The 1,153,433-nt window shown below is 44.5% G+C and overlaps 2 protein-coding genes, 1 non-coding gene and 2 pseudogenes across 5 annotated transcripts; 3 read left to right on the forward strand and 2 right to left on the reverse strand.

Moving 5' to 3' along the window:
- Nucleotides 1-97,018: 97,018 nt before the first annotated feature.
- LOC124781541 (fibrosin-1-like protein) lies at nt 97,019-811,448 on the reverse strand. Of its 3 annotated transcripts, none has more exons than XM_047253869.1 (17): nt 810,774-811,448; nt 453,550-453,771; nt 353,674-353,793; nt 348,933-348,968; nt 294,471-294,497; nt 125,386-125,428; nt 114,250-115,760; nt 113,716-113,794; nt 113,428-113,593; nt 111,104-111,259; nt 108,626-108,849; nt 107,593-107,792; nt 107,141-107,302; nt 106,287-106,319; nt 103,278-103,533; nt 100,919-101,069; nt 97,019-99,217 (listed from the first exon to the last, which is right to left on the reverse strand). In XM_047253869.1, the coding sequence occupies exons 1-17, from the start codon at nt 811,011-811,013 to the stop codon at nt 98,314-98,316; spliced, it is 4,530 nt and encodes a 1,509-aa protein (XP_047109825.1). In that variant the 5' UTR covers nt 811,014-811,448; the 3' UTR covers nt 97,019-98,313. The 3 variants fall into 3 exon arrangements, with proteins under 3 accessions (XP_047109825.1, XP_047109824.1, XP_047109826.1); XM_047253868.1 differs by having other exon boundaries at nt 111,104-111,262; XM_047253870.1 differs by lacking the exon at nt 106,287-106,319 and having other exon boundaries at nt 111,104-111,262.
- LOC124723170 lies at nt 151,933-152,049 on the forward strand (annotated as a pseudogene).
- Nucleotides 476,569-476,686, forward strand: LOC124725690 (annotated as a pseudogene).
- Nucleotides 811,449-877,515: 66,067 nt separating the features above from the next.
- LOC124779223 (putative cell agglutination protein SPAPB2C8.01) lies at nt 877,516-879,852 on the forward strand. The gene has a single exon (XM_047253697.1). It carries the CDS (start codon nt 877,516-877,518, stop codon nt 879,850-879,852), a length of 2,337 nt encoding a protein of 778 aa, XP_047109653.1.
- Nucleotides 879,853-934,999: 55,147 nt separating this feature from the next.
- On the reverse strand, nt 935,000-935,074 carry Trnat-cgu. The gene has a single exon. It is a non-coding gene; the product is annotated as a tRNA-Thr (tRNA).
- Between the last annotated feature and the right edge of the window lie 218,359 nt (nt 935,075-1,153,433).

Here is a 1,153,433-nt window from a genome sequence, read left to right on the forward strand (position 1 = left end):
CACTAGCAAGTCCTACGTGCTTTGTTATGGAGAGTTCCAGACCAACTTCACTACAATGAATACATCTTACACAGTTTGAAAAATTCCTTTGAGAACCGACATATCAAATATTTCATTCACATCCGATTCGCCCATAAAACATTCATAGTTTTCACTCATTGAACCAAGCTTCTTCTGTGAAGTATTTTCTTTCCCACTTTGACTGCTATGGGCAGGTGTACTTGAGACGTTAGGTTCACTCACTTGGTTATCGTCTTTATTGTTTACAGTAATAGCACATACCTTTGGCTTTCCAACATTTCTCCTTTTCTTAAAAGCCTTCAGAGGATTTCTAATAACTTTACTTTTACTCATTATTATACTTCAACAAAACAGAGACTCAAGAAATAGAATTAATTACGAATATTTTCGAGATAACGACAGAGTAAATAAACATGAAACAATCGACAATCACACCAGCGATATATATTGAACCATCACAGGTTAGCCACAACACATACTTTATCTCACATCACTAAAATGTACCTGATGAACACGGACGTTAATAATAACACCATTTGACAGCAGTTTAACAGCGCCACAGTGGGTCACGCCCACGTAGAACACATTTCAAAAAATATTTAAAAATAGTTGTAGTCTTCGGAATCTAATAAATTATATATCTATTAAAAGGTAATAGTCGGCAGATTCAGAAAACGCAAAAAAGTAAAAATTGAACTTTTCATGATTTTGAGCCTTTCCGGAGCCCCTTAACAGCGCTGAGCCTTCTCGACATATTGGCGAACCATGCTGTTCCACAGATGCCTTCCGATGTCATTTTCCAGCAGGTTGGTTGCAATATTTTTGGCCTCACAGCCATCATATTCGGCTAGAAGTAGTTCTTCTTAGAGCAGTCGAGAAGCGAGCGGTGGCAAGATTATGTAATGTGGTGTGAGGTACCGATGACAGATGGCTTACTCGGTATGCGTATCTTGAGAAAGGCCTCCTAAATTGTGGTCCTCCTCCGCGATTGGCTGCTGCATTCGGAAGTTGCGCGCCAAAATGATAATCTTCTGCTATTAATATTAGACAAGCTAAACAGCGTATTACTTGCAATTCAGTTTAAAGAATCTCTCAATAGCGTGCTATCATTCCATTATTTCACAGGTATTAATAACCAGCAGAATAATAAACAACTGCTAAACGAAAAGGCTCACGAAGCATTTCAGTGATCTTCGGCTCGCGCCTAACTTGGATGGCAGGCGAAGGGGCTCGGCTGTAAGATCAGAGCTGGTTCAGCAGTATCGGAGGACAGACGCGTTGTTTGTCTCGGTATCACTTAAGACTTAACTTGCAATCTCTGGGTGGTGAATGTGACAGCTGGTTGGTTGGCCTCAGGGAAAGACATGTTGTCTGTCGCAGTCATTGTCAAGACTTTATTAGCAATGTATGGTTACAAAATGGTTCAAATGGCTATGAGCACTATGGGACTTAACACCTGAGGTCATCAGTCCCCTAGAACTACTTAAACCTAACAAACCTAAGGACATCACACACATCCATGCCCGAGGCAGGATTCCAACCTGCGACCGTAGCAGCAGCGTGGTTCCGGACTGAAGCGCCACAGCGGCCGGCTGAATGATTACAGGATACGTAGTTGAGAACAGTGGGTTATTAATTACGGAAAATATGCAGTTGAAACTATTTGTGACTCTAAAGCGGAATGTAATTGTGCAGTTTCTCTTGTTCTGCTAATGAAAAGCGAGTGGCATCCCGTATAAATAAACTGATCGGAAATTTAATTATTTCTAAAATAACAGTTCCTCGCTAAGAGTTTCTTACGTATTCACGACCTACGTGCTGTTTTCTGCGCAGGGGACAACAACTATAGAAGACTGCAGGTTGGTGAACGTTTATTAGAACTTATGCATTCCACTCAGGGCGGTCGAAGCAAGTAGGCACCTCACATGTACTGAAATCTTAGTAGAAATGATATCAATGGCACGTCATCTGTGGTAACACAGAGGAGGTATGCAGGAGAGAAATAATTAACGAGGGAAGGAGTATATATCACTATATCTCCCTCTCTCTCTCTCACTTTTCAGCATGCTGTATGGTGCCTCCTCCACCCACCTCCCCCCCCCCCCCTTCGACTATCATGATGGAGATGTTACCACATTCCTCCACGAGACGTTTCCTGAGCATCGAATCGAAAGGGGTCTCCTCGGTTTTCCGATCTCACTCCACTGGACTTCAGTGCATGGGGCTACATCGAGGACATTGTTTCACGACAAGAGTTCTAGATATGATGGATTTGAGACAACGGATACACGCTGCTGCAGAGGTCATAACACCTGTCATGGTTATGAACATATAGGGAGAAGTGGAGCACCGCTTCGATATCTGTCAAGCTACAAACGGCGCCTACTATGAACTGTACCAACATGCACAATAATCTTAGAGCTCCTGTGTATAGTGTTGGACAAATAAACTTATAAACTAATAGGTACTCAAATTTAAACGTATGTCGTTGTATATCTCTAGGCCGGACATTCTGTTTACCGGTCGGAGGCAGGCCTTCCCTTCGATATGCACCGCTTCTTGGAAACTACCTTGCAAGCTTATTTGTTCGTCGTTTACATAGAAGACGGCAAACCTTCTTTCCATGCCGTCTGGGCAAGCTGAGCAGTGACTAGAGTACATGTAAAGCTTACTGGGACAAGGTAAATGTTAGCTACAATGAAGTCAATAAATCGATTGTAATATTGGCATTTTAATTTGATATCCCACACAACTGACAAAATTTACAACAACAAAAAAGTGAATTTCTTTGTCCACCCACACACTCCTGAGAATGGCACATTAACAATTTGCAATTACGCGCCCCTATTATCGGCAGCTGCGTTGATAAATACTCGGCACCTCGCAAGGATAACTACCAGATCAAGAATATTAGGTAAGTCGTTGGAAGGGGTTAAGCGTTGGTGAAAATCTCGCTTCTGAGCTCTAACCGCAGAACTCTGCACGGAACACACGTTGGTGCAGTGCCGCGATACAGACCGTATACCTCCCTTCGAAGACGATGGCCAAGACGCCGTCTCCAAGTCCGTACCGCTCGATGGCTGAAGGTGAAGTCTCTTTCCACAATTCTCTCGTCTCCCACGCGTACAAAACGCGGCGGAAGAATACTCAGTTTCGGCCAATGCCGAACGCTCTATCATCGCCGAAATACCTCCAACGCCATTTCTGAGATCTACCCAACGATCGAGTAGGTCATAATGCGCCTAGTCAAACGAAATTCCCGTCTTCGCCACGTGTTGCCCAGCACAGGTGGCTCCGGATGCCCGGCTATCCCCAAAAGCGCCGTATTGTCCCGCGTTTCCGGTGACCGCTACCTGCCGCCCACGGCGGCCCGACGAGCTACGGCCAACTGCAGACTTTACATTCCACAATTCTCAGCTTCCGACACTTTTCACCAACGCTTTAAGGCAGCGGCTCAATCATACACACATGCAGGGAATACTGCTCGAGAGTCCCTCATATTTATCATAATTCAATAGTCATGATCTGATGCCCTTGCCAGTCCCTTTCTTATTAATACTAATGTTGGTAAGTGTGGCGTTTGCTGGGTTATTCAGAGGTTTGGTATTCAACTAATTTGTAAATGGAAATGATTATCTTATTTTATTACATTGAGTAATTACTAAATAATTTTTCTCCCGGCTAAAGATTTGATCAAGTTGCTAAAGAACTCCGAGTTAACGTCGTGTTAAAGTGTTGTCTGTAAGTTGTGTAAGTGTCACTAAATCACAGTTCATACAACAAATTCTATACCACTATTGATTAAGATGGAAGCAGCTATCTTCAGCAAAGTGGTCATCAAAACAACCGAATATCAGCCGCGCACAACACTGACGTATGTTACCTGAAACAATATTCTCCGCAACTCGTGCGTAATTAATTTCGGCTCCATACATCAGCTAGAAAAGTTTGTTATAACGTTCGTGCTATGAGCACTGTTTTTTAAGAACCAATCTGATTCGAATTATTTTCATTAAAATGAGTTCGGGACCACCGGTGCACATTTATTTTTACACATTTGTAACACGTTCGGCATTTATTCTGCAGAGTTGCGTAATTTAAATTTGAATTTGCCGCTGAGATAATTGTTAAGATGGCGGCAGACAATTGATAGAGACTTTCTATTGTTAGACCAAATAAGTAAGTATTTGAAATGATTATTAAACTATACCTTCATATTGTGCACTATTTAGACCTCATCAAGCAAACATTTGATTTGTTTCTAAGGAAAACACAGACAAAAACGCGATACAAATCGCAATCATCAATGGCTGCGCTCCTTGCAGCGGAAAGAAATAATTAACACAGATAATGCTTACTGAGAGAGGAATTAGAGTTACAAATAATTAATGACTCATATTTATAATAATAATGAACTCTATTTCCAAGTAATAATTAACAAATAATTACAATTTCTTAACAGACCTCAGTTTTATATGCGTCCGCAACTTACAAAAGCCAACCAACAAAAGGTAAAAACAAAAGAAGACAATCGCAGATCATAAAAGGAAATTACAATTATCATTGTCTTTGTATGATACACATCGATATGTCCAATTATATCATAGAATATTATATAAATAATTAATATTTATAAGTTTTCACTGTTTTTTCATACGTCGAATAGATAATGTTTATAACTGTTAGAGGCATAATTTCCTCTCGTCGCACTGTAGCCAAAAATTTATCACGTGGATGTTACATAAGCTAACGTGTAAGTGCCCATGTCCTGGCACCTTACAATCTCAGTCTCTTTTTAATTAATTTTTACCCAGCACAACTTACACGTATGTAACATGTACCCGTGCCTTTTAATCGGTCCCGGACGACCGCAGAAGTTTCAGCCGCTGTCGCCCCGTACCTGTCACGGCTGAGTCGCCCGCCTGCGCCCGGGTCCGGCGTCCCGTCATTAGCACGCAACGCGCGGCCGCCCCCGGCGCCGCCTCAAAGGCAGGCCCACAACTTTCCCCGCGCCTAGCCCTAATGCAATCACAGCAATCGCGTTAGGCGTGTGCCGCTGCAGCCACAAAGGACGCCGGGGCGCGCACCCGTTGCCCGGCAACGACCGCCGTAAACAGCGCCGCCCGCCGCTGCCGGTCGCCCGTGAACGCTCTCCGCGTCACGCACTATTCTACGCGACCAATAGGCGCCGTCTGTGCGGACGGCTTCCGGTTGAAAATTTCATACGATCGCCCGTACACGCTGTGAGCCGAAGCATTGCGACAGCCTCACTCATAGCGTGTTACTCCACCTTTCCGACACAATACAGCAGCGCTTCTGCGTAGCACGAATTCTGAGAGTCCTCGATAGATTTCCTGAGGTCAGTGGCACCAGATGTCTAGGTCACGCGATTTCCACAAATAGCGTACCGGTGGATTGTGGGTGCGAATCTGGCACCCAATACCGTCCCATATGTGTGTCCGTGTTGGGATCAGGTGAATTTGGCGGCCAAGACATCAACGTAAGTTCAGTATCGTTCTCCTCAAACCACTGTCGCATTATCCTGACCTTGTGGCACATACAGTCACCCTGCTAAAAGATGCCACCGTCATAGGGGAAGAGTTGTCACGGCTGGCACTTCCGTTGCTACCACAGGTCCCATGGCAGTCCATGTTATTGTCCCACATAGCATAATACTGCCCCAATCGCCCTGCGTATTATCCAGCAGCCGTTGGTCTTGATGATACCGTATCCGGAGTGCCTTCCTTTCATCAAGTTGTGTAATTAATTTCTATTCCCCCAACTCTGTTGGACAGTGTCTTGAAAGGAGGATATAAGATGAACATCAACAAAAGCAAAACAAGGATAATGGAATGTAGTCTAATTAAGTCGGGTGATGCTGAGGGAATTAGATTAGGAAATGAGGCACTTAAAGTAGTAAAGGAGTTTTGCTATTTGGGGAGCAAATTAACTGATGATGGTCGAAGTAGAGAGGATATAAAATGTAGGCTGGCAATGGCAAGGAAAGCGTTTCTAAAGAAGAGAAATTTGTTAACATCCAGTATTGATTTAAGTGTCAGGAAGTCATTTCTGAAAGTATTCGTATGGAGTGTAGCCATGGATGGAAGTGAAACATGGACGATAAATAGTTTGGACAAGAAGAGAATAGAAGCTTTCGAAATGTGGTGCTACAGAAGAATGCTGAAGATTAGATGGGTAGATCACATAACTAATGAGGAAGTATTGAATAGGATTGGGGAGAAGAGAAGTTTGTGGCACAACTTGACCAGAAGAAGGGATCGGTTGGTAGGACATGTTCTGAGGCATCAAGGGATCACCAATTTAGTATTGGAGGGCAGCGTGGAGGGTAAAAATCGTAGAGGGAGACCAAGAGATGAATACACTAAGCAGATTCAGAAGGATGTAGGTTGCAGTAGGTACTGGGAGATGAAAAAGCTTGCACAGGATAGAGTAGCATGGAGAGCTGCATCAAACCAGTCTCAGGACTGAAGACCACAACAACAACTCTGTTTAGTACTTCACCATTAGTTACATTGAAAAGCTTCTATTCTCTTCTTGTCCGAACGCCTTATCTTCCACATTTCATCTACATCTACACAGATAATCTGCAAGCCACCGTACGGTGCATGGCGGAGGGTACCCTGTACCACCACTAGTCATTTCCTTTCCTGTTCCACTCGCAAATAGAGCGAGGTCAAACCGACTGCCTATATGCTTCCGTATGAGCCCTAATTTCTCGTATCTTATCTTCGTGGTCCTTACGCGCAAAGTACACTACTGGCCATTAAAATTGTTACACCAAGAAGAAATGCAGATGATAAACGGGTATTCATTGGACAAATATATTATACTGGAACTGACATGTGATTACATTTTCACGCAATTTGGGTGCATAGATCCTGAGAAATCAGTACCCAGAACAACCACCTCTGGCCGTAATAACGGCCTTGATACGCCTGGGCATTGATTGGGATCCAGCACGGCGTTCCGTAGTACCCTCCTGAACCCACCGATTCCATATTCTGCTAACAGTCATTGGATCTCGACCAACGCGAGCAGCAATGTCGCGATACGATAAACCGCAATCGCGACAGGCTACAATCCGACCTTTACCAGAGTCGGAAACGTGATGGTACGCATTCTCCTCTTTACACGAGGCATCACAACAACGTTTCACCAGGCAACGCCTGTCAACTGCTGTTAGTGTATGAGAAATCGGTTGGAAACTTTCCTCATGTCAACACGTTGTAGGTGTCGCCACCGGCGCCAACCTTGTGTGAATGCTCTGAAAAGCTAATCACTTGCATATCACAGCATCTTCTTCCTGTCGGTTAAATTTCGCGTCTATAGCACGTCATTTTCGTGGTGTAGCAATTTTAATGGGCAGTAGTGTAGTATTGTAATGGCGTTTCTTAGCAAAATTGCTGTATCCATCGGCTACGCGACTACATGATAAATATTTTCATCCCTCTCTACCGTAGTTTCTGTTTGTTTTTAAAGGCTTGTGACGACAGATCAGTAGACTGTCTCTAATTGCACAAACAGCCACTCGACCCTTTCAACGTCCTTCATACCACGGACAGACAGCGAAGGGTTAACACCGCTGACACCACGATTCTGCCGGACTGAAGAGAACTGTGCCGACTGACAAATGCTGCACCATAATACTGAATGAACTGTCACTCTGTACAGAGTACTTCTGAGAAGGAGCCAGCAAAGATGAGACAGGCCACGCCTAGATCCGCTCACGGTCTGTACATCCGGCAGTTTGGAGTGCCTTGCTGCGGCGAACCCGGTTCCAGGAGATGTCGTAGGGTCAGCAGTGTCTCGTGTCTTCCTTTATTTCTCCGGAACCCAAATTGACCTTTCCCGAGGTAGGCTTCTACAAGTTTTTCCATTTTTCTAGAAATAATTGTGCACAACATATGTTGGTAAGTTGTGCGGGATTTCAAATTCAAGAAAGAAATGTAGTGGGGTGGTGATGGCCCTCAACTACGTACCCTCTGACTCAGAGATGAAATATTAAAAGTTTTGGTTCAAATGGCTCTGATCACTATGGGACTTAACATCTATGGTCATCAGTCCCCTAGAACTTAGAACTACTTAAACCTAACTAACCTAAGGACATCACACAACACCCAGTCATCACGAGGCAGAGAAAATCCCTGACCCCGCCGGGAATCGAACCCGGGAACCCGGCTTAAAAGTTTTGGGTGGTTTCGTTGTCTAGGGGCCGGGATACGTAGTTGTCGCATTATAGGCCAATACTGCTGAGTCGATAGTATACAATACGAACAGACACATGAAGCGAATGGTCAAAGGTTCCTATCACTCGGCAATTGCTAATCTAACGTAGAAATTTATAAATGAAAGATTGCAATTAAATAAAATCTGCTATAGTAGAAGTACTTTTGAGAATGCGGTATATTTCTGCAAAACACTTATTGGTGTCGATGGTCCAGCAATTAAATAATATAAGTTGAATAACAGGGAAACAATAGATTCCTACTGAACGTAATTAGTTATGAACGACAACATAGCTCGCGAAATATTCACTTCTAAACGCATACTACGTCTTCACTGTAAAAAAACCACGGAAATCTCAAACATTCACAAGTCGGCACTCCGAAATATTTCTATCAGCCGCGACCACACGTCCGTCGCGCCGTCACGTCCAGCAGCTCTCGTGTCCTGTGCCGTGCTGTTCTCCCACTTCCATCGAGTCTCCCCATTCACGAGCGCTATGATTGCCTGGTGGAAGGAGTATATAGAGGGTCTATACAAGGCCGATGTTCTTGAGAACAATATTATAGAAATGGAAGAGAATGTAGACGAAGATGAAATAGGAGATATGATAATGAGTGAAGAGTTTGACAGAGCACTGAAAGACCTGAGTCGAAACAAGGCCCCGGGAGTAGACAACATTCCATTAGAACTATTGACAGCCTTGGGAGAGCCAGGCCTAACAAAACTCTACTATGTAGTGAGAAAGATGTATGAGACAGGCGAAATACCCTCAAACTTCAAGAAGAATATAATAATCCCAATCCCAAAGAAAGCAGGTGTTGACAGATGTGAAAATTACCGAACCATCAGTTTAATAAGCCACGGCTGCAAAATACTAACACGAATTCTTTACCGACGAATAGAAAAACTGGTAGAAGCCGACCTCGGAGAAGATCAGTTTGGATTCCGTAGAAATGTTGGAACACGCGAGGCAATACTGACCCCAGTCTGCCGCCGGCAGTGCTGCGAGGCTGTCACGCGCCAGAGCGCTGCAGGCGAGGCGCGCACGGTGTGTTTGTGTTTACTTCGGCCGCTGTAAGTGCCGTTTTCCCTTCTAGACCACCATGGCGCACAACTATCGGAAGAAGACATTACGTTTCAACTTTTGTTCCGACTTCGCCCGACCCATGGCCCTGGAGGTAGAACGATTTATTCGCGATGAAGTTAAAATACCACCAACGGATCTAATTGGTATCCACTTGTCCATAGTTAGCAGTACCGTCTACGTCAAAATGATCAACGATGCGGCGTGCGACAAGGTGCTTCAAGAAGCAAAACTTGGACTGCGCTTCTGTCATTCCGACGGCAACGTCGGACCCGTTACTGTCGATCACGCAGGTCTCGGCACACGGACGATAAGGATCTTCGAACTGCCGTTCGAACTACCTGCAGACGTCGTCATCGAGGCGCTCTGTCCCTATGGCAACGTTCTGGAACATGTTGCCGAACGATGGGTACAATTTCAAACCTATCCTGTTTTAAACGGTGTTAGACGGGTCCGCATCGAGTTGCAGAAACACGTGCCTTCCTATCTACGTATCGGAGGCTGCCGTGCCATTATAATGTACGACGGCCAACCTCGGACCTGTTCCTATTGCGGGAAAGAAGGTCACCTACGGTCTGAATGCATTCAACGACGTGTCGCGCAGCTCCCGTTGTCGGAAGCGTCCGTCACACCCACGATGACCGCCCTACCTGCCACTTACGCAGCGGCTCTTGCCACGTCTACAGTTTCGTCCAGTCCGGCGCCCGGTCCTTCCGACCGGCACGTCCCACCGTCCCACTCACCAACGGACGGTGCGGACGTCCCACCTGACAACCTTGCCGCCGAACAGGCTCCCGCACCGGACGCTGAGGAGAACAGTACTTCTTCACAACACCTGTTTGACAATTTCATTGTACCCGCCGACGCCTTCGAACCAGGTCGACGATCCTCCTTGCCGTCGTCCGACACTGAGGAACACGTGCGCAAAAAACGCTCGCCACGTAGGCGCAAACGCCGTCGCCGTTCACCCACGGGCTCTCAAAGCGTCGTCACCCGCGACGACTAAGACGACACTCAACCAGTCGAAATTTCAACGCAGAGGTCGGCGGACAACTTTCACGATGAACAAGACATTTCGCAGGACGGGACCACTATAGAGGTCGCCACGCACAATGTAACGATCGGTGCGCCGGTTGAGACGCCTGTCTCCTCGCCGACAACTCCAGATCTCTCTCACCACGACGCAATTCCCATGGACATTGGACAGACCCACGGCACAGGAGCATGGGCCGACGACATTGAGGAAGGTACGCCCCCTCCTCCGGATGAGTTGCCTCCGCCGGACGAGGCTGCCTGTTAACATCAAAAGCGAGGCATTGCAGCTGATGGGACGGGACTTCCTGTCGGTGCCCTTCTCTTACTTCCCTTGGTGATGGTAGATGCGCGTCCACCACCACTGAAACAAACGTACCGGTTTGCCACACTGAACATCAACATGATCGGCACTGCACCCAAGCTGCAACTTCTATGTGACATGCTTCGGGCCTCTGACGTCGACGTCGCCCTTCTTCAGGAAGTACGCGTTGCCACACTACCACCAGTCTAAGGCTACGACTCATACACGTCCACATGTGATCAATCAGGGCGTGGAGTGGCTTTCTACATACGCGAAGGAATCCCACTCAAGGACACGACCATGCTTCCCTGTGGAAGAGGCATGGCTGTTACCATCTTCGACACGCGCGTCATCAATATCTACGTTCCGTCCGGCTCCACGAACCGTCGGCAGCGGTCCACTTTCTTCGGACATGACGTGGCGCCCCTGTTTTCTGGACGCTATGATCGCCTTATTATGGAAGGCGATTTCAACTGTGTCCTCCATCCGCAGGACCAAATGCCTGGTTATTCGCCATGCCCGGCGCTGCTCACCTTAATCGAAGATTTTCATCTAGTGGACGTTTGGGAGAAAATTCATGGCAATACCCCCGGTTTTACCCATTATACAGCACATTCTGCGAGCAGACTGGACCGGTTTTATGTCTCTGCCCACAGTGGCAATGAAGTCGCCCAAGCTGAACGATGGCCCCTTGCATTTTCGGACCACTGCGCCGTCATTTGCTCCCTGGCTCTGCCACCTCAGTCAGTGTGGCGCAGCAGAGGTTACTGGAAGCTTAATACCGCCCTCCTTAATGATCCACTCTGCCGACAATGTATTGCCACTACATGGGCGTCTTGCGAAAGACGTCTCCCGCAGTACACATCCACGTTCCATTGGTGGCTCAAATGTGCCAAACCTGCGATCAGAAAGGCCTTCATACAATGTGGCAAGAAAGCAGCAGCATGGCATCGAGACACCACAAATTTTCACTACGCCGTCCTCCGTGAGCTCGATACGCTCCCTCCGTCACCTGACACCCACAGGGAACGACAACGTACTAAAGCTCGTCTCCTCTCTCTTCAACGTGCACGACTGCATGGTGTCGTGGTGCGTTCCCGACGACAAGACCTCCTCCACGACGAAACCCCATCCACAATCCATGCCGCATCCGACCATAGTCGTCGACGTCGACTTTTCGTCCCCAAAATCACGACCTCCGATGGTGTTCACCACACAACACAGGCGGCGGTGGTGTCTGCCTTTGCTGAACATTATCGCCAATTTTATGATGATGAACCGATGGCGACGCCCATTCCTGATGATCTCCGTCCTTCCCCTGATCGGACCCTCACCGTAGCGGAGTCAATGTCCATGATGTCTGCAATCACCGCAGAAGAGGTGGTAGATGCGATCAACAAAGGGGCCAAGAACAAATCACCAGGACCAGATGGTCTCCCAGTGGAGTTTTACCGGGCGTTCACCACGTTAATACTTCCTCGCTGGACGGAAATGATTCAGGAGCTCTGTACTCCGTCCTTACCAATACCACCTGAATTCGTCACTCGCATTCTTCTACCTGTGCCTAAACCGAAGGGAGGGTCTCATGTCTCTGCATATCGCCCCCTTACACTACTGAATGCAGACTATAAAATCTATGCACGCCTCTTAGCAGCGCGCATACGCACCGTCTTACCTACGGTCCTTTCACCTGAGCAGACTGCACGTGGTTGTGGGGCCACCTTACAAACAGCCCTAGGAGAATGCCGTGACCTCATCGCACTGGCGTCGGTTTGTCGCCTTCGTGCAGCACTGGTATCCGTCGATTTCACGAGTGCCTTTGATCCCGTTCGACACCCATTCCTCCTCATGGTGGTGACACGTATGGGGTTCCCATTACTTTTTGTCGATGCCATTCGCCGGTTACTACTTCCCGCGGTCTCGATGATACAAGTCAATGGGAGGCTTGTAGGACCGATTCCTATACGCCGCTCTGTGCGCCAAGGATGCCCTATGTCTACAGAGGAAGACCGCACTGCAGTTCCTTCTCTAAATCCTCGCACAAACGAAAAAATGGCTAACATCGAAATAAGTGTCCAAGGAATAGAAAAGCAACTGGAATCACTCAATAGAGGAAAGTCCACTGGATCTGACGGGATACCAATTCGATTCTACACAGAGTACGCGAAAGAACTTGCCCCCCTTCTAACAGCCGTGTACCGCAAGTCTCTAGAGGAACGGAGAGTTCCAAATGATTGGAAAAGAGCACAGATAGTCCCAGTCTTCAAGAAGGGTCGTCGAGCAGATGCGCAAAACTATAGACCTATATCTCTTACGTCGATCTCTTGTAGAATTTTAGAACATGTTTTTTGCTCGCGTATCATGTCATTTCTGGAAACCCAGAATCTACTATGTAGGAATCAACATGGATTCCGGAAACAGCGATCGTGTGAGACCCAACTCGCTTTATTTGTTCATGAGACCCAGAAAATATTAGATACAGGCTCCCAGGTAGATGCTATTTTTCTTGACTTCTGGAAGGCGTTCGATACAGTTCCGCACTGTCGCCTGATAAACAAAGTAAGAGCCTACGGAATATCAGACCAGCTGTGTGGCCGGATTGAAGAGTTTTTAGCAAACAGAACACAGCATGTTGTTATCAATGGAGAGACGTGCACAGACGTTAAAGTAACCTCTGGCGTGCCACAGGGGAGTGTTATGGGACCATTGCTTTTCACAATATATATAAATGACTTAGTAGATAGTGTCGGAAGTTCCATGCGGCTTTTCGCGGATGATGCTGTAGTATACAGAGAAGTTGCAGCATTAGAAAATTGTAGCGAAATGCAGGAAGATCTGCAGCGGATAGGCACTTGGTGCAGGGAGTGGCAACTGACCCTTAACATAGACAAATGTAATGTATTGCGAATACATAGAAAGAAGGATCCTTTATTGTATGATTATATGATAGCGGAACAAACACTGGTAGCAGTTACTTCTGTAAAATATCTGGGAGTATGCGTGCGGAACGATTTGAAGTGGAATGATCATATAAAATTAATTGTTGGTAAGGCGGGTATCAGGTTGAGATTCATTGGGAGAGTCCTTAGAAAATGTAGTCCATCAACAAAGGAGGTGGCTTACAAAACACTCGTTCGACCTATACTTGGGTATTGCTCATCAGTGTGGGATCCGTACCAGATCGGTTTGATGGAGGAGATAGAAAAGATCCAAAGAAGAGCGGCGCGTTTCGTCACAGGGTTATTTGGTAACCGTGAAAGCGTTACGGAGATGTTTAATAAACTCAAGTGGCAGACTCTGCAAGAGAGGCGCTCTGCATCGCGGTGTAGATTGCTCGCCAGGTTTCGAGAGGGTGCGTTTCTGGATGAGGTATCGAATATATTGCTTCCCCCTACTTATACCTCCCGAGGAGATCACGAATGTAAAATTAGAGAGATTAGAGCGCGCACGGAGGCTTTCAGACAGTCGTTCTTCCCGCGAACCATACGCGACTGGAACAGGAAAGGGAGGTAATGACAGTGGCACGTAAAGTGCCCTCCGCCACACACCGTTGGGTGGCTTGCGGAGTATCAATGTAGATGTAGATGTAGATGTACTATCTGCCATTGCACTTGAGCCCCTCATCACTGGACTTACCTCTAGACTGCAGGGCCTCACTTCGCGTGACTACATCTTTCACTGTAGGGCTTATGCGGACGATCTCCTCCTTCTCACCTGCTCCTCCACGGAACTCAATGACGCCATCCAATGGATCCACCAGTATGGACGTCTTTCTGGTAGCATTCTTAATGTCCGTAAATCGACTATGATGCACATTGGGCGCGGCCTCCCGGCTATGGTGCCGACCCTACTCCGAGTCAGTGCCACCCTTCGTTACTTGGGTATCGAATTTACGAGCTCCACACACCGCACAGTGGCCCTGGCTTACCGGCGGCTTTTGCAGTCGATTCGGCACCATGTCCGCGGTCAAGTGCACCGTAACTTGAACCAACTCCAGCGTGTGTCCTATGTCAACATCTATGTCGCCCCTAAACTGGTACACGTCGCCCAGATCCTCCCAGTGCCGTTACTCCTTGGCCGCCGCATCCAATCTGCCTTTGGATATTTCGTGTCAGCAGGGGCACTTTTCAAAGTCCGCTACAACACTCTAACACTGCCTCCTGCAAAAGGTGGCCTCGGACTCGTCAACGTGCGGGCACGCTCTTCTGCACTCTTTGTCCACACTCTGTTGCGGCACTGGCATGGCCCGGTCCCGTCCTTAACACGTAGTCTCTTAGATATCCTCCGACCAGCTTCTCTCGATCCACCGATCAATGTGGCACCTATTTCTCCATTATTGTACCACGTCGCCAGTTGTTTCATAGAACTCAGCTACGTTCGGACCGATCTTCCAGTCACCCGTCCTCCCCGTACAAAAGATTATTATCGTTTGTTTATGCTGTCCAACCCTTGCGACCCCATGGTGCTACATCATCTTGACATTAACTGGCGCACGGTTTGGGGCTGTGTGCATGCACCCTTTTTACCGTCGTCTATGTATGCACTCTGGTATGTTTTAGTCTATGGAAAACTCCCGACTAATAGTCGACTTTATCGCATAAGACTGGCCACCTCCCCACTCTGCCCTGACTGTCAGCTCGAAGACACCGACGAGCACCGTCTTACGTGCCCTCTGAAACAAAACGTATAGCTCCTCATCCAACGAATCGTGGGCTTTTACCTCCGTGCCCCGCCAACGACTGTAACCCCGGATTTCCTGTTGTTGCCCCAGACATTTCACTACCCTCTTGCTAAGCACCATACCCTAATCTGGTTTCGAGGACAGGCTTTAGAATACCTCTTTCAGAGTGGTCCGCATACAGTCCTTGACTTCTGGTACAAAGTTGTGACCGCGCATAGCACCCTCACCCGAAAACCATCTTACCGACAAACTTTTGCCGGTTATCTCCGCAGCGTCTTCCTTGACCCCCCCTCAAAGTTGGGGTGTACCATGCCTACCTGTCACATGATGCAACACCCTTATCCACGTTCTCATGCATCGACCAAAAAAAAAAATTAAAAAAAAGGAAGAAGACAGAATATGTTATATTTTGTTGTATTTAATGTTTTTCTTTTTAATTTTTTTTAACTAACAGTCATTTGTATATGTTTAAATGGTACCTTGAAGAACTCTTGCATAGTGAATATATATGTACTTTTAGTTTGTTCGATACAAATTATTAAAAAAAAGAAAAGAGGATATATTTTGTTGTATCTAATGTTATTCTAATAATTTGTTTACCTAACACTCATTTGTATACGTTTAACTGGTACCTTGAAGAACTGTTGCTTTGTGTATATGTATATATATATGTACTCTCCGTTTGTTCAATAAAGATTAAAAAAAAAAAAAGATGGTAGAGCACTTGCCCGCCAAAGGCAAAGGTCAATAAAAAAAAGGGGGTAGCGTCTTTGATTCATAATCAAAACGTCTTCGGTCCCGGGTTCTATCCCCGCCACTGCCTAAATTTTGATAAATAATCAGCATTGGCGGCCGAAGACTTCCGGCATAAGGAGTCAGCCTCATTCTGCCAACGGCCTTGTCAAAGAGGGCGGAGGAGCGGATAGAGGTTCAGGGCACTCTATTGTCCTAGGGGTGGGAAATTGCCCCTAAAGGTGGAAGAATCAGCAATGATCAACGACATGAGGATGCAGAAGGCAATGGAAACCACTGCATTAAAGACACGTAACGTGTATCCACAAGACATGTGGCCTGCAATTGACGAATTGTCATGATGATCTCTCCATTGGCAAAAGATTCCGGAATAGTCCCCCATTCGGATCTCCGGGAGGGGACTGCTAAGGGGGAGGTTACCATGAGAAAAAGATTGAATAATCAACGAAAGGATAACGTTCTACGAGTCGGGGTGTGGAATGCCAGAAGCTTGAACGTGGTAGGGAAACTAAAAATTCTGAAAAGGGAAATGCAAAGGCTCAATCTAGATATAGTAGGGGTCAGTGAAGTGAAATGAAAGGAAGACAAGGATTTCTGGTCATATGAGTATCGGGTAATACCAACAGCAGCAGAAAATGGTATAACAGGTGTAGGATTCGTTATGAATAGGAAGGTAGGGCAGAGGATGTGTTACTGTGAACAGTTCAGTGACCGGGTTGTTCTAATCAGAATCGACAGCAGACCAACACCGACAACGATAGTTCAGGTATACATGCCGACGTCGCAAGCTGAAGGTGAACAGATAGAGAAAGTGTATGAGGATATTGAAAGGGTAATGCAGTATGTAAAGGTGGACGAAAATCTAATAGTCATGGGCGACTGGAATGCAGTTGTAGGGGAAGGAGTAGAAGAAAAGGTTACAGGAGAATACGGGCTTGGGACAAGGAATGAAAGAGGAGAAAGACTAATTGAGTTCTGTAACAAGTTTCAGCTAGTAATAGCGAATACCCTGTTCAAGAATCACAAGAGGAGGAGGTATACTTGGAAAAGGCCGGGAGATACGGGAAGATTTCAATTAGATTACATCATGGTCAGACAGAGATTCCGAAATCAGATACTGGATTGTAAGGCGTACCCAGGACCAGATATAGACTCAGATCGCAATATAGTAGTGATGAAGAGTAGACTGAAGTTCAAGACATTAGCCAGGAAGAATCAATACGCAAAGAAGTGGGATACGGAAGTACTAAGGAATGACGAGATACGTTTGAAGTTCTCTAACGCTATAGATACAGCAATAAGGAATAGCGCAGTAGGCAGTACAGTTGAAGAGGAATGGACATCTCTAAAAAGGGCCATCACAGAAGTTGGGAAGGAAAACATAGGTACAAAGAACGTAGCTGCGAAGAAACCATGGGTAACAGAAGAAATACTTCAGTTGATTGGTGGAAGAAGGAAGTACAAACATGTTCCGGGAAAATCAGGAATACAGAAATACAAGTCACTGAGGAATGAAATAAATAGGAAGTGCAGGGAAGCTAAGACGAAATGGCTGCAGGAAAAATGTAAAGACATCGAAAAAGATATGATTGTCGGAAGGACAGACTCAGCATACAGGAAAGTCAAAACAACCTTTGGTGACATTAAAGGCAACGGTGGTAACATTAAGACTGCAACGGGAATTCCGCTGTTAAATGCAGAGGAGAGAGCAGATAGGTGGAAAGAATACATTGGATGCCTCTATAAGGGTGAAGATTTGTCTGATGTGATAGAAGAAGAAACAGGAGTCGATTTAGAAGAGATAGGGGATCCAGTATTAGAATCGGAATGTAAAAGAGCTTTGGAGGACTTACGGTCAAATAAGGCAGAAGGGATAGATAACATTTCATCAGAATTTCTAAAATCATTGGGGGAAGTGGCAACAAAACGACTATTCACGTTGGTGTGTAGAATATATGAGTCTGGCGACATACCATCTGACTTTCGGAAAAGCATCATCCACACAATTCCGAAGACGGCAAGAGCTGACAAGTGCGAGAATTATCGCACAATCTGCTTAACAGCTCATGCATCGAAGCTGCTTACAAGAATAATATACAGAAGAATGGAAAAGAAAATTGAGAATGCGCTAGGTGACGATCAGTTTGGCTTTAGGAAAAGTAAAGGGACGAGAGAGGCAATTCTGACGTTACGGCTAATAATGGAAGCAAGGCTAAAGAAAAATCAAGACACTTTCATAGGATTTGTCGACCTGGAAAAAGCGTTCGACAATATAAAATGGTACAAGCTGTTCGAGATTCTGAAAAAAGAAGGGGTAAGCTATAGGGAGAGACGGGTCATATACAGTATGTACAACAACGAAGAGGGAATAATAAGAGTGGACGATCAAGAACGAAGTGCTCGTATTAAGACGGGGGTGTAAGACAAGGCTGTAGCCTTTCGCCCCTTCTCTTCAATCTGTACGTCGAGGAAGCAATGATGGAAATAAAAGAAAGGTTCAGGAGTGGAATTAAAATACAAGGTGAAAGGATATCAATGATACGATTCGCTGATGACATTGCTATCCTGAGTGAAAGTGAAGAAGAATTAAATGATCTGCTGAACGGAATGAACAGTCTAATGAGTACACAGTATGGTTTGAGAGTAAATCGGAGAAAGACGAAGGTAATGAGAAGTAGTAGAAATAAGAACAGCAAGAAACTTAACATCAGGATTGATGGTCATGTAGTCAATGAAGTTAAGGAATTCTGCTACCTAGGCAGTAAAATAACCAATGACGGACGGAGCAAGGAGGACATCAAAAGTAGACTCGCTATGGCAAAAAAGGCATTTCTGGCCAAGAGAAGTCTACTAATATCAAATACCGGCCTTAATTTGAGGAAGAAATTTCTGAGGATGTACGTCTGGAGTACAGCATTGTATGGTAGTGAAACATGGACTGTGGGAAAACCGGAACAAAAGAGAATCGAAGCATTTGAGATATGGTGCTATAGACGAATGTTGAAAACTAGGTGGACTCATAAGGTAAGGAATGAGGAGGTTCTACGCAGAATCGGAGAGGAAAGGAATATGTGGAAAACACTGATAAGGAGAAGGGACAGGATGATAGGACATCTGCTAAGACATGAGGGAATGACTTCCATGGTACTAGAGGGAGCTGTAGAGGGCAAAAACTGTAGAGGAAGACAGAGATTGGAATACGTCAAGCAAATAATTGAGGACGTAGGTTGCAAGTGCTACTCTGAGATGAAGAGGTTAGCACAGGAAAGGAATTCGTGGCGGGCCGCATCAAACCAGTCAGTAGACTGATGATCAAAAAAAAAACCAGAAAAAGTTTCTGAGAATGTTGACCGGACTACTCTCTTTGAAATTCTGAAGGTGACAGATGAAAAATACAGGGAGCGATAGGCTATTTACAATTTGTACAGAAACCACACGGCAGTTATAAGAGTCGAGGGGCATGAAAGGGAAGCACTGATTGTGAAGGGAGTGAGACAGGGTTGTAGCCTATCCCTGATGTTATACAATCTGTGTATTGAGCAAGCAGTAAACGAAACAAAAGAAAAATTCGGAGTAGGTATTAAAATCCATGGAGAAGAAATAAAAAGTTTAAGGTTCGCCGATGACATTGTAATTCTGCCAGAGAGAGCAAAGGACCCGGTAGAGCAACTGAAAGGAATGGACAGTGTTTTGAAAGGAGGATATAAGATGAACACCAACAAAAGCAAAACAAGGATAATGGAATATAGTCGAATTAAATCGGATGATGCTGCGGGAATTATATTAGGAAATGAGACGCTTAAAGTAGTAAATGAGTTTTGCTATTTGAGGAGCAAAATAACTAAAAAATGGTTCAAATGGCTCTGAGCACTCTGCGACTGGTTCTAGGCGCTTCAGTCTGGAACCGCGTGACCGCTACGGTCGCAGGTTCGAATCCTGCCTCGGGCGTGGATGTGTGTGATGTCCTTAGGTTAGCTAGGTTTAAGTAGTTTTAAGTTCTAGGGGACTGATGACCACAGATGTTAAGTCCCATAGTGCTCAGAACCATTTGAACCATTTTTGAACTATGCGACTTAACTTCAGATTTCATCAGTCGCCTAGAACTTAGAACTAATGAAACCTAACTAACCTAAGGACATCACACACGTCGATGCCCGAGGCAGGATTCCAACCTGCAACCATAGCGGTCGCTCGGTTCCAGACTGTAGCGCCTAGAACCGCACGTCCACTCAGGCCGGCAGCAAAATAACTGATGAGTGGATATAAAACGTAGACTGGCAATGACAAGGAAAGGGTTTCTGAAGAAGAGAAATTTGGTAACATCGAGTATAGATTTAAGTGTCAGGAAGCCGTCTCTGAAAGTATATGTATGGAGTGCAGCCATGTATGGAAGTGAAATGTGGTCGATAAGCAGTTTAGACGAGAAGAGAATAGAAGCTCTCGAAATGTGGTGCCGCAGAAGAATGGTGAAGATTAGATGGGTAGATCACATAACTAACGAGGAGGTATTGAATACAATTGGAGGTAAGAGAAATCTGTGACACAACTTAACTAGAAGAAGGGATAGATTGGTAGGATATGTTCTGAGGCATCAAGGGATCACCAGTTTAGTATTGGAGGGCAGCGTGGAGGGTACAGATCATAGAGGGAGACCAAGAGATGAATACACTAAGCAGATTCAGAAGGATGTAGGTTGCAGTAGGTACTGGGAGATGAAGAAGTTTGCAGGATAGAGAAGCATGGAAAGCTGCATCAAACCAGTCTCTGGACTGAAGACCACAACAACATGATTGGCTAGAGCGCTCCTGCCATGTCTTCAAGCCAATGCACACTCATAAACATAAAACGCTTTCGAAATACTGGATTTACATTTAAATAACTTGAAATTATATATATATTCCTACGGCTGGACCATAAACACGCTCTAACACACATTATTAAATATATAAATAAATTAAATAGACTTATATCAAAGGAAATGCGAGCAAAAGTAAGCCAGTAGACTAACGACTCTGTGCTTTCTAAAACACAGTAAATAATTGACCAATTTCTTCATGAATAGCATATATCGGATATAAACAAAGACACAGATGAATAAATATATTTATAATCATGCTGCTACCGTTTTTTCGTGTAACCGTGAAGTACTTATGGCCTGACGCTATCGTAGTAATCGGCGACTTTGACCTCCAATAACTCATGTACTATTCATGTTACATATCAATTTAGGTTTACACTAATAGCTTTCTAAAGACACGTCGATCGACTAAATCGGATGAACCGTTTAGATTTTGGAAATTCGCTGCTAAGTGTTACTTATATAATTTACAGTCAGATATTAAACTTTAAACTCATAAAGATATCGAAAATCTGATTACACCGTCAGAATCGTCGTGCAAATAATAGTAATACACATGTTCCTTTTTGAGGTATCATGATTCAAATGGCTACTATTAATTTCTATACGAACTGTGAAATGTCTGCCTTGTGGTTTCACAAAGTCCGCCATCTTCGGCACTCTCAGTATACAAGTCTCTTTCATCGACACAGCGTCACCAAGGAATTGCCAGCCATGCGCTGGGGCTAGCCCTCTTGTCTGGCTAACGCTCGTCACCATGTGTTTGCTGCCGGGCCGCGGCTTGCCACGTCAACTCTCAACTCAGAATATTCCCAGGGCTCCTCAACTCGCCCGCTACCTCACAGTTTACATTAATTTACACTACTGGCCGTTAAAATTGCTACACGAAGAAGAAAAGCAGATGATAAACGGGTATTCACTGGACAAATATATTATACTAGAACCGACATGTGATTACATTTTCACGCAATTTGGGTGCATAGATCCTGAGATATCAGTACCCAGAACAACCACCTCTGGCCGTAATAACGGCCTTGATACGCCTGGGCATTGAGTCAAACAGAGCTTGGATGGCGAGTACAGGTACAGCTGCCCATGCAGCTTCAACACGATACCACAGTTCGTCAAGAGTAGTGTCTGGCGTATTGTGACGAGCCAGTTGCTTGGCCACCGTTGACAGACGTTTTCAATTGGTGAGAGATCTGGAGAATGTGCTGGTCAGGGCAGCAGTCGAACATTTTCTGTATCCCGTACAGGACCTGCAACATGCGGTCGTGCATTATCCTGCTGAAATGTAGGGTTTCGCAGGGATCGAATGAAGGGTAGAGCCACGGGTCGTAACACATCTGAAATGTAACGTCCACTGTTCAAAGTACCGTCAATGCGAACAAGAGGCGACCGAGATGTGTAACCAATGGCACCCCATACCATCACGCCGGGTGATATGCCAGTATGGTGATGACGAATACACACTTCCAATGTGCATTCACCGCAATGTCGCCAAACACGGATGCGACCATCATGATGCTGTAAATAGAACCTGGATTCATGCGAAAAAATGACGTTTTGCCATTCGTGCCTCCAGTGTTCGTCGTTGAGTACACCATCGCAGGCGCCCCTGTCTGTGATGCAGCGTCAAGGGTAACCGCAGCCGTGGTCTCAGAGCTGACAGTCCATGCTGCTGCAAACGTCGTCGAACTGTTCTTGCAGATGGTTGTTGTCTTGCAAACGTCCCGAGGGATCGAGACGTGGCTGCACGATCCGTTACAGCCATGCGGATAAGATGCCTGTCATCTCGACTGCTAGTGATACGAGGCCGTTGGGATCCAGCACGGCGTTCCGTATTACCCTCGTGAACCCACGGATTCCATATTCTGCTAACAGTCTGCGACCGAACCGCCGAATCTTTCCATCAGTAAATGGGGTATGTTCTCAACTGACTCGGTTGTTTTAACCCCTCCACTGACGGAATGACCCGCTTCCTACTTCCGTATGTATAAAGCCAATACGGACTTGTAGCTGTCACGCCTTTGCGCTTACTGCTACGTATTTTAACCGTAAATAGCTCAGCCCTAATGGTAAGAGGTAGTACTGAATTCACATTATTAATCTTTGAAGACAGCACAGCTGCCACAAGCTCAGCTCACTTTTACTCCACTCCTACCCTCGCCATTGCACCACATTAATTAGGTGCTACATGGACCTTGCTAAATTCACTTGCGTATACATTTTTGACCGTTACTCGCCAGTATTTACCTAATGATTAGTACACTCCTAACCGGACTATTTCCCAAAGAGCTGTGATGATTGAACGGGTTCGATCCACAGCCTACAGTGCCCTACAGTTCACACGGTAACACTGCCTACCTGACCCACTTAACTTGGTAGTGAGCTTATGTATCCAATCACCACTGCTAGCAGCAGTGGATAATCCTATCAGCACGACGAGAGCAGCAGACTTACCGTCGAATCCTCCTGAAAATACTTACAACTACGGTCGCCAGCTCTGAAGGAGCAAAAGAATAAATCAATTTTTTGGCTCGTTTCAAAGTGAAACGGCTTGAGTTGAATTTAAACTTAATTCTGAATATTACTATTTCTGATCATTCTAGGTGATTCTACAAAGCAAATACTCTCTCAATTTCTGTGAGTTGGCTTGGTAATTACCACCAAGACAACTTATGCAACTTAGGTTAACAAAATTCTATCCTTCAACTTATTTAATGATTTTGGATATTACTCTTTGGACAATTGATATAGAATTAGTTAAGTGACTTTACTTGAAAGGTTACTCAGAAAAATTTAAGTAACTATAAATAGACGACTCATTCTGGTGTGACCGTTGCTCTTTTCAACATTCTTATACGCTAAAGTATTCTACACCCAAAAGAATTGTAAATGAAAGAGGCGATGGTGGCCTCAGTCTGATTTCACTACACTATGTTTCAGGTTACTACACTTTACAATGAACAACATGCGTCGTAATTTTGCTCATTACTATATTCTGTCTTCTGCACTTGCACAAAAGAAAACTGGTATTCTCCTTTTACATGTATACAAGGTTCGACTTAACAATTGCAAGCAGTCTTGCCTTGGGTAGACGTGTCGGTGCTGGTGGTGAGATGCATGTGGCTAATGCAGCTCTTCACGCCTCATGCCCTTAATGGCGGCTGGAACTACGAGCTGTAGCACTCGTATAAGCTACTGCACGTCCGCCATAAAATCTGGGCGCAGGAACTCTTACAATCAGCCCCAGTGGCATAGAGATGGCTTCGACAACCATTCGTCGCATTCTACTCCACAAACGGCGACGATATTCTCCTCTTCGCTGTTGCACAATCTCTTTTGCGTGAGCACAGTTACACACGTCCGGTCACGTCAACACTCCCCAGGTCATTCCATTGTTCAGTCCCTGTGTCTCCAGCTACCTCTAGCTACGCTCGTATCACCAAGAGTGGGGGCGTTCCCCTACCACCTTTTCACCGAAATCATTTAGTATTTAAGAATATTTATATTTATTACCCTGGAGTTCATACCAGTCATAATAATTTACTACTAGCGCTTTATAACATTAAATCATACAGTAATAACTTATAATTACCAAGAAAAAGAATACATTTGACTCCGAGAGCTTAGTGCATTGTCTGACAGGCAGCGCCAATTCCCAGTTTCGCCAATAGATGGCATCAGGGTGCACTCCCTGGCAGCCTCACACCAGCGCGCCCGTTTCCGACGCGCGGGCTCCAAATTACTGTCAGCCCACCATCATTTCAGTTCCGTTACAAGTCATTTGATCTCGACCAACGCGAGCAGCAATGTCGCGATACGATAAACAGCAATCGCGATAGGCTACAATCCAAACTTTATCAAAGTCGGAAACGTGATGGTACGCATTTCTCCTCCTTATACGAGGCATCACAAGAACGTTTCGCCAGGCAACGCCGGTCAACTGCTGTTTGTGTATGAGAAATCGGTTGGAAACTTTCCTCGTGTCAGCACGTTGTAGGTGTCACCACCGGCGCCAGCCTTGTGTTAATGCTCTGAAAAGCTAATCATTTTCATATCACAGCATCTTCTTCCTGTTGGTTAAATTTCGCGTCTGTAGCATGTCATGTTCGTGGTGTAGCAATTTTAATGGCCAGTAGTGTACATAACCTAGTTAGATGTTACACAGTGAAGATTTATCGTTGCTTACGAGAAACATCGATTTTTTTTTCAAACAGTTCAAAACGTTGTTGTGGTAGTTGTAGTGCTGACTTGATGCAGCTCACCAAGCTAGCGCGTCCTGCATTAGTCTCGGTAACTCAACAAATGAAGGGGCACAGCCGATGAATTACGCAAGGGCGTTGACGTCATTAAAGAGTCGAAAGACAAATTCTGTTGACAAGGTACCACAATTCAAAAAACAGGTAGAGAAGTTGTCATTATGCAGTGATGCAGGCACGGATTGTGCCATTCCTGTAAACTCGAAAGATCAAGCGGAAATGAGAGTGTCGTTCCAGTTTAAAGAAATGAAGCCCGTGTGAAATTGTTTAAGAAGAGAGAACTTGAAAGTGGTTCATAAAGAGTACGAGGACCAGGGAGGCATTAATGAGTGAAAAGATAGGCGGAAGGGACAAGAGAAATCAATTAACAGACCCTCAGACTCTGCAGCATAAACTGTGACCGTGCACTGCCATCTGTGAACGAACAATCAGCTGTGCCCGTAGGAATACGTTACCAGGAAATCGAAGAGAACTTGGCCAGCCGCTATCCCATGTCCGCTATGGTTAGGTTTAACCCAGTGAGACAGTACTGGAAGAAGACAATGATGAAAGAGTCGGATGAGATATTGGATAAGTTTACCCTACAAAGATGATTTGCATATTATAGTTTTGATATTTGATGCCAGTAATGAGAAACACTGAGCAGTAACTGTCGATGGCGACGGAGCGCCCAGACTGTCTGTTTTTGACAGACGCATTGGAGCACCAAGCCTATGAGGATTTTTTTTTTATATTGTGTTTAAGTACGCCAGTAGCATGAGGCACTGAGTGGTTATGTAGGGAATGTCAAATCACTATCACACCTTGCCACTTACGGGTGAGTGAGTCTGATCAACCGAAGATATGGGATTTGCTTCTTATTCCGTGTATACTGTTTTCAGGGGACGTGACTGTCATCTGAAAGAAGTCTGTTGTAGTGTTGTCAAATATCTTGCAGCAAAACGAATACCATCGATGATTGTAATGATTTGGTGATGAGTTCTAACTTGAAGACAGGGGTAATGTGAGGTCACAAATTCAGGTAATGTAATGAGCGTACATAAATATTTTACAGCAGTAATGAATGCCTTGAGTAGTTCTTTTAAGCAAGGGAATTGAACGTCGTGCTTACTATGTAAGTTTTGTTTCTGTATGTCTAATATTTCCATGTAACACTTTTTGAGGGCAGTACGATCGACACGAACGATACGAACCGCTCGAGATGGCAAGGCGAACGCCCGACCAAAAAGGCAGCTGTAAGGGGAGACCGATGCGGCGTTTACACTGTGGTGACACTAAGAGTCACTTTCCGCTGAGCGACTCCTGTTGAGCCGGCCGCAGTGGCCGAGCGGTTCTAGGCGCTTCAGTCTGGAACCGTACGACCGCTACGGTCGCAGGTTCGAATCCTGCCTCGGGCATGGATGTGTGTGATGTCTTTAGGTTAGTTAGCTTCAAGTAGTTTTAAGTCCAGGGGACTGATGATCTCAGATGTTAAGTCCCATAGTGCTCAGAGCCATTTGAACCGTTTGACTCCTGTTGAGGGAGCGCCGCCTTCACCACCCCAGTTGGAGGTGTTTTTCGAGGACTGCCTATCTGTCGGCACATTCTCACTGCCTCTCTAGGTCTTTGTGCTAGGCCTGCTCGACCAGCTGATAGCCTTGGACAACCCCGCACCATTTACTGAGGTTGCTACCACGCGTAACCACGGGCTGTTGACCGGCTTTGGATAACCTTGATGTCAGCAGACGGTCTGTTCACAGAACGACACTGCAGAGGACGTCAAATCCGCACTCACAACATTAATTGTCAGGGAGGTTGTAAGTCGATCTGAGTCATTGCAACACCTGCATGAGAGGTCCGTACAATTAACTGTCTGTGTGTTTTCTATAAGTTCATACAAAAAATACACTACTGGCCATTAAAACTGCTACACCACGAAGATGACGTGCTGCAGACGCGAAATTTAACCGACAGGAAGGAGATGCTGTGATATGCAAACGATTAGCTTTTCAGAGCATTTACACAAGGTTGGCGCCGGTGGCGACACCTACAACTTGCTGACATGAGGAAAGTTTCCAACCGATTTCTCATACATAAACAGCAGTTGACCGGCGTTGCCTGGTGAAACGCCTCGTGTAAGGAGAAATGCATACCATCACGTTTCCGACTTTGATACAGGTCGTATTGTAGCCTATCATGATTGCGGTTTATCGCATCGCGACATTGCTGCTCGCGTTGCTGAGATCCAATGACTGTTAGCAGAATATGGAATCTGTGGGTTCAGGAGGATAATACGGAACGCCGTCTGGGTCCCAACGGCCTCGTATCACTAGCAGTCGAGATGACAGGCATCTTAATCCGCATGGCTGTAACGGATCGTGCAGCCACGTCTCGATTCCTTAGTCAACAGATGGCGACGTTTTCAAGACAACAACCATCTGCACGAACAGTTCGACGACGTTTGCAGCAGCATGGACTCTCAGCTCGGAGACCGTGGTTGCGTTTACCCTTGACGCTGCCTCACAGACAGGAGCGCCTGCGATAGTGTACTCAACGACGAACCTGGGTGCACGAATAACAAAACGTCATTTTTTCGGATGAATCCAGGTTCTGTTTACAGCATCATGATGGTCGCATCCGTGTTTGGCGACATCGCGGTGAACGCACATTGGAAGCGTGTATTCGTCATCGCCATACAGGCGTACCACCGGGCGTGATGGTATGAGGTGCCATTGGTTACACGTCTCGGTCACCTCATGTTCGCATTGACGGCACTTTGAACAGTGGACCTTACATTTCAGATGTGTTACAATCTGTGGCTCTACCCTTCATTCGAACCCTGCGAAACCCTACATTTCAGCAGGATAATGCACGACCGCATGTTGCAGGTCCTGTAAGGGCCTTATGGACACAGAAAATGTTGGACTGCTGCCCTGGCCAGCACATTCTCCAGTTCTCTCACCAACTGAAAACGTCTGGTCATTGGTGGCCGAGTAACTGGCTCATCACAATACGCCAGTCACTACAATTGTAGAACGATGTTATCGTGTTGGAGCTGCATGGACAGCTGTACCTGTACACGCCATCCAAGCTCTGTTTGACTCAATGCCCAGGCGTATCAAGGCCGTTATTACGGCCAGAGGTGGTTGTTCTGGGTACTGATTTCTCAGGATCTATGCACCCAAATTGCGTGAAAATGTAATCACATGTGAGTTCTAGTATAATATGTTTGTCCAATGAATACCCGTTTATCATCTGCATTTCTTCTTGGTGCAGCAGTTTTAATGGCCAGTAGTGTATGAACAGCACTCATTTTACAATTGCTATGAACTCTTACTTGGTTATACACTTTTACGTTGAATCGTGTGATTCAAGCTTATTGATGTTGATGTTGGAGACGACATAGTACTTCTTCATTGCTTGTGTATGAGAATGAACATTATGACGCCATCAATAACATCAAATTATTTGTGAACTTTTACTGTTGCTCACTAACTATTTGAAGACGTGTCAGACATTAGGAAACACGTGAACTTTATTGTTATAGACACTATGTGAAATATGGGAGGGAACCATTTGTTGTCATGAGCAGGCTACGGACAATAATTTTTATACTACCCAGCCCATTAATTACGATCGACGTTTACTATCAGTTACTTGGACTTATGAGGCATATTGCGCTGCCACGAGAAGAACTACAAAACTACGAACATTAATTCTTTCGTTTACGTATTTCATATGTTGAACTTTCCATGTGAACACTTTGCATGATGTACAGTGTGTCTGCCCGACAACAGTGAAACCTAGTTACCTATTTGTTTTGTGCTTTTATTTTTGATCCTCCAGGGGCAATATCAAAGACTGGCCCGTAAGCCTGACCAACAATTATTCAATAACACATTAATTTTGACACGCACCATGACTGTCGTTGCAAATTGCTTGCGTTTGTTACCCGATTTTATTTTATTGTTCGAAGACAATACTTACGTTGTAATCCTGATGCACACTATCAGCGGTGTCGCAATTTGTGTGTATTTGTAATATTATGTTATTTTATTATGAAGAGATGCTGTAATTGTGTTACTAATCTGTTTGATATTGTTAGTGCTTGATATCACAATCACATCACTTATTTATCAAATGTACCTCAATCTGTTGGTACAGTGACTCAAGTGTTTGTATATGAGAGTAGTACTGTGTTAGCTGGTACTTCTCCTTTTACTACATGTATTCGAAATAAATACACCCTTGCTAGGGTGTTTCCGTAAGAGAGCGCAAAAATTGAACAGGGCATAGAGGATGCCCCACTGAACACTGGGGGTCGGAAAACTGGGGTCGGAAAAGTCAGCTTAAACAGATAACAGGAAAAAAATTTCATTACTGTGTACTTTTTTATTTACATTAGTTAACTGAAAATACCATCACTGGCACAATGAACGTACCATTTGCACTGTATCTTACAAAATGTGCTGAAACTGACGGCTATAAATCTCACTGCAAGCATGACATCGGCGAACAAAATTCTGACGCACCCTGGCAAATATCTGGTGTGCTTCGAATCACATCATAGGCAACTACAGTTGCGGCAAAAAATTGCACTGTGGGTCCCATACTCAAGTAACTTTAGATACCCCCATAGGAAATAATCAAAGGGATTGAGGTCAGGTGATCTCGCAGGTCATGGAATAGGACCTCCCCTTTCAATCCAGCGACCAGGAAATACTGTACCATTACTGCTCCATCGAATTGTACTATACGTCTCTGAATATCATTGAGTAATGAATTGTTCTGTCGTTGATTCATAGCACATTCTGTCATGCGACAATGTAAATACAACCGAGGCACCTCACGGACGAGCAAAATAAACAAAACCTGCATCATAACTGCCTGGTAATGAGGCTCTTCCGCCTTGCTTCCTTGCAGCGAACAAGAATGTGCATGTAAATAAACATGCGCAGTACGTATAAATATGTTAGTTGTAAATAAGATGGAAAATAGTAATGCTAGACAAAGCGGCTTGAGCTGGCTTTTCCGACCCCAGGTTCCCTACCTCGAATTGTTCAGTGGAGCATTCTCTACGTCCTGTTACATTTTTGAACGCTCTTAGACGGAAACACTCTGTATATGTGAGAGGTGAGAATGTTTGTAAGTGTGTTTGTGTATTTTTGTGTTGTCACCTTGTCACCAGGTTAACATTTTCTATCTATGAAATGAAAGTCATCAGTCAATGACCATGCAAATGTGTTTGATAAGCTTGTGCCACAGATTAATCTTAGCACAACTTCATCAGCACACATTTTGAAAACGACGAGAAGGTGATAGATAGTACGTGGCAGTTTATACCCAAACTGTCACACAACCCATTTCATATTGCAATATGCACGTTCCAATAGTCAGTATAGTCGATTCTTTAATGCTGTACGGTAACTGCAGACAATATACACTTTTGCCACTGACTGCATGGCTAATTTCTTCTTTTTCTCCCATCCATCATCATGGGGCATCAGTCTCTGGGTCAGACTCCACAGTTGTGGACCGATGACCTCAGCACTTTGGTCCTGTAAGACGTTACCAAATCCACAGCTGCTAGTTGCTGTTCTGTCCGGAGGCCTCAGTATGACTCAGCATCACTTCTCACACTTGACCCAGGGTGCCAGCACAGCTGACGTTCACAGTTACTTCACCACCTCACCAGTTTTGGACCATCCCCGTCATCACTGTAGCACCCACGTGGACCACGCGCTACCGTCAGCGCATTGTTGGTAGGGGGTACACCGCTTTTGCCTTCCTGTCTGTGGCAGCATGGAACGTTCTCACAACACTTATGTATTGTTGAACAATAAGTGTTTGGTTCTTCAATACTGTTTTACCCACTCAGCATCCTGACGTCGACCTGCCCTCAAACACTACCCGACGTGACGTCCGACCCCCATGCTTTACACAGTGTAAGTTGCTAGGAACCAGTTGGAAGAGGTGTACTGATCGTCAATATTGTATATTCTCCAGCTCAGCGATTGGACCCCAGAATCTTTTAGAGTACTGTTAGGCTCCTGCAAGGCATTAATCATTGATTTTGGAACGCACAAATCCAATCCTGTCTTCTGGCCAAAGCGCGACTGGCGAACCAATTGTTTTTCAGATGCAGCAGTGGAGAATTTTAAGCCAGCTTCATCCAGGGCCGTAATATAGTCTATGGACCCCAGGACAAGTACCTAAAATGAAGCTGCCTTCTCTTCCTCTTGCGTGCCTCTGGCATGCTTACCTCATTCCCACCTCAACAAAACGAGGCCCACATGTCGTTTCTCACCACTATGTCGGAATTTTGCTTTTTGATTAGCCTCTTAGTTTCTACAGCGCCTTTAAGGACTAGATTCTAATTGTGAGTCGTTTTTTTTTTCACGCCATTGTATATATCAATCATGTTGAATGCTTCTTCATAGTCTTGCGCAAAACACTTACTCACACTTCGTTCTTTTCGTTCTATAGATGTATTTAACTGACGTTCGAGATCGATCTCTGATCTGGGCAAAGGAAGCAGATGATTCTCGTATTTTAGCCTCATAACGATTAAATGCCAATTAAATTTGGTTGCTACCAATTAAAACGGGATTGTCCAATATTATTAAATTACTGAGAATGAATAACTATTAACCGAGTCACGATCGCCAATTTAACTGCTCTCCCCATTAAACTGAAGTTAGATTATTATTACTGAATAATATATAGTTACTTGAACGGAAACTTTTAGAGACGTCGCTTCCCCAGTATTTTAACCAAATATCTCCCACAGTCTCAGGTATAAATTTAATTCCTGTTTGAATTCTCAAGTCTGTAAAACAAAATGATTCGGCAGTAATCGTAGTCATACCCTGTATGTCTCTCGATGTCGAAGTCAGCACCTGGAATAAAATTTCTGTGGCTCTACAGATTCTGGCGATAGTCGACTCTAAAAATTGTTAAAATAGTCAGAGGCACAATCGCACCCCATGGGGAAGCCATCTTGGATGCTAAGACGCACTCACTCTGCAGCATGGGAATCAGTGTCCAAGTTATGTATTAATTTCGATAAAATCCAGAACTTAATGTCTTAAGATAGAGCATAAACGACCGTGGTGTAGGCTTTACTTATTTCGCAGGATACAAAGTTCCCTGAGAGTTACGACACACCAAATAATGTCCAGAGCCACAGACAAGAGAGAAGTTAAAATAACGAACGAATTAAACGTACCTTTTTCCATTCATTAAATTATATTTTTGCATAAATGGTCTTCATAGCTAAATTTCGGGATACGCCATCCTCTTGTATGAGATGAAATGTTGTCATAATTAATCAATCTACATTCCGTATCCAAAATGGCAGCTTCCAAGAATGCCACTAATTATAGTTCCGTGCGATCATACTTTCCGCAGTTTCTAAACCCGAAGTAAGTTCCTAACAACAATGGCTCTGAGCACTATGGGACTTAACTTCTGAGGTCATCAGTCCCCTGGAACTTAGAACTACTTAAGGACATCACACACATCCATGCCCGAGCCAGGATTCGAACCTGCGACCGCAGCGGTCGCGCGGTTCCGGCCTGAAGCGCCTAGAACCGTTCGGCCACCCGGCCGGCGCACCGCCGAGTATTGGGCTTGTATCGGCGGTGTTCCGTGCACCTTTCATGGACTGCAGCAGTCATCGTTCCAACATACGAAAGACACATTCGCAGGGGATCTTGTAAGCCCCGCCTTTCGCAGCATCAGATCAACTTCGACGGACCCCGAAAGTGCTGTTGTATTCGGTGGAGGTCGGGAAATCACTGCGGCAGACCACTGCATCTACACTGCTGGCCACCGTAAATGCAACACCAAGAAAGACAAGAGGTAGCACAACAAAATTTATTTTGTAGATAACATGTTGACCAAGTATCAAATGATTACGTTTACAGAGACGTCTGTGACACGTGGTTCCTGCCAGAATCAGTAGCCAGAGTAGCCGCCATTGTTGGAGATCGCCGTTGCCACACGTCTCGGCATTGAGTCAAAGAGACGTTGGATGTGTTCCTGGGGTACAGCAGCCCAAGCAGCTTCCACACGTTGCCAAAGATCATCTGGTGTGGCAGCTGGGGATGTAACCTGGGTCACTCGTTGAACAACCATGGACCACATGTTTTCTATCGGCGAAAGATCCGGAGAGCGAGCCGGCCAGGGAAGCGCTTCAATCTCGTTATTGACGAAGAACCTTTGGACAATGCGTGCCACGTGTGGTCGCGCATTATCCTGTTGAAATATGGCTGTGGCCGAGCCCTGAAGGTAAGGAAGGACAACTGGCTCCAGCACCTCGGATACGTAGCGCCGGCTATTTAAAGTACCGGCAATGCGTACTAGAGGCGTGCGAGAGTAATATCCAATACCGCCCCATACCATAATACCCGGTGCAAGACCAGTGTGGCGGTGCATAATGCAGCTGTCCAGCATCCTCTCTCCACGGTGTCTCCACACTCGAATCCGACCATCGTGGTGCTGCAGACAGAAGCGTGCCTCGTCAGTAAAGACAACGTCATTGCACTCTGCCGTCCACATCCGTCCGTCATCACACCATTGGCGACGGAGACGTCTGTGGTTCTGCGTCAGTGGTAGACGAAGCAATGGACGTCTTGCGGACAGACCACTCTGCTGTAAACGGCGTCGAATGGTACGCGCAGACACTAGATGATGCGTTACAGACGCAATGTGCTGTGCTATGGTTCGGGATGTCACTGAGCGATCCGTCACTGCCATGCGCACAATTTGCCTATCAGCACGTGCAGTGGTGCACCGAGGTGAATGCGATCGACCACGTCGGTCCGTCGTACCCTCCTGCATCCAACGGTCACATATCCCCATTACAGTTGTTTGGTTTCGTCCAACACAACTAGCGATTTCTCTGTATGATAATCCACAATCTCGGTAAGCCACTATCCTTCCTCTGTCGAACTCGGATACTTGATCAAACGATGTTCGCTGTTGTCTACGAGGCATAACTGATCGTCTTGTGAAACAACCACAAGGTAAACACACGTGCCGAACGTACACTCGTCGAAATCGCCAAGCCTTAAATGGCGCTATGAGGTGGCGCCACAGGCGCGCGTGATGTGCGTCTGCGCTGAAATTCTAATCAGTTGCATATCTCATCGCTGCAAACCCATGGTGCAAATTACACTTGATTCGGATGCTTCCTTCAGGGTGCTGCATTTACGGTGGCCAGCAGTGTATATCGACGACTCTATGTGGTTTGAAAATGTTAAAATTCTGTCGTCGGCTTCATGTTTTTGGGACTCGCTGATGAAAGAAGCAGTCAAAATTCGCCTGGCGAAGAATTTATTTATTACGTTCACGCTGGCGCTGAAAACTGTGTTTCTCGCTGTGGGGCGTCGCACGTATCCATGCTTTCCTGCAACTGGCGCCGCTGCTTTTCCTATTTGTCGCTGTGCAGCAGCGGTCTTATTCTAATACCCTAGGCTACTATTGTAATAGGCTGACGCAGAAAACCGCAATACCAAAACGTACATTAATAGAGTAACAAAATTTCGGGAATACAATTATCTAGGTAACATATTTAAGTGATTAACATTGCAAGGTGCAAGATGGCGAGATAAGCTACTGCAAATGTGAAATGCTTGTACGTTAATAATCGGTGTAACCGTCAGAATGTTGACTGCAAGGGTGCAAAGGTGTACGCGTTGTGATGTGCAGGTGCCGGATGTCGCTTTGTGGGATGTCTGTTGCACTTGGTCGGTCAATACAGGGACCGTTAATGTTGGTTGCGGATCGCGCTGGAGTTGTAGTATGGCGATGTCCCATATGTCCCGATTGGAGACAGATCTGGTGATCGAGCAGGGCAAGGCATGTCGACAGTCTGTAGAGCATGTTACAACAGCTGTATGTGGGCGAGCGTCATCCTATTGGAAAATAGCCCTGGAATGCTGTTCATGAATGGCAGCCCAACAGGTCGAATCACCAGAATGACGTACAACTTTGCAGACAGGGTGTGTGGGATAACCATGAGCCTAACAGACACACAACATGGATTCCGAAAGGATCATAGTACTATCACAGCAATTACGGAATTTCTTCACAAAACGTATGGTGCCCTTCATCAAGGAATGCAAATAGCTGGCATATTTCTAGACCTCACTAAAGCCTTTGACTCGGTAAACCATGAGTTACTTTTAAGTAAACTCGAGTCATACAATGTAAATGCTGCATCCATGCAATTACTGGCTACATATTTATTTAACCGCAAGCAGTGTACAAAGCTGACTTACAAAATCAATAATCAGATCATTAATTTCCAGTCCAAATATGAGACAGTCACACAAGGTGTACCCCAGGGCTCAATTTTGGGCCCTTTGCTTTTCCTAGTGTACATAAATGATATAGAGCAACCTTTCAACTCCCAATTGGTAACCTATGCAGACGATACCTCACTGTTATTTCTTGGTAAACAAAATGATGAGTTAACGTTGGTAGCAACTGAGGGCCTACGTCAAATAACTACTTATTTCCAAGATCAAGGTTTGAAAGTTAGTATCAGTAAATCTCAGTTATTGCCACTTAAACTTACAAACTCACACCAAACCTCTATCAGTGGCATAGGTGGAACTGAAGTGGAGGACACAGAAGGCTGCAGATTTCTAGGTATTCACCTAGATGAAAATCTAAGATGGGTAAACCATATCAAATTTTTATGCAATAAAATCAGCAGTTCATTACATCTAATCAGCCAGTTATCAAAAGTAGTCCCACATCAGACATTAAAAACAATTTATTATGGAACCATTTTTGCACAGATTAATTACGGGATAGAGATATGGGGTTCTGCTGCCGACATACATATGAACAGAATATTAACCCTACAGAAAAGAGCAATCAGAATTATCCATGGATTAGGGTATAGAGATTCATGCAGGGAAATCTTTGTTCATCATAAATACCTCACAGTCTAATCACTGTATCTTTACAAATTAATTATATTTTTTGTGACACATCAAAACAAAGCAACAAAGTGCTCTGATATGCATGCCTATAATACAAGAAATAAAGACTGCTACTACAGACAAAGAACAAAATTAAAAACAACAGACCATAGTCCATGCATTAGTGGTCAAATATGGTACAACAGATTACCGAGCTCTATAAGGTGCCACAAAGAGAACTTATTCAAAGTGAAACTGAAATATTTCTTGATTGACAAGTGTTTATATTCTTTAAGTGAATATTAATATTAAGCTAAAATAAATTATTATATAATGGAAGGAAACATTCCACGTGGGAAAAATTATATATAAAAACAAAGATGAGGTGACTTACCGAACAAAAGCGCTGGCAGGTCGATAGACACACAAACAAACACAAACATACACACAAAATTCAAGCTTTCGCAACAAACTGTTGCCTCATCAGGAAAGAGGGAAGGAGAGGGGAAGACGAAAGGAAGTGGGTTTTAAGGGAGAGGGTAAGGAGTCATTCCAATCCCGGGAGCGGAAAGACTTACCTTAGGGGAAAAAAAGGACAGGTATACACTCGCACACACGCACATATCCATCCACACATACATGTCTGCTTGTGTCTGTATGTGTGGATGGATATGTGCGTGTGTGCGAGTGTATACCTGTCCTTTTTTCCCCCTAAGGTAAGTCTTTCCGCTCCCGGGATTGGAATGACTCCTTACCCTCTCCCTTAAAACCCACTTCCTTTCGTCTTCCCCTCTCCTTCCCTCTTTCCTGATGAGGCAACAGTTTGTTGCGAAAGCTTGAATTTTGTGTGTATGTTTGTGTTTGTTTGTGTGTCTATCGACCTGCCAGCGCTTTTGTTCGGTAAGTCACCTCATCTTTGTTTTTATATATAAATTATTATATATATATAGTTGTGTAGAATCTGAATATTTGTAATAGGTACGATGTAACACCCAATATTGTGCCTTATTAGGTACAATGGTACATTTGTATCATGTATATGTAATCACATATGTATATATGACTGTACTAAACTTGTAAAAAAATGCTATGACGTTTGCAAAAGACACCAGTTGGTGTCTCCATGCAAAAAAAAATACAATAAATAAAAAATAAAATAAAATAAATAAATGAGAGTACTCCTGCTACCAAATGAAATCACACCTCAGACCATAACTCCAGCTGTAAGGCCAGTGTGTCTAGTACACTCTCAATTGGCCTCCTCCCAACCAACACATGGTCATCACTGGCACTGAGAGAGAACTAGCCTTCATCAGAACACACAACAGACTTCTACTCTGCCCTCCAACGAGCTCTCGCTTGACACCATCGAAGTCGCAAATGACAGTGGTACAGGTCGTCTGACTCGGAGGCTGTCCATGGGGTAACCTGTTTGTAACAGTTCGCTATGTCACTGTGGTACTAACAAGGGGAGGCCGCCAATTGTGAAATTCAGATTCGATTCATACTGCGCATAATAAAAGCTCATGGCCAGAGGTGTAATGTGGCAAAGCACCAAGACGCACTTCTCAGCCGTTGTCGAGAAAATCGACAGTTAAAAGAGAAGTGCATCTTGGTGCTTTGCCACATTACACCTCTGTCCATGAGCTTTTATTATGCGCAGTATGAATCGAATCTGAATTTCACAATTGGCGGCCTCCCCTTGTAAGTGCTGCTCAGACTGCTGCTGCAAAGTAGTACGATGCACCACAGCCGTACGCCAAACTCGATGGTCTTCCCTCTTGGTAGTACCATGTGGTCGTCCAGAGCCCATTATTCTTGCGACCGTACATTCCCGTGACCACCGCGGCCAGCATTTATGTACAGTGGCTACATTCCCGCCAAGTCTTCGTGCAATATCGCAGAAGGAACATTCGGCTTCTCGTAGCCCTATTACACGACCTCGTTCAAACAAATGGTTCAAATGGCTCTGAGCACTATGGGGACTTAACATCTGAGGTCATTAATCCCCTAGACTTAGAACTGCTTAAACCTAACTAACCTAAGGACAGCACACACATTCATACCCGAGGCAGGATTCGAACCTGCGACCGTAGCAGCAGCGCGGTTCCGAACGGAAGCGCCTAGAACGGCTCGGCCACAACGGCCGGCACGACCTTGTTCAAAGGCAGTGAGATGTTGATAATGGCGTCTTAGTGTCCCCTTAAAGGCATTCTTGACCACCATCAACTCACCACGTCCAATCTCAAAGGTAATTAACGCTCAACACCGTTACAGCGTGTGGTTAAAGCAAACCTGACTTGTGTCCTTCAGTGGCGCTACTAGCGCCTCACTTACGCGACTAACACAAAATCTGAATAGACATCGTCTTTCACATGTACAAAGATGCCTACTAACTTTCATGTATGTCGCACAACTCCTTCTTGGTATTGCGATTTTCTTTTTCTTTTTTTTTTCGACAATGTACAAGGGTTGGAACTTTAATAGTGGCAACTATTTATTTACAGCTCGTACAAAATAGATACGTGTTTCAAAGTTTTACTGAGCTTCAGAGTAGTCACCAGCATTGTGCATAACCCGTTGCCAGCGATGTGGAAATCGTAGAATACTCTTAGCAGTGCCAGTTGTGTTGACAGTTCGAGCGGCGCGGTCTATTGCCCGACGAATTTGTAGCAGTTCTGAAGTGAATGCCGCGAAGTGTTTCCTTCAGTTTAGAAATCGTATTGAACTTACGAGGGCTTAAGTCAGGGGAGTGCAGTAGGTGGTACAGCACTTAGCAGCCCCATCAGTCAAACAAATCAGTAACAGCTTGCACTGTACGTGCTTGACCATTGTCCTGCAAAATGATGGTCAGGTCCCGCAGAAAGTGACTTCACTTCTGTCTCTGCGCTGTTCATTTCTGGAACACAACCTACGACCAGCTTAGTGACAGAAGTGATGGTACTTTTCGTTCATGAATTTCTCAGTTTTTCACATTAAGCAAACAAAATATCTGTAGCACATACTGTAGGATATACACCGAAGAGCCAAAGAAACTGGTACACCTGCTTAATATCGTGTAGGATACCCACGAGCACGCAGAACTGCTGCAACACAGCGTGGCATGGACTCGACTAATGTCTGGAGTAGAGCTGGAGGGAATTGACATCATGAATCCTGCAGGGCTGTCCGTAAATCCATAAGAGTAAGAGGGGGTGGAGACCTCTTTTGAACAGCACACTGTGAGGTATCCCAGATATACTCTTCAATGTTCACGTCTGGGCAGTTTGCTGTCCAGCGGAACTGTTTAAACTCAGAAGAGTGTTCCTGGAGCCACTCTGTAGCAATTCTGGACGTGTGGGTTGCCGCATTGTCTTCCTGCAATTCCGTCGGAATGCACAATGGACATGAATGGATGCATGTGATCAGACAGGATGCTTACGAACGTGTCATCTGTCAGAGTCGTATATAGACGTAACATGGGTCCCATATCACTCCAACTGCATGCCCCACACCATTACACAGTCTCCACCAGCTTGAACAGTCCCCTGTTGCCATGCAGGGTCCACAGATTCATGAGGTTGTCTCCATACCCGTTCACGTCCATCCACTCTATACAATTTGAAACGAGACTCGTCCGACCAGGTGACATGTTTCCATTCCTCAACAGTCCAATGTCGATGTTGACGGGCCCAGGCGAGGCATAAGTCTTTGTGTCGTGATATTCACGGCACACTCACAAAATGGTCGTACGGGAAACTCCCCACTTCATCGCTACCTCGGAGATGCTGTGTCCTATCGCTCTTGCGCCGACTATAATACGAGTTCAAACCCACTTAAATCTTGGTAACCTGTCATTGTAGCAGCAGTAACCAATCTAACAACTGCACCAGAAACTTGTTGTCTTATGTAGGCGTTGCCGACCGCAGAGCTGTATTCTGCCTGTTAACATACCTCTGCATTTTAATATGCATGCCTGTACCAGTTTCTTTGGCGCTTCAGTGTATTTTAATGCTTCCTATATTTTCGAATACATACTACACTAGGAACAATTCTAAATTAGACTTAACACAATGTTCGTCATTTTTACCACTTCAGATTATACAGTACAATTATGGAATAGTCCATTCGTTACAAGTTTGTTAAACATAAAATAAATAGTGAAAAATCTAATAATTCAGTGTCCAAGAAAACACTATAAAACATAATAATATAATAGAAAACCTCATGAAATATACCATTCTAGTTATTAAATTCCTAGCTCCATGTCCTTGGTTTCTAACCAATGTACTAGATGTCCAGTTGGTGTCTGGGTTGGTATCCAGCTCTGCTGAGTTCAGCCTGGCTGGTGGGACATCAGCTAAGGACAAGCAACTGATGGCAGACCATTGATTGATCAGGGATGCCCATCTGGACACGAGTGTGCCAACAAGCTCGGCCAGGCAGTGATGCCCTATGTGGTCTGGCCAACATCTAGGCTGGAGTCCAGATACAGTACTAGGCTGCACTAGGTTGACGTCCATTCAGAATCCTTGGCTGTACTGGAGCTGCTGCTGGTGAACACTTCCAATAGATGGACTGTTGGGCATAATCGAAATTCAGCCTGGAACACAGATGAATGCTATCAGCTAGCAGTCTCACACCATCTTATCAATACAACGAAACAATTTCCGTGAGGTGTCAAGTGATGTATCAATCCAACATACTACCACGCACACAGTACCATGGTTGGATGCTCGTGCTGCTGGCAGATGATGCTGATGCCTCCAGTGGAGCCCACTGGAGTTTGTCATGTACACATAGTTACATGTTGCTGTATGCACACATTGGCAGTTTGCTGTAGTGGATTGCCACTATTAGTAAGCTCACAGTGTTTTTAGACAGAAATGCGACTGTCAGTGAGTGGCTGCCTTTGACAGACAGTGGCTGGAGTACAACAACTCATTGGACACAGATGTATGTAACTATGGAGGTAGTGGCCAGGCAACTGGCCTGGCTACAATATAATGCTTCTGAATTCTTTACTATTGCTTCTGTGTTTTGTGATGTAGGGTTTGGAGAAATTTTGTCCTTCCTCCAGTACATTTCATCTGATGCAGGAATTCTTGAAAAGACTGAAATTTAAGGTTGCAGTATATACATATAACCTTTATTATAACAGTTGTGAAAAATGAGAACTCCTAATATTTCAAATGATGATTACTTTGGCAGACTGTTGACGATGCTCCACTTTACTTTTGTCTCAGTTACTGAAGACAACAAAAACAATTTAAAATCTTGCAAATTTTTGTACCAGATGTTAAACCTGCCATAAAACTGTGACATGAGAGTGACTTTGTAGCAGAATGTATGAACTTATGAAACTTCCTGACAGATTGCAACAGTGTGTCAGGCCAGAATTCAAATTCTCACCCTTGCTCTGATTCAGATTTGAATCACTTTGTAACAGACAATATTAAATCTGTCAAAATATTTTGTAGTATTATTAACACCTAAATCTATAGTCCAAAAATCAATGTAAACTGTAAAATTTGGGAAACAAAAAGGAGCTCCCTGCAGTACATATCCTCTTCTTTCATTAAGTGTTTTGCATATTGCATTTCACTCTTCCTGTCAATTACTTCCAGTATTCTCAGCATACCAAAAAATTAAAAATAATATTCAAGGTGCTGAGTAATAGGCAGGTTCATAAATCATAATTGGATTATAGTATTTAGTTTACTTTCTTATGGGCCTATTCATAGTTAATATCTCAACTGTACACTGATTGTTTATCCCCATCCATGTCATGACTTCTATAATACCTATGATTTTCCAGTGTTCCCATGATTCATGAGGACTGTTTCCTCCCATTTTCTGATGAGATTGTTGTTCTTAGAATGCCATGGAAATGATGTGTTTGGAAAGCTGAGTTACTTTTATAGCAACAATATGATACAATAAATGCCTGCTCACAAAAATGAGCCGGCCGCGGTGGTAAGCAGTTCTAGGCGCGCAGTCCGGAACCGCGCGGCTGCTACGGTCACAGGTTCGAATCCTGCCTCGGGCATGGATGTGTGTGATGTCCTTAGGTTAGTTAGGTTTAAGTAGTTCTAAGTTCTAGGGGACTGATGATCACAGATGTTAAGTCCCATAGTGCTCAAAGCCATTTTCACAAAAATGGAATAGCTAATGTTTTGCTCTCTACTCACTCTTAATGAAATACACTGACAGGCCCATATCATACTGCTTTCCTTGACATTGTTTGTAGCTGCTGTAGACCATTGAGAGAAGTGCTCCTGCTTTTTTTCTTCTTTTTTCTTCATGCATTGTGTAATATTCTCTGAAGAATTTCTCTTTCCTGTACAGTGACGTACATAATTCAATTCCTGTTCCAAATTTTAGCTTTCAGTGGAGTTCTATAATTAATTTGTGATGGTATCTCATGACTTCTCATTTTTTTTATCCAGTACACATCCACAACCTTTCATTTTAAGCATATTTGAAAAAGAAGTGTATAATTTTCCTCTAAAATGTTCACATCATTAACGTTTCTTGATTTCACTGGTACTTGATTTTTCCATCATAGGAGTCAAAAATATTCAATAGCTAACCATTTTAACAAATTCTTTATCTACTAAAATAATATGATCATAATTATCACAGTTATTTTGTGAAGTTCAATACTAGGCTTTCATTTTGTTTGATGGCATCTGTTTCTTTTCTTTTATTGAACTCTTCCACCCCCCCCCCTCATTGAAATGCTAATCATCCATTCACTTCCATATGAGGCATTCACTTCCATATGAGGTTACACTGCAGGCCAATATCTTCAGAAATAACACTTAGATTTATATTAGATGTTAAGAGAGTCTTCTTTTTAAGAAATGCTGTGCTTGCTATAGCCAGTCTGCATTTTATATCCTCTCTACTTTGACCATCATCAGTTATCCTGCTGTCCAAGTAGCAAAGCTCATCACTTTTGGTGTCTCATTTCCTAATTTAGCTTCCACAGCATTGCCTGATTTAATTTGACTACATTCCATTACTTGTGTTTCATTTTTGTTGATGTTCATCTTATATCCTCCTTTCAAGACATTGTCCATTCCATTTAGCTGCTCTTCCAAGTCCTTTCCCATCTCTGACAGTATTACAGTGTCATTGCAAACTTCAAAGTTTTTGTTCCTTCTCTTTAACTCCTTCTCCAGATTTTTTCTTGGGTTCTTTTTATTACTTGCACAATGTACAGTTTGAATAACATCTGGGACACACTACAACCCTGTCTCACTCTCTCCCCAACTACTGTTTCCTTCATGTGATGCCCTTTGACTCTTACACCTGCCATTCTGTTTCTGTACAAGTTGTAAATAATCTTTAACTCCTTGTATTTTAACCCCCTTATCTTCAGAATTTCAAGAAGTATAGTCCAGTCAACACTGTCATGAGGTTTCTCTAAGTCTATGTATGCTATAAAGTAAGTTTGCTCTTCTTTAACATCTCTTTTAAGGTAAGTCACAGGATCAGTATTGCCTCACATGTTACTACATTTTTCTAGAACTCAAAGACCTTCCCCTGATTGACTTCTTCCAGTTCTTCCAGTCTTCCAATCTTCTGCAAGTAACTCATATCAGTATTTTGCGACCACAACTTATTAGAATGATAGTTAGTAATATTCTGCACTTGCTTCTTTTGGATATGCAATTATTACATTCTTCTTGAAGTCTGAGGATATTTCATCTGTCTGATACATCTTGTACACCAGGTGGGATAGTTTTGTCATGGTTCGTGTCCCAAGGGTATTAACAGTTCTGAGGAAATGTCATCCACTCCTCAGGCCTTGTTTCAACTTAGGTCTTTCAGCATTCTTCCTCTGTCAAATTCTTCTCACAGTTTCATATTTCTCACCTCATCTTCATCTACTTCCTCTTCCCTTTCTATAATGTTCCCTTCGAGTTTATTTCCCTCGTACAGGCCCACTATGTATTCCTTCCACCTTCCAGTTTTACCATCTTTACTTAGTACTGGTTTTCCATCTGAGCTCTTGATATTCATACTGCTGCTTCTCTTTTCTGTGGAGATCTCTTTAATTTTCCTCTAGGGTGGTTTCTATCTTTCCACTAGCTATACATGTTTCTTTAGACTTGCATTTTTCATCTAGCCATTCCTGCTCAGTCATTTTGCACTTTCTGTCCATCTCATATTTTAGATGTCTGTACTCCCTTTCACCCGTTTCAATTCCTGTATTTTTATATTTTCTCCTTTGATCAGTTAAATTCAATCTTTCCTGTGATATCCACTAGGTCAATAGCTTTTACCTTTGTCATCCTCAGCTGCCTTCACTATTTTGCCTCTTAAAGAAATCCATTTGTCTTCTGTTATATTGCTTTGCCCAATTACCACCAATATCAGTTTCTTTCAAGCTATCCAGATCTCGTTCCATAACATCTATTTCTTAGCAATTTCTTCAGTTGTAACATCCAGTAAATTAAGGCCAGAGTCCACATCTGTCCCTGGAAATGTATTACACTTTAAAATCTGGTTCCAAAATTTTGTTCTCATCATTATGTAAGCAGTCTGGAACCTTCTACAGTCTCCATATCTCTTCAGTGTATAGAATCTTCTTTCATGGTTCTTAAAAAAAGTGTTAGTGATGATTAAATTAAGCCCCATGCAAAATTCTATCAGGCAGCTTCCTCTCATCCTGTCCATAATCTCCCACTATTTTTCCTTCTCTTTCTCTGCCTGCTACGAAATTCCAACCCCCAATCATAATTAAATTTTTCTCTTCCTTAACTACCTGGATAATTTCATTTATCCCAGTACATGTTCTTCATCATCTGTAGAGCTAGTTGACATATAAAATTTCACTACTGTGGTGAGTGTTGGCTTCATGTAAGACTATCACAAATTTTTTCAGTATCCAGGAACCCCATTACTAAATCTTTACCTAGTCATCTGCTCTTTTCCTGATCTTCTCAAATACCTTGGCAATATGACACATCAAACTAATTCCCCTATATTTTGTCACAGTTCCCGACAATCCTCCTTACAAGTTGGCACTATGACTCCCTTTCTTCATTCATCAGAAGTCTTTCTTTCCATATTTTTATGACCCAAAAGACTCACTGCCTTCCAATATTCCCAACTCTTTGAACATCTCCACACTCACTTCATCCAGTCCAGATGCTTTTCCTCCTTTCATGGCCTTGAAAATCCTGAAGTCACTTTTTAATGAGTGTTCATTATTTTAACAATTTCTCCTTTCCTGTTCTGTGGAAAGAGGATTACAAGGGTTGCCGATTTTCACTTACATTATACAAAGCAAATGTGTGATCTCACTGTCTTCCCCATTGAGTTGAACTTTACATTAATTTTCAATATATTTCTGTATTATTTCAGTGACATCATACAAGCTGAAATCTGATGAGCTGCTGGACATGTAATTCTTCAACTCTTCTCCAAATTGGGATTTTTTACAGGAGCATCTTTCTTGAGTACTTCATGTACTAAAAGTGACAGGGTTTTGTCAACCTACAGTAGATTTTTATCATAAATTTTAATGTAATTTAATGCCATGTGTCATTGTGCATCAGGTTTCCATTGATTCAATTGTAAATACTAGTATTAACTTTTGTGTATATAATATGGCAAATGGGGGGTACATTGGAAATATGAAATGTAATATCACAGCAAAAATAATCAATTTTTGTCAGTATAATGTAACTGAACATATAAAAAATCTACTCACCAAGCAGCAGCAGGAGAACACACATATAAAAAAAGGTATTACATCTGAAAGCTCTCAGAGTCAGTGGCTCCTTCTTCTGGCAGAAGGGCTGAAGGAGAAGAAAGAAGGTTGATGGGGAAGGAGGAGGGGTGAATGAAAAGAGCTGGTGGGGTTTAGGAAAAGGGATAGAGTTTGGTAAAGTCACCCAGAACCCTGGATCATAATGGACAGGATGAGAAGGAAAGTCTTTACTTCCCATCCTCTGGTCAGACATTACTGGCAACATTCACTATAGGGCACATAAACTAACCAAGATACTAAAGATGACATTTTGTTATCCCAAGTGTAGCATCCAGACATAGGACTGCAGCACTCTGTAGCAGTGAAATAACCAGATTAAGATAGGCCATAAGATGGAAAAGGAGATTTTTACCAGAGTGCAATCACAGCCAGAGACAGACAAATCCGATTACAGAGACACAAAAAATCTCCTCAAGAATGAACTACAGGAGACATACGTACAGGAGGAACACAGCTATGCAGTTACATACTGACACCTGGGTCAACCATATAAAATAATAACTGAAAATATAAAATCTCATACGTTAAGGGACAATGATGGTACCATGCCCGAAGGGCATAATTTCTGTGTAATAAACTACTCCCAGATGATGACCCTATGACAGACAATACCACAACAAAAACTAGGAGACAAACTGTACAGGGAATACGCAACTGAAAATGTTATATATCCATTTTCCTGGAAAGAGGGTGCAGTGGTTATTGCCAGTCTGAAGGAAAAGGAAGCTACCAACCCAGACAACAACACACACAGACATTACAACAGGCAGTACCACTAGTAACACCTAACCTGACAGATCTATTAGGTGTTTTGTGCCTGAATACTGTAAGACAGCCAATACTGTCAGCATCACAAAATCAGCACACAAAGGCGTATCAGAACCCAAGACTTACATACCTACATGCCTCAAACTCCCTAGCTAAGGTGCAGGAATGGCTCCTGTGTAACCACCTAAAGGAACATTGAGAACTGCATTGTTTGTTCTATTTTGTGACCTTCACTTATCTGCACCCCTATACAATACCTTCCTCAATAACTGTACAAACAGAGTTTCAAAGTGGAAACTGGAGTATAATCAAGAAGATTACAAAGAGATGACCCCAAGCCTTGATTTGTAGTCCCATCATTTGGAGCATTGTATTTGAACTCCTCTTGCATTTCATAGATGAGGACTCACACTCTGAAGGCATCATGGCGTATGATGGCCTGTTAATAGTGATTTCTGTGAACAGCCAGTAATCAATAGACAGCAAAGCCACTTGTATATCAAACACAATACAACATTGGTGCAGCGCAAACAAATTAACAGTCACAGCACACAAGACAGCATACATTACAGTGACACCCACCAAGTAAAACATGCGACATAAACATTAAAAGAGAAATGCCACATAATACCCGGAAGAATACATTGACAAAAAACACAGTTTCACCCAACAGATGTGCATAATTACCGGTAAAGGAGAGAAAATACCTTACAAACTTGAGTGGTTCAAATGGCCCTGAGCACTATGGGAGGTCATCAGTCCCCTAGAACTTAGAACTACTTAAACCTAACTAACCTAAGGACATCACACACATCCACACCCGAGGCAGGATTCGAACCTGCAACCATAGCAGTCGCACGGTTCCAGACTGAAGCGCCTAGAACCGGTCAGCCACTGTGACCGGCTACAAACTTGAACACATAAGCCACACATAGTACCGATTACCAATCACTCAACTCAGTGCATATCACTGCACTCTCTATGAATCAGTGGTGAGCTTCGCAGGAAGTGTATGAGCATATAGGCTTGCTCTAGTGACCAACAGGAGAGCTGTTCGGGACATTTCATACCGCCTCAACAGAGGCACTGTGAGTGGTATGGGATGTCTTCCCAACCAAAATAATGTTCGAGTATCAAGCTGCATGCAACTGGTTTAAGACAGAGAGATATGACAAAATCAGGAACATAACACAGAAAGACATCAAACCCAGATCAACTACATACTTGGTGGCTGGCGATGAGAGCAGGGCCAAAGTGATAAAGGCTTTAAAGTGAAAAATTTTCTCTGAAACATCCGGGAATGGTTATGGATGAATCACGCAAATCCTGCCCATGGCATGGTTCATTTCCTGATTGGTCATGGCCCATATCCAGAGCATCTATAGCACAGAGTACAATGACAGCCAGAGGCAGACAAATCAGATTACAGAATTACAGATGCACAAAAAAACCTCCTCAAGAATGAACTGCAGGAGACATACGTACAGGAGGAACACATAGAAATGCAGTTACACACCGACACCTGTGTCAACCATATAAAATAATGATTGAAAAGATAAAATCTCCCACATTAAGGGACAGTGATGGTACCATGATCCAACTTCCCCATATGGCAACTGCAAATGTGGTGTATGTGGATCCTCTGAACACATCAAGCACACACACACAGAAAAACATAGCTGGAATTACAACATAAACACTACAATACCACACAGTGACTCAAATGGGGACAACTAAATGGACTAACAGTCCACATCTCCAAGATAGAACACACGATCTATAAACAAATGAACCCTTACAGGCAATGTAGTAGATGTCAAAGAGGTGACTAGGTTTGTTCAGGTGAGGACTCCTGCAGAACAGACATCTCCAACACTGACAAAGAGGACATAGCACATGAAAAGTGACATGTAGACACCCAAATATAGAAACATTAAACATACATCAAACTGGACAGCTATATGGTACCATATAATTGTGGACAGTTATTGTACCAGGTGCCATGATAAAACTGTTACTATAACGAAAGGTAGGATGCGATTACACACATGATAAAACACATGAGGAGGCACAATACGCAGCATTCATAATACACATCAACAGTGACCCTCTATCACATAGCAAATGGCTCTGAGCACTATGGGACTCAACTGCTGAGATCATTAGTTATCACATAGCATGCAAACACTATGTGGAACACAGAATTAAGAAGGCTAGCATATTAACATGCCTTAGTAAGTAGCTTTGGGAGGAGACTGCATAGGGATGTTGGGCGTGAGGTCACAGTCTGAGGCCTCCTCCCTGGACAGCGTAGGTGAATGGACATCTACAACTCAATCTATTCTATTTTCTTTTGTTGCACTTCTTAAATCTATTTCTTTTCCTTTTATAATTTCCTATCTTCAAATCGATGCATAACAGTTTCATAAGTATAATACAAATGCCATTTACACACAGAAAGAGAGCAAAAGACCTCCATGTGGCCCCACCACCAAGTGTTGCTGCATGGGCAACAGTTGCATAGCATAAGAGCTGTGAAGTAGTAGCCAATGGTTGTGGCGAAGTGAACTGAGTGGAACACTATGACTTTCACAAAGTCTGTAACATGGCTGGTCCTGGTAGTCCAAATGCAGGATGAAAAAAAAAATTATCAGCAATGTAGCATACACAGAGAATGTGAGAAATCAGTACAAATTCCACAAGCACAGAGTACATGAAACACAACTTGCTTTGTTCCTGTATAAGAGCCACCAGCCATTAGGCAGGAGAAACCACATTTCTTGACACCTGGATCCACGTTATCACCTCATACATAAACTTAAAGCTTGAAATAATCATAGAAGTGTGGGACATGAAACCACTGGCTCTACCACCCAATGGTTATAACGACCGGCACCAGTGACCACGAGACTGGTGAAGTCAGGAAGTCCCTGGTGCAACCCAACCCCTATGGTTTTCTTCATAGAAACTTACTGACTCCCAGAAATCATGATCAACCTTTGACCATCGGCTTTTGGCGATGTACGAAGCTGTTTGGTACTTCCGAGATGACATTGAGGGCCAGCCGATTACTATCTACACAGACCACTGCCCTCTGCCTGAAGCTTTTAAAAACCCACCAGACAATACCTCCCCTCGATGATTCCACCACCTAGACTTGATTTCACAATATACTACAGACGTCCACTATGTATGGGGAGAAGAAAACATGGTGGCCGGCTACCTCTCATGACTCGCCACCACATCGGCACACCTTGACTTCGACCAACTAGGGTAGGCACAAACAACTGACACTGACCTTCAAAACCTGCTATCTAGACACACAACAGGCGTCCAGTTCAAGTAGAGCACCATTGCAGGCACAACCGAACTAGTCTGGTGCAACATATCCCATGGTAGGCAACAACTAGTCATCCCAAAGAACTTCAGGACAGTTTTTGACCTCCTCCACAACTTGTCTCATCCTGGAGTACACCCTACACTGAAACTCATAATGGAACATTTTGTTTGAACAAACATTAAACAGGACTACACTGCATGGACGAGAACCTGCATTCAATGCCAATGGGCCAAGACAGGATGTCACACTCAACTGTCCTTTGCGATATTCCCCATCCCAAAGGGCCATTTCCAACATATCCACATAGACCTGGTGAGGCCATTCCCAGATTCAAATGGATAAAAGTACATGTCAGCCATAGACAGGACAACTCGATGGGTGGAGGACACACCTCTGACTGATATCTTGGCCGACACTGTCACCTGAGCTTTCATCACACTATGGATTGCATGCTTTGGCTGCCAAGATTTCCTGACAACTGACAAGGGTCAGAAATTCGAGTTGGCCCTGTTCTCCAAGCTCTACCACCTCTGTGGGTGCAACCAGTTACACACGATGGTCTACCATCCTCAATCCAACAGACTGGTGGGATGGTGGCATTGCCCCCTTAAGATAGTGCTCATATGCCACGACCAGGAGTGGACGAGGCCCTCCCCCTGGGTGCTGTTGGGCATATACGTTGCCTACAAAGGAAGTTTGAACACCTCATTGGTGAAGGTGCTCTATGGGGATTTGATCACCCTCCCAGCAGAGTTCATACCACAAACCACCAAGCCTGTGGACAACAACCTGCCGGACCTAGTAAAATGTGTCAGGCACCACATCCATCACATCCGAATCCCACTGCCATCCCACCACACCAAACCACCCCACTGTCATCCCATAATGCCAAACCGACCATCATTGTGCACAAGGACCTCCAATCATGTACACACATGCTCAGGACTGATGCCATCAAACCCACCCTCCACCCTGCGTACAGTGGCCTTACAAGGTGTTGAAACAAGGGCCAAGCACTTTTGATATCTTGCAAGCTGGAAAAGTGACAACAGTGTCACTGAACCACCTAAAACCAGAAGGGTCTTTAGCAGACACACCCAGTGTTTACCTTCCACCAGCCCCAGCTCCAGGCCCCTGAAGCCAATTCACAGTCAGTCTGGACCTGCAAGACTACCTCCCTGGAGACATTTCCATAACACTGCTGGACTCACCACTCGTAGTTAGGGCCAAATTCGACAATAGACAATCGTGCTACAGCACAGTCTCAAGGTCATTAGAGCAGTCCACACCCCCGCCCACCTACAATCAACACAGCAGGTCTGAAATCCACTCTTTCTTCGGATGGCCATCTACTCATGTCAGTCCCGAAGCACTTCATAATAATGACTGACACTCTTGACTTTGCCGCCGCCAGACCAACAGCCCCACTGGATGACACACCACCAGCCATCAGCCCCATGGACACTGCCACCGCCCCATCACCAATGCTGCTGATGTCACAGGCTGGCCACCCTTGATGGCCACCCAGGGACATGGCGAACTACGAAATGACAGCCCTCATCATTGCCAACAGGACAATGCATCATGACAAACATCAGCCACCGTGCTCCGCACTTGTGTGTGTGTGTGGGAAGGGGTGGAGGTGGGGGACTAGCTCTACCCCCCAGTAATATCACTGCCCTACCGCAGCAAGAACAGCTGTATCTTTGCCAGATCATTTCTCTATAGTACACGTTCTGTGCTACAAACGTTGTGTCTATGCTGCAAGAATAAAAGCATTCATAGTAAGTGATGGGATTGCAAATGATTATTTATCATTGTAATTACCACACCCGCTCCCCCACTACCTACAGAAGTATGCAGTCGCTCATTTACACTACCTGAAAAAAAATTAGTACATGCATTTAGAGATTTCCATTTCACTCAAGATTTATTGTTGTAACACTGCATGTGGAGTATATGAAATGATTACATTTACATATCAATAGCACAAACAATTCAGAGGTGCCAGGTATCAGCCCATGCTGAAACACCCATACTAGTTCATAGTTTAGCCTCTGTAGGCAGCAATGCAGGTGCTGACTCTGGCATCCAGTCGATCATATGGATGGCAAATACAGCCCTGGGATATGTTATGCCATGCCTGCTCCACCTGCTTACATAGTTCTGTAAGGGTTGTTGGTTAGTGAGCTGCATGAGTCAATTCTCATCCCATCCTATCCCACACAAGCTCAATTGGAGACAAGTCCAGAGATTGTGCTGGTCAGAGAAATTACTGCAATTCTTGCAATGCACATTGTGTTTCCCAGGCTGTGTGTAGGTAAACATCATCCTGTTGGGAAAACACATCACCTTCCTGATGAAAGAATGGCAAAAAAATGGGACTAATAACATTCCGCATGTACCAAGGGATGGCTAATGTCCCCTTGACAAACACAAAAGGTGGATGAGAGTTGTAGCCTATTGTACCACAGACCATAAGGCCTGGCTTGGGGCTAGTGTGTCCTGGCTGAATGCACTCTATGTGAACACTCACCAGGTCTTTGTCATATGTGCAAATAACCATCACATGCATGCAGGCAGAATCTGCTTTCATCGCTAAAGACCGTGGCATGCCGTACCATCTTTCAACTGATCCTCTTACAGCACCAGTCAAACCGTGCACATTGATGCTGGGGCATGAGCAGAAGATGGACTAGAGGTGTGTGTGCCCACAGTCCCACTGCTGATAACTGGTTTACAACAGTTTGTGTCGACACGTCTTGGCTCACAAGCCCTCTTATCTGTGCTGTGGTAGTTGTACAACCTACCACTGCTGCTCTTACAATACAATGACTGTGGGACACCTATGCTGTGTGGACACCTCATCTACAGATGTGAGAATGTTCACATGACCATTAATACTGGCATCATTGCATAGCTGAAGCAGAACTCTAACCTGTGTGACAATTCTTCAAAAGGACTATCTTGCCACTTGGAAAGCCGCAATTTTATCCCCTTCAAATTCACTCAGTTGGATGTGGGAAGCATGATTGCATCTCCATGGCATGGTTGCCTGCTTAATTCACACATTTGCACCAGACTGAGCCTTCTGGTTGTGAGCATTCCCTATAAAAGGGTAGACACAGATGGTGCTCTGGTAGCCACGCCACTGTGATAACTGTTGAAGGGCAATGTTGAAACCATTATCATTACATCCACTATTTGTCAGATGGAACATGTCATCATTGGATCAAAATCAACATTGTCTTTCCAGGTGTGCTGACTTTTTTTCCAGCAGTGTATCAAAGCAAAAAAAAAAAAAAAAAAAAAAAAAAACTCTTGAACAGTACTGCACAGTAGGATCACTTGAATTAACTGGCACTATGATATGTTACGAAGGCTTCATGAATAGCACAATGATACACAAAGTGGTGGGTGTCTGTCACCCACCAAATAGACCTGATTCATTTCTTCAACAGCTTCAGTAAGGTAACTGCCAAGTTGTACCCAATAACCTCATAATGCTGGGTGATTTAAATACTGATGCAAATTATTGTAATATTAATAATTGAGAATTATCATATTCATTGAAGTTGTATAATCTTGTGAATGTAGTAACTTTGGACACCGATATAACACATCGAACAAGGTGGCACAGTGGTTAGCACACTGGACTCGCATTTGGGAGGACAACGGTTCAATCCCGCGTCCAGCCATCCTGATTTAGGTTTCTGTGATTTCCCTAAATTGCTTTAGGCAAATGCCGGAATGGTTCCTTTGAAAGGGCAAGGCCGACTTTCTTCTCCATCCTTCCTGAATCCGATGAGACTAATTACCTCGCAGTTTGGTCTCCTCCCCCCAAATTAACCCCAACCAGAACAACAAATTTCAACCCCAGTAGGATAGACTACGCAGTAATTAGCAAATTGGTGAAGATGGTATTAAGTTCAGTAACACAGATGTCCACTTCTGTGATCATTATTGTCAGAAAATTGGTCACTTAAATGTGGACCCTCCACAAATTACAAAAATAATTCAGCAGAAATGACATCTGACGACTATGAACATATTCATAATCTAATTCAAAAATACACTAGCTATAGAGAATTGGGACAGTGTCTATCAGTCAGAAGGATCACATAATAAATGAGAGAATTCTGTTCAATTCTGTAGAGGCATTGTTGTCCAGTTAAAACAAAAACAATTCTCAATCAGTGGAAAAAAGAGTTAAACTAAAATTACCAGCTAACTTATTCAAGTTTAACAGAATATCCTTGACCTCTATATATTGTATAAATCATCTGGGCAGCACATTTTCAAAGAAAAAAATACCAGTTTGAAGCAAAATTTCAAATTAAAATTCCTAAATCTTAGGGATCAAGCCCAAAGTTTAGCAACAATAGCACAGTCAGCAAATGTAAGCCATGTCCTGTCCCCTGGAACCTCCTTAACAAGTATCTTAAAAGATGCACAAACACAGAAGGAGAAGCTATAAATATCAGACATGAAGGTCAACTGATACAAAACTAACAAACCATGTGTATCATGTATCACAATATACTGCTGTACAACAGAGAAGGGCTTTGAATTTGAGGAAATAAAAAAACAAGAATTAATCAGAGTAATTATACACCTAAAAAATAAACACTCAAGTGGTTTCGATGGTCTTAAGAGCACAGTTATTAGAAAATCCAAAAACCTTTTGATTAAATCAGTTACATGTCTCATCAACTGTAGCTTCAAAGAAGGTATGTTTCATAATCCACTGAAAAGGAGCATTGTCAGATCAATACATAAAAAAGGGTCAAGGGAGGAAGCATTAAACTACAGACCAATAGCTCTGACTCCTGCATTTAGTACAGTTTTTGAGTCTGTGATGCTGGCACAGCTTAGTGGCTTTTTCACTAAAAGCAATCTCCTCGCGGAAACCCAGTATGGGTTTCAAAAAGATCCCAATACTGCAACAACTGTTACAGAACTTTTGCACCAAGTTTATAACTGTCTAGATTAAGGAAAGTATACCTTGGAATATTTTTATTTATCTTAAAGGCTTTTAATCTGGTCAATCACGAGCTTCTCTTGCAGAAACTGAGGGTATACAATATCATAGAAACATCCCCTGCACTCCTGTCTACAGGCCTAAAAAACTGTAAACAATGCACAAATACAAATCACCAAAATGGGGTGAGGAAAATCAACACTCAGTCTATGACTGAAAAAGTAATGCAGGGTGTGCTGCAGGGATCAATACTGGGACCATTTCTCTTTTATTTGTTTGTAAAAGTTATTAAACATCCTTCTAATTCCATACAATTACTCTTCTGTTTTACGGTGACCATGAGGAGGACATAACATATTTTTCCACATATGAAATACCTGAACTGACTACAAATTTTAGTAATCAAAGTCTTACACAAAATCACTGCTACTGGAGTTCAAGGCAGGCAACTCATGCCACAGATGTATAGTAAATATATGTGGGATTTCATATACAGAGAATGAATACCGTAAATTCTTTGGTCTGCACTCAGATAGCAATCTTTGATGGGAAACCCATATTAATGATGTCTGCAGTAAAATAAGCAGTGCATTGTACTCACTTAGCCAACTGTCCAATATAGTTTGTTATAAAATGCTAAAAACAGCATTCTGTGTGACAGTTTTTCCATTTATAAGTTATGTGATAGTGCTGTGGGGGTGTGCTGCTCATATGCCCTTGAACAGGATATTGGTGCTACAAAAGAGAGCTGCTAGGCAGATACATAGCATGAGATACAGAGCTCTTATCAAAAATAAATAAAAGTCTTTCTGTATAGTCATATACATATAATGATATGAATATAATAGAGGGAAACACTCCACGTGGGAAAAATATATCAAAAAACAAAGATGCTGTAACTTACCAAATGAAAGTGTTGGTATGTTGATAGAGACAATAAACACACAGACACACACACAAATTTCAAGCTTTCGCAACTCAAGGTTGCTTCATCAGGAAAGAGCAAAGGAGAGGGAAAGACGAAAGGATGTGGGTTTTAAGGGAGAGGGTAAGGAGTCATTCCAATCCCGGGAGCGGAAAGACTTACCTTAGGGGGAAAAATGGATAGGTATACACTCGCACACACACACACATATCCATCCGCACATATACAGACACAAGCAGACATATGTAAAAGCAAAGAGTTTGGGCAGAGATGTCAGTCAAGGCCTGTGTCTGTATACAGGGCTATTACAAATGATTGAAGCGATTTCATAAATTCACTGTAGCTCCATTCATTGACATATGGTCACGACACACTACAGATACGTAGAAAAACTCATCAAGTTTTGTTCAGCTGAAGCCGCACTTCAGGTTTCTGCCGCCAGACCGCTCGAGAACTCAATGAGACAAAATGGCGACAGGAACCAAGAAAGCGAATGTCGTGCTTGAAATGCACTCACATCAGTCAGTCATAACAGTGCAACGACACTTCAGGACAAAGTTCAACAAAGATCCACCAACTGCTAACTCCATTTGGCGATGGTATGCGCAGTTTAAAGCTTCTGGATGCCTCTGTAAGTGGAAATCAACGGGTCGGCCTGCAGTGAGCGAAGAAACAGTTGAACGCGTGCGGGCAAGTTTCACACGTAGCCCATGGAAGTCGACGAATAAAGCAAGCAGGGAGCTAAACATACCACAGCCGACGGTTTGGAAAATCTTACGGAAAAGGCTAAAGCAGAAGCCTTACCGTTTACAATTGCTACAAGCCCTGACACCTGATGACAAAGTCAAACACTTTGAATTTTCGGCGCGGTTGCAACAGCTCATGGAAGAGGATGCATTCAGTGCGAAACTTGTTTCCAGTGATGAAGCAACATTTTTTCTTAATGGTGAAGTGAACAGACACAATGTGCCAGAACTGCGAGCTCGCATCAACGATGCGTTCGAACTCATTGATGGGGACATGCTGCGCCGAGTGTGGGAGGAACTTGATTATCAGCTTGATGTCTGCCGAATCACTAAAGGGGCACATATCGAACATTTGTGAATGCCTAAAAAAACTTTTTGAGTTTTTGTATGTGTGTGCAAAGCATTGTGAAAATATCTCAATTAATAAAGTTATTGTAGAGCTGTGAAATCGCTTCAATCATTTGTAATAACCCTGTATGTGCAGATGGATGGATGTGTGTGTGTGTGTGTGTGTGTGTGTGTGTGTGTGTGTGTGTGTGTGTGTGTGTGTGTGTGTGTACCTGTCCTTTTTTTCCCCCTAAGGTAAGTCTTTCCGCTCCCAGGATTGGAATGACTCCTTACCCTCTCCCTTAGAACCCACATCCTTTTGTCTTTCCCTCTTCTTCCCTCTTTCCTGATGAAGTAACCATGGGTTGTGAAAGCTTGAAATTTGTGTGTGTGTTTGTGTGTTTATTGTCTCTATCAACATACCAACGCTTTCATTTGGTAAGTTACAGCATCTTTGTTTTTTGATATATATATATATGAGAGAGAGAGACTTATCATATTTCTTAAGCCATCAGGTTGTAGGGTAAGGAGTAAAAGAAAGAGTTATGGGAGAGTATTAGCTTGGTAGTAGGAATGAGAGAGGAGAAAGACTAATTGAGTTCTGCAATAAATGTCACCTAGTAATTGTGAATACTCTGTTCAAGAATCACAGCAGGAGGAGTTACACTTGGAAAACTCCTCGAGAAATGGTAAGGTTCCAGCTATATTACATTATAGCCAGTCAGAGATTCCAGAATCAGACACTCAATTTAAGGCACACTCAGAAGAAGATATAGACTCAGATTATAATTTAGTAATGTGAAGAGAAGACTGATGTTATGAGAATCGTCCAGAAGAATCAGTGTGGAAGGAAACAGGATGCTGAAGTACTGAGGAATAATGAGATACATTTGAAGTTCGCTAAGGATGGGGATTCCGTGATAAGGAATATCACAATAAGCAGTTCAGTTGAAGATGAGCAGGCATCTCTAAAAAAGATTAATCACAGTTGTTGGACAATGAGGCATAGGTATAAGGAAGATAATAACCTTGGTGGGAAAAAAGAAATACTTTGATTGATCAAAAGCAATATAAATTACATAGGAATGAAATAAAGTGGAAGTGCAGACAAGCCAAGGCACAATGGATGCTGGAAAAATATGAATAACTCAAAGAAGAAATGATTGTCAGAGCAGCTGATTCAGCAAATAGAGAAGTCAAAACAACCTTCAGTGAAATTAAAAGCAAGGGTAGCAACATTAACTGTGCAATGGGAATTCCATTACTCAACACAGAGGAGAGAGTGGATACATGGAAAGAGTGTACTGAAAGCCTGTATTAAGGAGGGAGGAATTATCTGATGATGTAGCAGATGAAGAAACTGGAGTCAATATGGAACAGATGGGGGATCCAGTATTAGAGTAAGAACTTAGAAAAGATTTGGAAGACTTGAGATCAAGTAAGGCATCACAATTCTTAAAATTTTTTGGGGAGGTGGTATCCCACATTATTCAAACTAGTGTGCGAAATCTGTGAGTCTGATGACATACCATCAGACTTTTGGAGAAGTATCATTTGCATAATTCAGCAGGTAGCAAGAACAGATAAGTGCAAGAACTATAGCACAATCAATTTAACAGTTTAGCCATTCAAATTGCTGACAAGAATAGTACACAGAAGAAAGGAAAAGAATATTGAGGATCTAACAGATGCATCCGTGGTCTAGGAGTCAAGTCAACTCTTAGCCGTATTGTGAAGTGGACATGCACAGGGACCCTGTGCAGTGCTCCACAGGCGGGCCATTGTTTACTCACACAGATAGTGGTATTGTAGTGTAAACAGATCACCTTGAATGATGATGGCAGTTTTTTACAGTAAGGCCATGATCAAATTAATGTTCCATTCCCAGAACGCAACACCTAAAGCATACAAAGTAGAGTGTTTCCTGTGTGAAGTAAAGCATGTCAATCCATGGGAACTTCTTGGCATACATCTTTCGATCATATCCAGCACAGTTTACCTGAAATTTGTTGATGAAGCAGCGTATGAATGGCTGATTCATCGTTCCACCAATGGATATCATTTCCACCACTCGGATGGCAAAGTGGGTGTAGTGAATGTCAACCATGCAGGACTCAGCATTTGGAACATACAAATCTGTGAGCCACTGTTTGAAGTCCTGGCCACTCTTGTCATGAACGCATTGTGGCCTTATGGGAAAGTACTAAGTCATGTGGAAGACAAGTGGCATACGTTCCAGACATACCCTGTTCTGAATGGAGTGCATCAGATGTGAATTGAACTGCACAAACACATTCCATTGTCTGTTACTATTGATGGCTGTCAAGCGATCGTCATTTATGACAGTCAACCACAGACTTGTTCAGGTTGTGGGCAGGAAGGGCATCTACACTCTGAATGCCTGCAGAGACACCTCCTGAAGATACCATCTGCAGACACGACACCTACATCACAACCAACAATGCTGCCTTTCACATATGTTGAGGCAGTGAGGAATATGATAGATGCAGATGTTGTTCCGTTCCAGTTACTGACCCTCGCAGGATCGGTCTCTGAGCCCACAACAACACTGCCTCCATCGGAACCGTCACCGTACTCGACAGTAGTGACCATGTCTGCACTCCAGCTGTGTGAGGAATGAGAGCACCAGAAGATCGATTCAAGCTCAGACATGGAGATATGGGACGTGTTTGTCATGATACACAGGATGTGGACACGTGTTGCTAATAGCAGAAGTCATCCAAGCAACGGAAGAAGAGGAGGCTGTCTGCAGGAAATGCTTCACGAAATGGTGACATGTAGCAGGAGGATGAGGAAAATCCATCTGCGGCCTGGGCTGTGGGCCCCACTTGAACAGTTCCAGATTCACTGCTGGCAATGTCCACCCAAGGACAAAGCCAGATTGATGATGCTCAACTCACCGAAAAGCCCCTTGGTGATTTTGTAGCTAAGACACCAGATAAATTTCATGTGTCATCTAATGTACCACACCTCCAGCTTGGTGACTGGGTGTCCAAGATGGAGGTGGAAAGAATGATATCAGACTCAAGTGACAACCTGATGCCCGCAACTGGCAGATTGTCGGGCAGACCTTGTCTCTTCTGATCAGTAATATATACGGTGCAGGTGGCAGGGACAATCAAATGGGCAATGTGGCACTTACTGGCTTAAACGATTACAGGATATGTCATTGTTCTATCCAATAACCCAGGTGTATCAGACAGGTAAAGTCAATGTCAACGGCATTAGTTCCACAATCAAAACCCAGCAGTTAAAGGACATGATTCAGATGGCAGACATTGATATCTTGTTCCTTCAAAAGGTACGGCCTGATCTGTGCCCGGATATTTATGGATCTGCATCTTATGTCAACCCAACTTCTGACAGTGGTGGTGGTATGGCCATACTACAATGCGTTGGTATCGAAGCAATGGGTATTCAGTATTTTCCATCAGTGAGAGGCAGTGTGCTCACCATCAGCACAGTCTCCCTTGTGAATCTGTATGCCCCATCTGGTACTGCAAAGCATCGAGAGCAAACACACTATTATTCCACTGAGGTAGTTTCATTGTTTCAAGGTGCTACAGAGCACTTGGTGATGGGTGGGGACTTTAACAGCATCTTATGCACTGAGGATCATATATGTCCCATGTCCAGCACTTCAAGCTATGGCCAGGGATCTCGCTTTGCATGGTAGGTGGACACTCATCCATGGAGACCAATGCGGATATACACTCTTCACCAGCCACTCAGCCAGCGGGTTGGACGGGATTTACGTCTCCTGAGGTCTTCGGGCAGTGACTGTTGGTTCCAAGCTGTGGCTCACTGCTTTCACTGACCATTAGGCCTTCATCTGCACTGTGACTCTGCCACGACAACAGACGAACCGTAATAGAGGGCCTTGGACTCTTAACGTCAACAGTCCCTGCGAAGAGGCTTGCTGTGTAGCTGTCACTACTACCTGGTACAAATATGAGCAACGGCATCATACCTACGATTCCGTGACACAATGGTGAACATGCTGCACTGAACCAGCTCTTCACCACATGATCATGGCATATGGACGAGACGTGCTTTGGTTCCAATTGAAAGAACTAGCATTGCAAATTCCTTTGCCAGAGCGCCAAACGGCCATCCACTGGACACAGGCACGGCTTCTACAGATCACGGCTGACAGATTGGATGCTATGCGGTATCAAGCGAGACTGCAAGTTCCATCCCAGAGGAACATGCTTCTCTTTAGCACATCATCAGAGAATGGAGACATAGAAGAGACAACTATCACGGCAATTATTTTGGTGGACAGGCAACATGCAGAGACACACAACGCCATCTCCTGTACCATCGCAGATTATTACCGCACTCTCAATCTAGCAGATCAATGGCATGACAATGATGTCGAGGACATCCTGCACTACCTGCCACCTTTGGGTAGGAAGCAACGAGATGCCACATTCTTGGAGGTCGTCACATATGAAGAAATGTGCATGGCCCTATTGCAGGGTGTGAGAAACAAATCCCCTGGACCTGGTGGTCTTCTGCTTGAATTTTATAGCATCTTTTCTGACCTTATGGGAGGAGTTTGACGGCAGATGTGCTGCAAACTCCTGGATCCAGACTTTCGCATCTGCCCCCCCCCCCCCTCCGAATTTTTCTAAGGCATGATCATCCCTGTGCCAAAACCAAACAGGCTGTGCAGACTTCAAGACTTCCGGCCTTTGATGTTAGTGAATTTGGATTACAAGCCGTTCACCCACATTCTTCATGCTCATCTCCTCACTATTGTCAAAAATTCCATTCATGCCGACCAAACATGTATGGGAGGTGGCAGTAATATACACACTGCGTTAAGCTCTTGTAGAGATGTGGTAGCACTCATGTCGGCGTGCCACCTAGAAGGCGCCCTCGTGGCAGTTGACCTAAACCACACATTTGACCAAGTTGAGTACCATTTCTTGCAGGCTGTCTTAGAGAAGATGGGACTATCCCCAATATCAACTAGTTTGGTTCTCCGTCTCATCCACGGAGCCCTTTCACAGTTCTGGTCAATGGCTACCACTCACCACCTTTCACTATTCAGTGCTCAGTGTGACAAGGATGCCAAATGTCAGCCTTTCTCTTCGCTGTCGCTCTTGAGCCTGCACTTCATGAACTATCACAGCATTTGGAGGGCATTTGCCTCCGCAATATGCATTTTAAATGCTGTGCCTATGCGGACGATGTAGTTTTCTAGGCAACATCGGCACAAAATATATGTATGGCGATTGTGTGGCTTCAGTGATATGGCGAGGTGGCCAAGAGCTGCATCAACTTGCGAAAGTCAGACTACATGGAGATGGGCAGAGGACTGATTTTGAGTATGCCAGTGCCCATTACCAAGGTCCCAGCTATGAAATGTTTGGGAGTGACCTTCCATGGGAACATGCAGCTTACAGCAGCAGATACATATCGCAGACTACTTAATGTGATCCACATGCAAGTTTGTCTCCATAACTTTCAAACACTTTACTTGATCATGTGGGTACATTTTGTCCATGCCTACCTAGTTCCAAAACTTAGTCATTACACACACATTCTCCCAATGGCTTTTACGGAAGCTGTCCAGTTCCATGGAGCCTTAGGTCTTTTCGTCAGCAATGGTAAGGGGTTCAAGAACCATTATAAGATGATAACATTGCCCACACGTGCAGGCAGCATTGGAATGATAAACGTACACAACAGGGTGCGCACTTTCTTTCTGCAGACGCCTCCAGTTGCTAATTCCTGTTGGACATATCATGGCAGCACTGTGTCACATTTACACCTATCTGGTCGACATGAGTTATCTTTTGAATGCCTTACCAACCATGTGGGATCCTAGAACCAAATATTTCTACTGCTACTTTCAGCTGCCCCCCCCATGAACCATGGACCTTGCCGTTGGTGGGGAGGCTTGCGTGCCTCAGCGATACAGATAGCCGTACCGTAGGTGCAACCACAACGGAGGGGTATCTGTTGAGAGGCCAGACAAACGTGTGGTTCCTGAAGAGGGGCAGCAGCCTTTTCAGTAGTTGCAAGGGCAACAGTCTGGATGATTGACTGATCTGGCCTTGTAACAATAACCAAAACGGCCTTGCTGTGCTGGTACTGCGAACGGCTGAAAGCAAGGGGAAACTACAGCCGTAATTTTTCCCGAGGGCATGCAGCTTTACTGTATGATTACATGATGATGGCGTCCTCTTGGGTAAAATATTCCGGAGGTAAAATAGTCCCCCATTCGGATCTCCGGGCGGGGACTACTCAAGAGGATGTCGTTATCAGGAGAAAGAAAACTGGCGTTCTACGGATCGGAGCGTGGAATGTCAGATCCCTTAATCGGGCAGGTAGGTTAGAAAATTTAAAAAGGGAAATGGATAGGTTGAAGTTAGATATAGTGGGAATTAGTGAAGTTCGGTGGCAGGAGGAACAAGACTTCTGGTCAGGTGACTACAGGGTTATAAACACAAAATCAAATAGGGGTAATGCAGGAGTAGGTTTAATAATGAATAGGAAAATAGGAATGCGGGTAAGCTACTACAAACAGCATAGTGAACGCATTATTGTGGCCAAGATAGATACGAAGCCCACGCCTACTACAGTAGTACAAGTTTATATGCCAACTAGCTCTGCAGATGACGAAGAAATTGAAGAAATGTATGATGAAATAAAAGAAATTATTCAGATTGTGAAGGGAGACGAAAATTTAATAGTCATGGGTGACTGGAATTCGAGTGTAGGAAAAGGGAGAGAAGGAAACATAGTAGGTGAATATGGATTGGGGGACAGAAATGAAAGAGGAAGCCGCCTGGTCGAATTTTGCACAGAGCACAACATAATCATAACTAACACTTGGTTTAAGAATCATGAAAGAAGGTTGTATACATGGAAGAACCCTGGAGATACTAAAAGGTATCAGATAGATTATATAATGGTAAGACAGAGATTTAGGAACCAGGTTTTAAATTGTAAGACATTTCCAGGGGCAGATGTGGACTCTGACCACAATCTATTGGTTATGAACTGTAGATTAAAACTGAAGAAACTGCAAAAAGGTGGGAATTTAAGGAGATGGGACCTGGATAAACTAAAAGAACCAGAGGTTGTACAGAGATTCAGGGAGAGCATAAGGGAGCAATTGACAGGAATGGGGGAAATAAATACAGTAGAAGAAGAATGGGTAGCTTTGAGGGATGAAGTAGTGAAGGCAGCAGAGGATCAAGTAGGTAAAAAGACGAGGGCTAGTAGAAATCCTTGGGTAACAGAAGAAATATTGAATTTAATTGATGAAAGGAGAAAATATAAAAATGCAGTAAGTGAAACAGGCAAAAAGAAATACAAACGTCTCAAAAATGAGATCGACAGGAAGTGCAAAATGGCTAAGCAGGGATGGCTAGAGGACAAATGTAAGGATGTAGAGGCCTATCTCACTAGGGGTAGGATAGATACCGCCTACAGGAAAATTAAAGAGAGCTTTGGAGATAAGAGAACGACTTGTATGAATATCAAGAGCTCAGATGGAAACCCAGTTCTAAGCAAAGAAGGGAAAGCAGAAAGGTGGAAGGAGTATATAGAGGGTCTATACAAGGGCGATGTACTTGAGGACAATATTATGGAAATGGAAGAGGATGTAGATGAAGATGAAATGGGAGATATGATACTGCGTGAAGAGTTTGACAGAGCACTGAAAGACCTGAATCGAAACAAGGCTCCCGGAGTAGACAATATTCCATTGGAACTACTGACGGCCGTGGGAGAGCCAGTCCTGACAAAACTCTACCATCTGGTGAGCAAGATGTATGAAACAGGCGAAATACCCTCAGACTTCAAGAAGAATATAATAATTCCAATCCCAAAGAAAGCAGGTGTTGACAGATGTGAAAATTACCGAACTATCAGCTTAATAAGTCACAGCTGCAAAATACTAACACGAATTCTTTACAGACGAATGGAAAAACTAGTAGAAGCCAACCTCGGGGAAGATCAGTTTGGATTCCGTAGAAACACTGGAACACGTGAGGCAATACTGACCTTACGACTTATCTTAGAAGAAAGATTAAGGAAAGGCAAACCTACGTTTCTAGCATTTGTAGACTTAGAGAAAGCTTTTGACAATGTTGACTGGAATACTCTCTTTCACATTCTAAAGGTGGCAGGGGTAAAATACAGGGAGCGAAAGGCTATTTACAATTTGTACAGAAACCAGATGGCAGTTATAAGAGTAGAGGGACATGAAAGGGAAGCAGTGGTTGGGAAGGGAGTAAGACAGGGTTGTAGCCTCTCCCCGATGTTGTTCAATCTGTATATTGAGCAAGCGGTAAAGGAAACAAAAGAAAAATTCGGAGTAGGTATTAAAATTCATGGAGAAGAAATAAAAACTTTGAGGTTCGCTGATGACATTGTAATTCTGTCAGAGACAGCAAAGGACTTGGAAGAGCAGTTGAATGGAATGGACAGTGTCTTGAAAGGAGGATATAAGATGAACATCAACAAAAGCAAAACAAGGATAATGGAATGTAGTCTAATTAATTCGGGTGATGCTGAGGGAATTAGATTAGGAAATGAGGCACTTAAAGTAGTAAAGGAGTTTTGCTATTTGGGGAGCAAAATAACTGATGATGGTCGAAGTAGAGAGGATATAAAATGTAGGCTGGCAATGGCAAGGAAAGCGTTTCTGAAGAAGAGAAATTTGTTAACATCCAGTATTGATTTAAGTGTCAGGAAGTCATTTCTGAAAGTATTCGTATGGAGTGTAGCCATGTATGGAAGTGAAACATGGACGATAAATAGTTTGGACAAGAAGAGAATAGAAGCTTTCGAAATGTGGTGCTACAGAAGAATGCTGAAGATTAGATGGGTAGATCACATAACTAATGAGGAAGTATTGAATAGGATTGGGGAGAAGAGAAGTTTGTGGCACAACTTGACCAGAAGAAGGGATCGGTTGGTAGGACATGTTCTGAGGCATCAAGGGATCACCAATTTAGTATTGGAGGGCAGCGTGGAGGGTAAAAATCGTAGAGGGAGACCAAGAGATGAATACACTAAGCAGATTCAGAAGGATGTAGGTTGCAGTAGGTACTGGGAGATGAAAAAGCTTGCACAGGATAGAGTAGCATGGAGAACTGCATCAAACCAGTCTCAGGACTGAAGACCACAACAACAACAACAACAACAACTTTCAGCTGACACTGCCTGCTAATGCAGTTGAATGTTGACATCTGGCGGTTGGCTGGAGGCCAGTGTGGAGTAACATACACTCACCTTTCCTTTCCACCACAGTCAGGGTGCTGTGGTATGTGATAACAACTGAAAAATTCCCCACCCGACAACGTTTAAACATTATACATATTGCTGAGGATCCTCTCTGCCCCAGATGCACCACTGTTGCCACCAATGTGCACCGTTTCATTAGTGGTATGGCTGCCGACTGCTGGCTCCTCACACGGTGCATGTTGGTGTTGTTGCTGCGATGGATGCCTTGGTTCATAGAGACCAACGAACTGATCCATCCCTATCTTACTTACTACCCTGCTAATCATCATAATGCCACAGAATGAGATAAGGATGTGGCACTGTCATTCTTTTTTAGTGAGAGCATTGCAGGGTTGCTAGAATTTTGTCATTATTTAACAAGCAACTACACAGTTTTATGGCACAAAGCATCGTATGGTTTGCTCTTTGTGAATTACTTGGGGTCATTGTTTACGCCCCTCTAGACCACTGGGGTGTACTGGATGTGAGAAAAGATTGAGATATAGCACATAATGGACTGATAAGAGACATCAGCAGTAATTATGGGGTGTTCCACCCTTGCTGAACAAGAAGATGACCTGGACATCCTGCCATCTAGCTGCTGTGGACATCCCCGAAAGAAGATTTAAAAAATTAAAAAAATATATGAACAACTTATTACAGATAAAAACATAATAACAAAAAAATTAAAAACAAATAAAATATAATACTATTATTGTACCCCTTCCTTTATCCTTTTCTATTTTTAACAAAATGTTCAGAAGCGTATTTAATAATCATTTTTGTTCGTGGTTGGAGCCTGAAGTGGTGATAAACAATCTTCTTAGTTAGCTTTTAAGGTGAAAGTGGCAGCGGCACTAGCTTTGTTTTTGTTTTTAGGTTAGACAGATCTTTGGGGGTAGTATGGGTGATAGGGCCAACACCTGAAGTGGAAGAGGTCTAAGGAAAAAGGAGAAAAAAGAAAAAATTAAACAAGAAAGAAAAAATTAAAAAAGGGGTTAGTGTCTCTGATTCATAATCAACTTGTCCTTGGTCCTGGGTTTGAAACTTACTGATTACCAATCAGCACTGGGCGCTGGAGACTTCCAGCATAAGAATTCACCCTCATTCTGCCAATGACCTTGTCAAAGAGGGCAGAGGAGCAGACAGAGGTTCAGGGCACTCTATTGTCCTTAGGGTGGGAAACTGCCCCTAAAGGCAGAAGAATCAGCAATGATCAATGGCATGAGGATGGAGAAGGCAATGGAAACCACTGCATTAAAGACACATAACATGTATCCACAGGACATGTAGCCTGTAATTGAAAAAGTGTCATGATGATCTCTCCATTGGCAAAAGATTCCGGAATAGTCCCCCATTCAAATCTCCAGGAAGGGACTGCCAAGGGGAAGGAGCCCATGAGAAAAAGATTGAATTACTAACGAAAGGATAATGTTCTACAAATTGGGGCACGGAATGTACGAAGCTTGAATGCAGTAGTGAAGCTAGAAAATCTGATAAGGGAACTTGGTAGTCTTCTTTCCATTTCTCTTCAATGACTCCTACTATATCTAGATTGAACCTTTGCATGGCTAGATATAGTAGGAGTCAATGAAGAGAAATGGAAAGAAGGCTAGGATTTTTGGTCAGCTGAGTACAGGCTAATACCAACAGCAGGAGAAAATGGAATTCATTATGAATAGGAAGCTAGGGCGGAGAGAGTGTTACTGTAAAGAGTTCAGTTAGAGGGATGTTCTCATCAGAATTGATAGCAAGCCACCACCAACAACAATAATTGAGGTATACATGCAAAAGTCACAAGCTAAAGATGAAGAGATAGAGAAAGTATATGAGGACATTGAAAGGTAGTACAGTATGTAATGGAAGATGAAAATCTAATAGTCATGGGGGACTGGACTGCAGTTGTAGGGGAAGGAGTAGAAGAAACAGTTACAGGAGAATATGGGCTTGGGGCAAGGAATGAGAGAAGAGAAAGACTAATTAAGTTCTGTGATAAATTTCAGTTGGTAATTGCATATACGCTGTTCAAGAATCACAAGAGGAGGACATATACTTCGAAAGGGCTAGGTCACACAGGAAGATGTTTGTTAGATTAAATCGTGGTCAGGTAGAGAACCCAAAATCAGATACTGAATTGTAAGGCATATCCAGGAGCAGATACAGACACAGATCACAACGTAGCACAGATGAAGAGTAGGCTGAAGTTTCAGAGATTTGTCAGGAGGAATCAATACACAAGGAAGTGGGATGCAGAAGTATTAAGGAACAACAAGATACCCTTGAAGTTCTCTAAGGCTATAGATGCAGCAGTAAGGAATAGTATTATAGGCAGAACAGCTGAAGAGGAATGGACATCTCTAAAATGGGCAGTCACCGAAGTTAGAAAGGAAAGCTTAGGTACAAAGAAGTTAACTGCAAAGAAACCATGGGTAACAGAAGAAATACTTCAGTTGATTGATGAAAGCAGGGAACACAAAAATGTTCAGGCAAATTCAAAAATTCAGAAATACAGGTAACTGAGGAACAAAATAAATAGGAAGTGAAGGGAAGCTAAGATGAAATGGCTACAGGAGAAACGTGAAGAAATCGAAAAAGAAGTGATTGTTGGAATGACTAACTCAGTATATATGAAAGTCAAAACAACATTCAGCGAAATTCAAAGTGAGAGTGGTAATATTAAGAGTGCAATGGGAATTCTACTGTTGAATGCAAAGAAGAGAGTGGATAGGTGGAAAGAGTACATTGAAGGCATCTATGAGGGGGAAGATTTGTCTGATGTGATAGAAGAAGAAACAGGAGTTGATTTAGGAGAGATAGGGGGTCCAGTATTAGAATCAGAGTTTAAGAGAGCTTTGGATGACTTAAGATCAAATAAGGCAGAAGGGATGGATAACATTCCATCAGAATTTCTAAAATCATTGGGAAAAGAGGCAACAAAACAACTATTCAGGTTGGTGTGTATAATGAATGAGTCTGGCAACATACCAACTGACTTTCGGAAAAATGTCATCCACACAGTTCCGAAGACTGCTATAGCTGACAAATGCAAGAATTATCACACAATCAGATTAACAGTTCATGCATCCAAATTGTCCACAAGAATAATATGCAGAAGAATGGAAAAGAAAATTGAGGGCATGTTAGATGACCAGCAGTTTGGCTTTAGGAAAGGTACGGGTACTAGAGAGGCAATTCTGATGTTGTGGTTGATAATGGAGGCAAGACTACAGAAAAATCAAGACACATTCATAGGATCTGTCAAGCTTTAAAAAGCATCCATCAATGTAAAATGGTGCTAGAGGCTCGATGTTGCCTTTTGCCCTTACTGTTCAATCTGTACATCAAAGAAGCAGTGAAGGAAATAAAAGAAAGGTTCGGGAGTGGGATTAAAATTCAAGGGGAGAGAGTATCAAAGATATGATCACTGATGACATTGCTATCCTGAGTGAAAGTGAAGAAGAATTACATGATGTGCTGAATGGAATGAACAGTATAATGAGTACAGAATATGGATTGAGAGTAAAATTGAATGAAGACAAACGTAATGAGAAGTAGTAGAAATAAGAACAGTGAGAAACTTAACATCAGGATTGATGATCATAAAGTAGATGAAGTTAAGGAATTCTACTACCTATGCAGCAAAATAAACAATGACAGACAGAGCAAGGAAGACATCACAAGCAGACTAGCACTGGCAAAAAGGACAATCCTGGCCAAGAGAAGTCTACTAGCACCAAACATATGCCTTAATTCGAGGAAGAAATTTCTGAGAATGTACATTTGGAGCATAGCATTGTATGGCAGTGGAACATGGAGTGTTGGAAAATCAGAACAGAAGAGAACTGAAACATTTCAGATGTGGTGCTACAGACAAATGCTGAAAATTAGGTGGACTGATATGGTAAGGAATGAAGAGGTTCTGCGCAGAATCAGACATGAAAGGAATATGCGGAAAACACTGACAAGGAGAAAGGACAGGATGATAGCACATCTGTTAAACAATCAGGGAATGACTTCCATGGCACGAGAGGGAGCTGCAGAGGACAAAATCTGTAGAGGAAGAGCCATGCGGCTTAAGGTGCTGCAGTCATGGACTGTGCGGCTGGTCCCAGTGGAGGTTCGAGTCCTCCCTCGGGCATAGGTGTGTGTGTTTGTCCTTAGGATAATTTAGGTTAAGTAGTGTGTAAGCTTGGGGACTAATGAACTTAGCAGTTAAGTCCCATAAGATTTCACACACATTTTTTTGATTTTGTAGAGGAAGACAGAGACTGTAATACACCCAGAAAATAATTGAGGACATAGGTTGCAAGTGATACTCTGAGATGAAGAGGTTGGCACAAGAGAGGAACTCATGGTGGGCTGCATCAAGCCAGTCAAAAGACTGATGACTGAAAAAAAGGGAATTATATGACAATCAATTTGACTTTGGGAAAGGGACATTCCTGTCATTGCACTTGACAATGGAAGCAAAAGTGAAGAAAAATCAAAATATGTTCCATGGATTTGTCAACCAATAAAAGCATTTGACTGTGTAAAGCGGTGTAAGATGTTCAAAATTCTAAGAAAAAAAGGTGTACACTATAGGGAAAGGTGGGTAATATACAAGAACCAACAGGGAACGCTAAGACTGGAAGACCAAGAATGAAGTGCTTGGATTAAAAAGGGTGTAAAACAGGGACGCAGTCTTTCCCCTCTATTCTATTGTTCTACCTATAGATTGATGAAACAATGACAGAAAAATAAGAAGGGTTCAAGAGGAGGCTTAAAATTCAGGGCAGATAGATATCAGAGATAAAAATTGTGATGATTTTCTATTGTCAGCGAAGGTTAAGAAGAATTATAGGATCTGTTGAATGGTATGACCAGTTTAATGAGTACAGGATATGGCCAAAAGGAAACCAAAGAGAGACAAAAGATATGAGAAGCAGCAGAAACAGACTAGCGGGCAGCTTAACATCAAAGCTGGTGATCATGAGGTAGATGAATTTTAGGCTTCCTGCTACCTTGGAGCACAGCATTGTATGTTAGCAAATCATGGACTGTGCGAAAACTGTAAAATAAGCATTTGAGATGTGGTGTTATAGAAGATGCTTGAAAATTAGGAGTACTGGTAAGACAAGGAATGGGGAAGTTCTCCAAAGATCGGCAAAGAAAGGAACGTATGGGAATCAATGACAAGAAGAAGAGACAGATGACAGGGTATGCGTCAAGACATCAAGGAAAAACTTCCACCGTACTAGAGAGAGCTATAGAGGATAAAAACTGCAGACAAAGACAGAGATTGGAACACATTCAACAGATAACTGAGGATGCATGGTGAAAATGCTATTCTGATATAAGAGGTTGGCACAAGACAGGAATTTTTTGTAGACTGCAACAAACCAGTCTGAAGGCTGATGACTCACAAAGTTCACATCGTAGCAAGAGGTCACAATAATCATCCTACAAAAACATGGCATCCAGTGCATTTTGCTGCCCTCAACAAAGATTAAAAAGTCTTCTTTGTAATATTAAACTTGACCAGATCTGCAAAGGTCAGATATTTATAGCATTCCGTGCAAATGTGGCAAGTCTTATGTGGTACAGAGATTCCAGGAACATCAGCGACCTCCCAATTAAAACAATCAAGCAAGTCAGCTGCCACTGTACACTGCCTCAAATCTAATTAAGAAAAGTAATACAATGGAACCAATGTTGTGGTGCAAACACCAACTTTCTGGGGCATCGTAATTAAGGAGTCCACCGATCAGAGATGTCAGAAAACCTCTTAAACTGAGACAAAGGTTTCAATTTAAACAAAGCTTGGGATCTGACACTCAGTTTATTAAGATCTGGTCATCTCATCCACCACAGATGGAAAAATCTGAGAGACTGTGAATTTCATAGAATATCAGTGAGAGCTATGAAAAACACACTAGGAGTCACAAACACTATAAATAAATTTTTTTTTTTTTTTTTTTTTTTTGCATTTAGGTCAACAGCCCAAAGAAAACATTATCAGTCTGCATATAGATGTATTAAGTTGAGGTTCATGTATGGAATAATGTGCATTTTTAGTGGCTGGATGTCAATACATGTTGAAGTTGTATTGTACGTAGTTCTCCCACATGTACTATAAGATTTCTACAATAAAAAACCTTAATGTTTATGTGTGCTTTCACAGGCACACAGCATTAGGCTCTGCTGTGGTTGCCGGCAGCCTCGTAGTAGTAAACACGTTAAAGTATTAGATAATAACAGAAGCTAACAGGTGTAAGAGTAGGGGGAGTGGTTTTCTGTCAAGGTGACTCTTTTCTTCTATTGCACGTACTTGAAGTAATCCACACATTGATCCTGTATTTAACACTTTGTGCAAATTAGCACTATCCATAATTTGTTGTTATTGTACTTTACAAGAGTAGCCTGCAGTGGTTGCTTCTGCCTGTTAATGTGCAACTGTACCCATTCCACAGCCCTGATTTACTGTACATTACATTGTTGTTGTTGTATTCATCTGTGGATCACTTTTACAATGATATTGGGCATGTGTGAATGAATTAATTAATGAAAAGCAAAACAGGGAATGTTAAACCTGAACAGAATCAACTGGAATTGAATAATACATGTGTTTTGAAAATCTCTATGTATACATAAACAAAGATATGTTTGAAAGATTTTCATGGAAGAAATCAAGTAAATAAATAAACTAAAACATGATTATTTTGTTCTTTCTCCAGTCCATGGTTATTGTTTAAAGACACTTTATATTAAACTTGTAGGAAAAAAATACCTCGTAACAAATGGGAAGTACGGAAACAACCAACTAATTGGGCAAAAGCATTACTGTTGTTTGCAATATAATATCTTGACACAGAAGGAACAAGATCTGTTAGTCTTACTAACCACTTCTCTGCCATATCAAGTTTTTATGCGTGACTGATTTTGAGTCAAGCGGTGTGTCCTTAGATTGCACAAGTTCTATCAAAACTAATAAATTTAGTAGTGGTGAAAACAGTTTACAATAGATGTGTTCTTGAACTCTGACAGAAAGTGTTTTTTATGCAAAAGAAATGAAACTGATTCAACAAATGTATTTACTTACCAAATATGTTTAGTTAGTGGTAGTTGCCTTAAAAGTATAAGCCATTTGAGTCAACAAATATCTGCAGTTATTCCTTCCACTGCAGAAAGAGTATCTGCTAGTCATGTTTTTCCTTTATAATGGACACAGTTACAAGTCTGTAGCAAGCTTAACACCTGTTCCTTTGGACTAGTCAACTCTGATGAAACTTGACACAATGTATAGGACATAGCTAATGTTCCTTAGTAATGCAAAGGGTCTAATTTATTTTGTGATATATACTTTTTAAATATTCCTAAGTAACAAATTATTTGTAACAGAAGCATCACAACAGGCCCTTGAGACTCCAAACAAACATATTGATAACCTTAAATTGATTGCAGTTAATGTGAAACTTACGTAGCCATTTCCAAACACCAAATAATATGATGATGTTCAGAACTAATGTTGTTTCTTGTTTGTTATGAAATTGCTCTTTTTTACAATGGCTCTTTGTGCCCTTCATGATTCTGTGATGCTTATTTAAGTTGGGATTGTCTATTTCTGAAATTTAAACAAGTATTTTTGTATGATGTATAACAGACACATTTTATATTAGAGAGATGAATGGATTACTGATGGAAACGTGTTCTGATCATGTGGTGGTCAGCCAACAACTAGTTCTTCTCATAACACTGACACAAATTAAAAATTGACTTGCATTTATGCAACACTCATAATCACTCAGGACTGGAGCAACTTAATTACATTCTCTGCCAGGGATTCGGCTACCTCTCGTCACACCCTGAAATGAAAAATGTACTGCCCACTATCCTTCCCACCCCCCCTCCCCCCACAGTGGTATTCTGCTGTCCACTGAACCTACACAATATCCTCATCCATCCCTGCACAACTGCTGCTCCCACCCCTTTGCCTTATGGCTCATATCCAGACTTAGATGCAAGACTTTCCCATACATCCTTCCATCACCACCTACCCCAGTCTGGTCACAAACATTACATATCGCATCAAAGGCAGGGCTACCTGTGAAACCAGTCATGTGATCTACAAGCTAAGCTGCAACCACTGTCCTGCATTCTATGTGGGCGTGACAACCAACAAGCTGTCTGTCCACATGAATGCCACAAACTGTGGCCAATAAACAACTGGACCACCCTGTTGCTGTGCGCACTGCTCAACACAGCCTGTGCCACAAGGGTCCTTCCCACCAACACCAGCTTTTCTCGATTGTCCTGCAATATATCCAGTGTTCTCATAATCCTCCTGGTCTCAGGCTTCATTAGTCATTGTCCTTACCCATCTATCCCCTTCCATGTTCCCTTTCCAGCACTCACAGCCCTCTATTCCACCAATGCACCCAATCTTTTTACTTCTCTCCTTTTCCACTGCCACCCCTCTCTGCCCCCTTTGTCTAACCTCCCAACCACACCTAGCTGCCTTAACATCTCTCCATCCCATCCCTATATGATCCCTAGCAGCACTTTACCATTCCCCACGCCTACCCTGTTATCCCTCCCCCGCTCCGCCCCAGACTCCTCGTTACCCCCACCCAGATACCTCTCCCATTATGCACTGCTGCTGCTGCTGCTGCTGCTGCTGCTGCTCGTAGTCTGGCTTCAGCTGCTGGAGACTGTGGTCTTGTGTGTGAGAGTTGCATTTTCTTTATGTGTGTGTCTGTTGTCTATTTTTGGCTAAGGTCTTGTTGGCAGAAAGCTTATTTTGTAACAATCTTTTTGTTGTGCCTATCTGTGACTCAGAATCTCCACTATATGGTTTCTAGATTTCATTTTTTTTAATCATCTAAATAGATAATAGAGAAGTAAATACACTGTCCAGCCATTTCAAAAGCCTGATTTGGTCCCCAAGGATAAATGCATACTTTTGTTGATCCATTATGCTTCCTGAATTATGATACCACCCAGAGAAAACCACGAAAACATTCCCCAAACCATAACACTCCCTCCTCCAGCCTGGAGCCTTCTAACAGTTGTTGCAGTGTGTTTGCTTTCAGATGTTTCATGTCATACTCACCAATGACCACCTCGGTGATGAAGTATAAAACATGATTCATTTGGATAGGTCACCTTGTTGCCATTCAGTGGACATACAGGTAAGGTAGTCGTGTGCAAATCCAAGCCTTCAGCCCCCCAATGAACAGCAGTCAACAATGGTCCATGTGCCATGTACCTGCTGCAGAGGTCCATATGTAGCAACTTTCACTGAACGGTCTTTGAGGGGACACTATTGGTAGCCCTCAGTTCATCTGGGCAGTAAGTCACTCAACTGTTGCACATCTATTCACGCGCACTTATCTCTGCAGGTGCCTATGGCCCAAGGTGCCCCACAGCTGTCTTGGTGCTGGTTTTGATAGCACCATTTTGCTATACATAGTACACTTTAACCACAGTAGCATGCAAACAGTTTACAAATTTATCCATTTCAAAAATATGTCCACACATGGCCCAAAAGTCAATGATTGTGTCCTCTTGCAATCAGATAAATTTCTGCATTTCTGCATTATGACAATGACTCAACTTTCCTTGACAATCTTTATATACCCTCCACTGCTAGTCCTGCCACCTGCCATATGTGAGTGCAAAAACAGGCAGTGGGCACATTAATGCGAATGGGCCATGTAGCATAGTGGAGATGCTGAAGAGAACTGAAAACACTCCAAAAGAACACCAAGTGACATGGCACCAGCATCTCAGAGAGACAATATTCAAATAAATGTCCAGCCTCCATTTTTTAAATTTCCCATGGTTTCCCTAAATTGCTTCTCATGGATGCTGAGACCATTCCTTAAACAAAGCTATAGCTGATTCCTTCCCACATCCTTATCTATAATGACTATAACATAGCAGTATGTTTAACTCTAATCTCACTTACTTCTTTCATACTTTGTATCTGGATGCACACTGTTAACAATACTACATCCCTGTTGTTCATGCTCATGAAGAAATTATGTAACAACTCCAAAAGCCTAAGGTTAAACTGCTCTTTCAAATTGGACATCAGCAAGTATTGCTAGAGTTACTATATTTCAGCAGCTGGTAACTAATTTTTCACTTTGCAGCAGTGTGCGCTGTTTTGAAATCTTAGTAGGTAAATTATCCTTGGCAGAGTGGTGTGACTGGTACTGGCTGAATTCACACATCCCAATAACAACTCTTTCTTTGTTAATCATGAACCAATTCAGAAGAGCTTTTGAGGACAAAGATCTACACTTTAGTACAGCTGAAAAGTCCATCTTGATAATATGTAGAGGGTGACCACTATGATGAAGTTAACAATTGTCAGAAGTGGTGATGAACCAGGAGGTATTGTGGATAATCAGCAGCACTGTACCACATGGCTGTGAGATCATGGCCACTGAAGCACAGGTCCAGGCGTGGATGCAACTGACAGATGTCCAGTGGCCGATGATCGTGCTAAAGGCTTGAGACAACACTGTCTGAGTGGTAGAAGCAACTGCAGTGACAAGCACTGTGTTCCAAAACATAGTTTCAAAATAGCTGATGGTCGGTCTGGAGCCTGGAGAAAAATTGTCTTTCAAGGGGCTGAGTGGTGAACGAAATGCTTCTCAGCAGAGCAACGCAAGTGCAGGGTCACATGGACACGTGGCACACAGACACAAATAGGTGCCTGCAATTGCAGCACTATATACCCCAACCTGGGCACCACATAAAGCATGGCTTGCATCCCCAGACACTGTGGCAGCTTGGCAGTAAATAGCTCAGTGACTCTTCTGTTGACAAACAACCTCCTGAGGTTAAGCAGGAGCCATGCCTGGCCCACAAACCACATCCATGAATGTGGTGGCCAAACACGCAGGGGCCCAGGCCTGTTTACACTACGCTCCTCCCCCTTTAAGATAGATGCTGCAACCATCTCAGAGAAGCACAGTCACTGAGCAGCCACCAGAGCGGGCTGGAATGAAACAACAGGAAAATTGGTCAATGAACACAAAAAAAGATCCCAATGAAAGAAGCATGTCATGTCCATATAGGGAAATGGGAAAAGTCTGACACAAGTGGTCAGAAAGATCAAGCATGGGCAGGGCTGGTAGCAGTGAAATGTCCAAGAAGTCACGACCCAATGCGAAGAATACATGACAGGATTGGCAGAGCCAGCAGAGACGGCCATGCTGGCCTCAGGACTGCCACACAGGGCTTGGGAGGGGGGGGGGGGGGCAGTAGCAAGGCCAGGAACAGTGCCAAGACAAGATGGCTTGCTACAATATGGCCAGGGACCAGTGCAGAAGCACCCACACGGATGGCTGCAGCAGCACCAGTGGGGATGGTGGGGCTGGCCACCAGTTTGCAGAGATGAGGGCTGGCCTCATCGCTGCTGGCGACAAGGGCTAGCTCGAACTGGGCTGGCAAGAGCATGGACATCAGCTTCAACAGGGCTAATTAGTACACAAGGGCTAGCCAAGACAGCGCCAATGATGACAGGATCGTAGCTGATGACATCACGAGCATGGGCTGGATCCGTACCACAGTGGCTTCCATCAGAGAGCTCTGAACAAGAATGGAAAGCTCAATGGCATGACAACATGGCAAGCAACATGATGGAAGGTGGCCCAGCTTGTCACACATAAAACTCCTGGATACCTCATCTGAACGCTGGTCCTGATCACACCAGCTTGAACACAGTGAGAAAGGCTGTATGACCCGAGTGGGCAGAGAGATGCTCTGTACCAGATCCAGAACTACCTGACCCCAGAATGGAAGGTCCAGAGGCAATGGTGCCTCTGGTGATTGAACAGGCATGGTATACAGAAAGATGGGAAATATACCAAGCGACTACTGAAAACAATGCAGACCAACAGAATAAAGGAAAAAAATGCTTATTGGAACAACATATGAACAGACTGCTCGAACTATGCTGAAAAGAGAACATTGCAAAGAACTTGCATCTGCATCTACATGATTCACAATTAAGTGCATGTCAAACGGTTCGTCAAACCAGCTTCAGGCTATTTATTTACCATTCTACTTTCAAGTAGTACAAAAGAAAAAACTAAAATTAAATTATTCTTTGTGTGCTCTGATTTCTCTTATTTTATTATGATGATAATTTCTTCTTGTGTAGGTGGGTTCAGCAAAATATTTTCACACTCTCAGGGGAAAGTATTTGATTGAACTTTCATGAGAAGATCTTGCAGCAATGAAAAATGCCTTCGTTTTAAAGAGTGCCATCCCAATTTGTGTGTCATACCCAAGCATTCTCCCCCTATTTTGCAACAATAGAAAACGAGTTGTCCTTCTTGGAAATTTTTTGATGTCTTTCCTCAATCCTATCTGATACAGGTCCCACACCACACAGAAGTACTCCAGAAGGATGACCAAGTGCAGTGTAAGCAGTCTCTTTAGTAGACCTGTTGCATTTTCTAAGTGTTCTGCCAGTAAATCACAGCTTTGGTTTGCTTTCCCCACAACATTATCTATGTGATGATTACAGTTTAAGTCATTCATAACTGTAATCCCTAAGTATTTAGTTGAAATTATTGCCTTTAGATTTGTCTGATTTATCATGTAACCGGAATTTCATGGATTTCTTTTAGTACTCATGTGAATGACTTCACACTTTTCATTATTTAGAGTCAATTTCCATTTCTTACACAATACAGGTATCCTGTTTAAATAATTTTGCAATTGGTTTTTATCATATGTTGACTTCAAAAGATGGTGAATGACAATATCATCTGTAAACAATGTAGTAAGAGAGCTGGTCAGATTGCCTCCTAAATCATTTATGTAGATCAGGAAAAGCAGAGGGCCTGTAACACTTCCTTGTGGAACACAAGATTTTACTTCTGTTTTACTCAGGGACTTTCCATCAATTAATATGAACTGTGACATTTCTGAGAAAACCTACTGACAAAACAGGAAGATTAACTCCAAACAAATGCTTATAAACACTGAGACAACCACACAGCTGAAAACAGTTATAGAAGCTAGAATTGTAGAGCCCATGCCTGCTGCACAGGTGGACACATTCACACTGTAGAAAGATCTAAATACAGACTGTCACAACACAGTAATGGAGGGCACCACCCCATTAAGCCAAACTAGCACATAAGAGAAAAAGGCAAGTGTTTGAAAAACACATGAAGAATTAGCAGAAAAAGGAAACCCTGCTCCAGAAAAATGAATGAAGGCACCAAGAAGTACTGAACACATGAAGAAAAAGGCTCATCGTTCCTGACCTGTCCAGGCATGGCCATCCTCAGGAAGAGGGCTGACCAGACATGGCTACAAGATCCAGGCAAAATATGACATGGCATGGCAGCATTGGCCCTAGTATGGAGAGGATGGTGGCCAGGTGATGGATGAGAGTAGGAGCTGGAATTCCAGCCAGAAAACCTCGAGCAGGTGTTAGAGAGTGAGAATTTTGAGCAGACAATGTACTGACAATCCACACAAACTAGGAGAGCACTGAGAAACCACACGAAACCGTTTATTCTCATTGCCATACGGCAGACAACGAAAGAGCACAGTAACATGAAACAATTATCCTCACCACCATTAACAAATACAATATCTAAAGTTAAATTTATGAAAGAATTATCTGAGGCATTTGAGATAAAAATGTGTGTTAGACATGGGGACAACTTATCACCTTTAACACTTCGCCGCACTTTGGAAAAAAATTGTAAGGATCTGGAATTTGGAGCTAAAAAAAAAACACAAAACTGAGGTAGTAATTCTATAAAGGAAAGTAAAAGGAATTAAAGTAAACTGCCTGGTTTTTGTATACAATTTTGGAATACTTTGAGAAATTCTAACAAAGGCAGTTAGTCGAATAAATTTCTGGAAAAAATGGCAGATAGAGCTGGTTTGGAATCTTCAGCTGATGCACCAAAATACACAGAAATGAGTGAGTTGTTAAATTTAAATGTCTTGGAGAAACTACACAGCAGAATGGACTAGGAAAATTTGTAATAGATGTAAGGGTTAATAAATGTAAATAGCCTATGGTTTGACAAAAACATCCACATAAAGACATACATATCTAGAAAAACCAAACTAAAGCACTTTACCACATTGGTAAGACCAGAATGTTTATATGCATGAGAGTTCTTATTGTGAACTACAAGCTGAACAGAAAAAAAAGCACTTGAAAGATGGATTATTAGAAAAATAATGGGCTCAGTACAAGCTACAGATGGTTCAAAACTGAGAAATAATGAGGAGGTCTACGAAAATATAAAGAAAATATAAGAAGTAATGGTAGAAATGAAGATTGAGCAATGGAAAGTCCAGAAAGGAATAACAACAACATTATGAAAATGACAAATTGCTACTCACCATACAGAGGAGACACTGAGTCGCAGACAAGTAAAACAAAAAGACTGCTATACATTTTAGCTTTTGGCCAAGAGGCATTGTTCTGAAGCAGAAAGCTCACACACATCCACATAACTGCAACAAACACCCATGGCCACTGTCTATGGCCACTGCAACGGAAAGAGTTGCTTGTGGAAGTATCTCCTACTCCCGTAAACCGCCTAGCCCCAGCCTTTGCTAGTCCCTGTCTCCACTTAACTAACCCATTCCCGGCTCCCACTCCAGGACAACACGGCCTTCCATTCCCCAATGCACCCACTAGTCCTTTCCCTCCCCCAAGCAGCACTACACATTCTCTCAACCAACGTTACCATTCTCCCCCATCCCTCCCAATCCATGCCGCCTCCTACCTCCCACCGCCAGATTGGTGCTCCCATCACAAGCAGTCAGAAGTCAGTCCAGCCCCAGCAGGTAGAGAAAGCAAGTTGCGCTTTTGTGAATGGTGTGTGTGTGTGTGTGTGTGTGTGTGTGTGTGTGTGTGTGTGTGTGTGTGTGTGTGTTTTACTTTATACTTCAGAAGTTCTTTTGGCCAGCTAAACTGTATGGCAGTCTTTTTGTTGTGCCTGTCAGTGAGTGTACGCAGGGGTGGTGGCAAGGGGAGGGGGGGGGGCTATGGGTGCTATAGCCCCCCCCCCCCCCGCCTCCATGGAGTATCATATTAATAATATTACACTGGATAAAATGACTTCAAAAGTAAGCGAATATATTACTCCAACAGATTCATCATTTTTTTTATATAATTATATAGCAATATAGGTTGCAATGTATTCCAAACACATTTTAACATAAGAATAAGGGCGGCAAATAGCTTACTACCTAAACCAATAAATATCATTCAATTTAAAATAGGCATCTTGTTATTTATTAGTACACATTTTTTACCCTGAACTCCAAAACAGTTACCAAAAACTACTTTAAGCAACACTAAATTTTACCAATTTGTCAGTAGAGGAACCCAACTCTCCTTTTGTTAAGCCATATTCAATTTCCCCAAACCCTCTCCCCCCCCCCCCCCCCCCATTAGCTCCCTCCTCCCTTGACCGACTTCTAGAATCGCACCTGACTCTATGTTTCCTCTATATAGTGAGCAGCAGCCTATCCTTTTCACAACAAACAAACGAAGATTAATATTCTTTGGGAACTCCTACCAAATGAATAGGCTAATTAAACAAATATTCCTGTGTTTCTGGAAATAGAAATTAACAATAGCTTGGATTACAGAAATAAGAAAAGAACTAGATAGAAACTTCAAAGAATCTGCTATAGCAAAAAGTAACCTTTTTTAAGAATAAAATATTAAATCTAGAAGGCTTTAAAGGCAAAAGAAATAAGAAATCATAAACAACATGGACAAAAAGTGAAAAGACAACATGGGAAGAAGATGAAAGTGTACTGGAACAAATAAGACACAACAAAGAAAGAAGAGGAATTTAAGTGGTTACTTGATCCCAGATAGTCAATGCGAAGATGAGAAACGTGTAGCTTTTAACGAGTAAGTTCGTTAGTTAACAACATTCACAAGTACATGGCTGATTTATGACATTTCTGTCCATAGAATTTGACTGTCACATTTTTAAGCACATAAATTCATTCTGACATTATAATTCTAGAAGATCAATCGAATCTGAAGCTTACACAAATTTGATCACAATGCAAGCCACATAAAAAAAGAAGCTTCAATGAAAAAAATGACGAAAAGCTGATATACTATTCAACTTGTATTGCAACTCCACGGCTTGAAAGACAGGAGGATAGTAATTTAGGCTAAAATTGCTTTTGCCACATCCATTTTATAGAATGGAACCACACTGGTTTATGTTGAGGACTACATACATTATGTGAAAGTCAAGATGATAAAATTGACAGTTATCCAGTAAATATGAAATGAAAGGAAACTGAAAGAACATCAGCACAAAGGGAAATTAAATAGGAAGGTACACTCTACACCAATGTTTCAATGAGAAGAAAATTTATTATTGATGCAGGCATCATTTTCAAACTAGTGGCTTTCCTACTAATTTATATTGTATATTTATATAATGTTATATTTAGCTGTTGCAAACATAAAAATTGTTAAATAGTTCAGCTTTAGTTCATTATTAATAGATTGTACAGAGTAAGTTCCCAAGAACTATTCCATTCTGTTAATGTCAGGTCTGCATCTTCATGGTTCTCCTTCTTGATGGGTCCTAGAGAACACAATTAATGACTGAGTTAATTCAAATCTGTTTAAAAAAAAAAAGACACCTCTTAGTACAAGAATCCTTGAACAACTCGATAGATTCAGAAAAGAAGTTTTTGATAGGTAGTCATGCTTTCCAACTACATGGGTGTTCTGGAGCTTCAGCACCCTATAGTCCTCCCCCCCCCCCCCCCCCCTTGCTTGCCTGTGTCTGGCTAAGAGAAAGGCAGCCCCCACAATAACAGTGGAAGTATACTGTGCATATAATCACATCTTTTCAGCTTGCTTTGACATTTTCTTACAAATAACACACTACAATATGCCCACTACATTTGTCAACAATTGTTTTAAAATAACTACTTGTTGAAATTGAGCACTAACAAACAATAAACCAAAATACAAGGAAGTCGATTGTGACCAACTACCTGAGTACTGTAGTTGATTTTTTCCTTCTTTTGTTTCAATCAGATAAGAGCAGTGTGGTTTAACTTTTCAGCAAAGTTGTTTTCATGTAATCTGGTTTGTTATTGATTTGCTTGTTCTATGACACACAGTTGCTTCCAAGTACTGGGAGCTTAGATTCTAGACCAAGAAGTTCTCATTTTCAGAAAAATGGAATGTTACCATGATAACAGTACAAAGAAGAGGGTCTACTGACCAGGTATGTGGAGCAAAAGCTCTTTCATGGGCAAAAATTTTCGCGATTTTCAAATGTGGCACACTAACTGGACACATGTGAAAAGCTTAAACACTATTTTGAGTATTGCTTCTTTAATGTACTTTTGAATTCAAACAGTGTGTTTGCTAGTCTCTATGTGTAAATTCGTCACATGTTTGTTGTCATCATCACAGGTAGATATTACTGGCACTGAACATAGTGACAACCACGTTCAGCCAAAAAATTAGGGACTCAAGAATGTGTGTTCTGCCAGTTCCTGTAATACATTAGCAACAAACAAATAAAAGGTAATCATTTTTTAAAAAATTGAGACCGTCCTGAATATATACACCTTGTTTCGCCATTGATATGCATCTACAGAAATTTTGGAAAGTCACTTATCCTGTAGGCAGCACAGAAAGAAGTAACTGATGAATAAAGAAATGGTCTGCAAAGACAACAGATAACAGGAAACAGAAATAAAAGGACTGTCACAAAAAGATTGCTGAAATGTTATTGATACTGAACACAATACACTTAACAAAAAAGATGATTTAACTCTTGGCATTACAGAACTCTTATGCAAATTCAGATGGTGGGATCAAACTATGTACAAAAAGCTGGAGCAAAAGTTGAGAGTTAATTCTGAGCCATTGAAGCTTGTGTAATGTTGTTGCGTGCTATACTAAAAGCAATGTGTGTCATTCATGCATTCACATTTCCATTTGTCAATGTCATACTCAGGCATCAAAATCACTATGAACTTGTTTCACACTGAGACCTAGAATATTTAACTGCAGCTTTAACAATCAAAGCGTAAGTGTAAGATAACATGTTCTGATCAGCAAAGCACATTCCTCTAAATATATGCATACAAAACAAAACAACTTTTTAAAACAAAGTAACTTTCATTGACAAAGCCAAAATCGTTTAGTACTAATTATTGTTTCTCTTTCATAAAATTGGTTACAAGATAAGGAGTCTGAACACCATAAATGTGTTTATTCTAACTCTCTATGTATATGATCACATATCCTGTGAAATTAATTGTTACAAATTTAAACAGAAAAGAAAAAATTTAAATAGAAAAGAACACCCTGCAGAAGCCTGTTTAGGGAACTAGGGATACTAACTACTGCTTCCCAATATCTTTATTCCTTAACAAAATTTGTCTTTAAAAATATGTCACTTTTTCAAACCAACAGCTCAATTCACGGAATCAATACTAGAAATAAGAACAATCTTCACAAGGATTTAAAGTCACTTACTCTTGTACAAAAAGGTGTGCATTATTCAGGAACACACATTTTCAATAACTTGCCAGCAGCCATAAAAAGCTTAACAACCAAAGAAATTCAGTTTAATAGAAGCCTAAAGGATTTATTGGTGGCCAACTCCTTCTACTCCATTGATGAATTTCTCATTGGAACCAACTCAATTGTTTAAGTGCAAAATAACTTCTGCACAATTTTGGTGGAGTAATGTGTTTGTTGTAAATAAGTGTGTGTGTGTGTGTGTGTGTGTGTGTGTGTGTGTGTGTGTGTAAGTACAATCTAACTTCTGCATCATTTCAGTGCAGTAATATGTTCATTGTAAATAAGTATTATAGTAGTTCCACTAGATGTTTATTACCTTATAAATAAATTAAAAAAATTATTTTAAATTCAGTGCTTTAGTGTTTGTAAAATGATTCTTTCATATAGTGTTCATTAAAATAAATGACGATCATTCCACTTGGGACCTGTGGAAGGGACATTAGCTTATTTGTTTCAGTTGTAAATATTTGTGATGTGTTATTGTTTTTCTGACATGTTCTACATCCTGGAGGACCTCCTCACTATAAATCAACTGGAATGAAAGTAAATCTAATCTATAGATACATACTTTCATTTAACTGACTGTTAAAACATATATATCAGTTTCGCTATTACATCTCATGTCTGGGTACATCCAACAACAAAATGGGTGAAAGGTAATGAATGCATAGAGTTCTCTTAAGAAAAATAATTTTAAAGAGCTGGTGGAAACAATGAATAATGAAAATCTGGGGAACAATGACAGCAAAAAATAGTTAGGAAAAGGTGGCAGTTATTTGCTGTGTCAAACAGCTTTTAAGCTAATACAATCATCAAGCAAAATATGTCAGTGGAAGACAAAGAATGACATTCAGCCTGGAGCAGTGTACATTGTTATGGAATTTCCAGGCAGATGAGAACTTGTGTACTGAATGAGAACCAAATCTCAGAACCTCGTCTTCTATGTGTAATGTTTCATTTAAGAAACAGCTTAACTGCAGCCTACTAGATGTTTTCTGAATCAATTTCCTGCAAAAAACTCAGATTCCAGTTTCACTTCAGAACGCTTTTAACGGCAGAAAATTTAACAAATCAAAGTTGTTAATTTTTCCACAGTATAAAAAGCATCATCAGGAACACTACAAACCAAATACACATACTGAAGGAAATGTTTCAAAAATTTATGTCGGAACTCATTGACTCGAAAAATGTTACTGTAGTCTGTCGATTTTACAAAAAAAGGCATTTGGAACAATCTCTGCAAAACATCAAATATTTCCTCTTTAGTTTTTTTACCAAGACATATTTCCACATCTGTATGCTATCTTCAGTGGGTCTCATTTATTTATTCCAGTGCATTATACATTACCTTGATTTACATGATGATAGGTATTTGTTATGATCTAAAACCTTTCACCACTCTAATGTTATTTCATTTCATCAGTTTAGAGTGACAAAACAGATTTAGAAATATGGCACAATATCAAAGAGATATGTCAATATCACGAAAGAGAGAAATTGCAACTCACCATATAGCAGAGATGCTGAGTCACAGATAGGCACAACAAACAGGCTGTCACAAACAGGTAAGCTTTCAAACAGAAAGACCTTCATTTGAATTAGACACCCCCACCCTGCCCCCCCCCCCCCCACACACACACACACACACTCGCACACACACACACACATAGGTGTGTAGGTGCGTGCTCACACACTCAAGCAGACACGTATCACACACACATTGCCACTGTATCTGGTTGCCGAGGCCAGAGACAACGCTCGTGCATGTGTATGTGTGTGTGTGTGTGTGTGTGTGTGTGTGTGTGTGTGTTTTCTAATTCAAATGAAGGTTTCTCATCTGAAAGCTTACCTGTTTGATAGTCTTTTTGTTGTACCTATCTGTGACTCAGCATCTCTGCTATATGGTGAGTTGCATCTATCCTTTTCATAATATTGTCAAAATTTCATCCTGGATTTTCCATTGTTCAAAGAGATATGTTACATGGAAACATGACATATACAAGGTCTGTTCCGGAACATTCGTAACTTCACACCAGTGGTATGCCAGAGAGAAATGCGATTGGCATTCCTATCATATGCCTGTGTTTAATGTGTAACTACTGGAAGCTTCATTGTTTTATGTCTTTTAGTTATTGTTCAGTGCTCTATTAAGTAGAATGTTGTGCACACAGTTTGCGAATTTCAAAACAGCAGAGTTAGAGGAGAAACGCATGTGCATAAAATTTTATGTGAAACGCAAGAAAATCTTTACAGAGATACACCAAATGATACAGGAACCCTATGCTGATGAGTGCTTAAGCAGTATTTGATGTTACAAATGGTTCACACAGTTTAAAAATGGCCAGATGGAAGTCAAAGTGACTCTTGTTCACGATGCCCTTCCATGTCTACCAGCAACACTCACGTCAGGAACGTCAACAAAATTGTGCACGCCAATTGAAGACTGACTGTCCGAGAGAATGCAAAACAATGTAACATTTCAGTTGGATAATGTCATGAAATCTTTACACAGCATCTAGGAATGCATCATGTTGCCACCAAGTTTGTTCCATAGCTCACGAGTCAAGACCAGACAGACCTTCGCCTCACAGTCTGTGAAGAGCTTTGGGTCGCACAAATGAGAACAAGATGCTCCTTCAGAGAATCATAACTGGTGATGAGGCATGGGTCTATGGTTACGATGTTGAGACCAAGCTTCAGTCTTCACAGTGAGTCGGGCAAGGTTCTCGATGACCAGAAAATGCTCGTCAGGTCACATCAAATGTCAAAGTCACGCTGATAGTTTTCTTTGACTTTGAAGGATTAGTTCATCAGATATTCATGCCACAGAGACAAACTGTTAATTGATGGTACTATTGGGACATGTTGCAACACCTGCAAGAAAATGTGGTGAAACAATTCAGGGCTCTTGCATCACGATAACAAACCCGCACATTCATCTCTGTTAGTGCATGAATATTGCCCAAAAAATAAAATCATTGTGCTGCTTCATCCTACGTACTCTCCAGATCTTGCCCCTGTGGACTTTTTTTTTATTTTCTAAGTTGAAAAGCCTGTTGAAAGGATGAAGATTTGCAATGATAGATGAGATAAAAGAAAATTCGCAGACAGCGCTTCACATGATCCAGCAAGAGACATACCAAGCCTGCTTCCGGAAATGAAAACGGCATTGGGAGTGCTTTATCAATTGTGAGCAGAGTATTTCAAAGAAGACCATGCACAAAAAGTAAAAGGTAAATATATACAATTTTGTGGACAAAGTTCTGGAATTTTTTGAACAGACATCGCACATTGATATTGTTAACTGTTAAATCCAACTGATAAATTATGCACTTAACAAATAAGGTGTTACCCATTGGAGTTTGGACATAGGTGTTGAGACAAGTCTTGAAAAAGAGAAAGAAAATTATTCGGTATTATGACAAATTTATTTAACAAGTGCACAGGGAGGAAGGCAATGACAACAGGAGCTTCTTAAATCATCAAGATGAAAGTATTTGAAATGTATTTTACCAAAAATTGCACATAAAAAAGGGGAAAAAGACATCTTTCATCCTGTAAAAAATTGTACAGATGTCTGGCCAAAAGAACACACTGCAGCTTAAAATCATAACAGATCACAGTCACAGGAATGTTACCCAGGCTTTCATAATATGTTTTAGTGAGTGCAAACATAGAGACAGTACATTTGATAAATCCAGTGCAATGGAAGAAATGAGGACACAGCAAGGAGAAAATCAGGACAGAGGCAGCAGTCCTCAACTTGTCATTCCCTCCAGTGCTTGTGTGCTGGAGAAATAGAGGCCATAACCATTAGGATATGAAAGATATCTTTTCATTAGCAGTAACAACTACAGCTACAATATAAATAAGTGTGTGTGTGTGTGTGTGTGTGTGTGTGTGTGTGTGTGTCAATGAAGGAAAGAAAGGCTTATAAAATCAAGCATTTGGCAGTAATAAGAGATCAGTTTAAAAGAATACTGTTCATGTTTCCCATTTAAAAAAAATCCATGTATTCTCTCTACTTTGTCTGCCCACTTCAACATAGTGCCACTAAACATGAGACAGACAACAAAATAAATCCTCTTCTAATACTTCCTTCACTACCGAACACAAATGATTCTAGTAAATTCATTCTCGCAGTTTAATTGCCTATGTGGTATTGTAAATATTACACATTATGCATAGAGTGTTTTTAGTGTATTGTCTTCACTCTCTCAAACCCAGAGCTTGCAAAGGAAATGAGGTTTCATGTATTACAGTATGCACTGCCTCATCAATTTCACTAGGAACATCTGGTCACCCGATAATTTCACATTTACACTAAAAGTTACGTGATTTTAATATTCTACAGCACACAAAATTTTCACTCAGTACATACTAAATAGTGAACTAATCTAGCTTGTCCTCATTTGTGTCAAGTATACTCACTAGTATAATTGGCAGAATCTGAGACATATTCATTTTTTATGTGATTGGTATGAGCATAACAGTAATTTTTGAATTATTAAAATTTACAATAGAACAAATCTTTCATACTATATTCAATACCAAATTAACTGCTGAGCTATGCTTAATTTTCTGGAAATTTTACACACTTTACTCACAGAACATAACTTAAAAATCAAATCTGCAAAATATGAGATGTAGATACGGCTAAAGAGGGAGTGGAGTGATGGCACCAAATCTCAAACATTCAGATGTGTGACTAGGTTGTGGCCAATAATCACAACTGTAGAAATATTTCTAGATAAAAAGTAATAAGTAATAACTGTAACAAGCAAGATTCAAGTAAAAGATGCTTAAAAACTGAAATGAAATGGGTGTGTGGCTAGGGTCTCCTGTCGGGTAGGCCGGTCCCCTGTTGCAAGGCTTTTTAGTTGATGTCACACGGGTGACTCGCATGTCGATGAGGACGAAATAACGACAAAGTCAATACAACACCAAGTCTGCGAACAGAGAAAATCTCTGACCTGGTCAGGAATCAAATCCAAGCTCCTGGCATGACAGTCTGCACTGCCCACCACTCAGCTGCAGGGTTGGAGGATTAACAACTGAGGAAAACTGTCAGCTCACAGGGGAAGAAAAATGTGCAGATAGGAACAATAATTAAAAAGAATGGGAGATGAAAAAAGAAAACTGGGTCAGGAAATAAAACTGTATACAGAAAACAAACAATAAATTATCATAAAGGGAGATACATGATAACAGAAAGATGGGAACATCCAGTCTGTGTTCAGTTAAGGCAAGTGGTGCATGTTAAAGGATAGCGCCAGTCAGAAACACTGGCAGCAGAGGAATACAAATCTTCTACATATATCCAACCCACATTGAGTTACATGCAGATCCATACCGAAGTGATCCTGCATCCTTTTTAGACTGCCAGTGACAAATCAAATCTGCACCTGCACCTGCCCTCCCCCCCCCCCCCCCCCCCCCTCTGCAAAACCACATTTCTGCATTTAGCTATTATTATACTTGAAAACTATTATTTAACTGAACTATATTTATATAAAATACTGCACACTACAAATTAAATGTATCATTGTAGTAAATAAATCATACATAGTATAAAAATTCTAAAAAAAATACATTATTGTAATGTTCATAGAGCTACTGTATATTGGTTTTAGTATGATCTATAACAAAGAATAGATATAAGAATCCCACTAAGTGATGTCACTCCATAACTTGGTGGAGGTAAAATTTACTAAAAAATTATTAGCAATTTTCCAGCACATAAATTAACCAACAGGAATGGCATCAGATTCATTGCATTGTGTCAACAAAAGAATTTTGAAAATCACGTTGACCTCCCTGAGGAAACATTTTTAGAAGCAAAGCCCTGAAAATAACCCTTACAACTCCAGAATGAGATTTTCACTCTGCAGCAGAGTGCGCGCTGATATGAAACTTCCTGGCAGATTAAAACTGTGTGCCCGACCGAGACTCGAACTCGGGACCTTTGCCTTTCGCGGGCAAGTGCTCTACCATCTGAGCTACTGAAGCACAACTCACGCCCGGTACTCACAGCTTTACTTCTGCCAGTATCTCATCTCCTACCTTCCAAACTTCACAGAAGCTCTCCTTTGAGTACTGCAGGGTGAAAATCTCATTCTGGAAACATCCCCCAGGCTGTGGCTAAGCCATGTCTCCGCTATATCCTTTCTTTCAGGAGTGCTAGTTCTGCAAGGTTCGCAGGAGAGCTTCTGTGAAGTTTGGAAGGTAGGAGACGAGATACTGGCAGAAGTAAAGCTGTGAGTACCGGGCGTGAGTCGTGCTTCGGTAGCTCAGATGGTAGAGCACTTGCCCGCGAAAGGCAAAGGTCCCGAGTTCAAGTCTCGGTTAGGCACACAGTTTTAATCTGCCAGGAAGTTTCACCCTTACAACTGTTGGATGAGTATCAAACCCATCACACTGCTATCACATACTGTTCTCAGAAAGAAGTTCACTAATCGGCCAAAACATTATGACTGTCTACCTAATAGCCGATTAAGTCTACCTTTAGCACAGATAATGTAGTTGACCCATCATGACAAGGAAGCAATGAGGCCTTGGTAGGTTGCTGGAGGCAGCTGGCACCACATCTGCACACACAAGTCACCTAATTCCCATAAATTCTGGGAAGGTGGGTGAAGAGCTCTGACGCCACGTTCAGTCACATCCCAGATGTGTTCAATCTGGTGAGCTGGGGGCCCAGAACTCACCACTGTATTCCTCAACCCACTATGTCACACTCCTGGCCTTGTGTAATGGTGCATTATCTTATTCAAAAATACCACTGCCATCAGTCAATATGATCATCATGAAGAGGTGTACAAGGTCTGCAACTCACAGATGATACTCCTTGGCCATCATTCTGCCTTGTGCGAGCTACGCTGGACCCATGAACGCCCACTTGAATGTTCCCCAGAGCATAATGGAGTTGCCGTCAAAATATTTCCATACCACAATACGTGGGTCAAGGAGCTGTCCTCCTGGAAGACAATGGATTTGCACCCACTCATCAGCGTGATGAAGGAGGTATCAGTATTCATCAGACCATGCAATGCCGTGCCGCTGTGCCAACATCCAATGTGCCAATGGTCCTGTGCCCATTTCGTAGTTGCCGATGCCATGGTGTTAACATTTGCACACACATGGTTAGTCAGTGCAGAGACCCATCGTTACGAGCATTTGGTGCACTTTGTGTTATGACACACTTGTACTCTGCCCAGCATTAAAGACTGATGTTAGTTCCACCACAGTTCACCACCTGTCCTGTTTTACCAGTCTGCCCAGCATACGACATCAGACATCTGTGATGAGGGGTGTCTGCCGAACCCCACATCATCTGGACATAGTTTCACCTTGGTTTCACCATGTGTTGAAGATACTCACCACAGCACTGCTTGAACAACCGACAAGTCATGCAGTTTCCAAACATGCTCCTGCCGAGCCTCCGAACCATCACATTCTGCCCTTGATCGTACTCAGTTAGATCATGTACCTTCCCTATTCTAGACAAGGACAGCATGCTCACTGATACTACATGCACCATGAATGTCTGACTAGCAGCCATTCCTCACCAGGTGATGCTGCTATCCCATGGATGCGTTTATATCAATAGTAGTTCGATGGTCATAATGTTCTGTCTGATTAGTGTATAAACCAGCAGGGATGCGAATATAGACTTGGATCACTATCTTGTTTGCATGAATTTATCCCAAATAAGCATACTGCAAAGTACACACAGTCAAATAAATAGTATAAAAAATATCCAAGTGTAAAAAGGACCCAAGAAAAGACAGTTATCTGGAATCAGTTCCAAACTCAGATTATCCAGAAAGCCAAAAAGCTAAACTGCAGAAGCAGAACACAAAACAAGTTTGGTGAGACCAAACATGTGGTCACTTGGAAAAAACAAAACAAGAGCCTAACAGAAATATAACAGAAAAGAATCATCAGTGACTAAACAAATGTATTTAAAGATCAGAAAGCACGACATTACTCACACAAAGAGGAGAGACACAAGAGAAAAATATCAAATTGTTGAAAATAACTTTACAGAATACAACATGCATGACTTATAGGAAATTCAATGGGAAGATCCATGGATACACACCACAGAATTTGTTTTAGAAAGCAGGATAGTAAACCCACTGTGACAAATCACGACAACTTGAGGGAGCAATTTCAATACTTCTCTGAGCTACATAATTATCGAAAACAACCTCCAAGATCTCCCAGGGAGATTGCTGTTCATCATTCCCAGAATCTCAACCTCCCACCAATTATGCAGTCTACAGATATATGATTAGAATCAAAACCAACAGGATGTATGGCGAAGATTGCATAATTGCAAAATTACTGAAGCACATAGGAAAAAACACACTTGAGGAGCTTAAACACATCATTGTGGATATTTGGCACACAAAAAAAAAGTCAGAAGACTGGAAGTACATACTCATCCACCCACCTGACAAGAAAGATGACAGCACAGACCATGAATAACTACAGAGAGCTCCCTCTCCTTCGTCACAAGTCAGCTCTTCTCAGCACTATTACTTGAAAGAGCACAAGCACAGTGTGAACACTGAGACTGGTGAAAACTATACAAGTTTTCTACTAGGGTGGTCATGCATAGAATAGACCTTCAATCTAGAAACAATACTGAAATAATGCAGTAACCCGAAACAGCTCATTCATTTACAATTTTGTGAACGTCAGGAAGACACAACTTGACTGACGAATTGTCTCTGGTTGATATCCTAGAAAGGCAGATGCTAAACCCAAAGGCAGTAAGTCTCATTAACCAAACACGTGTGCAATGTCCAAAGTGAAATTTACTTGGGAAGTATTAGAACCTTTTGTTCACCAAGGAGATGGACTATCACCACACATCTTGTATCTAATCTTTGATAAAATCCTTAAGGAAAGGGAAAAAGAATTAAAAAATCAAAATTTCTGGAAAGCTATTCTGATTTGACAAACAAAGATGACATTAATACCCCATGTTTACCTTTCACAGATGATTTAATGATGCTAGTACATAGTGAAATCACAGCAATAAGACAGACGTCACAGAACTTGTTGAAAAGATTGGCCTACAAATACTTCTAAAAATAAAAAACTAAGTTAATCTGCACTAAACATAACATTTAGAAATTAAACTCGAAGTACACAAATCAAAACAGTCACATACATCAAATATGTCAGTGAGATCGATCACAAAAACTGAAAAGAAGGGGCAGGAGAATGTACGACATCCACAACCAAACATGCATATTCATATGAACAAAGATTAGACATTACGCCAGTCATCAAACCTGAAGCTCTGTACACCAGCAAATTGTTAATTCTCAACAGAAATGGCAAAACATCCTTAAGGAAGAATGAAGGATTACAAGGAAATTTCCTGGCCTGGACAAAACAGAGGATCAACAGAGACTGAAATCCTCTAAATCAACAGAGAAATTGTCTAGCCTGCCAACAGACATTAGAAAAAAACAATTTAAATTTTGTGGACATGTTCAAAGAATCCTAATGAGTAACCTATCGATCAAACAAGTTAAAGAGGACTTCAAGAAAGCCCAGAGAGAAGCAGTGAAAGTAGTAGAGAAGAATCTGTTTAGTCAAAATAAAAACCGTTGGGTAGAATGAGGGTCCACGAAAAACAGGAACCAAGTAAATTGAAGGAAGAAAATAACCAACAGAGAGAGAATGAGAGCCACATGAAAGGTCAAGAAAATGAATCCAAAAGTGCTGCGTGATCCAGCAAGCACCAAACACAAATAATAACAACAACTACTACTACTACAACAATAGTACTAATAACAACAATAATAATAATAAATAAATAAATAGATTGCACCTGTTCTACATAAATTATCAAAAGTTGATACATTACTTATTGGAAATAGAAGAAAAAGGGCCTAATTAAGATTTGAGACAATATCCCTTTCAAGAATTATGTTGGCTTACTTTGGATTTCTTTGTTTTATGCCCTGAAAACTCATCAAGTCACTGAAGTCAAGTATAACAGCTGTGTCATATCCTATGGATGTCAGAGTTAACAATTTGCATTCACCCAAGATACTGCAGTCCCTGGCAACCCTATCTGCTCTTTCACCTGGAACTTGAAAGCATCTACTACTTTAACTGGCTATGCTGTATCAATATCGCTGCTATATTTGGCACCAAAATCAGCTGTATATTTTTCAAGACAAGACACAGAGTTTACATTTAAGCCATGTCCTGACAGAAAATTAATGTCAGTTGAATTTTTTGATATATGACAATATTATGAAAATGATGAACCACTACTCACCAGATGGCAGAGATGCCGAGTTGCAGGTAGGCACAACAAAAAGAGACTGTCAAACAATTAAGCTTTCGGCTGTTTGACAGTCTCTTTGTTGCCCTATCTGCAGCTCAGCATCTCTGCTATATGTAGTAATCTACGCTTTTCATAATATTATGTTTATTCCATCCTGGATTGACCATTGTTTGATTTTTTTTTATACATGTGGAATTTGTTTTCCACTGCACCTATTATTCTGTCACAGTACTTTAAAGTGCTCTGGCTCAACCAGTATCACCCCACTCCTCAGTCTGCAAAAATGAGATACCTTCAGTCAAGTAGTACATTTGCTTCAGCACCAGTCATCAGTGTTTGCATACTACAACAACGCAACGAAGCTGCTGCAAGAGCTCCACTGCTGAATACGTGTGAGTATTTAGGCGGCAACTGCGTGAACCAAGTGCACTGTTGCCACACAAACCATGTTACTAACAGACATCTGTTCTTCATAATGCTAGACGTGCCTGCACCTTTGGCAGGGGCCTGGCTCTCCATACCCTCAGTATGGCCGGCTACACAACACTATGTGTCACTAGAAGTAACTGCTTCTAATCATTAATTTGTCGGGAAGACCTACAAGATAGGATGTGGCAGCATCCTTGTACAATAAATTCCGGGAGTTCTAGCTGCCAACTGATGGTATAGTTGACACCTTATTTTATCTTTCCAAGTCTCCAGATAGTTCACTGGATCTAAAGTCTGGGAGTAGTTTAGTGAGTCTGGGTATTTAAGCTGTAACATGTTGTGATAAATGTACTGAACACATTTTACGGAGGATACCATCTGGTATCTTCCTTCAAACATGGTTTTACACAGAGTTGTGTGTGTGGATCTTATATTTAAAATTTTCTTGAAATATAAAAGTGCTTCAACATTTGTTAATTAAAATGTTGGTGTTCTACCCCTCAAGGGTTAACTTGCAAGATGTAATTCACAGTTTAAAATATAGCACAGCACCTGGTGACTGTGAAGGAGACAGTAACACGTCATAATTCTAAGAACATTCTTTCTCTAGCTAGAATGCTCAAGACGAGATGAATAGACAACATAGTAGACAAAACACAACAAATCACTGATTTCCACGCATCTTGGTAAAGTACTACACTAAGCATTCTATCAAACCTCCTCAAAGAAAAAATGCTGGAGACAGAAAGGAGAGGAGCAGAAAACAAAAAAGGAGAAAGAGAGAGAGACCAAATGAAAAAGAAATATATAAATTCTTCAGTGAACTATGTCTTCATTTTTGTTTCTAATAAGCTTGTTAGGTAAATCCCTGATAATATACACCCCTCTTCTGAAGACAAAGTGCGCACACTCAGTAACATCAACTAGGTGTTTTCAAATAAGCAAAACATTCATTTATGATTTTTATCTGCAGCAAATGAATGTTATGAAATGTCTCTCATTAACTATTCGCATTAAGTCCAATACATGTGCTGTTCCAATTCCTTTTAAGTACATCATTACCACCCAGCAGAGAGAGAGAGAGAGAGAGAGAGAGAGAGAGAGAGACTGTGTGTGTGTGTGTGTGTGTGTGTGTGTGTGTGTGTGTGTGTGTGTGTTTTTAGAAATGCCAATTGATAGTTCTCACTACTTAATTGCAGCTCTAAAGTAATTCTTGCATGCCACACTGCATGTAACACATTAGTCTTCATCGAATTTTATTCTGCTGTGCTAAACAACTACGACTGCAATCTTGTGATCTGAACTATCACAATAATCTTGAGACTGCCAATTATTGTTACTGAATTCTGCAACAAAAGAACGGAATTTTATCATTGCTATGAATGTTGAGGGAGAGGGAGAAAAAATAAAAAAAAATTATGGCTTTGAAACATTCTTTATGTTTCTAGTTAAAGAAACGCTATACATCATTTGACTGATCCCTTTACAAAGGATCACTTTAAAAACTGCTCACTCAAAACCGCCGACTTCATCTGCGATTTGTCTACCAAAAAGAATTCTTTACAACGAATTAAAATTATCTACAAATATTTTGCTTTGACATACGAAAAAATTACAAGATGTTCACATCAATTCTAAGTCTTTTTTACAAGCATCGTTTGTTTAAAAAAAATACAACAACAACAAAGGGATAGTTTGGCCTCAGGAATTTTAAATTCCCTTCAAGAACACTGACGGCCCAAATTCCACGTTTCTCTTATCTCTGTACATTTTACAGGCATGTGAATTTACAAAATGCGAGAACACACGAAAATTATAATAATGGGCTTGCCACCCCACTTCACTTTCTAAGGACAAAGCATATTACCAATTATACTATGACAAATACACAGTCAGTATTTCTCAACTGTTTTCACCAAACACTTAGATAAAATTTGGCCACAGAAATTTTCAACTGCACACACTACTTGGACCACAGCCTCCATAAATGCTCTGTATTATAACTCTCGAGATTACAAAATGTTGCAGGACGACACGAGACATGGCAGCACCTATTGAAGCAACTAATAACTGATTTAACTTCATTTTATAAAGGTAAGTGAAATTCTGTTCTTAATGTTCCGAATCCATAGAATTTTATCTCATAAAATTACTCTGACAAGTTATTCTGAAAGACACATATTAAGTCATAAAGAAAAAAATAACTATTTCTTTGATCAAAAATATAATTGCCGAGATTGCTCACTCACTAAAAAAAGTATTTATTCTTCCTTATATTTAGAAAAACAATCACCGAATTCATAGTACGTCACATCTGCAAGATCCCTACCTCAGAAGAATCGGTCGGCAGAACATTATTTTTGCAAATCAAACTTTTGTCCCTTTATGTTACCTGAGGGGACGTATCCAATATCTACAACACAACATTATATTACTATTAAATTACACGCATACTCTCTTCTCGTAATAAAATAAATTAGCACTCAGACACAACTCAAGTTGTACAATGTCGCTCACATGTGATTTAACAATTTATACATGTCCTGTCGCAGCAATAAGACTGCGTAGGAAATGCTTGCATCAGCAGCTGACTGAATAAAGGAACCTATCTAGGGGTAAAGAAAAACAACAACAAATGGAATAAAATACAAAAGGTACGGTAATAAATTAGAATGCCTCACTGCTGATACAATTGCTTCCTAAACACATTATCATCGTGACTGAGATGATTCTTCTTTTTTGTGCAGGTCTACGACATGGGGTGGCGGTGCAGCAGGGGAGCTCGGGCAAGCCACTTTGTGGGCCATGGTCGGCAGTGATGTCCGATGGTGCAAGTGATGATTGTTGGGGCTGGGTGCCTTTGCACGCTGGTGTGGCTGTGGGAAAGACTGGAACAGTTTCGCACGCTGCTGTTCTTCTTCTTCAGCACGGAAAGCGGCGGCCACGAGAGGATTGAAACGTAACTGAACAGGGTCAAAACGGTATGCACTGTCTCTGAAGGGATCAGCTGGTGGCCAGCCTGGAGGTACAGGCCCAGGAGCAAAATGTGGAGGTGCTATGGGTGGCGGGGGGCGCAACGACCCAGGCGGAGCGTGCCTCGCTGTCAGATAGTGGTAACCTGTCCTTCCCAAAAGTACTACATCGTCCTCTTTGGGTCGCGGCTCCTCCTTCACCCGAATGGCCTCTTCAGGTGCAGCACCAGCGGCAGATGTGCCATTACGTATGGGAGATCTGTCGCGCACTACTGCCTGTTTGGCATGTTGTTGCTGCTGTTGATGTTGATGCTGTTGCTGTTGCTGTTGCTGTTGCTGCTGCTGTTGCTGCTGCTGCTGTTGTAACAAACGCTCTCTTTCACGTTCCATTTCGCGTCGTTCCTTCTCGCGTCGCTCACGTTCCCTTTCCCGTTCGGCTTCCAACTTCCGCTGTTTCTCTCGTTCGCGCTGTTCTTCACGTTCCCTCTCTCTACGGCAGCGTTCCCTTTCACGTTCCCTTTCCTCCAATTCTGCTCTCCTCTCCAGCATGCTTGGTTCTGGTTTCAGACCCCATGGACCAGCAGCTGCTGCAGCTGCAGCAGCAGCTGCAGTTACTGGAAAACCAGCTGTTGTTCGCTGTAACCTGTAAGCAAACAGAAAGAGAAATAATTCCAAATATTTTCCTTTTTTAAACATCTTTAAACGATAATAGAAAATACATGTATGTGTTGGAGAACGTGTTTGACAGAATAGATTCCAGTTGTTTCATGACTACATATACTTACAGTAATAAAACTGCATGAAGAGCCTCCTCTGTTTCTAACACTTATGTCTGGTTTCACACAATACAAGTAATTAACTGAACTAAACTGAACAGCTATGGGAGGAAAAATGTACTAATGTTTGCAAAGGGCAATCTCCTGAACAAACAAAATTAGAAAGAAGGGGACATTAAAGCAAATGGCGAAATCTCTTCTACAAGAAGAATGTCTTGGATTCTCCTCAACTAAAAAACCAGATAATATTACTATAAGCATCACTGCCATGAGCTTGACACAGGAGTTTTGTGACTGATGATGCAGGATCTCTCTTATTGTGCTTATGACTCAATGTAAAGGCAGCTTGTTCTTCTGTGTGATCAACAGTATTTCTTCTATGGATCCCAAAGAGTTTTTAAGAGAAATTTTAAATTCGCACAGAGAAAGACTGACTGACCAGTCAAACATAGAACAGATGACATACAACACACGGTGACAAAACAAGATGATCACCAGTTTCCTTTCTTAAAATTATGTAACATATATGCAGAGAAGATTCTGGATATTAAACATACAATAGTAAATACTGCTTGGCGTACCACTACTGTCAAAGGAAAGTCTTACAAAAGTATCCAGAGCATCCACTGAAGAGAGCAGCAAAAGAGGAAAGTACCAAACAACAAGCTAATGGGATCACTGTAAGAGCTAAATAGACCATATGAGTAGTGTATGAACAACTGCAATGGCACCACTTTAGCAAATTATACTATTCATGCAACCGAATCAAACAAAAAATATTGGTGGCAGGAAGTTGATGAACTGCTGAGGTTATAGGAAGAAAACATGATCTTCAGTAAGAACATCAGAAGTAAAAACACAGATGACGGACATAGTTCATGAAGCAGAGCATGAAAATATCTACGAAGCATTAATACAAGAGGAACAATAAAGCATAGTTAGAGATTTGTAAGAAATAATAAGTAATTTTTTCTCACTGGGGCTGTATTACGACAGAGTTTGAAAGAAAACAGAAGAGATCTGACAATTAACGGTTTCATACCCTGCCTGCAAAAATAAAAACTATGAAAATTCTACTACAATTAATTACTGATTAAAAATCAATTTTCAGTATTACATCTAATATCAAATACAGAACTATAAAATATACTTAGACATTAATTATAGTCTACAAGGAACTGTATTATGTACAGTGTATCTTTAACAATCTTTAACAACAAGAACATATTCTCATAATAATGTTACATCTTTCCTCCTCCTAATATTGTTACATTCCATCCTGGATTTTCTGTTGTTTGACAATGAGAAACTGGTTACTGTATAAGGAACTGGAGTTTCAGAAATTGCAAAAAACTAAGTGCAAATGGAAATACTGTTTCAATTAAGCAGAGCTAACACTGTACATCACTTTTTGTCAAAAAATGTAGAATGTAAGCAACATGTATTCAGCATGTATTTCATGTGTAGAGGGCCTCTTGGTGCCAGAATAAAACTGAATCCAATGTTCTCTATCTTTTTTGAAGCAATTACCGATTCCACACAACCCTGCCAATGAACCAACTACTAACCTGCTCCAGTGATCGTGGACTGGTCCGAGAGCTCCAAGTGGTGGAAGGTCTCTTGGAGGAGGAGGAAATACTGATGCCCCAAGTCCAGGAAATGCTGAGTTAGGACCAGCAAACGTAGCTGGATAGCGACCAAATGGAGATACACCACTCGCTGAAAACAAAAGTGTTGCATTCTTACAGATTACATAAATAAAGCACGAAAACAATAATGAACTACAAACACAATGTATGTTCAAGAAACTTTTGAAAGAGAAATTCATGTATCTATACCCCTAAATGTCCCAGTTCTTTTTCTTCGTTCACTTCAAAACAAAGGCGTAACTATCCCAAAATGCTGAAGATTCAATTCCTAATTTAAAATCTAATCACATTTCATATTTGTTATTATAGCTAACAGAAGTATGACAATCTCAACATTACATGAGGCCACATATCATATTCACACTGGGCAGCTAGAATGTTTCTTTCTGTTAAGTTATAGCAGAGCTTTCCACTCTGTCAGCTTCAAAGCAAACAACCACGATTATCAGTAACATTTCGTTGCACTCGAGTCCTTACCACAGCATATATGAACTACTCTCCAATTTTCAGTTTTTCAATTTTTTCACAAAGTCTCTTTTCAGGTCAATACATACTTTCAAAATATACAGAATTAGAATGTACAAACCAACACATTAATGAGATGCTTATATGTTTCATTACTTAACCATGTAGTATTATAAAGTAGTCTGATGACAGAAATCTAATGTTAAGGGATTTATTTGAACACTCAACAAACAGCACTCATCTACCCCACTTTTATTTACCTGTCAGTTACAATCAAAAGAAGCCATACAACTGTCAGACAGCAACCTTCCTTCCTTCACCTGTGTTTTGTTTACATTTCTGCATTACAACATATTTCAAAATGTTTAACCGCTATCAAAAACTTTACGAAATAAAACTATATGTATCTCTCTTATCAAAATGTAATATACTGAGGGTGAAAAAAATATGGGAACACCACAAACACAACACATTACCATGCCTAATATTGTGCAGGAACACCATTGTCTCAGAAAGGATAAATGCAAATCCTGTATGGTCTGTAAGGGAATCTTACACCAATCTTCCTGCAAAATAGTGGCAAGTTCATGGAACAATGATGGAGATGGATAACAACCTGCACCCTTCTCTCCAAAGTAGACCACGAAGGCTAAATAATCTTGAGATCTAATGACTGTGGTGCCAGGGGAGATGCAATAGTTCATCCTCAAGCTCACAAAACCAGTTCTGGATGATGCAAGCCATGTGAACAGGTCGCACTCACAAAACCAGTCCAGGATTGTGCAAGCCTTGTGAACGGGGTCCTTTCTTTTCGGAACACAGCACCACCACTGGGGAACAAACATTGTACCATGGGATGGACCTGATCAGCCAGAATGGTCACATAATCCTTGGCAGTAATGCAGCTTTGCAGAGTATTCGTGGGGCATACGGAATAAAACGACATGGTTGCCCAAATCATCACTGAACCCCTATCACTATTCACTCCTGGGAAATAAACTCAGCCAGGAGTTGGAAACATTGAGAAACTGGACTCGTCGGACCAAATTACATTCCTGCATCACTCCGAAGTCCAGGTTTTATGACTCTGGCACCACGTTTTCCTGTTACGGGCATTTCCACAATTCCCTCCTTCCCTTGATTATGTTTTGGTGCTGACAGGGTTCACAAATGTGACATTCATTTCCGCAGTGACATTTGCTGCTGGCATCCTCTTATTTTTCATCACAATCCTCTTCAATGACCGTCTGTCATGATAACTCAACATACAGTTTCATCAGTGTTGTGACTTCGTTGATAATGATTTTCCACTTTTTCTGTATGTGGTATAAATTTTTGTTACACTTCTAACACCTTAGTTACTGAAGAACCCACCCTAAAAGCACCAACAATTTACCCACATTCGAGTTCACTTAGCTTCAACATAACACACTCACAACTACACAGAATACTGTTCTGACCACGACTGATGCTCACAACATATTGAGAACACTGCACAGGTGCCGTTCATGATCAAATACAACAGTGCAACCTGTAGGCTTGGCTAGATCTGCATTTATGGTCAAGCATGCATTTCTCAAAGTTTGTCTGTATTTTTGTCCAGTCCCTAAATCTCTTGATTATTTGGTACAATTGTCATATTTATTCCAAATTAACATGCATAATCAGTAAAGTAAAACCAAATATCTAACTGACCATGTTGATTGCTAGTACACACTTTTTTTTTTTTTAATATCCAACCAATTTCAAAATTGATCTCTTGCTGTTTACAGGTATCCAGCTCAATTCACATAGCTGTAAAATTTCAACATACCTAGATGTGAAGCAGGTGGATTAAGAAAAGTGGCTGGGTGAGGACCCGCATCAAAAGGCGGTGTTCTGTGGGTGGCAGCAAGTGTTGTTGCAAATGGAGGCAAGTCGTGAGGCCTCGTAGGTGGAAACAAATGGTTCGGTGGTCGCAGCAAGTCTGCCTTCCCTGCTCCAGCCTTTGCCTCAGCTTGCTGCTTCTGCTGGTGGTGGTATATCTCCCAGGCAATGCGAACATGCATTGCATTCCAACGTCCAGTTTTCTGCAACATCAGGCAATACATAAATACACAGCAATTATGCACAACTTACATTCTGCGCTGCTCTTATGAATCACTAAATGAAATCAACAAGTCACCAACTGTGTAATTTGTGGTCTCAAGAAAAGTCAGCAGTCACTGCTCCTGCTACTTCATTTACAGTATGAAATCATAAAGCAGTAAAAACAGAAACACTTACTTCTCTTTTTTGCACAAGAAATGTGAGAACAGATTCACCTGAGAACAACAACGAAAATAATTAAAAGTTACGTTCATTTCCTAAATCAGGCCTGGTCTAATGTTAAGCTTCTTACCGATAAGCAAAACAGTCCTCTTACAGGTTTCCTAATTTGTTAACAAGAAACACAGAATCTCTCTTCACCTCTTGATTTAATCACTATAGGAAATATTTCTGATGTGAAATAATGACTTCAAGTTTTTTTGACTTTTAATGTGTTCTTTTATGGACATTTGTTGCAAATGTATTCACTTCTGCTGGCAAATTAAATAAGAACCACTGCTTTTCCAAACATGTCTATATCTTTGCACAAATAATTATTTTAAAAAATCCCTAGATAAAATAATGTCATAAACCTCATTATCCAGACATAAAAGCTGTGAAGAACCTAAAACTGAAAGCATTAAATCATGCGCAAATTTGTTGGTTGGTGGGTTCTCCTTCCACCCCAGTTACATTTTTCAGGGACTGTCGTGTAGTTTACATCAGCAGGTACCAGCACAATTTCTGAATGCCTAACCCACGAGCAGTTAAAGAAGATGCCTGTCGGGAGTCACAGATGCTTTAATACAGACAGACAGTACTTCAAAATATTACATATATTTTAATCTTCCAGTAAAAGCTTCTGCACTAACTAACCAGACATTATTGTGCTGCATACATTAGTTTTATAAGTGAAACAAAATAATCAACTAACTAATAACAGACCTTTTCAGCCTGGCAAGTTAATAATACTATATTTCAAAATAGAGCAGTAGGGCATGATATGTAACCCAGTTTCTGTCGAAAGATCAATCACCTTAGGGTCATAACTACACAGAATCCTAAAATGAGTATTCTGATACACAGAATAAATGGCCAGAAATGAAAATTCCACATGGTTATGAGGTGTTTAAAAAGCAACCGTTTTGTAAACTGCTTATGTTTTGTAACAAACAATGGCATGCTACCTTTTAAGACAAGTCACAATCACAAAATGTGACTACAGAATAATTTACCACTTTACAATTCAAGAATGGTTGTCAAAGATGGAGAATTACTTGTTAACCCCTTTACTTAATTTTTTTTCAAATTATGTTCAAAAAATATTTGTTTTTATTAATGAGAAAATCCTATAATGAATGACATTGCTTATAGGCATGTAAGGATGGCTTTTAAAGTTACAAAATTTTGAAAATCCGAAGTTTACTTGTGCACTGGACTTCAACTAAAATATTCTGAAACTTGAAGTCATTTTTTAGTTTATGTGTAACTGCGAAGTCTAAAAAAGTATTTCACAATGGTTTCCTGGGAAAATAAATCTTGGGAGGAGCTGGCTAGAGCACAGTGGATGTATTTATCTCACACCACTGGCAAGTACCTGCCACTCAGCTGACAAACTGTCATCACTTTTAGTCTCTAATGAAGTAACATCACATTCTCCTTCACTTTCTCAGGCGTTAAATTCAATGTCAAAGTCAGTAATCCTTTTTGAAAGCATTGCCTAAACAACAATAGAGGATAGAGTCTGAAAGCACACATTTTGTCAGCTACCCAAACCTGTACACAGTATAGACAATATCTAGTGGCAACCACCTCTATCAAAATGCAACAGCCAGGCTGCAAATGTAGTACCAGATGCTCTCTAGTGGCCAAACATGTAAGTATCAGCGCTGAAATGGATGTAAGTGGAATTTTATTTTTTCGAGGGTGTCTTCTTATGTTGCCTGAGTATACTCATAATAAAAACAGCACCTCGGGGCATTATGTTAATGGGGTTAAATGAATACAAAGACACAATATCATGGTGCATCAATATGTACAGTCTGTGACATTAAACTAATGCACAAAAGAAGTTTATAGCCATGGACTGACACTATTGGAAAACTGGATCATTCGACTTACTGCCCGACGTTCTTATCAGAGGATTGTTCGAACATCAGAATTTGTTGGGACTGTGCTGGATCAAGAGAAAGTTAAGAAACATTATACCATTCATTAACCTGTCCATTAAATGAACCCTTCGAAGAATACAATCTAGACAGCACTGTTGGAGCATCAATTATCCTGATCACAATGTGTGTAGGGAGAAAGACAAATGGTTCCGAGTGCATGGTTCAGCTCCTTTAATGGACTATGTTTTACTGCATGAACCGAGATTGGCTACCTTTACTATGGACAGCTGTTAAAGCTAAAGTTTTTGCTGTAAGAGGTAAGTTGATTATTCCAGAAAAATTTGAATATTAATTTCTGACCATTACTTTCTGATCTCAAAGTAACATTTGCATAATTATGACTCTAAAGGTTAAGAGACGACCCTTATAAATACAAAACTAAGACTAAGTGAATATTAGAACTCCAAGTTTGTGTATATCCTGTAATATAACGACCACTGCAATATTTATGTCAATAACCATTATTAGGAAATATTTGTGTGACAGCAGAGTGGCACTGCATGCATAGTTACAGGACTTGCTACTTTTAGGAAGAGGATGTGTAGAACAACTAACTACAGCTAAGTAAGCAGGTGAGCACCTACCACTGGCTTGGGTTTCGAGGGATCACCCATCTGCTGCGGAAAGAAAAGAAAACAAAGCATTACTTATTAGAACAGGGAAATGCATTCATGCAGTATGGACAGGTTTGAATATAATGTTACAGGATAATGGCACAATCACAGGTTTAGGGATCCATTTAGAGTTCGTTTATTTTATAGACTTTATTAACATTGGCATAAACGGTATGGTATTAACATAAGGATAATAGTTAAAATGTTTTATTAATGGAACCCACATAGACAAGCAATCATCTATGAGGGACATGCTATCAAATTTTTCACACGTATGCAAACTACAGCAGTCAGCAAATACAAAAAGCATACAACACTGAATGATTAATGTGAAATGACATACAGCAGTGCTTAAGAGTATTTATTGTAGTACACAAATTGCATTATGTATTACAACATACTTGCATGTCTCCCCCTCTTTAAATGAATAACTAAGGGATGGTAGCTATTTAATAAATTCATCTTTGATTATTTTCATTTAATAAATTTGTCTGTCTGTCAGTTCATTTTAGCGAGGGCATTAATAACTGGTTGCTGGTGACAATTACTTAAAGAAGAAGAAAAGTTTACAATTGAGAAACATCTATAACAGTAATTTTGACATATAATTTAAACATAGTTCTTATTTGCTTGGTTTTATTGAAGATGAATCTCTAGATATATTTCTCCATAAGCAGTGCTAGTCATGAGCTTGTCGAGAACCAACACAATATGGCAAAGCAGTAAGCCAAGCCACAGCATGACGACATAAATGGAGTATCACTGCATGCGGGCGATTTATTTAAGATTATATAAGATGCAAAACACACATATTAAGCATATACCTTTGGTGTGAATGTAGGAAGGTGACTGGGAGGTGCAAATGGTGTTGAACCTCCAAGGCTGGGATGTAACAGTCCCGGTGAGAAACCAGGGTAACTTGTCAGACCAAGGTTCTGACGGTAGAATGGCGAGTCGACACTCCCAAGCTTTGGAATATCCTTAAACTGAAACAGCCCAGATATTTAAAATACTGCATTAACTTTACCAAAAAGGGATGTTAAGACAGTTAAAGGCAAGACTTGTACACAATGTCATTATATCATCTTTTTGGGTCTTTTTTCAATAAAGAAGTATAAATTTTCAAACTAATGTAAACATTACAGAAGTAACTAGATCAAAGAAGCAGAAATAAGTATTTTTCTCATAACCAAAGTATAAATTTTCAAACTAATATGAATGTAATAGAGGTAACTAGGACAAAAAAGTTGAAATAACGTATCAACATGGGACTTACCAAAGGAGGCGGGAAGAGCGTGGGACCCGGGGGAGGAGGTGGCAACAGAGGTGCTGTTGTATGCTGATGAACATGTGTGTGCTGGTGTTGGTGATGGTGCATCTCAGTTCGTAAATATGGTGGCGGACCTACGTTGAGAGATCGATCTTGGGATGCAAGAAACCTGTTGTCTAACTCTCGGCGCAAAAGATCTGCTTGATCTGTAAACAAAAACGTGGAATTATAGTACGAAAAAGAAGAAGCAAACATACGAAACAAAACTGTAATGTAACACATTCTCGGTCAATGCAACATGTACTCTGTAGGGGAAACTTTTACATATGATGGAACGGGTCCCATTATTTAGTTATTATTCACTGCCTGTCATTGCTATTCCCACTGTAATAACTTCAAAACTTGCACAATTATTCACAGATAATAAAACACACCCACTACATTATATAAAACCAAAATCGGGACTTGGGTTATCAAACAAAGTAGACAGTGAAGGATTTACACAATGTCAAAGACAACAACTACATCTCACAAGCACCCATGAAACTAATAAAAATACTGACTCCCTAGAGCTGTTTTCCAATGTTTCCCTACCGAAAATAAACATAAAAAACAATAAAAGGTGTGGTAGGAGCAATCTACATTCCATAAACAACCCATGATGTACCAGAAGAAACTTCATCGCCTTTTAAATGGTGATCATACAAGATATACATCACATCAGCTTTTATTTAAAATTAAACATTATTCTAATATTCCCATAATGTAGCCTATCTTTAGATGACTATTTACCAATGAAATTTTTAATTCTACCTTAGACCATGTTTTCTCCAATAATAGATACTATTCACTAGGATATTACAGTAAAAAGAAAGAAAAAATGTTAACTGCTCGTATGCAAGAAATGGGAAGTAAAGGATCTTACACTAACAGAGACAATGCAATATTATTTGTAACTGACCACATGCTTTGCATACTTTTGGTACTACAAATTAACAAATTTTGATAGCATTAATGGCATCACTACACGGACACTTACTTGACTGAAAGAGAGACTCTGCAGAAAATGGATTTGGGTTTGTTGTAACAGCTGGGAGACCTAAAGTAGCTGCGGATGCAGCAGCAGGAGGGAGAGGTGGTGCAAACATAGGAGGCGGAAAACCGTGTGTGGGAGGATGTAACGGATGAGCTGTTGCCAGTGGCACAGGGGGCGGAGTTGGTCTCGGCACCGTGCCTGCCGGGGACAGCTGAGGCCCGCTCGAACTGAAAAAAAAAAAAAACAAAAAACAAATCAAGATTGGTGCATTAATTAACAAACACGATATGAAATGGATAGACTCTTCTTATATAAATGACACTTTCCCACATGCATGGAAAAATACTTCTCATTAAAAAACAATATATAAAGCAACAAAGATTAATCAAATCTGTGATTATATACGAGGCTATTACAAAGTTTCTGTCTGAGGGCTTTGCCACAACATACATGCTACGTAGCACAACTCCGAGGCAGGTATATAAGCAAGTAATACTGGTGGTATTCATGTCTTTCCAATGTTTGTGCAGTGGAAATGTGAACTGTGATGACATTTTTACCAAATGCATCCAAACAGGACCGACATACTGTTATTCACATCTCGGCTGCCAAAGGACAAACATCAGTAGATATCCGTCGGAGACCGAAGAATACGTACGGGGCAGCTTGTCCGCGGAAAACCACTGTTGAGTAACGGTGTACTAAGATCAGTTCTCAGTACTGCTGCTTCATGAAAACACAGGTACGCATATCACAAATGTTCTAACACTAAAGTTATGTCAACTAAGGTGGCAGACACTCTATCACCCATCCTACAGTCCTGATCTCCCCCCACACCATTATCTTGCCTTTGGTCCCCTAAAAACTGCCTGAAAAGGTTGACTATTCTGTTGGATGAGGATATGCGGCAGGCAATTACAGACTTTTTCAAGCAGTAGGAGACGGTGCTTTACCAAACTGGCATCTTCCACCTGGTGCATTGGTGCAATGATTGCTCTCTTGATTTTTTCCTGATCAGCATACTGATTCTGGACTGTGCAGCCTTCGAACAGAAACTTTTTGATTGCCCCTTGTATTTTTTTTTAATTATGTGGAGGATATAGAATTTATTTTTACACTGAAATCTAATCGAGTCTTAATTTCTTTAAAGGTTTCATGTGCATAACCAGTAAACTACAAATTTAAAACATAAGTTTTCTCTGATTAACTGACTTAGCATGTACCGTATTTGGCACAGCAACACATTGACAAAAAACAGACAGTGACGTCAAACTGCTCACGAATTCTTAGTGTGTGAGACATTAATCACTGCAGATATGGCAAAAAACAAGAGGGTCATTTAAGTCATTACCAGGCATTAGGTAAAGGCTAAGAGACACAAATCAAACACTCAACATGGATAAGATGAATCTTCATAACTAAGTACCACATAGGAGCCAAAACAAATGATACAGGTAAAAGAAACAGAAAAAAAACTAACCAGAATGGAAAAACCAGGAACACAAATATGGTAAGCAAGGGAGTATACACTTGAACTAGTTATAACACCATTTTCAGATTTGGTTCCCCAAGGAACCACGATCTTGGAAAGATTGACATTTTCTTGTATTCTCAATGTCACTGTTTGCTGCAAGAGTTATTGTAGACATGAAAACCATAAAATGTATAAGGCAATTAAATCAAAGGAAACTGTTATCACATCCTACGCTTAATTTTTGAGCAAGTAAATTTTTTTTGACATTGCTGTTTTTATGGAACAATCAGTACACCGGGAAAGCTTTAAACATCACATTGCCGTATTTGTCTCTACATTTAAATTATTGAAAACTTTATCAACAGTATGCAATAATTTTGAGTGATCAGAATTTTGTTGGGCCATGGCAAGAGTCAATGTGTCATTCAACTATATTTACTGATCAGACACTACTGCAAATTATTTAATGATCCAAACAGAGTCAGATACTGCTTTCTCCAAAGAGGCTTGGCATTCTCAGTATCACATACCAATTTATAAACTCTCATCACTTGTAATGCATAGTGCTCTACTGTGTGACCAGCTTTCGGTACTCACACCTTGAAATCATTTAGGCCTGATGACAAGGCTACCAAGTAAATCCCGCTTTATTCTAACTCTCTGCATGTGGGGGCATGGAGATCTGGAGATTGTAATGGCCACGGTGTAAGGCAAATTCAGCTGTCCCACCTGCCAGACATTTGGGAAATTAGAGGACAGTGACTACATATCGAGAGATGCTGATCCACTTTGTTCAAACAACTTTGGCTTATTTCCCATAAGCTACTGTACAATTCTTGTGAGAAAGAATATTACGTTATGTCATAATTCAACTGGACATCTCTATCTTGCTGTTCATTAATTGTCATTCACCTAATATTTAATACTGGACAAAAACTGTTTATACAATTATGACTATACTAATACGAAAAGTGCTAACAATTAAGACAGGAGTTGCAGAAACTCACCTGACCCAGGCTGGAGCCTTGGAGTAGGCAAGACTAGAAGACACTTGTGCAGCTGAGCTGAAGGGCGACGAGCTACACGAGGTGATAGCTATACTAGGGAGTGCTGCACCAGCACTCACCGGTGTGATGCTGCCGCGGCTCAGGCTGCTCACGTTGCTGCTGCAAGAAAACCACGGTATATCCATTAGTCGACTGAAAGAGGCCACCCCATACAAGTACTTCACAACAATATGATTAAAATAACTTGTCAGCTGGTGTCTCTCATTTGCCACTACGATGTTTCTACAGCAGTTGTCACCTACTCTTCACATGATCAATTGGGCTAGCAAACAGACCACATTTGTTTCCAGCATTTATTGGTTGCAGTCTAACCGCCAGCAGCAGACAGGGCTCAGTGTTTCAACTGTTCAATGATACTTGTTCCTAGTGTGTAGGGTAAGTGAAGTGAAACTTGGTTGTGGTGTGTGTATTGACAACAGTCACATAAAGTTGTTGCAAGGTACAATGGCTGTTCAAAAAGTGAATAACTTTTCTTTATAAACTCAGTCTTTATTCAGATACAATTGTTTGCCACTAGTCACCTTCAAGGTAGTTCCTTTGAACTTATAGGCACCTCTCCTAATGCTCCTGCCACTGCTGGAAGCATTGTTGCAAAGCCTCTTTTGGTCTGTGCGCAGCTGCTCCATCGAATTCTGCATGTCGTCTTCCATGTTCTGAAATCTGGACCCTTTCACAGTCTTTTTTACAGTTTAGGGAAAAATTAGAAGTGCTAGGTCAGTGGAATAAAGGAGACTGAAAATCCACAGCTGTGTTGAGCCTGGCCAGGAAACTAAAGCGGGTGCATAATGCTCACTGCCCACATATCCAGCTGTTTGCATCTCACTACTTCACAAAGGTGATGCAGAACCTCTCGGTAGTGCTCCTTATTTGCTTCAGTACCTTCTGGGGTGTATTTGTGATGTACTCAAAAATGATGGTCAGCATGACTTTCACATTGCTGTGGATCTGCCTTGCTTTTTTTTAGTCTCAGGGATGATGGGTGCTTCCAATGCGATGACTGTGCCTTTGTTTCAGAGTCGTACTCATAAATCCAACCAACATGCCCTGTGCGATCCCCGAACAGAGATTCTTCAGCTCGGTCATTAGCAACCTTCGGCACAAGTTTTGTTGAGAGCCTCTCAATGTCCAAATGTTCCATTAAAATGGAGTTAATAGATCTAATATCAATTTTAATCTCATCTTCAAGTTCTTCGCTCACGATTCAGCTGTACCGCATCACTAGGGTCCTTACGTGATCAATAACAACCTCATTTGTGGATGTTGAGGGCCTACCTGAATGTGCTACACTCTTCACTGATAAGCAGCTATCTTTGAAGCATTTCTACCCCTCTTTTAGCTATGTGGTACCCATTGTTTCATCCTCAAACACTTCTTGAGCTTGCAGATTGTTTCAACTTGAGAATCGCCAAGCTTCAAAAAACAAATTTTGATGCAATAACGTTATTTGACTTTTTATGTCATTTCGCCCACAGCTCAAAATCCAATGACTACCACTTACATTTGTTCACTTTTCAACAGCTAGCCAGCAACTGGTTTTTCCAGGTCATGAAAAAGAGCAGGTATCCCCATTACATATGCGTACAACCTCAGAGAGTCCATGTGCCCCAATACTACTGTTGGTTTTACATTTAAAAAAATAAGGTTGTAGTCTTTTTGAACAGCCCTCATATGACTGGAGGAACTAATTTTAATCAGCCTATAATTTAACAAATAAATGCTGACAATGCAAGTACAAAAACATCTACATACTCTTGTCTTCAGAAAGGAGCAAAGGCTTAGTTGTAAAGATGCTAGATGGAAGCAAAATAAGGTGATAAGTATGGCACATTAAAGGAGTTATTTCTAACTTTTTGCTAATCAGCAAAATTCCATATAACCCACACGGAAAAGGAGCTACACTTGTAACTGCATAGTAAAATTTTCAATTCAAGATACAGGCAGAGAGGAAAAATGAGAAAATAAGATGGTGGAGTGCTGTAAAAATAAAACACTAAAAAGGAAATTGACTGGCTGCAGATTGTAAATATTGCAGGATGATGATGAACACAGGAAAGGAAAATACAAAAATGAAGAGGAAAGAGAATAGAGTGGTATTAACACCTAGTCAATGGGTAGACAACATACATTAACATTATTTATAGGAGGAGAAGGCGACAGTAAAAGGAAGAGAGGGAAAGGCAGAGGAATGAGAGATAAATAGAAAGTGGGGTGAGGGGAAATGTTGCGAGTTTATGCAATTGCCAAACAAACAGAATGAACTCTACCTGTAGCTGTCCCTCTCTCGGTTTGGGCTGTGGCCTCGTGGCGAATGACTGCGACCTACAACAGGAGTCGTCAGAATATCACGGTGACTTGTGGTAGTCGTTGTTACCACTGCTGTAGCTGTTGCCACTGCTGGTGCTGTTGTTGTGGTGGCAATTGGAGCTGATGCTGAAACAAGGAACAGGAATGTAAAGTGAAGTTTGTGTGATGTGGAATTATAATAATGGAAGACTGAATGTGAAGCAAAAGAAGGACAATGGTAACAAAATAACACAAAGCAATTAACTCACCAGCAGTTACGGGTATTGAGGCAGCTATGCTATGATGCGGCACCTTGGAAGTAGCTGAGCAAGGTGATCTTGCTGCTCTCTGGAATAATAAACATGACCATCAGTAAATGGTGTCAGGCACATTTACAGTGTGTGTGTGTGTGTGTGTGAGAGAGAGAGAGAGAGAGAGAGAGAGAGAGAGAGAGAGAGAGAGAGAGAGAGAGGGGGGGGGGGAGGGAGGGAGGGAGGGAGGGAGGGAGATCCAATAGATATTCTTAAGCAAGGTACCACCAGTCTGATGCACTGATTATCGTCGCAAGGCGTCTTTGGCAAGATTTTTTTAACTACTGGGAAATCAATAGTAAACTATTAGCTAATTATTTTTTTAAATTTTTGCTAATAGTATAGAAACCACCCTTCATGGATCTGTTCTGAAGATGCATTTCTTAATACTCTAGATCTTCCCTGTGTACTTCCACAGTCAAAACATGCCTGTAATTAATTAAATTTAACTCGACATATACAGAATTAGACAGCAACGGAGGGTATACATACCGCATCCGCAGCGACAGCTGCAGCAGAGACTATGGCACGTGGTGAAGGTGGCGCCAAGTAGGGACTGTGCTGCAGCGACGAGGCGTAGGGCGCATACAGAGGATAGCCGGGATAGCCAGCCAGCGCAGAGGCCGGCGGAGGATGATACGCAGCTGCGGCGGCAGCAGCGTGGGCAGCAGCAGCACTCACAGGCACCGCAGGGTGGCCGTGGGCAGGCACGGGGGCCGGTCCGGGACCCGGTCCCGGAGCGACTGGTGCAGCAGCAGTGGCAGCGGCAGCGGCAGCAGACGGCCCCAGGGAACCCAGCAGCGGCGGTCCCGTGACGCCCGGCAGGGCACCCACCGCCGTCGTGACGACGGGAAGTGCCGCCTGCAGCTGCGGAGGTGACAGAGCCGGACCGGGACCTCTGCCGTTGGCGAGCACTGGCAGTGGCGCGGGAGCGACAGCCGAAGTCGGGGGCACCGCCGCCGTCGCGGGAACCGAGGACAGTCCCGGAGCGGGTACCAGGCCGTGGTGGTGGTGGTGCCCGTGGCCGTGTAGGTGGGTGTGGCCGTGGGGATGACCGTGCCCCAGGCCGTGGGGATGGCCGTGGAGGTGGGCGTGCGCCAGAGACAGGGGATGGCCCAAGTGCGCGTGCGGTCCACCTGGGATGACGGTGACACCGGCAGGAGACGGACTGCGCACCGCCGCAGCCGTTGCCGTCGGTACGGGAGCGCCGAGGGGGCCGTGACAGGCGCCAGCCGTGGTAGCCGCGACGGGGACTGCCACGTGAGCAGGCACCGGTGCCGCAGCCGCAGCTGCAGCCGCGGCCACCGTGCCGGGCAGGCTCGAGGGCACCGCAGAGGGAGACGACACGGCCGCAGCCGAGGTCGCGGCCACAGGCGCGTGCACAGCCTGCTGTGGCTGGTGCTGTGGTAGCTGCTGTTGCTGCTGCTGTTGTGGTGGTGGCTGCTGTTGTTGTTGCTGGTGGTGATGCGGGTGCACTGGCGCAGGAGGCGGGAGAAGAGGGCTAGATAATCGTGGGGGCGGGGGCTGTTGGTGGGGTTGCTGCTGCTGCATTGGCAGCGGCAGTGCTTGCTGTGAATGCTGCTGGGCCTGTTGCTGCTGTTGTTGGTGTTGTTGCTGCTCCTGTTGTTGGTGTTGCTGCTGCTGCTGTTGTTGGTGCTGCTGCTGCTGCTGCTGGAGAAGAGATGTTGGTGTTGCTGGCTGCTGCTGTTGTTGCAGCTGCTGCTGCTGTGGATGTGGCGGCGACACTTGCATGGGCACCGGTGGCGGCTGGTGGTGCGGTTGTATGTGGAGCGGGTGGGACAGCGCAGACATGACCGAAGCCGAGGCGGCAGAGACGGCGGCGTTGGAGGCGGCAGCGGCGGTGGCGGCGACGATCGGAGTGGGGGTAGGAGTGGGGGTGGGCGACGGCGACGGGCTCGGGCTGCGGTGGCCACCTGCCCCCGGTGAGCCGGTACCATTGTTGAGGGCCACTGTGGGCGGTGGTGGGTTGCCCGGTAACTCATCTGCAACAGAACAGAAATGTCGTCTGTGCAGCTAACCCCATTACTGGAGAACGAATTTCAAAAGTTGCTTACTTGACTTCTATCGTGGATTAATGTTTACAGCAACAAAATAGGCCTACAGCATCTCCTAAAAAGACCTGGCAAGTCTGAATGAGATGACAAATGAAAAAGCGCAATTACTCTAGAAGTATTTTCTTGTGCAATACTTCAGAATGTTACAACGTGCAAGACATATAGATAGCTCTGACGGCAAATCTATATCGATGGTTAAATTCGATGGTTGAAATGACATTATGGCGCCAGAAAGGAGATCTGACCGCACTATTACGTGTAACATTAATGACGGGTAATCAGCACTTTGGTAATGCGGGGAAGTACGGGGCACACCTAGGCTTAACTACAGTAAGTTCAAATGTATATAAGTTGAAATAGTAATGCAGAAATGAATACGCCGGCACAGAATCAACTATATGAGAGAGGCAAATCAACCTTGTCTTCGGGCTGACGACCACAACAAGAACACAAGCCTACCGACAATGGCTGTGCGTATAAACTCTGCACGTGACTGTGGGACATTGAGCGTAGCTCACGGCGCCTACGTTTCTTGCCAGGAACGTCGCGACGGAGCGGCAGAGAACCAGGAGGCAGCTAATTTCAGAGAGGAGGGCCAGACAGTCCCGGAGCCACCTCGCTGACCCCTTTTTGCCTATTTTTCGGGACGCGCGGACGCCGGTGAGAGGCCGCGGTAATTGAGCGCCCGCTGCTAATCTGCTATCTAAACGCGGAGCCTAGTAACTGCTCAAAAAAGGCTCGCGGGCAGGGAAGGCTGCAATCTGACCGCCAATTTCCAATTAGCTTTCGGGACGTGGAAGTCAAATCCGTAAGTCTCATCGACAGAAGTCGTAATATTGCAATCTGCTGCAGTTAGTTAAGACATGTGACCAATATACACGAATAAAAGCGCCTCTGAAGAAAGGTAGATTTAACACGTAACTTTAGCTTCAAAGGTACCAAAAAAACATTCGACCATTTGAAAATCCAATGTCTGTTTGTTAAAATGCCAATACTATCACATTTTTTGTCTTTTTCTTTTACTTATAAAACTCCTATTTCTCAACCGTAACTGCTTCGTTCCAATCTTCTCCAGTTATCAACAACTTTCCTTTTCGTCCTCGCAAAACCTCATTAAGTTCGCAATGAGGTATGCCACGACACACGGGGATGTCACATACGAGATACAAACGAAGGCAAAAAAATACGCATCCTTACCTCATTTTCTGGTATTTAAAATACAGCTAGAAATAGGATATCTGATTTTTTTTAACCGAGTTTTGTAGGGTGTCTCGAGTCGCGTGAACTAACCCTGATGCAGCAACCCCAGGCAATTGACCGACGTACACAGCAAGACAAAACGAACGCTGCACCGCGAAGGAATTACCCGAATGGGACAGAAATCGATAGATGTAATGCATATGCACAGACAAAAGAATGATTACAATTTAAAAAAATCTGGATCGTTTATTCGAGAAAAAGAGTGTCACAAATTGAGAAAGTCAATAACGCGTTGGTCCACCTATGCCCCTTATGCAAGCAGCTATTCGGCTTGGCATTGACTGAAAACTTAACATCACGATTGATGGTCACGAAACAGATGAAGCTAAGAAATTCTGCTACCTAGGCAGTTAAATAACCAATGACGCACGGAGTAAGGAGGACATCAGAAGCAGACTAGAAGTGGCAAAAAGGGCATTCCTGACCAAGAGAAGTCTCCTAGTATCAAACATAGATCTTAATTTGCGAAAGAAATTTCTGAGAATGTACGTCTGGAGTACACCACTGTATGGTAGTGAAACATGGACTGTGGGAAAACCGGAACAGAAGAGAATCGAAGCGTTTGAGATGTGGTGCTACAGACGAATGCTGAAAATTGTGTGGACTGAAAAGGTAAGGAATGAGGAGGTTCTGCGCAGAATCGGATAGGAAAGGAATATGTGGAATACACTGATAAGGAGAAAGGACAGGATGAAAGGCCATCTGTTAAGACATGAGGGAATGACCTCCATGATACTAGAGGGAGCTGTAGAGGGCAGTCAGATAATTGATGCAAAGAAAAAAAAAGTGGAGAGTTCCGACCATACAATGACCAGCAAGGCATTTAATTCCAAAGTTGCTTCTTCAACACGGTTATCTTCAGTACTATCGCCTTTCATGGAAAGGTCTGTTATATTCCTTTGTAATGACTCTGTGCGTGTGAAGTTACTCCATAATTGGAAAGTCCTCCCGAATCGTGTTTGTTATAGTTATTGTGTAAACTATCATGCATACACGGGAAGGATAAAACCGGGAAGTCAGGTGTGGCCTAAAAGACCGGAATCGACGACGCAAATGGAAGTTCTCTTTCGGACAGTCCAGCTACGGATCGCCGAGAAAGCGTTAATGTGATTAGCATAGAAGTGAGTGTGTGTGTGTGTGTGTGTGTGTGTGTGTGTGTGAGAGAGAGAGAGAGAGAGAGAGAGAGAGAGAGAGAGATTCTTCTTCACGGTTCGCTAAGCGCGTTAACTACGCTGTTGACGGCCGAAAGTTTACCCATCTACTTTTCTCCGACGATGCCTTCGAGGCACACTTTCTCGTCGCCGTCGCTCTGCCGGCGAAACCTGTAACTGCACATTCGCTCTGACCGTCAGACCTAAAACTGCATCTCGCTGTCTCTATCTAATGACGTCGTTCTCGTCGGACCAGTACTCAGTCAAGTACGAATGCAAGAATTCTCTGAAATTCCTTCAGAACAAAATGCGAAAGGGTAGCCATTTTCTGTCGTGCCCGTTCGACTCCAAGATCATTTCAAGGGACATAAATTATCAACCAGTCGATACCACCAGTTTTCTAACACCGCCGGCTGCTCTGTGATATTTGGAAACAACTTATGAGTATAAGCCCTTACGTGGTTAGTTCCCTGGATGAGAAAACGGTGTAATATCCATGGTATTACACGCACTATCTATCCATTGTTCTCTCCACGAGTTACAATACACTAGTAAAAAATAACTGTTGCAGGAATTCTCGCCTTCAGTTCTGCCTGTCTGTTTCTAAGTAGGCGCTGGGTTTTTTTTTTTTTTTTTTTTTTTTTTCAAAATAAAAGTTAAACAATCGCAATTGTCTGAAAATGCTACGAAATAAGTTCCTTTTTAATTACTGTTTTCTGCGTTTATGGCAGTTACTGCTTCGACATACCCCGCTCCTCATGCTCCCGGCGAATAGCGTTCAACTTTTTTTTTCTCAGTACTACTACAGTTTCCCTCTTAGGTGACGACTACTCACTCTTGAACTTCCTCCTTCGGGGCAGTTACGTGTTAAGGAGCGCTTAAACACTGTAATTTGAGGTGGAAGCTGTTGAACTGCGTCCGTCACTAAATTATTGCATGCGAAACGACTGAGCTTCCGGTGACCGCAAATGTGGATGTGCGGAATAATAATCGAAGTTACGAGCCAGTACCAGTATTACCGTTTCCATCTATCTGCATTACATGCGATCGGTAATAAAAACTATTGTTGGTTTAAGCCGTAATTATTACTCGTTTAGGATGGAGTGCTACTATCACTGGCTTTAATGTAGTGTGTCCCGGAAACGGCGACACAAATAACGCTCTGTATACCAAATGAAATATATTATGGGAATGGGTTCAGCCGTCTAGCGGAAAGTGTGTTCTTGCGCTTCGGTAGTCTACCTAAACGTGTGGGTGTGTGAAAGTTGAGTCGTATGTGTATTTTTGGAGTGTAGCTTGTAGCGTAGTGTTTGTGTATATGATGATGAGGTTGATGATGAGGAGGAGGAGGAGGAGGACGCGAGAACAGATAGGGTGACGGGAGAGGGTGCTGACACACACCCCACTACTCTCCGATAGCACCGACGAGGCTGTCGAAGCTTACCGTCCCCACAACCAAAAGTGTCACATGCCTTCACTTCGAAGAAGTTTGGAATTTAAACCTCGACACTAACGCAATGACCGGTGATCAGAAATTTTACGCCGCGTCGTGTCCTCCCCCAGCCCGCCAAATACTGGCAGTGAAAATTTCATCCGCAGCCAGGATTCGATCCCGCTTACCTCTGAATCGCTGTCACCGCAGAGGTTTGCGTTAGTGACCTCTGGTGCGGAGGCTCGATCAAACATTTATCTTAAATACCTTTACAGATACACAATGCATCCGTGCAGACCTCTGTCCGTAGCAGTGTCCTCAAGTCGAATTCTCATCTGTCTCTTTCGATTCCGAAGCCCAAGTCTCCAAACACCTTGGCGAATGCGAGATGTGCCAGGGGAACAGGTGCTTGGCACGGAACGCTGAACCGGAAGCGGTTTTCCCCGTCACTACTGGTCCATTATGTGGCACAAAGCCCGCAGACTTTCCTGCGCCGCTGAAGCGCCAGATGCTTTCCGTCGGCGCGCCGGCGGTTTTTTACGGGCGCGGCGCAGCGCTGTGGAGGACAGATAGCCGGGCGACTTTATCGGGCCCGGCCGTAACAAATTGTGTCTGAAATCTCCGGAGCCGCTGCCAGCTGGCCCGCGTCCAGCGCGCCCCGGGCGACCCGCCGGAGTTTCTAAACAGTCATCAGTGATTTAACGGCGGCCAGTTCCGCCTCCGACACGGGAGCCGCCTGTTACTCGCGCCAGCATCCGCCAGAAGACGCGCATTTCGGCCTCACTTAGCACAGAGGGCCGGAATAAATTAGCGCTCCCACTCTGGAGCCATCCTAAGAGCTTACGAGCCGGATAACGTTGTACATAAAAGGCTGGAGCCGAGGGCGTTGAGATACATAATGTGACTGCTAGAAACGTAACTGTCCAGTGATCTGTTTCGTATATAAAGTAGAGTGTATGTCTGGAATCTCCTGCCGAACCCCTGAATCGATTTCAACCGAATTTGGCACAGGAACAGCAGACTTTACGAGTATCTGCACTGTGGGGTTTATCACCTCCTAGCTCCAATAGGAGCGGAGATACGGGCAAAACCGTGTTTTTCCAGGCGCCGACACGTAGGCTGCCCTGCATGACAGATGTGTTGTCTTGGAGCAGTTTGGGCCTGCTTAATCGCCGTGCTGAGTACGACGGCCTGTATCTTAGGAACAAACAAATTATTTTTTAAATTCTTATGTGTAGCATGGCCTGCATGAAAGGCACGCTCTGGGAGTAGTACTGTCCCGCTTTGTTGAGCTGAAATGCAGGCGCTACATATGCTAATGAACATAGCTGATGACAGGTTGAGATGGACAGAGGAGGGTACGGACAGAATGAAAGAGTGGGGAGGAAGATACTGTCAGAGAGAGAGAGAGAGAGAGGAGAGAGAGAGAGAGAGAGAGAGAGAGAGAGGGGGGGGGGGTGCAGGAAGTGGACAAAAGGAGGGGTAGGAGGAGATGAAGAGGCAGAAAGAGTAGGGAGGAGGAGATACACAGATAAAGGTGGGAGCACAGGGTGGACACAGAGAGGGTGAGGAGGAGGTGTGTGCAATATACGTGTCAAATGCATATGTTGGCAAAGCTGCTGGGAAAAGGCTAGCAGCTGCTATAAACAGCGTTACAGTTCAGGAACACGAAGAGGTTTGCAGATGACACTTATGTCAGAGACAGAAAAGGAACAACAGTTCATTGAAATGGATAGCCTCTTGAGAAGAAATTATAAAATGAAAACACAAGTAATATAGTGGTAATGGAATATAACTAAATGCAATGCTGATGGAGTAAGTGAGTGAATTACGTTAGGAAATCATACACTACAAGTAGAAGATGGGCTGCAAAATCACTGAGGATAGCCAGATAGGATTTTTCCTCTTTAGTTCCAGTAGTTGATAAGTTTGTTTATCCACCAAATATTTCTGCCGCAGGTGATCACCTGCCCTGGTAAGTTAATAACATGTAATCGTTTCCAAAAATTATTGGTTGGATTCCTCCACTGTGGATAACAGAGGAACAATGGCTAACTTCAGTAAGTAACGACGCAAAGCAATGAAACTTTCTACAGTAGCTACCGAAACATTTCGGAAGATGCGCAAATTTTCGGCGCGTATGTGTCTTTACATGGGTTCTGTATGCTGACAAAAGTTACAAGTTTCGTGAGTCGTATACGACGCGCAGGAAGCGGAGAGGATATAATGTAGATGGCAAAGAACAAGAAAAGCGTTGCTGTAAGAGAGAACTGTGTTAATATCGAATATAACTTTGAGCACTAGCCAGTTTTTCGTAAGGTATTTGTCTGAAGTGTAGTCTTGAACAAAAGTAAGTCGGGGACGGACGGTAAGCGCTGGAGACAAGACACTAACACAAGCTTTTGAAATGTAGTGTGCAGAAGATACAATAACTGATGAGGAGGTGCTATAACTGGGGTAAAAGGAATTTATGGTACAAGCTGACTAAAAGAAGGGATCGGTTGATAAGACACATCCATGAAGCATGACGGAATCGCCAATATGGTAATGGGGAGGGGGGCGGGAAGAGGGAGGGAGATAGAGATAGAGAGAAGGGGAGGGGGAGGGGGCGAGAGGAAGAGAGGGGGAGGGGGAGAGGGAGAGACAGACAGACAGACAGACAGACAGAGAGAGAGAGAGAGAGAGAGAGAGAGAGAGAGAGAGAGAGAGAGAGAGAGAGAGAGGGGGGGGGGGGTTGGGAGGAGGGGCAGGAACTTTAGAGGGAGATCAAGGCTTGAAAATAGTACAGTTCATGTAGGTTGCAGTATTTATCCAGAGATTAAGAGACTTGCAAAGGATGGACTACTGGGAAAGCTGCATTCTTCGGATTCAAAACAACAACGACGACAGCAACAAAACAGAGTGAACCCGAACGTACCGACAAAATTTCAGAGGTTGCTTGAGACAAATTTAGGGGTATTTTGGTATAAGGGATCCGTCCAGTGGCTCGTTAGAGAATAATAACGTTAATTATGGCACGGATGTAGACGAGCAACCACTGGAAAACAGCATAATAGACGAAATATTCCAATACTGGGAAACAAACAGTAATTAAAGTTAATTGCAGAAATGTTGCCTTTTGAGAAATTTTTAACTGCTGTGGCACTTGCTCGAAGGAAAGTAGCGTACTTATGTTTTATTCGATTTGTTACCCCAATTACCCTCGTTTCGAGAAAATATTTACACAACAGTGAAGAAGTCTATGTTACGTAATCACTAAAACATACAACACGAAACACTGTCATGTAAAAACCCTAGGATACAAAAGTACTGTAATGCGGTAGCCATTGCTGCGATGAAGTTCACAGTGTAGCGTCGGTGTGCCGGTCTTCTACAGCATTCAATGAACGCATACACGAGATTTATATAGGGCAACTCTTCAGCAGTGAAGCTATCCATGCTGCTGTTTATCACTGTTAACGTAGAACTCACACAGTTGGAAAATCGAACCTGGGACACAAGCAAGCAGTACTGAACGCAAGAATAATTTAAGTATGAAGACTATAGTGGGCATTACTGTTGTCGACACGCAGTATCGAAGTGACTTGGAGCAAGTTTGTCTCCAAGCAAGACAGAGAGATATCTGAAGTGCAATTCAGATATAAAGGTAACCTGGAAAGATATCAACCGGAATGCCCTTACTCTGTAAGGAGCCACTAGAGGCCAAGGATCCTTGAGCAACGTCCGAGATTTTGCCGGTAGAGTTCGGATTTACCCCTTACGTATGCAGACACTTCAGCCAATGTCAATAACGCACCGTAGGGTGATGTAACGCTTAACAGACTGGAGTTTAGGAGCACGATTCAAACCCCCGTCCTAAAATCCATATTTTGCTTTTCCGCCAACATTGAATCGTAAGTTACTGTCGTCCCCTTTCTTATCACCTTGTCATCGACTACGATCCTACAGCGTCACAGACAAGATCCACATTTCATCGAATCTTCACTCAAACAGACCGATTCTGCGTTGTAAAACCTCCTCTACACCCATCGTCAGTCTCGCATGTTTTTGCAAAGGGAGACATCTAATTACAAGATACTGAAGTATCTGTGACACAATCATGCGGAATGTGTTGTTAGTTCTTCGTCGGTCAGCTTGACACGCAAGCCAGTTAAGATAAGGAATGAAGGAAAACAATAGCAACGAAAGAGCCACTACATCGAACGAGATAAGCTGCACGTAATTACACCTAACGTCCCAACGCAATACGAGCAGCAGTAAGACTAACTTGTTTCTCTCTTGTGACTGCCAGGTGTGTAACTTAGTGAGGTGCTCGCCGAAGGAAATTAAAAACGCCACCTAAAATGACCACAGTAGTTGTTACGATTTACAGTTGGGATACAAGTCTGCATTCACGTGTATTCCTCAATACATCACTAACAAATCACACAGTTTGCTAGTTACATTTACTTATAATAGCTTATATAATACCTGATATCACATGCTCATTATCGAGAATTTACCTGCAACAATATACATTTTTAGAGTAGTTCAGAGTAGATCTGTACCAGTTACTGTGATGGGCAGACCTTATCCAGGAAAGAAATACTTATAACAGAAAGATGAGCAATTAATAATGGCATCAATTACCTTCTACTATAAACAGTGCGGTACGGTATGGTGTTATAGAAATGGCTGTCAATACACAATGCTCCTTTTCGCGTGTCCCTATCTTTTTGGTCCTCAATTGTGTGCTTAAGAATTCAATGAGTTTTTTGCACCTTCACTTGTGAAACCGGAAACTGCCAAACGAGTATCGCTTTTTTGTCTACATAGGCCTATCCACATCAGTGGCCTCAAATTACCCTATATTCGTCATGACTGTGGAGTGTCGTACTACACTGCATGTGAAAGGCGAACCTGTGTGAAAACTAAGTGTAGTTGTACTATGGTCTGTGCTGATAGTGACGAGTTCTTACAACAAAAAAAAGGAAGATGACGAGAGTGAATTTATTTTTTACATATAAACCGTAAGTACGAACCCGAACACACTCAGTCAATAAGTTCAAAAAGCAGTAGCCAATGTATCATGAAAAACGAGACTTTATTGCTATGTGAAAGTTTCATTCTGGAAACAACAGAAACCTATACACAATCATAATGTAATTTCAGACAGCTTCTAATGCTTTTGTTAAAAATTTAGTGAAATGAACTTGGTGTCAATACACATCAAAATTTTCAGTTGCGCAAGTGACTGCAACGAAAACTGAAGGATTATCTTAACATTATGAATGAAACACACCCAACATTGGGGTAATATTCTACAGTATTTGCACCGGTGCTGCGAGTGTTTCATTCATAATGTATAAAATATTCTACCAAGAATCGACGGAACAGTCAATCAATGAAATTACTATAACTATAAAAGCACGTAATCGTAGCTACTGTTAGTTTCAGGCCACGGTTATAGTGAATGTTACTGCCTGGTGATGAAAATACTGAGTGATAAAAGTTTATTTGATGAGCGAATAAACCCTGTGACTGGTAGTGATCTTCGAAAACAAACTGCTTATGGCCGACGTAACTCCTCTGTCGGCTATGCAACAGATAATTCACTTGACAAACGAACAAAAACTTGATGTACACACAGCGAATACCATTCAAGACGACAGGAGCTCAGACTGAAAACTTAATTAACCAATTACGGCAAGAAGCGTGCAGGATTACTTACGTTTCCGAGTGGTGGTGAAGAGATCAGAGCCTGCATCGGACCCCTGCAACAGAGAAAGAGAGATGGCTTGAGTCGCTGCTACCAGGAACCCAAGCAGGCGGCGGTGTTTACACACGCGGGCCGTGCCAGTAAAAAGCTCTCGCTCACAATAAAAAAGTAAATACCCAGGCGTGCTTCCCAGACACTGAGATAGGATCAATATTTACACCGACTTTACGGGGCCTTAACACACATCGTGGCTTGGGTAAAGAAACACACACACACACACACACACACAGTCAGCCGATTAGAGAAGTCGTTTGATGTCAGTTGTTGCTCGCCGTGTAACACGGCACCTCTCCAAACAAACCCATTTAGAACAAACAAGCAAGCAGAAGAAGTGAAAGGCAGAAGACGCGTTCCCTCCAGCGAGCTTCAAAGGCGTGTCCAGCGAGATGGGTTTTCCCTGGCATAGGTGCTGACAGCGCCAGCCGCTAGCCGGATCTTGCCGTCAATCATTCTCTTAACACCTCTCCAAGATAGCCCCGCCTAATCGCGTTTACGACAAGCGCTCCTGAAGGGGGCGCCAGAACTTCGTGTCAAATTTCCAGGCACGTTAGTGCCTTCACTGACGTTCAGCGCGACGCAAAGTGTAAACCAAAATTCAGAAGTGACAGTAAGCTACAGATCTACCACGAGACCGAATGCGGAAGCGCCAAATCTAGATCTGCCTCGACACTCCGCAATCCACCTGAACAGCGTGTGTGGCGGGGGATACTTCCCTTTTCTGTTCACGGCATACGAAAAATCGGATAAGTGGAGCAGGCCTCGTGCTCTGAGTGTTGCTTAGAAAATTGATGATGTACATAGATGATGATAATTTCATAAGGCTCAGTAGCCTGGTGCAAATCTTTCTACTGAACGCCACTTCGGCGACTTCTGTATCTCTAACCTAGCCCAGTTATCCAACCAGGGAAAGGGAACCTAGAATTTACAGTGGACTCTGAACCACATGTTGCTTCTGACGACTCCTCGCATACTTCGGAGGTGAAGGCCAGCCTAAAACGAAGACTGAAAAATTCGTGGCCCGAAAGAGATTCGATCCCGCGACCTCTCTGTTTCCAGGCACACGCTTAACCGCTACACCACCAAGCCCGACATGGATATAGATAGTGCGTCTGCCGATATGAACTGTGAAGAGTGAGTTTGCGAGCATCAAACTATGTGACATATGTGCTGTGTTTTTTGGCTCCATTCACTTAGAAGCTTAAACGTCTAAGGGGACCATAGATTTCAGTATGTGGCATAAATTTCAACTTCATATCTCTACGCGTTCCGAAGGGATGAGAGAGAGAGAGAGAGAGAGAGAGAGAGAGAGAGAGAGAGAGAGAGAGAGAGAGAGAGGGAGGAGGGGGGGGGGGGGAGAGTCTTCAACAGACCGGCAATCCACAGTGTGATTCATCGACTGAGGTGCGAAAACATAAAATTGTCGCGAAAAGATCCTAACCGACACAGACAAGGTATTAATGTCACGCCTTTTCAGCCGGCCGCTGTGGCCGAGCGGTTCTAGGCGCTTCAGTCCGGGACCGCGCTACTGCTACGGTCGCAGATTCGAATCCTGCCTCGGGCATGGATGTGTGTGTGTCCTTAGTTAGGTTTAAGTAGTTCTAAGTCTAGGGGACTGATGACCTCAGATGTTAAGTCCCGTAGTGCTCAGAGCCATTTGAACCATTTTTTCACGCCTTTTCAGTGACAATCGATTTCGAACTTGGCAGGATTTTTTAAAAAGATTTTAATGCCGCCAGTTTTTATTATTTATTTATTTCTGTCTCGTGATTTCGGCCGTAGAGATATTCTGAAGTGCAAAGGGGACAATGGCTCAACAGCCGAAATTACGATAGCTAGATCAACAACAAAAACTGACGCTCAAATAGCGGCAGTGATTTCACTGCGGCAGGGACTGCTGCTGTGAGTGACTGAAGATCCGTCTCAACAAGCGAACATTGCGAAGGCAACTGCACTGCAATGGCCATTTGAACTCTGATACCTAGCGCAAGCCCACTGGTCACAGCGGTAGAAGGCTGCGCTATCTCCAATGGGCCAAACGCAGTAGGTGACTAAAGTCGTGTGGTGTGTGAAATATGGCTTCCCAGCTAAGACACAAGTTGAAACTATGGTCACTATTTTTTATTTACTTAAATTTGCCATATTTCGTGACAGTACCTTTTCCGTTAGACGTTTGCAAGGCGATATTAGTCTTGGCTTCAGTTGTCTAAGTATGATTCCACAATGCATCTATGTCAGCTGCAGAAATGACGTGGTTCAACGTGTTTCTCTCATTTTGATGTTTCAAATACAGTTTCTTTAAATGTAGTTTCTTCTTTTTAGTTAATACAAAAATAATAGTAACATAACTCAAAAATTATTTATGACTGCGACCTTCACATTGTTCTTCCGTCTACACATACCAAGAGTTAGCTGCCGACTGACTATAGTCAAAGACGACTCCAACGTCAAAGATATTTTACACAATTCACAAGTTTCCACTTGTAATCAGTCTCTTTGCTATTCTTCGATACATTTTCTAATAGTAATCAATATGCTTTTACTCTCAAAAACAGAAGTAAATTAACATATAATAAGACAAATTATAATAAGTTCTGACAAAAATATAAGAAAACATTTACAATTCGGTATCGACAAATACGGTAAAAAAAATAACATCTCCCAGATCCATTACATGTGGTTGCGATTTTGTGTGTGTGTGTGTGTGTGTGTGTGTGTGTGTGTGTGTGTGTGTGTTTTCCTTTTCTTTTCCCCTCCAAATAATGCAACATGTAGAGTGCACCGACATCCAAAAGAGGTGTTTGTGTCGAGTGTAATTCAGGACGGAGGTGATCCTGTGATGTTTTGGGTGTGTTTTTCGTCGGAGGAAGGCAATGTCAAACCACCTCCACTAGGGCCTTGCCTAGTACGGCGATGCGGGTCTCCCAAATCGTCCCCTACGCTCCTCGGAGTATGGGACCTCATCATCATCTTCGTACAATGATTTGAGTCCAATGATTCGAGTTGCCGTCAACATGAACCGGGACGTTTATTGTAGCCTTCTACTACATTAACAGATTAACTAAAACAATCTTTTGGGTCAGTCACTTCTAATTTTCAATCCCCACGGTTCCTTTCGAGCGCTTACACACCAATCTTCAGGTGAATCACTGGTTTACATTACACACACCTAAGGATTCACCTGAAGAACTGCGTGTATGCCCTCGATAGGCATCGTGACAGAAAAAATGACGAACACAGGTAATTGTTTTAAAGTATCTTTTATTGTCACAAAAAGTTGGAGTTTCCTAACCACAGTCCAAGGTGGATGGCATAAGCTTCTACTACATCTTCGTGAAGAGCCTGCTGCGGACACTGCAGTGTTTCTTTCAAGACGGCCAACAGCCGTTTTGAGAACGCTGCATGCAGACGTTCCCGGTCTGATAAATCTCAAGTGGCCCTGCTATATCACCCGATATTAATCCCGCGGAGAATGGGACTACTTGCAGCAGCGGATGTAACGCAGCACTCAAAACCCTCCCAATTTAGTAGCTTTATGTGATCTAATCATTTATGATGGCTTCCGCAGAGTAAGGCGTACTTATAGGAACTTGCGGTCTTTCTCGCTGAATTGTGAGTATTATCCACGGCAGTTATAAGAGTGGAAAAGTATGAAAGGGAAGCAGTGGTTGGGAAGGGAGTGAGACAGGGTTGTAGCCTATCCCCGATGCTATTCAATCTGTATACTGAGCAAGCAGTAAAGGAAACAAAAGAAAAATTCGGAGTAGGTATTAAAATCCATGGAGAAGAAATAAAAACTTTGACGTTCGCCAATGACATTGTAATTCTGTCAGAGACAGCAAAGGACTTGGAAGAGCAGTTGAACGGAATGGACAGTGTCTTGAAAGGAGGGTATAAGATGAACATCAACAAAAGCAAAACGAGGATAATGGAATGTAGTCGAATTAAGTCGGGCGATGCTGAGGGAATTAGATTAGGAAATTAGATAATTAAAGTAGTAAAGGAGTTTTGCTATTTGGGGAGCAAGATAACTGATCATGGTCGAAGTAGAGAGGATATAAAATGTAGACTGCCAATGGCAAGAACAGCGTTTCTGAAGAAGAGAAATTTGTTAACATCGAGTATAGATTTAAGTGTCAGGAAGTCGTTTCTGAAAGTATTTGTATGGAGTGTAGCCATGTATGGAAGTGAAACATGGATGATAAATACTTTGGACAAGAAGAGAATAGAAGCTTTCGAAATGTGGTGCTACAGAAGAATTCTGAAAATTAGATGGGTAGATTACATAACTAATGAGGAGGTATTGAATAGAATTGTGGGGAAGAGGAGTTCGTGGCACAATTTGACTTAAAGAAGGGATCGGTTGGTAGGACATGTTCTGAGGCATCAAGGGATCACTAATTTAGTATTGGAGGGCAGCGTGGAGGGTACAAATCGTAGAGGGAGACCAAGAGATGAATACACTAAACAGATTCAGAAGGATGTAGGTTGCAGCAGGTACTGGAAGATCAAGAAGCTTGCACAGGATAGAGTAGCATGGAGAGCTGCATCAAACCAGTCTCAGGACTGAGGACCACAACAACAACATCCAGAACACAGACAGTTAGCCGGTATTAGCACTGTGTCTACTGTGGGTGGATTTATGCGGAGCGTAGTGAGTTTGTTTTATACTGCACTGAGCTATGGCTTCAGTCATTATTAATATCAAGCTGTTGGGCAGTGCAGTAACGAGTACCGGGGCGCAATAGACAGCGTGGTGCGTCGCTTAGGCGCATTTTTAACACAGCAGAGCCCCAGCCCCTTGCGAATGGCCGTTATTAATACCATCGGCGCCGTGGGAGTTTCACAGAGAACGGCAGGGCACGACACACAGTGCGCATGCGCAGTGCGGCGCGGCGCAGGCGGACGCACGCGAGTCGAGGTGAGGCGAGGCGAGGCGACCGCGCCAAATTACAGGGGCCAGCCAACAAAAGGTGCGCCGTGGCGCGGGGGAGGGGGAGGGGGCGCGCCGGCACGCCTCCATTATACGGCTAATGACACCTCGGCGGGCCAGGCCTGTAATAAAAACCCCGGCGGCGCGCCCAGGGAAAACTGAGACCCTCCTGCTGGATCACACGCTAATTCTGGCACTGGCCGTGTGGCGGCGCCGCACACGAGCCTCACACCCGACGTACGCCACTGTCCGTCACGGCGAATCCACACTGAACCACAAAGTACGTGAACTTCTTTGTTGCCTAGTGGGGCAATTTACAGTGGAAGAGACTACCTGTACGAACTCTGAGGGATGTTGCCTTACAGCAAAACTAACCACTTCGTTTTCAATGTTATAGAGGGAACGTCACACGTCGCGAGCTCGGTGCCAAGCTGTGCTTTAAACCTCTGAAGTGTTGCAATATCAGAGATTGCTCGCATTTGATCAGCGAGACTAGTCGAAAATAAATCAAATAATTCGTGTTTTGTCTGCAGATCAACTACAATGGTTTGCTATCGGTACACACGGTTTTCTCTTAAGTGCTTCACTCACAAGCGCATTGCAATCATATTTCTGTGGCAATTTCTAGCACAAAATATTGCACCTCTTTCAATAGCCCATGGAAGGACTGGTTGGAATTGGGGATCAAGGTCGAAGAAAAGCAAAGTTGGAGGAACAAATATACACCGACAAATATGCCTGAGATCAATGACAGAGAGGAATACAGGAAAAGATTAGAATGTCACCAGTGGAGCCGCCAGGAGAAAAGGAAACTGAAGATCTCGGAAGAAGGGCGGGACAGAAGAGAAAGAATGAAGAGGTTCTGGGAGAAGAAGAGGAAAATGCAGTCCACGAAGGGGCTACCCGTGGTCCTACAGAGGCCGTAACGCAAGAAGAAGAAGAAGAAGAAGAAGAAGAAGAATAGCCCATGGAATGATTCTTTCCCTAAGACTACATCAAAACATGTCGAGTCTCCACACGGATTAGGCTCCTACCAGTTAGACTGACACACAATCTCTCTCTCTTCCCTAGCAGTTATCCTCTCGTACAGGCGTCCATGTTTTTCTTATGATTTAGTGAATTTATTGTTATCTCACTTTGTACTCGATACCTTCTCTATCGCGACAGCAGTCAGTTACCTTGTGAATCGTGCAAACTTTGTTGTCTGCGTTATCATTTATGAACTGTTTATGTGCTGCATGTTCTGACTGGGGGACCAGCCAAGCATTTGCCTAAATGTGGACACTGGACTCGCATTCTGGAGGACGATGGTTCAATCCCGCGTCCGGCCATCCTGATTTAGGTTTTCCGTGATTTCCCTAAATCGTTCCAGGTAGATGCCGGAATGGTTCCTTTCCTGTCCTTCCCTCGTTGAGACCGATGACCTCGCTGTTTGGTCTCTTCCCCCAAACAATCCAACCCTAAATGTGGGTGGAAATACGCCTAAAAACCACACTCAAGCTGACGGTTTACCAGACCATTGTCGTTAACTCGCTTCGCGGTTCGTTCCTTGATGGACTTGCCTCTGTCTCTCCCATGCCAGCGCGTTAATTTGTACAGAAAGACATGTAACGACATACGACAAATTTTGTGCAGATTACTCCACGAATCACTCGACGTGCTACTGAAATCTACATACATCACTCTTCCGATAGATCATGCTACGACATGTACTTGGGACTACACTTCCATACTAAATTACATTTTCTAATCGACTCCGGTTTACATTATACCATTTTCAAGCCTCTCCATCGTACCACGTAATCACCTGCTGTCACCATTAACTTGATAAGCAGAAGAGAAGCATTAGCATGGTGGACATCTGGAGTGTGAGTGTTATGGTGTTTGTATTTAATGTGCAATATTTATCATGGTACATTGAAGTTTCTGGTATTGGTCATGATGGGGAATTTTGTTCTGGGGTTGGGTGGATTTTGTCCCAAATTCCTGATGAGTAGGTGGTTGGAGTCGGTGGTTTGGTGGAAAAATTTTATGGATTTCTTTTGAATGATTTCCGGAATTATAAGTATGTTATGATTTGTGGAGATGTCTCTGTTTGATTGGTACCGGCTAGCATCAGCAGCAATTCTTAAGTATTTGTTTTGTACTCTTTCTACCTTTGCTGTATTGGTATCTGAGACCATTGACCAAATTTCAGAACCGTAGGTGATGGCTGGTTCGATAACCATCAGCGCGGAGAAGACGCAAGCCATACTTTTTACATACAGAAGGATACCTGCTAACCACATCTGGTTCAGTGATAAAAATCTCCCATGGTCAGACACTTAAGTACCTTGGCATCAATATAGACAAGAGAATGACATTTCGAGACCATGTCACAGACATCTGCAACAAGGCTACAGAGTCTACCACATTATAGGCAACAGAATAAACATGCGAACCGAAAAGAAGATCTTTTTAAAAACAATAGCTCCGCCAATGCACTGCCGTTTTATACCTTGTGTACGCGGAACTACTGCCATCTGTACATGTGCCTATCACTATCCCATGAGTTTTGTTCGCCTCAGTGTATTCGCCGAATGTACATTTAAAATGACGGGATATCTATAAGATCTTTCGAGCGATAAACCAGGAGTGAGGAAGTGATATCCTCCTTGTAGAATGGGCCTCTATTGGTAGGCAGATGCAGCACATCCATCCATCCATCCATCGGGCATGCGGCCGACGGCAATGTCTCCCTCCGCCCCCACCTCCCAATCCACCTTCTCTTAGAGCGCCCTCGGCGCACGAAACATCCGTTAGCGGCGATAATCTGGCTCCGCAGCCATTTCAAGGCCCGCTGAGTAATCGCATTACATTTACGAGCCAGCTCGCTACATCAGACGGCCCGGCGGCGAATTAGCGCGCTCTGCTCGGCACCGTAAATTCGCCCACCCGAATATCAATGAAGAGCGCCGCTACGCGCCAAGTTTGGAGAGGCGGAGAATCAACAACCGCCCGCCACTTGTCGCGGAGCGCAATCAGCGCCAAATTACTCCGATTATTAAATAAATTGCAATTAATAGCCAGGTCGCCCGGAGAAACGCCATGTTAATTGCATTTTAATGACTCATTATACGTGCGCTCCCTGCGCCGCTACCAGCTCCGTTATATCTCTCCCTCTCGCTTCCGTCAACCTGCACTTTCCTTACCCGCCTTTGTTGGCACACACACACACACACACACACACACACACACACACACACAGAGAGAGAGAGAGAGAGAGAGATAGGGGTGGGGGGGTGGGGGGGGACAGGGAGCAGAGAGACGCCGGAGGGGCTGGTTTTAATTGTTATTCCACAGAGCCCTTCCGCTAATTCTCCAAGCCCTACGCGGATTTCCTCCTTTTTCCTCAGCGTTAACTGTGTCCTTTGCCGCAAGTCAAAACTTCTGAAAGTTACAAGAAAACAAAAAAAAAGGAATAATAAACGAGGGACGCCACAGCTAGATAGCTGACTGCGTATAATGAAAGTTTTAAGCCACTTCTCCCGCACCCCCAGGCAACCTCCAGTTTAGCCTCCCTTAATCCGCTGTTGTTTTAATCTCAACCTGCAACTAAACTGAGGCTGTTCTACATTAAAGGCAGTATGCGGAGGGGACCCTTCTGCTTTGTGTGATGAAAATCAAACGACCTAATTACCGCCGGCAACGCCCCTCCAGCTTTGCGGTAGAGGCGATTTTCTTCACCACGCGAGAATACAGCCAATTATCGACCCCTCGTCGATGCGCGTACAAAAAGAGAGAATAAAGAACCTACTTGGTCAACCGTGCCAGACGCAACACCCAAACGTTCCACTGCTCGACTAGTCTTTTATCGGAAACCGGACTACTTGATCAACCGTGCCAGACGCAACAGCTACACATTCCACTTTTTCGTGTATACTCGGGTAATTTTTCCTCGGAAAATGACTTACGATACTTGGAATTAATATCAGTTCATCTCTTTCTATTCTGAAGTAAGAATGGTGAAAAAAGAATCAATGGAAGCGTCCTTAGGTTAAGCAGTTTCTCGCACGTCCGGCTTTTAGGACATACGATATGTTTCGGAATAGTTGAGGAGACCTGAACTACCGAAATATTGTCTGTGTCTCGGCGATATGTCTTTCGAGGAACCTCACTTAGTAACTGCTGGACATATTTATTAGGGCCTATTCTTAATTTTTTTACTGTCCACCGTCAAGAAACGTACCCGAACTGTAGATAGCAGCGGGTTAATTTTACGCCACCATAGATTTGGGACACATAACTATACTTCTAACAACATTCAATTTGTAACGATGTACAAAACAACCTTTTCCGTAAACAAATCGTCTATTCGCAGCTCATAAAATTCGCTTTCGTCACAAGCTACGAGCTTGAAGTAACCCTCTATCTTCAGAAATTTTACAGCGAACTATTTGAAGCAGATGCCACGCACTAGCAAAATCATACTATGCTATCTAGCTCGTTCAAACGGAGGATTAATCTTACTAAACCAGTAGCCTTCAATAATGCCCGTTTTCCAGAGGCGAATTTTACTCCAAATGGTTCAAATGGCTCTAAGCACTATGGGACTTAAACATCGGAGGTCATCAGTCCCCTAGACTTAGAACTACTTAAAACCTAACTAACCTAAGGGCATCACACACATCCATGCCCGACGCAGGATTCGAACCAGCGACCGTAGCAGCAGCGCGGTTCCCGACTGAAGCGTCTAGAACCGCTCGGCCACAGCGGCCGGCGAATTTTACTCCATGATTAATAACTGCCACGGCTGAGTCACAAATAGCGGAGCCTATTAAGACACCGAATCCCTCTCATGCGGCGCACCTACTATACTATTATAATAACGGAAATATACTATTTCGAGGAAACTGGCACATATGAGCAAGAAGTTGAAGAGAGAACCAAAAAATACAGAAGACATTAAGACATAAAAATCTTCGTATTTTTCCATTTGCAGCCGATCTTACTCGCTGCTTCAGCTGTGTTTACCACGTATGTAAGAATGATTATGATCCCTGTTTCGCAATACCAAGAATAAATGACATAAAAATCACCGGTGACGCCCAATATCGGGGAAGTGAAACATGTTTGGCTAAAATAATAACATCCAGTTGCAGAAGACGGACAATTATTATTTTTATCGACATAATAAGAAGCCGGCCGGGGTGGCCGTGCGGTTCTAGGCGCTACAGTCTGGAACCGCGCGACCGCTACGGTCGCAGGTTCGAATCCTGCCTCGGGCATGGATGTGTGTATGATGTCCTTAGGTTAGTTAGGTTTAAGTAGTTCTTTGTTCTAGGGAACAGATGAACTCAGGAGTCCCATAGTGCTCAGAGCCGTTTGAACCATTTTGACATAATAAGAATCTTCCTTAGAAGTAACGATGTTCAACGACAGCATGAGATAAGAAACCAAAAACTGAACAGAGAGGAAGTAAGCATGATCATCGTTTTACAAGTAACGTAGTCCTAAAAAAGAGTAGCAGTAATAACAGCTTCAGATACACACGAACAAATAGAGTGCAGTGCAGAAGCCTGCCGTTCACCTATAGCTTCTTCACTGGGAATAGAACGCGGCAAGAGGAAGATTGGGTAACGGGTGTGGTAAGAGGGGAGAGAGGAAGGGGCGCGGGTTTCTTTGTTCCTCTGCCTCCATCTTCTCTTTCGTCTCTTCTTCCGCCTGCTCCTCTGACTGTCAATCCGCCTAGGTGGTTTCCGTTTCGTCTACCTTGACAGCAGGCCCTCACTATAAGTCAACACAACTCGCGTTATAGCCTGCTGCCTGCGCACGCGAGCCAGCGCCGGCAAAGCGACCGCGTCAGCTAACGTGGGCGTGACGGAACGCGCTCTCTTGCGGCCGGTTTATCTGCATAATGTATGTGACGGCGTTATTAGCTCCCCATACATATTCATTCGAGGGCGACACGAGAGCGCAATATAATTGCCAACTGCCTCCGCAGGGACTTTAACAACAGCACTTATCTGCTCGCGGACGTCACGTCGTGGCGCGGCGCGACCGCATTTACATAGATACGCCGACACGAACGGGTGGGGGGGGGGGGGGGGGGGAAGGGTATCGCAAATTGAAGCCGCGTAATACGTCCCACGTCTGCGAGCTACGCGGCGCTAAATATCCGCGGGAATGGAAAGTGTGTTGCAGGCTGGAAGATTAGTGGAGAAACACGAGGTGTAGGGAAGACGGTGCGAGGAAGGGCAGAGTAATTCGTCACACTCGACGAAGCACTGAAATTGGCGTATGCAGGATGTACGAGCGTAGCACAATGCAAGGCAACACGATGTGAAAACTCCTCATAACAGACGTCACAAAAGTGTTCCACAGTAGATTGCGGCACCAAGATCTTAACATAGGTAAAACTGTAGGAGACAAAGTCAAGCATTTACCATACGTTAAGAAATAAGAAAAGGGTGTAAAAACAGCGCACGTGATGTTTCTCACTTTGTATTCTACCGTTTACGCAGAGAAGCTGGCACTTGTTTCTAAATAACGTATGATTTGAGGGACCACCTTGATGCACAATACAATTTGTACAACCGAAAAATGTTTCGGAATTTTATAATATTCTAAGTAAGTTCTTTTCATTTCTCGATATATTAAAACATGTGCAATGAAACTAAATTAAAAGTGAACACATCATAAGCTATATGCTCAAACATTTAAGCAAATAATCATAACATATAAAACTGTTGTTATGACGTACTGTGATTCAGTTTACTTTCATTGCAGTAGTACTACTACAAGTACTTTCGAAGTACTACAATCAAAAATGACACGAAGTGCGGCTCCAGGAAGCTTATGGTGTTCTCGCAGGCACAGTTTACACAAAACTGCAAGTAAAAAGTATAGGTATTCATAACTTTCGAAACCAAACCAATAGTGGTTAATACATCCTAAATGAACAGTAGTATACTCAGTTCGCGGAGCCTACACGTCCCTAGAAGTTGAATGAATGCAAACGTGAAACTGCTTCTACACTTGAGTCTTTGCCGTGTTGTCAGAAACAGAGCAGCACTAAAGTATCGAATATGGCAGATGTACGGTTAATACAAATATGTTCTTCACTTTACATCTGAGCATTTGTTTAGGCTTTGTCGTGATTTATGGATATTGAGTGAAACAACAAGTTTATTGACACCCGCCAAAATTTATTTTATTTAATTTCCACTACGTGTTTCAGAAATCTGAATTTCCATCATCAGGCGGATTTGCAGGGATTAATGCGAGATGTATGTGCTCTGTTACTATTTTGGGATAACCTCTGGTACTCTTTTGTTATTGTCTTCTTCTACGAGACAATGCTAGAGGCTACTCAAAACTCGTAACAACAAACGCAAACCGCTTTACTCGCCATAAATCTACCTGACGATGGATGTTTAACACGATCACGCCGGCACTACGAATTGTGTTTCTCACTCTGGGGTGGTGGGTGTACTCATTCTTATTTCACGGTGCTGCTTTGCCTGAACCGTAGCCGTATTCGAACGCCGTACTGTACTGTTTTAATATTTTGAGATTTTACTTTGCAACTGGCGTTAAGTCCATTCTTTTAAAACAACCAGATATCACAGACAATAATTTTACACTAAATTAGTCATAAGTGATGTGATATATCATTTGTTTAGACAGCTCTCTCGTTGGAGGGTCACACAAAATTGTATTCACAACTTTTCGTTGCAACTAGCTGCTTGGTAATCCATCATACGTTCACGTACTGCTGGTAGAGTAATTGGTACAGTGGAGCGTGGACCACCGGTGGTACACGCTGCCCATAGTAGTGTCTAGCGTGAGCCGCCGATGATACTCGTCGTCATAAACGAGGTAAGACCTCTGATCGGCGTAACAAAAATAAAATGGAACAGCCTGTAGCGCATCGATACTTTCTTCTACAAGGTAACGCTACGGGGTTTAAGTGGCTTATTGGGATGTTACACGGCAAGTTTCCGACTGAAGCAGGGAGTGGTGACCCAGGGCAGTTCAGTTGTGAGAACTTCAACGCCACATTATTTGCTGCCAGACTCCTATCCAGCGCTGCTCGCGAATTAGTGAACAGATGTTTACGAAAGCGTAATTGAGACGTCTGTCTGGACAAAGTAGGGCCGCTTGATGGATGCTGATTGGTGCAGGGGGCGACAGCAGCCAGTGGCCGGGTAGAGAAGAGACGCAGCCGGCATAATCAACCCTTTACGGCGTGGCGCGACAACTCATTCAATTGTGCGCGGCTAGCGTGGAGCGTCCGCGCCGGCATATAACGCGCTAATACGCCGCCATAATGGAGCAGTGGCGGGTTCCGCCGTAATGATAATTTGCGCCGCCGGCGGGGGTTAATAAATAGCGAAAACGCGAATTACTGCCCCGGCGGGTAGCGCGGAGATTAATCGCGCGCTCGCCCTTATTTACGATTTATGAATGATTTACGGGCGCAATCAAGTCCTGCGCCTAGGCCCAATTACCAGTCCAGTCCCCGGCGCGGCCGACTCCTGGATAATATTTATTAGCAATCCTGGCTACGCCGCGTGCCATCCGCGTATCTACCTGCCCTGCAGGCCCTCCCACTGCCCGCCAGAGAGCATTTGCAACTCTACTAGAACCTCTTCTGCAGAGCTCTAAAAAGAGTACGTATATTCAGCCTCCATATTTACCCTCGAGAACTCACTGAAGAAGAATAAAAAGTGGAAGGAACTACGGCAAGTTGGAAACAACCATAATGGCGTGCTGGAAAACACGAAAAGATTAACCCTTCGGACTCTTGAGTGAGGGCGGGCTGATTGCGATTAGAAACTGGGCCTTTCCGCATTGCGTCACATTGCAGTAACTTCACCTTATCTGTTTCAGAATTTGCCACGCATCTTCGAATCTCTCCAGGCAGATACACGAAAATTACGGTCAGTCAAATTTGCACAAATACAAAAACGTACACTACTGGCCATTAAAATTGCTACAGACGCGAAATTCAACGGACAGGAAGAAGATGCCGTGACATGCAAATGATTAGCTTTTCAGAGCATTCACACAACGTTGACGCCGGTGGCGACACATACAACGTGCTGACATGAGGAAACTTTCCAACCGATTTCTCATACACAAACAGCAGTTGACCGCCGTTGCCTGGTGAAACGTTGTTGTGATGCCTCGTGAAAGGAGGAGAAATGCGTACCATCACGTTTCCGACTTTGATAAAGGTCGGATTGTAGCCTATCGCGATTGCGGTTTATCGTATCGCGACATTGCTGCTCGCGTTGGTCCAGATCCAATGACTGTTAGCAGAATATGGAATCGATCGGTTCACGGTGGTAATACGGAACGCCGTGCTGGATCCGAACGGCCTCGTATCACTAGCAGTCGAGATGACAGGCATCTTATCCGCATGGCTGTAACGGATCATGCAGCCACGTCTCGATCCCTGAGTCAACAGATGGGGACGTTTGGAAGACAACAACCATCTGCACGAACAGTTCGACGTCGTTTGCAGCAGCATGGACTATCAGCTCGGAGACCGTGGCTGCGGTTACCCTTGACGCTGCATCACAGACAGGAGCGCCTGCGATGGTGTACTCAACGACGAACCTGGGTGCACGAATGGCAAAACGTAATTTTTTTCGGATGAATCCAGGTTCTGTTTACAGCATCATGATGGTCGCATCCGTGTTTGGCGACATCGCGGTGAACGCACATTGGAAGCATGTGTTCGTCATCGCCATACTGGCGTTCACCCGGCGTGATGGTATGGGGTGCCATTGGTTACACGTCTCGGTCACCTCTTGTTCGCATTGACGGCACTTTCAACAGTGGACGTTACATTTCAGATGTGTTACGACCCGTGGATCTACCCTTCATTCGAACCTCGCGAAACCCTACATTTCAGCAGGATAATGCACGGCCGCATGTTGCAGGTCCTGTACGGGCCTTTCTGGATACAGAAAATGTTCGACTGCTGCCCTGGCCAGCACATTCTCCACATATCTCACCAATTCAAAACGTCTAGTCAACGGTGGCCGAGCAACTGGCTCGTCACTATACGCCAGTCACTACTCTTGATGAACTGTTGTATTGTGTTGAAGCTGCATCCAAGAAGCTGTACACTCCATCCAAGCTCTGTTTGACTCAATGCCCTGGCGTATCAAGGCCGTTATTACGACCAGAGGTGGTTGTTCTGGGTACTGATATCTCGGGACTTATGCCCTCCAATTGCGTGAAAATGTAATCACATGTCAGTTCTAGTATAATATATTTGTCTAATGAATACCCGTTTAACATCTGCATTTCTTCTTGGTGTAACAATTTTAATGGTCAGTAGTGTATGAAATCTGCGCCCAGTATTCAAAAAATGGTTCAAATGGCTCTGAGCACTATGGAACTCAACTGCTGAGGTCATTAGTCCCCTAGAACTTAGAACTAGTTAAACCTAACTAACCTAAGGACATCACAAACATCCATGCCCGAGGCAGGATTCGAACCTGCGACCGTAGCGGTCTTGCGGTTTCTAGACTGCAGCGCCTTTAACCGCACGGCCACTTCGGCCGGCGCGCCCAGTATTCGTAGAAACCAACCGCTCAGCAAGTCAACCTGGGAGTCCCCATAGCTATGTAAACTTCCGAACCCTGCTGTAGTTGCCCCAGGTACCTTGGAGCATCCGACCAAGCAGTTTTGCACCTTGGATTTTCCGACCGGAGCCTCCCCCACTGCCGATTTACGCTAGTCGTTCACCAGCAGCTGAGGCTTTGACCTCGCCCACACCCTTCGTTTCCGTGTAGTTTCGTTGGTTACTCAAGTTCTATACATCTGTGGTCAATGGAAATAAAAAACGAAAGGCAAGCTGTGCATTCTCAAGGATGGTTATCACTACCGCATGCACAGAAAATGTAAGTATACGAACTGGTCGTGCATTAGCTCTGAACAGAGTACGTGCAGAGGCCGTTTAAATAGTGCCAGTGGCGAAATAATGGCTGAATAGCAACGTTATTGCTCTCCTGACTACGCCGGCGCGCAAATTAAGAAACGAGTACGTAACTGCGATTTCCGCATTTTTAAAGAATAATTTAAAGATTCTAAAGATAATGTTTTGCATTTCGTCGCAAATATGCCGGATTACGAGAGCTCCAAGACTGGTTTATGGAGAGATAAAGGAAAGCTGTTAGGACGATCCACAATCCTGTCAGTCTTCCTCTGGCTTTCTTACAAAAACCTGAGTGAGAGATTAAAATTCATAAAATAGGGCAAAAACGTTAATTATTTGCTGCAGCAATGTTGTAGAAATAAAGCAACGTAAAAATAAAAGTAAAATCCATTTAAACGTGCCTGTGTACTATGTGGTTGCCCTACGACTGGAAAAAAATGTGAAAGGATATTCTTACTAGAAAAACGGTTGGAAAATTTACGACTAAAATATTCGTAGTAAAAAACACCACGCTTCGAAAGCGCAGGACATCCCCGGTATGTCCGCAGGGAACTTCGATGACCTCAAAAACTGTCGTTGACTGCTGATTTTGGTCTGCGGTGAGCTCTTCAGATATGTTTCAAACAACTCTACTATAGTAAAGCGAGAGGAGCATTGTCCAGACATAAACGACATTAGTTAGGCATCGCCAAACAGAACTAAAAGTATAGTATACTAAGATGTAAGAACTTGCTTTGCTATGTCATAGACAATTTTTTACTGAGAAAATTATCACAAAATTTTGTTGATGCATACTGAACTCCCTTTTGAGACACTGACAACATTAGTAAAGGGTAATAAAACTTATTTTTTGTTCTCGTGACATAGGAATGGACATTACCATTCTTCTTTCTAAGGATTATTTTGAAATTCCCAACATATAGGTAGTCCCAAGGAATGCCCATGTTTAGAACTTTCTAAACATTTCACGACTCTGAAACAAGAGTTTCCAAGTGGCAGTTCGCAGTGGGCCGAGCATTTTATGGTTTATATTCCTGATATTTGTATCTAGTAAGATTTTGTGTACGTTCTTTACAGCAAAACGAGATTCCTCGGCTAAAGCAGTAATGTGATATACCCGTAAAGTTTGCCGAAAAACTATGCGATACAAAAATGGTTCAAATGGCTCTGAGCACTATGGGACTCAACATCTGAGATCATCAGTCCCCTAGAACTTAGAACTACTTAAACCTAACTGACCTAAGGACATCACACACATCCCTGCCCGAGGCAGGATTCGAACTTGCGACCGTGGCAGTCGCGCGGTTCCGGACTGAAGCGCCTAGAGCCGCTCGGCCACCGCGGCCCGATATGCGATACAATAAGAGAAAGAGTGTAAATACGTTTTCATTGAAATCCTGATCTACAAAATATCCTTATACCCAATGTGCAATCAGCATTTGAATCATCGCTTATCAGTACGTTGTCTTCTGATCAACCCAGCTCGTGCCCACTGTAGCTAGGCTTTATTTGCTGCTTATGCGTCAGCGACCGGTTCACAAATACATTTCAGCTACTACAAACCTTTTAGTACCCCCGCCGTAATAACTGTCGAAACCAAAAGCTGTTTACAAGCGCCCGTGTTTTAAAAACTAATTTATCACCATTTCGAAACTTTCTCAAACAAACACCGTAGCATGAGACTTCAGGGGAGGTCTATTACAGTAATCACTGCAAATTACAGGTCGTGAGGCGGCAATTACCTCGGGCTTCTTGTTTTGCACCTTAACACAGTTTCTCAGTCCCACCTGACAAAAACTGACGTCGTACCTGCTTGTGCAAGACGTAATTTTATAGCACCTTTTAACGCCTCTGGAAGGTTTATGAGTAAGGAGTTTGGAAGAGGAGGAGAATAAAACAGAAAAAAAGACAAGATAGATACGAAACAAGGACAAAGACTGGAACAGGAAATGCACGCGTCTAATGGCAGGCAGTTCTTTACACGCGCCGGATAGCAATCGTAGGCGTGTTCGGCACTTTGCAGCGGTGGTAAATGTCAACCCGCATAGGCCTTCGCGACCCAGTTTTGGAAGCCTGTTTGCCACCACTGCCCACACTCTCCGCACGCAGAGAAATGCCGCAGTCACGAGCTAATGACTCAAACGAGGTCTGCCGTAATGACAGGCGAATCGGCTGTCACGCCGGTCGGACCACGGAGGCGGCGTGGAACGACCTGCGCTATTAACAACGACCTCCGCCGTTGAGTAACCAGTTTTACGACGGTGGAGAACGCGTTAATACAACGGCGACGAAAGCTGTAAGCCAGAACGGGGAAACTAGTTTATTCAACCGGATGCAATAAGTACGATCAGAGTCCTCAGAAAATTGGCGTCAGGATTGCTTTCCGAAAGAACAGAGAGCAGGAGAAAACAGGAAGGCTCTAAACGAGAGGAGATAAAAAAATGTATATATAATAGAGCAGAGGATGACAAAGTCTATTATGAAGACAAAAAAAGCAGAATGTATCTTTGAAAGCAAAGAGAGAAACTTTATTTCGTACACTTGCTTCGCAGTGTTGGCGTTACCGAGGTGCTTAACAAATTTCATTGGCAGACATCGCAAGAGGGCGTGCATCTCGGAGAGGCTTACTATCGAAATTTCGAGAGAGCACTTTCCAGGACGAGTCGGACAACGTAGTACATCCTCCCATATACATTTCGCGAAATGACCCCAACGAGAAAATTCAAGAAATTACAGCCAATACAGAGACTTATCGACAATGATTCTTCCCAAGCGCCATTCGCGAGTGGAACAGGATACGGGGGATCAGTTAGTGTTAGCGAAAGTACCCTTCGCCACACACCATTCCGTGGATATAGATTAAAAAAAAAAAAAAAGCCTTCCTGGATATAGATCCGATGTCAACGAACTAGACAAATATTTAAATGTGCGAGGTGATTTCTCTGTGAGAACAGTTCCGGCTAGATACTTAACCTTTTAGATAGGAATACACATCTTGTTTCTCCAGCAACAATGGTGACCATCTGTGTGACGAGAGGCGGAGGTTATCCCACAGAATCTGGCGTTATATAACATAACACGCAGTGTACAACAGAAAAGTTTGAGAGAGAGAGAGAGAGAGAGAGAGAGAGAACGATGAATTGATGGAAATGAATCTACAGAAACATGGAAAACCGTAATCAGAATGAAGACCACTTTAGGACTCCTTCTCCAGTACGATACTCCTAAATTTTAGTGTCTCTTTTTCACAAGCTTCTAAGCACGTACCTAGTTTGCAAATAGGAAGACAGAAGCCTGATTACATTCTCAGAAAACAAGCTTAAGCAGCTTACGAAACACTATTCATCGACTGGTTTTTAAGTGTTTTATTACCGCACACTTTACACAGCAGCAGTGCACGTGTCACGCTACGACAGAGCTATCTCCCGGAAAATTTGGAGCAATGAAGAAGTGACGCATCGTTTTATACTGTTTGTTGTTGTTGTTGTTGTGGTCTTCAGTCCTGAGACTGGTTTGATGCAGCTCTCCATGCTACTCTATCCTGTGCAAGCTTCTTCATCTCCCAGTACCTACTGCAGCCTACATCCTTTTGAATGTGCTTAGTGTATTCATCTCTTGGTCTTCCTCTATGATTTTTACCCTCCACGCTGCCCTCCAGTTTTATACTGAACTAAGTTATCCCTTGACCCTGTCAGACTTCTCCTTTGTCTTTCCACTGAAAAACATCGGGGTAAAAGCGAAACTCTTAACGCTCTGGAAGCGTGAAAAACTTCCGTGCAAGAGAGGCTGTAACCAATCTGCGCATCTGACGTTTTAATGCGACGCTCATGGGAGCCGGTAGAGAGAAGAGATCCAGGATTCCAGCAGATGACTGCTGCATGGTGTGACGTATTCTCCCGAGTCACGCTTTTCCGTCGAGGGCATCACACGACCGATTGCGATTACTCCACAGTTCCCTCTCTGTATATAAACAGTCTCCCTTGTGGAATGCAGGAACAAACGGTCACAAAATCTCGGTGTTCTTCGAATGCTGTTTCATATGAAGTGCATATGATCCACCAGCCGCCAACGTCGTTTGACCGGTGGCTTGCGACATCAGCAAGGCTGCAGGTTCGATTATCGAAACAGCGAAGTATTTGGTCACTGGTAATACAAACGAAGGTTCGGCGCGATCCAGCAAATTCTTCACGAATGGCTAGAAATTACCTCTTGCCTCTTGCAGCTAGAGGAAGTTTGGTTCAAATGACTCTGAGCACTATGGGACTTATGAGGTCATCAGTCTCCTAGAACTTAGAACTACTTAAACCTAACTAACCTAAGGATATCATACACATCCAAGCCCGAGGCAGGATTCGAACCTGGGACCGTAGCGGTCGCACGGTTCCAGACTGTAGCGCCTAGAACCGCTCGGCCACTCCGGCCGGCCTAGAGGAAGTTTATGATCAACAATCGCAAAGAAGTGATCGCAATTACCGGCGCATTTTTTATAGCTCTGCTGATCGACTACTTTTTCAGTGATATCGTCTCCCATCGTGTTTACCTATGCATCATTTCCGAATATTGGTGGGAACAGGAGAGTTATCTTGCGGTTCAGAGCGCGTTACTACCTACTTCCGTATCATTCAGAAAGTTATGATTCCGTCTCTCCCCCTGAAGAATTGATGCCAATGTAATGATGTCTGAACTAGTCAGCTTGTAATAAGCGGAATAATTATTAACAGTATTATAAATAAAACGCCGAATAAAAGCGCAGTGGTAAGTGATTTTCGTGCCTAACGAGTTTACAATGTGTAAATAATAGCACGACTGCGCGCGGAGTAATTTGGGAGGAGACAGTGAGCTGCCGCCGACCATGTATCACTGTGGAGTGACGCCACGCTGTTTGCCGTAGCCACACAAGGAATAATTAGGCCCACCTGCGGCCCCGTTCCAGCCGCGTCCACATAACAGCCCGCTGTCGACGCGCCCCCCTCTTCTCTCCCTATCGGTCCTTGCTTTGGCGGTCAACGTCGCCGCTGTACGTGCGGTGGAAAAAACCTTCGATGACAGCTCAGAGCTGGCCCACAAATTATAGTTCCAGCCTAAACTAATGTTCTAAACCTGCTAAATTTTTATCCCATTTTTACAGAAAGTGAGACACACACAACGTGCAAAGTAGAAGTACAATGTATGATAGGTAACAGCAAGAGGAGGGAAAAATTGTGTGTGTGGCAACACAAGGCGGAATTTTTAAAAGCAAATGCAGAACCACCTCATATTATTGCCCAGTAACTTATAACGGAACATGATCCTTTGGTTTTACCTTTCCTCAACAGTACCTGTCGATACCAGTAATATTTTTCGAATTTTGGGGAGGTCAATGTATCTCAGCTGCTTTTCTGAAAACTTTTATATAATTTATACACAGTGTTATGATTCAAGTTAAAATTTATGAAAAGGAATTACTTTATTTTGGATGTCACAATCCGTAAGTACTAGCTCTGAGTGTACAGTTAATTTTTTTTTGAAACATTTGAAATTACGAAATATTTGGTACTCTTAAAATTTCTATTACTGATTACGCAGTCTAGTACTACTACTAGTACTGTTTACTGTGTTTATTTCTGCATTCATTTATGAAATAATAATCGAAGTTGACAGAAATTCATTTGTCAAGAAGAATTGTAAATGCTTCGGAATATGGTTCTTAGCATAGAGTAAGGTAGTAGCAAGCATGCCTCAGATGTGATGGGACGTACTTTTGTATTTTGGGCGATCAATGTAATTTCGACTTTGTTAATGTGAGAATTCAAAATACCGTATGATGTACTACAATGTGTCAAAATATATTAACGTAACAACAAAAATTCTGCAATAATAATCTTCAAATTTATTCAGATCAATTCAATCACTAGGACCTAAAATGTGAGAATTTCAGCTTCAAGACTCAGACCCCCTAGACAGGAAGAACTGGAGCCAAGTCTACACGAAAAGGTAAATAAACTAGAAAGTTTGTCATCTTCGCTCCTCCCATTTTTTTTTTTTATAAGAGACTTCGCTTATTGTGGACAATAACTCAACTTAGCGATTGTAGTTTCCCCCCCTCCTTTCTATCTACGGAACAATCTGCTGTGGTATTCTTATTTCTTTATAAGTTATCAGAAGTAAATGTAAGAGAACGTGCTAAAATGGTAACCAGCACGAGAAGTTGACAAACAAATCTATGCAGTCATTTCCTTTGTTTACTTTTTTTTAGCTAGCAGCGTCGAATGTCAGAAAGACTGATGCCTTTGTAACATCTGCAAAAACGAAGTCAATTTTCGATGTCTTTAATCTCATCATCGGAAAATGCTGCTACACATAACCGGATCCGAGAATAATACACACGCCATCGTAAACTAGTATTAAAGGCAGTAAACCAACAATTATCTCGGTAAACAGTAACGCGCAGATGTGATGAAAATGTTGGGTGGTGCCACGTGAACAGTTTGTATTACCTCTCCGTCATGTAGCGGCCCATAACTCTCGCCGATTACAAACCCGCCGGCAACTGATTGCAGCTTTGTTCGCGCACCCTTTCCCGGCTGGCCCGTTGTTATTGCCGGCCTGTTATTGTTACACGTTATGGGCGGGTGCTCTAGGTTTTGACACAGCTGGTGCGGAAACTCCGGTGCAACAAAGGCAGCGGGGGAGGGCACGGGCGGACGAGTTGGGCTCTATCGGGAGGCGGAGGGTGAGGAGGGAGGGCGAGGAGGGTAGCAGGGCGTAATGAAAACTAATGAAGCAGCCGCCACAAAGGCGAGTAGCAAAAAGCGCCTGATGATGTGGTAATCCAATAAACGGGCACTGGCCCCAGTGATATTAACCCGCGCGCAGACTCTAATAAAAGCCGCATCATAAACCGCTTAATCGCCTGTCCGTCGGTGTCTGCGGCACTGCAGCCCTGCCGGATTTTCGGCGACCTTGTTTCAAAGCGCGCCCTGTTTTCCCTTAATTCCCCCGGCCGCTCCCCGGGCTCCACCGCCGTAGCTGGCGGGGGTTGGCCTGCGAAATAAAAGGAAGCCAACTCTGCCCCTATTTCTTTGTTGGCTGGGACCTCCCGGCGTGCTGATTAATCCGGTTTGCGATCGGACTGTGATCTATTTTTCATTCACCTCTCTCTCTCTCCCTCCCTCTCTCTCTCTCCCTCCCTCTCTCTCTCCCTCCCTCTCTCCCTCCCTCTCTCTCTCTCTCTCTCTCTCTCTCTCTCTCTCTCTCTCTGTGTGTGTGTGAGTGTGTGTGTGTGTGTCAGAGAACCGAGTGCTATATTCCCTGGTCAGTCGTAAAGCTAACTACTGACAAGTGAGGACAGAATGACAGGAGTTTTATGTCACACGATTCAGGTAATTTCCATTTCTTCTAACTGACAAAGCGTGCCTGCGTATTCCCAATACTTGCAGCCGATATTCCTCAGCTGCTACTTTTTTCCTCAACTTTCAGATAATAAAAACAATTAGTCGTCTGTTTCCAACAGACGAGTAACAGTAATAGTTACTCTCATCTACCAGATAAATAGTACTGAATTGCCTTCGTATCCACAACAAAATCATCGCCGGATAATTTACTTGAGGTCTTGCAAAGGAAACACTTTCCTGGTGCATAGTAAGCCACGAACCGAATTTCCGCTTCTGAGGCCTCCATCAGGTGACAATGATGGCCTCCTAAGAAGTGGAAAGCCGCTTCGTTATTAAACAAAATAGTACTTGCAAAACATCACGGAAGTGTTTCGTTTTACTGTCAGGTTCTGGCAAGTACCGACGGAGAGTTCAGGTAATATTCCTTTGTAGTTCCTACACGAATAGACGGTTCGAAATAGTACGCATGCTTTAAAAATGTCGTAGATTCTAGCTCTGTTTCGGGGAATGGGTGCAGCACTCAAATGCACCATTACTGTTTATCAGTGTGTGCTCATACAGAGATAGAATATGATATATCGAAAAGTGTGCGATTACGTAAATGCGAATAACTAACCACCCCTAACAGCTGCCACTAGTGTACCGACGTACGGTAGAACTTCGCTGCAAAAACAGCCTTGATGCGGTCGAAGGACAAAGATTAATTTTAAATAAATACAGCACGTAGAAACGAAGACGTGGTATACGAATAGAATCTTTTACAGGGAACTGCTATTGTGACAAGGAGAACATCTGGTCATCGGAATTTGTCAAAGTAACGAAAAGAAGCGAAATTAATGAACAAAATTCGCTTTCCTCGTTGCACGCAATTTTTTTCTAACGTCTTCAACTAGCTCAACGTACCAGAAATAATCGTTAGACTATATAAAACGGGGTAAATATGAAATGATATTAGTGAAAGTCTTTCGACAATTTACACTACTTCTAGTAAAGAAGTGTTCCAATTGTGCATTAATTCCAAATATCCAGTCCAAAAATCAAAGCGATTGCAGAGAACACAGGGCATTTCTGATGACGACAAAAAGATTTTACATTAACGTGATAAAAGAAATAGTTGTAATAAAATTACAAATGATTTCCGCAGTCGTCACATCAAATACGGTATCCAAACTTCTTAAATTACTACTCATAGTGATGGCAGATATGGAAACACAATTACGTAGATATTTTCTGCACGCTCATCTCTTCTTCCAGCTCGCACTTTTGAGTTTCTGCACAAGCCAGTCACGCTTCCGGAATTCTAATTACCATCGCAGTCCATGAGCACGAGTATAATCCGTTATTATTTCTCGTATCCTGAACCGTCTACCAGCCCGAGTAACGACGTATTCCTCATGCAGCCTTGGACGTATCATTAGATTTAAAAAAAAAAAAAAACGCAGCATTTCGCTCCCATCTGTGTTCCACCACTACCAAGACGTCGAATCGAATTCAGCGATAATGCTTTTTACTCCGTTCATCGCGTGTTACTGCTTCCATATTAAGACGACGCTTAAAAAGTAAGGGGGCCGAACCGCTGGCGATTTCTCGGCGCAGTTTCTCGTTCTGCCGAGTCGGCGCCTAATTTTCAATTCCGCTCGACAACTCAATAAGCAGGTTTTAATTAGAATCGTTAACCGCTTTACGGCCGGCTGGAACAACAGGTGGATTTCGCGCTCGCGGCAAATATAATTGCGATTTAATCTCGACTCGCGCTGGGCGGCCGACCAAACCGCCAGCTCCGGTTCCGCCGAGGCCCTGCAGCTAACGCGCAACACGGCAATCGCCGGGATGTTACGACACCGGAAAAACAGCGATCAATTCGTGTTAGCCGGCAATTTCGCTGTCGTCAAATTACTCCTTTTGCGCTGTTACTAGCATCGGCGCACGTAGCAAAAAAATAAAAGCAACACAGTGAACATCTGACCACAGCCGGTGTCTTGATCACCGAGTGTTTTCCCTGGCTTGCAACACATTCCGCTGTTGCAACGCTTCGGAAGCCACGACTAGGCTTTGAGAGGGGAAAAAAAAAAAGAAAAAAAGGCCACTTTTTATTCTTTACCACTGACGGCTGGCAGTAAAAGCCTTAATAGCGTTCGCAAACTTATGGTCAAATAAGTGAAATGTTTACACGACTGTCGGGTATCCGTTACGCTCTGAAAGTTGCTTGAAAGGTTATCTAGGCAACGGCTAAGACGAAGAAAACACCAGTATCGATTAGCACAACACAATGTGCATTCGCCGCTTCGCTCCGATGATTGCCTTACACTTAAGTGTTTGCCGTCTTCCTTGTTAGATTACTATCTTTTCAGCTGTCTACGTGATATAGGTCCGAACAATTTCATTACCACAACTACTTTCTGTACCTTTTATCCAATTACAGTGCAGTAGACAAAACGCTCTTACTTTGACGAAAGAGTTACAAACATAAGTGGACATTAACGTCGTATAGTTCAAACATTCTTAATTGCTATACTACTCTAAAACGTGCAACCTATGCTCGATCCACGTGTCCCGTTAATTCGTTGCTCAAGTCCGACCTTGCGACAATATCCATCACTGCCTTCTTAAGTTGCTATCCAGACATAGGTGATGGTCGAGAGCTCGAATTTTCTTAGAGAATTAAAGCGACTAGTGGGCCGAGAACAGTTAATACAACAAATCCGTCGTAAAATACTGCTTGGAGCTCATAACAGATTTACACAAAAAAAGACGCGCCCAAAGAATGTCTATAACCGAAGCATGATTTGAACAGAAATGTTCGAAGAGGGGAAGTTTAAGATCAGTATTTGGCTGTACGAAACCTATCACCGAACAAACCAAAATCCAGGAGCTGTGGCCAAATTTCACCACACTGCGTTTCTGGCTGTTTCAGTTTATCGGAGGAAACTTACAGGGTCACTGTGGAACATAAATCTCGTTCGAGACTGATTTTAGGTAGAGACGTGCAACTGTTGACTATCCCATCATTTGCTTGGAGAACAGTCACAAACATTACAAAATGTTCTACCTTAGAAACTTCCCTGTAAATTAAAACTGTGTACCAGACTGGGATTCGAACGCAGGACCTTTGCCTTCTGTGGACAATGGCCCTACCAACTGAACTATCCAAGCACGATTCACGATTCGTGCTCATACCTCTGCTTATAAAAGTATCTCATTTCCTACATTCCGTTCACAGAAGTTCATTCCCGAAATAGATTCGGTTCTATATTTCTTCTGGCAACGGCCTTGCCGCAGTGGATACACCGGTTCCCTTGAGATCACCGAAGTTAAGCGCTGTCGGGCGTGGCCGGCACTTGGATGGGTGACCATCCAGCCGCCATGCGCTGTTGCCATTTTTCGGGGTGCACTCAGCCTCGTGATGCCAACTGAGAAGCTACTCGACCGAATAGTAGCGGCTCCGGTCAAAGAAAACCATCACAACGAACGGGAGCGCTGTGTGCTTACCACACGCCCCCTCCTATCCGCATCCTCAACTGAGGATGACACGGCGGTCGGATGGTCCCGATGGGCCACTTGTGGCCTGAAGACGGAGTGCTAAAAGGTGAAGCCATGCGGGGCAGCCGCGTGATCCTAGAAGCCTTGTCACGGTTCACGCAGCTCCCGCCGTCGGAGGTGTGTGTGTGTGTGTGTGTGTGTGTGTGTGTGTGTGTGTAGTCCTTAGCGTGACTTAATTTAAGTTACATTAAGTAGTGTGTAATTCTAAGGGCTGATGACCTCAGCAGTTTGGCCCCCACAAGAACTTACCACGAAATTCTAATAAAAGGTGAAATACATGATCACAACAAAGTTAACACAATCACAGGTAGTTGCCCCTGGACTGTAAACCAAAGCCTTTAATGTCGCGTGCCTGCATCTCGTGGTCGTGCGGTAGCGTTCTCGCTTCCCACGCCCGGGTTCGATTCCCGGCGGGGTCAGGGATTTTCTCTGCCTCGTGATGGCTGGGTGTTGTGTGCTGTCCTTAGGTTAGTTAGGTTTAAGTAGTTCTAAGTTCTAGGGGACTTATGACCACAGTAGTTGAGTCCCATAGTGCTCAGAGCCATTTCTTTAATGTCGCCATCAATTTCTGCTGCAAACGGTTCGTTCGAATACATCTACATATACATGGATACTCTGCAAATCACATTTAAGTGCCTGGCAGAGGGTTCATCAGACCACCTTCACAATTCTCTATTATTCCAATCTCGTATAGCGCGCGGAAAGAACGAACACCATGGCGTCTTCTTCAAACACAGTTACCAAGGCGGCAAGTAACGAAAGAGAAGGTGGATGGTGTTTAGCTTGTAATCAATATACTGTTCGTCACAGACAAGGAATTAGGTTTTCAGAGCCAGAACAGTTAAGGAAAATAGCTTTAACCTGTACAAGTGAGCAAACAATTGCTTCAAATAATTTAGGGAACTCTGACACAGTCAAAGTAAGTTCGCCGAGAAGGGAATTGAACCCTGCCCCTTCTGAACGCTTGCGCCACATCATCCAATGAAGCGGCAAGTAAAACAAAGTCGATCACAGCGTGACGACAACTAGCTCTTAATTCGTAGACACTTTATTCACTGTGCACTGGAATTAATTAAACAGAGGGATAGAACTAATGTAATTGTGTCGTTACATTTTTCACCCGAGTACTCTGGTGCCGCACAGGACCGGTCGACAATTGCCCCCCCCCCCATCCTCCTCCTCCCCCCCCCCCCCCCACACACACGAGCGCCGCCATCACTTTTTTACGCACGCGCTAATAATTGCATTATCTGTGCGCGCCATTTTTTTTTATTCCGCCGGCGTCCGTCAAGTATAATGGAACGCCCTCCACCTACCAACCAGCCCATCAACAATTCTTCGCAACGATCCGTCCGCGAGCCAGCGGACGTGTTTTGAAACAAACATGAACCGCTGTCAGCGCCCATATTTTTTATCCGGCCGCAAATAGGCACAACAAAAATGAATCTCTATAAACAAGCCCGAATGACGCGCGGCGAGAATACACGTTCGCGAACGCACGAGCGCAGATGCGTCCACAATACGAACGCAAAATAAAAAAAAAAAGGTTGGGGGGAAAAAACTGCGGGTAGAGAAAAAAAGGGGGTAGCGAAGTTATTTGCGCTGACATGTAATCGAGGGCCCTCCGATGCAAAGCGGCGAGCGGCGCTCAGCCGTCATTTCACACGCCAGCAGCTAACGTGTCAGCACCAGATGGCTCGTGCCAACTTGTCTCTCGCCCACGCAGCAAGAATTAATTAATGATAAATGAACCGCGCTGCGGCTGCCAACGGAGGTGTCGATTTGTCTCCACACCCCTCCTTTTAACACACACGCACACACACGCACACACACGCGCACACACACACATCAAGTAAATGTTAGGCGTTCTGCTAGATACAAATGAACACGATTGCACGCGAGGCGTGTAATTGACGTCTTTTCGAAAACCTGATTGTAGTCTGTTGTTTGGCCTTTTCGAAAACCTGAGTGTAATTTGTTGCTTAGCCGAAAGTGGTGGTTTGAATAGAGTGGCATACATCTATTGAGACAAATCACGAGTTTTCAAAAACATCAAAATGTATCAATAATAGTCACATTAAATTAATGTTAGACATTTGTGTTCTATTGCCGTGAAGAGACTGCCTCCCCGAAACTCGTGTATTATTAAATGTGTTTTAAGACGGAAGTTAAAAGTCCACTCTTTTGTACAGAAACTTGTGTGACAATTGAAAGGCATTACAACGTTAGTCAAATGTAGCGTGTTCAGAAATAATGGCACTATAAACTATAATTTCATTTAATTACGAAAGGGTTATCTTGAGTACAGGACTAACGAGATGGTTTTAAGGGCGAATAAGAAAAATTTAATGACGGAAGATAGTGGACAAATATTTTACTTACGGCCACGGTCTGGGAGAACACACGGAACATACAGTAAAAAACATGTGAACGTTCTAGAAACCATTTAGCTTATCACTAAGTTTCCGTCACTACATTGTCGACTACTAAAGTATGGAAAGTTCAGATCCATACTCAATATCACTGTTAGGTCTAAATTTGTTCCAAATTGCAAAACATAGATCACCATATCGCCAGTATGTAACAGGATTAGTTTAGGAACAAGACTTCACGTTTTCCATCTTGTCCTTTGCTTAGTTGTGCTCTTAGACTATCATTCAGGATGCTTTGGCGTCATTAACCGAAATCATTCAGTGTTCCATTTCCATGCTGAATATGCGACAAGTTTCCAAAGCCTATACAAATAAGGTGTTTTTTTAATGACGTCACTTCTTTATAACGGGGAAGAACCCAGTGCAGTGTCCGTGTAGAAGACAGACAAAAAATCGGAGAACAAGTTATTTACTCGAAGACCCCCTACCATTAAATAACAACAGTACCGCTTCAGTTCATCCGAGTTCCATTTCAAACTCGTAAAAGCATACATAAAATTCAGATGATTTTTCTTTTCTGTGAGAGCCTTTTTTACCATGAAATCAACAGTAAAAAGCAAACAATTTGGAACGCACTTTACATAAACCGTTGAAATAAGCAGTACCAATACAAATGCAGAAATCTTTTGGCTGCGCCTTCTAACTGACAGTCTTACTCCCTACGAGATGCGCATGAAAAGAGTAGAAAACAAAGCAAAATAAAACCACAAAGCTGTTAATTCTATTTGATGCTGAGAGGTATCAACTCGATAAACCGGGAAGCGTACCTAGTACGCGGAGAGACGCAAATTACCAACGGGTGACTAGTACTCTGAATGTTGAGGCAGAGAGCAAAATTTCCGCCCGAAAGAGCGCTGATTCGATGAAAGTCCGTGCCTCACAGGGGAGGCAGCGAGCGGCAGCGCATTTGGAAAGACGAGGCCGCGGCTGCGTTAGTTACAAATCAGAGGAGTGCTCAAAGGGAAAAGGGCTGGCAGGCAAACGGGCGCCGGCCCTGCGAACAGAACGCCACGGCTAGCACGACTGTCGCCGTGCGAATTAGCGCAGTAATTGGATCCGCAATCCAGAGCCAAATGAGACGAGCAAGTGTCTGCGGCGCGGCGCGATCAGATAGCGGCAGCGGTGGAGGCGCCCCTACCACGGAATTAAATGAACCCAGAGAGAGAGAGAGAGAGAGAGAGAGAGAGAGAGAGAGAGAGAGAGAGCGAGAAGGGGGGGTTGGAGGTTGGGAGGGGATTTGGCGCGATCGCTGCTGCAGCTGCGGTGTGCGGTTGGCCGCTCGCGCTCATTAGCGTTACTAGCAAGGCGCCAGCACCAACTGTTTAACCATGGTCGTGGGGGAAGGGGCGGCAAGAAAACGCCACTACCAGAGCAGTGGACGCGTCCTCAACCACTGCTAATTACTGAGAGTTACGTAAGTGCGGCCATCATACCCCTGCAGTTTCACTCGAAACGGCAACATTTCCGAAACTGTGTTCGCGGAACACTGGTGTCCCGCGAGAAGTGAATAAGAGCTCCGCGAAAAACTTCCAATAACAAGGCGCTTATTTTACGTTTTTTAAATGTTTAAAAATTTTTATGATTTTTTTTTCTATTCATAACTGAAGTAATCACTGAGCAAATAACTTCCACGGTACCAGAGGGAGCTGTACACTGTACAAGGTAAATACTGCAGAGGAAGACAGAGATTGGAATAAATCGAGCAAATAATTGAGGACGTAGGTTGCAAGCGCTACTCTGAGATGAAAAGGTGGCACAGGTGAGGAAATCGTGGCGACGACTCGAAGGAGGTACTCCTCGTAAAGAGCTGCGTTTCTCACCTTCTTTGAAATGTGTACCATTCACGTGTATTCGCTTTTAACTGCATAACTAAATTCATTCAAACAATTTATTGTAACAGTAGTATCCTTGCAATCTGTGGCCTTCCACAAAAGAGAAATAACAAACGTTCCCATCGACAGCGCCATTCTGTTAAGCCTACACACACACACACACACACACGGCACACACACACACACACACACACACACACACACACAGAGGATTTTCCCTAAAACCGGCGGGGCGACTGCGCAGAAATTCGCTCATTTGTTATTTAAAAGCAATTACCGTTAAAAGCAAGTTGACTGGCAGCACATTAAATATTTGCCAGATGCTCGATATTGCCTCAGCCCACCGACTCCTTTTTATTTATATTGCAAACACATTTATTCAGCAGACAGTGACGGAACAGAAAGCAAATTTCCTCCAGTATCAAACGTGTTTGGCAAATAAATTAAACAGACGTCATCTGCGTTAATGGAGAGCTGATTGTCAAAAATAAAAAGCCAAAGCCAGTACGGTATTTCCCCGAACAGGAAGGGGCATGAAAATAATCTTCCAACGCGCAACGCTCCGGCGTCATATTTTATTCATTTCATTGTTGCCGGGAAAATCCGCCGATAAGCGTAATGGAGGTAACACGAGGGAGTGAAGAATCGTTCAAAAACAGCTATCTCTCACTTCACAAAGGAATTTTTCCTGGTTGCCGCGGGCACGGATGCCATAGAAAGGAACGCTTGTCGGGTGAGGTTGAGAAAATGTTTTCTCATACTAACCACAACAGAAAAAAATTGTTGGAAATGTCCTACTGTAGTGAATTGTGAATCTTTCCAACACAAATGAAATCTTCAAGAAAGTATACCAATGCAAAGGAAACCTTCAACGTGAGTGGTGTCTTTCCACCAACATCGCGGATAAAATGAAAATAAAAAGTTGACTGCATTTACAGTGCGAATATCATTATCAAGATACAGAATGGAGTTGAGTATCTACAAACGCTTGAGCTATTCGAAAATAAAGGCCTCGCTCTACCCTTTAAAAAATGATTTGCTAAACGTGCAAGAGTCCGGGGTATTATGTCTATAATGGTTGATCAGCGACGAAAATCTGTTGGACAGTGTGGTCAATTTACTATTGTCACTGTAGTGGAGCAACAGAACTGGAATGCGTACAACCCAGCTTTAATCCCTTTTTTGAGGTACTAATCTTGTATTGAGCCCAGGAATATCCCTACACAAACGTCTGGCGAATTTGCAGGTGGTTATAATTTAAGTGCAGCTACTCGCGGAGGTACTGTGTGGGTTGTAATTATCGTACCGCAGTGAAACTTGGTACTTATGCTAATGCGTTAATGCACAACCGATTTACACTGGGAAAAAAATGTTGCGATTTTCGCCGTCAGATGCAAATCTGGCGCTGTACAGCATCTCGTAGACATCTCCGGTGTTTACACTGAACAAACTGTGTAAGCGGCGGTTAATAATAAAATAAAAATTATCGTTTCTCACTTGTTTGGCCTTTACTACCCACGTCCCGTTCCCAATGGATTACATGCAGAAACATTTCTCTACGTCTTTCTTGACAGATTTGCACCTGGGTGCCAAAAAAATATCCATTTTTTTCCTTCAGTGTAAGTCAGTTCCAAATTAATGCATTACAATATTTACCAAGGTTCGCTATCATACGATAATTACTGTCCACAATGGACCTCTGTGAGAAGCTCCACTTTTAATTATAACCACTTGGTACGTAAGGGCACTTGCATGCAAATGAAGTGACGCAATACCTCTTTTTTTACGGCAATTAAACTGCCAGCCTAAATGTTACAAATACAGAAAGAATTATGCCTATGTGAACAAAAAGCTAAACGCATATGGTGTAACTACTAACAGAAATTTTCGCATATATGATGTGATTCAGTAACTAATGCAACATTTTTTTTTCCTGAAGCAGGTTAGTTTTATTCAGGATTCAGCACACCATACAATTCGTAACTCTTTTGGCTACAAAACCCAATTTATGAACGTGATCTTCGTTCAATGCGACGACTTTACGCCACTTTACCAGGAGGGTCTATATGCCCACATGGTAACACTACTGGTCGACGTCCGAGCCAACGTCTTACTGCATCAACAACCTCCACATCACTCACTTCCCGCGGAGTGCATCCTTCACTGGGCCAAAAGCATGGAAGTCGGGAAGTGCGTAGAGTGGATGAAGAAGAACAGTCGAATGAGTTTTGTGAGCTCCTCTCGGGAGCGCAGAGTTGTCTGAGGCCTTGCGTTGTCATTGAGAAGGAGAAATATTTTTGCATTTTTTGTGGCGACGAACAAGCTGAGGTAGATTCTTCAATTTCGTGAGGGCGTGCGCACCGGCCGGCTCGCGGAAGATCAGAGAGATTTACGTTGTAAGTAGGCTGTTTAGGTTTTTATGTTGGTAACGCCACGTAGCGCTCTGTATGAAAATCACTGACTGCGCTGCGTGCAGTCTGTGACTGGTCTGCATTGTTGGAATATTTGCTATTGTAATGTTGGGCACTTGGAGGTGAGCCGCCAGCAGTGGTGGATGTGGGGAGAGAGATGGCAGAATTTTGAGAACGGACGATCTAGACGCGTGTCCATTAGAAAGAGTAAATTTGTAATACTGGATATCATGAACTGATATATATATATGATGACTTTTGAACATTATTAAGGTAAATACATCGTTTGTTCTCTATCAAAATCTTTCATTTGCTAAATATGTCTATCAGTAGTTAGTGCCTTCAGTAGTTAGAACCTTTTATTTAGCTGACAGTATTGGCGCTCGCTGCATCGCAGTAGTTCGAGTAACGAAGATTTTTGTGAGGTAAGCGATTCATGAAAGGTATAGGTTATTGTTAGTCACGGCCATTCTTTTGCAGGGACTATTGAAAGTCAGATTGCGTTGCGCTAAAAATATTGTGTGTCAGTTTAGTGATGATCAGGATAAGTAAAGAGAGAAATGTCTGAGCACGTTCAGTTTTGCTCAGCTGTTTGAAAATCAAATAACGTAAAAGGTTTATCAGCACAGTAATTCACTAATTTTTCTAAGGGGATGTTTCAACGTGTCGCCGACGACTCACCGTGCTTTTGTTCACTGCCAGGCCTCCGCAAATATTCCACATGCGCCAATGAATATCGGTGATGCTCCGGTTTTCCGCCGAAAGAAACTTAATGACTTCTCTCTGTTTGGTACGCACCTCCGTTACAGGCGCCATTTTGATGGCTACATATAGCACCGCCACCTATCGGAACTTAAGTAAACCATAGGGGCTGAAGTGGGTATACTCACAGTCAGCAATGTCCCACAACAAATACCGCATTTGCTCAGGCGCTATTGGCCGAGGGGAAAAAGTATGTTGCTTTAGTTATTGAACGGTCCTCGCACAAGTGACGATATTAACAGCTCAACGAATTACTAAGCATACGAAGTATGACGATCACACATTGTATGAGACGGATCCGGTCTCTGCAAAATACCCGTATGTCTTGAACAGTCATTCTTGCAGGCACGACGCATCACAGATGAAGCTGAAGGTTTGTAGAACGTAAGCAAGGTATAGACCACTGTAATGAAAACCCACGAGTTTGGGCAACTGTCTAAGGAGCAGAAACACACAATCGGTGTGTGTCCATTAAGAAAAAATGGTATTGACGTAGCGGTAGCGCTGGGAGGTGTGTTTTGGAAGGTGGACCGCTAGGCGGCGGCCTACTGACTACTTGCTGCGACTTTTTAAATCAGGCCAAGCGACGCAGCCGCCGCCCAAGGGCGACCAACGGTACACCTGGCCGGGCGGCTGCGGCGCGGGGCGTGGGCGGACACAGGCCTTGCTTCACAGCCACCGCTCTCGCCTCTTAGCCACTTCAAAGCTGCCGACACTGCCGCCTCCCTTAGCACACACGCCGCCCTCGTATTTATGCGGCTGCAGCTCTGTCGGGAGCAAAAAAAGAAGAAAGAAAAGAAAAAAGGCGAGGCAGCAAAAACCGGGGGAACAGAATAGCGTGCCACGGGAACATCCTCGTTCAGAAAGCTATCTCTCTCTCTCTTTCTCTGTTCCGCCGCTCGGTTTGAGGCGTCACGTCACGGACTGCGCGGCCCATCCCACCGGAGGTTCGAGTCCTCTCCCGGGCATGGGCGTGTGTGTTGTTCTTAGCATAAGTTAGTTTTAGTTAGTTTTGAGTAGTGTGCAAGTGTACGGACCGATGACCTAAGCAGTTTGGTCCCTTAGGAATCCACACACATTTGAACATTTTTTTCTCTCTCTCTCTCTCACACACACACACACACACACACACACACACACACACACACACACACACAGAGAGAGAGAGAGAGAGAGATACTGCTGCCACGCAGGATAAACAATAAATCGCATTCATTCAAAACAACTGCAAGCAGGAAGTCCACACACAGACAACTTAGGCATAAAGTAAATAATCTGGTGCTCTGACGTGAAGAAATCTGCGGCTGAGGCTCATAAACCAGACGAAGAAGAGATTGTCTCTGAAACAGTCGCGAAGATCCAAACAACGGAAAAAGGCCTTTGGTTCGGCATATTCAATATGTCATTGACTACTCTTACTTCCTCGGCACGGCAAAAGTGTTGAAGAGGGAGTCTGTAACGGGTCGACATATCTTTTTATTAGGTCTACAATTCTGCTTCCGCCGTTTTTCTATAGGTGGCAGTAGGGGCAAGCGGTGGAGCAGGTGGTGGGTCGTTAAGTGTCAAACAATAAGTTCATGCCTTTGCAAACATGGCGCCATAAAAGTAGTCGATATGTGATTGCTCCATTAAATTATTCTAGACTGAATACGTCAACTTACGAGCCAAATTCTCGTCATTTGCGGCAAGTTTAAATCTTCTGCTCTGACGTGAAGAAATCTGCGGCTGAGGCTCATAAACCGCTTAGTTGACACCTATGGCGAGGCGCCTGTTAGTCAAAGAACGTGCAGGGGAACGGTTTCGACGTTTGAAGAACGGTGATTCCCACGTAGAAGACTGGCATGGCGTGGGAAGACAGGTTTTCTAAGCTACTGTGACCGACAAGCAATTACGGGAAATCGTTGCGAAACGGAATTCATGCGTTTAAGCCGAGAAGAAACAACAAGCGACCGCGTTACAATGAAAGACATTATATTGCAGCATGACAATGCTCGACCACGTCGCAAAACCCGTCAAAACATACTTGGGAACGTTGAAACGGGAGGTTCTAGCGCATCCGCCGTAATATCCAGACATTGACTACCTGACTACCATCTTTTTCTTCTTAAGTGCATGGCAGAGGGTTAATCGAACCATCTATCATTCCAATCTCGTACACCGTGCGGAAAGAACGAACCAACCGCATCTTTCCGTACGAGCTCTGATTTCCCTTATTTTATCATGGTGATCGTTACTCCCTACGCAGGTCGCTATCAAAACTAAGTATTTTTGCATTCGGAGAAGAAAGTTGGTGATTGGAATTTCGTGAGAAATTCCTGTATCATTTCAGTGACACACTCACCCCTACTTCGCGATAATACAAAAAAGTGCTGCTCTTCTTTGAACTCTTTCAATGTACTCCGTCAATTTTATCCGGTAAGGATCCCACACCGCGCAGCAGTATTCTAAAATAGGACGGACAAGAGCAGTGTAGGCAGTCCCCTTAGTAGATCTGTTACATTTTCTAAGTGCCCCGCCAATAAAACGCAATCTTTGGTTATCCTTCCCCACAACATTTTCTGTGTGTTCCTTCCAATTTAAGTTGTTCATAACTGTAATTCCTAGGTATTTAGTTGAATCTACGGTTTTTAGATTATAGCAGTTATGTGGATGACGTCCCACTTTTCGTTATTTTGTGTCAACTGCCAAATTTCGCACCATACAGATATCTTTCCTAAATAGTTTTGCAATTTTTTTTGTTCTTCTCATGACTTTACTAATCGATAAACGACAGCGCCATCTGCAAAAAACCTAAGACGGCTGCTCAAATTGTGTCCCATATTGTTCACATAGATAAGAAACAGCAAAGGCCCTGTAACACTACCTCTCAGAACGCCAGGAATCACTTCTGTTTTGGAAATTTGTGATAAGGTCTTATGGGACCAAACTGGTGAGGTCATCGGTCCCTAAGCTTACGCATTACTTAATCTAGCTTCAACTAACGTACGCTAAGGATAACACACACACCCTTGCCCCAGAGAGGACTCGAACCTCCCACGGGAAGAGCCGCGCGGACCGTGACAAGGCGCTCTAGACCGCGCGATTACCCCGCGAGGCTCACTTCTGTTGTACTCGATGACTTTCCGTCAATTACTACGAACTGTGACCTCTGACAGGAATCCAGTCACGTAACTGATACGATATTCCATAAGCACGCAATTTTACTACAAGCTTGTGTGGTACAGTAGCTATAAACATTCTGATGATGTATTTTGCACAGTATGACGAACGATATGTTTGCCGTATCTAAAGGTCTGAAGATGGCGTGCTGTAACACCGAAACCGACCGTGATTTTTAAAACCAGTAGAACACAGCTGATTGTGTTGTTTTTATTATACATAAGATACACCAGCAGCTGCAGTGCCCGTATCCACCCGAAGGTCGATGAACGGGAGTCGAAAGATGTTTCATGTGTCTGACTTGTTTGTTGCTACCCGCCAGCGGACGAGTGCGTGCCGATGCAGTGGCGCCTGTTTTCATCTACGTGAAAGGACGCGATGCCTTTCCTAGAAATGAAGGCTGGGCTGTCGTGACGAGCAGTCTGGATTCAGTGCGTCGGCGGCGAGCTGGCTGGATTGCGCCTCGGCCGGCTGCCGCGCATTTCGAATGCGTCGGTCGCTCGTCTCGCATAGGCGCCAGAGGCAAAGCGCACTACTCAGGCGCTCACAATGGCGAGTGGGAGGGGCGTGGGAGGAGGAGGAGGAGGAGGAGGAGGGGTAGAAAAAAGGAAAGAGAAGAAAGACGGGGGCTGAGGCCGAGGGGGACACGTATTGATTTCAGGCCCCGCCGCGGAGTGTCCCTCTGTTCCTTATCTTACCAGGGAATACCTCTTGCTTCTTTTGTCAGGCACATTCTCTTTTATGAGGAAGAGACGGAGCGCAAGTGGGCCGCGAGGGAAGAGCCGCGCGAGAAGGAACTGGCGAGGAAGCGGTGGAAGTGTCGCCTCTTTCGTCTGCCGCCCCTCTCTCATCTCCCGCCCCTCCCCCCTCATCACCCTCCGCGCCACTCTCCACCCCCCCCCCCCCGTCCCTCTCCACCGCTGCTGCCACCTCCTCCTCCGTCGTCACCACCGTAGCTACCACAGGCACTCCCACCCCGCCTCTTTCCACCCTCTCTTTTATGACGCAGACAGCAATATTGGGCGGAGATTGCTTCATCATTTAAAATGATGCAGTGCACTTGTCGAGTATTAGGTCGCTGTTAAAGCGACGGTAAAACTTTATGGTAGGCAGCAAGTTCGACTTTTATTCGCTGGCAGGGGACGGAGATAAAAATTGAGGGGTGGAGGGGAGAAGGGTAGGAGGAGAAGGGAGGAATAGGAACAGAAGGAAGGCTAGCGGTGATGCACGCAAAATGGTGGGGAGTTACACAGAACCGACGGGCGGATGGCCAGCAGCATACGAAAAAAGTCGCGTCGGCAACGGGACGGGCTACCAGTTTATAAGGTATCGCTCGTATGTCACTCGCCAACAGGTAACCTGAAAATAACAATGCCGTGGCAAGACGGCTCAATAGGCCGCAAAGATTAAGCGTCTCCGACAAGCAGAATCTCCAGAGAGAGAGAGAGAGAGAGAGAGAGAGAGAGAGAGAGAGAGAGAGAGAGACACCTGCAGTACTAGCTGAACACAATACGGTGCTCCCAGATGCTCTAATCTAGGCTCTATGAACACACAAAATAACAGTTCTGGACATTTTGACTTTAACGGCAAAGCTCTACCCTCCACTGTGTTTTCAAGGACTGAGCAATGTGCGTAATCGTCTCTTTGGTTTTATCAGACATGTTTCACAGAAGCCATGAACTGTCCTATTATTGGCTGCTTTTGATGCTCCCTTGCTACTGTTTTTGTCCTGCTAATTCAGCAGCTCCATAAAACACTACGGAATTCCGTCATTACATTCGTATATTTCATATTACTTGAAACTATAGTTGGAAGTTTGGATGTAGGTAGGCTCCAATCTATAAATGGCCTTACTATGAGTCAGAAGAGTCCACTTCTAAAGTGAAAAACAAAATATCAAAACAGTCGCAGTGTCCTCATCAATGCATCTGGGTTTATTAGCTCTTCCTCACAAGAAATGTCCATTAACATTCTCTACAGACACTGTATTACCACACAGCCTTGTAAGGAGGTTTTTGTTTCCTGTGTACAACGCTAACAGCAACTCGCCTATCCAATTAACGGCGCTATTCTACTGGAAGTATCTTTCTGAGGCGGACCCATTACAACAGGACAGACCTCTTTAGTGACTCGTTCATAGATGTTTTACAATGATTGCACACCGAAACTGTCTATTAGGTACACAGCAGACTATAGAAGGAGAGAAAGGCCGGAAACACTTGCTCTGAGAACCGGTTCGCCAGACGCGGCAAACAAGCTGCGAGGTAAGTGATGCCAGTGAATTTATATTTTCATTTGCGACATGGCAAACCTATTATTAACATTAAGTTCCGCCTGTTATTCGACGTACTCGTATGCAAACATAAACACAGAATGAGCAACTAGGTAACTTTTACGTCCGTAATTACTGATACTGTAGAGTGTACTGCTGTATTAAAGAATTGGCATTCCACCACTTTTTTTACATTCAGTGACTACGGTAATGCCGCATCACTAAAGAAACCACCAGCTACATTTTAGCCCCTGAGGGTACATATTCAGATTTCTTAGCTTTTAACATGTCTACATGTATATTTTGCGCGGATTTTTTCCCACCTGGTGCCAAAAACAATATACATAGGAATTACAATAAAAATGGTAAATGAAATTTTTACCAGTATAGCAATGTAAATTAGCTTTCTGAAGCTGTTTTCCTTGTATGTACCCCAAAATATACCTCCTCTTATTATCACATGCAAAAAATGAAAAAAAAGATAAAAACATTTAAATCTGTAAGAGGCGAAGTGGCTGAAGATGGATCCACATTGTTCGAAATACCACCGAGTATAAAGAATTTGTGACTGACGATGGAATTTATAATTCTTCAGCACCTATCTATTCAACGCAATAACTTCAGGCAAGTGTAACAATTCCGCCGGCCGAAGTGGCCGTGCGGTTAAAGGCGCTGCAGTCTGGAGCCGCATGACCGCTACGGTCGCAGGTTCGAATCCTGCCTCGGGCATGGATGTTTGTGATGTCCTTAGGTTAGTTAGGTTTAACTAGTTCTAAGTTCTAGGGGACTAATGACCTCAGCAGTTGAGTCCCATATTGCTCAGAGCCATTTGAACCATTTTTTTTTTTTTTTTGGTAACAATTCCTACGACGAGTTTACTTGCAAGAAATCGCCTCCTACTACGGTCTTTGTACGTATTTCCTTTGAAATTTGGTAATCGTGGCTGTCTTGCCTCCCATAGAGCACTTCTCTGGTACAAGCTTGGTTTTCAATAGGCTGCAGCTCTTCTGCTCTTTCTCTAGCATACCCGTTTACCTAAGTAGACAGCTGTCGGTATTAAGGTGGACTTCCACTTCATTTCATTTTTATTCAGAATGTGCTTACTTTCACACAAGCATAAAACGATTTTGGAACTCTAGCAAACGTATCTGTTCCGTCAAAACTTTGTTTGTTTCCAACCTTGCACGTGCTTCATTATTTCGGTTGCACATAACCTGAGTAGGGTAATCTCCCACACTTCCATACACTTCTCGTACCACACCAACAAAACTTTCTTTTTTTGTCACTTAATATTTCACTTTTGATATTCTCACTTCGTTCTGATTAAAAATAAATAAAGGTGTTATTAAGTCGAAAGTCGGTTTGAACAGCAGTGCTTTACTAGGCAGCACACTACTGCCTTAAACGGCCTATAGTTTGCCGTGAACCACGATGCAACTCAGCAAAAAGCAGTAGGCAAAGAAGTGATAAGAGAGAGAGAGAGAGAGAGAGAGAGAGAGATCAAACGTACCTACGTTCTGTATTTTAATTTTAAAAACCTACCTGTTACCAACTGTTCGTCTAAAATTGTGACCCATAAGTTTGTGACTATTACTGCGCCATCTATCACAAAGCGAAAAAAATTGACCAACTAAAACATTCATATTTCTTTACGTACTGCACGAATATGTAATAAAAAATGGGGTTCCTATTTAAAAAAAACGCAGTTGATATCCGTTTGACCTATGGCAGCGCCATCTAGTGGGTCAACCATAGCGCCATCTGGTTTCCCCCTTCAAGTTAGATGAATTTCGTTCTTTGTAGTTTTTTCGTTTGATGCTTATTTCGTGAGATATTTGGCCCGGTCACTGTCAATGGACCACACACACACACACACACACACACACACACACACACACACACACACACAATATATATATATCACAGATACTTCAAAAATTACACTATAAAGTTGGCAACAACATTCGATCTTTGGCAATAGCATCCGACAGGCGGCAACAAAGCATTGCATCAAAACAAGTGTTCATTTCCTAATGCTGTGAAATATGTGGAAAAAAACCTCAAGTGGCAATTATAAGAAGAGTAAGGGCACCAAAAATGGATCAGAGACGTAATATGTAGAACATTGTCCACGTAACCTGTCAGTAGAATTTAAAAAAGTATTACATCATAGGAAAAACCAAACACCAGAGCTGTTTATAACATATAAGCACACTGACCCAAAATGTAAACTAAATTAGTAAAAATATGTGCACATCCCAGGCCACTGAAAATAAAGGCGAAACGCGTATGGCACGAAAATAGTGTTTCATTCAGTCGTACTCAGACGGCCCTAAAAGTAAAAATTATCAATATACCGTAACAAACACGAGATCTTAGCAAGAAATATCGTTCGAAATATAAACGGTACTGTCTGTGGTGCATGTGGATCGACGAAGTACTTGCTTTGAGAGAATGCTGTGGACTGCAGGGGCGGCCAGCTGTTCGCCTTTCAGGAAGTGGCTGTGCAAGGGAGAACCCCACGACCCGCTGATTCAGTCGCGACCGCTGACGTCACAGTCTGGCTAATAAGGACAAGGCGTGCGCCCCCGCAGCCTGCCGGCAACCAATTACCATTTATCGCGGGAGTTCGCCACAGCTGTGCAGCGAGGCAACAGCCCGAGCGCAAACAGCGACCGGCTGCAAGAACAGTCGGGCACCGCGGGAGAGGGGGCGAAACTGGATTTGCATTTACTAAACTGTGTTGTTCACACTAAGCTAGCTCCAGACTAGCTTTCCGCTTAATGTTAGACATATGCTGAGCTCCACTGAAAAAAGCGTGGCACTAAGCTCGCTAACATAGAAAATCTTTTACTGACGCAATGGAAAGTTACCGAGCATGTAGGGCACGTCCTATAATGTCTAAACACGGTTCAATCTGTGACCAATTCCCTAAAACAAAATAAAAACCAGCGAAGTGTATTTTTCCTTATTACTGACCTTACGACTTATCTTAGAAGAAAGATTAAGGAAAGGCAAACCTACGTTTCTAGCATTTGTAGACTTAGAGAAGGCTTTTGACAATGTTGACTGGAATACACTCTTTCAAATTCCAAAGGTGGCAGGGGTAAAATACAGGGAGTGAAAGGCTATTTACAATTTGTACAGAAACCAGAAGGCAGTTACAAGAGTCGAGGGGCATTAAAGGGAAGCAGTGGTTGGGAAGGGAGTGAGACAGGGTTGTAGCCTCTTCCCCGATGCTATTCAATCTGTATATTGAGCAAGCAGTAAAGGAAACAAAAGAAAGGTTCGGAGTAGGTATTAAAGTCCATGAAGAAGAAATAAAAACTTTGACGTTGGCCGATGACATTGTAATTCTGTCAGAGACAGTAAAGGACTTGGAAGAGCTGTTGAACGGAATGGACAGTGTCTTGAAAGGAGGATATGAGATGAACATCAACAAAAGCAAAACGAGGATAATGAAATGTAGTCAATTAAGTCGGGTGATGCTGAGGGAATTAGATTAGGAAATGAGACACTAAAAGTAGTAAAAGAGTTTTGCTCTTTGGGGAGCAAAATAACTGATGATGGTCGAAGTACAGAGGATATAAAATTTAGACTGGCAATGGCAAGGAAAGCGTTTCTGAAGAAGAGAAATTTGTTAACATCGAGTATAGATTTGAGTGTCAGGAAGTCGTTTCTGAAAGTATTTGTATGGAGTGTAGCCATGTATGGAAGTGAAACATGGATGATAAATTGTTTGGACAACAAGAGAATAGAAGCCTTCGAAATGTGGTGCTACAGAAGAATTCTGAAAATTAGATGGGTAGATCACATAACTGATGAGGAGGTAAAGAATTGAGGAGAAGAGGAGTTTGTGGGACAACTTGACAAGAAGAAGGGACCGGTTGGTAGGACATGTTCTGAGGCATCAGGGGATCAAAAATTTAGCATTGGACAGCAGTGTGGAGGGTAAAAATCGTAAAGGGAGACCAAGAGATGAATACACCAAGCAGATTCAGAAGGATGTAGGTTGCAGTAAGTACTGGGAGATGAAGAAGCTTGCGCAGGATAGAGTAGCATGGAGAGCTGCATCAAACCAGTCTCAGGACTGAAGACCACAACAACAACAACAACATATTCCATTCTTATAACAAATAACTATTATGAGGACCAAAACCTAAATCTCAGAGTGAATGGTCGTAGAGAATCGTTTAAACGAAGTAATACTTTTTTCCTACATGTGTCTACAATATAATAATCGCTTGAATCACCTTAAAATATCAAGGAAGGAATGTTCTTTTCAATTAAGTATCTATTCAGAACCCAGTCAATGTTTTCTAATTAAACATTTGTAGAGCGAAAATATTCCGTGAAATCTGTACATTAACATAAACTCTGGTCCTGTGTTGGTAATAGCCGATGCACGGACCGTGTTTTAGCAAGTATATAGATGACATTAAAGTGTCAATACTTACATTTCCTTTTATGTGCAAAGGATGTTTCCAGTCACCATAAACGAAGTGAAGTAATTTCGGACATAAATACGACATGATAGCATAATCGACACGAGCTGAATAGTAATCCTCTCAAGCCGAAACACACATAGATATAAATAATCGACACCTATTTAGACGTATGTTAGGCAAAAATTTATGAATGGAGTTCTGATATTCTGACAGTATGGCGCGAAGTGATACGCTCTGTTTGCGGTGACCTGTAGACAGACATAGAGTCCAGAGATGGACAAAGCGCATGCAGTAAATAGCAAATTTCTTGAACACAACTGGAATTTAAAAGAAGTTTCCCAAGTCCGAAGGCACAAGCGACAACGGCTTATAACCTTTCCTCACGAGGACAGCTCACTGAAACCGACAAACTTGTCTGCCGCAGATCTTACCGACGAAATAATAACAGCGTTTCAGGGAGTCCATTCTGTCGGGTTAGTTCTGTAAGATTCCACCTGTTCTTCGAAGAAAAAAAAAACACCTTTGACCGATTCTCTTGTGTATCCTAGTGCTTTCGTATGGCTATGCCTTACGAGGCATATTTCGCATCGATGGCCAAGACGCTGGCTGCTTAGTGTCGCCTTTTGAGTTTCGTAATCGCACACTATACCCCGAACGAAGCTCTGTATATAATTACGACGCTGGGAATTACCGCAGTCATGTGTTTTGCAGGATAATACACCTATCGCGCCGTGCACATAAACTTTCGAAAATGGGTCGTAAGACTTATTTTCCCAGTGTTATTAAGAATAATGGAACCTTAGTTGCCAGTTCTGTCGGCAACCTGTAATTCTCCCGGCGTTACAACCACACATAGAGGGGTACCCGTTCTACCTTGAGTCTTTCAATTGCGTTTACACCGACAACGTACCAAGCGGAATGCTGGAGAAAGAGAGTTCTTGTTCCGTTGCCCCCCCCCCCTCTCTCTCTCTCTCTCTCTCTCTCTCTCTCTCTCTCTCTCTCTCTGCGCGTGTGTGTAGTGATACGGACGTGTAAATGAACGTAAACAAGTTGTTGCCACCGGTATATTTAATCACCCTGCCTACAGCACCGCAGTCCAATCTGCGGGTTAAGCACGACCCGACCCGACCCGACCCGACCCTCTCCCCTCCCCCCCCCCCCCCAGTTCCAGTTTCGGGCACGGTCATCGCGAGGCCCCAACATTTTCCATCTAGCGGAGAACTGGCCCGTAAGCTGGCTCGCCCTGCGCGCTGCGGAAGGGCTATAGCGAAATTCATTGGCCGTAAAATTGCATCTCGCGCGCGGCAAGGCCTCTAACCTTTTTAAAACGCCATCACATTTCGTGGAATTGGCCTTCGCAATCATTTTCCGATAATAGTGGCGACCATCTTCCCCATTACACGCTCGCTGGAAAATGATTACGCAACTCGTTAGGCTCTCGCATGCCTGTCGTAATTTCCAGGGCTCGGCGTTTACCGGGAGGGCCAGGGGGCGCACGCGCAGAAGTCGGCGAGTCGTATTTTCCGGGTGGCGTCAACGCCGTACATTTAAGACTGCAAACGTCGTTCCTCCAGTAGCTACTGTGCTGTGAGAACTAATCATTTACAGCCGCGTGCCAGTGATTCATAAGGCAAACACTGCACATCGGAATATCCAACGAACAGTGAGTTCATTAGCAGTAGGCTATAAAGGGAAAGTCGGGTAAAAGAAAACAAAACTTGTAATCACTAAACCACGAAAATTACATTTTCTTCGGTCAGTCTGGCTAAACTCAAGTAAAATCTTTTACAATGAAGAACTACCATTACAATTATAGTAAAATACGATGTGTGTGAGAAAATTGAGACAGTGACTTTTTATCTACCCAAGTTTTTAATTTTTTTCAAACAATAATATCATCCCCTTCAAAGTAGTTTCCTTCGGCAGCTACAAATCGGCAAAGTCGTTCCTACTCTCGGTAGAGGCCCTAAGAGGCTCCACTGGTAGAACTATTAATATATCGGCCACGCTCTTTCGAATGTTCTCCAGAGTCCCAAAATGATGTCCTTGTAAGACATTTTTCAACTTAGGGAAAAGAAAAAGGTGATAAGTACTCAGGTAAACAGGGGGGCTGTGGAATAACAGGAATGTCTTTTGAGGTAAAAAAATTCCGTGCGATATGGGACGTTGCAGCACGCAGCATCCACTTGCCTGGAATGTCCAGTCTCTCACTCAATTCACCCTTTTCCTAAGCCTTTCATGGACACCTTTGTAAAAAAACTTGATTGATAGTTTGTCCTTATTGTTAAACGTCGTTCTGCATCTCAGAAGAGCAAGCACAGGTTCGACGTTTTTCGTCGGTTTTTGAAGGTTGCTGGCCTACCAAAACTGATTTGTGCCAGCGGAAAGCTTATGCTCTTGATATGGAATGTTCCCCATAGGCCTGTTTCAAGTTCTCAAAGGTCACGCTCACGGATTCTCCAAGATATTCGTAACATGACAGAATAACGTTGCTGGAATTCCGCTGTTCCATTTTCGTAACACAAAATAAAAACACAGCCTCAATGACGGCGCATTGAAAAATCGTGTGATGGCGGTCAGGAGCTGAAACTCGAACTGAGCACCTGGAAGGGAGGAACACACCGATCTACAGAAGGAGAACAACACAGCGTAACCAGGTCGCTCGCAGTACAGCCAGTCTCATTTTCTTTTCTCACACACCTCGTATTACTGTCTTAAGAGCGCCGCCAAATTTGTCAGGCTAAATATTCTAGCCTGCATTCAAGTGTTTCCTGAAAAAGTTCCTATGTGATTATAATAACTGTGAGCCAGACCGAAACTGAAGCCTGCACGTTCGTTTTGATTCAGGTCGCGAGGGTTGACTGCACAGCCCAACTGACCACTTGTTTCTAATATAGCTAGTGGTATTCTCAGACTGTTACTGTCAACGTTAAACACCACCTGCTGAATTCTTTACTCCGTCTCCCATCTTTTCTCTAGCACAGGTCCCGCTTTACGCCCTAAATACAAAATTATATTACCTGTGTACCTCTTCCGCCGCAACAGTCTGCTGAGCTGACGCGTAACATGGCTTTCCGAAACGCGCGTCGGGAACGAACCGGACGAGAACGGTGGGGCACGCCCGCAGGCGGGCATATGTACTCGCCAAACACGTATTGTGCCCGTCGCACGTGTCAGCCGGAAGGGAATTACGGCGACAAGCGGCTGACAGCTGACGCGTCACAATAGCGCCCTCTTGTGGCCCCGACCGAACAAAAAAGGGCCACTAAGTGCAGGGTGCAGGTGCGCCCGAACTCCCTTCGCAGACCACTCACTGCCTACTCCACTAGAGGCGCCCGAGTGTTGACTAAATGTGTAAACTATGCGTTACCGAGATATCAAACAGGCAGCTGCGGTAGTTTTGACAGAAACATTCCGTACCCTGTACGGAGGACAACGGACACTTCAGTTCTGTGCATTAATACCATTACCGTACCGGGCAACAAAACACTATGTGAGCTGTTTGTCCCACCTAGCAAGGTACACTGCCTCAGGTCTTTTCCGCTTTGTGTTTTCATTCAGGGTCTTGTTTCTTGCAATAAAGCATTTCTACCCTCTTCACGTTCTGTTTCATTGCAGAGGCGTCTTCGAATGCATCGTTTCCCACTTACAAACCAGTTTCACAGTCCTAATTTAGGTTCGTAAGTGCGCTACCGAAACACTATTTCTAAATATTCGACCAGTGATTTAGGCAGCTATTTCAGCCCTGCAATAATTTCCCCCTGCCCTTCCAGTACTTGACTGGTTTCCCCCGAATCATTATTGAACCACTACTCCACAAATCCAATACTCGTCGCCCAGTGTGTCGAGTCAAATGTCCCACTGTCGAGTTCCTCAAATGAGCTCAGTCTCAGTATCAGTGGCAGTTACACTAGCCGAGCCCCGCAACGAACTTGTCACGTCACAATACAGGGTGATTCAAAAACAATACCACAACTTTAGGAATTTAAAACTCTGCAACGACAAAAGGCAGAGCTAAGCACTATCTGTCGGCGAATTAAAGGAGCTATAAAGTTTCATTTAGTTGTACATTTGTTCGCTTGAGGCGCTGTTGACTAGGCGTCAGCGTCAGTTGATGCTGAGATGGCGACCGCTCAACAGAAAGCTTTTTGTGTTATTGAGTACGGCAGAAGTGAATCGACGACAGTTGTTCAGCGTGCATTTCGAACGAAGTATGGTGTTAAACCTCCTGATAGGTGGTGTATTAAACGTTGGTATAAACAGTTTACAGAGAATGGGTGTTTGTGCAAAGTGAAAAGTTATGGACGGCCGAGAACGAGTGATGAAAATGTAGCACGCATCCAGCAAGCATTTGTTCGCAGCCCAGGAAAATCGACTCGCAGAGCTAGCAGAGAGCTGCAAATTCCACAATCAACTGTATGGAGAGTCCTACGAAAAAGGTTAGTTATGAAACCTTATCGTCTGAAATTGGTTCAAGCACTGTCTGCAGCTGATAGGATTAAAATAATCGATTTCTGTGATTTTATCCTTGCTCAAATGGAAACAGATGAATCTTTCGTTTCAAAGATTGTGTTTAGTGATGAAGCAACTTTCCACACTAACGGGAAAGTCAACCGTCACAATGTCTGTATATGGGGCACTGAGAATCCGCGGGAAACAACTCAGTATGAACGTGACTCGCCGAAGGGGAACGTTTTCTGTGCCATTTCAGCCAATAAAGTTTTTGGTCCCTTTTTCTTCGAAGGTGCTACTGTAACTGGACTACAGTATCTGGAGATGTTAGAGAATTGGCTGTTCCCTCAGCTCGAACAAGAAGCACAACAATTCATGTTTCAGCAGGATGGAGCGCCACCACATTGGCACTTATCTGTCCGTAACTACCTGAACGTCAACTACCCGAGGCGATGGATCGGCCGCCAGGCAGCCCGTGACAGAGCACTTCATCACTGGCCTCCAAGAAGCCCTGATCTTACCCCCTGCGATTTTTTCTTATGGGGGTATGTTAAGGATATCGTGTTTCGGCCACCTCTCCCAGCCATCATTGATGATTTGAAACGAGAAATAACAGCAGCTATCCAAACTGTTACGCCTGATATGCTACAGAGAGTGTGGAACGAGTTGGAGTATCGGGTTGATATTGCTCGAGTGTCTGGAGGGGGCCATATTGAACATCTCTGAACTTGTTTTTGAGTGAAAAAAAAACCTTTTTTAAATACTCTTTGTAATGATATATAACAGAAGGTTATATTATGTTTCTTTCATTAAATACACATTTTTTAAAGTTGTGGTATTCTTTTTGAATCACCCTGTATTCTGTTTGTCCGCCACTTCCCGTGCAGGGTCCACGGGAAATCAGTACGTAACTGAAACGGTAACCCACTAAAAGTCATACAGGGTGTTACAAAAAGGTACGGCCAAACTTTCGGCAAACATTCCTCACACACAAAGAAAGAACATGTGTGGACACGTGTCCGGAAACGCTTACTTTCCATGTTAGAGCTCATTTTATTACTTCTCTTCAAATCACAATCATGGAATGGAAACACACAGCAACAGAACGTACCAGCGTGACTTCAAACACTTTGTTACAGGAAATGTTCAAAATGTCCTCCGTTACCGAGGATACGTGCATCCACCCTCCGTCGCATGGAATCCCTGATGCGCTGATGCAGCCCTGGAGAATGGCGTATTGTATCACAGCCGTCCACAATACGAGCACGAAGAGTCTTTACATTTGGTACCGGGGTTGTGTAGACAAGAGCTTTCAAATGCCCCCATAAATGAAAGTCAAGAGGGTTGAGGTCAGGAGAGCGTGGAGGCCACGGAATTGGTCCGCCTCTACCAATCCATCGGTCACCGAATCTGTTGAGAAGCGTACGCACACTTCGACTGAAATGTGCAGGAGCTCCAACGTGCATGAACCACATGTTGTGTCTTACTTGTAAAGGCACATGTTCTAGCAGCACAGGTGGAGTATCCCGTATGAAATCATGATAACGTGCTCCATTGAGCGTAGGTGGAAGAACATACTGACTAAACTAAAATGAGCTCTAACATGGAAATTAAGCGTTTCCGGACACATGTCCACATAACGTCTTTTCTTTATTTGTGTGTGAGGATTGTTTCCTGAAAGTTTGGCCGTACCTTTTTGTAACACCCTGTATATTCATCTGTGCAATGGAGAACTTGCATGCATTTACACGCACAGCCAAGAATTAAACTCGTCTGAAATTGTTATTCGCTTCCCCCCGGAGACTGCTGCTGGCTCTCGATGTCTGCAGCGACACGTGTTGTGACGCACGCGGCACCGTCTGACGTCGTGGGCTTCTCACTAGCCGGTCGGCCTCAGAGTATACTGCAAAAATAATAAAAACAGCGATCGTCTTATTACAGAGGGAGGCGACGACAAGTAGTTTATTTTCTCGCCGAGGTAAATTTACTGCCACGATCTCGGCGCGGATAAATAAGCAACAAAAGGAAGGCGTCGTTTGCATATCGTTAGGAGCGGTCGCGGTCAGGAAATAGAAGCGACTCGTGTGACAGCTTGCCACGCGGCTGCAGAGAACGTGAGTACGTGGCGTGGCGTGACGCCAGCGCAGTGGCGCCAAGGCCGGTGGCGGACAAGTGGCGAGGCGGCAGCGAGGGCTCGCGTGACCGCCGCCGCCAGATAGCATCGCGCGCGCGCATTATCAGCGGAAATGCAACAATTTGGGCCCTCGAGCGGGCTCCGCGTGGCGTGCGCAGCGCACATAAAGATCGCCGCCTGTTTGCGGCGCTGTCGCAGCTCGCAGCAGCAGCGGGGGTAGTGAGTGGCGGCGGCAACGATCCGCGCCGTGCGCGCCCACCCGTGACCCAGATAGCCACGCGCGCCGCCGGGGACAAAAGAATAGAAATCCCTCGCCGCCCTGCCAACAGCACGCCTCCGCAGCTAGCTCTGCGCCTCGTGCTGCGTTCCAGGGTCGCCGCTCTACACGTCGTCCGCGGTGGTCCCGGGATTTTTTATTGAAGAGAGGGACATTATTCTGCGAGAACTACAACAAGAACCACGATTGCTTTCGTATGAACACCAAATCAAACTGTAAACTGCTAAAGCTTGTAACTCCGGAAAGTGAAAAAGAAGATGGTGCCACGAGAGCAACTATCAGCCACCACGAGAGACTCACCACAACGTTACGGGTTCTAGCGAATGGCGGCAGCTCAAAGACATGTCTGCGTACTTTTGGGTACCAATCCCGAAATTAGGAAATTCCTGGTAAGCTCGAGGAATGATCGATGTTCATTATACAGGCTGTAGTAAAAAAAGAATCATCCGATTTGGCACGTCTTTATTTCTGAAAATAATAAACATATACAATTAACTTTATTTTTGATGAACGGGAAACCCAAAACGTTCTTTTTTTCGTACCTTTTCATAGGTGTTCAATATGCCCCCCTTAAGATGCACGGCATATGTAGATGGGGTATTCAAATTGTTCCCACACTGCAGCGAGCATGTCTTGAGTTACAGCTTCCTCAGCTGCTGTTATGCGATGTCTCAGTTCATTCATTGTTCTTGGTAAAATAAAAAAAAATTAAAAAAACACAAGAAATAATCACATGCAGTCAGGTCCGATGACCTTGGAGGCTAGTACTGTAAGGCTGAACCATTTGATCCAGTGCGAGCGATCCATCATTCAGCAATCCTCTGATTCAAAAATTCCCGAACTTCCAGCTGCCAATGTAGCATCCGTGTTGATGCCATCGTCTAAAGCTCCGTGCTGTACGAGGTTGGTTGGTTGTGGGAAGAGACCAAACAGCGAGGCCATCGGTCTAATCGGATTAGGGAAGGAAGTCGGCCGTGCCCTTCCAAAGGAACCATCCCAGCATTTGCCTGGAGCGATTTAGGGGAATCACGGAAAACCTAAATCAGGATGGCCGGACGCGGGATTGAACCGTCGTCCTCCCGAACGCGAGTCCAGTGTGCTACGTCGCTCGGTCTGTGCTGTACGAGGATCCACACCATATCTAGTACGTTAGGCTGAACAGTTACTACTGACCCCCACTGCGCCTTACATAGAACACACTCCCCACACTATTTTTACTAGAACTGAAATGGGCACACACTGCTGCTACCTAGTGAGAACCATTTAAAACTAGAGAGTTGGCTGTTTCCAACAGTACGCTGTTAAAGCACTTGCCTCAACTAACATAAGTTACTTGTTATGATACTTTTTTGATACATCCTGTATTACTACTTAAACTTGTAAGTAGGTTGAACTGGATGACTGGGTTTTGGATAACCCTTGTGCCACTGGGTAGATTTTCCTGATATAATTATAAGGAGAACGCTGTTGTATTAAATTCTCCGCACAGTTAACAAAGGCAACGTCATTTGTTCATGCTTCCAGTTCAGCTTAAAAAGTAATATCATCAATGAGCTTTCCAATAATTCCATGTTGGTTTTCTGTAAGATCATGTATTTTCCGCAAGCACCAAATTCATCATTAGAGCCAATGGCCTTCTATGTTTGACCATGATCTTCTCAGGCGTCGGTCTTCGACAGTCGTGAGAAAGTAAATCAACGTATCACAGAGAGGGTTTTTAAATTACTTCCGTTCCAGCTCCAGATCGCATGGAAGCGCACCCTCTTTGCGGTAAACTGCCCTAAATCAGATGATCTTTTTCCTGACCAACTCTTTTGTTGCTTTACGATGAACTTCCTTGTACTTATTAACTAAAGCGGCGACAGGCGGGTTTTTCTCGTCTCCATTCCGCCGGCCAAAGTGGCTGTGCGGTTCTAGGCGCTGCAGTCTGGAACCGCGAGACCGCTACGGTCGCAGGTTCGAATCCTGCCTCGGGCATGGATGTGTGTGATGTCGTTAGGTTAGTTAGGTTTAACTAGTTCTAAGTTCTAGGGAACTAATGACCTGAGAAGTTGAGTCCCATAGTGCTCAGAGCCATTTGAACCATTTTGTCTCCATTCCAGTAAAACTCGGATTTTACAGCCCAGAGGTAAGGAAAACTTTGGTAGTGACTCTTTGAAAATTTTTTTGAGTCCAGTGTCGTAAGTCTTCTGACAATTTCTTTCGCCACAATACGCACAAAAGTAACAGTTGGAACTTCTAGGGTTAATGAGAGTAGACTAGCAGCGGAGCTAAGTTCGAGCGGTAAGACTAACGTGCGTCTACATGCACAGACTTGGGAATCTTGCAAGTACACAAAGTTCCCAGCCCATTAGTCTTTTGCAACATTGTCAAACGTCATTCAGCTCGTGCAAGACTACCAAACTTCCATCCACATTTAACAAACCTGGCACGATCGTGCAAGTCTGAGTAAAAACTTATGTGTAGACCAGGCTGGAGTGTGGATGTCGCTAGTGGAAGTGAGTGCGAGGTAAACCGCCGTGGCAGCGGTCTTCATTTGGCCGCGGCACAGGCGGTCGGTCACCTCTGGCGGAGTTTGCCGGCCCCTGGGGGATTTGGCGTCTTTTTCCAGCTCGGGCGCAGATCGCTGGCGCCGGCGTTCCCCCACCGTAGCCGTGAGCCTCTTTGTGTGAAATATAGCAGTTGCTCGGCAGGCCGGGCGCCGCTGCGATATTAAGATTCATGAGATAACCCCGGTTCCGAAAGCCAGCCGGCACGTCCTGGGGGCTGATAGGATAAAGAGGAGGACTCCTGGGAAAAGTGCGCTCCAGCCGGGGAATACAAAGCAGGCCGCCCGGCTTTTATGATGCCGAGGCGGCCGCCTGCCGACACTGACGCCGTGTTTCCCTCTCCAGGGTGTGATTGTCGCCGCTGCTACTGCTTCTGACACGAGCCACGCACCAACGAGAACGAATTCGCCCGGCCTATCCACAACGAGCCAGCACACGGCGCGCGGAACTCCGCAGGTACAAAGCAAACGAGATTCTGGATCTCTAACCTTCCGGTGTTGTTTTGGGACTGATAGTGACTTACGAGAAGTTTTCTTCATTCTGGTGCTCTTCAATACGCAAATGCGCTCTTGCCTAACTTAATCAGTCGATTAGTACGTTTTGTTTATTAGCCAGTGTTTACTGGTCTTTAAAACGTCTGTCTCCTGTGGATCGCTCTTGGGCACTGTGGCTATCACGATTAATAGGCATAAGCCACCCAATCCCGCTACATGCCTTAAAAATAAACGCTTTATTAATTTTTCTCTCCCTTATTTATCCGTGTGATGTTAGCTACGCTAGTTTTTCGTACTTGTAATTTTCATATCGGAATTTTTTTGAAGATATTCGCAAATTGTAAGTAAAAGATAGCATGGAGAGCTGCATCAAACCAGTCTCAGGACTGAAGACCACAACAACAACAACAAGTAAAAGATTATTTACATTGTAAATACAGCCAATTTTTAATTACTAGATGATGATAATGAAGAATTTTAGCTAGAAATAACCGTCCTTCTGCCGTTCTTTTTTTTGTCCTCCCACTGATTCCCCTATTTCAAGTAACGCTGTGGGAAGGCGGGGCGGTGTGACGTCTATTACTGTCACTATCACTATCACTATCGTCAAGAGTTGTCATTTAAGGTAGTGCTGTCACTATTTCGCTAGAAAGCTGCTGCTTCGTATAATGAAGCCGTATGGGAGAAGAACTTCAAATAGGAGACGTTGAAAGCAAAATTCTGGTATTTTACTCAATGCCGTTACAGAAGAAATATTTGTGACGAATGTAGAGTGAGATGCGTAACACCCAGTACTTTTGAAATAATTTGACAGTTTATATGTCGCTCCTTTTTTCCACCGATTTCGTGAACCATTCTTAGAAACGATATTGCAGTGACTGTGTTATACTGATTACGATGCAAAGTTCCTTTGGACATGCATGCAACCAAGTGATGGGGTGACTGATATTTGGTATGCTCTCGCTCTGCTGGGAATGTCTTGAGTAGCGTTTTATGTTCACGCTGTTGCGTGCATTGCAGGTACCGTAGACATCTGCGCCAATGGATCGCTAATTTGCCGACACTCGTTTATTTTATGAGATACTCTGATCGGTAAGTCGATCTTCAAGATGTGGAGAAACCGGTTACATTACACGGAATTGCGCTCTCGAAGACCGCGTGAGCAGATGATAACACTACAGCTGGCAGAGCAAACAGTTTTGCTTTTCCCGAGGCTGGAACTTTTTCGAGAAACACGAGTGAATAAGCGGTAAAAAGTCCCTTCTTCCTATTGTACTGGGACAATAACTAACGAAGGTTGAGGCCAGCAGGGTTACGGGAACGTAGGACATGTTGCAGGGAAAGTTCCACCAGCGCAATTCAGAAAAGCTGGTATTGGTGGAAGCATCCATATGGCACAGGCTGTGAAGCAGTCATTGAAATGAATGATGTCATGTTTGGCAGCGTGCTCAGCAACAGGGTGGTCCACTTGCTTCTTAGCCTTCCTATGGTACTGGGAACCACTTCAGTGCTTTCTTTCTTTTCCGCCAGTTTCCCTTCAAGAACGTTAAAGATGAAAATGCTGTCTCGGATGATATGTCGAATGTATTTTAGTCTTCAGTTTTCCATTTCCTATACTAATCTTCTCTCTTCGATGACACCCCTTAAGACTTCCACGAGGCATATTCTTTCTGTTCAGCTCGTTTTTCTCATTTTTCGCCAATCCACATTTCAGCAGCTTCGAGTCGATTCGTGTATTCGATACACGTAACTTCGAAAGGATTCTCCGACGTCAATACTAATATGTTTGCTGGTTAAAATATGCCTCTTTTGCCAATGCAATCCTTCGCTTCCATAAAGCATCTACTGTCAAAATGGTTCAAATGGCTCTGAGCACTATGGGACTTAACTTCTGAGGTCATCAGTCCCCTAGAACTTAGAACTACTTAAATCCAACTAACCCAAGGACATCACACACATCCCGGCCCGAAGCAGGATTTGAACCTGCGACCGTAGCAGTCGCGCGGTTCCGGACTGAAGCGCCTAGATCAGTTCGGCCACCGCGGCCGGCTCATCTACTGTCCTTTGGGAGTATACCACCGAGATGCAGCATTCTATTCATTTATTTTCCGAGTCTGTAATTATTGTGAGTTACCAGTAAATTTGCCAAAATGCACACTTCCACTCTGCCTCGTTTCCATCGTTTGATGCAACTGATTTGTGGTCGGACACCACTGTCCCGTATTTGAATTAATGTTCGTTCACAACGTACTGACGTAGTTTACGGGGGGAGGGGGGGGGGGGCGGGGGCAGGGAGCGTAGGACGCGAGACTGTTAATGTTGGCAGTGGCCGGACGCAAAACACTCGTGGACCGACATCTGTCATCTTCAGCCCATCTAAGACGTTGTGAACGAGCTACAGATGTCTTCTTTCCTTCGATCTTTAAAGTAAGAAACTTCTTGAGCAGTCCTGTCTCAAAACGTTCTAATCCTTCCGCAACAAGCTCTACGAGGACAGTGTGGTGAATTAACACGACGACGAAAGACGACAGAGTGGTAAAAACGGACAGACATTACAATGACCAACCAACCACACACACACACACACACACACACAGACAGAAGAGAGGGAGAAGCTGCACGCTCGCAAGAGTGATTCGTAGGTCGGGTTAGGGAAAAAACGTGCTGTGTAGGCGAGAGCCGAAGTGTCGCGTAACTAGCCAAGAGGGCGAGCGCGGAGAAGAGGGGAAAAATGAAGCGCTAAGCGGCCGGCGAGAGGAGGTCGACGCGTGACGGCGGTGGAAGCGGAGGTGGGGGCGGGTGCGGGGGCGGCGGCCGGAGGCGGTGAAAAGCGGCTGCTCGGCGGCGCGGCGCGGCGCTCTTGTACGGTTTGCCGAGCAATCCCGGGGGCTTTGGCGGAGCCCGGGGAGATCGAGTGGCGGTGTTCGTTACGGCTCACCCGCCGCGCCACGGCCCGCAGCTGGAACTAAAGCCGGCGAAATTGCGCCTCCCGCCTTCTTCCCTCGCCGCAGCCGCCACCACTCGATTCCTATCTGGCGCGAGGAGCCGCCACTCCGCCACTAGTGCTACACGATACGAGGGCGCAGCCTCTCCAGGAAAGGGAAGATGCATGCCAACAGCCAGCGGCGCCAGCCGTGCCTCACCGCACGAATCTCACACACACACACACACACACACACACACACACACACACACAAATGGCTCTGAGCACTATGCGACTTAACTTCTGAGGTCATCAGTCGCCTAAAACTTAGAACTAATTAAACTAACTAACCTAAGGACATCACACACATCCATGCCCGAGGCAGGATTCGAACCTGCGACCGTAGCGGTCGCTCGGCTCCAGACTGTAGCGCCTAGAACCGCATGGCCACTCCGGCCGGCCACACGCACACACAGCCACAGTGACCGGGCGCTGGGGCTCATGCGTGTGAAGAAATTTTCTATTTTGGAAGGAGAAGTTTTTTTTCCGAAAGCTACAAATTTTAGCAGTGTTTTTCTCTGTGCGTGTTTGTGTCTGAAGGTCTCATGTATGCAGAGAGTAGCAATTTATGTTTTTCATATTAGCCGTGCGTTCTTAGGCGCTGGAGTCATGGACTGTGCGGCTGGTCCTGGCGGAGGTTGGAGTCCTCCATCGGGCATGGGTGTGTGTGTGTTTGTCTTAGGTTAGTTAAGTTTAAGCAGTGCTAAGTTCTAGGGGACTGATGACCTCGGCAGTTAAGTCCCATAGTGCTCAGAGCCATTTGAACCATTTTTATACCTCATTTCCGGGTACATATCATCTGCAAAGACTGCCCGTGTCGATGATGATGTCTTCTGACAAGAAGCAATAAAACTGCAAAATGTATTTCAGGCTATCGCGGAAGGTATTTAAACGCTTAGACGCAAGCGTTTCTGCCCATATTCCACTGAATTTTCAATACACACATAGTAACCGTTCGACATAGTTACTTCTGCGAATTAATACTATTGTTTCAGGAAATCACGACAGGCTTGACTTCAAAAATCTCCTGGTATATTTTCAAGTCTGACACGAAATACGGAGCTAGTGACAGTTGTTCGCAGTGACACTTCTGCGTCATTGACTGTGTCGACATTCTGTGAAGCCCATGACAACCTAACGTAACCTAACTACTTTGCTTTCACATTCGGTGGCTTCGTCAACTCACAACCAAGCTAGCACCTTCCGATATAACATAAACCTTGGGGTATGCTACAGATCAGTAAACAAATTCTTATAGGTACATGTGAAAAGTAGCTTGTCCCACCAAGGACCGAAGTTCCATAGAAATGCCTCTTCACAGAAAAGTACCGTTGCGCAAGTTTTCTAAACGCCTGTAATTCGGGACTTCGGTAGCTTGCCGCTAATGGGAGTTCGTAAAAATGACAAACGTGGACACCGAGCCAGATGCAAGGCGTGGGCATGGTGGAAGCAGTGAAGACAGTGCCAGCAGTCGGCTGGAGCTGCGCAGTGCGCTGTGGTGTGGTGTGGCGTGTGGTGGGGCTAATGAAGCGGCTGTCGACGGCGCCAGTGGCGGCGGCGGCGGCGGCGGCGGCGACGCGCCGGGAATAGCGGCGCCCAGTCCCCATTACTATGCCGGCCCGCGTCGCGACAGTCTGCTGTCTGCAGGCTGACGGCGGTCCGGGGAACCCCCAGCCGGCGCGTCTCATTTACTGCGGTTGGAGCGTGGACACATGGGCGGCTCATAACTACCCCTCAGCAACATTTTGCTATATCTTTACATGGACCAATTTCCAAATTTTTGGACCAACTTTCGCGGAATTCAGTATCGTGAGTACCGAGAGTCTCGATAATGGCAAGAAGAGCTAAATAATATTCCAAGATTCGTTTGACACTGCCGATTGCGGTCCCAAAGGGCTTGGAGACTGACGCCCGGTAAAAATCATTCCACGATGGAAAGAGGCGTCCATCCACAGGCAAACTATACCTCCTAACGACAACAAATACCAAACAATTCGCGGCTCCACGGGTGGAACTGGCTACCCACAGGATGTCGAGGAGAAGGCAAGACAGAAGCTAAGAGATACTCCACTGAGAAACACCAATATAAAGACTGTCTTTCCGTTATGTAGATGGAAGGCACAGCATGACACAGCATTCTCTCCCTCTCCTCTTTTTACATACTCGCACAATCGCAGTCTACAGACCTGTATTCACAATCTCAGAACTTCGTGAAATGATCGTAATGGTGAGTGCTCACTTCCAATTTATAACGTATGAATGACCGTTGTCAGAAATGCGAAACTTTATTGCTATTACAGTTCTTGAAACAATTAAATGACACAGTTACTTCTCTAGTTTTTGGGCCAATGGTTTTCTGGTGACGTATTTATTTGAAACTCTTGAAAAGTAGGCTGAACCTATGTATTCGCCGTCGATGTAAACAAATCATTTATTTTTAAAATCTTAGGTGTCTGTAGTTGTTTAAGAGTGAAGGTCACTGCAGGTTAATGTTTCAAAGAGGGGGATAGAGAATCAGTAATAAATTGTTGCAGTGGACAGCGAACATGTAGATAAGGCATAATCCAAGTCACCACCTTTCCTGGTCGCAGTTTCATCTTTCTCACTTCGACTTCATGATGTATGTATCCAAATAGGACTTACTGTGAAGGCGCCTGACACTTAATTGAACATATTTGAGGCGTAGCTAGGAAAGCAAGAGGCAACTTCTGTACTGAAGACAGAAGGTAAACTGCCTTTGTGCGGCACGCCCGGCAAAACTAAGCAGGTAGGAACGTGCGCCAATGCACCAAGCTGTGGCACAACGGCTGGGGCGCCCGCAGTCGGAAATGGAAGCCAGATAGCGTCAGCTGTAAGACAAAAACGCCCTCAGCAGACTCCACGAAGCGTGGCGGTACTCCACCCGCAGCGGCAGCAACGGCACGGACAGGTGTAAGCCGCGCCATTACAGAGGCGGTATGTGGGAGCGATGCCAGATACCGCCGGCTGCGAGATGCGAGCCGGCGATAGCCGCCGCCCTATCTGCCAACATCACTCGCCAGCCAGCACCGAGGGCGCGCTATTAAATTTTCAGCTTCACCTGTTTCAGCCACGCGCGTAAGCCGCGCATAACGAGCGGTACATGCGACTTGCCACCTATCAGCACCGCTACATCGCCACTTGGACCCACCGCAGGATAGCTGCTTATCCGCGCATTAACCTACCCTGCAACTACATAATAAGGAGCAATAGGCACTTTTTGACCCGTGTGTGTGTGTGTGTGTGTGTGTGTGTGTGTGTGTGTGTGTTCGGCGGGCAGTCTATCGGCGTTGCACACATTTACAAGAGAGAAGGAAAGCCGTGGGCTTTACATGGTCATAAATGTCAAAGTACTGAACCGGCTAGAAGTTTCACTTTCCTCCTCTCATTTCCGCTAGCCTCTTCACAAAATGCGTGATACATATACGCATCAGTAAAAGCTACAGCTATACGATTTCTGTAAACTTTTTTTTATTGTGTGCTAACAAAAAGCAGTGAGTGGCTGGTGTCTGTTTACACGGAAATGGCTAATAGTTTGTAACCAGCAGGTATATACATTCCCATTTCAAATGAGTTCATATTACATTCTTCGCCAATAACGCCCGTAATATAACTGTACGATGGTCAAGGAGAAATGATCATTGTTCAGCGACATGACAGGAACGAACATTCGAACCAAAAACAAAAGTCTAGTAAAGAGGGCTCCAAAATGCGTACCTTAAGAGATACGAGCACCTGTTTAGTAGGGGAGATGTGTTTCACAATATCGAAGATGAGTAAGTGCTCATCATAACTCTTAAGATGTGCATTTAAGCCCATGTGTACTAGAATTTCATGCTTATAATGATTGTTTCTATCATGTCCCCAAATAGTGACTATTCCTTCTGGGACATCTTGTGTACAGCCTTAAAGTCTGCAGCACACATTAATTCCAAATTAAATAAAAATTCTGATTTCATACAGAGCCCTGTAGTATATGCCTCCCCCGCCAACACACACACACACACACGCACGCACAATATATTTATCTCCATTGAATTATATAACTACTCCTAAATAGAGAGATGTGTTTCTGTCTATTCCGACAAGCAGCAGAAAATACTCTCTTAAAACAAGTATCTGAAATCGATAAATAAATTCCTAGGAATTTGCCACTTCATACAACCTATCTCCAGGTGAGTTAATTCATGGTGATGCTTGTTAATTCCAAAAGAAATCACACAGCCGCAGCTTTTTGCTCCCGTTATAGATTTTTATACAGTGTTTAATAAGTTTTCTAAAAAAAGTATTCTTTATCCTTTACGATTTTTGTTTAATATTTCCTTAAGTAAGTCACCGAATGACAATATAAAGATACTGGTAATGTCGAAAGTCTAGAGCAGTACTACAGCCCTGTCGGTTTTTTCTGGTGCGATAATTACACATCCGCAGCTAACTGAACGCTGCGATAACGGCATGTAAAATCGCAATTGGTCTCACCATTACCCAAGTCAAGTCTGGTGTTGCTACGATGTGCCGGTTGCTGATCACGTGCAACAGAAATCCATTAGCAAGCTCAGCCAGTGGGAACCGCGACGGGCGTGGAACGAATGGCGGAAACCTCGCAGCTCGCTTCATTCGCTTCGCTCTGCGGTATTTTACAACGCTGTCTAGACTGCACCTGCAGGCTATATGAAGTGTATCCTCAGGGGCGAGACGTGTTTGGCGACACCACCACACTTTCTACATTGTAGTTGAGACGTAGTTTCATGTGCGGTCTTCACAGAGTTAGTCACGTTTTCTCTGCTCTCAATGGCCAACGTGACTCACCGTTCCAAGATTTCCTCAGGGAAGCTACGACAACTGCCCTCGAAAGAGCGGAGAAGCAACTTTTCAACATCTTCAGTTTCTTCATCTGTTTTTAAGTTTTCCCCTTAGGTGCCACTGTGGGTTTCATCTCAACTGTTTAAACTAGAATTTGTTAGACGTCTCATCACAACTTTAAATCACTCAGATTATAAGGGGGAAAAAAAAACACTGCTAATGTATTTTTCTTATCAGACGAAAGAGCAATCAAGTTCAGTTTGCGACTAGTACTATTTAAGTGGGAATTTCACAAATTTTTCAAATATGTTAGCCCATCTCTAAGTCACTTTTCATCGCAATGTTTATAGTGAAAGGCAGATCAGTCGCACGTTGCACTATCGACCAACCGTGCATCGAAAAAGTGGCGGTGATAACGAGGTAGCGCCAAAGTCTACGGCCTTTTTGCCTTACGCAGAAATATTACCAACAGGACTGGTCGTAATCGCCGGAAATATGGCGTGGAACGTGTTTTCTTCGACCAATATCTAAAATTATGGCAAAGAAACGTAAAGGAAAATATTTGGTTACGGCGGGTGTCTATGGTATTCTTTGCAAGTGTGACCTGTCATTTACTGGTGAGAGAATCCGCACTTTGGAGGATCAGTGCCGGCAGTTGTGACCGAGCGGTTCTAGGCGCTTCAGTCCGGAACCGCGCGACCGCTACGGTCGCAGGTTCGAATCCTGCCTCGGGAATGGATGTGTGTGGTGTCCTTAGGTTAGTTAGGTTTAAGTAGTTCTAAGTTCTAGGGGACTGATGACGTCAGATGTTAAGTCCCATGGTGCTCAGAGCCATTTGAACCATTTTGTTATCCGCGGCACCCTTATGGCACAGCCGTACGTCGAGGATATTCAACGACCCGTTTTGTTGTCCTTCATGGAAAGCCATCCTGGGCTTACATTTCAGCGAGATAATGCCCGCCAGCACGCACTGAGGGTTTCTACTGCTTGTCAGCAAGGTCGCCATTGCTCTCCCCAAATGAAAACGTTTGAAGCACTATGGGCAAGACCCGGCAACCAGCTTAAGATGTTGAAGATTTAACGCACCAATTGGATAGAATTTGGTGCGATATGCCCCAGGAGGACATCCAACAACTCTGTCTACGCCAAGCTCAACAATTGCTCGCATAAGGGCCAGAGAACGACCAATGAGTTACTGACTTGCTCACTTCATGAAGCTCTTTCTATTGACTAAATGATCCCATTTTTCTAAGACTGTAGTAATTTGTTTGTCTGTACATGTAAATCACATCCTTCGAGCTCCGCCTGTCTTTTTCCTTTCTTTTTTTAGAATGTATAAGCCATTCGTACTGTCTTAATGTATTTTCTTTAGGTCCGTTATCACAAGGCTGAATGGGGTCGCCCGGGACCCATACACTGTGGGAACAAAATTCTTAGCTATTTGGTATATCTCTAACACGGGAGCGCCAGTAACTACACAATTTACAGGCTAATGTCATCCCACTAAACTAAAGTGCGCGTCATTTATGACGGCGGCCGAGTTTAGGTTCGTTCTGCGCATCTGATGTCATAAAACCAAGTCAGCCAATGAACAGAGAACGACGCTGCCAGAGTTTGACTGCAGTGCAGAGCACGGACGAGTGTCTTCAGTTTTAGAAACGTTCAGTCATAAATAAAGTAATTGAACAAAAGCAATGTCTTGATAGCAGACTTTCTTTTATAGAAAGTTTGGAAAAAGCATTCTTTATACCAGTTGCTTCATATTCTATTAATTAATTAAACCAAACAAGCAATAAGCCTAATTCAGGCGATAGCAAGGAAAGGTGTTGTATCATTCTCACTAACCGCTCCCTTCGCAATAAAGAACAGCGGTAATTGTTTATTTCCTATTGTACTTCGACGAAACATGAGTAATTCATAATTATACCAACAGTGTTTGTCCGTATTTTGCGTGATATTTTAAAGACCTCCGGGAGATAAATTGAACGACAAGTTGCGTTAGCGTAATGATTAAAGTGTGTGGTTGCTAAGCGAAAGGTTTTGAGTTCAAACGTTGATCGGTGCTTAATATTTTCTTTATTTAAAAACAATATCGAAGTGTCTTACTTCATGAATTTTATTGGTTTGAATGTAATGTTTTGAAATTTCTAGTGGCAACTAAAATCGACCATACGGAAAGTATACGCTATCGACTCTTACCTCTGCAAACTCTTCAAAATTTCGTGCAATGGTTTACTACATCTAATGCAGCACAGTAACTGCGTTGAACATCGAAACAAAATTAAGTCATTTATGGGGGGAAGGTATCAGTCAAGAAGATGTGTAAAAATCAAATTTTTGGGCCAAATAGTTTTTGTGAAATCGAATGATAAAGTGTGTCAAAGCAGTCGAAACACCTTGTGTCTGCACAGGCGAGCAGTGCAATGATGACAAAATCGCGCACATCGGGGAATGCGCGGAGCACGTCTCTGTAGCAGCGAAAGGGTTAATGCGGCCGTGGTGGCTTTACTTCATAAACTGCGCGCTACCCCCTAAACGTAAGTTTGCGAACTATACTATGGTGCTGCTTCTCTTGGCGCGTGCAACTAGCAACACAGAAATCTCCCGCGTCTGGGCGGGGATGCGCGAAACGACAAGATAAAAGTGGCCGAGCGGTTCTAGGCGCTACAGTCTGGAACCGCGCGACCGCTACGGTCGCAGGTTCGAATCCTGCCTCAGGCATGGATGTGTGTGATGTCCTTTGGTTAGTTAGGGGACCGATGACCTCAGTAGTTAATTCCCATAGTGCTCAGAGCCATTTTTGAACCACTAGTGTGCCCCGTTTGACAGGAGTCCCATTTGACTGTGTGTGGGTGTGAGTGTTCGCTCAGCTGAGCCGCCTCCGGGGAGCGCAGCAGACGCCCGGGAGGGAGCGCACTGGCCGCCAGTAAGGCCGCGGTGCGGCGGCTGACGTGTCAGCCGGGCGGGCTGGCCATGAATAATGCAGCGCGCTGCATGTTTGATGCGGCGCGTCGCACCTCTGGCGCATTGTAACGTGGCGCCGGGCGCGCGCACGGATTTACACGCGGGGCCCGGGCCGGGCCGGCGCGGCTGCGCGCTTTCACGCCCGCAGGCGGCGGCTGCTACTCTCGTGACACGTGTCTCGCGCGCTGTCTCACACCGCCGCGCCGACCGCCACTCACCCCTGACGCCGCCTGTGTCCGACGCGGGACAATCCCGTCTGCGCGGATTTAGCTCCAGTTTCTCGCCTCGGCGGGGCTGTCGTTACCCTGTTCGACCATTTGGGCTTCCGATAAACTAGTAAACGCCAGGTAGTTTCGGCACGCTTCCACTATTAATCGACGTGAACATAGGTCAGACTGTCAAAAAATAAAAGAAACTTGTACTCCAATTGAAAAGAAGTTTGTATCTCTTTCCGATTGAGTTACAACTTTTAAAGTATACTGTGCATATACAGGGTGAGTCGCGTACGACGTAACACCCCCTTTATTCCGGGGGCGATTGTACGTATCGGCATGCGGTTTTCGGCGAATCATAGCCGACTATGGGGCACATACGTTGGTACATGCACAATAATCACAACGATTATATCGACCGATATAATGAGGCAAGTACATGTTTTTTTAAATGGGACGCTATACTTTTTTTACCTTCATTCGAACGCTCTGGAATGATGTATAGTGATATAACGCATGTTGCTATTGTGATTCAAACTTTGCTTAAAAGTGGGCGGATGATGATTTACCTACATAGCGTAGGCCGTGCATGCTGCATAGAGCACGGCGACTCGGCCTGCGGGTGGCGCAAGGCGTGTTTAGGGTCTGCAGCCGCTTCCGACCGCCTCGACCTTCAATCGTACAATATTTCCCAGCGTCTTTTAAGCGAAGTTTGAATCACAATAGCAAAATGCGTTACATCACTGTACGCGTCTCTTCCAGAGCGTTCGAAGGAAGGTAAAAAAAATACAGCGTCCCATTTAAAAAACATGTACTTGCCTCATTATCGCGGTCAATATAAACGTTGTGATTATTGTGCATGTACCAAAGAATGTACCCCATAGTCGGCTATGATTCGCCGAACAACGCTTGTCGATACGGGCAATCGCCAACGGAATAATGGGGCTGTTACGTCTGACGCGACTCGCCCTGTGTATTGTCGGTGACTCACTGGTACAGCACCAGGCTACAAATCGGAAGGGCGTACGGTGAAATTTCTGTCACCCCTAGGATTTTGATCAGTCACTTAGCACATCTTTCTCATGTCCTTTAACGTACAAAATGCCTGGTTGCACCTTAGCTCGGAGACCACGTTGAAATGAACGTCCCCCTATAATTGACTAGGATGTACTGTGGATGATCCATGAAACTTTGCAGTGATTAACATACGTCAAAATCATCTTAAATTTTTTTATGTTGTAAATCTATACGCGGTATTTCATATTTTCTTTGTCATGAGAGTAAGTGGGTAATTTATTATACTTATACCTTATTTCCCACCTCTGAAAACAGAAATGTAAATTTGAAAATCTAAGGTTAACATTTCTGAGGGAGTGCATTTGCTTTGTCGGGCACCTCTGTCCTATTAACACTGATTTTCAAACAAGATCAGCTTGAACTTTTTTTTGTTAGTTGACATGAAAGAAAGCAGTTTCTGCCTTTTTCCTTTTCAAATGATGTAAAATTATTTTTAACGACGAAACGGTTTTCATCTGCTCAGACCTGCGCTCATGCCTGTTTAGGTATGTGAGCGTAGCGATAACTTTCGGCAGACTGGCTGCCAATCGATTGAAATAAACCTTTTTTTTCTTTCAATTGTTGCAGTTTCGGCTGGGAAGGCATGTTTGTGCAGTATAACCAATCATAATGGTCATATTCAGCAAATCACACAAAGGTGTATGCTTAGGACCCAGGCTGTGTCTTCTACTTAAAAAAACGCGATACATCTAAAAATAATAAGTTTGTCGTTACTCCGGGCCTTGTTGCATCCAACCTGCCATATATCAGCAGAACAGAAATAAGTTGTAAAATTGGAAAATTGACTTTTAGTGCTTGGAATTCTTTATGTCGGCTGGTAAAACAAATTTTATATCTTTTCAGCACTTCTGGACTTACTGCGGGACTGACTAAAAATACTGATATGCTACCGATGTTCGACTGTTGTCAGTAGTGGCCAAATTAGAATTGTATTATGAATTTACTGTGCTTGGGTACCCTCTGCTGCGCAAAAGAAAGATGCAGTAGACCTCGTACATGTATTCCTGTGAATTTACAGTAGAAAGATAAGGCAAGCGGAGTTTTCTTTGGTTATCTGCAATACTATCCACGCTAATCCGACAAAGAGAATCACAGCGAGGTACGGTCAATAGGATTCTTACAATACAATTGGTATCACATTAATCACGCATCTGTACAAGTCACTGCTCATGTTATCTATGCTCTTGAACAACAAAACAAAAGCAAAAGATTTCCTTTAGCTCTCGGATTAGCTCTTGACGCCACCAGATACCTTAAGCCAAACAAGGCTTCGATATCGCCCACACTGCTGCGTCAAAAGCTAAGCAATGTTGTTCTTTCGTCAATGAAAATGTGCGGACTAACGTACCAGTGGTTTACTTCCATGAGATAAGATAAACGACGGAAGTAAGAAAAAATGGGGGATCGCTTTCGTACGTACCTAAGATTGGAAGTCATAGTTTAAGACGAACACAGCAAATACAATTATCGTAAACAGTGTTAATTGCGCATGATGTCAAGTATGTTTTAATAAACTACATGCTGAATGTGGGCTGTGGCATAGCTTTTTCCGTTAAGATCTTAACATCATAACTCGAACTGTCTACCTGCGAATGCTTCGAAGCATCCTAGCATTCTCGAAAGAAGCTTCGGAAGAGAAACCACTGTTGTCAAACAGCGTCGGAACGGTGTTATTTGGCAACCACGCAGTCTTAGCGGAATAAGCCGTTACGGCTGGCTGCGACAGCTGTTGGCCGTTCAAATATTTCACTTTTCGGCACTTGCGCCAGCGGTACGAGGCGTGTCACCTGAAAGGCGGAGTAAAGGCTTTGTAATTCTAGCTTTCACTTGACAGCTGTTAAAACAAATTGGCTGCTGCTTCACGTGCTGTTTCTCCAAACAATGGCAGAGGGCGGCAGCGGCAGTGTGTTAGTACAAGTGATAGAAGTTTGAGCGCCCTGACAGCGAGACATCCCGCCGGAGTTATTCCCTCCGTGAGAACATTCCACACCTGCTGCTCGTATATACATTCGGTTAGGGGCTCTGAAGAACAGCTAATTGGCTCCCCTGGATAGCTTCACTGTAGAAGTTTACTTGTGCCGTATTTCTCATTGCAACAACTGAGTGCCGTTAGAAAATTATATCGTTCCATTTAAAATGTTGATAGTTCCTTCAGCACCAAGACAGATAATAACGTCCAGAGTACTAACCGCGCAACAAAGTACTTATCCCATCGTCTGCCACCGCTCATCGAAAACCTTTCGGCAAAGATAGGTACAGTTTGTATCCCATCCTAGTCTGTCTCGTGGATCACTACAGCGTGTTTGCTATACAAATATTACCAGTATACGACGATTATTCGAACGGATGTACGAATATAACATTGTCACATAGGAACTGAACATAGTATGGCCTAGACATGTTCTTCATAGTGAGACATCATTTCAGTTTCGCTCAATTAGTAACGTCTCGTCTAGTCGCGATACGCAAATATGCACAGCTAAAATACTGAAAACTCCAATTTCTTTCCATTTGGCATATCTGTATCCATGTTGGTGAAAACCGTCTATCTGCGCGAAGCCTTTCATTCTAGCAATAAAAAATCGACTTTTGCCGCCATTTCTCTCTCCTGATTTTAGTTACCTATTTCGCTTTTTCGGTCATTACCGTGTCAATAAGATATTAGTTTGTAAGCATCTGTGGTTCTACCGCATCTCCCTATTTGACGCAAGATTTTCCTGCTCAGCGTAAATGAAAGTCGATCTTGAAATTTCAAAAAAAAAAAAAAAAAAAAAAAAAAAAAAAAAAAAAAATGTTCAAACGGCTCCGAGCACTATGGGACTTAACTTCTAAGGTCATCAGTCCCCTAGAACGTAGAACTACTTGAACCTAACTAACCTAAGGACATCACACACATCTATGCCCCAGGCAGGATTCGAACCTGCGACCGTGCGGTTCCAGACTGCAGCGCCTAGAACCGCTCGGCCACCTCGGCCGGCTGAAATTTCAAATACATGTAAGAGTGCTTTTATAACAATTAATTTTGGTTACTGCGTTTTATATTATTTGTGCTAAGAGTTTGTGAAAACAAAATCGAAATCATTTTTGTAGCTGTGTGTAATTTGTTTCTCACGAGTTTGATATCTGACTGCAGTAACTTTATTGTGGCTGCGTAAGCAAATACCGGTCGACACAGGCAGAAAGTGGGTGCGTACTGGTGTTTTGTGGTGCGTACACTTGACCAGAACACGACGAAACAACACGAAGAGATAACACGGGTGCTGCACATTTGCAGTGTCGCAACGAGGAAACACAAACCGGAGAGGGGTGGGGTGATGGCAGAAAAGGAAGCCGCTAACGAACGTGGGGCGCCACGAACCATAAGACGCGCATTTCGACCGCCCACTTTTATGATAATAGCGCGCGGGCGAAATTTGTAAAAGTTCCTGCGCGGTATGTTTCACACGAGAGCGCTAAAGGCAGCCACAGAAATAAAAAAAAAAGTGTAGGGAGAAGTGGATCCGCAAGAATAACACTTGCTGGTGCCGGGTGTGAAGTGCCAAAATGCGTGGGGAGGCGACGACGATCTTTGCTTTCACTGCCCGTTCCTGCTCCTCTTCCAAGCGATCCGCTTGTTAGTCACTGTCTCTCTTCCACACCATTGCGCCGCGTAAATTTTCTTTTCGCAGTATCATTACGTGTGTTTAGCATTTCCCGTGGCCGCACTGTCACTTTCCACAAACGTGCTGTGCCTGTCTCTCCTCTCTTTCTTTCGCTATTTTTTTTAGTTTTCTTTTTTTTATGACGTCTCGTAAAAGCGCAACGTTTCGGAACGGCGCGGACGCGGCTTTTACGCCATTCGTTCCAGCGTTTGGACCGCTCGTTAAAAGTCTCCTCCGCTGCTGTCCTTGCAACGCCGCACACACACACACACACACACACACACACACACACACACACACACACACACGGTGAGAGGAGTGGGAGGAGAGTAGGGGGAAGACACCCCGGCGCCGCACCGCACGCGGAGCGCACATATACATAAACCGCCGCAATTTGAGCATTTTATGTGAATGGTGTGCTGGGTGGACGCTTAAAGCGAAAGCCATTTCATCGCCGAAGCGGCCGGGGTGGAAGAGGAGGAAGCCGTTTTATGGACCGCGGCAGTTTCCTAGACAATCTGAGGGGGTTTGTGTGCGTGACTGCAGAGGGGACGAGCGACTAGAGGAAGGTGATGGGAGGAAGTGGAGGAGGAAAGGGAAGAAGAAGAGTGGAAAGAGGGAAGGGACGGTAGGGGACAGAATGAGAGGACGGTCTCGCGCCCGCTGCCGTAATGACGGAATAAAAACTTTTATAGTGCGTCGGCGCGCATTAACACGGCGTCCGGCACTCACGCCTGGGCGCATTTCCTCGCCTGTCTGCTGGGTTGTCATCGCTGGCCGCTCAGAGGTCCGGGTTGCCTCCGGCGGACAGCAATAACGTCTGCCTACTGACGGAACAACTGGCGCCGTACTCCAGCCACCACACTCACTTTCAGTAGGGCAGGATTCATATCCGCGGCTTGATGTCGTTGTCACCGTGTAACTTTTTCGAGAGAACTAAAATACACGCAGTCAAGATAAAAAACGTAACGATATTTCAGACACCATCCCCGTCAACTGCAGGTCCTCTTCAGCTACCCGACCGAAGCACACTCGCCGTTTTTGTGGCTCGTGGAAATCTTCAAAAATTATTTATACGCGAAGGTGCTGGAAACAACCAAACACTTGCCAATTCTAGTTGTCAAGAAACAGAGTCTGACTACGGTAGGGCTTCGTGCCGAGAATCACGTAGAGAGTATCTACGACTTTAGAGGATCACTTATCACTTTTACGTCTCACTTAACATGTGCTCAGGGACTCCGGGATGATGCAACAATGTAGCACCAGTGAAGTCTGTGACGATAACCTGAATCCAGTATCTGGGAGAACAAACTGTGCCACAGCACATTTTACATATAGTACCAAAAATTACGGCGTTTCTCTTTGAATGTGAGCCAGAACCTGCGCTAAAATTACGCCATTTCTCTTCCAATGAGCACTAGTATGCAAACAAAACGGAAGAAAATATTTTGTAGTACTGTCTCCGTGATAGCTAGAAACAACAGTGGCGATTGCTGAGCGAATATAACATGAAATCTTGCAACATCCCCACCACAACATCTGAGCTCTAACCAAGCAACCCATGAAAGGTCAGAACTGGAAGGCCAATCGAACAGCGCTTTGTTTCTCCTGTGTGCAGCTTTGTATTACTGATGTTGTTTCGGTGGATTGAAGACTTCTGACCAACATGTAACCCTTGGTAAGATTTCTTATAAAAATATGTTAATGAAGCATCGGCAGTAAAAGCCTTGAAGTCATCCTTACACACACTGAGGTGACAGTCAGGGGATACCTCCTTTTGGCCGGCGTAGATGCAGCAACTCGACGTGGCGTTGGAAAACCCCATGCAGAAATACTGGCGCATGCTGCCTCTACAGCCGTCCATAATTGCTTATGTGTTGCGGGTGTACGGTTTCTTGCACGAACTGACCTCTCGGTTATGTACCATATATGTTCGATGGGATTCATGTCGGGCGATCTGAATGGCCAAATCATTCGCTCGAACTGTCCACAATGTTCTTCAAACATCATTCGCGGACAGGTGTGACCCGGTGACATGGTGCAATGTCATTCTTAAAATGAGGTCCATGAGTGGCTGCAAATCATCCTCCTATTAGCCGATAGTAACCATTTCCAGTCAATGATCGGTTCAGTTGCAACAGAGCTGTGTAAATACAGTCCACACCACTATAGAACCCCCAGCAGCTTGAACAGTGCTTTGTTGAAAACCCGAGTCCGTGGCTTCGTGGGGTCAGCACCGCACTCGAACCGTATTATCAGCTGTCAACGACTGATACCGGGACTCGTCTGAAAAGGCCACAGTTTTCCAGTCGCCTAGGGGACAACCATTACAGTGACGAGCCCAGTAGAGGGCGGCTGCAAGCGATATGGTGGTGTTCGCCGATCGTCTGCTGCTGTAGCCCATTAACGCCAGTTTTCGCCGCTCTGTCCCAACGGATACGCTCTTCGTACACCCCACACGGATTTCTGCGGTTATTTCGTGCAGTGTTTCTTGTCTGTCAGCACTGAAAACTCTACGCAAACTCGACTGCTCTCGGTCTTTAAGTGAAGGCTGTCGACCGCTACGTTGTCGTTGGTGAGTGAGAGGTAGAGCCAGAAATTTGGTATTCTCCGCACACTCGAGCTCGAAAGGGTTCACCTACGAAAAAAAAAGTAAAAACCCAAAAATAGCTTTAATACAAACGCATCGTCACTAGTGATGGTGTAAAGAATGACAGCAGACCTACAGTCGCCGCTGCGTGTTTGCGGGTCATCAAGCAGAAGTACTAGTGCAGGAACAGGGAAGTGGGCTCCACCTCAGGAGCCGGTGGGCTGAGGAGCGGCAATATTTTGAGAGGCGGCGGATATATCGGCAGGTCCTCCAGGAAATTGGCCGCCGCACCGCGAACTGTCGTCCGATAACTGCCCGCCTCTGATCGCAGCTATTACCGCTAAGGGACGCCGCCATACACTTTAATAGCCGGGTGGGAGGGGAAGAGGGGCTGGAGAAGGGGGAAAAAAAAAAGAAAACCGCAAGGCCGGCCGTAACTGCCGGCAACTGCACTTCAGCAACGCCACGCTGCGCAGACCTGCTGAACTCCTCGGCGTCTGACGCGTCTTCGCCACACACTCCTCTTACAGTATACTTTTCGCACGTAAAAAACTAACGACAGCTTTGCTTTGCTTTGCTTTCTACCGAGGGCGAAAACGATTGCAACTGACCTAGTCCAATATAAAAAAGCATGACGTGCTCATTTTAGGCGCAAATTTACGATGCGCCGCAGCTATGCAAATACTTTTTTGGTCAGTAAAATTTAACTAGACATTTTTCGTATGTACTATTACACAAGTTAAGTACTTGGGATGCAAACTGAGTTATCATGGTTTGGAGCAGGAACTCATTTCGAAATAACCTCTACCTCTCAATTTCAAATAGGCAGAAATAATACAGTATTTTTCACCTTGCAATTAATGACGGCAAAAATGAAGCTGTCAGAACTGTGTGGAAATTGTCTTCACCATGATCTACGAGAGAAGTCTGACTGATTCTATTAATCTGCCTGACAACACACGCATCCTGGACACTCGACTTGTTATGAACAACAACTCCATCAATGTATAACGACATGCTGTATTTGATGGATCAGTTCATGAGCTTATTAGTAAGTTTTTCACAAACTTAATCATTTACGTCCGTGGTGCACCACTGTATATACAACAAGTAACGCTGGTTGGCACTCCTTGTATCATCCTTTCTTTCATTCACAGTAAACGCAATTTATCTCTGTGTGAGTAGCTCCTAGTTTGAGAATTTACTAACTGTATTAGTTCTCCATGGGAGCTTTATTCGCTCTACCAAATTTCATATCCACCAACTTGCAGAAATGCATGACTACATTACTAGCGATTACAGACTTATCCAATGACTTTTTTATGGATGTCACAAATTTTGACAGGTAAATTGAATGCTTCCGTTAAATTAAAAAGATATAAAAATACAGAGTATATGAAGCGGGATATCGCACGACAAAAATTAAATGAATCCACACATTTACGCGGTGCTGGAGCTGTAAAAAAACTCTTGTGTAAACACTTTTACCGATTAGTCCCTTATGGGTAATGTACAATCAGCTGGTCTCCAAACAGCCAGTGGGAGCTCAGTTCAAATACTTATAAGGTTACAGATATGGCTAGGAAGGCAATGAGTAGTGAAGCGGAAATAATATGGTTCAAATGGCTCTGAGCACTATGGGACTTAACATTTGAGGTCATCAGTCCCCGCGGAAATAAGAGTGAATGTCAGTACGTTAGGAACGCGTATCGTGCATTGTAATAGAGACATTAAACGATTCAGTACTATGCAATCTCTTTTTGAAAACTTTTAATCCTATCAGAACTGAGTGTGAAGATTTTTAATGGCAAGTTTGGTGATTTTGATAGGGAAGCACACGGCCCCGTATTTAGTCTTCAGGCGCACGTTCCTTGGGAGTAAAACCTCCCGATCGCCGTAGTCCTATCAACACAGCTGGTTTTAGACGGAAACTTGGCCGTGACAGAAGCGAATAAACGAGTAGGCATCTTGAATACACGATTATGTGTATGGAAAAATATCACTGTTTGGTACTTTTACCTCTAATGACTTTAATCTTGAGTGACGGCTTTCTTTGGAATGTATCATCTGATCAACTAAGCCTTCATTACAGACGTATTGCTAATGCTAGCTCGATCTTGACGATAACACTGCAAAACAACTGCGGTCGCGAAGAGGAAACAAATGCAATTTCATATGAACTTATAAATAGTGATAGTGAAACCAGGCTAGCCAAACTAAATTTTTATTTTGTCGGTCTCAAATGCGAGACTGGTCTTCTGTGACCTTCACTATCATATGCTAATGGTGATACGCGTGGCTGAATTTTTGTGTGCAATGTCACTTAAACAACGTAGATTCTCAGACCTGACGACAAGATATCAGCCGGCCGGGTTGGCTGAGCGGTTCTAGGCACTACAGTCTCGAACCGCGCGACCGCTACGGTCCCAGGTTCGAATCCTGCCTCGGGCATGGATGTGTGTGATGTCCGTAGGTTAGTTAGGTTTAAGTAGTTCTAAGTTGTAGCGGACTGATGACCTTAGAAGTTAAGTCCCATAGTGCTCAGAGCCATTTGAACCATTTGAACGAGACATCAACACCGCTGGCGTCCAAGCAGTGTCGCCCAGCGCCTTCCTTCTGAGTAATGACGGCAGTAATGGTAATTGAGATAGTAACGATGATAACACGAGATCTAAATGTATCGTCAGAGCTTAACACGTGTAACCTCGCGGACCCGTCCACCTGGCCGGGCACTCTTCTTTACTACTCCCCGAGGATGAAAGAGAAGGCGGCGCCGGCTGGAATGCTTTGCCCGCAGGTGCAGCGCGGCGTGGCGTGGCGTGGCCGAACTGATAAATTAGGATTCTCGGACAGCAGCGGCGGTGGGCGCGCTGCCGCGGCGCGTTTATAAATAGTGGCAGGCAGCTGGCGCCACTAATGAATGGCAGCGATAAGTAATGGCGCGGGCCACACGCCGCCGGCCGGGAATTATTCCCGACAGCGTCCTGGCACACACGCTGGCCCCCTGGCACTGGCGCCCGCATGCTGCCCGTCTCTGGCGGAGTTTCCGCTTCGGCGCCCAGCCTGGTTGCTGCCTGCCCAGTTCTAGCAGCCAAGCACTGTCAAATGGGCCAAGCGGCACACTTGAGCATGCCCTAAATACTCGAGTGCGACCGCGTTGTAAGCGTGTTTCGACGGCGGGAAATCGCGAAGGTGTTGACCAGTCACTCCAGTACCGGAATATGTACACAAACGCCTCATTTTTGTCGTGTGCACTGAGGGCATATCCCAATATGTGTTGCGGGATGCCAAACGACGCATCCGTTAAGAAGAGTATCTAAAGAACACTACAGGAAAGTGATAAGTCATTCGACTGACACTAGGCTCTACTGCGTCCATCCTGCGGAGAGACACACCTGCCGCCGGCCGCGGTGGCCGAGCGGTTCTAGGCGCTACAGTCTGGAAACGCGCGACCGCTACGGTCGCAGGTTCGAATCCTGCCTCGGGCACTGGTGTGTGTGATGTCCTTAGGTCAGTTAGGTATAAGTAGTTTTAAGTTCTAGGGGACTGATGACTTCAGAAGTCCCATAGTGCTCAGAACCATTTGAACACACCTGCCGTGCTACCACCTAATTATGTTGCGCAGCGAATAGTCAACTTCATCGGTAGCAAACGTCAGGTCGCACAAATTCAAATATGGACATGTTCAGGGTGGTCCATTTATCTGATGACAGCCTGCCCGAGGTGTTGCAGGCCTGTCACGGAAGCCGAGCCTGTCAGTCGAATGGGTCCCGCAGGACCGTACTATGTCCCCCTTTTGCTTGTGGGTTTTAGCCTGAAGCACGAACGGACAGACGCGTCTTGTCGGCAAGTGCCATTCGTGCAGTGAAGCGGCATCACGAATGTAAGAGTGATGTTTGCGAACGCAACAATGGCAAGAGCGAATGATTCAAATGGTTCTCAGCACTATGGGACTTAACATCTGAGGTCATCAGTCCCCTAGAACTTAGAACTACTTAAACCTAACTAACCTAAGGACACCACACACATCCATTCCCGAGGCAGGATTCGAACCTGCGACCGTAGCGGTCGCGCGGTTCCGGACTGAAGCGCCTAGAACCGCACGGCCACAACGGCCGGCACCAGCCCCTACCTGGGTTATATACAACGCACAAAGCCTTCAAATACCACGCTCAAGGTTTTCATGTCTCCCTCGCTACGCGCAAACTATTAGTCCTACACAAACATGAACAGTACCCCTTTTTTTAGGAAATTTAATGTAAGTAAATTTCGTACTGGGATACATTTTCGCCAGAGGCCACAGTTTCCGAATAATTCACGAAAAACGTACGAAGGCAACCTCAAAACGCGCTTTCCTTGAATAACTCGAAAAACCTCTAGAACAAAACTTAATTACATTTCCTACAAAATGTCCAGTTTATTTTTTTCTGTACGATTAATAGATGGCGCGCAGCGAGCGAGAGAGTGGCGCGTGGTTTGAGGCGCTATGTCACGGATTGCGCGGACCCTGCCGCCGGAGGTTCGAGTCCTCCCTCGTGAGTGTGTGTGTGTGTGTGTGTGTGAGAGAGAGAGAGAGAGAGAGAGAGAGAGAGAGAGAGAGAGAGAGAGAGAGAGAGAGAGAGAGAGAGAGAGAGTTGTTCTTCGCATAAGTTAGTTAAAGTAGTGTGTAAGTCTAGGGACCGGTGCCTCAGCAGTTTGGTCCGTTACAGATTCCCACATATTTTAACGTTTCGAGCGAGAGAATATGAAAACAACGTGCGCAGGTTTACAAGGCGTTGAAGGTTGCATAAAACACATCAGTAGGCAGAGCTGAAAGACTCTCTATATATGGTAATATACGGACCTGTACGTGCTTTCTTTGAAAGAGTATTGCTGATGTACTATACACCCAGGAAACGTTTCATACATATTCCAACTACTCTGAAATATAGTAACGCAGTAACAGTTCTGGCACATTAAAACTGTGTCCCACCTCAACTCGAACGCTTCCCTTACGTATAAAATCATCTCGCTTAGTGAGCAATCCATAAACATCTCACAACCCAATCACTTTGCATTGCCTGTTAAAGGAAACAGCAAATGCTTGCACCCAGGTCCACACGCAGTTCTAATGCCCGGAATCACACTTATGTCTCCGCAATGGTAGTAACAATAGGAGACGACGCGTGATGGTCCACGTGAGCTATTACGTCTGCCCAGAAAAGGAAGTGCAGTAGTTTCATTTTGAAAGCAAAAACGAAGCTGGGAGCAATGCGATCTGTTTCCAGCAGGCTAACAACATTGCTGAGGCGGAGGGGAAACCAGTGCTGGCGGATTACTGCCGCGGGAGAGGCCGCGCCAGCTCGCAGGAAATACAAAGTTCCGTAATTTAACTTTCGGCAATAAGCATCCCATTAATCTGCAAGCCACGCTTTCACCAAAGGCGGTTCTCGCGCGCCGCTGCTATGGCGGCAAAAAAAGGCGAAACAACAGCTCAAAGGGTGTGCCGAAAATAACGAGCTCGCTGCGCTGCTCAAAGCGTAACATATTAGCGGCGTGATTCCTCGAATTTGAGTTTCTGAGATGAAATAAAGGCAGCTGTACGCAGACGTGGCGCCACAAAATAACGAAGCAGATGAAGTACAGTAGCGCTGCCTCGTAATCCTGTGACGAAGGTTATCCGTTAATTTATGTCTTTGGACGCCCAGGCTGCACTTTCCAAATTGGTCACACTCTGAATTCCTTTTTTAATACGTAATCAAATAAGGCAACTAGACGGATTTAAGGGAAGTAAATCTGATACTTTTAATTCCCCTGATTCCTAAAGACCACTCTAACAGACAATAATCCTGTAAGTGAGGGTTTTATTCACCTGGGAAGAATTCCGCGAAGCACAGTTCTGAGAATGCGAATCACACTTAATATGGACCCTGCTATTCGAGTGAAAGTGGGTCCTAATGTATGACAAGAAGGAAAAAACGAAACTGTAAAATATGGACCTACGCATTCAAATGCAAAATAAGTGTTATTCAGTACATCGTACGAAGCGTACTGGAATAAATAAGAAAGACGATATCTGGCAAAGACTGTCCTTTTTTTTAATCTACAACACGCATCTATAATTTCATATATCGTCCTTCAATTTCCAATAATTCAGTTTTTTTAAGTAATTGTACAACACACTATTGTGCATACTGAATGGAATGACGTAAAAAATAGTGCAGAAACATTGTCTACTACTCTGGTTCGGATACTAAGGGAAGTAAACGCTGCAAGATTCTGCTGAATCCTTATATCTGGACCTAATAACCAGTCCAGTGTTCTACAATTAGACTATAAAATTGTACCTCACAACCCAAGCGGCAAGTATTATGTACGGCCAGCTATCTCTGAGCTATTACGACATTCAGCTACATATTGTAATAAAGTACTTAGTTAACCCTGATAAGAAATCATTAACGAGAGTTGTAAATGAACAGCGATATGAATATTCAAAAGATTCTAAACCTAACGGAATTATTGCAGGATGAAATTTTCGCTTTGGCGAAAGCGGGGACTCTGTTATATTCACGAACCGAGCTTCTAAAAACCATTCGCAAATTTTCGTCACTTCAGGCGCTAAAAATCCTTCGAAAAGATTCCTAAATTTGTCACGAGACCTTTGAGAAAGCTACAACCTCCCTTGTAGTTGACATCCACGGATGCGGACAAACAAGATCCTACTATAACACACTGGAGTTATATGTCATTTCGTAGGTTTTCGCGGCAGGAGTTGCTTCAAAAAAATACTTTTGATATTTAGAAAACATCACATTGTATAACTAACTAGCCCACTCGACAACATCGGACAGTAAATAACCAGTCCCGACTTCCCGTCACATGACAAATTTTATTACACTCCTGTTCAGGGATTGGCCAGGTAAAAGAGAAGAAAACAGTATACTGGTGTTCAAGTAATGCTCGAAACGTTTGCACATTTTACAAGACGGCGCAATCTACAACCCAGATTGTACGCAAAACCGATCTTTGCTTCCGGAAGACAAGCCACGTAACCATTTGGCAAGTCTTCAGACCATTACCACTAGCAACTTGGGATACCGCAAACCGGCTGACGGCTGTGCATCGTGGGCGAGCGGTTATCACTGCCACAAATAGCACAATGCGTCACACGAGCAGTAGCAGTCCCCGTCACACACACACACACACACACACACACAATCACACACACACACAATCACACACACACACAGCATGCGCTGCGCATCTCATTACATAAAACTAACCAATTACTTTCGCAGCAATTATCGCCGCCCGCTTGCGCGCGCGCCGTGGATTAATCCCAGTCTCCAATTTGCAGAGCCAGCGTTAGTAATTGTTTCCCCATTCGCCGCCTAACTACTCAAATTGAAATGTCTGCTCTAACCCTGCCGACAGCGAGCAGGCAATGTTTGCATAACAGATCGCCGAGCGGTTAAATTCCAAATTCAGTGCAAATAGGGAGGGCTAAACGCGTGCCAGCTCAGCCAATCAGCGAGGATTCCCTTCTCAGCTGCCTCGACTACAAACAACAGCCGCCAGTCTCACTTTCACAGTTCGCGTCTTGCTTATCATCGAGCCTCCATCTTCTACATTCATTCAGATGTACCATTTCTGTTCTGAAATAGCTGCCTTCCACTCTTCTTCCAATTTAGACACAGTGCTCATCATATACAAGTACAATCTTTCAAGAACGATGATGTACACCTGAACAAAGAATAACCGAAATAGTTGGCAACTCTTTTTACTTTCTTACTTTTAGCAGTTTTAATTATATGAAATATAACATGACGCGCATAATGCAAGCTGTTCTAAATAACGTCGTCAAGGAATGCTTACGCCTGTCCAAACCGTGGCGTTTCTAACCCGTTTTGGTGAAGAATATTCAAAAATGGTTCAAATGACTCTGAGCACTATGGGACTCAACTTCTAAGGTCATCAGTCCCCTAGAACTTAGAACTACTTAAACCTAACTAACCTAAGGACATCACACACAACCATGCCCGAGGCAGGATTCGAACCTGCGACCGTAGCGGTCGCGCGGTGCCAGGCTGTAGCGCCTAGAATCGCTCGGCCACCTAGGCCGGCGAAGAATATTCGTGAGTTGAAGTTACACAGGCACCTTACATTTCACATGCTGTTGACAAATAACCAAATCACATGTGCGTAAGATCTACCGGAGGACATTCCTTCAGTGTAATTTTTAAATTATTTTTAAAAAAGAAGATCGCATTAAGTCAGATTGTCCACGACGTGTTTTCATGGAGTATTAACCTAGAAAGTCGGATTCAAGAATGGAAAAATACAAAAACACTATCAAGTACCATTCACACTTTTTCTCTGTAGCAGTGCCCCCCCCCCCCCCCCAATTTTTTTTTCATTTTTGCAGAAACAACTATTTTCTCAGATCACTTACGAATTTGAAGACTGCATGTCTTCGTTACATTCGGGTATTTGTGCCTGCAGTGTCTGTACTTACCTTTCTTGTGATTTATTGCTTTTCGTGACGAGAAACAGAGAGGTCAGAGAATTAAAAGTTACACGCGTATGCAACATTACGGAACAGTATTTGAAATACAAAACTGGGGAAGTGCGAGTAGGGCTAGAGTCCCGTACAAAATAATGTGTGTAGATCATTTGTCCGACCCGGCAATCGAGAATCTCGACGACTTTTGTCTGTTTTCGATACGACACTGACAAGATATCGATCCCCGGAGTTCCAAGACATTCCAGAAAGTTTTAAGTGTAAACTTTTTGTGTAATTTCGCACCTGCTATTGTAATTCCTTCGAAAAACTCTACTGACGGGCACACAGGCGGATATCAAAATACAAAAAAATTTTCGTATGATACAATTACAAATTAACAATTTTCAGAATTTTTTTTTACCTTTACTCGTAATGTGAAACATTGCTGCATGCAAAATTCCATGATTCTAGGCCAGTGGGAAGTACCTCATAGGTTTATGGGTGAGTTTACGAGTATCGAAATATGTGACATAAAAGGCCGTATCTTTTTATTGCATCGGCTTAATGCTTAACTTCTTCACGCCGCCAAGTAATCGTAGACCTTAGTATGCGACATAAATTACCAGTGTATACCTGTTCCCGAGAAGACGGGATCGTAAGTCTGACATACTGAAGGACGACAACAAAGTGATCCTGTAAGAGTTCAGTTTTTTTACGGAAGCGTGAAATTGGCAGTAACATCCCGGCCACAGGGGAAAATGCTTGTGCTTGGAAGTGCATGTAGATGTAAACGAAAAACAGACGAGGGAAGGAAAACTATATACGGTGTTTTCTCTGTTATTAAATAAAGCATAAAGGACGTTATACTGATAGCACACACGTATGTTAGTGTGTGGTCTCACTGTGCTTGAAAGGCCGTCCGGAGTGACCAGGCGGTTCTAGGCGCTACAGTCTGGAACCGCGCGACCGCTACGGTCGCAGGTTCGAATCCTGCCTCGGGCATTGATGTGTGTGATGTCCTTAGGTTAGTTAGGTTTAAGTAGTTCTAAGCTCTAGGGGACTGATGACAGATGTTAAGTCCCACAGTGCTCAGAGCCATCTGAATTATTATTATTTTTGTGCTTGAAAGGCAGCAATCACAGTTTCGGCTGCCTGTAGTAATCCCCGAAGCGCTGCTTTCTGTTACATCCTGATACGGTCAGACCCAACAAGAATGTTACCTAGTGTGGTGGACACTTTTTAGGCCCTTGTTATGTTATAAAATAACTGACCCTTTTTACGACTATTTTTTAATTTGGTGCATGGTCCTAGCTTATAAAAGATTTGTCGGCGCGCACACCTGCTCAGAGAGAGAGAGAGAGAGAGAGAGAGAGAGAGAGAGAGAGAGAGAGAGCTGACGCACTTCCGTACTGTGTCAGTCATATTCTTCCACAGGAGATTTAGTCCATTTAGAGATATTAAGCGTCGTCCAGAGGAGACGTAAACATGTTGGTCAGCGGGGCGGCGGCCACGGAAGCAGAGAGGAGTGGAGGAAGCGGAAGTGGCGGAGCAGTCCACTTGCCGGGAAGAGGCGAGCAGGGCGGGGTTCCGGCAGGGAGGCAGGCGGCCAGCCAGCCTAAGCCAAGAGGCGGGGGCGGCGGAGGCGGTGGCGGAGGCGCGCCTTCTACGCTCATTTCCTGGCGCCGCTTCCGACGGCATGAAATACGACCGCAGTCCGCACACAGCGCCGCCCCCTGGGGGCAAACAGCGCAGCGCCAGCCGCTGGGAACTGCAAAGAGATAAAGCCTTCACACACACACACACACACACACACACACACACACACACACACGCCTACTACTACCGCCTTTCTCACCACCGTTAATATTCCTGCTGAGGTGTTATCACCAGCAGCTGAAAAGTTCGTTTGTAAATCATTACTGAGAAGTGGTGTATACCTGGCAACACCTAACTGCACATCTGACACAGCCAACACTGCGCACGTAGGTCCTACACTAACTTCATTTCTGGTATATCTTTGTGGACATCCTTCACACGGGCTATTTATTGTAACGCTCAGCCAACATAGTAATTATATTCCAACAAACAAAAGCCAGTGACCATCATCAAATCCAGTTTGTTGTAATCGAAGTATACGAACTGTCTCCAAGAACAATACTGAACTACACTTGACGATACCAAGTTGAATCAGTGGATGGTTGCCAGCCGAAGCTAGTTATTTCATGACGTTATTAAGAAAACACTATCTAAAAGAAGGGATAGATGGCAGGACATCAGTGAATAGCTTATATGGCACTGGTAAAAGCCGAAATTAGGGAACATAAATACTAGAGTAAAACAGCGCGTTCAAAAATTCAGTGCTCAAACTAACAGGAATGAAGACAAAAACAAATATATTTCGTAAAGCAACCGTGTGCCGGAAACCCATAGTGGGTGACGATTCAGCATGCATAGGTAAAACACGAGTGGAGCAGATCAAAGTCGTTGTGCCCAAGACTGTTAGACCAAATGTTAGTTTGAGATACATAGTATGATGTGATGTCATGCCCTTGGACGCTGGAGTTACATGAAAACTGAGGTATATTCTACCCTGTTGATCCGGAGGCAGAATGGATTGCGAGAGTTCTTGAAACAGCGACACAAATACAGAACACACCACGCAATTTTCCAGCGAACACGATACTCCCTGCTACGCCAATGCACTGAGGTGCCAATGCACTGAGGTTAACGGTGCGCATTTTGAATATTTATTGTAATGTAATAGTGATGAGAACAATAAAGCAAGGAAAACTTTTTAACACCGTTTTCTTCTCAACCGTACACAATGACCTCCTGCATACCCAGTACTCCAACAATTTGCTTTTCCGGAACACGGTTGTTTTACGAAGTACATTTGCTTCTGTCTCGATCACGAACTTTTTGAACACACTGTATGGAGGAAAAATGACAACGTCAGCTGTTACTGCTAGTGTGAAACGACGTGACTGGGGCAACAGAGTATGCCGGCCGTAGTGACCGAGCGGTTCTAGGCGCTACAGTCTGGAACCGCGCGACCGCTACGGTCGCAGGTTCGAATCCTGCCTCGCGCATGGATGTGTGTGATGTCCTTAGGTTAGTGGTTCTAAGTTCTAGGGGACTGATGACCTCAGATGTTACGTCCCACAGTGCTCAGAACCAATTGACTTTTTTTTTTTTGCGACAGAGTATATCGTGGCGGACCTCATCAAACCAATCAGACGACTGATGAAACAAAAACTGGAAAAGAAAAAGGTGCGAAGCAATTGCGATCTTAGCGGTGCCTTATTACAAGGCGCTATTATAAATGAAACCACCCTGGGCTTCCATTTCAGCACGATGACGGCCGCCCGCACACGGCTATAGTTCCCAGTCCTTGCCATACCCACCTTGGCGATCGAGGTCGATGGACCTTGCCCCAACTGAGAACGTTTGGAGCATTATGGGCAGGGTTCCCCAGCCAGCTCGGAATTTCTGACGATTTAGAGCGCCAATCGGACAGAATTTGCTAGGATACCCCTCGTGGCAAATCCGAATAGCTGCTTGCATAAGCGCCAGAGTTGGACCAACGCGTTACAGAACTGCTCAATTTGTGAAGCTTTTTCCCTTGAATGAATTATCTAATTCTCTGAAATTGTAATGATTTGTTTGTCTGTACATGGACATCGCATCTACCGGTTTCCGTCCCATTCGAACAATTCCTTCAACGTGCGTGGTTTACTTTTTTTCTTACGGTGTGTATTTCGTTGCCGAGTGGAACGGTGAAAAATTGTGAGGGTGGTTCAATGAACCCTCTGGCAACCACTTGTAGCCGTGCAGATATACATGTTCACTTTACGAACTCTTCTCGTGAGATCAACACACGCGTTCATCTGTGCACGACTTGTACCGGCAGTGTGTTGGAATTCCTGTAGGAGCGCAGCCGCCCACGGCGTGTGCAGCGGCGGCGGCGCACGCGGAACCGGCAACCGGACACGGTCACGGCCGACTGGCTACAGCCTGGGCTGGGCCAGTCTGGGGCGTGGCGCTGCCGGAACAGGTTCTGCACGCCCGCCTGCCTGCCTTCGCTTCTCACCTCGCGTCGCGCCTACAGGCGAGGGGAGCGCGCTGCGCTCGTTATGCAATTCCCCACCGGACTTCACCAGCAGTGCAACAGGACCCACTCGCTCTTCCCATAAAAGAGCTTGCCAGCTTAGCGTAAAAACACGACCGCCACATTCAATTACTGACCTACGCTATTTCTGACGAGTAGGCGTGAATCGTGTTATTTCCGGCGCACCTCGAGGAGACATAACCAAGTGACTGGCAGTTGTTTACAGGACAGCTACCATAGCGGCAGTCAATCAGACCACGAGTTTCTTCACACCTTCTGCCCCGTGCACAATACGTGCTACCTCAGCTGCCGGTTGCGAGCCGCAACCGACGGCAAATATTTGTATATAATGGAAATTGGAAACACTGAAAGTTTGAAATAACAAAACGTACGAAAGAAGAAAGAAATGGCAATATTATGAAAAGGAGAATTGCTACTCATCACAGAGCAGAGATGCTTACCCGCCAGGGTAGCCGAGCGCCCTAACGCGCTGCTTCCTGGACTCGGATCGAATCCGCCCGGCGGATTAACGACGAAGGCCGATGTGCCGGCCAGCCTGGATGTAGTTTTTAGGCGGTTTTCCACATCCCGCTAGGTGAATACCGGGCTGGTCCCCACGTTCCGCCTCAGTTACACGCGTCGCAGACATTTGAAACACGTCCGCACTATTTCACGATTTACACTCGACGCAGACAGCTGGGGTACACTGATTCCGTCCTGAGGGGTACGGGGTGGCGGCAGAAAGGGCATCCGGCCATCCCAAACACTAATATTGCCCAATCCGCTGTAACCACGCCGACCCTGCGATCGCTGCGGGACTTTGGCGTACGCGAACGAAAGAAAGAAAGATAGAGCAGAGATCCTTAGTCGCAAATAGACGCAACAAAAACAGTCGCAAATACGCTTTTTGCCAAGAAGGCCTTGGTCAAAAAAATGACTGCGGTCTATGGCAACTGATGCCACACTTTGCCGAAGACTGCAGTCGTGTTTGTGTGTGTGTGTGTGTGTGTGTGTGTGTGTATTTTTGACGAAGGCCTTACTGGCCAAAAGCTTACCTGTGACGGTTTTTTCTTTTGTGCCGATCTGCGACTCAGCTTTTCCGTTATAAGGTGAGTAGCAACTTTCCTTTTCATAATATTGTTACATTCCATCCTGAATTTTCCATTGTTACAAAAAATGAGAAAGTTACATTACGATCGATTTTAAGTGAAGGAATGCTAATTATGATATTTTAACATCGTCTGTGACGTCTGACAGAGGAGTTGTGGCAGAAGTGTAGTAAGTTTGGAAAAAACATAAAAATGAAAGTTTACCTAAAGATGGAATAATCATGCCTCATTAGCAAGGAATCACTGATTGCGCACAGTATTACCTCACTCACGTCCGAGCATTGACAGTGAATTATCAGTGACGTCACTTACGCGACTTAAAATAAAATGCCCTGTATTTCAGTTCCTCCTTTTTTTCAGGACTTAATTTGTTGACCATGGAAGGAGAGGAGTCTTTCCTACGACTGGAAGACCGCGGAGTTTGAAAACCAAAATTACACTATAATTTTATTTACTTTCATTATGCTGCACACTTGTAGCTAAATTCAAATGACTTCTACTCACAACACGTTGCTCTGAGGAACAGATGTCCTTTCGGCTTTTACATACGAATTCGCTTGAATTCTTAGCTGATTATTCTTCATGTTTCTAACCTTGCCTTCTTTTCCATGACAAAGCACTGGACACAAAGCAATCACGTCAAAAATAAAATGTACCAGCGCTTGTTGCTTGAAGGAAAATGAGCGAGTAACTGGTTAGAACATGTTTACTATCGCGGTGAGACACGCTCGCCACATTCAGCGTTCCTCGCGTCACGAACAAAGGAACTTACACATTTCTAAATATAGTGCAGGTGTTTTTCAGCACAAGGAGGTCTCTGTAGTAGTCCCTTTCTCCTCCATGTTATTAACCACGGCAAATATATCCTATCTTGGCATTTTCAGCGTTTCCAATTTCCAGGCTCCAACTGTCATCTGCAATATAAAATTAATTACTGTGATTTGCTTTTATTTCTTGCGTTTCTCTAGTTTGGGATGTTTGCTTTAAGGAACGTGTTGAAACAGCAGTCAAACTGTTTAAGAAAGGAAACTATTAAACATCTTGTTAACGGAACTCAATAATCCACCTTACCGACGAACATAGACCTAATCAGCACGGAACAGCGTGAGTGCTATTTCCGGAGTCGTGTGTGTGTGTGTGTGTGTGTGTGTGTGTGTGTGTGCATAACGACGAACAGACAGCTTTCCCTCCGCCACACACCGTCAGGTGGTTTGCGGAGTATGGATGTAGATGCTCAACGGTCAATAACTTTTGTTACTCTGCTCCACGTATAATCGACGTTATGTTCGTGGATCTGCACAATAGCAGGAAATAAATTGTCTCAACAATTTTCTAACGTAATTATTTCGGCTTTCCACAACCCTTGAGGATGTTACTCAAGTCGAACTACAAATTGCACTCAGGAATATGTTACCTAACTTACGTGCCTCGCTACTTTGTCTCACACGACTACCTCAAAATGGTTCAAATGGCTCTGAGCACTAAGGGACGTAACTGCTGAGGTCATCAGTCCCCTAGAACTTAGAACTACTGAAACCTAACTAATCTAATGCCGTCACACACATACATGCCCGAAGCAGGATTCGAACCTGAAGCGCCTAGAACCGCTCGGCTACAACGGCCGGCAGAAAACGAGAAATGAACATATTTTACATTATTGTGAGCTGCGTACAGTTTGCAGTCGATTATTGTTTCTATAAGCACGACAATGCACCATCATAAGCATCGTCTGTGAGCCATTGGTTTGTGGTCAACAACATTGCTGGAGTGGGCTGTCCTACCAAGCGTCCCGACTGGACCGAATGAACCACCTTCGGCAAGAGAAAATCGATTTTGCTCCAGATCCCAGTGCCCAACATCACCGCCTTCTCTGGTGCCAGGTTTTTTTAGGAAATGGCTGCTGTTCCTCCAAAGATATTCAGGCACTTCATTAAAAATGTCCCCAGCAGATTTCAAGCGGTCATAAAGGCGAATGGTAGAGACGCCCCATAATGATGTCCACTAATAGTGTCGATGTACTTCTGCGCGGATAGTGTAGTTTTAACCTGCCAGTAAGCGCAACCTAATTCGTACTAATTTGCAAACAGGAGAATGAATACAAATGAACAACGTAGAAATACGGCACAAGATGATTGCACAACCTAATTCCAAAATGCACAGCTGCCCAATGCACGGGCTACACCCGCGTTGTCCGCTGCAGTGCGGCTATCCATCAAATACGTGTTTACGACACAACTGCACCACTGACCTACAGGTCCGCAGTGTGGCTGCCGCCGACACCGAGCAACAGAAGGACGTGGCTGTAATCCGCTTTGGCCGGTTGGCACCCCGCCGCTGGGGGACAAGCGACGCCACACACACACAATGCGACCGCGGCGCCGGGGAAGCTTCAAAAGATGATACCTTTTGACACTAAATGATACCAGCCCTCGGGCTGGCGCGCCAGTCCCCCCTCGGGCGGGAACAGACGGGGAAGAAGCGGGCGCAAAAATCCCTTTGATGTCAAGGCTGCGGCGCCGTGCGTTAAAAAGAATCTGCTTGAGAGATTGGTTCGGCGTGAGCGATCGCAGGGACTGCGAGGCGAGGCGAGGCGAACCCGCAGGCCCGCTCGGGGCTCCGTTTCAAAGCGGCTCCGTCGACCGACACTAATCCCCAGAGATGAAAGCGGCTGCGCCGGCGACAGCGCCACAGAGCAACAACAGCCGTCTCACAACAAACAAACAGCTGCCGCCGCTCCCCTCCTACTTGTGTGCGCCTCACACTCCTCGTTTCCGCTAGTTCGTCTCCGCTGAAAGAATAAGTGGGATGAAGTACCCCGTTATACCTGTTCCCTGCTGCTGTTGTTTGTTGTACCTTCAGGAGTTCTCACCGTCTTCGGCGCTACAACTCTCGCAGTAAGTATGCATCGGCGGCTGCAATATCGAGCCTTGGTGTGTGTGTGTGTGTGTGTGTGTGTGTGTGTGTGTGTGTGTGTGTGTGTGTGATAATTACAAGATGAACATGCTAAACATACGACCTATTTACAATACTGTGTAATAGATTTGTAAGTATGCAATAAGTAAATAAATGAAAACAAATTTCCACTCTCTCCAGTGTTATTTTTAACACCTTGAAACACACTGTAACTTTTGGAGAGAGTGTGCCCAATCGAGTAAAAAGTGACGTTAACTTCAGTTGAAACTTCCGGACTGAGAGGCTGTGGTCGATGTAAAAAATTTTCCACGTGACGTTTCGTCTCCATTTGCGGGAGACATCTTCTGAGGTCGTCCGGCAACTGCCACTGAGGCTTTTTTTTTTTTTTTGCACTTTTTATTGCCTTCTCAGAGGGAGAAGAGCGGGCTGTTCTCCAGGTACTCTCGCATTAATAGAGCACATAGAGGGCACCACCATTCGTCACGTGATGCCGACGGTATGCCTACTTCGAAATGCGTCATCATTCTCGATTAAGAGTAATCGATTGTCATTCTGCTGGTGCAACGTCGACATCCCGCAGATGGAGACGAAACGTCAGGTAGAAATTTTATACATCAACCACGGCCTCTTAGCCCGGAAGTTTCAACTAAAGACAATACCGGCCGAGTAAGCCTATATTGTATGAGTGACATTAAAGTTCTGGCGTTTAGACTGAAAGAATGAATCAAAAATAAAAACTTAAGAGCGCTACTACTAAGTAGAAAACGCTGTCTTCCTCCCGTCCAATAACGAACCAGGACATTTCCTCATTCTCCCAGATTTTCTCATTCCCATATATGCATTTCTTTCATGTTATCTACTAACTTCATACCCTATTATTTCTCGCAGTTCCTCAGAACATCTCATTTCCTTATTGATTACTCCTCCAGCATTTCTGCCATCATCTCTGTTACTTAGACGTTACTCCACTTTGCAAGGGTGTTCTTTGATGGAAAATATATTCAGCAATTTTTAAGAAGGCTTGTCAATCCTGTTGATCATCATTATAAATATGATTATTTTACTATAAATATGAATACTGTTATCTACAGATCGTGGATAACGTAGCAGGAATGTGTACAGTAAACAAACCCTGAAAGTAACTTGGAAAGCCCTATATGCAGAAATAAATGAGGAGCGCCGGAACAAAACCCGATAGATCCACTTTTGCTGAATTCGCGTGTTTGAGCTGTACCTTCTGTATTAACAGCAAATGCGGATTTATCGGTTTTTGTTCCGGCGCTCCTCAAATGAAAGCTGAACCCTGACAAGCAATTTCAGCACCATCCTTCCAGATACACTTAAGAAGAGGAGTACGATTATAAAACCGTGTCTAAACGTTTGTAACATGACCACCGAGTTGTCTTTTGTATCTCGCAGCATCTGCTCTAACAATACGTTCGTGTGGCGTAAACACAACTTTTTCACTCTGAAGGAATCACACACACCACCCAACTTCTACACCACACATACCGCGACGCCTCAAAACGTAGAGAGATTCGCCACAATTTAACAGACAACAACGGAGACCTGTTGCTCTCACTCGCGGTTCTAGGCGCGCAGTCCGGAACCGCGCGACTGCTACGGTCGCAGGTTCGAATCCTGCCTCGGGCATGGATGTGTATGATGTCCTTAGGTTAGTTAGGTTTAAGTAGTTCTAAGTTCTAGGGGACTGATGACCACAGCTGTTAAGTCCCATAGTGCTCAGAGCCATTTGCACCATTTTTTGTGCTCTCAACTATACAGCGATACACCGTCTCTAGCACTTTCCTCTCGCACTTCTGTCGAACAGTCATCAAATAGACCGCTCCCAGCGACCTATCGACAGGTAAAGTACGTATTCCGCATGAAAAATGCTAGCTATCTTCGCATTTCCACATAATCTCCGAATAAAGGAAGACACTCACTAGAACATCCAAGTACATAACCGTGGTCAGACGCAAAACCTGTAGCTATGATCACTGGACCAAACGGAGCGCTGGCATAGAACACAAAAACACAAACACGGCTCTCTGCAACCGCTTGATTTGCACAAAATCGTGACAGGCACATACGCGGAACGGGAATGAAAGCTCCATAACGGAAACGCCTCCAACCGCCCCGTATTAATTCGGCGCCCTCGTGACGGTGTGTAATAACGTCAAAAGACGCGCCACCTCTTACACATTCAAATATTCAGCTTTTTAAGCACGACTCAAAAGAAGGTTTGTGTCCATTACCGGTAAATTCTGGAGCGTAAATTGAAATGCAAAGTAGGCAAGTTTCCCTCTACGGACGGAGCAGCAGTTTTTTTTCTGGGCCTTACCTCCCACACAGGGCCGCACTTTTATGAAGGTTTCTTTTTTAGACCTCGCAGGGAGCCCGTCAAATTACTTATGCATTCAAGATTTCGTGGGCGTTATGCACTCGTGGAGCACTAATGCCCCGGTGGGCGGTCCGACGGCGGGACAGATAGATACTCCCGCGGCGCGTAAACATCGCAGAGGCCACCGCACAAAGTTAATTCCCAGAGGCGAGCGCCGCAGCTGAATGGGACTAAGCGTGACAACCGGGTAATTGTTACCCCTAGCAGCGGGAGCTGCTCCCGGCAGGCAACGCCCGCGGACAGCTGCACTGCGCCAGGGGTAGCCATATAATTCCTCACGGCCAGCGCCAAACGCAACATCTTCCGCGTCAACGCACCCTCCCGCACGCTCCCTTGCATCTGGGGACCATGCCCATGTACAATACCGAAAAATTCCTAGTCTGCAACGTCCGCCACAAACAGGTCAAAGCACGCATTACGCCATTAAGTTCCCTATACAGATGAACTGATGACACCTAGATCATATTTTTTGCTAACATTACAAAAATTCGTGTTTACTCTGAAATTTGCGATGTCATACATTTTGGTTAAGGTTTCACTCCATCCCACCGTTAATAAGCGGGATACCACTATTATTTCGGATATTTAAAATCAATCGTTTCGAAAATTTATCGCGCTCTGATCAACTTCAAGTAGTCTTCTCTACGTTACTCTTAACTGTCATTCTTTTCAATTCTGCACATGTTTTCTTTCACTTTTTTTTCAGAGTTTTCTTATGGTAAAATATACATCGTTCTAAATAACATAAATATCTGCGGAGAAAATAAAACACCACTAAGGGTTTTTACTATTGCCTTATATAATTTAAACTGTAAAATATCCTAACCGCTCGTTTAATTATCTCAGCCAGACTATTCAGTAAACTCTGCTGTAAGTAGGGTCATCGTCTATAACTCGAAATTGGTGAGTCACAACAGTACTGTATAGTAGCTGGGGTAACTACCTTCAGATCATAGATACAATGATAGTTGCTGAAATATGTGACACAAATGGTGGTTGTAATACAATTGTCATTTAACATGTACCTGACAATTATCGAGAAGGTCGAAACCAGTTGTCCTTTAAAGCGTGTACAGTAAATGCTGTTTCACCAGAGTATCTTTCATTAAAAACAAGTACAAATTACTTAATTGTAATGTGACATATGATAGAAATGTGCAGACCTCGCAGATGCACCTTCCTCCCGTGTTGACATCGCAATCGTGTTACACGACCTGCACTTTTTCAACATGTTTTGAGAAGTGCATGTGATGATGTATTTGATGTGTCAAGGAAGGGCAAGGAGCTTGTGACCGCGGGACATACTGTGACAGGTTACCCGAAAGGGCAAACACAGCATATACATATCGTATCATCTCTCACAAATACACTTGATGACGAACGTTTAAACTTCCGAAACGCATATTTTGTGCCAAGGATGTCTACTATGTCTGGCCCAAAAGAAGTATCAGTCCGGGCCAAGAAGTGTACATCACACGATCGAAAAATAAATCCGTTTATGTAAATTATGATAAGTTTAATATTTTGAATTTGAAACTCCCGCCACACGATGCTATTCTCATTGGTCCATCCTGTTCTCTCTCTCTCTCTCTCTCTCTCTCTCTCTCTCTCTCTCTCTCTTGACCCAAAACCGGCCGTCCCTATCCAGTGTGGCGTAGGTAAGCTAAAAGGTTTGACATAGCTGCTCTTTACGGCGCAGGGTAATTTTACGATGTCAACTCTTTAAACTCATTCCTCGGAGCGGAGCCCGCGGAAGTTACAGCGTTACTGCAACGAGCAACCCCTCGCAGAGAAAGCGGCCAACCTTCTGGTCTTGGGACGACCCCTGGCAAGGGGCTATTACATATGTTGATTAAGGCGGGAGTGGGGAGCCATCATCAACACTTAGCGCACTTGGCTTTGTGCGGCCCCCGGCGGCCCTCGTATATTAATTGGCCCCCGCGGCTGCGGTGGCGGCCCGGCATTTACGACGTGCTGAGTCACCAGAGGGGCAACACAATCCGCCGCAAATTAGGCGCGCTCGCCCGCTCCATCAATCACGGCCGCCAACAATGGGGGCGCCGGATCCGCGGTCAGCCCGGCCCGGCACACACATCTCGGCCGGCGACACTTTTATGAGTCACGCCCGGAGCCGCGCCCACGCACGCGAGCGGGAACAATACGCCGCCCACGGTGACTGCCGCGCAGCCACGAGCCGACACTGGAATTAACTCGCCCATCGACACCGCGCGGACGTCTTAATCCGAGCCGGTTTCGAGTCATACGCCACATGAAGCCTGCATAGCACGAGTGGCGTGAAGACACTTCTCAGTACCATCTAGAAATTACAGTTTAGCTCATACAAAATTCACCAGAGTTGCCATTATGTTGACCTGCTTCGCGGGGTTGCCAAAATTTAACTGAAATAGGATGGCACGAGAGGAACACGGCGAAATCTTCTGCATCCTGCATTGGTCAGTACGAAAACACACAAAATATCTACACCTGTAACTCGCAAGCATCTTGCGTTGCCTTTAAAGGATCCCCGTTACGAAACGCGCAGCTCTTCGTTGGATCTTGTCTACTTCTTCTATGAATCCTTGTTGGTAACGGTGCCAGACTCCAAGATCGGTCGAATGAGTGTTTTGTGGCTGAATTACATTTGTGTAACACGCTCCACATGAATCTCAATCTGCCGTCTCCTTTTCCTATTATTTGTTTTATGTAGGGACTTAATTTTTTTGCCGGTAGTTACTGTATGCAGTTATCTATCGCCTTTAGTGTAATAGGACAGTGGTGGTCCAATGGGGAGAAGCCAAAGCTCATAACAAGAAAAAAGAAAATAAACAGCCTCCGTGAGTCCGACACAACAAGCTGCCTTAGGCAAACTACAGGAATTTCCAAAATAAAATGCTGTTGCACCATAACATACGCCAGACACAGAAGGGTTACCGAATGTTCGCATGGTTCTCCCTACGGAGTAACTATACACAAGTCTTCGGGAAGTCTCTTAACTTTGGGTAAGAAGAACACGACAGTTTAACTTTATCAAACTCCCTAAACTTTGAAGAGTAAACACTGCAAAATTAGAGACTGTTGCCGTTTCATTGTGTCGCACACTCCAAGACAAAGAGGTGACTTTTTGTCCACGGGGCCTTCTTGGGCGCACTCAATGTAAAGTACAGCGTACTGTAAGAGTCGTGAATTCCCTGTTTCTGATGACTGTCAACTTCGTTTTTGTACCTGGCTGGAATCATTCCAAACAGCGTACAGCGTCGCAAGGTTGGAGCACCCTGAAATCAGTCGGATACTACACTCAATTCACTACACTGACGGCAACAACACCAATTTAACAGCCTACGGTCCCGTGTCCGTCATAAAGCAGCTGAACAGTCACTACTAGGAAATGCTGTTTTTATCTGGACACACTCACGAGTTGTTCGATGGGTGATTGTGTAAGGAGAACAAAACAGAGTAAGCCGCTGACACTGCCCTACGCTTTCAACACTCTAGCTTAGGCTGACTCGATACACACAACACAAAAACTAATTGAAAACAACGACGAAATGAAATGGGAAACAACCGTAGAGAGAGAGAGAAACGGTACTTCCTGTCCCTTCGCGGAAAGATCTTACTCACTGGATTGGAACGGCCTCTTACTTTTATCTCCTCTCTTACATGTTTCTGAAAATTAAGTGCCAAGAGGGCAACCATAAAGATGTATGCATGAACTTTGTCCATTTCTCGCCGGAATCATACATACACACCTAAGTAGTTTGTGCTGTATATCTGCCTCGTACTGTGTGTGCAAACCCTAACCAACTGACATGGCTACTAGACTGAATAGCCGCTTTCCTGTTGCTGAGACATCCGACCTGCTCGTATAGCACTAGCTTGCGACACAATGAGGTGAGCGACACCAGAACTGACCGTTGGCCTAGTACACCAGCCAAGCTGAATGTTGTTTTTAGGCTATTTTCCACGCACTGTCAGGCAAATAGTGATCTGGGCTCCGAGCTCTGCCCCCAGAAAATGCGATACACTAACAGTTTAAATACGAAAATACGGTACACAGAACCAGGTTCACCAGACTCACAGATAGGTTAACTGATGAACGTCTCAACACGTAGGGCAGGCGACAACAAGGTTGAAATAAAAATACATTTACCCAATCGTGAAAACAAAAATGGCTCAAATGGTTGTGACCACTATGGGACTTAACATCTGAGGTCATCAGTCTCCTAGAACTTACAACTACTTAAACCTAATTAACCTAAGGACATCACACACATCCATGCCCGAGGCAGGATTCGAACCTGCGACCGCAGCGGTCGCGCGGTTCCAGACTGAAGCGTCTAGAACCGCTCGACCACACCGGCCGGCTAATCGTGAAGCTGAACGACTAGACAGTCGTTAGGACAGAGAGATTATCAGAGTTTGCCGGAAGTTGCCAAAATTCACAAACGCCAACATAACGGCAGCTACAATTCTGTATAGGACCACAGCCTGTGTCGACTTCAGCCAAGACAACCACGATGGGCCGCGGTCGTTATATAAAGGTAATCACTGGCGCTCGGGCTGCACTTGCAGCAGATATCTTGAAGAGATAAATCGAGAACTGTAGTCTCCCGCAAACAGAGACGAGACTTCCGTCAATAGAGTTATATACCGATCACATCCTCAGAGCCTGGCTATTTTAACTGAGGTACAGTAGCTGCTCTGTCTCGTGTGTGTGTGTGTGTGTGTGTGTGTGTGTGTGTACGACACGCGGTGATGCCGTGACACACGGCGCTCCGAGGTTTCGACGGCGTGACACGGTCTGGAGCCCGCTGCGTCGGCACGGCTCGTAAGCGGATTAGTGAGCCCAGCCAGCCTTGTAGAGCGCCCCACGTGCGACCCACACCTGGTCGAGACATCAGTCGCAGGGCCGCCCACCTCTCTCCCCGACAGCTTCCAAATTCCTGCCGGCAGGCACGTCTGCCAACAGATGCGCCTCACCTCCGCCAGTACGGCTTCACTAGCCGCGGCCCCTGGCGAGGCGGTAAAGGACTATTAATATTCCCGCTCTAAAAATACGACAGCCGCCTTCCCCGAGCGACGCCGCCGCCTCCTTCACGCCGGCTAAATCACTTTAAACGTGACGCGCTAAATTGCGCAAATCAATATTGCCGCGGGGGAACCTCTCGTCGCTGTCGCGCCCAATAAAAATATGTAACGCCTCCCCGTCGGCCGACTGGTCGTAAAAGACACTCGCAGGCGGCGGCGGTGGCGGCAGGACAGAAATAGGCCCCACCGGTGGGTCGTATGTTTACACCGCCTCCACGCGCCGGCCGCAGTTTCACGCCGCGTTTAGCTTTACGGTTCGTTTCGGACGCTCTTCGCAAACGAGTGGCAAACGCCCGTCTATAAGTATTCTTAGACGCCCAGAATGCCTTTATTATCTCGCCAAAGACTGTTTATTTTTGGCATAGGACTGCTGTTTGTGGTGAGGCTTCTACGTTAAGATTCAGGAATCTCTGGGGCGTATTTCCAATTACAAAACCCACGTGAACACTCCCCCTTTGATCGGCACGTAGATGTCACAACTGGAACTTTGCATTGCGGTTAGCCTATCTTTGAGGCGACGTTTATTCGGCAGTACCTGTGTTTATCACCGCAATTCCATGAACAAGGGATCAAAGACGTGAAAGCTAGTAGGTGTATCCAACCGATCCTCACTCTTTTCCCCACGCCGCTACATCATTTCGCAGCTACGTCCCACGTGGCACTAGCAATTTAGCCATTACTCACGGGTATTCCACATTGGTTCAAATGGCTCTGAGCACTATGGGACTTAACTTCTGAGGTCATCAGTCGCCTATAATTTCGAACTAATTAAACCTAACTAATCTAAGGACTTCACACACATCCATGCCGGAGGCAGGATTCGAACCTGCGACCGTAGCGGTGGCTCGTTTCCAGACTAGCGCCCAGAACTGCACGGCCACTCCGGCCGGCTATTCCACATTCTCTGGCTTACTTTAATGTATTCTCTGGTCTACATACTGGGATACATCGCTGCAACAATCAAAAACTGTAATTCTTGAACACAGAACTGTATGGCAAAGGATGTTTATTTCAATCTTACACACACACACACACACACACACACACACACACACACACACACACACACACCGTGCTGTATTATCGTTTCCAACAACCATTTCGTGAATACGAGATTAGCTGCACTTACCTACTGATAAAATTTTGGATTATTGTACTGTGACATTTTAAAATGACACGATCAGATGTCAAGGAAATCTTTCTTTCCCCTAAGAACGATGGTGCGTGACAAAATTATTTTGTAATTCCATAGTATGACAACCGGACAATCCAAATTTGCCAACTTTTCGCAGCAGGCTAGGATGTTGCAGCACCTACCACGCGGCAATCTTACGTGCATCAGACCAGCTTGACGCATACCCGTGAACTTATCGGAGCCAAACTTCCATGGAAACTCTCCGTGTGTGAACGGCGCGACGGTGATCCTTCCGGGCATGTATTCCTTTAACAGGTATTTAGAAGCATGTCATCACAAAAGTAACAGCTGGTGCTCTTAGCTGCAATTAGCCGAACCTTCTAGATACTGCACACTGTGGACAACGGTATTCGAGACACCCCAAAGACGTTCTTGTATGCAGCACTATCCACTCCACTATGGGTTTCACACCTACGAGAAATACATCCAGGAGGACCTCCACATAAACAAGGAAAGGGGCTGAATTTTATTGAAGGAATAGTAATGATACGACAACAGCGCATGCCGCGGCAACTGGTGACTTCGCAAAAAAATTACCTGCTTCTCCGTGTTGACGGGCGAGGAGTGCAGGTGAGGGTCCTTCTTCTTAGACTTCTTGCCCTCCCTCTTCACTCCCCCGCCGCCCCCCACGCCCTTCGGTAGCTCCTGTAGCCTCAGTATTGCAGTTGTATGTGACACTCGTATCCAATAAAACAGCACACTCCACTTCTCCAGGCGCACACGGCGGGTGTCGGATCACCCGAGGCACGAAAACGAGCTCACTACATTCCACGACTGGCGCGAGTAGTAACACAGTGTTAACACAACACGCGAGGCGACAGCGGACCGTACAGTCGCGGAACGAAGACGAATCACAGTTTGGTGGTAAGTGCCGGCGCTGAAGAACGAGACGTTGGCGCGTGTGCCCCTTCTGTCTTTGCGCCGGCGGTGAGAGTGGCAGCGGCGGCGCCGACTTGTGGTAAAAAGTATTGATTTCTGTTGCGGTCTGGAGGCGGCGCGGGTAGGCGAAGCCTGCCAGCCGCGGCTCCTGGCTGCTGCAGTGACGGCGCTCGCTAGGCCTCGGCGCGCGCGTGCGTGCTGCCCGCGTGACGCCGGCAGAGGTCGCTCGAGTACTGCCGGACTCGCGGCGACTTGCTACAGACAGTGGCGCGCCGGCGGTGGTGGGGGGGGGGGAGACCGGTAGGCCGGCAGCCGCAGGCCGGGAGCGCGAGTGGGGGAAGGATGCGCGCGCAGCGGCCGGCGGCGGCGCGGGGAGCAGACACCTGCCACAACAGTGCGTGTTAACCCGCGGCGACGGCAGACGTGCCACCTGGCGACAAACTGCGCAGGCCTCCCCTCCGAGACCTCCTGGCCTTCGTGGCCGACCCCTGCTCCCCTGCCTGTCACGCGGGGTGCCGACAAAAGCCTCGCTCTCCGCCTGCTTCCCAGCTTGAGGGCTGCAGCCTACCGGATTACAGCCGAGTTCCGTAACCCTCCCGAAATGACCTTCACTGAACGCGTAACTGCAGGTAGTTTAGGACTTCCCTGCTACAAAGGCAAATCAAAACCAAGCGCCTACACTACATTATATTTAAATCATTATAATTAAAAGTGTAACTACTTTGGGGGTGTCCGACTGCAGAACTTCATGTAGGGGAAATTTCGGACAGAAGTAATGATAAGCCACGCGGTTAGAGGCGCCAAGTAACGAATTGCCACTACCTTTGCAAGGTTTCTTAAAGTGGCAATGGTTCATGGCTATCAAAAGGTTTTCCTGTTTGGCTGAGGCGCCTCGTAAGAGGATTGCCCGAGTGTGGCCCAAGATCTCTGCAACTCGGACTTTCAAACTACACTTGATTTGACTTTACCCTTGATTTGACATTGCCCTTCTGGGCGTCACTGGAGTCTCATTCTCTTATGATACCGGTAATGTGACAAGTGTGTGAAAATTCTCGGAAAATTGGGAAAACCGTAATCTATCTTAGAGGCTTATTTAGTTTTTATTCTTATCGGCGATGGGATTATCTCGCCAGTTTCATTCCATTTGAGTGAGCCGCCCTCCTGTGTTTTATTTTGTTTTCATTTCTGTCTTTATTTACTTCTTTCCTTTTAGTTCCTCAATTCTTATCTTGCTGCACACCTGCCGAGGGAGGTGTGTTTTTCCAATGTATGTGTCGTCGCCCCCATAAAGCACAGCAGAGTATGCCTATTCTTTTCCTTTTATTTTTGGCAATAAGTCTTGCCACTGGAAGCACCCAATTTCGCGTGCTGCGTCGACACTAGTGGATGGCGGCATTTTTGGAGAGGAAAAGGTAGGGCTATAGGGGAGGTAGGAGGCCTATTTAAGAAAAAATAAATAAAATTGCGCGGTCTCCCCGCCGTAGGTTCGAGTCCTCCCTCGGGCATGGGTGTGTGTTTGTCCTTAGCGTAAGTTAAAGTAGTGTGTAAGCTTAGGGACCGATGACCTCAGCAGTTTGGTCCCTTAGGAATTCACACACAAGTAATGATAAAGTTCTATAAAACGATGGCTCACTCAATAGTGTTGTAAGAAGTCCTCAAGAGAAGATGCGGAGTGAAGAGTTCATTTGAATGGAACGATGTGTCACGGACCGCTGTAGGAAATATATAATACGTGCCCTGTAATGGAGTATAAGACCAGCGTAACTCAGAAAAGAAAAACTACCTGTACCCAACAAAGAATACAGCAAGAATGAGCAACGGTAACGCTGTTTAGCGTAATCCCCGAATGGCAAGGAGGAATGACTTTCACGTCAGCACATGGAGAATTCTTTTATTGTAACAGAATTACATAAAAAGGAGCATTTTTCCACTTTTACATAATTACGTCGTAACTTTCTTTTAGGGGGGGGGGGGGGGGGACCGAGGCAGCGAAGTGAGTAAACGACTTGATGCGATGATGATGACGATAATTATGATGATACGGCTGCGAAATGTACAGAAGAACGTTGGATAGACAGATTCTTTCATTAACTGTCGACTGTTGTACACTCCTCACTGGATATTTTTATGTATATCAGAAAAGGCAATCAAATATTTTGTACTAATTATTAACTCACTTGACTTTTGCTTGTGGGCCTATGTTCTCTGCCTCTGTCTCTCTCTCTCTCTCTCTCTCTCTCTCTCTCTCTCTCTCTCTCTACAGTTTACCGTCGGTGAGTATTTTTGCACGGAACTAGTTACAGCCTTATGAGGGAGACATCTTTCGTTCAGTTTTAAAAATGTCATCTTATGAAATTACACGGTAGTATTTACGGCCCACTAAACAGCTAACTCTGAAATACGTCGTGGTGATGATCGCCTTGGACTCTGAAATCTTCAACATATGCTCAACAGGTGGTTCGGTTCTGGAGTAACTAACAGCTAAAATTTAAGGGACACAAACCGTAAAACGACGACTGTACCCCATTGTTGTGTTGTTGTGGTCTTCAGTCCTGAGACTGGTTTGATGCAGCTCTCCATGCTGCTCTATACTGTGCAAGCTTCTTCATCTCCCAGTACCTACTGCAACCTACATCCTTCTGAATCTGCTTAGTGTATTGATCTCTTGGTCTCCCTCTACGATTTTTACCCTCCACGCTGCCCTCCAATGCTAAATTTGTGATCCCTTGATGCCTCAAAACATGTCCTACCAACCGATCCCTTCTTCTAGTCAAGTTGTGCCCCAATGATACCGAAATACTCTGTTCAAGGATATTTGTGCATGGTGGCAGAAAAACGTGAAGAATGTTGTGCGACGGAAACATGAAGACAGCTGACCACGTTCGTGGAAAGTACTGATTATTCATCACCATCGAATAACCGAACTAAATATCGTGTCTGACGAATTCGAGATCTCCAGACTGCGCACCACATAAAATCACCCTTTATAGTGAGGATCAAACCAGCTCCTTCGGCTGGCAGTACACACACACACACACACACACACACACACACACACACACACACACACATATATATATATATATATATATATATATATATATATATATATATATATATGAGAGAGAGATATTGGAGGCACGTGGGTGTATTTGATGGTTGGTTGGTTTTGGGGAAGGAGACCAGACAGCGTGGTCATCGGTCTCATCGGATTAGGGAAGGATGGGGAAGGAAGTCGGCCGTACCCTTTCAGAGGAACCATCCCGGCATTTGCCTGGAGCGATTTAGGGAAATCACGGAAAACCTAAATCAGGATGGCCGGACGCGGGATTGAACCGTCGTCCTCCCGAATGCGAGTCCAGTGTCTAACCACTGCGCCACCCCGCTGGGTGGGTGTATTTGACATTAACGCACTGGTGATCCAACCAATACCACACTTAAATGGCAGCAGGTGGTCTCGCCTTCTTAATTTAGAAAGACGCTTCTTGTGCGTGCCGTGTAGGTAGGCTGAATGGATTGGTTAGTAAGAGAGCGAAGCTGGAAGACGCAACCCCATTACCGATTCACGACGGGCGGACATTTTAATGCGGCCTCAGTCGTACTTTACAAGAACGGTAACAAGCCTGCAGATGAATGTCCGTCAGTATCCGAGGCAAACCGCGACTGCACCATAAATTACTATCTTATTACTCGCGGGACACGTCCAATTAAAGCGGCCACATTGTGACGCTCGTTTCTCATTCAAGCGACCTCATCATAATCCACCACCGTTCCTGTCCCGCTCCAACCCGTCTTTTTATCTCCCTCCTCCAACCATCCATCCATCCGTCCGTCCGTCCTTCGTCTCTCCCCCCCGTCGGCTCAGCTGTCTCTCTCTCTCTCTCTCTCTCTCTCTCTATCTCTCTCTCTCCTGCTGCGCGGATAAAAGAAGCGACGGCAGAAAGCTTTTGTGGCAGCAGACAGAACTTTAATAAGGGGCTGCTAGGACGTAATATTGATCTCGAAAGCATGCAAACGGAGAATTGAATCCGGCGGGCGGGCGGTGACGGTCCTCCGGCGAGACAAAGAGAGGCGCGGCCCGGTCCCGTGAGCTCGTTACACGCCCCCGCGATAAGTATCAAATTAAAGTGGCACCCGCCACGCATTCATTAGCACACGGCTGACCGACCGACCACACTTTTAAATACGTCGCTACTCTGCGCCGCCACTCACCGGTAAGGAGAACGAGCGAAATAAAAGAAGAGGAGGAATGAAAAAAAAAAAGTGCCCCTGAAACGGACGACTTCCAGAAAGGCGAAGCGAAAAGAAACTACCGCGGCCGAAATCCGCCACTTGAAATGCGACGCGGGAGAAAAAGAAGACGAGCAAAGCTCCTTTCTAAAGATTTAAACAGCTTAAAATTGCCTCGCCCGCATAATTACCGATGCTAAATGCTGGGGAGATATTCTCTGCAGGTTTTGTTAGGAGAGGCGGTCTTTCAGCAAATCGTTCCGCCGTTTCGGTTCGCACGGGCACGCTAGCGGAGAATTCTTGTTAATTAGCTAGCCCACTCCCGGGTTGATTTGTCAGTGTCATGAAACAGGTCTGGCTTCCAATTTAGTGCCCCTGCTGCGGGTGTGGGAGAATTTGGAAAAAAAACGAACACTCGTCGTTTCTGTTAAACGCCCAGTGTGTCATTTCTTTGATATGTAGTCGACTTAATCACACTCTAAAATTAGGAAAGAAGAAGAAGAAAAGAAACCATTCTGAGCATACTGTTTGACTGGATCAGGAGAATAGGAAAATATTTAATGAAATATAACGCAAATAAGATACGCACGGGTAGTCAGTTGACGATTCGCGCTTGCACGTGAAGAACCGAGAACACCTTTCATTTCCATGTTCAGCGAATAGTCGCTTTATTATTTTGATTCAGGTATATTTAACACTGTGTTGCCACTTGTGCTACGCAAAGCATGTGTATGTCAGTTTTCCAGTATGAAGTTTTCCCAGACGTAAAAATTTCGCACATCTCAAGAAAAAAAATAAGTCTTCTACGAGAAAACGTGACGGTCGCGCAACTCGGGAGCTCCATAAACGATAGAATAAGCAAAAATGGATAGATTGGATAAACAAGAAAACCATCTTAACTGATATACACAAATTATCAACATGGATTAGGAGGAAAATGTTACTCAGGATGGTCATTAAACTCTCGATCCATTTCTATGAAGCAATAGATGCAGTTAGATAATACGCATGTATGTTTATTGACAATCTATGTAGACATTTTCATCGCACTTGGATATGGCCTCCATCCACTGCGAAACAATGGTCCCACCTTGGAGGAGTATACTTTAATGCATTCTGAAGCATATCTTGTGGTCACGGATTCGAGCTCCTGGATCGAAGGGGCTCTGTCCTTCGTTTTGAACACCCTTGACTGATGTAGCTCGCAGCGAAAAGAACTGGAAAGATGTCACGTCAGGTAAAAGTGATCTTGTGAACATGTGCTTGTCCATCTGTTGGCGAATCTTCGAGTAAGGCATTTCCTTACCGTGACAGAGAACTGAGGAAGTGATCCATCCTGTTGGAGCCGAACCTTATCACCAACGCTTTCTTGCTGAAGCTGTGTTTCCAGGAATCATTCCAGCACATCAAGGCTCATTTTTCATGTAACCGTCTCTTCTGCAAAAATGAAGGGCCCATAAAGTACGGTCTTTGAAAGAGTAACGCACCCATTAACTTTTAATGCGCTTCTTTTACATTCACCGATATCGTAGGATTGCTCTTCGATCCATATGCGGCAGCTGTGTTTTAACCTTTATGCAGATGTGAAATTGTCTCTTCATCAGCAGAAAAAAAAATTGATCCATGAGGTGTTCGTTGTACGCAGCTTATATCAAGTTGTAACGGGAAGACTGGCGAGTTACGCACACTCTATTGTGTAATTTGTGAAGCACTTGAATGTGCTACTCGTGTTTCTTTATTGTAAAGAGTAAAACCTTCGAAATCGTTGATTTTGGCCCACTAATTCGTTTGCACTTCTTTCGATTGCTTAACAGGTAGAAACGGAACCCTTTGCCAACAAATTGGATTCTCCCAGCAAAGAACTCACATATCTGTCGAAATAAACAAAGCAATTTCGTAAGTGTTTAATCCGAAAAGCGAAATCAGTAAATCTGCGTACCCTAGGCAAGTAAATTGACTGACTGTCTCCGTCGTGGTAAGACTGCGACGCTTAATTCTGCCACTGACGCGAAATCTCAAAATGCTTGTGTTATTGAGGTAAGAAAAACGGCGCCATCTATTCTTCCTTTGGTGTACTACGCCGCCACTAAGGCACACATCGCAATTACTAGCCGAGCAGACTCCTTAAACTTTAATTTACGCTCTCTCCTTTTTCCGTGCTCCGATTTTGATGGAATTAAACCTGTGTGTTGGAACACCCGTATTTACGGTCACGGTACGTGTGGAAACTCCATGAAAATTCGTCCAGCAATTTTGGAGTCTAGTGTGTTTACACTGACACGACGGTTTATATACATGTAAACAGACTTTATCAGAGAAATTGATTAGAATTAATTATATGAATGGATTTAGTGAGCCAGCCGGGGTGGCCGAGCGGTTCTAGGCGCTACAGTTTGGAACCGCGCGACGGCTACGGTCGCAGTTTCGAATCCTGCCTCGGGCATGGATGTGTGTGATGTCCTAAGGTTAGTTAGGTTTAAGTAGTGTAAGTAGGCTGCTTAGGTTTTTATGTTGGTAACGTCACCTGTATGAAAATCACTGGTTGTGCTGTGTGCACTCTGTGGCTGGTGGGCACAGCACAACACTAAAATAGCCAACACTACAATAGCGACTATTTCAACAATGCCCACCAGCCACAGAGTGCACACAGCACAACCAGTGATTTTCATACGGGGCGCTAGATGACGTTACCAACATAAAAACCTAAACAGCCTACTTACAGTAGTTCTAAGTCCTAGGGGACTGATGACCTCAGAAGTAAAGTCCCATAGTGCTCAGAGCGATTTGAACCATTTGGATTTCATGAACACGCTATCGGAAAACAGCTGGAAAGTTATGCACAACAATCTTGTATGAAAGACAACAGCAACCGTAATAATAACTGCTTGGCTGTTCTTGTAAATAATTTATTTAATGACTGGTTTCGTAGCGTAGAAGCCACATTATCTAATTAGATTTGGTGAATCGTGACACTAAAATTCCGCCATGGACAGGACCGAACATTCCTTGTGCAAGAATAAATATGAGAATTGGCAGATCGTCAGATACGCGGGAAGTATGGGGGGCTGCAGTTGTGGACCTGATAAAATGGTTCAAATGGCTCTGAGCACTATGGGACTTAACATCCGAGGTCATCACTCCCCTAGACTTAGAACTACTTAAACCTAACTAACCTAAGGACATCACACACATCCATGCCCGAGGCAGGATTCGAACCTGCGACCTTAGCGGTCGCACGGTTCCAGACTGTAGCGCCTAGAACCGCTCGGCCACTTCGGCCGGCTGTGGACCTGATAATGGGGCTTCTAGGTACGAAACCACACGTTAAATAAATTATTTACAAGAGCAGCCAACCGGTTGTCATTCAAGAAATTATGTACAAGTCTGCCACTATGTCGCATGCATGCCTGCTGTTAGTACACACTGATTAGCAAGAATGTCGGCAGAAAGCGGAGTGCACGCGGAGTTTCCCAGTCTGCACCCAATTACGATCGAGAAGACGTGGCCGGCTTAGCGCGGCGCTGCGCTGTGCTCCCTCCCGCGATGCCGGCAGCAGGCGGGCGGCGCTAAGGCGTCGCGACGGAAACGGCTGCTCCGCGCTCTCGGCGGTTTGCGGCGCAGCGCGCTAATAACGCCCCCGCGCCGCGCCGCGCCGGCGAGCTCCTTAATTACAAGTCGGAAGGCAAACAAGCCGGCGCGGCCCATTACCGTGCCGGATTATTGCCTGTTAAGTCGATTATCCGGTTAATCTAGCCGGGGCCTCATTAGGAGCCAGATAAGCGCTAGGTGCCGCCGCTGCCGACTCGCTACTACCGCACGCACATACGGTGCCAAGCGGGGGTGCCGGAATACCCGCCCCCCTACCTCAGTCCCACCCTCCACAACTCGGGCCGTGGCAAGGGCGAGTCCACTTTTCACGAGCTGAAACATCGACGGTGGGTGGTACAAACTACGGGCTTGCTACAGACCTACCTGCCGTTGGAAGGATTTAGCAGTATAGCGTAAATAAAAATAGTTAACTATACTTAGTCGAGGGACATGAAAGGGAGGCAGTGGTTGGGAAGGGAGTGAGACAGGGTTGTAGCATCTCCCCGATGTTATTCAGTCTGTATATTGAGCAAGCAGTAAAGGAAACAAAAGAAAAATTCGGAGTAGGAATTAAAATCCATGGGGAAGAAATAAAAACTTTAAGGTTCGCCGATGACATCGTAATTCTGTCAGAGACAGCGAAGGACTTGGAAGAGCAGTTGAACGGAATGGACAGTGTCTTGAAAGGAGGTATAAGATGAATATCAACAAAAGCAAAACGAGAATAATGGAATGTAGTCGAATTAAGTCGGGTGATGCTGAGGGAATTAGATTAGGAAATGAGACACTTAAAGTAGAAAAGGAGTTTTGCTGTTTAGGGAGCAAAATAACTGATGATGGTCGAAGTAGAGAGGATATAAAATGTAGACTGGCAGTGGCAAGGAAAGCGTTTCTGAAGAAGAGAAATTTGTTAACATTGAGTATTGATTTAAGTGTCAGGAAGTCGTTTCTGAAAGTATTTGTATGGAGTGTAGCCATGTATGGAAGTGAACCATGGATGATAAATAGTTTGGACAAGAAGAGAATAGAAGCTTTCGAAATGTGGTGCTACAGAAGAATGCTGAAGATTAGATGGGTAGATCACATAACTAATGAGGAGGTATTGAATAGGATTGGGGAGAAGAGGAGTTTGTGGCATAACTTGACAAGAAGAAGGGATCGGTTGATAGGACATGTTCTGAGGCATCGAGAGAGCAGCAATTTAGTACTGGAGGGCAGCGTGGAAGGTAAAAATCGTAGAGGGAGACCAAGAGATTCAGAAGGATGTAGGCTGCAGTAGGTACTGGGAGATGAAGAAGCTTGCACGGGATAGAGTAGCATGGAGAGCTGCATTAAACCAGTCTCAGGACTGAAGACAACAACAACAACAACAACAACAACAACAACAACAACGACAACATACTTAGTCCTCGTATCAAGGTACGTTTACCTCTACAATGCTGTGGAAATGTTTAGTTCTAATGGACTGAATGGCAGTATCCCTAGAAAATGTTAATAACGCCCACACAAAAAATCGTGTTACTCGTCAGCTTCGTTCTCTGTCTATGCAGGATTGTTCGTCAGTCTGGGATCCGCATCAGATGGGATTGATGGCGTAAACAGACAAGATCAAAAGCAGATCAGCATGTTAAAATTCTGAGAGTGTAAGTTCCTCGAAGAGTTAACCAACGTACTGCTTCCTGCTACTTGTATCTCGCTAAAGGACCACGAAGATAAAATCAGGCAAATTCGAGTTCACACGGAAGGTTACGAGCAATCGCTCTTCCCACAAACCACAGGCGACTGCAACAGAACAGGAACGAAGTGACAGTCGTACACAAACTATCCTCAGCCACACACCTAAGATGGCTTCCGGAGTATGGATGTATATGTCTATTTAGATTTAGATTAAGACGTAAGATTCCGAGAAAAAAAAAGAGAGAGAAGAAGAAGAAGAAGAAGTTTCCTCATGGGTTCGTTTATCAAGTGAGCAAGGGGGTGGGGTAAGTCATAAGTCACAGACATGATTATCCAACTTCTCAACTCCAATGGCAGGCGATCCGTCTACATCCACTCCGCAGTTCACACTTAAAGGCCTAGCAGAGGATTCATCCTACAAACTACAGACTATTTCTCTGCCGTTCCACTACCCGACAGCGCTCGCGAAAAACCAACACTCTCTTTTCGTGTGCGCTCTGACGTGTCTATTATATTACGATGATCAGTTCTCTGTATGTGATCTGGTGTCAATAAAATATTTTCGCATTCAGAGAAAGCTAGTGACTGAAATTTCGTGACAAGATCCTGTGCAAGGAGAAACATCTTTTTGTTTTAATGATTGCGACCCTCACCTCGCGTATCATATCCGTGACACTCTCTAGCTGTCCGTCAACCGTATCCGGTATGGACCCCATGACTGCTAAGGTCATCAGTCGTACACTCCATGACTGCAGCGCCCTGGACCGCTCGGCTAATCCCGCGCGGCACAAACGTAGTGAAGGCAGTCTCTTTAATAGACCTGTTGCATCTTCTAAGCGTTCTGCCAATAAAAGGCAGTCTTTCGTTCGCCTTCCAGATAATATTATCGGTGTGATCCTTCCATCTTAAGTTGCTCGTTAATGGTAATCCGTGCATATTTAATTCAATGGACGGCCTTTGGGATTTTTCGTGTAACCGAAATTTAACGGATTCCTTGTAGCACTCCATGTGGATGACCTCGCACTTCGCATTAGGCCTGTATAAGGTCAATCGCCACTTTTCGCATCATACTGATATCTTCTCTAAATAATTTTGCAACTGGCTTTGGTCTTCTGATGTCTTTATTAGAAGGCACATAACATCATCCGCAAACAATCTAAGAGCACTGCTCAGGCTCTTTCCTACGTTGTTTGTGTGGATTAGGAACAGCTGAGGGCCTGTAACACTTCCTTAAGAAACGCGAGATATTACCTTTAGTCGATGACTTTCCGTCAATTACTACGAACTGTGAAGGTTATGAGAGGAAATCTCGCATCCAGTCGGACAGCTGAGACGATACTCCGTTGGCACGCAGTCTTATGAGGAAAGGCGTCAAAAGCCTTCAGGACATCTACAAATATTTAATCAGTTTGAGAATCTCTGTCGATAGCACTCATTACTTAGTGTGAATAAAGAGCTAGTTGTGTTCCATAAGAGAGGAGTTATGCATCACGGATAGGTTTGCTGCTGGCATCGTGAGAGCCTACGTTCCAGAAAACTAGGGCAATATTGTACTCCTAATTCCTTGACACACACCCGCGCGACGTAGCCGCGCGGCCTCAGGCGTCTAGCCACGGTTCGTGCGGCTACCCCCGCCGGAGGTTCGAGTCCTCCCTCGGGTACTGGAGCGTGTGTTGTCCTTAGGGTAAGTTAAAGTCAGGTTAAGTAGTGTGTAAGCCTAGGGACCGATGACCTCAGCAGTTTGGACCCGTAGTAACTTACCACCACCACCCCTTCACAGTTTAACAAAATGAGCACAACGGGAAAATCGGAGTGCGTAACAGATTATAAGGGAGCCTGTCGGGAGTCTTTCTTTCCACCAGCATTCGTGAATGGAACAAGAAGAATGAGAAATTATACTGAAATCAAAAGCAGCCTCTGCCACACGCCGTAAAGTTGGTTGCGGGTACAATCGTAGGTGTAAATGAGCGCGTGTCAGAACAGAGTCAGCTGATACAAGTTTACTTTACATGCACTTTGACGTCTGAAGGCGGGCGATAGGAAAATCGGCAATAACAATAATGCACCCGGTTCGATTAAGAAAGCACTACGGATTCCACCGCTACTTAACAGAGACAATTTCTCGGTTGAGGCCTTAGCATACCTCATCACCTTCTTACTGTAAGCGGATAAATTCACACAGTATGTCTCCCAGTCTCTCAATTCAGCTTCTCACTTTGAACGAAATTCCATAGCGGACAAAATTTGTTTTCTGGAACTCTATTACACACCTTTGCTGCAGTCACAGAAAAAAACTTCGTAACGATTAGTACTCCAGTACTGTCGTATTTAAGAGGTTTCCTCACATCCTATAAACAATTGTCGTCACATATAATAAATACTGCATACATTCTAGCTGCTATGCATCATCGCATAAATAATTTTTTCGCGACTCCAAATCACAGTTCCTTATGATGGGCTGGCTTTAGTTTATTTATTGCCATCTAGATGAACCGTTAAAATTATTTTATCATCCCAGTATTCGGATATGATTTTGTCGCTCACGTCAGAACGATCGTATTAAAATCAGTATGACCAGCTCCTCGTTATAGCTAGCCGTTACATCAACATCAGTGAATGTTCCGCCAGTGTGTGACACTGGCTGTGTTGTTATGTGCATTGCAGTAATAGAGCATTACAAATATTATTGTTGTTTGCTACACATGTATCAGCAAAAATAGTTACCCAACGTTACTTTACGGTCTAAACACAAAGTGGCAAGCACAGAGCTGTGTAATCAGAGAGAGAGAGAGAGAGAGAGAGAGAGAGAGAGAGAGAGAGTCGTTCATCAGCTGCGGTGTCCTGTTGTTGGCCCGTCCGCGGCCTCGTATTGGCTCGGCTTACTGACAAAACAGAAATTAAATTTCAGGCTGCTGTTTGGGATGGCCCATATATTTTTTCCCCGGGTCAGTCATTATTAAAATGTCAACGGCTGCTCCGCATCAAAGCCTCGCGGAGCGACAAATGAGGCTGGACTTCAAAATAAAAAGTATGTGCGTGGTTTTGGGCTGGGTTAATGACTGTTTCATAACGGCGCCCGCGTTCGGCAGTGCGGGACCGTATATTGCTAGCAACTGACGCTGCGTGGCTATCTTCGATACATATCGCACGAAAGCTGTATGTGGCGTGGCGGTCATGTTCCGCACTTCTGATGATACTCTCCGTCTCGATCACGAAATATTTATTCTTCCTCACTCGTTTCCCCACTTCGCCAATGTCGAAGGTGTAATGTCAAAACGCAAAACCAAGCATTTTGTGTTCAAGACGACGGTTTCATTATAAACGCACGGAGATCGTTTCCATCTCTTTTGGTATCTCGTTTACTGCGTATTGGATCGATAGTGTACGAGGCGAAATAACCAGTAAAATGGTAATGAAACTGCTTTACGCCTATCACACACAGACAGCATTAATAATTTGAATTTCAAACTATCCTCGACAAATCGGATACTAGACGACGTTCATAATTTAGTGTCCAATATTCGGCATTTCTTCAGCAGGTAATTGGGGTGAAATGCAGTAAAGCTATTCTGCCAAAATAGCTTATCCGTTGAATATACGGCTGCACAATCTAATCAACGTGAAATAACACGACAGCTGATACAGATTTTAGCTACTCTTTAAGGAACTTGCAAACTCATCACATTTTGCTATGAAAACTTTTGCTTTCTGCGGCAAAAATAATCCGCCATTTACAGTTACCGTCTTTTGAACATGTATACACGCTAGATTGGCTAGAATTTAATGTGGAATGTTCAGATCCTGCAATCACTCAAAAAAGTATCGAAACAATTTCTCTAAGCCCAGTTCTTAACGTTTTATGTGTTAGACAGTGTATTCATTATAGTTACAGCCCATCTCTATATATATTGCCCAGAAAAAACACTACTCTCTCTCTCTCTCTCTCTCTCTCTCTCTCTCTCTCTCTCTCTCACCCACTCTTTTTACGTTGAAAATTCACTCGAAGGAACAAAGAGGTGTATTAATGTTTGCATAGTCAGTTTAAAGGTTTGGCAGGATCCACTGCACCAACCTTTTTCAATGTTGTGTACCTTCAAGAAACACGGAGCTTTAACAGGGGATGAAATTTTTACAATTTTCGCATTGAAATAATCAGCGAAATACTTGAAAAACTTTGCTCTTTCCTATCCTCTTGTTAGAGATGGAGGTTGCACACCAGCAATTTAGTGACGGTCCATACGATTTCAGTTAGAATCTCAATGCTACCATACGGACGCATTACGGTAATGTTAAGGTGCGAGTTTATACGGAAAGAGGAGGATAAAAATGCAAATTAAAAAAGGCAAAGCAAAAAAATACAGCTCAGCGAATAGCTCTTTCTTATGAAAGGTGCTTCACAATGAGTAACCGGGTTTTAAGGCTTTGTAGCATTTAGTACAGCCAGCTTAGAATTGTAAATAAGACATGAAGTGAAAGAGCAACTCAAACAACTTTTTTAGAAGTGTCCAATGTCAGCACCACTCGTCAAAGCGCACATCGAGTCGATAGGCGAGTTCTTACAAACCTTGAACAAATGTCTGGAATAATTGTTGGAACAACAGCTTCAATCCTTTTTTTTTAAAGTCGGTTCGATAAAAGGGTAGCGGAGGTACATACACATGATTGTTTACGAATTCCCCGAAGGTAAACTCGCATGGCGTCAAATCGGTTGAACGTGGAGGCCAAGCCGCGTGGCTCCCCCCAGTCGGAGGTTCGATTCCTCCCTCGGGCATGGGTGTTTGTGTTGTCCTTAGCACTAGTTAGTTTAATTTATATTAAGTAGCGCGTAAGCTTAGGGACTGATGACCTCAGCAGTTTGGCCCCATAAGACCTTACCATAAATTTGCAAATTTCCGTGGAGGCCACGTAAAACAAGATCTGTCATCCGGCCCGTTGCTGATAATCCAGCTGTCGGGTACAACGTCATTTAACCAATCACGTAGTGAATTACGCTAGTGTTGCGGCACACCGTCTTGCTGCCAAATAAAGATTTGTGGATGAGGTGCTTCCACTTGAGGAAAGAGCCACAGTTATGGCACATCAGGATAACAAACACCGGTTGCATTTGCTCCACTGAAAACGAAAAGCCCATAAACTTTACGCCGGGATATGGCACAATAAACATCCGATTTAGGAGCGTCTCGGCCGGAGTGGCCGAGCGGTTCTAGGCACTTCAGTCTGGAACCGCGCGACAGCTACGGTCGCAGGTTCGAATCCTGCCTCGGGCATGGATGTGTGTGATGTTCTTAGGTTAGTTAGGTTCAAGTAGTTCTAAGTTCTAGTAGACTGATGACCTGAGACGTTAAGTCCCATAGTGCTCAGAGCCATTTGAACCATTTTTTTAGGGTCGTCTCGTGGCAACTGTACCATATCGTAGTGATTTGCTGACTCTCAAGGAGAGCAAATTATCTGTGTTCACATTTCCAGTTATGTGAAGTATGGATTCATCACTGCAGACGACACGATCCAGAAAGACTTCAAAGTCATGCAGTAACATTTCGTTGGAAAATTCGCACGCATCGACTCAATGTGTGGCAAATGGCGCTTTCATTGAACACTCATAAGAAAAAATGGTTGAGTTGCTCTTTCATTTTAGGTGTTATTTACAATGGTAAGTTGAATGCAATAAATGCTACAAAACCTTAAAACCAGGATATTCATTTTGAAACACCCTTTTTTCGCTACGCTAATGCCGTTCGGTAAACCAGGCGCAATTATCTTAGTTAAGTAGGAAATCGATGCGCGTAGCTGAAGGAAGAAAAATAGAATAATCGTATTGCCAAACAGGCAGTCACACATGCGGATTATTGTTTTACTGAATGCTCTCAGCGAAAAGACCTCAAAAGCGTGTAACATAACAACGTATGCTTTTTTTATCCCGGCCGTAATGTTTCTATTTCCCTCGTTCGGTGATAAAGATGAACTGGAGATGTTAAAAGTTCCACTGCAATAGAAATAAAACTGGGATAGCAGCCAGGGAGAAATTGGATATTTGTCGAAAGGGCTTCTCGAATTGAAGGTTTTACTGTTTGCTGACCGAATGCTGGCGCACTTCCCGGGGCTAAGTATTCAGCCTGCAGCGCCAATAAAGTTGAAGCGGCGGCGCCAGCCCCGGATCGCCGTATATATCAAGTTTATTGTCGTGTAAAACGATCTTTAACGAACTTGCGCGGCGGTGCAGGCCCGCGTCCATAAAGCGCGCCCGTATTATGGATGTCGGCACAACGGCGCGTATTGTTTGTAGAGTAAATATTGCGAGCCCGTCGCCATTATTTCCTTCGGCTCGCTTCTGGACACCGCGCCGGCCGGTCGATCTTTCGGCACTAAAGCAATACAGGCTGCGTTCGAGGGCGGCAGGTACGTGTACACACACACACACACACACACACACACACACACACACACACACACACACACACACACGTCAGTGAAATGATATCGCGCCCTCTCAGCCTCAAGCGCTAGTCCGTAGAACTACGCAAACGCACAGCGTAAACAGAGGTGATACTGTACTTGTATTGTGCCCGAAAATGCTTCTGCACGCGGTCTGTAACGGCGATATGCAGCTACTGTTTCCACATTTGTGATTCCTGAGTATCTAGGTCACTACACGCAGAGTTATTTTTGTTCCAACTGCAAGAATATGGGCTTCCTTCCAATCATTTATTTCTTTTGAGTAAGGGCTGTCTCGACTCAACAGTAAAGACCACTGTACCCCAGCTGCCCCCATGCGACTTTAATAATGTCGTCATTATCAGAGAAAACCTACAAAATGAGCAAGCTGTTGCACAGATGTTTAGGCAATTGTTTTTAACACTTCGCCTTAAATGCAGAAATGTTCCTATTTGCCAACAGCCCCAGATTTGGGTTAGGATCCGAACTTTGCGCGGACTCTCTGCGTCTGTCTGAAGGAAGCAAATAATCGGGTGATCAGAAAAAAAGGTGGGAAGATGAAAGGTAAGCCCGTGTCGTCGACGGTGTCGTTAGAGGGCAATCAAGAATAGATGAATCTAATGTGCTTGTCATTTTCAAAGGAATCATTTCGCCATTTGCCTAACGCGATTTAGGGAAGCTGACTGAAGTGAATGATCACTGTTAAACGAAAGTGCCTGCAAAATACCTAAATAAATACAAATACAAAACAGACCCTTGCACTGTTATGTCTTCATTTTTACAATTTATACTTATATTCTAAAATTAATGCGAAAATTTTCTCGGAACTTCCTAACACTGTTCCGACTTGACAATAATTTCATCACACACACACACACACACACACACACACACACCAGACTACCACCATGACAGCGTACGCACATTTTGTCTACCCACATGAGAAACACAGTGGTCCTAGCTAAGCATTCGTCAGCAAATAGTAAACAGCGCAGCACGGGACTCTAGAACACACGCTTAGCGGCAGCGATTAGAAAATTAATGTGTTTTACGGCTCCGTTAGAAATACGACAGTCCAGCTTGAAATTCTTCAGAGTATGCAAGCCAAGTAACTGAGTCCCATAATAACAAGTGTCGGCGGCTTAGTCCTCTACTGTCCGATGATGCGTGAAACACGCTTTACGGCAATCTTCACAGTGATTTACAAACAACGCACGTACCTCGGGTGAAGCTAGAATGTGGTTTCCAACAGTTTCCCAATTATTATGCTCTTAAAATAAGCTCAGTCAAGGCCACTGCTTCAGTCATACGACCATCTGTAAATTACAGGCATTCCAGCAATTTTGCGTGTGGGACTTTGTGGCACTTACAAAACTGAGAGGAATGCCGCAAAATGCTAGCAACGCTGTCAAACGACCCACCGAATATGTTAGCAACTTCAGGAATACTTCTCTACTTATTAAAAGCTATCAAACACCACTAAAACAGTATACTTTTTTATTGAAAAAGGAAACTGCTTCAGTATCTCGGTAGTCACAAAAAGTTACGCTGTATTAACTACAGAAGCAGCTTCGCGCAAAATAACAAATGGAAAACATTGTTGGAGTATCTTACACAAAATGCAGTGAAAATGAATTAACCATCCGCAGTTAATGAGCAACAGCAGTTATTTCCGAGGGACAATATCGTGTGAGAAGTACAATAACTGTAATGAGTAATAGATTACAACATTACGAAGATCCACTTACTGGAAGCAACCAGTTCGAGCGATAAATTCACTATCGCTAGTAATGGACGATGTGTATTCTATAAACTGTGTAGCTTTTAAAAGGCCGCCAGAGCTCGCGGGTCATTAAGGACTGAGATAAGCACACTTAAGGTGACCTTAAAGCTACCAACAAACTTTCTATTTTATGCGGCTGACCAAGTTGCCCTCTGCTCTACATTCATGCGATAATGTTAACAGGGATGGACGCCAAGCCGTAAATAATAATAATTTTAAGTGACTTGGTAAGTTTAATATTAACCCGAACGCCCTGCCGCACCGCTTCTTTATGCGTTCGTACATAAGCGGAGGACGTAAAATTGCCGGGGAATGCGCAGTAAAACAGGAGCGTGCTTTACAATATTACGGCGTAAACTGGAGGTACCTCTGAAACTAAACAACAAATTCCTGACTAGAAGCTAAGCAGGGAGGTGTTTTCGACGCAGCTGGGAAATTACGCGACATGTCATTCGGGCGAGGCGGGCGGATCGCCGCTAAACACAGATGCCGGTTAATAACACACCATTACGATCACGATCGCGTGGCGTTGACGCAATTTTAATACAGATTAACGTTAATTTCATTCTTTTTTACGCGCCACTTTTCACGTTAAAGCAACATTTAAACGCCAACGGCGCTTCTTACGGCCTACGGAATGACCGCTATTGCTTAATTACCGTTTTTAAGGGCCCATCTGGACGAGTCCATTGCAGCTAGGCACGACTCACAAAAAGCTCGTCGTATCACCCCCGACCGTGTCATTAAACTTGTTTATGTATTTATTTACGGGGGAGTTATTCCGTCGTATAATCTCCTAATAAGCTGCTTTTTTTTAGTGCGGGCGGCATTTTTACGAGGCGAACCGATAAAAACCGCGGGCCGAGGCCGTAATGGCGCATCCATTACGCGTCGTATAAGTTTTAACGCGAAAACGGACGCAGCCGGTGGCTGGGGTAGGGACGTCCTCGGGCGTAGACGTCCACCGGTGGCGCCGCAGCTAACCACAGCACACATTCGTTACTGGACTTCCGAAAAGTTATGGGAAATAGCAACAGTTACCGACATAACTCTGCCACACTTCACCACTGCTCCTTGTTAAATCCATCCGCGAGTGGCAGAATTAAGTGTCAACAGCCATCATTAAGGAATCACGCTACGTTAACAACAAAGTAAATTCTGTGTAGCCGTGGTAGCTGGAAGATAACTGACCCTTTGTGCACAAGCATTTGTAGATTGTATATGTATTGACGGAATGGGAGAAGCGAGGAGTTCTGCTTGTCACTGTTTCCCCTACCATCAGATTACAAAGGTCTCACCAGTGAATCTTCTGCTTCCTGCACGGTGCAGACATAGGGCAAGTTCTACAACAGGAAGGTAGACTGCTAACATAAGCAACATGAGTGTGAAGGGAACATGTGGAGGCTACAGATCAGTAACAGACACAACTCTAGCTAAGTCAGTTAATATTCTTGATAAAATGCAGATACGTGGACAGTCTTCTCACAAGAACTGGGAATTTGCCAGCCCACAAACTTGGTCTATCCGGTGACCCGCAGGCTTGCTTGACCAGCAGACAATAGATTAATCTCTAGAACTTAAAAGCGCCAACAGACATATTGAGCTGTGAGTAGTCATGTAATGCGAGTACGCACACAGGGGCAGCGCAACGTAGCGTACCGGTCTAAAACTGATGGAGCCGTAACGCTGACTTCTCGCGTTGCAAATCGTAAATTTGCACCTTAATCACAGACCGGCTTTCTAAGACATTTCTACCGCCAGTACTGTGACAAAAGCTGAACGTAGCAGTGCATGTTTTTTTTTTTTTCCCCAGGTGTGGAAACCAACACATGCATCGCGAAAAGGCAGCAACTACGATACTACTGCTAGTCATTAAGTGTCGCCTACCAAGAACTGCAACGAACTGAGGCTGAAAGAGCATCTCTCAGTAATTTTGTTTCCTAAGACGCCGCACTGAAAGGTGAAGGTCTCTGTAGCTAACCTGACGGGGGGTGGTAATTCAGACGGTTGCTGCGGCTTTCTGCCGAGGAGCAATTCGGTTCGCCCAACTGACAAGCTGGTGGTCCTTGGTTGGCGCCGCCGTTGCCTTGGCTCGAATATGGAACTGAGAGCGCCAAATATCCGTCGCCTTGTGAATTTTATGAACTAAATAACTGCTGATCTTGAAAACTGCACCCCCCCCCCCAGCCCACAGGTCGATATCACCCCGCCAGTCGATAGTTGTCTACTTAGGCGAGCTATTGGTGGTTCCAGTTGGCTCGGGAAAATTACTTTTAACGTATAAACAAGGTGATTAAATTCATCGATGTTTTAATTAAGTAATTTACCGGGCCGCGCCTCCTACCAATTAACTCCTAACTACATAAACAGTCCAAATCTGTGATTGGAAACGCGGTTATAATGTTGCTCCCCTCCCCCCCCCCCTCTCTCTCTCTCTCTCTCTCTCTCTCTCTCTCTCTCTCTCTCTCTCTCTATACATCTCAGGGAAGTCTCTCAGTTACACAGTAGTGCTGCTGCGTGATTTGATCGTTTATGAATAATGCTCACAAAATAACTGTTCGGTGTACCTATGGTGAACGGATCCACATAACTGCGTTGTTTTTTTTTATTGTTGCGGTTTTTGACAGAATGAGAGAAAGGAAACATTGAAACTCACTGATAACACATACCTTACACCTCTCGAAAAACCCCAAAAGTCAACAATAGTCAAGCTACTATTCACCGTCAACATTCTATAGTACCCCATTTCATAACAAAGTGCTGAAGGGCCTCGTTTTTACCGTGGGATGGTACCTCAACAGGGTGTTTCGAAATTCTAACACAGTTAATATGTGATGACTGATAATGGGACAATCACAGACATTCTTTAAGCGCGAACATCAAACATGCATTACTTCTCTGTGATAACGCGAAACTTAAGTGACTTGAAGCACAAAGGTAGATGTCGGAATCCTGTTGGTATGTGGAACACTACCTTCAAAACAATTTCACCGAGAGAGAGTGAGAAAGAAAGAGAAAGAGAGAGAGAGAGAGAGAGAGAAGGCTTTTTGGATAGGGAAGTTTTTTTTTTTGGGGGGGGGGGGAGTTCGTAATGTTTTCTTATCTGAATAGCATGGTCTATCCATTTGTCGGGCAGAAACTATACTCCATTCAGCTTGTGTTTCTTCTGGACGTAGATCGAGGTGGGCTGTAACCGTAATGAAATGTTACACGCTAGACACGCTCAACAAACCCCTTCCCTGATACCCATTTAGGCATGTATGACTACTCCGTCTATAGAAGGAGAACGTGCATACTTTTTACTAACAGATGATACAAGTGGGATATGCCCGGGAGGAAGTAAACATTATCTTCATCATCCAGTGGTAGACAACATGCCTATGTTTTACGCTTCGTAACGAGCGTATACAAAAGCGGCAGGGACAAGTATTGGTAAAGTACGGTGAAATGCTACAGATGCGACTCAGCCGAACTTTCAATAATACCGAATTAAACTAGTTGCCACGTGACAGCGTGCTGGCCTGCTATCACAGCCTGACATAGTAGGCTTCCCCTGTTTTGCCATTTCTGCTGTATTATTAGGGCGGGGGGACAGGCAGATCTCAGTAAGCCGATGCAGAAGGAGAATCGTGTAAGGTTTGTTTCACGTGCCGTAAAAAGTTCTATGGACGAAGTCCATAATGAGCGGCACAGTAGAGAGAGTGTGTAACACTTTGGAAACCAAGCACTAGCACAGCTCGGGCCACAACTTTGTGGTGAAAAGACCGCGTCGGAGTGTAAGTCGGGCCGCGGTTTTCTCGACGCTTGAGCCACCTATCGTTCGAAAACTGGACCCATATCGTATCAGAATAATGTACGGACGTGTCGATACCTGTCCCTTGACTGGTGCTACCTTCTGTTGAAATTTATTGAATTATTTCGAAAGAAACACTGGCGAACGTAACAGCTGCTGTCCCGTGTGGCTGAGCCAATACGATCGTACTGAGGTGATTTCGTTCGTGTACTTGTTAGGTTTCGCAGTTTGCTGTTTTTCTGTTACAAATACGTCATGTTCGTTGCGGGAGCAAGAAGCTTTGGATGCCCAAGTGGAAGAAACTGCTCTGTAACTCACCTCACACTTTTTTTTTTTTTGGGGGGGTGGGGGGGAAGACATTAGACTATCATCTTCACAAAATAATTTTTTTATCTGTAAAAGAGCTGAAGTAAATATGAAAAATAGATCTTGAAACTTGATCCCTTCTTTTTATTAGCATGTATTCCGCTTGAAGACACGTCAGTTATATTGTTTCCCACACTCTCTTCGTCATTCTGTCCATACTCATCCTAACTACATGCCCAGAAAACCTTGCCCTTTTGAGTCCGATTTCCCCGGATATTCTTCCCTTGATCTTCGCATCCACCTCTCCCCACCTCTTTTGGGACCTAGTATATTTCTCAGTATTTTTCTCTCTTCTTTCTCTAGTTGTTCTGCCCCATTTCTTCCTAGTGTCATCTTCTCAGCAGCATATAATACTGCATTCCTCATCGTTGCCTTATATTGGCATATCTTTGCCTCTGTGGATATATTCTTTTTATTGTGTATGTCTCTCGTCATGCAGAAGGCTGACATCATCTTTATCCTCTCTGTTCCTCCCTCCTTGCTCCTGTTCCTTCCTGTTATAGGCTCGATATTCTTCTAAATGAAATCTCTCCAGAGTGCTAGAGCGTATTTCTATAGACGTGCAGAGCGGAGCCCTGTGGCAGCTGCCTGCAGACAGTAACTGTTCGGACAATATCGCAACTTTGTGCCTTTAACGCCAGATGCCACTATGATGGTACCGGTTACGCACCAGCGACATGAGAAAAGGCATTCAACACTCGGTACAACAGTGCTACTGGACACAGTACTCACTTATTGAGAGGGACGGCACCCTGAGGGCACTAGCAACTTCAACTGTTAACGTTTCACGACCCAATTGCCAAGATAAAGCGCGCAATGTTACATGCATGTCGTACTTTAATTCACACCCTAATAGTTACAAGCTCACGTTTTCTTTTTGGAAAAATAAGAGTGCGAGCTGTCATTTAAGAGTGGCTAATTGGCACGTCACGAGGCAATGACACCGGCACACAACAGCTGCCAGTGGTGTGTGTGTGTGTGTGTGTGTGTGTGTGTGTGTGTGTGTGTTTGTGTGTGTGTAACGGGCGCTTGTACTGCAGCACGGTTGCGGCCTCGCCAACACGCGGTGCAGGGGTCGTGCCCCTGCCTCACGGGGGGCAGACTGGCAGCCGCGTCACTCGCCGGTAATAAAAGCTGCGCTCACTTTCCCATAATTCCTGCCGCCAACAGCGGGGGTAACTCGGGGCTTTAGAGCTGGCAGTAAACAGGCCTGATGTGTTTCCCCCCGGCAAGCGAATCATCTCGGTTACTGGGAAGTAAAAAGGGAAAAAAGTAGAGGAGGAGTAGTAGTAGGAGGAGGATGGGGTAGGTGGAACAAGGGGAGCGCAGGAACGAGACGGCTCGGAGGGAACGCCAGCGACAGCGCGCGAGTACTGGGCGGCTGCGGCCGCGAAGGGGGAGAACGGAGGGCAAAAAAAGAGAGAGGAAGGCGAGGGGAGGCACGAGAAGATACTGGCAGCCTCCCGCTGAGAACGCTACTGTGGCGAGCGCCGCGGGTGGCAACAAAGAAAACTAAACAGGGGAGCTGCCTCCGGGAAACCAGACAAGCGCGCCGCGCGCCGCTCTCTGCTTTAAAAAACAACTCGCACGCGCGTTATTTTTACGACTTAAAGCACGAATGCCATTTCAAAACTTTTTGTGCCCCCTCCACCCCCCCCCCCCCCCCCTGCCCAACCACTCACCGCGACACGGGCGAGAAGAGTGTACAACATACAGGGGACGGAATGAACACGTCTTGCTAGCTGTAAAAGTGTTTGGGACGCTCCAGTGTTGCTTTTTTTTATTTTCGAAAAACAAACAAACACACAACGGGAGCTAGGCGGATGCGGCTGAAGACGGCACCGCGTATGTTGCCGGCTGGCGTTGCCGCCGCAACGAGGGATTTATACGAGCTGCGGAGGTAATTGAATACGGAGCAGGTTCTAAGCGAGGTACGCTCGCTTGCCGGGTAGTAATGTTATCACAGCCGTAACTCAAGCGAAGCGACGCGGCAAGACGAGCCGCGTGAGAACTTTTTAACGTGGCCATAAAAGACGTCAGTGCCACAGGAGATTCGAGTTCCCGTCTTCGTGTGACGACCACTCACAGTTATGAGTTTTACGAGCGGCTCCCCAACTATCAACCGTACCAACTGTCTGTTGCTAAACATATGCGTCAACACCTGAAAGGCTGCTTTTTCAATTTTCTACGCTAGCGCGTAGGACGCGGCGAGAATCGCCGGCGTGTGCAGGGAGACGACAATATTGAAAGAGCATAAAAGGTCTGTTGACATTTCGACAATCGCAGGTGGAAATCCCGCAGAAAGAAATGTCACTGTTGCTTACACTGCGTCAACATGGGACGTGCAAGGTCGCAGTCGCACCAGTACACTCCAAGTACATTTACACGAACTGTCCGTTGACTTAAAGACGTAACTATCCCGATGTACAGACTGAAAAACTACCTAATATGAAAACTAAACAGTTCAGTCGCAATGGTTCTCATATTCACAGTTCTCACGTGTTGCTAACTCTTCGGCCACAGAGCGGTCTAAGGCGCTGCAGTCATGGACTGTGCGGCTGATGCCGGCGGAGGTTCGAGTCCATCCTCGGGCATGGGTGCGTGCGTTTGTCCTTAGGATAATTTAGGTTAAGTAGTGTGTAAGCTTAGGGACCGATGACCTTAGCAGTTAAGTCCGATAAGATTTCACACACATTTGAACATATTTTTCTTCGTCCACAAGGGCTGTATCATCAAGTGTATCAAAAACGATAAACACCTTTGACAGCTGATGTCTCTCCGTGTAAATATCGTCAACTAGTTTTGTGCGTTCCAGGACACCGGCATAAAAACCCTTGGTTACGTTTTCAGGCCGGCTGCTGTGGCCGAGCGGTTCATAGCGCTTCAGTCCGGAACCGCGCGACCGCTACGGTCGCAGGTTCGAATCCTGCCTCGAGCATGGCTGTGTGTGAAGTCTTTATGGTTAGTTAGGCTTAAGTAGTTCTAAGTCCCATAGTGCTGAGAGCCATTTGAACCACTTTTATGTTTCCTGTTACGGACCCTTTGTCATCTATGCTTACTGATTCGTAACTAGTCAGTCAAAGGCATATGTAGCCTAGTGATATTATTTGATATTCTATTATTTTTATATTTTCCCAATTTCTTTTGGGCGCACTATACTTTCCTTACAGTCGTTGACTGACTTTTCCTCACTTACTTCCATTCATTCATCTACATCTACATTTATACTCCGCAAGCCACCCAACGGTGTGTGGCGGAGGGCACTTTACGTGCCACTGTCATTACCTCCCTTTCCTGTTCCAGTCGCATATGGTTCGCGGGAAGAACGACTGTCTGAAAGCCTCCGTGCGCGCTCTAATCTCTCTAATCTTACATTCGTGATCTTCTCGGGAGGTATAAGTAGGGGGAAGCAATATATTCGATACCTCATCCAGAAGCGCACCCTCTCGAAACCTGGCGAGCAAGCTACATCGCGATGCAGAGCGCCTCTCTTGCAGAGTCTGCCACTTGAGTTTGTTAAACATCTCCGTAACGCTATCACGGTTACCAAATAATCCTGTGACGAAACGCGCCGCTCTTCTTTGGATCTTCTCTATCTCCTCCGTCAACCCGATCTGGTACGGATCCCACACCGTTGAGCAATACTCAAGTATAGGTCGAACGAGTGTTTTGTAAGCCACCTCCTTTGTTGATGGACTACATTTTCTAAGCACTCTCCCAATGAATCTCAACCTGGCACCCGCCCTACCAACAATTAATTTTTTATGATCATTCCACTTCAAACCGTTCCGCACGCATACTCCCAGATATTTTACAGAAGTAACTGCTACCAGTGTTTGTTCCGCTATCATGTAATCGTACAATAAAGGATCCTTCTTTCTATGTATTCGCAATACATTACATTTGTCTATGTTAAGGGTCAGTTGCCACTCCCTGCACCAAGTGCCTATCCGCTGCAGATCTTCCTGCATTTCGCTACAATTTTCTAATGCTGCAACTTCTCTGTATACAACAGCATTATCCGCGAAAAGCCGCATGGAACTTCCGACACTATCTACTAGGTCATTTATATATATTGTGAAAAGCAATGGTCCCATAACACTCCCCTGTGGCACGCCAGAGATTACTTTAACGTCTGTAGACGTCTCTCCATTGATAACAACATGGTGTGTTCTGTTTGCTAAAAACTCTTCAATCCAGCCACACAGCTGGTCTGATATTCCGTAGGCTCTTACTTTGTTTATCAGGCGACAGTGCGGAACTGTATCGAACGCCTTGCGGAAGTCAAGAAAAATAGCATCTACCTGGGAGCCTGTAGCTAATATTTTCTGGGTCTCATGAACAAATAAAGCGAGTTGGGTCTCTCACGATCGCTGTTTCCGGAATCCATGTTGATTCCTACATAGTAGTTCTGGGTTTCCAAAAACGACATGATACTCGAGCAAAAAACATGTTCTAAAATTCTACACGCATTAGAATCTCTTTTTTTTCTGTTGGAATTTCGGACGTGTTATACTTCAAGCTCTACACACTCCCTTTCGGAGATTTTTATGATTGGTTGGTCAGTATAGGTTTACAATTGCGTTACAAGCAAACAGGGAAGCCATCTGGGATATTCAGACATATCAGCTCTTCTCGTTTTCTACTTTCTCGCGAAAGTTGGGAGCTAAAGCTGATATAGGCACTAAGACAGCGTTAGTATTTAGATCTTGGTTTGTTATCACTGGACGTTTCGTTTGGAGGAGGAACAATGCTTTGGAATCAGTCATCATTCGTTATAAGCGGCCTTTCTGTTTTGACCCGCCGGCCGCGGTAGCCGAGCGGTTGTAGGCGCTTCAGTCCGGAACCGCGCGACTGCTACGCTCGCAGGTTCGAATCCTGCCTCGAGCATGGATGTGTATGATGTCCTTAGGTTAGTTAGGTTTGAGTAGTTCTAAGTTCTAGGGGACTGATGACTCATAGTGCTCCGAGCCATTTGAACCATTTTTTTTTTTTTGACCCTGTTTAAGTGTCACCATATAAGCTACGACTGTTGGTTCTGTGGATGTTTAAATATTTCATTACACAAAGTTGAAACACAGAATTGGATCCAGCACTGATCCGTGTGGACAACAGACTTTCATATTCCTTCTACAGCTGCTTGCGTACTAGTTGTGCGTCCGCAATTTATTATTATTTTTTTTTCCGGCCACGTGAGAACTTCGATTTAATGCTTCGCACGCAATTGTTGGGAATCATTAAAATTACAAATCACTCTGCGCGAAACCCGTTTCGATGCACAATAAACGCGGGTCCTGTGGTGTGACTAACAAGTAAGACGGTCAATTCGGTCTATTCATTTAGCTTTTTCGTGGTTTCCATTTGCATCTACATACATACCCTGCAAGCTACCATACAGTGCATGGCAGAGCATCCCTTGTACCACTGCTAACTGCGCGCGCGCGTGCCAACACACACACACACACACACACACACACACACACACACACACACACAGAGTTGGAGGAGACGGGTTGCCACCATGTCCCAACCAGTCTCCCAGGACGCCGTCTGTGGAACAGCCTCGCTGCCAGTGCGGCTGTAAAAAGCGAACGTTCCCTCCGGCCAGACGCGGGGAATGAAAGCAAAGCGTGCTCGCCTGCCCGGAAACAGAAGGCGCCTGCAGCGACAATGGGCGGCGCGCCGTTGTTCTCATTAAGATAACGAGCCACTGGCCCGCCGGCCAGCAAGCGGCGCAGTAATTAATTTTTAACGCGTGCCGCGAGACGGCGCGGTAATGGAGATCTGACGCCGGACCAATTACGCGCCGCCCCTAATGGCGTAATTGGGGGAATTCCAATCGCGTTGACACGAATGAAATGAGACAATTTCCCTCCCTCTGTGGCGGTCGGCCGCAAGGCGGCGGGTATTAATTGGATTCTGACAGTTGGGCGGATGGAGCAGTGAAGTCAGAACAGCGGGTAACGGCGGAAAGCGCAGCATGCCCAACACCCCGATGCGCCAGTCCAAGGTCGTAATAATGATCGAGGAGAGTTACGAAAAGGAGCGTAACCCTTAGATGGATAACACACACTGCACAATTGCCGACTGCGGATTATCTGATCAAGAGGCTATCTGTTTTCGGAGAGACATCATCTCTTTTGAGAGGATAAAACGTATCACAAAATCATAACGAATTACCACTTCACATAAAAATACGCGAACGAGCCAGCCCCTGGTAGCTGAGTGGTCAGCGCGACGGAATACCTAACGGCCCGGGTTCGATTCCCAGCTGGGTCGGATATTTTTCTCCGCTCAGGGTCTGGGTGTTATGTTGTTCTTATCATCATCATTTCCTCCCCATCGACACTCAAGTCGCCGACGTGGCGTCAACTCAAAAGGCTTGCACCAGGTGAACGGTCTACCGAACGGGTGGCCCTAGCCACACGGCATTCCATTATCATCATTTCATTCAAGGCTGGAAACGGGCAGAGTTCCTGCAACAGACGCAGGGAATTTTGATGTACAAATGGGCAGCATCTACTTTACTGCTTCCCGGATAAGAGGAGCTCCACGAGTGAAAATTCAACTCCCTAACATTTCACGACACACACTGAAGCATCATTGATTCATCAATTTGGCATAACACCTGTAGACGAAGGCTTGACTACACAGCAAGCAGGTCAAGAGCTTGTAGGTTGTAGCAGTTACGAGGAGATTAAGAGGGCTGCACCAGATACAATGGCGCAGACGGCTGCATCAAAACCAGTCTTCGGACTCGAGATCACAACAAAACAATTTGTAGGGCTGGAATAGTTAGCTGCATTTTGGAGGAATTAACAGAACGCGAAAAGAATAGGGTAGATCAACTGTCCCAGCCACGTAGTGCCTGCCCTGGATTCTATCCGCCGTGCGGCGATGAGGAGAAGCTCAAGCGCATCATGATAGGTTTTGCGGATGCCTGACTAATATGCTGAAGTGAACGATCCGCTAAAGTACATCCAACCGAAAACGCGAAATTCGCATAAGATATCCTGATAGCTAATGAAAGTGCTGCTCTACAATAAAAAATTTCTTCTACAGCTGGGCTCTGAAAGTAAAATAACTGTCTGAAAAATAGCTAACCAACTTCGTCGCATCACTGCAAGATAATGGCAAATTACGTCAGAATAGGCTAACAACAAACGCAATATTTTATGTTCGCCTACGCGATCGTTTGTGTGAAAGGGCTGCGCCTTGGATCCTTCACCATGAAAATGCCTTCAGCTAAACTGCATTAATGGTGAAAGAACTGAAAACATACAGCGGTCGTGTTGGAAAACACACGAACAGTTAATCGAATATATAAAAACATTGTCAGGTCATTAAACATCACCTCGTTATACGCTAAGGTATTGTTTTCTACCCTAACGTGATCTGTACTGGTAGCACTGTGAAGTTACACACTTAGCAGCTGCCGATACTTTCTCCACTACGTCGTTCATGAAATGGTTACTGCCATGGAGCATCACCAATCGATAATATTTCGATATGCAGCACTTTTACACAGCGTTGAAGTTACCTTGGACATCGTGTCAACAACCTATCTTCGCTTGTGACTGGCCGGTAAGTATATAAGTAACAGATCTCTGGACGTCGAATGTTTTGTAGAAACGTACGTAACACCGATTGCGCTGCGAGAAAACTAACTGGATAGGAAATACAAGAAACGTTTATCAGACAGGACCAGCAGCACACTAATATTATTCGCTGACGAAGCTTTTGCGTACAGGAAAGCATGATCGTTGGACGAACGTAAGGGAATGGAGAAAGTATTTTTAAAAAATTCCGCTTAGTGTAACGACTGATAGGTCTCCCTAAATGAGAATAAATGTAGGATAGTGACTAAATGTACAATAATGCGAGAAAAAACCGACCGTATTCGATCCCAAGATCAGTGTTGAACTTATCGAGCACGCCGGGGGTGAAGGGTGGCGAACGGAAGACTCGGTTTTGTTATAAGGGTTACGGTGAAGTGTAGTGCACCTGCGAAAGAACTCGCGTACAACAGTCTACTGCGAGCATTTCTAGAGTATTTTTTCCAGAGTTTGAAGTCCTTACCAATCAGGCATGGTAGGAAACGTAGACACTCTACACGGATCGTAACAGGTCGGTATAGCACAAACGAAAGTGCTAACAGAAATTCTCCGGGATCTTACGTGAAGACCTTTGAACGTTGTTTCACGAAAAACGGTTGGGTAAATTTAGAGCACCTGTATTTGAAGCTGAGCATGTCACTATTCTGCTGCCGCCCTCGTATGTCTCGCATAGGAGTCGTGAGAAAAGGTTAAAAGAGATTACAGAGGTGTACAGACATTTTTCTCTGGTTCAATACGTGAATGGAATACTATATAAAATCGCTAGTGCTAGTAAGAAATATCCTTCGCCACACAACGTGCAGTGGCTTGCGCAGAATGTATGTATGCAGAGGTATCGGTGGACAGGCAGTCAAGGGAACATCTTTCTGCACTGTTGACTCCTGGGCCGGAGCCAGTGGGCTAGACGAGTGTTTGGTTTGCGCGGCAGCCGCCAGAGGCGCCAGTGGCGGCGGGCGCGGCTGTACGGCCGGCGCGGCGTCGGCTTTCCAGTCACGCGGCGCGCTGGCCGCCGCCTCCCCCTGGGGTTGTGTTGGATGCTTTAGAAGCCCCAATGATTGCTCTCGCCGCCGCGGCGCCGGCTCGGGCTGTGTGACACGCGCCCAGACGCGCGGCCGCCGCTGAATTTTAATCAGGCGCTGCGGTCTCTCCCCCGCCGGGCGGCGAGGACAATGGCGACAACGCTGCCCCCTTCACGCCCCCGCCTGTCCCTACCTACAGGTGCCTGCTTGCATTATTTATCTGCGTTGACCGTCAAGGCACCCTGCACGTCGCCAGACGGAAGGCTACAAGCGTGTTCTCTAATAATATAAATAAGGTGGAGTGTTGCAGCGGTTCCAACTCTTACCCCACGGTCTAATTAACCACTTAGGATGGGATATCAGGAATGTTTCTGCCGTGACATTACTGTGTCGGACATTGTGGCGAACTGTTGCATGTGTTGGGCTACGCAGACCAGCTGGTAATGAGAAGGTGCAGCAAACTACTTGCAGTTTCCCTAACTCACCAGGACGAGGTTTGCTTACTACGGGTCTTGTAGAGCTGTCGCTATGTCCCCATTAATTTTATCCTCCGCTGTTCGCAGATTCTAATACGCATACCATAAACTGGGAATGACTGACCGGCAAGTGAGGAAGTCTCAACGCTATTTCAATGAAAGTCTAAAAATAAAAAAGTGTCACCTCATTTTTATTAAAAATAAGGGAAAACACAGTCTTTAGAGCCAGTCCAACAGCAAGTTCGAAGAATCTCATCTTCACTTATCCAGCACCATTGCGAGTACATGAAATTATCGCAATACGGCTTTAATGGCCGTTGTAAGCTGCGCGCACGCGAGATCGCATATAAACATTCTCAGAGGCACCTTTAAACACCGAATCACTTATACGCCAAAGACACAGTACAAAGTGTCCACGGGACATACGCGTTGCCTCTCCAAAAACTAGTCCAAGACTGGCTCATAAACGTTTACCGAGGCTGGCCAATACTTTAACTTCATTAAATGTCTACTCTCATTAACTACATGGTATCGACGTGAAAGTAAATTCTAGACATCGTAGTGAGGTCGCTTCTGTGTTTCGAGACTATCTACACAGGGCGCGTTGCGCGTTCCTCATTAGTCGGTTTAGTCAGCCTACACAACGTACTCTAAAATTTCTGTTGCAAACTTCCGGGACTAAGAGAGAGGACGAGTGGATAATATTTGGAATTCGAACCCATGTCCGGAAACTTTCCGTTTCCGTGCCGTAGACATTTGAAAACCTGTTTGCTACGTAGGTATGCAACTGAGTAGTAATGGCGGGGAGAGAGGTGCTTACGTCGGATCGGCTGATGTCATTTGACGTTCTCTCTCACCGGGTTCGAGCTTTAGTCACGTGTCTGTGAGTGTTGGAGCAATTTGGTTGGGTATGGCGAAGCTCATTGTATGGAAGAGCTGCTCGGCGCCATTATCAAGATCGTTATCCACAAAGTCCGACTCCATCGCGTACCCTTTTCGCCACAATTACGCATCGACTTCCAGAAATGGGTATCTTCACAGACAGCAGAAGAAACTGTGGTTGCGCAAGACTTTGCTCGTCCGAATTGGAAGAGGCCGTATGCATTATGTTGAAGAGAACCCGTCAACGAGTACACAAGCAATTGGGCGTGCTTCTTTGGTTATTAATGAGTGGAATGATAAAAAAAGATACGTACTGGGTCACGCCTGATAAATTACTCGTATAAGTGGTCGTGTTATCAACAAGTTTTAAACGGCTGTAGCACGGAAACGATACTTTTCCGGATGTGGTTTCCAATTCAGAATGTTATCTACTTAGTCCCCAGTACAAGCCCTACAAGGTCGTAATGGGAATTTTAGAGGACCGTGTATAAAATTCTAATTAGAATGTGGTCTTGATTTTGGAGTTATTGAAATCATACTTACGTAAACGACAGTGTCGATAATGTTGACAGTCTAGTTGGAGGCGAACATAAACATTTAATCAGTTAAGTTAGTTTAAGTAGTGTGTAAGCTTAGGGACCGATGATCTCAGCAGTTTGGTCCCAGAAGACCTTACCACAAATTTCCAAATTTTCCGTACTTCCAACTTCGCTGTCACGCTTCGTGACCCTCTGTCGTATTGTGCGACTAATCCTTCCTGTTGCAAACGAAACAAGAATAGCAGCTCTCTATTTCTATTTTTTGCTAAGTTCCTGAAGTTTGAACTCATTTCCAGAAAAACTGCAGCCAATTCGGGCGCGGTTCTTCTTCGCATCCGAAAAGATATTTTCATGCCAAATACCGCAGGAACGACGGTAGCCCGAATGGTGAAACTTTCTGAACTTTGTCGTGCCCTGCAAGCACACCTGGGCTAGCGCTGACCGACGCCAATTTGCAGTTTGAAGTGGTCTCGTCCAACTTGTTCCGTTACCTGAGAACATAACCAGCACTATTTTCATATTCGGAAACTCGGGGAAAAAGAACGAGCAAATCGGACAAATAGGCTGAACAACCATGTAGGGCAAGATATTACTGTCGGATCCTCGATGCAGTAACCCTCTGGCTATGTATGTAGTGGAAGCCTGTATCTACCCTGTGCAACTAATTGCCACGAGAAACGAAGCCACGCCCTGAAAGCAGTGTGACGCAAGTCGAGCATTTGAGGCAAACTGTTGTCGGAATCTCCAACAGCACTGGCCGCGCCAGTCATACAAGCTCGCGTGACGCGACATCCGCCCATCCCTCGCCGCCCTTCTGACCTGGGTTCTTTCCATTCCAGCTTCTCTGCTGCTCGTCACGTAGCCACTCTGCTCCAGCCGGAGAAATTGCCTCTCCGGCTGCGCTGCGTCCGGTTGACTAACGAGAGACGCACGCGAAAGCGACTGAAATTGTGAAAATTTTTTATTGGCTTTTCGTTTAGTACAAGGTACTGAAATTTCAGTTCCTGAATACTACGTTCCGATTCTACTCCTAAGTGTGATAAAAATAACAATTAACATAAGCTTTGTTGTTCTGTATTTCCTCATATTATTTATAGCTGCTGTGCTTTCTTCCAGTTTTATGCAGTCACAGTGTGGGGAACATTTCGGTGTTTAGCAGATCCAGAAACTCTACAGAAGCGTATGCATGGAAAAACCTGAAGATCCAAAAGAAATTTACAACACACTGATAGGAAAACCGTGCCCCGAGACAACATTTGTTTGCGTAACGGCTGATGAAGTTGCTGCATATGATGCTCGTTTAGTTTTTAAATGTGCTGATCTTGGCAGACTACGGACTCTTGAGGCTAGCGTTGATCCAGGAGCTTTCACACGGTCGATATTGAAGGAAATCGGTAACAGGAGAATTGATGCAGCTGACCTTATTGTTACTCAATTTGAAAATCAGGTTAACCGAAGATGACAAGCAAAGAGAACGCTCTGGGATGAAGACGAGAACGCATATGGTTTGCTCTAGTTCACCCAGATAATGTAAGGCGTAATACAAACACTGTGAGGTACCCGTAACTTACATTTTTGCAGCTTTGTATACCTTTTTCTCACAAACCGCTGACATTACAGTACTTAAATTTGGCAAGCAATTAGTCAATCCCATAGTGAAACATTCTGTGGAAGGATTTTTTCATTTACTAGTTAATAGTAAAGTATAAGGAGAAAAGCCCTAATATTTGGTGTATTTTTTCACAGAAATTTGGAGAGCTGTAAAAGTCTAGCAAAAGAAGCTATCAATATTCTGTTCCACAGATATCTGTAATAACGGTATATCAAACTCTGTACAAAAATACTTATATTCGTCCTGACAGATTTTTCAAAAAAGGAGCATCTGTACTCATCTTGATGAAAAAATTTCAATTGTTTAAAAATAAGAAAATACAACAACTTCAATAAGCATGGAAACGTAAGTTTGTGTCCATTTAACATCCCTGAACAACCGTGCCAGATTTAGTTACATTGCCTTGAAAACTTTGAACTTTGAAAAAAATCTTACGAAGTATTGCAACATTGAGTATGTCCCCCTTATGTTCTTATTACCGAGTATAGAAACTTGAGCGATATCGAGAGCCACATTCCATTCTACGGCGCTGACAACACGGAGCTGCCTCGGCGCCGTTTACGGAAGCGCCGCCGCTTCGCTACGGCGTGTGACAAAGTGCGCAGCCGGCAAGTTGCGGAATGCTGCGGGCAAAGAGCCACGGAATCTGCTCTCGCCCACTCCCCAGACACATTCCTCGGCTGACCTGCTCCCGCCACGTAGCGCATACCAGCACTGACTTGCCCACTCTCCCAGTTCATTCATTAAACGTCACCTCCGTACGGGCAGCTCAGAACCGCTGTCCTCCACACAAAAGTCTCAACGATATCATTACGTGGGTATTTCGCATCCACTGCCAATCGGGCTGCAGCAGCCAGATATACCTATAAAGTTCAGTTCATCTATCACGCACTGCAATTTTGTTTGTCCGATGTACGAAAGGCCACGCTCGCAGGGGATCCTGTAAACCGAAAGCTTGCGGAGCATTAAAGCATTTTTGTCAGAACCGAAAGTGCGGCAGTCTCCGGTGGAGGGAGAAAAATCGCTTTCATTTTGTGCTTGGTGTGGAACAGGTGTATATTTGACGACAGGCTTCCACATACGACTGGGAAGCTACGGATTTAAACCTTTCTACGTCTTCCTCGTCGTTCCTTATGTCCTTAGATTTTATTCGTAGCGCTTTACTTTGTTGATAATTTACATTTACTTCAAAATCTCCCGTGAAGTATATAAACTCACCCTGCAGACTGCTCTCGCCTGCAATGATGTCTGCCCTGTGAACCAAAATTATCAGGTCACTCATCGTCTCGAAGGATGGTGGTAGCTGTGAATGTACACTTACAGGGACCACCGCCTATATTCGACATCAATTTACAGAAGGCAAGTGCTATAAAGCGTGTCGGGGAGACGCGAAAAAAAGCAATCAGTCGCTGTCGTAAGGTGGAAACGGAGCGATGTAGCTGGCGTCCCAGAGGACGTGATCACTTGCTTCCGGGCCAAGGGACGAAGCATTTCGAAAACAGCTAATATTGTAAAATTTTCACGTGCCACCGTGCATGGCAAGATGGCGCTATCAAAAAGCAGTGTAGAGTGAACTGGTGCATGGGGGCTTAATTAAATATGATTGAAAATATTTTTAGTAGCTGTCTGTCCGATTACGCTGTGTCTCGTAAACGGTTGGCCCTGACTAGTATTAGTACGCAATCTGACTGCATAGAACAACAACAAAGAATGAAATGAAAATTTTCATTAACACAATTAATTAATTAAGTCCCCAGCAACTATAAAATCTACGAAGCCAACAAAGCACAAGTGTAGCTGTTCTGTATGTGGTAGTATGACTCAACGCACATCTGGCACGGTTCTACTTCAACAAGACAAGAATTTTAAATACCAATTATACTGACGTGATAAAAGAAAATTAGAAAAACTATAATTACGCAAGAAAACCAGAATTACACTCTAATACAAGAACACAAGCCAGATGCTTTGTTGACTGAACCTGTAATGATGCATTATTTGAGACACACAAATAATAAAAGAACATAGTGGTTTTTACCTTCATATATATTGACGAAATGCACTCTGATCATTACAATATCTTCATTAGAATAATATCTGCTATCTCTCCCATCAACTAACTGCATAAAACATGGAACAAACACTCCCTACTACCACATATCCCCTCCGACTTCACGACAAGCAGTGTCCACCACAACGTCTCGGCAAGAACTGCCTGCCGCTACTTCTCAATAATCACTCTCTGCTACAACATCTCAACACAGACTACACCGAGTCCTCGACAGGCACTGACTGCTACGAGTTCTTAACAAGCACTGTCTTCTACGAGCTCTGCCCACGCACTGACTACTACGAGTTCTCTCCAAGCACTGACTACTACGAGCTCTCAACAAGCACTGACTTCTACGAGTTCTTAACAAGCACTGTGTAGGCGGCTTAATAATACTCTTTGGCGCAATCTCTGGCGCAGTGGCTCAGTGTAGCCACCTTTCACTGGTGCACCACAGGCCATAGAGACGACATGAGTGAACGAAGACTGCGGAGAGGTGTACGGACGAACAGACATTCAACTGTTGAGCAACTGACCACCCACGTGAACCAAGGGGCTACCAACATTGTCTCCTAAACGACCGTTCAGTGACTGTTGCAGCGTATGGGACTCCGCAGCAGGTGACTATTTCGTGCACCCTTGCTGACTGCTGATCAACGGCGACGAAGGCTGGAGTTTGCACGACAGACGGCAAATGGACGTTCACTGTGCGGAGACATCTGGTCTTTTCAGCTGAATCACGTTTTACGCTACATTGGACAGATGGCCCCGTTGCGGGTGCGGCGTGAAACGTGTGAAAGAGAACACCCTGCAACAAGCGTCGAAAAAGTTATGGCCTGGGGAATGTTTCAGTGGCATTCCCTGGGTGATCTCGTCATTCTTGAAGGAGCATTGGATCAACACAGGTATGCACCTATCCTGGGAACCATATCCAGTCTGTTTTTACTCTTCACGGTGGCATCTACCAGCAGGACAACGCAACGTGGCACACAGCTCGCAGATTACGTGCGTAGTTCGAAGAGTACCAGGACGAGTTTATGGCTCTGAGCACTATGGGACTCAACTGCTGAGGTCATTAGTCCCCTAGAACTTAGAACTACTTAAACCTAACTAACCTAAGGACATCACACACATCCATGCCCGAGGCAGGATTCGAACCTGCGACCGTAGCGGTCTCGCGGTTCCAGACTGCAGCGCCAGTACGAGTTTACCGTACTCCCCTGGCCACCAAATACCTCAGATTAAAACCCAACAGCCGATCTGTTGGACCATCTCGATTGGGTTGTTCACGCTAAGTATCCTCAGTCGAGAAACTGCAGCTGGCCATGGCACTACAGGCGACGTGGTTCCACACCTCCTGCCGCTTCCAGAACCTTCCTGGCTCTTTTCCTGCACGTCTCGTGCTGCTAAAGGTGCTTATTCAGGGTTCTGACATGTTCTCACATTAACGTTGTCACTGGACAGTGTAAGTCCATTGAGTCGGCTTCATATAAACGTCTGCGGAGAATGGACACAACACAAATTTGTGGTACGTTCTTACCAAGGAAGCGGACCTCAGCGCGTGAAGTCCACAGTCATGGAAGCTGCTTCGTCTCGGTTGTTCTCAAAAGAGCGGTGGCTTATTTTGCCTATTTACAGACTGAAAACCACGAAGCTCACGCGTGTGGCCCCGCAGTTCCATTTACACAAGTTGGGAACGGATCGGTGAGGTACTAGACAGAAAGCCTGTTCCCCGGACTGCGAGGGAGTGGCCGCTCGGTTGCAAAAACGCCGATGCGGAGTCGGCGGTGCATTGGGATGCGGCGCCGGCGACTTCCTCTTTGTATAAGGCAGGCAGCCAACCCGGGCGCGGGTATGCCGGCGGCGTAGCGCACGCGGAAGCCCCGACCGGCATTAAAAGCTGCGCGCCGGCCGTATACGGTATGTGGCCAGGCGGCGGCGATGCATACGGACCGGCGAAGGCCTCCGTGCTGAGCTGGACTGTGGCCGAACCGAGCGGACGTGACCGGCATCTCCGGCTGCTGCAAACAACGTATCCCGTTGGTAAATTTGTCAAGCGTTTCCACATAAACAGCAGACGACTAAAATAGGTAAAGCTGTCATCCACCCGAAGGTTGGTTTAAAAACCACGGTGCTTTACTGGGTACGGCCCTGTATAGGATATGATATGATACGTCGTTGCCTTCCATTGAACTGACTTATCCAGACGGTTATAGTGGTACTTTCCGTTTAACGTCGACTCCGAACCACGGTGCAACTCGACATTTCCACATCACTAACTATTGCCATGAGTGATAAGTGTCTGATAAAAATCCTAGGACCGACAGGGAAAAAGAGCCCACGACTACTGGATCCGCCGTATGGCAGTTTTCCAATTAGGTATTTTCCAATTAGCTACCGAGTCTCCGGCAATTAAGCAATAACGTAGGCAGCCAACTTAATATTAAGGGGCAGGAGAAAGGTATTATGTACGTGTAACGCAAGTTTCATTTCGAACTCGTAAGGCAGAGGCGATGACAGTAGACTTTTTCATACACTGTAGCTACATCATACAGCGTCCGTCCAAAAACCTTCGAGACTTTACTCCTGGCGTGTACGCAGCGGTAGCGCACTAACTACGGCGGCAGCTGGAACTAACAAGTGTAAACAACAGGTGTGCATTGGACCAGTCAATTGTAAGCAGCGAGTGCTACGGAGTGCGAGTGCGGCCCCATGGTGTAAACACGAAAGTGTCACAAATCGTAATGGAGCAAACATCTCTGAATCAACTGTTCGAGACATTCCAAACCGTTTTAAGCAAGAGAATGTTGTATGCAGAGTTCGACCCCACCAAAAGCAACTACGATTGAACGCCTGCCGCGACTGAATGCAAAATGCGTGCAGTTCTCTTCTGGAGAGAGAGAAAAAAAAATAAAATTATCACGGGTGACGTGAGTTCCTGTTATCAGTTCAGATCTACCACAGAGCGGTAAAGTGCAGAAATCCTGATGAAGGGTGAAACGCTTCGACGATATGCCCGACATTTAAGCCAATGAGACGCTTGAGTTGAACGTCATCCCGAAGAAGGACTTTTCTGCCGGTTTTGAATAGTTGTATAAATTTCACGTGCGTTGTGCTCATCTGCGAGAAGATTACGTAAAACACTCGACGGGTTAAAACCGCAGTCGTAACTTTTCTCTGTTTTGTATTAATCCAGTCTCGAAACTATTTGGGCTGACTGCTACAAAAAGAAGACAAGACACAATTTAGGCTTGTCGGAGTATACTATTCACATGTTTTACCAAATGTACCTAAAACAGTGTTTTCTTCGTCCGTCGACAACCGCGAGTACAAGTAAAATGATTTACGTATTGGTGCAGTTGTGGCTGGAAACAATGAGGCCCACAGGCCGCTTTCATCGCTGGTGTTACGTTTCGTTCGTCTGTCTATCATGGCTCTGAGCAATTCCCTTAACACAGGCTCCCCACGACGAAAAGCTCTCATCATTACATCTGACAGAATAAGCCTCTAGGGCAAAACGTCAAGATTTTTGCATCCAAGAAGCACAGAACGATGCACTGTGACGCCGCGAGCCGAAGACTTTAGTAACTTTATCAATCATGGTAAGGTACAGTAACAGTTTACTGCGAAAAATTATATTGCATATTCTACAGCGGTTAGAGTATTTAATCTGCGAAACGTGTACTACAGACGATTTCGAGTTATTAGAAGAATGAGAATAATCTGTCGCTCCGGTTTCGTAACTTGGATTAAAACAGCGTTCCTTCTTTTTTTTTCTTCTTCTTCGTTACTGAGCAGGTTCGGCTGCTTGAAATAAACAATACGACATCACGTTTTCTTGAACAGCTGTGACGTAACGTACTACTTGCAAGAATAATACATTAACAGCTGTGAATGCATGAAATGCACGGGGTTAGGAAAAAAAAAGACGACAAAGCTAATTTGCTGAAATGACATATACGATGAAATATCCGCAGAGGTAACGATCTTAACTATTGAAGTTTGTAGAGTTCGCGCATTCACCGCCAGAAATGATGGCGTTGCTGATGAATACGGTAAATTTATAGACTGTACTCCATTTATTCAAAGTCGCACCGCAACGTATCCCCAGTTCTCCGCTTCAAGGCGTCAAATCATAGAGATTTTAACGTAATGGAGAAACAAACACAGGAATTTAACGTATCCCGGTGAATGAGCTTCCGGTAAAGAGGATGTGATCTACGCATTCAGTTATATGGCATTATTATACACCGTTATGGCTCTTGTACGTATTTCACTTCAGGATAATTCAACCTCGGTAAGTAACTCCAATTTTTCACACGATGTTACACTTTATAGTTTATACCATTCGTTTTTACTTTAAATCATAGTGAAAAGTGGCTATTATGCGGCTGATCTGAGATTCGAATTCCTCATTACGGCGTCCGTCAGTTGACGTAGCTGTGATTCGCTAGCAACATAACTGGAACGCCATTCGTTCCAGTATGATCCACACGTCCGCAGCGGCGATTCTTCCAAGTCATCATCCTCTGTTGACTGGGCTGACACCCCACCGCGAGGACGTTGAACCGCAGCGAAACTACGGCGTAACTAGCGTCCGCATTCACAAACGTAACAGAGATTCTTTTCAGCCAGGGCGGCGTTCCTATCCACAGACGACCGAGACCGCCCAGCGTCCACGCACTGCTAATTGCGAGGAATGAAGTCGCATTGTGCGGGGCTACGCTAATTGGGACTCTGATGGAATGATTGATGAACGCTGTAAAAACGCGCAGAAATTCGCCCGCCCGCCGTGGGATCTGTTCCGAGGCAACGCGAAACGAGCCGGCAGGAAAAAAAGCGGGGAGAGGATAACGAAAAAACGCTGATTGCTTTCCGCCGGATAAAACCTCGAATTTTTCGTTTTTTTGCGCGAGTATTATTTTCCGGCGAGAGCTGTGATTCGAGACGTCCTGCACGCAGCAGCGTGTATGTTAATCCAGCGCCGAGCACAATCGGCATGGCCGGATCTCGTCGGCACCAAGGACGTGGTTTTCATGCAAATTGACGTATCTGAAATATGGCTCTATAAATATGTTACGGACTTTGCGCCAGCGTGCAAAATAAGTGGGTATGAATCTATGAATAAAGAGTTTTCTTACTCGTGGAAAAACAAGGATGCGAATAAATGAGATACGTGCATCTGTGCTTTAACTTCATTGTAAACGGGACGGGCGTCTACCGAATCGCAGCACAATTTCGTACTTATCACAAAATGAAGTTAAATATGAAGACGCATTTTCAAAATATCGGTAACCAACTACAAAACTATGCGTATGGAACATGATTCACCACAACAGTAGTCAGTAAATGCATCAGAAATGTAGTTACATCAGACTGCAATTATTGTTTCAATAAACCGCACTAATACAAGACTAAGAAACTACGAATAGATGAGCATAAAAAAAATTACGCACGATGTTGAAAAACAAAAAAATAAAAACAAAATAAACAAAGAAAAGTTTATTCGCCTTCAAAGTAATCTCGCGCGGTCATAGTAAATTTCTTATAACGAATTATTTGATTTGTCCAAGTCTGTTCTGATTCAGATCAAAGAAAAGATTTCAAGAACTAGTAGCCCAGTTAACTATTATAAAAAGGAATTGTTGAATGGAACTGTGGCAAGAACAAATGCCAGAACCCATTATCGGAGCATATGGAGACTCCTTTGGCTGCTGGCTTTCATCTTCGATAACTGACTTGGACGAGCCTAAAGCTATAAAACCCCTGCATCCCGATGTAAGTTTCGACTGAAGCGCCAAAACACAATCACGTCAGTCGCGATTATTATCGAATTAAGCGTTTTATAATATTCACTACGAGTTCATGCAACTATTAATATACCTACAGTGTGTACATAAAGTCCGAGAACACTTTCAATTATTTATTGCACAAGAACTAAAAATTGTACAGATGTCATATATATTGCATTTTAAAGAGAAACGCTGAAAGTTTTTTTGTGGTAGAGGCGGTACATACACCAGATCTTTAATGTCTCCCCACCGAGAAAAGTCACACGGAGTGAGAACTGGTGATCGGGGAGGCCATTTCATGAAACAGCTGTCTCCTTCTGTAGCACGACGCTAGCGCTATCGGCAAATTAGCAAACTGCGCTGTGGCGATATACATGAAAAAAAACTTTCAGGGTTTCCCTTCAAAATGACTTATGTATGATATCTGAACAATGTTTGGTTCTTGTGCAATAAATAACTCAAAGTGTTCCCGGACTGTATTTAAACATCGACTCAGGTTTTTATTTAAGCAATTTTAATTACTAATTCTTACAACGACGCGCTCTTACCCTGTTTTTGTAAGACGTCGGCCAGCCACATGTGCCACGAAATTAGCTTTTAGGACGTTCTTCAGCTAATTATTTAATATTTTATACCAGGACCGTATTATTAATAAAGGAAATGAACTTCCCGAATGAGCCCGAGATCATTATGGGTACCTCGTGAATAAAACCGTCCACGTCGCTTAATAATTGTCTTTATCATGTCGATTCGGCTACTGCACATGTGCAATCACCAAACCAAATCTTAGGGCGTGTTAAACAATGCTCAGCGTCTGCATCAATAAAGCTTAGGCAAATGTTTTATTGTTACTGACACTTAACTTATTTTTCCAAGTTTTAAATTTGGAATTTGATTATCGCAGTAGCCGATACGACGTTATAAATAGAGAAATGTATTAGTCGATCTAGACGGTTGTATTCACAAGACGACTATACCATGTGTAGTTCCATTTAAATTTGAGAGGTGGTCATGAAAGCGCATTCCCTAGCATGATTTATATTATCCAATTTAATCCAACGATAAGCAACGGTTGCCTGCGTTGTCACGACCAGGAAAGTTTTAAAGTCACTAGTAAGTAATCCATAGGTCGTCGGCACAAGGTAATTGCTGACAAACTAACACTTTAATCTACGCATTTAGTGCGTATTCTGCAGGTGCTCTAATATACACGTCATTACGCGCCCTGAAACCAATATCATCAGCCTCGCGGAGTGGCCGCGCGGTTTAAGGCGTCCTGCCACGGACTGCGCCCCCCCCCCCCCCCCCCGGAAAGTTAGTTTAAATTGTGTGTAAGTCTAGAGACCGATGACCTAAGCTGTTTGGTCCCTTATGAATTCACACACATTTGAAGATTTTGAACCAATATCATCATCATCATCATCATCATCAACAACAACGACTTCTCAATACAACTTGTCCCATCTGGGGCCTGCTAATACGAGACACACAACCATCTTTGTTACAACATACTGGCAAAATCAAATTTGAAATTTGGATTCTTCATTATTAGACACATTATTATTGTGCCGGTGGTGCTCTATCGGGTAGACGAGTCCCTCTAGGGCGCCAATAATTGCGCGGAATACTGAAAAACGAATTTTTTGTTGACACTATGCTGCAATTGCTACCGGGCTCTGGAATAGCGTTTTAGTAATGTACTGGGTGATCAAAAAGTCAGTATAAATTTGAAAACTGAATAAATCACGGAATAATGTTGATATGGAGGTACAACACATGCTTGGAATGACATGGGGTTTTATTAGAACCAAAACAATACAAAACTTCAGAAAATGTCCGACAGATAGCACTTCATCTGATCAGAATAGCAATAATTAGCATAACAAAGTAAGACAAAGCGAAGATGATGTTCTTTACAGGAAATGCTCAATATGTCCACCATCATTCCTCAACAATAGCTGCAATCGAGGAATAATGCTGTGAACAGCACTGTAAAGCATGTCCGGAGTTATGGTGAGGCATTGGCGTCGGATGTTGTCTTTCAGCATCCCTAGAGATGTCGGTCGATCACGATACACTTGCGACTTCAGGTAACCCCAAAGCCAATAATCGTACGGACTGAGGTCTGGGGACTTGGGAGGCCAAGCATGACGAAAGTGGCGGCTGATCATCACCAAACGACGCGCGCAAGAGATTTTTCACGCGTCTAGCAATATGGTGTGGAGAGCCATCCTGCATAAACATCGTACGTTCTAGCAGGTGTTTATCAGCCAGGCTGGGGATGATGCGATTCTGTAACATCCAGCGCCGTCTGTCGGACATTTTGTGAACTTTTTTTTTTGTTCTAATAAAACCCCATGTCATTCCAAGCACGTGTGTCAATTTTTACCTCTCTATCTACATTATTCCGTGGTTTATTAAGTTTTCAAATTTATACTGACTTTTTGATCACCCGGTAGATGTGGGCTTCCCATTTTTAGCATCCTTTCTTACATGAAAATTACTACTACTATTTACTGCTGAAGGTGTACCCGCTACCGGAAAATAATTGAGACCGTTCCATTCATCAACCTTCCGCAGTGGATGATCCTATGCCAAGTTTTCTGCGCAGGGGGATTCGGCAGCGCGAGGCCAGCGGAGTCTGGTGCGGCCGCCGACTGTACCGACCGGCGGAGGGGGGACTTGTTTCCTCGCACAATTTCACCCCTGGCCGGCCGCTCCCGGCGCCGCGCGAGACCGGAATCACAAATTCGCCGCCTCCGGCGCCGTGGGGCCGCAGAGGGCCCTCGCTGCTAACTTGCTCATTACCGCCGCCACCGCCACCGCCACCACCACCCCGCAAACACTCCGCTACCGCAGCACCACTCGTGTCGGCAAAACCGCGCTCCGGCGCGCCGCTGCTCAGGGCTACGCAAAGAATACGGCCTCACGCTCAGATTCTGCTGTTCCTCTCTAAACTTCACCACGTCCTTCTAGTGACCCTTTCACTATAGATTGTCCAAACGTAACGTATGCAGCGTGCAGATAGTCAAATTAAATTCTGATAAATGATGTTGTACTCTTCAGTCCGAAGACTGATTTGTTGCAACTCCGGACGAGCCTGTCCTGTCCAAGCCCACTCATCCCTGCATAACTTCTGCAACAGACATTCACCTGTACCTGCTTAGTGTAATTAAGCCTCGGCCTCCCTGTACCTTTTTTAGCTCCAACATTTCTTGATGCCTGAGGTTATTCCCTATTAACTGCTCCCCTATTTCAGTCACTTGCGTACAATTTTTTTTCCCCCACGATTCCTTTCAGTTTTTACTCATTAATTACTCGATCTACACATCTAATGTTCACTCTCTTCTGCAGCACCACATTTCAAAAGGTTTTATTTTCTTCTAGTATGAAACACTCATCGTCCTCATCTCGCTTTCAAGCACGACCACGCTCAGGCAAATATCTTTAGAAAACGTTGCCCGCGCGGTGTAGCTGCGCGGTCTACGGCGTCTGTGTGTGTGTGTGTGTGTGTGTGTGTGTGTGTGTGTCTATAGTGTAAGTTAGATTAAGTAGTGTGTAGGCTTAGGGACCGATGACCTCTGCAGCTTGGTCCCACAAATTTCCAATTTAGAAAAGGTTCCATAACACTTGTAAGTAGGCTGTTTAGGTTTTTAAGTTGGTAACGCCACGTAGCGCTCTGTATGAAAATCACTGACTGCTGTGTGGAATCTGTGGCTGGTTGACATTTTGGAGTATTTGCTATTGTTGTGTTGGGCAGTTGGATGTGAACAGCGCATAGCGTTGCGCAGTTGGTAAGCCGCCAGCAGTGGTGAATGTGGGGAGAGCCGGCCAGTGTGGCCGAGCGGTTCTAGGCGCTTCAGTCTGGATCCGCGCGACCGCTACGGTCGCAGGTTCGAATCCTGCCTCGGACATGGATGTATGTGTGTGATGTCCTTAGGTTAGTTAGGTTTAAGTAGTTCTAAGTTCTAGCGGACTGATGACCTCAGATGTTAAGTTCCATAGTGCTCAGGGCCATTTGAACCATTTTTTTTATTAACCCGATATACCGGTCAGACTCATTGTGGTTTTTAAGTAGTTTTCCACACTGCTGCACGGAAATGCTGGAGCGCACGAAACCCTCCCTCGGGTTACCTGACGACGGGAAGGGCATCAGTCTACTGACTGGCTTGATGCGGCCCGCCACGAAGTCGCCTCTCCTGTGCCAACCTCTTCATCTCAGAGTAGCACTTGCAACCTACGTCCTGAATTATTCGCTGCATGTTCTCATTTCGACTACTTCTCATTACTTTCGTCTTTCTTCGACTTACTCTCAAGCCACATTCCGTATTCATCAGACTATTCATTCCATTCAGCAGATCATCTAATTCTTAGTACTGCTCCTGAAGTACTAAAACACGGTCCGGAACTGACCAGTGCAGCGCTGGACCGGCACTCTTGGGCGTTAGCCGACCAACGGCAACAGCAGGCGCTGCGCAGTCAGTGGGAAGGTCTCCGGAGAGAGCGCCAGCCAGCGGGTAGCACTCGCACGGTGCCGGAAAGGCGGCGAGGAGCGGAGGCGACATAATCAGGGGACGTGCAGGATCGCGGGCCCGTTTGTGTGCGGAGCACGTCGCGCCGCTTCACACGCAGCCTCCCAATACCCCGCCTGGCCAGCGGCGGACACACCGCAGCCTGCAGCGCCTGCCCGCTCGCCGTCCTACCCGAACCAAGGCACGCAATCGTGCAGGGGAAACTACGAAATTTGGTTGAGGAAGCTAAAACGTGGCACTGTCCTATGGCTATAGGAACCAGGAAAATTGCACGGACGAGTAAATTCCTGATCATTTCCAGCAGCTATATGGAATGAAACTGACTGTCACTTGCATAAAGTGCCTATAATTTCTCGTTGAACCTCTCATTCTGGGCGAAGACTGGCGTGGAAAAATGAAAGAATTTATTCCTCTCCAAAAATTATGCAACTGATGTTTACGATGCGGGGTTTTCTACCTTTGTAGTAAAGAAACAAGAAGAAATTAAACTGAAGCATATTATGTGCTTCCCCACTGTCTGCCAGGGCTTTCATTTCAGTGACATGAGTGCACTATATCAATTATACGAGGACGAATCACGTAAACTATTATGATGTTGTCGTCGATGATGAAAAAAATGGTTCAAATGGCTCTGAGCACTATGCGACTTAACTTCTGAGGTCATCAGTCGCCTAGAACTTATAACTAAATAAACCTAACTAACCTATCACACACATCGATGCCCGAGGCAGGATTCGAACCTGCGACCGTAGCGGTCGCTCGGTTCCAGACTGTAGCGCCTAGAACCGCACGGCCACTCCGGCCGGCGTCGATAACGATGCGATGATGATAACGACAGAGGATTGGATTAAATTCGGCGCTGGAACCTAGCGAGAAAGTGCAGTGTTTAAGGCTTTGAAATCGTACTCGGGAGGAACGGGTTTCGAATCCTCTCCCTGGCCATCAAGTCTTAAAATTTCTTTGGTTTCCCTGGATCGATTATGGTTTCTCTGACGAAAGTCATGGTCGGCTTCCTGGCCCATCCTTGTCCTATTCGAGCTTTTCTGACGCCTTGATGGCTTCGACGACGACTACGACGACGACACCTTGACAGCTGTTCTCAGCTCTTACCAGCGAATCGCAAAGGGCTGCAGACAGAAGCAAGTCGTCTATAGAACTGCGACGGCACTGGTGCGTTGCCGTAAAGGCGTATAGAAAATGGCTTTACGGGACTGGCTGAGGTAGACGCCCGAAGCTGCCTCCCCAGGCCGACTGCACCTGTCAAGAATCCTCTTTCACTGACGCTGGTACGGGCACTGATGCAAATTATAATGGCAAGGAACGACACTTCGTCACATATCTATGCAATGCCGGTCAAGTACTGGCGATGGGAATTTTTTGCCATCCCCTCAGTTCGAATCACCTACCTCCGAGTCGGGCAGCGCCCGACTAGAATCGTTTGTGATATCGAATGCATCTAAAACATGGGTTCCCAGACTTTTTGTCACTGCGTGCCACTCTAGATTTTTAGAAATTTGGGCGTACCAATATAGATGGCTCACTTGTTGACAAACCCTAACGTAAGTGAGATGGGTGGTGAGGGGGGGAGGGGAGGGGGGGGGGGCTTTGGGCGGAGACGTACTCGAAATACACACACTCCGAGTCCAGACGCAAGCTTTCTTCGTACCACCAAGCCCTTTAACGTAACGGCCAACAAAGCGACAACAACAACTATGAACTGTTTACTGTGTAAAGACTGCTGCTGCAGCTTCACACTCTGGCACATCTCATAAAGTAGCAGCAGTTGCAAAGCGGAACGGAAACTTTAGACCCAATCAAAATATCGGCAATGATAAAACAATATGTAGCATTCTCGGTTAAGGCAGCGACGAATGGAGGGGTGAGGACGGTACATTCCGACCTTCCTATGTCACAGCTTACTTACGGGGGAAACCAAGAAAAATCTTTAGGAAAATAACTGGGTGGTGAGCACTATTCCAGAAAGGTCGGTATTGGTAATAGGTGGCTAGCACCATTACGTCACCCATGACGTTGTGCAGAGCTACAGGCATAGTACGATACACAGAAATTTCATCGGTATTAAACTCCGAGATCTTAAGATAAACAAAAAATCTTAGTTTTTTCACAGATTTTACTAATTACTTTTCTCCCTTCCTTTCACTGTGGAGACGTAACTTAATTATCAGTCGAAGAGGCGCAAATGATATGTGACACTAATAACCTGGTCTGGTAACCAAGCCACCTGCCGTTTAAGCGTAAAGGGCAAAACGTGCTGTGTGTGGCGATTTCGAAATATCCAGAATCCCTTGATACGGCACAAATACGAGGTGGCGTTGGCAAAGAGAGCCGCCCCACTTTGGACGTTCGCAGGCCGCCAGCTGCGGAGGCACCACAGCAGACGGCCTGTGTGGATCACTCGCACTGCGTTTTCCAGTATCTGCTGTCGCAAAGGCCGAAGGTAAACAAACGCCGGCGTGAGCGCACGGACTGAAGCGCCGTAAACAACTGTCGAGTTATTTTATCCGACGAGGGAAAAGCCGCGCGCTGCCAAACACTTGTAGCCAGTCGGGCCCGCTTTCTGTGCTGTAACAAATCACACTTCACGCACAAAGAGAGCGCCACACCGCTGGCCCAGCCAGGCCTCTTACGAGTAGTAAAAAAAAAACGAGGGGGGGGGGAGAGAGAGAGAGAGAGAGAGAGAGAGAGAGAGAGAGAGAGAGAGGGGGGGGGTGCAGGGTGAGGCAGGAGCAAGAGAACAGGGCGAAAGGGAACGCGCGATAAGCCCCTGTGATCTATATCCCATTTTGCCGCCACAACGGCGCAGCAAAAAACAATATTGCAGCGCGTGGCGGAGATGCGTTGTTTATGCCCCGCCATATTGCCGCGCACGGCGCAACTATTACATTTCAATACACCCCTGCCGTCGCTCGGCGGGCACCATTTCTTCGCATCCCTCGTAATCCGAGACAGACCTTAGCCACCGTACGCCATCGCTCGACCTTTCTCAACTTTTTACCCTCTGCTAACGAAAATAAAAACTTTGCAAATACAAAGTGCGGTTTCCACATGCTGCGTCACGGTACATTCCTATGTCATTGAGCCAACCTACAGAAATTTTCTGGTTTTAATTCGTAAATGACTGACAGTTCTACAAACGCTGTACCAGACCCGCAAAAACAATAAACTAATCTGACAATCTGTACACTTTCTCAGGTAGTCTAGAAACGCCGTTTCAGTCTCCAGATAAACTCAGCAGTAGCTCCAGAAAGTACGTCAGCGCGTGTTGAGGACCACTACACACCTCAAAAGATGATGATAATGATGTTTGGTTTGTGGGGCGCTCAACTGCATGGTCTTCAGCGCCCATACAAAGTCCCAATTTCTACACAGTCCAGTTTGTACACAATCCAATCTAACCACTGTCACGAATGATGATGATGATGATGATGATGATGATGATGAACTGATGAGGACAGCACAAACACCCAGTCCTGGGCAGAGAAAATCCACAACCGGGTCGGGAATCGAACCCGGGACCCTGTGATCCAGAGATAGCAACGCTAGCCACTAGACCACGAGCTGCGGACACCTCAAAAGAGATCAAGCACTATAATCCAAACCTGCTTCCAGTGACCAACCCAAAAGTACAAATGGGATGACGTCAAATTTCGACCTTACTGGGGATCTTTATAAATAAAAGTCCGTTTCAGTTGCCAGCAATTTTCTTAATTTGTTTACTAGACGTTTCCTTGTCGTGCTGTCCAGTTGGGCGCTGTGGTTGCTGGTCCTACGCTCCCACGCGTTTGTTTGAAGTGGACGTGATCTCCCATGACTGGCTGGACCGACTGCCATACATTTATGTCCCCATAATTATTTGGTGGCACCTGATCAAATATTTTGCACACTGGGGTTACTTTCCGACACTCCAAAATTCGTCTGCAACCACTGCTCGTCCGCTTCTAAATGTGAACTGCGGTACAGTAACGGGGAGGCAGCCTTAGGAAAAAAGCCATCGTCTTATAATATTTCTAAATTTCGGTCACACTAGTGCTTTACGGTTTCAACTTATTACCAAGTCATTTTCAGATCTGAACACGATATATAGAAAGTCGTTGACGAGTAAAATGAATACAAAATAATGTAAAATATTTGGTGAGTGGTTGGAGTAACAATGTAATAAGAACACTTATGACCGCTCTTTAACAAGAAATTACTAGTCCGGCGGTAGATTCCCAAATACTCCAGTAGGAACCGTACAGCTGACATTGTGTAAGAGTTAACAACAGTTCTCGAATGTCTGAGATAAAACTAAATTGAGCAGTGAACAGTAATTCTGTAGTAACAAGTAGCCTTGCAGACATTCTGGCTAGACAGGCGACTCTTAATCTGTTCACAGTGGCGCTAAAAAGGTATATTATTACAAATTTATTAAAAATATTCGAAAGAACACAACAACTTAGAAGCCACGTTTTTCAAACTGACTACAGAGGCATCAAATAGATGCAGCGATTCCAGCGCCCCAAGGAGTTACATTTCACAATGCAGTGAACGGAAGACAGACGACTCTTATGATCAAACCTATGGCGTGGCCCTGAATTTGATCATATTTATCCGACGACAGGCGGGATTTGACAAAGTGACCTATTACACCATCAAATTTGACATAAATATTTGACACATCAACTTTGACAGAGAAATATGATAGTGTAATACCGCATAGCTACCAGCGGTACAATTCGTCACACGCATTACGAATGAATTCTCCAGTAACTTCATGCACGCAGAGCGCCAATCTAACGCGAACAGCAGGCAGTGACGTACGAACTGCACCTGTCTTGCTGGCCTCGTCTCCACTGCGTTTGCACGTGGCCGGCGATTAGCCGTGAGATAGCCGCTGCCGAGGCTGACGTCTATATAAGGCTGTTTTTGCGGGCTGCTTTCCGCATAGCCGAGCTTGGAGATTTAACCGACAAGCAATCCGTGCTTTCTGGCGTAATAAGAAGCTCCGTTTCCCACCGGTAATTAAGCGAGGGAAAAACGAAAAAAAGACACACGGCAGGCGGCTGCATAACGCGAGCCGGTTAATACCGGGAAGCATGAGGCCCCGGCGTAACAAAAAAGTACGCGGCGGCGGGGTTTTTTTGCGGTGGCAGGAAGGGAGTTATTACCGGCTGCCGCGAAAACTAGTTCCGCCTGCGCGTTAACAAGCTGCGCGGCAGGGCACAGCGCCGCGCAAACTGTCTCTTCTTGTCGTCTCATACCAGCTGTCATATAACGCAAACAGCGTCGTAAACTCAGACAGGCCCATCTGGACCTCATGACAGGTCTCGATTCATCTACTGTATTGGTCGATACACAGCTAAACCACTCTGGTTCTCTCTCTCTCTCTCTCTCTCTCTCTCTCTCTCTCTCTCTCTCTCTCTCTCTCACACACACACACTCACAAACACACACACACACCAGGTCTGAATCAGATGCGAGTTTCATCAGAAGTTAAAAGCGGCCCTCGCACGGTCATTTTATTGACACAGGTACGCCACAATTCTGTACTGTCACAACTCTGCCTCCGTAGCGAACATGTCGGCGTTCCACAATGTGGAAAACACAAGCAGAAATTATGCAGAACGGGCGAAAGGTGTCCGATGTTTCTGTTAACATTTCGATGGGGCAGGGTCCATCAAAATTCAGACAGATTTGTAAACCACAGAAACAACTAATTACAAATTACATCAAGAGAACTGTGTAATTTATCGTTTACATGTGACGTTTTCTGTGTATTTTTTCACTGCAACTACTGCTGGAAAAGAAACAGAACCATCATCCTGATTGGAAGGTTACTATGCCTGTGGTGTTCCAAGAAAAATAAACGTTTATGTTTACTGGAGACCTGACCTGGACTTATTTGTCAATTTCAAGTGAGGTACTGTATCTAGTTTCTCGTGTTTAATCCCGAATATTTCTTCCAGATACCACACGGTGCTTCTACAGACATCTTCTAGCCCACTTCTCGCTCTTTTTTTATTTACTTTTTTCAGTGGTTTGCGGAAATTCGCTCAGAGAGAATTTAATATCTCTCGTCCTCAGCAGAAACTGACGCGTATTGTGCAGTATTACTCTTGAACCCTGCAATGTATTGAACAAGCATCAATATTTTCAAAGCTCTGAAATTGCGCAGACCGTCAATACCGATCACTGGCGGTCAAAATTATTCAAAAAATAAATATTGAGAGCGTGTGTGCGCCCATAATAGCGTTGGATTTGAGTGGTGCGGACTGTACCTCTATTCAGCATAACAAGTAGTGACACTTTAACAAAATAAAGCAAGAAAAAGAGGCAAAGAAGTCGGTTCGTCGCTATGTGCATAATTGTAATATGCTTGTAGCAAACACGCCTGTGTAGTTCCTTACTGAATACCTTCGTGTTACACTTCAGAAATTCAGTTCACCGAAGAGGCGGTGATCACACGGTGACCTGTAAGGGCAGCAGGGTGGCTGTTTGCATGTGTCCACGTAAGCATTGTGATCTTCGTGGAGGTTTTCTCACCGACATGTGGTCGGGCGTTATCGCGCAAGAGCTGAACGTCATGTTTTTATCGATTTCGTCAAACCCGACACATTCCAGCATGAAGTCTTTTTAGGGTTGGTTGGTTAATTTTGGGGAGGGAACCATACAGCGAAGTCATCGCCCCGTCTTTTTAACGGATGCCACATACGCCTCAGAATTGATAATGGTTCCTCTGACCACTGTAAGGAGTCTATGCAATGCTCGTTCTGCCGCCGAGTGGGAACCATCGCGTACTGGGGCGCCAACTTTCACCAAATGATCTGCTTGTCCAACAACTATCCGCCACTGTTGTGGTACGAGGTACCCTCCGCCACGCACCGTATGGTGGATTGCGGAGTATGGATGTAGATGTACTATGATCAACAGCGTCTACGCCATTATGTCTTCTTCAATCACGTTTAGATCTACATCTAAATCTACATACAAACTCAGCAAGCCACCGTACGGTGCGTGGCGGAGGGTAACCTGTATCTCCACTGGTCGTTTCCTTTCCTGTTACACTCGCGAGTGAAAAACGCCTGTCTATATGCTTCCGTATAAGCCGTAATTCCTCGTATGCGTGGTTCTTTTGCAAAATGCCTGTTGACGGCAGTAGGATCGTTATGCAGTCAGCTTCAAATGCCAGTGCTCTAAATTTTCTCATAACTGTTCCTCGGGAAGAATATCGCTTTCCCTACAGGGATTTCCATTTCAGTTCTCGAAGATTTCCGTAACACTCGCGTGTTGTCCGAACCTGCCGGAAGCAAATCTAGCAGCGCCCTTCCAAATTATTTCGATGTCTTGCTGTAATCCGACCTGGTGCGGATCCCGAACACTCGGGCAGTCATCAAGAATAGGTCGTACTAGTGTCCAATATGGTCTCGTTTACAGATGAACCACACTTTCTTAAATTCTCCCGATAAACAGAAGTCAAGCATTCACCCTAGCTACCACAATCCTCATACGCTTGTTCCATTTCATATTGCTTTGCGACGTTACGCCCAGACATTTCAACGACGTTACTGTACAAGTAGGACACTACTAACATTATATCCGAACATTGCTAGTTTGTTTTTTCTACGCATCCACATTAACCTAACATTTTTCTACATTTAGAGTTATCAGCCATTCACCACACTAACTAGAATTTTGTCTACGTCATCTTATATCATCCTTCGACACCTTCCCGTATAACAAATCGGCAAACAGCTGCAGACTACCTCCCACCCTGTCCGCCAAATCATTTATGTATATGGAGAACAACAGCAGTCCTCCCATCACACTCCCCTGGGGCAGTCCTGACGATACCCCTGTCTCTGATGGACACTCGATGTCGAGGCGACGTAGTGGATTCTATTACTTATCATTTAGCTACAATATAGCAGGTCAGCAACTGGAAGCAGTTAATTCCATAAATTATCTGGGAGTACACATTAGGAGTGATTTAAATTGGAATGATCATATAAAGTTGATCGTAGGTAAAGCAGATGCCAGACAGATTCATTGGAAGAATCCTAAAGAAATGCAATCCGAAAACAAAGGAAGTAGGTTACAGTGCGCTTGTTCGCCCACTGCTTGAATACTGCTCAGCAGTGTGGGATCCGTACCAAACAGAGTTGATAGAGAGAGAGAGAGAGAGAGAGAGAGAGAGAGAGAGAGAGAGAGAGAGAGAGAGCAGCGCGCTTCGTTACAGGATCATTTAGTAATCGCGAAAGCGTTACGGAGATGATAAACTCCAGTGGACGACTCTGCAAGAGAGACGCTCAGTAGCTCGGTACGGGCTTTTGTTGAAGTTTCGAGAACATAGCTTCACCGAGGAGTCAAGCAGTATATTGCTCCCTCCTACGTATATCTCGCGAAGAGACCATGAGGATAAAATCAGAGAGATTAGAGCCCACACAGAGGCATACCGAAAATCCTTCTTTCCACGAATAATAAGAGACTGGAATAGAAGGGAGAACCGATAGAGGTACTCAAGGTAACCTCCGCTACCACTGTCAGGTGGCTTGCGGAGTATGGATGTAGATGTAGAAGTCTTTGACGTTTGTCTTATGTCGTTTCGACAACACCACGAACTCTGCAAGAGCGCGATGCTTTAGACGAACATCAATTGTAGCAGCCATCCTGAGGGAGTGCTACGACAGCGCAGTTTGCGGGAAAAAGTTGAATTAAACTTGAGTAAAAGCAAGACAAATGTAAATACAAAGACGAAGAACAAAAGTGGGATTTTTGAAAAAAATGTTGTGCATTTTTTTTTTCAGAGCGACCCTCATAAATAATGGGTTAAGGTTATTTCATAACATTTCTTTACGCAACGGAACAGAATTTGTGGCGCATGTCTCGAGTTCGAAAGAAATAGAGCAACGCGCTTAAGGCTTACACCTGGCCTCAGACAAGGTCTCCACACGGTGCAAAATGCCAAGCCGCGACAGCGGACATCAGCTCCGAATCTGATTCAATTTTGCGACGAGGCCAGGCAGGGCGAGGAAGCTTTGCGATTCCAGGGGGCGGATGAAATGGAAGCAATCTTGTTTCGGTGCTACGCTGCGCCCGCTCCCTTCTTCAGCGCCGGTTCCTACCTTTCCCGCTCTGCACCCTCCGGGGCGCGCGGCCCAGCGAAGAAAGAAGTGTCATAGCACTCTCAAAAGCCTGTTAGCACATTATTCGCGGCTGGCGCGAGAGAACAAATACGGTCGTCGGTTCGCACGGGCGGGGAGGGGTTGGCACCGCCGCTGCTACGTCGCCACCTCCAAGCGGGCGAGAAAGTGGGATCAAGATTTTCAGTGTGGAAATATAATAAAACGGGCGAAAGGTGCGGAGGGAAGGAAGGCGGCGGCGGCGGCGGCGAAGGAGAAGAGAGAGGAGAGAAGAGAGGAGAAGTAGAGGCAGCGGCGGTGGAGGCTTCGAGGGAGGGGTGGGTTAGGGTGGAGGGGCGCGCTCTCAATTTGGCGATGGAACCGCGCGCGATAAAACAATTTGCAGGGCGCGATATCTGGCGGCGCGGCTGACAAATTGAGGCGCGACGCGCGCCCTGCTGCCGCCTGATTTAGCCTTGTGCTACTCTGCTCGGTTCTCTCCACGTTCCGCCAGTCGGGCTGGCAGAGTTCGTGCTAACTCGCCCCCTCCCTGCGCGCATTCTCGCGGCGCGCCGTTAGCGTTTCCGGCGTCACGGCCAGTGACGGAACGGATGAAGGAATCGAGCTCAACATTATTAATGTCACCAATGACCTACATTACTCCGCTATTTTTTACTGTTGTGCTGTGGTGTACCAGCAGCCTATGGGCACGTAGGCATATTTCTCTTTGGGAAAATTTTTATTTGCTTTAGTCCAGCGCTTGTTATAACTGCGGTCTCTGGAATCCTGGCGTCCATGTTCGAAATGAACATAAAATTAAATCTCAAAATGAATTTTTGCATTAGAAACGCAATTATTGTTAATTGTCAAAATACGATCAACAATCTTTTGTATACATACGGAAATGGTAAAAGTATCAAGACGGCGTTTTGCGACAGTTGAGGATATTCATTTTTTAAACTGTGTAATAATTCCGCTAACTGCATTAATTTAAATTTTTCTTCCAACGATGAATCATATGTTAGTTCAACAAAAGATTGTTGATCGTATTTTGACCATTAACAATAATTGCGTTTCTAATGCAAAATTCATTTTGTGATTTAATCTTTATATGCCTACGTGTGAAAAACGTGTCTCAGCTTATTTACTGCAAAAAAATCCCTGGCTTGATGTCGAACCCGTCATGAGAATTCAACTTTCGTCCATAAAGCCCAGTACTAAGTGCGAAAATAAGTACCAGGACCACTCATCTCAGTAGAATTTAATTTTAAAGGCCCTAATTACGTGACTTTAAATTTACTTTAAAAACTGTCTGCGTACTTTCGAAATTGCTTTTTTGAAGTAAATAAATATTATCTGAAATAATTATCACCTCTGTTTCAAATAATGTACTTACAGAATGTTGCATTCGAAAATGCATTAGAAGACTATTATAGAAAGAAGCCAGGTGTCCCACGATAAAAGTGGGCATTAAAAAGGGTTCCCAGTCTTTGAATGAACTAAAAAACGCTGATTTAGTACGAGGGCGTGGTGGAAACTAATGCCTCCGAAATTTTATACGGAAACTCAAAGTTTTTGAAACAAAAAAGTTATTAACATTCTGTATCTTTATTCTTCATGCCTATATATTTATCCCTCAACATAGTCACCCTGTCGACGAACACATTTCTCCCACCGAAAGACCCGTTTGTTGATACCGCGATTATAAAATGTTTGACTTTGTTGACGGAACCACACCTCTACTTGCACCGCTGTTCCAACTGACATTATGTCGGGAATATGTAATATTTCTCTTCCCCTTTCCGCTGACAATGTGACAGAATTCCTACTTCATTATAAAATTATGCACACTATTCTTGAATCCATGGTTACACAATTACACCATTTTCACTAGTCCGTAATAAGTTGTGAATGAGTGTTAATTTGGATATTGTTTCCGCTATTATCTATTGTAAATCTCACTACCTGAGCTTCGCGAGGGTTGAAAGCTGCCTAACGGACACATCATTTCGATCAAATATTGCGGGTGACATTATTTCTAAAATTATCCTCCGATTACCTCAGTTTCGAATCCAATCGACAGCAACGCAACGAAATGTACAGTGAAGCTCTGTGAAGTGATAAACGACGGTTACAGACATGACATGTGCGGTCCTGAATCCCAAAACAAGTTTCTTGGCATATGAAAGTACTTAGCCGTGCAGTTAATGTTCGAACCAATTTAATCTAGCGAGGCATGTGAATGTTAGGACTGCTGCCACAGACTATTTTCACCTGCTTTGTTTGACTATGGATTCTCTAATTGAAGTATGTACTTTAACAGCATCCGGTAATTCTGTGCACGGTATTATGATGCTGTGAGGGTTGCAGTAATTTCGATTTTTTTTTCGCTAAAGTGGGCGTAGAACGTGCAGAATGTGAATGTTAGGACTGCTGCCACAAAGTATTTTCAACTGCTTTGTCTGACACCTGGTAGTAAGCTGGAACCCGCGCTGTGTTCTTGACCTCTCTTGTTTAACTAAACTCCTACCTATTCAGTAATGAAACTGGGAAATGAGATGTGTGACACCTTAATACAGATGTGCCACCTAAAATGTCTTGAAAATTTCGTATATTGCAAATATCATGCAATTACTTCTTCCTGTAAATTTTAAAACGTTATTCGTAAATTGAAAGTAGGATATGTTTTGTAACCTACGTAAATTATTCCTGTAATATGATGTGATTTTACTGGATTAACGCCGTTAGGGGATTTTAGGGAAATTTAGTATCGTTCATCAAAGAGTCAAATTAGGAAGCTAGCGCCGTCTCTGAATGCGGTTAATGTGACGTCACAACTGCCAGAGCGCGTGCGCGGCACGAATGCCGTGTTAGATACCAGAGAGAATGGACGCGCAAGCTGCGTGTCTAGTGATAAATGAGACCGACGTAAGGTAACGGGGGCATGACAAGTGTGGGCAGCAACAACGCCATCCTGTCCCATAACTGGACACTGCACGTTGAATTGTGCCCATTATATATGGTGCAACAAGAGCGTTGTCGACGACACCAAATGCAACGTTTGAACATCTACGACGAACAGTAAGATCGTTTTATTTTCGTTCTCGTTTTCAAGCATTGTCAAGCATTACCCCGTTGCTTCAAATTAACTTTATTTGAGTAGTAATAAGTGTTGCACGCGGAAACTGCAGATTGCCTATCTATTTATTACGGATGTCATTGTTACCTACATAGCCGGCCGCGGTGGTCTAGCGGTTCAGGCGCTCAGTCCGGAACCGCGCTACTGCTACGGTCGCAGGTTCGAATCCTGCCTCGGTCATGGATGTGTGTGATGACCTTAGGTTAGTTAGGTTTAAGTAGTTCTAAGTTCTAGGGGACTGATGACCACAGATGTTAAGTCCCATAGTGCTCCGAGCCATTTGAACCATTTTTGTTACCTACATAGGGTCTAAATCCTTTCCTGTTATTAAATGTCGGAGTGTCTTTGCTTAAGCTGAAAGGAAGTTACTAAGAAAGAATAATAACGCCAGTTTATTTTCTCACTGATTAGGAAATATAACTGAAAGTAATTGTTGATAATGCCTCATGAAGTTAATTGTTCCGTCCTATGATAATAGAGGCGAAGTTCATTCTTGAAATCTAAAGCAAAGTAAAAGCAAAGTTAATTTAAATACTATATTACTGACAAATCAACATTTTAATCTTAGGCTGCAGGCTTTTACACACTTTCATTTTATGTGAATTGTCAAAGTGCTCGTGTGTGTTGGCTTGGTTCGTATTCCGGCGTCGCAAGTTGACTGAAATACGTGCTTATTTATTCATTTGAGTGGTTTTCGAATTACTTATAATGTTTCGCTGGCAAATTTGAAAAAATCTATGCACGAAAGTAAACGTTACTATGAAGTTGCGTAATTATTGCTACGTACAACGAAAGAGCTTCCAGTTTTAGTAACGAGACTTTATCACTATTCAAAATTATTATTAGCAAACTTCTTGTTGCCACACACTTACTTAAACAGTTATATCATCATTTCTGTTCTCATGGTCGTAATTAAAGGACAGATAGTGCCCACGTCGGCTGGCGGCTGTATTAAGTACTTCTCAATTATTTCATCTGAGTTTTGTTGTGTATCAGTCCAGTTTCTTGGTACAACTTTCCGTTTCGTACTTTACATGAGTGACTGCACTATTTTACATTCATTATTCGAAATTCGGATAATTCAGAGAGACCAGAGGAAGTGGAGTAAGTTGTTCGAATGAATACCTTGTACACTTCTCCCCACCAACCGGTAATTTTTCTTCAGAAACGATTTTACCGTATCTGAAACTATTGTTTCTATTTGGCGTATGCGATCAGTCAAACTTTCGCATTAACCGATTACGGAGGGGGGAGTGGGCAGGGTTACAGATGGACAGCGATATTACGGTTGTCAAAGGCTTTCGAATGTTTCTGAACTACGTCGTTCCATTCTCTGGACACTATCGATGTTTCAATTTCGATAAATCAGAGATGCAGAGATAATTAACAGAGAAATATTTTCGCAATGGGACGCCAGTTTCTTGTTTGTGGGATCCTGATTGCTCACGGTTTGGAAGGCTATGCTGAGTATCATTCCAAGGCGAATAAGGATACCTTTTACGGAACAGACGGTGTATGGCGGTATGTGCTTGTGCAAAGAAGCCTCTCGCTTCACGAACCTAGAGCGTGGAGGAAAAAGAAAAAAAAATTTTAAAAGTACTCTTTATCAGCGGCTAGAAGCAACACTTTGCCTGCGTCCGAGGCCACGCTATCTGGGCAAATAAAAAGCGGCCGCGGGCGCGATAGAGGTATTTACAGCGAGTCACGCGAGAGGGAACCCTCGCTTCGCGTGCCCGCATTAGCCGGCGGCCGGTGGGGCTTCGATCCCAACACTCGCGTCGCCAAGCTGTCTGGCTGCGTGTGACGGGACACAAGCGTGAAGAGGACGTCCAGCCCCACGAGACCCACCCTTCCGCTCTTCAACGATGTCCAAATACCAGCTCTTCTACAGTGCAGCTGTTGAATCTGTACCGAAAAAAACACTGCACAACTTGGGAGTAAAGGAAAATGAAACAATATGTCGCGCACTACCAATAAATTCCTGTGTCGTCAATACCCTGCAGACAAACTACTATATCAGCTACACTAAGGAAAGGATAAGGAATCTGCCATGACCCCATGGAAACTGACTGTAGGTCTGAAACTACTTGTGGAAACGCACAATGGTCTAGTTGAGCAGGGATTTAAACCCCATACTTCCCTCTTTACATATGTAAATTCTTAGTTTTAAGGATTTCCGTTCCCTAATTAGTTTTAGTTTCTCAAATACATAAAGCTGCAACCGTGTCAAAACACTAACTGCTGTATGTCTCAACCACTTCGTCAACTTTTGTATATCGCAGATATTTTCCTGTAAGTACGTGAGTGCAATGTGCATTATTCTCTTTACTGTCACGTACGCATACTTCACGACGTCGGTACCGCTGGAGAAGTTTAGAAAACATACGCTACAACGACTGCAATAACTGATAATTTGCAAACTCTTTTTACAGTTTCTATCGAAGGAATGAAATAGCTGGAATGTAGAAGTCATCTCAAAAAATTATTTAGCAGATGAGTTTAATTTTTTGCCAACAACTCCTGCGTTCGTGGTATCTGCATCTGCGGAGCTATTTCGTTCCTCGAATTGAAACCATACATTTCCGAAATAACGGTCAATCACTTGAAGCTTCCGATTGTTACACATGGCCTTTAACGAAGGCGATCGAAAATCTGGAGCGTTTCGTAAAGAAATCGCATTCACCCCAAGTCCACACACTCTTAATCGATTGTCAGACCAATTAAAACATAGCAAGACGACTGCCGGCGAGAGTGGCCCAGTGGTTCTAGGTGCTTCAGTCTGGAACCGCGCGACCGCTAGGGTCGCAGGTTCGAATCCTGCCTCGGGCATGGATGTGTGTTATGCCCTTAGGTTAGTAAGGTTTAAGTAGTTCTAAGTTCTAGGGGACTGATGACCTCAGAAGTTAAGTCCCATAGTGCTCAGAGCCATTTGAACTTTTTTTTAAAAAAAAAAAAAAAAACGATATAACTGAAAACTGGATGTTTCAGCAATTATTGCCATCCCAAACATCATATGAGAAACAGCAGTGGTTCCAGTACAGAAGGCTGAAGCACAACCTAATTAACTGTGCCCCAATCAATCACCACCTCATAGCCGTTCTCATTAGCGTGGGAATGAAGTTTCGATATCTGTTCTCAAAATGTACCGTCGTGTTACTTCAGTATCAACGAGTATTTAAGACGGCGAAAGAGGATTCAAAACATCACGATAAGAACTTGGTGTAAATGTAAAACTCAATAAAGTCTTTAATATTTACAGTTCCAGAGTCTAATTTTTACACGTTGGGATGTGGACATTATTACCAGAGAGGTTTCAGTACAGCGAGAACTTCGTAGCGTGAGAGAGAGAGAGAGAGAGAGAGAGAGAGAGAGAGAGAGAGAGGCGGCAGTGGGCTTTGATTGGCAGGCCGCATCCGAGTACTAACACGCAGCCGATGTGCTGTGGCGGCCACTTCATTAGCCGTGCCGCGCGCCGCGAGCACCTGCCGGCGAACAATGGATGGACCGAGGGGCAGCTTTTTGCGCCGTCCCCACGGCCCGGGCCGCTGTTTTATATGTATTACCGGCTCGCTTTATGTGCGCCAGTCGCCGCTGATAGCGTTTAAAGCAAAGGATGCCACAAAAAAAGGAAAAAAAAAACCACACCCGCCGAGACAAAACTGCCCGCCGAGGTAGGGGAGCAGCGCGACACACACACACACACACACACACACACACGTCTTCAACGAGTGAGGGGGAGATGTAGTCAACACAACGCTATACACAAGAGACTGGGTGCTCGCCGTATCTCAGCGCTTCTATTGCGGCAGAGGAACTCACCCTCCAACACAGTGGCGCCCCCAGCTGCTCGTGGAATAATGTGTCGACATAAATTATTGATAGAGGGGGGGGGTGGGGTGGAAGCTTAGATAAACCAGTTTCCCCATCTGACTCCGCTCAACAGAAAGACAAAGTCATCATGAGTTCAAAAATGGCTCTTGAGCACTATGGGACTTAACATCTGAGGTCATCAGTCCCCTAGAACTTGGAACTAGTTAAACCTAACTAACCAAAGGGCATCACACACATCCATGGCCGAGGCAGCATTCGATCCTGCGACCATAGCAGTCGCGCGGTTCCAGACTGAAGCGCCTAGAACCGCTCGGCCACAGCGGCCGGCGCATCATGGGTCTATGTACTCGCAGTTATGCTAAGTCCCGATGTGTCGCCCGAATATTACATTTCTTCGACGACGTGTAAAACCGCTTCGAAGAGATGTTCCTCGCCCTCTTACCATGAAATGCGTAAGAAAGCTGATGCAAAGGTGCAACATGTAGTACCGGTGGGAATGGATGAAAGTGCCACAGCATGTTGGCAGAGGTGTCCCTGTCGTGCACAGAAAGCTGATGATGTAGAACGTGAGGTCAGCGTGAGTATTGTGCCAAATAGGAGTAGCCCCACAACACGGGGCAATTGAAGGAACGGGGACAGTGTGTGGCAATCAGTGAGCAGTTATGGTGCACTGAGAGAGTGTTCTTCATTACATGGCCCGGGGACAACATTTGAGAAGACTTCACACATGGAAGAATCATCGGGAAACCGGAAGAAGGACGACAGCACATAATTTAGATTCCATAAATAATATAAGACCTATTCTAACACACGTTCGGTAGCATATCTCTTATTTAATTTTCACTGGTAGTATCTGCAGAATGTCTGGGTACATGAAAGGCAGGGACTTCTTCTTCTTCCTTTTTTTTTTAAGCACAAACTACGTCAACACACAAGAACCCATTATACATGATTTAATAAAAGGTCGTCGAGTGGAAAACATCTGAATCCAGGGGATCGCATAATCCTATGCCCGAGACGGCACCGAACGGCACTATAAAGTGCCACGTGATTTGCATATCGCTTTCAGATGGTTAAACAACTCTTTCGAAACAACTGTAGCTGCTTCTTCAAGTAGTCTCTCAGTTGCCTACACGATGCTACTTAGACCCTGTTATTAGCCCATTGTCTCACCAAAGAGAAGGCCGTACCCGGAATAGAACCCTACATCTATTTATGGCACTTCTACATTCTTCGCCATTCTTCCGTAAGTGTTAGCCCTTTGTGGTACACAGAAGAACGTACACGAAATTTGGGAAGAAGGAGGGAGACATACTGACAGAACTAAAGCTTCAAAGTAGAACTTTGTTTCAAGATGAGGGACATCTTTGCGTGTCCGTAGACATAAGGATCCCTATAGTGATCGATATTATAATCTAGTATGGTGCGTAATATATATTAAAGGATGCAAAGTAATTGGTTTCGATGAGGTGGTTGTTTGTGATGCTACAAAGACAAGACCACTGGGAAACACAGCAAATGTATATTCTTTCGTAAGCCTGGCAGTCAGAAAATACTTCTCTCTCGAACCCAGAGTTTGATTGCGGGAAAAGTAACAGTTTATTGGCTCTTTTGCTCTCGCACAGCTGTTCAAACGATAAAAACTTTAAACTGGCATTCATTGATGCGGGGCAAGTGGGTTTCGTTTGGCAGACGCGATCCTTTGTTTACCGCGGCGGCGAGTTTCAGCTGCTAACATTCGGCGGAGAAACAAACACGGAGATTTCCTCTCTCGTGCGCGCGAGCACCCAAGTGTGCGGTATTTACAACGCTTCGGCCGCGGAGTTCCGCAACCCGACCTCCACCCTCCGAGACGCTATAAATGTTTGGACGGGTGTTTTTCAGAGGTCCAAGCCGCGCGCCACTGCCCGTCTCTATTACGGCCATTAGCTCACTGCTGCTGGCTTCACTAACTGTTTGTGCCAGCGATTTGCAGCTGCTTCCCACACGCGGATCCACAACGCGAGATCAACAAAGGTTAGAGATAGGATTCAGGAGGGCGAAATCGGAGAAAGTGATCATTTCGCGTTTAGAAATTGAATACGGTGATAATTTCAAAGTGTGACTGATGGTAACTAAATGGGGGTCTCTAAGTAAGGTATTAAAAACAGCCACATAAACATATCCCATGAATACTTGTCAATTTAGAGGGTGCAGTGCTTCTTTTGTTCTTGAACTGTGCCGCCAATGTCCACTCTTCTTGGCTACTACTGAATGTTTTGAGGCATTAATTAAATAACAACAGTACGAAAATCATCAACATCGACAGATAAGATGCCCGCAGTAAATTTTCCTTGCTTACTGCATAGTCCAAGTTTTGATTTCTTGTTGTGTAACTTCGTTCAGTGAACGAGAACAACCCATGTTACTGCCGTAAAACCTTTTGAGTCATTCTAACCCGGAAGTTCCGTCTTCTGAGGCTTTCTGCAACTTTTCAGATTTACGAAGAAGACTTAGGACATTGATGTGTGGCTGATGTATGGCAACTGATGACGTCTGTAAAAGCATTCAATGTTGTGTATTGTTTTTACGCTTCCTTTTGCGTCTATTCTATTGGGCACAAATGTCTCTCTATGGGCGCCGGTCGGGGTGGCCGAGCGGTTCTAGGCGCTACATTCCGGAACCGCGCTGCTGCTACGGTCGCAGGTTCTAATCCTGCCTCAGGCATGGATGTGTGTGATGTCCTTAGGTTAGTTAGGTTTAAGTAGTTCTAAGTCTAGGGGACTGATGACCTGAGACGTTAAGTCCCATAGTGCTCAGAGCTATTTGAACCATTTTATCTCTATGGCCGAAAAAACAGACGCAAAACAGATTTTCCGATAAAGGGTATACCACAGTCCAGACGCAGGTTGCATAGGACATTCTTTCTGTGGCATGTATTGACACCACGTTCCACGTCGTGCCGTAACACCCAACCAATGCTCCCGTGACAGACCACCGTTAATACAAAATTGCACTGAACGGATTCCGATGCAAGTCGCCATTATTTGAAAATGAGAGGGAAAGATATGACATCAAACGCAAATCATATCAATAAAATCAATTTCGTGTGTTCCTTGTTCCGTCCAGTTATCTCACTTTTCAAAATGTGGCAATGTTCTCCATAGAAAGAAAGAATGACACAGCCCCCAAGAAGACAGAGAGGAAAAGAATGTACGGAACTCTACTGTAAAAATAAAGAGTTCAGATAACTAATTATCTTTTGAGACACGATGGCTCAAATGGCTCTGAGCACTATGGGAGTTAACATCTATGGTCATCAGTCCCATAGAACTTAGAACTACTTAAACCTAACTAACCTAAGGACATCACACAACACCCAGTCATCACGAGGCAGAGAAAATCCCTGACCCCGCCGGGAATCGAACCCGGGAACCCGGGCGTGGGAAGCGAGAACGCTACCGCATGACCACGAGCCGCGGACGGACACGATGGACATAGTCTGATATGGCATTGGCAAAAGCAGAGGGGGGCAACGACTGAAGCACATAGGTCAGCGTATGAAAGATGTCGGTTGTAAATACCATACAGAAATAACAAATAGAGCAGAAAGACGTGAGACTGTTGCCATAGACACTGCTGCTGCCAGCCATACTGCTGCTTTCGACTCCTCGTTGTCAGCAAAACAGGAGAAGAAACTCCCTGGCAGATTAAAACTGTGTGCTGCACCGAGACTCGAACTCGGGACCTTTCCCTTTCGCGGGCAAGTGCTCAACCAACTGAGCTACCCCAGCGCGACTCACGCCCCCTCCTCACAGCTTGGGTAGCTCAGTTCGGTAGAGCACTTGCCCGCGAAAGGCAAAGGTCCCGAGTTCGAGTCTCGGTCCGGCACACAGTTTTAATCTGCCAGGAAGTTCCATATCAGCGCACACTCCGCTGTAGAGTGAAAATTTCCTTCTAAAAACAGGAGTAGTTTTGACAGTCTTAGCTTCTGGCAGATCCCACCTCACCCCCCCCCCCCCCCCGCACCAGCTCCCCTTCGTGGTCTCCCTAGCAACCACAAAGAGTAGATAAAACAATGGGGATGTCCATTTAGATCTATTCTTATCGTCCAGCAGTCAGCTGCAACTTGACGATTTCGCTTTTCTCGTTCCGTGCAATCTGCAGATACCTACTGCATGTAGTCGGGATACAATATCGCGAAGCAAGCTTCGAATACGCGAAACAATAGCATAGGCGGCGCGGGATGTTGTCGCAGCACTCGTTGATTTTAAAGTCCCCCCCCCCTTCTCTCTCTCTCTCTCTCTCTCTCTCTCTCTCTCTCTCTCTCTCTCTCTCTCTCTCTGTCACGAGACAATTCTTACAATAGCACAAGGAGAGAAAAGTTTGTCTTGTTCTTTTTCGCCACAGATGAAAACTTAAATCAGGCGTACGCAGCCAATATCTCAGCCGCAGCACAAAAGACTGCGACATTCGCGCCGGGTGCGGGCAGGGAGCAAGGAGGAGGTGGAGCAGTTTGCTTGGCTTCCGCGAGAGCGATGCGAGGCGGCGCCGCGGCCAGATACATAAAACAGACGCGGCGTGGGCGACGCGCACGAATCCCGCGCAGGCCTCGCGGAAAACAATGCCGCCGGCTAAGGCGCGCGCCATGAATATTGCATACGGCGCCAAAGTATTCTGCGGAGCGCGGCGCAGCGAGAGGGACACGCTCCGAAAACTTAAACCTGTACGACACGGGCGTTAAGAACAAAAGATGTCAAACGGAGGTATCAGCGCTAGTTCTAACGCACGCCCACACATGCACGCACGCGCGCGCTCACACACTCACACACACACACACACACACACACACACACACGCACACACACACACACACACACACACACACACACACACACACTCACTTACGCGAGGGGCAGCTTAAGTGACAAACTGGTAATATGCGATTTGTATGGTTAGATACAATCGGGGCCATCAAGGCCTCGACAGTTCGAACATAACGTTATTGCCCAGGGAATCGTCATGGGACCTCTGCTGTTCCTGATCTATATAAATGACCTGGGTGACAATCTGAGCAGTACTCTTAGGTTGTTCGCAGATGATGCTGTAATTTACCGTCTAGTAAGGTCATCCGAAGACCAGTATCAGTTGCAAAGCTATTTAGAAAAGATTGCTGTATGGTGTGGCAGGTGGCAGTTGACGCTAAATAACGAAAAGTGTGAGGTGATCCACATGAGTTCCAAAAGAAATCCGTTGGGATTCGATTACTCGATAAATAGTACAATTCTCAAGGCTGTCAATTCAACTAAGTACCTGGGTGTTAAAGTTACGAACAACTTCAGTTGGAAAGACCACATAGATAACATTGTGGGGAAGGCGAGCCAAAGATTGCGTTTCATTGGCGGGACACTTAGAAGATGCCACAAGTCCATTAAAGAGACTGCTTACAATACACTCGTTCGTCCTCTGTTAGAATATTGCTGCGCGGTGTGGGATCCTTACCAGGTGGGATTGACGGAGGACATCGGAAGAGTGCAAAAAAGGGCAGCTCGTTTTGTATTATCACGTAATGGGGGAGAGAGTGTGGCAGATATGATACGCGAGTTGGGATGGAAGTCATTAAAGCAAAGACGTTTTTCGTCGCGGCGAGATCTATTTTCGAAATTTCAGTCACCAACTTTCTCTTCCGAATGCGAAAATATTTTGTTGAGCCCAACCTACACAGGTAGGAATGATCATCAAAATAAGAGAAATCAGAGCTCGAACAGAAAGGTTTAGGTATTCGTTTTTCCTGCGGGCTGTTCGGGAGTGGAATGGTAGAGAGATAGTATGATTGTAGTTCGATGAACCCTCTGCCAAGCACTTAAATGTGAATTGCAGAGTAATCATGCAGATGTATACAACTAAATTACTTTAATGAGTCAAACATTTGAATCAATAATGAGGCACATATGCAATTTTGGGAGATGATAATACACATTTGGGAGATTATACACACACACACACACACACACACACACACAAAAAGTCCTCACAAAAAAATGTTGGAAGTGCCCTCCATCAGCATCAACGCACAACTGAACACTCTTCCCCATTTCCCACGGCATTCTGTCAAGTTCGTGGGTAATGGCCCCAACAAGTAGAATCGTGAGAAGTTAGGTCAGGTGATCGGGACTCAAGTTTGAGATTATTCGACCACCAAAGAAAATGGTTACAAGTTACATGGAAGTATCAGACATGTTACTCTTTGCTGAACCGAGCACCACACTCCAATCTTTGCATCATGCAGTGGTGTTTCGTGGATGATAATGGGGTTTACATCAGCCCAGTATCTGCCGTTTTGTGTGATCTGACAGATGGATTCATGCCTCATCGGTACATCAAGTTATGGAGAGAATGGACGTTGAATAAGAAACCCCCTAAGCTATCGATAGTAAAGCATTCCTTTCTCATGATCTGTTTATTGCTATGTCTGCATCATGTGCACTGTGTATGGTAGCAATTGCCATTTTTTCACAGCTTTCTGACAATGCCTACCTCAATCGATGCAGCGATTTCCTTGGTAAGTTATCCAAGCGTCTTCGAACATTATCAGTAAGCTCTGTACTTCATGATGGTCTATGTTTACCACTGTCGCTGCTTAGTACACTAGCTGTCTCCATCTTCCTTACAATCCATAAAATTGTTGCCTTTCTTGGAACATCGCGCACACTGAATTCTCTCCGGAATGCACGATGTCTTGTAACCAATGAGTCTGTCTTCCAATATGTTTTCAACAACAGCAACCTATTCTCGAAGTGTTTACTGCTAGTAACTGCCAGGTGAACACTGCGAACGAATCACTAATTTGCTCGTTGTTATCATGCGGCCTGAACTATATACTCATAGGCTTCACAAACTGCGACCGACAATGCTATGACCGAATTAACACAAGCTAAACAAGCGCGGAATTATACCAGACAAAGGACATCAAGCGAAGAAACAGCAATCAGCTTGCAAACAAAGGGCGGTACTTCTGATTTTCCCGTGAAACAACGTTCCCGCTTCTCGAGCTTTCGGAGGGAAATAATGAGCCACTGAAGTAGTTTAGGTTTACATGGATCGCCCTGTGCTACCATATTGCGCAGTACACGGAAATTGCCAGATATCAGCCGTTCTGGCATCTTACAGCTCTCTCATTTCACGCGCAAATATTTAATCAACATTTTACTATTAAGGCGCAAGGGTAGTAGTTAATGGTCACATTACAGAGAACGAAGAGCAGTACCTGCGATATAACTGTAGGGTGGGCCAGAAGAACTCTCTTTAATAGTAATCCACTGCAATGACACGATTACATGGCAGCTCCAATAAACAAAGTAACGAAATGTAGACTCTTCGAAGGATGAATATTTTTTAAAAGCGGTTGCCAACGCGTGTTAAGTATTTCTTTAAATGTGTACGCAGCTGTTTAATTGTCTTTCATTATAACTACTTGTTTTTCTTTACACTATCACCACGTTATGAAAGATCAAATATGAATCACTTGTCGTAGCACATCATATGAATATGGTAATCTATGTCATTACTGCCCCATTTATAACTGTGGTACCAAATTGGACACACCATTTCTTCTGCAACGAGAACTGTTTGGTTCTGTAGATTTTTCAGCACTTCAGATGATGCAGCAATCATACCGATGTGATACGCTGTGACATGATTAATATTTGTTAGATTTAACAGGGGTAATGTTGTAAACCGAAACCGACAATTGCAATACAATACAATTGAACAGCTGCGTGCCATGCATTTAAAAATACTCTGCCAGTGGTTGAATTATACACGGGACGCTACTGCTTTACTGACAATTTCACCTAGTAAGTGTCACTGTCTGAAGGAACTAACAACATTTTTCGGAGTGTATAGGAGAACTAACGACTTACGACAAAAAGTAAGAAGTGAAAAAGGAGGTGCTCTAGTGGATTTGACGTTCAAAAATAGACAATCGAAGTACTGCACACAGCAGATGCCACAAAACACAATGCATAGAATGAATTCCAAAACGTGTCCAACAGCGACGCGAACGCGTTGCAGCCACAGTGGAGCACTGGATGAATACACGTCGAAGACAGCACTTACCTTGTCATCTTCTCCTTCACTATCACACTGAAAGAAAGAAGAGATATCCAAGTTAATAGCAGTCCATAGATTTAGCGTTAGAAAAATACAGCTACACGCTAATTACATAGTCTCTTACACAGTAAGCTTAACTGCATAGAGTGAAAGTGTGCAACGTTTGAACTGGAGGCAATTAAATGTGTATATTTCCAAATCTGCTTCACTGCCGTTGTCGACTTTGTGTGTGTGTGTGTGTGTGTGTGTGTGTGTGTGTGTGTGTGTGTGTGTGTGTTTGCACGTGAACGAGAGAGAGAGAGAGAGAGAGAGAGAGAGAGAGAGAGAGAGAGAGAGAGAGAGAGGGGGGGGATGTGGAGACAGAGGGAGGGGGGGTGGAGTACACGAAGTGCCCTCTGTTACACACTCCGAGGTTTCTTGCGGAGAGTACATGTAAAGGTAGATGTAGATTGGAACACAGCCATAAAATGCAGAGCGCCAAGCTGCCTGCAACTCATGCAGCACGAAGTTGAGCCAAGCGTCCAGAGAGGGCGCCACACGGCAATGACCATTTTATGCGTCCCAATTACGTTATTCAAATAGCTCCCACGTGGACATGTTTTCGCTAAAAGTGGGTGTAAGCCGACACACTGGTCCACTCACGCACAATTCACCTAGTATCGTCTGAGAACCAGCAGTACCTGAAGACAGCACCAGGACCATTTCCACAGACGCTGCCAGGAAGAACCCAACAGCAAATTCTACAACACAGTTATAGATTAGTCAGTGGAAATGAACTTCAAGTTAATGCCACGGACCAACTTCAACTTCATATTCAAGTTACGCAGCGTAATGTCTGTATTTATAAACTATTTTAAGCTGCTGCTAATCTGTGATGCCACCATTTTGCAGTAGATGTTGCCTAACCCTATTTGTACGAGGTTGTAGGGTTGATTCGTGCAAGGAAGTCATCTCGTAACAGCTACTATTCGTACTTTCGATGGTTGGGGGTGCTTTTGCTACAACATAGCTACGTTCGACGCGAAGCATATTTGGTAAATATAACAGTACTAAACACGCAACCGGCGTGGCGGAGAGAAGTTCGTACCAGCAGCAGCTTTGTGTGTGCCACGGTTGAGTCCTGGCCCAGAAAACACTTTGAACCTGCCAGGAAGTTTCAAATCGGCGCACACTCCGTTGTGCAGTGCAGCTTCACTCTGTCATCTATCCTATTCGCCTGCAAGTTTTGTTACTTAAGTGTGAGATGGTCCCTACGCGAGGTACACGACTGTGGCAGCAAAACTGTCCAAAATCCTTCCTCTAATACCATTTTTTTACTGTTACCCACAGGGTTTCGTGCGAACAGAGCCGTCTATATTCTCGTATGAGTTCTCAAATCACCTCTGCTCTCTCTCTCTCTCTCTCTCTCACACACACACACACACACACACACACACACACACACACACACACACACACACACGCGCCCTGAAACAGATTTATCAGACCGCAAACAGCCATTTATCACCGGTTTTACTGTTTCGTGTAATCGTACTATTGATCGGAACGGTACTGCGCAATTTCCGCCGGGCGGCTGCAGCGGCAGAGGGCGTGGAAACGCGGTGAGCGGAGTGGAGCTGAAAGTTTGATGCCGGCGGGCGGCGCGCTAACTGACGTGGTTCGCAGGCGGGCGTGGACGGACGCGGTAATTGCAGCTGATTGAAATGCTCTCGGCGGCCGCCGCGTGAAAAATGCAGCAGCGGCGTGGTGTCGGCCGCCGACACACCGCACCGGCTTTTCGACCGGCCCGACGCCTGCCACGGACCACACGGCGGCCGTCACAGACCGTCCCCAACCCGAGCCTCCACCACCACCCCCGCTGCCGTCTTAGCGGCTCTCAGCTTGGAACACCGCACTTCGGCAGCACTTTTACGTCGAAGATTTTCGCATAAATTGCACCACTGTCGGACATTAGCTCGGATCACCAGTTCTTCAGAATTATGGAGTATCCTGTACCGAATTACCGACTGTGCTGTTCATCCGTGTCTGAAGCCACGAATATACTCCACAAACGTGTACAGGCAGATACGACTACTGATTCTCTGAAGTCAGTCGCCTGTAGCTTAAGACACTTGGTACTACCATGGTTTTGTAAAACTTCGCCTGGGTTTCTCTCCTGGCTTTATTCTGCAAATTTCTTTGACAATCTTTCCACGTATGGAAGTAAATTTATTTTTTTGTATTATATTGTGCTGCAGTGTGAGAGATGAATAGGCGGAACGTTCCTCCAGATAAACTACGACGAAGGTTTCCACTGCACACCATATTGTTAAATAAATAATCACGGTGTCTAACGGCGTCAGGACCCAGTGTGTATGCATCGTTTCGGGGTAAGATAAAATCTCTTTTTAACTTTTGACGAAGTACCGAAGCATCGGTGGTAGCGGAAACTGGACCGACTGAGTGTTACGTACAAGAGGTAATGAGAGTTTTAGTTACCACCTCGGGAAAATAAAGCAACGCCATTAATCATCTATTTACTTGCAGCCACATGTCCACAGAAGTACTACACCTACATACGGAAATCCCCGGGCGACAGTATACCGTAAAGTGCAACTATAGAAGCGAAAAAGAAAATTCGCCGTTCACAGATGAAGTGGAAATGGGCCATTTAACTTTTGGCTGTTCTAGTGGCGTGCTAGGTCCGTCTTCTCACACAAACTTTTACACTTGAGCACTATGGGGCTCAACTTCTGAGATCATCAGTCCCCTAGGACTTAGAACTACTTAAACCTAACGTCACACACATCCATGCCCGAGGCAGGATTCGAACCTGTGACCGTATCGGTCGCGCGGTTCCAGACTGTAGCGCCTAGAACCGCTCGGCCGGCTCTTCAGTTGGTGCTACGGTAAATTGTGGTATGGCGCTACGGTACATTGTGGTGCGGGGGCTTCTATGTGTACCATGACCGCAGGCGTGGACCCGAAAAAAATAAATAAATAAATAAATATACAGTGGTGATTAAACTTCTTCTTGGTATTATGCCGCGTCATTACTAAAAACTAACAACAATAATAAACTAAAACCGACGTTTCGGCCGAATTGCAACGGCCTTCCTCAGGGCACGACTGGTTTACTCTGCTATTCACAATAAAGTGCCTGGCAGAGGGTTCAATGCTTCATTCCGAAAGGGAAAAATAAACTGCTTTCATCTTCACGCTCTATGCCATCCATTCGATTCCTTACCGAATATGAAACGTAATTAGAAAACTCATTCGTCAGTCTGGAGTAATACCTAGTCTCGATTGTGGTTGTATCAGGAACAAACACACCGTAGCAGCCAGCTTTGTGCATCATCCCGATTAATACCTATGCTAGGTTGCGAATGTATGAGAATGTGCAAACACACCGCAGTAGCCAAATTTCTGTCACTAAAACCTAAAGTGGACGTGAAAATTGTGCAGTTTCGCAGGCATTCAGCGCAGGGAAGGAAATAAAGTTAATACTATAATTAGCTCGTACAGAATTTCAGTTACGAAAGCGTAAAATATAAATTGTTGCCCATAATTTTAAAGCTTGATTAGAGCTACAGCAGTTGGACACAATTTTCGAAAACCTACTTCTTTGACTGTGTGGCAACGCTCCCTCCACCTTCCGTTATTTGCCAGAAACCTTTCTTCATTATATCCAACCGCGTCTGATATATTTGGGACGGTGCGTGTTGTAAGAGTGTGTTTATTTTAGTTGTTGCTTCTCGCAGGTTTTTTTATTATAATGCTGCGGTAGAATTTTCACAACTACAAGCTGTTACTGGTTAGTTAGGTGATTGTCTCGTAGTCGAACAGAAGGTGAGTCTCCTACCTCTCGATAGAATTGTCATCGTTTATTGAGCTATCTTCCGAACCCTGCACGCATATTTATTTCTACATGTTTAGCTATATCTACGCTCTGCAAGCAACATCGTGGCGTGTGCAGTTGAGTACCTCTGCTGCCGCTAACACCCTCTTTGCCTGTAGCAGTTGCGTCGTTCGAAGAATGGTTGCCGATGAACTTCAGTACGAGCTCTAATTATTCTGATTTTCTCGTCGTGATTCTTCTTGGACGTTATGTTCTCGGAATATAAAAACAGTTTACCGAGCGAGGTGGCGCAGTGGTTAGCACACTGGAGGACTCGCATTCGGGAGGACTACGGTTCAATCCCGCGTCCGGCCGCCATCCTGATTTAGGTTTTCCGTGATTTCCCTAAATCGCTTCAGGCAAATGCCGGGATGGTTCCTTAGAAAGGGCACGGCCGATTTCCTTTCCCATCCTTCCCTAATCCGAGCTTGTGTTCCGTCTCTAATGACCTCGTTGTCGACGGGACGTTAAACAGTAATTTCCTCCTCCTCCTCCTATAAAAACAGTTAACCTCTCAGTGACGCAAAGCTCTTTTAATCCGCCACTGTATTTCGTTGAGCGTCTTCGTAACGTTCTCGCGCCGTCTACACGATCCCGAGACGAAACGCACTGCTTTTCGTTGGCTTTTATTTGTGCACTGCTGACGGCATGCGGACGCAGAGTCCTGTTCTCGAGTACCGCTGATTAGATTATCTCGCCAGAAAGCACGATCATCTCCGACGTCCCTGTCGGCGAGGTACAGCCGGTCTGTGAGAGGGGCGGCAGCAGCAGTATAAATCTCGCCAGGCGCTTGTCAACGGATGACAGCTTGTTTTGCCGCGAGGCGATGAAAAACGCGCGCTCCTCGGCGCCCTCGCCTCGCCTCGCCTCGCCTCACCTCGCCTCCGGCAGCCGGGTCATTAAGGCCTGAATGCTGCTACCGGCCGGCGTGTGAACGCCGCGGCGCGGACACGTCTTCCCGCGCCTCGGCCGCAGCCAGGTAACACCTCGCTCTTCCCCCCCCCCCCCCCCCCCCTCAACCCCCACCCCTTGCCGCTCTTCAGCACGTGCGCCGAGCGCCCGGGTGGCTTTGCCTTGGAGAGCGCTCGGCCCGAATAAAAGGCCACTCGTGGAGGGTTCGAGGTGTGTGGCCGGCGCAGCAAGGGCGTCGGCAAACACTGGGAGCCGCTGCCGGCGCAGACACCTGCCGGGAGACGCGCCGGCTCGGCACACGAGGGCCCCAGCTGTAATTTGTGCCGCCTGCCCGCTACGCGCGCGCCGATAAAAGCGCCAGCCAGCGTCACGGAAACCGGTGGGGACCTCCCAGCGTGAGAGGCCGCTTCCAGCAGCGCCTTCTTCCCCAGAACAGCGTGCTGCTGGACTTTTTTTTTGTCTTAAAAAAAAAAGTTCAAATGCCTCTGAGCACTATGGGACTTAACTGCTGAGGTCATCAGTCCCCTAGAACTCAGAACCACTTAAACCTAACTAACCTAAGGACACCACACACATCCATGCCCGAGGCAGGATTCGAACCTGCGACCGAGCGGTCGCGCGGTTCCAGACTGTAGCGCCTAGAACCGCTCGGCCACTCCGGCCGGCTGGGGATCGATTAGTGGTGCCGCAAGTACCCTCCGCCGCACACCTTCGGGTGGCCTGTGGAGTACTGATGCAGATGCCGATGTAGATGTGGCTGTGTGTGGGCCGAATTCCGTGTTTCATAAGCCTGAGTCGAACATGACCTGGAGCTTTCATCTACTCACGGTCTGCTCTTGCAAGATTCAAAATTTCCGACGGCTCAGGCAGCTCGCTAAAGACCTGCGTATCACCTCAGCTCCATAAACACGAAAGAGACTCCGTGGAAGTGATTTCACTACCCACTTTTGAGACATTAATGAAGTGGTACAGGTTTTCATTTTCTTAAAAATAAAAACACTCGATTAAACGTCTCATAAATGGAAATTAGATTAAAATTTAAATGCACTCCTCAAGAATTCTGCGAGAGGATCTGCATTTTATAAACCCTGCCTTTCCCCCCTTTACTCGCAGACGAGCAGGTGAGCGAACATTCTGATAATTAGATTGCCGAGTAAAAGCTAATTTCATTAAGGAGTTTACAAAGTCAGACACGAGCCGGTATAAAAATGAAGGGAGGGAGCGGGGAGTTTTTAATTGCGCGCTCTGGCTGCGAGGCTGGGCTGCAGAGGCGGCTGGTGGCGCCGCCCTCGTTTGTCACTGTCTCGTCGCCGCCGCCGCTTGCTAACTTCCCATCAGCTTTTCCACTTTATTTCCCAACAATCCCGTTTTCCGGAATCCTCGGCTCTCCCTTTTTCCGCGCCCTGCTCTTTTTGTTTGTCCGCGGCGGGCCCTCCAACAAGCCCACACACACACACACACACACACACACACACACACACACACACACACACACACACACAGCGGTGCAGGATATCCGGAGCTCTTGGCGCCTGCAGAGGGCAGCCGTCTGCCCTGCCCCCACCCCCGCCGCCACCCCCGCCCCTCCTAATGTGGCGGTGGCCGGGCGCCGCTGCCCCGCCTCGGCCGTCGCGACGTTAATCCTCCGGCGCTCTCGCCGCGAGGGAAGGGGGAGGAGGGCGGCAAAGTGGAAAAGGGCCTCTCTCGCTTGCTTCCCTCCCACGTTTATCCAGCTGTGTTACGAGGTTCTTACACTAATAATACATTACCTCCCTGTTGTCCAGCGACCAGTACCAACTGCACACTTGAGCTGACAATAAGCTTATCCATTCGTGACCCGTCGCAGCTATTAGTTCCAGTGATTAAAAGCCGTCTCTTACACACTTACATGATAGGCAACCGTTTTCAGAACATAATTCTTCGAATTTCAGGTAGCTAATTTTTCACAACCTGTCGTATCTCGAGGGTTTTAGCACAATACCAATGAAGACGTTATACCTCTACATATACTTCTACGTACACACATTCTGCAAGCCGTCATACGGTACGTGGCGGAGGGTACCCTTGTACTACTAGTCGTTCCTTTCCCGTTCCATTCGTTGATACAGAGAGGGGAAACGACTCTCCATATGACTCCTTATTAGCCCTCATTTCTCGTATCTTATCATCACTATCCTTACAAAAATGTATGTTGCCGGCGGTAGAATCTTTCTGCAGTCAGCTCCAAACGCTGGTTCTCTAAATTTTCTCAATACTTTTCCTCGAAAAGAACGTCGCCTTGCCTCCAGAGATAACCATTTCAGTTCCTGAAGCATCTTCGCGAAACTTGCGTGTTGTTCAAACGTATCCAGTAACAAATCCAGCAACCCACCACCGAGCTGCTTCGAAGTCTTCCTTTAATCCAACTTGGTGCTGATCCCAAACAAGCGAGCAGCACTCAAGATTAGGTCGCAGCAATATCTGTACACTGTCTTCTTCACATATGAATCACAATTTCCTAAAATTATCCCAATAAACCGAAGTCTGGCAGGAGTGAACCTGTGAGGACCGGGCGTAAGTCGTGCTTCGGTATCTCAGATGGTAGAGCACTTGCCCCCCGAAAGGCAAAGGTTCCGAGTTCGAGTCTCGGTCGGGCACACAGTTTTGATCTGCCAGGGAGTTTCACACAGCTGAGATGTTTTTTTGGAACGGATGGTGGTCTGATTTTAAACCGAAACCGATCATCTCTAATAAAATATACCGTTACAACTGTTTAATTGCGTATTTCAGTTCTTAACATTCATTATAGCTGTAGGCTTACAACACCGCCACCATAAAACAGTTTAAGAGGCGTCATATCACTACATTCTCATATCCTGGTATCCTCCAAAAGGCAATGGGGGAAAAAGTTCCATTTAAAGATGACACAGTTATTTCAATATCTCGGTAGATAAAATTAGGAATGACAACGCTATGGGCTATATTTGTAAGTAACTGTACACCCTTCCCATATTTCATGTGCGGTTTTGCTAACGCCCCCACCACTGCTGAGTGTCAGCCCGTGAACCACCCACATGGAGGAATGCAGCAGCATCGGGATTGTACCGCGGCGCAAGAACTCGTCCCGCATACTCGGAGACGCCGCCGCCGCGGGCCGTTTTGGGGGAGCATTTCTTTGCGACGTCGGCGGAACGGCAGCCTTTGGGCGCGCGATTTATTGACAGGGCGCAGGTTGCAGCGTCGCCGGAAGCGACTCGCTCCTTTTTATTGCCGAACGCATTACATACAACCGCTGTCAGCCGCAAGAACGCACAAAGAGAAAAACACAAAGCGCACATCCGTCTTCCAGGTCGGCATCCCAAATATCGCAATTGAATAGCGTGCGGCGCATACGGAATCCCTGAAATTCGCCGCCTGCATTCCTCGCGAGTCAGGTAGTTACCTGAACGAAAAGAAAATAAAAAACCAAAGCATAAAAAACCAAAGCATCACTGCTTCGCACTTTATCAAGAAATCAACCTGCATGAAAAAATTATTTTAAGCTGTACATCCTCTCGTAAAGCTTAACGTAATTCTGTTTCGTTATAAAATTGACTAACCTAATAGATTTCGGATGTATTTCTGGAATTAGCAGTTTCGTGTTTATTTCTTCTGAGGCTCCCATTTATCTTTCAATAAATAAAGCTGACATGGTGCTATCTGGCTCCATCACTGCCCACAGTTAGATTCAGGACCAAGATGATGCCACGTGGCAGCTTGCCTGATTTGAGCGTTCGTGAACGAACCTCGACCCCGAAACTACTCACACACAGTGAAATAAAAATAAAATGTGGTTGTGGAACTGCCATGTCCAGCAAAATGCGTTTTCAGCTAACTACCTGTACATAAAATTCTCTCACTAAAATAATAGAGAGGACCACGAAAGACAATGAATAACTCTATCGCTTGCGTTCGATTCGCCATTTGCTCTCCGCTTAGCTTCCGTACCAGCTTACTCCTGTGAGGGCACAGATTTCGTCTAAGTGGTCATTTGTTTGAAGCAAAGTTCCAGAAGACCTAACACAAAATAAAGTGCGACTACTTCGTCGGTCCCACGATTCCCGTGATGTGACTACAGGTTAATGCAGCAAGAAGTCTCAGGTTAACCTTACTGGCAAGAGAAAGCTGTGCACAGCAGTAAATGTAGGCAGGCAATATAACAACAGCTATCTTAAACGCAGCCACAGCAGGAACGCCAGGCGTCAAAATAAACGAATAGCCAGAGCAGCTTTTCTGACAAGAAAACGCGAGACTAAACAAGCGTAAAGTGTCGGAAGCTTCCATTAATCTCGAGCCATCCGCTTCAATTTCACGCACCGTTCCGCTTGCAGTCAGTCTGATTAACTTATTCTCCGAATCTCCTCCGCTTATACAACGTCAGAGACAGTTTTCTCAACTACTGCAGGAAAAAATGTATCACAGTCAAACCTTTCTGAGCGTGGTTACTTTGGAACCTAGGTATATATGGAAGCCAAAACTGCACCTTCCGTCCGATATCAACTGCAAACATGCACTACTTTGAAGGTCAGCTGTTTTTTGACGGGGTCAGTGCAGCGAAACTGAAGTTACGAGACAACGTGTCTAAAAAAAATGGCTCTGAGCACTATGGGACTTAACATCTGAGGTCAGCAGTCCCCTAGGCCAGGCCGAGCGGTTCTGAGCGCTACAGTCTAGAAACGCGCGACCGCTACGGCCGCAGGTTCGAATCCTACCTCGGGCATGGATGTGTGTAATGTCCTTAGGTTAGTTAGGTTTAAGTAGTTCTAGGTTCTAGGGGACTGATGACCTCAGATGTTAAATCCCACAGCAGAGCCATTTGAACCATTTTTTACTGTAGTATTTATTATTATTATTATTATCATTATTTACATCATGCAATTTAAATCGTTTTGAAGTTGTTGAAGTGCTGAACTATATGTTGTTGATTGCTGTATATTCCCTATCCTAATCACTTGAAGAAAACTCAAAAGTCAAAACAGCAATCGTGGAAATTTTAGTACGTGTATAATACATTCGACGACGAGCTTGGTGCCATTAAAAAATCAGTGAGACTCTAGTTCCAAAATAAATACAAATTTGCAAAATCTAAATTATTATTAGCTGTAATATACTTGCCATTTTGTGGAAGAACTTACACAACGTGTCGCAGAAAAACAAGCCACAGAGACTGAGAAACTCAAAATCTATGCTCAATGAGACGAAATCGACGGGATTAGGTTTACTTGCGCTGTGGGAAGACGACGGCATCTTATCGAAGTCACGATTTTGGTTTCAAGAATCCTATCAAGTTGCCGACAAGCTGAATGCCCACCTGAAAGACGGTGCGATACGATTTTATTCATAGCTGTTATTTTCTCAGCGACTGTAGAACATATTTGAGAATGAAATTCAGAAATCAGTTGTACTGCTATTGTCATTTCGCTGTACTGGGCGACTGAATTTTATTCTGAAACACTGTGTAAGGTTTTAACGTTCCTTTCCCTCCGCCACGTGTAGCATGACTAGACAGGACATTGGACGCCAGTCTGCATGCGAGTTGCATTCTTCCGAGGGGACCGGTGTATTTGTGTCGTATGTTGGTCGTGTGATGTGGGTTTGAAGGAGATCGGATACGTAACACAACGCGGCATTCTCGACGCAGCACACTACGCGGCGAAATAGGAAGAGCGGCAGTTCGCGGCCGCCACGTAAGGGGCCCCAAGGGGTCTCGTCTGTGTTGTGTGGCGGCGCGGCGTGCATTAAAAGATTGGAGGCGCGCGCGTTGTTTCCCGGCGGGACTCAATTCCGACAGAGGAATCACTTAGCAGGCAAAGCGGCCCTGTCCGGGTCGCCAGATTACACGTCTCCATTACAGGGCAGAGGGGGGCCGCCGCCGCTCTGTCATCATCTCCGCCCCCTGCTCGGCCGCTTTGTCCTCGGACTCGTTACTCTGGCCGCGCCACCAGGGGTCTCCTCTCTCCACACGTCTTCCTGGGAGCGCCAGTCGCGACGACGCGTGCCTATCTGCGACTGCCAAAGAATGTGATATGAAAGGCGCACCACGCTGCTCTGAAGGACGATCTAAGCCCATGATAAAACTGAGAAATCCCTGTCAATAAATCAATATATTTCCGCCATTTTATTGTTTTCTTTACACTCTATTAAAATTCAGATGCAGCCGCCGTAAATGCATCGAGTACAACGTAATGAAAAATCGCAGTACTATACGCGCGAAACAAGTCGCAGCAGATTGTAGGTGCGAAACAAATACTAACAAAGAGATAGAGGGGCTGGCCAGTACTTAGCTCAGTACAGCCGATACATACACAGAACAGAAAATTTACGTATCCTAACTTTCGGAACTCTGTTCCTTCGTCAGGGAGGAGAGAGGGGAAGAAGGGAAAGTGGATTCAGTTAGTTACAACCCAGGTTATGAAGTAACAGTGGAGAGGTAAACAGGGAGGGTAGCAAAGATGGAGGCATGGGTGTCAGAGGGAAGCCAAAGATATTCTACTGTAAGTACTGTGCCAGCTTCAAACCAAAGAGGATGCATGCAGAAATAAAGAGGAATATAGTATTAATACTGCGTGAATGGCTAAAGAGGAAAGGGAAAGAGGAGAAGACTGAAGAGTAAATGGGAGTGAGGTTGGTTAACGTATGTTCAGTCCATCAGTCCAGGGGGATGGCGGGATGAAAGGATGTGTTGGAGTGCATGTTCCTATCTCCGACTACCATTTGGTTCAAAATGGTTCAAATGGCTCTGAGCACTATGGGACTCAACTGCTGAGGTCATTAGTCCCCTAGAACTTAGAACTAGTTAAACCTAACTAACCTAAGGACATCACAAACATCTATGCCCGAGGCAGGATTCGAACCTGCGACCGTAGCGGTCTTGCGGTTCGAGACTGCAGCGCCTTTAACCGCACGGCCACTTCGGCCGGCTACCAACTGGTATGACGACAACTAAACTGGCTGAGTGCATGAACGGGCACAGACGAACTGTCTGCCTAGGAGATGTCCAATACCCAGTAGCAGAGCTTGCCCTCCAGCATACTTCTACGGACCTAGGAACCTGCTACACCGTACGTGGCATTTGGCTTCTCCCACCCAACACCAGTCCCTCGGAACTGCGGAGAGGGAACTTGCACTGCGAGGTGTAGCCTGTAAAATTAGTGCGAGACAGGCCTCTGTTTGGGTGATACTGGCTATTCCTATGTACTATGCAAAGGAAATCGCAGTGAAAGGCGTAGTCCATACAAATGGCCTTGGCTTTGCTCACGCAAACGTGAGAGGAGCAGAATTAAAAACCTGAGCATTAACAAGAAAAGGGATGAAATGGAACAAAAGAATTCCGCAAGGTACGTTTAAGTAAGAGAGACGCAGAGGCGTCATAGAAACACCTGCAAGGACGTTTTTCTTAGACGCAATTTTCTATCACTGTCTGATGATGATCTTCGAAAGAGATGCGAAATCCTCACTTCAAGGCGACGACCCGCGACACGTGAATGCCTTTCACAACGAACCTGAATTAGAAGTAAATGCGCCAAGCTACCAAGCAAACTCTATGAAATGTGCAGTGACTGAGGACGTGCCGCCATGTTATGAAAGGTATTAAAGGAGCACTGAGAGCGTAACAGCCGGGAGCAGACAGTGCCTCGCCAGGACAATCCTTATTTTATTCACGGGCTCCGCAAATCTGCAAGCGCGCCGCCGTAATGGCGACCCACGGCCGCGCCATTGGGTTTCTGTTCCGTAACCGCAGTTACGAACGACATGTAGTTACTGCGCCAGTATTTCCGGCCGTTCTCAGTTTTATGGGGCGGATCACAAGTACTGCAAAAACGATGTCCGCCGGGGCATAAGAGTTTCTTACAACCCGAGTAAAGCGGAATGACTCGCGATAGAATAGCTGGCGTGAGTCACCGGCAGGGGGATAAGCCGGCGACGTCAACAGCCGACAGCCGGCCAACTTGCTGCGTCCAGACACACCAGCGCCGCAAGGCGGCCGCCTAGGGTACTAAGATGCGGATATATCTCTCTCTCTCTCTCTCTCTCTCTCTCTCTCTCTCTCTCTGGCGCGCGCGCTCAGGTCTACCGGAAAACACCGTTTCTCTACGTAGCATACACCTCTACCAGATTTTCTACCAACCTCTGAAATCATTTCACTCGTATCTGGGGTACATACAGGGTGGCTGGTGTAAAACTAACCTGTCAAATGCTCGACGTGAAGTAAGTTTCCCTAGTTAGTGAATAGGAGGACTAACTGCTCTGTGCAGAAGATACTGCACTACTGACGTGAAACGCGCAAAACATCTCTGCCATTTCCTTTCCTACAGGATGTTCGGAAATTCCCGTTAAAAACTTCAGGATTTGTAGAGGGGAGTGGTGGATAATATTTTGAACTGGAAACTTATCGTTTCGTAATACACTCATTTGAAAACAATGTTCGTAACACGACCACTTTTACAAGTAACCCATTAGGCGTGACTCAGTACATCACTTCTTTTACAGCTCCACTCATTAATAGCCATAGAAATTGCACGTATTCTCGTTGGCAGACACTCTCCAATGTGATGCAGCACGGCCTCTTCCAATTCGGGTTTGAGGCGTCTCCTTGAAGCACCACAATCACACCTGCTGACGATGAAGTGTATCATTTCTCCAAGCAGTTGTGTAATTACGTCAAAAAAGGATGTCGGAGGTTGTGGAGAACGATCTGATAAACGCGACGAGCAGCAACTAGTGCACTGCCGTGAACTTCGCCATTCAGAAGTATAGTGTCGGTGTATTCAGGCATGTTTCTCTAAGACTCACAGACTCGTGAATGAGACTCCAACCAGGTCACAGCGATAGGAAAGACGTTAAATGACGCCAGCCGATCCGACATAATTCCCCCCCCCCCTACCCCACCATGGCTACCCACCTAACAAGCATGTTTCCAAACGTCTGTAGTACAGACATTGGTTCCTATGTAAAATATTATGTACTCACTCCCCGCAACAAGTCCTAGAAGTTTGTAACGGGAATTTTCGAATACTCTCGTGTGTTCTGATGTAGATCTTCGGGATTTTATTGACTATTTGAGTACACTAGCCTTCAGGTTGCCCCAGAGCTAAAAGGCGCAGGGAAGGAGATTTGGGCTTCCGGGCGATCAGAAAATGTTGCTATCTTTGCTATTGTCCTCTCCTGAGCGAGTACCTCGCCTCACACACTCGTGCCGATATTGCAGCTGCGGTTTGTGCTGTTACTGAAATTATCAATGTAGTCGTCTATCTCCTGTCAGTTGATCCTGTAATGAATAAAAAACAGACTGCATTGTCACCTAATGACAAAACGTAAGCTCAGTTTTATACTAATGATGAACCACGTAAACTTAAAATATTTCGTGAACGGTTCTATTACACATCCAAGCACTTACCTTCTTGTATTCGTCAATATTGTATCATTTTTATCTACCAACATTATGGAGTAGCTATGGTTTATTTTAACTGAACGATATTTCTTAATGGCTCTCGAAATCTCTTGGACAAAGAAATTGATTGATTTTCAAAATTTTCGGAAAAACTGTCAGGTAATTTTTTAAACAGAGGCACCAATGCAGGCGGGTTAGATGTTGCCTTATATACATACGAATGTGAACTTTGAACATTGCGTTCATTGCCATACTGGCCAACAGCTATAGTACTATGATGACGTGGTCAATCAAAACTGATATTAATGCTTAATACACCCTCACTTGTTTGACTGTATTATCCCATTAATGTACGGTTGTCCAGTGTCATTTCAATGGATGGTTCTGTTAATTCCCATTCGAACAGTTCTGTATTAATTCAACATGGGCTGGACGGACTGCAATTTGTACACCACAGCCAGTTCATCTCCATTCACAGGCAGAAACCGCGAGATTCACTGTATCATGTTCAACGCATAATGAACCTTGTAGCGCCTTATTTGTTCCGTGTTATGAAGCCCAAGGCAGATGCTGCAGATCCTTTCTGTCAAGAGCCAAAACTACAGTTGTGCGGAGCGCTGTAACACCAAACTTCACATTAAAAAATAAAAACGTCGAGTGAGAGAAGTAAAGAAACCATGAGATGCCAAACAAATGGCGCGTATGTTTTTGAGACAAAATGCAAACAGCTATGAGGGAGCGAGGAACGTGTTGCTGCTGAATGTCGACCAGCGTTGAATTTTAGCGGCAGGGTGTTGGCATTCCAAGGGCCGCCTCAAGTGGAGCCGGAGAGATCTCGCTGAGGAGAGGGGCTGACATCTGAATGCGGAGAGTTTGCGCAGCTGGCAGCGGGCGAGGTGACAAGTGGGGCCCGTATGCAGCCCGCGGCTGTGTGTGAATGCAGCCCATCCCCACCACTGAATGCGCCGAGGGGGTTTTCAGGCGTTGCCTGTACGAAGCTGGAGAGGAGGAGAGGAAACGCCGGAGGGCATTCCCACAACAGGCGTTCTAAATGTATGCAAGTGTTCCACGTAGCATTATGACCCCGCGCTTGAGGCAACTGGAATCTGTTCTGGACTGTAACGGCTCTGAAAGGGAAAAAAAAGCTTATCTTGTACTTGTTTTGAGTCCAATGTAAATGTATGTCATTCTACAGTTATACAAACTAGAGAACCCAGTGAGTAACAGAGTAATAATCTACGTATGTATTCCGCAATCCAACGAATGGTGTGTGTGTGTGTGTGTGTGTGTGTGTGTGTGTGTGTGTGTGTGTGTGTGTGTGTGTGGAGGGGGGGGGAGGGGGAAGCTTTTTTTTCCGAACTAGGATAATCGCACCCCGCCTCCCCAAGACACAAACTCTGTCCCACTCGTGAATGGCATGAGCGAAGAAAGACTGTTGATAACCCAACGTACGTGCTCGACTTTGTTGGAGGAAGTAGTGTGTTTCATGATTAGTATCGGAACGTGGGCTATCATGATTGGGTTGAGGTTCTTTGCGACAACAGGGAACCGTACTCCTTCCACTGTCTCCCACTGCAAATTGGTGAGCACTCCTACGACATTCCTACGCTAAACAGACAAACCGATAATAACATCGTGCACAGCTCTTACAATCTTTTCCGTCTGTTGTCATGTAATGGGTGAAAAAATCGGCCAATCAGTTGCGAAACACAGAACCACTGACCTAGGTTTCGATGAATACAAAATTGTCTTGTTCAGAAGGACATTGTGATGCTTGTTACATATTGTGTTGAAAAGGTACGTTAGAATAAAGCCATTTGGCTCTTGTCGAGTTTTTTAGGTGAATTTTTATTTGCCAAGACTGCTTTATTCTAATGTACCTTTTCAACGCGGTATGTAACAAGCTTGAGAATCTTCTTCTCAAGAATTTTATAATTTTCGAAACCTAGATCAAGGGTTCTAACAAAGCTGTGGTACCCAACCGGTTGGCTGATTTTTTTTCGTCCTTTCCAAGACTATGGGTTTACAGTTGCTGTTTACAGCCATGTTCAAGGCTTTTCCATCTGCTTTGTAAATCCAACGTCGTGAGGGCCTCACACAAACGAAAAATACTTAAGAAATGGTAGAACCTGGGATTTGTAAGCGTTCTTCGTAATTAGACTCCCTTAACGATTTTCCAAGTACATATCCTTTGCATTGTGTGTTCTGGTATCTCAGGGCCTCAAGTCAAGATTGAAATAATAGCTACACAGGCATCTCGACGCCTAAAAACATATACCCAAACATAACGCACGCCTACCCCCCCCCCCCCCCCCCCCGGATAAATTTCTGCGGACACCCATGTCCCCATCATCAAAAGGCAAAATAATACAATGAGAGACGTACTTTCAGAAAGAAAGCGCTTATTTATTGCACTCCGAAACCTTGCTAGTGCACTTAATGACTGTATATACACTGAGATAAACAAATTGAGATACTGTTATGTTATGGTTTGTTTCATTGTGTACGTTTCCAGACAGAAGATGTTCAAACAGTCCACCGTCAACTTCAATGCATGTTGCTGCTCTTGTAGACAGCATCTCCTTCATGCAGATGATGTACACTCTGCCGATGAAAGGGATACGGGCCACGCTCGTGTAGTGTACGTATCACTCGTGTTTGTGGAATACCAAGTCGGGCAGCAATTCTTCTAGAGCTAGTAGCAGGGCTGCGTTCCACTACCTGAAGAATGTTCAACTTCAAATGGGTTCAAATGGCTCTGAGCACTATGGGACTTAACATCTATGGTCATCAGTCCCCTAGAACTCAGAACTACTTAAACCTAACTGACCTAAGGACATCACACAACACCCAGTCATCACGAGGCAGAGAAAATCCCTGACTTCTCAACTTCATTAAGAGTTTGTTGCACGGGACGTTCAGTGACAACATTTACGCTGGGAAGCGTACCATGCTCACGCAATCAATGAAACACCCTGCTATCTGGAACTCTGCAATTCGGAAATCGTTGTTGATATTCTCGCACAGCAGCTCTGGAATTCCCATTGAACAAACCACAGACAAACCATGTCAGCATACTTTGCATGTGTGAAGACCCGTGGCATTTTCACTGCACAAAACTGTATTCGTTGTTCATGTAACAACACTGTAGTACCGTGCACTACGACACGCACTGTCGCACTGAGACTCGAGGTAAACAATTGCACCATGCGCATAAGAGCTGCGTATTGACACGGTTAGTAAGGACGACGCTACACGTTTCCCGTTCCTAGTTGTTTTCATTGGTTTACCCGGAAACGGTTAAGTAAAGGGCATATGTTTATTAGGAGTTTTTTGTTCAGAATCAGGCTCAAAGCATGTACCTTTTCCTCCTAACTCACCCTGTACATACTTTTAACTTCGCATTAATTATACGTACTACAAAAATTTTCCTTCGCAGCCTTTCCCTATATTTTCTGAGCAACAAATCGTAGTATTCATCATTCTTGATCTTGTTTCTTTGCACTAATCTGCCCTAACTTTCCACAATGGCAGAATCATTTATACAGTTCACTGCATTCTAATAGCAATGCTGTTTCTTCTTGGTCAGGAAGTTTCTACACAACAGCAACAACAACCCTAACCCAACAGCTTTGATCTGTGTAGTAGTCGCGAGGCTGTCAAGGATATTGTCACTACTGCCCACAGACGGCACAGTTTTTCGAGGCAGCACGAAGTATTTCCAAAGTGTTCAATGTTCTCAATATTATTGAGAAACCCTCTGAATCTCGCTCCTAGACGGTCAATATTATTGCGCATCGCAGAAATGTTGGTAGTATTATTGACCGTGAGATTGAGAGGTTGCGCACAAATGTTGAGGACACCTAACACTTTGGAAATATATTCAGCTGCGTCGACACACTGTAGACAGTTCTCTCGCGTGGCATGCGGAGAACTGATGTCGAGAGAGAGAGAGAGAGAGAGAGAGAGAGAGAGAGAGAGAGAGAGAGAAAGAGTGAGTGTGTGTGTGTGTGTGTGTGTGTGTGTGTGTGTATAAAAAGAGGCACGTAAGGAATACGTACGTACAAATTCAGAGCTCGAGTGGGGGTAGCTCTGCCCACCGCAGACCAAATGGTTCATATGGATCTGAGCACTATGGGACTCAACTGCGGAGGTAGGTCATCAGTCCCCTAGAACTTAGAACTACTTAAACCTAACTAACCTAAGGACATCACCCACATCCATGCCCGAGGCAGGATTCGAACCTGTGACCGTAGCAGTCGCGCGGTTCCAGACTGTAGCGCCTAGAACCGCTCGGTCACCTCGGACGGTCACCGCAGACCGGTGGCAAATTACCACTCCGGCTCACACTGCCGGCCGCCGTATGACAGAAAAACAGGTGGTGCTGGCAAGAAGCCGCCTCGCCTCGCAGCGGTGTTTATTAGCCGGGAGGCCGCCCGGCGGAAGCCAAAACGGGCGCCGGCGTGCACACAGCGTAAAACACGGGCACCGCCGCATGCCTTCAGATTCGCCGCGACAGTCACCGCCCGAGAGGGGAACTCAAAAAAAGCGAGCCGGCCGCGGCGCACGACTGCGCCCGAGACGGAATAATAAAAACACGGCCGGCCCCCTGCGGGACGGCGGATAAAATGGTAATCAATACGGCATCGGGCGCGCCTCCGCCGCCGGCCGGCGCTTTATCCATTCATCACGGCGCCGCGGGAGCGCGCGGAGGCGGCCGCCACACCGCGGTGCCATCCGTGTACTACAATGGCGAACAATTTGTTCCGGTCCGCGCACAAAGGAGAGCCGGCAAAAACGAGCTATTACTTTTGCGCCTATTGATCGCCGGCCCGGCCTCTCTCTCTCTCTCTCTCTCTCTCTCTCTCTCTCTCTCGGGGACCACCGGCGGCACCTTTACTCCCGCCCCCCGCCCCCGCTCGTCAACAAAAGATGCGGAGGCGGCGCCCCGCCCCAGACGCGATGCTTACCGAACCGTGCACGCCGTCGGCGCGACACTTCACTCGCCCGTGAACGGCGAATGCAGGAAACCGTTCACCGACATCAAAGCAGTAAGGAGCGGGCGACGGCCAGTCGTGTGCACCGTAGTAGCAAACAATGAATAAAATGCAACGCTGGCTCTGAAATTTCAAGAGCATCCAGCCCAGATGACATCTTGAGAATTTTCTCCGTAGAAGGTACGAACGACTTCACGTTTGAGGTGGATTCGAATCACTCACTTAAAAAAAAAAAAATAAAAATCGGAAGATTGTTGTACCCTCGCCGCGCTGGATTAGCCGAGCGGTCTTAGGCGCTGCAGTCATGGACTGTGCGACTGGTCCCGGCGGAGGTTCAAATCCTCCCTCGGGCATTGGTGTATGTGTTTGCCCTTAGGATACTTTAGGTTAAGTAGTGAGTAAGCAGTTAAGTCCCATAAGATTTCACACACACTTTTTTTTTTTTTTTTGTACCCTCAAGAGTGCTTTATAGCGCAATCGCTCGACTGGATACTAAAAGCTCGTCATCTCTAGACCTTCAGCAACCTTGGTGAAGAGTGTTCGAGAGTCAAGGTTGCTATCACCGTTTCAAATTACTATTTTTTTTCGACGCTCCATCTTTTCAAAAACACAGGACTAGTGGGTGAAACTGACACAAACGCAAGTGCGTGGTGTCGACGTGACAAAGGAGGAAATGCCTGTACCTCTGTGTCTCAATGTGTCTTGGTTTTCTGTGTTGTATGTCAGCGGTCGAGATGGCAATCCCACGTGTACAATATTGAAGTTGGGCACTTCATGGTAAGACGGTGCATGTAACAAAGTTACGGTTTCTACGACAGCTTGTTGCCACCGTCTCTCAAACCGTACAAATAAAATCTTGCACAAAATTAATTTCCTCAATAATCCCAGTATTTCAGTCCTAAATGAATGAACAAATTGACTACTGTCTTATTTCTAAACATTAGTAGTTTATATCAATCAAGTTAAAAATATAAAAAAGTGATAAAGTTGTTGCGAAATATATAATTAAATAATTCGGCAGCGATACTCGAAAGCACAAATTCGAAATTGTAAAGTATAACCCTGACCTTATCTGTGTCGAAACGCAGTATTCCGTTTGGAATATGCAGGGTGTTTCAAAAATACTTCTAACTCTGGTGACAAGTTCCTTATACTAATACAAGGAAAAAGAGCCTACTAAACATGCGCTCTAAAAAACATGTGTTAGGAGCTACGAGCAATTGTTCAATACATGAGGTGTCCATGTTTCCTGGACCTTTTTTTTCTTTCTTTTTCTTGTCATGCACAAGAGACATCTAGAAGTTCATACAGTATTATTTGAGGTGAACATTATTACGCGACGACCATCGACAACCGTGCTGAGCACAGATATGCAAAGCACGCGATTTTTTAATGCAACGACGATGATGAATCCTTATCTGTTACTACAAGTGCACTTCAGAATGGGTCGTGTCCAAAACTAGTAGTGCAAATAAAATATTTTGATCTGTCCTCCTTTGAATTTTCTTTTTTTCTTTTTTTTTGGTCCATACTACCTCCTCCAAAAACATGGAAAGCAAAGAACTTGAAGTAGAGGTGTATTTCTAAGTATCGGAGACTAGAAAGTGCCCATAGCTCTGAAGGTATGCAGCTTAGAGCCCATGTTTACCAGACCTACTTACTTCCTTGTTTTGGTGTAAGGAACCTGTCCCGAAGGATTTGTAAAAGTATTTTTGAAACACGCTGCATAGTCCATCAGCTTCAGTTAACCAGGTAGTATTTCTCCCGTGAAACAGCGTTGAATTACATCCTATTTTTACACTAGTTCACCGGCGTCACGTATTTCCGGTTGTTGGCGAAGTACGTGAATCCTAGAGGTGAAATGACAAACGAATACTTTCCCTGGCTTAAAATTATTTGTGCTTTTCCATTGTGAGAACCGTCCGTATACGGGCTGCTTCGCCTTCACGAGATACTATGCGAAAACTCTGTCATCTTTTCGCCACGACCTCTTAAAACTTATGATGTAGTCCAAGCAAATTAACCATCATATTGTCAGCATAGATTACCCGTCCCGTCGACAACGTCATTAAAGACAGAGCAAAGCTCGGATTATGGACGGATGGGGAAGGAAATCGGCCGTGCCCTTTGTCAAAGGAAGAACCCCAACATTCGCCTGAATCGATTCAGGGAAATCACGGAAAACTTAGATCAGGATAGCCGGGCGCGGGTTTGAATAGTTGTCCTCGGGAATGCGAGTCCAATGTGCTAATCACTGCACCAGCTCGCTCCGTCATAACGATGTCGTTACCAAACAGAAAACCCAATTGGTTTGTCATGATTAGCAGTCAACCTGTTACATACCGTAATGAAAATTTTTCTTAAAAGGCAAATGCTTAAAACCGGTGAATGATCCAATCAAGTGCAGCAGTCCCTGTAAAACGATGCGTTTCAAGTAATTTCCAGTTCTACATTCATGGCACCATAAACAGCAGCAATTTTGTATGAATGAAGTCATTATAGACTGTAACACGCACATGAAAACTATCACAGACCCTTGATGCCACTGCTAGCAAGTTTGCAGAACCAGTTCAAGAAAGGGCAAACGTTACACATTTTCTTCATGTGGACATTAGAACACAGCATTTCCTGCCATTCGAACCTTTTTTTTCCATTGCACTCTCGACAGTTATTACCTGCGGTAATCAAATTACAACGAAAAATATCCGATTACATGGCTCCAACAGCATTATCAGGCTGAGGGCTGGTAAATACGTGTTTGTTGGAACGGAAAAGTTGCATTGACAGTTAATCCGACCGGAAGCGGATTAAAAGCTTATCGGGAAATAACGTCTGTAAATGAGAAAAATAATTACGTGTTGTTAAAACTAATGCGAACACCGCTCTACGGGGAATGGAAATGTAATTAATGGCAAACGTATAATTTTTCCGAAGTTCAAATTGTTTTAAACATGTTTGTTTTAATTCCTGTGTTTCACCTAAACTAATCAAATGGAATTACGGGTAAATAACGGCCACGCACCACTCAAAATCAATATCGGGCCCACTGTTTCCATTCTGTGCGCCGTGGGGTCCAGTTGGGTCCAAGCGGCCAACCAAAACAAGATCTCGTAATATGTTTTCTTACGAACGGATACGTATTTATTTTTTGCGTCTTTGTTGGCATTTCTTTACTCTCGTGGCGAAAGTGCGATACAAGTTTCTGAGCTATGGAGAAATCTTCGTTGTACCTGAGACAGCCAAAGCTCCAAGGTATGGTTTCGCAGTGTTAGATTTGCTCGAAGGTACACAGTTCAAAACTTCCTGATGTGTATGCGACCCAAAATCTTGATGGGAGGCTGCTCATTTCAGTAGTCTAAGCAAATTACTGTAAAGCACATGTCATTTATAACTCATTTTTTATTTTATCATAGGTGAATCCTGATAACTGGTTATGCAAGAAACATAGTGTGAACAGAATGTTCATGAACACCGTGGACAGATATTAGCTGTTGTCTCAGATGGACAGACTTTTTTTCCAAAACTAACATTGATTTGAGTTTCAGTAAAAAAAAGGTATCAGGGTTGATCACAAAAGGATGCTTCGGTATTACTGATTACTTCTCGGCAAAGAAGGCAGACAAAGATAAGAGCAACAAGACTTTCCATTATTATATATGCATATCGTAAACAGGCGGTACCTTTTTAATGTAGACTTCAAATTAAACGCTTACGAGAATGTTTTTCATGAAGGACTCTTTTACTTTCATGTTTCGGTGCTGGTGCATTATTGTTGCTGGGGTCTTTTATTACTTGGGAAGTTGTGGGGACTCTAGTATACAGAGGTATCGATACGATCATCGTAGCTTACGCCGAATATTTACACCTTACACCTTAAACCTTGCACAATTTATGGTTGTGTCGTGACTGTTGGCGACTTTTTGGTCAGCCGTATTCTTTCTAGTTTATCTTGTGGACTGTAATCTCTTTTGCTATAACACTCGGAAAAATATTACTAAATGGCTGATTATTCGGAACAGTTTGCTGTCGAAGTGACTGTTACTGTTAACGAAAACATTACAGACGTATTAAATGGGTTCGTTCACTTTCTCGGCGTTCAATTACTCACGCATGACGCAGATCACCGTTCTAATTTTGTTTCCCTCGTAATGGACTTTCTACCATGATTTAGGTATGCATGATTACAATAACTGCTGAGAACAATTAGAAAGAACATACCTTTTTCTTTTTCCTCCTCGTGTGTCAGAGAGCACAGTTGTCGAAATAGAGCATGAATTTTTAAAGTGCAGGCAGCAGATCGAATGAAAGTGAAAGTAAAGAGGCTACCGAGGAAGCGAGAGGGGCTACGGTGGAAGAGCTGATTACTGAAATGGAATTCAGATGAGCAGAGCGAGATAACAAGGACTATGAATTATTTTGCAAACGTACTGGAATACACCGGGTAAATGCGTAATTAGGTGCACAGTACGTAGTTTGACCACCGCACCGTAGGCTACCGTGCGAGTCATGCAAGTTTGAATGCAGGAAATGGGGAGTGTGAAGAACACGGAACGGTCTACCTTTCGACACGAGCATTACGTATGCACGCGGAGCGGAGGCTGGAGGTAATTTCGGATTTCGGTGTACAGAGGCGGAGGGGGTGGGGGGGGGGGGCGTGTTGAAAGCGGCGCCGCGGTCGGCCTGCGGAGTGCCGGTGGGGGTGGTAATGGCTCTCGATGGCGGCCACTGTTTGATTGCTCTAATTGAGAGACCAGAGCGGCTCCGAGCGCAAATAATGGCACGGGCTGCGGCGGCTGGCTGGCACGCGACTAGCCACACGGCCCCACCTCCAGGCAGCTCATCACCGCGTGCGGCTTTCTGCTCCTTCTTACTCTTCCTCCCAGATCTTTTTAAGCTGATTCACTGGCGTCGACCGCCATTTCGGAGTAAAGGCAGACAACAAATATGGCATACAAAACTAGTCGTTTGCAAACGACTATACCAGCCCTTTGTTCAAAATTATTCCAACAGATTCGTAAATTTTGAGAAATATTTTGACCCAATGGTAACAAAATATCTGGCTGCCCTTAAGGGGGGGTAGGACGTCAAACGGGCCGACTTCGAGAAGGAGAGGCACGACAGGACATTTTAATTTGTACTGTCTATACTTTCACAAATAAAGTGATAAAACTTTGTCAGCATGACCAGGAAGGATTTAGGATTCACACTCATAGCAGTGGAAGTTCAAAAACACGAAAAAATAATATTTTTTAAATGTGAAATTTCATGATTTTTTGTCACTTACTGTTGGTTGCATTTGTTGCTATAGGTACACTTTTCTTCATAAGTAAGAGACATTTTTCAATAAATTTTGCACAGCTTACAGACCATACTTACAGGTGTATCAAACTCTAGAATTTATTTAATCTATGGAAAAATGAATGGGCTGTTACGTTTTAAACTTCCTGTTTAGAGAAAACTCGAATTTTAAAGTTAATTATCTCAATTTTTACCACAGTTTTTAACAGATTTGGGAAATTCTAGAGTTTCATACACCTGTAAGTATGGTTTGTAAGCTGTGCAAAAGTCATCGAAGAATCTCTCTTACTTATGAAGAAAAGTGTACCTACAGCAACAAATGCAGCCAGTACCAAGTGAAAAAATGATGAAATTTCACATGTAAAAAAAATTGTTTTGTTACGTTTTTGAACTTCATGTCCTACCCCCCTTAAATAAGGTATGAAGTGAATCTATGTTAGCACACTGCAAAACGTGTACACCAATACTCGTCGTCCACTATACTTCATCTGCTTATTGAGGAACTGAACTAACAGAAGAAATTGGAAGCTTGGGGGTTACTCATCGAGTAATGCAGAGGTGAATATTGGGAGTTACTGACAATGAGAGCGGGAAAACAAAGATACATTTCAGGACCACACTGGCGAAAGACATAACTGCCACAATAAAATAGAAGACGATCAGTCTGGCTTTAGGAAAGGTAAGGCACCAGACACCCAATTCTGACGCTGCGGTTGATAACGGAAGCAAGACTACAGAAAAATCAAGACATGTTCATAGGATCTGTCGACATGGAAAAAACTTTCGATAATGTGAAATGGTCAAGACGTTCGAAATTTTGAAAAAAAACAAGGGTAAGATATAGGGAGAGACGGGTAATATACAACATGTACAAGAGCGAAGAGGCAATACTAAGAGTGCACGACAAAGAACGAAGTGCTCGTATTAAGAAGGGTGTAAGACAAGGATGTAGCCTTTCGCCCTTACTGTTCAATCTGTACATCGAAGAAGCAATGATGGAAGTAAAAGAAAGGTTCAGTGGTGGAATTGCAATTCACGACAAAAGGATATCAATGATACAATTCGCTGATGACAACGCTATCCTGAGTGATAGTGAAGAAGAATTACATGATCTGCTGAGTCGAATGAACAGTTTAATGACTACGAATATGGACTGAGAGTGAATCGAAGAAAGACGAAAGTAATGAGAAGTAGCAGAAATGAGAACAGCGAGAAACTTAAAACCAGGACTGATGGTCACGAAGTGGATGCAGTTAAGGAATTCTGCTACCTAGGCAGTAAAATAACTAATGACGGACGGAGCAAGGAGGACATCAAAAGCTGGCTAGCAATGGCAAGAAGGACATTCCTAGCCAAGAATCAAACATAGGCCTTAACTTGAGGAAGGAATTCCTGAGAACGTACGTTTGGAGCACAGCATTGCATGATAGTGAAACGTGGACTATGGGAAGATCGGAACAGGAGAGGGTCGAAGCATTTGAGATGTGCTACTACACACCAATGTTGAAAATTAAGTGGACTGTTAGGGTAAGGAATGAGGAGGTTCTGCGCAAAATCGGAGAGGAAAGGAACATGGTTCAAATGGCTCTGAGCACTATGGGACTCAACTTCTGAGGTCATCAGTCCCCTAGACTTAGAACTAGTTAAACCTAACTAACCTAAGGACATCACACACAGCTATGGCCGAGGCAGGAGTCAAACCTGCTACCGTAGCAGCAGCGCGCTTCCGGACTGAAGTGCCTAGAACCGCTCGGCCACAACGGCCGGCGACTAGTAGAAGGGACAGGATGATAGGACATCCGTTAAGACATCATGGAATGACTTCCATGGTACTAGAGGGAACTGCAGAGGGCAAAAACTGTACAGGAAGACAGAGATCGGAATACATCCAGCAAATAGTTGAGGACGTAGGTTGCAAGTGTACAAATATTCGGCGCGAAGTGCTGGCGTTAGACGTTTGGTTACTATTATGACGATTAACTTGCAGGAGTCGGAAGGTGGTGTACTCTTGCTAGCCATCTGTGCAGGTGGTAAAACCACTGAACGTCCATTGGCCGAGGTGCCGAGACGAGGGACAACAGGCAAGTCGTATAAAGTGTCCCAGAAAGGCTCAGTGTAGTTAATGGAGGTCAGGTGGATGGTCTTAGAAAACAAGTAGGTGCGACGTCGATTTGTATGACTATGCGTATACAAGGTTGGAGGGGCCCTTATGAGAGGACGTCGATAGCTGTACGGATAGGATGCAGCATAGTTTTCTGTATCACACTTTGTGCTGACAGTCGTGAATCGCGACCCGACGGGAGTTATATCTACATACATACTTCGAAAGCAACTGCACAGTCGTTGGCGGAGGGTATTTCGTAGCAATATTAGTTAGTTTCCGAAGTATTTGATTAGCGCATTGAGCGAGAGAAAAATGACAGTTTCTATGCCTCAGAACGCGTCCTAATATCTAAATATTATTTTATGGCCCTTTTGTGTGGTACACGATGGTCGTAGCAGAGTTGTCGTTTGGTCTGCGCGGAATACCTAGTCTCTAAATTTATCCAACAGAGCCTCGCGTTCTTCGAAGATTACCATTTCACTGTGATTACGGACGGGAGGAAACTATGACTGTTTTCCGGGAAAATGGGAGTTTGTCAGTCCAGCCATCCAAACGTACAGGCTGGCAAATTTCCTGTGGAAAGGACGGCAGCTTTCCCTCCCGGTGCAGTCAGAACCTTTGATCCGTGGGACGGTGAATTCTGGCGTCGAGGTGACGGCAGACATGACGATGTTTACAACGATGACGGAGGATTCTATCGTAGCATGGAAGACAATTTTTGAGAACTAAGAGTCAAGTAGGAAATGCGCTGATGGTGTGGATGCCGGTAGACGTCGAGAAAGGCAACCAGCGAAGAGCTGGCGATGCAGAATTCCTGCGAGGCGGCAGTCGGCAAAACGGCGTGCTATCACTGCAGCCAATTGGCGGGCCAGTCAATTAGGAGCGCAGAACAAAGGCCAGGCCAGGCCAGGAGATGGCGGCGGCGGCGCGTGCCATTCCACGCACGACTCGCGGTCCGAGAGACGCGCCACGCGGAATTTAATATACGGCCGGCTGCCCCACTCGTCACTGCCACATGCCGTTTGCAGCAGACACGGTCCCTATCTCGAACTACGTGGGTGTATCAAAAAGTAGTGCCTCAAGTCACTAAAATTTTATTGGTGGACATGTAACAGCGGACTTGATCATTGTCTGAACTGCCCTCTATACAACACTACCCTTCTACGGAGTCACCACGCACTTGTACACATTTGCGCCGTCGTTAAACCCAGACATCAGAACCGGTTCAGAAAAATTCAGGATTCTGCTCCTTGACCCTTGATTTTAAAGGTGACTGGCTCTGAGCACTATGCAACCTAACTTCTGAGGTCATCAGTCGCCTAGAACTTAGAACTAATTAAACCTAACTAACCTAAGGACATCACACACATCCATGCCCGAGGCAGGATTCGAACCTGCGACCGTAGCGGTCGCTCGGCTCCAGGCTGTAGCGTCTAGAACCGCACGGCAACTCCGGCCGGGGATTTTAAAGGTGTTTTAACTTCATCCAAGTCACTGAATCTCTAGCCTTGTAGGATGTCTTCCATAGGTCCAAACAGATATAATGGAGACGGAGGCAAATCAGTGTTGTGGGACGCACTAGTCACCACTGACCAGCCCATTTCTGCAGTCGCGTGGGGAGTGAAAAGTGACGTGGGGGGGGGGGGGGGGGGCGAGCATTGTCGCCTCCTGAAGTTTCTTATGTGTGGTTACATAGGTGCCGCTGTGGACTGTGAGTTCGACGCGTCTGTCTCCTAGAATCACTTCATCGGCACGTCCTCGATTCGCATCTGTGACAGATGTCGTCGACCGGCGCTGCTGCGCGGTTTATCTGCAATGTCTCTATCGCCATTACCGAACTTCTTCACTCAGCTCCACACTTGCTGATGTCCATTACGGTGTCCCCGTACACTTTCTTCGCCGGCCGGGGTGGCCAAGCGGTTCTAGGCGCTACAGTCTGGAACAGCGCGACCGCTACGGTCGCAGGTTCGAATCCTGCCTCGGGCATGGATGTGTGTGATGTGCTTAGGTTAGTTACGTTTAAGTAGTTCTAAGTTCTAGGGGACTGATGACCTCAGCAGTTAAGTCCCATAGTGCTCAGAGCCATTTAACCCATTTTTAACACTTTCTTCAGAAATGTTCAAATGTGTGTGAAATCTTATTGGACTTAACTGCCAAGGTCATAAGTCCCTAAGCTTACACACTACTTAACCTAAATTATCGTAAGGACAAACACACACACCCATGCCCGAGGGAGGACTTGAACCTCCGCCGGGATCAGCCGCACAGTCCATGACTGCAGCGCCTGAGAGCGCTCGGCTAATCCCGCGCTGCTACACTTTCTTCATGGACGAGGTTTGGGATCGAGGGTCAATCAGCAAAACCCTGTGTTTTTCCAATCGATGGCGCAAATGTATACAAAGGCACGGTGATTGTTGAACGGCATTGTCTAGCTGTCACTTCAGGCTATTATCTGTACTAATTCCTCTGTTATATGTCCATAATTAAATTTTTTATGGCGCAGGGGGGCATTAGTTTTTGATCGACCCTCGTATCTACTGTACCATCATCAATCACACACTGCCGACAGGCTTTTTGCTTTCATCGCGAAGACAGCGAACCCCCTCTTCGCTTTCTGCAACGCAGCGCACTACAGCCCGCATTCTTACCTACTGCATCGCTTCTGTCGATAACCCTCGCATTGTATGTGCTCTTTGCCAAATGTTGTCACATGGCTTTTTTATATATTTTCCTCTTAGTCCCGAATGAGCAGCAATGTTACAAGTCTAAGCTCTCGTTTAGCACGTCTCTGCGGCGTGAGAAGACCCTCCGAAGGTGTTTCCCATAGCCCCAGGTGTTGCGACAGGTGCAAGTCGTTGGTACGGAAATGCCTTCTCTCAGAGCTAAGCCTGTATGTGCAGAGGCGCCTGAAACGATTCCACGTACAATTAGTTTCAAAATATACTCACTCTAAATAACTGTGACACAGTGAAGTAAAAAAATTTTTTACATCGTTATGAACTGACGAGCATCAGCGCATACGCTTTGAATTTCTGCGCTCCATTTTTTACTGCTGCATATTGTGCTGTGATGTGGTTGAACAGCCCTCGTATAAATAAGTTAGACACTCAGTTCGAAACAAACATGCCCGTCATCTTTGGGTGCGTAAAAGTTTTCAACCAGTCATCGACACCGCCCCTCCTCCATTGAGAAGAAAAGAGCCCCTGTTCAAAGAATATTCCACAGTAATGGATAATATTCAACTACCCATCTAAGGAGATATACCCGGATTGACAGCAAACCGACGTCGTTCCAGAAATCCACCCCTGTAACAGCTCTGTCTGCTTGCTGATAGAAACTTCACCATTGGCGGCAAATGGCGTGAAACATTGACAACGAATTCTCTATCTGAAGTGCGATGTCTTGTTGACCGTCTACACTACAGAGACCCAAAGGCCTTTGGTCTCCCAGGGCAGGAGTGGAAGCATGTAAGTCGCATCCGAACAGGACACGAATACAATCTGCACAAAGGGGGTAAGTAGCTCGGCCCAAGTTGCAAATGTGGAGCACCGAACTAGACTATCTTGCACAGTGTCGAGAGTGTAAATTGACAGCCTACCCGAGTGATCCAAACTCTGTTTCATGGCTACATCATCATCATCATCATCATCATCATCATCATCATCAAGCCTTGATTGGCGATGCCTTCAGTTCGCTTTGTTGAGTAATGCGTCCACGACGTGCATTCGTGACCTCCACGTTCGGATGCACTAGTGAAGTTACATCAAATCCTAACACTGGATTTCAGACAAATACCGCCACGGTGGCCCGTACGCGATGGCTAGCAACGGTTAAACATGTAGAAAGAAATCGTTAACCCATCTCACCGTTCTAAATTCCTTTACACTACGACGAACTGGCCAACGATCAACAAAGCGAGGTAATTCTCTTCAGTTGTCTCAAACTTTGCTCATTATTTCGTTGCTCTGGATGAAGAATTCCTGTATTTGCCAACTCAGTCGAAGGTACCCCCAGGGGCATCTAATATTGCGGAGTTACTCGCATACAAACAGCTACAGGCAGGATCACTACGTCAGCAAGCAGACGGCTTGTTTATTTGGAAAACATGCTCAGTTGGACGTCTTCCAGCGGCCAAGCAAACATGTCGGACGGCTGTCTGCTTCGCGTTATCACCACGCCCGCCTCCGTATACTCCGCTATCACTACAGCTACTTGATATTTCAGGATCCAGGTCTCAGTCTAACGTTAGCTACTATTTTAAACCAGTTTCTTTCCGCCACGCAGCTCGTTCAAATATTAGTATACACTCTTTAGTTTACAAACTGATCGCAAAAACAAGAGAAAAAAGTTTAGAAGCGTCGTCTACTGCGGCAAGGTACGGGTGTCGGGCAGAGAGGGGGCAAAAGAGCAATATTTGCGCAACACGCTGCTGATTGCGATGAAATCAGTGACATCTTGCTTATTTCGGATGTCTAGTCGCGAGAGTCGTAAAAGTGTGGATCGGTAGCTCAGTCTGTAAGGTCTCTAGCTTGTTTTTGGTATTCTACAAGAGGGATGATGTCACTTCCCTTTTTATGCAACGAGTCCAGTTTGTACACTGGATATTTTTTCAGACATTAAGTCTTTAATTGTCGTTATGTTACATCGCACAGGTTCTGAGGAAAAGCAATGTGATCTTTGGTTGCCAGTAGTATTACCGTTGCCTTTGTAGCATTCGCGGGTTTTACGGGAGATAGTTTCAGAATAACTAGCGCGACACGGAGATGCAAACGCAGAGTATGCTGACTTATGGAAATATGGTTTTGTAACGACTGATTTCGGAAGTGTGAAGAGATTCGGATAATGTTGTCGCTGCATTGCTTGCTCGCCCCTAATTTATAATGAGTCTGTGGATGGCAAATTTTCAGTACAACTTTCATAGTGCAACTAGCAGTTTTAGGAAAATAAAACATTTTAGTTGGAAAAGCAAGTTTGTTTAGCTGTTTACAAAACGGAAAAAAACATTGAATCGCCAAAAGTACCGGTATAAGAGAAATAAGTATGCAATTTTAACTATAAACTGTATTTTAACTATAATTCAGATCTCTAAGAAGATCATGTACATCACTGAGTGAAATGTTGTTACTTAAGGGATATATGAAGGTTACGCGAAATTTATTGTGCCCCAAACTTTCTGTAAGTACTGTATTGACACAATTGAGGAACTAAAACAGGAATTATTTTGTTGCATATCTGTCTCCAATATTTGACTCTTTCAGCCGGAAGAAAATAGCGACAGTATTGTTTCAAACATTGTGACTGGTTCCAAAGACAGCACAGATGTTGTCTACGTATCGCAGAACTTGGAAGAGCGTGAGAGGAGAAATAGGAGCGCCATTAAATGCTTCAGACGAACATACAAATTTCGTGCAGATAAACGATGATCCTGATCCCATCGGCACAAATTTATGTACGAGGAAGGAGATGAGAGTCAAGGACAAGATATATCTGCTGCGTGAAAACAATGAGACCTAAAGGGGGAAACCATCCGCGGAATTGAAAACAATACATACAGGCGCCTAGGAAGCAAGACATAAATTTATCTCTGCTGAGCATGGATGTGGCTATGAGAACACACCACTATTTGAGTTTTCAAACGGAATTAATTAAGTGATGGAAAAGTCAAAAATGGAACGTTTATGTTAGAACAGATTGATATTATTTCAGACTGGCGACCTTAGGGGGATGCTGTTTTTCCTATTAATATAAAATTATAGTGTTTAATTTTTTGCTACATTTTGTAAGCTTCTTAAAAGCAGCTGGCCATTTTAATGAATACAATTTGTATTAAGTTCTCCCTCTTCGTTGCTGTAAACCTGTCGATGGTGGGGGAGTAAATACGGATTGTTATCACAGTGATGCAGTACAATGCAGAAGTTATTACGTAAATAATTTGCAAGAGAGTTAATAATCAGCTGTTTTTTAAACATGTCACTGTCTTCAGCTTAAACGAGAAATATGACTGCATGTAACAGACAGGTGCTCAAATATCGTTTGAAAACATTCACTCTTAATCAGAAATGAGGGACTACTGAATGTTCCACGAGTGTAAATGCGTTGCGAGTTGTTAACCTATCACAAATGTGACAAAGAGAAAAAAAATTGTTTTAATGAATTTAGCCAAAAATTTGTGTATTAGAGAATAATATTGGCGTCACGGAGAGTTTTCCAGCTGTACTGATAGGTTTCTTGAACAGGTTGCAAGTTTTTTTCTATAAGTTGCAATATAAGCGCAAACTAACCTAAAATGAAGTCTGAAGTTGGTATCGTCATTACATGGGTACTTGTTAATCAAACTGCTACAACAAACTTGACTATCATAGGCCGCAAAAATACTATTAATTTTGTTGTTGTTGTTGTTTAGCTGAGCGGTCTACGGCGCTGCAGTCATGGACTGTGCAGCTGGTCCCGGCGGAGGTTCGAGTCTTCCCTCGGGCATGGGTGTGTCTGTTTGTCCTTAGGATAATTTAGGTTAAGTAGTGTGTAAGCTTACGGACTGCTGACCTTAGCAGTTAAGTCCCATAAGATTTCGCACACATTTGAACATTTTTGTTGTTCTTCCTTCTCTTCCTGTCGAGGAGCCACAATAATATTACTGTGTTATCCTCCATTCTCTTCTTGATGTAGCGAAATATCTGAGTAGTTTAAAGTCGGATCCAATTCGGCCACGCTTCTCTCCATCACGTTGCCGTCGGCCTCAATGGTGCCTGGACCGCGCCTTGGGAAACAGCGGCGACCGCATACGAAATTTGGTCTTGTCGTCGCACACATTGGCGAGCCGGCAGCCCCTATTACCGCTGGGGATGTGTAGCTGCCGCATGTCATTGTCGCACCTTCGACAATGGACCTTAACCACTACACTTTTTTTCACATTTCACGATTTTCTTTTTTTTAACTGGAACGGACAGTGTCTTGAACGGAGGATATAAGATGAACATCAACAAAAGCAAAACGAGGATAATGGAATGTAGTCAAATTAAGTCGGGTGATGCTGAGGGAATTAGATTAGGAAATGACACACTTAAAGTAGTAAAGGAGTTTTGCTATTTAGGGAGTAAAATAACTGATGATGGTCGAAGTAGAGAGGATATAAAATGTAGACTGTCAATGGCAAGGAAAGCGTTTCTGAAGATAAGAAATTTGTTAACATCGAGTATAGATTTAAGTGTCAGGAAGTCGTTTCTGAAAGTATTTGTATGGAGTGTAGCCATGTATGGAAGTGAAACATGGACGATAACCAGTTTGGACAAGAAGAGAATAGAAGCTTTCGAAATGTGGTGCTACAGAAGAATGCTGAAGATAAGGTGGGTAGATCACGTAACTAATGAAGAGGTATTGAATAGGATTGGGGAGAAGAGAAGTTTGTGGCACAACTTGACTAGAAGAAGGGATCGGTTGGTAGGACATGTTTTGAGGCATCAAGGGATCACAAATTTGGCATTGGAGGGCACCGTGGAGGGTAAAAATCGTAGAGGGAGACCAAGAGATGAATACACTAAGCAGATTCAGAAAGATGTAGGTTGCAGTAGCTACTGGGAGATGAAGAAGCTTGCACAGGATAGAGTAGCATGGAGAGCTGCATCAAACCAGTCTCAGGACTGAAGACCACAACAACAACAACAACAACAACATGGCTAGAATCAGTTGCTTCCAATTCTTCGGCAGGTAAGGAGGAGGGCGCCACAGGGTAGAACTTGTGCGGGAATACGGACGTGGAGCGACGTTCGGAGAGTCGCAGCTGGAAACTCCCGCACTCCACAGCAGGACCTGCGGTGGTGGGGGAGGTGGCGGTAGCACGTACGCTTGCGGGCCGGGGAGCGGGGGGGATGGGAGGGGCGGTAATGCGATTGCGCAGCAAACAAGGCGCGGGAAGGGCGGCTGGCGATTATCGAGTTATTACGGCACGCCGGAGCGGAATATTAAGTGAGCGTCGCGCCGGACGAAGCGGTCGCGGCCGCTGCCGCTGCCGCCAGAATGTGCGCTGCTACTGACCTCCCGTGTCGCCTAACAAATACCCCAAGCTTTCTTCGTCTGCCCGGCCTACGAGGTGCATTCAAGTTCTAAGGCCTCAGATTTTTTTTCTAATTAACTACTCACCCGAAATCGATGAAACTGGCGTTACTTCTCGACGTAATCGCCCTGCAGACGTACACATTTTTCACAACGCTGACGCCATGATTCCATGGCAGCGGCGAAGGCTTCTTTAGGAGTCTGTTTTGACCACTGGAAAATCGCTGAGGCAATAGCAGCACGGCTGGTGAATGTGCGGCCACGGAGAGTGTCTTTCATTGTTGGAAAAAGCCAAAAGTCACTAGGAGCCAGGTCAGGTGAGTAGGGAGCATGAGGAATCACTTCAAAGTTGTTATCACGAAGAAACTGTTGCGTAACGTTAGCTCGATGTGCGGGTGCGTTGTCTTGGTGAAACAGCACACGCGCAGCCCTTCCCGGACGTTTTTGTTGCAGTGCAGGAAGGAATTTGCTCTTCAAAACATTTTCGTAGGATGCACCTGTTACCGTAGTGCCCTTTGGAACGCAATGGGTAAGGATTACGCCCTCGCTGTCCCAGAACATGGACACCATCATTTTTTCAGCACTGGCGGTTACCCGAAATTTTTTTGGTGGCGGTGAATCTGTGCGCTTCCATTGAGCTGACTGACGCTTTGTTTCTGGATTGAAAAATGGCATCCACGTCTCATCCATTGTCACAACCGACGAAAAGAAAGTCCCATTCGTGCTGTCGTTGCGCGTCAACATTGCTTGGCAACATGCCACACGGGCAGCCGTGTGGTCGTCCGTCAGCATTCGTGGCACCCACCTGGATGACACTTCTCGCATTTTCAGGTCGTCATGCAGGATTGTGTGCACAGAACCCACAGAAATGCCAACTCTGGAGGCGATCTGTTCAACAGTCATTCGGCGATCCCCCAAAACAATTCTCTCCACTTTCTCGATCACGTCGTCAGACCGGCTTGTGCGAGCCCGAGGTTGTTTCCGTTTGTTGTCACACGATGTTCTCCCTTCATTCAACTGTCGCACCAACGAACGCACTTTCGACACATCCATAACTCCATCACCACATGTCTCCTTCAACTGTCGATGAATTTCAATTGGTTTCACACCACGCAAATTCAGAAAACGAATGATTGCACACTGTTCAAGTAAGGAAAACGTCGCCATTTTAAGTATTTAAAACAGTTCTCATTCCCGCCGCTGGCGGTAAAATTCCATCTGCCGTACGGTGCTGCCATCTCTGGGACGTATTGACAATGAACGCAGCCTCATTTTAAAACAATGCGCATGTTTCTATCTCCTTCCAGCACCAGAGAAAAAAGATCGGAGGCCTTAGAACTTGAATGCACCTCGTACTAACCCGAGAGCAGCACTGTTCAATAATCGACTGAAACTCTGCGATTGTTGACCATTCTGTTACTCGCAACACATTCCGCTCAACAGTATGCATGTGATAGAACGAACACAACGAATGATACGTCAAAACCGCGACTTTCTTTCGAACTCCACCTTACAAGATTACTGAAGAAAACTAGTCTTTTTTCTGTGAATATTTCATTTATCTTAAGAGTCGTTCCGAAACACACTCGGGCAACCGGCCGGTGTGGCCGTGCGGTTCTAGGCGCTTCAGTCTGGAACCGAGCGACCGCTACGGTCGCAGGTTCGAATCCTGTCTCGGGCATGGATGTGTGTGATGTCCTTAGGTTAGTCAGGTTCCAGGGGACTGATGACCTCAGATGTTAAGTCCCTTAGTGCTTAGAGCCATTTGAACCATTTTTGAACACTCGGGCAGTAAATGAATCGAACAGCCGCTCGGGATTTCAGTCACTATCTATTGTCATTTTAAAGGAAACAAACGGACTTAGCCATTTGCAGGTGAACAGTGCAGATGTACGTGTCATCTTGTTCGATGTTTGCGGTGGTAAATTATGAACAGTATTACAAGTCCGCAAACCTGCGTCCGTCCACGAGTACAAGAAATTAACTGTAATGCCAAAGAACTACCCAAAGGCTTCTTTTCTTTCAGCACTTAGCGTAAATCTGCAAGACACACAATTAGGTAATTTTGTTACAAAATGTAAGCAATTTCAGTGGCGAGCAACAGCTCCACAAGCGTAAAAAAAATGGCCACATTTCAACTGCTGTGTGGCATTCACGTCTTGCTTCAGAAGGACACTGCCCATGGATATGATCTGCCTACCCCCTGTTCCTGGCAGCCACCTGACAGGGTAGCACAGACAATACACCGCTCGGACACCCCTCCACCACGGCTTCGAAGTATCCAGTGACACATCAGAATGTGACGTCGGTTGTCACCTGATAAACCGAAATAAAGCTGTATAAACAGCCTGATTCAGCTGCCGCTACCCATGGGTTTCATGTAACCTGTAACGTAGTCCTAAAGAAAAATGAACAGGACCTCTTTAAGAAAATTTAATGTAGTTAAATTTTATACTGGGATACGTTTTCGCTGGAGGGGTTTCGAGTTATTCAAGAAAATCGTGTCTGAAGATCACATTTACATATCTTTCTTGAATAATAAAATCGCGTTTGAAGGTCACGTTTCTGTATCTTTCTTGAATAATTCGTAAAATATGGCGTGCAGCTAAAACGTACCCCAGTATAAAAGTTAACTAAATTTCATTTCCTATAAAAAAGGTCCAGTACACTTTTTCTGAGGGAAATGTGTGTGAAATCTTATGGGACTTAACTGCTAAGGTCATCAGTCCCTAAGCTTACACACTACTTAATCTAAATTATCCTAAGGACAAAAACACACACACACACACACACACACACACACACACACACACACACACACACACCCATGCCCGAGGGAGGACTCGAACCTCCTCTGGGATCAGCCGCACAGTCCATGACTGCAGCGCCTTAGACCGCTCGGCTAATCCCTCGCGGCACACTTTTTCTGTGGGACTAAAAGTGTGAACAGGGCGAGGGAGATTATGAAATTTTGCTCGTGGTATTTGGATGTGTTGCAGTTTACATAAAACTCATAGGTAGGGCAACTGTATAAAGAAAACGATCCCCAGAACCCTGAGGGGGATCGCTGCAAAGAAGTCTAAATTTCAGCCTTTTAGTTGTTGTGTTTCATAATGACTCGGCCTGGTACAAAGAAGGCTTTCATTAGAACTAGTACTGACTGGTACATTCCCCAATAAGTGGTAGCATTCAACTGTACGTCTGCTCTACGCATAGCTGAACAACGCGTTTCGAAAGATAATGCTGTTATCATTACGTTGTAAAACATAGGCTGGAAAGTCAACTAGCAATAATAATTGTGACTTTCATAGGATGAAACAGAATAAAAGCATTCACTTTAGTAAAGCCGCAGTTACCATTGTTGGTAGATTTTTTTCTTGGTGTTTCAAATCCATAAGCTAAGTTTTACAAGCTGATGGTGAGCCTAGTCTCTCGCAACTCGTTGTCGAGCTGTGGAGGACAGAAGTGCCGTTCAATTTTACTGTAAAAACTTAGCAACCCGTTGACTCGCATCCGTAATGGATAGTGTTAAAAACTATACTCCTGCGTTACACAGTTGTCCAGAACTTAATCGAGGGTGCAGGACAAGACCAGTTGCCCTATGATCTTTCAACATTATCAGCAGGGTTAGTACGGTATATTTGACACAACAATTCACGAGGAACAATTTGGAGAAAAACATATTCCTGCACAGAAAGATGTAGCCACGGACTGATACGCATAGAAACAGGCTGCGTACCGTACAATTCGCACAGTAAATCACATTTCTAGTGGTGTGATTACGGCCCGTGTCCTGGGCTCCTTTCTTTCTGTTGCCGCAATTTTCTGACGCGGAAAAAAGGGGAAAAGATCTAGAGGAAAGTAGAAGTGGGTGAGCGAAGAAGGGACGGAAGTGTCAGAAAAAGAAGAAATAGAGGAACTAAAATGCGGAGGAGGACGGAGATGTGTTTGAAACGGAACCGTTGTGACTGTGTGGAGCGTCAGTTGCATGGACTGACATTTCGCTGCTCCGGAGATAGCTGCCTCTTGTTTCGGGCCTCTAGTGGACATACACTTGCTATGCCAAGTGAGCCAAAGCAAGGAAAGGCTCAAATGGCTCTGAGCACTATGGGACTTAACATCTGAGGTCATCAGTCCCATGGAACTCAGAACTACTTAAACCTAACTAACTTAAGGACATCACACACATCCATGCCCGAGGCAGGATTCGAACCTGCGACCGTAGCGGTCGCGCGGTTCCAGACTGAGGCGCCTAGAACCGCTCGGCCACACCGGCCGGCAGCAAGGAAAGGGTAAACAGTGTATCTGTTGCGGCTTCGCATTGGTCTGCAATGAGGTAATGAAAAAGGAAACGTGTTGTCGTTGCAAGCAACGCGATAAGGCCCGTGTGTTCTGCAACGTTCTGAAGTGCATCATTCGAAAAATAAATTGAAATGTGCATCCCTCATGTCTTTGTAAAAACGTTTTAATCTCAACAAACGAATAAACCGGAGGATTATATAAAAAACGGAATGACGGCTCAGAAGGAGAGGGGGTTGAGCGAAATCGTTAGTATTCCGCGGGTATCAGTTACCATAGTAACGTGATTTCCGCGGGGACTGCAAGAACGCCTTGTCCCGGTTGCTTCCATCGCAGGGTGACTGAGAGCAGGCTCTGTCCGTTCTTAAGAGTGCGCAGCGGGGGCAGAGTGACAGCGGTTACCGTCTGCGGCGCAGCGAAGCTCGCCTGGCCTCCCGAAGTCCACGACCGGCGTACAATGGCGCCCCCTCCCAGGAGGCGTGTTGCTACACGTCAGGCTTTTGTGGCCGCGCACACAGAGGCCCTCCCGGCCGGAGAGGGCACTATTTGCGCTGCACAAAGGCCGCCAGAATAACTCTCGGCCAGGCCAGGGGGACCTTCTTTGGGGCGGGCGTCAAATTGCCGGCCCGTGTGCGATGCCGCTGCCGCCGCGTCGCCTGTGGAGAATCCGGACTACAATGCCCCTCTGTAGGTCTCTCCTGAATGCCGCCGCGCCGCCGGAACGGATGTGGCAAACTTGTCTCCACCGTGGCTGCGACTTGACGCAAGTAGGTCCTAACAGCCAAACGAGACGACGAGGCGCACAAAAAAGAGGTCGCCTGCTACTTCGTCATGTTACACTTAGCATTTAAATGAAACATCGCCTCCGACGTCACTGGTAGTTATCCACACCAACCTTAAGCATATAATTTGACTTACTAACACATGAAATCGTAGCTCATTATGTTCGAAAGAGCGTAACGCCTGAAGATATTGGGATGTACACTGGAGAGCCAAAGAAACTGGTACACCTGTCTAATATCTCGAGCACGCAGACGTGCCGCAACACGATGTCGCATGGACTCGACTGATGTCTGAAGTAGTGCTGGAGGGAATTAACACCATGAATCCTGCAGGGCTATCCATAAATCCGCGACCGAGCGAGGTGGCGCAGTGGTTAGACACAGGACTCGCATTCGGGAGGACGACGGTTCAATCCCGCGTCCGGCCATCCTGATTTAGGTTTTCCGTGATTTCCCTAAATCACTCCAGGCAAATGCCGGGATGGTTCCTCTGAAAGGGCACGGCCGACTTCCTTCCCCATCCTTCCCCAATCCGATGAGACCGATGACCTCGCTGTCAGGTCTCCTTCCCCAAAAACAACCCCAACCCCATAAATCCGTAAGAGTACGAGGGGGTCGAAATCTCCTCTGAACAGCACGTGGCAAGGCATCCCAGATATGCTAATAATATTCATGTCTATGGAGTTTTGTGGCCAGCTGAAGTGTTTAAACTCAGAACTCACTCGTAATTCTAGACTGTGGGGTGTCCCATTCTCCTGCTGGAATTGCCCAAGTCCGTCGGAATGCACAATGGATATGAAACGGATGCAAGTGATCAAACAGAATGCCTATGAACGTGTCACGTGTCAGAGTCTATTTATCACTCCAACACACGCCCCACGTCATTACGGAGCCTCCACCAGTTTGAACAACCCCCTGCTGATATGCGGGGTCCATGGATTCATGAGTTGTCTCCATAGCCGTACATGTCCATCCGCTCGATACAATCTGAAACGAGACTCGTCTGACCAGGAAACATGTTTCCAGTCATCAACAATCCAATGATGGTGTTGACGAGCCCAGGAGAACTTTGTGTCGTGCAGTCATCGAGGGTACACGATGATGTTTTGCTGAATGGTTCGCAGACTGACATTTGCTGATGGCCCAGCAATTTGCCAAAGGGGTTGCACTTCTGTCACGCTGAACGATTCTCTTCAGTCGTAGTTGGGCCCGTCCTTGCAGGATCTTTTACCGGCTGCAGCAATGTCGGAGATTTGATGTTTTATCGAATTCCAGGTATTCGCGATACAGTCGTGAAATAGTCGCCGGCCGGTGTGGCCGAGCGGTCCTAGGCGCTAGTCTGGAACCGCGCGACCGCTACGGTCGTAGATCCGAATCCTGCCTCGGGCATGGATGTGTGTGATGTCCTTAGGTTAGTCAGGTTTACGTAGTTCCAAGTTCTAGGGGACTGATGACCTCAGCAGTTAAGTCCCATAGTGCTCAGAGCCATTTGAAGCCATATATATATCACACACACACACCAAGGCTCGATATTGCAGCCGCCGACGCATACTTACTGCGAGAGTTGTAGTGCCGAAGACAGCGAGAACTCCTGAAGGTACAACAAACAAAAGCAGCAGGGAACACATATAGCGGGGTACTTCATCCCCTAGTGCTCAGAGCTATTTGATTTGTATCTATAATCCTTCTGTGCTCATGGATTATGCAACAGAGACATACAACCTTCGCTGTTCATCTTTGACTACCAGCCAACCAGTAACTTTTGTTCAAATGCCTCTGAGCACTATGGGACTTAACATCTGAGGTCATCAGTCCCCTAGAACTTAGAACTACTTAAACCTAAGTAACCATAAGGACATCACACACACCCATGGCCGAGGCAAGATTCGAACCTGCGACCGTAGCGGTCGCGCGGTTCCAGACTGTAGCGCCTAGAACCGCTCGGCCATCCCGGCCGGCCCAGTAACTTTCATAGTATCTCTTCAGACCACACTGGCTGTACATGTAACTACTGTACTGTTGCTCATTCTCTGGCTCAGTTGTTCTATGGCTGGAAAACATGTTTGCTACCTGTCTGCCATACATTTCGGTGATTTTTGTACTCTGAGATACCCAGTTCAATAGATCCTGACGATGACTTCATTCAACAAAGTCTGATTATACCCAACACGTAAGTAGTATTATTTCGGTAATATGTAATCTGACATTGGAATGCCATACTGAAGTCGTGCATTTGTAGAAAAAGTTTTTCAGTGTTGTACTTGTTAATGGCGCAAGGGCTAAATGGCGGAAATATCATTTAAACAAAACATATAAAGAAGGGGGATGAACGATGTAGTACGGACTTCCATGTACCACATGAATAACATGCATTTTTCCCCTGTAAAGGAGGTAAAATACGTGACTGAGCGATACGTGACTGAGCGGTACGTGAAAGGGTAAGAAGAGTAAGCGAGAGAAGAAAGTACAAAGAGAAGGCTACGCAGACCCGAACACTGTGCGGACTCGAATGTGCCGTTGCTGTCCCGCAGCACACAGCGGTACACAGGCCGCGGGAAACAGCCAACTAGTGGCTGCGATAAGGGAATACGCGATTGCAAGGTAAACAGCGGGAGCGGTAGCGGTCGCCAGGTTATTCATGCGGCCCCGCGGTCTCTGGCGCTGTATTTACATTAGCCGGATCGCGGGGGCCGACAATGGCCGCGGGCGGGCGCCGCGAATATTTCACGAGCTATCTGGAGGGCGCACTAACCGAGCCCAACGCGCCGCGGTCGAGGAAGGCGCAAAACAAACGTAAGAGGAAAAAAAAAAGGAGGTAGGAGTGAAGCTGCGAGCTGCGACGGGATCGGGGGCAGCGGAACGGCAGACCGGGCCGCGGGATGAAATATGCATGACTCTGGAAATGGGAACACCTATAAAAATTCCTAACAAACAGCATAATCACCGGCTTTAAAGTTTTACGAGTTATACAGGCTCCGGCAGGGGCAGCCGCGGTAAACTGCGCGCTTCTGCGAGACACGAGGGGATGGCTCTCCGGCTGCCGAGCCTGCGGGGGTGGGGGAAAGGGGGGGGGGGGGGAAACCAGAGGGTCTATCTGGCACGCGGAGACGGCGCAAATGGCATCTAAAACGCATTCAGCTTCATAGCGAGTTATCAAGGATTTACGGCCGCGTAAAAGTTTCAATATTCTCTCGTTGTTGCGGGGGCGCCGCTGATGGCGTCGGTTTGAGCTGGGGACGCCTCTGTTGATAGTGGTGGGTAGGTGGTTGTGTCTCCATGGGCTTTGTCCGAGTGCGGCGCGCGGCGGATTATGTGGTCGTCTACAGGCAAATGGGTGCCGACTAGAGTCATCACAGCCGAGGAACCACTCGCTCCCCTCCCACTACCCTTCTGGACAAGGGTCACTACAGACAACAGGGTCCTTATTAGGTTCCATCATGAGCCTTCCGAAACGTCTGTGGATGAGACCATTTTTATCTGGCCACTCCCGATTTTCTTTCTACAGCATCTCACACCGTTCCTCCTGTGCATGCACTGAGTAACAGTTCGCATGTTTGGTGCAAACTCCAATCTCTTTCGTCTTTTTTCCCTACATCTTCTGTCTGACGTGATGAGGTACACAACGAATTCCTAACCAGTGCCTAGCTCTTCATTCGAGTACCATGGACGTTATGTCTTGATGTTTTGACAAACGTCCCATCACCTTGTTCCTTCATTTTGTCCACGTTTTCCACACGTTCTCACCGACTATGTATAGAAACTCCTCATTTCTAAATACCGTCAGTCCATCTGATTTTCAACGTCCTTTCTATAGTACCACTTCTAAAACACTTCGACTCTCTTCCGCCGGCCGGAATGGCCGAGCGGTTCTAGGCGCTTCAGTCTGGTACCGCGCGACCGCTACGGTCGCAGGTTCGAATCCTGCCTCGGGCATGGATGTGTGTGATGTCCTTAGGTTAGTTAGGTTTAAGTAGTTCTAAGTTCTAGGGGACTGATGACCTCAGCTGTTAAGTCCCATAGTCCTCAGAGCCATTTGATTTTTTGACTCTCTTCTTTTCCGGTTTTCCTACAGTCCACGATTCACTACCATACAATGCTTCTGCTCCAAACACATTTTCAGAAATTTCTGTCTCATATCTGGGTCAATGTTTGATGCTAATACACATCACTTCACCAGGAATGCCCTCTTCGCTTTTGCTGTTCAGCTTTGATGACCTCCTTGCTCCGTCTCTCATTTGTTACTTTGCTTCCAAGATAGCAGAATTCTTTCACTTCCCCAATTTTGTTGGTCAGTTTCTCGCTAATCGTATTTCTGCTACTCCTCGTTACTTTCGTTTTCCTTCAGTTTACTCTCAAACCACATTCCGTACTCCCTAGAACCTTTCAATATGAATTTTAATTCTTTTCTTGAACCTTTCTTTTATTTGCATCACTGCTTCTTCGATGTACCGATTCAAAGTAGGAGCCAAAGATTTCATCCCTCTCTTATCTCCTTTTTAATCCGAGCACTTCGTTTTGTATCTCCCATTCTAATTGTTCGTTCCTCATTTTTTGTGCACCTTCTGTGCTACCTATCGTTCCTTATATCTTATATCTTTCTTTCCGAGAATTTTTAAACATCTTGCACCACTTTACACTCCTAAACGCTTTTTCTAGATCGACCTTTCATATCCAGGTATTTACTACAGTTAGCGTACTCTAACGTCCGTTTACCAGTTGTGACCATACAATTTTCCCCTTTATCGCGCCTTCCGTACCACGATCGAACTACTGAACTACTACTGGTCGATGTGACATGTCTTCCACTAACCTTCCCCTAACTAACATAAGGACATCACACACATCCATGCCCGAGGCAGGATTCGAACCTGCGACCGTAGCGGTCGCGTGGTTGAAGCGCCTAGAACCGCTCGGCCACACCAGCCGGCCCTTAACGGGACAGTGAGCGTTGTTGCGAGAGATTAGCTGAAAGGTGGCCTAGTCGCCTGCTTAGATGAATCATTTTCTAGCTTTATTTTACGGAGAGAAAAATCAAATAATAGGACCTACGTACACGATTTACGTCGTAAGCAAATGAGAAATTGAGGATCACTGCCGAAATTGGTTTTCTAACTCCATAAACCTGGCCCATTACTCGTGATAAGCACGTCTTCCGACTTTCAGAGAAAACTGAGTGTTTGTAATATCTGAATAGGCTTTACACATGCATGGCAGACCCAAAACGGCAAAATTATTAGTTACATTCCTAAGTTCCTGAACTATTCCAGAGTTTGGACACTTTTTTTTTAGTATTCAACACTAGCAATTCATATCTGGGATGAAAATTATTCTGCATTCCAAGGGATGCCTGATCCGTGAGCCGTCGAATCTTTCAGCCTTGAAATCTACATACCGTAGCAATATTTCCTTTGTAATAGGTCACTTACATAGAAGTCGACCGGGTTATTATCGGGAGATTTTTTTTTTCGTAAGACTTTATTACTGGCATGATTTAAGCAACATTCTATGCGGAAAATGGTTCCTGTTGCAGATAGAGAGATAAATGTTGAATCGCAAGGAGTGAAGTAAGCGCGTCTTTTTGTCTACTTTGCAGCGGATGAATGGGTCGTAAAGAGTACCAGAACTAGCTCATAACTGGAACGCGATTGCTACACTGATATACGGCCACATCGAAGGCTGGGAGCCCGCTGCGGCCCTCAGCACACGGCTGTATCTTTATAATGCGTCGTAACAGGACGGGTATCCGAGTGCACACCGCCAGCAGCATCACGGAGAACATTAAGCGCTGACACAAGATCGATGGTAACTTCTGCTACTTGCCATTACGTAGAGTTGATCACAAAACAACTTCTTTTATTTCTCTGGACGACTATGTTTCATATGAAGCAGTAAATGTCAGCGGAAAAAAGAAAATTCCTTCGCCTGCGTGCCAAGCCATAGAGATCTTATATGCGAGTACAGTTGTTTACGCTACAGCTTCTTGATGATTCAGTGATGCGTCCCTTAAGTTTTACCTACAAAGATGTGACTTGTATGTTTCATGTGAGGCTTCTGCCACTTCAACACGGCACAAGGTATACGACCCGTGAAACACATGTCACTATTTGCTTAAGCTTGGCGGTCTACGGATAGATATCCGACTTAAAACAGAGGTAGTAACACATATTCCGCTGAAAGGAATTCTACTGCGCTTCCAGTATCTACATCTTTCTGATAACAATAACAATATTCGACAGCATCAGTTTGAAATACGATAACAATTTACTTTTGCACAATATTTCTCCCATCTTAATCATATTTTAATACTCATCATAAAAAACTTTTCTGAGTGGAAAACTTGTTAATCCTATCTTGTTCTGGACGCCTAGAGAACAGTATTAATGGTCATAATTTCATGTAACTTCAACATTTGTAATCGTGATTCAGTCGTAAATCAACTGTTGCATCGATGCAATTCAAGTTCTCACATTTTGTGTGTGCTAAAGTCGAATGCTACAACATCCACGAATACGTAACTTGAGCTTGTGGCAAACATCATTATCGGGCCTCAATATATCGACAAAACTATCGACGTATCGAAGAAAAAGACACTGACTTACCGGCCTATAAAAAATCGGCTGCACACTGTAAATATACTGCCTGTTCCTTAGAGATGTATATTTAAGTACTGATTTATTATTTGATATCCTGTACATCAACAACCTAGCTGCCGGCCTATCCCCCTTAGAGCAGAATTGAAAGAGAAAGCAGTTCATCTGAAAATCTGTAAGTTAATAATGGGACTTTGTGCAGATGAAAAGCGTTTTTTACAATACTTTTTTGACTGTTGCATTGTTCATTAATAATTCTGTACATGGTGCAAGCATGCTGTTATGCGATATTTCATTCCAGTTAACCTCTCATACCTTATTTTCTTTAACTGTCATTGGCTCCATGTCGAAATGAACCTTTTTTCACGCTGATGTAGTAAAATTGCGTAGGGAAGCTAAACGCTGCAATTTCTGTTGGTCCCACCGAGCGCCGATTTCGTCAGCATTTCCCTTCACTCGTCTGCACCCGCCGCAAAGACCAATCTTGTCATTTAGATTTTTATTCAGCATTTTCAGCAACTGTTTTTGAAAAACGCCCATGTGAAGAAATAGCACACTGGTTGCTTTAATTTTTTTCCTTTCACAAATGTAAACAGCCTTCAGGCCCTAAATTGTGGACACTGGACTTTCACCCTTCTGCCCAAAGAAAAGAGGGTTATATACCGTAAAAGGGAGAAAACAGTAACTTCACATAGAATCATTTATCGAAACACAATTTTTTTAGTGAGTTCTTCTGGAGTGTGTGACCACGCCGTAATTAATAAAACGCGCACTGACGAAGGTTTCTGCAATAGCAGCCGAAACGTTGGCAGTTTTATTGCATATGACGCGGTCACACTGAGAAGAATTAGAAATTAATTTTAGTTTTAAGTTGTGGTAGTCTTAACTACGTCACCCGATTCTCGCTCTTTCGTTCTGTAACCAAGTTAAAAGTGTGACTATGACACCGATTGCCTAACAATGAAATAGTGTACATGTTGAATCAGATTTTAAAAAATCATTTGGATAGCTAAAACGAGTGTTAAAAACTAAATACTTCAGTATACAGACATAAACCTCCATGGCGGTACATCCACTTACGCATATTTACGAGCGAACCCTCACAAATCACAAACGCTGTAGCACCATAATGGTAATGAAGAATTGTGGAGTGCGCCAAATAACCAACGGGCTCACATGAAAATTCATTTATTTTGGACTCGTGTTTACGTCACTGCGATGCGATTACAGAGGCCGGAAAGCCGAGATTGATTTCAAACCGATAATAAAAGTATCTCGGGCGCGCGGTGAAAAGCAGGAATAATATAAAAGCCGCCGTCACAAATATTTTAACAATAGAGCGCTTTGCATTAATTTCAGTCTGTGCCGGAATCCCTCCCCCCTCCATCCAGGCCGGGGTAGAGCGCAAAATTAAAACAGAAAGGCGTCCCTTGCGCGGTCGCGCACAGCCGCAATTTCGTCAAAATTTAATTAATGGAGAGAGAGAGAGAGAGAGAGGGGAGGAGAGAAAAAAACCGCCGTATTTTGCGATGGCTGCGGGACATAAAAACTGCGCGTATACTCGGATATTTGCGAGAGATTATCCCATAATATATTAATATTTAGCTGCCGCAAATTCGTATTTTATTAATGCAGTGAAATGCTCTCTGCACGGAAAGCGGATTTATTGATGATGCTTATCAACGGGTCCGCTGACGCGTATGGGACGCTGTCATGATGCGCAGTTTTTAATTATTGGGGCCAGACGGCTGTGTATTTTGATAATTATCATTGTCTCTGGTGCCCACAAAGCCTCGTAAAGAATGTACAGCCGTCGTGGTTCCCTAGTATTATTATTTTTACTGCTACTACAGACATTAAATACCGTGCCTGCGAACCTATTGCTACAAATATTTCACACAGTATATAATGAGATTATTCAAAATTAATTTCAGTTTAGAAACTAAAGACATGGTTCTCCAGTTAAAAGTAAAATCACTGCACATTAAAACTGTGTTAAAAACCGGAATTGAATCCCACTGTCTGTAAATCGTTGGTAGCCATGTACCAAACAAGCTCGTAACGCCTGTATCCGACTGGAAGGAGACTTATCCGACTGTTAGATGTAAACAATAATATGTTGTCTCTCTTTCGCGACGAACTGTTTGCATAAAACACGAGGGGCGTTCAATAGCTAATGCAACAAATTCTTTTCTCGGCAATTACGGTTGGGTAAAATTCTCGCCTCAGCTACTACAATTACCTACAGTTTCGACAGATCGCGGCGCTATAAGTTGCCTTCAAAGTGACGTCGGTACCGGACAGAGCTGTCACTGAGATTCTTTTGGGGGAGAAACATAGCGTCGCAGATATTCGTAGGCGCTTGCAGAATGTGTACGCAGGCAGACCTGACAGTGAACAAAAGCACGGTGAGTCGTCGGGCGACGCACCGTTCATCATCGAACAAGGTCGCGCAGACCTCCCTGATGTCCCGCGTGCCGTCCGGCCGCACACAGCTGAGAATCCTGCAGTGTTCGAACGTGCGGACCCTAACACGAGATGCAATGGATCACAATCAAACATCTCGCTGGGCAACAGAACGTCTCTGTTGGTCGTGCTGACGATGTCGCCCGCCAGCTGGGGGTACTCAAAAATGTGTTCTTCCTCATCTACCCTACAGCCCCGATCTCGCACCTTCCGACTTTCATCCGTTTTGGCGAAAGAAAGAGCCACTCCGCGGGAAGCAGTAGGTTGTCGATGCGAAGATTATTGACTGCGAGCATAAAAGCTCTCCCGTTATCGTGGCGTAAAGCTGTCACACTGAACGGAGATTATGTTGAAAAACAGTTTTGTGGACGAAAGAGTGAGGAATAATACGATGAATTGGAATCCTGAATAAAACCATGTGCTTTCAGATAAAAAAAAGTTGCATTACTTACTGAACGTCTCTCGTATTTCTCAGTGTTATTTGGTAGTGATGGAAGTGAAACATGGACGATAAATAGTTTGGACAAGAAGAGAATAGAAGCTTTCGAAATGTGGTGCTACAGAAGAATGCTAAAGATTAGATGTGATTTCACATAACTAATGAGGAGGTATTGAATAGAATTGGGGAGAAGAGGAGTTTGTGGCACAACTTGACTAGAAGAAGGGATCGGTTGGCAGGACATGTTCTGAGGCATCAAGGGATCACCACTTTAGTATTGGAGGGCAGCGTGGAGGCTAAAAATCGTAGAGGGAGACCAAGAGATGAATACACTAAGCGTATTCAGAAGGATGTAGGTTGCAGTATGTACTGGGAGACGAAGAAGCTTGCACAGGATAGAGTAGCATGGAGAGCTGCATCAAACCAGTCTCAGGACTGAAGACCACAACAACAACAACAACAACAACATTTGGTAGTGCGTCGGAGCAAGCGCTAGTTATTGCAGCGTAACACATATGGGCTGTATTGTTTATAAAGATGGAATATCTGTTTGAATACTTGACATATATCCCTTGAGCCAATCTGTGAGTATAGTGGTTGATTTGGATTCCGCTAAGGGCATGCCCGTGCATAAATTTGAATGTGAAGGATAATTAAGACTGGCTTCAGAGTTTGAAGTGTGTTATAAATACAAGTGAAAAACACGGAAAATCAATTGTGCGAGGTGAAGATAATGTCCGATGTGCGGAACAAAGAGATAGAGGTTTTGTAACCTAAGTATGACCTTTATGATCGAGAGGCGAAGAGATGAAATAAAAATATTGAATAATAATTATTGGTTGCCGTCTCTGCACATCACGACCAATTTTATGATTCGTAGTGGTCGTAAAGGCAAGCCACGGTGGCAGTGAAGAGAAGTAATTACTCCTGACGAGGAAGATGATGTAGAGGTCGCCAATAGGTCACGTTTTTACTCAAAGTGACTGCTGAAATAATATCAGAATATTTTTACTTCAAGGTAAACAACGGAGAGTTCAATTTTAAAGTGAAAGTAAAGTGAACATACATCTGGTATGGAAGCATTATGGTTCGCAAGAAATTATCCTTTTTGCGTGTCCAAATAAACTGATCATCCAGTAGCATTTTGATGAGGAGGACAGTTTTGATTGTCAAAGGAAATTAACCATCCTGTGGTATGTCCTACAGCATTTTATTTCAATGAAGGAGACTACGCTTCATTTCGCTGTGGTACTGGTAAAAATCCCTGTCACGTAATTCCTACTGAACGCGATAACCTGCTGCAATGGAAGTCACGTTAAGACAAGTCGAGATGAAAAAGCGCAGGCAGTATACTACAGCACAAGACCAAGAGCCAGTAAACTGCGGCCAACGTGCTCTCTGCTTCCCTCCATGGTCCGTGGAGCTCATCGAAGGAAGACTCCATCAATCTGAGCGGCAGCGCGGCACGGTGAGTGGGAGGGCAGGGGGGGAGGGGATGGATGAGAGAAGGGGCGTGGTGCCCGTCACGGCTGCCAATTACCCGAGCATTAATTACCTGCGGCGGCGGAAACGGCTGCGGAGCGCTCCCGCGACCGTGGGATATGGATTATGTCCCTCCAGCGTCGCAGGAGTGATAAAATGTTAGCCGGGGTCGTTAATCTGGTAATAGCCGGCTGGCTGGAGCCGTACCATTAGCGCTGCCGCCGCAGATACCGGGCCGTTAAGTGCCCCAAATCTGCTTCGCTGCACTGCCGTGCCGCACGCCCGCAGTCATCGCACGCGCTAATCTTACGGCGGCGTGCTTCGGCGACCTACAAAACACCTCTGCCAGTCCAAAATTGGGCGAGTATATTTTTGTTTGTTCCCGTTTTAATACCATCTCCATTTACATATAACAAATACTTACAAGGGAACCTCCCCATCGCACCCCCCTCAGATTTAGTTATAAGTTGGCACAGTGGATAGGCCTTGAAAAACTGAACACAGATCAATCGAGAAAACGGGAAGAAGTTGTGTGGAACCGTGATAAAATTTAGTAAGATATACAAACTGAGTAGTTCATGTGCAAGATAGGCAACATCAAGGAAAATGTGAGCTCAGGAGCGCCGTGGTCCCGTGGTTAGCGTGAGTAGCTGCAGAACTACAGGTCCTTGGTTCAAGTTTTCCCTCGACTGAAAATTTTACTTTCTTTATTTTCGCAAAGTTATGATCTGTCCGTTCGTTCATTGACGTCTCTGTTCACTGCAATACGTTTAGTGTCTGTGTTTTGCTACCGCACCGCAAAACCGTGCGATTAGTAGACGAAAGGACGTGCCTTTCTAATGGGAACCGAAAACATTTGATCGTAAGGTCATAGGTCAACCGATTCCTCCATAGGAAAACACGTCTGATATATTCTATACGACACTGCTGACGGCATGTGCGTCACATGGCAGGAATATGTTGTCGACCCACCTAACTTGTACACTTGGTGAATGGGTAAAAAGATTCTTCTACATTGCCCGATTTAGGTTTTCTTGTCGATGTGACAATCACTCCCAAAAAAGTGATGAAAACATAAGAGTTTGTCACATAAACTGAAAATAAAAAACTAAACTTTTCACTCGAGGGAAGACTTGAACCTAGGACCTCTCGTTCCGTAGCTGCTCTCGCTAACCACGGGACCACGGCGCTCCTTGGCTCCCAGTCTTCTTGATGTTGCCTGTCTTGGCATGGACTACTCAGTTTGTATATTCTACAAATTTTTTTTCATGGTTCCACACAACTTCTTCCTGTTTTCTCGATTGATCTGTGTTCAGTTTTTCAAGGCCTATCCACTGTGCCAACTTATAACTAAATCTGTGGGGGGTGCGATGGGGAGGTTCCCTTGTTAGACGCAGAGAACTGCAGGATAATCAATCTAGCAGTTCCAAGATTGCTGACTACCCCTGTAAAAGAACGTACACGGATGGCCCCGAGGTGGTGGGTATTTCTTTCACTTCTACTTAATTCTTCTTGCTTTCTTCCGTTTCTACATCTGTCTTAGAGGATTGCCGGTAGGGAGCAGCCATTATCTTACTAGTAACTGTACTGGCATTCACGTGAGGTAGTTTAGGGAAACAGTATAAATTTTAAATTACGACAGAAATTTTAAACGCGTGGCTCCCCAAAACGATTCCGGTGTTCTAATCATGAAGTCACCTCGCTCGGTACTTCATTTTATGTATTGGAAATTAGTGGTAAGGTCTTACTGGACCAAACTGCTGAGGTCATCGGTCCCTAAGCTTACGCACTACTTAATCTAACTTAAACTTACGCTAAGGACAATACACACACACCCATGCCCTAGGGACGACTCGAACCTCCGACAGGGGGAGCCGCCCGGACCGTGACATGACGCCTCAGACCGCCCCGCTACCCCGCACGCTTTTTATATACAGGGTGAGTCACCTAACATTACCGCTGGATATATTTCGTAAACCACATCAAATACTGACGAATCGATTCCACAGACCTAACGTGAGGAAAGGGGCTAGTGTAATTGGTTAATACAAACCATACAAAAATGCACGGAAATATGTTTTTTAACACAGACCTACGTTTTTTTAAATGGAACCCCGTTAGTTTTGTTAGCACATCTGAACATATAAACAAATACGTAATCAGTGCCGTTTGTTGCATTGTAAAATGTTAATTACATCCGGAGATATTGTAACCTAAAGTTGACGCTTGAGTACCACTCCTCCGCTGTTCGATCGTGTGTATCGGAGAGCACCGAATTACGCAGGGATCCAAAGGGAACGGTGATGGACCTTAGGTACAGAAGAGACTGGAACAGCACATTACGTCCACATGCTAACACCTTTTTATTGGTCTTTTTCACTGACGCACATGTACATTACCGTAAGGGGTGAGGTACACGTTCGACGGGCGTTTCATATAACGTGGAGGACGCATAAATTGGCCAGCCCGTTCTCCTGATCTTACACCTCTGGACTTCTTTCTGTGGTGTACGTTGAAGGAGAATGTGTACCGTGATGTGCCTACAACCCCAGAGGATATGAAACAACGCATTGTGGCAGCCTGCGGCGACATTACACCAGATGTACTGCGGCGTGTACGACATTCATTACGCCAGAGATTGCAATTGTGTGCAGCAAATGATGGCCACCACATTGAACATCTATTGGCCTGACATGTCGGGACACACACTATTCCACTCCGTAATTGAAAACGGAAACCACGTGTGTACGTGTACCTCACCCCTCATGGTAATGTACATGTGTGTCAGTGAAAAAGACCAATACAAAGTTGTTAGCATGTGGACGTAATGTTCTGTTCCAGTCTCTTCTGTACCTAAGGTCCAGCCGGCCGGAGTGGCCGAGCGGTTAAAGGCGCTACAGTCTGGAACCGCATGACCACTACGGTCGCAGGTTCGAATCCTGCCTCGGGCATGGATGTGTGTGATGTCCTTAGGTTAGTTAGGTTTAAGTAGTTCTAAGTTCTAGGGGACTTATGACCACGGCAGTTGAGTCCCATAGAGCTCAGAGCCATTTTTTGAACCTAAGGTCCATCACCGTTCCCTTTGGATCCCTACGTAATTCGGTGCTCTCCGATACACACGATCGAACAGCGGAGGAGTGGTACTCAAGAGTCAACTTTAGGTTACAGTATCTCCGGATGTAATTAACATTTTACAATGCAACAAACGGCACTGATTACGTATTTGTTTATATGTTCAGATGTGCTAACAAAACTAACGGGGTTCCATTTAAAAAAACGTAGGTCTGTGTTAAAAAACATATTTCCGTGCATTTTTGTATGGTTTGTATTAACCAATTACACTAGCCCCTTTCCTCACGTTAGGTCTGTGGCATCGATTCGTCAGTATTTGATGTGGTTTACGTAATATATCCAGCGGTAACGTTAGGTGACTCACCCTGTATTAGGATGTAAATAAAACGAAAGTCCAATGTAAATAGGTTGCCATCAGACCTCTTCTTAAAATCCTATCAACGTAACCCAACTACTGAGCGGTGAGAAGAACGACACAATACATGAGATTAAGGCCAAGGTGAGACCTGCTATCAATTTGTTTTGTTTGTGAAGGTACTGTGGTATACAGACTCATAACAGAGGCTGCGTTCATTATTCGCAGTCGGTGTAGTCTACAGGTACGTCAAAAAGACAGCGAACCTCGCTTATTCAATAATGATGTAGACAGAAAACATCAACGGACTTTTTAATACAGGTGTGTATATACTTACGATATAGCCTTTTCCTGAGCTGCAACGGCTGCTTGCCTGCAACAAAAAGGAAACAACGGAGCAATTAAGTGTATGGCTAAATGATAATCTGAACATTATTAAGAAGACTGTACTGTACACAGTGATGGTAAAATAGCATGTAATGTCACACAGAAGACGACCACTAACAGTTTTAATTACCGCCACGGAAAATAAAGTTATGTAATTAATTTTTTGTTTGTTTGCAGATTAACGTCTGCAGTCCTAATAAACACTGAAATCTGCGCCTCACAGTTTCGTAGCTAGCAGCGAGAGAAGCCAGAAAAATGAATTGCCGTGCGACTCGCATGCAATGCGATAAACACAAGGCGTTCGGAGACCTACACCATCATTAACATAACAAAAAATAGATACATAAGCGATTTTTGGCTCATCTTCCTCGGTAGCCCAGTATCTTGTGCACTTCGTTCCCTTCAACTGCGATGTGAAGTGGTCTTTGTAATGTTAAAAACGATCTAGGTAGTCTTCACTCTATCGTTGGCTGATTAATACAGCAACCGGTTTTCATGATTAGACTGAAAACAAAATACTGTTGCAAAGTTATTTTTACTTCAAAACAGTTACACAATCTGATGACGTCTAACCAAAGTGAAACGCTTTATTTTCAAATAAAAATAACACTGCAACCGTGACTTTTATTTTCAGTATTTCGATAAGACTATCTAGCTCTCCGACAGCCGTTTATCGCATTCCATGCTAATGTGGCATGTCGTAAGTTGGGCTGGCTACCACAATAGTCCACGAGAGACGCAAGGAAGATCAACAACTGGAACAGCTAAACTGATCAGCCGTCGCTGAGCACAATCTCCAGTATGGTCATGGAATGAAATCTGATGTGACGAGTATCGTGGGCAAAAGCCAAGTTTCTGGGACTGCATAATTAAGATGTTCATGGAAATAAAAAGTCAGAAAACCTAATAAACACGGACGGCTATTTAAATTTTAGTAACGCTTGGCGGTCCGCTATTCATTTGATTAAAAACCCGCCGGCCATCACATTCACTAGTGTTGGCAGACGCTGAGAGAATTTTTCGTTTCAGGGAATATCAGTCCGAGCTCTGAAAGACGAGAGAGCAACAAAGGACGTAGTGGGCTTCGGGGGTCGGACGTGGCTACAAACAATAGTTCACAGTCTGGTTGGAGTCCAGGCAACGATATACGTAACAGCAAAATTCCAAGCATCTGAACATTAATTGAGCGCAGCAGAACGCACACTATAAGTCAATCGCACCCAGAAAACCAGACACATCACAAAACAGAAACCTATTTTCGCCACTTTATTTATTCGTGGTAATAGTTATAGCTTTGTAAATAACTAAATTACCGATGTGCAGCGACCCACTGACAGTCAATCCCGTGACGACATTCTGCGGCGGGCCGAGAGAAACCTCGCATGCGGTTTACGGTCCACTTTCACGGCTGCCGTGGCTCGGAGAGCCTGTTTTCCCTCGTTGGGCGACACTCCCGCCTCAATAAACGATTTCAAAACACCTGGCGGCACCGCTCGCGTGTGTAAAGTGGCTTCTTTACGGCGCCACACGGCCTACTTTGCGTGCCGACTTCCTGCTGCCTCGTTAAGTGCTTCGACATTGAAGTTGTACACTCCCCAGCTTCCCTCCGTCATAAAGAAACACGCAGCTGCCTGGCTCGCTTGGTTGATGTCAACACTATTAGTCAAGTCTTTATAGACCCCCTTACGGCAGGGAACGTGCTATTATACAGGGTGTCCCAGCTATCTTGTCCACCCAAAATATCTCTCGAACAATAACGGCTATTGGAAAACGACTTTCACCGGTATCAATGTAGGGCTGGGGCCCATGAATGTACATATTTGGAAACATTCTAAAACGAAAGCATATATGTTTTTTAACACAAACTTATGTTTCTTAAATGGACCTGTATTTTTTCTTCAGCAATCCATACCATGACAAAGCACATACACAATGGCGTTGATTGCATCGCAATCTTCCCATTGCATCCCGAGATATTGAGACGCGAAGTTGACGCTTGAAACACCCGACATGCGCTGCTAGTGCACGTCCTGAGGCTCAGGCGTGAACCCCATGCTGCCCGTAATCGCGATGTGATTGACATGCGTAATCACACTTCCATACTTATCAAGAGGTCCGAAACGAATAATACGGTCTGCTACCATCCTGCAGCATGGGGTTCACGACTGAGCCTCAGGACGTGCGCTAGCAGCGCATGTTGGGTGTTTCAAGCGTCAACTTCGCGCCTCAATATCTCGGGATGTAATGGGAATATTGGGATGCAATCAACGCCATTGTGTATGTGCTTCGTCATGCTATGGATTGCTGAAGAATATATATAGGAGGTCCATTTAAAAAAAAGTTTGTGTTAAAAACACATATGCTTTCGTTTTAGAATGTTTCCAAATATGTACATTCATGGGCCCCAGCCCTACATTGATACCGGTGAAAGTCGTTTTCCAATAGCTGTTATTGTTCCAGAGATATTTTGGGTGGACAAGATAGCTGGGACACCCTGTATATGAATAAGAAAATCTGGACAAAAATGAGAGTGTTTCCTTAGGTCAATAAAACAGGACAGATCTAAGACTGTAAAAACTAGCTGTGCCCTGTTACGAATTGAAAGTAGAATTCTTGTAGTGAAAAACCCACGCATCAAGGTAGCAAAACGTTTTCTTCGATCCTAATTAATGCAAAACTGGCATACTTCTAAGATCATCTTTATAACTTTTTAATGTTGCCTATCATTCCTAGATATATAACTTGAAATTAATTTAAATTTCATTGTCATTTTCAGCGTTTTAAATTCTGACATGTTTGCCTAAACTCAGCTGTCATGCGCTCTTGGAACTTAAGGAAAAGTAGCACTTCCAGCTAAACAATGGTGGCTGTTTGCTTTGACGCTCTCGAAGGCGCGCCCACTGGTTCTCTTGAAATAAGCAACAACTTTAAAAAAAAGGCTTTAAGGCAGTAAGAAAGAGTGTAAAGCATTTTCAACTGAAAGTACACTTCTAACTTGAACGCAAAAAGAATTATGTCTAAAATATGAGAGAGATGAGATAGGAGATGTGATACTGCGAGAAGAATTTGACAGAGTACTGGAAGACCTAAGTCGAAACATGGCCCGTGGAATGAGCGACATTCCCTCAGAATTACTGATCTCCTTCAGAGAGCCAGCCATAACAAAAAGTTTTCCACCTTGGATTGAAGATGTATAACAAAACACTCTCATACTTTAAGAAGAATGTAATAATTCCAATTTCAAAGAGAGCAGTTGCTGATAGATGTGAATATTATCGAAATATCAGTTTATAAAGTCAAAGTTGGAAAATACTAACACGAAATCTTCAAAGAAGAATGGAAAAACTGGTAGAAGGTGACCTCTGGGAAGATGGGTTTGGATTCCGCAGAAATGTACGAACGCGCGTAGCAATATTGTTCCTACGACTTAAACTTCGCGGTTTGCCGATAACGGACATGGAAGGGCATTGAACGTAATGGGCAGTGTCCTAAAAGGAGGACATAAGATGAACACTGACAAAGGCAAAAAAGAGGGTAATGGAATGTAGTCGAATTAAATAAGGTGATTCTGAGGCAACTGTATTAGTAGACGAGACACTAAGGCAAGTGCATGCAGTAGGTGAATTTTGTTATTCGGAAAACAAAATAAGTGATGATGGTGAATTAGAGAGGATACAAAATTTAGACTGGAAATGGCAAGAAAAACGTTTCTGAAGAAGAGAAATTTGTTAGCACAGAATATAGATTGAAGTGTTAGGATGTCTTTATTGAAAGAATTTCTATGGAGCGTAGCCCTGTATGGAAGTGAAAAGTGAACGATAAACAGTTCACACATGAAGAGAATAGAACTTTTTGAAATGTGGTGTTACAGAAGAATACTGAAGATTAGGAAGATCATGTAACCAATGAGGAAGTACTGAACAGAATTAGGGATAAAAGAAGTTTGTGTCATAACATGACTAAGGGTTGGGTTGTTTGGGGGAAGAGACCAAACAGCGAGGTAATCGGATTAGGGAAGGAAGTCGGCCGTGCCCTTTCAAAGGAACCATCCCGGCATTTGCCAGGAGAGATTTAGGGAAATCACGGAAAACCTAAATCAGGGTGGCCGGACGCGGGATTGAACCGTCGTCCTCCCGAATGCGAATCCTGTGTGCTAACCACTGCGCCACCTCGCTCGGTCATAACATGACTAAAGGAAGATATCCGTTAATAGGACACGTTCTGAGATGTCAAGGGATCACAGATTTGGTACTGGATGGAAGTGTGTGTGTGTATGGGGGGGGGGGGGATAAAATCGTAGAGGGAGACCATGAGAGGAATACAGCAAGCAGGTTCAAAAGGATGTAGGTTGCAGTAGTTACTCGGAGATGATGAAGCTTCCACAGGAAAGAGTGTCATGGAGAGCTGCATTAAAACCAGTTGGGTTGGCTTGGGTTGTGGGGGCGAGGGACCAAACAGCGAGGTCATCGGCCTCATCGGATTAGGGAACGACGGGGAAATAATTCGGCCGTGCTCTTTCAAAGCAGCCTTCCCAGCATTCGCCTGCATCAACCCCGTCTTCGAACTAAAGGCTGCCACCACCACCCCCACCACCAGCAGCACAACAACAACATGTGATAGTTAAACCAATTTGGGAAGACATTAGTTCCGCCTTTCCGGCTTTATCCGGCACTGCACAGTGTGGTACTTACGTCGCTGAGGCGGTCGTGCGAGCTGTCCCTCTCTAGCGGTGCGCACGCGCCGTTGAGGCGCTCCGACGCCCGGCCGCTGTCGTCGCTCGTGCCGGCGTCGTGGTTCAGCGTCACCCCCGCCTGCAACAAGCACCAGCACTAAACTAATGGGTTCCCTGCTAAATCCTAACAGTTCACTCACGTCACATTTAACAAAAAGAAGGCTGCAACATTTACTTTGTAATTCATCATATGTTGACAAAAGATAAGCTTGTGAATGGGAACGTCCACAAGATCCAATACTGGGTCCTAATATACGTACATTTATATGTATATCTACATAAATACTCCGCAAGCCACAGTACAATGCGCTCGCGGAGGGTACCCTGTATCACTACTGGTCATTTGCAAAAGCAGACATAATGTCTGGTTGGGATAACAGCAATCAGTGATTTTATAATGTTACTTATAATCAGTCTTGATTGCAAAATTTTTTTTATTCATATGACCGGTCTCGGTTCATTCAGAACCATCTTCAGATCTGATATTTCAGTTACAGGAGTAACCCGTCCAAATCAAGCAAATTTCACATGCTGCGTCACATAAAAAGCACGCAAGCTAGGTAAGGGCTCAATGCCGTAGAGTAGAATTTGAAAAACCGAACTGGGATTTCATCCTGACCTCCTGACTTATTTTCTTTCAACTCTTCAGTTGTTTCTCTACGTCAGAGGCATTTATTCAAAAAAATGGTTCAAATGGCTCTGAGCACTATGGGACTTAACTTCTGAGGTCATCAGTCCCCTACAACCTAGAACTACTTAAACCTAACTAACCTAAGGACATCACACACATCCATGCCCGAGGCAGGATTCGAACCTGCGACCGTAGCGGCCGCGTGGTTCCAGACTGTAGCGCCTAGAACCGCTGGGCCACCCCGGCCGGCAGGTGCATTTATTACTATGTCGTCCATACAGGAGTCTGTCGGATGGCCAAATAACGGTATGTTTGTACGATTGTCCTGTGTGAACGCTTCTTGAATGCGGTATTTAAAGCTTCGACTTTCGTTTTGCTATCTTCAACTACCATACCAGACTGGTCAACAAGGGACTGAATGGAAGCGTTATACCCCGCTCTTCGTTGTTCTTGCAGAGTTGAGAATTATAAAAGAAAAACGGAAAACGACTTAAGCGAAGTGGCTTGAAAAGCGAGATAACTTTGCGACAAATTGCAGCCAATAGTAACGAAAATGTTTGTTTTAGTCTATAGTCACAATTTATTTATTTCGTCTACGAGCTACCGGTTTCGGCACAGAGTACCATCCTTAGGCCGTCCCCTGATACGCAGTCGACACGCTCACTTCTTACGCAGATGTGCCGCATTGACACATTGATGGTAGTATGTAGCGATTAGTAATATAATAAAATATCACGCCAAGGGCTGTAAATGACAACGCTTCAGCAAATAAGAGCATCTGCTCTAAGCGACCCAATATCATTTGGCTCCCATGTTTCATTTGTCGTTGGACTGAATAATAATAATAATAGGAAGAAAAAGAAGAAAAAACACACACACGTAGTGAGGTGGGGGAGGGGGGTATAGGGAGAGTGGGGGAGAAAGAGAGAGGGAGAGAGGGGGTGAGTGACAAACCGAGTTACGATATGATGTAAATGTCACCGTTATTGCACGAAAACTCAGCATTACGATATACTGCGCTGAAAATGGCATCCTGCAGTAAGCTTCAGTCGGTCAACAACAAAGAGATATTACCCACTTTATGTACAGCGCTTCCAACTTAAGTGTGGAGTGTCTTCTAGGGAGCACAGCTATTTTCCGTCCAACCACGACTACTTCAACCAATATTCTGTTCCAGCTTGCTTTTTTTTTTTTTTAATTTGTAAAGTAAGATATGTCGCAGCTGTTTCTGATGTCGGTAGGATCAAAGCCGGGCCATCGTTTGCTTTGTAGCCGAAGAGTAAACTGCAAACGTTTAGCATAATATGCATGGGAAAAATGGCTGAAAATTTATGTCGACTATTCAGCCTCACACAGCAAGAAAAAACTGCAATGGCATCGTTTTTACGAGCTGCCTAAGAAGCCCCTCTCGGTGCCCGCGAAAAAATAAGAAGCCGAAACGCAGCGTCGGCTCGTAAAGATAATATTCTATTAGCCGGTGCGTTGGGGGGGGGGGGGGGGGAGGGGTGTCTAGCGGCGTGGTGCGAGTTTCTCGGCGCCTCCGACTCCTTGCCGGGGGCAAATGCTCGTTAAAAGCGGCGACGCCGTTACTGCCTGCTCCGTACAGCCGACAAATGGAGCATTGCCATCAGCACACAATAGCTCACGTGGAGCGCGCGCATTTTAAGATTCCGCCACGGCCACCGACTGCGCAATGATATAAATGTTAATGCCGGCGGCGGTTTTATTGTTTAATGCCGGTCGTAAGCATGCAAACTGCTCGCGCCGGCGTGGCGATGGGTCTGTTAGTGGCGTAATGAGCTAACACAATTGCCGTCAGCTCCGAGGGCGGTGGTGCGCTGCCTTCATTAGCAGTAACGTCGGTGCCCTCCAGCAGAAAGGGAAGACCTGCGGCAGGATAGTCAACATAGTGCCCGAGGGAGCGACTGGATCACGAGAGGGAGGGAGGGAGGGAGCGGGCGGGTTCCCGGGTTCGATTCCCGGCGGGGTCAGAGATTTTCTCTGCCTCGTGATGGCTGGGTGTTGTGTGATGTCCTTAGGTTTGTTAGGTTTAAGTAGTTCTATGTTCTAGGGGACTGATGACCATAGATGTTAAGTCCCATAGTGCTCAGAGCCATTTTTTGAGGGAGGGGGAGAGAGGGGGGGAGAGAAGGAGAGAGGGGGGAGAGGGGGAGAGAGAGAGAGAGAGAGAGAGAGAGAGAGAGAGAGAGAGAGAGAAAGTTCGAAATATGGAAAAGACGAGAACACTACATTAGAACTTCATCAACACGAATTTTATAAGTTTGCAATACCAACAAACTTAGCCATTCACGATAAAGGAATTGCTGCTATTGACAGAGTACCTAGACAATACCAATCAAGGTAGATATTTGTTAAAGTTAGTGCCCTACTCAATCTGTGACTGTTGCCTCACTAATGAGTTCATTGTACATATACCAACAGAAAGTGATGAATTTAATCCTCAAAGAACGATTATGCCGTACAATATTTTAAAAATAACGGATTAGTTTTCTCTTTCGCCAGCTCTTTTGGGTAGGCCTGTTGACAAATTTATCAGCCATTCATTAGACTTCGTAAAAGGGAACTATACGTTTTTGTGTTCAAAATAATGTGGCTATTATTTGAATAGTGCAGTCATACAAATATACTTTGCACATTAATTATCTCTCACAGTTACTGCTTTATAGCCCGCATCTCGTGGTCATGCGGTAGCGTTCTCGCTTCCCACGCCCGGGTTCCCGGGTTCGATTCCCGGCGGGGTCAGAGATTTTCTCTGCCTCGTGATGGCTGGGTGTTGTGTGCTGTCCTTAGGTTAGTTAGGTTTAAGTAGTTCTAAGTTCTAGGGGACTTACGACCACAGCAGTTGAGTCCCATAGTGCTCATAGCCATTTTGAACTGCTTTATATTTTGTAATCAAGTCAGACAGCTGTTCTTCTTGTATTGTTATGTGACATAATTGTATCTGGTGGAACGAGCTTCGTATGATAGCAAAACAAATAAATTGAAAACCGAGAAAGGAGCGGCATTGTCGCCTATTGCACAGAGGAAGAAATCAATTCGGCATTTGTACACGTTGGACAGAAGGAAACTTGTACCGTATTCCCAACTAAAAAATATCTCCGCTGTTTTCAGATGAAGATTTGAATGCAGTACGGGGGGGGGGGGGGGGGAGGCAGGGAAAATATGATCAGCTTCTACAGCGTCAGTAGGCGACTTTAGCGGACGAATTATGTGGTGTTACACAACGGAGAATAACGATATCTAAATATGACAGTTTTGTCGAATCGGTTGTAACCACCCAAATGATATGCGACTGTACAATGAATAAGATTATATAAATCCTCCCATTCTATGGCCATGGTGCATTAACTGTGAATTTCGCCCTTTTGAGGCATCTTCAAAATCGTATAGCAACTGTTGGTAATGTATTAGTCGTAAGTAGTGGAAATTTTGGTATGCACCTTCAGCGAAGGGACGCAGTAGGCTTAGATAGCCCCCCCCCTCCCCTCCCCACCCCACCAAACTTTTCACAAACATTGGTATACAAATTGCATGACCGCATCTACCTTCGCCGAAGGTGCACGCCAAAATTTCTACTTACGACTAAGGCTTTACACACAGTTCCTACACGATTTTTTAAGACGCTTCAGAAAGGCGAAACACGTCAACACAGTTTATGCTGTTTTTGCAACCTACACTATTTTCTCCTTATTTTCCTAGACTATTTTTTCCTTACTTTACAATTTGGAACACTCACTGTCGCTGTGCTATTGTACGCCAAACAAATTAAATCCAAAACATGAGAAAAAACTGGCACCACAAGCTACGAGTTGTAGAAAATTAGAAAAAAGGCTGTTGTGCAATACGACAGTCACCAAATAATATTCCTATGTACCCTGTATAAAATAACAATACACTTAACGTATTTTTTTTTTTAAGAGTAGAAGAAAGCGGGAACTCTTGTTGGACCGGACTGCAAATAAAGAATACAGCACTGAAAATTTTCTATTGTTTCACACAATGACAACATCGCTCATTTTTCACAATTGGTACAAGATGTCGCAACTAGTTTTTCAATAGTGAGAATAGTCAAATTGGTACTTAATTTGAAACTTCCTGGCAGATTAAAACTGTGTGCCGGACCGAGATTCAAACTCGGGACTTTTGTCTTTCGCGGACGAGTGCTCTACCATCTGAGCTACCCAAGCACGGCTCACGCCCGGTCCTCACAGCTTTAAATTCTGCCAGTATGTCGTCTCCTACCTTCCAAACTTTACAGAATATCTCCTGCGAACCTAGCAGAACTAACACTCCTGGAAGAAAGGAGTGTCGGTGCGGCGCACATTTTTAATCTGCCATAAGGTTTCATATCGGCTTACATTCTGCTGTAGAGAGAAAATTTCATTCTGGTACTTAATTTGCGTATACTTCGCAACATAATTAGCACAGATACTGAGGTAACTGTTGTATTTGCACTGGATGACACACTGATTGCTGCAAGGATACAGCTGAGTCATCCGATTATACACGAAGTTGGAATACGCATAGGAGAATGTCACCGGCCGATCACGTTATGCGGCGAAAGGGTTGCGTGACAGGGCGCAGATCGGGATTGTGTTGACGCTCGACACGTGCGCAACCTGCCCGTCACGTAGATCCTGATTAACCACATCCGTCTCGCTGTCCTCTACCGGACGTCCGCGGGGGCGTTGACATTCGCTGACGTACAGCACGCACACTTCATCGTTCACACATGGGATGCCAAAAATTCTCTGTCCATACCTAGCCGTAAGCATTAGCTCATCGAAACACACACACACACACACACACACACACACACACACACACACACACACACACACACAATTTGTATCACTACTTTCTCTATTGGTACGGTTCATTACCCCCTGCCCATGCTTCATTGTGGAATGAGAACACACCAGACAGTTGTCAGGTTCTGGCGGCTTCGAAGTATGTAATTTTCAGTACAACATTATGCTTTACTCTTCATACTATAACGCTATGGAATTCGCGGTCATATTACTTTACCTTCAGGCACCTGCTAGAAATGTATGATGTACTCTTAACTCCGAAAAATATAGTTCCTTTCATTATCCACAACCCTCAGATAAAAGTTCACCACCTTCTCGTTTGCGATAATCAAACATACGCACTCCACTGTATCCATTGTCAGATGTAACTAAATTGGGGAGCCGAATGGGGGTTAATTAAAAAAACACGTCTGCGCACAAAAAGATTTTACAGAAGATCACACGCAATCCCATGAAATATGAAAGCAGTTTTAATGCTTAGGTTCAATATGTAATAACCCTTTAACCCTAATCACTCGCGGCCACAGAACTGCAAACATGTAATCAGCCGAAGACTCTCAATAACGAGATGAGGCGTGTTTACCTGGCGGTTGAAAACTTTTACTCCGTTCTCGTTAATTAGCTGGAATGTAACGTCTAGCAGAAAATTTGCCGCGGGGTATGTTCTTGTGCAACAGCACAGTTATTACCGTACTTTATTTTCGTGATAAACGTGTAAATGAATGTAAGGCGGAGGGTTTAAAACTGAAGAGTGGAGCTATAGCAGCCCTGGGGTGTTGCATTACTCAGCAGTTGCACACAGTCGCTTGCCTTTCTGGTTGACAGCACAGCAGAGTCGTGAAGACGTAATTCGGCGGCGGCGGAAAAACACACTGGGTTCCCTGTTCAAAAGCGCAGCACAACGAAGAAGAACGCAGTGGTGTCTAAACAGTGAGTTTATAGGCGCTACTGTGACGAGTCTACTCTTTCACAAATGTGCTGTGAAGTTTTTCTAATTACTCAACACAATTCCAGCCACCTGATGTGTCTTATTTGGTTACTCGCGCACGCACTTTGCTTCCACTGTCTTCACCTAATGCCTCAATTATAAAATAGTAAACGCGACAACGCGTGTGTTTGATATGATTCAACATGAAGGCTCCTCATCTCCGGATTAGCTACTTATTTTTGGATGTACGCAAAAAAACAGTATTTTATCTATAAGCGCTAGTGGAATATGGTATTTCCAACAGTTAGGCTTAAGGGCTTAAGTAACTGCCGCGTAATCCGTGTCTCCCCTGCTCCGACAGTCGTATTTTAAAATACCGATCCGGTGTATTTCTGACCTGTATTCCTCACCAATTTAAGGTCTAAATAAGCACAGTTATGTTTCACTTCTGTAGGTAAGTTGGAGGAAATATTCGCCAGGACAGATAGGACAAGGTAGGATTCCACCTCCTAAATAATGAACTTCATGCGAAAGCCACGAGTTAATCCAGGACTAGTTCTCATCGAGGCGTAGTATTTGGCACAGATGACTGTATGTTCATCTGATTATGCTTGGATGGTTCTTTGGCGTTATTCGAGATGCGCAGGACGTTCCCCTGCAGCAAATTTACTAACTGTCTGTCTTTAATTTCCATAAATTATCCACCAGCACAAAAAATACCGCAAAAGAACTCACAATAATCAATTGGCTTTGTAATGAAGAGTCTTGGAGAGCCTGTATCTTCCTGTACGAGCTGCCGGCCGCGGTGGTCTAGCGTTTCTAGGCGCTCAGTCCGGAACCGCGCGACTGCTACGGTCGCAGGTTCGAATCCTGCCTCGGGCATGGATGTGTGTGATGTCCTTAGGTTAGTTAGGTTTAAGTAGTTCTAAATTCTAGGGGACTGATGACCACAGATGTTAAGTCCCATAGTGCTCAGAGCCATTTGAACCTGTGCGAGCTACAAGAGCTGCGATACACATATCAGATTGCAACAGTGTGCCATTCGTATTGCACCTTAGTTCTGACATATTGTTTCCCAAAACTGCTGGTGATTCTCCAGTAACAATCACTAAATCCGAAGCTATAACAGCTCAATACGTTTAAAATAACGAATTCTAGGTGTAGATAAACTTCACCAAACTGAACGAGAGGACCATACCGAAATCCAAAACCTCTCCGTACAATTGTCGAAAAATCGGCACGAGGACCGATCGGTAACAGGTCTCAGAAGCTTACACTGTACCGATCGGTATGAACGATACAGAATAGGGCCCATGGGCAGACTATTTTAGATAAAACCAAATTACATCTTTTTTTCGTGTTCCGGTTTTGAAGAAATAAAGCCTAGACATTGCCCCAAGCTACACTCAAGGTAGCCCTAAAAATGACACGAAAGATCATCTAGCAGTTTTGGACATTAGCATGATCAAGCAGACCGACACGATGTATTTAGTTTTATTATTAGTGTATAGGAGATATAGATTTACCACGGACATGATTTTGAATGAAATATATTCAGGAATACTAAATTAGAACTGATCGTATTATTAGGGAACCTTACGTGACAAGTTTGATGTTACCTCTTTAACTACTGGCTATAGACGTAGTCTCGTACGAGTACGTGATTATGGTGGTGAGTATGCTAAAAAAAAAAAGTGACAAGCGCCGCAGCAGGCCGCTCTGGCAGTGGAGAGCTTTCGCCACGGACGAGGGCAGCCGTGCATGGCCCCGTGCCGAGAGCTGACAATGTGTTTACACAGGCCGTCAAAAAGGCGTGAAAAGAGCCAGAACAGCACACAGCTGTCCGCGCTCCACCGTCCCGGACGCATGTTAACTCTGCCTAACACTGGCCAGCCATTAAACACGGCCATTATCAGTTCCGCCCATAAAGGAAACTGTGGCAGGAAAAAAAAGGGGAACCTAAATACGCTGCTAGTGTGCGCGTTAATTTTATGATACCTCCACGTCACTGGTCCGACTGATTTATTAATTAAAACTGCACCGATATTTGTTACTACAAATAAAAAAACGGCCTCGGTAAATGTCATTCGTTGATTCCGTAATTCATTTCCCCTGCAGTGAGAATTTCATGAAGCAGCAAATGGTAAACAATGTAGCAGGAGGTGGGGGGAAGGGGGGGGGGGCAGGCAGAGATAATTCAAACACTGGAAACAAAATGTAAAATTGAATGTTAAACAATAAATTATGTCATAGCCCTGAAAGTGAATTGTTTAGCAGCACCGCGCAATAAGTACAAATTACGGTGGCGGAAGCAATAAATTCGACACGAGCCACTGATTTTATAACGGTGTTTGGCGAATCATGCGAGCGGCCAGAAGGGTGAGGGGACTGCCACACGCATACTCGCAGAAATAAAAAGAGGAGAGTTCACGCGACGGGCATTAATAGTACCAGTTGGAAGTGTCGTTACAAAATATACAGCAATATCGCAATTGGATTGCCGATAATTAATCAGAATAACACATTTTACAAGTATAAACAAATCGGGCCGTGTCGAGCCGTGGTAATCGAATTGCGCCCCGCCGTTTATTACGGCCGGAGAGAGCGATGCGTTTCAAATGGAAAGATAACAACGACAGGCAGCTGTGGTGGTGGTGGTGGTGGTGGTGGTGGTGGTGGACGGTCGCGATAAATCGCCGCCGGCAGCGGCCGGTCGAATGGAACGCGACTCGCTCGCTATCTGCCCCTGCAGCGGGCTGCGCGGCTGCGCCCTCCGTCGTTTTGTTTTGCTGTGCTGTGCTGTGCAGGCGAGGTGAAGGCGCAGCAGCTGCAGGGCGAACTGAAAAGCCGACACCCGGCCGATACAGGTGGCGTATCAGATGCCGCGGTGAGCGCAGTCGGGCCACCCGCACCGTTCACCGATCCCGGATGTTTACAACGGCGCATCTGTGTTAGTGACTGCAAAGCGACTGGTTTCAACAGCCGATTGAAACCAGTCTCTGCGGCCACGTCACTTTATGGATGTTCTTCACCCACTCGCCGGGTTGCAGTGGTTTCGTTTAATGCGAAACAACCGACTGACATGTCCCTGGCGGTTACGTAAGTCATGGAAGTGTTGTCACTCTGTCCCCGGGTTTGAGTGATTGCTTTTTTATCCTTTAACATGATTTTCAGCCTTTTCGGTTGTACGCGAACTATTTTAGTGACAAATAACATATCTCACTTCAAGGGCACGTGAATAACTGGTGCTACATTAGAATTATATGTTTAAATAAATGAAGAAGTACGTTTTTATTTAAATTTATTTAAGTTCTGCACTCATCTTCCTGCTCGTTTTCACCCACAACCGATAATTATGTATAGAAAAAATGCTGTGGTGACATGAACAGAATGAATATAAGATACATTTATTTTAATTCTTTGATGACCCTATCACTTGCTTTTGAAGCATACACTGACACTCATCGGAAGTATTTTTTGCGAGAATAATGTAGTCGAATTTTCTTTGAACTTCTTGTTTCACAGTATCAAACGTCCTTACACATACTCTATATCGCATTGAATTTATCTTGAGAATCACTTTATATCCAGTCGTATGATTTCTTCCACTCCCACGCCACTGAGCGTTTCGGCATTCTGATGCAGACATGAAGTTCAACATTAAGAACACCCCTACTAATACACACGGTCGAAAACCTGAGCAAAAAGCTACTGATTGGCGCTCAATAAAAAGCAAATATCGGAAAGGCAAGAACAGCGACGGACAGGAGATAACCCGAGTGTAGACTACAGGAACGATTTAACAACGATCGAATGTTTCCGCTCAGAACCGAATGTGCCGTCAGCATCGACCGTTCCCATTCGGTTGCTCCTACAAGTTTAGTCCAGGGGTGTCAAACACGCGGCCCTCGAGCCGCATTCAGCCCAAAATAAAGTATCGGTCCGGCTCTCGAAGTGAGCATTTATCACACGATCGGTTAAAGAGAGAAATAAAACAAGAATTCCGTTTGTGTAAAGTTACAATAAACTGTATGTCTTCAATTGGAAAATCCAACAACATGCTAATATTCTTTCACTGGTCCATTCGGTTGCTTTTTTCCCCTCGGCGGTCATTGTTTGTGTTGATCACATTAAGTGCAGCCCAAAAAGACTCGTCTTCTTGCAGTCTGGCCCGGGTAAACTAGAAGGCTGGACACCTCTGCTCAAGAGAGTGAATGAATAATTCAAGCGATGAGGAAAACTACAATCTAATGAGTCGATTATTTTCCAACAACCGATTGAATTGACTTTTTTCATCCGGTTGCCCACATCACTAGTCTCTAAACAAACGTAGCCGCTCTGGTATCTGTAAGCGAATTGGGTAACGTCCATGCAACTCCACGACAGCGACAGCTGTAAAGATGATTCAGGGACTATCCCAATGGAGAGTCAGAGGACCTAAATTGCACCATATACATCCGGTCTCTTTCGGTACTGCTCAAATTACCTTTACACCTGTCGACATGTCCGCTTCCCGCTACGGCCGGGACCGCTGTTCGCTGACAACTGTGTTGTCTGTAGGAAGGGTGCAACGCGGCAGAACGGTAGCGAAGTGCTGAAAAACTGCACAGACTTGATGACTGGTGCAGGTACTGCCAGTTAAACCTGAACGTAGATAAATGTGGTGTATTGCGCATATAGGCGAAGACATCAGCTACTTTTCAACTAAGCTGTTGGCGAAGTATCATCGTACTGAGTAGTAACCGTCCTGAACCAATGAAAGTAGAATGACTACATTAAAAAAAGTGGGAAAAGCAAATACCTGAAATTCGCTGGAAGACTTATGAATGTCAGATTTATTTAGCAAAGAAGTGGCTTACAAAAACTGATTCTTGAGCGTTGTTTAGGGTCTGTGACGCTTTGTTGGACTAAGAACACTAAATGATCCTGAGAGGAAATGCACTGTTCTTTAAGCGTTTAGTTGGTGTCTGATTGGGCGACGTCGGTGGCGACTGTTATTCATTCAAATGGTTCAAATGGCTCTGAGCACTATGGGACTTAACATCTATGGTCATCAGTCCCCTAGAACTTAGAACTACTTAAACCTAACTAACCGAAGGACAGCGCACAACACCCAGCCATCACGAGGAGAGAAAATCCCTGACCCCGCCGGGAATCGAACCCGGGAACCCGGGCGTTGGAAGCGAGAACGCTACCGCACGACCACGAGATGCGGGCTGTTATTCATTATTGGAAGTGATTTTAAGTGAGATTCCTAACGGCTGGTGTCAGCAAATTAAGGACTAGCCAATAAAACTATTCATTATCTTCCTGTAGTGCCCAGTGGCGGTACGACAATCTTCGGCCACTACGTTTACTGCTGCGTCTGGTGTCAATAAAGCGATGTCAGACCCCGCCTCACCATTCCTGCCATCTAATTACGTTCTAGATAGTCTGACACTAGGAGGAGGATTAAACAAACATTGGACTGTATCTGAAAGTGCCGCTGATCCAGTCGTAGATAAATCACCCTGGTGAACAGGACACACAACAGCTGTCGTCTAGAATACGTTTGACGCAACGTCAGTCACGGTCACGTGGCCGAAAAATGTTTCATTAGAAATATCAACAGCCACTGAAGCCTACGTTCGTAAATAATAATAATTGCTCTCCGCCAGAAAATCCTAGGCACAGCCACACACAGACAGGGCAAGCCTAACCTACTTAAATGGGCATCGTAGTTTCGTTCCGATGCCATATAGGACTCACTCAACACGGACTATGTTATGCCGGTGCCTTACGTCGAGTAAGTTCGCAATGGGACATCGATCCGCCAAACAAGGATATAAGAAGCAGCACGGCTCCAGTGTGTGTATCAACAGTTAGTTCGGCAGTATCGACACCGTACCTAAAAGCAGCATCAGTCGCCGTTCAGAAGAGCCCAGTTGCAGCTCCTAGATATGTTGGTCATCGTTCACTGGATTCACGAATAGACCAGAGTACAAGAAAGGTTAGTGCAAGTAAATTTTTTAATACCTTGCCACACATCACCTCCATACATTAGTAAAGTATTATGAAATTTCTATCAACGTATAGCTGATTGCAGCTGTGTTTCCATAATTTGTATCCTATTTTGCCTACACCTATCTGGCGCTGTGACGAGGCTATTATTACCTGACAAAGATACTTTGCACCTGGTCTCGCGTGGCCCCTATCGGAAACAAGCGGTGAAGTTACATTAAACAAACACTAAGGAAAACTCATCGCACTGCGAAAGATGTCCAGACAGTCACGAAGTATCTCGATAAAAACTCGAAACTAAGTCGACCGAAGCGCCCTCACTTTCAGGTGCAACAATATTCTTTCTTTTGCTTGTGCCGTTGTTCCCGCGGATATGCCGGGTCGGCATGGTTAATTGATGTGGTAATGTTAGCTGAAGGGGTGGTCGGATGCCCTTCCTGCCGCCACCCTATACCCCCCGGGAAGGAATTACTGTACCCCAACTGTCTGCGACAAGTGTAATCTATGGAATAGTGCGTGTTGTGTCTAGACAAGACAGCCTAGACACAATGAGAGGAAGCCGAAAGGCACGCGCTTAAACTCACGCAGGCTGGCGTGAGGTCTGAAACAGGATACGTAATGAATGCTATAACGGAAAGTACGTAGCTTCTGGAATACTTAACTTTAATCCACATTTGTAGAACATCGCTCTTGATGATACATTAATAGAATCTCAATATCAATTGAATACGGCGCCTTGCTAGGTCGTAGCAAATGTAGCGGAAGGCTATGCTAACTATCGTCTCGGCAAATGAGAGCGTAGTTGTCAGTGAACCGTTCCTTGCAACGTCGGCTGTACAACCCGGGCGAGTGCTAGTACATCTCTCTAGACCTGCCGTGTGGTGGCGCTCGGTCTGCGATCACTGACAGTGGCGACACGCGGGTCCGACGTATACTAATGGACCGCGGCCGATTTAAAGCTACCACCTAGCAAGTGTGGTGTCTGGCGGTGACACCACAGTGCGAAAGTGTTCAGACGTCTGCGAGGCGTGTAACTGAGGCGGGACGTGGGGACCAGCCCGGTTTTCACCTAGAGGGATGTGGAAAACCGCCTAAAACCCAAATCCAGGCTGGCCGGCACACCGGCCCTTGTCGTTAATCCGCCGGGCGGATTCGATCCGGGGTCGGCGCGCCTACCCGAGTCCAGGAAGCAGCTCGTTAGCGCCCTCGGCTAACCTGGCGGTTTCAAGTGCAACAATATTGTAGTCGACTATATAGTTGCCACGTGCAAGAAAAGCCATCTCTTAGTATCAACCGCTTTCCGTGGGAAGGGGTTCTCTTCTTGCCACATTCGTTTGTCGGTCGCAGCAATAATAGACTGTGCCTTTACCAGAAATATTTTATTTATTTCCAGATCTGAAGATCTGGCCATCTTCAGACAGACGTGTCGGTACGAGATACATTCTATCAATCTTTTTATGTCTTTTTGAAGACGGACACTGGCCGAAATGCGTCGGGAGAGTAATAAAATAATTAAGGTCGTGATAACGTGCAGTTCAATTACGGAAGCGCAACAATGACCGCTGCACCTCATTTAGCATTGGTGCAGTAAGTTTCGAATCGTAGTAATGACGACACGCGATGGAGTAGAAAACGTTTCGAGCCTTCGGTGGCAGTTCGTGCCACAGAGACAAGAATCCGTTTGTGTGTCGGTATTTTTATTTTTAGAGATCGAGTACTGGGAAAACGAATGGGCACAGCTGGGTGGGCACTGCTGCCACGGTTCGTTTAACAGCCGAGCACCGGCCGTGGAAAGGCGTAAATCAAAAATTAGGAGCGCGGTCACGGGCGGACAGGCGTGTCGCTCTCTGGCGGGACACGGCCTCGCGAGACAGCCACCCGTGCAGTTTGCTGACGCCGGCGAGGGGCGCGATCAATGACACGCCGCGGGCCGCTCGCTGAAAAATGCATCCGCCGCCCGATTCGCCGGTGACACAGCGCGGCGAGACCAGCCGGTTCCTACTTTAATTAACGCCCTGTAGCGCCGCCGCCGTCTAAAACCGGCTGAAATGCTGTAGCGCTGCTAATGGAACGGCGCGTCCCCTGACAGCTCGGCCGGAATCCGTTTTGTGACTTGGCGAAACCTCTCCCCCGGCGTGACAGTTTAATTTCGAATATAAGCCGGATTAATCCCTAGCCGCGCGTCGCCGCGGAGCAGGTAGTTGCGCGCGCGCGCATCCGCACGGCGTGACGCGTCCAGCTGCCGCCGGTATCGCACATCCCCCGCGTAGGCCGCCAGACTTAACGGAGGATCAGGGCGCCGCGAGCAACATATTTACCGCCCCCGCCAGATGGCGCCGTAATAAATTGGATCGCAAACTCGCCCTCGCACGGCCGTTGTCGGCGACGGTGATGGCGATGTTATATACGCTGGCGAGGTGGCGCGGCCGGGGGATTTGCCTGCGCGCTGGCGCGCCGGCGTCAAATGCGCGCCGGCATAATCACTTATCTGCTGGCGTTAACGGGCGAGGCGCGGCGCGTATTTGCGGCTTTCGCAGCGGTACAGTCAATTTCCCGGCGAGCACGGGTCAAAGGGCATCGCCGCTGCACTTCCCAGTCACACGTACACAGCAATCTGATAATTACTCTCGATCCTACAGGATTTAAATGATTAATATCTGAATAACATTTTGCTCGCGGCTCTACCTATCGGCGAACGGGATAATGTTACCATTTGTCTGTACGCTACCCCTCTCCACCTGGTACCTTAATCCTACTGACAAACTTGTAATACCGATTTCTGTCGGCTCGGGCATCGCCCTACCCTACAGCAGGGGGGTTGAAACTCCCCACTGGCCGTAGTTTCTCTAACTGCCTCAAAGCCTACACTGCGACTGTTTCTGGAAAAAGCTGCTTCTATCATACCTCCTTCCCCAAGGGGAGCCAGTAATCAACCTCTAACGACATTCAAATCAATCAGACTTAAACCGATCAAAATATAACACTGCTGTGAAATCAGTGGTTCCGTCTGTCACCAGTGTTGCTTTTCTTTGTGCTGTTACTCTGTATTCTATGAAGTAAAGAATGGATCGCCAATGTTTATAAATAAAATAATGGGGAAATCAGTTGTAACATGAAATTATAACAACGTCTATGCGAAGCAAATACAGAGTGGTTAGGACAATGAGATGGCTCTGAAGACCAGTAAATCTCAAATGTAAGTAATTAGTAGTTTTTTTTTCTCTTTATATTTCAGCAGGATCCACCATCGCTTAACAGCTACATCGTCATGAAGCAGTTAAGCTGAGTGATTATTGTGTTCGATGAGTCTTTTTTTCTGGATAGGTTTGACTACCATGAAAGCACAGTATCCAATGAGAATTTGCCAGAATAGTAGTTCGAATATTAAATTGAGCCACCAGAATTGCTTTCTATTCTCTTCTTCTGCGCACTGCGAGCAGTCCACATTCATTTCCGCAGAACGCTTCACTCTACACAAATACCTTAAGAAAAGACGGTGAACTGTATATCCGATGTTAACAAATCTCTTCTTCGGAAATGCTTTTCTTGCTACTGCCTGTCTCCTTTTTACGAGGGCACGCCCAAAAATAATGCCCACAATTTTTTTTTTTACGTGAGAACTCTTAAAGCTTACAACGTTATTAACACTGTACATCTTTATTTCTCAATTTTACATATTTATTTCATAACGAAGTCATCCTGGTGACGAACACATTTCCCTCAACAAGAGACCAGTTTGTTAATGTCACTGTAGAAAGTCTGACTTTGTTGACGGGGCCACAACCTCACTATCAAAGTGAATTCCTCGAATGTGTTCTTCAAGCTCTGGAAAGAGATGTAACTCGCATGGGGGCAAGTCGGGACGGTCTGGAGGATAATCGGTATTCTTCCAGATTTCTGCAGACTGAAGGCTGGAACTAGACGAGACAGCGGAGGAAGAAAGCAGAAAACATGATATTGCAGTGCCTTTGTTAAAAGGAGAACGGTGCAATGCTCCTACGGACTTACACGTATATCCGAAGGAACAGGCACTGTGGCGACTACAGCCGTTATGGAATACATGAAATGTATTCGCGGGTACAAATACTAACAAACACCAGCTGCAAAAGACAGTGACGAAAATGAAATTTTTGCCGGACCGGGACTCGAACCCGGATTCCCGCTTCACACGAGCGATCGCCTAAGCGCTTTGGCTGTCCGTGCAAGACTCGCGGCCAGACGCAAACTTCCCTATGTCGTCGGCACAATCTGTACTCTTACACACATTATGTATTCCCGTAAGGGGAGGCCATTTTAATTGAAAGTCGCTGCCTGGTATCAGCGGATAAATGCGATACTGTAGAGCCTGTCTTGTTAAGAAGAAGGATGCAGCGTTTCCTGTGAAGCAGGAACGATCACAATACAACTTTGGGTCTGGCTGTAAGCGGTGCACGGATGGCCAAAGCGGTTAATGCGACCGATCGTGTAAAGCGGGAAATCCGGGTTCGAGTCCCCGGTCCAGCACAAAGTTTTCATTGCCGTCGTTCCCTTACACACCTGATGCTTGTTTGTATTCGCAACTCCGAATACATTTCATGCAAATAGAAAAGGCGAAGCGTTCTAGCCCCTCCACACAGATATTTCGTATGTAATTTTCAGAAAACTTAGGGGGACGCAGATGGATAACGTCTTTGACAACCGCCAATATTCCGAACGCCCTGTAATCTACAAAGCGCAAGATCGCTGTGCATGGCAATTAATACCAACAATATTTTTTTCAACTCATTCACTCACTCACTTATATCACGGACTGAACATAGAGTGCGATGGGGCAGGAGTCTAAGCAGCGAAGCTGCTGTTTCTCCTTGGTAGGCAATGGTGGTAACGATGGCCTCTGGTACGGATGGTCCTCAGGCTACTTTCGAAGATTTTCGAACTAGGCGACGGCGGCTGCGTCCTCTGGGGCAGGTTTTCTTCTGCCACTTCTCGGCGACCTGGTACATGTGCTCCCAGTCGTCGAGGGTGAAGATGGGGAGGGCATTGATCGCTCCGAGACACCACCTCGTGCAACAGACGACGATTGTGGTGGAGGTCACACGGGCGGTGGGTTCAAATGGCTCTGAGTACTATGGGACTTAACTGCTGAGGTCATCAGTCCCCTAGAACTTAGAACTACTTAAACCTAACTAACCTAAGAACATCACATACATCCATGCCCGAGGCAGGATTCGAACCTGCGACCGTAGCGGTCGCGCGGTTCCAGACTGTAGCGCCTAGAACCGCTCGGCCACTCCAGCGTAAAAGGATATGGGTTGTCGCTATGAGGGTACGACCCATCCGCAATGGACGCCGCGATCTCCTTAAGGAAGGACTACACACTGCACGGCAGGCACAGGGGCAGCTCCTCCTGATCTATAATCTTTTCCTCGACGTGGGAGGTGACTGGCGGCGCCGTTTCCCCGGTTCGTGGGAGGGGGGGGGGGGGCAGTCCAAGTGACATGAAGTCCATTGGCACCCGCGGTGGCGAGACCATGGACAACAGCGTCTGCGTAAGAACGCTTCATTTCCGCTAAGCCTATTAGCGAAATTATAGAATTTAATATGTAGAAAAAGCTACCGATGGCTAGTTAAGTTTCACTGAGGGGCGGGGGGGACCTCTGGCACTCGGCACAGGATCACGTCGGTACGGCTCTGATCGTAAGAGCCAGTATTGCCTCCATTTCCCAGGAACGGAAACCGACCTTTCAGAGGTCGGCGGCTCGAACCGCTTTATTGACTCTTCCGTAAATAATTCGTCTACTCGAGTCGCAGTTTTCTCGCTCGCTTCGTGCGGCACGTTATTTCAAGGTCCAGACACGAGCTGCAGCGCGCCCTTCTCGCCCCTGCACCGCGCCGTGCGGTGAGGTAATTCCTGCAGTGGCTAGCCGGCGACACGTATTCCGCGCAGCGGATCCGGCGTGATCGCCGGCAGACGGCGGGATTTGCCAGAGCCGCGGCTGAGCCGGGGATAAGCCCCTCCCCACAGACGCGAGGCTCGGGGTCGATACGACCAGCCGCCACTTTGCGGGGTTAGCTGTCCGCCGACCGCGCCGCGCCACGTCTCCTAGCCTCGCCTCCTGTCGTCTCGACGGCTCCTCTCATCGCGCCTCAACTATTCAACAGTACGGCGGGCAAATTTCTTCACGTCAATCTCCGTGAATTCACAACCGCCGCATATATATGACGGCCAGTCAGAAAGTAATCCGTCTTTTATATATTCTCCTCCTTCAACATATTGGCAAATGCAGTAATTTGGCCCACTTCCGCAAACCACCTTCTGCAGCCCACTCTAGTAACAGCGTCCCACATCAACAGCTGGCCTACTGCGCACCTTTAGAAAATGGCCAACATTGCTGCGCGTGTAAGACAACTTTCCCTTAAATAATTCCTTACTCAGAAGGTGAAACGCCCAATCCCATTTCTCAAAGGCTGAAGAAGATGTATTGAGATTCTGTGGCAGACGTTAGCACCAAGGGCAAAAACAGTCGGCTCATGCAACGTTCAGCGCAGCAGCCGGCCAGCGCAACATCTAAGCGTGTCGACCAAATCATCCGTGTCGACCGCCGGCTAAAAACAGACGAATTGTGTCGCCAGTTACTGATCGGTAAAGGCATGGTGACGGCCATTACCCCTACCGAAAAACTGAGCTACTCCGAGATTTCTGCACGCTGGTTACAGAATAGTTTTGACGGACTAGAACAATGATCATAAAACTTTTTTGCTCAAGAACCAATACTGACAACGCTGTGCCCACACCCTGGGTCGCTTATGTGTCGATCTTTTCACTGATTGGTAACCTACACAAATTAGTGCGTTATGAGCACCCAATAGACTAGTTACAGTAAGGACGCGACAGGCTGTCCAGGTCTTCAGCACTGATTCGTTCAAAGTCGGCACCATTCGCAACACTTCATGTCGACTGTTCAGTGTTTCATATTGCTGCCAAGCTCAGTGACCCCAAAGTTGTGACACTGAAGATTAACAGACTATTAACAGTATCTGTATTATATTTAAAGGACTTATGGTGTACGATACACGATCGCAGATGTTTACTCAATGTTTCGAATTTCATTGTCCTCCTACTCATTGCATTGCATTACAACAGGCTTAATTTAATGTCCTATTCCTTTCTACAAATATGAACCGCATTCACGAATCCACGTTACTTGCAGTGTCAAACATTGTGTCATTGCAACCGCTTGGCACGTTCGCGCACACCTGTGAGTTGTCAATACTGGAAGAGAAACAACGCTCACACACTCTCTAGCCCCGCAGGGGCTGCGCACCATCCCTCTACCTTGAGGTAAGCGGCCAACTTTTCTCAGCTTACGGCCGAATGACCTAACGTCAATTGAAGTTTAGGACATCTTGAAATATTACTGCCCCTGTTACTATTTCTGTTTGTTAGTGAGCATGACAGCTACACTCATAAGCTAGTTGACGTTTGTGGATTCGGCAGTTAGTAGCTAGACATATTAATGTAAAATAGACTGAGAACCGCCGGCCGCAGGTATACCTGACGGTGCGGTATGTGGCCTGTGCAGCTGTTTGACGACCATTGGAATAGAATAGAGAGACAATTAGAACAACTGCATCCAATGTGTCGCAGCATCTCAGTGTGGAGAGCGAGAGGTTTCTGGCGAAAAATTGTGACTGGAGACGAGACTCGGTTTCTTCTTATTCTTTTTTTTGAAAAAATAAAGCAGGGCAATGATTTTTACCACACAGGAAAACACGCTTCTGTTCAAATGGCGCTGAGCACTATGGGACTCAACTGCTGTGGTCATCAGTCCCCTAGAACTTAGAACTCCTTGAACCTAATTAACCTAAGGACATCACACACACCCATGCCCGAGACAGGATTCGAACCCGCGACCGTAGCAGTCGTGCGGTTCCAAACTGTAGCGCCTAGAACCGCTCGGCCACACCGGCCGGCTGTGTATAGACAAACAACTTTTACCCGCCCGTACTACTTTATTTCGCAAAAAGCTTACGGTCCCTGATGCGTGCAGAGAAAGGTGTCACACAAAGGGGAAGCAGCGAAAAAGACAGAAATCTTTGAAAACTAGTCGTCAGACCTGACGATTCAAATGCACAGAAACTTTAGCTTAACAGTTCACCGTCCACGGTAACTTACTAACCTAAGGTAATTTTCCAGTTCCCTGTCAACCCGACGGTCGCTTTTTTTGTCGTGTTGTGATACTGACCATATCTGAAGTAATACGACTGTGTGACGTGGGCCATCCGAATATCAACTGTGGCCGAAATGTAGCCAATTTTCTTTACTATCTGCATTCAGCGTAAGACAGATAATGTCTAAACAGTAGCCTGCAGATAAGTAACAGGGTAAAAGCACAGTACTGCAGTGAACACGTCCAGCAAACTTGGAAAGAGTCCAGTGCAACCGAGACCAAGTGTTATTCAGCACCATTCATCACTTCAGGAAGCACTTAATCCCCATAAAAGTCACGTACGTTGAATTACTACGGTTCGAGCACCACTAACCGTGAACACGGAGAATAACGATTAGGTGTAATGCTGCTCTTCTGCGAACAATACACTGAATATGTACGACGCGACCTCACTGCTCCTTGGTGCAATTCCAACAAGATTTGTGCCGGTCTCGAGTAGTCAAGCTTAGAATTTCTAACGACCGTACACCTTAGAAGTGCAAGATATACAGCGCAATGCGATCATTTGCTGTCTATGAACGTTTTACACACATTTCTTAAGGAGCACAGAGACTAGTGATTCAGGAATTGACAATGACTCCAGTTTGCTAAAGCAAACGTGAAGGTTCTTTTAAGTGAATATTAATCAACATGGAATCTGGGCATTTCGTGCTGATAGATAAGGCTCAAGTAAGGAATAGGTTAAATTTGCGTATTTAGCAACTCCTAAAATAATAAAACGCAGTGACTCAACAAGTGTTAAAATCGAAATGATAAATGTGTATTTTCACCTGGACTTGAGACAAACGAAGGCATGTGTTGAAGTGAATTCCCGCTTCGCCTGATGTCTGTTGCTCTTATATTCCCATCACTGAGCAACGATACTGAAAATAGCACATTCTTTTCTTGTCACGATGATAGATAAGAAACGTCATATCGAGATTTCCGTCGACTGTTAGCGCGAAAAACTCTGCGAACTACATATTATCTTTTAGTTTTCGAGATTTGGTTCTCTTGCATGTTAGCATCTTTTTAGCCGCTACTCACTTTGTGGGTCGCCCAGCGGAATACTGTATCGTAACAAGATAAATACTACTATAACAAGCGGAGTTTGTGCTTCTTTTACAGCCGGCCGCGGTGGCCGAGCGGTTCTAGGCGCTTCAGTCTCGAACCGCGCAAGTGCTACTGTCGCAGGTTTGAATCCTGCCTCGGGCATGGATGTGTGTGATGTCCTTAGGTTAGTTAGGTTTAAGTAGTTCTAAGTTCTAGGGGACTGATGACCACAGATGTTAAGTCCCATAGTGCTCAGAACCATTTGAACCTTTTTTTTTTGCTTCTTTTACCATCTTTAAATAGCAGGTATCTAATTTACTTTTCATTCTTCTTCAACTCCTTAACAAGAATCAGCTGTGTACAGACAAGTTAGCTTCTGCTTCATCGTCGACAGCTTCGAAGAACAAACGGCGAGAGTTATCTAATAATGACCGCATTATAATTAAACCATCTCCATACGATTACTGGCTCAAAGAACACTTTTCTTTACATCTTGGCCGCTGTGCGCCTTTGAAGATCATTTTGGATGCGTAAGTGTCGACAGAAATTTCTTGTATTAAGTTTCTTAACAACTTTTTAACCGGGCCAGAGCGTTGACTGGTGGCGCGAACAGCTGCTGCATAAACCGCATTACATGTGTTGGCGCGCAGTTTAGACTAGCCGTCTCTAGGCGTTACTAAAATTATTACTTTCCACAGGTTGTCGAATGGTTGGCTGTACTCAAGTGTACTCAGCGATGACACGCTGGATGGTTCCCAGTACCATTTTTCGTTCGCAACTTTGGGAGCCACAACAAAATAATCCTATGACACTATTAGCGCGCTGCTTCCTATACATCATATAAGAAGACAGCATAAGATATTATAATAAGAGACAATAACGACATACCTGCAGACTGTAAATACTTCTCAGAGGGCAGGTGTCAATGCCCCGAACTAATTTGGCAAAAAAAAAATTAGATCATTGAACAAGTTTGAAATAACCAGCTTTTGTCGAGATGTGTCAAATATTACCTTTATCTAGTCTCACTATTATGTGGTAGGCCAAATAAACTGAATGATCCAAGACTGTATAATTTAATTACAATGAATGATCACAAACAAATGGTCCCCAAACTGTCGATTTGGGTCAATAGTGACCATCATCAGATCTGATCTAAATAGAAGAAGCCGTACCTTAGCTTCAACGTATCACGGTAACGTAAGGCTGTTTCTGTTTTGGTCAGATCTGCAGGTGGTCATTACGGAGCGCAAATTCATCTCTAACGACAATTTTTCTGTGATCAGTGACTGGAATTAAGGAAAAGATCCAGTTAGGCACAAAGCCACACAACATCGTTCGCACTGTCACGACAACTTCCAAATTTTTGCAGCCCAGTTCTCCTCCTCTTCATCCATTAATCATATCAGTGTTGATTTATTTCGGAAGATAATTTACTTCCGTCTCCCCATGCTCAGAGAAAAGTGATTTCTGGTGGAGACCGCAGCTCTCTCTCTCTCTCTCTCTCTCTCTCTGTCTGTGTGTGTGTGTGTGTGTGTGTGTGTGTGTGTGTGTGTGTGTGTGTGTGTGGGGGGGGGGGGGGGGGGCGAGAGAGAGAGAGAGAGAGAGAGAGAGAGAGAGAGAGAGAGAGAGAGAGAGGGGGGGGGTATGGGGAGAGATTTCCCTTCGCAGCAGGGGCAGGGGGTGATAGCGGGTGCACAGGGAACTTCTTTATGCAGTCGCAGAGCCGCACAGGACAAAATTTATAGGCTGCGTCGCGTCGCCACCGCAGAGTACAGTGCGGCGCGGTACAAAAAAGACGGCAAAAAAACAAGTGTCCGGGTGTCGCAGGCACGCGCTGCGACTGTTTACCGCGTCAGCTGCGCCGCGCCGCCTCGCGCTACACGGCTTCTTCCTTTCCGCGTTCTTTTTTTTCCCCTCTCCCCACCTTCCTCTTCTTGTGGGCCCCACTGTGTGTGTGTGTGTGTGTGTGTGTGTGTGTGACGTCCGCACGCGCACGCAAATAGCCGCAGCGGTGATTCTCTCGAGCGGACCCTCTGCTGGTTCCTAGCCGGCAGCCGGCGGCGGAGGAGGAGGAAAAAAATTCATTAAATTTAAGCACCGGCCGGACGCCGGTGCGCCGCCGCCGCCTACACTCGCGGGCACAATAAAATGGCCCGCAGCCGCCGACCTCCGAATTAATATAATGGCCGTACCAGTCCCGCAGAACACCGCCCGGCGTGTACACGGCCGACACGTCGCGCGCAGAGAGAGAGAGAGAGAGAGAGAGAGAGAGAGAAAGGCGCGCAAATTAAAACGAGCTCAGTGGGCCGCGCATTAGCCACGCTTCCTTATCCACAAAAGTGCTCGCAAACTCGGCGCGGGCGCCACGTGGTTTTTTTTCTTCCGAACCCGCCAGGCGTGAGCGCTCGCAAGATAGAGGAATCCGCGCCCATCTAATTAGTGAGCACTTGCTTAGAAATCAAAGCGCGCGACTTCGCACACGAAAAAAAACACCCCTCTGCCCCCCCCCCCTCCTCCACCCGTTCTCGCTGCAAACGAAACACACACACACACACACACACACACACACACACACACACATCCATATTACGGCAGCAAGACCGTGTACAGTCATTTGGCACCGGCACTTTGAAGCTGGAGAGCAGGGTGTCATAAGCTTAATGAAAATACGGCTGAGTCTAGGCAAAAATTATCTTAATGAGCCACACGTCGGAGAAAAAAAATTGCTTCCCCCTCTCGAGCTAGGTGAAAATTGAAAGTACAGCGCCTAACAGTTCGTTTTTCGCAGGGAAAATTAATGTGATGGTTGGCAGAGTTGGCTGTGTACAGCAACCAGATTTTTAATTGAATCAGTAACGTTATTGTTTAGTAATTATACTACTAGGTACATCGTTCGTGGTAGATGAAGTTGTAATTAGAAGAGCACACAACGTGCTTGGAGGAAGCTAAGGTGATTACTGAACACATTTATTATGGTTGTAAAACTATAAAGTCAAATTACATTTCCACGCACATATACATTCCGAAGCACAGCATCTTCAAGGCTTTATTTGCCCATCGGAGGATCAAAGTAATAAAAAGGCCTGTCCATAAATGTTGCTGTTTTCTATTGCATACGACATTCCCGATGGAATATCATCCTCATGTTAGTTACATTCGTACATAGAGAATGGTCAGAAACAGTCTGAAAAGCTTGTAAGGGTATTGCATGGTAGGTTTTTCTGAGAAATAATTGTTGGGTGTTTCATTTGCGGGAGGGGACCAAATAATGAGTTCATCGGCCCCATCGCATTAGGGAAGGATGGGTGAGAAAGTCAGCCGTGCCATTTCAAAGGAACCTTCCCGACATTTGCCTGAAGAGATTTAGGGTTGGGTTGGGTTGTTTTGGGGAAGAGACCAAACAACGAGGTTATCGGTCTCATCGGGTTAGGGAAGGACGGGGAAGGACGTCGGCCGTGCCCTTTCAAAGGAACCATCCCGGCATTCGCCTGAAGAGATTTAGGGAAATCACGGAAAACCCAAATCAGGACGACCGGACGCGGGATTGAACCGTCGTCCTCCCGAATACGAGTCCAGTGTGCTAACCACTGCGCTCGGTCAAATAATTTTTAAGAAAAAAAAAAACCTGAAACGTCGCGCCGTTTCCGAATCCATATAAACTGTTGTTGCACTCCCCCCTCCCTCACACACAGAAGGCGCGTCAGGTATGGGGAAAGTAAGTTATAGAACTCTGCCCGTGTTGGGCAAACGAGAACCATTAGGCTCGCTTGTGTGTGAACCATGTCCGGTCGCCAAATGACAACCACCATGAAAGTTTCTGAAAATGTTCCGCCTATTTACAGTTGTTGGAAGTTCAAACGGGGAAAAAAAAGAGAGAAGGCGAAATACGGAGGGGACAGCGCAATCGAATGCCCGAAAATGTCGACAGATCGTAAAAGAGAACTGGCTGTTTTGGCGTGGCCGATTACAAAGCTCGCTCACATTTTTAGCGCAGCAGAGGCAATTGCTTCCATTGCAGCCGTTGCCTCCGCGAGCAATCCGTGACACGGTCGGCGGCAGCGCGATTAAGCCGCGAGGCGGTGTTAAGAGATTTTCGTGGCAGGCGGACGGCGCGTGACGGGCGACGGTTGCGCGGGAGAGATTTTTTTTTTAATTAGAATTTGCCACGCACAGTAAACACTTGCCTCGGTGAAAAAAGCGACGCGTTAGCAGCTGGCGGAACGGGCCGCAGAGCGCGCCGTATCGGGAGTAACAGACGCGCCGCGTTACAAAGCAACCTGCCGACGACGTGCAAATTGAACCAGCCGCAATCGTTTGATGTACGCCGTCAGCGAGTTTTTTCTCGCAGTGCTGCTGACCGGTACCTGTTTTACAGCTCCGAAGAAACTGCACCTGGCGAATACATTTCGGTGACCACTGTGTCAAGTGTATCAGAGCATCGTAAAATAAGACTACGGGGAAAGCATTCGCTCATACGAACGCGCTGATGTGCGTCCGAGCACGTTCGCCTTTAGCGTACACAGATAACTAGTGCAACGTGAACGGGACGCGACAATCGAAGCGGTAACTTTGTGATTATGGGTGTTGCGCGAACTAACAGGATATGTACCGGTACTGAAGCTTTGAAATGTGCAACCGGAAACGTTAAATTCTATAGTGATTATTTACCGTACTTTTGGGGATTATTTACCGTACTTGCCACACAGAAGACAAGTGATTTCTGCAAAAAATGGCCTAGACGAGCTAATATAAGTGTGCAGGTATAATTGTGAGAACACTGCTCACCGGAAAGGTAATAGGACTGATGGTAAGTTGACGGTCTGAAGCACTGGATGACACGCAAAAACTTATGATACAGCTGCTTTGTGGACACTATAGTTGGGAGTCACGAACGATCGTCGAGTTCAGGTTTCTTTTCCGTTGCGACGTGATCTTCTCTTGAAATTTTAATCACCAGTTTTCTCCTCCAGTTTACCTAAGTAAGTTCACATTCCCCAGGAGCGCTGTTGCGTGCAAATAAATTTGGACGCGATTTTTTGTATTTGTGATGGAACAACATGTATTTAAAGAGCTATTCGCCACGAAGACACACTGTACAGCTCCATGTAGCTATTTCCATTTCACACTGAAGCGAAGTTTAAATAACGCCGTCAGTATACTCTTGAAACAGAGAGAATGAGAATGAACTATGATTCTTCTAGAGTGATGAATTCTGTGCACATATAAAATCTCATTAAGCAACAAAGTGCTGTCATATTAATCGTAAATGCTTCCACTGAAGATAATACCCTCGTTCGTTTCTACTGTTCAATCGTGAACATTAACGGAGCTACAGGGAAACTGAATTATAAAAGCAGAATGGAGTCACAACATGGTGCTTAAGGGCAAGTCCTCAACTAAAGTGAACGAGCGCAGGGTAAAGCCCTGAAACAATGATCGTCAAACTGGGGCCGCACCAAGTTTTCGTGTGGCCCGCGTTTTTAACCTAATTTTGTAATATGTATCTAGCAGATAATAGCCGAATTAAAACGCCAACTAAAGTTAAAGGCATCTTCAGAATTTTCCTGCTCCGTAACAAACAAGTTGAAGAGACTAATAATTTACGACGCATTTAATTTTGGTTGGCTTTGGTGATTTCGGTCGTGGAACTAAGTAATAGGCCACTTACGTCAATGGCACGCAGCGGGGCCACTGCGGGCTTTGATCAACTGCTACGGTATACATTTCATTCGGCAGTAACATGGGTTCGTGAACGGGCAGCATAGAGAAGGTGATATTCAAATGCGGTACAGATTTGTAGCAAGGAGTATGATGTTAAATTAAGGTCGTTGTAATATAACGCAATGCCATTCAAAACATTTGTGACAGTGTCTGATACTGTGTAATGCATTTAAATGTAAGTAAAATTAATGTTGTCAATCAACTAATCATACGCTCACAGAGCAACAGATCAAAACCTCGTCATGCATTTACAGTGTCACAACTTTGGGATCCCTGGTGGTGGCAGCCACCTGAAACACAAAACAGTCGACACAAAGTGTTTCGAATGGTGAAACTTTCAACGACCAGCACTTGCGAGCCGGCGGCCAATTAATCACACCCTAACCATAGTTAGTCTATTGGGATCTCGTAAAATACTAATTTTTGCAGGTTACCAGTTAATAACAACTCTGTACATAGGCGGCCAAAGGGGACGCCCCCCAATGTCAGTATCGGCTCTTGAGCAAAGAAGTTAGACAACCACTGGCCTAAATGTAACATTTTCGTTCGGCAGTGTGCCGCCACCTGGTGCGATTGCAAGCGAGTAATCGAAGACCAATTTGCTAGACAGAATCTTAAACGGCCACCGGTGCGAGCGCAGTTTAGCAGCGTCCGCCTATTGATCTGCTAGGCTGCGGCGCAGCTAGCAGTCGGCCACATCAAAAGCGTGCGGCGAGAGACCGCCGGCTGAATGCGGGCGCGCACGAGGGTGCGAACCGCGCTCGGTAATACCGGCCGGTTTGATTGAAAACAAGGCGCGCGGCGCGAGGGCCGGCAGCTGCAATTAGCCTGCAATCAAATTGTTAAGCCAATCCAAACGCGCCGCCAATTACCGGCTTACAAGCCGGGCACCGAGGGAGCCGCCGCTGTTTACACCGGCCTGGAGGGGGAGGGGACGGGCAACCGAGCTCCAGCGGCACCCCAGCCCCGCGGTAACACCCTGCCATCGCGTGACCACGCCGCTACGCGCACGCCAACACACCTGGGAATAACGCGGGTGGTCAGAAAGTTTTAATTGTCTCCTCGGAAAACTAAAGTAATTATTATTTTTTTTTGTTTGCAAGCGCTTCTCTGCTGTCCTCGTACTCAGAAACCGCGCAGTTGCGGTACCGAAACACGCCGTTAAAGAAGCAAAAACACCGTTAAAGAACAGGATGGAATAGCCCACTGATTAAGTGGAGTATCGTGCGTTAACTGGTTTTCGGCAGCAGTGTAAATGTTGCAACTGTGTAAGATCAATACATATGACTTCTTCAGCCATATTCGCCAAGTTATCGGCTAGGAGAATAAGTGAGCACATGACTTTTCACTGTTAGTTTATTTTTGTCAACGCTATGGGACTTAACAGCTGAGGTCATCAGTCCCTTGGACTTAGAACTACTTAAACCTAACTAACCTAAGGACATCACACACATCCATGCCCGAGGCAGGATTCGAACCTGCGACCGTAGCGGTCGCGCGGTTCCACACTAAAGCGCCTAGAACCGCTCGGTCACACCGGCCGGCGCCCGGGATTCGAAACCGAATTTCCCGCTTATCGCAAGCGGTCGCCTATCTGTAGACGCTCCCTCGATCGACGTTAACTTCCGTATGTCCTATTCAAAGAGCGTGCACGGATAGCCGAAACGACTACCACTAGCTATTAGAGACAAATCAGGGTTCGAGTCCGGATCCGTCGAGTATTTTCGGATGTCACTATTGGGTAGTAGATTGTAGCTAATACAGCTAGTGTCAAGAAATACGCTGTCAGCGAATTGATTTTGAAAAATATTTCGTTCAGCTGTAGATCATGTTCTTTTCGGGGACGCATGTGTCTGATTCATCTGTCCGCTCTGTGTTAACACACAAACGTTTGCAATGATCAGGAGAATGAAACTGGCGAAAAACAGATTTACGTTTATTCACAGCGCCAGTGGACATCTTCATTTATCTCTCAAATTAGTTAGTCTATCTGCACCAACGTGGGCTACCGTAACCAGTGGCAGGTATGATTCACTTCACAGCATTCAGCAGAACTCTTCCGAGAAAAAGAGCCGTCACGAAGCAGGGGAGGCCCGCGGCCAGCGGCGAGCCGCGCATTTGTCGGCGAGGCGGACAACACGGGACGAGGTGTCCCGGAGATAAGCGGCGGAGAACAGGAAGGCGCGCCGATAAGGCAGGACAAGGCGGAGGTCGCCCCGGCCTGTACAACGTTATCGGCCGCCGGCCGCCAGAGGGACAGGGCCAGGTTATTTACGGCGCCGGGTATCGCCCGTCTAGGCCAGCAGGGGCGACGCGCAGCCCCCGTGGCAATCGCTTTCTCACTGCACGACAGCACAGCCACCATGTTCACAAGTACTTGCGTGTCCGCTGTGGTTTACGTCTACTCACTCACACATGAAAAAAGAAATACCTCATGCCCGCACATTTAGAATGAGAAATGTACTTGAATGGCAATGTGCTTTACTGGGCATAGTCTTGTTGGAGGTGAACCCCATTGAACTAGCTACTCCACCCGTTTGTAGGCAAACCTACAGTTTATTGTGAAGTCCTAACAATAATGCAAATGGAGGAGAGGGAGACTGAGGCAGGACACGTACACGTACGCTGAATGCGGGTGATGAACGGGACGCCCGAGATTATTTCGTGGCTCCCATCCATGAAGATCAAAGAAGATGTGGGATGGTACCTTTGAGAGGGCACGGTCGACTTCCTTCCAGATCCTTCCCTAATCCAATGAGACCGATGACCTCGCTGTTTGGTCTCTTCCCCAAACAACACAACCCAAGTCGTCGGTACCTCCTAATATTGTGTCGGATCTCCTTTTGCCCAGAGTAGTACAGCAAACTGGACGTGGCATGGGACTCAGCACGTCGTTGGAAGTCCTCTGTAGAAATATTGAGCCATGCTACCACTAGAGCCGCCCATCACTACGAAAGTGTTGACGGTGCAGGATTTTATGCCCCATAAATGTTCGATGGATTCATGTCGGGGGATCTGGTTGGTCAAATCATTCACTCAAATTGTCCGGAATGTCCTTCAAACCAATCGCGAGCAACTGTGGCCCAGTGATATGGCGCTTTGTGATCTACAAAAATTCCAGCGGTTTTTCGGAACAATTAGCCGAACATAACCATTTCTAGTCAAACATCGGTTCAGTTGGACCACAGGCTTATTATTTTGGGGTCACCATCAGCTTGCAAGATTTGTTGTTGACAACGTGAGTCCGTAGCTTCATGGGGTCTTCGCGACACTGGAACGCCACCATCAGCTCTTACCAACAGAAATCGGGACTCATCTGACCAACCCACGGCTTTCCAGTCGTCTATGGTCCAACCGATATGGCCACGAGCTCAGGAGGCGATGTCGCGCTCTTAGAAAAGACAATCTACTGCCATAGCCAGTTAACGCCAAATTTCGCAGTCCGAACGGATACGTCCGTCGTACGTCCCACATTGATTTCCGCGATTATTTCACGCAGTGTCGTTTGTCTGTTAACACTCGACAACTCTACGCAAACGCCGCTACTCCCGGTCGTTACGTGAATGCCGTCGGCCACCACGTGAGAGGTAATGCCTGAAACTTGCTATTCTCGAAATCTCGGAATATTGAACTCCGTAATGATCGTCGAAATGGAATGTCCCATGCGTCGAGCTCCACTTGCGATTCCACGTTCGAAGTCTGTAATTCACGCCGTGTGCGGCCACAACCACGGCGGGCACGTTTTCACACGAATCACGTGAGTACAAATTGCCCCTACCCCCTATGCACTGCCATTTTACACCTTGTTTACGCGATACTACCGACATCTGTATACGTGCATATAGCTGCCCCATGACTTCTGTCACTTCAGTGGGGGTCCGCAAGATGCTATTAGAAGAAAAAATATATTAAATATATTTCGTATTACAACAGATTTTTAGGTTTGGCCGCTTCCTGTATGAGCAGAGCTTTAGTGAACGCTAACTTTTGCGTCTAGCGTCTTCCTAGAGCCAACTGACACTAGCACATTCTAGCACAAAACTAGAATTAGATAGATGCAAATAGTTCTGCTGTATGCCGGTAGATTACGCGCGCTGCCTCTTTGCAGCTGACAACTGACAGTCACTTTACACAGAAACTCGCAATTCAGACGACAATCGGCCATTGTTAATTTATTTCCAGTGCTTTCACAGACCGTATTGTTTACAAATTAAAAATTCTGTATTAAAACAGTAGTGTTTGTAAAGCGTTGTTTTTTTTGGTAAGCTACAGTTCGCGTAGTTAAAAATGGACCGTTGGTTAAAAATTGGTTCGTTAAAACGAGAAAGGCCTAGAGATGAAGAGGAAGATAATGCATTTGTCATACTAAACACCCAGACTTGAAGACAAAGATTTTGAGCAATAATCAAAAATTTAACAACAACAACTGTGGCTAAATTGAAAAAGTTTTAAGCTCAATATTTTTTCAATAATGAATATGTCAATGCTTTTTCTAAGAACCAAAAATATAAAACGCATAAAAAGACTCTTAATCTGGCTTTTTTAGGTACTTGATACTGTGATATGTATAGGGTAGAAATCATGCTCGACGAGGGGGTCCTCGAGAAAATTTTGTTGGGAACATCTGGTGTAGATGATTCGTCTACTGGTTTTGAAGAGTGAGTTTGTATCAAATTATGTGACATAAATGGCTTTACCTTGTATTTGCAATGACTTCGCTAAAACTTTTATACCATAGTACTCGACATACATTTCAGCTTCATAGTTCTACCCGGTCGGAGAGTAAGGCGTCTTTAACAGAGGGAACACAACGAAGTGACCCCAGAAGGGTTCCGTTTCCAACGACTGGGGTACGGCACGCTACAGAGAAGAGTGAGAGCGCGGGCCGTTAACGCGACCCTCGTCCAGCGCCGCCACGGTGCCTGGAGCCGCCTTCGGCAGCGCCGGCCGCTCGAGAGGTGGCCTTCCTCTCCGCCGGAGCGGCGCCTTTGTTTCCCGGTTTCTCGCGTTCGGCACGCCCCGGGAATCCGGTTACGCGGCTGCAGACTGCCGCCCGCCCGGCCGTTCCCTGCACGCCTTGCAGCGCCGGCTGCGCGTCTTTTTTCATTCACTTCACTCGTCTTCTGCGCCCACTGCACAAGCCCTACACTCGACGCCGATCACCAGACCATTTTTACAGCCAACTCCTCTTCGAGTCGGAATTCGGCTACGCTCACTGCGTGTTCTTACTAAACAACTCTCGACTCTAAATATTTCACAGCAACGAAAAAAAAAAATAAATAAAATAAAAAAATTGGAAATAAATTCACTCTGTTCCATCCCAAGAATGACGTCACATGAGACTGGAGGTGGAAAACTTACGTCACGTTGTACAGTGTGTGTGTGTGTGTGTGTGTGTGTGTGTGTGTGTGTAGGATGAATACAGGCACAGAAAGGCAACGTGAATGTTGTAAACAAAAGCCAATTTCACTTGTCCATATATCATGCTCCGCAACCCAATTACACTTCTTAAGGATTCTTCCAGTGAATTTCAATCTGGCATCCACCCTTTCCACGGCCACATATCCATAGATATTTTATGCATGTGATTGCTACTTCTGCGTTAAGCTACCCGCAGCTTGTAGACAGCTTCCCTGCTCTCGTTTCTTCCGTACTCTTAGCTGACGTAGAGGGAGGATCTTTTATTTATTTTCCAGTGAAGATCTGTTTTATATAGCAGGTTATACATTGTGTGATCGTACATGTTAAATCATACAAATTCAGTTTCATTACAGTACATTTTCTGAGAATTTTATAAAAGGATAAAAACAAAAAATATATAAAAAATACAAATGTATGTATACAGTTTTGTTTAATCTTGTTTGTAACTTAGATAATGATCGCTCTAAGGATAGCAGACAGCCAAACCCACACTCTCCCCTCCCCTTTTTTTCCTGTTCCAGAAGCGAATGCCGCGCGGGATTAGCCGAGCGGTCTGGGGCGCTGCAGTCATGGACTGTGCGGCTGGTCCCGACGGAGGTTCGAGTCCTCCCTTGGGCTCGGGTGTTTGTGTTTAATTTAGGTTGTGTAAGCTTAGGGACTGATGACCTTAGCAGTCAAGTCCCATAAGATTTCACACACATTTCAACATTTTTTTTGAGAAGCGAATGGTGTGCGCGGAGAAAGACTTTTGATAAGGGTCCTTGAGAGGTGGATTCTATCTAATTTTACTCTCACAGTCTTTTCGCGAGTGAAATGTATTTGCTTGACTCTTCCAGGAACGTAAGCTTTCGGGATTTTAACAGTGACCCGCATCGTGAACACAACGCTCCTCTTGTAGCATTTACCACTGGAGAACCTGCGACCGTAGCAGTCGCGCGGTTCCGGACTGCGCGCCTAGAATCGCTAGACCACCGCGGCCGGCGATCGAATCCACCGGGCGGTATAACGATGAGGGTCGATGTGCTGGACAGGCTAGATGAGGTGTTTAGGAGGTTTTCCACATCCCACTAGGTGAATACCGGGCTGGTACCAAGTCCTACCTCACATTTCGAAAATTTTGGCTCCGTCCCGGAGGGTTAACGGGGTGATGTCGGGAAAGCCATCCATTAAACTGACTATTCTATATCCGTCAATCCATGACAAAGCGCTTTGGTCGTCTTTAGTTCTTCTCCCTGTATCCTCAATCAATCTTACAGGACACCGACAACTCTACGTCGAACAGCGTCTCATACGTTACTTTCTTCATGGGTGGACTACACTTATTGGCGATATTAGGAGCACATAAGACTCGTAAATGAGTTGTGGGAGCGTACGTAATTGCAGCTACACTGCTGTGTAGACACACCGTAAAGGTAATTTTTGCCAGAGCACAAAGCAGACGGGCGCGTTTTACAGCGAATATTCGCGGCGCAGCCCTCCGTGCTCCTGTGGAGAGAACGGCTTTACTGCCGAGGAGAGGTCTGGCTAGGATCCAGCCTAATTAGAGATGCCCATTCTGGGCGAGGTGTGTGTGTGTGTGTGTGTGTGTGTGTGTGTGTGTGTGGGCGCGCGCGCGCATGCCTTCTTTCCGTAATTAGCCGCCCCGCGCCCGTAATTATGTTGGCACTCCATTGTGAGCTTTATCTGTGCCAGAATTTAGGACTCGCTGCCGACCCGGTTAACGGGCCGGTTCGCAACACGGGATAGGGCGATTTCTGCCGAAAATAATTCACGCAGCTGGTGTTACAGTCTCCTCGCTGGTGTCCCACTGTGTGGTGCTCACTGGGTTCCTATTTCTGCGTCTGCTCAGAGAACGGAGGAGCCGACAGTCGAAAAGCTGGGGCTACCCCTAAACACGTACAAGCATGCGGACGTGAAACGACCACGTGAAGCTAACCATAGGAAACGTAGACGCCAGAATAAGAGCCACTGGAAGAACCCTCAGGAAATGGAATCCACCTACCTAGGAGATAGCTTAAAAACCCCCAGCACCAGCACTACCACTAGTTTGTAATACCGAGGACGATCTCACGTCGTTTTCGCGTTCATAAAATTAGCGTTTAAAATAATTTGCATACAGTATACTTTACTCTTTCCCACGAGTCGTTTTCCAAAGTCTGTGTTTTCTGAAGCGTGTAAAGATGTGACGCATACGTAAATATTACTGTTAACTCACCGAGATTGCACTTTGCACTATACAAATGTTTTATGAGCCCCTCCGATCACAGGACACACGTCCAAGCGGTAGTTCGTTCCATACCATGTGTAGGAACATCCTGTCAGTGATGATCACAGCAGCATTAATGCATTCTCTAAGCTGTTCCTGTTTTCTTGGCTCTGGAGGTACGTAAACACGGGACTTACGTACACCGAATGGAAAAAATCACAACGCGTCTTGTCAGACAACCTGGGGGACCTCGGGAACAGCGCCACATCACCATCACTAATACGTCCACTCCAGCGATGTTCCAAAGAGGGGATGCCCCATCTTGTCGCGATGAAATTCTCGGAGCACTCGTCATAGCCTTCTCACAGAAGAGAAACGGCTCATACAGTTCCACTCCTCAGGAAACATTAACCTTCGGCGAATCTCGTTGATACGCCACAATTTCAGAAGGATTTTCAGTACCCCACATCCTCACATTGTAACGATTAACGTTTACAAATAAATATTGTAATAGACAAACATATCGCACATTCAAATACACAAGAACTGTCTTTCTACTGTGTCGTCATTCTATCAAGGCTCTCCACTCGTAACGCCAACTGCTGGCACAATGCAAACTCGGTGAGATTACGATTCTATTCATGCATCGATCATATCTGTATATGTAATACTTTGTAAAATACAGAACATTGAAAACGAATGAATTATTTATAGTAGCCCCGTACATCAAATGACAGATTTGCGTACGATACATCGAACTATCTTGCGGCGAAGTTAGCACAGATGGTGCAATATCTTTCATGCCGATCGAAGACAATATGAACACAACGTTCTCCGTCTGCTATGAATTATCTACAAATCATAAAAACAGAGATACGAACTTCTCTTGAAAAAATAGCAGCACAACCGCTAATATTCTTAAAGTTCTACAGAATGTAGGGGTTTATCACCTTTTGACAGTCAATAGTGTCAGTTCCTACGTTCCGATCGACAACGCGATCTGTCACACATAATTTCTTTCACATCTATAGATGTCTGTCAATGTGAAAAATGCTGAGTTTCACTGTTGTCAGGAGTTTGCGTTAAACTGTTGGTCCCCTTTACAAAGTTAAGTCAGTTCGATGGTCGCAGAAATACGAAGACACACCGTGATGTTCAAACCGACCTTCGGGTTGACGGCAGCTTTCCTTTTTCTTAAACCAAGCACTTTTTCGAAGATACAGCAAAGGAATGAGAGACAACGTATGGGCTACTCCCAACGCAATAAGGAACTTCCCTGCAGATTAAAATTGTGTACCCGACCCGAAATCAAAGCCGGAAACTTGCAGGTGTTCATTTGTCCGTGTCTACTGGCGTTACTTCCTTGAGGTCATCTCTGTATATTTGACGATTTAACGTAACGACTTCACCTGCTGTAGGAAAAGGGAATTCACGAACGGGAAACAAACCGTAGTTGTTCTGGAATTTCGCTGAAGCGAACGAGGGAGATGAATTAGTTACCCGCAACATATGGCCAACGTGATAACCACGGCGCGTAGGGGGAGAAACGGAAGGAAGAGAGAAAATAAGCGAAAAAGAAGAGGACAGGGCAGCAGAGAGGACTGGCAGAGCAGATGCGCGAAGCGGCCGCTTCGGGTCGCAGCCGCTATCGACCCACGCGTGAATTATTAAAACGCACCTCGTTTCCACGACGCGGAACTCAATTAAGTGATGAAATATGCCAATCAATTAAAACTCGGCTTAATGAATCGCTTGTCTCGTGCAAAATAAAGTACGGAGAGGTCCGGGACAATATAATAAAAAATAGATCTGATGAATAATAAAGCAGGGTAGGTGGCTGGGGTGGGGGAAGCCTACAGAATATTAAAGTACCTTACGATGGGCGTGCGCGTCGTTTGATATTTCAAAAAGGCAGGGTAAATAAGGCTAGATTAAAACGAACGAATGTTAGCAGGACGACATGAAAGACCTCGAGGCCGCTTTAATGTCACTATGAACAGCTTATGATCGTGCGCACACGATAAAGCTGTTTTACAGTTTGCCCCGCTTCCATACAATGATGGAAATCCTATACTGTCGCTCGACCAGACTTTGTTTCACCGCAGGCCATGTACTGCTTCGTGATTAAATGGACAAATGTAAATACGAAATGTTAAAACAGATCGGCGTATACCTTTTCTCTGCACAACTTCATTTCATTACTTGTATTCACTTTATGCACAAAAGCAGATTTCACCCGAGAACCAACACAGTATGTTTTACTTTCCAAGGATGCCCTCTCCCCTGTCTGTCTCTGTGCTGAGAACCAGCTCATCCACGTGCTTGTGAGTGTGACTTAAGCGTGAAATCTGTAATGCAAAGGAACAAAAGAAAAATTCGGAGTAGGTATTAAAATTCATGGAGAAGAAATAAAAACTTTGAGGTTCGCCGATGACATTGTAATTCTGTCAGAGACAGCAAAGGACTTGGAAGAGCAGTTGAATGGAATGGACAGTGTCTTGAAAGGAGGATATAAGATGAACATCAACAAAAGCAAAACAAGGATAATGGAATGTAGTCTAATTAAGTCGGGTGATGCTGAGGGAATTAGATTAGGAAATGAGGCACTTAAAGTAGTAAAGGAGTTTTGCTATTTGGGGAGCAAAATAACTGATGAGGGTCGAAGTAGAGAGGATATAAAATGTGGGCTGGCAATGGCAAGGAAAGCGTTTCTGAAGAAGAGAAATTTGTTAACATCCAGTATAGATTTAAGTGTCAGAAAGTCATTTCTGAAAGTATTCGTATGGAGTGTAGCCATGTATGGAAGTGAAACATGGACGATAAATAGTTTGGACAAGAAGAGAATAGAAGCTTTCGAAATGTGGTGCTACAGAAGAATGCTGAAGATTAGATGGGTAGATCACATAACTAATGAGGAAGTATTGAATAGGATTGGGGAGAAGAGAAGTTTGTGGCACAACTTGACCAGAAGAAGGGATCGGTTGGTAGGACATGTTCTGAGGCATCAAGGGATCACCAATTTAGTATTGGAGGGCAGCGTGGAGGGTAAAAATCGTAGAGGGAGACCAAGAGATGAATACACTAAGCAGATTCAGAAGGATGTAGGTTGCAGTAGGTACTGGGAGATGAAAAAGCTTGCACAGGATAGAGTAGCATGGAGAGCTGCATCAAACCAGTCTCAGGACTGAAGACCACAACAACAACAATATGCACATAATGTGCAACTTTTTATTCGCATACATACTAAAAGACATTATAAGCCTGAATACGGGCCAAACATGAACAGAATTATCTCTACAGCTCACCTCCACTGCAGGGGATTTTTTTTTCACTTTGCCTGCTTTTAATCAGTCACGGGGCTGCAGAGAATCACAGAGCGAGAACGGAGCGTCAGACCTGGGACAGGGTAAACGCCGTTGTTCCTGTGAGGTCGGTCCCCACAACAGTGCAACAGCGATTCAAGCCGTTATCACCTCCCGATTTGATACTGTTTGCGCTGCTGATGTGTGGACGGCGAATAATGGCACAGCGACGCAGTGGAGCGGAAAACGCGGCGGGCGGAAACACACAATGCAAACTACGTCCGACAAGTCCGGCGGCAATTTCGCATGACGCGTCGAGATAGAGCCAAGGTAAACAAAGAGTGCCGTTGCTGCGAAAATCGCGTTGGCACGCTTGTATACAGCGTTCGCTGGTAAATTATTACTGTTTCGCTAAATATGAAGCCAGGCAATGCATCGGAAACACAGCCAAATGGCTATGAACACCTGTGTCACAAATCCGCAGCACGAATTAGGTTATTAAGTAATGCCTGTGAAACATGATTTTAAGTATTTTTATACTGTTAATTACACTTGCTTAAAGCATTAAGGCTACTCATCTGCTGTAATGGAAATATTAACGTCAACTTTGCAGGCTTATCCCAACGCCAAGTAGAATTAGGTAAAGAAGTATTAGAAATTGCATGAAATTACTGTATCTATGAAAGTTTAGCTACTACAATAAATTATCTATCTACGGCGTGAATTCTGAATGCACGTTTCGTTTTTGGTACCATTATCTGCGCCAACATGCGTCTGACATCAAACTGTAACAAACGTCTCTCAACAACCATATAATTATATTACTCACATAATTTATAATATATCTGAGGAAATAATCATTTTCTTTAAGAGTTACCATCACCAATGGTGTGTACTATACTCGGAACTACAAGATGTGAGGCATAGCTTAATTCTGTAAATGTTGAGCCTGGTGCAGTTCATGTGGTATCAAACGCATGATACCGCAGGTAATAGAAACGAAAACTAAACGTGCATTCAAAATCCATCTCGTGGCCAGTTTGTTGCAATTCAACTTTCATTGCGAAAGAGTCAAAATTTCTAGTAAAAAAACTGCAACGTCCGATGTGTTATACATCAACAGTAATGCACTATGAAAATACCGGATGAAAATGTTACATCTTCGCGTCCAGGTCCCCTTAATAGAACCGGCTAAATACCCGGACACTTTCATTGAGGTGTCTGAACGTCTGTGGGCGAATGGCAGCCCATACTTCATCAAGAGCCGAAATCAGAGGAGGTCATGTTATCGGACGCTAGACCTGGAACGCAGTCGAGGTTCCAACTCGAACCAAAGGTGTTCCATTGGACTCAGGTTGGGAGTGTGGGCAACCCAGTCCACTTCAGGAATGTTATCATCCACAAACCATTGCTCACCCATGCCACTTCATCTCTTGTCATTGGGCAGTGCCAAGAGAGCGTTGATGCCAACAGTTATCGTTACTGATCTATTCGTCTACTGTACGACGCAAGTACACAATGCTGTAAAAAGTGTTCGTACCGTTACGAATTTAGCGTTTTCTAAAGACCATTACGCGGGCCACGCCGATACCTCCATACTTCAACGTTGGCACGATATTTGAAGGCAGGTAACGTTCTCAACACATTCGCCAAAGCCAAAAGCTTCAATCGGACTGTCACAGGATACAGCGTGATTCAGCACTCCGAATCATGTTTTTTTTTATTTTTTATTATTAAAACTATCGTCCGCAATGATCGACAGTCTGTCTGTCACTACATGTAGACTGCCTAATTTTGTTTTAGCTGTGGTTGTTTCTTCGCGTTTACACCTCACATTATCAACAGTCATCTGTGGCAGGTTTAGAAGGGTTGAAATGTCCCTGATGAATTTGTTACTCAGGTGACATCCAATGACTAGACCACGTTCGAAGTCACTGATCTGCCCAATGTGCTACTCCTGGTCCTGTTCAAATGGTTCAAATAGCTCTGATCACTATGGGACTTAACATCTGAGGTCATCAGTCCCCAAGAACTTAGAACTACTTAAACCTAACTAACCTAAAGGACATCACACACATCCATGCCCGAGGCAGGATTCGAACCTGTGGCCGTAGCGGTCGCGCGGTTGCAGACTGAAGCGCCTAGAACCGCTCGGCTGCACCTGCCGGCTCCTGGTCCTGTACTGACCACATGATATTCCTCGCCTCCTTTTATACTGCCGGATTCGCCTCTCGTGTCGTCTATTGGTCAATATCGCTTTACGTATAGATGTCCGGATACTTTTGATCAGACGGTGTATACTGTAGCGGTACTAAACGTCGCGTAGGCTGGCTGCTTTGGGCCGCGTTCCTGCGACAGGCCGCGTCCTCGGCGCCAGCCGCTCGGCGCTGAAGGAGCGCCGCTCCAGGCGCGCTAATTGCCGCGCTCTCCAGCACGAGTGCCTCCGCCTCCGCCTGTGCCGCCGCCCCCGCTCCGCCCCCACCTGACACACGCACGCTCCGGCTCTAGTGTTTTAATGGCCTTGTTTGTTGCCCGCCCCGCGGCGCCACCGCTAATCAGCCGCCGCTGCCTACCCTTCCTGAGAAACGCCGCCAAAGCGAGTAACCGAGCTGCGCTATTCTCCACCCCACGCTACATGTACATTATCTGTGAACTTCCTAGTGCAACCACGCACAGCATGCTGTGTGTGTGTTACCTAAACATCAATGCCTGGAAATCTTTAAAAAAGACATCATGAAACACTATAGGCTGTAACTGGAAGAAGAGCTGTAAAACTACCATAAGCTACCTTGGACTATCACAAGTGAGCGAACACTACGGTGGTACCTTTGGTCATTACCTGTATGCTAGGTGTGTTGCATACCTATCGCGCGTTCCTCATAACTATCGCTTTTTTTTTTTTTTTTTTTTTTTTTTACGTACGTGTGCGATCAGTCTCTCATCAGATTCCCCCAAAAACTGGAACAGTAAATCATATAAAAACTGAGTGAAGACACATGAAGGGCCGCGTAAACTACGGAACATCTTTGTTCTGCATAGTTATTCTCCCATCTGTTACCTAAAATATAAACAGTATTTATAGCAACATTTGAACTTCTCAATGTGTAACTCAGTTTTATTCGAAAACTGTTGATCTGCAACGTGAAACAGAGAGAGACAATGTAGTAACAATAAACAAAACAACACAATAAATATTTATCATATACCACTAAAAACGCTATTTCCTCAACAAAGAGGTAAAATTAAAAAAACAGCAAAACAAAAATATATCGAACATCGCTTCAGTACCTCGTCGAACGTACATAAAACATGTTTCTGTTACTCATAAACAACTTCCACATTTATCAATAATAGGAGAAAACCCTTGCCTTTGATTCTGATGATGAACGTTTAATGAGTGCAAAGTAACAGCTGTTATCATTTATATTTTTCATGTCTGAGCCTGTAAACTATACCTGCTTCAAAAGTAATTGCTTTGGTGACACAAAAGCGTAGAAGTTACCCCATCAACTAATTTTTATTAGTTGCAAAATGGAATTTACATTCGGTAAGGGGAATAACACTAAATGGTGTGTGTTCTAATTATGTTTGGGAAAAATTACAGAAATTTTTGGTTCCTAATTTCTCTCTTACATTTATTTACGTTTCTTTCCCTACCAATGCTGGCAATTCTACCGGTAATGCTACCATTTATTACGTCATTACCGAGCGACGTGGAGCTGTGGTTAGCACAACGGATTCGCACTCGGAACGACGACGGTTCAAACCTCTGTCATGCTATCCTGATTTAGGTTTTCAGTAATTTCCCTAAATCGCTTCCAGTCCGATGACCTCGCTGTATGGTCACCTCCCCCAAAACCAACCAACTACGTCATTTATGTAGCCAGTGTTGCGTTTAAGTTTATCAAAGCAGGATTTTTTTAATGATTGAATTCTGCTATTTTCTAACTACCCTGTGTATCACTGAATTGGTATCATACGGCAGTAACTTTCAGCTCAATAGTATCGTCTTCACTCTGCTATGACAAGAGTTGATGGTACTTCAGTACAGCGGGAGAATAGTAACTGTTAGAGCAACTTTATCGATCATTTTCTGAACGTGTGCTTCGAAAATGATTTATCCAAAGAATTCTATGAAAGGAGCGAAAACTGGATCTGCTAGTTTAGTTATTGCCGTTTATGTAAAGAGTGATTTGATCGGTCAGGTTCTCTCGCCATGATTGATTGATGGTGTGTTTATCGATGTGGAGCCCAATGGTTGAGTACTTTTTTATGCACAATATTCACACGAAAGGCTCTGTCGTCTTCTTTGCGTGCTGCGAGTTGACTGCACCCAAAGAACTGACAGGTCGGTCGTCGAAATATTACGAGGCAAAAAAGGAAACAACAACTTGGACGAACAGAACGCAGACCATTAAATGATGATCGTCCAACAGACCAATGGAAGAATTATGTATGAAAACCTACTGTAGACTGGTATAAATAATCACAACTATAAAAAAAAGTGTCATCAAGACGGACCTGTAAAATGAAGTGCCAAAATATGATCACGGACTCACTTTCAGACTTTATGTCTGCAATTGATAACAACTATAAAGAAACGATGTTATTAAGCTCGTATCAAACTTCCACATAAAAAATGCGGGCAAGCAAACTTTAGTCGCTGACGAGACATAAATAAAAAATAATTGTCAAAAGAGTAATAGCACCGCACGGCTGCTTTACATGTTATTTCGTATAGTTGTTTTAATTTCAAGTTTGATATCGGCCAACAAATGACAAAAGAAATACTTGTTTCATGTGATACAATTACGAATTAATTTTCGGATTTTTTTCCTTTACTTGTACTGTGAAACCTTGCTTCTTGCCAACTTTCATGATTTTGGTCACCGAGACGTACCCTACAGTTTTTGATGAGGGATTCTGCGAGTATTAAAATACGTGACACAAATGGCCGTATCTCTTAGATGCATCGAATTGGAAGCTTTAAGTTTTTACACCGCCAAGGGACCGTGGGTCTTAGTACGTGACATAAATTTCAACTTAAGACGTCAACCCTATCCTGAATAAAGGTGTCTTAACAGTCGCACAGACAAACGGACGGATAAGAAAGGGATCCTGTAAGGGCTCCGCTTCTACCAGTTGAAGTACGGAACTCTATTGAAGATAATTCGCGATATTATAATTACATTTGATGTAGAGCGGAACAGGCAGCTTAAATTGAAGACAAACTAAAGGGGGCATCTGTGCTCCTTAAAAAAAAGAAATATAGTATTTAGAATTCCTCTGATAAAAGTAAAGATTTGGAAAATCAACAGCTATTTGGGAATAAACTGTACAAAAAGCCATGAACAACCAATAGCTGCCGGATTATCAGACATATTACTTACGGGGCGGCGGATGGCGAAATCAGTGATGCTAAATGTTATATTGCTCGCCAAAATTGCTGACGTCCGTTACGGTTGCAACAATCAGGTGTGCACCAACACAGTAAGCAGAGACACTGCAATAATCTGTTGTCACACAAAAGTATAGAAGTGTAATTGATGTTGTATCTTACTCGCCTGATCCTAGGTAACAGATACAATACACTGGGCGCCATTAAAACGCATTAGCCGCATTAGAAAGCCTCCCACTCACGCTTGCTTTTATGAAGGCAGGAGTGCGAGAATATAATGGAATAACTGATGTAGTCGTTTCGATTTGCTATCCCACGACGTGGCACGGCTGACGCAAATTATGCGTCTGGCGAGTAGCGCGCTGCGGGCAAAACAGTTCACGACTCAGCCAAATGGCATCTTTGATGCCGCCACAAAGGCGAAATAAGCACTTCAGTGCTCGACAAAGAGCCGCTGATGATGTACAGCGGGATGATAAAAGCACTAATGAATGCCGGCAACAAATGGGCCGCTTGAATATACGACGGGGGAACAAACGGGCAGGATGTGGTTAATACCCGGCGCGACTGGCAGGCAAATCCCGACTATATACCGAGCTGCCCGCGGCGACGTGAATAGAAGCTAGCTTTGCGTCTTACTCTGGCGCGCCATTCACGGCGCCTCCTCGGTGGAGGGCCACGAACGAGCCGCTGGAAGACACCTGCAAAGTGAAGTCAGTTCCTATCCGTCGATCAACATGGTCCAGTTTGGGCCTCGTCCAATAAATCCACTTAGCGCACCGCTTGGTACCTACGGCCAATGCGTCGTCGCCCATTCATAGTTCTTTCTCGAGCGCCACGTGTTCTAGCGTTTTTGTAATTACACGCTATGGCTGTTGATAAAATATCGATATTATTTCACAGGACGTCGACGTACATCGGCGATGATTTCTCCTCGATGTATGGATACCAAAATTGCAATATAGAGAGCCGATATTTTTATTTTGTATTATATTTTTTTCACAATTTTCGGTAAATGTTTGAAGTTGTTCTTTTGAAAGCGAAGGACAACAATATTATTTCTCGAGCTATCGTCGCGTCCAATCCTTCTCTTTTTCCGTATGAAGCAAGTATATATGTGGCATAAATGAAGAAGCCCCATTTGCACTGGGAGAGGGGAGGGTGGGAGAGGTGGATGGAGTATGAAGATTTCCGACGCGAAGAAATTTTTAACGGAACTTGCGTGCTATTTCTTCACATCGGCATTCTTCAACAACAACTGCTGAGAATGATGAACAAGAATCTAAATGACAAGACTGCGGTGGGAGGAGACATGTGAGGGGAAATGCTGACGTAATCGGCGCTAGGCACCATGAGCAGAAACGGCAGCTTTTAACTTCAAGACGTAATTTCGACGCTACAACTGCTACGTTCCTGGCGTTGGCAGAAATGAAGAAACAGGGAAGTCAATATGTGACGAAACCGAATGATGAACCTATCATAGCCTCAGTGACTCTGAACAAAAAGCTTGATGTTGATATATGCCCTATTCCGAATGGTTTCCGAGAAACAACACTTTTAATGTACGTTTCTATTTACTTTCTGTATTATTCATTGTCATTGTTTACTCCTCGCAAAACATTAGTCCTGGACCTTTTTTGTAGCAATTTTAATTGTGTACTGAGACACGTTTTCGTTAGAATGTGCGGTTTTCGAGTTATTAAAGAAACATATACAAAAGTGATATTAAACGTGTTGTATCTCGGAAACCGTTCGCAATAGGGCATATGTCCACATGAAGGTTTTTGTTCAGAATCACTAACCCTATCGCATCTCAAAGCATGTACCTTTCCTCCTGACTCACTCTGTGTATAGATATTTTTCGGAAAAATATCGGTATATCGATACTACGTCGACTGCTCTACTTGTGACCGCCGGTGATCAGTCTGCCAAGTGCTTATCACGTCTGCAGGCCGTTGTCACCTAATAGTTTCTAGAGTACGTTTAGCTCACCAACACCAATTATCGCTAGATGATCACTTGCTAACAAGTCGAAAACAGTTATGATCTGGAGCTCAAAGGTACAATAAATGAATTTCGAGAAAAAGAGAGTTATCGTCCGAATACCACATATACGAAACACGAATTAATGATTGTGCAAGTATGCGGGCGGCAAATCGCTCATCATGCAGCACCTCAAGAGAGGAGAAACGTATCAGGGTGCCTGTATGTGAGCGTTGGATTGCTGCGCACGCTTAGTCCTCGAGCAAAGCTACAGGAAGCGTGCCTGTGTTCTCAGTCTTTAACCTGGGCTCCTGTTCAAGAGAACTTGGTGAAGTCGACAGTCTGCTGGAGGTGCAGGAGTTTGCAGGTGATTATTTGTCTTAGTAGCATAAGCGCACCTGCAGAAGTCGCAGCCGCTCGTACGCGCCTAAACTGGCGCCGGCGTTACAGTCTAAACTACCGACATTGCCCGCTGCAACGAAAGATGGCTAATGTTTGTGGCTACTGGTGTTGCGCACGCGCGCTGGGACCTATCTGCGCGATTCGCCCTTCTGGCAAATGGGCGAGGGTAGTAGTTTCACGCCAGGAGTAAGCAGGGCGCGGGACAGTCGCCAGGTGGCAGCTGCGGCGCTCGGACCATTTGTAGTCGGCATGCGCAGCAGGTGCGGGGCTGCCGTAGCAATGCAAAGCAGCGGCAATCTCGGCAGGCCATCGCCGCACGTGCACGGTGTCGCAGATGCAGCGGCAGCAGGAGGGGGAGGGGGAGCAGACTGAGGCGGAGACAGGTCACGCCCGCAGGGGGTGTCAAAGTCACGTCTTCAGCACTGCTTACTGGGCCTGTCACCTCGGCATTCCGTCTTTGCCAGTCGTGAGGAACAAAAACCCACTGAGTCTCAGTGGGTTAGAAAAATAAAAGAAAAATACTTTACGTATGACAATAGTATGAGGAGAGATGCTACACATCACACAGTGGAAATGGTGAGTCACTGACGGGCACAACAAAAAAGAGTGCTAGACACTCAAGTGTTCGACCAAAATGCCTTCTTCTGAGCCGGCCGCTGTGGCCGAACGGTTCTAGGCGCTTCATTCCGGAACCGGGCTGCTGCTGCTGCGGTCGCAGGTTCGAATCCTGCCTCGGGCATGGGTGTGTGTGATGTCCTAAGGTTAGTTAGGTTTAAATAGTTCTAATCGTAAGTGTAGGGGGGGGGGGACTGATGACCTCCGATGTTAAGTCCCACAGTGCTTAGAGCCATTTTGAACCTCCTTCTGAACTATATATATGTTCACGAAAATGCAGCTATCTCTCACTCACTCACCAATATGAGCGCCAGAGACGTCGACATGGTGCTGTACAGCGCCAAATTTGCACCTGGTGGCCAAAATTGGAACTATTTTCTCCGGCGTAGATCAGTTCCGCATTGACGCATTTGCGTATCTACCAAGTTTCTCGGTTAGTTAGGGTCCACTCTGGACTTCCGCGAGTAGTTGCCCTTTAATTACAACCGCTCCGTATTACCAGTGTGACAATTACGTACTCTAGGCTTCGAAGTGCCTTGTGATGAAGTTTCTTTCATTGGGAGGAGCAGGATTATCAGCAGGCTCATTACGTATTTAATGTACGCTTCGTAAAATACATAACGTGACGTGTAAGAACAGTAAGTGCTGAAAAAACTCTGCCATTTTTGCCTGTTTTCATATGGGATGTGTAGAACAAGATTTTTTTTAAATTTCACTTAATCCTTTTATTTCATCAAGTTTAAACGTTTATAATACTGGACGACAACTTTTATTATTACGTTACACTGGCAATGAGCAAAACTCAAAATCATGGCCTGACCCTCATCATTGTGCGTATTTTGCTATTTACAGTGAGCAATGATTGTTCAACTTAGCAAGTGACATGTATGTTCGCTACTTCTGTATACAATGTAGTTTTCTCGTGATCACGTTACTATTTAAATATATACAAAATTCTGCATTTGGCTTATACCACCTCATTTTGAGTTCTTTATGTGTCCGACATAAGCTAGTCGTTTACACTCCAACGGGTTATCTTCACTTTAATTTTGATGGTCCATTTGTTGTAGTCTGAGTCGGAAAAATGATTTATCAACACTGGTCATCCATACGGACGTTTTTTCATGCCTGTCAACTACTACATCCTACATTAATTTAACGAGAATCGCTATTCGAATCAGTCAGTCCCTTTTTAATCAAGTTGTACCATAAAGCTCTTTTCGATTCGATTCATCACCGTTTCATTACATCCAAGACAGAAAAAAGAAGCCCGTAATTATCTACATCTCTACATACATAGTCTGCAAGGCACCATAGCGTGCGTGGCGGAGAGCACCTCTTACCACTGATAGTCTATTCCCTTTGTCGTACCACTGGCAAATGGACGGACGAAAAAACGACTGACTTCTCTTATTCAGTCTTCCCGGTCCTTGGTGGCAGTAGGGTTGGGGTTGGGTTGTTTGGGGAAGGAGACCAGACAGCGAGGTCATGGGTCTCATCGGATTAGGGAAGGATGTCAGCCGTGCCCTTTCAAAGTAAGCCATCCCGGCATTTGCCTGGAGCGATTTAGGGAAATCACGGAAAACCTAAATCAGGATGGCCGGACGCGGGATTGAACCGTCGTCCTCCCGAATGCGAGTCCAGTGTGCTAACCACTGCGCCACCTGGCTCGGTCGGTGGCAGTAGGATCGTTCTGCAGTCAGTCTGCCGCAAATGCTGGTTCTCCTAACTCCGTTTCGCGAAAATACCGCCTTCTTCCTTCCAGGGATTTCCAATTGATTTCACGGAGCATTTCTGCGATTTTATCGAACCTACCGGTAACAAATCTAGCAACAGGCGCCTTAAATGTCACGTCGACTATAAAGCATTGATCAAGACGACTTTACAGAAACTGTGGTAACAATTTATTTGCCCCCCCCTCCCCTTTCACAACTTTTTGTTACAAATTCCTACCACTGGAATTGTACGTCGGGCTGGTGCCAGGTTGTAAATTATTAATGATCCGTCCACTGTTCGGGACTGTGTAACGAAAAATGAGAGTGAGACAGCGCATTCAGCATACGATGCATCACGACCCGCGGGCAGGACGTGCGAAACACGCAATTTCCGCCGTCGGCGAACACAGTGTCATTAAAAAGCACGCTCGTTCCTGGACGGCGGCAGATGTGCGCGGCGGTCCTTTTGCTCATTTCAATGGACGCGTTAATGCCGCACTTTTGCCTCCGGGCTGGCGCGGCGATTTGAATAGCAAATGCAGCGGGGCGGCAGTCAACAGTAACGCATAATCAATCCTGGCGGCATTATGGCGGGCGGGTGGACGCGCGCCACCGAGACCCGATCGAACGCGCGCTCCGCAATTATGAATACTTAATTAGCCCGCGCGCGCTCCACCGCTGAGATTAAATATTTGGGGCACAATAGATTCCGGCGCGCTGCTCGCCGTCCGCTGGCGAATCCCGCAAATATCGGCGATAAATAACCGGCCGGCCCGCTAATGTTAACTAAACGCTTTCCGCAGGGCGGGCAAATTATCGGCACCGGGAGGCAGGCACGCGCGGGAATTCGGATTTATGATCGCCGGGTGACACTCCGGCACGGGCAGCGGGCAGCGGGTTATCTAATCAGTACACGGGCCAGCGCGGGAGCCGCTAGCGCGCGCCCATCCCCCGGATTAGCCGCCGCGTTTTCCATTCGCGCCGCGGTGCAGTGGTAGCGCGCACATCCCGACGCCGTGTTTACACGCCGCCAAATTTTAGCAGTCGGCCGCGCGGACAGCCGGGCCAAAATACTGGCGGTTTGTTTTAATTACCGTAAGCAGCACTCTCCGGTGAAAATGTTGGCTGCGTCGTACAGACCGAAACTGCATCCTGTTTTGTTAACCTCTCTCCAAGATGTCGTCCAGTGCAGTTTGTTTGCTGAAACTGTAATACTTCTGGCTTGACAGCAATCATATTCGGGTACAACAAGTTATTCTTACAGCAGCTGAAAGGGCAGCAGTGGGTAGATGACCACTTGGTGACAGATGGTTTTTAGGTGCGGTTGTAAGAAGGCTGTTTAGGTTTTTATGTTGGTAACGCCACGTAGCGCTAGGAGTGGTACAGGTACGCCGATGATACTTTCGTTTTCGATTTTTATGTTTCTAGCTGAATAGATCTGATTTATAAAGAATAAATTTATTTGATTTAATAATAAGACTATGATTAGTCTTGGTAGTGAACAAATGATAAAGTATAGTTCCCAGATGTTTTCTCTGACTGTTAAAGATCTGTTACTCACCCTAAATGTCTAATTGAAGAGTATGCTAGAAGTTGGCGTAAAGATGTTTGATTTAAACCTCCTATTGCCCCGATAACAATTCTTAAAATGATAATGGTTCAAATAAAGGTTCTTAGTTGAATACAATATGGTAGTACTGTTATTGGGGCAATTTTTTGTCATGTTATTAATGTTAAACAGTTATTTCATCTTGAAGCGCCGATGACTTCTGGAAATCAGAAATGAAAAGGTAGAGCTCCAATCTTTAATAATAATCTAGATCTGATTATTATTGAAGACAAAAATTCTGTTTCCCATCCTATTGGATACTTCATTTGAATCAACAAAATTGAAAATAATAGTATTGTCGATGCTATTTCCTGGAAAATAAAATATTTAATTGATGATTCATTTATCATTATATTTTTATATCTCGTTAGAAACGGAATAAATGGAACTAAGTTGATCTCAAGTCCTATTCAAATCCTAAATCAGGAATTTGATGGAATGGACAGGATCGTTCCTGTCATTAATGTTGATAGGAAGACAAGTTTTGTAGAGTTGTTGGTCATTAAAAAGGAGAGGATTGATACCTCTATAAATGGGGTATGAACCCATTAGCTTGATTAGCTTACCTTTTTACATTAAGGTGTATGATGAACGTTAGTTTCTGATACTAAAGGAGGTAGTTTAATTCTATCTTATGTGATAGAAAAGCTCGGTGACTTCCTAAGACACTTGAACAGCCTCCATGCCAACATAAAATTTATCATGGAAGTGGAAAAGGACAGAAAACTGCCATTTCTAGATGTGCTGGTCACAATGGATGGTGAAAACCTGGGACACAGCGTGTATTGAAAACCGACACACACGGACCGATACCTGCACAAACTATCAGACCACCACCCGAGCCAGAAAAGAGGCATGATTAATACGCTCGTAACGCGAATATGTGAGCCGCAGCACCTCGGAGGCGAAATGCAACACCTGGAAAGTGTTCTGAGGAGCAATGGATACTCCGTAAGTTATATTAGAAGTATAACAGAGCCAAACGCTCGGGGAAGTAAGGAATCAGAAAAAGAAATGTCGGGTAAGGCCTTTCTGCCATACATTCCCAGTGACGGACAGAATCGGCCGTATATTGCGCAAACATGGCGTAAAGACGATTTTCAAACCGATAAGGAAGATCAAAGAGTGTCTTAGATCGGCAAAGGAGAAAAAGGACCCACTTGCAATGTCGGTAATATACCATATACCATGCATATGCGGGAAAGTTTATGTCGAAATGACAGGACGATCAATCAACACCAGCATCAAAGAACATTAGCGACATTGCAGGTTGGGGCAGGTGGAAAAATCGGCCGTGGCAGAGCACGCACTGAGACCGACCACGTAATAAAATTCGCCGACACGGAAGTTCTGGCTGTAGAGGAGCACTATCACACGCGCTTGTTCAGAGAAGCTGTAGAAATATAAAAATACGCGAACAGTTTTAACAAGAAAGAGGAAAGCCTTAAGGTACACGGTTCCTGGCTTCCCGTACTGCAGCAACGACCGTCGCAGGTAGCAAGAGGAGAACCGCACCGGAAATGACCGAGGAGAAGACCTAGGACGTCGGCGCGCCAGGTAAATATACTCTGCGGCCGCGAGCTCGGCTCCATGTCCCCGCCGGCAATGGAGGGTGAAGCTTTGACAATGCCAGCCACTCGTGCTGGCGAAACGTCAGTAAAATCATTAGATGAACGTCGGCCGAAGAACCCGAGACAGACGCCAATAGGCAGTTTCTCACCGTGTGTTTGTTCACTGCCAGGTCTCCGTAGATATTTTGCAAGCGCCTATGAATATGTGCGATGCTCTGATTTTCTGCTGAAAGGAAATAAAAGACAAATCCCTGCTTGGAGCACACCTCCGTTACTGACGACTTTTTAAAGAGCACCCTAAGCGACGCCACGTATCGGAACTTCATGAATCTGTAATGGCTGAAGCGGGAATATTATCTGTCCCGCAGCAAATTCTGCATTTTTTCAACAGAAACTGGCCAACAAAACAAATGTGTTGCATTACTTACGCCCCTCACATGTCACCGGGAAATCGTTACAAGTCAACGTTGGTAAATTTATCAGAGTTAGTTATCTGCCTTTTCCATGGATTGTAATTGCGACTTTTGGCTACGACGTGAAACTAGGGATTCTGTAATAACAGTACACATTGTCAGTAAAAAGTATGGCAACGTGTTAACCATGTAGAATTTACTGCCTATTAGTCTTGACATCACTGGGTTGATGGTCACAGATTACTATGCTATGGGTGAGTACCTTACTCACTTCTGTAACGCCCGAACGCTGAGTGACGGATAATGTAAGTCGTTTCTCCTTGAATTACATTTATGAATTCAAATGGTTCATATGGCTCTGAGCACTATGGGACTTAACTGATGAGGCCATCAGTCCCCTAGAACTTAGAACTAGTTAAACCTAACTAACCTAAGGACATCAAATGTTCAAATGTGTGTGAAATCTTATGGGACTTAACTGCTAAGGCCATCAGTCCCTAAGCTTACACACTACTTAACCTAAATTATCTTAAGGACAAGCGCACACACACACACACACACACACACACACACACACACACATGCCCGAGGGAGGACTCGAACCTCCGCCGGGCCCAGCCGCACAGTCCAAGACTTCAACACCCTAGACCGTAAAGGTCGCGCGGTTCCAGACTGTAGCGCCTAGAACCGCTCGGCCATCCTGGCCGGCTACATTTTTGAACGTTACTGTTGTTTTAGAACAGTAGATGAAGGCTGACAACAAACTTCTGAAGCTACACGTGGCAATTCTGAACGCTTAAGAACCCAAGTAACGGGCCTTGGCTGTCAGTCAGTCAGTCCACCAAATGGGAACCATGCAATGGAGAATCACATTTCACAGTCGTTAACGACGCTCGTGTGACATTACGATACCCTTTACTGGAGTCTGAGATCTCACGGTATTGAAATGCGCGCAGCAGTTACAGATAAGTACGAGATAACATGCTAAACGCTGAATGCGAAACAAGCTGGCGAGGAGAGGCGGTTTGGCTGTAATGATCTCCGCAGTGAGCGCGCAGTGAATTTGTGTCGCCGCGTCGGACTAATTCCAACTACCGTCGCAGGGGTAATCTCGGGTTGTGGCGGGCCCTGAACGCCTTTTGACGGCCCCTAAATAGGCGGCGAGGCTAGCGTGAAATAATCTCGCCGGCCGACCGTTAATATTCCCGCCAGCCTACGGGCTCCCAGAGTAAATAAGCGCGCCTGCTCGTAAACGCTAGCCTTACTAAACGTTAAAAGCTACAGCCATAAAACGGCGGCGCGGTAAACTTACTCCCGAGCGAGCGAGCCAGCCAACGCCAAAATGGCGTCTAATTAGCTGTCCGACTCGCCAGATCTACATTTGCGCCCCGTTAGTCCTTGTTCTAAGTGCTGTGTGGGCTACCTGGTAACTGTAACGCCACGCTCTGTCTGTCCCGTTTGTGGACGAAGCAGCGAAAAATTGTTTCAGGTACCTTTGTGGAAGGGCTCTCTCTGCATTTATTTCTTCTGCGAAGCGTAGGTACGCAAAAAAAATGTTCAAATGTGTGTGAAATCTTATGGGATTCAACTGCTAAGTTCATCAGTCCCTAAGCTTACACACTACTTAAGCTAAATTATCCTAAGGACAAACACACACACCAATGCCCGAGGGAGGACTCGAATTTCCGTCGGGACCAGCCGGTAGGTTGTTGTTGTTGTTGTTGTTGTTGTTGTAGTCTTCAGTCCTGAGACTGGTTTGATGCAGCTCTCCATGCTACTCTATCCTGTGCAAGCTTGTTCATCTCCCAGTACCTACTGCAATCTACATCCTTCTGAATCTGCTTAGTGTATTCATCTCTTGGTCTGCCTCTACGATTTTTACCCTCCACGCTGCCCTCCAATACTAAATTGATGATCCCTTGATGCCTCAGAACATGTCCTACCAACCGATCCCGTCTTCTGGTCAAGTTGTGCCACAAACTTCTCTTCTCCCCAATCCTATTCAATACTTCCTCATTAGTTATGTGATCTACCCATCTAATCTTCAGTATTCTTCTGTAGCACCACATTTCGAATGCTTCTATGCTCTTCTTGTCCAAACTATTTATCGTCCATGTTTCACTTCCATACATGGCTACAATCCATACAAATACTTTCAGAAATGACTTCCTGACACTTAAATCTATACTCAATGTTAACAAATTTCTCTTCTTCAGAAAAGCTTTCCTTGCCATTGCCAGTCTACATTTTATATCCTCTCTACTTCGACCATCATCAGTTATTTTGCTCCCCAAATAGCAAAACTCCTTTACTACTTTAAGTGTCTCATTTCCTAATCTAATTCCCTCAGCATCACCCGACTTAATTCGTCTACATTCCATTATCCTCGTTTTGCTTTTGTTGATGTTCATCTTATATCCTCCTTTCAAGACACTGTCCATTCCATTCAACTGCTCTTCCAAGTCCTTTGCTGTCTCTGACAGAATTACAATGTCATTGGCGAACCTCAAAGTTTTTATTTCTTCTCCATGGATTTTAATACCTACTCCGAATTTTTCTTTTGTTTCCTTTACTGTTTGCTCAATATACAGATTGAATAACATCGGGGAGAGGCTACAACCCTGTCTTACTCCCTTCCCAACCACTGCTTCCCTTTCATGTCCCTAGACTCTTATAACTGCCATCTGGTTTCTGTACAAATTCTAAATAGCCTTTCGCTCCCTGTATTTTACCCCTGCCACCTTTAGAATTTGAAAGAGAGTATTTCAGTCAACATTGTCAAAAGCTTTCTCTAAGTCTACAAATGCTAGAAACGTAGGTTTGCCTTTCCTTAATCTTTCTTCTAAGATAAGTCGTAAGGTCAGTATTGCCTCACGTGTTCCAGTGTTTCTACGGAATCCAAACTGATCTTCCCCGAGGTTGGTTTCTACTAGTTTTTCCATTCGTCTGTAAAGAATTCGCGTTAGTATTTTGCAGCTGTGACATATTAAACTGATAGTTCGGTAATTTTCACATCTGTCAACACCTGCTTTCTTTGGGATTGGAATTATTATATTCTTCTTGAAGTCTGAGGGTATTTCGCCTGTTTCATACATCTTGCTCACCAGATGGTAGAGTTTTGTCAGGACTGGCTCTCCCACGGCCGTCAGTAGTTCCAATGAAATGTTGTCTACTCCAGGGGCCTTGTTTCGACTCAGGTCTTTCAGTGCTCTGTCAAACTCTTCACGCAGTATCGTATCTCGCATTTCATCTTCATCTACATCCTCTTCCATTTCCATAGGTAGGTACGCATCCTGTATCATGTAAGAAGCAATTAATTTTGTCGGCGCCCTTAACGATTTAACTGTAGCGGTATCAGAGCGAGTACCCTCCGCCATAGATCGTAAGCCGTATGGAGACCTGCTAAGTATATATGTAGATCCATATGAGCGCTACTGCGTGCAAGACAAAGGAAAAAAATGTTCAAACGTCTAGTCGACGACCTCGTCACTAGGGACGAAGCACGTGTTCAGAATGGGCAAGAATGGGTCAGTAATCAGCCCAGTATTCGTTTTAAGTGCTCTACGTAAATTACCGAAAACCTAAATCGGAGTGGCCTGGTATGTCTATCCGGATTCAGAGAATTCTATGGGCAGCCATGACCAAACCGTTAATTTTTGAAGGACTCATCCTTACGCCTGTGACTGTTATAAGTTTTTATTACACTAACGCAATTTCGGCCTTAGGCCATTATCAAATGATATTACGGCTTCATAATAGCCTAAGGCCGAAATAGTGTAATAAAAATTTGTAACAGTCACTGGCGTAAAGATGATGTCCGTCAAAAAAAATTTTTATGACTGTGAATCCCAGCTATAAGTGTAAACCGGTCATTGTTTGCGAAATCCCAAAACGAAGTTGATTTTCGAAGTGACGGGGGGAGGGGAATTGTGCTCAGGAAAAAAACATATTCCTTAATAAACCTGGATAAGTAGTAAAGGAGGCCACCAATATTTAGATTGTAAAGTTTCTGATAGGCAAACCTTGCACCCGTTCTGTTCGTGTAGTCTCAATGGGGAAAAGGGGGGGGGGGGGGGTGCGCTGATCCGTCAGTCAGGACGTTATTCTAGGACAGTAAGCAATTCACCGGCACCATGTTATTACCCTCTGCCTTCAGCGCTCGTTAAACAGCATACAGACGACACTGTACTGCACAGGAATTCAACCCAATCGTCCACAAGATAAAAGACGAGAATGTACCTTAGGAGTGCAAAACGAACTTGCGGCTGGATAGGCTGTAGCGGCAGAAATTGTAGTTTAGCAAATCAGTTCCACCACCTCCTTTTAAAACAGAAGTAACGGTCTGGCAGGGCCGACGATTCAGCTACATAGGTGTTTTTTTTTTTTTATTTTTTTATGTGGAGGCGTGTAGCTCGTCTTCTGCGACGCGCAGCGCTACACTCGCGGAGAGGAAAAGCCAGAGAAAGAGAAACACAGTTGAGAAATTAACGCAAAGAAACGGCCTGACAAGATGAAGTTAATTTGAAAAGGCGTCGCTGCTGGGCTCCACCCTGCCGTCGGGAGAGGTTCGTTAAATATTAAACAGCCAGGAGAGGGGAAAGAGCAGCAGCAGTAGCAGTCGAATAGAATTAAATACGGAGCGCGTGTTTTTATCAATTTAACTTTGTTTTCAATTCATTTCTGAATAATCCATAATGATAGCGCAACAGCGAGAGCAGAGAGAGAGAGAGAGAGAGAGAGAGAGAGAGAGAGAGAGAGAGAGAGAGAGAGAGCTGAATCAGAGACGACGCCCGCAAAAGGGAATATCATTTCGCGCGCATCAATAATTACATAAATAATTATGCCGTGCCGACGCTAATGAAGAGTCGAGCAGAGCGCAAATAGCAAAATCATTAACATCGTCATTCGTAAACAGAATATCTGCTTTTGCCACGCGCACGCGGCTAATAAGTAAGTGGAATTAATTAAAATCTCTTCAAATGTGTGGAGTACCACACGGTGTTCAGTTTACACACGTCCATGCCCGCAGCGCTGCAGCGTGCAAGCAATACGCGCTCTCCCATGCGTGCGTTGTAAGAGCACCGATGCTCATTAGTTAGCGAGTGCTATATCATCATGTTTTGCCGCGCTTCAAAACTCTGTACTTCCAGCGTGGCATCTGGCCATGCGGTAGAATTCATCGCAATGTGCGTGTTCTTTCTTTCGCCCTCATCAGTACGTTGGTCTTCAGAATGAGAGCCTTTCATTCGCCTTCATAATAAATAACTGGCAATGGCAAGATAAGAGTTTGTGAAGAAGAGAATTTTGTTAACATCGAATATACATTTAAGTGGTAGGAAGTCTTTTCTGAAATATTCGTATGGAGTGTAGCCATGAATGGAAGTGAAACGATACACCGTTTATACAAGAATAGAACAGTTGTTGTTGTTGTTGTTGTTGTTGTTGTTGTCTTCAGTCCTGAGATTGGTTTGATGCAGCTCGCCATGCTACTCTATCCTGTGCAAGCTTTTTCATCTCCCAGTACCTACTGCAACCTACATCCTTCTGAATCTGCTTAGTGTATTCATCTCTTGGTCTCCCTCTACGATTTTTACCCTCCACGCTGCCCTCCAATACTAAATTGGTGATCCCTTGATGCCTCAGAACATGTCCTACCAACCGATCCCTTCTTCTAGTCAAGTTGTGCCACAAACTTCTCTTCTCCCCAATCCTATTCAATACTTCCTCATTAGTTATGTGATCTACCCATCTAATCTTCAGCATTCTTCTGTAGCACCACATTTCGAAAGCTTCTATTCTCTTCTTGTCCGAACTATTTATCGTCCATGTTTCACTTCCATACATGGCTACACTCCATATGAATACTTTCAGAAATGACTTCCTGACACTTAAATCTATACTCGATGTTAACAAATTTCTCTTCTTCAGAAACGCTTTCCTTGCCATTGCCAGCCTACATTTTATATCCTCTCTACTTCGACCATCATCAGTTATTTTGCTCCCCAAATAGCAAAACTCCTTTTCTACTTTAAGTGTCTCATTTCCTAATCTAATTCCCTCAGTATCACCCGACTTAATTAGACTACATTCCATTATCCTTGTTTTGCTTTTGTTGATGTTCATCTTATATCCTCCTTTCAAGACACTGTCCATTCCATTCAACTGCTCTTCCAAGTCCTTTGCTGTCTCTGACAGAATTACAATGTCATCGGCGAACCTCAAAGTTTTTATTTCTTCTCCATGAATTTTAATACCTACTCCGAATTTTTCTTTTGTTTCCTTTACTGCTTGCTCAATATACAGATTGAACAACATCGGGGAGAGGCTACAACCCTGTCTCACTCCCTTCCCAACCACTGCTTCCCTTTCATGTCCCTCGACTCTTGTAACTGCCATCTGGTTTCTGTACAAATTGTAAATAGCCTTTCGCTCCCTGTATTTTACCCCTGCCACCTTTAGAATTTGAAAGAGAGTATTCCAGTCAACATTGTCAAAAGCTTTCTCTAAGTCTACAAATGCTAGAAACGTAGGTTTGCCTTTCCTTAATCTTTCTTCTAAGATAAGTCGTAAGGTCAGTATTGCCTCACGTGTTCCAGTATTTCTACGGAATCCAAACTGATCTTCCCCGAGGTTGGCTTCTACTAGTTTTTCCATTCGTCTGTAAAGAATTCGTGTTAGTATTTTGCAGCTGTGACTTATTAAGCTGATAGTTCGGTAATTTTCACATCTGTCAACACCTGCTTTCTTTGGGATTGGAATTATTATATTCTTTTTGAAGTCTGAGGGTATTTCGCCTGTTTCATACATCTTGCTCACCAGATGGTAGAGTTTTGTCAGGACTGGCTCTCCCACGGCCGTCAGTAGTTCCAATGGAATATTGTCTACTCCGGGGGCCTTGTTTCGACTCAGGTCTTTCAGTGCTCTGTCAAACTCTTCACGCAGTATCGTATCTCCCATTTCATCTTCATCTACATCCTCTTCCATTTCCATAATATTGTCCTCAAGTACATCGCCCTTGTATAGACCCTCTATATACTCCTTTCACCTTTCTGCTTTCCCTTCTTTGCTTAGAACTGGGTTTCCATCTGAGCTCTTGATATTCATACAAGTCGTTCTCTTATCTCCAAAGGTCTCTTTAATTTTCCTGTAGGCAGTATCTATCTCACCCCTAGTGAGATAGGCCTCTACATCCTTACATTTGTCCTCTAGCCATCCTTGCTTAGCCATTTTGCACTTCCTGTCGATCTCATTTTTGAGACGTTTGTATTCCTTTTTGCCTGTTTCACTTACTGCATTTTTATATTTTCTCCTTTCATCAATTAAATTCAATATTTCTTCTGTTACCCAGGATTTCTACTAGCCCTCGTCTTTTTACCTACTTGATCCTCTGCTGCCTTCACTACTTCATCCCTCAAAGCTACCCATTCTTCTTCTACTGTATTTAGTTCCCCCATTCCTGTCAATTGCTTCCTTATGCTCTCCCTGAATCTCTGTACAACCTCTGGTTCTTTTAGTTTATCCAAGTCCCATCTCCTTAAATTCCCACCTTTTTGCAGTTTCTTCAGTCTTAATCTACAGGTCATAACCAATAGATTGTGGTCAGAGTCCACATCTGCCCCTGGAAATGTCTTACAATTTAAAACCTGGTTCCTAAATCTCTGTCTTACCATTATATAATCTATCTGATACCTTTTAGTATCTCCAGGGTTCTTCCATGTATACAACCTTCTTTCATGATTCTTAAACCAAGTGTTAGTTATGATTATGTTGTGCTCTGTGTAAAATTCGACCAGGCGGCTTCCTCTTTCATTTCTGTCCCCCAATCCATATTCACCTACTATGTTTCCTTCTCTCCCTTTTCCTACACTCGAATTCCAGTCACCCATGACTATTAAATTTTCGTCTCCCTTCACAATCTGAATAATTTCTTTTATTTCATCATACATTTCTTCAATTTCTTCGTCATCTGCAGAGCTAGTTGGCATATAAACTTGTACTACTGTAGTAGGCGTGGGCTTCGTATCTATCTTGGCTACAATAATGCGTTCACTATGCTGTTTGTAGTAGCTTACCCGCATTCCTATTTTCCTATTCATTATTAAACCTACTCCTGCATTACCCCTATTTGATTTTGTGTTTATAACCCTGTATTCACCTGACCAGAAGTCTTGTTCCTCCTGCCACCGAACTTCACTAATTCCCACTATATCTAACTTCAACCTATCCATTTCCCTTTTTAAATTTTCTAACCTACCTGCCTGATTAAGGGATCTGACATTCCACGCTCCGATCCGTAGAACGCCAGTTTTCTTTCTCCTGATAACGATATCCTCTTGAGTAGTCCCCGCCCGGAGACCCGAATGGGGGACTATTTTACCTCCGGAATATTTTACGCAAGAGGACGCCATCATCATGTAATCATACAGTAAAGCTGCATGCCCTCGGGAAAAATTACGGCTGTAGTTTCCCTTGCTTTCAGCCGTTCGCAGTACCAGCACAGCAAGGCCGTTTTTGTTATTGTTACAAGGCCAGATCAGTCAATCATCCAGACTGTTGCCCTTGCAACTACTGAAAAGGCTGCTGCCCCTCTTCAGGAACCACACGTTTGTCTGGCCTCTCAACAGATACCCCTCTGTTGTGGTTGCACCTACGGTACGGCTATCTGTATCGCTGAGGCACGTAAGCCTCCCCACCAACGGCAAGTTCCATGGTTCATGGGGGGAAATAGAATAGAAGCTTTTGAAATGAATGCTGAGGTTTAGATGGGCAGATCGTGTAAGTAATGAGGAGGTACTGAATAGAACAGGCGAGAAAAGAAATTTGTGGCACAACCTGACTAGAAGAACGAATCGGTAGATCGATTAATTTTTCTGTGACATTAAGTGATCACCAATTTAGTACCGGAGGGAAGTGTGGGAGTCAAAAATCGTAGAGGGAGGCCAAGAGATGAATACAGTAAGCAGATTCAGAAGGATGTAGGTTGCAGTACGTACTTGATGAAGCAGCTTGCACAGGATGGAGTAGCGTGGAGAGTGCATCAAACCAGTCTCCGGACTGAAGATCGCATCCATAATAATCAAGAAATATTAAGTCTCTTTCAAGTCGCATTTGAAGTTCACGTCATGTGGAATTGTGGCGTCACTGTCTCTGGGAGCCATAGCCTTTGCTCACATACCTCAGTAATTACACAGGTTGATTTTAGCTGATACGAAGTAAATAAGGAAGTGCGATTTAGACAAGTTTCATTTATTAACATTCTTTTATATCTAAATTCTGATTTGATTGTCAACTTTCGTAACTACACTCAATAGCAACACATAATGCAAAATATGGAAAGTCTCTTCCGTGTATTATGTTAATAACAGTAGTATGATGATGCAATGCAAACGAAGCACTTCCTCAGTGTTACCAACTCTCCAAACCGAAATCTGTGTTTACGAAAAAAGCTGCAATAAAACAAGGTGTATAATTGTGCAATGTTATTTTTACAATAATTGTACTGGGTAAGGTATTTAAGAGCAGGAGAGGATGTATAAGAAAATGCGGTAAGATAGATGTTCTTTGACTTTTCATGTCCAGCTTTATGAAGAAAATTGGATCAAATGTTATACAGAGACAAGCCAAAGTGTAGTCAACGCTGATATTACTTTGATGGACTTTTTCCTTTGGAATCAAGCTCTTGAAAAATAATTTACTCGTATCAGGTATGTAATTCAGTTTAAAATTTCAGAAGTAACTTCCACAGGAGATTCCATCAAATCTTAAATCCGTGAACGACGTCTTTAATAGCCAGTTAGGAAGTGAATAGACATTCGCAAATGTAAAACTTCCTGAAAGCACAAACGAATAACAATTTAGAGGTATGCCTTGCGCATCTTTGGAGAAATGATTTCTGGATGCACTTTTACCTCGAATGTAGATATAATAAAGTGAGATTTAATTTCTATGATATGCACGTAAAATACCAGCCCACTTTTAAAACATCGATATTTTGAGGCAAAAATGTATTTAAACAAACTTCCTCATATCAGTTTCTTTCGCGTAACTTTCTTTTTCTCACAATAAAATTAGAAATAATGTTTCTGCTAGGTACTTACAGGACGAACTTCACAGTATCTGCAGTGAATAGAAGTTCGCTGTTCCTCTCCGCGGTTCAGTCCCTGGCACATTGTTTATTGCAGCTGTGCAGCGTATGAAGTCTCATTCATACTGCTGTGCTTAGAACAGCCTCCTTCATTATTATGAAGTTGCGATATTGTCAGCTATGACGCAACACCTAAGGCTCCCAACTGTGTATGTGTATGCTGAAGAGCCTGGAAGAGACCCGGTGCAGCTGTAGGTTGCTTTGTTGCGCGTTTTGATTCGTTCTCACAGTACATTGTCATGGAATACTGAAGCCTGTTTTGAAGTCTTAGATCACTGCAAATAATTTTCCGTTAATAAACATGGTTTTTAATCTTTCCTAGAGTGAGCAAAAGAATCTAGAAAGAAGCCAAATGAGTGATCCATACTTCCGGAAGCCTGTTAAATCACTCATTTGCCAGCTGAATTGTAAAGAAGTAGCTCAAAAAGGCTGAACTGGCAACAGTGCACTTCGCGTGCCTTAGGCCTCCAACAGTGAGAGGCGAGCGAAGCTTTGCTGGCTTAATTGTTGTTGGCGAGAGCGGAAAGCGGATGGGCGAGCGTGCGGTTAGAAGCAGCTAGCGTCGCTGTAGGCAATTCTGCACGGGTAAGATCTTATTTGTTCGCCTAGTTTGTAAATATTAGGGTACCGTGACTCTGCGCACAATGCAGAGCAGATTGGATGTATAGGAGTAGTTTCTTTTACTGTGCTGTATACAAAGCTTTTTGGGCAGCAATAGCATTGTTAACTGTATGAACAATATAACGTGTGACGCTGTAGCCGAACAGTCTTATACCGGTTGTAAGCAGTCGACAGCTGTGTCCGCTAATTTATTCCGTTTAATTGAAGTGTTTGGTACCATTGAAGTTTGAAATTGCGTTTCTCATTCGACAGTTAGAGCGCCTCAGCCCGTTCGCTAGTGACTGATACAGCCTCGTCTCAAGAGAATCTGGACACCACAACTCGTGTGCTTTTCCTGCGCAGGGACATCGTCGTCAGGACACCAGGTTGGTGAGCATTTAAAACTTCTGTGTGCCCTATCTTGGCGCGGTAGGATACAACTAAGGCTCCTCACTCGCTCTCCATAACAAATTTGGACAGGCACTGTAACACAGAGGAGGGAATACCAGGGTGATAGGATGCTATTTGTGACCAACACTAACTTTTGTAACCTGACGGAAACAGGTGTCAGTTTCCGAAACGATCAGTGCCCTCCCTTGTAGTATTGCTCCGCACTAAGAGTGTAATTAGCGAGCTGTTTAATTCTTGTTGACAAATATATTAGTTACAAAGAATTAGTCTCCGAAAAAGTGGTTGAAAATGCTTGTTGACTCCGCGTGTCAGTAATCGATGTGTATTCACGTAATTCATCGAATCTCGACAATCGATGCTACATAATTGTATTATAAAAGACATTAATAGAAGCGAATGACCAATAGATGACTAAAACCGTCTAACATCTTGGTATAAAGTTTACATTCAAGAGACTTTTGACCAGAGTCAGGCATTTTCATAGCGTGATATTTTTTTCTGAGACCGCTACATGAAACTGTTGCATCGGCCGAGGCGCACCTTCAGCGCCAGAGAAACAAAACAAACAATGCGCAATGGTATCTCTTTGTTTCTTTCGTTCAGTCAATATGTAAAGGCTGAGACAGTGCAAGTAACTCCAAACAAACACCCCTCTTCATTCGTTTAATATGATCGATGGTATCGCAAGATGGTCACCTTCGTTTCGGCAGCTGCTACGAGACTGAAACCATAGTGCCGCCGGAATTCTACAGCAAAAAGAGATGTCGCGATAGTGTCCTGTGTAATGCGTATCGAAAAATTATTAATCTCGGTAGTTATGATTTTCAACTTTTATTCGGGACAAGGCGTACATTTTAAACAGGATTTTCTGCCACTCCTCATTCAGAAATAACTGGGTTGTTAAACACAGTCTGACAGCTGTTTGTACTTACCACGAGCTCGTACATCAGAATTAGAACGTTCGCGTAATTTTTGCGTCGGAGCGGCAGCGCACGTCCACCGTTTTAGGTTTGCACGCGCGGACGGGAAACTTTGCAGTTCGGCCGCGGGATAAGCTGTGATGAGCCATTGAGCCGGCTTCTGGCGCAATCCCCCCCGTGTTCGATAGCCGTGTAAAATACACAAATAATGGAGGGTTTTACTCGGCTAAATCTCGTTTCAGCCCCGGCTCGGCCGGTAATAATAGACGCGGAATTTAAATCTTCTTTCCGGACGTACTTAACCCCGGTAGGCCGTAAGGAATTAGAGACGTGATAAATCCAGTTGACGTCACGCGACCGACCGAAGCGACTGCGGCTAATGAGGCTCGCTTTAAGCTGGCACATATTTATTTGTTACGCGCTCTTCGTTTCTCCTCCTCTTTATTATCCTATCGCGTAGCTATTCAATTAGCTTACACGCCGGTGCAGTTTTGTTTTTATTTCAGCCCGACAAATTTGACACTGGTGCCAGCAAATAAACAACAGCTTCTCTGACGTTACAACGTAGCAAAATCAATTTTCGCGCATCTTACACACACACACACACACACACACACACAGCACGCACTTTCGTTAATTTCGATTCGTCATCACACTCCCCCTTCCCCTCCAACGCTGGCAGGTTTTATAATGAAGTTGTAATCACCTTCGCACAATACAACCTCCTTATTCACATTTAACACAATGTCTGCACACAGTGCACGGCGAGGATATTTTGTACCGTTAACACATACTCCCATTTACGTATTATTAGCGTATGGCGCGAGGCTAAATTGACTGACCACAATATACCCGCTACTCTGATCCGTACTTCAAATGGTTCGGACGCAAATTAGGAGCACTGTTTTTACAATTAAAAAGACTGGAGCATTAAATTTACCCACAACTCTAAATGATAGCCGGCCGCTGTGGCCGAGCGGTTCTAGGCGCTACAGCCTGGAACAACGCGACCGCTACGGTCGCAGGTTCGAATCCTGCCTCGGTCATGGTTGTGTGTGATGACCATTAGGTTAGTTAGGTTTCAGTAGTTCTAAGTTCTAGGGGACTGATGACCTCAAATGTCAAGTCCCACAGTGCTCTGAGCCATTTGAACCATTTTCTAAATGATAAAACCAATCGTTTATAATCCCAGATAAATGCCTTATGTTTCTTCAGATTACCAGATCCATGACCTATGTCTCTCCAGATTGCCACAGCCGCGGTTGACGACCGCAAACGCTGGGGCATTTCTCGTGTTACGCCCACTAGTTCAGTGTTCTATAGTACATTCTCACATATAAAATGCGTAAGAAGGATGGTGTAATAGTTGCTAAATTTCTTGCCATTTATTAGTACTCAGTACTGGACAGCTCTAAATTCCACCGTTTGTCGTTAGATGTATTTTGGTGTATTTCTGAACGGCAGTGTGATGATTTGCTCTCTACGCTTTCGGAGTATTTTACAGTTCTTTCATTTTATATTTTTTGTGCCCTAATTGATTTTACCAAAAATTTAAACCTCAAATCCCAACCAGTTTCGCCAAAAATTTAATTCTTGTTGTACGTAGGCAATTTCTAACTAAGTTTTAATTTGAGACATTTTACTTTCACAAGCGCGACAGTGGATTCCATTCAAATACAACATATGCAGGAGCTAGTTTAGCAAATGTGCCATCGCTGAATTATATTACATTTACAAGCAGTGTGTGTGTGTGTGTGTGTGTGTGTGTGTGTGTGTGTGTGTGTGTGTTTGTTTGAGAGAGAGGGGGGGGGGGGGAGAGAGAGGGGGGGGGGGAAGGAAAGGGAGAGGTCTTTTTTTTCTTATCAACAATCACGGTAAGTTTTCTTTGGTTTCGAAACACAATGCGTGCATCCTTTGTCAGATGAAAGTGTTAGTTACGGGCATTGATAGTGCAAACGTACATGATGAATTTCTAATTTTCCAGTTACTAGGTACATTTCAAAAGACTGCGGAGCAAGTAAATAAAAAACAAAAACAGAAAAACGCTTTCTCATTTTTCTCTGCGTGCTCCGTTCTTTGGGGGATCCTAGAATCAGTAGACAAAGATCACTACTGATTTTCGTCGTTGCGGCAGATTGCTCTCAATTTTCCCACTGACAGTGGAAGGTCTGTGCATGTGGTGGGAAGTATCGATTACCTGGGTGAAAAATGAATCCGACCTCATTTAACGTAACAGGGGGGAAGCGTCGAAAACCGTCAGGCGGTGCTAAATCTGCCGGCCAGTGCGCGCCAACGCATCCGTTATTACGGTGTTGGGGGTGGCGCTTTTGCCAGCCGCTCCGTCCGCCGGAATAATAAAGTCCGTCGACCGAACTATTCGCAGTAGTTTTCGGCTCTCCGCCGCACTGTTGGGCGAAATGCACCCCGGGGTGTAAATCCTGCCCTATGCGCAGCGGACGGCGAATGCAGCGGTTGTGCGGTCCTTTCATTCCGCTCTATTAGCGTAACAAATTGACATTCCGGCGGCCGGCGCGCGGCGTGAGTTACGACCCTTCTTTGTCCGCCGCGGCCGCGTCTCTTTTGTCACGGTACAGTGGATAGTTATCCCCGGGTACTCGCCGACCAGTCGTTCCAGGACCACCGGCACGCCTCACCGTACCGCGGTATCTTGCGAAAGACTCTCATTACTGACAGAAATACTCCTAGTAATTTACACTAATGCAGACTGAAAAGAAGTTGATTCGTTTCGCAAAGAGGATTGCAGAAGCATAAGTTCGTAGGCTTGCACGGCCAGTGTTAATTTTAATAAAATAACTTTGGGTGTTACGCAGAGTCATTATGCAACACCGAAAGCAACTAAAACACCAACAGGAAATGTCTTCGCAACTGCGGTTATGAACGACCATCGCCTGTATATTGGAATAACGACAATGAAAATCTGTGCTGGGCCGGGTATCGAACCCGGACTTACAGCTTTACGCGAGAGGTCGTCTTAACAGTTTCGCCTATCCGTGCACGAATCACGACCGCCTTTGCAGCGACCTCTTCAAGGCGACTAACTGCTGGATCCTTGCGAAACTCTTCCCCTACATACAGGCTTAATACGGGTTTCATGTGGCTACCGACGTCTCAGTCTGGGATGGCACAGGACAGTTCGAAGTAACCGACCCATGAGAGAACTTCCGTCCGTCGTCGTCTTCCTGTGCTGCTGATAGAGACTGCCGATTCGATTTTGCCTCCGACCTGTCGGGACTGGCACAGGCAACAACCTACCGCGCCTACACTCCACGGCAGTATTTAGTCCGAACTGTCCCACGACATTCCAGCACGAGACGTCGGTAGCCGCCTGAGAACCGAAGCAAGTGTCGGGATTTTAGTTGTTTTTGATGTTTCATAATTACATAATACCCAAATTTATTTTAGTAAAAGTCCAGTTAGCGTCTGTCACACGAGATTTACTGAAGGGAAAATTGATGGACGTAATATCGACGGAGGAGAAAATGTCGTAAATCACTCATTTCCGAGCGCAAAAGTGTGTAAATTCGCTTAAAAATACCGCATCTCTCAATTTTATTGAGCAAAAGTGGCAGAAACCAGTTTTGAATATTATAGTCAGGCAGTGTTTGTCTCATTTTGGGTTAACTTGCACATAACCTCCAGGCCTCAGGATAATATGTATCTCCTGTTACATTTTCGTAAGCGGGCTTATATCCTTCTGCCCGTAGAAGATGGACTTTGAGCGTGATAGTTTCGCTTTTCTTCCTGCTGATACAATGCCGTACACTTAATACTGTCTCTCTGGAACGTTAATTTACTGGAGTCGCATTCGGAGGGCACATCCAAGGCAACCGTTTGGCCATCCGGACTCATGTTCTTGGTTTTTTGCCCTAAATCTCTTAAGGGAAATGATGGGATTGTTGATTTGTAAAAGGACGTCATATTTTCTGCTCTACATTTGTTCAAACTAAGCTTGTGCGGGATCTATGACCAAACAGTTTGGTCCCTCCCCCTCCTCCCCCAACCACTAACAGGGCTAATACTTCGTCTCTAATACCTCAGTTGATGGACCAATGGAATACGTTACAACTAACACTGTCAGATATGGAGAAAGCGATCGAATGTAGATTTCTTAAAATTAAAAAAAAAATTATAATTGTTTGGATCGCAAACATTATGTAACATTAAAATGTGATTTAGCAGTGTGTCGTATCGTTCCTTTTCTACCGTATCTTCAGTTTCCCTTTATCTCTAAAAATGGTCATCAGTCCCCCAGAACTTAGAGAACTACTTAAACCTAACTAACCTAAGGACATCACACACACCCATGCCCGAGGCAGGATTCGAACCTGCGACCGCAGCAGTCGCGCGGTTCCAGACTGAAGCGCCTAGAACCGCTTGGCCACCGCGGCCGGCCCTTTCTCTCTCTCCAGCCCAGCTTTGAGCGCCGCCTGGCGCTTACTTGGGTTTACGAAATCCTTACCACCTTTTTTTATTTTATGATGCAGTTTCCAGCGCTATTCAAGCATATATCGATTTATTATCACAACAATGCATTATTTTCTGTGGTTTCCAATACTTTTCATCCTTCCAGCAAATAGTGTCTCCTGTATGCACAATATTTAAATATCACTGTACCATAGCCAAATACAGTCAACGGTTTGCGTGTTGAAAAGGGTGCCACTGTTTCCATCGCTGCCGCTAGTAGAAAAAAGGATGCATATGTGTACTCAGATAAAGGGAGACTGCAACTCGAAGTATGAAACCAGTTACATTCCAAACTATTGCCCTCTGGCGTAAAGGAATGTAAAGCAGTTTGTAACAATTGCTCCTGGGGCGTCGTGGACTTCAGATAGTTACAGATTGAGTGCTATGTTTCCAGGCACATACTTTTTTTTTTAAACACGGCAATACTGCCTCTTCCAGAGCTTTACATTTCGAGAGTACTCTGTTGATTGACTTCATACGCCTGCGGCTGACATTTTTATTTATTTGTGTACTACTTTACCGTCTGTCTTGGACCAATTTATCCCTACAGAAAATTTAGTGATGGCATTATCCTATACTAGTGTTCGCAAATGTTAGATCTGAATGGTGTTTATTGTCATTGTGCTTATGCGTTTAAATGTCATCGTAATCATAAAACGGACTTTCAAGATATGATGGCACAGTGTTTAATGTGGGCGTGGCACTACGGAAATTGCTGTTACAATGAACTTATGGCCACATTAACCATTGTGCGGCCGTAACGTGAAATTTGAGTGCAATGGCACCTCAAAACACACATAATTTTAAGTGAGACATGCATCCGTATTAAAGGTGCTAAGTTTTGTGACAACGGCAACTGGAATCACAAGCGCAATGACAATGGACACCATTTAAATTAACGTGTGCCGAGAACTCTGGCATAATGTGCCACCGCTGAATTCTTATTCATGTGCATTAAATTGATCCAAGTCAGAAACTATACACTAGTACACAAATAAAGAAAAAAAAATGACAGCTGCAGGTGGTATCAAATCAATCAATTTGTTGCAGCTGTGGATCGAAAGTCAATGAAGATCAAGGCAGTGCAGTGTTTCCTGTCTGTTGCGATGAGTAGTGGGCGCCTTCATGTTGTTCCGTTCAGGGCTTCAGCAGCAATGTACAGTATTATCTGGGCGACATAAAAACCTGACAGCAGCTAGTTACTATTGTGTTGCTCGGCAGTTCTCGCCGCCGCAAAAACGAAGACGCGGGGAAGACAGGTGAGCAATGCGGTGTCGTGTAGAAGGCTGGACATTAGTTCCGCCGTCAGCAAGCCTCTAATAAGACTGCAATGCCCGCGAAACCCACGCGGTGCAGGTCGCAGTGGAAGCCGCTTGCCCGTAGCCTGCGGACAACTGGCAAGTAGCCCGAGTGACGTGACGAAGGCCTCGGCTTCAGCAAATGGCCTTTGTCCTTAAGGTGGACACACACGTAAATGCAAGCTTGACAAGAACTTAGATGCTTGTTCGAGCGTGTGAGAGTAAGTTTGCGCAAGCAGCATGACTATACAATCAGGTTGGTGTTTGATCTAATTTTAATAATGCTTGCGTCTACAAGCGTTCAAGCGTGTGGATGCTCGAACAAGTATGTGGAGGCGATGCTCGAAGAAGTATTTGGTAGTATTCGTCAATGATTTGATAGATTTAATTTCTCTTTGGTCCTCCGAAGAAGTATCCTTCTGTGTAAAGGTTGTATTGTAATATAGGACAAGACTAAGAACAGAATATTACACGGATGATGATGATGATGATGATGTCTGGTTTGTGGCGCACTCAAGTGCGCGGTCATCAGCGCCCGTACAAAGTCCCAGTTTTTTCACAGTCCGAATTAGCCACGGTGACGAAAGATGATGACGATGAAATGATGAGGATGAAATGATGAGGACAACACTAACACCCAGGCCCCGGGCAGAGAAAAATCCCCAACCCGGCCGGGAATCGAACCCGACACCCCGTGATCCAGAGACATAACGCTAGCCACTAGACCACGAGCTGCCGACATGCACTACACGGAAAAAAGAGTAAAATAGTAACACTGTGAGATTGTTACGGCAGCCTGTCTACCGAGAGTAGTTCATACGGGAATAACATCTTCGTTCCTTGAGCCTTTCTTTGCTCCACGTATCCTCTTTTTCCCAACACAAGCAAAATGTCTTCCGAAGCCAGCGCATCGTCTCCTGAGCTCAACATTTTCGGGTAAATAAAATGATGCTTGTACGAGCACGCTACAGCCGTGTGGAGACGCCAGAAATTTTTGCATGCTTGTTCTGCTAAACACGCAGTTAGGCGCGTGGCCACCTTTAGCTGCCTGCATATTCCAAACCGCTCATCACCGGTGACGACCTCGACGCCGAAGCGGCGTTAAACTAATTTTTCTTCCTTACAACCGCTTCACGGACGTCTGATACGGAGTCCCCTCGGCCAAATGAGCAGCTGATTCAATGAAGAATGTCTACTGACAGTAACGGCTGAAGGGCTGGTGACATGCTGAACGCTTGTCCCGCTATCACAGACAGATCCCCGTACTGCATCGTTGGCAGCAATTGGCCAGCCGGAATTCCTGAGTGTATTTACTTGCAAGCGATATTTTTCCTTCTACAGGTATGTATATAATCTGCCTTCTCAGATGATCAGGTTTCTACCTAAGACAAAACTACAGATCATAAGACCTGCGCACGTAAAACAGACGTAAATCAGCAATATCCACACACACAATGAAGGACAGGCATTTGGAAACGAAAAGCACCGAATAACTAAAGTTAAAAAAAAGATCTTTAGTTGCTGAACGACGCAACCAACCACAAATACTCTTTAAATGTTTTATTATAGTGCCCTAACTGATTTGATATATATAGCACTTAAACGTATTTTTTATTAATGAAACAACTAATAAAGTGGCACTAAATACTCAAATATTGTTGCTGAGTGGAGCAAACGACATGCTGTTAATCAAATTATCTACGTGACGAAAAATATTACCCATCTGAAGATGGGCATGGCAGCCGAAACCAGTTATGGCACTAAAATAGAACACTTAAAAAGTATTTGTTGCTGGTTGCGTCGTACGCCAACTATCACTCACGTCCGCGAAGTTCATTAGATCCAACATGGATAAAATTTAAAAAAGATCTATTGGAAGAACAGGATAGACACTAAAAAATCTGTAGACAAAATATTGAATGAAAACCTGGAAAGTGACTCAGTGAATTTCTTCAGTATTATCCTTAAACATACAAGTAAAACGGTGATATACAGAAATAAATGCCTCTGTAAATAACATGTAAGCAAATATAAGCTCCACAGCTCTATGGTAAACATTTTAATATAAGCCACCAAAACGTGCTAGAAACTTTATTAGGCTGTAACTATGTAATCACCTGTCAGTCAACCTAAATATGGTTTCTGACTGGTAAATAACGTGACAGTTTGTCTTTTCCGCCGTAGACACGTGATATAAAAACAGTTAAAAAAACAACAAACAACAAAATTCCCAATTCGCCGGCTGTTGGCGTACCGTTACTAATTTCGTGCCACCATTTATAGAAACTGGAAGTATATCTCAAAAAGAAATAACTTAATGCCAAATCCACGATGAGACTGCGAAACAAAGTGAGCACAAATATTGCAAAAAAATTTTATATACTGCACCATGAAATAAAATGACGAACTTTACTGTGACGATACAGTGAAATAAACAAACACATGCGTGAATAAGCGGAATTAGTGCCTTAACAGTATTTAAAGGCATTGGAGACGCTGTTCTGAAACAACGTTCACCTTGTCCCAAAATTCATCCGTGTGCAGGTAATATTAATATAACGTAAGTACAATCTTCTGAAGTTTTTTTGCGGTGAAATTATGAGAATTACACAAGTGGCTGATTAAAATTAAAGACAATATTAGGCAAACTCGACTGCCGGATGAAATAGGTTTACTAAGGTGCTGTATGCTGGAGACCAACAAACCACACGACAACTGACACGCTGACAGAAGAAAAACAGCGGAGCAAACGTAAACAATTAACATAACTATATTTGCGGTTAGCTTCACGGTAAGCTGGCAGTCATAACAAGTACGAAGTTATCCCAACTTGCCCTGCCGGGCGACTGACTGCGAGCGGCTTTCCTGCCATCTGTCGGTAGCACGCCACAGCAGTGTGTTTGCGACGGCTGCTACCATCTGGCGGCACTGACACGCACCGCGGTGAGGTAGCGTTTGTTTCCACACGAGCCAACACGTGCGCTCGCAGCAGTCTCTCCCCTTTCCGCCCTCCGCACAACACGTTTATGAAACACGGTACCTACGGAACTAGAGGAAAGTAGTTTAAATTATTCGCAGATGACATTAAGTTAAAACAAACAAGTAATGAAATACGGCGCCTCTACAACACTCCGACGTGCATTTCACGACTTTCAAATGAGAATTTTGTTTCATGGTAAACTTTTTCAGATTAATGTTTAATGGAAATACGACATGACTCAAAAAATAGAATTGGTATATAATCAAAAAACTTAGTTTTGACATCTAAAACACACGCGTGCCGAATAAGCACAGATTAATATTCAATATGATTCATAATAATGGTCGGCGTTCCACAAGTCTAAATGCGCTATATTAGAGTAGTTACGCGTGCTTCATGGTTAGTAAACCGCAATAAATAACGCACATCAATTATTTCTAATGTAACAATAAATACTGCTTCGAAAGTTGCTAGTATTTTTGACATGTTACTGTGAGCGCAGGACGAAGTATGAATGACGAATGTCGATTACACAATATTTCAAAGAACAAAAGTATGTTTGCACGACTGTGCTTTCATTTATGGATGATGTGGGAGGTGAAGATGTATCGGAAATTTGCGTTTTGGGGTTAATTTGAGCTCTATCACTAAAGATTTTGTACAAAATGTTTTCGGACAATCGCAAGAGAATGAACAAACGTTGGTCTTGCTCTTCCCCCGAGTCATCAGCCTACTTAGCGGTCCGATGCGTTGCCAGCCCCCTACCTAAGACTATCTCTGGTAACTTCTGTCCACAGTTATTTACTGCATCTATTCAAATCTCTGTCTTCCTAGAAAATGCTATCGTCTCCTTGTCAGACGAACTATGTAGACATTTTACTGAGGCTGTTTAGAAAAATCTCCACAGAAAACGTAAATCTCGATAGCGAGACGAAAAAAAAAGTAAAATAAGATTTTCAGTCCTTGCCTTGATGGCTGAAATTATTTACAGAAGCTTTAAGTGAGTGTAGTTAACACGCAAACTGTCATGCCAGTATTTGGATATTTGGCGACGGAAATAGCAATGGGTAAGATCGAATATACGGTTTCGCTATTCTTAGGTCTCGCTTGGAATTCTGAGGTGATCTTCCGATAAGTAACGACATGGGAGGTGTTGGGGTATTTCAGTGTGTGACCAGTGATGGTGTCATTTACAGCTAGACAGATTGTCTAAGCGCAATAATTAGTGCTTGTGGAGAGGACTGCGACCCATTAACTAATCCCAAATGAACTACAAATAAAATAAAAACAAAATAGGACTTCCTTTGTAGCCTAATGGTTGGAGCCTGTGCCTTGCAGGTCGGAAAAAGGGCTTAGGTATAATCCATGTGTGGTCTTTACATTTTTAAGGGCAAAAAATATTGTTTAACACTTAATATAATTACTGACGGAATATGAGAATTTTAAATTCTGTGGTAATTTGATGATTAAGAGGTATAACCTTACTTTAAAAATGTAACACCGCAAGTCAAATTATAATTTTTTTGTTTCAATTCAGTGGCAGTCAGTTCGTGCCCATTCAGTCCATCTCAGTCATTAAAAGACAATATAACAGCGTCTGTCAGTTACGACGCAACTCCCAGCCCCCGAGAGGAGAAACTCTCCTACTCGGCCAAGAATCGAACCCACGCCCCTTCCGTTAACAGTACGCCGCGATAAATGAAATGCTCGTATGACACTGCTAACTACGCGGCCACCGAAGAGGACCAGAACGAAATGAAGTGGGAAACGACTTTATTCGGCCAGGATTTGAGAACATTGATGGAAATGCTTCTCACTGACAGTCTCCACAAAATGGTGGAGGGAAAAAAAAGTTTGCCACGTACTACATTTCCGCTGTTCAATCAGAAACGCTTCAGCATCAGGCATGATGTTTTTATTGATGCCTTACTTTTTTACTACTGACTCTGTAGGGAAGCAGCCTACTCACGCCGTAGTAAATTCACAGCAGTCTTTCCATTGTGTGCCAGCCAGTCCGCGGTAACTAGCTCTGACGTCATAAAGGTTGCGCAATACTTTAAAAATCAAATAAATAACCTAAAAAATTTATACTTAGATTCCTTTTCAATAATAATTTAATAGAAACATTACTTTGGATCTCACAAATTAAGATTTTAGTTGAAATTCATGATTTTCTGGTTTTTGTCTTAAAAATTAAGGAAGCAAGATAGATTAAGTAGGCTAATAAATAAGGCTAGGATGTTTATATTTAAGTAGAATGGAGATCCGCTATAACCATAAAGATGTGAGAAGTTTCATTTGAATAACTATAAAACTATAGCGATAGCGTATCTCCAAAGGGCAAGTTCAGAGCTCGTCTACTGCGTGCAGTGTAATTAAATTAATTCTCTCGCCCAAAATATTTAACTTAGCCACGTCAAACTTTTATTATGATTACTTACCTGTGTGCTGAATGCACATATAAATTAAGAGCTTCATCGGCCATCAGCAAAAGAAGCTATGATTTATTCGGTAACTTAATGTGGTGCATTACTAGCCCAGCGGCTAGTCGGGAGAGCCGATTTGATCAGGCGTTCCCTTAGCCGTCCGCACCGCCCCAGTTCTCTCCAGATGCTGAATAGCACGCCATCTGTGTCGGGAGTCGCGTCGCGTCGGTATCATTGCTACAAACAGCCTCGGATGCCGTATTAAGTTACTCGAGATACGCGTAACCATGAAATCATTTTCGAGTGAAGTGTTAATTCTGGGTTGACTTTAATTATCAATCTTCAGTTTGCGTATTGTCATATTTTCACGTGCCGCCGCGGGACAGACATTCTACCATTATTTAGCGTGGCGTTTGATGAACATTATCATCAAATTATGGCGAGCATTCACTTAAACATTTAATTTGAACAGTTATAGTTGCATCAGCGCATTAGACTCTGAACTGCTCTGTTAGTTAGATTGTGTGGATTCTTTTGTTTTCATCTGTGACTTTCAGAATACAGGACGTTTTTTCACGACTGTTTTTGATTATAAATCCCAGACAATCTCCTAATTCCTCAGAGCTATAAGCTGTAACTACAAGTGTATTCTCAGATGAAGTGGGCACTAGGAATTCTAATTACAGGCTTCACGTTTTGCTAATCACTTTCTGGTTGCCAATATTGTAGTTAGAGAGCCAGTGTTGAGAACGGCGAAAGACAGCATAAATAACATTCTAAATAATAGGAACTGGTTTTACATTCTACAAACCAAACATATATACATACAACAGTAAAATTTCCTACCCGCCGCCCCACAATTGGTGCATCGGCCGGGAACACTCACGTTTTGCTAATCACTTTCTGGTTGCCAATATTTTAGTTAGAGAGCCAGTGTTGAGAACGGCGAAAGACAGCATAAATAACATTCTAAATAATAGGAACTGGTTTTACATTCTACAAACCAAACATATATACATACAACAGTAAAATTTCCTACCCGCCGCCCCACAATTGGTGCATCGGCCGGGAACACTGAAGTGTTTCTACATTCAAACATATAAACAACATAAAATTGATAGAAAATAGCCATTCCGCCGCCCCACAACTCCATTCGCAACAGCTTTGCGGACTTAATGCACATGTACCCTTGTACGACACACAGCTCAGGAGATAAAACATCATCAGTGAGAAACTAGTCTTTTTCCTGATTCAAATCTAAAAAGTACCCCGATCGTACTCACCTAGTGAATAATGCGAAACTGACAAAACCGAGATAACCATGTCTTCGTTGCTCCAACCATGAATGTTTTTCATGTTTCACGTCAGTTATTTAACAAAATGGCTTATTTGTAAAGTAATCAGACGTCTGAAGCTGTTTTATGCATCCGAGTTAGATTCCTTGAAGAGTCGCGGGTGGAAGGTGTGTTCGGGTCCAGTCCTCAGCTTTCGATCAGACTATAATGACGGTCATCTACGACGCGAAGGATATTGAACATACCTGTAACTTTAGGCTTTTGGAGAAAAGTTAGCAGTTCCATTAAATTGGAAATTTGTGGTAAGGACTATGGGACCAAACTGCTGAGGTCAGGTCAATTCCCTAGGCTTGCACACTGCTTAATCTAACTTCAACTAACGTACGCTAAGGAGAACACACACACCCATGCCCGAGGGAGGACTCGAACCTCCGACGGGGGGAGCCGCGCGAACCGTGACAAGACGCCCTAGACCTCACGGCTACCCCGCGCGGCAAGGAGTTCCATTACATTGTCTACCTGGGACAATACTTCTTATCCTTTTTTTCAGACGATGTAGGACAAAATCCATACAAACATATGAAAATATTGCAGTTATTTATTTCTCGATAACTCAGTGATACCGTTCCTGCACACCCAGCATTCTTCAGTTACGGTCTCGAGAGGGTTCTAAACGAAAGGAATACATTACTAAAGTATCGGGCGAGAATTTCTCTTTATTTCCGTCCTGCGTTACCTTTTCGTAGTACATATGAAGTAAGTGTACGCGTGATGTGTGTTACTGTCAGGTGGGAGCGGTGAAGACTGTATCGTTGCTTAAAAGATCCAAGCCTTAGGCGTCATGTCACGGTCCACGCGGCTCTTTCCCCCCGCCGGAGTTCGAGTCCTCCCTCGGGCACGGGTGTGTGTGTGTGTGTGTGTGTGTGTGTGTGTGTGTGTGTGTGTGTGTGGCGGGTCGGGGTGGCCGAGTGGTTGTAGGCTCTACAGTCTGGAACCGCGCGACCGCTACGGCCGCTGGTTCGAATCCTGCCTCGGGCATGGATGTGTCTGATGTCCTTAGGTTAGTTAGGTTTAAGTAGTTGTAAGTGACTGATGACCTCAGAAGTCAAGTCCCAGAGTGTTCAGAGCCATTTGAACCATTTCGTGCGTGTGTGTGTGTGTGTGTGTGTGTGTGTGTGTGTGCGTGTGTGTGTTTTGCGTAAGTTAGAATAAGTAGTGTGTAAGTTTAGGAATCGATGACCTCAGCAGGTTGGCCCCTTACGAATTCACATACATCTGAACAATTGAAGAGAACCAACTGGGAATTTACAGCTGGTATTACGCGTGAATGAGGTTTCGCAGGAACAGAACGGAATGTTGCAGATTCCGTACATATGGTAGAAGATCGAGCTTGCACCAGGATTTTGCTCAGTGGGAAACTACCGTTTAAAGTCTGCAGGCCTTTGTCGCAGTTGATACTTAAGGTAAAATCTTGTGGGTTGTTGGGCTGCGTCGTAGTGCTTCTAAGCGATCGACGTTTCGACTCCTCTGCTGGGATCGTCTTCAGGATCTTGCGGTGTCCACGGCTGACTAAAAACCAGAAGATCCTGAAGAAGGTCACAGAAGAGGGGCCGAAACGTCGACCGTGTGGAAGCAATACGGCGTGCGGCGTACCAACCCAGAAGATTTTAGTTTCGAGCACAGTGGTGAGTGGCGCGCCCTTCTCGCCCTCGCGAGCCGCGCGGGTGTCGCCGCCGCCGCAGCCGGCAGAGTTCAGCAATTTTCAGCGCTCTTTGCGTCGAGTAGCTCTCCACGGCGGACCGACACTCCACAGGCTCATTTCGCGCTGCAGCCGCTGAATATGGGCCGCGCGGCAGCGGCCGCTGCGAAACCAATAACTGCGCCCGCCCGCCACTGGCACTTCAAAGCAGGACTGCGGATTTTCTGGCTGCCGCGAGGCGCCAAATCTGGCTTATCGAGTCACCGTCATGCGACATGATCGATCGATCAGGCCATAGTCCACCAGAAGCAATGCAGTGCGGCCGAAAGTATTGCAACACATTCCACTAGTATGTGAATGTGTTGTGCCTTTCAGACATGTCCGAAAGAACACCACGCATTGACGTAACCGATACGCCTTGCAGGATCCCCTCGCTTCTAAACTGATACTGTTATTACTCAGCTTAGCCTCGAGTCCGTAGAGGGTAGTATATGTGACTGGTCAGTATTTCCACCCGGAATTTGCGAGTCTAAGTCGGACCTTCGTTGATCCGCATTGGTGGGTCGTGTCGTCGGATTTCCTCCTACCTGTGCGCGGTGCAGCTCTCGTAAATGTCGTTCCGTGCAGATTCTTCATTGGCGCATTGGATGTCTCTGTCGGGGGAAGCTAATTATCTGAAATTGCTGTCGATCGACTTTGGGGTATCTATTTACTCGAAGTTAACATTCAGAATGCCGTAATATCACTTTTATTCCTATTAGATCAACAATGAAACACTCATGTCACAAACTACTCGTAACCGAGAGCATGGCTACCAGGAACAAGACAGGAAGAGCTCTTAACGCCGACTGCCGACTTTGGCGCGCAGTCCGTATCTCTTACTAGTTTCGTCACAGTTCGTGGATTTTCGATCAAGTTCGTACTTAAGTGCAGATGCACATTTAGGTTCGGCCTCCACAGCGCGTATCTAGCATGCAGGGCGTGGACGGAGGCTATGGCTATTTGTGCACACGCACACACACACACACACACACACACACACACACACACACACACACACACACACAAAGGGAACGTACCATGCTCGCAGCGCTCGAAAAACTTTAATCTGCGAACCAGGCCCAAGGGAATCACTAGTAATTACTAAACTCGTTTCTGATTTGGTACTGCAAAGGTAACTGATGACTGTGTTGCGAAATACTGATAAAATCCTGTCCTTAAGTCTATTACATCAGTGTTAATGTGAGCTTCAATTTCTTTACTACGTCAATGTATTTTGTTTCTTTTTTTTCTTTCAGTAAATTAATCAATTTTTGAATTAATATTTCTATTCTTTTCAATAGGCTCACCCCATCGATTTAGAGCTGGGTGGGGAAGGAGCGCCCCGGTGTGTGTGTGTGTGTGTGTGTGTGTGTGTGTGTGTGTGTGTGTGTGTGTGTGGGGGGGGGGGGGGGGGGGGGACGCATGAGAACCGCTGGTCTACACTATCAAGTGGATATTCCGAAGAGCCGTTGCAGAGATAGTATAAAACTGGACGTAGGGTGTCAGGGCGCCGCTACCTTTTAGTAATTTACCATCACAATAAGAGAAGCGTTTATTCATTAGATTGTGGAACGGCAGCTCCTGATAACCGTTTAATGCATACGAAATGCGAAGCCACGGCGATTATCTCGTCGATTACGTCACAGCGACTGCGACCAGTAGCGCATCAAATTACTCTTTGTGCCGCGGCGCGACTGCCTGCAGGAGACCTTTTTCATTCGTGCATCAGACGCGCACCACGTCTGCATCCGCGGCAGGTGCGTCCAGCTCAATCTGTAACGATTACCTGTCCCACCGGCGCGGTGAGGGACGGCTCGCGCCACACAAATCGCCGGCCACATAATAACTACGCGATGTGCCGTGTACTCGTTTTTACCCTCGCGCTCGCCCTGCCCGCGTGGTTTATAGGTGTCGCATTCGGGCCTCGGTGCGGTGGCCACTTTGCCTCTCCCGCGAGTCTTTTTTACACATCCGGATATATTTTTCGCGTGTCGTCGGTTTTATTTGCGCCGATGGGACGAGCTCCGCGGCAGCTGTAGTCGCGCCGCCGTGATGTATGCCGACGGCGGCGTAAAAAAGTGTACGGGAAATACACAGAGGGCGCGGGCGAATGGAGGCGGGTTTTATACGGCCGCTCGCCGAGATTCGCCGCCTGCTGCATTATACATGGCCGGCGCGCCGGCTCCTGCACCGCCGCTCGTGATTGACGCCGTGGAAAGCCCGCAGCCGACTGCGGACCTTGGCGAAGATCACTGAACTATGGAGCGAAAACACCGGCGCTCGTGGAAATCGCGCAGGAAGACGGAACAGCGTGAATTTACTGTGACTTCTGAGTTTTTCGCGGCGAAGGTCCCAAATCTACGTCAATACTGCGCCTGCCATCTTATGGCGTGTGGCGGAGGGTATTTTTTCCTAGCTTCCTGTTCCAGTCGTGAATGGCCCGCGGGAAGGAAGTATCAGCTCTAATGTAACTAATTTTACTTTCGTCGTCTTTTCGCGAGATACACCTACGAGGCAGCAATACAGCCTGTCAAGAGATGTAGGTGCAAATATTTCTATTTATGGTCGAGGACACTACACCGAACATCGTTACATCAGTATCTATTTCATTTGCTGACTCATAATTATAGCTATTACGAGTATTAGCCTATCCCCGATGTTATTCAACCTGTATATTGAGTTGGAATTAAAATCCAAGGAGAAGAAACAAAAACTTTGAGGTTCGCCGATGACATTGTAATTCTGTCAGAGACAGAAAAGGACCTAGAAGAGCAGCTGAACGGAATGGACAGTGTCTTGATAATAGGATGTAAGATGAACATCAACAAAAGCAAAACGAGGATAATGGAATGTAGTCGAATTAAGTCTGGTGATGCTGCGGGAATTAGATTAGGAAATGAGACGCTTAAAGTAGTAAAGGAGTTTTGCTATTTGGGGAGCAAAGTAACTGATGATGGTCGAACTAGAGAGGATATAAAATGTAGGCTGGCTATCGCAAGGAAAGCGTTTCTGAAGAAGAGAAATTTGTTAACATCGAGTATAGATTTAAGTGTCAGGAGGTCGTTTATGGAAGTATTTGTATGGAGTGTAGCCATGTATGAAAGTGAAACATGGACGATATATAGTTTAGACAAGAAGAGAATATAAGCTTTCTAAATGTGGTGATACAGAAGAATGCTGAAGATCACATAACTAATGCGGAGGTATTGAATAGAATTGGAGAGAAGAGAAATTTGTGGCACAACTTGAATAGAAGAAGGGATCGGTTGGTAGGACATGTTCTGAGGCATCAAGGGATCACCAATTTAGTACTGGAGGGCAGCGTGGAGGGTAAAAATCGTAGAGGGAGACCAAGAGATGAATACACTAAGCAGATTCAGAAGGATATAGGCTGCAGCAGGTACTGGGAGATGATGAGGCTTGCAAAGGATAGAGTAGCATGGAGAGCTGCATCAAACCAGTCTCCGGACTGAAGACCACAATTACAACAACAAAAACAACGAGTACTAGAGCGACGTGACTAAAGTGGCTACATCCTAATATCGTGTCACACCGCCTCCTGCCCGGCGTAGTGCATGGCATGCGATCAACAAGTCGTCCCTGAGTGACGCATTTTTTAAAATTTCTGAACTTCTACATGACGTGTACGTTCAGTACAACAATAGGACACGATGCGGATTGTCTGCATTCACATGGCATGGTGTGTGCACCAAGCACCATCAAACCATAGCAGCCCTTTACCGGTCGCGGCGTTTCTGTAAACGCCGCAGTGAACCGAACACCCGTTTGATAGCAAAATAACCTGTAAAACACTCATAAAAGCTTAAAGTTCTAGTAGTGCTCTTACAAATGCTCCGTGTGTCCACCAGCAGCAGCACGAACAACATTTAAACGATAGCTAACTTCGGCGTAACTTTATACACTGCATCTGCTTTTACGGAAGTTATGCTGACTGTTAGTCTTTTCTCACGTCTTCTATGTCAGGACGTAAAAGGGAGATGAACGCACTTTCCTTCATATATCTTCACAAGAAAAAGTCGCATGCGGTCATATCAGGCGGTCTTGGGGACCAAGAATGCAAGGCACTGACTCGGGGTCTCGGGCGCCCTACCGAAAGTTGAGCTATCTTCGAATACTGCAGAACTGGCTTTCTGCACAACTTCAGGGGGACTCGGATGACTTCATTTTCCAACAGGATGGAGCTTCAGCACACTGGCACAACAGCATACATCAGTTTGTCAGTGAACACTGGATAGGGAGCGCGCGATCCCGAGACACTGCCCTGCATTCTTGGCTTCCAAGATTGCCAGACATGACCCCAGTGCGATTTCTTCTTGTGGGGTATGTGAAGGAAAGTGTGCTCATATGCCTTTTACCTTACGACGTAGAAGTGTAGAACAGAATAACATACTTACCGTCTAGTAAGGTCATCCGAAGACCAGTATCAGTTGCAAAGCGATTTAGAAAAGATTGCTGTATGGTGTGGCAGGTGGCAGTTGACGCTAAATAACGAAAAGTGTGAGGTGATCCACATGAGTTCCAAAAGAAATCCGTTGGAATTCGATTACTCGATAAATTGTACAATTCTCAAGGCTGTCAATTCAACAAAGTACCTGGGCGTAAAAATTACGAACAACTTCAGTTGGAAAGACCACATAGATAATATTGTGGGGAAGGCGAGCCAAAGGTTGCGTTTCATTGGCAGGACGCTTAGAAGATGCAACACGTCCACTAAAGAGACAGCTTACACTACACTCGTTGGTCCTCTGTTAGAATATTGCTGCGCGGTGTGGGATCCTTACCAGGTGGGATTGACGGAGGACATCGAAAGGGTGCAAAATAGGGCAGCTCGTTTTGTATTATCACGTAATAGGGGAGAGAGTGTGGCAGATATGATACGCGAATTGGGATGGAAGTCATTACAACAAAGACGTTTTTCGTCGCGGCGAGATCTATTTACGAAATTTCAGTCACCAACTTTCTCTTCGGAATGGGAAAATATTTTGTTGAGCCCAACCTACATACGTAGGAATGATCATCAAAATAAAATAAGAGAAATCCGAGCTCGAACAGAAAGGTTTAGGTGTTCGTTTTTCCCGCGCGCTGTTCGGGAGTGGAATGGCAGGGAGATAGTATGATTGTGGTTCGATGAACCCTCTGCCAAGCACTTAAATGTGAATTGCAGAGTAATGATGTAGATGTAGACTTCGTGTTCTACGTTCAGGTCTTGTCATGGGGGAAGCCTTGTCAGAGGTGTCCACCGCATGAGCGTCTACGGAAGTGATTCCAGTGGTGGTTTCCCGTTGCCTTCCACCGATGAGGAAGAAATGATAATGAGGACAACACAACACCCAGTTCCTGAGCGTAGAAATTTTCTGACCCAGCCGGGAATCGAACCCGGGACCCTTGGCGTAACATGCAGCCGCGCTGACCACTCAGCTATCGGGGCAGACGTAAAAGCATATACACTGTGTAAAGTTTATGACAAAGTTAGCTACCGTCTAGATGTTGTTCGTACTGCTCCTGGTGGGCACAAAGCATTTGTAATAGCATAGCTAGAACTTCAAGACTTCGTGAACATTCTGCGATTCATCCCATATTCGTAGAATGTTTTTTTTTTTTCAATAAATATGGAATTTTGCAAACACGCCTTTCTTTTTGAAACACATTGTACAAGTGTTTTCCCCACTGACCGTCCAGGTTAATCCTGTTCTAATGGTAGAAAATTCCAGTAGCTGCACTACCCGCGTTTCGTTTGCTTGGTACTACCCATTCTCACGGCGGGTATTGGTAGATTGATGAATAAGACCATAGCTCAGGATGAGCTCCGCCGCCCCTAATCCGTCCAAGTCGGTCGCGACAGGCGTGCAAATGTAATTTTAGTAGCATGTCTCCGCCACAGTCCACCCTACCTCCGACCGGTGGGCGAGGAACAAAGACTCGTTTACCTGTCATTCATCATCGGGGAATCCTCCCCGTGACGTCCCTAAAAGCAACACGAAATTGGCTTGTATTGTGACCTGATGGCTTATTCATGCGAGCCTTTCAGGCCGCGGAATTATAAGGGGGCTCGCTCTCGGCGTTTCCTTCGCCCACGCCCCACCGAGAGATCCAGTATGATGGTCGCTCCTGCGCCTTTTCATTTGGGTGTGGCGGAGAAAGAGGTAAGTAGATAGAGGGTGAGGGGCCACTGCTGCTCCCGCGTTTGACTTCTGTGGCACAGTGGTATCACATAACCTCCATTAACTGTGTTGACTAAAAGGTACACTGCGCGTCACGTAAATGCGACACACAGTGCACGAAAATAGACAGTCCAGTCATTTCATTTCCATCAAACTACATCCCAGAAACACAAGCATGAACATTCACAGACGGGTTTGCTGCAAATCGACACTTTGAGGGCAGGCTAATACGATGGTTCTTCATACACTTCGTATGCGACTGACGTCGAAGTGAAGTCGAGTACAGGAAGACGAAGGAGGGATACCTATCTTTGAAGAGCTAAGACATTTCATGTGAACGCTACTGCTGTAATTGGCACGTTCATCCGTGTAAATCGCCCCTAGCATCAAAAATTGCCGTCAAGGACAGTATGTACCTTGTAAGATAACAGGCGGCCGGACGTTGTGGCCGTGCGGTTCTAGGCGCTTCAGTCTGTGATGTCCTTAGGTTAGTTAGGTTTAAGTAATTCTAAGTTCTAGGGGACTGATGACCTCATGTGTTAAGTCCTATAGTGCTCAGAGCCATTTGAACCATTTTTATCCAGCACCAATAACAGGTGCAAAGTGCGCATTAGTGCCCGGCCAGGACATATTCGTTAGTGAGAGTCCGAATTGGCCTTTATGTTTGGAGTCCGACCTGTATCAGACGTGATCCTTATTTATGTCTGTTATCCTGCTTTACCATATGATGAGATTTGTACCATTTTCCGTTATAAATATACCACTCCGCCTCTATTACGTGTGTTCTGTGTTCCATGTCACCCGTCATTGCCCATGATTATTTATGTGCAACAATTTCTCCATTCCTTAGCAACTGTCAAGCAGAGTATGTACTTCACGCGCGGTAATGGCCAACTACCACAGCAGAAACTCTGGACAGCTACCGCTGCACAGTTATTTCTGCACCACAACGGCAGTAACGAGCCGTTGAAACAAATACCAGGGGCCGACCCCCCAGATCCGCCCCTGCGCAAATGCGCAGCCATAAACACGTCAGAGTTCCACTCGGCGGACGCCTGTGCATTTCACGCCTCATCTCCGTCGTGGGCTGCGCGCACGCATCGGAGAAGAAGTCGGCAATCTTGGCGGCGGGGATAAAGCGGCAGAGCGGGGGCGTGTCGCCAAGCCGAAATCGATACAAAGCGAATTACGCCGCGCGCGGCATAAAGGAAAAAAGAAAGTAAAAGAGGCGCGCTCAGATGGGTTAGCTGCTCGCAATTTCTGTCGCGAACTCTGGGAACGGAAATCAAATTAGGAAGCGAAGAGCGTGTAGTGGGCGAGAAATCAAACGAGCGAAGCTGAAGTTCGCAGAAAAAAAACATATCTCTTTACACTCACATACAAGCAACGAGTTTTTTTTCCGCCAACGATTTTCGGTATATAGCAAACACTAGGTTTTTTAAGTGCACTAAAAGCGAATGGAGTATCCTTGAAAGCTGAAGTCGGCACGAGAAATTTAAACTGTGAAAGTTAACAAGTAAGTAAACAAGCAGCATGTAAACATGTGTACTGTATACTTTGAACGTTGAGCCAAGAACGTTACGTGGTTGACTTATTAATATGCTATGCTCATTAGCACATCCTACCCAAGGAATACACCACAATTCCTCACGTCATCACAGAAAAGATGCCGTATTATATACGGAGATAAATCGCACCCGAAATGAAAAATTTTTGTTTAAATTTATATTAAGCCACATCAAAATGGCTGAAGTCTGGAACTCTCTTAACGGGATTTACTAGACTTAGTATGTTTCCTGCTTTGAACATCTTTACTGCCAAAAATTGTTTGTAGAAGTAAGGTTTCCTCAGCTGATCATGCATAAAATTTGCAGTCTGCTATAAGTACATTTGAACAGAAAGGTGTGGTATTCTGTCGGAACCAGAAAAAAATCGTAGTAAACACGGGTTCTAAAATCTTAAGGGATATGGGCACCTGATTAGTTACAGAGATGATTATCTTCGTTTCTGAGAAACACAAGTGCTCGAAGCTCTTAAAGTATCCATTTTACAGCCCATGTTTCTTCTCAGCAACTACAGCATCGGTACAGTCAGAGGTATCACAAAAATTTTCCCATTTATCTTAGGACTGAGTGTCTCCGGACTCGGGTTCCTTGTCTCACATTGATACATACAGCCTTCTCCATCATCCCTGAAAGTTTGTAATATCATTGCGGAATCATACTGTAGGGCGGTCTTCATTACAATTTGACTCACATACTTAGCGCATAGTAATTGGATTTTTTTATATGACAACTGAAAAAGGTATAGATATGAATTTTTCGAAAGGTACAACGTTAGTACACAGTAATTCCATTACTAATTTTTATTTATAACTGGCGTTCTGCCCCGACTTCACCACGCATCAGTTGGTCGACGGCGGTATTACTGCAGCTGGGAGTGAAGACGCCTCGTTCGTCTTGTCTTGAGTTTTTGACGAGAACGTCCTGAACCATTTGATAGTACACCGGAGCGCCAAAGAAACTGGTGTAGGCATGCGTATTCAAATACCGAGATTAATAAACAGGCATCATACGGCGCTGCGGTTTGCGAAGCCTGCATAAGTGGGGATTTTCCCATAGAACCATTTCACGAGTGTACCGCGAATATCAGGAATCCGGTAAAACATCAAATCTCCGACATTGATACGGCTGAAAAAAGACCCTGCAAGAAGGGGACCAACGACAACTGAAGAGTATCGCTCAACGTGACAGAAGTGCAACCCTTCGGCAAATTGCTGCAAAAAACGCGGGGTGACTTTATTAACAAATAGCCTATACTCAGAGAAGACACTGTTATACTTCCCTGACTTGGACGGCATTATGCCCTTCTGCGAACGGGAGTACTGCGAACGGGAGTACTTTGTACATAATTACGTTGATATTGAGCCACAAGCGCTGGAGTAGTTTTCTTTTTTATCACACGACACGCGCCCCAACGAAGAAACGCGAAATCATTTTAGATTTTATGAACACAAGGACCTGTGATTTAGAAGATAATTGCCCCTACATAATGGAATAACGATGTCTAGATTACAGGTTCGTTAGCCAGATAAGTTTCTAAGCAGAAAGGCGGGCCGCAGAAGAGAAGTAGCCTTTTCTAAAGGAGCAAAGTGTTTTTTAAGTTCCCGGAAGGAGACGGGCTTTGTTTCTTATTCCTAGGTACGAGGGCGTAGCGTGAAGATAGCCGCGCACGCGATCACGAAAGCCACCACGCTGCCGCCCTCCAGATTTCCATAATTTTATTCGGGCCACCGGCGGCCGAGCTCCGTAATACAGCCCGTCGGTTTATATTCTCGACTTGTCCCGCGCACCAGTTATTCCATCACGGCTTTTACATAATGTATGTCAGCCCGCCCCACGCAGCAGCAGGGATTATATTCCCTCCATTGTTGCCACGAAACTTGGCACATCTTCGCGATGACTACCCAGGCCGGCGGCGGTTAAACAGGGGGGTCCTGATGTCTCTCGAGCCATACTGGCCTGAGGGAGGGGGAGGATTGTCTTTGAGGCCCTACTAGGGGGACGGAAGTCTGTCGGCCGTGTAAGGATCAACAAACACGTCTTCCCCAGCTTTCAAAACAATGCAGCGTTCTGTGAGGTCGATGGTACCGTCTGCTGCAGTCTACAGGAAATGGGTTCTTGTTCAATTCAACTTGCCTCCTTATTCTGCTTAGTTCTTTTGTGCTTGCATGAATATTCGTATTACAAGGTATGTCAATAGGAGAATAGAAACTTTCTAGACATAGTTCGCTGACGAAATCTTCCTCGAATATTAGTAAAGGAACAGCTCTGTTCTGCTTTAATGTTTCAAAAATTTTCGTACTTCGGCATAGGCATCCTACTAGGCGAGCGAGCAGCACGAGGGTTAACTTACCCCACCCCAGGAATTTAAAGTACACAGTTTATGTTCATTACAGAATTATCGTACGCTTCTGGAAGTGAGTGAATATCCATCAGTCCTTCGGGAGACAGGTAAATAGTTTCTTGTCTCACCATTCAAATTTACCTCTTGTATGAAATGTCTCAAAACTGACCAACTCATTTATATAAAAACTGGCAGTTTTGATTCTGACAACACACAACCGCCCTCCCATCCCCGCCGATAAACCTGACGCTCATGACATAAGGCTACGAAAATGCAAAGGAGCTTCGTTGAAACGTTGCATCACAACGAACTTATTAATGCGGTAATTATCTGCAGACATTAAGTCAGGAATTTCAGGGTGATTTAACGGATCGACGAACATATCTGGCCATCCAAAATAGTACTGTCTTAATTCTATTATCAAATTTTAGAAACAGAATGATAAAGCTTGTTTGCTAGTGCTTCAGAAACGTGGAACCTAGCGTAGATATACAAGAATGGGAACAGGGAGACGAAATGTGATTCAAACGGTCCTGACTGAGAAATTCCAACGACATTTCGTCCGGAACACCCCTGCAACTGCAAAACCTACTGAACTAACTTAAAACGCAATGCATGGGACATGAAAATATGTTTGAGATACAATTCGCATCCTCACGGCGAACCGGCTTTAGCTTTGTAGGTGGTTTTCGCACCTTTTCAGGAAAATCTGTCAAGAAGTTTTAGGATAGGTAGGTGATATCTAATTCTACCCATAATATTATAAAGATGTTTAGGGCCAGCGCGATAAGCACATCATTTTATGCCACAACATTGACTTACCACCTAGAAACAAAATGCACAGATCAGAGACTGGATTCCTATTCAGGAAGAGAAATCTGTGCTCAATCATCCCAGTGTACGTTTTACTGAAGTTTCCCAGAAATACGGATGCAGTGGTGGCATTTTTTCCTACGAATCTACAGATTTTAACGCCGCCACGCTCACCTCTCAAGATACTGCAACAGTGTTAATGTTGTTTTTGATTTTTTCGAGACAGTCTTCTGAACTGTTCGATCTGCCCGCCACCAATTCCTGTGTTAGGCGAACTTTATCTCAGTGGAGTACATGCACCCTTCGGCATCAATTATTAGCTGTATGTATTGCTTTCCCTATTGTTTTTACCCTATATAGCTCCTCACGTGCCAAGCGAAATACTTCCTCAGGTCTAGCACATGCCTTTAAGGTTGTTTCTTGTGCAATGATGCAGGAATCGTCTACATAGCTGAGACGGGAAAAATAGTGTTACCTGCCACGAAAAATGAGAACCCTTATATCAGCTAGGTATTATTTCTACGAGTGATTTGGTCTGCTTGATAACACAGTGGCCATTATAGAAAGTGATCGGATGTGTAATAAGGACACATAAAATCACTGTTTCACAATGCAGTGAGGTACAGAAGACATGGAATCGCGATATGCACATACGCAGATGGCGTAGTATCGCGTACACAAGTTGGAGCTAGACGTATGGACCATTTCATTTCTGAAATCGTTTGTAAATTCAGTATTCCGAGATTCAGAGTGTCAAGAGTGTGCCGAGAATACCAAATTGCAGGCATTGCCTCCCACCACGAACTACGCAATGGACGACGGCCTTTACTTAACGACCGTTGTCGGTGCTAACAGACAAGCAACACTGCCTGAAATTACCGCAGAAATCAATCTGGGACGTATCCATTAGGACAAGTGCGGCGAAATTAGGCGTTAATGGGCTATGGCAGCACAAGACCTTCGCGAATGCCTTTGCTAGCGGTATGACAACGCCTGCAGCGCCTTTCTTGGGTTCGTGACCACATCAGTTGGAGCATAAACTACCGGAAAACCGTGGTCTTGAAAGGTAACTCCGGAGTTCAGTTAGTAAGAGCTGATGGTAGGATTCGAGTGTAGCGTAGACCTCAAGAAGCCGTAGACAGAAGTCTACAAGGCACTGTGCAAGCTCGTGGTGGTCCCATAATGGCGTGGGCTGTCCTCATGGAACGGACTGTGTCCTCTGGGCCAGCTGAACCGATCATTGACTGGAAATGGTTAAGTTCGATTACCTGGACACTTCACGTTCCAAAATCACGATGGAATTTTTATGGATGACAATGCGCTATGCCATGGGTCCACAATTGTTCGCAATTGGTTTGAGGAACATTTCGGACAATTCGAGCGAATGATTTAGCCATCCAGATCGCTCGACAAGATCCAACGGCCGGCCGTTGTGGCCGAGCGGTTCTAGTCGCTTCAGTCCGGAACCGCGGGACTGCTACGGTCGCAGGTTCGAATCCTGCCTCGGGCATGGATGTGTGTGATGTACTTAGGTCAGTTAGGTTTAGGTAGTTCTAAGTTCTAGCGGACTGATGACCTCATATGTTAAGTCCCATAGTGCTCAGAGCCATTTGAACCATTTTCAAGATCCAACGATTATTTTGGGACATAATCGAGAGATCAGTCGGTGCACAAAATCCTGCACTTGGCAACACTTTCCAATTATGGATGGCATAGGGGCAGCATGGTCAATATTTCTGCGGGGGATTGAACGACTTGTAGAGTCCAAGCCACGTTCAGTTCCTGCATTACGTTGGCAAAACGAGATCCGACACGATATTAGGTGGTGTCCCACAACTTTGAGTGTGTAACAGCAATCCATGTCAGGTGGGCTACAGGAATCTGCAAGCAGCTAGAACATTTATGAAAATGTGACTGAAGTCTTTCTGCAGGTGCTTTTGGGGCAATCTTCTCGGTTGTTGTTGTTGTTGTTGTTGTTGTTGTTGTCTTCAGTCATGAGATTGGTTTGATGCAGCTCTCCATGCTTCTTCATCTCCCCGTACTTACTGCAACCTACATCCTTCTGAATCTGCTTGGTGTATTCATCTTTTGGTCTCCGTCTACGATTTATACCCACCACGCTGCCCTCCAATGCAAATTTGTGATCCGCTGATGCCTCAGAACATGTCCTACCAACTGGTCCCTTCTTCTTGTCAAGTTATGCCACTCCTCCTCTTCCCAATTCTATTCAATACCTCCTCATTAGTTATGTGATCTACCCATCTAATCTTGAGCATTCTTCTGTAGCACCACATTTCGAAAGCTTCTATTCTCTTCTTGTCCAGACTATTTGTACTCCATGTTTCACTTCCATACATGGCTACTCTCCATACAAATACTTTCAGAAACGACTTCCTGAAACTTAAATCTATACTCGATGTTAACAAATTTCTCTTCTTCAGAAACGCTTTCCTTGCCATTGCCAGTCTACATTTTACATCCTCTCTACTTCGACCATCATCAGTTTTTTGCTCCCAAATAGCAAAACTCCTTTACTACTTTAAGTGTGTCATTTCCTAATCTAATTCCCTCAGCATCACCCGACTTAATTCGACTACATTCCATTACCCTCTTTTTGCTTTTGTTGATGTTCATCTTATATCCTCCTTTCAAGACGCTATCCATTCCGTTCAACTGCTCTTCCAAGTCCTTTGCTGTCTCTGACAGAATTACGTCACCGGCGAACCTCAAAGTTTTTATTTCTTCTCCGTGGATTTTAATACCTACTCCGAATTTTTCTTTTGTTTCCTTTACTGCTTCCTCAATATACAGATTGAATAATATCGGGGAGAGGCTACAACCCTGTCTCACTCCCTTCCCAACCACTGCTTCCCTTTCGTGCCCCTCGACTCTTATAACTGCCATCTGGTTTCTGCACAAGTTGTAAATAGCCTTTCGCTCCCTGTATTTTACCGCTGCCACCTTTAGAATTTGAAAGAGGGTATTCCAGTCAACATTGTCAAAAGCTTTCTCTAAGTCTACAAATGCTAAAAACGTAGGTTTGCCTTTCCTTAATCTTTTTTCTAAGATAAGTCTTAAGGTCAAATGGCTCTGAGCAATATGGGACTTAACAGCTGAGGTCATAAATCCCCTAGAACTTAGAACCACTTAAACCTAACTAACCTAAGGACATGACACACATCCATGCCCGAGGCAGGATTCGAACCTGCGACCGTAGCACCAGCGCGGTTCCAGACTGTAGCGCCTAGAACCGCTCGGCCACACAGGCCGACTCGTAAGGTCAGTATTACCTCACGTGTTCCAATATTTCTACGGAATCCAAACTTATCTTCTTAGATGTGGGCTCGGTAGTTAGCTCTTTTGAAATGTGGTTGATAATGAAAATGGCACAGCAGTTAAATTTACGACCACAATTTGTGGCTACAACAGGAAAAACCATTTCCAGCGAAACTCGACCGGGACTTAGCTTACAGTAATGTTCCCCCGCCCTGTTCAGCAGCGACAGTGGCTACCAGCGGCCCGCAGAAGTGCAGGCCAGAGCGGCCGGGTGTTTCCCGACGGAAGCGGCGCACGCGGCTGCGGTGGCGCTGGTCGATGCCCTCGGTCTGCCCCGTGCTGCCCTGCCCTCCACGCAGCCATCGGCCGCACGCACTCTCTCACGCAGGCACGCAACGCGGCCGCCTGGCACCGCACAATGGCCTGTGTGGGATCCAGGAAATTTATTACCCGGCAGGCACCGCGCGACGGGCCATCTGCCGCCGCCGCCTCACCAACTACCAGCTGCCTCACCTAGCTACCGCCAACGTCACGCCGGAGATAGCTTGACAAACTTGTTACAAAGTGCACCAACACAAGCAGATACCAGTGCCCGGTGTAAAGAGAGAGAGCTTCAGAGTAAAGCAATGCGCGTAAACACTGTGTAAGATTCGACTTCCGCAGCTGTTCGACCAATCCTACAGTTGTGTTCGTCAGTCTGGAACCCTTACAAAGCTTGTCCCGGAATGAGGGGGGAAAAATTACATATGGGCTGCACTATTCGTCACAGGGTTGTTCAGTTAGTCTGTTCACAATTATTTTAAGCCATAATGACTATGTTTGTGCACCGTGACAGTGTGGGATAATTATTTATTTCAAGTTTCTGCTACCAGTCACTTTTTATTTTAGCCTATTCTTCATCTAACATAATGCAACGCGTTTCGAACATGTTCTGTTCATCTTCAGGCGCCTGAAGATGAACAGAACATGTTAGAAACGCGTTGCATTATGTTAGATTAAGCATAAAATAAAAAGTGACTGGTAGCAGAAACTTGAAATAAATAACAGCCTGTTCATTTTTCATTACAGGTGATGAAGAGGTAGAGTGCCAAACGTATTCAGAAACTGCAGCGAAGTAACCCTCACGCTTCTGCCGTCAGACATATGCAAAATCTTATCAGAAACATCGCTGTCAGGAGATTTCGGCGAGCACTTATCGCTGAAGTGCGTTTTACAGAAAAAACGAACGAATGTGCAATCGACTAGGCCAGGGGTGGGCAGTAGTTTTGGATCGATGACACTTTGTGGATTCAGAAGTTAGCGGAGGGCCGCGCCATTTAATATGATTCCACGCATGAGTTAACTTTGCATTTCAGAAAAGATATGAATTCTTACATAAAAATTCTGACCGTCGTGCAGGCTGCCAAAAACCATTAGCGGATCACCTATTTCCCACCCCTGCTCTTGGCAGGAAACGGCTAGATCTATTGTCGAATTTAAACATTAGATTCGATTTTTTAAATAGTATTTAATTTCCTTTCATTAATTACACGATGTATGTGAGGGAAGTTAGTGACCTGCACGAAAATTACGTCAATAAAGAAAGGAATTTCTGCTAGCAATCACTTCATGAATGACGTTTGATTTTGGTAAGCACGGTGTGTTTCGAGAATTTCAAATGGCTCTGAGCACTATGGGACCCAACTTCTGAGGTCATCAGTCCCGTAGAACTTAGAACTACTTAAACCTAACTAACCTAAGGACATCACACACATCCATGCCCGAGACAGGATTCGAACCTGCGACCGTAGCGGTCGCTCGGTTCCAGACTGTAGCGCCTACAACCGCTCGGTCACTCTGGCCGGCTTCGAGAATTTATTTTGATTTTGAGATGCATGCGTTTACATACATAGCCGGAAAAAATTTGTACCCTTTCTAGAGATTTACGATTCACTCAAGGTACGTTGTTGCAATAGTGTATGAAATAATTACATTTACAGATGACTAGCACAAGCGGTTCAGAGGTACCAGGCATCAACCTATGCTGAAACATTAATGATAGCATGTGGTGTGGCTCCACGGATGGCAATGTAGCCGCAGATTTTGGCATCAAGTCGATCGTAAAGATGGCGAATACCGTCGTTATGCCGCGCCTGCTCCACTTGTTCACGTAGTTCTGCAAGAGTCCCGTCAAAAGCCACATGTAATCGACTCGCGACTAGATCGGAGATAGAGCTGGCCAGGGAAGTTACTACATGTGCTCCAGAGCACGGTGAGTTTGATGGGCAGTGTGTGGGGGAGCATTATCCTGTTGGAACAACACATCATCTTCCTGTTGCGAGAACGGCAATTCGTGGCCAACAACATTCTGCACGTACATGGAACTGGTTAGGCAGCGTAGTTGCACAAGAGACGCAGCACGTCCAACTTGTGTGACAGTCCCGTCACTCGGAAGGCCACAACTTGGCCTCTTTCAACATCGCTCAGCTGGCTGTAGGAAGCGTGAGTGAGTGCATCATTGTGGCATGTTTGCCTGCTTGCTTCACGTGAGCCTTCTGGCCGTGAGCATTTCCTTTGAAAGGCTAGCGTAGATGGCGCTTCGATAGCTATGCCACTAAACTATGTTGGCAGATGACCTTGAAAGCTTTATCAATACATTTACCATCCCCCAAGGTAGCATACGCCGTCATCGGATCAAAATCGACGTTGTCTCTGCAGGTGATATTTTTTTTTTTTTATTATCCGGAACTGTATTTGTAAATGTGCGTGTTATTCCTAGTGAACTGCTGTATTTTACGGTTTGCGTCGGCAACTTTATATCGAAAAATGTTCCATTGTGTGACGACGATGTGCCAGAGCAGCACAAGAATCTGTTATAATGAGGCGAAACTAAAGCGTAGCACGCAGAAACTCTCTGGGGAATAACATACACGAGTAGGCCATCGTGTATAAAAATTAGCAAGACACCGCGCCTACATCTAAACAGAATGCTGTCCGGAGAATGGTTTGATGCAGCTCTCGACGTTAGTTTATCCTGTGCAAGCCTCTTCACCTACACCTACCTATTGCAGCCAAATCCTTTGAATGAGCTTACTGTGTTCGAGCCTTGGTTTCCCGGGCTCTCACACTTTCCTCGATTACCAAATTTACGGTTGCCTAATGTCTCAGGATGTGTCTTATCAACGGACACCTTCTTTTACTAAGGTTGTGCCATGCATTCCCCCCCCCCTCCCCCCCCCCCCCCACCCAAAAAAAATCCATTCAGTAGCTCTTTATTAGTTATTCGATCAATCCGCCTAATCTGCAGCATTCATCTGTAGCACCACGTGGCTTCCACTTTCTTCTTGTCTGAACTGTTTATTATCAACGTTTCACATCCGTATGGGGCTACATTCCACTCAAATGCCTTCAGAAATGGTTCCATAAGACTTAACATGATATTAGATGTTAACAAATTCCTACGTTTCAGAGTGCTTTTTTTACTTTTGCCGGTCTACATTTTACACCGTTTCTGCTTTTTCCGTCGTTAGTTATTTTGCTGCCGAAAGGACAAAACTAATTTACTACATTTGGTGTATCGTTTGCTAATGTTTAACTCCGTCAGCATCACCCGATTTAATTAGCATACATTTCACTCTTCTTGTTTCACATTTTTAGTTGTTCATCTTATAATCTCTCTCTCTCTCTCTCTCTCTCTCTCTCTCTGTCTCTCTCTCTCTCTCTCTCTTCCGTTCTGCTGCTCGTCGAAGTAGTTTGCTTCTTGTCACAGAATTATTATTTCATCAAATATCCTCAAACTTTTTATTTCTTCTGGATACAACTCTTTATGATTCCCTTCTCAAATACTGCACCCCTGTTACGTCGTTCATCTGTACACAATTTGTAAATCACCTTTCGCTCCCTGTACTTCGTCCTTGTCGTCTTCAATAACGAAAAGGGTAACCGTGCTGACATTGTCGAAAACAGTATCTCGAAATGCGTAATTGGCATTTAGTTATTGTCACCAATTAGTAATAACTGGACCACTTTAATCCTACTTAACACTGGTAATCACCGCAGTGAAGAAAATCGACCGTGTCCTTTGCATGGGAAGATTTTCAAAACTTATACCTGGATGACCGTTTGTTTGCTAGCTCTTGAGACTCTTCGGTGTCCCGCATGCCTGTTAGGAAGTCTGATCCCATTGTGGCACACAAACGTTCGTTGACATGGAAACGTGAGAGGTAGGTCTACAGTAGTAGTAGTAGTAGTAGTAGTAGTAGTAATCCTTGGAGACTTGGTAGCGGGTAGCTGGAAACCAGCCCCTCCTACCTGCCCGAAAGAAAAACATCTTCCAGGAGATAACTGCGATTCACTGGCGAGGCCTTTTGTTAAATAAATCAGAGAGGAAGTAGGGAGAGGAAAGAGGTCGTGTTTGTGCGCGAGGCAGCCAGTCCGTATGTACCTTCCGCGGGCCTCGCGATGCGGTCGGAAAAACAAGCGCGGGGCCTCGCTTTAAACAGGAAACAAACTTTGTTGCAAAGTCAACATTTAGGCTCCATCCCGCATTTATAACACGATTATTATTAATAATAGCCCGGAGAGCGGAAAAAAACAGCGCGGGACAAACACTGAGGTTTGCCGAGATTTTCTCAAATACCGGCGGCCATGGCTCCGAGTAGCTTCCCTGCAGACAAAAGAAGGAGCATCAAATTTTCTGCCCAAGGCAGGGGGCGGAGCGGCGCTATCGGCTTTTAAGATAAACCACTCACAGAATGGACGTTTGCTGCCGCTAGTCTGCAAATCGGATCAAATCCTGCGAGAACTCTTCTTTACTCAAGTATGTGAGCCGTTACGCAGAGAGAGAGAGAGAGAGAGAGAGAGAGAGAGAATGTGTGTGTGTGTGTGTGTGTGTGTGTGTGTGTGTGTGTGTGTGTGTGTGTGTGTGTGTGTCGGAGAGGAAATGAATAACAACTCACATTTGTAAATGGGTTTTTGCTCAGATGAATGTTCGCCGTATATGCTCAATTCAATGATCGTAAAATATTTGCAAATATGTCATATCAATAATTACGTACTTGACGTAACCTGCTTCTTGGTAGTAGTTTATTTTATTGGACTAGTTGCGGGTGTTCGCCCGTCATCGGCGGTATCTTGTATGTACTGCTTTTTGCGTATGTCGAAGTCGATGTCTCGTAATAATCGTACAGCAATATAATCATATGCTTTACATGTATGCAGTCAGCTTAAGAAATTTTAATGAGAATATGTAGCTGCCAGTGTCAGTTGGTGCAGATGCATATATAAATCACATAATCGCATGATTCTTACGATGCATCGTAAATGCAGCTTACGTTAAATACGTAATTATTAATAAGACATATCCGCAATGTATCCAGGATGCAGAGCGCCAAATGGCAACTTGAAAGTTTATTATATAGTTTTTGTGATGGGTTTAAAAAGCAGCCGAAGATGTGTTCTTCAGACAGCCTGTGAGGCATGCTAGGTTGAAACTGCCCGCGGAACGAAAAGGTCAATGTTCGAGCGCCATCATCAGGCTAACACGAGGTGAATTCAACTTACACCACCTTCGATTTTTTCCTCGCAAATTAGCGACATCTCTGAAACTAGTGGTATTTCTCAATGTGATCTCCTTACAGCTGTACACACTTTTCACATCATTTCATGGCCGCTACGAACGCTTCTTTAAGAGTCTAGTTTGACCACTGGGAAAATCGCTGCTGCAATAGCAGCTTGGTTAGCGAATGTGTGACCACGGAGTGTGTCTTCCATCGCTGGAAGCAGCCTAAATTCGTAATGAGCGCGACAAATCACAAGCTGTGATCACGAAGAAAATATAACGTTGCTTTCGCGTGAGGAGCTGCCGCACTGTCTTCGTGTAGAAGTACACGTGTAGTTTTTTGCCGCCGTTCTACACGCTGTGCTGTAAGGAGCTTGTTGTTGACGACGTCTTGGTAGGATGCACCTGTCACCGTGGTGCTCTTTGGAAAGCAATGAGTAGTTTGTTTGAAAATGGCATCCGTGTCCCATACATTGTCACCGTCGACGAAAAGAAAGTCTCATTAACGCTGTCATCACGGGTCGCTACTGACTGGCAACATGCCACGCGCGCAACCTTGTGGTTCCGTCACCATTGCTTCCTCACTGTAACGCAGCTTAACATTATCTGCTCACTGCACCCTCGCGCACACCAAAGATATTACCCTAACTTGTGCGATACAGCTTTACAACATCGCTACTAGCTCACAATCGCTTCAGATACCAAAATTATACATGACCCATATCAATCAAAGTGAAGTTATGGATGTATCACTACAACCCTGGGACGAAGGAGCGAAGAAGTCACTTCAAACATGTTGTAACATGGTGGATTGTGTGCACACATTCCACGGAAATGACAAGATCCTCCAGAACAACTTTCTCCACTTGCTCCATCCCGTCATCACACCGGCTGTTGTGAGGACGAGATTGTTCTCGTCTGTTGTCACACGGCGTTCTGCCTTCTTTGAACAGTCACACCCACGAACGCGCATTAGACACATCCATGACAGCACCACCTCATCTCTCACTCAACAGGCGATGTATTTCAGTCGCCGTCACGCCACTCAAATGGAGAAAACGAATGATTACACGCTGTTCTTGTAATGAAAACGTCGCCATTTTCAATATAAAAAATAGTGCACACCCGTGTCAGGCAGTCACAATAAGTGCACGTTTAGTTTAAGACAGAACGTTCAGGTTTAAGACAAACCGCATGTTTCTACCTGGTTCCAGATCTGAGGGGAAAAAATCAGATTGTTAATAACTTCAAGGCACCTCGTAAATCATTAAAGTTAAGCATATTCTTGTACACCCGGAACTGCATTACACTTGGCATGTTATAAATTTTGTCACATCTTCAATCACATGATACTAAATAAAGATAAAATTATGAAACAAACAATTTGCAAGCAACGTGCCAAATATAGTCCAGTTTATCAAGAAAATGGTGGATACGACTAAAACGCAATGAAATTCTTATATGTGGACAAGAAAGTTAAAAAAAAATCTGTAAAAGAAGTAAATAAGGACTCAACCTGTGAACGTCGTTTCTTTTATCACATCATTAGGTAATTCATTTCTCTGTAGATGTAGTCTTAAATAACCTCCCGATTTTGTGCGGTTTAAATGACAAAAGATTAAGTGAACGACATCACTTCCACCAGTCTTTTAGTTTACATGAGTACTTGTGAGCTTCCAGCACTTGCTCATTTTCAAGCGCACAGCTAACATCCTGGTGGAATGATTTCGCACACTTAAATTTGCTAAGCTATCGTGCCCACTCAGAAAAAGATAAATCAATATTAATAGAAATAAAAAAGGTATGAATAGAAAAGCCGACACTCACCTGCGCTGGGGTCGTCGGGGTAGGAGGGTGCGGAGGCGGCGGCTGGTGGTTGTGGTTGGTGGTGGTGTTGTTGTTGTGGTTGGTGGTGGTGGTGTTGTTGTTGTTGATGGGGGTGGTGACGGTGCGCTGGCCGGTGTCGAGCAGCTTGGGCGGCTTCTCGTCGCCCAGCGTCACGGCGCTGAACATCTTCATGTTGTTCTTGCCGGCGTGCTTCATGGCATTCTGCAACAGAGACGCACGCATTCTGGCAATCTGCTAACACCGTCCCCAGTCGATGGTTGCCGATCTACCGGCTTCCAGGAGCAACAAAAATTTATTCAGTATTCCATATAATCGTTGAGCGAATTTTGAAAAAGTTTGAAATATTTAAAATGCTGTCATAATTAGTCATTAGGTGGTATAATCTTATGTTAAAGGTTTAACATAGTAAGGAAATGATTACGGTTAGAATCTGTGTATATGTTTTTGAGGCAGTGTAACATTTGCGTCGAAATTACTCCAACCATATTCATACAGTAGTTTACAATGAGAGCACTTCCAACAGATTTTACACAAAACAGTAAACCCTCAGCCATCATGTATGATGTTTTAATGAATTGCTTCTGTACTACTAACGTTATTCGCAACAGATTTTGCAGACGTCATCTGCATATACCATTCAATCTACATGCAAAATTGTATCACTGTACGACACGTAGTTCAAGCGACATGACATAAATATCGAGATGCATGAAAAACTACCTTTGGCTTAAAACGGAGAGCAAATTATCCGTACTACATTCATTCATCCATTGCTTGTTGGAAGTCGCTACGTGCTTTCACTATCAGACTTTGAGCGTAGTTTCAAACCTTTTTTTAGACTTTTTCTCGTTACATATTTAAACCTCAAATATCTAACACGTTAAGTCACTAAGTTATCCTAAGTTTGAAGCCGTTATATATATGGCAGTTCGATTCTTTAAAGAATCAGTGGTTTACTGGTTGTTTATTATGCCGGAACCAGCCTGGTCAGATGCAACAGTCCAGGAAACATATTTCTGCAAGCTCCAAAAACAATTTCTATTACCATTACCGATTTCCTTAAGTATATCTCTCATAGTTAACAACACAGGCCATATATATATACTATGAGGGCTTGCTGAAAAGTAATTCCTCCGTGTTCGTCGATAGGGTGACTGTTGAGAAATAAAGATGCAGACATGAAGAATAAATAAGTAAGCTGTTAATAAAGTTCCTTTTATTTCAAAAGGCTTTCAAGAGTTTTCACATAAAGAATTCGGAAACACATTGCAACCTAACAGATCAATCCATTAGATGAAGTATTATACTGTCAAGACAACATATGTACCGAGCGGGGTGGCGCAGTGGTTAGACACTGGACTCGCATTCGGGAGGACGACGGTTCAATCCCGCGTCCGGCCATCCTGATTTAGGTTTTCCGTGATTTCCCTAAATCATTCCAGGCAAATGCCGGGATGGTTCCTCTGAAAGGGCACGGCCGACTTCCTTCCCAATCCTTCCCTAATCCGATGAGACCGATGACCACGCTGTCTGGTCTCCTTCCCCAAACCAACCAACCAACAACATATGTAACAGGTGTAACCATACACGTAGAAGATATGAAGGGAAGAACTGTCACATCATGTCCAATTCAAATTGCCGTCTCTTGTTTCTTACATTAAAACACTTTACTTTCAAATACGTCCACAGCCTATTATGTATCCTATTTATTATCACTAAGTTAGAAACAAGTTTAAAAAATTTTGTATATACGTTTGCACTAATTATAAATATTTTGTGTTTTATTTTTTATTTTATCCTTCTGTAAAATTTTCAACATAAAATGGTACTAGTAATAAAACTGAATTTGTATGATATAACATGTAAAAAAATCACACAATGTACGAGCTGCTACATAACAACCGGTTGCAGGTCTTAACATGAGAAGTAAATAAATATTGGGGCTGGTATTAAAATTGTTTCAGTGTCAACAAACAATTAGCAAATAATGGGACACTGTGATTCTAATAGCAATGTGGCCATGTCCTTAAATAAGGCAGCTTGAGATAATAATCAGTTATCTATTCGAGCAGTTGCTAGTAGCTAAATTTTCGTATCATCAGTAAGAGCATCAGATGTGGGGGATATTTCCGAATACATCGAAAGGCAGTTTTTTTTTCACATAGGAAGCGTACACGCTGATATTATTATAAGTTTTACGTGGCACAGTCTCTCGGTACTGCATTTAATATATGCTGATAGGAATCGGCAGGGCTGCTTGTAAGTACAGCTATTAATTACGTTGCACACATTCAGTGGCATCGCAGTGTTCTAACGTTATCTGGCCATCATTAGACAGGGAGTCAGTACCGCGCGCGCGAATTAAGCGCAATGTAGACCAGGAGTGACGGGTGCGGCGGCAGCGTTTAGCTTTGGCGCCGTTTCCCTGTCGTTGTTGGCATTAATAATGCTAATCCGCGGGGAGCGGGGAGTGCTGGCGGAGCAGAGTGCAAACTGCGACGGCGGCCTTGTTGGCAACGTCAGCCGGCTTTAATGCGGCGCGGCCCCGGTAACAGGGCGACAGCGCGCGGCCGAGAAGGCAGCCGGAGCGGAAGACCGGTTCCACGAGATCAAAGGCATCGGCGATCACACGGCCGGTACGCGCTCCGTGCCAGCGGGCTGCCGACGCGACCCACCGGGTTCACCAAGGCGATAACCGAGTGGCGTCTAGGGCTGCCCAGTCTGGTGTGTCAGTGGTGTACGAAGACAGTTTGTAACCCTTGTTAGTATTCCACCACGCAGTGTACGGCAGCTTGCAGAGTGTGTACAGGGGGCTTCCGTCAGAGCGCGCAAAAATATAACAGGACGTGGCGAATGTTCCACAGAACAATTTGAGGCACGGAACCTGGATCGGAGAAGCCAGCTTAAGGAGATATGGATGTAAACTCGTCTACCACTTTGTCTAGCATGTTTTCCAGCTTATTTCCAACTAAAATGCGTACAAGTTTATACGTACTGGGCTGTTTATTTACGTGTATAGTCTCTATTTCCTGCAAGAAAAAAAGAAGGACGAGCCTGATTACCAGGAAGTCATGATGCAGGTTCTGTTTACTTGTGCATAAGGTGGCTTTGTTGTATCGTATTTACATTGTCCCGTGACAGAACGTGCTATGAATCACTACTCGGTGCTATTCAGAGGCGTACAGTAAAATACGAACGAGCAGTACCGATACAGTACTTCCTGGTCGTTGGATTGGAAGGGGAGGTAGCAGTTTAGTCCCATAAGACTCCACACACATTTGAACATTTTTTGGAGGTCCCATTTCATGAACTGCGACATCACCTGACCTCAATCCCTTTGATTATTTCCTATGGGGACATCTAAAGTCACTTATGTATCAGGCTCCAGTGGATACGGAGGTCGAATTAATGGCCACACTTGTAGAATTAATGGCCAGACTTGTAGTGCCTGTGGTGTGATTCGAAACACACCCGGGATATTTGCCACGATGCGTCGGAATCTTGTTCGCCGATCTCGTGCTTGCACTAACAAGGCGAGGCCACGACCTTTGGAAAGCGTATTTACTGTAACTTCGTACACTCGTAGTAATCCATGAGGACAACAAAATGTGTGAGCAGTAGCACGTACTTCTCAAGCGTTACTGACAAAATCGCAAGATTATTTCCGTCGTCAAATATATACCTGTGCGTGGCCAAGTGGTTAGCGTTCAAGCCCCGTAATCGCTGGATCGAGTCCCGTTCGTCAGTTTTTTTTTTATTTCTCTAACACGGAAATTTTCTTTATTATTTATATTACAATTGGTATAATGAGAAAATACGTGTAATCTGGTAAACTTTTATTAAATTTGCAATGTTATTTGGCAGTCTACAAATTTCCATTATCACAAATAATAATAATATTCATAACTATCAACTAGTAAACGACCAAACGCATAAAGTGATACGGAAAATGTATGCTTGTCGCCGGCCGGGGTGGCCGAGCGGTTCTAAGCGCTACAGTCTGGAACCGCGCGACCGCTACGGTCGCAGGTTCGAATCCTGCCTCGGGCATGGATGTGTGTGATGTCCTTAGGTTAGTTAGGTTTAAGTAGTTCTAAGTTCTAGGGGACTGATGACCTCAGCAGTTAAGTCCCATAGTGCTCAGAGCCATTTGAACCTTTTATTTCAAAAGGCTTTCAAGAGATTTCGGAGGAATTACTTTCCAGCAAGCACTCGTAGTATATCGACGTCGGTCAAATCTCGTTCGAGTGACAATTGTGATATCAACTAAGTTAATTCATGAAAATGTTTTTAGAACAGTGTGTACTATCCTGTCTAGACCACGTCACTCGAGTGTGTGTGTGTGTGTGTGTGTGTGTGTGTGTGTGTGTGTGTGAAGCGACTTTTAAAATTATACCGCCGCGCGGGATTAGCCGAGCGGTCCAGGGCGCTGCAGTCATGGGCTGTGCGGCTGGTCCCGGCGGAGGTTCGAGTCCTCCCTCGGGCATGGGTGTGTGTATTTGTCCTTAGTATAATTTAGGTTAAGTAGTGTGTAAGCTTAGGGACTGATTACCTTAGCTGTAAAGTCCCATAAGATTTCACACACACCTGAACATTTTTTTGGAAAATGATACTGCTAACACTCACATGAAAGCTTCTTTTTCCACAGTGTCTGAGAACGGTCTACGTCATTTCTCGGGTGTCAAAAGTGACACAGTGAAGAATATTTACACACAAATACAAAGATGACGCTAAAAAAATCCATTATTTCCATCCGATAGCTATGCTATGAACGACCAGAGATCTGCGAACCCTGCTCTCTGAATCCACCACATAAAGTTACATCTACATAGGTGCCCCCTTCTTGCACTACAGTAGCAGCTTAAACAACGCTTTGTGCAACAGGACTCACGGGCGCAAGGAATCAGGAACCGTAACTTGGTTAATGGTTACGATCGAAAAATATTGCTCATTAAAGCGAATACTAGGCCCGTATTTCCGCTTGTCGGCTTCTGTTTGTGAAGGCAGTTAACGCCTTTAATCCTTTCATCAGCGACACATAAAAGTTGATTGTTATTGACAGCCCGTGAAAGATGTTGCAGAAATCCAGTCAATAAAAAGAAAGAAAAGATGCCCTACACAATTAAACACAAACGCCCCACGCTCAGCAGTAATTTGTCCAGGAGCAATAGAAGCACTACTAAATGACATTTCACAAGTTTTACAACGGGCAAAGGTTTTTACGGCCTCATTCATTTCCATCTAATGGCGTGTTTAAAGGAGATAACAGACTGCTTCAGAATGAGCGAAGCGAAGCCGGCGGGCGAAAGAGGTGAGATTTAGGACTGTCGTCTCCGCGCCGGATTTTTAAATAACGCAAGGATGAGAGCGCTTCCTGCTGAAGTTTCACATAATTAACGGAATTATTAAAACACGTCACGGCCCGGGGCTTACAGAGTGCACGAGCTGCGAGGAACTTTTTCTCTCTCTCATTTTTTATTTTAAGAATCATTCCCTGGCTCGTTTCACGCAACAGTTGCTTTTAACAGACCATCTTCTCAGAATTAGAGTAATTAATCTTCAAACTTCGCGGTGAGGGGAAAAAAAAAGTGCACGGTATAGCGAGGTGGCTCTAAGTTGGAATTTTCGTTGCCAGTTGTCAGTCAACGGTGAACATGGAAATGTAAATAATAAATCAGTGGCGATAATGTGAGAAATACAAGGGGGAGTTTGCAAGCTAGGACTATACGATTCTGCTACATACCGTTTGTGGCATAATGGTGTTACGGAAGATGCCCATTACCTATGAAGGGGATTAACATTGTAAGTTGCGGAAGTAGCTTAGCGTGACTTACGAAACAACAGAGCGAGGAGAGAGAGAGAGAGAGAGAGAGAGAGAGAGAGAGAAACACTCTGCCTTTCCTTTTTGTATCCTTCTGTTCTCTGCTCTGTTTCTTGCAAATGCTCTCACGCTGTCGACGTCAGGCAAAACTAGACCTGCAGCAGACACCCCACAAAATACGCAGACCAATTCTACTATTGGAGTCGCCCACACAGCTAACAGTTCTGCCTCGGAATCGTGAAGCGAAAGCAGCTCTCACTGGATATTTACCGGAAGGCAGTTGCCGCATTATGAAGCCATGAATTTTTCATCAGATGGGGTCCAGAGAGTACGACCCGAATGACGCAATAATGGGTGGCAGAACCGTAACCGCGGAATCAACGGCGGATCCGCTCTGGAACAAGGGGCCCTGGGGACAGGCAGAATACGGCGGCCGCATGCAATCTGCAATCGCGTTTAATAACCGCGCCCTACAAAAAGCCATCACAAGTAAATCACGAAAACTGACCGCCCGAATACGAAAACAACGGAACCAGCAATGTGTTTAGCAGTTGGCTGGAAATGTCGGCGGAATCAGGAAGTTGGCCGGGCAACGCGAAAAATTCGAAATGTACCGCCGCGCGAAATTAAAAAAGCAACACTCTGTGGCCGGCGGGCAGCCAGTAATGTGCGGAAACGGTCTGCCGCTGGCGAGAGCCATTAACTTACGACCGCAATCGACCGAACGGTTTTTTTGAAAATAGACACCAATATGGGAACTTTCATACAATTGCTCGATAACGCAGCTAAAGGTTTAAGCACATGTTGCAGCTTTACTGAACAGATTTCATCGCTTGAACATCCAGAATAAAGAAGGATGAGAATTTTTCTTCAGTTCGCGACTTTTATGTAAAAATTTCTGAAACAGCTTTACTGCATTACGGAATATACCGCGAACAATCTAAGATCATGTTTGTCTGTTTACTACCCAGAGGGTTCACAAAAATTTGCTTTGGCCCTCGTAATGAAAAATACGGTGAAGACATCTCAACCACTTCGCTACGTTCTTTGTAAATCGAATCACCACATTTAACCAGAACAATAGTGGGAGTTGCGAAACATTAACATTTTAACTATCACGAGGGTTGCTCAGAGAGTAATACACCGCATTTTTTCTTCAGCCGAACAATAGGACAGTTTCAAAATGGCATCTGCAGGTGATGTACGTTACAAGCAAAGTGCCGTCACTGAATTTCTCACTGCAGAGAAAGAAACTGTGGGGAATATTCACAAACGCTTATGCAAAGTCTATGGAGCACCTGCCGTTGATAGAAGTACAGTTAGTCGCTGGGCAGCACGAAGGGTGAGGTCATCAGAAAGCGGTTCGGTGGAGCTCCATGATTTGCAGCGGTCGGGGACACAATCGACGGCTGTTATACGTGACACGCAGCGAGTGGATGTTGTCATTTGCGAGGAAAAATGCCATTCTTGGAAGACATTTTGAGGACGATGAGGTGATTCACACAGCGAAGCACTGGCTCCGCCACCAGGACAAGGAATGGTAGCGACATGGCATAAACGCCCTTGGTGCGCGCTGGACGAAGGCCATGGAACGGGGTGGGGATTACGTGGAAAAACAGGGCGTGTGATGAAATATCATTCTTTCGTGTGTCTAACTCTCATTATGTTCAATTAAGAATTGTTGGAGGAAAAAAAATGCCAAGCATTACTTTCTACGCAACCCTCGTAAATAGTCGCCGCATACATTATGAACTCGAACTTAAGTAAACCAGAAGCAGTCTTGGGCAGTACACCACCAGCCACAAACAAGAGGATTGCCATGCGCCACCGCCTCCGGCAGACATTCATGCTCCGAAGGTGATCTGATAAAAAGATTGCAACATGCCACCATTAAAAAAGTTAAGCGATCAAGACTGCTTCTAGTTTACTTATATTACTTACAGATCGCTGTTTTCCTACATAAGAACTATGTTCTTTAAAATGTTAAACTCGATCTTGGTGTGTTAGGTGAATAATATGATTACTACAGAAAAAAATACATTCGAGACGCCCCCATTCCATTTAACACGGAGTGCGCAATCAGTGACAGATACACAAAGAGTGTGCATGCACTGCGTTTCAACCACGTTAATGTGATGTAAAAACATGCAGCTTTTTGCAGTATTTATATTAAGCGATTAGTTTCCAACTTTACAGTTTTATTTTCAGGTCAGGCCTACTTAGGCTGCACTGACGTCGCCTGATCTTAATAATAACCATGAAAGTTACAACGCATTCTCTGTAAATGTTAGCAGAATTAATGCTACAGTCAATACATGCCTATTAACAAGTTTGATTTTGACTTCGTGAGAAGCATGTGTGGACTGTGGCATTCATTATGCATACACTTATAAAGCATTTGTTGAAACTTTTACGTTTATAATTAAGATCAGGGACCGTCAATGCAGCCTCAGTGGGCCTGGATTGAAAATGATTCAAATGTCTCTGAGCACTACGAGACTTAACTTCTGAGGTCATCAGTCCCCCAGAACTTAGAACTACTTAAACCTAACTAACCTAAGGACATCACACACATCCATGCCCGAGGCAGGATTCGAACCTGCGATCGTAGCGGTCGCGCGGTTCAAGACTCTAGCGCCTACAACCGCTCGGCCACTCCGGCCGGCATTGAAAATGAGCCAGTAGGGTTCGAAACTAGTCGCCTATTAATCATATGGAAACTGGTTGCAAGAACTGTTAATAAACGCTTTAAGGAATTTACTGAAGTTCCTGGATGACTGTCAACTCAATGTTGAAACTGAAAAATTGTAACTTTCTTCTGTTAGAAATAAAGTCGCGAACTAAAATTAATGATTAGACAGGTGGAACGAATAACTAAGAAGGGGTACTAAATCGGATTAGGGAGGAGAAAAATTATAGCACAGCGTTGCTAAAGAAAGGATCGCTGTTAGAGCTTTCCCCGAGGCACTAAGTGGAAAAATACAAAATATCTCAAGAGGCTGGTACGACTGTTTAGAAAATAAGCAATTACACGAAGAGCAAAAGTAGCTGAATTTAATTGCTTGAGAAACTCTGTAATATGTTTCTTCCAGTTCAAGTTTTTGTCAATATCTGCACCCATAAATTTGGAGCATTCTACCCTACTTACTGACTCCTGCTCATGCACTACATCAATTGTTGGTATGACTATTTGGTTATATGCGAGAATGTACGGGGTAAAAACTGTAGTGGGAAACCAATGTTTGACCGCATGTTGCAGGTCCTGTACGGGCCTTTCTGGATACAGAAAATGTTCGACTGCTGCCCTGGCCAGCACATTCTCCAGATCTCTCACCAATTGAAAACGTCTGGTCGATGGTGGCCGAGCAACCGGCTCGTCACAATACGCCAGCCACTGCTCTTGATGAACTGTGGTATCGTGCTGAAGCTGCATGGGCAGCTGTACCTATACACGCCATCCAAGTTCTGTTTGATTCAATGCCCAGGCGTATCAAGGCCGTTATTAGGGCCAGAGGTGGTTGTTCTGGGTACTGATTTCTCAGGCTCTATGCACCCAAATTGCGTGAAAACGTAATCACATGTCAGTTCTTGTATAATATCTTTGTCCAATGAATACCCGTTTATCATCTGCATTTCTTCTTGGTGTAGCAATTTTAATGGCCAGTAGTGTACATTGAATTTCCTAAAAAAAGGTTCTGTCCATTTTTTCAGTAGGAAGAATAGTTTGCGAAGAGCGAGCGAGGTGTGGTATATGAAGGCGTTGTGGGTTTCATAAAACCCGTAGGTAGTGGCAGCTGAATCGCTCTGTATAGCGGCGCGTAACTACGCCGGTCATGAAACCTGGCGGACATTTGGACGCCAGACCGGAGTGTGCAGCTTTCGCAGCGACTGTGACGGACAGAACAGGTCGGCTCGTCGCGCATGCAGCGGCAGCGGCGGGCGGCCATGTAGAGCCTCACACTGCCCCGCCGCTGACGGCTGCCGCAGTATTAATCATCGACAGGCAACGCGCCCTCATCATTAATTCCGGCGCTGTCGCGACTTTTCCCTGTCCGCCCTGGGCGGTGATTTCCGCGTCCCGGCGCGACGACACGCTCGAGATGCTGCCTTTTTAATAGCCCACTGTGTCCGGGATGTGTCCGACTGTCAACAGGCGCGCCAACTTACCAACTTACCCGGCGGAACATCGCCCGGAGAACGGTAGTGTGAAGGAGTTGACGTGTCAGTCGTGTACGCCGAGCCTAGAGAGATCGCCACCGTTTAGACACGAGGTGTTGCGCCGTGCTTCTTTACGGCTTGAATCATTTTGACTGAGAACCTCCGTGACGAAGTCTCCTAAAGTTATACTCAATTTTTAGTTTCGTCCTCGTACGACCTTCTGACGAGTTCTCTCTTAGCTTCACCCGCACCTGAGTCGAGCACAAAACTCGCCGATACGTCTCATCGAGTCGAACCTGTTCTTTACCTCATAATACACATCTTTTCAGTCAATAATAACCGAAATAATTTAGGTATCATTCTAGAATTTTTGAACAAAGCCGTCCAAATCGCTTAACCTTATTCCATTCGTGTGACGTCTAAATGGCTCTGAGCACTATGGGACTTAACTACTGAGGTCATCAGTCCCCTAGAACTTAGAACTACTTAAACCTAACTAACCTAAGGACATCACCCACATCCATGCCCGAGGCAGGATTCGAACCTGCGACCGTAGCGGTCACGCGGTTCCAAACTGACGCGCTTAGAACCGCACGGCCACACCGGCCGGCGTGTGACGTCTAAATGCTACACTGTATTCTACAACAGGTTTCTACTTTGCTATTGACTGAGCAATGATGCCTAGAAGCAACTTTTAAGCTCTACGATCCAGCAATAGTCTCTTACCTCTGGTGCAAATTTTCTGGAACAGTGTGTATCTTAACCAGACAGGATACGGTTGCGTGAGTTGTCAGTTAACGGTTTGACAGCGACGAGAACTGCTTATAAACGTTAAGAGGACGTCATGAAAGTAAGTTGTTACGCCAATGTGTTAACGATATCTTAGCTTGGGACATAGCAAATGGATTGATGTATTCCGTAAAGAGAAAGCCTCGCAGACGGCTGTTTGATGGACAACTAATCCAGAAGAAGGAAAGGAAGAAAACAGCGACTCTCGTGTCAGTGAATCAGGTACAATACGACAGCCGCTGGCCAGAGTATGGGCCAAAGGGAAGATGTGGGTACGCCACTCAGGGTTATTCGTCTGTAAAACGTAAGTTGTGCTTTGCGCAAAAAGTAATTGTTTTACACAATTCACATCAAATAGTGCAAAAGGCAATGTTTTTTTAACATCTGGAACAAAATTATAGTATTTACATTACGGCACCGATTAGAATTTTGCGAGCAATGATGCTTAGAGACAACATATAGTTTTCTGAAAAAATGATTATAAAGTTGTTCGTATAACCATGTACATCTAACGTAAGCAATTTCCTATTTGTTTTCACACTATTCCTGTGTGTGCCAAATAAAGGTTTAATTTAGTTATTTCTTCTTCAAACGAAAGTTGCATTATGTCTGCAATATAATTCGCTGAGACAGCTTCCGGTAGTATACATATCCAACTTCCTAACTAGGAAAATCTGTGACAATTCAGACAACGCAAAAATTACTCTTCACTCTTTCCTTGTGAAACTTAGCACCTTCTGTAGTTTTCTTACACATCTGTCCCGTCTAGGCAACACATATGTTTAACTTAACCACTTCTGTTTACAAGTTTCGGCGACTGTCCATCCTCAAAGGATTGTGCAACAACAAAGAACCAGGAAACAATTATGTAAGTAAACCACATTAATTCACAATTTTAAACGTAAGTGCAACAAAAACTGCTGCATTTGGCGTAGCTTTTATGGGAATATATATGTATTACTACACTGAATCACCAAAGAAACTGGTATAGGCATGCTGTCTCAAAAACAGATAATGTCCACAAGCAGAAGGTTACTGCTGCTACAATGGCAGGTTATCAAGATTTAAGTGAGTTTACGTGGTGATATAGTAGGCGCACGAGCGATGAGACACAACATCTCCGACGTTGCGTTGATGTGTGGGTTTTCCCGTACGACCATTTCAGGAGTAAACCGTGAGTATCAACGAATTTGGTAGAACATCAAATCTCCGACGTCGCTGCGGCCGGAAAAAGATGCTGCAAGAACAGAACTGAAGAAAGTCGTTCAACGTAACAGAAGCGTAACCCTTTCTCAAACTGCTGCAGATTTCAGTGCTGGGCCATCACCAAGTGTGAGCGTGTGAACCATTCAACGAAACATCATCCGGGGCCGAAGACATACTCGTGTACCATTGATGACTGCATGATACAAAACTTTACTCCTCGCCTGGTTCCGTCAACACCGATATTTGACTGTTGATGACTGCAAACATGTTGCCTGGTCGGACGAGTTTCGTTTCAGGTTGTATCGAGCGGACGGACGTGTACGCGTAAGCAGAAAACCTCATTAATCCACGGGCCCTGGACTTCAGCAGGGGGCTGTTTAAGTTTGTGGAGGCTCTGTACTGGTGTGCGGCGTGTGCAGTTGGAGTGGTATGGGACCCGTGATACTCTACAGACGACTCTTACCGGTGACACGTACGTAAGCATCCTGTCCGATCACCTGCATCCACTGATGTCCATTGTCCATTCCGACGGAATTGGGCAATTCCAGCAGGACAATGCGACACCCCACACCTCCAGAATCGCTACAGAGTGGCTCCAGAAACACTCTTCTGAGTTTAAACACTTCCGCTTGCCACCAAACACCCTAGACGTAAACATGATTGAGCGTATCTGTGATGCCTTGCAAGGTGCTGTTCAGAACAGATCTGCACCCCCTCGTACTCTTACGGATTTGTGGACACCCTTGCAGGATTTTCCCCCCCCCCCCCCCCCCCCCCCCAGCTCTACTTCAGACATCAGTCGAGTCCATGCCACATCGAGTTGCGGCACTTCTGCGTGCTCGCGGGAGATCTACACGATATTAGGCAGGTGCGCCAGTTTCTTTGGCTCTTCATTGTATATAACTGTACTATAAAATAGAAAAATCACACAAACCCATTCGCAGGTGGCCCATCTAAGGACTTCCAGAGTCAGCCAAAAATCGGTTTTCAGCATTTTATATAATTACTGAGCAATTTTAAAATGCTATCACAATATAATCATTAAAAGGTATTATCTTACGTTAAAAGTTTAACACAATAAGACAAGTCAAACCTTTTCGAAACTTTTTCTCGTCGACAATCCTCACAAAACCACGAAAGAATAGAAATCCATCGTTTCTACATTTTCGTTGTTCATGCACCCACATTATGCCCATATTTAAATAAAACTCATTTGTAAAGCAGTCGAGCGTTAGATGCTGTTTTATACAAATGACACTGATATTGTTTCCCCTTCTATAGATGGAATTCAACGTGGAGATTACAGCACGGTCGTCAGAGAATGAGTGCTATATCAACTGGGAACGGATTTGGGTGTAGTGATATAAATTTACACAGGAGACATAAATGACACGTCTACAGTGGAATATTACCTGACTAATTTCCCCTGGTTCCCTGTTTATTCGTATTCTAACATTCTTCGAAAGGTTGACAGCAGTAAGGCAGCGCAATCGTTGCTCGCGCTTGCATTAGAAAACAATAATAAATACAGTACTGCCTTAGTGGAACATTAAAGGCGTTCCAAAGTCAAGTTCTCTGCGGTGGCCCAAAATCAACTAGGCGAATGCCGGAATGATTTTCTTGAAAACGGCACGTCCGATATAATTTCCTGTCCTTGAGCTAGAAGATCTTGAGGTCCTCCTCCAAGAGCTCGTCGTGGACTAATCTACATCTACATCTACATTGATACTCCGCAAGCCACCCAACGGTGTGTGGCGGAGGGCACTTTACGTGCCACTGTCATTACCTCCCTTTCCTGTTCCAGTCGCGTATGGTTCGCGGGAAGAACGACTGTCTGAAAGCCTCCGTGCGCGCTCTAATCTCTCTAATTTTACATTCGTGATCTCCTCGGGAAGTATAAGTAGGGGGAAGCAATATATTCGATACCTCATCCAGAAACGCACCCTCTCGAAACCTGGCGAGCAAGCTACACCGCGATGCAGAGCGCCTCTCTTGCAGAGTCTGCCACTTGAGTTTATTAAACATCTCCGTAACGCTATCACGGTTACCAAATAACCCAGTGACGAAACGCGCCGCTCTTCTTTGGATCTTCTCTATCTCCTCCGTCAACCCGACCTGGTACGGATCCCACACTGATGAGCAATACTCAAGTATAGGTCGAACGAGTGTTTTGTAAGCCACCTCCTTTGTTGATGGACTACATTTTCTAAGCACTCTCCCAATGAATCTCAACCTGGTACCCGCCTTACCAACAATTAGTTTTATATGATCATTCCACTTCAAATCGTTCCGTACGCATACTCCCAGATATTTTACAGAAGTAACTGCTACCAGTGTTTGTTCCGCTATCATATAATCATACAATAAAGGATCCTTCTTTCTATGTATTCGCAATACATTACATTTGTCTATGTTAAGGGTCAGTTGCCACTCCCTGCACCAAGTGCCTATCCGCTGCAGATCTTCCTGTATTTCGCTACAATTTTCTAATGCAGCAACTTCTCTGTATACTACAGCATCATCCGCGAAAAGCCGCATGGAACTTCCGACACTATCTACTAAGTCATTTATATATATTGTGAAAAGCAATGGTCCCATAACACTCCCCTGTGGCACGCCAGAGGTTACTTTAACGTCTGTAGACGTCTCTCCATTGATAACAACATGCTGTGTTCTGTTTGCTAAAAACTCTTCAATCCAGCCACACAGCTGGTCTGATATTCCGTAGGCTCTTACTTTGTTTATCAGGCGACAGTGCGGAACTGTATCGAACGCCTTCCGGAAGTCAAGAAAAATAGCATCTACCTGGGAGCCTGTATCTAATATTTTCTGGGTCTCATGAACAAATAAGGCGAGTTGGGTCTCACACGATCGCTGTTTCCGGAATCCATGTTGATTCCTACATAGTAGATTCTGGGTTTCCAGAAATGACATGATACGCGAGCAAAAAACATGTTCTAAAATTCTACAAGAGATCGACGTAAGAGATATAGGTCTATAGTTTTGCGCATCTGCTCGACGACCCTTCTTGAAGACTGGGACTATCTGTGCTCTTTTCCAATCATTTGGAACCCTCCGTTCCTCTAGAGACTTGCGGTACACGGCTGTTAGAAGGGGGGCTAGTTCTTTCGCGTACTCTGTGTAGAATCGAATTGGTATCCCGTCAGGTCCAGTGGACTTTCCTCTATTGAGTGATTCCAGTTGCTTTTCTATTCCTTGGACACTTATTTCGATGTCAGCCATTTTTTCGTTTGTGCGAGGATTTAGAGAAGGAACTGCAGTGCGGTCTTCCTCTGTGAAACAGCTTTGGAAAAAGGTGTTTAGTATTTCAGCTTTACGCGAGTCATCCTCTGTTTCAATGCCATCATCATCCCGTAGTGTCTGGATATGCTGTTTCGAGCCACTTACTGATTTAACGTAAGACCAGAACTTCCTAGGATTTTCTGTCAAGTCGGTACATAGAATTTTACTTTCGAATTCAATGAACGCTTCACGCATAGCCCTCCTTACACTAACTTTGACATCGTTTAGCTTCTGTTTGTCTGAGAGGTTTTGGCTGCGTTTAAACTTGGAGTGGAGCTCTCTTTGCTTTCGCAGTAGTTTCCTAACTTTGTTGTTGTACCACGGTGGGTTTTTCCCGTCCCTCACAGTTTTACTCGGCACGTACCTGTCTAAAACGCATTTTACGATTGCCTTGAACTTTTTCCATAAACACTCAACATTGTCAGTGTCGGAACAGAAATTTTCGTTTTGATCTGTTAGGTAGTCTGAAATCTGCCTTCTATTACTCTTGCTAAACAGATAAACCTTCCTCCCTTTTTTTATATTCCTATTAACTTCCATATTCAGGGATGCTGCAACGGCCTTATGATCACTGATTCCCTGCTCTGTACATACAGATTCGAAAAGTTCGGGTCTGTTTGTTATCAGTAGGTCCAATATGTTATCTCCACGAGTCGGTTCTCTGTTTAATTGCTCGAGGTAATTTTCGGATAGTGCACTCAGTATAATGTCACTCGATGCTCTGTCCCTACCACCCGTCCTAAACATCTGAGTGTCCCAGTCTATATCTGGTAAATTGAAATCTCCACCTAAGACTATAACATGCTGAGAAAATTTATGTGAAATGTATTCCAAATTTTCTCTCAGTTGTTCTGCCACTAATGCTGCTGAGTCGGGAGGTCGGTAAAAGGAGCCAATTATTAACCTAGTTCGGTTGTTTAGTGTAACCTCCACCCATAATAATTCACAGGAACTATCCACTTCTACTTCACTACAGGATAAACTACTACTAACAGCGATGAACACTCCACCACCGGTTGCATGCAATCTATCCTTTCTAAACACCGTCTGTACCTTTGTAAAAATTTCGGCAGAATTTATCTCTGGCTTAAGCCAGCTTTCTGTACCTATAACGATTTCAGCTTCGGTGCTTTCTATCAGCGCTTGAAGTTCCGGTACTTTACCAACGCAGCTTCGACAGTTGACAATTAGAATACCGATTGCTGCTTGTTCCCCGCATGTCCTGACTTTGCCCCGCACCCGTTGAGGCTGTTGCCCTTTCTGTACTTGCCCAAGGCCATCTAACCTAAAAAACCGCCCAGCCCACGCCACACAACCCCTGCTACCCGTGTAGCCGCTTGTTGCGTGTAGTGGACTCCTGACCTATCCAGCGGAACCCGAAACCCCACCACCCTATGGCGCAAGTCGAGGAATCTGCAGCCCACACGGTCGCAGAACCGTCTCAGCCTCTGATTCAGACCCTCCACTCGGCTCTGTACCAAAGGTCCGCAGTCAGTCCTGTCGACGATGCTGCAGATGGTGAGCTCTGCTTTCATCCCGGTAGCGAGACTAGCAGCCTTCACCAAATCAGATAGCCGCCGGAAGCCAGAGAGGATTTCCTCCGATCCATAGCGACACACATCATTGGTGCCGACATGAGCGACCACCTGCAGATGGGTGCACCCTGTACCCTTCATGGCATCCGGAAGGACCCTTTCCACATCTGGAATGACTCCCCCCGGTATGCACACGGAGTGCACATTGGTTTTCTTCCCCTCTCTTGCTGCCATTTCCCTAAGGGGCCCCATTACGCGCCTGACGTTGGAGCTCCCAACTACCAGTAAGCCCACCCTCTGCGACTGCCCGGATCTTGCAGACTGAGGGGCAACCTCTGGAACAGGACAAGCAGCCATGTCAGGCCGAAGATCAGTATCAGCCTGAGACAGAGCCTGAAACCGGTTCGTCAGACAAACTGGAGAGGCTTTCCGTTCAGCCCTCCGGAATGTCTTTCGCCCCCTGCCACACCTTGAAACGACCTCCCACTCTACCACAGCTGAGGGATCAGCCTCAATGCGGGCAGTATCCCGGGCAACCACAGTCGTAGTCCGATCAGGGGATGCGTGGGACGAGCTGGCCGTCCCCGACAAACCCCCATCCCGACCCCCACAGTGATGCCCATTGGCAACAGCCTCAAGCTGTGTGACCGAAGCCAACACTGCCTGAAGCTGGGAGCGAAGGGATGCCAACTCAGCCTGCATCCGAACACAGCAGTTGCAGTCCCTATCCATACTAAGAACTGTTTTGCTAAGAACGTGTGAACTAATCTACAGAGAGCGCAACCAAATCGACAAAATTTAAACGGTTATTAAAATACAAGATTGCCTAGTAAATGCAGTAATGCTGCTACTTGCGCACTGCTGACACTGCTCGGCGGCGGAAGGAGACTAAGCGAAATATGGAGACAAAATACTACTGTGTTACGGAAATTGAGCGATTTTCCATTTGGTTAATTATTGTCGCGGTTGTACCTTTCGCCGAATGCACATTCGCTCTGCAAACAGTTCCAACGAGTGCAGAAAAAAGTTTCCTTGTTTGAAGATTTGAACAACGATTGTCTCTGACTTTTTGTTCCCCATCACTCCCACGGACACAGACTACACGACAGTATTATACCGACAGATTCCTCTATTTCCACTTCACGTCTATTTTTTTCTTTGCGACCACCTTTCTTTCCCGATAAAAATGCAGCCACCGACTGACTCTAAGCTCTCGACATCAGTCACTGCTCGCCATGAGAAATTTGCGACAGTGTCTGGGGAAATCGACTTTATGAGTAAATGGATTTCTCAATAAGGCAATGAGCGAAAGTGCCTCAGCCGTCTTCGTCAATTTGTCTGACGAGCAGCCGCGCGGAACAAATCCTATGAAGCAGCGCCGCATTACCCAGCCAAACCGACGCGTCCTCCGAAAAACCGGAGGGGGGGGGGGGGGGGGGGGGAAGGTGGTGGAGGAGGAGTAGGGCGTACAACCGAGACTGGTAACAAAGCGCTAAGCTCCATTGCAGAAAATCTGCGCGGTGCACTTCTGATTCTATTGTCCAGGAGGTACAATTTACCCTGAATAGTGCAAGGTTGAATCACACAGAGTAGTGTAACAGAAACGCCGAACAAGTTTGAGTCGCGCTTGTGAAACGGGGGGTTACTACATAGTCTGAGCACAACTTCGTTGAACATTTCAAACTAACTAACAGCTAAATGTCCTCTCACCTGCTCGTCGGCACGCTTGCACTGTGAGCGTATGCGGAGAGAAACCGGACTCTCTTCCTAGACAATTGCTTCCACTTAGCAACAGATTTTACGATCCTCTGCGGCAAGAGTGCTTCCGACAATGCGACTTGTAACACAGAACCCGTTCCTTCATTTCTATCGCGGGCCAGACTGTTAGCGTTAATGAGCACAAACTACGATTTCTCCACTGGTGTAGAGGTTGCCGAGAGACAATGCGCGCTATTTCAACAGGCATTTCGGCCAAAGACAAACAGCCGGCCTCTTCGTTTTAGCTCTGGCCCCTCACCGCCGTTTATTACAGCGCTGGCAGCTAAACAGCCCTGTACAGAAAGCTTCCGAACCGTTGCTTCTTTGTTTAAGATGTTACAAATAACAGGCGGGCTTCTACTGGGAACCTCACCGCTACGAGTTTATTATACGGATGTAGTCACGGCATATTTATAAGCGGGTTGAGAAATAGCTGGATTTGTTGGAGGATAAGTGACTTGTATCTTCCAACTGGTTAGTCGTCGCCAAACCTCATACCTTTTTCCTTCTCCCCCCCCCCACCCATTCTCTCTCTCTCTCTCTCTCTCTCTCTCTCTCTCTCTCTCTCTCTCCTGTTGCTACAAAACTTTTCCCATCTTCAGAGGGATGCTTCCCAATGTCCTTCTGAAATGAGGCATGCTTAAAAGTTTCCCGTGAGGAACGCATTTCTGCAGGGAGCTCTTTTATATCTCAGCTGCGCTCAAAGTTAACAAAAACGTTGTCGTACAATACAAACGCGTTTAGCGCTTGTTATAATCGTTTTTAAACCAACAGTAACAAACTACGCCACAAACATGAGACTGGCGAGAACGTGATGTTTGCCGCTGAACGTTAACGTTGCGAATCTTTGTAAGATTTTATGTTCTGAAGTTAGTAACTGCGATTAATCTTCAAAATGAGTGTAATTAACTGCAAGAGAAGGTCAGTGCACCCAGATCAAAGTACTTTATTCCAATTTGTATCCACAACACACCGTTAATTTATTTAAATCAATTACATGATTTTTTGTAGAGAATTTGATGGTGGCTGTAGGCCAATAAATTGAAATAGGAATCAAATAGGCTTAAAACACATCACACTCCGAAATCGGAATATACAAGGGGTATTCCGAAAGTAATTTCCGATCGGTGCCGAAATGGAAACAGTGAAAATCCGTTGAAGCCTTGCACTGTTACTCTAGTATGCTCGTCGATAGCATCACGTCGCTCTTTTCAGTTCTGAGCGCACAGTGAGCACGTAGAGATGCCTAGAAAATGGAGTCTCCCATGAAGTATGAGTGCCTGGTGAGAGATTTCGCCATGTCGTGCAGCCCATGTAACATAAGTATCATGCTTTTCCTTGTTCATTACAGTTCTCGAACGCACTCTGCAGGGACAATGAAGATGCTCCTGCTGCGTTTTCGATGAGAAGTGTGTGACCACCCATAACATAGCACGTAATTAGTTCCCGAGTTTCATCTCTGCTCACATGAACCGGTGGCTGCAAAGACAACGTCTTGGCACAGACAACGAGCTGTAGACCAGCCTAGAGCACTGGCAGAAATCACAGGCGACTCCGCCTTCTACGACAAGAGTATTGAGAAGTTGGTACAACGCTATGAGACGTGTCTTAAGTCGGGGCGCCGGACGAAGTGGCCGAGCGGTTCTAGGCGCTTCAGTCGGGAACCGCCCGACCGCTACGGTCGCAGGTTCGAATCCTGCCTCGGGCATGGATGTGTGTGATGTCCTTAGGTTAGTTAGGTTTAAGTAGTTCTAAGTTCTAGGGGACTGATGACCTCAGAAGTTAAGTCCGATAGTGTTCACAGCCATTTGAACCAATTTTTTGAAGTCGGTGCAGCGACTATGCAAAGAAGTAGCTGGAAAGTGCGACTAACTGTTGCAAATAGAACATTTTTGATTTTCACAGTGGTTTCCATTTCGCAACCGATCGGACTATACTTTCCGAATAGTTCTCGTACAATACGAATACCATCGTGGATTATTTTTGGACTTACGTTCGGCGTTACGCGATTCAAACCCCCGTCTGCCATTCCAGATTTGGGTTTTCCGAGGTTTTCGTAAACTGCTTACGGAAAATGGTTCCTTCGAATAGTAGACAGCCGATTCCTTTGTCCAATCGCAGCTTCAGCTCGCCGCTAAACCGTTACTGTTTCGTTTATGTGGTATTTATTTCCTTCGTTGAAAAATTCTGTAACTGTGCAAGATGATTTTCATATGTACAGGCTTATACCCACAAGATAACAACGTATTTCCTATTATTACAATATTAACAAGCATTACTAGGAGTGGTCTAGTTACAAGTCAACGTAACTACAGGCAAAAATGGGACTTTCGCAGCTCATTTCTGATTCTGACAAGAAACAGTAAAATCCATAAGCGAGTGGCTTTGTTAAAGATGTACGAAACCGCACGGCCAATCAGAAAGTCAAACCGATTGCCCGATGAAAGTTCCGAGGAAGTGTATCCGAAGTAAATCCGATTTTAATTATAACTGCGGACGATGGTCTACTTTTACACAGTAAGTTATCGCCCTTTTCGAAGGAAACCCGGGGAAAAACGTGCAAAAGGCAACTCGCGAGAGCGGAGCGACGCCAGGAATTAAATCGGAAGAGAGCACAAAGGAGAATATTATTTAACGATCCCGCTCATCAAAGAGCATAAAAAAGCTAACTCCGGCGCGGAGGGTTTAATGTATTTGGCTTCACGGTCGCTGAGCAGCAGAGTACTGCTCCTACTGGTCTTTTTTTCCCCTCCTTTCCTCCCTCTCCAGTTCTCTTTTTCCTTCTCCTTCTACTTCTTCTTCTTCCCTTCTTAGCGAGCTCTCTGCCCCCCGCGTTCCTCTCCGTCTTTTTTGCTGGCGCCGAGAGCCGAAAGGCAAGTCCACGGCAAACAGGTTCAATCGGTGACTCGCAATCTCTCAAATCGGTTTCGATTAATTTCGTCGGCGGGAGAAGAGGCAGGCAGCGCGGGGCGAGCAGTACGTGACTTCTTGAATGGGAGGCGGCAATCCATATTTATGAGCCGGCAAGCATCCATCAGAAGGCGAGCACTGTGGAATCCGCTCCCGGTCGCCGATCGAGCTTCAGTAAGCAGCCGGCGGATTCTGCACCGCCGTCACAATTAACACCGCAGTCGCTAGGTGTCGGCGAGGCGATAGAGAGAGAAGAAAAAAAGAAACTTAGGAAAAAATGAATCAATCACTGGGCGCCGCAAGCGTGGAGGGGGGGACGGGGAAGATGCCCCGCGCAGCCTCCCAAGCCAGCTCTTCAACCGTGTTCGCTCAAGATTATCTCTGATTTATCTGACGTAATTCATGCGTGATGAATCGACAATTTATGGGTAATAATTGATCGCTGTTACTTACGGGAGCGAGGCCCCACGGGCGCTGTATTAGTAATCTGCTAATGGTGGTGGCGGTGCAGAAAGCTAATTCTGATACTGAATTGCAAATTTATCAAAATCGACGTGACTTTCGTCGTTAACGCTTCTCCAAGAACGTGAACTACATTTTGCTATTCGCTCACCTGTCGCGCGTGTGCCCCATACTACCTGAAGATAAAAAAGTGGAAGTTTGGAAGTTTCCCTTTTCTTTTCTTACATTTGTACCGTTTCAGTGTCGGGGTGTACGATTCACCCTTGTGTATTACCTTCAGCCTAACGTTCATCGTTGACTTGCCGCATGGGACCTCCAATAACTTACAAATGAAACCTGTATTAATTCATGAGGAGCAGACCGATTGGTGATTTCAGTAATCAGTGTCGTGTCCTTTATTTACATTACTAACATACGAAAGCGACTGTCCAAAAGCCTCCGTGCGAGCCCTAATTTCTGGCATCCTATCTTCGTGTTTCTTACACGAAATATACGTTGGCAGCAGATGAATTGTTCCGCAGGCAGCCTCAAATGCCAGCTGCCTACACGTGAGACTTTTGCTTCTCTAACCCATGGAGGGTTAAATGACGAAGAGACAAAGCACACTCAACGTCAATATGTTTGAACGGCGAAATAGCGCCGGAATGCGCGTACTAAAAGTCGGCAAGTCTCAATCCAAAATTTAATTTTTTTATTTTCCCTGCCGTTGTAATACGGCGAGATGTGTGTGGAAGGAAGTAATATCTGCCTTTCTGGAACGTACACTATCGGAATTTTAACAGTAACCCTCCGCATGATACAAAACGCCACTTTTGGAGCATCTGCCTCTGGCGTTTGATGAACATCTTCGTGGCGCTCACGCACCAACTGAAGGAAATCGGTCTGGATCGTATTCCTTCCCATCCCTCAGGGATCGCAGACTGACGAGCAAAAAGTGAGAAGCGTCCAAACGTATGTTTTGTGAGTCTTTCGTTACCAGGTGAATTAAATTTTCTTCGGATTCTTTCAGCGAATCTAAAGCTGCCACCTACTTTTCCTACAACTAGCAGTTAGCTCGCCAACGGCCTTGTCGCAGTGGTAACACCGGTTCCCGTCAGATCACCGACGTTAAGCGCTGTCGGGCTGGGCTAGCACTTGGATGGGTGACCATCGGGTCTGCCGAGCGCTGTTGGCAAGCGGGCTGCACTCAGCCCTTGTGGGACAAACTGAGGAGCTACTTGTTTGAGAAGTAGCGGCTCCGGTCTCTGAAACTGACATACGGCCGGGAGAGCAGCGGAGTGCTGACCACATGCCCCTCCCTCCATATCCGCATCCAGAGACGCCTGTGGGCTGAGGATGACACGGCGGCCGGTCGGTGCCTTTGGGTCTTCATGGCCTGTTCGGGAGGAGTTTTCAGTTTTTTAGTGATAGCTCGGCTGAAGTTCTGAGTGAATTAATGCTAATCTTCAATCATTGGCTTCTCGCTTACTGCCGACATCTATCCGTAAAATATAGTTAAGTTCCAGGTTTTGTTTTGATGATTCCAGTAGATGAAACGTCGTAACAGATTAAATTTCGTAATGATCACTGACGCATTTAAGAAATTTATTGCCTTTAGTAATTTTAGTATGTGCCGACGGTCAAAAAAATTTTGCTGTAATGTAAATTTGTTACGGTGCCTTTAACAGTTTTTCTTGGCTTTAAGCACCGCAGTAATATTCACGCATGAACTACAACTCTTTGAACATAAAGCAACAAACCATTAAAAATGAATTATGTTCGTAATGAGAAACTCAACTGCCAAAAATAGACCGTGACAGTAAACATACATACTCCCAGGGAATTTGTCGTCGTGCCACCGTATTTTCATCTCTGCAGATGAAATGCTTAACACAGTAAAGGCGAATCTGCAGTTGAGAGACCCTTTCAACGCTGCAGTAACAAACTGCAGTTTCTGCTTGTGTGCAAGAGGAACAGACATCCGTAAGCAAAAGTCCTCTGTGAAGCATACAAAAGCTTAGAGATTATTTTCAGACGCGGCAGTACAAACTAACGGGGTGGCGAATTAAGAAGGCCAGCGCGGAGCGAGCAGCAGCGGCAGGTGTGAGGAACAAAAAGCCAGCCAGAGATTAGGGGCGGCCGTTTACTTTGCCGGCATATTTCACGGTCGGCGGAGCACGCGCGCCGCCGGAACGTAAACAAAGCTGCCGAGGACGGTGGGAGGGGATGGCCCGGCCGTCACGCGCCACCGCTCCCGCAGATGCCATTTCACGCCCCCACACGCCGATTGCTACGCTTTTCTTATCACCGCTTCCACCGGTCCTGCCAGCGCCTTTCACAAAAGCTACTTACAAAACATGCTCCCTCCCAGGGACAAAGCTTACAATTGTGTTCTGCCGCAGGCAGATCCATTGACACACACACACAGGGAGAAACCGATATTTTTATATGTGGTACCTTAATATATACACACATTAGTGTGCTGGTCGTGTGTTCTCTGCGACGAACTGTCTTCCTACAAACACGTCACAAACTTAACAACCTGATGTTTTCTGCACTGTCGGAACTACACTTCTAACAATAAGTAGACTACGCCTGTCAGTATAGACTAATCCATTTCCGTCCACACTTCAACACCTATCCTGCTGTCCCCAAGGGAAAACAAGCATTAATGGTTCAAAATGGTTCAAATGGCTCTGAGCACTACGGGACTGCTGAGGCCATCAGGCCCCTAGAACTTGGAACTACTCGAACCTAACTAACCTAAGCACATCACACACATCCATGCCCGAGGCAGGATTCGAACCTACGACCGTAGCGGTAGCGCGGCTCCAGACTGTAACGCGTAGAACGGCCAATCCGGCCGGCAAGCATTAATGGTTTACTTCTGCCACGTGTACGTGGGAGTATTAATCAAACTAAAAGCATAATACTCCTAATAGCTATAATTTTTAGTCTTATTAGTCTGTACATGAAGTAGGTATTGATGTAATGCTGTTCGGTACACGATCCTCAGTCACGAATAGAAATGTCTTATATCCGTTATAGCGCGCGCGTATGTGTGTGTGTGTGTGTGTGTGTGTGTGAGGGAGAGAGAGAGAGAGAGAGAGAGAGAGAGAGAGAGAGAGAGAGAGAGAGATATAGTAAATGCATAGAAAAAAATTCCCGCTCAATCTGTACTAATTATGATTACTATTCCTGAGAAACTGGGCAAACTCGACACACAGAATCAACCAACATAATTAGAAGGTATGTGAATCGATGTAAAAAAAGTTGTCATACATGTTGGCACATTAGTATTTCTATAAATAGCCACCAAAACTGTTTCCAGTACCATAAATTCGCGAATTTGGCATGTAATAGGAAATACTCCCAATTTTAATACAACTACCAAGCTAGGCACTGAATGAACAGGCATAGGCCAATCTGAAATTTATTTACCTTTTTCAAAAATTACGCCGGCCGTGGTGGCCGTGCGGTTCTAGGCGCTAGTCTGGAACCACGTGACCGCTATGGTCGCAGGTTCGAATCCTGCCTCGGGCATGGTTGTGTGTGATGTCCTTAGGTAAGTTAGGTTTAAGTAGTTCATAGTTCTAGGGGACTGATGACCGCAGAAGTTAAGTTCCATAGTGCTCAGAGCGATTTGAACCAAAAGTCACTTTTTAGACACCGCTTTGCTTCCGACAAATATTCCTTCATGTACAACTCCACGAATGTTCAATTAGCTTAAGATCTGCAGGCTGTTCTTAGTACACTGATCAGCCAGAAAATTATGACCACTGACCTACTATCGATATAAACCCGTCCAGGCGGCAGCAGCGTCAACCGGCGAGGAATGATTGCTAGTCTGACATACGCACGATGCATGTCGTATCAGTGAGCGTGCTGCCCATCTGTAGAGCGAGGAAGGCGCGCGATCTCTCTGAATTTGACCGAGGGCAGATTGTGATGGCCCAAAAGCTCGGCAAGGGCATTTCGAAAACCGCACGACTCGTCCGGCGCTCGAGGAGTGCTGTGGCGAGTATCTTCAATACGCGGCGAAACCAAGCTGGGAGCACGTCCAGACGTCGTGCTGTTGGGTGCTCACCCCTCATTACACATGTCGGACGTCTTGGGCTGGGCAGACTTTAAAACAGGACAGGTGACTAAGTGTGGGGAACCAATATGAGACTTGAATGCTCAGCACAGTACACGTGTTTGAGAACACCGAACATTCCACGCATGAGCCAACGTTAACACCACGAAATCGGCAACGAAGACTGAAATGGCGCGTGACGTTGGGCATTCGACATTGGAGTAGTGGCAGAGCGTTGCAAGGTCTAATGAAACCCCGATACTTGCTTCGACATGCCCATGGAAGGGCGCGATTCCATCGCTTCCAGGCGAACAGCCCGGCGGCGGCTGCACTGTGCTCTAGTAACTTTCACGTAGGCATCCATGGCTCCAGTGGAGCTCCAGCAAGGCGCCGTGACGCACTAGGTGTATCGTACACTGTTGCAGACCACGTACACACCTTCATGACTGTCATGTTTTCCGACGACAGTGGCATTATTCAACAAGATAACGCGCAATATCCCAAGGCCAGGAGTGTGATGGAGTGGTTCGAGGAACACAGTGACCAGTTCCAATAGATGTGCTGACGCCCCAACTCCCCAGACCTGAACCCAGTCCAACACGTCTGGGACGTAATTGAACGTGGCGTCAGAGCTCACCGCCTCACTCACCGGAATTTACGGGAAGTAGGTGGCTTGCGTGCAGATGTGGTGACTACTGCCTCCAGCGACCTACCAAGGCCTCACTGCGTCCATGCGACGACGCGTCGCCGCTGTTATCCGTACCGAAGGTGGACATGCCGGCTGTTAGGTAGGTGATCATAATGTTCTGGCTGATCTGTGTGTATTGGTTTACTTTACCGCCTTTTGCAATCTGACATGAAGTGCTGGTTATTTACTATACTTACGGAGAATTAAAAAGTGTGACACACTATTATTTTTTATTGCGCTGCGTGTTAAGATCTTTTGTAAAGTGTCAAGACTGGTATTGTGGAAGCAAAACAAATGGTGACGTAGACTAACAACGGAGCGTTTAGAACATTTCTGGAAGTGAAACTTCCAGGCAGATTAAAACTGTGTGCCGGACCGAGACTCGAACTCGGGACCTGTGCCTTTCGCGGGCAAGCGCTCTACATTCTAGATTTCTGGAAGTGCTGGACCTGGCGATATTCGAAATACAAGATTTCACAGACGTAGAAGACATTTTTCTGGTATTATACTAATTCTTTGCTTAGCCTAGTCATCACAATAAAAACCTTAACAAAGTATGTTGCCAAAGTACTATCATTAAAAAACCTTTAATTAAAATATTAAACCTTTTGCTGATCTATTGGAATGTCAACTATATAATATTATCAGTAATGGTATTTATTTCAGATTTAAATTTGAAGAAGTGACAATAAAGGACAATATAAAATTTAATTTGAAAAGTTTTGTGAATGTAACTTCAGTAAGCGATCGCATTATCATATTAAGACTTGCTGATATCGCAGCTCTTTGTGTATCCGGGCGGAGAGTCGCATAATCCATTTCGTTGTACATTAGGATTTGAAGTAAACGTATCCAGTTCTTTGTTCATTTCTGTTGTTATTAAAAATGTGCAAATCAACTAGCTGACACAGAAGAATAAATGAGAAAAAAAATGTTCGCGTGGTTAACGTCTTATAAGAAGATAAATCATAACCTTTTTGCAGCTAAGCAAGAATTAACAAGCACGTAGACAAAACGAAGCCAACATAGCACATGGAGATGATCTACGAGATTTGACCAGAAATAAGTGAAGTAAATTTTACTGTACAAATATAATTACTGTGGTCAACATTCGTGTACTACTAGGTTAACCGCTACGGTCGCAGGTTCGAATCCTGCCTCGGGCATGGATGTGTGTGATGTCCTTAGGTTAGTTAGGTTTAAGTAGTTCTAAGTTCTAGGGGACTGATGACCTCAGAAGTTAAGTCCCATAGTGCTCAGAGCCATTTGAACTACTAGGTTATGCGCGAAAGTATTTAATAAACAAATTCGCTGTTATGGCAAATGTTTAAGTAACGTGAATCTGACTCGATTTCGCCCATTACTAGTAAAAGAAATAACCACAAAAGGAGAAGGAACCGGTAAGACCACGCACCACAACACGCTGGCATGTCGCTGAAACTGCCACGCCGGCATCGCGGCGACAAGCGACCACAAAAAGTGCAGCGGCGTGTAATTTAGAGCAAACGGATTTTTGATAACAGTTATTTGAATTTCTGCTCCGAGAAGGCTGCGGTCGTGGACGAGGAAACGAACGGCCACGGACGTACTCGGGGCCCGGACGGGGTCGGTTAAGAACGCGTTTTAAATTAGTTTCGCGAGGAGGTGCAACTAGGCGTGGTGGCGTGCCCCACAAACTCGTTCCGTCCGATCACAATCGACCGCCGTAATTAATGGCCCCGAATTACTCGTAAAGACTGTGTTTTTCGGCAGAGGCCGTAATTGAAACTAAAGCTACTTTTTGTTTTTACTCTCGCTAGCGGGGCGCGTTTTCCTTTCCGAATGCTGGTTCCGCGAGAAGTTATTAAGGCGTCAGCGCCGCGCGGCCCTACGCGACACTACGCGACCCGTTTTCTCCGTGCCGGCCTCGTTTCGCCGCTAAACGCGTGTCATTAAATTGTTTCGCCGCGTGCCGATCGCCGGCCGGGTGTTTACACGCCGTAATAACAAGCTGCCACGTGCGTTAGCGCGTCGTCCCAGGCGAGACAGATTAAGACCTCTTAATACTTGTCCCCGGGCAAAAGAGCGAGGGGCTGTGCGCGATGTATCTTCTGGCGAAAGATACAGCAGGCCGAGCACAGTTCTCTGATTTACAGTGGCTCCAGCAGTACAAAGAGTTTATTACATTCGTTACGAACTATTATGAACGTCACGGAACATCCTAAAACGTTATTCAGAACCTGTTTGACGTACGGTCAATTCGAGAAAAGCGGCGACAACTGAGTTATAATAATGTCTTCCAATGCAGTCGTATCACGGCAGTTCTTCTTACCTTGATCACGGTTCCGTTCTTGATTGATTATCTTGAGATTCATTGTAGTTAGACAGCAACCGACTGGTTGCTCTGCTTACAGAATGGATCTGAAATTCTCATGTAACAACATAAGAGCTGATTAATGTAAAAATTAGTCCGATGACGGACTGCACTGAGAGACATTATTATTATTATTTTCGATTATTCCCATTTAAGAGAGCGTTTAAACTTGAATTCCTTCATGATGATTGTTTATGTTTTTTCTGAGCCCAAATTTTCTTCATGTGTTCACTGTGTTGTTTCTTTCGCTGTGCTGTCAATTTGCATCCTGGTCTCTTCTGTGTTGTGGTGTCAAATTTATGTTTTTTGATGATGTTCCTGAATTCAGTTCTATTTTCTGCATCATTTTTACTGTTATGTGTGCTTGTCTGAGGTCCTCTTCAACTTCTTTTATCCATTCTGTTTTTCCCCTGCCTGAGTTGATGACTTTAAGAATTCGCTTTGAAATTCTGTTTTCATTCATCCTGTGGATATGTCCGTAGAACTGCATTCTTCTTTTCCTTGTTGTATCCGTAATCTTGTCTGTGTATTTATATAATTCTGATGTTGGTCTCTTCTTCCAGATTCCTTGCTCTTGTATCGGGACATTGAGAGACATTATTATTATTATTATTATTATTATTATTCATTATCAATTATTTCTCATGCAGGCACAGAGCTTGCAAGTACGTTTCACACTTTACCCTTGCGTGTCGTCACACCTGGACTTTGCGGCTGGTCCCGGCGGAGGTTCGAGTCCTCCCTCGGGCATGAGTGTGTGTGTTTGTCCTTAGGATAATTTAGGTTAAGTAGTGTGTAAGCTTAGGGACTGATGACCTTAGCACTTAAGTCCCATAAGATTTCACACACATTTGAACATTTTTGAATTGCACAGCAATAAAACCAGCCGTTTCGACAATGCTACATGAAGAGAGGCATTCTTACGTAATAAACTGCATTAGAATGAACAGTAGTAGGTTAACAATGAGGTAAGGCCGTACGCCTCCGCATATCGACTTGTCGGTTGATCTTCATCGGCCGATTTCATAAGGCATGTCCACCATGGCGGTACCGTAGGTGGAAGCAGTATCAGACCCGGAAGACGACCACAGCTGATCGGTTGAAACCAAACACTGACTCGCCTTACTCATTTCACAATTTTACGCGACAGTTTTACTCAAAAATCACGCAGAAACACACTTATTTTACTCCACTGCCTTTAAGCATTACGGGGTGTAACTCTGACTAAACGCTGCCATGTTGTCTTGAATAAGGAAATAATTTGCTTAGCTAAACATTTTCTTCATTCTGCATCGTCTACAACAGCCCAACACCCATCACTACATGAGACCTAAAATACGGTGAAAATTTATTATGAACATGACAATATCTTGAAAATTGTAGTTGTAATTTCAATTTATTGTATATCGGTTCGTGCCCACTCGGCCATGTCAATAACGGAAAAACTATAGGACAATATATTGCAGACCCTTTTCCTATCAGTATGACGTAAGGACATCACGATACCCAGTACCCTAATTGTGGTTGTAACTCAACTGAATAACTCCAGTAGCGTGCCGGTGTAACGGCAGAGCCTGCGGAGGGAGAAGAAAGTAGCCCGTGTGCTGAGAATTGAGAACGGTTAGTGCAGTGAGCAGAACTCGATACGGCACTAAGGAAAAACCTGTACAATTCGTTGTGTAGTCTAATAGTATAGCACCGCATTAGAAAGATTAGCGTCAGTGCAGTATTCACCAGAAGGCAACAATATTTGGAAGTTACGTGTATCTACAGCACCCCTCCCCCCTTCTTCCCCCGGCCATTCTTCTTTCCTTTCGTGCTCTACTCCGACGCTCACACGATTTTTATTTCAACCAATACCAGCGCAGACGAGTTAACGTCGTCGAAAGGTAAGGTGTCACACTTCAGTAAAAAAAATAAAGCCGACTGTGGTGACTGAACGTTAACCGCTGACGACGCGTTGGTTGTGCCCGGCGGCTGCGTGGGGGCGCAGCAGATCCGGGCCGGCCGTGTTCTCATTAAGGGCTGTTCTGCTCAGCAAGTCGCTAAGCCGGCAGCTCAGCGCGGATTACGGCGCGGCCTGAGCCGGCGAATCGAGCCGCGCGCTGCGGCCCCACACCTTCTGCCACCGGCTGGCTAGCCCCACCATCTGGGTCGGCGAGCGGTTCTTCTGAAGGAAGTCCGTCCCACCGCTTACATACCACAATGCCTAACTGCTACACACACCAACGGCACCCAACCGATACACAAAGTGGTAAATCACGCAAAGAAATTAAAAACTAAATTAGTTTACCAGGGAACTAACTTAGTTTTGTTGTCAACTTGTGTCTACCAAACAGATCTGAGTAAGGTTAGCCAGCCGCGGTGACCGAGGGGTTCTAGGCGCTTCAGTTTGGAACCGCGCGACTGCTACTGTCGCAGGTTCGAATCCTGCCTCGGGCATGGTTGTGTGTGATGTCCTTAGGTTAGTTAGGTTTAAGTAGTTCTAAGTTGTAGGGGACTGATGACCTCAGCAGATAAGTCCCATAGTGCTCAGAGCCTTTTTTTTTATAGTAAGGTTAAATTCAAACAACAGCAACTGTGCAACCAATTTTGTCGTCTATATTTCAGTCGCAGCTTCCTTCCAACACTATTTGCAGAGGCTCAATTTTTTCGCGAACATCTTAACGCTTTTTGGGCGGCAGTCTAGTGGAAACGCTACCTAGAACCTTATGTGTGGGCTCGATTCTGTCTTGTTTTATCTTTATTGTCCTTTTGCGAGATATACGTAGGAGGAAAAACCATTGGATAGTGGGATATGGTGGAAGGTGCTCGAAATCCTGAGAAAAATGGAAGTAAGCTACAAAGGAAGATGGGTGATATACAATACGTGCAAGAACCACGAGGCAACGGCAAGATCGGAAGACCAAGAACGAAGTGCTCGGATTAAGGAGGGCGAAGCACAAGGATGCATCCTTCGTCCCCTACTGTTCAATCTATACATCGAAGTAGCATAAACGGAAATTTAAAAAAAAAAAAAAAAAAAATGTCGTGTGATGAGGGCCTCCCGTCGGGTAGACCGCTCGCCTAGTGCAAGTCTTTCGATTTGACGCCGCTTCGGCGACTTGCGCGTCTCGATGGGAATGAAATGATGATGATTAGGACAACACAACACCCAGTCCCTGAGCGCAGAAAATCTCCGACCCAGCCGGGAATCGAAGCCGGGCCCTTAGGATTGACAGTCTGTCGCGCTGACCACACAGCTACCGGGGGCGGACATAAACGGAAATAAAAGCAAGGTACAAGAGTGGAATTAAAATTCAGAGTGAAAGAATATCAATTTTAATGTCCACAGGTGTATGCGAAGTGAAAACTAGATTTACAGGATCTGCTGAACGGAATGAACAGTCTACTGAGTACAGAATATGGACTAAGAGTAAAGACGAAAGTAATGAATAATTCTTCAACCTAGACAGCAAAATAACCTCTGACGGACGGAGCAAGGGGGACATAAAAAGCGGTCTGGCACTGGCAGGAAAAAGAGTTCCTGGTCAAGAGAAATCTACTAGTATCAAACCCAGGCCTTAATTTGAGTAAGAAATTTCTGAGCACGTACGTTTGGAACAGAGCCTGTGTGATAGCGAGACGTGGAGTGTGGGAAAACCGGAACAGAAGGTAATCCAAGCGTTTGAGATGTGGTGCTAGGAAGGAAAAAAAATGGTTCAAATAGCTCTGAGCACTATGGGACTTAACATCTGAGGTCATCAGCCCCCTAGAACTTTTAGAACTACTTAAACCTAACTAACGTAAGAACATCGCACGCATCGATGCCCGAGGCAGGATTCGAACCTGCGACCTTAGCGGTCCCGCGGTTCCAGACTGAAGCCCCTAGAACCGCTCGGCTACACCGGCCGGCTGCTAGAAAGAATGTCGAAAATTAGGTGGACTGGTAAAGTAAGGAATGTGGAGGTTCTGCGCAGAATTAAAGAGGAAAGGAACTGTGGAAAACACTGACAGGAAGAAGGAGAGGATAGTAGGATCAGTGGATGATCTGCATGGTACTAGAGGGTAAAAACACCAGGGAAAGGCAGATATTGGAATACATCCAGCTAGTAAGTGAGAACAGGGTGCTACTCTGAAATGAAGACGTTAGCGGAGGAGAGGAATTGGTGGAGTGCCACGTCAGACGCGTCAGAAGGCTGGTGGTTGGAAGAGCGTACTTGTGAGTGCGTGCGAGGGAGGGAGGGGGGGGGGGGGTAAAATTTATAGGTGGAGACATGGGTTAACTGCAAAAAGCAGATTCAAGTGGGGTGTAGGCTGCAGTAATAGCCGCCGGCCGGGGTGGCAGAGCGGTTGTAGGCGCTACAGTCTGGAACCGAGCGACCGCTACGGTCGCACGTTCGAATCGTGCCTCGGGCATGGATGCGTGTGATGTCCTTAGGTTAGTTAGGTTTAAGTAGTTCTAAGTTCTAGGGGACTGAGGACCTCAGAAGTTAAGTCCCATAGTGCTCAGAGCCATTTGAACCTTTTTTTTCTGTAATAGGACAGATGTGAGGAGGTTCAAAAATGCTTCAAATGGCTCTGAGCACTATGCGACTTAACTTCTGAGGTCATCAGTCGCCTAGAACTTAGAACTACTTAAACCTAACCAACCTAAGGACATCACACACAACCATGCCCGAGGCAGGATTCGAACCTGCAACCGTAGCGGTCGCTTGGCTCCAGACTGTAGCGCCTAGAACCGCACGGCCACTCCGGCCGGCTGTGAGGAGGTAATGCAGAGACGAGAAGGCTTGCACAGCATAGACTATCGCGGAGAGCAGCACACGACTGCAGACCACAGTGAACAGTAACAGGCGAGAAGTAGAGCCGAGGTGTTTGGGGTGGATGCCGTGTAAAGTGGCAGCTCGTCCTCGGGTGAGACGAGAGCCGCAGTTTGGCGCCGCCTAGGAGGGGCGACACGTGACGCGACGGCCCGATAAATCACTCCGGCCGACAGCGAGGCGCGGCTGATCCGCCAGCCGACATCCCAGCCGTCTGCGCCGCAAATACCTCCGCTGCCGGCAATTCCACAGACATCTTCAGTCCCGGGACGCCAACGAGACAAGTCTGTAGCCGTTCGGGTCGTCTCACGTGTTTTTAACTCCAGGCAATTTAAAGCGTCAGAAGTTAAAGCGAGAGCGGAACACATCACAGAGTTGCACGAGCCCAGAGCCCTGGCAGTTGTAAGACAGGCGGCACCGAGTACCTGTACGGGCCGGTAACGCAGGATTTGTACTCGTGGCAAACAAACCGACACTACAAATTATCAGAAAATAAAGCCCAAAGATCAGAGATGGCGAATACGTAACGTACCAACGAAAAAAATTTTAATATTATAAGAATCAAACGTGACATGTTCGCTGAAATAACATTGACAGAAAACAAATGTAGAGCCATATCTACAATCTGCAGACCATAATGAGATGCGTGGCATGTGGAGGAGGGGGTTCGCCGGCCGGAGTGGCCGTGCGGTTCTAGGCGCTTCAGTCCGGAACCGCGCGACCGCGGGCGTGGATGTGCCTAAGAAGACCTTTGTCAATGATTAAAAGAACACCATAGCTGTACATTTAGAAACGAAAAAAAGGAAAACACATACAGTACAAATGTACAAAGTCAAAACCACAACTTAACTTGATGAAACTGGCGTTACTTCTCGACGTAATCGCCCTGCAGACGTACACATTTTTCACAACGCAGACGCCATGATTCTATGGCAGCGGCGAAGGCTTCTTTAGGAGTCTGTTTTGACCACTGGAAAATCGCTGAAGCAATAGCAGCACAGCTGGTGAACGTGCGGCACGGAGAGTGTCTTTCATTGTTGGAAAAAGCCAAAAGTCACTAGGAGCCAGGTCAGGTGAGTAGGGAACATGAGGAATCACTTCAAAGTTGTTATCACGAAGAAACTGTTCCGTAACGTTAGCTCGATGTGCGGGTGCGTTGTCTTGGTGAAACAGCACACGCGCAGCCCTTCCCGGACGTTTTTGTTGCAGTGCAGGAAGGAATTTGCTCTTCAAAACATTTTCGTAGGATGCACCTGTTACCGTAGTGCAATGGGTAAGGATTACGCCCTCGCTGTCCCAGAACATGGATACCATTTTTTCAGCACTGGCGGTTACCCGAAATTTCTTTGGTGGCGGTGAATCTGTGTGCTTTTATTGAGCTGACTGGCGCTTTGTTTCTGGATTGAAAAATGGCATCCACGTCTCATCCACTGTCACAACCGACGAAAATAAAGTCCCATTCATGCTGGCGCTGCGCGTCAACATTGCTTGGCAACATGCCACACGGGCGGCCATGTGGTCGTCCGTCAGCATTCGTGGCACCCACCTGGATGACACTTCTCGCATTTTCAGGTCGTCATGCAGGATTGTGTGCACAGAACCCACAGAAATGCCAACTCTGGAGGCGATCTGTTCAACAGTCATTCGGCGATCCCCCAAAACAATTCTCTCCACTTTCTCGATCATGTCGTCTGACCGGCTTGTGCGAGCCCGAGGTTTTTTCGGTTCGTTGTCGATGTTCTGCCTTCATTGAACTGTCACACCCACGAACGCACTTTCGACACATCCATAACTCCATCACCACATGTCTCCTTCAACTGTCGATGAATTTCGGTTGGTTTCACACCACGCAAATTCAGAAAACGAATGATTGTACGCTGTTCAAGTAAGAAAAACGTCGCCATTTTAAGTATTTAAAACAGTTCTCATTCTCGCCGCTGGCGGTAAAATTCCATCTGCCGTACAGTGCTGCCATCTCTGGGACGTATTGACAATGAACACGGCCTCATTTTAAAACAATGCGCATATTTCTATCTCTTTCCAGTCCGGAGAAGAAAAATCGCAGGCCTTAGAACTTGAATGCACCTCGTACTGTATGTGTTTTCCTTTTCTTTCGTTTCTAAACGTATAGCTATGGTTTTCTTTTAATCATTGACAAAGGTCTTCTTAGGCACCTGGGTGTTTTATTGTTGTTCTGAAGAAGGTGTAGTTATCTACGCCGAAACCTAGGTTAACACTAGGTGCTTTTTTCGCAATCGAGGCGGGTTTTTAGTTCTTTAATATATTAACCAACGATTGCTGACGCGCTGCGATGTTGAAGGTTCTTAAATTCGTAAGCGATTGATTTACTCATCTCATTTATTTTCCATTATCTGGCCTGCCTGAGCTGCTTCTCTCGACTGACAATCCCCCCCCACACGCACACGCACACACAGGTTGCATTACGCTTGCGATGACTCACCCTCGTTTCTTGGAAACGCTGGCGCCGGCCAACTCTCAATCAGGAAGCAGCGGCCCGCACCGCATCGGCATTTGGCACGCCGCAGTGGGCGCCCACGAGGCGTGATCCGACCGCGGGCCGCCGGCGAGGAATTAGTCGCTATTTACTCGCATCACGGTCGCGCGGCGATGCAATTACACAGGCCGCGCCGGGAAGCTATGTCGAGGGCGTACCCTAGCGAGGGTAACAATTCTGCCCCGGGCCACCCGCACGGGGGCGCGGAATTTAATCGGAAGCATTAATACGCCTGTTAAATTAACCCAATTACGTAAATGAGGGCGCGCTAGGACTGAACTAAGCGCGTGGCGCGGGGTCGGCTGAATAAAATCGGCGACCGTAAATGGTTTCCATGGCCCGGCTTTCATTTAGCTCTTTTCCCTTCACTCGCTCCCTTATCTCTTTCTCACCCACGGTCAAATAATTACGTATCACCTTGCTAACAGGTCAGTTTCACAAAAAAAAATGTAACGAGCAACGTACAGGTACTGCAAATGAAACATAAATCATCTATATTCAAATGATACTCAGAAATCCACCTAATGGTGTGTGGCGGAGGGTAATTCTAGTACCACTAACTGACGCCTCCTTCCCTGTCCCGCTCTCCAAAGGCGCGCGTGTGGGAAGAACGATTGTCGGTAAGCCTCTAATTTTCTCGCCGTGGTCATTTCACAAAATGTGTGTGATAGGAAGTAATTCGCAGACTTAGCATATGTCATGAGATAGGCGCCTAATATCGCATGGGGGCCTCCTTTGGCCCTGCAGACTGCAGTGAGACGCCATGGAAGTTAAGTTTAAGTCCCTGGTACTCCTCTACAAGCGACTGCCAATTCTGGTCTGTTCGTGGGTGGATGGCTTACACTTCCTTAAGATTCTTCTGTGAATCTGTCTGGCATCTGTCTTTCCCAGCATTTGTTTTATGTGGTCATTCCACCTATAGTCGGTCTGGATGGTTACTACTTGATATTTTACTGCAGATAATTGGTGGATTTCTTTTCCTAGATATGTGCGTTTTAGTATGGGGTCTTTGTGTCTAAGAACGTGCCACGCTTAAGTGTGGCGATCATAGGAAATTATTGACACTTAGTCAAAAGATTAATGGGCTCCCAGTGGAACAAAATCAAGTGTTTTAACACAGAATTATCCCGCAAAAACTTCTGAAGAGATTTAGACACGCCTGCGCTGTTACTCATTCTCTCATTAACTCCTGTAAAAACAATTTCAACTCAACGCGCGCGCGAGCGAGCGAGCGAGCGAGCGAGCGAGCGAGCGAGCGAGAGAGAGAGAGAGAGAGAGAGAGAGAGAGAGAGAGAGAGGGGGGGGGGGCAATGCCCACTTCATACATAAGAAGCTGAACAGTATGTTATTAAAAAGTCCAGATAGCTGTATGTAATGAAGTTTTTTTTCTCCGCAAACATTGGAAACGCTCATTTGTTATCATTTCAAATTACACCGAATTAAGAAAATACTACGGCTTTAAATCATCCAGTCAGACTAGTTACCATGCTAGTAATTACTGTTGAATACAAAAGTAGTTCAATAACAGCTGTTTTTCACCTGTTGTCTACTCCTTTACTAGATAAATTGCCCTTACGCTTTTACTTTTTTGCAAGAGGCGACGCAGAATATCCAGTATTCATTTTTCCATTCATCAAACTATCTAGTACAGTTGCCTGTGCTACCGTCTGTAACGAAGGGTATTCGATTCTGTAAATTTATGTGGGCTACCACATCCTAATCTACGCGTACCTAAGAAAATTTTTAAAAAATAGTAAAATCATCTAAAAAACTGTCGAGTTCGCTCGTAGCTGCTACTCCGCATTACTGCAGGTTTAAAGTACAACCGCTTTGGCGATAATGAATCGCATTTTCAGGTTAAATCTACAACATCAATGCGAATTGGAGGCCGTTAGGTGAAAAAACTGCTTGTGCCTACTATGAAGGAGGTACGAAAGTACTACTTTGGCTGGATGACACTAAGTCATTAAACCAATATGAACTCCCAACGTTGTAAGGGGAGTATTCTGGCATCATCAAATGGAATGGATGTTCGCAGATTTAACAATAGGATATCAATATGTAAGACAGCGGAAAACTTCTGAGTGCTTACTTTTTTATTTTTCATACAAATTTAGTGGGACTTGCAAAAAATAAATAAAAAATAAAGAAAATAGCACACGGGTTAGAATTGTTTCACTGAGTAAAGTGTTAGTAATGTTACCAATGACAAGCAATGTCCGTTGTTATGGCATAATTTATCTTCAGTTTTCAATTTCATTTGCAAAATGATTGCCAACCTTTGGAAAAGAAAGGAAGTACTAAGGGCTTATATAACCCTCATGCCCTGTACCAGCATATGCTGGCACTAGTGCGGCAGGTACCATAGTGCCCGTTTTCACTACGACTTAGCTGTTTTTGTAAGTACCATTAGGAATTCAACACGGGTAAGTTGCTAGCGTATTATATTTACGGGATTCTGATTCCACAGTTCACTGTTCTTCCGCTTATTCGCCCTGTTTTTCAGGTCTAAACTAGTATGTCCTTCAGTGACGAACCTTAATTATCTAAGATTGGCTCTGAGCACTATGAGACTTAACATCTGAGGTCATCAGTCCCCTAGAAGTTAGAACTACTTAAACCTAACTAACCTAAGGACATCACACACATCCATGCCTGAGGCAGGATTCGAACCTGGGACCGTAAATTATCTATGATTATCGATGGATTTTCTAACATCTATTCTGATTATGCCAGGATATGTGCCTTACACAACCTGGAAGATCATATTTAGTGGCTTAATGTAATCCAGCCAAATGAGTGATTTTTTTATCCCCTTCAAAGTAGGCACTGTTAGTTTTTTTTTTCACTCAACGACCTCTAATTCGTATACGTGTTGTTGTAGATTTATCCTGAAGATGCGATTCATTATCGTGAACACAACAAAACCGGTTTCAAAAAGATGTATGTAACTATGTATTGCATTCTAGCCTAAGTGTAGAATGGAAAGCCGAGAGGCTTAACTGAAGTGACAGCTTTCACCCTGGGAATAGGTAGCTGCTGATCGCCGCCTGTTGGTTGGCCGGTTTGGGGGAGGGGGCCAAAAAGCGGGGTCATCGGTCCCATCGGATGATGGAAGGATGAGGAGGGAAATCGGCAGTGCCCTTTCAGGGGAACGATCCCAGCATTTGCCCAAAGCGATTTACGGAAATCACGGATGATCGGACGCGGGTTTGAACCGTCGTCCTTGCGAAGGCGAGCCCAGTGTGCTAACTACAGCGCCGCCTGCCGTACTGTTACTGGAAACTGTGCAGCAGAATGAAATTCAAATCTAAATTTCCGCGAAAGGGGCAACAACAAACTCGAGAGACGTGCCGCGTGATCCGGACGGTCGGCACGGCAGACGATGCCTGTCTGGGCCGAGGCGTGGCGGTAGCTGAGCGGGCAGCGGCAGCCGCGAGGCCAGCAATTAACCCCGGCGCGGCGCCTCGCCTCAGCCGTGATTTATGCACCGGGCCTGCCAGTCGCCGCGGCCAGCTTCAGCCCACGCATAACTGTACTCGCTCAGCGAGCCGTCAGCGTCCAGGTACTGTACGCTCTGCACGGCAAACAGTGTGTTTCCAGGGAACTAATAATGGAGGAACGTTCCCACGCATTTCTTAATTCTCTTAACTTATTTTAGTTACCAAACAAGAACGAGTATGAAATACGATTACTTCCTTTCGACCAAGGGAGCTATACACTACGTATTAACTAAAAATACAAGAGCGCACCACAGACACTTGCGAAGGTGGAGCAAACGCCACCCCGGATCACACTTGTCTCGGAATGTGCCATTACACAAGATATTACACACCAGGACAGGAGTATATTTGGAAATGCAACGGTCTACAATATAATAAGCAAAGAGGAACTGCGGCAGAAGCTAAACTCGCTGACAGTTTTAAATATCAGCTTAGGAACTGCACGCCTACGTGGCTGAGATACAACCAAGGACAAGCCGTACATCATGCTAATGAGACGCGCCACGGCAGAACACCAACCCACAACAACATTCTCGAAGCAGCGTGAAGACGAGCCTCGGGAAGGACCAGGAAAGACTTCCTGAGACCCTGACGGCCTTCTCCAAATCTCTGCACCCCAGCTGCGCAGCGCAGCGCAGCCACTATGATTCCTGAGTTGCACATCAGCGGTCGGGGGGGCGCTAACCATCAGGACAAATGAGAAATCCAGCTTGGCTCTGATACTACTACAGTAGTGTACTGTTTGTGTACTGCTGTGTAATGTAGTTTTGCAAGTAGTGCAGTTCAGAATTATAAATTACAAAATTAGTGATCACCAATGCTGCATATTGTGATAGACCAATAGCGTGTTTCTTCTGGATTCGAAATGAACAGATATCTGTGCGCCACACGGCTAAATTCTAGTATGTAGACTTTATTTTTTTCTTTTTATTTACATATTCTGTGTAGATATTCTCCCGTATGGGCTTATAATTAGCTGCTATGTATATGTTATTCAGAAAGATTATACTCTATTTACTTTATCTGACGTGCACGGTCACATTTTTTTTTCATTAGACTATCGGTTTCGATTTATAGTGTCCATCTTTAAATGTGTTATATGAAAACACGTCCTAATATACTGGAACCATAGTGGCATCGCCAAATGCTAAAATCAAATTCAGCTCCAGCATCGTCAAACGTATATAAATAATAGTATACATAACAGTCATCTTGTCAGCAGAACTACTGTTCAAAACATAAAAAAAAGACAATGTGACCATAGACGTGGAGTAAAGCAAATTTATTCTACTTTCGAGTCACCGTTCAATTCGCGACCATGTCGCAGCTTGTGAGACCCTATGTAGTTCATTTTTATTTCACTAAATTTAATTGCATCATTAATATTATACATGGAGGGATGGGAACATGAAATTTTAATGGTTGCAAACGAATATTCAGTGTGTCCCTTCGCGCTGGACAGCAACACGTAAGCGGCAGCCCGACTCACATACGCGAAGTGTTACTGAATTAGCCGCAGATGTTATACTGTTACGCAGGTTGGCCAGAGTTGTTGATAGAGTCGGAACGTAAATTGTTGACAGAGATGGAAAGTAAGCTGCGTCTTTTATGAAGTCCCAACTGCGCAGTATCAGGATTTCACTGCGGTTAGGAAGTAAGAACTCGGGACTTCTTTCTCCCCATGTCGCCTTACTTACAACTGACACGAATTGGCACCTTGAGTACACGACGACTAGTGGTCGTTTACGCAGCGGTCTGAAGATGTCGATTAGAACTTATGCATCATCGTCTTTTGAAGAGTTTGCAATTTATTCGCACCCATCCTTATACAGGGTGTCCGAAAAGTCTTTCCCTGATTACATAAATTGATAACTCAGGCTAGAAGTAAGACACAAATATGAAACTGGTGTCTAATTGTTTACAAACTATCAGAGTATTTTTCACACATCAGTAAACTTCCACATGAGCACCGTTGGTAGCACGTAGCACATCTAGGCGATATTCAATTTCCGTCCACACATTAGCCAACATCACTGGAGGGATCGATTCAACGACTGTGGTTATCCGTTGCCGCAGGGTTTCAAGATCTGGTACTCATGTTCGGTAGACCTCGTCCTTGACATAACCCCATAAGAAGAAGTGTAATGGGGTTATGTCAGGAGAGCATGGAGGCCAAACCGTTGGCCCATCACGACCAATCCATCACCGAGGAAAGGTCATATCGAGATAGGCACGGACGTCCAAACCTCAATGATGCGGTGCACCGTCTTTATGAAACAAGACATCGGGGTGATACTGAAGCAGCTGAGGAACAGCATACAGTTGCAACATCTCCAGATACACTGCGGGTGTGATGGTAGCCACAGCGAAGATGGCCCGATAATTCGATGGTGTAATAGCGTGCACCAAATATTTACCTTTGGACTGCCTCTTGTGCACTCTATTACCTCGCCAGGGGGGTTGTAAACCCCAAATGCGCATATTATGGCGATTCACTACTCCACTGACAATAAAGGTCGATTCGTCGGAAAAGACAATTCGTTTGAGATAACCATCACCGTCTTCAATACGTGACAGCATTTTGACGGCAGTCATATCGACGCGTACTGTCATTGGGCAACAATGGAAGTGGAAGTTTATTGTTGTATGGAAAAAAACTTTGATAGTTTGTAAACAATTAGACACCAGTTTGATATTTGTATGTTACTTCTAGCCTGACTTATCAATTTATGTAATCAAGGAAAGACTTTTCGGACACCCTGTATTTCACGAATGGTTTGAACAAAACCTTAGTGCAACTGTTGGCCGGACCAGGACTTCGAATACGCGCCCTCGCCTTCCCTAACCAGTGAACGAAATTAAATCTCTCCGAATTCAAGACCTGCCGGCTAATGGAAGACGTACGTGCGTGCGCTGACTCGCCACCGGCGCGTGTAGCGGGGGAATTCAGACGAGAGCGGTGGCTCGCTAATGACTGCGGCGGCGGTGAATCAGCGCTTGGCGGCCTAAGCTAGCCCCCGAGGGCCCTCGGTGGCGCGCACGCGTCGGCCGCGCCCTTACCCTTCCGGAAGGGCCCTCTTGGCGCGACGCCCTAATTGCATCGGCGGCCGAGGGCGCGGGTGCGAGCCGGCCGGCGCGTACTCCAGTGGCCGAGGGCACTTTGCTGTAGCCTAGCTCTTTCTCGCTCTATTGCCCTCTGGGGCGAACGAATTTCTTTCACTCCACCGTACTTTAGTTGGCTGTCTCTGAACACGCCACTCCATTAACATGCCGCCACACGAAAATTACGTCCGCCATATCCAAAGCAATATAATAAAACCAATAACCGCATTAAAACATCGAACTCCCAGGCATTGTGTGGGGCTGCATGCGGTTAAGTGCTCTCATTGTCGAACACTGGATCAGTACAGCCTGGGTGTGCTCTCTTTTAAGAAAGGTAGTTTTTCAAGCATCTCAGTGTTCATGAAGCTAATCTCCTGAACTGCATGTCGTTTTAAATGGCTCTGAGCACTATGGGACTTAACAGCTGTGGTCATCAGTCCCCTAGAACTTAGAACTACGTAAACCTAACTAACCTAAGGACATCACACACATCCATGCCCGAGGCAGGATTCGAACCTGCGACCGTAGCGGTTACGCGGTGCCAGACTGAAGCCTCTAGAACCGCACGGCCACACCGCCCGGCGAACTGCATGTCGTGCCATAATAATATTCTGCAGATACATTGTCTTATTTGTCGGTACTACACTACTGGCCATTAAAATTGCTACACCACGAAGATGACGTGCTACAGACGCGAAATTTAACCGACAGGAAGAACATGCTGTGACATGCAAATGATTACCTTTTCAGAGCATTCACACAAGGTTGGCGCCGGTGGCGACACCTACAACGTGCTGACATGAGCAAACTTTCCAACCGATTTCTCGTACACAAACAGCAGTTGACCGGCGTTGCCTGGTGAAACGCTGTTGTGATGCCTCGTGTAAGGAGGAGAAATGCGTACCATCACGTTTCCGACTTCGGTAAAGGTCGGATTGTAGCCTATCGCGATTGGGGTTTATCGTATCGTGACATTGCTGCTCGCGTTGATCGAGATCCAATGACCGCTACCAGAATATGGAATCGGTGGGTTCAGGAGGGTAATACGGAACGCCGTGCTGGATTCCAACGGCCTCGTATCACTAGCAGTCGAGATGACTGGCGTCTTAACCGAATGACTGTAACGGATCGTGCAGCCACGTCTCGATCCCTGAGTCAACAGATGGGGACGTTTGCAAGACAACAACCATCTGCACGAACAGTTCGACGACGTTTGCAGCAGCAAAGACTATCAGCTCGGAGACCATGGCTGCGGTTACCCTTGACGCTGCATCTCTGACAGGAGCGCCTGCGATGGTGTACTCAACGACGAACCTGGGTGCACGAATGGCAAAACGTCATTTTTTCGGATGAATCCAGGTTCTGTTTACCGCTTCGTGATGGTCGTGTTTGGCGACATCGCGGTGAAAGCACATTGGAAGCGTGTATTCGTCATCGCCATACTGGAGTATCACCCGGCGTGTGGTATGGGGTGCCATTGGTTACACGTCTCGGTCACCTTTTGTTCGCATTGACGGCACTTTGAACAGTGGACGTACCATTTCAGATGTATTACGACCCGTGGCTCTACCCTTCATTCGATCCCTGCGAAACCCTACATTTCAGCAGGATAATGCACGACCGCATGTTGCAGGTCCTGTACGGGCCTTTCTGGATACAGAAAATGTTCGACTGCTGCCCTGGCCAGCACATTCTCCAGATATCTCACCAACTGAAAACGTCTGGTCAATGGTGGCCGAGCAACTGGCTCGTCACAATACGCCAGTCACTAGTCTTGATGAACTGTGGTATCGTGTTGAAGCTGCATGGGCAGCTGTACCTGTACACGCCATCCAAGCTCTGTTTGACTCAATGCCCAGGCATATCAATGCCGTTATTACGGCCAGGGGTGGTTGTTCTGGGTACTGATTTCTCAGGATCTATGCACCCAAATTGCGTGAAAATGTAATCACATGTCAGTTCTAGTATAATGTATTTGTCCAATGAATACCCGTTTATCATTTGCATTTCTTCTTGGTGTAGCAATTTTAATGGCCAGTAGTGTATCTGCAAAATGTGTTGCGAATGGAGTTAGTAGCGCTGAATTTCTACTGTGTAAAAACTGTTTTCCTTTCATTAATTTTGCGTATGTATTGGAAAGGGGGGGGGGGGGGCGCAAGAGACGGAGGGACTCGTTAGAGGTCCCAGAGCTCCGAGATAATGCTCTCATTAGCACACAAAACAATGCCCTGGCCATGACTGACTTGTGCAACGTATTGACACTCCACTAGTATCGTTCGTGGTGTGGGGGGAAAGAAAATAAAAAAGAGCAACTTCCAGGCTTGGTTAGCATCTGCATTTATAGTCGACCGCGCATTTCTTGCGGTGTTTCCACACCTTTCTTCGGCCCCTGTAGTTTTTAAGTATCTTCCATACTCACGTACGGTTTGTTACTGTGTTTCGATGACTTTCGCCTTGATTATCAGCATCTAATTTGGAACCTTGAGGTTTTCACTTCGAAGCCAGATAATTCCCGACAGGTACCTGTTTCATTTCAATTCTCCACAACCAGCAGAATTACCCTTTAGGGATCTCTGTCGCTTGCCAGCTTGTTAACAAGGAACGTGCGCGGCTAAATCGCAGGGAAAGGTGCGTGGTGTGAGTGTTCCCGGGTGGGATGAAAAGAGGCGGCGTTCGCCCCCTCCATAATGTATGTGATTCACGCGGGCACGTGCGCCGGCTTATGCGGGCCGCTTCACAGTTTACATAATGGCGCCGCGCAGGGAACACGTGTAGCCGCCGCGGATGCCTAATATGCTAATCCGTCGGTGGGGTGATGTAGGGGGGGGGGGGCTATGCTTGAGAGGGGAGGGGGGGAGGGAGCAGCAGACAGTCGGCGGATAGCCTTCGGGCTATTTACATACAGGGGCCAGGCGCGTGCCACACAGCTACATCCGGCACTAAACATAGTAGTCAAATGCGGTCGCCGGCCACCACACATTTGCTGTCATCGTCTTCCTCCTGAGACGCTGAAGTATACAGTGTTACAAAACTCGACGGCAAAACTTCAAGAATAGATTCTTCATATAACATGGAAAAAAATCTGTGGGAAACATTGGCTCCTTAAGAGCTATCAACACCTATTTTCGATACTGTGGAACGAATCTCTTCTACTGTACGCTCTTCCCTTTCCATATTTTGGAAGGAGATAGCATAGTCCAAAACTAGAAAAACTGGCCAGTAAATATAGGCTCTAAAATGCATAGCTGAAGACCTATGAACCCTTTCTTGATATTCGCTACTGTGAAAACATCTCTTCTACTGAGCATGTGTTCATACCTCTTACGGTATGCATTTTAGACCATCACTGGTCCTTTTTTTCTGCTTGTGGTCCATCTACATTCTACCAAAATACGGAGCGCAATTAGCTTGGAAAACGATAAGGTGCTCATAGCTTGCAAAGTTTCCATTTTAGACTTTTTCTTCTTGTTATGTGGGGTACCCATTCCTGAAGTTTTGCCGTCTAGTTCAGGAACAACCGTATAATAACAAGAAGAACTACTATCAAGGGAAAACCCGTCACACTGATGAGCGAAGTAAAGAACTCTGGAAGTCAGTTCTTGCTTAACTCCTCTAATCCATCTGACAGGGTGAGAGCTATTGTAATTTAGTATTCCGGGCGGTAGAGTTAGCTGCGCTAAGATCCCGGCGGGGAAAATTGTATCTCTTTAGCAGTGTCGCAGCGAACGGAAGAAAATCAAGTTCATCTCAGCAAATTCGGCAGTCGTCTGTGACACTCCGGACTGAAATTCAAAAAAATGGTTCAAATGGCTCTGAGCACTATGGGACTTAACATCTGAGGTCATCAGTCCCCTAGAACTTAGAACTACTTAAACCTAACTAACCTAAGGACATCACACACATCCATGCCCGAAGCAGGATTCGAACCTGTGACCGTAGCGATCGCGCGGTTCCAGACTGTGGCGCTTAGAACCGCTCGGCCACTTCGGCCGGCCCGGACTGAAGTAGTCCGGAGTCTATTCACCACTGAGTTTAAATTAAGTCTATTGCAGAAATGAAGATAGCAGTAACATTTAAAAATTGAAGTCTTCTTAGTGTTAAATATGGCAGTAACCCAACTTCTTTACTATGCAGAAACTATTGATTACCATGACGAGAAAATTTACCAGCGAATAAAAAGAATTACAAGAGAGAATAAGAAGATATTATCGAGTGGATCCTCGACAAGATGTGAGGAGGAGAAGAAAGAAACCTAGCCTTACGTGGAATTTCCACGTAATTCTACTGGTTAATTAAGGCTTACATGGCGTAAGAGGAGTTCTTTAATAAATAAGATGTAGGCAGGTGTAAACAATTCGAATCCTTATTTTTAAACTACTGTGCGAAATGAAAGTGCAATATTCGGCAACCTTGTTTTCCCCATCTCATCCAAATGTGTAAGACTAGCAGAGAAAGGGAAAAACTTGGGAGTTACACTAACGATGCTGTTTTGAGTAAATATGTTTGTCTGAAGCTAGATACTGGTTAGATTCTTTCACTGTCCCAGTTGTGGTGCTCACAAGAAACAGTCCTTGGGCCGTTAATGTAACAACTGGGATGTTGCAAGACATCAGTAGACACGTTAACTTTTTCCAAATTTTCAGCGCAGAACAGGAAAATACGACTGAAATGTTTGTGAAATTCTAAATAAGTACGACGACTGGAGATGGCGAGGCAACTAGAAATGTACGAACTGCAGTGTCCACCGTCGCCTGCACAAGATGACAAACACAAGTTGGGAGCGTGTAACATCAGCTCTCGATTGCTAAGTCAACCAGCAGCAGCAGCAGGTGATTGTGTGCCTGTCGGAATTCGGTACCCGGCGACTCGCGGCGGTTTTGCACATCGGATTAGCATTCAGTAAACAGACGCCGGCCGGTAACAGCACTTCACACGTTCCGGCTGGCCAGACACGACTCGCTCCCAAGTGGCCTCTGCGACACACGATCCTCGTCTTCTGCTCGCCGCCGATGCTATCGCGTCCCAGCCTTCCCCAACCAGTTCTTCCGCTCAAAATTGGCGTATAATTAACAACGCGCCGCCGTCGAAGACCCCTTATCTCAAACCGGCAAAGTAGATTATTCTCGACACCCCTAGAATCGTGAAACATCCGGCCATCCTCAGGAAAAAGAGACTGTGCTGGAAAAACTTACACCATATTAACTAAATGTATGGAATCCTTCGTCTAATTGTTAGGCGGCACTTGTCTTCAGACGCCGAGTGTACACATTTCTGCGTCTTGCTGGTTCCACGCATGAAATCCCTGTCAACGGGAATAGCAGCCACCCGCTACCTGTTCTACGAGCACATTCTCTCTGGTACTGGGGCATTACGAATCACTATGCCAAGCTTAAGAGAGACTGATAAATTTACGTGATTCATTTCGAGTAAAGATATGAGTGTCAGACAAAGGCACGAATATCGGTGACACATTAATCTCTCAGCCGGCCGCGGTGGTCTCGCCGTTCTAGGCGCTCAGTCCGGAACCGCGCAACTGCTACGGTCGCAGGTTCGAATCCTGCCTCGGGCATGGATGTGTGTGATGTCCTTAGGTTATTTAGGTTTAAGTAGTTCTAAGTTCTAGGGGACTGATGACCACAGAAGTTAAGTCCCATAGTGCTCAGAGCCATTTGAACCATTTTTTTGCTCAGAGCCATTTGAACCATTAATCTCTCCGACGTCTTGTGGCTGTTATGTTGCGCATTCTTTCCTCTTGTTCCTTGTACCATGTGAAATTCTCTTCAGTTCTGGCCATTCATGAAAGTGCCAAAACCAAATAAGCAAACCAACACATCGTAGGTGACTCCACACAACGGCTGTAATTCCAGCGATTAAAACCTAGCAGTTATGCCATGCAGTTCCAGACGTGGACAGTAAGTTTGAACAAGTTGCTTATTGCGTTTGCGCACAAGAGAAAACACCTTGTAATTTAGTACCATGCGCAATAAATATTCTGCATAGCCGAAAACCTTAAGACAATATATTTCCGTGTAGCTGCTGCTGTTTCGAACGAATTACACAATAGCTAAAATATTGTTGTCATTCTCCGACAATGACAACATAGGTCTACAAATTTATAATTCACATTCTTTGTACTCTTTTTAGATGATCATAATGTTTTTTAATATGCTACTTTTACAAATGGCAAGGTTTTCTCTGCACACGTAAATTTTTTCACATACATTCAAAAATCTTTATTTTCAATAAGTACTAACACAGCGAAATTTTTCTTCCGCGTACTGCCTGAGGACACTCCTTGTGCAGTATCTAGTAATAGTCCGCTATCATGCTGATATCCTATTGGCACTTATACCTTGGTTCCATTTCTTTAATCCCTTGATGGGATCTATCTCCCTGTTCCTCACTCTCAGAACCTAGATTTTCTGCAGAATAGCCTACCTGGAAGTATAGGAAGTAAATATTCCAAGTTCTTGTAATCAACAGTCTTCGTTGCTGACGAGAAGCTTGTTGATAAATTCTTTAGTGGATATCCAAGCAGATATTTGAAGGTCTTTAATGTTCTCGTCAAATATTCCAGCTTTCTTAGTTTTCGAATACCATTTTTCGAAGAGTCACCATCTCTTGGTAGGGCTTTAATAAATTTTTTCATAATTTCATAATTTGCAGTAGTTTTTTTTAAAATCTTTATAGGCACCGAAGACTCGAATGCTTAGTATGTTTTCTGCTCCAACTTTAAGCGTTCTACTTGGCCAGATTTTCTCAGTGTGTCCGTCTTTTGCACGACTGCCCCATACGGAGACAGCTGCTCTACGGAATATGACATGAAACAACTTTATGTAGCAGGTTATACAGCAAAAATCACAAAACATGACTACATTTTGTTCACCTCGCAGAAGTTCTCAATGTGTGTCCCAACTGCATGCAATTGAACGTTTTACACACTTTATGTGCATCCAAAAATACGGCAGAAAATCTCTCAGCTTGAAGAAAATAATTTCATTGTTAAGTCGTTCAACTTCGAAGGGCACAGAGGAGAATATCGCTCGATTTCCAGAATGAGACTTTCACTCTGCAGCGGAGTGTGCGCTGATATGAAACTTCCTGGCAGATTAAAACTGTGTGCCGGGCCGAGACTCGAACTCGGGACCTTTGCCTTTCGCGGGCAAGTGCTCTACCATCTGAGCTATCCAAGCACGACTCACGCCCCGTTCTCACAGCTTTACCTCTCCTCTGCCAGTACCTCGTCTCCTACCTTCCTAACTTTACAGAAGCTCTCTTGCGAACCTTGCAGGCAAAGGTCCGGAGTTCGAGTCTCGGTCCGGCACACAGTTTTAATCTGCCAGGAAGTTTCGTCTCTCGGTTTGGTAGAATGTAGCTGACATAAGAGTGATGCTACAAGAAGAGATGTCGATCGTAGACTGTGAAGGAAAAGCGTAGCATGCAACACGATTATGATTACTACGGCCTAGTTCTTAATGGAGTGGACCGGTGTACGTGGACTGCTCTAGCGCCAGACCAACGCGATGGCAATAAATTTAGCTCGCAGAACGCCGTTAGGAAGTGCTGGAGGTAACGAAAGTGTGTAGAGCTTTCCACGAGAGGCACGGCGCTGACGTGGACAAAGGCGCACGGCGCTTAGGGAAGCGGCCGGCGTCCCTGGCACGGGACATGATGACGTACGTGACATCCGCCCGAGCCCGCGCGGTCGCGCTGTTCAATAATTCAGGCTCAGCGCCGCGCCAACTGCTAACAGCCGAGTAGACGGCGAAGACCGGCTTCGCGTATTTCAAACTAATTCTCTTTCGGGCAAACTTCTAAATTAGGAAAGCAGCAGAGCACCACACAAAATCTGCCGATGTGACACAGAGATTCGGATGACGAATGGTTTATCTGTCCACTGTTGGGCAGTCACGGCCAAGAAAACTTGCATTTCTCCAATTTTCGGAACGAGACTCGTTTCCTAATACCTGTGCGTGCGTGGGCAGCCGGCGGAGAGAGTGGCATCGAGTGAGAACTACGAACGATTTCCACCTTAACGTAGAGACATTATAAACTTGTGTGACCGTTTTTGTTGTATTGTGGTTTCGGAGGAGATAAACACGTAAATGAATGAGTTCTTTAACAGTTTAAGACCACCAGTTACATATGTGTTGGAAACTTAATTTCGGCAAGCATGTACAGCGAAGTTTCACTGTCCACCTTTCGTCACCCTACTTTTAATCAACAGTTATTTGTTTGTCGTCATACGACCTTTTTTTTCTAACGGCAATGTTTCATACTTAATACCGTAACTGAGTCTTCTTCATCAGAACAGCCGGCCGGTGTGGCCGTGCGGATCTAGGCGCTTCAGTCTGGAACCTCGTGACCGCTACGGTCGCAGGTTCGAATCCTGCCTCGGGCATGGATGTGTTTCATGTCATTAGGTTAGTTAGGTTTAAGTAGTTCTAGGGGACTGATGACCACAGAAGTTAAGTCCCATAGTGCTCAGAGCCATTTTTTTGTTGTATTGTTATAATTTTTCCGTTCTTCGCTGTTGTTCAGATTCTGGGATTAGCAGCGACATTTGTATTCTTCCTTGTCACACGCAGTTGGTCGTTTTATCCTAATGCGTGGTGAATTCCGGTGATGTGGTCAGCCAGAAGACTTAAAAAGAGTGTGGTAACGAATGTTGAGGATTTCAAATATACAATTCCAGATACATTCTGCAGCAGAAAACAGCGACATATCGCCTTAATTTTTCCTTCTCTACGTTACTACTACTTTTTATTTTAGTATATTTTTGTGAATTTGTTTTCTGTTAACATTTCTAATATTGTGGCACAACGGTAAAATTTTGCACGAGGCGACATTGCACCTAGAGCTAGGGCAGCCGTCAGGACAGATTACAAATACAAGCATGCCCACAAATCTCTTCTGTGGCATTCATACTGCTTCATGTTTTCAACAGCCGTTTTCGCAAAGTTCGAATTGATCTAAAAATATTTTATTTTCCCCTGTGTCGCATTTAATCCCTTGTGTCGAGTCCGCAGTTGGCTGCACGGCTACATGTACTTGTACAGCCGCTATTTATGGCATACCACTTTTGTGATGCCGATTCCTGTGATTAGCAACGCCGCGCCGTGGTGCGTAATATTCTCTTTACGGGCCGCGCCGTTTTTGCGCGAGTTTAGTTACATTAAGCGGCCTCCCCTCGCACGGCTTCAGGTGGCTACGCGGGCGCGCGGCCTCGTCGGCTAATTCCTAAATCCACGCAGGCCCGGCCTGCTAATATGCTTGTGTGCGGCCAAAATTAAAGCGGCCGCCGACGCCGTGATGATGGATTCCCTTTGTATCGACTAATAATCTCGTTAGCGCCACCGATGCCGGCCAATTCGGATTACCTCATTAGGTCGCGCTCGCTAACGTGTCGCGATTGTGAGCGAGTAACGAGGTATCCGCTGGCCGGAAAGAAAAGAGAGCGAGAGGTTAGGGGGGAGGGAGAGAGAGAGGGGGGGAGGGGGAGAGGGGAGGGAGAGGGAGAGAGGGAGGGAGGGAGGGAGGGAGGGAGGGAGGGAGGGAGGGAGGGAGGGAGGGAGAGAGAGAGAGAGAGAGCAAAAAACTATAGTGTGCGTTGTCCTCAGCGGTGGCCACGCACAAAAAGAGCGCCCGGGAAACAGGACGGCAAATTTGTTTACCCTTGTGTGTTATACTGCCCCCGCCGTCTGAGCAACCCAATACATCAACGTCAGGGAGCCGGGCGCCCACACGTGTTCACCTGTTGTAGCGAGCGCATGCAAAAAAGCGCGGGCCCCTCTGCTGCCGAGTGGCGGAACTAATTCATCGTAGCGACGTCTGCTGCTGTCGATTCAGAGCAGCAGCTGCTGCTTTGCTACCGGGCGAGCGTAATTTCGAAACGATAGCTGTCGACGGATGATGGCCGCCTCGAAATAACACGAGACAGGGAGATGCGTTATCTTGCGCATTCAGCGGACAAGCGATTTGTAATATCTCCTGCTGCAGTATTTCATTAGTTCAGAGGCAGCTGCATATTGAAGAGAAGTGGCCGAGGCAATTGATTTCGAGCTTCACATCGGCGTGGCCAGTACCAAACTTCGGAATGAAACTGCAAGTGCATCCGTTTTCCACGAGTAGGCACGTGTCGCTTGCCCCTGTCACTGTAAGGGGTGCTCCGGTTCGGCTCGCCCGTAGGGCGCGAAGATACGTCTTAAACATGTCGTTACCGTCTGTCTACACTCACTACTTGCACGAACGATGACAGAAATTAATTTTACACCTGCGAGTAATCCCGATTATCAGGCGGCATGCTTCTGCAGCCCGAGTTACGCTCAGACATATTTTTCTCTTGGATAGGGCCGTTAGAGACCAAAAAGGAGCGTAAATAAAAGTCATTCATGGAAGTGCACCCCAAAAGGATTTCGTTCTTTCTTTTTCCACCTATCTTCCCTCGTTCGACCAGTCATTTGGAAATCTGTGGAAAGGTCTTATGGGACGAAACTGCTAAGGTCATCGGTCCCTAAGCCTACACACTACTTAATCTAACGTAAACTAACTTACACTAAGGACAACACACACACACACCCATGCCCGAGGGAGGACTCGAACCCGCGACGGGGGAGGCGCCTAGACCGTGACAATGCGCCATAGACCGCGCGGCTACCCCGCGCAGCGACCAATCATTCTAGTACTGTCCATCGTGGAAACCCTTAAAGATGTTGATCTGTGATCTGTGCTTTAATCGGTTAGAGATGTCTTCCTGATGCTGTACAACGCTCCGGAGGCCCTCCCTTACGATCCTGAACGATTTAACAGGCTCTAGAACAGTTGTCCACTGCAACGAAAATCTGTTTCGTTAGTCAGGTTGCGTATATCAACAGATGTCCATACAACAGTAATCGTCTTTTCCTTATTGACTTCTCCGCCGTTCATTATCCCTGTGTAACTCTTCCCTTCCTCGCCATTATGCTGTAGCCCAATGTTTTTCAAAGAATCTTGTGTTCAAACTTCTTGGCTTGTCGCAGTCCAGCCTTTCCTGCCAGTCTGAGGCATTCCCTTTGTTTTTGATCAGTGTTTTACAGTGCCACAGGACAGCTTTTACTTTTAGTCTTGTACACGGCATGCGTCCTATGAAAAGCAGGAATCATCACATTTCTCCTGTCATTAGCTTCTTTTCCGTTAGCACTATTTTACCAAGATATCTGAAACTGTCCACTACTACCGTACTCTGATGTTAGGTGATGGTTATATACTTTGTTTTCTCGAGAGAAATTTTGAGGCCAACTCTTTCTTCTAGTAGTTCGTTCAGTGTGTTTATCTGTTCTACTGATGTCTCAGTTATAACTTTTAACTTATTAATAAAGACCATAAATTTCTGATACTAGTCTTTGATTATAGTGAACTTCACGAATAATACCACCTATCTTGTTTAAGTACTTTTTCTTATGTTTTAAGCGACTGTTACGACGTTATCCATAAGTTGAGCTATAATTGCGACCGTAGTTCAATGTTTCACTCATTTCTCTTATTGTGTAAGCTTATATACAGGTTCAAGTTAGTTATATGCCAAGAAAGAACAAAAACAGTATGCTTGTCATTCTCGCAAATACTTACCACTTAGGTCATATGATGCCAAAAACAAAGATGGTATCCCACATTTTACATGCGTAAACGGAGGCACGTGTTCCGAGGGAAAGATAGCGATCATAGCGAAGAAATTAAGTTGTGATGGCGAATATATTTGCGATATGGTCGGAAACTTAACAGATGTGTAACTTGAACCCAAGTGTGGAGATCTAGCAACATGTTTTCACTGGAACGGCAGACACGCAACTAGAGTCGAAGTAGAGGCGCTAAGTTATATCGTGAATAATGATACACGTGGTAGGAATAACTCATCGAAAAGCTATCTAAAGATTGGAGGGGGGGTAGGGATGGGATAGAAAACTTGTGTACTGCCAACAACAGTTTGCATTTCTTCCTTATTCTGAAATAGTTCATTTTAAAAAATGGAAAAAATATTTAGTGTAATCATCTTCTACGCTCCTTTGGCGCCTAAGTTCATTAAATGAACTATTATGGTAAAAAAAGAACGACAGTATAAACGTTAAGTCTGTGGTCACAGGGGTCGCAGTGGTCCTGCTAGCTAACATGTCCAAAAGCCATAATCTACTACGCTTCCGCCAACATTAAAAGAAAGTCGTTAATGACTTATTATAATTATTATTATAGCGCTCATTCCGATCCGTGGAACTCTTCATTCGACATAAGGTCGGTTACTCGTATTGCTAATCTTCCTTTGCGCCACAAAAAGGGTTCGAAGAAAAATTACGAGAGTTACTTCTCAGGTGTTGCAGGTGTGACGAACATGAAACATTAAACTGCTACAGAAATCTGTAACTCTCAGTATGGCATGTCACAGTTAATTTTATAATATTCTACTGTATATCCATACATGTAACTATCACCTGTTACACAAGTTAAGTTATGGACGTATGAGCTTGCATACTTCGTCATTCAACCGCGATCGCTATCATTCAGTATACGTGCGCATTGAAGGTAATTATCGTAGGGCGTTAGCACTGATTATATCTAAGTAAGATTTACACTGGTTCTTGAGATAGAGAGAGAGAGAGAGAGAGAGAGAGAGAGAGAGAGAACGCTGTTAAACGAGTTTCTCTGCAAGACAATCTGCTTACTAAAGAATAGAGGTCGTACTGAGACTCCCGTTCGAGAAGTGAGAGCCTGATCTTACCAAACGAACATGCAAAGGAAAAAGCGAATTCAAAATCACTACAGACAATATTTGACAGTCGCTTACTCGCAACCACAATCTTTAACAGAAAGACTACCGTAGAATATTGGGTGTACATGTTTGCGAACAGTTATTCATGGCCAATAATAATCCTTCTTTACTTCGCAATATTTCCTAAATTTCAGGAATATTTTTTCAGTGAAGCGGTCTCAAATATGGAAATGAAGTTAATAAATCTCTTTCCTTCGTGCAAAGCATCAATTCATGCACTTTTTTTTAAAAAAATTCGATACTGATATTTTGCGCTTATATCCGCTTGCAAGATACTATGTCAATTTACAACTGGCGAACAGAAAAAGGAAAGAGACCAGCGACTGCATTGTACGAGTCTATAAACTTTGGCAGCAGTTACTGCACATGAATGAGCAAGCGTGGAAATATGGAAATACTTGTCTGGTGAGAAGCTGCACGAGTTAATGAGCGGGACGCAACACCTGCAAAGTGTATTTGATATTGGGTTTGTTATCGAAGCAACCCGGACCGTTCAAACAGAGCTCACGATAAACGTCTCATCGTTGGGTAACTTCAGGCTCCAGGAATTGATTTTAAAACGTTCCGTCATTTTCTTTATTCCACTTCTATCATATCGTGGTAATTCTCTTGCAATCTCCTACGCAAATAAATGGCATAGTAAGCCGTTCGCAGACTGCGAACAGAATAATATCTACAGAACTGTGACGTCTGCTGCAATTTACATACGCTTCCAAATGTCGCATTGCGCTCACGCAAGCTAGTATTTCTCATAACGTACGTGTCTTTCCTTATCGGAAGCCAGAAATGCAACTTCCCCTCCTACACGTAACGAGAAAATTTAATCCTTTAGAACTGTTTATACTTTGTTTCTTCACACGAAATACACACGTGTGCTATGCTACAATCTCTTTTTTGACCTGTGCAGCTAACCTTTCTCTTTTCTTTAATGAATCTTTTCCCCCTTTTATCCACGGAGGAGGAGAGTGAGTTTTGCGCACTACAATGTTACTGACTACGAAAAAATGTAAAAAAAAATCGCTGTTTCTAATTACGTAATTTTCAACGTATATTCCAGGATATTTCATTTACACAACTATGCCAGTAATTTGTGCGACTGGCGTACTCATTTGGAAGCATCTTCTGCAGGCCATGGCTCATAATAACGAAGTTGAAAATTAAGCTATTAGATTTTTTTAAAATTTGAATTATCACTACATTTGGTTTCCTGTGGCCGGCTTCACTGTTTCTGCTAAACACTTCGCACGGATTAATAGTAATACCGGACCGCCTAAGCAGCAATATTTAATTACAAGTATCTGTAGTGGTACGAAGAAGAATGACTGCATTTTTCTCGATTTAGCGAAATCATCCTATATGACACCGATACTCAAGAAAGAAAAGAAAATTAATCCGCTGAATTACAGACCGTATCACTGACGTCGATTTACAGGAAGAATTTGAAACCCATACCATGTTCGAACATTCTGACACGCAGTTAGCACGGATTCAGAAAATATTGTTCTTGTGAAACACAAAAGCTTTTCCCTAACGTGGTAAGTGCTACCAACATTGGATCTCAAACTGATTCCATACGTCTAGATTTCCAGAAGGCTTTAGACTTTGTTCTTCACAAGCGACTTGCAATCAAACTGCTTGTCTACGAAATATCGTCTCAGATGTGCAACTGGATTCATTATTTGCTGTCAGGAAGGTCTCAGTTCGTAGTACTTAACGAGAAGTTATCGACTAAAACAGATGTGATATCTGGCATTTCCCACCGAAAGTATTGGGGACCCTGTGCTCTTCCTGATCTACATAAACGATTTAGGAGACAACCTGAGCAGATTGGCTGCAGAAGACGCAATCATTTACCGTCTCGGAAAGGCATGATAAGATTAAAACCAATTGCAGAATGATGTAGACAAGAGATCTGTTAGTGTGATGACACTAAACAATGAAAAGTATGAAGACATTTACATGAGAACTTGAAGGGATCTGTTAAATTTCTGTTACACGGTGAATCAGACAAATCTAAAGGCTCTCACTTAAATTAGAAGAATTAAATCGGTAAGGCAAACGGAAGACTGCGTTTAAAAGCAGAACTCTTAGAAGATGCAACAGGTCCACTATTGTGACTGCCTACACTACGCTTGTTCTTCCTCTGCTGTGAGCAGTATGTCGAAAGGGAAATTCGTTTTCTATTATGGCGAAATAACGGGAGAGGTTGTCACGGGTACGGTAAGCGGGACGGGGTAGGAATTATTAAAACAACGGCGTTTTTCGTTGCGGCGAGATCTTTTCACGAATTTCCAATATCCAAATTTCTCCTCCGCACACGAAAATATTTGTTGACCCCCACCTACTTGTGGAGAATGAGCACATCGTAATAAAATAAGATAATTAGGGCTCGCACGGAAAGACTCCAATTTCCATATTTCCCGCGCGATATTCGACAGTGGAGACAGTGGAACGGTAAAGGAATTGCCTGAAGGTGGTTGGATGAACCATCTGCGACGTATTTATGTGTGAATTTCAGAGCAGTTACGTATAGCGCGCAAGCCACCGAAGAAGTAAGGCCTCGCTTTGATCGTATTTGCACAGTCACAGCTTTATTTCACTCTGCACGTGACTGGCACTAACTGAGGCATCATGGAAAAAAAGCCGGAATAAAAGTGCCGTGGGAGGGAACTTGGGCAGTAAGCATTTCTGCCGCTAGGCGCGTGTATGGTGCAACTCATTGACAGTGGCGCCTGTGTTGTCGACCTGGTTTGTTCCGATCATCCGCAGTGAGTCTTTTTCTAGCGCTGTTTTGTTCTTACTTCGTTTTTTATGACGCCAACTGTAAGCGAACAACGTGCAGCTGTGAAATTTTGTTTTCTGTTAGGTAAAAATACGGCGGGAATTGTTTTAATGTTTAAAACGGCTTACCAAGACGACGCTATGGAAGAAAATTCAACTGTACGAGTGATTTGCACGATATAGAAACGGCAACATGCCGATTGATGACAAACTTCGTTCTGGACGTCCATCAACTCCCCGAATCGACGAAAATATTTAAAAAAAGCTTGTGCTCACAGACCGTTGACAGACAACTGATCAACTGCCAGAGATTTTATCGCCCCATGCACCTTACTCGCCTGATCTGGCTCCGTGAGACTTTTTCTTACTTCCACGCACGAAAAGTGGCTTGAAAGGACACCGATTTGATAACCTTGAAGAAGGCAAGAAAATAAAACTAGGGAGGAGCTGTCAGCCATTTCTAAAGATGGCTACAAAACAATGTTTCGAACAATGGAAGACCGATCGGACAAATATGTTAGTTGTAATGGAGAGTATTTTGAAAAGTTTGAAAATAAATAGCTTTAAAAAAATAATTAGGGTTTTTTGTCTACCCCCTCGCATGTTATGTTTCTCATTATCACTTGTCACAGTCGATTCCTACATTGCTGTAAACTTGAACCAACAGCACAACGCTACCGATACTCTTGACAATATGTCTGTGCCGTGACATGTCATGGAACATGCGGTGTTTGATACGAATGGTTTTTTCCAGACACGCCACCGAGTGACTGAGAAGGACGCAAATTACTGCAGGCCGCATAAATTAGGGTCGTGCCCGTCCGGACACCCGAAACGATTAGAGTTATGAAGGTAACGAATGGCGCGCGACGGATCAGTTTGGGGCGAGCCTAAGTGACCGGCGGCGCTGGTTTCGGAAGCGGCGCCTGGGAGCGACAGTCCGGTAAGCAAGTTAAACTGCGACGGCCGGCTGGTGCGTGGCGCGCCGTGATGAATAGTGTAGGAGCCGGGGACAAAAGAAACGCGCCGAGGGCGTCCCCAGCAGTAAATCGCGCGCGCAATGCATTATGGGCGTCCTGCCGCGGCGCCACGCCGTAACTCTGCGTCGCACGTCCGCCACGCGTCTCGGCTCTCCCGATTTGGCTGTCCTGCGAGCTGCCGTTGTACATCCCTGCGCCATTGAGACCTGATGGGCATCGTGTAAGACTAACTGTTTCGTTCTGTGCGCGTTCGAAAACCTGGTAGTCGGTAAAACTGCCTCGAAGGTCAGAACTGTGTGCTGAACCGTGACTCAAACCCGGAACCTCACCTTTCGAGGGCAATGCTCTTACCGAATGAGATGTCAAGGCGCGATTTTCAAACTGCCCTCCCAGCTTCACTTCCGGAAGTATGACTCTCTCGTCTTCCCAAACTTCACAGAAGTTCTTTCGTGAACTAAACCTCCTCAACGTGTGTATTTCAGAATAGTCTAAGAGTCCTTAGTCGGTGACTGTATAGTTGAACTAAGCTTTCACCTGAAAATATAACCTGCTAACTTCGCAACTTGACACATAAGTCATCCTCTTACCCGTTCTACCTGTTTTTCTCGTTGATGACGTCCCTCACAGGTAATGAAGTAGCGCTTCTGCGAAAGTTTTGAGCTGGAAAACTTAATGTCTGTGTGCAATACATGGGTGGACGGGTAGCAAATCTATGTTAAATAATAGTTAAGGATGCCAGCGCAGTACGTTCAAATGGCTCTGAGCACTATGGGACCTAACTTCTGTGGTCATCAGTCCCCTAGAACTTAGAACTACTTAAACCTAACTAACCTAAGGACACCACACACATCCATGCCTGAGGCAGGATTCGAACCTGCGACCGTAGCGGTCGCGCGGTTCCAGACTGTAGCGCCTAGAATCGCTCGGCCACTCTGGCCGGCCGCAGTAAGTTCATCGATAAACACCATAAAATATGACAATTACTCAATTTAAAAAACACAATTCCGCACAATATTGAAAACCGAGATGAAGATTGACCAACTTGGCACCCAGCAAGAATAACTATAGCAAACTTCGTACGACATTGCAAGCATTCGTACGATGCCGGTAGTATTTCCACCGTCATTTGTTTCTTGTTCTAACTGGTGTACTGTACAGTCTAATAACAGAAAAGAAGCTTTAATGACTCCTACATTACATTAACAGTGGGTTCTAGTAACCAATAGCTCACACAGAAAAAGCCTGAATGTCTGCAATCTCTCCGTTCGATAAGCTCTCACCTATCGAACAGTCAACAACACCACCAGTCCACCTACTGCGGGCAACATATCACACCCCCGCAAGAAACGTGACGAACGGCAGTTTTGAGTCTGTCTGTGAAAAATATGTACGAATTGCGCCAAAGTGCACGAAAAATTTCATGTAATTTACTACCAATCGCTTCAGTACTTAGTTACAGTTATAAGAAATACACAATTGGTATCTTACAAGTATACGAAGAGTGAAAGGTTTCATGTAGGGTACTGTACTAAGTTAACGACTTCTGCTACCTTGAAAGAAAAAAAAAAAAATAATGACGGCGGAGGACATAAAAAGCAAACAAGCACAGGAAAAGGCATTCCTGGCCTAGGAGTTGTTCGCAGAATCGGCGAGAAAAGGAACATCGGAGAATACGGACAAGAACACAAGGGAGAGGATGACACGATATGCGTTAAGGCAGAGAATAACTTCCATAATACTAAAGGGAGCTGCAGAGAGTAAAAACCGTAAAGGAAAACGTAGACTGGAATATAGCCAATAAATAATTCAGGAAGCAGAGTGCAAATGCTGCTCTGGCGTGAAACAGTTTGCTGCAAGTGAGGAATTCATGGCGGGCCACATCAAACCAATCAGATGAAGGAACAAAAGAGCACGCAACAGGTAATATGGCAACCTGATCTGCGGTTCCAGTCTTAGCGCAATTGTTCATTTTTTTTTATTTTAAAATTAAATGACGCCAACGGTGCTGATCACTACTACACTGATCACGGACTACATTAATATCTGCGTAAAATACAGCTGCAGTGCTATTTAAAGAGTTTTAGTCATCGAAATATTTTGTTGTTGTTGTTCTTCTCCTCGTTCATCCTTTGTGATGTTATTCCTGGAAAAGTATGGAATATGCTGATGTTCAGACGACGTCCTGTGTAGAGAGTCTGTTGGGTAGCTGGGTACACTAACTACTTGGGGTAGGGAAAACTGTCGTCAAACCAGCTGTCTCGTGTCACTCTCTACCCAGCAAGCACATTACACGTTACACTGCAGGAGTAGGTGTAACTAAATACACCAATGGAGGACACTTTTTCTTTCGCATTTTAACCGTACATGAACCCTTCGTAAGCCACTGCAGAGTGTGTGCCAGAGGAAATTCCCCGTGCTAGAATCATTTCCATTTCTGTTAGTGCCAGGAAGAACTTTGTCGGTATGCCATTTATGTATTTCATTACTGAGGTCTTTGCGAGAACCTACGGTAGTTTCGGTGAAATAACGCGTGTCAAAAATACAATGTGGTGGACAAGGCATGTCAAGCATAGAGAGAGAGAGAGAGAGAGAGAGAGAGAGAGAGAAACTGTGTGTGTGTGTGTGTGTGTGTGTGTGTGTGTGTGTGTGTGTCGCCGTAATATCGATCGCAGGGAGCGCGGCGCGCGAGCTGTGTTTGCAGTTATTACACGGCGGTGGGCAGCACAACGCAGCGATGGCCAGATTTTCGAAGTGTGGAGGGGGGGGGGGGAGGTCCACTTTAGTGTAATTACAGGCGGTATAACAGAATTTAATTACAGTTAATGCGCCGATCTAAGCACCGTGTTCTTTGCTGCCGCCCGCCGATTACCGTAACGCCGAGCCACACACGTTATCCTGCGCAAACTGCCTCTGCTAAAACCTGTCACCGGCCCGTGCATCCCATTATAAAATAAGGAACACAGTCCAGAATCCCCATTGGGCGGCGTTCCCTCCCACGCAAATATACGGTTCCTTTAGTCGCTGAGACTAGATCTCGATGAGTATATAATATGCTAACACCAACGTCATTTGTTTGTTTATTTCCACTAGAGGCATTTAAAAAAAAAAGAGTGATTTGGGGGGGGGGAGATATGGCTAAATGGGGTATATTATATGCAGTATGGACAGCAAAAATATTTAGGAGCTAGTTTTGATAAGTTGGGTGATGCTGAGGGAATTAGATTAGGACATGAGACGCTTAAAGTAGTAAAGGAGTTTTGCTATTTGGGGAGCAAAATAACTGATGATGGTCGAAGTAGAGAGGATATAAAATGTAGACTGGCAATGGCAAGGAAATCGTTTCTGAAGAAGAGAAATTTGTTAACATCGAGTATAGATTTAAGTGTCAGGAAGTCGTTTCTGAAAGTATTTGTATGGAGTGTAGCCATGTATGGAAGTGAAACGTGGACGATAAATAGTTTGGACAAGAAGAGAATAGAAGCTTTCGAAGTGTGTGCTACAGAAGAATGCTCAAGATTAGATGGGTAGATCACATAACTAATGAGGAGGTATTGAATAGAATTGGGGAGAAGAGGAGTTTGTGGCATAACTTGACAAGAAGAAGGGACTGGTAGGACATGTTTTGAGGAATCAGGGGATCACAAATTTAGCATTGGAGGGCAGTGTGGAGGGTAAAAATCGTAGAGGGAGACCAAGAGATGAATACACTAAACAGATTCAGAAGGATGTAGGCTGCAGCAGGTACTGGGAGATGAAGAAACTTGTACAGGATAGGGTCGCATGGAGAGCTGCATCAAACCAGTCTCAGGACTGAAGACGACAACAACAACAACAACAACAACAACAACAACAACAAAAACAGTTTTGATAACATGTAAGCAGCTTTGTTCCTTACTTTCTGTAGTGTGGGGAGTACGGGGTAGTATTTCATCTGCCATTCTCTCATTTGCCCTGAACACACAGATAGCTCCATCCCATTACCTCTACAGCGTAGTGCTGTAGCTAGAACAGAAATCCGCTGATCAAGTTCCATCTCTAGGTATTTCTCGTACAAAAAATCGCTGTTTCGTGACGTAGTTAACAATAAATACTCTTTGTCGTTCCTTTACAAAGGAAGCAATAATATTAAAAAGTCCCAGTAGTGTGTGCATTGTTATAAAATTCTGAGTTACTTGGATCACTGGAGTTTGATAGAAACAACGACAGCTTGAAATACCTCTTTTAGTTTCTATGGTTGTTAAGGTTTAATGACCATCTCTAAGTAAGTCATTAAAAAGTAAGATTTTATAATATTGCAAGACAGAAAAAATTAATAACTGAATATATCTTTATAATTTCGCACACCTTACACTGTTTGTTGATATTCTTTGAAATAATATTGAAAAATTCGGTCGATTTTGAAGGAAAAAAGAGCACGAGCAGGATTCGAACACGGTAGCTCCAGTGCGGTATCCGTGAACCTTTACCGCTGTGCTGCGCTCACTTGTTCGGAATATATGTAATGTTACGGGTATACAAAGCGCGCAATGAACTTCAAAATCGATTTTCTCAAAAACCAAGGACTGTCGCTAGAAAACCGGATAGGCAGGTACTCAGGGTAAGTCCCTCTACAACATATTTGAAGCGCATCAAAATCCGTGATTTACAGTATGGAGGGTCCCCTTGTAAGAAGGTATGCTCTCGAAATTTTAAGACCGCACCGTGATGGACGACTGCATCTCTTGCAGCATCTGCCACTGTAGTTGCATGAGCATCTCCGTGGTGCTTTCCCTCTCACTAAATAAATCCCTGATGAAATGCGCTGCTCTTCTTTAGATCTTTGCTATTTCCTGTATCAATTCCATGCTGTAATGGTCCCTGACTGGAGAGCTATATTAGACATTTGGGTATCGGTCGAACGAGGATTCTGAAAGCTGGCTCCTTTACTATATGGGTCCGTACACTTCATCGGGATTTTTCTGCCTTTTCTACGATTAATTTTATGTGATCGTTTCACTTTAAATCGCTCCGTGCGCCTAGATACGTAATGCACGTGACTGCTTCCGGTGATTGTTCGGCGCACGAGCCCTATGCAAGTCTTTGTTTCGCTACAGTTTTCTAGCGATGCAACAAGGAAGCATCATACACACGAACGCACTATGTTGTTTATCTGTGCGCCGCGTGGGATTACCCGAACGGTCTGAGACGATGTAGTCGTGGACTGTGCGGCTGGTCCCGGCGGAGGTTCGAGTCCTCCATCGGGCATGGGTGTGGGTGTTCGTCCTTAGGATCATTTAGGTTAAGTATTGTGTAAGCTTAAGGACTGATGACATTAGCAGTTAAGTCTCATAAGATTTCACACACATTTGAACATTTTTTGTTTATCTGTGGCAGTGTGCCAAGGATTTGCGAGTCAAAATGGGTCTTATAATCCGACTGCTATTCGCTGATTAAATTTGGCCCACAGAACTGTGTATTATGCTCCTCATGAATCGAATGCAGAAGTGAGGAAAGCGATTACGATCTCGTATAACTCACTCAGAAATTTACGGCCGAAGCAAATTAATAAAATAAAAACTGCGGTACACGGAGGGCCCCCTGTTAACAACTTCAGCTTGACAAGATAACGACAGGACAAGCAGGCAGCAAAGCGCACATGCGCGGTATTTCTGGCTTTTTATTCCGACGACGGACGCCCTTAGAAAGCAGCATGCCTTCTCGTTAGTGCCTCCCGCATCTGTCGTGGCAGTTGGTATGCTCTTCGCAATACGCGTTCCTTTTTTACTCGAGCCCGGCGCTCGCTGAGAGAGAAAGAGACAAACAATAAATAGCTCTTAAAAAGCGACGCGGCGTTTTAAGCGACCGCCGCTCGAAAGTAGCACAAGCCAGAGACTGCAACCGCGTAACCTCTGTCCCGAGCGTGCAATCCGAACAGACGTCACTTCGCAGGTAAGTGGCACTAAATAACAGTGCAGGCGCTTATCCGGCATCGCGTATGCAATTAGGACGACCGCGCAACAAAAGCGGCGTCGGCGGCTACGGCTCATGTGTTCGTACAATGGAGAGGCAGCGCCGACAGCCGGGCAATTAGGAAGAGCGCCAGCGAGCGAGGACTCCGTTACGGCTGCGGCCCAGTCATCCGGGGCGCTAGGGTCCGGCGGGCAAAACATACACACATTTCTCAATGGACGCAGATCTCTGCGCTGGCTGCCGGAGGTGGTCGGCTACCGAGAATATCTGCGTAACATAATTAAGGACGGACAGCGACTCCCTTACCGTGCTAGAGCACGCAGGCTCGCACTGTTTTAATGTGAATGTTTGGTCTATATTGCAGAGTTCACAGATTGTTGTTGTTGTTGTTGTTGTTGTTGTGGTCTTCAGTCCTGAGACTGGTTTGATGCAGCTCTCCATGCTACTTATCTCCCAGTACCTACTACAACCTACATCCGTCTGAATCTGGTTAGTGTATTCACCTCTTGGTCTCCCTCTACAATTTTTACCCTCCACGCTGCCCTCCAATACTAAATTTGTGATCCCCTGATGCCTCAGAACATGTCCTACCAACCGATCCCTTCTTCTAGTCAAGTTGTGCCACAAACTTCTCTTCTCCCCAATCCTGTTCAATACTTCCTTATTAGTTACGTGATCTACCCACCTAATCTCCAGCATTCTTCTGTAGCACCACATTTCGAAAGTTTCTATTCTATTCTTGTCCAAACTACTTATCGTCCATGTTTCACTTCCATACATGGCTACACTCCATACAAATACTTTCAGAAACGACTTCCTGACACTTAAATCTATACTCGATGTTAAGGCCAGAAAAATTGCCAATGACGACAAGAATTAAGTGTGAGAAGTTTTTTGTTGTTTTTTTTGCCCACAAGATAAAACAGCACCTTTCAAGAAGATTCATTCGATTTGACAAGAATCTCTTAGACAGTCATTTTCCCATCACTCTACCGAGGTGGCGCAGAGGCTAACACACTCGACTCGCATTCGGGAGGACGACGGTTCAATCCCACGTCCGGCCATCCTGATTTAGGTTTTCCATGATTTCCCTAAATAGCTCCAGGCAAATGGCGGGATGGTTCCTTTGAAAGGGCACGGCCGACTTCCTTCCCTGTCCTTCCATAATGAAATGGTTCAAATGGCTCTGAGCACTATGGGACTTAACTTCTGAGGTCATCAGTCCCCTAGAACTTAGAACTACTTAAACCTAACTAACCTAAGGACATCACACACATCCATGCCCGAGGCAGGATTCGAACCTGCGACCGTAGCGGTCGCGCGGTTCCAGACTGTAGCGCCTAGAACCGCTCGGCCACTCCGGCCGGCTTCCCCAATCCGATGAGACTGATGACCTCGCTGTCTGGTCTCCTCCCCGAAACAACCCAACCCATCACTCTATCTGCGAGTGGAACAGGAAACAAAATGACCAGTCGTCGTACAGGGTAGGCCTACCCTCCGTCACGCATCGTACGATGGCTTGCCGAGTATGTATGTAGATGTAAGAGTTCACAAACTGCAGCAGCTAACAAGAAAAACGAGTTTTGCGTGCAGCACATTAACCATTTTATTTTATTTCTGCAGCCAGACGCGTTTCGCCTTATTAACAAGGCATGTTCAGTGGGTCCCTTGATATATTGCTTGACATCTTTCGTTGTCACATATTGGTTATATATTTAAACAACAGTTTATGGAAGTTCCTCGTGATAGGCTAAGCTCACCGACCAAAAATTAGTTGCGGACGCACAGATGAATCGTTTAGCCCTCACCGACGGCGCATCAATAGCCACATGCTCAGCCACGGGCGCAGTGCCTGTAAGTGAGGCATTTATGTTTGAAGCAGGCTTTGTACGTAAACACAGGTAAATGTAAGGAGGTAACACAGTGGCAAAATGGGGCAATCGTTGGCCGCACCCAAGGCCATACGGTGCGTGAAGTTGCTGGATGTGTTGGTTTCCACGGCGGACTGTTCAACATGCACACGGACAGTGGTGTAACACATGTGTCAGAAAAGCGGTCGGGAAAGGATCCTGACCGAGAGGGATCGACGACACGTTTCACGGCTAGTGAAATCAAGATCGCTTCCAAACCCGATTGGAATTGCTGAACAGGTGAATGAAGATCCATTCCCAACTGTTAGCGAAAGGACATTGCGACGGGAACTGCATGCAGTGAACACCGTGCAAGAGGCCATAGCTAACACCTATTTTTCAAGACAGCAAAAGCGAAGTTCATCGGACTGGAGGAATGTGAGACTGGATTTCTCAACACTCCCCCACCCTATTACCTCTGGATCCGAAACAGCCAGGCACCATAGTTGAGCACATGGGACTCGACAAAGCATTGTATGCTTAATACTGTCTCTATTACCTGGGGGGAAGGAACCCTAACACCTTACAGAACCCCCAAAGAGACTGGGCTTTTGTGAGACACTCGGCGATAATGGTACCAAGGAAAAATTTCTTTGCTTGATTGTCTTCAGTGCTGTGTAAAGACAGACGTTTTGATGCGTCCCCGGCAGGCCGCTTAATATCTAACGTACTAATACAGTCGGATTGAAGTGTTCTGAACACAAATGGAAACGTGATTTTTTTTCCTTTTTTACTAACGGTCACACAGAAATTTAACAATGACTAACTCCTGTACTGCGGAGATATTAGCTGCGTTTAGGTATTATTTAGAGGTGAGATAATGGGAAGTCAATCTCAGTTACAAAATATGCAGCGTTACATAAACCAAGTGCCAACAGGCCGTGCACCTCGCTGGCTGACACGGACGTTTAACACACTCACTGTTAATGGTTTGTGCTGTCGCCTCTAATTGCAGCAGAAATCTCTCATGAGGTGACGAAGATGTTTAGATTTTCTCAACGAGGAAGCATGAAAGCTCGATGGAGAACTGTAGGACTAAAATTATTTAACTAAAAATTAATTTCTAATGGAGACCACGTTATAAAGTCGGACTAATAAGTACACAGTATCTTATAGCCCCATAATGATTCCTAATCCCTCGTGGGTAGTCCTGGACAACTGTGATTGTTAATTCTTAATAGTTATGAAAAAATTAGTGAAATTTAAAACGAAAAATATGGGGAATGTGTAACAGATAATAAGAAGTAGGAGAACTATTCATCCATCATTTACATAGCTATGAAAAAGCTTTCTCGGCTACCTTGTCTGCTAGAGGTTAGCAATCTGTATGAGGCTAGGACAAATACTTTTTAATCCGATTTTAAAAAGTTGTATATTTAAAATTGTTTTTGTTTAAATAATCATTTTCCGATTTTTAGTCTTGTGTATGTGTGAAAGTTTTCAATCGATTTCAAACGTTTTTATGACTTTACTACAAAGACGTTTGTTAAGGTTTATTTCAGTATGTCTCCATTTGAGTATGTCTCCACTTGAGTCAAGCAGTTTATCGCTTCCTCCGAAGCGTATCTAGGTAAACACCGTGGAGGAAAAAAAATTAGAGAGATTCCAGTTCACGCTGAGGCTTACCAGCAATCGGTATTTCCGTGAATCATCCGCGGGTTGAACAGGGAAAAAGGGAAATGGCAGAGGTGCACGAAAAATCGTCCTCCACATATGAGACAAGAAAATTAGTTAATATTGAAATGTCATCCAGTTTTGAGCTATGGCGAGAGTTTCGAGCCTCTAGATCACCTGGAAGATGCGATAAAGTCAAATGCAAAATTGTTACTGAACAGACATGGACGCGAACTAACACAAATGTATTAACAAAGGGACTTTGTCATTTCTGGCCATTTACTACTAAGCAGTTCTAGTTCCACCATAGACGCGTGAACCACCAAGTGGATAAGAATAACTGATAAAATCTGATTGTTTTTCATTTTTTAACTGTGCACCCAATGATCGCTGTGTAACAGGCACTTCAGTGACATATCCACTGATTAAAACTTTCCCATTTGCACTTTCCATGTCTTCATTTGTATGCCAACAAAAATGGACACGAGAAGTCGTTTACGAAGAAGGAGCTGTTTTATGAGTTCTATGGTTCAGTTGTAATCTCAGTGAAAGTTTTTCATTGAAGGCGGAGCCATCGCGAAACAATAGCTGACGGTTTTCATTTTCGGCGTACGTCGTTCTACTCGCCTGATGTACACTTAATGAACAGATAAAATTGTCAACGTATTTCACACCAATACTATTTGTTCGACCTGGTTCTCAAGTGAATATGTAAAAAATGCAAGACGCGTGTTGCCTCTTTCAACTCTTTCCGCCAGCACAAAATGTTAACTCCTGCGGCGTCATTTGCCTCAAATTATACCTCCCTTATGCGATTCTGATGACTGAACACGGTTCTGACGGTCTTCTGAGGCGGAAAAGATCGCTTAGAAGGGCAGACAATGCATTTGTTACTTCGTCACTGAAGTCTTACTACATGAGATCTAGAGAAAAGAAATAGGTAGAGTGGTTCAAGACTATTGCCGCATTTCAGCTGAGGACCATTTCCGATGCTACGCGACAGTAAGGCTAGTAATTCAGATAAGTTAGTACTTTTGGTTGTGACCCGCTGCGTTCGAATGACCAGAGCGGAGAGATGCCAGAAGCCGACGTGAGAGCGGAAACGGGCGGTCTTTTCGGCGGCGCCTATCTGGCCAGGCATCTGGGCGTCCGATTACAGAGGGCGGCAGGTAAATAAGTGCTTCATTTAGCGCGCCGTAATTACCGCAGATACGGATCGGCTGTCGACACGTGACGCGCCGTACTGAGGCACGCGCGCGGTAGCACGCCAGGGTGCCAAACACGCTGCGTTTCGTCATCTCAGCTGGCCAACGTAGCCTTCACTTCACCGGTCGTTTTCCTCGAGTTCTCTACGCCACGCTTTGACGAATCTCCATACAGACAGCAATGTGGGCGAGAACCGCTCTCAGCTCCTGCACGGCAGTCTGATCTTTAGCTGATCGTCAGTTTCTAGCATTATTAAAAAGAAATGTTAATTTACTGGGATATCTGTTAGCGTTTAGCGGTCCCGCGACGACGAAGATGGATGGCGAAGGTAGTCGGCCGTGTCTTATCCAAAGGAATCATTCCGGCATTTGCCTTAACCGACTTACGGGAGGAAAAAAAAAAAATAAAAAAAAATATGGCTGGAAGGGGAACTGAACCGCGTCCTCCGGAATGCGAGTTCAAGATACTAATCACAGCGCCACCAAGCTCGACACTTGAGGATCTGCGACTTTCACCAAAATGTTACGGGTTGGAAGCATTGTGGAAATAAATGTAATGTAACACGATTTTGCCGGAACAGTGATCTCTGGTACGAACATTCGACGTTCAGTAGTGACCGCAAGTCACTGTAATCTTGTCTATGACACTCGCCTAATTTTAACATAATCTAGATAAAATTTACAGAACTCCAAACAGTAATGGCTACTAGTATCCCTTTGTTTTTTACACACTAACAAGACGGACTATGTGATTATCACAAAGATAGAATACGGTGGCAAAAGAGAGATCTATTCTCGTATGAAATTCTACAAATTTTCAACACCGGATCGTTGTATCCTTGATTGTGAATATATCGCATTTCATAACCACGGTATATTTACCTCTCAAAATTCATGGTTAGCTCTAGAATTTTTATCTGACACTTTTAGATTCTTTCCTCACCGCCAAGGTTCGCTAATGTGAAAAACGCTGATTTCCACGTTGGCTGTAAGTCTTCGTTAAACTGCATTTGGTTATAAATGACGACGTTAAGCGCACCGTCGCCCCGTGGGACAGACAGTGAATTCTTGGATTTCACAGCGTGCGTCAATTGGGCCCGACAGAGCACTTTTCATTGCACGTACTACAAAAGAAACACCACCCGTTTCGTTAATTTAATTTTCTAGCTGCATTGCGCCAGAATGTTTCTGTGTTTGCCTTGCAACATTCAGAACAATATCTAGCCCACTTTTGCACCTTTCTCTCCATTTTGTCAAATGGATGTCTACTTCTTCATGTATCGATACTGACTGGATTTCTTTCATGTGATTGCCGTTCATCTGCAAACTGTTCCCGAAATGTCATGATTGACACTTTCCGTCGCATCACGTCTTGGAATACATTTATGTATTCACTCTAATACACATGTTAGGTGGTCGCAGGTGGTCTGGAATGCCGCCTCAACGAGAAGCCGAGTAAAATCGGCTCCGCGGTCAACGTGTTAAACATGTACACTCCTAACACTCATGTTCCTTTTTTGTTATGATCCCACTGATGATAATTGGGGGGGGGGGGGGGAATACAGTAGACAACATAGGACGGAGAATAGCGAGTCATACAGCTTTTTGCGATCATTATTGACACTGTATCCCAAGAAGGAAGTCACGTTTCACGACTTTCAAACGGTGCCAGTGTGTTTTAAGATTCAGCAACACTCATTTAGCATGACAGTCACTGTGTTGCCTACTTATGACACAGTATGATTTCATCGCCTCACTTTCCGTGTTCCCCATTCTTTGTCTTTTCCTCGGCAGGATTTGCAGCGTCCGTATCGGAACAGATTATCGCATTTGTATGGAAACCGGCAGTGTAACAGTTCATTGTGTAACAGAAAACCGTGCAATCGGCGATACAATCTGGCACATAAAGAACCAGCGTGCGGAACAATGGGCCGTTTGTGGACGCGACCAATGCCGCTTTTGTCACGAGCGGGCCTCGCGTACCTATGCCTCCACCAGTGTGCTGCGACTCCATATATTAGGCATAACCTGTTCCCAGTCCATCTGAAAACGAGGTACTTCTCAAAATTGGAAGGCATCAGCCGTACCTTGAGAAAAAAGGGATAGGTAGAATTACATAACAGAGGAATGATCATTACCAGAAACGTATAGCAGCTAGATAGAACTGATCACGTCCACCATTAAAAAAAAAACATTGCTTTGTTTTCTGCGCTTGTTAATGCTTGCTATGTACAACAGTGTACATGTATAACTGATGTCACTAAATCTGCACCTTTTCATGACAAAAAGTATTTAAAATGGATGACGTCGCCCGAAAGACGACGAAGGAAGCTCTTGTTCCATTTTTTATGTTCGACCCATTTTTCCGCCAAGTTCCAAATGTAGGGCATTCTGTTTCAAAATGTTTTGACGCGCCTCAACGTTGTTCACAGGGTCAGGATTCTCCATTCACGAAATAACTGCGTCCAAGTAATTCATGCAGTGGAATAAAACTTTTTCATCTGCACCCTTTTTTGCCTTTGGAGCCGTGTTCATAGCCTATTCCATTTTTTTCATTTTGTCCTGTGCCATGTCTTCCTTGTCCCCAGTAGATGTATTTCCTTCGTCTTTTCATCGAATTGGGTCTTCCGACTGTCTTTCTCCCTTCTGTCTACCTTTATAAACACTGCAGTCTCCTCGTTTGTGTGTGCTCCCCGCCACTGTAACGACCCGATCTGAATAGTTGTTTCGCGCTTTTGCTCCTGTAACGCTCCATTCTTCATCTTCCGTACTGCCGCAGCTTCCTCTCCTACCCTCACCGGACATCGTGGAGCAATGCAGTAGTAAAGACACCTGACTCCTATTCACGAGGACGGCAAATTCCGTACTCCAGGATTTCCATAATAAGGATGCGGGGATGGTTCCGCTGAAACGACACGTCTGATTCCCTTTCCCATCCATCCCCCCTTCGGATTCGTGCTGTGTCTCAAGTCTGGTTTAAGCTGTCCGGCAACTGGCAGCTAGTGGGGTGTAATGCTCCCGCTAGCAGTGCACCAATGGGAGGTACCGGCATTTTCGGCTTGCAGTGTGTCGCCACACTGTAAAGTTTAGACGAAGAAGGGTGAAGTGCCATCCACTAGAACATGTGCACGAGAGGACTTAAAGACCTGTTCGAAAATATCTTCGGCTCTAGTTGTTTTTTGATGAAAATCGGATGGTGCAAGACGTTGACTGTATGGTCAGTGCGGCCTTGGTCAAATTGTTGCCACCATAATCACTATGGCTATTGTTCCATATATCGCCAGAACTTCACGGGCGAATCTGTGTGCAATTTACACATTTTGCCCAAAAGAATCATAGTGTTCCGTTGACCGTACTTCAGCTGTGGTCTACATTTCCAGTTCCCGCGTCATTTCCATCGCGCACCGTGATAAACCTGTTACGCGGTACGCACAACTACTGTCCCCAGGAAACGCGAACTCCTCTTCTGAAAACGCGACTCTTTGTTGGTCAATGGTCTTAGCGCGGGAAAATATGTTACTTACTTTTTGAAGTCCCGGAGTATCCCCGAGTACACAATGGAACGAAATATTCAAATAATCTTGTGCAGTGCAGGAGCGGAGGACTTCCTGCTGGTGAGTGTATTACTGTCGTTGGAAAAGTTATGCGTCTGAAAATGGATATGATAGTCGGAAACCGCTTATGGCATTTGAAATAAAGCTTTTTAAAAATATTTGTGGCTGGTTGCATTAGGTTGGGGTTGTTTGGGGAAGGACACCAGACAGCGAGGTCATCGGTCTCATCGGATTAGGGAAGGATGGGGAAGGAAATCTGTCGTGCCCTTTCAGAGGAAACATCCCGGCATTTGCCTGGAGCTATTTAGGGAAATCACGGAAAACCTGAATCAGGATGGCCGGACGCGGGATTGAACCGTCGTCCTCCCGAATGCGAGTCCATTGTCTAACCACTGCGCCACCTCGCTCGGTGTTGCATCAGGTATCAATAATAGAAATCACAATATAGTGACGGGCGTTAAACCTCAATGTCCTTTCCTCCCTTCCACTAGTCACAAAAACATTCCTTCCGAATGCAGTAAATTTCATTTGCTTTCTTACTGTCCACGTATCCGACCCACATAACGGGCCTTATCGCAGGTATTTGCCCGTGTGGGCAATACTGGTCGACATCACCTGTGCCTATGACCGCTAGTACCACACACGATGTTTGCATCTCCGCTATATGAGGCGTCCACTGGGAAACCTGTCTGGCCCTGGTCTTCCCCTTCATTTAACTCTCGTAGATAGCACCTGTGTCAGTGAACTTGCTTCGTTCCTGCGCCGTCTCTGGTTTTGTCACGGGCGGGCACCATTAACACGCCTCTGATCCGGTGCTTCATTCCAGCCATGATAACGGGCTTGTTGGTCGACCCCAACCTCGCCAGTGCGTGTCACTTCTCCTTTCCTGCGTATTCTGCCAAAGCGACTCGCCACCGTGCACGGTCACACACCGGCCGGCCTGTTCCTAAATCACATCGAAATCAATCAAAGTCTCCCATCCGAGAAACTGTTCCTCTGCATCCTGCTCAGCTTGCGCCGCGCAGGGGCGGGTGAAGCGCAAAGCGCTAAACCATTCCTCGCCTATCATTTTAACATCCAAATAGCCTGCCCCGACAGCGAAATCTGCAGTACATGCTGCCACAGGCTGTGACTGTGGCACAATCTGTCCCCTATAAATGTTCATGGCCTCTGGCCCTTTATGCGGATGACGCCGCTGTCTTCACTTCACATCGCAACCTCCAGTTCATTGCTCTAAATCTCACACGCAATCTTGAATTGATCACCCAATGGAGCAACAAGTGGAAGATCAAGATCAACGCAGATAAGACACAGGCCACCCTTTTTACTCAAAAATGGGTTCCGCCCGCTCGTCTGGTGGAACTTGATGGTCGTCGTATTCCATGGTCCTCGGTCTGACCTTCGACACCCGCCTCACGAGGAAACCCCACGTTGATGGCGTCTGTCATAAGGCCTACGGCATGTTACACCAATTCTTCCCCCTGTTGAAGGGCCCTGCCCTTTCGGTCCACTTCAAGCTGTTCCTCTGGACGTCCTGCGTCTTGTCTCTCCTGTTGTATGGCTGCGAATTGTGGGGTCTGGCCGCTGACACCCATGTTCTCCAGGCCCAGGTGGTACAGAGCAAATCACTCCGTGTTATACTTTCCAACCACGGCATCCGCCGTCTCTTCCGCATTCCGCCGCTTGTACACCAAATTCGCCTTCGCGCTTCGAACACTCTTGCCTTTCTCCAGAATTCTGCTCATGATCACCTTTCGGTTCTCTGTCGTGCTGTTGGTGACGTCCCATACCCTCACTTCTTCGGCGCCGGTATCGCCCCAACTGACGGTTGTAGTGTCGGTAGCTGGACCGACACTGTGGAGTTGACTGCTGCAAAAGAAAGCTAGTGACTAACGCTGTGGCCGATAGTGCACGCACAGCAATAAGCAGCCGGGCGTGAAGTCTGGAACATGAGAACTTATGAATGAATAAGAAGAAAAGTATGTAGATGCTTTTTACTTAACTTTTATTGATTCCTCGGAATACATCTCTCTTGAATACTCGTAAGCTATAGGCACTGATACAAATGGCTCCTTGTTAGTTCGTAGCCATTAACTTAGCTGATGGCTATTATGTCTCTCGGCTAATGAGAGAGAAAGGCTTCGTACAACTGGGCGATAGCTAGGTTCGCGTACAACTGGGCGGTAGCTTGGTCCTCGTACAACTGGGGCCGAGTCCACTCTCGTATCACGAGACCTGCCTAGGTGGTGGCGCTAGGTCTGCGATCACAGTGGCGACACGCGGGTCCGACATGTACTACATGGACCGCGGCCGATTTAAGCTACCACCTAGCAAGTGTGGTGTCTGGAGGTGACACCACAACGGTGTCACCGCCGTTGGGTCTCTGCTCATAGTTTGATCTGTCCATTCTATCTTCTATCGTTCTTGTCCTATAAAAGGCCATTTCGAACCTTTTATGCATTCTGAAGGCAGGCTTACAGCGATCCTTCAATTTTTCAGTGGACGTAAGTCCCGTCAAGTTTGCGGTTGTGGTGGTGGTGGCGATGTTTCAGTATGTTGTCGGGAATTTTGTGCGTAAGTCTTCCAAGTGTGCCACATCATCCCAGGCCAGTGTTTGACGCGCTACCTCCGGCCACCCCTTTCGCAGTACCTAGGTTTCCTACGCTCACTGTCCACGGTGTGTGGCGAGGCGCCAGCCTAGCGACCACAGGAGAGCGGCGCTCGTCGTGTTGTTGTGGTTTGCAGCGCGCCCGGCCAATCAATTGGTCGTCGTCGGCTGCGGGGAGCGTATCGGGGCCTCTTGTTAGCGCCAGCTCGCCTCGTTATCGCGGCGGGACCGGTGGTCGGCGGTCGGCGACGACCCACTAACAGTGCACTATATCCCTACCAGTCGCCGAGGCACCGTCTAGCCCGTGTGTCGTTGGCGAGTCTGTCGTTAAAATCGGGAAATGCAGTCACTAACAGTGTCGTGTCTCAAGACCTGCTGCCCTTCGATGTAATGTAGGACCACGGCAATATTCATCTAAAGCTTGTGGCGGTTCACCGAGCAACATTTTAAGCTATTATTCTGAGATTGACAGGAAGTGCAAAATGGCTAAGCAGGGATGGCTAGAGGATAAACGTAAGGATGTAGAGGCTTATCTCACTAGGGGTAAGACAGATACTGCCTACAGGAAAATTAAGGAGACCTTTGGAGAAGAGAGAGCCACTTGTATGAATATTAAGAGCTCAGATGGAAACCCAGTTCTAAGCAAAGAAGGGAAAGCGGAAAGGTGGAAGGAGTATATAGAGGGTCTATACAAGGGCCATGTACTTGAGGACAATATTATGGAAATGGAAGAGGATGTAGATGAAGATGAAATGGGAGATATGATACTGAGTGAAGAGTTTGACAGAGCACTGAAAGACCTGAGTCGAAACAAGGCCGCGGGAGTAGACAACATTCCATTAGAACTACTGACGGCCTTGGGAGAGCCAGTCCTGACAAAACTCTACCATCTGGTGAGCAAGATGTATGAGACAGGTGAAATACCCTCAGACTTCAAAAATAATATAATGATTCCAATCCCAAAGAAAGCAGGTGTTGACAGATGTGAAAATTACCGAACTATCAGTTTAATAAGTCACGGCTGCATAATACTAAGGCGAATTCTTTACAGACGAATGGAAAAACTAGTAGAAGCCGACCTAGGGGAAGATCAGTTTGGATTCCGTAGAAATATTGGAACACGTGAGGCAATACTGACCCTACGACGTACCTTAGAAGCTAGATTAAGGAAAGGCAAACCTACGTTTCTAGCCTTTGTAGACTTAGAGAAAGCTTTTGACAATGTTGACTGGAATACTCTATTTCAAATTCTAAAGGTGGCAGGGGTAAAATACAGGGAGCGAAAAGCTATTTCCAATTTGTACACAAACCAGATGGCAGTTACACGAGTTGAGGGGCGTGAAAGGGAAGCATTGGTTGGGAAGGGGTGAGACAGGGTTGTAGCCTCTCCTCGATGTTATTCAATCTGTATATTGAGCAAGCAGTGAAGGAAACAAAAGAAAAATTCGGAGTAGGTATTACAATCCATGGAGAAGAAAACTCTGAGGTTCGCCGATGACATTTTAATTCTGCCAGAGACAGCAAAGGTCTTGGAAGAGCAGTTGAACGGAATTGACAGTGTCTTGAAAGGAGAATATAAGATGAACGTCAACAAAATGGTTCAAATGGCTCTGAGCACTATGGGACTTAACATCTATGGTTGTCAGTCCCCTAGAACTTAGAACTACTTAAACCTAACGACATCACACAACACCCAGTCATCACGAGGCTGAGAAAATCTCTGACCCCGCCGGGAATCGAACCCGGGAACCCGGGCGTGGGAAGCGAGAACGCTACCGCACGACCACGAGCATGAACGTCAACAAAAGCAAAATGAGGATAATGGAATGTAGTCGAATTAAGCCAGGTGATGCTCTGGGAATTGGATTAGGAAATGAAACACTTAAAGTAGTAAAGAAGTTTTGCTATTTGGGGAGCAAAATAACTGATAATCATCGAGGATATAAAATGTAGACTGGCAATAGCAAGGAAAGCGTCTCTGAACAAGAGAAATCTGTTAACATCGAGTATAGATTTAAGTGTCAGGAAGTCGTTTCTAAAAGTATTTGTATGGAGTGTAGCCACGTATGGATGTGAAACGTGGACGATAAATAGTTTAGACAAGAAGAGAATAGAAGCTTTCGAAATGTGGTGCTACAGAAGAATGTTGAAGATTAGATGGGTAGATCACAGAACTAATGAGGTGGTGTTGAATAGGATTGGGGAGAAGAGAAGTTTGTGGCACAACTTGACCAGAAGAAGGGATCGGTTGGTAGGACATGTTCTGAGGCATCAAGGGATCACCAATTTAGTATTGGAGGGCAGCTTGGAGGTTAAAAATCGTAGAGGGAGACCAAGAGATGAATACACTAAGCAGATTCAGAGGGATGTAGGCTGCAGTAAGTACTGGGAGATGAAGAAGCTTGCGCAGGATAGAGTAGCATGGAGAGCTGCATCAAACCAGTCTCAGGACTGAAGACCACAACAACAACAACAACAACATTCTGACGGTGGCGTAATGGAATTTTAAGCTCTGCTCCCGTGCTTGCAGAATATAAAGGATCATCCAACACAAAAAATGAAAACAAATCGCATGTAATGGTGCAGTGACATTGTGTGTGTGTGTGTGTTAGACAGAGCAACTTAGTAACATGCACAATTCGCCAGTAAGCACGAGTAAAATTAAGTAAATGCTGTTAAAAACCCGCAACACAATCCGTAAACAGTAAACCACAGAGGTGCGAAGTGAACTGTTTGATAATCTGTAACTAACAAAACTGATCGTTATAGATCACACTGATGATGCCTTAGAACAGGAGAAGGAGAAACGCGTATGGGATAAATAAAGCAACTAGCAGCAGGAAAACGCAGTTCTATTTGCAAAACAAATATTTATATGCTTGCTGCGGAGGATGGCCACACAAACTAACCTGTGAAACCTCAGTGAGTTTTCCAAACGAAAAACCCCCCTTAATTTTACGTAGCCCATAGGTTACATTAAACATTAACACAATAAATAACACATTTATGAGATGAATAATGAAGTACAGCTCGAGACGGGTCAGCTACGGCAACAGTAAGAGTCAAAGAACAGAAATTAAATTGAGTCGTTACCGTAACATCCTTGTGTTGCAGATGACATACTAATTACGCTAATGCAGGCCTGTGGCTGGTTTCTGATAGCTGCCACTAGGGCACACATAATGTAAGAAAGGATGAAGTAGATATTGTGTAATGTAAATTACAAATAAATTCTTAACATATTCCAAACCAACGTAAAGTTTGTGTATCTGTATGCCAGAAAATAAATAAATAAACTGAACATACCACAACCGTAATGAAATATATTTAGGGATTAAACAAAACAAAATTTTGTTTGTTCAGTTAATAAGATAAACAGCCACTAAGTTGCTGCAAGTTTGGTTAGTTAAATTTTAACTAGATTTCGAGACTAGGAACTATGTATGAACATCCTCCTCGGAAGTAATAGCAATTGGACTGCTGCCTTTGTCTAGTAGCCCTATAGTTTTGAGATTTTAATTATAATTACTGCACGTGGTTTGAGCTGGCTAGCTCTTGATTCACGCAACATGTTTTAATCAACATAACCAAGTAACATCACATACGTCTGAAGAAGATACTCCTAGTAGTGTCGAAACGTAGTTGAAGTTATTTATTGAAACCTTCAGCGACCTGACTGTTTACTTCATTAACTGAAACTTACTCACAGCTGCTGTCAACAGCCAAGTTCAAGATAGGAGAACTGTGTTCTTGCAAGGAGTTCGACATCTTTAATTCATTGTTGGTAATACGAAAATTTTCTGACCACTGCATACTGGTGCAAGTATTCTAAGTGCCAGTAAGGGAAAAAACTAAAGACGCTGACTGCGAAGAGCGCAAACGTTTTGAAAGGCGGGGCGAGGGTGGTGAGCACATTTCTAGTACCAAAACACTTTCTGCGGAATAGGCATGCCTCCTGTATTAAGACACTTATAATAATTTTTTTTTTCCGGAGGAAGGAAGGATAAAAACTTCTGCCATACTCTGTTCCAGTTCAAGAAATGGAAAACAGACACCAGTTATCAAAATATGAAGATTACAACAGATAATATATCCTCACTCGAGTGTATGTCAGTGATTTCCTGTATTAATGATGAATCATTGTTAGTCGCGCTACCTTCTATTTGACATTCGCGGAAAACGGAGATCGCTGTCAACGGCCACGAAGTATATGAAAGAATTTGTATCACAGACGTCTTCGTCGCTGCACGTATTATTTTGTTTAGATTTCGGTCAAAGTCACAGCATCATTGGCTCATAAAGCTGTCAGTTTCATTAGTCACTGCAATTGTAGGATACACAGCTGAACGTATTTTATCCCACAAAGTCTGTAACGATCGAATTCGATAGTTTCAATTAAATAACAAGTCACCTGTGTATTAAACGATGTAGTTTCTAATATTTTGCACGTAATTGTGATCGAAGCTGTCAATTTTAGAACAACGCGCTTAACTGCTACAGCCCCGCGCAAACAATTCGGTAAAACTAATTTAACTCTCGTTCGCGCTTGAAAATGTTCACTGTTGCGCTGTACTGTGATAAAAGGCTCGATATCGCGTTGAGTTTCTTGGGATTTTTCTGCCGTCTTTTTGAGAGGAGTCGGGCGTCTGTGGGCCTACGGCAGATGACAGGAAGTGGGCGGCAGAAGCAGGCATGCTATACGGTGCGCGACTAACGCCTGAATAGCACGCGGCAACAAAAACCGGCGCGGACAATGGCCGGCTGCACACTGCGCCTCCCGCCGCGGGGAGCCACAGCTCGGCCAGTCACGTGGCGCGCTAGTCGCGCCGGCCGCCGCCAGAGAGCAGCACGTACCACCGCCGAGGACCTTATAGGGGTGCAGCCACTTGGCTCCCACACGTCACCGGAGTTCCGAGTTCACACAAAAAGCCGAGAGGCCGTTGAAGTCCTCAGTCTCGAGTGCGGTTTGAGGAACGCGGTGCTACACGAGGCACGCCAGGAAAGGAGGGCCGATTAAGGGACCACTACTACGTTCAGTACGACTGCCATCGACAAGTACCTTGCTGGTATGAAGCAAGCATTGCTGCAGCTTAACTCTACGACTTTTTATACACTGTGTTTCACAGTGGTGGAAGAACACGATACTTTCCATCTTCTAGCAATCTAAATACGCGATACGAACAACAGAAGTATGCAGCACTTAGGTAAAGCCATTGACATTCTGATATTAGTTCAGTGCTTAAATATTTTCACGATACTCTGCTGACGTATAATGTTCGTTTCTTCTTTCTCTGGTGGCCTAGCTTCAATAACTGACCTAAATAATCCAACTACCTCATACTTAAGCTAGGTTGTAGCGAGGATGAGCCTGGAAACACTCGCTGATTGAGTCACACGTTAGAGTTATTTGTGATGGTGAATGGGAAGCAGTCCAACATAGATAACCCTTTATCCAAATTATATTTCTCTTCATAGTTTTGTTACCTTCCAGCATAGCTGATTACGCGCACTAATCGTTCTATCAGCCCAAGAAACAATGAAGGTTTTTATTTTATGAATCCATTCTACACAACTCACCTGTTTAAGCCTCAAGTAGACGAAGACAAACATTCAATATAATCGATGCGTCAAAAAAAAAAATAAATAAATAAATAAATAAAATAAAAATGGCTATGAGCACTATGGGACTCAACTGCTGAGGTCATTAGTCCCCTAGACTTAGAACTAGTTAAACCTAACTACCTAAGGACATCACAAACATCCATGCCCGAGGCAGGATTCGAACCTGCGACCGTAGCGGTCTTGCGGTTCCAGACTGCAGCGCCTTTAACCGCACGGCCACTTCGGCCGGCATCGATGCGTCATCTGGAAGGGGTGCGGAGTTGTTAATTTTCAGATACTTCACGGCTTCCGCGCCAAACTCTACTATATCCTTTAAATGCCTGGCTGAAGTGCTTCACCGATCGAAGATACGTGTTTCTGTTCAGTGGGAGTACACACAGCTAATTATGAACTTAAGTTTTTAACCGTTTTATTAAAGTATTGCTGTTGAATTCAACTGCATATACAACATATGATTTGCTATATGTAACACGTAGATCGGAATGAAAAGGGGTGAATTGAATCGGAGACATAAGAGATGCATGGCACATTCTGATTAAAGGAAGTGATTCCCTGACAGCCATAAAGGAAAAGTGCAGTGGGTAATGGAGGAAAAGGAGGGCGAGTGAAGTATGACGATCTCAGCAAAGGTATTGAACTACTATAAATAAAGGACAGAGATAAGAACGTCTGCGTATCTGCTTAAACAGTTAAAAGAACATTATTATATTTTTCTATGACTGGATATGCGAAAGTAAACGATTATGTTCTTCACTATCTCCTATCGCTTCATTAAAACACGACATAGACATCTGTGCAGACAAGAGAATAAAACATCCAATAAGAGCCCCAGTGGAATTCGAAGGAAATTATTAATGACGTAAATCTGCACTTCGAACCACAGATCTTTATTAGAAATCAGAAATTCCCTGAAATACTTCGGCTCTGTCAGACCTGCAGTGCTGGCAATCCTGTTCCAGCAGAATTACGCCGATTTGCTGACGATAAAAGCAGGGACCGGAGCAAAAGAGGCTGCTGTTTATCCTGCTTTCTCGACGAGTACTGATGGGGATTCATTTGGTGCGACCACTCGCGGGAGCTGATGGTGTTCCCGCCGCTAATTAACGGCTCTCCCAGCTCCTGCTCCTTAATTACGGAGACAGAGAATCAATCCTGCCCACTCTACAGCAGTCTCGCGAGCAGCTGCATCACCAACGAAAGTAACCGAGAAGGAAAGCGCTATCTGGCTGCAATTAAGCCGTGAGAGGGCCACTCTAAACGCACACTTAATCTCCTTCGAATTCACTCTATATTGAGCCTACACTCTGGGTTTGAGCACCGCTTTCTTGTTCAATGTTAAGCAGTAGACTCATCAACCGCAAGCGTCCTTGCGGTTCGTGGCGGAACGAGCGTCTGGTACTGCTAAGATTTCTCTTGAAACAAATTTTTAAGTCACGGCACTGCGTTTATTTCCAATGTCACTCCCCTATTACGTCTGTAAGGCACATTAAAACGCTTTTCCATGATTCAAATGGCTGTAAGCACTATGGGACTTAACATCTGAGGTCATCAGTCCCCGTAGACTTAGAATTACTTAAACCTAACTAACCTAAGGACATCTCACACATCCATGCCCGAGGCAGGATTCGAACCTGCGACCGTTGCAGCCGCGTGGTTTCACACTGAAGCGCCTAGAACTGCTCGGCCACAGCGGCCGTCGCTTTTCCATGGGCATGGAAAAGATCCAGAATTGCCGTTTTTCTAAAATGGTCCTCAATTTATTGTGTAGCCACAGCAACTGTACTACAAAACAATTAACTCTAATGCTAGATGTCGCTATGGCTTGGATCCCTACAGCTTCAGAACTATATGTGTTGGATAAGAAGGTCGAAACATCTTTCCGACCATGATATTTCATGAAACTTCCTGGCAGATTAAAACTGTGTGCCCGACCGAGACTCGAACTCGGGACCTTTGCTTTTCGCGGGCAAGCGCTCTACCATCTGAGCCACCGAAGCACGACTCACGCCCGGTACCCACAGCTTTACTTCTGCCAGTATCTCGTCTCCTACCTTCCAAACTTTACAGAAGCTCTCCTGCGAACCTTGCAGAACTAGTTCGAGTCTCGGTCGGGCACACAGTTTTAATCTGCCAGGAAGTTTCATATCAGCGCACACTCCGCTGCAGAGTGAAAATCTCATTCTGGTATGATATTTGATCATTTTTTCCACTTCTCCAGCGCAATTTGTTTCTTCTGCATTTGGATGCGCACCGCACATACATTTTATCTTCATAGCCTCACAACCGTGTCCTCAAAATCGCTCTAGCGAATAAAACTCGCCTGTACTTTAACAGTCATTTCTGTAGCTCATCAACGGCTGTACGAGAAAGCCACAGAGAAAATATCATCAGGTACCCTATAACGGCAATATTCTGTAGACGTTCATACCTCCCCACTCCAAAGACTGCGTAACAGTGCCGAAATTCCCGCCATGACACGAAAACGGTAGAATTTTCCATGAACAGCAAAGCAAAATTTGCGGTTGAGCACAATCAGAGGCAATCATTTCTGGAAATACGTCACACTTCCTAAGGGTCTACCATAGGTTCCAAGCGCCCTCTACTGCTCCCCTCCCTTTCTCCCGCAAGCCCCTTTGCGGACGCATATGTCCATCGAATTGGTTCTTTTTTTTTTGTGGTTTTCGGGCGCACAACTTCAATGGTCATTAGCGCCCTGACTACTCTAAGAATGCACCGCGAGGCACAAGTAGACAACAACAACTAAAAGGGAAAACACAATAAAAGACAGACTGACAGGCATAGGATTAAAAAAACATCATCAAATGTCCTTAGCGAGGTTTGTCAAATTGATAAAACAAAGAACACGAGCAGCTGCTCGTGGGTCATCCGCTAAAATGGCATCTAAAGTATTAGGCAGGTTAAGATCGAGGCGCAGTGTGTTAAGATCTGGACAGGACATTAAAATGTGTCTAACCGTCAGCAAGTGCCCACATGGGCAGAACGGCGCCGGCGCAGCCGTCAGCAGATGGCGATGGCTGAACCGGCAGTGTCCAATTCTTAACCTTGCTAAAACGACCTCCTCCCGCCGAGAAGGGCGTGAGGAGGACGTCCAAGCCACGGGAAGAGGTTTTAAGGCCCGAAGCTTGTTGTCGGTAAGTGCAGCCCAATCGGCATGCCACAGCGACACAACGCGCCGACAAATGACCCTGCTAAAATCGGACGAAGGGACACAACAAGAAGCTGTCCGAGGCTGGAGGACCGCAGCCTTGGCCGCGGCATCTGCAGCTTCGTTCCCAGGGATACCGACATGGCCAGGAACCCACATAAAGCTAACCGGCGTACCGACGTCCACCAGCTGCTGAAGAGAGCGTTGGATCCGGTGTACGAAAGGGTGAACCGGGTACGGATCACTGAGGCTCTGGATGGCGCTCAGGGAATCTGAGCAGATGACATAAGCAGAATGTCGGTGGCGGCAGATGTACAGAACAGCCTGGTAGAGGGCAAAGAGCTCAGCTGTGAAGACCGAACAATGGCCATGGAGCCGGTATTGGAAACTTTGTGCCCCGACAATAAAGGAACACCCGACCCCGTCATTGGTCTTAGAGCCATCTGTATAAATGAAAGTCATGTTGTTGAACTTCGAACGAAGTTCCAAAAAACGGGAGTGGTAGACCGAACCGGGGGTGACCTCTTTTGGGAGCGAGCTGAGGTCGAGGTGAACGCGGACCTGAGCCTGGAGCCAAGGTGGCGTGCGGCTCTCGCCCACTCGAAAGGTTGCAGGGAGTGAAAAATGAAGGTGTTGAAGGAGGCGACGAATCGAATTGGTTCGAGTATGGGGAATTGATAAACTCTTAGCGCCTTGGTCCGTTCAGAACTAACCAACCGAACCATCAATCACCAAACAAACTCCCTCCCCCCTTTTCCGTTTCATTTGTGAATGAGATGTTTGAAAAACACCTGTCAGCAAGTCTCCAATACCCTCTAATTTGTTTGATTTTTCCATTCTCGTGAGCATTTACTCAGTAGCACGCCGGAATAAATAATACGTTGCCTAACTCTCTGGATTTCAATAGTAATTATCTCAGTGATGCACGACGACACTCTTTTAGCGTCTGTCACCGGCGTTTGAAGAATAAGTCCGTAACGCTCTCGTGGTTCCTAATCCAGCCCGCGAAAAAAACGCTACCTTACCTTAGCTTTCTTCCAATGAATCTCAGTACGGCACGTGTTTTTTCTCCAGTTTACTACCGTCATTTCATTTTACATCGCTCTGGAATACAAATAATTCGCCGTTGTTACTGTTACGAGTGACCTACTGCCGTAATGGATTTACATTGTTACAGTTGCTGAAAGAAACTACGACATACCAATCTGTATAGAAACAGATCATTGGAATGGCGACATTTGTGTGCTGCGTGTCTCGTCTGACTACAAAAAACACTCGTGTTCACATCCTGCACGGTAAACTTCACCAGCTGTGACAACAACGGGGATGCCGGGCGACCGCAACTGCTGCGCTCCGCTCGAATAAAGGACGCATATGTAACATACAAGAACAAGTGGAAGAATATCAAATAAATAAAATACGATAATGGGAGCAGGAGCTGTAAGTAGGAAAAAAATCTGAAAAGTGCAATTCGTTTTCACAGTTTCGTAATTAGGTATTAATTTCTCTGTTTATGTATTTACTCCGCCACTGAGACATGGATACACTATGCTATTTTTTATCTTGTGTTGTAGCTGTCATCTGTGGCAAGATGAAATGTGGGATACACATTTTGAACGCCTTACGAACACTACGCATCATATTTTAGGGCACACCAGTATTCGAGTCATTACTATTTTCAAGCACCAACAAAATGTCTATACTTAAAGCTTTTTAGGTTGTTTTTCCCTTTTGTGGCAAATAGTATAATCACCAGAGCCAATTAAATGGTCATTCCTCACAATATTTCTATCAAACAGTCTTTTGTGAATCTACTTTTAATGGGACCTATTTAAAATCAGACAGATGTGGCATATCATTAACGTGTAGGCCGCAAAGACATGCTCAAATGCCTGTCAAATTTCAGCTAGATCACTCTTGATAGTCAGTAGTGCTTTTCACTATTGTGACACTTAAATTCAAAGCCTAAATCATCTGATGCACGTGCAAATTACCAAACTTGATGATGATAATAATTTCATGTGGCTCAATGGGCTGGTGCAAGTCTTCTAATTGGACGCTACTTCAGCAACTTTCGTGTCCATATCCTGCCCCAGCTATCCAACTAGGGAAAGGATACCTATGAGTTTACGTGGATTCCAGACCACGCGTCGTTTCTGGCGGATCTTCACATCACTGAGGGCGTGAATACTAGGTGACCTCCGTGGTCCAACCGGGATTCGAATGCGTAATCTTTAGCTTCCTAGCATGCGCCTTCGTTCCCGTTAGACCACCAGGCCCGACCTCAAACGTCATTATTTGATGTGTCGGGGAGTGAAGCTCGTCTGTTGATGAAAATGAGCTAATACGTTGTTAATTTCGATATTGTTCTGACTCTTCAAAGTTTTTGTGTTCGCTGGGAAGGGAATCCGCATTTTCACTACATTTTATTTTGGTGGCAACCATAAATAGTGAAGAAGATGTGAGAAAATTTTAGGGAAAAAGCGTCAAATGTTTTGCGAAAATATTTCTTTGAAAGTAAAAAATAAACTAGGTCAAAGAAACATTTGGCGCGCCTTTGAAGAAGGGGCACGTGGTTTACATGTCCGTGGTCTTCTGGATGATCACTGCATCTGGTAGAGTTTCAGAAGAAGAGTTTTGAAGACGTATTGCTTGACTGGCTGATCTTCAGTACGTCTGCCGAAGTATAGATTTCATTTTAAAAAGATTTTCCGTTATACCTTGATAGCTTCTATTATTATCATAATATTTTACATGTGGTAGGTATACGCATGTAAATAAAAGGCTATTTGGTTTTTATTCCATACGCGTTTCTCTCTCTCTCTCTCTCTCTCTCTCTCTCTCTCTCTGAAGCATCCTCAGTCGTTTGTAACATTTGTATGTTGTAAGCATATAATAAACTTTTCCAGATGTATAACCATATTACAATTTTTTCGTTACACTCTTGTTGCTGCGTAAGAACAAGGTTTTGGAGCTTTAGTTTCATATAGCCACATTCCTATTTGATTCTACTCACGATTTTTGGGTAAAATTCGTGTGGAAACACGCTCCCAAGAAAGGTGAAGTAAAGTAAAACAAAAAATTTAACCTTACGAAATTTGTGCTCTAAAAAGATTTTTATTACCTATTAGAGAATAGCGTAAACACTAATACGGCACTATTGCTGGAAAAATATTTATTATATGCGAACAACAAACATTTATTTCAGGTCACTGAGCATGCTTGGCAAATAAAAAGTGAAATGCGTAAATCATAAAAATTAAGAATCGTGTATTTAGTTGCACAGGCGCACCAGGCCTCCAAGGAGATATTAACAGTAACAATGATTTCAGTTTACTGTACAAATTTGGAGTCCAATAAGCGAGTACGTCTAGTGCTAAAGCTCGAAGCAGTTAACAGGCAACTCGCTTGGTCCATCTCGTGGAAATAACGTGTGTGAGATATCACAGATCGATACCAACGGCGGTCGTGCGGGATCTGGTGGAACCAATGGAGCGACCACTGAGCCACCCCTCCCTGCCGCCACGATATAGGATGGTCAGCGGTAGCCACAGAACCCATTGGCAATGGAGACCCTGACAGTGCTCGTGCATTAGTTAAGAGAGCCTCACCCTACGATGCTGTCGTTGGTATTGTATTAGCTGGGCTTTACTGCCGCATGTTCATTTATAAAGTGTCTATGTACGCTTGGAGAAAGCTACAAGTTAAGTAAAACTTCTGTTTACTATATTTACTAGTTCGCAAATCATTTCTGCTCCTGTCCAGCTTTCCTACGACGACACCTACTCCACCACTCTATAGCTCACCCCCCTTCTTACCGTTGTGTTGGAAGTAGTGCACAACAACGTACATAAAAATTGGGTAGTTGTTCCGGAAGAACAGCGCGAAATTATCTCGTACTGAGATTTAGAACTAGGAATACAATGGCGCTAGCAGTTGCGGAAACGTCGAAGTTGGGAAGCAGGCGTGCGGGCGGCGTACTCTGGCCAAGTTGTGGCGCGCGGCGCAGCTGTGAGCGGCCGGACTAAACTGACCATTAAGTTGATTGCCCGGCGCGGGACGGCGCAGCGCGCTGCAGATCCCGCGGGTATTAAATCTGCTGGCGGGGCAGTACGCTGGCGGCAGGCCCGCTAATGCGCGGTCGCCGGACCCCGGCTAATCCGTCGCTTTAATAACGCAACAGGCGCGCCGGCGCGACCGCCACTTCACTTGCGACCGGGCCGCGCGTTTTGTTACCGACTGCGCAGTCGGTCACACGGACGAGTATTATAGAATTTTGGTGCAGATAGAGCGTTTACACGGTGAACATCTCCGCAGGCGAAATTGCGGAACTAGACAGGATATATGTTTTGAGGATTTGGGTGTAAGGCACCAGAGTTCTCCAGCGGCTCTATACAGAGCAAAAATATAATTATGATTCATTTGGTTTGATACCCCACGGAGTAGACTAAGAAATTCTGCTACCTTGCGGGCAAAATACCACACTGCGGTCGAAGTGAGGGCGACATGAAAAGCAGATTAGTGTAAAAACGGGCATTCCAGGCCACAACGGGTTATTACTATCAAACATCGATCTTAATTTGTATATGTTTGGAGCATAACACAGGAACGTATGGAAGGGAATCGTGGACTGGAGGAAAACTGGGATAGAAAAGAGCCGAAGTGTTTGAGATGTGATGCTAACAGACGGATGGTGAACATTAAGTGGACTGGGACTGTTAAGATAAGATCAGAGGAGTTCAAATGGCTCTGAGCACTATGGAACTTAACATCTGCGGTCATCAGTCCCCTAGACTTAGAACTACTTAAACCTAACTAACCTAAGGACATCACACACATCCATGCCCGAGGCAGCATTCGAACCTGCGACCGTAGCGGTCGCGCGGTTCCAGACTGTGGCGCCTACAACCGCTCGGCCACCCCGGCCGGCTTCTTAATATTATAAATCCTGGTTTCTCAAGCATAACAGAGTGTAGATACGGCCAAATCATAAGATTTAGTTAACATTTCTCTTCTACAGCATCGACCTGAAATTATTGCAACTGTTTTGCACATTCTTGCAAATGAGTTTGTTTTCAATGTCTTTATTGGCATTAAACTGTTATGGTGCTTTGAAATCAACTTGCTGATACTGTGTCATTGTCATTATCACATCACCACCAACTAGAAATTGGCCAAAAGATGTTCTGTTTATTAGGAAAACGATTTGTCATATCAAACACAGAATTTAAAAAAACGAACGCAAAATATAAAAACCGTAATTCTGCTCGGAGGGAACTAGCAACAAACGGAAGACAGTAGCTCTTTCTGGCGGAGAAGTGAAACGCTTTGATGATAATAGAAGGAGTAAATAACAAAGGACTCTCACTCTCGCGCAAAGTGTACTAAAATCCGGATTTCAATTTTGCTTCTCTCCGAAACCCAACTGGCATCTCTGTCGTAAAGCGGCCTCACAGCTAGGCTAGTTCGGCAGCGAAGTACGAGCGGCAAAAATATATATGAAACGAAGAGGCAAAAAGAGAAGTGTACTGGAGCGTGCCCGTGGCTAACACGTGTCGTGTCGACGGACAGCCAAATGTGCGGCTAATAAATGTTGATATAGCGAAATTTTATTACGTCCCGGGAGAGAACGCGCCCGTAAAACAACTTTTACGACTGCTTTAACTTACGGCCTTGTAAAAATGGACAGCCCCAGATCATAAAAAAAACCATGTCCGCGAGGGGGGCTGGCGCAGGCGGCGCCGCCGTATTGGCGAGTGCTCCACGAGCTCTGCTCAGCTAATCTCGAGCGGTAGGTCAGCGAAAGAGAGGCGTGAGCTGCCACCGGGAAGTTCCGTCCCTCTCGCGCAACGCGGGGTTAACCCTAGCGATGCCACCGCATTAGCCACAACGTGTTCTGCCAGGGTAGGCGGCACTTTATGCCCACCACAGAAAATAAGAAAAAATACAGATATCGCAGATTGTTGTTAACTTTTGCTAACAAGATATCTTTCAAAAGGTACTGAGGTGTAAGTAACGCCCAGAACCTGAAACCATATTTTTTTTTTGTACAATCGCAGTAATACGAACGCACTTTCTGTGACGTGTACACAGAGCAGAGGGGTACTTTGCCCACCACAAATTTTTTTAGAAAGTACAAATTTAGTTAACTGTCATTGACTTTTAATCACAGCATACTTTTTAAAGGTATATAGATGTTTAAGAAGAGCCTTAAGCCTGAAAATATGAAATTACATTTGTTGCGAAAAGTCACATTCGCTACTAAGACCAATTTATAAAGAAATTACGGAATCTGACATAATAAATAAATTTAAAAAAATATTCATTTTGTAATACAAAAGCATTACGAAATTACAATACTTTCAAAAGCTGGTCATAAAGCACTCCCTCCTATTGTGTTACTGGGAGGGTGAAGTCTAGATTTAAATACTGCTGTCAGGGTCTGAACTTCGTAGCTATATTTGTGTGTAGCTAAATCTATTGCATTCTTGCCAGCACCGCTTGAAGTATGGAACTGCAACACACTCAAATGCACTGTATTAAAGAATGAATAGTTTTTTGTTAAAAATAAACAAATATCTCAATTCAGGGGTAGTATATTTTTTCTCTCGTGTTTACACTGTTCTGAACCCAAATTTGCTTTTTCGCATTCACTGCGCAGAGAACGCGTTATAATGTTGGAACAGAATAGGGAGAAGAAGTGCAGTTACGGGAAAATAAGAGACCTTTTTCTGTTTTGATAGTAACCAGTCGTAAACCTGTGACGTAGACTTCACCAGCGCACAGTTATCTGTGAAACAGAGGAACATGTTAACTGACTGCGTATAAAGTTAGATGTGTTGGACACTTTGAGAATGGACATGTGCTTGGGAAGTAAACAGATAAAAGCCACGGATACTCCATGCTAATACTGCTGCAACGGTGTCATTGAAGATAAACAGAGCAGGACCGAAAAAGCACAAGTGTCAATTTTTAAAAGAGGCGTATTCAAAAAGGAGTCGCATACGATGTGGCGGACAGGGCGCGCGTGAGAGGTGGGTGGGGGTGGCGGGGGGGGGGAGAGAGAGAGGGAGAGGGAGAGAGAGAGGGAGAGGGAGAGGGAGAGGGAGAGGGAGAGGGAGAGGGAGAGGGAGAGGGAGAGGGAGAGGGGGGGGGATTTTGGTCCTGTTCCGCCAAAATTGTCACAGATGTATTTCTGGGCACTACAATGCTGCGATTGCTGCTAAGATTCGATACTGGGCCCGCTTATTTAAGGGCGATGTCTGCTGTTACGTACCTGGAAAACATCCAAAGAACAGGATGGTTAATAAGCCTGCTTACGAATCCAACTTAAATTACTACGCCTTTAATTCTTATAACTGGCAAAGTTTTTACGCTTCTCGGTGTGTCAGAATCATAACGTGAACGTTCATTTCCACTTTTGAAATGTAAATAAATAAATCGTACGGAGTTCCATCGAGCTGTAAAAACTCGTCATTAGCTTACGAAATCAAATAAACGCCGATAACATCTTGCAGACGCCTACTCATGGGACGCTGCAGTTTAAACGTTAAATATCACGAAATGAAATCTACTATACGGTACAACTGAAGCGACACACAACGAGCAATATGACTGCTGTACGAAAAAGTTCCATTGCGTTTCTCACTCTCTCACACTGTACCGATTACCCAACACTTTGTCTTGGAACCATCATCACTCTACGTGGCACATTAAATATTTGCTCTTCTTCACAGCAACTGCCATGCTGTAAACTCGCGCAGCAGCTGTACAACTCAAGCGCCTTCGATTAGGTTTCTCCAGCCACAAGATGCTCCCAAATCCCATGTGCGGCGTAGGTCGAAACGTTTCAGCCAAGCACCGTTATTTTTAATAAACGTGTGAATTATCTGTGTGACAGAAATGAAGAAATGAGCTCAATTGTGTGGGAGGAAGGAGGGGGGGGATTGTATTAATCATATCAGTCTAACGCTACTTTTTCTGTATCGATTAGCGCCCCTCGTCTCGGTAAGATTGTTGATTTTAAATATTAAGTGCAGTTATCAAAAGGATGTCGATGAATAGCTGGTCATCACAGCTGTTAGATGAGATGCGCTCTTATATACGAAATGAATGAATATGAATGTATTAACTCAAAGCCATTTTAAATATGCGTATTTGATATAATCGAGCAATTTTGACAAGCTGTATTATTCGGTAATCTATGGTTGTATCAGAGAGCAATTTCCACACTGGTGTGCAGTTGAAGACTACGTGTACACAAACTGACTTCATGAAAATCAATTTTATCAAAATAGAAAAGTGCTCTTTTCTCGACTAGCTTCATCCAGCGCTATCTCCGATAATCTGCTGCAACAGCGCATTTCATTCAAGACAGAGATCAAGATACAAGAACTTAAATGAGGCTGGGGCCATGGAAGTGAATGGGTGCCTAAGATCCACCGACAAAGTACTTACCGATATTAGTCGACTGAGATGATATTCGGAATTACACATCCATGGTTTCAGGACTCCAAAAAAGGTGATATTACCCAGTTAGAGATCAGTCTTAGTTGTAGCCAATGTTCAATCTAGATCTCATATTTATTTGAACACCTTACACGATTAAATGCGTTTCAGGTATCGGCAACATCAGAATCCAAAATAATACAAGACACATGGACCTTCGTACACAACGAGATATTTGTTTTTATTTTGATGGTGATAACGGTTGAACTTCGTAAAACTGTAAAAGGTGCTTAAATAAATTTATAATTAAAAGGCGAGATTAGGGTTTATAGTGCCCGTCGATGACTAGATCATTAGCGACGGTATTCAAACTGGAATTCGGGAAGTGGCCATGTCCTTTGCAAAGGAAGCATCCAGGCATTTGCGTCAGGCGACTTGGGAAAAGCACGGACGGGGCTCTGAACCGCTGCCCTCTTGAATGTGGATCCTGCGCCACTTTGCCCGTTAAATTTGCTGTCTATATTGAACATGGATTATAATAATAAAATGTAAAAATTTATGACCGGAAATGTCACAGTTAATAAACTGTTCCAGACCATGGTCGAATGGATTTCACATTTAGACCCAACGTTTAGTCCCCGTGGAAATATTTTCAAGGAGGGAATCGTTGCTTCACACCTGACTAGCTAATCGTTTACGCGCGCTTCCGCACAGTGGCGTGACGCCAAATGTTTTTTGAATGCCCGAGCGCAATTGATCGTAGTCGATTGACGTCGTGAAACTGAATGACATTCGGATCCCGGAGCTGAAGAAGTCTTCCACCATGGGGTGACAGCAGCAACGGAAGAAGGCAATCGACAACGACCAATTGCGCGCTCGGATATTCAAAACATGTGGCGTCTCCCCCCAATGCGCCGAAGCACGAGTAAACCGAATTTTGCAGCCGTCAGTAGCGAGACAGTATGTGGATCGGACACTCAAAGAAGCTACAATCCTCCCTGAAAATTTCCTCCGGAGATGGGGATGAAACGTTGGGTGTAAATGTGAAATCCATTCGATCAAGGCAGAACAGCCTGGAGCCGGCCAGCGGTTCTAGGAGCTACAGTCTGGGTTCGAATCCTGCCTCGGACATGGATGTGTGTGATGTCCTTAGGTTACTTAGGTTTAAGTAGTTCTAAGTTCTAGGGGACTGATGACCTCAGAAGTTAAGTCCCATAGTGCTCAGAGCCATTTTTGAGAACGGCCTGGAACATTTTATAAAATGGTTATAACGTGGTAATATTATCCTCCACTGTGGTCTATGTGTAAGTGAAAAAAATACAATTTTTCTTAGCGTAGAAACGTTTCGTCCCAATCAGAAGCATAGTGAAAAGTGTGTGTGTGTTTTCTCGATTCTGAAGTTGCCTCAATAAATTAAGGCGAAACGTGCCTGGCAAGACGTAAATTGCATGTAGGCAGTCGTAAAAAGACATACTCTCATGAACGGATCAAGCAACGCAAGAGTGCGCAATCGGAGCAGTTCACGAGGCCTAATGTAAGTGCTAATCTGTGGAAGGAGGCGAGGGTAACGATTAAAAAAAAAAAAAAAAAACTAAGTATTACTTTCCACGAGTGTAAACAACGTGTGAAGCCGTCTTGCAGGATGGACGCACTGTTGTTGTTGTTATTGTTGTCTTCAGTCCTGAGACTGGTTTGATGCAGCTCTCCATGCTACTCTATCCTGTGCAAGCTTCTTCATCTCAGAGTACCTGCTCCAGCCGACATCCTTCTGAATCTGCTTAGTGTATGCATCTCTTGGTCTCCCTCTACGATCTTTACCCTCCGAGCAGCCCTCCAGTACTAAATTGGTGATCCCTTGATGCCTCAGAACATGTCCTACCAACCGAACCCTTCTTCTAGTCAAGTTGTGCCTCAGATTCCTCTTCTTCCCAATTCTATTCAGTATATGCTTATTAATTACGTGATCTACCCATAGCACCACATTTCAAAAGCTTCTATTCTCGTCTTGTCTAAACTATTTATCGTCCACGTTTCACTTTCGTACGTGGCTTCACTCCGTACAAATACTTTCAGAAAAGACTTCCTGTCACATCTATACTCGATGTTAACGAACTTCTCTTCATGAGAAACGCTTTCATGTACTGGAGTGGGGCGCTTGACGCGGTGGACAGCCCTGCAGCGGTGGGGATCGTGCGCGGGCCGCGACGGCGCGCTGGACAGCCCTGGGGCGGCGGAAACCAGCACGGTCTGCTGGCGGGCGGCCCGCCGCCGCGCCGTGTAAACGGCCTGTCCGCTCTGCCAACACGCGCCTCACACTCCACTCCACTCAGCCGAGCCACGCAGATAACCGCGCCTCCTCCGCTAAAAGCCAAGGATACGGGTCCCGAGTCGTGTCCGGAGAACAGCAACTATCTCACACTGCTCATTCCGCTACGATGTCTATTTGTTTCTCCAGGTGCAATTCTCTGCTGTGATCGACATCTTATAATTCCATTTGTGCACCATGTGCATCCGTTAGGCGTCAAAGCAGTACAAAGATAAGGCATGTTAGCTTTTATCGATCGCTAGATGCTTAAGAAACCTTCGTATTAAAATGTCCCTATTGTATCAGTAAAAACCAATTTTACAATAGGTAAATGACACTATACTGTTCTTTTCACGAGAAAATGTTATTAAATTTTTTTTCTATTAACAATGGTTCGCTTCCCTTAATAGTCACGTTACTCATGGTAATATGTAACTCATTGAGGTACAACACTACGATAAAATGGAACATTGCACCACAATGTACGTTCACTGTAATTTATTCTCATTTTGCAGAGCACCATCTCGAAGGTAATGCCTCATTATGCTGGTCTTCCTAGCGCGATGTAAGACAAACGACGCTCTCTTTGAGCATCTTTAATAATGCACAACGAAAAACTGGTAATTCGTTCACTTTGAATTCCAAATACACTTGACTATTCATTCTGAATGGATTATTTTCGTACTGCCTCATTTTCTGCGAAATATACGTAATACGATAGTAACAGAATTAGCCTATCTGACAGTAATTAAATTAATTTAAATGCTTGTTGAAGCACACAGTGTCTTATTTGGTGTTAAACAGCGGCATCTACTGCTTTTATAGAAACGTATGGTTTTGGGAAGACACGCCAGTAACACTTTCGCACATTACAATCTTACAAATGAACGAAAGAAAGGATTTAATGTTAAAGAAAAATCCATTTATTTTCGATTTACATGCTAATGCTAAGAGAAAGGACAGTATGCGGATTGGAAACCTTAATTTAAATACAACACTTACTGACAGCACTGGTAGGAATCTTTCTACGAATGAAATTTGCAAATCGCCTAAATTGGAATATAATTACATATTTGCAGAAATGTGGAAAATAAGGAGGAAAGGGATGTTTAGAAAGCTTTGAAATCCAGGTGTGGAGAACAACGTTAGGTACTGAATGGGGTTACGCAGCTAAGAAATAAAGACATCTTTCAAATGGTGACGTAAACATAGAACTGCCCTGAAGTATATTACAAATTACAATGGGCAGTTTCTAAGCAAAACTGTTTACATCAAATGATACAAAAAAGAATGTGTAGCAACAAGACTCGTCTTCCACTGAAGAAGAAATAAATAGGTGATAATATCGAAGCATTTTGTTTGCGTCAGTAATCTGGTGTAAAATAATCAATAACTGCCGTAAATTGAAATCAAGGCAACAAATGATTAAGTTTAACGCTTGATAATGGACGCGGCTGTTGCAGCAGCATAGGCTAACTAAATTACTGATACAATATACATAATTGGTAGAAAGCCAAGTATGATGTAGCAAAATTCGTTTCAAGATGAAAAAGGGTCAGTCGAGTGTACTTGGTACTCGTACTTAATAGATATTATTCACCGTGCTTGAAGCAAGGGAGAGATATTCGTACTTCACCCTTCGCAGATGAGTACAATACGATATTCAAGTTCCCGTTGACACCACAAAAATTCGACAAAAATTTGTTTACCATTTCTAGAGTTACGTTCATTTACTCGCATTGTCTGCAGCGGTGCATATGAACTGCTGAAGCAACTATACAGATCATGCCGTTGGTATTTCGAACCAGTATTAGCGTATTTTTCTTGCTGTTACTGAGCGATTGTGTACCACGCTCCTGTACGCCCCTATTCTTTCTTTCTCGAATCCAGTATCCAATAATGACGATCAGAACCCCCTCTTCACATTTTTATTTTAAGTTTCCTTAATTTACGTCTATGGTCACAAACTTTTTCTTAACAGATTACCGGTTTCGGTCTATAATGACCATCATCAGATCTGTTTTATTACAGAGCCTTTTGACTCTGTCGTAAGCCAGACATGGCACTAGTTTCACAAGCTGCGACATTGTATATAGGGTCATTGTTTTATTCGCGACAATGTCGCAGCTTGTGACATTTATTTTCTTTTCCCGAAATTACAAAATGTCTAAACAGGGCGTCATTTTGGGACTCTGGAGAGCATTCAAAAGAATGTGATCCGACATGTTAAAGGCCCTATCAGTTCAAGAATTTCAGCGCTACTACCACCGACTATGAACAACGACTCTGCCGTTATACAGTTGCCGAAGGCAACTACTTTGATGGGAACAATGTTGCCGTTTCTAGAAAAAAAAATGTAGGGAAAAAAAATTGTAGGTAAAAAAAAATCAGTCCCATTACTTAGTCACAAACCTCCTAGAGATGCTTACCGTAAAATTTTCTGCTGGTTTTGAAATTAACTTGACACAGATTTTCAAGAACGCTTGAACTACGTTGACCTGCTTAGCTTTCACGAATACGGCGATTTTTTTGCTCTTTAAGGAACGTTCCACAACCCCTTGGATTAGGAAATTTTATCACGGTATACGATGAACAGCGCGGGGATTTCTTTCTTTTTTTTTCCTCCGACCAGTGGAGAGCAGTCTGGGACTGCTAAAGGAGAAGACAAGACCATCTTTTTAGCTGGACTGCAGCGATGAAGGCAATCGGTTTGTGAGCGCTTAATCACAGCCGGGGTCAGCTGCGCTGCAACCTTTTGGGAGGCTGCGTAGCGTCGTCCGCTAATTCTGATTTATAGGGAGGCGCATTAATCAGGCGAGGAAGCGGGAGGCACAGAGCTGCGTGGGGCCGCCTATCAGATGGGCCGTGTTCGGCCGGCTTGTATCGGCGATAAAATCAGATTAATTTTCGCGGCTGCGGCCCGCCCGGAATGGGATTATCGGCTGGGCGGCTGCCCACGGCCGAACACGTGTTGTGGCCGGCGCGGCTGTCTCACCTGTGTTCCCAGCCAGCCAGCCCGCCCTCCGGTACTATACCGTGCTCATTCAGAGAGGAGGGGGGGGGGGGGGGACGCTGTTCGTGAGTCGCTTGTCACTGCTGAACGAATGCTGCCGCGAAGCCTACATTTTCAAACTAGAACCGCTCTCGCAGCCTTGCGCTGTTTTTATTTATTATGAGATTTTAGCAGCACAGTGAAACCGGGGTCTAATCCAATACAACGTGTAGTTACTGAACTACCAGTAGCTGAAGCAAAACAATTTGAATGTGATTTAGTACTTTATTTCTGCATTTCGCCACTAATCTGCGGTTTCACGGTGTAGCAACAGGGAAAATGAATTTATGTATAGAATAAAAGCCCGCTTCAGTTGACCGTTATTTCCTAATTTATTCCGCGACCGGTTTGGAAGCATAAAGCTTCGGCTTCAGGTGCCACCAAATAATTATGGGAACATAAATGAGTGGCGGTTGGGCCAGTCAGTCATGAATGAATTTGGGATTTGTTGCAAGCAAGGTGCTATTGTACCTGTTACAGGTGTAGTTTATTCTTTGATCTAGTTTCATTCTTTAATGGAATCATATGAGCTGAAGTTACGTAACTAGCCACTGTGTAATTTAGAGCGATATAAAATAATTTAAAAATAAAAAGGACCGTACAAAATTTTGAAGTACATTTACAACATCAGATATAAGAAATAATGTTGCACTGCAATCCTCGTACTTATTTCGAGGTATTTCTGTTCAGAATAAAAGCAGTGCGCCATTGGAATGCCCTTCAGAACTCTGGCGTTTATCGCTAAATGTTTCAGTTGTCTGTGTCATCATAGAAAACAGTGATTGTATTACTTCAGGTATCACAAGGCAAAAAGAAAGTTTATGTCAAATAAAAACGTACAACACCAAATACATCCAGCATTACCTCTTTTTTGCGGAAGTATTCTCATTGCTCTTCCTAAAAAAACTCAACATTATAACCGCATGAATTGTTTGTATTACACCGTGCACATGTTAAGTAACATGTTTTTCCACATTACGTCAGGTAAAATTTGTGGTAAGACCCTATGGGATGAAACTACTGAAGTCGCCGGTTCCTAAGCGTACACACTATTTAAACTAACTTACCCTAAGAACAACACTCACCCACGCCCGAGGGAGGACTCGAACCTCCGACGAGGGAGCCGCGGTGACTGCGACAAGGCGCCCCAGACCGCGCGGCCATTACGTTAGGCAAATGCGGACTAATTACTGCAGGAACGTCTGTGCGTCTCTCCATAGTCCACCGGAACGAGGGCACGTCTACTGATGAACGTTCAGTTAAAGTTTGATTTGCGATTATTAAACGTTTTTGTAGTGGACGGAATGGACATTAAGTGCAGGGAATATCACGGAATGTCATTCCCCGTTGTCGAATACCTCTGACGCAGACAACATTTTTGCCGTATTAGCGACCTACATACTACTTGCTAGTCGTACCAAATCGCATAGCCTTAGTTGATACTGTGGGCTTTAACTTATCTCGGGTGTTTGTGGAAGCGACAAGATGTAATTTAGATAACCGCTCAGCAGAGTCGCTTTGCTTCCTCGTAGATAAGCGCTCCACCCGAGTCTCGACGCACCTGCAGGATGAATCTCTGTTACTCGAGGTGCGAGGCTAAATTTGTCGGATCCTCGCCGACTAGCGTGTCGACAGACACCTGCTAGGTGACAGCGGGGCGGAGGGGAAGTGGCGGCTCGTGGGTGGCGGGCATTGTCCGTCACTCAAGTATTTGGCATGCGGGCTGCGACAAAACGACCAACCGACAGGGCCCGCGCCGGCTGGCCAAACCTATTGTTTCTGAGTGCTCGCCGCACTCCCCGGTAATCAACATACTGCAGCCTGATATGAGTATCTACTTAATGGCTGGCTACTTTATCGCATCGACATACTGTGCATAACTGCTGTGTAGAGGGTATCGCGAAGATTAACTGTCGAAATACGCTGACGGTAAAGTATCGTAACTGAATATTTTGAGGTAAAGAAACAATGGTTGCGCATGAACGAACGTTTCAGGTGGGACGAAGTCACGAACGACAAGCGCGCGCGCTGTGTTTGTGTGTGTGTGTGTGTGTGTGTGTGTGTGTGTGTGTGTGTGTACTGCTTACAATGCACTAACGTCTTATCAATATTGGTGAGCCTACTACATGCGCAACGTAACTTCATCCTTTTGCAGAAGATGGTGGGATCTGATGGGATGTGTAAGGGAGACAGCATGATTTTTTGCGTATAAGCGAGAAAGCATGATTTTTTGCGAATCTTCGATGATACCTTTGCTGAAAGGTATAACCACGCCAATAATAGTAACTAACTCAGCTAAATCTCAGAAAATCTTAGGTCGCTTCCGATACAGTTTGATTTTCTAAATAGTACTTCCATTATATAATAATAAAAGATGTTGCTACATTAGTTTTAAAAAAAAGTTCACATGTGTGTGGAATCTTATGGGACTTTACACACACACACACACACACACACACACACACACACACACACACACACACACACGCCCGAGGGAGGACTCGAAACTCCGCCGGGACCAGCCGCACAGTCCATGACTGGGACCGCTCGGCTAATCCCGCGCGGCCCATTAGTTTTTCTGCCCTCCTTTTGTTCTTAGGTGGAAACTTGTCTTTTTGAGGTAAAAGTTTCGTAATGTTACATTGATATTTAAGCTAGTATTTGTTTCTACTCACGATTTGTGATCTTATTTGTGGATATATTCGACGTAACACCTCACTCCAAGTGAGCTCTCAGTTTTGATTTGGTTTAGTTTCTATACCATATGTATTACTGCGAACGGTCGTTCTGTGTTTTTCGATCGTTTTTCGTTTATGTTGTTGTGTCTGTATGTAGTTTAATATTTGTTTGGTTGTTGATCCTGTATGTGTATTGGGGGCTGGGGGCGGTGTTCATGTCTTGTTAACATAACGAAAAGCATTTTTTGTGACCTTTCCGAATTTGAATGGTAAAAAATATGGCGAAATTGTGATCATAAATATCGGTTATATTTATAAATAAAAAAGTCGCTCCTAAAGTGCATAAATCAGCGTAGGAAATTTCAGCCACAAATTGCTTCCAGTTCCTGAAAAAAGTTTACCTAAATGCCGAGAAACTGGACGATTAGAAAGTGGCACGTAGTTTACTTACCTTTTATGCTGCCGTGCAGCGTGTCTCCATCATTTGAAGAAAAACGCATTTAAAAATATTACAAGTTGAACTACAACGTATCAAGGCATATTTGAGCAAAAATCCAACATTTCTGTTTAAGAAAGTATCGCCGCCACGATAATGGGCTAACGCTTTTCACTTAAAACACGCCATGCTGCCCTAATTCATAAATTCACTGTAGCTCCATTCACTGACACATGGTCACGACACACTACAGATACGTAGAAAAACTCAGAAGCCTTACCGTTTACAATTGCTACAAACCCTGACACCCGATGACAAAGTCAAACGCTTTGAATTTTCGGCGCGGTTGCAACAGCTCATGGAAGAGGATGCGTTCAGTGCGAAACTTGTTTTCAGTGCGAATGTGGGCGGTAGAGAATCCTCTCGCATTCGTGCAGCTAAATCGCAATTCACCAAAAGTTAACGTGTTTTGTGCAATCTCACGGTTTAAAGTTTACGGCCCTTATTTCTTCTGCGAAAAAAAACGTTACAGGACACGTGTATCTGGACATGCTGGAAAATTGGCTCATGCCACAACTGGAGACCGACAGCGCTGACTTCATCTTTCAACAGGATGGTGCTCCACCGCACTTCCATCATGATGTTCGGCATTTTTTAAACAGGAGATTGGAAAACCGATGGATCGGTCGTGGTGGAGATCATGATCAGCAATTCATGTCATGGCCTCCACGCTCTCCCGACTTAACCCCGTGCGATTTCTTTCTGTGGGGTTATGTGAAAGATTCAGTGTTTAAACCTCCTCTACCAAGAAACGTGCCAGAACTGCGAGCTCGCATCAACGATGCTTTCGAACTCATTGATGGGGACATGCTGCGCCGAGTGTGGGAGGAACTTGATTATCGGCTTGATGTCTGCCGAATCACTAAAGGGGCACATATCGAACATTTGTGAATGCCTAAAAAAAACTTTTTGAGTTTTTGTATGTGTGTGCAAAGGACTGTGAAAATATCTCAAATAATAAAGTTACTGTAGAGCTGTGAAATCGCCTCAATCATTTGTAATAACCCTGTAGTACTAACTAGCAAGGAGAGGACAGAGATAACCGTTGCGCTTTAAAAAAGCTGTACTTTTTCCGGAAGATTAACTGGTGATGCAGGCAGATAGCTAGCGGTAGAGATTCGTGGACACAACGCAACGGCTTGGAAGCTACGTTTGTGGAGGCGCCGCCGTGAGAGAGTGATCCGGGCTCCCACACAGCTAGCGTTCCACCGCCGCCGAACGGGTTTGGACACGGGCGGCAGCGGCCACGGACAAGGCCGTTCTCCACCCCGCACGCCTTCTCATTTCCCGACACATGACAACTGGCCGCTTCCGTCCTTTGTTAGCATCATTTACTTACCACGGGCTCAACTTTCTGCGCGTCGTCGTCGTAACACACACGTCTCCTGGCTTTCTACACTTGACTGTAGCGTGTGCTTATCTGAGTCACAATACCAGACAGACTGCTTATCGAATAAAGCCACGTACAGCCTGCCATTTAAAATATTATTTGCATTTGTAACAATCCACTACACTCTTATTTAAAGTTTAGTAAAAAGAGCGGTCGATAACGACCTGGGACCGTGCATCGATCCATTAAGGAGCTCAGCACAACGCTACAATAATGTTGTATTGGCAACCCAGTTAAATTCACAAGCAGAGGGGTGTTTAAGAATTGTTGTGCAGCTAGAGCAGCTACTCTTCCAAACTGTGTGCAAAATGCGTCCGAATTCGAGCACTAGTGTCCACTGAGTACGATCAAAGTTTACGTGATTGAGTAATCACCACTGGCATGAGGCACAGTTGGATGTCGTTCCACCATCCACCACCGATTAGACGCCGGAAAATTCCATGGTCCAACAAGGAGAATGATTCGTAAATTCAGCACAGATTATCCGATTTACTTCCACTTCAAATATCAATTCACAACTTGCCCTATTTTATTCTGCGTGTACTTGTTTCGGATATAGTAAAGAAAATCAAGAATCTGGGCCCGGCGCGGCGCATGCCTGGTTAGCCTGATGGTGACTGTTTGCGGGAAACAGGAAACAAAGCATTGAGTTGTGTTCTTTGCACATATACTGTCAATTGACACTTCTATCAGATATAAAGCGGTTACTGCTTCAAGTGGTGGGTCTCGCCTAAGTCTAAAGAGTTATAAAACACACCATTCACTTGTGTGAATTCCACTATCTGGAAGTTACGGGAAGTTTCCGAGACAGAGGGCAAACGAGGGAGAAATATCGTTCTCTAAACGCCCTATACCTGACGGTCAAAGTACACACAAAAATTTATAAAACCTGACAGCGTGGGGTGAGGGAGACTCTGCGAATTTTAGTAGTCTTGATTGCAACATAATGTAGTAAGAGCAAGATGATAAACGCTTTCGGTTGATTAGCTATCATCCTCTGAGCAACGGAAACACAAAAACTAGAGTTGAGTCAACGTGGAAAACTAACACTGTGTACAAAATACGTTTTCCATAAAAATGTTAAAACATGAAAAATATTAAGACCACAACATCGTTATTAAGCGTAATTTGTCATATGTAGAGGTTGGTCAAAGCGTAGATGTTAAGCGTATAAAAACAAGTAAAAGACCATAAAAAATACATAATGCCTGCGCTTACTTGTCAGCGAGCATCGTAGTGCCAGTTATAATTGATGGGTGGCGCACGAGGACTTAAAAATCCGAAAAACAAACAAATAGAAAGAAGGAACTAGCCTTATGACCACGAAATTGCGAATCAAGTACAAAAACTACATCAAACAGGCAATCCCATTATAAACATAACATTTAGAGAATCTGTGTTGGGATTACATAAGAAGAGAATTTATTATTAGACGACAGCTATTTAAAACAAGGAGTAAAATAGTAAATGTAATTCTTATATTCTGAATAAATGGCCAGTGCGTAACATCAGTGCTTCGTTGTAATATTAAAATAGTTGTTAATTCTCTAACGTCGTCAGACCTTTGCTGAGCCGGAGTCTCTTTGTTTCAGTAGCTCTGAGGACGGTTGCTAATCTTGTTTCTCATGTAGTTCTTATTACATTACTCTGCAACCAAGGCCATTTATCTTCTGTACAAACATTACAATAAATTAAAGTCCCCAGTTTGTCTGTGTGTGTCAAACCTATTCTCAGGAACTACTGTAGAGATTTTGATACGGTTTTCACCAAGAGACCGATTCACGAGGATGGTTTGCGCTACAATATGTTACCGCTACGCCAGACTGTCGTTCGGCCGTTGGCTACCCGTGCGATACCGGGGACCGGTCGCTACGAATTTATGAAGTGCATAAAAATGGCTTTAAATCTTTGGTCTCGTCGTAACAGTGTGTGCGTTATGCCATAGCCAGCGAGGGCGGCTTTTCTGCACCTGCCAATGCTGCTGACACGGCGTGAAGAGCGGGAGCCCGGCACAGGGAGTGCAGAAAGCCGGAACACGGGCGGCCACCCACAGCGCGCGCCCGTGGTGGTCCGCAGGCACGCGTGGGACGCACGTGGGAATGCGCCGACGCCAGCGACCTTCACATCCGTACCGCCCACGAGTTCAGTCGTGCACGTTAACGAAAATCATTCCGCACGTCCGACGCAGTCGTATATTCAATGTTTATATTTATTCCGAACAACGGTCAAAATCTTGGGTCTGCTCAGACCATGGTAACCGCGTGGGTCTCATAGATTTACGAGACGAATGCAAGTGAGTCTAATGCAAACAATTACATTAATTGCTCCCAGAATGAATTTTCGCTCTGCAGCGAAGTGTGCGATCGTTTGAAAGTGCTTCGCAGATTAAAACTGGGACCTTTGCATTTCGCGGCCAACTGCTGATTATCCAAGCACTGGATTGACGTTGCTGAGGAGAGATACTCAAATCAACTTCCTTGTCATGTTAGATGAAAGCAGGTATTCGTCAAATAAGACCATTATCCTCCTCCAACTCAGTCAGGCCTATTTTCCAGCCGCAGGTCTGTTGCCACAGCAGACTGACGTAAATTTAGCACAACCGAACTGAAGAAACTTAAAATAAACAAAACGGCAAACACTGCTCAATGTCAGCAGTCACGTCTATGACCGCAGTTTTCAACAGAGTACTGGCACAGGATCAGCTGCTATTTCTATACAACCGATGTGCAAGTAAATATTCTGTAACAGATTGAAACTCGACAATTTCGTGAATGATTTAATGGAAATGCGAACTCGCACTCAAAGATCGAGATTAGAGTCCACTCAAAGTTCGAGATTAGAGTCATTATTAAAAATCTGAGTAGTTTTCTTGGTGATAAGCAAAAATATCGACATAGTTGTGCTCAGGCACGAAGAATAAACCTTGCACAATTTTGATCATTTATAAATACTTTTTCTCGAAACATTCGGGCTAAATTACGATCTCATTCCCTCAGGGAAAAAAAACCTCTTCGTGGGATACGTACGTATTTAATGCGATCGGAAATCAACAGCATATTATCATCATCCAAATGAGCTGGAGGGGGAGCGACGAAAAAATGCTCGCTCTTTCTGTTATTAGACGGTGGAGGGCTTTTTTTGGGGGGTGCGGGAGAGGCAGTGAAATGGAAATAACGGCTCCCGTAATGCAATCGAATCGCTAATTTCCTTGTCAACAGTCAGTCACTTTTTAATCTGTTCCATCGTATGACTCTGTTAATTCCATGTTTTCCCTGAATGCGTATTTGAAGTTTAATTACAGCAATTATGGTACCTGCAGCTATCTCTAAAAAATTTATACTGACATTTTTCGTTACATAAATAATGTGCTAATGGCCTCCGTTTGTTTTCTTTCCCTGTCATTATGCAGTTGAATTGAAACGCGGAACTAAAACTTTTAGTCGTGAATGAATTCCTTACTCCTTTCGAGCGCACTGCACGTACCTTTTTGGTAATGCTACATAATTGTCTATCAAAGAGGAAGTTAATTGAAATAAACAGCATGAAAACAAAGCGATTGTATCAAGCCTGAATACTTGAAAGCAGCGTAAGCAATATTACATGCTTCGATTAATGAGTAGAAACCAAATACACACACACACACACACACACACACACACACACACACACACACACACACAACTTCGAGCGCTTTCAATATTGAAACAACAATTTCTTTTATTAGTAACGAATAGAAATCACGTTGAAGTAGACGTCACATTTTTCGTACTTTTTCCGAGTGTTTCTAAACTGCAGAATGGTCAGCTCTTTTCGCAAGTGTGTGTATCTCCTGCAAATGTATTGGCCGTCATTCTTTTTCATTCACATTAAGACTGTCCTACTACTTTCCTTTACATTTATTTACTTTATGTTTTCTTATACAATATGACTGCATTACCAACGATTTACCTTGCAGTTTTAACAGTGGACCCTCCTGCTGTAAGATTTTTTTTTAAATTGGTTCTGTTATGCGGGTAAATAGGTAAGCGAACGAGTAACTAGACAAATGGCGATGTTAAGACATCAACTGTGGCTGTATTCATTGAAAACAAAAATTAACCATGTCTTAAAAGGGGCTCTGCAGCAACACTTTTACTGACAACTGAGTGTGGCATTAGTTGTTCCTGGCGCGGAGCCAGGGTTCGGTTCTGGGGAGGAGAGAACACGATTTGTGATTTAGGACTATTTTCAAAACATGTTTTATCATCGGCGTCACCGTTTGGGCGGGAGGAAATGACAGTGATGCCTTCTCCCCTCCAGCTTTTGTTATCGCCGTTCGGCATTCAGTATTACTTTCATTATAGATTCTCCATGTTCAGAGCTACTGTCTTTCTCCCCCCAGATTATATCCTAGTCGTCGTCGACCTCGTTTTCCTTTGTCTCTCCTCTCTAGAGGTACCTTGGTTTTGGCCAGTGTTTGTGTGGCAGTTAATGACCGGCAGCTGTTCCAGACGCGACCACCCTCGGGAAGGAAACTGTAACCCATGTCTATGTCTGGAGTGAGTCTCATGTTCAAGTGTGAGAACGTTTTCTAAATGTTTTCGTGGCGTTTATCTCCGGCGGAACGAGGTTACCAGCTCGGCGTTTACCTAGTCGGGTGCGTGGAAACTGCCTAAAAACCACATCCAGGCTGGCAGGCGTACCAGCCCACGTCGTTAATCAGCGATGGGGATTCTATCTGAGGTGGCTCGACTCCCCGAATTCCGGAAGCGACGCGTTAACGCGCTCGGCTATTGGGCGGGTTCCCCACCCCTCACATAAAACATAGATCAGAAGTCACCTCAGTTTTAAAGTGTCACAGATGCCTACAGTATTAATGACAAAAACGAATATAAAAATGTTTGCTACAATAATTATTGTTTGTTGGCGTAAGTAGACAGATCCAATGTAACTTCCAATGTAGCCAAACAAGTTGACGTTGTAAACCCTACTTCACTAAACGCCTGCAGTTCGCTAGTTTCGCTGGCGGATTCCCGAAACTTGAAGGACTTGCTGTTGGCAGCAAGTACTATAGCAGCCTGCGTCTGGGCACCTTTACCTGGCTGCTGTTACGTCACTGGAGACAGTCAGGCCGCCAACGCTCATTCACCTGAGCTAGTTAGTCCACGGTCCATCAACTAAAGCTATTGTGCATTAAACGTAGTTTACAATTTTCTGAAATGCATCCTCGCCTATTTCGAGACCCTCAGTTTTTCGAGCTACGTTATTCTACAAATGTTGACACAATTTTTTTTTAAAGTGGTATACGTAAGAAATGTGCTCGTTTTTGCTACAGAGTTTCTCAGGCTGCTTATTTATTGATGTTGACTATTCACACAACACATTTGATCGATTTCGGAACACACACAGCTACAGTAGATAGGCGAGAACTTTTTCTTTCGCTGACCAAGACACACGAAACCAAAACCGACGGTGCCATGCCAGTACAGGTAGGTGCCACATTTTACTTGTAGACTTTGCCAAATAGACGAGAAACGATTTCTGAATTGCGTTTGTGACATGGTTTTTACGTTTTCCGTTTTAATTTCAGACGACCCCGTCATTAGTAAGAAATTGTTGATAGTCTCCGACAGAAAATTTATTAAATCATGAATACCGCCCCTGGTAAAAATTTTGGAATTATACAGGGTGGTCAGAAAATCTGTGAAATGCTTGTAGGGATGTTACAGGACAGGTTGTACTGAGACATAAATGTTTAGAAAGAAATTCGATACGTTGCTCCGTTTCCGAGTTGTTTAGCATAGAATTTAGCTAATCGGGGCGTCGCGCGCTCACATTCAAGCGGCCTGCCAGGGGCGGTGTTGCCCAACGAGTGCTTTGTCTCGTTAGCTGAAACGCGCGACGATCTGATTGGCTAACTTCAATGCTAAATAACTCGGAAACGGCGCAACGAATCGAATTTCTTTCTTAACATTTATGTCTCAGTACAACCTGCCCTGCAACATCCCTACAAGCATTTCACACATTTTCTGACCACCCTGTATATTTCTTATTCGAGTCTCTCCCGACGTCTGTGTTAGCACGCTACCTAAGAGCAGAGCATTTTGCGGAGATCGGACAAGTGAGATTAGTAAGCCTTTCCTCGACCTGTGCTGGGCGCGGGACACTTTCACTTTCTCTCCTCCACCCCGTCCGACAACCTGATGAATGGGACGGTCACCAGCCTGGCGGCCTGTACCTCTGTGGACAGGGGAGTGCTGCACTTGCCGGAGCCAGCAGCACGCACACACGGCCGTTGACCCGGCGAGCATCTCAAGGCTGCCTGCACGGCACGCCGTGGACTCACCTTGCACACCCCACAAACCAGCTCCTCCCTACCTCGTGTCCAGAGCCGGCGTCACAGCCCCGTGCCGCATTTTTACTCTCGCAACGTTTCTAGTCGACACTCAACTGCTGTAAAAACATAATAAAAAACTACAAAAGTCATTACTCTGCAGTAGCATGGCGTATAAACAGCCTAGTATTCAGTAAAAAAACAACCTTCATCACCTTTCTTACGCTGATGATTCTGCGTAAGTAGTTAATGGACTTGCCACCTCATTCTACTCCACAGAAATATTTTTCAACAGTTACAAAGAACATCGGTGCAGGGTTTGTGGGTTCGCCTTTGATGTGGACACTTCGTTTAATACAGCCAAAATAGTTTCAGTAATAAGTCACCAGCAGTGGACTTTTTTCTATTCGTCACGTCGCTACTCTGATAACCTGTTGCGGTTTTCCTCACGCAGTATGTCGTATGTTGACACAGATTTACTAAGCGAATGCTTTTAAAACATTTTTAGAAGCAAAATTTCAGATTATCACGGCTCTGTGATAGCGTGTTATCGCCACCGTAAAGCTGGCGATCACGTATCCTGGTCAACGTTCTGTTCGTGTTAACGACACTGATAAACGCTCCTTCACTGCTGCCATCCACGTCAGTTGGAGATAACGAGATTCCACATTTTTTAAATTTTTTTTAACTGATGGTGAGTATTAATCACGAGAAGAGCTTTACCGTACTATCTATAAAATCATATGCGATTTCCAACCAAAGTGGCCATAAAGACTCAAAATTAACTTTTTCTATTTTTAATGGCAGTTATGGTCATTGCGTGCTGGTAGAAATTAAATTAAGCTCTTAAGTAATAATATGGCAATAATTGTTCATAAACTTCTGAAACGTTATTTAAATTGTGGTGTATGTAATTTGTGTCAAAAATAACAAACTGACAGCATCCTATTTGTCAAGTTACTCCTACCATTACATGTTTGTAAACATCCCGACATGACAAATTTTCTGGTAACTATTGTAATGTTTTCATTAGACGCCCTGTCGTGCTATTGTCGTAAGAGTGAACTGTCATTTGGCTGTCGAAGGGAGCAAATGTAATACAAATAATAACAGAGTACGTAAACACCGACGGCAACACACGAACTGACTGTGAATCGGGGAACGATTATCGGCTTTTCAGACGAATAAGATTACGAGTAATGTGGTACTCATGGAAAATGAGAGATCATAACTAGAAAAAATATGTTCACACTTTCTGGTACTATTAAATATCTCTGATAAAGCGCTCTGTGGAGTGTAGACGTTAAAGCACGTTGTTGTTAGAATACCGGGGCTTATGTCAACTTCACGTAATCTCATCTGGGGATGTCACAACGCGCAATCAGCAATAGGGATTTGCACCTAACCCGGGAAGTTTAACTATAGTACCAGAAGTTGAACCAAGTACACAAAGCGTGTATATTGTGAATCCGACGATACTAACTGTTTAAAAATACAAAAAACAAGTCAGCACGCCTACTTATGGTTAAATTTTTCAGTCAAATTAATTACCGTTTGAATAACAAACGAAATTTCGAAGTAACAGTGAGAAGAGCAGGCAGTATTATTTATACTACAACAGTGGTTAACGACGACTCTTATTGACAACCATGTCCAAATAATGAAACTGTTTTAACAGTTCAACAATTCTCACGCTATAGAAAGCGTATGACCGACTTTCTGTCGTAACAAAATGGAATGAACACACACAGTTGAGGCCCAAGAGCACACAGCAGTGAAAATTGTAGCGCGACATACGGTCGTCTTAGCGCAGTTTACATTTTTCCCCCTCCTTTTTTCTCCTCGTTGAACACCCTGTATTCTGATCTCACCGACTATAAACATCTCCATAAATATTTCCAACGTTCCAAAGCAAATGTGAGGGCCTGGGTAAATACTTCTTGGATTCACTTGTACAATATTCATGCCCGCACTAGATTAAGACGTTGTTCACTATGTTTTCCCATCGACAAGTAAATCTTAAGGGCACAACCTGCAATTTAATATGTGAGCCCTTCAAGGAAGATACAACAGTGAGCTATGGTGCTCGTTCTCGGCTACTGAATTCATAATAAATGCATACTTCTTAAAATGGACACAATTATGCACTGAGCGCCCTCGTATAAATGAATGCAGTCATTTCCCGCATGCTCGTGACGAACAGCACAAAGCAGCCCCAGCACTTCAGGACACTGCTATCGAGAAATAGACTTGCGTATTCCGTTGAAATGGTGTGGATACGGACAAGTCTCCAAATTCAAAAAAGCTCGCTAACTATAACTTGAAGCCATACAACACCTTTCACAGAGTTGCAAAATTCCTGTTCAACCAAAAACTATAGCTTTTCTGGAATTATAAAAGCATGGTGTCACTGATACATTACATTTTGTCTTCTGCCCCACGACAAAGTTAAACATATTCGTATGGCAGAAAGTGAACACTTAATATCACATTTTAGAGCGTGTAATCGGTGAAAACTATTCCGCGCACAAATGTACGCCATTACGTGCTATAAAATTTACCTACATCCAGTTATGGAATAATTTACTACTGTAATATAATCGTGTCTCACATTGTTTGCCGGGATATCTGCGAAGGACGCGTAATTGTGTAATTACTTTACGCTGAGAAATAATTAATTCGAATCTGCCATATTAAGGAGTAATAAATCTGTTAAAGTTTTTTAACAATACGCTCACTGAACTACGGCTTCGTAAATAATATGTTTTATAAAAGAAATAACAGTTCTACTTCAAAAAATAATTACAATAATGGATGAGCACTACGTAGAATAATACCGCACCATTTTAAGAAAGTAATGAGTCGTTTTCTGAAGTAGTCTTGAGTAGTACCGAAAACCAAACAGTACAATCCTGTTTTTCTTTTAAATAAACAAAAAGGGCGAGAGAGGAGGAAAGATATATGATTTGAGTGGTTGTAGTATTGGCGACTCTGAACAAAAGACGCTATTCCAAATGGTTTCCAAGGTGGAAGACATATAATACCACTCTTGTACGTTTTTCCTGAATAACGTGAAAACAGCGCTCTCCGACGAGAACGCGTCGCAGTGCAAAGGTGAACAAAATCTCCTTCGCACGAAGACAGCGCGAGATTACTGAAAGTTTCGTGCGACGCGCGTGCGCTGTAGCTACTTAGGCAGTTTTTGTACGCCAATATGAGGTAGTTTCCCGCCTTGACAGGCCACAGGTGTCCTGCATGAAACTGTTCGTCTCGACTTTCTATACACTGTTGTAGTACATTGTAAACAATAATGTTTGAATAATACAGAATAATAAATAGCATTGTACATTTAATGTGTTCTGCCTCGCGAAACATTTGGAATAGTGCTTATGTCCGTATGACGTTTTTTGTTCAGAATCACTAATACTATCTCCCCTCAATATATGTATATTTCCTCCTGACTCACCCTGTATCAATAAAACAGCTTGCAATGTTCTGCAGAAACCAACCTACGCAAACTAATCCTCCACTGCTTAACAAGCACATGCATGTTGTGAAAGTGCCCTTGCGACTAAATATTAACAGTCCGTTCTGAGGAAGTTGGCAACACACGAGCCACGTTTGTATGTATGGTGCTGCTGCACCTGCTCACGTAAGATAAATAGCCTCTGTCGCTGTTTCCTCAGATAAAAGATAGGAGGAGACCCACTTCTAGGTACAATGGTGGCGTAAAAACGCAGATCACAGTACAATTACAACAATACAAAGCCACCCGTCTACCCCTTTCACCCTTGCACCATTATGGAGAGTAAACGGCAGAGGGGTGACTGCAGCACAGGTGCAATTAGCTTAGGAAAGTGTACAACGCCTTGAAGAATACAGTGTACAGGTAATTAAGGCGGGTGATCTAGTTCGCTGTGAATACAGGCAGCTTTGTATGCTTTGTTTGTTTCTTTTAACATCATGCTCAGCGTTAATCACCTGTCACGAAATCTTTCACAGTACAAGAAGAGAGCAATAGCTGTTTTTAAAACGTCCCAAATGACACACGGATGTATGCGCACACTTTTCCTTGGTGTTTAAATATTTGTGTGTTTCCGTTGTGTTGTTTTAACGAGTACAATGAAGTTTTGCATTTAAAAAATAATGAAATATCGGGCTCGAACTGATTAGGAACTCCACATTCTGTGAACACATAAGGTGGATAGGTCATTGAGATTGGGATTCAAACATACAAGCGATGGACGAACACTATGGAGTACAGTGAAACGCGTTGCATATTTTCATTCGTAACAGGGTAATAAAGAAGCTGATTTGTTTTAAATGGTGTTGTGGGGCTTGTACCTATGAATAAAAATGCGACGAAAATTTTATCACACTTTTCCACCAACACAACAAATTATTCAGCTTTCAGTGCACTCGCCACTTCATAAAATACGATGGCCTTAGGCATATAACAGTAACATATTTTAGTATATTTCAGTCACTGTTCTTCATTATTTTGCTTTCATAACTTTATAAGAAACCGAGGGTCTGTTGTGGAATGAGCTGTTGCGGTACTTCCAAGACATCAGATCTCGTGAAATTAATTGCTTGATTATTAATATTATTAGCGCCGCTGCAGGCCATACACTTCTTCTTTCTGAATGAAGTAAACTCATGGAGCCACTTCCAGAAGGTAAGTACACTGCAGACTCTTCTTTCTTCGCTTGAACCGAGCAATTGTAACCTGAATGTCAAAAAACGATTTGGCTACAACATTTGTCAGTAATCCGGCGTTCCTTAGGACGACAACACTCATCCAACATGCTCGTTCGAGTGCCGCATTAGCGTTCAGTGAGTGACACTATTTCGTGAAGCAACAGTTCCGTCTGTTGTTGGACACCACGTGTTCACCAAACGTCATTCTAACCACTCCATCCACATACTTCCGCTCGGCACAGCAGCCGAGCGGCTACTGCTCTCACTTCGGCATCGACCGCACAGCGGCGACCGCAGAGCCACCGACAGATACCGAAGTCCCACGAGCACAGCCGACTAGTACCGAGGACCGAGATCGCCCGAAGCTCACAGCTCTGACAAAAAAACTCCAGCGACTCTGTGTGTGTGTGTGTGTGTGTGTGTGTGTGTGTGTGTGTGTGTGTGTGTGTGGCGGGGGGGGGGGGGGGGGGGAGAAGAGGGATGAGTAGGGCTCGAGGGGAGACAAGGGAACACTGCAACGGGAGAGATGAACAAGCCTGATAGAAAATACGAGAACAAAAACCAGGAGCACAACGAAAACAGATTTCCTATTGACCAAGCGCCCACCGGTGGCGTGTCCCGCCGCCAATAAATAAATATCATGAGCTATTAGGGCGATCGATGGCATTACGTGTGGAAAATTGTTTTCGTGAAAGGCTTGTGGTGTTCTTAACAAGGCACGAACAAAAATTATTTGAATGCTCTACCGAGCTGTAGCGTTTATCGTTACATTTCATGTTATTAGGTGGGCACTGCAAGTTATTCACCAAGTACGCCACGTTCTTAATTTAAACATCAGGCGATGAGTTTGCAGTTTAGAAAAGAATTTCGTGTTCATGCGGCGACCCCCCCCCCCCCCCCCCCCCCTCAAACAAACAAACACACACACACACACACACACACACACACACAAAATATGATACAACGAACTGGCAGTACGGACGCCTTTTCAGCTTTTTACAGTCATAATTCTTAGTCTTTAGATATGTAAACGTTAATACTCACTGACTGACAGGAATTGGACACCAATTATTTACCTGAAACAAGAAGATTGTTATTAGACCAACTACACATGATTCTAAAATACAGGTTGTAACGAAACTATGTATGGCTGAAGTAATATAAAAATACAAAATTTCAAGATTATTTCTCGACTGAAATGATTACTCTTAAGTAAATAGTAGCTGTTCTTATTCCAGTAACCATATGTTAACCAAATGTGCCAAAAATACCGATTGAACCTTAAAAACAAAGTTTGATCTTAAATACTATAAGACACCAATAAAGCTGAAAGTGTTTGTATTGCACTTATAAATAAATGCAAAGCAAAGATGTAAAATTTAGAAAACAAAATGCAGCCTAAAAAAATGTAATATTGATGAAGATACAAATATACTGCGTCAGTTGAAAATGGATGAGAATCCGAAACGGTAAAAAAAAAAAATGTATGGTGGCGGTATTTTGTAAGATATCTCTTACATTTTCTCATTTAAGAGCGATATGTATGAATGATTACTTTACTCATTTTAGAACCCGTGTCGTATTTGCTTTTAAAACGAAGTCCGAAGATTTACTGGTGCACTGCGATATATTTCACTGCATGTACTGCAATATTACACGGTCGCACAACACTGTCCTACAGCGTACTCAGCGCCTGCATAAAAACCTTCAAAAACAAGTGCAGAACCATCTGTGGAGGAGTAGGGAGTCTGCGACAAACAAATATCATGTTCCTTTTTAAACAATCTTTATTAGCCATTTTCACTCCCAAAGCAACTCTTTTAATTTGTTCCGTAGTGAACAAAGTAACAAACTTGACATTCTAACTTAAGGGTCAAATTACAATTCTTTGCAGTAACAAATTTAATTTGTTATAAGTAGGAAGTAGGAGCTGTCACGAACAAGTTACACAAGGGTAAGTTTATGATTTCAGGAATATTCTGTTTTGGCATTACTTAACAAATTCGCTTCCGTTACCTGCAATTTGTTCTCATCGGCTTCTCTACCCGCCCATGTTCTCCGATGTTTAGCCCCTTCCCAACACCTTTCCTATAGTTCTGGATATGACTTGGAATTGCTCACTTTGAAGTTTGTGCTATAATGTTAATACAGTAAAAACGGAGAAATTGGAAATTTGTGGTAAGGTCTTATGGAACCAAACTGCTGAGGTCATCGGTTCGTAAGCTTACGCACTACTTTATCTACCTTAAACTAACTTACGCTAAGGACAACACACACCCATGCCGAGGGAGGACTCGAACTTCTGACGGGAAGGGGGGGAGGGGAGGGGGGAGAGCCGTCCGGACCGTGACAGACGCCTCAGACCACACGGCTACCCCTCGCGGATAACGGAAAAAGATTAAACGTTGAATAAAGTGCACAGCACGTCGTGTGCGAATCGGAGTGGAGGAGAGGCAGAAACAACTCATTCAGCAGGGCTGGCTCCCGGGCAACCTTGACCTTAGCCACGGCACTTTCCCATGCAGTGCAAAGGATCCGCTGCGAAAGCGGCGTAAGCTGCAGTCCGAACAATGAGGCGACAGCGCTAACCCACTGTAGGCAGCTAGGCACAGTCCTCCATCCTGTGAAACCTCGCTGCGTTTATCGCTGACGAGCCAAGTCAATAAGGCTCAGTTTCCAGATGTTGGAAGAAGTTATCTGAATAACTGTTACATACATGCGGCGACAGGTGTCTAAGTACATCAGTAGTTTCTTCCATGTGCATTATCAACAGCCAGTCCATTCACGACATGATTTGTGAATTACGGCAAAAAACGGATTACACGGTTATTTCAATACTGAGATTAGAATCGCGTAATTGTGATTTTTGGGCCAAAATGACGTGCACATACAATTCACATACAAGTGCTACCCAGATGTTAATATCTCGTGTCATTACACTAATTCGTTTATTTTCATTTACGACGGGTGTTGCACGGTGGCGGTCATCGACCTCTGCCGCTCTCACTAACTTTGGAAATTTTGTCGTAGTTCCAGAAGTCACAAACTGTATTTTCATAGTGACAATTCTCTGTGATAACTGTTCAGTCATTTTTCTTGAGATACTTCACTGTACATCCGGTAGTTCCAGAAGTCATAAACTGTATTTTCATAGTGACAATTCTCTGTGATAACTCTTCAGTCCTTTTTCTCGAGATACTTCACTGTACATCCGGGTTCATACATTTAATTGAACCTACTTACTTGTTTACTTATTCTTGTAAGATTAAACAACCACCTCAATTCACCACGCCTCCAACATCATTTTATACAACGTATAATGTTATTTCAAAGCTGGACAACATACGAATTCTGAGTGGGAACTATTCCGTATTTTGGGGAGTAAACAAAAGTTTTAGTAGAATGTGTGTGCTGTGCATGTTTGAAAATGCGAGGGCTGTTCAGTAAAGAATGAACATAATTTTTTAGCCATAATTTTTCGCGCTAAAATTTAATCTAACGATATCACACCGTAGTAGTTTCATTGTTGGGAATCCTGGTTCCCGCCTGAGAGAGGCAGGCAAGGTCTGGCATGTTTAGTGCCGCCTAACGCTGCAATGGAGGTAACACTCGAGAAACAATACGCTGCTTTGATTTTCTGCTTTCGTTTCAACAAACCTTCAGCGGCAATGAAAGTTACGAGGATGAGTAAAGGTATGTTGAATAATAATTTTAAAAAAAAACATTCTTTATCGAACAGCCCTCGTAAATACGCTTGGAAGAAGCGTAATGGTTCTGCCTATCTCTCATCTCAGGAGAAACCACACTGTTTAACTTAACTGTTTTTCAAAAGGTTTCTAATCGCAACATAGTCGACAGGGAACAAGGATCCAAACTTACTTAAGGGCACGGTAATCATCCGCGAGAGATGGCATGGAGAAGTCGTGATTACACCACACTTAAACCATTTTGAGCAACACTCTTGCTCTTTATTTTCCAGTAATTATTGGGGGTAAAGAATTAAACAGTCTTACTTCGCTGAACGACTTTCGGATGGTGTCTCTTCACATATCTTGAATAATTACCGTTATACCAACCTTCCTTTTCATTTCGAAGCTGAGATGATCAGACAGGATTTATCATTCAACATCCCTATTTCTCAACACGTGCTAATCGTACAGGGATGAACGAGGTATCGTTAGAAAGTTTTTTTTTAACCGGCTTCTGACACTGAATACCGATTTTGCGCCAAAACTTTTTATTTGTGGAAAATTTTAACGTAAAAGACATTTAACTATTATGGGCAAAAGGGCATCATGGACGCCCAGTTTCACACATATATTTTACGACGCTAAGATTTTAATCACGAATAAGAGACTCGCTTTACTTATTAACTAGACAATTTGTATACAGCATTGGCATAGAGCCCATTATCTCTGCACGTGGGACAAACTGACTTTCCTAACACAAATATAATTTCCGAGACGACGAACGTATTTGCGATTGTCGTCTTGAACTGTGATTTAGATGTTGCTCCTATGGCATAACGTACTCACTGTAACTGAAAATGTTTACGTTTTTATAGGTTATGTGGCCCTTCCGACAGTCTCTCAGCTCTGCCAGTCATAGAACGAAGATTCGGAATTCAAAATACATTTTTGGATACATGGAAATGTATACAATGATGTATCATAAATTAAGGATTATTATTTCATGTAGTTCGGTTCATTTTTAAAGAGGTTTTCTGTTCATTCCCGCAAATGCCCTTATCCCAACGACCTACCCTTATTCCAAATACTGTCATTATTTAAAACTATGAAAGTGCTAAAGTTTCAAGGGTCCCCTGGTCATATCTACTGGATTTGTCTGAACTACATCACGTACATTTGAATTATCAAAAGGAATCGTCCAGTTACAGCAGTCCGAGAAACATGATTCATAACCGACTTAGAATTGGCATTCGGTAAATGTTTCCGTCTAACGATTACGGTGACGTGTCCTCGGAAAACTCTCACGTGTAATCTGTCGAAGATCCGTGTGGAGGGCCACTCAAACCGCGCAAACTGCACGCCTGTGGCGGTGGATGATCGCGGCGGGCTCTGGAGGCAGGAAGGAGAACCAGCGCGCCTCATCTGGCGCTGCCACAGGGGTGAAGGGTGAGGGGTGTCCAGCGGGCGCTCTGTGTGTCAGCGGCGAGGCGCGCAGCTGAGCGGATCAATACGTGTCACTAGGTGGGTGCGGGCTGCGTCCCGCTCGTCCGCTCACGCACGCACGCACGCACGCACGCACGCACGCGGTCACACGCGCCGCTAGATGGCCGCCGTGGGCAGCGCACGCATCGACCACGGCGGCCCGCCGTCCTCGCCGTCCTTATTGTTCCGCCAGCTTTCTCTCTGGAGAATGGAGCCCGCCGTAATCTACGACGTCCGCGCGCTGACGCAACTACGCCCCCGCGTTAGAAAGCGCTCAGCTGCAGGCGCTGCTGCTGGCCGCTTCCCACGACTCGTTAAACACTCGGTGGCTTAGTTGCAGCCCTGCTCTCAGTCGTATTATGTGAATCGTCGTATGAGTAGTGTTCATCATTCCCTTAGTCGTTGACGCCAATTTTTTTTTCAACAAAGCTGCCCATATTATTATTTATCAAATTTAACTAAACACCTATCATCACAATCGCCGTAAATAAAGATTTAATCGACATACAAGGTGATTTGCATTATACGATCCTTTATTTTCGGAGAAAAGACAATCAGTGAATATATTACCGGAAATGTGTTTCAGAGACGGTACAGCCACTTGAAAGCGTTTCAGAGAAGGTAAAGCCACTTGAAAGTGGGAACAGAAGCTCTTTTAACATTGTAGCTTTCAATGACTCAAAGTACACGCGAGACCACATCTGGAAAATGGGAATGTTCTGCCTACTTTAACATCGTATCTCCACACTCCAGGAGGCGCATCGCTACATGGAGCTTCGCAGAAGCCACCTGGCCACTGCTCCGTCTCCATTGTTGTTGATGTTGCGACGGCTGGACTCTCATTTCTGCTCCTGCCCAGCTTTCCTACGACGACAGTTGCCCCAACACTCTGTAGCCCACCTCTAGTTACCATTTTGTACGAAGTCGCACACAACAGTATCCCTCATATCTTCGTCGGATGACAGAACTAGCAAAAAACAATTTTTGCATGTGATAGTAAAATGTTTTGCAAATTAGAGCCCTTGCACTGAAATCTGTCATTTGTACAGTCTCCGCAAATTAGAATGTAATTTATGCCCTCTGTTTATTTCCGTTCCTGGTGTACTACATTTCTTTTAGTATCCATCTTACGGATCATAAGCAGCGGTTGTTAAGTAAGTAATCTAACCATATGCTGAGTGTGACTTTTAAGTGTTTTAATGTGGTTATATGCTCAATCAATGCAACACTTGCACTACGCTATAGGGTATCAGTTTCTAAAATATTTCACACGAGAGCCGGGCGGTCCATTTGACATTCTCAACCTAATGTCTATATCTACATCATACTCTGCAAGCCACCTAATGGTGTGTGATGGAGGGTACTTTCGGTACCACTTCTGATCCCTCCAATAGTGCGTGGGATGAATGATTTTCAGTAAGCCTCTGTATTGGCTCTAATTTCTCGAATTTCAAAGCAAAAATGTGGGTGTGGTGACGGATTACCTGTACCTTAGCCCGAGGTCTATGTTAGGTGGCAATTTGACAGGCCGGCAAAGCCAAGAATGTGAAACCAAAGAGTCTTTGGCGCCGCTGGAATGCCAACCATATTCCATCCTTGCGCAAGTGTCACTTCGCATGTCTCTCGAACTCGAAAATCGGTTAGTGCTAGACAAATATTAAAGACACAAGTAGCAACAAGTGCGTACCACTTTGCTGCGACTGCTGGTGAAAGATAGTAACTTACCGTGATTGAGATGGGCTTGCATTAACTGCGTGATCTCGGGCTACATAACAAAAACTACAATATAATAACGTGACTTACGAGTCACGGTCTTGTCACAACTGTCAACAGCTACTGCAACGTCGTGAAATTTCAGTCACCTTTGGGAGTGCTGCATCTAGTGAATTTGTACTTCCAGTACGGTGGCAATATAGAGAAGCACTTAGACTATCTCATGTGTGTGGCATTGCGGGTGCGGCGGAGTAATGCACTGTGATGGCAGATATTAATGCAAAACCCGTCTTACGGTTCAGTGGCACACGGGATGTAAATGTAGGAAAGGCGGAGGAAAAATCATGGATTTGCAACTTGCGGTTGCTAACAGGCCGGGAACACACTCTTCTCCCCCCACCTACACTGGCGGGGGTGGCGATTGCACGAATATAGACTTCACTTTAATGACGCCCTGCGGTTCAAGACTGGAAGGTACTTTTGACATTCATGTTAAGCGATAGAGAGCCACTGGGAGATGGGGTGGGAGGTGCAGTTCAATCACAAGACTGATTGGGAGTGCCTGCAACGGTATGTGACATTCCGACATTGTCAGAAGGTGACGAAAACGCAGAGGAGTACGCGGAGCAGCTGGTGAGCGCACTTACTCACGGCGGTGAAGGCAGCTGTACTGACCAGAAGTGCCGCGGGCGTAGCGGCCTCTCCATCGCCATGGTCTGCTGAACTGGGCCAGATGCGTCAGTCTGTGAAGAGGGCTAGAAGTACTACCAGCATAGCTTAGTCTGGCAGAAAAAAAAGCACAGGTTTCAGAAATACCGGGAAGCCAAGGAGCTCTTCCAAAAGGAGCTAAGGGCAATCGGACTCTGCAGCTGGGAACGGTACGTGCTGAACCAGCTGGCAACTGACCCCTGGGGAGTCCACTGCAAGCTGGTCAAGGAGAAAATAGGATCACCCATGGTGCTATCCACCGTCAGCACAGGGACTGGATGACGGAGTCTTGGTGGGAAACTTCTGATGTCCTCCTCCTGTCCGTGTTGTCTGACGATGATGAACTAGCGGGCCAAGTAAGAGCAGAGGATCCGGGCTGAATATGGTAGTGGTGTATCCCTTGAAGAGATATCTGCCCAAATGAACCTCCAGGGCCTGATTGCAGTGTAGCAGAGGTGGTGCGACTGTAATTTAACAGGAAACTTTTTGAAACAGGACCCACTAATCACATTAGATGGTGGGTTATGTTGTGTGATTACTAATAATAAAAAGGAATAAAAAAAGTACGACAACGTGAGTACTACAAAAATGTAAGTACTAAAAAGACTGAGGGGAAAAACGAGGGAGCGAGAATTGAAATCCTAACACACATACGCCGAGCACCTGGAAGAGGTTAAGGTACATCACTTCCGCATCGCGGTAGGCCAAAAAAAAGAAGGCGGCAGCTCAATCAGCGAGACGACCGGTCGGACAATAGGGAGCGACGAACGTGCTGAGTAGGAGAGAAGATGTGGAGAGAGGCGGCCTCTTGTTCTTGCCGGCGGCCGCCTTTGAAGGGTCGGGCAGCGGCGCGTCTAATCCGTGAAGCGAGGGCGGCCGCGGCCAACAGGCGTGGCGTGGCGTGGCGCGGCGCGGCTGGCTCGCGAGCACCAGTTACACCGCCCACGCCCTGGCTCGGTCAGAGCAGGCGGCAACACCTCCCTGACGAAAGCGCTGCATACTGACAGACTTCATCATCATCTTCATCTTCACTTTCAGGGATTGGGCGTGACACCTGTTCTGGCTTCGTGGATCAACCTCATTTTTATCTTCTATTCTTCAGTCTTCCTAAGACTTTTATTCCATGTCGATCTTGATTGGTTGGTTTGGGGGAAGGGACCAAACAGCGAGATTATCGGTCCCAGCTGATTAGGGAAGGATGGGGAAGGAAGTCGGCCGTGCTTTTTCAATGGAACCATCCCGGCAATTGCCCGAAGCGATTTAGGGAAATCACGGAAAACCTAAATCAGGATGGCCGGACGCGAGGTAGTGTGTAACCAGGGAGTTTGTTTTCATATGTGGTTGTAATTTACGTATAGCTTTATGGTGTTACGTATTTTAACTGTACTACGTGCTAAGTTTTAGTCAAATAGTCTTTACATCGCTTGTTAGCAGTCTGTGGCTTTGCTACGTGATTCGTGCGTTTATTAAAAAAAAAAAATCTCTGACATCCCTCTGATTGCCCATTTAATAGCATGGAGAGAATTGTCACTCGACAATTTATTATAGCCTCGCATCAAAAAATACGGATCCATATTCTACGTAAGCTGCTTTAGCGCAGGGACATATGTGTAAGACCCCAGGGGTGGACGATCATAGATACTTCGCTGCGGCACCTCTCGTGTGCTCTGCATTCACAGTAAAAAAGTGGACAGGATCATGTCATTTAGTGATAAGGAGGAGGGAATATACTGGATAATGGTTGCATTAAACATTGGCATTTCCACTACGTTACAAATGTTTATTAGTTTCGCAGCATTGTAGTGTTCCCTGTCGCACTTTTCCGCCGTACACTCCACACAAATATCTTCAGAAACGATGAATTTTTGTGTATATGAGATACATACAAATCAAACATTTTTAAAATTTTGATCTCTGCAGACAAAAAGCGCTATAGCGAAGTTATGGAGACAACGTCTTTAAAAAATATATTGTAACATGCATTATAAGGATAGGTAACGGCCTTGCCGCAGTGGATACACCGGTTCCCGTGAGATCACCGAAGTTAAGCGCTGTCGGGCGTGGCCGGCACTTGGATGGGTGACCATCCAGGCCGCCATGCCCTGTTGCCATTTTTCGGGGTGCACTCAGCCTCGTGACGCCAATTGAGGAGCTACTCGACCGAATAGTAGCGGCTTCGGTCAAGACTACCATCTTACGACCGGTAGAGCGGTGTGTTGACTCCACGCCCCTCCTATCCGCATCCTCCACCAAGAATGACACGGCGGTCGGATGGTCTCTGTAGGCCACTCGTGGCCTGAAGACGGAGTGAGTGCATTATAAGGATGCGTTTCCATGACGTCACGAAAAGTTTCACAAAATTGAAATGTGTGTGAAATATAGCGGGACTTCAGTGCTAAGGTCATCAGTCCCTAAGCTTACACACTATTTAACTTAAATTATCCTAAGGAGAAAAACAAACACACACACACACACACACACACACACACACACACACACACACACACACACACACACACACACGAGGGAGGACCAGCCGCACTGTCCATGACTGTAGCGCCCCAGACGCTCGGCTAATCCCGCGCGGCAAACTTTCACAGTTCGCTCTACAGAATACGCGATAGATTCGCCCAGTTTGTTCGTGCGACTGAACATGAGCCGTTTATTCATATACTGGTTGGATATCAGTGGATTGGCTATCAGCAACTAACTTTGTACAAGATACTACTTTTGGGAGTACTATCACCAGTATCTTCAAATGAGAAAATGAAAGGGAGAAGGGAAGGTATGTACGCTTCAAGGAAGTAACGATACGTAATTGGTTTTCGTAATGGACTTCAAGGTCAGAATTTATTCTCCTTTGACGTTTAGTACAAACAATCACTCATTTTGCTGTGCGCAGTCAGAACAGAGAAAAGTAATTAGTACGTACGACTCGTCGTTTGACGTTTAGTACAAACAATCACTCATTTTGCTGTGCGCATTCAGAACACAGAAAAGTAATTAGTAGGTACGACTCGTGTCTCGGTAGAAACATTGGCCTGTAAACGCAGCCCCGGGATCTACATCTACATCCATACTCCGCAAGCCACCTGACGGTGTGTGGTGGAGGGTACCTTGAGTACCTCTATCGGTTCTCCCTTCTATTCCAGCCTCGTATTGTTCGTGGAAAGGAGGATTGTCGATATGCCTCTGTGTGGGCTCTAATCTCTCTGATTTTATCCTCATGGTCTCTTCGCGAGCTATACGTAGGTGAAGGTGTGTTCTCGAAACTTCAACAAAAGCCCGTACCGAGCTACTGAGCGTCTGTCCTGCAGAGTCTTCCACTGGAGTTTATCATCTCCGTAACGCTTTCGCGATTACTAAATGATCCTGTAACGAAGCGCGCTGCTCTCCGTTGGATCTTCTCTCTCTATCTCTTCTATCAACCCTATCTGGTACGGATCCCACACTGCTGAGTAGTATTCAAGCAGTGGGCGAACAAGCGTACTGTAACCTACTTCCCGAAACAAGTGTATTTCGCCTACCGCAACGCACGCCAGAAGTGGTGAAGCAGCAGTCAGTCGGTGGACAGGGGAGGGAATGCTGCGTGTAGCACTGGGCGGTGCGTGCAGCCGCCGTGTCGCGTGATGGCGGCCAGATGCCGGCGCTCCCGCCGCACAAAGGCACGCCCGCTTTCAAACACAGGCGCGGGATCACGGCACGCAAACGAACCGGCCGCCTGTCTTCTGTCGCCGCTTGTAATAGCCGCCCACAAAGCGAGCTGCAGCTGCAGCCGCAGCCGAGAAACCTCTCAAAATAAACCGCCGCCCAATTTACCTGGCTCGTTTATAAACGCCGGACGCCAAGGTCCAATAAAAGTCACCGCGACGATATCAAGATGGTTGCGCAATCGAAACTGATGTGTTTATCAATGACATCCGACATCAAAAGGCTCGTAAAAGGAATAGCGTCATATCGGAGCTATTCAACATCCTCTGTACCCTTCGGAGGAAAGCACTGAGAAAAATCAGCCAACCAGTACATAAAAGCGCAAGAAAGTAACTGGAACTGTGGAAGCAGATGTCTTCTTTAGCTAAGACTCTTTATAAACACGGAACTGGCTTACGCTGCATTGTATCAGCACCACTGAGCGGCCGTAATCAAGATTTCACTATCCTATCACGAAATTATTACAGTTTGCCTCCCGGGCCGTTCGGAAACAACGTGAAGTTACAGTAAACAAGCACAGGTATAGTGCCGACTACAGAACGGAGTCAGTGACTGGGTGTTGTGTGTTGTCCTTAGGTTAGTTAGGTTTAAGTAGTTCTAAGTTCTAGGGGACTGATGACGATAGATGTTAAGTCCCATAGTGCTCAGAGCCATTTGAATGGTGTCAGTGACTAATTTGAAAACAGTTGTGCATATGGTATTGAGTGGTTCAGTGTGTCCTCGTGAAATTCACAATAGGCCAACCGAAGCGCCCTCACTCCAAGTGCAATATTAGTATTGTGGTCGACTGATACATAGTGTAAGCGTTTGTTTACATTCACAAAGAAAATAAAGCTGCTCCAACAGATCACATTTCCAGTTGAGTCGAGACCAAAAGTGGATGTTATTTGTTTATTATCAGAATTTCACGTTGAAACGAAATTCTGAAGTCAAGCGTCAAACGTTTTCGTAGGGTGTCAAATTTCATGAAAATCGCTCGGCGACGAACAATTCACTACAGACGTACTTAGGTTCAACTACAGCCATCAAGTAAGGTCCGACAGGAATGAAACGTGAGTGCTGTTGCCAACATATTATTCATTCATTCGTATTCTCTCTCTCTCTCTCTCTCTCTCTCTCTCTCTCTCTCTCTGTGTGTGTGTGTGTGTGTGTGTGTGTGTGTGTGTGTGTGTGGAGGAGGGAAGTGTTTCCGCACTACCCTCCTCCCCCCATCCTTTGTCTCGTACGATGTCCACTTTTTTTATCATTTCGCACATTTATAGTATTTTAACTTTGTGATCGGATGTCCTTCCGGCCGCTACACTCGTGAGTTAACCTAAGGACGGCTAGCAGCCCAGTGAATCGCGTAGACTGTCTTGTGTGTTACAGTATTTTGACTTTTCATGTGTCGTTATTTGTAAGACGGTAATTTGGATCAGCCCAGTGTTTGCCTGAACAAGTGTGGAAAACCGCCTAAAAATCACACTCAGGGTCGCAAATCATGTACGTACGTACCAAAAATGCTGAATTAGTGACGGTCGTTTTGAAAGCGAGACCAGTTTGACACCGTACGCGTCGGCATTCATTCCTTCCACTATAAAATTACGGGCGTCATTTCTCCTGTGTAGGAGATCTCAGGCTGAACGAATTTGATGAAATTTGGCACAGAAAGGTACAGTTGGAGATAGTGAAAAAGTAGATCACCAACTCCCCTCGACAAACAGTTCCTTAACAATATGAAGTCTCGTTCACTCTGCTAACTATGGAAACTAGGGAAACGTAAAAGCTGTTACACAAGAGCACGCTGAAATGTATGAGAAATGTACGAAATAGTAATTTCTTAAACGGTGATAGATTTAGCATCTGTAGCAATGCAACAGGGGGGGGGGGGGGGAGGGGCGGCGCTTAATACGTAGACAAGCAAATGACGAAAAAAAACCTAATACAAAAAGCATCTTCTTTGGTTTTACCGATGCTGACCACGTCTTCAATTTCGGGCAGAACGTGACGGGTGAGCGAAAGCGGTGTAAAGGGGAATGGTGGCTTGAAGTCGCACAGGGTGGAGTGCTGCATGGAGAGGGCATGGGGTGGGGGGTTCCGGGAGGGAGCCGTAAGCGGGCAGCTGGCTGGCGGAGCGGCGCTGCGCGAGGCGGCGGCAGCGGCGCCAATGAATTTATCGTTATTGGATTTGCGCGGCTGCGGCCGCCACTGCCGCCGCTAGCGGGCTTCCTCGATTCGCGCCGAGCTGCAGCACGCGGCCGGCTCCTCGCCGGCGTGGCGGCGCCCAATAACCCACAAAGCCAACATTATTGCGGCTTTACACGCGCCGCCACATGTCCGCCGAAAACGAAAACGCTTACGCGCACGCAATCTGCACGCTTGTCGGCCGTGTAGAACGTTTCTTTCCACCGTTTCAGCTTCAACTTATGTATACTCCGCACGGACCGCGCACACGGCGTGTGGTATTTAGTACCGACATTAGGCACTTCCCTGTCCTGTCAGCGTATGGAGATACGATCTACTGCTCCTGCAACCTGTCGAATATTAATTCCCATTGTAGTTCGGTGAGATAGGTGGAGGAAGCAGAATTCCTGGATGCTCTTCACAGAAATTTCCCCCTAAGCATTTCGGTCACAGTTTCGTTTGGGCGATACGTTTACTTTATCGAACGAAAACGCTTAGGCGCGTACAATCCGCACGCTGGTCGGCGGTGTAGAACATTTTTTCCCACCATTTCTACTGCAGCGTGTGTACCGGGTGATCAAAAAGTCAGTACAAAATTTGAAAACTGAATGAATCACGGAATAATGTAGATAGAGAGGTACAAATTGACACACATGCTTGGAATGACATGGGGTTTTATTAGAACCAAAAAAATACAGAAGTTCACAAAATGTCCGACAGATGGCGCTTCATCTGATCAGAATAGCAATAATTAGCATAACAAAGTAAGACAAAGCAAAGATGATGTTCTTTACAGGAAATGAATGCTCACTATGTCCCCATCGTTCCTCAACAATAGCTGTAGTCGAGGAATAATGTTGTGAACAGCACTGTAAAGCATCTCTGGAGTTATGGTGAGGCATTGGCGTCGGATGTTGTCTTTCAGATGTCGATCGTTCACGATACACTTGCGACTTCAGGTAACCCCAAAGCCAATAATTGCACAGACTGAGGTCTGGGGACCTGGGAGGCCAAGCACGACGAAAGTGGCGGCTGAGCACACGATCATCACCAAACGACGCACGCAAGAGATCTTTCACGCGTTTAGCAATTTTTTTTTGGTTCTAATAAAACCCCATGTCATTCCAAGCATGTGTGTCAATTTTTACCTTTCTATCTACATTATTCCGTGGTTTATTAAGTTTTCAAATTTATACTGACTTTTTGATCACCCGGTATACTTCCCAAGTACCGTATACGGCCGGTGGTACTTAGTACCAATAATACGCACTCTGTCCTGTCAGCGTATGGGGCTACAATTTGTATGTTGCCACCTCTCGGATTTTATTCCCGTTGAACCGTAGATACACGACGGAGGGAGCGGAACTGTTGCATCTCTACATAAAGCTTCACCATTTCTTCGCGGCTCCCTCATCATCTCCGTCACACCTACATTTGGGCGATACCTCTGAAATCCATTTCCGAAAACTTTTCGCGTGTAAGAAAGAGCGCTTGGTTTCGTTAAGGTGCCTGTGGATCGCATCTTGCTTCCGGTATTCTCACGTACTTCTAACAACAGACTCCGTGAAACGCCGCTGCTCCTTAGGTGGCACATTACACGTGCCAGTCATGTACATAAAATAACAAATCGAATCAGTATAGTCGTTCTTGTGTATCCATGTTATTACAATCTCATTACGAAAATTTTTTCTCCTCCTTTCAGGTTAAATATTATGAAAATAATGAATGTATCATTCAATAATGACAGTTTGCACACCAATAAAAATTACGAAGGAACAAAACAAAGGAAGTGTAGGCAGGCATATTTTATCCATGCTCCTGAAACTAACCGCTTAACGTGCTCGGCTGCGGACTTCTTGAGTGTTAGCGACCGTACGAAATACATAAATAGGCATAAAATATTCAAACTCGTCTTTTTCGAAAGCGGTTGAGAGTTGTGTTTTGTTGTATACGTAAGTCGAAGGTGTAGTCGTGCACTACACGTCCCGTCAATACAATCACATTGGTGAGAGATACTTGATACGGTCTTCTTGTGACCCGAAATTGAATGTATAAATACAAGATCAGAATCGTCAGCTCAAGAGCCTGACTGCAAGAAATAACTGCAGAAGCAGCACCCCGATGCTTCGAGGAGTTACAACTCAGTGACTCCCTTCTTCAGTAACGAGACAATGACAATAGTACACCTATTTGTAAAGATTCTTGCATCTATCCTTCTCAGTTTCTTTCTAACAGCTACTCGCAAGTTAGCCGAAAACTGAACGCTAGAGCAGTAGAATCAGTAACACGAGTGTCTTATATGCCACTTACTTTGAAATCGGCGAAAGAAAAGCGGATGGCGTATCCTGTTCTCTGAAATTCCTATCCCTACAATCCACCAGAACAACGAGAACTGGCGAATAAATTTTAGATGTTAATACGGAAACAACTTCAGGGTGGAATATCTGGTTGTTTAACTGTCTCAAGATAGTGTTCACTAAGAAAATATTGTACCAGCAGTATGAAATACTACAATCTTCCTTAATTTTCTTCTCGTCGAAGAGGATATTCCTTTATCTCCTCGTCGCTGACAATGAGGAACTTGTATGACAAATGCGCTGTCTCAGCGCCCAGCCACTCCCAGAAGATTTCGCAAAAAGGAAACACTCATGTGCATGAAAGGTAGTGGATAGGCGACCCATTTCTTACCATAAATCGCATTGACGATAATGACTAAGCGCGCTCCTAAGCCGCGAACATACCGAATGAAACACACACAAAGAATAAACAAGAGCCACAAGCGCAGCTTTATGTAACCGTGGAATTTTGTGTCCGAGTCTCATGCTGACCAAGTCCGCACGCTCAGCGCGAGACGTGCCGTCGATCTCAATTGGTGCGCACGAGAGGCTGATTGTAATTCAAGCGGGGTCTACCGAGCGCTACGACCAGGGCCAAGTCGATCAGTCGGAACCTTTGAACACACCATATAGTCAGCTCTGACACAGCCAAAAGTGTTTTGGAAATCGATGTGTGTTCAGCAGAACGCATGCAAGACGCAGCAGAACGAGCCCTCCTTTTACGTTAACGATAAACAGTGGACCAAAATATTGCACCTGGGAGTGAGAGTGCATAGGTCAGCTTATGTTTTGCTTTTATCACGATACTTAACGACGACACGCTGAATCAGTTGTTAGTGTATGCACAGCTGTCTTTATATCAGTCACAATGTGATGCGTTTTCCTTAGTCACCACTGCACTTGTTTACTGTAACGTCAAAGCGTGTTTCCGGTAACGGTTAGGGAGGCCGAGTGCAATCGTGTCGTGTCCGGTAGTGTTTATCTGTATGTAAATATGTTTACAAATATGCATAGAAACTATGTAACCACTGCTGGACACAATAAGTAACTTTTCGTTCCTGTCTTACTTATGTAACAATTGTAGTCACAATGTGCCACATTGTGATATACCCACGTACTCTTAACAGCACGAATAACAACCATTTTCAAAAAATCAGGCACCTAAAGACCAGCGGGCATGGCATGAAAAGCATCGTTTATTCCGCGCATGGCATGAAAAGCATCGTCTATAAGAATAAAAGTCACGATTTGTGACTGAAAACAGTTTGTTTTCTTTTTGAATAGACGTTTAAAGAGACACAAACACACGCGCGCACGCACACGCGCGCACACACACACACACACACACACACACACACACACACACACACACACACCTGTCTACTCTAATTATTCTTTGACGATCCCAAGATGAAAATGATTAGTGGAGGAAAGCGGTAATTAGGCGCGTAAACATCACCTCTGCTGATTTGAAACTTTCGTAAGAGAGAATTGCCTCTTCAATGAAAAACATGTAATAATTGTAAAACAGCAAATATTCAATTTATTGTAACAGAATCTATTCGTAATTGCGTAAGTCCGTGATGTTTTAGTGCATTTTACCGTATCCGCGATATTTCACTTACTGGGATACAATTTTACGCGGCTTACAGGAATCTTTGTTACCGCAAATCTAAAATGCTCACTGACAGCAATAACCAAATCAATCACAATCGAGCGATGGAAAGTTACACAGGTAGACACTGACACATCAATCGCATCTCAATCACGCTCGGTATTTCTCAGAAATTCCAACCAGACGATAAAATATAACAGTTGTTTTTTGTTGCATGATGACCAGCACCGTGTGTAACTCGGAAATGGCAGTCAAGACCAGACTAGACTAGACTAGAAGTAGCAAAAAGGTACGTCTTCAACACACTTCCAGCCCCGGAACAAGGAAATCTGACGGGGTGCCATTTCTGCCGCTTTTAAATACGAAATCACGCATATTGACAGGCTCGATCGGTCTTCATTGTGTTGCGAGGAACATGCAGTTTCTGAAACAGCCATAAAAATGACTGGCAAAGCTCACGAGGCCGGCGTTTAACGCCAGTATGGCCCTTAGTAGGTTTCGGGCCCGAAACGCGATATTTCTCATACCGTCTGCTCGAATACGCCAACTGACAGATGTCTATATACCTCCTGTTAACGGCGAAGAACTAACCGCGCTACAGTAACACGATTGTGATCGGCATCGCCTCTTACCGCGTAAGTCGACACGTAACGCGACACAAGTAGTACGACTGGAGCAGCACAGTGACAGGAGTAGAAGGTTACAAGGAGAGGCCCTCCCGCCAAGACTTGGCCTGCAGCTGACGGCTGGCGTTTACCGGCAAATGCCTCGGCAAATAGCGCCGCCGGGAATGTACTCTGGTTTACAATGGGCACTCATTTTACGGCGGGCCGAACACTTTGAAATATGACTTGCTCAGCCGGTAACTGCGGCTCTGTTTACTAAACACACTCGCGGCGCAGCTCGGCGCGGCGGAGAATAAAAAGCAGGCCGTGTTTATTCAGACGCCTCGCCGCCAGCTGCCACCGCTGGCCGGCACATTGTAAGCTAGCCGCATTACCATCTCATTACCCAGCGCCGCATCATAATCGGGATTATTACCCGCGCCGACAGAGGCCAAAGCACAAAAACTGACGGGTACAATGCGCTGTTAACACTTATTTGTACTGTACTGAGTGGGCGCTCCAGGAATCTCCCTGACTACTCTGTTGATGGGCTACGCTAGGACTTCAACTGCCGTCCAGGTGAATCGTCTAAAAAACTTATTACCGACCACAACAAAGGATTTTTCTTCTTAACAATAGAGACGTCCAGTACGTCAGTGAATACATGAGGTCGAGTTTCAGTTACGCCAAGATCCACCCTCCGATAGAGCAGTGCGTTTTCTGTTAATTTTAGCAACCTGCTTCGCCATTTAGCACACTGGACTCTCCAGCCATCCTGATTTAGGTTTTCCGTGATTTCCCTAAATCGTTTCAGGCAAATGCCGGGATGGTTCCTTTGAAATGGCACGGCCGACTTCCTTCCCAATCTTTCCCTAATCCGAGCTTGTTCCTCGTTGTCAACGGGACGTTAAACACTTATCTCCTCCCTCCTGATACGCCATTTCTCAGTGCTGGAGAAACACGGATGAAGCATATCTGGGAAACAAGATAAATAAATCTGGGGAGCACCTAAGTTCTTCGGTATATTTTTATTGCTATATTCTTGTTCCCTTTAGTTTTGAAAACGGCTACACATTTCCACAATACTATTAATTGGATAAGTTACTGCGCCGGTCTTCAGCTTTTACAAGGAGTTCCGATTAGCCTCTTCAAAACTAGACGCAAATGTCGGGATCGACTGAATTGCGCCCTCTGATGACTAGAATCAGCTTTCAACAGTTGGGGTTACAATCTTATCGACAACGGTGTCATTCATATCTACGGGATAACTTTGCAACTCTCGTTGCTGTTCATGAAATCACTCCCACTCTGTTTCTCTACCGGTGGTCCACTCTAAGACAGCGCGCGGAGAGAACGAACACTTAGGTCTCTGCCGATTAGTTCAAAAACGGTTCAAATGGCTCTGAGCACTATGGGACTTAACATCTGAGGTCATCAATCCCACAGACTTAGAACTACTTAAACCTAACTAACATCTGAGGTCATCAGTCCCCTAGAACTTAGAAGTACTTAAACCTAACTAACCTAAGGACATCACATACACCCATGCCCGAGGCAGGATTCGAACCTGCGACCGTAGCAACAGCGCGGCTCCGGACTGGAGCGCCTAGAACCGCACGGCCACCGCGGCCGGCGATTAGTTCGGAATTCTCTTATTTTATCAAGATGATCACGTCTATCTAAGTAGGTTGGTGTCAATAAAATATTCTCGCCTTCAGAGGAATATGTTGGAGACTGAAATTTCGTGAAAGGATCTCGCCGCAAATAAAAACGGCTTTGTTTTAATGATTGCCACAGCCACTGCGCATCATATCCGTGACAATCTCTTCTTTACTTCGCGATAACAATAAACGACCTGCCATTCTTTGGACTTTCGCGATTTCCTTGGTGAATCTCATGTAGTAAGGATTCTATATCGCAGAGCAATATTTTAGCAATACTCCGTCGTTGCAGCCAGGTAGACGTTTCGGATTGGAGAAGGAAAACGACCGTGACATTTTTAAAGGGACCAATCCCGGCATTCGCATCAACTAGTTTTAGGGACATAAAGGAAAACCTAGTCTACGGGATTGGACGTAAAATAAGCCACATTACTTTCGAAAACGAGTCCATGCCGTAACTATCCCCCCATCTTGCACTCATGTTCTCCATAGATGGAACAGACACCATCAACTGACACTCCACAGATCACATAATATTAACGGCTACTTCAGGTATATCTCATTCGGTGAGAACAACTAAAACACGAACATGAGGACAGAAATTATCACTCTGAGCGTGCTTAGTGAATGCAGTACCTACGCAGTGAGCGGATGACGGAAAGGACATAATAGGTCGTAAGGAGGAAACTGGAAGTAAGACAAGGTAGGCGAACAAAAAAATGTCCAAATGTGTGAGAATTCTTGTGGGACTTAACTGCTAAGGTCATCAGTCCCTAAGCTTACACACTACTTAACCTAAATTATCCTAAGGACAAACATACACATCCATGCCCGAGGGAGGACTCGAACCTCCGCCGGGACCAACCGCACAGAAAGGGAACCGGACGAGGAGGAGAGAAGAGTGTAACAGAAGAGATACGAGGGGAAAAAAGAGTGTCCGCGGGTCAGGGGGAAAGATGCGGAAATGAACAAGGGTGTGGCAAAGAGAGGTAGGGAATGCGAGCAGATATAAGACAAGGAGAGTAGGGGAGCGACAGAGAACACAAAGCAAACAGAGAACGCCAAAGAAGCGGGGAGAAAAAGCGGCCAAGAGCGCGGGCAACATAGGAAGAATGACGAGCCAGGAACACGGCCATGGCGACGTGAAAGTGGTGTACGAGATAGAAACCATTTTTAGTAGTAAGAGAGGCTATCAAACGCTAATTTGGAACACCGGTGGACATGTTATAGATATTTATATTCTCTCACTGTCTCTCTCTCTCTCTCTCTCTCTCTCTCTCTCTCTCTCTCACACACACACACACACACACACACACACACACACACACACACACACAGCGATAGTTCGTTCCGTTGACTCCTCGTTAGGGGCTAACCGCGGATGTAATAAAGGAGAACAATGGCGAAGCTCATAATACGAGTGCAGGAGCAATTGAGAGGATTGCGTTCTGAATGCATTCGAGGCAGAAGTGAACCGCCGGGCGGTAAATCGACGCCTGCGTGGCGCTTTGGCTAGGTTAACAAGCGGGGCCAGCAGGTAACAAAGCCATTAGCGGCCTCTGCCAGGTGGCGCGCTGCGACACGAAACGACCCCACAGGGCTCCACTCGACTCTACTCTGCCCTGCCCTCTAGGCACAAACCCCACCCTGGGAACGCTCAGCCTCGAGGGCCACGCAGCCTTCTCTCTCTCCAGCAGTCAGCGAACCCTCTCACCTCTCCGCAGGGGCTCACGCAAGAAAGCATATGCCAGGTGGGGGAGAGCGATAGTGGCGTGGCGAGGCAACAACCAAGCGCTGACGGCTACAGAAGAGTTGTCACTTCACTGCTAGCTCTAGCTGTATGCGGAAGCTGAACGTCCGCGTTTTTTACAAGCTGAAACAACGCCACCCACCCCCTTCCTATTTATTATTTTATTTATCGTATGGCAATACATATACAAAGATAACAAGTCAACACTTAAGCACAGCTCTCCAGCATAAAATGACAACAGCTGTATATATGGGTATCAAGGTCGATTGTTGTTGTTGTTGTTGTTGTTGTTGTTGTGGTCTTCAGTCCGGAGACTGGTTTGATGCAGCTTTCCATGCTACTCTATCCTTTGCAAGCCTCATCATCTCCCAGTACCTGCTGCAGCCTACATCCTTCTGAATCTGATTAGTGTATTCATCTCTTGGTCTCCCTCTACGATTTTTACCCTCCATGCTGCCCTCCAGTACTAAATTGGTGATCCCTCGATGTCTCAGAACATGTCCTACCAACCGATCCCTTCTTCTAGCCAAGTTGTGCCACAAACTCCTCTTCTCCCCAATTCTATTCAATACCTCCTCATTAGTTATGTGATCTACCCATCTAATCTTCAGCATTCTTCTGTAGCACCACATTTCGAAAGCTTCTATTCTCCTCCTGTCCGAACTATTTATCGTCCATGTTTCACTTCCATACATGGCTACACTCCATACAAATACTTTCAGAAACGACTTCCTGACACTTAAATCAATACTCGATGTTAACAAATTTGTCCTCTTCAGAAACGCTTTCCTTGCCATTGCCAGTCTACATATTATATCCTCTCTACTTCGACCATCATCAGTTATTTTGCTCCCCAAATAGCAATACTCCTTTACTACTAAAAGTGTCTCATTTTCTAATCTAATTGCCGCAGCATCACCCGAGTTAACTCTACTACATTCCATTACCCTCGGCTTTTGTTGATGTTCATCTTATATCCTCCTTTCAAGACACTGTCCATTCCGTTCAACTGCTCTTCCAAGTCCTTTGCTATCTCTGACAGAATTACAATGTCATCGGCGAACCTCAAAGTTTTTATTTCTTCTCCATGGATTTTAATACCTACTCCGAACTTTTCTTTCGTTTCCTTTACTGCTTGCTCAATATACAGATTGAATAGCATCGGGGAGAGGCTACAACCCTGTCTCACTCCCTTCCCAACCACTGCTTCCCTTTCATGCCCCTCGACTCTTGTAACTGCCATCTGCTTTCTATACAAATTGTAAATAGTCTTTCGCTCCCTGTCGTTTATGTATTTTATAACATCACTCGACGCTGTGCGGAATCTTCGAAAGAATCCTTGCAGGGCACTTGAGGGACTCGGTGATACAACATGGGAAACTGTCGTCCCGTCCCACAGTCACGCGATGGTGACGAAGATTTGCCCCACTTGTAGAGAAAGTCTGCACATCGTCCATGGCCCGTTCGGATGAGTTGCAAGGCAGTCCAAGTTCCCCGAGGGTGGCCGAATGCAAGGGGTTTCTTCCGGATGCAAGGCAGCTTCACGCGTTGTGGGGAACAGTTTTGTGTGCGGCAGCGTTTCCATTCGTCGATGGTACTGAATTCATTTTCCATGAGAGTCCTGGCTGTGATGAGAGTGGTATGTCTTGATCTTAGTCTTTATCTCTCCGCAGGGAATATGTAGGTGTTATTAGCAACCTTCCGATACTCACGTAATAGTGCGTTCTTCCGTCTGATATCAGGCGGCGGAATGTGGTTCAAGCTAGGTAGCCAATATGCGTGAGTAGATCGTATTGATCCGCTGGAAGTGCGCATGGCCTCGTTAAGTTGTACGTCTATCCTTTTTACGTGTGAGCTATTAAGCCAGACAGGCGCACATAACTCTGCTGCTGGGCGTACAAAACCGAGTAATGATAACCCGGAGAGTGCTTCTCTTCATAGGAAGGAAATCTACTGGCACGAATGTCTTCATTCAGGTTTACAAAAAGACGGATATAGCGAGGGAAGATATCGGGGTGAATAGAAAATGTGCAAGTGTTTAACAGCGAAACATCTGCAGCGTCGTCGAAACAACCCGGGCAGGTTCACATGTTGCCAAGGCTGTTCCGAGTACGAAAAAATGGCTCTGAGCACAATGCGACTTAGCTTCTGAGGTCATCAGTCGCCAAACTAATCTAAGGATATCACATACATCCATGCCCGAGGCAGGATTCGAACCTGCGACCGTAGCGGTCGCTCGGCTCCAGACTGTAGCGCCTAGAACCGCACGGCCACTCCGGCCGGCTGTTCCGAGTACGCCGCGTAAGTTTTCGCTTGGGGGCCCTTACATATCCTCCACACTCTCTCGATCTCCGCGCATGTGATTTCCGTGTTTTGCAAACCTAGAAGGAAGACAATCGTATCCGTCGATTTGCTTCAGACGAAGAGGCGCACGCCTGGATACAATCATGGTTTCGTGCCTCGATACAATCATGGTTTCGTTGGCAGCCGCAAACATTTTTCCATGACGGGATTGACCGTCTTGTCTCGCAATGGTGTGAATGTATTAACTGTAATGACGATTACTTTTGAAACAGCAAACAGTTCACCTACTTTTCTTCTCTGTGTCTCGACTTCATTTGACAGCCCATCTGGGAGGTTGTAGGGGACATTAAAAAAATATTTTCCCTAATGTCATTTTTTCCTATGAGTAGTATTTAAACCGGTAGAGGAAGATTTCTCTGGCTGCAAATTAATTAAAGCAACAAACATTTTTCCATTTTTTTATGACCAAGAGACAACACATTAACACAATCCAATTTTAATTACAGTAGATTTTCAAAAATGCCTGCATTGACACGTAAACAAAGGTTACACTGTCATGTTGTGTCTGACACGGACAAAAACCCCAGGAATATCCTGAATTGTTCCTGCTGCTGCTACTATCCGGGCGACCAGATCCTCTTCTGATGTAATAGGAGTTGCGTAAACAAAGTTCCGCATCTCTTCCCTCACAAAAAAAGTCCAGAGGGGACATAGCTGGGGATCGAGCAGGCCATGGTACAGGACCACCTCTGCCAATCGATGTTTCTGGGAACCGTCGGTCCAGCAATCGTCGCATACGACGAGTGAAATGTGCCGGCGCCCCGTCATGTTGGAACCACATGCGTTGTCTTGTAGGGAGCGGGACGTCTTCCAGCAATTCTGGCAATGCTCTAGCGAGAAAATTCTAATAGTGCCTGCCAGTTAATGGCCTAGGTAGCAGATACGGCCCAATTAAACAGTTCCCAACAACACTGATCCACACATGAACGAAGAACCGCACTTGATGAGCGCTAGTAACTGTGGCATATGAGTTACCCTCAATCCAAACAGGCTAATTGTCTATGTTGAAGACTCCATCACGCCCGAACGTTGCTTCATCGGTAAACAGCACAGAGGCTGGAAATGTAGGATGCTTTTCACACTGTTCCTGGTACCACTGCAAAAACTGTGCTCTGGGTGGATAATCAACTTGTTCCAGTTTGTGGACACGCTCTAAGTGAAATGGACGTAACAATTGCTCTCGAAGGACTGTTCTTACATTCGTCTGATTCGTCTCCATGTTACGTGCAATTGTACGAGTGCTGATTGAAGGATCCCGCTCCACATGCTGCAAGACACCTTCCTCAAATTGCAGCGTTCTTACCGTGCGACGGCGTCCCTGTCCAGGTAATCTGCTAAATGACCCGGTGTCACGCAGACGTTCGTACACAGCAGCTAAGGTCGTATGATGCGGGATACGGGGTTTAGGATATTGTTGTTGATAAACCCGCTGTGCAGCTACGTAGTATGCACCAACCATATCAGTGTACTCACTACAGCTGTATCGCTCCATTAGTAAACAGACTCAATGCACTACTACACTGGTGGACAGCAGTTGCATACTGAAGAGCGTAATACGCTCTCTAACAAGTGAAGATCGTAATACGGCCTCCACCTGTTTAAATAATCCTCATAGGAAAAAATGACATTAGGGGAAAATATTTGTTTTGATGTCCCCAGAGTTTGTCGGTTTAAATACTTTTCACCCTGTATATTTACCGATTGAGAGCTTTTCTAATAACTGAAGCACCTCCATAGGTTTATCGGGCACCGCACACTGCCAACATGGCGGAACTGTCGAAGCGCAACGCAGGCAGCAGCGCGTCATAGCCTCGTGTGTGCGGCGGACGGGCGGTGGGGCACGCAGCATTTCCTTTTTAAACAGAGCTTTGCTTGCAGGCGGCGCCGGCGCCCGAGGCGGGGTCAATTCGGCGAGTGTCAGGAAGCGTGCGGGCCGCCCACTTTGCATATCTTGCCGCCGTGTCATAGTTTCCGCAGCATTAAAATTCATGAGCGAGTGAACTTTGTTTAAATTAAAACGGCGCTCCGGCGCGGCATACTGCGCGCTCTATTTAAAGCCCGCTGCCGCTCGGGCGGCGGTTATGAGTTGTAGATTGCGCCCTGTCGCCCCGGGCCCGAGAGCAGCTCGCAGCAGCGCGCTTTAATTAAACCACTCGTGTAGAAATATTTCCTGGCGCGGTAATTATGCGCTACTCCGCCGAGGTAAGTGCTTACACTCGGCCGCAGACGCAAATGCCCGATATCCAAATTAAGGCTAGTTACTGTAAAATTATGAAGGCGAAAGACCGGCCACACGTTTGTACTTAATTACTCGCTCGTATTGCGGCGTTTCCGGGCGGGCGCGTCGAGCAAACCAGCCGGCCATTAGCAAAGAGATCAGATCTGCAGCAGCGCGCAAATGGCTCTGAAGCAGTTCCACTACCAAATGCAGGCGCCTTGGACCGAAGGCCAATCGTGTCATTGTGCCACAGCACTGTATAATAATATTGCGAGAATAACGCCGCCTTTTTGATAACCACAATATCCGCAACAAATTTGTACGGACTGCAACAATCGCTTACAACCCTAATATCTTGGCCTTCCGCCTCTTCATCAAACACAAGCTTCGGAACACAGCAGGAGTGCTCAAAGGGAAACCCGCGTGAATACCTTTTCACGTAGTCTCCTTTGCAAGAACTCTTCGTTCGCCCAGAATTCTCACAACAAACCTGTTATGCTCGTCTTGCCCTGTTGTTGGAGTCCCGGTTATTTGACTCTTAGGTCGGTTCGATGCAGTCCTGTCGCTTTCCAGTCTTTCAGCTGAGCTACAGCCATCCTGTGACACATTCCCCAAGACTAATTTTAAAGGGCATACGTAGTCGACACTTTTCACACATTCGTTGCAGCCAACTAGAAATATTCCTCGTCGATAAAGAGGCATTTCAGATAAAACACAGCGTTATTGTATCCACATAATGTGGGATATGATTGCTAAAGGAAAAGTGGACGCTTTCGTATAACGTAAATAGTTGCCTTTTAATTATAAGACACCTTTTGGAACCGTAAATTCGAGTTTTCTTCTAAACTTGTTTCGGCTGGCCGTCACAGGTGTCTTCATTGAGTTCAACGAGGAACAGTAATGTCCGTATTTACGTACTAGGGGACTTCAAAAAGTACGTTACATGCAATTATGGCAGACCAAGTAACTTTTATAGATTGCTACACTCCAGTTCACTTCAAAGTGACACAGATACATGGCACTATTTTACAACATAGTCATCAAGTTTCTGTTAAAAATGATCAGAACGTTCTACCAATCGATTCTGATCCTTGGTCACGGAAAACAAACGAAATGTGCTATATATACGCAGGCTGAAGCGACGAATGAAAACTTGTATCAAGGACGGGATTCCAACCCAGGTCTCTTGCGCTCACTAGCCAGATGCGGTAACAACTACGCCACCTTGGCACAGCGGCTTGGTTAGCGTATCTAGCTAGTGAGTCAGAGACCTCGGTTCGAATCCCGTCCTTGGTACAAATTTCCATTCGTCGCTTCAGCCTGCAAATATAGACCATAGAGGTATGAGACTTCAATACTTCTCTGGAACCTTATAGTTACACTTAATGAAATGTGTGTATGGCATACTTGGCGGGGAGAACACATGTTCTGCTGCCTGGTGCAAGTCTTTATTTGACGCCACTTTGGCGACTTGTTCTTCGATGATGATGATGATGATTATGATGAAATGGTGATGAGGACGACACACACACCTAAACACTCAGGCTTGAACGCGGAAAATCCCCGAGCCGGCCGGGAATCTAACCCGGGCCCTCGTGATCGAGAACCAGCAGCAGTAACACACGATGACGAGCTGCCGACCTTGGTGGTCACGGAGCTCTAAATGTTCTTTCACATGAAAAGGCGGTTATCACATGGTGCAAGACCTGGATTTCCTGAACAGCATCACACACGTCTGTCGGCCTTGGTCAGATTGATGGCACAATTTCACTACGGTTGGACGCAATACTTCATTAATCTATATAAGGCCAGAACTTCACGGCGAATCTGTGTGCGATTTAGATGTTTCGTCCACAAGAATCGTACTGCTGCTCCGTGTACTGTACTTCAAATTTGGAGTAAGTTTCGAGTTGCTGCGCCATCGTAGTCGCACAATGTAATGTACTTTTTACCTGTTGACGCAGCAAAACTGTATCCGCAGGAAACCCGTACTTGCTTCTGACAATGTGCCACTTTATTGAACAATGGTTGGCGTGCTACGAGGCGTTTATTTCCTGAAGTCGCTACGTATTTATGTCATACTACGACTGTAACAGCCGACACATTTATGTAGGTATGTTCATGTTAAAACTACTATATTCATCTTGCAATTAATTCTATTACTGGTACTGGCTCTGAGCACTATGGGACTTAACTTCTGAGGTAATCTGTCCCCTAGAACTTACAACTAATTAAACCTAACTAACCTAAGGACATCACACACATCCATGCCCGAGGCAGGATCCGAACCTGCGACGTAGCGGTCGCGTGGTTCCAGACAGTAGCGCCTAAAACCGCTCGGCTACCCCGGCCGGCTATATCGGTACTATTGTTACATAAGTTTTTTGATAATTGCTGTATTACTTAGTGGTTCTTTCTGACGATGGTCTTTCCTGTGAAAGAGGGCTACATTCCACTCTATATTTTTCCATGAGCGAGTCAGTGTGATCACACAAACGAGTGCGTAAAACATGACTATATGGAATTTATTTCGATAACTGAAAAAAAAATCGCTTGCAGAAAAGGGCAGTTATTAAAGGATCCACATAACTGACATAAAAATAACTCTAGGGAACATCGAAAATAGGAGAAAGTTAGATTAGAATTTCACGTCGGACACATTTAGGTTGTTAAGAGATTGAGCTTAATTCCGGACCGGAGGAAGACTAATAAGGGAGTCGGCTAATGCCATATTTATTGAAGATTACTTTAAAAAATTTGCGTGAAATTCTAGTAAATCTAAAATCAAGACGGCTGCGTGGAGATCTGAACATAATTCACCCGGAGAGAGACGACAAGGTTTATTCGGTGATTTATTTGCAAGAGTTGTGTCGTATCTGTATGCGGACGTTGTAACGATTCCTTATTTCCATGGAGAATGAAGCTGTGGACGTTTTCTGCATTCTTGTCGCGCTTAATGCTCTTCCACGAACGTGGCTAATGTGGCCCAAAGTGGTACACGTAGCACAGAAACATGGGGCGAGCCCACGCTGTCTTTGGACGTCCAGCCGCGTCGCCTGTCATTCGAAGTGTTCCGGAGTCAGAGTTTGCGGACATTTGTTTCTCTGGGAAGTGCCCTAAGCGAATCGATGGCGAGCCGAGCGTCGGCCGCGAGCTGCAGTGCTGGCAGGTGTCCCAGTGACCCACTTCGGCACGAGCCCGCACCGCACATACTGCACATGCAAGCGGGGCTCACCGCTCCACAGCCGAGTGCTCGGGGTCGAGCAGCCCATCGGCCAACAGTAAAAGGAGGCCTCTCAGCATGGTTTAGTTTAATGAGATCCACGAGTAGACCTTTTATAAGTAAGTTTTAAGGCATATGTGAAGAAGAGGAATTCTTACAGGGTTCCTCTACAGGAAAATATATACAGGGTATTAGGGGTGTATTGGTGTGCTGAACAACATTGCAACAGCATTTGCTTCATTTGCAGTCTCCTAATAATAGCTATTAGGATTGGTATGTTTCTTGTTTGGTTAGTACCTCCAAGTACATGTGGCTAGATCAAGTCATTAATGCCATTTTCCACTGGGCAGCAGATCAGGTGTTGAGCTGTGGACGCGAAACGGAGGGTCTATACTGACAGATGTAGTCCATCTTGTGGTGCAGTTACGACTTTGCAAAAAACATCTGATAGTAAATTATGTGACGTGTTTGCGGGACGACTGTTAGACGCAGAGAAAAAACAGCTAACACACTGAAGTTAGATGGCCTTCGTATTAAGGAAGCAATGACCACAGTATCTGCACTTTTGAGTCCGGCAAATTGTGGATATCATACTGAAGGCTGATCGGGAAACAGGATTCAATAAATCGCACTACTTGATAGTCCCAAACTTATGAGTGGTTAGCCAATGGAAAGAGTCGAGGTGAAACTGCTCCACATTACGGATTTTCGCGTTGTGTTTCTCTTTCCACCCTTACGCTACCGGGCCTTCTCGCCATGGTGAAATGTACTTCTCGTAATTAATAAACTCAGCGACACTTTCTATAGTTGTCTATCATTTATCAGTTTCACAAAAATTGGCACCATAAAATGTCTTCATTTACATAGGTCTTGATATTTGTTATGCGTGAGAAATCATTCCGCCAGTGTTACGAACGAATTTAATTGATTAAAATGTGATTGTGTATTGTGTATGGCGCGTGTTTTATACACCTGAGGATAATTATTAGACATATATTCGCTTTTCATTTCTGTAATTCGTTATTACCCGTCTAAAATGGAAAGAAAATATCATACGGCACTGCAGTAGATGGTTAGTTGACCCGTCACTTAGCTTTTTGCGTCATCCAGCATGTGAGACACGTAACTTTTTGATGTTGTCACCCTTATTTCATCGTGGCGTATTATTGATACGCATATCGCGTCCGCTACAGTGAATGCGGTCGTCCCCACAGCACGAGGGAATAAAAGTAAACTATCCCGGCAGTAATTCAGCGTTTATTTCCTCAATTCGATTTACCAGCTTGTGCTGGGACGAACAGCTTTGTTAAATGTGCGACCCGTCACACAATGAAACATTAATGAGCAAATGGATAAAGATGAAGACTAGAGTATGAATACTGCAGTGTCAGTTGCGCAATAAAAAAAAAGGCAGCAATTCAAACTGTATAAAATTTGGTTATGGAGGATAGAGTGAGAGAGCGAGAAGGAGATGATTTTCGAAAGCATAGTGAGGGGGATTGAATATAGAGCTTTCGAGCCATATACAGAAGGACATCAGCTGGATACGATCAGTTTTGTACCACGAACAGTAGCGACATCTGACCAGCTTGCAACACACACATTTTGTGGCTACTGTACGGAAGTTCGTTTTGAACAGCAGTGCTGCTGAGAAGATGACTACTGTATACTATTATTGATGTATATGTGACAATGCTGCTGCTGATTTTGAGTTTAACATTTGACGTTGTCACTATGGCTCCAGTATATTAGGACAGACTTTTATAAAACAGGGGCCTCATCATATTTGAAGCGCATGGTCTATTTTAAGCTGTAGACAATCAGCTAGTTATATTTGTGTGTTTTCCCATATTTTGCTGCAGACCAGAAGATTGCCATTGCCGATCGAAACCGCTTGTTTGAGGACCCACAAGTTTGTGATCATAGACGTGAAATACAAGAAATTTATTCTACTTAGTAATAAGATCATGTATAGTAATAAGATCATGTAACACGAAAAAACATAATATAATCCGAAAAAAAATCTTCGAACATGTGGGCGTTATGTTCAGCAATTACATTTCTGTTTATTCATACATCTTAGTTTTGATGTTGTTGGTGTTTTTGTTGTGGTCTTCAGTCCTGAGACTGGTTTGATGCAGCTCTCCATGCTACTCTATCCTGTGCAAGCTTCTTCATCTCCCAGTAGCTACTGCAACCTACATCCTTCTGAATCTGCTTGGTGTATTCATCTCTTGGTCTCCCTCTACGATTTTTACCCTCCACGCTGCCCTCCAATGCTAAATTTGTGATCCCTTGATGCCTCAGAACATGTCCTACCAACCGATCCCTTCTTCTGGTCAAGTTGTGCCACAAACTTCTCTTCTCCCCAATCCTATTCAATACCTCCTCATTAGTTACGTGATCTACCCACCTTATCTTCAGCATTCTTCTGTAGCACCACATTTCGAAAGCTTCTATTCTCTTCTTGTCCAAACTATTTATCGTCCATGTTTCACTTCCATACATGGCTACACTCCATACAAATACTTTCAGAAACGACTTCCTGACACTTAAACCTATACTCGATGTTAACAAATTTATCTTCTTCAGAAACGCTTTCCTTGCCATTGCCAGTCTACATTTTATATCCTCTCTACTTCGACCATCATCAGTTATTTTGCTCCCCAAATAGCAAAACTCCTTTACTGCTTTAAGTGTCTCATTTCCTAATCTAATTCCCTCAGCATCACCCGACTTAATTCGACTACATTCCATTATCCCTGTGATGATTGCAAATAATTATAACCTTCTCAAGTAGGGCTCTAGGTGCCTGAAACCGATACAAGAATAATTTTTTTTTTGTGCAAGTGGTTGTTGATTATTTCAACGTACATTATAAAGTTATAAAAAAAAGCGAGAGAATGAATAAAGTGACTGCATCGACCAAGCTTCGGGTCGAAATACTATGAAGATATGAAATACGAGCTACGCGGAACAGTTTTCGCGCTAAGCACTACGGTTCTGCCACGACAAATATTACGGACAGCGAGAGAGGCGCAACTTTCGCGACTGGAAGGAGGCCATCGCTTCCAGAAGAGCGCAGCAACAATTTGGCGCGGTTGTTGGGAAGAAGGGCGCGCCTTTAATACGCCGTGCTCGGGCTCGGCCCCGGCCTCTGCCGGAATCCGTGTAAGCTGGCGATTTGTATTCAGCGGCAACGAGCGCTCGCATTGGCGAGATCCGCCCGCAGCACGGGAGGCCGTTTTTACGGTGGCCATAAGCGGCTCCAGAAACTGTTCTGCCGCCATCCGCCGGCCTTGGGCCCGCGTTTACTCGATAACTGCAGGCGAAACTTTCCCTCCGCAACCTCCTCTGGTCGACAAATGTCCCGATATTCCACGCCAGTCAGGCAGCGCGCCAGCAGCAAGGACGCGCCAGTAATCCCATCCGTTATTAATCGCTCCGCTTATTACACGCGCGACACAACACGTCGGTTGTACGGTTAATCTCGTCACGGTGCGACAGTAGTCGGCCGCCACTTTCATTACACACCGATGACGCGCTCCAATAGTCGCTGTAGAGGCTAAACTTTGAAGTGATTCACTGCACTCATTTCATCACGAGCGCCAAGGAGCAGCGTCCACGACTGTTTCAAACGGTCCGTGTCGAAGTGGTGACACAACTGGTTTGTAAACCGCCAGGTTTGTGATCGAGCGCGACGGGACTGCGCAACAGATAAAGACAGAGGATGCAAAGTCGACAGTTACATACCACAACTGACACCGTCTCTGGAACGCACTGTATCTTTCAAATCTTTGTTACTTCTTTAAATCATGGAAAACGAAAGTACAGGGTGATTGAAAATGAATACCACAACTTTAAAAATGTGTATTTAATGAAAGAAACATAATATAACCTTCTGTTATACATCATTACAAAGAGTATTTAAAAAGGTTTTTTTTCACTCAAAAACAAGTTCAGAGATGTTCAATATGGCCCCCTCCAGACACACGAGCAATATCAACCCGATACTCCAACTCGTTCCACACTCTCTGTAGCATATCAGGCGTAACAGTTTGGATAGCTACTGTTATTTCTCGTTTCAAATAATCAATAGTGGCTGGGAGAGGTGGCCGAAACACGATATCCTTAACATACCCCCATAAGAAAAAATCGCAGGGGGTAAGATCAGGGCTTCTTGGAGGCCAGTGATGAAGTGCTCTGTCACGGGCTGCCTGGCGGCCGATCCATCGCCTCAGGTAGTTGACGTTCAGGTAGTTACGGACAGATAAGTGCCAATGTGGTGGCGCTCCATCCTGCTGAAATATGAATTGTTGTGTTTCCTGTTCGAGCTGAGGGAACAGCCAATTCTCTAACATCTCCAGATACTGTAGTCCAGTTACAGTAGCACCTTCGAAGAAAAAGGGACCAGAAACTTTATAGCTCCCTTAATTCGCCGACAGATAGTGCTTAGCTCTGCCTTTTGTCGTTGCAGAGTTTTAAATTCCTAAAGTTGTGGTATTCTTTTTGAATCACCCTGTACACTCGGCGCACAGCGGAGCTGTGGTTCGCACACATGACTCGCGTTCGGGAGGACGACGGTACTAACCCGCGTTCGGCCATCCTGATTTAGCTTTGCCGTAATTCCCTAAATCGCTTCAGGCAAAAGCAGGGATGGTGTCTTTAAGAGGGCAAGACCTATTTCTTTCCCCATCCTTCACTCGCCCAATGGGACCGCTGACCTCGCTGTTTGGTCCTCTCCCCAATGAACCAACCAACCACACTTGGCGTGGATATGAACCACAGATGCAGATGGATTCAAGACATATTAAACCACAAGACTACTTGAACCGTACAACTATGGCTCCACTAGAATGCTGCTGTGTTTCAGAACTGAAAGGAGTATGTGAATGTAAAGAATTGCTACAGAATGAGGATTATATCAAAGCAATAAAAAATTACTTCAAGAAATGGCCGAGACTGCAGAACTCCCTCTCAAATGGAACTCAATTTAACTACGGTGTTATGCTGAAAATCTAAAGAACCATTACAATCTCAAGGCATTCCCTTCAGCACGGAAACAGAGTTGCTAGAAAATAACACGAAGTAATACTTCCATTTACAGTTTTGCTTGCATCGAAAATGGACGATCTCCCACCTTGTCACTGTGAGCGTAAAGCCTGAGTTGAAGCTAAAATGGTAGGTACTTTCATTTTGTTCGTATGTTTGGAAATACTATTGTTTGCTGTCGAATAAGAGCACCTGCCCCAGGTCGGTCAATCTAATACAATGTGACACATGAAATAAACATGAAAATAGAACAATGAGTGTAAGGCACGTCAAAATGGCAACAGAGATGCCAAAATAATACACAGCATTATCGTCTTCCTTAGCAAAGTTTACACAACGTGCCACATCCGAAATATTTTGTTCGATTTTTAGGGAACATCTTACTCCGATATGACACATGTGCACAAGAAATGCCAGTTTCCAGTCACTATGTTTATAGCCCGTCCAAAAAGCTCAGACACGTTTTATTACTAGAGTATAAGCGACGTCAGAGCGTTAACTACACTGCCAATTTGACTGAACGGACAGCTGTGAGGAGGCAGTGTTAGGTAGTGGACGTGCGACCCTAGTGTGTAAAAGCAGTTGTGTCACTAATCGCAACGGAGGTGCATCTCTCAATGAAGTGCTGAAAATATTCTCCAGAATGTTTTCAAGAAGAGGGAATGGGCGGCAAAGATCGTCCCCCACACCTCGACGCCCGAAAAAAAAACAATGACGAGCGGACGCCTGCCCCAACTTTGAATTGGAGAATGTGTCACATACTTTGCTGGAAAAAAAAACAAAGTGCAGAAATTCAGATTAAAGTCACACTTGAGTGCATTCCCAACATTCATGGCCGCGCGGGGTAACCGCACGGTCTAGGGGCGTCTTGCCACGGTTCTCGCGGCTCCCCCCCATAGGAGGTTCGAGTCTTCCCTCGTGTGTGTGTGTGTGTGTGTGTGTGTGTGTGTGTGTGTGTGTGTGTGTTTTGTCCTTCAGCAGTTTGGTCCCACGGGAACTTGCCACAGATTTCCAAATTTTCCTACATTCATGCAGTGTGATGGGCGAGTTGAACAACATTTTTCTGACAGTTTCATATGACTGTATGAACGATCTGTGCGTCGTACTTCAGTTCGAAGAGATTACATAAAATATCTGAAACACGAAAATCATTTTCTTTCTTTTTTTTGTATTATCCAGTCTCAGAATATCTCGGACTTTCTCGGGCTTCTAATATGGATACCAAGATGGAGTGGAAACTTAATGTTTCCAATATGCTATTAGCATCACCAATATTCCTCGTGCATATCTTGAAATGCACACTTCGCGATGGATGGGCACAAATTTGTCTTTTGTGTGTGCGTGCGTGCCCACGATTTGAGAGAGAGAGAAGTGTAGTATAATCGAAGTGATTTATTATATTTAGGGGGGATTACTGCTACTATAACGACCACTACCACCAATGGTTACACTAGTAATAATAATAATAGTAGTAGTAGTAGTAGTAGTAGTAATCTGAGCGGTTTATTTACATGCTCTGATAGATAGTGTATATTTTGAAACCGAAAGAATGACTTTCACAGCGCAAGGCAGGTGTGACGCGCGTTTTGGCAAAACAATTCATCGGGAACGGAGGGAATAAGCAGGCCGGCTTTCGGCCCGAATGAAAAACACAGCGCCCTGCGGCGGAAAATGCGGCGCGACGCAGTGGCGTGCGGTAATCGCAGCGGCGGATCTCCTTCATGATTATTCATACACGCCGCCCCCGCCTTTCCGCGGCGACAGCTTCATTCCGGTTACGCTCAATATTAGGAGGACGCCAGTTTTAACAGCCAGGCGCGCGGAGACATAACGAGGGGACGCCTAAAAAAAAGCGCTGTCGAGTCGCGTGGATGAGAATAAATGATTGATACGCTGCGCCGCCTCTCGCCCGCCTGCCTGGAAATACAAATACGTGTCGGCGCCAGAAGCGGAGGGAAGCTCCCCGGGCGATGATCCATATGTTATGAAATTTTAAAACCGCAACCGGCAATCGTAAATCCGCGCGCGCCGGGCGCAGTCCGCACGGCAAAGGGAATGGAGGGGAGGTGGGATAGAGGGTGGGGGTTACTGGGTGGGGTAGCGGACGGGTGCACGGGGGAAGGAGGGAGAGGGAAGAACTGCGCGCGGCGGATAAAAAGCTGGCGGCGCCGGGTCAGCCGGCCAGCGGGGAAGGGTTGGCACCACTGAATGTGGGGTAATGATTCAATCCGTGACGCTGCCGCCGCTATTGTAATTTACTGCATGAGCAGTTGGGTTGTGGGCCAGGCGGGGCCCCTGCCCTGCTGCGCCCAAGTACAGTCGGCGGGCGTCAGGGGCGGTCCGAACACCGCCTGGGACACTCCCACACTGCCCCCTGATGTCAACAATACAGCTGCAGTCAAGCGTGGGAGCTGAAGTCAAATATTACGTACAGAACTGCAGGCCGTTTTTGTTTAAAATAAGTCAACTGTTGTCTCATAACCCCCCCCCCCTCCCCTTTCCCACTATTGTGACCAACTATCAAGTAAAGAGACCACCACCACCACCACCGCCGCCGATGTTTTACAAATAGCCACCAAGATGGACTGTTTCGAGAATGGCAGAAGATGGTAGAATGACCCTATCGATCCTAAGGTGCTCAGCTGACGTAGGCTATGAATGGACATGGACACGAGATGGGATACGGCCTCTTCAGATCAACCATCTGACAGTCATTGAAGACATTTAGAGAAACTACGTAAATCTTCACCTAGATGCCAGATGGAAACAACCAGCTTCTTCCACCTCTTGAAAGTCACCTAATGGCTATGTCCCCTGTTACACGTGACTCGTGAACTTGGCTTATTCTTTCAAGTTGTAACAGAAACAAGAAGTTACACAAGTAGACAAATTGTTTTCGCATAAATGAATATCACTGAACAGCTGCAGAATTAAAATCCCAATCAGAATATTTCAACTGAATCACAGCCGTTGTAACAAATCACAAATTTAGACGAGTCTTGTGGGAAAAGGACAGTACGAGTAGATTAAAAGCAAAAAATTTGTAACGAATGATGGCTCAAATCGGGACACCTACTTTCGCGGCTAATTGTGATTGTGAAGGATGCCAAGTGGTAGCGGTCAGTCGTCCTCGAATAGGCAGGGATCCAGGTTCATATTACTACCTGGCACACACTTTTAAATCGACAATGATGATCACCGGAATATCTACTCCGCTGAAGAGTGAAACACTCATCTTTGACATTTTCATATTTCGTTCGTTTTCCTGCAATTGTGCTCTGTTATCTGGAGTAGATCATCGGCGTACAACTGGGTAACATATTCTTTCACAGAAAGGGGATTTGTTTATTTATCGGAGTTAAGAACGGTTTTTAGTTTGACCACCTCCTTTCCTGAAACTGTTTCCTTATCAAATACGAACCGAAATAATCATACATTTTTTTTACTACAGTGGTTGAGAGACTTATCTCTTAAGTTGCAAAACTGCAAAGCAGATCACAATGAACCCAGCATTATGTTGATATTACGAAAGTTAAATGTGGAACACTTCGTCTGTAGAAACGATATTCTTTCTTGTGTTCCAATTTCAACACAATTATGTACCAGCAAAGTGTATGGTCCATATATTCCCCACAGTAGTACCGACATACCACATGCAACCATTATCAAACACTGAAATCTAATAAGCCCAAAGCGTTGTCAGAGTAACTCTGGAACCTGTGCTGGTCACCGTAAAAAAAAAAAAAAAAAAAAAAGAGAGACACACACACACACACACACACACACACACACGAGAGAGAGAGAGAGAGAGAGAGAGAGAGAGAGAGAGAGCGAGAGAGAGATATTAGCCTTTGACCTGACATGTTATGGTTACGATTTTTTTTTTTCGTTTTCCCTCCATTTTTGCTCCTAATCATCTTATTAGCAAATGAACGTGAATAATAAGTTATAATAATTTGTTTTGTATCCGCTTTGAACGATGTAAGATGAGGAGAATTGTGTGAACTCTGAGATGAAATAGAGTTGGGGAAAGTAACTAACAGCGACGAACGGAAAATCAGACAGAAAGAAAGCGAACATCACTCACATGTCAGGGGTTAGCGATGGCCCACTGACCGACTGCTGCCTACACGACAGTAAGAGGGGGGGGGGGGGGGGCGACCTGTAGTCTTGGGGCATGTGATCAGCATGTTGCCAGTCCTTATCGTCAGTAGATGAATCATGATGATGCCGCTGCTTTATTATTCAAGAAGTTCCCAATCTGGCCTCACAAAGGCTGAGTGGATCCCGTACCAGATCTTTCCATCTCAGAAAAATATCGCGGGAGGTAACGGTAATCGAACCCGGGTCCTCCCGCAGCGACGGTAACAGTTCGCATACGGAGTTTCACTTATTTAATCACGAAGATATAACTACGATAATATTTTGTTGTAAAATATATCATAGCATTAAGGAAACTGACTTCTACCTTTCCACTTCCAGTTACCAGTATTTCTACCTCAATTTACAACAGAATGGGCGTTCAATGAGTAATGCAACTTTTTTTCTGGGAGCAGGTTGGTTTTATTCAGGATTCCAATACATCGTATTATTCCCTACACTTTTGGCTACAAAACCGTATTTTTCAACACAGCCTCCGTTCAATGCGACGGCCTTACACCACCTTACTGGGACGACCTGTATGCCCGAAATGGTGCCTCCCTACTGTCTTCTGTTAGTTGTCATGGAACCTAGCGGGTGTCAGCACTAGCAATAGAGACGTCCAGTTTTGCTGCGAGGTGTTTGTGATCCATGGATCACCTCGAATGAGAGTGTCCGCACGTTCCGACGTAGCAGCAGCCACAGCTGAGTGCAGCTGGCAGGCATGCGAGAGATGGGACAGGTTGGTGCGACCTTGTTGCCTCCCCCAACGACTCACCGTGCTTTTGTTCACTGCCAGGTCTCCGCAGACATTCTGTACGCGCCTACTAATATCTGCGATGCTCTGGTTTTCCGCCAAAAGAAACTCAAGTTACTGTTCTCTGCCTGGAACTCACCTCCGTTACACAGACCACTTTGAAGGCTCCGTAGCAGACATCAATTTATAGACTACGTACAGCGCCCCAAGCGAGAATAATCCACGATGTCTCATAACAAATTCCGCAGTTTTTCAACCGAAACTGCCCAAGAAAAAAAGGGTTGCATTAATTACTAAATTACACTCGTAATAAATTTTCAGTTCGGCACTTGGGCTGCTACACAATACAAGTAACTTCTAGTGTGGCCGTAATTCCTGCCATAGCCACCACAGAGAGGACAGTGTTGATTTCTGCAGGAAGGAAGCTACTGTACAATGTCACCAGTTGGTTTGGACACACAGAGGTACACCCCGAAGAGAACGATCGGCGAACGGCGCGTGTACACCTCGGTACTACTACTGGCTGGACGTTTTGTACGTGGCGCTTGAACGCAGTGGATGTGCCCGAGGACGCTGCGGCGACTGTACCGAGCGGCCGCGGCCGCACACAGAGAGGAGAGGGCCAATATGTAAATAAGAGCCGGCCACGTGCGCCGCTGAGTCAGGCGCCTAATCACCGCGCCAGAATGCCGCTCCACGCACCCGCCGCCCTGCCCTGCCCTGCCCTCGCGACCGTTTTCGCCCTCGCACTTGCCGTTTCAGGGCTTCATCCGGTTTTACGGCCCGTCGGCAACGCTCTCGGCGAACAGCTGCCTCGCCACTGGGTCCCAGCCAGTTTCAAAACCACAACTCCTGCGAGCTGCGTCTCTTGCGGGCTGTACTTGTTTTCCTCGTGCTGTTCTAATCTCTCCTTCAACTCTTAAATTATTGTTACCATGCATGCCGCATTTGCAGTGATTACCCAGTGAAGTACTTTAAATATCGTGAACTTGTGTGGAGACTACAACAGTAACGTACATAGAAAACGGCGCAAGAAACTAAGAAAAAGTTAAGGCGCTTAACGTTACGTCGACGTTATTAGATATTCGCCGCGCGGGATTAGCCGAGCGATCTAGGGCGCTGCAGTCATGGACTGTGCGGCTGGTCCCGGCGGAGGTTCGAGTCCTCCCTCGGGCATGGGTGTGTGTGGTGTTTGTCCTTAGGATAATTTAGGTTAAGTAGTTTGTAAGCTTAGGGACTGATGGCCTTAGCCGGCCGCGGTGGTCTCGCGGTTCTAGGCGCGCAGTCCGGAACCGTGCGACTGCTACGGTCGCAGGTTCGAATCCTGCCTCGGGCATGGATGTGTGTGATGTCCTTAGGTTAGTTAGGTTTAAGTAGTTATAAGTTCTAGGGGACTGATGACCACAGCTGTTAAGTCCCATAGTGCTCAGAGCCATTTTGATGCCTTATATTCAGCTTAAGTTCGTACTGGATAGGCACAGCCGAAAAGTAAATCGAAGAAAGACGAAAGTAATGAGAAGTAGCAGAAATGAGAGAACTATGAGAAACTTGACATCGGGATTGGTGATCAAGAAGCAGACGAAGTTACGGAATTCTGCTACCTAGGTAGCAAATTAACCCATGACGGACGGAGCAAGGAGGGCAAAAAATAGCAGACTAGCATTGGCAAAAAGTGCACTGCTCGCCAAGAGAGGTCTTTTGCTATGAAATATCGGCATTAAGCATTTGAGATGTGGTGCTATAGGAGACTGTTGAAAGTTAGGTAGAATGATAAGGTAAGGAACGATTCTACGAAGAATCAACAAGGAAAGGAGGACAAGTATATGGGAAGCACCGACAAAAGAAGGAACAGTATGTCAGGACATCTGTTAGAACATCAGGGAATAATTTCCATGGTATTAGAGGGAGCTGTAGAAGGTTAAAATTGTACACGGAGACAGGGACTGGAATATATCCAGTAAATAATTGAGGACGTAACTAGTAGACTTTCCCAGCGTGTTAGTATATCAAATTCTTGTCGGGTTTCCAGCCGGATCAAACTGTCATCTGAGCACAATATTTCAGCGGTGCACCTGGCCGCCATCATCAGGTGAGATAAAGCTACGCTGCTCTCGCCGATAACTGATTACACTCGCAAATGATTGCACATTTATATGCATCGGAAGTACAACAGCGCATGCGCTAGATACAGTGCGCACGCGCTCAATCATTCATGCTGCCCCCTGGCGCAAAAAGAGTTGCAGCGCCTCCGGTGGTGAACACTGTTGAGAGAGAGAGAGAGAGAGAGAGAGAGAGAGAGAGAGAGAGAGAGAGAGAACTGTTGAGGTCTGGTTAAATGATTTACTCGTGTCTTCGTCGACAGGAATCACGATTGCCCGATAGAGCTACTAAGTCAAGTCTTCTCTAATAGGACTCCAGTGTCACAGATTCGATTGGATGATGATGATGATGAAGTTTGGTTTATGGGGCGCTCAACTGCGTGGTTATCAGCGCCCGTACAAATTCCCAACCTTTACTCAGTCCAATCTCGCCACTTTCATGAATTACGATGAAATGATGAGGGCAACACAAAAACCCAGTCATCTAGAGGCAGGTGAGAATCCCTGAACCCGCCGGGAATCGAACCCGGGACCCCATGCTCGGGAAGCGAGAACGCGACCGCGAGTGATTCGATTGGAATAAACAGGAACAGCGATATCGCCACATGCTATGTGAAAACCAGAGGATTATATAAGGAAAACCGAACTACTCTCCATTTCTCTGATACAATGACATGAGCATCCGCTTTTCCGGACAAGCATGACTAATATGCTCTACACTTTTCCAGTTTCACGAAGTACTGTTCTTTACGTACAGTCCGCTCCCTTTTTTGTTTTGGAATAATGTAAACATTTTAAGTGTTAAAACAGACAAAGATGTGTAAGTGATACATGGACATTTCTTTAAGTTTCCTTTCGAATCAGGTACACGTGTAATTACCTCCCAGCTTCACTTCAGTGTTCCGTTTCAGTTCTTTTCTACGATCATCGTTTTTGCGCTGACTCTGTAAAGGACGTGTCGGAAACAGCGGCAAGCACCTCGTAGACACCCGTTCTCCCCGGCGGCACTTCTTCACCTGTGTTAATTAGCTTGCCTAGTTTATTGTTTTACTCTTCTTATTAACGTTCCGGGGCCTTCACCGGGCCCTTTGTGACTGGGACAAATAAGAGACATGACGTGCTGCTCTTCTACGTAATTTGCACGGCAGCCATGCAACGAAGCTGTTAAATATAGCTTCGGAACTGGCCGGGAAGGATTTTTATCGCTGCTGTATCTAATTACCGGAACGGCAGTTTTTCTCTCTAATTAGCGAGGAACATAGCGTTGATCGTAAAACAGTAGGTGGGCAGAAGCGAAGGGAGAGGGAGTGGTTTACACTCTCGCAAGAAACATAAATATAACTATAATAAAGATATTTACCACAGCGATGAATCGGAAATATATTCGCCTGACAGAAAGCTTTGTAAAGTAGTATTAATATCTGAAGACTTTTCGCTGGCGACAGTGAATTCTTGCTCGATTGATTTATCCGCCTTAATTTTTTTTCTACTGAACCTTATTGCACAGTATCATCACACTATATTTGGTAAAGGAATTTTCCAATTTGAAGAAATTCATGTAATCACGAATAACTGCTATTAGTGAATAATACTCTACCGACAGCTTTCGGTGGGAATGGCCATATTTAGTATTCCAATTATTATAATCTGTATATTCTGCCCTCATATCTCTATTTATGCCTTTTCATGACGGTCTTCAGAGAACTTTTAGTTTCTGCGTCCAGAAAGGTTTGAAGTTTTGACGCCGGAATCCAGTTGCATGTCATCTAGCGGGAAACTTTTGAATAGATGCTGAGCAGTTGCGGCTGGTATGTGCTGAAATAAGCGCGAAGTTGGCGGTTCACGAACTATCTAGATGCTGTGCTCACCCTATCTAGTCGAGTAGAAGGTTTCACATACAGTTCCGTGACAAGGAAGCACCTGTCATCTCGACAGGATCTTCACAACACATTCGCCCAGCTCGTCCGATCTCTCGTTGCTCAGATACTGCTTGTGAAGTTTCTACATGGTCAATATTTGCAATCCTCCACCTCCACTGACCTCGGCAGAATTAAGCATGTACGACGACGTAGAGAAAAACGCAGCAGAATGCTAACTGGCTAGACGAAGCGAGGTCACGAGGTGTTACAACGACTGAATAGAATGTTAGCGTTAAAGCACCAATCTGTATATATTGAGATGGTAGTAATATAGTAACATATTCACTGTCTTTGAAAATAGATCCATAAACTTGTGAATAAACTACGTACGGAGAGGGAGTAGATTGAAGTTAACAAGAAGGAGCTCCATCTGGGAAAGCAGAAAGTGAGTTTGGAGTTTCACGTCCCGTCGACGACGAGGTCATTAGAGACGGAGCACTAGCTCTGATTAGGGAAGGATGAGGAAGGAAATGGGCCGTGCTCCTTCAAACGTAGCGTCCCGGCATTTGCTTTAAGCAATGTCGGTAAATCATGGAAAACCTAAATCTGGATGGCCGGACGTGGATTTGAACCATCGTCCTCCCGAAAGCGAGTCCAATCGCCACCTAGGTATCGTTCTCAGAGGAGGCAACGTAAGAGGTCGAGTCCTTTTCAAGAGAGCCATCTGTGCATTTTGCTTAGATCCTTTGAAGATCACAGCACACCTAAATCTCTAGAGCCGGAGGTGCATTTCATCCTAAAGGAAGAAAGAACATATCACAGACTACGAAGGGATTTTAGAAACTAACTTACGCTTGCAGTCCGAGGCTAAGACCATAGCCACACACAACTCACGGTGTGGATATGAAGTGGCCCGGCAACTGGACAGGTATTCGTAAGTTGTAGTATCCGGGAGCTGTTGGAAAACGTCTAAATTACACACATATTCACCGCATGGTGTATGGACCAAAAGCAATGTTGCATCCTCACGTAGCGAAATTGTGCCAATATTTTGACCATGGCCGGAGCCGTGGGTGACGGTGATCGGGAAGGAAGGTCACCGACATCGACCACAAAAGACAGCCAATCGGGGAGCTCATCAGCTGATTAGCTGCAAAGGCAGATTTTGCAACGATGAGGACGTTCACACAGCGGTTATGAGCGGATTTCTATCGTCGAACAGTAGAACGTTCCATGCGTTGTTTAAAGAGACTTTGTGACTATGTTGAAAAGTTGCCTGCCATAATAATACCTTATCCTTTGAACTCCCTTCGTAGTCTCGAGTGTACTAATCGCTGTTACAGGTGCCTGCTAAGGAGACAATAACAGAAACAACAGATGCTGATTAATTTGCTGAATGTTCGGCAACGCAGTCTTACCAGCTGCAGAAGACAGGATGCTACCTAGTAGTGCGAAGCCAGGACTATCCTCTACACTGCCGCGCCTCTGGCAAAAAATTGCATCTTAAAACGAGAGTAGCCCTCACACCTTCCTCGCTCTTCGGGAACGCTCAGAAATCTCAATCGAAGGTCGCTTACGGCTTCGGGTCTCTCCGCCTGCAGGTCTTCGAGACCACCTCTATTCCCCCTGCAGTGACTAAGCCTTCTTTTTTACCGGCGGTCAGTCATTAATTTCCGGCCTGACGCATAAACTGACTTAAAGACCCCTCGCGCCGCGTGTACGAACCGGTTGTATACATTCCGTTAATTGGAACATTCGTCATGCGGTGCTGGGCCATTGTAAATTAGGGTATCAATGTCACACGCCGGCACACGTTAAGCGCCTGGAGAATTTAAAACGGATGTGTGGGAGTCGGCACTAAGCAGCGGCTCTTCTCCTTTTGACTACTCTTCCTCCTATTATCATGGCTGTGAGACGACATGTCGAGTCGCAAAGAGATAAGGACGCTGTACACGGGTGAAAGCTCCGGGGTGCGAAATAATGAACGGAGAAATGCTGTCAAGACAATGGCACATAAATTGTCTCCAGCCATTTCCCATCGCTTTGCCACGTGTTGCATGTGACAGCTCGCAACCTGCCCGACCAAAGGAGAGTTGCTGATGATAAGTCACAGGAAATGCGATACGCGTGCGCTATAAGGTAAACAAAACGCAAACTACTTAATAATACTTTCAATTTCTAGTCTTGAGATAATAAATTTAAGCGTCCCTGGTACACAACTAGGGTACATTTTTTTTTTTTTTTGGACGCTCACACTCAGATTGGCAGAGGTGTAACTGCCTCCTGCTCGGATATGGCCGTATTACAACGTCAAATATATTTGACTAACCTTTTATAAAAGGTGCTATCATGCTCCAGATGTTATAAAAATGGTATGATGGAAGCACTCGAGTACACCATCAAATATTTTATGAAAGGCTTTTTTTACAAGCTGTTTGACTGTGTAATACGGGCCTTAGAGAAATACGACAACCTGTCTTCAACGTTCAGAATCTCTAGAAGTGTTTACACTGTAAGATTTTGCAAAGTCAGAAAACGAAACGTGTCCTTAGGTAATGAATGTCATCACGTTCTCTTGAAGCATAGACAGTTACATAATACTGGAAAAATCTTTTAAGTAGTTTCTTTGAGCTCCTTCTATTAAAGCATAAAAAGCTTTTAATAACCAAGGCTTCATCACAGTAGTTCTCTCTTAGAAGAACAGAATATTTGTTCTACATGTGCTTTGTTAAAACATGCGAAGGGAAAACCCGCTATTCTAGTGCAACGAAGCTAAAAAGAAAAAGGAAAAGGAACAGAGAAGTAATTGCGTAACTGTGTTCGTAAGTTCCAGTGTTGGTTACCTGGTTAACTTTATGCTCTTCTTTAATTATGGAGGAAAGAAGGGAGTTTAGTGTCATTTGAGATGACACAAAAACTCTGACAGGACAAACATGGCGAAGAAAATCCACTGTGCCATTTTTGAAATGAGCGATTTGAACATCCGCTTTGATTCAGAGGCAGCACAGAAAACCTAAACACGGATAGTCGAAAGAGATTTGATTATCGCTCCTTGTGAATAGCGGTTTACAGGGTTAGTCTGTGGCACATGGGTGGAACTTGTATGAAAGACTCACCAGGTGTAACGTGTGTACGTAACAGGCAGATCTCGCACAAGCGATGTTCGTAACAGGCAGATCTCGCGCAAGCGAGCATTCCTGTACCAGTTATGTTTCCGTAACTATTCAGTGTGCACGGGACGATGGTTTCTGAAACAATTTGGTGGAAAATTTCTCAGCTGATCTCCAAAGTAAGGAACTGCAGCTTCCTGAAGTTCCCTCTTTCCAACAGATGATAAAAACCTTGTACAACGGGAAAAAATCGCGATGACCGTAGTGCAATAAGAGAAAGAATCACGACATCTACACAGAAGCAATGATTAATGCAGTACAACAGAGCATTATCCATAGACGCGCATTTACAGTACGAGGGACATAATTGCCGTTTGAAATACCCACATCTCTAAGAAATACAGCACCTAGTCACAACACAGTCGTCTGAAAAAGCTATTACGAGAGATGCAGGTGGTCATCTGCTGGAAGGACTGTTGTAACTTGCGTCATTCAAACAGTGAGTTAACGCAAATTTGGTCGAGTGTGAGGCGGCGTGTTAAAACGCGGCTGTGAAACGTTATGGAGCGTGTAGGCGCTGAATGGCAGCGAGTCTGGACGAGTAAGAGGGAAGCGGAGCGGCGCATTAAATTTAAACAGCCGCCAGCCGCCGCAAACGCGATGTTTGACGTGCCGGCGCGCCGCTGCCCGCATATGACGGCCGTGATTTATCGGGCGGGCGCCGATGCGGAATGCCTTTGCGGCCGCTGTTGCCCACCGAGCCGGTCAGCCAGCGGATCGCGCCGTCAACTCGACTCCACCCCACCCGGCGACGAGGATGAGCGCTATTACACGATGGTCGATCAAGAGACCACGAACTGGCTGTAATAACTACGGAGACAAGAAAGGAAAAAAATTTGCCAGTGACATTCTGATGGGAGTGGCGACGGAATGGATCGTGGCTTAGAAACAGGTTGCAAGATGAGCAGCAGCAAAAGTAAAACAAAGGTAATGGGGTGCAGTGGAACTAAGTCAGATGATGCTGAGAGATTTAGGTTACGAAACGAGACGTCGGAAGTATTCGATGATGTTTGCTATTTGGAGGGGTATAATAAATGACGGCGGCAGATGCAAAGTGAGCAGGAAAAGCGTTTCCGAAAGAGGGAGATTTGGTAACACTGAATATGAAAGTAAGTGTTTGGAATCTTTTCATGAAGGGTATGAAGTATAGCCTTATACGCAAGTCAAACGTAAACCATAAATGGTACTGAAACCAAGAGAATTTGGTTCTGCAGAAAAAAGCTGAAGGGCAGATAGGTGGACCGAGCAACTAGTGAAGAGCTAAACGAACAGAAGTGCTCCAGAAGGGATAGGATGGTAGGACGCGTCCTGACGCATCAAGGAATAGACAATTTGGTAATGGAGGGATGCGTGGACTGAAAAAAATTGTATTGGAAGGCTAAAGTTTAAATATGGATGTAGTTTTCAGTAGTTGTATTGTATGTTAACCGGGGGGCCTGGAAACGACGGAGAGGCTCCGTCCCCGTCGCAGCCGCAGTGGTCCTCAACCCCACGACGACTACCGCAGTCCACTTTACCCCTCCGCCGCCCCACACCGAACCCGGGGTGGTTGTGCGGTTCGCCTCCCCCCCCCCCCCCCAAAGGAACGTCTCACACCAGACGAGTGTAACCCCTATGTTTGCGTGGTAGAGTAATGGTGGTGTACGCGTACTTGGAGAACTTGTTTGCGCAGCAATCGCCGACATAGTGTAACTGAGGCGGAATATGGGGAACAGCCCGCATTCGCCGTGGCAGATGGAAAACCGCCTAAAAACCATCCACACACTGGCCGGCTCACCGGACCTCGACACAAGTTTTCAGTAGTTAGTAGGGATGAAGAAGCTTACATACCTTAAGACTAGGGCCAGTTCAGATCACTTTTCAACACAAGCGACGTATCATTTGGGCACACCGCCTTCCCTCCCCACTTTTTTTTTATTTAACAAAAGCGATGTTTCGTTTCGCTCCCAACCTCTCCCCCTTCTCTCCCTCACTCATTCATTGGTTGCCATTTCTTGACTCTTCGTAAGGTGTTTGAAAAGAAGTTTAAATCTAGTGAGCGTGAAAATGGGTTGTTTTCGCTACTAATTATGATAGAAGGGACGTCTCTGGCGCCCCTCTCAGCTGGCGCCACAAGCGATTACTTGTAATGCTTAGACCTTAACACGACTCTCATTACCGGTGAGGACGATAACAACAGTTAATACGGACAAGAAGAAGTTGTACTTACTGTTCCATTTTTTCAATTTCGGAAACACAGATCGCACACTACATCTTATCAGACTACAACAGCGCACAATCCCCGGCGTTTCGAAGAGTTCAACGAAGGAGACATTTTTGTTTTCATTCATTACGCCGGTGCAATGTTAAAGAATTCAGCTGCATACTCCACGTGTGGCCGATCCCTCTATGCCAGAACCGGTAACTACAAACGTCAATGAACCAAGACCGTTGGCTGAGTTTGCAAACGAGTCGTGCATAAAGAGTCGGTGGTCTTAACCGAATTATCGGTTCCTGAATTTGTCTGTAGCGGGTTATGCGACCCTTGAGACATAAAGAAATGTGTCGATAGGGATACATCTGGGTTGAATACTTTTAAAAGTGTTACACCTGCTTTGATGCTACCATCGATTGTGCCATTCGGGACCCGCTGTTTGACGAACGGGGCCCGGAATGAGGAGTGGGACGCGGAAATAATTAGAGCTGGCTGAGCGGAGACTAGCGGCTTGGAGCGGCGTCTCCGGCTGCCGGCATCGGTTTTACCTGTTTCACGCGGCTGCGCGCAGGCAGGATGCACGGCTCGACAACGCCAAGCCGCCGGCTCTGCTCCGTTCGTCGACCCTGCGATAAGGGAAAGCGCCGGCACCGCGGACGGTGCCCACGCGCTGGTCGCCAACAATCTGTCAACTACATCCTCTCTTTGAGTATCAGCAATAATTCCTTAGATGGTGTCACACGATTTTTTTGTTATTGGACCATCTCTTTTTGGTAGCAATCACTGCATCGCTGCCGGCCGAAGTGGCCGAGCGGTTCTAGGCGCTACAGTCTGGAACTGCGCGACCGCTACGGTCGGAGGTTCGAATCCTGCCTCGGGCATGGATGTGTGTGATGTCCTTAGGTTAGTTAGCTTTAAGTAGTTCTAAGTTCTAGGGGACTGATGACCTTAGAAGTTAAGTCCCATAGTGCTCAGAGCCATTTAAAGTGCATCCCTCTGTCTTGTCGGGGAAATCTTCGTTCCGTTTACGCCCGAGTTCCATGCGTAAAATGACTAGGAACAGATCGAAAGAATTTGCGTAATGTTTGTTATAGAAAATCTATGACTGAAGCTAAAAGAGAGAGATAGGAACCCTAAATTTTGTAACACGTATTGGGATAAGAACGATGAGTACAGGGAAGGAAGCAAAAGAAACTGAACAAAAATATATATCTCCGTCCGTGACCACATCATCAGCAGTATAAACTCGACCGATCATACGCAGTTACAGGATTGTATTAGTCAAAGTTGCCAACTTAGGCGTATCTTCAAAACTCTGTTTGTTTATTGCAGTTACTCAAGAGGCTCGTTTCAGAACAGAAGACCATTTTTTAAGCGTTAACAAGTCTCTGACGGAACTTGGGCGCTAATACAGTTTCAAAATAGTGGACGAACCTCTGTGTTCATTTGAAACCTAACAAGGTAACTCACAACAAAAGGACAATCAGGACCGAAATGAGGTCAACATCGACCGTAATATCATCTGTATTTTTTGTGGCATTACAGATCTAGATTTCAATTGACATGCAGCTATCATCAGTGCGTTTTAAGAAGCCGTGCAGACTGAACGTAATTGTAATGACTCACGTTATAATTACGCTCAGTCTGTTTATAACACACTGGTGACAGTTGCACTGTCAGCTGAAATCTAGATCTGCAATGCGATAAAAAAAGACATGATATTACGGCTGTTGTTGACCACCTTTCTCTCACGGCCGTGGGGCACAATTCCCATGGAAACCAACAGGGACAAAAATGTTCATGTGTGTGTGAATTCCTAAGGGACCAAACTGCTTAGGTCATCGGTCCCTAGACTTTAACTTCGCACGCGCGCCCGCGCGCGTACACACACACACACACACACACACACACACACACACACACACACACACACACACACACGCCCGAGGGAGAACTCGAACCTCCGGTGGGAGTGAAACGTCCTGGCAGATAAGAACTGTGTGAAGGACCGAGACTCGAATAAGCTTCTGGCAATGTGTGGACAGATGCAAATCCTCGAGCAATCATGAGGACAAGGCATTCCTCGAGCAATCACGGGGACAAGGCATCAGTATCACTGTGTGGGAAGGAACTGTCGGTGGAGAACTCGTAGGGTTAAATGTTATCAAACGAATTAACAAGTTTTATGTATCACCGATTTCAGCGCGATGACTTACCAGTCGTATTGGAGAACGTGAACCTTACAGAAAGGCGACTGTGGCACCTCCCCATTTTCTGCGGATAGTGCGACACTACCTCACCGCAACGTTTCATGGGCGATGAACTGGTAGAGAAGGATCCGATCGATTACTGGCGTGTGCCCAACCCAAGAGAATGTGCAGACATTATAGACGAATGGAGCCAGTTGTATTTGAAAGGGACCGAAATGCGCTACGGAAAAGCGCTGAGGAATGTGTGCCAACAATATGCAGCACTATCTATAGTGCGTACATTATAGACAGCTGCGTGTCACGCATTTCATAGAATAGAAGGTGATGATCGATCGCATTGAATGGCCAGGTGTCGTCCCCCCGCCCCATCTGTGGACGTCAGCCGCCGAGTTCAGTCTTTTCAGTTGACGCCGCAATGGGCGACTTGCGTATCGGTGATGATGAAGACAACCCAACACACACGATCCTCGAGCGGAGAAAATCTGCCACCACGGCGGGAATAGAACCCGCGTCCGCCGCATGATCATCTGCTGCAAGCTTGCAGGGCCGGCCGGTGTGGCCGAGCGATTCTAGCCGCTTCAGTCTGGAAACGCGCGACCGCTACGGTCGCAGGTTCGAATCCTGCCTCGGGCATGGGTGTGTGTGATGTCCTTAGGTTAGTTAGGCTTAAGTAGTTCTAAGTTCTAGGGGACTGATGACCTCAGAAGTTAAGTCCCATAGTGCTCAGAGCCATTTGAACTAAGCTTGCAGCAAACAGTAATTCTGATGCGCCATACCTTGCAGCGTATACAGCGACTCCCGTTCCCCCCGCTGCCTTTCACACGCCTCGCACTTAGTTCCTACTGCGACCACAGTCAGAAAATTCGTCGGACGAATTATAAAAGCACCCATCTCATATTCCGTGACCAAAACAAGGCACCGTTTCGCTGCAGACTCGCGCAACACGTACGAAGAGCTTCGCAGGCAATTAAGCGGGAGCGGAAGGCAGGGCCGAGCGCCGGCTCGCCGGAACAGAGAAGCTACGCGGAGTCGCGGCAGTGGGAGCCGCGCGCGCGGAACCGGGTGTGGGCGGCGCGCGGCGTACATCGGAAATGACAGCCGCAGGAGGCGTAAACTAATTAGGGGCCGGCTCGTTTAATTACGGCCGCGGGTAATTAATGGGCGCGTCGCCACTAAGCAGGCCCGCCTTATTGAGACGGCGAGGCAGCGCGACGCCGGGGGCAGCGGCGGCGGCAGCCGCTCGACTATTTATACGAGCGCCGCGCCGGGCACTGCCCCCCGGAAGGCAAGGCGGCGGCGACGGCGGCGGCGCTGCACTGCAACACGCACCGCTCCACTCTCTCCCGGCACTACTAGATTACCAACGGCAAAGACTGCCAACATGCGTTCGTGTGGGGTATTCTCAAATGGTTCAAATGGCTCTGACCACTATGGGACTTAACATTTCAGGTCATCAGTCCCCTAGAACTTAGAACTACTTAAACCTAACTAACCTAAGGACATCACACACACCCATGCCCGAGGCAGGATTCGAACCTGCGACCGTAGCGGTCACGCGGTTCCAGACTCAAGCGCCTAGAACCGCACGGCCACACCAGCCGGCGGGGTATTCTCGCAAGTATGTTCTTAGATCGACGAATATTTCGTAAGTAGCGCCACAAGATTGAAAATGGACGGTGAATGTTCCACAGAAAATGAAGAGACAAGGGATGCGCGCCAAGGAAGCGTTCTAAGATTTGTAATGTTCTCAATAGACCGACACATAAAAGATTCATCAGACTACATCAACAGCACTATAGGCTACATGACGATCATGACGTGGGAAGGAAAGTATCGTCAGTGGACGACCGTAAGGAATTTTAGGAAGACTTGGGAAAAATTTCCCCTTGGTGCAATGAATGCACTTCTCTCGAAATGTGCATAAACGTAAGATTAGACTAGTAGGAAAATAGTATCTGCTAAAGAAAATCTAATGCAAGACACTAGTGTGGCGAATTGTATTGTTCCAGTGTTTAGAGTCCTCATCGACATCGAACGAGTTCAGAGACGCGCTGATGTTTTTATTTATTTTCTAAGTCTAGTTCCTTAGGACCAAATTGAGGAGCAAATCTGCATAGTCATGCAGCCTGTCAGCACATAGAATTAACATCAGGTAAGATATATATATATATATATATATATATATATATATATATATATATATAATAAATTTCCGCGACTTCTATGAAGACATCAAGCTGCGATTATATATTAGCATTATCAATCATATAACAGAAGATTTAGCTCAGTTAGGATCATAGCAGGCCGGTATAGGTCATGCAAAAGCGTAACAGAAATGCTCGGGGAATCCTTGGGAGAGGTACGACGCAGTACCGGGTTGTTACAATTTAAGTGGAGTTACAGAGGTCCAGTATGGACTGTAATTACTATATGGGAACAAAACTTTATAGATATTCTAATGCGTTACTGTGAAATCGATTTACGCTGAGAAAATAGTTCCAATTTTGGTTAGCAGGTGAAAAGCTGGCGCTGTGACTGCAAGAAAGACGCACAGAAAAGCTTCGTAGACGTCATGTGGCCTCTCATCCGCATGAGGCTGGGACACAGGTGTTACTCCGGCCCACCTGTACCACTTCTCCGCCCTCCCGTAGCTGAATGGTCAGCGTGACGGATTGTCACTCCTCTGGGCCCGGGTTCGATTCCCGGCTCGGTCGGGGAATTTTCTCCGCCCAGGGACTGGGTGTGTGCTGTCATCATCATGATCATCCTATAACCCTCATCGACTGCAGGTCGCCGAAGTGGCGTCAAACTGAAAGACCGGCACCCGGCAAACGGTCTCCCCGATGGGGGGCCCTAGACATACGCATTAAATAAATACCTATACCACTTGAAATCATCGCTTCTGGACGTTGCGATCATGACATCCATGGCAGTTCTGAACCACGTCATATTGGCGTGTACGAAGTACTCGGCCGCACAGGCGGTCTTGTACAAAAAGTTGGTTCCGAAGGGCTATCCCCTGCCCCCTTTTAACTACTTCACTTCACCAGTCTGTAATATAGAGGTATTACTTGCTGGCGAACTATTTAAAAGAAGCCGGTATCCAGCTTTGGTCTGTAAGTTGTGTGCATCTGTCCTCCCATGGAACCAGCCCAGTTCGAAAAGTGGAAATTCTGTTTGTGTTTTTACTTTGCATTAACAATTTATATTGGTAGACGACGCCGTTTTTCAGCTTTCAATTGTAAGTTGCTGTGGACGTCCATTCTCCTCTGGAACTGGCCCGGTAGGCGGCCTGGGTCGTAATTTTATGCTGACAGAAGTAAACTCATGTCTATTATAATTATGCAGGCTGTTATGCCGTGGTCGGTTGATGAATTCTGTGTCGATTCACAACGTTTCGTCTCCCACTGCGGGAAACATCTTCAAGGGGGTCCGTAGCTCGATGGAAGGTCCAACACACCCACTGGCTCGCTACTGACTGCCGCTATAAATTCCGTGTCCGCGCGCTCCCTCCATGTCATTCAGGCAGGCATGTTCACCGTACGTAACATCGCAGTTGCGAGACTGGCAGCAGCTTTCTCGGCCCTGCTACGGGAGACGGTAATGAAGTCACTAGGCAGTCGTGTTGCGCGCGGCGCGCTGTCGACCCGGCGATCGCGGATGAGACGCCGGGCGGCGGTGACGCGGGGCCGGCGGTATGTCGGCGCACGGCGGCGGCCCGCATTCTGCGCACGAGCCGGCCTGCGCATTCCTCGGCACAGGCGCTCACGGCCGGCCTCTACCTGCAGCGCTGCACGAAGCGCAGGCGCGTCCGTTCCGCTTCCAAGACTGTGGCCCACTCGCTGGTGTGCGCTACCGACTCGCAGCGCAGGTTGCTCAAGTTACGCCAACAAAGGCTGTTTCATCTCGTGTCACAAATCTCCTACACGAGTTGAAGACAGAAACTTGGAATTAACTTTTTAACTTACGCATAGGACTACGAAGTTTCTATTTTCGTAAGAAAAACTCGTGTATTTTTCTCTTGTGGATGGCTGTTCCCAAAGTAAAACTTTGTATTCCCACGCGTAAGTTAACGTATGTGGGCTTGAAATGGAAGCAGTAGTTGAGGAGAGGGTGAAGAGTTGTAAACTATTGGATTGGATTGGATTGTTTGGGGGAAGAGACCAAACAGGGAGGTCATCGGTCTGATCGGATTAGGGAAGGACGGAGAAGGAAGTCGGCCGTGCCCTTTCAAAGGAACCAACCTGGCATTTGCCCGGAGCGATTTAGGGAAATCACGGAAAACCTAAATCAGGGTGGCCGGACGCGGGATTGAACCGTCGTCCTCCCGAATGCTAGTCCAGTGTGCTAACCACTGCGCCACCTCGCTCGGTGTATTCAGTTGCTGTTCAATTGTACATTGAGTTACCAGTAAAGGCACCCAAGAAAAATCTGGAGAAGAAAATAAAGTTCTGGGGGAAGATGATTCAAATGGCTCTGAGCACTATGGGACTTAACGTCTGAGGTCATCAGTCCCCTAGAACTTCGAACTACTTAAACCTAACCAACCTAAGGACATCACACACATCCATGCCCGAGGTAGGATCCGAACCTGCGACCGTAGCAGTCGCGCGGTTCCGGACTGAAGCGCCTAGAACCGCTCGGCCACCGCGGCCCGCCAGGGGGAAGAGATAATGACCCTGAGGTTACCCGATGACACTGCAATTCTGACGGCAAGGGAATTGGAAGAGCAATTCAAACGGAATGGTTAGTGTCTAGAAAGAATAGAAGATTAACATGTACACAAAAGAGAAGCAAGGGGTAACGGATTGTACCAGAACTAAATCAGGCGATGCTGAGGGAACTGTATTAGATTACTACTGAAAGTAGTAGAGGTATGTGATGGATAGCAAAGAACCACGTACTTGAAAAATGCTCAGTGCTCATCTGCAGAGAGGAAATTCATCAATTGTAACCGGCGTGTAGGTCAGTGCCTCTGAGGCCCTCTTGCTATAAGCACACTACGACGTGAACGTTCGTAAGTCGCGTGTCAGCAGTACCTCAACGCATGCCTATGTATCAAAGCTCCCGGGCCAAGTTTTAAACGACCGTAATAAAGATCATTGTTTCGCTATTCTTGCATCATCATCTAGCTTTAATCAATCGATACAATCTTTGTCACAGGCGTGCAGCTACACGTTTCTCGACAAACAGAGTGTTTGTGTCCACCGAAATAGAAGTCCGTTATTAATCTTAAACCATAAATGTGAGCAGTAAAGACAAGTCGTAAAGGACTTGCACCTTATATAAAAAAAAGAGGCTTAAAGGTTACTGACGAAATGTCACACGGGTTTGGTTTTACGGCACTGCAGCACTACACGCCACGCTCGGAGAAGTGTCGAGAGATAGGGTCACGCTTGCATTTCAAATGTTCACTTCGCCTTTATCAGCATGGCACGATTACCTCGGTACACGCGAGTTGAGACCCGGTACACCACAGGCCAACTGGTAACACCAGGCTCAAAGACCGAAAGGGTCACACACCTAGATGAGCGAGGTTTCGTCAGTTATAGGTTATACGTGGCTGATAAATGGGACATGCCTCGGTATAACGGCATGTTGCCGCCTCCGCCTCCTCCCCCCCCCCCCCCCCCCCTCACCGGGAATAATTTCACTTTAGAATTAGTGATACAGAGGACCCTCTAAGGCTGTAACTCACATACGCGCGGTGATACTAAGATTAATTTAACTAATACAAAAGGAAATAAATGACACTGCCATGACAAAGACTGTTGAACTATGAGGAAATGCATGCTTTTAAGCTTTACTCCATTCGCCCTCGTACCAGCTTTTTAAGTAATTAGCCAGTGTATACACTACTCCGGAACATATTTTACTAAATTAAAGCAGAAGGCACTTCTAAAACACGTATAAATAACCTTTCAGTTCACATACTGAATCACTATCAATTAAACTACAGTTGTCACATGTCACCTGAATCTGATTTTGTGTATTATGTCCAAAACACTTTAAAGGCAAGTATGTCATTACCTGACAGGTAACTATACCAAATCGTACCAAAAACGAAGCGTTTTTATGAGTCTAGAATGTTGTTAGACCGTTATTTTGTCATTCTTGCAACAGGAAGGTGGTATGCTGTTCCAGCAGGATAACGCTCGCCCTCACACAGCTCGTGAAACTCGACGTGCTCTGCAAGAAGTGCAGCAGTTTCCCTGGTCAGCACGATCTCCGGACATGTCTGCAGAGGAGCACATGCGGGATGTAATGGGAAGAGAAGTGACTTGGGCGATTCGTCAACCAACATCTCGTACAGAATTACGTGAACAGGGCGAGCAGTTGTGGCGTATCGTATCCCAGGACATTCGCCGTCTGTACGATCGACTAGATGCCAGAGTCAACGTCACCCTTGGAGGCTACACCACGTACTGGATTTTTCAGCATTGGTCGATGCCCGATACGCAAAAACCGCCTGTGCTATTGATCTGTAAATGCAATCATTTCATATACTCCATATGCATTGTTGCTGCAATAGCAACTATTGAGCGAATTTGAAACCTTTAAAAGGACACAATTTTTTTGGCGAAAGTTCATTTATAAAGGTCTTACCAAGAGCCCAATAAAATGAAAGAGTTTTTAGACAACATGGTTGTGTGGAGAAACAGCGATTAATTTACTTATAATCAATTATTCAAAATAAGTCATAATAGCATTAGTTTATGTTGCCGCCAACCGGTTTCAACCCGCGATGGGGTCATCTTCAGGGTAATTTACACCATTTGGTCGCTAGCTGGAGTCATCATCCCGCCTGTGCACGGTTGATAACTATGACGGTTACCAACCGTGCACAGGCAGGTTGATGACTCCAGCGAGCGACCAAATGGTGTAAATTGCCCTGAAGATGACCCCATCGCAGGTTGAAACCGGTTGGCGGCAACATAAACTAAAGCGATTGTGACTGTCATTTTGGATAATTGAAACTACAGCCTTGGGAGAATGGGTGGGGTGGGGGTGTCAACGCCTATGTCCTGGAACTAGCCCTGGATATAGACGACGTAAACAGCGATTAGCCCCTCACTGGCCACGTTCCCCTTCAGAAAGCAAAGAATCTGGCGGGTGTTATTCCGCCGCTTGAATTTGCACTCCGTGACGTCAGACGAAGTGGGCCAGCTCGACGCCCACACCGGCCGTCTGAGACGCGGCGGTGGCGTCAGCTGTTGTCGGGGCGCGGCGCGGCGCGGCCGGGTCGTGAACCGGCGGCCGGCGCGCCGGCGCCGCGACCTTGTACTTCCATTCACCTCTCGGTCGCGGCCGCAGCCACAGCCGCTATAATAACAGGTTTGCCACGCGGCGTGCCGTCTTTGTCCCGGAGGCGGCGGCTACAGCAGCGGTACCACGCGCGCTGCCAACTTTCTCATCGCCAATCGCCGGACACCGCTCTAACAGACGACAGTCTAGCTTCCTCACGGGTACGCTTACTGTTCAAGTTCCTTATTCATGCATTACAAGAATGGAGTACAGCTCTCGTTCACTACAGAAGTTGCGTTGAACACCACAGTACTAAGAGAGGTCTAATTAATGGTGTATCCACCTAGTGTATCTACCTAGTAGTGTCGGAAGTTCCATGTGGCTTTTCGCTGACGATGCTGTAGTATACAGAGAAGTTGCAGCATTAAATATTTGCAGCGAAATGCAGGAAGATCTGCAGCGGATAGGCACTTGGTGCAGGACCCTTAACTTAGACAAATGTAATGTATTGCGAATACATAGAAAGAAGGATTCTTTATTGTATGATTATATGATAGCGGAACAGACACTGGTAGCAGTTACTTCTGTAAAATATCTGGGAGTATGCGTACGGAACGATTTGAAGTGGGATGATCATATGAAATTAATTGTTGGTAAGGCGGGTGCCAGGTTGAGATTCATTGGGAGAGTCCATCAACAGAGGAGGTGGCTTACAAAACACTCGTTCGACCTATACTTAATGCTCATCAGTGTGGGATCCTTACCAGGTCGGGTTGACGGAGTAGATAGAGAAGATCCAAAGAAGAGCGGCGCATTTCGCTCTTATTCGGTAAGCGTGATAGCGTTACGGAGATGTTTAGTAAACTTAAGTGGCAGACTCTGCACGAGAGGCGCTCTGCATCGCGGTGTAGCTTGCTGTCCAGGTTTCGAGAGGGTGCGTTTCTGGATGAGGTATCGAATATATTGCTTCCCCTTACTTATACCTCCTGAGGAGATCACGAATATAAAATTAGAGAGATTCGAGCTTTCCGGCAGCCTTTCTTCCCGCGAACCATACGCGACTGGAACAGGAAAAGGGGGTAATGACAGTGGCACGTAAAGTGCCCTCCGCCACACACCGTTGGGTGGCTTGCGGAGTAAAAATGTAGATGTAGATGTTCCTGCGACCGAAATTATTTACCCTCTCAATAGGAACACGCCCATTTCAAACTGCCCCATTTCATATACTCAAGTATTCGAGAGGGTAAAATTCTGTTAACCTGCGGCCACACCGTTCCATTTGTATGTAAATAAGTTATACACAACTGCAACCAGTCGTTTTTTTCTCAATAATAATGCTTTATTACATGAACCGGTTTTCGAACTTTTTCAGGTTCATCTTTAGATGGTTTCGGGAGGATCCGGGAAGTTACATCATTACTGGTGGTAGCATAATGCTGGGTGCTGGTTCTATGGCAGAAAGATGGATCACACTTTAATGTATCGCCATGACTATAGCTTATCTGTCGATATGGATGTAAATTTAGTTTTTACTTACTGCGACTGTATAGGCGGCTTTTTTCGTATCTGTCTGCCTCCATTTTGATGTCCAGAACACTGCCACACAAGCTATATTAGTTTACACTTTGACAGTGACACTTTACCATATCCGTAATGGATAAGCATAATCGTTCCATTTGTAGTCTCACACTCGTCGAGTATAAATCTGTGGACGCGAAAAGCAACGTTTTTAGCATACAATTTATCCCTCTTTCCAGCTGTCGCTCACTAACAAGCACTTGTGGTATTGCGCAGTTTCTGAGCATTAATAATAGTTTTATCTGAAACAAACAACCCATTATCCCAGCTGAGGCGGTCACCGAAAATATTCTAATGTCAGTTAGATCTGACAGGCGGAGAATCTTTATTAACACACAACTGCGGTGAGCTTTCGCTCATCAGAACCTTTTTTTTCTCTTCCTCACAGTGGCAGACAACAAATACTCTTAAGTTATTAAAAAAATAAAGCTTCGCACGTTTGCTTCTTACCAGAAAATCGAAGCCCCTGGCACTGATGTAACAACTATTCCGAAAAAGCTGTTCATTTTTGGAACACAGCATGCGAATAGAGAAAGACCGGCGACACTTTCTGCAGGACTCGCCCATCGTTTTGCAAGGCATTGCTTGGCCGCATATGGCGCAAGTTGTGACAGATGCACTCGGTCAATAGGACTGGTAAGTGCTGTGCCACCTACCGAACTCGCCGGACTTGATCCCTTGTGACTTCAACTTGAGTCCTAAATTGAGAGAAGCACTTTATGGCATTCCCTTCAGAACTGTTTCAGATATTCGTCCGGCAAGACACCGCTCTACTGGAACTACCATCACAATTGACGCTGCCGAACAAAACGTACCTGGCATTAATGTATTTCCCTTTCGCTGCGTCCCCGCGTATGATCATGCAGTTCATGATTTTCTCTTTGATAGATACCTTGTGTACAGATGGCAGGTAGAGTACATCCGTTTTTACGAGAGTTGCCCAGAAAGTAACGCACTGCATTTTTTTCTCAGTCGAAAACAATGTTACAAGTGCGAAATGTTACGTATGCATTATTTGAAGTCTCATGAGCGAGCGCACCAGTTTTTGTCACTTCCGACAGATATGGTAGCTGCAGGAATGTTTCAAAATAACATCTGTAGGTGATGTACGTTGCAAGCAACGTGCCATCATTTAATTTCTCACTGCGGATACAGAAATAGTGGAGAATATTCACAAACGCTTGTGCAAAGTCTATGGAGCATCTGCTGTCGACAGACGTAGTTCGTCGTTGGGCATGGAGGGTGAAATCATCAGAAGGCGGAGCCCCACGATTTTCAGCGGTCGGGGAGACCACCTACTACAGTAAAATCTGACACGTTGCGACGAGCCGATGTCATTACGACTCGGCAGTTGGCCCTGGATCTGTTAATCAGCGAAGGAAGTTCACACATTGAAGCATTGGCTCCGCCACCAGTACACCGACAGGGCACACACGCCCTTGTTTCGCGCGCAGGAGGAAGGTCATATAACGGGATATAGATTACGTGGAAAAATAGGGTGTGTAGATAAAACACCGTTCTTTCGTCTGTGTAATTCTCATTATGTTCAATAAAGAATTGTTGAAGAAAAAAATGCGGTGCATTACTTTCTGGGCAACCCTCGTATACTGTGACCCTACAACCAGTGTATCATGCATTACACGAATGGAGTACAGCTCTCGTTCACTACAGAAGTTGACTTGAACACCACAGTACTAAGAGAGCTCTAATTAATGGTGTATCCGCCTACATACATATTTTAACGATGTCCAGTTTCAGGTGTTTTTTTCGTTATAGGTGCAGCTGACAATCGCGCAAATGCCGAAGCCGATCGGCAGCGTAGCACAAATAAAAATATTTGTTCTAGCTGAACAGCCCTTGCGTGAATAGTGTTGTCTTTCTCGGAGTCATAAATGAGCCTGTTCGTTTACCAGTCCTCAATACTCTTCCACTGTTATACAAAAAGGTGTTTCCAAGAGACAGCGCGCAGAATGCAGCTCTGACGCGCGTTATTACGTGCAATAACAGAGAGCGACGACAGAAGAACGGCCCCGCGGCAGGCAGCTCGAAATAACCGCTTGTCGCATGCTGAGTGCGCGACCGACGGCATTCCTCCTCGAGGCGGTTTTAATGACACGTAGCCCTTGAACGACTAGCATTACCTTTGAAAGTACTACGTGCCTACCTCATTGCGGCCACGGAGCTGGCTGGCGTGCCATAAAAGACTCCAGAGGCACTTGGGGACTACAGGTGAGGCGGCATTCGAGCAAAAGACAGGCAACATTCAATAAGAGGCCAACAGCCGTCGCATTGTGCGGCCAGCAATAACGCGGCACGCTAATGCACACTGCAAACAATGCAGCAGTCAGCACGCGAGCCGCGGTCGGCTCCTATCTGGAATACCACAGAGAGTCTAAACAGCGATCGTGAGCACGACAAGCAGATGCGCAGCTGTCGGCCTCTCCATTGATTCGATTCTCTCTGAACGAATACGGGCTGTCAATGAAACGTCAACGTCCTACAACACGGAGTACTGTCGCAGGTCAGTAATACTGCCGTTCATGTAGCGATGTTAACAGACTATACTTGTATCTTAACAACAAAACTAATGACATATTTGTCTTTGGGGCAGCTGCCATAGCAACAACCATTTAGGGAATGAGCCTGATCATACCTTCTGTTCTGTTCAACATTACCACAGCCAATGCCAGACGGTGATCTCGTTTGTCTGTGGTGATCTCGTTTGTCTGTGAGGTGTGTTTATTTTATGAGACGGGGTGTGAAACTGGTTGCTAAATTACGCAGTAAATTTACAAGGTTGTTTGCCACACCCCTGAACAAACTCGATGCTATTTGTTCTTTCACGGGGTCGTGTGAACGTACCCAGAACTTAAGCACACGGCTGTCGCAGTGCCAGTCTCACCCCCTTCCATGCTCAGCCTTCAATCATTTTATTATTTTGATCGAGGAGTATCAACCAGTGGAAACAATTTTCAGAGAGCTGCAAAAAGGGTCATATACGCTAATTACAGCTGCAAACCATATTTCTAACGCCTCAACAATATTTTACGAAACCTGCCATAGTCAAGGAATGGAGTATACCATTCAGCGCTATACAACAGTTTCAATTATTAGTCTTCATCGCCGCAATAACAATAACCCTAACTACCGAACAATATTAAGGCCCTGTTGACAACGAGGTAATGAGAGGGATCAACACTGGGGGCAGGAAACCGGTTGTGTCCTTGTCAAAGGAACCATTCTGCCTTAAGCGGTTTGAAAACATGTAAGTTTGGGTGATCGGGCGGGGATTTAAACCGCTGTCCTCCTGAATCCGAACAGTGTGTGCTAATTTCCTGGGGACTTCTATTGATAACAATCCCCTTCACGTCAGTGAACAAGAAAGACAGACGGAACATCCCTCATGACAGAATGTCAGTATTAAGGAAAATAATTTGGATTAAACGAGAGTGGCAAATTATCCATACAATTATTGCCATTGCAGTACGGTACCGTAAGTAATGTACAAAGACATACAACGTTAACCGGACTGGGTAAGGCGTACGGCCATTTGGACACGCAGAAGCAGGCACAATTAACATCTATCAAATTTACGACAGAGGGAAACACGGTCTCTGTAAAAGCAGCAACCACCTAATTTAACCATAATTTAAGCTTAGGCGTTGAGAACACTGTAGAACCATAAAGATATACTGTATATTCACATACTGAGTTAGTTTACAGGATAAAAGTACGATGTAATGGGTAATGATTATACCTTTTTTTGTTTTATCTTTCACTCAGTCCAAATTCTTTTACCTTTTCTTTCTTTTTCAGCGACCCGAAAACTACTGTTGTTAACTTGAAACCTGCCCTTACGATTACTGAATTATTGTTGTGGTCCACCAGAGTCTAATATTTAACATTTTTAGATCTTAACAATTACGTTCCGCATTAAATTGTAAGTAACTTCTTAGAACTACGTTGTTCGTTATACATACACAATTCGCAACTACAACTTTTTTGCTGTCGACTCTCTCAGTGATTAACTTCTGCTCGTTTAGGAACTGGCTGTGGCGGAATCTGAGGGGGGATTCCCTCAAGCCGGCCAGAGTGGCCCAGTGGTTCTAGGCGCTACAGTCTGGAACCGCGCGACTGCTACGGTCGCAGGTTCGAATCCTGCCTCGGGCATGGATGTGTGTGATGTTCTTAGGTTAGTTATGTTTAAGTAGTTCTAAGTTCTAGGGGACTGATGACCACAGCAGTTAAGTCCCATAGTGCTCAGAGCCATTTGAACCATTTGATTCCCTCAACGAAGACTCCTGTGTGGTTCACGTCGGTATTCCTTTGCTCCTTGTGGTGTCAGTGAACCGATGCTGCTTGGTTCCACTCACCCGCTAACTAAGAAGATTTCAACACTGTCAGTGAAGTAAAAATGACTTGAAACCTGTTTCACGTACATCAGCAAGTTTGTTCGCAGAAAGCTGCACGGAACATAGGCAAAGAACCGAAGATACGAGTGTCCGTAATATCTGCTTCATTTGCAGTCAAGCTACGTAACTGTACTTACTGATGGGATATTAGCCGCTACTGATTATGTTAAAAAATTTAAAAAACTTGTAGTTATCAGGCCACGGCACTCACATTTTGTTAAACTGACATCTATAACGAAACATACGGAAACACACAGCCAGTTTAAAACAACCGCTGCAGAGGCACTTTTCTGCACTTCTGTAGCTTGTAATACGTAAGCGCGGACAGTTAACCAGTTTAAATGGTAACTGCACGGCAAGAGCCGTCAGCTTCTAAATTTACAGCACTTTCACAGAGACAACGGTTCCTGAAACTCTTGCGGCACATGTTAGTGTCCCCAGCGACTGAACTTTCTACTTCAAATGTGCGAATGCTGTCGTATTTTTTAAAATTCGCCTCTTAATGCCATGTTTCACGAGAGACAAAATATGAGAACGCACTTAAGTTTTTGTTGATTTTTAGCGTGCGAGATTAGAGGCAATAGCTGAATCTAATAACGGAAACTGCGCACCCTTCAGGCGAATGTCTGGAGTATTCCTACATCAAGTCCGCATTAGCTTTCTTCCACGATCCCCCTGCAGCTGTTACACTAATGACCTGTATGTCGACGATGATGAGGTCGGTTCTAATATTCTTGATCGCAAAGAAATACTTTAAGTGTAAATAATACCACATGCAAATACAAGCAATATTTAGTTGATGGGAAATTTCAAGAAAGACAATGTGGAACGCCTTGAGGCGTAGCGCCGTATACCGATCCTGCCTTGGAGGCGGTTATGTGGGAGATGTGTCTCAGAGCTGGATAGTGACTGATGGTGACATGAGACTGGACGCGCACGTAGTTTATGTATCAGCCGATAGAGGACAGTATTGCATAGGGGACTCTGGTTTAGTTTCGATTGTGCCCACTAGAGTGCACTAAAGTAATAGAATGTTTTTCATAAACTGTTCTAGTATTTTCATAAAGTGTTACTGTGTCTTTTGTGTAGGTAAAATGTTATAAATGTGTTTTAGCAGTATAAATGATGCGTGAGTGTGGTTTAAGGTTAATATGAAGCTAACGAGTTATGTAGTGACATTTAGTGTAGGAATATTTCGAAGAAGTATGGATGTGGACAAAGGGGATTTTTGTAGAATAGATTTGTAAAGTAAGTTTATGGTAAAGGGAAAGTTAATTCAGGTATAAATAACAATAGTAAGTAACTTTATGTATACAAAAAACTTCAGCATATTAGATAATTAAGTCGGTAAAAAGTGCAGTGGTTAGATTTACTATTTTGCGATTGGTTATTGATGAAAAGCGCGGACTGACGCGGGAGAATGTTGTTTTGCTATTGGCTGTTGAGTAAACTGACCAATGGTAAAGCAATATTCTTCGCGCGCCTTTCTCTGCTGGTAGAGAAGACTTAGAGTATTCTAGAGAAGAGTGGCAGCCTAGCCATGAAACAGTTCGGACGTGTGTAGTAGTAGTTCCGATGGAAACGATAAGTTGCCAGATCTAGCAGTGTTTCATACATCAAAAGTGTGGTAAAGTGACGGCAGAAATTTCGGAATTTTTAAGTGAATTTTGTGACGAGAAAAGACGCATATTCCGCGTGGCGTATTGAGCAGGTCGGTGGCTAAAAACTGTGACTGCATATGGTACCGACAGACTTAATATTTGGCGAGCATTATCAACCAAAAACAATTGTAGCTATTACGTTTTCGGGAAATGCAACACCATAAACTTGCTAACGTGAGTGGAAGGGATTGTCAGTCACTGTGTTTAGACTAGCACGGCAGTGATACTTGTTCTAAGCGCTTCAGTCCGGAACCGCGCGACTGCTACGGTCGCAGGTTCGAATCCTGCCTCGGGCATGGATGTGTGTGATGTCCTTAGGTTGGTTAGATTTACGTAGTTCTAAGTTCTAGGGGACTGATGACCTCAGATGTTAAGTCCCATAGTGCTCAGAGCCATTTGAACCATTTTTGATAGTTGTTCACGTAAGTTTCAGAATATATTAATTGAGGACAAAATTTCCAACCTTTCATTTCGTGTTTCTCCCGAAACGTATATTAGTGACATTAATTGCAGCCTGGTTCACGTCGAAGTACAGTAGGTTTCGCTCGGCTTCCCTACTGATCATATGCGGAGACGATGTTCACAGGTAGGTGCAGGTTCGTCGTAAAGGGACGGAAAGAACCGCGCCGCCGCAGCCTGCATCTGAAAATGCTCAGAAATTTGCCACTCACTGATTTGTTTGTCCGTGCAAGGCCCAAACTGATAAGCCGTACACACGAACAGCACAAAGCACGTATGTATCTCTGCCTCCTTTCAACAGCAACTGCCCCAATACGTACAAAACTGCCCCTCTACAGGCACTGCTGGCAGGGCCCCGCATCGCCAAATACGAACCGAACAAGCCGGAGGGACGGTACGGGGGGCGAGATACACGCAGTGGCGAATAAGGGGGGCGGACAATATGTTGGCTGGCAGCGGGCGACAAGTGACGCGTGTTGAACATTTAATCAGCCGAGGGGCGGGCGAGCCGTACCTGCCGCTGGCGGCGCGCCGCTTTGTGGCTGTCAATACGGCGGGCGCCGGCGCCGGCGCAGCCGCACCAGCTGTGCTCCAGCCTCTGCGCTGCGCCTCTATTGTCAACGGCCAGCATCTGTCGCCGCCGAACAGGTGGCTGCGGTGCGGCGGCGTCGGAACCCTAGCACTAGCGCCATAAAGCTGCGCCTCTTCTCCAAATACTTGCGCGCTTACAGGAAGCGACGAGATTCACGTTTTTCTCAGCAGTGTTTACTTTTTATTATTTACTAGCGAACACAGCGATGGTTCACAATTGATAAATATGTATGGGACTGCATATTCACTATAAACTCGTTGCCTCCCAGATCTCTCCGTCCATCATCTTATTCCCCGCCCCCTTTTCCCTCCGTAAATCTCCTGGTTTCCCATCTCTCAGCATAACCTCCTCCAAACTCTCTCGTTCAATCGGCTCCTCCCCCCTCTCTACGTCCATTTCTGTCTGAATTTTCAGTGGAATATCGTTTAAAATTGTAAAGTAAATCGGTCAAGAGCTTTTTGAGATTTGTTGTAGCTACGCTTCCCCTTTATACCGGGTGATCAAAAAGTCAGTATAAATTTGAAAACTGAATAAATCACGGAATAGTGTAGATAGAGAGGTACAAATTCACACACATGCTTGAAATGACATGGGGTTTCATTAGAACAAAAAACTGGACATTTTTTCATATTTTAGTCCACACTAACTCTCCCCAAAATATTAAAAGGGCTTGCAGTACAATAGATCCTCTGTCAGAGGTCCCAAAACAATTTTTCCTCGCCTTCGACCCGATCGTTTCCGGACCAGGGTCCATTACCTCAAATGGATACATCATCCCCCCTAGAAAGTTTTTTATCATCATCAAGGAATCACCCTGTATATGTATATACAGCGTATACATAGACGCGTTCGCGCTAAGACCGTTATTTTCCCTCTATTCTGTTCGTACCAAACCACGTCTGCCTCTTATTTTACATCCACTGAAGTAATTGCTTTTGTTTATCCCAATTGCATTTGCTGTTTTCAAAATGGTTCAAATGGCTCTGAGCACTATGGGACTTAACATCTATGGTCGTAAGTCCCCTAGAACTTAGAACTACTTAAAACTAACTAACCTAAGGACATCACACAACATCCAGTCATCACGAGGCAAAGAAAATCACTGACTCCGCCGGGAATCGAACCCGGGAAACCAGACGCGGGAAGCGAGAACGCTACCGCACGACCACGAGCTGCGGACGCAGGTGTTGTGCGACCGTAGCAGCAGCGCGGTTCCGGACTGGAGGGCCTAGAACCGCTCGGCCACAACGGCTGGCCTTTGCTGTTTTCACATTTTTAGGTGTTGTTCCTTACCTCGACGACCTAACATGAATCCTGTTACAATTCTCGTTTCTCTTCTACTCTCATATATATCCTTATGCACTTTTAAGCAATACCTATAATGTTTTTAACTTTCGTGAAATAACTGTTGTCCTTTTCAACGCTGTTCCTGTCAAATTACGTGCACTTACAACAATTCCAACACACCATCAAAGTCTTATCCCCTATAGTCCAGGCCGAACTACATTAACGTTTAGCAAAAAAATCGGAAAATATCATATGCTATAGCCTGCAGAATTACTCACTTCATACGTGAAAGACAGGCGCGAAATAACAGAGCGACTGTCATTTCGTGATTAAAGTTTTTAGCCCTCTGGCTAAAGCAGTCAGACACTTCCAATACTGATTTGCACTTATGTTACAGATGTCCACTACCCAACATACGCACAACCAGTTAGAAAACACACGGCAGCTGATGGAAAAGATAAAACAAATCTCACCTCAGGAAAAGTGTATGCTTTATTATATGTATTTTACCAAAAAGAAAAAAAAAACTGACGAGAGGATGACACATTTAGTGCGCTTGTAGCGATTACAGAATGACCTTCCTGTGGGGGTGTGCAATATTACTTAAATATAACAGCGAGTCTTTAAAGGTGATGTGAGAGCAAGCAACAATGAAATAGAAAATATAAGAGCAGAGCTTTTGTTTAAGTAACTCTTCCCCCTTACCTCATTCATCTTACTATTCTCTTCCGTAAAATGATCACATGGGGATAAATCAAGGGTCTTGTGGAGGCGGAAACGTGACGCAACTGCTCAGGTGTAAGTGCACAATGGTTAACGCGCCTGATGCTCTAACAACCCAGTAACGAGGTGCCGGCGTTAACAAATTAACAAGCTGTGGTCGTCAGCCACTAAATGCAGATAAGCTACAACCTTCAGCTGCTTCAATTTACTTTTTTTTATCCTGCTCCTCCTATTCAGGTGAAGGGGAGTACGGCTACAAGATCATTTCCCCGATACACTTATCCGCATTATCCTGGGGCATGACCAATTAGCATAAATGAGAGACACGTAAAATGACGTGCAGGGGGGGTACGCGTGATCGAGTGAGACTTCATACGATGCCTTCGATTAGCGGCAGCAACAGATGTGCGCCGAAAGCTGTTCTGCACATTACCCGCCATGTAGATAGTTATGCGCGGCCGTCCACCGCCGCGTGTTACAAGGTGTATGCGCCATAACACACAAGAGATCGTACATCTGCGGTTAACCGCAAATATTTCACGGACGATACTATCATCACGTTCCCCGCGCCGGCTAACTGAAAGCAAGTGGTTTGCGGTACCGCACTGCCATTCCATCCACATATATTCTCTCTCTCTCTCTCTCTCTCTCTCTCTCTCTCTCTCTCTCTCTCTCTCTCCCTCTCCCTCCCTCCCTCCCTCCTCGAGATCTTGTCAAGACACGTTCCCTCGCCACTCTCTTGTTGTTCGTTCCCTTTCGGAACTCAACTCGTCGGAGACATTCAATTCCGACGCCGTACGTCGTATTGCATTGACTGTTCTACCAGCAAGAAAGATTGCGCTTGATAACTTCGTCTAACAAGAGAAAATTGATACCAGTATTCCCCTAGAAAGGATTACATTTCTATTTATGGTTTCTTTAACTAGCTCAACGATAAAAAATCACTAGCGTCCCTGTCACAGTGTCAGTGGCTTTTATGTCTTTGAAAATCGTTACTGCTATAAGTAATGGTGATCAGTGAATGAAATCACCACCACCTTTGTTCGAGAGCTACGTCTGGAACAAACTAGTATTAAGTGCATCGCATATGTATGGATTCTTCCCATATTGAGACTTCCTGAAAGATTAAAACTGTGTGCCGGACCGAGATTAGAACTCGAGGTTACTGATGGATGTGTCTTTAGTTAGCTACATACTTGCTTCCTGAATAGCAAAGATTGACTAGTTACCTGCGTAGCAGACTGCTGAACAAAGATGGTCGATTGTTTATTCAACGATATCTTTCTTGGTGAACGAAACATAGACGTGTTCCCGTAGCACTCTGGCGCCCGATTTCATGGTTTAGGGTGTCAACGCCAATAGCTATCCTTCCTGATACGTATGAACCGGCCTGTCGCCCCGCTAAGCTATGCGTTTATGGCGACAAACTGACAGACGAAGTGCAATGTTTTTGCCATGCTACGTCGCGCCCGACAGTCCCTCACATCATATTCCAGTGGTTCTCCGGGAACATCTCGTAACGATCCTTTCTCGGTGTCCACTTAGAGCAACTACCGAAACCTCGCTACGAAGAACAGCGAAATTGGCTTTTCTGGAGTCAGCATTAGTCTTTATCAAGGAATTGTGGACTTAAAATGAAGGGAGATATCCGGACCTTAACTAACAAATGCACTGCTTTGACATGCTCTTCTTGCAAAGTATAAACTGTGGAGTCTTTACCTTTCGGCGCAAAATTCTTGTGTTGTAGTCAAAGTGAGACAACAGGTGTTTATACCACACTAGTTCATGGCATTTACTCTTTAGATATAGTGCTTGTGTGTGTTCTAGTTTTTGGAATTGGTACTAGTTATCCCACTGAAGAACATATTTACGTCACTCGAACAGGATGTGTCTGTACTACATCAACAGCCGGGGTGGCCGAGCGGTTCTAGGCGCTACAGTCTGGAACCGCGCGACTGCTACGGTCGCAGGTTAGAATCCTGCCTCGGGCATGGATATGTGTGATGTCCTTAGGTTAGTTAGGTTTAAGTAGTTCTTAGTCCTAGGGGACTGATGACCACAGATGTTAAGTCCCATAGTGCTCAGAGCCATTTGAACCATTTTTTACAGACTCATGGTCGCAGTTCTCGACGACGATGTCACCTACCGTGCAAATAGAGGTAAAAAGAACAACACAGCGATATCGTGGCTCTCGAGAGAGCCTCGGGATGTATGGGCAACGTGCATGAAGTTAGGTCTGTAACAATATTTCGTAGCGCAGACGTAGGCAAGTTGCGAAACCGCCAGACAATAGCAGCGCCGGGGATGACGTAGCTCTCTACACGTAGGCTATATACAGAGACTCGTGGTGGCGGGCACAGAGCAAGGAATGGCTGCTTGCGCGAGTTAGTGCACACTAGTGTCGCATGAATATCTGTTTCATCACTAGGAAGATCATTATTCAGCAGCACGTCTACATAAAGTTTCTAGGCCGTATTTGCTTATTCTGTTCTCTCACACGGATGTGGAGAGAAGAGCGGATGAAAATACCCCGCTGCATGCCACCCTTTGTAAGAGTTACTGAGAGCAACTGAGAATACGCTGTTATGTAGCAGCAAGAATCGGAAGTGCATTACGGCTCTTCGAGTACGACGAGTTCTCAGAAAGCCTGCAGAAGGAAAGAAGGAAGGAAGGAAAATTAGGGTTTTATGTCCCGTCGACGACGGTGTCATCAGTGACAGTAAAATCTCGGGCTGCAGTATAAGATAAGAGCGGAAATTGGCAGTGCCATATTCAAAAGGAATCATCCGAACATTTGAAGGAATACAGGAAAGCCCCATAAAACCTTATTATGAATGCCGAGACGAGGATTTGAACCTTTGTCCTTCTGAAAACGACTGCAGTGTCTTACCACTGCTCCACATCGCTTGGTGAATACTCGAGAACAGGACGCTGTCTAGCCACAGGATATTAGGGCAGTGCATCATTCAACGGCCGGTGATGATATCATCACGTCGCTTAATATTTTACTCGACTGTCGCCTCTTCCTGTCATAATTTATTACCTGTTCCTCGACTTCTTCCCACTGCAATCTTCTCTTCTCCCCATCTGCTTCCGTAATACCACTGCTACCAGATCCGCTCTCCGTCCTGATGGACTGAAAAATCGTTCGGAAACACACAATATGTTTCTCTTGAGAGAGAGAGAGAGAGAGAGAGAGAGAGAGAGAGAGAGAGAGAGAGAGAGAGAGAACCAGGATATTTCTTTAACCTGTTGTAATATGTAAGTAATGGAACACTTCTATGAACGCGGTTAGTGCACGAAAAATTGCTGCTGGTTGTCCCTTCTTTTTGCTGGACTTTCTCTGCGATTTTAATATTCTCCTTGCAAACAGAAGCTTCGTAACACGCCTTGAACTTGCAAGCATTCACTCTCTACACGCGTTCCTATAATAGGACTGGCGTGTGAACGTAGGATCTTTTTCCGGCGACTTTCTTGGAGAAAAGTTTTCGTTTTTACTGACCGGTCAGATTCGTTTTTACACTCAAACTTTCAACGGTTTACATTTTCGGACCATCCAATAAAATTAAGGAGATGCTGCGCCCAATTAAAGGTATCCTTGGAATTTGTGAAACTAAAGAATTTGTTGATCACTCTATACGTACGGTATCCGAACGCTGCACAGAGCAACTACATTAATTACATCGATCTTGAAAAATATGCTGTTGCTTGACACAGCGACACAAATAAATATACGGTTATGTCTGATTAAATGAAAATCTTATATACCAAGCTTGTGCCTACCGGCATTCTGTCGTCCAAGAAGCCGTTGAAATCAGAACGTGCAACAATTTTATCCAGGACAACGGCTATATCCGTAGTGGTGAGTGGAGAGTGGTGGTTCGATGCGAGTGGAGAGTGATGGTTCGATGCCGAAAGGCTACAGAGAAATAAGCTTTCTACCATGTAATGGAATCAGCTTCGATGCAAAATGTCACAAATGTAGACATTAGATTTGTCAGCATACGCAAATCCGGTAACTTCGTGACGTGTCCGTGACACAATTAGGCCAGCTACATACCCAAGTATCACATGGTCTCATAGTAAGGCAACTGTAACCTCGTGACGACGAACGAGGATGCCGCTGAAAGCTCGAGTATGCAACCAAATCTGCAAGCCAATTTAGGACCACAGTGGCTGAAGGAACGACGTTAGCAACAAGTCTGGTTGGAATGTGAAAAAATATTACTGATGAATCCAAATTTGGTACAATCGCTATTTTTTTCCGTTCCATCGTTGCGACTCACAACACTAGTAGCTGTCGCGGGAACGAAGCAGGCGGACAAGTGCCACGTGTGCGCAAAGATGCGTGCCTGGGAGCGTGCTATGGAAGCACGCACTTCCGGCTTCTTTGGCTCGCGCCTATCGACCACGGGCTACTTAAAGAAGAACTGCCCTCTGCCCGGCACTGGCGCGCGCGCGCCTCCTGCCAACTACGGGCTGGGAAGTCGCCTCTGTGAGAGCTCCAGACTCCCAGTTATTGTCAACTGCGAATACGTTATGGTCGTCGTAGTGGGCAGACCACTGGAAACAGCTGACGAAATAGATCCACGGCGCGAATTAGCTCGTTTTACGTTCCGTCGTCATTCTGTTGGCAACAGTCATTTAATATTTGGACGCAGGCAAGAAATGAAGTTACTGGAAACGACACCTTTAACTCTTTATCGGCAACCAGCTACAAGTTTACGTTCTATTTGAAGCCGGCAGCGTATCGGAAGATCACGAAAGTGAACTGGTATTGTACATTTGGGCACCATTTTATGTCGGAGAAAATAGTTTTTAAGCGTGAAGATTGCAGTTCGTCGTGATAGCAGAATGACGAACGTCGAGTTTGCTATTAAACGTTGGAAATAGGATTAACAAATCACAAGCGAAAACAGCAAGGGCCACTGTTGACGGATACTAAATGGACTAATGAAATATGCGACCTCCATGGAAAGCTGTCAGTTTTAAACGTATCTACGAACTACAGATAGGCTACAATGAGCATCGTTTACTCCGTCAGTATACACAATTTGCACAACGCCACGTTAAGACAGATACCGCATACCTACAGACAGCATGATTTGTTTCGACGTATGTTACGTAAGATCTGAAAAACAAGAATTTTGAATAATTTGTAAAGAACCTGATTACTTCCACAAACATCGTAACCTAAAATTTCAGCCTTACTTGAGAAAGACGATGGGACAGAGGCCAAATGGTTCAAATGGGTCTGGGCACTATGGGACTTAACATCTGAGGTTATCAGTCGTCTAGAACTTAGAACTACTTAAACCTAAGGACAGCACACACATCCGTGCTCGAGGCAGGATTCGAACCTGCGACCGTAGCGGTCGCGCGGTTCCAGACTGTAGCGCCTAGAACCGCTCGGCCACAGTGGCCGGTGATGGAACAGGGAAGGGAAAATCTAATTTAGAGGCGCGATGATGGTGATTCTACAAAAACTCATTCATCCCACACTCCGACTGCGAGCGAAATCGGTAAAGCCCATTGCAGTTTTGCCAACGTGGAGTGTTTCTCTTCAACCGCGCACTTCGGGAATTCTTTTCAGTACACCTACAACAATGTCGTTTGTTCTTTTGCACGCCGTCCCAGCAGACGTGAAACATACGCTCAGAAAAGAATATACTTGATGGTTCAGTTTTTATTTACGTTCAATGTAGGAATAGATGTAGGCCTAACGGTCCTCTGGGTCAATACAGATCCGAACTTGAGCGGACAACCAGAAAAAATTACGGTGTATAACCCAAAATACACCCTTTTTATCCAAAACGGCTACTTACAAAACATGTTACCATCACACTCGGGAAAATACTGCATTACTTACGCGTTACTCGACGGAAAGGTCGACTTATTTCCAAAGTTACACTTAAAACAACGCTGTGTTTCCTCTGTTGCATTCAGAGTCCACCTTCGGGAAATAATCTCCGATATCTGTTTCTGTTTTTCTTTCACATTTTTTTTCTGACGAAGGTTCTGGTTTTCCAGACAGTCGAAATATCTGTGTAGTCAGACGAATTTAATCGCGCACAGGCTAAGAACAGATCAACGTATTTCAGTGCCTCGACGCGTCTGATAACGGGTCATGCGATCGCCTCGCCTTGGCACTCTTCCTAACTACATTCGTGTGACTGATCTTCTCAAACACTGCATCTTAACCATTGTTATTTAACCACTTGCGGATGTATTCGTCACGCGCATCTTCATAGCCACAAATTTGTTCCCAGACTAGAATATTAGTTGTAATTATAGTTGTATATTTTAGGCGTGTTTTTGAATTTTTTTTCCAACACTGCCCAAGTAATCACGGATATCAGCAGCTTCTTGTACGTTCAAAGCAGAACAAGGCACCACGTTTTCCCCTCATTGTCATGTAACGCTTCTCCCCGTGCAATTAACACACGTTTGCAGTATACACACGTAGCTGGTACTATCCGAAGTCACGCAACACAATCAACAGGCGCGCGCATCTGACGCAGCACTGTGACCACACGGGGTCCCGACAACAAAGGCGGCCTTGGCAGGTTCTCCAGCGATTAGCTGCGAAGCCAGCCCAGCCACACAAAAAGCGGCCCACGGAGTGCGTGTCGGCTGGCTAATAGCAAGCTTCTCCACCTGGACGGAGCACAATCGCCCGCAGCCCTCGCGGCAGCAATTTCAATTTGTTAAAAGGCGAATCGATGCCTTCATGCATAAACAACGCACGCTGCAGCGGCCCGTTGGGCGCGCAGGCGCTGTGCTGTGCTAGAGCCCGTCTCCCTCCGGCGCCGTGACCGAACGCTTTCTCCGCCGCCGCAGCAATAAATTTGGCCCCGGGCCGGCGCGCCAGGCCGGCGGAACTGTTACTTACGGAAATCGCGCGTGATTTGTGGCGGAGCGGAAGATGCCTTCGTTCCTCGCGCTCCCGAGTCCGATAAAACTTCCGCCTGCCCGCCCAGCCACCGGCGACGGTGTCAAACTGTTGGGCACGAAGTTGGGGGGATCCGGTTCCTCTTCCGACGGCGGCGACTTTTCCCACGGGCTAAAGGATGGCTATCGAAGAAGTCTTTCGTGCCCCCGAAAAAAGCTCTGTAGAGCATATTTTGAACGTTGCCTGAGCTCGATATCCGTAATACTGAGTCACGGAACGTGACAGTATCCTAGAACATCTAGTTTGTGTAGCAGTGTTCGCTGCGAAACGAACTGATAATTAATGGGCGGAAACAGCGATCGTGTGAGACCCAACTCTCTTTATTTGTTCACCAGACCCAGAAAATATTAGATACAGGCTCCCAGGTAGATGCTATTTTTCTTGACTTCCGGAAGGCGTTCGATACAGTTCCGCACTGTCGCCTGATAAAGTAAGAGCCTACGGAATATCAGACCAGCTGTGTGGCTGGATTGAAGAGTTTTTAGCAAACAGAACACAGCATGTTGTTATCAATGTAGAGACGTTAAAGTAACCTCTGGCGTGCCACAGGGGAGTGTTATGGGACCATTGCTTTTCACAATATATATAAATGACCTAGTAGATAATGTCGGAAGTTCCATGCGGCTTTTCGCGGATGATGCTGTAGTATACAGAGAAGTTGCAGCATTAGAAAATTGTAGCGAAATGCAGGAAGATCTGCAGCGGATAGGCACGTGGTGCAGGGAGTGGCAACTGTCCCTTAACATAGACAAATGTAATGTATTGCGAATACATAGAAAGAAGGATCCTTTATTGTATGATTATATGATAGCGGAACAAACACTGGTAGCAGTTACTTCTGTAAAATATCTGGGAGTATGCGTGCGGAACGATTTGAAGTGGAATGATCATATAAAATTAATTGTTGGTAAGGCGGGTACCAGGTTGAGATTCATTGGGAGAGTGCTTAGAAAATGTAGTCCATCAACAAAGGAGGTGGCTTACAAAACACTCGTTCGACCTATACTTGAGTATTGCTCATCAGTGTGGGATCCGTACCAGATCGGTTTGACGGAGGAGATAGAGTGCCCTCCGCCACACACCGTTGGGTGGCTTGCGGAGTATAAATGTAGATGTAGATGTAGAATGGGCAAGAGGATCTGCAGTCAAAATGTAAACGCAAATGACGTCAGTGCGTCTCTCGTTGTATTCCAAAGGTCATTCAATGACAGTCCTCAACTAGCCTTTCATGTATGGTGTGTGTTCCCACTGTAATTCAAAGCATCAATTCGTAATAGTTCCATCTCTGTTGTAAACTTAATTACTCTCCAACGTCTTGATCACGTAAGGGGAGTAACCTCCTGCAGTCTTCTCTATCGGTGAGCGCGACTTAATGTCGAAATTATAAAAAAAAGAAAGAAGCTACACCAAGATCGACTGTCCAAGGCCACGTGCCTTTGTGTTTCCTGAGCTACTGAAATCCCTGTTCGGTCAACCCAGCGCAGGTTTCCCGTCGTTTCTCTAAATTTTCGGGATAATGTTGCGCGCTTCTTTGAACGAGATCACGGTATGATCCCAGAACTCCTGAAGACTGACGTTGAATATGGATATTGGCCGGTCGTGTGGCCGAGCGGTTCTAGGCGTATCAGTCTGGAACTACGGTCGCAGGTTCGAATCGTGCCTCGGCTATGGATGTGTGTGAGGTCCTTAGGTTAGTTAGGTTTACGTAGTTCTAAGTTCTAGGGGACTGATGACCTCAGATGTTAAGTCCCATAGTGCTCAGAGCCATTTGAACCATTTGACTGTAGATATTCTATCACAGACACAGTCCCTTTGACTGTTCACAAATGCCACTAAACCCGCCCAAAGATGGGAACAACCATGCATGAGCAGCACCTATTACACGGAGGGGGTACCGCAGCCGATCAGTTCCAGTCATTCCACCAGGAAGCAGGTATGCGGCTCGTGTTATTAATACCGCGGTTCGATCGCGCCTACATTGTTACACTGTGCCAGGAGTGGCTCTCAACAAGGGAAGTGTCCAGGCGTTTCAGAGTGAACCAAAGCAATGTTGTTCTGACATGGAAGAGATACAGAGAGACAGGAACTGTTAATGCTTTTCGTGCAGCCACAGGACGTCGTGTTGCGACTCAAACTGTGCGCAATAGGCAGCATAATGCGCTACTTCACTGCCGACGTAAATGGAGAGGTCCATCTTTGCAACGTCACCATGCAGCGTGGGATACAGATGGGCCCAACACATGCCGAATGGATCGCTCAAATTGGCATCAAGTTCTCTTCATCGCTGAGTGTCGCATATGCCTTCAACCAGACAATCGTCGCAGACGTGTTTGAAGGCAACCAGGTCAGGCTGAGCGCCTTAGACACACTGTCCAACGAGTGCAGCAAGGTGGAGGTTCCCTGATGTTTTGGGGTCGACGTACGCCGCTGGTGGTCGTGGAAGGCGCCGTAACGGCTGTACGATACGTGAATGCCATCCTCCGACCGATAGTGCAACCATATCGGCAACATACTGGCGAGGCATTCTTCATGGACGACAATTCGCGCCCCCATCGTGCACATCCTGTGAATGACTTGCTTCAGGATAAACATCGCTCGACTGGAGTGGCCAACATTTTCTCCAGATATGGTACAGATTGAAAAGGGCCGCTTATGGACGACGTGACCCGCCAGCCACTCTGAGGGATCTACACCGAATCGCCATTGAGGAGTGGGACAATCTGGACCAACAGTGCCTTGATGAACTTGTGGATAGTATGCCACGACGAATACAGGCATGCATCACTGCTAGAGGACGTGCTATTGGGTATCAGAGATACCGGTGTGTACAGCAATCTGGACCACCACTTCTGAAGGTCTCACTGTATGGGGTACAACATGCAATGTGTGGTTTTTATGAGCAATAAAAAGGGCGGAAATAGTGTTTATGTTGATCTCTCTTCCATTTTTCTGTGCACGTTTCGGAACCAGCCTGAGCCAGTCAAATCACGGCGACCGTCTTCTAGGACTCTGAGGAGGTTATTCTGTTTGATGTCCTTCCTCATGGTGCAACGATGAACTGGTGAGAGTACTGCGCTACCCTCAGGAAAGTGAATAATCGGGCTCAGTGTGCCTGTCGATACAAAAATGCAAACTTCTCCGTGACAACGCAAGGCTTCATACTAGTCTGCGCATCCCAGAGGAGCTCACTAAATTTCACTGGGCTGTTCTTAATCATCCTCCTCCCTACATTCCCGATCTCGCACCTCTCTTTGCCCAAATGAAGAACGCACTCCGCAGGAAACAGTGCGTGTATGTCGACCAGTAGAGTGGTAGTAAGATGGGGCCGGTCGTCGCACTGAACGGAGATTATGGTGAAAAATAATGTTTTGTAGCCATAAGAGTACTACAATCCTGGATAAAACCAACCTGCTATCAGAAAAAAAGTGTGTTGCATTATTTATTGAACCCGTCGCAGTTTACTCTTATCAATGAAAGTTACTGCCGACGTGACTGTTCAAAGAAGGACAGGACTAACGCTTTCCCAAATGCGGAGCAGAGCACTAAGGAATTTCACGATTTTCGCTTAGTGACGAGTCTGTTTAATGAAGGTACATCTTTGTGTCGTCCACAGCAAACAGGAAGGACTCGACAGTGGCGCCGGCTTAGGCCGCGGCGAGGCGCACGTGTGGCATACACTGGGAGGGCGCACACCTCAGGCCGGCCAGTAAAAGAGCCGCAGAGCCGTAAAACACGCCATTACGGCGAGCCGGGCAGGCAGGCAGGCGTGTTTGCGCTAGCCGCGCCCGCTCTCCCGCAAGAAGCGCCGCTGCCGCTGCCGCTACACGCCGGCCTGTTTTGTCGCGCAGATCCGATCGGACACGGCGCGCCGGCGCGTGCCCACAGCCCGTAATTAGCAGCCCTGTTCTCATTACGACGCAAAACGCTAAGCGCCGTCATAATTATTACGTCTTCTTGTTTCGCCGGCTGGCCCCAGCTCGTGCGCGCTCTGTGTACCGAATTTTTCGAGCCGCCTCCGGGAAGCTTCCAGTCGCGACGATACAGGACGCTGTGGCCATCATTGAGACATCAACAAACTCGCCGATGGCGACAATCCGATGGCTCCCGCACAACTGAAGGTATCATTTGCTACAACTACTGCCTCTTTCTCTTCAGAAAGGCACCAAACAAATTTTGTAATGGATAAGAAACACAAGTTGATTGTAATCATATATCGAGCGTTAAGAAAAACTTAGAAATTTTGCACGAGGTGAGTAGTTGCCACTGATGTGCAATATCTGAGAATCAAAGCTATTTATCTGTGCTGTTCCTTGCCCTTTTTTTATCTGTACTGTTCCTTGACCATTTTTCTGCACCTTGTGATCCTTTTCTAATTCAGCAAGGTGTCAAAAGCCATAACCCACTTGTTAAGAGCGACTCTGCAGTGTATACTTTCTGGATGCAAGTCGTGGAGTAACTAAAAATGCAGACAGACTACAACTCATGGACGGAAGAACCACACGAAATTGTGATTTAACGTAACGTGCCGTTGACAAGTTCCTTAGCACAAGCTCTAAGCATGGAATATTAAGGAAAAAAAAGTGGCCCCATCCTTCCTCAAAGAATCGTGCCGACATTTGTTAAGAGACATCTAGTTGTACATGACCTGCATGGAAGAATGTGTGTATCATTGCCAGACAGCTATTCTGGCGTAAGCCGATCAAATGATGTTTGTGTCAAGTATGAAGTCTTCATGATGTTAAAATTGATGTGGATCTCTATGGTACAAAGGATCTCTTGTGTGTAACTGTCAAACATGGACGGCCACACTTCCTGGTCGTGTTCGACACTTCTCTCCCATTTACCATTTCTTCGATACAAACGATGCACAGAAAAGAAAATAAGTGGTAATAGTTGAAGAACGGATGCCTATAAATAAATAGCTGTTCAGTTTGCAACACACGTCACAGATGTATAGTTCATTGGTAAATGCAAGTGTTCATTTAATTGACTTGAAGATTGTTTCTGGTGAAACATTTTAATTACCAAATGGTTCAAATGGCTCTGAGCACTATGGGACTTGACTTCTGAGGTCATCAGTCCCCTAGAACCTAACTAACCTACGGGCAGCGCGCTGTACGTAAAAAAAAGTTAACTACTACTAGTCTAGACGGAGGGTACCTGCCGCAAAAATTTTGAGGGTCAGATACACATGAAATTCTGTGCACTACCTCGCGTGTCTACAGAATTCACTCAGGTAGAGCTTCTTCTTTAGTCATTGGTGTCTTAACAAATGTCTTGAGACAGCCCAACAGAAAGACAATGAAAGAGTTTAACTTAAGCGAGGAATGTGATCGAGGCATCGGCTCATCTCCATAGAATGGCCAGGGTGATGCGCAATCTCTGAAAGGATGAACTTTGGAATACCCAGGAGGGCCATCGTGTGTGAAGTACGATTTGGAAATTTGTGGTGAGATATTATGTGCCAAACTGCTGAGGTCATCGGTCCTTAAGCTTACACACTACTTAATCTAACTTGAACTAACTTATGCTAAGGACGACAGAGACACCCATGCCCGAGGGAGGACTCTAACCTCCTACGGGAGAAGCTGCGCGACCCGCGACAACACGCCTCAGACCACGCGGCAGAGTGAAGTACATCCCTCGACTGACTATTACTATGCCATTTCCGTAATAGGGCGAAGAGATCCTTCGGAGACGTACGTAGCTCGCTCTTGCAAACCTGTTTCGTCGTTACGTAGGGTACCAACACGAAGTATCTTTTCTTTGTGTTTGCAATGCCATAGGTGTTAATACGTCAGTGTTCGTGGTAATTAATTTTTGAGCAGTGCACGCTTGCAAAGCAGACGGAAGAGGCCAAAAATGGCTGTGACATATGCGGTTCTCGTTTGTTTAAGTGGATAAGACTCTGGCCTAGATCTGAAGGTTATCGATGCTGTCGCTGTCTCCCTTTGGATGAGCCAGCACCGGCTAGCGCGGTGTATCCGCCGTGGTAGCGACGAAAGCAGCGTAGCGAAGCGCGTTAGCGCGGCCGATAACAGGCCGTGATTAGCGACGGCGGTCCAAGCTGCACACACACACACACACACACACACACACACACACACACACACACACACACACACACACAGTGCTCCGGGACTGGCCACGCTCTCGGCAGCCGGCCTCACCGCAACAAATGTAAATATTTGCCCTCGGCCTCTCCTCCGGTCCGCTTTGTGAACTCTGAAAACATCCTGCGGATATTCTTGCAGTCGCCAGCACTTCTTCACGAAAAACTTGGCCGCTTGCCGAATGCGACAAGACCACGAGAGCTCTGCCGCGCGGATATTGGTCTGCCGCGATTACACTTATCTACAAGCTGCTGCTGCTGCTGCCCCAGCGGCGGCGGTCGCAGACTGCTCCTTACACGCTCTGGCCTATCGGTAGATGCGTATTTTGGACAACAAGGTTCCAGAATTTTGTAAATGTCGTCGGTATTGACCAAGGTAATAGTTAAACCTCTTGACTTCATCACATGGTTGAAGCATCCAGGTGAACTACAGAGCGAGTGGGATGCTTCTGTTGTGGTAATTTTCGCAAAAATAACGCATCTTCACAAAAAGAATTAGGAACTGATGCAGCCTAATTCGAGTGTACCTGCTTAGCGAAATTCAATGTGTATTGTTGCAACAAAGACGACTGGTTTTACTCCCCAAATCCATTTCCCATATTGAGCTTGAACATAAATCGAGTCCAGCACCTACCTCATTACGCCAATCTCTCGCGAGAATGTGTAAACGCGCGTGGAGAACGAGGAGCAGATGACGTGACAGCGTGGAATTACACTATGGGCGAAATAAAGAACTTGGCCATCTCAAATTTTTGCCTCGTCGATAGGTACATGGTCAGTGAGATGCGACATCATTATCCGTCACAAGCAGAACATTGGACCCACCACATTGTATGCTGTTAAACATCTTATTTGGTGAGTTTTTTAGGGCATTAAATATCGTTTTAGGTGGGTTTTCTTTCTCACAGATTACCTGGTACGAATGTAAGCTATTTCTAATCATCAGAAAACGGAGATATCTCGAAAAAATCCGTCGTTTTAGCTAAAATTTGTTATAATAAAATGCAGAAAACTATGTATCGGTAGGTAAAGGCGTCACTGGTTCCCATCAAGGGGGTAATTAACTCCGTGAGGGGTACAATGCAATTATCTCAAAAAAAAAAAACACCCTGAAGTATTTTCAAAAGATCGTTATTATTACTCTTATTATTATACCACTACTTCGTAAAACTGTAATACTGATTACAAAAGTTACCAATAATTAAATTTTGTTTAATTTCAAACACAAGCATTAACGAGTGAGACAATTTGGTGGAGGTTAAATCTTGTTGCTGTGAGTTTTCTGCCATCAGCACAAAACAATTGTTGTTTTTCTCTCTTCATTCTTACATGTTTCGGTGATATTACACTGTCATGAGTGGGTTGCCTTTATTTCACAGCCAAGCACTAAATAAGTAAGAAAATATAGGCTGAATTGTCGTCATGGAACTCATAAAATGGGTTTTAACGAAAGACACATCTTAATAGTACATTTCGATACTTATGACGTTGACTTCTTGGCATCAATTAACAAGAATATCTCAAGAGAGAAACAACAAAATATACTTACCGTTCAGGCAGAAACGGGGTCAAACTGGGCGTTGTCCTACAGAAAAATCACCTCAAGGTGAAATTAGGAACACTGACTTCCAGAAATGCGAGCAGTCGTGAACTGCCGCTTGCGCAGTGTTCAGTGGGGACAAGAGCGTTCCCGAGATATGAGCGTGCGAGGGAGAGAGGGCAACCATATCAGCGTCGCAGCGAGCGTCTAAGTACTTCGGAGACTTCAAGACAAGTAGTTGTGAGTTCACTTGCCACTTGTCAGTACCCATTACATTTTCTGGCTTTGTTCAAACTCATACTGGATTGTCTGGATTGGTAGGATGCTGGTTCGGTTTCCGATTTTTCTGAGGTCTTGGGTGAGGATGGAGGGAGACAGGTTTCTGCCCTCCCCTGTCCCCTCACTGGGTTCACTGTGGAGATGGCTGTTCGGCTTAAGCTTCACGGAAATTGTGTTTGCTAGAATGAAATTACACGGGGCTGCATGGAGACGTCAGATGCCCTCTAAGGTGGTTGGTTTACTGGATATCTTGGGGAGACTGAAGAGGCGAAGGAACCAGCCGAGACTGCTTGACGCCATGCCGACCGCCAGGTTGTGGTATTAACTGACGGCACAGACGTTAGTGAAATGCGAGAGGTCTTCGTACAACGGTGGGTGAGTAATGCTTGAGAAGATGGACACATGGAAGCAATTACCGTATAATACAAGCAGCCTTTGACATGAAGGACGGAGGAGTGGGAATAAGCCGCAGCGCGTGTGAGAGGACGCTTCTTGCCTGCAGGCGTCAGAGCGGCGTGCTGGTAAGTGAGGCGGTCTGACCGTAACTACCGCCTGCTGACAAGCACAGCGCCGGCTGCCCTAATGGACTCGCGCCTTCCAGGGGGTACAGCACAACACGCCAGCGACCATTACTCAGCCACTGCCTAGCCGCTGTACTTTGCACTTCACTTCAGCTCTTGCAGACTCTGCTGTTCCCCTCATGTGCGATACCATCCTAGCGCAAGAAGGTGAATGTAAATTTCTTATCCTTTCGCACCATTTAAGGCACTGTACAACAGTTAAGGATCAGTGTGTTCGTACGAAAATAAGAAGAACAACAGGTTATCAGTTTGTCGCGTTGATTCTCTATGAAAATTCGGGTTTTCGTCAATGTGCACCATTTTCTTCGTCAGCAGAGCAACGGATTGTCTGCCGGCCGCCTCGGTGGCCGAGCGGTTCTGGGAGCTTCAGTCCGGGACCGCGCGACTGCTACGGTCGAAGGTTCAAATCCTGCCTCGGGCATGGATGTGTTATTTCCTTAGGTTAGTTAGGTTTACGTAGTTCTAAGTTCTAGGGCACTGATGACCTCAGATGTTAAGTCCCATAGTGCTCAGAGCCATTTGAACAATTTTTTGAACGGGTTGTCTAAGAAGCAAAGGATTCTCACAGATGTAACTGATGTAGTGGTAACTACTGTGACCATATTATATTCGTGCCGACGACGAAAAGTCACTCTCTTCATCTTAGTTTCCAACACGACGCACAATAAGGGACACAGAAACTTCGAAACTACCGAGCTCAAATAATTTGAGGCGCCGTGGAAATTAAAATGCGTGCGTCAACAATGTTATTGTTGAGCAATGTGTGGGAGCAGGCACTTCACACAGAGTCGTTCGAGTATGCCTCGTACTATACACCGTGATGAAAACAAAGATGCTGTCAGTGACATTTCCTAGCTGGACCCAAATTAACCTCTGGTCGCATTTGCCAATACTGCATCAGTTACATCTGACTGACTGTTACTTTTCCTGCAGTTAATTTGCTTTCCTGGCGACGACAATTGGTGAACATTGTCGACGGTTCGGATTTTCAAGATAAGTGCATCGAGAATACTGAATACAACAAACCTTCGCGACAGACACTATGGTTATTCGTTTCAGATTTACGAGACATCGTATGTCGGGGACGCACGCAATACCTACTGGCTTACAAGAGCCAACTACGAACGTTTTTTTGCACAACTAAACGCCTGATTACTCTAAAGACACCCTTAGTTTTTCGGCGGGGTATTTCATATAAAGATGGAACTCTAAGCACATTTCAGTGGGAAAGCCAATGACAATGCAGACCGTCATCAGCAGACAGAGGTGTGCTCATTCTCTGCACATGGCTGCGACAAACCGTACAAAGATGAGCTTCCTGGCAGATTAAAGCGGTACAAGGCTTCAATTTGGGACCTTTGCATTTCGCAGGCTCACTCACCAACGGCTCAGGTCACGGGCAGCTTTAATGTCAGGAAGTTTCACACCAGTGCACCCTCCACCGCCGAGTGAAAATTCATTCTGGAGATAAATGGCTAAAAAAAATTTGTCGTATATGATAAATATTAACTTACCAAGAAACTGCTTTACTTCAGTTATCATCAACTAAAGCCCAAATGTAAAGCATTATAATTCTAAATGACACTGACGTGTCAAACATTATTTACCCCTCTAAAGCGTATCTGGGTGCCCGTTATTGGGGGGAGAACTACGTCTCTCAACCGTTATTATTGAACTTCAAAGCTAGAGTCACTGTTTATCCTTCACGGACTAGAATTAAGCGTGTCGTAGTTCTGTTATCAAAGAGAAATTACAGCTGGTACAGAAGATCTAACAACACGATTCCCCTGCGGCAGTAACATACAATTACGGCTTGGTCACGAAGAGCGACATCGATCCTTACCACAGGCGTATTTAATTGACACTCGTAGATAATATGCTCTTGAGTACCCAAAGCTCTCTCCGTTTCGCTACTGTTGTTTCCAACGGAATGAGTCGCTCTCGGTTCAAGTTGTCTTCGCATAAGTTCTGAGATAATAGCAGCCAATACATACACAACCTGTAGATAGGCGTACGTTGATAGAATGCGTCATGCGGTAGCCGTTAAGTGGTAGCAGGTACTTACTGTATGCTCTGACAGGTGGGAAGCGCAACAGCGGAGGCACAAGAATCCGTGGCGCCGAGGACGCCGCCGCATAAACAAACGGCGTAATGGCCGCGCCGGTACCCGACACCATAAAACGTCCCCTTTACGCAAGAAAAATCCTCCGCTATTTATTTTGCTTTATTTCGGTGCAATAAATTACGGAGGCTCGCGACCCTCTCGGATCCCTGCCTTCGTGGCAGCCCTTCCCTTCCCTTCCCCTCCCCTCCCCTCCCCTCCCCTCGCCATTCACCGGCTGCGGCTCACGAGCTGCTCCACGATTTATACGGCAGCGAGAAGAGCGCGCCGCAACGGCAAAGGGCAATTATCGCGTCATTACATTTATCCTCCCACTTCTGCGGAAATAAACAGCTATCAGTAGAATGTGGAGGCTCATCAATACCCGGCTCCCAACGAAATTATATTAAGTACGCAACAAATTTAAAGGCTTTTCCGTGTATGGCAGGTAAGAAGTACTTCTGGATCTAAGTAAACACGCAACACTACACATTTTCACATGCAACAGTAGGTAATCGATTTATCATGAAACATATGCAGGTAAATTCTGCAGTTTAAACACAATCTGCGAACATGGTTCCTATCACGATTACTATAATGATTTTGATATCTCTGCATGGTGCGAGAAATGACAACTGATCCTGAACAATAAAAAGTTGGAGGTGCTCCACACGAGTACTAAATTATATTCCATTAAATTTCAGTTATACAATAATTCCCACAAATTTGAAGCTTGTTGCTTCAATAAATACCTTGGGATTGAAATAACGTGCTCAGCGAACGACCGTTGGAGGCAGCAAGGGGAGAACTGCACCAGAAATGACCGAGGAGAAGCCCTTGAACGTTGACACGCCGGGTACATATAATCTGTGGCCGTGGGCTCGACTCCAATCCACCAACAGCAAAGGAGGGTGAAGCTTTGACAATGCCAGCCAATCGTGCTGGCGAAATTCCAGAAAAATCATCAAACACACGTCGGCCGAAGAAGCCGTGTCAGAAGCTAACGGGCCGATTGTGAACAAGTGGTCAGGAAAGCCTCAACTATTTTGCAATTACGTGTAACTTAAACTGGAACCGTCACATAGAATATTTGTGCTGAAGACGAACCAGAGACTATTTTATTGGCAGAACACTTAGAATGTGCAACAAATCTACTGAACGGACTGCCTACACTACGCTTGTCCGTCCTCTTCTGGAGTACTGCTGTACGGTATGGGATCCTTATCAAACACGATTGACGGAGGACATCGAAGACGTTCAAAGACAAACAGGTTGTTTTGTAATATCACGACACAGGGGAGGTATTCATGGATATGATAAGCGATTTGCAGTGGCAGTCATTAAAACAAAGGGTACCATCCTAACAAAATAATTCAGAGCTTGCACAGAAAGATTTAGGTGCTCACTTTTCCCACCTGCTGTTTGATTGTGTAACGGTAGAATAGTATTCTCAAAACGGTTCTACATGTCCTCTGACACAAGCGCGCGCCCTCTGACACAAGCGCGAGCCCGAACGCGAACACACACACACACACACACACACACACACACACACACACACACACAGTGTGACCTGTGAAGAGTAATGATATAGAAGTAGAAACCCCAGCCCAATGGCCTGTTCATTTCCCAGGTTTAATTCTCGCGTCAGATGCATACAAGTGTACAGAATGACAATGAACACAGGAAACAATTATTAGGTTGGAGAAACACAATACCTATGGCAAACTTGTAGCTTCGTATCACATGTGGCTACACTTTGCAACGTCCAAGCCGGCTGGAGTGGCCGAGCGGTTCTAGGCGCTACAGTCTGCAGCCGCGCGACCGCTACGGTCGCAGGTTCGAATCCTGCCTCGGGCATGGATGTGTGTGATGTCCTTAGGTTAGTTAGGTTTAAGTAGTTCTAAGTTCTAGGGGACTGATGACGTCAGATGTTAAGTCCCCATTTGAACCATTTTGCAACGTCCAAGGCACTGTAGATGATATATATGTCATCATCCTTTGTGCGGGATGTTCGCCACAGAAGGCATTGCAGTACGGAGTTTGTGATGCCCGCATTCACAGTATGTGACATTAGCACAGAAGTCCCAGTTCTCGGATATTCCCACTCGGGTCGTAATCTGTTTCCATACCAACTGTCTTCCACAGTGTTGTTGAGAAGCAGGTTGAAATAAATGTGTGACTGTACATAGACAACGTGGGGCAGAGATAACAACGTGGTATGCATGTACCCCAAAGAGTAATCAATCAGCAGCAACGTTATCCATCACGGTACTCCAACAGTTTTAATCCACTAAGTCGCAGTTATCAGCACGATAATGTGCTCTTGACTTGTTACTCTTTGATGTACACATGTCCCACAGCTATCTCTGCCCCGGGACTGACTGTACAGAGGCAGGTTTATTGGAATCTGCACGTGCACATCACTGACACCCACTGGCTCTACTGTAAGTATTCTCGCTGCAACGATCCTCTGCGTTCACATGCAGTTTGCATCCGCCGCACTGTATCTGACCTATGGTTCAAATGGCTCTGAGCACTATGGGACTTAACTTCTGAGGTCATCAGTCCTCTAGAACGTAGAACTACTTAAACCTAACTAACCTAAGGACATCCTGCCCGAGGCAGGATTCGAACCTGCGACCGTAACGGTCGCGCGGTTCCAGACTGTAGCGCCTAGAACCGCTCGGCCACCACGGCCGACGTATATGACCTATGTACGGGCTACCAGAGGGGACACAGCACTACAAAGACGTTGTTACTTTTCACTTGTTTCGATGGTATAATACGACATCGAATCTTACGTGTGACTTAACAGACTGCAAATTTGTGACACACATTGTTGTTCTCGTATTACGTTATTTCGTAGTGCTTTGTATTACATGGTTACAAATGCTTGGCTGTGGTACATAATCCGAAATTGGAGTAGACAATAAAAAAAGTTACATTCAAATGCGGAACATCGCGACTTTTGAAGACTAATATGAAGTTCTTCTCATTTTCAGCACAATCTTCTACACAACGATTTTTTTACTACGTCCAAGTCCATATTAATAAAATACTGGTGAAGCCGTGTGATGGTCGTGAAAATTATCTCGTCACGTAAGTGGTAGTTACACAAGTGAAACACAGATGACATGTCACTAATACACAGAAAGAAAAGGACTGAACCCTGGGGGACTCAAGCGATTTTTCGTTATTTTGGATGTGTCACACGCTTAGAGGGATGAAGGTGTAATTCCGAATAATAACAGTTATGAAGTGTTGGAACGTGGGCAGCGGTGAGGTGCAGCCCTCGCCGGGATCGTTTGAGAGTCGGTGGCACGGGATGGGGTGCAGGGGTTCCGCGAGGCAGCCTTTACTGCAGATGGAGCCGGGCTTAAGCAAACAGCGCCACCTCCCGGGACGTGAATATTTGACGCGCTGCGGAAGGCGACCGTCACTTGTCAGCGCGACGCGGCGCCGCACCGCGCTACACCTGCAATTTCCGCAATACTCTGACCTAAGGTATCCTAGTCGCGACCTTCTGTAAATATAGCGTTAGCTCCTTGCTGCTGCCAAAACTCTACGATAATTCACTGAAGCGTATTTCAAAGTTAGGCAGGTCGTTGTGAGGAAATGCCAGCCACTGCGCCGAACAACGGTCTTCACCAACCGGGCCCAAACGTACGAGGCATGGCGCATGCGCACTTTTATACAATTCAGGTCGGCAGTCCTTTGTCTCGAACGGAAGAACAATCTCATCTCCAAAGATGATCCCTTCATCTGTTAGTAGCTCCTGCACACAAAGTCCTTAGCTATTTGTAGTATACACTATAGGCCACTGAAGATCTAACACCTCATTTATATCGAACTTTTCAAGGAAACGAGATTTTCGGTAAATAAAATGTCGATGGACGTATAATTTACTTGAATAGATAACCCTCTTAACTGTTATCAACCGAGATACTGTCTTTCCTTAAATGGAGCGTATTCTGGCGCAACCAAAACTGCCGGGGTTGGGTTGTTTGGGGGAGGAGACCAGACAGCGAGGTCATCAGTCTCATCGGAATAGAGAAGGGCGGAAAAGGAAGTCGGCCGTGCCCTTTCAAAGGAACCATCTCGACATTTGCCTGGAGCGATTTAGGGAAATCACGGAAAGCCTAAATCAGGGTGGCCGGACGCGGGATTGAACAAAAGCGCCGGAACGAAAATGAAGAGCGCAAGAGAAGGGAAGAGAAGAGAAGAGAAGAGAAGAGAAGAGAAGAGAAGAGAAGAGAAGAGAAGAGAAGAGAAGGCGGTGTAACGAAGTCGACCAATGGTGCACTGATTAGGACCGCCACGACAGGAGCGGCCTCTATGAGAGGAGAATATATGGGCCGCTCCTGCCAGCCTCGGCCGCTCAGTATTCACACAGGGCTAGACGTGGTCTAGGAGAGAACGCGCGTGTCAAACTTGCATTACCATTGTATATGGCAAAGGACTCGGATTTATGTTGCATATCGCCCATCGCTTGCGACACCACGGTTAATTCAAGTTAAGTATTGTCATCCTGCTTAATTAAAACGTGATTTTGCTTGAATTGTTGTATAGCATTCAGAGAACGCAGCATCCCTCGGCCCCCTTATACGAGACGAGTGGGCAAGACCCCACATAATGATACACTTTTTAACGTCACTCAAATGCTCTTATTGGCGAGTGCAGTGACGTAAGGTTTATTGATGTTGGCGTTGAAATTTTCGCAAAATATCGGAAAATTGTGCTAAAATTGAAAGCCAATGAGGCCGCAGTTTTCTACTACGGCATAAACACCGCAAACTTGGACTCTCCTTCCACTAGTACCTCGGAAATAATTCCCTGGTGCCTTTAACTCAGGTCTAGTCAACAAAATGTATCGTGCACTTTTAATAACAGCGTACATGACATTAGACTTATTGACAGGAATGCAGTACGTCTTGTGTGAGCTCTGCGCTGTTTTGTCTACTAAAGTTTCTGGATTACTTTTTTATCTTTTAGCCTAATAATCAACAAGCCACACCACCTGCTTTATTTTAGCTGTTTCTCCTTCAGTGTAGTAGAGAGAGAAAGAGAATGTGTGTGGGGGGAACTGTCGGAAGGAGGAATGTTTGAAACTATTTGTCAATGTTTAATTGATTTTAACCTTAATTTTTTTTATGGGAGTGTCGTTAGGCCATTTATTTGAAAAATGGCAAGTGGCCGAAAAGACCGAGTCGACGGCTAACTGCACACAAATCCGAAAGCAGAAATCGAGAGCAATTCAAACGCCAAGTATCTTCAACAGCGTACAAACGAAACATGAATACGAAACCGAGAGAAATACGCTAACCAAAAGCGAGGTATCACTGTGCGCGAGTAGCGACATCGGCGACAGGGAGGCTTAGGATACATCAACACAACTGGCCGAGGGATGCGCGCGCCACCCGAGGGTCTTGTCTAAGGACGCGGTGTCCGCGTGACACCTTACAGCTCTGAACAGATAACGCTGCTGCGTCCATATCGATATCGATGTCGGAATTCGCCGACGATACTAATATCCTTCGTAAGTTGCTGCCAACAATGTTAAAATCAATAATAAATTCAGCCTTCTGCATTCGGGTAAAAAGGCTATTCTAATAGTAAAACCGTTATCTGCCTGAACACGCTAATCTCCAAGACTACTGGACGAATTTTCATAGGGTTTCCACAGGAAACATGAAATTAGCTTTGGGCAACGTACAGACTATTTCATAAAAACAGAATAAAGAAAAAAATCGTAATTGGAAGTTTTAGAGTGTGCTCAGCTTTGTAGTTCCGATTTTTACCTCAATGAGAGCATAGTACACCAAGAAATCAATAGATGCCGCTGTTACTTCTTTTACCTCTGTGGCAGAAGTGTTTCCGAAAGTTTACGTCATTGACAGAATTAACCGTAGAACATTATAGGGGGAAAATGTTACACTGCTACTAAACCATCTCAAATTGTACTATTCCAAATTTATTCGAAGTCAGTCATAATTTATAGGTTGTATATTACTTAGTTACAATTATTAGATCTCGAATCGTATGTTACCAAATTTAGTACTAAATGTCCTGTTTTAAAACCTGCTGCAATAGTAAATTTTACGAGGCTTTCGCAATCTTTGGTTAAACGCCGCGTTCTTATCTTTACAAATACTAACAAACATTGAATTTACTTGGCTAGGCTACAGGGATTTGCTGATTTCGCTTTGTGTATTAAAAATTTGCTTCGCTTCTTTCGATAGGTTGCATTTATATTTTATTTCGTGGCTAGTTTACTGAGGGAGTAATCCCATAAGGGTTCTGCTTTCACCGGTGGAGGTATGGAACCGTAAAAAGCGATGGTATGGAGAGGTCTTTCTTTAACCTACGTTGCGAAGCACGGGCGTATAATATGATGGATGCAGGAAAGGGCAATATGGCATCGGTTTATGTCGAGCATATAATATGATGGGAGCATGAAATGGCAGTATGCCATCTGTTTATGTCGATGAATAATAAACGTTCGAGGAGTGAACCTGCCGCAGAATAGCTGGCTGTGTGTCACTTCACTTTCTACTGTAACGGCTTGCTTCCACTGTTACTAACATCTGCCCACGAGGTAGACAGTGAGCTCGCAAAATGGAAGATTATTCCAATGTTTTCAGAAATTCCGGGCACGCCTTCTTGTTCTTCCAGACTGCTGCTGGAAGTCGTCAAGTCGATGTAAGCTGCCGTAAAGCTCCAGATTTCGCGGCTTTACTGCGCGTAGTGTTAGCAGAACGCGTGCGGTATACGGCCTCAGTTTCCTGCAGCGTCCGCTCTGACACGTTAGCATCGCAGGGTGTTAACTGGGCCCTTTTCTCCTCCACTGCCCGGACTGTAATGAAATCCCGGCTTACCAAATTCTTAACGGCTATTTTCTTCACAGAGAAGGTTTTACGGCCAAGTGTTTTGACGTGGCGCCGCAGCGGTAGTTAATTTAGTTATCTTCGGGCGGCCTAACGCGCTTGTTGTAAGGCGCTGCGTTAGATATTATACGCCCATTTAGGAGCCTTATTAAAATTTATCCGACGGCGCCCTCGGGGAAATTAAATCTGCGGAATAAAATACTGTTAAACTTTCTGCAAATTCGTTACTGCCGGCGGTGCGCGCGAGGGCGCCCGTACGTCAGAGCGGGCCTTTTAGGAGCGCTCCCCGCAGGCTTTAACAGGCGGCGTAGCCTCGGCCTACGACCGAGCTCTCCTCTTCGTGCATTAAAGCAGTATTTCCTTTTATTCCGAGCACATATTTGAGGTGAAGCGGCGCCGTAATCAGATCCATTACTCATGCTGAATGCGGACCCGCTCCTCACCAATTTATCACGCGACTTGCCGCTTGTCGGCGGCAGTGAGCGCGCGCGAGCGACTACCGAGCGGGCGAAGAGAGAGAGACAGGGTTCTTTGTACTACGCGGCGCCCTCGAATCAATTTGGCTGCCACTTTGGCGGAGGAGCGTCTGAGAGAGGCCGTGGGGGAGGGGAGAAAGGGGGGGGGAGAGAGGAGAGCGCTGAGAGCGGCAGCTGTGACCGCAGTGTAACGAGAGGCGGCTCCCGGCTCGCGTTACGGTAGCGCCGGCTTGCGGTCTGTCCACGACACCGGCTCCCGGCGTCCTTGGTGCGTGCTGCGTGTGTGTGTGTGTGTGTGTGTGTGCGTGCACGTGGCTCACCCAACACAGCGTCTAGCGACTCTAGCCAACACCGACTCAAAGGAAGGCCTCGGCGCTTGTTCGTGACGTCACGTCAGCTAGGCACGGCGAACGCCAGGTCTGTTGCAGGCATACTCATAATGGTGGCGTCTCCCTCCCTGGCACAGGAAAATGTGAAAATATTGGCGGTAGTTGACAAACACACATTGTTCTGACAGATTTCTGCAATCAATCAATTGTGCAATTCATTACACTTCTTAACAAATAGTGTACTCCTGAACTTAAATTTCCACCTGTTTTAGGGATTCACATACAAAAACAACTTCATGGTCCAGCAGCAACAGAATTCGTGCTTCTTTACCTTATTTGTAAATCTGAGGAAGTTGCGTTTGTACTGGGTTGCTTTTACAAGAAACTGACCATATTGGTGCTCTTCTTTAGGTATCTTGGTTGACTATAGGTTGAAGAGCACTGAATGTTAATGAAATATCTTGCGATTGTACACGTTGGGGGAGGGGTTGGGGGACAGAAGAAGAGGCTAAAGAGAGATACTTGTTTTATCAAATAAAATTTTTTTATCTTATAAACTTTCTCCTTTCAGATGCAAGAGGGGAATATTTATCTTTTCTAATGCGCATGTTTAAAAAAGTTTAAGCTCAGCAGTATTTTCGATGTATGAAGCTATTTTGTTTCCTGTTTAGAATTCCTTTCGTTGAAAACGACTGTAATCTAATGACTGGCAACAGTTGGACATTTACACATGTAAATTAGTTCGCATTACCAGTGACGATGTCAAACGAAAATAAATAAATAAAAGAAACGAGTTCATTGTAAGGGGGTTGGGGTAAGTTTCGATAGCAAAATGCATCAAGTAAATATAGTTACTTGAATGTAAAATTCCCGAAGCTTGCAATGGGGCAAAGCGTCTTCTCATATTGATCTAAGTTTGTTTGGACAGTATTCAGTAATACAGAACTATGATCTTCATTTGTAGCTTTACGATAGTAAGAAAAACTTTCATCTAAATAAAACTGCAGAATCCAAAACAATACCGAACATCTTGTCCAGATTTATAGTGATAAGCACGCCCAGGCGTTTCTGCCTGCAACAGACCTGGCGTTCGCCGTGCCTAGCTGACGTGACGTCACCAATTAGCGCCGAGGCCTTCCTTTGAGTCGGTGTTGCTCTAGCCCGTTGGAGGTGCTTCTGTGGGACTACGAGTCGAAGGTGTACCGTTATTGAAGAAGTCAATACACATGCAGGGCGACGTACGGAACACACGTCCGCACCTCTGATCTATTTAACCACCAGCAGCCGCGCGCACTCAGGAGCTCAATTCGTCAACGCACCTGACAATGGTGACATGTCTGATCGCCGCAATATTTTGCCAGTTGGAAACTACGAACCGACAATACACCCGTGGACCGTTCGACCAATCGTAACATTTTTCTGATACAGTCACGGCTCATGCGTGTAATTTCAAGCGCGGATCGCCTCTGATATCTGGCGTTTGTCGCTCTCACAATTTCTCTGTTTACCGGTGTTCCCAGTTTATTTATTTACTTTTTTTGTCGTCAGGATATGGCGACCTCTTCTTAGGGACGTCTACTGTTGTTCTGGAAGATGTAACCCAAGTACGATCACACTGTGACTTCAAGCTGTGCAATTACAATAGTCATCAAATATCCGAAGTGTTGTAATGACGTTTCGGACACGCTGTACTGTATCGTCCAATGTTCCAATGCTACTGAAACGGCGGGCAGTACCGAAGTGCTTTCTCAGCACTGACGGTATAGCAGCCAATCTAAAAATAGCAGTTCCACATGGTTCCGTCTATAACTCGCAGAAGCCATGCTAGACCGAGAAACATATGCAATTATTATTCTAACAGCAATTCTTGTACGACTATTATTAGATTAGTATGGTGTGTAGCCAACAGCATATAGAAAAAACTGTAAAAATTAACAATGACGTCATAGAACCTGATCATTCGTTTCAGTGTACAAGGCAATTTAAGACAACGACTGGATTGAAAGTAAAAGAAGACGAAAAATGAGAACAGCATGGTTTGCTTTATGTACACTAAATAAAGGATTTCCAAAACAGAATTTCCAGTTTATCTAGAAAGAAAGGCTTAAAGTCAGTTTGTGTTGCCGGTTATCAATTACGGCGGTGAGAAACTGACTAATAATACGAAATCCGAAAACAAACAGCTTAGGTTTGGAAGAAGGAAGGAAGATTTGAAGCTTAAAGTCCCGTCGAAATCGAGATCGTTAGAGATGGACCATAATAAGCTCATATCGGGGAAAGAACCGTCCCGGTATTTTCCTTCAAGCGATTAAAGGAAAGCACGGTAAACCTAAATCAGGATGGCCGGACGTGGATTTCGACCCCTTCCGAATGCGAGTGACGCATCGCTTCTGGTTTGGAGTGAAAAATATAGTTATGACTTTATGGTAAACATGATACGAAGACGGGTGAAGCATTTACCCAAGCGTGTAGGAAGCAGGTAGACTAAGGAACGTCCCTGCTCGATTGCAGGAGGTAAGAAATGACTGAGAAGCCCTAAATGAAAGGTGAGATTTGGCGTTGGAGAATGTCTAGGAGTAAAGTCAACGCTTGTAGCTGAATTCGTAACCGCGTGAAAAAAATCGAGACCTACGGCAGTACATGTCAAATAGTGGTGATATCCATGTATGAAAGACAATATAGAAGAAAATATCTTTTAACAACTATGACAATCTTCTGTAGAGATTAAAACGGAGAGTACCACAATTCCTTTGAAAGTCTACGGTTACCATTTCAGTTTTTCACTTTTACTGGAAGTCTACTGAGAATCGAATCTGTAGAATAACACACATCTTTCTGCACATGGTTGAAGACGTTATCCTTGTGCAAATAGCACTTCCTTCTAGTCTTCTGGCATATCATTCGCGAATGTAACGGGGAATTTGATACCAGTTTTATTATGCACGTACTCCGCAGCACCCATAAGATGGCTTCGGAGTAGAAGCGCAATGCAGAAGAAGGGATGTTCTTGAACAACGGCAAAAAAAGTAACCTAATACCAGAGTAATCATGCTTAGCTCCCTCTCTTTCTCTCCACACTGCAGTGTAGTTGTGTGTCGCGATCTACCTGTGGACTGTTGTAGGCTGAGCAACCATACCCCTGGGAGCAGCGACCCAACTGTGCGCGCAGTCTGCCAACGTCGGCGCAGCAGTGTTACGCTGAGCCTCACACTTGCTGACCTTGCCGCACACACACAGCTCCCTACAGAACGCACTTTGCTGAGAGAAGAAATAACGCCGCCTTAGAAACACGAGTCGCTTTGTCCGCGTCTCCCCCCCCCCCTCCCCCCCCCTGCAGTTCCGAGCATTGCGCTCGTCGCCAACGTGTACTGGCTTTTGATATATAATGCCATAAAGTCCCCGCTCGCCAAGGTTGGGATAGAAAATCTGACTATCCACTTCCTTCTCTTTTCTTTTCACTGTCTCACGCTAGCGACCGAATTACTGTTCTCGCTTTTCGCTCAGCATTGTTTGAGATCAGAACTATATTCGCGGGGAACAGCCGCCATTAAAAGCGGGCCAGAAGAAATTAACTCAGGAAAGAATACTGTTGTGTGTGGACATAGAACTAGCGTCCGCCGCTGTGTGTCTTAACAACGAAAGGAAATTGCTGTGTTGTATACTGGTGAATTCAAGTCGTAACCTCCCCTTTCATCCATTCAATAAACTGCCTTCACACTACAGAGCACCGTTCCTCCATTATCTACAGCAATATTAAAAGTTTTGTCTGTTGCTGTACTGCGTTTACCGAGACACTCGTGTAGTGATTTAATGTTACTTAAACTTGGATTTGTCGATAAATCAGTTTCTTTTCACACGTTCGTCACTTCATTTTCATAATATCGTAGAAGTTTCCCTTTCGTAAGAAATTTACATAGGAAACATTTGCCTAACTTCTCCTGAATAACTAGCGCCGTGTTTTTAAAACTGAGTAAGTTTTTCCTATCAAGTAAGACGAATGGTCGTATGTAAAACGTAGAAGTGTGAATAAGAGGAGTTGGAGAAGGGTGGAACAAACGCCGACTCTTAACTGTTTACGTAGTCATGTTTGATTCCCGCACACTTGGGCGAAATTCAAGAAGCTTAAATGTGCGAATCCTCCTGTCGGGCCGTTGCCTTTGGCTTCTCGCCACAACGCAAGAGATTCGAAACGCTCCCAGTCCAAGCTTCTCTTCCCGATAATAGCGCCCGCCCCGATGCCAACTCAATTTTACCGCTTGCGACGTCGGAAAGAAAGACAGCCATTACATTATTCTTGTCCATAGTGGAAGTAAGTCGGATGTTGATTTTCTTTGCACTCTTATAGGTTTGTCCTAGTAACATCGTAAATGATCTTCTCAAACAGATGTTTTCATGGAATAAAACAACATGACTAAACGTAAATCCTAAATAAACAAGATTCGTCTCATTTTTAATCAAAGTTGAACTACCAATAACATTAACCCCGAATGCATCCCGCCACTGAATGAAGCCGATATAGCCCACGAAAGATGCATTCTCAGGGTTCATATGAACTACGTTATCTTTTTACAGCATGAACGTGAACACTGTAACAGTTCTGACAGTAAGTGTTTGGTAGTTCCTAATCGCTGTACAGCCATGTAAGTATTTCTTTGTGTCGCCTTATAAAAAGAAAGGTGGAGGCTGTGTGTTTCTTCCGCTGACTGACAATAGCCAAATTTGATAAAACAAAGTCAAACTTTAATCTTTAATTCAAGATTCCACTGACACCATCTTGACAATCCACCATTACGATAGTCGCTCTAACAGGACACCACCGTATTGTATGTGAATGAACAGATGATATTTTTTAGCGCTCAGAACAATCGGTGGCCTTTTAAATACGTGATTCCACAAAATAACCGATGCTTACGGAAGAATTTATAAAGTTATGTACAAACGTTCAAGGTTTTTCGAATACTTCTAACGCAACTAATTCTTGTGGTGTCGCGCAACTAATTCTTGTGGTGTCGCTGTCATTTAAACGAGGTACTGATATTTAAATGCTGCCTCCTTTACATTTTAACTATCCCGTGATTTTGATTTTCTTGCTGGTGGCGTTTTTGAGGAAACAAATTTAGGCCTAGCAATTATTAATCTTGGTCATTTTCTTTTCTACTTCTGCCAGGCACTTTCATAGTAACTGCGCCAGTAAAAGGTGACGTGATTTTTGCTTCCAAATACGTAAAGCAGTAGGGCACAAACAGCAGAAATAAGACCCTGACAGCAGTTTGGCCACCAGAATAAGTCATCAGTGTTACAGTTGCTTTGAAGTACTGACGGATTATCGCGCGCGCGTGCGCGCGTGTGTGTGTGTGTGTGTGTGTGTGTGTGTGTGTGTGTGTGTGTGAAAACTGTAAGTATTCGCGGATTAGTCCCAGCTGCGGTTTACCTCTAAACAATGCGTCGTAAAGGAAGCGTGCAACACGCGGACGTGTTGTAACAGCTAATTGCGTCGCGCTCCGCACCTTATGATGAATGGCGTGAGAGGTATTGTTCCGAAGACTCCTGTAGCTTTCCTTTTGTCTTCCTCTTCTGCCACGCTAATGAATTGACACTTAAGATGCGCTTTTATGAGCCAAGATGAGACTAGGGCAAGGAAGTTATCGTTTGGTACCGGTTTCTTAAAAAGAGAACCTCCACCGTAGAATTCAGCAGCTCGCTTATTGCTGGTACATTCGCTTCAAAGAGAGAGAACTGCTTGAAAGTTTGCTTTAAAACACGGAAAATTCGCGAAATTAGTTCACCATTTTAGAGGTTTCTAATTAACTCAGAAGTTATTGTTGCTACACTGCATATGAAAAAATCACATTTACATATCACCAGCACAAGCGGTTTTGAGGTACCAGGTATCGACCCACACTGAAACACTTACTAGTGTATGTGTAGCCACCACGGGTGGCAACGCGGGCGACGACTCTGATATCCAGTCGACGAGTCGCGTGAGTCACTTCTCGTCCCATGTTTCAAATGGCTCTGAGCACAACGGGACTTAACTTATGAGGTCATCAGTCCCCTAGAATTTAGAACTACTTAAACCTAACTAACCTAAGGGCATCACACACATCCATGCCCGAGGCAGGATTCGAACCTGCGACCGTAGCGGTCGCGCGGTTCCAGACTGTAGCGCCTAGAACCGCTCGGCCACCCAGGCCGGCTGCAGAGCACACTGGGCGAGCATTATCCTGTTGGAACTTTACATCTCAGTGTTGCTAGACGGGTCGACCAACGTTGTGCACGTACCTGGTTAGCATCTCCTCTTACGAAACCACGATCGCGGCGCGCATCTGTGGTGCGTAGAAGCCCAGGAGCTCGTCTAAGAATTTGAGAACGTTCACGTGACCACTGATAGCAGCATCGTTGCACAAGCTGACGCAGCACGTCCTAGTTGTTCGGCAGTTCTCCGGAGTGACCATTCCGCCACAAGGAGACCACGATTTGACCCCTTTCAAACTCGTTCAGCTGGCTGTAAGAAGCACGAGTGCTTCTCCGTGGCTTGGCTGTCTTTTTGTTTCATACGTTTGCACCACACTGAGCTTTCTGGCTGTCATTTTTTTTTCTCACGGCAGTGTATTATGTCGGTTCACGACCCAAGAAAATGTTGTCACTTTTGGTTGCTTTCCAAGCTGACAGCCGAATGATTTCCCCAATTTCCATATTTTAGAGAGTGCTTCGAAACAAGTCTTTTTGGTCGCCGTAGCGTAGCTATCTAACTAGCAAGCCTTACGGGTACAAAAGCAGCGTTTACGGCTTCAAATCGTGTGCTGCGGGTAATTAGCTGTGGCCAGGGGAAGAATGGGAGGCGGTGAAGACGCACCGTTTAAGGGTCTGCAGCAGTGACGGCGATTCTCATTTGGAGCGCGGCGCGCCCCCCATAAATATTGAAGACGCGACCAGAAGGACAAGCGAGCCACCGCCGCCTTTCCTGTCTCCGTCGGCTGCACGCGGGAGAAAAAAAGCGCTCCTGCCCGCTCGCTCCCTCGTAAACGTCCATTTGTCATCAGGGCCTGCGCCGCAACGTTTCGTCTTGTCGCTTTTACCGGAGAAATGAGCAGCGAGCACCGCGAAATCAAAGAGTGAAAAATTTTCTGCGAGCTGCTCTCGAACGGTTAGGCATGTTCGCTGCTGGTAACCTGCATTGCTCTAGCGCAGCTGTAGGTCTACTGTCATCGATTCTCTCATCAACGTGAGTATCTATCTGAAGTTGCTTCTAGGCGGTTACAATACCTTCCGCTGCATACACCACAGCATGGAAGTCGTAGCTTCCTCTGAAACATTCCTAACTCAGCGAATTTGGTTTACAAAACCTGTTTGACGACGTCCTTACCCAAAGTGAACCAACCAATTTCTTGTCTCATTCTCTGCTGCTGACGAGGACCTTTTTGTTGCCTCACTACCTACTAGACGAATACTTTTGACTGTTACCGTTAAAAATGGTTCAAATGGCTCTGAGCACTATGGAATTTAACGTCTAAGGTCATCAGTCCCCTAGAACTTAGAACTACTTAAACCTAACTAACCTAAGGACATCACACGCATCCATGCCCGTGGCAGGATTCGAACCTGCGAGCGTAGCGGTCGCGCGGTTCCAGATTGTAGCGCCTAGAACCGCTCGGCCACCTCGGCCGGCCGTTCACGTTAAATGTGAACCTTAACATACAGGGTGTTTCAAACCTTTTGGGCCAAATTGAAACAGGTGAGAGTGGGACCACAACCGATTATATTAAGATAGGGAGCCACTGGTCGGAAATGCATATTTTTTGTGTTATGGTCATACAAAGCGAACACTGAATAAAAACAACGCAATTGTTCAAAGTGACGACGTACAGTCTCAATGCATGCGTGGCAACAGCGCATTAAGTTCTGCCACTCTCAATGACCCTGTTGTCTGTTATACCTGGAGACAGGCGGTTTGGACCCCAGCAATGTCTTCATCCATATCTACGGCGGTTTCCTACACCAACGTCTCGAGGTTACTCCAGAGGAAAATGTCCAGAAGTGTGAGATCCAACGATCGTGCTGGCCATGAGACCGGACTTCCACTTCCAATCCAACGACGGGCATACGTGTTGTTCAGGTGTTCACGGACATTAACATCGAAGTGGGCTGGTGCATCGTCCTGTTGGAACCACATCCTTTCGCGGACAACACAGCACATCTCGCAGGAACACCAGGTAACGTGGACCAGTAAAACACAAATGAGGTCCTATTACATGATCTTGGGCAACGCTCGCCCATATGTTGACCAAAAATCGTTGCTGGTGGCCACTGATTTTGGTGGCATGGGGACTAGTAACGTTCCATCTCTGACTACGTGTCATGCACTGTACACAGTAACACTTATCACCATGGACACATCACAATCTGTCTGATGAAGGATACTGTGCGTTCGACCCAAGTTAACGGGCCGGGACGATAAAAGTCGTCACAGGACACACCTGCTATCATCTAAGTTGTGTACAGTTTGTTTGTTTGTTGGTCAGGGGTGTACGCTGTTTGATCACCCGCTGCCTGTTACAGTGTAACTCTCTGCGAGAGTGTGGCAGAACAGAATGCGCTGTTGCAATACATGGACTGAGACTGGCGGTCATCGCTTTGAATAATTACTGCGAACTACGTTGTTAATGCGATGCACGCTGTGTATGTACATAACAACGAATACGCACTTCCGCCCGCTGGTTGCCTATCTCAACATAGTCTGCTGAGCACCCACTACCACCTGTTCAATTTGACCCAAAATATCTGACACACCCTGTACAATGGTTGCTCCGAAGGAAACCACGTATGTAAAACACTCTTCATACACGGATCACGTTGTAGGAGAATGATATGCACACTTGACTGTGTGGTGACCGCAGCTGTGAAGTCAATCGCGTCGGACTACCGTTAACGGCTACATGTGGTGTTGTCAGCCTGTAAACGACAGGGCGAACGACACGTATGACAGTTCGGCAGTAAAATTTTCAGAGCGCCACTTCAACTACGTTGATTCATCAGTTGCTAAAAATCGGGGGTAGTGTTTTATGGAAAAATGATTTCCTCGGAGATTCCTGGAGAGCAAGAGGAAGAAAAAAAAGGAAGAAAAAACATCCCCACGATCTGAAATCCGAAGTGTGGTGCCAAGATTCAGATTAAAATCCAGGAAATGTCTTCTACACAAGAACAAATTATGTTACTCAGCTAGTCGGCAGGAAACCGAGTCAGATATTATCTCTCCTCAGAGGAGGCGCGCTTCTGACAGCCTGTTATTAGTCTGCATGATCGTTACACGGGTACGTTCACTTTATCGGTGTGGAATGATTTATGCAAGCCAATGTACACGTAATTTTGATTACTTCCTCGACACTTTCTAGCGTATAATAACGATTTAAGTTCGTTTACCATTACTTTTACTTTGACAAGGCCAGATATTCCGAGAAAATATTACGGATTATTAGCCAAATAGAACAGGGAATAAAAGGTTTCCTTTTTCGTGTATTTAGTTTTGAAGCGTTGCACGAGTTGTGATATCTCGGAAGCAGAAAGAAGATGGATGAATGACACAGTAGTACGGAATGTACATGGCTGTCTATTCTCTGGAAAGATAAACAGCCACCAACTTCAAAATAGTAGACTGAAGAGCTTCATTTTTTTAACTTTTTGATCAGTGAATTTTCATCCGTTGCTGCGTCACGGTGAAGCACTTTATGTTCGCGCTCCAAAACTGTTTGTTTTGAGCTGCTACCACTGATGTTGTCAAACCCTTTCCGTGTAAATTCTCCAGTGCGCCGACACAAACCTGTAGCGGGATTTGGCTCGCGCGCGCATTCATCTTCACGCCGTACTGTTGTTAATGGAGCATTCTGCGAATTTTACGTTTCCACTGAGGATTATTTTTAGCCGGCCGGTGTAGCCGAGCGGTTCTAGGCGCTTCAGTCTGGAACCACGTGACCGCTACGGTCGCAGGTTCGAATTCTGCCTCGGGCATGGATGTGTGTGATGTCCTTAGGTTGGTTAGGTTTAAGTGGTTCTAAGTTCTAGGGGACTGATGACCTCAGATGTTAAGTCTCATAGTGCTAAGAGCCAATTGGCAGTAATTTTACTAGGGGACTACTGTTTCATACTTTGGCGTTTTTTTGTGATATTTTAAACGTTAGTGGCTGCCTTTTGTAAAATTAATGCCTCGTATGTCAGGTTTTCTGAAGAAAACAATATTTGCATCATTGCACATTTCTTGGAAAGCGATCTGAAACTATTCTTAAAATGACAGAACATTAATTTAACATTTCCATTTATAGTAAGTATGTGCTTTTGTGAAGGGGAACGAAGACTTTCTGAGGTAACAGTTTCACCAAGGCAAATAAAGTCGTCCGGAACACTTGTGAAGAGGTGGAAGCCGACAGAACTAAAACGATTAGCAGAGAAGGACCAACCCCAGCGGTCCAGACGATGTGCTGCGGGCAGACACACACACACGCACAAGCGCGCGCGGAAGGCAGCACAAACATCCTCAGCGCGCAGAAATTGTTAACTTTCATCGTGCCTTGGAAAAAACTGTTTCGGAAGTTTGATATTTAAAATGAAAATATTTTTGCGCGTTTACGGAGCTTCCTTTAAATGTAGTCTCATAAGGTAATACTCATTATGACTTTATTAGCAGATATCTTTCATAAATCAAGCAACAAACGGATTAAACGACATAATGATAAATAAAGTGCGTTGCCCAGTTTCTAAGACATGCGTGGCAAACGAGACTTAAAATACTATTTCTTACGAACTACAGTGTCTAAGGAGTAACAACGGTCACAAGACAGTGGCTTGTTTCTCCGTGCCACAAAGAGTTGAAGGTAAGGATCTTGGGTTCGAGTCCCGGGTAGCTGAAATTAATCCTCAACCACGCGGACACTCAGCAACACTTCTGAATGAAATATCTGTAGAAGTTTGCCGTTTTATTCCCACGCCGAGGCGGCCTCGCAGAAGCTGCGATAGGATGCGGCGGATCCCCCAAAGGCACGCAGCAAAGCGAAGTGGCAGGCAGAGCGGCATTCGGCTGGAGATTCCCGGAGCGAGCAAAGCGGCCTGCGTTATTAATTAGCGAGGGCGCCGACACAGGGGTCGCACAAATTATTTATTAGCCGCTGGCAGCGTGGGCGCCTCGCCCGCCGGAGACAAACTTGGCAAAGTCACTAACAAGGTGGCGAAGTCTCTCAACTTGTGGCCTGCCCTAACTCAATCTGAGACTCTAATTAATATTCCACACGGACGCGTAAGCTGCCACCTGCCGCCGGAACACCTTCCGCTTTTCTTCTTCCCTTACTGGAAGGCAGGCGCGCCTGAAAGAAATCACAACCAATTACCTTATTCTAAATGTGCTGCAAATTTTCTTGGCGATGTTAAATGTAACTTGCTAGTTCACGTTAAAATTAGGCGGAAGCACTAACCGCGGCGCAGAAGAGTCATTAGCAGGTTAACACCCGAGTGTTACTATTGACTGCATTGAAATCATCATCCGCGGTACGCATGACCCATTTAAAGCGGAACGCACACGACAAAAAACACACTAAAAGATGCACCAAATCCATACTTCTGATGTAAGTCAATGAAACTTTGTACCATGCTTTACGTGAGATTAGCACATTTACTGTCACGTTTCATGGATTATATAGATTTAAATATTTACGTAATCCAAAAATTTTATTTTGATAAAATAAGATATGTACATTTTTCTCAGAAACTGTTCAAGAGGTTTCTACAACATTTTCTCTGTCTAATCTCTTTGCTTGTAATAAGCTTCTCTCGCGCGGTTTCTTTTGAATATATCGTATAGGAGAATTTTAATAATTTTTGTTTATAATTCGTGAAGTACTTGTATAATGCGAAATTCATGAAAATTACAAGGATCTTGTCCCATATCTCAGCGTATACTCTAAATTTCAAAATTTACTCTTGAGACAACGTTTACTCGATTATGGAGCTAATTTCATAATCCTAGGATACATAGACACTGAGAAAAAGGTACATAAATTTTAAAACACATAATTTCCAAGAAATGCAATTTAATGTTCATCCTAATGTTTTTTCTTTATGTCAGCTCTGCAGAAGGCCCCAGATTTCTACTCAAGGTCCTCTTTCGTTTAAAGCTACTCATCTGGTTTCCCATTTTCTGCCTACTTTCTTTTATCAAGTCTTTAACGGACTTTTCAGCTACAGAGAGGCACTGTAAATCTTATTTTTCTGTAAATGTCTTGAGTGAAATTTCCTAACTTAAAGCCGAACCTCTCTATTTATTGAAGTTCAAGTGATCGGAACATGAAGGTTTTTGTACAGTTCCAGGAATACGTACACCCAAAAATATGATGGAGAGATTGCTTAGAACATAATAAGCCCAACAAACACGTCATCAAGGAAACTATACAGGTGGCAAAAAATAGCTTTTCAAACCGGATACATTTGTTGAACATGAAACTAAACTCTCACAGAAGATAATATTAATTTCAGTAACTTCTGCATCGTAAGTTACTGGTTTCTCTCCGACTACTAGTAATATCGACGAGCACAAAATCTTTCGTTATCAAAACAGAGTAAATTCCAAGCCTGTGGAAAGAGGCATTTAAGGTCGCAGAACTATGTAGGCCAGCTATTCGGTTTATGTCAGCACGAGAAGTTATCTTAGGTCAAAGGCCTTGTAAATGTTTACTGTAATCGCATGTGATAACAGCTGCAAACACCAAAAAATTGATTGATTTCTCGAAACTTGGAACTTAATTCCTCTCTGCTGTTGTCAGTTGTTGCTGATGTGAATAAGAACTTGACCACAATTTTTAGAGAGTTTCATGGATCACTTTTAGATCATTCCTTTAGTTATTTTATGACGAACGCTTTCATAAGGTAAGGCGCTAAATTAACCCTTTCAGACCCTCTGCCTGCAATTGTGTACATAAAATTTTACTGTGTCTTAGCTACAACACAAGTATTTTTTCCCCTTAGAAACTTTGAGGCCCACAATTTTTCAATGTTGAACCTTTTCATCAAGTGCAAGTGCTGCCAACTGTTGGGCATCACTATGAAAACATCAGCTTGTCAATGTAGCCGTGAGTAGCAGCTCGTGAGCATCAGAATACACGGATGTGGTTGGTTCACTACATTCCACTGTATAACTGAATGGTGGTGGTGTTATTCTGAATGGTAATTATTGAATAATCATTTTACTGATTATAAGAATAGATAACATTTCGTAATTAGTTATTTTAGTCCATAAAATGAAGCCAAGCGTACAAAGTATTTTTTGAAAGCTGGTACATATTTTTGTACAAATATTGCCTCCAAAATAATTAAAAAATCACGAAGGAGCATTAATACACAAAGAAAAACTTCCCTTCCTCCGGAAACAATGCAGATCTGAAAGGATTAAGTGCTTTTCGTACAAAGGTGTGTTCGTAGGAGATTATGTTCATATAGAGGCGTGATTTTTGTAAGTTGTTACTTGCTAGCCCAAACACGGCCTTGAGGCGGAAAAAGCTGTCCTCATTACGTCCGACCTAACGAGTAATTAAGACCTAGCGGACAAGCGACCGCTCTACACTCGAAACTAACGACCGCTAATACGATCGAAATCACCACATACGATCCGGCAGGCTGAGTCCCTTTCATTCAGTGCCACAACGAGGAGTTAATATTCATCGCCAGCCATCTCATCACACATTCATTGCCCCCAAGTACGGGGCTAAACACGCGATAATTTATAGGCACTGACAGCAAAACAGATTACATAATTACGCAAAACACACAGCTCGGCCGCTCTTAATTAATGAATACAGTAATTATTTATCATTGGGGTACTTTTGTGAACTGACGCACTCGACAAACGAACACGGCGCCGGGTGATAAATCCCGCCGATAGCTCCAGGGCGACGCACGACGTCGAGTCCGCAGCCAGGCGGGCCGAGCCGGCGCTACGCCACTGCACTTAAGAGGCTCGCCCTCTCGTTAAATTGGGCGCCAATGGAGGCGAAGGACCGGAGCTGCGACATGTAAGAAACGCTTAGCAATTCAGAGCAGCGCCCGAGCGGCCTATTCAAATTTGTGTTCCCATGTTTATTCATTAAATTAAATCTTCGGCGGGGCGCCCTAGGGCGGCGAGGGCAGGGAAGAATGGTTTTGAAGGTGACGTGGGAGGTTTGGGCGTGGAGGGGTGAGGTGGGAGGTGGTGTTGGGAGGGGAGGAGAGCGATGAAGAGGGGAGGGAGCGAGGGGAGCAGGTATCGACCGGTTGACAAAGAGATGTCGGCAGTTGGCGCAGCATCGACCCTCATCGCGGCAGCAATTACCAGCAGAGGCCACACCTACTCGCAGCGCTTCATTACGGCGCGGCCGTCATTACAACGGCACGTGCAAAGGCAGCCAGTGCAGTCTCGTCCCGGCGGCCATTAGCGCCCCGCTGCCACCTGCCAGCCACCGCGCGCGACATCAAATGCTGCCCCACTGCAGACTGTTAACGAAGGTCCGAGCACACGGAATGGGCTCCCAGATACGTGAGTGGCTCCGAGGCTCCTTATGTAATAGAACTCACAAAGGCAGCTCACGACGTTGGGATCAGAGATTTACTCCTATCTTTGTATACCTTCAGAAGCCCTTAAAACAACATAATGTGCAAGTCTTAAGGTACACACTGTGGCAATTTAGAAATTGCGAGGAAATCGGAAGAAAAATTTTATGCGCACTTATATGTAAAGGAAGTGTCTGTGCGTACATACTGGCTGTTAAGAGTTCATGCTTAATACAGAAGGCAGCAGCATCGACTCCTCCTGAATCGTTTTTATCCAAAATTTAATCTAGTCTTGAAATATTTCTTCGTTTTCCGTGTCCGACATGCTTATGGATAAAATTAATAATTTTAAAATGGCGAGCATTAGATACCTTGTACGATTACGTAGGCCATAAAATAATAATAATCACAACTTTTAAATTTTTAGACAACATAACTGTGTTGAGATAAACAGCGATTAATTTACTTATAATCAATTATTCAAAATGACACTCAACAATCACATTATTTATTTTGCCGCGTGCGATGGGGTCATCTTCAGGGCAATGTAAATTGCCCTGAAGATGACTCCATCGCGGGTTGAAATCGGTTGGCGGCAAAATAAATTATGGGATTGTGACTGTCATTTTGAATAATTGGTTATAATAATCACAACACTGTGTCTCTTTTTCTTTTGTCTCGTCGCTCTTGCCGAAGACGGAGACAATGATCAAAAAGTTTTGCATCACCTCGGTTCTGAGAGTTCCGCAACCTGTACAGAAAATTGGAATACAGATCAACATAAATATCATTTCCGCCATTTTTATTGCTCATAAAAACCACACATTGCATGTTGTACCACCATACAGCGAGACCTTCAGAGGTGGTGGTCGAGATTGCTGTACACACCGGTACCTCTAATACCCACTAGCACGTCTTCTTGCATTGATGAATGCCTGTATTCGTCGTGACATAATGTCCACAAGTTCATCAACGTATTGTTGGTCCAGATTGTCCCACTATTCAACGGCGATTCGTCGTGCATCCCTCAGAGTGGTTGGTGGGTCATGTCGTCCATAAACAGTCCTTTTCAATCTATCCCAGGTACGTTCGATAGGATTCATGTCTGGAGAACATGCTGGCCGCTCTAGTCGAGCGATGTCGTTATCCTTAAGGAAGTCATTCACAAGTTCTGCACGATGGGGACGCGAACTGTCGTCCATGAAGATGGATGCGTCTCCATTATGCTACCGATATGGTTGCATTATCGGTCGGAGGGTGGCATTCACTTATCGTACAGCCGTTACGGCGCCTTCCATGACCACTATCGGCGTACATCGGCCCCACATAATGCCACCCCAAAACAGCAGGGAACCTCCACCTTCCTGCACTCGCTGGACAGTGTGTGTAAGGCGTTCAGCCTGAGCGGGTTGCCTCCAAACACGTCTCTGACGATTGGTTAAAGGCATATGCGGCTGGTACCAGCGAAGGTTCGAGTCCTAACCCGTGTGTGTGTGTGTGTGTGTGTGTGTGTGTGTGTGTGTGTGTGTGTCCTTAGGATAATTTAGGTTAAGTAATGCGTAAGCTTAGGGACTGATGACCTTAGCAGTTAAGTCCCATAAGATTTCACACACATTTGAACATTTGAAGGCATATGCGACACATCGGTGAAGAGAACGTGATGCCAATCCTGAGCAGCCCATCTGTACAGCGCTGCATGGTGTCGTGGTTGCAAAGATGGACCTCGCCATGGACGGCGCGAGTGAAGTTGCGCATCTTGCAGGCTATTGCGTGCAGTTTGAGTCGTAACACGACGTCCTGTGGCTGCACCAAAAGCATTATTCAACAGGTGGCGTTGCCTTCAGGGTTCCTCCGAACCATAATCCGTAGGTAGCGGTCATCCACTGAAGTAGTAGTCTTTGGGCGGCCTGAGCGAGGCATGTCATCAACAGTTCCTGTCTCTATCTCCTCCACGTCCGAACAACGTCGCTTTGTTTCACTCGGAGACGCCTGGACACTTCCCTTGTTGAGAGCCCTTCCTAGCACCAAGTAACAATGCGGTTATCTTCAAAAGTTCTGGAAACCGGTGTGACGCAAAACTTTTTTTAATGTGTGTATATCCCGTCGGTACCTTCAAGCTTATGGATACGGTGACATTTGCAAATAATATTTACCTGTGAGGTAAGATATATAATAAACCAAATTATTCAGCGTTTCCAGTGCATTATTAATCCATTGAGACTTCTGTTCCCGTGACTGCTATCGCCGACAATGTGAATTTGTTTACAATAGTCCTCGATCCAAACCAAAAAACCGTCACAAACAATAAAAGTATTTCAAAGAACAGAATTAAAAGAGCCACATAATAGTACTCTAAGACAAGAAGGAATATTATAGTCTGTCGAAGTTACAGAACAATGTCTCGGTCATTTACTACGTGATTCGCATCAAAAAGAAACAAATTTACAGGATGACATGCAAACGAGGAAACAATATTTAATCTGGGAAAATATAACACGTGGTGAACTTTAACCTGTATACGACATGTTCCAAGACTTTGCAACCTCCAACGCACACGACGTGGCATATTGTCATCCTTGTCTGTTCAGGATGCTGGACACAGAAGCCACTGGAGCATGTGCCTTGTGGTGCCAGCATTCGCAGTACGAACCAGCATGAAAACCCCATTTCTTCGCATTGTCCTTCGATCTTTCCATTGCGGATCATAATCTGTTTACATACCAACTAGCTTCTACTGTGTCGAGCGGATAGCTGGTCGGCTGCTTTCTTCCATCTGCGGTGTTAAGGGCTTCTTTCTCTCTTTCCAGAATTCTAGCACTTTTCTGAGTACGGTAAGCTTCTCAGATGATCGTTGGAGGTCTCCTTGGACTTCCCTCGTTGAGGCAACGTGTGGACGCTATTCGGCTCTACCTTGTCTTCTTATCAGCAGCCACTTCTCTGCGTACAGCGGTCGGCGATATTCCAGCTACGCAATGAAGTTTAGCTGTTGGGGTTGGCTTGAGGCCGTCTGGAATCAGACCCCATGCTTCACTGAGTGCTGTATTCATCTTTCTGGTATACGATAGTCTGTAACATACCACGGAGGCTTACTCTGCAGTGAAGCAAGGCAGTGCCATTACCGATGCACAGATTGTTGGAACGTGTGAGCCCCATTCTGACTTTGCCAGTATGTTGCCCGTGGAGATTTTTGTTCTGTTGCTCTAACTGTGGTTTTTGAATGTAAGAGTATTGACAAGCGTTAATCACATGTGTTTTGGAGCACGACAATGTTGCTTCCGCCTTTCTTACCATACTACGTGTAGGGCATACTGCTCTGTTCCATAGATGGAATCCACAGTGCCCCAGAAGTGCCTGGCTTTAGCTGTTTCCTATTATAGTATCCCAATAGATTTCTGAGGGCAGTTTTCTCCACACAGTGTCGATGCCTTTGCTCTGTGCAGCGAGGCTAGGTGATAACAACAGGGGATATTAGTTCATGGCATTGTGGATGCGTTAATCGTCTTCAAGGGTGTTAGCGTACCTGTTCCCGTGTGCGATACTACAGTTAACTTCAGACTTTTGCTGCCATGCAGTACGCGCTCCCCCGCGGAAAGCCCGTGACGGAACAAGTAGTCCCCGGTGCGAAAGAAAGTGCTCGCGTTTATTGTCGGCCGCGTCGCGCGTTCGCGTTTTATCTCGGGCACGACTTTTTTCCGCCGCCGCGTTGTCTCCCCGCTGACGAGGCGTATCAAAGCCGCAGCGTCTCCCAGCGCGCCGCGCGACAGGCGACTGTTTTTTGTGTCGCCGACCGCAGCCGGGGAGCTCGGGTTTTCCTTTCCCCTCTCATCCCTGCCACCTATCGCGTCGCGTCGCCCCTGCGGTCGGAGATGACTTTTCCGTCCCCGGCCGGCGGCGAGGGAATATATAAAGAGTGACATCTGTTACAGCGCCCAAATGCCCCGCAATTTATTTGTTTTTCCGGCGTTTTTTGTACGCCGGCGGGGTGTGTGCGCCCTTGCAGTGGCCTACACTGCCGTGTCGTCGCTTTATTGCGGCGCATAAAAGATGCAGCGAAAATCCCGTAAGCGGTGCACGACAAGCGCGATCGATTTGTCCCCCACCCTTTTCGAGCTGTCCCAGATTACGAGGCTTAACACATATTGTTGCTCTCGCTGGCTCTTTTTCCGAAGTTTATCGACAAGGTTATTTCAACGCGTTACACTGTCGTAAAGTCCTGTAAAAACGTAATCGCTGTCCTACGGAGCTGTACGGACAGAGAGTGAGAGAGAGCTCATATTAAGTACGGCACTGCAGTCCCTCACTGATTTTTTCACAGCTTTTTGTGCATGTTGCTCCATATACTGCTTCATACTGATCTAATGAGAAACTGCACATACAACATAACAAGGGAAGTTTTTGAAACGTGTTTCAACAAATAACTGCTGACGATTATATGTGTAGATCGGATAAGTAATCAAGAGATACTGTACCTACGCGAGGAGAAATTTATAGTAAGACGTAATTAAAATCCTAAAACATCAAAGAATAATTAATTTTGTAACAGAGGGAAGTTTCGTGGATACAAATGAGATTGACACTATAAACTGGTGTGAAAAGCTGCGTGAAACCATTCCTTGAGTCCAAGGAATGTAAATGTCGTGTGACTAGGGCCTCGCGTCGGGTAGACCGTTCGCCGGGTGCAAGTCTTTCGATCTGACGCCACTTCGGCGACTTGGTTATCGATGGGGATGAAATGATGATGATTAGGACAACACAACACCCAGTCCCTGAGCGGAGAAAATCTACGACCCAGCCGGGAATCGAACCCGGGCCCTTAGGACTGACATTCTGTCCCGCTGACCACTCAGCTACCGGGGGCGGACGTTCCTTGGACTGAAAACAACATTAGCAAGACCTTTGTTGATACAACGTTACAGGCTTGTCATAGAGGAAAAATAATATACGTGGTCTCTATGGATATTATTTGCAAGATGGCAGTAGCTGAATCGAATAGGCATCTATTGACATGGACCTGTATGGATTGATTTCTCGTTGCTGCCGACCTTAGCTAGCAGACAACGCTGTCTTTAGTGCATCTGTGTGTACTAAAGCAGAATTTACACACTGAATTAACGATCGCTGAAATTCTGACGTATTACTGAGTCAGTACCTGGTATTATTGAGTCAGTACCTGCTGATGGCGATTATTTCTAGTTGCGCCGTCAGCCACATCGCTGTCTTCTACAGACTATCGAGTAAAGCTTTGGGTTACGAATTATACTAGCTACCGCGAAGCCTACACTATCTGACATCAGAAACCAAGTGTTTCAAACAAACATTTCAAGGCGTTACGTTGTCCTCAATGAGCAATTCGCGGGACGGACGTGTTTATTAATTAGTTGTGTATCGTTAAAAAAATAAAACAGCTTGGACACAATTCTCTGTTCAGCATATAGTACCTTATATCGAATACATAATGATAACGTTATTTCGAAGCATATTTCCATTTAGCGTAGGGTTCACATTCGCTGCACACACGTGTTTACGGTTTATCAGCACTACATGACCGTAACCAAGAGAGATGATGCCCTCGCATATGGCAGAGGAGTGCCCAGGTCATAAAATATGCCAAGTAATGAACTGCTGTTTCATAGCAGATTACAGTAATCTATTTACTCACAGCAGGAGATAATATTTGTAAAAAATGTTATTAACAGCTTTCCTTCGCCCTTGTATACAGGCTGCGCAGTGTCAGAAAAGATATGGCTTTCTTATCAGCGTTTCCTGTTTCCTTGTTTCAGTAAAGCAGTCTACTCAAGTGGTTGGGTTTGTAACGTTTTCCCAGATAAAGTCCTCGGCTGCAGTCATTTAGATTATAAAGAACACGGCAGCCCGCTATGAAGCACTATAATTGGTGCGTCCAACGATTTGCAGTATCAGTTTGCGAAGGCGCTCAACTAGATAAAACTGTTGTTCATTTCACTGTGGAGGCAGCAACTGCTGTGAGAATCGTCTCGAACTAGCAAAATACCGAGAGCAGAAATAGGACGTAATACTTCTTCATTTTAAATTGTCGTAATATCAACAGCATAGTAGGTAATCCTGCATCTGCTTATTTTCTCCACAGGCCATATGTCGGTGCCAGCAAAACTGTCGCAGATTCTTTTCCCAATACCGGATATTGTTTGTTTATTCAGCACGTTTCCGTAAGTACAACTTTCAACACGGGTGAGAAGACACCAGCACCATGAAAGGGTAGTTTCAGAAACAAGGCTTTTTCTAGAACAGAGATGTAATGAATTTCTCGCTGATTTAACGGACAACGCTGGTGTTTACAACTGTTGGTATGACAGTGATATCGCGAAGGTAATTTGGCAGCTTTGCTTCTATGATATGTTTTCTTCGTCGACGTAGACACAATCTGAAGTTTCAACTACCAATCAGTCAAAGACGCAGCTTGTGACAGCAGCAGTTATACAATTGGTATTTGTGCAGATAAGAATGACATGGATGTTTTAACCCCTGGCATGGAAATTCTACGGAAAAAGCTGTTAAGAGAATTTGTCATAATGATATCCGGTAAGTACAAGGTGCTTTCAAGTTCTAAGGCCTCCGATTTTTTTTTCTCCGGACTGGAAAGAGATAGAAACATGCGCATTGTTTTAAAATGAGGCCGCGTTCATTGTCAATACGTCCCAGAGATGGCAGCACCGTACGGCAGATGGAATTTTACCGCCAGCGGCGAGAACGAGAACTGTTTTAAATACTTAAAATGGCGACGTTTTCCTTACTTGAACAGAGTGCAATCATTCATTTTCTGCATTTGCGTGGTGTGAAACCAATTGAAATTCATCGACAGTTGAAGGAGACATGTGGTGATGGAGTTGTGGATGTGTCGGAAGTGCGTTCGTGGGTGCGACAGTTTAATGAAGGCAGAACATCGTGTGACAACAAACAACCTCGGGCTCGCACAAGCCGGTCTGACGACACGATCGAGAAAGTGGAGAGAATTGTTTTGGGGGATCGCCGATTGACTGTTGAACAGATCGCCTCCAGAGTTGGCTTTTCTGTGGGTTCTGTGCACACAATCCTGCACGACGACCTGAAAATGCGAAAAGTGTCATCCAGGTGGGTGCCACGAATGCTGACGGACGACCACATGGCTGCCCGTGTGGCATGTTGCCAAGCAATGTTGACGCGCAACGACAGCATGAATGGGACTTTCTTTTCGTCGGTTGTGACAATGGATGAGACGTGGATGCCATTTTTCAATCCAGAAACAAAGCGCCAGTCACCTCAATGGAAGCACACAGATTCACCGCCACCAAAAAAATTTCGGGTAACCGCCAGTGCTGAAAAAATGATGGTGTCCATGTTCTAGGACAGCGGGGGCGTAATCCTTACCCATTGCGTTCCAAAGGGCACTACGGTAATAGGGTGCATCCTACGAAAATGTTTTGAAGAACAAACAAAAACGTCCGGGAAAGGCCCGCACATCGAGCTAACGTTACGCAACAGTTTCTTCCTGATAACTTTGAAGTGATTCCTCATGCTCCCTACTCACCTAACCTGGCTCCTAGTGACTTTTGGCTTTTTCCAACAATGAAAGACACTCTCCGTGGCCGCACATTCACCAGCCGTGCTGCTATTGCCTCAGCGATTTTCCAGTGGTCAAAACAGACTCCTAAAGAAGCCTTCGCGGCTGCCATGGAATCATGGCGTCAGCGTTGTGTAAAATGTGTACGTCTGCAGGACGATTACGTCGAGAAGTAACGCCAGTTTCATCGATTTCGGGTGAGTAGTTAATTAGAAAAAAAATCGGAGGCCTTAGAAGTTGAATGCACCTCGTAGATAAAAACTGTACATGAGAAAATTCAATGTCAAAACAATGGTGGAATTGTGCTCACAATAAAAGCTGTTTGCGGCAATGTGCTGTTCTTACTTAGAGTTTTGAAACAATACGAATCACCAGATAATAAAAGATACGAGTGTTTTATGTCCAAATTACAATGCCCTGCACTTCTGGATAGAAAATCCAGGCTATTCTGAGAGCGAAAATGCAACTTATTCCATGGGCAGAAGACCTGATTTAGAGAAATCGCATACGCAACAATTTCGGTAGAGGTCTGAACTAGCCTGCTCGGAAATATATCTCCAACGCATCGTCAGTCTTCTACGCCGATAGGTTACATCGCTTTTATGGGAGGGCCCAAGTGGCACCATTTCGATTTAATACCAATTTTCGTCAAAAACCAGTCGGCATGACGATTACAGCGTAAGGCACGGAGGGCAGACCTGACGCGATTGCATATTTACAACGGTGCCAGATGAGGCTGTTCATCAGGCATGCCAACCTGTCACATAAAATGGAGTATTTAAAATGAAATGTGCTGCGCCGCAGGAAATACAGTAGCTCCAATGTGTTAATCCCGTGGAAGCTGTAGGATCCCCCCCCCCCCCCCGCCCCCCACCTCCCACTCACACACATGCAGGGCGCGGTAAACGAAAGAATTAAAATATTAGCGGGCCAGATTACTTTACATATTGAACGCATTAAGGGGCCTAGACTCAGGGAGTAACGAGAGGAAGTCTGAGCGAGCACGCGAGGGGGAATGAATTGTATTTTAACACAATGCAAGGGGAGCGCTCCGCCATGGCGACGGGCCGTGGGGAAAATACGGGGCTTCTGAAATGGCGTCTTATTTATGGGATCCATGCCTCCGACCCTTGCGGCTGCTCAAACTTCACGCCTCTCGCGACAACATTCTTCCTCTAAGCGTGAAACTATTTACTTAATACACTGGATCCTTCAAGAATCGCGGCTACGAGAACTACTGGCAACTACTGCACAGCCCCGCCAATGGAGTTATACGTTTTGGGGGGGTTTATTAGCTCCACCTTTTGATCTTACGATGTCAGTCGCAAACGGTACAACGCATGCCGCTCAAAATCCAAGTGACCATGGAATGGTTCATTACAGAGTTGCTTCTCGTAAAATTTAATATTTTATTGCGATGGTGCCACAAAAATTACAAGTACGATACTGCTTTCCTCACAAGTGAGACTGTACGGGCTATCACGTATGTTTGGCACCCTTAGCAATGGCCGACTAAACGCCAATTAATGAGAAAGAGAGAGGAATTTTTTTTTAGAAGCTGCTGGGTGTTCTACATCTATTCTCGAAGCTTCTGACAAAAGACAATGAAGTTAATTAAAATCGTATTACATGTAACGCATTTTATCAGAAGACATTTTTTTCATAATCGGTACATCGCCTTAGGTCTGTTAAATAGTCCACTAATGGATGCAACGACTTAGAAGCAATATGTATACTGTATGGGTGATCGATACAGCAAATGCTAAAAATATGCTGTGTACATCCATCCGAGATTGCTCTCGGCATTCAATTGTGGAATATCCGAGGCGAAGACGCAAGTTCAATTCATGGAATTGTTTTCAGTAAAAAGAAAGAATGAAGCGACTACCTACAGTTAATGGTCGTTTAGTTACAACAGTGTCAGTCAGTCAGTCAGGATACCAATAAAAATTTAATACGGGTTAGTACGAGAACGGTTGAAGAAGGTGATAAGGAACAGAAGAACTGGTGTTAATACTTACGTAAACAGGCTACGGCACGTAAGAGCGAGAGAAACTGTAACACCACAAAGTAACAGCCACTCAATTGTTTTTTAAATAGCGTCCTAATAGTTTAATTGGGTGACTTTACGCCGCGGTAAGTGTTGGGGGAGCAAACGACATTCCAAACAAGGCGGTTCTTTTTTTCCTTCCTTTTTCACCCTCCCCGCCATTCGAATGTCCATAAGCCATGCTCAGGGCGGACGTCCGCAGTTCGTAATTAACTCCAGTTTCTGAAATCCCTTTTTGCGAAACTGGTCACATCAATTAGCATAACCACCTGTGGGTCGAGCACACCTTGCACAGGCGAGTTTCTTGCGTGGCGCTTTTGAGGATGGTGGTGGCTGAAATTTTCCTGCGCATCTGATCGCCAAACCAGCCTAAAATCTTGTTTTATTGTGCTCGAAGACCGCTTTCCAGAAGGGAAAACATTGTACTACTACGGAAAAAATTGGGTCCAAACGTTTTATAAATAAGGGCAATTGATCACTTATCGCAAACCATCTACACTTTCCTGTTTTACCTTGCGTATAACACACACACACACACACACACACACACACACACACACACACACACACACACACACACACACACACACACACAGAGAGAGAGAGAGAGAGAGAGAGAGAGAGAGAGAGAGAGAGAGAGAGGGGGGGGGGAGGGGAATAATACGACGAGGATTCAATGACTATAAAGAAACGTATGGCGAACCGAACTCTAACGACAAAATTTCAGAGGTTTTGCAAGAATGTTTTGGCATATGAGACTCGTGATCTCCTGTGGAAAACGCATGGAAATACTTTTACAGCTACGAACATAGTGATTCCGAGAGAGAATTTGAACAAATGACGGATGGTATTATAAATAAGCGCTACCGGCAAGAAGTTCATAGAACAGTACAAAATTGCAAGCGAAGGAAAAGAAGTAGTGGAGTCAATACGGCGGAGGGAAAGCAGTGCGCCGGCGCAAGGCTCGGCTTACACTGGTCTCAGCGTTTTATCGCCTGACGTAACAGAGTCGTTTCTCGGCGGCGAGGCGCGGATTTGTTGACGTTTCACGTCAGCCGTGGGCCGCGCCGCACAGTGGTTTACACGGCCACTAAAGCGCTCCGGCCAATCGCAGTAGCGTGCCGTCCGCGGACAGTGTATCGACAATTTGAGCTGTCGCGGCTTGTCACGTTAGCGGAAGACCGTTCCATGCGCCGCAGCAGCCTGACGGGGGTCGATCAATTCTCTCGAATCGCGTTCCAGCCTTGCGTGCGCGCTGTGTACGCTTCCGTCTCCCAACCTTTCTCCCGCCACTTCCTCAGCGTTTGCACAGTCCAGCTCTGTGCTGAGCCTCTTATCATTTATTACAGGAGTAAACACTAATAGGTTACCTTCACACCGCACTTGGCTCAGGCGAGGGATTACGCACAGTAGGTTCTGACAGGCATACTAACAGTGTAAAAAGAAATTGTGCAGTCACAGTAATCACATTCTGATTCAATATATCAATTTTTTTAAAAGCTTGGACGATTGAAAACAATACCACGGATCATTACTTCCGTTGGATAAAGCTGTGTAAAAATTAACACGCCTCTTGCACAAGGCTGACTGCTCAAAACAACGATCGGCCGGAAACTTTGCAGCGCTGTTCGTTAAGGATACCACAGAGGCGTTTATCCGAAGTGACATAGGCAATGCAAATAATCTACGCCAGCGAAGCTGCTCGTAGATTTGAATCCGAGCATACAAGGCTAATGTCTTAGCCAACTATGTTCCCTTGTTCCACGGGAGCAAGCGGTGTGGTGCAGTGGTTAAAAACACTGGACTGGCATTCGGGAGGACGGCTGTTCCCGTCAGGCCATCCAAATTCTGGTTTCCCGAGTTATCCGAATTCCCTTAAAGCGAATGCCCGGATGGCTCATTTAAAAATGGCCTGCGAGTTCCAACCCTTCCCCAATCCGAGTCTGTGCTCCGCCTCTTCTGTCTAGTGACCTAGTCGTTGACGGGGTGTTAAACTCTGACGTTCCAGCCCTCCTTGCTCCGCCGGGGGTGTGGATTCAGAGCGTGAACGAAGAACTATTCCATTTGTTACTTTCTAAAAAGTTAGGTCGGAGTTGTGGGTGAGCTGACGAAGCCAAAGAATGTTAAAGCAAGATACTACCGTAAGCGTCTTGACTCCGCCGGCCGGAGTGGCCGTGCGGTTCTAGGCGCTACAGTCTGGAGCCGAGCGACCGCTGCGGTCGCAGGTTCGAATCCTATCTCGGGCATGGATGTGTGTGATGTCCTTAGGTTAGTTAGGTTTAATTAGTTCTAAGTTCTAGGGGACTGATGACCTCAGAAGTTAAGTCGCATAGTGCTCAGAGGCATTTGCACCGTTTTTGTCTTGACTCCGCAGAAATGTAAACACACTGCATCTCCGCACAAATCTCTCTCTGCATAACTGTTACAAATTTCCTATTGGGGAGGGGGGGGGGGCAGTGTGGCCTTGCCTTCCCCCGTAGACAACTGAGTCCGTAGTATGGTGCTTAAAAACAGAGTACGGAAGCACTATGGGGCAAAAAGCAGCTTCGCCCATAAACTGACAGGAGTAATTCTAGCACTGGTATTAGCAATTTACGTGAACGAGGGAAACTCGATGGTTGCGCCTTGAGCCCTCTCGAAAGGGACTAGTGCCTCGACCACTGCGCCACTTCCCTCGGTGTCTGCGAAATTAGCTAACGCAACAGCGCGGGCTTCCTCTCCGTATTTCGGGAGGGTTATCTTCTCACGCGATAGCCCTAACTGCAACGTCGGGCCAGTCTGGCGTGGAAGAAGTACTGGCCGAGCGTCAGACATCGGACCATCGCGAAAGCGGGCAGCGCGGCCGGCCAATTGACGGCAGCTTCCTGTGGCGCCGGAGTCGCTTATCTTATCTGGCGCGCGACGCACCACAGGACCGGGAAGGCGGCCTCGCGGCGCTACCAACTGTGCGGCCCGAATTACCGGCGCCGCGCTAATGTGTAACAATCGCTTATTTTTATTTGCGCGGGCGGGCTGCCAGCTGGCGCGCTCCTCGCACAGAGGGGGAGGCGCTCCGCGTTCGCACGAGTTGCGGACTCGTGATTTATCCGCGCTCGCCGACTGCCCCGGACAACCGATTAGTTGTGCCTCCGCGGACGACGGAGGGCCGTCCCAACCGACGAAATAATGTTGTCAAGTCCTACGAGACCTCTTCTATCAGCTGTAGGACACTTCCATTGCCGTGCTGCTAAGTGCTTATACTGAGAGACGAATTTCTGAAGCTAAGTCATTGAAGCATTTCTACTTTTCAGCCGGCCGTGGTGACCGAGCGGTTCTAGGTGCTTCAGTCCGGAACCGCGCGACTGCTACGGTCGCAGGTTCGAATCCTGCCTCGGGCATGGATGTGTGTGATGTCCTTAGGTTAGTTAGGTTTAAGTAGTTCTAAGTTCTAGGAGACTGACGGCCTCAGCAGGTAAGTCCCATAGTGCTCAGAGCCATTTAAATCATTTTTTGAACAGTTTTGTCAGTTACAACAATACGAACGTAAGGACAACACAACACCCAGATACTGGCAGAAGTAAAGCTGTGAGCACCGGGCGTGAGTCGTGCTTCGGTAGCTCAGATGGTAGAGCACTTGCCCGCGAAAGGCAAAGGTCCCGTGTTCGAGTCTCGGTCGGGCACACAGTTTTAATCTGCCAGGAAATTTCATATCAGCGCACACTCCGCTGCAGAGTGAAAATCTCATTCTGAACACAACCCCCAGTTCCCGGGGAGTGGTGAACATCTCTGATCTGGCGGGGAATCGAACCCGAGGGCATTGGGTTTGGTGGTCCCTCAGCTACCGAGACGGGCAGCACGCGTATTCGAGCTAGCTTTGACACTTCCCTGACTTTTAACGCAGCGCACTGATGTGAATTTGTGACCGCTACTGGCGACTGCCGTCAGCTGTGGAAACGAAGAACTAACAATGCACTCTGGATGGCAGGGGAGGTTCTTCCCGATCCGTCGCCTTGTTGAATACACTGACGTCGTTAAAAAATCTGCCTATAGCTACACCACGGATTAACCTACATTCGTAACGGAGGAAGGCAGTGATTGTAGAAGGCAGAGCCATGCCTATATGAATTCTCGTTAAGGAAAATGAAATACTGTACTCGACAGAATATTTAACTTAAACATATGACTCCCAGTAGGCAAATGAAAGCACCCATTGCGGGAGGCGGATGCGACATCATACAGTGGGTGCTGCAATGTATCGGCAGAGGAAAGAGTATCCTGTTCTATTTTTGACGACCACGAGGGTCCCATGTATTGTGACTGACGTGTTGTAATAAATGAATGTGGGATCAGGGAGGCCTCACTGACCCGCACGACAGTTACATTTCATTTACCACTTTTTATTTTTAAAATGGTACAGCTTCAGATCTGCTATGTCCGACAGAAGATACGAGACGCAGCCCTAGACACATAGGACACCACTCAGCAACGTTAACCTCCAGGGCGGCACGAAGTAGTTATCATCGGACGCCACAGAGTGTGCACACAAGACGGCCTTCTTATGCTGCCATCTAACACACAATTAGGTGCCACGTGCACATCCAGCACCAAAGGCGGATGTAAGCCGATGCACGACTTCACTCAGACGAAATTTCATCAGTAGTTCAGTATCAGCACAGTGCCTCAAAACAGCATCAGGATTTCTCTACAGCCGCCACCCACAGTAACACAACTGGACAGCTGCATTAGTCACCGTTCATTGTATTCATTACTAGACCAGGGTTGATACATCACTGCAATGAACATTTAACAACACTGTCGCTTATCATCTTTGCACTCAAGATACGTAATGTGTATTTTATCTTAATAAATTGTTGTAAATTGTTGCTTACTTGTGCTACAGTCTGCCTAAACGTATTTGGCCTTGTCACGAGGTCGTATAGTTGCTGCGTGCAAGCCAGTCTTGCACCTACTGTCTCTGACAACGCGTCCTCTTTCTGCCAGCTATGTATGTTTCACTCCCCAAGTATTTAGTAAAAACAATTTCAGAAACAGACAGGCGCAGAACTTGTCGCAGTTCTGATTCGTACAGGAAGAAAACTGTCTATAAATGAATACAAAGGCCTACTTTTGATGTAAAATGGCTCTGAGCACTATGGGACTTCAGATGTTACCAGCCTCCTAGAACTTAGAACTACTTAAACCTAACTAGCGTAAGGACATCACGCACATCCATGCCCGAGGCAGGATTCGAACCTGTGACCGTAGCAGGAGTACGGTTCCGGACGGAAGCGCCTAGAACCGCTCGGCCACACAAGCCGTCTACTTTTGATGTGGCAGGAGTGTATCGCTAACTTGCTCTAACCCTACACTGATTTAGTTTCCTTGGAAAGTCCTTTAAATGCGGGCAAATGTTTAGATTAAAAACGAAAACAAATGTTATATGCATTCCCTGACTACCGTATATTGATACTGTCTTGAGGGGGTAGAAGAGGGCATCTGCGCTCCCGCCAACATCGCTTCCCGCCCCCTCCTGGCCACTAGAAAAACTGACAGACCGAAATCGCATACTGGTACGTCAGGTAGACGTGTCTTTCTCTTGCGAGTTTGAAGGAAGCTAGAACATGTAGTGGATACTTAGTAGAACCAAGTGTACCAATGGCAGTTTCTCGTGAAGTCTCGGAGCTACTTCCTGACTCACCATAAAAATAACATTAGTTGTCTCCTTCTCCTCCTCCCCCCCCCTTTCCAATCTCAGGTTATGGGACATTACTGAATTTTACTTATGGCCCCTGTTGGAAAATTGTCAAATTCCATGCGGGAGCCACCGAGTGTAGTACCCTGAAGGACGTTTAGTTGTCCTTGTGTCAGTTTGGGCAGGACACAGTAGTACTTATAGTTGTTTACTGAAAGAGAAGCCTGACAGATAAAGTCATCCAGCGGTCCGCCTCTGTTAAATGCAGCACAGAAGTACGCCTTTCGTTCGAGGCGGGCAGCGTTGCGATGGATCGCGTTTGCGTGGCGTGGCTCGTCAACAGCTCAGCTTCCCTTCCCCCTCAGCTCGTCATCCGTGGCGTATCGCCTGTCCAAACGTTTGGCTGGCGCAGCCGTGAAATGTTTGTATTCGGCGCGCGGCGCGGCTGTGTAATTGGCGCGTCTGTGCCGGCGCGAAGACAGACAGACAGACAGAACAGGCGCAGCGCACAAAGGCGGCCATTGTCAGCCTCTTTGTGGCACATTAGGAGCCCTCTCTCTCCCGGAGAACCATTATTACCGGCCGCCGAATGAAATAACGCTTCGGAGACGTGACGCCTAATCACTCTTGAATTATTTAAAATGCCTAGGAGAAATAAAAGGAGCGGTTCCAAAAGAAGAGACCTCGAGGGATATATTTCCTGCCACGCCGCTACACGGTCGCAGTATGGTACACAACACATTAAACGACCTGTCATCAGACCTACGTCGGGTAGTAAAATGAACTGTCCGTGTACAGATCTAGGTATTCGAGTTTGCACAATTTTCTGTCGTATTTCCGCGTGTGCATGTACCAAAGTTGGCATTGGACAGCAACACCTGCAGATGGTTGATGACTGCTGCACGGATTGGCAGTTGACTTAGAACTAAATAAATATAAATATGTGAAGAAAGCAACTACTGTACAATTCACTACCGGCGATGTATCACTGGAAACAGAATACCTAGGAGTAACCATCCAGAGCAGTCTTAACATAAAACACATGGTAGGAAAAGCATACCCCAGGCTGACATGCACAGGAAGAATCTTAAGGAACGTTGATTCAGTCTCGAATAAAGTGACTTGCAAAACACTTCTTCCACCGATTCTGGTGTATTTCTCGTGTCTGGGACGCTTATCAGGATTGGATTAATAGATGAGAGTGGCAAGATCCAACGAAGAGCGGCGCGTTTAGTCACGGGGTCGTTTAGAAGGAGGGAGAGCGTTTAGGAGATGATTCATAAATTCCAATGGCACACTCTACAAGAAAGGCGTTGTGTATTACAGAGAAGCTCACTATTAAAATTCCGAGATAATACCTTCCAGGAAGTCGTGCAACATTTTACTTTCGGGAAAATCAAAACAATGAGAAAATTCGATTTGGCTAGTTAGAGATAATACGGGTGTTTACCGACCATCATTATTCCCACCCGCTATATTCGAAAGGAACTGGGAAGGGTGGTTCAGATAGTGGCACCAACGTATCCTGCCACACACACCGGAGTGTGGCTTGCACGGTGCACATGTAGATGTGCAGCAACGAACGGGGCGTTTACCACGGGACGCGACTGCCAATAGCATTATTCTGTCGTTAGAGGTTGTGTGCGCGTATCTAGATCTACATCCATACTCCGCAAGCCACCTGACGGTGTGTGGCGGAGGGTACCCTGAGTACCTCTATCGGTTCTCCCTTCTATTCCAGTCTCGTATTGTTCGTGGAAAGAAGGATTGTTGGTATGCTTCTGTGTGGGCTCTGATCTCTCTGATTTTATCTTCATGGTCTCTTGGCGAGATATACGTAGGAGGGAGCAGTATACTGCTTGATTCCTCGGTGAAGGTATGTTCTCGAAACTTTAACAAAAGCCCGTACCGAGCTTTCGTAGAGTGGATAGGCTATTTACAGGAATTTTCACATGTTTATATAGTTAACAAAATCATTGTGAATCACAGTACCGAAACATGCCAAATGTTGAACACTAAACCTAATCGGTGATGCTTCAGAGCGCTACAAGCGGAAATTCAGAGTCAACATGGAGCATGTCTCAACCTGCCGAAACACGTACAGCGAAGTTAATGACATTCGCAGAACAAAATAAACATTGTGTTACAAATGTTGTAACAAAATAAAATGTACCTGAGAAGGGGAAGGCATTCCAGAAACGCCTATTGTGTAGTTGAAACAAAAATCATCACTATAGTCCGAACGGCAAGAGCGAAACCCTGACAAGTTACAATGCACTTCTCCGACTGTTTCACTCGTCTTCCGTAACGCAGTTTTTTTTTCCGTAACGCAATCTGTTTACATATTTGTATGGTAACCCTTCAGTGCTAAAGCAGTTCTATACGACTAGGGCTATCAGGCAGTATTTACGGCAGTCTTTCGCACTTCGAGGTTGAAAAGTTAGCAATAGTGCTGTCAGGAATATTTGGTCGCCGATAGTGTATGGCCGTGGAACACTTTTTCGTTTTCTAAACGAAGTTACTGTTTACCGTTCCATACTGTTAACAGTCCTTGTTTTTAGCCAGATAATAATTCTGCTCTTCGGTTCGAATTCCTTATCAACGTAACGTCTCTCGGAGATGGCGGTTAGTGTAGCGATGTGGTACTCCAACGATCCTTTAGGCTGAAGGCTCCTGTGCTGTCATTTTCACCAAATCAAAGGATGTATCACGTATGTCACCTACATTTTAGGAGTACGTTTTTCTTTAATAATAATAATAATAATAATAATAATATAACAATAGTAACAGCACAACCAAATGGCAGAAGCACTTTACGTGTCGGAGACGTAGTGTCGCAAATAAGATCTTAGTAAAACTTTCAAGAAAAAGTTGTAAGCGTAAATTTCTCTTCCAGTATACTGCCTAACGTTTTGGAGAATTTATACAACTGGCTCAGCGACGACGCCCTCTTTCCTACAATATCACGAAGTGAAACAGTTTGCAAAGATCCATAATTACATTTCACCATTCGGAAGCATATGCCAAAATTCGTGTGATAAAAAATGTGCCGAGAATATGTTGAGATTTTGCTGAATAGGGACAAACTGCAGGGTACGATCTCTGTGAGAACAAACAGCAAAAAAGGTCATATTGGCAGGAGAAGTGTTCCAAGGAAGGCAAAGTCATTTGAAGCAGGAGACGGAATATCTTTGACAGTGGCCCCGAATATTAACCATTCCTCCAGGGACACCCTGCATACAGCCAAAATGTTAACAGCTGCCATTTCAAGACAGTTTGATAAAAATCTCACTAACAAATGATTTTCTAATGAACGGAATAAAAGCAACACGGTACTACTTACTCCACTCGGTTCCCAACGAACATTTACTACGAGTACGGAGTCATAGGAATGAATGTAATATGTTGACAAGAGGCCTACATTTATTCACAGAATCAGCCGGTGCTCTTTGTTACAGTGATGAGTGTTACGTCATTTCTCTAGAAGTCAAAGTTGCTTGGGCCGGTATTACAGTATCAAATATCTTTGTCAAAGATATTTGATGGTGTAATAGAGAACTTTGTTAAATGTCGTCTAATATTTGATCAAATCTAGGGCCTCGCTGTAAATTTGATCAAAGAAGTGGCTTGTCTTCTGTTCACTGCAATGAGACATGTTACCACATGGAGCGCTAGCATCGCTGCAGCATTCTGTCGTCTGTAATGTTTTTATAAACATTGCCGGTAAATACAATTGGTGTGTGCCGACAACTACAAAATTAATAGAGATGTATGAAGCTGATGAGGCGCTTTACAAAGTGAGGCACGCTAAATACAAAAATAGATTAAGAAGATTGGAGACCTGGCCTGACCTGCCCTAACCTAACCTAACCTAACCTAACCCAACCCTCTCCTGTAGCAAGGAATCGGAGTGTTACAGTGAGCCTGTCTTCTGCAGATGTAGCAGTTCTTAAGTGAATATCGTGTTTTGTGATATGAGGATACACTTCACCGAGCACATACTGAAATGTATGCTCATCCATTCTTAAGTAGTTGACGTACGACTTGACGTCCTCCACTATAAGCTCACGTAACAAGTTTTGTTGAATGCTTTTATCGTGTCGTCGTAAAACCCACGGCTTCACGCAGCTTTGTTTCCCTTTTACCCCCGCTTCTCTTCCGCATGTGCACACAGTGCAATTGTGTTACATGCAACTGCTTCGGTTAATAACAAGTTGTTGTTGTCAGCCATCTTGAACTTTGACGAAAAATATGATGACAGTGTAATACCCCTTCTAGCGCTACGTCGAAGATATTTGTCAAATATATTTGACGGAATATTTGATCACATCTTTGATCAAATCTTTGACAAAGAAATTTGATAGTGTAATACCGGCCTTACCGGCCCCTTGTCGAGGAGGCGCTACCCCTTCAATTCGTTCCGGGGTAAGTGAAACGCCGGCGAAGAACCGGTATAGCGTGACGTCACGAGGGCAGGTGCGTGCAGCCGAGGGGGAACCGGTATCTGTGCGTGCGGCGGCGCCCCCTGGTGCGGCCGGTTGGTGACCGATGCCACGCCGGAACCGCCGCTACACCGGAAGAGCGCCGCCAGGCATCTCGATAAACCGCCTGGCCCTGCCCGACACCAGCCACCAACCGCGTAACTGTTGTGTAAGGAGGGATCGTCGCGGCACTATTGCACAGTGACGCGATTACGTCGCCGAGATGGCTGAAGTAAGCTGCCACGGTGGACCTCGACGTGTTGGTGGTGGCGGAATTATGGAAGGTGTTTAATGACGGGAGACCTGAATAGTATATGGAAAGGATACGGAATGAAAATAAACCAAAGGCATGGGGGGGAGAAAAGGGTAGAAGGGCAAAATCATGACGACAGGCAACTAGAGTAATTTGCAAAACTCAGATACTTTGTGAGTACGACACACGTGTAAGAGTAGCGACAGCCAAGGAAGTTAACAAAGAAGAAACAGAAGTGCGGGTCACTGAATAAGAATCTGAGAAAAAGTTGTGCCTACCGGGGCGTACGGAGTGTGACGTGGTGTTAATTAAATACGAGGTAATGGAAACATGGGTATGGAACGAAAGTAGAAGGTGCGAGTTGGGGAAACAGGATGAGTAACGTGGAGGTGATGGGAAGAGATGGTGAGGACAGAAATCTCTCAGATGCCATAAGGAAAGTTAAGAAAAATGCCTAAGTCATAACTTCAGAAAGCAGTTCTTACGCCAGCTAGGAACTGAAACAACAGTTACGGGGAAGAGAGGGAGACATAGAAGAAAAGTGTCAGGAAAGAAATAGGAAAGTACCAGGAACTGAAGAGAAAAGCACAGCAGACCTGCGAGGCATAACAATTGCTGATGATTTCGGTATTTGGCCAACAATGGTGGGGTTCGAGGAAGTGGCACTGACCCCTTACTAACGAGACTGTGTACCAGTTCCACCAGCGAAATCTAATCGCTACTGCCTCGAAAGTGTCTAGTGGACAACTCCAGCTTCATTAATTTCTCATATCCGTTCACACGACACGTTTCACATCACTTCATAAATAGCCGAAAGAAGGAAACTGACATCTGCCACTGCTTGGCCTTCCACATGACAAATTGGAGATTACCTGAAATATGGGAATGAATGTGAACAACACTTAACAAGGACAGGAAATTGCTCAACACAACAGCTGAATTGCATTCGTATCTACTGTTTCTAAAGACCTTCTACTTGCTTCTGCTGTTCTTGCTGGTCAGTGGGTCATAGTCAAAACGACAGTAAATGGCCACGAAACGGAATGAACCTGACTCTCACGTAAAAGCGAGTGACCAATGACCGGCACATACATCTAAATCACCGGTACATGTTAGTACACACCTGAAATGTAAGTAAAATTTCTTTTAAAAAGTGGGGAAAAAAATGTAATCAGGTTCACTTATACGACATCCACTGCTGAATCAAGATTTCATCAAGATTTTCCCATGCAGTACGGTTTTACCTACAACCATTCTCTGTGCTCCTGCAGGCTATTTAACTACTTTCAAACTTTCTTTAACTCTTTGCACCACAGAATTTCTTTGCTTCCAGCATCCCTGACCGCACGCTCGTGTTGCTGCATGGTTCGCACGCCTCTGTTCAATTTTCATCACTGTCATACCTTTATCTGACAGTATAAGACATTGCTAGTCCTTTGACGACATTCTGTTCTCTATAGTGGTATTGCGCTTGTTTTCGTGTTTTTGTCTGGTTTCTTAAAGTAGTTTAATGACGGGAACAGGAATTCATCGCAAACAGCACAGGAAATAGCCGAAAACCACAGCCCTAATAAACTGGCGAGCGGATATCCTGGCTTAATTTCGTTACTTTTTATTATTTATTTACTCATTACTCATTTACAAATACATTCACCACATTAAATGCTTAGCGCAATGTATGAACTACAATATTTTATCGTTCTGTATTGAATTAAATATTCTTTACTATACTACGTTAAGAATATTATTCAGTCATTCTTTGGCTCAGTCAGTGTTTGTCCTTAGGATAATTTAGGTTAAGTAGTGTGTAAGCTTAGGGAGTGATAACCTTAGCAATTAAGTCCCATAGGATTTCACACACTTTTTTTTTCTTTACCACTATGAGTTAACGCTGAAAGAGTCCGTACGTAATATTTTAGCAGCTGATATAACCTGGAAGTCTGTAAAAAGACTATGAAGTAAAAGGCATTTGTCGCACGGTTTCTGCGCTTGTAACTCCCAACTGTACAGCCCTGACCTCTCTCGCAACGTTGTGCCAACGCCATCTAGGGACGAGGCGGCGTCAGCTAGGCGCTGCTGTCTTGCCACATCAACGAGAGAGCTGACTCGCAGAGTGAAAGCGATTGGAATATAATTAAACATTCGTTGACAAATACAAATGATACGTTATCTACAACATTGTAAGCTGCTGCAGAATAGTTAACTACGGCAAAAATGCGAAATACTGATGCTGTGTTCCAAACATAGTCTACAGCCTTTGTGTACCAACAATATACAAGTAAAGACGACATATGCCAGCTCCGCGAGTCAGAAATTATTACACGTCCTTAGACAAAACAGGGCCGATGTTAGAAATGAGTCAGTTGTAACATCAGTAAATTTCGAGGAGTGGCACGCATGTTTAATCAGATTCTGAAACCGTGGAGATTAAAACTGTTTATGTACTGCTGATTGCAACTTGATACTATTGGCACTATGGTATACCTGCACACAATAATTTTCTTTGTCAGTTTTCTGTGAAATGCCTTCCACTGGCGGAAGAATTCTCTGTCCAACGGTTGAATTACGCTCGTCGTGCAGGGTGGACTCTAAAGTATCTCTACACCTTTGTCAGAGTGAGCTCGAAATACAGCTTTTAATGAATCAGAACTTTTATGATCTGACCACAAATCTAGAAGGAGAAAATATTAATTCTCGCAGAACGGAGGAAAAGCGTAAGGGCTTAAGCCTGGAGGTTGTAACGTTTTTCATTTCCCATTTTTTCCCGACTTCGATGCTTCTACCCCAGGACTGTCTACGCAGAAGACTGTTCTTTCGACACGTGGTCCATACCGTCAGATTGATTCTTGATGAAATACATACACAATTTTGCGTGCGAACCTTTTTCACAATCAACCAACAGTGATTGAAAAAGTCAGTAACGTTTAGGCACGACGAGATTCTCTTGTTAGTCTGTGTTCATAGCCCGTCACACGCTATGACCAGGAGGTCTCAGTTATCCCCACCTTTCAATAACCATTCCCTTAGTCGCGACATTTTGGAACTTTGTCGGTAATCTTTACGATTGAATATGTGTCGGTGCGTTGAGAGGTGCGTGCAGCGAGGGCAGCATTGTGTGTGAGCGAGAGAAATGCGGCCGTAATGGCGCGGTAAACGGGCGCGAGATCAAGTGTCTCGGCGGCCACGGCTGCTGCGCGGGGACCAGCCCGGCGTGTGATTAGATTCCCCAGCTGCCAGCGCCGCGGCACGGCACGTATAAATACCTCCGGCGCTATTCCTAGACGATATTTCTGTGCGCCGGCGGCCTCGCGCCGCGGCTCTCCAGCAAAATGGGCCAGCCGCACGCCACGCCGACAGCCTCGCACCACACCAGTGCGATGACGCCGGTGCAATCGGCGCCCTGGCCTGCGACTACACAACTGCTTCGACCCACTGTATTGTCTTTGTTCAGTGAGACGGCAACCTTAATTACCCGGATGATTCTGTGAGAATTCTTCACTATGCAGGTTCACCGTAATGAAACCTTCTCGAACCATCAGCGCAGCAAGAGGTGAAGAGCAAGCGTGTTAAAACTATTCGAAATATAGCTTCCAGCCGACGTTCTTACTGTGAAGAATTCATCAGCGATATTCACGGAGAGCGAGTGCACTTTCAGATGTGGCTATCACTGTTACGACACTTAATATTGATGTAGCAGCTGTCGTGAAACTACCAACACCACCAATAATAATAAAACGTAGAAATTTTTAAAAATTCTCTAGTTTTAAAAGAAATACCAGTAACTCATATGCCTTAAAACAATTAACATCCAGTAAAAAAAAAAACCAAACATCTGAACACGGAAACTGAAACGAAGGGTAAACCTGTGACTCGGTCATCCGATTTGACAGCCTTACACTCTTAGTCACTCATGGAAGTTGCCAGCAAATTAACCTATCACAAAAATGTTCTCAGCTTTACTTACGAAACATCAGGTCTATATAACCGAAGATATCGATTCTAACAATGCCTTGTGTTTCATATGAGTCAGATAATAATTATCATTTGTAACACTTGAAAATGGTTAAAGGCTAAAATTTACATCGTCTAATGAAGCATATCATACACTCAAATGGAGGTTGTATCTTTCCGAAAAAACTGAACACCAGTTGCAAAACATTAAGGTAGGTCATTCACAGGTGGCAGGGCGGAACAATCTTTTTTCTGGCCATTGCACTCTCTTAAAAAAAACACAAAACACCCGAAAAAATTTAGCATCTATAAGAACTCATGCAGCACGATCAAGGGGATGTAAAAAGCGCCACGACAGCCGAGACCGCTAACGCGCTGCTTCCTGATCTCGGGTAGGCGCGCCGGCCCCGGATCGAATCCGCCTGTCGGATTAACGACGACGGCCGATGAGCCGGCCAGCCTGGACGTGGTTTTTAGGCGGTTTTCCACATCCTACCAGGTGAATACCGGGCTGGTCCCCACGTCCCGCTTCAGTTACACGACTCGCAGCAGTTGAAACACATTCACAGACTTTCCCGATTTAAACTAGCCGCAGACAGTTGGGGTACACTAATTACGTCCAGGGGTGTATGGGGTGGCGGCAGGAAGGGCATCCGGCCACCCCTTAACCCTGCCGATCCTGCGCACAATGCGGGATAAAGGCAGTAGCAAAAGAGGAGGAGGAAGAAGAAGAAGAAGAAGAAGAAGAAGAAGAAGATCAAGGGGATATAAAGCACTCAACAAAGCAACATTGCTAATGGTGGAAATGGCACACTACTACACAAAAGAAGCTGTATAAACACTGTACAAATGTAAAAATTTTAACGTGTCAAGACATTGATTCGACTAGAAGGCAAATAAACCAATTTAAGATGAATATAAAAATTAAACCAGCAAAAAAAATTCAGCTTATTTACGAGGAAGATCTTGGCCGTAACGATAATAGGAAAGAAATATTTTTGACAAGTAAGACATAAGTACACGAAGAATGAGTTAACAGGCAGACGAAATCTGAGGAGCAGTTTGAATTAGAAATTAAATCTAACGAGCGTAGAAAAACAAACATGTTAATTTAAAGGAAGATTAAGTGCGAAATTGATGATAGAATACGGGAAATGGGGAGGTTTCCAAGATATGAAAAAAATCCAGCAGGGCAGAGGAAGAAAAGAAAAGCACGATTCACGAATGAGTGATCAAGAAAGTGTAAAGCTGAGTTGTTTGCTTATACGTGATCCTTAGTTACCTACTGGAGATAAAAACGGAAAGATGAAGCTTTCTGCAGCATACTAAAGTATACTGTAGAAGGCGTTCGATCATGGTCTAGGAGAAATACGACACTGTGGACGTACCAAGAAACGGCAGCTTCACAGGAATTGGTACGGCACGGAGATCGCAAATATCAACCGCCTTTGTTCAGCGGAAGTAGAGCGAGGGGCACCGATAAGCGAGCGTGTACCAAGAAAAAGAATTCAGGTTGGCGGCAGTTAACTTTTAATCTGTTACGCAAGGCCTGCTCCTTCCTAAGCCCTTTACCCCCCTGCCCCTCTCGTTTCCGGTGTGCGTGAGTGCATTTGTGAGCGGAGTGGGCTCTGAGCACTATGGGACTTATCATCTATGGTCATCAGTCCCCTAGAACTTAGAACTACTTAAACCTAACTAACCTAGGGACAGCACACAACACCCAGTCACCACGAGGCAGGGAGAGGGGAGAGCGGAGTGGGGAGAGGAGTGGGGGAGTTCAGCAAGTGTTGCCCTTTACGTACAAGAATTGCAGAGCTCAGTTCGAACAGCGAGAGTATCGTTCTCAGTAGTGCGTACAGCCGCTGCAGTAGTCACCACAATGCCACGTGGAGCGTGAGAGAGACTCCGTTCGTCTGGTGACCGCAAGCACTTACAAAGGAGACGCTGCTGCACAGCCGCCGCCAGACGCGCAGGAAGTTCATTAGCACCTGACGTCGCGGCGCTCGTCGCATCTCACCCTGTCACATAAATTCCGCCAGAGCGATAATTATTAAATTTCCATCAGTAGCTGAGTGTATTTAGTGAGAGGAGGGGCAGGTATCGATCAAAACTAAGGCAGCAGCAACGGTGATGGTGGGGGAAGTCTGTAGAGGGGCGTCAAGGAAGGGGTGCGGGCAGGGGTTGGCTGTCTGCGCAGGGGGGAGAGGGGTGGGAGGAGAGCGGAGCAGAGGGGGGGGGGAGACGCGCCAGCAGGCTGGAGAGCTCGAGGGGGGCGCCCGGGGGACTTTATTTCCTTGTCCAAACTTCATCGTCTGCTTCCAATTTGTTCTCATTTTTATTCCTTCCTGCGCTCCGCCGAACCGCGAGAGGGGAAACCTTACCTTACCTTAGCTCGGCTCGGCTCGCCTCTAAGAAAACTCTGCGCTCGCTCTCTTCTCCCGAGCGTAACAAAAGGGAAGCACGCCTGCTTATCGCCGGGAACTGGCTGAGCCAGCGCACCGCCCCGCTTCGCAACTCTCCGATGGCTGCCCAGCGTATCCACAGGCGGGGTTGCGTTTACCGCACACTGGCGCGAGAAAGATCGCGGCTCTTTCATTACTTACACACACACACACACACACATACACACACAAACACACAAAGAGAGAGAGAGAGAGAGAGAGAGAGAGAGAGAGAGAGAGAGAGAGAGAGAGAGAGAGAGGGGGGGGGGGGGGGGGGGCGGCACATTCATTTCGAGAACAACGCTGCTCTGAGCCACTTGAGTGCGCCTATTCCTGCAGCTTCCAGGCATGAAACGCATTCTTACAGATGCGTCGTAAATCTGAATCTGAGTCATGTACGAGACGTACGTAGAGGAGAGGTGATTGTGCGGTAGAAGTTACGTAGTGATTTCCTCCGTGAACGTCTCGTAATTTATGTGCGGTATATGTATGTAATACGATCAAAATCATCGTCGGAGACTTGTCTAATGTAGATTTTCTGAATTTACCTTGCAGTTTTCGGTTTTATCTACTTTCACATCTACGTGAGTACTCTGTAATTCACAAGTAAGTGCGTGGCAGAAGGTTCATCGGACAGCCTAGAAGCTACTTCTCTGCTGTTCCACAGTAGAATAGCGTGCGGGAAAAACGAACACAAATCTTCCCGTGCGAGCCCTGATTTATTTTTTTTATGATGATCACTTCTCCCTACGTAGGTTAACGCCAACAAAATACCTTTCCACACTGAGTAAAAAATTTGTGACTGAAATTTGTTGTGAAGGTCCTGCCGCAGCGAAAAACCCCTTCGTTTCAATGGCTGCCAGCCCCGTTCGTATACCATATCCGTTGCACCAAAACCATACTTCGCGGTAATGCAAAACGAGCTGCCATTCTTTGAGTTTTTTTCGATGTACTCCGTTAATCCTATCTGATGCACTTCCCACACCGCAGAGCAATTCTCCGGAAGAGGGCGGACAGACGAAGAACTGTTACATTTTCTAAGTGTTTTGCCAATAATGCGCAGTCTTTTGTTTGATTCCCCCACAAAATCATCTATGCGATCTAAGTTATTTAAGTTATCCGAAATTGTAATCTCTAAGCATTTAGTTTAGTTTACAGCCTTTACATTTGCGTGATTTATCCTGTAACTGAAATTCTGCGAATTCTTTTAAGTGCTCACATTGATGACTTCACACTTTTCATAATTTAATTGCTGTTTTTTCACCATACAAATATCATGTCTAAATCATTTGCAATTCCTTTTGATCATCATTGAATATGGCAAGAGTGTTAAATAAACCGTGAACAAAGACATCAAGGCTACGCTACAGATCAATCTGTTACCACACCGTTTATTTCGCATTCACATCCATGGACTTCGTCAACTCATGTCTGTCACCTGCCATCTTCGAAACTAATTCAGATCTACTGGTACGCTACAGAAAACTCTTGTCATACAACCACGATCCCAATATTTTACAGTCGGTCTCCTAATTTTCGGCACTAATGTGATTTTCGTGCCTGACAACGATTTGTGTATAGGACAAGGCGGGTAAGCACAGTGGCTTCGTTTGATAGTCCCACTTTAAATTGCTAGGTCAGCTCTTTCACGGGCCGTATGAGGGCAAGGGTGAAACACCGCGAACTGGAATCAACGACTGTGCAACTTCTACTAGCTCAAAGCCCCTGCCCTATGTTTAATAATTATGTTAGTTTTCCTAATTTAAGTTAACGTATTCGTAGTTTCAGAGTTTCCGTTTGTATGTTTTTTGTCATCACATCCCCAGCGACTTTAACGTTCATGTTCGTACTTCATCGCTCTGTCACGGTATCGTCAAAATGAGAGAAAAATATCAAATCTTAGTGTAGTAAGAAGAGAGAACCTGAGAAAAACTGCATCAAAAAATGTATTTCCAACTGTTGAATTTAATGTAACTAGAGAGCTCCAGAATGACAACCACAAACTTCAGTTGCCCTAGACAAAAAAGGGAGTTAGTTAAAATGAAGAAGAATTTCAGCTGAATGCGGTGACGCTCCTGAGAACAGTGAATACAAACAGTTATAAATTTCTCTTGGAATTCTTGTTAAAAGTTGGCATTAAGAAGTCAGGATGTAGATGTTTTGGCGACTGTATTTATTTCAGTGTTGTTAATGGGAACGTAATTTGTGTTTAAAACTTAACAATTTGTAGAAGAACAACCTTGTAAGTTTGAACTGACTGTAATCATGTACCCAAAGACGAATAAAAGAACGTCAGATAAAACAAAAATCCTTCAGTGCAATTGGAAACAAAGCTAAACTGCAGATATTGCATCGTTTCACACAAAAATAAAGAGGAAAAAAAATGCAGGAACAGTATCAGACTACTGTTCCTCTTGTCAATCTACAATAGACGCATCAAAGTGTGCTGCTAACTGGTAACGAGAGTAGTAGTTAATTATGTGGCGCATGGCATTAAACCTGTTTTTGCCTCGGAGGCTACGCTGTAACTAGCTCTTCAAAGTTACTGAAGCCGTGCAGTTTATGGATTCCAGGAACGCATTGCAGCGGAGAAAGTACCCAACTGCTATTTAACGCAGTTAGCGCTTAGTCGTAGAACACACGGCACGAAATGCAAAGCGCACATTCAGTTATCTCGCATTACAGGTCACAGTTCCAAATTCCAAAGCATTAGCTTTCAAGTCCTGCCTCCGGCTTTTCACCGAAGATCTATCGCTGCAGTAACAGCCCCTGTGACACGTCAGAGCTTGCTCGACAGCAAACGTTCACACTAGAACAATGGCAGCAGATACGAAATGAGCGATCACGTACGCTCTTGTTTTGCATAAAGTAGCCGTTAGCACACGCAGATTACTTTGAAACAGGAGCTGACCACGGCAAGAGAGAGTTTGCAATATGACTGTACGCTAAGTCTGAAAGTTATTGACAGGATACTGCGCATTGTACAAAAAAGGACAATGAGACCTATTGGTTCATTTTCTGTTTGCACATTCACACAGCGCCCATTATTGTTTCAGATTCACCGACACTCTTTGTCATACGAGCAGCTGTTGACAGAATCGTAATACCTTCGACGTTTTGACCACGATATTTGCCACTGACCTGCTTAAAAGCCGTCCGCTTTGTGATCCCATTACTTACAGCACGAAAGGAGATATTTATGCAGTCTCGCAAACCTGGGAACACACTGGCGATGTGCACTGTAATTTAAAATATAGCAAAATGGCTCTGAGCACTATGCGACTTAACTTCTGAGGTCATCAGTCGCCTAGAACTTAGAACTAATTAAACCTAACTAACCTAAGGAGATCACACACATCCATGCCCGAGGCAGGATTCGAACCTGCGACTGGAGCGGTCGCTCGGCTCCGGACTGTAGCGCCTAGAACCGCACGGCCACTCCGGCCGGCAAAATATAGCATCCATTGACTATGATCAATAGGATTAAGCATCGTGACGTACAAATCTATGAAGAGTATGGCTTGGAAATGCGAAATCTAAATGTCCCATAGTTTAGGTCACTAGATTCATTGGTAACATGTAAGAATAACTGTATGTTGGGATTCATACTATGTTGAGCAGATGGGTTCAAGGACTGGTAAACTTAATTTTTACTGCAGCTTACGTGTAATCATCTTGTTGACTTTCAGGATAATGCACTAGATGGTACACACTACCGCGCAATTCAGTACGTACTTGTGAAATCGATGACTGTATCTGCTAATAGGCCTGATGAAGTCTAGCGATTACGAAATCGATTCTGTATGAATATATAATCTTGAACATTTTAGTGCGTAAGGGCAAGGGAACAACATCGCAGCTGAACATCTAGAATATATGTTTCAATATAGTCGCTCACAATAGGCAAGGAAATACCACACTGCATTTACAGTATGTATTGTATTGAAGCACGGAATGTTAGTATCAACAGTATAACTACATTATTTCTAGAAAAAAAATGTCACTAGACAGCGAAGGAAAAGTATGTAAATCTGTCTCCCAGCCTGGAATCCATGACGTATAGTAATATCTTTAGTCCACCTAGTCCGGCCCTCATGATCTAAGGCGGCTGACGAGATACCTGAGGCGAAAAGGCTGGGAACTCAGCGACTGAGCAAGACTAATTCGTGATTTCCGGTCGTGAATGGAAGCGAACAATTATATTTCCTCGTTGTCTCGCTCTGAGATGGAGGGGATGGAGTAACGTATGAATTAAATGTGATTTGCAGTGTATCCATGTAGATGTAGATAGATGTCTGATGAAGTCTGGTTTCACCTGAGTGGTAATGTCAGCTCACAGGTTCTGGGCAGCGAAAAATCCGCCTAACTTATACGAAACACCGTTGCGTGATCAAAAGGTTGGGGTTTGGTGTGCAGTGTCTGCACGCCGCATTACTGGTCCCATCTTCTTTTATCAGACGCTGACTTCCGCGCGTTACATTGCCAACATTTTGAGACCATCTGCAGCATCAGAGGAGGAGGAGAAGACCAGTTACTTCCAACAGCCTGGAGCTAACGTCTGTACAGCCGGCCGAATTATTGGACCACACTTACACAATCTTCACGCCTGGCAGAGTTGTTAACAGAGGTCAGTCTGGTCGCAGCCCTAGTTGACTATCCAGGTCACCTGACCTGTCAATATGTGATTACTTTCTGTGAAGAAGCCCTCAGGTGTATCGCAACAAAAAAATGGTTCAAATGGCTCTGAGCACTATGGGACTTAACTTCTGAGGTCAACAGTCCACTAGAACTTAGAACTACTTAAACCTAACTAATCTAAGGACATCACACACAGCCATGCCCGAGGCAGGATTCGAACCTGCGACCGTAGCGGTCGCGCGGTTCCAGACTGTAGCGCCTAGAACCGCTCGGCCACTCCGACCAGCAATCGCACCAAGGTTCATCGTCTTCAAAAACTGCCGCAGCACATTCTGGACGAGACTGCAGCAATTCCAGCGGCCCAGATTCGATCCGCCTTCAGCCGCTTGCTGACCAGGGCCCAGAACTGCAAAGAGATGAACCTGCCATAGTCAGGTCAGTACTGTTTTCCTTTCCTCTGCTATGATTCTTTGTATCTTGGAATTCTGTTGTCTGGGTCACTCATTTTTGCCCCACCTCGTATTTTGCTTCTGGACAAAGTCATTTGGAGTGGTAAAGATAAATAGACGCCCTGTAGTCTTGCGCCTTCAGCTCTTCTGCAGAGAGAGAGAGAGAGAGAGAGAGAGAGAGAGAGAGAGAGAGAGAGAGAGAGAGAGAGGAGGGGAGGGGGTAGAAAAACGTATCAGAGCTCTGCGGACATGGTGCTACCTGCGGCCGACAAGTTTGAGGAAAGCAGCGCTGCGCGTCTCGTCCGAAGTTTTTGCGGGCGGACGAGTTGGCCCAGGGCGCTAAGTGGGAGCAGCAGCAGCCGCTGCCGGCGGCTGGATCGATGCCATGCTTGCACGTGCCAATCCGCGGCCAACTTGTTAACAGCGGGCCAAACACGCGGCCGTGTTTCACTTACACCGCGCCCGGCTGCACCGCTCCGCAATTATTTTAATAGCGCGCGGCGCGCTACACAGCCTGCGCTACCGCCTACTCGCTTTTTCAGCCTCCTGTCACTGAGATAATTTCTCGTCAAACTGCCGATACGCAGAGAGGAGAAAAAGCTGACGCAGGGAAAGTGGCTGTGACAGTGACTTAGTACGATTAACCCGCGTCCTCAATCCGTATACCGTACAATTTCCAAATGGAAGAAGGACTACGGATTTCGCCGGCCGAAGTGGCCGTGCGGTTCTAGGCGCTGCAGTCTGGAACCGCGAGACCGCTACGGTCGCAGGTTCGAATCCTGCCTCGGGCATGGATGTGTGTGATGTCCTTAGGTTAGTTAGGTTTAACTAGTTCTAGGTTCTAGGGAACTAATGACCTCAGCAGTTGAGTCCCATAGTGCTCAGAGCCATTTGAACCAACTACGGATTTCATTGAGGGAAAAAACTGTGGGGGGCATTCCTCATCTGAAAAGCCGACTTCCTTTCTGCGGGTTTTATTTCTGAAATGGCTGTGTGACTTCTCGACAACACGTGGGAGGCCTGTTTTACACTCCAATAATTAAGAAAAATGTATCTGTTAAGTACGAGAAATATTCCTGTTATGCAGAAAAATGTATTTGTCAACAAATTAAAACTTATACATAACCATATACGAACAACAAATGCAATTACTATTAGTATTTAAGTCCAGTCACCCGCAGCATCGATAATTGCTTGGCATCTACGAGGCATGCTTCAAACCAGGACTTCCGCGTATTCACGTGGAAGAGACCTTCGAAACTGGCTCTGAGCACTATGGGACTTAACATCTGAGGTCATCACTCCCCTAGAACTTAGAACTACTTAAACCTAACTAACCTAAGGACATCACACACGTCCATGCCCGAGGCAGGATTCGAACCTGCGACCGTAGCAATCGCGCGGTTCCAGACGGAAGCACCTAGAACCGCTCGGCCACAGCGGCCGGCAGAGACCTTCAAATGCGTAGAATATGCGCTGACATCTGTTTCAAAGTGAAGATTTTTTTCCTGGCAACTTGTTTTTGATGTAAGATCATACATTTTCAATAGGGTTGGTGTCAGCCGACTTCGAGGTCCAATCCAGTACCTGCACACCTTTCTCCAGTCGGAGCAAAGCCTACTGCGGTGCTTCGGATCATTGTTTTTCGATGGACCGAAGTTTGACAACTGGCATCAAACATCTTTGATAAACGCGACGTGTAAGCTGCACTCTTCTGTCTTCTTCTGTATCTGAGTCAATAATAAAGAGAAAACTAATGCCTTATGGACACCGCATGAAGAACAACGGTTTCCTCTGTTAGGTTGTGGAATAAATAAGGCAATATCTTTTACCATCTATTTGTTTCGCCAGACGCGCTCTTTGTGAACTCACTGTGGTGGTGGTGGTGGTGGTGGTAAGTTCCTACGGGACCAAACTGTTGAGGTCATCGGTCACTAGGCTAACGCACTACTTAAACTAACTTGCGCTAAGGACAATACACACACCCTTGCCCGAGGGAGGACTCGAATCGAACCTCTGACATTCCGCAAGCGGCCGTTAAGATAGCGGACGTTTGAAATACTTCATTATGCTCTTATGACTGCCAATTACACATCCGTACTTCTTTTCCCTTCTGAGTAAATGTTCACAACACAAAAAAAAATTGAGTTATGCGAATGAGGGTAGAAACTGAAGTTGCTAAACGTTTCGTAAATGTACGGCTCCGCTGACGTTTGTTCTGTTGAATAGCTCAATCGTAACCCAGGAGACACTAATTATCACTTTGCAATCGTTTAGTTCGATGTTAATAACCTCACGATACTCATTTCCTTTGAAAATCCGGAGTTGTCACTGTCTAATCATCAAAGGTAATGAACGATTACTTGGTTTCAGAGCAGCTCTGATACAGAGAGAGTACTCACAATGAGAACATTCTGGTGTTTACAACACCTCTTTTCACACCAGTATCACATAAGTGATGACCTCAAATAGCGTCAAGCATCGTACATACTGTTGTTTAGTCTAGAACAGGGTTTCCCAAACTGTGTTCAGTAGACACAGGTGTTCTACGGGAAGTGAATAAGTTCTCCACGAAAAACTACTAACAACATGGCTATTACCAATTCTTTTCGTTTTTTTAAAAAAACTTTATGATTTCTGTCATTAGTTTTGTTTAAAAACTGAAGCAATCACTGAATAAAAGAGCCTTTCTTCATTAATAAAAAATTATTATGTTATTAACTTTTAAAGTAGACAAGGTGTTCCAGCGAGATACCAGGTTTCCTAACGTGTTCCGTTAGAGAAAACGTTTGGGAACCCCTGGTCTAGAATGCTGTGCAACTCCATGTGGAAAATTCACCTCACGTATAACGAAACCGGTGGTTTTATGAAGATTAACCTAGCCTCTGAACAGACAGGCTAAATATATGCAGGCTCTGAACGAACCTGGCGACAATTGCGTCCCCAACCCTGGCCGGAAAGATCAACAAGCAGACGGCAGAAGGGCGCGCGCGGGCTGCGGTATTATTAATCATTATTTGAAGCGTGCGAAGAGGCGATGCCGCAGCAGCTGAGGCGCATTAGCGTGGCCGCCGCCAGGACCAGATGCGTGAGCCTGCGCCTCAGTGATTCACGCAATGACGCACGTGCCGCGCGCAGGGGCACTTCCCCCCAAACTAATTGACAAGCAGTGCCTACCCTCTGTGCGTTGCTCCCACCCGCGACCCAGATCCGCCTTCCGCCCATTACATCACGCCATGCTGCCAACACCTCGGTAAGCGAGAAGGTAAACAGAAACGCTGTGCTACAAAATTGTTTAAAAACTGTAGTACACCAAAGTTCATAAAGGTGGCATTATTGGTGCAAAACAGTTGCACAAGCTACGAAAAAGGATGGAATAAAAGGTGTGTGTGTGTGTGTGTGTGTGTGTGTGTGTGTGCGTGCGTGCGTATCTACTTGTACTAATATTATCAACGACATTTTATAAGTTAGAATGCAACAAGTGGAATCATTGTTGTTCAGCGACGGTAGCTCTACCTAACGCATCATTCCGATGGCTCGGAGACCACATCTGGTGAGAATTCAAAGCTTGCGGACAAAAATGTTTGTTTACTGTAAAAAGTGCAAAACAGTATTTCAGTGTATGGCTCAAAGTGTTTTGTTTTTCTGTACTAGATAGCGGCCACCAGTTACTCTGAAGTCTTATGAAAACACATAAATGTCTTGTAAATTCACCTGACGATGCAGGTTTAAACCTTCGAAACGCTTTGCGGAAGTAAATGAACAGTGACAAGCAACAGTAAACTAGCTTCGTTCTGTATCAGCAGCTGTGACGGTGGAGCCTAATCAAAATTGTTCGCATGTAAACTACGAATTTTCTTAATTCCAGTACGGGAAAAGCATTCCTGAGTCATGGACTTTGCATCCGTTGTATTAATAAAATTACATCGCGTGGAGAATATAAACACGATCGTGTCATGTTTTAAGCTCACTTTTTACGAAAGGACACTCGTTTCCTAGCTATCTTCTGCAGACGTTCACAGGGCCTTAAAGACCTTTTTGGTGGCCATGAAATGTATTCGCAGTTGAGAATATGAACAATCTCCAGCTGTATAATGGAACGACGACAGTGAAAATTAGTGCCGCACTGGGATTCGAACGCCGGTTTCCCACTTTACGCGAACGGTCACCTTCACTGTGCTATCCGAGCAAGACTCACGGCCAAACCCAAATTTCCGTATGTCGTAGTCCACGTGTCACATCCCGCTAATGTTATTCCCGTATCGGCCGATAATTGAACAAATGATGGAAGGAACTTTGTATCAAACTTCTTCACAATACAGGCACTGCAATTTCGTATTTTCCACGGTAGTCCGATCCCCTAGCAGTGAGATAACCTTACACTAATTTATCTGATGGCTTTCTGCGTCTGCTATTTAGAAATGACGATATACTGAAGGAAGGAACACAAGACAACATCGCAGAACCGCGTTCCGACAAGTGTGTCCCAAAAGAAGACCATCACAACGGTCCATTGGAAACGATAGCCAACGCCTTTGCCGCAGTGGTAACACCGGTTCCAGTTAGACCACTGAAGTTAAGCGCTGTGGCTTGGCTAGAACTCGGATGGGTTACTGTCCGGGCCTGTAGACAAACAGGGTTACACCCAGCCCCTGTGAGGTCAATTGAGGAGCTACTTGACAGAGAACGAGCAACTGGTCACGAGAATTGAGAACGGCCGGGAGAGCGAAGTGCTGACTGTGCCTCTGCAAATCCGCATCCAATGACACCTATTGGCTGAGGACGAAACGGCGGTCAGTCGGCACCGAGGCCTGTTCTGACGGAGTTTAGTTTAGTTTTTAGTGGAAAAGATACCTAGAGTAATTACATGTGGCAGCTCACTGCAACGAAATACGAGCTGTCGGGGTTGGGGAACGAAACGAAGCAGAGAGAGAGAGAGAGAGAGAGAGAGAGAGAGAGAGAGAGAGAGGAAATGACAAAGCGCTGCATGCAATGAGAAGAGCAATCCCATTTCCTTCCGCACAGCTCGGAGAAAATGAGCGGTAGAAATTACCTGGATAATTATTTCACGCAAACAGAAAAGTACAATTATACTCGCCGCAAGGAAGAGCGGCTCTCCGCGGCGGCGGAGGGGTCAATATTTCAGCGCAGCGCAGGGCCCGGAGCCCAGCGCGAGCTGCCGCCCGCCTGCCATACATCACGGCTGACGTCTTTCATTTAAAATACAAAGGCCAATAACGTTACGCTCTCACAGCTCACCACTGCGGCCCCTCCTGCTATACTGCCGCCGCCGCCGCCGCCACCACGACGAAGTGTCTGATATAACCGCTGGTGCTATTCCTCTGGACGCAGGCCGTGTGAAAAGGCGCGCGACAAAAACCGGGATCACCACTGCTCGAGTGTTCAATTGCTTTGTGGCGTTGTAACTCATTAGATCTATACCACAGAGAACAACAGCATAGGGAATATTTGCACATCGAACTTCTAGGCTGTTTAAGACTCCAAGTCTGAGATAGCAAAGAAGCTCAAGATATCTAGGTGTGATTCCAGGGAAGGAAACACACAGCCAATATAAAACTCTGGTAGAACTTCTCCCCAGAAGAAAATGAAACACTCAGAGCCACCATCATGAAGCCACGCCACTGTGTACTCAAATACGGAAAATGCAGCCATCAAGCACATTCAGTATTGTATTTCATTTTGACGTTATAAATTATAAACCCCGCAGCTTACTACATGACATGGATTTCTCCGATCAAACAATGTATTAACTTTTTATTCACTCCGTCTTCAGGCCACGAGTAGCCTACCGGGACCATCCGACCGCCGTGTCATCCTCAGTGGAGGATGCAGATAGGAGGGGCGTGGGTCAGCACACCGCTCTCCCGGTCGTTATGATGGTAATGTATTAACTACATATTTTAATTTATTTTTTAAAAAGAATACTTGATGGAGGTATATGAGTGCATATTCAATTTACTTTTACCGAGGTACAATTTCCCAGAATTTTCCTTCTTGCTTTTACAAGAATGTTAACCCCCCCCCCCCCCCCACACACACACACACACACACACACACACACAGTTCCCAGACAATATGCGCCCTGCAGCGGAGCGTGCGGTCATTTTGAAACTTTCTCGCGCAGTAAAACTCCTTGTTTGGCAGGGACTCTACCTTTGCCTTTCGTGGGCAAATGCTCTACCTGCTCGGCTGTCCTGTCACGCCTTCCCACCACAGCTTTACGCCCGCCAGGAAGGAGAGAGCTACTAGCGGAAGTAATGCTCTAATGCAGCCTGGATAGCCCAGTCAGCTGAGGGTTTGTTCGCGTAAGGCGAAGATCCGCGTACGAGTCCCGCTGTGGTAACACAGTTTTAATCTGCCAGGAATTTCCATGTTCCCAGTTCTTCGCACCGGCTAACATTCATACTGCGCATGGTCCCTCGAATGTGTTAAACCGTTGAAGTGGCATCAAGCAAACGACGAAAATAAGAGTTTTTTGGACATTGCTGGAATTTTTTGAAGAGGGTATTATCTCAGGCGGAGCAGGATTGGCGAAGGAAAACGCTGTTTAAAGGAACTGTCCCGAGATTCGATGATTGAGTCTGGGACCGCAACTGCGATTAATTGTTAAAATGATTTAATGTCGGCGGCAGACCTCATTTTTTCTTATTGGTTGTACGGCTGCACAATTTTTATCTTCGACCATTGTGGAGTATCTTTACAAATAATCCATCAATGGAACATCATGCCATTCAAGTCTCTGCACCTGTGAACACACTGTATTTAAATAGCGTACACCGCTTCTGCGCCTGTGGTGCAGCCATAGTGTGTCTGCGAGTGCCGTGGGACGTGAAATATACAACAGGGTGCCCCACGAGGATTGGTGAATTTTCCGGGATATGACAGGAACGATCGTTCAAAGAAATTCAAGTAAACATGGGCTCTAAAATGCACACCTAACGAGCTACGAGCACCTGTTCATCTCTGCTACTGAAGAAGTGCCCATAGCTCTTAATGTATCTACTTTAGAGCCAATGTTTACTAGACTTTTTTTGCTTCGGATGGTTTCTGTCATACCCCTGTATATTGACCGTCTGTCTGAACTTTTACAAATTGTGGCATGCACATTCACTAACGGGATTGCCGATTTTAATTTAATGACAATTACGTCACTTGCGTTAATGTGGACGCTATCAAACATACACTGTTGCAGAAACTTGTATGAGATAAGGTACTATCGATGAACCTTTCTGTAACGATAGTTGATAATGGTCTAAGAAATGGACCAGTACAAAAAATACAGAAAGATAACAGCGGCAGGCGGCTTCAAGTCATTTAAGCTGTCCCGAGAATGGAGTAAAATGTTTTCGAAATGTGCTGGAAAGGAATAAAAATCAGAATGCTTTGACCAATTTTAAATTACGCAGATTTTCCGGCACTCGCGTCCGTTTCTTAACCGCTGCGCCACACCGACCTGTGACGCAGCACAACTGGCAGGATAACAATTAATTTGTGGGTGCTTCACAATAACTAGCAATCTAGTTGGTAGAGTACTTGCCCGCGAAAGGCAAAGGTCCCGAGTTCGAGTCTCGGTCCGGCACACAGTTTTAATCTGCCAGGAAGTTTCATATCAGCGCACACTTCGCTGTAGAGTGAAAATTTCATTCTAACCAGCAATCTAGATGGAACGTTTGAAAGAAAAAGGATGGGGAATGTATTCCTTTGACAAGTAATGGGTATGAAACGTGCAAGTAAAGAAATGACTGCGTAAAATTTTAAAAAATCTGAACGTAGAACCGAAAATGGGTGAAACGCAACTCCATTCAGACGTAGTATATGTATTATGGATGACGCATCTAAGATCTTCGATCTCCCTTTTGTCAGAAAGAAGTTGTTCAAATATGTGTGAAATCTTATGGGACTTAACTGCTAAGGTCATCAGTCCCTAACCTTACACACTACTTGATCTAAATTATCCTAAGGACAAACACACACACCCATGCCCGAGGGAGGACTCGAACCTCAGCCGGGACCAGCCGCACAGTCCGTGACTGCAGCGCCTCAGAAAGAAGTAAAGTTTGTACTGTATTCCAATTGATTTTAATACGAAAATTTTTAGCCCGCTAGTTACGGGATGACTCTCGCGTTATTACTTGTATCACGGCACTGTGTTGCCGTTTTAATAAATCAGAGTTATAAGGAACCGACTGAATGTGTTAAGACTGCGACGCATGTGAGGAAAGCACGTAACCTTGTCGGCTGACACACAGAAAGAGCCACGCTGAAGCGTCGAACGGTGCACACGCAGCAACAGCTCTGCCTCGGGCTGTTAATGGGAGAGGCACACAGCGCGACGATTCAATTGGTGGCTGCGCTGGCGGCCGTAGCTTAATCATTTCCGGAGACATACATCCGGCGACGCGGCGCAGTTCGGCCCGGGGCGACGCGAGACGTGATGAACGGCCGTCAAGGCGGGCGCGGTCGACTCGCAGATCGTCACGGCCATCGATCGCCGCGTTCGATCCCGACCTGTGTCCGGCAACCGGTCTCTTAGGTTCCGCTGGCCGGGCGATAAGCGCGGCGCGCCCACAGATGAATAAAACATCGCTCCCCAGATTGAACATGCCGAATTCCCGCCCCACAGACACGCGACCTGCCTACCCGGTGTTCACGCTGTTTGCGCACTGCTTGCCAAAATACCTGCTTCGTGTTAACGCCACTTTAGCTGTCACTCTCGTTACGTGGAACTAACACCACCTCGCGGGAATACCGCAAAAGCTCACATCGAGAACACGTATATACAAGAATAGAAAGTGTCTCTACGCTGCTAGGACGTGCACAGGATACTGGGCTGAAAAGACAGTCCGCAGTCTACGAAGGGAGCCGGCCGCTGTAGCCGAGTGGTTCTAGGCGCTTCAGTCCCGAACAGCGCTGCTGCTACGGTCGCAGGTTCGAATCCCGCCTCGGGCATGGATGTGTGTGATGTCCTTAGGTTAGTTAGGTTTAGGTAGTTCTAAGTCTAGGGGACTGATGACCTCAGATAAGTCCCATAGTGCTTAGAGCCATTTTCTACGAATGGAGACGTAAGTTTCTGTCCTGCATATATAAAGTTGTATGTTGGCTTATGGCAGTTTACTTCAATTTTTATAGTTATTACGTTAGTAACCAAATAATGCAGAATAAATGGTTAACGGTTGCAGGAGGATATAAGACGACTTACACAAAATTTCTAGTTCGTGTGATGAACGACAGCTAGCTCTAAAATCTAGAGCAATGTAAGTTAATGCGGATGCATAGGAAAAACAAACAATGTTTGGATCCAGCATTAGTAGTGTTCAGCGTCACACAGTCACGTCGTTTAATTATCTGTGCACTACGTTGCAAAGCGACATGAAATGGAACTAGCATTGAGTATTGTGGTACGGAAGGAGATGATCGACTTTTGTTTACTGGGAGAATTCTAGTAAACTGTGGCTTATCTGTAGAGAAGACAGCATATAGGACGCTGGTGCGATCTAGTTCTGAGCACTGCTCGAGTGTGGGATGATCAGTACCAGATCGAAGCAGTTCAGAGACAGGTGCTGCTAGATTTGTTACCGGCAGGTGGGAACAATGCGGAACTGTTACGGAGATGCTTCTGGAACTCAAATGGGAATCCCTGGAGGGGAGGAGACGTTCTTTTCGACAAACACTATTTAGAAAATTTGGAGAACCGGCATTTGAAGCTGACTACCGAACGATTCTACTGCCGCTAACATACACTACGCATAAGGACCACGACGATAAGATTTGACAAATCAGGGCTGACACAGTTCTTTTTCCCTTGCTCTATTTGCGAGTGGGACAGGAAATGAAATGACAGTAGTTGTATAGGGTACCCTCTGCCACGCGCCATACGATGTATGAACCACCAGCAAAACCCACACATCGAGTGCAATGTAACCTATGAATAACGTTTTGTGTACAACTTCTATACATAATACGAAGTTGAAGTCCCCTGCCGCATTTTGTTGTTGTTGTTGTTGTTGTTGTTGTGGTCTTCAGTCCAGAGGCTGGTCTGATGCAGCTCTCCATGCTACTCTATCCTGTGCAAGCTTCTTCATCTCCCAGTACCTACTGTAACCTACTTCCTTCTAAATCTGCTTAGTCTAATCATCTCTAGGTCTCCCTCTACGATTTTTACCCTCCAGGCTGCCCTCCAATACTAAATTGGTGATGCCTTGATGCCTCAGAAGGTGTCCATTTTGTTATATGTACGTGAAAACTAACCTCTGAACGACTGTCTTCAGTGACACACTAATTCACGAGGAAGGTTTGGTGTTTATAATTTATGACTATTACATCAGACATGTCGTCTATCCGTAAATACTTAGTGCTATCCGTCGCCAGCAGTGCTCTACATACTCGAAGCTGGCAGAATTGCGACTGCGTAACTAAGAAATCTAGCGAACTGAGAATCATTTGTACACTAGTATAGCAATTACTGCCTTTTGTGCCGGACGAAAATACACTCGTCGTAGAATGATGGATTGTTTAGTTTGCTAAAGGAGCAGAGTGGAAACTGTAACAGACAAAATATTAGTTCACTTTATAACAATATAGACTAAAGAACTGCTTAACTTTGCACAATGCATTTCCACAGGAATGTCAGCCGTATTTACAGCTTTATCTGAACATTAAGGTATCTCGGTCCGGCACACAGTTTTAATCTGCCAGGAAGTTTCATATCAGCGCACCCTCCGCTGCAGAGTAAAAATCTCATTCTGGATTAAGGTATGTCTTTATGCAGACAAAATACAAGTGTCTCACTCAGAATTCCTTTAAGAGTATAACTTTCACGAAGAATTGTGGCTTATGCATCGATAGCACAGCTGGCCTACTACAAGGCAATGCTGTCCTGTCATCTTAGTCGATGACAGCAGACTGGGCTGAGCGGTACTATGATTGGCCTAAGTAGAAGAGCAGTTGCGGCGGCGTAGCGACGCCGTGTCGCTCATTCGAAGTTGAGGCTTGAGCGACTATTTTCTCTTGTGGTCGCGTTGCGAGTTAACAACCTTGCTTTGGCACCTCGCTCTTCAGACGACGACACACAACGCACATCATCTTATTGCAGTAGTTCGTTCTCTCTCTCTCTCTCTCTCTCTCTCTCTCTCTCTCTCTCTCTCTCTCTCTCTCTCTCCCCCTCTCCCCCCTCTCCTCCCCCACACACCCATACACACACGAAGAACAGTACTGTACGATGTTTCTTCTTGTCACTGACTTGTGGTTGTACCACGGTGCAGCTGTAGCGCTGCAGTACGAGAGACGAAATTCCAGCTGTTTCTGCGGCTACAAGATCTCCGCAACGTGTTTTACAGACATGGACGAGTATGTAACGGCCTTAGCAAGTGATACGATGGCGACACCCAATACTATTTTCAAAATTCACTGAGTAGGCCTAAGTACAGAATGACCATTTCGCGGCCTTTAAGGAGGTGCAAACGAGCGAGAAGGCAGCTACGACGAGAGAGAGAGAGAGAGAGAGAGAGAGAGAGAGAGAGAGAGAGAGAAAAGAAAAGAAAAAACTAAGCAACGCCAAAAGACAATGCCATATATCTCCTAGTAGCAGCCTCGACAGCGTCCCACGAAAAGAAGTTGGACCCGGTGAGTGGCGACGTCTCGAAGCAGACAGTGGACAAGGCGCACGCTATCAGAGGTGTCCGTCGGTGAGCAGATGAATCGGAGGCGGCGCGTTACCTCCTCCCCTAGGCCCGCCCCGGGCGACCGCACAATGCGCGCAAGCTGGGCCCAATCTGCATCTTTATGAGCGCCTCTTCCCACACAATCTGCACCCAACATCTTAATAAAGATGTCCCCGGGCGACGGCCGGCCAGGCGGCGCGCAAACTTTTAGCGGCCGCCTGGATAGCTTTCTCCGCCCCCGTTCCCACGCGCTTCCTGCCACCGACGTGGCAAGTTTTCCTCCTTCCGCGCCGCTCCGACGCTCAGACTGGACTACGTCCGCGCCCCGCCGTAAACTGTTTGGCGCGAGGGCCACTTACACGCACACAGCAAAATGTAAATGAAAATAAACACCACATCGGTGTCTATTTCTTTCTCGCTGTTGAGCATTTTACGTAACGTCTGTGGCTCATTACTTTCAAATTAAGAACTGTTTATTTTCGATCGCTAAATGCCTTTCAGGAACGTGTATCTCATTCATGAGAAGCATTTTTTAACAGCAAGATCTCGTAAGTCCTGAGTTTATGTGTAATATTTGTGTTGGTAACATGTAAAAGCATCGGGTGACAGCTTGTTTTTCAGAATCTTATATACAGTCGTTATTAATGGGATGAAACTGTTGAATGTAAAAGTAATTTTTGGAGTATCTCTATTATCTGGGCGCAGCGCAATATGTAATGGAACGAGCATTTGAGGACTGAAGTAGAGAAGGCAAATGGTCGATTTCGGTTTATTGGCAGAGTTTTGCGAAAGAGTGCTTCATCTGTAGAGGAGACCGTATATATGATGGTAGTGCGACCTATTCGAGTGTTTGGGATCCACACCAGGTCCGAGTGAAGAAAGTCATCGAAACAGTTCACTGGCCCGGCCGCCTGCTAGTTTTATTACCGGTAGGTTCGAACAATATCTAAGTATTACGGAGATCCTTCCAATCCATATGTGGCATACAGCAAACCAGTGCTTAACAGTATTGGTTAAAAACAGTCTTGGTTGCAATTTTATTTTTTTTATTTTTTCGACTACGCGTTTCGCCTTATTTAGGCATCTTCAGGTTGATCTTTTGTAGATGAACGCGAGTGACTCCAAGATGTGCTTAACGCGTTCCCGTTCACAGGATCGAGTAACAGAATAAGATGGGGTTCAGGTAGTAACCATAATGCAGGATTCTGTGTTGGGCGTCAGTACTAGCTTACGACGCTGTGGTGCATTATGCATACTACGTGAGCCCCCATCTTATTCTGTTACTCGCTCCAATTAGGAGAAGTCTGGTAACGTATCATTTCCTCCCACGTTCATCTAGCGAAGTACGCACGGAGGGATAGTAAGGGAAGATAGTAGGAGCTCATACGGAGGCTAACGAACTTTCTTCCCAAGCACTGTTTGCCAGTGGTCAGGATTTAGAAGGAAACGCTGGTGGTACGGGAAGTATCCTTCGCCACACACTGAAAGATGGCTTGCGGCATATGGACGTAGATGTAAGTGGTTAAAAAATTCTTTTTTCATAAATGGAGTGGGCAGTGGCTTAAATAAACACACAGAATGACAGTGATATAATATTCCGAAACACGTCACGAAATAAAAGTGACCGGTTATAGTTATTTGTACATGTCAATAGAAGGTGATATTTGTTTCGAAATTAACTAGCAATTTCCGTACCCCCTTGATAAAATAGTTTAGTTCTGACGAGCTATGTTTGTTTTGTTCGTTTCGTTTCCATCGCGGCATAGAAAAATGAACAGAACACTGACGTTGCGCAAGAACAAATACGAGTACAGTATCGAGATATGTTCTATTAAATGACAGATTGTGAAGTTGCACATACTGCAATGCCGGCAAAAACCCAATCATTTCAATTTACTCAGTCGAATACATTTCTGAAGGACCAAACTTCGAATTGTTCCTTTATTACTACCAGCAATCTGAGCACAGTTCGTTAAATCGCAGCGAGCCGTGAGCATTTAATCCCACTGCTGTTTCAAACTATGGCCGTGAAAATATTTTTCGTTGTCTTATTCTTTTACGACGACACTGTGCGCCACTTTCAAGACCTTTGCAGTGTACTACAGAATAACAATGCAAGAAAAAGGGTTTAATACTAATTTTTTTGAATAATTATGTGGGCATAGTGGTTGCTGAAGTATCTTTTGAAGGTTGTGGATTACGTGTCGGGGGGTTTCAGCTTGCTTGCTCATACGTAACAACGCTGACAATATGAACTGCGGGGCTCGCTCACCAAGGACGAAGTATCGGATTATAGTTCTGCTGCAACTTTTCACTGACAAGGAAGTCTCCACTTCAGTTTTTAATCATTGCCATTGCACTAGAGCAGACGGCAAATTGTCATATATCAATGCAGAGAAGTAAAGCATGGTTCTGATGGTTTATTTCACCAGCCGATCGTCTAATGTCAAAATACTGGGCAAAAGTATTAAGTTATTTACGTAACGGCACCCCGTCGTTGAAGCATTCCGACACGCACTAACCTGCGCGCCCGCCATACAAGGTTAACTAAAATCATCGACCGTCTCATTTATTAGCTACAGCAGATGATGCACAGTGGAGGCTGCCGCTGAAAACACAAAAGTTTAGAGCAACACGCGAACCAAGGCTAACGCGGCCAGTGTCATTGACGCAATCATCGAAAGGGCAACAACCACTTACCTCGTTCCGATGAGTTCCCTACGAGCCATCCTCAGTGGACTATGACTAACTGGAAACTCATTCGCTGATACCGCAACACTAGGAGTAAATCTCTTTCGTAATGAAAGTTTATCGTGACTCACTGTTACCGTCAGCATATTTTTCAAAACGAGTATGGGCAAAGGCCAACGTGATAATTTTACAGGTCGCATACGGCAGTGTTTTCTAGTTATTTTTGAAGGCAACAGTAGGTGTAGGACCTTCACAAAGCTTGACGACACAGCCAACAGGTAGAGGTGTGGCGTCGCCCGGCTGTGGCTATCGACGTGCCGTGGCGAGTCAGCCAACCTGCCGAGAAATTGCCGGCGCGAGCGCTAATTACACAGAGAGAGAGAGAGAGAGAGAGAGAGAGAGAGAGAGAGAGAGAGAGAGAGAGAGAGAGGGTGTGGGTAGTTGCCCCCGTAATGAAAATAGCAAAACCTACAGCTACCTGCATTTATAACATCCGGTTGGAAGTATGAGCGACGCTGTGGGTACAGTGGCATGCTGCTGACTCTACCACCATGAATTGCGCATGCGTAAAAAATTTTAGAAGTCACTAAGTTAGCACTGCAGTGGCTGCATTCTAAGTAGTGCGTATCATTTTTAATTTAAATTTTCGAAATCCATACGAGACTAATCTGAACGTTAACGTGGTGGACAAAATTTAAATTTCGGCAAATAGGTAGCGGAGCAGGTGCACATTTTTACGGGTCACTGGAAGTGGCGAAAGAATCGATTGTTGCGTTGCTAAACGAACTTTATTCGGAAGACGCCATTACTGAGAACAGTAACAGTAAATAATAAATACTGCGACTGGATTGCAGCTCATCTCCATTACAAATCCAGTGTTATAACCGCCGTGCCCCTTTGTGTGGAGTATTACATGGCGGTTAAGTCGAAAGCGATCACGACAAAGCCCCCAAGAGCAACTCGCCAATTGAATCTCATCACTACGCAATACCAACAACCTAGTACAAATTGTGTCACCGAAAAATGTACGAAACTCTTTTGGGTTGAAAAAATAAATAACTAAATAAGGTGTTGCATTCGTGATCGATTCGACTTTATCAAACAGTAATTCTACCAAGAAATCAAAGCTGCAGTCGACTATTATAGTTATTAAAAAATGACGTGTCCAATTACATGGTTACAATCAGTTGATTATTCTCCCCTTTTCTTAATGAACAAGCCAAAAGCAACCACAACTAATGCACCTGCCAACGAAAGAAGCAGCTTTCAGCGTTGCACGATTTATTGACTCTCTTTCCCTCCTCCTCCCCCCCCCCCCCTGCCCCTTTTCTCCGCGTTGCCAAAATAACGGCTGACAGATTGTAGAAGAAGCACTGATAATCCAGTTTCGGCTCAGACTGCCGTACAACAATAGGATGATTTCCAATTACAAACACACTGTAAGTTCTTAGTCAAGCGAGTTTACGTCTGTACCGCTTGTGGATAACTAACGCTGCTATGAAGCATATTAACATCATACAGTGAGGAACAAACGTCAGCTTACGCAAGGTAGTAATTATTGGATTACGCAGTGTTACCCGTCCATAAATTACATGTTCGCATAAGCGTTTATAGGAAGCTCAATGTTACCATTCTATTTGAATAATACTGCCGGCAGATACCTCTAAAATTGTAATACATTAAGTATGACGCGACAGTAATCCACAGGTTTTATTAACTCGAAACGCTTTACGGTTTTCCTAGTATAAGCTACCTGGAGTTGCTGCTGTCAGTTGCCCTTCGAGGAAATAATTTTTTATTTTACAACAGTAGTGATTTTTATTCTAGTCATCTTGTATGCGGATCTTACTACTTGCTGGGTCGGAATGGCGAAATGCCAACGGCAGCTGACAAACGCCGTGAAAAATGCCTTGGAGGTTCCTTCTTTTACTGCTCATGTCAGTTTTAAATCATGATGTTTAGACATGGCTAGTGTTAATGGCGACATTTTCTCTGTTATCTGTAAACAACTTGTAGTATCTAGTCTTCTTTGTGGAAATATGAACATTTATTTTTTAACTGTGTGGGTTAAGTGGAATAAAGCCAACCAAGCCAGCCTTCGTCTGAATCGCATTATGAAACTGTGTTAGGACGACGTTCTGGAAGGTAGGTCCCGCGGAATTAATTTAGTTGACGTCTATAGACAAGCTTTCGCATTTCAACAGAAAACCGATACTGACATTGGCCATCAACTGTTTATAGTTAATGGGCGAGGTGCTGCTTTCAGCTTCACAGGCCACCCGTCCGGAGACTGCGCAACTTGTTATTTCAAGGAAATTTGTTAATGATTCCGGCAAACAAAGAAACTGTTAATGCCCACTGATCACAAAGTTTGAGTTTCAATCACGTCTAAACACTATTTCCTTCTACTGACCAAAAGTGCGCCTGGCCATTATTCTTCTTTTAAATTATTAGAAGATTATAAGATTTATTTATTTTATTTAGCGTATGGCTATACATGCAACATTAATACATCAAGTGTTAGACATTAAAATCTTATAACAATCATAAATATAATTTATGTTTATATTGGTCAGTTAAAAGGTTATATCGAGGTTTGAGATCCATTCTAGCGCCGATGGGGATGCCTCCAGGAAGTCGGACCAGTTCCCTGCATATGCTCGCAAGGAGCATTCACCATGGATGTGTTGGATCGTCTGTCTAGGGGCACCGCAGTCGCATTCTGGTGACATTGGTCTTCCCCATTTGTGTAGTGAATCCGCACACCTGCCATGTCCAGTACGTATTCGATTTAATGCGGACCATGTTTTCCGTGTTAGTTCCATTCCAGAGATGTTGCAGTTATAGCTCTCAAACCAGGTCTGTAGTTGGTCATTTGTCTTTTGGTTCCAATCTAGTCTCCATTGTTTCATGTGGTCATAGTTATTATTTTGAAGCTGCTCAGCTGTGCGTATGGGTGGCTTTCTTGATTTCAATCAAGTGTGTCGCAGTTGTGAGAATTCTTCTTTAATTGGTAGTTCTGGTTTTGTCTCAATCTTTCTGAATTCGTGCAGTAGGGCCGCTTTTCTACGCAGGTCCGGGGGCAGGATATTACATAGCACCGGTAACCAGTACGTGGGCGTTGATTTAACAGTTCCAGAAATCATCCTCATTGTGTTATTTAATTGCCTGTCAATAAGCTTGGTGTGACAGCTATTAATCCAGACTGGAGCGCAGTACTCAGCCACAGAGAACACTAAGGCGATAGATGAGACGCGTAATGTTTTTGCGTTAGCTCCCCAAGTAGTACCGCTAAGTTTTTGGATGATGTTATTCCGTGTTCCAATTTTTGCAGTGGTGTTCTCCAGATGTTTTCGGTAAGAAATAGTGCGATCCAATGTTATACCTAAGTACTTTGGAAACTTACTATGTTTGAGGCTGGTGTTTCCGAGTTTTATGTTAATAATTTCATTTGCCATTTTTTTTATTAAGATGCAATGTAGATACTTCAGTTTTGTTAGGGTTTGGCTTAAGTCTCCATTTCTTGAAATAATTGTATAAAATTTCAACGTCATTATTAAGGACTTCCTCTGTATTGAAGAGATACTTGTCTCTGGTAGCCAGTGATATATCATCCGCATAGCAAAATTTTCTTGACTTTGTGTTTGGGAGATCTGCTATATAGAGGTTAAACAGAAGAGGGGGCCAATACGGAGCCTTGCGGAAGCCCGTTGTTAATAAGTTTTGTTTTGCTTGTCAGATTATAAGATAGTGCTTCACGACTGTAGCGTATTTTATGAAAGTCATGTTGGACCAAATACAGAGTGTTGATAGGTGAATCTCTTTACTGTGTTGCAAGTTTGAATCTGTAAGGCCGTCACCAGGCCACATAATCATCACTGCCTGTGTATGTATAATCCATTCATACTTGGTACGTTACTCGCAATTTCAAAGAAAAATATTGATCTCGGTACTGCCAGAAGGGATGACACCTGCGTCCCGTCCCGTATCCAAGTTGATCGCAGTGCTGCTGGTCATCATTTTTGCGCTCGACACGGCTTTCTACTTATCGCAGAGAGAGTGCCAAAGAACACGTTTTCGTCCGTTTTGTTTGCATACCAGAAGCTATTCGAAGATAAATCGAGTAATTTTAGTGCGATTTCGGCTCGCTTTTGACGGGAAAAGGTGTGATTTTAGTGCACTATTTACGCTGTGCTGTAGCACACTACCACATAACTAGCTCCCATTGGATAAGAAGGAATCCCATGTAGTGGGAGATGTTTCGGTTAAACCTGACGCCGCAATGAACTACTCACGAGGAGAACACAGCACGTGCCATAACATGATTTCCTAGGAAGTTCGCTCCCTGGAAGAGGGGCAAAATGAGGGAACACATGTCTCAGCTTGCCCTTAGATACTTGACCGTTGCTGAAATAAATAAATAAATAGTAAAGTGTTCAGGGTATTTTCCGGTTACTAATGTGCCTTTTACCGTGCGGTATCCTCAGACGAAATGCCCGTGTTTGAAATCTGATTATTACTTCTATTTTAGTTCTTCATTTTTACCCATGTCTGTAGTAGATTAGTACACAAACGTTTTCCAGTGTGCAATGATATAACATTGTCCGCATTCGTCTACTAATTGTATGTCAGACGAATGAATTAAAAATAAATGACGAAATTATTTGAAACTGTTTTCGATGAAATTTCGGTATTGTATCTTGATTCACAATTAATTGTGAGCGCCAGTTTGCGGAAAAGTGAACCGCTATGCATGGATTGCTGCGCGAAATAATTGCCAACATGCGAAATCTTCACCAATGTTAAAGGCGCTTCTTTCCCGAGTGAGATTCATATGAAGAAATGTCAATGTGGCAAACCTGTTTTTGCACGATGCTCGTGGTGTTTGGAGTACATGTGTTTCGAATATTTTTTGGCAAGGGAATGCACCAAATCTTCCTGAAAAAACTGGTTCAAATGGCTCTGAGCACTATGGGACTTAAAATGTGAGGTCATCAGTCCCCTAGACTTAGAACTACGTAAACCTAGCTAACCTAAGGACATCACAGACATCCATGCCCAGGATTCGAACCTGCGGGCGTAGCAGTCGCGCAGTTCCGGACTGAAGCGCTTAGAACCGCTCGGCCACCGCAGCCGGCAAAGATTTGAATAAAATATATAAATTAATGAGAATTGATATAAGAATGAAACATCAAAATATGAGAATTTAAAAAGATGTTAACGCCTCAACATACTATCCATACATGTAATATATAATAAATTTTTATACTTATTGTGAAATCTAGTTTTAATTTTACAGTTAGAGTAACTCCCTTGTATCCTCTAATTTGATTATAAACATTCGTGTAGTAACCTTCTACAGACATGAGTGGATAAATGAAAACAATAAAAACGAAGTAAGATAAATAAAAACAACAATAGGGTTTCGAACACGGGTGTCCAAGGTTAAGATGCCGTGACGCGAACCACTGAACTACCTCTTCATCTGAGGATATCGCATGGTAGAAGGCAGAAAGTACCTCGAAAATATCTCAGAAACTTTGACCGTCGTCTTTTCAGAAACGGTCGAGTGTCTATGGGTAAGCCGAGACACGGGGTCGCTTATTTTGACTCCTCTTCCACTGGGCGAAGTTTCTGGGAAATCGGCAGGTGGCACTTGTCGTGTTCTCCTCGCCAGCGTAACGAATCTGACACTGCAGCGCGACGCCATCTGGGCGGGCGCGGGCGCCCGCGACCTGGTCCAGCGGGAGCCGAGCAGGAGTGTGGGTGGAGATGGCGGTAGCAAGGCAAACGGCACGGCGCGGCGCGGCCGGTCGCTTGGCATTCAGGCGCGGCGCAGCGCCGGCCGCGATAAGCCGGCCAAACGCGTGTTAAGCCGCGCCCGGAAACTCCGCCACTCGTTAACACCGCCGACCGCCGGCCGCGCGGACAAAGCGTTCTGCTTTCGCCGCCGTTCTGCCTCTGGCCCCCAAATCGCCACGAGCGTTACGTCAAAAGGCAGTAGCCGGAATCACGATACACAAATCCGGCCAATCTGCAATACCCTGGCCGCTTTGCGCTCTCTCTCTCTCTCTCTCTCTCTCTCTCTCTCTCTCTCTCTCTCCGACACACACACACACACACACACACACACACACACCTCGAACCCCCACCCGACAAGCTCATAACTACAGTACAGGAAACAGTCAAATGGCAAAAATACGCAATATCGTTATCTTAACAGTCACGAAAATAATTTTGCACCATCCAACTTCAGTTGTCTCGGTCACGCAATACATCAAACTGCACAAAATGTTGTAACAGTGCCCGCATCTCGTGGTCGTGCGGTAGCGATCTCGCTTCCCACGCATGGGTTCCCGGGTTCGATTCCCGGCGGGGTCAGGGATTTTCTCTGCCTCGTGATGGCTGGGTGTTGTGTGCTGTCCTTAGGTTAGTTAGGTTTAAGTAGTTCTAAGTTCTAGGGGACTGATGACCATAGATGTTAAGTCCCATAGTGCTCAGAGCCATTTGAACCATTTTTTTTTTTGTAACAGTCAAAATCTGGAGCAACTTACGCTGCAACGTTCAGCCATCACCGGATTATCTGTATTAGGGAAAGTGAAGAACGACTTGTTAAAAGAGTTCTGGCAGGAGTGCAGTGGGTCAGTACAGAAAACCTCATACAACACGCTTGTGTGACCAATTCTAGAATTTTTTCAGTGTTTTGTAGTCCATATTAAGTAGGCATGACACACACATCGAACGACTTCACAAACGCACTGCCCGGATAGTATGTAACAGATCGCTATAGCCATAGCAAAGTGTAACAGAAAAGCTCGAAGAACATAAAAAAAAAGAACAACGCAGTTCTCGCGAAACCATGTCCGGTAAATTCAGAGAATGTATGTTTTAGTAGATTGTTCGACTACTTTGCTGCCACCAGCATATAGGTAGGGGCCACAACGGAAGGGTGAAAGACAGCGGTGGGTCTACAGACGCATTTAAAAAGTCAGTTTTACCTAGCTCAGTACGGTTTTGGAAGAGGAAACCATGCACTAGACAGCAGCTAGCGAAATATTTATGTACTGCTGATCCGAGACTACAGGAATAACCGAAAACAAAAAACACCGGATATCTGAAATACAACATTTTTGAAATCTGGAACTGCAATTTAGTGTGTTTACGTGTCACATATGAAAGATACTGCATTACTAAAATGTTATCAGTATTAAACGGAAATGGCCAAGTTTTTAGCAAAACTACATTTAAAACAGTGTGTGTTTCGTATCACTTGATACAAGTTCACTTTCGGAAAACCCAGTTCCATCTGTTTCTGTTTCTTCACTGTTTTCCTGACTACGGTTCTTATTTTCCAGATAGCCGACACATTTGTGTAAGAAATCAACCCATGTCGGTGCGTCGGTGGGCGTAATAAAGAGTTCCCCGATAGCATTGTCTTCGCTCTCCTCGTATGTCTATACAGATGGCATTTAACTGATGAAACCCATGGGTTCGTAGGCATCGCCAGGTAACCTTAGTGTGTGTTTTCACTGTCTACGTCTTCACAACCAGGGATATGTATTCTAAATGACAATATTCTATACAATTATAACATAAAAAGCGTGGCTCCGGTATCTATGTATGTTTTTTTCAAAAATCACCCATCTATGCACTGATAACGCGCACCTGAAGAAGTCAGAATCTTTCTGTAACTCACGTTTCGTTTCTCCTTCTGACGGGTCTTTTAATCTTGTGGAGAGAAATATGTGCGTGGATGGACAGTAGGGAATAATGCACTTGTTCGCGGTTAAGTGATTTTTAGTCCGAAGTAGCTCTTTTTGAGGGACAGAGAAAAACAATTATGAATGCTTTTTGTGTTTCCATCCGAAGCACAACAAGCACTATGCTACTGGCGGCAGACACACAAATTGCATGGTCTGCCTATAGGTCGGACTCTCAACGTATTATTGGGTATGGTTTTGGTTTCTAGGCTTATCACATAATCCTGTATTTCCGTAAGCAGCCTGTACACGGTTTCTATAGCAACGAACACTGCTGAAACAGCAGAAAATGTTAATTTTTGTTTTGCTTCCGAAAGAAGGGTTTAACGTCCCGTCGACTGGGCGCTTTGTGGTACTCGACATTTCTCTTTGAAATGCCGTTCTCTTTTTAAGGAACGACTGTAGCGTTTGATTACGCGTTTTTAGGGAAACCACAGAATTACGGAGTTATGAATGGTTGATAACGCTCGTTTCGGATTAACCGTTTTACCACAAGACGTAAAACGATGGAGTGATTCCGCTGTGTGTGGGTGGAACATGGTGCAGACTGTGTAGCGATCCTCCGTTTACAAAGCGCAAACGCGAAGAGTTGTTGTTACGTGGCAGCGAGCTCTTTAGCATACAAACAAAGACATCCATTTAGTGCAGAAGCGGTATCTCCCAGTGCGCGATATACGGCTGACACTGCGATGGGAAGATTATGCGCCTGTTGACGTAGCAAACAGCTCGTATTGTCTCATAGCGTGGAAGGAGACAACGAGGAAAAAGCCGAACGAGCACCTTACACCACGAGCGTTTCCGTGTATTCTCGAACGTGTGAAAAGAAGTTTTTCTTGATTTTTCTACACGATCTATTTCACCTATCGTTTAGATTTCACCTCCCGACAATTTTATTTTTCACTGTACCATTCCAGAAATCGGCCGAGGGGCGAAAAGAAGCTTGTAAAAGAATAAGGAAAAATTGTCCGCTGTAAAAGCCGTTAACGTTATCTGCTAGGCTTTTCAGTTCAAATGCCATGCCGTCATAAAACATGAGCAATACATTCCAGAGCGTGCCATCGTTTAGCGAGCTGGAGCTCTGATGGTTTTGCAACAGCTGAGGTTTTATTGTGAATTTTCTGATCTTCTACTCGCCGCTGTCTCGTTCCGTTGCGGATTTAAACGCCGAACATAAAATCTGAAGGCGAGTCGCAATTTTCTGACTCAAAGTTACAAACTATCCACACGCTACTACACGTTGTCACTGCTCTGTTTCCGAGCTGTAATAAAATTCACCACTGGAGATCAGAAAATGAAATTTGTACTGAACGATCACAGGCGGTAACAGATTACCAACGAACAATTCTGCGAACTTAATGCGGAAGCCATCATACAAAACATGTCTTTCGCACTCTACACAGCTGTGCTGAAGTTTCCATGCTACTCGTTCCGTAGAAGCTGATTTATATGAATTACAGAACTGTTCCTTACGCTTACGTAATTGTTGGTGACAGCGTCTTCAGAGACTGGTTAATATGAGTCTCCCGAAACACTGAAGGTGTGTGTCAGCGTTACTTGCGAAAGGCAATGCTTTGAGCTAGAGTCCCAGTTTTAATTGCCGTAAAGGTTCATTTAAGAAAAATTAAAGTTAGTATCAAACATTGCCTGGCCATAAAGTAAGAAGCAGCGATATCTTTGGATCTACATCTACATGGATACTCTGCAAATCACATTTTAGTGCCTGGCAGAGGGTTCATCGAACCACCTTCACAATTCTCTATTATTCCAATCTCGTAAAGCGCGCGGAAAGAATGTGCACCTATATCTTTCCGTAAGAGCTCTGATTTCCCTTATTTTATCGTGGTGATCGTTCCCCCCTACGTAGGTCGGTGTCAACAAAATATTTTCGCATTCGGAGGAGAAAGTTGGTGACTGGAATTTTGTGAGAAGATTCCGTCGCAAAGAAAAAACGCCTTTCTTTTAATGATTTCCAGACAAAATTCTGTATCATTTCTGTGACACTCTCTCCCATATTTCGCGATAATACAAAACGTGCTGTCTTTCTGTGAACTTTTTCGATGTACTCCGTCAGTCCTATCTGGTAAGGATCCCACACCGCGCGGCAGTATTCTAAAAGAGGACGGACAACCGTAGTAGTAAATGAAACTAGTTATTCCAACTGCAAATTTAGTACTGAAAGCATTGTCTTCGTTTTTGACATAAGTGCAGCTATCTAGAACCGCTTTGCTTTTACCTCCTCAAGTATAAGATAGGGTTACTCTCACTGGCCGCTAACTGGAGCAAGTAAATAAACTGATCACGAAAAGTGTTAGTTTGGAGAAAAAAGAAATAGTCGGCTTCTGTGTAGAATCATTCCCTTGAGTAGCAAGTTATCCGAATAGGGTAGAAATCGATAGATACGATGTACTTGTGCAGACAAACAAATGAGAACTATTTCAAAAAATGTATTGTTTATTCACGAGGAAGAATCCTAGAAACTGAGCAAGTCGATAACACGTTGGTCCGTCTGTGGCCCTTACGTAAGCAGTTATTTGGGTTGGCTTTGGAAGAGCTGTTTGATGTACTACTGAGGGATGCTGATGTCGGGCCATAAGGCGGGCGACGGTCGGAGTGGGAACCCGTCGCTGTCTGGGGCGCCTCCAGACAAGTCTTCGCCGTTCGCCGGGGGTTGAGTTCGAAGAGGGACTCGTCACTGAAGACAATTCTGCTGCAGCCAATGAGACTCCAGGCCGTAGACGTGTCGGAGACGCCCGGGACTGCGGTGAGATAACACCCTCCCGACAGCCCGACAACCGGCAGCCGTTATCATTTCACCCTCCGGTTGTCATCTGCGGTACCATTACAGCACAGAGGTGTGTTGACGATATTTCACGCCCCGTTATATTGCCCCTCACGGCAAGCAATGCTTGGCTTACTTTTCAGCAAGATAATGCCCACCCACACACGACTTGTAAGCATAAAAACAAACAGTAAACAGGGGTGTGCGAAATAGTGTGGTGTGCAAAATTTAAGAAATGCGTAGTGCTGCAGAACTAAAAATTAGACCACAAATACCAATGTCTAAAGAAGAAAACCAGAATCGATGTGCAAGCAGACTGCATTTCCCGATGTGATCGAGAAATCAAGCGGAAATCACCACCACTGATGACGCTTTAGCTCAATAAACCGAAAAGCGTCAGGTGAAAAAAAAAAGACAGAATAAAAACACTCTTTAGAACTGTAGCCGTGCGGGGTTAGCCAAGCGGTCTCAGGCGTTGCAGTCATGGACTGTGCGGCTGGTCCCGGCGGAGGTTCGAATCCTCCCTCGGGCATGGGAGTGTGTGTTGGTCCTTAGGATAATTTAGGTTAAGCAGTGTGTAAGCTTAGGGACTGATGACCTTAGCAGTTAAGTCCCATAAGATTTCACACGTATTTGAACGTTTTGAAGAATTGTAAAGCAACTAAGGACAACATGGCCAAACGAATGAATTTTCTACTGTTGTCTTCGTGCTACACAAACCCTACCTTGGTCAGCAAGGTCGTTGGAACTCTCCCCAATTAAGAAAACGTTTGGGGCACAATGGGCAGGACCCTTCAACCAGCGCTGGCTTTTGACGTTATAACGCACCAGTTCGGCAGAATTCGGCACAACATTAATGCTTGCATATGTGCCAGACTCGTACCAATGCGTTACTGACATGCACAATTTGTGAGCTCTTTTTGGGAGCAAGTTTGAAACAGATTAAGTTGACATTCGCACCCGCGCTCTGCTCCAGCAGATGTCGACTTGGTATTAATCAACGAGACAATTAAAATTCTGGGGTGGTTAACGTGCCGTAACAGCACAAGCTGTCGCGAAAGAGACAGCCGGGCAATGAGCTGCGCAGGAAGTAATTTGGCCGACAGAGGGAGGTTTAATCTCGTCCGTCTGTCTGTCTGTCTGGCTATCATAGCCGCGGGCACCACGCGCAGCGAGGGAGAGAAACCACAGGCGAGCCGCTCACATTAGGGGAGCCACGGCGCGGGGGAGGCGCTCGTCTAAACATTTGGGAAGGGGCGGCAAAAATATTTGTCGCCTCCGCGGCCTGGATACAGGCGGGGGCATTGTCCGGCGAGTAGGCCCGACTCCGTCGCCGGGGAGCAACGGCTGCACTGCGGAACCCGCTCACATCAAACTCTGGAGTTTGTAATTCAAGTGGGAAATTTACAGGTAGTGTAACGTATCTGCAAAAGAATCACTCTTGCACAGAAGCTTATCAAATGATACAATTAATTAAGAAGCAGACCGAAAGTCAGGCAGAGAGAGAGAGAGAGAGAGAGAGAGAGAGAGAGAGAGAGAGAGAGAGAGGGGGGGGGGATTAAAACAACCTTGTGGATTAGTCACAGGTCTGTTCAGTTGACTAGCGACCGATGGCCTCAGCGGTTTTGTCCCTTAGATATTCACACACTTTTTTTTCAGTTGGCTGGATCCCCTTTACAAATACTCTTACCTCTAACAAGAAACAATAACGCAATATACACTGGATAAAAATACTACTTTTTACACCCAACAAATTATTGTTGAAGGCCTGCATCTCTTCCAATACAAAATTCAAACCCATCAACTATGAAGCCCCAGGACCATGGAACAGCGATTGTGTTTCGCCAGTGCTATAGTGCACAGAATTGACTAGCAGGACTTTGACGTGAATATGGTTTAGTTTAGCGACGAAACCTACTTTCAATCGGACAGGTTCGTTGATAAGCAAAATTAGGCCATTTAGGGGACTGAGAATTCGTATTACGCGATCGAGAAGTCTCTTCACCCTCGACGGGTGCTTGTGTGGTGCGCAATTTCCAGTCACGGAGCAATCGATGCAATATTCCTCAACGGCACGGTGACTACCTAACGGTACGTGAAGATTTTGGAAGGTGATCTCATCCCCATTATCCAAAAGTGACCTTGATTTTGACAAGATGTGGTTCATGCGGAAGAGAGACGTTCTGGAGGAGCTCTCTGGGGACCGCATTGTGGCTCTGGGGTACCCAGATGCCACTAGCGTGGCATATTCTCCGGATCTGAACACGTGCGCCTCCTTTTTGTGGGGCTATATTAAAGACAAGGTGTACAGCAATAACCCCAAAACCATTGCTGAGCTGAAAACCGCCATTCAGGACGTTATCGATAACATCGATGTTTCGGAAGGTCAAGCACAATTTCTCTATTCGTCTGCACCATACCATCGCCAATGATGGCACTCATATCGAATATGTCATAACCTAGATCCGAATATGTGCAGTGACATTCACATGTTCAAGAAAGTGTGTGCACACCGTCGAGAGGAAGGTTCCCTGTGCCCATGTGCAATACGATAGCCTAGTCGTAGCGGCGAACACCGGCGAAAGTTTAGTGTGGTTAGTGGCACAATGTTGGTAGAATCGCTCTGAGCACTATGAGACTTAACTTCTGAGGTCATCAGTCCCCTAGAACTTAGAACTACTTAAACCTAACTAACCTAAGGACATCACACACATCCATGCAAGAGGCAGGATTCGAACCTGCGACCGTAGCGGTCGCGCGGTTCCAGACTGTAGTGCCTAGAACCGCTCGGTCACTCCGGCCGGCAATGTTGGTAGTTCCGGCTGTAGCGGCCACAACAGTTGACATGCATACAAGCTTCTGCGACTTATCCTTACGCGAATAGTACTTCGAAGGTCGATTGTTTGAGACTGCTCTGGTAACAGCGTCTAACATGGTGGTAGAACGACAGCGATGATGCGCCAGAATGACATGCCTTTCAGAAGGCCCTGAAGGAGCCAGGAGTGGCGCGGCAATGCATCAGCGCTCGCATGTAGCACCGGACGTTAAGCACCACATCAATCTACCCAGAACCCCGCGACCACGAGACGAGACCGTGAGCTAGGCGCAGAAACTGCACCTGCCTCGAGGCAGCTTACGGCAGCGTCGTTGCTGGGCACGGAGTTAATTGGCTCGTGACAAAAATTTTATGGCTATTACTGGCTGCCGTGTCCGTGACTCGCGTATCGATTCCCGCCGCGCATAATTACTGGCAGCGCACTCAAAAGCCGGCAGGTGCTCCTGTATCGCACGCTATAATAACTCCGCGAGGGCACGATGTAATCATGGGCGTTTTAACACCCGCATTTCATCAAACACGTTCTTCAGCGACAAAACATATTATCAAGTACGCTGTGTCCAATACACTTCACTGCAACGCTACTGCGAATCGGGATCTCATTACAAAACCGAAAACACTACTTCTTTTTATACTTCTCTGGAGCTTCTCTAGATGTTCAGCTTCCGTGGTGGGACGACGGCAGCCGTCAGATTTCTGCTCCATAACCAGAACTGCGATAATTATCCATTAATCAGTCAAAAACCTGTTAAGGTCGTTGACGCGGAAAGAAATAAAAACTGGAAACCGGTTTGCAGTCTCGCGCTGAATAAACAGCGTGATAAGTCAACTCAGGAAGTGGAACGGGAGGTGGGTGGTTTGGTGGGAGGAGGGGGGAGCTTGTAACGCACAAGCTGTAGAAAGAGCACTAAACAGCTTAGGCCAATTAATTAAACTCATCTCTGCCGTCAAAAGCTCGATTTCAGAGTAATACTGCGCTCTTTGCACAGGACACGACAAAGGAAAAAGGCAGTTCTCGGTAGTGGGGGGAGAGAGAGAGAGAGAGAGAGAGAGAGAGAGAGAGAGAGAGAGAACACGCGACTGCTGGCAAATAGGAAACGAAAAAAAAGAAAAAAAAAGGCAGTAGAGAGGAAACTTTTCCCGACTGTAGCGATATCACACACAAAATTTTCATGCACAAAATAATTTCACAGAAATGAGGAAAAAAATTATCCTGCAGTGCCAAAACATTAAAAACTAGTTTTCATTTACTAGTTTACATTTGACACTTTTCACGTCTATCCACTACACAAAAAAATTAACGAACAAATTAAAATACCGGTTACGTATAAAGGGCTACCTACGCAGATGCATGGAAACGTGAACGTAACGAGATTCGTTGCAGCATCTCGCTGCTTTCCAGTCCCCGCATCAAACAAGTCGTGTTTGCCTGTTTGACATTGGCAACAGTGGCTGTGAAACGGACAGATTGCACCTGTTTTTCTGTAGCGAAAGTCCCGCCTGTCGCAAATTTAAACACGTGCCCGCGTCAATTCCGCTTAGTTACGAGCTATTTCATACGCTAGACAGCACAGAGTATTACCGCAGTGTAGTGATGTTAAACAAGCCATATTAGACACGTAACCGCGATGTTTAGTGCTTGACTGTTTACTGAATTACGCGGTTACAATTAAAAAAATTACGTCGCTTCGAAGGAATAACTGCATGCTGTGTGTATAAGTAACAGCGACATGCGGAACCAATGAGAATTAAGGAACTAGAAAAACTGTTGTCATAAGTTGTAGTAGATTATAACTGCTCTGTATTGCGGATAAAACAAAGCTCTTTATAGGAGCCTGCCACTTTGATTCTCCAGGACTGACAAATGTTAGTGCATTCCCTCGAATCTCCTATTAGCATTCCGAGCTGTATTACAGAGATAGTCTCCAGACGAACAGAAAAAGTTTACCTCTTTAAAAATTTAGAAACATCCCCTGTTAGTAAGCGATTCTCTTTGGTTAGAGACACAAAATAGAGATAGAACAAAAGAAATAATGGAGAATAAAAGTATGTGGTGAGCCCCACCGCTCACCCCGGAAGGAAGTGTCGAATCAGGAAGAGAGAGGACTTATTCGGAACGCAATACCCTTAATTAGCTTTGGCATGAATTCGGGAAGGCCTATCTAGAGAATCGTTCGTCTTCATAATAGTTCTCTACTGCAAAACTGTTTAAATGTTCACATTCCTTGCTGCTCTTTGACACCTGCTTTCAGAAAGAGGTTACTAGACTCGTTCCTTCTTCGTTAATCGAAAGACATCAAACCGCCAAACAGAAATTAATTCTTTTTCTCCTCTTGTTGCAAAAGATGCGTGTGGTCAAGTGTGTCATATGCACAAGACTGCGAACCCTAACTTTTCGTGAAACGCACTTCAACAAGAACAAACTGCCACGTAAACCCTTTCGGTCCTCAGATTTGGGTCTTCAATATTTTCCCTAAATCACTGATTCCAAATACAGCATGAATCCTATGGAAAGGACACAGTCGATTTCCTACCCAATCCTTGCCCCCATTCGTGAACGTGCTCCTCCGTCTCTAATTTCCTCACTGTCGAAAGGATGTTACACTATAATCTTTCTTCCTTCCTCAACCAGCAAAAGCAACTAAAAACCCGAAACATTTAAAGCCTGGGTAATTAAATAAAGTGTGTGCCAACAGAAGGAAGCACTCTGACTACAAATAAATTTTCTCTAATACAGCCCAGCCGTTCCCAAATGTGACAGGAATGAAATATGAAAGAATAATGTCTGAGACATGATAGGTTGGTAACAAATGCCGCAAATTGTGTGTGTGTGTGGTGTTTTTTCTTAAAATACGAGCAATCAGCTGACGTCTAGAACACAACCGACTCATCACTGCTGGTTTACTATAGGAGTCTCCAGCGCGCGCGGCAGAACACAGAAGATTGGCTCGATCAAGCAATCACAGCCACATTAGTTACGTGCTGCGCGGGAGAAGGGAAAATTGAAGGGTGCTGGTAGTGTAGTGCTTGTCACGATCACAGACAACGATTGTTTAATTCCAGGGGCACACAAACACCAGCCCGTCACGCAATCTGCGGGCATGTTGGTAGCCGGGCGCGCGCTTCGCCCGCTCCTCATGACGTCATGTGCCAGAAGAATGTGTCGCGGTAGCTTCGCTCAAGGTAGGACGTTCCAGCTGTCATGCCCTGAGGTATAAGCATCGCAGCATCTGCGATGTATCGACTACTAGAGCAATGTAGGAAGATTAACATGTCAGCCACTTCGATCGATTTCTTCCACTGGTGTAGCGAAGTAGTTCGCACGCAGGAAACCGACAACGATCTTAAAAAGGCGACCTGCATGTACGCACGGAACCATCTCTTACAGCCACGGGTACTAGGCTTCAGCCGATTATATGTAGGGTTATACTGAATGAATGAACATAAACACTGTCTCTTCTATTTATGATTACCGGTTTCAATTTTCCCCGTAGATCATCTTCAGATTCTTCGCCGCAAGGTGCAATTGCTCAACAGTGGAACGAATGACATAAACGAATCAATGATTTGTCTTAAAAATTTTATGTTTTTCATACCACTCTTGACAAACTGCATCAAAACCGGTAGTTATTAATAAAAGAAATAGTGATTTCAGACAGTTTGTTCATTCATTACAACAACTGAGATTGCGGTTCTTCGGACATGGTTTCAATTATGGTGATCATAATCAGCTGTGGAAGGAAGGAAGATTAGGATTTAACATCCAGTTGATGACGGATCGTTAGAGACGGACCGTAAGCTCGGATTGGGGAAAGAATTCGGAATTTTTCCGGATATTACAGGCACCCCCGTTCCAAATCTACGTCCAGTGTCCGCTCGGTAAATGTAGACACACATTTTACAGGCTTATGAATAGCTCATGTTATAAAATAATAATAATAATAATAATAATAATAATCTCGACATCTTATACACTGTATTTAACTATGGTAACTGCATTGTCACTAGCAGAAAGAATAAATATCGAGATGTGTACGCATAAGTATAGGGCCCTACACGCAATTCTCAAGTGTCATTCTGTAATAAACAAGGATCAGAACGAAATTAGTATTTTTAATCGACAAAATATCAGTCATCTGCAGCAGTATACCTCTTTCGCGTCAATGTATGGACTCGCGACGAACGTATGATACGCTGAAGGTGGATAAACTTAAATTCAGGCTACTAAAAAGATTTGCGATAGCTGCAGGATATGGACACCACTGTCCTGAGGCAACGCTTCCGAAAAGTCGACTTCCTTCGACCGTGCTTAAATCATGTCAATGAGACAGTTGCAACTGCTTTCCGCTAGTAACTTAGGCTGAGAAGTAAACATGCTTATGTAATACAGTGATGATGGTTGTAATCAGATATGACACTACCTAGCGTAACTGTCGTGTGTTATACGTGTTGGGGTGGTTTGAAAAAGATTTCGAAGCCTTGGACATGAAATAATGGCACTAACAGTTATCATTGTGTTTCTTGTTCAAATGTGTGTGAAATCTTATGGGACTTAACTGCTAAGGTCATCAGTCCCCAAGCTTACACACTACTTAACTTAAATTATCCTAAGGACAAACACACACACCCATGCCCGAAGGAGGACTCTAACCTCCGCCGGTACCAGCCACACAGTCCATGACTGCAGCGCCCAAGACCGCTCGGGTAATTCCGCGCGGCTTGTGTTTCTTCCGTTACAAATGCATTAGTACCTGATCATCCTTTTCCACTAAACGGGCAACGCCAGCCGTTGGCGAAAACCAATTACGAAAAGCGACTAGGGATTCCCCGCACTATTAGGGGTGTTGCTTAGGCTCTCAAGGGACCCGTCCACACAGAGTTGAACACCGACGTTAGTCTCGATTAACGCAACTGACTGACTAAAACGTACGTCGCTTCCCCCCTCCCCCTCCCCCCGCCGTGTTAGCGTGGTTGCGCGAGAAATCCGTTCGTACCCAGAAAAGAGCAGTCTGTAGAGGCTAAAAGTGAAACCGCCGGGAAACGAAGTGCTTTTATTGCCTCCGAGCTAGGGACTTAATATTTGAAGTCCCTTAAATCTTGCACACCGATGGTGGAGAAATAAGTTTGCCTAATTCGAAAATGACGGACGAATTTAAAAAGGGAGCCGGGCAGAAAGCGGCAGGTTCCAGCGGCGACGGGCAGTTACTGTCGGAGAGGGGCAGCGAGTGTACTCATTGTGGCAACTAGTATGCATGAGACGCGCCGAAGGCTTGCCGCGCTAGCTGCGACTGCTACGGGGAAGGGAAGGGTCTGCGTGGCAGAGCACGAGTTTGGGGGGGGGGGGAACCGGGAAAGGGGGGGGGGGAGGGAAGGGCGGTGCGGCATCTGCGCCCTCGGGCGCTCTGCTACTAGCCGCTCCGCCAACATCCGCCCGCTGCCGCTCGCAGACATTCGCCGCTTCCGGAAGTCGCTGCGTACCGTGCACAATAAAATTCTGCTCAACACAGTGCCAACACGTGCGGCAGTATGTAGTCGTGGCCGCCGACGCTGTTGCAAGGAAACACGCAATGCGGCGGCTCGTAAAAGGAATTTCAAATTGTGAAGTTCTCTTTGTCGAAATAAACCAACATCCCTTGCGATATTTAGTCGATAAATTCTACTTTTCTCTGAATATGCCGTATAGACAGGAATATTCGAGTGGAAAGTATTACTAATTTTACGGCGGCTTTAATGAAAGAAATGAGTGGGCAAGAAAATTATCGTGTTCCTTCTCAGATATCTGCTTCTTGTCGAAAGAGTCCAGTTACTAGCCGGCCGTGGTGGCCGAGCGGTTCTAGGCGCTACAGTCTGGAACCGCGCGACCGCTACGGTCGCAGGTTCGAATCCTGCCTCGGGCACGGATGTGTGTGATGTCCTTAGGTAAGTTAGTTAAGTAGTTCTAAGTTCTAGGGGACTGATGACCTCAGAAGTTAAGTCCCATAGTGCTCAGAGACATTTGAACCATTTTTTAGTCCAGTTACTCATTAGCATAAAAATTTCCTACTGTATCAAATTTATACGACACTGTATCAGTGGCGGAGACACAGAAGTAGAATCAAAGTACAGGGTGGTTATAAATGAACTTTCGCTACTTGAGCAGGTGTAGACGGAAAAACCAGTTGCCTTATGGGTGTCAAACTCTGTAGGAATGATGTTCATAGTTTACGTTCTTAGTGGCGCCGATATCATCTGGCGTTAGGCACCGGGACTGGTACGGCGACGTCGGATTGAAAAACAAACCTCAATGTGCATTACAGTCAAAATGTGCCTCGACAAGACGAGCAGGGTTTTATTACTAAAGCTGTGTTATCAAGACAATGGCAACAGCGCGCTGCTGTACTTCGTGAGTATCGAAGCATTAAAGGAATACGGAAAGAGAATGTTTCCGCACTGGGCTTGACCGTGATACAAAAGCTCGGATTAATTGCCGATTTTGGAACTGCTACTGGGAGGGGCTGAGGACCAACTGCGCCACGAATTGTTGAGGTGACTTACCATGGCTGTGAGTGCCGTGCGCAAGCTGTGTCACAGCTGAACTTTCCATGGGCCACCGTTCGAAAAGAGCTGCCAAGAATTATTGTGAAACGGAAGATCAAGTGGGGTTCCAGGCCTCAGTGTGTGCGAATGGTCGTCACATTGAGCAACGTTTGTAACCTGGACACGGTATGCAACTGGCAAATGTTACCCTCTCATGTGGTAATTAGAATGTTTCGTTCAATGGTTATTCTTTATTTCCTTACAAATGTTTCCACAAAGTTCCACTGTACTGTGAGCACTTGTTTTTCATGGGGACCCTCTCACGTAGCGGGAGTTTAAATGTAGAGCAAGTAGCTAAGAATGAATAAAAAAAAGTGAAAGCAGCACGGCATCACAGTGAAACTACGATTCATATAACGCTAGTCTAAACAGACTTCATGTACTTGCTTATGAACTTTCTTCCTTCCTCGTGACATTTTCTCGCATTACTGCTTACTTCCTCAGGCGTACACAGCGTTTCCTCTTACCCCTTGAGGACGAAAGAAATAAGGCATATGCAATAGTTAAAAACGAGTTAAAAAGGCAGGCGTGTGCGTGAAGGCGACACCGGGAGTCTAAAGATTCACATCTCTTCGATCGGACGATTTACTTCCCCTTCATTATACCGCGCTTCCTAGTCGAAAAAAAAGTTAAAATAATGATTCTGTAGCTTACGTTTCTATCCTATGCAAACAGTGAACCCGGGAACGCAACATTGTATGTTTCATGTGTAAAACCAGTGCTTAACACGATCAAAACTCGGCCAGTCCCAAACACTGAAATGTCCGGCACTTCATCGTGACGAACACTGCTGTTACGTTCGCAATCACTCGCGAAATAGAACGTGAAACGACAGTGTGATCAAAAATACGATCTAAAGTTTCTGGGACAGACAGCTCTTTCCCTTTGGATTAGAATCATTTATTTTCCATAAATCTGATGGTCACACTAATTCACTGACAGACTGTCACATCGATTATCCGAATAAAAACTGCTGTGCATGTACCAGTCTTCCTTCCGACTAGAAATCTTAAAATATTTCGCCCCACCATTCAAGATGGGCTCCGTCATTACCAAACGGGGCTTTCTCTTTTTGACGCGAGTTTATTGGGAATCATGTTTTACCTTCAGAGCTCTTCCAATATTCCATTAAGTTTCTTAGTTTTTGTTTAGCAGTAGAAGTCAGCTGTGAGGTACGGCGTATTACTGCACTTCTAGAAAGGTATCTCACATTAAGGCACAAACCTTGACACCCACTTACATGAAATTTCCATTCTAATGCTTGAAACACTGATGCATCAGCAAACATGGATTTGTAGCACCGGATCCATTAAAGAACGGCAGTAACATCTGCATATTTTTTCTGACCTCTTGGGTTATGAAAGGACGTTAATTTTCTCCTACTATGCGTTGCAACACTGAAAGATACAGCATGGCTTCAGTTAATCCCCCGTCAACAATGTCATGACTGACAGTGCCACTACTGATGCTTAGCAAAACATATTAAGATCAGTGGACTGTAACCGCTGTAAAAGTCCATTGTTAATCTTATAAAACCTGTTGATAAGATCCAGACGAAATATTACGTTACACTGTTAACTGTCGTCAAATTTTCACTAATATATCAACTGGGTGGTACAGAATAAAAAAAAAACTAATGCAAATGGATTTGCATCTGCTGAAGGGTGTTTAATATAATAAATAAAAATATATGTACCCAGCATTCTGGGCAAAAAGGCTCATTCACTGGTACCAGACAGAGCAGGATGAAATGGTAATTTGTAACCGCTTACAATTTCGTCGTTTCGGTGTTTAATGCACATAGACATAATATGGAAATTAGCTGTTGATACAATATTCCACAACGAGGTGGTTTTCACGACTGACAATTCCCGAGAAAGAGCTCCAAAAATACGCAAGTGTCCAACAATTTCTTCTTCTTTTAACACAACGTGATGTACTTCGCAGCAAGAAGTTGTCAGAAACCACGCTTTCCCTGACAGAAAAATGAAGGCGTTCGTGACTTGTAAGTAGTATCTGTGACGCTGAACTGCCTTAAACACTTGTCGGAGATACGGGAAGCAACGAACGGTTGAGAGCTATTTGCAACATCCGCGTAAATGGCGCTGTCACTCCATATAGGTTTTTAACGCTTCCGATGTGTCAGCTCGTTTACTCGCCAGTTTGAAACAAAATGAAATTAGCAGTGCCAAGTGTTTATCGATGGGCCTCGACGCGGCAGCAAGTGTCACGATAGGGGGAAAAAGGGGTGCGTGAGTTGGCAGCGCGAGCGGGTGGAAGTGGGTCAGGCGAGCCCCCCTGTTTTTGCGGGACCGCTGGATGACGAGGGTCCCCGGCCGTAAAAACAGTCTGTCTGTGTGGCGGGGCGGCCAGCGCACAGCACACGCCACGCGAGCGAGCCAGCGGGTCCGTGTTGTGTGTGGCGCGTGCCGCATTTGACGTTGCCACGTAACCCAGCTACACGAGGCTTTCCGACTCGCCACGTAACACTGATCACGACAGATGCCCAAGTGCCCCACAACTTCGCTGCGGTACTACTTACGTAAGACCGGTAACTATTAGAACTGCAACTGGTACACCACACCAATGTCAACAAACGCCTCCCGTTTTAATTTTACATAATGGAGATCAGCATTACTGCTCATACGGAATCATTTCGTCAACACTACAGGCAGTTATTTGCTATATCACATTACAGACTGTATTGCAGCCCTACAGCTCGTAACAAGAAAAATCACCATGCTGTGGGTAAAGGCGCACCGTGATACGTGGGAGCAATGAAATTGTCGACGGTCTCGCGAAGAGTGCCATCCACCACGCCACAAAGGATACGGACATGTACCTCACACAGACCTATTGCGTGTCGGCTAGCAGATCAGAGCTTGTGGAACGATCCTACCAACAACGGAAAAAAAGTTACGCAGTTATATTACATCTACATCTACATTTATACTGCGCAAGCGACCCCACGGTGTATGGCGGAGGGCACTTTACGTGCCACTGTCATTACCTCTCTTTCCTGTTCCAGTCGCGTATGGTTCGCAGGAAGAACGACTGCACGAAAGCCTCCGTGCGCGCTCGAATCTCTCTAATTTTACATTCGTGATCTCCTCGGGAGGTATAAGTAGGGGGAAGCAATATATTCGATACCTCATCCGGAAACGCACCCTCTCGAAACAAGCTACACCGCGATGCAGAGCGCCTCTCTTGCAGAGTCTGCCACTTGAGTTTGGTAACCATCTCCGTAACGCTATCACGCTTACCAAATAACCCTGTGACGAAACGCGCCGCTCTTCTTTGGATCTTCTATCTCCTCTGTCAACCTGACCTGGTACGCATCCCACACTGGTGAGCAATACTGAAGTATAGGTCGAACGAGTGTTTTGTAACCACCTCCTTTGTTGATAAGACTGCATTTTCTAGGGACTCTCCCAATGAATCTCAACCTGGCACCCGCCCTACCAACAATTAATCTTATATGGTCATTACACTTCAAATCGTTCCGCACGCATACTCCCAGATATTTTACAGAACTGCTACCAGTGTTTGTTCCGCTATCATATAATCATACGATAAAGGATCCTTCTTTGTATGTATTCGCTATACATTACATTTGCCTATGTTAAGGGTCAGTTGCCACTCCCTGCACCAAGTGCCTATCTGCTGCAGATCATCCTGCATTTCGCTGCAATTTCTAATGCTGCAACTTCTCAGTGTACTACAGCATCATTCGCGAAAAGCCGCATGGAACTTCCGACACTATCTACTAGGTCATTTACATATATTGTGAAAAGCAATGGTCCCGTAACACTCCCCTGTGGCACGCCAGAGGTTACTTTAATGTCTCTACATTGATAACAACATGCTGTGTTCTGTTTGCTAAAAACTCTTCAATCCAGCCACACAGCTGGTCTGATATTCCGTAGGCTCTTACTTTGTTTATCAGGCGATAGTGCGGAACTGTATCGAACGCCTTCCGGAAGTCAAGGAAAATGGCGTCTACCTGGGAGCCTACCACACATCCATGCACGATCGTGGTACTCCCTTCGTGTGTACCATGGAAAGTTACCAGCTCCTGCCTCCCCTTTAACCATGGATGGTTCGTGCTGCACCTCCATCTGCTACAACTGCTTGATTCGCCCCTATGCGATTGCGGCACGGAGGATATCAGAGAAAATAATTTTCGGCTGCCCACTGCGGTACCTCGCGGCAACCGAATTTGCTGCAGCACGTGGTGCTTAGTGGACAACAACTTCTTACTCGCGTAAAGTCACTACTCGCAAAGTAACTGTGTAGCCATACATATTACTTTGTGACTGGTGAACGCATCATCTTTTATTTTGTAACATATCCTGTGTTGGAGGCTCGCTGATTGGGTAATGTCCGGAAGCCAAAACGATAATTTAACAAATTGAGAACGTGTATTCGGAAGGACAACTTCAAAATTTCTTTTATAAAAGTTAATTATAATTGTGAAGCTAACCCAGCTGAAGCACCCTAAAGGTTATCAACTGCAATTCAAATAAAGTTCTATGTGCGTTAATGATTCATTATGGAACTGACATTGTGTAAAGTTGTTAGGCACTCGCAGCCACTTCTTGACGTGTTACTGGCCGGCTGGTGTGGCCGAGCGGTTCTAGGCGCTTCAGTCCGGAACCGCGTGACTACGACGGTCGCTAGTTCGAATACTGCCTCGGGCATGGGTGTGTGTGATGTCCTTAGGTTAGTTAGGTTTAAGTAGTTCTAAGTTCTAGGGGACTGATGACCTCCGATGGTAAGTCCCATAGTGCTCAGAGCCATTTGCAGCATTTTGACGTGTTGCTTGTTGGTGCTTGTCTCGGGGTACTTGGAAGACGATTGTTCAGTGGCTTTTCTGACAGCATGCACACGAAGAAGGGGATAGTCAGGCAATGTTGCCACTTGGTTACTGGGGGCTATTACGCGCTGGCATAGCGCATGCAATCCTGTAACTTTTTCTGTTTGTGTCGGCTAATAGGCGTAACCACGAACAATATTGTATTGCTTTTGTGCCACATACGCACAGAAGTAAAACGTATTCCTGTCCGCATGTACCAGCGATGTATTAAAATGTAAAATGAAGCTGAAAGCTTGGGATACGTGCCCGGAAGTGACCCACGGTTGAAACTGACCGATCGCACAGGTAAACAGAATACAGACCACTTGGAACAAGTGTTCATTCGCAAATGCTTCTATTCGTGTTCCTTCCTCTTTCCTCAGTGTCCATGTCAGACCTCCAAGATCAATAACTCAGCGCTATACGCACTGTCCAGAACTGACCATACCGCGTGTTTCAAGCACTACAGGTTTTCTTCTATCAAAATAAGAAAAATTCCGTTAGATAAGCGTTGTTAGCACGAAGCGTTGTTAACACGAGGTGGTTTTAAAGGGTGATCGATATTGCTTTGTTGCTTTTTGATCTCTTGATGAGGCAGCATATATCTCTCGGAACTTCGGGTACCGTGGATGAAGGTAGGAAGGAGTTGTCTGCACACTTCGTTGGCCGCCACGGTAGGTTCTCAAGTCCGGTCGCGAGTTAAAGAATCTGTGTGGCGTTTCCGCTGACAGCAGTTTGCAAAATTTTAAGCCCGGCCCAATCCCATCACGGCAATGATTAGGGAACTAGTGGTAGTGTTCTCCTTCGCATTGCGATACGCCTCAAGACGGTACGAGGTGCAGCGACCCTCACCGAGTGGAGGAAAGCCTGACGTAAAGAGCCGTGTAATGAAGCGCTGTATGTGGCGGCACCTGACACGGGGCCGGGGGTCACCGCATCCAGATAAAGCTGTCGCCCGCCTGCCCACGCACACTAAATTAGATGCTATCTGAAGGGCGGGAAATGCTGTATTAAAAGTTCCCGCGGCATCCGATTCCATTACTTCACTAATTTGTCCCGAATAGACTGGCGCCGCCAACATCACGAGAGCAGAAAAGCTGGCAGGGAAGCGATGAGTTAAAAACCTGTTTAATGAATGGCGGGCCCGCTTCCTATTATGGCACGCTGCTTTCGGAACAGAAATGCCGATTAGCCACGCGAGGTGGGCCAGAGATATCTCTTCTCTCCTCCCCCTCCCTCTCCCACATGACACACGCGCACACACGATGAAAGAAGTAATTAAAAATATTGCTATTGCACGTTGAACAGAACACCGAGTATCTGTCAAACTACACAAAAGGTGTTTTTAAAAGGTACACATTCCTATTAGCAATTCCTGTTAAATCAAAAAGTCAAAATCACTTGTTTTCTGTACCTGAGCACCAAACAAGTTCTAAATTCACTTTGATCAGCACTTTCAGCGTTTGCTAGGCTTTATTTTCAGAAGAGTAAGCAGTATGTCATCTCTCACCACACAACCCACTAGAAGTAGCACATACACACACGCACGTAACTGCGCCATGTCATTTTCGTGATGCAATATATTCCACAGAGATATTGTCCCAGTATACTAGAGCTAGTAACACTTTAAGAGTATGAAAAGTTCTTATTAAAGTTTAGGACACTGAATGTATCTGTTCGGCGGGTTAATAAAAATTAGGATCACATAAAAGAGTCAACAGAAAACAAAAGAAGCTTTGTGCACTGATGTGATAATGTACGTTAGTGCTGTTATTCTAGAACAAGGTTGAGTTGATTCGGAAATATAAATTTAATATAAGAATTCTTTTAAATGTGAATACATTTTAATTTGAAATTCTGCTACAAATTTTAATGTTGGCAATTTTCTATTGGTAGAGGCAAATCTTGAGTAAATTCAGACCGTTTTAGAGCGTTGTTTCTGACTACGTTAATGCTATCCTCCCCCAACATCCCAGCTGTTCTGTTTACAGTGGCCGGCCGGTGTGGCCGAGCGGTTCTAGGCGCTACAGTCAGGAACTGCGCGACCGCTACGGTCGCAGGTTCGAATCCCGCCTCGGGCCTCGGGAAGGGATGTGTGTGATGTTCTTAGGTTAGTTAGGTTTAAGTAGTTCTAAGTTCTAGGGGACTGATGACCTCAGAAGTCAAGTCCCATAGTGCTCAGAGCCATTTTTTTTGTTTACAGTGTTCCTGGGGAGCGAAATCTAACGCAGCAAGCAAACAAAATCGTTTGTCTACTATTCATTACTGGTAAGATGAGATGGAAGATGATAAGTATCGATAAAACATCGTGTGGACCCACGGGAAAATTAGAACAACGTAAACTATTTTCGCTAGTTCTTCTTGGAACTACTTCTGCTAACGTTTATAAAACAAGTTTATTTGACACGTACAGGATTTCCCAAAACGGTCTTTACACCTTTGGTCACATGTACTCGCATTTCAGAAATACGGTAGATAAGAAGGCGAGGCATGTGGCATAAAGTTCACACCCACATACAGGTTTAGTAGCCGTTTAACGAAGTTCTTGCGTGCGCCATCTGGAGCACGCAGGGTACCTAAGCAACAGTCCAGTTTCTCCCATTAACGCGTGCAATTGTTGCTCTGATGTGAGCGAAGAAAATCTAACGGGTTACGTCTGGGAGACCTGGGGGCCAGGAAATGCGCCCCCCTCTACCCGTCTAGCGACCTTGACATGTGTCGGCCAAAGTATGCCTAACGACTGAAGTCCATTGAGAATGGGCGTTATCCCGCTGTAGGATGATGTTAGGTTTCAGTACGTCGACCTGTGGAAATGGATGCTGTTCCAACATACCTACATAAAAAGACGAGTCAATAGAGGCCTCTCCAACGAAAAATATTGGTCCTACCACACGGTCATCAAGCAGACCACATCTGACGCCTTCCTTTGGGTCGCCGTGCAGGATTTCCGCCTAACGTGGGGCTTATCAGAGTCCCAGTCCCTCGCATTGTGTCGTTTTAACTTCATGAGCTTTGTCAGTCTGGATCACCGTTGATGCGACTCTGAATCTCAATTACAAATTTAACGTAGGAAACGGCCAAAGCTGCGAAATTCAGTTTTTGTTAACTGATGTCCAGTTTCGGATACAAGAATCCATTTGTACTTTTGCCCTCCCAGTGGTCAGTGAGAAACTTGGCTTCGACTAGTATGTACAAAATTAACAACGTTTGCGTGCAGTCACGGAATACAGAACTTTTTCTATTTAAATGATCCGAGAATGGGTTCCGATACCACCCTGTGCAGTGTGGTTGGTGGTAGTGCAACTGTTGAGACGCTTGACGGATTGATTACATTTGTGGCTCCGCATAAATGGCTGTTCCGCCCGTTCCACATCTGGATCACTCGAGCTCGGACCCCCAGAACTCCTTCTCTTCACGGCCCTTTCGGACCCTTTGAACTTCGTGCACCAATATCTAATTGTCGGACATGATGACCGCGTGGTTCTGTAAAGTGTTCGATAGTTCGCTGGACCTAGGTGTCAATTTGATATCTACCACCCATTCCACACATTATGCCATCTGCTGAGGTGCCCATTTTTGTCAATAACCAACCTCCAAAAACAGAACTTTTAGGTGTGCTTGAAATTATGTCACAAACCGCACCGTTGTACTTCTTCCCATTTCTGAGATACTCGTATTACACACTCCGTCTTCAGGCCACGAGTGGGCTACCGGAACCATCCGACCGCCGTGTCATCCTCAGAGGAGGATGCGGATAGGAAGGGCATGGGCGTATACGTGATAATAGTTGTAAAGATCATTTTCTAACATACTGTGTTCCAAACTCTTCCTTGGAGAAAATTTCCCATGGTGACATCTTGTAAAGCGTGTTTCACCATCAAAGGCGATGTAAAAATAAATTTCAAAGCAAAAATCTTTGTACTATTGCGGTAAGTAGCGGTTAGATATGTACGCGTAAGCGAACGGGGTTCTTACACGTGCCTGCACCGTCTAGACACACTCCTCTACGAGGTACTGCAAACGTGATGCCAGCCCGCCGACATCGTGAACAAAGGATGCGTGGTATGAGACAGCATCCGTCCGAATGGTGCAGATGATGGACGCTACGGCGCTGCCTCGCGGTCCGTGGGCGTAATGAGCCCGGTAAACAAGGGGCTGGCACACAGGAAGGTGGGGAGGGGAGGGGAGGGGAGGGGAGCGCGTGCCGATGTTTTCTGAGCGAGCCGTAGCGGCGGCTGCTGATCGATAGCTTAGCTAACCTGGCAGCAGCGGCGGCGGCCGCGGGATATTGGCTGCCGATGCCCGCCCTGCGCAGCCAGCAATTCCATCTCCGCCGATTAACTTAACTAACGCACTGAGCGCCGCCGACGCCACGCCCTGATAACTTCTCGCGCCCACGACGGCGGCGCCGTTTTTATTTTGCGGAACTGGAAGAGCTGAGCTGCGAGGTGACAAACGACCCGCCAAAGGCACACGAACAGTGCAAAAGGGGACCTTACACGGCTTCCGGCTCGCCAACAAACGGAATACTCATCGTTCTGCATGGCATATTTGTACAAAGCGTCTGGTACGAAGCTAGTAAGTATAGCTATGTATGGAGCAGAAGCACGGGAAATACTAACTGAAAGAACGGAGATGAGTTTTTGGAAGTGATCGTAAGACATACGTATGAGAATGAACCTGGGCCGCACTGTAATGGAGACAGTGACAAGTAACAGAACAAGGAGAAGGAAGAAGAAGACGCCCAAAAAAAGACAGAAAGCAGGAGTCAGAAGAGCTACATAAGAAAGGAAATCGTATGCGGAAGATGAGGAGATAGGAGACTTTGGAAGCTAGAATGCGAGAAACAACTATAACATAGCAAAAAGTAAAACTAATAACTACAAACACAAGAAAGATTTATGAGCACTCACTGAGTTTTGATGCTTATTAGCCACTACACATTTCCGAGATTTTGGGCCGGCCTGTGTGGCCGTGCGGTTCTAGGCGCCTCAGTCTGGAACCGCGTGACCGCTACGGTCGCACGTTCGAATCCTGCCTCGGGCATGGATGTGTGTGATGTCCTTAGTTTAGTTAGGTTTAAGTAGTTCTAAATTCTAGGGGACTGATGACCACAGATGTTAAGTCCCATAGTGCTCAGAGCCATTTGAATCGGGATTTTGCTGCATCGCCAGGTGACATTTTATTTACAGGTCCGTGGCACCTCACAGCAAAAGGAATGATGTCGCATGTAACATAAAAATAATTTCCTGGCGGCAATCTTGCCTAACCATACACCACATTCGCCACCCGATACAGGGGCAGTCGCTTTGTAAGTGTCGTGATTGGCAAGTTTAGTAACCAATTACGAATTGTTTCCTTACTTTCTGTTTCGTCACCGACGTACCTATGTGAAGAAATATCAATGTAAATAAACAAGAAAAATAAGCCTTCAAGAACTTTACATGTTTAATTCGAGTTGGTAAGTACATAAAATTAAATTAACAAATTGATTTTTGTTCGCTTTAAATTGCACTGTTCATCATCCTAAACACTTTCGAAGTACACTACAACAATTGGCCAAAAGCAGCAGCTCTTATTACGGAAGAGACTGTTTACCGGAGTACAGAAGTAACTAAGGCTGTGGTTTCCAAATCTGCTTCAGACGGTTATGCTATTGTGTGAAAGTGTATAAGTGAACATTTTAGTTGTGACGAAGAGTGATTGGAATATCAGTTTCCTTACACCAATAGCTGTAACCAATCATGATCATCCCATTACGAATTTCGGAGAATTGTAATTCCACTACAGGGATTAATTGATTTAAAATAACAAGACGTACACAACTTGTACATACAACTTACCTTGACAACCTATGGTACCGTCCTTTAGTGATTACAGATTGCTTTTCCAGTTGCATTTACATTACAAAACTAGCCTTTGACCACTGAAAGAACTTGCAACAGACCGCCCAGAAAAGTTGTGTGTACAAATCGTCTAGGTCTTATTAATTTAAAGAATTTCGCATGATAAAGGAAACGAGGAAACGTGGGTGCGGAGATTGTAGCTGGTTAAATGTATCTGTATACATTACCTTAAGTGTTTTTACTTTAGAGATTTTTCAAGCTCTTATTGTAGGTGCTATTTTTCATACTATTATGCTTGGCACTGTGTCCGGTACTGAATGCTAATTAGCTCTCCCTGTCTTTTAAAGCGATGAAAATTTAGAGGAACTTGCAAAGGAAAATGCATCATGTCGCCGTGCTAACATTTGTGACACCGTGGTGGTTCCAAAGAGGGAAGGCCGCGTTTGTGAAACGCACTGTATTTAGCGAGGGAGCGCCGGGGTCTACAGAAGACCGCCTCCCCTGTCCGCAAGGATGAAAGCAGCGTCTTTGATGTGCGGCCGCCGACGGAATTTAAAAGGAAGGTAGAAATACGGCCAGGCTGGGGTCATCCGGGTCTGGAATCACACAACAGCTCCAATCTGCTGGAAACGCACTCCTACAACATAAATTACTGACAATATATATTCATTCGCAGTTTTGTTCGACTATTCTAGTTTCACCCTTATCCAACAGCCAATCTTGGTTTTTAGTTGAAATATACACATTTGTCATAAGTAGGTTCCTGATGTCTGATCCTTCAGATCATTTTATGAAGTCTATTAAAAAAAAAATCATCTTCAGTAAACTGAATTAATAGCCGCGTAAATCTAGGGTACCACAAATTCGTTACAGGCAAACGTTTCTAACGAGTTATGTTTGACGAACATTTAGTGACGCTGACAGAAACGTGAATGAAAAATTGACCCACATCTTACAGGGTTTCTTAGCGATTTTATTATTTCCGAGTTTCTGGATATGCTGCCAAGTTAACGATGTCTTTTTCCGGCGCCGGACAACAATCGCTACGGTGGTGCGCCTTTTGGTAGGAATCCAAACAGCGTGCAACGAAATTTCCGCTCGTTATCTGACGAAGACAGTGGTGGAGGATGGGGAAATTTTGTGGGAGGAAAATCACAGCGTGAACTAAGCTGCTAATGATTCAAATGGCTCTGAGGACTATGGGACTTAACTTCTGAGGTCATCAGTCTCCTAGAACTTAGAACTACATAAACCTAACTAACCTGAGGACATCACACACATCCATGCCCGAGGCAGGATTCGAACCCGCGACTGTACGGTCGCGCGGTTCCAGACTGTAGCGCCTAGAACGGCTCGGCCACTCCGGCCGGCTCAGCTGCTAATCCATGATGGTGAAAATGAAGTGGTTTGTTCATTGACAGTATCCAGATGCACCTAAAAACTATTAAAAGTTCATCCAATTAACTTTGAGGAACCAACTACTGAAGAGCAGCATAAGCACTGGTTTTTAAATCGATTGCTATGAGCTAGTAAGGCAGTGGAGACGACGCACAAATCGATAAAAAGCTAGACAGAATGGCTAATGACTTAAAGCTCATAAAGAAAAACACTGGTAAGATATGAACGAAGATGTAAACCAAAGCAAATAACACATCGGAGTTAACGATACAGCTAAGATTTCAGTAAGATAACCGGATTATGTACCTAGTTAAAACCAAATCCACGTACGACACTGTTGCGTGGTTATTGATTCGAGAATATACGTTCACGTCCACTCTTCTTTTTCCGTGCTGCGTGTGACAACTCTGTCTTCAGCTGTATTTATTGAAGTACAGATATTATATGCGATGATTGCGAATGTAATATGCTTCATCACTACACATCTTTGCTTGATTAAATCGAGACTCTTATCTTTCCAAAAAGTGTACATGGGCGCACACTGCGATACTATCTATGTGCGCAGGTAAAGAACTACGACCAGGCACATTCACTGACAAAAGCGTGTTTCTATCTGTAGACTGCTGCAGAAAGTCACGGTGTCATACGTGAGGTAGCCGTGCGTTTCAATATTTATCGCTTCCACAGTTAAGAAATGGGAATTTCGAAGCTTAATATGGGGGAAGGGGGAAATCATTCTGCATGCGAATAATGAGCGCTGGGAACTTCCACTGGACTAAACGGCTTTGAGGAATTCCGGGCAGATGGTGATGGTACAAATACGAAAGAAACGGGAGAGAGCGAATACTTGTCATTAAGTAATGTAGATTTTTTCAGAGGGCACAGAAAATTCAGTATATACATCATCCGACGTAGTTACGATAGTAAAAAAACCAACGATCAGATGCAGAATACTGTTGCACCATACCATGTGAAGCACACTGCAAATCGATGTAGACAAATGTGCCGACTTTCGAAAGAAAATTTCTACCAATGACTTTCTTCCCGCTCGCCTCTTTGCACGGAAACGAAAAGAAAATAACATACACACTCACATGGCGTAAAGAGTCAAAGGAGAGGTAAACGTAGGAAGAGTGAAGGTACAGAAACTGCAAAGAAGAGCAAGTCAGGAAGAGAGAGAACAGAGAAACTGAAGGGGGACAGGTCGTAGTCAATTGTCTAGAGTCAAGAGCCAAGTAGCCATGTCAACGAGCACGTTGAAAGTTCGTCTCCCCATATTACATAGCAGAGATAGCTTCAGGAATACTCTCGTTAACGAACGGACAATCCCCGAAGGCGGAACTAAACACTTGCCAACGTAGTGTATGTAAAATTGACTTGTCTGCTTCTTGACTGTGCTTACCACACTCTGGGAAGTAAAGCTTTGGGCTGTAATTATGAAGGGCAAGCTCATTATGCTTCCAGGGAGACAGAATAGATCAACTGATCACGTTTTTGAAAGTAATCAGCATAGAAAGCATCTTCCACGCGCAAAAAATTCTCCTGTTTTGCTGAATTTCAAACTGCAACACAGTATTATGTCAAAAACAATGGAGAAGCTAAGTCATTTAGTGTGTGATTAAAAAAGCATACTGGCTGGACACTAAAATCGATTATGCAATTCTTGTGTGTTTGTTGTTTGCGAGTCAGGAAACCAAATTTGTTGCCTTTGCGTCAGAAAATGGCACAGTATTACACAACCAACGGGTAACGGGTTTCCTTTTTCTGATACTAAACGAAATGTTATCTCTCTGTTTGCAAGCGTGTAGAAGGCGCAAACTTTTAAATCGCACGCTTACTCCTTTAAGTGACACTGTTAAACATATAACCAAGCGTAAACAACTGCAACTGTTTTCCTCCTGATTCATTGGTATGAATATTTATCACACCGCAGCTCATGGTGGATTGAAACTAAATAATAAATTGAGAAAGCTTCTTCATTGCTATTCCTAGACACTTCATACTGATATATATTTAATTGTTACGCCGGACAAAACCTTTTGGCACCTCATACGCTAAAAACAAATGATAATTGCACGTGGCTCATCAATAAGCTCAAATGGTAAGCTGTTCGCTCTATCGCTTTACATATCATTTCAAACATCACTTTCATCGCCTGCCATGTGTTGGAAAGCACGATGTCGCCTCATTCCACCAAGTTTGAGGAGCGAGAGAACTGGGTGTGTTGTACTGCTACTAGTCAAACAGAAACCTAACTTGGCAAACTTTTTCCTGATAGCTTATCTCTGTCACTCGAGATAAGGCACAAAATAACACGTTCCTAGCAGCGCGATGACTTCTCACCGCCTTTTTGTGGCTGTCGTGCGCTGCCGTTTCTGCCGTTTGCAATCGAGCGGTATAAAAAAGTAAATCGCATGCCACCCTCCGCCGAGGAGAAGAGGAGGGTGGGGTGAGGAGGGAGGGGGGAGAGAGCGAGTTTACTGCAGAAACTACTTGGGCGTAACTAAATCAAAGTCGACTGCATTCATTATTGCGTGGAAATATAAGAGTATTAACATATTACGGGATTATTTAACATGTTAAGATGTACCATGAAGTAACTAAATCGAAGCGCAATTACTGCTCGCCATCTGTTATCAAACGAGCTGCCGCGAAGATCCTCCAACACTCGTCCGTTACGTGTATACATCAGAACAGTGGAGTGTAAAAAATAAACACCTAACGGTACATAGATAAAGATACACCGGAATGTCTTGCAGCACTACACAACATTTGTGTCTCAGGATAATTTAAGTAATGCCTCTGCAATTGCCTAAGCGAGCGGATAGATTAAGAGAAATGTTCAACGAGAGAATTAATTTCAAGTCTGGCTGACTGCACCTGGCGACACTCGCCTGCGAAAAAGTGAAACGGAACTGAGAGACGCACGTGTGCGGCGGCCAAGCGCAGGTGCTCACCTGGAACCTGGCGGCGCGCCATTCCCACGGCAAACGAGAATCAAGACTCGTTCGTTGATGACACGGCGGTAACTCAATTCTGTTTCGCAAACGGAGTCGTCTGCGAGGTGATTAACGACGTGCGGATCGTTTCGACGCTTGCTACCGCGGCTGGCTGTATGCAAGAGGTCACATCGAAACATCATCTGCTGTTGCCTGCTGTTAGTTCTCAACCACCTAGAAGGAACACGCCAAACTTCCGAGTCTTTTTCTGGCGCGCGCGGGTGTGTGTGTGTGTGTGTACACACACACACACACACACACAACTGGACACATTAAAAGCGGACCATTGCACTTATGCCATATTCGCAAGTACTAACGAAGTATTTGGTACTATTAGGGACGGCAATAGAGCAGGTGACCTCAACTTAAAACAACGTTACACGGTTCTTTTATTGTTAACTTTCCTTCGCACATTCGAAGCATTTGCTGCTGCGTTGTTATATATACAAGGTCACATCTGGTTATGTTAGTTGCACCGTAGTTCTGAGCTCAATTTAAACTGTACTTCCTTCTACAGCTGAGTAACACAGTTCTATAGTTGCAGAAAGGCAACGGCATACCACTTCCAATGCCCAGCAAAGTACTGTGATGTTCGAACCAACCTTCAGCTTGATGACAGCTTTACCTTTTATTTACTCTAAGTATGTCACACCATTTTTAACGAGTCTTCTCTACGTTACAGTACTTCAAACGAGGGTGAAACATCCTTTGAATAAAGACGCTGGAACAGTATCAAAAGATCGTATCATACCGGACTGCCTTCCAACTGAAGATTACATTTTATTCAAAGCACTTTAAATCTAATCCAATGACTTTATATAAATGGAATTCCGTATGTACCAGTTTCGTTAGCGTCCACGCAACAACGAAGATTAAAAAAATAAAAAATAAAATAAAAATAAAAAAGAGAATGAAAAAGCGAGTTTAGAGGACTTTGTCCGACTTTTTATTTTATTTATGAGCGGGAGCCCCTTGCACCAACACCAGCGCGGCTTAAATTTATCCCTTCTCCATCAATGCACGCAATATGAAACAACACGTTTACCGTAATTCATGATACATTTGTCCTAATTTCCTGTATACGATGAAAGAACTGTTTATTATTTAGCACCGTGAGATTACTAACTGCACAATCACTGCCAAATAACGCTTCAACGATTTAGTATTGAGTCTCCAGTTAAATAAATGAAGGACCGAATCGCATTGCAAGTACGTTGTGAAGTGGTAATCAGCTGTCCAATTTTAAATTTGCGCGCTATTCTTCACTGAACAACAACGTGCGAGGAACGAAAATATAGGTGCACGAGATTCTTTTATTGAAACTGTGCGATGTAGTCAGTTGTCCACAGGTACAGCAATATTGGAAGCTTTACTTTTTTGCGCAAAAGAGCAAATAAATAAAGCGCAAGCTGCTGCTAGCCACTATTTATTCCAAATATTTTGCCAACGTAGCTGGTTCTATTGTGCTCTTGAGTTTTTAGAGAGTATCTGCATCGATAAAGATTTTGCAGAAAATTCCTATCTACCAGGTGTAGAAGTATGAAACCGGAATCTGGTTGCAATAATTACATGTCTTTTGTTTGAAACTGATAACTTTTTATTCAAAATAATCTCCATTGCTATTTATACATTTCTCCCACTCTCCAGCAGGTTATGAATTCCACGCCAAGAAACCAGTTGCTCTTTAGGAGCGAACCAGTCAGCGAGCCATTTTCGTACATTTTCACGCGAATTGAAGCGTTGTTCAGCGAGAGCGTGTCCCAGTGATGCAAACAGATGATAAACGTACGGGCTGAGTCTGGAGAATAAGCCGCATGGCCCAGTATTTCCCAACTAAAAGCTTCGATCGTTTCCCTGACCCGTTTTGTTGGGTGTGATAAGGCGTTATCATGGAGCAGAATGACTGTGTTGCCTTTTTCCAGATTCCGGTCGTTTTTCACGTAATGCTCGATTTAAATCGATCATTTGCTGTTGGTAGCGATTAGTGTTAGCGGTTTCACCAGGTTTTAGCATCTAATAATAGATGACACACTTCTGATTCCACCGAACACAGAGAATTGTCTTCTTTCCAAAGCTACTTGGTCTTGCAGTTTGCTTGGATTCACCCACAATTTACGACGCTTAAAATACTCAAACTGTATCCATTTTTCATCATCTGTCCCTATACGATAGAAAAACTACTATCTTTTGTTTCTGGCGAGCAGCATTTCACGAGTGGTCTTTCGATTTGCTTGCTGTCTTTCTTTCAGTTTATGCGGAGCTTTCTGCACCATTCCCATAGCTTTCAACCGAAGAGAAACGGCTCTCTGCGTCACATTCAATTGTTCCGCGAGTTCCTATTGAGTTTTTTTATATTATCTTCATCCAATAAGGCCTGCGATTCGTTGTCTTTAAATTTTTTCGGTGGTTTCCCGCGCTCGTCGTTTCTCAAGTCAAAATCATCACTTTTGAATTTTTTGAACCACTCGAAACACTGCTTTTTCCAAGAGCATGTTTGCCGAAAGCTTCGACTAGCATTCGATGCCATTCTGCAGCAATTTTCTTCAAATTATAACAGAAAACCAATGCTGTCCACAAATCGCAGTTCCCAGGCACAAAACTCGACGTGTTTACGGGTTTGAAACAGAAATCGATGTATGGAACTTGGGTTACTATGTGTTGACATTCGTAGTCAGCCGTTACAGGAAGCAGACGTATCTGCTGACGAGGTTTCAGGGCCCCTACACTGACGGCTAGCACCATCTATAGGGAAATTCAGGATTCATACATCTACACCTGGTATATACCATCAGTAACTATCAATGGCGCAATTCACCTGTCGTATCAAACACCCCAACACCACCACAGATAAATTCAACAATCCATGTATATATTAGCTAACCTGCAAATACTGTGATTCAATATAAATCGGACAGACATGTTGAAGTTTTAGTAGAAGATAGAACATTTAAGAGCACTAAAAATAACAGCGAACACTCCACAACTGCAGGTCACCTTATTAAGAACAAACACCACCCCATTGGCACACAAACAGACCTCCAAATCCTGTAACATATTAATGATATGTACCATTTTTAACAACAGAAGAAAATCACCACATCCAAAAGACTATCACACAGGGTACAAAAAGTCACGCACGCACGCACACACACACACACACACACACACACACACACACACACACAGAATGGGAGTAAAAGCTGTTTAAAAAAAGGGAAACTTAATCCATAAATAAGAATCCACTAAGTTTTGCCGATGTTCACAGTCATTCTAAATACACATACAACAACAAAAAAAACCTATGTTTCCAAATGACATAGCTTATTAATTTAGACCTGTGGCCGATTCTTCATGGCAGCCACAGCAAACACAACGTGAACAAAACATGAAGTACACAGTTTACTTAAAACAACAAATATATATATATATATATATATATATATATATATATATATATATATATATATATGTGTGTGTGTGTATATTTGAGATACACAAGGAAAGAAACGCCACTGAAGGTGACACAGCTGTGGTGAAACGTATTTGCGTATTAAAGCAAAACAATTTTTTACTTGCAAAAAGGCAATGCTCCTTTAACTCAGTATTATTTTTCTGTGAGTACGGGAAAGGAACTTAAAATTGCAATATGACTATATCAAATTGTATTTGCACACAGGTGGGAAAGTTTGTACTGTTAGTAATTTCGAGCTACTTCACGCTCCCGCCAGCAATCAACGCGTGTCTTGCCGGTAAGTTTGAAGAGTGACGCAATGACGCCTCCGCCTTGTCTTTTGGTCAGATGGAGTTTGTACAGCAGGCTCTGAGTAAGAGACGAGTCATTAAAAACCACTTCCAAGCCCGCAGTCATTGTCGAAACCAACGCTTTACATTGGGATATATCAGCCGTAATCTCGGAGAAATTCAGATGCATCTTCCTGAGTATCAACAATTTACAACTCACTTGATACTTCTTTTTAAAAAAATTGATACATCGTTGGTTTTTTAATTACAACGTGGTTTATGTAGTCTTAGAAGGGGAAGCAGTCGATGATCAGGCGGTGGTGGTGGTTAGTGTTTAACGTCCCGTCGACAACGAGGTCATTAGAGACGGAACGCAAGCTCGGATTAGGGAAGGATGGGGAAGGAAATCGGCCGTGCCCTTTCAAAGGAACCATCCCGGCATTTGCCTGAAACGATTTAGGGAAATCACGGAAAACCTAAATCAGGATGGCCGGAGACGGGATTGAACCGTCGTCCTCCCGAATGCGAGTCCAGTGTGGATGATCAGGCAACTTGAACTCGGGCTTGAGAATAAACGTTATCGGAGTAGCTATGTTAACATCTGAGTCGTGACCATACCTGAATTATTACATAAATAGTGCAAGCTGTAATGGACAGCTGCATCAAACCCGTTTTCGGAATGAAGACGACGACGATGGAAAAATATAGTGGAGAAGTGGACTTCGGTCAAGAACGCACGTACAGTGAGATCAGTGAGCTTTGAAGAGAGAAACGATGGCTCCACAAATACCTAGCGAGCGCTTGTTATTTCCATCTGACGGAGGCTATGTCACTGAAAAACAGTCTAGTGGTGACTTTGGTCGGCACGTGGGTCACGCCGGAGGCAGCGCGTCCAGGTCTTCTTAACGCGGCACCGCTTTTCTTAATGAGGGCGGCGCGGAAGAGCGGCGGCTACAAACAACGGCTAGTATTTTAGCGTTGGCAAGCCGAGCGCGGCGGCCGAGCCGTCACATTGAATTTTAAATTGTGGTCCGCGCTCGGCGAGCCCGCTTTGGGGCATGCGGGCCACGTCGCGGCCGGCAACAGCTGACGAATTAGCCTCCGGACACCGCTCCTGGTCACCGATCCGATCGTCCGCGGCGAAGGGGGGGCGGGGGGTGTTCGTGGCCACGCGCCGGCGCTGACACCGGTAGTGGTGGTAGTAGTAGTTGTTGTTGTTACTAAGTAGAAGTATCAAGTGAATTGTAAATTGTTGATACTCAGGAAGATGCATCTGAATTTCTGCGAGATTACGGCTGATATATCCCAATGTAAAGCGTTGGTTTCGACAATGACTGCGGGCTTGGAAGTGGTTTTTTAATGACTCATCTCTTACTCAGAGCCTGCTGTACAAACTCCATCTGACCAAAAGACAAGGCGGAGGCGTCATTGCGTCACTCTTCAAACTCACCGGCAAGACACGCGTTGATTGCTGGCGGGAGCGTGAAGTAGCTCGAAATTACTAACAGTACAAACTTTCCCACCTGTGTGCAAATACAATTTGATATAGTCATATTGAAATTTTAAGTTCTTTTCCCGTACTCACAGAAAAATAATACTGAGTTAAAGGAGCATTGCCTTTTTTGCAAGTTTCGTTTTTCGGGAAATTTCATCCCAGTCTCAAGCCGATCTGCTGTAAATCCGGAAACATCCAAATCTGGAGCAGCACTTGTATCACCCTAAAGCTAACTGCCGGCAAACAAAAAAATAACACGGAGCACATCCGTATCTCACCACTGACTTCCAGTATCAGCTGCACGCAGTTGACGTCAACAACTGTACACGCAGTTGACGTCAACAACTGTATGCGCCTGAAGATGACGTTGTTACAACGTTGAAACTAGTCACCAGAATAAAATCGACACCTTAAATACAACTGGAGGAATTTCTTCATTTTTAATATAAATTTATACCAGCTCACGTCCCACTGTCCTCCTTTTCAACTATGGATGAGCCGGCCGCGGTGGTCTAGCGGTTCTAGGCGCGCAGTCCGGAACCGCGCGACTGCTACGGTCGCAGGTTCGAATCCTGCCTCGGGCATGGATGTGTGTGATGTCCTTAGGTTAGTTACGTTTAAGTAGTTCTAAGTTCTAGGGGGCTGATGACCACAGATGTTAAGTCCCATAGTGCTCAGAGCCATTTTTGAACTATGGATGTACGAAGAAAATAATGGTGGCCAAAGTCAATGGTAATTGTGATGGTGATGCCGGATTCTACCCTGATGGCTTGAACTAATTGTAGAAACGGGGACTATTCGCTGAAAATAGTAACAAAGAACGGAAGATAAGCGAAGAAAACAATGTAGCTGTGGAATGGCTATTTTCAAAACTAATATTTCGTCATCGGACCGGCCCAGACAATACAGTCCTCCTTGAAAAGCAATGGGGAAGATGATAAGAAATGTAAATTAATGGGGTTGGAAGTGGGAGGGGAACGTGTTGGGTAGGGTATGAGGAAAATATGGTGGGAATGCTGAATGAATGACTAATGAATGGGGTGGGGATTCAGAAGAAAATGAACGGGGTGGGTATGCAGAATGGGATGAGTGGAGTGGCGATGTACATGCTAACGGGTATAAAAGAGAGATTCTGTGTAGTAAGGAGTACAGGACAAATATGTCCTAGTTCCCGGACGACCCTACTGTATAACTGTATGAATTAATTGCTGAGTTTTAAAATTTTTCGGGCGAACTGAATGTTCAATTAAGTTTCGTACTTGTAGCCGGCCGTCGCACGGTACTCATCTTCTCGTGTGCCACCGAACACTGAATTACCATGTCTGGGTCAGTGTGGGTTCCAAAGCTCTTCTGAAACATTGTTGACATAGTTTCGCGAGTAGGGAACTTCAAACAATATCTGCTCACTGTTTGAGAGATCAGTGTTCTTACATGTCGCATTAGAAATTAAGTAGCGAACAGAGATGTACGATTAACCTGCTATGAAGAGAATTGATTAAGGATCTACTTTTGTCTGAGAACTTGATTGAATGTGAGTTACCATATAAAAACAAACCTGAAACAGCACCTGACAATTTCTCAACAATATTAATAAAACTCATACATAATTTCGTAAGTGATCACAAAAAATGTGGATGCTTAGAGAGCACAAGCAACTGGCGTGCAAGCAAATCTTATGACAGTAACAGATTATTACCACCACAGACGATACAGTACTTTACCAGTTACGTGGATAGCATTCGCATTTTTGTGCTTAACAAATAACCTATGCTAACGGAAGAATCAATCAACGAAAAGAATTGTGGGCTGTAGCTTCAAGAAGTCTCTCTTGTCAATTAAAACCATTATTAAAGATAGTGTAGCACTCCACGGGCTTCGGAATTTAATGGTTATCTTCGCCACTACATACAGGAAATGAGGGGATTAGGCAGTAGCAAAACAAAAATACGAACAACCTTCATGCTGTCAACAACAACTTACAATGCGAATACAATACAAGCGGCTGTTAATTTATTTACACTTTCTGGAGCTAATGACCGGGTAGCCACTGAAAGCTCTCGCATACTCTTAGAAATAACATTACATCTTCATCTACATCCACACACTGAAAATTACTGCGAAGTCGATGGCAGAGGGTACTTTCCATTCTGTCAGATATGATCCCTACGGGGACGATTCGTATGGGGTTCTTACATTTGTCACTTAAAGCTGGTTCTGGTATAAGTAGGTTTTCTCGGGATAGTTCGCGGGCTCAGATTCTTCAGCTTCTGTGTGGTACGCTCCAAATGGTCAATCAAACTTTCGTCTGCCCCTCTTTGTAGACGTTCGATATCCACTGGGAGTCCTGCCCGATATAGGTCCCGCATTATTCTACAGGACGGAGTGTTCTGCAAGCAGCCTGCTAATGATGATGATGATGATTGGATTGTGGGGCGCTCTACTGCGCGGTTATCAGCGCCCGTACAAATTCCCAACCTTTACTCAGTCCAATCTCGCCACTTTCATGAATGATGATGAAATGGTGAGGACAACACAAACACCCAGACATCTCGAGGCAGGTGAAAATGCCTGACCCCGCCACGAATCGAACCCGGGACCCCGTGCTCGGGAGGCGAGAACGCCACCACGAGACCACAAGCTGCGGTCACTTTCGCTAGTAGTCCATCAATGGACCGTGTCTGCCACCCGCTTTACCTATGACTGAGCCTTAAGTGATAGTTCCATTTCACATTCCTACAAACTGTTACATCCAGGTATCCCTATGAGTTAACTGATTCCAACTATGACTCGTTGATGTCGTGAGAGGATACTACGTTGTTTTCTTTTTCGTTTTGTGAAATGCAACACTAGGAGGGTTGGCTGTGGTGCTCTACGGACGCGCAGCGCTCTCGACTTCGAAGAAAAATGTCTTTCGTCACGTAGAAGAGCATCCGAAGACAAGTACTCTTAACACTGTCCATACCACGAGCACCTACAGCACAAACATCAGAGTTCCCTGTCTCCGCTGTGTGTGAACCGTGAAGCGGGAGATTCCTCAAACTGATTCTACATCCAAATGGTACATTTCCGGACATAGGTTCCTTATCGAAACTTCATCAACCAGGTCCCTGCTACAACCTCTACAAGACTGTGAAACGAATTTTGAATCATCCTGTAGAACATGAACAGCAAGTATCCCAACATATTGCCTGGGGCACACCCGAAGTTACTTAAGTTACTTCTACGTCTGTAGATGGCTATCCGCAGAAGACAACAGGCTGCGCCCTCCCTACCTCTAATTCTTCAATCCTGTCACAACTTTCGCACGAAACGGGAACACTTGCGATACGGCCTAATAACCATAGGTACGGTAGTGAGCCAAATGCTTTTCCTGTAGCGCCGGTTGCACCAGCGAGTGATCCCGGTCACCGCATCGCGCACGCGGGCCAGCAGATGGCGGCAGAGCCGGTGCGTGTTTATTTGCAGGGCGGGCGTCCGCTGTTGGAGCGGTACCAAGCACTGCCGCGACAGAAATATTTAAAGCGTTCTGGGAGATCGCGGCCCGCGCGCCGTTTACCAAGAGCCAGCTAATCCGCCCAGCCTCTACCAGCCCAGCTAGGCGCTACGGGCAGAACAAAGCGGTCCGTGAGGGCGGCGAAAGCGGCAATAATGCACGGACCCGTCCCGCGCTGCGGAGAAAATGGGCGAAGCCCAGCGTCTTACCTGCACCGCAACCTGCCCGACGCTATAGATGTCAGAACCTTCTGTGCCACAAGGCCTAACTCTGTCCTTAAGCGTTTGAAGTCTTACTTTCGCTTCTCACCTAAGTGTATACGCAACACGACAGACCACGTGTTCAATGATTTTTGAGAACAGCACTCTTTTCAATATTACAATTCACGAAAAATAACAGCTCTTTGTAACATATTTAGCCGGATTTCGAAACTTTTACTGAGAGGCCCGCCAGACAGATATAGCAATTCAATATCAGTTTGAGGAACGCCAGAACATTTAAGAGAATTGACTAATACAGAACAATCGGCGAGGGAAGATAACAAAACAGCCGTGGCGTTTATGCCACCTTGCGGGCCATGATTTATTATTTGGTATCGAATTGCATACGTTGGTGTATGCTATGCAAGGAAAGACACGATACCCACTCCACATGTGAGAGGTGGTCATGCCCTGTGGACTGGGGGTCTGTTGAAACGAGAACTCCCCATCGCACCCACTCAAATTTGGTGGTAAAACGGCCCATTGGATAGCCCATCAAAAACTGAACACAGATCAAGCATGAATACATGAACAAGGTTTACTGAACTGTAAAAAAAGTAGTAAAATAGAAACACTGAACCGTCCCATCTCAAGACGTACTACATCGAGCTGTTTGCAGGAGCGGCAGTAGCGTCGTGGTTGTGTTGTCACGGTGTTTGACTGTAACGCGGAAGATCCGTCTTCACTTCTCCCTGGAGCCCCATTTCTTTTTTTCACATAATTATGAACTTTCCGTTTTATTACTGAAGTCTCTTTTCTCCTGCTGTAGTATGCGCAGTTGCATCCTATACACTGGTTATGGAAAGTGAGTCATGTGGTAAGAATATATTACCGTCACAAGTAAATGTGATGAATAATGAGAGCAGGCGAGATTCTGCATAGACTTCTCGAAGAAACAAAAACAAAAAATAAACGGGTATGAACTGTATTACAACAAAGGAATTCATGAGTCAAAACTTCCAAAACGGTACTTGGGTAGAACGAATAGGAAGTATGTACTTCTAGTGGTCCCCTCGCTGTTGGGAACGGACATAACACTGCGAACAGACACGTCAGTGACCGGACGGACAGTTCATAATTTTGTGAAAAAATATGGGGCACGAGAGAGATTTGAACACAGATCTCCCGTTTCGCAGACCAACACCGTGACAACACAACCACGACACCACGACTGCTCAAATTCGCTCGATGTTGCAAATCTTTAGCTTGGACCGTTCACTGTTTACATTTTGCTTCATTTCTCACAGTACAGTACACCTCCTTCCTGTTTTCATGCTTGATCTGCGTTCTGTTTTCGATGGGCTAGCCACCCCTGGCCCATCTTACCGCTAAATCTGAGAGGGCTGCGATGGGAGTTTCCCATGGGAGTTGTCCTTGAACGACGACAGATAGCAGGGAGCACTATATGAAATTTGGTGCCAAGTTGCGTAACTTCCAGTATTAACATTTAACGTTTAAAATCTCAGAATTCGAAGAGTTTAACCGCACTGGTCTCTATGTAACCAATTTAAGTTATTAATGATCGATCTTCAAAGATTAAAAAAACATTAATGTTACAGATGGTTGGCGGACTTAGACTAATTCCAAAGCCGTCCCCATGACTGTTATGACAGCCCAGGATGGACTCTACGGAGTCCAAGACTAGATTTCAGACAGACAACATACGTGCACTACGAGTGGTTATTTTGTTTGATTAAAAATGAGTTGAATTTAACTTTGCCTCGGTCAACGTTTGTACTCAGTCTAGAACTGCCATTCAGAATGTAAACACTTATAGATCATCACGAGTGCCGCATTTCACTGAAGGAAATAATATGAAGTTTTATTCTGAATTATGGGAAAAAAAGCCATAGACACAGATATCGAGAATTCTTTTGTGGACCTTACGGTACTCGGAAAGTCATAATCAGACTCCGCGTTCGATAATGTTGTTAATGGATTCAGAATGGCTATCGGGGTTGACTGTGAAAACTTTTTTTCCTCATTTTGGTTAGAATTAATAAATGAGGTGGCATCTCACTTATTGAGACTTTAATGTAGCTGCATTTCCAGTAGTCTCTACAAACTTCACTGTCTCTTGTTAGTATAGCTTTCGCAGTAGAAATTCAATGGGGACAGCCTGAAGAAGATATGAGGTAAGCAAGCCTCTATTTGGTCACCTAGGGAAAAATCGCGCGCTATTTGCTAAGATTTACCTTGGCAGCTCATTCAATATAGCTACCCCCACTTGCAACGATCCGCGAGCTATATCTCGCACGAATATCATCATCCTATCGTCGAAAAAAATCCCTATGGTGTGGGATTCCTTTCCGCTCATATTCACAGAGAACAGGGCAGAACGTTTCCCACACTTTTGTGGAACTGTATGTACAAGCGACATTACAGCAATCTTTGAATCTGTATACACTGCGTCAATAGAAAAAGAAATAGTTTTCAACAACGTTGTTAATTTCCAGCCTGTCATCGATTATAAGAATTTAATATGTTTATGGGGAAATTACTGTAAAACCCCTGCCCTAAATTTGATACAGCAAATAGTAGAAAACTGTAATGAAACTGAACTATTAGTACAGATCTACGAGAAATAAGTATGTAGCAGAAAAATTGTATTAAAGATAATACTATATGAATGTTCCTTGAAGAAAGACATTATGTGTATCAACCGACTACACGACCTTCCCTTTTGTATCGTTTACAATGGCAACAGAAGATCGTAAGTAAAGTGAGCAATACTTCCAGCGGTGAAGTTGGATCTTATGACTTGTTCTGCACTGCGCAAATAGTAATAAATATCGACTGCACGGGCGTACCATTGTTCCTCCTGCAGCTCGATAGAGAATACAGGTCGACATAAATAGCTTCGAGTTTGTGTCGTCGACAAATGCTGCCAACATATTTTCCGTTGCCGCGGAGTATTCCGCACACGATCCGGAGATCGCAACCGGTTCCAGGCACGAAAACTAGACCGCGCGAAATTTATTTAAGCTATCCACGTACTTTTATGTAGGTTTTTTTTCACAGGAGATTTATGAAGTAGATAATTCGGCGCCGAAGGGCGGAAAGATTTTATGATGATTATTAGAGAGGCAAAATAAAGGACAAATCAAAGTTACTTTCTACAGAGCTGTTTACGCACAGAAAAAACAGTAAAGCTAATTAATACTTTCATTATTAAGTATGCGTATGTCTGACTTGGTGTGGCTTTGTTAGTGATTAACAACCGTCATCTCCTCGACGCCGACACTGGAACGATGAATGAGAGCTTATTTAGTGCTCTGCGCGTCAGTAAATTTTTATTACTCTGTTCGGAACGCCGATGGAAACTCTTAATGCTGTGATACTCGCATTAGCGCAAAGAGGATTTCCAGAGGAAGCTAGCAACAGCAGTAAATTGTTGAATCGGTCCCGGTAAACGAAGCGCTCGCGAGGGCGATTAGGTTATTTATCTTGCAGCGTGCTCCCGCAGCCAATCGCAGCTCGACAAACACTTCTATTTAAACGACGTCGAGCGGCACTCCCGCGTCAATTCAAGGCGTAAAGCCGGGAGTTCAAATAACTCCCCCCAGGCGCGCAAAATTAGCGAGCCCCTTAATTACACTGTCCGTTGGCAGGCGGCAGTTAGCTGATAGTCGATAGCGCCAAGCCGGCACCACCACAGACGCACAACACTACGCGAGTTCTTAGCCCGTTGTTTGCAAGCGCGAGAAAAGAAGGGAGCAGATCAAATGACAACAGTAATCACATCTTCACGTTGCCTTAATCACAGATTTGCACTTTAAATTACTTTCAGTGTTATGCTACAAGGATCGTTATAAGATATAGCGATGAAAAAAACGTTGCAACCGATCACAACAATGTAGAATGAATAATTTATTTAGTTGCAATTAGTTTCGATACTAAGCTCATGTTCACACGGTGGCATGGAGATATATGACACCGTAAATTTAGGGTCACACGACAGAATTCGTACGGATGTTCTAATAAGGCCCAAACCAGACGATAACAGTGCTTCTGATTAACACAGTAAGTCGCACCCAAAAACCGCATTAATGATGTATTAAACAACTACTAAACCCAGTAGGCCTAGCTTGTTTTTTAACACCCATTTCTGTTCAGTGCGGCTCCCACTGCTATGATCAGAGAAAACAAGTAATAGACAAGCACAAAGTTCCAGTTGCAAAACACAGCTAATTTTTTTTTTAATACCACAAAGCATAAAATACAAATTATACAGTTCCTGACGAACATGTTCACAAATCCTAACATGAAGAGAAAAATCGAAGCACGGATTACCTTCTGTAAAAATGCGAAGCTCCACATGTACAAAATAGAGGATCCAAGAAGTAAGACTATTTTTAATATGTACTTTCGCGTATTGGCCCAGAGGAAGGGCCGAAATATATGTTAATTTCAGTATTTTATAATTTTACGCATTTTATAAGATGTCATGGCAGTACACTCGGAAGGATTTTAATGATATTACTTGCAGCTGTCGCGCAATCTACTACGATACTACAAAGCAAACAAAAACATTTTTACCAGTCATCTACGTTCTACTGTCAATAAAAGCAACTTTCGCCCAAAATATGTCCTCGTCAGAAGCCAAAATCCTTCCTCGAATGTAAGAAATCCCTACAACCAATTACATGTTTCCAAACGTAGACTGTATGCAAGCATAGACCTGAAATGGTACTTTTGAAATTATGTGGTTTCACCACAAATTATTTAATCTTTTTGACTGCATAACGTTCCGAATAGTCATCGTCTACTACAGTTACACAGTGTGTCTCGGTGCAGTAGTCTATATGTATATAAAAATGTCGTTTGCAACCGAATAAATTTGTATGTACAAAAGATTTCGCCGCGATATAAGGAGAGAGAGGGATGAAAACAAAACCACCTTCTCCTTTTGGTTGGATGTTGAAATGCACTTACCAGGCCGTGTAGCATTGTAATGAGCGTCGCATTCTACCTGTACGCTAACCACATTAAGTCAGAAGCAATCAACGAATTATTACAGAACTTGGAATGCATTTCGGATTCCGTGGAATTAGTGGGTGTAGCGTAAAGACAGTTCTTATACCTCAATACACAGACACAATTAGGAGTTAATGGGAAGTAAAGTGAAATGAACCGCAACGTCGAACTCATTGTGCAGCTGCATCGTACTGGCTTATTCGTTTGCAGTAATTTGAACTGCATGTCGTGGAGAAATAAAGAACAAAACAACCAGAACTCAAGAAATAACATACTCCTCAGCTCAGGGTCTCCAACATCGCAGTTTTTTAATAAAAAACTTCAATTTATATGGCACGTCACTTCTCTTATCCACTAGAAGATACCACTCTCTATCACACGGATTATTCACTAAGCAGCGCCATACCCTGGATTTAATTATGCAGCGGCTAATTACACTGGAAGAGAGATTAGAGAGAAGAGGAAGATAATAGTAGGACAGGGCGATGAAAACTGAGTGGAAAAAACAAGGGGGAAACAGAGAGTGCTAAAGAAAGTGACAGTGGGGGAATGTTGCCAAGAAAGAGACAATAGCTGGCGACAAACGAGCGGATTCTAGCTACGGGTCACATATTTCAGAGCCATTCTGAAAGACCCACAGGTTGGTGGAGAAAGGACCTCCAGGCCGTCAACTGCTATACTCAGACCGGCGATACCACCTCCCAACTCACTAGTGGATTTCTGCGACGAGCCACGTTAAGGAAGTATTTAAGTTGCCCTTTAATTTTCAGGTGATAGCAAGTCTTAGTTGCTTCAAGACTGATGATGTAGTGGGGCAATGACCGCATCTAAAAAGCTACACTACTGTACTCTGAAGTGCCTCGTTTGTGGATACTGACCCGTAAACATTACACGAACAAGAATGTAAAAAGTCGTGTGAACAAAAAGGCGGCTGTAGTATTTCTAGAAGATATTCCAACTGACGATCAAAGTATAATGAAAGCAAATCCAGAAAGTTTGGCATCAATGTTTAGAAAAGAGCTTTCACAATTAAAACAAGAGCCAGCCCGGATGGCCGAGCGTTTCTAGGCGCTACAGTCTGGAACCGCACGACCGCTACAGTCGCAGGTTCGAATCCTGCCTCGGGCATGGATGTGTGTGATGTCCTTAGGTTAGTTAGGTTCAAATAGTTCTAAGTTCTAGGGGACTGATGACCTCAGTTAAGTCCCATAGAGCTCAGATCCATTTGAGCCAATTAAAACAAGACAAAGCTGAAGTTGCTATGCCAGATGTTCCATATCAACTATCGAGTGCTAATAAAAACGAAATGTGCTTATTTGAAAGTCCATCGAAATTATACTGACTCATTCTTAAATACTTCTTGTAGTGGACAAGTCTGTTATCTCTGAGGCAACTATCAGGTCTATATGGCTGTAATGTTGTCTTTTTCACCCATTTTGTGTGACTTTTCCTCCGAGAAATATATGATTATATAGCGTACACAAACCGCAGGCGAATGACACGATTTTCTTTCTACTATCACCCAAACTGACTTCCTCTAGACGATACAAACGAGTTTAAAAATCCGAAAATGTAATACAATAAATTAATGGTTACAAAAGGAAACATACAGCCAACCAATTGCACGTGGAAAGTTTACTCAAACGTCTACCTAGGTTTCGACAGAGCTGAGCCTGTGTTGTATGATGCAGGTCTCCCTTAGATTTTACATGGATCACTTTTAACGTTGAGTAAGCCTTACGACTTCGTTTCTCTTCTCAAACAATATGTAACGCCAGTCACTACTACTTCTGAAGAAGACAGGTTTGTTGTTGTTGTTGTTGTTGTTGTCTTCAGTCCTGAGACGGGTTTGATGCAGTTCTCCATGCTACTCTATCCTGTGCAAGCTTCTTCATCTCCCAGTACCTGCTGCAACCTACATCCTTCTGAATCTGTTTAGTGTATTCATCTCTTGGTCTCCCTCTACGATTTTTACCCTCCACGCTGCCGCCCAATACTAAATTGCTGATCCCTTGATGCCTCAGAATATGTCCTACCAACCGATCCCTTCTTCTTGTCAAGTTGTGCTACAAACTCCTCTTCTCCCCCAATTCTATTTATATCTGTCAAAACCTAGGCAAAGGTAAGAAAAAAATTTTGACGTGCAACGGGTTGGCTGTACGATTCCCACTGCAATCGCAATTCTACAGTTGCTTACTGCTGCGGTGTCCTAGGTTTCATCAGCATTTAATTTCTTCTTCTTCCTCGTAGACAAAATGAATGGCATGCTGGGAACCTAAGTACCATAAGGCTGTTTAGCCAACAGTGCTGTAGTCTCAGCAATACTCCAAGTCTTCCAAGCAATAATATTGCCATCTGGAAATGCTTCATGGCCGCCATAGGCTGCATGCTTCTTCCATACAACAGCCAAGGTGAGCCACGTTGAGCCTCCAAACACAGCTTGTACAACACAAGTGAAATTAAGACGCAGTCCACGAAACACATTAGGGCCTCCAATTAATTGCTGTTTATTAAACTGCCCAGCCAAGTCAATATCAATTGCTTTTAAGCTCCGATACACAGGTACACAGCGCCGCCAGCGACGACGGTAACCCAGACGTCGCAGAAGCATTGCTGAGGCACGTTAACACAAGTGATTGGAGGCCCCACTGTGTTTCGTGGACTGCGTCTTAATTTCACTCGTGATGTACAAGCTGTGTTTGGAGGCTCAACGTAGCTCACCTTGGCTGTTGTATGGGGGAATCATGGAGACTATGGTGGCCTTGAAGCATTTCCAGATGCCAATATTATTGCTTGGAAGACTTGGAGTATTGCTGTTGGCTAAACAGCTAGTGAATGCTAACAGGGAGGAGGTAGAGCTAGTGCCGGCCGGAGTCGCGAGCGGTTCTAGGCGCTGCAATCTGGAACCGCGCAACCGCTACTGTCGCAAGTTGGAATCCTGCCTCGGGCATGGATGTGTGTGTTGTCCTTAGGTTAGTTAGGTTTAAGTAATTCTAAGTTCCAGGGGACTGATGACCTCAGAAGTTAAGTCCCATAGTGCTCAGAGCCATTTGAGCCATTTTGAGGTAGAGCTAGTAAGAGGGGGGAGAGAGTAGGAAACGAAGAAATGGTGGGCTAGGAACAGACAGCGTCTGACGGAGGAGAGCTATTGAAATAGAGTGGCAATTAGAAAAAAGAGGCCCGAAGGCAATGAGAGAGGGAGGGGGGATGCCGGTACAAGAAGCCAGTGCCGTCTGCCCGCGGCAGAGGTAATTGACACGCGCTTTTGGCTACCTGCTCCCGCCTGGCAGCAAGCGGTGCACGTAACACGTATGTGCGCGCGGCAGGCCGGGCTGTTTGTTCTCGGGCCCGTAAGCCTCTCAGACGTGGCCGCGGACGTCCGGCCACAAAAAAGGCGGGCAGACAGAGCGCAGCTTTGTAAGTAGCGAGATGGCTGCCAGCTGTCCCCGGCCGCGGCCAGAAATTACATTCATTACGGCCGCTGGCGGCGGCGGCGGCGTCGCGTGCGCGCACGCACACGGCCCGCGCACGGACGCCTCCACACGGCCGCGCCGGCGGTCGCTCTCCTTCGGCTATTTCGAGCGGCGCGCAACAAAGGCGCGACCGGTCCCGAGGCGTGGCAGCCCAGCCGCAGCCCGAGCGCGGCTAGCGTTACGCCACTGCACTCCTCACCCTGCTCACAAGGAGCCACTGTCTGCCCTCACACCACACTCTCGACTTCACACTCAATAGCGCGCGCACACAAAACAATCCGTCGCCAGTTAACGCCGCCGTTCACAGCTGTATGTAGTTGTGCTCTTCAGTTCGGTGTGTGGTTTGATCTACCTCTCCTGGCTAATCGCTCCTCAATCCTTCATTAGTTCCGCCTAACTATTGTAACATAAATCCATCTGAACCTGCTCCTTCATCAAGCCTTCCTCTCCATTCAACCCCCCCCCCCCCGATTCCGCCCCCTCCCCCCACCAATTCTCTTCATTGCCAAATCTACGACTCATTGATGCCTCAGGATGTATCCTAACAACCGATCCTTTCTTATGGTCAAATTGTACCATACATTTCATTTCACCCGAATTTGATTCCGTAACTTCTAAATAGTTCTTCCCCTGTAGCATCACATTTTAATAATTTTTATTCTCTCCTTGCCTGAACTATTTATCGTCCACCTAGAATGAGAGTGTCCGCACGTTCTAAAACTGCAGGAGTCGCAGCTGCGGGCGGTTGGCCGGCACGCTGGAGATCGCTGCAGCTGTGCGCGACCTTGTTGCGATGATGACAAACGCTTCATCCAACGACTCACCGTGCTTTTGTTTACTGACACGTCTCCGTAGACATTCTGCAAGAACATTTTGAAGGGTACGTACGTAGCCCAGGTCTGCTTACCGTCGTGTATGAAGTAGTACACATCAACAAACTTTAATTAAACTACACAACCTGATCACAAATATCCGGACACCCTATGTAATAGGCTAAGCGACGCTTGATGTGGTGTGAAGAGCGACGAGAGTGGCCAGTAGACGACTGGAAACTAGTGATCTGAAGTGGTGAGTCGTGATTTGAAGAGGTGAGTCGCGCTACATTCTGTGACGATCCGATGAAAGGGTTTGGGTGGTGGTGGTTAGTGTTTAACGTCCCGTCGACAACGAGGTCATTAGAGACGGAGCGCAAGCTCGGGTTAGGGAAGGATTGGGAAGGAAATCGGCCGTGCCCTTTCAAAGGAACCATCCCGGCATTTGCCTGAAACGATTTAGGGAAATCACGGAAAACCTAAATCTGGATGGCCGGAGACGGGATTGAACCGTCGTCCTCCCGAATGCGAGTCCAGTGTGCTAACCACTGCGCCACCTCGCTCGGTGAAAGGGTTTGGGTTTGGCGGACGTGTGGAGAACGTTATCCGACATCAAGTGTAGCGCTAACACTTAAGTACGGAGGAAGTTGTGAAACGGTGTAGGCGTTCTTTTCCCGGTTAGGAAGTGGTCCCCTTATTGCGCTTAAGTAAACCTTGAATGCGGACGGATATGATCACATTTTACAGCATTGCATAGTGCGTAATGTAGGTGAACCGTTCTGAGATGATGACTCGTTGTATCAGGATGACAATGCGCCCTCTCAAAGCAGTATGGCTAGAGGTCAGTAACATTCCGAAATTGGACTGAGCTGTCCTGACCAGAGTCCCAAACTTTCGGGTAAGTTACAGCGTCGACTTCGCTCCAAAGCCCAGAGTCCAACATTATTATATTGTCTGGTTTCTGCTCTAGAGTTCTTACTCGACTGCCACTTCTATAGAAACCTCACTGACAGTGTGCCCAGCAGAGTTCAAGTCGTCACAAACGTTAAGGATGGACAACACCTTATATGTAAGGTCCACTAACAGGTGTCCCAACACCTTTGATCAGATGCTACACATAATCGAGTTTTGGACGCCACCGCTGGGTGAGCTAGAGAAATTGGCAATGTGGAGGGAAAGGTGGCGATGGCAGCGGGCAGCAGACGGCCAGAGCGAAAGCCGTGGGAAGGCGGAGGCGGGGGCCGGGGCCGGTTTCATTAGCGGCTGGCTGCGACCGGCCACAAAGGGCCAGCGCCGCATTCCGCGCCAGCCCGCCGGCTCCGATATCCACCCCACCTACCTGCCACTGTTTCACCCTGCTCTCGCTACCGGCACTACTCTATTAAAATGTCTAGCTCTACGGACGCTGCACCGCACCGTTTACTACGGTGCTGAAACGCAGATGCCTGTAGTGCACACAAGACAGAACTTTACACTGAGCTGACAATGGTCAAGGGATAGCCGTATGCAAATATACAAATGGCGACAGTATCACGTTCACAAGGTATCAGGGCAATGCATTGGCGGAGCTGTCATTTGCATGTGAAAAAGTGTCCTACGTGATTACGGCCGCACGATGGGAATCAGGAGACTTTGAACTAGGGATGGTAGTTGCAATTACACGCTTGGGACATTCCATTCCGGAAATCGTTAGGGAATTTCATTTTCCGATATCCACAGTGTCAGGAGTGTACCGACAAAAACAAATTTCAGCCATTACCTCTCACCACTGACAATGCAGTGACAGACGGCCTTCAGTTAACGACCGATTGCAGCGGCGTTTGCGCAGAGTTGTTAGTGCTTACAGACAAGCAACACTGCGTGAAATAACCGCAGAAATCGATGTGAGACGTACGACGAACATATTTGTTAGGACAATGGACGAACATATTTGTTAGGACAGTGGAGCGAAATTCGGTGTTACTGGGCTGTGGGAGCAGACGACCGACGCCTTTGCTAACAGTACATTGCCCTGCAGCCTCTCCTGGGCTGGTGACCATATCGACTGGACACCAGACGACTAGAAAACCGTCGCCTGGTCGTATGAACACCGATTTCAGTTGGTAAGAGCTGATGGCAGGATTCGAATGTGGCGCAGACTCCACGAAGTCATGGACCCACGTTGTGCAAGTTGGTGGTGGCTCCATAATGGTGCGGGCTGTGTTTACATGGAATGGACTGAGTCCCCTGTTTCCACTGAACCGACCACTGACTGGAAATGGTTATATTCGGCAGCTTGGAGACCATTTGCACCCATTCATGGACTCTGTGTTCCCAAATAACGATGCATCTTTCATGGAAGACAGTGCGCCATATCACCGAGCCACAATTGTTCGCAATCGGTTTGAAGAACATTCTGACAATCTGAGGGAATGATATGATCACGCATCTAACATTTATTGGACATAATCGGGAGGTCAGTTTGTGCACAAAACCCTCACCAACGACACTTTCGCAAATATGGACGACTGCAGAGAGAGCACTGCACAATATTTCTGCAGGAAACTTCCAACGATTTCATGCTACGTCGAGTTGCTGCACTACTTCGGGCACAAAGAGGTCCGACACGATATTTGGAGGTATACCATGACTTTTGTAACCTCCATGTATATTGTGACAAGAGTTTCTTTCTGTTCTGCACGTGGAAAAGGCGTGGGTGGAAAAAATTACTCCTTACAGAAGATAGTTGTAATCTGCAAGGAAGTTCTTAGTTAGCGCACCCTCCGCCGCGGACTCAAAATGCATTCTGGGCCGCTTCAGTAACTCAGAACAGCTCTATTGCGGCCTGCCTTTTTGTTACAAACTTCTACCACACTGACAGTCGGTTCAAACGAGTTCTCTTCGATTGGTGTATTATACCGACTTATAAACACTTTTGAACAGTCGTGATGTTATGGACCTGACAATTCTTACACAACATCCTCTCTTCCAAGTGTTCACGCGATTCTGGATCAAAATGGAAACGAAACTTACGGGTTCATAAATCTTGACTAATGTCTCTCCTGAAAAACTATTAACATACACTTTTTGATGACTGAACAAGGTTTGCACAATCTTTGCCTAAAGAAGCGTCGTACTTACGGCGGAGTTGTACGCCATTCATCTAGCTATTATTTACGTAGTCTAGTTACAAGACGACAAGGACCTAATATATAGGCCGGCCGCGGTGGTCTCGCGGTTCTAGGCGCGCAGTCCGGAACCGTGCGACTGCTACGGTCGCAGGTTCGAATCCTGCCTCGGGCATGGATGTGTGTGATGTCCTTAGGTTAGTTAGGTTTAAGTAGTTCTAAGTTCTAGGGGACCGATGACCACAGCAGTTGAGTCCCATAGTGCTCAGAGCCATTTGAACCATTTTGAACCTAATATATAGTGAGTCGACGTGCCCTAAAGTTTCTTTCCAGGGCGGCTGAAGGAAGAACTGTAAATTCTCTGACACACGATATACTCATACGTCTCAATCGAGCAAAGAAGCCATCTGATTCACCTACAACGTATGTTGTAACGACAGTGGGGAGAAACAGGCCAAAATGGAGCAGCATTTACTTCCCACCGATATATGCCTAGCATACTGCGATTTTCGTAGTAGACTCGCCAACCAACCAGAAACAGAATGATGAAGTTAGTGAACATGGACCGCAATATCAAAGAGATGTGGTATTACGCGATTCAGCAACAAACCTCTTGCCATCCTTGGTTTCTCCACTGCTCAAAACAAGAGAAATTGTTACTGTCAGTTTATTACGAGTGGGTTATATGCATATTAATATAACAAGACATGTGTCAAAATTAATACCTTTTCCAAGCTGAGATTCCTGCCTCATTGACGAGGGCGCAATTACATGTACTACTAGACTGTAATAATTAAGTCTTTGTAAAAGGAAACTTCAAAATTTGAGGATCTTTTCTTCCGTTTCATTACCAACATAACTGGACTTTATGTTAAAATTTCGTGTCTCTTATCGTAATGTTGCAGTCAGACTAACTTACTTTGTTGACTACTTACATCGTTCAGTTGCGCTTACATTTTTGTAATAAAGTCAGATCAGTGTCCTGTTTCTATCATTATGTGAAGTATTTCTACCTAGTGAAACTAAAAAAGGAAATGTTACGGTACAACGTTAATATAAATCCAAAGCAAATGCTCTGGGAATTCACCAAATTCGATTAAAGTCATAAATGCAATGGAGACACGTATCTGCTGCTTACACTGTCATATTTTTACAATATATTCGCTCAGGAAGTCGAGTACTATTTCGAAAAACACTGCATTTATTAATACCATCTGTCGTAAGAGTTTATGACAGGTGTAAGTGGGCAATGCAAAGCACTCAAATACAGGAATCTGTGACACAGACGTAATAACACGAACTTCCACCAAGGATAGGAATTCCCGTAACAACCACTAGAATCATTGTAGCAATACAAGGAAGTTCAAATGAGGCTTTTTCCTAAAATTTTATTACTGCTTCTTAAGGAAAATAGACGCTCTTTCCACCCTGCGGCAAAAGGTTTCTGAAGAATGAACTTTTATCTGCTAAGTGTCTGTAAATTTATATCTTGTTAGAAAAACACGCTCTGCACAGATGTATACAAATGACTCACTATTTCCGATAGCTACTGTATTAACGCTTAATTTACACACCGTCTACACAGTTTACACGAGGCTTTTTTTTCCGTTGTGCGTAACGATGCTTCCGTATATTTATAGCTGCTTCTATATTTTACAGTTTTCCTGTGGTACGGTCATACACGTATTGTCAACGCTGATAATATCAACAAGCAAACAATGGCGACGCCGTTAACAGCCTCCCGAAGTTTACATAAAGCGGGCCATAAATGGAAGTGACGCGCAAAAACTAGACTTCCCCGCGCATGCACACGTTTACAGATAAATGCAGCGCGGAAAACCGCACATCCGTTCACATCAGTGCGCAGATAGGTTTCTAAATTCGATAACATTTGCAGTATAAAAAGTAGCAGCAGCATTTAATCCCGACTTCAATTCAATCTATTAGTTCTGAAAGTTTCTGCCACGATTTTACGCTGTTGCCACAAATATAATCTCTCTTTTATGGTGTTCCATATACAGATTACTGGACTACTAGTACAAAATATGACAGCAATAAACGTTAGTAATTAAGGTGCATTACGAACCTTTGAGTTGTCCGAAAGATACGATAAAAGCACGAGGCATTGACAACAACCGTTGAATAACATAATATTACATGTTCCTGGTGTTATTGTCTCTTCAACATTATTCTCTGCTCGTGACACGAAAAAGTGAAAATTTTCTCTATACATTAATTTTTAAGCTTTTCTTTTCTCTGAACGTTACATTTAATATAACTTATAACTCTTTACATAGCTGATCAGTTAATTACCCACACTTCTCGAAAAGTGCATTGTTACAAGAATCGGCACTATTACGCCCTGTTACATTCCTTCATCCACCATTCTAGTTCGTAACAACAACTTTTTTTCCGGCCTCTCTGACGCAGATTCCGAAGTTTTTGAGATCCTGGAGACCGCGTGTATTTTACAAACTCCGTTCTCCACACGATTCTAATTATACGTTCTCAGTCACCAATAGCCTGGTAGCTTCAGGTAGTGGCTGAGTCACTTTCACTTTTCTTGGTTTGCTCATCAGTCTTTTACTCGGGGGAAGAAAGTTTTCGAAAGCCGCATCTTATCCAGGAGGGGAGGGAGATCTTTTTCGAGATTTTTACGCGTAAAACAGACGTGAGTGTTGTCTCCAAAAGCAAATGCCAGACAGATTCACAGGATATTCAGTACTGTTCTCAATCGTGTGATTATTGTCACAACATGTTTCCGGGCAACATTATCTCATTTTCAAACATGGAAACCAGATAAAACAATCCTCCTCATACCACAGACATACAAGATAACCGATATCCTGAGTTAGGTCTTAAAAATGAGAGGTGTCTAAAGGGCATTTCTGGGCACACTTCAGCAATATCCTCCTTAAGAAGTCGCCACCAACATGTTTTACCTAGTGACATTCGATTTTGAATGCTAATTCCTTTAGATTGCGGCGTAGAGGTAGTTTTAAGTTATAATGGGCTAGGACCAGATAGGCATTTCTCAAAGATTTGATAGCAGACGGTAGTATCGTTGGTGCTGGGCGTTAGGCTTTAAGTATACATTATCGTTGGTATGTGGTGGCAGCGGCTTTCAGTTCGCAATTGTATCTCGTGAACGATGGATGCTCCCGCTTGTGCTGTTTTATGGTCTGAATTGACAATGCACGTGTGCAGTCCGGTTTTGAGTTGTGACGAGGTCTAAAGGCATATTTTTTTTTTAAGGTAGGTTGTAACTCAGGATGTCTGTAATCCTTATAGGTCTGTGACATAAGGATGATTATTTTATCTGGTTTCCTTGCTTTTAGCATTTGAAAAGGGGATGATGATGTCTCGAAACATGTTGAGGCAATAATCACACGGTTGTCAACTGGGCTGAATATCCTCAATATTGCTTTAACAACAGTTGTACGATTAGCTTCACATCAGTTATTGAGATTCCTAGGAAGAATCTTATGGGAATGGAACTCATCCACGAAAGAAACGTGCTTACAAAGAGCTTCTTCAACCGATTCTTGAGTACTGTTCGTCAATCCGGGATTCTTACCTGGTAGGACTGACAGATGAGTTTGAGCATATACAACGAGGAGCGGCGCGTTTCGTCACAGGATCGTTTAAAAAAACTCCAGCGGCAGACGTTACAAGAGAGGCGTTGTGCATCGCGGAGAAAAGCACTTTCGGAAAGAGTCGGACTATATAGTACTTTCTCCCACGTACATGTCGCGAAACGACCGTGACGAGAAAATTTAAGAAATTAGAGCTAGTACAGAGGCTTATCGATGCGTCATTCGGGAGTGGAACAGGGAGGAGGGAGCAGTTAGTGGTACCAGAAGTACCCTACGCCACACACCGTTAGGTGGGCTTGCTGAGTATGATGTGGGTGCCGACGAAAATCAAGCATCACCTAGTAACGCCACTATGTAGTTTGTTTGACGTGGCTATCCATAGTGATATTTCTCGCCAATAAATTTCTCTTACCCTAACACTCTCGCCGAAAGCTACGTGGATGGCGTCGTACCCAATGAAATGGCTGTGGAGTGCTCGAAACCGAGTAGAAGAGATTGGCCTGATACGAACAAACAACAGAATAAAAAAGGATAAACAACACTTGCATGTAGCAGCAGTTTGCCCGTTACTTCCAAAGTGTTGGAAAGAAAGTGTTGAAGTCCAAAACATGGGATGATGACTCCGGTAATGACGACATTCAGACTGTGTAACTGGAGCACGTAAGCGAAGCAAGCAAACTTCTTAAAACGGTATTGTTTCGTTGTTAGGGAAACAAAACTGAAGGCGCATTGTCAGCGCTGCTTAAGAGGCAGTCGCGCATCGCAAGCAGCGATCCTCGGGAGGAGAAAAACGCCGAGGTAAACCGGGAGAATGGCCATCCCCCGCCGAGAGGTGAATTAGCACCTGTGTGCCAACAAGCGGCCACTTAATCCGGCGACGACAAGAAGTTCCGCGCGGCGAGGCAGCGGTGTGGAGTGGGGGACCCACAACTTTCGCCGCCTGCGCGCGGTTATCTGAGATAGTGCTATCTCAAGGACCCGCTACGTCACGCACGCGTCCGATCACAGCGCTGAGTTCTGGCCGTAGCATCACGCGGCTTCGCAATTCTCTTTAGTCACCGCCCAACGGCCACTGTTCGCTACCCACGTAATAATAATAGTGTCAGTTCACTTTCTGCCGCAAGCCTAGTAGAAATTTCTTGCTTCACAGGAGTGTTGACAACACAGTAAACATGTTACAGTGTTACGCCGGTACTTGATACGACTTACAATTATAAAAGAAAATAAGTTGAGCTCGTTCGAAAATAACTGTACAAATCAACTCAATTATGTAGCGCCTGCAATATCTACACTACTGGCCATTAAAATTGCTACACCACGAAGGTGACGTTCTACAGACGCGAAATTTAACCGACAGGAAGAAGATGCTGTGATACGCAAATGATTAGCTTTTCAGAGCATTCCACAAGATTGGCGCCGGTGGCGACACCTACAACGTGCTGACATTAGGAAAGTTTCCAACCGATTTCTCATACACAAACAGCAGTTGGCCGGCGTTGCCTGGTGAAACGTGGTTGTGATGCCTCGTGTAAGGAGGAGAAATGCGTACCATCACATTTCCGACTTTGATAAAGGTCGAATTGTAGGCTATCGCGATTGTGGTTTATAGTATCGCGACATTGCTGCTCGCGTTGGTCGAGATCCAATAACTGTTAGCAGAATACGGAACCGATGGGTTCAGGAGGGTAATATGGAACGCCATGCTGGATCCCAACGGCCTCGTATCACTAGCTGTCGAGATGACAGGCATCTTATCCGCATGGCTGTAACGGATGGTGCAGCCACGTCTCGATCCCTGAGTCAACAGATGGTGACGTTTGCAAGACAACAACCATCTGCACGAACAGTTCGACGACGTTTGCAGCAGCATGGACTATCAGCTCGGAGACTGTGGCTGCGGTTACCCTTGACGCTGCATCACAGACAGGAGCGCCTGCGATGATGTACTCAACGACGAACCTGGGTGCACGAATGGCAAAACGTCATTTTTTCGGATGAATCAAGGTTCTGTTTACAGCATCATGATGGTCGCATCCGTGTTTGGCGACATGGCAGTGAACCCACATTGGAAGCGTGTATTCGTCGTAGCCATATTGGCGTATCAACCCGGCGTGATGGTGTGGGGTGCCATTGGTTACACGTCTCGGTCACCTCTTGTTCGCATTGACGAGACTTTAAAGATTGGACGTTACATTTCAGATATGTTACGACCCGTGGCTGTATCCTTCATTCGATCCCAGCGAAACCCTTCATTTCAGCAGGATAATGCACTACCGCATGTTGCAGGTCCTGTACGGGCCTTTCTGGATACAGAAAATGTTCGACTGCTGCCCTGGCCAGCACATTCTCCAGATGTCTCACCAATTGAAAACGTCTGGTGAATGGTACTATTGTGATGAGCAACTGGCTCGTCACAATACGCCAGTCACTACTCTTGATGAACTGTGGTATCGTGTTGAAGCTGCATTGGCAGCTGTTCCTGTACACGCTATCCAAGCTCTGTTTCACTCAATGCCCAGGCGTATCAAGGCCGTTATTACGGCCAGAGGTGGTTGTTCTGGGTACTGATTTCTCAGGATTTATGCACTCAAATTACGTGAAAATGTATCCACATGTCAGTTCTAGTATAATATATTTGTCCAATGAATACTCGTTTATCATCTGCATTTCTTCTTGGTGTAGCAACTTAAATGGCCAGTAGTGCAAATGATATAACGGCGATTGTAAGGCTTGTCTTCAGAAATATTCTCCATCCTGATTGCTGCTGCTGTTGTTGTTGTTGTTGTTGTTGTTGTTGGTGGTGGTGGTGGTGATTATTGTTGTAGTTGTTCATGAAGACCACAGCAGGCTTAACAAAGGTAAATGTAGAAGGTAAATGTAGGAAAGATGAATCACAAAACTACAACCAGAGAAGCATTATTTCCTCTAATGGAGTACGTCACACTATCTCTCGCGTTATCTTACATGGATAGACATTAAGTATTTCACTGTTGAATGGACAAGTGGCAGTTCCCAACAGAGCTGTTGGCAAAAGCTTAATATTCATCAGTGTACTAGCACATTTTTCGTAACAGTTTACATAATATAAAGCGCATTTTTGTGTCGTACCGTCATATTATTCTTTGTTTAGACGCTCAAGTAAGAAGCATGTTACATATACTTCTTTCTCGGAAAGGTTTTAAGACTTTCTTTGTTTTCAGAAAAATTAGGAAATTTCACCTTTCCTGGTTTTCCGGGTTACCGCTTGGCAGAGTCTGAATTTAAGAAAAAATAAATTTTGGTTGAAATGATTCCAGGTATGACATCACATAACACCTTAACTCGCTGATGAATTTATTCCTTATTGTGCAATCGGTTTCGGTCAAATATGATCCAGAGCCGATTTTTGGTAACTGTACAAATCAACAAATTTTGCACTGCCCGCAGTCTCTAAAAGATATAAAAACGATTGTATGGACAGTCTTCATAAAGATTCTGCACCCTGTAGTTGTAGTTTTAATCCACGCCAAGATAAAAGTACGATAAACTGTTAACTCGCGTTAAATACAGAAAGATTTCTAGATCCGAAACGCTGTTTCTTTTCACGAACGAACTGTTGTGAAATTTCTTGGCGAGAAGATGGAACTATATCACACTGTGTTATCAAGAACACAAGTGGGAACAACGAAGTATAAACTGTAGCACCGTTGGAAGGCAACAACGTGAACTGCCCCACATTGTTTCTGGGTGGTGTTAGTGCCGCCGTCATCGCACTGGAAGCTAAAATTACACGAACACAAATGAACAGAGACGTGGCAGTATGTTAGGACCAGTTCAGCGTGGAAGTGCCGCCAAGTAGACACTGCACTCCAATAAGAGCAACTAAATAGTGTGGCTGTCGTGCCAAAAGCCACTGGCCGAATTCCAACACTTAATCTTCAACAGGGGTTCTAGAAAGATACTCCCGGCTCTTCCGCACTGGTAATCCACGCAAAGACCGCAGTAGGACAAACAGCAGGTCGTCGTGTGACTGCCTTTACCAACGGCGCTACCTACAAAGTGAAACGAGACAGCAGTTAAAAATCAAGTACTCTCTGCATGACAAATATTACAGTGACTCCCTCCGTGTGTGTGTGTGTGGCACAAATTGCCGTGCACGTGCGGATATCAAATGCTGTGCTAAAAATACTCGAGAAGCTATTCATTTGGGTGGGGGGGGGGGGGGGGGGGAATCCAGCGCCGGAATCGCAGCGTCGCGGTGTAATTAACTTTCGCAGAGCGCGGACTCTCAGAAAGCGCTAGTATTTGCCTGCATTTCCAAGCGCCAGCACTCGCAAACTCGGAGGTCTCATTCCCGGCTGATTACTTTCACGACTCCAGCCAGTACCAATCAGTTCCGCTGCAAATACGGCGCGGCCCACTGACCTCTGTTCCGCCCTTGACCCGAAAAAAATAACTGACAGTAATCTCGTGAGACGTGTCTCTGCGCGATCTTGGTTCTTGGCTGCGTGGACGTCATTATCTACAGCTGCAGCACTGAGAACCCGCAATAAATAAGCAGTGCAGTGTGAAGCGCAACTGGCTCCTCTGTTCAGTTCCATTTCTCTACTACAAATTTGTTTCCCAAGTCAGTCACCCGCAAAATGTTAGCTGCCTACAACGAGCATCGATTGACAGCCCAACGCACTTCTCCCTCAAGGTTCCTGACGATATGACTAATCAGAAATCTATCTCACGAAATCTTTTCTATCCTGCAAGTGAAGTTACTCTCATATCAAATCATCGTAGGATAGGAGAATCAAGGGGGACAATTCAATGAGAATTTTACGAACTGCTCCAACTGAGCAGTAACAAGCTGACGCTCTTATGCCTTGTGCAACGGTAGTAGCAAACGGCAATTAACCCCTATAAGCAAGTATTAGAGAGAGAGAGAGAGAGAGAGAGAGAGAGAGAGAGAGAGAGAGAGTGTACAGTTATTTCGATTGTATCAGATGAGATATGTCTTTAATTGCTTTTCAGAGGGCTTTCTTTGTGGATGATAATCGAGTGCGGAAGAGTGACTAATCTTTTCCATTTCCTATTCGCCTGATGACGACTTACTTTATACGCACTGCAGCAGCAAGACAAAGTAGTCGACGTCATGTAGTGTACAAACTGTGGGTCTTGCTCAGTCGTTCTATACCTAAACTAACTTGTTATTTAATAATAAGAGCGGCTGTATCAGATAATACAAGAATGAAAACGAGACAGAATGCTTAAGGAGAATACAAGCTCACTTTATATGGTATACGAGCGCGTACCACCAGCGCCGCTGTTGATTATCTCGCAGAATTCACAAAATAGCCCAACACTCAGCAACTGCCTTGAATTCCTGGAGTCTCGTAGCCGGATGTTGCAACGATGTTCTCCTGTGTAATTTTATGTACGGGATCACGACAGCAGCAGTTTTCAATTCGATACATTTATGCATTAATCTATTAATGTGGTCGAGACTGGTGCAAGAACGTAGGTAACGTAACGCGCGACGATTACAACGTACAGATGTTTGCTAGACGGAAAAGAATGGCGCAACTTGTTTAGAAGCTGATACATATTATGGACTCACTCTGGCATATTTAGTATGTTTTAATATATAGTGAGAGAGAGAGAGAGAGAGAGAATAATTACGGAAATGTGAGGTCATATTACATGGATCTTCAGTCTTTTTTACGATGTGCGCCGTCGTTGTGTCCTGCCGATCGGGCAGTTCCGTAATCTATCTGCCGTCCTTCAGACACAACCTAATAATCCGTCTGAGGCACTTATTGCCCGTAAGAACCGTCTCCGCCGTTTTACTAGCTCGGTCGGCTAAGGTGCTGCCAACATTACAGCAATAAACTGCCTGTACCTAGCCGCTTGCAACTCTGACAAATGCCGCCGCAATACGTTCCGCCGCCAAGTCGTAAATCATCCGTTCGCTATTTTATTGGCAAAACAACTACCGCGGGTGATTTACATCGGTCTTAGCATATAGGCCAGTTATTCTACTATGTATGACTCGGATTATATTATTTCTTCATATTTTCGTCGGCGTCGTTGCGGTGCTGTGCAGAATGTAGGAATTGACATGAGGAGGTTAACGCTTTGCGAACAATGACGCCGCTGATGTGGGTGTCGGCTGGGAATTAACTACGGTCACTAATGCAACTCCGTCTTTTATGTAACACATAGAGGAGGAGATAATAGCTTTTATTGAATGGAACCACTCACTCAGTTACCCTGACCACGATTCTTGACTTTAATGGAAGAAAGGCCGTAACCGGATTCACACAGGTGCTCGTTGAAATACCCCGCCTTAACCATTCTCCTATTCCTTACTGGCCCACCCGTTTCGAGTGTCAGTGAAGCGATCATAAACGCTCTTTACACGCCTAAGCGACTGTTTAACGCTCTCCTTCCACAACATGGAACTACAAATAGACGAGAGAACTACAAATAGACGAGAGTAGAGAAAAAGAAGTAAGAGTGAATACTGTGCTTGCGTGCTGGGACGGGAAGCTGGTCTGGTAGGTCTGGGAACAACGCGTGAGGGGGGGGGGGAGGGGGGGGCCGAAGCAGTTGGTCATGAATAGGCCTCTCAGGTAGCGGAGAGCTGCTCGGAATCACTGAACGGTTGCGCCAGGGGTGTACAGAGCGCATGAAAACTTTTGTTCCCCCTCCGCGTTCAATTCTGTGCGCTTAAGCACAGAACGAATGACATTTCATCATTTCTTTTGCCTTACAATAGGATGCTATCACTTCACAGACGAATACTAACCGCTTTCAGCTCTGTCACCTGGCATCTGGTTAGAAACGTGGTCGAGAGTAATTAATCACTTCTAGTCAACAACACCGGATTAGCATCAAAGAATCATGTCACGTATCAGTACGTAATTTAAATTACAAAATTTCTAGTTGTAACGAAGCCGAAGCACCATTCTCGCACAAAACTAAGCAAGCTGAAGCACTATTCTCTCATTATAAAACTACACTTGAATATTTAAATGATCGTGACTTGTTTATTGAACTGCAAGGAACTGAACGTGGATTTATTTATTAACAATTATAATGTTAGATGACAGGCATATATTTATGGATTACAAAAGCCATATTACGCCCACAAGGTTTATGTGGTAATTTTACTGTAAATGAAGTCGCATTTACATATTCATTGAATTCCATTTTTCTAATGTGAAGTTCACTTAACGTCAGATATCCCAAACGAAACCTATCTGTTGGTAGTTATTACGATACATAAATCTCAGAATAAATTCCTCTGCACTCTGTCGACTCTTGTACAACTGCTTTAAAATCACCAGACACGCCAAATTAATAACTACGAGCATTTGAAGGCTAAGGGCCAATTTACAATTTTATTACAAAGTGGCTGCGGCTTATACAAATACAATGGCAACGGAGAAAAAGTCAGATGGAAATTTCTTGTATACTGCGCTCTTACGGAGAGTGTGCCGAATGGTTTGCATCAGTCGGCCGCCAGTTGCACATGTTACCGAATTTCTCAAGAAGCAAACGAAAGAAAAGCGACCGTGTGATAACAGTTTAACTGAAGTTAAAGACTGTATCCGACGTTTTCCGGAATCATTGTACATTCCTCAGGCAGCATAGGCTATCTACGGCGAACTGCCAAAACATTGTGACCATCTGATGAATAGCATGTGCTGTGCAGCTGAAATTCTGGGTGGCATGGATTCACAAGTACTTGGCAGGCTTCCAGTACCTGCTGCCTGTCCACAAGTCAAGCAGTTCCCGTAAATTACGAGCCAGTGGTTAGAGGGGCGCCCGACAGACTGTTGAAATGCGATCAGGCGAATCTGACTGCCAAGGCATCAGCGTGAGTTGACTTTCACACTGCTCAAACTATGGTAACGTGATTCACTTATCCTGCTGGAAGGTGCCATCGCCGTCGGAGAAGACATCCAGCCTCATCGAGAATCCAGGTGGCCCGCAGTGATTTTCACGTAGTCCACAGCTGTCATAGTGTCTTCCACAGATCTCACGGAAGCCCATGTCTATGTCTCCCATCGCCCTGCATGTGTAACGCGGTGCACGTTTCTAGCATCTGTCGGCCTAGATGACGGTCTACCCAGACTGAACATTTACCTGATGATTCATCCGAACGAACGAAACGCTTTCACAGATTCACGACCCAATCGCGATTATCCCGTGTCCACTGCAGTCGTAAATGACGTCTTTGGGTTGTCCGCTGCGGAGGCCCACATTCAACGGTGTGCGCTCAAGGTTGTGCTCCAGATGTCTTGTGCCTGCACGAGACTACCCGCCTCCGTAGCCGAGGTCGCTATACCTATGCGGTGGCTCTCGACTCGGGGGTAAGCCTGGATGAAATTTTCGCTGCCACTATTGGGCCGGAAGCGGAGGAGATCCGGTGGCGTAAAGTTCCTGATCGCCAGTCGTTGGGCCGTTGTCCTAGGGATTACATTCCAAACCTCTCCACAGTGTCTACGCTGTTGATAGGGGTTCGATTCGTCCACCGGATGGGGACGGTAAGCTTGGCGAGCCCCATGGAGCTTCACACACACACACACACACACCCCTTGCGATCACCAACACTTAAAAGCCCTATCTCCAAACACAGGTCTCATACTTCGCGACAAAAATGTGCCTGTATCCATGGAGCACAGGGAAAACCATTCCAAGCAGGCGACTCAAGCTGCCATTCTGGATCTCCCAGGCGTTCATGCCGTAAAACTTTACTGTACCACTGTACTCTGTTGCCAGATCGCCGCCTATCCCGTTTTACAAAGCGGGCAAGCCAGCCGCCGACCTCTCGTTCTTGACGAGTTGGTTTAACCGTGCTTCAACCACATTCCATGTATGCTCAAGACAGCAGCACAGGAACAGCCTACCAGCTTTGCTCGTTCCCATGCACTGTGCCATAACGATCTGCCTTTTGTCAGCGTTGGTTGTATCAGTGGACTTCCCTACTTGCTGCCTGTACTGTCGCTATGATGAGTCTCCAGTCGTCTCTTTTCCTCCTGGGTAGTTCCCTTACCCACTCACGTACTCGCAACGCCTCCAAGCGTCATTCTGTTCGCGGTCGGCAACGATCGTAGCAATAACCACTCACACGAATCAATACGAACACACTGCTTTTAACATTAACGACAAACTACAAATCTTATACACCACTAAAAAGGCAAGAAAATGGACCTCTTAGAGAAAAAAGAAATGCATGTTCGCAACCTCACTTAACCACAATGAGCAACTGGAGCAAGGCAATAAACAATTTCTAAATAATTTCCTTACGCTGAGCACAGAAACCAAACACAAATTGAACTCCTGTCAGTCACAGCACTGCAAAAAAAGGGCCCGTTTAAGATATCAATATAAAATTGTAAAAATAGTATACAAACTATCATCATAGACAAATGTGTTTCCCTCATCGCACCCTCGAACTTTTTAATTTTGTATCTCCTGCAACTAACTAAAAAACTGTAATGATCATCAAATGTCTATATATATATATATATATATATATATATATATATATATATATAAAGTGTGTACATACGTGTCTAATTTCAAAATTACCGCTAACAATGCCATTAAAAATATCCTTACTTTTTTAAATGATAAGTTTATTCTTAGAATGGAAAAAATTCATTTATTAACATTTTGCATATCCCACACATTATCTTTTCTCTGTTTACATTCTCGGTCAATAGGAAATGAATTACGTCTCTGTATCTTTTATAATGATAATCTTTGCATTGTAAATCAAAGCATCAAGTTTACAGCACATATGTGATGCTCAACACTGACATTTAAAATGGTACGAAGTGTGCCGCAGTAGCTTTGTGTCGAATTCAGCATCATATACATCGACCTGAAAAACCTTATGTACCGCAACATAACAGTCGACATCCACTGAAACGTTTGAAAGCGAACACAAGTATTTTGCATTATATCTGAATAAAAACAAGTACTTTGGCGTGTTTTTATTGATGCAACAACATATAAAGTGGTACTGAATACACAAACATTTTTGTACAGTGTGGGAGCTAACGACAAGCTGTCAGTCAAAACTTTTATGTAACGGAAAATATTAGAAACCTGAAGATGGGCATGGTAGCCCGAAACCAGTTATGGCACTAAAATAAAACATTTATTTTCTGTCGCTCGTTGTGTCATTCAATCACTAATGATCAAAACGTTTTGATTCCGCAGTGTACAGTGGCCGAATCATCCATAATTATCTATCGAGTAATTGCTTGAAAAAATACTTTTTTTGCTGAAATTTTATCTAGGGTTTGAGAACATGATGTAAAGAACAGCGCTCCGCTTGAGATATGGACAAAAAAGGTGCTCCTAATACGAAATTATGCTCTCCTTGGAACGTTCCTCCAGCACAACGGCGAAGGTGTGTGCAGAACTTACAAGACGACGGCGGCACTGCTGTGCTTTTTACGGCAGCAGCCTCGTATCGGGCAGAGAGATATCTCGCCGTCATAATCTGGCGCCCAGCGCAACGGCTGCCCGTGTAGCTGAAGGGTACGAGTCCGTCCGTGCCCCTGCCGCCTTATCGTGGTCAGGTATTTGCCAATACTCGCGGATTTCCTCGGCACACCATTTACCAAGAACGCTGACGCCGAAGACACTCACTCTAGACAACGTGGTAATTCCCGGGAATAGTTTATTTCTCGCACAGACCGTCTGTTAACTGAAGAGCGAGCAGGGCTCGCGGGTCGGGGAAGTGGCCTTCCCCGGAAGAATGCTACGTCTGCCCATCAGGGACATTAAGAGTGATGTGTGCCGTGCGGTGTTTTTCCTCCGCCAGTTACATTACTTACTAATTTCTGCGTTCTTTACAGATAAACTCTCCCAGGGCGTGTCTGCGCGCTCCGTTGCCCCTGATTTGAAAGGCGCCGGAGTAAGTATTAGCCTTTAAAACAGTCTATACTTGTCCCTTGCGGCGTAGCTGGGGAGGGAGGGGGGGGGGGAGAGAGAGAGAGAGAGAGAGAGAGAGAGAGAGAGAGAGAGAGAGGTTACTAACTCCTCAGTCTCCAGACGGACTTTAACCCTGTCACTTGTAGCACTCCTGGCTATTAAAAATGAGCTTATTAGTACTTCAATAATTGTCGTACACAAGATATGGTGAGTAAATCCACTTAGTCTTGTGAGGCAACACATCAGTTCGCGAATATCTTCTATGGATATTTTGTGTTTGAAAATATTTTTTCTTGATGCTACATCGACACTTGTTATAACAAGCTTACCACACAGGCACCCTCCATTACCGAAATGACAATACCTTGATGCCTCAGCATGTGTCCTATCAACTTGTGCCTTCTTTTAGATAATTCCATTCAGTACCTCTTTGGCAGTTACGGGACATACACAGTGGACAGCACTGCACATACCGTATGTTCAACAGGTAGGTTTCCTAGCCAGCAAAAATTTTCAGGTGTCGTATTAATAATGTTCACAGTGTAAACCAAACCAGTGCCTTGATTCAACCACAGTACACGGTACAGATATTTTAAAAAAGTTGTTCGGCGGGCCCGTCAAACCATCAGACAAGAGATAACACAAAGCGGAAAACGATGCGAAAGGAAGTATGATAGGTTATTAACGTGTTTTTCATTTACAGCTATTGTACACTGGACGCAATAAAATTAACACAGATACTGAGCGTCGCATACTTGCCAACACCTATACAAACTGAACATTCGCATTTTTTTTATGCTTCAGTAGTGTATCATGCATATGGGCACGGACGAGAAGAAGAGGGCGATTTGGGCGCGTACAGGTGGTTCAGTGGCAGCTTTTTCCTAGCTCCATAAGGTTTTCACAACAAAATTGCTAACTTTATACAAAACTACCATCCGCCTTGAGCCGTATCATGGTTTGGAGAGTACAAAGGGTCTTCATTTTAGCTGAAGGCATTGAAATACCTCGAAAAGTACACATAGTAACAAAATAATTAGAAATCCAATTTGTTTGTTTTGGAGAGGGACAACCAATGTTGTTGTTGTTCTTGTTGTTGTTGTTGCTGCTGCTGTGGTCTTCAGTCCAGAGACTGGTTCGATGCAGCTCTCCATGCTACTCTATCCTGTGCAAGCTTCTTCATCTCCCAATATCTACTGCAACCTACATCCTTCTGAATCTGCTTAGTGTATTGATCTCTCGGTCTTCCTCTACGTTTTTTACCTTCCACGCTGCCCTACAATACTAAATGGGCGATCCCTTGATACCTCAGAATATGTCCTACCAACCGATCCCTTCTTCTAGTCAAGTTGTGCCACAAACTCCTCTCCTCCCCAATTCTATTCAATACCTACTCATTAGTTATGTGATCTACCCATCCAATCTTCAGTATTCTTCTGGAGCACCAATGATACCAAACTCAACCCCCCCCCATCCCACCCCACCCCATCTGGTACGTGAGTGGCGGGGTCAACTTGGAAACCTTCAATAGGGACTCCCGTTTTCTTTTCTTTTTCTTTTTTTTATTGCAGATAAGGGTGGCGTGTCGTTTGTAGTATCGTTGGGTGTCCCCCTCCGAGACAAACAAATTGGAATTATAACGTTTCTCGACCCAATGTGTAGTTCTCAAAGAAATTTCAATATCTTCAGTTAAAATGAACACCATCTTACTACTATCATGCCTGGATAAGTCGCTGGAGCCGTAGATGTGACAACGAGCGCTGACGCTACAGAATGGACTACAAACGTTCCCCACTTGCCACACTAACAACGGCAAGGCCGGCACTTAGCTCTTACCACTTTTTTTATGTAAGGGCCTGAAGAATGGTCGGGGGCAAAGAGGGTATGGGTAGTCTTCCGAGGCCTGGCCTCAACGTCCCGTTCCCGCCCTCCCAGCGCCAAGGAAATAAAAGGGGTTCGATAGGATCTAGAGAACTTTATTGGATCAAGGGATCCTACTACCGCCACCAGTAGCTGCAGAGTCGTCTTCGCGTAATGAATGTAAGGGGGACTCCCTTTAAACCGTTTGCTCTGAGGATCAATCGTGTGCCGTGAATCATTTTTAAGTGTGCCTTCTAGTACTCGGAACTCCCCAATGGGCACGAGGATCCTCAAATAATGTGCCTAAATAGTTTGATAGTCGTGTGCGTTACAATACATGGTGGCGGAACGCTTCATGAGTCGTTTTCAGGTGGACCCACAAGTCCAGAGCGTTTCACACAAGTCCAGAGCGTTTTCGGGAGTGGCTTGCAAAAGTAATGCAGCACCATGCCCTTCTACATCTACATACATACTCCGCAATCCACCATACGGTGCGTGGAGGGTACCTCGTACCACAACTAGCATCTTCTCTCCCTGTTCCACTCCAAAACAAAACGAGGGAAAAATGACTGCCTATATGCCTCTGTACGAGCCCTAATCCCTCTTATCTTTGTGGTCTTTCCGCGAAATGTAAGTTGGCGGCAGTAAAACTGTACTGCAGTCAGCCACAAATGCTGGTTCTCTAAATTTCCTCAGTAGCGATTCACGAAAAGAACGCCTCCTTTCCTCCAGAGACTCCCACCCGAGTTCCTGAAGCATTTCCGTAACACTCGCGTGATGATCAAACCTACCAGTAACAAGTCTAGCAGCCCGCCTCTGAATTGCTTCCATGTCCTCCCCCAGCCGGCTGATGGCGTTCGTTCTTGTAGTGGGAAGGTAAGTGGTATCTGGGTGTAGGAGTTCGTCTGGCGTGACGGACTGTGGCTGTCGTCGCAACAGGAGCGCCAGCATACGTTGTACTCTCGGGCTTCATTACCATCGTGGTGCGCCTGAGCTGAGGGCACAGTCCCCTTACTGTGCACCTCGCCGAACATCTTGTGGCGCGACCATTGCAGCAACATTTCCAATAAATATGATGTGACGTCAGACAAAATTATACCAAACGCTTGTCTCCAGCTGGAAAGGAAATTCCACCGCCGAAGCGGAAGTCCCGGCGGGGACTGTAAAGCCGAGTCGCAATTACAGGTTGCGCACGAACGGCCGGTCACTGCTGCGGCAAGAGCTCCCCCGGATCGCTAACCGCGTCTGTCGTCGAGACTCGCTACGCGTCCGTGTCGGCCGCCACGTCGTTCAAACTTCATTACGCGGCGAAATGACTAAGGCGAACGGACGCCGCTGGCAGTTGCGGGCGAGCACGCGCCACTGTTTCAACGGCTCTGTGCGTAATATGACCCGCGTGGCCCCGTCGGGAGGTATCAATATTCTCGCAACACGCGTTCGCGTGGGCTGGCGAGCAGAGTCTGCGGAACCAGTTCTACAGGTGGCATTCCGTTTGAGAATCCAGTCTGGAGCCGATAAAAATTGCAAGCCTCGTGGTTTGCGAGCTGCAGTGGTGGTATACGAGGTACTGCTCTGAAAGATATATATGTTGTCAGAAACGAATTAATAAAGTTAACTGTCCTGATCCGTACGTTGGGTCTGAACATAACAATGCATTACCGGGCGTAGTGCCCCTGTTTTCATCCGACTTTGCAAATAGTTTACCCATCCAGGTGTAAGGAGCATACGGTTTAAAGTAATACCCCAATCATGAAGCAACATGGCAATCAGTCGCATATAAAAATCATTGCAGGCTATCAAAAACGCGAAATATGACAGGAAAAAAAGTCTTAGAACCAACTTGGGACACAACCGTAAAACTTTTGAATTTGCAATCCTAGCCGGCCGGTGTTGCCGAGCGGTTCTAGGCGCCACAGTCTGGAACCGCGCGACCGCTACGGTCGCAGGTTCGAATCCTGCCTCGGGCATGGATGTGTGTGATGTCCTTAGTTAGGTTTAAGTAGTTCTAAGTTCTAGGGGACTGATGACCTCAGCAGTTAAGTCCCATAGTGCTCAGAGCCATTTGAACCATTTTTTGCAATTCTAAATTTAACTGGTGGGTCACAGAGCCACTATAGCAAATTAATACAGTCAAATTTCTCTTGAGTGGCAGAAATTCCGACTAGAGGAAAGTTTAGGAAAGCTTTCTATTCATTGTGAGGCCATTTGCAAAATAATTCCCTTTTTTGTAGATGATATGTTATCAGTTCCGTTCTGTTATAACCACCTCAAGTGCCAATTCTGTTACGACTACAATCTGACAAGCAAAAAGTCTTGTTTCAGAACTAGAAACTGTGCAAACAACATACGTAAGAAAATTATCAAAAAACAAGCAAATAAATGTAGGTCTGCTTTGTTCGTAGCGCCCATGAGCATATCTGTTGTGTTTTTTTTCCAAAAAGATTATTGTAACTATGTACTGGATCCTAGCCTTTCCCGTAGAACGGAAAGCCGTGAGGCTTAATGTAATTGACGCGACAGCTTGTACACTGGGTATAGATAGCTGCTGATCGCCGCCTGTTGATTGGCTGATTTGGCGGAGGGGACCAAACAGCGAGGTCATCGATCCCATCGGATTAGGGAAGGAAATCGGACGTGTCCTTTATAAGTGAACCATCCCAGCATTTGCCTGATGTGATTTAGGGAACGCACAGAAAACCTAAATCAGGATGGTCGGGCGCGGGTTTAGACCATCTTCCTCCGAAATGCGAGTCCAGTGTGCTAACCACTGCACCAACTCACTCGGTCAGACAGTTTCAGTAGAAACAGAAACAGACCACGATTTGGAATATTTCTTTTGCAAATAACCATTTTGCTAAATAACCGAAGCAAATTGTAGGATTGATGTGTTTATAAAATGCTTATTTTGCAAAATAAAAGTGTGTCAGTGTCTCAGGAAATCAACGAAATTTCGTGATACAGACCGAAAAATATTTCAAGTATGTTTCACGAGACAATAAAACTTCCAGACTGTAAATTGCAACTGACGACAAAGCCCGAATTATCCCCTACCCTGTAATTAATTCACGTTTTTGTCCCAAGAAACCATCTTTGTGTGCCACCGCATCATAGTGTAAACTGTTCCAATGTATATGATGCTTATATATGTTTTCAAAAATGGTTCAAATGGCTCTGAGCACTATGGGACTTAACATCTATGGTCATCAGTCCCCTAGAACTTAGAACTACTTAAACCTAACTAACCTAAGGACAGCACACAACACCCAGCCATCACGAGGCAGAGAAAATCCCTGACCCCGCCGGGAATCGAACCCGGAAACCCCGGCGTGGGAAGCTAGAACGCTACCGCACGACCACGAGATGCGGGCTATATGTTTTCCATCGAAAGTATACTGGCCCATACTGACTATTCGTCGTTAAAACAGATACTAATATGAGAACAATCTATAGCGAATACTTCAATTTTCCAGAGTATTTTTTTTCTGCGAATGATAGAAGTTTCGAAATCGTCAGCGGAGTACTGTGAATGAGTTCAAAAAATTAAGTGCACCTTACGTAGTTCCTGTCCAATGAATAAACGTAGGGCAGTCTGTAACCACAAGGAGCCGTATAATTTTTTTCTCTGCTTGCCTTCCCTCCATCGGATGCGCCCCTGCGCCCCTGTTATCCAGTCCCAACCACTTCGTTTTCTTTTTTTTTTTTTATACCCCCTTGCCCCGCAGAGGTTTCAAATTCCATACCCTGAGCTGTAATCTGAGGCGTCCATAATTAATCAGCTCTTTATATTCGATGACATCCTCTATTTCAATCTCTCATTAGTATTGCGCCACTCCCCGTCCTGCGCCGATATAGAATGTCAACATCTCTTCCATTTAATCGCGATGACACTACTGCCAGAAAACAATGGCAGCCTTCGTAATTCACCAGTAGCACTATTTCTCAGTCATCTTGTCCTTAAACCAGAGACAGGAATTTCTAAACATCACGAAATGTACTTTGTTATCTACTATCTTATCATGCTCATGTCTCGTTTACAATGGTATCAACGTAGATACCCTTCAGATGGCTGAATTCGCACTGAAAAAAAAAGAACCACTTTTACGCGATTAGAAGTCTCATTGTTTCGTGTTAGCTAATGAAAGCCGAGCTCGACTCATGTACACAACAGCTTTCAAGTACTAAATCTGTATCCTGTGGTATTTTTTTGTTTGTTTTGTTTTTGCTCCAATTGGCGTTTCACTCTAGTAACTTTAATACGGCAGTTTACACCAGATAACCTTGTAGCTGCCTGCATATATAATAATGCCAGTATTCTAAATGTGCCATGGGCAGTCATTGCTGAATTTAAGAATGTAATAGCCGTAAAAGACAGGGTGGTGATAAACTAGCAACTACGACGAACTTATCTTCACAATGGAAGTGACTGACAAACTTAAGAAACACGAAAAAGCCCATGGAACGCTTATGGCCGGACAAGACTTTATTTATTTATTTATTTATTTACAGTATGGCACACTTGGCAATCTACGTATTGAACAATTTTCAAATTTTTATTTCCACTGATTCGCATCACACATCATCAGATGTATTCTGTAGAACAACGGGAAAGCAACAAAAACTGCTATAGCCCAGGAACTAATTGTTTTAGGAAACCTAGAAGAATCGGAAGCATGGGTAGCTGTGGAATATAAATAACCAGAACAAAATGACTATTACGGCCACGTGAGACAGAATAATTAACAAAAACCCACTGAAGACAGCGTGCAAGGTTCTGAAATATGTTTAGTTAGAGCCAAAACAAACAGTATCTTGCAGAAAGCGAAATTTCTCTCTAATTTTAATAATATATATCTTCGATCTAGTCCTTCGCTGTTCTAGGACGACATTAAAATAAAATTTAAAAAAAAATTACTTGGATTGGCAGATTCCATAACATTTTAAGGCTGAAATCAATATTTTTATGCTTCCTGGTTGTTGGAGAGGGTACCTGATGTCTCATAAAAACTGATAGTGAATATTTTCTTTCATTCAGCTGTTTTATCAGTAGATTTGATGCTATTTATTGAATGATTAGCGGTAGGACACCGCTAGCAAAGAAGTAAAAGTATGACAACAGGTTTACTGGCGGTAAGTAAAAACTGCAGTGGAATCATAGTTTTACTTCTTTTGTAAACTAGAGAAAATCTTACCTTTGCTGTCTCAAGACTGGCAAGTACCAAAATGGGTGGTAAAAACAATAAATAATACGGTGGAAAAGATTCTAGCAACAGCATCCAGCAGAAGCAACGTAAGGGTGAAGTTTGTTTTCTGATATTATATAGTCTGTTTTACTGTGTACCATTCGTCACATGCCGCGTATGATGGCTTCCAGGGCATAGATCATTTTCGGTGAAAAGCCTTTGGTGAGAGAATTCGAACCTACGACTGTTGGCCACCTCTGCATAGAATGCCCGTAGCAGCTAAGGCGCTAGCAGTATACGAGGCCAACGTGCCCCCTGCTATGATGTACAGTATACACTCTTACACTGAACAAATGTGTACAAGGCAACCCAGCACCGCGCCAGGTTTTCATAAAATAAGGAAACCTGTCGTTCCAAATGGGGAGCCTTCGCCGGCAGGTGACTAGCTCATTCTATCACGCTGACGCAACCCCCGTTTCTAGCTCATGGTATACGCTGACTATCACAAGACTGAGACATCCCTTGTGCGCCTTGTTCCACCTAAAACATACATGTAAACTGTAAACTGCAGCTTGAATACGTTTCAACGAAGCTCTGAGACTCCTGACTATAGAGAATACTTTCCCATGTGCGCATCGGCTGGTTGTTCCGAACTGGCCGTATTTAGAGCCATACTTCGTTTCCCAAGTTTTAGATTTCGAATGACGGAACAATACGAATTTAGATTCGGAATATGGTGTATGAATTTTAGTAACTGCGCATGTAAACTGTGGCCCCAAATATATAAATAAAAGACTCCCAAAATCACCTTTTTTCCACAAGAAGGATATGACATAACAACAATGACAAAAGCCGATAAGTAAGTATTGTGAATCAGACCCTCACACATCTAACTCAAACATGGCGAATTTCACTGCTTTCCAATCCTTAGGCTAAAGATGTGTACTGCTTAAGTACATTATATAACGTAGATAGAAGTCGTTCACAGTAAATAAAAACGTATGCACCCACCAAAACATTAAGACCAGATGCTTCACAAAACATTTGACTGTGACCGTGTTACAGAACTGAGTTTCTAAACCTTCAGCAAGATTTTATTATGGTTTTACCAGCAGTTTTAACTATATATACTGCAACAACCATACTTCGCGGATTTATTCCAAAAAAATTGGGAACATGCTCCCGTCGCCGTAAGTGATTACTATTTACGAACCAGAAAGTTCAAAACCCTACTGAAATTGACGACTGAAAATATTTCTGTCAGGAGAGCATACAACTAAATGTCGAGTCAATTCTAGTATTCAACACAGTACAAAAAAAACACTTCCAGTCAGCATTTTCTGTATGTAATAAAGCTGTGTCAACATTTTGGTTCTGGTGTTACATTCTGAAAAATAATAGGCCCCAAATAATTGAGATAAAGTTCATTCAGTAACGAAATATTTAAATAAAGAAAGAAAGAAAGAAAATCAACTAGAACAGTAGTAGTAGTGGTGGTAACATAAAATTTAATTCATCATTATGTCTACGATCTCTATTAATGAACATTTAAGGTAAATTTATTGTTATGGATAGAATGACGAAATCAGATTCCACCCGTACTTTAATTTGTATGTAAGAGAGATTATGCCCGTGTAACTCATTAAAGGCGAAGTATTACACCGAAGCCATTTACATAATTTACCAGTACCTTGATTAAAGAAAATTGCTGCATGAGTAAAAAAAAAAGTAAGATCTGATTTAGGAAAAGTATGTTTTTAGTATAGTCTCATGTGGCACTGACGTACAATGTTACGGCCACAGGGTTGACATCAGATCAAAAAAATACCTGCTGTGGAAAAACGAAGAAAATTAACAAATGCTTTACAAAAGTTTAACTGGTATGCATGGCGTCAATGCTTTCTTGCTTATATTGGAATTTTGTTTATTTTGGCATCAGAAGCATACTGTCAATATTATTTAAGAGGTGCTGGAGAATACCCATACAGCGGAAAGAACTTTTTGACCACACAGATGTATATTACACATAGCTTCAAATGCTTAATTGACAATATATACCATATCATTGGTAATTATGTTTGTACCAGTTAAATTTCAGGTAAACAAATTATTTGTTGTCAAACACTTATACAGACTATTTTGTCTCATGATAAATTTCATTAATGAGCACAGGAAAAAAAATTCAATGGGGAGCACCGTAATTTTAGAACCAACACAGTCCCAGTCACTGAATAATTTAGTTTTTAAGCCGCCAACCGGCGCAAGCTGTAGTTTAGGCCTAAAAACGCGACGGGAAAACACCTCGTAACGACCGGGCTGCTACGGGGATTACAAAGCGCACAAAGGCATAGAATGCAAGCTTACTGCGACGACTCATTGAGCGCCGCCTCCGCTGTTTCACTAACACGTCCAGCGATCAGACACGCTTTCACGCTCAGTGGAATTCTGTGAAGGCTCGCGGGCGCTCCTCACTCGACCACTCTCACGCTCTGGCTATTGATCAGCACGCCACTGGAATTAAATAAACGAGCGCCGAACGAAAATGAAATCGAAACTACTGATTTTGTGAGACTGCGAATACCCAAGGCTCCACCGCATGTCGCACAGAACAGTGAAATATGCGCGATATTTATCTACGCTTCCTTTTTCTTGACTCGGTGATAATCAAGATGGTCAAACAAATGAACGGCGGTGTCACAAGAAATATTACGGCTCCAATAACACTTCATTCCGCCGTGATTTGCGAGTAAAAACAGTTATGACTCACTTCCGCGCACGCTGCCGAGATAACTTCGGCTGACAGTTGTAAAATCCTTTTGCTTCTCCGCCAGCAGTCTTAGTGGCTGTATTTGTGTTCTTTGCCAAGTTTCCAAATACCAAGAGCTACTTCTGTACTCTTGTCATGAAACCTATAACACATACACAATAGGCGGTGACTAGGAAAAGGATGCATTATGAAATAATTTAAAGACTGAAACCTATGACAGTAGAATCCACGGATTCTATTTCTGTCTTACAGAAGCAGCAGATATTAGTAGCATTTGATTTTCGGTACAATGTAAAGCATGCTATTTATCTATTAACTTAATTCTCTCTTGGAAGAATACACAAATTGTATCACGCTTTCAAACATACAGCATTTCAAAAATATTTCCCCCGTCAAGAGTTTTCCTTGCAAGCTAATGCCCAAGTTACAGGCCACTAAAATTACACAACGTCTCCCTATCATTACTGATGTCTGGAATGTTTCAAAAAATAGTTTTTTATTGCATTCTCTTACACTGACACTGGACGGGCGAGTGAGAATTATCGCTTGATATTGGGGAGACGAGCAATATGTACAGGCTGCAGTCTTTGTGAAACACAATTCGTATTTACAAAGCTGATTTCCAAAAAGCACACAATTTTCTTCCACGGCGACAGTAGCCAACACGCGTAAGGCTTAACCCATGTTTTGTCAGTTTCTGATTTTGTAGAAGTTTACCTCTATTTCTTTAAATTAAATAGTGCAAATCATTCTATTATTACATTGGCACACCCTTAACAATATGTAACACTGAACCTGTAAGCGTACACACATTCACATGTCCTTTCATACAGGCCTATGCGGATGTAAACAAAGAGGAAATACATGAAAATACGTGTATTAAGACTCATGGCGATACAACGTAAAATGCTCACATATACTTCGTAATTTATGAGCACTTAACTGTATAATGTCTAAACACAGCGCACTTGAGTGCTTACATGTCGTTATCGGCGTGCAGATATTTTGCAAAACTATGTTTGAGTAAAAGCAACTCGTCCAAGAATGCATGCTACGTTGAAAAAAGGCACTGATCTAATTTCTAGCTGGAATCTGTTCGATATTAGATGCTTATCAGTAATTTCAGCCATACAATACTGCACTTTTCAAATACCGCTACATAGGTGACTTGATAGGGCCGTCTTCCTTCTTGTTTGTAAACATGCTGTCTGCTTCTACGAAGTATCTAGAGAGCAGCTATTGGGTTAACAACATTTTCTAATGCGTCCTTTTATTTTATTTCTTAATTAGGTAATAACGGTTTCGTATCCATCCATTAAATCAGGCCGCCTTTTTAATTGCCATCGGGCCCGATAAGATTTTAATCATTCTGTACGTAAACTGATATTTGCACACTTCGATGACCTCTTACATGTCTAGTGGATTCTTAGCATTTAAAACAAGTTTAAGTCAATCATCGGTAAAAAATATTTGCAACGCATTTAAAACTTTTCTGGGGCAAGTATCTCACGAAATTAAAATTTTAGATTAACATACAGCTTACATAATATTATAGTTTCTCGAAATAAGTCGGCAAGTATCATAAAATTTCCTGACTGTCATAGTTGAAGATTTGACCCAACATTTAGTGGAAAAGAAGATTTAATGTTCACAGTGGGATTAACTTTTTTCCTGGCAACTTTTATTTAGGCCTACTTATTAGGCTATCCCTTTTACAGAACACCTAAAAGCAATAATTCAGTTCTTATTTCTCCTCTTCGCTCACATACCTTCCATATATGTTCTGATATTTGTTTCCGGAGTTTTTCCTTTTTTCTTTCTTATTCTTGCCTTTTTTCTTGAATAACGACGTTCTTCTTTTACGCATTGTGTATGCTACATTCTCCTCAGGTTCACACATTTCTTTGTTAGGTTGTGGCATGCTGTATTCTGTTTCTGTTGTCGTTGCGCCAAGTATGCCTCTGAGCAGTCTTCTTTCTATTTTCATGTTTCTGTTTATGCCACCTTTCCGCGCTAGTTTTAATGTTTCGGCTCCACACAGTATTTCAGGTATCACTACTGTACTATAATGTTTAATCTTGTCGTCCCACGATAAAGCCGCCGTCTTGTATATATTTCTGGTGTTCTGGAATGCAATGTTTATATTATTTGCTTTTGATTTTATCACTGAACTGTCCTCATTGTTGTTTATGCTTAACCACTCACCTAATTATTTGAATGAGCTGATTTTTCTGATTTTGTTTTGATTTATGAGCAATTTCTGGCGGCAATTTTTAGCGTTTGTTTTAAATGCTGTGTCTTTGGGAACTATACGCTCACTGATCTTTTGAATCTCAAATTTACTGACTTGCATCTGAATTTTTGTCTAATATCCTTGTTTTGAATCGTATTAACAATTTTTGTTCGTACGATACAGGAACTACTGTATTTTTTTTTAGAAAGATTATTTAAACTATTCTCCCTCCCCCAACAACTAAATGATACAGAAATAGGAAATTAAAAACGGAGAACACGGATGCCAGACTGCAACTTGGTCTATAACAACTGAAGTACTTCTTGGCAGAAGACTAAGTACTACTTGCTGAGGTCGTCAGAAAGTCGTGGGTGAGGAACAGCCGGTCTCCAGTTCAGACACAGCGGCCGGGCTCCCCGCGGAAGAGCAGGAAGTGAGGCTGTCAGCTGACTCGTCATCCCTCGAGGACCATTCACAGCCTCCCCTGCAACCCTTCCTTATTCTCTCCCCCCCTTCCCCAGAGGAACGGCCGGCCAACTCGGCTCACCAGATGGTATCGCTCGCCCGCTTACACGTCCAGATTTAAACCGAGGATTCAGCGCAGCTAGCGGCCACATAAATGAATCACCGCGGTTGTTGACTTCCCGGACGCCCGTGGCTCAACTCCAAAACGCCCGCTGGAGGATTCTTTCCACGCTCGCGTTCGTATCCAAACACATTCTCGCGTTCGCGCAAGCGCTCAAGAGAAACGCCTCTCGGCGTACTGAAGTGTTTGCAGAAACAAAACCTCTGTACTCACACTAAGATCATTAAGACAGCTCTTGCAGTTCCACGAACAGCACAGACGAACAACTCAATACACTCTCGCAACTACTTTACAGATTACACTCCTCTTACACTGCCCCTTTATCAGAGGAGGCGTAACTGGCAACTTATATTCTTCTCGTGGCACTATTTCCACAGAGAATCGATCAGGTTTCTGATGAAATCAATTATCAGCCGTTGATTCGTGGAAGGATCATGTATGTACTAACGGAAACTTCAGCCACATTGCTGGCAAAGGCAGTCATCTCATTCTTGTGGAGCAAGAAGATGTGGATGACAAAGGAATAGAACCACTGCTTTACCAGCACAGGAGTCTGCGAAATCCCTGTATGTTCTACTTCAATACTCTTTATTAACACGAATAACTGGAGATAAAAATTACATAGTTTATGTACAGAATATGTGCATAAAATCCATCTAAATACTAGTCGGATATTTGTCAATTGTGTAATATACATTTTCTAAATTTACTTTGTAGTTTTTATAATGCATACTGGGTTGAACACAACAAAGTGGGTTTAAATGTGGCGCGAACGTAAACATTTGTCTACGCTAAAGGACAATCTGCTACGGCAACCCTTATCTGGCAATCATATTTGTTAGCTTCGCCAACTCGAAAACAAATTTTCACCTTTCAACCGCGAATGGCTCTTGGGCCATGTTGAGGATCAGTCCTGTCAACACAACCAAAATTTCAGGGGAGAGGAGAGGGTCCAGTTGCACATGTCCAGCCAATAACAGGGGCCTGTTAGGCTGAAAATCTAATAACATTCACTTAGTAAAGATGCAGAACAAAATTAATTAATTACCATACAAAACAGTGTACATTATCCACAGGATCCATTCAAAGCAACTTCCAACTAAAATGAATGATGTAAACAATAACACCATACTTATAAGCACTGCCTGAAAAAGTCCCTGCTTTATCATCTCTTCTTTTATTTTTGCAGAAATTTCTCGCAATTTTTTATCGTGTCCACTCGAACCTGTTATGTACCATATAATAATAGTGCCTCCATAGCGGGTTCATCTAAAAAGGTTGTTACGCTATGAAGCCCTGTGGGCTTTATGAGTCCACCTGATTCCATAGAACAAACGTATAAAAATATAAAGAAGTCAACTAAGACCTCAGTAACCATCACACGGTAAGAATTAGCATAATACTCTATAAATAGGGATGTGGCAGTGTCACCTTTTGAAATAAGGTACTAAATTTTGCCGTGACACTGCATTGCGTAACACAAGCGAGCAATATTTTCGATCTGCAGTGTTTGGCTCACATTACAACTAACAGAGCTGACAGAAGATCACACAGAATATTGCACTACCTTGTCACGATGATTAACTGCCTCATTACTAAAGAAAAATGTGACTTGCATTCCAGTAACGATTATTCATAATAAAAACAATTTTGCTGAAATGAAGAAAGGAGGAATTACGGGCAAGGAGCGTGGAACTGCAATATCTTGAATCACTGACACCGTTCCCATAAGTGTGTAACAAATGAACAGCTCGTTCAGTTCTTTTTTTATTGCAATGATTATTGCTGTTCTTACAACGGCTTGAATAAAATGTAATTACCGTTTTCGTCTTCATGATGTGTACAACGATGAAGCGGGTTTACACGAAGTAAAAGGATAACGGGAGAATTACTGTCCCAAAAATGACGTTCCACCACTAAAAATTTTACATGACATACCTATTAATGAAGCCTGCCTGATGCCACGTCGCCAGAACCATTACCATAATCAGATAAACCGAAAACACTGGCTGGCGCATAGTACTGAATTTATTAAGGTGATAACAGTCCTTATTCCAGAACATGGTTAGACAATTAAATAATACTTATGTCTCATTTCTGGCTTAAATGATTATTTTACTGATCTACGCGCCACGGACACAAGGAAAATATTTTTGCGACGCTAGTAAATTATAGCTTAAAAGTGAAAACAGCGGCACACAATTATCTTCGTAGCAAAATGGCACACCCACTCAAAATATCATACTGTTTACAATACCTACATGAAACGTAACACAACATTCCGGCTGTCGATAAATTTAGAAGCAACCGAGGACAAAAATTCGACACCCTTTGTCTGAAGTAATTTCATTTAGTTGCTAGTGACCAATCAATTTGGAGGTGTACTCGGACAGCACAAATGCAGCAATACATCTGCAGGTAAGAACCAAAAATTTGTGTGGGGGCTCTGTTTCTTCCAGCAGTACTTCTGAAGATCCCTAGAAATTGCAACTCATGATGCAGATATTGTCAAGGTGTAACTAAATATGCACTGTCATTCGGTTTCTTTGCCGCTGCTCCAGTAAAATGCAAATAAACGATAATCATGCGCGTGATTTGCATCTCATTTTCATTGTTCATAAAGCCGATCCCCCACAGGTCATTTGCCGTTTCATACAACAGTCATCGCTTACACGTACTTGTGGAACTAAGTTACTTATTGCAAAAGCATCGAATGAGTTCCAGGAACCGACTGCAGTACTTTATTAGGCCTAAACGAATCTGCGGTTTCTTTTTTGCACTGTCCTCAGATCTGAATGTATGTTTCACAGGTTAGTACATAATGTCTTTATCACTCCAATCATGCTCAATTTCCAAGAGTAATTTTCTTCCGACAATAGTTCAGACAAGAACTATGTATTACTGAAAGTGTATACATGTTCTGTCACCACAAAAAATTAGCACAATACTCTAGTAATAACATTAACTTCTACGCGTATGTGAAAGAAGAGATCTAGCAAATATTGAAAGCAGTACATGTTTGGTTCCACAAACAAAAATTACTGAATTAATAATCTGTAATATGAATGTACTGATGGCAAAATTTCAATAACCAACAGAAATATTATTATACTAAGAACTCAAATATACCGTGAGTAAAACGCAAATTAAGAAACGAAGACCAAAATTAACCCATTATCTATAACCGAAGCATTTAAAATAGATGTGTGCCAAAAATTTACAATTAAAACTAAAATTTAATGTGCACAGCATAAAAACATTTTCACATTCAAAACCATTTTGCCTAATAAATTCTGGAAATTGTCTGAAAGTAACATTTGATGTATCATGCGTCCAATTTTCTACGAAGTACAATAATTCTTTTTCTTTTTTCAACGGACTTATCAAACATCTCAAAATCACCGTACTAAAAATTCAAGCTGAGAGTAATTAGCAGTTTTTCAATACAGTGAAACTATTATAATGAAAAGCACCTCTTTTCAAAATTCTAAAGTTTTCGCTATGGAATCCGTGTTTCCACTTAGTCTTCTCTCTATCATCGCACGCAGAAAATTTTTTATCATTATGAAAATATTTAGTTTCCTGAATGATACAACTAGTTAAGAGTGTATTACAGCGCCACAGCTGTTCCAGTGACAATCTGCAAAATGCTTATACACAAGAATAATCGCATGCGTATGGAGCATGCGCAAACCCTCTTTCTAACGTTTCTTACAGTGAATTAACAGTAATATATTGACCGAATATCCTATCTGTAAACTTATAGTAAAACACCACAAGGAATAGAGAATTACAACAATCTCTGATTCCCTAATAAGAGCGAGTAAATATTACTTATCATTTGCGGTGAAGTAGAATAGATATCCCAAAATTTAAGAAAAGGGAAATCTGACACAAAGTAGCCTATAACACTATAGAAAGATGTATATTTTTAACACCACAGAAAGATTTATGTTTTTAATGTTAAAAAGGTATTGCGAATAAATTTCCGTGTTTGAGTTTATATGCATTCGCTTCCATGTTTAACGATGAAAACTATAAAATATGCGGTATTTACTTCAAACAAAATACTGCAAAATTCAGATACAAACAGCATGTTTGAGTAGTCATTCTGTATTTACAAACACAATATCTACATGGTAATGTAATCAAAGACAGTATAATACAAGGAGTAGTTCTTTGAAGTATAAAGGAAAGGTAGCAAGAAACTACCATAAACACAATGATTGTTAAAAAACAGGTTGCTTCCGATTCGTCCTAAATTATTTTTACCTGTGTAATCTCATCACATACCTACGATCAACAAAAAATTATTTGAAACCTAGATAGCCACAAAGCCACGCAGCCTTGTTGCTAAAATAAAACTGCATTTAAAAATATTTGTAATTACACTGCCGCAAAAGTTACAAAACTAATAACGAAACTGTTGCATAGCGTGTCTTCCCTACAGCTGACTGTCATACTGAGCGATGAAAAAAAAACACGAAAGCTTTTAGTTTCTGCCCGTGTTATACCGCGCAAATTCTTTTGCGTAAACAGAAAAGTAATTTCCGTTTCAAATGATTATTTTTGTAACACGATCATAAATTTATGTCGTTACGTATGTGAATTAAGCTGCATGTCGTCTGACGACGCTAACGTCACGGAGCGGTGACATCGGGGGCTAAAAATTTATTTAGGCAATGAACTCTTCCTCTCAGACGGATGACAACAAAATACAGAAAAGAATAATATTGACGCTTACCTCGAGTTCCTCGTATGTACGGAATGCTAGGATGGCAAATCCATCAATGATATCCTCTTCGAACTGCGGCTCTTTCGATTTTTTCCTTCTATTGGGAGGTCTCTGCGGCTTTTCTCTAGCCGGAGATTCGTCTTCCGCACTATCCCCATCTTTAGCTTTATTTTCTCTCTGAGCCTGCATGCGCTGCGCCCGTTCACGACGACGATTCCTTTGATTCCGCTGCTTCACGTCGTTTTCCATAGCTCTACCTCATTCTGTGTACCACTTGCGAACTAAATAACCACTTCACTGCAATCTTCGAAACTTTGACATTAATTCGAATCTATCACATAGCACTAATATATTACACGCCACAGGGTATACACCAAAATTCCAGGAGTTGCACCTGGAGAAAAACACTTTGATTGTTTCGAATGGCGGAATATACACGGTTGCCGCATCGCCTACTAAAATGGCCGCGTATCCATCCGCCGGCCAGCACAAGTAAGTCTTTACATCGCAAAGAGCCGTTTACTCGATAAAAGCACTGCACACACACACTTCACACGCATGTATAACGACACCAGAGATGAGTTGCGACGTGTATGAAGAGGTTATTGCTCGGTTTTCGCCACCAGTCAATACAGGCACTGCTCCGCGAGCGATGTAGCCGAGTGAGGACGAACAAGGCTGGGCCAGCAGTCGCGCACTGCAGCCAACCTAACAACGCCACAGCACACCGCTAGCCCAGTCGCTCGCTCACACGGCAGACAGCGGTAGCTCTCACACGGCGCGTGCTGACAAGTCAGCGAGCTGACGCTCAAACAGTTATAGAGCGTTTCGGTTATTACCGCATCCCAATGACTGCGTCTGGCGTTCTCTCTTTACACATACCCTTGTGTTTACTTTTAGTTGGATAGGCGTTTGCGAATAACTGGTTATCTTAATGACCGAACGGCTATTGTTACAGCTTATTCTTTCTCTTCTGATGAAATAACATTTCATTCTCTCAGCCGCTTGTTGTTATCGAACACTGAGCCGTAAGAAAAAACAGCTTGCTATTATGAAACGGCATTAGCGATTCCTTTGTTTACAAAACTGTCGTGTTCATTATGAACGGAAAATTAAACTTTAATTAAAGCCTTGCACCTCAGTCATTTTATAGCTTACCAGCAGCGGAAACTGTAAACAAATTGGGTTCTTCATGGAAACAGTAACAAGAAGTGATCAGTGCATAACACGATCGCATTTCTACGCTTTATAAAATAAACATTTATACTTCCTGTAGTGTGTCATAGACTTTTTTACTGCTTATTTACAACCATCGAAATGTGTGGCATTTGTGAATCAACAGACCATTTTTTAGTTACAATCCAAGAATGTAAACAGACCTCTGTGTATAACAGAAATATTAATCATTCGTACAGTGTACTGATTATGTTAATTTGTGTTTTACGTAACTGTGCTAAGTGTTTTATAAATAACGATTTATTTTATGGGTGACTGGCATGTAGTTTCTGGACAAATGACGAATGAGGTATTCCGCCATGTGAGACAGTCAGTTTCATCACTGTGCGTAAACACGTTTTGAAATTATTTCACTATTTATTGATATGAAAAAAAAGTTAAGCGGAAAGGGGAAAGCCTCTTAATTACTTTTCACAGGAGGAAAATAAAATATTTTGTTCATTTGTTCGGGCATATATGCTACCGAAAGACAATGTTTGAAGGAAAAATTTTGGGTGAGGAAGACGTAACAAGATTACTGCAAAAAATTATAGCAGGTGTTTTGAAGGTGAAAAAAGTAAAAAAAAGACTATTAGTACTTTAGTAGAGCTGCACAAAATAGAGAGTAGTCGCAACGATAATTCAAGGCTTTTATAATTAGATTATTAGCTTACAGGTCGTAATAAATGTCTGTTGCTATGTTTACAAACGAGGCAGCAATATCAGGACTCCCTTCTCCACAGAAGCAAGCTTTGATGTAATGACGTGGGTAATTTCATCACCATTCTGCTACTGACTTAGAAATTTCTTGACCGTTGAATTTATGTAAGAATTACAGTCGTTATTATGGTTCGAAACTAAAACTGCAAACTACACATAGTACTAAATAAAATTACTATTACTATTTGTCATTTAGAACTAGCCCTAAACATCTCCGGTACCATTACAATAACAACATCTGATTGTTTTTTCTGCTAATGCTGCTGTCTTATTCCCAGAATTACTCGCCGAAGACATCTTCGCTGGCTGTAATCTGTCATAGCATTTCAACAATCGCTTTGTTTTTGGATATATTATATTTTACTGGCTTCATCCAGTTATCAAGCCTCATGATAAGGAATGCAACACCTTTTAATGTAGGGTAAAGTTGTCTTCAATTTGAAGGTTGGGCTTTGCCGGGCATGCTCCTATTGTATGTGACATGCCTTAGCCTTCGTCGGACAACTGCACTAACTTACCCAGCCGTTTATGAGGAGACTCTGTGCACCTCTGCATTTTTAATATTCTGTAGCAATGATCAGCTACACTTCCTGATATTTACTGAGCAAACTAAAGGAGTTTTTCTGAGTTGACAATAATTATCACACACTGAAAAAAAATGTAGTACGTGCTCCAATCAATAGATGAACGCGCACACATCTGTAATAGATGAACTCCGCACACATCTGAAGCATTTTAATTTTTTCGATTGTTTCGATTTGCATAGACACACTGTAATGATGTACATTAATATGAATGTGATTGAAAGAAGCTGTCACTGTATTAATTTTGGCTTGCTGAGTCTAACATGCTGTGAGAGGGAAAAGTAGTTTGTATTTTGGGAGTAAATAGAAAAAAACTGCTTTTTGTATGCCGATGAGGAAAGAGTCTCGTGTTAGCAAATTTCTTACGTATGGGGGAACTGCCTGTAGAACTGTGCATCACAACAGACGGATAAATGAAAAAAGGGAAAAACAGAGATCCAAGAACTGATACATTTTGTGTTTCTTTTGCGTCTCCGATGACGTTCATCCGTGACGTCAGCGTGTGTCGTCCCAGACATGCTTACGTTCCACGCGTTACTAGTTTCCCGCTGTCGGCATTCCATATATTCCTCGGCGGAAATGTGCTCGTTAATGGCACTCTTTTATCGGTTTATACAGTTTTAATTCAATGCCAATTCTAGCAAAGTAATAAACAGACTATCCTTTCATACATCTTCCGAAAATCAAACAGGAAGTAACTCACTTCTCTCCGCAGAATAACTAAAAATGCATGCGATATTTTTCTTCAGTTTCCGGAATTTTGTTTGAGTACTAAAACCAGGAAATCAGAATTTGATGTCTGAAGTTCGAGGGAGAAAGCATTTCCATTTCCCCACGTAATATCACCCGAGTCGTTTGAATGTTAATTAATCGTGTACTAAATAAATAAGCAAGTATCATGTGTCATGGCCATATGAATATGATGTCGTACCATGATAGGTGCAACCACAACGGAGGAGTATCTGTTGAGAGGCCAGACAAACGTGTGGTTCCTGAAGAGGGGCAGCAGCCTTTTCAGTAGTTGCAAGGGCAACAGTCTGGATGATTGACTGATCTGGCCTTGTAACAATAACCAAAACGGCCTTGCTGTGCTGGTACTGCGAACGGCTGAAAGCAAGGGGAAACTACAGCCGTAATTCTTCCCGAGGGCATGCAGCTTTACTGTATGATTACATGATGATGGCGTCCTCTTGGGTAAAATATTCCGGAGGTAAAATAGTCCCCCATTCGGATCTCCGGGCGGGGACTACTCAAGAGGATGTCGTTATCAGGAGAAAGAAAACTGGCGTTCTACGGATCGGAGCGTGGAATGTCAGATCCCTTAATCGGGCAGGTAGGTTAGAAAATTTAAAAAGGGAAATGGATAGGTTGAAGTTAGATATAGTGGGAATTAGTGAAGTTCGGTGGCAGGAGGAACAAGACTTCTGGTCAGGTGACTACAGGGTTATAAACACAAAATCAAATAGGGGTAATGCAGGAGTAGGTTTAATAATGAATAGGAAAATAGGAATGCGGGTAAGCTACTACAAACAGCATAGTGAACGCATTATTGTGGCCAAGATAGATACGAAGCCCACGCCTACTACAGTAGTACAAGTTTATATGCCAACTAGCTCTGCAGATGACGAAGAAATTGAAGAAATGTATGATGAAATAAAAGAAATTATTCAGATTGTGAAGGGAGATGAAAATTTAATAGTCATGGGTGACTGGAATTCGAGTGTAGGAAAAGGGAGAGAAGGAAACATAGTAGGTGAATATGGATTGGGGGACAGAAATGAAAGAGGAAGCCGCCTGGTCGAATTTTGCACAGAGCACAACATAATCATAACTAACACTTGGTTTAAGAATCATGAAAGAAGGTTGTATACATGGAAGAACCCTGGCGATACTAAAAGGTATCAGATAGATTATATAATGGTAAGACAGAGATTTAGGAACCAGGTTTTAAATTGTAAGGCATTTCCAGGGGCAGATGTGGACTCTGACCACAATCTATTGGTTATGACCTGTAGATTAAAACTGAAGAAACTGCAAAAAGGTGGGAATTTAAGGAGATGGGACCTGGATAAACTAAAAGAACCAGAGGTTGTACAGAGATTCAGGGAGAGCATAAGGGAGCAATTGACAGGAATGGGGGAAATAAATACAGTAGAAGAAGAATGGGTAGCTTTGAGGGATGAAGTAGTGAAGGCAGCAGAGGATCAAGTAGGTAAAAAGACGAGGGCTAGTAGAAATCCTTGGGTAACAGAAGAAATATTGAATTTAATTGATGAAAGGAGAAAATATAAAAATGCAGTAAGTGAAACAGGCAAAAAGGAATACAAACGTCTCAAAAATGAGATCGACAGGAAGTGCAAAATGGCTAAGCAGGGATGGCTAGAGGACAAATGTAAGGATGTAGAGGCCTATCTCACTAGGGGTAAGATAGATACCGCCTACAGGAAAATTAAAGAGACCTTTGGAGATAAGAGAACGACTTGTATGAATATCAAGACCTCAGATGGAAACCCAGTTCTAAGCAAAGAAGGGAAAGCAGAAAGGTGGAAGGAGTATATAGAGGGTCTATACAAGGGCGATGTACTTGAGGACAATATTATGGAAATGGAAGAGGATGTAGATGAAGATGAAATGGGAGATATGATACTGCGTGAAGAGTTTGACAGAGCACTGAAAGACCTGAGTCGAAACAAGGCCCCCGGAGTAGACAATATTCCATTGGAACTACTGACGGCCGTGGGAGAGCCAGTCCTGACAAAACTCTACCATCTGGTGAGCAAGATGTATGAAACAGGCGAAATACCCACAGACTTCAAGAAGAATATAATAATTCCAATCCCAAAGAAAGCAGGTGTTGACAGATGTGAAAATTACCGAACTATCAGCTTAATAAGTCACAGCTGCAAAATACTAACACGAATTCTTTACAGACGAATGGAAAAACTAGTAGAAGCCAACCTCGGGGAAGATCAGTTTGGATTCCGTAGAAACACTGGAACACGTGAGGCAATACTGACCTTACGACTTATCTTAGAAGAAAGATTAAGGAAAGGCAAACCTACGTTTCTAGCATTTGTAGACTTAGAGAAAGCTTTTGACAATGTTGACTGGAATACTCTCTTTCAAATTCTAAAGGTGTCAGGGGTAAAATACAGGGAGCGAAAGGCTATTTACAATTTGTACAGAAACCAGATGGCAGTTATAAGAGTCGAGGGACATGAAAGGGAAGCAGTGGTTGGGAAGGGAGTGAGACAGGGTTGTAGCCTCTCCCCGATGTTGTTCAATCTGTATATTGAGCAAGCAGTAAAGGAAACAAAAGAAAAATTCGGAGTAGGTATTAAAATTCATGGAGAAGAAATAAAAACTTTGAGGTTCGCCGATGACATTGTAATTCTGTCAGAGACAGCAAAGGACTTGGAAGAGCAGTTGAATGGAATGGACAGTGTCTTGAAAGGAGGATATAAGATGAACATCAACAAAAGCAAAACAAGGATAATGGAATGTAGTCTAATTAAGTCGGGTGATGCTGAGGGAATTAGATTAGGAAATGAGGCACTTAAAGTAGTAAAGGAGTTTTGCTATTTGGGGAGCAAAATAACTGATGATGGTCGAAGTAGAGAGGATATAAAATGTAGGCTGGCAATGGCAAGGAAAGCGTTTCTGAAGAAGAGAAATTTGTTAACATCCAGTATAGATTTAAGTGTCAGGAAGTCATTTCTGAAAGTATTCGTATGGAGTGTAGCCATGTATGGAAGTGAAACATGGACGATAAATAGTTTGGACAAGAAGAGAATAGAAGCTTTCGAAATGTGGTGCTACAGAAGAATGCTGAAGATTAGATGGGTAGATCACATAACTAATGAGGAAGTATTGAATAGGATTGGGGAGAAGAGAAGTTTGTGGCACAACTTGACCAGAAGAAGGGATCGGTTGGTAGGACATGTTCTGAGGCATCAAGGGATCACCAATTTAGTATTGGAGGGCAGCGTGGAGGGTAAAAATCGTAGAGGGAGACCAAGAGATGAATACACTAAGCAGATTCAGAAGGATGTAGGTTGCAGTAGGTACTGGGAGATGAAAAAGCTTGCACAGGATAGAGTAGCATGGAGAGCTGCATCAAACCAGTCTCAGGACTGAAGACCACAACAACAACAACCATGATAGTTGTTAATAAATTTGTCTTCAAGTTTTTCTACATATCGCCCTGTGGGACTGTTACGGCCGTACAGGTATTTCCAATGTATGGTCGCTACCATCAGCCAATGCGCCGAGAGTCAACTTAGTTTGCGCGAATAGTGCCTCATTTCATTGAGATGGACCGCAACTTAGTAATGCGACAGCTCTTCGTGAATTACCCGTAATCTTTTTAGGCTATGGATGCTTCGGAAATGTTAAGCAATCTGCGGAAAAAGGGAAGAGCTGAGAACAGGATAATATGAAATCTGCGTAACTTCCAATCGCGTAGTCAGATACAAGCAGCACATCCGTGATAATGTTTGTCAACCTGCAGCGGCTTAATTACGTTGTTTTTTCCGTGTTGTTAGAACAGCCAATCAGAATGCCAGCGAACAGTCACCGATCGGCACGTAACACACTGACGTGAAATGTTTGGTTCGTTAATATGAACATTTGCAATGATTTCGGAAAGCAACGGTGAATAAGCATTGTATAAAAAGACTAAACTACGCACGGAAGGAGGCAAAAATAAATGTTTATCGTACTGGAAACTTTCAAGAACAGACAGGCAGTGTTCTTCCTGTTCTTAAAATTTTTGAACACTGTTTTTGAAAGACATGAGTATGGTAAGTGTACATAATTCACAACACGTAAATACATATTCAGGTAAAATAATTTTGAATTGCCGGCAAAATTTCCTTGGTGACTCCCTTACAATTCGCTTAGTTTATTTTCGAAATAAGTACATAATATGCATTGAAATACTCGTCGGAGCCTTGCCCTTTTTTCTATTATACGTTTTCTGAATATTCAATGCAGTTTTAGTTTTAATGGCGAAAAGTACATTAAATACATCAAGTGCGTTTAAATGTAGCGCGAACTAAAAAAAGCATTAGGTAACGCTAAAGGTCAACCAGTTACCACAACCTTAATTTGGTATTCATATTCGTTGCCTTCGTCAAGACAAAGCCAAATTATCACATACTAACTTAACCTAGACCTCGGGGTACGCAACAGATCAGTCCGTCACCACAAACAAGATTTCAGGCGAGTCCCGTATCACACCCTCTCTAAATTGCCAGAAGAATATGATAGTAATTAGTGTTTGATGTAAGGATCGAAATGTCCCTGCCTATTCATCAGTATTCAGTGAAACATCCAAGACTGTTACGGACTGCCTAATGACAGCTGCATAAATGTCGTATAGTTCATAATGTTAGGGATAGGTGCTTTGTTGAGGCTAGAGCGTTTCTTTTTTCGAAAGTAACATACTCACCTCTGGCAGAACTTAACGTACTGTACGTGTAGAATATTAAATCATAACGTTCTCTCCGTTTCAAGTTAATCTTGCTGTTTCCATAAAACTGAACGAAACTGTTGGTTCAAATGTAGAAGGAAGCTCAGGGCACGATACACATAATGCTAGCGCTTATAAACACACATTCAAAACAATATTAAGCCTGACCTGTCGAGTACTCCGATGCCTGCGTTCGCGCCGTGTTTAACGCACTTTTAGTAAGGAAAACTAAAATTGCCAAGTATATTCATAAACGCTGTGTTAGATAAATGATGTACATTTTAACTTAATTTAAACATTATGGATCTTCTAACAGGTCTCGGACAGTTTGTAAAACTTCCGCCATCAATTTAAGAAGTGACAGTAAGTTATGCAATGTTAAGATAACGATAATCTGAATAATAAGTGTAGCCGTCAAGAATGGAATATTTCTTTACATGATCCTACTATCACACCTGGCGAATGTTGCTGTAGCGAAGAGATTTCGTAAAACGTGACTATTCTTGTGACTGAATCATTAGAAGCGAAAGGAACATATGGCACATGTGATCAATAATAACGTCAATATACGAATGAAGTTTTGATTCACCTAGTCATGTTAGGTAAAAAAATAAAAAAAGCAGTATTTCATTACACCAATACGAATGCAGAGAAAGTTTGTGTTAGTCAGCTGTCAAATAAGTAGCCGTTTGATGGGTCTCTCAGTAGCATTTAACTCAAATTATTATTCTGGGTATACCTTTACTGGCACTTACCTCAAACGTGCTCCCCAAGATATGTTTTTAATGGACTATTGAATTAGGTAGAGCAATGGTTAAAAAGTGGGTTTCGTGCTCGGGAGCAGCGTTCAAGTTTCAGTTCAGCAATCCTAATTTATTTTTCCCATGGCCATCCCTGCATCACTTCAAGCGGACGCCGAAACGTCCTTTTCAGAGAGTGCAAAATGCCAAAATACGCGATTTATTTGGATGGTTGATCTAGCGCCATATAACTGATATAGCACAATATGCTGATAACTAATTGTCAGCTATCTTCTGAAATGAAATTTAGCCCGAATGATGCTGCACTTTATAGCGGAATAACGCTGTGCCACGTAACAGACAGAGAATTGCACTCGCGGTTGGGATTATTCACATTATTAACGACCACGTCGGTGTAAACCATTTTCTGATGCAGTGAACTTAGTATTTAATAATCTATAGCACGCAGAGGCTCGTTTGTGAGCTGATTATTGCGCGTTTCACATGCGTACGCCGATTAACCGGTGAAGTTCGTACACGCTGCAGCATATAAACGACTTTCTACGCCGCGGCCTGGCTATCTCTCGACGTAAAGGACCCATTGTCGATGATCAGACCTAAGCAGAATAATTTTTTTCCTGCTGGTCATACAGCTGTTCCTCTGTGTTTCAGAAATTCTCTATGACTTGACAGACTTCAGAGTTACATTATTTTTAAAAAAACGTAATTATTTTTGAAATTAATTAATTTTTTCGGTGGATGAGAATTACCATATTAGTCGATAATGGGTCATGGCATCTTTTTGACTGTTGTAAGAATTCCGTTTTCTGTTTTGTGTTCAAGCTTACATAAGAAGAACCTGTGATTTGTATCTCCTACAGAATCTGTGATTTGTATCTCCTACAGTAAACATATTTCGTACTTGTATTTCGTGAAGATGATCAGTGATCAAATCTCATGTGGATTGTGGCATCAGTTCATTATCTTGATGACTTCGAGGGAATGTCCGGCTGAACTGTTACATAACATTTTTCTTTACTGCGCTTCGATACTTGATATTCGTCTCCCTTTTGGCGTCTGGATTTTCTACAGGTGTGACTGCGTTAGTTTTATATTTTTAAGTGTGCCGTTTTGAACAGTGGTCTTCGATAAGGCATTGAAGATTTCATTGTATTTAACGTTAACGTGTTCCTTAATCCATAAAAATTTTAATTTTTTCGACCTTACACAATATCCGTTACAAATACTGAAGTTTTTCTGAGTAAGGCTGTGGCTTGCGTATCGTGGACAATCCATTAACATCAAAATATTTTGTTTTCAGCTAGTTATTGATCTAATGTAAAGGTGCAGGGACAACTGTAGCTTTGACAGAAAAACTAGAACTCTCACTGGGAAGTGAAATCAGTGGTTTGTGACCAGAGCTCGAACTAGCGAATGCGGAAACTATTATGCCATTACTTGTCCTTTTGGAGCCATCAGTATATGCCTCGAAGGACTCCTGGAAATTATTATCATCTCAGTATTTTGCCAACTGCTGTTCTCCGGATAATGGTTTTTGTTGGAATGTAGAAAACGTCGGCCGTTGTCACTATTTCGTTTTTGGTAACAGGAATTAGGATACGTTCTACATCTACATCCATACTCCTCAAGCCACCTGACGGTGTGTGGCGGAGGGTACCTTGAGTACCTCTATCGGTTCCCTCTTCCATTCCAGTCTCGTATACAGCGGAGATCGTGTAAAATTTCCTTTAATTCTAAGAAGCTGGTACGTAGATCTGTGACCTGGGAAGTGTGTATTCTGTGCCATTCATTTATCCACACGACAATCTTTCGAATTCGAGTATCGTTTTATGGTCAATCGGAGAACGTATTTTTAGGAGGGATATATCCGTCATTAATTTCCGTGCAGCGGAGCTTCGGGTAACAACGTATTTATTGGCTTGGAACGCATTGCTCCTAGACACGTCCTGATAGAATTAAAGTGAATTTTTATATAGATTCAAGATACCTATCCCGTTGGTCTCTTGAAAAACATGCAGTCACATTCGGTTCAAGACACTGAGGAACAATGTAAAACTGAGATACTGTCTTGGAGATCAAGTGTTGACTGAAACTTTCTGGCAGATTAAATCTGTGTGCTGGACCGAGACTCGAACTCGGAACGTATGCCTTTCGCTGACAAGTGCTCCACCATTGAGCTACCCAAGCACGTTTCACGACTTGTTCTCACAACTTTACTTCCTCCAATACCTGGAACTTCGAATTAGGAGATGAGGCTATGTGCGGAAGTACAGATATGAGCAGTGGTAGTGAGTCGTGCTTGGATAGCTCAGTGGTAGATCACTTGCCCGCGAAAGGCATGCGTCCCGATTTCTAGTCTCGGTCCGGCATACGGTTTTAATTTGCCAGAAAATTTCATATCACCGCACACCCAGCTCCAGAGGGAAGATTTCATTCAAGTGTTTGACAGCTTATGCCGCTTGGAGACCGTCCCTCTAATCTTCGGATAGCCACTGGCTCCCCGGTTACGGCACTGTGATATGCCCATGTAATTGTATCGCAAAAATATACAAGACCAAAGAAACAATGTATGAGGCATTGTGATGAACCAACTGACTGGGCGCAAAATATCAACAAACAATTAAAGAACTCAGTAGTACACGTTAGAGTGTAGGACTGAAGGCTAGTTATAATAAGTATAAATACTCGTAATATATAATCAAAATGCCGGAAAGAAAATAGTAGAAACGAACAACGAAGTTATAGAGCTAATTGGTGAGTTTCTGTGTTTGGTGCAATCAAAGGAAAAGACTGGGTTGACTGCATGAGAAGAAGAAGAAGAAGAAGAAGGAGAAAAGGGAAAGAAAAGTAGCTTGGCATGCTTTTGGTGACCCAAATATGGTTTCCACAACTAAGCTTACGCTACGTCCCAAAAGACGTGTTTACGATTACTGTCTACTGTTAATTATGACTTACGACATTGGGAAGCAGTGGAGAAATGCATGCTGGCAAGTGTTAGGAGACACAAGGAAAAGATGGATCAAGGCAGAGACTGGACTGGAAGACGTAATTGTGTGCGTAATTAAAATGAAAAGGAGTTAGACGAGGCATAAAAATGGTCGAATGAGTGAGTGGTAGGTGGAACAAGTAAGTCCTCTGATGGATCTGAAGAGATAAGAAAAGCCAGAGGAAAAATACCGAATGGAAGAACGGTAGATGTCATGCATGCATATAACTGAATACCGTAATACGCGAAAGGTATAGAGGAAGCCTTTATGTAACAGTGGATGTCAAGCGGTTGCTAATGTTGCTGAGTATTATTGGGGTCCGTGGGGCAGCAATACGAAGCCGCGATTTCTCTCTGAATATTTTTCCTCCCATGAATTACATCTCTACTTGCTTCCAGAACGAGATTTTCACTCTGCAGCGGGTTGTGCGCTGATATGAAACTTCCTGGCAGATTAAAACTGTGTGCCCGACCGAGACTGGAACTCGGGTCTCGGAAAACAATAACGTTAATTTCTTCAAAATTTTATCCACTGTGTAGTGCTTTTTTCATTAATATTAAAGAGATTTACTTAACTTGTTAATATCAACAGGTGCATATCCCTTATACATATGATAGATAGATATATGCTGGCTTTTATGGAGGCCTACCGATAGCCGTTCTTTCTGCAGTATAGAAGTAGATGAATAAATTGGAAATGGGAACGGAATGAAACTTTATTTAAGGGCACAAATGCAAGCAATAATTGACGCGCATTATAAAAGAGTACACCCGAGGAGTTTATAGTCATCATGAGAGCATTTAAGCTCAGAGTTTTGTGAATATCACAAATTAATTTATCGTTAAATTTTCCCCAAGATGCCTTTCGGAAAACGCTATAATGAGATACAGACAAAATTATATGGGTTAAGTGCTAAAGTGATAGTTGACCTCCTTACGTGTCTTCAGCCTCTCATCATCGCGATACAGACGGCGCGTATTCTTGCCGTGCGGGTACAAAAAGCAGCGGCCTGGTGATCCTTCGGAAACATGTCACGGAAGCTTGGAAGAATACCGATATGAAACAGCTGTGGTCAGACAGAGCAACTGGTTAAATGTGAGGTTGTTTTCTTTTGTTGCTCTGGGGTTTCCTGCCGACTTCTTTGAGCCTCGCGCCGCCTTCCGTGGGGTGTACAACCGGTTTGTACCCAGTGTGAATAACAGAGGGATTAGTGCAGGTTAGGAGAGCAGAGCATGTGTTATCTGCAATCGCTTTCTCTCTGTCTGCCTGCCACCGGATACTGTGGCCGACACAGTCTCAGCGCGCCACTGCGGATTTGTGACAGTTGTGCGGAGAAGGAGTTTGTGACAGTTGTGCGGAGAAGGAGTTTGTGACAGTTGTGCAGAGAAGGAGTTTGTGACAGTTGTGCGGAGAAGGAGTTTGTGACAGTTGTGCAGAGAAGGAGTTTGTGAGTTGTGCAGAGAAGGAGTTTGTGAAGTTGTGCAGAGAAGGAGTTTGTGACAGTTGTGCGGAGAAGGAGTTTGTGACAGTTGTGCAGAGAAGGAGTTTGTGACAGTTGTGCAGAGAAGGAGTTTGTGACAGTTGTGCAGAGAAGGAGTTTGTGAAAGTTGTGCGGAGAAGGTATGTATTGACATTTATGCGGAGTCCAAGGTAGTTATTTACTTTCAAATTCGTTGGCTTCGCTAACTTACAACAAACTCACAATTTACCCTAGACCTCAGGCTAAGCTATTTTTTAATCTGTCACAACAACCACGTTTTTTTTTCCTTTAACATTCACTGACTTTGCCCATTCAAACCAAACTGCCACGTTCCCGCCTAGGTTAGACCTCGGTTTACGTTACTGACCGGTTTGTCACCACAACCAGATCTTTTACTTCCACAATTGTTGGTTCCGCTAAATCACCTTCCAGCCTCAACTAGACGTCGTCTGAAGGTGGACAAACCAGCCTGATACCGGCAAACGCAAAATAAATTATCATAAAAAAGTGACTGCTCGTAGTTTTTCCTACATTTCCACAAACATTAAAACGAATTCCAAATTACACGAGACGTAGTCTACAGCAAGATATGCTATACTGCCAGGCAGGAAAAAAAATCTTATGAAAGGTTTCAGATAGGTTATATAATGGTAAGACAGAGATTTAGGAACCAGGTTTTAAATTGTAAGATATTTCCAGGGGCAGATGTGGATTCCGACCACAGTCTATTGGTTATGAACTGTAGATTAAAACTGAAAAAACTGCAAAAAGGTGGGAAATTAAGGAGATGGGACCTGGATAAACTGACTAAACCAGAGGTTGTACAGAGCTTCAGGGAGCGCATAAGGGAACAATTGACAAGAATGGGGAAAAGAAATACAGTAGAAGAAGAACGGGTAGCTTTGAGGGATGAGGTAGTGAAGGCAGCAGATGATCAAGTGGGTAAAAAGACGAAGGCTAGTAGAAATCCTTGGGTGACAGAAGAAATATTGAATTTAATTGACGAAAGGAGAAAATATAAAAAGGCAGTAAATGAAGCAGGCAAAAAGGAATACAAACGTCTCAAAAATGAGATCGACAGGAAGTGCAAAATGGCTAAGCAGGCATGGCTAGAGAACAAATGTAAGGATATAGAGGCTTATCTCACTAAGGGTAAGATAGATACTGCCTACAGGAAATTAAAGAGACCTTTGGAGAAAAGAGAACCACTTGTATGAATATCAAGAGCTCAGATGGAAACCCAGTTCTAAGGAAAGAAGGGAAAGCAGAAAGGTGGAAGGAGTATATAGAGAGTCTATACAAGGGCTAGGTACTTGAGGGCAATATTATGGAAATGGAAGAGGATGTGGATGAAGATGAAATGGAAGATATGATACTGCGTGAAGAGTTTGACAGAGCACTGAAAGACCTAAGTCGAAACAAGGCCCCGGGAGTAGACAACATTCCATTAGAACTACTGCCAGCCTTGGGAGAGCCAGCCCTGACGAAACTCTATCATCCGGCGAGCAAGATGTATGAAACAGGCGAAATACCCTCAGACTTCAAGAACAATATAATAATTTCAATCCCAAAGAAAGCAGGTGTTGACAGATGTGAAAATTGCTGAACTATCAGTTTAATAAGCCACGGCTGCAAAATACTAACGCGAATTTTTTACAGACGAATGGAAAAACTGGTAGAAGCCGACCTCGGGGGAAATCAGTTTGGATTCCGTAGAAATATTGGAACACGTGAGGCAATACTGACCGTACGACTTATCTTAGAAGCTAGATTAAGAAAAGGCAAACCTACGATTCGGCATTAGTAGACTTAGAGAAAGCTTTTGACAATGTTGACTGGAATGCTCTCTTTCAAATTCTGAAGGTGGCAGGGGTAAAATACAGGGAGCGAAAGGCTATTTACAATTTGTACAGAAACCAGATGGCAGTTATAAGAGTCGAGGGGCATGAAAGAGAATCCATGGAGAAGAAATGAAAACTTTAAGGTTCGCCGATGACATCCTAATTCTGTCAGAGACAGCAAAGGACTTGGAAGAGCAGTTGAACGGAATGGACAGTGTCTTGAAAGGAGGATATAAGGTGAACATCAACAAAAGCAAAACAAGGATAACGGAATGTAGTCGAGTTAACTCGGGTGATGCTGAGGGAATTAAATTAGGGAATGAGACACTTAAAGTAGTAAAGGAGTTTTGCTATTTGGGGAGCAAAAGAACTGATGATGGTCGAAGTAGAGAGGATATAAAATGTAGACTGGCAACGGGAAGGAAAGCGTTTCTGCAAGAGAAATTTGTTAACATGGAGTATAGATTTAAGTGTCAAGAAGTCGTTTCTGAGAGTATTTGTATGGAGTGTAGCCATGTATGGAAGTGAAACATGGACGATAAATAGTTCGGACAAGAAGAGAATAGAAGCTTTCGAAATGTGGTGCTACAGAAGGATGCTGAAGATTAGATGGGTAGATCACATAACTAATGAGGAGGTATTGAAAAGAATTGAGAAGAAGAGGAATTTGCGGCACAACTTGACTAAAAGAAGGGATCGGTTGGTAGGACATGTTCTGAGGCATCAAGGGATCACCAATTCAGTATTGAAGGGCAGCGTGGAGGGAAAAAATCGTAGAGGGAGACCAAGAGATAAATACACTAAGCAGATTCAGAAGGATGTAGGTTGCAATACGTACTGGGAGATGAAGCAGCTTGCACAGGATAGAGAAGCATTGAGAGCTGCATCAAACCAGTCTCAGGACTGAAGACCACAACAACACATTATGCGAAGCCGCTTATCCCCAGACTCCACAGAAATGTCCCTCCACACAAATGTTCCAACATCGCCACTGTAACAGAGTGGCATCGTAAATAAAATCCTTACAGTTCCAAGAAGCAAACAGTCTTTTTTATGTTCAGGTCCACAGGCAAATTAAATTTGTTGGACGTAATCCTTTTCCCGTGTCGGGCCGGCTATTTTTTTAACATTTATTTCATTTTCACCTATGTTCCGCACAACAGTGTAGAATGTATCTCCGTTTAACAGCCTCCCATATTACCATCTAACGGTGTAATATCGTACGTTCACACGTACCAAAATCTGTAACACTAGAAAACTGTAGCGAAATACATGAAGAACTGCCGAGGGTCAATGCTTGGCACAGGGATCGGAAGTAGTCTCGCAACTTAAACGTAACGTATTGCTTATAAACCGACGGAAAATCGTATGAGTACACGAACAGTTAGTTCGTGTGTGTGTGTGTGTGTGTGTGTGTGTGTGTGTGTGTGTGTGGCTAAATGCTGTCCATTTACAGGTTCAAATGGCTCTGAGCACTATGGGACTTAAAATCTGAGGTCATCAGTCCCCTAGAACTTAGAACGACTTAAACCTAACTTAACCTAAGGACATCACACACATCCATGCCCGAGGCAGGATTCGTACATGCGACCGTAGCAGAGCGCAGTTCCGGACTGAAGGACCTAGAACCGCTCGGCTACAACGGTCGGCCCCCTATTTAAGTTTTCATCAGTATGCGCACCTAAATTGAAATTTTCCGCTTTGTTTATCATTTTTTGTTGGTATACTAGGTTAAAAGGTGGTGGGATATTTTTCACAGTACGAAACTGGATGAGCTGTGTGTTTTCGAAGTTTACAGCTAGCCCCTGTGTGCAAAACTAGTCAGTAACTTCCACAGTAACATTTGCTCGGTTTGTATTGTATTACCTGGAAACAGGGCTAATTTGGCCTCATGAGTCAAATAAAATGCATATGACTAACATACACTTAGAGCAGTAATGAACCAGTGATGTAACCCAATGTCCCTGGAAGCAGTGAGACCCATTAAATATCTTGGAATATGCGTACGGTGCGATTTGAAGTCGAACGACCACATGAAACTAATCGTACGAAAAACTGGTGGCAAACTAAGAATCAGTGCTGAGACATATACTGACCTATTTCAGTACGTGTGGTGGTAGATTGAGTAGACCCGGAAATGGAATGCGCTTATTCGTTCTGATTGTAGAACTATCGATCTGTGAGTATACGAGACTGCGGCAGTTAATAGTAGCATGGGACGCCATTAAACGTTGAGATGTGTACACTGCTGTGTGGATCATGCCATATGATTGAGAAATGGACCACTATACTATGTTCTTTGCGTATTGTCACTTGAGATCGCGCAGAAGGGGCAATTAGTTGTCAACAAGATAAGTGCTTATTTGAAATAAAAAATATAGTCTGTTTTAGGAAAAAGGACTTCTTTTAGGGAATTCCAAGCTGTCTTGCAAGAAAGGCGTTACACGGGTACTATATGGTACAAATTACGAGCAGTATTTCCAATTTAGTGGTGAGGCAACTCCTTTCATCAATACAGTTTTCAGCATTAATAACATAATCTGTCACTGAATGTCCACTACAACAATAACAGTTATAACAGCAGTGCCACGTGTCTTCCGGATGTTGCACTTCGGATGCTGCAAGTATTTCAATTGGACGTCACTCTGTCGGCTTGCACGCGGATTTCCCTGGTTAATTTACTTCAGAATTTTCTCTTTTAGCCCCATGTGGCTGAGCTGACCCTGTCACAGAGCTTTCCTCTGCATTAGTAGCCGGCACTAGAGCAAGGACGTGGTATCGCTATACCTACCAAAATCACAGTTATTATCGTATTTCAGTTTTTATACTGTGATCAGTGGAATACTTTAAAGGATTATCCACTTTCATTTCTATATTATTACAATGGACAGTTACTACATGAAACTATGGTCTTTTCAAACAATTATTGCTATATTGTGGGAGAAACGGACGCCGTGTCTTACAGCGATGAACTTGGAGAATTTATCACGTAAATAATCATGCACCACAAATGTCCTTCTTTAACATAACAGACTGCCTATTCTCTGATTGTTCTTGGCAGCCTACTTCATCACGGATTTTAATCACCATAATGTTGTCAAGAAACGGTCCTGTAATGGGCGTAAACACACTTAAATTCTTCTTCCTAAGGACCTCATCTTTTATGGTGAAATTTATGTTACCAGTGCTAATTATACGATTCAAATGGTTCAAATGGCTCCAAGCACTATGGGACTTAACATCTGAGATCATCAGTCCCCTAGACTTAGAACTACTTAAACCTAACTAACCTAAGGACATCACACCCATCGATGCCCGAGGCAGGATTCGAACCTGCGACCGTAGCAGCAGCGCGGTTCCGGACTGAAGCGCCTAGAACCGCTCGGTCACAAATGGCGGCTTCAGTTATATTGTGAAGACGTATAAGTTTTTGTGGCTTTTAAATAAAGTACGAAAGTGGACATCACACAAACAGTGAAACAGTGTGCTAAGAAGCTCCGCTCAAACACCCTGTCAAAGTACGAAAACGAGAGATCTACAGAAAAATGGCATACTGGAAGGCAACAATTACAGTTGTGCTGCAGATCTCAAACAGACTTGTGAACATCACTATGTAATTCTAAGAGAATAAATTAAAACGTACAGAAGATGGAGAAACTCCGCCTAAACATGGCTGCTAGAGGAAGAAGTAATCGTGACTGCTCAGTGCGGAACCCCGTCTCCTTATTACATCTTTCGTTTCTTTCGTTCTTTACTTTGCTGACGTTTGTTTGGTTGGTCTTCCGGCGTTTCGCCCGTAGGAGTGAATGACATTTTCAAACAGTTGTCACTCTTGTTTAGTGTGGTGAAGTGGAACCACACGGCCTGGTTACATTTAATAGACCAGAAGAAGCTTTTAGAGAACACCCTTCTAAGCGTCTCTAGAGAACTCACTAACTTTGTGTCAATATATTTCCTCTACAAGCCACTGTACAGTGCGTGGAGGAGGGTGTTTTCTACTGTAATTTTCCCCTTCCCTTGTGTTTCATTCTCGAACGGAGCGCACATGAGACAAAAAGGCTAATGTGATTCACTGTGCACTTTAGTTTCTCGTAGATCATTCTTGTCCTCCATAAGGAACATATACTGTGGTACAGCGGACTCCTGCAACAGGGTACCAAAAATGGCGTATCACAGAAAGGAAATCGTCTTCTCCTGATAGATCAGTGCATAAAGTTGATGAGCATCTTCCTGACTCTTTCACTGAATGAACCGGTACGCTAGAATTTTAGCAGCACGTCTCCCGAATCGTTTGACCTTCTCCTTGAAAAGTTACCCTTTTCTCAGTCAACTATCTTCTCTTCCCTCTCTCATGTCATCTCTCTTGCCTGTCATATTAGTGATTAGGATGAAGTAGCACATAAAGAAGGCCGAGAGAACTGTTAATTGTCTTATTAGACAAGTTTTCGTCGGGGAAAAAATCTAGGGAATACTAGGGATATTTTTACGTAAACGGCGTAATGCCTCCGTAATTTTCAGTAACAACTTTTGATTTTCCTTTTTTGGGACAAGGGCAAGTGGTTCAATAAAATCGACATCAAGTGGTCCCTTAACACCAGCAGCAGGCGGCACTCAGCCTGGCGATGAGCAGTGGTCATAGTGTTTTGTTTGGCTCCTTAGTGTGTGCAGAAGTAGTTACAGATGCGTGTTTCAACTACAGTGCCATGTTCACTAGGTAACTGCTTATTTAGAGGAAAGTTATGAGCCTACGAAGAACATTCACTTACTGAAAAGAAGCCTACAAATTAATTTTACAATATGAGTGTAATGTATGCAATCTCTTATTAAACGTGTTTATGGAAATGTTAAACTGTCTAACAGAAAATGGGAGAGTAGGGAGTGTACACAGAACTGAAAAAGTAAAGATCCCAGAAGACCCAGCAACATCAGAAGCCTATCAGAAACAAATTTCTTCTGTGAATGCCTTCAGCCTTAAGCACTTAAAATCGCCGGCCAGAGTGGCCGAGCGGTTCTAGGCGCTTCAGTCTGGAACCGCGCGACTGCTACGGTCGCAGGTTCGAATCCTGCCTCGGGCATGGATGTGTGTGATGTCTTTAGGTTAGTTAGGTTTAAGTAGTTCTAAGTTCAAGGGGACTGATGACCTCAGATGTTAAGTCCCATAGTGCTCCGAGTCATTTGAACCATTTGAACTTCGAAAAATCAGTTATTGCAGTGCATAGTGTGGAAATTAAACGCAGTATCAGCATGATGGAAAAAGACAGGATAGTACTACACAATGATGCCAATGTTAGAGCAGCTGGAAATATACCACCATAAACCTACAAAGCCAGAATCCTTGCTAAATGAACAGACAGCTATCGCTAGCCATAGTTATTTTAGTAATTGTAAAGACTTATTTTGAAATTAGTACCTTACCTAAGTCAATTTATTTTAAAACTCCGCTATCTCACACTACATAATGAAGTTCATCTTTGGTCATTTCCTATTAAACAATAAAATATAGCTGTTAAGTGTTCTGAAATGTACATTTCCTATTAAACAATAAAATATATCTGTTAAGTGTTCTGAAACGTACAAACATGTGTGCGTATCGTGCAGTCACAGAACGGATAAATCTACACTTGTTGACGTTAAATAATTACATACGCTCTACCTGGTCTTGTCGATAAGTTTTTCACTATTTTTCATCGTATTTCGCGTTGACTGATTCGCGAATTTCGGAACTTAACGCCACAACCTCTTACAACAGAAACATATACCGTCCGTTCAAAAAGCTTCGAGACTGGTTTTATTCCTGGCGTATGAGCTAATTCAGCACAGTAACTACGGCGGGATCTTGAAATAATAATTACAAACAACACATGTGCAATCGAACCGCCAGTTGTGAGCAGCCAGTGTTGGGTAGTGAACGTGCGGTCGTAGTGTGTCAGAGCTGATGTGGCACAAATTGCATTGGAGCAACATCTCTAAATCAAGTGTTCAAGGAATTTCCCAGAATTTTTCGAAGACGAGAAAAGTGTGTGCATAGCTAGGCCCGCACGCTTCTATTCCTGAACAAAAACAACGACGCGTGGAAACGTGGCGCGACTTGAGTGAAATGCAAAGCGCGGACAAATCTTTTTTGGAAAAAATTACCAGGAGCGACAAGACTTCGTGCTACGAATACAAACTTACCACAAAATAGAAAATTCCAGAATTTCACGTGAAGGGTTAACGCTTTGACGACATTCATACCAAGGTGACCCGCGAGTCGAACAACAATCGAGAGAAGGATTTTTCTGGCAGTTTCTCGAGGTTGTGTGAACGTACTTTGCGTTGTACTCATATCGGGGAAGACTGTGTAGAACACATGAAACATTAGAACCACTGTATTAATTTTTGCTTTATTTTTTATTAACTTAGCCTCGAAGCGTTTTGGACTGACCGGGTAAATTTCACATCATCCCGTCCTAGAGCAGAAATAAACAACATATTAAAACGATTTGCGGCCGATGATGGGCCCACGGGGTCCGAAGTGCAACCCATGATTTAATAAAAAAACAAAATTTGTGACTGAAGACATTATTATTTATACTTCCTTTGTATCGAGTACAATCCCTTTTCCTATCGGAAAATATGGATAAAGCTGGCTGAAACTATTGATATTAAACACTTCCTTATACACTGTAAGTTTTCTAGTATGTTTGTTGGCTTTCCTATCCATGCTCGATTTACTTGGTGTAACTTCTGTACTATTTGGAATGTAGAAGGAAGTGTTCTCAATTCTGTTTATAATGTCGTGAGCTGGAAGGGGGGGGGGGAGGGTGCAACTGTACTACTTCTGAATAGAAATATTAACTATGTAAGTTTCATCCAGTATGTTAAACTTAACTGCATAAAATAAACTTGACAATCTTTAACTGATTAATAATTGAATGTAAAGACTAGCTAACTGTGAATAACTGCGTAATTTCTCCATCAACAATCAAAAGTTACCATGGTCAACAGTTGCGTACCGCCTATATCTTACGCTATCAGAAAATGCAACTTCTGGGCTATGCGAAAAATGCGCAAATGGATACAGTTTCCGAATTATTCCTCACAAATTTCGTCTCGGCCCTACAGTTAATTCTTACCTGCGCAATGGAAAGCACTGTACTGCTTTAATGACCGAATTAAAACGCTGAGCTGCATGTTCCTGAAAGAAATCACGGCGCTGCTGGTATATTTAAAATTTACTTCAGCTGCTTGGAGTGATACGTTGCCAAGATTGCAACTAGCTGATGCCATGACAGAATAAAGCCGTCAGCAAAGTTATGTTAAATTTTACATTCCAACAGTGAGAGGTAAACTTAAGGGACTGGAGGCAAATAAATGAAAATGTTGTTTCAGATTGTAATTATATCGGTTCTTTTAACAACACAGAACGTGGATCACATTAACACGAGAACTAAAATAGTGTCACAATAAAACTGATCCACATAGAAACTAAAAGACCAGCCATTGTGTAAGTTACGTTAAAATTTTTTTACTTACTTTTTGAAATTCTTTTAACCAAAAGTGGTAGGTGACGAATGACCTCGATACGTCGAAGTGAAGAATAATCTCGATATGTCGAACAAACGTATCGATACATCGGCGTAAAAATATCGACGTACCTTCCTATAAAAACATCGGCTGCACATTGTAAATATACTGCCGGTTTTAGAGGTGCATATTTAAGTATTGGTTTATTATTAGATATTCTGTACATGAACAAGCTAGCAGTCTGCCTATCCCCCTTAGAGAAAGGAAAACGATGCAACTTCACGCATGGCGATAACCACTTTGCTAGCAATGGTAACTTCATGTAAGTGGCACAATAAACGGTGTCTGACGGGTCCACCGTTCGGTTTCGTCACATATCGGATTTGTGGGGAACACTTCATGTCAACTTGCCCGTTTTTTTCAGTTCTGCAAACGCCAGCGACCTAGCAGCTGTAATGTCAAAATTGCGTGGTGAAGCTAAACGTTGTAGTTTCTGTTGGCAGTGCCGAATGCCGATTACGTCATGAGTTCCCACAAACGTCTCCGCTCACCAAAAACATCAGTCTAGTCACTTAGATTTTTGTACATAATTTTCAGCTACTGTTTTTGATGGAAGTCGACGTGAAAAAATAGCACCCTAGGTGCGTTAAAAATTGTTTTGAAGCGTAACTGGTGTGCTGTTTCTTCACATCGGACATCTTGTTATTCTAGTCACACTGCCACCCACAGAGCAGTCGGAGTTCTTTGCCATCTGTAATTGCTTCTCACAGTCAAAGAGAAATACTGGACGTGATGAAAGCTTGAAAAGTAGTAAGACTCCTTCACGTAGCGAAAGTAAAATTATGTACTATATGATTTCGAAAGAACAACTTCATATTTTTTCCGAAAATTTTGAAAAAAATATAATATAAAATAAATATATTCGATATTTCCATTTTGATATCGATATATGGGGGGAAATACAGGGTGTATTAAAAAGTATCATCTGATTAAAAAAATAGTAACTATTATGTTATTTGAGACATATGCGTGAACAGTGTACTGTTGGAAAGAGCAAACTCTCGAGTTTACATGGTTGCCGCTAGGGGGCAGCAGTGTGTGCACCCACTTCATTTCTAGTAAAACTGGTGTCGGGATAACAGAAAGCGTTTTGTGTTCTACGTTTTGCTCATTGCAGGCCAGTAATAACTGTTCAACATGACTTTCGTACTAGGTATGGTGTGGGTCCTCTTACAGCACAGAGAAACGGGTTGTTTGTGTAAAGGCAAATCGCCAGGCTGCCCCCGAGTGTCTGACACAGAAGTCGACCGCATCCGCCATAGTTTCACAAATGGTGCAAATGGCTCTGAGCACTATGGAACTCAACTGCTGTGGTCATCAGTCCCCTAGAACTTAGAACTACTTAAACCTAACTAACCTAAGGACATCACACACATCCATGCCCGAGGCAGGATTCGGACCTGCGACCGTAGCAGTCGCACGGTTCCGGACTGCGCGCCTAGAACCGCGAGACCACCGCGGCCGGCATAGTTTCACAAGGAGTCCGCAGAACTCCGTTTGCCGTGAAGTTCGACGGGCCCCGATGTTCGTCTGGCGTGTGTTGCGTCGACGTTTGAGCATGAAACCGTACAAAATTCAGCTGCTCCGAGCTCTTCGTGAAGGTGACAAACAACAGCGCATGGAGTTCTGTAATTTCGTTCTTGGCATGATATAGGACGACAGTTTTCTTCCACGCTTAGCTTTTAGTGGGGAGCAACATTCCATTTATATGGAAAGGTGAACCGTCATAATGCGAGAATATGGCGTACGGAACAACCACTTGAATTTGTACAACATGAGAGGGACTCTCCAAAATTTGCTGTGTTTTGTGTAGTTTCAGGGGAAAAAGTGTATTGTCCATTTTACTTTGCCGACAACACTGTTACAGGAAGCACATATCTCGATATTCTTGACAGTTTTCTTTTCCCACAGTTGGAGACTGATTAGAATTACTTCATTTACCAACAGGATGGGGCACTGCCGCCTGGCATCTGGAAGTGAGGGAAGTTTGAAATCAAAGGGTTACCGAACCATGGATCGCTCACACTTGACCAAATGATTCAGCTTCACATTACTGGCCTCCAAGATCACCGGCCCTGACTGTACGTGACTATTTCTTGTGGGGGTTTATAAAAGACTCTGTTTATGTGCCTCCGTTACTAGTAAGAATGAATGAACTGAAACGTCGGATAACAGCAGCTGTGGAAGCTTTAATTCAAGACGTGCCCACTGCATTGTGGGAAGAATCTGGATATCTCATTGACATATGCCGTGCATCTGAAGGGGACATATTGAACACCCATGAAAAGGTATGTAAAAATAGTTTTGAATTTCCCGTTCGTCAAGAAACAAAATTCATTGTACATATTTATTTGTTTCAGAAATATACACGTGCCAAATTGGATGATTCTTTTCGATAGACCATGTAATTTCGCAGATACATATCGATGTATTCGGAAAAACTATCGATATTTCGATGTTTTATTAACAGTTCTACTCTGCACACATGATTGACAGATTTGGAATGGATACCAAAATCTAGATTGTTGATCAGAATTTCGTATGTGCTTAGTCATAATAGTTTGCAAAATGAATATTGATACTTAAAACGACTGGCGCGGTTGTGATACAAAAAATGTATCCACTCTTTAATAGTCTATAACTGGCAAACTAATTGACGGAGTTGTCTCATCTTTGGTAATGTAATAGTTTGTAGTTCCGGCAAGAAGTGCAACATCCTACGCAATGCACGAGGATGACCCAGATCGTAGAATGGAGTACTGCGAGTGGTTTACTAACAAGGTGCGCAACGATGATGAGTTTGCAGAGATAATTGTGTGGTCTGATGAGAGGCAGTTCAAACTCAATGGTACAGTGAATCGCCACAATTGCATCTACTGGGCCGCTGAAAATCCGAACGTCCATGTAGACAAAGCCGTGAATTTGCCAGGAGTAAATGTGTGGTGTGGGTTGTCTTACCGGTTCTTGATTGGGCCATTCTTCTTTGACGGCACAGTTACCGGTGAGGTGTACCTTCAGAAGCTTCGGACATGCATTTTACCTGCCATCCGAGACTTGCATGGAGACGGAAGAGTTTACTTTCAACAAGATGGTACCCCAGGCCACTACCAAAATCGTGTTAGGGCGTATCTCGACGAAAATATACCAGGAAGATGGATAGGCCGTAGAGGTGCCGTGGAGTATCCACCACGTTCCCATGACCTAACTCCTCTGGACTTTTACTGTGGGGAACACTAAAGGACGTCGTTTATCGACAAAAGCCACGCACATTGGATGAACTTCGAGAATCCATCGTACATTCATGTGCAAATATCCAACTGAACACTTTGCAGTCAGTAGTTTGTGCTGCAGTTCGGCGGCATCGTTTGTGTGTGGATGTTAATGGTGACCATTTCGAACACCTACAGTGATATCTTTAAGCTGGACTTTAAGCTACACTTTCACCAAAAATGAGACAACTCCGTCAATTATTTTGCAAGTTATGGACTTTTAAACAGTGAATACTTTTTTTGGACCCGTCTGAAGTAAGCACTCGTAGAAAATACAAAACGTTGCCCATATTACCTCACTCCAAACGAAGTCATACCAGAAAGTATCTCCAGAATAATCCTCTGCTCATCATGTCCACCATCCGTGCTGTTCACTCACAGGCATAACGACAGTGACGTCCGAGGCTCCTCACACAACCTCTGCTAACTAAAGAGTTACGTTTCGCCCATAGTTCAGGTGTCCAAAGACGCTTTCTGTCAAATATAACCTCATGATGCAGAAACGTTACAGTACGGTCAACAAACAGTCTGTGTGACTGGCAGCAGCACCGGCCACTTTGCTTTCAATAGGCAATGATCTTATATGAAGTCTTCACGGGTTGTCAGCCGAGTAGCATCGTCGTCTCGTAGCAACGTTTCGATGGAATGCGTCTCCATCATCTTCAGGCGAAGATGATGGAGGCGAAGATGATGGAGACGCATTCCATCGAAACGTTGCTACGAGACGACGATGCTACTCGGCTGACAACCCGTGAAGACTTCATACGTGAAATTCACCGAGAAAGCCTGCACTCGCATATAGGCAATGATCTGTTTCCGACGCAGATACCGTCTCGTGTTAAAGAGTTGGAATGGATGTCTGTAGCCGTAGAATGGTTTCAGAGAGCCAGACAACAATGAGCCGCGTGAGTGTGATGTTCTGGTTGCCGGTGGTGGCGGGCTACGGAGCAGATGTCTGGGACGGGAAACAGGCTGCGTTTCCCTGAAAGCAGCCCGGCCCGGCGAGTCGAGTATTGGTAGAGCAGCGCGGCGCGGCATGGCCTCTGGCTCTGCGCATCGCGCGCGACCGAACCTGTCAGTCGGGTTTCGCTTCGCAGGGGCTACGCATTCCGCACCCGCCGCCCGTGTTCCGGTGAAGGCGGACGCCTCCGCTCCGAGCACCGGCCACTGCGGGCAGCTGCAAGCCTCGGTGGCCAGAAAATATTAGATACAGGCTCCCAGGTAGACGCCATTTTCCTTGACTTCCGGAAGGCGTTCGATACAGTTCCGCACTGTCGCCTGATAAACAAAGTAAGAGCCTACGGAATATCAGACGAGCTGTGTGGCTGGATTGAAGAGTTTTTAGCAAACAGAACACAGCATGTTGTTATCAATGGAGAGACGTCTACAGACGTTAAACTAACCTCTGGCGTGCCACAGGGGAGTGTTATGGGACCATTGCTTTTCACAATATATACAAATGACCTTGTAGATAGTGTCGGAAGTTCCATGCGGCTTTTCGCGGATGATGCTGTAGTATACAGAGAAGTTACAGCATTAGAAAATTGTAGCGAAATGCAGGAACACGGGCGGCGGGTGCGGAATGCGTAGCCCCTGCGAAGCGAAACCCGACTGCGAACCTTGCAGAACTAGCACTCCTGAAAGAAAGGATATTGTGGAGACATGGCTTAGCAACAGCCTGGGGGATGTTTCAGAAGTGCTAGTTCTGCAAGGTTCGCAGGAGATCTTCTGTAAAGTTTGGAAGGTCGGACACGAGGTACTGGCAGAAGTAAAGCTGTGAGGATGGGGCGTCAGTCGTGCTTGGGTAGCTCAGTTGGTAGAGCACTTGCTCGCGAAAGGCAAAGGTCCCGAGTTCGAGTCTCGGTCCGGCATACAGTTTTGATCTGCCAGGAAGTTTCATGTCAGCGCACACTCCGCTGTAGAGTGAAAATTTCATTCAGTTTTGATCTGCCAGGAAGTTTCATGTCAGCGCACACTCCGCTGTAGAGTGAAAATTTCATTCAGGAAAGAGAGGTAATTACAGTGGCACATAAAGTGCACTCCGCCACACACCGTTGGGTGGCTTGTGGAGTATAAATGTAGATCTAGACTATCTCGCAAATACTCCAACTGGAGGAGCTGTTTAGATTACGACAGCTAGTTACTTTCCTAACAGTGTTTTTGAAACTCTGTGAAAAAGCACTGTATAACAGAGTACTGAAACATCTCAGTACACGTAATTTTGTGCCAGACTTGCTGTCTGGATTCAGGAAACGAGTATCGACAGAAACAGCAATGGAGATACACTACTGGCCATTAAAATTGCTGCACCAAGAAGAAATGCAGATAATAAACGGGTATTCAATGGACAAATATATTATAGTAGAACTGACGTGTGATTACATTTTCACGCAATTTGGGTGCATAGATCCTGAGAAATCAATACCCAGAACAACCACCTCTGACGGCAATAACGGCCTTGATACGCCTGGGCATTGAGTTAAACAGAGCTTGGATGGCGTGTACAGGTACAGCTGCCTATGCAGCTTCAACACGATACCACAGTTCATCAAGAGTAGTGACTGGCGTATTGTGACGAGCCAGTTGCTCGGCCACCATTGACCAGACGTTTTCAATTGGTGAGAGATCTGGAGAATGTGCTGGCCAGGGCAGCAGTCGAACATTTTCTGTATCCAAAAAGACCCGTACAGGACCTGCAGCATGCGGTCGTGCATTATCCTGCTGAAATGTAGTGTTTCGCAGAGATCGAATGAAGGGTAGAGTCACGGATCGTAACACATCTGAAATGAAACGTCCACTGTTCAAAGTGCCGTCAATGTGAACAAGAGGTGACCGAGACGTGTAACCAATGGCACGCCATACCATTACGCCGGGTGATACGCCAGTATGGCGATGACGAATACACGCTTCCAATGTGTGTTCACCACGATGTCGCCAAACACGGATGCGATCGCCATGATGCTGTAAACAGAACCTGGATTCATCCGAAAAAATGACGTTTTGCCATTCGTGCGCCCAGGTTCACCGTCGAGTACACCATCGCAGGCGCTCCTGTCTGTGATGCAGCGACAAGGGTAACCGCAGCCATGGGCTCAGAGCTGGTAGTCCATGCTGCCGCAAACGTCGTCGCACTGTTCGTGTAGATGGTTGTTGTCTTGCAAACGTCCCCATCTGTTGACTCAGGGATCGAGACGTGGCTGCACGATCCTTTACAGTCATGCGGATAGGATGCCTGTCATCTCGACTGCTAGTGATACGAGGCCGTTGGGATCCAGGACGGCGTTCCGTATTACTTTCCTGAACCCACCGATTCCATATTCTGCTAACAGTCATTGGATCTCGACCAAGGCGAGCAGCAATGTCGCGATACGATAAACCGCAATCGGGATGGGCTACAATCCGACCATTAACAAAGTCGTAAACGTGATGGTACGCATTTCTACATGAGGCATCACAACAACGTTTCACCAGGTAACGCCGGTCAACTGCTGTTTGTGTATGAGTTGGAAAGTTTCCTCATGTCAGCACGCTGTAGGTGTCGCCACCGGCGCCAACCTTGTGTGAATTTTCTGAAAAGATAATCATCTGCGTATCACAGCATCTTCTTGCCGTCGGTTAAATTTCGCGTCTGTAGCACGTCATCTTTGTGGTGTAGCAATTTTAATGCCAGTGGTGTACTATCAAAGACAGTGCTGCCAAAGCAGAGTTACTAAACACAGCCTTCCGAAATGCCTTCACAAAAGAAGACGAAGTAAATATTCCAGAATTGGAATGAAGAACAGCTGCCAATATGAATAACGAGGAAGGAAATATCCTCGGAGTAGTGAAGCAACTTAAATCACTTAATAAAAGCATCTCTTCTGGTCTAGACTGTATACCAATTAGGTTTCTTTCAGATTATGCTGATGCACCAGCTCCCTACTTAACGATCATATACAACCGTTCGCTCGACGAAATATCCGTATCCAAAGACTGGAAAGTTGCACAGGTCACACCAATATTCAAGAAAGGTAGTAGGAGTAACTCACTTAATTACAGGGCCATATCATTAACGTCAATATGCAGCAGGATTTTGGAACATATATTGTGTTCGAACATTATGAATTACCTCGAAGGGAACGGTCTATTGAGACACAGTTAACAAGGATTTAGAAAAAAATGTTCTTGTGAAACACAACAAGCTCTTTACCCACACGAAGTGTTGAGTGCTATTGACAAGGGATTTCATATTGACTCCGTATTTCTGGATTTCCGGAAAGCTTTTGACACTATACCACACAAGCGGCCTGTAGTGAAATTGCGTGCTTATGGAATATCGTCTCAGTTATGTGACTGAATTCGTGATTTCTTGTCAGTGTGTTCACAGTTCGTAGTAACTGCCGGAAAATCATCGAGTTAGACAGAAGCGATTTCTGGCGTTCCCCAAGTTTGTGTTCTTGGCCCTTTGCTGTTCCTTATCTATATAAACGATTTAGGAGTCAATCTGAGCAGCCGTCTTAGGTTGTTTGCAGAGGACCTGTCGTTTATCAACTAGTAAAGTCATCAGAAGATAAAAAATTGCAAAATGATTTAGAAAAGATATCTGTACGGTGCAAAAATTGGCAATTGACCCTAAATACCGAAAAGTGTGAGGTGATCCACATGAGTGCTAAAAGGAATCCGTTAAACTTCGGTTATACGATACATCTAAAGGCCGTAAATTCAACCAAACACCTAGGAATTACAGTTACGAATGACTTAAATTTGAAAGAACACAGAAAATGTGGCGTAGGTAACTAAAGGCTGGGTTTTGTTAGCTGGACACTTCAAAAACATCACAGATCTACTAAAGAGACTGCCTACACTACGCTTGTCCGTCCACTTTTAGAATACTGCTGCACAGTGTGGGATCTTTACGAGATATGATTCACGGAGTAAATCAGCATTTGATTGTGTGGACTGTGAAATACTTTTGCGTATGTTTGGAACGTTATGGATTAGGGAAAAAGTTCAACAACTGTTCACTTCACACCTTGAAAGAAGGAAGTAGGAGGCTGTCATCCAGCGACACAAACAGCGAAAAGTTTTCAATCAGTCTAGGATAACGCACAATGGAAGGTACCACAGAGATCTATTCTGGGTCCGCTGCTTTTTCATGTTTATCTTGACCACCCCAAATAATTTTGTGTCTAGAAGGAAAGTAAAAAAATGTATCAAGCAGGAACACATTAACCAGCACGATTACCTTTCTTATAACTTTTTTTATTACGAAGATACGAACTGCAATAAGCCTCCAAGATGCTACTCCAGGCGGGTGTAAAAAGAATGTGCGCAACGGAAGATACTGAACGCTAAAATGAAGATTTGGCCCTGTCTGACTAGCCCCTGAAGCAGATCTTAGGATCTCTTAATGATGATATCTCCTCCTTCTTGCTGTTTAACATATTAATTACAACATACACGTAAATGGATGATCAAGTGAACTAGTAACTATAAAATGATAAATGGTGTTTCTGCTTATACATTTATTGTAAATTGAAACCCCTTTTTATTTCAACTGTTTATATATCATTGTCCAATGGACATAAAGAGATACAAATGAATTTCCTACCTAATATTATTGATCAATTACCCAAATCTACCCCTTTTTATGGCTACGCGGTCTAATATAAATAACGCGAGACGACTGACACCGTCTACGTACCAAACACTAGAAGATACTACTCTCAATGATAATCTACGGTGGTGTGTAACCTCAGTGGAAATAAAATTTATGTGATCACATCCGCTTTGCTTTATAGCCCTAACAAGACGAAGCAATTAGCAATATCACCGTATGTACTGTGTCCGGTGCGTCGGAGTGATGGTTCTCGTACACGTCTGCGACTGTCGGAAGAACTACGCGAACTCCCAGTCACAAGGACAGAGTTCAGCTAACGTCTCAACGTGAGTAAAGGCAGAAGTGCTCTCAATCACTGAACTCTGCGTACTCAACGACGATCGCAACTGTGCAGTGCCTAACCGTCGTAACTATAAAATTTCCTGAGAGCAAATACAGCAAGTCCGTCTGTACCAACAAAATCTGATACTGAGCGACTGTCAAATTCGGATGCTCAAAACGGAAGACGGCTTCTCTCGACCGCTGGCTTCCCAGTAAAGCTCGGCTCCGCTCCCTCGTAACTCAGAAGGCGAATCATGTTCTCGAAACCATGGAATATTCTCCCTCTCTGCAGATTCTTTCGAACGCCGACTAACCATATTTTAGTCTTTTGTCGTCTAGCGCGGAAAGTTTGCGAGGAAATAGCTATACTCATAGAATGGTACGCTTCTCAGAGTAAAAATCTTCGGAAATAATCCAGCCTGCGATTTCCGATGTAACGCTTTTTCGTTCCTTTCTGCTGCGTCCAAGATTTTCAGAGTTATCGAAGTATTATGCAGTTATCCTTCCGGCCCCACTACAAAACCGGCCGGCCGCCGCTGTATTGTGCTTCCGCGCTCAGGTGCCCAGACCGTCCGTCTTGGTACTTCCTGTGTGAAGCAGGACCAACATACCTGTGCGGGCTTCTCCATCTATGGCTTGAGTTACGCCTGCCGTTTCATTTCCACTGGCGTTCCAACCTATACTAGCATAGGCATCATTCATTACGCTGTTTTGATAATAAAGACATTCCGTCACCTTTCATGCAATGAGCGTTAACAATTTTCACTCTGCAGCGGAGTGTGCGCTGATATGAAACTTCCTGGCAGATTAAAACTGTGTGCCGGACCGAGTCCCGAGTTCGAGTCTCGGTCTGGCACACAGTTTTAATCTGCCAGGAAGTTTCCTATCAGCGCACACTCGGCTGCGGAGTGAAAATCGCATTCTGGAAACATCCACCAGGCTGTGGCTAATCCTGGTCCCCGCAATATCCTTTCTTTCAGGAGTGCTAGTTCTGCAAGGTTCGCAGGAGAGCTTCTGTAAAGTTTGGAAGGTAGGGGTCGAGGTACTGGCAGAAGTAAAGCTGTGAGGACGGGGCGTGAGTCGTGTTGGTAGAGCACTTGCCCGCGAAAGGCAAAGGTCCCGAGTTCGAGTCGCGGTCCGGCACACAGTTTTAATCTTCCAGGAAGTTTCAATTATTTACTAGGCGTACGTGACAATGTCAGTCTTCTTTAAATATTCATATATACGATGTACAACCGACCAAATGATACCTAATTCCGGTTGTAAATCACGGCAAAGAATGTACAGGGTTATTACAAATGATTGAAGCGATTTCACAGCTCTACAATAACTTTATTATTTGAGATATTTTCAAAATGCTTTGCACACACGTACAAAAACTCAAAAAGTTTTTTTAGGCATTCACAAATGTTCGATATGTGCTCCTTTAGTGATTCGTCAGACATCAAGCCGATAGTCAAGTTCCTCCCACACTCGGCGCAGCATGTCCCCATCAATGAGTTCGAAAGCATCGTTGATGCGAGATCGCAGTTCTGGCACGCTTCTTGGTAGAGGAGGTTTAAACACTGAATCTTTCACATAACCCCACAGAAAGAAATCGCATGGGGTTAAGTCGGGAAAGCGTGGAGGCCATGACATGAATTGCTGATCATGATCTCCACCACGACCGATCCATCGGTTTTCCAATCTCCTGTTTAAGAAATGCCGAACATCATGATAGAAGTTCCTGTTGAAAGATGAAGTCGGCGCTGTCGGTCTCCAGTTGTGGCATGAGCCAATTTTTCGCTGGCTACGCGTGAAACTTGCCCGCACGCGTTCAACCGTTTCTTCCCTCACTGCAGGCCGACCCGTTGATTTCCCCTTACAGAGGCATCCAGAAGCTTTAAACTGCGCATACCATCGCCGAATGGAGTTAGCAGTTGGTGGATCTTTGTTGAACTTCGTCCTGAAGTGTCGTTGCACTGTTATGACTGACTGATGTGAGTGCATTTCAAGCACGACATACGCTTTCTCGGCTCCTGTCGCCATTTTGTCTCGCTGCGCTCTCGATCGCTCTGGCGGCAGAAACCTGAAGTGCGGCTTCAGCCGAACAAAACTTTATGAGTTTTTCTACGTATCTGTAGTGTGTCGTGACCATATGTCAATGAATGGAGCTACAGTGAATTTATGAAATCGCTTCAATCATTTGTAATAGCCCTGTAGATGAGTGCTTGTAAGGTGCGAAATTATAGCCACCTTACAAGTCTTGTTTAAATAGCACCCTCTATTCCTTATTTGATAATCCACTATCCCTCCTCACGACCCGCTCAGGAACGTGTCACAGTATTCCGTCCACGTGTAGCATGATGTTATTAAAAAATAAATGAAGTTGCGTATCACTTTCCTGTAGTAACATACAGTGCAGGTACTGGGGTAATGCAATTCGTCCGCTGATAGCAAAGAAATGAAAACATAAAGGAAATGCGCAGGACCTTGAGTCTGCCGGCATCAGATGAAAGTTTATTTTAGTATAATTTATACCAACGTTGAGAAGGCAGGAATGCCACTCATCTATGGAGAATGTAAGTTAGGAGGACAGTAGCTGTAGTAACATTTTCTTTTCTACAGTACGGGGACATGTAGTACTGAAGTACTTTAAAGTGATATGTAGTGTAAATTAAAGGCAGTCCTTGGTTAAAAAACTGCACCATCACTGCGGTTGTTGTCTGAATAGGCCCATCGTTACTTAGGCAGAGGGGCTCTACAGAGAGCGATATCATGGCAGGAATCCACCCTCCAGACGGTCGTTTTCTCATCTTTATCTGACGCTGTAGGAAACGAAAAGTTTCATGCCAATGCAAAGCAGATGTTGTAGAACTGGCACGAACGGAGTATTCACACAAACCTTCAAGTGAACATTGTTGACTGATTAACCGGTGTGTATTTTCCTTGAGTTTCCACTTGTTTACTGCCAACTCCAGTAAATGGATGAGTTACGTTACCCTGAGTACTCGCGCTTTGTGTTAGTACGAGAGTGTCAGTCGCTTTTGTGTTAACGTATTTAATAACGTCACGCTCGCGTTAGTGGTGTAGTGTGACACCTTTCTGAACAGATCTTGAGGAAGACGTGGATTCCCGAATAAAAAATATAAGGCGGTATTTAAAGACGACTAACTGCTGTTCCGAATGAAAAAAATTACACGAAAAGCAATCATGCTGGTTGTTGTTCCTCCGGCAGCTACGGCTTGATACATTTTTTGTTTTGCTTCTGGACAAAACATTATCTGACGTGATTAAGATAAATGTGACGCCCTGTGTAAGTCAATGATATGCCACTAAAAAAACTTAAAATTTTTTCTCTTTATCGTTGTGTGTTAATGTGAGAGACATGGAACGTAATGTAAATAATGTAGCCAATAGGGTAGTCGGCAACATCAGCACGTGGCTTTCAAAGACAGATGGACGCCACAGAAAACCTAAATCAGGATGGCTCTACCCGAGTTTGAACCCTCATCCTCCCGAGTGCGAGTCCAATGTGCTAAGCACTGCGTCGCCTCGCTCGGTTACAGTTTCTGACGCTGACCTCCCGTAAAAAGGGAAATTTTTCTGTCTCAAGGTGCTCAAACAGTCAGCGTGGTCGACTTAGATGGAAAGCTTTCTCGGAACTTAGGTTCAGTATCTTGTGGAGAAACAATGCTGCGATCTTGATCATGAGAATAATATCCACTGTATGTGACTCTGAAATGCTGTGGCCTGTCCACTTTGCGCAATTTCTCTCTATTGTCTCATAAGGTGAGGTATGTTGGAGAAACTCAGTTCACTCTTCGAGAATATTCCTAGAGCAGAATAGGGCGGTTAGACGCATCTGCGGTATCGGTTGAACAACTACTTCTACGCCGTTGCTCAGGTGTGTCGGAACTCTGCCATCCCTGTATGTATATTCCATTACGGTATCTGTTGTTGGCAATAGTACGTCGTTCAGAAGAAACCGCTCAGTCATTCAGAGAACACTTGGGTAACTCTTCCATAAACACTTTCCAGAAAGGTGTGCAGTATACTACTTAGCAGTTTCTTTTTCAGTAGGTTTCCAGTAGAGAGGCAAAAATTGTATGATAAATTTCAAGTATTCAAATCTTAAGTTGAAAGATTTCTGATTCACTCGTATCATTATTTTGGTAAGCTAGCGGCGGTGCCCTTGGCGTCGGGTGTCTTAGAATTCTTTGGCACGTCGCGAGAGGACGCGAGTTGCACGAGCACCACTATTAAGACAATATGCAAGCACAGTACGGTTAGAGGGGCTTGAGCTGTACTTTGGGCAGGCAGTCTGTTGGCAGCGGAGCACGTCAACGTTGCCCAGGACATGGTGAGTGCCAACTTGGAAAAGCAGCAGGGTTTCCTGTTTGGAGATGGCTGTGTAACGGGAAGCCACACGTAAAGTCGTCGGTTGCCTCGTGGCAAATCAACTGCTGGTTGGCAGCGCTCCGTGCGGTACCTTTAATTCTGCCACGGAGGTGCTTCACCGAGGTTTACCTATTGCTTAACGGTTGTTGCAGTTTCGTCACACAGCGGAAGTTAACTTTGAGCTCCCGTCTGCTGAACTACACTCCTGGAAATTGAAATAAGAACACCGTGAATTCATTGTCCCAGGAAGGGGAAACTTTATTGACACATTCCTGGGGTCAGATACATCACATGATCACACTGACAGAACCACAGGCACATAGACACAGGCAACAGAGCATGCACAATGTCGGCACTAGTACAGTGTATATCCACCTTTCGCAGCAATGCAGGCTGCTATTCTACCATGGAGACGATGCTGGATGTAGTCCTGTGGAACGGCTTGCCATACCATTTCCACCTGGCGCCTCAGTTGGACCAGCGTTCGTGCTGGACGTGCAGACCGCGTGAGACGACGCTTCATCCAGTCCCAAACATGCTCAATGGGGGACAGATCCGGAGATCTTGCTGGCCAGGGTAGTTGACTTACACCTTCTAGAGCACGTTGGGTGGCACGGGATACATGCGGACGTGCATTGTCCTGTTGGAACAGCAAGTTCCCTTGCCGGTCTAGGAATGGTAGAACGATGGGTTCGATGACGGTTTGGATGTACCGTGCACTATTCAGTGTCCCCTCGACGATCACCAGTGGTGTACGGCCAGTGTAGGAGATCGCTCCCCACACCATGATGCCGGGTGTTGGCCCTGTGTGCCTCGGTCGTATGCAGTCCTGATTGTGGCGCTCACCTGCACGGCGCCAAACACGCATACGACCATCACTGGCACCAAGGCAGAAGCGACTCTCATCGCTGAAGACGACACGTCTCCATTCGTCCCTCCATTCACGCCTGTCGCGACACCACTGGAGGCGGGCTGCACGATGTTGGAGCGTGAGCGGAAGACGTCCTAACGGTGTGCGGGACCGTAGCCCAGCTTCATGGAGACGGTTGCGAATGGTCCTCGCCGATACCCCAGGAGCAACAGTGTCCCTAATTTGCTGGGAAGTGGCGGTGCGGTCCCCTACGGCACTGCGTAGGATCCTACGGTCTTGGCGTGCATCCGTGCGTCGCTGCGGTCCGGTCCCAGGTCGACGGGCACGTGCACCTTCCGCCGACCACTGGCGACAACATCGAAGTACTGTGGAGACCTCACGCCCCACGTGTTGAGCAATTCGGCGGTACATCCACCCGGCCTCCCGCATGCCCACTATACGCCCTCGCTCAAAGTCCGTCAACTGCGCATACGGTTCACGTCCACGCTGTCGCGGCATGCTACCAGTGTTAAAGACTGCGATGGAGCTCCGTATGCCACGGCAAACTGGCTGACACTGACGGCGGCGGTGCGCAAATGCTGCGCAGCTAGCGCCATTCGACGGCCAACACCGCGGTTCCTGGTGTGTCCGCTGTGCCGTGCGTGTGATCATTGCTTGTACAGCCCTCTCGCAGTGTCCGGAGCAAGTATGGTGGGTCTGACACACCGGTGTCAATGTGTTCTTTTTTCCATTTCCAGGAGTGTATATCTTAACGGGGTACTGTCGTGCTAAAGGCGACAGACATACCACTCGCTTTTGCCAAGCTTGATTGTGGTTCAAATGGCTCTAAGCACTATGGGACCTAACATCTGAGGTCATCAGTTCCCTAGACTTAGAACTACTTAAACCTAACTACATCACACACACATCCATGCCCAAGGCAGGATTCGAACCTGCGACCGGAGCAGCTACACGGTTCCGGACTGAAGCGCCTGGAACCGCTCGGTCACAGTGGCCGCGCGTGATTGTGCTCATGGGATTTCGGATACCGTATCCTTTACATTATGGAAATGGAAGAGGATGTAGATGAAGATGAAATGGGAGATAAGATACTGCGTGAAGAGTTTGACAGAGCACTGAAAGACCTGAGTCGAAACAAGGCCCCGGGAGTAGACAACATTCCATTAGAACTACTGATGGCCTTGGGAGAGCCAGTCATGACAAAACTCTACCATCTGGTGAGCAAGATGAATGAGACAGGCGAAATACCCAAAGACTTCAAGAAGAATATAATAATTCCAATCTCAAAGAAAGCAGGTGTTGCCAGATGTGAAAATTACCGAACTATCAGTTTAATAAGTCACAGCTGCAAAATACTAACGCGAATTCTTTACAGACGAATGGAAAAACTGGTAGAAGCTGACCTCGGGGAAGATCAGTTTGGATTCCGTAGAAATGTTGGAACACGTGAGGCAATACTAACCTTACGACTTATCTTAGAAGAAAGATTAAGAAAAGGCAAACCTACGTTTCCAGTATTTGTAGACTTAGAGAAAGCTTTTGACAACGTTAACTGGAATACTCTCTTTCAAATTCTGAAGGTGGCAGGGGTAAAATACAGCGAGCGAAAGGCTATTTACAATTTGTACAGAAACCAGATGGCAGTTATAAGAGTCGAGGGGCATGAAAGGAAAGCAGTGGTTGGGAAAGGAGTGAGACAGGGTTGTAGCCTCTCCCCGATGTTATTCAATCTGTATATTGAGCAAGCAGTAAAGGAAACAAAAGAAAAATTCGGAGTAGGTATTAAAATTCATGGAGAAGAAGTAAAAACTTTGAGGTTCGCCGATGACATTGTAATTCTGTCAGAGACAGCAAAGGACTTGGAAGAGCAGTTGAACGGAATGGACAGTGTCTTGAAAGGAGGATATAAGATGAACATCAACAAAAGCAAAGCGAGGATAATGGAATGTAGTCAAATTAAATCGGGTGATGTTGAGGGGATTAGATTAGGAAATGAGACACTTAAAAGTAGTAAAGGAGTTTTGCTATTTAGGGAGTGAAATAACTGATGATGGTCGAAGTAGAGAGGATATAAAATGTAGACTGGCAATGGCAAGGAAAGCGTTTCTGAAGTAAAGGGATTTGTTAACATCGAGTATAGATTTAAGTGTCAGGAAGTCGTTTCTGAAAGTAGTTGTATGGAGTGTAGCCATGTATGGAAGTAAAACATGGACGATAACCAGTTTGGACAAGAAGAGAATAGAAGCTTTCGAAATGTGGTGTTACAGAAGAATGCTGAAGATAAGGTGGGTAGATCACGTAACTAATGAGGAGGTATTGAATAGGATTGGGGAGAAGAGAAGTTTGTGGCACAACTTGACTAGAAGAAGGGATCGGTTGGTAGGACATGTTTTGAGGCATCAAGGAATCACAAATTTAGCATTGGAGGGCAGCGTGGAGGGCAAAAATCGTAGAGGGAGACCAAGAGATGAATACACTAAGCAGATTCAGAAGGATGTAGGTTGCAGTAGGTACTGGGAGATGAAGAAGCTTGCACAGGATAGAGTAGCATGGAGAGCTGCATCAAACCAGTCTCAGGACTGAAGACCACAACAACAACAACATCCTTTACATTTCTCTTCCTATACTGCTCGTTGAGAAATTAGGTATCAGCCACTGCGATACCGGGTGACAGTTCATTAGGGTTTCAGAGGGAGCGCCAGAGGTAGCTTTTTTTATAAAAAATTCTTTATTTCAGTGATAATAATAATAATAATAATAATAATAATAATAATAATACAACATAACCTACATCTTTATATGATTAGTGGGTCCTAATTTGTTCAAAACAACAAATGCAGCTAATTATAGGTTTAATTAATTTGTGAGCTACAGCTATAACTAATGACAATGGGCAGCTAAATTTCTACTATTATTATTATTAGTATTTAATGTATAATCTCTTAACTAAAAACTCTACTGCCTGCAGCGTCACAGTTGTGTCAGAAATATATAAACCTACTTTAGTGCCTTGCCAATCGAGCTAATCCCGATGGGTGTGCCCCTGACACTGGGCAGGCCAAGTTGTTATTCGCTGCAGGTTCCTAATAACTAATTTCCTAATCTAAGTCCTACTAACTAGTTCTAACCTAAGTCAAGTCCCATGCTTTGTCTAATATTGGTGATATTGTTCCCCACTCACCCTAGTCCTGTATGTGGTGGATTTCAGACTACGAGAAAAGTCGGCCCATCCACGCGCAGGCGGTATAGGAGTAGGGCGCGTATTCAGTATTTAGTGTGTCTCAATTTTTACATTAATTTATGTCTCTCAGATATTCCTTTAACACATTTTTGTGATACCTCATCTGATAGTTTATTGAGAGTTTGAAAAGTGTCTTCTTGTCTTATTAGTTAGTATGTCTCACGGTCAGGTAATTGGTCACGTAATGTAGAAGCAACATAATTGGAAAGGGGGCACTCGTAGATCACATGATCGGGGGTACCCTCCGATTCACCACATTCACACGCGGGTGTGTCCTTTTTCCTGAACCGACATAAATATGTCAGGTATGGCCCATGTCCAGTGAGAAAACGGATCAGTCCTCTAGTGGGTTCAAAGTATCTCATTTTCAGTCGTTCCCTAACGCTTGGAAGAAATTCAAATGTTCTACGCCCTGTTTCATCCGCCTCCCATAGTTCTTGCCACAATTGCTCGCCTCTTTGCCGAATCTCACCTTTATCCTCAGCCCCAGTGCCTAATATCTCTTCTGTCTTCGTGTTGTTCCCTTTCTTGACCCAGAACCACGCAGCCTGCTCTCTAATTTTGATGTCCAAGGGGCAGAGCCCCATTATGACTAATAGGGCTCCTCCCGGAGATGTTCTATAGGCCCCCAAAGATCTGAGTATCATATTTCTCTGAACCCTTCTCACTGTCATGGCGGGCACAACCCTCGTGACTCTGTGTGCCCAGACTCCCGAGCCGTAATCCACTATTGATGTTAAGATACTATTGTGGTGTAATTTTATGAGATGAGGGGGGGGAGATGAAATCTTTTGTGTCAGATGGAGATGAGATTGTTTAATGTTTGAAGGACTTTCTGGGTTACGGTGTCAATGTGTTTCCCGAAGTTCCATCTTTCGTCAATGATGGTTGCTAGGTACCGTGTTTCACGTCGCCGAAGAACCGGTGAGCCCACAATTCTTACAGTATTGTTTCTGATTAATTGTCCTTTTAATAATAGGTAAGTAGACTTATTTGGTGATACTTTCATTTTAGTGTTTTGGCACCATAGTTGCAGTTTGTTCAGGGCACTTTCTATTTTGGGTTCTATGTCTTCGCGGCTACGGCCGCCAACCAACAGGAGGAGGTCATCTGCGTAGGCTATCACCTCTAGCACTTCTTCACTTTGCTGTAAAGTATCTAATAGCGGCTCCATGTGGATGTCCCAAAACAGGGGTCCTAACACGGATCCCTGGGGGCATCCCTTAGTTACTGATTTTCCAATTCCCCCGCTAGAGGATGATAGCCAAACCTCCCGCTCCTCGCAGTAGCTCCTGAGACAGCCATATAGCGGCCCTTGCCACTCCTTCTCCCGCAAGCAGGAGAAGAGCGAAGGCCACCACAGGCTGTCGAAGGTGCCACTGATGTCCACCATGATGCCCACTACGTACTACCTCCTGGGTGTAACCTTACCATAAAGAAGTTTATATTGAACCGCGTCAGCTGGGACCCTGTTTCAATGTGTGCGACTCGGCGAAAGGGGAGTTGTTCTTAACTGACAAGGAAAACCACAGCGTTGGGGTCACGGATTTACCTCAAACTTTATACGCCTTTAGTAGGCCTTTAAAAGAACCCCTTATTAGGTGCACTTCTCTGGCAATTCCGAGAAAATAGCAAGAGAAGTTTTACGCGTCTGTTATGTTACTGATGTATCTCTGCGTAGGTGTTGGTCTTTAGAGTTCATGGTGGTCGAGTGATCAGCGTTCGAGCTTATTAACACGAATGTGTGTGAGGCAGTGGTTCGATTTCCGCTCAAAATAAGTTACAAATCTATTTTTGTTTCATTACTGATCATATTATTTAATTTATATGACACTTGAGAGGTAATATAACGAAAAAAACACGTGTATTTGCATGAAGTTTCAATTTATGTTTTCATGACAACATCCAATCCGCTTTATGTGATTTCGAGAGCACATCCGACGAATAATTATACATTACTCTTGTGGTCTGGCACTTTGTGACTTGCGTATGTGTGTATTGAACCGGGGACCTAGAAACGACGGAGAGCGTTCGTCCCGCCGTAGCCCTGAGTGGTTCAGAACCCCACAACAGGCCACAGCAGTCCACCCACCCCACCGCCGACCCACACCGAACCCCGCGTACGTGGAGACGGTGTTTGCGCAGCAGTCGCCGACATAGTGTAACTGAGGCGGAATAAGGGGAACCAGCCCGCATTCGCCGAGGCAGATGGAAAACCGCCTTAAAAATCATCCATAGGCTGACCGGCACATCGGTCCTCGCCACTAATCCACCGGGCGGATTCGTGCCGGGGACCGGCATACCTTCCCAGTCGGGAAGCAGCGCGTTAGACCGCGCGGCTAGCCGGAGGGGCACTTTGTGACTTACTGTATTACTCATTAAGAATAAGAACATTCACATCTTTATTTATCGAGGTCTAACTTGGGCTGTCGTAGCCTGTCCTCGTCGCCCTTGAAAATTTAATAACAAATCGTAAATACTCAAATAACATACGAAATTCAGTACATCATCAGGAAAATCCACGTGGTTTTTCTTCATTATATTACGTCTCAAATGTCATATTAATATAATAATGTGACTAGTAATGAAAAAAATATCGATCAAAAAAGTGTTAGCGGGATGAAAAAAGTATAGGTTAAAAAAAAGTGGGCGTGATTCGATCCGTTGCCTCGTGCACTACTGTTATGTGGCGCGAACGTTAAGAGGTTTTTTTGGTTGATCTATTTTTGTTCGTTATTGTTCGCTCCATTTTTTGGGGGCGCACTTCCAATGACACCCATTGAAGTTCATTGTTGTTGCATTCACTTTTTTTTATATATATATTACAGAGGTTAGTTAACTGAGTGACAGAACACGCTAAGCTACTGTGCCGGCTGTCGGCTTCAGTATACAATGACTTCTTACTCGCAGTACTTTAGATTAGATTAGTTACATAACATGCGTCTAAAGTATCTCTTACGATTTTCTCGGAATTGTCAGAGTAGTGGACCGTACTATATGCACATGATTTTGTTTTAATGGCCTACTAAAGGAGCGCAAATTTCGAAATAAATTCTTTATACCAACATCGTGGCTCCATTGTATGAGTAGTGGAACGTAAATCTAATGAAATCATTTACCCTGTTAATTTGTGAAAAATGTGCAAAACTGTTACCATCTCATGAAATATATGTAATCGCTCTAAGATGTATATGTACGGTTTTTTCTGTTTCAGAGCTGTAAAACGTAACTGTTTTATTATGCCTGTATCTCATGCGTCGACTTGTGGGTACCTGTGAGCATTGTAAATATGTTCATACCAGAATGAGATTTTCACTCTGTAGCGGAGTGTGCGCTGATATGAAACTTCCTGGCAGATTAAAACTATGTGCCGGACCGAGACTCGAACTCGGGACCTTCGCCTTACGCGGGCAAGTGCACCACCAACTGAGCTACCCAAGCACAACTCACGCCCCGTTCTCACACCTTTACTTCTGCTAGTACCTCGTCTCCTACCTTCCAAACTTTTCAGAAGCTTTTGTAAAGTTTGGAAGGTAAGAAACGATGTACTGGCAGAAGTAAAGCTGTGAGGACGGGACGTGAGTCGTGCTTGGGTAGCTCAGTTGGTAGAGCACTTGCCCGCGAAAGGCAAAGGTCCCGAGTTCGTGTCTCAGTCCGGCACACAGTTCTAATCTGCCAGAAAGTGTCATGTTCATACCAGGTTCTGAACGAAGTTTGTCAGTATGAGGTCTCGCCGTTCTTCGCCTGTTACTGTCCTGCCTTTTAGTACTGTAAAGAAACTATGAGTTATGATCTAAATCTTGTTATTCGAACACTGACAGTTATTAGGCTTACTGATTTGCTCATCCACGCCCTTAAAATTTTTTGCTGTTTTTTATTGGTGTCTTTAAATAAATTGTTTGTGTTATCCAGTGGGTGCCTTTAAATTAAACTCATCGGACAAAACATGTCAGCCCTTGATAAATCATTACACGCATAATTTAATGCAGTGTAATTCCGCCCCTGGACTTGATAATCGCCTGGAATCGCTTAGGAAGTGAGTCCACGAGGTTGTGAAGATACATCGCATCCATGTTAATCTACTCGCTGATGATTTGATCGCACAGATCCATTAAATTGCGGGGATGCTGATGTTGGTGTCTTACCTGCTATTCCAGCATGTCCCCAAAGATTTTCTACAGGGTTTATGTCACGTGATTTTGCACACCAGTCGAAATGTAATAGGACGAAGAGTGTTCAGAAAACCATTCATAAGTTCTTCCAGCCCGATGAACTTTACTGCTGTCGTCTCTATCTGTTCGTGTGACCAATTTCCTCTTGCGAGGTGCCCGACTCCCATTGTTCACTGCATACACTCCCGCCGCAATGTTCTCTCGCTAACTGGCTGCGATGGACCTTCACTCATTACCTGCAGCAATTCCTGTCGTGTTTGGAAGAGATTTTGATTCACAAGGCGTGAAACGCACCTCCGGTCCCTCTCAGTCAGTATCTTTTTCCGATCACAATTCCGGTATGTTTCTTGTCCACGTTGAAGAGTCCACCGCCCATCACCAACAAATCCAGCAACTTCATATACCATATGTCCATGGTACAGCGAAACACTATTGCCCCTTTTTGCCACTGTGTCGCTTACTTATACATTTACCCATGCTTATGTGCAATCTCCGCTTGAAACATAAATGTCTCAATTATCGCTACTGCTTCAAGCTCACGTGGAGGCAGTGCGCCATCAGTTGAGCGGTGACTCGATTGTTGCGTCATCTGTAAAAGCTTAACGACTCGTCTGTCCGTGCGCGCTGGGTTGACTTATGTTTTGTCCGGTGAACTCATCACGATCTTTGCTAGGTCTTAATTATTGCCACTTTTAAATAATTTTTGACGTGTACTGTCTGGTCGTCTCTTTTGTTCGTCAGCGCCTTTAAACTATTTCATGTTATAGCGTTTCCTTTGTTGGCACTTTCAGACATTTCAGTAATATTCTAGTATGTATGTATGTATGTTAACCGGGAGCCTAGAAACGACGTAGAGGCTCCGTCCCCACCGTAGCCGCAGTGGTCCACAACCGCACGACGACCACCGCAGTCCACTTCACCCCTCCGCCGCCCGAAACCGAACCACTCTTTCAGGTTTATTGTTCGGTTTGGCCCCCGATGGACCCCTCCCAGGCAACGTCTCACCCCAGACGAGTGTAACCCCTATGTTTGCGTGGTAGAGTAATGGTGGTGTACGCGTACGTGGAGAACTTGTTTGCGCAGCAATCGCCGACATACTGCAGCTGAGGCGGAATAAGGCGAACCAGCCCGCATTCGCCGAGGCAGATGGAAAACCGCCTAAAAACCATCCACAGACTGGCCGGCTCACCGGACCTCGACACAAGTCCGCCGGAAGGATTCGTGCCGGGGTCCGGGCCCTCCTTCCCAAACCGGAAAGCCGTGCGTTAGACAGCGCGGCTAACCGGGCGGGCTAATATTCTAGTATGCTACCTCAGTAACTAAATGTGCTCAGGTTGTCAGTATGAGCCTTACGTAAACTGTTCAGGTGAAATAAATTTGTGAAATCCTTCTGCTGACTGTGGGCTTTGCCTTTTACCACTCTCGGACCCCCACATGCTAACCCTTTCAGTTTCCTTATGCCACACTCCTTTCATTCAGCGCAGGATACCCTCGAAGTAGTTCTGAGGTTTTTTCTATATCATGTTACTTATTCCTATATTCCTTCGCACTTTTTTCGTGTTTTATTAATTCTTTTGTTTATAAATTTCCTAATCAGCATTCTGTAAACTACGTTCTAACGCTCCATGGCTAGATAGCTTTCACTCCCATGGTTCCACGGAATCTGATAGATGAATCCCGAAACTAACGCTTTCCATTCATTTTCGTGGAAACTACAGCAGATACAGGAATCACAATAACACAGTTTTAATAGACAAGGTTTCAGCTATATACTGTACTTTTTCCGTACAGTCACCAACGTTCGTTATGTGCCTTTACCAACGATGAACGAGTGCCTGTATGCCACGTTTATGAAACCTGAACCAGCTGAGGATGGACGGTCCTACAGCTTTGACCACAGCATCTGCATCTGGTGTAACTCTTCAGGGAATGAAAATATACAGAGCAAACTAGTTTTTTTGCATTTAAATAACCTATTACTGTTACCATAGGTAATGCAACTATAGCTGAATTAAGCATTTTGATGTGTTGGCAGAAGAGCCAACACCGTATTGCTAGAGGAGGCCGAAATGCACGCGTTTAAGCTCACGCAGACTGGCGTGAGGTCTGGAACAATTAAAAGAGTTGAGTTTAATAAGAAAAGAACGTAGTTCTTGGAATACTTAACTTTAATCCATAATTGGAGAACATCGCTCTTGTTGATACGTTAATAACAATCTCAATATAAACTGGTAATGGCGCCTTGCTAGGTCGTAGCAAATGACGTAGCTGAAGGCTATGCTAACTATTGTCTCGTCAAATGAGAGAGTATTTGTCAGTGTAGCATCGCTAGCAAAGTCTGCTGTACAACTGGGGCGAGTGCTAGGACGTCTCTCTAGACCTGCCGTGTGGCGGCGCTCGGTCTGCAATCACTGACAGTGGCGAGCTTATTAAATCTCAGGATCACAACAGGAAGTTTTGGCGATTGCCAATTTCATTGTTTCGCGAACTATCTTTGTATCATATCATTCCTTGCACTATGGCATTCGTATATCTTGTCACTGATTACTGTTGTTGTGAAAGGAATGAGCTGCTTTGAAGATGCGCACATCAAAAAAACTTTTGCATCACCCCGGTTCCCAGAACTCCTGAAGATAGACTGTGGGTATCACAGACACAGTCCCTTTGACTGTTCAGAGATGTCACTAAACCCGCCCACAGATGTAAACAACCATGCATGAACAGCACCTATTAGACGGAGGTGGTCCGCCAGCCGATCATTTTCAGTCATTCCACCAGGGAGGATGTACACGGCTCGTGTTGTCTGTGGTTCAGCCATGCTCAGACGGTCAAAACCACGGTTCGAGTGTGTCCACATTGTTACTTTGAGCCAGGATGGGCTCTCATCAAGGGAAGTGTCCAGGCGTCACGGATTGAACGAAAGCGATGTTTTTCGGACATGGAGGAGATACAGAGAGACAGGAACTGCTAATTGTTTTCGTGCAGGCACAGGACGTCGTGTTACGGCTCAAAGTGTGCGCAACAGGCTGCATGATGCGCAACTTCACTCCCGACGTCCATGGCGAGGTTCATCTTTGCAAACACGACACCATGCAGCGCAGTACAGTTGGGCCCAAAACACGTTGTCTTCACCGAAGAGTGTCCCATATGCCTATCGTTGGACACGTGTTTGGAGGCAACACGGTCAGGCTGAACGCCTTAGACGCACTGTACAGTGAGTGCAGCTAGGTGGATGTTCCCTGCTGTTTTGGGGTGGCATTATGTGGGCCTCCGACCGATAGTGCAACCATGTCGACAGCATTCGTCTTCATGGACTACAATTCGTGCCCCCATCGTGCACATCTTATGAATGACTTCCTTCAGGATAACGACATCGCTCGACTAGAGTGGCCAGCATGTTCTCCAGACACGAACCGTATCGAACATGCCTGGGATAGATTGAAAAGGGCTGTTTATGGACGACCCGCCAACCACCCTGAGGGATCTAAGCCGAATCGCCGTTGAGGAGTGGGACAATCTGGACTAACAGTGCCTTGATAAACTTGTGGATAGTATGCGATGACAAATACAGGCATGCATCAATGCAAGAGGACGTGCTGTTGGGTATTAGCAGTGCCGGTGTGTACAGCAATCTGTACCACCACCTCTGAAGGTCTGCCTGTATGGTGGTACAACATGCAGTGTGTGGTTTTCGTGAGCAATAAAAAGGGCGGAAATGATGTTTACGCTGATGTCTATCCCAATTTTCTGTACAGGTTCGGGAACTCTCGGAAGCGAGGTGATGCAAAACTTTTTTTCATGCGTGTAGTTTCCTAAAAAATCGAATCTAATATTTATTAAAAATTACGATTTTTGCCTGAGTTTGCCAGTTCAGATTGGAGCACAGTGTGTTTCAGAAGTGATTGTCAATAATACTCACATGGAAAGTGCTGGCCACAAGGAGCTAAAAAGCTCCAATAAATATGGCTCCACAAATCAACCGTTGTCGAGATACAACACCTTTTCTGTTGCGGTTCTTCATTCTCTAGGAACACATGGCATCTGTAAACGTTAAAGTATGTGTCGGAAATGTTGTCCATGCGTGTGAATGCAACACTGACCTCGTCTCTGAAATGAGTTGTGAATCCTCTCTGGCAGTCCTGCGGAATTCTGTAAATGCTGCTTCAATCCGCAAGCGCAATTCCTCAAGAGACATGACCTCGGTAGTATAGACCAGGCTTTTGACATGACCCCACACACAGAAATCCATGGGATTTAAATCCGGAGACCTTGGTGCCCATGGCACAGGCCCCCCTCTACTATCCAATGTCGACCATACGTCAGAGTTACAAGCCGGCGCACTCTTAAACGAAAATATGCTGGAACACCGTCATGCATGAATCACATGTTCAAACATTGGTTCAGTGGGGCATCATCATGTACATGTGGAAGTACAGTCCGCGGAATCCGCATGTACTGCTGTTCTGTTAGTCTCTTTGGTAGGAAGTGTGGTCCATTTATGCTGTGTCCGAGCAGTCCTGCCCAGGCGTTTAACAAATAACGCTGCTGATGTCGTGATACGTGTGTTGCATTAGCATTGACAGCGGCACAAATGTGACAGTTATGGTAGTTAAAAATACAGTCACAGGTAAATCCAGCCTCATCCGTGAACAGAATACTGCTTGTAAACAGGAGATTGTTGTTGCACTCATTGGCAGAAATTCTCTTTAGGACAGGAGTCTGCATTGTCGAGTACTTGCATTCGCTGGAGCTGATATGGATAGAGTAATTAACGAACTATCAGTTTAATAAGCCACTGCTGAAAAATACTAACACGAATTCCTTACAGACGAATGGAAAAACTGGTAGAAGCCGACCTCGGGGAGGATCAGTTTGGATTCCGTAGAAATGTTGGAACACGTGAGGCAATACTGACCCCACGACTTATGTTAGAAAATAGATTAAGGATAGGTAAACCTACCTTTCTAGCATTTGCAGACTTAGAGAAAGCTTTTGACAAAGTTGGCTGGAATACTCTCTTTCAAATTCTGGAAGGTGGCAGGGGTAAAATACAGGGAGCGAAAGGCTATTTACAATTTGTGCAGAAACCAGATGGCAGTTATAAGAGTCGAGGGACATGAAAGGGAAGCAGTGGTTGGGAAGGGAGTGAAACAGGGTTGTAGCCTCTCCCCGATGTTATTCAATCTGAATATTGAGCAAGCAGTAAAGGAAACAAAAGAAAAATTTGGGGTAGGAATTAAAATCCATGGGAAAAAAAAACTCTGAGGTTCGCCGATGACATTGTAATTCTGTCAGAGGCAGCAAAGGACCTGGAAAAGCAGCTGAACGGAATGGACAGTGTCTTAAAAGGAGGATATATGATGAACATCAACAAAAGCAAAACGAGAATAAGAGAATGTAGTCGAATTAAATCGGGTGATGCTGCAGGAATTAGATTAGGAAATGAGACGTTTAAAGTTGTAAATGAGTATTGCTATTTGGGGAGCAAAATAACTGATAATGGTCGAAGTAGAGAGGATATAAAATGTAGACTGGCAATGGCAGGGATAGCATTTCTGAAGAAGAGAAATTTGTTAACATCGAGTATCGATTTAAGTGTCAGGAAGTCGTTTCTGAAAGTATTTGTATGGAGTGTAGCCATGTATGGAAGTGAAACATGGACGATAAATACTTTGGACAGGAAGAGAATAGAAGCTTTCGAAGTGTGGTACTACAGAAAAATGCTGAAGATTAGATTGGTAGATCACATAACTAATGAGGAGGTATTGAATAGAATTGGGATGAAGAGGAATTTGTGGCACAACTTGACAAGAAGAAGGGGCCGGTTGGTAGGACATGTTCTGAGACATCAAGGGCTCACAAATTTAGCATTGGAGGGCAGCGTGGATGGTAAAAATCGTAGAGGGAGACCAAGAGATGAATACACTGAGCAGATTCAGAAGGATGTAGGGTGCAGTAAGTACTGGGAGATGAAGAAGCTTGCACAGGATAGAATAGCATGGAGAGCTGTATCAAACCAGTCTCTGGACTGAAGACCACAACAACAACAACAACTCGCCGATGTAAAATCCTCCACACAGTCTTGTGTAGCAATTCTCCTTCTTGAAGTACTCGGACGTTCGTGTACAATGCGTAACACACTTTCGACAGCATCGTGTGTTATGGATCTGGGTGAACCTTCTCGTACACGGTGTGCGAAACTCTCGGTTTCTCTAAGGTGCTGCTGTAACCGGCTAAATGTACGTCCGTCTGCAGCCTGCAAAGAGGAAAAGCTTCTTCATACAATAGTGCAACCTCAAGGGCACTGCCATTAGCTTTGTTGTACATGAAGTGCATGTCAGCGTACTCTTCATTAGTAACCTCTGTCTATGGTGTCTTCACGTTCTTAACTGATATGAGGCCGATATGGCACAGTGCACGGAGGGGGAAGGGGAAGTAGTTGCGTATGCGTAAATAAAACTTAGTCCATCCCAAACCTTGACATACCAAAGTAAATACCGCGGTATCCAGGGGCGTTTACAGTTGGTTCCCAACTTGAATTAATGCGATACCTCGGCAACGGTTGATTTGCGAAGGTTTTTATACACTTTTGGCCTGTACTTCCATGTGTAAATTACTACCATCACTTCTGAAACGCCGGCCGTTGTGTCCGAGCGGTTCTAGGTGCTTCATTCCGGAGCCGCGCTGCTGCTACGGCCGCCGGTTCGATTCCTGCCTCAGGCATGGTTGCGTGTGATGTCCTTAGGTTAGTTAGGTTTAAGTAGTTGTAAGTCTTGGGGACTGATGACCTCAGATGTTAAGCCCCATAGTGCTTAGAACCATTCTGAACTTCTGAAACACCCTGTATGTTTTAGTATCAAAAATGTAACGCTATTTTATTTAGATTTTTTTTTAATCTAATAGACTATAGTTGTACGATTTGGCTTTTTGTGACTAGTACTGGAGGAGGAGGTGGAGATTAGAGTTTAACGTCCCGTCGACGACGAGGTCATTAGAGACATAGCAGAAGCTCGTATTAGGGAAGGAGAAAAGCCCACTTCGGAGGAACGATTCCGGCGTCTGCCTTAAGCGATTTGGGGGGTCACGGAAAACCTAAATGAGGCTGGCCGGACGCGGGATTGAACCATGTGCCTCGTGAATGCGAGTCCAGTTTGCTAATCGCTGCACTACCCCGCTCGGCTTGTGATTACTACTGAAATTTACTGAGTCTTTTGATAGTTCAGCGATAGTTTAAAATATTTCAAAAGATATCATTTCAGTAAAAATACCTTTTTATTGGTGTACTAGCACCGCCTTCGAAAATGACGGATATGCTGACATTCAAAATGTATGCAACCTGTGGGTACACCTTCTCCGTCGCACGCAAATGTCGAACGATTATAATATGGCCACAGACGACCTCGTTAGCCGGTTTACGACCCGCTTTACGACTTCGCGTTCTGGGTGATTTGCTAGCATGCAGACGCTGAGTGACGCTAGATAGCATCAAGTATCGGTAACACTTGACTGTCTGCAATTTGCACGTCACAGCGGAAAATAAATTTGGGACCTGTATATATTTAAAAAAAACGGTTAAGACACAAGAGTACTGCTTTAGAATTTCAACTCATTCCATGCACTCCTTTTTGTGAAGACTGTGCTCTTTCCTGTCCCTTTCACGAAATTATTGTGCATGTCATTGTTTATAGACCCATGCTTTGCTAGGATCAACACGTCCATCTGATCGGGTCCTTTCTTTCCCAGCGTCCTTCCTATGTCACCATCCATAACACGGATTCCTACACCTTCTACCCCTCCGCCTGTGTGCCCCAAGGTTCCGTCCTCTCCCCTCTTCTCTACCTTCTATATACGGTGGACATGCTGCGCCTTCACCCCCGTCCACCTTCTCCAGTACGCCGATGACACCACCTTCCTTGCCCTCGCCCCCACCCTGCAACGCCCCCAACACCTTCTCCAATCCCATATTGACCAGTTCACCGCTTGGTGTAACCAGTGGTTGCTCAAGGTCAATCCTTCAAAGACCCAGGCGATCACTGTAGGCAAAACCACCCCTTCCTTCCTTCTCCTCGATTTCTACCTCACTATCTACGGTCGTCCTATCAACCTCACCCCCACTCTCAAATACCTTGGCGTCACCCTTGACCGTCACCTCTCCTGGACCCCCATCTCTGGACAATCCAAGCCAAGGCACTCTCCTGACTCTGCCTCCTCAAGATCCTTTCTGACTGTACATGGGGTCTGAACCCATCCACCATCCTCCACACCTATAAATCCCTCATTTGTCCTATCCTCTGCTATTCGCGTCCTGCCTAGATCTCCACCCCTCCTACCTTCTACAAATCCCTTCAAATCCTGGAATGCCACGTGCTCCACATCGCCTATCGCATCCGCCTCCCCTCTCCCACGCGGATCCTGTGTGACCTAATTCCGTTCCCACACCTCCTCCTTGCGAACAGATACGGATCCTCTACTCCTCCTGCAAACTTGATCCCCCTCACCCGCTTGTCTCTCCCATCCTTTCCCACCCCTGTCCGCTGCTGCGCACCTGTTTTCCCACATCCCACCCGCTCTCCATCTCTCCACCCTCAATACCCTTGCCCAAGGTGGTTTCCGCCAACTGCCCCATCCTGATGATGCCCTCATCCCCTCCATCTAGCCCTCCTACCAACTTTGAGCCTCCCCTTCCTCCCCCCTGTGTTTTTCCCCCAAGGCACCCTCTCGCCCTTCTCTCTTCCTCCCTCCCTCCCCTTCCCCCAGGCTTACCCTACCCCCTACCTTCTTTCCTCCCCCTCCCTTCTCCTTTGCCACTGGCATCTACACCCTCCCCCTCTCCCTCCTACCCGCACCTTTTTCCCTTTGGCAGGTCCCCAGCTTTGTACATGAACAGTGAACATTCGTGCGCCGGAGATCGTCGCCAGTATTTGTGTGTGCCTTTGTGTTAGTGCTTACATTTTTCGCCTTTTGTGCTTCATCGCTCACATGTGTCATTTCTCTCTTCTCTGTTTCATGTACCAGCGCTTAACGTTTTTTATTTGGACGCTGCGCCTGGGATGGCTACATGTATTTTAATATGTCTGTCTACTGTTTTTTATCCACCGTGTTTGTTTTGTTTTTTCTCTCCCTCTTTATGTCCTGTTTGTATAATCTGTGGCCGAAGAGGGGCGTAGTTTTGCCGCTGCCGGCCTACCTTTCCTGTAAAGGTGTTGAAATACGAGGGCAGTTCAATAAGTAATGCAACACATTTTTTTTCTCGGCCAATTTTGGTTGAAAAAACCGGAAATTTCTTGTGGAATTTTTTCAAACATTCCCGCTTCGTCTCGTATAGTTTCATTGACTTCCGACAGGTGGCAGCGCTGTATGGAGCTGTTAAAATGGCGTCTGTAACGGATGTGCGTTGCAAACAACGGGCAGTGATCGAGTTTCTTTTGGCGGAAAACCAGGGCATCTCAGATATTCATAGGCGCTTGCAGAATGCCTACGGTGATCTGGCAGTGGACAAAAGCACGGTGAGTCGTTGGGCAAAGCGTGTGTCATCATCGCCGCAAGGTCAAGCAAGACTGTCTGATCTCGCGCGTGCGGGCCGGCCGTGCACAGCTGTGACTCCTGCAATGGCGGAGCGTGCGAACACACTCGTTCGAGATGATCGACGGATCACCATCAAACAGCTCAGTGCTCAACTTGACATCTCAGTTGGTAGTGCTGTCACAGTTGTTCACCAGTTGGGATATTCAAAGGTTTGTTCCCGCTGGGTCCCTCGTTGTCTAACCGAACACCATATAGAGCAAAGGAGAACCATCTGTGCGGAATTGCTTGCTCGTCATGTGGCTGAGGGTGACAATTTCTTGTCAAAGATTCTTACAGGCGATGAAACATGGGTTCATCACTTCGAACCTGAAACAAAACGGCAATCAATGGAGTGGCGCCACACCCACTCCCCTACCAAGAAAAAGTTTAAAGCCATACCCTCAGCTGGTAAAGTCATGGTTACAGTCTTCTGGGACGCTGAAGGGTTTATTCTGTTCGATGTCCTTCCCCATGGTCAAACGATCAACTCTGAAGTGTATTGTGGTACAGTTCATAAATTGAAGAAACGACTTCAGCGTGTTCGTAGGCACAAAAATCAGAACGAGCTTCTCCTTCTTCATGACAACGCAAGACCTCACACAAGTCTTCGCACCCGAGAGGAGCTCACAAAACTTCAGTGGACTGTTCTTCCTCATGCACCCTACAGCCCCGATCTCGCACCGTCGGATTTCCATATGTTTGGCCCAATGAAGGACGCAATCCGTGGGAGGCGCTACGCGGATGATGAAGAAGTTATTGATGCAGTACGACGTTGGCTCCGACATCGACCAGTGGAATGGTACCGTGCAGGCATACAGGCTGTCATTTCAATGTAGCGTAAGGCCGTAGCATCGAATGGAGATTACGTTGAAAAATAGTGTTGTGTAGCTAAAAGATTGGGGAATAGTCTGGTGTATTTCAATGCTGAATAAAACAACCCCTGTTTCAGAAAAAAATTGTGTTGCATTACTTATTGAACTGCCCTCGTAACAATAAAGTAAAAAAAAAAAAAGGATCAACACAATGTAAAATCTATGTACATAAATCGCTGTAAGATAATAGGCAGATGGAAATGTACTGGAAAGTGTGTTTGCCTTATTACTGATACCCCTATCATTTAGCTAAGATAAGATCATCTGCTTATACTGTGGAAAATTATGTGCGTGTCAGTCCGGCAGATCTGTGGCATTTAGGTGGAATACGATAGAAACTGGAAGCTACAAAAGGTCGATGAGTTATAATGGGAACTATTCTGTGTGATGTTCTTCATATAGATGAGTAGAAAGATGACACTGCAGGAAATACTGGAAGTCAAAACGAATGTGGCACACTATCCTAGCAAATTCCCATTCTGTCTCAGCCAAATTAAATTAAATTTATGTATATGCGTGTGGTAGTAGCTTTGTTACACTGCATACAGCGAGTAAGTCTTCGACTTTACTGTGTGCAATTGCACGTACCTGCTCAGTCGAAGAAGTTTCGAGACTGGAGTAATAAAAAAACAGAGTAAAAAAGAGGATGGTGATTTAATGTCTCAGGTGTTGTACACAGGCTCCCTTTACTTGACTATAACGCTCAGAACGTTCATACAGGCAAGTAAAATTATCGGAAAAGTCCTCTCACATTGGCTTGAATGTCGGTTATGTCGTCAAAGCGTTGCCTCTTCATCTGAATTTTTGCACTTTGTCGTTTTGTGGTAGAAATGGTTCGAATGGCTCTGAGCACTATGCGACTTAACAGCTGTGGTCATCAGTCCCCTAGAACTTAGAACTACTTCAACCTAACTAACCTAAGGACATCACACACATCCATGCCCGAGGCAGGATTCCAACCTGCGACCGAAGCAGTCCCGCGGTTCCGGACTGCAGCGCCTAGAACCGCACGGCCACCGCGGCCGGCTCGTTTTGTGGTAGGTTCGTATTCATAACACTAAGCCGCGTAACAAGTGAGCTTTTGTTTTCTGGAAAAGAACTTTTCGCGTTTCGCATTTCCATGAAGTTGCAGAAGACATCCATGCGTTGTTGTTTTTCTTCAGCAGTCAAGTTGTCCAGGAGAAACGTTGCACACGTTTCTCTCTTCTTCAAAACATTCTGGAGAACATCTTGAACACTTGGTTTATAGATGTTGCTCCTTTGCGGTTTGTCACATAACAGCGTTGGTACACTACGTTCGCACGTCCACTACTTAATCCTACTTATTACAACTGGTCGGTCGACTGCAACTGTGTTGTTTACAGTTATTATTGAAATCTGCCACTGTAGTTACTGCGCTGACGTCGCTTATACGCCAGGAAAAAATCAGTCTCGGGCCTCTTTGAACGAACGGTGTATACATGCTTTAGGCTAACCTCTTTTTTATCTAGGACATGCGGTCCTAGAATTAAATAAAAAACAGTTCGGATGGTTTCAGGAGGTTTCCCGTACTTGTAAGGCAAATGCTGAAACTGATAATTCCCTCTTAAGTATTTCCAATTGGAACTTCCCGTGCCCCGGTGCCAATTCGGACGTTATTTGGTCGAGGAGTCCCTGAATCTCCAGTGGCCTGCCACGCGAATAGCCCGCTCTAGGTTTTGGGTTAGGGAATGAAAAAAATTTTTATACAATTACAACAGTGAAACCAAATTCCTGTATAAAATCGGTAAGTAAAATCAACTGAACAGTTTTAAGGGGCTCCGGAACGCCCTATACTTGCAATGTTAAAATAACGCTTATAAATTACATCTTTCCTCACAAAGTATTTCAGGTAGGAAGTTGAACTTTTTACAGATTATTTATTGGAATATGGGCTACAACTTAACACAGGGATTTTAGAAAATTTTAGTTCAGTTATTAAAGATGATTTTTTTCAATTGTAATGAAAATTCACAACATTTTTTTGCAATTTTTATTTATATATTAAAAAATATACAGTTTTTTGGAAAAAGGCTGTTTTAAATTATGCAGAAGGTACTGTGTAACATTTACTGAAAGTTTGAAACAAATATGTTTGGAAGATCCTTAGAAAACATGTAATTAGTATGAGAAAATAAAAGTTTTGGGAATCGAACGACAAAGATTGGATTAACTTTTTAGTGCATTCCAGGTCCATCGGATGGATTATCTTCATCCTCTGCAAACTCCTCCTCCAGCTTCCTCTTGTTCCTCCTCCTGTTTACTCTTGCTTGTATTTCTAGACTCTTTACAGCCCTGTCTGCAGCCCAAAGGCGTTCCTTGTCTAAAGCAAGCATCGCTCGTTGTTGTGTTCGTAGATTTTGCTACCATTTTCTTCAGTTGCAGTTACTGCAACACTGTTCCAAAAGGTGGTCATGTATGAACACTTATCACACTTCAGTTGTATTTCACTAGCAAGTCCTACGTGCTTTATTATGGAGAGTTCCAGACCAACTTCACTACAATGAATACATCTTACACAGTTTGAAAAAATTCCTTTGAGAACCGACATATCAAATATTTCATTCACATCCGATTCGCCCATAAAACATTCATAGTTTTCACTCATTGAACCAAGCTTCTTCTGTGAAGTATTTTCTTTCCCACTTTGACTGCTATGGGCAGGTGTACTTGAGAGGTTAGGTTTACTCACTTGGTTATCGTCTTTATTGTTTACAGTAATAACACATACCTTTGGCTTTCCAACATTTCTCCTTTTCTTAAAAGCCTTCAGAGGATTTCTAATAACTTTACTTTTACTCATTATTATACTTCAACAAAACAGAGACTCAAGAAACAGAATTAATTACGAATATTTTCGAGATAACGACAGAGTAAATAAACATGAAACAATCGACAATCACACCAGCGATATATATTGAACCATCACAGGTTAGCCACAACACATACTTTATCTCACATCACTAAAATGTACCTGATGAACACGGACGTTAATAATAACACCATTTGACAGCAGTTTAACAGCGCCACAGTGGGTCACGCCCATGTAGAACACATTTCAAAAAAAATTTAAAAATGGTTGTAGTTTCGGAATTGAATAAATTATACATCTATTAAAAGGTAATAGTCTGCAGATTCAGAAAACGCAAAAAAGTAAAAATTGAACTTTTCATGATTTTGAGCCTTTCCGGAGCCCCTTAAACGTCGTAACATCTAGATCACCTACTCACTGTGCGCCATGGTTATAGTTTTAAAGAAGGCAACCGTATACTTGTTTCAACATAGGATTATACAGCCAACTGGTTGCAAATACCAACTAGGTAAATTGACCTAGGGCCGGCCGGAGTGGCCGAGCCGTTCTAGGTGCTTCAGTCTGGAACCGCGCTACCGCTACGGTCGCAGGTTCGAATCCTGCCTCGGGCATGGAAGTGTGTGATGTCCTTAGGTTAGTTAGGTTTAAGTAGTTCTAAGTCCTAGGGGACTGATGACCTCAGATGTTAAGTGCCATAGTTCTCAGAGCCATTTGAACCATTTAAATTGACCTAGGTTTCGACGCCCTCTAAGGGTTTCTTCATCGGAATGAAATTTTCATAAATCGTAAAATTACATTGCTAAAAAGCGTTGGTCAGAACTCAGCGCAGCTATGCTCAAGTCAAAAGTGAAATAAAACGTTCTAAACTTTGCCACGTGTGCCTGGCTGGGATCAACATCAGACTCATGTTCACAGATGGGCACACGTGTCGAAGGTTGGAACGTTTTATTTCACTTTTGACTTGAGCATAGCTGCGCTGAAATCTGACCATTACTTTTTAGCAAAGTAATTCTACGATTTATGAAAATTTTATTCTGATGAAGACAATCTTAGTAGGTGTCGAGACCTAGGTCAATTTACCTAACAAACAGCCGCAGCACGAGGAACACGACCGCACCACAACAAGTACACAGTCAACAGAACACCAACACCCACGAACACATCCCGGACACCAACTCAACAACCCACATAACACACCCACTCACCTCAGAAAATACACAGGCGCCCACAACTACCACACAAACAACCGACTCGCAGGCCAGCCCTCACCAAACGCCAACACTGGAACAAGCGGCCGCTAACACGACCAACAACTCCCAGGCTGACATGACCAACATCACAACAACATTCCAGAGAATAATGGAAACATTATTCCCCGGACGCACGACCACCGAAATAGTCACGAAGATTATGGGGTGTGTCTCACAACTCTTCATGCAGTTCATGTCGGGTACGCTCAACTGGACTAGCTTCCAAGCCACTATCACACCGCTCTTTACACTACTACATGGATAATACACCACACCAGCCCCGAAACGCAGACTTAAACACAATCACACAGATCCTGTTTTGGAATGCCAACGGGATCGCAAACAAAAAAGCCGAGATGGCCGCGTTCATGGAGCGAAAGGGTATCCGAATCGCTCTTGTGAACGAAACACTGCTTACGCCTCGCAAACAACTAAATCTCCCAGGTTATTGCGTCTATCGTACCGACCGAGCGGATGGCAGGAGGGGAGGCGGCACGGCAATCATTATACACAGAGACATAGACCACACGAACATCGAGCTCCCAGCACTTGAAAGACTGGAGGCTACGGCCGTTAGGGTCAAGTTCAACGGAGCCAACACCACACTGGTATCGCTATACAATCCTCCTAAAAACATAGTAACACGCGATATCAGCACAGTACTCAACATGGCACCGCGGGTAATAGCCGCTGGAGACCTCAACGCAAAACACCCCGATTGGAACTCACGAATACGAACCTCCAACGGCAAGAAACTGTACGAACACGCACTAGGCCGAAACTACATTATACTTGGGCCGGACGTTCCCACGTTCGTGCCTACACAGGCCCGACATAGGCCAGACGTGTTAGACATAGCCCTCATAAAGGGCATCACATGCACACTCAACCTGACGGTTGAAAACGATCTGGACTCAGACCACATGCCTGTAATACTGCACATGGAAGAGACACTGCAGGACATCGAACCACGCAGGATGCTTAACTACAAGCGTGCGAACTGGACACTGTTCAAGGAAACGCTTGATAGTCGCATTCCTGACACCCACGAAATTAACAACACACAGCAAATCGATGAGGCTGTGGAGGCTCTCACAACTGCCGTCCAAGACGCAATGACTGACGCCATTCCATTTACAACACCAAGACAACACTCGACGGCCCTGCCCCAGGAAATCCTGGGCCTTATCTCAATGAGGAACCGCCTCAGGAGATACTGGCAGCGTACCAGGCGCCCGTTCTATAAACTGCACGTCAACAGACTCCAGGGCATAATACGGAATAAAATCCAAACATTCAGAAACGAACAATGGGGACAGAAACTCGCTCGGCTGGATACCACACGTCCTGGCGTGTGGCAGCTGGCCAGACACTTCACCAGGGAGAAACATTACATTCCCACGTTACAAGGACCAGACGGCCCAGCCTACTCCGCGACGGAGAAGGCAGAGCTTATGGCCACAACACTTGCAGCGTCCTTCATGCCGAATCTGGTTCCTTCAGACCCAGCATTCACACTTGAAACGGACCAGGAGGTTACACGACTTGTAGCCCAACCCTCGCTCGACGAAATCAGACGTGCTAGCACAAATGAAGTCACATGGGCTATCAAGCACACCAACGCTAGAAAAGCCCCTGGGCCTGATGGCATTCAAAACCGTGTCCTCCAGGAGTTCACGGATAAAGCCGTAGAATACCTCACACACCTAACGAATGCCATCCTGACACACCAACACTTCCCTGACTTTTGGAAGGCGGCCAAGGTCCTGATGTTCAGGAAGCCAGGGAAAGACCACTCCCTCCCACAAAATTACCGACCCATCAGTCTGCTGTGCTCGCTCAGCAAGATTGTTGAGAAGGTAATACTAAAACGTATCACTAGGCATTGCATCGCCAACGACACCCTAAGACCGGAGCAATTCGGCTTTAGGAATCACCACTCGACAACACAACAACTCCTCCGCGTAGTCGAACATATAACACACGGCTACAACATGAACAAAGCCACAGGGGCCGTGTTCCTAGACATCGAAAAGGCTTTCGATCGTCTCTGGCACAACGGACTCATACGCAAACTAAGCGAAGCTGGTTTCCCAGACGGACTCGTACGTCTCATACACTCATATCTCACGAACAGATGTTTCAACACTAACGTGCAGGATAAACAATCAACACAACACGGTATCCAAGCTGGAGTACCCCAAGGAAGCATTCTGGGGCCCATCTTGTTTAACCTGTACATTAATGACTACCCAGCGACACGAAACACGACGTTAGCCGTCTACGCGGATGACACAGTCATCCTCGCGCAAGACTGGAAACCGTCGAACATCAACTCACGAATACAGACAGCACTCAGAACAGCTGAGCCTTGGCTGGAGCGATGGCGTATTAAAGTAAACGTCGACAAGTGCGAAGCAGTTCTGTTCACACGCAGACCGAAACTACTGCGCAAACACCAACACTGTAGACCGATAACACTACATACACGCCCAATACGTTTCCGAGAGAAAGTCAGATACCTTGGTGTCTGGCTGGACCGGAAACTTACATGGGGGGACCACATCGAATACGTTGCCAACCGAGCGCACGCGAGGCTCAAACAGCTCTACCCAATGCTCAACAGGGAAAGCACACTGAATAGGAGGGTGTCGAGGTCCTTATACACGACACTGATTAGACCTCTGATGACGTACACAGCTCCCGTCTGGGGATATGCAGCTCCCACACGACTGCGCCGCCTGCAGATCATACAGAACAAAGTGCTACGAATCATTAGCAATGCTCCACGCTACACACGCACCGTGGATCTTCACCATGAATACCGCCTTGATACCCTCAAGGAAGCATTCAAGAAACACGCCACACGACTATACAGGAACTCGAGACACTCGAACAATCCTTTCATCCTCACTCTGGGAAACTACGATCACAACCACAGGTGGAAACACAAGCGACCAAAGACACTGCTAGCTAGGGCATAACCAGCTATGGTAAACTAACATACACAAACAGCGACAAACGTCGGTAAGCCCCTGCATATCAGCAATACTGACTGGCAACTACCAGCTGCTATTAGAGCCGACCAACAGGCCACAGCAGGGACACCGACGAGCTCGCCCACAGACGCACGAACAATCTCCCAACACTCCCTCACACTGTGCCTCCGGTATATGACCTATCGGACACAAGACCGATAACAAACATAACTGTTGCAGGTTGCAGGACGCTGAACGAGGACTCTGTACCAGCACCCAGCGCCAGCCGCCGAGCAGCACAAACGCACAACGACAAGGTATCGACATGCATGATACCCACTACTAACAAAGCCTATCCTTGCACAACCTATCGCAGGCAGCAAGACAACCGCTACTGCTCTTGCCGCCCGACCTAACTTTCGCAGAGGTTTTTTTTCCCTTGGCTCTTGCCTTGGCACTTTTTTTCCTCTGCCCTTCAAACCGCTACCCTTTGTCAGATTTCGACCAATCTATCTCCAGATGAGCGCGTATTAATGGTTAACCCTTACCAGACGTACGCAAACATCGCAGCACCCACATCCTGCGACACCTCACCTTAGTGAATACTAACCCTTATGCAGAGATGGCAGTAGACCTTTTGTGTTGGCCATCATGCCGGTGTGGGCGTGGAGGGGCTCCACCTCTTGTTTTTTTTACCTAACAGTTAATTGCAACCGGTTGGCTGTAAACTCCTGTTAAGTCCGATGACTATGTTACATGCCTTTGTGACAGTCAGTTGGCAGCAGATGACGGCTCACGAAGATTAAAAAAAGTGAGTGAAAAAATAAACGTGTTTGCAGAACATGTAGAAAGAGCGTTTTTTTCGTAATTAGTGTCGTGTATCGCCAAACACCGACGGAGAATTCAGTCAATGTTATTGCGTAAATTGTATATTGTATCGAAACAGTTCATCGGCAAGTGTTAATAAGTAAAGGCGGAAGGATAATTAAAAATTAACTAGTACTCGTCGGTTTTAGAAGAGCAGTTATGGTTTATTTTACTGGAACGTTGTTGTGTTTTTAAGCGGCGTTCAATAGCTCTTACAGAGGGAACAACTCGATGGATGTTTCTACACCTTCACGTACATTTACAACCTGCCGTGAAGTATGTAATATAGTATAGTATTATCTTACCCTTTTTCTACTTTATTTGCGAAACGGAAGGATGGAAGATTCAGATTATATGTCGCTTCGACGACTATATCATTAGAAACGGAAAGCAGCTTGTGTATGACAAAAAAGAAGGAAACCGGTCGAATTTTTTTAGAGCAACCTTTACAGGAAACAAAGGAAAACAAGTAAATGCGGATAGGAGGACAGAGTTTTGACCACAGTGTTTCCAAATGTGAGCTCAGGGAGTTAACCAATAAAACAACCTGCTCTGTGTAAATCATATTTTATCCAATTTTATGTTACAATAAACGAAGAGGCCGTATTGGTAGGAAATACTAAATTCCTCTTGGATCTTAAGCGTGACAAATAAATAGACAGCTAAAACAATTAGTGCAACTCGTGCGGCTCTTACTTTCATTGTAACTGAATTAAGTTCATGAGTACAAGTGAGTTCGGTGAAATGCCCTGAACAAGGACGGGGCGTGAGTCGTGCTTGGGTAGCTGTGTTGGTAGAGCACTTCCGCAAAGGTCCCGAGTTCGAGTCTCGGTCCGGCACACAGTTTTAATGTGCCAGGAAGTTTCATATCAGCGCACACTCCGCGGCAGAGTGAAAATCTCATTCTGGAAACATCCGCCAGGCTTTGGCTAAGCCATGTCTCCGCAATATCCTATCTTTCAGGAGTTCTAGTTCTGCAAGGTTCGCAGGAGAGCTTCTGTAAAGTCTGGAAGGTAGGAGACGAGGTACTGGCAGAAGTAAAGCTGTGAGGATGGGGCGTGAGTCGTGCTTGGGTAGGTGATATGGTAGAGCACTTGTCTGCGAAAGGCAAAGATCCCGAGTTCGAATCTCGGTCCGGCACACGGTTTTAATATGCCAGGAAGTTTCATATCAGCGCACACTCCGCTGCAGAGTGAAAATCTCATTCTGGAAACATCCGCCAGGCTGTGGCTAAGCCATGTCTCCGCAATATCCTTTCTTTCAGGAATGCAAGTTCTGCAGGATTTGCAGGGCTTCTATAAGTTTGGAAGGTAGGAGACGAGATACTGGAAGAAGTAAAGTGTGAGGAGAGGGTGTGAGTCGTGCTTGGGTGGCTCAGATGGTAGAGCACAGGCTCGCAAAAAGGCAAAGGTGCCGAGTTCGAATCTCGGTCCGGCATACAGTTTTAATCTGCCAGGAAGTTTCATATCAGCGCACACTCCGCTGCTGAGTGAAAATCTCATTCTTGTATCCGTACTAGTAGTAAATAATCCGGAAAACAGTAATGTTGGACAAAGCGGTGGAGAAATTTACTTCCATAGATCATTAAGACGGCTTCCTCAACCCCAGATTCCGTACCTCAGAATGTTCAGTGGAGCGTTCTCTGTCCTGTTAACATTTTTTGCACGCTCTTACCGTAACTTGCTGTAGATAACACCTGAGTGTGCTCTGAGGGACAGTACAGTTTGGGACGCTTTTGAAGCTGTGGGACACTGCAAGCGAGCTCAGGCTGTCAGACACTGCAAGCGAGTTCAGGCTCTGGGACACTGCTAGTGAGCTCAGGCTGTGAGACACTGCAAGCGAGCTCAGGCTGTGGGACACTGCAACCGAGCTCAGGCTGTGAGACACTGCAAGCGTGCTCAGGCTCTGGGACACTGCAAGTGAGCTCAGGCTGTGAGACACTGCAAGCGAGCTCAGGCTGTGGGACACTGCAACCGAGCTCAGGCTGTGGGACACTGCAACTGAGTTCAGGCTGTGAGACACTGCAAGTGAGCTCAGGCTGTGAGACACTGCAAGCGAGCTCAGGCTCTGGGACACTGCAAGTGAGCTCAAGCAGTGAGACACTGCAAGCGAGCTCAGGCTGTGGGACACTGCAACCGAGCTCAGGCTGTGGGACAATGCAACCGAGCTCAGGCTGTGAACACTGCAAGCGAGCTCAGGCTGTGGGACACTGCAAGCGAGCTCAGGCTGTGAGACACTGCAAGCGAGCTCAGGCTGTGAGACACAGCAACCGAGCTCAGGCAGTGAGACTCTGCAACCGAGCTCAGGCTGTGGGACACTGCAAGCAAGCTCAGGCTGTGGGACACTGCAAGCGAGCTCGGGCTGTGAGACACTGCAAGCGAGCTCAGGCTGTGAGACACTGCAACCGAGCTCAGGCTGTGAGACACTGCAAGCGAGCTCAGGCTGTGGGACACTGCAAGCGAGCTCAGGCTGTGAGACACTGCAAGCGAGCTCAGGCTCTGGGACACTGCAAGTGAGCTCAGGCTGTGAGACACTGCAAGCGAGCTCAGGTTGTGGGACACTGCAACCGAGCTCAGGCTGTGGGACACTGCAAGCGAGCTCAGGCTGTGGGACACTGCAATCGAGCTCGGGCTGTGAGACACTGCAAGCGAGCTCAGGCTGTGAGACACTGCAAGCGAGCTCAGGCTGTGGGACACTGCAACTGAGCTCAGGCTGTGAGACACAGCAAGCGAGCTCAGGCTCTGGGACACTGCAAGCGAGCTCAGGCTGTGGGACACTGCAAGCGAGCTCGGGCTGTGAGACACTGCAACCGAGCTCAGGCTGTGGGACACTGGAACCGAGTTCAGGCTGTGAGACACTGCAAGCGAGCTCAGGCTGTGGGACACTGCAAGCGAGCTCAGGCTGTGAGACACTGCAACCGAGCTCAGGCTGTAAGACACTGCAACTGAGCTCAGGCTGTGAGACACTGCAAGCGAGCTCAGGCTGTGGGACACTGCAAGCGAGTTAGGGCTGTGAGACACTGCAAGCGAGCTCAGGCTGTGAGACACTGCAACCGAGCTCAGGCTGTGAGACACAGCAATCGAGCTCAGGCTGTGGGACACTGCAAGGGAGCTCAGGCTGTGGGACACTGCAAGCGAGCTCGGGCTGTGAGACACTGCAACCGAGCTCAGGCTGTGAGACACTGCAACCGAGCTCAGGCTGTGAGACACTGCAAGCGAGCTCAGGCTGTGGGACACTGCAACCGAGCTCAGGCTGTGAGATACTGCAAGCGAGCTCAGGCTGTGAGACACTGCAAGGAAGCTCAGGCTGTGGGACACTGCAACTGTGCTCAGACTGTGAAACACTGCAAGCGAGCTCAGGCTGTGAGACACTGCAAGCGAGCTCAGGCTGTGAGACACTGCAAGCGAGCTCAGGCTGTGAGACACTGCAAGCGAGCTCAGGCTGTGGGACACTGCAACCGAGCTCAGGCTGTGAAACACTGCAACCGAGCTCAGGCTGTGGGACACTGCAAGCGAGCTCAGGCTGTGAGACACTGCAAGCGAACTCTGGCTGTGGGGCACTGCAACCGAGCTCAGGCTGTGAAACACTGCAAGCGAACTCAGGCTGTGGGACACTGCAACCGAGCTCAGGCTGTGGGACACTGCAACCGAGCTCGGGCTGTGGGACACTGCAACCGAGCTCGGGCTGTGAGACACTGCAAGCGAGCTCAGGCTGTGGGACACTGCAAGCGAGCTCAGGCTGTGGGACACTGCAAGCGAGCTCAGGCTGTGGGACACTGCAAGCGAGCTCAGGCTGTGGGACACTGCAACCGAGCTCAGGCTGTGGGACACTGCAAGCGAGCTCAGGCTGTGAGACACTGCAAGCGAGCTCAGGCTGTGAGACACTGCAAGGGAGCTCAGGCTGTGAGACAATGCAAGCGAGCTCAGGCTGTGGGACACTGCAAGCGAGCTCAGGCTGTGGGACACTGCAACCGAGCTCAGGCTGTGAAACACTGCAACCGAGCTCAGGCTGTGGGACACTGCAAGCGAGCTCAGGCTGTGAGACACTGCAAGCGAACTCTGGCTGTGGGGCACTGCAACCGAGCTCAGGCTGTGAAACACTGCAAGCGAACTCAGGCTGTGGGACACTGCAACCGAGCTCAGGCTGTGGGACACTGCAAGCAAACTCAGGCTGTGGGACACTGCAAGCGAGCTCAGGCTGTGGGACACTGCAAGCGAGCTCAGGCTGTGAGACACTGCAACCGAGCTCAGGCTGTGGGACACTGCAAGCGAGCTCAGGCTGTGAAACACTGCAAGCGAACTCAGGCTGTGGGACACTGCAAGCGAGCTCAGGCTGTGAAACACTGCAAGCGAACTCAGGCTGTGGGACACTGCAAGCGAGCTCAGGCTGTGGGACACTGCAAGCGAGCTCGGGCTGTGAAACACTGCAAGCGAACTCTGGCTGTGGGACACTGCAAGCGAGCTCAGGCTGTGGGACACTGCAAGCGAGCTCGGGCTGTGAGACACTGCAAGCGAGCTCAGGCTGTGAGACACTGCAAGCGAGCTCAGGCTGTGAGACACTGCAAGCGAGCTCAGGCTGTGGGACACTGCAACCGAGCTCAGGCTGTGAGATACTGCAATCGAGCTCAGGCTGTGAGACACTGCAAGCAAGCTCAGGCTGTGGGACACTGCAACTGTGCTCAGACTGTGAAACACTGCAAGCGAGCTCAGGCTGTGAGACACTGCAAGCGAGCTCAGGCTGTGAGACACTGCAAGCGAGCTCAGGCTGTGAGACACTGCAAGTGAGCTCAGGCTGTGAGACACTGCAACCGAGCTCAGGCTGTGAGACACTGCAAGCGAGCTCAGGCTGTGGGACACTGCAACCGAGCTCAGGCTGTGGGACACTGCAACCGTGCTCAGACTGTGAAACACTGCAAGCGAGCTCAGGCTGTGAGACACTGCAAGCGAGCTCAGGCTGTGAGACACTGCAAGCGAGCGCAGGCTGTGAGACACTGCAAGCGAGCTCAGGCTGTGGGACACTGCAACCGAGCTCAGGCTGTGAAACACTGCAATCGAGCTCAGGCTGTGGGACACTGCAAGCGAGCTCAGGCTGTGAGACACTGCAAGCGAACTCTGGCTGTGGGGCACTGCAACCGAGCTCAGGCTGTGAAACACTGCAAGCGAACTCAGGCTGTGGGACACTGCAACCGAGCTCGGGCTGTGAGACACTGCAAGCAAACTCAGGCTGTGGGACACTGCAAGCGAGCTCAGGCTGTGGGACACTGCAAGCGAGCTCAGGCTGTGAGACACTGCAACCGAGCTCAGGCTGTGGGACACTGCAAGCGAGCTCAGGCTGTGAAACACTGCAAGCGAACTCAGGCTGTGGGACACTGCAAGCGAGCTCAGGCTGTGAAACACTGCAAGCGAACTCGGGCTGTGGGACACTGCAAGCGAGCTCGGGCTGTGAAACACTGCAAGCGAACTCAGGCTGTGGGACACTGCAAGCGAGCTCGGGCTGTGGGACACTGCAAGCGAGCTCGGGCTGTGAGACACTGCAAGCGAGCTCAGGCTGTGAAACACTGCAAGTGAGCTCAGGCTGTGAGACACTGCAACCGAGCTCAGGCTGTGAGACGCTGCAAGCGAGCTCAGGCTGTGGGACACTGCAAGCGAGGTCAGGCTGTGGGACACTGCAAGCGAGCTCAGGCTGTGAGACACTGCAAGCGAGCTCAGGCTGTGAGACACTGCAAGCGAGCTCAGGCTGTGGGTCACTGCAACCGAGCTCAGGCTGTGAGACACTGCAAGCGAGCTCAGGCTGTGAGACACTGCAAGCGAGCTCAGGCTGTGAGACACTGCAAGCGAGCTCAGGCTGTGAGACACTGCAAGCGAGCTCAGGCTGTGGGACACTGCAACCGAGCTCAGGCTGTGGGACACTGCAACCGAGCTCAGGCTGTGAGACACTGCAAGCGAGCTCAGGCTGCGGGACACTGCAAGCGAGCTCAGGTCGTGAGACACTGCAAGCGAGCTCAGGCTGTGAGACACTGCAACCGAGGTCAGGCTGTGAAACTCTGCAACCGAGCTCAGGCTGTGGGACACTGCTAGTGAGCTCAGGCTGTGGGACACTGCAAGCGAGCTCAGGCTGTGAGACACTGCAACCGAGCTCAGGCTGTGAGACACTGCAACCGAGCTCAGGCTGTGAGACACTGCAACTGAGCTCAGGCTGTGAGACACTGCAAGCGAGCTCAGGCTGTGGGACACTGCAAGCGAGTTAGGGCTGTGAGACACTGCAAGCGAGTTGAGGCTGTGAGACACTGCAACTGAGCTCAGGCTGTGAGACACAGCCATCGAGCTCAGGCTGTGGGACGCTGCAAGCGAGCTCAGGCTGTGGGACACTGCAAGCGAGCTCGGGCTGTGAGACACTGCAACCGAGCTCAGGCTGTGAGACACTGCAACCGAGCTCAGGCTGTGAGACACTGCAAGCGAGCTCAGGCTGTGGGACACTGCAACCGAGCTCAGGCTGTGAGATACTGCAAGCGAGCTCAGGCTGTGAGACACTGCAAGCAAGCTCAGGCTGTGGGACACTGCAACCGTGCTCAGGCTGTGAAACACTGCAAGTGAGCTCAGGCTGTGAGACACTGCAACCGAGCTCAGGCTGTGAGACACTGCAAGTGAGCTCAGGCTGTGGGACACTGCAACCGAGCTCAGGCTGTGAGATACTGCAAGCGAGCTCAGGCTGTGAGACACTGCAAGCAAGCTCAGGCTGTGGGACACTGCAACTGTGCTCAGACAGTGAAACACTGCAAGCGAGCTCAGGCTGTGAGACACTGCAAGCGAGCTCAGGCTGTGAGACACTGCAAGCGAGCTCAGGCTGTGGGACACTGCAACCGAGCTCAGGCTGTGAAACACTGCAACCGAGCTCAGGCTGTGGGACATTGCAAGCGAGCTCAGGCTGTGAGACACTGCAAGCGAACTCTGGCTGTGGGGCACTGCAACCGAGCTCAGGCTGTGAAACACACTGCAAGCAAACTCAGGCTGTGGGACACTGCAAGCGAGCTCAGGCTGTGGGACACTGCAAGCGAGCTCAGGCTGTGAGACACTGCAAGCGAGCTCAGGCTGTGGGACACTGCAACCGAGCTCAGGCTGTGGGACACTGCAACCGTGCTCAGACTGTGAAACACTGCAAGCGAGCTCAGGCTGTGAGACACTGCAAGCGAGCTCAGGCTGTGGGACACTGCAAGCGATCTCAGGCTGTGAGACACTGCAAGCGAGCTCAGGCTGTGGGACACTGCAACCGAGCTCAGGCTGTGAAACACTGCAAGCGAACTCAGGCTGTGGGACACTGCAACCGAGCTCAGGCTGTGGGACACTGCAACCGAGCTCGGGCTGTGAGACACTGCAAGCAAACTCAGGCTGTGGGACACTGCAAGCGAGCTCAGGCTGTGGGACACTGCAAGCGAGCTCAGGCTGTGAGACACTGCAACCGAGCTCAGGCTGTGGGACACTGCAAGCGAGCTCAGGCTGTGAAACACTGCAAGCGAACTCAGGCTGTGGGACACTGCAAGCGAGCTCAGGCTGTGAAACACTGCAAGCGAACTCAGGCTGTGGGACACTGCAAGCGAGCTCAGGCTGTGGGACACTGCAAGCGAGCTCGGGCTGTGAAACACTGCAAGCGAACTCAGGCTGTGGGACACTGCAACCGAGCTCAGGCTGTGGGACACTGCAAGCGAGCTCGGGCTGTGAGACACTGCAACCGAGCTCAGGCTGTGAGACACTGCAACCGAGCTCAGGCTGTGAGACACTGCAAGCGAGCTCAGGGTGTGAGACACTGCAAGCGAGCTCAGGCTGTGAGATACTGCAAGCGAGCTCAGGCTGTGGGACACTGCAACCGAGCTCAGGCTGTGAGACACTGCAAGCGAGCTCGGGCACCGCAAAACAAAATGTTTAACACAATGTAGAGAACTGCTACGACTGTGTAACATAAATATGTTTGGAGTGGGAAAGAGAAACACGGCTGCAGCTTGGCGGGGAGGGGACAGAAGGCCCGTTGAGACCACAAAGCGTGCCGACGGTGTAGCGTCCTGAGAGGCAGGTCTTTGCGGTGTGTAGTGGCGTTCTGCAGAAGTCAGACAGATAACGAAAGTGGGACGTATTGCTGTCCGATTTCATACTAGAAAGACACACATGTGCTGTGCATGGCTCGTGTTCATCCCATTAATTGTTTGTCATGTTCTATTACGGTAGTGCCGCCTCGTTTTCTTATTCCATTTACTGGCGTCACTAACTTCCTGCCTTACTTGCCCGTGAGTAGCAGCAGGAGCATGTATCGATAAGCGCGCTGTCGTACCATCTCTGGAGCAACCGATATGTCTTTTAAGACAACTTTTCCTGGTCGGCGCTCGGATTATCTAACGTTTCAGCCAATCAGAGTTACAGTATATGATAAAAGGAAAACGCAGGGATAAGAGTCTTTTTAGTAGGAAACAGACGTCTCCACAGCCCCATCGTCTCTCTAGCCAGGCTTTTCGAGCAGACCTAATGAAATGAAGACTCGGGATTTTTTCCGACTAATTTGAACTTAGATACAGATACACGTTGTAGGCACGAAACCACAGACTAACTTTGCCGCCGCTTCAGCCTCCACTTGTAGATTAACGTGGTGAGATCTAGCCGCTACAGCGAGAAGGATGATAGAGAACAAGTCATTTTTACCGATTCCGTTATTTCAAGCTTCATCTAGATCTACATCTACATCCATACTCCGCAAGCCACCTGACGGTGTGTAGCGGAGGGTACCTTGAGTACCTCTATCGTTTCTCCCTTCTATTCCAGCCTCGTATTGTTCGTGGAAAGAAAGATTGTCGGTATGCCTCTGTGTGGGCTCTAATCACTCTGATTTTTCCTTATGGTCTCTTCGCGAGATATACGTAGGAGGGAGCAATATACCGCTTGACTCCCCGTTGAAGGTATGTTCTCGAAACTTCAACAAAAGCCCGTACCGAACTACTGAGCGTCTCTCTTGCAGAGTCTTCCACTGGAGTTTATCTATCATCTCCGTAACGCTTTCGCGATTACTAAATGATCCTGTAACGAAGCGCGCTGCTCTCCGTTGGATCTTCTCTATCTCTTCTATCAACCCTTTCTGGTATGGATCCCACACCGGTGAGCAGTATTCAAGCAGTGGGCGAACAAGTGTACTGCAACCTACTTCCTTTGTTTTCAGATTGCATTTCCTTAGGATTCTTCCAACGAATCTCAGTCTGGCATCTGCTTTACCGACGGTCAACTTTATATGATCATTCCATTTTAAATCACTTCTAATGCCTACTCCCAGATAATTTATGGAATTAACTGCTTCCAGTTACTGACCTGCTATATTGTAGCTAAATGATAAAGGATCTTTCTTTCTATGTATTCGCAGCACATTACACTTTTCTACATTGTGATTCAATTGCCATTCCCTGCACCATGCGTCAATTCGTTGCAGATCCTCCTGCATTTCACTACAGTTTTCCATTGTTACAACCTCTCGATATACTACAGCATCATCTGCTAAAAGCCTCAGTGAACGTACGATGTTATCCACAAGGTCATATTGTGAATAGCAACGGTCCTACGACACTCCCCTGCGGCACACCTGAAATTCTAAAGACTTGCCTGCAACTGTGGGTTGAATAACTTTCTGCTCTAGTCACGGATGCAAACGCATACCCTTGTGCTGCGCTTTCTGACTTTAAACATTAACCCTCTGACAATCACGGTACGGCTTCCGCAAATACAGTTGTCTTATCTTATCATTCGTTTGAATCATATTCTCTTCTCCAGGCTTGCCAAGGCATTAGCTTATAATTGTCAACGTTTGTCAAACCACTTATCAACCACTTTGTTTAATTTTGTAGATAACGAATTCTTTGATCGTTATTGAGGGCAATGATTTAATCGTGTCAGATAAACAGGGCCACTTTGCATACACTTAATTAACGTTACAAGCATCCCCCACACATTCTCTTACATATCCCGTGTGCAGATTATTAGCTCAAAAAGACTATTACCTAGCTTTCATAAGCTTTGTTCGTTATTTCGTGTCCTCTTCTTTTGTGTCTAGTGTAAACGCTTACACACAGATATAAGCGAATGATAGTGAACACTTTTTTTCATTAGCTGCTTATATTTTATGACCCACCGTCTAATTCCTTATGGTGGGTCGTATGTTGCCACTTAGCCGCTGTGACTGGGTCCGGGGTCCGGAGTGACTTAAAGTAACACCACACCGGCTCCCGTCCCCACTCACACCGTTGCCCGTGTCCCGCCACGTGGAGGCGGGCTCTGTTTGTTTACATCCATTTCATATCTTTTTTGTGCAGCATTACAAAAACTTATAACTAATACAAAAGCAAGTGAGACATTAATAAACAATGCGATATTAAATGTTTAGACAGAAGGAAGGAAGAGAACTGAATAGAGAAGAGACAGGTATAGTATTGCCCGTCACCTGGTTGTGGGCGGCGGCCCGGGTCTTGGAATGACCCTCAAGACGCTGGCCGTCGCTCACCATGCCTTTAACATCTATCATCCTAAAAACTACCGTAACTAGAAGAGATTAGGGTACGTTAAAGTTAGAAACTAAGACTAAGACCTCCATGTCCAGCCTGCTAAGCTATTTACGATATACAATAGAGAGGCAACTGATTTTGTGCTTGGCTCAAAGTTGCTAGTGAAAGGGTACTTGTGGTAAAAGTAATAAAGGTAATGACGCTAATGGTTTGTGTTGAGCCTACAAGGCTCCTAGTAGAGTACATCAGGCGTAAGCACCTCCCGGCCCCGCCGACAACACGACCTGAACGGTGGTTTTCCCCGATCTACCATAGGTATACGCCGGGTTGGGCTCAAAAGAGAGGAACCACAATTAAGATCCTTCCATCCAGACTGTGTGCTGCCTCTTAACGGAAGGCGTAGGTCCCTTGAAGAGGTACCTAGCTTTAAGCTCTTATTAGACACGGAGGTACTGTGAACAGTAGCGAACAGTAGCGCATTGCCTTCCAATGCTCTGTTCACTTCCATTTGCTTCTCTGTAAAGGGTCATAAGGAAGACACTGTGCTCCGTGGAGTGCCTTTCAAAATTCCGAGAGCCCAGAAACAATGTACTAACTGCAAAGTACGACTCGCGTGCCCGCCCTGATAACCTCCGATCGGCAGATCACCTACAAAGGTCGGTGTGTTGGTCAGCCTGGATGTTAGTTTTGGGCTGTTTTCCACATCCCACGAGGTGAATACAGGGCTGGTACCCAAGTCCCGCCTCAGTTACACGGTTCGCAAACATTTAGAAAGCTTTCGCTGACTTTCACATGACTGACTACACGCAGATAGTTGCGGTGCAGCCGGCCGGAGTGGCCGAGCGGTTCTGGGCGCTACAGTCTGGAACCGCGCAACCGCTACGGTCGCAGGCTCGAATCCTGCTTCGGGCATGGATGTGTGTGATGTCCTTCAGTTAGTTAGGTTGTAAGACGTCCATGATTAAAGAATTTGTTGCTAGCGCACTCGAGCAGATGTAATTTCGAGGGATTGCTCATGCGCTGCCTGCGATATGTAAGGTATAAGAGAATCTCAGACCAGAGAGCAGTGTTGACTGCAGTAGGAACTGTGTAGCAGTGGGAGTAAGTAGTAGGTAGCAGTCTGGTGTATCGTGTTGGCTGGGCCGGTCCTGGGGACCGATGGCGGAGCTTGAGCATTGTAGTATAAGGTAAAAGCACCCTCGCGCATATGTACTATCGTTATATCAGGTCCAATGTAAAATGTTTTAAAAATCTCTTAATGATAATCTTTCTTATAAAAAATTAACTTTTGATAATCATTCATCTCAATTTAAAGAACTTACTAATTTCTCCAATCCATAGTCATCCCGATTATTGTAAAGAAAAATCAGTTGTTTCTTTTTATACATGACAAATCTATCGGCCAGCATTGCACAGGGCTATGCCAGAAAAAATTCTTATAGGGGCAGATATACATGCGTTATCCGGCGACCTTATTGAGGTAAGAATTTTCAATTTATTCAGAATGATCTTTCAGGGGCCATGAAGCAGCACTGCTGACGTCCAAAATTTACCACTTTAAATTCACAGTCATTATTGAAAGGTTATAAGTGAGCGACAATTTTATTGAGAAATTAGTCACATTGTATTATTGGTAGGTTACGAAATTTTACCGTTGGGAGGTTACACTAAATGTGAATGATATAAATAATTATATTATTTTTACTGTTGGGAGATTACAAGGTTTAAGTAGCTCTAAGTTCTAGGGTACTGATGACCTCAGAAGTTAAGTCCTATAGTGCTCAGAGCCATTTGAACCCATGGAATGTGGCCTCCCCTTCCATTCCAGCGACCAGGAAATACAGCACTTAGATGATTGCGGATATCCACAGTTAAGCGAGGCGGTGCAGTGTCATGTTGTATTCCTCTCACGAACAACCAGGGCTACGTTCTCTAACAATCCAGGTGCTCATTGCACGAACCTCAAGTACAGACGGCCAGTTAGAAGATATGGCACAATGAGATTGTCCCATAGTGGTCAGAACCATATTTTGAGTTGCAGTGCACATATTCCGTCCCATGGGGTAACAGCGTGGCAGCAGGAAGGGCTCCCAACGCCCCCTTAAATTAACCATGACAGATCCGTTCATGACCATGCTGACCCTGCGCCGATGTGGGGTAAAGGCACAGTAAAGAGAAGAACATGCAAATCTCGTAATATGTACGTTCCTGAAATTAGATTGTGGGCTCGTCCAGATGGACACCGACAGTCTTTCTTCCCGGATACCATACTGGAGTGGAAAAGGAAAAGGGGGAAAGGACGGGGGTACAGTACGCATCATCCTCCATACGCATGCTTGCGTAGCGCAGATGTATTGATAAGGTGCCAGACGGTTCAGCACGTGCACGGATTACGTCTTGGCAGCAGATCCGCTGACTGTTTTTCTTGAGCTACTTTTACCTGTCATAACACCGTAAATTAGCTGACACCTAACGTTCGGCACGTTCCCTGTGGGCCTGACCCAGCTGACGAACCCTGCCTCGCCGCCAGCTGGGTTCTCGCCAGCAGGCTCCGCCGTGCTGCGATCAGCTGCAACTGCGCGGGGTCAGGGCAGTGCTACTCGGGAATTAGCCTGCTGGGTATTCGTGGAATCGAACTAGGCTGCAGAATTAGTCGCGATGTATTCTTAGCAGAGCTAAGCTTACAAAGATGTGATACTGTAGAAATACTGGATGTTAGCAGTAGAAGTGTCTTTTGTGTGCACGAACTGCGAGGGGGACAGAAGAAGCTGGGAGATCATTGCTATCTTCAGTGTTGAGTGGAATGAGCAGTCTAATAAGCACACGCTATGGATTGAGAGTAAACCTAAGAAAGACGAAAGTAATGAAGAGGAGTAGCGGAAGAGATTGTCGATAGACTTATTTTAGAAATTGGAATACTGCTACGGTCGCAGGTTCGAATCCTGCCTCGGGCATGGATGTGTGTGATGTCCTTAGGTTAGTTAGGTTTAAGTAGTTCTAAGTTCTAGGGGACTGATGACCACAGTAGTTAAGTCCCATAGTGCTCAGAGCCATTTGAACCATTTTTTTTTAGAAATTGGAATAAAAGAAGTAGACGGAGCGAAGAAATATTGTAATAGAATAAAACATGGCGGACGAAGCAAGGATGACACAAAAAGCAGACTAGAAGAGGTAAAGGGGACATTCTTGGCCAAAAGAAGATTACTAATGTGAAACGTTGACTCTAATATGAGGAAAAAAAATTGAGAACGTACTTTTGAAACACAGCATTGTACGAAAGTGAATAATGGACTGTGGAAAAACCGGAACAGAAGAAAGTCAGAACGTTTGACGTGTGGTGTGGTAGAAGGGTGTTGAAAATTGCATAGGCAGAGGAGAATCGCGGACGTACTCTGCAGAATCATTGAAGAGGGAAGCATGTGGAAGATATTGATAAGAAGAGTAGTCAGCACGACAGGAAATTGTTGAAACATCAGAAAACAACTTCACTTCAGGGAGACGTAGAGGGTAGAAACTGAAGGGGAAGACAGATAGCCGGCCGATGTGGCCGAGCGGTTCTAGGCGCTGCAGTCCGGAACCGCGGGACTGCTATGGTCGCAGGTTCGAATCCTGCCTCGGGCATGGATGTGTGTGATGTCCTTAGGTTAGTTAGGTTTAAGTAGTTCTAAGTTCTAGGGGACTGATGACTTCAGCAGTTAAGTCCCATAGTGCTCAGAGCCATTTGAAGACAGATATTTGGAATAAATTCTACAAATAACGGAGGGCTCTGAGATGAAGAGGTTGTTTCAGGAGAGGAATTCGGCACTGGCACATCAAACTAGTCATAAAGGGCGGAAGGGGGGGGGGGGAGACGGAAGTGATAGTGATAGACCACTGGGTTCTGAAGAATAGCAACAGCCAGAATCAGTTATTACCCGACCCAAACAAAGTGAATTTAAGAGATGACCATGATCATCGCACCGTTCTGTTTGTGTAAAAGAAATACAGGTCAAAGGCGAAGGTCTAGAGCTCGAGTGGATAAGGTGGAGGGGTGCTATAGTAACAGCGCACACACCAGTGTTCTTAGCAGTAAGTGACTTCACGCGCGACTGGTGTAGACGCGCCACTTAACTAAATGTACTTTCATAGCAACAAAAGAAGTAGGACGTGCATTTATCTAGCTATAGCTGCTCACAACGCTCCGTTGGTAGTATCTACTACTGTTATACTGCTGTGTTCGTCAGCTACAGCTCCAATTCACCGAAGATTTATTGTTGCAACAGTGCATATGGCGTATATAAGCTAATTACATTTAGAGCAGTAGCAGAAGTGGTTCTGAAGTACCAGGTGTCGACCCATGGTAAAACACCCACATTACTGCATGGTGTAGCTTCCACGGACGAAAATACAGGAGCTGACTCCATCCAGTCGACAGTATAGATGACGAATACTGTCTGCGATGTGTTATGCCTCGCCTGCTCGACCTGTTCAAGTAGTTAAGTAAGAGTTGTTGGATCTCGGCGCACCACATCCCACACGTGCTCGATTGAAATCAAGTCCGCAGATGGTGCGGCCAGAGAAGTTTCTGCAGTTCTTGCAGAGCACGTTGAGTTTCACGGGCAGTGTGTGGGCGAGCATTATCCTGTTGGAACAACACATCACCTTCCTGTTGAAAGAACGGCAAAAGAATAGGTTCTGAGCGTTGGTTAGAGTCCACACCAGAAACACCAAAGGTGGACGACAGTTGTATTGTGTCTTGGACAAACGGACTCCTCAAAACAGCGCTCACCAGGTCTACGTTGTACGCGCAGACGACGACCACTTGCGTGAGGTTGATGGGGGGTGCTTCCTAAGGCTGTTGGGGAGTGGGTCACTCCCGCAACAGGTCCGGCCAACGGGTAGTAGGCCGGTGGTGTGGTTGTTGGCCCAATCCGTGTAGGAGCACTGACGTGCAGTGACCCGGAAACGGTCATGCAGCGTCGGGAGACCGGTGTCCTCATAAAGAAGGGTGGAGGGGTAGAACCAGGGGAGGCCCAGCGCAGGTTTGAGCGCCTTGTTCTAGACCCGTTGTCGAGAGCGTATCGAGGAGTCGGCGGCATTGCCCCACACCAAGGCCGCGTTCTCTAACACTGGGCGCACCAACCAAGGGTTATTGTCCAGATCGCAGTTGATACATATTCTGATTATTAGTTTCAGCAAAGTTATATTGTCAGCTTCAGATCATCGGATACGTGAACTATATAGCCACTACTTGTGGCAAATTGACATCTGGCTGTTGAAAATTTGGAGCTAAACTCACGGAGAAGACACTCACAGGCAACACTAATAACACAAAAAGAAAAGCCATAACTGTATCAGTAAGGTACAAAGGTGTGAAATACATCAGATAGCGCACATCCACTGGTGTCAGATGTATGTAGTTGATTACCGGCTCCGTGCCTTGCTGATACACTTAAGTTTTTAGTTTAGCGCACTTAGTGTTGCATGGGAGTGTCTTTTTTGTGAGTTTACCTCCACGTTTTCAGTGTCCAGATGACAATGAGTCACAAGTAGGGGCTTTATAATTCACTTTTCCGATGACCTGAAGATGGCAATGTAACACTGTTGAAACTAGTAATTAGGTTATGTATCAACTGCGATCAATTTCGGAAACTTTTTTACATTACGAAATTATTGTCGTTTTAGTAGATACGCCATTCCATGTCCTTCGTAGTTGCAAATATGATTCAGTTATCTGATAGCTTGAGGGAGATCATTCCAAAGTCGGGTTCTTACTATTAAAATTGTTATATTGAAGGTGGCTCCGTGATGGATTGAAGTACAAAGGATTTTTCTTCGATGCAACGAGTGTTTCTGTGGTCCTGTCCAAGTAATAACGTTAACATCGAGCAGAGATAAAAAGAACTGTATATGCTGATCAGACAGAGTGTATAGAAATCTCCGCACTTGTCTGCCCGTAGCCATGACATCTATGCATAAGACGAGGAAATATGGTCAAAATTACTAATGTCACAGATACATCTTCAGCTCCAAGCGTCTTGGGCTTTACTAAGGAAGATTTTGCAGGATAACGTCTTCATATTTAGCAGCTCGAAGTACGAGTGCTTGTAAAGGTTGTTGTTGTTTTTTTTTTATTTATTTATTTTTTTTTTTACATGTCCACTGGGAAGAATTTTTTATGTTGAACTTCCTCGCAGATTAAAACTGTGTGCCCGGATCAGGACTCACAACGTCTGAGCTATCCAAGGAAGACTTACGGTCCGCCCTGTCATCAGATTCATTTCTGCCTGTAACTCTTGTCGCAGCTTCCATACCTGAGGAGCGGTCTCGTCCTTATCCTACGTTCCTAGCGCTCCGGAAAAAAGGTTATTGCCGGGAATCGGCTTACGGCATCTGTAGCGGATTGTGCTCTCTTTTGGAATTTCCTTGGATATTAAAACCGTTTACATTATCCAGATCTCGAACTTAACCGAAGCTTTCCCTATACCTTACTGGACTAGCACTTACGGAAGAAAGGACATTTCTGAGAAATGGTATAGTACTTTTGTCAATAAAATCTATTATACGAATCCTTGATCATTGTCACTAGTTAATGTAATTTTTCGTCTTAATCGCGTCTTTTATTTATTTATTTGTTTGAACCCAGCATCAGAACCAAATTTAAAGATCATCGATACAATGTATCACATCAAATTCGTATTTAATATCGTACTCTGGACTAGGGGCAAACAGTTTTAATAAAACAGGAAGGAAAAATGTATTTTGTAACACTATCGCAACGAAGTGATAAAATAGTTGAGCTCGTATTAAGAAGCGGTTGGTTGCTGAAGTTTGCAGTTGGAGGGAAATAACGGCAGAGATCGCAGAGGCAGACCCTGACATCGTTGACGATGTGAGATGCAGCATTTTAATTGAAATGAAGAGAATTGAGAACTGCTTCAAACTAACGTTATGAATGACGAATGAGAGAACATTGTAGTGTAGAAAGGTTACAGTACGCTCACAAGTGATCTTGGAGTTTCATTGATGCATAATGCCTTGCAGGTGCATACATCTAGATGTTCAAAGGCAGCCGCTTCGTTGCGACCGACTTTCGTACATCGCGCACGTGCGCTCCGTGCTTAAGTCACTTGCCGACTCACAGATAATCACTCACCAACCGTGGCTGTCGGCGGGAGCGGTATATGTTTGCTAACAGGAAACAGCAGGAATCTCTTGTAGCAGCGCAAAAGCCTTAACTGGTGCCAGCCAAGCAGAGCGCCGCGAGCACATATAAACCATCTGTGAGATAACCACCTCTAATTTCAGGTGGCTTATAAACATATTCTCTCAAACGCAAGGCTCTTTCTTAACTTCCGTAAATTTAATTTTACACACTTTTGTACCATGATTAAAGAAGGGATTTTAAATGTTCTGATTCCATATTTGTCCTTAATCACAATGGCTAACACTGCACGTCAGGTATGTTCACGCATTATACTGGATTTTTCAAATATTTGGTCTTCGCGAATTCATTATCTCCTTCCTTTTTTTCAGAGATTTTACCGTGTGTACCTTACCTCCATGTTTGAATACTTAAAACCTGTTCCATACAGAACATGCACCATTCACTTATACTGCATTTTTGCTGTTTGCTCAGGGGCTAAGCTGCGCCAGCATTCATCTTCTGAAAAAAAAAAAAATTGCAGCTATATAAGTAAGGTATTGTTAATTCATTCCTTTGAGTTACGCAGCGTCGTCGTCGTCATACACTGAATCGCCAAAGAAACTGGTACAGGCATGCGTGTTCAAATACAGAGATATGTAAACAGGCAGGATACGGCGCTACGGTCGGCAACACCTACATAAGGCAACACTTGTCTGGCGCAGTTCTTAGATCAGTTACCGCTGCTACAGTGGCAGATTATCAAGATTTAACTGAGTTTGAACGTGGTGTTACAGTCGGCGCACGAGCGATGAGATACAGCATCCCGAGGTAGCGATTAAGTGGGGATTTTCCCGTACGACCATTTCACGAGTGTATTGTGAATATCAGGAATTTGGTAAATCAAATCTCCGACAACGCTGCGGCCAGAAAATGGTCCTTCAAGAACAGGACCAACGACGACTGAAGAGGGTCGTTCAGTGTGACAGAAGTGCAGCCCTTCCGCAAATTGCTGCAGATTTCAGTGCTTTGCCAGCAACAAATGTCAGCGTGCGATCTATTCAACGAAACATCGTCAATATGGGCTTTCGGAGCTGAAGGCCCACTCGTGTGCCTTTGATGACTGCACAACACAAAGCTTTACGCCTCGCCTGGGCCCCTCAACACCGACATTGGATTGTTGATGACTGGAAATATGTTGCCTGGTCGGACGAGTTTCGTTTCAGATTGTATCGACGGATGGACGTGTGCGGGTATGGAGACATCCTCATGAATCCATGGACCCAGCTTGTCAGCAGGGCACTTTTCAAGCTGGTGGAGGCTCTGTAATGGTGTGAGGCGCGTGCAGTTGGAGTGATATGGGACCCCTGATACGTCTAGATACGACTCTTGACAGATGACATGTACGTAAGCATCCTGTCTGGTCACCTGCATCCATTCATGTCCATTCTGCAAACTGACGGTCTTCGGCAATTCCAGCAGGACAATGAAACATCCGTCACACCCAGAATTGTTACAGAGTGGCTCCAGGAACACCCTTCTGTGTTTAAACACTTCCGCTGGCCACCAAACTCGCTAGATATGAACATTATTGAGCATATCTGGGATGCCTTGCAACGTGCTGTTTATCTCCACCCCCTCGTACTGTTACTGATTTATGGAAAGCCCTGCAGGATTCATGGTGTCATTTCCATCCAGCACTACCAGGCATTAGTCGAGTCCATGACACGTCGTGTTGCTGCACTTCTGAGTGCTCGGGGGGTCGTACGCGACGTTAGACAGGTGTACCAGTTTCTTTGGCTCTTCAGTTTAAGTTCTTTGAGTTACACGACGGCGGTGTCAAAATAAATTGATGCGTTCACCACACAAGCTCCCTATTTTGTGGTTATTAGTTAGCGTAGGCAACAGATGAGAAAAACATTTTGTCCTGCGCAAATCAGACCCCTAAGGTACGACTTTAATGCCCTTTGAAGCCGTGTAGTACGAGGTTTGGAGTCAATGTTGGAGTTAAGTTGAAACGTCCCCTTTGAAAAATTATAAATGACTGTGCTGGTAAAAGTCTACGTTATTTGATTTTCAAATTGCTGAGCAAAATTCAAAGTACTCAAACAGTTTTCTCTTTACTTATTCTGATCATCACTAAAATGACACACAATACTTTTAGTGCAACGCAATCTGACTTTCAATAATCCCCACAAAAGAATGGCTCTGACTAACGATAGCCTATACCTTTCATGAATCACTTACCTCACAAAAATCTTCGTTACTCGAACTACTGCAATACAGCGAGCGCCCATACTGCCAGCTAAATAAAAGATTCTAACTACTGAAGGCACTAACTACTGATAGGCATAGTTAGCAAATGAAAGATTTAGATAGAGAACAAACAATTTATTTACCTTAATAGCGTTCAAGAGTATACATACACTCCTGGAAATTGAAATAAGAACACCGTGAATTCATTGTCCCAGGAAGGGGAAACTTTATTGACACATTCCTGGGGTCAGATACATCACATGATCACACTGACAGAACCACAGGCACATAGACACAGGCAACAGAGCATGCACAATGTCGGCACTAGTACAGTGTATATCCACCTTTCGCAGCAATGCAGGCTGCTATTCTCCCATGGAGACGATCGTAGAGATGCTGGATGTAGTCCTGTGGAACGGCTTGCCATGCCATTTCCACCTGGCGCCTCAGTTGGACCAGCGTTCGTGCTGGACGTGCAGACCGCGTGAGACGACGCTTCATCCAGTCCCAAACATGCTCAATGCGGGACAGATCCGGAGATCTTGCTGGCCTGGGTAGTTGACTTACACCTTCTAGAGCACGTTGGGTGGCACGGGATACATGCGGACGTGCATTGTCCTGTTGGAACAGCAAGTTCCCTTGCCGGTCTAGGAATGGTAGAACGATGGGTTCGATGACGGTTTGGATGTACTGTGCACTATTCAGTGTCCCCTCGACGATCACCAGTGGTGTACGGCCAGTGTAGGAGATCGCTCCCCACACCATGATGCCGGGTGTTGGCCCTGTGTGCCTCGGTCGTATGCAGTCCTGATTGTGGCGCTCACCTGCACGGCGCCAAACACGCATACGACCATCATTGGCACTAAGGCACAAGCGACTCTCATCGCTGAAGACGACACGTCTCCATTCGTCCCTCCATTCACGCCTGTCGCGACACCACTGGAGGCGGGCTGCACGATGTTGGGGCGTGAGCGGAAGACGGCCTAACGGTGTGCGGGACCGTAGCCCAGCTTCATGGAGACGGTTGCGAATGGTCCTCGCCGATACCCCAGGAGCAACAGTGTCCCTAATTTGCTGGGAAGTGGCGGTGCGGTCCCCTACGGCACTGCGTAGGATCCTACGGTCTTGGGGTGCATCCGTGCGTCGCTGCGGTCCGGTCCCAGGTCGACGGGCACGTGCACCTTCCGCCGACCACTGGCGACAACATCGATGTACTGTGGAGACCTCACGCCCCACGTGTTGAGCAATTCGGCGGTACGTCCACCCAGCCTCCCGCATGCCCACTATACGCCCTCGCTCAAAGTCCGTCAACTGCACATACGGTTCACGTCCACGCTGTCGCGGCATGCTACCAGTGTTAAAGACTGCGATGGAGCTCCGTATGCCACGGCAAACTGGCTGACACTGACGGCGGCGGTGCACAAATGCTGCGCAGCTAGTGTCATTCGACGGCCAACACCGCGGTTCCTGGTGTGTCCGCTGTGCCGTGCGTGTGATCATTGCTTGTACAGCCCTCTCGCAGTGTCCGGAGCAAGTATGGTGGGTCTGACACACCGGTGTCAATGTGTTCTTTTTTCCATTTCCAGGAGTGTATATATATATATATATATATATATATATATATATATATATATATATATATATAATTTTGTGGCACCCAATTAAACAAATTTGCTGGCGGCTCACCTTCAACTGCTCAACGCCACGCGCTGTTCACATCCAGCTGCCCAACACTACACAAGTGAATATTCCAACAATGAGTCCAACCAACCACAGACTGCACACAGCGCAGTCAGCGATTTTCATACACAGCACTACGTGGCATTAACTACGTAAAAACCTAAACAGCCTACTTACAAAGCACTCCATTGTGTTTCTTTAGAATACCTCACCTCGCAGTGAATACCTCACCTCACAGTGTCTAGAGGATAAATTTCATTATAAATCCCGGGTTCATGAACTTGTACGACCACTCAGCTACAAACTGGAAAAGAGTAGCAATCTTACGATGTAAGTGTTGTAAGATTAAACAGAAGTAATAAAATGATAATAATATAATGCTGTGCAAGAAATTGGGTCCTACCTGATCAAAGCAATACTTTCAGTAGTTGGGCAGTGCAGGCAATCTATAAATAATAAGTGAGTAATTGGGACGGCAGGTCTGGAACGCTGGACTGAACCTGTCGTTGGTGCAGGTGAGCTGCTCTGGTAACAGATGCGCTCGTCCCGGGTCTCCTGACGCAGCACACCGAGGGAAGTACCGGGTAATAATCTACGAGCGGCAGTTTTCTGCGGAACCGGTCTACTGCGTCCAGAGGACCTCTGTCAGCAATCATTATTCAATATCAGCGAACGTGATGTCCGGAAATAATACAGTCCGGCGGCCGTAATTAAAGGCAAATGAGAATTTGCGTCTCTGGCATGCGCTCGCCCCACTTCTCCGTTTAGAATTACCGGCGCAGGAATGGTGGAATAATTTACGGCAATCTCATTCGCTGAATGGAGCGGCAATTTTCATCTGATTGCACACGCTCATGTTAGGTGTAAATAACACCCTGCGTTACGTGCTGCCGCTACGTGTTTATTACGGTGACATCATGTGCCTGCGTTTTGGAATCAGTTCGTCCATAAATTTCAGAAAAAGTCTGTGTTACTTGTTCCCTTAGCTGCGGGATCCTTAGGTGATAATCGGCAGAACTTGGAAGTCTTCGGCCAACTGGGGACGTGGTTTGTGCTTTAACAGTCTTCCCGAAAAAATAGCGCTGGGTCACTGCCAGCCCTCGTACTGTCATTGTTGTCTGTCATTTCGTTACATAGTTAATTAGTTAGTTACTTAGTTCGTTCCGTGTTCCATAAATCATTTGAACGATTCTATTACCTAACTGTTGTGAAACGTGTCACATTGCAAGTATATATAGATAATTAGTTTGCAGGTATGTATACATAATTAGTGTTAAAATTAATGAACACGTTACTATTTTTAGTTCTACTCATCTACTCGCATGAGTAGTTGCATTTTTTTTACTGGCAGATTTTCCTGCCAACAGTTTTTAGGTATAAATTCGTCTGTGGGATAGGAGTTGTTCAGGAGAAATTATTTTAAATTAGATTTAAAACTTGTTACGCTGCCTGTCAGACATTTTCTATTATTGGGCAGATAATCAAAAATTTTTTGTTACTGCGTATTGAAAGCCTTTCTGAGCCACTGACAGCTTTAACAATAGGTAATAAAGGTCAAATGTTCAAATGTGTGTGAATTTCTAAGGGACCAAACTGCTGAGGTCATCGGTCTCTGGACTTACACTGCTTATACTAACTTAAACTAACTCATGCTAAGAAGAACACACACACACCCATGCCCGAGGGAGGACTCGCAGAGAGGCCACGCAATCCGTGACATGGCGCCTCAAACCGCACGGCCAATCCGCTTGGCAATAAAGGTCATTTTTCCCTCTATTGTTGTAGGTGTGGACATCACTATTGTTCTCAAATTGCGATGGATTATTTATGACGTATTTCATTAGCGAATGAATGTATTGCGACGGTGCAGTTAAAATGCCTAGCTCCTTAAAGAGGTTCCTACATAACGTCCGTGGGTGAACACCAAAAATTATTTTTACTACTCGCTTTTCTGCAATCAGTGCTTTCTTTCTAAATGATGAGTTACCCCAGATAATTATTCCGTAAGACATTGTCGACTGGAAATACGCAAAATGCATAGGAGGATGATACATTTGTTTCCACGATTAGCAATCGTACGAAGAGCAGCAGAATCTGAACTTAATTGTTTGATAAACTCAGCCATATGCTTCTACTAGTTCAAGATTTCTTCAGCACGTACACCTAAAAATTTGGAGCATTCTACCCTATTTACTGACTCCTGCTGATGTCCTACATCAGTTGTTGGTATGAGTTTATTTGTTGTACAGAACAGGAGGTAGTGTTTTGTTTCTTCAAAATTTAGGGAGGATTTATTTTCAGATAGCCACATAATAGTTTTTGGAAAATATCATTTACCATTTCTTCTGCTGCTTTCTCTCTAAAAGGATTTATTATAACACCAGTATCGTCCGCCAGAAGTACCAATTTCGCTAGTTGAATCTTGTCATTCACACATTTATAAGGAATAAGCATGGACCCAAAACTAAACGTTATGGGATTCCCTTTGTGATTTTCCCCAATAACTAAAATGTTCAGCCTTTCACATTGAATGAATTATTCAGCACAACCTTTCGCATTCTGTCGTAACACTGTGTTCGACTATTCCGCGATATAAGATTCTGCGAAATATATAATCGTTCGCTACTTCTTATAAGCACCTCTCACGGAACTGGCATGACTGTGAGGAACAAAAATATTAGCATGCAGTTGTAGTGAATCGTCAGTGGTTTTGAAGCATTAGTAAATGTGATTGAGAGAATGATTATACGATAAACCGATGGTTACTTACCTTCGGCAACCTCGGCTAGGGGAGATTTCTTCTGTTGACATTGTCTTAATAATAGTGCAGGTTTTAATTTCAAGGTTAAAACATCTTCTTCTTTCCTTTGGAAAATAACTCGAGCACATTTGACATTGACCTTAGATTCCATTTCGATATTAGTTACAGTCGAAGTCCTGTTGTGTCTGCAACACAAAGGCTCAGAACAGACTGTTTATAGAACAAGTCGTAGCATGACTGCCCCATAGCCACCCACCACTCTTCACAGCTGTTCACTTCACATGGGGCCACACTCAAGACCAAAGTCATACTCATCTCACAGATAATTTCAAAGTGATTACAATGATTTAAAGATATAAAGTGTAACATGACTCGTATGTAATAAAAAATATATATTCATGTGATATTGTGAAATACAATTTTTATTTACTTTTACAAATCCAGTTTTATTTACTCCTGTGTTGAAATTAACCAAGGACGTACTAGGATGTCTACTTTTTCAGAGTTTTCGTGTATTTGCATTTTAGGTATTCCGAAAGTTCTTATTAACTTTCAATACGACAAAGAAATGGTAACAACCGAAAATTATGTTAGTAAACCAAGCTCTCCTGCAAAAAAAAAAAAAAAAGTGCAATTCGACCAAAAGTGCTGTGGGACGATTCGACCAAAAGTGCTATGGGACGGATAAGGTCAGAGAGGTTGGTATCGATCGATTCAGCTCGGAAAAGAGAAACAACTCAGGACTTTTACTTTCTGCGGAATAGTTTTAAATTGATAGGTGATGTTATCGAGGAAAACACAGTTACATTACTGTGCATCGCTCGGAAAAAAATGCGGAACACAGTCATTACGGTTGGATTGCACTACTGACGATAAGGCACGGGACGTAAAATATCTAGGTGTAACATTCCACAACGACCTAAAGTGTGATGACCACATGAAACTAATTTCATGAGTCAAAACTCCAAACTGACATTCACTACATGAATGCTACGGAAATGTAAGTCACCCACGAAATAATTTATAAAATCCTCGCTCAACCGATATTGAATATTGCTCGTCAACCTGTAGGCCTTACCAATTAGCATTATATGCTAAGAAGAGCGGCGCGTTTCGCGACGTGTTCGCTTAGTGAGAGTCACCTTCAGTGGCAGACGCTACTAAAGAGGCTTCGTGCTACAAGGAGAGAGTTAACGATAAAATTGCGAGAAATCACGTTCCAAGGCGAGTCGAATAATTTGTTACTGCGTCCCATATATATCTCGCGGAATGAGCCATACAATGAAATCAGAGATGTTTGAGCTTAGGCCTATACTGTGGCTTCTGAGTGAACCCGGTACAAAGCGGACGATAAGAAGGAAAGACCGATAGTGTACGGAACGTCCAAGAACCAAGAGCGCAGCACAATAAGGGTGGAAGTACATGAAGGAAGCTCTCAGATTAAAAAAAGGGTAAGAGGAGGCTGCGATATTTCTCCCGTACTGTTCAACCTGTACATGGAAGAAGCAATTGTGGAAATAAAAAAAAATGCAGGAGTGGGATTAAAAATCATGGTGTGTAATGCTACATTTCTAACACAGTAAAGAGAGTAGAGACAAGAAAAAATTCAGTTCGTACTAAAGCTAGCAAAGCGGCAAGTTACCTGACAATTTTTATCTGCTGTGTTAACAAAAATAAATATAGGTTACCTCCGAAATATTATCCTTAGGCGTCAGGATGTATAGCCATTCGCTGAGCCAGCTTGACTAGAGTTATCCAAGAAATATAAAATAGTCGCAAGTGAGAAATCGAGCTCACGGAATAGTAATAGAGCTTTACCTCTCAGAATGCACTTAAGTAACATGTGGTGGGTTCGATTAACAGTTTTAACTTAGTACCTCCGTGGCGAATTATCAGTGATGATTCGTTCGCAAAAAATAAGCAGGCTCTTAGCTAAATTACAGCGTCATTTAAAGTAAACTTCGAATCCACCCAAGATGGTTAGTCCAGTTGACATAGTTGACTACAGGATACAAGCTACAAATTAATGACACATGAAACTAAACTACTGTTTCAGAACAAATACATATAAGAATGTTCTTACAATAGCTACTCTGCCCAAATCGTTCTCTACGAAAGTGCAATGGAATAGTAATAATAACTTATATGTTTTAGAACAAATGTGAGGCACTTAAGCCTCCTCAGAAATGACAACGCATGTACAATCTGTGCACTTCTTGTGAAAGGGAAATAGTTTTATTAAAATACAACTTTGAGAAATTCTATTTTATGAAGCATTACTACAGGAGAAAGGATGTGGTTGATACAACTGACTGATGAGACTCCTTTTCTAAGTGAGAGTGGAGAAGAATTACAGGTCCTGTTGAACGGCTTGAAAATTCTTTTGAGCGCATGATATGCACTGAGAACAGACCAAAGAAAGACGAAAGTAAAGAGGTGAAGCAGAAAAAGGGATTAGCGATAAAATCAATATCAGAATTGGATGGCCTGTTATTGGTGAAGTGAAGAACCTGATGTAGAGCACACTTAACAAGGAGGATACACTAGGCAACTAGCACAGGCAATGAGACACTCGTCGCTAAAATAAGTCTACTAATATCTACCATAGCCCTTAATTTCAAGAAGAAGTTTCTGACAATGTACGTCTTGAACATAGCATTGTGTGGAAGTATATTATGGACTGTGGGAAAATGAGAAAAGGAGAGAATTTCAGTGTTTGAGAATGTGATGTTGGACAAGAAGGCAGAATATTAAGTGAACTGATCAGAGAAGAATTGAGGTTTTTTGAAGAATCGGCGATTAAAGGAATATGTTGAAAACATTAACAAGAAGAAGGAACAGGATGATAGCACATATACTGAGGCGTTGAAGAGTAACTTCCACGGAATTTTAGGGAGCTGTAGAGAGTAAATACTGTAGAGAAAAACAGATATTGGAATATATCCAGCAAATAATTGAGTACATTGTGTGTAGATGTTATTCTGAGATGAAGGGTGGACACAACAGACGAAGTCGTGGTGGGCAGCATCAAACACGTAATATGAATGAGGAAAAACAAAAATAAAAAAAAGGAGTTGGTGGCTTACCAAAGAGCTCCTTCCCACGGCACTCACCAATGGAATGGAAAAAGAGGAAAATATTAGTAGCACGTGAAGTAGTCTCTGCCACGTTCTAAGATAACATGCAGAGTATATGTAATTTAGAAATGATCTGTTATTGGTAATGTTTGCGTCTTAAACAGGTTTATACTGTATATTAACTCTGGTTTACTCTGATTTTGCTGAATACCTGTAACACATCAATATCCGGTTACTCCGTAATGAAACACCAAAGGCGATGAGTCTGGCCGTGTCAGCATTGCCAGCTAACATTCTCCAGCAGCGTGCGAACTTTGCTGGTAAAGTTAGCTCCCGCCTTGTTTGCCGCGAAGAAACTTTTCCTCTTCTCCGTAAATATCCGTCGCTTTGATGGTATTCGTTTTAGTGTTGTTCGACAGGAAGGCTCATGACCTTTTAAAACTTTATCCATTTATGTCCCTTCGTTTTATCACTATCGTCTTGCAACTACGTCATCAGAATCAGCAATTTTCATCCACTGCTGGCTAAAGGCTTCTCCCAGCCTTTTCAGCGTGTTACGATCTTCAACTTCAGGCGTCAAAGTACTTACCGCCTGTTTACAGTGTCAGTGGCGTCTGAACACCTTACACTACATCGTAAACCTGGCCGTTGCTTACGCCTGGAATGTTTCAAAGAATTTTCTTAATCCTTCTTTCTTCACTGTACTTAGTTATACTCGTCACCAATTTGCACAACGCTAAAAGAAGACAATCATTGCGTCATCTGCTAGTTCATTACCTATCTTTCTCGTTACTTGCAATGCAGTTACTATCACTTTCTGGTGGACAGAGCTCAGTCATATGGATATTCAAGTTCAATGAAGCACTGTGGCAGGTTATGTTCGACAGTTCGAGTTGTACTGTGTATCTACACCCATTTTCATAAATTAAGGATAATGCTGATGCATGGTGAAACAACGGTCTGGTGGGCGGTTTACGGGCTTAAATTACCTCGGGGCATGACCATGAGATACATTGCGGTTGTCGCACGGTGGCGCTGGCAGCAGTCCACACACGAGAGGTGTGTTGCTGCATGTCTGAGTACGTTGCAGTGAGTAAGTGTGCAGACGTTTTCAGACGTGCTAATGCTGACTGTGTGCTGAAAATGGCTCAAAGAACACATATTGATGACGTTATGAGGGGTAGAATACTAGAGCGCCTGGAGGCTGGTCAAACACAGCAAGTCGTAGCACGGGCCCTCCGTGTGCCACAAAGTGTGATCTCAAGATTACGGAAACGATTCCAGCAGACAGGAAACGTGTCCAGGCACTACAGTATTGGACGCCCACAGTGTACAACACCACAAGAAGATCGATATCTCACCATCAATGACCGCAGACGGCCACGGAATACTGCAGGTAGCCTTGCTCGGGACCGTACCGCAGCCATTGGAACAGTTGTCTCCAGACACACAGTCTACAGACGACTGAACAGACATGGTTTATTCGCCCGGAAGGTGCGTACCACTGACCCCTGGCCACAGGAGAGCCCGTGAAGCCTTGTGTCAAGAACACAGTACATGGTCATTGGAACAGTGGTCCCAGGTTGTGTTCACGGACGAGTCCGGGTATAGTCTGAACAGTGATTCGCGCCGGGTTTTCATCTGGCGTCAACCAGGAGCCAGATACCAACCCCTTAATGTCCTTGAAAGGGACCTGTATGGAGTTCGTGGTTTGATGGTGTTGGGTGGGATTATAACTGGTGCACGTACACCCTTGCATGTCTTTGACAGAGGAACTATAACAGGTCAGGTGTATTGGGAAGTCATTTTGCACCAGTATGTACGCCTTTACAGGGGTTCAGTGGGTCCCACCTTCCTCCTGATGGATGATAATGCACGGCCCCAACGAGCTGCTATCGTTGATGAGTACCTTGAAACAGAAGATATCATGCGAATGGAGTGGCCTACCTGTTGTCCAGACTTAAACCCCATCGAGCACGTCTGGGATACTCTCGGTTCACGTATCCCTGCACGTCTTCAAACCCCTAGGAGACTTCAAGAGCTCCGACAGGCACTGATGCAAGAATGGGAGCCGAAACCCCAGCAGCTGCTCGACGACCTACGGCCTGTGTACGTGTGCATAGTGATCATATCCCGTATTGATGTCGGGGTACGTGAGCAGGAAACAGTGGCGTTTTGTATCACATGTGTTTCGGGACGGGTTTCTCAACTTATCATCAATACCGTGGACTTACAGATCTGTGTCGAGTGTGTTCCTTATGTGCCTAAGCTATTAGCGCCAGTTTTGTGTAGTGCCACGTTGTGTGGCACCACATTCTGCAATTATCCTTAATTTATGAGCATGAGTGTAGTTAACGGTATTACCACCTTGTAACCTCCCCACAATAATTTTAAAAGAAATGACAATACTTAATAGAAATCCTAATGGACATTCCGCTAAGTGAACCTCCCCACAATGAAATCTACTAGCAATGACAATTAAACAAAATTAGCAATCTGACTCAAATATAAGTTCTTCACAAAAAATTAAAGTCTATTCAGTGATAAGAAAATTCAATTAAACCGAAATATCGGTCTTTGGCCCTGTGCAAATCAGAATTAAACTCTTACCTCATTGTAACTGCAAGTCAAATTTCTGCTCTTATTCTTGCGCACGGCTTGGAGGAACTGCATTGCAAATAATAATATTCCTTTTTTTTGTGATCTTACTGAAATTTTTCTTTAACGGAAGTGGAATGAAATGGGAAGTGCAATTAAATAAATTTTGTTTTGTAAAAACTGCTTTGGAATAAAAATTATTATTGGGGCACTTGTTGGAAATTAATTACAATAAACAAACTTTACATTATCTGATGATTACCTTAATTAATAATATACCTCAGTCAGCCTCTTGACCAGTGTTGCCGACAGACCACATCACACAACCGCACTGGGCTGCTACCACTGACCGACCGCTCTGCATGACGACTACTAGCGTACTGCTTGCAACTGTACTGTCCGACTACTGACAAAGTACTGCTCGCAACACTCGCGCGGTCAAGCGCATACTCTCTGGTCAGAGGCTCTGCAATGCCTCGCCATCGCTGCTACGTTACATACGTGTTTCATAACCCTCCACTGGAGGGGCAAAAATTTGGCAGCGATGGTGAGTCATTTGGACTTGCCAAGCGCGGCAAAATTTTTCTTTAATTAATAAACTTCTACAATTTACAGAATATTTAGATGTAGTACATAAATTAAATGTTGTGCACACGCACTGAGTACAAAATATATAAGACAAAGACAAAATGTGAGTACAAAACATAGTAGCAAATCAGAAAAATGTATATACAAATTATTTGACAGATAACAAAGTGCACACGCACTGAAAAAATTCTTTAGCATTTTCAGAACAAATAAACAGACTGGCAAAAAAAAATCATGACAAGTGACATGAGTGCACATGCACTGGAGTTGAGAACATATCAGTAAATGATGAAATGTATATACAATGAGTAACAAATGACATAAGTGCATACACAATGAAGTATTGAACATACAGAATGAGTACAAATCATATTGAAAAATGAGAAAAGTGCACAGGCACTGAAGTTCAGTAGAAAACATATTAACACCTAACATAAGTGCACATGCACTGTAGTTCAGAACATATCATCAAAATAAAAATGTATACACAATATAAAAGACAAGAGTGCACATATACTGTACTTCAGAACAAATCGAAAAAATGTCTTTAGCATTTTCGCAATAAATAAACATAATGGTAAAAAAAACATGTCGACAAGTGCCATAAGTATTCTCGCACTGGAGTTCAGCGAATCGAAAAAAAATGTATAACCCATGAACATAAATGATGTTAGCAAAAAATGATTTTCACTATGTGACAAGAACTAGGATAGGAAAGGGAAGGATTGCATCATGGTTGTAGCACTTTAGATTGCACACAGCTGTTCTGAAAGTCCATATCTTTCCACAGAAGTACAACACCAAGTGACACAACTTGAAGTTCTTTTCCCCTCAGAATTTATCAGCGTAGCCAAGACACTGAACTGTCGTAGTAATATTCCATGTTTTCATTTTGGCAGTACATTAGGTACACCAAACAGTGGGACCATAATAACGTCTTCATCGCTCACGGTGGTGGACAGCATGTTGTGTCAACACCACGCTCTTACAAGGCACACCAACGTAGAATTAGTGCAAAACCAAAGATAGTGCTCCATGATCACTAGGATAAACAGGACAAATGGACATTGCAGTAATTCAGGGTAGTTAGCTTATGAGGAGAAGGACATTATGTCACATAATATTGACAATTACAGTCTTCATTAGTAGTTTGCGGCATTCATAGCCCAGTTATTGAACATTTCTGTACCAAGTATGTAGTATTACAGAAAAATGTTCATTAATTGTTTTACATAGAATCAGTAACCTTCCTTTCCTAGTTGCAAAGCATTATTAAATAATCGCATTCTTTTCCAGTTACAAAGTATAGCATAGTTAATTAATTATTTGTCATTCCAATAGTAATAATCATTAGCCTTCTCCTAATTACAAAGCATTATTTAAACAGTCACATTCTTTTCCAGTTACAAAGTATGGCAAGGTTAATTAATTATTTGTCAGTTAATTAATCATTTGTCATTTCAATAGTAATAATCATTAACTTTTTCCTAATTACAAAGCATTATTAAACAGTCACATTCATTTCCAATTATAAAGTATCAACATTGAAAACAAGAGCTAATTAATGGCATAATTAATAACAAATCATTGAGTGACATTAATTATTGGCACTCAGTGGCCAGCAAGTATTGAATGGAATAAAACATATTTCATCATTCAGTATTATTCAGATCATTATGAAGTCATTATTAAAAATCAGCTAATTACAGTCATAGCATTAATAATCATGGGCATTATAAGTAGTCTCATTACAATAAATCATTGTTCCTCATTCAGTATTATTCAGATCATTACAAAGTCATTATTAAAAATCAGCTAATTACAATCAGAGCATTAATAATCACGGGCATTTTAAATAGTCTCATTACAATAAACAGTGGCAGTTATTAGCCAGTTACAAAGCATATATATATTTTTTTGTCTCATTAAGAAGTCATTACTGAAGTGACATACTATTCAGAGCTAATCAGCATTACTCAGAATTTTCTCAAACTGGTATCACTATTTGGGACTGGTAATACATTTTTTTTTGTTAGCAATGCATTGCGTTGGGATCGTTAATTAATTGCTGAGGCATAACACTATTTGCTTTTGACCTATTGCTGCAAATGAGGATAGGTAACGTCATTCGTCATGAGTCAGCTGTAGCAAGGTTATGTAACAAGGCAGTATATGTGATCACATTTATAAATGATAAACACAAATGGGTAAAAAAAAATAAAAATGCAAGTACTAGAACAGGTATAATAAGTAACAGGTTTAGTAAGTATCATGAAAAACTTCTCCTGGAAAAAATACAAAATGGATTATTGACCTGAAAGAAGAAACGCACACTATGCTGAAAAGTAGTGAACTTCGAATTAACAGGTAGTGAAATGTGTATAAAAATGTGTTCCATAGCTGTCCTTTCCAAAACTTTCCGTCATACTACTATGCAATATAACACCTGCTGTCAAAACAAACTGCAACAAATACTTAAATAGCTACATAGTCTAAATATAACTTCAACATTATTCTCATCTGTAAAGAAAAAAACTTCATTATCCATCACTTCATTATCCACATTACCATAACTTCATTATTATCATCACCTATAAAGAAAAACTTCATTATTCATAATAGCATATTCTTCATCTTATTCGTCAGCATTCATTATCATCTGCAAAAAAAAATCACTTCATTACTCATTATACAACTATTCCTTATCTCTAGCATATTTCATCACTAAAAACTAAGATGTGTAGTTCTGTCTGACAGCCTGCATCAATCACCTTATATTCTGAAAGAAAAAATTAGTTAAGACTGCTATTCTACGATGAGTATAGTATATTCTTGTTAATGCTTGTTAATCCTTATCCATTTACTCTTCCCCATAAAGTTATTGCATCTTCTTTCGTTTATTCCGTAGGTGAAATTCCCATTTCTGTTGAATTTATTTCTTACACGCATCATTTCTTTCTGAAATTGATGAACAAAGATTAATGTCTTGCATTTAAATCATATACCCACTAGATAATGACAGGTTTACGGTGACATAATTAACCATACAGCATAACATGACAGAAAACGTAATATGTCAAAGACATTGACAGTGTTCAAAGCCAAAATGTACAGAGAATATCACAATGCGGCAGCAAAAAATGTAAAACAGTCACGATCTTGAGATGTCATAAGGGCAAAAAAATGTCAAAGTCAACTGGTGTGTGTTATATCTTAACTATTTCACAGTGCATATAAACAAAACTGGAATACAATCGTACATAACAAGACAAAATGTGACGTTCGTTGTGTTCAGCTTGTATAGAGGCGAGAATTAAAGACTTTAATGGAAAAAAAATGTAACGAAATTAACATGTCATTAGATAACATTGCATAATTAGTCATAAAATACGTAAGTGTCTCTGAAAAAATATGCACGGTCTGATGTGTAACAACAAGAAAAACGACCTGCTAACCTTACCTTGCCGGGCACTTCCCAAGAAAAAATACGATAATCATCAGTAATTAGTCAGGTGAAATAATTGCATTAGTAAATGACATCATAGTGTGTTGAATCATAAAGTGTCTTCATTCAATAAACGGTTTAATGTTTGAGATATGGTGGTTGCCTTTCGATTTTCTGGTTCTCAAAGTTTCGACGTGTACAACATTAGGATGAGGGATGCTGCGAATCCGATATGGACCTGCGTATAGAAGTTCAAATTTACTGCAGTTACCTTTTAATTTGCTGGATAAATAGTGTGTACGTACTAATATCTTCTGTCCAACGTGAAAGTCGCGGCGTGTACAAACCTGTTTTTGCTGTCTTCTCCGGCGCTCTGCGGCACGTTTGATGTTGTTCAGCGCAATGTCAATTATTTCGTGGTGTCTTAGCCGTCGACAGGTAGGGAAGTTTACTAATTCTTTAATTTTGTTTGGTGGTTCAACGTTTTTCAGTATAACAGACGGAGATAGCATAGTGGATTCATTCGGAATGGAATTAATTACGTCTTGGAATGAGAGTATGTGTGTATCCCAATCAATATGTCTTTTGTGGCAGTATATTCTACACAGTTTACCAATTTCTTTCATTAATCTTTCACAGGGGTTCGAAGAAGCATGGTACTTGGATATATAGATCGGAGAAATGTTTCTGGCTCGTAACATGCGTGTCCATACGCTACTACGAAATTGAGATCCATTGTCAGAAATTACTTTCATCACATTCCCTACATGAGATAGAAAATGTTTTACAAATGCCTTCGAAACAGTTTTGGCAGTAGCTTTGCGTAATGGAGTGAAAGTAACAAATTTTGAAGTGAGCTCAACAGCGACAAAGATGTAGCAAAAACCTCTGTTAGTTCTCGGAATCGGACCAAAAATATCTACAGCGGCCATATGTCTTAATTTAACAGGTATAATGGGATATAAAGGAGGAATATGTGAAGTGGTGTCTGATTTAGCTTTCTCGCAAATTTTACAAGACGCTAAAACTCGTCGTATACGTTTCTCCATGTTGGTAAAATAACAGTTCTGTCTCAGTATAAGAAAACATTTTCGTGCTCCGTAATGTGCGTAACTTAAATGAGTGTACCAAATTAATTTGTTAACCAGTTCGTCAGGAATGCATAATAACCAATTGTTGCTGTCAGGATGAGAGCGGCGAAACAGAATGTCATTGCGTACAGTGTAATGGTTTCTAATCGTAACATTTTTCCTATCTTGCCAAAGGTGTTTAATTTCTTTCCACACATTGTCTTTATTTTGCTCTTGTGCTATGTCCTGTAATGACGATGAAATAAAGTTTTCAAATGCAACTTGCTGAATGTACATGACACTGAAATTTGCTTTGCAGAAGTGGGTTGCTACGTCTTGCTGATCGTTGCCGAGAGAACGCGATAGTGCGTCTGCTATAACATTTTGTGTGCCGGGAATGTGAACAATCGTAAAATTAAATTCCTGTAAATAAAGTTTCCATCTACTTAACCTGTCGTGAGTAAATTTAGCTGAAAGCAAAAATTGTATAGCTCTATGGTCTGTGTAAACGGTGGTATGTCTGCCATAAAGAAAGTGCCGAAATCTCGTAAAAGCCCATACAACACATAATGTTTCAAGTTCTGTAACGGAGTAATTTCGCTCAGCAGGTGACAGAATGCGGCTTGCAAATGCGATGTTTTTGATTACTATTGAACCATCTTCTTCAATTTCCTGGAAAATATGTACACCTAAAGCGGTGTTGGAACTGTCGGTGGCAATGGAAAAATTTCTAGTAAGATCTGGGTGCGATAAAAGTGGAGCATTCAACAAAGCATGTTTCGGGTTCACAAATTCAGAATGTGCTTGCTTATCCCAAGACCAAATAGTGTTTTTACCTGTTAATTGGCATAATCTGGGTGTGTCTAAAGCGGAGTGATGAATAAATTTACGAAAAAAGTTAATTAAGCCCAAAAAACTGCGTAATTGTTTCTTCATCGTAGGAACACTAATGTCACGTAGAGCCTGAAGTTTTTCCGGATCAGGTGCAATGCCTTCTGCTGAAATCACGTGTCCAAGAAATTTTATAGAAGTTTTGCCAAAGTGCGATTTACTAAGATTAACTGTAAGTCCTTGTGCATGAAAAGTTTGCAACACTTGTTCAAGAATCAGATTGTGTTCAGTCCAGTTAGCTTCTGCGATAAGAATGTCGTCTACATACGTCGTAATTCTGTCCTTAAGTTCTGTCGGAAGTATTGTGTTCAAACCGCGAATAAAAGCTGCAGAAGAAATAGTTAAGCCGAATGGTAATTTGCAAAATTGATAACAGTCGCCGAAACAGAGAAAAGCTGTATATTTTCTACAATTCGGATGAAGTTGAATTTGCCAAAATCCCGATTTCAAATCTAGTGTAGAATAAATAGCAGTACCGTGAAATTTCTGTAAAAGTTCCTCTAGTGTCTGTGGTCGATCTGTTTCATTAATAATAATGTCATTAATGTGACGTGAATCAAGTACGAGGCGAAGTGAGCCATCCTTTTTCTTAACAATATGCAGCGGGTTTATGTACGGACTAACTGCTGGTTCAATAATTCCTTGATCAAGCATATCCTGTAATTCCTTTTTAACCTGTTCTCTTTGAATATATGGAATGGTATAATGCTTTGCTTTAAATGTGTCGTGCGGTTTGACTTGAAATTCATACATAAATCCGGACATAGTACCAGGAATGTTGTCAAAAACTGGAGCTTGCTGAAAAAGAATTTTGTGTAACTGCGTTCGTTCGTTGTCTGTAGTTGCATTGCTTTCTTTAACCTTATCAGAAATCAATTGCATTACGTCGTAGTCAGCTTCTTCTGGAGTATTATAGTTGTGTACGTACGTATCCGTGAACAATGTGGGATTACAGTCTATGTCACGTGTTGCGAAAATGACCTCTGTGCGGTTAATTGTTTGTTCTTCCGCAGATAAAGAGTGCTGAAATTCTATAGCAAATTGTATATTTTCATCCTTCAACATTAAATAAGAACTGTGAAAATCAATGACTGCGTCGTGTTGTACCAGAAAATTCGTACCTAAAATAACGTCTGTTGTCAATAAAGGAACAATCCAAAAATTAGAGTGAAAAGTATGACCTGCAATACAAAATAATAAATGCGTCTGTAATTTAACATCTACTCCTTTACTCGGTACTGCTCCTTTCACTTTTGTTTTGCCTAATGGTAATGTCGGATACGTATTCTCTTTGTTACACTCGTTAAAAGTCTCCTCATTTATTTCTGATATAAGTGATCCGGAATCGATTACTGCTGAGAATTTCGAAGAGCCAATTTTAATTTCAATAACAGGATGTGAAATGGTTTTCTGAATAACTGGTCTTTCCTGCAAGAGAGTGTCTCTGATATCGTCAAAAGTAATTACATTTTCGTGAACGACATTTTGCGTGTCAGAGGTAGTGCTTGTGTTATTAGAAGATGCGTCCTGTGCAGTATTTAGTCAGATTGTATCTGACGTGTTATTATTATTAGGAGGATTCTGTGGCATTTCTACTATTTGAACTGTTCTATTACTTCTTCCAGACGTATTACGCTCTGGATGATACCTACTGTCGGGTTCATTCATGAGAATAGGTTCTTGTGTAAAATTTTGCTGTTGATATGTCCGACTGTTGTTAGATGTACGCTGAAAATTGTTCTCATTATTTTTACGTCTGTCGTAATAGTCATTCCTATACGGTGTATTGCGATGGGAGTTGAAATACTGTCTTCTTTGTACATAGTTGTTTCCTTGCTGCCGTACGTTACTATTTGTTGTATCAGGGACTATACGTGCTCGCGGCGGAACATTAAAGCCTGGTTGACCTTGTGCATTACATTGTTGGTTATGTATTCCAACCGGCTGACTTTCATGCTGTTGTGGTGGAAAACGTCTATTGTTACCAAAATGTGCTTCCTGTTGCTGAAAATTTTGACGATATGGATAATCTGAATTTTGTCTGTGATTTAAGTTCTGGTAGTTGTCGTTCCTAAAGCGTCTGTTACTTTTCCTATTGAAATTACGTCCCTGATCACAATTACCGTTAGTTTGTTGACCTTGGTTATTATACGAAAAGTTTTTGTTTACAAAAGAATAATCAGATTGTTGTACTTCCAAGAGCTGTAACAAATCTCTGAATGCTGAAATATTTTCTTTTTGCTGACCCGTTAGAAGTGACATTCGTAAAGACCGTGGTAATTTGGAAATGCATAATTGTATAAGTGCGGATTCACTGTACGGTTCACTTAGGTACTGGTTTTGTGCACCATGTGCTCAAAAAATTGCGTGACACTGGGAAAATTTGTGCTCTCATAATTTGGTAAGCTAATTAACTGATCTTTAATTCCGCGCTGTGTCGTCTTCGACCAGTACGCTGATACAAAAGCATTCTGAAATTCCTCTACTGAGTAGCATTGCCTCGCGATCGGTCTCATACGAGTTGCCGGTTCGCCTTCCAAAAAACTGCAAATAAATTCAAGTTTGTGTGTTACAGGCCAAGTCGGTGGAAGAGCAAAGCTAAATTGTTGAATCCAATCCAGTGGGTGAATCTGCGTTCTATCGTTTTTAAAAACTTTAAACTTTCTCACTGACAGAAAATGTTTGTAGTCGAAATTATCATCTCTGTGTGATGGAACATGTTCAGGATCGTAAGAGAATCTATTGAACTGTGGTTGATCGGAATCTAAGTCCCGTACTCTCTGTAGATTACCCAAATTATACGCGCTGCGTGAGTCTGACAAATGTTCATAAGGTGGCGTCTGTTGTATGTTATTATTAACTGAAATGTTTTTCATCTCTGTTACTTCTTGTTGTAAACTCGACAATTTTCTACGCAACGTGTTATTACACGAATCGATCTCATTAATTGTCTGCTGTAAATTTTGAAATTCAGGTGTTTGGTTAAATGAAATCGGTGCAGTATCGTCTGATTTATTATCATTATTACTTTCAATAGCATCAATACGACTGGTTAATTCATCATATTTTTCAGTCAGTATTTTTGTCTGTTCATCGGTTTTAGAATCGGACGCATTAATCTGTTTTTGCAACTTACGCGTAGTTTCGCTCAGTTTTTTAACATCAGCTTTGATGACATCGCAATCCTGTGTTAGTTCTAATTGTTCGAATCTGTCTGTCACTGTTTGAATATCTACTGTGTGTGTATCTGTTTTTGATTTAAGATTGGAAATTTCGTCACGTAATTCTGTGTTCGACTGTTTGATGGAATTAATTTCGTCGGACACTGAGGCAATATTGTTGTCTACATATGTCTTCGCTTTCGCGAACATTTTACGTTTGTCTTCTTGTCTTTGTGCAGTGATTGTTTCCATGACCTGACGTTTGACTTTATTTTGATCCTGAATAAATTTGCGGAAACGCGTATCACTGTTTTGTATGTGCTGATTAAAGCGCTCGTTAATCTGAGTGTTCTGCTGTTCAAATTTCGCGTCTATCTTTGCGTCCACTGTGCGCGAAAGTTCTACCGTCATTGCTTTAAACTCTTCCCGTAATTGTGTAGCTTTTTCAGAGCATTGTTTAGCGACTCCACTAATTTCGTCTCTGAGTGTGTCTGTTGCGGCTGTTTGCATTTCCCTTAATTCCTGCGCAACAGACCTAATTTCTTCGCTATTTTTTTTTGAACAAGCCTCAATTTCCGCGCGCAACTGTTCCTTAGTGTCATGACACTGCGCGGCAACAGCTCTAATTTGTTCCCTAAGCTGTCTAGAATTGTCGTCTAATTTTTCATTTAGCTGTTTGTTATCTTCCCTAAGTTGTCTAAAATCTTCACTTTGTTTTTCATTCTGTTGTTTGACCTGTTCACTAAGTTGTTTAAAATCTTCACTTTGTTTGTCTAATTTTTTGTTCTGTTCACTAAATTGTTGTTGTAGCAATCTTGCCATAATTTGTTCAAAGCCAAAGTTAGCGTTTATACTCTCTGTGCTGTTTAGTGGTGGATCTGGAACTTTCTCGCTTACTGTAACCATTTGGTTATTCTGAGATTTAGAAAAAGGTTTGTCAGTCGGATGTATACTGTCAGACATTATTTCGGAATTAAATGGATCCGTCGTACTCTCACTACACTGACCATTTTCATTCGAAAAATTTGTTTGTATGTTACTTGAATTTTCCAAACCGGTTGTATTAAGCTGGGTAGCGCTCATTACAATAGAGCGTCCCGCGTCATCAATTGTCGTCAAATTAACAGAAGAGACAATTGAGTTCGTTTGTTCATCATTAAGATAAAAGTCATCATTAATGGTTGTAATGCACTGATTGTTACTGAACGCAGGATTGTCATCATCACACTGCGTGTCACAATTACTATCGGTTAAGTTGCTTAAGTCGGTAATTTCGTTCACAATACCTCGCGATACACTATTCACAGTCTTTCGCGGCATTTTTACAGTAGTCACAATTATTCACAAAACAAATAAGCACAATGCAAAAGCAACACACAAATACAATAGAGCAATGAATTGCCGTTGACCTGTAGAAAGAAAGTCACAAGATTAGTAAAAGCGTAGCGCCAAATCCTAATTATACTTAAGCAAATAAGAGCAGATATCTGACTGTTTTGATCAAAAGATTCTCAACGAAATACGATCCTGGACTGGGTGTCGCCAAGTGTAACCTCCCCACAATAATTTTAAAAGAAATGACAATACTTAATAGAAATCCTAATGGACATTCCGCTAAGTGTAACCTCCCCACAATGAAATCTACTAACAATGACAATTAAACAAAATTAGCAATCTGACTCAAATATAAGTTCTTCACAAAAAATTAAAGTCTATTCAGTGATAAGAAAATTCAATTAAACCGAAATATCGGTCTTTGGCCCTGTGCAAATCAGAATTAAACTCTTACCTCATTGTAACTGCAAGTCAAATTCCTGCTCTTATTCTTGCGCACGGCTTGGAGGAACTGCATTGCAAATAATAATATTCCTTTTTTTTGTGATCTTACTGAAATTTTTCTCTAACGGAAGTGGAATGAAATGGGAAGTGCAATTAAATAAATTTTGTTTTGTAAAAACTGCTTTGGAATAAAAATTATTATTGGGGCACTTGTTGGAAATTAATTACAATAAACAAACTTTACATTATCTGATGATTACCTTAATTAATAATATACCTCAGTCAGCCTCTTGACCAGTGTTGCCGACAGACCACATCACACAACCGCACTGGGCTGCTACCACTGACCGACCGCTCTGCATGACGACTACTAGCGTACTGCTTGCAACTGTACTGTCCGACTACTGACAGAGTACTGCTCGCAACACTCGCGCGGTCAAGCGCATACTCTCTGGTCAGAGGCTCTGCAATGCCTCGCCATCGCTGCTACGTTACATACGTGTTTCAACCTTTAACTCCGAAGAGGCTTTGAAGATCAAACGTTACCACCCTGCCGCCGTGGCACTGGAAGCGGATACGGAGGGGCATGTGGTCAGCATACTGCTCTCCCAGCCGTTGCCAGCTTTCGTCATCGGAGCCGTTACTTCTCGGTTAAGCAGGTCCTCAGTTGGCCTCAAAAGGGCTCAGTACGTCCTTCTTGGCAACAGCGCTCGGCGATCCGGACGGTCACCCATCGAAGCGCTAGCCAAGCCCGACAACGCTTAACTTCGGTGGTTTAACAGGAGCCGGTGTTACCAGTGCGGTCCTTATTGACCTGCTGATCGTGAAGCTCTTTCTCTGGAATAAATCATCCATTTTTCTGAAATTGTAACATGTACATCACATACGCCGTTTTCCGTCCCATTCTGATAGTTTCTTAACGGTGCGTCGTCTTCAGAAACATGTCCTGAAAAAATTCCAATTTCCACAAAAACTTTACACCAAGAAATGATTTATAATGGAATCTGACTCTACGATTAAAAAAGGAACAGGCATAAGGCTTAGTTTGCGCAACGGAAATGGATAGCGAGCGCCAATGGGTATTCAAGTGAATTTTACGATCATCCTCACGTCTAACTAGCTCATGACCAGATTTTGAGAATGTGTACATAATCCACATCACAGGCGTGCTATGTGCAGTGAGCATGCGTGGACCAATATGTTAACCTAACGCTTTCTAGCCAGAAGCGTCAGACATAAAGATGCTTAACAGTTACGTAGAACATAATACGATAAGCTGCCAGCTCTCTCGGAATTCTCACGCCGTCACTTGCCTTCTGCCCTGTAGGGAACGCAAGGAATGGAAAAAGCGTTCTGCTCCTTGCAGTTCTTAAATTATGTAAACTGGTCGCAATAGCGCCTGACTCTGAACAGTATTGCTGCTGAAGGCAAATAATGTGTAACGGGTCACACTGCAGTGAAAAGCAAATTACAATGTACACACAATATCACGAAAGTAACACATCATTATATATAAATCTATGAATGACACAGGAATATGCACAATCTCCGAAATTTGAGTTTAACTGGCAATTATTTCGTCCAAAACATAATCACTGATACAGGAGTGCATACTGTCGTTCATGGGTGAAACACGTGGCACACTGGACCACCAGAAAAGAGAGAATTGTACAATAAAAATTTCTATATGCATCGGAAAATGCTCGAAATATTATCTAAACGAGAGTGTGACGAGCTCAACAGGCCTGTTATAAGGGGCGTTCAACAAGAAACAAGCCGGAGGCATAATTACAAAAACCAGAGTCTGTATGTTAGAAGTATTGACCCTGGCTGTTGAGACACTTGTCCCACTGTGACACAAGGCTGTGAGTGGCTGTCTCATAAAACTCCCGGGGCTGCGATGTTAACCAGTTCCGCACGTACAGCTGGACGTCGTCGCCCACACGAGTGCCGGGAAGGTTATGCTGACGTTCTTCTGTGACCAAGATGACCCCCTTTCTGATTCACAGGGCAACAGTGGGTGCCCAGCGTTACTGGCAAACCTTGACCGGCCTTCGCCAAGCGATCAAATCATAACGACCAGGCAATCTCACCAGTGGGCTCATTGTACTCCACGACAATGCAAAGCCTCATACGGCCAATACAGTCGCGGCACTCCTGCAGAAATTCAAATGGGAGGTTCTCGGCCTCCCTCCATACAGTCCGGATCTCTCTCTGTGATTATGCCATTTTTGGTCCCCTTAAAATGGCTCTGGCCAACGGCCTTGCCCCAGTGGTAACACCAGTTCCAGCTAGATCGCCGAAGTTAAGCGCTGTCGGGCTGGGCTAGTACTTGGATGGGTGACTATCCGGTCTGCCGAGCGCTCTTGGCAAGCGGGGTGCACTCAACTCTTGTGAGGCAAACTGAGGAGCTACTTGATTGAGAAGTAGCGGCTCCGGTTTCGTAAACTGACGTACGGCCGGGAGAGCGGTGTGCTGACCACATGCCCCTCCATATCCGCATCCAGTGACGCCTGTGGGCTGAGGATGAAACGGCAACCGGTCGGTACCGTTGGGCCTTCCAAGGCCTGTTCGGACGGAGCTTAGTTTAGTTTAGCTAGTACAAAGGCTCTGAGGGGCAAACGATTCACCTCGGACGACGACGTCCAGCTGTATGTGCGGAACTGGTTAACATAGCAGACCCGGGAATTGTATGAGACAGCCATTCATCGCCATGTGTCACAATGCGACAAGTGTCTCAACAGGCAGGGTCAATACTTCTAACATACAGGTACTGGTTTCTGTAATTATGCCTCCAGCTCGTTTCTCTTTGAACGCCCTGTATATTTGGATGGACTAATGAAAACTCGATTCTGTACCATCTTCCTCGAAACTATCCACGGCACTTGTAACAACAACAACTGTACATATAATAATTTTTTCTTCTGATTTTTGATAAATTAGTGTAAGCGATGTTCTGATTTCATTTCTTTTTTCTTTTCATGTCATTATGTTAAAGAAACTGTAAACAATTTACGATGTGAATATTAATGTTTATGTCAAATTGCAAGCAATATTATAACAAAATGGAAATGTAAGAAATGTTGAAACTGTTGTAAGACGTTAAAGTTGTAATTGTGCGCCTGGTCCATACGTAGGCAATGTATTAAGATATGTAGAATGCAAAACCTTTGGTGAATACCCTGTCTGTAGGGGAGCGGTAAAAGGTGGATGGCAGGCGAGCGCGGGAAAATGCACGCGGGCGCGGCACGGCCTAAGGGGCTCAGCAGTAGTAGTCGGAGTTGGGCATCGGTCTGAGTAACACGTTCTGGATCGAGGAGGCTCTCCTGGAAAACGTGATTTCGTTGAGCCTCGGATGTGCCGTTTCCGACGCCTATACAGCATGGCAGTATTCCATTGGCACTAAATGGAAAAATATTGCGACGCTATGAAGAAGTAAAGTGCCGATACGTCAAGAGCCATAGCTGTTTTAGCTGTGCTTGTATGTGTGCTCTGCGCCTCGCCATCTCGCCAACCGCCGCATCGATACGAACAGGTTGAAACTTTTAGTACCGTATTCGTATGGACCAGTGTTACTTTTCTTCCTGACTGTTCAATAACAACTTAACTTTTACCAGAACTGTCCTATCATTTAATTATCCTCATCACTAACCTAGACAGGGTCCTTTCCACATGTTGTGCAATCCGAGTGTCCCGAGATGAAGAATTAAAATTTATGTTAATAATAATTACCTGCAGACCTAGCTATGTTAGAATGATGTTTAAAGAACTTTGTTGTTAATGAAATAATAGACAAATAATATGGGTCTGACAAAGTTGGAAGATAATGTTGAAATTGGTTTAGTAATGAAGTTTAATTAATTTGAGACAAAAATAATGGTAGTTAAATGAGCAGGAAATATGATAAAAAGAGTAGTAATTCATATATTGGAAATCTTGAGTGCTTAATGCTTTCAATAGTTAATAGTTTCAATACAGTGATCATAACAGTTTCAGGGTCCCCCCCCCTCTTTTTCTTTTCTATTGATTTAAATTCTGAAGTGTACTGAACTGATTTGACCAGCAAGGTTAAAGTCAATATAAAACCAAAATTTATTAGTGTTTTACCTTTTTCAAAATTGATATTGTATGTGTGTTTCGAAAGTGCTATTTCTAGGGTAACCTATGCCCGATTTTAATCAGATCAATAGACAGTACGAAGTTTGTAGTAAACATTATAGTGTATTGTTGTGTATTTATGGCTTTTCCATATTAGTACAGAAAGTGAAATCATTAGTTCAGTAAATTTTCTGGTTCTAAAATTTACCATAGTATGCAGTGTTATTACGTGTTGTTTTGTATGAACGTACTTCAACTTGTACTGGGAAGAAACTCAGTTAATGCCTAATTAGGCTAGCGACTGTTTTATTAACAATTTGGTAGCATCTGATGTGTTGTTTCTTGTCCGCCCTAACGTGTAGTTGCACTTCAGACTTGCTTGACGTATCATTGTTGTTACTGAGTGGGTGAAAGTCTGATTTTGCCTCCATTCAGGTACACGCGGTCAACATATATACCAAAATCCTTTCTTATAAGGTGAAGCCCGTTAACTTACCATAGTACAGGCTTTAATAAGTATCGTGCGCAGTAGCGTAGTGTTACACACTGAACAACAAACGTTAAGACCGAATGTTAGCGAATGAACCTTAAAGATCTTAAAATGCTGCAAGGAATCTTACGCCAAGCTGCGCGATATGAGCCATAATCTCACCATATATATATATATGTAGCTCGTGGCCTGAGAATGATCAACTGAAAGCAACTTTAAATGAAGTTAGCTACATAATTACATAATATGTAATACTCTCTCTAACGCAATGACATTAACTGAATCGCCAAAGGCACTGGTATAGGCTTCCGTATTCAAATACAGAGATATGTAAACAGGCAGAATACGGCGCTGCGGTCGGCAACGCCTATGTAAGACAAGTGTCTGACACAGTTTTCAGATCGGTTACTGCTGCTACAATAGCAGGTTATCAAGATTTAAGCGAGTTTGAACGTGGTGTTATAGGCGGCGCACGAGCGATGCGACACAGCATCTCCGGGGTAGCGATGAAGTGTGGATTTTCCCGTATGACCATTTCACGAGTGTACCGTGAATATCAGGATTCCAGCAAAACATCAAATCTCCGACGTCGCTGCTACCGGAAAACGATCCAACGGCGACTGAAGAAAACCTTTCAGCGTGACAGAAGTGCAAGCCTTCCGCAAATTGCTGCAGATTTCAGCGCTGGAACATCAACAAGCGTGCGAACCAGTCTACCAAAGATAATCGATTTGGGCTTCCGCAGCCCAAGACCCGCTCGACTGCCCTTGATGACTGCGCGACACAAAGCTTAACGCCTCTCCTGCGCCCGTCAACAGCGACACTGGACTGTTGATGACTGTAAACATGTTGCCTGGTCGGACGAGCCTCGTTTCACATTGTATCGAGCGGGTGGACGTATACGGCTATAGACACATCCTCATGAATCCGTGGACACAGCACGTCAGCAGAGGACTGTTCAAGCTGCTAGAGGCGCTATAATGGTGTGGGGCGTGTGCAGTTGGAGTGGTATGGGAACCTTGATACGTCTCGATACGACTTTGAGAGGTGACACGTACGTAAGCATCCTGTCTGATCAGCCGCATCCATTAATGTCCATCGTGCATTTCGACGGGCTTGGACAATTCCAGCAGGACAATGCGACACTTCACATACGTCCAGAATTGCTACAGAGTAGCTCCAGGAACACTCTTGAGTTTTAACACGTCCGCTGGCCACCAAACTCCGCAGACACGAACATTACTGAGCATATCTGGAATGCCTTGCAACGTGCTGTTCAGAAGAGATCTCCACCCGCTCGTACTCTTACGGATTTATGGACAGCCGTGCAGGATTCATGGTGGCAATTCCCTCCAGCACTACCTCAGGCATTAGTCGAGTCCGTGCCGTGCGGCACTTTTGTGAGCTCGCGGCGTCCCTACACGATATTAGGCTGATGTACCATTTTCTTTGGCTCTTCAGTATAGTTAAGTTACACATCGTCATATTATACGCTACAATTCGGAGCACTCTAGTGGCAGAGGGCTGGAAATATATAGAGTTGAGGAATAAAGATGTAGAATATTAGTACCGTTTGTTTATTTAAAGACTTTTCACTTAAAAATTCGGAGGCATTACTTTTCAGGACGCTCTCGCACTTTTATGTGCGAAGATCTTAAAAGTTGTCATTGGGAGTGACAGTGTTAAAAAGTCAGGAGCAGAACTCTAGAATCTACGTTCCCGTTCCATTTCTCGACGTACAGTACATTTACTCTACAAGAATCGTATTGTTCCGAGTGTTTAGTTGGAATCTGCTAGTATTGTACTAAGTGGAGAAAACGAAATATAACTACCAGAAAAACTGAAGTTTTTGTTTTTTGCTCTTAATTTAAAATTCATTTTCATAAGTTCTTACAAAAACTCAAGAATTAAAGCCATTCTGTGTTCTACCGTAGTGTAGACGCTTTTAGAAATGTCCCTGATGTTTGATATGGTAATGTTTCAAATCCCTGCAGTAAAATACGGTGGACTCTAGGCTAACCCAATCTTTGTTATGTCTCAAGGGTTGTAAATAAGTCTACTCAAGACGTGTTTCTCCCTGTCCTCTTTGATCCTCTGAAGGGACAGCATCGCACTTAGCACGCAGTTTATTATTTGACTTGCGTCGTTTAAGGAGACGTAGCAGTTAAGTAAAAATACACAGTTGTAGGAGAAGCGTTCTCAAAGCAGAATCACGTATTTTATGCAGTGACTGCAATCTTATTAGTGCCAGTTTTTGGTGTTTTGCTTGCGTAGCCGCTGTTTCTAGTTAACGGAATTTCTGTCATTGGTTTTTATGGCTACATGACTTCCCTTAATTTAAAATGAGTCATTGCGTGTGTGTATGTGCTTCAAGGTTCAAAATATTTCACCCTTCGTTGAAATGGATGGAAACAGCATAACGCTTTTTATTTAATTATAGACCTAATAGAAATTCATTTTTCCCAAAACCATGAACACCCATAAGACGCCGGGTAGAACAGTCTTCTGGATTCTATAATAACTGCCTGGTAAGGTAACTTTCTGTAGAGAGCTCAGCCACCATCACGTTGTAGATAAGTGACTTTTGGTGATACCAGGTCGTACGGGGTCTCGAACCTGTTACCTTTGCCTTTCGCGACACTGGGTCTACCGACTGAGCCGTCCAGGGATGACTCACAAACTTCCCTCATAGCTTCATATGCAATATAAAGGTACCAGGTTCGAGTTCCTGTCCGGCACGGATTTTTAGTAGGACAAGAAGTGTCAAATCAGCATATACTCGGCTTCAGAGTGAAAATTCCTTCTGTAAATAATCCTCCTCAGTATCCGTTCTTCCAGGACGACTAGCCACACTAAGTGTGCAAGAGAACTTGGGTGAAGTTTAGAATGAGGGAATGAATAATGGCGCTACTGAAGCTGTGAAGGCCGCTTGTGAGATGCTTTTGTATAACTCAGTCATTAAACATATGCTTCCAAAAGTTCCAGGTTAGCGTCTAGGATACACTTTTAATCTACCAGAAAGAGTGAAAATTCACTCTAGGAAGTATTAATGGTGTTAGGTATTTTGACTGCAGCATCACAACATGTTTGTTCTGTCATATTCCTGTTGTTTTCTCTGTCTGGCTAGAATTGTCCGTCCTCTTGGGTTGCAATTTCTAATTCTGAGAGGAGTTTCAAGTTCGTGGTGCCCTCCATCGGTAATACTGGAATTCAGTATGGTGCTGGCGCAACCGTAGTCTTGATGACAGCTTCCATTCTCGCAGGCATACGTTCAGTCAAGTGCCGGAAGGTTTCTTGGGGAATGGCAGCCCATTCTTCGCGGAGTGCTGCACTGAGGAGAGGTATCGATGTCGGTCGGTGAGGCCTACTACGAAGTCGGTGTTCCAAAACATCAAAAAGGTGTTCTATGGGATTCAGGTCAGGACTCTGTGCAGACCAATCCATTACAGGGATTTTATTGTCGTGTAACCACTCGGCCAGAGGCCGTGCATTATGAACAGGCGCTCAATCGTGTTGAAAGATGCAGTCGCCATCCCCGAATTGCTCTTCAACAGTGGGAAGCAGGAAGGTGCTAAAACATCACTGTAGACCTGTGCTGCGATAGTGCCACAAGGGATGTAAGCCCCCTCCATGAGAAACGCGACCACACCAAAACACCACCACCTCCGAATTTTACTGTTGGCACTACACACGCTGGGAGATGACGGTCCACCGGGCATTCGCCATGCCCGCACCCTGCCATCGGATCGCCACATTGTGTACCGTGATTCGTCACTCCACACAACGTTGAGTCACCTAATGTTTACGCTCCTTACACCATGCAAGGTGTCGTTTTGCATTAACCGGCGCGGTGTGTGGTTTATGAGCAGCCGCTCGACCATGAAATCCAAGTTTTCTCACCTCCCGCCTAACTGTCATAGTACTTGCAGTGAATCCTGATGCAGTTTGGAATTCCTGTAAGATGGTCTGGATAGGTGTCTGCCTATTATACATTACGACCCTCTTCAACTGTCGGCGGTCTCTGTCACTCAACAGGTGAGGTCGGCCTGTCCGCTTTTGTGCTGTACGTGTCCCTTCACGTTTCCACTTCACTAGCACATCGGAAACAGTGGACCTAGGAATGTTTAGGAGTGTGCAAATCTCGCGTACAGACGTATGACACAAGTGACACCGAGTCGCATGACCACGTTAGAAGTCCGTGAGTTCCGCGGAGCGCCCTATTCTGCTCTCTCACGATGTCTAATGACTACTGAGGTCGCTGATATGGAGTACCTGGCAGTAGGTGGCAACACAATGCACGTATGTTTTTGGGAGTGTCCGGATGCTTTTGATCACATAGTACATCTGTGATCTGATTAACCGCTGAGGGGGAAAATATTCCTTTTTACTATTGAAATAAAATAATTTTCTTACTTAAGATACGTTCAGCCGAGTATTTCGTGCCAACAAATTCTGTTAAGGTCAATTTTAATAACATGTGTTGCTGATGGTGTAACTGAGACTTCGATGATGACAATGACGCAAGTAAACCTATTTAGAGCGGAGACGTTATATATAAGGGACCTCTCAAAGTTTAATATTTGAAAACCATGCGCAATTGGAAACCCGACTCCAATAAAAATATTTGTTTAACGATTGGCGTAACTCACTTGAAATTACTTATTCTCTTATAGGTGAAGAAGACGTTTTTTTTTAAATGTTGTAATTCAGGAACTATCACTGCTCAGAGAGGTGGTTACGTAATTATTTAATCATGCAAACTATTCAAAACTCAGGCTTACTATCTAGTAGCCCTATTTTTTTTTTGTGTTGAAAAATGAACAGCAGTGATTGAGGAAATTTATTAGTTAATGATATATCATGAATATTAAATTCGTCTTTCTAGAAAAGGCTTGATGGGCTCTCCTAGAAAAGAGCATGCCTAAATATCCACCCAGAATACAGAAGCTCGAATTTGTGCTATTTTATGCGCCTGATGATAAAATGAAATAACACCTTTGCCAGCCATGGATAAGTATTTGCTAATACTGCTGTCTCCTGTGTTATCATTGACCTCGTAATTGCTCTGTATTTTGATACGCTGTGCAAAACCGCTCTTTAAATAGGCTTGATGACGAGTGCTAGAGTCAGTCTCCATTAAGGTTTCAATTTGAAATATTTCGTAAGTTCAGTCTCCGTTAAAAGTTGAAATAAACGTCTGTTATGGAGATAGGCGTTGAATAACAGTTTGAATGTTTGCATTTACACAAACATATGCAAGGTATGGGACTTAAAAACGACGTTATTAACATTAACCAAGAAAAGGGCATTCACATAAAGAAAAGTTTTTTTTGGGTAAGTGTATTTCCTGTGGTACTTTCACTCTCCAGAAAGTAGCTAAAAGTACTATTTCTTTATAACTTAAAGTGGCCACTTGGTATGGGAGAGAGCAAAATAGCTACAGTACTTTCCACTAAAATCGATTCATATCATTGCGTACATCTGTTGACATTATTCATTTCATTTAAGCGAATTTAATTCAATAGGCGTAGCCGGCCGGTGTTTCCGAGCGGTTATAGGCGCTTCAGTCTGGAACCGCGCCACCGCTACGGTCGCAGGTTCGAATCCTGCCTCGGGCATGGATGTGTGTGATGTCCTTAGGTTAGTTAGGTTTAAGTAGTTCTAAGTTCTAAGGAACTGATGACCTCAGAAGTTAGGTCCCATAGTGCTCAGAGCCATTTGAACCACTTGAATCAATAGGCGGATTGTAAATACGGATTCTCCGATATTCCGGTGAAAAAGACTACTTTTTTACCAGCAGGATGTGAGGCCAATGGTCCTAACGCTTCCCTGCCTTGCCCCTGATATTAAGTTCTCTAAAAAGCATAGGCCAGATTCCAGCCTGGTGACAACGTAAAATTGTGTCCCTCTGACGCTGGACCCTCTGTGATCTTAACTCTCTCTAATTATCTCATTATATACTCGCGTGAAAAACTAATAAAAAAAGACAAGAATCTGTAATACCATTGATTGCACCATAATTTGATAGTACCCCAGACACCGTTCCGATCGCTGCCCATTACGTAGAGGAAAAAGAGGTTTCCAGGTGGCGCTCAGTGTTGTTAGAGTTTTATGCTAAGAGAGACGCTGCGCCTTCCAGATTATTTGCCAATTACAGACAGCGAGGAGGTTTTACGCGGGTAATTTTATATTTAATTGGCCGCCATAGATCTCTGCCAGCCGCGACCGTTCCCAGGCTCCATTACGCGTCGCACGTGGCTGGCGAGTAACGACGTAATTGCTGCTAACACGTAGTTTCGCGGGGAGCTCTCTTCAGCCCCGTTAGCATAGCTCACGCTCGCAGCAGGGGGCGTCGCCGCTGCGAGCACACCTCCGGAGCCTGGGCGGAAGTGAACTTACACGCAGCCGCGCTGACGTCAGCACGCTACAGAGTCGAGATGGAGTCACAAAGAGCGCTGCCCTCCAAATGTTGCTTTTAAAGTTGCTACACCACGAAGATGACGTGCTACAGACACGAAATTTAACCGACAGGAAGATGATGCTGTGATATGCAAATGATTAGCTTTTCAGAGCATTCACCGAGCGAGGTGGCGCAGTGGTTAGCACACTGGACTCGCATTCGGGAGGACGACGGTTCAATCCCGTCTCCGGCCATCTTGATTTAGGTTTTCCGTGATTTCCCTAAATCGTTTCAGGCAAATGGCGGGGTGGTTCCTTTGAAAGGGCACGGCCGATTTCCTTCCCCATCCTTCCGTAACCCGAGCTTGCGCTCCGTCTGTAATGACCTCGTTGTCGACGGGACGTTAAACACTAATCACCACCACCATCAGAGCATTCACACAAGGTTGGCGCCGGTGGCGACACCTTCAACGTGCTGACATGCGGAAAGTTTACAACCGATTTCTCATACACAAACAGCAGTTGACCGGCGTTACCTGGTGAAACGTTGTTGTGATGCCTCGTGTGAGGAGGAGAAATGCGTACCATCACGTTTCCGACTTCGACAAAGGTCGGATTGTAACCTATCGCGATTGCGGTTTATCGTATCGCGACATTGCTGCTCGCGTTGGTCGAGATTTCATAACTGTTAGCAGAATATGGAATCGGTGGGTTCAGGAGGGTAATACGGAACGCCGTTCTGGATCCCAATGGCCTCGTATCACCAGCAGTCGAGATGACAGGCATCTTATCCGCATGGCTGTAACGTATCGTGCAGCCACGTTTCGATCCCTGAGTCAGCAGATGGAGACGTTAGCAAGACAACAACCATCTGCACGAACAGTTGGACGACGTTTGCAGCAGCATGGACTATCAGCTCGGAGACCGTGGCTGCCGTTACCCTTGACGCTGCATCACAGACAGGAGCGCCTGCGATAGTGTACTAAACGACGAACCTCGGTGCACGAATGGTAAAACGTCATTTTTTCGGATGAATCCAGTTTCTGTTTACAGCATCATGAAGGTCGCATCCGTGATTGGCGACATCGCGGTGAACCCACAATGGAAACGTGTATTCGTCATCGCCATACTGGCGTATCACCCGGCGTGTGGTATGGGGTGCCATTGGTTACACGTCTCGGTCACCTCTTTCTCGCATTGACAGCACTTTGAACAGTGGAGGTTACATTTCAGATGTGTTACGACCCGTGGCGCTACCCTTCATTCGATCCCTGCGAAACCCTACATCTCAGCAGGATAATGCACGATCGCATGTTGCAGGTCCTGTACGGGCCTTTCTGGATACAGAGAATGTGCAACTGCTGCCCTAGCCAGCACATTCTCCAGATCTCTCACCAATTGAAAACGTCTGGTCAATGGTGGCCGAGCAACTGGCTCGTCACAATACGCCAGTCACTGGTCTTGATGAACTGTGGTATCGTGTTGAAGCTGCATGGGGAGCTGTACCTGTACACGGCATCCAAGGTCTGTTTGACTCAATGTTCAGGCGTATCAAGGCCGTTATTACGGCCAGAGGTGGTTGTTCTGGGTACTGATTTCTCAGGCTCTATGCACCCAAATTGCGTGAAAATGTAATCACATGTCTGTTCTAGTATAATATATTTCCCCAATGAATACTCGTTTATCATCTGCATTTCTTCTTGGTGTTGCAATTTTAATGGCCAGTACTGTATTTAGTTTATAACATGCCATTCCTGGCGCCGCCTATAGTCCTGACATCTTGGCGTTGCGGACACTATCACTGGTTTCCAGTATCCTGTGAATGTCGGCCTTGTCCAGCCAGAAGCTGACAAGACGGACTTTCTACTAATCTGTATGCAGGCGGTTGTGACTGAAGCTTGTTATACTGGTTTAATGGTTAGCGGCTTCCCTGTGAAGGTAGATGTTTTCAGCTTAAATAACTAATCCAGCATATCTCTTTCTGGAAGCAGTTTGGTTTTATTCAGCATTCCAGTACACCACATTATTCCCCGCTCGTTTGGCTACAAAACACTATTTTTCAACATAACCTGTGTTCAATGTGACAGTCTTGCGCCACCTTACTGCTAAGATTTTTATGCCTGCCTGGTACCACTCCACTGCTCGACGTGGGTGCCAGTACCTTGCTGCATCAGTAACCTCCTCATGATCTACACTCATGCTCATAAATTAAGGATAATTGCAGAATGTGGTGCCACACAACGTGGCACTACATAAAACTGCCGCTAATAACATAGGCACATACGGAACACACACGGCACAGATCTGTAAGTCCAGGGTATTGGTGATAAGTTGAGAAAACCGTCCCGCGACATAGTGCTACGAAACGCCACTGTTTCCTGCTCATGTACCTCGACATCAATATTGGATATGATCACCATGCACACGTACACAGGCCGCATAACGGGTTGGCGTACTCTAGATCAGGCGGTCATGCAGCTGCTGGGTTATAGCTTCCCCTTCTTGCACCAGTGCCATCGGAGCTCCTGAAGTGTCGTAGGGGGGTGAAGACGTACAGCGATACGTCGACCGAGAGCATGCGAGACGTGTTCGATGATGCCAGACGTGCTCGATGAGGTTTACGTCTGGAGAACAGGCAGGCCACTCCATTCGCCTGATATCTTCTGTTTCAAGGTACTCCTCCACGATGGCAGCTCGCTGGGGCCGTGCTTTATCATCCATCAGGAGAAAGGTGGGACCCACTGCGGACATACTGGGGCAAAATGACTTCCCTATACACCTGACCTGTTACAGTTCCTCTGTCAAAGACATGCACGGGTGTACGTGCACCAATCGTAATCCCACCCCACACCATCTAACCACGACCTCCATACAGTTCCCTTTCAAGGACATTAAGGGGTCGGTATCTGGCTCCTGGTTGATGCCAGATGAAAACCCGGCGAGAATCACTGTTCAGGCTATACCTGGACTCGTCCGTGAACACAACCTGGGACCACTGTTCCAATGACCATGTACTGTGTTCTTGATACCAGGCTTTACGGGCTACCTGTAGCCAGGGGTCGGTGTAATGCACCTTGCAGGTCTCTGGGCGAATAAACCGCGTCTGTTCGGTCGTCGATAGTCTATGTGTCTGGAGACAACTGTTCCAGTGGCTGCAGTTAGGTCCCCAGCAAGGCTACCTGCAGTACTCCGTGGCCGTCTGCGGGCATTGAGGGTGAGATATCGGTCTTCTTGTGGTGTTGTACACTATTAACGTCCCGCACTGTAGCGCCTGGACACGTTTCCTGTCTGCTGGAATCGTTCCCATAATCTTGAGATCGCACTTTGTGGCACACGGTAGGCCCGTGCAACTACCTACTGCGTTTGACCAGCCTCCAGCCGCCCTAGTATTCCACCTCGTAAAGTCGTCAATATGTGTTCTTTGAGCCATTTTCAAGACACAGTCACCATTCGCACGTCTGCACACTTACTCGCTGCACTGTACTCTGACATGCACCAACACACCTCTGCGTATATGGACTGGTGGCAGCTCCACCGTGCGACGACCGCAGGTCAAATGCACCGCATGGTTATACCCCGAGGTGATTTAAACACGCAAATCGCCCACCGGAGCGTTGTTTCACAATGTATCAGCATTATACTTAATTTATGAGCATGAGTGTATGTACTACGTCTCATGAAGAGCAATTTAAAGGGGCCATACGGATGGAAGTAGGAATGTGCACGATGCGGGCTGTAGGGAAGAACAGACCACTGAAGTTTTGTGAGCTTCTTTCGGGTGTGCACACTTGTGTAAGGCCTTGTGTTGCTATGGAGAAGTTCGTTACCAATTTGATGGCGTCTCGATTGAGAGTGTCCGTACGTTTCAATATTGGAGGAGGCACAACTGCATGAAGCCGACCGACACGGAGGAGATCGCACAGGTGCGCGAGACGTTGTTGAGATGATGACAGACGCTTTGGCCAACGACTCTCTGTGCTTTTGTTCGCTGCCAGGTCTTCGTACACATTCTGCAAGCGCAAGCGCCTATGAGTATCTGCGATGCTCTGTTTTTCGGCAAAAGAAAACCTTAATGACAGCTGTCTACTTAGAGCAGACCACATTTACAGGCGCCAATTTAAAGGCATATACCATCTGTCGGAACTGTATGAAAGTAAAGGGGTTGCAGCGAAAATATTCCACGATGTCTTAATTTCCTCATTTACTCGATATCCGGTAGTCCGGGGTGATATGTTACAATACAGCATCACCGGTCTACTGCGGTCTAACTGTGTTGGTGGGGCAGTAAATTTCCACAGGGCAGTGGCTGCGTCACTGCAATTCACTTCGGAGGTGTGGCGGTGGGACTTGTAGTCCCGTACCACCCTCTGACGGTGATAGTACTACATGAGTCAGGCAGAAATATTTTGCCTAACATGGGCAGGTGAAGGTGTGACGGTACCACGTGTTGCAGGCACATTATTTAACGCGTACCGTAGAAATAAACCTGCGAGAGCTCTTGGCAATAAGCAGCACTTTGCAGAGGAATGCTACTGGAGGGAGCAGTAAACGGCCGATGGAGATCCCTGCGGTTTGCTCTGAGACTGACTGCCTAGAAGAAACTCAGAACATTCACGTGGATCTCGCGAAATCGAGGAGTCGATCGAAAGTCCTCCTATGCGATGAAGCTGTGTGCTCTTTGGAGCGGAGGTACTGGTTCGGAGTACTGCAGAGTTCTGAGTTTTGAGACGTATTTATCTACCTTTATCGAGATTCTCCCTATAGAGAAAAATAAGAGAATTTGCTAACGCTTTTCCGATGTGTCAATTTATGTATAGAACAATGCGGTTAGCAGGTGTGGACGTGGTTGTTAGTCAGAATCCGGTATCAGACACTATAGTCGTTAGCTGGTTGGAGATGAAACTTTTATGAACAAGAGGGATTTGGCGAAGTCTAGTTGAAGCAAATAAATTACGTTTGTTTCAATAGAATCTTCAGTGTTCGTGTTTTTGTGTGACTTTGATTTACTGTCTTTGCACTGCTATCTTGAAGGCAACGGGCGAAAGTTTCTAGGGCACAACAGGAGGTAGTGTTTGAACTATTAGTTGTGTACGTTTTTTATTCTAGTGGTCGAACCTAGAAATCGCTCCTAAGACAAGTGGATAACTTTCGAAGGAAGGAAGGAGGAATAGCGTTTCACGTCCCACCTACAACGACGTCATTAGAGACGAAGCTCAAGCTTGCAATGATTCAGTGATGGGGGACAGAATTAGTCGTACCCTTTCAAAGCATCCAGCCCGGCATTGGCCTTAAGTGATTTAGGGAAATATCGGAAAACTTAAATCAGGAATGCTGGTCGCGTATTTGAGGCGTCGAATGTGCCAGACCAGTGTGCTGGTCATTGCACTATCTCGCTCTGTTTGACTTCGGAATAGTGAGGAGTTTAACCCTCTGTCGCAGTCCTAAGCGAGGATGGAGACCCTTATGTACACTGATTCCAGTAGCACAGTGATGCAGCAAGTAAGAGTCGGTCTGATCATTAATGAAACGTTTCTCAGTAAATTTGGATACCCGACACTTGGAAGTCTCTTCACTGTAATGTGCTTATTCCTGTGGTTCCGTAAGATTAATCCTTCCAAGGCTTCGGCAATAATAATCTGCCAGCTACCAGCAATTTTGATCCCATGGCTTCTACTTCACCATTCACATCCGTCCTTTCCAATTAGCTTACACACTAAAATACTTCGGTTGCCCTCGGCCGTTAAGTAAGAAGGGAACCTTATCTACTAACCACACATGACAAAACCCACAACACAGTCAACCCACTAACCAACCGATCATGGGTACTGCTGCCCGCCAACAAACTCCGCACCTTCAAAGCGCTATTCGGTCCTGTCACTAGTCTTATGGCGTTCTCGTTCCCGGATGCTCATCCAGCCACTGATAAAATTTTGAATAACAATCATTAGGAAGTAAAGACGGAAGATTGGGTCTAACGTCCCGTCGACATCGAGGCCGTTAGAGACGGAGCACAAGCTCTGATTGTGTCAACGATGCGAAAGGAAGTTGGCCGGGTCCTTTCAAAGGAACCATCCCAGCAATTGCCACTAGCGATTTAGGGATATCACGCAAAATCTAAATCTCAAGGGCCAGACGCAGGTTTGAACTGTCGTCCTCCCGAATGCGAGTCCAGTGTGCTAACCACTACGCCACTTCGCTCGGTAATAATCATTAGAAATGGCTGTCATTAGACTTCCAGTGTAAGGAGTTATCCTCGTTTTTCCGACGGCACTATTAGAGAAGATGTAAGAGTTGACAGGAGTTCAAGACACTTCTTTTTCGTGGCTGGGAAGATACTCCTAAAAGGTGGAAGGATCACCAGTGATCAACTGAATGAGGATACAGAAGGCAATCGAAACCACTACAATTAAAACACATAATAATATGCATCCAAAGAACGTTTGGCCAAGGGGGAGATGAGAATGGGAAAAAGACTGAATAACCAACGAAAGGGGAACCTTGTATGAGTGTAAACGTGGAAGCCTAAATGTGGTAGGGAAGCTTGAAAATCTGAGAGAGAAAACTCAAGTGATACACCAAGATGTACTACAGTCTTTGAAGTGAAATGTAAACAAAGCAAAGATTTTCCCTCGCACGAATACAGGGTAATATCAAGAGCTGCAAAAAAAATGCTATACCGGGAGGGGGTGGCATGTTTCTGTATGGTTGGATGTTATTGACCAACACTGAACTGGCCAGTGATTTGCTGCACTGAGACCCGTTTATTTGCTGTCACAGTCTACGACTGTCGACGGCGATCCCTGTTATGACCACATCGTCAGCGACGGCTGAGTACTCTGGCGGCGAAACGGTTTATCTCAAAATCGCGGTACTTCATCGATAGGGTGGCAGGTGAAAGGCAGGGAGCCTGCACGGCATCAAAGATGGAGCTTGGCAGGTGTCGGGGAGCCATGATCGATCCTCGACAAAATGCACCGGTGTTATCGAGCGGGAAGGGAGGGCAATGCCGGCAAAAAAAAGCGTAATGAGGGGGTTCAAAAACTTTCAGGATACAGGCAGTGTCGAAGTTCTTCCTCCACGCACAGATCCCTCTGTGTCTCAAGTGCGTGTCGACAGAGTGCAAGCTACATTTGAAGGCAGCCCCCAGAAGTATATTCCAGTGCATCATGCTAACAGCAGGAAGCAAGTCCAACAGTCCACAAAGTTTTACACAAGCGGTTATCCTTACTTGCGCACAAAGCGGAAGCTATCGTCCTCTGCGGTATGCAGTTACGTTTTCCATAATGACCCAAAAACGTTTCATTATTTTTTTGTCCTAATTTTTATTCTCATAATTGGTGACGTAATGATGTGTGATAAGGAAACTCTTTTTCAACTGCAAAGAATACGATTCTTATTTTTGTTCAAAGATTGCATTTAACACGCCGAAACTTCCAGATATTGTAAAAGTGGTGAATGTGAAGCCACAGAGAATAAATGAAAGAGCGCTGTTCTTTTGTCTCCATCTTGTGTTGTCACATATGGTCGTGTAGAGCTCGAGCTCACCAGATGTAAGAGTCGTAGTTAAATCCATCCGCTGTGTCGGCTCCGTTATTGATTGAAGCCATTACCCTGTCTTTTAATAATTTATGTTACGTTTTCTGAATGTTACAGCAAGAAACTTAGACGAGGTTGGCGGCGGAGTGTTTGGACGCGGACAATAGAACATAATGAATTACTTTTAAGTAACTTAATTACTTTTAAATTCGTTAATTACGGTTAAATTGTCTGAATTCTCCAGAAACCTTTACTCCGGTCGTATCTCGACTGTATACAATATTTTGCAAATAAAACTGAGCGCGTCTGAACAGTTTCAGTTTTCGAACAATAACGTCTTCCAGCCTACACAGGGCCTAATACAACACAGAGGTGGGATTTTATAAGATAAATTGTGGCATAAAAGCAGGGAATTTTCCTGTGACACTCTACATTGTGACGTCTCAGTAAAGTTATTCATCCTCAATGAGGGTTGCCTCCATGTCTGTTCTATTGTGGTAGATTGCCCCATTTGTGAACTGTTTAATTCTTGCCGCACGTTTGGAAAACGCCTCACCTAGCTCTCATTACGAGACGTGGGGTAACGCCTCAGGCCTCCAAAGATGCTGACAACTGGCTGGCTGGCTCTGAGCACTATGGGACTCAACTGCTGTGGTCATAAGTCCCCTAGAACTTAGAACTACTTAAACCTAACTAACCTTAGGACATCACACACATCCATGCCCGAGGCAGGATTCGAACCTGCGACCGTAGCGATCGTGCGGTTCCAGACTGTAGCGCCTTTAACCGCTCGGCCACTCCGGCCGGCTGCTGACAACTACCACCTCAAAAGTGGCTGCTCTCAGATGAAGCAACGTTTCATATTTATGGACGAGTGAATCGACACAACTTTAGGATTTGGGCTTCCGAAAACCCACGCTACACAAATGAACACACTTCCGTAGAAGCCGGACTCTTAATCGCTGGTATGTCGTAATGCACGACAGGGTGACAGGCCCATTTTTCTTCGCAGAGAAACCCATAACGGGAAATTACTTGAATGCGTGGCTTCTGTTCCTTCGGACATGTCTGTAAGAATAGACACTACGCAGAATCAGCAGCTGTGATACAGTTGTAAGTGCACTTCCATATCGCTGGTTTAGTTGTGGAGTATCTTTGCCCATGTCTGTAAGAATGGACACTATGCAGAATCAGCAGCTGTGATACAATTGTAAGTGTACTTCCATATCGCTGGTTTAGTTGTGGAGTATCTTTGCCCATGTCTGTAAGAATGGACACTATACAGAATCAGCAGCTGTGACACAGTTGTAAGTGTACTTCCATATCGCTGGTTTAGTTGTGGAGTATCTTTGCGGCCAGCCGCGTCTAGACAGTTGAGGGCGGGACACGGAACTGTTATGTTGTGTAGTGTGTAGCTCTGCATGTGAGAGGTATTGTTAGCATGGAAGTTGAAAGTTTTGCTAAAGTGCTGTTACAGTAAAGTGATAAAATAAGCAAATGATTCAGAGGAAAGTGCGTCAAGAAGTAATTTAAAAATGAGCAGTGCTGCTGATAATGTATTTGTGTATCCTCTCGTTACGTGTCGTACCGTACTCTATCAATCATCTGCGCCGTGTTCAGTCTCCCGGAATGAACTGACGTGAATCAGTAGAAATTATTCACCATAAAAGAGTGCAGTCAAATGCCAGTGTCTTGTAGCGAGTGTGAGGACGTGCGTTCGATCATCGTGTTTCCGCATTATCAGCAATAAGCCGCGCCGCGACGGTTACGCGAACGCTCGTCTGAGTGATACTGTGGACAGATAATCATCAAGATTGTTATTTGGGATAAACATTTTTAAATGAAATGATAATTAAATGGACACCCTAGCTGCAAACAGGCGTTGATGTACTTCTTTGGGGACATGTTGAAAATATGTGCCCCGACCGGGACTCGAACCCGGGATCTCCTGCTTACGTGGCAGACGCTCTATCCATCTGAGCCACCGCGAGCACAGAAGATAGCGCGTCTGCAGGGACATATCCCGTGCACGCTCCCCGTGAGATCCACATTCCCAACATGTCCGCACCACTACATTCGTAGTGCGCCTAATAAATGTTTGCCCATCATACTCATTACTCGTGGCAGATTAATCTACCAAGTCCCGTACGAGTTCGGGCACACACGCTATGCGCTACGAATGTAGTGGTGGGGACATGTTGGGAATGTGGGTCTCACGGGGAGCGTGCAAGGGATAAGTCCCTGCAGACGCATTATAGTCTGTGCCCGCGGTGGCTTAGATGGATAGGGCGTCTGCCATGTAAGCAGGAGATCCCGGGTGCAAGTCCCGGTCGGGGCACACATTTTCAACATGTCCCCAATGAAGTACATCAACGCCTGTTTGCAGCTAGGGTGTCCATTTAATTATCATTTCATTTCTAGCAAAGCTGCATGGCAATCCACGGTAACTGTTCTTTCGGGAACAGATACTAACGTCATATATAACCATTTTTGAATTAGAATGTAAACAGTGCAACCTGCGATTTCCTTTGATCGTCTGAGAATATAGTTGTTCATACCAGACGTAGAACAGTGTTGTGTTCTGACGATAAGTGGATACCCTGACTCGCTTGCATATTTCGATGGATAATTACAGGCAAGCCAGCAGCAGTGTGGAACAGGATTATCAGGTACGTGGAGTGGACAAGGCGCACGGTCTAGAAACGGTCACGAAACGACAACAGGTTAAAAGGTACCACCCCACCCATCTGTACTCCCACCCATCTGTACTCCCGCGCGTTACACAGTATATGTAAACTGAATGATGAGGGGGGAAGAAAGGAAAGGAAAGGTAGCAGTGATCAGCTGCACCGAGACAAGTAAAAATGTGTTCCAGACCGAGACTCGACCCTGCGATCGTCTGCTTACTAGGCAGGCGTGTTAACCTACTGCGCCACCTGGACACAGTGGCTGATTCCCTTGAGCGGATCATCTCGGCACGCGCCTACATCTACATCCACAATACATCTACATCTACATGGTTACTCTGCAATTCACTCTTAAGTGCCTGGCAGAGGGTTCATCGAACCATTTTCATACTACTTCTCTACCATTCCACTCTCGAATGGCGCGTGGGAAAAAGGAACACCTAAATCTTTCCGTTCGAGATCTGATTTCTCTTATTTTATTATGCTGATCATTTCTCCCTACGTAGGTGGGTGTCAACAAAATATTTTCGCATTCGGAAGAGAAAGTTGGTGATTGAAATTTCGTAAATAGATCTCGCCGCAGAGAAAACCGCCTTTGTTTCAGTGACTGCCACCCCAACTCGCGTATATCAGTGACACTCTCACCCCTATTGCGCGATAACACGAAACGAGCTAACCTTCTGTGCACTTTTTCGATGTCCTCCGTCAATCCTACCAGGTAAGGATCCCACACCGCGCAGCAAAATTCCAGCAGAGGACGGACAAGTGTAATGTAGGCGGTCTCTTTAGTGGGTTTGTCGCATCTTGTAAGTGTTCTGCCAACAAATCACAGTCTCTCGGCCGACCCACACTCCCGCCGAGCGCCAGCTATCCGCCGTCCCTGCCCATTTACTCTGAGATTCCCGTGGGAGGTCGGACGTACTGTGCATCCGGGTACATGCGGGGCGTGGCGGCCGGGGCGACTTGGCGGACGAGAGAGCGACCGGCTGTAAGGAGTAAACCGCCTGCCGTTTACCGCCATAACAGCGTTCTTATGGACTGCGACAAGCAGAGACGGAGTCCTGCCACTGGGGGAAGGCGGCTTTCACACTGACGTCAACCTGCGTTTTCCAGCAGCTTGGCGGGTTTTATTACGTGTGAGCACGGTTTGCAACTTTCCCGGTAATTAACGTCGTTGTGCTCTTGATGCTAGAAGTTTGTTGTGAGACCAGTTCTTTCAATCTCTTTTCTGCTGTTTTAAACAACAGTGCTGTGTATTCTGCTCCTCATGTTTCTGGGTGTCGTACATCTGATTTTCCTGGAGCCACACAAGCATGCTTTAGATAGTTAAATTGTGTGCGGTGCAACGCAGCCTCCGTCAGTATTTGTGGTCTTCGTAATTATGTTTTTAAGAACTGTTCTCTTTCAGATTCTGTAATTCATAAAATTCGTTTGAATGAACTGTCCGATCAGGATAAATTTGTTAAAAAAATTTGTTAATTTATTCTGCTCCCATTCGGCGTGCTGGCGAGAGTTGCCTGTTACTTGGCGGAGAAACTTGGGGTGCAGCAATTCCAAACTTTTGCTTATACGATGAAGCGGATTAGCGGGCAACTGGCGTCGACATTTACCCCACTTCTTACAGAACCCGATTACTATTGAGCTATTGATTTTGACGTTTCTAGAACGCCTGCGCGCTGTTATTTAATTTTTTATCTTAGAGTGTCACAGTTATTAAGCTTGTGTTCTCTGGGTTAAGTGCCGGTGTATTTGCGTTTATTTAAATCTTTAGGGCACACAATGAAGTTTAAGTACATACTTTTATTTTTAAATCTCCTGTCAAATACATATATCAAAAAAAGTTTTGCATCACCTCGGTTCCGAGAGTTCCAAAACCTGTACAGAGCATTGGGATAGAGATCAACATAAACATCATTTCCGCCCTTTTTATTGCTCATAAAAACCACACATTGCATGTTGTACCACCACACAGTGAGACCTTCTGAGGTGGTGGTCCAGATTGCTGTACACACCTGTACCCCTAATACCCAGTAGCACGTCCTCTTGCGTTGATGCATGCCTGTATTATTCGTGGCATACTATCCACACGTTCATCAAGTCACTGTTGGTCCAGATTGTCCCACTCCTCAATGGCGATTCGGCGTAGATCCCTCAGAGTGGTTAGTGGGTCACATCGTACATAAACAGCGCTTTTCGATTTATCCCGGGCATGTCCGATAGGGTTCATGTCTGCAGAACATGCTGGCCACTCTAGTCGAGCGATGTCGTTATCCTGAGGGAAATCATTCACAAGATGTGCACGATGGGGGCACGAATTATCGTCCATGAAGACGAATGCCTCGCTAGTATGCTGCCGATATGGTTGCAGTATCGGTTCGAGGATGCCATTCACGTATCGTACAGCCGCTACGGCGCATTCCATGACCACCAGCGGCGTGCGTTGGCACCACATAATGCCACCCCAAAACATCAGGGAACCTCCACCTTTCTGCACTAGCTGGACAGTGTGTCTAAGGCGTTCAGCCTGACCAGGTTGCCTCCAAAAACGTCTCCGACGATTGTCTGGTTGAAGGCATATGCGATATTCATCGGTGAAGAGAACATGATGCAATCCTGAGCCGTCCATTGTGAATGTTGTTGGGTCCATCTCTACCAAGCTGCATGGTGTCATGGTTCCAAAGATGGACCTCGCCATGGACGACAGTAGTGAAGTTATGCATCATGCAGTCTATTGCGCACAGTTTGAGTCGTAACACGATGTCCTGTGGTTGCACGAAAAGCATTATTCCACCTGGTGGAGTTGCTGTCAGAGTTCCTTGGAGCCATAATCCGTTGGTGGCAGTCATCCAGTGCAGTAGTAGTCCTTGGGGGGCCTGAGCGAGGCATGTCATCGACATTTCCTGTCTATTTGTGTCTGCTCCATGTCCAAACAACACCACTTTGATCACTCCTAGACGCCTGGACACTTCTCCTGATGAGAGCTCTTCCTGGCACACAGTGACAATGCGGACGCAATCGAACCACGGTATTGGCCGTCGAGGGACGGTTGAACTGAGGACCACACGAGCCGTGTACCTCCTTCTTGTTGGAATGACTGTAACTGATCGGCTGTCGGACCCCCTCCGCCAAATAGGCGCTGCTCATGCATGTTTGTTAATATCTTTGGGCGGGTTTAGTAACATCTCTGAACAGTCAAAGGGATTGTGTCTGTGATGCAATATCGACAGTCAACGTCTGTCTTTAGGCGTTCTGGGAACCGGGCTGAAGCAAAATCTTTTTTGATGTGTGTATTAAGCTTTCATTTCTTGTTTAAGTGCATGTGCGTCAGTTTAATCTCGGACACCTTGCTGTGAAATTTTGGTGGGTGTCCGTTTGTATCGCCAATGGCCTAGCCGCAGTGGTAACATCGTTTCCTGTCAGATCGTCGAAGTTAAGCGCTGTCGGGGTTCGCTAGCAATTGCATGGGTCACTGTCCACGTTTGCTGAGTGCTGTTGGCCAGCGGAGCGCGCTCAGCCCTTTTGAAGCTACTTGATTGAGAGCTATATCTACATCTACATTTGTACTCCGCAAGCCACCCAACGGTGTGTGGCGGAGGGCACTTTACGTGCCACTGTCATTACCTCCCTATTCTGTTCCACTCGCGTATGGTTCGCGGGGAGAACGACTGTCGGAAAGCCTCCGTGCGCGCTCGAATCTCTGTAATTTTACATTCGTGATCTCCTCGGGAGGTATAAGTAGGGGGAAGCAGTATATTCGATACCTCATCCAGAAACGCCCCCCATGAACCATGGACCTTGCCGTTGGTGGGGAGGCTTGCGTGCCTCAGCGATACAGATGGCCGTACCGTAGGTGCAACCACAACGGAGGGATATCTGTTGAGAGGCCAGACAAACATGTGGTTCCTGAAGAGGGGCAGCAGCCTTTTCAGTAGTTGCAGGGGCAACAGTCTGGATGATTGACTGATCTGGCCTTGTAACATTAACCAAAACGGCCTTGCTGTGCTGGTACTGCGAACGGCTGAAAGCAAGGGGAAACTACAGCCGTAATTCTTCCCGAGGACATGCAGCTTTACTGTATGATTAAATGATGATGGCGTCCTCTTGGGTAAAATATTCCGGAGGTAAAATAGTCCCCCATTCGGATCTCCGGCGGGGACTACTCAAGAGGACGTCGTTATCAGGAGAAAGAAAACTGGCATTCTACGGATCGGAGCGTGGAATGTCAGATCCCTTAATCGGGCAGGTAGGTTAGAAAATTTAAAAAGGGAAATGGGTAGGTTAAAGTTAGATATAGTGGGAATTAGTGAAGTTCGGTGGCAGGAGGAACAAGACTTTTGGTCAGGTGATTACAGGGTTATAAATACAAAATCAAATAGGGGTAATGCAGGAGTAGGTTTAATAATGAATAAAAAAATAGGAGTGCGGGTAAGCTACTACAAACAGCATAGTGAACGCATTATTGTGGCCAAGATAGACACAAAGCCCATGCCTACTACAGTAGTACAAGTTTATATGCCAACTAGCTCTGCAGATGATGAAGAAATTGATGAAATGTATGACGAGATAAAAGAAATTATTCAGGTAGTGAAGGGAGACGAAAATTTAATAGTCATGTGTGACTGGAATTCGTCAGTAGGAAAAGGGAGAGAAGGAAACATAGTAGGTGAATATGGATTGGGGGGAAGAAATGAAAGAGGAAGCCGCCTTGTAGAATTTTGCACAGAGCATAACTTAGTCATAGCCAACACTTGGTTCAAGAATCATGAAAGAAGGTTGTATACCTGGAAGAATCCTGGAGATACTAAATGGTATCAGATAGATTACATAATGGTAAGACAGAGATTTAGGAACCAGGTTTTAAATTGTAAGACATTTCCAGGGGCAGATGTGGATTCTGACCACAATCTATTGGTTATGAACTGCAGATTGAAACTGAAGAAACTGCAAAAAGGCAGGAATTTATGGAGATGGGATCTGCATAAACTGAAAGAACCAGAGGTTGTAGAGAGTTTCAGGGAGAGCGTAAGGGAACAATTGACAGGAATGGGGGAAAGAAATACAGTAGAAGAAGAATGGGTAGCTCTGAGGGATGAAGTAGTGAAGGCCGCAGAGGATCAAGTAGGTAAAAAGACGAGGGATAATAGAAATCCTTGGGAAACAGAAGAAATATTGAATTTAATTGATGAAGGGAGAAAATATAAAAATGCAGTAAATGAAGCAGGCAAAAAGGAGTACAAACGTCTCAAAAATGAGATCGACAGGAAGTGCAAAATGGCTAAGCAGGGATGGCTAGAGGACAAATGTAAGGATGTAGAGGCTTGTCTCACTAGGGGTAAGGTAGATACTGCCTACAGGAAAATTAAAGAGACTTTTGGAGAGAAGAGAACCACTTGTATGAATATCAAGAGCTCAGATGGCACCCCAGTTCTAAGCAAAGAAGGGAAGGCAGAAAGGTGGAAGGAGTATATAGAGGGTTTATACAAGGGCGATGTACTTGAGGACAATATTATGGAAATGGAAGAGGATGTAGATGAAGATGAAATGGGAGATAAGATACTGCGTGAAGAGTTTGACAGAGCACTGAAAGACCTGAGTCGAAACAAGGCCCCGGGAGTAGACAACATTCCATTAGAACTACTGATGGCCTTGGGAGAGCCAGTCATGACAAAACTCTACCATCTGGTGAGCAAGATGAATGAGACAGGCGAAATACCCAAAGACTTCAAGAAGAATATAATAATTCCAATCTCAAAGAAAGCAGGTGTTGCCAGATGTGAAAATTACCGAACTATCAGTTTAATAAGTCACAGCTGCAAAATACTAACGCGAATTCTTTACAGACGAATGGAAAAACTGGTAGAAGCTGACCTCGGGGAAGATCAGTTTGGATTCCGTAGAAATGTTGGAACACGTGAGGCAATACTAACCTTACGACTTATCTTAGAAGAAAGATTAAGAAAAGGCAAACCTACGTTTCCAGTATTTGTAGACTTAGAGAAAGCTTTTGACAACGTTAACTGGAATACTCTCTTTCAAATTCTGAAGGTGGCAGGGGTAAAATACAGCGAGCGAAAGGCTATTTACAATTTGTACAGAAACCAGATGGCAGTTATAAGAGTCGAGGGGCATGAAAGGAAAGCAGTGGTTGGGAAAGGAGTGAGACAGGGTTGTAGCCTCTCCCCGATGTTATTCAATCTGTATATTGAGCAAGCAGTAAAGGAAACAAAAGAAAAATTCGGAGTAGGTATTAAAATTCATGGAGAAGAAGTAAAAACTTTGAGGTTCGCCGATGACATTGTAATTCTGTCAGAGACAGCAAAGGACTTGGAAGAGCAGTTGAACGGAATGGACAGTGTCTTGAAAGGAGGATATAAGATGAACATCAACAAAAGCAAAGCGAGGATAATGGAATGTAGTCAAATTAAATCGGGTGATGTTGAGGGGATTAGATTAGGAAATGAGACACTTAAAAGTAGTAAAGGAGTTTTGCTATTTAGGGAGTGAAATAACTGATGATGGTCGAAGTAGAGAGGATATAAAATGTAGACTGGCAATGGCAAGGAAAGCGTTTCTGAAGTAAAGGGATTTGTTAACATCGAGTATAGATTTAAGTGTCAGGAAGTCGTTTCTGAAAGTATTTGTATGGAGTGTAGCCATGTATGGAAGTGAAACATGGACAATAACCAGTTTGGACAAGAAGAGAATAGAAGCTTTCGAAATGTGGTGCTAGAGAAGAATGCTGAAGATGAGGTGGGTAGATCACGCAACTAATGAGGAGGTATTGAATAGGATTGGGGAGAAGAGAAGTTTGTGGCACAACTTGACTAGAAGAAGGGATCGGTTGGTAGGACATGTTTTGAGGCATCAAGGGATCACAAATTTAGCATTGGAGGGCAGTGTGGAAGGTAAAAATCGTAGAGGGAGACCAAGAGATCAATACACTAAGCAGATTCAGAAGGATGTAGGTTGCGGTAGGTACTGGGAGATGAAGAAGCTTGCACAGGATAGAGTAGCATGGAGAGCTGCATCAAACCAGTCTCAGGACTGAAGACCACAGCAACAACATCCAGAAACGCACCCTCTCGAAACCTGGCGAGCAAGCTACACCGCGATGCAGAGCGCCTCTCTTGCAGAGTCTGCCACTTGAGTTTGCTAAACATCTCCGTAACGCTATCACGGTTACCAAATAACCCTGTGACGAAATGCGCCGCTCTTCTTTGGATCTTCTCTATCTCCTCCGTCAACCCGATCTGGTACGGATCCCACACTGATGAGAAATACTCAAGTATTGTCGAACGAGCGTTTTGTAAGCCACCTCCTTTGTTGATGGACTACATTTTCTAAGGACTCTCCCAATGAATCTCAACCTGGTACCCGCATTACCAACAATTAACTTTATATGATCATTCCACTTCAAACCGTTCCGCACTCATACTCCCAGATATTTTACAGAAGTAACTGCTACCAGTGTTTGTTCCGCTATCATATAATCATACAATAAAGGATCCTTCTTTCTATGTATTCGCAATACATTACATTTGTCTATGTTAAGGGTCAGTTGCCACTCCCTGCACCAAATGCCTATCCGCTGGAGATCTTCCCGCATTTCGCTACAATTTTCTAATACTGTAACTTCTCTGTATACTACAGCATCATCCGCGAAAAGCCGCATGGATCTTCCGACACTATCTACTAGGTCAGCGGCACCGCTCGCGAAAACAACGACCGGGAGAGCGGTGTGTTGACCACAAGCCTCTCAGTATCAGCGTCCCGTGACGCCTGAGGGCATGGCACCTGGCCGGTACCGTTGGACCTACTCGGCCTGTTTGGATGGTGTTTGTTTCTTTTTGTCTGTTTGTAATTACCTTGAGGTTCGCGTTTTGCTCGCCCTTCGGAACACCCATCTGCTATTAGAAATTACTGGGAATTGTTTGCATTCCATTTACATTGAACTGTTTTGAGAGACAGGAGATTGTTGTCCTTAATGGCTGTATCTAATGTGTAATTTTGATCAGTTGTTATGACAAAGACTTTGATTTTACTGCTGTATTTTAGAGTTAGATCATATCTTAGTTCCTTTACCAATCCGGCAAGTGATGCACCCCGATTAGCCGTTGGCGTCGTAATTGAATCTTACTCCATTTGACTTCGCTTTACATTTTTCATTGTGTTGCTTACTTCTCTCTCTCTCTCTCTCTCTCTCTCTCTCTCTCACACACACACACACACACACACGCACACACACACACACACACACACACACACACACACACACGCACACAGATACATAGAGTGTTACTAAAAGGTACGGCCAAACTTTTAGGAAACATTCCTCACACACAAATATAGAAAGGATGTTATGTGGACAAGTGTCCGGAAACGCTCAATTTCCATGTTAGAGCTCATTTTAGTTTCGTCCACCTACAATGGAGCACGTTATCATGATTTCATACGGGATACTCTACCTCTGGTGCTAGAACATGTGCCTTTACAAGTACGACACATCATGTGGTTCATGCGCGGTGGAGCTCCTGCACATTTCAGTCGAAGTGTTCGTACGCTTCTCAACAACAGATTCGGTGACCGAAGGATTGGTAGAGGCGGACCAATTCCATGGCCTCCACCCTCTCCTGACCTCACCCCTCTTGACTTTCATTTATGGGGGCATTTGAAAGCTCTTGTCTGCGCAACCGCGGTACCAAATGTAGAGACTCTTCGTGCTCGTATTGTGGACGGCTGTGATACAATACGCCATTCTCCAGGGCTGCATCAGCGCATCAGGGATTCCATGCGACGGAGGGTGGATGCATGTATCCTCTCTAACGGAGGACATTTTGAACATTTCCTGTAACTAAGTGTTTGAAGTCACGCTGGTACGCTCTGTTGCTGTGTGTTTCCATTCCATGATTAATGTGATTTGAAGAGAAGTAATAAAATGAGCTCTAACATGGAAAGTAAGCGTTTCCAGACACATGTCCATATAACATATTTTCTTTGTTTGTGTGTGAGGAATGTTTCCTGAAAGTTTGGCCGTACCTTTTTGTAACACCCTATATATATATATATATAAAGGATAATGCTGATACGTGTTGGAACAACGCTCTGGTAGGGAGTTTGCAGGTTTAAATCACCTCGGGGTATGACCATGCGGTGCAATTGACCTGCGGTCGTCGCACGGTGGCGCTGACAGCAGTCCACATACGCAGAGGTGTGTTGGTGCAGGTAAGAGTACGGTGCAGCGAGCAAGTGTGCAGACGGTTTCAGACGTGCTAATGGTGATTGTGTGTTGAAAAAGGCTCAAAGAACACATATTGACGAAGTTATTATGGGTAGAATACTAGGGTGACTGGAGGCTAGTCAAACACAGCAGATCGTAGCACGGGCCCTCCGTATGCTGCCATAAAGTGTGATTTCAAGATTATGGCAACTATTCCAGCAGACAGGAAACGTGTCCTGGCGCTAGAGTACGGGATGTCCACAGTGTACAACACCACAAGAAGGCCGACATCTCACCATCAGTGCCCGCAGACGGCCTACCGCAGCCACTGGAACAGTTGTCTCCAGACACACAGTCTACAGACGACTGAACAGACATGGTTTATTCGCCTGGAGGCCTGCAAGGTGTATTCCACTGACCCCTGGTCACAAGAAAGCCCGTAAAACCTGGTGTCAAGAACACAGTACATGGTCATTGAAACAGTGGTCCCAGGTTATGTTCACTGACGAGTCCATGAATAGTCTGAACAGTGATTCTCGCCGGGTTTTCATCTGGCGTCAACCAGGAGCCAGATACCAACTCCTTAATGTCCTTGAAAGGGACCTGTATGGTGGTCGTGGTTTGATGGTGTGGGGTGGGATTATGATTGGTGCACGTACAGTCTTAGACAATAAAACTGACCGCCGGCTGGCCGCCACGGAGACTAAGTCCGAGTCATTCACTTAAGGTGGCCAATAAAACTGACCGCCCCTGACAACTCTAAGTCCGGCCATATGCACAATCTGGCAACACTGTAAGATGCGGAAGTGTTAGGAGGAAGTGTTGTCTACTTCCGAGACGTTGTCGGACTATGTGAGCCCGTGGGCTAGTGGCAAGCGTCGTGAGTTCTAAGCTTATAGTCGCCTGTTCGCGTCCAACTGTAAATTTTTTTTTACCACAGTCGGTCTGAAGTTATGAGTCTGACTGAACATCGAAGATAATTCGCTTCACATTCTATCCACCAGCAATAACAAGTATTCCAGAAACAATTCCGCAGGGCAGCTCGTGGCTACGCCGCGATCATAACAGCTAACGCTCGAACGTTTCCTCGCGCTGCAGCGGCTACCGGCCACCGGCCAGACGCCACCCGCCGCGCCGCCTGAAATCCGGCGCCGCCCATGTGAACGCGGCGCCACGCTGTCAGTGCTTGTATCAACTGTCATTTTCGAATTTGAAGTTCTAGTTGTCATCTTGCAGTTAAGCATTGGATTTTGCATACTTGAAAATCATGAACTACGGTTAAGCATTGTAAAATTGAGTCGCAAGTGGAAATAGGTGTAACATCTGCAACACAACGTTTACTTTTGGTATAACAGAGGGGTGAATGCAGAGGAGGCAGCTAGAAAGATTTGAATTGTGTGTGGAGCGAGTGCTTTTGGGAAAAATACACTAGAAAAAGATATTCTTGTTTCAACAAAGATCGTTCTGGCATGAATGGTTTTCCACATTAAGGAAGTCTCGACTACTGATATATATGATTGATCACCATTTTACCATCATGCGACATTTGCATTCAACAGGCAAAGTTCAGAAGTCTGGTGTAGGAGTACTGCATGCTCTAATTCGAAACAACAAAAGTCAACGGAGTGACTATTATTGAACGTCATCAGGTCGCTCATTGAGCATTCGTATGCAGTACTGTTACTGGTGACGTGTTATGATGCCTTTATCGTTAACTTCCTAAGAAGAAATGAAAGGCTGAGCCCCTCCAAAAGACATAAACTCGAGCAAAGAGTAGTGTGAACATAATATTTTACATCTGATAGCTCCAAAAGTGTGTTTTGGGCTACGAATTCTGCCCCAAGGGCTGTGTGCAACACAGCTGGAATTTGTTGCCAACAACTGAGACACCTTTCGGTCTCAGCGTAAGAAAATCGAGCAACACAATTACATCATATGTGCTACTGCATGATAACTCACTTCTTGATTTGAGAAACAAAACTATCCAGGAGACTGAAATTAAAGTCGTCTCTCAGGCACTTGTATCGATAGAGAAGTCCTCTCTCAAGCACTTGTCCCTCTCGTCATATATTCGTAAAGTTTTACCTTTCCCGCTCTTGATCGATCAACCGTCAACGCAATTCATTTCTAGACGAAAATACTCTTAAAACTACTCTGGTATAATGATATCGTTGGAACCAGTAGGTTTCTACTGGCGTAGAATTTGTAAACAACTTAAGCATTGTCAGATCGTTTTAGACATCGTGAAAGAAAATTCTTTTGCTGATTAATTTCTCTTTGATGATTACTGTTGCGTTTAGTAAACTAATGGAAAATCCAATTAAAATATTCACTGTACTAATACAAATTAAATTCAGCATACTACAGAAACATCACTACGGCAGACTATCTTAATAAAGCATTAAGTATCTGTAAGACGATTGAGCCTATTTTAACACGAATTAGTAGGACATTACCGACTTATGACTTCGAAAAGATCTGTATTTACTTCATTTCCTGTATCATTCGCAATTATTATGAAAATGTGGCATTTCATAGATATAATTACGTATTCACAACAACAAAAAATATGTCGTCATTATGAATTTGGCAGTACCGTAAGGTTTTCGCTCTGACACTAAGGGTTACTGAAAGTAGCAAGGCGCATTTTGCTAAGCGCTGTCTTACGATTCCCTTATTGCGTTTGTATCTGCCTGCTTGAAGCTAAGCTACAAAAGAATTAAAAATCTGGCTTTCAGCGAGTCTCGAAAGGCGAACGAAAGCAGCTTGCACCTGGTGGCCAAACATGTTTCTTGGGAACAGGCTACTTCCTAAAGTGGGAAGACATTCTTTTGTGGTTGAATTGTTGGCAAATGTCAGTCAGACGTGTGCCGTTGGTCTAAGCGTTTCGGTGTGTTGAATTTGTACCAATTATTTTCACGTCATCTTGGTGAATTTTGCTCATAGTATTTTCGAGTCAATATCTTTTATAGGGGCTCTGAATGAGCATAGTCATAAGTCGATTGTTGATGGATGCGATTTCTTTGACAGAGTTGATGATAGATCGAGAAATGCAGTGCCGAAGATTGGTACGCCTTTCGCTACCTTTTGTTGTATTTTTCTCTTGAAGATGCAATGGTTTCCGTAATGCAAGTTTTAATTGTCAATTAATCGTGGTTCTTGAAGAGCAAGGATGAGAATTTTTTGGCGGTCGTTTTCTTTTGTGAGATTATTGAGGTTTCTTGTTTGGATCAATGTATCGATGTTTAGTTTTTAAATGAATGTTTTCTGCTTGTAGGGAAATTTACCAGAGATCTTCGATATTCTTTGCCGCGCTAACCTGGACTCCCCAGAGTGCGAAAATCCAACTGCCGCCTATCGGTGGCCAGGTTGTGTACCACCTGGGGTAAAGTTACCTTTGCTTGCATAGTTCATGTTATCTTGTGTTTCATTGGTTTGGCCTGGGTGATACCGGGACCAGACAGGACCAGAGGGTGTTGAAGCCTTTGGAAGCAAATATTTTCAGCCAAGCTTATTGAGATAACAGACGGTGACCAGAGTAGCGGTGATTTTCAATCAGATGTGTCTGGGTTTTGGGTTCAACGGATTGAGTAGCCGTCCAGGACTGTGTTAGTATTTGGTTCATCCCAAGTATTTGATTTCCTCGGCACCACCCATATGGGGGAGGGTTTTCCCTCTCGGCCACACGGGATTTTTATTATTATTATTATTATCATTATATCATCAGCAAATCTGATATGGAGTATCTTCCCACCACTGAAATAGATGTGTATTGTTCGATTCCATTTTTCCATCAGATGAATATAGGTTATAATTACGTTACATTGCTGCTAGTCGACATATTTCTCACTTTTTCTTAGACAGTTGCTAGCTGTTACTCCATCATAGGAATTTATGTGCGCAGCATTGTTGCAATACAGACGTTCAAATTATCAGATTTCGGTAATTTCATTTCGATACAAGATCGTCCTAATCGGATTCAGCCAGTCAGTCTTAATTTGGATATCCGACTACAACTCTCATGATATGATAGACTGGTTGAACCACATTCTTAATCGGACTGTTGAATCCAGATCACTTATGTTTGACAGGGCCTGAATTCTTAAACACTGTGGAAAATAATAATCCAATGTGCTTATTACAAATACGTTATTTAAATAACAAGGTCATGGCCATATGTCCCTACAAATGTAAGCGACCTTTGGGCGAATATAGAAAACGTATGGTGGGAAGTAAACCATCACGCTACACTGTCGACGACTTAATGAAATAAATTCCCCTACGCCCTCGAGAAATCTTACGTAATGATCGTGGGTGGGTTGGTTACTAAAAGTATACTCGTCCACAAAACCCGTGTGGACAATTATCTGATAATCGGTCAAGCTTTGCTTTGTCGCAGCTCTTTAGCATACAACATGTCCATTTACGTTCAGTCCCCTCCTTCCAATTCTTGCAATGTAATTTAATTGAACAATCTCACCCACTCGACGCCAACTGAGGAACTGACTGGTGCATGTGTTGTTCAACACACAGTACTTGTCACCTTCACTGGAATCAATGACTGTTTGTGTGTGTGTGTGTGTGTGTGTGTGTGTGTGTGTGTATGTGTGTGTTTTCGTGTTAACGCACAATCTGAGTCAATACTATTAAAATTAGAGAGACAACCAACAATAAATATTGCACCAAATATGACTGTAAAGTATTTTAATGCGATGGGAAGTTACAAACTGAATTTTTACCCATCCCATGTCCTGCGTATTACGTTAAGTAAGATGTATTAACTCCACAGTGTCGTTAGCAGAGACAGTGCGCTCTTGTTGTCGAGGCTCGCGACAAGTGTAGCGATTAGCAGTGCCCAATGCCGCCGCGATTTGTTTATGTTGGCTGAGCGTGGACACTGTAGCAGACGCTTCGCCCTAAACAGAAAGAAATCACCTTGGCTCTGACTGCAGTGAGCCGATATCACTGCCTGCGTGTTCTTATAGTAACCAACATGAGACTCTACTCACAGGTGCCGTGGAGCAATTGCAACGGGTATCATGTCATTAGTCATCAGAATATTAACCAGTGATGAAATGTCCACTCTATTTGAATCCCAAGAAAATAGGAACCTTCCCACAAAGAAATGTGAGGTGATATCAAAATTTATCCAACATACAAAAATTAACTGCAGAGCTTTCATGTATGCAGTAATAGCACACAAGGAAATATTATGTCTTGGAAGCGTATATTTCATTTCCTCTTCTCATATTAACGCTCTTGTTTTAATATGAAGTGAGAAAATAAACACGAAAAATTAAAGTTCCTGAGAAGCATATAAGTCATCTCATATCACAACTTTTGTTTTAGTATGAAGTAAAAAAATAAACAGTTTAGAGTTCTGAAGCATAATATGACACCAGATTCTTATCGTAGGCGCTATCGGAAACGCCAAAAGCAGGGAGCTGTCCATTCTTTTGTCCAACAGTCTGTTTCCTTTCATGTATTACTCCCGCTAGGAGATTCTTATTTAAGGACTTGTGGGCATCAAGTTCTTCAGCAGAACAAGCCTTATGTTATTGTGGTAATTACGGTATGGAAAAAATGCAACAAAGACGAGTTCCGCTAGAGCAGTGAGGATATTTGCACATGTGTGTATTCAGCAATGACTGCCAGCTGCCACAACACTTCACAGAATCCATGCGGCAGGCAACACAACTGTGCGTGCAGACCTCATTCAGTGAGACGTCAGGAGATGATGAAAACGTCAAATTAACGTCGCTTTCCGAGTCGTATTCAATCCAGAATGAGGTGTTATTAAGGTAGTTGAGCGTTCTAGCAATTACACTTTTATGATTCCCATATGAGTATCTCGATAGCCAAAAGAACCCGTTAGTGTGAAAGTATCTGAACTGCATTAATATCAGACTGCAAGAACTTGAGACAATACGTGGAATCTTCTCTTCGCTGGGTGACCTATTACTGTTATTAAGCATTCTCTCTGTCTTGGTCGTAATGCAAATGGAACTTCAGAGGCGCTTTCCGCTATTCTTGACAAACATCAGCAACCTGTAATCACTGAGAGTCACAACTTCGTGATGATAATAGTTCAGGTTGTCAGTAGTTGTGGTGGTGTTATGCTGTCAAGCTGCATACAGTAACGTTAATGGTGGCGCACATAAATTAGCGCTGACTCAAAATGGTTCAAATGGCTCTGAGCACTATGGGACTTAACTTCTAAGGTCATCAGTCCCATAGAACTTAGTACTAATTAAACCTAACTAACCTAAGGACATCACACACATCCATGTCCGAGGCAGGATTCGAACCTGCGACCGTAGCGGTCGTGCGGTTCCAGACTGTAGCGCCTAGAACCGCTCGGCCACCCTGGCCGGCTTAGCGCTAACTACCTACTTAAGTAAAGATAGTGATGTGGCGTCATCGCGTGTCTTTATTTGGCCTCAGCTAGAGTAATCCGATTCAACGAACATAGTACTCCAATCGCGGGCTCCTAATAAGTATGACTGCAGAGATTATCGTGCTGGTATTACATTAATTCTGCAACGAAATGCTTAACAAATCTTACCCTCAGCTATGCAGCTGGAATGACTCATTACACAAGTACTCCATGTTGCACTTGGTTAAGTGATCAGTTCGCTGCAATCCTGCTTGTCCGCGCGACTGCTTCGGTCGCAGGTTCGAATCCTGCCTCGGGCATCGCACAAGTGATGCCCTTAGGTTAGTTAGGTTTAAGTAGTTCTAAGTTCTAGGGGACTGATGACCACAGATTTTAAGTCCCATAGTGCTCAGATCCATTTGGGGCCAATCCTGCATTTTACTGTTCGTAAATACTCGTATACTTAAGAAATGGTTCAAATGGCTCTGAGCACTATGGGAGTTAACTTCTGAGGTTATCAGTCCGCTAGAACTTAGAACTACTTAAACCTAACTAACCTAAGGACATCACACACATCTATGCCCGAGGCAGGATTCGAACCTGCGACCGTAGCAGTCCCGCGGTTCCGGACTGCGCGCCTAGAACCACTAGACCACCGCGGCCGGCTGTGTGTCTGTTCTTAGGACATTTCCGAAAGAACAGACACTGCGAATCGAAATAGACAGACTTCTTAATCAATTAAAGATTGAAGGACAGATGTCCAGGCTGTCATGGGCATTAAAATAGAACAACAGCGTCAGATGAAAATTTGTGCCTGACCAGATTCGAACCCGGATTTACAAAATTTTAGTACCAAAATACTGCATCTCGGTTCTTACAATAGTGCAATAGGTGCGCACTGGTTAGATGTAACTGAAGAGAGACTTCAACTCGGATTGTAGTTAAGAGCGAATCCCAAGCGCATGGCCATGAACAATTGGGAGCGGAAACTTAATGTCATCAGAACCTTGTTGAAGGACCATGACATGCGATCGTTAGACCGACTGCACAAAGTTCAGATTATAAATGCATACATACTTAGAAAAATATATTACGTCGGTGCAGTCTTACCGATACTGCAGATCACTGCACATAAAAATATAAGCTGTAGCCTCTTGGTATGTGTGGAAACAAAATATCATCAAAGTATCCTTCGACACGGCAACTTTGCAGAGGCAAAACGAAGTACTTGGAATTAAAGACGTGCTTTTAAACTAATACACGCCACTAAGACAGGCATCACGAAACTTCTGTTCCTCTCGTTAGATCCTGGGGATAGAACGCTCCTGTTAATGTAGCACGCCAGCCTAGATTACGTCCGAAAGTACTATGGCGATTGGACCTGTATAAGACTTCCACGAGCACAAACCAACACTAGAACCGTTTATCATTATATTACCAGACATCGTCTTCACAAACCAATTCCGGTAACTTAACCTACAAAAAACTGGAGGAACGTCTGGAAAAATATCAACAATAAAATTATACCAACTAGAGTAAGTGCCATATGGTGCGACTTTGTAAACGAAACCATACCCACAGCGGAACGATTATGGAAAATCAAATTGAGACCATCTCCATACGGCGACAAATGACGGCTTGTAGAAACTGTAGCGCACATCTTCTCATGTGAAAATAGAATCAGAATTTGGAACTGGACTAGGAAGAAATTAGCACTGTCAATAGAACCGCAGAAAGTCAAATACCGATAACTGAAGCTTTACAACCCGACTGGAAATGTTACCTGTCCGCAAAGAATAACAGTTATTCGTGGCTTCTGGGACAGTTTGTGTTTTACGTCATAACAAACAAAACTTAGTAGAGTACATGTTCTATATTGCAGTAGAACATTTTAAGCTGAAGAAGAATAACAAATGTAAGGAATGGTTTTAAATTTTTATCTATTGCTTTATGTGGGCTACAAAGAGGTGGGCAGTTTTATTCATTAGAAGAGGAATACTAATCTTTCACTTTTTTTATTCCTGGAATATTCTTTTACGTTGGATCTAAAATCAGAACTGCTCTAATTTGGCAAAACCCCACCGGATCCGAAATTTCTTTTATTTGTTGAAAAATATATGGCCTTCTTACAGACCTCATATGCATCCAGTGCATAATAAATTAAAATGTGAATATATTTCTGAATGAATGTTTGTTATGTATTTTTACGTCACCCTTTCCATTGTTATAAGTTATGTTCTACAAGGAACGCACGCCATTGGAGGCGGCAATATGTAATTTATTTTACCTAAATTACTACTTAAATTTTGTTCTACAATTTAAAAGAATATACGGGTGCAAACATGGAATACATGGGAATAATGCAGCTGCTCAGTGCCAGGTATGGGAGAGGCATTGTGGCCAGGCCTCGGATCTTCGACCCCTGCCGTCTTTGCATCCGCCTACCTGGTGCTGAAAGTCTTCTCAAACATTTAAAAAAAATAATAATGCAGTGATCAGAACGTCTGTCTAGTAAGCAGGAGGTCTGGGTTCTAAGCCCAGTCGGTCACAAATTTTCAGCTGCCAAAGTTGCTGTATTTCAACGCGCTGCGACAGTGTGGTCGTCGGTCCTTCGATATTTAAGATGCAATTGTTTTTTGAGGCAATAGAGGTGATTTGCGAACATTTGTTTTGCCATCAATGTAACAGGACTTCAACGGCATCCAACCCTTAGTCATACCTTTGTGGCCGGCCGGAGTGGCCGTGCGGTTCTGGGCGCTACAGTCTGGAGCCGAGCGACCGCTACGGTCCCAGGTTCGAATCCTGCCTCGGGCATGGATGTGTGCGATGTCCTTAGTTTAGTTAGGTTTAATTAGTTCAAAGTTCTAGGCGACTGATGACCTCAGAAGTTAAGTCGCATAGTGCTCAGAGCCATTTGCACCATACCTTTGTGCCGGCGCTAACCGTTGTCATATACATGCGAATTAGATTGTAGTTCATATTTAGTCAAATAACGAATGGTCAGTATACAAGTATGCAGGCCAGGGTGGCCGAGCGGTTCCAGGCGCTACAGTCTGGAAGCGCGCGGCCGCTACGGTCGCAGGTTCGAATCCTGTCTCGGGCATGGATGTGTCTGATGTCCTTAGGTTAGTTAGGTTTAAGTAGTTTTAAGTTCTAGCGGACTGATAATCTCAGAAGTTAACTCCCATAGTGCTCAGAGCCATTTGAACCATTTCTTAAGTATACGAGTATTTACGAACAGTAAAATGCAGGATTGGCCCCAAATGGATCTGAGCACTATGGGACTTAAAATCTGTGGTCATCAGTCCCCTAGAACTTAGAACTACTTAAACCTAACTAACCTAAGGGCATCACTTGTGTGATGCCCGAGGCAGGATTCGAACCTGCGACCGAAGCAGTCGCGCGGACAAGCAGGATTGCAGCGAACTGATCACTTAAACAAGTGCAACATGGAGTACTTGTGTAATGAGTCATTCCAGCTGCATAGCTGAGGGTAAGATTTGTTAAGCATTTCGTTGCAGAATTAATGTAATACCAGCACGATAATCTCTGCAGTCATACTGTATTAGGAGCCCGCGATTGGAGTACTATGTTCGTTGAATCGGATTACTCAAGCTGAGGCCAAATAAAGACAAGCGATGACGCCACATCACTATCTTTACTTAAGTAGGTAGTCAGTGCTAAGCCGGCCGGGGTGGCCGAGCGGTTCTAGGCGCTACAGTCTGGAACCGCACGACCGCTACGGTCGCAGGTTCGAATCCTGCCTCGGACATGGATGTGTGTGATGTCCTTAGGTTAGTTAGGTTTAATTAGTACTAAGTTCTATGGGACTGATGACCTTAGAAGTTAAGTCCCATAGTGCTCAGAGCCATTTGAACCATTTTGAGTCAGCGCTAAATTATGTGCGCCACCATTAACGTTACTGTATGCAGCTTGACAGCATAACACCACCACAACTACTGACAACCTGAACCATTATCATCACGAAGTTGTGACTCTCAGTGATTACAGGTTGCTGATGTTTGTCAAGAATAGCGGAAAGCGCCTCTGAAGTTCCATTTGCATTACGACCAAGACAGAGAGAATGCTTAATAACAGTAATAGGTCACCCAGCGAAGAGAAGATTCCACGTATTGTCTCAAGTTCTTGCAGTCTGATATTAATGCAGTTCAGATACTTTCACACTAACGGGTTCTTTTGGCTATCGAGATACTCATATGGGAATCATAAAAGTGTAATTGCTAGAACGCTCAACTACCTTAATAACACCTCATTCTGGATTGAATACGACTCGGAAAGCGACGTTAATTTGACGTTTTCATCATCTCCTGACGTCTCACTGAATGAGGTCTGCACGCACAGTTGTGTTGCCTGCCGCATGGATTCTGTGAAGTGTTGTGGCAGCTGGCAGTCATTGCTGAATACACACATGTGCAAATATCCTCACTGCTCTAGCGGAACTCGTCTTTGTTGCATTTTTTCCATACCGTAATTACCACAATAACATAAGGCTTGTTCTGCTGAAGAACTTGATGCCCACAAGTCCTTAAATAAGAATCTCCTAGCGGGAGTAATACATGAAAGGAAACAGACTGTTGGACAAAAGAATGGACAGCTCCCTGCTTTTGGCGTTTCCGATAGCGCCTACGATAAGAATCTGGTGTCATATTATGCTTCAGAACTCTAAACTGTTTATTTTTTTACTTCATACTAAAACAAAAGTTGTGATATGAGATGACTTATATGCTTCTCAGGAACTTTAATTTTTCGTGTTTATTTTCTCACTTCATATTAAAACAAGAGCGTTAATATGAGAAGAGGAAATGAAATATACGCTTCCAAGACATAATATTTCCTTGTGTGCTATTACTGCATACATGAAAGCTCTGCAGTTAATTTTTGTATGTTGGATAAATTTTGATATCACCTCACATTCCTTTGTGGGAAGGTTCCTATTTTCTTGGGATTCAAATAGAGTGGACATTTCATCACTGGTTAATATTCTGATGACTAATGACATGATACCCGTTGCCATTGCTCCACGGCACCTGTGAGTAGAGTCTCATGTTGGTTACTATAAGAACACGCAGGCAGTGATACCCGCTCACTGCAGTCAGAGCCAAGGTGATTTCTTTCTGTTTAGGGCGAAGCGTCTGCTACAGTGTCCACGCTCAGCCAACATAAACAAATCGCGGCGGCATTGGGCACTGCTAATCGCTGCACTTGTCGCGAGCCTCGACAACAAGAGCGCACTGTCTCTGCTAACGACACTGTGGAGTTAATACATCTTACTTAACGTAATACGCAGGACATGGGATGGGTAAAAATTCAGTTTGTAACTTCCCATCGCATTAAAATACTTTACAGTCATATTTGGTGCAATATTTATTGTTGGTTGTCTCTCTAATTTTAATAGTATTGACTCAGATTGTGCGTTAACACGAAAACACACACACACACACACACACACACACACACACACACACACACACACACACACAAACAGTCATTGATTCCAGTGAGGGTGACAAGTACTGTGTGTTGAACAACACATGCACCAGTCAGTTCCTCAGTTGGCGTCGAGTGGGTGAGATTGTTCAATTAAATTACATTGCAAGAATTGGAAGGAGGGGACTGAACGTAAATGGACATGTTGTATGCTAAAGAGCTGCGACAAAGCAAAGCTTGACCGATTATCAGATAATTGTCCACACGGGTTTTGTGGACGAGTATACTTTTAGTAACCAACCCACCCACGATCATTACGTAAGATTTCTCGAGGGCGTAGGGGAATTTATTTCATTAAGTCGTCGACAGTGTAGCTTGAAGGTTTACTTCCCACCATACGTTTTCTATATTCGTCCAAAGGTCGCTTGCATTTGTAGGGACATATGGCCATGACCTTGTTATTTAAATAACGTATTTGTAATAAGCACATTGGATTATTATTTAACACAGTGTTTAAGAATTCAAGCCCTGTCATAGATAAGTGATCTGGATTCAACAGTCCGATTAAGAATGTGGTTTAACCAGTCTATCATATCATGAGAGTTGTAGTCGGATATCCAAATTAAGACTGACTGGCTGAATCCGATTAGGACGATCTTGTATCGAAATGAAATTACCGAAATCTGATAATTTGAACGTCTGTATTGCAACAATGCTGCGCACATAAATTCCTATGATGGAGTAACAGCTAGCAACTGTCTAAGAAAAAGTGAGAAATATGTCGACTAGCAGCAATGTAACGTAATTATAACCTATATTCATCTGATGGAAAAATGGAATCGAACAATACACATCTATTTCAGTGGTGGGAAGATACTCCATATCAGATTTGCTGATGATATAATGACAATAATAATAATAATAAAAATCCCGTGTGGCCGAGAGGGAAAACCCTCCCCCATATGGGTGGTACCGAGGAAATCAAATACTTGGGATGAACCAAATACTAACACAGTCCTGGACGGCTACTCAATCCGTTGAACCCAAAATCCAGACACATCTGATTGAAAATCACCGCTACTCTGGTCACCGTCTGTTATCTCAATAAGCTTGGCTGAAAATATTTGCTTCCAAAGGCTTCAACACCCTCTGGTCCTGTCTGGTCCCGGTATCACCCAGGCCAAACCAATGAAACACAAGAAAACATGAACTATGCAAGCAAAGGTAACTTTACCCCAGGTGGTACACAACCTGGCCACCGATAGGCGGCAGTTGGATTTTCGCACTCTGGGGAGTCCAGGTTAGCGCGGCAAAGAATATCGAAGATCTCTGGTAAATTTCCCTACAAGCAGAAAACATTCATTTAAAAACTAAACATCGATACATTGATCCAAACAAGAAACCTCAATAATCTCACAAAAGAAAACGACCGCCAAAAAATTCTCATCCTTGCTCTTCAAGAACCACGATTAATTGACAATTAAAACTTGCATTACGGAAACCATTGCATCTTCAAGAGAAAAATACAACAAAAGGTAGCGAAAGGCGTACCAATCTTCGGCACTGCATTTCTCGATCTATCATCAACTCTGTCAAAGAAATCGCATCCATCAACAATCGACTTATGACTATGCTCATTCAGAGCCCCTATAAAAGATATTGACTCGAAAATACTATGAGCAAAATTCACCAAGATGACGTGAAAATAATTGGTACAAATTCAACACACCGAAACGCTTAGACCAACGGCACACGTCTGACTGACATTTGCCAACAATTCAACCACAAAAGAATGTCTTCCCACTTTAGGAAGTAGCCTGTTCCCAAGAAACATGTTTGGCCACCAGGTGCAAGCTGCTTTCGTTCGCCTTTCGAGACTCGCTGAAAGCCAGATTTTTAATTCTTTTGTAGCTTAGCTTCAAGCAGGCAGATACAAACGCAATAAGGGAATCGTAAGACAGCGCTTAGCAAAATGCGCCTTGCTACTTTCAGTAACCCTTAGTGTCAGAGCGAAAACCTTACGGTACTGCCAAATTCATAATGACGACATATTTTTTGTTGTTGTGAATACGTAATTATATCTATGAAATGCCACATTTTCATAATAATTGCGAATGATACAGGAAATGAAGTAAATACAGATCTTTTCGAAGTCATAAGTCGGTAATGTCCTACTAATTCGTGTTAAAATAGGCTCAATCGTCTTACAGATACTTAATGCTTTATTAAGATAGTCTGCCGTAGTGATGTTTCTGTAGTATGCTGAATTTAATTTGTATTAGTACAGTGAATATTTTAATTGGATTTTCCATTAGTTTACTAAACGCAACAGTAATCATCAAAGAGAAATTAATCAGCAAAAGAATTTTCTTTCACGATGTCTAAAACGATCTGACAATGCTTAAGTTGTTTACAAATTCTACGCCAGTAGAAACCTACTGGTTCCAACGATATCATTATACCAGAGTAGTTTTAAGAGTATTTTCGTCTAGAAATGAATTGCGTTGACGGTTGATCGATCAAGAGCGGGAAAGGTAAAACTTTACGAATATATGACGAGAGGGACAAGTGCTTGAGAGAGGACTTCTCTATCGATACAAGTGCCTGAGAGACGACTTTAATTTCAGTCTCCTGGATAGTTTTGTTTCTCAAATCAAGAAGTGAGTTATCATGCAGTAGCACATATGATGTAATTGTGTTGCTCGATTTTCTTACGCTGAGACCGAAAGGTGTCTCAGTTGTTGGCAACAAATTCCAGCTGTGTTGCACACAGCCCTTGGGGCAGAATTCGTAGCCCAAAACACACTTTTGGAGCTATCAGATGTAAAATATTATGTTCACACTACTCTTTGCTCGAGTTTATGTCTTTTGGAGGGGCTCAGCCTTTCATTTCTTCTTAGGAAGTTAACGATAAAGGCATCATAACACGTCACCAGTAACAGTACTGCATACGAATGCTCAATGAGCGACCTGATGACGTTCAATAATAGTCACTCCGTTGACTTTTGTTGTTTCGAATTAGAGCATGCAGTACTCCTACACCAGACTTCTGAACTTTGCCTGTTGAATGCAAATGTCGCATGATGGTAAAATGGTGATCAATCATATATATCAGTAGTCGAGACTTCCTTAATGTGGAAAACCATTCATGCCAGAACGATCTTTGTTGAAACAAGAATATCTTTTTCTAGTGTATTTTTCCCAAAAGCACTCGCTCCACACACAATTCAAATCTTTCTAGCTGCCTCCTCTGCATTCACCCCTCTGTTATACCAAAAGTAAACGTTGTGTTGCAGATGTTACACCTATTTCCACTTGCGACTCAATTTTACAATGCTTAACCGTAGTTCATGATTTTCAAGTATGCAAAATCCAATGCTTAACTGCAAGATGACAACTAGAACTTCAAATTCGAAAATGACAGTTGATACAAGCACTGACAGCGTGGCGCCGCGTTCACATGGGCGGCGCCGGATTTCAGGCGGCGCGGCGGGTGGCGTCTGGCCGGTGGCCGGTAGCCGCTGCAGCGCGAGGAAACGTTCGAGCGTTAGCTGTTATGATCGCGGCGTAGCCACGAGCTGCCCTGCGGAATTGTTTCTGGAATACTTGTTATTGCTGGTGGATAGAATGTGAAGCGAATTATGTGGTGTCACCGCCAGACACCACACTTGCTAGGTGGTAGTTTAAATCGGCCGCGGTCCATGTAGTACATGTCGGACCCGCGTGTCGCCACTGTGATCGCAGACCTAGCGCCACCACCAAGGCAGGTCTCGTGATACGAGAGTGGACTCGACCCCAGTTGTACGAGAACCAAGCTACCGCCCAGTTGTACGCGAACCTAGCTATCGCCCAGTTGTACGAAGCCTTTCTCTCTCATTAGCCGAGAGACAGAATAGCCATCAGAAGTTAATGGCTACGAACTAGCAAGGAGCCATTTGTATCAGTGCCTATAGCTTACGAGTATTCAAGAGAGATGTATTCCAAGGAATCAATAAAAGTTAAGTAAAAAGCATCTACATACTTTTCTTCTTATTCATTCATAAGTTCTCATGTTCCAGACTTCACGCCCGTCTGCATTAGTCTAGCGTGCCTTTCTTTTGGCTACTACCGTGTGGCGTAACAGTCTTGTTACGTCACTACAGATTGGCGACGAGGGAAAAGTGACCTTTTTTCTGATTGCTTACATTTATTTCTGATTGCTTACGTTTATTTGTGTCATGGCTTCGCCACATTCTCCAGATGTACTGTCCGAATTTTATCGCTTGCAGAATCAGCAGACGCAGGCGTTACTGGATGCCCTTGGACAGCTCGTCCAGGGTCAACGTGCGCTGCACACCGATGCGGCCGCCGCCGCTTCTTCGCTACCGCTGCCACTGAACGCTGTTGCACCTCCCTTTCGACCATACGTGGCAGCCGATGAGACCTGGCAAGAGTGGTCTCGTCAGTTCGCCTTTCACATGGCTGCCTACAGAATTCAAGGTAATGAGCGGCAGCCGTTTTTGCTTTCTTGTGTCGGTGTGTCCACATACCGTGTGATAGTGAAATTGTTTCCCCGACGCGACGTAGCAACTTTGTCATACGAGGAAATTTTGTCTGCCTTAGATGCCTATTTCAAAGAAACAGTTAATGTGGTTGCAAAACGGTATACGTTTTTTCGTACAAAACGTACGGCCGGTCAAACTAATAGGGAGTGGGTCGCAACATTGCAAGGACTTACTAGGGACTGTGCCTTTGAATGTGACTGTGGTCTTTCTTATTCAGATACAATGGTGCGTGATGCAATTGCACAGAACGTTTCTGATGTTCGCATACGGGAGCAAATTTTGAAACTAGTTAATCCCTCCCTTCAACAAGTAATAGACATATTGGATAGACAGGACACACTTGACTGTGCTCAGGAATCTTTTGCAACTTCGCCAGCCGTGTGTAACATTAACCGGCCCGCTGGACGCGCTGCGCGGCCCGGTAACCGGGCCTCGCGCACGGGCGCACAGCGACCGCCGCGTGCTAAGCCACGTGTGCCGCGCCAGCCCACAAATGCAGTGAAATCATGCCCGCGGTGTGCTACTAGACATTCGCGTGAACATTGCCCGTCACGCCAAGCTATTTGCTTTTTCTGCAATAAGAAAGGACATGTTCAAAGTGTTTGCCAGAAAAAGCTCAGATCCGACAATCACAATCATTCCAGGCCCTTTGCTTCGCGCCGGAATCGAACCCAGGACACTCAGGCTCGTGGACCTTCGCCTATGGACATTCATGTCGTTAATTCCGCTTCGTCCAGTGACGCTGTCTCTAACAGTACCTGTGTTCGTCCCACAAAAACTGTGCGTCGACGCCGCCGGAAATCAAGTCAATTAGCAAGTGATTCTGTACCAGTGTCTGTTCCAATTGCACAAAACAGTCGCTCTTGTCGTCAGCAGAACAATAAACTTTTTGTGGACTTAGACTTTGAAGGCAAAGTGATACCATTCCAGCTCGATACCGGAGCTGCAGTTTCATTGCTCAATCACGACACGTACAAACAACTGGGCAAACCTCCGTTGCGTTCCGCAAATGTTAAGCTAACTACATATTCCGGACAGAACATTCCTGTGTTAGGACAGTGCAGCCTTCTTGCAACATACAAGGGACAAACAAAACTTGTGTCATTTTACGTTCTTCGTTCTTCTTCTGCAGTGAACTTGTTTGGTCTAGATTTATTTAAGTTGTTTAACATGTCTATTGTAAATCAGGTCCTATCAGTGAATCAGACTGTGCCTACAGACAGTGTTTCTCGGCTGTGTGAAGAATTTGCAGACATTTTTGCACCGGGCTTAGGTTGCGCTAAAAACTATGAAGCACATTTAGAACTGAAGGTAAACGCGCAACCGAAATTTTTCAGGGCGCGCAATGTTCCCCACGCATTGCGTGATGAGGTCGCAAGAACGTTACACGATCTCGAATCACAGGGTGTAATTGAACGTGTGCAAGCTTCTCTCTGGGCCTCACCCTTAGTCATTTTGCCAAAACCTTCCGGAAAATTGAGACTTTGCGTGGACTTCAAGGCCACAGTGAATCCACAGCTAGTGACTGCTACTTTTCCTTTGCCCCGCCCGGAAGATCTTTTTGCTAAACTGTGCCCGGGAAAATATTTTTCAAAGTTGGACCTAGCCGATGCGTACTTGCAAATACCGGTGGACGACGAATCCCAGCGCGTATTGGTGGTTAACACGCATCTTGGATTGTACCGCTTCAAAAGACTGCCATTCGGGTGTGCATCCGCCCCTGCCTTGTTTCAGCAATATTTACAAACTATTTGTGCGTCGGTCCCTACTGCAGCAAACTATCTGGACGATATAGTGATCTCCGGACAGACAGAAGAAGATCATCTTGCGAATTTACGAACATTATTTCAGGTCTTGCGGCAAAATGGTCTTCGCTTGAGGAAGGACAAATGTGTGTTTTTTGCTCGTGACTTACCATACCTGGGACATGTCATTAATGCCCAAGGCATACATCCGAGTCCAGAGCACCTCCGTGCCATACAAGACTTGCCGTCCCCTCAAAATCTGAAACAGCTACAGAGTGTGTTGGGTAAAATTAATTATTACCATAAATATGTGCGCAATGCCTCTTCCATTTCAGCTCCGCTTCATCGCTTACGCCGTAAAGGTGTTCCGTTCGTCTGGACGACGGAATGTGAACGCGCCTTTCGCCAGTTGAAATCGGCGTTGCTTTCTAATACTTGCCTTACGCCTTTCGATCCCCAGAAACCCCTTTTGTTGATGGTAGATGCATCGGATTTCGGGATCGGTGCTGTGCTTGCGCACAAAGTTGGCTCACATGATCGCCCTATTGCCTTTGCGTCCAAATTGCTCTCGTCTGCGCAAAGAAATTATTCACAGATAGAGAAAGAAGCTTTGGCTCTCGTGTTTGGTGTTACTAAGTTCCATGATTTCTTGTATGGTCGTCACTTTACCATCATCACAGACCACAAACCTTTGACATCGCTTTTTCATCCGACCAAGCCTGTACCTCCACGTACAGCGCAGAAATTCATTCGCTGGTCTATTTTCCTCTCGCAGTACCGCTACGATATCTTGTATCGGTCCACTGCTAAGCACGGAAACGCCGATGCGTTGTCCCGTTTGCCTGTTGCTGAGGATAAAGCATTCGATTCTTCCGAACTTGCTTGCATGTTCATTGATTCGGAAACCGATGAAGTGGTCGAATCGTTTCCGATTGATTTTCGTCGTGTCGCTACAGCCACAGCTGCTGACCCTGTCCTTGCTACTGTTTTACGTTTTGTTGCTACGCAATGGCCTTTGTCAAAGTCTCGGATCGAGGATCCGTTGGTTCGCCGATTTTTTGCTCACAAGGAGAGACTTTTTGTTCGACGTGGTGTTTTGTTGTTGCGTTCTGATAATGATCAGTCCCGAGTCGTGGTCCCACGTTCGTTACAGTCCTCTGTTTTACGGCTTCTTCATCAAGGACATTGGGGTATAGTGCGAACGAAACAACTTGCTCGTCAGCACTGTACTTGGTTCGGAATCGATGCTGCGATTACGAATATGTGTTCTTCGTGCCCGGCGTGTGCCGAACAACAGTCCGCACCGCCGCGGAAAGTCTTTGCGTGGCCAAAAGCCACTTCCCCTTGGCAACGCTTGCACATTGATTTTGCTGGTCCATTCTGGAATGCTCGATGGTTGGTTCTGGTCGACGCCTTCAGTAATTTTCCTTTTGTTGTTCGGATGTCTTCCACGACGTCCTCCGCCACCATCCAAGCGTTGTCTGCTATCTTTTGCATTGAAGGTCTTCCGCAGACTATTGTTTCCGACAATGGCCCACAATTCATGTCCGCAGAATTTCAGTCATTCTGCCAGGCCAATGGTATTCAACATCTGACATCCGCGCCGTTTTCGCCTCAGTCCAACGGTGCCGCTGAACGATTGGTCCGGACTTTCAAGTCACAGATGTTGAAATTGAAAGAGTCGCATTCTCGGGAGGACGCATTGTTGCTCTTTTTGTCTTCGTATCGCTCTCAGCCCCGAGATGGTCGCTCGCCGGCTGAGTTGCTCCACGGTCGTCCTCATCGCACCTTGATGTCTTTGCTGCATCCGCCGCATCAGGTTCCTGCGCAGCGGCAGACTCCTGCTTTTGCTCCAGGCGACGTTGTATTTTATCGCAACTATCGAGGTTCACGGCGTTGGCTCGCAGGGCGCATTCTTCGCTGCCTCGGCCGCGCGATGTATTTGGTTTTGGGGGCCTCTGGTGAGGTGCGTCGGCATCTCAATCAGCTGCGCCTCTGTCGTCGCTCGGGTTCTGCCGCTCCCCGTCTGCTTTCAGCGACGGTGCCGTCCGGTCAGCGCCCTGGGGACCCATCTACTGGCTCGCCTCATCCCCAGGTGTTACCGACGATGCCTTCCATTTTGCCCCATGGCGACGCGCCGCCGCCGCCGCAGCAGCAGCAGCAGCAGCAGCAGCCGCCGCCGCCGCCGACCGCATTCGACGCTTCGTTGCAGCCGCCAAGCGCCTCCCAGGGTCACGCGCCGCCGATCGCTTCCCGTGACCAGCTGTCCTCCGCCATGGAACGCCCGCCCGCTCCGGACCACATGACGTCATCGCGCGTCGGATACCCCGACGCCATGGACGTCGACCCTTCGGTCCCTTCTGTCTTATTACGGGCGCATACACCACATGTTGACGTGCACCCTGGACTAGTTTTGCAGGCGTGTCCTAGCTCCCCTCGGACCGGATGGCCGGGTGCGGGTGGCACAGCCTCGCCTGTTGTTAGGCTCCCCACCTCATCGCATACGTCAACATGTGGTCCTCCCCACGGCGGGCGGAAGCCTTATTACACGACCGTTCGCCGATTTGCGGGGGAGGAATGTGGTGTCACCGCCAGACACCACACTTGCTAGGTGGTAGTTTAAATCGGCCGCGGTCCATGTAGTACATGTCGGACCCGCGTGTCGCCACTGTGATCGCAGACCTAGCGCCACCACCAAGGCAGGTCTCGTGATACGAGAGTGGACTCGACCCCAGTTGTACGAGAACCAAGCTACCGCCCAGTTGTACGCGAACCTAGCTATCGCCCAGTTGTACGAAGCCTTTCTCTCTCATTAGCCGAGAGACAGAATAGCCATCAGAAGTTAATGGCTACGAACTAGCAAGGAGCCATTTGTATCAGTGCCTATAGCTTACGAGTATTCAAGAGAGATGTATTCCAAGGAATCAATAAAAGTTAAGTAAAAAGCATCTACATACTTTTCTTCTTATTCATTCATAAGTTCTCATGTTCCAGACTTCACGCCCGTCTGCATTAGTCTAGCGTGCCTTTCTTTTGGCTACTACCGTGTGGCGTAACAGTCTTGTTACGTCACTACAAATTATCTTCGATGTTCAGTCAGACTCATAACTTCAGACCGACTGTGGTAAAAAAAAATTTACAGTTGGACGCGAACAGGCGACTATAAGCTTAGAACTCACGACGCTTGCCACTAGCCCACGGGCTCACATAGTCCGACAACGTCTCGGAAGTAGACAACACTTCCTCCTAACACTTCCGCATCTTACAGTGTTGCCAGATTGTGCATATGGCCGGACTTAGAGTTGTCAGGGGCGGTCAGTTTTATTGGCCACCTTAAGTGAATGACTCGGACTTAGTCTCCGTGGCGGCCAGCCGGCGGTCAGTTTTATTGTCTAAGACTGTACATTCCTGCATGTCTTTTACAGAGGAACTGTAACAGGTCTGGCGTATAGGGACGTCATTTTGCATCAGTATGTCCGCCTTTTCAGGGGTGCAGTGGGTCCCACATTCCTCCTGATGGATGATAACGCATGGCCCCACCGAACTGCTATCGTGGAGGAGCACCTTGAAACAATATATCAGGCGAATGGAGTGGCCAGCCTGTTCTCCAAACCTAAACCCCATCGAGCACGTTTGGAATGCTCTCGGTCGACGCATCACTGCACGCCTTCAAACCCCCAGGACACTTCAGGAGCTCCAACAGGCACTGGTGCAAGAATGGGAGGCTATACCCCAGCAGCTGCTAGACCACCTGTTCCAGAGTACGCCAACCCGTACGTCTGTCCAAATGTTTGCAGCAACAGCAGAAGATGATGTTGGACGAAAACTTTCCACTTTATCCGAAGGTTTAATCAGTATCAGGACGGCGCTAAGTTTAGTAATTCTGAAAGCTCTCGATAGACAGCCCGGTCTTAGGTTAGATATAAAATGTTTGATCAGCCGTACCCTAGTCCTTTTTCCACAGCGAGTCAGAAGAGTAGGGTGTACCCTATCAAAGCCAGATGCTTTGCCTGTCTTTGCATACTGATGAGCTGTTTTTAGTCTTTCCATTGTGAAGTCCCGAAAGAATTGTTTATCAGCAGGTGTTATTTTCCCACTGTTACTTTTTTTTTCGAGTATACTTTTTCTCTCGCGTGGCTTTCGAGTGTGAAAGAATTCTGTTTGGTTTGGTCTACCCGAATTGGTGGGCTACTGCCATCCACCTTCTTCAGCAATCTCGAGGAGTGGTGACTCGATTGCTCAAAATCCAACTCGGTCATTGTTTTGACCCTTTTTTCTCTTCTTGATTTATTCAATTTCCGCATCATTTCGTAAGCGTGATCAGGTTCAGCATCCACCCTGGAATATATTCCTTCAATTAGCCGCTTGGTACACAATTCTTTGCAGTCGATATTACAGCACCAAATCTCTCAAAATTTCAGGTGAAGCTAGGATCCATCTCATCACTTTATGAAGTTTCGTGAGGAATGTTTCCCTGATTACCATTTGAAAGTTTCATCTTGGTCTAGGAAGGGATCGAATAACCTACTTCGTACATAAGCGTTTCACCATGTGGGGAGACGTACCCAGTCTTTCTGATTTTGGGTTTTTGGAAAGTCGGAGCTGTAGATCTGTGTTGTAACCTCCGTTCCATGCTGCAGACTGGGATGTATTTTTTTATCTTTTGCATCAGACGGGAAGCTTGAACTGTTTTCTTTGGCCCATTCTGAAAATGCAATATCATCCTGGTGTTATAGTCCCACATTTTGTGATGACTGTTAAAATCGTCTGTTTAGAAAGCTGAGTGAGGGAGTGGTGGTAGAACTGCGGGGGGGAGGAGGGGCGGCACTGGCTTTTAGTGGCTTGTATACATTTGCTGCAGCGATCTCTTCAACTTTTATGTTATTTTCAGTATTAGCACTTCATAAGCAGACATCTTCTATATTACTAAGATCATAAGCTGCGCAGCCATATATATATATAACGGTATGTTGCACCAAGTATTTCGTATCCAGGTATTCTGCCTCTTAAACGAAGACTGTCTACAGTGACGATATGAGTTTTTCTTCTCGTCTCTCTAGGTCTTGGAGAGAACTCGCGATTCGATATGATGGATCCTTCTATACTGAGCTGGCATAATCGGAGGCTAGATCCATTATTCCTAGTCTTGTGACTCTGGGAAGAGCCATTTAGATGTAAATTTGATTTCGTTTGTATAGCCAGGAGGTTTCGCTGTGAAGAAAGGTCTGGCAGTCAGATCACTGCTGCTCGTTTAACCCCCACCCCGCAGAGGTCACAAGTATTTGAGTCGCATCTTAATAATTTGCGAATACTTAACAATAAAATCCGTGTATAGTCTTTTAAACAGCGTATTTTCCTAGCTAATGTACGTTTATAAATATATAGGGTGTCCGAAAAGTCTTTCCCTGATTACATAAATTGATAACGCAGACTAGAAGTAAGATGCAAATATGAAACTTGTGTCGAATTGTTTACAACTATAAAAGTTTTTTTCTGTTTTAGGTTCGCAGTACGTAAGTAGTGGATGAGGCGCAGTGCCCAAGAAGCCATGTTAACCAATCAGGAGAAGGCACAGTGTGTCCTGTGGTACCAAGAGACACGATCACCAACCACAGTGCAGAGACACTACCAGGCAACATTTCGAAGGAATCCACCTGATGTCAAGAGCATTAAAGCCTGGTACGAAAAGTTCAAGGAGACAGGATCGGTTGCTGACCTTCCGAGGTCTGGTCGACCAAGAACCTCAGCAGACATGATGGAAGCTGTAAGGCAGTCTTTTCTGCGAAGTCCGAAGAAATCGGTGCGCAGGGCCTCACGTGAATTACAGATGCCAAAAAGCTCTCTCCATGACATTTTACATAAACTTTTATTGTTTCGTGCATACAAAGTGCAAATAATTCAGGCGTTGTTGCCCAATGACAGTACACATCGATATGACTTTGCGGTCGAAATGCTATCACGTATTGAGGACGATGATGGTTATCTCAGACGAGTTGCCTTTTCCGACAAAACGACCTTTTTTGTCAGTGGAGTAGTGAATCGCCATAATGTGCGCATTTGGGGTTCACAACACTCTGGCGAGGTCATGGAGTGCACCAGAGGCAGTCCAAAGCTAAATGTTTGGTGCGCGCTATTGCACGATCGAATTATCGGGCCATTCTTCTTCGCTGAGGCTACCATCTCATCTGCAGTGTATATGGATATGTTGCAACTGTATGCTGTTCCGCAACTGCTTCAGTATCACCCCGATGTCTTGTTTCAGCAAGACGGTGCACTGCCTCATTGGGGTTTGACGTCCGTGCCTATCTCGATATGACCTTTCCTGGGCGATGGATTGGTCGTGATGGGCCAACGGTTTGGCCTCCACTCTCTCCAGACATAACCCCATTAGACTTCTTTTTATGGTGTTATGTCAAGGACGAGGTCTACCGAACACGTGTACCAGATCCTGAAACCCTGCTGCAGTGGATAACCATAGTCGTTGAATCGATCCCTCCAGTGATGTTGTCTAATGTGTGGATGGAAATTGAATATCGCCTAGATGTGCTATGTGCTACCAAGGGTGCTCATGTGGAAGTTTACTGATGTGTGAAAAAAAAACATTGATAGTTTGTAAACAATTAGACACCAGTTTCATATTTGTCTCTTACTTCTAGCCTGAGTTATCAATTTATGTAATCAGGGAAACACTTCTCGGACACCCTGTAGGTTCATCACAAGGGCTTCATTTGGTTATGGAAGGGCTTTCACTGCGATGCCAGCACGTCAAAACGCATATATGCGGGAGGTGATAATGCGTTCTTTGATGGTTTTTGTGAAGCTTGTAACCTCCCCCTCACTTACCGACCTTAATGACAGTGAAAAATTAAACCGCGTGTACCTAATGGAAATTTGGGAAAAGCAATCGTCACCGAAGTTAATCTATCGGTAAAGAGGGAGGAAAGGGTTACATCTAAATGAAAGGAAAAATGCAAATGAAACTGGTGGAAATTAATTTTGAAAAGGGGTAAAGTTAATAAAGAAAGTAAATGTGCGGCCGTTACGTTAACAATTAACTAGCGGTAATTAGATATTTGAGATTTGGGGGAAATCACGGTCGCCAGTCCTAAGGACAATTACTATAGTAACTGAAAAAGAAAGGTTATTACACATATAATTAACACTAGAAGCGTGGCAACTGAAGGTTGACACGTGTAGTGTGAAATCTGAAAGTTTGTCTGAAGTAATAAATTTCGCTACACTCTGACTTAATTTAGCAAAAGAATTAATAAAACCGGAAAATCGAAAGTTAATTTAGTGACTGAAGTTAATAGTGAGCTTTCTTTCTGACACATCGAAATCCAGTAAAATACGGTTAGTCTTGGACTACCTCAACAATCATTTCAAAAGCAACTTGACTCTACGCAATTTAGAAACAAGAGATTTTACTTTGAACTTGAATTAAATGATTCTGAACAATTAACAATAGTAAAATTTAGTACGTACCAAGCTGAGCTGCAGTCACAGGTAAGCTAAAATATGCTAACAAAACTCGCACTCTAAATTTGTGCTCGTGTAACCTAAATATTGTAGCCAGCTACTGAACTTTGAAATTTAAGCAGTGAAATCTAATTATATTATTTTAATGCTGGCGTTTGAATTTCAACGACACTCGGGTTCATTTCGGAAAAGGAAGGGACCCTGCTTGGCAATGCAATTGGGACAATGAGCAACAAAGGTTCATGCTAAGTTGCTGTAATTTTGCGAGGCAAATGGAACAATTTGAAAAGCTGAGGTCTGCCATACAGTTCTGAAACTTTACGTGCTTTTAGTCTTCCTTGTTGGTTGATTGAAGGTTTCAAGCCGTCGATCGAGGAGGTGGCGACAGTCACTCATTGTCGGCCGTCGCTGTTGCAGAAGCTGGATGTTGGCGCGCCTTCTTCTCGACACGGTCACCAGGCGAAACGGGCTCTTGATGTGCGCCAGCTAATGCTTCCCGTCCGCGACACCATGTCAGAAACTATCATCGCGAGTCGAGCGCAATTACATGCTGCCAAACCCCGAAAGCGCGGCAACTCGCGGGAGCGTCACACAACACACCTGCTCCACTCGCTACTCCAGCCAGACTCTGACTGCTCTGCCCGCGCTCCACGCGGCAGAGTTAACACTACCAAAGATCCTACACACTTTGATTCTTCACACGACCTATCGATGTAATCGTTCGATAGCAGTTTTCCCTAGGCAAGACCCAGCGCAAAAATACAAATACTCTTTACACAACAAACCAATTATACATCGACATAAGTGCATAAATATATATATACAAACAGTAAAACAATTACAATATATAAAGAGACAGAAATGTCATATCTTGAGGTAACAAAACAAGGAAAAAAAATAATAGTACAATAGATGGAAATAGGAGGATATGCATTTCCGGCGTTACACGTGCCCCACATTGTCTGAGGATGTTCGTGTAACGTAAACAGACTCAGAAAATGTCCCAAAAAAGAAACAGCGGAAATGCATATGCTCAAAACATCAACAAAATTTAGCATTCGTCTAATTAACCATAAATCAATTTTTTAGACCATAATAATTGAGTGGAGACACTCCTAATCTTATTCCACTCTGTCATCTTGCACAAAATAAAACAGGTTGACAACATATTAAAATTCATAGAAAACATAGAAAATGGTTTAGCTATTCTAAAATTGTCAAAATTCCCAACAGTATCAAGAAATGGAATACTATTTACAAAATTAATCAGAGTACATGGTCATAAAAACAGGTAGATCAAAATACGCAAATTAATAATTAATTACATAGAATACACATTTTTACATAACCCTTTCATAATTAATATTCTCGTCATGGGAGTCCATTAAACGCTACACAAGAAAATAACACACATCAGATCGAAAAAAACATAAATATTGACAGTAGAATTCTCTCAGCTGTCCAGGAAGAAAAACAATTCCGCCTTCCGTACTCGCAAGTACAAAGAATGCCGACAGCGGCCGAAGAGCCAACAGCGGCACAAGAGCCGACAGCGGCTCGCCTCGCCAGTATTGTTGCGCCAGCGTGTGCGGCACGCTTGATCTCACTCGCCCTTGTGACGGCGTTTCCAGAACGTCCGCTTCACTGAATTCTTTAGGAAAAACTCACTCCCGAGTAATCTCAAGGAGTCCCTTAATACTATCACAGTGGATAACTCAACACTGTCCATCATCACACGCATGTACTAGCCTGAAACTTAAAACAGCGTCTAAGTACATCGGCAATGACTAGTAAATCACATATTTATGAAATCTTACAGCTATTTACAAAATCATATTTACATTCCTTAATCTACTGTGACTCAGCTGAAAACTTAAACTAGCAGCTTGGATTTTTCAGTTGATTAGATCATGATTAAATTGATTAAAATTAAATTGATTAATCAAAATTAATTACTTATTAATTACAACTTCTTTAATGACCTTGGTCAGTCAAAAGCATGGCAATCTAGCAAATCGTTAAATCTTACACTCTATTTTACATACTGTATAAATTACCCATTGTGTGGTATTAATCGATCCTAGGTTGGTACAATTTCAAGTCTACAATATTCCGTAAGCATTTGTGTGAGGCATACCAATGACTTTATATGGTCCATTATAAACAAACTTAAATTTAGAGTTTTCATGGTCTATCTCGCTCGATTTCTCATGAGCTTTTACAAGTACTAAGTCTCCGATTGCAAACTTAGCAAAACGCGCTTTAGCGTCATGACGACGTATGCGAGCATCGGCTTTTAGCTTCATTACTTCTCGCAAACGATCTTTTTTCACACCAATACTAATGTTAATCCGTGGAGGGAATTTGATTATCTCTTCCAATTCACTTTCTACACTTTTGTCAATGCCGAAATTCCTCATGTTATGGCAGTTCAAACTCATTCCTACGTCAATGTCATCCGGCCAGTTAACAATGTGTATAGGCTGGTATTGCCTATGCACACCGTCTCCTGCCTCGTCAAAACCAACTACCATTGTTTTATCTAGTGACATACATGTCAAAGTTTTGCTTTCGCAGTTAATCACTGCACGCTACTTTAATAGCCAATCTAACCCGATAATTACTTCCGTAGTTAAGTCTGGCACGACGACAAACTCTTGTTCAAATCGTGCCCCACATATCTCGAAGTTGACAAAAATCTGTTTTGTGACCGGTTTACTGGCCTTCCCAGTAGCACCGATAATTTTCACTCCTGTTACTGGCATAACTACGATGCCAGGTCTGTCTTTCAGTAACTCAAATATTTTCCCAGATACAGCACTCAATTCTGCACCGGTGTCAATCAACACGTTTAGTTGTAGGTCGTGCATATTAACAGACACTACTATCTGTCTACACTTGTCCTCGACTGTTTCTTTATTTTCCCACAGTAAATCCTCGTCTATATCCAGGTCATTCCAGAAAAAACCATCCGGCTTTGATCCTAAATTCGGCTTATCTGGCGGCTTTTTCAGCCTCTGTTCAAATACAGTTTTAATTTCAACACGTTTGTCCTGAGGCTTAGTCTCTAGCTTCGCCTCCAATACCGAAACCTTTTCCTGTAACTCGTCAACTAGTGAGTGTTGCTTTGCTATCAATTCACTAATTGACACCTTCGTTGATTCCACTTTGGTCAGATTGATCTCATCTGCCAATCTACCTGGAGGAATGTGTCCAGTAGCATCTGAAATTACTTCCTCTGGATCTGCGCAACCCACACTGCTATCGTCTGACTGTATAATGTCAGCTCTAACCTCATACACGCTGTAATCTATGTGCTTTTCTACCAATCGTGTCCGGCTATCACTAAAATTTTCGTAATCTTTCTCCTTAATACTCTCGCAATGTTTAAACTGGATGTTCGCGTCGGATGGGTCGGCTACTTCCACCACTACAACTTTCGGTAAAGTCTGCCGGTTAGGGCCAGAACTTTCCGTTACTACTTCAACATTCAACTCCTGCGGGACGAAACACGACGCATCTTGCTCGTGCTCCCCATTAACATCAACTATTTCTAGTAAAGTCTGCCGGTTAGGGCCAGAACTTTCTATCACTTCACAATCACTACCTTCCTGCGGGACGAGACGCGGCAAATACTGCACGCGCTCCCCATAAACACTTCTCCCATACAGACCCCTATAATCTCTTAGTTCGTCGTATAAGCGACCGAACTGCCTTAACCAGACCTCATCCCTCTCTGCATCCCCTCGCTCAATGACGGACGTTTTATCCGACATCTGATCTTCTCTAAACAATTGCGAATCATTCTTAAACTCAATCTCCAGTTCCGCTGTGGGTATTACAGCTGCCACTTTATGATCGATTTCTGGAACACTACTTAAATTGTTCTCACTGACAGCGAATGTATTTTCTACTGCCGTGTATACAGCTGATCTACTACTTGTGGGCGCACTCCTTTCTCCTAACACTGGCACACTCTCCCGCCGTTGATTATTCCATACGGAATTTTCATAACGACGACACCTGGGTTTTCTCCTGTTATTGGGCCGCCAAAATTTCTCCACGCCCGGTCGGCCCCTCACCGGCGCGGCTAATGGTTTCCCTGTCTCGTCCCAGCAGATACGCTCCCCGGATACTGCTGAGGCGGCTGGTCACACCCTCTGGCGTTATTACTATTCTGCGCAGCCCGTATCACGCTAGTATGATACTGGTTTCCGTCATTCCGGTTATTATTTGCATTGTACCGATTGTTATTACGGTCCGAACCATTATTGTCATTGCTGCGGTATGCATTATTCCCATGGTTATCGTTGTTATGGTTGGGGTGGTACCCGTTGTTGTTACCACGGCCTCTACCACTGTCGCGATTATTGCGCCAATTGTCCTCGTCCTCAACTCTTTCCAGGAAATCATTGATTGTCCTGTAATTGCTTCCTACGTAGCGTTTTGTATCATCTGGAAGCTTCTTGTAGAGTTCCCAGACTATTTCGGATTCCGTGCGGCGATCACGCAAATATTCCAACTTGCGGATCCAGCCCTCACAAAACTCCTTCATCGAGCCGCGCGAATTCGCATCGAAAGGCCTCGATACGACAAATTCGCGCCAGACACTTTGCTGCTTTTGCTCTGACCAGTATTCAGCCAGAAACAAATTTTTAAACTCGTCAAAAGTCAGGTTCGTAATGTTGAGGTTTAAGCCCCAACGCTTGGCATCACCAGCCAGCACATCAATAACCGCATTAATTTTTCTCTCATTAGTCCATGATCTGGGTAAAACTCTTTCACAATTTTTAATGAAATCCGTCGCGTGTATACCGCCTTTTTTCAAGGGGTCGAACCGCTCCTCTTTCGTCAACAATTCCGAACTATGTGCACAGATTGGCACATAGCTCTGTTTTTCGTCAAGTTTCTTTTCTAATTCCGACACTCTCGTAATTACTTGGCAAGTGGTTGTCGCAAGCGTTTCCACTTCCCTCTTTTTCTCTTCGCAGGTATTAGCCTGCTCCCTCACTTTAGTGTCTACTTCGGACACTAAAGCCTTTAAAGTTTCCACCTTCTGTTGATCCTCTTTTTTCACTAATTGAATTTGTTCCGTCACCTTATTCTCGATGATCGGAGCAACTGCTTCTCCTACACTTTTCTCGATTCTGCTAATTTCGGAATCAAAACGAGTATTTATGCTCGCAATTTCCGCCTGAACGCCTATCATTTCCTGTTTAAGATTACCGATTTCGGTATTAATTACAACAATATCTTCTTTGATTTTATCAACTTTTGTATTAACAACTCCAACATTGTGGTTAACAACATTAATAGCTTTGTTCTGATTGTCTAGCTTTCGTTCAATTTTTTCAGACTGAGCTTCTTGCTTGGCAGACAGAGCTATAATTTCTGCCGATTGACTCTTGATTTCATTAATCAAAGCATTCAATAACTCAGTTAAATTCCCAGAGACTACCGGTTTTACTTCCGTAGCTGGTTCCTCTATACATGTTCCCCCGTATTCATCATCAAGGGGTACAGATTTGATTTTCGCTTCCGATTCCGAAACATTTTCTAAAGTTTGGAATTCCATTTCTGCTCTTTGTTGCGTTTCGGCGGTCGCGTCTTTCATGCTAGCCGCCTGCCCCTGAACAATGGGAACCGCCGTGCGCGTTTCCCACTGTTCGACCGATTGTTCCGTATCCAAGTCTACCAAATTTTGGTAATTGTTGCCTTCACTCATTTTAATAATTTTCAGTATAAATGACAAATCTCAAATGTAATTAGGATTACTCCCACTACTTATTCTCGCTGACGTAACGGCCTGTACGTAACCAGTACTTTGTTACGAGATTTGCACAATGCCAAATTCGTGTCCAGAACAACCTCAAATCCGAAGATTGTCCTGTCACCACGTCGCCACGTGTAACCTCCCCCTCACTTACCGACCTTAATGACAGTGAAAAATTAAACCGCGTGTACCTAATGGAAATTTGGGAAAAGCAATCGTCACCGAAGTTAATCTATCGGTAAAGAGGGAGGAAAGGGTTACATCTAAATGAAAGGAAAAATGCAAATGAAACTGGTGGAAATTAATTTTGAAAAGGGGTAAAGTTAATAAAGAAAGTAAATGTGCGGCCGTTACGTTAACAATTAACTAGCGGTAATTAGATATTTGAGATTTGGGGGAAATCACGGTCGCCAGTCCTAAGGACAATTACTATAGTAACTGAAAAAGAAAGGTTATTACACATATAATTAACACTAGAAGCGTGGCAACTGAAGGTTGACACGTGTAGTGTGAAATCTGAAAGTTTGTCAGAAGTAATAAATTTCGCTACACTCTGACTTAATTTAGCAAAAGAATTAATAAAACCGGAAAATCGAAAGTTAATTTAGTGACTGAAGTTAATAGTGAGCTTTCTTTCTGACACATCGAAATCCAGTAAAATACGGTTAGTCTTGGACTACCTCAACAATCATTTCAAAAGCAACTTGACTCTACGCAATTTAGAAACAAGAGATTTTACTTTGAACTTGAATTAAATGATTCTGAACAATTAACAATAGTAAAATTTAGTACGTACCAAGCTGAGCTGCAGTCACAGGTAAGCTAAAATATGCTAACAAAACTCGCACTCTAAATTTGTGCTCGTGTAACCTAAATATTGTAGCCAGCTACTGAACTTTGAAATTTAAGCAGTGAAATCTAATTATATTATTTTAATGCTGGCGTTTGAATTTCAACGACACTCGGGTTCATTTCGGAAAAGGAAGGGACCCTGCTTGGCAATGCAATTGGGACAATGAGCAACAAAGGTTCATGCTAAGTTGCTGTAATTTTGCGAGGCAAATGGAACAATTTGAAAAGCTGAGGTCTGCCATACAGTTCTGAAACTTTACGTGCTTTTAGTCTTCCTTGTTGGTTGATTGAAGGTTTCAAGCCGTCGATCGAGGAGGTGGCGACAGTCACTCATTGTCGGCCGTCGCTGTTGCAGAAGCTGGATGTTGGCGCGCCTTCTTCTCGACACGGTCACCAGGCGAAACGGGCTCTTGATGTGCGCCAGCTAATGCTTCCCGTCCGCGACACCATGTCAGAAACTATCATCGCGAGTCGAGCGCAATTACATGCTGCCAAACCCCGAAAGCGCGGCAACTCGCGGGAGCGTCACACAACACACCTGCTCCACTCGCTACTCCAGCCAGACTCTGACTGCTCTGCCCGCGCTCCACGCGGCAGAGTTAACACTACCAAAGATCCTACACACTTTGATTCTTCACACGACCTATCGATGTAATCGTTCGATAGCAGTTTTCCCTAGGCAAGACCCAGCGCAAAAATACAAATACTCTTTACACAACAAACCAATTATACATCGACATAAGTGCATAAATATATATATACAAACAGTAAAACAATTACAATATATAAAGAGACAGAAATGTCATATCTTGAGGTAACAAAACAAGGAAAAAAAATAATAGTACAATAGATGGAAATAGGAGGATATGCATTTCCGGCGTTACAAGCTGTGATGGAGAATACACAGAAATAGATGTTTTGGAGAGGCGCAGCGGTGTTTGCCCTCGCATCGTGCTGTGGGGAGCCATCGATTATGTCTCCGGGTCCTCGCTGGTGCTGATTGAAGAAGCTCTGACGACACAATTGTACCTCACTAACATTCAGCGTCCTCATGTGCTACTTCTCAAGCGACATTATTGTGCTGCTATTTTTCAGTAGGACAATGCTCGTCTACACGTGCCTCGTGTCTCTTGAATGTCTGCATGAAACTGAGACACTCTCGTGCCAAGCGAGATACCCGGGTCATTCCCCGATGTCTGGGATGTACTCAGAGGTCAAACTTATCCCAGCGCCTGTATCCAGGATATCAAGGGCCAGTTTAGCAGCTATGGACCAACATGTCTCAGGAGAGGCTACAACGGCTTTATGACGCCCTTCCCTACCGAGTCGTTGCATGCACCCAGGCCAGTGGGGGTACAATGTCATTCTGGTATACTGACTCGTAGTGCAAAGTTCTTTGTAAATCTGACACAATCTTCAAATCACTGATATACCATCACAGATCCTCTTAGCCCATGAAGTTTCTTCCATTTCCTTCTACTCTTCTGTGTGTTTCATTTCATTTGTCAGGCAATATATGTGTATTATATTATTTCTGTTGATTTTCAATTTTATGAAGGTTGATTTTATTCAGGTTTCCAACTCCACGTTTGTACTAACCTCAGTCGCCCGACCGTCACCTCCTCCTGAGGATTCGTGGGAAAATACGACTTGTCTTTATTATTTAAACAATTTCGTTCAGAGCCCAACTGCCTTAGTACACATCGCCACCAGCAGACGGCGCTCTCATGACGTCAGGTGATGATGCAAGTACCGTAATCCAAGATGGATGCACCCAGTGTGGTCACCACGAGGTGCTGACTCCAACTGACTTAGTACATTTTGTCGGCGCCTGAGGGCGCTACCGTGACGTCAGCTGACGACGCAAGTACTGTTATTGAAGATTGGTGCATACATTTTGTTACGTAATCCAAGATTGTGTGCTCTCTCTCACACGTTCATAGCAGGATACGTGGCGCGTGCATGGCCAGCAAGCGTGCAACTGACGATGGCACAGCCTCCAGCCAGCACATTCGTACTCACGCCACAGATAGTCTTGTACAAATGCCCTAACAAATGTAACTCAATACATGTGACACCCACATCGCGCATCTAACGTATCAATTACCTAAGCACTTAATTCCAATTCAATTATGTTCACGCCGGTTGGTGTGGCCGTGCGGTTCTAAGCGCTTCAGTTTGGAACCGCGCGACTGCTACGGTCGCAGGTTCGAATCCTGCCTCGGGCACGAATGTGTGTGATGTCCTTAGGTTAGTTAGGTTCAAGTAGTTCTAAGTTCTAGGGGACTGATGACCTGAGAAGTTAAGTCCCATAGTGCTCAGGACCATTTGAACGATTTTTGAAGACTTACTTGCAGGCTGCAGACGCTCCAAGCTTGGCCGCGCGCGTGAGTTCGTCGCTACCCTCACTCTAACTGCGGTCTGGCGAAGATGCTGCAGAAATCATTCCAGAATAGCACAAGCCGTTTTCTGCTCAGCGATTCTAACGGACCATGCCTGGTGTGTGGTTGACCCTTCGCCACTCGTAGCTACTTACCATCGCAAGCGCTTCTAGCAAAGTTCTCAATGTTGTACTGAAGCCACATTGCTATCTAAAATAATAACCAAGTCGAACTTCAGTAAATTGCATAGTCCCCCAGAAATACTTAATGTGCGCTTCTGTAGGAGTTTTCGTGTTGTCTCAGCTTGTATGCACGGGAATTCTTGCTCTAACAGAACCTCTTTACGAAAATAACGCGCAATAACGTCGAATGCAGTCTTCCTCGTGGACCTAACGTGGTACCCACTCCATCACGTGCTACCCTTCCTGCTCTCAACATATGCAAATGTTCTCACCGCTATGTAGATGCTCCTATATCCCAGCACAAAGGATGTGAATGAATAGAGCATTATGATTGGCTACTATCGAATTTACTCGCCGAATTACTGATACCGCCGATATCGAAGCACTGTCCGCCTTTTTTCCTTCTGCAGACGAGACTTTCAGCTGATATTTTACACAGATCGCCATGTTGCACTGACAATTAAATCATACAAACTACCATACATATCGTCAAATACAGAAAGACTCTTACGATAGGACACACAGTCATCCTCTCTACTCTTGCCATAACATAAACTATAGTAACTTTACAATGCAGTATATACACATTTTACGCAACGTAAGCCACAGTAGCTTTACAATACAATATATACACATTTTACACAATCAGTGCAGTTATCTTTTATATATGTGCAGCACATGAAAAAATTATCGTATGTTTACACTCACACAGGCTATATGTCACAACGCTCCCTAGTCCTAGGAAAGCACCGTCCACCTTTTCTCTCTTTCTACAGACGTGACATTCATCTGCAATAAACTATTTTACACTGAAAGCAATATTGCACCGACAACTAAACCTCACAAAGTCCCATACATATCGTCAAATACGTAAAGACACCTACTCATTTACACTGTCCTCTCACTCGTGCCAAGAGCTTGAATATTAGTGAGTGAAACCGATCTCCAACTCAGCAATATATCAACGCGTACCTTGTTGATGTAGGAAACATATAATTCGTATCCTACGCCATACAAAATCACCCCTTTTGCATCACAGAGCCCTCTGTGAATCGAAGTCACTCTCAGAACACACAGGCTCGTTTCCTCCTCGGTACAAACGTGCTGCTGTTTCTGGTCCAGACCTGCCTGCTTGCTTGCATTTTTGCAGCCATCTCCAGACTCTGGCATTACGCTAAAATAGATATTTCAGCATTGCCTGCCATAATATTATATCATTTTCCCTGTAGTTATCGATATCGAGCACACAGCAGTAGCCGCCCGATTGCTCATGCAACGTAATTTCGAAGATGTAGACTGAAAATTATTTCTCCACAAACACGAAACTTTAGCTAGGTGGAGCATGCTCTAGACCACTGAGTAGCTAGAAAGAAACAGATGAAAAATGATATTTCCACCTGCAAATACCAATCTTGCTGATGTAACAGATCATCCCTATAATTTACAAGCCAACTAACGTCTTTCCCATGTCTAGAGAACAGGCAAACGTGTATTCCACATGCCAGATGTACACACCACAATCGATTTTCTCTCAACTAAATAAAGGCCAAAATTTTCAGAAGCAGTCAACCGAACAATTTACGTGCGAGGGAATAACAGTCCAGCGCAAACGCCTTCCATACACAATCTTCTCAAATTTCCACTTGATCACAAAAGCCGCCCAACACATACTAAGTATTAATTCTCTATTCGATCGTCTAGAGACGTCAAAGTTAACTCATATACATTCCTACATTCCAACAGGCCTCTGCATTCGGACATCTGCTACCATTAACGGGGAACGTGAGTCATTCCCACCACAGCCGATGCATACACGGAATTATTCCAGAAAACCGGTCACATATAGGTTTTGTCATTATACTTACAATTAAATGTTACGATCGCGGTCTCAATTGAATGGCATTCGACAATGACCCAAGTATCGGAAATACACCCTGCTGTCGGCAGTGGCTCTGGAAATAGAAAAATCTGTACCTTCCTTATGACTGGACATACTCCTCCCTTTGCTATCACAGTGCTCCAAGTCAAATCCATACCCCCCTTACAAGTGGACATAGTAATTTCCTTTCCACAAACACATACTTTATAAACCTGATTCTCAAATGCGAACATATCACGCATTCCTTACTACTAATAAATATAATACTTCGTCAGTAGGTGATTGCCTGTGATACGAAATAGTACTCACCGAAAATTAACGATCTGTGTGCATTTATCTTAGAGTTTTCTTGCGAGTCCTACCACCCTGTCCTAGAAAGAGAGACGTAATCGGTGAGATGTTAAAGAAAAACCAGATCACAGCAACTACCGTATGTTACTGTTACAAGCGGTCTTTGTTCTACAGGTGCACACAAGTATCCGTGTTAAAAGCTTCACCCGCTTTACGAATCGAGGTACGACATTACCTCTGAATGACGCAGTTTTTTTCCTGACAAATACCGTGACAGTGATTGTAGGAATGCGTATTACCAGCCCAAGATGCAACCTCATGATAAAATTACCCCGTTTTGAAAGTGATTCGGCTAAGGAACGTGGTATGTAAGCTGTATTTGCGACTGCCTCACACCACGCCAACTAGATAACTCTATAGTATTTCTAGCGCATTCCGTCTCGATACCGTATCAGAGGTTCTGCCATATATCCACTGAGTTATAGGCGATGGCTGATTGAGAAAGAGCACAAACGGTAGTAGTAGATGATGTGCTGATTGAGGTCGTAAGAAGAAAAATGTACATTAGCTTCTCACATCTGTGGTGTTACACTATCCACTAGAAATGATGTCAATCATCTGGAATCAGGTCTCTCCATTCAAGCACATACTTGCATCCGATCACACCCACAAGTGAAACATATTTCTGGCACTCCCATATCTCGAAACGAGTCACCTTTCCTCGAACCTAGCTGCTACAGTATAATTGCAACGTGGTTTTAGTCACCCCCTACGCATCTTGCAACTGCTCCCATTTCTACATATTTCCGTCTGTGATAGTTCCAATTTAAGTCTGAACTGAGCAGAAGTCGGAGAAAGACATACCCACCACCTTCCGCAACCAGTGTAGAAATAGAACGACCTGAGTTAGTGCAACAGGACAGTGTTTTAACCATTCGGCGGAAATGCGCGCAATGTTGTACGTCCCCAAACTACATACAAGTACAGCAGATCCACGTCCATTCAAATCAATCAGCCCAACATACTATCATCGTTATTCTCTACTCCCAACATAGAAAAATTACGAACTATAAAAACTCATCCCATTTAGAAGTCATCTAGGCACCGATTCTAGCGCAATGACACGTAGCTGCGGCGCGGTCCAGCGCGGAGAAACAGATTTCGCAATGCTTCCCGAGACTAGAGAAGCGTGCAGCCATCCAAGTATTCCTAACGGTTTACCAAGTCCCCCACCGAATTTACACCTGAAACTGCTGCTGCTACTAACGCCTATTAAATATACAGGCGCTGCAGAGGCCACTTTGAAGTTCGACCAGCTATACTCTAGGCGAATGATCTTATCCCGCAGACTGTACTAAGTCGCATGAGACGCCCCCTCTGGTCCTGGTTCAAACACTAACACGCTTTTGTACAGTGCCATACATTTCGTTTTTCTGCCACGACTTCGAGGCCAGGTTCTAAACTGACATTAAGAAGTTCTGATCTACGGCCTTTCGTAGGAAATTAGACGTTGCATGGTGTAAATGATATTCTTACGGCGGATAGCGTAACACGCCACATACCGGTTTATTTTAAATAAAAGACAATTACAACTTAAGCAAACTGGAAGAGTTTTGCCTCTGCGTTCCATTTCGACTGATTCCTCATACTGCACTCATGTACGCGATCAGTGTTTCGGCGCTATCCACCCCAGAAGTTGCTGTCCATCCACGAAAACTTTTTCCCCAACTCAAACAAGCAATATCAGTCAATCTTTATGTGGTAACCAGTGCACGGATGGAATGGAAAATACGACATCCTTGTACTGTAATAATAAGTATCACAATTGACAGCACGAACAATTTTACAGTAACTTCAACACCGACCAATGATGTGACAACATGTTCCCTCAATTTCAGTATCATAGCTAAACCGCCCCTCCTCCACGTTGCGATTATCAGTGCGAGCATGGATAGATGACTGTGCAGCACATCCATTCAGTGTTAATTCTGGAACACATAAATCATCAACGTATACCAGACAGCGTTCCTGATGTTTCTATCACCTCGAGCATAGTGTTTAATTTATGATCTATCTCTCTGTGTGGGGTACCTGTGGGCTAGGGGTAGCGTCTTCAGTCCCGGGTTCGATCCCCGCCACTGCCTAAATTTTGATAAATAATCAGCATTGGCAGCCGAAGACGTCCGGCATAAGAAGTCAGCCTCATTCTGCCAATGGCCTTGTCAAAGAGGGCGGAGGAGCGGATAGAGGTTCAGGGCACTCTCTTGTCCTAGGGGTGGGAAATTGCCCCTAAAGGCGGAAGAATCAGCAATGATCAACGACATGAGGATGCAGAAGGCAATGGAAACCAGTGCATTAAAGACACGTAACGTGTATCTACAGGACATGTGGCCTGTAATTGAAGAAGTGTCATGATGATCTCTCCATTGGCAAAAGATTCCGGAATAGTCCCCCATTCGGATCTCCGGGAGGGGACTGCCAAGGGGGAGATTACCATGAGAAAAAGATTGAATAATCAACGAAAGGATAACGTTCTAAGAGTCGGGGCGTGGAATGTCAGAAGCTTGAACGTGGTAGAAAATCTGAAAAGGGAAATGCAAAGGCTCAGTCTGGATATAGCAGGGGTCAGTGAAGTGAAGTGGAAGGAATACAAGGATTTCTGGTCAGATGAGTATCGGGTAATATCAACAGCAGCAGAAAATGGTGTAACAGGTGTAGGATTCGTTATGAATAGGAAGGTAGGGCAGAGGGTGTGTTACTGTGAACAGTTCAGTGATCGGGTTGTTCTAATCAGAATCGCCAGCAGACCAACACCGACAACGATAGTTCAGGTATACATGCCGACGCCGCAAGCTGAAGATGAACAGATAGAGAAAGTGTATGAGGATATGTGAAGGGGGACGAAAATCTAATAGTTATGGGCGACTGGAATGCAGTTGTAGGGGAAGGAGTAGAAGAAAAGGTTACAGGAGAATACGGGCTTGGGACAAGGAATGAAAGAGGAGAAAGACTAATTGAGTTCTGTAACAAGTTTCAGCTAGTAATAGCGAATACCCTGTTCAAGAATCACAAGAGGAGGAGGTATACTTGGAAAAGGCCGGGAGCTAAGGGAAGATTTCAATTAGATTACATCATGGTCAGACAGAGATTCCGAAATCAGATACTGGATTGTAAGGCGTACCCAGGAGTAGATATAGACTCAGATCACAATATAGTAGTGATGAAAAGTAGGCTGAAGTTCAAGACATTAGTCAGGAAGAATCAATACGCAATGAAGTGGGATACGGAATTACTAAGGAATGATGGGATACGTTTGAAGTTCTCTAACGCTATAGATACAGCAATAAGGAATAGCGCAGTAGGCAGTACAGTTGAAGAGGAATGGACATCTCTAAAAAGGGCCATCACAAAAGTTGATTGTCGGAAGGACAGACTCAGCATACAGCAAAGTCAAAACAACCTTTGGTGACATTAAAAGCAACGGTGGTAACATTAAGAGTGCAACGGGAATTCCACTGTTAAATGCAGAGGAGAGAGCAGATAGGTGGAAAGAATACATTGAAAGCCTCTATGAGGGTGAAGATTTGTCTGAGGTGATATAAGAAGAAACAGGAGTCGATTTAGAAGAGATAGGGGATCCAGTATTAGAATGGGAATTTAATAGAGCTTTGGAGGACTTACGGTCAAATAAGGCAGAAGGGATAGATAACATTCCATCAAAATTTCTAAAATCATTGGGGGAAGTGGCAACAAAACGACTATTCCCGTTGGTGTGTAGAATATATCAGTCTGGTGATATATCATCTGACTTTCGGAAAAGCATCATCCACACAATTCCGAAGACGGCAAGAGCTGACAAGTGCGAGAATTATCGCACAATCAGCTTAACAGCTCATGCATCGAAGCTGCTTACAAGAATAATATACAGAAGAATGGAAAAGAAAATTGAGAATGCGCTAGGTGACGATCAGTTTGGCTTTAGGAAAAGTAAAGGGACGAGAGAGGCAATTGTGACGTTACGGCTAATAATGGAAGCAAGGCTAAAGAAAAATCAAGACACTTTCATAGGATTTGTCGACCTGGAAAAAGCGTTCGACAATATAAAATGGTGCAAGCTGTTGGAGATTCTGAAAGAAGTAGGGGTAAGCTATAGGGAGAGACGGGTCATATACAATATGTACAACAACCAAGAGGGAATAATAAGAGTGGACGATCAAGAACGAAGTGCTCGTATTAAGAAGGGTGTAAGACAAGGCTGTAGCCTTTCGCCCCTACTCTTCAATCTGTACATCGAGGAAGCAATGATGGACATAAAAGAAAGGTTCAGGAGTGGAATTAAAATACAAGGTGAAATGATATCAATGATACGAATCGCTTATGACACTGCTGTCCTGAGTGAAAGTGAAGAAGAATTAAATGATCTGCTGAACGGAATGAACAGTCTGATGAGTACATAGTATGGTTTGAGAGTAAATCGGAGAAAGACGAAGGTAATGAGAAGTAGTAGAAATGAGAACAGCGAGAAACTTAACATCAGGATTGATGGTCACGAAGTCAATGAAGTTAAGGAATTCTGCTACCTAGGCAGTAAAATAACCAATGACGGACGGAGCAAGGAGGACATCAAAAGCAGACTCGCTATAGCAAAAAAGGCATTTCTGGCCAAGAGAAGTCTACTAACATCAAATACCGGCCTTAATTTGAGGAAGAAATTTCTGAGGATGTACGTCTGGAGTACAGCATTGTATGTAGTGAAACATGGACTGTGGGAAACCGGAACAGAAGAGACTCGAAGCATTTGAGATGTGGTGCTATAGACGAATGTTGAAAATTAGGTGGACTGATAAGGTAAGGAATGAGGAGGTTCTACGCAGAATCGGAGAGGAAAGGAATATGTGGAAAACACTGATAAGGAGAAGGGACAGGATGATAGGACATGTGCTAAGACATGAGGGAATGACTTCCATGGTACTAGAGGGAGCTGTAGAGGGCAAAAACTGTAGAGGAAGACAGAGATTGGAATACGTCAAGCAAATAATTGAGGACGTAGGTTGCAAGTGCTACTCTGAGATGAAGAGGTTAGCACAGGAAAGGAATTCGTGGCGGGCCGCATCAAACCAGTCGGTAGACTGATGACAAAAAAAAAAAAAAGAAAAAAAAATCTTTCTGCGTATGGGAGTCGCAAAGCATTCTCACTGTCTTAGACCCTCCTCACATTGTCATTGACCACCCCGCCATGCAACAGCGTTAGCGAATTAATCTGCAACCGAGCAGAAGAAGACCGCTACACTCCACCTGCCGTGAATGAATGGAGCTTTCCGAGTCCTCATCCATCTCGAGATGCGTCCATATCGAGGCGCACTCCCCATGACTTCTCTAGGACAGCACCGAGGAACTATTTGCTTAATCAGACGGAACAGCCGAAAATGTGATTAACACTGTGGACGGCGACCTCCGTGTCAGTACCAGGCAGTTGGCCCATCAATACAGGGTAAGCCAGACGACGGTGTGCAACATTCTCCACGACAATTCTTACTACCCTTATCACTTACAGCGTGTGCAGGGCATACTAGCGACGGACTTTCCACATTGGGAGCTGTTTTGTCACTGGTTTCTTCCCCAGGCAATCATGATTCCGGGATTTGTGTCATCCATTCTATTCACAGATGACGCCACCATTACGTGGAGTGGTATCTTCAGCTTTAATAGCGGTCACCAGGTGATAATATGGAGAACCCCCATGGTGTGGTGACAGCGAATCACCAGTTTTGGTGCAGCCGGAATGTGTGGACCGGGATAATTGGCGACCATATTTTGTGACCAGCCTTCCTTCTACTCGCGTAACAGGCCGGAACTATCAACGTTTCTTGCGGGTGACTGCCTCCCCTGCTGGAAGAAGTGCCAGCGATGATTAGAAGGATTATGTGGTTGCTACATGATGGCGCTCCAGCCCACTTCACCGTTAAGGTCCGGAGCCATCTAGGTCATGTCTTCTCTGATCGATGGATCGGATGAGAGGATCCAGTTGCATGGCCTGTTCTTTCACCGGATCTCAACCTGTGCGACTTCTGGCTAAGTGGTCAGATACCGTGTACGCCAAGCCCATTCCATATGTGAAGATACTACAGCAGTGTATTCATGCTGGCTTTGATACTGTTCGGATGTAGGCTGGCCGATCTGAACGTGTGGGACAGAACTTACTACGGCGCGTACATGCCTGCATTGAGGCACACGGAAAACATTTTCAACCAGCAATGCAACTGTGGCTGCATGGTACAAGGTGTAGTAGACCGCAATCTCTGTAACAATGTGTGGTTGAATAGATGTGGCCGTGCGGTTCTAGGCGCTTCAGTCCGGAACCGCGTGACCGCTACGGTCGCAGGTTCGAATCCTGCCTCGGGCATGGATGTGTGTGATGTCCTTAGGTTAGTTAGGTTTAAGTAGTTCTAAGTTCTAGGGGACTGATGACCTTAGAAGTTAAGTCCCATAGTGCTCAGAGCCATTTGAACCATTTTTTTGTGATTGAATAAATGGCGTCCGGCATCGAAACCGTGCATTTCCGGTCATAAGTCCTTTAGATCTTTTTTGCTCTGTATCCTCTCATCGATCAATCTCTAGAGATTGTAAACGATGGAAAAAATCACCCTATATTATGCCCAACCACTTGTATTAATAACCATCGCTATCATACTTTAAATTTTTGTTTATGTCACTGCAGGTTCCGTTTTGACTCACCAAGTCTTAGGGTGGAGTTTCCAGAATGAGATTTTCACTCTGCAGCGGAGTGTGCGCTGATATGAAACTTCCTGGCACATTAAAACTGTGTGCCCGATCGAGACTCGAACTCGGGAGTTTGGAAGATAGGAGACGAGATACTGGCAGAAGTAAAGCTGTGAGTACCGGGCGTGAGTCGTGCTTCGGTAGCTCAGATGGTAGAGTACTTGCCCGCGAAAGGCAAAGGTCCCGAGTTCGAGTCTCGGTCGGGCACACAGTTTTAATCTGCCAGGAAGTTTCTTAGGGTGGTAATAGTTAGCAAAGTGGCGACTGATCAACAGGGAGCATTTTGTGTAATGCGCTATGAGAAGAAAGAATCCGTCACTACGTGCAGCGTGCACTCCAAATACAGTACAGCTTACAGCCACCATCCCCCAAAACATTATGCGATGGTATCGACAGTTCGTTACAGGCCTCCTCTGCAAAGGAATAAGCTCTGGGCGACCACCATTCATGGAGGAGACACTGGGGAGCTTCCGAGATGCGTTCCTTCTTAACCCATAGAAATCCACACGTCGTGCAAGACTCGAACTGGGCATTCCTCAGCCAACTGTGTGGAAGATTCTGCGGAAGCGATTACGTCAGAGACCATATCGCTTACAGCTGTTGCAAAGTTTACGGCGAAACGACCGCACTATCAGACGCGAATTTGCAAATGTTTTCAGGAACCATTGGAAGATGATGTACACTCCTGGAAATTGAAATAAGAACACCGTGAATTCATTGTCCCAGGAGGGGGAAACTTTATTGACACATTCCTGGGGTCAGATACATCACATGATCACACTGACAGAACCACAGGCACATAGACACAGGCAACAGAGCATGCACAATGTCGGCACTAGTACAGTGTATATCCACCTTTCGCAGCAATGCAGGCTGCTATTCTCCCATGGAGACGATCGTAGAGATGCTGGATGTAGTCCTGTGGAACGGCTTGCCATGCCATTTCCACCTGGCGCCTCAGTTGGACCAGCGTTCGTGCTGGACGTGCAGACTGCGTGAGACGACGCTTCATCCAGTCCCAAACATGCTCAATGGGGGACAGATCCGGAGATCTTGCTGGCCAGGGTAGTTGACTTACACCTTCTAGAGCACGTTGGGTGGCACGGGATACATGCGGACGTGCATTGTCCTGTTGGAACAGCAAGTTCCCTTGCCGGTCTAGGAATGGTAGAACGATGGGTTCGATGACGGTTTGGATGTACCGTGCACTATTCAGTGTCCCCTCGACGATCACCAGTGGTGTACGGCCAGTGTAGGAGATCGCTCCCCACACCATGATGCCGGGTGTTGGCCCTGTGTGCCTCGGTCGTATGCAGTCCTGATTGTGGCGCTCACCTGCACGGCGCCAAACACGCATACGACCATCATTGGCACCAAGGCAGAAGCGACTCTCATCGCTGAAGACGACACGTCTCCATTCGTCCCTCCATTCACGCCTGTCGCGACACCACTGGAGGCGGGCTGCACGATGTTGGGGCGTGAGCGGAAGACGGCCTAACGGTGTGCGGGACCGCAGCCCAGCTTCATGGAGACGGTTGCGAATGGTCCTCGCCGATACCCCAGGAGCAACAGTGTCCCTAATTTGCTGGGAAGTGGCGGTGCGGTCCCCTACGGCACTGCGTAGGATCCTACGGTCTTGGCGTGCATCCGTGCGTCGCTGCGGTCCGGTCCCAGGTCGACGGGCACGTGCACCTTCCGCCGACCACTGGCGACAACATCGATGTATTGTGGAGACCTCACGCTCCACGTGTTGAGCAATTCGGCGGTACGTCCACCCGACCTCCCGCATGCCCACTATACGCCCTCGCTCAAAGTCCGTCAACTGCACATACGGTTCACGTCCACGCTGTCGCGGCATGCTACCAGTGTTAAAGACTGCGATGGGGCTCCGTATGCCACGGCAAACTGGCTGACACTGACGGCGGCGGTGCACAAATGCTGCGCAGCTAGCGCCATTCGACGGCCAACACCGCGGTTCCTGGTGTGTCCGCTGTGCCGTGCGTGTGATCATTGCTTGTACAGCCCTCTCGCAGTGTCCGGAGCAAGTGTGGTGGGTCTGACAAACCGGTGTCAATGTGTTCTTTTTTCCATTTCCAGGAGTGTATTTCCGCACCGACTAGTGTTCATTGATGAGGCGACGTTCCACTTAGACGGTCAAGTGAATCGTCACAACGTCCGCACATGGGGCACGGAAAAACCAAATGTGGCAGTGGAGACTGAAAGAGATTCTCCAAAGGTGAATGTTTTCAGTGCTGTGTCACGTTTACGGGCCCTACGTTTTTCCTGGGAGAACTGTGACGGATATAACGGACCTGCAGATGTTACAAGACTGTTTGTTTCCGAGACTGATAGCTGATAACCCACGCTTTACATTCCAACAAGACAGAGTTCTACCTCACTGGCATAGAGTCGTGCGTCGCCACCTGAACAAGGAACTTCAAACAGCTGGGGCGATGTGCTCTGCATGATTTGGCACTCTTAAGGTGGCACCAAAGGTCTCCCGACCTTACAGTTTGTGATTTCTTTTCTTTGCGGATACCTGAAAGACAATGTGTACGTACCACGTTTTCTGACAACATTGGCTGAACTACAGCATCCCATCGCCCGCATCTCGTGGTCGTGCGGTAGCGTTCTCGCTTCCCACGCCCGGGTTCCCGGGTTCGATTCCCGGCGGGGTCAGGGATTTTCTCTGCCTCGTGATGGCTGGGTGTTGTGTGCTGTCCTTAGGTTAGTTAGGTTTAAGTCGTTCTAAGTTCTAGGGGACTGATGACCATAGATGTTAAGTCCCATAGTGCTCAGAGCCATTTGAACCAACCAGCATCCCATCACTGTTCCGCTGGCGAAAATTGACAGGGACGTGATCGAACGTGTATGGACTGAGCTTGACTATCGCATAGATGTGCGTTGTATAACACGAGGAGAGCACACAAAAAATGGTTCAAATGGCTCAAAGCACTATAAGACTTAACATCTGAAATGACAAGTTCCCTATAACTTAGAACTATTTAAACCTAACTAACCTAAGAACATCACACAGGTCCACGCCCGAGGCAGGATTCGAACCTGCGACCGTAGCAGCAGCGCGGTTCCTGACAGTAGCGCCTAGAACCTCTCGGCCACCGCGGCCGTCAGAAAGTACACAGAACTTTTGTGTATCAACCACTATTTCGTATGTAATTGTAAAATACATTTAGCCACAACCTAATGCACGGTTTGTAATTACCCTGCATGTGATGAATCACGTATTATTAACGTATTATTATCAAATTATGTAATTAAACTCGAAAACACGCTTACACACACACACACACACACACACACACACACAAGTCACAAGAGTTATGACTTGTGGAATATACAACCTTTTAACGTGCTCGTTTTTTTAAAGCTCGCCTTTAATCTACGGTACGTCTTACAGGCGCTTTATCACGCACCTGGAGCGTATCGCCGCAGCATGGGTGGTAATTTTCTTGTCACTGAGACAAGTGACAGACGGTCACTGGATTTCCGCGCATTCAACGAAGCAATCGCCAGCCAACCATAGGTTACTTTAATTCTTCCCTCCTTTCTTCTGCTCTATGTAGCACGCGTTTTCACGAATCTATATCTACATCTACATCCATACTCCGCAAGACACCTGGCGGTGTGTGGCGGAGGATACTTTGAGTACCTCTATCGATTCTCCCTTCTATTCCAGTCTCGTATTGTTCGTGGAAAGAAAGCTTGTCGGTATGCCTCTGTGTGGGCTCTAATCTCTCTGATTTTATCTTCATGGTCTCTTCGTGAGATATACGTAGGAGGGAGCAATATACTGCTTGACTCCTCGGTGAAGGTATGTTTTCGAAACTTCAACAAAAGCCCGTACCGAGCTACTGACCGTCTCTCCTGCAAAGTCTTCCACTGGAGTTTATCTATCATATTCGTAATGCTTTCGCGATTACTAAATGATCCTGTAACGAAGCGCGCTGCTCTCCGTTGGATCTTCTCTATCTCCTCTATCAACCCTATCTGGTACGGATCCCACAATGGTGAGCAATATTCAAGCAGTGGGCGAACAAGTGTACTGTAACCTACTTCCTTTGTTTCAGGATTGCATTTCCGTAGGACTTTTCCAATGAATCTCAGTCTGGCATCCGCTTTACCGACGATCAACTTTATATGATCATTCCATTTTAAATCACTCCTAATGTGTACTCCCAGATAATTTATGGAATTGACTGCCTCCAGTTGCTGACCTGCTATATTGTAGCTAAATGATAAGGGATCTTTCTTTCTGTGTATTCGCAGCGCATTACACTTGTCTACATTGAGATTCAATTGCCATTCCCTGCACCATGCGTCAATTCGCTGCAGATCCTCCTGCATTTCAGTACAATTTTCCATTGTTACAACTTCTCGGTTCATCCGCAAAAAGCCTCAGTGAACTTCCAATGTTATCCACAAGGTCATAGCAACGGTCCTACGACACTCCCCTGCGGCACACCTGAAATCACTCTTACTTCGGAAGACCTCTCTCCATTGAGAATGACATGCTGCGTTCTGTTATCTAGGAACTCTTCAATCCAATCACACAATTGGTCTGATAGTCCATATGCTCTTACTTTGTTCATTAGACGACTGTGGGGAACTGTATCGAACGCCTTGTGGAAGTCAAGAAACACGGCATCTACTTGGGAACCTGTGTCTGTGGCTCTCTGAGTCTCGTCGACGAATAGCGCGAGCTGGGTTTCACACGATCGTCTTTTTCGAAACCCATGCTGATTCCTACAGAGTAGTTTTTTAGTCTTCAGAAAAGTCCTTGTACTCGAACATAATACGAGTTCCAAAATTCTACAACTGATCGACGTTTGAGATATAGGCCTATAGTTCTGCACATCTGTTCGACGTCCCTTCTTAAAAACGGGGATGACCTGTGCCCTTTTCCAATCCTTTGGAACGCTACGCTCTTCTAGAGACCTACGGTACAGCGCTGAAAGAAGGGGGGCAAGTTCCTTTGCGTACTCTGTGTAAAATCGAACTGGTATCCCATGAAGTCCAGGGGCCTTTGCTCTTTTGAGCTATGTTGGTTGTTTCTCTATCCCTCTGTTGTCTATTTCGATATCTACCATTTTGTCATCTGTGCGACAATCTAGAGAGGGAACTACAGTGCAGTGTTCACTTTGGGGTCATAACGCTGTTGATCCAATTCTGTTCGTTGGGCCAAATAGTTGGAAGGCGGCTGTAGGGTTAGGGTGTATGAAGAAGAACAGTCCAATGAAGTTTTGGGAGCTCGCAGACTTGTGTGAAGTCTTGCTTTGTCATGGATGAAGAGAAGTTCTTTTGCATTTTTGTGACGACGAACACCCTGCTGTTAGATTAGATTAGATTAGTTTTTCGTTCCATCGATCCATGTTGAGGAGATCCTCGTGGATATGGAGCATGTCACTTTTTCTTTTAAAAGCTGAAATAACAATACTAATAGTATGAATATATACAATACATCATTTGTTTCTATTTAAAAAATCGTCAATGGAGTAGAAGGAGTTGGCTGTCGTTTCTTTAATTTTCTCAGGATAGTGCAATACACTTCAGAGTTGATCGTTGCACCATGACAGGGGACATCGAAAAGAAGAACCCCTTTCGAGTCCCAGAAGACCGTCGTTACCGGCTGAGGATCTGGCTTCGAACTTTTTCTTTGGAGAACGGTGGTATGGCGCCACTCCATGTATCGCTGTTTTCTATCCGCTTCGAAGTGATGAACCCATTTGTCATCGCCTGTGCCGATGTTCGACGCAAAATTCTCACGATGAACCTAGTAATGCGCAATCAATTCCGCAAAGATGGTTCTTCATTGCTGTGTGTGGTCTTCTGTTAGGTGCCGTGGTCTTCTTTTAGGTGCCAGGGAACTCAGCGGGCACACACCTTTCAGTACACCAGCTGATGGACGAGTGTGCCAGCACCACCAACAGAGACGTCCAGCTGAGCAGCGAGGCATTTGATTGTGATCCGTCGATCACCTAGAATGAGACTGTCCACACGTTCCAACACTGCAGGACTCGCAGCTGTGCGTGGCCGCCGGCACGCAGGAGATCGGACAGTTTTGCAGGACCATGTGGTAAAGTGAACGTGAAATAATCGGATGACATTTCGATATGAAGAAGAGTTTATAGGAAAGACTTCAAGACCACGATCCAACTACCGCAAGAGCGAAGATTTCACGTCAGCATGTGTGCAGTGCTGGTATTTCTATACCCGGGAGACGTAAGTAATGGATTGGTTGAGATTAATGCAGTAGCTCCTGACAACGAAGGGCTCTCTCAATTTTTGACTTCTTTGTGAACAACTCGACACAGAATGAGGCTGATCCCATAGCAATGTGGGGATTCTACGGAAAAAAGGCACCAAACGACGAATGCTGTAGAAGGTTGGCACAACAAAATGATAATGTTACTGGAAATTCTCACCCTAGAATCAACTATTTGGTGGAGTGCCTGAAGAAGAAAGCGGAGCACAAAAAATGTATGTACACGAAGTTGGAGATGGATCTTGAAGGTAAGTAATGTAAGAAGAAATACTTGAAACTGGACGACACGGTAGAGAGAACCGTAAAAATTTACGAAAAGACTGGCAACATTAGGTCCTGCTTGAAAGCCATTCCTCATATTCAGAAACTGGACTAAAACATGTTAAAAAGTGAGTCGGCCAGTGTGACCGAGCGGTTCTAGGCGCTTCAGTCTGGAACCGCGCGACCAATACGGTCGCAGGTTCGAATCCTGCCTCGGGCATGGATGTGTGGGATGTCGCTAGGTTAGTTAGGTTTAAGTAGTTCTAAGTTCTAAGGGACTGATGACCTCAGATGTTAAGTCCCATAGTGCTCAGAACCATTTGAACCATTTGTTAAAATGTGATATATTAAAAACCTGAGAAAACCATTTAATAGCCCCAGATTTTTTACTTAAAATTATGAACTGTATTGAAGCAGCATTACGGGGCTAATATTAAATGATAGTTCATTTATAACTACACTACTGGCCATTAAAATTGCTTCACCAAGAAAAAATGCAGGTGATAAACGGGTATTCATTGGTCAAATATATTATACTAGAACTGACGTGTGATTACATTTTCACGCAATTTGGGTGCATAGATCCTGAGAAATCAGTATCCAGAACAACCACCTCGGGCTGTAATGACGGCCTTGATACGCCCGAGCATTGAGTCAAATAGAGCTTGAATGGCGTGCACAGGTACAGCTGCCCATGCAGCTTCAACACGATACCATTGTTCTTCAAGAGTAGTGACTGGCGTATTGTGACGAGCCAGTTGCTCGGCCACCATTGACCAGACGTTTTCAATTGGTGAGAGATCTGGAGAGTGTGCTGGCAAGGGCAGCAGTGGAACATTTTCTGTATCCAGAAAGGCCCGTACAGGACCTGCAACATGCGGTCGTGCGTTATCCTGCTGAAATGTAGGGTTTTACAGGGATAGAATGAAGGGTAGAGCCACTGGTCGTAACACATCTGAAATGTAACGTCCACTAGAGATGGGTAGTTCGCGAACGAACGGGTCCAAAGGAACGGTTCACCAAGATGAACTAAAGGACCGAGGAACTAATTCCAAGAAACGATCGGTTCATAGTTCACTTCGGTCGCGGCGGTCTACTTATAGTTCCCGGGAACGAGGAACGACCGGTTCATATTTCGCTAGTTTACTTCGGTCGCGGCGGTCACTTCGGCAGTTGTCGTTCCAGCCTCGGCCGCGTGCTCATCTCAGTCTCGGTCTCCCTCGGTCGCACCCGTCGTTCTTCGCGTGACCACCTGTCTCAGTTCCACTGCCGACTGCTCCTAGTTAGTTCAGTATCCAGTTGTTCATTTCGTTCACTGCGCTCACCTATTTTACATGTGTTCCAAAGTGTTCTTGCACTTGGTTCTGGCTATTCAGCGTCCACGACCGGTAATCAAAAAGTATTTTATAGTTACGTAAATTAGATAAAAATTACGTTGTATTTAATAGGTACGTCTTTTCAGGTAAGAAAAGGTCATATCAGCTCACTTCATTATATCGATGAACAGCAGAAGACATACTTATAACAAGGCAAGTTTTTTTTGTTATTCACATATTTTTTTGGTTTCATCGACTTGATTTAGCAGTTAAATTTCAATAATTTGCTTAATTTTTTGTGTAAGAAAATTCATATAAAACGATTTTCGTGTATCTTTCATATACAAAACATTACATTTAGGAAGGCTCTAATTATTTTTAAGTTTGGTTGTTTCCAATTTGCATTACCCGCTAGTTTGATTTCTTTGAAAAAAAAAAGAGAAAAATGGGTTGTGAGTCATTTTGGCTCAGTAGGATGAAAGGTGCCTCTCCATTTGAAAAGACATAGATTGCCATAAAATCGTATTTACTTATTATCTCAAAAACATTTGTTCAGAAGGAGCTTTCAAACCAAAAACTTTATTACTGCGAACTTAATTATTATTATTATTATTGCTGCATTAACTTTAATAATGCAACAAAAAAACCTAATTTTTACTAACCGTGTGACGCAAGTATGAGAAAACGACATTTTATTTTTTGCTTCCATAAAGTCTCTACTTCGCCTACGAACTCAGAGACAACACGAAGTATATATATATAGGGTGTAAACGATTATTGTTTACAACGTAGCATAGCTATATAGTGGAAGCCGAAACGAAGAATTTTACACAAGACACTTGTGGTCTATTAAGTTGGGAAACAGTCACCAACAGGTTTACGAGACCAAATGAGCTATAGCCCATGCGCGTCGCTTGAGATTTTCATGTTCTCTTCTCCAGCTCTCTACACATCGTCATCGATTGTTTCGCAATTGTTGTTTGCATTAGCTTCTTATTTCTTCACTGCCTAATTATTACATGTTTGTCTGTTTGTTGTATCTGCTCGTAACGAGCAACACATCGTCCGTAATTGGCGGGCAGTCAGTGCTTGGGGCCGGTTTTCCGTGCGCCACCCTATATTATTTCCCTGCGATCAGCCACACAAGGGTACAGTTGGCTAAACGAGAGGTTCTGCAGAATCACAGAAATTACTTCTGAAAGTGTGTAAGAATTCTGTAATGAATACAAACTCTATACTGAAGGGGGAAGGCAAGTGCCCCCTCTTGGTGCCCTCCATCCTTCAGTCACCTACACCACTAGTTTTCATTTTTTCATAAGAACCATATACCAAGCACAAATGAACGGTGAACGAATAAAACTGAACGGTTCCCAAAAGAGAACGATCAGCAGTGAACTAGTTCCCAAGGATGAACGAGTTTGCCCATCTCTAACGTCCACTGTTCAAAGTGCCGGCAATGCGGACAAGAGATGACCGAGACGTGTAACCAATGGTACCCCATACCATCAGCCGGGTGATACGCCAGCATGGCGATGACGAATATACGCTTCCAGTGTGGGTTCACCGCGATGTCGCCAAACACGGATGCGACCATCTTGATGCTGTAAACAGAACCTGGATTCATCCGAAAAAATGACGTTTTCCCATTCGTGCATCCAGGTTCGTCGTTGAGTACACCATCGCGGACGCTCCTCTCTGTGATGCAGCGTCAAGGGTAACCGCAGCCATGGTCTCAGAGCTGATAGTCCATACTGCTGCAAACGTCGTCGAACTGTTAATGCAGATGGTTGTTGTCTTGCAAACGTCTCCATCTGTTGACTCAGGGATCGAGACGTGGCTGCACGATTCGTTACAGCCGTGCGGATAAGATGCCTGTCATCTCGACTGCTGGTGATACGAGGCCGTTGGGATCCAGAACGGCGTTCCGTATTACCCTCCTGAACCCACCGATTCCATATTCTGCTAACAGTCATTGGATCTCGACCAACGCGAACAGCAGTGTCGCGATACGATAAACCGCAATCGCTATAGGCTACAGTCTGACCTTTAGCAATGTCGGAAACGTGATGGTACGCATTTCTCCTCCTTACACGAGGCATCACAACAACGTTTCACCAGGCAACGCCGGTCAACTGCTGTTTGTGTATGAGAAATCGGTTGGTAACTTTTCTCATGTCAGCACGTTGAAGGTGTCGCCACCGGCGCCAACCTTGTGTGAATGCTCTGAAATGCTAATCATTTGCATATCACAGCATCTTCTTCCTGTTGGTTAAATTTCGCGTCTGTAGCACCTCATCTTCGTGGTGTAGCAATTTTAATGGCCAGTGGCGTAAGAAGCCAAGATGTCGAAGAAGGAGGCCATTGATATACTGGCTGTGTGGGGTAAGATGCAGAGACAGTGACTTGAAAGGAGACGCGAGGTAGGGCCTCCCTAGCCTGAAGGATTACTGCTCCAACTACCTGGTGAAGGGCGTGATTGCAGGTATCCAGCAAACCCTGCCGACTGCAAATGTCCGTGGCTGCAGCTGTCGGCCTCCTGGTGGCACAGGCGGCCTTGAGGTGCATAATGCTTTCGTCTCTAGTTCACATAGCCTGTAATTTTGACAGCAGTCTTTACATATTTGAGGCGTTAAGCCGTGTCCTAACTCCGAGATCTCCGCCACGTTGTCTTTTAACAAGATAATACAAGACCATGGCGACGTCACCTACCTCGATATGGAGGAGTTCGACTGTTGCTTTGGTCAACATGTTCTGGTAACTGTGCCCTAACGTCGACATCTCCATCATGTTCTGTTTCAACAAGATAATACAAGACCGAATATTGTTCATGCTTCCAGAATGAGATTTTCACTCTGCAGCGGAGTGTGCGCTGATATGAAACTTCCTGGCAGATTAAAACTGTGCGCGACCGAGACTCGAACTCGGGACCTTTGCCTTTCGCGGGCAAGTGGTCTACCATCTGAGCTACCGAAGCACGACTCACGCCCGGTACTCACAGCTTTACTTCTGCCAGTATCTCGTCTCCTACCTTCCAAACTTTACAGAAGCTCTCCTGCGAACCATGCAGAACTAGCACTCCTGAAAGAAAGGATATTGCGGAGACATGGCTTAGCCACAGCCTGGGAGATGTTTCCAGAATGAGATTTTCACTCTGCAATATCCGCAATATCCTTTCTTTCAGGAGTGCTAGTTCTGCATGGTTCGCAGGAGAGCTTCTGTAAAGTTTGGAAGGTAGGAGACGAGATACTGGCAGAAGTAAAGGTGTGAGTACCGGGCATTGTCCATGCTGTTGTGAGCTACCTCGATACGGAGATTTCAAATGTTTTCCTGGTGAGCACGTTATTGTAACTGTGCGTTAATTTCGATAGTTTCCTTGGTCAGCACATTCTGGTAATTGTACCCTAATATTGACTTCTTCATGACTTTGTCTTCCAACAAGATAACGCTGTACCCTATGTTGTTCATACTGTCGTGACCTACTTCTATACAGAGGTGTTCGACTCTTGTCCAGGTCCCCATATTCTGGTAAGTGTGCCCGAACATCGACATCTTCATCACGTTTTCTTTCAACAACATGGTGCAAGTCCGTATGTTGTTTATGCTGTCATGACCTACCTCGATACAGAAGTATTCAATTGTTGTCCTGGTCAACACTTTCTCCAGATCTCTCTTCAACTGAAAACGTCTCGTCATGGGTTGCCAGGAGATGGTCACACCATCACATGCCCCTCATCTCAATTAATGAAGTCTGTCAGAGAGTTGAAGCAGAATGAAATGAAGCATCCGTATTCTGTCTTCCCACCTCAGATCGACTAGATCCACAGTCAGTTTAGAGTCATGGTACACTATGTGATCAACCCAAAAATATATGTTTTCATATTGTGTTGCATTGTGCTGCCACCTAAAGCCAGGTACTCCATATCAGGGACCTCAGTAGTCATCAGACGTCTCGAGAGAGCGGAATAGGGCGCTCCGCGGAACTCACAAACTTTGAACGTGGTCAGGTGATTGGGTGTCACTTGTGTCATACGTCTGTTGGCGAGATTTCCACACTCCTAAACATTCCTAGGTCCACTGTTTCCGATGTGATAATGAAGTGGAAATGTACAGAACAAAAGCGTACAGGCCGATCTCGTCTGTTGACTGACAGACCGCCGACAGTTGAAGACGGTCGTAATGTGTAATAGGCAGACATCTACCCAGACTATCACCCAGAAATTCCAAACTGCATCAGGACCCTCTGCAAGTACTATGACAGTTAGGCGAGAGGTGAGAAAACTTGGATTTCATGGTCGAGCGACTGCTCGTAAGCCACACGTCACGCCAGTAAATGTCAAACGACACCTCGCTTGGTGTAAGGAGCGTAAACATAAGGCCATTCAACAGTGGAAAAACGTTATGTGGAGTGACGAATCAGGGTACACCAAGTGGCGATCAGATGGCAGGGTGTGGGTATGGCAAATGCCGAGTGAACGCCATCTGCTAGCGTGTGTAGTGCCAACACTAAAATTCAGAGGATGTGGTGTTACGATGTGGTCGTGTTTTTCATGGAGAGAGCTTCAATCCCTTGTTGTTTTGCGTGGCGCTACCACAGCACAGGCCTACATTGATGTTTTAAGCACCTTCTTGCTTCCCACTGTTGAAGAGCAATTCAGGGATGCCGACTGCATCTTTCAAGCCAATTGAGCACCTGTTCATAATGGACGGCCTGTGGCGGGGTGGTTACACGACAATAGCATCCCTGTAATGGACTGGCCTGCACAGAGTCCTGACCTGAATCCTATTGAGCACTTATGGGATGCTTTAGAACGCCGACTTCTTACCAGGCCTCATCGACCGACATCGATACCTTTCCTCAGTGCAGCACCCCGTGAAGAATGGGCTGCCATTCCCCAAGAAACCTTCCAGAACCTGATTGAACGTATGCCTGCGAGATTGGAAGTTGTCATCAAGGCTAAGGGTGGGCCAACACCATATTCAATCCAGCATTACCGATGGAGGGCGCCACGAAGTTGTAAGTCATTTTCAGCCAGGTGTCCGGATAATTTTGATCACGTAGTGTAGGTGCCAGAGGTGGCAGCTGTATGTACTAAATTTCACATCTTGTACATCTCCAAGTCACTTACAAATTTAGTGATGCATTATTCCTTCCACTAAAACGTTCTCGCACAACAAATAAAACCTCGTTTTTACCATCGTCCTTGGAGATGAAATTTTAGTCGCCAGCACTGGATTAAAACACGAATCGTATGAGCTACTGGGACGTTGCACTGGTACTCGTGTCCATTTTTCACGTTCGTTGTACTCCTCGTACACTTAATTAGATTAATGGAAGTGAAAACCGCAACGTGAACCGTCTAACGGTTCATGAGATATTTACGTTTTAATTTGGCTGGTCGATCTTAATTCACGAGTGCGCAGAGCGAGTGGGCCCCGCCAGTGCCGCAGAGTGAGGCGGTGTTGGGGAAACGCAAGTGTGTGCGTGTGGAAGTTTGGAAGGTGGGCGCATGGATACGAAATGTTTCCTAAACCGAAAATACAGCGTGGTTTGCAGAAGTGGACACCCCCTCTTTCCGAACGGTTGGACGAGTCCAGAGTAACATAAAAAGTAGGGCCTCATAATGTTATAGATTTTAATGGTTAGGAGAGAGGTAAAGTTCTGGAAGATGTAATTTTGCAACGATCTCTCTTGGAGGTATCGACGGAAAGTATTCCAGTAGCAAAAACAGTCAAAAATATTAATGGTTTAGCATGACGTTGTTTTCGCACTGGTGGGGCTAGAGACAGGAGAATGCGCTATTGTTGGAGGAGAACTCGGCTGGGATCTGAAGCAAGCGGACTTTTCACGAGGCGGCTCCGCATTTGCAGCAACATAAGCTTTGTACACTACTGGCCATTAAAATTGCTTCACCAAGAAAAAATGCAGGTGATAAACAGGTATTCGTTGGTCAAATATATTATATTAGAACTGACATGTGATTACATTTCCACGCAATTTGGGTGCATAGATCCTGAGAAATCAGTATCCAGAACAACCACCACGGGCTGAAATAACGGCCTTGATACGCCTGAGCATTGAGTCAAACAGAGCTTGGATGGCGTGTACAGGTACAGCTGCCCATGAAGCTTCAACACGATACCATAGTTCATCAAGAGTAGTGACTGGCGTATTGTGACGAGCCAGTTGCTCGGCCACCATTGACCAGACGTTTTCAATTGGTGAGAGATCTGGAGAATGTGCTGGCTAGGGCAGCAGTTGCACGTTCTCTGTATCCAGAAAGGCCCGTACAGGACCTGCAACATGCGGTCGTGCATTATCCTGTTGAAATGTAGGGTTTCACAGGGATCGAATGAAGGGTAGAGCCACGGGTCGTAACACATTTGAAACGTAACGTCCACTGTTCAAAAGGCCGTCAATGCGAACAAGAGGTGCCCGAGACGTGTAACCAATGGCATCCCATACCATCACGCCGGGTGATACGCCAGTATGGCGATGACGAATACACGCTTCCAATGTGCGTTCACCCCGATGTCGCCAGACACGGATGCGACCGTCATGATGCAGTAAACAGAACCTAGATTCATCCGAAAAATGACGTTTTGCCATTCATGCACCGAGGTTAGTCGTTGAGTACACCATCGCAGGCGCTCCTGTCTGTGATGCAGCGTCAAGGGTAACCGCAGCCACGGTCTCCGAGCTGATAGTCCATGCTGCTGCAAAAGCGGTCGAACTCTTCGTGCACATGGTTGTTGTCTTCCAAACGTCCCCGTCTGTTGATTCAGGGATCGAGACGTGGCTGCACGATCCGTTACAGCCATGCGGATAAGATGCCTGTCATCTCGACTGCTAGTGATACGAGGCCGTTCCGTATTACCGTCCTGAACCAACCGATTCCATATTCTGACCAACGCGAGCAGCAATGTCGCGATACGATAAACCGCAATCGCGATAGGCTACAATCCGACCTTTATCAAAGTCGGAAACGTGATGGTACGCATTTCTCCTCCTTACACGAGGCATCACAACAACATTTCACTAGGCAACGCCGGTCAACTGGTGTTTGTGTATGAGAAATCGGTTGGAAACAATCCTTACGTCAGCACGTTGAAGGGTCGCCACCGGCGCCAACCTCGTGTGAATGCTCTGAAAAGCTAATCATTTGCATATCACAGCATCTTCTTCCTGTCGGTTAAATTTCGCGGTTGTAGCACGTCATCTTCGTGGTGTAGCAATTTTAATGGCCTATAGTGTATTTACATATATTACATAAATAATGTCGAATGTCGAGTAGTGTAGGAAGTACATTTGTTTGGTGACTGTAAGTGCTTTTGGCTCGTTGACATTCTCGACTTAGAGATAGCGTCAGACAATGCGCAAAGCTTTTGCCAGTGGCGGCTTTGTTGCTACAGCAAGTATGTAAGCTGGTTGTCTTTACTGTTCTGCTATGTGCTGTCTCAGTGTTGTGAAAATATCGTCGCTGTTGGCTATTTGATTGCGACTGGGAAAGATCTTAGTCATTTGGTGTTCGTTGCGAAAGTGCCAGCATTCCCAAAACTATCTTGTCAGTGTGTGATATCAAGACTCGAGTGGCAGGTACAGCTTCAGACATTATTATTATTAGTGTCCATTCTGATGCAAGTAACGTCTCTTGCATATGAGTTATTTTGGGCGGAGAGACAAAAATTATGTTTGCGAGTGCACTGTGAATTCTGATCGAAGAAGGTGGAACTTCGTTCCATTGCTTAACGAATGTTCACAGAAAATGTTTCAAATGGCTCTCAGCACTATGAGACTTAACATCTGAGATCACCAGTCCCCTAGTACTTAGAACTACTTAAACCTAACCAACCTAAGGTCATCAGACACGTCCATGCCCGAGGCAGGATTCGAACCTGCGACCGTAGCGGTCGCGCAGTTCCAGACTGAAGCGCCTAGAACCGCTCGGCCACAGCGGCCGGCGAATGTTCACATGCGAAATTGAGACACTGGGCTTCAATAACGTATCAATATTTTGCCAGATTTGTCTGTCGTTTATTTACGACTATAACCATTTTCCGCCGGCCGCTGTGACCGAACTGTTCTATGCGCTTCAGTTCGGAACCAGGCTGCTGCTATGGTCGCAGGTTCGAATCCTGCCTCGGGCATGGATGTGTATGATGACCTTAAGTTAGTTAGGTTTAAGTAGTTCTAAGGGAACTGATGACCTCAGATGTTAAGTCCCATAGTGATTAGAGCCATTTGAACCATTTTCCCAGGGATTATTGTCGTAATACTTTCGCACTCAGACTTTACAGGCTGGTGGCCACTGTACAGTAGGTAAGGCAGGTAAGTTACACAGGCGTAGAGGTGCGTTTAGACTTCAATTTGCATTAACACAGACGTAGGTCTGCCAAGCACTTGACTGACGCAACGCTATTAGGCTACAGCGTCCTGGTATAGGCAGTTGACGTGCTGTACGCTGCTAGTTAGAGTTTGTACCGTCTTTTTTTCCTCTCGTCACTTTCCAACGTGTTTTAATTTGATAAAGAAGAAAAAAGTAAAACGACAAAATTCAGTTAAAGTACAGGAGGGAAGACCGAACAGGTCACGTTATTACTACGAAAGAAAGACACGACAGTATTGTAAACGAAGTGCAGCCTAACGATAAATAGGTTTCCAATTTGCCATTACGATGAGACGATATCTGTCTGACATACGGAACGAGGCACGGTGTTCATGAGTGTGTTTCTGTATGTGGGGGATGAATGAACACTCAGAAACTGCTGAGGAAGACACCGCATGTGTTCCAGTTGCAGAGAGCCTTTTTCGGTGAAGCGGTCGCCATCAGTCGATTATTATCGTCCATAAAATGTCGGAATTACTTTACACGTCTTACAGAGACATAAACACTCGGGCAGGGTTATTTCAGAGTGAATGTAAACGAGATACAGCATCTGTCAAATAAAACAGCGGCCACCGGATGCGGAGAGGGATGCGTGCCCCGTGTGTCGACAGCTGCTGTCACATCCAGAGGACGGCTGGCTGTCACGCCGCGCGGCAGCCGTTATTTCCACTTCAAACGGGAGCTTTTTAATGACAAATCGTTCCAAGTAAGTAGCGTAATTAACACGTGATCAGGCCCCCCTTCCAGCCTGCTATGGATAAGTTACAACTCGAAAACGTATTACGTGCGTGAGTTTGACGTAAACGCTCATCTGAAGCCGCATTAAATAAAATGTATTGTTTTTATACTTGCAGTAATTACATGCTTCTGATCTGCTAGTCCCGGCAGTTCAATCGCACGCCGCAGCAAGTTTCGATTTATAGTAGAGAGGACGAGCGGAATGGGCAGAGGCTTTCAGTGGTAAAACATTGCTCTAAAACCACCCCACGCGCAACCCCTTCCCCCTACCTCTCCCGTTTTCACTCTAACTACTTTCCTTTTCCTGCCGCTCTACAGTGAAAGATATTGTGCTGCCTCTTCTTTTTCTGTGTGACCCAAACAAGCAACAGAACAACAGGAGAAGTACGCACGATACTAAACGAAAAATGCCTAGAACGAAAAAATAAAATATGATTCCCCAGACTGTTAACAGATGTTGATACGCTAGAATCATAAAGGTGTAGTAAATATAAAGTCTTTTGAAGTATGTTACCAAGTACTCAAAATATAATAAAATACTATAAAAGGAGTTAGTTACCCGTACTTATTACGTAAAGGAAACGTGGTTTTAAATTCGCGTTATGGAACTAACTGTACTGAACTTTAGCATGTCGTGTTAGATAATGAAAGATATTTGCATAGCTCCAGCCCACTATTTACTTTTCATATATAAGAAACTATCAGACTCGATTGCGGTAATAATTGAGTCTTCTTCAGACGATATATCTGAATCTATAATTTGTCTAAGACGGCATGGTCTAGAAACAAAACTAAAACACCCTGAATAGGCGTCGTCACATTTTAAAAATGCGGTACATAAGTACTAAGTCAACGCCAAGACTTAACTTAAGCTCTGTACCTCATTTTTAAAACGTGACGACGCCTATTCAGGCTGGTTTAGTTTTATTTCTAGGCCATGCCGTCTTAGACAAATTATAGATTCAAGTATATCTTCTGAAGAAGGCTCAATTATTCGGGCTGAAACCTAGGTAAAGGTTGGTTTCATTACCGCAATCGAGGCTGATAGTTTCTTATATATTAGATTATCACGATTGCTGACTGGGCTGCAATGTTGAAAGTAAAAAAATTTACTTTCCAGTTAATTTAGTAGCGTAAGCGTGAGTTCAGTTGAATGGTATGTTAGTTTGGTCTATACATGATGTACCAGGTATAAGTGTAGATATTTCTATTGTTGTCAGAGAATCATGTACTGAACAAAATTACATCGGTATTTTCGTCATTTGCAGACTAATAATTATAGCCATTACTGGTCGCATGTCTTTAAGTTGGCTAGTACCTCCAGGTACATGTGGGAAGAGCAACCCGTTAATGCTTATTGCTCTGGGCACCAAGTCAGTGAACGCTAAACGGTTAGTCTATACTGACAGGTGTAGAAACAGCAGATCGTAAAGTTAGTGACATGTTTGTGGGAAGACTGCTTGACGCAGAGAAAAAACAACAAAAACACTGATGTGTGTACATACTAAGGCAGCACATATAAAAATATGTGCACTTTTGCCCGTTGCATCTTATATTGTTAACTTCAGACAGTAAATGTTTCGTAACTGTTGGGATAACATTAGCAATCCTGATTAAAATTTAAACCGAAGACGTGACAAACCGTGGCTTCTCCGGAATAAAAAATGGTTCAAATGGCTCTAAGCTCTATGGGACCTAACATCTGAGGTCATCAGTCCCCTAGAACTTAGAACTACTTAAACCTAACTAACCTAAGGACATCACACACATCCATGCCCGAGGCAGGATTCGAACCTCCGACCGTAGCGGTCGCGCGGTTCCAGACTGAAGCGCCTAGAATCCCTCGGCCACTCCAGCCGGCTTTTGAGGTTCTTTAGTACGCTTAGATAATCGGTTAATACCACCATAACGCTTCGTGTGCGAGATCTGCCGTATTTTATTGCTTCCCTAACTGAGATGGCTTCCGCGCAGTAGGCTACTCCTCACAGGGGTAGGGAATATAGGACTTGATAATTTTCCGCAGGGATGTGTACTGCGCATCCTACTTTGTCGCCGTCGATTGTTTTCAGTCCATCCGTATAAATTCTCGTTGAATTCAGAAGATGGTAAGATGGTACTGAGCAAATCATTGATTTCAATCTTCAAGTTCGGAGAATATTTATACGAGTATTATACTGTTATAGAAGATTACTACATTTTATTCTCGATAGCTGAATGGGACTAGGAATTCTGGTAAGATTTCGTATTTCTGTATTTTATTTTCGCACGAGATGCGCCATTCAGGAGTTTCGTAACCAGTGGGTTTCTTTTATTTCCAGTCAAATTGTTACATTTTTAGGTGTCTGACCAATATTTCATTTATCCACTGATAAAAGTGTGACCTGTCTGTGAGATTCGCTTGACAATGAATTTATTCGCAAGTTTACACAGTGGTGATTCCCTGTCTCAACACAGAGCATTCGTAGGTGTGGATAGCCTGGCTCCAGCGCATATTCGAATACAGCGTTACTGAATTCTGTCCAGTTTCATTATCGAATTTTTTGCCCCACCAAAATAAAATATGCATCCATATTCCTAAACTGATCTTGCAAGAGTCCTATAAAAGTTGAGCAGAATTTTCGGGTGAGCTCCCGACAGCAGGCTGAAAAAAAAGAAATATATATATATATATATATATATATATATATATATATATATATATATATATATATATACACGCTTAGTAGTATAGACTATATATATAATTGTGTGATATTCATTATTTCGGTATCAAATTCCTACAATGTTCTCTTTCGCTATTGCGACTGTGTGATAACGAAGCATTTTATTTTTAATTGGCTTGTAGTTACTGGAACACTGATAATCGTGAATGCTCACTGTACTGTGTAAACTGTGATGCTATCGAAGGCGTGAATGTAAATAATTGACACGCAATTCTCAAATTTTCAGATCTATGCTTTTTTCATAGGCTTTATTTTTCTGCATTGCGGTTCTTTGAAAGTTGAGCTAAACCTAAGCATTATTCACCAATGTAAACAAATTATTATTATTATTATTATTATTATTACGACAGTAGAATATATATTTTTATGACAAATTTTTTAAAAAATATTTTGTATGTTTTATTGTTCTTTCTAGTCTTTTCCCCTGCGGCTTCACCCCCGCACACGTTCGACGTACACCTCTTCCTCCCTCCCACCCATCGCTCCGTCCACCTCATCCTCCCACCTCCATTTATCCATTCCTTCTCTAGACTCTCTCCGTCTCTTCATTGCCTCCTTCGCCCTCTTTGTCCATCTTCTTCACCCCCCTCTCCCTGCCCACTTGCTCCTCACCCTCTCTCTGTACATCTACTCATCCTCATCTACCTCTCTGTCCCCTCCTTCCCTCTCTCCCTCTTTATATCCGCCTGCTTAGCTGGGTGATAAAGTGCTTACCTCCCATGCAGCGGGCCCAGGTTAGATTCTCAGACGTATTGGAGATTTTCTCCGCCCTTGGGCTGGGTGCTGTGTTGTCCTCATCATCATTTCATTCTCATTACCGGCATGCAAGTCGCCAAATGTGGCGTCGACTAAAATAAGACTTGCACACGGCTGCCGAACTTCCTAGACGGGCCTCCCCGCCAGCAATACCATATCATCATTTCATTTTTCCCTGTCTGTCTCCTCCTCCCCACCTCTCTCTGTCCATGTCCTCGTGCCCCCTATCTCCCTATCCATCCTCTCCTGCCGCCTCTCTCTGTCCAATCCCTCTTCTATTCATCTCGGCCTTCCCAAGCAAGCCGTGCCCACCCGCATGTGCAGCGTCGCAGACGCAGATACACCTCCCTCAACATCACTGTCGTGAAGGTCGGCCTATACACTGGAGACTGGAAAACCGTTTCTTGTTCCTTGCAGGTCGGTAAGACAGACCGATACTACTCCCACACAACAAGTCTATCCTGCAGAACAGCCCACATGGCTGGGACCGAAAAACCGCATTTTGTCCTTATTTTCGCTTTTATGGACGCTAGGAGGTCCTAACCCCCACAGTGCTCTTACTCATGAAGTTTACTGTTTGTGGATTAGTTTTGGTTTAACCCATGCCAGACGTTTGCAAGGAGATGCCAGACATACAAACATACACTTTCACGTTAAAAGTAGGGGTGAAGTCAAGCTGTATTTTGGATGGCGAGGGGGTGGAGGGAGACAGGGACAGTAATAAACTGTGCGCCATCTTCCTTCTCCCCAATCCAAACCCTGTATCGTTTACCCCATGTGAACTAACTGAATCATAGTGAAATTGTGTTAAATGAGGGCCTTGTGATGACTGGGTTTAAGTAGTTCTAAGTTCTAGGGGACTGATGACCATAGATGTTAAGTCCCATAGTGCTCAGAGCCATTTGAACCATTTGAAACGTCCCCTTAGAAAAATTAATGAATTATTATGCTGATAAACCTCTTACATTATTTGGTTTCCAAACAGCTCAGCAGAACTGAACGTAAACAGACATTTCGCTCTTTGCCTATTCTGATCAACACTAAACTGACACACAACATTTTTAGCGCAACGCAATCTGACTTTCCCTACAAAAGACTGGCCCTGACTAACAATAACCTATACCTTTCATGAATCACTTACCTCACAAAAATCTTCGTTACTCGAACTACTGCAATACAGCGAGCGCCACTACTGCCAGCTCAATAAAAGATTATATCTACTGAAGCGACTAACTACTGATAGGCGTAGTTAGCAAATGAAAGATTTTGATAAAGAACAAACAATGTTTTTACCTTAATACTGTTCAAAAGTCATAATATATATATATATATGAGTTCATGACATCCAGTCTTACAAATTTACTGTATCTGATGGACACACGTCCAGGTCATCCACTCAGAAAACTCCGCCATCTCTCTCCCCACATCCACCACTGCTGGCTGCACACCCCAACTGCGCAACGCTACGCGCTGTTAACATCCAGCTGCCCAACACTACAATGGCAGACAACAATGCAAACTAGCCACAGACTGCACACAGCACAACCAGTGATTTTCATACAGAGCGCTATGTGGCGTTACCAATAAGAAAACCTAAACAGCCTACTTATATAGCCCCCATGCTCCCCACAAAAAACTTTACAAATTGTTTTGGGCAGTGGCCAATACAGATTTGAAAAAATTTTTTCATAATTACAATAACAAAGAAATCAAATGAACACACTTATTGATACAATGTTGGTCAAAAGCTAAAATTTTCTCACAGCCCATAAAGACAGTCCTGATCGTTCATTACAGTAAAATAGCAGTGTTTTTCTCAAAGTCTGGGCAGTAAAAGAAAATGCACATGGAAGTAGTGGATTTCCATGCAGTCTTGAAGAAGTAGTGTTGTCCTTCCAACGGAAAGACAGTGCTGATTCTAGACATGCATACAGTTAATGGGCCACAACAGAACAAACCCACAGCAGAGTCAGTCGAAGTTTTGAAGCATATTGGTAGGCAGGTCATCACAGAGCAGACCCACTGGTAGAGAGTATGGTGTTGGTGGGCCACCAGAGGTGCAGACCCATTTCAGTCCTTGTAGAGATAATGGTATTGGTGAGTCATCAAAGGTGTAGACCCACTGTAGTCCTTGTAGAGATGGCTAGCAGCCATCTGCTGTGACTGTGCAGGTGCACAATCACCATTGAAGAGTCTTGCGGAGAATATTGCAAGTCCATGATCCACCACTTGTGCACTCACAAAAAATTTTTTTGCAATGTTCTTAGAACCAGCAATGCTGTTATCCAGTCCCTTGCTGAATTATTAACACATGTGCAAACACTAACAGTCCTCTTTTTTCACATATTGTGCATATACTATGACCAACTGAAATGTGTGCAGTGAAATGAATGCTTACAAGTTACTTAATTTGATAAACTGTTATCAATTACAATTTTATAACATGAGAATACAATAACAAAGGTACAAAAGACATCATTAAAGAACATAACAATACAGACAACATTTGTAGTAAAACAGACTTTACAAAAGAATAGAAATAAACATGTACATCAGTGTTACAAGAATTATGACGTAAGTACATACATAAAAGGTCAGAATAACTTTTGAAACATCAACTTCACACATAAGCAACAAAACACAACAGATAAATAATGTCTAAACATCTTTACTAAATAATAACATAGTATTAGAAAAATTCAGCAACATAACTCATATCAGCTAAACACATAAAGACAGGAAAAACACAAATACACAAGCGTACACAAACACATAGCAGAATAACACAAGAGGAAAGGGCAGGGTTTGTTTTCAGTGTAATATTTGGTACTGCAGTCCAACCCAAAACTTCATTCCATAGATCTTTTCTCTTATTTCAACATTTGTTTCCACAAAAAAATCCTATCCAAGCATGCTTTCTGTATTTATGTGTTCACATATTTCTTACCTCATTATTTATTTTCCATTACCTTACCTCATCATTTATTTCCAAGAAAATCTTACCTAAACCTGTTGTCTGTAAACCCTACTTTTTTGTTCATATCCTCTTTCAAAATACTTTTTTGCCTAAACCATTTTCTTATAGCTTCTCAATGCATTTCTTCCAATTCATCACAACTCATTCTCTCATATAGCCTACCCCATCTTAAGCTAACTTAAATCTACTGAGCTCAGATGCTAACTTATATATATATATATATATATATATATATATATATATATATAAGTTAGCAAAGCAAATGCAACATTATCATTAATATGAGCCAATCTGCAGCAACAAGAAAAATAAACCAGTAGTAAATCTGGCTTAACAGAGTAATACAAACTGAAATTTAGTAGCACTATGCCTGGCAAACAGCAGCAGCAAATGCAGTAAATACCTAAACATGACAAAGCTCAAGCAGAAAAAATATTACAGTAAAAATGGCCATGTTTAATACCTATGTCACATCTTAACACTAGAGTGATGCCTCACAATAACTTACTCTACCAAAAAAATTACCAATTAGTTGAAAAGAAAATTATGTATGCAGTTACTGTTATTAATCCCTTCTTATTGTTCTTTCCATTCCAAGTGCTCCTTTTTCGAAGAATGTGGATCATAAAATTATTATTTAATAGATCTGTTGGCAGAAAGTGTTCACATTAGCAAATGCATTTAATTTTATTTTATAAAACCAATGTTGCAACACAGCTGGAAACCAGATATCAAATGAAATAAGCAACTATGTACAAAGTAAAGCATAAAAATATCATTCAATAGTCATGTGGCATTTCATAAGTTAGTAGAAATTCTCTCAACTCTTGTAGAAAGACACTTGTCATAATCAGGTGTGCAGATGTAAGTATCTTTCCAAGTAATGAGCGTGTCGTATTTGCGATGCTTCCTAGAAAGGAATCTCAATAGCGAGGTTAATGGCCTCTCCTTTTTTTCTCCACCTGTGCCTCTGGGAGGCACACGCTAATGGCTTTTTTCCAGGCGACTGTCGTGCAGCTGGGTGCTTACAGTGACCTACCTTCCTTACCAAAATATTTACGACATCAATTTCTGCTACAGTGACAGTTTGATACAAATAAAATTTCACAGGTCGAAATATTTGCGTTACAAATCTGTAGAAACAAAATCCTGTAAATGTAACAGTGTCCAAAAAAATTTCGCCGGCACTGTGATACATTCACGCATTTACACACATTTCATAACTCTTAAAGTACGATTCTTGGTTTCCAACATCCTTTTTCACAAGTCAGAGTCCCTAACCACTACTCATTATTCCTATACATATAAACACATAATCACATTCCTCATATACGCTAGCATCAGCTTATTGATCATAAACATACCTTAACAGCATAACACACATCATCGTTGTAATAATATCATAACACCTCAGTCAAATCTCGGAAACGTCGTAGCTTTCTGCAATAATTTCAACACCTAAAAAAATTCTCTGCTCATTTCAATAGTGTCATCTACCTCAAACGTACTTTAAAAATCATGATCCCATACCAAATATATCATTCAAAGCTCTCATAGTATCACAATGGTTCCGAAAAAAATATGAACAGTTCACAAAGTACAGACGAAATACAATTTCATAAGTGTGAAGTTATCCAACTGTGTAATTGCGTAAACATCTGTCACTGATGTAGTAAAAAAAAGTTTCTTTCTCTCTTAAATAATCAGATAGCTGTGTAATTCTGTGTTAGAGGAATATGGTACCGATGTGTAAAGTTGTATAAGCAAATACCATATTAGCTAGGGCTCCTCGTGCTTGCCAAACACATGGTACAGCAAGTAAGCGTGTACCTCCCTGAGGATTAATGTAATTATACCTTCAGGTGTTACAGGTTACAGCAATGGAATGAAATGTATCACGGAAAACTTTCTTTGTAATTCAAAAGTCTTGAAAAATAAATGGTTTAAGTACAAAATTAATCTCTCAAATGCGTGTCCTGTAGTGCTAAATGTGCATCTTCTGTAAGATAATTCTGTGGAAGTGTTGTAGTTATCGTCCTCTGTAAGCAAAGTTCTGCTGAAGTCAATGTACTTACCTCATCATAAACGAAAGTGAAATGCTTTGCGTATAGATATCATAGTTATAACGTACCTTACCGTGATCAAGAAAGTACTATAATGTAACATATTGTTGTGCTACGGAAAAGGCTGTCTCATTGTAGCTGTACCACAAAAGTTACTACTAAAACATGTTTTACTTTCCAGAATAATACAGAAAAACTGTGCAGATATAAAACAGTTAAACCGCAAAAGCAACAATGTAAATTGTGTCACATATTAGTGGCCTCATGACATAATCGTGTATCCATCAAAGAAACCAAATGCTAAGTCATCTTTAATGTCACCGAATGTACTTCAAATAAAGAGTATCTTTTCAAGTAAACCAAAATGTTGCATTAAAATCTCATTGGCAGTATATGTTCTAAGTATGTAAGCCTGATTGTCGTTATGTAATCGTGCAACTAACAAGCAGGAATGTACACACACAATAACACTGTGTCGTCTGTTCACTATAACAATGCACTCGTAAATACTGTCTAAATATGTTCCCTAGGTTCCAGACTGGATAGTTAACTTCAGAACATTGTTGCATGTTAACAGTTTCTCAGTGTGACAAATTGTACTAGTAGCATGAAGTGAAAAATTTTATGGCAAAGACTAAGTTAAAAAGCAGATTGTCTCTCAATAAACGGTTTTACATGTGAAATGAGGTGCAAGCATTTACTCTTCCTACTATGCAGAACTCCAGCTTCAACGGAATTATCGTGTGGTATATTGTACATCGGTAAAGAATGCTCAAATTTTTCTCAAGGTTAGCGTCTATATTATTTTTCTCTGAGCCAGCCGGCGCACGTGGCTGCCTGCAGTGCAGGTCATTGTCTGTGTCTTTGTTGGCGTGTGTCGTTATTGGTATTAGGAGACCTAACTTCTACAAATTCACCTTGATGAGAAAGCCCTGCCCTGTTTGAATCTCGCCAGTTTCTGTAATTAATTTCTTGTCAGTCACGTGGTGGAGAACTTCTCCCTGAGTCGTAACTGCACGGAGGACCGTTGTGTCTGAAATTATTCTGTCTCCCTGGATAATAATTGTTTTGGTTGCCATATTGCCTGTTTCTATGGTTGTCTCTGTCACATTCATTACTATGGAAATGCGATCTTTCTCTGTAATTATTACTACTCTGCCAACGGTTGTCATACGGGCGGTGTCTGTTTTGGTCACGATTTACGTTGTAAGAATAGCCTTGTCGTGTCCAGTTATTATTTCTTTCGTCGGGGAATTGTGACGGATGTGACCTGTAATTGTCATGTTCCTGTTTTCGCGTACCGCGCTTGTCAGTGTCGATTTCCAATTCTTGTAACAGTCCCTGAAAAGCTTCAATGTCGTCTTTGCAACGTCCTGCCAAAATAATATGTCGTAAATGTTCAGGCAATTTGATTAAACAAATGCGGATGAGTTCTGAGGGCCTGTATGGGTTTGACAGGTACTGATTCTTGTGCAACATGTCTTCAAAATATTTCACAAGACTGGAAAATTCAGATTGTTCGTAATGTTTCATCATTATGATGCTATGTTTTACTCGGTCTTGTGTAGCTTGAGACTAATATGCTGAGAGGAAGGCATGATAAAATTCTCCTTCACTATGACAATCGTGAATGACCGATCGCATTCTTACAGCTGGTTCATTCTCTAAATAGCCACACATAAATTCTAATCTGTGCTCTAATGAGCAGTTGGGAGGAAAAAAATGAGAGAATTGATGGAACCATGCTTGTGGATGAATTTCGTTGCCAGAATTCTTAAATGTTTTGAATTTACGTGTAGTAATGAACAGCTTATAGTCAAAATCATCATGTCGGCATATCGCATATCGGTCATCGTTACTTCTTTTCATCTGTGTACCTTGCCAATTTCTTTCATAATTTTCGAAGTGCCCTGTGTTATTATTTTGTGGCTGTTCCGTATTTCTATCTCCCTCTTCCTGTATTGGAGCGGGAGTCTCCTCTGAAATATGTAATTCTTGTATTATTTGTGCCAACTGATCTTGTACTTCCTGGATTTCTCTTTTGTGTTGCGTATTAATTTGATTCTGATTTTGTTTGAATTTCCTAATTTGTTGATATTCTTCTGTGTCATTGAAGGCTATGGGTCTTGTGTCATTCAGATCATCATCTACCTTTGTAGATAAGTTAGTGAACTGATCCGAAAGTTCGGCTACTTTTTCCGATAGTGAACTGATTTCCTCAGTGTGTTTCTCTGAACCAAGTTTCAGAGTGTCCATTTGTGTTAAAATCGTATCTACTGTGTCCTTTAAGTTTTCTTGAGTTTTTGCAAGTTACGTAACCGAATCAGTAGATGCAACTGAGTCAATTTTAACTTGCAAGGTGTCGTGATTTTCATGAACAATAGTTTGCAGTTCTTTTATGGCTGCTTCGTGATTCTGTAATGCATTTTCATGACGCGAAAAATTAGGTTGAAAATGCTCACAAATTTGTGTTTTAACGTCATTACAGACTTTTTGACATTCAGATTCAATTTTAAATAACTCAGCAGTTAAACCTTGCTGTGTTTGTCTCTGATTTTGTTCCATTGTGTCTAACTATTGAAGCTTTTGTCCCATTTGTTGTACTAATTGTAATAACAATGCACTGGTGTCTGAAACATGTTTCTCAGTGCTTTTCGGCAGTGAATTTGCACCGGCAACATTCAAATTTTGACAAGCAGAAAATGTGTCTCGACTTATTTGATAAAACGGTGAGGACCCAAAACCTGAATCTACAGTATCTGCGAGATTGTATCCTGTCATTTCGGATTCCTGAGGTGAGCTGTTGCCGACCGATCGATCGATAATGCTTCCCTGTTCACAAATTGTTTCACTGTCTACACCATTATTTGCAGCCCGCTCCGTTTCCCTATGCACAATTACCAAATTACTACGTTAGTTAATTCATTACATGGTGGTGCTAACACACTGCTTTCGTCTTCACTGTCATTTCTCAGTTTACTTTGGAGCCTGGTATTACGTTTTTCACACGCCATTATTGTCACAATATTTCACACAATAACACAGAAAGGCACAATTTGAAGAGCAAAAAAAAAAAAAAAACTCGTTAATTGCAAATGCAGCTGCAAAATACTTGGTGCAAATCTACATGTATGCCACAATTGTTTTACTGTACAACAATGAAAAACTACAACTACAGAGGAAATTCTCTCTATAATTATGCACTAGCAATAAACAATAGCTACACTAATAACAGAAACTACAAGAAAAAATCAGAAGATTCCAATGAGGTATCCTGGCAGGGTCGCCATATGAAACGTCCCCTTAGAAAAATTAATGAATTACTGTGCTGATAAACCTCTTACATTATTTGGTTTCCAAACAGCTGAGCAGAACTGAACGTACTCAGACATTTCGCTCTTTGCCTATTCTGATCAATACTAAACTGATACACAACATTTTTAGCACAACGCAATCTGACTTTCCCTGCAAAAGATTGGCCCTGACTAACAATAACCTATACCTTTCATGAATCACTTACCTCACAAAAATCTTCGTTACTCGAACTACTGCAATGCAGCGAGCGCCACTACTGCCAGCTAAATAAAAGATTCTAACTACTGAAGGGACTAACTACTAATAGGCGTAGTTAGCAAATGAAAGATTTTGATAAAGAACAAACAATGTGTTTACCTTAATACTGTTCAAAAGTCATAATACATATATATGAGTTCATGACATCCAGTCTTACAAATTTACTGTATCTGATGGACACACGTCCAGGTCATCCACTCAGAAAACTCCGCCATCTCTCTCCCCACATCCACCACTGCTGGCTGCTCACCTCCAACTGCGCAACGCTACGCGCTGTTAACATCCAGCTGCCCAACACTACAATGGCAGACAACAATGCAAACTAGCCACAGACTGCACACAGCACAGCCAGTGATTTTCGTACAGAGTGCTGTGTGGCGTTACTAATAAGAAAACGTACACAGCCTACTTACACGTTTTTTGTTAAATGAGGATACAGGGCAGAAACCTCAGTAGGTGTGTGATCTTGATACCAGCATGGGGCAAGACAGAACAACTGATTTCAATCAAGTCCAAACAGAGTGCTGCAGAATGGTGTTTGTCCAGGAGTTTAAGGTTGCTACAGCAAGTTTGGGTCCACCTGACACAGCAATGTTACAGCTCCAGACGAATAAAGTAAAAAGCAGGATCTGCAGACGATCGAAAGCTGCTTATTAGAATGTCAGTTGTCCCTCAGCGTAAATAAATATAATGCATCGCATATAAATTGGCGATGAACACCAATACTGTTTGGTTACACTATCGGCGATAAATCACTAGAAACAGTGACAACCGTGTAATACTTTGGAGGAACTATTCAGAGCAAAATAAAGTGTAAGGATCACATAAAGCTAATTAGCAGATTAACTGAAGAAACCCATCCATAAATGACGAGGCTTGCAAAACACTTCTTCGACTGGGTCTTATACATTGTTTGTCAGTCTGGGACTCTTACCAGATACGATTAATAGATGAGTTAGAGAAGATCAGTTAGAGAAGATACAAACAAGAGCGTCGCATTTTATCACGGTTTCGCTTAACAAGTGAGAGAGCGTTACGTGGACCATCCTCAAATTCCAGTGGTGGACGCTACAAGAGGCGCTAGGCATGACCCAGAAGTGTCCTTTTAGAATTCGGAGAGTGCACATTCCAAAATGAGTCAGGCGGCACACTACTTCTGGCCGTATACGTCTCGTGCAGCAAGAACCACGAGAAAGTCAGGGAAATCAGGCTATATAGAATGCTGACCCTAACAATGGCAACAGCAAGAAGGTTGCATGCAACAAACGACAAACAAATGATTAGTATTTAGTCCTACCGCACGAAGTACGTAAGAGCAACGTTGTCTACATTATGCATACAAGGAAAGGTTGCACAACAGGTTTGTCCTTTAGAAATCGCATTTGCATGTTGTTTGTTGGCGAGAAGACTGTGCAAGAAGAAGTGACGTCTACCAGCGAATGTTGGAATTCGACAGTGGCAGGATCGTTGGCTGTCGAGACTTCGACCTATAGCTACGCTATATTGCTGTTCACTTTGATAGATTACCACGACTCTCATGGGAATATACACGCATGCTCATAAATTAATGATAATTGCAGAATGTTGTACCACAAAACGTGCCACTACACAAAACTGGCGCTAATAGCATAGGCACATAGGGAACACACACGACACAGATCTGTAAGTCCACGGTACTGGTGATAAGTAGGGAAAACTGTCCCGAAACATATGTGCTACAAAACGCCACTGTTTCCTGCGGATGCACCCCGACATCAATATGGGATATGATCACCATGCACACGTACACAGGCCGCATAACGGGTTGGCGTACTCTAGATCAGGTGGTCATGCAACTGCTGGGTTATAGCTTCCCATTCTTGCACCAGTGCCATCGGAACTCCTGAAGTGTCGTAGGGGGGTGAAGACGTGCAGCGATACGTCGACCGAGAGCATTCCAGTCGTACTCGATGATATTTAAGTCTGGAGAACAAACAGGCCACTCCATTAACCTAATATCTTCTGTTTCAAGGTACTCCTCCACGATGGCAGCTCTGTGGGGCCGTGCGTTACCATCCATCAGGAGGAAGGCGGACATACTGGTGCGAAATCACGTTCCGATACCCTGACCTGTTACAGTTCTTCTGTCAAAGACATGGAGGGGTGTACGTGCACCAATCGTAATCCCACCCCACACCATCAAACCACGGCCTCCATACAGGTCCCTTTCAAGGACATTAAGGGGTTGGTATCTGGTTCCTGGTTCGCGCCAGAGAATCATTGTTCAGACTATACCTGGACTCGTCCGTGAACATAACCTGGGACCACTGTTCCAATAACCATGTACTGTGTTCTTGACACCGGGCTTTACGGTTTCTCCTGTGACCAGGAGTCAGTGGAATGCACCTTAAAGCCCTCTGGGCGAATACTCCATGTCTGTTCAGTCGACTGTAGACTGTGTGTGTGGAGACAACTGTTCCAGTGGCTGCGGTAAGGTCCCGAGCAAGGCTACCTGCAGTACTGCGTGGCCGTCTGCAGGCATTGATGGTGAGATATCTGTCTTCTTGTGGTGTTTTACCCAGTGGACGTCCCGTACTGTAGAGCATGATACGTTTCCTGTCTGCTGGAATCGTTGCCATAATCTTGAGATTACGCTCTGTGGCACACGGATGGCCTGTGCTACGACCTGCTATGTTGGCCAGCCTCCAGTCGCCCTAGTATTCTACTCCTCATAACGTTATCAATGTGTGTTCTTTGAGCCATTTTCAACACACAGTCACCATTCGCAGGTCTCAAAACGTCTTCACTCTTACTAACTGCAACGTACTGTGACATGCACATATCTGCGTATGTGTACTGCTGCCAGCGCCACCGTGCGACGACCACAGGTCAAATGCACCGCATGGTCATAATCCTAGGTGATTTAAACCCTCAAACTGCCCACTAGATCGTTGTTTCACAATGTATCAGCATTATCCCTAATTTATGAGCATGAGTGTAGAATCGATGGGTCCAGGTAAGCCATATTCAACACCATAAGGTGTCAGTGGCTTCACTCGTCTAGTGTATGAGAGAACACACACCTAGGGCACTCGGCCTTGTCAGACCGTACAGTCACATTTCATACCTTGAGTCAGAAAATGGCTTGTTTTCAGTAAGATAAGTAAACTCGGAGCATCGAGAGCACCAACGACTGTCTGCACGGTGACCACAGTTCCCGCACCCCTTAATGCGACAGCAGAGACACACACACGCGGGCAGTGGAATGCCCAGCGACAAAATTACACTGAGATGACGCACATCACGGCATATCGATATGCACGTATTCGGATGGCCGTAGTTTGGTGTATACAAGATGTAAAATGATAGAGCATTGGCGGAGCTGTCATTTGTAATCAGATGATTCGTATGAAAATTTTTTCGACGTAATTATGGCCCCAAGACAGCAATGAACAGTCTTTGAACGCGGAGTGGTAGTTGGAGCTAGATGCCTGGAACGAAATCGTCACGGACTTCAATACTGCGAGATCCAAAGTGTCCAATTCAGGCGTTACCTCTCACCACGGTCAACGCAGTGGCCGGCGACCTTCACTTAACGACCGAGACCAGCGGCATTTGTGTGGAGTTGTCAGAGGTAACAGACAAGCAACGTTGCGTTAAATAACTACAGAAGTCAAAAAATGGTTCAAATGGCTCTGAGCACTATGGGACTCAACTGATGAGGTCATTAGTCCCCTAGAACTTAGAACTAGTTAAACCTAACTAACCTAAGGACATCACAAACATCCATGCCCGAGGCAGGATTCGAACCTGCGACCGTAGCGGTCTTGCGGTTCCAGACTGCAGCGCCTTTAACCGCACGGCCACTTCGGCCGGCTACAGAAGTAAAAACGGGACGTACGACAAACGTATCCGTTTGGACGGTGCTGCAAAATTTGGCGTTAATGAGCTGTGGCAGCTAACGATCGACGCTAGTGTCTTTGCTAACAGCTCTACATCGTCTGCAGCGCCTCTCCTGGACTCGTAACCATATCGGTTGGATCCTAGATGACTGAAAAACCGCGACGCCGTCATATGAGTCACGATTTCAGTTACTAACAGCTGACTGTAGGGTTCCAGTGTGGTGCAAACTCCACGAAGCCATCCACTCATGTTGTCAACAACGCACTGTGCAAACTAATGGTGGCACAATAATGGTGTGGGCTGTAATTGCATGCAATGGACTGCATACTCTGGTCCAACTGAAGTGATGGAATTGGAAATGAGCGTTTGGCGTCATTAGCTGGGAGCCCCCTTACGGGGCAGGCCCGGCTGCCTTGGTGCAGGTCTTATTTACATTCGACGCCACATTGGGCGATCTGCTCGCCGGATGGGGGACGAAATGAAGATGAAGACAACACAATACCCAGTCCCTGAGCGGAGAAAATCCCCGACCCAGCAACTGGAGCGATCATTGACTGGAAATGCTAATGTTCGGCTACTTGGAGATCATTTGCATCCATTCATGGGCTTCATGTTCCCAAACAACGATTGATGACCATGCGGCATATCAGTGGGCCACAACTGTTTGCAGTTGGTTTGAAGAATATTCTGTACAAATCGAGCGAATGATACTGCGATCCAGATTGCCCGACATGAACCCCATCGAACATTTATGGAACATGATCGAGAGGTCAGTTCGTGCACAAAAACCTGCACTGGCAACACCGTCGCAGTTATGTGCGCTATAGAGGCAGCATGGCTGAATATTTCTGAGGAGGATTACCAACTTTGGGTGTACACCAAGAGAATGTTACATGATTACCATTGTAAGGTGGCAGAATAAATGAAACTTCCTGGCAGATTAAAACTGTGTGCCCGACCGGCACTCGAACTCGGGACCTTTGCCTTTCGCGGGCAAGTGCTCTACCATCTGAGCTACCGAAGCACGACTCACGCCCTAGTTCTGCTAGATTCGCAGGAGAGCTTCTGTAAAGTTTGGAAGGTAGGAGACGAGATACTGGCAGAAGTACGGCTGTGAGTGCCGGGCGTGAGTCGTGCTTCGGTAGCTCAGATGGTAGAGCACTTGCCCGCGAAAGGCAAAGGTCCCGAGTTCGAGTCTCGGTCGGGCACACAGTTTTAATCTGCCAGGAAGTTTCGTATCAGCGCACACTCCACTGCAGAGTGAAAATCTCATTCTGGAAACATTCCTCAGGCTGTGGCTAAGTCATGTCTCCGCTATATCCTTTCTTTCAGGAGTGTTATTTCTGCTAGGTTCGCAGGAGAGCTTCTGTAAAGTTTGGAAGGTAGGAGACGAGATACTGGCAGAAGTACGGCTGTGAGTGCCGGACGTGAGTCGTGCTTCGGTAGCTCAGGTGGTAGAGCACTTGCCCGCGAAAGGCAAAGGTCCTGAGTTCGAGTCTCGGTCGGGTACACAGTTTTAATCTGCCAGGAAGTTTCATATCAACGCACACTCCGCTGCAGAGTGAAAATCTCATTCTAGAATAAATGAAGGTCAGATTCGCACCTTACATGAGAGCTTTATATATCGCAATGGGAAGGTGAATATGACACCTAACTTAATTCGGTGGTAATGAGCAAATTCGCCTATCAGTATGTAATGCAAAAAGGGATGACACTTAATCATCAACAGTAATTAACACGCCGTTCCTATAATGCATGTTTGAGCGCAAGGTGAAACAAGCAGCGAGAGGCGTTTTACTCGTAGTTTGGAATTCAGAGGGACGAGGGCAGAGGCAAGGGCGCGTACAGGGTGTACCATGGAAACCACTTAAATGGGTGTCCCAGGCCGACAATCAATGATCGGCCAGTTGACTCAGATGGGGAGAGCAAGTATAACGGCCCATCTGAGGGAGGACAGGACAGAAAGCTTTTAGAAAACTGTGTTTCGGAATTCCAAATGGATACGAAACAAGACCAGTGACTCATTCTCGATCATTTGTCCAGTGAGTGCTACACATGTGAGAGAGTCAATGTATGCATTTAGGCGCCTGGAACAGGCACAAAAAGTCCGACTGGCGGAAACGCGATACGAATAATGGAAGCAAGACAAAAAAAAAAAAAAAAGAAAGAAAGAAACCAAAGACGCTCATGGGATTTGTCAAGCTGCAAAAAGCGTTGGGCAATGTAAAATAGTACAAGATGTTCGAAATTTTGACAAAAATACGATTAAGTTAAAGGAAAACAAGGGTGGTACGCACCGAGAACCAAGAAGGAACAAAAAAATGGCTCTGAGCACTATGGGACTTAACATCTATGGGCATCAGTCCCCTAGAACTTAGAACTACTTAAACCTAACTAACCTAAGGACAGCACACAACACCCAGCCATCACGAGGCAGAGAAAATCCCTGACCCCGCCGGGAATCGAACCCGGGAACCCGGGCGTGGGAAGCGAGAACGCTACCGCACGACCACAAGATGCGGGCAAGAAGGAACAATAAGACTTAATAATCAACAACGAAGTGCTCGGATTAAAAAGGGACAAAGAAACTGATGCTGTCTTTCGGCCCTGTTCTTCACTCTGCACATTAAAGAAACAATGACGAAAATAAAAGAAACTTTAAAGAGTGAAATTAAAATGCAGAATGAAAGATAATCAACAATAAGATTCACTGAAGACAATGCTGTCCTCAGGGAAAGTGAAGAAGAGTTACAGGATCTGTTTGTAATATAGGAAATGCAGATAGAATACCTTCTGCACCATTCAAAATTTTGGCCTTTACTTTTGATTCTGAATCTGTAAGTTTTATTACAGAAACTATATTTAATAAGCAATCGATGTAATAGTTTATTTATATATGACTGTATATAATTGATTTTAATTATAATGAAAATATTGTAAATTGGTGAGGGAACTTTATTTAACTGTATCGATAGCAACGACGAAATGGCAGTAACTTTGCCGTTGTTTTTCTTTGCGTATGGAGAGTCTCTGCCTTGTTGCAAGCAGAGAGGAAGCAGAGCAGCTTGAGCGATGAAAGGGTGCGGAAGTGTTTGTTGGACGTTCACAAAGACGAGATGTGCAGCTATTCTCGCGCCACTGTCGACGCGCCTGATTCGTTAACCCGCGAGTATTGAAAGGACGGCAGGAGTGGACAGGCGGAGGAAGCTGCAATTCGAACTATTGCCTGCCCTATAATTATCCGTGGCTCTGGAGACGACTCGGGGTTCTCAAACAGCAGCAGCAGCAACAACGGCAGCTCATCATTGTCATTGGCTACATTCTTCGTCGTCCGCACAGCTATGACATCGTAAGACTGTTAACTGACAGATACAGTATTGTAGAGGCTTTAGCCAGTTGCATTTCTTTCACAAATTAAGTTGAATAATAACTTGTAATAGTTAAAACGTGTAGGACACCTGTGTTGTCATCGTCCTCAGACATTATTACCAGGCAGGGTCTCTTTCCTTTCCATGCAATCACCGAGTGTCGTAAGAATATGAAAATTGATTAAGTATTTACTGCCAGTTTTGTGTGTTTGCTATTGACCAATTTCAGTCTAAATTGTATGGCTCAATAACTGTTAATTGTTGTCGTTCATAACAGAGGCTTAATTAATTTGCAATTTTGAGTATTAACTTCATTCACCCAAAATTTCACTGGAAAAACTAATAACTAAAGATACAGCACAAATTAAGAGTGCGCAATTTCATTTATTCTATATTTAGCTTATCGAATGACCTCTGCTGGCTGGCGATGTATTTTATTGTTGTTAGTTCAAAAGTAAAATTAGTTGCTCATTTCCTTAAAGTAAATTCAATTCAGTCTTTCAGTAATCAAAAGTAAACTGCTTACCTTTTCCTAAATTTTGCGTTACGTTACACTGATGTTACCGAAAGTAATTTTTTTTTACGTAACGAAGGTTTAGATACATTTATTTAACCAATAACTCCATTTAATTTTACTTTCAAAATTCAGTATTTCAGAATAAGTAACTGCAAACCCAGTGCTTTCTGATTCATTTATTTTCTCGTAAACTGTTGTGTTGTAGAAAAGCGCGACAACCTCATGTTGCCACGCCAGTGATTATTTTTAAATTTCTTTGCCATTACCTTTCATAAGGTTCTGGAAATTCATTGCCCTAGCGGGATGGGGACCGTTTAATTATCCCCTGTTTAGCTGATCAGCGTTTTCTTTGTATTATCAGTAATTTTTGTCGTAAATATTATGTGGTACACCGTCTCCCCCTGTGTGGTGAGCGATTGCAGTTTACGCCACCCGTTTCAAAATTATCATCAGTATTTAGATTAGGTTTAGAATAGATTCTTCCTTCAGAAGGGTCTATTGTAAAGTTTCCTCCAACTATCCGGTGATATTTTCCTTCGGTAACGATAGACTTACTCACTGCAAAAATTTCATTAGGCATATACGATCACGGTCAGTTATATCGCAACCCAGTAGGCCGATTAGGAAGGAGTAGGTTACATGTTTCATGGAATGAACTGTCTAATGAGTTTGACTGTGGACAGAGAGTAACCCGAAGAAAGTAATTTGGGGTAGTAGAAATAAGATTAACTGTAAACTTAACATGAGAATTAGCGATCACGAAGTAAACGAAAAGAAATTCTTTTATCCATCTTTTGATTTGCAGCTCCTTGTATTGGCCGTGTTTGCGGTTAAAATTTTTGAGATTTGAGGTCCGCCAGTTACGCAAAACACCGTTTATCTCAGTACCTAAACATGTTTCTGCACCACTGTTCCATCATCAGTGGGTTTTCGTTTTTATTTATTCTTTACATTTGGTGAGCGTGAATTTTCTGGACCACTTTTGTGTTAGTTGTTACAGGTAGCTTGTCATGTTTTCGTGTGGCAAGCACTTCCATTCTCCACATCATGCTGAGATGCTGAGCTGCAAACTTAGCTATAACAAGTATTTTCCACAAATAACGTAGTAAAACGCTTTTCACTACACCAAAACACAGTGTGATTGTGGTTTGTTCAACAAACCAGAACACAGTGTGATTGTGGTTTGTTGAACAAACCACAATCACACTGTGTTCTGGTGTAGTGAAAAGCGTTTTACTACGTTATTTGTGGAAAATACTTGTTATAGCTAAGTTTGCATCTCAACATCTCAGCATGATGTGGAGAATGGAAGTGCTTGCCACACAAAAACATGACAAGCAACCTGTAATAACTAACACAAAAGTTGTCCAGCAAATTCATACTCACCAAATGTAAAGAATAAATAAAAACGAAAACCCACTGATGATTGCCCTGTGGTGCCGAAACATGTTTGGGTACTGAGAAAAACGGTGTTTTGCGTAACTGGCGGACCTCAAATCCCAGGAATTCTTTTACATAGCAATCAAAATAACCGTTGACGGACAAAGTAAAGAGGACATAAAAACAAACTAGCACAGGCAAAGAAGGTATTGCTGGCCAAAAGAAGTCTACTAGCGTTGAAGACAGGCTTTTATCTATCAAAGAAATTTCTAAGAGTGTACGTCTCGTGTACAGCGTTGTAAAATGCTGAAATGACTGAGCTGTCGGAAGTACCCTCCACCCACCGTAAGACGGCTCGTACAGTATTCGATGTAGAGGTCAACATTCACCAATGCTTCGGCGAACGGTACTTGTGCGCACAACCTCGGAGGCGCTAAGCTGAACCGGCCCTCAGATGAAACAATAAATCTCGCCAAGTTGGCGACTCGTGGCGGAGAGGATTTACCGCCCACTTTTGCGCGTGCTCACACGACGCTGAGTGATGTCTGGTGCTGGGCTGCGCGACAATAAATTTTAATTAGTTTTGGAGGGCGCGGGCCTCTCTCGCGGGACGCGGATCTCATTTCAGAGATGGCTGCGGCCCGATGCGGTGCAGGCGGTGCATGTGAAAGGCGCGGCGCAGTCGCCCGCTGGCGGCTGTGGCGTTTCTGCATTAAAAACGAGCTAATTTGCTGTCGCGAGCTCCGCTTTTATCTCGCTGCTCTCGCATGCCGTAGCTGCGTAACTTGCCGTATCTGACAATTCGTTTCGAGAGTTACGTCTGTCTGTAGTCAGCGTTCGTCAGTGAACGTCGCTGAAGACACAACTCTTCCTTTCATTGCCGTGCATCAGCGTTACTTAAACTGTGGTCTTCATCTACATCCACGAGGGTCAGTGAAATGAAAATCTTAAATTTGTGATAAAAAATCGAAATTTCGCGCCGTTATACTGTAAGTTGGTAAGCGTGCTACAAACAGCGTGCAGAATGGCCTCTGGGTGGCAGCACAGTGCATATGCACACTTACCGTCGCAGAATGGAGGTAGAATAAGGGGAGATGGCGCTGCGTATCCCAGCCGTACTACGTTTTGAAGCCATGGGGGCGTGGCTCGCTGCCATGACACACTGACCAAAACATTGCCAGTGTGCTATAGCGCTGCGTGTATTACAGTCGCTAATTGCACCATATACGCATGTAACGTCATCAGATTGGTTGTTTCAAAGTTTTTGTTTAAAATAAAATCTCGTAAAGGCGAAATTCCGCGTTTCTTCTGATTAAAAATAGTTTTTAATGTAATATTACGAATAGCTAGCCTTCAAAGTAAACGATACAATTTTGTTAATTCAGTAATAAACGTGTATCACAAACTAAATAATAGAAACTGAAACTAAGTTAGCTATACCCTCCCTCCAAAGCCCCATAAATACATCTTGTTTGTAATACGTACTGGGACATTTCAGTTACGTTACACTACTGGGAAACACTGTTCATTACCACCAATATTTACTGAAGTACGGTACACAGAATGGCAAATCTACACAGTGTCCTGTTTAGGCCTATACTTTACGCCAGTTAATGTAGTGTTAGCTTTTAATTTGATACATGATGAAGACAAAATGAGTTACTCAACACTTCGATTATCGACGATACGTACGTATTATACTGAAACGTGAATATTATACTGAAACGTGAACTTGAAAACTAAGAATTTAATTCTTTGAATTAACATACCTTTTACAAATGTTTTGGGTGTGTAGGGAAAACTGATAGTACAGCATTTTCTCGGAGCCTTACTGTTGAAGGGGAAGTTCGGTCTATGTCCTCTTCTCGGAAATGCTGAGAACACATAGTGCTCCATTTAGACGCACGCCAATTGTTCCTCCTCACGGCATTCTCTCACAGAGCTTTCCGACTTTCATTTTTAGGAAATCTAAAATCATGCAGGAGAAAAACACGCTATAGTACAAGTACCGATGTAGCACACGTTCATTCACAATGAAGTTGTAAAATCACACTTAACGAGACAACTTACACATGAAATGTTATTCCCTTCGATTTCGCATCACAATCAGAACGATTCGTACATCCGAACACCACACAAGTCACCATAATAGCGCAAAATCCTTCCAAAAGCGAGCGACAAGCCTATGCACACAAGCTTACAGCAGCAATGTTTTGGTCGGATTGAGATGGCTACCCTCGGCTTCACATAGCTTCACAGCTGTGACGTCATGGCGTCTCCCTCTATTCTTACCTCCATGGGTCGCAGTATCAGTATAAAGATGGCCGCCCCACTTGCGACTTGCACCACGAAAGAATAGCGTTCTATTATTCGGTTTTTGCGTAGTGAAAGTGTGAAACCTATTGAAATTCGTCGACGAATGAAGGTTCAGTACGGCGATGCATGTACGTCACAGCAGCAAGTCTACGAATGGAGTAGGAAGTTCGCAAATGGTGTGACTTCAGTGGAAGATGCTCCTCGTCCAGGTCAGGCACAACGTGTTGTCACTCCACAGAACACTGTAGCAGCTGAAGTCATAGTGAAGGAAAACCGCCGAGTGACACTGAATGACATTGCAGCATGTTTACAGATTAGTCAAGGGTCAGCACACCACATTGTGCATGATGTGCTCCAGTTTCACGAAGTTTCTGCAAGATGGGTGCCACGGCAGCTGACTCCTGAAATGAAACAACGACATGTTGATGCTTGTGAAGAACTTCTTCCGTGCTTTCAACGAGAAGGTGATGGCTTCCTTGCAAGAATCGTTACTGTGGACGAAACCTGGTTTCACTTCCACCAACCGCAAACAAAGAGAGCGAGCAAGGAATGGCGTCATTCCTCGTCACCAAAACCAAAGAAATTTCGAACAGAACCGTCAGCAGGGAAGGTTATGCTGCTGACTCTTTTGGGGCGAAAAAGGCGTCATTATGGAGCATTACATGCCTAGAGGGACCACTGTCACCAGTGCATCATATACAATCTTCTACAAAATCATTTGCGGCCTGCAATCAAATCAAAGCGACGTGGATTGCTGTCAGCAGGTGTCCTTTTGCAACATGACAATGCAAGGCCCCACACTGCCCGTACAACAGTTGCAACAATCACAGACCTGCATTTTGAGTCTCTTCCTCATCCACCATACTCACTAGACCTCGCCTCAAGTGATTTCCATATGTTTGGACCACTCAAATTCGCAGTGCGAGGAAAGAAGTTTCGTTCTGATGAAGAGGTACGCCACGTGGTGCATGAGTGGTTGCCCGACTACCAAAAGAATTTTTTTCTAAAGGAATTTATGCACTTGGTAAGTACTGGAGGACTTGCATTGACCGTGGGGGAGATTATGTTGAAAAGTAATGCAGCTTTAAATCACTTCTTCACAATAAATAATATTTAAAAAAATATTTAAGGTTTTCATTTGACTCACCCTCGTACATACATACTCCACAAGCCACCATACGGTGCATGGCGGAGGGAACCTTGAACCGTCATTCCCTTTCCTGTTGAGGGAAACACCTGTCTACACGCCTCCGTACATCTACATCTAATGATTACTCTGTAATTCACAATTAAGTGCGTGGCAGAGGGTTCATCGAACGTCCTTCAAGCTGTTTCTCCACGGTTCCATTCTCTATCAGCGTGCGGGAAAAAGAAGAACTTCAATCTTTCTGCGCCAGCTCTGATTTCTCCTAATTTATCAAATGATCATTTCTCGCTATGTAGATGGGAGCCAACAGAATATTTTCACATTCGAAGGAGAAAGTTGGTGATCGAAATTTTACGAGAAGATTCTGCCGCAACGAAAAAAGCCTTTGTTTTAATGACTGCCATCCCATCTCACGCATCATGTTCGTTACACTCTCTTACCTATTCCGTGATAATACAAAACGAGCTGCCCTTCTTTGAACATTTTCGATGTCCCCTGTCAGTCCCATCTGATGCAGATCCCACACCGCACAGCAGCACTCCAGAAGAGGGCTGACAAACCTTGTGTACGCATTCTTTTTAGTCGATCTGTTGCATTTTCTAAGTGTTCTACCGATAAATAGTCCGCCACCATAGCTGAGTGGATAGCGCGCCGGTTGTCATGCCGCGGGCCCGGGTTCAATCCCCGGCTGGGTTGGCGACTTTCTCTGCTCAGGGACTACACTATCTATGCGATCGTTGTAATTGAAGTTATTCGTAACTGTAATCCCTAACTACTTACGCTACTGGCCATTAAAATTTCTACACCAAGAAGAAATGCAGATGACAAACGGGTATTCATTGTACAAATATATTATACTAGAACTGACATGTGATTACATTTTCACGCAATGTGGGTACATAGATCCTGAGAAATCAGTACCCAGAACAACCACCCCTGGCCGTAATAACGGCCTTGATACCCCTGGGCATTGAGTCAAACAGAGATAGGATGGCGTGTACAGGTACAGCTGCCTATGCAGCTTCAACACGATACTACAGATCATCAAGAGTAGTGACTGGCGTATTGTGATGAGCCAGTTGCTCGGCCACCATTGACCAGACATTTCAATTGGTGAGAGATCTGGAGAACGTGCTGGCCAGGTCAGCAGTCGAACTTTTTCTGTATCCAGCAAGGCCCGTACAGGACCTGCAACATGCCGTCGTGCATTATCCTGCTGACATGTAGGCTTCCGCAGGGTCAAATGGCTCTGAGCACTATGGGACTTAATGTCTGTGGTCATCAGTCCCCTAGTACTTAGAACTACTTAAACCTCACTAACCTAAGGACACCACACACATCCATGCCCGAGGCAGGATTCGAACCTGCGACCGTAGCGGTCACGTGGTTCCAGACTGAAGCGCCTAGAACCGCACGGCCACACCGGCCGGCATCGCAGGGTCAAATGAAGGGTAGAGCCACGGGTCGTAACACATCTGAATGTGACGTCCACTGTTCAAAGTGCCGTCAATGCGAACAAGAGGTGACCGAGACGTGTAACCAATGGCACCCCATACCATCACACCGGGTGATATGCCAGTATGGCGATGACGAATTCACGCATCTAATGTGCGTTCACCGCGATGTCGCCAATCACGGATGCGACCAGCACGATGCTGTAAACAAAACCATGATTCATCCGAAAAAATGACGTTTTGCCATTCGTGCACCGAGGTTGGTCGTTGAGTACACCATCGCAGGCTCTCCTGTCTGTGATGCAGCGTCAAGGGTAACCGTAGCAATGGTCTCCGAGCTGATAGCCCATGCTGCTGTAAACGTCGTCGTACTGTTCGTGCAGATGGTTGTTGTCTTGCAAACGCCCCCACCTGATGACTCAGGGATCGAGACGTGGCTACACGATTCGTTACAGCCATGCGGATAAGATGCCTGTCATCTCGACTGCTAGTGATACGAGGTCGTTGGGATCCAGCACGGCGTTCCGTATTACCCCCCTGAACCCACCGATTCCATATTCTGCTAACAGTCATTGGATCTCGACCGAAGTGAGCAGCAATGTCGCGATACGATAAACCGCAATCGCGATAGGCTACAATCCGACCTTTATCAAAGTCGGAAACGTGATGGTACGCATTTCTACTCCTTACACGAGGCATCACAACAACATTTCACCAGGCAACGCCGGTAAAGTGGTGTTTGTGTATGAGAAATCGGTTGGAAACAATCCTCACGTCAGCACGTTGAAGGGTCGCCACCGGCGCGACCTTGTGTGAATGCTCTGAAAAGCTGATCATTTGCATATCACAGCATCTTCTTCCTGTCGGTTAAATTTCGCGTCTGTAGTACGTCATCGTCGTGGTGTAGCCTTTAGATCTGTGTGATTTATCGTGTAGCCGAAATTTAGTGGATTTCTTTTAGCAGTCATGTGGATAACTTCTCACTTTTCATTATTTAGAGTCAATTGCCACTTTTTGCACCATGCAGATATCTTGTGTAATCATTTTACAGTTGGTTTTGACCATCTGATGACTTAACAAGACGGTAAATGACAGCATCATCTGAAAATAATCTAAGAGGCGTACTCAGATTGCCTCCTATGTCGTTTCGTAGATCAGGAACAGCAGAGCGCCTATGTAACACTTTCTCGGAGAAAGCCAGATATTCTGTTTTTCTCGGTGTCTTTCAGCCAGTTACTACGAACTGTGACCTACCTACTAGGAACTCACTAATCCAATCGCACAACTGACACGGTATTCCATAGACGCGCAATTTGATTAGAAGACGCATGTGAGGAACGGTGTCAAAAGCCTTCTGGAAATCTAAAATACGGAATCAATTTGACAACCCCTGTCGAAAGCACTCATTAATTTGTGAGAATAGAGAGCTAGTTGTGTTTGAGAAGAACGATTTTTCCTGAATCCTTGCTGACTGTTAGTCAATAAATCGTTTTCTTCGAGATAATTCATTACCTTCGAACACACAGTATGTCCCAAAACCCTACTGCATATAGATGAGCTAGCGCTTGTGTACCATTGTCAGATATGGAGCTATTGTAACACAAAATGACGTCGATGGCGGAAGAATCGTTCTTCAGTCAGCCGAAAAATGCCGATTCTCTAAATTTTCTCAATAGCGTTTCGCAAAAAGAACGCCTTCTTCCATCCAGGGTTTCCCATTTGAATTCACAAAGCATCTCCGCAATACTCGTGCATTGATCGAACCCACCAGTAACAAATCTAGCAGCACACCTCTGCTTCCAGTGCGTCTTCCTTTTATCCAAACTGGTGATGATCCGAAACACTTAAGCAGTTCTAAAAGTGTGGGTAATATCAGTGTCCTATAGGGGCGGTCTCTTTTAACGACGAACTGTACATTCTTATTATTTTCCCAATTAATGAAAGTCAAACAGTCGGCTTCCCTACTACCGACCTCACGAGATAGTTTCATTTCGTACGGCATTGCAGTGTTTCGCCTACATATTTAATCTAAATTTCTGTGCCAAGTGACGCACTACTAAGATTGTATTCGAAAATTAAGGGATTGGTTTTTCCTACTCTCTGCCTTAAATTACATTTTTGTGCTTTTAGAACAAGCTGCCATTCATCATACCAAATAGATACTCTGTGTAAATCATCCTGTATCCTTTCACAATCTTTGAACGACAACACATTTCCGGGCACTGTAGTCAGCAACAGTCGCAGATTCCTACCTATCCTACCCGTCAGATCATTTATGTATGTAGAGAACAAGATTCGGCCTGTAATACTGCCATAGTGCACTCCTGACGATACTTTTCTCTCTGATGAACATTCGCCTTCCAGAATAAAGTACTGGGCTGTGTTACTTGAGAAATCCTCGAGCCACTCATGTATGTGGGAGCCTATTCCATACGTTCAGACGTTCGTTGACAGTCTGCTGTAGGGCACTGGAGTCAAATGCTTTCCGGAAGTCTAGGGATAAGGAATCGCGGTGGTGCCCATCACCCATCATTTTCAAGATATCGTGCGAGAAAGGGGCAAGCTGACTTTTGCATGAACGATGTTTTCTAAATCCACGCTGATTTGAGGACAGAAGATTTTCTGCACGAACGCTGGGGTTACATGAGGATCAAACGAAGTGTACTTGTTTTTTTAAAATAAGATGCACGAAAATAAGTTATAAACTCTTACAGATTATCGTCTCCATGAAATTAAAAAAAAGGATCTCTCATGTCTATTTACTAATTTAGATGTCCGGTACAGATGCCACACTGACAGTTTATAAGACTGTATTTATCAGAGTCCAACAGACAGGAAACTGAGAAATGAGAGAAGGACATCAAGGTGTGATTCTAGCAGGCCATTCAGATCGCACAGTGCAACCGAGTGGAGAGGCAGGGCTGGTTCTACATGACCTTCAGCTTGAGGTAAGGCTTCTCTCGATAAGATAAGGGCTATCATCTTACACCTGTGGCAATTGCACAAGGCATCACCAAGGTGAGCCCCCACCCCACTCTCACCATGGACCCCCCACCCTGCCCCCATACCTGAGGCAGTTGTGCATGGTAGGGTCAGGATGTAACCTGATGATGGTCTTGTAGCCAAACATGCATCTTAGCCACTTGTGCGAATAAAAATTGGCGGGAAAATGGGTGTCACTTAGCCCCTCCCCTTCCCCCATTTGCTTTTCCCCCTAGTTCAGTTGTATGAGCCTAATCGTTCGAGGTCTGCTTACCACTGTTATAGTGAGAGGCACCCACATGCCTTGCTCATACTGTGCCATCAAGCAGTCAGGCCTGCAAGATGAGTGGTCTGCCAAGCGAGTGGATTCATTCTTATTTATCGAGTAACATGAACTCTCGTACTCACAATTAAGTTACAAATTATCCTCCTGTATGAATAATACGCAACGGAAACGCACGTCTGACTATCAGTAATTTACAGAACTGTGACTGTTCACTACGCACTGGCAATACCACATTTCCTTTTTTTTTTTTTATTTAACAGCTTTTATCAACACGTGGCCATCGCACTGAATATGAATGGCGCACACATTATAAATTCTGGATATCATGAAAACATGCAATTCGAAGGAAAAAGCCACCAATCTTTTTCATTTCACTATCTTATTTATTCCGATAAATTCTATAACCTAAACACACAAATTCTATAACCTACAACAATAACACACGAGAAATTCCGCCCAGTGGCATGGCTTTACATTGGTGAATCTCTATATTATGGTCTCGTAATTATTTAACGTTACAGTGCACTTTCTGGATAGGATGGTGGATCTTTTATTATATCTCACACTTCGACTCTCACAATCATCATCACGAAACTTTCCTCCAGATCGAGCGGTACAGAAGGAACAAGCATAACCCACTAATCTTTTGAAACTACCTTGCTACTCTCCCATGCAAACCACACATACTTAAATTACATGACATACACCACACTACAGCATCAAATACAACACAGGGAATAGTCGCAACATTATCACTTTCAACTTTCCCACTTCAATTAATATTTATCCCAGCTTCACACGACATTGCCCCACTTCGTAATTCTTCTTTCGTACTCTGAACTCTGGAGATATATGCACGTCTTCCTGTGCAATGCAAGCCAAGTGGCGTTGCTGGATAGACGGCTGACTCACCTTGCTTCTCTCTCAGAGTATTATAGTTTGAATCAAGCGTCACACGGAAACATATCACGCAAAGTAATATTAAGAACATATTCATCACACACACGAGTTCTCAACTGATAACATGGACGAGTATCCTTTGTCTCATACACAGATTGAGACTCACACAGGACTCACGGCGTGGAAGTACTCGCCTCTAATTTCAAGTCCTGCACACGTTATTTCTTAAATATTTCAACTTATGGTACACACGCTATTTCTTAAATATTTCAACTTATTGTACACACGCTAGTAATTCAACTTAACTTAAGCACACGGAAGTATTTCAACTTATTGCTGCACGTGGTTTCATTGTGACCGTTGGTCACTTCCGAAGATTACTACGATCCCATTAATATTACCTGCCTGACATTTAATTCTCCCCACAAAAGTTCCTGAAATAGAGAAATTATTATTTCAAACTACTCTTAAATATTCCACATGCATACCATGTCTCCACTCTTTTGTCTTTACGGAGCACACCTAAGACAGGTCTTAACAGCACAAGATCCAGCGGCAGAGTGCTGAAACATGGCCGTTCTTCAGGTCATCTCGCACCTCTGTCGAGGTGGGGGAAGACCATGCTACCGTATTGGTCAGCCACATTTCAGGCGCTGAAAGCTCTGGTAAGTTTCATCTCTTTGGTTCCACCAAAGGGGGCCAAAGGATCGTCTCAAAGATGATCATATATTCACATTCACAATCTGCGGTTAGCAGATGACTATACATTCATTCATTTCACAGATCTCACCAAACTGGATGTAGAGATTTATTTTGTGGGAGTGCACATGTGATCAATTAAATAAATAAATTGTCATTCTTTCCCACACTGGTATCTGGCTTCGCTGTATTAATCGAAATTGAGTTACTTTACAAAAAAATGTGTTGTTCTGACAAAAATAATGAAGTATGTTGTACCTATTTTCAATGTCGGGGGTACTGTACCCTTTCAATAGCATATAAACAGTAATAAAAAATTAAATTCTGAATTATTAACCATAAATTTCAACTTCCCCTTTTCTCTCTTTACAGCAGCTGCACCAGCCTAGTCATTTCTTCCCTGAAGTGAAAGGACGAGGTTCATCTGCAAATAATACTGAAGTACCAAATTATCTTGTGGTAAAATATTATTTTGCAAAACATTTTTGTTCAAATGTGTATGAATTCTTAAGAGACCAAACTGCTGAGGTCATCGGTCCCTAAGCCTACACACTACTTAACCTAACTTAAACTAACTTACGCTTAGGACAACACCCACACACTCATGTCCGAGGGAGGACTCGAACCTACGACGGGAGGAGCCTCCCGGACCGTCACAAGACGCGTCAGGCGCGTCAGACCGCGCGGCACATTTTTGCTAACATTTTTTTGTTTATTTATTAATAACATTTTTCAAAGTTATTTACATTCCTAATTTTTCCAATTTTTGGTTTACTAAAATAACTTTTTTCCAAAGCAGTTTTTTTAAAAATAAATCATCATTTTCCTTACAGATGCCTTATACACAACTAAACATTTTTTTTTGAAACTTACTAACAGGTACAGAGATATTTAACGAGGGTATCTTAGTTCCTTCTTTGCAACTACAAGAAACTGCACCGAAAAACACGCAGTTTCTTGTAGTTGCAAAGACGGAATTAAAATACCGTCAATAATTTATTGTAAAGAAACTATGGACAATATGGCCACACAAATGAATTTATTGAATAGAGATACTATTTATTTTCACTAAAACTAATAAAGAAGAAGAGTCTATATACAACAGTTCCCATTTAATTATTTGTTTCTGCCTGTCTTTTTTTTTTATACAAACACATTACTTTTCAGAATGAAATTTTCACTGTTCAGCTGAGTGTGCGCTGATATGAAACTTCCTGGCAGACCAAAACTGGGTGCCGGACCGACACTCGAACTCGGGACCTATGCCTTTCGTGGGCAAGTGCTCAACCTAGTTTTTTTTGGTGATAAAGCTTATGTACAAACATAAAATGCATGTAAATAAATATTGTCGTAATTTTGCCCTCTTAGAATTTTTCATTTTTTATTTTTTTATTTTTTCCGTTTTTGTTAAATTTTTTATTTTTTCACTGGCAGTTATTATTTTTCCTTTCCTGTTTGCCCAAAAGAAATCATTTGGCGGAGAAATTAAAGTAGACTCTATGTAAGTCCGAGAGCAATTGGAAAAAAAAGAAGAAAGGTTTTGTGTGCCTGGTGGCAAAAATGATCACTACATTTGTTCTACCTCTTGTATACGGAAACGGAACAGTAAATTGAAAACAAATACGCCTCTCGAGAATCGAACCCGGGTCGCCTACCAAGTTTATTTGTTTATTTAATTGTTTATATATGTACTTGAGGAGCACAATCAGCAGGCAAGGCGGACAGGGGTCCAATTCCGGCCGAGGCCTGGACATGATGTCTCTCTCCTCCTACCACCGAACTGCACTATCCATCTTTTTTCCTTTTTTTTTATTTAATAATCAGCAAATACAAGGGAGCCATACGCCAAAAATTATGACGATAATGTGAACACAAAAGGGCCGTCTTGCCCGCTGGGATCACGTTACCGAAGCGGGTGGCCAGTAAGAAGCGGTCGTCATTGTAATGGGAATCACCGGTCGTCAACCGTCGGAGTGTCCGGGGCTGCCGCACGCACTCAGAGACTGTGCTCCTATTACCGTATGGGAATCGTGGACATATCACGTCTGGGAGTCAACTTCTTCTCACTCCTAGCAAACTCCAGCTGGGCGGTGGACCTATGAATGATGACCCCCAAATAGTTAACAAAAAAGTTCCGGTATTGCGTTCTGTTCTTTAAGACCATGAACTCGTCCATCATCTGTTGCCACAAATCGAGGTCTTTCTTTTCGCCGTCGCGGTACTTGTAGTGTATCGCCGTTCCTTGTACCCAATTGACCGCATTCACCAACTGAGCTACCCGAGCACGACTCACGCCCCGCCCTCACAGCATTAATTCTTCCAGTATCTTGTCTCCTACCTTCCAAAATTCACAGACGCTTTCCTGCCCACGAAAGGCAAAGGTCCCGACTTCGAGTCTCGGTCCGGTACACAGTTCTGATCTGCCAAGAAGTTTCACTTTACTTTTTTTTACAATCATCGGTCCTATATTTAGTTCTCATTCTTTTATACAATTCGATTTTCTTTCTTTTTTACAACACCCGTTACTGTATACTGTTTCTTTATCTGGTATACTGCGGTCCTGTGTCTGGCACTGGTGCCAGTTTTCTCCATGTTGAAATGCTATTCACATAAAGCCTTCTGAGTGTTACTGATGCAAAGTGTCGTTCTCCTCGACGTCTATATTCACAACGTTTTTGTTGGTATTGGTACGACTTGTAAATAAGTACAGGGTTATTACAAATGATTGAAGCGATTTCACAGCTCTACAATAACTCTATTATTTGAGATATTTTCACAATGCTTTGCACACACATAAAAATACTCAAAAAGTTTTTTTAGGCATTCACAAATGTTCGATATGTGCCCCTTTAGTGATTCGGCAGACATCAAGCCGATAATCAAGTTCCTCCCACACTCGGCGCAGCATGTCCCCATCAATGAGTTCGAAAGCATCGTTGATGCGAGCTCGCAGTTCTGGCACGTTTCTTGGTAGAGGAGGTTTAAACACTGAATCTTTCACATAACCCCACAGAAAGAAATCGCATGGGGTTAAGTCGGGAGAGCGTGGAGGCCATGACATGAATTGCTGAGCATGATCTCCACCACGACCGATGTATCGGTTTTTCAATCTCCTGTTTAAGAAATGCCGAACATCATGATGGAAGTGCGGTGGAGCACCATCCTGTTGAAAGATGAAGTCGGCGCTGTCGGTCTCCAGTTGTGGCATGAGCCAATTTTCCAGCATGTCCAGATACACGTGTCCTGTAACGTTTTTTTCGCAGAAGAAAAAGGGGCCGTAAAACTTTAAACAGTGAGATTGCACAAAACACGTTAACTTTTGGTGAATTGCGAATTTGCTGCACGAATGCGTGAGGATTCTCTACCGCCCAGATTCGCACATTGTGTCTGTTCATTCCACCATTAAGAAAAAATGTTGCTTCATCACTGAAAACAAGTTTCGCACTGAACGCATCCTCTTCCATGAGCTGTTGCAACCGCGCCGAAAATTCAAAGCGTTTGACTTTGTCATCGGGTGTCAGGGCTTGTAGCAATTGTAAACGGTAAGGCTTCTGCTTTAGCCTTTTCCGTAAGATTTTCCAAACCGTCGGCTTTGGTACGTTTAGCTCCCTGCTTGCTTTATTCGTCGACTTCCGCAGGCTACGCGTGAAACTTGCCCGCACGCGTTCAACCGTTTCTTCGCTCACTGCAGGCCGACCCGTTGATTTCCCCTTACAGAGGCATCCAGAAGCTTTAAACTGCGCATACCATCGCCGAATGGAGTTAGCAGTTGGTGGATCTTTGTTGAACTTCGTCCTGATGTGCCGTTGCACTGTTATGACTGACTGATGTGAGTGCATTTCAAGCACGACATACGCTTTTTCGGCTCCTGTCGCCATTTTGTCTCACTGCGCTCTCGAACGCTCTGGCGGCAGAAACCTGAAGTGCGGCTTCAGCCGAACAAAACTTTATGAGCTTTTCTCCGTATCTGTAGTGTGTCGTGACCATATGTCAATGAATGGAGCTACAGTGAATTTATGAAATCGCTTCAATCATTTGTAATAGCCCTGTATAAATGCAGTTAGTTCTCAAATATTGTTCATATATGTCTAGTGTGTATGTAGTTTAATGTATCTATAGGGGCTTGGCTATGAACAGGGCAGATTAAAGCTTGATTTAATAGCTGCCATCCAATCCATAAATAATTTTTTGTGGTGAATTTTAGAAGCATAATAATTCAACCTCTTTTGCCTTGGCTCTGGAGCCATTGCACCTGCCTTCCCTCGTGGGGGACGAATGTGCTTCTGTGGTTTTTGGAATTTCATCGCAGAATTCATGTGCGAGCTATTGTTCATTTTAAATTCAGAGAATTTTGAGTTTCCCACCATCTTTTAAGCTGGGTTAAGGTATAAGTTTGCTTCTTGCATTTTCACATTTCCATGCCACTTTTTAACTTATGTCACAAGGGCTGTGACTGGTGCGCCAACATAAACAGCATACTAGCAGTGGAAATTGGAAATACTATCCAGCACTTAGCTGAACTGGCAGTATACATACCGCCTGCGGCATCTGTCTGTGGTCCGCTCCAGCGTGAGGAGAGACTGGTACCTACGGCAGCAGCTCTGGTGGGGTGGACCAAACACTCCGACTGTGGCAGCAGCACAGGTGATCCAGCTGCTTTAGGGGCAGTGCGGGACCCAGGGACACTACACGGTGTGCTGTTTGCTTGAATGAAGATCCCAGCAGTGGTGGCAATTGTCCAAGCAAAGTGCAAGAGGCGTGGGGTATATTAGTAAACTCTGGAGTCAGAGGAGTGAAGAGAAATTGCTTAACATGAAGAATCCAATGTTTGTGGACTTAAGGGAAGTGAAGTGACATAACCAATGATTTTTTGAATTTCCTGCCACAATAGGAATCTAAACTTAGAACACTTGGCGACCATGCTGGCTGCTCCAGTATCCTACAGTCAGCCATCTTGGATTCTTTCATGATACGACAGAGGGGAAATCTGACAGCCTTGTAGGCTGTACTAGCATGCCAGGTCCAGCAATCTTGAATTGTGACGCGACATTACTGCAGGATGGGGAGGGGGCAGGAAGAAAATCTAACAACCATACAGGCTGGATTAGTATCCTGTGGTCAGTCATCTAGAACCACAATCTCGAATGTTCCAAATTTCATGCCAACAGGACACTGCCACCAATTTGAATTTTTTGCTACTGTACACCTAGGACAATTGCCCTACTTCCGTTATGATGGCGTAGAAATGGGAAAAACCCTGGCTGTTTTGAATTGCCTACCTTTTTTGAATTTCCCACCGTTGTCGAGTTTCCCATTATTGATACGTAGAGCAATTGGTCTATGTTAGATGAGTGCAATAGGGGAATAAATCTGGCAGTAATGCATGATATCCTAGGCTGCTGGTGGCGGGGCAGATGAGCGAGGGGAACTGGCAACAGTGCAGGCTGCACCGAAACCAGTACAGCTGCACAAGCTCAAATTATATGTAGTAAATGCAGTGCTGAACTGTCTCTAATAGCTTCCTAAAGCAGCATGCAGCATTTTCTACAGTCGCCTTATCTAATGAACGAACAGAGCATGGTAAGTTCCAGCCCTGTCTCTTTATGGAATCTATTCTGATTCTTGTAGAGAACTCGGTTGATTGTTACAGAAGAGAATTTCTTTTATATTTGGCTTTCAGATACTGTTGTCTGGACAACTTGATGCCCCATCCCCATGCACATGAACTACTGCTTGAGAATGATGTAACAGCTGAACCTGGCCAGTATTGGAACAATAATTACAGTCAATAGCGGAAATGTTTTCACTCTATAAATTCGGTGTGAGTGTTGTACCTGCTCGAAGTATAGTCTTCGAGAAGGTACTACAGGTACAGTATTTACAGCGACGATGGGATACGTGGAAGTGCACTGGACGCGTACCTCACAGATCAGGGTTCGAATCCTGGTATGGAAAAGACGCCTTACATTAAAAAAAAAAAAAAAAAAAACAGCGAATCAGGCCTTGAAGGCCAGTAGGACCAACTGGTCACTTTGTCATCCTAAGACGATAGTCGTCACTGGAGGAAGGTATGGAGGGTCAGTACGTGACAATAGGACATGTTCTGAGGATCAAGAGATCACCAATTTAGTATTGGAGGGCAGCGTGGAGGGTAAAAATCGTAGAGGGAGACCAAGAGATGAGTACACTAAGCAGATTCAGAAGGATGTAGGTTGCATTGGGTACTGGGAGATGAAGAAGCTTGCACAGGATAGAGTAGCATGGAGAGCTGCATCAAACCAATCTCTGGACTGAAGACCACAACAGTGGTCAGCACGCGCCCTCCCGACTGTTGTCAGTTTTCATGACCAGTGTCGCTACTCCTCAGTCAAGTAACTCCAGAATTGGCCTCACAAGGGCTGAGTGCATCCAGCTCGCCAACAGCGCTCGGCAGACCCGGACGGTGACCCAGCCAAGTGCTACCGAAGCCCGACAGCACTTAACTTTGGTGATCTGATGGTAACCAGTGTTACCACTGCAGTAATATCTTTGGCATATACACTCAGACAAGCAGGAAAAAAATGGAGCATGGACTATCAGAAAAAAGTGAATTTTTGTAGTTGAAGGTTCTCTAGTCCGAAACTGAAGTGTTTTCACTAGTTTGAGAATCATGTTGTGAGCATTAGCAGAGAACGTATGGGCATTTTGACCTCAAGCTGTGAAACAATGTATTAGATGAAATGACAACTTCAGAGTTGATTATGATCTTGAAAATATGATTTGATGTATGTAGACTGAAGCAAGTGAAATTTTGTACCAATTCCAGGAATCTAACCCTGGCCTCTTGCTTACTAGGCAGGTGCGTTAGCCACTATGCCACCTTGGCACAGCATTTCACGCAACTTCACGAATTACCCTGGCACGCCTCCCTCCTCAATTGAAATCCACACTGCCGCCTCAGTCTTCCGTAAATTCCTCCTTACCCACAAACAGTATTGCCGAGGCTCTCCGTGTTCTGGAGTAGCACCTCAGCATCGATCGTAAATGGGGGATGAAACCTGAAACCCAGGCGCAGTGAGAATATGGATTGAGGAGAGAGGCATGGCAGGGTAATCCGTGTAGCTGCGCCAACCGCTGAGCCAAGGTGGCTTAGTGGTTAACGCGCCTGCCTAGTAAGCAGAAGACTAGGGTTCGATTCCCGGCGTTGGTACAAATTTTCACGCACCGCTTCAGTCTACATACATAAAATGAGATAGATGTTTGTGAACACCTGAATGAGGTGATGTAGAGGTTCACAGGGCGAAGTTTCAGTTTCAATTTGCCGACATTAACTGGATTGTCCTTAGTCCTTTCAGGTTGATTCCTTCAGCTAGGCGAAAGCCGACTTTTTTTCCCATGTTTGTCAAAGTGAGGTGGTGCTCCGCCACTAGCGGTATAGATGTCGATGGAACTATTGAAGGGTAACTTCCCTTCCCCCATAATGATATAATGAAGTTAGACACTTAATCGTTCGGATTTGTTACAGTAGCTTGCAGTATGTGTTATGTACAGTGTATAGTCTTGTAATACAGGTGAGGACGGCTGTTTTCCAGTTCTGCACTCACAACACAGCATGTTTTAAAGCATGTCCAGAAATATTAGGGATCTATTCTTGACAGAAAGACATTACACAAAGTTTATATGAAAGGGTTCCGAAATTCGTTCGTTACGTATGATAGGAATTCGCTCGAGTGACTCTTGGTTGTGTGATTTCCCGCAAACGCGCGTTTCCACTCACTTCTTTTTAACCCCGAGGTGCAGTTGTCCACTGGAGTGAATAGCTGTTAATGTCGCTGGTTTGACGTTTTTAATCAATCCTGAGGCTGCAAATGCACCAGTCCTATTGGCGCTGTGCCTTGCGTGCGTTCGCAGCCTCAGAACTGATTAAAAACGCCAAAGGAGAGACATGAACAGCTGTCAACTGCAGTGGACATCTGCACCTCAGGGTTAAAACTGCTTGTGGCATTTGTTTTGTTTTGTTTTATGATTGTCGTTTGCTTTGTTTTAGAGTAGCAACCATCATAAAACATCACAGCGATGTATTCAGTGGTTGAAGTGATGGATATCCCATCATGTGAAAAGCCAGCTTCATTAGTGAATGATGTACGTGTCAAGAACTGCAGAAACACAGCACAGCAAACTAAGCTGCTCTGACAGAAAATCGAGCGAGGTGGCGCAGTGGTTAGCACACTGGACTCGCATTCGGGAGCACGACGGTTCAATCCCGTCTCCGGGCATCCTGATTTAGGTTTTCCGTGATTTCCCTAAATCGTTTCAGGCAAATGCCGGGATGGTTCCTTTGAAAGGGCACGGCCGATTTCCTTCCCAATCCTTCCCTACCCCGAGCTTGCGCTCCGTCTCTAATGACCTCGTTGTCGACGGGACGTTAAACACTAACCACCACCACCATCTGACAGAAAGTTATTCAAAAAATGGCTCTGAGCACTGAGGGACTTAACTTCTAAGGTCATCAGTCCCCTAGAACGTAGAACGACCTAAACCTAACTAACCTAAGAACATCACAAACATCCATGCCCGAAGTAGGATTCGAACCTGCGACCGTAGCGGCCGCGCGGTACCAGACTGTAGCGCCTAGAACCGCTCGGCCATCCCGGCCGCAGAAAGTTATTCTTGGCTGCGAGTCTGCACCCGCTGAAAGTAATGCGGTTACAGAAGATTTTCTTGTAGAACGTTTCAGATTCTCATGTGATTAACACCTTCCCTTCTCGCAGTTCTCCTTATACTAACTGGCGGAGTTTCATCCACGGAACGAAGAACCCGTTCTTCAACCTGAGTCGTTCGTACGACGCTTGGTGTTCCACCATCTGCAGCTCTCCTTCCAGCAAGCCTGTTCCTCACAAGCATTGTTGGAGTCGTACAAGCATTGTTGGAGTGACTGTCTTTCAGGGTGACGTTCAGCATAAAGATGAGGTGCTGCGTTCGCATTCCCATCTGCTGAGCCGTACATGTAGTGTATCTCCGACATTTCAGACACAGAAAATACTGTCGTGATGTGTTGCAATGGTAGTTATTCTAAAACAGAACAAAGACAATGAGATAAATCAAAACAAATAATGTAAGAAACCGTAAACAAGAAACTGAGTGAAAATGCACTTTTTAGGTATATTACCCAACCAAGAGCCACTAGAGGGAATACCTTTCATACCTTCCTAAGACGTATTTTAGGACCCATGTTCATATGAATTTTTGTAATGCTTTGACGTCAAGGATAAATCCTAAAGTTTCTGACACAAGTTATTATACACACTGAGTCAACAGACTTTGTATCTTGTTGCGCTCCCTGGCTGCTATTCAATTAAAGATTGCTGAGGGAGAATGTAACGAGCTACAAAACTTTAAAACATTTATTTCCGGCATGTCCCTTTTTTGGTCATTATGCCCATATCAGAGGGCTGCACTAGTTCTAGTACAGCGCCAGAATCGTCTGCAGCGTGTCATCTCTTGTGCACAGCATACAGATATTTGTGTATGCCACTTTACGTGCTGTATGGATGCATTCTACTCTAACAGCTACCTCCAGTAGCAGACATGTTTGGTGGAAAGTTGGGCCAGTTATACGGCAGTTCATGAAGGAGCGAGTTTCGGCAACAGCTCCTATTGGCTTGCCGCCTTAACCTCGCGCTACGACCGCTGAAAGGAAACGCCATGTGGTGAGTTAGCAAACTTTGCATCGGCGCTTCTCTGGGAATTTCGTTCCAGGAGTGAGGCTTCCACTTTATAGCTGCTGCTGCGTCGTATCGACACATCGCCTACCGCGAATTGAGTAACAGCGTTCACAACCAGAAGACAACTTCCGATGAAACTTTGCATCTTGTACCTGATTATTGTTTTTCTTTTTTTTCCTGTGCTGTTCTCAAGTAATTCCTGCAGTTTTACTGTCTTCCTAGAACTTGAGTTGAGTGATGTGCGACGTACTACCCTGGATTAGCAAGCTAATTATTGCTTGTTGTGTAACGAAGAAAAACGAATCGGGACGAAGGTGTGTAGTTGATTTTTATTTAAAGATGGTTTGCTGCTACTATCTGGCGTCCATCAATCTGGTCAATCACAAACCGATCGCATTACACAATTAAGCATCGTACACGTTAACAAAATTAAAATGCAAACAGAATTGTGATAATTTAAATACTGTGAGCTACTCAATCGGTTTGAACATAAATAAAGTTAGTTCTACCTTAAAGGATCCTTAAGATCCGTAACTCACACCACAGAAGAACGAATGTTTTTACAGTCACTAACTGCAACACCACGTTGGCGTTTGATACAAAGTTGAGTTGACTATCACAAATCAAATGCAAGTCCTCAACTTGGGTACAAATATCAATGTTCCAACCAAACAACAAAAAATCTAGCTCAAATAACGTTAATGGGCGTAAATTTATAAGTCCAGTTGCGGTTAACTGAATATAAGACGCACAATCAGACCTTACTAGTTAATTATAAAATCCGTTTCACGACATCACACGAACGTTTGTAAGTTTAACACCGACGTTCAAAACATTTCAGTTTGCAGTTCCGTCTGGCGAAAACTACTAAGTTTCGTATGGAAACTTCACAAAAATTACAGGTCAGCACCGCTGTAGCGCGGTATTTTCAAAGTCTCTTAACTGTCCACGGAAGAGTTCTAAGTTCATAGATATTTATCACGAAAATTCTCCTAGGTTCACAGCACTGTCGCGCGAAATTTTTCTGAATACCGGAACTGAAGTCTGAAAAATTCCGACACCTTCAAAAAAACGACTCTTTAGTCGCGCTTTCAGTACAGAGCTCAGAGAAAGCACAACGAAAACTTACCAGGAACCAGGGTGGCCGCCACCTTTTATAACTTTTCGTCTGCCGTGGCGAATTTCCGGAAACACATTTATCATACATTAATCATACACGCATCACTCTTACCTAGAGTAAAATTATGTCCGTTTTGTAATGCTATCTGAGCACTAGAATGGTTAAACTTATTCAAAAGACATTGAAACGGAACTGGTTGGTCCGTTCTATAGTTTTCTCAATAAATTCTGGTACCGGTGAATTATAGCGAGAGTGTTTTTTTACTTTGCAGAAGTAAGTCTGTGGGTATTACGTAGAAGAGAATGGACCAAGCGGTGTTTATTTATTTGTTCATTGAATTTTATTTCGTGCGTGCCACGTTCCCCTGTATCCCTTCCCTTGTGCAACCTGGGCTGTATGAATGAGATATTATGTGTGTAATGTTGATGCATTAAGTTGTTCTGAAAGCGGTGCTGATATACGAGACAATAAAAGCGGGTTAAAAGCTGTGAGCTATCTGGGGAAATTGACCATGCATTATTGAGCAACTGTTTCACCAGGCATCCACTCTAGCTAACCAAATTCCCAACCAGACTAACATTAATTATAATCTTTTAATAGTCAACTTACGTCAACCGGTGATTATATATATAAAAAGAGAATTTAAATAAGAAGGAATAAATCAGTTTATATTTGGACATTTATTTTAACATTGATCATTGTTCCTTTAAAATTTCAGCATATTAAACTTGATTCATAACTAAACTGGTGCCTTATTTAGGATTGTGAAAATGTGAGTTTGTAATCTTACGGAACACATCAAATATGGAGCCAAGATTGGGAGACTGCATACAACACTGCATTCATAAAATAGCACACGAAGAACGTTGAAACATATGCAAGAGGAAATTAACCACAACCAACCGATTCAATTTTCACCCAAAGAAGTTACGTTCGTAGCGCAATCCTGTCCGTCATTAAATTAACACATACTGGTATACTAAATTCATACTAACTCTCTGTGAAATCTTCCCGAAAAGAACAGCTGAGGGCTACTTTGATGCTTACACCACATGCTTCACGTGGTCAACTTGGTTTACACAAAGAGTGTAACTGCACAATAATTTTGATAATTAAAATAAATTACATCGAAACGCAATTTACAAAAGAAAAACCTCGAACTGGTTACTATCGTCTTACTATTAACCTGATGAGTCAAACAATTGTATAAGCACATGGTACTGGTCTCACAAAGTTGCTATATTGAAAAATATTGTCAAGACGAGACGTTATAATCTCACGCACATTCGCATATAAGATTGATGATCTTAGTTAGAGTTACGGATCATCAACACGTGGTTCCACTTTACTCACAAAGTAGTACAAAGCAACTACTGGAAGATATTCTGAACTTCACACTCGAATTACACTGCATTGCAATTTACGATAACATTAGATATTTTAGAGCTAAACCTGAAATAAAGGTGATTAAATTTTCAGTTAGGCTGAATTCAGAAGTCCATTGTGCTACGGACTTAGCAGAGACACACTTAGCCAGAGATCTTACCACTTCAGATGCTCGCCGCAGACAGACTGACCTCGGCTCGTACCGAGGGTGCTTCACAGATACAAACGGCAGTGACCAGAGAGGCAGCTTCCTATACCAAGATGACAAGGGACGGACAGGACCATACTAAGAATAGAAACCTCTTTGCTTTTAGAAAGCGTTTCTACCTGTTCCGACATTGTTCTGTAGCAGACCGGCTTGTCTGCTACCATCGAGCTTGCAACTAGAAATACATTTGCTCATTCATTACATATAAACTGTGTTTTAAAGTGTAGTAGTGTGACAGATCGTTCTTGATTATGTGTAAAAGTAACACGTTCCACTGCTCAGTCTCCTCCCAGATAGAATCAGAAACACGACAGTAAATATAGAAGTGGATTGTATGCCGTAAATTGCAAGAGATTTAAGAAATTAACATGAAAGGAATTCAACAGACACCTTTCATGGGAAGTAGCAGAAAGTTTTGGTCAGAGGTCGTAGCATTGCATGAGTAGAGTGGTTCTGTGGTAGGATAGGACGAACACCCTTAAGGCGGTTCTAGGCGCTTCAGTCCGGAACCGCGCTCCTGCCACGGTCGCAGGTTCGACTCCTGCCTCGGGCATGGACGTGTGGGATGTCCTTAGGTTAGTTACGTTTAAGTAGTTCTAAGTCTAGGGGACTGATGACCTCGGATGTTAAGTCCCATAGTGCTTAGAGCCATTTGAACCTTAAACGCGAATAAGTTTGGCAAAGCTAGTTTGCAATTCAGGTCAGAGAGGTCGCGAAGGCACGAGTATTGGCTCTGTCAGGTTGGTGAACCATCCCCTCCACCACCTTTTGAACGAACAATGGTTAGGAGAGGTGCCCGCATGTCCACTTGTTCGTGGATAGCAGCGCAGGACAGACGTAGAGATGCAGCTCTCGATTTTGGTAACATTAAAAATGGTATTAGAATGTCTCAAATCTGCTCGTCCAGATGGCGAAATCAAGTGTGATTATTTTCATAATTTAGTCAAATTTAAGTAGAACTTTGCGTTTGTGCCTTGGTCAGGCCACGCACCATGTGCCTTAAGCTCACGGCAGTATTATTGCTCTGTGTTTAACAGAAATTCACTCATTTAATGTATTTTAATGTGGTCCTTCTTTTACAGTAAAATTTAGGGGCGGGGGTTATTTATTTTTCAAATGTTCTCTTTGTGTACTTGCTTTCCGGCTATGTGGACGGTTGGAGCAACCGCCACATTGGTAAACTGCAGTTTCGGTCTGAAAATATATAGCAGTCGAATGAATAACCATACGGCAGTTGGTGCGTGTAAGATAGAGATTGTATTTTTTGCATTTCTGTTGGCTACCGCTACTTGGGTTCAAATGGCTCTGAGCACTATGGGACTCAACTGCTGAGGTCATTAGTCCCCTAGAACTTAGAACTAGTTAAACCTAACTAACCTAAGGACATCACAAACATCCATGCCCGAGGCAGGATTCGAACCTGCGACCGTAGCGGTCTTGCGGTTCCAGACTGCAGCGCCTTTAACCGCACGGCCACTTCGGCCGGCCCGCTACTTGGGTGTGTGGAATAGTATGGATGTGATAGTTAATGTTTCTTGCCCCCCCCCCCCAAATAACTATTTTATTCGCCTACAATGAAGTGTGTTACTTAAAATACACGGTTTAAACTCTTGTATCTAGGAAAGTTCAGATTTTAATGCGCATTGATGGAATAAAGACTTGCAAAATTTAACCATCATATGATAGTAAATGTTCTTCCCCCGCAGCTCAGTAACGTGGTGTTGTTTCTGAAAGCAAGATTAAACCAAAATTGGCAGTCATAGTTCAGTGCACCACTAGCTTCCCTTTCTTCAGCATACGTTGTAACGAAAATTGAAATATTTAGGCAAATACTGCTCCACCCTGACCGAGTTCGCTTGTGGTGTCTGTGCTGAACTTGTTCTGCGTGACCTATAGTAACTGAGTGTAATAAGCATGGGTTTAGGTATAATTATGTCCTTGCATAAAATTACATTGAAGCCAGGTCTTCGCTAACCTCTCCCTTTCCATAATTACGTGGCGAAAGTGAATCATATTAACTAGAGAGATCAGTTGTGATGATGTATATTCCAACAGACACACGGATAGTTATTGAAATGCCATCGATATTGAATAAAAATCAATTAACATATACCCTCGACTGATTATTTCCTCCCTTCATCATAAAGAATAGGTCAAAGTTGAATGCTGGGTCATTAAAGTAAATAATGTCTCTATGCTCCCTATTAAGCCCTGCATAGGTGCTTGTAGTGGCTCTAAAAACAACATTGCGTTATCCATTGCGTTCAAATTTCTACCGGTTAGTTAAACCCTCCCTCTGGGAATTATTAATACCCGGCAATAATTTGCAGGGGCCTGTAATTTCGTGGACCACACGAATTTGATAAATCATTACTACAGAGGGTAGGTTGCAGGAGCTGTAGGACATGATAAGCGACGGTAATCTTCCTACCAGGTTGAGTTATAACATTAACTAATACCACCCTTAGTAAGAAGGTTACGTTGTAACATTACCAGCTTTAGCAGTGTGGTAACTAAAAAATGCAGATTTATTAACAAATAATTAAAAACACGATGAAATAAACACATAGTATACTGGAAGATATCTAAGCCCAGCTTCAGGCTTTTCTATCAGAGAGGACGTAGATGAAGATATGATGGAAAATATACACTGCGAGAAGAATTTGACAGAGCACGGAAATACCTAAGCCGAAACAAGGTTCCTGGAATAGACCACTACTAATAGACTTGCGATAGCCAGCTATGACAAAATTATTCCATCTGGCTTGGAAGATGGATGAGACGGATGAAATATCCTCAGCCTTCAAGAAGAATGTCATAATTCCAATTCCAAAGCATGTGCTCACAGGTGTGGGTATTAACGAACTGTCAGTTTAATAAGTCATGGTTGCAAAATACCAAAAGGAATTCTTTACATAAGAATGAAAAAAACCGGTGGAAGCCGACCTTGGCAAAGATCTGTTTGGATTCCGAACAAATGTAGGAACATGCGAGGCAATACTGACTCTAAGACTTCTCATAGAAGTCAGGTTAAGGAAAGGCAAACATACGCTTGCATCATTAGTAGACTAAGAGAAAGCTTTTGAAAATGTTGACTGAAATACGCTTTTTGAAACTGTGAAGGTAGCAGGGGTAAAATAAAGAGGACGAAAGGCTATTTACAACTTGTACAGAAACCAGACGGCAGTTATGAGTCGAGGGGCGTGAAAGGGAAGCAGTCGTTGAGAAGGAGTGACATAGGGTTGTACTCTATCCCAGATGCTATTCAATCTTTACATTGAGCAAGCAGTAAAGAAAATCAGGTGGTACTAAGGGAATTAGGAAACGAGACTCTTAAAGTAGTGGATGAGTTTTGCTATTTGGGCAGCAAAATGACTGATGATGGTCGAGAGGAGGTAAAATGTAGACTGCGATTGGGAATAAAAGCGTTTCTGAGAAAGAGAAATTTATTAACATCGAATACAGATTTAAATGTTAGGAAGTTTTTATGCAGGTATTTGTATGGGACGTAGCCATACATGTAGGGGAAGCGACGACGATAAGCAGTTTAGACAAGAAGAGAATAGAAGCGTTTGGAATGGCGTTACAGAAGAATGCTGAAGATTAGAAGGGTTGAGCACGAAACTAATGAGGAGGTACTGAACAGAACTGGGGAGAAGGGAAATTTGTAGCTTAAGCTGAACAAAAGAAGGGATCGCTTGATAGGACACATTCTGAGAAATAAATGGATTACCAGTTTATTATTGGAGAGAAGTTTGGGGAGGGGGGAATTATAGAGTGAGGCAAAGAGATGAATACAATCAGCAGATTCAGAAAGATGTAGGATGCAGTAGTTATACGTAGATGAAGACGCTTGCACAGGAAAGCTGCATCAGTCTTCGGACAGCAGATCACCAACATCATTTTGGAGCAACACCCCCCCCCCCCCACCCCCCCACACACACACACTCACACACTTATAAGCACACACAGTAATTGTCTGCCCTTGGTTACACAGTAAACAAACACTGTACCTAAGCACAAAGAGTATGAAGATGCTAGTTATCACACATTGCCACATCACAATGTTTCACATGAGACTCATTCAATTATAGAATATCTGCAACCATATATAACTGATGCAAATGAACAATGCAACACGTTCAGCGTTTGTTTATTGTGGAATCACTTGTTTACTGTGGATTCAGCTCGCACGCGCGTGCTTCTCTCTCTCTGTATGTGTGTGTGTGTGTGTGTGTGTGTGTGTGTGTGTGTGTGTGTTCCTGTGCGTGTGCTTTTATGCTTGCAAAACGTACATTATCGGAATGATAAATCTCATCAGTTTAAAAAAGCGAATGGTCGTATAGTTTACCTTCATAAAACTGCCACTTTTCTTAGTAACTGTGCTTATTAGCACAACAGGAATTAGGTGTGGTAAATCAGTTTAAATGCACACACTTCAGCCTGCCCGTCGACAGCAGGGTGTCATTTTATGGCCGCGGCTCCGACACGGCATTCTCATCCTGTGATAATTTGAAAAATTTTGCCCTGCCCTGTTCTGACCTTATTACCACGTTATTTTTCTGCACCCTAAACTGCGAAGAGTCATCAAAGCCAAGCTACAGAGAGGAGTGCAGGGGGAGAAGAAGGCTTGAAATATTGGATGATGTACAAATAGATGAAGTTAGCAACAAACTGAGGAAGAGACACAGGACAGGGGAATGAGATGAGCTTCCTATTGTAAGGCTGATGCACCGCAGAATTAGTGAAAAATCGTACACTCTGTTTCATTTCATTTATACTACATTTAAAGACCTGTTAACTAGTGTTTTAGAACAATCCGTGTATTTTAAAATTTTCATCATGTAATAACATAAATAGTTCCAAATTGGAAGCAAATATTTTTTCAGTAAATAAAAATCAAATTAATAACAATGAGCTACAAAGAAAATTTAGCAAAATTGCAAAAAGAATTAGATAAGATATCTGTATGGTGCGAATACTGGCAATTGACCCTAGATGAACCATGGACTTTGCTGTTGGTGGGGAGGCTTGCGTGCCTCAGTGATACAGATAGCCGTACCGTAGGTGCAACCACAACGGAGGGGTATCTGTTGAGAGGCCAGATAAACGTGTGGGTCCTGAAGAGAGGCAGCAGCCTTTTCAGTAGTTGCAAGGGCAACAGTCTGGATGATTGACTGATCTGTCCTTGTAACACTAACCAAAACGGCCTTGCTGTGCTGGTACTGCGAACGGCTGAAAGCAAGGGAAAACTGCGGCCGTAATTTTTCCCGAGGGCATGCGTCTTTACTGTATGGTTAAATGATGATGGCGTCCTCTTGGGTAAAATATTCCGGAGGTAAAATAGTCTCCCATTCGGATCTCCGGGCGGGGAATACTCAAGAGGATGTCGTTATCAGGAGAAAGAAAACTGGCGTTCTACCGATCGGAGCGTGGAATGTCAGATCCCTTAATCGGGTAGGTAGGTTAGAAAATTTAAAAAGGGAAATGGATAGGTTAAAGTTAGATATAGTGGGAATTAGTGAAGTTCGGTGGCAGGAGGAACAAGACTTCTGGTCAGGTGACTACAGGGTTATAAACACAAAATCAAATAGGGGTAATGCAGGAGTAGGTTTAATAATGAATAGGAAAATAGGAATGCGGGTAAGCTACTACAAACAGCATAGTGAACGCATTATTGTGGCCAAGATAGATACGAAGCCCACCCCTACTACAGTAGTACAAGTTTATATGCCAACTAGCTCTGCAGATGACGAAGAAATTGAAGAAATGTATGAGGAAATAAAAGTAATTATTCAGATAGTGAAGGGAGACGAAAATCTAATAGAAATGGGTGACTGGAATTCGGTAGCAGGAAAAGGGAGAGAAGAAAACGTAGTAGGTGAATGTGGATTGGGGCTAAGAAATGAAAGAGGAAGCCGCCTGGTAGAATTTTGCACAGAGCACAACTTAATCATAGCTAACACTTGGTTCAAGAATCATAAAAGAAGGCTGTATACATGGAAGAAGCCTGGAGATACTGACAGGTTCAGATAGATTATATAATGGTAAGACAGAGATTTAGGAACCAGGTTTTAAATTGTAAGACATTTCCAGGGGCAGATGTGGACTCTGACCACAATCTATTGGTTATGACCTGTAGAATAAAACTGAAGAAACTGCAAAAAGGTGGGAATTTAAGGAGATGGGGCCTGGATAACCTGAAAGAAATAGAGATTGTACAGAGTTTCAGGGACAGCATAAGGGAACAATTGACAGGAATGGGGGAAAAAATACAGTAGAAGAAGAATGGGTAGCTTTGAGGGATGAAGTAGTGAAGGCAGCAGAGGACCAAGTAGGTAAAAAGACGAGGGCTAGTAGAAATCATTGGGTAACAGAAGATATATTGAATTTAATTGATGAAAGGAGAAAATGTGAAAACGCAGTAAATGAAGCAGGCAAAAAGGAATACAAACGCCTCAAAAATGAGATCGACAGGAAGTGCAAAATGGCTAAGCAGGGATGGCTAGAGGACAAATGTAAGAATGTAGAGGCTTATCTCACTAGGGGTAAGACAGATACTGCCTACAGGAAAATTAAAGAGACCTTTGGAGATAAGAGAACCACTTGCATGAACATCAAGAGCTCAGATGGAAACCCAGTTCTAAGCAAAGAAGGGAAAGCAGAAAGGTGGAAGGAGTATATAGAGGGTCTATACAAGGGCGATGTACTTGAGGACAATATTATGGAAATGGGAGAGGATGTAGATGAAGATGAAATGGGAGATATGATACTGCGTGGAGAGTTTGACAGAGCACTGAAAGACCTGAGTGGAAACAAGGCCCCCGGAGTAGACAACATTCCATTGGAACTACTGACGGCCTTGGGAGAGCCAGTCCTGACAGAACTCTACCATCTGGTGAACAAGATGTATGAAACAGGCGAAATACCCTCAGGCTTCAAGAAGATTATAATACTTCCAATCCCAAAGAAAGCAGGTGTTGACAGATGTGAAAATTACTATCAGTTTAATAAATCGCAGATGCAAAATACTAACGCGAATTCTTTACAGAAGAATGGAAAAAGCCGACCTCGGGGAAGATCGGTTTGGATTCCATAGAAATGTTGGAACGCGTGAGGCAATACTGACCCTACGACTCATCTTAGAAGCTAGATTAAGGAAAGGCAAACCTACGCTTCTAGCATTTGTGGACTTAGAGAAAGCTTTTGACAACGTTGACTGGCATACTCTCTTTCAAATTCTGACGGTGGCAGGGGTAAAGTATAGGGAGCGAAAGGCTATTTACAATTTGTACCGAAACCAGATGGCAGTTATAAGAATCGGGGGACATGAAAGGGAAGCAGTGGTTGGGAAGGGTGTGAGACAGGGCTATAGCCTATCCCCGATGTTATTCAATCTGTATATTGAGCATGCAGTGAAGGAAACAAAATTCGGAGTAGGTATTAAAATCCATTGAGAAGAGATAAAAACTTTGAGGTTCGCCGATGACATTGTAATTCTGCCAGAGACAGCAAAGGTCTTGGAAGAGCAGTTGAACGGAATGGATAGTGTCTTGAAAGGAGGATATAAGATGAACATCAACAAAAGCAAAACGAGGCTAATGGAATGTAGTCGAAATAAGTCGGGTGATGCTGAGGGAGTTAGATTAGGAAATGAGACACTTAAAGTAGTAAAGGAGTTTTGCTATTTGGGGAGCAAAATAACTGATGATGGTCGAAGTAGAGAGGATATAAAATGTAGACTGGCAATGGCAAGGAAAGCGTTTCTGAAGAAGAGAAATTTGTTAACATCGAGTATAGATTTAAGTGTCAGGAAGCCATTTCTGAAAGTATTGGTATGGAGTGTAGCCATGTATGGCGGTGAAACATGGACGATAAATAGATTGGACAAGAAGAGAATGTAAGCTTTTGAAATGTGGTGCTACAGAAGAATGCTGAAGATTAGATGGGTAGATCACATAACTAATGAGGAGGTATTGAATAGGATTGGGGAGAAGAGAAGTTTGTGGCACAACTTGACTAGAAGAAGGGATCGGTTGGTAGGACATGTTCTGAGGCATCAAGGGATTACCAATTTAGTATTGGAGTGCAGTCTGGAAGGTAAAAACCGTAGAGGGAGACCAAGAGATGAATACACTAAGCAGATTCAGAAGGATGTAGGTTGCGGTAGGTACTGGGAGATGAAGAGGCTTGTACAGGATAGATTAGCATGGAGGGCTGCATCAAACCAGTCTCAGGACTGAAGACCACAACAACAACAACGAAAAGTGTGAGGTCATCTATATGAGTTGTAAAAAGAATTCGTTAAACTTTCCTCATGCGATAAATCAATCAAATCTAAAGGCAGTAAATTCAACTAGATACGTGAGAATTACAATTATGAACAACTTAATTTGGGCAGAACACACAGAAAATGTAGTGGGAAGGCCACAGAAGGGGATTTATTGGTTCGGTTCTGAGCACTATGGTACTTAACAGCTGAGGTCATCAGTCCCCTAGAACTTAGAACTACCTATGGACATCACACACATCCACGCCCGAGGCAGGATTCGAACCTGCGACCGTAGCGGTCGCGCGGTTACAGACTGAAGCACCTAGAACCGCTCGGCTACAGGCGCCGGCCGTCGATTTATTGGCAGGACATTTAGAACGTGCTACAAATGTACTAGAGAGACTGCGTACGCTACGTTTGTCCGTCCTCTTACGAGTACTGATCCACATTGTGGGAAACTTACCAGATAGGATTAACGGAGTACATCGAGAAAGTTCGAAGAAGGCAGCACGTTCTGTACTGTCGAACAACAGGGGAGAGAGAAGATTTGGGATGGAAATAATTAAAGCAAAGATGTTTTTTGTTGCATTGGGATCTTCTCACGAAATTTCAATCATCAACTTTCTCTTCTGAGTGCGAAAATATTTTGTTGTTGAGACCTACCTTGATAAGGAGAAAATATCATAGAATAAAGTAAGGGAACCCAGAGCTCGCATGGAAAGATATAGGTGTTCGTTTCTTACGAGCGCTGTTCAGGAGTGTAATAATAGAAAATTAGTGTGAAGGTGGTTCGATGAATCCCCTGCCAGTCACTTAAGTGTGATTTGCAGAGTAGTCATGTAGATGTGAATGACAATATAAGCTGCAAATTAGTTACAACAAACGGAGGATGTTAAATAAACATGTTAGTAATGTAGAAGAGAATAAAGGAAATGCAGGAAAAGATAGATACGATGGTTCCACATCACCGTCAATGACCGAAAGGGAAAGCCTCGGAATTGCATCGCGCCTTTGACTTTCGATTTGGCATTTCAAGTTTTACATGTAAGTTGATTGCACATTAAGAGTAATTGTGTATTATTACAGGTACTGAGTTTCGTTGATTTATTGTATTGATAATTTTCAAAATTGGCTATACTTCATAACTGACGCTTAGGCAATAAAAACCAATCACTTTCTACTAGCTATACACAGTTTGTGGTGTGTATTCTTATAGTTCTACAGCGACCTTTAGTCAACAATAGCCGATCATTGTTCGCAGACTATCACGAAATGTACATTAAAAACATTTACTATAGTTTAAGATGATTCTCGCTTTGGTAGAATCCTACATGCATATTATTAGTCAGATGCATTGCGATATGTGATTCCGACAGACAAGAGGGGTTTCTGATGCAGCTACTTAGTTTTGAAGACGATCGTGAGTGATCAAACACGTAACTGAGACTGAACAATAAATGGTAATTACCATAAATACGAGTACAGTTGTTTATTCCCACGAGACGAATATGTCGGCTACAGCGAACTATTCTAAGTTGCTGCTGTTAGTTTCGTAAGAGGCTTTTCAGGAAGCCAGATCGCGGAATGGGGTCAACGACATGTACATTACTGACCAGCATTTTCTTGAATGAGATTTTCGCTCTGCAGTGGAGTGTGCGCTGATATGAAACTTCCTGGCAGATTAAAACTGTGTGCCGGATCGAGACTCAAACTCGGGACCTTTGCCTTTCGCGGGCAAGTGCTCTACCAACTGAGCTAGGCAAGCACGACTGACGCCCCGTCCTCAGAGCTTTACTTCTGCCGGTACCTTGTCTCCTACCTTCCAAACTTCAAAGATGCTCTCCTGCGAACCTTGCAGAGCTAGCACTTCAGAAAGAAAGGATATTGCGGAGACACGGCTTAGCCACAGCCTGGGGGATGTTTCCAGAATGAGATTTTCACTCTGCAGCGGAGTATGCACTGATATGAAGCTTCCTGGCAAATTAAAACTGCGTGCCGGACCGAGACTTTCGCGGGAAAGTCTCCGCAGTATCCTTTCTTTCAGAAGTGCTAGTTCTGCAAGGTTCGCAGAAGAGCTTCTGTAAAGTTTGGAAGGTAGGAGACGAGGTACCGGCGGAAGTAAAGCTGTGAGGACGGGGCGTTAGTCGTGCTTAGGTATCTCAGTTGGTAGAGCACTTGCCCGCGAAAGGCAAAGGTCCCGAGTTCGAATCTCGGTCCGGCACACGGTTTTAATCTGCCAGGAAGTTTCAGCATTTTCTTCTCTCGTAAGCTCATATGAAGCTGCGTTTGTGTGTACTTCTCTCTCTAATATTATTCTACGTAATTATAAACGTTTGTAGCTTACCCTTTATCTTGTCTTACTATGTGCCTGCTTCATCTTCTGTTTCTGTGTTCCTTTACGATATTTTATTTTCTCTATCATTATTAATCCCATTTAGTGTTATGGCTATTTGTAGTCCGATTGCCTATCTATACGGCCTCTCACTGATTTACTCTTTTTGTAATACTCCGCTGTTCTGTCTAGGCGTGTCCATCGGCCTGGAGTACCGTAGTTTCGCCCAGTGTGTCAGGGGGCTGCTGGGAACACAAAGGCGATCCATCCACAGGAGGCAGCGGCTTCACCCGCACACACACACACACACACACACACACACACACACACACACACACACTCGCCACAAGACTTCTTTGCGCAAAGTCAAACGTGCCGCGCACTGTGTAGTCGTATCTGCGGCCGCGAACACACCGCGCCTACGTGACCCTGCTGGGAATCGACCGCAAGCGTGCTGCATGGGAATGCCCCCTCTCTCGGCCATATCGGTCTCCGCGCAATGTGTCTCCTGCGAGCACGACGTACAAGGCAGCCTATCGCGATTCCGCACCAGTGTGGAATCGCGTGCAGGTAAAAACGGATTCACCCAAAAACAGCGTCGGAGGCCCCGTGAAAGTTGTGGATGGCCTGTGAAGGAGGACTTTCGAGGTACTCTCGGAAAGCTGTCCATAAACATACACGTCTGCGACTTTTTTATTCCTTAATATTAGCAAGTAACCCACTAATTAAACAATTTATGTGGGCTGATTTAATGCATCTACATATTTACATCCATACTCCGCAGGCCACCTGACGGTGTGTGGCAGAGAGTACTTTGAGTACCTCTATCGGTTCTCCCGTCTATTCCAGTCTCGTATTGTTCGTGGAAAGAAGGACTGTTGGTATGCCTCTGTGTGGACTCTAATCTGTCTGATTTTATCCTCATGGTCTCTTCGCGAGATATACGTAGGAGGGAGCAATATCCTGCTTGACTCCTCGGTGAAGGTTTGTTCTCGAAACTTCAACAAAAGCCCGTACCGAGCTACTGAGCGTCTCTCCTGCAGACTCTTCCACTGGAGTTTATCAGTCATCTCCGTAACGGTTTCGCGATTACTAAATGATCCTGTACCGAAGCGCGCTGCTCTCCGTTGGATCTTCTCTCTCTCTTCTATCAACCCTATCTGGTACGGATCCCACACTGGTGAGCAATATTCAAGCAGTGGGAGAACAAGTGTACTGTAACCTACTTCCTTTGTTTTCGGATTGCAATTCCTTAGGATTCTTCCAATGAATCTCTGTCTGGCATCTGCTTTACCGACGATTAACCTTATATGAGCATTCCATTTTAAATCACTCCTAATGCCTACTCCCAGATAATTTATGGAATTAACTGCTTTCAGATGCTGACCTCCTATATTGTAGTTAAATGATAAGGGATCTTTCTTTCTATGTATTCGCAGCACATTACACTTGTCTACATTGAGATTCAATTGCCATTCCCTGCGCCATGCGGCAATTCGTTGCAGACCCTCCTGCATTTCAGAACAATTTTCCATTGTTACAACCCCTCGATGTACTACAGCATCATCAGCAAAAAGCCTCAGTGAACTTCCGATGTCACCCACAAGGTCATTTATGTACATTGCGAATAGCAACGGTTCTACGACACTCCCCTGCGGCACACCTGAAATCACTCTTACTTCGGAAGACTTCTCTCCATTGAGAATGACATGCTGCGTTCTGTTATCGAGGACTCTTCAATCCAATCACACAATTGGTCTGATATTCCACATGCTCTTACTTTGTTCATTAAACGACTACTGGGAACAGTATCGAACGCCTTGTGGAAGTCAAGAAACACGACATCCACCTGTGATGCACGTTTCCACTTGATTCATTATTACATACAGAGACAGCGGATCTTCTGTCACAGTTTCAGTGTTGCAACATTACACACGTACTGGCCTCATAACATATTCAGACTAAAATGGCGAGTTACCGTCCTTACAAACGGGGTGATAAGTCTCTACTAAGTAGTCACCCACCTTGTGAAGTGTTGAGGGGGGGGGGGAGGGAGGTGTTTATCTCTCGTGCCTAACTTCGATGGAGTTCTTTGGAAGGTATCTCTGATCTCCTTTACCATTTCATCAAATGTGCATTTTCTGCCAGAACCTGACTGTTCTTATACTCCCATCGGCTAGAAAAGTGTCATGCCAACTCGCAATTGTCTTAGTCTCTGGAGACTCGTTTTGAAATTGACGCTGGGAATTTTTTTGGACACCAACTGATGATTTCGTTTCTGGATACTATACAGGACGTTGGGCACTCTCTTCGGCCACGGTCATTCCTTGTCATTTTTGGCACCTGAAACAAAACAAAAGGAATTCTTCAGAAAAATAGCCTAAACAATACTTTCTATGTTACTTTTTATGTTGTTTTATATTAAACAGGAAACTGCTAGTATCTATGTCTCACTTTTTTTATTGCATTTGGAAATCAATGAGGTTTCGTTTTGACACCTTGCGGTTTGCTACCTATCTCGTACGCACCTGCCGAGCGAGGTGATTGCTTGCATTCGAAAGGACAGAGGTTCAAATCCCCGTCAAGCCACCCAAATTTCCGTTTTTCTTGGTTTTCCTAAATCGCTTAATATAAATGTCGGAATGGTACCTTCGAAAGACATACATCCGATTTTCTTCGCCAGTACGAGCACGTGCCTCGTCTGCAATAACTTTGCTGTTGACGGGGATTCAACCTTTAATATTTCCCCCACTTTTCATCACAGTAACTTCAGTATTGATAAAATATGAAACTCCAAGTTTGCTTTCCTCCTGCTCCTCAAAAGCATAATCCCACCATATCATTTTGTCACTACCTCTACTCGCGTAAATAGAAACGCCAGCCTTGGCTGCATGTATGAGACAACGCAAACTGATCCATAATAATTACTAACAAAAGTTAGAAAATGCTGGGGAAATAGCGAATGTTGCACTTCCGGTTCAAAAAAGAACGCGCAAATGACGACAGGAAAAAGAAGAAATTCGTACGTCTGTAAAAAGATCTGCTAATCAGGTTGTGTTAAAGGCGCTACAGTCCGGAACCGCGCGGCCGTTACGGTCGCAGGTTCGAATCCTGCCTCGGGCATGGATGTGTGTGATGTCCTTAGGTTAGTTAGGTTTAAGTAGTTCTAAGTTCTAGGGGACTGATGACCTTAGAAGTTAAGTCCCATAGTGCTCAGAGCCATTTGAACCAATCAGGTTGTGTCACCAATTTTCCTCCCCAGTTCTATTCAGTGCCTTCTCATTGGTTTCGTGATCTACCCATCTAATCTTCAGCATTCTTTTGTAGCATCTTATTTCTGACGCTTCTGTTCTCTTCTTGTCTTAACTCTTTATCACTCATGTTCCACTTCCAGACATGACTACACTCCATTCAAATACTTTCAGAATAGACTTACTGACACTTGAATCTATACTTGATTTCTCTTCTTCAGAAACGCTTTCCTTGCCATTGCCAGTCTACTTTTTATATCCTCTCTGCTTAGGCCGTAATCAGTTATTCCGCTGCCCAAATAACAAAAGTCGTCTACTACTTTCAGTGTCTCGTTTCGGAATCTAATTCCCTCAGCATAACCTGATTTAATTAAACTAGATTCCATTACCCTTCTTTTGCTTTTTCTTATATTCATCTTGCGTTCTCCTTTAAAGACACCGTCCATTCCGTTCAACTGCTCCTCCAAGTCCTTTGCTGTCTCTGACAGAATTTCAATGTCCTCGACAACCCTCAGAGTTTTTATTTCTTCTCCCTAGACTTTCATTGCTGCTGCTTGCTCAATATACACATTGAATAACGTCGGGGATAGGCTACAACCACGTCTCAGTCCCTTCTTAACCACTGCTTCCCTTTCATGTCCCTCGACTCTTATAACTGCCACCTGGTTTCTGTACAAATTGTAAATAGCCTTTCGCTCCCTGTATTTGACCCCTGCCACACTCAGAATTTGAAAGAGAGTATTCCAGCCAACATTGTCAAAAGCTTTCTCTAAGTCTATAAATGCTATAACTTTAGGGGGCTGCGCGGGGTAGCCGCGCGGACTGGGGCGTATTGTCACGGTCCCCGTGCCTCCCCCCCGTCGGAGGTAGAGTCCTCCCTCGGGCGTGGTTGTGTGTGTTGTCCTTAGCGTAAGTTAGTTTTAGTTAGATTAAGTAGTGTGTAAGCTTATGGACCGATGACTTCAGCAGTTTGGTCCTGTAACACCTTACCACAAATTTCCAATTTTACGTTTGTCTTTCTTTAACCAATCTTCTATGAGAAGTCGTAAATTGAGTACTGCCTCGCATGTTCCTATATTTCTCCGGAATCCAAACTGTCTTTCCCGAGGTCGGCTTCTACTAGTTTCTCCATTCTTCTATAGGGAATTCGTGTTAGTATTTTGCAACCACGAGTTATTAAACTAATAGCTCGGTAATATTCACACCTGCCAGAATCTGCTTTCTTTGAAATTCGAAGTATTATATTGTTTTTCAAATCTGATGGTATCACGCCTGTTTCATACATCTTGCTAACCAGATGGAAGAGTTCTGTCATGGCTGGCTCTCCCAAGGCTATCAGTAGTCTAAATGTTGTCTACTCGCGGGGCCTTGTTACGAATGAGATCTTTCAGAGCTCTGTCAAATTCTTCCGCAGTGTCTCGTCTCCTATCTCATCTACATCTGTCCTTTTCCATTTGTATCTTTCTTGAATATTGCTCTCAAATACATCTCCCTTGTATAGGCCCTCTATGTACTCCTTCCGCATTTCAGCTTTCCCTTTTTTGCTTAGGAGTGGTTTTCCGTCTGAGCTCTTGATGTCCATGTTTAATTTTCCTGTAGGCGGCATCTATCTTTCGCCTAGTGGTATATGCTTCCTGCTTATCCATTTTTCACTTCCTATCACTCATTTTTTAGACATTTGTATCCCCTTTCTCCTGATCCATTTATTACATTTTTATATTTTCTCCTTTTATGAGTAAAATTCAGTATCTCTTGTGTTACCCGCGGATTTCTACTAGCCCTCTTCTCCTTAACTGCTTGAGCCTCTGCTGCCTTCACTATTTCCTCTCTGAAAGCTACCCATTCTTCTTCCACTGTATTCATTTCCCATGTTCTTGTCAAACATCCCCTAATGCTCAATCTGAAACTCTCAACAACCTCTGGTTCTTTCAGTTTATCCAGATCCCATCTCCTTAAATTCCTAGCTTTTTGTAGTTTCTTCAGTTTTAGCCTACAGTTCTTAACCAATAAATTGTGGTCAGAGTCCACAACTGGTTCTGGAAATGTCTCACACTTTAAAAATCCGATTCCGAAATGTCCGACTTACCATTATATAATCCAATTTCGCAGAAGAGCTTCTTTGAAGTTTGGAAGGTAGGAGACGAGGTATTCGAGGAATTAGAGCTATGAGGACGGGCCGTAAGCAGTGCTCGGGTAGCTCAGGTGGTAGAGCACTTGCCCGCGAAAGGCAACGGTCCCGAGTTCGAGGCTCGGTCCGGCACACAATTTTAATCTGCCAGGAAGTTTCATATCAGCGCACACTCCTCTGTAGAGTGAAAATTTCATTCTGATTACATAATAAATCTTAAATCTTCCAGTGGGCTCTTCCACGTATACAACCTTCTTTCACGATTGTCAAACGAGGTCTCAGCAATGATTAAATTGTGCTGTGTGCAAAATTCTACGAGGTGGCTTCCTCTTTCATTGCTTCTTCCCTGTCCAAAATGACTTACTATTTTTCCTTCTCCTCCTTTTCCTACTATCGAAGTCCAGTCTCCTGTAATTATTAAATGTTCGTCTGCTTTCACTAGCTGAATAATTTATTTTGTCTTCAATTTTTCTTCGATTGTAAGACGTGTATATTTCTATTGTCTATTGCCAAATCACAATTTATGAAAGATGTTTATATTTTATTAATATGATTAAGTAGGAATAATTAATATCGGTCTCTTTTGTCAGCAATACTTTGGTGCAGACATTCCCTGCTACCACAATTATTTCCAACATGACAAATATTAATTATTCCTACTTAATCCTATTAATAAAATATAAACATCTTTCATAAATTGTGATTTGACAATAGACAATAGAAATATACACGTCTTACACAATCTCTTCGCCATCTGCGGAGTTAGTTGGCACATGAACTTGTACTATTGTGGTTCGAATACAGTAAATTTCCTTGAGACGGAGAAGCTTCTGTCCACAAAGTAGCACGGATCTAGAGAGCAATGTTCGCGCAAAACTTACATTGGTTTTGTTTCTCACATGATATCCAGCGAACCAACAAGGAGTTTCCATATTCCGAGATGTCCAGAAGCCGTTTCACATAATGCCCCACTACATACTGTCCGAGCAAAGGGATTAGATTCCCGGATATGTAAGTGGTTCGAAGGCTTTTTAAGTAACAGAACCCAGTACGTTGTCCTCGACGGCGAGTGTTCATCAGATTCGAGGATACCGTCATCAGCAGTATCCCACGGAAGTGTGATAGGACCGCTGTTCTTCTCTGCATACATAAATGCTCTGACGGACGGGGTGACCAGAAGTCTGCGTCTTTTTGTTGATGACGCTGTGGCCTAATTGAAACGTATCGTCCTTGAGTAACTGTGGGAGGGTACACGATGACTTAGACAAAACTGCCAATTTATGTGAAGTATGGCAGCTTGCTCGAAAAGTAGAACATCTACATGGTTACTCTGCAGTTCACACCTAAGTGCCTGGCAGAGGGTTCATCGAACCATTTTCACACTACTTCTCTACCATTCCACTCTCGAATGGCGCGTGGGAAAAAGTAACACCAAAACCTTTTCCCTTCGAGCTCTGATTTCTCTTATTTTATTATGATGATCATTTCTCCCTACGTAGGCGGGTGTCAACAAAATATTTTCGCATTCAGAAGAGAAAGTTGGCGACTGAAATTTCGTAAATGGATCTCACCTCAAAGAAAACCGCCTTTGTTTCAGTGACTGCCACACCAACTATTGCGCGATAATGCGAAACGAGCTGCCCTTCTTTGCACTTTTTCTATATGCACTGTCAATCATACCTGGTAAGGATCCACACCGCGCAGCAATATTCCAGCAGTGGACGGGCAATTGTAATGTACTCTGTCTCTTTAGTGGTTCAAATGGCTCTGAGCACTATGCAACTTAACTTCTGAGGTCATTAGTCGCCTAGAACTCAGAACTAATCAAACCTAACTAACCTAAGGACATCACACACATCCATGCCCGAGGCAGGATTCGAACCTGCGACCGGAGCGCTCGCTCGGCTCCAGACTATAGCGCCTAGAACCGCACGGCCACTCCGACCGGCTTTAGTGGGTTTGTCGCATCTTCTAAGTGTTCTACCTACAAAGCGCAGTCTTTGTTTCGCCTTCCCCACTATATTATCTATGTGGTCTTTCCAATTGAAGTTACTCGTAATTGTAATTCCTAGGTATTTAGTCGAATTGAGAGCCCTTAGATTTGTGCGATTTATCGTATACCCAGAATTTATCGGATTTCTTTTAGTACCCATGTGGATGACCTCGCACATTTCTTTGTTTAGTGGCAATTGCCACTTTTCGCACCATAGAGAAATTCTCTCTAGATCATTTTGTAACTGGAATGGATCGTCTGACGATTTTACTAGACGGTAAATTAGAGCGTCATCTGAAAACAATCTAAGGGGGTTGCTCAGATTATCACCTAGATCATTTATGTAAATCAGGAACGGCAGAGGGCCTATGACACTACCTTGCGGAACGCCAGATATCACTTCTGTTCTACTCGATGATGTACCGTCTATCACTACGAACTGTGACCTCTCTGAGAGGAAATCACGAATCCAGTCACACAACTGAGACGACACTCCATATGCACGCAATTAGATTAATGGTCGCTTGTGAGGAACGGTATCAAAAGCCTTCTGGAAATCTAGGAATATGGAATCGATCTGAGATCCCTTGTCGACAGCGCTCATTACTTCATGGGAACAAAGAGCTAGCTGCGTTGCACAAGAACGATATTTTCTGAATCCGTGTTGGTTATGTATCAATAAATCATTTTCTTCAAGGTGTTAGAGTACAGTATATGCTCCGAAATCCTACTACAAATTGAAGTCAGTGATATGAGTCTGTAATTCAGTGGATTACTCCTATTTCCTTTCTTGAATATTGGTGTCACCTGTGCTACTCTCCAGCCTTTAGGAACAGACCTTTCGTCAAGTTAGCTGTTGTATATGATTGCTAAGAAAGGCGCTATTGTGTCTGCATACTCTGAAAGGAACCTGATTGGTATACCATCTGGACCTGAAGAAAAGCGTAAGTTAATGCAAATGAGCAGAAAAAAATCCTGTAATGTTCAAATACAGCATTATTAGTGTGCTGTTTGACGCCGTCGATTAGATACGTAGGCGTAACGTTGCGAACGATGTGAAATGGAACAAGCAGGTAAGGGCGGTACCAGGCAAGGTGAGTGGTCGACTTTGGTTTACTGGACGAATTTTGAGAAAGTGTGGTTCATATGTAAAGGAAAGAGCGTGTAGAAAACTAGTGCGATGCATTCTTGAGTTCTGCTCGAGTGTTTGGAATAACCACCAGGTCGGGTTGCAGGGAGACGTCTAGAGACCGGCTGCTAGGTTTCTTGCTGGTAGGTTCGCTGTTCGCTCAACATGCAAGTATTACACATATGCTCCGAGAGCGCAAGTGGGCATCCGTTGAGGGAAGACGCGCAACGCTTGTGAGTGTGTGGGTTTTATTTTGTTAAATTCCGCAATGGATTGATCCAACAAGTACCCTTTGGCTCCTGCAAGAAACAATTTCCACCTCACACTACTACAGAAGTCAGACACTCCCAATATACCAACAAGAACTGCTTGAAAACATTCAGCAACAAATACAGTCCTGGAAATGGAAAAAAGAACACATTGACACCGGTGTGTCAGACCCACCATACTTGCTCCGGACACTGCGAGAGGGCTGTACAAGCAATGATCACACGCACGGCACAGCGGACACACCAGGAACCGCGGTGTTGGCCGTCGAATGGCGCTAGCTGCGCAGCATTTGTGCACCGCCGCCGTCAGTGTCAGTCAGTTTGCCGTGGCATATGCAGCTCCACCGCAGTCTTTAACACTGGTAGCATGCCGCGACAGCGTGGACGTGAACCGTATGTGCAGTTGACGGACTTTGAGCGAGGGCGTATAGTGGGCATGCGGGAGGCCGGGTGGACGTACCGCCGAATTGCTCAACACGTGGGGCGTGAGGTCTCCACAGTACATCGATGTTGTCGCCAGTGGTCGGCGGAAGGTGCACGTGCCCGTAGACCTGGGACCGGACCGCAGCGACGCACGGATGCACGCCAAGACCGTAGGATCCTACGCAGTGCCGTAGGGGACCGCACCGCCACTTCCCAGCAAATTAGGGACACTGTTGCTCCTGGGGTATCGGCGAGGACCATTGGCAACCGTCTCCATGACGCTGGGCTACGGTCCCGCTCACCGTTAGGCCGTCTTCCGCTCACGCCCCAACATCGTGCAGCCCGCCTCCAGTGGTGTCGCGACAGGCGTGAATGGAGGGACGAATGGAGACGTGTCGTCTTCAGCGATGAGAGTCGCTTCTGCCTTGGTGCCAATGATGGTCGTATCCGTGTTTGGCGCCGTGCAGGTGAGCGCCACAATCAGGACTGCATACGACCGAGGCACACAGGGCCAACACCCGGCATCATGGTGTGGGGAGCGATCTCCTACGCTGGCCGTACACCACTGGTGATCGTCGAGGGGACACTGAATAGTGCACGGTACATCCAAACCGTCATCGAACCCATCGTTCTACCATTCCTAGACTGACAAGGGACCTTGCTGTTCCAACAGGACAATGCACGTCCGCATGTATCCCGTGCCACCCAACGTGCTCTAGAAGGTGTAACTCAACTACCCTGGCCAGCAAGATCTCTGGATCTGTCCCCCATTGAGCATGTTTGGGACTGGATGAAGCGTCGTCTCACGCGATCTGCACGTCCAGCACGAACGCTGGTCCAACTGAGGCGCCAGGTGGAAATGGCATGGCAAGCCGTTCCACAGGACTACATCCAGCATCTCTACGATCGTCTCCATGGGAGAATAGCAGCCTGCATTGCTGCGAAAGGTGGATATACACTGTACTAGTGCCGACATTGTGCATGCTCTGTTGCCTGTGTCTATGTGCCTGTGGTTCTGTCAGTGTGATCATGTGATGTATCTGACCCCAGGAATGTGTCAATTAAGTTTCCCCTTCCTGGGACAATGAATTCACGGTGTTCTTATTTCAATTTCCAGGAGTGTATCTTCTGGAGTCGTCCGCTTAAAGAAAAGACACAAAAATATTCTATATATTCTTATGTAACTAGTGTAATACTTGAGCACAGGAGTATTGCTAGTTATTGTAAGAAAAACGTTAAACGAACGAGAAATATTATTTATTGCAAAAAATTCTAAGAAATCAAGTGAAACTTTTTCATATAAAATAATAATAAATATCCGGGCTCTTTTCGGAACAGTAGATTGCCTCTTATGGATAGGAATGCTATTATTTTACAAAAGTATGGAAAGGTTCTTTTCTCCCTTTTCTTTAAGAATGTTACTTACTCGGCAGAATGGCTGAGAGCCGCGCCTACACAACTTGAATAACTTTTCTAGGTACGGGCAAGGCTGTCGCGTGAGAAATGAAGTGGGGTGTACTGTTAGGGAGGACAGATGGGGCTTGCATACGCTGTAGTGCACAATACCGTGAGCTGCGACGACTGCTGCCTGCGTCGCTCGCTGCTGACAAATAACACAACTATCTCTTTCTATCTGGATTGACCTTCGCCAATCAAACTCTCCCTACGCCTTGATGAAGTCAAGGACTCCTATCCGCCCCTAGTCTAACTATTGGTCAGATAACCAGTCCACTGTGATGCCACTCAATACTCGCCCGCAGGTGTTTAACTAGTACTCTGTCCGTGTTCACACCGCACAATGAGGGTGGCGGCCAACACAGTGAACAACGCTTAACTGAGAGTGAATCAATGTAGAGTGTCACTCTGATTCGCTAACGGCAGATGTGCTCTCCCAGTGAAGTACTGAGGAGAGACTTTGTTGCTCGCTCTTTGCGTACACGTACTAGCGCACTCGCTCTCGTTACGTGTTCCTGCTCCAAGAACGACAACGGAACGGCTCCTTTTTTTTGGAAAAGTTGCAGGGGAATATCATTCGCTGTCTTCCCTCACTGCTCTGACTCTTTGCGTCAGAAATATTCCGCCAATCAGCGTTGCTCTTTAAAATGAGCAGAATGACGTTTCGTTTAAGTTGACCAGGAAATCTGTAGCATCTCCATTAGGCATATACTGTCCTCCTGTGAGAACTTCATAACTACACAGTCAGTCTGTGAAAAAATCCGTCTTCTGGGCACTCCCACACAAAGTAACGGAATTTGCTTTTACGTCGAACACAGGGGTCGTTACCCCTTCACTCTGGCAAAAGCTGTCTTCTCTCTGGGCAGTCGCTTCAGCCAAAGTAGGTATGTTGTTGACCCACCCCTCTGAAGGGATGGTCTTCCCAGTGGGCTGGTTTCCTCGTTAGAACGAATATTCCTGTGGCCTCATGTTGTGTGCGCCAGCCTCTACTTGTTTCAACCTCGGTGCGCACTTGCGATTTACTTATTAGATTTGCATATCGCTTACATGAATTCATACAAAATTGACTCTACCTTATCGAATTTGAGTTCGAATGAAGCCTCTTGATGTGCAGTGTACGATTATGAGGACGGAATATGCAAAAATGAAGGTCGGGAGACCACTCCACCTTACACGCTGTTGAGAAAATTTAGAGTCCGGCCTTTGATGCTGGCTCCAGAAAGATTCTGCTGCCGCCAACGTGCTTTACGCGTAAGGATCACGATGATACGAGAAATTAGGGCTCTTGCGGAGGCGTGCAGACATTTCTTCCCCCCACGCTCCATTTGCGAATGGATCAGGGGAGGAAATGACAAGTAGCGGTACAAGCTACCCTCCACCGCACACCATACGGTGGCTCGCGGAGTATGTATGTAGATGGAGACAATGTGTGGTTGTGAATTTCGTTCTCACTTACGTAATTGCCTTTCTGGAGGGTTCGCTGATAATTCGAACGCTGCATTTCTGGTGTTGCTACATAAAACGGCACTAATAAAAAGTGGAAAAGCTGTGATCAGCCGCGTATTATTAATACGCGTGAACAGGCATTTAATTTCGCTCCGAAAACGAGTTAATTTTAATTATTTTCCGCCATAATTGGCGAAACTCCTCGACAGCCTTTGGACCCTCAATAAAAAGGGCCTTGTTGCGTTAAGGACGCTTTTGTGTCCTGTTTTTATCGCTCGCGCACGGACCATGCTTGGGGGGGATAATTAATCTAGAACATACGCTGCTAAATCTGTTTAAGCTACACACAAATAAGAATGGATTGATAAGGCGCAAAAAGTAATATTTATTTCTGAACATTATCTCCACTAAGCTCACTGCGTACCGTTGAGTGCGTTTCCTTTTTTTGTCATGGTTATAACTTCAGGATTGAGCTACCACTCCACAACTGGTAGAATCTTCCGCACCTGCTGGTCCCATGTTTATTGAAATTATACATTCCAGCCGCTATTTTATTCACACAACCGTTTTCGACTCATTTATGAGTTATTCTAAATTATGACAATGTTTAAAGTGCGAATTTGCAAAGCGAATTAAGTTCACATTTTCAGGGTTTTGAGTTATGGGTAAAGCGGTGTTCAGATGCAAACTCGCGTCATATAATACCAAAATGACTTTAGTCAGCATATTCTCTACATTATTTACAGTGTTTATCGTCAGAACGGCCTTAGTCCAGGACTAAAGTTGCTTTGGACCAGGTAATGATAATTATTAATAGATTAATTTACAGCTGTGAGTTGGTAAAATGTCTGCATTAGTTTTACTTGTGTGGTAGTTCGGCGATACGTAATTTGAAAATAAAAATGGCATCTAGTAGCAATGCTTTGTGTAGTGATACTGTTGAAAATGATGAAATGTGTAGCTGCATCAGGACTGCTACATCACAAACGTCGCAGCAAGAAGTTCTGCAGAATACAGGGTATGCAACCAAGTTAGATACTGAGAATGGGAATTTTCTTGCTTCAGCATCTGACTGAATATAAAATATACGCTTGCCTAAGATTCTGGTTTAGAACCTGTGTTATTATAATCAAGTGACTGTTTTCACAGTGCACAACATAAAAGTTAATTCAGTATCCTATATCTATCACGAAGGTGAAGCTAAAAAAGCCCAGATGAGGTATGCAGTGTTCTCCTCGATTATTTTAGCAACTTTGTTTCATCTAGTGTTTACTCTGATTTGTGATGGCTATCCAGGACGGAATAAGAACACACTCTCATCAAGCGCTCTTAAAAGTAAATTCTGTGATCGCTCCCTGTACTTTGATGAACGGCATGTAGCACAGTACTTCGCCATCTACTAACAATACAAAAAATTTTCTCCTCTCCAAAATTTTCTAAAATATTCTTCATCTTCTGTAGTTCATGTTAATGATAACACACTGAAGCGCCAAAGAAACCGGTATAGGCATGCTTATTCGAATAGATAGATATTTAAACATGCAAAATTCGGCGCTGCGGTGGGCAACGCTTATATAAGACAAGTGTCTGGCGCAGTTGTTAGATCGGTTACTGCTGCACCAATAGCAGGTTATCAAGGTTTATCTGAGTTGGAACGTGGTGTTACAGTCGGCGCACGAGCGATGGGACACAGCATCTCCGAGGTAGCGATGAAGTGGGGACTTTCCCATACGATCACTTCACGAGTGTACGGTAAATACCAGGAATCCGGTAAAACATCAAATCTCCGACATCGCTGAGGTCGGAAAAAGATCCTGCAAGAACGGGACCAACGACGACTGAAGAGAATCGTTCAACGTGACAGAAGTGCAACCTTTCCGCTAATTGCTGCAGATTTCTATGCTGGGTCATCAACAAGTGCCAGCGTGCGAACCATTCAACGAAACATCATCGATTTGGGCTTCCGGAGCCGAAGGCCCACTCATGTACCCTCGATGACTGCACGACACAAAGCTTTACGCCTCCCCTCGGCCCGTCAACACCGAAATTGGACTGTTGACGACTGGAAACATGTTGCCTCGTCGGACGAGTCTCGTTTCATATTGTTTCACGCTGATGGACGTGTACTGGTATGGAGACAACCTCATGAATCCACAGACCCTGCATGTCAGCAGGGGACTGTTCAAGCTGGTGGAGGATGTTGTGGAGCGTGTGGAGTTGGAGTGATATGGAAGCTCTGATAGTCTAGGTACGACTGTGACAGGTGACACGTGCGTAAGCACCCTGTCTGATCACCTGCATCCATTCATGTCCATTGTGCATTCCGATGGACTTGGACATGCGACACCCACCACCTCCAGGATTACTACAGTGTGACTCCAGGAACACTCTTCTGAGTTTAAACGCTTCCGCTGGCCACCAAACTCCCTAGACTTGAACATTATTGAACATATCTGCGATGCCTTGCAACATGCTGTTCAGAAGAGATCTCCATCGCATTGTACTCTTATGGATTCATGGACAGCCCTTCCGGATTCATGCTATCAGTTCCCTCCAGCACTACTTCAGCCATTAGTCGAGTCCATGCCACGTCGTGTTGCGGCACTTCTGCGTGCTCGCGGGGACTCTACACGATGTTAAACAGGTGTACCAGTTTCTTTGGCTCTTCAGTGTATCTCTGAAGTCATTTATGAATATTGCAGCGTAGTGAAGTAGTCTCGCTTCCATTCACAACAAATGGAGTAGCGCATAGCGGATCCAGTGACGAAGGCATACACGGCCGTTTATGTGAAGAATGCGGTACGGTGCTCATGGGCGCCAAACCTGTAGTAAATGCACGTAGTGGAGAGGGAACGGCGGACGTCAAGTATCTGGTGCACAGGAAGTTCCCAGAATGCTCTTGAAGCTTTGTGACGCATGTACGAGGGTAATCCCAAAAGGTCTTCTATTTTTTTATAAGTACATAGACCCGTTTATTTCTACAATGGTTTACATCAGTTTACAGCTTGAACATTTAACTATTTTTCGACATAATCTGCCCACATTGAGGCTGGTCCCTCACCTGTGGTAGAGTGGGAGGTCGTCTCGAGGTGTGGCAGGGGGCGAAAGACATTCCGGAGGGCTGAACGGAAGGACTCTCCAGTTTGTCTGACGAACCGGTTTCAGGCTCTGTCTCACGCTGATACTGATCTTCGGCCGGACATGGCTGCATGTCCTGTTCCAGAGGTTGCCTCTCAGTCTGCAAGATCCGGGCGGTCGCAGAGGGTGGGCTTATTGGTAGTTGGGAGCTCCAACGTCAGGCGCGTAATGGGGCCCCTTAGGGATATGGCAGCAAGAGTGGGGAAGAAAACCAATGTGCCCTCCTTGTGCATACTGGGGGGAGTCATTCCAGATGTGCAAATGGTCCTTCCGGATGCCATGAAGGGTACAGGGTGCACCCATCTGCAGGTGGTCGCTCATGTCGGCACCAATGATGTGTGTCGCTATGGATCGGAGGAAATCCTCTCTGGCTTCCGGTGGCTATCTGATTTGGTGAAGACTGCCAGTCTCGCTAGCGAGATGAAAGCAGAGCTCACCATCTGCAGCATCATCGACAGGACCGACTGGGGACCTTTGATACAGAGCCGAGTGGAGGGTCTGAGTCAGAGGCTGAGACGGTTCTGCGACCGTGTGGGCTGCAGATTCCTCGACTTGCGCCATTGGGTGGTGGGGTTTCGGGTTCCGCTGGATAGGTCAGGAGTCCACTACACGCAGCAAGCGGCTACACGGGTAGCAGGGGTTTTGTGGCGTGGACTGGGCGGTTTTTTATGTTAGATGGCCTCGGGCAAGTACAGAAAGGGCAACAGCCTCAAAGGGTGCGGGGCAAAGTCAGGACATGAGGGGACCAAGCAGCAATCGGTATTGTAATTGTAAACTGTCGAAGCTGCATTGGTAAAGTACCGGAACTTCAAGCGCTGATAGAAAGCACCGAAGCTGAAATCGTTATAGGTACAGAAAGCTGGCTGAAGCCAGAGATAAATTCTGCCGAAATTTTTACAAAGGCACAGACGGTGTTGGAGACTATGGGTCAAGCTGCTGGAAAACCATTCTGGAGTGTATTTAGCAGTCTTCGAAAGGGAGGTAAGAAGGAAATGACAAGTATTTTGGACAGGTCAGGAAAACTGCTGGTGAATCCTGTGGATGCCTTGGGCAGATGGAGGGAATATTTTGAAGAGTTGCTCAATGTAGGTGAAAATGCGATCAGTAATGTTTCAGATTTCGAGGTAGAATGGGATAGGAATGATGATGGAAATAGGATCACATTTGAGGAAGTGGAAAAAATGGTCAATAGATTGCAGTGCAATAAAGCGGCTGGGGTGGGTGAAATTCAGTCGGAACTCATCAAATACAGTGGAATGTCAGGCCTTAAATGGCTACACAGGATAATTGAAATGGCCTGGGAGTCGGGACAGGTTCCATCAGACTTGACAAAAGCAGTAATCACACCAATCTTTAAACATGGTAACAGAAAAGATTGTAACAACTACAGAGGTATCTCTTTAATCAGCGTTGTGGGTAAAATCTTCTCAGGTATTGTTGAAAGGAAAGTGCGAGTATTAGTTGAGGACCAATTGGATGAAAATCAGTGTGGGTTTAGGCCTCTTAGAGGTTGTCAGGACCAGATCTTTAGCTTACGGCAAATAATGGAGAAGTGTTATGAGTAGAACAGGGAATTGTATCTATGCTTTATAGATCTAGAAAAGGCATATGACCGGGTTCCTAGGAGGAAGTTATTGTCTGTTCTACAAGATTATGGAATAGGAGGCAAACTTTTGCAAGCAATTAAAGGTCTTTACATGGATAGTCAGGCAGCAGTTAGAGTTGACGGTAAATTGAGTTCATGGTTCAGAGTAGTTTCAGGGGTAAGACAAGGCTGCAACCTGTCTCCACTGTTGTTCATATTATTTATGGATCATATGTTGAAAACAATAGACTGGCTGGGTGAAATTAAGATATGTGAACACAAAATAAGCAGTCTTGCATATGCGGATGACTTAGTTGTGATGGCAGATTCGATTGAAAGTTTGCAAAGTAATATTTCAGAGCTAGATCAGAAATGTAAGGACTATGGTATGAAGATTAGCATCTCCAAAACGAAAGTAATGTCAGTGGGAAAGAAATATAAACGGATTGAATGCCAAATAGGAGGAACAAAGTTAGAACAGGTGGACGGTTTCAAGTACTTAGGATGCATATTCTCACAGGATGGCAACATAGTGAAAGAACTGGAAGCGAGGTGTAGCAAAGCTAATGCAGTGAGCGCTCAGCTACGATCTACTCTCTTCTGCAAGAAGGAAATCAGTACCAAGACTAAGTTATCTGTGCACCGTTCAATCTTTCGATCAACTTTGTTGTATGGGAGCGAAAGCTGGGTGGATTCAGGTTACCTTATCAACAAGGCTGAGGTTACGGATATGAAAGTAGCTAGGATGATTGCAGGTACTAGTAGATGGGAACAATGGCAGGAGGGTGTCCACAATGAGGAAATCAAAGAAAAACTGGGAATGAACTCTATAGATGTAGCAGTCAGGGCGAACAGGCTTCTTAGATGGTGGGGTCATGTTACACGCATGAGAGAAGCAAGGTTACCCAAGAGACTCATGGGTTCAGCAGTAGAGGGTAGGAGGAGTCGGGGCAGACCGAGGAGAAGGTACCTGGATTAGGTTAAGAATGATTTTGAAGTAATAGGTTTAACATCAGAAGAGGGACAAATGTTAGCACTGAATAGGGGATCATGGAGGAACTGTATAAGGGGGGCTATGCTCCAGACTGAACGCTGAAAGGCATAATCAGTCTTAAATTATGATGATGATGATGATGGTGACAGACGGTGTTTAGAAAGGATAGATTGCATGCAACCGGTGGTGGCGTGTTTGCAGCTGCAGGTAGAAGTGGATAGTTCCTGTGAATAATTATGGGTGGAGCTTACACTCAACAACCGAGCTAGGTTAATAATTGGCTCCTTTTACCGACCTCCCGACTCAGCAGCATTAGTAGCAGAACAACTGAGAGAAAATTTTCTCAGCATGTTATAGTCTTAGGTGGGTATTTCAAGTTACCAGATATACACTGAGACACTCAGATGTGTAGGACGGGTGGTAGGGACAGAGCATCGAGTGACATTATACTGAGTGCACTATCCGAAAATTACCTCGAGCAATTAAACAGAGAACCGACTCGTGGAGATAACATCTTGGACCTACTGATAACAAACAGACCCGAACTTTTCGACTCTGTAAGTGCAGAACAGGGAATCAGTGATCATAAGGTCGTTGCAGCGTCCCTGAATATGTAAGTTAATAGGAATATAAAGAAAAGAGAGGAAGGTTTATCTGTTTAGCAAGAGTAATAGAAGGCAGATTTCAGACTACCTAACATATCAAAACGAAACTTTCTGTTCCGACACTGACAATGTTGAGTGTTTATGGAAAAAGTTCAAGGCAATCGTAAAATGCGTTTTAGACAGGCACGTGCTGAGTAAAACTGCGAGGGACGGGAAAAACCCACCGTGGTTCAACAGCAAAATTAGGAAACTACTGCGAAAGCATAGAGAGCTTCACTCCAAGTTTAAGCGCAGCCAAAACCTCTCAGACAAACAGAAGCTAAACGATGTCAAAGTTAGCGTAAGGAGGGCTATGCGTGAAGCGTTCATTGAATTCGAAAGTAAAATTCTATGTATCGACTTGACAGAAAATCCTAGGAAGTTCTGGTCTTACGTTAAATCAGTAAGTGGCTCGAAACAGCATATCCAGACACTCCGGGATGATGATGGCATTGAAACAGAGGATGACACGCGTAAAGCTGAAATACTAAACACCTTCTTCCAAACCTGTTTCACAGAGGAAGACCGCACTGCAGTTCCTTCTCTAAATCCTCACACAAACGAAAAAATGGCTGACATCGAAATAAGTGTACAAGGAATAGAAAAGCAACTGGAATCACTCAACAGAGGAAAATCCACTGGACCTGACGGGATACCAATTCGATTCTACACAGAGTACGCGAAAGAACTTGCCCCCCCCTTCTAATAGCCGTGTACCGCAAGTCTCTAGAGGAACAGAAGGTTCCAAATGATTGGAAAAGAGCACAGGTAGTCCCAGTCTTCAAGAAGGGTCGTCGAGCAGATGCGCAAAACTATAGACCTATATCTCTGACGTCGATCTGTTGTAGAATTTTAGAACATGTTATTTGCTCTAGTATCATGTCGTTTTTGGAAACCCAGAATCTACTCTGTAGGAATCAACATGGATTCCGGAAACAGCGATCGTGTGAGACCCAACTCGCTTTATTTGTTCATGAGACCCAGAAAATATTAGATACAGGCTCCCAGGTAGATGCTGTTTTCCCTGACTTCCGGGAGGCGTTCGATACAGTTCCGCACTGTCGCCTGATAAACAAAGTAAGAGCCTACGGAATATCAGACCAGCTGTGTGGCTGGATTGAAGAGTTTTTAGCAAACAGAACACAGCATGTTGTTATCAATGGAGAGACGTCTACAGACGTTAAAGTAACCTCTGGCGTGCCACAGGGGAGTGTTATGGGACCATTGCTTTTCACAATATATATAAATGACCTAGTAGATAGTGTCGGAAGTTCCATGCGGCTTTTCGCGGATGATGCTGTAGTACACAGAAAAGTTGCAGCACTAGAAAATTGTAGCGAAATGCAGGAAGATCTGCAGCGGATAGGCACTTGGTGCAGGGAGTGGCAACTCACCCTTAACATAGACAAATGTAATGTACTGCGAATACATAGAAAGAAGGATCCTTTATTGTATGATTATATGATAGCGGAACAAACACTGGTAGCAGTTACTTCTGTAAAATATCTGGGAGTATGCGTGCGGAACGATTTGAAGTGGAACGATCATATAAAATTAATTGTTGGTAAGGCGGGTACCAGGTTGAGATTCATTGGGAGAGTCCTTAGAAAATGTAGTCCATCAACAAAGGAGATGGCGTACAAAACACTCTATGGACTTATCCTTGAGTATTGCTCATCAGCGTGGGATCCGTACCAGATCGGGTTGACGGAGGAGATAGAGAAGATCCAAAGAAGAGCGGCGCGTTTCGTCACAGGGTTATTTGACAACCGTGATAGCGTTACGGAGATGTTTAGCAAACTCAAGTGGCAGGCTCTGCAAGAGAGGCGCTCTGCATCGCGGTGTAGCTTGCTGTCCAGGTTTCGAGAGGGTGCGTTTCTGGATGGGGTATCGAATATGTTGCTTCCCCCGACTTATACCTCCCGAGGAGATCACGAATGCAAAATTAGAGAGATTCGAGCGCGCACGGAGGCTTTCAGACAGTCGTTCTTCCCGCGAACCATAATCGACTAGAACAGAAAAGGAAGGTAATGACAGTGGCACGTAAAGTGCGCTCCGCCACACACCGTCGGATGGCTTGCGGAGTATAAATGTAGATGTAGATTTCTGTCGATGCATTTTTTTAGACGCTGTGACAGTTTTTATGTGCCCACGTCATACCAGCTCGCCGCCATGCTGTTCAGAAAGTTTGCTGTTCAGAAAGTTATGAACCTCTTCTTTCACCTCGTTGTCGGAGCTGAATCGCTTTCTGGCCAAATGTTCTTTTAACCTAGGGAACAGGTGATAAGTCACTGGGCGCCAAGTCATACTATAGGATGGGTGGGTGATAATGTTCCATTGAAACTGTTGCAGGAGAGCAACGGTTTGCCAAGCGATGAGTGAGCGAGCGTTGTCATGGAGAATGTGTACGCCCTTGCTCAACATTCATCTTCTCCGGTTCTGAATTGCCCGTTTGAGTTTTTTCAGAGTCTTGACAGTTTCTGTCAGCGTTAATTGTTGTCCCAGAGGGCATGAAGACGACCAACAATACCCCTTTCCGATCCCAAAAGATCGGTTGTCATGACTTTACCGGCAGGCTGTGTTTGTTTGAGTTTCCGCGGCTTTGGTGAAGGATGCCGCCACTGGCGTGTTTGTTGCTTGGTCTCAGGTGTAGAGTGGTATGCCCAGGTTTCGTCACCCGTGACAATTGAGTCCAAAAAGTTGCCCTGTTCGGCTGCAAGGCGGTGAAGAAATGCGCGGGAAGCATCAACTAGTTTCCGCGTGTGGTCCTCAGTCACCATGCGTGGCACCCATCTTGCGCACACCTTCCGGTAATTCAATGTTTCCGTTAAAATTCTGTGAGCGGTGTTTCGGGAAACCTGAGGAACCAACATGCAGAGACCATCCAGGGTGATCCGCCGATCTTCACGCATGCTTTGCTCAACCTTCAACCCTGTCTCTTCAGAAACTGACGGTCTCCCGCTCCTTCGTTCGTCGTGAATTTCGGTCCGACCAGCTGCAAACTCTCTACACCACTTACGAACATTTTTGACATCCATGCACGACTCACCATACACTTCCGTCAACTGGCGATGGATTTCAATCGGCTTAGTGCCCTGTGCGTTCTAAAACAGAATAACTGCTCGCAATTCGCACTTGGTGGAAACATCCAACGGGAGTTCCATTCTCAACGGCTGCCAATTCAAGACTGAGCGCCTCAGCGGGGCGTGCGCATGTTTACACACTCTTCATAACAGTGTGACCAACTGCCACTCAAACAGAGTTCTGTACTTATGAAAAACATTGGAGACCTTGCTTTTGGGATTACCCTCGTACAGGCATATGCATTCCCGTTTGGTGGTCTACAGGGTGATGTGCTACGGCCAGGCGAAATTACAATCGTACGGACATAGCTGTGGGTTCTTTGACTTCTCCGGAAGATGGGTCATTGTAGCAACAACATATGAAATGTTAGTTCACTTTATTACAATGATAAAAACATATACTTAACTTGATGAAATCCTTTGCCACAGGAATGCTTGATAATTTACAACTGTCAGTGATTATTAAAGCACCATATTATGCACTCATTAGCAAACTGTTGTCTGGAAGGACAGTGTTCAACGTTTACAAATGTACGTTTCCGTGTCAGACTTGAATAATTCCCTAGGCCTCTCGACTGTGCTGACTGTTTTAGCTGGGGTCACGAACTGGGGAAGGGTGCTTCCATGCTGAGGTATCAAGAGTCACGAGATGCCTCTTAATGTCGTGTTGGACGTCCTTTCTCCAGGTGCAGTGCAGCATCTCGACGTGGCACGGTCTCAACAAGTCGCTGGAAGTCCGCTGCAGGAATGTTGAGCTATGCTTCCTCTATAGTCGTCAACAACTGCGAAAGTGGTGCCAGTGGATGATTTTTGTGCGTGAACTGACCTCTAGATTGTCCCATAAATGTTCGATGGGGTTTCATGCGGGGCGACCTGGGTGGCAAAATTATTCGCTCGAACTGTCCAGAAAGCTATTCAAACCCATCACGAACAGCTGTGGCCCAGTGACATAGCGCAATTATCATCCATCAAAATTCCATTGTTGTTTGGGATAATGAATAGTTGCAAGTGGTCTCCAAGTAGCGGAACATAACCATTTCCAGTCAATGATCGGTTCAGTTGGACCCGAGCGTCAAATCCATTTCATGTACACATAGTCCGCACTATTATGAAGCCACCACGAGCTGGAACAGTGCTTTGACGACCATTTGGGTCTATGGCTTCGTGGGGTCTGCGCCACACTCGAACCCTACCATCAGTCCTTTCCAACGAATCTAGACTCTTCTGACCAGACCGGCCGTGGTGGCCGAGCGGTTCTAGGCGCTTCAGTCCGGAACCGCGCGACTGCTATGGTCGCAGGTTCGAATCCTGCCTCAGGCGTGGATGTGTGTGATGTCCTTAGGTTACCAGAATGAGATTTTCACTCTGCAGCGGAGTGTGCGCTGATATGAAACTTCCTGGCAGATTAAAACTGTGTGCCCGACCGAGACTCGAACTCGGGACCTTTGCCTCTCGCGGGCAAGTGCTCTACCATCTGAGCTACCGAAGCACGACTCACGCCCGGTACTCACAGCTTTACTTCTGCCAGTATCTCGTCTCCTACCTTCCAAACTTTACAGAAGTTCTCCTGCGAACCTTGCAGAACTAGCACTCCTGAAAGAAAGGATATTGCGGAGACATGGCTTAGCCACAGCCTGGGGGATGTTACCAGAATGAGAGCTTCTGTAAAGTTTGGAAGGTAGGAGACGAGATACTGGCAGAAGTAAAGCTGTGAGACCGGGCATGAGTCGTGCTTTGGTAGCTCAGATGGTAGAGCACTTGCCCGCGAAAGGCAAAGGTCCCGAGTTCGAGTCTCGGTCGGGCACACAGTTTTAATCTGCCAGGAAGTTTCCTTAGGTTAGTTAGATTTAAGTAGTTCTAAGTTCTAGGGGACTGATGACCTCAGATGTTAAGTTCCATAGTGCTCAGAGCCATTTGAACCATTTGTTCTGACCAGGCTACGGTTTTCCAGCCGTCTAGGGTCCAACAGATATGGTCGCAGGCCAAGGAGAAGCGCTGCAGGCGATGTCGTGCTGTTAGCAAAGGCACTCGCGTCTGTCGTCTGCTGCTATAGCCCATTAACGCCAAACTTCGCCGCATTGTCATAGCAGATACGTTTCTCGTACGTCCCACATTGATTTCTGTGGTTATTTCACGCAGTGTTGCTTCTTTGTTAACTCTGACAAACTCTGAACGCCACTGCTCGCGGTTGTTAAGTGAAGGCCGTCGGCCACTGCATTCTGTGGTGAGAGCTAATGCCTGAAATGTGGTATTCCCAGCACAATCTTGACGCTGTGGATCACGGCTATCGATATGGCAAAAAAGGCATTTCTGGCCAAGAGAAGTCTACTAATATCAAATACCGGCCTTAATTTGAGGAAAAAATTTCTGAGGATGTACGTCTGGAGTACAGCATTGTATGGTAGTGAAACAGGGACTGTGGGAAAACCGGAACAGAAGAGAATCGAAGCATTAGAGATGTGGTCCTATAGACGTGAAAATTAGGTGGACTGATAAGGTAAGGAATGAGGAGGTTCTACGCACAATCGGAGAGGAAAGGAATATGTGGAAAACACTGATAAGGAGAAGGGACAGGATGATAGGACATCTGCTAAGACACGAGGGAATGACTTCCATGGCACTAGAGGGAGCTGTAGAGGGCAAAAACTGTAGAGGAAGACAGAGATTGGAATACGTCAAGCAAATAATTGAGGACGTAGGTTGCAAGTGCTACTCTGAGATGAAGAGGTTAGCACAGGAAAGGAATTCGTGGCGGGCCGCATCAAACCAGTCAGTAGACTGATAAAAAAAAAAAAACAAAAAAAAACAAAGGACAGACTAGACTGATATAAAAAAAAACAAAAAAAAGGACTGACATAGGACATCGAAAAAGTCCAAAGAAGGGTATCGGAGGGTGGCAATCATTAAAACAAAGGCGTTTTTTGTTGTGATAGGATATTCTCACGAAATTTAAATCGCAACCATCTCCTCTGCGTGTGAAAATACTTCTGTGGCGCCCACCTATACAGTGAGGAATGATCATCACAATAAAATAAAGGAAATCAGAGTTCACACAGAAAGATTCCAGAGTTCGTGTTTCCCCTCGCTTTTCGAGATTGGAACGGTAGAGAAATCGCTTGAAGATGGTTCGATGAACCCTGTGCCAAGTACTTATTGCGAACTCCAGAGTAATCGTGTAGAAATGGATGTAAATGTTCACCATTTCTGTCACAGTCTTCCATGTGTCAAGAAAGCCTGCCAACACTGTGATGCTCTTGTTTGCGTATGTTTAATATGCCCTGTTGAACGTAACCGATTTCCTAAATGCGATGTTCCATGCATCTAGCTCCAACTATTATTATGCATTCAAAGTCTGTTAACTCCCGTTGTGCGGCTGTAAACACCACCTAGTTTCAAATGGCAGTTCCACTAATGCACTGCCTTTTGTACCTTGTGTACGCAATACTGCCGCCATCTGTACATGAGCATCTCGCTCAGCTCAGTGTATATTGACCTCTGTGCGAGCATCTCCTTTAGCCTCTTCCATTGGTCATTGCAAATTGTTGTGGTATAAATCTGCGTTGCCGACTGGTGTGGCGCCATGATCTTTGAACGATACCAGAGAATGACTCGAAATGTAAAATTAATCACAAAGTAGGATTCTTGTTTAATTAATTCATTTATCCGCTAGAAGAGTGGAAAAGGGCTAGTAGGTCGTCTTTTCTTAAGTAACTCATTTCAAATTATTGGTTTGTAATTTCGGTGTTGGCACATGTATGGGACCACATGGAGGTACATATGAAGGGCTTCTTTCAATAGTGCTACAAGTCCATTTTTGTTCATATTGCGATAACAGAGTCCTGAAGTTAAATGAGCGCTGAAAAATCTGCAGTTGGGATACCAGAAACATTCAGGCGTAAGGCTTCTTGCTAGAGATGAACCTTTCTTTCTGCTTGTTTGGCTCATTAATTTCAGAAGCATTATAGACAGAAAAGTGGAGATAATGGACTTGTACCACTATTGAAATAAGCAGTTCATATGTTAGAGAGGATACGGAAGCTAAAAAATTACTCCACAGTGAAAGAGTCTTAGTTACAGTTTTTGAGTGCCTCAGTATTTCTTCTCCCATATCAGGCTAAAGTTCGAATATCAACTAATTTACTGGATGGTTTTTCTAAAACGTAAGAGAATTTTAGGATAATTAACCTTTAGACTGAGGCACTTTCCAAATAGACCGATACAACACTTGGACCCGCTGGCCATGGAAACTCGATGGCTACCTCTCAAAGTGAACGTACTTGTACTAGGTACTGGTATCGAAATGTGTGATTGAGTTCGAATACTCTTTTGCTTGCTTCGAAGTTCCTCTGGGCAGCGATAGGATTTAGATATGCGTACAAGCGCGTCAGTATTGTTTCGATGAGGCGGTGAAATATAGTGCGGTTAACGCGTAAGTTTTAACCATTACAGATTTTCAGAGTGACAGCAGTTCTCATAGCCAGACCATGACGCTGTAACGGTGGTAGCGGTGATTCCTACGCTCTGCTTCGCATTTGTGAATTTTTTCATGTGGTGTAGCTTTCGCACACGCGGATAGCCTAATGGGTGCTCGATGCTGTTGTCTTTTCCTTTGTGCTAGCACCTCCAGAAAATATGGGAGAGCTAGAGGTTGCGGTGAAAAGCTTCAGTGCATGTTCCGTTCTGTCGGAAATGTAGCAGGTCCCACGTGGCTGGTTCAATTAATTAAAGAGATTCCACCCTTTTTTTGCCTTTTAGTTGCATTCCGGTTAACTTTAACCTTCTCTCCCGTTGTGAGTGCCACGCTCACTTTATTTTAAAAGCGTGGTTGGCGGCTATCTCGTTAACACTCTAGTACCCCAGGTACATATATGTAACGTACGGTTTATGGAGAGAAATGGTCTCCAGCCTGTGGAAGTTCACCAGTGCCCACTGCTACACATTTGTGCAAGACATGGTACGCATTCTGTGAGGAATAATTGGAGCTGTTGTAGAAATATTGCCTTTGGGGCCATGGTTGTAGCTTCTTAGGTGCATCATTGCAGAAGTTGGCCGTTATCATTTTGCGCAAGACATCCTTTGCTGATGTGGATGTTTTTAATGAATTATATATTCAATATTTCCTCTGTAACTAAGAACTAGCGAACAAATTATTTCAGTTCTTTTGGTTCATTGTACTGAAGTATACACGAAATTTAGGGTTACGCATATGCATGTTCGTCTCTGTGACGCACTGCAGAGGTGTTGCAAGAGCCAGCTGTTTTTGATTAAGTAAATCCTGAGGATGTTCTAGAACTAAATCTTGAGGACGGTCTCGAAGGTATAGACTAGTGACTTTACTGCAGAAATTTATCCTCTTGTACAGCTTTCAGCAGACGAACTTGAAGAAGTGCACAACCCTTTGTAGTACTTCAAATCTCTAATGACACGTGAAGTTCTGGAACTCTGTGTCCAACAAACTAGTATTTATAGTGCTCAGAAATTGGATACAAGTATTAACAACACCATACTTTTACCGTAGCACGTTTTAGGTATATATGCGCCAATGGACTTGGCTCAAACGTCAGATGTGTGATGTTACTGGGGAAAATATATGGCGTATAATCTGAGATCTGATCTAATGGCTTTAAATCACTTTCACAAACTAATATCTCTGCTGCATTTCCAGGACAATCTCACTGTTACAGTACACGACAAGGGAAGCTCTTGGCTTTATCACACGTTTCTCCACACAAATTGCCTGAGCAGGGTCAGCATGTTGACGAAATAATGATCCCTTTCAAAAGACGCAGTAGTAAAATGTGGGCTAGAGGTGGTTTCACGGGACGTTCGTATGATTTTGACGTCTACCAAGGTGCAGCTTGTAAGACATCAAAGCAAGTACCTGGAAAAGAGCTACAATGTTGTGGTGGAACTACTGAAGCGTTGGAAGACAACTCCTCTTTTAGAGTTTACGCAGACAGTTCTTCACATCGTACCACCTTGCTCAGAGCCTGTTCAAGAGGGGTATTTATTATACAGGCACAATATGAGTTGGATGTACTCTCTCTGACGAAAAGCAGATGGCCATCTTTTTGAAATGATATGATAACAAAAGCGTTACATTGAATGTTCGCTGGCGGGTGTAGAGCCAAAGGTTACGGAAAAAACGATGAGGTTGGATTAACAGTGAGCAATTCTTATCCCAAGACCATCCATTGTTCAAATTTAGAATTGTAATATGGGAGGCGTAGATCTTGATATGTTGACATTGCTATACAAATATCCTATAAAATCAAGAAGATGATATCTGTATATCTTCTGGCACACAGTAGCAATAGCTGTTTCAATAGCTGGCTGAACTACAGAGAATAATGCGGGGGTCCTGTCTGAAAAACATATTTCTCTCAGACAATTCTTGCAAGTGCATTAGCTGGATAAGGAAAATTCGAGAGGGGACATCCAAACACTGAACATACGTCCAAAAAATTCATAATAACTGCAACTACAGTAAATATGGTTTAAGAGTGTGAAAAGGACAAAATTGATCATTTTCATCAACAGAATAAGACAAGAGGAAGGTGCAAAATTAGCAGGAAACAGAATACTTTTTTCTGTGTCAAAACTGCAATGTTTCTCCGTGCTTCAGCAAAGACAGAAACTACTTCAAAAGATTCCACTTCTAATAGAAATGTATGTAAATAGCTTTATCGTTACGACGTTGAATGTACTATTGTAATCAACCTTTACAGAATGCATAAGTTTGATTACACGTTTATCTTGTCCATACCCTTACCATTATCTTGGATCTCACTGTTATACATTTGCAACACATTGAATGAAAGGCTTGTAATGAAAAAAAGCTAACAGTGGTTCATTTGTCCTCCAATCAATAGATAATTTAAGTAGTAGCCTATTAATAACAACCAACAATAAATGTTAATTGTTGTGGTCTTAGAGGGTTAAGATGCGTTGTGAAGGCGGGAACCTGAGATCAACATCTTCTGTATGCTTTCGCAACTCTTGTCTCAAACATGTTTTGTAATTATCTACAGAAAATGCCATCACATTTGCTAATCTTGACTACATCATTCAGTGGCTAAGCACCTCCTCCTACAGCCAAATCTTTTGCTATATTTCATTAATAGTAGTTACAACATTGACTAAATGACTTAGACACGATATCTGAATGGTACGAAAAGTGGCAATTGTCGGTTAATAACGAAAAGTGTGAGGTGATCCTCGCGAGTATAAAAATAGATCCTTTAAATTTCGATTACCCGATAAATCACACTAATCTAAACCCTGTCAATTTGGCTAAATGGATAGCAATTAGAATTAGGAACGACTGAATTGGAATGATCACATAGGTCAAGTTGTGGAGAAGGCAAACCGAAGACTACGTTTTATTTTTAGAACATTCAGAAGATGCCCAACAGGTCTACTAAAGAGACTGCCTGCACTATACTTGTTCGTCCTCTATTACAGAACTGCTGTGCTATATGGTATCCTTACCAGATGGGGTTGACAGAGGAAACGAAAAAGTTCAAAGAAGGACAGCTGTTTTGTTCTATCGCGAAACTGGAGAGAGGGTGTCACGGATATGATAAGCGATTTGGGATGGCAGTCATTAAAACAAAGGCGTTCTTGAAACTTCCTGGAAGATTAAAACTGTGTGCCGGAAAGAGACTCGAACTCGGGACCTGTGCCTTTCGCGGGCAAGTGCTGAGCCATGTCTCCGCAATATCGTTTCTTTCAGGAGTGCTAGTTCTGCAAGGCTCGAAGGGGAGCTTCTGTAAAGTTTGGAAGGTAGGAGACGAGGTACTGGCAGAAGTAAAGCTGTGAGGACGGGACGTCAGTCGTGCTTGGGAAGCTCAGATGGGTCGCCGGCACGGTAGCTCAGCGTGTTCGGTCAGAGGGCTGCGTGCTCTCTGTAATAAAAAAACTGAGTCAAAGAACGGATGTCTTGTAACGTCCGCCCAAACCAAACGCAACGAACAATATCGAACAAAATGAACTAAAAAAAAATAAAAATAAAAATAATGATAGAGCACTTGCACGCGAAAGGCAAAGGTCCCGAGTTCGAGTCTCGGTCCGGCACACAGTTTTAATCTGCCAGGAAGTTTCATATCAGCGCACACTGCTGCAGAGTGAAAATCTCATTCTAAGGGCATTTTTCGTTGCGACGAGATCTTTTCACGAAATGTCAATCACCAACTTTGTCCTCTGAATGTGAAAATGTTTTACTGTCGCCAACCTACATGGGGAGAAATTATCATCATAAAAAAATAAGAGAAATCAAAGCTCGTAGTGGAAGATTTAAATGTTCTTTTTTCCCACGCGCTGTTTGACAGTGGAATGGTAGAGAAATAGTCTGAAAGTGGTTCGAAGAACCTCTGCCAGGCACTTAAGTATGAATTGCAGAGTAGTCACGTAGATGCAGATGTAGATGAAGGGAGCTATTGACAGGACACATTAGTAAACAATCAATTTGGTGTTGAAAGGATGTATGGGAGAGGGAGGGAGATGGTGGGGGAGGCTAAAAATTGTAGAGGAATATCAAGAGTCGACTACAGTGTGCAGGTTCAAATAAATGAAGGGTGCAGCAGTTATTTGGAGATTAAAGGGCCTGCACAGGATAGAATAGCGTGGAGACCTACATCAAACATGTCTTCCGATTGAATACCACAACGACGACAACAACGGTAGTTACAGCACCTATAAGCGAGAGGTGCGATGCGAATTTACCCTCGGGTTCCACAGTTACGGCTAGTGTTACCCTGTCGTTGTTAAGGGGCTCGCAGTACCTTCACCACATGTTGAGCTATTGGCATATTGCCTTCACTGAGTATGGGTAGCGAGGCACTGAAACATCCAGGTTACTAGACACTGACAGCGAGCAACAGTATAAGATCACAATCCGACATGTCAGAAGGACGTAATACGAGTACTTGTTTATCGGGCTAGGCGGCGGAGTAGCTAGCACACTTGACTTGCATTTGGAAAGACGACGGTTCACATCCATATTTGGCCATCCCGATTCAAGTTTTCCGTGATTTCCCTAAACTGTTTATGATAAATGCCGGGGTTTGCGAGGATCCGGTCTGGTTTCTTCTCCGTCCTTCTACAGGACGAGCTTGTACTCCACTTCTAATGATCTCACTGCCGACGGGACGTTAAACTCTAATTTTCCTAGGTCATGGGGTGTATCGGAAGACTACGCACACTGATCTGTAATTGCACGCAGACAGCTGCCACCACCCCTCACAGAGGAGTGGGGTACTTAAAACTCTAGTACATAGGGCGCGCACTATCTCTGACGCAGAGAGTCTACCCCAGAAATTGGAACATCTGAGAACTGTATTTCGAAAAAATGGGTACTCAGAGTGGCAGATTCAACGTGCTCTCCGCCCAACCACTGCAGCACAACCTCTTGAGATGGATGAAGTCACGAGGGAGGAGGTAGGCACTGCATTTATTCCATACACAGGCGCACTCTCGGGGAAAATCGCTCGCATTCTGAAGAAACACCGGGTCGGAACTGTGTTTTGTCCTCCAAATAAAACTCGTGCACTGGTGGGGAGCGCCAAAGATGACCTCGGTTTGAGGAAGGCCGGCGTGTACCAGATTCCGTGTCAATGTGCCAAGTCGTATATTGGTCAGACGATGCGTACCGTCGAGGATCGATGCCGTGAACACCAGAGGCACACTCGCCTGATGTATCCGAGCAAGTCGGCGGTCGCTGAACATTGTTTGTCGGAAAATCACGCCATGGAATATGACCGCACGAGGATTCTGGTACAGACGTCGAGATACTGGGACAGCGTTGTTAGAGAGGCCATCGAAATTCGCACCAATGACGACCTCATAAACCGTGACTGTGGCTATAATCTTAGCAAGGCTTGGGAACCAGCGATCGGGTTAATCAAGAGTAAATCGAGTAAACGTATAGTTGTGACGACCACGGCGGACAGAGCCATCACTCCGACGTCATCTCAGACGCCGTCGCAATCTGTTCCACCGCGCGACCGTGACGCGGGGCGCGGACGGCGGAGGGAGCGCGGGCGGAGGGTAATTAAATCGGCCGCCGCCGCGACCGAACCCAGTTCCCTCTGAGCAGCCATAGCGTACGGATCTCCGTGCCGGCACGTTCACAGGAGCTCAGTCCGTCAGTTCACCTGATGATGGCGACATGTATGATCGCCGAAATATTGTGCCCGTTGGACACTATAGACCGGCAGCACACCCGTGGATATTTTGACTCTAATTTTCCTACTTTTTCTGCTTAGTCTTTGTAGCAATCCACAGCGCCTCTTACTTGGAACTTTTTCTTAGGAATTCAGTTTGGAAGATACTTACTTGTTCTAATATCCATTCTGTGCTGTACTACACTACTGGCCATTAAAATTGCTACACCACGAAGATGACGTGCTACAGATGCGAAATTTAACCGACAGGAAGAAGATGCTGAGATATGCAAATGATTAGGTTTTCAGAGCATTAACACAAGGTTGGCGCCGGTGGCGACACATACAACGTGCTGATATGAGGAAAGTTTCCAACCGATTTCTCATACACAAACAGCATTTGACCGGCTTTGCCTGGTGAAACGTTGTTGCGATGCCTCGTGTAAGGAGGAGAAATGCGTACCATCACGTTTCCGACTTTGATAAAGGTCGGATTGTAGCCTATCGCGATTGTGTTTTATCGTATCGCGACATTGCTGCTCGCGTTGGTCGAGATCCAATGACTGTTAGCAGAATAGGGAATCGGTGGGTTCAGGAGGGTAATACGGAACGCCGTGCTGGATCCCAGCGGCCTCGTATCACTAGTAGTCGAGATGACAGGCATCGTATCCGCACGGCTGTAACGGATCGTGCAGCCACGTCTCGATCCCTGAGTCAAAAGACGGGGACGTTTGCAAGACAACAACAGTTCGACGACGTTTGCAGCAGCATGGACTATCAGCTCGGAGACCATGGCTGCGGTTACCCTTGACGCTGCATCACAGACAGGAGCGCCTACGATGGTGTACTCATCGACGAACCTGGGTGCACGAATGGCAAAACGTCATTTTTTCGGATGAATCCAGGTTGTGTACCATCACGATCGTCGCATCCGCGTTTAGCGACATCGCGGTGAACGCACATTGGAAGCGTCTATTCGTCATCGCCACACTGGCGTATGACCCGTCGTAATGGTATGGGGTGCCATTGGTTACACGTCTCGGTCACATCTTGTTCGCATTGACGGCACTTTGAACAGTGGACGTTACATTTGAGATGGCTCTACCCTTCATTCGATCTCTGCGAAACCCTACATTTCAGCAGGATAATGCACGACCGCATGTTGCAGGTCCTGTACGGGCCTTTCTGGATACAGAAAAAGTTCGACTGCTGCCCTGCCAGCACATTCTCCAGATCTCTCACCAATTGAAAACGTCTGGTCAATGGTGGCCGAGCAACTGGCTCGTCACAATACGCCAATCACTACTCTTGATGAACTGTGGTATCGTGTTGAAGCTGCATGGGCAGTTGAAGCTGTACACGCCATGCAAGCTCTGTTTGAGTCAATGCCCAGGCGTATCAAGGCCGTTATTACGGCAAGAGGTGGTTGTTCTGGGTACTGATTTGTCAGGATCTATGCACCCAAATTGCGTGAAAATGTAATCACATTTCAGTTCTAGTATAATATATTTGTCCAATGAATACCCGTTTATCATCTGCATTTCTTCTTGGTGTAGCAAGTTTAATGGCCAGTATTGTACCTACTTTGTTTCAGTAAGTTTGTTTAGGCAACAGCATAAGATCCGGATCCACACTATAGTGGATCTGATAATCCATAACAAGTTATGACACGTAAATATACAATAAAAGGCATATTTTCACGCTATACTGCATTCTGTCAGAAAGGCATAAGGAAGGTAAAGGACTGGCAAATTTGCAACAGGTAGCTCAAAACACAAATAATAGATAGAATGTACACAGACAAATTAAAGAGAAGCAGAGCGACAGTTAACACTAAAATCACCCTGGATAAAGAAGGTGGCGTAATGAGGAAAATTATGTACGCTTGCGTTCCTTATGCTGGTAAAATCTCGAACAGAACCGCACGAATTAAGCTAAAGAAAAGGTAAATATCAGCTTCCGTACTGAGCTTACGTTGGCTAGGCTGACGCGCCACACAAACACCATAGTCGGCTCTTTGTAAGGGTCTGGGATCTGCAAAATTAACTGCGACGGATGCCACAAATTTTATCCAGGGGAGGCGGGGCGGAATTTCAACGCCAGATCTAAAAACCGCACTGAGTGAGAGCAATAATTCCAGCATAGTGGCAACACATTTGAGAGAGAGACCGCCAACACTATTTCACAGGCCCCGAAAACCCTGCAAACACTACACACAAGCAAAAAAGGAAGAGTTATGGATGCGCTAGAGGAAAAGGAAATATACACGCATGCTAAAAGAGAGCGGGGCAATATGTTGGAAGCACAAACAGAATTACGTGGCGTGAGGTTTTTACAGAAATGTAGCCGTGTGTTTAATGGAATCGCATGGTATAAATGTTGCACGCCTGAGCTGACACAGTCAGCAACTGCATGTGGGTAATTATGTGATAGCTTAAAACCTCACCAGGCTTGTAAATATTTTAAATTTCAGTGCCTGAAAATGTTTATTTTTAAAAGTTTTGATTACAGAATGACTTACTACATGCCATGATGTAAGCACGAAAATATATGATAATAATTACGTATTTGACAATAATGGTTACATGGTTGATAATAATTGCAGACACGCTGACAAACCGAGCGAGGCGGCGCGGTGGTTAGCACACTGGACTCGCATACGGGAGGACGACGGTTCAAACCCGCAACCGGCCATCTCAGTTTAGGTTTTCCTTGATTTCCCTAAATCGTTTCAGCCGAATGCCCGGACGTTTCCTTTGAAAGAGCACGGCCGACTTTCTGCCCCATCTTTCTATAATGCGATAGGACCGATGAGCTCGCTGTTTGGTTCCATTCCACCATCCAACCGACCAACACCGACGAAAGATACGCAATAACGCGGCACCGTTTCCCTAGCACATGCCGACAGGTGCGATAAGCTCGGGAGTGGTGACTGTTTGTCAGTATGTCTTTGATCAGTTATTTGTCAACTATTTATCGTCCCGGGTAGAGCAATGTTGTGTGCGGTGTATTATGACTTTCTGTGTTAACGCACGTATGCCAGTAAGGAAATAATGTCTTTTTAAAGCGTCAACGACTACGAAACATTCTTCTCGTACGTGTTGTAGCACAACGATTAAAATGACAGACAGGTTTTCTCACATGACATCCTGAAAGCCATGGATGAAAGCAGTCAGGTAGATGCAGTACTTCTCGATTTCCGAAAAGCATTTGACTTTCTATCACAACTAAGCTTATTACCAAAAGGACAATCATGTAGGGCATCAAACGAAGTATGTGACTAAATTGAGGAATTCTTGATAGGCAGCACGCAGCGTGTTATCTCGGATGGAGAGCATGTAGAAATAACTTCGGTTGTACCCCAGGGTAGTGTGTTGGGTCCTTTGATGTTCAAGCTGTATATTAATGATCTTACGGACAATATCATTAGTAACCTTAGACTTTTCGCAAATGATGCAGTTACCTACAACGAAGTACAGTCTGAACGAAGCTGTGCAAATATTCATTCAGACGCTGATAAGGTTTAAAAGTGGTGCAACGACGGCAACTTGCTTTAAATGTTGAAAAATGTAAAAACATAGTAAAATGGAAAAACATAGTATCCTATGAGTAAAATACATACATAAAAAAAAGTTTTGCATCACCCCAGTTCCCAGAACTCCTGAAGATAGACGTTGACTGTGGCTATTGTATCACAGACACAGTCCCATTGACTCTTCAGAGATATCGAACGGACCGCTCAGGATTGGCATCACGTTCTCTTCACCGATGAGTGCCGCATATGCCTTCAACCAGACAATCGTCGGAGGCGTGTTTGGAGGCAACCCGGTCAAGCTGAACGCCTTAGACACACTGTCCAGCGAGTACAGCAAGGTGCAGGTTCCCTGCTGTTTTGTGGTAGCATTAAGGGGGGGGAGGACTTACGCCGTTGGTGGCCATGGAAGGCGCTGTAACGGCTGTACGATACGTGAATGCCATCCTCCTACCGATAGTGCAACCATATCGGCAGCATATTGGCGAGGCATTCGTCTGCATGGACGACAATTCGCGCCCCATCGTGCACATCTTGTGAATGACTTCAGGATAACGACATCGCTCGACTAGAGTGGCCAGAATGTTCTCGAATCATGAACCCTATCGAACATGCCTGAGATAGATTGGAAAGGGCTGTTTATGGACGTGGTGACCCACCAACCACTCTGGGGGATCTACGCCGAATCGCCGGTGAGGAGTGGGACAATCTGGACCAACAGTGCCTTGATGAACTTGTGGATAGTATGCCATGACGAATACAGGCATGCATCAATGCAAGGGGACGTTCTACAGGGTATTAGAGGTACCGGTGTGTACAGCAGTCTGGACCGCCACCTCTGAAGGTCTCGCTGTGTGGTGGTACAACATGCAATGTGTGCTTTTCATGAGCAATAAAAAGGGCGGAAATGATATTTATGTTGATCGCTGTTCGAATGTTCTGTACAGGTTCCGGAACCCTCGGTACTGAGGTGATGCAAAACTTTTTTTGATGTGTGTGTTACTGAGACACAATTGGAATCTGTAGTCTCTTACAAATACTTGGATGTAACATTTGACATGGATCACATAGGCTCTGGCTTGGGTAAAGCAGGTAGCGGATTTCGGTTTATTGGTAGAATACTACTGAAATACAGTCAGTCTAAGGAGATTGCTTACAAACCACTCGTGTGAACCATTCTGGAATATTGCTGAAGTGTGTGGGACGCATATAAAATAGGACTAACAGGGAATTTTGAACGTATATAGAGGACATCATGAGTGGTCACAGGTTTGTTTGACCCACAGGAGAGTGTCTATGAGATGTTGAAAGAACTAAACTGGCTGACTCGATCTGGGCGGAAACTTTCCCGAGAAACTCTTTTCCGTCGTATCGACAAGCGCCGGCACGGAGACGAAGATCGCAAGAGTAAAGAAGGCAGTGAGACGACGTCAGCCAATAGCTCCGCACCACGACAGGAGCGCCCTCTAGGCGAAGAGTATATAAACGCCGCTCCTGCCAGCCTCGGCCGCACAGTCTTCGGACAGCACTAGGATAGCACTACAATAACAGTGACGTGTGATCCATATCATTTGCTTAGATGGAACTTGTGTACAGCAAAGGACTTGATTGCTTGCATGTAGCCCCTCGCTTGCGACACAGTATTGTAATTCCGAAGCTAAGTATTGTCAATCTGCTTTATTTACACTCCTGGAAATTGAAATAAGAACACTGTGAATTCATTGTCCCAGGAAGGGGAAACTTTATTGACACATTCCTGGGGTCAGATACATCACATGATCACACTGACAGAACCACAGGCACATAGACACAGGCAACAGAGCATGCACAATGTACAGTGTATATCCACCTTTCGCAGCAATGCAGGCTGCTATTCTCCCATGGAGACGATCGTAGAGATGCTGGATGTAGTCCTGTGGAACGGCTTGCCATGCCATTTCCACCTGGCGCCTCAGTTGGACCAGCGTTCGTGCTGGACGTGCAGACCGCGTGAGACGACGCTTCATCCAGTCCCAAACATGCTCAATGGGGGACACATCCGGAGATCTTGCTGACCAGGGTAGTTGACTTACACCTTCTAGAACACGTTGGGTGGCACGGGATACATGCGGACGTGCATTGTCCTGTTGGAACAGCAAGTTCCCTTGCCGGTCTAGGAATGGTAGAACGATGGGTTCGATGACGGTTTGGATGTACCGTGCACTATTCAATGTCCCCTCGACGATCACCAGTGGTGTACGGCCAGTGTAGGAGATTGCTCCCCACACCATGATGGCGGGTGTTGGCCCTGTGTGCCTCGGTCGTATGCAGTCCTGATTGTGGCGCTCACCTGCACGGCGCCAAACACGCATACGACCATCATTGGCGCCAAGGCAGAAGCGACTCTCATCGCTGAAGACGACACGTCTCAATTCGTCCCTCCATTCACGCCTGTCGCGACACCACTGGAGGCGGGCTGCACGATGTTGGGGCGTGAGCGGAAGACGGCCTAACGGTGTGCGGGACCGTAGCCCAGCTTCATGGAGACGGTTGCGAATGGTCCTCGCCGATACCCCAGGAGCAACAGTGTCCCTAATTTGCTGGGAAGTGGCGGTGCGGTCCCCTACGGCACTGCGTAGGATCTTACGGTCTTGGCGTGCATCCGTGCGTCGCTGCGGTCCGGTCCCAGGTCGACGGGCACGTGCACCTTCCGCCGACCACTGGCGACAACATCGATGTACTGTGGAGACCTCACGCCCCACGTGTTGAGCAATTCGGCGGTACGTCCACCCGGCCTCCCGCATGCCCACTATACGCCCTCGCTCAAAGTCCGTCAACTGCACATACGGTTCACGTCCATGCTGTCGCGGCATGCTACCAGTGTTAAAGACTGCGATGGAGCTCCGTATGCCACGGCAAACTGGCTGACACTGACGACGGCGGTGCACAAATGCTGCGCAGCTAGCGCCATTCGACGGCCAACACCGCGGTTCCTGGTGTGTCCGCTGTGCCGTGCGTGTGATCATTGCTTGTACAGCCCTCTCGCAGTGTCCGGAGCAAGTATGGTGGGTCTGACACACCGGTGTCAATGTGTTCTTTTTTCCATTTCCAGGAGTGTATTTATGCATTTATTTTACCTGGCAAGATTAGGGCCTTCAGGCCCTCTCTTACACCTAACCAGGCATACTCAGATTGAACGAATTTCAGTTTGTACAGAACATTACGGACATACCACATGTTATACAATATTAATGTTAAAGAAAAAACTACAGATTATAACAGTAGTACAAGGATAATTATAACAATAAAAAATAATTATAATAATCAATAATAATAATAATAATAATAGTAATAGTCATGACTATGTATATGAAAGTAAACATATTTTTCTTTTATGAATGTTAGTCCTGTTGCTAGTTGGGAATTTTCTCTTTATGTTCTTGCAGCTTGCGAGTTATTCACATCGTGCAGAGACATAAGACGATAGAATGGGGGTGAAAGAGATATAGAAGAGGTAGCTAGGTTAGAGGAAGAGAAATAGAATGGTAAAATTCGAAGCTGTGATGGAGAGGAGAAAGACAGAGATGAGAGGGGCACAACAATGGTGGCTATACAGTCCCTAATATGTAAGTTTTGAGTTCCCTCTTGAGTGTTGAGTGGTTCTGGATAAGATGCGGATCACAGGGGAGCGCGTTCCATAATCGTATGGCAGAGATGGAGAATGACATGGAGAAAGATTTTGTGTTATGTAAAGATACAGCCAAGATGCTAGACGTATCCGATCTGGTATTGTGGTTGTGGAATGATGATAGGTGTTTAATGTGACAAGCTAAGTATTGGGGGCATCAGTGACTAAGAAATCGATGAAGTAAGCACATCGTGTGGAGATCGAGTACCTTATGTGGGCGTATCCAACCTAGCTGGGAGTATGAAGGACTGATACGATCATACAACCGTATATTGCACACGTATCTAACGCAAGCATTCATCACTAGCTCGAGGCATCTCGAATTTTCACTATTTGTGCCTTGTTGAAGTACATCACAGTAGTAAAGATTAGGCAAGACTAGCGTTTGGATTAATTTTTGTTTAACATGGGTTGGAAATATTTTTCTAAATTTTTGGATTGCATGTAGGGAGGAGAGCGATTTCCGGCAAGCTGTGGCTGTTTGTTCTTCCCAGTTTAGGTATTCATCCAAGATTATTCCAAGGTCTTTTACTGTTATTTGGTATGGTAGTTGGGTACCGTTGAGGAGTATCTGAGGGACTGTTTCGCGGAAGTACCGGCTGATTAACTTTGGATGAGATATAAGAATGACCTGGGATTTCTTGGTGTTTAGTTTCAGACCTAGGTTCTGTGCCCATCGAGAAACAGAGCAAAGATCTGTGTTCATACTCCCTACTGCGTCAGCAATGTTTTTGGGGCTTGCACGTATGTACAGTTGGATGTCGTCGGCAATAGATGGCAGTTGCAGGAGTGAATCACTGAAGAAATACCATTAATGTACAGTGAGAAGAGTAATGGACCAAGGACGGAGCCTTGGGGAACTCCAGAGAGCACGTTATTCCATGATGACTTCTCTGACCCACAAATGACTTCTGTTTTTGAGGTAGCTGTCGAACCAGTGTATTGCGCTGTTTGAGAAATTCAGCTGTTTCATTTTAATTAGTAATATATCAAAGTCAACTGTGTCAAAAGCGTTATTCAAATTGTAGTGTTGGCAGAAGCGCCAACACTGTGTTGCTAGAGGAGGCCGAAATGCACGCGTTTAAGTACACGCTGACTGGCGTGAGGTCTGGAACAGGACAATATCTTGAGAATTGCATTAAAGTACGTAGATGATGTAATACTTAACTTTAATCCACAATTGTAGAACATCTCTCGTTACGGTACATACTTCATAATATTAATTATCAATTGAATACGGCGCCTTGCTAGGTCGTAGCAAATGTAGCTGAAGGCTATGCTAACTATCGTCTCGGCAAATGAGAGCGTATTTATCAGTGACCCATTGCTATGAACGTCGTCTGTACAACTGGGGCGAGTGCCAGTACGTCTCTCTAGACCTGCCGTGTGGTGGCGCTCGGTCTGCTATCACTGACAGAGGCGACACGCGGATCCGACATGTACTAATGGACCGCGGCCGATTTAAAGGCTACCACCTAGCAAGTGTGGTGTCTGGCGGTGACACCACATTCCTCCCCCGCAAATCGGCGGACGGTTGTGTTATAAGGATTCCGCCCGCCGTGGGGAGGACCCCATGTTGACGTATGCGACGAGGTGGGGAGCCTAACAACAGGCGAGGCTGTGCCACCCGCACCCGGCCATTCGGTCCGAGGGGAGCTAGGAAACGCCTGAAAACCTAGTCCAGGGTGCACGTCAACATGCGGTGTATGCGCCCGTAAAGAGACAGGAGGGGCCGAAGGGTCGACCTCCATTGCGTCGGGGCACCCGACGGACGAAGACGCCATCTGGTCCGGAGCGGGCAAGAGTTCCATGTCGGAGGACAGCTGGTCACGGGAAGCGATCAGCGGCGCGTGACCCAGGGAGGCGCTTGGCGGCTGCAGCGAAGCGTCCACTGCGGGCGTCGCCGGCGGGAGAACAGGCGGCGGCGGTGGCGGCGGCGCGTCGCCATGGGGCAAAATGGAAGGCAGCGCCGGTAACACCTGGGGATGAGGCGAGCCAGTAGATGGGTCCCCAGGGCGCTGACCGGACGGCACCGTCGCTGAAAGCAGACGGAGAGCGGCAGAACCCGTGCGACGACAGAGGCGCAGCTGATTGAGATGCCGACGAACCTCACCCGAGGCCCCCAAAACCAAATACATAGCGCGGTCAAGGCAGCGAAGAATGCGCCCTGCGAGCCAACGATAGTATACAACGTCGGCTGGAGCAAAAGCAGGTGGCTGCCGCTGCACAAGAACCTGATGCGGCGGATGTAGCAAAGACATCAAGGTTCGATGAGGACGACCGTGGAGCAACTCAGCCGGCGAGCGACCACCTCGGGGCTGAAAGCGATACGAGGACAAAAAGAACAATAACGCGTCCTCCCGAAAATGTGACTCTTTCAACTTCAACATCTGGGACTTGAAAGTCCGGACCAGTCGTTCAGCGGCACCGTTTGACTGAGGCGAAAACGGCGCGGATGTCAGATGTTGAATACCATTGACCTTGCAGAATGACTGAAATTCTGCGGACATGAATTGTGGGCCATTGTCGGAAACAATAGTCTGTGGAAGACCTTCAATGCAAAAGATAGCCGATAACGCTTGGATGGTGGCAGAAGACGTCGTGGAAGACATCCTGACAACAAAAGGAAAATTACTGAAGGAATCGACAACAACCAACCATCGAGCATTCCAGAATGGACCAGCAAAATCGATGTGTAAGCGTTGCCAAGGGGAAGTGGCTTTAGGCCATGCAAAGAAGTTCCGCGGTGGTGCGGATTGTTGTTCGGCACACGCCATGCAAGAAGAGCACATATTCGTAATCGCAGCATCGATTCCGAACCAAGTACAGTGCTGACGAGCAAGTTGTTTCGTTCGCACTATACCCCAATGTCCTTGGTGGAGAAGCCGTAAGACAGAGGACTGTAACGAACGTGGGACCACGACCCTGGACTGATCATTATCAGAACGCAACAGCAAAACACCACGTCGAACAAAATGTCTCGCCTTGTGAGCAAAAAATCGGCGAACCAACGGATCCTCGATCCGAGACTTTGACAAGGGCCATTGCGTAGCAACAAAACGCAAAACGGTAGCAAGGACAGGGTCAGCAGCTGTGGCTGTAGCTACACGACGAAAATCAAACGGAAACGATTCGACCACGTCATCGGTTTCCGCATCAATGAACATTGTAACCTCCCCACCGAAATTTAAAGACAGAAATAATAAATGAATAGGACCCAAGAATAACCTCCCTGCAATGAAATGTACTGACAAAGGCAACAAAAATGTGAAATTCGCAATCTGACTCTGGTGTAAGCTCCCACAAAATAATGAAAAAACAATTCAGTGCTAATGAAATTCAAGTAAACCGAAATATCGGTCTTTGGCCCTGTGCAAATCAAAATTAAGTTCTTACCTCATTGTAACTGCTAGTCAAATTTCTGCTCTTATTCTTGCGCACGGCTTGGAGGAACTGCATTGCAAATAATAATATTCCTTTTTTTTTTTTTTTTTTTTTTTTTTGAAACTTTTCTTTAAGGGAAGTGGGACGAGATGGTTAGTTCAATTAAAAAAAAATAAAAAATTTTTTTTTTGTAAAATTGCTTTTGAAATCAAAATTATTATTGGGGCATTTGTTGGAAATTAATTACAATAAATAAACTTTACATTATCTGATGATTACCTTAATTAACAATATACCTCATTCAGCCTCTTGACCAGAATACCGACAGCCTACATCACACAACCGCAATGGGCTGCTACCACTGACCGAGTGCTCTGCATGACGACTACTACTGTACTCCCGCCACTGAACAGAGCTACTGACTGCAACGACTACTGACAGAGTACTGCTCGTAACACTCGCGCGGTCAAGCGCATACTCTCTGGTCAGAGACGCTGCAATGCCTCGCCATCGCTGCTACGTTACATACGTGTTTCATAACCCTCCACTGGGGGGGCAAAAATTTGGCAGCGATGGTGAGTCATTTGGACTTGCCAAGCGCGGCAAAATTTTTCATTAATTAGTCAACTTGTATAACTTACAGAATGTTTAGATACATGAATTAAACGTGGTGCACATGCACAGAGTACAAAACATTTCAGACAAAGACAAGATATGAGTACAAAACATAGTAGCAAATCAGAAAACCGTATATAAAAATTATTTGACAGATAACAAAGTGCACAGGCACTGAAAAAATTCTTTAGCATATTCAGAACAAATAAACAGACTGGCAAAAAAAAAAAAATCCTGATGACAAGTGACATGAGTGCACATGCACTGGAGTTGAGAACATACAATGAGTAAGAAATGACATAAGTGCATACACACTGAAGTATTGATCATACAGAATGAGTACAAATCATATTGAAAAATGAGAAAAGTGCACGGGCACTGAAGTTCAATAGAAAACATATTAACACCCAACATAAGTGCACATGCACTGTAGTTCAGAACATATCATCAAAATAAAAAATGTATATACAATATAAAAGACAAGAGTGTACATATACTGTACTTCAGAACAAATCGAAAAGAAAAATGTCTTTAGCATTTTCGCAATAAATAAACATAATGGCAAAAAAATCATGTCCAAAGTGCACACGCACTGAAAAAATGTCTTTAGCATTTTCACAACAAATAAACATAATGGCAAAACATCATGTCGACCAGTGACATAAGTGTACTTGCACTGGAGTTCAGCGAATCGAAAAATGTATAACCCATGAACATAAATAATGTTGATTTTCACTATGTGACAAGAATTAGGATAGGAAAGGGAAGGATTGCATCATGGTTGTAGCACTTTAGATTGCACACAGCTGTTCTGAAAGTCCATATCTTTCCACAGAAGTACAACACCAAGTGACACAACTTGAAGTTCTTTTCCCATCAGAATTTATCAGCGTAGCCAAGACACTGAATTGTCGTAGTAATATTCCATGTTTTCATTTTGGCAGTACATTAGGTACACCAAACAGTGGGACCATAATAACGTCTTCATCGCTCACGGTGGTGGACAGCATGTCGTGTCAACACCACGCTCTTACAAGGCACACCAACGTAGAATTAGTGCAAAACCAAAGATAGTTCTCCATGATCACTAGGATAGACAGGACAAATGGACATTGCAGTAATTCAGGGTAGTTAGCTCATGAGGTGAAGGACATTAAGTCACATAATATTCACAATTACAGTCTTCATTAGTAGTTTGTGGCATTCATAGCCCAGTTATTGAACATTTCTGTACCAAGTATGTAGTATTACAGAAAAATGTTCATTAATTGTTTTACATAGAATCAGTAGCCTTCTTTTCCTAGTTACAAAGCATTATGAAATAATCGCATTCTTTTCCAGTTACAAAGTATGGCATAGTTAATTAATCATTTGTCATTCCAATATAGTAAGAATCATTAGCCTTCTCCTAATTACAAAGCATTTTCATTTCCAATTACAAAGCATAGCATAATTAATTAATCATTTGTCATTCCAATATAGTAAGAATCATCAGCCTTCTCCTAATTACAAAGCATTATGAAACAGTCGCATTCTTTTCCAGTTACAAAGTATAATTAAGAATCATTAGCCTTCTTCTACTTACAAAGCATAGCATCATTTGTCATTTCAATATAGTAAGAATCATTAGCCTTCTCCTAATTACAAAGCATTATGAAACAATCGCATTCTTTTCCAGTTACAAAGTATGGCATAGTTAATTAATTATTTGTCATTCCAATAGTAATAATCATTAGCTTTCTCCTAATTACAAAGCATTATGAAACAATCGCATTCTTTTCCAGTTACAAAATATGGCATAGTTAATTAATTATTTGTCATTCCAATAGTAATAATCATTAGCTTTCTCCTAATTACAAAGCATTATTAAACAATCATATTCTTTTCCAGTTACAAAGTATGGCATTGAAAACAACAGCTAATCAATGGCATAATTAATAACAATTCATTGAGTGACATTAATTATTGGCACTCAGTGGCCAGCAAGTATTGAATAGAATAAAAACATAGTTCATCATTCAGTATTATTCAGATCATTACGAAGTCATTATTAAAAATCAGTTAATTACAGTCATAGCATTAATAATCATGGGCATTTTAAGTAGTCTCATTACAATAAATCATTGTTCCTCATTCAGTATTATTCAGATCACTACGAAGTCATTATTAAAAATCAGCTAATTACAGTCATAGCATTAATAATCACGGGCATTATAAGTAGTCTCATTACAATAAACAGTGGCAGTTATTAGCTAGTGACAAAGCATTATTTTATATATATACTTTTTTTTGTCTCATTAAGAAGTCATTACTGAAGTGACATACTATTCAGAGCTAATCAGCATTACTCAGAACTTTCTCAAACTGGTATCACTATTTGGGACTGGTAATACATTTTTTTTGTTAGCAATGCATTGCGTTGGGATCGATAATTAATTGCTGAGGCATAACAGTATTTGCTTTTGACCTATTGCTGCAAATGAGGATAGGTAACGTCATTCGTCATGAGTCAGCTGTAGCAAGGTTATGTAACAAGGCAGTATATGTGATCACATTTATAAATGATAAACACAAATGGGTAAAAAATAAAAATGCAAGTACCAGAACAGGTATAATAAGTAACAGGTTTAGTAAGTATCATGAAAAACTTCTCCTGAAAAAAATATACAAAATGGATTATTGACCTGAAAGAAGAAACGCACACTATGCTGAAAAGTAGTGAACTTCGAATTAACAGGTAGTGAAATGTGTATAAAATGTGTTCCATAGCTGTCCTTTCCAAAACTTTCCGTCATCCTACTATGCAATGTAACACCTGCTGTCAAAACAAACTGCAACAAATACTTAAATAACTACATAGCCTAAATATAACTTCACCATTATCCTCATCTGTAAAGAAAAAACTTCATTATTCATTATCCATATTATCATAACTTCATTATTATCATCACCTGTAAAGAAAAACTTCATTATTCATAATACCATATCCTTTATCATTATTCATCAGTATTCATTATCATCTGCAAAAATATCACTTCATTACTCACTATACAACTATTCCTTATCTCCAGCATATTTCATCACTAAAACTAAGATGTGTAGTTCTGTCTGACAGCCTGCATCAATCACCTTGTATTCTGAAAGAAAAAATTAGTTAAGACTGCTATTCTACGATGAGTATAGTATATTCTTGTTAATGCTTGTTAATCCTGATCCATTTACTCTTCCTCATAAAGTTATTGTATCTTCTTTCGTTTATTCCGTAGGTGAAATTCCCATTTATGATAAATTTATTTCTTAGAATCATCATTCCTTTCTGAAATTGATGAACAAAGATTAATGTCCTGCATTTAAATCATATACCCACTAAATAATGACTAGTTTATGGTGACACAATTAAGCATACAGCATAACATGACAGAAAACGTAATATGTCAAAGACATTGACAGTGTTCAGATGCAAAAATGTGCACAGAATAATACAATGCAGTAGCAAAAAATGTAAAACAGTCACGATGTTGAGATGTCATAAGGCAAAAAATGTCAAAGTCGACTGGTGTGTGTTATATCTTAACTATTTCACAGAGCATACAAACAAAACTGGAATACAATCATATACACAAAAAAAAAAAAAAAAAATGGAAAATGTGCATGGTCTGATGTGTAACGACAAGAAAAGCGACCTGCTAACCTTACCTTGTCGGGCACTTGCCAAGAAAAAATACGATAATCATCAGTAATTAGTCAGGTGAAATAATTGCATTAGTAAATGGCATCATAGTGTGTTGAATCATACAGTGGTTTCACTCAATAAACGGTTTAATGTTTGAGATATGGTGATTGCCTTTCGATTTTCTGGTTCTCAAAGTTTCGACGTGTACAACATTGGGGTGAGGGATGCTGCGAATCCGATACGGACCTGCGTATAGAAGTTCAAATTTACTGCACTTACCTTTTAATTTGCTGGATAAATAGTGTGTACGTACTAATATCTTCTGTCCAACGTGAAAGTCTCGGCGTCTACAAACCTGTTTTTGCTGTCTTCTCCGGCGCTCTGCGGCACGTTTGATGTTGTTCAGCGCAATGTCAATTATTTCGTGGTGTCTTAGTCGACGACATTTAGGGAAGTTTACTAATTCTTTAATTTTGTTTGGTGGTTCAACGTTTTTCAGTATAACAGACGGAGATAGCATAGCGGATTCATTTGGAATAGAATTAATTACGTCTTGGAATGAGAGTATGTGTGTATCCCAATCAATATGTCTTTTGTGGCAGTATATTCTACACAGTTTACCAATTTCTTTCATTAATCTTTCACAGGGGTTCGAAGAAGCATGGTACTTGGATATATAGATCGGAGAAATGTTTCTGGCTCGTAACATGCGTGTCCATACGCTACTACGAAATTGTGATCCATTGTCAGAAATTACTTTCATCACATGCCCTACATGGAATAAAAAATGTTTTACAAATGCTTTCGAAACAGTTTTAGCAGTAGCTTTGCGTAATGGAGTGAAAGTAACAAATTTCGAAGTGAGCTCAACAGCGACAAAGATGTAGCAAAAACCTCTGTTAGTTCTCGGAATCGGACCAAAAATATCTACAGCGGCCATGTGTCTTAATTTAACAGGTACAATAGGATATAAAGGAGGAATATGTGAAGTGGTGTCTGATTTAGCTTTCTGGCAAATTTTACAAGACGCTAAAACTCGTCGTATACATTTCTCCATGTTGGCAAAATAACAGTTCTGTCTCAGTATAAGAAAACATTTTCGTGCTCCGTAATGTGCGTAACTTAAATGAGAGTACCAGATTAATTTGTTGACCAGTTCGTCAGGAATGCATAATAACCAATTGTTGCTGTCAGGATGAGAGCGGCGAAACAGAATGTCATTGCGTACAGTGTAGTGGTTCCTAATCGTAACATTTTTCCTATCTTGCCAAAGGTGTTTAATTTCTTTCCACACATTGTCTTTATTTTGCTCCTTTGCTATGTCCTGTAATGACGATGAAATAAAGTTTTCAAATGCAACTTGCTGAAAGTACATGACACTGAAATTTGTTTTGCAGAAGTTGGTTGCTACGTCTTGCTGATTGTTGCTCAGAGAACGGGATAGTGCGTCTGCTATAACATTTTGTGTGCCGGGAATGTGAACTATTGTAAAATTAAATTCCTGTAAATAAAGTTTCCATCTACTTAATCTGTCGTGAGTGAACTTAGCCGAAAGTAAAAATTGTACCGCTCTGTGGTCTGTGTAGACGGTGGTATGTCTGCCATAAAGAAAGTGCCTAAATCTCGTAAAAGCCCATACAACACATAATGTTTCCAGTTCTGTAACGGAATAATTTCGTTCAGCGGGTGACAAAATGCGACTTGCAAATGCGATGTTTTTAATTACTGTAGAACCATCTTCTTCAATTTCCTTGAAAATGTGTACGGCTAAAGCGGTGTTCGAACTGTCAGTGGCAATGGAAAAATTTCTGGTAAGATCTGGGTGCGATAAAAGTGGTGCATTCAACAGAGCATGTTTCAGGTTCATAAATTCAGAATGTGCTTGCTTATCCCAAGACCAAATAGTGTTTTTACCTGTTAATTGGCATAGTCTAGGCGTGTCTAAAGCAGAATGATGAATAAATTTACGGAAAAAGTTAATTAAGCCCAAAAAACTGCGTAATTGTTTTTTCGTTGTAGGAATACTAATGTCACGTAGAGCTTGAAGTTTTTCCGGATCAGGTGCAATACCTTCTGCTGAAATTACGTGTCCAAGAAATTTTATAGAAGTTTTGCCAAAATGCGATTTACTAAGATTAACTGTAAGTCCTTGTGCATGGAAAGTTTGTAACAGTTGTTCAAGAATCAGATTGTGTTCAGACCAATTAGCTTCTGCGATAAGAATGTCGTCTACGTACGTCGTAATTCTGTCCTTAAGTTCTGTCGGAAGTATTGTGTTCAAACCGCGAATAAAAGCTGCAGAAGAAATAGTTAAGCCGAACGGTAATTTGCGAAATTGATAAAGGTCGCCGAAACAGAGAAAAGCTGTATATTTTCTGCAATTTGGATGAAGTTGAATTTGCCAAAATCCCGATTTCAAATCTAGTGTAGAATAAATAGCTGTACCGTGAAATTTCTGTAAAAGTTCCTCTAGTGTCTGTGGTCGATCTGTTTCATTAATAATAATGTCATTAATGTGACGTGAATCAAGTACGAGGCGAAGTGAGCCATCTTTTTTCTTAACAATATGTAGCGGGTTTATGTACGGACTAACTGCTGGTTCTATAATTCCTTGATCAAGCATATCCTGCAATTCCTTTTTAACCTGTTCTCTGTGGATATATGGAATGGGATAATGCTTTGCTTTAAATGTGTCGTGCTGTTTGACTTGAAATTCATACATAAAACCTGACATAGTACCAGGAATATTGTCAAAAACTGGAGCTTGCTGTAAAAGAATTTTGTGTAACTGCGTTCGTTCGTCGTCTGTAGTTGCACTGCTTTGTCTAACTTTATCGGAAATCATTTGCATTACGTCGTAGTCAACTTCGTCTGGAGTATTATAGTTGTGTACGTACGTATCCGTGGACAACGTGGGATTACAGTCTATGTCACGTGTTGCGGAAATGACCTCTGTGCGGTTAATTGTTTGTTCTTCCGCAGATAAAGAGTGCTGAAATTCTAAAGCCAATTGTACATTTTCATCCTTTAACATTAAATAAGAATTTTGAAAATCGATAACTGCGTCGTGTTGTACCAGAAAATTCGTACCTAAAATTACGTCTGTTGTTAATAAAGGAACAATCCAAAAATTAGAGTGGAAAGCATGACCTCCAATACAAAATGATAAATGCGTCTGTAATTTAACGTCTACTCCTTTACTCGGTACTGCTCCTTTCACTTTTGTTTTGCCTAAAGGTAATGTCGGATAGGTATTCTCTTTGTTACACTCGTTAAAAGTCTCCTCATTTATTACTGATATAGGTGAGCCGGAATCGATTACTGCTGAGAATATCGAAGAACCAATTTTAATTTCAATAACAGGATGAGAAATGGTTTTCTGAATAACTGGTCTTTCCTGCAAGAGTGTGTCTCTGATATCGTCAAAAGTAATTACATTTTCGTGAACAACATTTTGCTTGTCAAAGGTAGTGCTTGTGTTATTGGAAGATGCGTCCTGTGCAGTATTTAGTCAGATTCTATCTGACGTGTTATTATTATTAGGAGGATTCTGTGGCATTTCTACTATTTGAACTGTCCTATTACTTCTTCCAGACGTGTTACGCTCTGGATGGTACCTACTGTCGGGTTCATTCATGAGAATAGGTTCTCGTGCATAATTTTGCTGTTGGTATGACCGACTGTTGTTAGATGTACGCTGAAAATTGTCCTCATTATTTTTACGTCTGTCGTAATAGTCATTCCTATACGGTGCATTACGATAGGAATTGAAATACTGCCTTCTTTGTACGTAGTTGTTTCCTTGCTGCCGTACGTTACTATTTCTTGCATCAGGGACTATACGTGCACGCGGCGGAACATTAAAGCCTGGTTGACCTTGTGCATTCCATTGTTGGTTAGGTATGCTAACCGGCTGGTTTTGATGTTGTTGTTGTGAAATACCTCTATTGTTACTAAAGTGTGGTTCCTGTTGCTGAAAATTTTGACGATATTGATAATTAAAATTTTGGCTGTTATTAGAATTTTGGTAGTTGCCGTTCCTAAAGCGTCTGTTATCTTTCCTATTGAAATTACGTGTCTGATCATAATTGCTGTACTTTTGTTGACCTTGGTTATTATAAGAAACGTTTTTGTTTACAAAAGAATAATCAGATTGCTGTACTTCCAAGAGCTGTAAAAGACCTCTGAACGCTGAAATATTTTCTTTTTGCTGACCTGTTAGAAGTGACACTCGTAATGACCGTGGTAATTTGGAAATGCATAATTGTATAAGTGCGGATTCACTGTACGGCTCACTTAGGTACTGGTTTTGTTGTACCATATGCTCAAAAAATTGCGTCACACTGGGAAAATTTGAGTTCTCGTAATTCGGCAAACTAATTAACTGATCTTTAATTCCGCGCTGTGTCGTCTTCGACCAGTACGCTGACAGAAAAGCATTCTGAAACTCTTCTACTGAATAGCATTGCCTCGCGATCGGTCTCATACGAGTTGCCGGTTCGCCTTCCAAAAAACTGCAAATAAATTCAAGTTTATGTGTTACAGGCCAAGTCGGTGGAAGAGCAAAGCTAAATTGTTGAATCCAATCCAGTGGGTGAATCTGCGTTCTATCGTTTTTAAAAACTTTAAACTTTCTCACTGACAGAAACTGTTTGTAGTCGAAATTATCATCTCTGTGTGATGGAACAGGTTCAGGATCGTAAGAGAATCTATTGAACTGTGGTTGATCGGAATCTAAGTCCCGTACTCTCTGTAGATTACCCAAATTATACGCGCTGCGTGAGTCTGACACATGTTCATAAAGTGGCGTCGGTTGTGGCATGTTATTAACTGAAATGTTTTTCATCTCTGTTACTTCTTGTTGTAAATTTGATAACTTCCTACGTAACGTGTTGTTAGATGAATCGATCTCATTAATTGTCTGCTGTAAATTTTGAAATTCAGGTGTTTGGATAAATGAAACCGGTGCAGTATCGTCTGATTTATTGTCATTAGTATTTTCGATAACCTCAATACGACTGGCCAATTCATCACATTTTTCAGTCAGTATTTTAACCTGATCATCGGTTTTAGAATCAGACGCATTAATCTGTTTTTGCAATTTACGCGTAGTTTCGCTCAGTTTTTTAACATCAGCTTTGATGACATCGCAATCCTGTGTTAGATCTAATTGTTCGAATCTGTCTGTCACTGTTTGAATATTTACTGTGTGTGTATCTGTTTTTAATTTAAGATCAGAAATTTCATCCCGTAATTCCGCGTTCAACTGTTCTATGGTATTAATTTTGTCGGACACTGTAGTAATATTATTGTCTACATACGTTTTTGCCTTCGCAAACATTTTACGTTTGTCTTCCTGTCTCTGTGCTGTGATTGTTTCCATTACTTGTCGTTTTACTTTGTTTTGATCCTGAATAAATTTGCGGAAACGCGTATCACTGTTTTGTATGTGAAGATTAAAGCGTTCGTCAATCTGAGTATTCTGTTGTTCGAATTTCGCGTCTATCTTTGCGTCCATTGTGCGCAAAAGTTCTACCGTCATTGCTTTAAACTCGTCGCGTAATTGTGTAGCTTTTTCAGAGCATTGTTTAGCGACTCCGCTAATTTCGTCTCTGAGTGTTTCTGTTGCGGCTGTTTGCATTTCTCTTAATTCTTGCGCAACAGACTTAATTTCTTCGCTATTTTTTTGTGAACAAGCCTCAATTTCCACGCGCAACTGTTCCTTAGTGTCATGGCACTGCGCGTCAACGGCTCTAATTTGTTCACTAAGCTGTCTGGAATTGTCGTCTAATTTTTCATTTAAGTATTGTTTGAGTTTTTCGTTATCTTGTTTGTTATCTTCCCTAAGTTGTTTGAAATTTTCATCAATTTTATTAATTTTTTTATCCTGTTCACTAAATTGTTGTTTGAAATCTTTACTACTGTTGTGTTGTTTTTCCATAATTTGGTTAATTCGTTGCAGCAATAGTGTCATAATTTGATCCGAACCAAAATTAGCATTTCTATTCTCAGTACTGTTTAATGGTGTACCTGCAGTTGTCGCGCTTTGTGTGACCATTTGGTCATTTTGCAACTTACAAAAAGGATTATCAGTCGGATGTACACTGTCACTCACTATTTCGGAATTAAATAAATCCGTCGTACTTTGTGTATCCTGTTCATTTTCATTAGACAAATTTGTCTGTTCGTCACTTAAATTTTCCAAATCGGGTGTGTTAAGCTCGGCAGCGCTCATTACAATAGAGCGTCCCGCGTCATCAATTGTCGTCAAATTAACAGACGAGACAATTGGGTTCGTTTGTTCATCATTAAGGTAAAAGTCATCACTAGTGGTTGGAATGCATTGATTGTCAGTGAACGCAGGATTGTCATCATTACACTGCGTGTCACAATTACTATCGGTCACTTTGTTTAAGTCGGTAATTTCGTTCATAATACCTCGCGACACACTATTCACGGTCTTTCGCGGCATTTTTACAATAGTCAAAATTTTTCACAAAACAAATAAGCACAATGCAAAAGCAACACACAAATACAACAAAGCAACAAATTGCCGTTGACCTGTAGAAAGAAAGTCACAATATTATTAAAAGCGTTGCGCTAAATCCTAATTATATCTAAGCAAATAAGAGCAGATATCTGACTGTTGTTCAAAAGATTCTCAACGAAATACGATCCTGGACTGGGTGTCGCCAAGTGCAACCTCCCCACAAAAATTTTAAAAAGACACAATATTATTTAAGAGTGCTAATGGACATTGCGCTAAGTGTAACCTCTCCACTGAAATTTTAAAGACAGTATTTAATAGAAATGGAGCCAAGAAGCATAACCTCCCTGCAATGAAATATACTAACAAAGGCAACAAAAATGTGAAATTCGCAATCTGACTCTGGTGTAAGCTCTTCACAAAAAAATTAAAGTCAATTCAGTGACAACAAAATCTCACCGATAATGTTAATTCAATTACACCGAAATATCGGTCTTTGGCCCTGTGCAAAAATCAGAATTAAATTCTTACCTCATTGTAACTGCTTGTCAAATTTCTACTCTTATTTTTGCGCACGGCTTGGAGGAACTGCATTGCAAATAATAATATTCCTTTTTTTTTTTTTGAAACTTTTCTTTAAGGGAAGTGGGACGAGATGGTTAGTTCAATTAAAAAAAATAAAAAAAATTTTTTTTTGTAAAATTGCTTTTGAAATCAAAATTATTATTGGGGCACTTGTTGGAAATTAATTACAATAAATAAACTTTACATTATCTGATGATTACCTTAATTAACAATATACCTCATTCAGCCTCTTGACCAGAATACCGACAGCCTACATCACACAACCGCACTGGGCTGCTACCACTGACCGAGTGCTCTGCATGACGACTACTACTGTACTCCCGCCACTGAACAGAGCTACTGACTGCAACGACTACTGACAGAGTACTGCTCGTAACACTCGCGCAGTCAAGCGCATACTCTCTGGTCAGAGACGCTGCAATGCCTCACCATCGCTGCTACGTTACATACGTGTTTCAACATGCAAGCAAGTTTGGAAGAATCGAATGCTCTATCCTCAGCAACAGGCAAACGGGACAACGCATCGGCGTTTCCGTGCTTAGCAGTGAACCGATACAAGATACCGTAGCGGTACTGCGAGAGGAAAATAGACCAGCGAACGAATTTCTGCGCTGTACGTGGAGGTACAGGCTTGTTCGGATGAAAAAGCGATGTCAAAGTTTTGTGGTCTGTGATGATTGTAAAGTGACGACCATACAAGAAATGATGAAATTTAGTAACACCAAATACGAGAGCCAAAGCTTCTTTCTCGATCTGTGAATAATTTCTTTGCGCAGACGAGAGCAATTTGGACGCAATGGCAATAGGGCGATCATGCGAGCCATCTTTGTGTGCAAGCACAGCACCGATCCCGAAATCCGATGCATCTACCATCAACAAAAGGGGTTTCTGGGAATCGAATGGCGTAAGGCAAGTATTTGAAAGCAACGCCGATTTCAACTGGCGAAAGGCGCGTTTGCATTCCGTCGTCCAGACGAACAGAACACCTTTACGGCGTAAGCGATGAAGCGGAGCTGAAATGGAAGAGGCATGGGGAATATATCGGTTGTAATAATTAATTTTCCCAGCACACTCTGTAGCTGCTTCAAATTCTGCGGCAGAGGCAAGTCTTGTATTGCACGGAGGTGCTCGGGACTGGGATGTAGGCCTTGGGCATTGATTACATGTCTCAAATATGGTAAGTCACGAGCAAAAAACACACATTTTTCCTTCCGCAATCGAAGACCATTTTGTCACAAGACCTGAAATAATGTTCTGAGATTGGCTAAATGTTCTTCTTCCGTCTTTCCGGAGATCACAATATCGTCCAGATAGTTTGCTGCAGTAGGGACCGACGCACAAACAGTTTGCAGATATTGCTGAAACAATGCAGGGGCGGATGCACACCCGAATGGTAGTCTTTTGAATTGATACAAACCAAGATGCGTGGTAACCACCAAGACGCGCTGGGATTCGTCGTCCACTGGTATTTGCAAGTACGCATCTGCTAGGCTCAACTTCGAAAAATATTTACCCGGGCACAGTTTGTCAAAAAGATCTTCCGGGCGGGGTAAAGGAAAAGTTGCAATCACTAGTTGTGGATTCACTGTAGCTTTGAAGTCCACAAAAAGTCTCAATTTTCCGGAAGGTTTTGGCAAAATTACTAAGGGTGAGGCCCAGAGAGAGCCTGCACACGTTCAATCACACCTTGTGATTTCAAATCGTTTAATGTTCTTGCGACCTCATCACGCAATGCATGGGGAACATTGCGCGCTCTGAAAAATTTCGGTTGCGCGTTTACTTTCAGTTCCAAATGTGCTTTATAGTTCTTAGCGCAACCAAGGCCCGGTGCAATAATGTCTGCAAATTCTTCACATAGACTAGAAACACTGTTGGAAGGCACAGTCTGGTTCACTGATAGGACCTGATTGACTATTGACATGTTAAACAACTGAAATAAATCTAAACCAAACAAGTTCACTGCAGAAGAAGAACGAAGGACGTAAAAAGACACAAGTTTTGTTTGTCCCTTGTATGTTGCAAGAAGGCTGCACTGTCCTAACACAGGGATATTCTGACCAGAATAACTATTTAACTTAACATTTGCGGCACGCAACTGAGGTGTGCCCAGTTGTTTGTACGTGTCTTTATTGATCAATGAAACTGCAGCTCTGGTATCGAGCTGGAATGGGACCACGTTGCCATTAATGTCCAAGTCTACAAAAAGTTTATTGTCCTGCTGACAAGAGCGACTTTCTCGTGCAATTTGAACAGACACTGGTACAGAATCACTTGGTAATTGACGTGATTTCCGGCGACGTCGACGCACACTTTTTGTGTGACGCACACAGTCACTTTTAGAGAGAGTGGCACTGGGCAGAGTGGAATTAACTACATGAATGTCCAGGGGCGAAGGTTCACGAGCCTGAGTATTCTTGGTTCGATTCCGATTCTGGCGTGAAGCAAAGGGCCTGGAATGATTGTGAGTGTCCGATCTGAGCTTTTTCTGGCAAACACTCTGAACATGTCCTTTTTTATTACAGAAGAAGCAAATAGCTTGGCGTGACGGGCAATTTTCACGCGAAAGTCTAGTAGCACACCGCGGGCATGATTTCACTGCATTTGCGTGCTTGCGCGGCACACTTAGCGGAGAGCTTGGCGGCAGCTGCGCGGACGGGCGCGAGGGCTGTTTACCGTTCCGTGCAGCTCGCCCGGCGGGCCGGTTAATGTGACACACGGCTGGCGAAGTTTCAAACGATTCCTGAGCAAAGTCAAGTGTGTCTTGCCTATCCAGTGTGTCTATCACTTGTTGAAGGGAGGGATTGACTAGTTTCAAAATTTGCTCCCGTATACGAACATCAGAAACGTTCTGTGTAATTGCATCACGTACCATAGTATCTGAATAAGGGAGTCCACATTCACACTCAAAAGCACAATCCCTAGTAAGGCCTTGCAAAGTTGCAACCCACTCCCTATTAGTCTGACCGGCCGTACGTTTGGTACGAAAGAACGTATACCTTTTTGCAACTACATTGACACATTCTTTGAAATATGCATCTAATGCAGGCAAAATTTCTTCGTAGGACAGAGTTGCTACGTCGCTTCGGGGAAACAATTTTACTATCACATGGTACGTCTGGACGCCGACACATGATAATAAGTGAGGCTGCCGCTCATTACCTTGAATTCTGTAGGCGGCGAGATGGAATCCCAATTGGCGTGACCACTCCGTTCAGCTTTCCATCTCTGCATCAAATGGACGAAAAGGTGGTGCAACTGTGTGTTGTGGCTGCAGTAGCGGTGGAGCGGCGGCGGCCGCATCGTTTTGCATTGCACGTTAACCCTGGACGAGCTGTCCAAGGGCATCCAATAAGGCCTGCGTCTGCTGATTCTGCAAGCGATAAAATTCGGACAGTACATCTGGAGATTGTGGCGAAGCCATGACACAAGTAAATTAAGCAGGTAGAAAAAAGAAGACCCTTTTGAGACTCGTTGCCAATTTGTAGTGTTGGCAGAAGCGCCAACACTGTGTTGCTAGAGGAGGCCGAAATGCACGCGTTTAATTACACGCTGACTGGCGTGAGGTCTGGAACAGGACAATATCTTGAGAATTGCAATTAAAGTACATAGATGATGTAATACTTAACTTTAATCCACAATTGTAGGACATCTCTCGTTACGGCACATGCTTCATAATATTAATTATCAATTGGATACGGCGCCTTGCTAGGTCGTAGCAAATGTAGCTGAAGGCTATGCTAACTATCGTCTCGGCAAATGAGAGCGTATTTATCAGTGAACCATTGCTATGAACGTCGGCTGTACAACTGGGGCGAGTGCCAGTACATCTCTCTAGACCTGCCGTGTGGTGGCGCTCGGTCTGCTATCACTGACAGTGGCGACACGCGGGTCCGACATGTACTAATGGAGCGCGGCCGATTTAAAGGCTACCACCTAGCAAGTGTGGTGTCTGGTGGTGACACCACACAAATAAAACTATTAATGTGATTTGCTTGAATTGTTGTATATCATTCCGAGAACGCAGCATCCTTTAGGCACCCTAAACGAGACGAGTGGGCAGGACCCGCACAAAGTCTACTAACGAAGTTTCAAGAATTATACAAATAAAAAGTTTCTGCGTCAGTTACTTGTTTATTTTGCAACTACGCGTTTCGATGATTCACACCACCATCTTCAGGCGAAGATCTCTTTATTTACATGGGCGGTGTTGAAGAGTATAGACGTCTTTTCACAGACCAAGTGCATGTAGGTTATTTTGCGTCTTTTGAGGGACGGTAGAGCTGTAAAAGGTTGCATACTGATGCGTGATGTATGTCCTCTCCGCTGTGTAAATTTAATGTGCCGTGGAGAGGACATACATCAGGCAACCGTATGCAGACATTTTACTACCCTACCATCCCTCAAAAGACGAAAAATATTCTACACTGCCCATGGTCTGCGACTGAGAAAAGACGTCCGTACTCTTCACCAATATCAGCAATGTAAATAAACGATTCTCCACTTGATGTGAACCATCGAAACGCGTAGTGGCAAAATAAACAAGTGACTGACGCCGAAACTGTTTTATTTGTGTTGATCAACAGTCACAGCCCTCATAATGCCGTCCCTTCACTATTTTTAATTAAGAAGTCTAGGAATATACTACAATACCCGACTTATCGGTCCCATAGCGATCTTGAGGAAAAGATTAGATTAACTACAGCACTCACAGAGGCATTTAAACAATTATTTTTCCCACGCTCCGTACGTGAATGGAATCGGAAAAAAAGCCCTAATAATTGGTACAATTGGACGTACCCTCGACCATGCACTTCACAGCGGTTCGCTGAGTATAGACGTAGTTGTAAATGTACTTCTATGCACACCCACAAAGGGTGACAGTGAAAATTTGCGAGTATTGGAGTAAACACTTGAAATTAGCAAACAAATCAGCCGATGGCGATGTAAGTGAAAGCCAAGGTGAAAAACGGGACTGTCTGTCTTTCAGTTCCTTGTTTCCTATTCGCGAAACATGTTTAGCTGTGTCTGATTTAGCTTGCTCACGGTCCGCTGTTTCACCTGGAAAGGTTTACATGAAGCGGTGTAAATTTCGCCGACAGTTGTTGGCAAGCTCGCAGGAAACGAGCCGCCCCGACGCGCAGCCTCTTATCGCATCGGTGACGGAGGAGTTTACTGCTCGGCGACGTGTTCTCTGCGCCACTCGACAGCGAACGGCCGAGATAACGAGGTAACGACATCACCTGATAACATCGCTGTTCGCCCTCTCAGCGCTCGTATCGTTAATGAGAGCCATGACGTACATACAGTGACTCCACAAAGTATTCGTCCGACCGTGGCACATAGACTATAATAAGCACAGTCATACAAATGTAGCAGCGAAATGAATAATAAACATTTCCTTACATTGGTCGATTTCGACACTTGGAAATAAAAGCGCTCTTTGTGGTTCATACGTCGCTTAATTTGTGACCAAATACATGCTATGTAAAAATCACGCCGCAGCGGACGCCAAACAGGTATTTGTCTAGTAAGCAATATCTGTGGTATTGGGCCACACTGAAAAAAATGGTTCAAATGGCTCTGAGCACTATGGGACTTAACATCTGAGGTCATCAGTCCCGTAGACTTAGAAGTACTTAAACCTAACTAACCTAAGGACATCACACACATCCATGCCCGAGGTAGGATTCGATCCTGCGACCGTAGCAGCAGCGCAGTTCCGGACTGAAGCGCCTAGGATCGCTCGGCCACAGCGGCCGCACGCGTTCGTTATGCAGTTGTATTCCATCCAGCACAGTGGACAGTTCTCTATCCGGTCTGAAAGCCGTTGAGTGATATTTACGTAATGTAGATCGAAAACGTTGCGAAAGTACAAAGAAATAGAGAAAGATCTGTGTCAGGTTGTTCCGACAAGGAAAATGGTTTCAAGAAATCGGAGAAACCGTCATTAGACCTACGAGTATAGTGGAGAGTATTATACACAGGTTTAAGCAGAGCGAAAAGTACGAAAACAAATCGTGAAGTGGAGGTCCTGCAGTTCTGTCCAAGATGGAGAAACGACAGCTACTTCGAAAAGTCACCAAAAATCCGAAACTGAGCGCTCCACACCTTGCTACCGCTTTGCATATGCATACAGGAAGAGCCGTTTCAGCACAGAAGCTGGGTATGGAGACCGAACAACCCGTAGAAAACCGTACATCAGTAAAATCAACAGAAGAAAGCGACTTGCATTTGCAAGGGAACATAAATCTGATGGGTTCGATTTCTGGAGGAAGGTTGTAATTACTGACGAGAGTCAATATGAGCTGTTTAAGTCTAAAGGGCGCGTAACAGTGTGGAGAAAAAAGAATTGTGAACATGAAGAGGGAAATATAACAGCCTCAGTTAAACATGGAAGAGGTTCCGCACTCGTGTGGGGGTGCATGAATGCAAATGGTGTGGAGGATTTGTGTTTTATTGATGGCATTATGGACCACAAGATCTACATAAACATCCTAAAACACATCTGTCCAGATGTGAGAAACATATAGGTCTTAATGGGGATTATATTTTCACACGAGATAATGATCCAGAACATACGGCTCTAGAAATACGGCTGTGGCTGTTGTATAATACGCCCCACTGGATGCAGAGACCATTGCAGTCCCCAGACATTAATCCTATCGAGAATTTGTGCTATTTATGGCAGTGCGGTTCTAGGCGCTACAGTCTGGAACCGAGCGACCGCTACGGTCGCAAGTTCGAATCTTGCCTCGGGCATGGATGTGTGTGATGTCCTTAGGTTAGTTAGGTTTAATTAGTTCTAAGTTCTAGGCGACTGATGACCTCAGAACTTAAGTCGCATAGCGCTCAGAACCAACCAATTTGTGGCATTTACTCGACAAAAACATCAGGAATCGTCAGATATTGAGTGGATATGCTCTACAGACCGCTCTACAAGAGGAATCGCTTAAAATTACAGTGCAAACAACAGAATCTCTGGTGAAATCCATGCCAAGAAGAATGCAAGCGGTTATAAAGAAGAAAGGAGGCCGTATTAAGTACTAACAACAACATTCTATGTTGAAAGTGTGATTTTCACTACTGTAGACGAATACTTATTTTGCGCCTTACATTGCCTGCCTGCACTTCTGAATGCTTAACCTTGTTTATTTACTTAGCAACCTGTGTTTCTTTATTGTATTCTCATTTTCACTGATCAGTAAAGACGTCCCTGTCCCTGCTTTATTTCAATCCGCCAGTTTTCCACCCTTTATACTCTCCTCTCTCTCTTCTCCTGCACAGGCCATGAAGGCCCAAAGATACCTACTGGCCGCCGTGTCGTCCTCAGCCCACAGGCGTCACTGGATGCGGATATGGAGGGGCATGTGGTCAGCACACTGCTCTCCCGGCCGTATGTCAGTTTACGAGACCGGAGCCGCTACTTCTTAATCAAATAGCTCCTGAGTTTGCCGCACAAGGGCAGAGTGCACCCCGCTTGCCTACAGCGCTCGGCAGACCGGATGGTCACCCATCCAAGTGCTTGCCAGCCCGATAGCGCTTAACTTCGGTGATCTGACGGAACCGCTGGTACCACTGCGGCAAGGCCGTTGGCTTACCCTTTATACACCCTTAAACATACAGTCATGTTTTAGACAAATACTTTGTGGACTAAATGTACATAGCTTCACGCCCGCCCTTTTCATTAAGCTGCTTCTGCAACGATAAATTCGTTACCAGTGGCCAGCAGAACATGGCCCTCCTGAGCCTTCACACTGATCTCGTCGTCGCGCACCGTACGTTTCTTTGCCAGTTGGTCTGCTAGTGTCTATCATCTACACCCATAAAGCCGTTTTGGCATTGGCATTGGCGTTAAAATTCATGCATTGACTCCTGACTGCTGTTTCTGATGCCCCCCTTCATTTTGCTACTAATGTCATAATACAATGTTGAGTGCTCCACACGTTTTAAGTTATTAATGAACTATTTATTATCTCAAAACCATCATAGGTGGCTGCTACAGTACCGAACCCAAAAACGGTCATACAGTCCCAGTTTCAGGTTGCGTATCTAACAGCCTCCAGGGTAACAAAAATCTGCTTATAAGTATTCGACATAATTACAGATCACATTTAAAAATTGAAAATGCTGTCTTAATCAACTGATTAAGAGATACGAGGGTCGTTCACAAAGTAAGTTGCGTTTGGTTATATAAAACAAACGTGTACAGACACAGAACAAATATTTATTGTACAAAAATCTACTTTTCTACAAAGCTTCCGAAATTTTCAAGGCATTTGTCATAGCGTGGCACAAGGTTTTGTATGCCTTCTTCATAGAAGGTTGCCGCCTGTGTATTCAACCATGTGGTAACATGTTCTTTCAGCTCGCCATCATCGTTGAAGTGTTGACCACCAAGGACAGACTTTAGGTGTAAGGAGAGAGGGAAGTCGCTAGGAGCGAGGTCCGGGCTGTACGGATGATGATCAAACGCCTCCCAGTGAAATTGTTTGGTCACATTCGCCGTGTGAGGTCGGTCATTATCGTGAAAAAATAATAATAATAAAAAAAAAAACAACCCCATCTAACCATTGAATGACTCATAGCATTCTGTCCGTAAACTTCGCAGATTTGCCGATGAATTTCCTTTGGTTTAACTTTCTTTGCATTTAGAAAACGAATCACAGATCTGATTTCACACGCGGCGACATTTACATTTACTGCTGACATTATGAAGAAGCACTGCAAAGCACACGTCGGCAGCAGCGATCTGAAAATGGCGTACATGTCTTCTCCTTGAGTCAGAGTAACTGGCGCGCATGCTCGGAACTGCGATCGTAGCGCTGCTGCGGATAGAAATAGAAACGGAACTTACTTTGTGGACGACCCTCGTATAATCTTACCTTGAAGGTTTAACATAGTAAGTCAAGTGTTAAAGTTAGAAAGCGTGAGGCGGCTAACTCAGGACTCGCAAATTATCTGGACTACATTCACACAGTATTTGGGAATGACGGCATTTTGCGACTTCCAACAAACTTTGCATATAATTTCAATCTTTTTCGAACCTTTTTCTCGCTGGTATCCGCACGAAACAATCAGGGGTAAAAAGTGTATTGCTAACTACATTTTCGTTGTTCATTCTGAAGCATCAAGGGATCACAGTTTAGTACAGGAGGGAAGCGTGGGGGGGGGGGGGGGAGGGGTAAAAATCGGTGAGGGAGGTCAAGAGATGAATACAGTAAGAAGATTCAGAAGGGTGTAGGTTGCAGCAGTTGCTCGCGAAGAGGCTTGCACAGGATAATGTAGCATGGAGAGCTGCATCCAACCAGTCTTTAGACTGAAGACCACAACAACAGCAACAAGCTTTTATTTCTCAGTAATTGGGACAAATGTATTTCATTCTCAATAATCTTTTAATTCTCAATAATTAGGACAAATACTTTTTGCAAAGGGAATCTGTGCCAACATCTCGATAAAGCAGCCTGTGCGAACGGAAATCTGTTAAAGTGACACGGGAGGTAGGGGAAAACTGATAATAAATCATGTAACTACTGAGTGATCGCCGTGAAGTGAGTTAGTGAAGGATAGAACTGCTGAAGAACACATACAACTATGGAAGATACTACCTCGCACTTGTCGTGGAATTTGGAAGCAAACGTTTCGTGAGGTGCAAGATAAACCGTCAAAGTGAATCTCTAACATATTAACGTTGTCAACCGATATGACTGTCCCCACATTTCACGTGGAAGTGGGTCAGTCTCATTATACTGCAGCTGTTGGTGCCAGAAATTCTGTGGTCTGAGTCTGTGGTAGACCAGTGACCTCCCCTGCAAGTTGGCGTCATGAGATGAATGGCAGCGAGGCACTGCGGCGAAGCGACCAGGCGGCGAGGTGCGCCAGAAGTCTCTGGTGAAGGGTCTTACTCAACTCTCTGCCGGCCCCTGTTGGCCGACCGGTTCTAGGCGCTTCAGCCTGGAACCGCGCGACCGCTACGGTCGCTTGTTCGAATCCTGCCTCGGGCATGGATGTGTGTGATGTCCTTAGGTTGGTTAGGTTTAAGTAGTTCTAAGTTCTAGGGGACTGATGATCTCAGATGTTAAGCCATTTGAACCATTGAACTCAACTCTCTGATGAAGTCAGACTTACAGTTCGACGGCGTCCGCCGAGGCAACATAGCTTTACCACGCTTTTCGTTATGTACTGGCCTTTGTTGATTCGCTTCTACTTCTTGCCAGCTCCGACCACTAAAAATGCGTCTCTGAGAACACAGGTGCCCTTACCTGGAGCTTGTTTAACTTGGTTAACCGCTGAAATTTTCCCAACAGTTTCCTCATTCTTTCTGTCTCTTTCTCCAGCCAATAAGGGAGCTTCCTTTCGGCGTTGCTGTGCTCGCAGGCACTCAGGGAATAAGTTCCAAGTGAACCAGTGTCTGTTCTCTTTACATTCTTAGACAAAGTTCTTAATCTGCACATGCAACGGCGTCCCACGGTTTCATAGACTCGGGGCTTGTTTTCATCTGCCTCGCAATACCTCAAATTCGTTTCTACACTCGACAGACAACAGTGCCTTCCGCTAAGGTTCCTCCTCGCTTTTATCTCATAAAACGTTTCCGCAAGCGGTAGCTGCAGGAAGTTCTTCCTGCGACGGAATTCTGCTGGCAGCATCACAAGGAGCCAGAGACGGCTCTGCCGGCCCTTCATCACTGTGTGACCGACATCCGTGGTCGGCTCTTCTCTGAAGAAGAGTGAAGAGAGGGGGGGGGGGGGGGGGCCTGGTCGTGTCGTCCAGTCTACATGGAAAGATTTTTCTGCTCCCCAGTAGCATGTAAATACTGTTGCATGTTACAATCGCTCGTACATTAACGATCAATTAGTTATGCAGGTCGAGGGTGGGACTCTAATTTGAATATCGTGAATTTGGATATGTTGCAGGTCCATTCCGGAATGTGGTCCCGTGACAAGGAACGTGGGATCTGGCCAAACTGTTTAAAGCACAGTGCACTTCAAACTTGTGCGAAACCCTACCGACACCTGAGTATTGATCTGACAATAAGTAATTTGTGGTCTGGAACTCAAGTGAATCTGCTATAGTTTTCGTGCCATTCACCTCGCTACTGTAGGCGAATGCGTGACTCGCTTTTCACTCCCTTTTCAGCGCTAAAGTCGACACGGGACGGGTAGCGAACAGATGGCAGCTACGCAAGCTTACGTGAAAGTGACTCTGTATTTTACCCCTGCCACCTTCAACATTTCAAAGAGAGTGTTCCAGTTAACATTGTCAGAAGCGTTCTCTAAGTCTGCAAATGCTATAAACGTGGGTTTATCTTTCCTTAATCTATCTTCTACGAGAAGTCGTAGAGTCACTATTGCGCCGCGTGTTGCTACAGCCGGCCGGAGTGGCCGTTCGGTTCTAGGCGCTACAGTCTGGAGCCGAGCGAACGCTACGGTCGCAGATTCGAATCCTGCCTCGGGCATGGATGTGTGTGATATCCTTAGGTTAGTTAGGTTTAATTAGTTCTAGGCGACTGATGACCTCAGAAGTTAAGTCGCGTAGTGCTCAGAGCCATTTCAACCATTTTTTGTTGCTACATTTCTCCTAAATCCAAATTGATCTTCCCCGAGGTCGGCTTCTACCAGTTCTCCCATTTTTCTGTTAAAGGATTCGTGTTAGTATTTTACAAACGTGACTTATTAAACTGATAGTTCGGTAATTTTCACACCTGTCAACACTTGCTTTCTTTGGAATTGGAATTACTATGTTATTCTTGAAGTCTGTAGGTATTTCACCTGTCTCATACATCTTGCTTACCAGGTGGAAGAGTTTTGTCAGAGCTATCAGTAGCTCTAACAGAATGTTGTCTACTCCCAGGAGCTTGTTTCGATTTGAGTCTTCCAGTGCTTTGTCAAATTCTTCACGCAGTATCGTATATCCCTTTACATCTTCATCAACGTTCTCTTCCATTCCCATAATATTGTCCTCAAGTACTTCTCCCTTGTATAGACCCTCTATATACTCCTTCCACCTTTCAGCTTTCCCTTCTTTCCTTAGAAATGGTTTACCATCTGAGCTCTTGGTATTCATGCAACTGCTTCTCTTTTCCCCAAAGGCTTATTTAATTTTCCTGTAGGCAGTATCTGTCTTACCCCTAGTGATACGTGCCTCTACATTCTTAGAGTCTTCTCCTATAACCATTCCTGCTTAGCCATTTTGTACTCGATCTCATTTTTTAGCCTTTTGTATTCCCTTTCGCCTGCCTCATTAATTGCATTTTTATATGTTCTCCTTTCGTAGATGAAATTTAATATCTGTTGTGTTACCCAAGGATTTCTACTAACCCTCATCTTTTTACTTACTTGGTCCTCTTCTGCCTTCACTAATTCGTCTCTCAAAGCTACCCATTCTTCTGCTACTGTATTCTTTTACCCTGTTCATATCAGTCGTTCCCTAATGCTCCCAATGAAGCTCTGTACAAACTCTGTTTCTTTCAGTTTATCTAGGTCTCATCTCGTTAAATTCCCACCTTTTTTGCAATTTCCTTAGTTTTAATCCGCAATTCATAACCTATAAATTGTGGTCGGAGTCCACATCCGCCCCTAGCTAGGGCATAGCCACCTACGGTAAACTAACATACGCAAACAAGCGACGAACGTCGGCAAGCCCCTGCGTATCAGCAACACTGACTGGTAATTACCAGCTGCTATTAGAGCCGACCAACAGGCCACAGCAGGGACACAGACGAGCTCGCCCACTGACGCACAAACAAACCGCCAACATTACCTTACACTGTGCTTCCGACATATGACCTACCGGACACAAAAACGATAATAAACCTAACTGTTGCAGGTTGCTGACGCTGAACGAGGACTCTACACCAGCACCCAGCGCCAGCAGCACCCAGCGCCAGCCTCCGAGCAACACAACCGCACAACGTCGAGGTATCGACATGCATGATACCCACTACCAACAAAGCCTATCCTTGCACGACCTGTCGCAGGCAGCAAGACATCCGTTACTGCTCTTACCACCCGACCTAACTATCGCAAAGGTTTTTTTCCCTTGGCACTTTTTTTCCTCTGCCCTTCAAACCGCTACCCTTCGTTCGATTTCGACCCAATCTATCTCCAGATGAGCGCGTATTAATGGTTAACCTTAACCAGACGTACGAAAACATCGCAGTACCCACATCCTGCGACACCTCACTTTAGTGAATACTAACCCTTATGCAGAGATGGCAGTAGACCTATTGTGTTGGCCATCATGCCGGTGTGGGCGTGGAGGGGCTCCACCTCTCACATCCGCCCCTGGAAATGTATTACAGTTTAAAACCTGGTTCCGAAATCATTGTCTTACGATTATATAATCTATCTGAAACCTTCCAGCGTCTACAGGTCTCTTCCAGGTATACAAACTTTTATGCTGTGGTTAAATTATTCTCTGTGCAATTTACCAGGTGGCATCGTCTTTCGTTTCTTTGCCCCAGTTTATATTCACCTATTACTTTTCCCTCACTTCCTTTTCCTACTACTGAAATCCATTCCCCTCCAATTATTAAATTTTCGTCTCCCTTAACTAGCTGAATAACTTCTTTTTTCTCGTGATATATTACCTCAATCTCCTCCTCATCTCGGAGCTAGTTGGCATATAAACTTGTACTGTTGTGGTGGGTGTGGGCTTCGATTCTATCTTGGCTACAATAATGCGTTCACTACACTGTTCCTAGTATCTCACCCGTGTTGCTGTTTGTTATTTATAATTAAACCCCACTCTTGCGTTACCCTTATTCGATTTTGTATTTATAGTCCTGTATTCATCTGATCCAAAGTTCAGGTTCCTTCTGCCACCGAACTTCACTAATTCTCATTGTATCTAGCTTTATCCTATCCATTTCCGTTTTTAAATTTTCTAATGTATCTGACATTCCATGCTCAGAGCTGTAGAACGCCAGTTTTGTTTCTTCTGATCTCGACGTCCTCCTGAGTATCCCAACCCGGAGATCCGAACTGATAGTTTTACCTTCGGAATGCCATCATCATTGAACCATAAAGTAGATGCATGCCCACGCGAAAAATTACAGCTGTAGTTTCCCTTACTTTCAGGCGTCCGCAGTACCAGCGCTAATGCCAGCACAAGAACGCGGTTTTGGTTGATGTTACAAGGTCACATCAGTCAATCATCCAGACTGTTGCCCTTTCACGTACTGAAAAGGCTGCAGCGCCTCTTCAGAAACTACACCTTTGTCTGAATTCTCAACAGATACCTGTCCATTGTGGTTGCACCTACAGTACGGCTGTCTGTATCGGTGAGGCACGCAAGCCTCCCCACCAGTGGTAAGCTCCACGGTTCATGGGGGAAGAATAAAAGCTTATAGAAAAAAATTTACATCTTTCGCTTTTACGGCCGTTCCTTAGTATAGTAACGTAACACCTTTGCGCTAGGAAACTGTGTGTACAACATGGGAAACTTTCTGATAGATAGTTGTCAGCTTTGGTCATAAGTTTTTTTTAATCACTATAATCTTGATACTAGTGGCAGTCACATACACTACTGGCCATTAAAATTGCTACACCAAGAAGAAATGCAGATGATGAACAGGTATTCATTGGACAAATATATTATACGAGGTGTGGCTAGAAAAAAACCGGACTAGTACTGGTGAAACAATGAAACGAATGCAATAAGGCTGAAAGTCGCGTGGCCTGTCACGTGACTCTCGCTCCGCCTACTGCTCGAGTTTCATCTGCCTCCTGCACTCAGTCTGCCCGTGGCGTCTGTTTTAAGTAGTTGACGTTTTGTCTGTGCGTCGGAAAATGTTGAGTGTACAGAAAGAACAGCGTGTTAACATCAAATTTTGTTTCAAACTAGGAAAATCTGCAAGTGAAACGTTTGTAATGTTACAACAAGTGTACGGCGATGATTGTTTATCGCGAACGCAAGTGTTTGAGTGGTTTAAACGATTTAAAGATGGCCGCGAAGACACCAGTGATGACATTCGCACTGGCAGACTATTGTCAGCAAAAACTGATGCAAACATTGAAAAAATCGGTAAACTTGTTCGACAAGATCGCCGTTTAACAATCAGAGCAGTGTCTGAGTTAACAGGAGTTGACAAGGAAAGTGTTAGGCAGATTCTTCATGAAAGTTTCAACATGAACAAAGTGTGTTCAAAAATGGTTCCAAAGTGTCTCACAACTGAACAGAAGGAACGCCGAAGAATGATTTGTTCTGACATCCTGGAAAACATTGAAAGTGATCCCACCTTCTTACAAAATGTTATTACTTGCGATGAATCGTGGTTTTTTACTTACGATCCCGAAACTAAACGCCAATCGATGCATTGGAAAACTCCAGGTTCTCCACGACAAAAAAAAGCACGAATGTCAAAATCGAAATTCAAGGCGATGATGATTGTTTTTGTTGACATCAAAGTGATTGTGCACATTGATTGGGTACCAGAGGGACAAACAGTGAATCAGCATTACTACATTAGCGTCCTGGCTACCCTACGTGAGCGAGTACGGAGAAAACGGAACGATTTGTGGAGAAAAAAGTCATGGATCCTTCACCAAGACAATGCCCCAGCTCACAGTGCGTTGTCAGTGAAGACGTTTTTGGCAAAACACAACATTCCCATCTTAGATCATCCACCCTACTCACCTGATTTGGCCCCCTGTGACTTTTTTCTTTTCCCTAAAGTCACGTCAGCTTTGAAAGGAACTAGATTTGAGACTGTTGAAGCAGTAAAAGAAAAAGCGACGGAAGTAATGATCTGCAGCATTGCTATGAACAGTGGAAAATTCGTATGGAGCGGTGTAGAGACCGAGGAGGAGAGTACATTGAAGGAGATAACATGAAATTGTAAATAATTGTAAATAAATGTTTTTTCCAGCATCAGTCCAGTTTTTTTCTAGCCGCACCTCGTACAGACCAGACCCACTGTAGTCCTGATAGAGAGTGTGGTATTGGTGGGCCACCAGGGGTGCAGACCCACTGCAGTCGTTGTAGAAATAATGGTATTGGTGGGTTATCAAAGATGTAGACCCACTGTAGTCCTTGTAGAGATGGGCAGCAGCCATCCGTTGCGACTCTGCAGGTGCACAATCACCATCGAAGAGTCTTGTACTATATAGCAAGTCCATAAACCACCACTTGTGCACTCACAAAGTTTTTGGAATTGACCTTAGAACCAGCAATTCTGTTAACCAGTCCCTTGCTGAATTATCAACACACTTGCAAACGCTAACAGTCCCCTTTTTTTTTCCTCTCATATTGTGCGTGTACTATGACCAGCAGAAATGTGTGCACTGAAGTGAATGCTTGCAGGTTACTTAATTTGATGAACTGGTGTCAATTACAGTTTTATAATATGAGAATACAATTACAAAGGCACAGAAAACATCACTAAAAACATAATAATACAGATAACATTTGTAGCAATACAGGCTTTACAAAAGAATAGAAATAGACATATACATAAGTGTTACAGGAATTATGACATAAGTAAATACATAAAAGATCAGAATAGCTTTCGAAGATAATGTTTAAACATCTTTACAAAGTAAATAACACATTATTAGAAAAATTCAATAACATAATTCTTGTCAGATAAACACAGGAAGAGCACAAATACACAAGGGTACACAAAAACATAGTGGAATAACACAAAAGGAAAGGACAAGGTTTGTTATCAGTGTAACATTTGGTATTGCAGTCCAACCCAAATCTTCAATCCATAGATCTTTCCTCTTATTTCAACATCTGTTCCCACATTAAAAAAAATTCCTATCTAACCCTGTTGTCCCTAAACCCTACTGTTTTGTTCGTATCCTCTTTTAAAATAAATATTTCTCATTGTACAATACTCATTTTTGCCCAAATCTTTTTCATATAACTTCTCAATGCTTCTTTCCCTATTCTTCATAGTTAGTTTCTTATATAGTCTACCCCCTCTTAAGCTAACTGAAATCTACTGAGCTCAGATATATATACTAAGGGACAAGGCAATGCAGCAGCACATAACAATTAACACAAACAGAAATGATAAAAAATGCAAATTGGCAAAGTAAGCAGCAGTATATCTAAATTAGCAAAGGAAATGCAACATCACAACTAATATGAGCCAATTTGCAGCAACAAGAAAAATAAATCAGCAGTAAAAATGGCTTAATACAATATAAAATTCAGTAGAACTATGCCTGCCAAACAGCAGCAGCAAATGCAGTAACTTATACCTAAATATGACAAAGCTCAAGCAGAAATAATAGTACACTAAAGACAACCATGCAGATAAGAGAAATGTCTATTCACATCTTAATGTCTATATAATTGAAGTGGTGCACCACAACTTATTCTACAAAAGAAATTACTAACTACTTGAAAAGAAAATTATGTATGCAGTTACTGTTATTAGTCCCTTCTTATTGTTCTTTACTTTCCAAGTGCTCCTTTTTCGAAGAATGTGGATCATAAAATTATTATTTAATAGATTAATAGATCTGTTGACAGAAAGTGTTCACATTAGCAAATGCATTTAATTTTATTTTATAAAACCAATGCTGCAACACAGCTGGAAAACAGATATTAAACAAAATGAGCAATCTCTCAACTAGAAAGACAATAGATGTAAAATGTTTCTCATCATTTCATTAGGCAACTATGTGAAGCAAACCATAAAAACAATCATTCAATAGCCATGTGGCATTTCATAAATCAGTAGAAATTCTCTCAACTCTCATAGAAAGCACTTGTCATAATCTGGTGTGCAGATGTAAGAATATTTCCCATCAATTCATAAGCCTTTCAGTAAGTAGCACAAAGTACGATGTGTTTCCAGGTAACGAGCGTATCGTATTTGCGATGCTTTCTACAAAGGAATGTCAATAGCGAGGTTATCGGTCTCTTTTTTTTCACCTAATGGCTTTTTCTCCAGGCAGGTGGCACAGCTGGGCACCCACGACGCGTTATGTGAAGGTCGCTTAACTTTCTTACCGAAATATTTACGACAGCAGTGACAGTCTCATACAAAAAAATTTCACAGGTTGAGAATTTGCGTTACAAATGTGTAGAAACAGTGTCCAAAAAATTTTCACCGGCATTCTGATACATTCACTAATATACACGCATTTCATAAATCTTAAAGTACGATTCTTGGTTCCCAAGTCCTTTTTTCACAAACCAGAGTCCCTAACCACTACTCATTATTCCTTACCTTATTATACATATACATTTTCGTCGACACTTCTTCAATATTTCATCATAATAAAAATGTAGCATAATCAAATTCCTCTTATAGCATCAGCTTATTGATCATAAACATACCTCAACAGCATAATACACATCGTCGTCGTAATAATATCATAACACCTCAGTCAAATCTCAAAAACGTCGTAGCTTTCTGCAATAATTTCAAAACCTAAAAAAAATTCTCTGCTCATTTCAGTAGTGTAATCTACCTCAAACGTACTTTGAAAATCATGATCCCATACCAAACACATCATTCAAAGCTCTCATAGTATCACAAAGGTTCTGAAAAAATATGAACAGTTCACAAAGTACAGACAAAATACAATTTCATAAGTGTGAAGTTATCCAACTGTGTAATTACGTAAACATCTGTCAGTGACGTGGTAAAAAAAATGTTTCTCTCTCTCAGTTAAATGATCAGATACCTGTGTAATTTATGTGTTAGAGAAATATGGTACCGATGCGTAAAGTTGTATAAGCAAATACTATATTAGCTAGGGCTCCTTGTGCTTGCCAAACACATGGTACACAAAGTAAGCGTGTACCCCCCTGAGGATTAATGTAATTATACCCTCAGGTGTTACAGATTACAGCAATCGAATGAAATGTATCACGGAAAACCTTTGTATCATTGCAATTCAAAAATCTTTAAGAATAAATGTTTTAAGTACAAAATTAATCACTCAAATACGAGTCATTTAGCGCTAAATGTGCGTCTTGCTGTAAGCTAATTCTTTGGAAGTGTCGTAGTTATCGTCCTCCGAAAGCTAAGTTCTGCAGAAGTCAATGTACTTACCTCATCATAAATAAAAGTGAAATGCTATGCATATAGATATCGTAGTTATTATGTACATTACATGATCAAGAAAGTACTGTAACGTATTATTGTGCTACGAAAAAGGCTGTCTCATTGTAGCTATACCACAAAAGTTACTACTAAAACATGTTTTACTTTCCAGAAGAATTCAGAAAAACTGTGCAAATATAAAACAGATACAGCACAAAAGGTCAATGTAAATTGTGTCTCACATTAGTAGCATCGTGGTATAATCGTGTAGCTGTCAAAGAAACCAAATACAAAGTCATCTTTAATCTCACAGAAAGTACTTCAAATAAAGAATGTCTTTTCAAGTAAACCAAAATATTACAAAAAATCTCATTAGCAGTATATGTTCTAAGAATGTAAGCCATATAGTCGTTACGTAATCGTGCAACTAACAAGCAAGAACGTACACACACAATAACACTGTGTCCTCTGTTCACTATAACAATGTATTCGTAATTACTGACTAATTATGTTCTCTAGGTTCTAGACTGGATGGTTAACTTCAAAACATTGTTGTATGTTAACAGTTTCTGAATGTGACAAAGACTACTTGTAATGTGAAGTGAAAAATTTTATGGCAAAGACTAAGTTAAAAAGCAGATTATCTTTCAATAAACGGTTTTACATGTGAAATGTGGTGCAATCCTTTACTCTTTCTAGTACGCAGAGTTTCAACTTCAACTAATTATCATGTGGTGTACGTCAGTCGAGAATACTGGAATTTTTCTCAAGGTTAGCGTCTATGTTATTTTTCTCTGAGCCAGGCGGCGCACGTGTCTGCCTGCGGTGCGAGTCATAATCTGTATCTCTGTTGGCGCGCATCGTTATTGGGATTAGGAAACCTAACTTATACAAATTCACCTTGTCGAGAGGGCCCTGCCCTGTTTGAATCCTGCCAGTTCTGATAAAATTCAGGTCTGTCGTTTTGTCGATAGTTTACATAGCTTCTTGTTTGTCGGTCACGTGGTGGAGAATTTCTACCGGAATCATAACTGCACGGTGAACCGTTGCGTCTGAAGTTATTTTGTCTCCCTTGATAATAATTATTTCGGTTATCATATTGTCTGTTTCTCTGATTGTCTCTTCGATAGTCATTACCGTGGAGAGGTGATCTTTCCCTGTAATTATTACTACTCTGCCAACGGTTGTCATATGGGTGGTGTCTGTTTTGGTCACGATTTACATTGTAAGAATAGCATTGTCGTGTCCAGTTATTATTTCTGTCATCGCGGAATTGTGACGGATGTGACCTGTTATTGTTGTGCTCCTGTTTTCGAGTTCCACGATTGTCAGTATCAATTTCCAATTCTTGTAAGAGTCCCTGAAAAGCTTCAATGTCGTCTTTACAAAGTCCCGCCAAAATAATATGTCGTAAACGTTCAGGCAATTTGATTAAGCAAATGCAGATGAGTTCTGAGGGGCTGTATGGGTTTGAAAGATATTGATTCTTATGTAACATGTCTTTGAAATATTTGACAAGACTGGAAAATTCTGATTGTTCGAAATGTTTCATCATTATGATGCTATGTTTTACTGAGAGGAAGGGATGATAAAATTCTCCTTCACTGTGACAATCGTGAATGACCGATTGCATTCTTACATCTGGTTCATTCCCTAAGTAGCCACACACAAATTATAGCCTGTGCTCCAATGACCAGTTGGGAGGAAAACAATGAGAGAATTGATGGAGCCATGCTTGTGGATGAATGTCGTTGCCAGAATTCTTAAATGTTTTGAATTTACGTTTAGTAATGAACAGCTTATAGTCAAAATCATGATGTCGGGGAATCGCATATCATTCATTGTTACTTCGTTTCGGAGGTTCCATTTCAAAATTCGGTGTACCTTGCCAATTTCTTTCATAATTTCCGAAGTGCCCTGTGTTATTATTTTGTGGCTGTTCCATATTTCTATGTCCCTCTTCCCGTGTTGGAGCGCGAGTCTCCTCTGAATACGTAATTCTTGTATTCTTTGTGACAACTGATCTTGTACTTCCCGCATTTCTCTTTTGTGTTGCGTATTAATTTGATTCTGATTTTGTTTGAATTTCCTAATTTTTTCGTATACTTCTGTGTCACTGAAGGCTACGGATCTTGTGTCATTCAGATCTTCACCTACCTTTGTAGATAAGTTAGTGAACTGATCCGAAAGTTCGGCTACTTTCTCCGATAGTGAACTGATTTCCTCAGTGTGTTTTTCTGAAGCAAGTATCAGAATGTCCATTTGTGTTGAAATCGTATCTACGGTGTCCTTTAAGTTTTCCTGAGTTTTTGCAAGTTGCGTAACCGAATCAGTAGATGCAACTGAGTCAATTTTAGGTTGCAAGGTGTCGTGATTTTCATGAACAATAGTTTGCAGTTCTTTTATGGCCGCTTCGTGATTCTGTAATGCATTTCCATGACGCGAAAAATTAGGTTGAAAATGCTCACAAATTTGTGTTTTTACGTCATTACAGACTTTTTGACATTTAGATTTGATTTTAAGTAACTCAGTAGTTAAACCTTCACGTGTTTGTCTAACTTTTGAAGCTGTTGCTATGACTGTTTTTGATTTTGTTCCAATTGCGTCTAACTTTTGAAGATTTTGTTCAATTGTGTCTAACTTTTGCTGTGTTTGTCTCTGATTTTGTTCCATTGTGTCTAACTTTTGAAGATTTTGTTCCATTGTGTCTAACTTTTGAAGATTTTGTTCCATTGTGTCTAACTTTTGAAGATTTTGTTCCATTGTGTCTAACTTTTGAAGCTTTTGTTCCGTTTGTTTCATAAATTGTAATAACAATGCACTGGTGTCTGAAACATGTTCCTCAGTGCTATTCGGCAGTGCATTTGAACCGGCAATATTCGCATTTTGAAAAGCAGAAAATGTTTCTTGACTCATTTGAGAAAACCGTGAGGACGCAAAACCTGAATCTACAGTATTTGCAAGATTGTGTCCTGTCATTTCGGAATCCTGAGGCGAGCTGTTGCCGACCGATCGATCGATAATGCTTCCCTGTTCACTATTTGTTTCACTGTCTACGCCATTATTTGCCGCCCGCTCCATTTCCCTGTGCACAATTACCAAATTACTACTATGAATGTCTGCTCATTCATTACACATTGGTGCTGAAAGCTACGCTCGTCGTCACTATTATTTCCCAGTTTACTTTGAAGCCAAGTGTTACGTTTTTCACACGCTATTATTGTCACAATATTTCACACGATAACACAGAAAAGCACAATTTGAAGAGCAAAATAAGAAAACACATTAACATAGCACTGAAAATAATATCTAGTTAATTGCAAGCGCAGCTGCGAAATACTAGGTGCAAATCTACATGCATGCCACAACTGTTTTACTGTACAACAATGAAAAACTACAACTACAAAGTAAATTCTCTCTATAATTGTTGTTGTTGTTGTGGTCATCAGTCCTCAGAGTGGTTTGATGCAGCTCACCATGCTACTCTATCCTGTGCAAGCTTCATCTCCCAGTACCTACTGCAACCTACATCCTTCTGAATCTGCTTGGTGTATTCATCTCTTGGTCTCCCTCTACGATTTTTACCCACCACGCTGCCCTCCAATGCTAAATTGGTGATCCCTTGATGCCTCAGAACATGTCCTACCCACCGATCCCTTCTTCAAGTCAAGTTGTGCCACAAACTTCTCTTCTCCCCAGTCCTATTCAACACCTCCTCATTAGTTATGTGATCTACCCATCTAATCTTCAGCATTCTTCTGTAGCACCACATTTCGAAAGCTTCTATTCTCTTCTTGTCTAAACTATTCATCGTCCATGTTTCACTTCCATACATGGCTACACTCCATACGAAAACGTTCAGAATACTTCCTTACGCTTAAATCTATACTCGATGTTAACAAATTTCTCTTCTTCAGAAACGCTTTCCTTGCCATAGCCAGTCTACATTTTATCTCCTCTCTTTCGACCATCATCAGTTACTTTGCTCCCCAAATAGCAAAACTCCTTTACTACTTTAAGCGTCTCATTTCCTAATCTAATTCCCGCAGCATCACCCGACTTAATTCGACTACATTCCATTATCCTCGTTTTGCTTTTGCTGATGTTCATCTTATATCCTCCTTTCAAGACACTGTCCATTCCGTTCAGCTGCTCTTCTAGGTAATTTGCTGTCTCTGACAGAATTACAATGTCATCGGCGAACCTCAAAGTTTTTATTTCTTCTCCATGGATTTTAGTACCTACTCCGAATTTTTCTTTTGTTTCCTTCACTGCCTGCTCAATATACCGATTGAATAACATCGGGGAGAGGCTACAACCCTGTCTCACACCCTTCCCAACCACTACTTCCCTTTCATGCCCCTCAACTCTTACAACTGTCATTTGGTTTCTATACAAATTGTAAATAACCTTACGCTCCCTGTATCTTACCCCTGCCACCTTCAGAATTTGAAAGAGAGTATTCCAGTCAACATTGTCAAAAGCTTTCTGTAAGTCTACAAATGCTAGAAACGTAGGTTTGCCTTTCCTTAATCTAGCTTCTAAGATAAGCCGTACGGTCAGTATTGCCTCACGTGTTCCAATATTTTTACGGAATCCAAACTGATCTTCCCCCAAGGTCGGCTTCTACTAGTTTTTCCATTCGTCTGTAAAGAATTCGCGTTAGTATTTTGCAGCCGTGATTTATTAAACTGATAGTTGGTAATTTTTACATCTGTCAACACCTGCTTTCTTTGGGATTGGGATTATTATATTCTTCTTGAAGTCTGCGGGTATTTCGCCTGTCTCATGCATCTTGCTCACCAGATGGTAGAGTTTTGTCGGGGCTGGCTCTCCCAAGGCCGTCGGTAGTTCTAATGGAATGTTGTTTACTCCCGGGGCCTTGTTTCGACTAAAATTACGCGCTAGCAATAAACAACAGCTACACTACATACACACACGACAAGAAAAAATCAAAAGATTCCAGTGAGATATCCTCGGCTCAGGGTCGACATATGAAACGTCGCCTTAGAAAAATTATTGAATTACTGAGCTGGTAAACCCCTTCTGTTATTTGATTTTCAAACAGCTGAGGAGAAGTGAACGTACTCAGACATTTCACTGTTTACTTATTCAGATCATCACTAAACTGACACAGAATATTTTTAGTGCAACGCAATCTGACTTTCAAAAATCCTTACAAAAGAAAGGCCCTGACTAACAATAACCTATACCTTTCATGAATCACTGACCTCACAAAAATCTTCGTTACTCGTACTGTTGCCAGCTAAATAAAAGATTCTATCTACTGAAGGGACTAACTACTGATAGGCATAGTTAGTAAATGAATGATTTTGATAAAGAACAAACAATGTATTTACCTTAATAGTGTTCAAAAGTCATAATATACAGAGTATTACAAAAAGTACGGCCAAACTTTCAGGAATCATTCGCCACACCCAAATAAAGAAAAGATGTTATGTGGACATGTGTCCAGAAACGCTTAATTTCCATATTAGAGCTCATTTTAGTTGGTAGAGGCGGACCAATTCCATGGCCTACACGCTCTCCTGACCTCAACGCTCTTGACTTTCATTTATGGGGGCATTTGAAAGCTTTTGTCTACGCAACCCCGGTACCAAATGTAGAGACTCTTCGTGCTTGTATTGTGGACGGTTGTGATACAATACACCATTCTCCATGGCTGCATCAGCGCATCAGGGATTCCATGCGACGGAGGGTGGATGCATGTATCCTCCCTAACGGAGGACATTTTGAACATTTCTTGTAACAAAGTGTTTGAAGTCACGCTGGTACGTTCTGTTGCTGTGTGTTTCCATTCCATGATTAATGTGATTTGAAGAGAAGTAATAAAATGAGCTCTAACATGGAAAGTAAGTGTTTCCGGACGCATGTCCAAATAACATATTTTCTTTCTTTGTGTGTGACGAATGTTTCCTGAAAGTTTGGCCGTACCTTTTTGTAACACCCTGTATTTATCAGTTCATGAAATACAGTCTTACAAATTTGTCTCTGATGGACACACGTTCAGATCATCCGGCGTCAAAACTCCGTCATCTCTCTCTCCACATCCACCACTGCTGGCAGCTCACCTCCAACTGCGCAACGCTACGACTGTAAGCAGCCAACTGTCCAACACTACAATAGCATATTCCAACAATGCAAACCAGCCAGAGACTGCACACAGCACAGTCAATGATTTTCATATAGAGCGCTACATGGGCGTTACCAACATAAAAACCTAAACAGCCTACTTACAATATTACACTAGAACTGACATGTGATTACATTTTCACGCAATTTGGGTGCATAGATCCTGAGAAATCAGTACCCAGAATAACCACCTCTGGCCGTAATAACGGCCTTGATACGCCTCGGCATTGAGTCAAACAGAACTTGGATGGCTTGTACAGGTACAGCTGCCCATGCAGCTTCAACACGGTACTGTAGGGAAGCAGCCTACTCACGCTGTAGTAAATTCACATCAGTTTCCATTGTGTGCCAGCCAGTCTGCTGTAACTAGCTCTGACGTCACAAATGTTGCGCAGTACCTTAAAAATCAAGCAAATGACCTAAAACTTTTCTGGCATGTCAGAAGTAATACTAAATTAATATGTGTTAAATATCAGTTCGATAACTTCAGCCATTTTCGAAATTTGGACGTTTTTCTGAAAAAATCATTGGCGCAACAGAAAAGAGCTAGAGACTTCAAAATTTATATTTAGATTCATCTTTCAGAATGATTTAATAAAAACAGTACTTTGGATTTCACAAATTAAGATTTTAGTGGAAATTCATGATTTTCTGGTTTTCGTCTCAAAACTGAAGGAAGCAAGATAGATTAAGTAGGCTAATAAATAAGGCTAGGATGTTTAGATTTAAATAGGTTGGAGGTCCGCTATGACTATGAAGATGTGAAAAGTTTCTTTTGAATACCTATAAAATTATAGCGATAGCGGATCTCAAAAGGGCCAGTTCAGAGCTCATCTACTGCGTGCAGTGTAATTAAATTAATTCTCTCGCCCAAAATATTTAACTTAGCCACGTCAAAATTTTATTATCAATACTTACCTGCGTGCTGAATGCACGTTTAAAGTAAGAGCTTCATCGGCCATCAGCAAAAGAAGCTATAAATTATTATGTAACTTGAAGTGGTGCATTACTAGCCCAGCGGCTAGTCGGGAGAGCCGATTTGATCAGGCGTTCCCTTAGCCGTCCGCACCGCGGCTTTATATATAAGAACGCTGCGCAAGGAAGCAAGGCCCCAGTTCTCTCCAGACGCTGAATAACACGCCATCTGTGTCGGGAGTCGCGTCGCATCGGTATCACTGCTACAAACAGCCTCGGGTGCTGTATTAAGTTACTAGAGATACGTGGAACCATGAAATCATTTCAAGTGAAGGGTTAATTCTGGGATGATTTTCATTATCTAGTTTCAGTTTGCGTATTGTCGTATTTTCACGTGCTGTCGTGGGACAGACATTCTACCAATTATTTAGCGTGGCGTTTGATGAAATACTCTCATCAAATTATAATGAGCATTCATTTCAACATTTAATTCGGACATTTATAGTTGCATCAGCGCATTAGGCTCTGAACTGCTCTGTTAGTTAGGTTGAAAGGATGCTTGTGTTTTTTATCAGTGAACTTCAGAATATACTCAACTATTTTGGAAAATCGTTTTTGATTAGAAATCACGGACAATCTCCTAATTCCTCAGAGCTATAAGCTGCAGCTATAATTGTATTCTCAGATGAAGTGGGCACTAGGAACTCTAATTACAGGCTTCACGTTTTGTTAAATCACTTCCTGGGTGCTAAAAAGTAAATAGAGAGCCAGTGTTGAGAACGGCGAAAGACAGCATTAACAACATTCTAAAAGCCAGAAACTGATTCAACATGCAAGCATATATACAGCAATTTATTTTTACAACTTATTCGCCGCCCCACAGTACCCCAGTTCATCAAGAGTGACTGGCTTATTGTGACGAGCCAGTTGCTCGGCCACCATTGACCAGACGTTTTCAATTGGTGAGAGATCTGGAGAATGAACTGGCTAGGGCAGCAATCGAACATTTTCTGTATCCAGAAAGGCCGGTACAGGACCTGCGACATGCGGTCGTTTATTATCCTGCTGAAATGTAGGATTTCGCAGGGATCGAATGAAGGGTAGGGCCACGGGTCGTAACGCATCTGAAATGTAACGTCCACTGTTCAAAGTGCCGTCGACGCGAACAAGAGGTGACCGAGACGTGTAACCAATGGCACCCCATACCATCACGCCGGGTGATACGCCAGTAAGGCGATGACGAATACACGCTTCCAATGTGCGTTCACCGCGATGTCACCCATCACGGATGCGACCATCATGATTCTGTAAACAGAACCTGGATTCATCCGAAAAAACTGACGTTTTGCCATTCGTGCACCCAGGTTCATCGTTGAGTACATCAACGCAGGCGCTCCTGTCTGTAATGCAGCGTCAAGGGTAACCGCAGCCACGGTCTCCGTGCAGATACTCCATGCTGGTGCAAACGTCGTCGAACTGTTCGTGCAGATGGTTGTTGTCTTGCAAACGTCCCCATCTGTTGACTCAGGGATCGAGACGTGGTTGCACGATCCGTCACAGCCATGCGTATAAGATGCCTGTCATCTCGACTGCTAGTGATACGAGGCCGTTGGGATTCAGCACGGCGTTCCGTATTACCCTCCTGAACCCACCGATTCCCTATTTTGCTAACAGTCATTGGGTCTCGACCAACGCGAGCAGCAATGTCGCGATACGATAAACCGCAATCGCGATATGCTACAATCCGACCTTTATCAAAGTCGGAAACGTGATGGTACGTATTTCTCCTCCTTACACGAGGCATCACGACAACGTTTCACCAGGCAACGCCAGTCAACTGCTGTTTGTGTATGAGAAATTGGTTGTAACTTTCCTCATGTCAGCACGTTGTAGGTGTCGCCACCGGCGGCAACCTTGTGTGAATGCTCTGAAAAGCTAATCATTTGCATATCACAGCATCCTCGTCCTGGCGGTTAAATTTCGCGTCTGTAGCACGTCATTTTCGTGGTGTAGCAATTTTAACGGCCAGTAGTGTATTTTTGGTTATGATAGAGCAAAATATAGTTACTACATAATTATTTTTTATCTTCATGTACAAGTCTATTGTTGCAGTACAAACTGAGATCCCCACACCACAGTACAGTATCACACCACCAAAGCAGTCAGAGGTGCAATCCACTGATAAAGTTGAGTATCGTGTGATCTTAAAGAAAGTGGATACCAGTAGCGGCAATTTTACTTAATAATTTTTCTAGCTACCAATGTCGGTGCCTTATCTTCAGTCCCCTATGCACGAAACTAGGCAAGTCATCTAGTAATTTGTGTTATTATAGACATCATTATATCTGACTGTTTTCCGTAGATTTCCTTTCGGTAGACGCAGATCTTTCCCACTTCCATATCCAAATAGTTTCCGTAGACTTCTTTTCTGTAGAAGTGGGCCCTTCACACTTCTAATGAGGTGTGAAGTGTCCACAAGTATCGAGAAGTCTACGGAAACAAGTTGGATGACAAGATGACTTACCTAGTTTCGTGTATAGGGCCTGAAAATTATTAAGTAAAATTACCCCATTTGGTATCTATTTTCTTCAGATCTTCGACCAGCTGCCGTCCCATTCCATCATACAATATGGAATTACATACACTATCGTGTGGTTATTCGTTTTCTGCATTTGAATGAGAGCAACGCTGTAACAATCCATACTGCCTTGGAGTAAGTGTATGGCGATAACGCGCCATCACATGACACAGTGCCTCCAGCAATTCCAGTGCGGTCAGTCAAGTCTGAATGACGAAGGACGAAGTAGCAGACCACCTTTCAGTGTAGAACCAGGAATCGCTAGAGGAGTGAAGGCAGTGGTGCTCGTAGACAGGTGCATCTCAATCCAGGCGATAGCTAGTAAGGTATAAAACAGTCATTGATAATTTTTCATCTTTCATGACATTTTTGAAATGGCAAAGATCAGCTGCGGAGTTCCGCGGCTGCTCACATCCAATGAAGAAGCCTGGTGAGCCGAGGAACCAGAGCTGCCAAGACCCAGCGATCACCGGACAACGTTGTGGTACCGTCCAGAGATCGCGGCGCCACATCAAAGTCGGCATCGTGGATCTACAACACAGACATTAGCGAGGGCTTGCTGCAATCTGCTGCGACGTATGGGAGGTGCTTCTGAAGACCACGCCTCCCCCCTTTGCACAGCAGCGTCCTCACACTGAGGTCACTATAGCGTAGCGCATGCAAGAGTTCACCTCAGTTCGAATGGCTCTAAGCACTATGGGACTTAGCATCTGAGGTCATCAGTTCCCACCTCAGTTCGAGACCTCATCTGAAGGAGTGAACATTATAGTATAGTACCAACGTGATAGTTCAAGTTTCTGATGGGCTTGTCCATTTTCATGTGGAACAATGTATTGCAAGAGAACAGTTTGTTATTTAGTGCATCACGTTATGCTTTAATAGTTGAATAGAAGTCGTAACTTATGAAACAGTCATGTGGCAATGGCCTGCGTCAAAATTATTGAATCTTTTAATCATTTATATAGTAAAGTGAAGTAATATCTTATGTGTTCTAACTGACGAGCCTTCTCCCAGAGTAGTAAAACGACCCATAGTTGTTACTGGACGAGAGTAACTATTTTCAGCCGGCCGGAGTGGCCGAGCGGTTCTAGGCGCTACAGTCTGGAACCGCGCGACCGCTACGGTCACAGGTTCGAATCCTGCCTCGGGCATGGATGTGTGTGATGTCCTTAGGTTCGTTAGGTTTAACTAATTCCAAGTTCTAGGGGACTGATGACCACAGCAGTTAACTCCCACAGTGCTCAGAGCCATCTGAACCATTTAACTATTTTCATCCAGTCAGAACTTTTCGGCTGGTGACAACAAAGGTGCTGTTTATTCTGGCATAGTGTCGTGCTAACAGAATGTGCTCCTAAGAGACGGACAGTCACAGGAGCGCACTACCGAAATCTGTCTATGAGGTTACAGTAAGATCTCAAAGGAAGCATCGCATGACGCTGTCCAAGGTGGCGTTTTTCTTCAAAGACACAGCTCATTCTGTAAGGGAGGTGGTCACTCGTGCAGCTTATTTGGGCTATAAAGTTTTGCCTCAGCCCTGAATTCACCCGACGTGGCGCCCAGAGGCTTCCTCCAGTTAATAAACTGTTGCGTTGCAGGCATTTCGAGAAAGCTGAAGAGGTGGTTTTCGAGGTGGAACGTTCCCAAAATGCAGATTTCTACAACCAACGTCACCATCAAATCATTCATCCTGGGGGAAAAATGTGTCGCATTAAAGGGTGAGTATGGAAAGAAGGACTAGCAGCATCACAAAGTTTCATGTTTTTTTCCGAGCGGTTTATTAAAATATTAAGACTAATCAAGGTAACTGATAGATCACGAGCATAGTGTATCCGGACGGTCCGCACGAGATCTTGAGTATTTTCAAATATAAAAGAATAAAAATTTTAAAAATGGCTCTGAGCACTATGGGGCTTTCTGAGATCATCAGTCCCCTAGAACTTAGAACTACTTAAACCTAACTAACCTAAGGACATCACACACATCCATGCCCGAGGCAGAATTCGAACCTGGGACCGTAGCAGTCGCGCGTTTCCAGACTGCAGCGCCTAGAACCGCTCGGCCTCCCCGGGCAGCAAAAATTTTAAAAGCGCTTTACAAAACTTTTTAAAATCTTCAAAAATTTCTACATATTGTCTCAGCTGCATTTACCATCAAACGTTGTTACAAAGTGACGGCCAGTTTTCGTATCGTAACTACCATCTTCATTTCACTTGTAGTATTGTAAACTCAACTAGCGGTGTACAACACCGCTCAATCGTCCATACAAATTTTATTTTAAATCTTCAGCTAAAATCTGTTATATTATTCAGTTGTACTATCTGTGGTAGAAGATGAAACATACGAGATGAGCTTGTACATCGCTGCAATTTTTTTATAGAGTGGAACGTCTATATAATAATTACATAAAAGTTACACTGTACAAAAATTTCTTACAGCGATGTACAGGTTCCATGGTTCAGTTGCTGTCACTGACGGCCTGGCTGAATGTAACATATGTTAACTGGAGGTTTAACTCTTGCCTACACCCGCTATTTAGACTGACGTCGTAACTTCGTGGGATAGTTTTCGATCCCAAAACCAAGAATCATTAAAAGGAAGGCTTATATTTGTTAAAGATCGCTCTTTATTAAAAAAGAAAAGTTGGTCTTTCCAACCAACAATTAAGGCTCTTACATTAACACTGGCCTCCTAAACAGTTTCTGGAATTAACTTAAAAAATAAACAAAATCTACTTCAACAAGTTTCAGAAATACGTTCTGATATCAAATAATGATCAGTTAAGTAAACTATAGAGAAAAAACCAGTGACTTTCAATAAAACAAACGACATTAGGTAGAGGAACGAATCAACTCAAACAACGAAAAGTCTGCTATTTCAAGTGATGGCATTTATTCTCAATCATCACAGTCAGGATATATTTCCTTCTCCATAAAAGTAGCTAGACTGGCTTAATATTTCCTGTTTTTCTTTGCGAACGTCCTCTATTTCACCGTCAGTTTCATGATCAGATATTTCTGTTTCATTTTCACTAAACTCGGCTGCCTCTTCAAAAGAATCTGGTGTATCCGATGAATCAGAATCTTCGCTAGCCAACATGTTCTCCAAAATTTGGCCGTGCGGTTCTAGGCGCTACAGTCTGGAACCGCGCGACCGCTACGGTCGCAGGTTCGAATCCTGCCTCGGGCATGGATGTGTGTGATGTCCTAAGGTTCGTTAGGTTTAAGTAGTTCTAAGTTCTAGAGGACTGATGACCTCAGAAGTTAAGTCCCACAGTGCTGAGAGCCATTTGAACCGCTCCGGTCGCAGGTTCGAATCCTGCCTCGGGCATGGATGTGTGTGATGTCCTTAGGTTAGTTAGGTGTAAGTAGTTCTAAGTTCTAGGGGACTGATGACTTCAAAAGTTAAGTTCCATAGTGCTCAGAGCCATTTGAACCAGGAGGTTTAGACCCTAACAGGCACAAAGGAGTATGTAACTAAAAATAATGGTCCCTGCTTAGCATGCGCCTGCATGATGCAAAAGCACAGCCCGTACTCAGATGATGTAGAAGTGGAGTGGCAGCGTTGCATTAGGAACGCAAATGTAATTAAAGGTTTAAAATATGAATGTTAAGCTACCGAAACTGCTCATCACTTCGTAAATGTTATTAATGTTAAAAACGATTAAAACAATACACATACAAAATTTTTGAGGTATTTTATGAAATTTTTATAATTTTATATTTGGTTATCTGCTTATGACCGCTTTCTTCCATTCTGTCAATGTTAGATATATTGAGCATATTCCACTCGTCAAGTGTACTATCAGTTCTCAACAACCCTGCTATCCGAACACACGATATCGTTCGTTTTTGAACGTAAGGACGTTTGAGCTGTGGCGGTACAGAACTTACGAAGACTTTCTCCGGGTTCCATCGCACCAAGGCCTCTATTAAATTGAGCAGGCATACGAGGTCATTCTCGCAAATGAAGTAACGCAGAAGGCTCTTACTTATGACTTCAACACATCCGACTACAACCATGCATTTAAAGCGAGGGCATATAAAACGGAAAAATAGCAGGAAGTCGCCAGTACCGTGATGTGTAACCCACTTCCTATCTCCCACAGAAGTCTGTGCTTTACGGGCTGAGCATGTAGCAATAGTATCCAACGTCACTGGGTCTCCATTTCAGATCTACGCCAATCTTTACTACAAGGTAAAGTGTTCGCGCGTCTCAGTATGATAAGACCATGTCAACGACGTCATCATTGGGGATAGAGCACAATGTGTGAGATGGGAAAGGGAACTGACAGGATCTTTTTCAAACGAGGCGATTTAGGGAATCCATGGGAAATGGATGGTCGGACGGAAGGTGGGTCAAGGGTTCTGCACATCAGCAGTTTATTTAAGTTGCACCTACATTTTTTCTGAGCAGTATGGCGCTCAGCAAGTAACTTCTTGTGGGACGCTGTTGCAGTAACACCTTTTTTATCATTTAGCACCAATGTTTGTGCATAAAGTAAATATTCCTGAATTCCAATCAAGAACAACTGCGAAGATGAGAAAAATAGAAGTAGATATCCTCGGCGTAACAAAGCAGCTTAAATCACTTAATAAAGGCAAGGCCTCCGGTCCAAATTGTATATCAGTCAGTTTCCTCTCAGAGTATGCTGATAAAATAGCTCCATATTTAGCAATTATATACAACCACTCGCTCACAGAAAGATCCGTACCTAAAGACTAGAAAATTGCTTAAGTCACATCAATACCCAAAAAGGGAAGTAGGAGTAATCCGCTGAATTACAGACCTATATCACTAACGTCGATTTGCAGTAGGGTTTTGGAACATATACTGTATTCGAACATTATGAAGTACCTCGAAGAAAACGATTTATTGACACATAGTCAGCACGGATTCAGAAAATATCGTTCTTGTGAAACACAACTAGCTCTTTATACTCATGAAGTAATGAGTGCTATCGACAGCAGATGTCAAATTGATTCCATATTTTTAGATTTCCAGAAGGCTTTAGACACCGTTCCTCACAAGTGTCTTCTAACCAAACTGTGTGCCTACGGAGTATCGCCTCAGTTGTGCGACTGGATTCGTGATTTCCTGTCAGAAATGTCACAGTTCGTAGTAATAGACGGAAAGTCATTGAGTAAAACAGAAGTAATATCCGGCGTTCCCCAGGGAAATGTTATAGGCCCTGTATTGTTCATGAACTATATTAATGACTTAGACTTCGGAGGCAATCTGAGTAGCCTTCTTAGATTGTTTGCAGACGATGCTGACATTTATCGTCTTGTAAAGTCATCATATGATCAAAACAACTTTTAAAATGATTTAGATAAGATGGTGCGGAAAGTGGCAATTGACCCCGAATAAGGAAAAGTGTAAAGTTATTCACATGAGTACTAAAAGAAATCAGCTAAATTTCGATTACGCGGTAAGTCACACAAATCTGAAGGCTGTAAATTGAACTAAATACTTAGGGATTACAATTACAAATAACCTAAATTGGAACGATCACATAGATAATATTGTGGGTAGAGCAAACCAAAGACTGTGATTCATTGGCAGAACGCTTAGAAGGTGCAATAGGTCTACCAGAGAGACTGCTTACACTACGCTTGTTCGCCCTATTGTGGAGTATTGCTGTGAAGCGTGGTATCCGCATCAGGTGGAACTGACTGATGACACCGAAAAAGTACAGAGAAGGGCATCTCGTTTTGTATTATCGCGAAATAAGGGAGATAGTGTCACAGACATTATACGTGAATTGGAGTGGAAATCATAACAACAAAGGCGTTTTTCGTCATGAAATTTCAATCACCAGTTTTCTCCTCCGATTGCGAAAACATTCTGTTGGCACCCACCTACATAGGGAGAAATGATCATCACAATAAAATAAGAGAAATCAGGGCTCGCACAGAAAAATTTAAGTGCTCGTTTTTCCCGCGTGCCGTTCGAGAGTGGAACGGTAGAGAGACAGCATGAAGGTGGTTCAATGAACGCTTTGCCAGACACTTTATTGTGAATAGCAGAGTAATCACATAGATGTAGATGAGAACCGAACTAGTGATTTATATGGCTGAAAGATTTCCTACGGCTGCGACAGACAGATTATCTCTGACTGGTGATATAAAGACTCTGTGGATGTAATGTGGAACATTACATGTACAGTGAACTGACTGCTTCTGCTTGAGAACTGCGGAGGCCAGGATCGCAGTGGAACTGTAATTAGCGGCGTTGTTGTAAGCTGCCATCTTGAATACTGAATGAAATTTGATTAATTGCGATAACTTTTCATGCCATACAAGCGCATACTGTATACTGGAATGTAGCTAGGAAAATCGTTTATGAAATTTCGTGAATAGAAGATGTACGTTCAATTCTTTGGTTATTTTTAACTTCTCCCGTGTTTGTGGCTCGGAACATTATTTAGTGTGTTGTTAACTCGTATGGAACATTGTATCCTGGGAAGTCAGTACAGCCTGCACCACGCTTGTTTACCTTCTGTTTTAAGAGATTAAATTCTAGACTTTATCCGAACTTGGACACTGATTCCCATGCTGCAGTGTGAGTACGTCATAGCACCCAAGACGGCTTCCCCAAGACGTACGATTGTGTCTCTGATTATTTTAAGAATTTTCGAAGTCGACGATCGCCAGAATCCTCCAGAGCCACAGAGATTTTATTCCAAGTGGAGTAACTAATTTTATACCTGGAAGAGTGGCAGATAATTGTTCAAAAATGGTTCAAATGGCTCTGAGCACTATGGGACGCAACTGCTGTGGTCATAAGTCCCCTATAACTTAGAACTACTTAAACCTAACTAACCTAAGGACAGCACACAACACCCAGCCATCACGAGGCAGAGAAAATCCCTGACCCCGCCGGGAATCGAACCCGGGAACCCGGGCCAGATAATTGTGTAAAAATATTGGGGAAGCGACTTCTCTCGCCCAAAAGTTTCCATTCAGACATAATGATTTAACGTACAAGATACGGACTGGAGATATCCTCCTGTGGGCAGTGTGCAGTCAAGTCCACTTAAAATGCGAAGTCTGCAATCCATTCCGGACGTTCAAATTTTCGTTCCTGCACTCCTTTTGCCTTCATACATTCAATAATAGCAAGTTTTTAACCGAAAAATCGCTCCAGGCATGCCCCTTGACTTGACCAAGGTACTTTTCAGTAATATATGAAGTCTCCATACTTTCCGTTCATTTCCATTGAAAACTGTTGCATCTGGCAATGGAATAACGGGTGCTACTTCAGGAATGTCCGCAGATCGTGGTTTCGCTGTAGCGTTCTCGCTTTCCGAGCATGGGGTCCCGGGTTCGATTCCCGGCGGGGTCAGGGATTTTCACCTGCCTAGAGATGACAGGATGTTGTGTCGTCTTCATCATCATCATTGGTCCCCATTACGGTCGGAGGAAGGCAATGTCAAACCACCTCCACTCGGACCTTGCCTAGTACGGCGGTGCGGGTCTCCCGCATCGTTCCCCTACGCTCTGTCAAGAAGTATGGGACATAACTTCAGGAATTTTACTTTTTGTACCACCAGTTTCATCAACCGCGCGATGCCACCAAATTTAGCAAAAAGTACTACTGTATGTACGGAACAATCAATCACGTTTGCTCTCTCATTCTCATCTGTGTGTGGTCGTCTTCAGTCCTGAGACTGGTTTGATGCAGCTCTCCATGCTACTCTATCCTGTGCAAGCTTCTTCATCTCCCAGTCCCTACTGCAGCCTACATCCTTCTGAATCTGCGTAGTGTATTCATCTCTTGGTCTCCCTCTACGATTTTTACCCTCCACCCTGCCCTCCAACACTAAATTGGTGATCCCTCGATGTCTCAGAACATGTCCTACCAACCGATCCCTTTTTCTAGTCAAGTTGTTCCAAAAGCTCCTCTTCTCCCCAATTCTATTCAATACCTTCTCATTAGTTATGTGATCTACCCATCTAATCTTCAGCATTCTTCTGTAGCACCACATTTCGAAAGCTTCTATTCTCTTCTTGTCTAAGCTATTTATTGTCCACGTTTCACTTCCATACATGGCTACACTCCATACGAAAACGTTCAGAATACTTCTTTATACTTAAATCTATACTTGATGTTAACAAATTTCTCTTCTTCATAAACGCTTTCCTTGCCACTGTCAGTCTACATTTTATATCCTCTCTACTTCAACCATCATCAGTTAGTTTGCTCCCCAAATAGCAAAATTCCTTTACTACTTTAAGTGTCTCATTTCCTAATCTACTTCCCTCAGCATCACCCAATTTAATTCGACTACATTCCATTATCCTCGTTTTGTTTTTGTTGCTGTTCATCTTATATCCTGATTTCAAGACACTGTCCATTCCGTTCATCCGCTCTTGCAAGTCCTTTGCTGTCTCTGACAGAATTACGATGTCATCGGCGAACCTTAAAGTTTTTATTTCTTCTCCATGGATTTTAATACCTACTCCGAACTTTTCTTTTGCTTCCTTTACTGCTTGCTCAATATACAGATTGAATGACATCGGGGAGAGGCTACAACCCTGTCTCACTCCCTTCCCAACCCCTGCTTCCCTTTCATGTCCCTCTACTCTTATGCATGCTATCTGGTTTCTGTACAAATTGTAAAATGCCTTTCGCTCCCTGTATTTTACCCCTGCCACCTTCAGAATTTGAAAGAGAGTATTCCAGTCAACATTGTCAAAAGCTTTCTGGAAGTCTACAAATGCTAGAAACGTAGGTTTGCCTTTCCTTAATCTTTCTTCTAAGATAAGTCGTAGGGTCAGTATTGCCTCACGTGTTCCATCATTTCTCATTCATTTTAAAGGATTCTGGCAATAGATCGCTAGACTTGTTCTTTTTGTGCAAAGACCCACCGGACCTGTGAAAGTCCTTCATACCACGGCAAAACAGCGAAGGATAAACACCGCTGACACCACGATTCTGCCGAACTCAGAGAGTTGTGCCGCAATGCTGGTCGAAATGCCGCGCTGTTCCGGGTACTTGGGACAAGGACCGAGCAAACGCGACTGAGAAACCAGACCTCGGCACGCCCGCGGCCCGCACACGTCATATTTGACGCGCCGTGGAAAGATTATAAGAAATTAAATGATTGGAATTATAATGAAATGTATATCCCTAGCAGAATACAGGCGTTGATATGTCAACGGGGACAGCTGAAACTGTGTGCCTCGATCGGGAATCGAACTCGGGATCTCCTGCTTACATGGCAAACGCTCTATCCATCTGAGCCACAGAGGACGCAGAGGATAGTGCGACTGCAGGGACATACCTCTGTCACACCTCCCGTGAGATCCACGTTCGCAACTTATTGACCCGCACTATATTCATAGTGCCCCTGCCCATTATACACATTACTCGCGGTTTTACTGCCGATTCCCGTAAGAGTTCGGGCACTGTTTCTGCATTCGCACAGAAGAAGATGGTCAAATGGCCGTTGAGCCTTACCTATATATAAATGATGATGGTATCTGTTCTTTCGGACATTTTAAGGCTCACCGGCCATTTGATTATTTTCTTCTGTGCGGATGCACAAACAGTCCCCGAACTTTTACGGGCATCGGCAGTAAAGCCGCGAGTAATGAGTGTAATGGGCAGGGGCACTACGAATATAGTGCGGGACAATAAGTTGCGAATTTGGGTCTCACGGGAGGCGTGACAGAGATAAGTCCCAGCAGTCCCTGCAGTCACACCGTCCTCTGTGTCCTCGGTGTCTCAGATGGACGCCGGTACGGTAACTCAGCGTGTTCGGTCAGACGGTTAGCTACCCTCTGTAAAAAAAAAAAGAAACTGAGTGAACGGATGAACGAACAACCTGAAAGGATGTCATCGGACGTCCGCCCCGAACAAATTCTACGAACACTGTAGAACACAATGAGATAAAAAAAAGATGGATCGTGCGTCTACCATGTAAGGAGGAGATCCCGGGTTCGAGTCTCGGTCGGGGCACACATTTTCGACTGTCCCCGTTGACATATCAATGCGTGTATGCAGCTAGGAGTATGAATTTCATTATAATTTCATTCCAACGAGCTGTAAGCTCACCGATGGTCTCTGTTCTGTATATATATATATATATATATATATATATATATATATATATATATATATATATATATATATATATATATATATATAATTCACTTTAGTAAGCTACAGTTTTAAATAAATTGCTGAAACTGTATGAAGTTTTGATTGCTGAATAATAAATTACAGTCGCCAGCTCATAAAAGAGCAAAAGTTAATGTTTGTTAGTGAATTCAAACTGAAATCACGTAACAATTACAAATGTGTAGAAAGGCAGTCACTGAACAAAAATGCACACGCACGAGTTCGAATGTAAAACCTATGCATGACAAAATGATGTTAACTAGAAATGCGTTGAAATTACTTGGAATTAACAAAATCCAATAATGATTACTAGCTAACAACGCGTCATGTGAGTAAATGTAATCTGGTGCTACAGAAGAATTCTGAAGATTAGATGGATAGATCATGTAACCAATAAGGAGGCACTGGATAGAACTAGGAATAAAAGAAATTTGTGGCGAAACGTGACACAGGGAAGGGACCGGTTTTGTAGGGCAATTTCTTACACATCTGGGTACCATCAGTTTAGTACTGGAGGAAAGGATGTGTGGGTTTGTGAGAGTTGGGGGTGGGGGATTGTAGAGGGAGACCAACAGATGAACACAGTAAGAAGGTTCAAAAGGATGTTGGTTGCAGTACTTATCCGGAGATGAAGAGGCTTGCACAGAACTGTATCAAATCAGTTGAAACGTCTCTGTGGAGTCGTTTCGTAGACGTTCGTCTCACTGGATTCTGTGGATCCTATTCTGTCCACCGCCTGTTTGCGGCTAAATTTATTAACTCTTCCGGAAAGACTGAGCAATCAAATTAAGTCTTATTAAATGATATTATGTTTGATTTTTTGTGTTACATAGGAAACCATGACCTGTATGTATTACATTTTTCCCTCCACCCCACCCTGTGTGTGCGTAAATGTGATTGAATGTGTGTTTTTACGAGTGGTTTCGGGTTTCTTTTATGGGGCACACTGAGTTGGTTGTCGTCTGCTAGGAGCAGGTGATGTTTGCTTCTCGTATGGAGGGCAGCACAGGATGACCAACTTAGGACCCCAGTACCTGGACAGAGAGGTTTGCCCCTTTTAGACTGAGGTTGGTTTGTCTGTCAGGTTGGTGGCGGAAGCCTACCCCCCTGGTAGCTTCTGTTGCACCGGTACTTAGGCGAAGCTCGGTGGAGAAAGGACACTCTGCAGCTAGCGGTTGGTGAGTACAGTTCGTAGCTCCTTGCCGAGTTAATTTTATTTCGTGACGGCAAAATCATTCTGCTGTTGCACCATTAAAATTTCTTACATTT

The sequence above is a fragment of the Schistocerca piceifrons genome, chromosome 1 (assembly GCF_021461385.2).
Source record: "Schistocerca piceifrons isolate TAMUIC-IGC-003096 chromosome 1, iqSchPice1.1, whole genome shotgun sequence".
Taxonomy (NCBI): Eukaryota; Metazoa; Arthropoda; class Insecta; order Orthoptera; family Acrididae; genus Schistocerca; species Schistocerca piceifrons.

Bases quoted from the DNA above. Each gene is read 5' to 3' on its own strand.
- LOC124781541 (XM_047253868.1), bottom strand. From the start codon at position 811,013: ATGGAAAACGACGTGAAGCAGCGGAATCAAAGGAATCGTCGTCGTGAA. The intron at 294,498-348,932 runs GTAAGTATATAC...TCTTTCTTTCAG, and splicing joins GCTCAGGAAAAGGCTATATC to TGTGATAGTGAAGGAGAAGA. The intron at 101,070-103,277 runs GTATGTTGAAAT...TTTTGTTTTCAG, and splicing joins TCCACCTGCTTCACATCTAG to CGAGTGGTGTATCTCCATTT.
- LOC124779223 (XM_047253697.1), top strand. From the start codon at position 877,516: ATGCAAGCGAGCTCAGGCTGTGGGACACTGCAAGCGAGCTCAGGCTGT.